Source organism: Triturus cristatus, chromosome 5_2 (genome assembly GCF_964204655.1).
Source record: "Triturus cristatus chromosome 5_2, aTriCri1.1, whole genome shotgun sequence".
NCBI classification, from domain to species: Eukaryota; Metazoa; Chordata; class Amphibia; order Caudata; family Salamandridae; genus Triturus; species Triturus cristatus.
In genome coordinates this window covers 573,775,515-574,822,132 of record NC_140588.1, presented here as the reverse complement: position 1 = coordinate 574,822,132, position 1,046,618 = coordinate 573,775,515, and the positions used below count along the sequence as shown (strand labels likewise).

The 1,046,618-nt window shown below is 52.9% G+C and overlaps 553 non-coding genes across 553 annotated transcripts; all 553 read left to right on the top strand.

The window, feature by feature from the left end:
- The first annotated feature begins 489 nt into the window (after positions 1-489).
- TRNAE-UUC (transfer RNA glutamic acid (anticodon UUC)) lies at positions 490-561 on the top strand. Its single transcript has one exon. It is a non-coding gene; the product is annotated as a tRNA-Glu (tRNA).
- A 2,154-nt stretch (positions 562-2,715) lies between these two features.
- On the top strand, positions 2,716-2,787 carry TRNAE-UUC (transfer RNA glutamic acid (anticodon UUC)). Its single transcript has one exon. It is a non-coding gene; the product is annotated as a tRNA-Glu (tRNA).
- A 2,154-nt stretch (positions 2,788-4,941) lies between these two features.
- Positions 4,942-5,013, top strand: TRNAE-UUC (transfer RNA glutamic acid (anticodon UUC)). The gene has a single exon. It is a non-coding gene; the product is annotated as a tRNA-Glu (tRNA).
- A 6,612-nt stretch (positions 5,014-11,625) lies between these two features.
- Positions 11,626-11,697, top strand: TRNAE-UUC (transfer RNA glutamic acid (anticodon UUC)). The gene has a single exon. It is a non-coding gene; the product is annotated as a tRNA-Glu (tRNA).
- Positions 11,698-12,327: 630 nt separating this feature from the next.
- TRNAE-CUC (transfer RNA glutamic acid (anticodon CUC)) lies at positions 12,328-12,399 on the top strand. The gene has a single exon. It is a non-coding gene; the product is annotated as a tRNA-Glu (tRNA).
- Positions 12,400-13,851: 1,452 nt separating this feature from the next.
- On the top strand, positions 13,852-13,923 carry TRNAE-UUC (transfer RNA glutamic acid (anticodon UUC)). Its single transcript has one exon. It is a non-coding gene; the product is annotated as a tRNA-Glu (tRNA).
- A 630-nt stretch (positions 13,924-14,553) lies between these two features.
- Positions 14,554-14,625, top strand: TRNAE-CUC (transfer RNA glutamic acid (anticodon CUC)). Its single transcript has one exon. It is a non-coding gene; the product is annotated as a tRNA-Glu (tRNA).
- Positions 14,626-16,077: 1,452 nt separating this feature from the next.
- On the top strand, positions 16,078-16,149 carry TRNAE-UUC (transfer RNA glutamic acid (anticodon UUC)). The gene has a single exon. It is a non-coding gene; the product is annotated as a tRNA-Glu (tRNA).
- Positions 16,150-16,779: 630 nt separating this feature from the next.
- Positions 16,780-16,851, top strand: TRNAE-CUC (transfer RNA glutamic acid (anticodon CUC)). Its single transcript has one exon. It is a non-coding gene; the product is annotated as a tRNA-Glu (tRNA).
- A 1,452-nt stretch (positions 16,852-18,303) lies between these two features.
- Positions 18,304-18,375, top strand: TRNAE-UUC (transfer RNA glutamic acid (anticodon UUC)). Its single transcript has one exon. It is a non-coding gene; the product is annotated as a tRNA-Glu (tRNA).
- A 2,154-nt stretch (positions 18,376-20,529) lies between these two features.
- TRNAE-UUC (transfer RNA glutamic acid (anticodon UUC)) lies at positions 20,530-20,601 on the top strand. The gene has a single exon. It is a non-coding gene; the product is annotated as a tRNA-Glu (tRNA).
- Positions 20,602-21,231: 630 nt separating this feature from the next.
- TRNAE-CUC (transfer RNA glutamic acid (anticodon CUC)) lies at positions 21,232-21,303 on the top strand. Its single transcript has one exon. It is a non-coding gene; the product is annotated as a tRNA-Glu (tRNA).
- A 6,618-nt stretch (positions 21,304-27,921) lies between these two features.
- Positions 27,922-27,993, top strand: TRNAE-CUC (transfer RNA glutamic acid (anticodon CUC)). The gene has a single exon. It is a non-coding gene; the product is annotated as a tRNA-Glu (tRNA).
- Positions 27,994-30,147: 2,154 nt separating this feature from the next.
- On the top strand, positions 30,148-30,219 carry TRNAE-CUC (transfer RNA glutamic acid (anticodon CUC)). Its single transcript has one exon. It is a non-coding gene; the product is annotated as a tRNA-Glu (tRNA).
- A 1,452-nt stretch (positions 30,220-31,671) lies between these two features.
- TRNAE-UUC (transfer RNA glutamic acid (anticodon UUC)) lies at positions 31,672-31,743 on the top strand. The gene has a single exon. It is a non-coding gene; the product is annotated as a tRNA-Glu (tRNA).
- Positions 31,744-32,373: 630 nt separating this feature from the next.
- On the top strand, positions 32,374-32,445 carry TRNAE-CUC (transfer RNA glutamic acid (anticodon CUC)). Its single transcript has one exon. It is a non-coding gene; the product is annotated as a tRNA-Glu (tRNA).
- A 1,452-nt stretch (positions 32,446-33,897) lies between these two features.
- Positions 33,898-33,969, top strand: TRNAE-UUC (transfer RNA glutamic acid (anticodon UUC)). The gene has a single exon. It is a non-coding gene; the product is annotated as a tRNA-Glu (tRNA).
- A 2,154-nt stretch (positions 33,970-36,123) lies between these two features.
- On the top strand, positions 36,124-36,195 carry TRNAE-UUC (transfer RNA glutamic acid (anticodon UUC)). The gene has a single exon. It is a non-coding gene; the product is annotated as a tRNA-Glu (tRNA).
- A 4,386-nt stretch (positions 36,196-40,581) lies between these two features.
- On the top strand, positions 40,582-40,653 carry TRNAE-UUC (transfer RNA glutamic acid (anticodon UUC)). The gene has a single exon. It is a non-coding gene; the product is annotated as a tRNA-Glu (tRNA).
- A 2,154-nt stretch (positions 40,654-42,807) lies between these two features.
- Positions 42,808-42,879, top strand: TRNAE-UUC (transfer RNA glutamic acid (anticodon UUC)). Its single transcript has one exon. It is a non-coding gene; the product is annotated as a tRNA-Glu (tRNA).
- Positions 42,880-43,509: 630 nt separating this feature from the next.
- On the top strand, positions 43,510-43,581 carry TRNAE-CUC (transfer RNA glutamic acid (anticodon CUC)). Its single transcript has one exon. It is a non-coding gene; the product is annotated as a tRNA-Glu (tRNA).
- A 3,684-nt stretch (positions 43,582-47,265) lies between these two features.
- Positions 47,266-47,337, top strand: TRNAE-UUC (transfer RNA glutamic acid (anticodon UUC)). The gene has a single exon. It is a non-coding gene; the product is annotated as a tRNA-Glu (tRNA).
- A 630-nt stretch (positions 47,338-47,967) lies between these two features.
- TRNAE-CUC (transfer RNA glutamic acid (anticodon CUC)) lies at positions 47,968-48,039 on the top strand. The gene has a single exon. It is a non-coding gene; the product is annotated as a tRNA-Glu (tRNA).
- Positions 48,040-49,485: 1,446 nt separating this feature from the next.
- On the top strand, positions 49,486-49,557 carry TRNAE-UUC (transfer RNA glutamic acid (anticodon UUC)). Its single transcript has one exon. It is a non-coding gene; the product is annotated as a tRNA-Glu (tRNA).
- A 2,154-nt stretch (positions 49,558-51,711) lies between these two features.
- TRNAE-UUC (transfer RNA glutamic acid (anticodon UUC)) lies at positions 51,712-51,783 on the top strand. Its single transcript has one exon. It is a non-coding gene; the product is annotated as a tRNA-Glu (tRNA).
- A 2,154-nt stretch (positions 51,784-53,937) lies between these two features.
- TRNAE-UUC (transfer RNA glutamic acid (anticodon UUC)) lies at positions 53,938-54,009 on the top strand. The gene has a single exon. It is a non-coding gene; the product is annotated as a tRNA-Glu (tRNA).
- A 2,154-nt stretch (positions 54,010-56,163) lies between these two features.
- TRNAE-UUC (transfer RNA glutamic acid (anticodon UUC)) lies at positions 56,164-56,235 on the top strand. Its single transcript has one exon. It is a non-coding gene; the product is annotated as a tRNA-Glu (tRNA).
- Positions 56,236-56,865: 630 nt separating this feature from the next.
- Positions 56,866-56,937, top strand: TRNAE-CUC (transfer RNA glutamic acid (anticodon CUC)). Its single transcript has one exon. It is a non-coding gene; the product is annotated as a tRNA-Glu (tRNA).
- A 3,684-nt stretch (positions 56,938-60,621) lies between these two features.
- On the top strand, positions 60,622-60,693 carry TRNAE-UUC (transfer RNA glutamic acid (anticodon UUC)). The gene has a single exon. It is a non-coding gene; the product is annotated as a tRNA-Glu (tRNA).
- Positions 60,694-61,323: 630 nt separating this feature from the next.
- Positions 61,324-61,395, top strand: TRNAE-CUC (transfer RNA glutamic acid (anticodon CUC)). The gene has a single exon. It is a non-coding gene; the product is annotated as a tRNA-Glu (tRNA).
- A 1,446-nt stretch (positions 61,396-62,841) lies between these two features.
- Positions 62,842-62,913, top strand: TRNAE-UUC (transfer RNA glutamic acid (anticodon UUC)). Its single transcript has one exon. It is a non-coding gene; the product is annotated as a tRNA-Glu (tRNA).
- Positions 62,914-65,067: 2,154 nt separating this feature from the next.
- TRNAE-UUC (transfer RNA glutamic acid (anticodon UUC)) lies at positions 65,068-65,139 on the top strand. Its single transcript has one exon. It is a non-coding gene; the product is annotated as a tRNA-Glu (tRNA).
- Positions 65,140-67,293: 2,154 nt separating this feature from the next.
- On the top strand, positions 67,294-67,365 carry TRNAE-UUC (transfer RNA glutamic acid (anticodon UUC)). Its single transcript has one exon. It is a non-coding gene; the product is annotated as a tRNA-Glu (tRNA).
- Positions 67,366-67,995: 630 nt separating this feature from the next.
- TRNAE-CUC (transfer RNA glutamic acid (anticodon CUC)) lies at positions 67,996-68,067 on the top strand. The gene has a single exon. It is a non-coding gene; the product is annotated as a tRNA-Glu (tRNA).
- A 1,452-nt stretch (positions 68,068-69,519) lies between these two features.
- On the top strand, positions 69,520-69,591 carry TRNAE-UUC (transfer RNA glutamic acid (anticodon UUC)). Its single transcript has one exon. It is a non-coding gene; the product is annotated as a tRNA-Glu (tRNA).
- Positions 69,592-70,221: 630 nt separating this feature from the next.
- TRNAE-CUC (transfer RNA glutamic acid (anticodon CUC)) lies at positions 70,222-70,293 on the top strand. The gene has a single exon. It is a non-coding gene; the product is annotated as a tRNA-Glu (tRNA).
- A 2,154-nt stretch (positions 70,294-72,447) lies between these two features.
- On the top strand, positions 72,448-72,519 carry TRNAE-CUC (transfer RNA glutamic acid (anticodon CUC)). The gene has a single exon. It is a non-coding gene; the product is annotated as a tRNA-Glu (tRNA).
- Positions 72,520-73,977: 1,458 nt separating this feature from the next.
- TRNAE-UUC (transfer RNA glutamic acid (anticodon UUC)) lies at positions 73,978-74,049 on the top strand. The gene has a single exon. It is a non-coding gene; the product is annotated as a tRNA-Glu (tRNA).
- A 630-nt stretch (positions 74,050-74,679) lies between these two features.
- On the top strand, positions 74,680-74,751 carry TRNAE-CUC (transfer RNA glutamic acid (anticodon CUC)). The gene has a single exon. It is a non-coding gene; the product is annotated as a tRNA-Glu (tRNA).
- Positions 74,752-76,203: 1,452 nt separating this feature from the next.
- Positions 76,204-76,275, top strand: TRNAE-UUC (transfer RNA glutamic acid (anticodon UUC)). The gene has a single exon. It is a non-coding gene; the product is annotated as a tRNA-Glu (tRNA).
- A 630-nt stretch (positions 76,276-76,905) lies between these two features.
- Positions 76,906-76,977, top strand: TRNAE-CUC (transfer RNA glutamic acid (anticodon CUC)). Its single transcript has one exon. It is a non-coding gene; the product is annotated as a tRNA-Glu (tRNA).
- Positions 76,978-78,423: 1,446 nt separating this feature from the next.
- Positions 78,424-78,495, top strand: TRNAE-UUC (transfer RNA glutamic acid (anticodon UUC)). Its single transcript has one exon. It is a non-coding gene; the product is annotated as a tRNA-Glu (tRNA).
- Positions 78,496-80,650: 2,155 nt separating this feature from the next.
- TRNAE-UUC (transfer RNA glutamic acid (anticodon UUC)) lies at positions 80,651-80,722 on the top strand. The gene has a single exon. It is a non-coding gene; the product is annotated as a tRNA-Glu (tRNA).
- A 630-nt stretch (positions 80,723-81,352) lies between these two features.
- On the top strand, positions 81,353-81,424 carry TRNAE-CUC (transfer RNA glutamic acid (anticodon CUC)). Its single transcript has one exon. It is a non-coding gene; the product is annotated as a tRNA-Glu (tRNA).
- Positions 81,425-82,882: 1,458 nt separating this feature from the next.
- Positions 82,883-82,954, top strand: TRNAE-UUC (transfer RNA glutamic acid (anticodon UUC)). Its single transcript has one exon. It is a non-coding gene; the product is annotated as a tRNA-Glu (tRNA).
- Positions 82,955-85,108: 2,154 nt separating this feature from the next.
- TRNAE-UUC (transfer RNA glutamic acid (anticodon UUC)) lies at positions 85,109-85,180 on the top strand. Its single transcript has one exon. It is a non-coding gene; the product is annotated as a tRNA-Glu (tRNA).
- A 631-nt stretch (positions 85,181-85,811) lies between these two features.
- Positions 85,812-85,883, top strand: TRNAE-CUC (transfer RNA glutamic acid (anticodon CUC)). Its single transcript has one exon. It is a non-coding gene; the product is annotated as a tRNA-Glu (tRNA).
- Positions 85,884-87,335: 1,452 nt separating this feature from the next.
- Positions 87,336-87,407, top strand: TRNAE-UUC (transfer RNA glutamic acid (anticodon UUC)). The gene has a single exon. It is a non-coding gene; the product is annotated as a tRNA-Glu (tRNA).
- Positions 87,408-88,037: 630 nt separating this feature from the next.
- TRNAE-CUC (transfer RNA glutamic acid (anticodon CUC)) lies at positions 88,038-88,109 on the top strand. The gene has a single exon. It is a non-coding gene; the product is annotated as a tRNA-Glu (tRNA).
- Positions 88,110-89,567: 1,458 nt separating this feature from the next.
- On the top strand, positions 89,568-89,639 carry TRNAE-UUC (transfer RNA glutamic acid (anticodon UUC)). The gene has a single exon. It is a non-coding gene; the product is annotated as a tRNA-Glu (tRNA).
- Positions 89,640-90,269: 630 nt separating this feature from the next.
- TRNAE-CUC (transfer RNA glutamic acid (anticodon CUC)) lies at positions 90,270-90,341 on the top strand. Its single transcript has one exon. It is a non-coding gene; the product is annotated as a tRNA-Glu (tRNA).
- A 1,452-nt stretch (positions 90,342-91,793) lies between these two features.
- Positions 91,794-91,865, top strand: TRNAE-UUC (transfer RNA glutamic acid (anticodon UUC)). Its single transcript has one exon. It is a non-coding gene; the product is annotated as a tRNA-Glu (tRNA).
- Positions 91,866-94,025: 2,160 nt separating this feature from the next.
- On the top strand, positions 94,026-94,097 carry TRNAE-UUC (transfer RNA glutamic acid (anticodon UUC)). Its single transcript has one exon. It is a non-coding gene; the product is annotated as a tRNA-Glu (tRNA).
- A 630-nt stretch (positions 94,098-94,727) lies between these two features.
- Positions 94,728-94,799, top strand: TRNAE-CUC (transfer RNA glutamic acid (anticodon CUC)). Its single transcript has one exon. It is a non-coding gene; the product is annotated as a tRNA-Glu (tRNA).
- Positions 94,800-96,245: 1,446 nt separating this feature from the next.
- Positions 96,246-96,317, top strand: TRNAE-UUC (transfer RNA glutamic acid (anticodon UUC)). The gene has a single exon. It is a non-coding gene; the product is annotated as a tRNA-Glu (tRNA).
- Positions 96,318-96,948: 631 nt separating this feature from the next.
- TRNAE-CUC (transfer RNA glutamic acid (anticodon CUC)) lies at positions 96,949-97,020 on the top strand. The gene has a single exon. It is a non-coding gene; the product is annotated as a tRNA-Glu (tRNA).
- A 2,154-nt stretch (positions 97,021-99,174) lies between these two features.
- TRNAE-CUC (transfer RNA glutamic acid (anticodon CUC)) lies at positions 99,175-99,246 on the top strand. Its single transcript has one exon. It is a non-coding gene; the product is annotated as a tRNA-Glu (tRNA).
- A 1,452-nt stretch (positions 99,247-100,698) lies between these two features.
- TRNAE-UUC (transfer RNA glutamic acid (anticodon UUC)) lies at positions 100,699-100,770 on the top strand. The gene has a single exon. It is a non-coding gene; the product is annotated as a tRNA-Glu (tRNA).
- Positions 100,771-105,156: 4,386 nt separating this feature from the next.
- TRNAE-UUC (transfer RNA glutamic acid (anticodon UUC)) lies at positions 105,157-105,228 on the top strand. Its single transcript has one exon. It is a non-coding gene; the product is annotated as a tRNA-Glu (tRNA).
- Positions 105,229-105,858: 630 nt separating this feature from the next.
- On the top strand, positions 105,859-105,930 carry TRNAE-CUC (transfer RNA glutamic acid (anticodon CUC)). Its single transcript has one exon. It is a non-coding gene; the product is annotated as a tRNA-Glu (tRNA).
- A 1,452-nt stretch (positions 105,931-107,382) lies between these two features.
- Positions 107,383-107,454, top strand: TRNAE-UUC (transfer RNA glutamic acid (anticodon UUC)). The gene has a single exon. It is a non-coding gene; the product is annotated as a tRNA-Glu (tRNA).
- Positions 107,455-108,084: 630 nt separating this feature from the next.
- On the top strand, positions 108,085-108,156 carry TRNAE-CUC (transfer RNA glutamic acid (anticodon CUC)). Its single transcript has one exon. It is a non-coding gene; the product is annotated as a tRNA-Glu (tRNA).
- A 1,458-nt stretch (positions 108,157-109,614) lies between these two features.
- TRNAE-UUC (transfer RNA glutamic acid (anticodon UUC)) lies at positions 109,615-109,686 on the top strand. The gene has a single exon. It is a non-coding gene; the product is annotated as a tRNA-Glu (tRNA).
- A 630-nt stretch (positions 109,687-110,316) lies between these two features.
- On the top strand, positions 110,317-110,388 carry TRNAE-CUC (transfer RNA glutamic acid (anticodon CUC)). Its single transcript has one exon. It is a non-coding gene; the product is annotated as a tRNA-Glu (tRNA).
- Positions 110,389-111,834: 1,446 nt separating this feature from the next.
- TRNAE-UUC (transfer RNA glutamic acid (anticodon UUC)) lies at positions 111,835-111,906 on the top strand. Its single transcript has one exon. It is a non-coding gene; the product is annotated as a tRNA-Glu (tRNA).
- Positions 111,907-112,536: 630 nt separating this feature from the next.
- On the top strand, positions 112,537-112,608 carry TRNAE-CUC (transfer RNA glutamic acid (anticodon CUC)). The gene has a single exon. It is a non-coding gene; the product is annotated as a tRNA-Glu (tRNA).
- A 3,684-nt stretch (positions 112,609-116,292) lies between these two features.
- Positions 116,293-116,364, top strand: TRNAE-UUC (transfer RNA glutamic acid (anticodon UUC)). Its single transcript has one exon. It is a non-coding gene; the product is annotated as a tRNA-Glu (tRNA).
- Positions 116,365-116,994: 630 nt separating this feature from the next.
- Positions 116,995-117,066, top strand: TRNAE-CUC (transfer RNA glutamic acid (anticodon CUC)). Its single transcript has one exon. It is a non-coding gene; the product is annotated as a tRNA-Glu (tRNA).
- A 1,452-nt stretch (positions 117,067-118,518) lies between these two features.
- On the top strand, positions 118,519-118,590 carry TRNAE-UUC (transfer RNA glutamic acid (anticodon UUC)). Its single transcript has one exon. It is a non-coding gene; the product is annotated as a tRNA-Glu (tRNA).
- Positions 118,591-119,220: 630 nt separating this feature from the next.
- TRNAE-CUC (transfer RNA glutamic acid (anticodon CUC)) lies at positions 119,221-119,292 on the top strand. Its single transcript has one exon. It is a non-coding gene; the product is annotated as a tRNA-Glu (tRNA).
- Positions 119,293-121,452: 2,160 nt separating this feature from the next.
- TRNAE-CUC (transfer RNA glutamic acid (anticodon CUC)) lies at positions 121,453-121,524 on the top strand. Its single transcript has one exon. It is a non-coding gene; the product is annotated as a tRNA-Glu (tRNA).
- A 1,446-nt stretch (positions 121,525-122,970) lies between these two features.
- Positions 122,971-123,042, top strand: TRNAE-UUC (transfer RNA glutamic acid (anticodon UUC)). The gene has a single exon. It is a non-coding gene; the product is annotated as a tRNA-Glu (tRNA).
- A 630-nt stretch (positions 123,043-123,672) lies between these two features.
- Positions 123,673-123,744, top strand: TRNAE-CUC (transfer RNA glutamic acid (anticodon CUC)). Its single transcript has one exon. It is a non-coding gene; the product is annotated as a tRNA-Glu (tRNA).
- A 2,160-nt stretch (positions 123,745-125,904) lies between these two features.
- On the top strand, positions 125,905-125,976 carry TRNAE-CUC (transfer RNA glutamic acid (anticodon CUC)). Its single transcript has one exon. It is a non-coding gene; the product is annotated as a tRNA-Glu (tRNA).
- A 1,458-nt stretch (positions 125,977-127,434) lies between these two features.
- Positions 127,435-127,506, top strand: TRNAE-UUC (transfer RNA glutamic acid (anticodon UUC)). Its single transcript has one exon. It is a non-coding gene; the product is annotated as a tRNA-Glu (tRNA).
- A 630-nt stretch (positions 127,507-128,136) lies between these two features.
- TRNAE-CUC (transfer RNA glutamic acid (anticodon CUC)) lies at positions 128,137-128,208 on the top strand. Its single transcript has one exon. It is a non-coding gene; the product is annotated as a tRNA-Glu (tRNA).
- Positions 128,209-129,660: 1,452 nt separating this feature from the next.
- Positions 129,661-129,732, top strand: TRNAE-UUC (transfer RNA glutamic acid (anticodon UUC)). The gene has a single exon. It is a non-coding gene; the product is annotated as a tRNA-Glu (tRNA).
- Positions 129,733-130,362: 630 nt separating this feature from the next.
- On the top strand, positions 130,363-130,434 carry TRNAE-CUC (transfer RNA glutamic acid (anticodon CUC)). Its single transcript has one exon. It is a non-coding gene; the product is annotated as a tRNA-Glu (tRNA).
- Positions 130,435-131,880: 1,446 nt separating this feature from the next.
- TRNAE-UUC (transfer RNA glutamic acid (anticodon UUC)) lies at positions 131,881-131,952 on the top strand. The gene has a single exon. It is a non-coding gene; the product is annotated as a tRNA-Glu (tRNA).
- Positions 131,953-132,582: 630 nt separating this feature from the next.
- Positions 132,583-132,654, top strand: TRNAE-CUC (transfer RNA glutamic acid (anticodon CUC)). Its single transcript has one exon. It is a non-coding gene; the product is annotated as a tRNA-Glu (tRNA).
- Positions 132,655-134,106: 1,452 nt separating this feature from the next.
- TRNAE-UUC (transfer RNA glutamic acid (anticodon UUC)) lies at positions 134,107-134,178 on the top strand. The gene has a single exon. It is a non-coding gene; the product is annotated as a tRNA-Glu (tRNA).
- A 630-nt stretch (positions 134,179-134,808) lies between these two features.
- On the top strand, positions 134,809-134,880 carry TRNAE-CUC (transfer RNA glutamic acid (anticodon CUC)). The gene has a single exon. It is a non-coding gene; the product is annotated as a tRNA-Glu (tRNA).
- A 1,446-nt stretch (positions 134,881-136,326) lies between these two features.
- Positions 136,327-136,398, top strand: TRNAE-UUC (transfer RNA glutamic acid (anticodon UUC)). Its single transcript has one exon. It is a non-coding gene; the product is annotated as a tRNA-Glu (tRNA).
- A 630-nt stretch (positions 136,399-137,028) lies between these two features.
- TRNAE-CUC (transfer RNA glutamic acid (anticodon CUC)) lies at positions 137,029-137,100 on the top strand. The gene has a single exon. It is a non-coding gene; the product is annotated as a tRNA-Glu (tRNA).
- A 1,452-nt stretch (positions 137,101-138,552) lies between these two features.
- Positions 138,553-138,624, top strand: TRNAE-UUC (transfer RNA glutamic acid (anticodon UUC)). The gene has a single exon. It is a non-coding gene; the product is annotated as a tRNA-Glu (tRNA).
- A 630-nt stretch (positions 138,625-139,254) lies between these two features.
- TRNAE-CUC (transfer RNA glutamic acid (anticodon CUC)) lies at positions 139,255-139,326 on the top strand. Its single transcript has one exon. It is a non-coding gene; the product is annotated as a tRNA-Glu (tRNA).
- Positions 139,327-140,772: 1,446 nt separating this feature from the next.
- TRNAE-UUC (transfer RNA glutamic acid (anticodon UUC)) lies at positions 140,773-140,844 on the top strand. Its single transcript has one exon. It is a non-coding gene; the product is annotated as a tRNA-Glu (tRNA).
- Positions 140,845-142,998: 2,154 nt separating this feature from the next.
- Positions 142,999-143,070, top strand: TRNAE-UUC (transfer RNA glutamic acid (anticodon UUC)). The gene has a single exon. It is a non-coding gene; the product is annotated as a tRNA-Glu (tRNA).
- A 630-nt stretch (positions 143,071-143,700) lies between these two features.
- TRNAE-CUC (transfer RNA glutamic acid (anticodon CUC)) lies at positions 143,701-143,772 on the top strand. The gene has a single exon. It is a non-coding gene; the product is annotated as a tRNA-Glu (tRNA).
- Positions 143,773-145,224: 1,452 nt separating this feature from the next.
- On the top strand, positions 145,225-145,296 carry TRNAE-UUC (transfer RNA glutamic acid (anticodon UUC)). The gene has a single exon. It is a non-coding gene; the product is annotated as a tRNA-Glu (tRNA).
- Positions 145,297-145,926: 630 nt separating this feature from the next.
- On the top strand, positions 145,927-145,998 carry TRNAE-CUC (transfer RNA glutamic acid (anticodon CUC)). The gene has a single exon. It is a non-coding gene; the product is annotated as a tRNA-Glu (tRNA).
- Positions 145,999-147,450: 1,452 nt separating this feature from the next.
- TRNAE-UUC (transfer RNA glutamic acid (anticodon UUC)) lies at positions 147,451-147,522 on the top strand. The gene has a single exon. It is a non-coding gene; the product is annotated as a tRNA-Glu (tRNA).
- Positions 147,523-148,152: 630 nt separating this feature from the next.
- On the top strand, positions 148,153-148,224 carry TRNAE-CUC (transfer RNA glutamic acid (anticodon CUC)). Its single transcript has one exon. It is a non-coding gene; the product is annotated as a tRNA-Glu (tRNA).
- Positions 148,225-149,670: 1,446 nt separating this feature from the next.
- TRNAE-UUC (transfer RNA glutamic acid (anticodon UUC)) lies at positions 149,671-149,742 on the top strand. The gene has a single exon. It is a non-coding gene; the product is annotated as a tRNA-Glu (tRNA).
- Positions 149,743-150,372: 630 nt separating this feature from the next.
- Positions 150,373-150,444, top strand: TRNAE-CUC (transfer RNA glutamic acid (anticodon CUC)). Its single transcript has one exon. It is a non-coding gene; the product is annotated as a tRNA-Glu (tRNA).
- Positions 150,445-151,896: 1,452 nt separating this feature from the next.
- Positions 151,897-151,968, top strand: TRNAE-UUC (transfer RNA glutamic acid (anticodon UUC)). Its single transcript has one exon. It is a non-coding gene; the product is annotated as a tRNA-Glu (tRNA).
- Positions 151,969-152,598: 630 nt separating this feature from the next.
- TRNAE-CUC (transfer RNA glutamic acid (anticodon CUC)) lies at positions 152,599-152,670 on the top strand. Its single transcript has one exon. It is a non-coding gene; the product is annotated as a tRNA-Glu (tRNA).
- A 1,446-nt stretch (positions 152,671-154,116) lies between these two features.
- TRNAE-UUC (transfer RNA glutamic acid (anticodon UUC)) lies at positions 154,117-154,188 on the top strand. Its single transcript has one exon. It is a non-coding gene; the product is annotated as a tRNA-Glu (tRNA).
- A 630-nt stretch (positions 154,189-154,818) lies between these two features.
- On the top strand, positions 154,819-154,890 carry TRNAE-CUC (transfer RNA glutamic acid (anticodon CUC)). The gene has a single exon. It is a non-coding gene; the product is annotated as a tRNA-Glu (tRNA).
- Positions 154,891-156,342: 1,452 nt separating this feature from the next.
- TRNAE-UUC (transfer RNA glutamic acid (anticodon UUC)) lies at positions 156,343-156,414 on the top strand. Its single transcript has one exon. It is a non-coding gene; the product is annotated as a tRNA-Glu (tRNA).
- Positions 156,415-157,044: 630 nt separating this feature from the next.
- On the top strand, positions 157,045-157,116 carry TRNAE-CUC (transfer RNA glutamic acid (anticodon CUC)). Its single transcript has one exon. It is a non-coding gene; the product is annotated as a tRNA-Glu (tRNA).
- A 1,452-nt stretch (positions 157,117-158,568) lies between these two features.
- TRNAE-UUC (transfer RNA glutamic acid (anticodon UUC)) lies at positions 158,569-158,640 on the top strand. The gene has a single exon. It is a non-coding gene; the product is annotated as a tRNA-Glu (tRNA).
- Positions 158,641-159,270: 630 nt separating this feature from the next.
- On the top strand, positions 159,271-159,342 carry TRNAE-CUC (transfer RNA glutamic acid (anticodon CUC)). Its single transcript has one exon. It is a non-coding gene; the product is annotated as a tRNA-Glu (tRNA).
- Positions 159,343-160,794: 1,452 nt separating this feature from the next.
- On the top strand, positions 160,795-160,866 carry TRNAE-UUC (transfer RNA glutamic acid (anticodon UUC)). Its single transcript has one exon. It is a non-coding gene; the product is annotated as a tRNA-Glu (tRNA).
- Positions 160,867-161,496: 630 nt separating this feature from the next.
- On the top strand, positions 161,497-161,568 carry TRNAE-CUC (transfer RNA glutamic acid (anticodon CUC)). Its single transcript has one exon. It is a non-coding gene; the product is annotated as a tRNA-Glu (tRNA).
- Positions 161,569-163,020: 1,452 nt separating this feature from the next.
- TRNAE-UUC (transfer RNA glutamic acid (anticodon UUC)) lies at positions 163,021-163,092 on the top strand. Its single transcript has one exon. It is a non-coding gene; the product is annotated as a tRNA-Glu (tRNA).
- A 630-nt stretch (positions 163,093-163,722) lies between these two features.
- On the top strand, positions 163,723-163,794 carry TRNAE-CUC (transfer RNA glutamic acid (anticodon CUC)). The gene has a single exon. It is a non-coding gene; the product is annotated as a tRNA-Glu (tRNA).
- A 1,452-nt stretch (positions 163,795-165,246) lies between these two features.
- Positions 165,247-165,318, top strand: TRNAE-UUC (transfer RNA glutamic acid (anticodon UUC)). Its single transcript has one exon. It is a non-coding gene; the product is annotated as a tRNA-Glu (tRNA).
- A 630-nt stretch (positions 165,319-165,948) lies between these two features.
- Positions 165,949-166,020, top strand: TRNAE-CUC (transfer RNA glutamic acid (anticodon CUC)). Its single transcript has one exon. It is a non-coding gene; the product is annotated as a tRNA-Glu (tRNA).
- Positions 166,021-167,472: 1,452 nt separating this feature from the next.
- On the top strand, positions 167,473-167,544 carry TRNAE-UUC (transfer RNA glutamic acid (anticodon UUC)). The gene has a single exon. It is a non-coding gene; the product is annotated as a tRNA-Glu (tRNA).
- A 2,154-nt stretch (positions 167,545-169,698) lies between these two features.
- TRNAE-UUC (transfer RNA glutamic acid (anticodon UUC)) lies at positions 169,699-169,770 on the top strand. The gene has a single exon. It is a non-coding gene; the product is annotated as a tRNA-Glu (tRNA).
- A 2,154-nt stretch (positions 169,771-171,924) lies between these two features.
- TRNAE-UUC (transfer RNA glutamic acid (anticodon UUC)) lies at positions 171,925-171,996 on the top strand. Its single transcript has one exon. It is a non-coding gene; the product is annotated as a tRNA-Glu (tRNA).
- A 2,154-nt stretch (positions 171,997-174,150) lies between these two features.
- Positions 174,151-174,222, top strand: TRNAE-UUC (transfer RNA glutamic acid (anticodon UUC)). The gene has a single exon. It is a non-coding gene; the product is annotated as a tRNA-Glu (tRNA).
- Positions 174,223-176,376: 2,154 nt separating this feature from the next.
- Positions 176,377-176,448, top strand: TRNAE-UUC (transfer RNA glutamic acid (anticodon UUC)). Its single transcript has one exon. It is a non-coding gene; the product is annotated as a tRNA-Glu (tRNA).
- A 630-nt stretch (positions 176,449-177,078) lies between these two features.
- TRNAE-CUC (transfer RNA glutamic acid (anticodon CUC)) lies at positions 177,079-177,150 on the top strand. Its single transcript has one exon. It is a non-coding gene; the product is annotated as a tRNA-Glu (tRNA).
- A 3,678-nt stretch (positions 177,151-180,828) lies between these two features.
- On the top strand, positions 180,829-180,900 carry TRNAE-UUC (transfer RNA glutamic acid (anticodon UUC)). Its single transcript has one exon. It is a non-coding gene; the product is annotated as a tRNA-Glu (tRNA).
- Positions 180,901-183,756: 2,856 nt separating this feature from the next.
- On the top strand, positions 183,757-183,828 carry TRNAE-CUC (transfer RNA glutamic acid (anticodon CUC)). The gene has a single exon. It is a non-coding gene; the product is annotated as a tRNA-Glu (tRNA).
- Positions 183,829-185,280: 1,452 nt separating this feature from the next.
- TRNAE-UUC (transfer RNA glutamic acid (anticodon UUC)) lies at positions 185,281-185,352 on the top strand. Its single transcript has one exon. It is a non-coding gene; the product is annotated as a tRNA-Glu (tRNA).
- A 630-nt stretch (positions 185,353-185,982) lies between these two features.
- TRNAE-CUC (transfer RNA glutamic acid (anticodon CUC)) lies at positions 185,983-186,054 on the top strand. The gene has a single exon. It is a non-coding gene; the product is annotated as a tRNA-Glu (tRNA).
- A 17,034-nt stretch (positions 186,055-203,088) lies between these two features.
- TRNAE-UUC (transfer RNA glutamic acid (anticodon UUC)) lies at positions 203,089-203,160 on the top strand. Its single transcript has one exon. It is a non-coding gene; the product is annotated as a tRNA-Glu (tRNA).
- Positions 203,161-205,314: 2,154 nt separating this feature from the next.
- On the top strand, positions 205,315-205,386 carry TRNAE-UUC (transfer RNA glutamic acid (anticodon UUC)). The gene has a single exon. It is a non-coding gene; the product is annotated as a tRNA-Glu (tRNA).
- A 2,154-nt stretch (positions 205,387-207,540) lies between these two features.
- Positions 207,541-207,612, top strand: TRNAE-UUC (transfer RNA glutamic acid (anticodon UUC)). The gene has a single exon. It is a non-coding gene; the product is annotated as a tRNA-Glu (tRNA).
- Positions 207,613-209,772: 2,160 nt separating this feature from the next.
- On the top strand, positions 209,773-209,844 carry TRNAE-UUC (transfer RNA glutamic acid (anticodon UUC)). Its single transcript has one exon. It is a non-coding gene; the product is annotated as a tRNA-Glu (tRNA).
- Positions 209,845-211,998: 2,154 nt separating this feature from the next.
- Positions 211,999-212,070, top strand: TRNAE-UUC (transfer RNA glutamic acid (anticodon UUC)). Its single transcript has one exon. It is a non-coding gene; the product is annotated as a tRNA-Glu (tRNA).
- Positions 212,071-212,700: 630 nt separating this feature from the next.
- On the top strand, positions 212,701-212,772 carry TRNAE-CUC (transfer RNA glutamic acid (anticodon CUC)). The gene has a single exon. It is a non-coding gene; the product is annotated as a tRNA-Glu (tRNA).
- Positions 212,773-217,134: 4,362 nt separating this feature from the next.
- On the top strand, positions 217,135-217,206 carry TRNAE-CUC (transfer RNA glutamic acid (anticodon CUC)). Its single transcript has one exon. It is a non-coding gene; the product is annotated as a tRNA-Glu (tRNA).
- Positions 217,207-220,890: 3,684 nt separating this feature from the next.
- Positions 220,891-220,962, top strand: TRNAE-UUC (transfer RNA glutamic acid (anticodon UUC)). Its single transcript has one exon. It is a non-coding gene; the product is annotated as a tRNA-Glu (tRNA).
- Positions 220,963-223,122: 2,160 nt separating this feature from the next.
- TRNAE-UUC (transfer RNA glutamic acid (anticodon UUC)) lies at positions 223,123-223,194 on the top strand. Its single transcript has one exon. It is a non-coding gene; the product is annotated as a tRNA-Glu (tRNA).
- A 2,154-nt stretch (positions 223,195-225,348) lies between these two features.
- Positions 225,349-225,420, top strand: TRNAE-UUC (transfer RNA glutamic acid (anticodon UUC)). The gene has a single exon. It is a non-coding gene; the product is annotated as a tRNA-Glu (tRNA).
- A 630-nt stretch (positions 225,421-226,050) lies between these two features.
- Positions 226,051-226,122, top strand: TRNAE-CUC (transfer RNA glutamic acid (anticodon CUC)). Its single transcript has one exon. It is a non-coding gene; the product is annotated as a tRNA-Glu (tRNA).
- A 1,452-nt stretch (positions 226,123-227,574) lies between these two features.
- TRNAE-UUC (transfer RNA glutamic acid (anticodon UUC)) lies at positions 227,575-227,646 on the top strand. The gene has a single exon. It is a non-coding gene; the product is annotated as a tRNA-Glu (tRNA).
- A 2,856-nt stretch (positions 227,647-230,502) lies between these two features.
- On the top strand, positions 230,503-230,574 carry TRNAE-CUC (transfer RNA glutamic acid (anticodon CUC)). Its single transcript has one exon. It is a non-coding gene; the product is annotated as a tRNA-Glu (tRNA).
- A 1,452-nt stretch (positions 230,575-232,026) lies between these two features.
- On the top strand, positions 232,027-232,098 carry TRNAE-UUC (transfer RNA glutamic acid (anticodon UUC)). Its single transcript has one exon. It is a non-coding gene; the product is annotated as a tRNA-Glu (tRNA).
- Positions 232,099-234,252: 2,154 nt separating this feature from the next.
- TRNAE-UUC (transfer RNA glutamic acid (anticodon UUC)) lies at positions 234,253-234,324 on the top strand. Its single transcript has one exon. It is a non-coding gene; the product is annotated as a tRNA-Glu (tRNA).
- A 630-nt stretch (positions 234,325-234,954) lies between these two features.
- Positions 234,955-235,026, top strand: TRNAE-CUC (transfer RNA glutamic acid (anticodon CUC)). The gene has a single exon. It is a non-coding gene; the product is annotated as a tRNA-Glu (tRNA).
- Positions 235,027-236,478: 1,452 nt separating this feature from the next.
- TRNAE-UUC (transfer RNA glutamic acid (anticodon UUC)) lies at positions 236,479-236,550 on the top strand. The gene has a single exon. It is a non-coding gene; the product is annotated as a tRNA-Glu (tRNA).
- Positions 236,551-237,180: 630 nt separating this feature from the next.
- TRNAE-CUC (transfer RNA glutamic acid (anticodon CUC)) lies at positions 237,181-237,252 on the top strand. The gene has a single exon. It is a non-coding gene; the product is annotated as a tRNA-Glu (tRNA).
- A 1,458-nt stretch (positions 237,253-238,710) lies between these two features.
- TRNAE-UUC (transfer RNA glutamic acid (anticodon UUC)) lies at positions 238,711-238,782 on the top strand. The gene has a single exon. It is a non-coding gene; the product is annotated as a tRNA-Glu (tRNA).
- A 2,160-nt stretch (positions 238,783-240,942) lies between these two features.
- On the top strand, positions 240,943-241,014 carry TRNAE-UUC (transfer RNA glutamic acid (anticodon UUC)). Its single transcript has one exon. It is a non-coding gene; the product is annotated as a tRNA-Glu (tRNA).
- Positions 241,015-241,644: 630 nt separating this feature from the next.
- TRNAE-CUC (transfer RNA glutamic acid (anticodon CUC)) lies at positions 241,645-241,716 on the top strand. The gene has a single exon. It is a non-coding gene; the product is annotated as a tRNA-Glu (tRNA).
- A 2,160-nt stretch (positions 241,717-243,876) lies between these two features.
- TRNAE-CUC (transfer RNA glutamic acid (anticodon CUC)) lies at positions 243,877-243,948 on the top strand. The gene has a single exon. It is a non-coding gene; the product is annotated as a tRNA-Glu (tRNA).
- Positions 243,949-245,400: 1,452 nt separating this feature from the next.
- TRNAE-UUC (transfer RNA glutamic acid (anticodon UUC)) lies at positions 245,401-245,472 on the top strand. Its single transcript has one exon. It is a non-coding gene; the product is annotated as a tRNA-Glu (tRNA).
- Positions 245,473-246,102: 630 nt separating this feature from the next.
- Positions 246,103-246,174, top strand: TRNAE-CUC (transfer RNA glutamic acid (anticodon CUC)). The gene has a single exon. It is a non-coding gene; the product is annotated as a tRNA-Glu (tRNA).
- Positions 246,175-248,328: 2,154 nt separating this feature from the next.
- On the top strand, positions 248,329-248,400 carry TRNAE-CUC (transfer RNA glutamic acid (anticodon CUC)). The gene has a single exon. It is a non-coding gene; the product is annotated as a tRNA-Glu (tRNA).
- Positions 248,401-249,852: 1,452 nt separating this feature from the next.
- Positions 249,853-249,924, top strand: TRNAE-UUC (transfer RNA glutamic acid (anticodon UUC)). The gene has a single exon. It is a non-coding gene; the product is annotated as a tRNA-Glu (tRNA).
- A 630-nt stretch (positions 249,925-250,554) lies between these two features.
- TRNAE-CUC (transfer RNA glutamic acid (anticodon CUC)) lies at positions 250,555-250,626 on the top strand. The gene has a single exon. It is a non-coding gene; the product is annotated as a tRNA-Glu (tRNA).
- Positions 250,627-252,084: 1,458 nt separating this feature from the next.
- On the top strand, positions 252,085-252,156 carry TRNAE-UUC (transfer RNA glutamic acid (anticodon UUC)). The gene has a single exon. It is a non-coding gene; the product is annotated as a tRNA-Glu (tRNA).
- A 630-nt stretch (positions 252,157-252,786) lies between these two features.
- On the top strand, positions 252,787-252,858 carry TRNAE-CUC (transfer RNA glutamic acid (anticodon CUC)). Its single transcript has one exon. It is a non-coding gene; the product is annotated as a tRNA-Glu (tRNA).
- A 1,452-nt stretch (positions 252,859-254,310) lies between these two features.
- TRNAE-UUC (transfer RNA glutamic acid (anticodon UUC)) lies at positions 254,311-254,382 on the top strand. The gene has a single exon. It is a non-coding gene; the product is annotated as a tRNA-Glu (tRNA).
- A 630-nt stretch (positions 254,383-255,012) lies between these two features.
- On the top strand, positions 255,013-255,084 carry TRNAE-CUC (transfer RNA glutamic acid (anticodon CUC)). Its single transcript has one exon. It is a non-coding gene; the product is annotated as a tRNA-Glu (tRNA).
- A 1,452-nt stretch (positions 255,085-256,536) lies between these two features.
- Positions 256,537-256,608, top strand: TRNAE-UUC (transfer RNA glutamic acid (anticodon UUC)). Its single transcript has one exon. It is a non-coding gene; the product is annotated as a tRNA-Glu (tRNA).
- A 630-nt stretch (positions 256,609-257,238) lies between these two features.
- Positions 257,239-257,310, top strand: TRNAE-CUC (transfer RNA glutamic acid (anticodon CUC)). Its single transcript has one exon. It is a non-coding gene; the product is annotated as a tRNA-Glu (tRNA).
- Positions 257,311-258,768: 1,458 nt separating this feature from the next.
- TRNAE-UUC (transfer RNA glutamic acid (anticodon UUC)) lies at positions 258,769-258,840 on the top strand. Its single transcript has one exon. It is a non-coding gene; the product is annotated as a tRNA-Glu (tRNA).
- A 630-nt stretch (positions 258,841-259,470) lies between these two features.
- TRNAE-CUC (transfer RNA glutamic acid (anticodon CUC)) lies at positions 259,471-259,542 on the top strand. The gene has a single exon. It is a non-coding gene; the product is annotated as a tRNA-Glu (tRNA).
- Positions 259,543-260,994: 1,452 nt separating this feature from the next.
- On the top strand, positions 260,995-261,066 carry TRNAE-UUC (transfer RNA glutamic acid (anticodon UUC)). The gene has a single exon. It is a non-coding gene; the product is annotated as a tRNA-Glu (tRNA).
- A 630-nt stretch (positions 261,067-261,696) lies between these two features.
- TRNAE-CUC (transfer RNA glutamic acid (anticodon CUC)) lies at positions 261,697-261,768 on the top strand. The gene has a single exon. It is a non-coding gene; the product is annotated as a tRNA-Glu (tRNA).
- Positions 261,769-263,220: 1,452 nt separating this feature from the next.
- TRNAE-UUC (transfer RNA glutamic acid (anticodon UUC)) lies at positions 263,221-263,292 on the top strand. Its single transcript has one exon. It is a non-coding gene; the product is annotated as a tRNA-Glu (tRNA).
- A 630-nt stretch (positions 263,293-263,922) lies between these two features.
- TRNAE-CUC (transfer RNA glutamic acid (anticodon CUC)) lies at positions 263,923-263,994 on the top strand. Its single transcript has one exon. It is a non-coding gene; the product is annotated as a tRNA-Glu (tRNA).
- Positions 263,995-265,452: 1,458 nt separating this feature from the next.
- On the top strand, positions 265,453-265,524 carry TRNAE-UUC (transfer RNA glutamic acid (anticodon UUC)). The gene has a single exon. It is a non-coding gene; the product is annotated as a tRNA-Glu (tRNA).
- A 630-nt stretch (positions 265,525-266,154) lies between these two features.
- Positions 266,155-266,226, top strand: TRNAE-CUC (transfer RNA glutamic acid (anticodon CUC)). The gene has a single exon. It is a non-coding gene; the product is annotated as a tRNA-Glu (tRNA).
- Positions 266,227-267,678: 1,452 nt separating this feature from the next.
- TRNAE-UUC (transfer RNA glutamic acid (anticodon UUC)) lies at positions 267,679-267,750 on the top strand. The gene has a single exon. It is a non-coding gene; the product is annotated as a tRNA-Glu (tRNA).
- Positions 267,751-268,380: 630 nt separating this feature from the next.
- Positions 268,381-268,452, top strand: TRNAE-CUC (transfer RNA glutamic acid (anticodon CUC)). The gene has a single exon. It is a non-coding gene; the product is annotated as a tRNA-Glu (tRNA).
- Positions 268,453-269,904: 1,452 nt separating this feature from the next.
- On the top strand, positions 269,905-269,976 carry TRNAE-UUC (transfer RNA glutamic acid (anticodon UUC)). Its single transcript has one exon. It is a non-coding gene; the product is annotated as a tRNA-Glu (tRNA).
- Positions 269,977-270,606: 630 nt separating this feature from the next.
- On the top strand, positions 270,607-270,678 carry TRNAE-CUC (transfer RNA glutamic acid (anticodon CUC)). Its single transcript has one exon. It is a non-coding gene; the product is annotated as a tRNA-Glu (tRNA).
- A 1,452-nt stretch (positions 270,679-272,130) lies between these two features.
- TRNAE-UUC (transfer RNA glutamic acid (anticodon UUC)) lies at positions 272,131-272,202 on the top strand. Its single transcript has one exon. It is a non-coding gene; the product is annotated as a tRNA-Glu (tRNA).
- A 2,160-nt stretch (positions 272,203-274,362) lies between these two features.
- Positions 274,363-274,434, top strand: TRNAE-UUC (transfer RNA glutamic acid (anticodon UUC)). Its single transcript has one exon. It is a non-coding gene; the product is annotated as a tRNA-Glu (tRNA).
- Positions 274,435-275,064: 630 nt separating this feature from the next.
- On the top strand, positions 275,065-275,136 carry TRNAE-CUC (transfer RNA glutamic acid (anticodon CUC)). The gene has a single exon. It is a non-coding gene; the product is annotated as a tRNA-Glu (tRNA).
- A 1,458-nt stretch (positions 275,137-276,594) lies between these two features.
- Positions 276,595-276,666, top strand: TRNAE-UUC (transfer RNA glutamic acid (anticodon UUC)). The gene has a single exon. It is a non-coding gene; the product is annotated as a tRNA-Glu (tRNA).
- Positions 276,667-277,296: 630 nt separating this feature from the next.
- Positions 277,297-277,368, top strand: TRNAE-CUC (transfer RNA glutamic acid (anticodon CUC)). Its single transcript has one exon. It is a non-coding gene; the product is annotated as a tRNA-Glu (tRNA).
- Positions 277,369-278,820: 1,452 nt separating this feature from the next.
- TRNAE-UUC (transfer RNA glutamic acid (anticodon UUC)) lies at positions 278,821-278,892 on the top strand. Its single transcript has one exon. It is a non-coding gene; the product is annotated as a tRNA-Glu (tRNA).
- Positions 278,893-281,051: 2,159 nt separating this feature from the next.
- On the top strand, positions 281,052-281,123 carry TRNAE-UUC (transfer RNA glutamic acid (anticodon UUC)). Its single transcript has one exon. It is a non-coding gene; the product is annotated as a tRNA-Glu (tRNA).
- A 4,380-nt stretch (positions 281,124-285,503) lies between these two features.
- Positions 285,504-285,575, top strand: TRNAE-UUC (transfer RNA glutamic acid (anticodon UUC)). The gene has a single exon. It is a non-coding gene; the product is annotated as a tRNA-Glu (tRNA).
- Positions 285,576-287,729: 2,154 nt separating this feature from the next.
- TRNAE-UUC (transfer RNA glutamic acid (anticodon UUC)) lies at positions 287,730-287,801 on the top strand. The gene has a single exon. It is a non-coding gene; the product is annotated as a tRNA-Glu (tRNA).
- Positions 287,802-288,431: 630 nt separating this feature from the next.
- Positions 288,432-288,503, top strand: TRNAE-CUC (transfer RNA glutamic acid (anticodon CUC)). The gene has a single exon. It is a non-coding gene; the product is annotated as a tRNA-Glu (tRNA).
- A 1,452-nt stretch (positions 288,504-289,955) lies between these two features.
- On the top strand, positions 289,956-290,027 carry TRNAE-UUC (transfer RNA glutamic acid (anticodon UUC)). The gene has a single exon. It is a non-coding gene; the product is annotated as a tRNA-Glu (tRNA).
- A 630-nt stretch (positions 290,028-290,657) lies between these two features.
- On the top strand, positions 290,658-290,729 carry TRNAE-CUC (transfer RNA glutamic acid (anticodon CUC)). Its single transcript has one exon. It is a non-coding gene; the product is annotated as a tRNA-Glu (tRNA).
- Positions 290,730-292,193: 1,464 nt separating this feature from the next.
- Positions 292,194-292,265, top strand: TRNAE-UUC (transfer RNA glutamic acid (anticodon UUC)). Its single transcript has one exon. It is a non-coding gene; the product is annotated as a tRNA-Glu (tRNA).
- Positions 292,266-292,895: 630 nt separating this feature from the next.
- Positions 292,896-292,967, top strand: TRNAE-CUC (transfer RNA glutamic acid (anticodon CUC)). The gene has a single exon. It is a non-coding gene; the product is annotated as a tRNA-Glu (tRNA).
- A 1,452-nt stretch (positions 292,968-294,419) lies between these two features.
- Positions 294,420-294,491, top strand: TRNAE-UUC (transfer RNA glutamic acid (anticodon UUC)). The gene has a single exon. It is a non-coding gene; the product is annotated as a tRNA-Glu (tRNA).
- Positions 294,492-295,121: 630 nt separating this feature from the next.
- Positions 295,122-295,193, top strand: TRNAE-CUC (transfer RNA glutamic acid (anticodon CUC)). Its single transcript has one exon. It is a non-coding gene; the product is annotated as a tRNA-Glu (tRNA).
- Positions 295,194-297,347: 2,154 nt separating this feature from the next.
- On the top strand, positions 297,348-297,419 carry TRNAE-CUC (transfer RNA glutamic acid (anticodon CUC)). The gene has a single exon. It is a non-coding gene; the product is annotated as a tRNA-Glu (tRNA).
- Positions 297,420-301,085: 3,666 nt separating this feature from the next.
- On the top strand, positions 301,086-301,157 carry TRNAE-UUC (transfer RNA glutamic acid (anticodon UUC)). Its single transcript has one exon. It is a non-coding gene; the product is annotated as a tRNA-Glu (tRNA).
- Positions 301,158-301,787: 630 nt separating this feature from the next.
- Positions 301,788-301,859, top strand: TRNAE-CUC (transfer RNA glutamic acid (anticodon CUC)). The gene has a single exon. It is a non-coding gene; the product is annotated as a tRNA-Glu (tRNA).
- A 1,446-nt stretch (positions 301,860-303,305) lies between these two features.
- On the top strand, positions 303,306-303,377 carry TRNAE-UUC (transfer RNA glutamic acid (anticodon UUC)). Its single transcript has one exon. It is a non-coding gene; the product is annotated as a tRNA-Glu (tRNA).
- Positions 303,378-304,007: 630 nt separating this feature from the next.
- On the top strand, positions 304,008-304,079 carry TRNAE-CUC (transfer RNA glutamic acid (anticodon CUC)). The gene has a single exon. It is a non-coding gene; the product is annotated as a tRNA-Glu (tRNA).
- Positions 304,080-306,226: 2,147 nt separating this feature from the next.
- On the top strand, positions 306,227-306,298 carry TRNAE-CUC (transfer RNA glutamic acid (anticodon CUC)). Its single transcript has one exon. It is a non-coding gene; the product is annotated as a tRNA-Glu (tRNA).
- A 5,876-nt stretch (positions 306,299-312,174) lies between these two features.
- TRNAE-UUC (transfer RNA glutamic acid (anticodon UUC)) lies at positions 312,175-312,246 on the top strand. Its single transcript has one exon. It is a non-coding gene; the product is annotated as a tRNA-Glu (tRNA).
- Positions 312,247-312,876: 630 nt separating this feature from the next.
- Positions 312,877-312,948, top strand: TRNAE-CUC (transfer RNA glutamic acid (anticodon CUC)). The gene has a single exon. It is a non-coding gene; the product is annotated as a tRNA-Glu (tRNA).
- A 1,446-nt stretch (positions 312,949-314,394) lies between these two features.
- TRNAE-UUC (transfer RNA glutamic acid (anticodon UUC)) lies at positions 314,395-314,466 on the top strand. The gene has a single exon. It is a non-coding gene; the product is annotated as a tRNA-Glu (tRNA).
- Positions 314,467-315,096: 630 nt separating this feature from the next.
- TRNAE-CUC (transfer RNA glutamic acid (anticodon CUC)) lies at positions 315,097-315,168 on the top strand. Its single transcript has one exon. It is a non-coding gene; the product is annotated as a tRNA-Glu (tRNA).
- Positions 315,169-317,316: 2,148 nt separating this feature from the next.
- Positions 317,317-317,388, top strand: TRNAE-CUC (transfer RNA glutamic acid (anticodon CUC)). The gene has a single exon. It is a non-coding gene; the product is annotated as a tRNA-Glu (tRNA).
- A 1,446-nt stretch (positions 317,389-318,834) lies between these two features.
- On the top strand, positions 318,835-318,906 carry TRNAE-UUC (transfer RNA glutamic acid (anticodon UUC)). Its single transcript has one exon. It is a non-coding gene; the product is annotated as a tRNA-Glu (tRNA).
- A 630-nt stretch (positions 318,907-319,536) lies between these two features.
- TRNAE-CUC (transfer RNA glutamic acid (anticodon CUC)) lies at positions 319,537-319,608 on the top strand. The gene has a single exon. It is a non-coding gene; the product is annotated as a tRNA-Glu (tRNA).
- A 3,666-nt stretch (positions 319,609-323,274) lies between these two features.
- TRNAE-UUC (transfer RNA glutamic acid (anticodon UUC)) lies at positions 323,275-323,346 on the top strand. Its single transcript has one exon. It is a non-coding gene; the product is annotated as a tRNA-Glu (tRNA).
- Positions 323,347-323,976: 630 nt separating this feature from the next.
- TRNAE-CUC (transfer RNA glutamic acid (anticodon CUC)) lies at positions 323,977-324,048 on the top strand. Its single transcript has one exon. It is a non-coding gene; the product is annotated as a tRNA-Glu (tRNA).
- A 1,446-nt stretch (positions 324,049-325,494) lies between these two features.
- On the top strand, positions 325,495-325,566 carry TRNAE-UUC (transfer RNA glutamic acid (anticodon UUC)). The gene has a single exon. It is a non-coding gene; the product is annotated as a tRNA-Glu (tRNA).
- Positions 325,567-326,196: 630 nt separating this feature from the next.
- TRNAE-CUC (transfer RNA glutamic acid (anticodon CUC)) lies at positions 326,197-326,268 on the top strand. Its single transcript has one exon. It is a non-coding gene; the product is annotated as a tRNA-Glu (tRNA).
- Positions 326,269-327,714: 1,446 nt separating this feature from the next.
- TRNAE-UUC (transfer RNA glutamic acid (anticodon UUC)) lies at positions 327,715-327,786 on the top strand. Its single transcript has one exon. It is a non-coding gene; the product is annotated as a tRNA-Glu (tRNA).
- Positions 327,787-328,416: 630 nt separating this feature from the next.
- On the top strand, positions 328,417-328,488 carry TRNAE-CUC (transfer RNA glutamic acid (anticodon CUC)). Its single transcript has one exon. It is a non-coding gene; the product is annotated as a tRNA-Glu (tRNA).
- A 1,446-nt stretch (positions 328,489-329,934) lies between these two features.
- Positions 329,935-330,006, top strand: TRNAE-UUC (transfer RNA glutamic acid (anticodon UUC)). Its single transcript has one exon. It is a non-coding gene; the product is annotated as a tRNA-Glu (tRNA).
- A 630-nt stretch (positions 330,007-330,636) lies between these two features.
- Positions 330,637-330,708, top strand: TRNAE-CUC (transfer RNA glutamic acid (anticodon CUC)). The gene has a single exon. It is a non-coding gene; the product is annotated as a tRNA-Glu (tRNA).
- Positions 330,709-332,154: 1,446 nt separating this feature from the next.
- TRNAE-UUC (transfer RNA glutamic acid (anticodon UUC)) lies at positions 332,155-332,226 on the top strand. The gene has a single exon. It is a non-coding gene; the product is annotated as a tRNA-Glu (tRNA).
- Positions 332,227-332,856: 630 nt separating this feature from the next.
- TRNAE-CUC (transfer RNA glutamic acid (anticodon CUC)) lies at positions 332,857-332,928 on the top strand. The gene has a single exon. It is a non-coding gene; the product is annotated as a tRNA-Glu (tRNA).
- A 1,446-nt stretch (positions 332,929-334,374) lies between these two features.
- TRNAE-UUC (transfer RNA glutamic acid (anticodon UUC)) lies at positions 334,375-334,446 on the top strand. Its single transcript has one exon. It is a non-coding gene; the product is annotated as a tRNA-Glu (tRNA).
- A 630-nt stretch (positions 334,447-335,076) lies between these two features.
- On the top strand, positions 335,077-335,148 carry TRNAE-CUC (transfer RNA glutamic acid (anticodon CUC)). The gene has a single exon. It is a non-coding gene; the product is annotated as a tRNA-Glu (tRNA).
- Positions 335,149-336,594: 1,446 nt separating this feature from the next.
- On the top strand, positions 336,595-336,666 carry TRNAE-UUC (transfer RNA glutamic acid (anticodon UUC)). Its single transcript has one exon. It is a non-coding gene; the product is annotated as a tRNA-Glu (tRNA).
- A 630-nt stretch (positions 336,667-337,296) lies between these two features.
- Positions 337,297-337,368, top strand: TRNAE-CUC (transfer RNA glutamic acid (anticodon CUC)). The gene has a single exon. It is a non-coding gene; the product is annotated as a tRNA-Glu (tRNA).
- A 1,446-nt stretch (positions 337,369-338,814) lies between these two features.
- TRNAE-UUC (transfer RNA glutamic acid (anticodon UUC)) lies at positions 338,815-338,886 on the top strand. Its single transcript has one exon. It is a non-coding gene; the product is annotated as a tRNA-Glu (tRNA).
- A 630-nt stretch (positions 338,887-339,516) lies between these two features.
- On the top strand, positions 339,517-339,588 carry TRNAE-CUC (transfer RNA glutamic acid (anticodon CUC)). Its single transcript has one exon. It is a non-coding gene; the product is annotated as a tRNA-Glu (tRNA).
- A 2,148-nt stretch (positions 339,589-341,736) lies between these two features.
- On the top strand, positions 341,737-341,808 carry TRNAE-CUC (transfer RNA glutamic acid (anticodon CUC)). The gene has a single exon. It is a non-coding gene; the product is annotated as a tRNA-Glu (tRNA).
- Positions 341,809-343,254: 1,446 nt separating this feature from the next.
- On the top strand, positions 343,255-343,326 carry TRNAE-UUC (transfer RNA glutamic acid (anticodon UUC)). Its single transcript has one exon. It is a non-coding gene; the product is annotated as a tRNA-Glu (tRNA).
- A 630-nt stretch (positions 343,327-343,956) lies between these two features.
- Positions 343,957-344,028, top strand: TRNAE-CUC (transfer RNA glutamic acid (anticodon CUC)). Its single transcript has one exon. It is a non-coding gene; the product is annotated as a tRNA-Glu (tRNA).
- Positions 344,029-346,176: 2,148 nt separating this feature from the next.
- TRNAE-CUC (transfer RNA glutamic acid (anticodon CUC)) lies at positions 346,177-346,248 on the top strand. The gene has a single exon. It is a non-coding gene; the product is annotated as a tRNA-Glu (tRNA).
- Positions 346,249-348,396: 2,148 nt separating this feature from the next.
- TRNAE-CUC (transfer RNA glutamic acid (anticodon CUC)) lies at positions 348,397-348,468 on the top strand. The gene has a single exon. It is a non-coding gene; the product is annotated as a tRNA-Glu (tRNA).
- Positions 348,469-352,134: 3,666 nt separating this feature from the next.
- On the top strand, positions 352,135-352,206 carry TRNAE-UUC (transfer RNA glutamic acid (anticodon UUC)). Its single transcript has one exon. It is a non-coding gene; the product is annotated as a tRNA-Glu (tRNA).
- Positions 352,207-352,836: 630 nt separating this feature from the next.
- On the top strand, positions 352,837-352,908 carry TRNAE-CUC (transfer RNA glutamic acid (anticodon CUC)). Its single transcript has one exon. It is a non-coding gene; the product is annotated as a tRNA-Glu (tRNA).
- Positions 352,909-354,354: 1,446 nt separating this feature from the next.
- TRNAE-UUC (transfer RNA glutamic acid (anticodon UUC)) lies at positions 354,355-354,426 on the top strand. The gene has a single exon. It is a non-coding gene; the product is annotated as a tRNA-Glu (tRNA).
- Positions 354,427-355,056: 630 nt separating this feature from the next.
- Positions 355,057-355,128, top strand: TRNAE-CUC (transfer RNA glutamic acid (anticodon CUC)). Its single transcript has one exon. It is a non-coding gene; the product is annotated as a tRNA-Glu (tRNA).
- Positions 355,129-356,574: 1,446 nt separating this feature from the next.
- TRNAE-UUC (transfer RNA glutamic acid (anticodon UUC)) lies at positions 356,575-356,646 on the top strand. Its single transcript has one exon. It is a non-coding gene; the product is annotated as a tRNA-Glu (tRNA).
- A 630-nt stretch (positions 356,647-357,276) lies between these two features.
- TRNAE-CUC (transfer RNA glutamic acid (anticodon CUC)) lies at positions 357,277-357,348 on the top strand. The gene has a single exon. It is a non-coding gene; the product is annotated as a tRNA-Glu (tRNA).
- Positions 357,349-358,794: 1,446 nt separating this feature from the next.
- On the top strand, positions 358,795-358,866 carry TRNAE-UUC (transfer RNA glutamic acid (anticodon UUC)). The gene has a single exon. It is a non-coding gene; the product is annotated as a tRNA-Glu (tRNA).
- A 630-nt stretch (positions 358,867-359,496) lies between these two features.
- TRNAE-CUC (transfer RNA glutamic acid (anticodon CUC)) lies at positions 359,497-359,568 on the top strand. Its single transcript has one exon. It is a non-coding gene; the product is annotated as a tRNA-Glu (tRNA).
- A 1,446-nt stretch (positions 359,569-361,014) lies between these two features.
- TRNAE-UUC (transfer RNA glutamic acid (anticodon UUC)) lies at positions 361,015-361,086 on the top strand. Its single transcript has one exon. It is a non-coding gene; the product is annotated as a tRNA-Glu (tRNA).
- Positions 361,087-363,234: 2,148 nt separating this feature from the next.
- On the top strand, positions 363,235-363,306 carry TRNAE-UUC (transfer RNA glutamic acid (anticodon UUC)). Its single transcript has one exon. It is a non-coding gene; the product is annotated as a tRNA-Glu (tRNA).
- A 630-nt stretch (positions 363,307-363,936) lies between these two features.
- TRNAE-CUC (transfer RNA glutamic acid (anticodon CUC)) lies at positions 363,937-364,008 on the top strand. Its single transcript has one exon. It is a non-coding gene; the product is annotated as a tRNA-Glu (tRNA).
- A 1,446-nt stretch (positions 364,009-365,454) lies between these two features.
- On the top strand, positions 365,455-365,526 carry TRNAE-UUC (transfer RNA glutamic acid (anticodon UUC)). Its single transcript has one exon. It is a non-coding gene; the product is annotated as a tRNA-Glu (tRNA).
- A 630-nt stretch (positions 365,527-366,156) lies between these two features.
- Positions 366,157-366,228, top strand: TRNAE-CUC (transfer RNA glutamic acid (anticodon CUC)). Its single transcript has one exon. It is a non-coding gene; the product is annotated as a tRNA-Glu (tRNA).
- Positions 366,229-367,674: 1,446 nt separating this feature from the next.
- Positions 367,675-367,746, top strand: TRNAE-UUC (transfer RNA glutamic acid (anticodon UUC)). Its single transcript has one exon. It is a non-coding gene; the product is annotated as a tRNA-Glu (tRNA).
- A 630-nt stretch (positions 367,747-368,376) lies between these two features.
- On the top strand, positions 368,377-368,448 carry TRNAE-CUC (transfer RNA glutamic acid (anticodon CUC)). The gene has a single exon. It is a non-coding gene; the product is annotated as a tRNA-Glu (tRNA).
- A 1,446-nt stretch (positions 368,449-369,894) lies between these two features.
- On the top strand, positions 369,895-369,966 carry TRNAE-UUC (transfer RNA glutamic acid (anticodon UUC)). The gene has a single exon. It is a non-coding gene; the product is annotated as a tRNA-Glu (tRNA).
- A 630-nt stretch (positions 369,967-370,596) lies between these two features.
- Positions 370,597-370,668, top strand: TRNAE-CUC (transfer RNA glutamic acid (anticodon CUC)). Its single transcript has one exon. It is a non-coding gene; the product is annotated as a tRNA-Glu (tRNA).
- A 1,446-nt stretch (positions 370,669-372,114) lies between these two features.
- TRNAE-UUC (transfer RNA glutamic acid (anticodon UUC)) lies at positions 372,115-372,186 on the top strand. The gene has a single exon. It is a non-coding gene; the product is annotated as a tRNA-Glu (tRNA).
- Positions 372,187-372,816: 630 nt separating this feature from the next.
- On the top strand, positions 372,817-372,888 carry TRNAE-CUC (transfer RNA glutamic acid (anticodon CUC)). The gene has a single exon. It is a non-coding gene; the product is annotated as a tRNA-Glu (tRNA).
- Positions 372,889-374,334: 1,446 nt separating this feature from the next.
- Positions 374,335-374,406, top strand: TRNAE-UUC (transfer RNA glutamic acid (anticodon UUC)). The gene has a single exon. It is a non-coding gene; the product is annotated as a tRNA-Glu (tRNA).
- A 630-nt stretch (positions 374,407-375,036) lies between these two features.
- On the top strand, positions 375,037-375,108 carry TRNAE-CUC (transfer RNA glutamic acid (anticodon CUC)). Its single transcript has one exon. It is a non-coding gene; the product is annotated as a tRNA-Glu (tRNA).
- Positions 375,109-376,554: 1,446 nt separating this feature from the next.
- Positions 376,555-376,626, top strand: TRNAE-UUC (transfer RNA glutamic acid (anticodon UUC)). Its single transcript has one exon. It is a non-coding gene; the product is annotated as a tRNA-Glu (tRNA).
- A 630-nt stretch (positions 376,627-377,256) lies between these two features.
- TRNAE-CUC (transfer RNA glutamic acid (anticodon CUC)) lies at positions 377,257-377,328 on the top strand. The gene has a single exon. It is a non-coding gene; the product is annotated as a tRNA-Glu (tRNA).
- A 1,446-nt stretch (positions 377,329-378,774) lies between these two features.
- TRNAE-UUC (transfer RNA glutamic acid (anticodon UUC)) lies at positions 378,775-378,846 on the top strand. The gene has a single exon. It is a non-coding gene; the product is annotated as a tRNA-Glu (tRNA).
- A 630-nt stretch (positions 378,847-379,476) lies between these two features.
- On the top strand, positions 379,477-379,548 carry TRNAE-CUC (transfer RNA glutamic acid (anticodon CUC)). The gene has a single exon. It is a non-coding gene; the product is annotated as a tRNA-Glu (tRNA).
- A 1,446-nt stretch (positions 379,549-380,994) lies between these two features.
- Positions 380,995-381,066, top strand: TRNAE-UUC (transfer RNA glutamic acid (anticodon UUC)). The gene has a single exon. It is a non-coding gene; the product is annotated as a tRNA-Glu (tRNA).
- A 630-nt stretch (positions 381,067-381,696) lies between these two features.
- Positions 381,697-381,768, top strand: TRNAE-CUC (transfer RNA glutamic acid (anticodon CUC)). Its single transcript has one exon. It is a non-coding gene; the product is annotated as a tRNA-Glu (tRNA).
- A 1,446-nt stretch (positions 381,769-383,214) lies between these two features.
- On the top strand, positions 383,215-383,286 carry TRNAE-UUC (transfer RNA glutamic acid (anticodon UUC)). The gene has a single exon. It is a non-coding gene; the product is annotated as a tRNA-Glu (tRNA).
- Positions 383,287-383,916: 630 nt separating this feature from the next.
- TRNAE-CUC (transfer RNA glutamic acid (anticodon CUC)) lies at positions 383,917-383,988 on the top strand. The gene has a single exon. It is a non-coding gene; the product is annotated as a tRNA-Glu (tRNA).
- A 2,148-nt stretch (positions 383,989-386,136) lies between these two features.
- On the top strand, positions 386,137-386,208 carry TRNAE-CUC (transfer RNA glutamic acid (anticodon CUC)). The gene has a single exon. It is a non-coding gene; the product is annotated as a tRNA-Glu (tRNA).
- Positions 386,209-387,654: 1,446 nt separating this feature from the next.
- On the top strand, positions 387,655-387,726 carry TRNAE-UUC (transfer RNA glutamic acid (anticodon UUC)). The gene has a single exon. It is a non-coding gene; the product is annotated as a tRNA-Glu (tRNA).
- Positions 387,727-388,356: 630 nt separating this feature from the next.
- Positions 388,357-388,428, top strand: TRNAE-CUC (transfer RNA glutamic acid (anticodon CUC)). The gene has a single exon. It is a non-coding gene; the product is annotated as a tRNA-Glu (tRNA).
- Positions 388,429-392,094: 3,666 nt separating this feature from the next.
- On the top strand, positions 392,095-392,166 carry TRNAE-UUC (transfer RNA glutamic acid (anticodon UUC)). The gene has a single exon. It is a non-coding gene; the product is annotated as a tRNA-Glu (tRNA).
- Positions 392,167-392,796: 630 nt separating this feature from the next.
- TRNAE-CUC (transfer RNA glutamic acid (anticodon CUC)) lies at positions 392,797-392,868 on the top strand. The gene has a single exon. It is a non-coding gene; the product is annotated as a tRNA-Glu (tRNA).
- Positions 392,869-394,314: 1,446 nt separating this feature from the next.
- TRNAE-UUC (transfer RNA glutamic acid (anticodon UUC)) lies at positions 394,315-394,386 on the top strand. The gene has a single exon. It is a non-coding gene; the product is annotated as a tRNA-Glu (tRNA).
- Positions 394,387-395,016: 630 nt separating this feature from the next.
- On the top strand, positions 395,017-395,088 carry TRNAE-CUC (transfer RNA glutamic acid (anticodon CUC)). Its single transcript has one exon. It is a non-coding gene; the product is annotated as a tRNA-Glu (tRNA).
- Positions 395,089-397,236: 2,148 nt separating this feature from the next.
- TRNAE-CUC (transfer RNA glutamic acid (anticodon CUC)) lies at positions 397,237-397,308 on the top strand. Its single transcript has one exon. It is a non-coding gene; the product is annotated as a tRNA-Glu (tRNA).
- Positions 397,309-398,754: 1,446 nt separating this feature from the next.
- Positions 398,755-398,826, top strand: TRNAE-UUC (transfer RNA glutamic acid (anticodon UUC)). Its single transcript has one exon. It is a non-coding gene; the product is annotated as a tRNA-Glu (tRNA).
- Positions 398,827-399,456: 630 nt separating this feature from the next.
- Positions 399,457-399,528, top strand: TRNAE-CUC (transfer RNA glutamic acid (anticodon CUC)). The gene has a single exon. It is a non-coding gene; the product is annotated as a tRNA-Glu (tRNA).
- Positions 399,529-403,194: 3,666 nt separating this feature from the next.
- On the top strand, positions 403,195-403,266 carry TRNAE-UUC (transfer RNA glutamic acid (anticodon UUC)). The gene has a single exon. It is a non-coding gene; the product is annotated as a tRNA-Glu (tRNA).
- Positions 403,267-403,896: 630 nt separating this feature from the next.
- On the top strand, positions 403,897-403,968 carry TRNAE-CUC (transfer RNA glutamic acid (anticodon CUC)). The gene has a single exon. It is a non-coding gene; the product is annotated as a tRNA-Glu (tRNA).
- A 1,446-nt stretch (positions 403,969-405,414) lies between these two features.
- TRNAE-UUC (transfer RNA glutamic acid (anticodon UUC)) lies at positions 405,415-405,486 on the top strand. The gene has a single exon. It is a non-coding gene; the product is annotated as a tRNA-Glu (tRNA).
- Positions 405,487-406,116: 630 nt separating this feature from the next.
- On the top strand, positions 406,117-406,188 carry TRNAE-CUC (transfer RNA glutamic acid (anticodon CUC)). The gene has a single exon. It is a non-coding gene; the product is annotated as a tRNA-Glu (tRNA).
- Positions 406,189-407,634: 1,446 nt separating this feature from the next.
- TRNAE-UUC (transfer RNA glutamic acid (anticodon UUC)) lies at positions 407,635-407,706 on the top strand. Its single transcript has one exon. It is a non-coding gene; the product is annotated as a tRNA-Glu (tRNA).
- A 630-nt stretch (positions 407,707-408,336) lies between these two features.
- TRNAE-CUC (transfer RNA glutamic acid (anticodon CUC)) lies at positions 408,337-408,408 on the top strand. Its single transcript has one exon. It is a non-coding gene; the product is annotated as a tRNA-Glu (tRNA).
- Positions 408,409-409,854: 1,446 nt separating this feature from the next.
- Positions 409,855-409,926, top strand: TRNAE-UUC (transfer RNA glutamic acid (anticodon UUC)). Its single transcript has one exon. It is a non-coding gene; the product is annotated as a tRNA-Glu (tRNA).
- A 630-nt stretch (positions 409,927-410,556) lies between these two features.
- On the top strand, positions 410,557-410,628 carry TRNAE-CUC (transfer RNA glutamic acid (anticodon CUC)). Its single transcript has one exon. It is a non-coding gene; the product is annotated as a tRNA-Glu (tRNA).
- Positions 410,629-412,074: 1,446 nt separating this feature from the next.
- On the top strand, positions 412,075-412,146 carry TRNAE-UUC (transfer RNA glutamic acid (anticodon UUC)). Its single transcript has one exon. It is a non-coding gene; the product is annotated as a tRNA-Glu (tRNA).
- Positions 412,147-412,776: 630 nt separating this feature from the next.
- On the top strand, positions 412,777-412,848 carry TRNAE-CUC (transfer RNA glutamic acid (anticodon CUC)). Its single transcript has one exon. It is a non-coding gene; the product is annotated as a tRNA-Glu (tRNA).
- A 1,446-nt stretch (positions 412,849-414,294) lies between these two features.
- On the top strand, positions 414,295-414,366 carry TRNAE-UUC (transfer RNA glutamic acid (anticodon UUC)). Its single transcript has one exon. It is a non-coding gene; the product is annotated as a tRNA-Glu (tRNA).
- A 630-nt stretch (positions 414,367-414,996) lies between these two features.
- TRNAE-CUC (transfer RNA glutamic acid (anticodon CUC)) lies at positions 414,997-415,068 on the top strand. The gene has a single exon. It is a non-coding gene; the product is annotated as a tRNA-Glu (tRNA).
- Positions 415,069-416,514: 1,446 nt separating this feature from the next.
- On the top strand, positions 416,515-416,586 carry TRNAE-UUC (transfer RNA glutamic acid (anticodon UUC)). The gene has a single exon. It is a non-coding gene; the product is annotated as a tRNA-Glu (tRNA).
- Positions 416,587-417,216: 630 nt separating this feature from the next.
- Positions 417,217-417,288, top strand: TRNAE-CUC (transfer RNA glutamic acid (anticodon CUC)). Its single transcript has one exon. It is a non-coding gene; the product is annotated as a tRNA-Glu (tRNA).
- A 1,446-nt stretch (positions 417,289-418,734) lies between these two features.
- Positions 418,735-418,806, top strand: TRNAE-UUC (transfer RNA glutamic acid (anticodon UUC)). The gene has a single exon. It is a non-coding gene; the product is annotated as a tRNA-Glu (tRNA).
- Positions 418,807-419,436: 630 nt separating this feature from the next.
- TRNAE-CUC (transfer RNA glutamic acid (anticodon CUC)) lies at positions 419,437-419,508 on the top strand. The gene has a single exon. It is a non-coding gene; the product is annotated as a tRNA-Glu (tRNA).
- Positions 419,509-420,954: 1,446 nt separating this feature from the next.
- On the top strand, positions 420,955-421,026 carry TRNAE-UUC (transfer RNA glutamic acid (anticodon UUC)). The gene has a single exon. It is a non-coding gene; the product is annotated as a tRNA-Glu (tRNA).
- Positions 421,027-421,656: 630 nt separating this feature from the next.
- Positions 421,657-421,728, top strand: TRNAE-CUC (transfer RNA glutamic acid (anticodon CUC)). Its single transcript has one exon. It is a non-coding gene; the product is annotated as a tRNA-Glu (tRNA).
- Positions 421,729-423,174: 1,446 nt separating this feature from the next.
- Positions 423,175-423,246, top strand: TRNAE-UUC (transfer RNA glutamic acid (anticodon UUC)). The gene has a single exon. It is a non-coding gene; the product is annotated as a tRNA-Glu (tRNA).
- Positions 423,247-423,876: 630 nt separating this feature from the next.
- TRNAE-CUC (transfer RNA glutamic acid (anticodon CUC)) lies at positions 423,877-423,948 on the top strand. The gene has a single exon. It is a non-coding gene; the product is annotated as a tRNA-Glu (tRNA).
- Positions 423,949-425,394: 1,446 nt separating this feature from the next.
- On the top strand, positions 425,395-425,466 carry TRNAE-UUC (transfer RNA glutamic acid (anticodon UUC)). Its single transcript has one exon. It is a non-coding gene; the product is annotated as a tRNA-Glu (tRNA).
- A 630-nt stretch (positions 425,467-426,096) lies between these two features.
- TRNAE-CUC (transfer RNA glutamic acid (anticodon CUC)) lies at positions 426,097-426,168 on the top strand. Its single transcript has one exon. It is a non-coding gene; the product is annotated as a tRNA-Glu (tRNA).
- A 2,148-nt stretch (positions 426,169-428,316) lies between these two features.
- Positions 428,317-428,388, top strand: TRNAE-CUC (transfer RNA glutamic acid (anticodon CUC)). Its single transcript has one exon. It is a non-coding gene; the product is annotated as a tRNA-Glu (tRNA).
- Positions 428,389-429,834: 1,446 nt separating this feature from the next.
- TRNAE-UUC (transfer RNA glutamic acid (anticodon UUC)) lies at positions 429,835-429,906 on the top strand. The gene has a single exon. It is a non-coding gene; the product is annotated as a tRNA-Glu (tRNA).
- Positions 429,907-430,536: 630 nt separating this feature from the next.
- TRNAE-CUC (transfer RNA glutamic acid (anticodon CUC)) lies at positions 430,537-430,608 on the top strand. The gene has a single exon. It is a non-coding gene; the product is annotated as a tRNA-Glu (tRNA).
- A 2,148-nt stretch (positions 430,609-432,756) lies between these two features.
- TRNAE-CUC (transfer RNA glutamic acid (anticodon CUC)) lies at positions 432,757-432,828 on the top strand. The gene has a single exon. It is a non-coding gene; the product is annotated as a tRNA-Glu (tRNA).
- Positions 432,829-434,274: 1,446 nt separating this feature from the next.
- Positions 434,275-434,346, top strand: TRNAE-UUC (transfer RNA glutamic acid (anticodon UUC)). Its single transcript has one exon. It is a non-coding gene; the product is annotated as a tRNA-Glu (tRNA).
- A 630-nt stretch (positions 434,347-434,976) lies between these two features.
- Positions 434,977-435,048, top strand: TRNAE-CUC (transfer RNA glutamic acid (anticodon CUC)). The gene has a single exon. It is a non-coding gene; the product is annotated as a tRNA-Glu (tRNA).
- A 1,431-nt stretch (positions 435,049-436,479) lies between these two features.
- On the top strand, positions 436,480-436,551 carry TRNAE-UUC (transfer RNA glutamic acid (anticodon UUC)). Its single transcript has one exon. It is a non-coding gene; the product is annotated as a tRNA-Glu (tRNA).
- A 630-nt stretch (positions 436,552-437,181) lies between these two features.
- Positions 437,182-437,253, top strand: TRNAE-CUC (transfer RNA glutamic acid (anticodon CUC)). The gene has a single exon. It is a non-coding gene; the product is annotated as a tRNA-Glu (tRNA).
- A 2,148-nt stretch (positions 437,254-439,401) lies between these two features.
- On the top strand, positions 439,402-439,473 carry TRNAE-CUC (transfer RNA glutamic acid (anticodon CUC)). The gene has a single exon. It is a non-coding gene; the product is annotated as a tRNA-Glu (tRNA).
- Positions 439,474-441,620: 2,147 nt separating this feature from the next.
- On the top strand, positions 441,621-441,692 carry TRNAE-CUC (transfer RNA glutamic acid (anticodon CUC)). The gene has a single exon. It is a non-coding gene; the product is annotated as a tRNA-Glu (tRNA).
- Positions 441,693-443,840: 2,148 nt separating this feature from the next.
- On the top strand, positions 443,841-443,912 carry TRNAE-CUC (transfer RNA glutamic acid (anticodon CUC)). The gene has a single exon. It is a non-coding gene; the product is annotated as a tRNA-Glu (tRNA).
- Positions 443,913-446,059: 2,147 nt separating this feature from the next.
- On the top strand, positions 446,060-446,131 carry TRNAE-CUC (transfer RNA glutamic acid (anticodon CUC)). Its single transcript has one exon. It is a non-coding gene; the product is annotated as a tRNA-Glu (tRNA).
- A 1,446-nt stretch (positions 446,132-447,577) lies between these two features.
- TRNAE-UUC (transfer RNA glutamic acid (anticodon UUC)) lies at positions 447,578-447,649 on the top strand. The gene has a single exon. It is a non-coding gene; the product is annotated as a tRNA-Glu (tRNA).
- Positions 447,650-448,279: 630 nt separating this feature from the next.
- TRNAE-CUC (transfer RNA glutamic acid (anticodon CUC)) lies at positions 448,280-448,351 on the top strand. Its single transcript has one exon. It is a non-coding gene; the product is annotated as a tRNA-Glu (tRNA).
- A 2,148-nt stretch (positions 448,352-450,499) lies between these two features.
- TRNAE-CUC (transfer RNA glutamic acid (anticodon CUC)) lies at positions 450,500-450,571 on the top strand. Its single transcript has one exon. It is a non-coding gene; the product is annotated as a tRNA-Glu (tRNA).
- A 1,446-nt stretch (positions 450,572-452,017) lies between these two features.
- On the top strand, positions 452,018-452,089 carry TRNAE-UUC (transfer RNA glutamic acid (anticodon UUC)). Its single transcript has one exon. It is a non-coding gene; the product is annotated as a tRNA-Glu (tRNA).
- A 630-nt stretch (positions 452,090-452,719) lies between these two features.
- Positions 452,720-452,791, top strand: TRNAE-CUC (transfer RNA glutamic acid (anticodon CUC)). The gene has a single exon. It is a non-coding gene; the product is annotated as a tRNA-Glu (tRNA).
- A 1,446-nt stretch (positions 452,792-454,237) lies between these two features.
- TRNAE-UUC (transfer RNA glutamic acid (anticodon UUC)) lies at positions 454,238-454,309 on the top strand. The gene has a single exon. It is a non-coding gene; the product is annotated as a tRNA-Glu (tRNA).
- Positions 454,310-457,159: 2,850 nt separating this feature from the next.
- TRNAE-CUC (transfer RNA glutamic acid (anticodon CUC)) lies at positions 457,160-457,231 on the top strand. Its single transcript has one exon. It is a non-coding gene; the product is annotated as a tRNA-Glu (tRNA).
- Positions 457,232-458,677: 1,446 nt separating this feature from the next.
- Positions 458,678-458,749, top strand: TRNAE-UUC (transfer RNA glutamic acid (anticodon UUC)). Its single transcript has one exon. It is a non-coding gene; the product is annotated as a tRNA-Glu (tRNA).
- A 630-nt stretch (positions 458,750-459,379) lies between these two features.
- TRNAE-CUC (transfer RNA glutamic acid (anticodon CUC)) lies at positions 459,380-459,451 on the top strand. Its single transcript has one exon. It is a non-coding gene; the product is annotated as a tRNA-Glu (tRNA).
- Positions 459,452-460,897: 1,446 nt separating this feature from the next.
- Positions 460,898-460,969, top strand: TRNAE-UUC (transfer RNA glutamic acid (anticodon UUC)). The gene has a single exon. It is a non-coding gene; the product is annotated as a tRNA-Glu (tRNA).
- Positions 460,970-461,599: 630 nt separating this feature from the next.
- TRNAE-CUC (transfer RNA glutamic acid (anticodon CUC)) lies at positions 461,600-461,671 on the top strand. Its single transcript has one exon. It is a non-coding gene; the product is annotated as a tRNA-Glu (tRNA).
- Positions 461,672-463,819: 2,148 nt separating this feature from the next.
- Positions 463,820-463,891, top strand: TRNAE-CUC (transfer RNA glutamic acid (anticodon CUC)). Its single transcript has one exon. It is a non-coding gene; the product is annotated as a tRNA-Glu (tRNA).
- Positions 463,892-466,039: 2,148 nt separating this feature from the next.
- On the top strand, positions 466,040-466,111 carry TRNAE-CUC (transfer RNA glutamic acid (anticodon CUC)). Its single transcript has one exon. It is a non-coding gene; the product is annotated as a tRNA-Glu (tRNA).
- A 1,446-nt stretch (positions 466,112-467,557) lies between these two features.
- Positions 467,558-467,629, top strand: TRNAE-UUC (transfer RNA glutamic acid (anticodon UUC)). The gene has a single exon. It is a non-coding gene; the product is annotated as a tRNA-Glu (tRNA).
- A 630-nt stretch (positions 467,630-468,259) lies between these two features.
- Positions 468,260-468,331, top strand: TRNAE-CUC (transfer RNA glutamic acid (anticodon CUC)). Its single transcript has one exon. It is a non-coding gene; the product is annotated as a tRNA-Glu (tRNA).
- Positions 468,332-469,777: 1,446 nt separating this feature from the next.
- Positions 469,778-469,849, top strand: TRNAE-UUC (transfer RNA glutamic acid (anticodon UUC)). Its single transcript has one exon. It is a non-coding gene; the product is annotated as a tRNA-Glu (tRNA).
- Positions 469,850-470,479: 630 nt separating this feature from the next.
- Positions 470,480-470,551, top strand: TRNAE-CUC (transfer RNA glutamic acid (anticodon CUC)). The gene has a single exon. It is a non-coding gene; the product is annotated as a tRNA-Glu (tRNA).
- Positions 470,552-472,699: 2,148 nt separating this feature from the next.
- TRNAE-CUC (transfer RNA glutamic acid (anticodon CUC)) lies at positions 472,700-472,771 on the top strand. Its single transcript has one exon. It is a non-coding gene; the product is annotated as a tRNA-Glu (tRNA).
- Positions 472,772-474,217: 1,446 nt separating this feature from the next.
- TRNAE-UUC (transfer RNA glutamic acid (anticodon UUC)) lies at positions 474,218-474,289 on the top strand. Its single transcript has one exon. It is a non-coding gene; the product is annotated as a tRNA-Glu (tRNA).
- A 630-nt stretch (positions 474,290-474,919) lies between these two features.
- TRNAE-CUC (transfer RNA glutamic acid (anticodon CUC)) lies at positions 474,920-474,991 on the top strand. Its single transcript has one exon. It is a non-coding gene; the product is annotated as a tRNA-Glu (tRNA).
- A 1,446-nt stretch (positions 474,992-476,437) lies between these two features.
- Positions 476,438-476,509, top strand: TRNAE-UUC (transfer RNA glutamic acid (anticodon UUC)). The gene has a single exon. It is a non-coding gene; the product is annotated as a tRNA-Glu (tRNA).
- A 630-nt stretch (positions 476,510-477,139) lies between these two features.
- On the top strand, positions 477,140-477,211 carry TRNAE-CUC (transfer RNA glutamic acid (anticodon CUC)). Its single transcript has one exon. It is a non-coding gene; the product is annotated as a tRNA-Glu (tRNA).
- Positions 477,212-479,359: 2,148 nt separating this feature from the next.
- On the top strand, positions 479,360-479,431 carry TRNAE-CUC (transfer RNA glutamic acid (anticodon CUC)). Its single transcript has one exon. It is a non-coding gene; the product is annotated as a tRNA-Glu (tRNA).
- Positions 479,432-481,579: 2,148 nt separating this feature from the next.
- On the top strand, positions 481,580-481,651 carry TRNAE-CUC (transfer RNA glutamic acid (anticodon CUC)). Its single transcript has one exon. It is a non-coding gene; the product is annotated as a tRNA-Glu (tRNA).
- Positions 481,652-483,097: 1,446 nt separating this feature from the next.
- On the top strand, positions 483,098-483,169 carry TRNAE-UUC (transfer RNA glutamic acid (anticodon UUC)). The gene has a single exon. It is a non-coding gene; the product is annotated as a tRNA-Glu (tRNA).
- A 630-nt stretch (positions 483,170-483,799) lies between these two features.
- TRNAE-CUC (transfer RNA glutamic acid (anticodon CUC)) lies at positions 483,800-483,871 on the top strand. Its single transcript has one exon. It is a non-coding gene; the product is annotated as a tRNA-Glu (tRNA).
- A 3,666-nt stretch (positions 483,872-487,537) lies between these two features.
- TRNAE-UUC (transfer RNA glutamic acid (anticodon UUC)) lies at positions 487,538-487,609 on the top strand. The gene has a single exon. It is a non-coding gene; the product is annotated as a tRNA-Glu (tRNA).
- Positions 487,610-488,239: 630 nt separating this feature from the next.
- On the top strand, positions 488,240-488,311 carry TRNAE-CUC (transfer RNA glutamic acid (anticodon CUC)). Its single transcript has one exon. It is a non-coding gene; the product is annotated as a tRNA-Glu (tRNA).
- A 1,446-nt stretch (positions 488,312-489,757) lies between these two features.
- Positions 489,758-489,829, top strand: TRNAE-UUC (transfer RNA glutamic acid (anticodon UUC)). Its single transcript has one exon. It is a non-coding gene; the product is annotated as a tRNA-Glu (tRNA).
- Positions 489,830-490,459: 630 nt separating this feature from the next.
- Positions 490,460-490,531, top strand: TRNAE-CUC (transfer RNA glutamic acid (anticodon CUC)). Its single transcript has one exon. It is a non-coding gene; the product is annotated as a tRNA-Glu (tRNA).
- Positions 490,532-491,977: 1,446 nt separating this feature from the next.
- Positions 491,978-492,049, top strand: TRNAE-UUC (transfer RNA glutamic acid (anticodon UUC)). Its single transcript has one exon. It is a non-coding gene; the product is annotated as a tRNA-Glu (tRNA).
- A 630-nt stretch (positions 492,050-492,679) lies between these two features.
- Positions 492,680-492,751, top strand: TRNAE-CUC (transfer RNA glutamic acid (anticodon CUC)). The gene has a single exon. It is a non-coding gene; the product is annotated as a tRNA-Glu (tRNA).
- Positions 492,752-494,197: 1,446 nt separating this feature from the next.
- Positions 494,198-494,269, top strand: TRNAE-UUC (transfer RNA glutamic acid (anticodon UUC)). Its single transcript has one exon. It is a non-coding gene; the product is annotated as a tRNA-Glu (tRNA).
- Positions 494,270-494,899: 630 nt separating this feature from the next.
- Positions 494,900-494,971, top strand: TRNAE-CUC (transfer RNA glutamic acid (anticodon CUC)). The gene has a single exon. It is a non-coding gene; the product is annotated as a tRNA-Glu (tRNA).
- A 1,446-nt stretch (positions 494,972-496,417) lies between these two features.
- On the top strand, positions 496,418-496,489 carry TRNAE-UUC (transfer RNA glutamic acid (anticodon UUC)). Its single transcript has one exon. It is a non-coding gene; the product is annotated as a tRNA-Glu (tRNA).
- A 630-nt stretch (positions 496,490-497,119) lies between these two features.
- TRNAE-CUC (transfer RNA glutamic acid (anticodon CUC)) lies at positions 497,120-497,191 on the top strand. Its single transcript has one exon. It is a non-coding gene; the product is annotated as a tRNA-Glu (tRNA).
- Positions 497,192-499,339: 2,148 nt separating this feature from the next.
- TRNAE-CUC (transfer RNA glutamic acid (anticodon CUC)) lies at positions 499,340-499,411 on the top strand. Its single transcript has one exon. It is a non-coding gene; the product is annotated as a tRNA-Glu (tRNA).
- Positions 499,412-500,857: 1,446 nt separating this feature from the next.
- Positions 500,858-500,929, top strand: TRNAE-UUC (transfer RNA glutamic acid (anticodon UUC)). Its single transcript has one exon. It is a non-coding gene; the product is annotated as a tRNA-Glu (tRNA).
- A 630-nt stretch (positions 500,930-501,559) lies between these two features.
- On the top strand, positions 501,560-501,631 carry TRNAE-CUC (transfer RNA glutamic acid (anticodon CUC)). The gene has a single exon. It is a non-coding gene; the product is annotated as a tRNA-Glu (tRNA).
- Positions 501,632-503,779: 2,148 nt separating this feature from the next.
- Positions 503,780-503,851, top strand: TRNAE-CUC (transfer RNA glutamic acid (anticodon CUC)). Its single transcript has one exon. It is a non-coding gene; the product is annotated as a tRNA-Glu (tRNA).
- Positions 503,852-505,297: 1,446 nt separating this feature from the next.
- TRNAE-UUC (transfer RNA glutamic acid (anticodon UUC)) lies at positions 505,298-505,369 on the top strand. Its single transcript has one exon. It is a non-coding gene; the product is annotated as a tRNA-Glu (tRNA).
- Positions 505,370-505,999: 630 nt separating this feature from the next.
- TRNAE-CUC (transfer RNA glutamic acid (anticodon CUC)) lies at positions 506,000-506,071 on the top strand. Its single transcript has one exon. It is a non-coding gene; the product is annotated as a tRNA-Glu (tRNA).
- A 1,446-nt stretch (positions 506,072-507,517) lies between these two features.
- On the top strand, positions 507,518-507,589 carry TRNAE-UUC (transfer RNA glutamic acid (anticodon UUC)). Its single transcript has one exon. It is a non-coding gene; the product is annotated as a tRNA-Glu (tRNA).
- Positions 507,590-508,219: 630 nt separating this feature from the next.
- TRNAE-CUC (transfer RNA glutamic acid (anticodon CUC)) lies at positions 508,220-508,291 on the top strand. The gene has a single exon. It is a non-coding gene; the product is annotated as a tRNA-Glu (tRNA).
- Positions 508,292-509,737: 1,446 nt separating this feature from the next.
- TRNAE-UUC (transfer RNA glutamic acid (anticodon UUC)) lies at positions 509,738-509,809 on the top strand. Its single transcript has one exon. It is a non-coding gene; the product is annotated as a tRNA-Glu (tRNA).
- A 630-nt stretch (positions 509,810-510,439) lies between these two features.
- Positions 510,440-510,511, top strand: TRNAE-CUC (transfer RNA glutamic acid (anticodon CUC)). The gene has a single exon. It is a non-coding gene; the product is annotated as a tRNA-Glu (tRNA).
- Positions 510,512-511,957: 1,446 nt separating this feature from the next.
- TRNAE-UUC (transfer RNA glutamic acid (anticodon UUC)) lies at positions 511,958-512,029 on the top strand. Its single transcript has one exon. It is a non-coding gene; the product is annotated as a tRNA-Glu (tRNA).
- A 630-nt stretch (positions 512,030-512,659) lies between these two features.
- Positions 512,660-512,731, top strand: TRNAE-CUC (transfer RNA glutamic acid (anticodon CUC)). The gene has a single exon. It is a non-coding gene; the product is annotated as a tRNA-Glu (tRNA).
- Positions 512,732-514,177: 1,446 nt separating this feature from the next.
- Positions 514,178-514,249, top strand: TRNAE-UUC (transfer RNA glutamic acid (anticodon UUC)). The gene has a single exon. It is a non-coding gene; the product is annotated as a tRNA-Glu (tRNA).
- Positions 514,250-516,397: 2,148 nt separating this feature from the next.
- Positions 516,398-516,469, top strand: TRNAE-UUC (transfer RNA glutamic acid (anticodon UUC)). Its single transcript has one exon. It is a non-coding gene; the product is annotated as a tRNA-Glu (tRNA).
- A 630-nt stretch (positions 516,470-517,099) lies between these two features.
- TRNAE-CUC (transfer RNA glutamic acid (anticodon CUC)) lies at positions 517,100-517,171 on the top strand. The gene has a single exon. It is a non-coding gene; the product is annotated as a tRNA-Glu (tRNA).
- A 2,148-nt stretch (positions 517,172-519,319) lies between these two features.
- Positions 519,320-519,391, top strand: TRNAE-CUC (transfer RNA glutamic acid (anticodon CUC)). Its single transcript has one exon. It is a non-coding gene; the product is annotated as a tRNA-Glu (tRNA).
- A 2,148-nt stretch (positions 519,392-521,539) lies between these two features.
- On the top strand, positions 521,540-521,611 carry TRNAE-CUC (transfer RNA glutamic acid (anticodon CUC)). The gene has a single exon. It is a non-coding gene; the product is annotated as a tRNA-Glu (tRNA).
- Positions 521,612-523,057: 1,446 nt separating this feature from the next.
- TRNAE-UUC (transfer RNA glutamic acid (anticodon UUC)) lies at positions 523,058-523,129 on the top strand. The gene has a single exon. It is a non-coding gene; the product is annotated as a tRNA-Glu (tRNA).
- A 630-nt stretch (positions 523,130-523,759) lies between these two features.
- Positions 523,760-523,831, top strand: TRNAE-CUC (transfer RNA glutamic acid (anticodon CUC)). The gene has a single exon. It is a non-coding gene; the product is annotated as a tRNA-Glu (tRNA).
- A 2,148-nt stretch (positions 523,832-525,979) lies between these two features.
- TRNAE-CUC (transfer RNA glutamic acid (anticodon CUC)) lies at positions 525,980-526,051 on the top strand. Its single transcript has one exon. It is a non-coding gene; the product is annotated as a tRNA-Glu (tRNA).
- Positions 526,052-527,497: 1,446 nt separating this feature from the next.
- Positions 527,498-527,569, top strand: TRNAE-UUC (transfer RNA glutamic acid (anticodon UUC)). The gene has a single exon. It is a non-coding gene; the product is annotated as a tRNA-Glu (tRNA).
- A 630-nt stretch (positions 527,570-528,199) lies between these two features.
- On the top strand, positions 528,200-528,271 carry TRNAE-CUC (transfer RNA glutamic acid (anticodon CUC)). The gene has a single exon. It is a non-coding gene; the product is annotated as a tRNA-Glu (tRNA).
- Positions 528,272-529,717: 1,446 nt separating this feature from the next.
- TRNAE-UUC (transfer RNA glutamic acid (anticodon UUC)) lies at positions 529,718-529,789 on the top strand. Its single transcript has one exon. It is a non-coding gene; the product is annotated as a tRNA-Glu (tRNA).
- A 630-nt stretch (positions 529,790-530,419) lies between these two features.
- Positions 530,420-530,491, top strand: TRNAE-CUC (transfer RNA glutamic acid (anticodon CUC)). Its single transcript has one exon. It is a non-coding gene; the product is annotated as a tRNA-Glu (tRNA).
- Positions 530,492-531,937: 1,446 nt separating this feature from the next.
- TRNAE-UUC (transfer RNA glutamic acid (anticodon UUC)) lies at positions 531,938-532,009 on the top strand. The gene has a single exon. It is a non-coding gene; the product is annotated as a tRNA-Glu (tRNA).
- Positions 532,010-532,639: 630 nt separating this feature from the next.
- Positions 532,640-532,711, top strand: TRNAE-CUC (transfer RNA glutamic acid (anticodon CUC)). The gene has a single exon. It is a non-coding gene; the product is annotated as a tRNA-Glu (tRNA).
- A 1,446-nt stretch (positions 532,712-534,157) lies between these two features.
- TRNAE-UUC (transfer RNA glutamic acid (anticodon UUC)) lies at positions 534,158-534,229 on the top strand. The gene has a single exon. It is a non-coding gene; the product is annotated as a tRNA-Glu (tRNA).
- A 630-nt stretch (positions 534,230-534,859) lies between these two features.
- TRNAE-CUC (transfer RNA glutamic acid (anticodon CUC)) lies at positions 534,860-534,931 on the top strand. The gene has a single exon. It is a non-coding gene; the product is annotated as a tRNA-Glu (tRNA).
- Positions 534,932-536,377: 1,446 nt separating this feature from the next.
- On the top strand, positions 536,378-536,449 carry TRNAE-UUC (transfer RNA glutamic acid (anticodon UUC)). Its single transcript has one exon. It is a non-coding gene; the product is annotated as a tRNA-Glu (tRNA).
- A 2,148-nt stretch (positions 536,450-538,597) lies between these two features.
- TRNAE-UUC (transfer RNA glutamic acid (anticodon UUC)) lies at positions 538,598-538,669 on the top strand. Its single transcript has one exon. It is a non-coding gene; the product is annotated as a tRNA-Glu (tRNA).
- Positions 538,670-539,299: 630 nt separating this feature from the next.
- On the top strand, positions 539,300-539,371 carry TRNAE-CUC (transfer RNA glutamic acid (anticodon CUC)). The gene has a single exon. It is a non-coding gene; the product is annotated as a tRNA-Glu (tRNA).
- A 1,446-nt stretch (positions 539,372-540,817) lies between these two features.
- On the top strand, positions 540,818-540,889 carry TRNAE-UUC (transfer RNA glutamic acid (anticodon UUC)). The gene has a single exon. It is a non-coding gene; the product is annotated as a tRNA-Glu (tRNA).
- Positions 540,890-541,519: 630 nt separating this feature from the next.
- TRNAE-CUC (transfer RNA glutamic acid (anticodon CUC)) lies at positions 541,520-541,591 on the top strand. The gene has a single exon. It is a non-coding gene; the product is annotated as a tRNA-Glu (tRNA).
- A 1,446-nt stretch (positions 541,592-543,037) lies between these two features.
- Positions 543,038-543,109, top strand: TRNAE-UUC (transfer RNA glutamic acid (anticodon UUC)). The gene has a single exon. It is a non-coding gene; the product is annotated as a tRNA-Glu (tRNA).
- Positions 543,110-543,739: 630 nt separating this feature from the next.
- TRNAE-CUC (transfer RNA glutamic acid (anticodon CUC)) lies at positions 543,740-543,811 on the top strand. Its single transcript has one exon. It is a non-coding gene; the product is annotated as a tRNA-Glu (tRNA).
- Positions 543,812-545,257: 1,446 nt separating this feature from the next.
- On the top strand, positions 545,258-545,329 carry TRNAE-UUC (transfer RNA glutamic acid (anticodon UUC)). Its single transcript has one exon. It is a non-coding gene; the product is annotated as a tRNA-Glu (tRNA).
- A 630-nt stretch (positions 545,330-545,959) lies between these two features.
- TRNAE-CUC (transfer RNA glutamic acid (anticodon CUC)) lies at positions 545,960-546,031 on the top strand. The gene has a single exon. It is a non-coding gene; the product is annotated as a tRNA-Glu (tRNA).
- Positions 546,032-547,477: 1,446 nt separating this feature from the next.
- TRNAE-UUC (transfer RNA glutamic acid (anticodon UUC)) lies at positions 547,478-547,549 on the top strand. The gene has a single exon. It is a non-coding gene; the product is annotated as a tRNA-Glu (tRNA).
- A 630-nt stretch (positions 547,550-548,179) lies between these two features.
- Positions 548,180-548,251, top strand: TRNAE-CUC (transfer RNA glutamic acid (anticodon CUC)). Its single transcript has one exon. It is a non-coding gene; the product is annotated as a tRNA-Glu (tRNA).
- A 2,148-nt stretch (positions 548,252-550,399) lies between these two features.
- On the top strand, positions 550,400-550,471 carry TRNAE-CUC (transfer RNA glutamic acid (anticodon CUC)). The gene has a single exon. It is a non-coding gene; the product is annotated as a tRNA-Glu (tRNA).
- Positions 550,472-552,619: 2,148 nt separating this feature from the next.
- TRNAE-CUC (transfer RNA glutamic acid (anticodon CUC)) lies at positions 552,620-552,691 on the top strand. The gene has a single exon. It is a non-coding gene; the product is annotated as a tRNA-Glu (tRNA).
- A 2,148-nt stretch (positions 552,692-554,839) lies between these two features.
- On the top strand, positions 554,840-554,911 carry TRNAE-CUC (transfer RNA glutamic acid (anticodon CUC)). The gene has a single exon. It is a non-coding gene; the product is annotated as a tRNA-Glu (tRNA).
- Positions 554,912-556,357: 1,446 nt separating this feature from the next.
- TRNAE-UUC (transfer RNA glutamic acid (anticodon UUC)) lies at positions 556,358-556,429 on the top strand. The gene has a single exon. It is a non-coding gene; the product is annotated as a tRNA-Glu (tRNA).
- A 630-nt stretch (positions 556,430-557,059) lies between these two features.
- TRNAE-CUC (transfer RNA glutamic acid (anticodon CUC)) lies at positions 557,060-557,131 on the top strand. The gene has a single exon. It is a non-coding gene; the product is annotated as a tRNA-Glu (tRNA).
- A 1,446-nt stretch (positions 557,132-558,577) lies between these two features.
- Positions 558,578-558,649, top strand: TRNAE-UUC (transfer RNA glutamic acid (anticodon UUC)). The gene has a single exon. It is a non-coding gene; the product is annotated as a tRNA-Glu (tRNA).
- Positions 558,650-560,797: 2,148 nt separating this feature from the next.
- Positions 560,798-560,869, top strand: TRNAE-UUC (transfer RNA glutamic acid (anticodon UUC)). The gene has a single exon. It is a non-coding gene; the product is annotated as a tRNA-Glu (tRNA).
- A 630-nt stretch (positions 560,870-561,499) lies between these two features.
- TRNAE-CUC (transfer RNA glutamic acid (anticodon CUC)) lies at positions 561,500-561,571 on the top strand. Its single transcript has one exon. It is a non-coding gene; the product is annotated as a tRNA-Glu (tRNA).
- Positions 561,572-563,017: 1,446 nt separating this feature from the next.
- Positions 563,018-563,089, top strand: TRNAE-UUC (transfer RNA glutamic acid (anticodon UUC)). Its single transcript has one exon. It is a non-coding gene; the product is annotated as a tRNA-Glu (tRNA).
- A 630-nt stretch (positions 563,090-563,719) lies between these two features.
- TRNAE-CUC (transfer RNA glutamic acid (anticodon CUC)) lies at positions 563,720-563,791 on the top strand. Its single transcript has one exon. It is a non-coding gene; the product is annotated as a tRNA-Glu (tRNA).
- Positions 563,792-565,237: 1,446 nt separating this feature from the next.
- On the top strand, positions 565,238-565,309 carry TRNAE-UUC (transfer RNA glutamic acid (anticodon UUC)). The gene has a single exon. It is a non-coding gene; the product is annotated as a tRNA-Glu (tRNA).
- A 630-nt stretch (positions 565,310-565,939) lies between these two features.
- TRNAE-CUC (transfer RNA glutamic acid (anticodon CUC)) lies at positions 565,940-566,011 on the top strand. Its single transcript has one exon. It is a non-coding gene; the product is annotated as a tRNA-Glu (tRNA).
- A 1,446-nt stretch (positions 566,012-567,457) lies between these two features.
- TRNAE-UUC (transfer RNA glutamic acid (anticodon UUC)) lies at positions 567,458-567,529 on the top strand. Its single transcript has one exon. It is a non-coding gene; the product is annotated as a tRNA-Glu (tRNA).
- A 630-nt stretch (positions 567,530-568,159) lies between these two features.
- On the top strand, positions 568,160-568,231 carry TRNAE-CUC (transfer RNA glutamic acid (anticodon CUC)). The gene has a single exon. It is a non-coding gene; the product is annotated as a tRNA-Glu (tRNA).
- A 1,446-nt stretch (positions 568,232-569,677) lies between these two features.
- Positions 569,678-569,749, top strand: TRNAE-UUC (transfer RNA glutamic acid (anticodon UUC)). Its single transcript has one exon. It is a non-coding gene; the product is annotated as a tRNA-Glu (tRNA).
- A 630-nt stretch (positions 569,750-570,379) lies between these two features.
- TRNAE-CUC (transfer RNA glutamic acid (anticodon CUC)) lies at positions 570,380-570,451 on the top strand. The gene has a single exon. It is a non-coding gene; the product is annotated as a tRNA-Glu (tRNA).
- A 1,440-nt stretch (positions 570,452-571,891) lies between these two features.
- Positions 571,892-571,963, top strand: TRNAE-UUC (transfer RNA glutamic acid (anticodon UUC)). The gene has a single exon. It is a non-coding gene; the product is annotated as a tRNA-Glu (tRNA).
- A 630-nt stretch (positions 571,964-572,593) lies between these two features.
- TRNAE-CUC (transfer RNA glutamic acid (anticodon CUC)) lies at positions 572,594-572,665 on the top strand. The gene has a single exon. It is a non-coding gene; the product is annotated as a tRNA-Glu (tRNA).
- A 1,446-nt stretch (positions 572,666-574,111) lies between these two features.
- TRNAE-UUC (transfer RNA glutamic acid (anticodon UUC)) lies at positions 574,112-574,183 on the top strand. Its single transcript has one exon. It is a non-coding gene; the product is annotated as a tRNA-Glu (tRNA).
- Positions 574,184-574,813: 630 nt separating this feature from the next.
- TRNAE-CUC (transfer RNA glutamic acid (anticodon CUC)) lies at positions 574,814-574,885 on the top strand. Its single transcript has one exon. It is a non-coding gene; the product is annotated as a tRNA-Glu (tRNA).
- Positions 574,886-577,033: 2,148 nt separating this feature from the next.
- On the top strand, positions 577,034-577,105 carry TRNAE-CUC (transfer RNA glutamic acid (anticodon CUC)). The gene has a single exon. It is a non-coding gene; the product is annotated as a tRNA-Glu (tRNA).
- A 4,368-nt stretch (positions 577,106-581,473) lies between these two features.
- Positions 581,474-581,545, top strand: TRNAE-CUC (transfer RNA glutamic acid (anticodon CUC)). The gene has a single exon. It is a non-coding gene; the product is annotated as a tRNA-Glu (tRNA).
- Positions 581,546-582,991: 1,446 nt separating this feature from the next.
- On the top strand, positions 582,992-583,063 carry TRNAE-UUC (transfer RNA glutamic acid (anticodon UUC)). Its single transcript has one exon. It is a non-coding gene; the product is annotated as a tRNA-Glu (tRNA).
- Positions 583,064-583,693: 630 nt separating this feature from the next.
- Positions 583,694-583,765, top strand: TRNAE-CUC (transfer RNA glutamic acid (anticodon CUC)). The gene has a single exon. It is a non-coding gene; the product is annotated as a tRNA-Glu (tRNA).
- Positions 583,766-585,913: 2,148 nt separating this feature from the next.
- Positions 585,914-585,985, top strand: TRNAE-CUC (transfer RNA glutamic acid (anticodon CUC)). Its single transcript has one exon. It is a non-coding gene; the product is annotated as a tRNA-Glu (tRNA).
- A 1,446-nt stretch (positions 585,986-587,431) lies between these two features.
- Positions 587,432-587,503, top strand: TRNAE-UUC (transfer RNA glutamic acid (anticodon UUC)). Its single transcript has one exon. It is a non-coding gene; the product is annotated as a tRNA-Glu (tRNA).
- Positions 587,504-588,133: 630 nt separating this feature from the next.
- TRNAE-CUC (transfer RNA glutamic acid (anticodon CUC)) lies at positions 588,134-588,205 on the top strand. Its single transcript has one exon. It is a non-coding gene; the product is annotated as a tRNA-Glu (tRNA).
- A 2,148-nt stretch (positions 588,206-590,353) lies between these two features.
- Positions 590,354-590,425, top strand: TRNAE-CUC (transfer RNA glutamic acid (anticodon CUC)). The gene has a single exon. It is a non-coding gene; the product is annotated as a tRNA-Glu (tRNA).
- A 3,666-nt stretch (positions 590,426-594,091) lies between these two features.
- TRNAE-UUC (transfer RNA glutamic acid (anticodon UUC)) lies at positions 594,092-594,163 on the top strand. The gene has a single exon. It is a non-coding gene; the product is annotated as a tRNA-Glu (tRNA).
- Positions 594,164-594,793: 630 nt separating this feature from the next.
- TRNAE-CUC (transfer RNA glutamic acid (anticodon CUC)) lies at positions 594,794-594,865 on the top strand. Its single transcript has one exon. It is a non-coding gene; the product is annotated as a tRNA-Glu (tRNA).
- A 1,446-nt stretch (positions 594,866-596,311) lies between these two features.
- On the top strand, positions 596,312-596,383 carry TRNAE-UUC (transfer RNA glutamic acid (anticodon UUC)). The gene has a single exon. It is a non-coding gene; the product is annotated as a tRNA-Glu (tRNA).
- Positions 596,384-597,013: 630 nt separating this feature from the next.
- TRNAE-CUC (transfer RNA glutamic acid (anticodon CUC)) lies at positions 597,014-597,085 on the top strand. Its single transcript has one exon. It is a non-coding gene; the product is annotated as a tRNA-Glu (tRNA).
- A 1,446-nt stretch (positions 597,086-598,531) lies between these two features.
- Positions 598,532-598,603, top strand: TRNAE-UUC (transfer RNA glutamic acid (anticodon UUC)). The gene has a single exon. It is a non-coding gene; the product is annotated as a tRNA-Glu (tRNA).
- A 630-nt stretch (positions 598,604-599,233) lies between these two features.
- On the top strand, positions 599,234-599,305 carry TRNAE-CUC (transfer RNA glutamic acid (anticodon CUC)). Its single transcript has one exon. It is a non-coding gene; the product is annotated as a tRNA-Glu (tRNA).
- A 1,446-nt stretch (positions 599,306-600,751) lies between these two features.
- Positions 600,752-600,823, top strand: TRNAE-UUC (transfer RNA glutamic acid (anticodon UUC)). Its single transcript has one exon. It is a non-coding gene; the product is annotated as a tRNA-Glu (tRNA).
- Positions 600,824-601,453: 630 nt separating this feature from the next.
- Positions 601,454-601,525, top strand: TRNAE-CUC (transfer RNA glutamic acid (anticodon CUC)). The gene has a single exon. It is a non-coding gene; the product is annotated as a tRNA-Glu (tRNA).
- Positions 601,526-603,673: 2,148 nt separating this feature from the next.
- TRNAE-CUC (transfer RNA glutamic acid (anticodon CUC)) lies at positions 603,674-603,745 on the top strand. Its single transcript has one exon. It is a non-coding gene; the product is annotated as a tRNA-Glu (tRNA).
- A 1,446-nt stretch (positions 603,746-605,191) lies between these two features.
- Positions 605,192-605,263, top strand: TRNAE-UUC (transfer RNA glutamic acid (anticodon UUC)). Its single transcript has one exon. It is a non-coding gene; the product is annotated as a tRNA-Glu (tRNA).
- Positions 605,264-605,893: 630 nt separating this feature from the next.
- On the top strand, positions 605,894-605,965 carry TRNAE-CUC (transfer RNA glutamic acid (anticodon CUC)). The gene has a single exon. It is a non-coding gene; the product is annotated as a tRNA-Glu (tRNA).
- Positions 605,966-607,411: 1,446 nt separating this feature from the next.
- On the top strand, positions 607,412-607,483 carry TRNAE-UUC (transfer RNA glutamic acid (anticodon UUC)). The gene has a single exon. It is a non-coding gene; the product is annotated as a tRNA-Glu (tRNA).
- A 630-nt stretch (positions 607,484-608,113) lies between these two features.
- On the top strand, positions 608,114-608,185 carry TRNAE-CUC (transfer RNA glutamic acid (anticodon CUC)). The gene has a single exon. It is a non-coding gene; the product is annotated as a tRNA-Glu (tRNA).
- Positions 608,186-610,333: 2,148 nt separating this feature from the next.
- Positions 610,334-610,405, top strand: TRNAE-CUC (transfer RNA glutamic acid (anticodon CUC)). Its single transcript has one exon. It is a non-coding gene; the product is annotated as a tRNA-Glu (tRNA).
- Positions 610,406-611,851: 1,446 nt separating this feature from the next.
- TRNAE-UUC (transfer RNA glutamic acid (anticodon UUC)) lies at positions 611,852-611,923 on the top strand. Its single transcript has one exon. It is a non-coding gene; the product is annotated as a tRNA-Glu (tRNA).
- Positions 611,924-612,553: 630 nt separating this feature from the next.
- TRNAE-CUC (transfer RNA glutamic acid (anticodon CUC)) lies at positions 612,554-612,625 on the top strand. The gene has a single exon. It is a non-coding gene; the product is annotated as a tRNA-Glu (tRNA).
- A 2,148-nt stretch (positions 612,626-614,773) lies between these two features.
- TRNAE-CUC (transfer RNA glutamic acid (anticodon CUC)) lies at positions 614,774-614,845 on the top strand. Its single transcript has one exon. It is a non-coding gene; the product is annotated as a tRNA-Glu (tRNA).
- Positions 614,846-616,291: 1,446 nt separating this feature from the next.
- Positions 616,292-616,363, top strand: TRNAE-UUC (transfer RNA glutamic acid (anticodon UUC)). The gene has a single exon. It is a non-coding gene; the product is annotated as a tRNA-Glu (tRNA).
- Positions 616,364-616,993: 630 nt separating this feature from the next.
- On the top strand, positions 616,994-617,065 carry TRNAE-CUC (transfer RNA glutamic acid (anticodon CUC)). Its single transcript has one exon. It is a non-coding gene; the product is annotated as a tRNA-Glu (tRNA).
- A 1,446-nt stretch (positions 617,066-618,511) lies between these two features.
- Positions 618,512-618,583, top strand: TRNAE-UUC (transfer RNA glutamic acid (anticodon UUC)). The gene has a single exon. It is a non-coding gene; the product is annotated as a tRNA-Glu (tRNA).
- Positions 618,584-619,213: 630 nt separating this feature from the next.
- TRNAE-CUC (transfer RNA glutamic acid (anticodon CUC)) lies at positions 619,214-619,285 on the top strand. The gene has a single exon. It is a non-coding gene; the product is annotated as a tRNA-Glu (tRNA).
- A 2,148-nt stretch (positions 619,286-621,433) lies between these two features.
- TRNAE-CUC (transfer RNA glutamic acid (anticodon CUC)) lies at positions 621,434-621,505 on the top strand. Its single transcript has one exon. It is a non-coding gene; the product is annotated as a tRNA-Glu (tRNA).
- A 1,446-nt stretch (positions 621,506-622,951) lies between these two features.
- Positions 622,952-623,023, top strand: TRNAE-UUC (transfer RNA glutamic acid (anticodon UUC)). Its single transcript has one exon. It is a non-coding gene; the product is annotated as a tRNA-Glu (tRNA).
- A 630-nt stretch (positions 623,024-623,653) lies between these two features.
- On the top strand, positions 623,654-623,725 carry TRNAE-CUC (transfer RNA glutamic acid (anticodon CUC)). The gene has a single exon. It is a non-coding gene; the product is annotated as a tRNA-Glu (tRNA).
- Positions 623,726-625,873: 2,148 nt separating this feature from the next.
- TRNAE-CUC (transfer RNA glutamic acid (anticodon CUC)) lies at positions 625,874-625,945 on the top strand. Its single transcript has one exon. It is a non-coding gene; the product is annotated as a tRNA-Glu (tRNA).
- Positions 625,946-627,391: 1,446 nt separating this feature from the next.
- On the top strand, positions 627,392-627,463 carry TRNAE-UUC (transfer RNA glutamic acid (anticodon UUC)). The gene has a single exon. It is a non-coding gene; the product is annotated as a tRNA-Glu (tRNA).
- Positions 627,464-628,093: 630 nt separating this feature from the next.
- Positions 628,094-628,165, top strand: TRNAE-CUC (transfer RNA glutamic acid (anticodon CUC)). Its single transcript has one exon. It is a non-coding gene; the product is annotated as a tRNA-Glu (tRNA).
- A 2,148-nt stretch (positions 628,166-630,313) lies between these two features.
- On the top strand, positions 630,314-630,385 carry TRNAE-CUC (transfer RNA glutamic acid (anticodon CUC)). Its single transcript has one exon. It is a non-coding gene; the product is annotated as a tRNA-Glu (tRNA).
- A 2,148-nt stretch (positions 630,386-632,533) lies between these two features.
- Positions 632,534-632,605, top strand: TRNAE-CUC (transfer RNA glutamic acid (anticodon CUC)). The gene has a single exon. It is a non-coding gene; the product is annotated as a tRNA-Glu (tRNA).
- Positions 632,606-634,051: 1,446 nt separating this feature from the next.
- On the top strand, positions 634,052-634,123 carry TRNAE-UUC (transfer RNA glutamic acid (anticodon UUC)). The gene has a single exon. It is a non-coding gene; the product is annotated as a tRNA-Glu (tRNA).
- A 2,148-nt stretch (positions 634,124-636,271) lies between these two features.
- TRNAE-UUC (transfer RNA glutamic acid (anticodon UUC)) lies at positions 636,272-636,343 on the top strand. Its single transcript has one exon. It is a non-coding gene; the product is annotated as a tRNA-Glu (tRNA).
- Positions 636,344-636,973: 630 nt separating this feature from the next.
- On the top strand, positions 636,974-637,045 carry TRNAE-CUC (transfer RNA glutamic acid (anticodon CUC)). The gene has a single exon. It is a non-coding gene; the product is annotated as a tRNA-Glu (tRNA).
- A 2,148-nt stretch (positions 637,046-639,193) lies between these two features.
- On the top strand, positions 639,194-639,265 carry TRNAE-CUC (transfer RNA glutamic acid (anticodon CUC)). Its single transcript has one exon. It is a non-coding gene; the product is annotated as a tRNA-Glu (tRNA).
- A 2,148-nt stretch (positions 639,266-641,413) lies between these two features.
- On the top strand, positions 641,414-641,485 carry TRNAE-CUC (transfer RNA glutamic acid (anticodon CUC)). Its single transcript has one exon. It is a non-coding gene; the product is annotated as a tRNA-Glu (tRNA).
- A 1,446-nt stretch (positions 641,486-642,931) lies between these two features.
- On the top strand, positions 642,932-643,003 carry TRNAE-UUC (transfer RNA glutamic acid (anticodon UUC)). The gene has a single exon. It is a non-coding gene; the product is annotated as a tRNA-Glu (tRNA).
- Positions 643,004-645,151: 2,148 nt separating this feature from the next.
- TRNAE-UUC (transfer RNA glutamic acid (anticodon UUC)) lies at positions 645,152-645,223 on the top strand. The gene has a single exon. It is a non-coding gene; the product is annotated as a tRNA-Glu (tRNA).
- Positions 645,224-647,371: 2,148 nt separating this feature from the next.
- On the top strand, positions 647,372-647,443 carry TRNAE-UUC (transfer RNA glutamic acid (anticodon UUC)). Its single transcript has one exon. It is a non-coding gene; the product is annotated as a tRNA-Glu (tRNA).
- A 630-nt stretch (positions 647,444-648,073) lies between these two features.
- On the top strand, positions 648,074-648,145 carry TRNAE-CUC (transfer RNA glutamic acid (anticodon CUC)). Its single transcript has one exon. It is a non-coding gene; the product is annotated as a tRNA-Glu (tRNA).
- A 1,446-nt stretch (positions 648,146-649,591) lies between these two features.
- On the top strand, positions 649,592-649,663 carry TRNAE-UUC (transfer RNA glutamic acid (anticodon UUC)). Its single transcript has one exon. It is a non-coding gene; the product is annotated as a tRNA-Glu (tRNA).
- A 2,850-nt stretch (positions 649,664-652,513) lies between these two features.
- Positions 652,514-652,585, top strand: TRNAE-CUC (transfer RNA glutamic acid (anticodon CUC)). The gene has a single exon. It is a non-coding gene; the product is annotated as a tRNA-Glu (tRNA).
- Positions 652,586-654,733: 2,148 nt separating this feature from the next.
- TRNAE-CUC (transfer RNA glutamic acid (anticodon CUC)) lies at positions 654,734-654,805 on the top strand. The gene has a single exon. It is a non-coding gene; the product is annotated as a tRNA-Glu (tRNA).
- Positions 654,806-656,251: 1,446 nt separating this feature from the next.
- On the top strand, positions 656,252-656,323 carry TRNAE-UUC (transfer RNA glutamic acid (anticodon UUC)). The gene has a single exon. It is a non-coding gene; the product is annotated as a tRNA-Glu (tRNA).
- A 2,850-nt stretch (positions 656,324-659,173) lies between these two features.
- Positions 659,174-659,245, top strand: TRNAE-CUC (transfer RNA glutamic acid (anticodon CUC)). The gene has a single exon. It is a non-coding gene; the product is annotated as a tRNA-Glu (tRNA).
- A 2,148-nt stretch (positions 659,246-661,393) lies between these two features.
- On the top strand, positions 661,394-661,465 carry TRNAE-CUC (transfer RNA glutamic acid (anticodon CUC)). Its single transcript has one exon. It is a non-coding gene; the product is annotated as a tRNA-Glu (tRNA).
- Positions 661,466-662,911: 1,446 nt separating this feature from the next.
- Positions 662,912-662,983, top strand: TRNAE-UUC (transfer RNA glutamic acid (anticodon UUC)). The gene has a single exon. It is a non-coding gene; the product is annotated as a tRNA-Glu (tRNA).
- Positions 662,984-665,131: 2,148 nt separating this feature from the next.
- On the top strand, positions 665,132-665,203 carry TRNAE-UUC (transfer RNA glutamic acid (anticodon UUC)). Its single transcript has one exon. It is a non-coding gene; the product is annotated as a tRNA-Glu (tRNA).
- Positions 665,204-667,351: 2,148 nt separating this feature from the next.
- Positions 667,352-667,423, top strand: TRNAE-UUC (transfer RNA glutamic acid (anticodon UUC)). The gene has a single exon. It is a non-coding gene; the product is annotated as a tRNA-Glu (tRNA).
- A 2,148-nt stretch (positions 667,424-669,571) lies between these two features.
- On the top strand, positions 669,572-669,643 carry TRNAE-UUC (transfer RNA glutamic acid (anticodon UUC)). The gene has a single exon. It is a non-coding gene; the product is annotated as a tRNA-Glu (tRNA).
- A 630-nt stretch (positions 669,644-670,273) lies between these two features.
- TRNAE-CUC (transfer RNA glutamic acid (anticodon CUC)) lies at positions 670,274-670,345 on the top strand. The gene has a single exon. It is a non-coding gene; the product is annotated as a tRNA-Glu (tRNA).
- Positions 670,346-671,791: 1,446 nt separating this feature from the next.
- On the top strand, positions 671,792-671,863 carry TRNAE-UUC (transfer RNA glutamic acid (anticodon UUC)). The gene has a single exon. It is a non-coding gene; the product is annotated as a tRNA-Glu (tRNA).
- A 2,850-nt stretch (positions 671,864-674,713) lies between these two features.
- Positions 674,714-674,785, top strand: TRNAE-CUC (transfer RNA glutamic acid (anticodon CUC)). Its single transcript has one exon. It is a non-coding gene; the product is annotated as a tRNA-Glu (tRNA).
- Positions 674,786-676,231: 1,446 nt separating this feature from the next.
- TRNAE-UUC (transfer RNA glutamic acid (anticodon UUC)) lies at positions 676,232-676,303 on the top strand. Its single transcript has one exon. It is a non-coding gene; the product is annotated as a tRNA-Glu (tRNA).
- Positions 676,304-678,451: 2,148 nt separating this feature from the next.
- TRNAE-UUC (transfer RNA glutamic acid (anticodon UUC)) lies at positions 678,452-678,523 on the top strand. The gene has a single exon. It is a non-coding gene; the product is annotated as a tRNA-Glu (tRNA).
- Positions 678,524-681,373: 2,850 nt separating this feature from the next.
- TRNAE-CUC (transfer RNA glutamic acid (anticodon CUC)) lies at positions 681,374-681,445 on the top strand. The gene has a single exon. It is a non-coding gene; the product is annotated as a tRNA-Glu (tRNA).
- Positions 681,446-682,891: 1,446 nt separating this feature from the next.
- TRNAE-UUC (transfer RNA glutamic acid (anticodon UUC)) lies at positions 682,892-682,963 on the top strand. The gene has a single exon. It is a non-coding gene; the product is annotated as a tRNA-Glu (tRNA).
- A 2,148-nt stretch (positions 682,964-685,111) lies between these two features.
- TRNAE-UUC (transfer RNA glutamic acid (anticodon UUC)) lies at positions 685,112-685,183 on the top strand. The gene has a single exon. It is a non-coding gene; the product is annotated as a tRNA-Glu (tRNA).
- A 2,148-nt stretch (positions 685,184-687,331) lies between these two features.
- TRNAE-UUC (transfer RNA glutamic acid (anticodon UUC)) lies at positions 687,332-687,403 on the top strand. The gene has a single exon. It is a non-coding gene; the product is annotated as a tRNA-Glu (tRNA).
- Positions 687,404-688,033: 630 nt separating this feature from the next.
- TRNAE-CUC (transfer RNA glutamic acid (anticodon CUC)) lies at positions 688,034-688,105 on the top strand. The gene has a single exon. It is a non-coding gene; the product is annotated as a tRNA-Glu (tRNA).
- Positions 688,106-689,551: 1,446 nt separating this feature from the next.
- Positions 689,552-689,623, top strand: TRNAE-UUC (transfer RNA glutamic acid (anticodon UUC)). The gene has a single exon. It is a non-coding gene; the product is annotated as a tRNA-Glu (tRNA).
- Positions 689,624-691,771: 2,148 nt separating this feature from the next.
- TRNAE-UUC (transfer RNA glutamic acid (anticodon UUC)) lies at positions 691,772-691,843 on the top strand. Its single transcript has one exon. It is a non-coding gene; the product is annotated as a tRNA-Glu (tRNA).
- Positions 691,844-693,991: 2,148 nt separating this feature from the next.
- TRNAE-UUC (transfer RNA glutamic acid (anticodon UUC)) lies at positions 693,992-694,063 on the top strand. The gene has a single exon. It is a non-coding gene; the product is annotated as a tRNA-Glu (tRNA).
- A 630-nt stretch (positions 694,064-694,693) lies between these two features.
- On the top strand, positions 694,694-694,765 carry TRNAE-CUC (transfer RNA glutamic acid (anticodon CUC)). Its single transcript has one exon. It is a non-coding gene; the product is annotated as a tRNA-Glu (tRNA).
- Positions 694,766-696,211: 1,446 nt separating this feature from the next.
- TRNAE-UUC (transfer RNA glutamic acid (anticodon UUC)) lies at positions 696,212-696,283 on the top strand. The gene has a single exon. It is a non-coding gene; the product is annotated as a tRNA-Glu (tRNA).
- Positions 696,284-699,133: 2,850 nt separating this feature from the next.
- On the top strand, positions 699,134-699,205 carry TRNAE-CUC (transfer RNA glutamic acid (anticodon CUC)). Its single transcript has one exon. It is a non-coding gene; the product is annotated as a tRNA-Glu (tRNA).
- A 1,446-nt stretch (positions 699,206-700,651) lies between these two features.
- Positions 700,652-700,723, top strand: TRNAE-UUC (transfer RNA glutamic acid (anticodon UUC)). The gene has a single exon. It is a non-coding gene; the product is annotated as a tRNA-Glu (tRNA).
- A 2,850-nt stretch (positions 700,724-703,573) lies between these two features.
- On the top strand, positions 703,574-703,645 carry TRNAE-CUC (transfer RNA glutamic acid (anticodon CUC)). Its single transcript has one exon. It is a non-coding gene; the product is annotated as a tRNA-Glu (tRNA).
- Positions 703,646-709,531: 5,886 nt separating this feature from the next.
- Positions 709,532-709,603, top strand: TRNAE-UUC (transfer RNA glutamic acid (anticodon UUC)). Its single transcript has one exon. It is a non-coding gene; the product is annotated as a tRNA-Glu (tRNA).
- A 2,850-nt stretch (positions 709,604-712,453) lies between these two features.
- Positions 712,454-712,525, top strand: TRNAE-CUC (transfer RNA glutamic acid (anticodon CUC)). Its single transcript has one exon. It is a non-coding gene; the product is annotated as a tRNA-Glu (tRNA).
- Positions 712,526-716,893: 4,368 nt separating this feature from the next.
- On the top strand, positions 716,894-716,965 carry TRNAE-CUC (transfer RNA glutamic acid (anticodon CUC)). Its single transcript has one exon. It is a non-coding gene; the product is annotated as a tRNA-Glu (tRNA).
- A 1,446-nt stretch (positions 716,966-718,411) lies between these two features.
- TRNAE-UUC (transfer RNA glutamic acid (anticodon UUC)) lies at positions 718,412-718,483 on the top strand. The gene has a single exon. It is a non-coding gene; the product is annotated as a tRNA-Glu (tRNA).
- Positions 718,484-725,773: 7,290 nt separating this feature from the next.
- TRNAE-CUC (transfer RNA glutamic acid (anticodon CUC)) lies at positions 725,774-725,845 on the top strand. Its single transcript has one exon. It is a non-coding gene; the product is annotated as a tRNA-Glu (tRNA).
- A 3,666-nt stretch (positions 725,846-729,511) lies between these two features.
- Positions 729,512-729,583, top strand: TRNAE-UUC (transfer RNA glutamic acid (anticodon UUC)). The gene has a single exon. It is a non-coding gene; the product is annotated as a tRNA-Glu (tRNA).
- A 630-nt stretch (positions 729,584-730,213) lies between these two features.
- TRNAE-CUC (transfer RNA glutamic acid (anticodon CUC)) lies at positions 730,214-730,285 on the top strand. The gene has a single exon. It is a non-coding gene; the product is annotated as a tRNA-Glu (tRNA).
- A 4,367-nt stretch (positions 730,286-734,652) lies between these two features.
- On the top strand, positions 734,653-734,724 carry TRNAE-CUC (transfer RNA glutamic acid (anticodon CUC)). Its single transcript has one exon. It is a non-coding gene; the product is annotated as a tRNA-Glu (tRNA).
- Positions 734,725-736,170: 1,446 nt separating this feature from the next.
- TRNAE-UUC (transfer RNA glutamic acid (anticodon UUC)) lies at positions 736,171-736,242 on the top strand. Its single transcript has one exon. It is a non-coding gene; the product is annotated as a tRNA-Glu (tRNA).
- Positions 736,243-736,872: 630 nt separating this feature from the next.
- TRNAE-CUC (transfer RNA glutamic acid (anticodon CUC)) lies at positions 736,873-736,944 on the top strand. Its single transcript has one exon. It is a non-coding gene; the product is annotated as a tRNA-Glu (tRNA).
- A 1,446-nt stretch (positions 736,945-738,390) lies between these two features.
- TRNAE-UUC (transfer RNA glutamic acid (anticodon UUC)) lies at positions 738,391-738,462 on the top strand. The gene has a single exon. It is a non-coding gene; the product is annotated as a tRNA-Glu (tRNA).
- Positions 738,463-739,092: 630 nt separating this feature from the next.
- On the top strand, positions 739,093-739,164 carry TRNAE-CUC (transfer RNA glutamic acid (anticodon CUC)). The gene has a single exon. It is a non-coding gene; the product is annotated as a tRNA-Glu (tRNA).
- A 1,446-nt stretch (positions 739,165-740,610) lies between these two features.
- Positions 740,611-740,682, top strand: TRNAE-UUC (transfer RNA glutamic acid (anticodon UUC)). The gene has a single exon. It is a non-coding gene; the product is annotated as a tRNA-Glu (tRNA).
- A 2,850-nt stretch (positions 740,683-743,532) lies between these two features.
- TRNAE-CUC (transfer RNA glutamic acid (anticodon CUC)) lies at positions 743,533-743,604 on the top strand. Its single transcript has one exon. It is a non-coding gene; the product is annotated as a tRNA-Glu (tRNA).
- Positions 743,605-745,751: 2,147 nt separating this feature from the next.
- On the top strand, positions 745,752-745,823 carry TRNAE-CUC (transfer RNA glutamic acid (anticodon CUC)). Its single transcript has one exon. It is a non-coding gene; the product is annotated as a tRNA-Glu (tRNA).
- A 1,446-nt stretch (positions 745,824-747,269) lies between these two features.
- Positions 747,270-747,341, top strand: TRNAE-UUC (transfer RNA glutamic acid (anticodon UUC)). Its single transcript has one exon. It is a non-coding gene; the product is annotated as a tRNA-Glu (tRNA).
- Positions 747,342-747,971: 630 nt separating this feature from the next.
- TRNAE-CUC (transfer RNA glutamic acid (anticodon CUC)) lies at positions 747,972-748,043 on the top strand. Its single transcript has one exon. It is a non-coding gene; the product is annotated as a tRNA-Glu (tRNA).
- A 2,148-nt stretch (positions 748,044-750,191) lies between these two features.
- TRNAE-CUC (transfer RNA glutamic acid (anticodon CUC)) lies at positions 750,192-750,263 on the top strand. Its single transcript has one exon. It is a non-coding gene; the product is annotated as a tRNA-Glu (tRNA).
- A 1,446-nt stretch (positions 750,264-751,709) lies between these two features.
- TRNAE-UUC (transfer RNA glutamic acid (anticodon UUC)) lies at positions 751,710-751,781 on the top strand. Its single transcript has one exon. It is a non-coding gene; the product is annotated as a tRNA-Glu (tRNA).
- Positions 751,782-752,411: 630 nt separating this feature from the next.
- Positions 752,412-752,483, top strand: TRNAE-CUC (transfer RNA glutamic acid (anticodon CUC)). Its single transcript has one exon. It is a non-coding gene; the product is annotated as a tRNA-Glu (tRNA).
- A 3,666-nt stretch (positions 752,484-756,149) lies between these two features.
- Positions 756,150-756,221, top strand: TRNAE-UUC (transfer RNA glutamic acid (anticodon UUC)). Its single transcript has one exon. It is a non-coding gene; the product is annotated as a tRNA-Glu (tRNA).
- A 630-nt stretch (positions 756,222-756,851) lies between these two features.
- On the top strand, positions 756,852-756,923 carry TRNAE-CUC (transfer RNA glutamic acid (anticodon CUC)). The gene has a single exon. It is a non-coding gene; the product is annotated as a tRNA-Glu (tRNA).
- Positions 756,924-758,369: 1,446 nt separating this feature from the next.
- TRNAE-UUC (transfer RNA glutamic acid (anticodon UUC)) lies at positions 758,370-758,441 on the top strand. The gene has a single exon. It is a non-coding gene; the product is annotated as a tRNA-Glu (tRNA).
- Positions 758,442-759,071: 630 nt separating this feature from the next.
- TRNAE-CUC (transfer RNA glutamic acid (anticodon CUC)) lies at positions 759,072-759,143 on the top strand. The gene has a single exon. It is a non-coding gene; the product is annotated as a tRNA-Glu (tRNA).
- Positions 759,144-760,589: 1,446 nt separating this feature from the next.
- On the top strand, positions 760,590-760,661 carry TRNAE-UUC (transfer RNA glutamic acid (anticodon UUC)). The gene has a single exon. It is a non-coding gene; the product is annotated as a tRNA-Glu (tRNA).
- A 630-nt stretch (positions 760,662-761,291) lies between these two features.
- Positions 761,292-761,363, top strand: TRNAE-CUC (transfer RNA glutamic acid (anticodon CUC)). The gene has a single exon. It is a non-coding gene; the product is annotated as a tRNA-Glu (tRNA).
- Positions 761,364-765,029: 3,666 nt separating this feature from the next.
- Positions 765,030-765,101, top strand: TRNAE-UUC (transfer RNA glutamic acid (anticodon UUC)). Its single transcript has one exon. It is a non-coding gene; the product is annotated as a tRNA-Glu (tRNA).
- Positions 765,102-765,731: 630 nt separating this feature from the next.
- On the top strand, positions 765,732-765,803 carry TRNAE-CUC (transfer RNA glutamic acid (anticodon CUC)). The gene has a single exon. It is a non-coding gene; the product is annotated as a tRNA-Glu (tRNA).
- A 3,665-nt stretch (positions 765,804-769,468) lies between these two features.
- Positions 769,469-769,540, top strand: TRNAE-UUC (transfer RNA glutamic acid (anticodon UUC)). Its single transcript has one exon. It is a non-coding gene; the product is annotated as a tRNA-Glu (tRNA).
- A 630-nt stretch (positions 769,541-770,170) lies between these two features.
- On the top strand, positions 770,171-770,242 carry TRNAE-CUC (transfer RNA glutamic acid (anticodon CUC)). Its single transcript has one exon. It is a non-coding gene; the product is annotated as a tRNA-Glu (tRNA).
- Positions 770,243-773,908: 3,666 nt separating this feature from the next.
- On the top strand, positions 773,909-773,980 carry TRNAE-UUC (transfer RNA glutamic acid (anticodon UUC)). The gene has a single exon. It is a non-coding gene; the product is annotated as a tRNA-Glu (tRNA).
- Positions 773,981-774,610: 630 nt separating this feature from the next.
- Positions 774,611-774,682, top strand: TRNAE-CUC (transfer RNA glutamic acid (anticodon CUC)). Its single transcript has one exon. It is a non-coding gene; the product is annotated as a tRNA-Glu (tRNA).
- A 1,446-nt stretch (positions 774,683-776,128) lies between these two features.
- On the top strand, positions 776,129-776,200 carry TRNAE-UUC (transfer RNA glutamic acid (anticodon UUC)). Its single transcript has one exon. It is a non-coding gene; the product is annotated as a tRNA-Glu (tRNA).
- A 630-nt stretch (positions 776,201-776,830) lies between these two features.
- On the top strand, positions 776,831-776,902 carry TRNAE-CUC (transfer RNA glutamic acid (anticodon CUC)). The gene has a single exon. It is a non-coding gene; the product is annotated as a tRNA-Glu (tRNA).
- A 1,446-nt stretch (positions 776,903-778,348) lies between these two features.
- On the top strand, positions 778,349-778,420 carry TRNAE-UUC (transfer RNA glutamic acid (anticodon UUC)). The gene has a single exon. It is a non-coding gene; the product is annotated as a tRNA-Glu (tRNA).
- A 630-nt stretch (positions 778,421-779,050) lies between these two features.
- TRNAE-CUC (transfer RNA glutamic acid (anticodon CUC)) lies at positions 779,051-779,122 on the top strand. The gene has a single exon. It is a non-coding gene; the product is annotated as a tRNA-Glu (tRNA).
- Positions 779,123-782,788: 3,666 nt separating this feature from the next.
- On the top strand, positions 782,789-782,860 carry TRNAE-UUC (transfer RNA glutamic acid (anticodon UUC)). Its single transcript has one exon. It is a non-coding gene; the product is annotated as a tRNA-Glu (tRNA).
- A 2,148-nt stretch (positions 782,861-785,008) lies between these two features.
- Positions 785,009-785,080, top strand: TRNAE-UUC (transfer RNA glutamic acid (anticodon UUC)). Its single transcript has one exon. It is a non-coding gene; the product is annotated as a tRNA-Glu (tRNA).
- A 630-nt stretch (positions 785,081-785,710) lies between these two features.
- On the top strand, positions 785,711-785,782 carry TRNAE-CUC (transfer RNA glutamic acid (anticodon CUC)). Its single transcript has one exon. It is a non-coding gene; the product is annotated as a tRNA-Glu (tRNA).
- Positions 785,783-787,228: 1,446 nt separating this feature from the next.
- TRNAE-UUC (transfer RNA glutamic acid (anticodon UUC)) lies at positions 787,229-787,300 on the top strand. Its single transcript has one exon. It is a non-coding gene; the product is annotated as a tRNA-Glu (tRNA).
- A 2,148-nt stretch (positions 787,301-789,448) lies between these two features.
- Positions 789,449-789,520, top strand: TRNAE-UUC (transfer RNA glutamic acid (anticodon UUC)). Its single transcript has one exon. It is a non-coding gene; the product is annotated as a tRNA-Glu (tRNA).
- A 630-nt stretch (positions 789,521-790,150) lies between these two features.
- Positions 790,151-790,222, top strand: TRNAE-CUC (transfer RNA glutamic acid (anticodon CUC)). Its single transcript has one exon. It is a non-coding gene; the product is annotated as a tRNA-Glu (tRNA).
- A 1,446-nt stretch (positions 790,223-791,668) lies between these two features.
- TRNAE-UUC (transfer RNA glutamic acid (anticodon UUC)) lies at positions 791,669-791,740 on the top strand. The gene has a single exon. It is a non-coding gene; the product is annotated as a tRNA-Glu (tRNA).
- Positions 791,741-792,369: 629 nt separating this feature from the next.
- TRNAE-CUC (transfer RNA glutamic acid (anticodon CUC)) lies at positions 792,370-792,441 on the top strand. The gene has a single exon. It is a non-coding gene; the product is annotated as a tRNA-Glu (tRNA).
- Positions 792,442-793,887: 1,446 nt separating this feature from the next.
- On the top strand, positions 793,888-793,959 carry TRNAE-UUC (transfer RNA glutamic acid (anticodon UUC)). The gene has a single exon. It is a non-coding gene; the product is annotated as a tRNA-Glu (tRNA).
- A 2,148-nt stretch (positions 793,960-796,107) lies between these two features.
- On the top strand, positions 796,108-796,179 carry TRNAE-UUC (transfer RNA glutamic acid (anticodon UUC)). Its single transcript has one exon. It is a non-coding gene; the product is annotated as a tRNA-Glu (tRNA).
- A 630-nt stretch (positions 796,180-796,809) lies between these two features.
- Positions 796,810-796,881, top strand: TRNAE-CUC (transfer RNA glutamic acid (anticodon CUC)). The gene has a single exon. It is a non-coding gene; the product is annotated as a tRNA-Glu (tRNA).
- A 1,446-nt stretch (positions 796,882-798,327) lies between these two features.
- TRNAE-UUC (transfer RNA glutamic acid (anticodon UUC)) lies at positions 798,328-798,399 on the top strand. The gene has a single exon. It is a non-coding gene; the product is annotated as a tRNA-Glu (tRNA).
- Positions 798,400-800,547: 2,148 nt separating this feature from the next.
- On the top strand, positions 800,548-800,619 carry TRNAE-UUC (transfer RNA glutamic acid (anticodon UUC)). The gene has a single exon. It is a non-coding gene; the product is annotated as a tRNA-Glu (tRNA).
- A 2,136-nt stretch (positions 800,620-802,755) lies between these two features.
- TRNAE-UUC (transfer RNA glutamic acid (anticodon UUC)) lies at positions 802,756-802,827 on the top strand. The gene has a single exon. It is a non-coding gene; the product is annotated as a tRNA-Glu (tRNA).
- A 630-nt stretch (positions 802,828-803,457) lies between these two features.
- On the top strand, positions 803,458-803,529 carry TRNAE-CUC (transfer RNA glutamic acid (anticodon CUC)). Its single transcript has one exon. It is a non-coding gene; the product is annotated as a tRNA-Glu (tRNA).
- Positions 803,530-805,683: 2,154 nt separating this feature from the next.
- TRNAE-CUC (transfer RNA glutamic acid (anticodon CUC)) lies at positions 805,684-805,755 on the top strand. Its single transcript has one exon. It is a non-coding gene; the product is annotated as a tRNA-Glu (tRNA).
- Positions 805,756-807,201: 1,446 nt separating this feature from the next.
- On the top strand, positions 807,202-807,273 carry TRNAE-UUC (transfer RNA glutamic acid (anticodon UUC)). The gene has a single exon. It is a non-coding gene; the product is annotated as a tRNA-Glu (tRNA).
- A 630-nt stretch (positions 807,274-807,903) lies between these two features.
- TRNAE-CUC (transfer RNA glutamic acid (anticodon CUC)) lies at positions 807,904-807,975 on the top strand. Its single transcript has one exon. It is a non-coding gene; the product is annotated as a tRNA-Glu (tRNA).
- A 1,446-nt stretch (positions 807,976-809,421) lies between these two features.
- On the top strand, positions 809,422-809,493 carry TRNAE-UUC (transfer RNA glutamic acid (anticodon UUC)). Its single transcript has one exon. It is a non-coding gene; the product is annotated as a tRNA-Glu (tRNA).
- Positions 809,494-810,123: 630 nt separating this feature from the next.
- On the top strand, positions 810,124-810,195 carry TRNAE-CUC (transfer RNA glutamic acid (anticodon CUC)). The gene has a single exon. It is a non-coding gene; the product is annotated as a tRNA-Glu (tRNA).
- A 1,987-nt stretch (positions 810,196-812,182) lies between these two features.
- On the top strand, positions 812,183-812,254 carry TRNAE-UUC (transfer RNA glutamic acid (anticodon UUC)). Its single transcript has one exon. It is a non-coding gene; the product is annotated as a tRNA-Glu (tRNA).
- Positions 812,255-812,884: 630 nt separating this feature from the next.
- On the top strand, positions 812,885-812,956 carry TRNAE-CUC (transfer RNA glutamic acid (anticodon CUC)). The gene has a single exon. It is a non-coding gene; the product is annotated as a tRNA-Glu (tRNA).
- A 1,446-nt stretch (positions 812,957-814,402) lies between these two features.
- On the top strand, positions 814,403-814,474 carry TRNAE-UUC (transfer RNA glutamic acid (anticodon UUC)). Its single transcript has one exon. It is a non-coding gene; the product is annotated as a tRNA-Glu (tRNA).
- Positions 814,475-815,105: 631 nt separating this feature from the next.
- Positions 815,106-815,177, top strand: TRNAE-CUC (transfer RNA glutamic acid (anticodon CUC)). Its single transcript has one exon. It is a non-coding gene; the product is annotated as a tRNA-Glu (tRNA).
- Positions 815,178-816,611: 1,434 nt separating this feature from the next.
- Positions 816,612-816,683, top strand: TRNAE-UUC (transfer RNA glutamic acid (anticodon UUC)). Its single transcript has one exon. It is a non-coding gene; the product is annotated as a tRNA-Glu (tRNA).
- Positions 816,684-817,313: 630 nt separating this feature from the next.
- On the top strand, positions 817,314-817,385 carry TRNAE-CUC (transfer RNA glutamic acid (anticodon CUC)). The gene has a single exon. It is a non-coding gene; the product is annotated as a tRNA-Glu (tRNA).
- Positions 817,386-818,831: 1,446 nt separating this feature from the next.
- Positions 818,832-818,903, top strand: TRNAE-UUC (transfer RNA glutamic acid (anticodon UUC)). Its single transcript has one exon. It is a non-coding gene; the product is annotated as a tRNA-Glu (tRNA).
- Positions 818,904-821,592: 2,689 nt separating this feature from the next.
- TRNAE-UUC (transfer RNA glutamic acid (anticodon UUC)) lies at positions 821,593-821,664 on the top strand. The gene has a single exon. It is a non-coding gene; the product is annotated as a tRNA-Glu (tRNA).
- A 631-nt stretch (positions 821,665-822,295) lies between these two features.
- Positions 822,296-822,367, top strand: TRNAE-CUC (transfer RNA glutamic acid (anticodon CUC)). The gene has a single exon. It is a non-coding gene; the product is annotated as a tRNA-Glu (tRNA).
- A 1,434-nt stretch (positions 822,368-823,801) lies between these two features.
- On the top strand, positions 823,802-823,873 carry TRNAE-UUC (transfer RNA glutamic acid (anticodon UUC)). Its single transcript has one exon. It is a non-coding gene; the product is annotated as a tRNA-Glu (tRNA).
- Positions 823,874-824,503: 630 nt separating this feature from the next.
- Positions 824,504-824,575, top strand: TRNAE-CUC (transfer RNA glutamic acid (anticodon CUC)). The gene has a single exon. It is a non-coding gene; the product is annotated as a tRNA-Glu (tRNA).
- Positions 824,576-826,021: 1,446 nt separating this feature from the next.
- On the top strand, positions 826,022-826,093 carry TRNAE-UUC (transfer RNA glutamic acid (anticodon UUC)). Its single transcript has one exon. It is a non-coding gene; the product is annotated as a tRNA-Glu (tRNA).
- Positions 826,094-826,723: 630 nt separating this feature from the next.
- Positions 826,724-826,795, top strand: TRNAE-CUC (transfer RNA glutamic acid (anticodon CUC)). The gene has a single exon. It is a non-coding gene; the product is annotated as a tRNA-Glu (tRNA).
- Positions 826,796-828,943: 2,148 nt separating this feature from the next.
- On the top strand, positions 828,944-829,015 carry TRNAE-CUC (transfer RNA glutamic acid (anticodon CUC)). Its single transcript has one exon. It is a non-coding gene; the product is annotated as a tRNA-Glu (tRNA).
- A 1,446-nt stretch (positions 829,016-830,461) lies between these two features.
- TRNAE-UUC (transfer RNA glutamic acid (anticodon UUC)) lies at positions 830,462-830,533 on the top strand. The gene has a single exon. It is a non-coding gene; the product is annotated as a tRNA-Glu (tRNA).
- A 630-nt stretch (positions 830,534-831,163) lies between these two features.
- TRNAE-CUC (transfer RNA glutamic acid (anticodon CUC)) lies at positions 831,164-831,235 on the top strand. Its single transcript has one exon. It is a non-coding gene; the product is annotated as a tRNA-Glu (tRNA).
- A 13,246-nt stretch (positions 831,236-844,481) lies between these two features.
- TRNAE-CUC (transfer RNA glutamic acid (anticodon CUC)) lies at positions 844,482-844,553 on the top strand. The gene has a single exon. It is a non-coding gene; the product is annotated as a tRNA-Glu (tRNA).
- An 8,105-nt stretch (positions 844,554-852,658) lies between these two features.
- On the top strand, positions 852,659-852,730 carry TRNAE-UUC (transfer RNA glutamic acid (anticodon UUC)). The gene has a single exon. It is a non-coding gene; the product is annotated as a tRNA-Glu (tRNA).
- Positions 852,731-854,883: 2,153 nt separating this feature from the next.
- On the top strand, positions 854,884-854,955 carry TRNAE-UUC (transfer RNA glutamic acid (anticodon UUC)). The gene has a single exon. It is a non-coding gene; the product is annotated as a tRNA-Glu (tRNA).
- A 5,068-nt stretch (positions 854,956-860,023) lies between these two features.
- TRNAE-CUC (transfer RNA glutamic acid (anticodon CUC)) lies at positions 860,024-860,095 on the top strand. The gene has a single exon. It is a non-coding gene; the product is annotated as a tRNA-Glu (tRNA).
- A 1,934-nt stretch (positions 860,096-862,029) lies between these two features.
- TRNAE-CUC (transfer RNA glutamic acid (anticodon CUC)) lies at positions 862,030-862,101 on the top strand. Its single transcript has one exon. It is a non-coding gene; the product is annotated as a tRNA-Glu (tRNA).
- Positions 862,102-864,248: 2,147 nt separating this feature from the next.
- On the top strand, positions 864,249-864,320 carry TRNAE-CUC (transfer RNA glutamic acid (anticodon CUC)). The gene has a single exon. It is a non-coding gene; the product is annotated as a tRNA-Glu (tRNA).
- A 4,355-nt stretch (positions 864,321-868,675) lies between these two features.
- On the top strand, positions 868,676-868,747 carry TRNAE-CUC (transfer RNA glutamic acid (anticodon CUC)). Its single transcript has one exon. It is a non-coding gene; the product is annotated as a tRNA-Glu (tRNA).
- A 2,148-nt stretch (positions 868,748-870,895) lies between these two features.
- Positions 870,896-870,967, top strand: TRNAE-CUC (transfer RNA glutamic acid (anticodon CUC)). Its single transcript has one exon. It is a non-coding gene; the product is annotated as a tRNA-Glu (tRNA).
- Positions 870,968-873,114: 2,147 nt separating this feature from the next.
- Positions 873,115-873,186, top strand: TRNAE-CUC (transfer RNA glutamic acid (anticodon CUC)). The gene has a single exon. It is a non-coding gene; the product is annotated as a tRNA-Glu (tRNA).
- Positions 873,187-879,059: 5,873 nt separating this feature from the next.
- TRNAE-UUC (transfer RNA glutamic acid (anticodon UUC)) lies at positions 879,060-879,131 on the top strand. The gene has a single exon. It is a non-coding gene; the product is annotated as a tRNA-Glu (tRNA).
- A 7,274-nt stretch (positions 879,132-886,405) lies between these two features.
- On the top strand, positions 886,406-886,477 carry TRNAE-CUC (transfer RNA glutamic acid (anticodon CUC)). Its single transcript has one exon. It is a non-coding gene; the product is annotated as a tRNA-Glu (tRNA).
- Positions 886,478-890,131: 3,654 nt separating this feature from the next.
- TRNAE-UUC (transfer RNA glutamic acid (anticodon UUC)) lies at positions 890,132-890,203 on the top strand. The gene has a single exon. It is a non-coding gene; the product is annotated as a tRNA-Glu (tRNA).
- A 4,354-nt stretch (positions 890,204-894,557) lies between these two features.
- On the top strand, positions 894,558-894,629 carry TRNAE-UUC (transfer RNA glutamic acid (anticodon UUC)). The gene has a single exon. It is a non-coding gene; the product is annotated as a tRNA-Glu (tRNA).
- Positions 894,630-901,202: 6,573 nt separating this feature from the next.
- Positions 901,203-901,274, top strand: TRNAE-UUC (transfer RNA glutamic acid (anticodon UUC)). Its single transcript has one exon. It is a non-coding gene; the product is annotated as a tRNA-Glu (tRNA).
- Positions 901,275-904,122: 2,848 nt separating this feature from the next.
- TRNAE-CUC (transfer RNA glutamic acid (anticodon CUC)) lies at positions 904,123-904,194 on the top strand. The gene has a single exon. It is a non-coding gene; the product is annotated as a tRNA-Glu (tRNA).
- A 13,929-nt stretch (positions 904,195-918,123) lies between these two features.
- Positions 918,124-918,195, top strand: TRNAE-UUC (transfer RNA glutamic acid (anticodon UUC)). The gene has a single exon. It is a non-coding gene; the product is annotated as a tRNA-Glu (tRNA).
- A 2,134-nt stretch (positions 918,196-920,329) lies between these two features.
- Positions 920,330-920,401, top strand: TRNAE-UUC (transfer RNA glutamic acid (anticodon UUC)). The gene has a single exon. It is a non-coding gene; the product is annotated as a tRNA-Glu (tRNA).
- Positions 920,402-925,927: 5,526 nt separating this feature from the next.
- On the top strand, positions 925,928-925,999 carry TRNAE-UUC (transfer RNA glutamic acid (anticodon UUC)). Its single transcript has one exon. It is a non-coding gene; the product is annotated as a tRNA-Glu (tRNA).
- A 629-nt stretch (positions 926,000-926,628) lies between these two features.
- TRNAE-CUC (transfer RNA glutamic acid (anticodon CUC)) lies at positions 926,629-926,700 on the top strand. Its single transcript has one exon. It is a non-coding gene; the product is annotated as a tRNA-Glu (tRNA).
- Positions 926,701-933,390: 6,690 nt separating this feature from the next.
- On the top strand, positions 933,391-933,462 carry TRNAE-UUC (transfer RNA glutamic acid (anticodon UUC)). Its single transcript has one exon. It is a non-coding gene; the product is annotated as a tRNA-Glu (tRNA).
- A 2,130-nt stretch (positions 933,463-935,592) lies between these two features.
- On the top strand, positions 935,593-935,664 carry TRNAE-UUC (transfer RNA glutamic acid (anticodon UUC)). The gene has a single exon. It is a non-coding gene; the product is annotated as a tRNA-Glu (tRNA).
- A 19,883-nt stretch (positions 935,665-955,547) lies between these two features.
- Positions 955,548-955,619, top strand: TRNAE-UUC (transfer RNA glutamic acid (anticodon UUC)). The gene has a single exon. It is a non-coding gene; the product is annotated as a tRNA-Glu (tRNA).
- A 2,172-nt stretch (positions 955,620-957,791) lies between these two features.
- On the top strand, positions 957,792-957,863 carry TRNAE-UUC (transfer RNA glutamic acid (anticodon UUC)). The gene has a single exon. It is a non-coding gene; the product is annotated as a tRNA-Glu (tRNA).
- Positions 957,864-960,010: 2,147 nt separating this feature from the next.
- Positions 960,011-960,082, top strand: TRNAE-UUC (transfer RNA glutamic acid (anticodon UUC)). Its single transcript has one exon. It is a non-coding gene; the product is annotated as a tRNA-Glu (tRNA).
- A 9,509-nt stretch (positions 960,083-969,591) lies between these two features.
- On the top strand, positions 969,592-969,663 carry TRNAE-CUC (transfer RNA glutamic acid (anticodon CUC)). Its single transcript has one exon. It is a non-coding gene; the product is annotated as a tRNA-Glu (tRNA).
- The last annotated feature ends 76,955 nt before the right edge of the window (positions 969,664-1,046,618 follow it).

Genomic DNA, 1,046,618 nt, shown 5'->3' with positions numbered 1-1,046,618 from the left:
CATTGCTTTGGGAAGCATCCATGCTAAGTGCAGAGTAGCAGCAGACCCCACAGCTGAGACGTGAATTGGGACTGTTAAGGAAGGGCACTGGGAGGGTGAGGAGGGCAGAGGAAAATGCTTTAAAAAAGCATCTGCAAGTTCCTACACACCCGCTGAAAACCCATACCAGGGATGGGGCTCGAACCCATGCGGACAACTGTCCATTGGATCTTAAGTCCAACGCCTTAACCACTCGGCCACCCTGGTGAGACCCTAGGCCCTGCCTTACTCAGCTCCCTTTTCATGCTGGCTGCTCCAGCGCAGGCTGTCCAGCAAGAGGTGATTGCAGAGTAAAAAGGCTTTTGCAGGAGGATAAAGGTAATTGCTTATGACAAACACACTGTGTGACACCTAACTTTTCCCCACTCGTACTTTATGGGCAATCTATACAGTGGAGTTAGCTTAGTCACAATAAGGAAGTGAGCAAGGCAGGCTCACAAGAGCATCTCCTCCCTGGTGGTCTAGTGGCTAGGATTCGGCGCTTTCACCGCCGCGGCCCGGGTTCGATTCCCGGTCAGGGAAGATCCCTCTAAGACGTAGACGTGCGTAATTTGTCCACGCAGCTCAGCTTTTTTTAATCGAAGGTCCTTAAAAAGGCACCCCGACCTATAGACGAAAGCAGAGGAAAGGGGCTGGGTCCCCTGTGTCCCAGGTTGCTTTGCTCCCATTGCCCTCAGCCACCTTCATGCGCACGCAGTCCCCCACCCAGTCAGGTGCTCTATGTGGGCGTAAAGTGCAGTACCAGCTCATCAGAAAGGTAAATTGCTGGAAAACCCGGCTGCGATGTATACATCTACTTTGGAGCACTCTTCTCCCTTGCACTCTTGAATCGGTCATTCGCAATGTATTCTTCCAGCAAGCTGAATAACGAGGTAGGTGTGAGAAGGTGTACCAGCTGTCTTTGAGCTATCAGCGGCCACTAGGTGTCCCTCTTGTGATTTCCCGGGGATCCCGATTGTACAGGAATTCGTCGGTTCAGTAGCACGGGGGAGGGGATGGCCTGTGCTTGGAAGTGACAAACAGTCTGGTGGAATCATGAGTGTTTTTTCAAGTTCTGATTCATATTCGCTGTAGAATAAAATATGCTTTCAGCCCCCATGAGCTTTGTCACTAGGAGAGCAGTGTAGGAACTTTTGCTGTATGGCTCTGGGTTCCCTGGTGGTCTAGTGGTTAGGATTCGGCGCTCTCACCGCTGCGGCCCGGGTTCGATTCCCGGTCAGGGAACAGTCCTTCTTCTGCCCTTGAATGCTTTTCCTTCCCGCAGGTCAGGGCTTCTCAAAATGAATTTGCTTTTCTGACAAACAGTTTGCCTAGCATCCCGCAATCTGGCTCCTAATTTGATTTTCGCAAGGTTCCCTTTGAGTTGCTTTCCTCGGCGGGAGGAAAATCTCTTGTGCAAGGCTCTTGAGGAAGTGAGATTCTGTATTCCGAGGTGCGCTTCTTTTCGTAGGCTTCTGACCACATGGTGTGCGGCAGGAAGTCATCTTTGACAGGGCCGCAGGCTTTGTCTCCAAATGGCATCCCGGACCCACTGCAACCCACCTTTTTGCTGAAACGGAAGTCTGGTTCAGGGTAAGAAAAAGCTGAGCTGCACGTACCGAAAGCAGCAGAGCCCAGCGGCGGAGAGGGTGTGGCCAGGGCTGTCTGATTTGCATAGTGACCAGTGGCATCTTGGGAATGTACAGGCTTTGGAGCCAAACGGGTGCTGCAGGGGTCCGCCTGGCCGGAGAAATGCCTCTCTGGCGCTCCCCTCTGGACACACGTGTCTTCCGTTCGAGCATGGAGGGTGAGGGACATGGGTCACCCTCATATACAGGGGTGTGGGCATGGGCAGGATGGGGCGTGGGGGACCCGTCAGGGCATTGCCCGTTTGGAAGCCCGTTCGGAAGGCAAGAGGAGGCGGAGGCGGAGGCGGGAATCTCTGCTCAATTTTTTCCCGAGGCCTGGGGACAAGCCTTTGCACATTTGATCCAGCCGGGCCTGCATCAGCAGATCCTGCTCCGATGGCAAGGGAGAGCCTGCAGGTGTAAATCAAAGAAAGGGGAGAAATCCGCAAGAGGCGGGTTAACAAATTCCAGTGGCAGGCCCATGTTCCCCAGGAAGCAAGTACTTCCTCCTGCTCCCTTCAGTGGGAAAAGACATAGGAGGTGTATTTCTCTAAGCAGGGGCTCTGCGTAGGTGGCACTGCATTGCTTTGGGAAGCATCCATGCTAAGTGCAGAGTAGCAGCAGACCCCACAGCTGAGACGTGAATTGGGACTGTTAAGGAAGGGCACTGGGAGGGTGAGGAGGGCAGAGGAAAATGCTTTAAAAAAGCATCTGCAAGTTCCTACACACCCGCTGAAAACCCATACCAGGGATGGGGCTCGAACCCATGCGGACAACTGTCCATTGGATCTTAAGTCCAACGCCTTAACCACTCGGCCACCCTGGTGAGACCCTAGGCCCTGCCTTACTCAGCTCCCTTTTCATGCTGGCTGCTCCAGCGCAGGCTGTCCAGCAAGAGGTGATTGCAGAGTAAAAAGGCTTTTGCAGGAGGATAAAGGTAATTGCTTATGACAAACACACTGTGTGACACCTAACTTTTCCCCACTCGTACTTTATGGGCAATCTATACAGTGGAGTTAGCTTAGTCACAATAAGGAAGTGAGCAAGGCAGGCTCACAAGAGCATCTCCTCCCTGGTGGTCTAGTGGCTAGGATTCGGCGCTTTCACCGCCGCGGCCCGGGTTCGATTCCCGGTCAGGGAAGATCCCTCTAAGACGTAGACGTGCGTAATTTGTCCACGCAGCTCAGCTTTTTTTAATCGAAGGTCCTTAAAAAGGCACCCCGACCTATAGACGAAAGCAGAGGAAAGGGGCTGGGTCCCCTGTGTCCCAGGTTGCTTTGCTCCCATTGCCCTCAGCCACCTTCATGCGCACGCAGTCCCCCACCCAGTCAGGTGCTCTATGTGGGCGTAAAGTGCAGTACCAGCTCATCAGAAAGGTAAATTGCTGGAAAACCCGGCTGCGATGTATACATCTACTTTGGAGCACTCTTCTCCCTTGCACTCTTGAATCGGTCATTCGCAATGTATTCTTCCAGCAAGCTGAATAACGAGGTAGGTGTGAGAAGGTGTACCAGCTGTCTTTGAGCTATCAGCGGCCACTAGGTGTCCCTCTTGTGATTTCCCGGGGATCCCGATTGTACAGGAATTCGTCGGTTCAGTAGCACGGGGGAGGGGATGGCCTGTGCTTGGAAGTGACAAACAGTCTGGTGGAATCATGAGTGTTTTTTCAAGTTCTGATTCATATTCGCTGTAGAATAAAATATGCTTTCAGCCCCCATGAGCTTTGTCACTAGGAGAGCAGTGTAGGAACTTTTGCTGTATGGCTCTGGGTTCCCTGGTGGTCTAGTGGTTAGGATTCGGCGCTCTCACCGCTGCGGCCCGGGTTCGATTCCCGGTCAGGGAACAGTCCTTCTTCTGCCCTTGAATGCTTTTCCTTCCCGCAGGTCAGGGCTTCTCAAAATGAATTTGCTTTTCTGACAAACAGTTTGCCTAGCATCCCGCAATCTGGCTCCTAATTTGATTTTCGCAAGGTTCCCTTTGAGTTGCTTTCCTCGGCGGGAGGAAAATCTCTTGTGCAAGGCTCTTGAGGAAGTGAGATTCTGTATTCCGAGGTGCGCTTCTTTTCGTAGGCTTCTGACCACATGGTGTGCGGCAGGAAGTCATCTTTGACAGGGCCGCAGGCTTTGTCTCCAAATGGCATCCCGGACCCACTGCAACCCACCTTTTTGCTGAAACGGAAGTCTGGTTCAGGGTAAGAAAAAGCTGAGCTGCACGTACCGAAAGCAGCAGAGCCCAGCGGCGGAGAGGGTGTGGCCAGGGCTGTCTGATTTGCATAGTGACCAGTGGCATCTTGGGAATGTACAGGCTTTGGAGCCTAACGGGTGCTGCAGGGGTCTGCCTGGCCGGAGAAATGCCTGTCTGGCGCTCCCCTCAGGACACACGTGTCTTCCGTTCGAGCATGGAGGGTGAGGGACATGGGTCACCCTCATATACAGGGGTGTGGGCATGGGCAGGATGGGGCGTGGGGGACCCGTCAGGGCATTGCCCGTTTGGAAGCCCGTTCGGAAGGCAAGAGGAGGCGGAGGCGGAGGCGGGAATCTCTGCTCAATTTTTTCCCGAGGCCTGGGGACAAGCCTTTGCACATTTGATCCAGCCGGGCCTGCATCAGCAGATCCTGCTCCGATGGCAAGGGAGAGCCTGCAGGTGTAAATCAAAGAAAGGGGAGAAATCCGCAAGAGGCGGGTTAACAAATTCCAGTGGCAGGCCCATGTTCCCCAGGAAGCAAGTACTTCCTCCTGCTCCCTTCAGTGGGAAAAGACATAGGAGGTGTATTTCTCTAAGCAGGGGCTCTGCGTAGGTGGCACTGCATTGCTTTGGGAAGCATCCATGCTAAGTGCAGAGTAGCAGCAGACCCCACAGCTGAGACGTGAATTGGGACTGTTAAGGAAGGGCACTGGGAGGGTGAGGAGGGCAGAGGAAAATGCTTTAAAAAAGCATCTGCAAGTTCCTACACACCCGCTGAAAACCCATACCAGGGATGGGGCTCGAACCCATGCGGACAACTGTCCATTGGATCTTAAGTCCAACGCCTTAACCACTCGGCCACCCTGGTGAGACCCTAGGCCCTGCCTTACTCAGCTCCCTTTTCATGCTGGCTGCTCCAGCGCAGGCTGTCCAGCAAGAGGTGATTGCAGAGTAAAAAGGCTTTTGCAGGAGGATAAAGGTAATTGCTTATGACAAACACACTGTGTGACACCTAACTTTTCCCCACTCGTACTTTATGGGCAATCTATACAGTGGAGTTAGCTTAGTCACAATAAGGAAGTGAGCAAGGCAGGCTCACAAGAGCATCTCCTCCCTGGTGGTCTAGTGGCTAGGATTCGGCGCTTTCACCGCCGCGGCCCGGGTTCGATTCCCGGTCAGGGAAGATCCCTCTAAGACGTAGACGTGCGTAATTTGTCCACGCAGCACAGCTTTTTTTAATCGAAGGTCCTTAAAAAGGCACCCCGACCTATAGACGAAAGCAGAGGAAAGGGGCTGGGTCCCCTGTGTCCCAGGTTGCTTTGCTCCCATTGCCCTCAGCCACCTTCATGCGCACGCAGTCCCCCACCCAGTCAGGTGCTCTATGTGGGCGTAAAGTGCAGTACCAGCTCATCAGAAAGGTAAATTGCTGGAAAACCCGGCTGCGATGTATACATCTACTTTGGAGCACTCTTCTCCCTTGCACTCTTGAATCGGTCATTCGCAATGTATTCTTCCAGCAAGCTGAATAACGAGGTAGGTGTGAGAAGGTGTACCAGCTGTCTTTGAGCTATCAGCGGCCACTAGGTGTCCCTCTTGTGATTTCCCGGGGATCCCGATTGTACAGGAATTCGTCGGTTCAGTAGCACGGGGGAGGGGATGGCCTGTGCTTGGAAGTGACAAACAGTCTGGTGGAATCATGAGTGTTTTTTCAAGTTCTGATTCATATTCGCTGTAGAATAAAATATGCTTTCAGCCCCCATGAGCTTTGTCACTAGGAGAGCAGTGTAGGAACTTTTGCTGTATGGCTCTGGGTTCCCTGGTGGTCTAGTGGTTAGGATTCGGCGCTTTCACTGCCGCGGCCCGGGTTCGATTCCCGGTCAGGGAACAGTCCTTCTTCTGCCCTTGAATGCTTTTCCTTCCCGCAGGTCAGGGCTTCTCAAAATGAATTTGCTTTTCTGACAAACAGTTTGCCTAGCATCCCGCAATCTGGCTCCTAATTTGATTTTCGCAAGGTTCCCTTTGAGTTGCTTTCCTCGGCGGGAGGAAAATCTCTTGTGCAAGGCTCTTGAGGAAGTGAGATTCTGTATTCCGAGGTGCGCTTCTTTTCGTAGGCTTCTGACCACATGGTGTGCGGCAGGAAGTCATCTTTGACAGGGCCGCAGGCTTTGTCTCCAAATGGCATCCCGGACCCACTGCAACCCACCTTTTTGCTGAAACGGAAGTCTGGTTCAGGGTAAGAAAAAGCTGAGCTGCACGTACCGAAAGCAGCAGAGCCCAGCGGCGGAGAGGGTGTGGCCAGGGCTGTCTGATTTGCATAGTGACCAGTGGCATCTTGGGAATGTACAGGCTTTGGAGCCTAACGGGTGCTGCAGGGGTCTGCCTGGCCGGAGAAATGCCTGTCTGGCGCTCCCTTCAGGACACACGTGTCTTCCGTTCGAGCATGGAGGGTGAGGGACATGGGTCACCCTCATATACAGGGGTGTGGGCATGGGCAGGATGGGGCGTGGGGGACCCGTCAGGGCATTGCCCGTTTGGAAGCCCGTTCGGAAGGCAAGAGGAGGCGGAGGCGGAGGCGGGAATCTCTGCTCAATTTTTTCCCGAGGCCTGGGGACAAGCCTTTGCACATTTGATCCAGCCGGACCTGCATCAGCAGATCCTGCTCCGATGGCAAGGGAGAGCCTGCAGGTGTAAATCAAAGAAAGGGGAGAAATCCGCAAGAGGCGGGTTAACAAATTCCAGTGGCAGGCCCATGTTCCCCAGGAAGCAAGTACTTCCTCCTGCTCCCTTCAGTGGGAAAAGACATAGGAGGTGTATTTCTCTAAGCAGGGGCTCTGCGTAGGTGGCACTGCATTGCTTTGGGAAGCATCCATGCTAAGTGCAGAGTAGCAGCAGACCCCACAGCTGAGACGTGAATTGGGACTGTTAAGGAAGGGCACTGGGAGGGTGAGGAAGGCAGAGGAAAATGCTTTAAAAAAGCATCTGCAAGTTCCTACACACCCGCTGAAAACCCATACCAGGGATGGGGCTCGAACCCATGCGGACAACTGTCCATTGGATCTTAAGTCCAACGCCTTAACCACTCGGCCACCCTGGTGAGACCCTAGGCCCTGCCTTACTCAGCTCCCTTTTCATGCTGGCTGCTCCAGCGCAGGCTGTCCAGCAAGAGGTGATTGCAGAGTAAAAAGGCTTTTGCAGGAGGATAAAGGTAATTGCTTATGACAAACACACTGTGTGACACCTAACTTTTCCCCACTCGTACTTTATGGGCAATCTATACAGTGGAGTTAGCTTAGTCACAATAAGGAAGTGAGCAAGGCAGGCTCACAAGAGCATCTCCTCCCTGGTGGTCTAGTGGCTAGGATTCGGCACTTTCACCGCCGCGGCCCGGGTTCGATTCCCGGTCAGGGAAGATCCCTCTAAGACGTAGACGTGCGTAATTTGTCCACGCAGCTCAGCTTTTTTTAATCGAAGGTCCTTAAAAAGGCACCCCGACCTATAGACGAAAGCAGAGGAAAGGGGCTGGGTCCCCTGTGTCCCAGGTTGCTTTGCTCCCATTGCCCTCAGCCACCTTCATGCGCACGCAGTCCCCCACCCAGTCAGGTGCTCTATGTGGGCGTAAAGTGCAGTACCAGCTCATCAGAAAGGTAAATTGCTGGAAAACCCGGCTGCGATGTATACATCTACTTTGGAGCACTCTTCTCCCTTGCACTCTTGAATCGGTCATTCGCAATGTATTCTTCCAGCAAGCTGAATAACGAGGTAGGTGTGAGAAGGTGTACCAGCTGTCTTTGAGCTATCAGCGGCCACTAGGTGTCCCTCTTGTGATTTCCCGGGGATCCCGATTGTACAGGAATTCGTCGGTTCAGTAGCACGGGGGAGGGGATGGCCTGTGCTTGGAAGTGACAAACAGTCTGGTGGAATCATGAGTGTTTTTTCAAGTTCTGATTCATATTCGCTGTAGAATAAAATATGCTTTCAGCCCCCATGAGCTTTGTCACTAGGAGAGCAGTGTAGGAACTTTTGCTGTATGGCTCTGGGTTCCCTGGTGGTCTAGTGGTTAGGATTCGGCGCTCTCACCGCCGCGGCCCGGGTTTGATTCCCGGTCAGGGAACAGTCCTTCTTCTGCCCTTGAATGCTTTTCCTTCCCGCAGGTCAGGGCTTCTCAAAATGAATTTGCTTTTCTGACAAACAGTTTGCCTAGCATCCCGCAATCTGGCTCCTAATTTGATTTTCGCAAGGTTCCCTTTGAGTTGGTTTCCTCGGCGGGAGGAAAATCTCTTGTGCAAGGCTCTTGAGGAAGTGAGATTCTGTATTCCGAGGTGCGCTTCTTTTCGTAGGCTTCTGACCACATGGTGTGCGGCAGGAAGTCATCTTTGACAGGCCCGCAGGCTTTGTCTCCAAATGGCATCCCGGACCCACTGCAACCCACCTTTTTGCTGAAACGGAAGTCTGGTTCAGGGTAAGAAAAAGCTGAGCTGCACGTACCGAAAGCAGCAGAGCCCAGCGGCGGAGAGGGTGTGGCCAGGGCTGTCTGATTTGCATAGTGACCAGTGGCATCTTGGGAATGTACAGGCTTTGGAGCCTAACGGGTGCTGCAGGGGTCTGCCTGGCCGGAGAAATGCCTGTCTGGCGCTCCCCTCAGGACACACGTGTCTTCCGTTCGAGCATGGAGGGTGAGGGACATGGGTCACCCTCATATACAGGGGTGTGGGCATGGGCAGGATGGGGCGTGGGGGACCCGTCAGGGCATTGCCCGTTTGGAAGCCCGTTCGGAAGGCAAGAGGAGGCGGAGGCGGAGGCGGGAATCTCTGCTCAATTTTTTCCCGAGGCCTGGGGACAAGCCTTTGCACATTTGATCCTGCCGGGCCTGCATCAGCAGATCCTGCTCCGATGGCAAGGGAGAGCCTGCAGGTGTAAATCAAAGAAAGGGGAGAAATCCGCAAGAGGCGGGTTAACAAATTCCAGTGGCAGGCCCATGTTCCCCAGGAAGCAAGTACTTCCTCCTGCTCCCTTCAGTGGGAAAAGACATAGGAGGTGTATTTCTCTAAGCAGGGGCTCTGCGTAGGTGGCACTGCATTGCTTTGGGAAGCATCCATGCTAAGTGCAGAGTAGCAGCAGACCCCACAGCTGAGACGTGAATTGGGACTGTTAAGGAAGGGCACTGGGAGGGTGAGGAAGGCAGAGGAAAATGCTTTAAAAAAGCATCTGCAAGTTCCTACACACCCGCTGAAAACCCATACCAGGGATGGGGCTCGAACCCATGCGGACAACTGTCCATTGGATCTTAAGTCCAACGCCTTAACCACTCGGCCACCCTGGTGAGACCCTAGGCCCTGCCTTACTCAGCTCCCTTTTCATGCTGGCTGCTCCAGCGCAGGCTGTCCAGCAAGAGGTGATTGCAGAGTAAAAAGGCTTTTGCAGGAGGATAAAGGTAATTGCTTATGACAAACACACTGTGTGACACCTAACTTTTCCCCACTCGTACTTTATGGGCAATCTATACAGTGGAGTTAGCTTAGTCACAATAAGGAAGTGAGCAAGGCAGGCTCACAAGAGCATCTCCTCCCTGGTGGTCTAGTGGCTAGGATTCGGCACTTTCACCGCCGCGGCCCGGGTTCGATTCCCGGTCAGGGAAGATCCCTCTAAGACGTAGACGTGCGTAATTTGTCCACGCAGCTCAGCTTTTTTTAATCGAAGGTCCTTAAAAAGGCACCCCGACCTATAGACGAAAGCAGAGGAAAGGGGCTGGGTCCCCTGTGTCCCAGGTTGCTTTGCTCCCATTGCCCTCAGCCACCTTCATGCGCACGCAGTCCCCCACCCAGTCAGGTGCTCTATGTGGGCGTAAAGTGCAGTACCAGCTCATCAGAAAGGTAAATTGCTGGAAAACCCGGCTGCGATGTATACATCTACTTTGGAGCACTCTTCTCCCTTGCACTCTTGAATCGGTCATTCGCAATGTATTCTTCCAGCAAGCTGAATAACGAGGTAGGTGTGAGAAGGTGTACCAGCTGTCTTTGAGCTATCAGCGGCCACTAGGTGTCCCTCTTGTGATTTCCCGGGGATCCCGATTGTACAGGAATTCGTCGGTTCAGTAGCACGGGGGAGGGGATGGCCTGTGCTTGGAAGTGACAAACAGTCTGGTGGAATCATGAGTGTTTTTTCAAGTTCTGATTCATATTCGCTGTAGAATAAAATATGCTTTCAGCCCCCATGAGCTTTGTCACTAGGAGAGCAGTGTAGGAACTTTTGCTGTATGGCTCTGGGTTCCCTGGTGGTCTAGTGGTTAGGATTCGGCGCTCTCACCGCCGCGGCCCGGGTTTGATTCCCGGTCAGGGAACAGTCCTTCTTCTGCCCTTGAATGCTTTTCCTTCCCGCAGGTCAGGGCTTCTCAAAATGAATTTGCTTTTCTGACAAACAGTTTGCCTAGCATCCCGCAATCTGGCTCCTAATTTGATTTTCGCAAGGTTCCCTTTGAGTTGGTTTCCTCGGCGGGAGGAAAATCTCTTGTGCAAGGCTCTTGAGGAAGTGAGATTCTGTATTCCGAGGTGCGCTTCTTTTCGTAGGCTTCTGACCACATGGTGTGCGGCAGGAAGTCATCTTTGACAGGGCCGCAGGCTTTGTCTCCAAATGGCATCCCGGACCCACTGCAACCCACCTTTTTGCTGAAACGGAAGTCTGGTTCAGGGTAAGAAAAAGCTGAGCTGCACGTACCGAAAGCAGCAGAGCCCAGCGGCGGAGAGGGTGTGGCCAGGGCTGTCTGATTTGCATAGTGACCAGTGGCATCTTGGGAATGTACAGGCTTTGGAGCCTAACGGGTGCTGCAGGGGTCTGCCTGGCCGGAGAAATGCCTGTCTGGCGCTCCCCTCAGGACACACGTGTCTTCCGTTCGAGCATGGAGGGTGAGGGACATGGGTCACCCTCATATACAGGGGTGTGGGCATGGGCAGGATGGGGCGTGGGGGACCCGTCAGGGCATTGCCCGTTTGGAAGCCCGTTCGGAAGGCAAGAGGAGGCGGAGGCGGAGGCGGAGGCGGGAATCTCTGCTCAATTTTTTCCCGAGGCCTGGGGACAAGCCTTTGCACATTTGATCCTGCCGGGCCTGCATCAGCAGATCCTGCTCCGATGGCAAGGGAGAGCCTGCAGGTGTAAATCAAAGAAAGGGGAGAAATCCGCAAGAGGCGGGTTAACAAATTCCAGTGGCAGGCCCATGTTCCCCAGGAAGCAAGTACTTCCTCCTGCTCCCTTCAGTGGGAAAAGACATAGGAGGTGTATTTCTCTAAGCAGGGGCTCTGCGTAGGTGGCACTGCATTGCTTTGGGAAGCATCCATGCTAAGTGCAGAGTAGCAGCAGACCCCACAGCTGAGACGTGAATTGGGACTGTTAAGGAAGGGCACTGGGAGGGTGAGGAAGGCAGAGGAAAATGCTTTAAAAAAGCATCTGCAAGTTCCTACACACCCGCTGAAAACCCATACCAGGGATGGGGCTCGAACCCATGCGGACAACTGTCCATTGGATCTTAAGTCCAACGCCTTAACCACTCGGCCACCCTGGTGAGACCCTAGGCCCTGCCTTACTCAGCTCCCTTTTCATGCTGGCTGCTCCAGCGCAGGCTGTCCAGCAAGAGGTGATTGCAGAGTAAAAAGGCTTTTGCAGGAGGATAAAGGTAATTGCTTATGACAAACACACTGTGTGACACCTAACTTTTCCCCACTCGTACTTTATGGGCAATCTATACAGTGGAGTTAGCTTAGTCACAATAAGGAAGTGAGCAAGGCAGGCTCACAAGAGCATCTCCTCCCTGGTGGTCTAGTGGCTAGGATTCGGCGCTTTCACCGCCGCGGCCCGGGTTCGATTCCCGGTCAGGGAAGATCCCTCTAAGACGTAGACGTGCGTAATTTGTCCACGCAGCTAAGCTTTTTTTAATCGAAGGTCCTTAAAAAGGCACCCCGACCTATAGACGAAAGCAGAGGAAAGGGGCTGGGTCCCCTGTGTCCCAGGTTGCTTTGCTCCCATTGCCCTCAGCCACCTTCATGCGCACGCAGTCCCCCACCCAGTCAGGTGCTCTATGTGGGCGTAAAGTGCAGTACCAGCTCATCAGAAAGGTAAATTGCTGGAAAACCCGGCTGCGATGTATACATCTACTTTGGAGCACTCTTCTCCCTTGCACTCTTGAATCGGTCATTCGCAATGTATTCTTCCAGCAAGCTGAATAACGAGGTAGGTGTGAGAAGGTGTACCAGCTGTCTTTGAGCTATCAGCGGCCACTAAGTGTCCCTCTTGTGATTTCCCGGGGATCCCGATTGTACAGGAATTCGTCGGTTCAGTAGCACGGGGGAGGGGATGGCCTGTGCTGGGAAGTGACAAACAGTCTGGTGGAATCATGAGTGTTTTTTCAAGTTCTGATTCATATTCGCTGTAGAATAAAATATGCTTTCAGCCCCCATGAGCTTTGTCACTAGGAGAGCAGTGTAGGAACTTTTGCTGTATGGCTCTGGGTTCCCTGGTGGTCTAGTGGTTAGGATTCGGCGCTCTCACCGCCGTGGCCCGGGTTCGATTCCCGGTCAGGAAACAGTCCTTCTTCTGCCCTTGAATGCTTTTCCTTCCCGCAGGTCAGGGCTTCTCAAAATGAATTTGCTTTTCTGACAAACAGTTTGCCTAGCATCCCGCAATCTGGCTCCTAATTTGATTTTCGCAAGGTTCCCTTTGAGTTGCTTTCCTCGGCGGGAGGAAAATCTCTTGTGCAAGGCTCTTGAGGAAGTGAGATTCTGTATTCCGAGGTGCGCTTCTTTTCGTAGGCTTCTGACCACATGGTGTGCGGCAGGAAGTCATCTTTGACAGGGCCGCAGGCTTTGTCTCCAAATGGCATCCCGGACCCACTGCAACCCACCTTTTTGCTGAAACGGAAGTCTGGTTCAGGGTAAGAAAAAGCTGAGCTGCACGTACCGAAAGCAGCAGAGCCCAGCGGCGGAGAGGGTGTGGCCAGGGCTGTCTGATTTGCATAGTGACCAGTGGCATCTTGGGAATGTACAGGCTTTGGAGCCTAACGGGTGCTGCAGGGGTCTGCCTGGCCGGAGAAATGCCTGTCTGGCGCTCCCCTCAGGACACACGTGTCTTCCGTTCGAGCATGGAGGGTGAGGGACATGGGTCACCCTCATATACAGGGGTGTGGGCATGGGCAGGATGGGGCGTGGGGGACCCGTCAGGGCATTGCCCGTTTGGAAGCCCGTTCGGAAGGCAAGAGGAGGCGGAGGCGGAGGCGGGAATCTCTGCTCAATTTTTTCCCGAGGCCTGGGGACAAGCCTTTGCACATTTGATCCAGCCGGGCCTGCATCAGCAGATCCTGCTCCGATGGCAAGGGAGAGCCTGCAGGTGTAAATCAAAGAAAGGGGAGAAATCCGCAAGAGGCGGGTTAACAAATTCCAGTGGCAGGCCCATGTTCCCCAGGAAGCAAGTACTTCCTCCTGCTCCCTTCAGTGGGAAAAGACATAGGAGGTGTATTTCTCTAAGCAGGGGCTCTGCGTAGGTGGCACTGCATTGCTTTGGGAAGCATCCATGCTAAGTGCAGAGTAGCAGCAGACCCCACAGCTGAGACGTGAATTGGGACTGTTAAGGAAGGGCACTGGGAGGGTGAGGAAGGCAGAGGAAAATGCTTTAAAAAAGCATCTGCAAGTTCCTACACACCCGCTGAAAACCCATACCAGGGATGGGGCTCGAACCCATGCGGACAACTGTCCATTGGATCTTAAGTCCAACGCCTTAACCACTCGGCCACCCTGGTGAGACCCTAGGCCCTGCCTTACTCAGCTCCCTTTTCATGCTGGCTGCTCCAGCGCAGGCTGTCCAGCAAGAGGTGATTGCAGAGTAAAAAGGCTTTTGCAGGAGGATAAAGGTAATTGCTTATGACAAACACACTGTGTGACACCTAACTTTTCCCCACTCGTACTTTATGGGCAATCTATACAGTGGAGTTAGCTTAGTCACAATAAGGAAGTGAGCAAGGCAGGCTCACAAGAGCATCTCCTCCCTGGTGGTCTAGTGGCTAGGATTCGGCGCTTTCACCGCCGCGGCCCGGGTTCGATTCCCGGTCAGGGAAGATCCCTCTAAGACGTAGACGTGCGTAATTTGTCCACGCAGCTAAGCTTTTTTTAATCGAAGGTCCTTAAAAAGGCACCCCGACCTATAGACGAAAGCAGAGGAAAGGGGCTGGGTCCCCTGTGTCCCAGGTTGCTTTGCTCCCATTGCCCTCAGCCACCTTCATGCGCACGCAGTCCCCCACCCAGTCAGGTGCTCTATGTGGGCGTAAAGTGCAGTACCAGCTCATCAGAAAGGTAAATTGCTGGAAAACCCGGCTGCGATGTATACATCTACTTTGGAGCACTCTTCTCCCTTGCACTCTTGAATCGGTCATTCGCAATGTATTCTTCCAGCAAGCTGAATAACGAGGTAGGTGTGAGAAGGTGTACCAGCTGTCTTTGAGCTATCAGCGGCCACTAGGTGTCCCTCTTGTGATTTCCCGGGGATCCCGATTGTACAGGAATTCGTCGGTTCAGTAGCACGGGGGAGGGGATGGCCTGTGCTGGGAAGTGACAAACAGTCTGGTGGAATCATGAGTGTTTTTTCAAGTTCTGATTCATATTCGCTGTAGAATAAAATATGCTTTCAGCCCCCATGAGCTTTGTCACTAGGAGAGCAGTGTAGGAACTTTTGCTGTATGGCTCTGGGTTCCCTGGTGGTCTAGTGGTTAGGATTCGGCGCTCTCACCGCCGTGGCCCGGGTTCGATTCCCGGTCAGGAAACAGTCCTTCTTCTGCCCTTGAATGCTTTTCCTTCCCGCAGGTCAGGGCTTCTCAAAATGAATTTGCTTTTCTGACAAACAGTTTGCCTAGCATCCCGCAATCTGGCTCCTAATTTGATTTTCGCAAGGTTCCCTTTGAGTTGCTTTCCTCGGCGGGAGGAAAATCTCTTGTGCAAGGCTCTTGAGGAAGTGAGATTCTGTATTCCGAGGTGCGCTTCTTTTCGTAGGCTTCTGACCACATGGTGTGCGGCAGGAAGTCATCTTTGACAGGGCCGCAGGCTTTGTCTCCAAATGGCATCCCGGACCCACTGCAACCCACCTTTTTGCTGAAACGGAAGTCTGGTTCAGGGTAAGAAAAAGCTGAGCTGCACGTACCGAAAGCAGCAGAGCCCAGCGGCGGAGAGGGTGTGGCCAGGGCTGTCTGATTTGCATAGTGACCAGTGGCATCTTGGGAATGTACAGGCTTTGGAGCCTAACGGGTGCTACAGGGGTCTGCCTGGCCGGAGAAATGCCTGTCTGGCGCTCCCCTCAGGACACACGTGTCTTCCGTTCGAGCATGGAGGGTGAGGGACATGGGTCACCCTCATATACAGGGGTGTGGGCATGGGCAGGATGGGGCGTGGGGGACCCGTCAGGGCATTGCCCGTTTGGAAGCCCGTTCGGAAGGCAAGAGGAGGCGGAGGCGGAGGCGGGAATCTCTGCTCAATTTTTTCCCGAGGCCTGGGGACAAGCCTTTGCACATTTGATCCAGCCGGGCCTGCATCAGCAGATCCTGCTCCGATGGCAAGGGAGAGCCTGCAAGTGTAAATCAAAGAAAGGGGAGAAATCCGCAAGAGGCGGGTTAACAAATTCCAGTGGCAGGCCCATGTTCCCCAGGAAGCAAGTACTTCCTCCTGCTCCCTTCAGTGGGAAAAGACATAGGAGGTGTATTTCTCTAAGCAGGGGCTCTGCGTAGGTGGCACTGCATTGCTTTGGGAAGCATCCATGCTAAGTGCAGAGTAGCAGCAGACCCCACAGCTGAGACGTGAATTGGGACTGTTAAGGAAGGGCACTGGGAGGGTGAGGAGGGCAGAGGAAAATGCTTTAAAAAAGCATCTGCAAGTTCCTACACACCCGCTGAAAACCCATACCAGGGATGGGGCTCGAACCCATGCGGACAACTGTCCATTGGATCTTAAGTCCAACGCCTTAACCACTCGGCCACCCTGGTGAGACCCTAGGCCCTGCCTTTCTCAGCTCCCTTTTCATGCTGGCTGCTCCAGCGCAGGCTGTCCAGCAAGAGGTGATTGCAGAGTAAAAAGGCTTTTGCAGGAGGATAAAGGTAATTGCTTATGACAAACACACTGTGTGACACCTAACTTTTCCCCACTCGTACTTTATGGGCAATCTATACAGTGGAGTTAGCTTAGTCACAATAAGGAAGTGAGCAAGGCAGGCTCACAAGAGCATCTCCTCCCTGGTGGTCTAGTGGCTAGGATTCGGCGCTTTCACCGCCGCGGCCCGGGTTCGATTCCCGGTCAGGGAAGATCCCTCTAAGACGTAGACGTGCGTAATTTGTCCACGCAGCTCAGCTTTTTTTAATCGAAGGTCCTTAAAAAGGCACCCCGACCTATAGACGAAAGCAGAGGAAAGGGGCTGGGTCCCCTGTGTCCCAGGTTGCTTTGCTCCCATTGCCCTCAGCCACCTTCATGCGCACGCAGTCCCCCACCCAGTCAGGTGCTCTATGTGGGCGTAAAGTGCAGTACCAGCTCATCAGAAAGGTAAATTGCTGGAAAACCCGGCTGCGATGTATACATCTACTTTGGAGCACTCTTCTCCCTTGCACTCTTGAATCGGTCATTCGCAATGTATTCTTCCAGCAAGCTGAATAACGAGGTAGGTGTGAGAAGGTGTACCAGCTGTCTTTGAGCTATCAGCGGCCACTAGGTGTCCCTCTTGTGATTTCCCGGGGATCCCGATTGTACAGGAATTCGTCGGTTCAGTAGCACGGGGGAGGGGATGGCCTGTGCTTGGAAGTGACAAACAGTCTGGTGGAATCATGAGTGTTTTTTCAAGTTCTGATTCATATTCGCTGTAGAATAAAATATGCTTTCAGCCCCCATGAGCTTTGTCACTAGGAGAGCATTGTAGGAACTTTTGCTGTATGGCTCTGGGTTCCCTGGTGGTCTAGTGGTTAGGATTCGGCGCTCTCACCGCCGCGGCCCGGGTTCGATTCCCGGTCAGGGAACAGTCCTTCTTCTGCCCTTGAATGCTTTTCCTTCCCGCAGGTCAGGGCTTCTCAAAATGAATTTGCTTTTCTGACAAACAGTTTGCCTAGCATCCCGCAATCTGGCTCCTAATTTGATTTTCGCAAGGTTCCCTTTGAGTTGCTTTCCTCGGCGGGAGGAAAATCTCTTGTGCAAGGCTCTTGAGGAAGTGAGATTCTGTATTCCGAGGTGCGCTTCTTTTCGTAGGCTTCTGACCACATGGTGTGCGGCAGGAAGTCATCTTTGACAGGGCCGCAGGCTTTGTCTCCAAATGGCATCCCGGACCCACTGCAACCCACCTTTTTGCTGAAACGGAAGTCTGGTTCAGGGTAAGAAAAAGCTGAGCTGCACGTACCGAAAGCAGCAGAGCCCAGCGGCGGAGAGGGTGTGGCCAGGGCTGTCTGATTTGCATAGTGACCAGTGGCATCTTGGGAATGTACAGGCTTTGGAGCCTAACGGGTGCTGCAGGGGTCTGCCTGGCCGGAGAAATGCCTGTCTGGCGCTCCCCTCAGGACACACGTGTCTTCCGTTCGAGCATGGAGGGTGAGGGACATGGGTCACCCTCATATACAGGGGTGTGGGCATGGGCAGGATGGGGCGTGGGGGACCCGTCAGGGCATTGCCCGTTTGGAAGCCCGTTCGGAAGGCAAGAGGAGGCGGAGGCGGAGGCGGGAATCTCTGCTCAATTTTTTCCCGAGGCCTGGGGACAAGCCTTTGCACATTTGATCCAGCCGGGCCTGCATCAGCAGATCCTGCTCCGATGGCAAGGGAGAGCCTGCAGGTGTAAATCAAAGAAAGGGGAGAAATCCGCAAGAGGCGGGTTAACAAATTCCAGTGGCAGGCCCATGTTCCCCAGGAAGCAAGTACTTCCTCCTGCTCCCTTCAGTGGGAAAAGACATAGGAGGTGTATTTCTCTAAGCAGGGGCTCTGCGTAGGTGGCACTGCATTGCTTTGGGAAGCATCCATGCTAAGTGCAGAGTAGCAGCAGACCCCACAGCTGAGACGTGAATTGGGACTGTTAAGGAAGGGCACTGGGAGGGTGAGGAGGGCAGAGGAAAATGCTTTAAAAAAGCATCTGCAAGTTCCTACACACCTGCTGAAAACCCATACCAGGGATGGGGCTCGAACCCATGCGGACAACTGTCCATTGGATCTTAAGTCCAACGCCTTAACCACTCGGCCACCCTGGTGAGACCCTAGGCCCTGCCTTACTCAGCTCCCTTTTCATGCTGGCTGCTCCAGCGCAGGCTGTCCAGCAAGAGGTGATTGCAGAGTAAAAAGGCTTTTGCAGGAGGATAAAGGTAATTGCTTATGACAAACACACTGTGTGACACCTAACTTTTCCCCACTCGTACTTTATGGGCAATCTATACAGTGGAGTTAGCTTAGTCACAATAAGGAAGTGAGCAAGGCAGGCTCACAAGAGCATCTCCTCCCTGGTGGTCTAGTGGCTAGGATTCGGCGCTTTCACCGCCGCGGCCCGGGTTCGATTCCCGGTCAGGGAAGATCCCTCTAAGACGTAGACGTGCGTAATTTGTCCACGCAGCTCAGCTTTTTTTAATCGAAGGTCCTTAAAAAGGCACCCCGACCTATAGACGAAAGCAGAGGAAAGGGGCTGGGTCCCCTGTGTCCCAGGTTGCTTTGCTCCCATTGCCCTCAGCCACCTTCATGCGCACGCAGTCCCCCACCCAGTCAGGTGCTCTATGTGGGCGTAAAGTGCAGTACCAGCTCATCAGAAAGGTAAATTGCTGGAAAACCCGGCTGCGATGTATACATCTACTTTGGAGCACTCTTCTCCCTTGCACTCTTGAATCGGTCATTCGCAATGTATTCTTCCAGCAAGCTGAATAACGAGGTAGGTGTGAGAAGGTGTACCAGCTGTCTTTGAGCTATCAGCGGCCACTAGGTGTCCCTCTTGTGATTTCCCGGGGATCCCGATTGTACAGGAATTCGTCGGTTCAGTAGCACGGGGGAGGGGATGGCCTGTGCTTGGAAGTGACAAACAGTCTGGTGGAATCATGAGTGTTTTTTCAAGTTCTGATTCATATTCGCTGTAGAATAAAATATGCTTTCAGCCCCCATGAGCTTTGTCACTAGGAGAGCAGTGTAGGAACTTTTGCTGTATGGCTCTGGGTTCCCTGGTGGTCTAGTGGTTAGGATTCGGCGCTCTCACCGCTGCGGCCCGGGTTCGATTCCCGGTCAGGGAACAGTCCTTCTTCTGCCCTTGAATGCTTTTCCTTCCCGCAGGTCAGGGCTTCTCAAAATGAATTTGCTTTTCTGACAAACAGTTTGCCTAGCATCCCGCAATCTGGCTCCTAATTTGATTTTCGCAAGGTTCCCTTTGAGTTGCTTTCCTCGGCGGGAGGAAAATCTCTTGTGCAAGGCTCTTGAGGAAGTGAGATTCTGTATTCCGAGGTGCGCTTCTTTTCGTAGGCTTCTGACCACATGGTGTGCGGCAGGAAGTCATCTTTGACAGGGCCGCAGGCTTTGTCTCCAAATGGCATCCCGGACCCACTGCAACCCACCTTTTTGCTGAAACGGAAGTCTGGTTCAGGGTAAGAAAAAGCTGAGCTGCACGTACCGAAAGCAGCAGAGCCCAGCGGCGGAGAGGGTGTGGCCAGGGCTGTCTGATTTGCATAGTGACCAGTGGCATCTTGGGAATGTACAGGCTTTGGAGCCTAACGGGTGCTGCAGGGGTCTGCCTGGCCGGAGAAATGCCTGTCTGGCGCTCCCCTCAGGACACACGTGTCTTCCGTTCGAGCATGGAGGGTGAGGGACATGGGTCACCCTCATATACAGGGGTGTGGGCATGGGCAGGATGGGGCGTGGGGGACCCGTCAGGGCATTGCCCGTTTGGAAGCCCGTTCGGAAGGCAAGAGGAGGCGGAGGCGGAGGCGGGAATCTCTGCTCAATTTTTTCCCGAGGCCTGGGGACAAGCCTTTGCACATTTGATCCAGCCGGGCCTGCATCAGCAGATCCTGCTCCGATGGCAAGGGAGAGCCTGCAGGTGTAAATCAAAGAAAGGGGAGAAATCCGCAAGAGGCGGGTTAACAAATTCCAGTGGCAGGCCCATGTTCCCCAGGAAGCAAGTACTTCCTCCTGCTCCCTTCAGTGGGAAAAGACATAGGAGGTGTATTTCTCTAAGCAGGGGCTCTGCGTAGGTGGCACTGCATTGCTTTGGGAAGCATCCATGCTAAGTGCAGAGTAGCAGCAGACCCCACAGCTGAGACGTGAATTGGGACTGTTAAGGAAGGGCACTGGGAGGGTGAGGAGGGCAGAGGAAAATGCTTTAAAAAAGCATCTGCAAGTTCCTACACACCCGCTGAAAACCCATACCAGGGATGGGGCTCGAACCCATGCGGACAACTGTCCATTGGATCTTAAGTCCAACGCCTTAACCACTCGGCCACCCTGGTGAGACCCTAGGCCCTGCCTTACTCAGCTCCCTTTTCATGCTGGCTGCTCCAGCGCAGGCTGTCCAGCAAGAGGTGATTGCAGAGTAAAAAGGCTTTTGCAGGAGGATAAAGGTAATTGCTTATGACAAACACACTGTGTGACACCTAACTTTTCCCCACTCGTACTTTATGGGCAATCTATACAGTGGAGTTAGCTTAGTCACAATAAGGAAGTGAGCAAGGCAGGCTCACAAGAGCATCTCCTCCCTGGTGGTCTAGTGGCTAGGATTCGGCGCTTTCACCGCCGCGGCCCGGGTTCGATTCCCGGTCAGGGAAGATCCCTCTAAGACGTAGACGTGCGTAATTTGTCCACGCAGCTCAGCTTTTTTTAATCGAAGGTCCTTAAAAAGGCACCCCGACCTATAGACGAAAGCAGAGGAAAGGGGCTGGGTCCCCTGTGTCCCAGGTTGCTTTGCTCCCATTGCCCTCAGCCACCTTCATGCGCACGCAGTCCCCCACCCAGTCAGGTGCTCTATGTGGGCGTAAAGTGCAGTACCAGCTCATCAGAAAGGTAAATTGCTGGAAAACCCGGCTGCGATGTATACATCTACTTTGGAGCACTCTTCTCCCTTGCACTCTTGAATCGGTCATTCGCAATGTATTCTTCCAGCAAGCTGAATAACGAGGTAGGTGTGAGAAGGTGTACCAGCTGTCTTTGAGCTATCAGCGGCCACTAGGTGTCCCTCTTGTGATTTCCCGGGGATCCCGATTGTACAGGAATTCGTCGGTTCAGTAGCACGGGGGAGGGGATGGCCTGTGCTTGGAAGTGACAAACAGTCTGGTGGAATCATGAGTGTTTTTTCAAGTTCTGATTCATATTCGCTGTAGAATAAAATATGCTTTCAGCCCCCATGAGCTTTGTCACTAGGAGAGCAGTGTAGGAACTTTTGCTGTATGGCTCTGGGTTCCCTGGTGGTCTAGTGGTTAGGATTCGGCACTCTCACTGCCGCGGCCCGGGTTCGATTCCCGGTCAGGGAACAGTCCTTCTTCTGCCCTTGAATGCTTTTCCTTACCGCAGGTCAGGGCTTCTCAAAATGAATTTGCTTTTCTGACAAACAGTTTGCCTAGCATCCCGCAATCTGGCTCCTAATTTGATTTTCGCAAGGTTCCCTTTGAGTTGCTTTCCTCGGCGGGAGGAAAATCTCTTGTGCAAGGCTCTTGAGGAAGTGAGATTCTGTATTCCGAGGTGCGCTTCTTTTCGTAGGCTTCTGACCACATGGTGTGCGGCAGGAAGTCATCTTTGACAGGGCCGCAGGCTTTGTCTCCAAATGGCATCCCGGACCCACTGCAACCCACCTTTTTGCTGAAACGGAAGTCTGGTTCAGGGTAAGAAAAAGCTGAGCTGCACGTACCGAAAGCAGCAGAGCCCAGCGGCGGAGAGGGTGTGGCCAGGGCTGTCTGATTTGCATAGTGACCAGTGGCATCTTGGGAATGTACAGGCTTTGGAGCCTAACGGGTGCTGCAGGGGTCTGCCTGGCCGGAGAAATGCCTGTCTGGCGCTCCCTTCAGGACACACGTGTCTTCCGTTCGAGCATGGAGGGTGAGGGACATGGGTCACCCTCATATACAGGGGTGTGGGCATGGGCAGGATGGGGCGTGGGGGACCCGTCAGGGCATTGCCCGTTTGGAAGCCCGTTCGGAAGGCAAGAGGAGGCGGAGGCGGAGGCGGGAATCTCTGCTCAATTTTTTCCCGAGGCCTGGGGACAAGCCTTTGCACATTTGATCCAGCCGGACCTGCATCAGCAGATCCTGCTCCGATGGCAAGGGAGAGCCTGCAGGTGTAAATCAAAGAAAGGGGAGAAATCCGCAAGAGGCGGGTTAACAAATTCCAGTGGCAGGCCCATGTTCCCCAGGAAGCAAGTACTTCCTCCTGCTCCCTTCAGTGGGAAAAGACATAGGAGGTGTATTTCTCTAAGCAGGGGCTCTGCGTAGGTGGCACTGCATTGCTTTGGGAAGCATCCATGCTAAGTGCAGAGTAGCAGCAGACCCCACAGCTGAGACGTGAATTGGGACTGTTAAGGAAGGGCACTGGGAGGGTGAGGAAGGCAGAGGAAAATGCTTTAAAAAAGCATCTGCAAGTTCCTACACACCCGCTGAAAACCCATACCAGGGATGGGGCTCGAACCCATGCGGACAACTGTCCATTGGATCTTAAGTCCAACGCCTTAACCACTCGGCCACCCTGGTGAGACCCTAGGCCCTGCCTTACTCAGCTCCCTTTTCATGCTGGCTGCTCCAGCGCAGGCTGTCCAGCAAGAGGTGATTGCAGAGTAAAAAGGCTTTTGCAGGAGGATAAAGGTAATTGCTTATGACAAACACACTGTGTGACACCTAACTTTTCCCCACTCGTACTTTATGGGCAATCTATACAGTGGAGTTAGCTTAGTCACAATAAGGAAGTGAGCAAGGCAGGCTCACAAGAGCATCTCCTCCCTGGTGGTCTAGTGGCTAGGATTCGGCACTTTCACCGCCGCGGCCCGGGTTCGATTCCCGGTCAGGGAAGATCCCTCTAAGACGTAGACGTGCGTAATTTGTCCACGCAGCTCAGCTTTTTTTAATCGAAGGTCCTTAAAAAGGCACCCCGACCTATAGACGAAAGCAGAGGAAAGGGGCTGGGTCCCCTGTGTCCCAGGTTGCTTTGCTCCCATTGCCCTCAGCCACCTTCATGCGCACGCAGTCCCCCACCCAGTCAGGTGCTCTATGTGGGCGTAAAGTGCAGTACCAGCTCATCAGAAAGGTAAATTGCTGGAAAACCCGGCTGCGATGTATACATCTACTTTGGAGCACTCTTCTCCCTTGCACTCTTGAATCGGTCATTCGCAATGTATTCTTCCAGCAAGCTGAATAACGAGGTAGGTGTGAGAAGGTGTACCAGCTGTCTTTGAGCTATCAGCGGCCACTAGGTGTCCCTCTTGTGATTTCCCGGGGATCCCGATTGTACAGGAATTCGTCGGTTCAGTAGCACGGGGGAGGGGATGGCCTGTGCTTGGAAGTGACAAACAGTCTGGTGGAATCATGAGTGTTTTTTCAAGTTCTGATTCATATTCGCTGTAGAATAAAATATGCTTTCAGCCCCCATGAGCTTTGTCACTAGGAGAGCAGTGTAGGAACTTTTGCTGTATGGCTCTGGGTTCCCTGGTGGTCTAGTGGTTAGGATTCGGCGCTCTCACCGCCGCGGCCCGGGTTTGATTCCCGGTCAGGGAACAGTCCTTCTTCTGCCCTTGAATGCTTTTCCTTCCCGCAGGTCAGGGCTTCTCAAAATGAATTTGCTTTTCTGACAAACAGTTTGCCTAGCATCCCGCAATCTGGCTCCTAATTTGATTTTCGCAAGGTTCCCTTTGAGTTGGTTTCCTCGGCGGGAGGAAAATCTCTTGTGCAAGGCTCTTGAGGAAGTGAGATTCTGTATTCCGAGGTGCGCTTCTTTTCGTAGGCTTCTGACCACATGGTGTGCGGCAGGAAGTCATCTTTGACAGGGCCGCAGGCTTTGTCTCCAAATGGCATCCCGGACCCACTGCAACCCACCTTTTTGCTGAAACGGAAGTCTGGTTCAGGGTAAGAAAAAGCTGAGCTGCACGTACCGAAAGCAGCAGAGCCCAGCGGCGGAGAGGGTGTGGCCAGGGCTGTCTGATTTGCATAGTGACCAGTGGCATCTTGGGAATGTACAGGCTTTGGAGCCTAACGGGTGCTGCAGGGGTCTGCCTGGCCGGAGAAATGCCTGTCTGGCGCTCCCCTCAGGACACACGTGTCTTCCGTTCGAGCATGGAGGGTGAGGGACATGGGTCACCCTCATATACAGGGGTGTGGGCATGGGCAGGATGGGGCGTGGGGGACCCGTCAGGGCATTGCCCGTTTGGAAGCCCGTTCGGAAGGCAAGAGGAGGCGGAGGCGGAGGCGGAGGCGGGAATCTCTGCTCAATTTTTTCCCGAGGCCTGGGGACAAGCCTTTGCACATTTGATCCTGCCGGGCCTGCATCAGCAGATCCTGCTCCGATGGCAAGGGAGAGCCTGCAGGTGTAAATCAAAGAAAGGGGAGAAATCCGCAAGAGGCGGGTTAACAAATTCCAGTGGCAGGCCCATGTTCCCCAGGAAGCAAGTACTTCCTCCTGCTCCCTTCAGTGGGAAAAGACATAGGAGGTGTATTTCTCTAAGCAGGGGCTCTGCGTAGGTGGCACTGCATTGCTTTGGGAAGCATCCATGCTAAGTGCAGAGTAGCAGCAGACCCCACAGCTGAGACGTGAATTGGGACTGTTAAGGAAGGGCACTGGGAGGGTGAGGAAGGCAGAGGAAAATGCTTTAAAAAAGCATCTGCAAGTTCCTACACACCCGCTGAAAACCCATACCAGGGATGGGGCTCGAACCCATGCGGACAACTGTCCATTGGATCTTAAGTCCAACGCCTTAACCACTCGGCCACCCTGGTGAGACCCTAGGCCCTGCCTTACTCAGCTCCCTTTTCATGCTGGCTGCTCCAGCGCAGGCTGTCCAGCAAGAGGTGATTGCAGAGTAAAAAGGCTTTTGCAGGAGGATAAAGGTAATTGCTTATGACAAACACACTGTGTGACACCTAACTTTTCCCCACTCGTACTTTATGGGCAATCTATACAGTGGAGTTAGCTTAGTCACAATAAGGAAGTGAGCAAGGCAGGCTCACAAGAGCATCTCCTCCCTGGTGGTCTAGTGGCTAGGATTCGGCACTTTCACCGCCGCGGCCCGGGTTCGATTCCCGGTCAGGGAAGATCCCTCTAAGACGTAGACGTGCGTAATTTGTCCACGCAGCTCAGCTTTTTTTAATCGAAGGTCCTTAAAAAGGCACCCCGACCTATAGACGAAAGCAGAGGAAAGGGGCTGGGTCCCCTGTGTCCCAGGTTGCTTTGCTCCCATTGCCCTCAGCCACCTTCATGCGCACGCAGTCCCCCACCCAGTCAGGTGCTCTATGTGGGCGTAAAGTGCAGTACCAGCTCATCAGAAAGGTAAATTGCTGGAAAACCCGGCTGCGATGTATACATCTACTTTGGAGCACTCTTCTCCCTTGCACTCTTGAATCGGTCATTCGCAATGTATTCTTCCAGCAAGCTGAATAACGAGGTAGGTGTGAGAAGGTGTACCAGCTGTCTTTGAGCTATCAGCGGCCACTAGGTGTCCCTCTTGTGATTTCCCGGGGATCCCGATTGTACAGGAATTCGTCGGTTCAGTAGCACGGGGGAGGGGATGGCCTGTGCTTGGAAGTGACAAACAGTCTGGTGGAATCATGAGTGTTTTTTCAAGTTCTGATTCATATTCGCTGTAGAATAAAATATGCTTTCAGCCCCCATGAGCTTTGTCACTAGGAGAGCAGTGTAGGAACTTTTGCTGTATGGCTCTGGGTTCCCTGGTGGTCTAGTGGTTAGGATTCGGCGCTCTCACCGCCGCGGCCCGGGTTTGATTCCCGGTCAGGGAACAGTCCTTCTTCTGCCCTTGAATGCTTTTCCTTCCCGCAGGTCAGGGCTTCTCAAAATGAATTTGCTTTTCTGACAAACAGTTTGCCTAGCATCCCGCAATCTGGCTCCTAATTTGATTTTCGCAAGGTTCCCTTTGAGTTGGTTTCCTCGGCGGGAGGAAAATCTCTTGTGCAAGGCTCTTGAGGAAGTGAGATTCTGTATTCCGAGGTGCGCTTCTTTTCGTAGGCTTCTGACCACATGGTGTGCGGCAGGAAGTCATCTTTGACAGGGCCGCAGGCTTTGTCTCCAAATGGCATCCCGGACCCACTGCAACCCACCTTTTTGCTGAAACGGAAGTCTGGTTCAGGGTAAGAAAAAGCTGAGCTGCACGTACCGAAAGCAGCAGAGCCCAGCGGCGGAGAGGGTGTGGCCAGGGCTGTCTGATTTGCATAGTGACCAGTGGCATCTTGGGAATGTACAGGCTTTGGAGCCTAACGGGTGCTGCAGGGGTCTGCCTGGCCGGAGAAATGCCTGTCTGGCGCTCCCCTCAGGACACACGTGTCTTCCGTTCGAGCATGGAGGGTGAGGGACATGGGTCACCCTCATATACAGGGGTGTGGGCATGGGCAGGATGGGGCGTGGGGGACCCGTCAGGGCATTGCCCGTTTGGAAGCCCGTTCGGAAGGCAAGAGGAGGCGGAGGCGGAGGCGGAGGCGGGAATCTCTGCTCAATTTTTTCCCGAGGCCTGGGGACAAGCCTTTGCACATTTGATCCTGCCGGGCCTGCATCAGCAGATCCTGCTCCGATGGCAAGGGAGAGCCTGCAGGTGTAAATCAAAGAAAGGGGAGAAATCCGCAAGAGGCGGGTTAACAAATTCCAGTGGCAGGCCCATGTTCCCCAGGAAGCAAGTACTTCCTCCTGCTCCCTTCAGTGGGAAAAGACATAGGAGGTGTATTTCTCTAAGCAGGGGCTCTGCGTAGGTGGCACTGCATTGCTTTGGGAAGCATCCATGCTAAGTGCAGAGTAGCAGCAGACCCCACAGCTGAGACGTGAATTGGGACTGTTAAGGAAGGGCACTGGGAGGGTGAGGAAGGCAGAGGAAAATGCTTTAAAAAAGCATCTGCAAGTTCCTACACACCCGCTGAAAACCCATACCAGGGATGGGGCTCGAACCCATGCGGACAACTGTCCATTGGATCTTAAGTCCAACGCCTTAACCACTCGGCCACCCTGGTGAGACCCTAGGCCCTGCCTTACTCAGCTCCCTTTTCATGCTGGCTGCTCCAGCGCAGGCTGTCCAGCAAGAGGTGATTGCAGAGTAAAAAGGCTTTTGCAGGAGGATAAAGGTAATTGCTTATGACAAACACACTGTGTGACACCTAACTTTTCCCCACTCGTACTTTATGGGCAATCTATACAGTGGAGTTAGCTTAGTCACAATAAGGAAGTGAGCAAGGCAGGCTCACAAGAGCATCTCCTCCCTGGTGGTCTAGTGGCTAGGATTCGGCGCTTTCACCGCCGCGGCCTGGGTTCGATTCCCGGTCAGGGAAGATCCCTCTAAGACGTAGACGTGCGTAATTTGTCCACGCAGCTAAGCTTTTTTTAATCGAAGGTCCTTAAAAAGGCACCCCGACCTATAGACGAAAGCAGAGGAAAGGGGCTGGGTCCCCTGTGTCCCAGGTTGCTTTGCTCCCATTGCCCTCAGCCACCTTCATGCGCACGCAGTCCCCCACCCAGTCAGGTGCTCTATGTGGGCGTAAAGTGCAGTACCAGCTCATCAGAAAGGTAAATTGCTGGAAAACCCGGCTGCGATGTATACATCTACTTTGGAGCACTCTTCTCCCTTGCACTCTTGAATCGGTCATTCGCAATGTATTCTTCCAGCAAGCTGAATAACGAGGTAGGTGTGAGAAGGTGTACCAGCTGTCTTTGAGCTATCAGCGGCCACTAGGTGTCCCTCTTGTGATTTCCCGGGGATCCCGATTGTACAGGAATTCGTCGGTTCAGTAGCACGGGGGAGGGGATGGCCTGTGCTGGGAAGTGACAAACAGTCTGGTGGAATCATGAGTGTTTTTTCAAGTTCTGATTCATATTCGCTGTAGAATAAAATATGCTTTCAGCCCCCATGAGCTTTGTCACTAGGAGAGCAGTGTAGGAACTTTTGCTGTATGGCTCTGGGTTCCCTGGTGGTCTAGTGGTTAGGATTCGGCGCTCTCACCGCCGTGGCCCGGGTTCGATTCCCGGTCAGGAAACAGTCCTTCTTCTGCCCTTGAATGCTTTTCCTTCCCGCAGGTCAGGGCTTCTCAAAATGAATTTGCTTTTCTGACAAACAGTTTGCCTAGCATCCCGCAATCTGGCTCCTAATTTGATTTTCGCAAGGTTCCCTTTGAGTTGCTTTCCTCGGCGGGAGGAAAATCTCTTGTGCAAGGCTCTTGAGGAAGTGAGATTCTGTATTCCGAGGTGCGCTTCTTTTCGTAGGCTTCTGACCACATGGTGTGCGGCAGGAAGTCATCTTTGACAGGGCCGCAGGCTTTGTCTCCAAATGGCATCCCGGACCCACTGCAACCCACCTTTTTGCTGAAACGGAAGTCTGGTTCAGGGTAAGAAAAAGCTGAGCTGCACGTACCGAAAGCAGCAGAGCCCAGCGGCGGAGAGGGTGTGGCCAGGGCTGTCTGATTTGCATAGTGACCAGTGGCATCTTGGGAATGTACAGGCTTTGGAGCCTAACGGGTGCTGCAGGGGTCTGCCTGGCCGGAGAAATGCCTGTCTGGCGCTCCCCTCAGGACACACGTGTCTTCCGTTCGAGCATGGAGGGTGAGGGACATGGGTCACCCTCATATACAGGGGTGTGGGCATGGGCAGGATGGGGCGTGGGGGACCCGTCAGGGCATTGCCCGTTTGGAAGCCCGTTCGGAAGGCAAGAGGAGGCGGAGGCGGAGGCGGGAATCTCTGCTCAATTTTTTCCCGAGGCCTGGGGACAAGCCTTTGCACATTTGATCCAGCCGGGCCTGCATCAGCAGATCCTGCTCCGATGGCAAGGGAGAGCCTGCAGGTGTAAATCAAAGAAAGGGGAGAAATCCGCAAGAGGCGGGTTAACAAATTCCAGTGGCAGGCCCATGTTCCCCAGGAAGCAAGTACTTCCTCCTGCTCCCTTCAGTGGGAAAAGACATAGGAGGTGTATTTCTCTAAGCAGGGGCTCTGCGTAGGTGGCACTGCATTGCTTTGGGAAGCATCCATGCTAAGTGCAGAGTAGCAGCAGACCCCACAGCTGAGACGTGAATTGGGACTGTTAAGGAAGGGCACTGGGAGGGTGAGGAAGGCAGAGGAAAATGCTTTAAAAAAGCATCTGCAAGTTCCTACACACCCGCTGAAAACCCATACCAGGGATGGGGCTCGAACCCATGCGGACAACTGTCCATTGGATCTTAAGTCCAACGCCTTAACCACTCGGCCACCCTGGTGAGACCCTAGGCCCTGCCTTACTCAGCTCCCTTTTCATGCTGGCTGCTCCAGCGCAGGCTGTCCAGCAAGAGGTGATTGCAGAGTAAAAAGGCTTTTGCAGGAGGATAAAGGTAATTGCTTATGACAAACACACTGTGTGACACCTAACTTTTCCCCACTCGTACTTTATGGGCAATCTATACAGTGGAGTTAGCTTAGTCACAATAAGGAAGTGAGCAAGGCAGGCTCACAAGAGCATCTCCTCCCTGGTGGTCTAGTGGCTAGGATTCGGCACTTTCACCGCCGCGGCCCGGGTTCGATTCCCGGTCAGGGAAGATCCCTCTAAGACGTAGACGTGCGTAATTTGTCCACGCAGCTAAGCTTTTTTTAATCGAAGGTCCTTAAAAAGGCACCCCGACCTATAGACGAAAGCAGAGGAAAGGGGCTGGGTCCCCTGTGTCCCAGGTTGCTTTGCTCCCATTGCCCTCAGCCACCTTCACGCGCACGCAGTCCCCCACCCAGTCAGGTGCTCTATGTGGGCGTAAAGTGCAGTACCAGCTCATCAGAAAGGTAAATTGCTGGAAAACCCGGCTGCGATGTATACATCTACTTTGGAGCACTCTTCTCCCTTGCACTCTTGAATCGGTCATTTGCAATGTATTCTTCCAGCAAGCTGAATAACGAGGTAGGTGTGAGAAGGTGTACCAGCTGTCTTTGAGCTATCAGCGGCCACTAGGTGTCCCTCTTGTGATTTCCCGGGGATCCCGATTGTACAGGAATTCGTCGGTTCAGTAGCACGGGGGAGGGGATGGCCTGTGCTGGGAAGTGACAAACAATCTGGTGGAATCATGAGTGTTTTTTCAAGTTCTGATTCATATTCGCTGTAGAATAAAATATGCTTTCAGCCCCCATGAGCTTTGTCACTAGGAGAGCAGTGTAGGAACTTTTGCTGTATGGCTCTGGGTTCCCTGGTGGTCTAGTGGTTAGGATTCGGCGCTCTCACCGCCGTGGCCCGGGTTCGATTCCCGGTCAGGAAACAGTCCTTCTTCTGCCCTTGAATGCTTTTCCTTCCCGCAGGTCAGGGCTTCTCAAAATGAATTTGCTTTTCTGACAAACAGTTTGCCTAGCATCCCGCAATCTGGCTCCTAATTTGATTTTCGCAAGGTTCCCTTTGAGTTGCTTTCCTCGGCGGGAGGAAAATCTCTTGTGCAAGGCTCTTGAGGAAGTGAGATTCTGTATTCCGAGGTGCGCTTCTTTTCGTAGGCTTCTGACCACATGGTGTGCGGCAGGAAGTCATCTTTGACAGGGCCGCAGGCTTTGTCTCCAAATGGCATCCCGGACCCACTGCAACCCACCTTTTTGCTGAAACGGAAGTCTGGTTCAGGGTAAGAAAAAGCTGAGCTGCACGTACCGAAAGCAGCAGAGCCCAGCGGCGGAGAGGGTGTGGCCAGGGCTGTCTGATTTGCATAGTGACCAGTGGCATCTTGGGAATGTACAGGCTTTGGAGCCTAACGGGTGCTGCAGGGGTCTGCCTGGCCGGAGAAATGCCTGTCTGGCGCTCCCCTCAGGACACACGTGTCTTCCGTTCGAGCATGGAGGGTGAGGGACATGGGTCACCCTCATATACAGGGGTGTGGGCATGGGCAGGATGGGGCGTGGGGGACCCGTCAGGGCATTGCCCGTTTGGAAGCCCGTTCGGAAGGCAAGAGGAGGCGGAGGCGGAGGCGGGAATCTCTGCTCAATTTTTTCCCGAGGCCTGGGGACAAGCCTTTGCACATTTGATCCAGCCGGGCCTGCATCAGCAGATCCTGCTCCGATGGCAAGGGAGAGCCTGCAAGTGTAAATCAAAGAAAGGGGAGAAATCCGCAAGAGGCGGGTTAACAAATTCCAGTGGCAGGCCCATGTTCCCCAGGAAGCAAGTACTTCCTCCTGCTCCCTTCAGTGGGAAAAGACATAGGAGGTGTATTTCTCTAAGCAGGGGCTCTGCGTAGGTGGCACTGCATTGCTTTGGGAAGCATCCATGCTAAGTGCAGAGTAGCAGCAGACCCCACAGCTGAGACGTGAATTGGGACTGTTAAGGAAGGGCACTGGGAGGGTGAGGAGGGCAGAGGAAAATGCTTTAAAAAAGCATCTGCAAGTTCCTACACACCCGCTGAAAACCCATACCAGGGATGGGGCTCGAACCCATGCGGACAACTGTCCATTGGATCTTAAGTCCAACGCCTTAACCACTCGGCCACCCTGGTGAGACCCTAGGCCCTGCCTTACTCAGCTCCCTTTTCATGCTGGCTGCTCCAGCGCAGGCTGTCCAGCAAGAGGTGATTGCAGAGTAAAAAGGCTTTTGCAGGAGGATAAAGGTAATTGCTTATGACAAACACACTGTGTGACACCTAACTTTTCCCCACTCGTACTTTATGGGCAATCTATACAGTGGAGTTAGCTTAGTCACAATAAGGAAGTGAGCAAGGCAGGCTCACAAGAGCATCTCCTCCCTGGTGGTCTAGTGGCTAGGATTCGGCGCTTTCACCGCCGCGGCCCGGGTTCGATTCCCGGTCAGGGAAGATCCCTCTAAGACGTAGACGTGCGTAATTTGTCCACGCAGCTCAGCTTTTTTTAATCGAAGGTCCTTAAAAAGGCACCCCGACCTATAGACGAAAGCAGAGGAAAGGGCCTGGGTCCCCTGTGTCCCAGGTTGCTTTGCTCCCATTGCCCTCAGCCACCTTCATGCGCACGCAGTCCCCCACCCAGTCAGGTGCTCTATGTGGGCGTAAAGTGCAGTACCAGCTCATCAGAAAGGTAAATTGCTGGAAAACCCGGCTGCGATGTATACATCTACTTTGGAGCACTCTTCTCCCTTGCACTCTTGAATCGGTCATTCGCAATGTATTCTTCCAGCAAGCTGAATAACGAGGTAGGTGTGAGAAGGTGTACCAGCTGTCTTTGAGCTATCAGCGGCCACTAGGTGTCCCTCTTGTGATTTCCCGGGGATCCCGATTGTACAGGAATTCGTCGGTTCAGTAGCACGGGGGAGGGGATGGCCTGTGCTTGGAAGTGACAAACAGTCTGGTGGAATCATGAGTGTTTTTTCAAGTTCTGATTCATATTCGCTGTAGAATAAAATATGCTTTCAGCCCCCATGAGCTTTGTCACTAGGAGAGCAGTGTAGGAACTTTTGCTGTATGGCTCTGGGTTCCCTGGTGGTCTAGTGGTTAGGATTCGGCGCTCTCACCGCCGCGGCCCGGGTTCGATTCCCGGTCAGGGAACAGTCCTTCTTCTGCCCTTGAATGCTTTTCCTTCCCGCAGGTCAGGGCTTCTCAAAATGAATTTGCTTTTCTGACAAACAGTTTGCCTAGCATCCCGCAATCTGGCTCCTAATTTGATTTTCGCAAGGTTCCCTTTGAGTTGCTTTCCTCGGCGGGAGGAAAATCTCTTGTGCAAGGCTCTTGAGGAAGTGAGATTCTGTATTCCGAGGTGCGCTTCTTTTCGTAGGCTTCTGACCACATGGTGTGCGGCAGGAAGTCATCTTTGACAGGGCCGCAGGCTTTGTCTCCAAATGGCATCCCGGACCCACTGCAACCCACCTTTTTGCTGAAACGGAAGTCTGGTTCAGGGTAAGAAAAAGCTGAGCTGCACGTACCGAAAGCAGCAGAGCCCAGCGGCGGAGAGGGTGTGGCCAGGGCTGTCTGATTTGCATAGTGACCAGTGGCATCTTGGGAATGTACAGGCTTTGGAGCCTAACGGGTGCTGCAGGGGTCTGCCTGGCCGGAGAAATGCCTGTCTGGCGCTCCCCTCAGGACACACGTGTCTTCCGTTCGAGCATGGAGGGTGAGGGACATGGGTCACCCTCATATACAGGGGTGTGGGCATGGGCAGGATGGGGCGTGGGGGACCCGTCAGGGCATTGCCCGTTTGGAAGCCCGTTCGGAAGGCAAGAGGAGGCGGAGGCGGAGGCGGGAATCTCTGCTCAATTTTTTCCCGAGGCCTGGGGACAAGCCTTTGCACATTTGATCCAGCCGGGCCTGCATCAGCAGATCCTGCTCCGATGGCAAGGGAGAGCCTGCAGGTGTAAATCAAAGAAAGGGGAGAAATCCGCAAGAGGCGGGTTAACAAATTCCAGTGGCAGGCCCATGTTCCCCAGGAAGCAAGTACTTCCTCCTGCTCCCTTCAGTGGGAAAAGACATAGGAGGTGTATTTCTCTAAGCAGGGGCTCTGCGTAGGTGGCACTGCATTGCTTTGGGAAGCATCCATGCTAAGTGCAGAGTAGCAGCAGACCCCACAGCTGAGACGTGAATTGGGACTGTTAAGGAAGGGCACTGGGAGGGTGAGGAGGGCAGAGGAAAATGCTTTAAAAAAGCATCTGCAAGTTCCTACACACCCGCTGAAAACCCATACCAGGGATGGGGCTCGAACCCATGCGGACAACTGTCCATTGGATCTTAAGTCCAACGCCTTAACCACTCGGCCACCCTGGTGAGACCCTAGGCCCTGCCTTACTCAGCTCCCTTTTCATGCTGGCTGCTCCAGCGCAGGCTGTCCAGCAAGAGGTGATTGCAGAGTAAAAAGGCTTTTGCAGGAGGATAAAGGTAATTGCTTATGACAAACACACTGTGTGACACCTAACTTTTCCCCACTCGTACTTTATGGGCAATCTATACAGTGGAGTTAGCTTAGTCACAATAAGGAAGTGAGCAAGGCAGGCTCACAAGAGCATCTCCTCCCTGGTGGTCTAGTGGCTAGGATTCGGCGCTTTCACCGCCGCGGCCCGGGTTCGATTCCCGGTCAGGGAAGATCCCTCTAAGACGTAGACGTGCGTAATTTGTCCACGCAGCTCAGCTTTTTTTAATCGAAGGTCCTTAAAAAGGCACCCCGACCTATAGACGAAAGCAGAGGAAAGGGGCTGGGTCCCCTGTGTCCCAGGTTGCTTTGCTCCCATTGCCCTCAGCCACCTTCATGCGCACGCAGTCCCCCACCCAGTCAGGTGCTCAGTGTGGGCGTAAAGTGCAGTACCAGCTCATCAGAAAGGTAAATTGCTGGAAAACCCGGCTGCGATGTATACATCTACTTTGGAGCACTCTTCTCCCTTGCACTCTTGAATCGGTCATTCGCAATGTATTCTTCCAGCAAGCTGAATAACGAGGTAGGTGTGAGAAGGTGTACCAGCTGTCTTTGAGCTATCAGCGGCCACTAGGTGTCCCTCTTGTGATTTCCCGGGGATCCCGATTGTACAGGAATTCGTCGGTTCAGTAGCACGGGGGAGGGGATGGCCTGTGCTTGGAAGTGACAAACAGTCTGGTGGAATCATGAGTGTTTTTTCAAGTTCTGATTCATATTCGCTGTAGAATAAAATATGCTTTCAGCCCCCATGAGCTTTGTCACTAGGAGAGCAGTGTAGGAACTTTTGCTGTATGGCTGTGGGTTCCCTGGTGGTCTAGTGGTTAGGATTCGGCGCTCTCACCGCCACGGCCCGGGTTCGATTCCCGGTCAGGGAACAGTCCTTCTTCTGCCCTTGAATGCTTTTCCTTCCCGCAGGTCAGGGCTTCTCAAAATGAATTTGCTTTTCTGACAAACAGTTTGCCTAGCATCCCGCAATCTGGCTCCTAATTTGATTTTCGCAAGGTTCCCTTTGAGTTGCTTTCCTCGGCGGGAGGAAAATCTCTTGTGCAAGGCTCTTGAGGAAGTGAGATTCTGTATTCCGAGGTGCGCTTCTTTTCGTAGGCTTCTGACCACATGGTGTGCGGCAGGAAGTCATCTTTGACAGGGCCGCAGGCTTTGTCTCCAAATGGCATCCCGGACCCACTGCAACCCACCTTTTTGCTGAAACGGAAGTCTGGTTCAGGGTAAGAAAAAGCTGAGCTGCACGTACCGAAAGCAGCAGAGCCCAGCGGCGGAGAGGGTGTGGCCAGGGCTGTCTGATTTGCATAGTGACCAGTGGCATCTTGGGAATGTACAGGCTTTGGAGCCTAACGGGTGCTGCAGGGGTCTGCCTGGCCGGAGAAATGCCTGTCTGGCGCTCCCCTCAGGACACACGTGTCTTCCGTTCGAGCATGGAGGGTGAGGGACATGGGTCACCCTCATATACAGGGGTGTGGGCATGGGCAGGATGGGGCGTGGGGGACCCGTCAGGGCATTGCCCGTTTGGAAGCCCGTTCGGAAGGCAAGAGGAGGCGGAGGCGGAGGCGGGAATCTCTGCTCAATTTTTTCCCGAGGCCTGGGGACAAGCCTTTGCACATTTGATCCAGCCGGGCCTGCATCAGCAGATCCTGCTCCGATGGCAAGGGAGAGCCTGCAGGTGTAAATCAAAGAAAGGGGAGAAATCCGCAAGAGGCGGGTTAACAAATTCCAGTGGCAGGCCCATGTTCCCCAGGAAGCAAGTACTTCCTCCTGCTCCCTTCAGTGGGAAAAGACATAGGAGGTGTATTTCTCTAAGCAGGGGCTCTGCGTAGGTGGCACTGCATTGCTTTGGGAAGCATCCATGCTAAGTGCAGAGTAGCAGCAGACCCCACAGCTGAGACGTGAATTGGGACTGTTAAGGAAGGGCACTGGGAGGGTGAGGAGGGCAGAGGAAAATGCTTTAAAAAAGCATCTGCAAGTTCCTACACACCCGCTGAAAACCCATACCAGGGATGGGGCTCGAACCCATGCGGACAACTGTCCATTGGATCTTAAGTCCAACGCCTTAACCACTCGGCCACCCTGGTGAGACCCTAGGCCCTGCCTTACTCAGCTCCCTTTTCATGCTGGCTGCTCCAGCGCAGGCTGTCCAGCAAGAGGTGATTGCAGAGTAAAAAGGCTTTTGCAGGAGGATAAAGGTAATTGCTTATGACAAACACACTGTGTGACACCTAACTTTTCCCCACTCGTACTTTATGGGCAATCTATACAGTGGAGTTAGCTTAGTCACAATAAGGAAGTGAGCAAGGCAGGCTCACAAGAGCATCTCCTCCCTGGTGGTCTAGTGGCTAGGATTCGGCGCTTTCACCGCCGCGGCCCGGGTTCGATTCCCGGTCAGGGAAGATCCCTCTAAGACGTAGACGTGCGTAATTTGTCCACGCAGCTCAGCTTTTTTTAATCGAAGGTCCTTAAAAAGGCACCCCGACCTATAGACGAAAGCAGAGGAAAGGGGCTGGGTCCCCTGTGTCCCAGGTTGCTTTGCTCCCATTGCCCTCAGCCACCTTCATGCGCACGCAGTCCCCCACCCAGTCAGGTGCTCAGTGTGGGCGTAAAGTGCAGTACCAGCTCATCAGAAAGGTAAATTGCTGGAAAACCCGGCTGCGATGTATACATCTACTTTGGAGCACTCTTCTCCCTTGCACTCTTGAATCGGTCATTCGCAATGTATTCTTCCAGCAAGCTGAATAACGAGGTAGGTGTGAGAAGGTGTACCAGCTGTCTTTGAGCTATCAGCGGCCACTAGGTGTCCCTCTTGTGATTTCCCGGGGATCCCGATTGTACAGGAATTCGTCGGTTCAGTAGCACGGGGGAGGGGATGGCCTGTGCTTGGAAGTGACAAACAGTCTGGTGGAATCATGAGTGTTTTTTCAAGTTCTGATTCATATTCGCTGTAGAATAAAATATGCTTTCAGCCCCCATGAGCTTTGTCACTAGGAGAGCAGTGTAGGAACTTTTGCTGTATGGCTGTGGGTTCCCTGGTGGTCTAGTGGTTAGGATTCGGCGCTCTCACCGCCACGGCCCGGGTTCGATTCCCGGTCAGGGAACAGTCCTTCTTCTGCCCTTGAATGCTTTTCCTTCCCGCAGGTCAGGGCTTCTCAAAATGAATTTGCTTTTCTGACAAACAGTTTGCCTAGCATCCCGCAATCTGGCTCCTAATTTGATTTTCGCAAGGTTCCCTTTGAGTTGCTTTCCTCGGCGGGAGGAAAATCTCTTGTGCAAGGCTCTTGAGGAAGTGAGATTCTGTATTCCGAGGTGCGCTTCTTTTCGTAGGCTTCTGACCACATGGTGTGCGGCAGGAAGTCATCTTTGACAGGGCCGCAGGCTTTGTCTCCAAATGGCATCCCGGACCCACTGCAACCCACCTTTTTGCTGAAACGGAAGTCTGGTTCAGGGTAAGAAAAAGCTGAGCTGCACGTACCGAAAGCAGCAGAGCCCAGCGGCGGAGAGGGTGTGGCCAGGGCTGTCTGATTTGCATAGTGACCAGTGGCATCTTGGGAATGTACAGGCTTTGGAGCCTAACGGGTGCTGCAGGGGTCTGCCTGGCCGGAGAAATGCCTGTCTGGCGCTCCCCTCAGGACACACGTGTCTTCCGTTCGAGCATGGAGGGTGAGGGACATGGGTCACCCTCATATACAGGGGTGTGGGCATGGGCAGGATGGGGCGTGGGGGACCCGTCAGGGCATTGCCCGTTTGGAAGCCCGTTCGGAAGGCAAGAGGAGGCGGAGGCGGAGGCGGAGGCGGGAATCTCTGCTCAATTTTTTCCCGAGGCCTGGGGACAAGCCTTTGCACATTTGATCCTGCCGGGCCTGCATCAGCAGATCCTGCTCCGATGGCAAGGGAGAGCCTGCAGGTGTAAATCAAAGAAAGGGGAGAAATCCGCAAGAGGCGGGTTAACAAATTCCAGTGGCAGGCCCATGTTCCCCAGGAAGCAAGTACTTCCTCCTGCTCCCTTCAGTGGGAAAAGACATAGGAGGTGTATTTCTCTAAGCAGGGGCTCTGCGTAGGTGGCACTGCATTGCTTTGGGAAGCATCCATGCTAAGTGCAGAGTAGCAGCAGACCCCACAGCTGAGACGTGAATTGGGACTGTTAAGGAAGGGCACTGGGAGGGTGAGGAAGGCAGAGGAAAATGCTTTAAAAAAGCATCTGCAAGTTCCTACACACCCGCTGAAAACCCATACCAGGGATGGGGCTCGAACCCATGCGGACAACTGTCCATTGGATCTTAAGTCCAACGCCTTAACCACTCGGCCACCCTGGTGAGACCCTAGGCCCTGCCTTACTCAGCTCCCTTTTCATGCTGGCTGCTCCAGCGCAGGCTGTCCAGCAAGAGGTGATTGCAGAGTAAAAAGGCTTTTGCAGGAGGATAAAGGTAATTGCTTATGACAAACACACTGTGTGACACCTAACTTTTCCCCACTCGTACTTTATGGGCAATCTATACAGTGGAGTTAGCTTAGTCACAATAAGGAAGTGAGCAAGGCAGGCTCACAAGAGCATCTCCTCCCTGGTGGTCTAGTGGCTAGGATTCGGTGCTTTCACCGCCGCGGCCCGGGTTCGATTCCCGGTCAGGGAAGATCCCTCTAAGACGTAGACGTGCGTAATTTGTCCACGCAGCTAAGCTTTTTTTAATCGAAGGTCCTTAAAAAGGCACCCCGACCTATAGACGAAAGCAGAGGAAAGGGGCTGGGTCCCCTGTGTCCCAGGTTGCTTTGCTCCCATTGCCCTCAGCCACCTTCATGCGCACGCAGTCCCCCACCCAGTCAGGTGCTCTATGTGGGCGTAAAGTGCAGTACCAGCTCATCAGAAAGGTAAATTGCTGGAAAACCCGGCTGCGATGTATACATCTACTTTGGAGCACTCTTCTCCCTTGCACTCTTGAATCGGTCATTCGCAATGTATTCTTCCAGCAAGCTGAATAACGAGGTAGGTGTGAGAAGGTGTACCAGCTGTCTTTGAGCTATCAGCGGCCACTAGGTGTCCCTCTTGTGATTTCCCGGGGATCCCGATTGTACAGGAATTCGTCGGTTCAGTAGCACGGGGGAGGGGATGGCCTGTGCTGGGAAGTGACAAACAGTCTGGTGGAATCATGAGTGTTTTTTCAAGTTCTGATTCATATTCGCTGTAGAATAAAATATGCTTTCAGCCCCCATGAGCTTTGTCACTAGGAGAGCAGTGTAGGAACTTTTGCTGTATGGCTCTGGGTTCCCTGGTGGTCTAGTGGTTAGGATTCGGCGCTCTCACCGCGGTGGCCCGGGTTCGATTCCCGGTCAGGAAACAGTCCTTCTTCTGCCCTTGAATGCTTTTCCTTCCCGCAGGTCAGGGCTTCTCAAAATGAATTTGCTTTTCTGACAAACAGTTTGCCTAGCATCCCGCAATCTGGCTCCTAATTTGATTTTCGCAAGGTTCCCTTTGAGTTGCTTTCCTCGGCGGGAGGAAAATCTCTTGTGCAAGGCTCTTGAGGAAGTGAGATTCTGTATTCCGAGGTGCGCTTCTTTTCGTAGGCTTCTGACCACATGGTGTGCGGCAGGAAGTCATCTTTGACAGGGCCGCAGGCTTTGTCTCCAAATGGCATCCCGGACCCACTGCAACCCACCTTTTTGCTGAAACGGAAGTCTGGTTCAGGGTAAGAAAAAGCTGAGCTGCACGTACCGAAAGCAGCAGAGCCCAGCGGCGGAGAGGGTGTGGCCAGGGCTGTCTGATTTGCATAGTGACCAGTGGCATCTTGGGAATGTACAGGCTTTGGAGCCTAACGGGTGCTGCAGGGGTCTGCCTGGCCGGAGAAATGCCTGTCTGGCGCTCCCCTCAGGACACACGTGTCTTCCGTTCGAGCATGGAGGGTGAGGGACATGGGTCACCCTCATATACAGGGGTGTGGGCATGGGCAGGATGGGGCGTGGGGGACCCGTCAGGGCATTGCCCGTTTGGAAGCCCGTTCGGAAGGCAAGAGGAGGCGGAGGCGGAGGCGGGAATCTCTGCTCAATTTTTTCCCGAGGCCTGGGGACAAGCCTTTGCACATTTGATCCAGCCGGGCCTGCATCAGCAGATCCTGCTCCGATGGCAAGGGAGAGCCTGCAGGTGTAAATCAAAGAAAGGGGAGAAATCCGCAAGAGGCGGGTTAACAAATTCCAGTGGCAGGCCCATGTTCCCCAGGAAGCAAGTACTTCCTCCTGCTCCCTTCAGTGGGAAAAGACATAGGAGGTGTATTTCTCTAAGCAGGGGCTCTGCGTAGGTGGCACTGCATTGCTTTGGGAAGCATCCATGCTAAGTGCAGAGTAGCAGCAGACCCCACAGCTGAGACGTGAATTGGGACTGTTAAGGAAGGGCACTGGGAGGGTGAGGAGGGCAGAGGAAAATGCTTTAAAAAAGCATCTGCAAGTTCCTACACACCCGCTGAAAACCCATACCAGGGATGGGGCTCGAACCCATGCGGACAACTGTCCATTGGATCTTAAGTCCAACGCCTTAACCACTCGGCCACCCTGGTGAGACCCTAGGCCCTGCCTTACTCAGCTCCCTTTTCATGCTGGCTGCTCCAGCGCAGGCTGTCCAGCAAGAGGTGATTGCAGAGTAAAAAGGCTTTTGCAGGAGGATAAAGGTAATTGCTTATGACAAACACACTGTGTGACACCTAACTTTTCCCCACTCGTACTTTATGGGCAATCTATACAGTGGAGTTAGCTTAGTCACAATAAGGAAGTGAGCAAGGCAGGCTCACAAGAGCATCTCCTCCCTGGTGGTCTAGTGGCTAGGATTCGGCGCTTTCACCGCCGCGGCCCGGGTTCGATTCCCGGTCAGGGAAGATCCCTCTAAGACGTAGACGTGCGTAATTTGTCCACGCAGCTCAGCTTTTTTTAATCGAAGGTCCTTAAAAAGGCACCCCGACCTATAGACGAAAGCAGAGGAAAGGGGCTGGGTCCCCTGTGTCCCAGGTTGCTTTGCTCCCATTGCCCTCAGCCACCTTCATGCGCACGCAGTCCCCCACCCAGTCAGGTGCTCTATGTGGGCGTAAAGTGCAGTACCAGCTCATCAGAAAGGTAAATTGCTGGAAAACCCGGCTGCGATGTATACATCTACTTTGGAGCACTCTTCTCCCTTGCACTCTTGAATCGGTCATTCGCAATGTATTCTTCCAGCAAGCTGAATAACGAGGTAGGTGTGAGAAGGTGTACCAGCTGTCTTTGAGCTATCAGCGGCCACTAGGTGTCCCTCTTGTGATTTCCCGGGGATCCCGATTGTACAGGAATTCGTCGGTTCAGTAGCACGGGGGAGGGGATGGCCTGTGCTTGGAAGTGACAAACAGTCTGGTGGAATCATGAGTGTTTTTTCAAGTTCTGATTCATATTCGCTGTAGAATAAAATATGCTTTCAGCCCCCATGAGCTTTGTCACTAGGAGAGCAGTGTAGGAACTTTTGCTGTATGGCTCTGGGTTCCCTGGTGGTCTAGTGGTTAGGATTCGGCGCTCTCACCGCTGCGGCCCGGGTTCGATTCCCGGTCAGGGAACAGTCCTTCTTCTGCCCTTGAATGCTTTTCCTTCCCGCAGGTCAGGGCTTCTCAAAATGAATTTGCTTTTCTGACAAACAGTTTGCCTAGCATCCCGCAATCTGGCTCCTAATTTGATTTTCGCAAGGTTCCCTTTGAGTTGCTTTCCTCGGCGGGAGGAAAATCTCTTGTGCAAGGCTCTTGAGGAAGTGAGATTCTGTATTCCGAGGTGCGCTTCTTTTCGTAGGCTTCTGACCACATGGTGTGCGGCAGGAAGTCATCTTTGACAGGGCCGCAGGCTTTGTCTCCAAATGGCATCCCGGACCCACTGCAACCCACCTTTTTGCTGAAACGGAAGTCTGGTTCAGGGTAAGAAAAAGCTGAGCTGCACGTACCGAAAGCAGCAGAGCCCAGCGGCGGAGAGGGTGTGGCCAGGGCTGTCTGATTTGCATAGTGACCAGTGGCATCTTGGGAATGTACAGGCTTTGGAGCCTAACGGGTGCTGCAGGGGTCTGCCTGGCCGGAGAAATGCCTGTCTGGCGCTCCCCTCAGGACACACGTGTCTTCCGTTCGAGCATGGAGGGTGAGGGACATGGGTCACCCTCATATACAGGGGTGTGGGCATGGGCAGGATGGGGCGTGGGGGACCCGTCAGGGCATTGCCCGTTTGGAAGCCCGTTCGGAAGGCAAGAGGAGGCGGAGGCGGAGGCGGGAATCTCTGCTCAATTTTTTCCCGAGGCCTGGGGACAAGCCTTTGCACATTTGATCCAGCCGGGCCTGCATCAGCAGATCCTGCTCCGATGGCAAGGGAGAGCCTGCAGGTGTAAATCAAAGAAAGGGGAGAAATCCGCAAGAGGCGGGTTAACAAATTCCAGTGGCAGGCCCATGTTCCCCAGGAAGCAAGTACTTCCTCCTGCTCCCTTCAGTGGGAAAAGACATAGGAGGTGTATTTCTCTAAGCAGGGGCTCTGCGTAGGTGGCACTGCATTGCTTTGGGAAGCATCCATGCTAAGTGCAGAGTAGCAGCAGACCCCACAGCTGAGACGTGAATTGGGACTGTTAAGGAAGGGCACTGGGAGGGTGAGGAGGGCAGAGGAAAATGCTTTAAAAAAGCATCTGCAAGTTCCTACACACCCGCTGAAAACCAATTCCAGGGATGGGGCTCGAACCCATGCGGACAACTGTCCATTGGATCTTAAGTCCAACGCCTTAACCACTCGGCCACCCTGGTGAGACCCTAGGCCCTGCCTTACTCAGCTCCCTTTTCATGCTGGCTGCTCCAGCGCAGGCTGTCCAGCAAGAGGTGATTGCAGAGTAAAAAGGCTTTTGCAGGAGGATAAAGGTAATTGCTTATGACAAACACACTGTGTGACACCTAACTTTTCCCCACTCGTACTTTATGGGCAATCTATACAGTGGAGTTAGCTTAGTCACAATAAGGAAGTGAGCAAGGCAGGCTCACAAGAGCATCTCCTCCCTGGTGGTCTAGTGGCTAGGATTCGGCGCTTTCACCGCCGCGGCCCGGGTTCGATTCCCGGTCAGGGAAGATCCCTCTAAGACGTAGACGTGCGTAATTTGTCCACGCAGCTCAGCTTTTTTTAATCGAAGGTCCTTAAAAAGGCACCCCGACCTATAGACGAAAGCAGAGGAAAGGGGCTGGGTCCCCTGTGTCCCAGGTTGCTTTGCTCCCATTGCCCTCAGCCACCTTCATGCGCACGCAGTCCCCCACCCAGTCAGGTGCTCTATGTGGGCGTAAAGTGCAGTACCAGCTCATCAGAAAGGTAAATTGCTGGAAAACCCGGCTGCGATGTATACATCTACTTTGGAGCACTCTTCTCCCTTGCACTCTTGAATCGGTCATTCGCAATGTATTCTTCCAGCAAGCTGAATAACGAGGTAGGTGTGAGAAGGTGTACCAGCTGTCTTTGAGCTATCAGCGGCCACTAGGTGTCCCTCTTGTGATTTCCCGGGGATCCCGATTGTACAGGAATTCGTCGGTTCAGTAGCACGGGGGAGGGGATGGCCTGTGCTTGGAAGTGACAAACAGTCTGGTGGAATCATGAGTGTTTTTTCAAGTTCTGATTCATATTCGCTGTAGAATAAAATATGCTTTCAGCCCCCATGAGCTTTGTCACTAGGAGAGCAGTGTAGGAACTTTTGCTGTATGGCTCTGGGTTCCCTGGTGGTCTAGTGGTTAGGATTCGGCGCTCTCACCGCCGCGGCCCGGGTTCGATTCCCGGTCAGGGAACAGTCCTTCTTCTGCCCTTGAATGCTTTTCCTTCCCGCAGGTCAGGGCTTCTCAAAATGAATTTGCTTTTCTGACAAACAGTTTGCCTAGCATCCCGCAATCTGGCTCCTAATTTGATTTTCGCAAGGTTCCCTTTGAGTTGCTTTCCTCGGCGGGAGGAAAATCTCTTGTGCAAGGCTCTTGAGGAAGTGAGATTCTGTATTCCGAGGTGCGCTTCTTTTCGTAGGCTTCTGACCACATGGTGTGCGGCAGGAAGTCATCTTTGACAGGGCCGCAGGCTTTGTCTCCAAATGGCATCCCGGACCCACTGCAACCCACCTTTTTGCTGAAACGGAAGTCTGGTTCAGGGTAAGAAAAAGCTGAGCTGCACGTACCGAAAGCAGCAGAGCCCAGCGGCGGAGAGGGTGTGGCCAGGGCTGTCTGATTTGCATAGTGACCAGTGGCATCTTGGGAATGTACAGGCTTTGGAGCCTAACGGGTGCTGCAGGGGTCTGCCTGGCCGGAGAAATGCCTGTCTGGCGCTCCCTTCAGGACACACGTGTCTTCCGTTCGAGCATGGAGGGTGAGGGACATGGGTCACCCTCATATACAGGGGTGTGGGCATGGGCAGGATGGGGCGTGGGGGACCCGTCAGGGCATTGCCCGTTTGGAAGCCCGTTCGGAAGGCAAGAGGAGGCGGAGGCGGAGGCGGGAATCTCTGCTCAATTTTTTCCCGAGGCCTGGGGACAAGCCTTTGCACATTTGATCCAGCCGGGCCTGCATCAGCAGATCCTGCTCCGATGGCAAGGGAGAGCCTGCAGGTGTAAATCAAAGAAAGGGGAGAAATCCGCAAGAGGCGGGTTAACAAATTCCAGTGGCAGGCCCATGTTCCCCAGGAAGCAAGTACTTCCTCCTGCTCCCTTCAGTGGGAAAAGACATAGGAGGTGTATTTCTCTAAGCAGGGGCTCTGCGTAGGTGGCACTGCATTGCTTTGGGAAGCACCCATGCTAAGTGCAGAGTAGCAGCAGACCCCACAGCTGAGACGTGAATTGGGACTGTTAAGGAAGGGCACTGGGAGGGTGAGGAAGGCAGAGGAAAATGCTTTAAAAAAGCATCTGCAAGTTCCTACACACCCGCTGAAAACCCATACCAGGGATGGGGCTCGAACCCATGCGGACAACTGTCCATTGGATCTTAAGTCCAACGCCTTAACCACTCGGCCACCCTGGTGAGACCCTAGGCCCTGCCTTACTCAGCTCCCTTTTCATGCTGGCTGCTCCAGCGCAGGCTGTCCAGCAAGAGGTGATTGCAGAGTAAAAAGGCTTTTGCAGGAGGATAAAGGTAATTGCTTATGACAAACACACTGTGTGACACCTAACTTTTCCCCACTCGTACTTTATGGGCAATCTATACAGTGGAGTTAGCTTAGTCACAATAAGGAAGTGAGCAAGGCAGGCTCACAAGAGCATCTCCTCCCTGGTGGTCTAGTGGCTAGGATTCGGCACTTTCACCGCCGCGGCCCGGGTTCGATTCCCGGTCAGGGAAGATCCCTCTAAGACGTAGACGTGCGTAATTTGTCCACGCAGCTCAGCTTTTTTTAATCGAAGGTCCTTAAAAAGGCACCCCGACCTATAGACGAAAGCAGAGGAAAGGGGCTGGGTCCCCTGTGTCCCAGGTTGCTTTGCTCCCATTGCCCTCAGCCACCTTCATGCGCACGCAGTCCCCCACCCAGTCAGGTGCTCTATGTGGGCGTAAAGTGCAGTACCAGCTCATCAGAAAGGTAAATTGCTGGAAAACCCGGCTGCGATGTATACATCTACTTTGGAGCACTCTTCTCCCTTGCACTCTTGAATCGGTCATTCGCAATGTATTCTTCCAGCAAGCTGAATAACGAGGTAGGTGTGAGAAGGTGTACCAGCTGTCTTTGAGCTATCAGCGGCCACTAGGTGTCCCTCTTGTGATTTCCCGGGGATCCCGATTGTACAGGAATTCGTCGGTTCAGTAGCACGGGGGAGGGGATGGCCTGTGCTTGGAAGTGACAAACAGTCTGGTGGAATCATGAGTGTTTTTTCAAGTTCTGATTCATATTCGCTGTAGAATAAAATATGCTTTCAGCCCCCATGAGCTTTGTCACTAGGAGAGCAGTGTAGGAACTTTTGCTGTATGGCTCTGGGTTCCCTGGTGGTCTAGTGGTTAGGATTCGGCGCTCTCACCGCCGCGGCCCGGGTTTGATTCCCGGTCAGGGAACAGTCCTTCTTCTGCCCTTGAATGCTTTTCCTTCCCGCAGGTCAGGGCTTCTCAAAATGAATTTGCTTTTCTGACAAACAGTTTGCCTAGCATCCCGCAATCTGGCTCCTAATTTGATTTTCGCAAGGTTCCCTTTGAGTTGGTTTCCTCGGCGGGAGGAAAATCTCTTGTGCAAGGCTCTTGAGGAAGTGAGATTCTGTATTCCGAGGTGCGCTTCTTTTCGTAGGCTTCTGACCACATGGTGTGCGGCAGGAAGTCATCTTTGACAGGGCCGCAGGCTTTGTCTCCAAATGGCATCCCGGACCCACTGCAACCCACCTTTTTGCTGAAACGGAAGTCTGGTTCAGGGTAAGAAAAAGCTGAGCTGCACGTACCGAAAGCAGCAGAGCCCAGCGGCGGAGAGGGTGTGGCCAGGGCTGTCTGATTTGCATAGTGACCAGTGGCATCTTGGGAATGTACAGGCTTTGGAGCCTAACGGGTGCTGCAGGGGTCTGCCTGGCCGGAGAAATGCCTGTCTGGCGCTCCCCTCAGGACACACGTGTCTTCCGTTCGAGCATGGAGGGTGAGGGACATGGGTCACCCTCATATACAGGGGTGTGGGCATGGGCAGGATGGGGCGTGGGGGACCCGTCAGGGCATTGCCCGTTTGGAAGCCCGTTCGGAAGGCAAGAGGAGGCGGAGGCGGAGGCGGAGGCGGGAATCTCTGCTCAATTTTTTCCCGAGGCCTGGGGACAAGCCTTTGCACATTTGATCCTGCCGGGCCTGCATCAGCAGATCCTGCTCCGATGGCAAGGGAGAGCCTGCAGGTGTAAATCAAAGAAAGGGGAGAAATCCGCAAGAGGCGGGTTAACAAATTCCAGTGGCAGGCCCATGTTCCCCAGGAAGCAAGTACTTCCTCCTGCTCCCTTCAGTGGGAAAAGACATAGGAGGTGTATTTCTCTAAGCAGGGGCTCTGCGTAGGTGGCACTGCATTGCTTTGGGAAGCATCCATGCTAAGTGCAGAGTAGCAGCAGACCCCACAGCTGAGACGTGAATTGGGACTGTTAAGGAAGGGCACTGGGAGGGTGAGGAAGGCAGAGGAAAATGCTTTAAAAAAGCATCTGCAAGTTCCTACACACCCGCTGAAAACCCATACCAGGGATGGGGCTCGAACCCATGCGGACAACTGTCCATTGGATCTTAAGTCCAACGCCTTAACCACTCGGCCACCCTGGTGAGACCCTAGGCCCTGCCTTACTCAGCTCCCTTTTCATGCTGGCTGCTCCAGCGCAGGCTGTCCAGCAAGAGGTGATTGCAGAGTAAAAAGGCTTTTGCAGGAGGATAAAGGTAATTGCTTATGACAAACACACTGTGTGACACCTAACTTTTCCCCACTCGTACTTTATGGGCAATCTATACAGTGGAGTTAGCTTAGTCACAATAAGGAAGTGAGCAAGGCAGGCTCACAAGAGCATCTCCTCCCTGGTGGTCTAGTGGCTAGGATTCGGCGCTTTCACCGCCGCGGCCCGGGTTCGATTCCCGGTCAGGGAAGATCCCTCTAAGACGTAGACGTGCGTAATTTGTCCACGCAGCTAAGCTTTTTTTAATCGAAGGTCCTTAAAAAGGCACCCCGACCTATAGACGAAAGCAGAGGAAAGGGGCTGGGTCCCCTGTGTCCCAGGTTGCTTTGCTCCCATTGCCCTCAGCCACCTTCATGCGCACGCAGTCCCCCACCCAGTCAGGTGCTCTATGTGGGCGTAAAGTGCAGTACCAGCTCATCAGAAAGGTAAATTGCTGGAAAACCCGGCTGCGATGTATACATCTACTTTGGAGCACTCTTCTCCCTTGCACTCTTGAATCGGTCATTCGCAATGTATTCTTCCAGCAAGCTGAATAACGAGGTAGGTGTGAGAAGGTGTACCAGCTGTCTTTGAGCTATCAGCGGCCACTAGGTGTCCCTCTTGTGATTTCCCGGGGATCCCGATTGTACAGGAATTCGTCGGTTCAGTAGCACGGGGGAGGGGATGGCCTGTGCTGGGAAGTGACAAACAGTCTGGTGGAATCATGAGTGTTTTTTCAAGTTCTGATTCATATTCGCTGTAGAATAAAATATGCTTTCAGCCCCCATGAGCTTTGTCACTAGGAGAGCAGTGTAGGAACTTTTGCTGTATGGCTCTGGGTTCCCTGGTGGTCTAGTGGTTAGGATTCGGCGCTCTCACCGCCGTGGCCCGGGTTCGATTCCCGGTCAGGAAACAGTCCTTCTTCTGCCCTTGAATGCTTTTCCTTCCCGCAGGTCAGGGCTTCTCAAAATGAATTTGCTTTTCTGACAAACAGTTTGCCTAGCATCCCGCAATCTGGCTCCTAATTTGATTTTCGCAAGGTTCCCTTTGAGTTGCTTTCCTCGGCGGGAGGAAAATCTCTTGTGCAAGGCTCTTGAGGAAGTGAGATTCTGTATTCCGAGGTGCGCTTCTTTTCGTAGGCTTCTGACCACATGGTGTGCGGCAGGAAGTCATCTTTGACAGGGCCGCAGGCTTTGTCTCCAAATGGCATCCCGGACCCACTGCAACCCACCTTTTTGCTGAAACGGAAGTCTGGTTCAGGGTAAGAAAAAGCTGAGCTGCACGTACCGAAAGCAGCAGAGCCCAGCGGCGGAGAGGGTGTGGCCAGGGCTGTCTGATTTGCATAGTGACCAGTGGCATCTTGGGAATGTACAGGCTTTGGAGCCTAACGGGTGCTGCAGGGGTCTGCCTGGCCGGAGAAATGCCTGTCTGGCGCTCCCCTCAGGACACACGTGTCTTCCGTTCGAGCATGGAGGGTGAGGGACATGGGTCACCCTCATATACAGGGGTGTGGGCATGGGCAGGATGGGGCGTGGGGGACCCGTCAGGGCATTGCCCGTTTGGAAGCCCGTTCGGAAGGCAAGAGGAGGCGGAGGCGGGAATCTCTGCTCAATTTTTTCCCGAGGCCTGGGGACAAGCCTTTGCACATTTGATCCAGCCGGGCCTGCATCAGCAGATCCTGCTCCGATGGCAAGGGAGAGCCTGCAAGTGTAAATCAAAGAAAGGGGAGAAATCCGCAAGAGGCGGGTTAACAAATTCCAGTGGCAGGCCCATGTTCCCCAGGAAGCAAGTACTTCCTCCTGCTCCCTTCAGTGGGAAAAGACATAGGAGGTGTATTTCTCTAAGCAGGGGCTCTGCGTAGGTGGCACTGCATTGCTTTGGGAAGCATCCATGCTAAGTGCAGAGTAGCAGCAGACCCCACAGCTGAGACGTGAATTGGGACTGTTAAGGAAGGGCACTGGGAGGGTGAGGAGGGCAGAGGAAAATGCTTTAAAAAAGCATCTGCAAGTTCCTACACACCCGCTGAAAACCCATACCAGGGATGGGGCTCGAACCCATGCGGACAACTGTCCATTGGATCTTAAGTCCAACGCCTTAACCACTCGGCCACCCTGGTGAGACCCTAGGCCCTGCCTTACTCAGCTCCCTTTTCATGCTGGCTGCTCCAGCGCAGGCTGTCCAGCAAGAGGTGATTGCAGAGTAAAAAGGCTTTTGCAGGAGGATAAAGGTAATTGCTTATGACAAACACACTGTGTGACACCTAACTTTTCCCCACTCGTACTTTATGGGCAATCTATACAGTGGAGTTAGCTTAGTCACAATAAGGAAGTGAGCAAGGCAGGCTCACAAGAGCATCTCCTCCCTGGTGGTCTAGTGGCTAGGATTCGGCGCTTTCACCGCCGCGGCCCGGGTTCGATTCCCGGTCAGGGAAGATCCCTCTAAGACGTAGACGTGCGTAATTTGTCCACGCAGCTCAGCTTTTTTTAATCGAAGGTCCTTAAAAAGGCACCCCGACCTATAGACGAAAGCAGAGGAAAGGGGCTGGGTCCCCTGTGTCCCAGGTTGCTTTGCTCCCATTGCCCTCAGCCACCTTCATGCGCACGCAGTCCCCCACCCAGTCAGGTGCTCTATGTGGGCGTAAAGTGCAGTACCAGCTCATCAGAAAGGTAAATTGCTGGAAAACCCGGCTGCGATGTATACATCTACTTTGGAGCACTCTTCTCCCTTGCACTCTTGAATCGGTCATTCGCAATGTATTCTTCCAGCAAGCTGAATAACGAGGTAGGTGTGAGAAGGTGTACCAGCTGTCTTTGAGCTATCAGCGGCCACTAGGTGTCCCTCTTGTGATTTCCCGGGGATCCCGATTGTACAGGAATTCGTCGGTTCAGTAGCACGGGGGAGGGGATGGCCTGTGCTTGGAAGTGACAAACAGTCTGGTGGAATCATGAGTGTTTTTTCAAGTTCTGATTCATATTCGCTGTAGAATAAAATATGCTTTCAGCCCCCATGAGCTTTGTCACTAGGAGAGCAGTGTAGGAACTTTTGCTGTATGGCTGTGGGTTCCCTGGTGGTCTAGTGGTTAGGATTCGGCGCTCTCACCGCCACGGCCCGGGTTCGATTCCCGGTCAGGGAACAGTCCTTCTTCTGCCCTTGAATGCTTTTCCTTCCCGCAGGTCAGGGCTTCTCAAAATGAATTTGCTTTTCTGACAAACAGTTTGCCTAGCATCCCGCAATCTGGCTCCTAATTTGATTTTCGCAAGGTTCCCTTTGAGTTGCTTTCCTCGGCGGGAGGAAAATCTCTTGTGCAAGGCTCTTGAGGAAGTGAGATTCTGTATTCCGAGGTGCGCTTCTTTTCGTAGGCTTCTGACCACATGGTGTGCGGCAGGAAGTCATCTTTGACAGGGCCGCAGGCTTTGTCTCCAAATGGCATCCCGGACCCACTGCAACCCACCTTTTTGCTGAAACGGAAGTCTGGTTCAGGGTAAGAAAAAGCTGAGCTGCACGTACCGAAAGCAGCAGAGCCCAGCGGCGGAGAGGGTGTGGCCAGGGCTGTCTGATTTGCATAGTGACCAGTGGCATCTTGGGAATGTACAGGCTTTGGAGCCTAACGGGTGCTGCAGGGGTCTGCCTGGCCGGAGAAATGCCTGTCTGGCGCTCCCCTCAGGACACACGTGTCTTCCGTTCGAGCATGGAGGGTGAGGGACATGGGTCACCCTCATATACAGGGGTGTGGGCATGGGCAGGATGGGGCGTGGGGGACCCGTCAGGGCATTGCCCGTTTGGAAGCCCGTTCGGAAGGCAAGAGGAGGCGGAGGCGGAGGCGGGAATCTCTGCTCAATTTTTTCCCGAGGCCTGGGGACAAGCCTTTGCACATTTGATCCAGCCGGGCCTGCATCAGCAGATCCTGCTCCGATGGCAAGGGAGAGCCTGCAGGTGTAAATCAAAGAAAGGGGAGAAATCCGCAAGAGGCGGGTTAACAAATTCCAGTGGCAGGCCCATGTTCCCCAGGAAGCAAGTACTTCCTCCTGCTCCCTTCAGTGGGAAAAGACATAGGAGGTGTATTTCTCTAAGCAGGGGCTCTGCGTAGGTGGCACTGCATTGCTTTGGGAAGCATCCATGCTAAGTGCAGAGTAGCAGCAGACCCCACAGCTGAGACGTGAATTGGGACTGTTAAGGAAGGGCACTGGGAGGGTGAGGAAGGCAGAGGAAAATGCTTTAAAAAAGCATCTGCAAGTTCCTACACACCCGCTGAAAACCCATACCAGGGATGGGGCTCGAACCCATGCGGACAACTGTCCATTGGATCTTAAGTCCAACGCCTTAACCACTCGGCCACCCTGGTGAGACCCTAGGCCCTGCCTTACTCAGCTCCCTTTTCATGCTGGCTGCTCCAGCGCAGGCTGTCCAGCAAGAGGTGATTGCAGAGTAAAAAGGCTTTTGCAGGAGGATAAAGGTAATTGCTTATGACAAACACACTGTGTGACACCTAACTTTTCCCCACTCGTACTTTATGGGCAATCTATACAGTGGAGTTAGCTTAGTCACAATAAGGAAGTGAGCAAGGCAGGCTCACAAGAGCATCTCCTCCCTGGTGGTCTAGTGGCTAGGATTCGGCGCTTTCACCGCCGCGGCCCGGGTTCGATTCCCGGTCAGGGAAGATCCCTCTAAGACGTAGACGTGCGTAATTTGTCCACGCAGCTAAGCTTTTTTTAATCGAAGGTCCTTAAAAAGGCACCCCGACCTATAGACGAAAGCAGAGGAAAGGGGCTGGGTCCCCTGTGTCCCAGGTTGCTTTGCTCCCATTGCCCTCAGCCACCTTCATGCGCACGCAGTCCCCCACCCAGTCAGGTGCTCTATGTGGGCGTAAAGTGCAGTACCAGCTCATCAGAAAGGTAAATTGCTGGAAAACCCGGCTGCGATGTATACATCTACTTTGGAGCACTCTTCTCCCTTGCACTCTTGAATCGGTCATTCGCAATGTATTCTTCCAGCAAGCTGAATAACGAGGTAGGTGTGAGAAGGTGTACCAGCTGTCTTTGAGCTATCAGCGGCCACTAGGTGTCCCTCTTGTGATTTCCCGGGGATCCCGATTGTACAGGAATTCGTCGGTTCAGTAGCACGGGGGAGGGGATGGCCTGTGCTGGGAAGTGACAAACAGTCTGGTGGAATCATGAGTGTTTTTTCAAGTTCTGATTCATATTCGCTGTAGAATAAAATATGCTTTCAGCCCCCATGAGCTTTGTCACTAGGAGAGCAGTGTAGGAACTTTTGCTGTATGGCTCTGGGTTCCCTGGTGGTCTAGTGGTTAGGATTCGGCGCTCTCACCGCGGTGGCCCGGGTTCGATTCCCGGTCAGGAAACAGTCCTTCTTCTGCCCTTGAATGCTTTTCCTTCCCGCAGGTCAGGGCTTCTCAAAATGAATTTGCTTTTCTGACAAACAGTTTGCCTAGCATCCCGCAATCTGGCTCCTAATTTGATTTTCGCAAGGTTCCCTTTGAGTTGCTTTCCTCGGCGGGAGGAAAATCTCTTGTGCAAGGCTCTTGAGGAAGTGAGATTCTGTATTCCGAGGTGCGCTTCTTTTCGTAGGCTTCTGACCACATGGTGTGCGGCAGGAAGTCATCTTTGACAGGGCCGCAGGCTTTGTCTCCAAATGGCATCCCGGACCCACTGCAACCCACCTTTTTGCTGAAACGGAAGTCTGGTTCAGGGTAAGAAAAAGCTGAGCTGCACGTACCGAAAGCAGCAGAGCCCAGCGGCGGAGAGGGTGTGGCCAGGGCTGTCTGATTTGCATAGTGACCAGTGGCATCTTGGGAATGTACAGGCTTTGGAGCCTAACGGGTGCTGCAGGGGTCTGCCTGGCCGGAGAAATGCCTGTCTGGCGCTCCCCTCAGGACACACGTGTCTTCCGTTCGAGCATGGAGGGTGAGGGACATGGGTCACCCTCATATACAGGGGTGTGGGCATGGGCAGGATGGGGCGTGGGGGACCCGTCAGGGCATTGCCCGTTTGGAAGCCCGTTCGGAAGGCAAGAGGAGGCGGAGGCGGAGGCGGGAATCTCTGCTCAATTTTTTCCCGAGGCCTGGGGACAAGCCTTTGCACATTTGATCCAGCCGGGCCTGCATCAGCAGATCCTGCTCCGATGGCAAGGGAGAGCCTGCAGGTGTAAATCAAAGAAAGGGGAGAAATCCGCAAGAGGCGGGTTAACAAATTCCAGTGGCAGGCCCATGTTCCCCAGGAAGCAAGTACTTCCTCCTGCTCCCTTCAGTGGGAAAAGACATAGGAGGTGTATTTCTCTAAGCAGGGGCTCTGCGTAGGTGGCACTGCATTGCTTTGGGAAGCATCCATGCTAAGTGCAGAGTAGCAGCAGACCCCACAGCTGAGACGTGAATTGGGACTGTTAAGGAAGGGCACTGGGAGGGTGAGGAGGGCAGAGGAAAATGCTTTAAAAAAGCATCTGCAAGTTCCTACACACCCGCTGAAAACCCATACCAGGGATGGGGCTCGAACCCATGCGGACAACTGTCCATTGGATCTTAAGTCCAACGCCTTAACCACTCGGCCACCCTGGTGAGACCCTAGGCCCTGCCTTACTCAGCTCCCTTTTCATGCTGGCTGCTCCAGCGCAGGCTGTCCAGCAAGAGGTGATTGCAGAGTAAAAAGGCTTTTGCAGGAGGATAAAGGTAATTGCTTATGACAAACACACTGTGTGACACCTAACTTTTCCCCACTCGTACTTTATGGGCAATCTATACAGTGGAGTTAGCTTAGTCACAATAAGGAAGTGAGCAAGGCAGGCTCACAAGAGCATCTCCTCCCTGGTGGTCTAGTGGCTAGGATTCGGCGCTTTCACCGCCGCGGCCCGGGTTCGATTCCCGGTCAGGGAAGATCCCTCTAAGACGTAGACGTGCGTAATTTGTCCACGCAGCTCAGCTTTTTTTAATCGAAGGTCCTTAAAAAGGCACCCCGACCTATAGACGAAAGCAGAGGAAAGGGGCTGGGTCCCCTGTGTCCCAGGTTGCTTTGCTCCCATTGCCCTCAGCCACCTTCATGCGCACGCAGTCCCCCACCCAGTCAGGTGCTCTATGTGGGCGTAAAGTGCAGTACCAGCTCATCAGAAAGGTAAATTGCTGGAAAACCCGGCTGCGATGTATACATCTACTTTGGAGCACTCTTCTCCCTTGCACTCTTGAATCGGTCATTCGCAATGTATTCTTCCAGCAAGCTGAATAACGAGGTAGGTGTGAGAAGGTGTACCAGCTGTCTTTGAGCTATCAGCGGCCACTAGGTGTCCCTCTTGTGATTTCCCGGGGATCCCGATTGTACAGGAATTCGTCGGTTCAGTAGCACGGGGGAGGGGATGGCCTGTGCTTGGAAGTGACAAACAGTCTGGTGGAATCATGAGTGTTTTTTCAAGTTCTGATTCATATTCGCTGTAGAATAAAATATGCTTTCAGCCCCCATGAGCTTTGTCACTAGGAGAGCAGTGTAGGAACTTTTGCTGTATGGCTCTGGGTTCCCTGGTGGTCTAGTGGTTAGGATTCGGCGCTCTCACCGCTGCGGCCCGGGTTCGATTCCCGGTCAGGGAACAGTCCTTCTTCTGCCCTTGAATGCTTTTCCTTCCCGCAGGTCAGGGCTTCTCAAAATGAATTTGCTTTTCTGACAAACAGTTTGCCTAGCATCCCGCAATCTGGCTCCTAATTTGATTTTCGCAAGGTTCCCTTTGAGTTGCTTTCCTCGGCGGGAGGAAAATCTCTTGTGCAAGGCTCTTGAGGAAGTGAGATTCTGTATTCCGAGGTGCGCTTCTTTTCGTAGGCTTCTGACCACATGGTGTGCGGCAGGAAGTCATCTTTGACAGGGCCGCAGGCTTTGTCTCCAAATGGCATCCCGGACCCACTGCAACCCACCTTTTTGCTGAAACGGAAGTCTGGTTCAGGGTAAGAAAAAGCTGAGCTGCACGTACCGAAAGCAGCAGAGCCCAGCGGCGGAGAGGGTGTGGCCAGGGCTGTCTGATTTGCATAGTGACCAGTGGCATCTTGGGAATGTACAGGCTTTGGAGCCTAACGGGTGCTGCAGGGGTCTGCCTGGCCGGAGAAATGCCTGTCTGGCGCTCCCCTCAGGACACACGTGTCTTCCGTTCGAGCATGGAGGGTGAGGGACATGGGTCACCCTCATATACAGGGGTGTGGGCATGGGCAGGATGGGGCGTGGGGGACCCGTCAGGGCATTGCCCGTTTGGAAGCCCGTTCGGAAGGCAAGAGGAGGCGGAGGCGGAGGCGGGAATCTCTGCTCAATTTTTTCCCGAGGCCTGGGGACAAGCCTTTGCACATTTGATCCAGCCGGGCCTGCATCAGCAGATCCTGCTCCGATGGCAAGGGAGAGCCTGCAGGTGTAAATCAAAGAAAGGGGAGAAATCCGCAAGAGGCGGGTTAACAAATTCCAGTGGCAGGCCCATGTTCCCCAGGAAGCAAGTACTTCCTCCTGCTCCCTTCAGTGGGAAAAGACATAGGAGGTGTATTTCTCTAAGCAGGGGCTCTGCGTAGGTGGCACTGCATTGCTTTGGGAAGCATCCATGCTAAGTGCAGAGTAGCAGCAGACCCCACAGCTGAGACGTGAATTGGGACTGTTAAGGAAGGGCACTGGGAGGGTGAGGAGGGCAGAGGAAAATGCTTTAAAAAAGCATCTGCAAGTTCCTACACACCCGCTGAAAACCAATTCCAGGGATGGGGCTCGAACCCATGCGGACAACTGTCCATTGGATCTTAAGTCCAACGCCTTAACCACTCGGCCACCCTGGTGAGACCCTAGGCCCTGCCTTACTCAGCTCCCTTTTCATGCTGGCTGCTCCAGCGCAGGCTGTCCAGCAAGAGGTGATTGCAGAGTAAAAAGGCTTTTGCAGGAGGATAAAGGTAATTGCTTATGACAAACACACTGTGTGACACCTAACTTTTCCCCACTCGTACTTTATGGGCAATCTATACAGTGGAGTTAGCTTAGTCACAATAAGGAAGTGAGCAAGGCAGGCTCACAAGAGCATCTCCTCCCTGGTGGTCTAGTGGCTAGGATTCGGCGCTTTCACCGCCGCGGCCCGGGTTCGATTCCCGGTCAGGGAAGATCCCTCTAAGACGTAGACGTGCGTAATTTGTCCACGCAGCTCAGCTTTTTTTAATCGAAGGTCCTTAAAAAGGCACCCCGACCTATAGACGAAAGCAGAGGAAAGGGGCTGGGTCCCCTGTGTCCCAGGTTGCTTTGCTCCCATTGCCCTCAGCCACCTTCATGCGCACGCAGTCCCCCACCCAGTCAGGTGCTCTATGTGGGCGTAAAGTGCAGTACCAGCTCATCAGAAAGGTAAATTGCTGGAAAACCCGGCTGCGATGTATACATCTACTTTGGAGCACTCTTCTCCCTTGCACTCTTGAATCGGTCATTCGCAATGTATTCTTCCAGCAAGCTGAATAACGAGGTAGGTGTGAGAAGGTGTACCAGCTGTCTTTGAGCTATCAGCGGCCACTAGGTGTCCCTCTTGTGATTTCCCGGGGATCCCGATTGTACAGGAATTCGTCGGTTCAGTAGCACGGGGGAGGGGATGGCCTGTGCTTGGAAGTGACAAACAGTCTGGTGGAATCATGAGTGTTTTTTCAAGTTCTGATTCATATTCGCTGTAGAATAAAATATGCTTTCAGCCCCCATGAGCTTTGTCACTAGGAGAGCAGTGTAGGAACTTTTGCTGTATGGCTCTGGGTTCCCTGGTGGTCTAGTGGTTAGGATTCGGCGCTCTCACCGCCGCGGCCCGGGTTCGATTCCCGGTCAGGGAACAGTCCTTCTTCTGCCCTTGAATGCTTTTCCTTCCCGCAGGTCAGGGCTTCTCAAAATGAATTTGCTTTTCTGACAAACAGTTTGCCTAGCATCCCGCAATCTGGCTCCTAATTTGATTTTCGCAAGGTTCCCTTTGAGTTGCTTTCCTCGGCGGGAGGAAAATCTCTTGTGCAAGGCTCTTGAGGAAGTGAGATTCTGTATTCCGAGGTGCGCTTCTTTTCGTAGGCTTCTGACCACATGGTGTGCGGCAGGAAGTCATCTTTGACAGGGCCGCAGGCTTTGTCTCCAAATGGCATCCCGGACCCACTGCAACCCACCTTTTTGCTGAAACGGAAGTCTGGTTCAGGGTAAGAAAAAGCTGAGCTGCACGTACCGAAAGCAGCAGAGCCCAGCGGCGGAGAGGGTGTGGCCAGGGCTGTCTGATTTGCATAGTGACCAGTGGCATCTTGGGAATGTACAGGCTTTGGAGCCTAACGGGTGCTGCAGGGGTCTGCCTGGCCGGAGAAATGCCTGTCTGGCGCTCCCTTCAGGACACACGTGTCTTCCGTTCGAGCATGGAGGGTGAGGGACATGGGTCACCCTCATATACAGGGGTGTGGGCATGGGCAGGATGGGGCGTGGGGGACCCGTCAGGGCATTGCCCGTTTGGAAGCCCGTTCGGAAGGCAAGAGGAGGCGGAGGCGGAGGCGGGAATCTCTGCTCAATTTTTTCCCGAGGCCTGGGGACAAGCCTTTGCACATTTGATCCAGCCGGGCCTGCATCAGCAGATCCTGCTCCGATGGCAAGGGAGAGCCTGCAGGTGTAAATCAAAGAAAGGGGAGAAATCCGCAAGAGGCGGGTTAACAAATTCCAGTGGCAGGCCCATGTTCCCCAGGAAGCAAGTACTTCCTCCTGCTCCCTTCAGTGGGAAAAGACATAGGAGGTGTATTTCTCTAAGCAGGGGCTCTGCGTAGGTGGCACTGCATTGCTTTGGGAAGCACCCATGCTAAGTGCAGAGTAGCAGCAGACCCCACAGCTGAGACGTGAATTGGGACTGTTAAGGAAGGGCACTGGGAGGGTGAGGAAGGCAGAGGAAAATGCTTTAAAAAAGCATCTGCAAGTTCCTACACACCCGCTGAAAACCCATACCAGGGATGGGGCTCGAACCCATGCGGACAACTGTCCATTGGATCTTAAGTCCAACGCCTTAACCACTCGGCCACCCTGGTGAGACCCTAGGCCCTGCCTTACTCAGCTCCCTTTTCATGCTGGCTGCTCCAGCGCAGGCTGTCCAGCAAGAGGTGATTGCAGAGTAAAAAGGCTTTTGCAGGAGGATAAAGGTAATTGCTTATGACAAACACACTGTGTGACACCTAACTTTTCCCCACTCGTACTTTATGGGCAATCTATACAGTGGAGTTAGCTTAGTCACAATAAGGAAGTGAGCAAGGCAGGCTCACAAGAGCATCTCCTCCCTGGTGGTCTAGTGGCTAGGATTCGGCACTTTCACCGCCGCGGCCCGGGTTCGATTCCCGGTCAGGGAAGATCCCTCTAAGACGTAGACGTGCGTAATTTGTCCACGCAGCTCAGCTTTTTTTAATCGAAGGTCCTTAAAAAGGCACCCCGACCTATAGACGAAAGCAGAGGAAAGGGGCTGGGTCCCCTGTGTCCCAGGTTGCTTTGCTCCCATTGCCCTCAGCCACCTTCATGCGCACGCAGTCCCCCACCCAGTCAGGTGCTCTATGTGGGCGTAAAGTGCAGTACCAGCTCATCAGAAAGGTAAATTGCTGGAAAACCCGGCTGCGATGTATACATCTACTTTGGAGCACTCTTCTCCCTTGCACTCTTGAATCGGTCATTCGCAATGTATTCTTCCAGCAAGCTGAATAACGAGGTAGGTGTGAGAAGGTGTACCAGCTGTCTTTGAGCTATCAGCGGCCACTAGGTGTCCCTCTTGTGATTTCCCGGGGATCCCGATTGTACAGGAATTCGTCGGTTCAGTAGCACGGGGGAGGGGATGGCCTGTGCTTGGAAGTGACAAACAGTCTGGTGGAATCATGAGTGTTTTTTCAAGTTCTGATTCATATTCGCTGTAGAATAAAATATGCTTTCAGCCCCCATGAGCTTTGTCACTAGGAGAGCAGTGTAGGAACTTTTGCTGTATGGCTCTGGGTTCCCTGGTGGTCTAGTGGTTAGGATTCGGCGCTCTCACCGCCGCGGCCCGGGTTTGATTCCCGGTCAGGGAACAGTCCTTCTTCTGCCCTTGAATGCTTTTCCTTCCCGCAGGTCAGGGCTTCTCAAAATGAATTTGCTTTTCTGACAAACAGTTTGCCTAGCATCCCGCAATCTGGCTCCTAATTTGATTTTCGCAAGGTTCCCTTTGAGTTGGTTTCCTCGGCAGGAGGAAAATCTCTTGTGCAAGGCTCTTGAGGAAGTGAGATTCTGTATTCCGAGGTGCGCTTCTTTTCGTAGGCTTCTGACCACATGGTGTGCGGCAGGAAGTCATCTTTGACAGGGCCGCAGGCTTTGTCTCCAAATGGCATCCCGGACCCACTGCAACCCACCTTTTTGCTGAAACGGAAGTCTGGTTCAGGGTAAGAAAAAGCTGAGCTGCACGTACCGAAAGCAGCAGAGCCCAGCGGCGGAGAGGGTGTGGCCAGGGCTGTCTGATTTGCATAGTGACCAGTGGCATCTTGGGAATGTACAGGCTTTGGAGCCTAACGGGTGCTGCAGGGGTCTGCCTGGCCGGAGAAATGCCTGTCTGGCGCTCCCCTCAGGACACACGTGTCTTCCGTTCGAGCATGGAGGGTGAGGGACATGGGTCACCCTCATATACAGGGGTGTGGGCATGGGCAGGATGGGGCGTGGGGGACCCGTCAGGGCATTGCCCGTTTGGAAGCCCGTTCGGAAGGCAAGAGGAGGCGGAGGCGGAGGCGGAGGCGGGAATCTCTGCTCAATTTTTTCCCGAGGCCTGGGGACAAGCCTTTGCACATTTGATCCTGCCGGGCCTGCATCAGCAGATCCTGCTCCGATGGCAAGGGAGAGCCTGCAGGTGTAAATCAAAGAAAGGGGAGAAATCCGCAAGAGGCGGGTTAACAAATTCCAGTGGCAGGCCCATGTTCCCCAGGAAGCAAGTACTTCCTCCTGCTCCCTTCAGTGGGAAAAGACATAGGAGGTGTATTTCTCTAAGCAGGGGCTCTGCGTAGGTGGCACTGCATTGCTTTGGGAAGCATCCATGCTAAGTGCAGAGTAGCAGCAGACCCCACAGCTGAGACGTGAATTGGGACTGTTAAGGAAGGGCACTGGGAGGGTGAGGAAGGCAGAGGAAAATGCTTTAAAAAAGCATCTGCAAGTTCCTACACACCCGCTGAAAACCCATACCAGGGATGGGGCTCGAACCCATGCGGACAACTGTCCATTGGATCTTAAGTCCAACGCCTTAACCACTCGGCCACCCTGGTGAGACCCTAGGCCCTGCCTTACTCAGCTCCCTTTTCATGCTGGCTGCTCCAGCGCAGGCTGTCCAGCAAGAGGTGATTGCAGAGTAAAAAGGCTTTTGCAGGAGGATAAAGGTAATTGCTTATGACAAACACACTGTGTGACACCTAACTTTTCCCCACTCGTACTTTATGGGCAATCTATACAGTGGAGTTAGCTTAGTCACAATAAGGAAGTGAGCAAGGCAGGCTCACAAGAGCATCTCCTCCCTGGTGGTCTAGTGGCTAGGATTCGGCGCTTTCACCGCCGCGGCCCGGGTTCGATTCCCGGTCAGGGAAGATCCCTCTAAGACGTAGACGTGCGTAATTTGTCCACGCAGCTAAGCTTTTTTTAATCGAAGGTCCTTAAAAAGGCACCCCGACCTATAGACGAAAGCAGAGGAAAGGGGCTGGGTCCCCTGTGTCCCAGGTTGCTTTGCTCCCATTGCCCTCAGCCACCTTCATGCGCACGCAGTCCCCCACCCAGTCAGGTGCTCTATGTGGGCGTAAAGTGCAGTACCAGCTCATCAGAAAGGTAAATTGCTGGAAAACCCGGCTGCGATGTATACATCTACTTTGGAGCACTCTTCTCCCTTGCACTCTTGAATCGGTCATTCGCAATGTATTCTTCCAGCAAGCTGAATAACGAGGTAGGTGTGAGAAGGTGTACCAGCTGTCTTTGAGCTATCAGCGGCCACTAGGTGTCCCTCTTGTGATTTCCCGGGGATCCCGATTGTACAGGAATTCGTCGGTTCAGTAGCACGGGGGAGGGGATGGCCTGTGCTGGGAAGTGACAAACAGTCTGGTGGAATCATGAGTGTTTTTTCAAGTTCTGATTCATATTCGCTGTAGAATAAAATATGCTTTCAGCCCCCATGAGCTTTGTCACTAGGAGAGCAGTGTAGGAACTTTTGCTGTATGGCTCTGGGTTCCCTGGTGGTCTAGTGGTTAGGATTCGGCGCTCTCACCGCCGTGGCCCGGGTTCGATTCCCGGTCAGGAAACAGTCCTTCTTCTGCCCTTGAATGCTTTTCCTTCCCGCAGGTCAGGGCTTCTCAAAATGAATTTGCTTTTCTGACAAACAGTTTGCCTAGCATCCCGCAATCTGGCTCCTAATTTGATTTTCGCAAGGTTCCCTTTGAGTTGCTTTCCTCGGCGGGAGGAAAATCTCTTGTGCAAGGCTCTTGAGGAAGTGAGATTCTGTATTCCGAGGTGCGCTTCTTTTCGTAGGCTTCTGACCACATGGTGTGCGGCAGGAAGTCATCTTTGACAGGGCCGCAGGCTTTGTCTCCAAATGGCATCCCGGACCCACTGCAACCCACCTTTTTGCTGAAACGGAAGTCTGGTTCAGGGTAAGAAAAAGCTGAGCTGCACGTACCGAAAGCAGCAGAGCCCAGCGGCGGAGAGGGTGTGGCCAGGGCTGTCTGATTTGCATAGTGACCAGTGGCATCTTGGGAATGTACAGGCTTTGGAGCCTAACGGGTGCTGCAGGGGTCTGCCTGGCCGGAGAAATGCCTGTCTGGCGCTCCCCTCAGGACACACGTGTCTTCCGTTCGAGCATGGAGGGTGAGGGACATGGGTCACCCTCATATACAGGGGTGTGGGCATGGGCAGGATGGGGCGTGGGGGACCCGTCAGGGCATTGCCCGTTTGGAAGCCCGTTCGGAAGGCAAGAGGAGGCGGAGGCGGGAATCTCTGCTCAATTTTTTCCCGAGGCCTGGGGACAAGCCTTTGCACATTTGATCCAGCCGGGCCTGCATCAGCAGATCCTGCTCCGATGGCAAGGGAGAGCCTGCAAGTGTAAATCAAAGAAAGGGGAGAAATCCGCAAGAGGCGGGTTAACAAATTCCAGTGGCAGGCCCATGTTCCCCAGGAAGCAAGTACTTCCTCCTGCTCCCTTCAGTGGGAAAAGACATAGGAGGTGTATTTCTCTAAGCAGGGGCTCTGCGTAGGTGGCACTGCATTGCTTTGGGAAGCATCCATGCTAAGTGCAGAGTAGCAGCAGACCCCACAGCTGAGACGTGAATTGGGACTGTTAAGGAAGGGCACTGGGAGGGTGAGGAGGGCAGAGGAAAATGCTTTAAAAAAGCATCTGCAAGTTCCTACACACCCGCTGAAAACCCATACCAGGGATGGGGCTCGAACCCATGCGGACAACTGTCCATTGGATCTTAAGTCCAACGCCTTAACCACTCGGCCACCCTGGTGAGACCCTAGGCCCTGCCTTACTCAGCTCCCTTTTCATGCTGGCTGCTCCAGCGCAGGCTGTCCAGCAAGAGGTGATTGCAGAGTAAAAAGGCTTTTGCAGGAGGATAAAGGTAATTGCTTATGACAAACACACTGTGTGACACCTAACTTTTCCCCACTCGTACTTTATGGGCAATCTATACAGTGGAGTTAGCTTAGTCACAATAAGGAAGTGAGCAAGGCAGGCTCACAAGAGCATCTCCTCCCTGGTGGTCTAGTGGCTAGGATTCGGCGCTTTCACCGCCGCGGCCCGGGTTCGATTCCCGGTCAGGGAAGATCCCTCTAAGACGTAGACGTGCGTAATTTGTCCACGCAGCTCAGCTTTTTTTAATCGAAGGTCCTTAAAAAGGCACCCCGACCTATAGACGAAAGCAGAGGAAAGGGGCTGGGTCCCCTGTGTCCCAGGTTGCTTTGCTCCCATTGCCCTCAGCCACCTTCATGCGCACGCAGTCCCCCACCCAGTCAGGTGCTCTATGTGGGCGTAAAGTGCAGTACCAGCTCATCAGAAAGGTAAATTGCTGGAAAACCCGGCTGCGATGTATACATCTACTTTGGAGCACTCTTCTCCCTTGCACTCTTGAATCGGTCATTCGCAATGTATTCTTCCAGCAAGCTGAATAACGAGGTAGGTGTGAGAAGGTGTACCAGCTGTCTTTGAGCTATCAGCGGCCACTAGGTGTCCCTCTTGTGATTTCCCGGGGATCCCGATTGTACAGGAATTCGTCGGTTCAGTAGCACGGGGGAGGGGATGGCCTGTGCTTGGAAGTGACAAACAGTCTGGTGGAATCATGAGTGTTTTTTCAAGTTCTGATTCATATTCGCTGTAGAATAAAATATGCTTTCAGCCCCCATGAGCTTTGTCACTAGGAGAGCAGTGTAGGAACTTTTGCTGTATGGCTGTGGGTTCCCTGGTGGTCTAGTGGTTAGGATTCGGCGCTCTCACCGCCACGGCCCGGGTTCGATTCCCGGTCAGGGAACAGTCCTTCTTCTGCCCTTGAATGCTTTTCCTTCCCGCAGGTCAGGGCTTCTCAAAATGAATTTGCTTTTCTGACAAACAGTTTGCCTAGCATCCCGCAATCTGGCTCCTAATTTGATTTTCGCAAGGTTCCCTTTGAGTTGCTTTCCTCGGCGGGAGGAAAATCTCTTGTGCAAGGCTCTTGAGGAAGTGAGATTCTGTATTCCGAGGTGCGCTTCTTTTCGTAGGCTTCTGACCACATGGTGTGCGGCAGGAAGTCATCTTTGACAGGGCCGCAGGCTTTGTCTCCAAATGGCATCCCGGACCCACTGCAACCCACCTTTTTGCTGAAACGGAAGTCTGGTTCAGGGTAAGAAAAAGCTGAGCTGCACGTACCGAAAGCAGCAGAGCCCAGCGGCGGAGAGGGTGTGGCCAGGGCTGTCTGATTTGCATAGTGACCAGTGGCATCTTGGGAATGTACAGGCTTTGGAGCCTAACGGGTGCTGCAGGGGTCTGCCTGGCCGGAGAAATGCCTGTCTGGCGCTCCCCTCAGGACACACGTGTCTTCCGTTCGAGCATGGAGGGTGAGGGACATGGGTCACCCTCATATACAGGGGTGTGGGCATGGGCAGGATGGGGCGTGGGGGACCCGTCAGGGCATTGCCCGTTTGGAAGCCCGTTCGGAAGGCAAGAGGAGGCGGAGGCGGAGGCGGGAATCTCTGCTCAATTTTTTCCCGAGGCCTGGGGACAAGCCTTTGCACATTTGATCCAGCCGGGCCTGCATCAGCAGATCCTGCTCCGATGGCAAGGGAGAGCCTGCAGGTGTAAATCAAAGAAAGGGGAGAAATCCGCAAGAGGCGGGTTAACAAATTCCAGTGGCAGGCCCATGTTCCCCAGGAAGCAAGTACTTCCTCCTGCTCCCTTCAGTGGGAAAAGACATAGGAGGTGTATTTCTCTAAGCAGGGGCTCTGCGTAGGTGGCACTGCATTGCTTTGGGAAGCATCCATGCTAAGTGCAGAGTAGCAGCAGACCCCACAGCTGAGACGTGAATTGGGACTGTTAAGGAAGGGCACTGGGAGGGTGAGGAGGGCAGAGGAAAATGCTTTAAAAAAGCATCTGCAAGTTCCTACACACCCGCTGAAAACCCATACCAGGGATGGGGCTCGAACCCATGCGGACAACTGTCCATTGGATCTTAAGTCCAACGCCTTAACCACTCGGCCACCCTGGTGAGACCCTAGGCCCTGCCTTACTCAGCTCCCTTTTCATGCTGGCTGCTCCAGCGCAGGCTGTCCAGCAAGAGGTGATTGCAGAGTAAAAAGGCTTTTGCAGGAGGATAAAGGTAATTGCTTATGACAAACACACTGTGTGACACCTAACTTTTCCCCACTCGTACTTTATGGGCAATCTATACAGTGGAGTTAGCTTAGTCACAATAAGGAAGTGAGCAAGGCAGGCTCACAAGAGCATCTCCTCCCTGGTGGTCTAGTGGCTAGGATTCGGCGCTTTCACCGCCGCGGCCCGGGTTCGATTCCCGGTCAGGGAAGATCCCTCTAAGACGTAGACGTGCGTAATTTGTCCACGCAGCTCAGCTTTTTTTAATCGAAGGTCCTTAAAAAGGCACCCCGACCTATAGACGAAAGCAGAGGAAAGGGGCTGGGTCCCCTGTGTCCCAGGTTGCTTTGCTCCCATTGCCCTCAGCCACCTTCATGCGCACGCAGTCCCCCACCCAGTCAGGTGCTCTATGTGGGCGTAAAGTGCAGTACCAGCTCATCAGAAAGGTAAATTGCTGGAAAACCCGGCTGCGATGTATACATCTACTTTGGAGCACTCTTCTCCCTTGCACTCTTGAATCGGTCATTCGCAATGTATTCTTCCAGCAAGCTGAATAACGAGGTAGGTGTGAGAAGGTGTACCAGCTGTCTTTGAGCTATCAGCGGCCACTAGGTGTCCCTCTTGTGATTTCCCGGGGATCCCGATTGTACAGGAATTCGTCGGTTCAGTAGCACGGGGGAGGGGATGGCCTGTGCTTGGAAGTGACAAACAGTCTGGTGGAATCATGAGTGTTTTTTCAAGTTCTGATTCATATTCGCTGTAGAATAAAATATGCTTTCAGCCCCCATGAGCTTTGTCACTAGGAGAGCAGTGTAGGAACTTTTGCTGTATGGCTCTGGGTTCCCTGGTGGTCTAGTGGTTAGGATTCGGCGCTCTCACCGCTGCGGCCCGGGTTCGATTCCCGGTCAGGGAACAGTCCTTCTTCTGCCCTTGAATGCTTTTCCTTCCCGCAGGTCAGGGCTTCTCAAAATGAATTTGCTTTTCTGACAAACAGTTTGCCTAGCATCCCGCAATCTGGCTCCTAATTTGATTTTCGCAAGGTTCCCTTTGAGTTGCTTTCCTCGGCGGGAGGAAAATCTCTTGTGCAAGGCTCTTGAGGAAGTGAGATTCTGTATTCCGAGGTGCGCTTCTTTTCGTAGGCTTCTGACCACATGGTGTGCGGCAGGAAGTCATCTTTGACAGGGCCGCAGGCTTTGTCTCCAAATGGCATCCCGGACCCACTGCAACCCACCTTTTTGCTGAAACGGAAGTCTGGTTCAGGGTAAGAAAAAGCTGAGCTGCACGTACCGAAAGCAGCAGAGCCCAGCGGCGGAGAGGGTGTGGCCAGGGCTGTCTGATTTGCATAGTGACCAGTGGCATCTTGGGAATGTACAGGCTTTGGAGCCTAACGGGTGCTGCAGGGGTCTGCCTGGCCGGAGAAATGCCTGTCTGGCGCTCCCCTCAGGACACACGTGTCTTCCGTTCGAGCATGGAGGGTGAGGGACATGGGTCACCCTCATATACAGGGGTGTGGGCATGGGCAGGATGGGGCGTGGGGGACCCGTCAGGGCATTGCCCGTTTGGAAGCCCGTTCGGAAGGCAAGAGGAGGCGGAGGCGGAGGCGGGAATCTCTGCTCAATTTTTTCCCGAGGCCTGGGGACAAGCCTTTGCACATTTGATCCAGCCGGGCCTGCATCAGCAGATCCTGCTCCGATGGCAAGGGAGAGCCTGCAGGTGTAAATCAAAGAAAGGGGAGAAATCCGCAAGAGGCGGGTTAACAAATTCCAGTGGCAGGCCCATGTTCCCCAGGAAGCAAGTACTTCCTCCTGCTCCCTTCAGTGGGAAAAGACATAGGAGGTGTATTTCTCTAAGCAGGGGCTCTGCGTAGGTGGCACTGCATTGCTTTGGGAAGCATCCATGCTAAGTGCAGAGTAGCAGCAGACCCCACAGCTGAGACGTGAATTGGGACTGTTAAGGAAGGGCACTGGGAGGGTGAGGAGGGCAGAGGAAAATGCTTTAAAAAAGCATCTGCAAGTTCCTACACACCCGCTGAAAACCAATTCCAGGGATGGGGCTCGAACCCATGCGGACAACTGTCCATTGGATCTTAAGTCCAACGCCTTAACCACTCGGCCACCCTGGTGAGACCCTAGGCCCTGCCTTACTCAGCTCCCTTTTCATGCTGGCTGCTCCAGCGCAGGCTGTCCAGCAAGAGGTGATTGCAGAGTAAAAAGGCTTTTGCAGGAGGATAAAGGTAATTGCTTATGACAAACACACTGTGTGACACCTAACTTTTCCCCACTCGTACTTTATGGGCAATCTATACAGTGGAGTTAGCTTAGTCACAATAAGGAAGTGAGCAAGGCAGGCTCACAAGAGCATCTCCTCCCTGGTGGTCTAGTGGCTAGGATTCGGCGCTTTCACCGCCGCGGCCCGGGTTCGATTCCCGGTCAGGGAAGATCCCTCTAAGACGTAGACGTGCGTAATTTGTCCACGCAGCTCAGCTTTTTTTAATCGAAGGTCCTTAAAAAGGCACCCCGACCTATAGACGAAAGCAGAGGAAAGGGGCTGGGTCCCCTGTGTCCCAGGTTGCTTTGCTCCCATTGCCCTCAGCCACCTTCATGCGCACGCAGTCCCCCACCCAGTCAGGTGCTCTATGTGGGCGTAAAGTGCAGTACCAGCTCATCAGAAAGGTAAATTGCTGGAAAACCCGGCTGCGATGTATACATCTACTTTGGAGCACTCTTCTCCCTTGCACTCTTGAATCGGTCATTCGCAATGTATTCTTCCAGCAAGCTGAATAACGAGGTAGGTGTGAGAAGGTGTACCAGCTGTCTTTGAGCTATCAGCGGCCACTAGGTGTCCCTCTTGTGATTTCCCGGGGATCCCGATTGTACAGGAATTCGTCGGTTCAGTAGCACGGGGGAGGGGATGGCCTGTGCTTGGAAGTGACAAACAGTCTGGTGGAATCATGAGTGTTTTTTCAAGTTCTGATTCATATTCGCTGTAGAATAAAATATGCTTTCAGCCCCCATGAGCTTTGTCACTAGGAGAGCAGTGTAGGAACTTTTGCTGTATGGCTCTGGGTTCCCTGGTGGTCTAGTGGTTAGGATTCGGCGCTCTCACCGCCGCGGCCCGGGTTCGATTCCCGGTCAGGGAACAGTCCTTCTTCTGCCCTTGAATGCTTTTCCTTCCCGCAGGTCAGGGCTTCTCAAAATGAATTTGCTTTTCTGACAAACAGTTTGCCTAGCATCCCGCAATCTGGCTCCTAATTTGATTTTCGCAAGGTTCCCTTTGAGTTGCTTTCCTCGGCGGGAGGAAAATCTCTTGTGCAAGGCTCTTGAGGAAGTGAGATTCTGTATTCCGAGGTGCGCTTCTTTTCGTAGGCTTCTGACCACATGGTGTGCGGCAGGAAGTCATCTTTGACAGGGCCGCAGGCTTTGTCTCCAAATGGCATCCCGGACCCACTGCAACCCACCTTTTTGCTGAAACGGGAGTCTGGTTCAGGGTAAGAAAAAGCTGAGCTGCACGTACCGAAAGCAGCAGAGCCCAGCGGCGGAGAGGGTGTGGCCAGGGCTGTCTGATTTGCATAGTGACCAGTGGCATCTTGGGAATGTACAGGCTTTGGAGCCTAACGGGTGCTGCAGGGGTCTGCCTGGCCGGAGAAATGCCTGTCTGGCGCTCCCTTCAGGACACACGTGTCTTCCGTTCGAGCATGGAGGGTGAGGGACATGGGTCACCCTCATATACAGGGGTGTGGGCATGGGCAGGATGGGGCGTGGGGGACCCGTCAGGGCATTGCCCGTTTGGAAGCCCGTTCGGAAGGCAAGAGGAGGCGGAGGCGGAGGCGGGAATCTCTGCTCAATTTTTTCCCGAGGCCTGGGGACAAGCCTTTGCACATTTGATCCAGCCGGGCCTGCATCAGCAGATCCTGCTCCGATGGCAAGGGAGAGCCTGCAGGTGTAAATCAAAGAAAGGGGAGAAATCCGCAAGAGGCGGGTTAACAAATTCCAGTGGCAGGCCCATGTTCCCCAGGAAGCAAGTACTTCCTCCTGCTCCCTTCAGTGGGAAAAGACATAGGAGGTGTATTTCTCTAAGCAGGGGCTCTGCGTAGGTGGCACTGCATTGCTTTGGGAAGCATCCATGCTAAGTGCAGAGTAGCAGCAGACCCCACAGCTGAGACGTGAATTGGGACTGTTAAGGAAGGGCACTGGGAGGGTGAGGAGGGCAGAGGAAAATGCTTTAAAAAAGCATCTGCAAGTTCCTACACACCCGCTGAAAACCAATTCCAGGGATGGGGCTCGAACCCATGCGGACAACTGTCCATTGGATCTTAAGTCCAACGCCTTAACCACTCGGCCACCCTGGTGAGACCCTAGGCCCTGCCTTACTCAGCTCCCTTTTCATGCTGGCTGCTCCAGCGCAGGCTGTCCAGCAAGAGGTGATTGCAGAGTAAAAAGGCTTTTGCAGGAGGATAAAGGTAATTGCTTATGACAAACACACTGTGTGACACCTAACTTTTCCCCACTCGTACTTTATGGGCAATCTATACAGTGGAGTTAGCTTAGTCACAATAAGGAAGTGAGCAAGGCAGGCTCACAAGAGCATCTCCTCCCTGGTGGTCTAGTGGCTAGGATTCGGCGCTTTCACCGCCGCGGCCCGGGTTCGATTCCCGGTCAGGGAAGATCCCTCTAAGACGTAGACGTGCGTAATTTGTCCACGCAGCTCAGCTTTTTTTAATCGAAGGTCCTTAAAAAGGCACCCCGACCTATAGACGAAAGCAGAGGAAAGGGGCTGGGTCCCCTGTGTCCCAGGTTGCTTTGCTCCCATTGCCCTCAGCCACCTTCATGCGCACGCAGTCCCCCACCCAGTCAGGTGCTCTATGTGGGCGTAAAGTGCAGTACCAGCTCATCAGAAAGGTAAATTGCTGGAAAACCCGGCTGCGATGTATACATCTACTTTGGAGCACTCTTCTCCCTTGCACTCTTGAATCGGTCATTCGCAATGTATTCTTCCAGCAAGCTGAATAACGAGGTAGGTGTGAGAAGGTGTACCAGCTGTCTTTGAGCTATCAGCGGCCACTAGGTGTCCCTCTTGTGATTTCCCGGGGATCCCGATTGTACAGGAATTCGTCGGTTCAGTAGCACGGGGGAGGGGATGGCCTGTGCTTGGAAGTGACAAACAGTCTGGTGGAATCATGAGTGTTTTTTCAAGTTCTGATTCATATTCGCTGTAGAATAAAATATGCTTTCAGCCCCCATGAGCTTTGTCACTAGGAGAGCAGTGTAGGAACTTTTGCTGTATGGCTCTGGGTTCCCTGGTGGTCTAGTGGTTAGGATTCGGCGCTCTCACCGCCGCGGCCCGGGTTCGATTCCCGGTCAGGGAACAGTCCTTCTTCTGCCCTTGAATGCTTTTCCTTCCCGCAGGTCAGGGCTTCTCAAAATGAATTTGCTTTTCTGACAAACAGTTTGCCTAGCATCCCGCAATCTGGCTCCTAATTTGATTTTCGCAAGGTTCCCTTTGAGTTGCTTTCCTCGGCGGGAGGAAAATCTCTTGTGCAAGGCTCTTGAGGAAGTGAGATTCTGTATTCCGAGGTGCGCTTCTTTTCGTAGGCTTCTGACCACATGGTGTGCGGCAGGAAGTCATCTTTGACAGGGCCGCAGGCTTTGTCTCCAAATGGCATCCCGGACCCACTGCAACCCACCTTTTTGCTGAAACGGGAGTCTGGTTCAGGGTAAGAAAAAGCTGAGCTGCACGTACCGAAAGCAGCAGAGCCCAGCGGCGGAGAGGGTGTGGCCAGGGCTGTCTGATTTGCATAGTGACCAGTGGCATCTTGGGAATGTACAGGCTTTGGAGCCTAACGGGTGCTGCAGGGGTCTGCCTGGCCGGAGAAATGCCTGTCTGGCGCTCCCTTCAGGACACACGTGTCTTCCGTTCGAGCATGGAGGGTGAGGGACATGGGTCACCCTCATATACAGGGGTGTGGGCATGGGCAGGATGGGGCGTGGGGGACCCGTCAGGGCATTGCCCGTTTGGAAGCCCGTTCGGAAGGCAAGAGGAGGCGGAGGCGGAGGCGGGAATCTCTGCTCAATTTTTTCCCGAGGCCTGGGGACAAGCCTTTGCACATTTGATCCAGCCGGGCCTGCATCAGCAGATCCTGCTCCGATGGCAAGGGAGAGCCTGCAGGTGTAAATCAAAGAAAGGGGAGAAATCCGCAAGAGGCGGGTTAACAAATTCCAGTGGCAGGCCCATGTTCCCCAGGAAGCAAGTACTTCCTCCTGCTCCCTTCAGTGGGAAAAGACATAGGAGGTGTATTTCTCTAAGCAGGGGCTCTGCGTAGGTGGCACTGCATTGCTTTGGGAAGCACCCATGCTAAGTGCAGAGTAGCAGCAGACCCCACAGCTGAGACGTGAATTGGGACTGTTAAGGAAGGGCACTGGGAGGGTGAGGAAGGCAGAGGAAAATGCTTTAAAAAAGCATCTGCAAGTTCCTACACACCCGCTGAAAACCCATACCAGGGATGGGGCTCGAACCCATGCGGACAACTGTCCATTGGATCTTAAGTCCAACGCCTTAACCACTCGGCCACCCTGGTGAGACCCTAGGCCCTGCCTTACTCAGCTCCCTTTTCATGCTGGCTGCTCCAGCGCAGGCTGTCCAGCAAGAGGTGATTGCAGAGTAAAAAGGCTTTTGCAGGAGGATAAAGGTAATTGCTTATGACAAACACACTGTGTGACACCTAACTTTTCCCCACTCGTACTTTATGGGCAATCTATACAGTGGAGTTAGCTTAGTCACAATAAGGAAGTGAGCAAGGCAGGCTCACAAGAGCATCTCCTCCCTGGTGGTCTAGTGGCTAGGATTCGGCACTTTCACCGCCGCGGCCCGGGTTCGATTCCCGGTCAGGGAAGATCCCTCTAAGACGTAGACGTGCGTAATTTGTCCACGCAGCTCAGCTTTTTTTAATCGAAGGTCCTTAAAAAGGCACCCCGACCTATAGACGAAAGCAGAGGAAAGGGGCTGGGTCCCCTGTGTCCCAGGTTGCTTTGCTCCCATTGCCCTCAGCCACCTTCATGCGCACGCAGTCCCCCACCCAGTCAGGTGCTCTATGTGGGCGTAAAGTGCAGTACCAGCTCATCAGAAAGGTAAATTGCTGGAAAACCCGGCTGCGATGTATACATCTACTTTGGAGCACTCTTCTCCCTTGCACTCTTGAATCGGTCATTCGCAATGTATTCTTCCAGCAAGCTGAATAACGAGGTAGGTGTGAGAAGGTGTACCAGCTGTCTTTGAGCTATCAGCGGCCACTAGGTGTCCCTCTTGTGATTTCCCGGGGATCCCGATTGTACAGGAATTCGTCGGTTCAGTAGCACGGGGGAGGGGATGGCCTGTGCTTGGAAGTGACAAACAGTCTGGTGGAATCATGAGTGTTTTTTCAAGTTCTGATTCATATTCGCTGTAGAATAAAATATGCTTTCAGCCCCCATGAGCTTTGTCACTAGGAGAGCAGTGTAGGAACTTTTGCTGTATGGCTCTGGGTTCCCTGGTGGTCTAGTGGTTAGGATTCGGCGCTCTCACCGCCGCGGCCCGGGTTCGATTCCCGGTCAGGGAACAGTCCTTCTTCTGCCCTTGAATGCTTTTCCTTCCCGCAGGTCAGGGCTTCTCAAAATGAATTTGCTTTTCTGACAAACAGTTTGCCTAGCATCCCGCAATCTGGCTCCTAATTTGATTTTCGCAAGGTTCCCTTTGAGTTGCTTTCCTCGGCGGGAGGAAAATCTCTTGTGCAAGGCTCTTGAGGAAGTGAGATTCTGTATTCCGAGGTGCGCTTCTTTTCGTAGGCTTCTGACCACATGGTGTGCGGCAGGAAGTCATCTTTGACAGGGCCGCAGGCTTTGTCTCCAAATGGCATCCCGGACCCACTGCAACCCACCTTTTTGCTGAAACGGAAGTCTGGTTCAGGGTAAGAAAAAGCTGAGCTGCACGTACCGAAAGCAGCAGAGCCCAGCGGCGGAGAGGGTGTGGCCAGGGCTGTCTGATTTGCATAGTGACCAGTGGCATCTTGGGAATGTACAGGCTTTGGAGCCTAACGGGTGCTGCAGGGGTCTGCCTGGCCGGAGAAATGCCTGTCTGGCGCTCCCCTCAGGACACACGTGTCTTCCGTTCGAGCATGGAGGGTGAGGGACATGGGTCACCCTCATATACAGGGGTGTGGGCATGGGCAGGATGGGGCGTGGGGGACCCGTCAGGGCATTGCCCGTTTGGAAGCCCGTTCGGAAGGCAAGAGGAGGCGGAGGCGGAGGCGGAGGCGGGAATCTCTGCTCAATTTTTTCCCGAGGCCTGGGGACAAGCCTTTGCACATTTGATCCTGCCGGGCCTGCATCAGCAGATCCTGCTCCGATGGCAAGGGAGAGCCTGCAGGTGTAAATCAAAGAAAGGGGAGAAATCCGCAAGAGGCGGGTTAACAAATTCCAGTGGCAGGCCCATGTTCCCCAGGAAGCAAGTACTTCCTCCTGCTCCCTTCAGTGGGAAAAGACATAGGAGGTGTATTTCTCTAAGCAGGGGCTCTGCGTAGGTGGCACTGCATTGCTTTGGGAAGCATCCATGCTAAGTGCAGAGTAGCAGCAGACCCCACAGCTGAGACGTGAATTGGGACTGTTAAGGAAGGGCACTGGGAGGGTGAGGAAGGCAGAGGAAAATGCTTTAAAAAAGCATTTGCAAGTTCCTACACACCCGCTGAAAACCCATACCAGGGATGGGGCTCGAACCCATGCGGACAACTGTCCATTGGATCTTAAGTCCAACGCCTTAACCACTCGGCCACCCTGGTGAGACCCTAGGCCCTGCCTTACTCAGCTCCCTTTTCATGCTGGCTGCTCCAGCGCAGGCTGTCCAGCAAGAGGTGATTGCAGAGTAAAAAGGCTTTTGCAGGAGGATAAAGGTAATTGCTTATGACAAACACACTGTGTGACACCTAACTTTTCCCCACTCGTACTTTATGGGCAATCTATACAGTGGAGTTAGCTTAGTCACAATAAGGAAGTGAGCAAGGCAGGCAAACAAGAGCATCTCCTCCCTGGTGGTCTAGTGGCTAGGATTCGGCGCTTTCACCGCCGCGGCCCGGGTTCGATTCCCGGTCAGGGAAGATCCCTCTCAGACGTAGACGTGCGTAATTTGTCCACGCAGCTAAGCTTTTTTTAATCGAAGGTCCTTAAAAAGGCACCCCGACCTATAGACGAAAGCAGAGGAAAGGGGCTGGGTCCCCTGTGTCCCAGGTTGCTTTGCTCCCATTGCCCTCAGCCACCTTCATGCGCACGCAGTCCCCCACCCAGTCAGGTGCTCTATGTGGGCGTAAAGTGCAGTACCAGCTCATCAGAAAGGTAAATTGCTGGAAAACCCGGCTGCGATGTATACATCTACTTTGGAGCACTCTTCTCCCTTGCACTCTTGAATCGGTCATTCGCAATGTATTCTTCCAGCAAGCTGAATAACGAGGTAGGTGTGAGAAGGTGTACCAGCTGTCTTTGAGCTATCAGCGGCCACTAGGTGTCCCTCTTGTGATTTCCCGGGGATCCCGATTGTACAGGAATTCGTCGGTTCAGTAGCACGGGGGAGGGGATGGCCTGTGCTGGGAAGTGACAAACAGTCTGGTGGAATCATGAGTGTTTTTTCAAGTTCTGATTCATATTCGCTGTAGAATAAAATATGCTTTCAGCCCCCATGAGCTTTGTCACTAGGAGAGCAGTGTAGGAACTTTTGCTGTATGGCTCTGGGTTCCCTGGTGGTCTAGTGGTTAGGATTCGGCGCTCTCACCGCCGTGGCCCGGGTTCGATTCCCGGTCAGGAAACAGTCCTTCTTCTGCCCTTGAATGCTTTTCCCTCCCGCAGGTCAGGGCTTCTCAAAATGAATTTGCTTTTCTGACAAACAGTTTGCCTAGCATCCCGCAATCTGGCTCCTAATTTGATTTTCGCAAGGTTCCCTTTGAGTTGCTTTCCTCGGCGGGAGGAAAATCTCTTGTGCAAGGCTCTTGAGGAAGTGAGATTCTGTATTCCGAGGTGCGCTTCTTTTCGTAGGCTTCTGACCACATGGTGTGCGGCAGGAAGTCATCTTTGACAGGGCCGCAGGCTTTGTCTCCAAATGGCATCCCGGACCCACTGCAACCCACCTTTTTGCTGAAACGGAAGTCTGGTTCAGGGTAAGAAAAAGCTGAGCTGCCCGTACCGAAAGCAGCAGAGCCCAGCGGCGGAGAGGGTGTGGCCAGGGCTGTCTGATTTGCATAGTGACCAGTGGCATCTTGGGAATGTACAGGCTTTGGAGCCTAACGGGTGCTGCAGGGGTCTGCCTGGCCGGAGAAATGCCTGTCTGGCGCTCCCCTCAGGACACACGTGTCTTCCGTTCGAGCATGGAGGGTGAGGGACATGGGTCACCCTCATATACAGGGGTGTGGGCATGGGCAGGATGGGGCGTGGGGGACCCGTCAGGGCATTGCCCGTTTGGAAGCCCGTTCGGAAGGCAAGAGGAGGCGGAGGCGGAGGCGGGAATCTCTGCTCAATTTTTTCCCGAGGCCTGGGGACAAGCCTTTGCACATTTGATCCAGCCGGGCCTGCATCAGCAGATCCTGCTCCGATGGCAAGGGAGAGCCTGCAGGTGTAAATCAAAGAAAGGGGAGAAATCCGCAAGAGGCGGGTTAACAAATTCCAGTGGCAGGCCCATGTTCCCCAGGAAGCAAGTACTTCCTCCTGCTCCCTTCAGTGGGAAAAGACATAGGAGGTGTATTTCTCTAAGCAGGGGCTCTGCGTAGGTGGCACTGCATTGCTTTGGGAAGCATCCATGCTAAGTGCAGAGTAGCAGCAGACCCCACAGCTGAGACGTGAATTGGGACTGTTAAGGAAGGGCACTGGGAGGGTGAGGAGGGCAGAGGAAAATGCTTTAAAAAAGCATCTGCAAGTTCCTACACACCCGCTGAAAACCCATTCCAGGGATGGGGCTCGAACCCATGCGGACAACTGTCCATTGGATCTTAAGTCCAACGCCTTAACCACTCGGCCACCCTGGTGAGACCCTAGGCCCTGCCTTACTCAGCTCCCTTTTCATGCTGGCTGCTCCAGCGCAGGCTGTCCAGCAAGAGGTGATTGCAGAGTAAAAAGGCTTTTGCAGGAGGATAAAGGTAATTGCTTATGACAAACACACTGTGTGACACCTAACTTTTCCCCACTCGTACTTTATGGGCAATCTATACAGTGGAGTTAGCTTAGTCACAATAAGGAAGTGAGCAAGGCAGGCTCACAAGAGCATCTCCTCCCTGGTGGTCTAGTGGCTAGGATTCGGCGCTTTCACCGCCGCGGCCCGGGTTCGATTCCCGGTCAGGGAAGATCCCTCTAAGACGTAGACGTGCGTAATTTGTCCACGCAGCTCAGCTTTTTTTAATCGAAGGTCCTTAAAAAGGCACCCCGACCTATAGACGAAAGCAGAGGAAAGGGGCTGGGTCCCCTGTGTCCCAGGTTGCTTTGCTCCCATTGCCCTCAGCCACCTTCATGCGCACGCAGTCCCCCACCCAGTCAGGTGCTCTATGTGGGCGTAAAGTGCAGTACCAGCTCATCAGAAAGGTAAATTGCTGGAAAACCCGGCTGCGATGTATACATCTACTTTGGAGCACTCTTCTCCCTTGCACTCTTGAATCGGTCATTCGCAATGTATTCTTCCAGCAAGCTGAATAACGAGGTAGGTGTGAGAAGGTGTACCAGCTGTCTTTGAGCTATCAGCGGCCACTAGGTGTCCCTCTTGTGATTTCCCGGGGATCCCGATTGTACAGGAATTCGTCGGTTCAGTAGCACGGGGGAGGGGATGGCCTGTGCTGGGAAGTGACAAACAGTCTGGTGGAATCATGAGTGTTTTTTCAAGTTCTGATTCATATTCGCTGTAGAATAAAATATGCTTTCAGCCCCCATGAGCTTTGTCACTAGGAGAGCAGTGTAGGAACTTTTGCTGTATGGCTCTGGGTTCCCTGGTGGTCTAGTGGTTAGGATTCGGCGCTCTCACCGCCGTGGCCCGGGTTCGATTCCCGGTCAGGAAACAGTCCTTCTTCTGCCCTTGAATGCTTTTCCTTCCCGCAGGTCAGGGCTTCTCAAAATGAATTTGCTTTTCTGACAAACAGTTTGCCTAGCATCCCGCAATCTGGCTCCTAATTTGATTTTCGCAAGGTTCCCTTTGAGTTGCTTTCCTCGGCGGGAGGAAAATCTCTTGTGCAAGGCTCTTGAGGAAGTGAGATTCTGTATTCCGAGGTGCGCTTCTTTTCGTAGGCTTCTGACCACATGGTGTGCGGCAGGAAGTCATCTTTGACAGGGCCGCAGGCTTTGTCTCCAAATGGCATCCCGGACCCACTGCAACCCACCTTTTTGCTGAAACGGAAGTCTGGTTCAGGGTAAGAAAAAGCTGAGCTGCACGTACCGAAAGCAGCAGAGCCCAGCGGCGGAGAGGGTGTGGCCAGGGCTGTCTGATTTGCATAGTGACCAGTGGCATCTTGGGAATGTACAGGCTTTGGAGCCTAACGGGTGCTGCAGGGGTCTGCCTGGCCGGAGAAATGCCTGTCTGGCGCTCCCCTCAGGACACACGTGTCTTCCGTTCGAGCATGGAGGGTGAGGGACATGGGTCACCCTCATATACAGGGGTGTGGGCATGGGCAGGATGGGGCGTGGGGGACCCGTCAGGGCATTGCCCGTTTGGAAGCCCGTTCGGAAGGCAAGAGGAGGCGGAGGCGGGAATCTCTGCTCAATTTTTTCCCGAGGCCTGGGGACAAGCCTTTGCACATTTGATCCAGCCGGGCCTGCATCAGCAGATCCTGCTCCGATGGCAAGGGAGAGCCTGCAAGTGTAAATCAAAGAAAGGGGAGAAATCCGCAAGAGGCGGGTTAACAAATTCCAGTGGCAGGCCCATGTTCCCCAGGAAGCAAGTACTTCCTCCTGCTCCCTTCAGTGGGAAAAGACATAGGAGGTGTATTTCTCTAAGCAGGGGCTCTGCGTAGGTGGCACTGCATTGCTTTGGGAAGCATCCATGCTAAGTGCAGAGTAGCAGCAGACCCCACAGCTGAGACGTGAATTGGGACTGTTAAGGAAGGGCACTGGGAGGGTGAGGAGGGCAGAGGAAAATGCTTTAAAAAAGCATCTGCAAGTTCCTACACACCCGCTGAAAACCCATTCCAGGGATGGGGCTCGAACCCATGCGGACAACTGTCCATTGGATCTTAAGTCCAACGCCTTAACCACTCGGCCACCCTGGTGAGACCCTAGGCCCTGCCTTACTCAGCTCCCTTTTCATGCTGGCTGCTCCAGCGCAGGCTGTCCAGCAAGAGGTGATTGCAGAGTAAAAAGGCTTTTGCAGGAGGATAAAGGTAATTGCTTATGACAAACACACTGTGTGACACCTAACTTTTCCCCACTCGTACTTTATGGGCAATCTATACAGTGGAGTTAGCTTAGTCACAATAAGGAAGTGAGCAAGGCAGGCTCACAAGAGCATCTCCTCCCTGGTGGTCTAGTGGCTAGGATTCGGCGCTTTCACCGCCGCGGCCCGGGTTCGATTCCCGGTCAGGGAAGATCCCTCTAAGACGTAGACGTGCGTAATTTGTCCACGCAGCTCAGCTTTTTTTAATCGAAGGTCCTTAAAAAGGCACCCCGACCTATAGACGAAAGCAGAGGAAAGGGGCTGGGTCCCCTGTGTCCCAGGTTGCTTTGCTCCCATTGCCCTCAGCCACCTTCATGCGCACGCAGTCCCCCACCCAGTCAGGTGCTCTATGTGGGCGTAAAGTGCAGTACCAGCTCATCAGAAAGGTAAATTGCTGGAAAACCCGGCTGCGATGTATACATCTACTTTGGAGCACTCTTCTCCCTTGCACTCTTGAATCGGTCATTCGCAATGTATTCTTCCAGCAAGCTGAATAACGAGGTAGGTGTGAGAAGGTGTACCAGCTGTCTTTGAGCTATCAGCGGCCACTAGGTGTCCCTCTTGTGATTTCCCGGGGATCCCGATTGTACAGGAATTCGTCGGTTCAGTAGCACGGGGGAGGGGATGGCCTGTGCTTGGAAGTGACAAACAGTCTGGTGGAATCATGAGTGTTTTTTTCAAGTTCTGATTCATATTCGCTGTAGAATAAAATATGCTTTCAGCCCCCATGAGCTTTGTCACTAGGAGAGCAGTGTAGGAACTTTTGCTGTATGGCTCTGGGTTCCCTGGTGGTCTAGTGGTTAGGATTCGGCGCTCTCACCGCCGCGGCCTGGGTTCGATTCCCGGTCAGGGAACAGTCCTTCTTCTGCCCTTGAATGCTTTTCCTTCCCGCAGGTCAGGGCTTCTCAAAATGAATTTGCTTTTCTGACAAACAGTTTGCCTAGCATCCCGCAATCTGGCTCCTAATTTGATTTTCGCAAGGTTCCCTTTGAGTTGCTTTCCTCGGCGGGAGGAAAATCTCTTGTGCAAGGCTCTTGAGGAAGTGAGATTCTGTATTCCGAGGTGCGCTTCTTTTCGTAGGCTTCTGACCACATGGTGTGCGGCAGGAAGTCATCTTTGACAGGGCCGCAGGCTTTGTCTCCAAATGGCATCCCGGACCCACTGCAACCCACCTTTTTGCTGAAACGGAAGTCTGGTTCAGGGTAAGAAAAAGCTGAGCTGCACGTACCGAAAGCAGCAGAGCCCAGCGGCGGAGAGGGTGTGGCCAGGGCTGTCTGATTTGCATAGTGACCAGTGGCATCTTGGGAATGTACAGGCTTTGGAGCCTAACGGGTGCTGCAGGGGTCTGCCTGGCCGGAGAAATGCCTGTCTGGCGCTCCCCTCAGGACACACGTGTCTTCCGTTCGAGCATGGAGGGTGAGGGACATGGGTCACCCTCATATACAGGGGTGTGGGCATGGGCAGGATGGGGCGTGGGGGACCCGTCAGGGCATTGCCCGTTTGGAAGCCCGTTCGGAAGGCAAGAGGAGGCGGAGGCGGAGGCGGGAATCTCTGCTCAATTTTTTCCCGAGGCCTGGGGACAAGCCTTTGCACATTTGATCCAGCCGGGCCTGCATCAGCAGATCCTGCTCCGATGGCAAGGGAGAGCCTGCAGGTGTAAATCAAAGAAAGGGGAGAAATCCGCAAGAGGCGGGTTAACAAATTCCAGTGGCAGGCCCATGTTCCCCAGGAAGCAAGTACTTCCTCCTGCTCCCTTCAGTGGGAAAAGACATAGGAGGTGTATTTCTCTAAGCAGGGGCTCTGCGTAGGTGGCACTGCATTGCTTTGGGAAGCATCCATGCTAAGTGCAGAGTAGCAGCAGACCCCACAGCTGAGACGTGAATTGGGACTGTTAAGGAAGGGCACTGGGAGGGTGAGGAGGGCAGAGGAAAATGCTTTAAAAAAGCATCTGCAAGTTCCTACACACCCGCTGAAAACCCATACCAGGGATGGGGCTCGAACCCATGCGGACAACTGTCCATTGGATCTTAAGTCCAACGCCTTAACCACTCGGCCACCCTGGTGAGACCCTAGGCCCTGCCTTACTCAGCTCCCTTTTCATGCTGGCTGCTCCAGCGCAGGCTGTCCAGCAAGAGGTGATTGCAGAGTAAAAAGGCTTTTGCAGGAGGATAAAGGTAATTGCTTATGACAAACACACTGTGTGACACCTAACTTTTCCCCACTCGTACTTTATGGGCAATCTATACAGTGGAGTTAGCTTAGTCACAATAAGGAAGTGAGCAAGGCAGGCTCACAAGAGCATCTCCTCCCTGGTGGTCTAGTGGCTAGGATTCGGCGCTTTCACCGCCGCGGCCCGGGTTCGATTCCCGGTCAGGGAAGATCCCTCTAAGACGTAGACGTGCGTAATTTGTCCACGCAGCTCAGCTTTTTTTAATCGAAGGTCCTTAAAAAGGCACCCCGACCTATAGACGAAAGCAGAGGAAAGGGGCTGGGTCCCCTGTGTCCCAGGTTGCTTTGCTCCCATTGCCCTCAGCCACCTTCATGCGCACGCAGTCCCCCACCCAGTCAGGTGCTCTATGTGGGCGTAAAGTGCAGTACCAGCTCATCAGAAAGGTAAATTGCTGGAAAACCCGGCTGCGATGTATACATCTACTTTGGAGCACTCTTCTCCCTTGCACTCTTGAATCGGTCATTCGCAATGTATTCTTCCAGCAAGCTGAATAACGAGGTAGGTGTGAGAAGGTGTACCAGCTGTCTTTGAGCTATCAGCGGCCACTAGGTGTCCCTCTTGTGATTTCCCGGGGATCCCGATTGTACAGGAATTCGTCGGTTCAGTAGCACGGGGGAGGGGATGGCCTGTGCTTGGAAGTGACAAACAGTCTGGTGGAATCATGAGTGTTTTTTCAAGTTCTGATTCATATTCGCTGTAGAATAAAATATGCTTTCAGCCCCCATGAGCTTTGTCACTAGGAGAGCAGTGTAGGAACTTTTGCTGTATGGCTGTGGGTTCCCTGGTGGTCTAGTGGTTAGGATTCGGCGCTCTCACCGCCGCGGCCCGGGTTCGATTCCCGGTCAGGGAACAGTCCTTCTTCTGCCCTTGAATGCTTTTCCTTCCCGCAGGTCAGGGCTTCTCAAAATGAATTTGCTTTTCTGACAAACAGTTTGCCTAGCATCCCGCAATCTGGCTCCTAATTTGATTTTCGCAAGGTTCCCTTTGAGTTGCTTTCCTCGGCGGGAGGAAAATCTCTTGTGCAAGGCTCTTGAGGAAGTGAGATTCTGTATTCCGAGGTGCGCTTCTTTTCGTAGGCTTCTGACCACATGGTGTGCGGCAGGAAGTCATCTTTGACAGGGCCGCAGGCTTTGTCTCCAAATGGCATCCCGGACCCACTGCAACCCACCTTTTTGCTGAAACGGAAGTCTGGTTCAGGGTAAGAAAAAGCTGAGCTGCACGTACCGAAAGCAGCAGAGCCCAGCGGCGGAGAGGGTGTGGCCAGGGCTGTCTGATTTGCATAGTGACCAGTGGCATCTTGGGAATGTACAGGCTTTGGAGCCTAACGGGTGCTGCAGGGGTCTGCCTGGCCGGAGAAATGCCTGTCTGGCGCTCCCCTCAGGACACACGTGTCTTCCGTTCGAGCATGGAGGGTGAGGGACATGGGTCACCCTCATATACAGGGGTGTGGGCATGGGCAGGATGGGGCGTGGGGGACCCGTCAGGGCATTGCCCGTTTGGAAGCCCGTTCGGAAGGCAAGAGGAGGCGGAGGCGGAGGCGGAGGCGGGAATCTCTGCTCAATTTTTTCCCGAGGCCTGGGGACAAGCCTTTGCACATTTGATCCTGCCGGGCCTGCATCAGCAGATCCTGCTCCGATGGCAAGGGAGAGCCTGCAGGTGTAAATCAAAGAAAGGGGAGAAATCCGCAAGAGGCGGGTTAACAAATTCCAGTGGCAGGCCCATGTTCCCCAGGAAGCAAGTACTTCCTCCTGCTCCCTTCAGTGGGAAAAGACATAGGAGGTGTATTTCTCTAAGCAGGGGCTCTGCGTAGGTGGCACTGCATTGCTTTGGGAAGCATCCATGCTAAGTGCAGAGTAGCAGCAGACCCCACAGCTGAGACGTGAATTGGGACTGTTAAGGAAGGGCACTGGGAGGGTGAGGAAGGCAGAGGAAAATGCTTTAAAAAAGCATTTGCAAGTTCCTACACACCCGCTGAAAACCCATACCAGGGATGGGGCTCGAACCCATGCGGACAACTGTCCATTGGATCTTAAGTCCAACGCCTTAACCACTCGGCCACCCTGGTGAGACCCTAGGCCCTGCCTTACTCAGCTCCCTTTTCATGCTGGCTGCTCCAGCGCAGGCTGTCCAGCAAGAGGTGATTGCAGAGTAAAAAGGCTTTTGCAGGAGGATAAAGGTAATTGCTTATGACAAACACACTGTGTGACACCTAACTTTTCCCCACTCGTACTTTATGGGCAATCTATACAGTGGAGTTAGCTTAGTCACAATAAGGAAGTGAGCAAGGCAGGCAAACAAGAGCATCTCCTCCCTGGTGGTCTAGTGGCTAGGATTCGGCGCTTTCACCGCCGCGGCCCGGGTTCGATTCCCGGTCAGGGAAGATCCCTCTCAGACGTAGACGTGCGTAATTTGTCCACGCAGCTAAGCTTTTTTTAATCGAAGGTCCTTAAAAAGGCACCCCGACCTATAGACGAAAGCAGAGGAAAGGGGCTGGGTCCCCTGTGTCCCAGGTTGCTTTGCTCCCATTGCCCTCAGCCACCTTCATGCGCACGCAGTCCCCCACCCAGTCAGGTGCTCTATGTGGGCGTAAAGTGCAGTACCAGCTCATCAGAAAGGTAAATTGCTGGAAAACCCGGCTGCGATGTATACATCTACTTTGGAGCACTCTTCTCCCTTGCACTCTTGAATCGGTCATTCGCAATGTATTCTTCCAGCAAGCTGAATAACGAGGTAGGTGTGAGAAGGTGTACCAGCTGTCTTTGAGCTATCAGCGGCCACTAGGTGTCCCTCTTGTGATTTCCCGGGGATCCCGATTGTACAGGAATTCGTCGGTTCAGTAGCACGGGGGAGGGGATGGCCTGTGCTGGGAAGTGACAAACAGTCTGGTGGAATCATGAGTGTTTTTTCAAGTTCTGATTCATATTCGCTGTAGAATAAAATATGCTTTCAGCCCCCATGAGCTTTGTCACTAGGAGAGCAGTGTAGGAACTTTTGCTGTATGGCTCTGGGTTCCCTGGTGGTCTAGTGGTTAGGATTCGGCACTCTCACCGCCGTGGCCCGGGTTCGATTCCCGGTCAGGAAACAGTCCTTCTTCTGCCCTTGAATGCTTTTCCCTCCCGCAGGTCAGGGCTTCTCAAAATGAATTTGCTTTTCTGACAAACAGTTTGCCTAGCATCCCGCAATCTGGCTCCTAATTTGATTTTCGCAAGGTTCCCTTTGAGTTGCTTTCCTCGGCGGGAGGAAAATCTCTTGTGCAAGGCTCTTGAGGAAGTGAGATTCTGTATTCCGAGGTGCGCTTCTTTTCGTAGGCTTCTGACCACATGGTGTGCGGCAGGAAGTCATCTTTGACAGGGCCGCAGGCTTTGTCTCCAAATGGCATCCCGGACCCACTGCAACCCACCTTTTTGCTGAAACGGAAGTCTGGTTCAGGGTAAGAAAAAGCTGAGCTGCACGTACCGAAAGCAGCAGAGCCCAGCGGCGGAGAGGGTGTGGCCAGGGCTGTCTGATTTGCATAGTGACCAGTGGCATCTTGGGAATGTACAGGCTTTGGAGCCTAACGGGTGCTGCAGGGGTCTGCCTGGCCGGAGAAATGCCTGTCTGGCGCTCCCCTCAGGACACACGTGTCTTCCGTTCGAGCATGGAGGGTGAGGGACATGGGTCACCCTCATATACAGGGGTGTGGGCATGGGCAGGATGGGGCGTGGGGGACCCGTCAGGGCATTGCCCGTTTGGAAGCCCGTTCGGAAGGCAAGAGGAGGCGGAGGCGGAGGCGGGAATCTCTGCTCAATTTTTTCCCGAGGCCTGGGGACAAGCCTTTGCACATTTGATCCAGCCGGGCCTGCATCAGCAGATCCTGCTCCGATGGCAAGGGAGAGCCTGCAGGTGTAAATCAAAGAAAGGGGAGAAATCCGCAAGAGGCGGGTTAACAAATTCCAGTGGCAGGCCCATGTTCCCCAGGAAGCAAGTACTTCCTCCTGCTCCCTTCAGTGGGAAAAGACATAGGAGGTGTATTTCTCTAAGCAGGGGCTCTGCGTAGGTGGCACTGCATTGCTTTGGGAAGCATCCATGCTAAGTGCAGAGTAGCAGCAGACCCCACAGCTGAGACGTGAATTGGGACTGTTAAGGAAGGGCACTGGGAGGGTGAGGAGGGCAGAGGAAAATGCTTTAAAAAAGCATCTGCAAGTTCCTACACACCCGCTGAAAATCCATTCCAGGGATGGGGCTCGAACCCATGCGGACAACTGTCCATTGGATCTTAAGTCCAACGCCTTAACCACTCGGCCACCCTGGTGAGACCCTAGGCCCTGCCTTACTCAGCTCCCTTTTCATGCTGGCTGCTCCAGCGCAGGCTGTCCAGCAAGAGGTGATTGCAGAGTAAAAAGGCTTTTGCAGGAGGATAAAGGTAATTGCTTATGACAAACACACTGTGTGACACCTAACTTTTCCCCACTCGTACTTTATGGGCAATCTATACAGTGGAGTTAGCTTAGTCACAATAAGGAAGTGAGCAAGGCAGGCTCACAAGAGCATCTCCTCCCTGGTGGTCTAGTGGCTAGGATTCGGCGCTTTCACCGCCGCGGCCCGGGTTCGATTCCCGGTCAGGGAAGATCCCTCTAAGACGTAGACGTGCGTAATTTGTCCACGCAGCTCAGCTTTTTTTAATCGAAGGTCCTTAAAAAGGCACCCCGACCTATAGACGAAAGCAGAGGAAAGGGGCTGGGTCCCCTGTGTCCCAGGTTGCTTTGCTCCCATTGCCCTCAGCCACCTTCATGCGCACGCAGTCCCCCACCCAGTCAGGTGCTCTATGTGGGCGTAAAGTGCAGTACCAGCTCATCAGAAAGGTAAATTGCTGGAAAACCCGGCTGCGATGTATACATCTACTTTGGAGCACTCTTCTCCCTTGCACTCTTGAATCGGTCATTCGCAATGTATTCTTCCAGCAAGCTGAATAACGAGGTAGGTGTGAGAAGGTGTACCAGCTGTCTTTGAGCTATCAGCGGCCACTAGGTGTCCCTCTTGTGATTTCCCGGGGATCCCGATTGTACAGGAATTCGTCGGTTCAGTAGCACGGGGGAGGGGATGGCCTGTGCTTGGAAGTGACAAACAGTCTGGTGGAATCATGAGTGTTTTTTTCAAGTTCTGATTCATATTCGCTGTAGAATAAAATATGCTTTCAGCCCCCATGAGCTTTGTCACTAGGAGAGCAGTGTAGGAACTTTTGCTGTATGGCTCTGGGTTCCCTGGTGGTCTAGTGGTTAGGATTCGGTGCTCTCACCGCCGCGGCCCGGGTTCGATTCCCGGTCAGGGAACAGTCCTTCTTCTGCCCTTGAATGCTTTTCCTTCCCGCAGGTCAGGGCTTCTCAAAATGAATTTGCTTTTCTGACAAACAGTTTGCCTAGCATCCCGCAATCTGGCTCCTAATTTGATTTTCGCAAGGTTCCCTTTGAGTTGCTTTCCTCGGCGGGAGGAAAATCTCTTGTGCAAGGCTCTTGAGGAAGTGAGATTCTGTATTCCGAGGTGCGCTTCTTTTCGTAGGCTTCTGACCACATGGTGTGCGGCAGGAAGTCATCTTTGACAGGGCCGCAGGCTTTGTCTCCAAATGGCATCCCGGACCCACTGCAACCCACCTTTTTGCTGAAACGGAAGTCTGGTTCAGGGTAAGAAAAAGCTGAGCTGCACGTACCGAAAGCAGCAGAGCCCAGCGGCGGAGAGGGTGTGGCCAGGGCTGTCTGATTTGCATAGTGACCAGTGGCATCTTGGGAATGTACAGGCTTTGGAGCCTAACGGGTGCTGCAGGGGTCTGCCTGGCCGGAGAAATGCCTGTCTGGCGCTCCCCTCAGGACACACGTGTCTTCCGTTCGAGCATGGAGGGTGAGGGACATGGGTCACCCTCATATACAGGGGTGTGGGCATGGGCAGGATGGGGCGTGGGGGACCCGTCAGGGCATTGCCCGTTTGGAAGCCCGTTCGGAAGGCAAGAGGAGGCGGAGGCGGAGGCGGGAATCTCTGCTCAATTTTTTCCCGAGGCCTGGGGACAAGCCTTTGCACATTTGATCCAGCCGGGCCTGCATCAGCAGATCCTGCTCCGATGGCAAGGGAGAGCCTGCAGGTGTAAATCAAAGAAAGGGGAGAAATCCGCAAGAGGCGGGTTAACAAATTCCAGTGGCAGGCCCATGTTCCCCAGGAAGCAAGTACTTCCTCCTGCTCCCTTCAGTGGGAAAAGACATAGGAGGTGTATTTCTCTAAGCAGGGGCTCTGCGTAGGTGGCACTGCATTGCTTTGGGAAGCATCCATGCTAAGTGCAGAGTAGCAGCAGACCCCACAGCTGAGACGTGAATTGGGACTGTTAAGGAAGGGCACTGGGAGGGTGAGGAGGGCAGAGGAAAATGCTTTAAAAAAGCATCTGCAAGTTCCTACACACCCGCTGAAAACCCATACCAGGGATGGGGCTCGAACCCATGCGGACAACTGTCCATTGGATCTTAAGTCCAACGCCTTAACCACTCGGCCACCCTGGTGAGACCTTAGGCCCTGCCTTACTCAGCTCCCTTTTCATGCTGGCTGCTCCAGCGCAGGCTGTCCAGCAAGAGGTGATTGCAGAGTAAAAAGGCTTTTGCAGGAGGATAAAGGTAATTGCTTATGACAAACACACTGTGTGACACCTAACTTTTCCCCACTCGTACTTTATGGGCAATCTATACAGTGGAGTTAGCTTAGTCACAATAAGGAAGTGAGCAAGGCAGGCTCACAAGAGCATCTCCTCCCTGGTGGTCTAGTGGCTAGGATTCGGCGCTTTCACCGCCGCGGCCCGGGTTCGATTCCCGGTCAGGGAAGATCCCTCTAAGACGTAGACGTGCGTAATTTGTCCACGCAGCTCAGCTTTTTTTAATCGAAGGTCCTTAAAAAGGCACCCCGACCTATAGACGAAAGCAGAGGAAAGGGGCTGGGTCCCCTGTGTCCCAGGTTGCTTTGCTCCCATTGCCCTCAGCCACCTTCATGCGCACGCAGTCCCCCACCCAGTCAGGTGCTCTATGTGGGCGTAAAGTGCAGTACCAGCTCATCAGAAAGGTAAATTGCTGGAAAACCCGGCTGCGATGTATACATCTACTTTGGAGCACTCTTCTCCCTTGCACTCTTGAATCGGTCATTCGCAATGTATTCTTCCAGCAAGCTGAATAACGAGGTAGGTGTGAGAAGGTGTACCAGCTGTCTTTGAGCTATCAGCGGCCACTAGGTGTCCCTCTTGTGATTTCCCGGGGATCCCGATTGTACAGGAATTCGTCGGTTCAGTAGCACGGGGGAGGGGATGGCCTGTGCTTGGAAGTGACAAACAGTCTGGTGGAATCATGAGTGTTTTTTCAAGTTCTGATTCATATTCGCTGTAGAATAAAATATGCTTTCAGCCCCCATGAGCTTTGTCACTAGGAGAGCAGTGTAGGAACTTTTGCTGTATGGCTGTGGGTTCCCTGGTGGTCTAGTGGTTAGGATTCGGCGCTCTCACCGCCGCGGCCCGGGTTCGATTCCCGGTCAGGGAACAGTCCTTCTTCTGCCCTTGAATGCTTTTCCTTCCCGCAGGTCAGGGCTTCTCAAAATGAATTTGCTTTTCTGACAAACAGTTTGCCTAGCATCCCGCAATCTGGCTCCTAATTTGATTTTCGCAAGGTTCCCTTTGAGTTGCTTTCCTCGGCGGGAGGAAAATCTCTTGTGCAAGGCTCTTGAGGAAGTGAGATTCTGTATTCCGAGGTGCGCTTCTTTTCGTAGGCTTCTGACCACATGGTGTGCGGCAGGAAGTCATCTTTGACAGGGCCGCAGGCTTTGTCTCCAAATGGCATCCCGGACCCACTGCAACCCACCTTTTTGCTGAAACGGAAGTCTGGTTCAGGGTAAGAAAAAGCTGAGCTGCACGTACCGAAAGCAGCAGAGCCCAGCGGCGGAGAGGGTGTGGCCAGGGCTGTCTGATTTGCATAGTGACCAGTGGCATCTTGGGAATGTACAGGCTTTGGAGCCTAACGGGTGCTGCAGGGGTCTGCCTGGCCGGAGAAATGCCTGTCTGGCGCTCCCCTCAGGACACACGTGTCTTCCGTTCGAGCATGGAGGGTGAGGGACATGGGTCACCCTCATATACAGGGGTGTGGGCATGGGCAGGATGGGGCGTGGGGGACCCGTCAGGGCATTGCCCGTTTGGAAGCCCGTTCGGAAGGCAAGAGGAGGCGGAGGCGGAGGCGGAGGCGGGAATCTCTGCTCAATTTTTTCCCGAGGCCTGGGGACAAGCCTTTGCACATTTGATCCTGCCGGGCCTGCATCAGCAGATCCTGCTCCGATGGCAAGGGAGAGCCTGCAGGTGTAAATCAAAGAAAGGGGAGAAATCCGCAAGAGGCGGGTTAACAAATTCCAGTGGCAGGCCCATGTTCCCCAGGAAGCAAGTACTTCCTCCTGCTCCCTTCAGTGGGAAAAGACATAGGAGGTGTATTTCTCTAAGCAGGGGCTCTGCGTAGGTGGCACTGCATTGCTTTGGGAAGCATCCATGCTAAGTGCAGAGTAGCAGCAGACCCCACAGCTGAGACGTGAATTGGGACTGTTAAGGAAGGGCACTGGGAGGGTGAGGAAGGCAGAGGAAAATGCTTTAAAAAAGCATTTGCAAGTTCCTACACACCCGCTGAAAACCCATACCAGGGATGGGGCTCGAACCCATGCGGACAACTGTCCATTGGATCTTAAGTCCAACGCCTTAACCACTCGGCCACCCTGGTGAGACCCTAGGCCCTGCCTTACTCAGCTCCCTTTTCATGCTGGCTGCTCCAGCGCAGGCTGTCCAGCAAGAGGTGATTGCAGAGTAAAAAGGCTTTTGCAGGAGGATAAAGGTAATTGCTTATGACAAACACACTGTGTGACACCTAACTTTTCCCCACTCGTACTTTATGGGCAATCTATACAGTGGAGTTAGCTTAGTCACAATAAGGAAGTGAGCAAGGCAGGCAAACAAGAGCATCTCCTCCCTGGTGGTCTAGTGGCTAGGATTCGGCGCTTTCACCGCCGCGGCCCGGGTTCGATTCCCGGTCAGGGAAGATCCCTCTCAGACGTAGACGTGCGTAATTTGTCCACGCAGCTAAGCTTTTTTTAATCGAAGGTCCTTAAAAAGGCACCCCGACCTATAGACGAAAGCAGAGGAAAGGGGCTGGGTCCCCTGTGTCCCAGGTTGCTTTGCTCCCATTGCCCTCAGCCACCTTCATGCGCACGCAGTCCCCCACCCAGTCAGGTGCTCTATGTGGGCGTAAAGTGCAGTACCAGCTCATCAGAAAGGTAAATTGCTGGAAAACCCGGCTGCGATGTATACATCTACTTTGGAGCACTCTTCTCCCTTGCACTCTTGAATCGGTCATTCGCAATGTATTCTTCCAGCAAGCTGAATAACGAGGTAGGTGTGAGAAGGTGTACCAGCTGTCTTTGAGCTATCAGCGGCCACTAGGTGTCCCTCTTGTGATTTCCCGGGGATCCCGATTGTACAGGAATTCGTCGGTTCAGTAGCACGGGGGAGGGGATGGCCTGTGCTGGGAAGTGACAAACAGTCTGGTGGAATCATGAGTGTTTTTTCAAGTTCTGATTCATATTCGCTGTAGAATAAAATATGCTTTCAGCCCCCATGAGCTTTGTCACTAGGAGAGCAGTGTAGGAACTTTTGCTGTATGGCTCTGGGTTCCCTGGTGGTCTAGTGGTTAGGATTCGGCGCTCTCACCGCCGTGGCCCGGGTTCGATTCCCGGTCAGGAAACAGTCCTTCTTCTGCCCTTGAATGCTTTTCCTTCCCGCAGGTCAGGGCTTCTCAAAATGAATTTGCTTTTCTGACAAACAGTTTGCCTAGCATCCCGCAATCTGGCTCCTAATTTGATTTTCGCAAGGTTCCCTTTGAGTTGCTTTCCTCGGCGGGAGGAAAATCTCTTGTGCAAGGCTCTTGAGGAAGTGAGATTCTGTATTCCGAGGTGCGCTTCTTTTCGTAGGCTTCTGACCACATGGTGTGCGGCAGGAAGTCATCTTTGACAGGGCCGCAGGCTTTGTCTCCAAATGGCATCCCGGACCCACTGCAACCCACCTTTTTGCTGAAACGGAAGTCTGGTTCAGGGTAAGAAAAAGCTGAGCTGCACGTACCGAAAGCAGCAGAGCCCAGCGGCGGAGAGGGTGTGGCCAGGGCTGTCTGATTTGCATAGTGACCAGTGGCATCTTGGGAATGTACAGGCTTTGGAGCCTAACGGGTGCTGCAGGGGTCTGCCTGGCCGGAGAAATGCCTGTCTGGCGCTCCCCTCAGGACACACGTGTCTTCCGTTCGAGCATGGAGGGTGAGGGACATGGGTCACCCTCATATACAGGGGTGTGGGCATGGGCAGGATGGGGCGTGGGGGACCCGTCAGGGCATTGCCCGTTTGGAAGCCCGTTCGGAAGGCAAGAGGAGGCGGAGGCGGAGGCGGGAATCTCTGCTCAATTTTTTCCCGAGGCCTGGGGACAAGCCTTTGCACATTTGATCCAGCCGGGCCTGCATCAGCAGATCCTGCTCCGATGGCAAGGGAGAGCCTGCAAGTGTAAATCAAAGAAAGGGGAGAAATCCGCAAGAGGCGGGTTAACAAATTCCAGTGGCAGGCCCATGTTCCCCAGGAAGCAAGTACTTCCTCCTGCTCCCTTCAGTGGGAAAAGACATAGGAGGTGTATTTCTCTAAGCAGGGGCTCTGCGTAGGTGGCACTGCATTGCTTTGGGAAGCATCCATGCTAAGTGCAGAGTAGCAGCAGACCCCACAGCTGAGACGTGAATTGGGACTGTTAAGGAAGGGCACTGGGAGGGTGAGGAGGGCAGAGGAAAATGCTTTAAAAAAGCATCTGCAAGTTCCTACACACCCGCTGAAAACCCATACCAGGGATGGGGCTCGAACCCATGCGGACAACTGTCCATTGGATCTTAAGTCCAACGCCTTAACCACTCGGCCACCCTGGTGAGACCCTAGGCCCTGCCTTACTCAGCTCCCTTTTCATGCTGGCTGCTCCAGCGCAGGCTGTCCAGCAAGAGGTGATTGCAGAGTAAAAAGGCTTTTGCAGGAGGATAAAGGTAATTGCTTATGACAAACACACTGTGTGACACCTAACTTTTCCCCACTCGTACTTTATGGGCAATCTATACAGTGGAGTTAGCTTAGTCACAATAAGGAAGTGAGCAAGGCAGGCTCACAAGAGCATCTCCTCCCTGGTGGTCTAGTGGCTAGGATTCGGCGCTTTCACCGCCGCGGCCCGGGTTCGATTCCCGGTCAGGGAAGATCCCTCTAAGACGTAGACGTGCGTAATTTGTCCACGCAGCTCAGCTTTTTTTAATCGAAGGTCCTTAAAAAGGCACCCCGACCTATAGACGAAAGCAGAGGAAAGGGGCTGGGTCCCCTGTGTCCCAGGTTGCTTTGCTCCCATTGCCCTCAGCCACCTTCATGCGCACGCAGTCCCCCACCCAGTCAGGTGCTCTATGTGGGCGTAAAGTGCAGTACCAGCTCATCAGAAAGGTAAATTGTGGAAAAACCCGGCTGCGATGTATACATCTACTTTGGAGCACTCTTCTCCCTTGCACTCTTGAATCGGTCATTCGCAATGTATTCTTCCAGCAAGCTGAATAACGAGGTAGGTGTGAGAAGGTGTACCAGCTGTCTTTGAGCTATCAGCGGCCACTAGGTGTCCCTCTTGTGATTTCCCGGGGATCCCGATTGTACAGGAATTCGTCGGTTCAGTAGCACGGGGGAGGGGATGGCCTGTGCTTGGAAGTGACAAACAGTCTGGTGGAATCATGAGTGTTTTTTCAAGTTCTGATTCATATTCGCTGTAGAATAAAATATGCTTTCAGCCCCCATGAGCTTTGTCACTAGGAGAGCAGTGTAGGAACTTTTGCTGTATGGCTCTGGGTTCCCTGGTGGTCTAGTGGTTAGGATTCGGCGCTCTCACCGCCGCGGCCCGGGTTTGATTCCCGGTCAGGGAACAGTCCTTCTTCTGCCCTTGAATGCTTTTCCTTCCCGCAGGTCAGGGCTTCTCAAAATGAATTTGCTTTTCTGACAAACAGTTTGCCTAGCATCCCGCAATCTGGCTCCTAATTTGATTTTCGCAAGGTTCCCTTTGAGTTGGTTTCCTCGGCGGGAGGAAAATCTCTTGTGCAAGGCTCTTGAGGAAGTGAGATTCTGTATTCCGAGGTGCGCTTCTTTTCGTAGGCTTCTGACCACATGGTGTGCGGCAGGAAGTCATCTTTGACAGGGCCGCAGGCTTTGTCTCCAAATGGCATCCCGGACCCACTGCAACCCACCTTTTTGCTGAAACGGAAGTCTGGTTCAGGGTAAGAAAAAGCTGAGCTGCACGTACCGAAAGCAGCAGAGCCCAGCGGCGGAGAGGTTGTGGCCAGGGCTGTCTGATTTGCATAGTGACCAGTGGCATCTTGGGAATGTACAGGCTTTGGAGCCTAACGGGTGCTGCAGGGGTCTGCCTGGCCGGAGAAATGCCTGTCTGGCGCTCCCCTCAGGACACACGTGTCTTCCGTTCGAGCATGGAGGGTGAGGGACATGGGTCACCCTCATATACAGGGGTGTGGGCATGGGCAGGATGGGGCGTGGGGGACCCGTCAGGGCATTGCCCGTTTGGAAGCCCGTTCGGAAGGCAAGAGGAGGCGGAGGCGGAGGCGGAGGCGGGAATCTCTGCTCAATTTTTTCCCGAGGCCTGGGGACAAGCCTTTGCACATTTGATCCTGCCGGGCCTGCATCAGCAGATCCTGCTCCGATGGCAAGGGAGAGCCTGCAGGTGTAAATCAAAGAAAGGGGAGAAATCCGCAAGAGGCGGGTTAACAAATTCCAGTGGCAGGCCCATGTTCCCCAGGAAGCAAGTACTTCCTCCTGCTCCATTCAGTGGGAAAAGACATAGGAGGTGTATTTCTCTAAGCAGGGGCTCTGCGTAGGTGGCACTGCATTGCTTTGGGAAGCATCCATGCTAAGTGCAGAGTAGCAGCAGACCCCACAGCTGAGACGTGAATTGGGACTGTTAAGGAAGGGCACTGGGAGGGTGAGGAAGGCAGAGGAAAATGCTTTAAAAAAGCATCTGCAAGTTCCTACACACCCGCTGAAAACCCATACCAGGGATGGGGCTCGAACCCATGCGGACAACTGTCCATTGGATCTTAAGTCCAACGCCTTAACCACTCGGCCACCCTGGTGAGACCCTAGGCCCTGCCTTACTCAGCTCCCTTTTCATGCTGGCTGCTCCAGCGCAGGCTGTCCAGCAAGAGGTGATTGCAGAGTAAAAAGGCTTTTGCAGGAGGATAAAGGTAATTGCTTATGACAAACACACTGTGTGACACCTAACTTTTCCCCACTCGTACTTTATGGGCAATCTATACAGTGGAGTTAGCTTAGTCACAATAAGGAAGTGAGCAAGGCAGGCTCACAAGAGCATCTCCTCCCTGGTGGTCTAGTGGCTAGGATTCGGCGCTTTCACCGCCGCGGCCCGGGTTCGATTCCCGGTCAGGGAAGATCCCTCTAAGACGTAGACGTGCGTAATTTGTCCACGCAGCTAAGCTTTTTTTAATCGAAGGTCCTTAAAAAGGCACCCCGACCTATAGACGAAAGCAGAGGAAAGGGGCTGGGTCCCCTGTGTCCCAGGTTGCTTTGCTCCCATTGCCCTCAGCCACCTTCATGCGCACGCAGTCCCCCACCCAGTCAGGTGCTCTATGTGGGCGTAAAGTGCAGTACCAGCTCATCAGAAAGGTAAATTGCTGGAAAACCCGGCTGCGATGTATACATCTACTTTGGAGCACTCTTCTCCCTTGCACTCTTGAATCGGTCATTCGCAATGTATTCTTCCAGCAAGCTGAATAACGAGGTAGGTGTGAGAAGGTGTACCAGCTGTCTTTGAGCTATCAGCGGCCACTAGGTGTCCCTCTTGTGATTTCCCGGGGATCCCGATTGTACAGGAATTCGTCGGTTCAGTAGCACGGGGGAGGGGATGGCCTGTGCTGGGAAGTGACAAACAGTCTGGTGGAATCATGAGTGTTTTTTCAAGTTCTGATTCATATTCGCTGTAGAATAAAATATGCTTTCAGCCCCCATGAGCTTTGTCACTAGGAGAGCAGTGTAGGAACTTTTGCTGTATGGCTCTGGGTTCCCTGGTGGTCTAGTGGTTAGGATTCGGCGCTCTCACCGCCGTGGCCCGGGTTCGATTCCCGGTCAGGAAACAGTCCTTCTTCTGCCCTTGAATGCTTTTCCTTCCCGCAGGTCAGGGCTTCTCAAAATGAATTTGCTTTTCTGACAAACAGTTTGCCTAGCATCCCGCAATCTGGCTCCTAATTTGATTTTCGCAAGGTTCCCTTTGAGTTGCTTTCCTCGGCGGGAGGAAAATCTCTTGTGCAAGGCTCTTGAGGAAGTGAGATTCTGTATTCCGAGGTGCGCTTCTTTTCGTAGGCTTCTGACCACATGGTGTGCGGCAGGAAGTCATCTTTGACAGGGCCGCAGGCTTTGTCTCCAAATGGCATACCGGACCCACTGCAACCCACCTTTTTGCTGAAACGGAAGTCTGGTTCAGGGTAAGAAAAAGCTGAGCTGCACGTACCGAAAGCAGCAGAGCCCAGCGGCGGAGAGGGTGTGGCCAGGGCTGTCTGATTTGCATAGTGACCAGTGGCATCTTGGGAATGTACAGGCTTTGGAGCCTAACGGGTGCTGCAGGGGTCTGCCTGGCCGGAGAAATGCCTGTCTGGCGCTCCCCTCAGGACACACGTGTCTTCCGTTCGAGCATGGAGGGTGAGGGACATGGGTCACCCTCATATACAGGGGTGTGGGCATGGGCAGGATGGGGCGTGGGGGACCCGTCAGGGCATTGCCCGTTTGGAAGCCCGTTCGGAAGGCAAGAGGAGGCGGAGGCGGGAATCTCTGCTCAATTTTTTCCCGAGGCCTGGGGACAAGCCTTTGCACATTTGATCCAGCCGGGCCTGCATCAGCAGATCCTGCTCCGATGGCAAGGGAGAGCCTGCAAGTGTAAATCAAAGAAAGGGGAGAAATCCGCAAGAGGCGGGTTAACAAATTCCAGTGGCAGGCCCATGTTCCCCAGGAAGCAAGTACTTCCTCCTGCTCCCTTCAGTGGGAAAAGACATAGGAGGTGTATTTCTCTAAGCAGGGGCTCTGCGTAGGTGGCACTGCATTGCTTTGGGAAGCATCCATGCTAAGTGCAGAGTAGCAGCAGACCCCACAGCTGAGACGTGAATTGGGACTGTTAAGGAAGGGCACTGGGAGGGTGAGGAGGGCAGAGGAAAATGCTTTAAAAAAGCATCTGCAAGTTCCTACACACCCGCTGAAAACCCATTCCAGGGATGGGGCTCGAACCCATGCGGACAACTGTCCATTGGATCTTAAGTCCAACGCCTTAACCACTCGGCCACCCTGGTGAGACCCTAGGCCCTGCCTTACTCAGCTCCCTTTTCATGCTGGCTGCTCCAGCGCAGGCTGTCCAGCAAGAGGTGATTGCAGAGTAAAAAGGCTTTTGCAGGAGGATAAAGGTAATTGCTTATGACAAACACACTGTGTGACACCTAACTTTTCCCCACTCGTACTTTATGGGCAATCTATACAGTGGAGTTAGCTTAGTCACAATAAGGAAGTGAGCAAGGCAGGCTCACAAGAGCATCTCCTCCCTGGTGGTCTAGTGGCTAGGATTCGGCGCTTTCACCGCCGCGGCCCGGGTTCGATTCCCGGTCAGGGAAGATCCCTCTAAGACGTAGACGTGCGTAATTTGTCCACGCAGCTCAGCTTTTTTTAATCGAAGGTCCTTAAAAAGGCACCCCGACCTATAGACGAAAGCAGAGGAAAGGGGCTGGGTCCCCTGTGTCCCAGGTTGCTTTGCTCCCATTGCCCTCAGCCACCTTCATGCGCACGCAGTCCCCCACCCAGTCAGGTGCTCTATGTGGGCGTAAAGTGCAGTACCAGCTCATCAGAAAGGTAAATTGCTGGAAAACCCGGCTGCGATGTATACATCTACTTTGGAGCACTCTTCTCCCTTGCACTCTTGAATCGGTCATTCGCAATGTATTCTTCCAGCAAGCTGAATAACGAGGTAGGTGTGAGAAGGTGTACCAGCTGTCTTTGAGCTAACAGCGGCCACTAGGTGTCCCTCTTGTGATTTCCCGGGGATCCCGATTGTACAGGAATTCGTCGGTTCAGTAGCACGGGGGAGGGGATGGCCTGTGCTTGGAAGTGACAAACAGTCTGGTGGAATCATGAGTGTTTTTTTCAAGTTCTGATTCATATTCGCTGTAGAATAAAATATGCTTTCAGCCCCCATGAGCTTTGTCACTAGGAGAGCAGTGTAGGAACTTTTGCTGTATGGCTGTGGGTTCCCTGGTGGTCTAGTGGTTAGGATTCGGCGCTCTCACCGCCGCGGCCCGGGTTCGATTCCCGGTCAGGGAACAGTCCTTCTTCTGCCCTTGAATGCTTTTCCTTCCCGCAGGTCAGGGCTTCTCAAAATGAATTTGCTTTTCTGACAAACAGTTTGCCTAGCATCCCGCAATCTGGCTCCTAATTTGATTTTCGCAAGGTTCCCTTTGAGTTGCTTTCCTCGGCGGGAGGAAAATCTCTTGTGCAAGGCTCTTGAGGAAGTGAGATTCTGTATTCCGAGGTGCGCTTCTTTTCGTAGGCTTCTGACCACATGGTGTGCGGCAGGAAGTCATCTTTGACAGGGCCGCAGGCTTTGTCTCCAAATGGCATCCCGGACCCACTGCAACCCACCTTTTTGCTGAAACGGAAGTCTGGTTCAGGGTAAGAAAAAGCTGAGCTGCACGTACCGAAAGCAGCAGAGCCCAGCGGCGGAGAGGGTGTGGCCAGGGCTGTCTGATTTGCATAGTGACCAGTGGCATCTTGGGAATGTACAGGCTTTGGAGCCTAACGGGTGCTGCAGGGGTCTGCCTGGCCGGAGAAATGCCTGTCTGGCGCTCCCCTCAGGACACACGTGTCTTCCGTTCGAGCATGGAGGGTGAGGGACATGGGTCACCCTCATATACAGGGGTGTGGGCATGGGCAGGATGGGGCGTGGGGGACCCGTCAGGGCATTGCCCGTTTGGAAGCCCGTTCGGAAGGCAAGAGGAGGCGGAGGCGGAGGCGGGAATCTCTGCTCAATTTTTTCCCGAGGCCTGGGGACAAGCCTTTGCACATTTGATCCTGCCGGGCCTGCATCAGCAGATCCTGCTCCGATGGCAAGGGAGAGCCTGCAGGTGTAAATCAAAGAAAGGGGAGAAATCCGCAAGAGGCGGGTTAACAAATTCCAGTGGCAGGCCCATGTTCCCCAGGAAGCAAGTACTTCCTCCTGCTCCCTTCAGTGGGAAAAGACATAGGAGGTGTATTTCTCTAAGCAGGGGCTCTGCGTAGGTGGCACTGCATTGCTTTGGGAAGCATCCATGCTAAGTGCAGAGTAGCAGCAGACCCCACAGCTGAGACGTGAATTGGGACTGTTAAGGAAGGGCACTGGGAGGGTGAGGAAGGCAGAGGAAAATGCTTTAAAAAAGCATTTGCAAGTTCCTACACACCCGCTGAAAACCCATACCAGGGATGGGGCTCGAACCCATGCGGACAACTGTCCATTGGATCTTAAGTCCAACGTCTTAACCACTCGGCCACCCTGGTGAGACCCTAGGCCCTGCCTTACTCAGCTCCCTTTTCATGCTGGCTGCTCCAGCGCAGGCTGTCCAGCAAGAGGTGATTGCAGAGTAAAAAGGCTTTTGCAGGAGGATAAAGGTAATTGCTTATGACAAACACACTGTGTGACACCTAACTTTTCCCCACTCGTACTTTATGGGCAATCTATACAGTGGAGTTAGCTTAGTCACAATAAGGAAGTGAGCAAGGCAGGCTCACAAGAGCATCTCCTCCCTGGTGGTCTAGTGGCTAGGATTCGGCGCTTTCACTGCCGCGGCCCGGGTTCGATTCCCGGTCAGGGAAGATCCCTCTCAGACGTAGACGTGCGTAATTTGTCCACGCAGCTAAGCTTTTTTTAATCGAAGGTCCTTAAAAAGGCACCCCGACCTATAGACGAAAGCAGAGGAAAGGGGCTGGGTCCCCTGTGTCCCAGGTTGCTTTGCTCCCATTGCCCTCAGCCACCTTCATGCGCACGCAGTCCCCCACCCAGTCAGGTGCTCTATGTGGGCGTAAAGTGCAGTACCAGCTCATCAGAAAGGTAAATTGCTGGAAAACCCGGCTGCGATGTATACATCTACTTTGGAGCACTCTTCTCCCTTGCACTCTTGAATCGGTCATTCGCAATGTATTCTTCCAGCAAGCTGAATAACGAGGTAGGTGTGAGAAGGTGTACCAGCTGTCTTTGAGCTATCAGCGGCCACTAGGTGTCCCTCTTGTGATTTCCCGGGGATCCCGATTGTACAGGAATTCGTCGGTTCAGTAGCACGGGGGAGGGGATGGCCTGTGCTGGGAAGTGACAAACAGTCTGGTGGAATCATGAGTGTTTTTTCAAGTTCTGATTCATATTCGCTGTAGAATAAAATATGCTTTCAGCCCCCATGAGCTTTGTCACTAGGAGAGCAGTGTAGGAACTTTTGCTGTATGGCTCTGGGTTCCCTGGTGGTCTAGTGGTTAGGATTCGGCGCTCTCACCGCCGTGGCCCGGGTTCGATTCCCGGTCAGGAAACAGTCCTTCTTCTGCCCTTGAATGCTTTTCCTTCCCGCAGGTCAGGGCTTCTCAAAATGAATTTGCTTTTCTGACAAACAGTTTGCCTAGCATCCCGCAATCTGGCTCCTAATTTGATTTTCGCAAGGTTCCCTTTGAGTTGCTTTCCTCGGCGGGAGGAAAATCTCTTGTGCAAGGCTCTTGAGGAAGTGAGATTCTGTATTCCGAGGTGCGCTTCTTTTCGTAGGCTTCTGACCACATGGTGTGCGGCAGGAAGTCATCTTTGACAGGGCCGCAGGCTTTGTCTCCAAATGGCATCCCGGACCCACTGCAACCCACCTTTTTGCTGAAACGGAAGTCTGGTTCAGGGTAAGAAAAAGCTGAGCTGCACGTACCGAAAGCAGCAGAGCCCAGCGGCGGAGAGGGTGTGGCCAGGGCTGTCTGATTTGCATAGTGACCAGTGGCATCTTGGGAATGTACAGGCTTTGGAGCCTAACGGGTGCTGCAGGGGTCTGCCTGGCCGGAGAAATGCCTGTCTGGCGCTCCCCTCAGGACACACGTGTCTTCCGTTCGAGCATGGAGGGTGAGGGACATGGGTCACCCTCATATACAGGGGTGTGGGCATGGGCAGGATGGGGCGTGGGGGACCCGTCAGGGCATTGCCCGTTTGGAAGCCCGTTCGGAAGGCAAGAGGAGGCGGAGGCGGAGGCGGGAATCTCTGCTCAATTTTTTCCCGAGGCCTGGGGACAAGCCTTTGCACATTTGATCCAGCCGGGCCTGCATCAGCAGATCCTGCTCCGATGGCAAGGGAGAGCCTGCAAGTGTAAATCAAAGAAAGGGGAGAAATCCGCAAGAGGCGGGTTAACAAATTCCAGTGGCAGGCCCATGTTCCCCAGGAAGCAAGTACTTCCTCCTGCTCCCTTCAGTGGGAAAAGACATAGGAGGTGTATTTCTCTAAGCAGGGGCTCTGCGTAGGTGGCACTGCATTGCTTTGGGAAGCATCCATGCTAAGTGCAGAGTAGCAGCAGACCCCACAGCTGAGACGTGAATTGGGACTGTTAAGGAAGGGCACTGGGAGGGTGAGGAGGGCAGAGGAAAATGCTTTAAAAAAGCATCTGCAAGTTCCTACACACCCGCTGAAAACCCATACCAGGGATGGGGCTCGAACCCATGCGGACAACTGTCCATTGGATCTTAAGTCCAACGCCTTAACCACTCGGCCACCCTGGTGAGACCCTAGGCCCTGCCTTACTCAGCTCCCTTTTCATGCTGGCTGCTCCAGCGCAGGCTGTCCAGCAAGAGGTGATTGCAGAGTAAAAAGGCTTTTGCAGGAGGATAAAGGTAATTGCTTATGACAAACACACTGTGTGACACCTAACTTTTCCCCACTCGTACTTTATGGGCAATCTATACAGTGGAGTTAGCTTAGTCACAATAAGGAAGTGAGCAAGGCAGGCTCACAAGAGCATCTCCTCCCTGGTGGTCTAGTGGCTAGGATTCGGCGCTTTCACCGCCGCGGCCCGGGTTCGATTCCCGGTCAGGGAAGATCCCTCTAAGACGTAGACGTGCGTAATTTGTCCACGCAGCTCAGCTTTTTTTAATCGAAGGTCCTTAAAAAGGCACCCCGACCTATAGACGAAAGCAGAGGAAAGGGGCTGGGTCCCCTGTGTCCCAGGTTGCTTTGCTCCCATTGCCCTCAGCCACCTTCATGCGCACGCAGTCCCCCACCCAGTCAGGTGCTCTATGTGGGCGTAAAGTGCAGTACCAGCTCATCAGAAAGGTAAATTGCTGGAAAACCCGGCTGCGATGTATACATCTACTTTGGAGCACTCTTCTCCCTTGCACTCTTGAATCGGTCATTCGCAATGTATTCTTCCAGCAAGCTGAATAACGAGGTAGGTGTGAGAAGGTGTACCAGCTGTCTTTGAGCTATCAGCGGCCACTAGGTGTCCCTCTTGTGATTTCCCGGGGATCCCGATTGTACAGGAATTCGTCGGTTCAGTAGCACGGGGGAGGGGATGGCCTGTGCTTGGAAGTGACAAACAGTCTGGTGGAATCATGAGTGTTTTTTCAAGTTCTGATTCATATTCGCTGTAGAATAAAATATGCTTTCAGCCCCCATGAGCTTTGTCACTAGGAGAGCAGTGTAGGAACTTTTGCTGTATGGCTCTGGGTTCCCTGGTGGTCTAGTGGTTAGGATTCGGCGCTCTCACTGCCGCGGCCCGGGTTCGATTCCCGGTCAGGGAACAGTCCTTCTTCTGCCCTTGAATGCTTTTCCTTCCCGCAGGTCAGGGCTTCTCAAAATGAATTTGCTTTTCTGACAAACAGTTTGCCTAGCATCCCGCAATCTGGCTCCTAATTTGATTTTCGCAAGGTTCCCTTTGAGTTGCTTTCCTCGGCGGGAGGAAAATCTCTTGTGCAAGGCTCTTGAGGAAGTGAGATTCTGTATTCCGAGGTGCGCTTCTTTTCGTAGGCTTCTGACCACATGGTGTGCGGCAGGAAGTCATCTTTGACAGGGCCGCAGGCTTTGTCTCCAAATGGCATCCCGGACCCACTGCAACCCACCTTTTTGCTGAAACGGAAGTCTGGTTCAGGGTAAGAAAAAGCTGAGCTGCACGTACCGAAAGCAGCAGAGCCCAGCGGCGGAGAGGGTGTGGCCAGGGCTGTCTGATTTGCATAGTGACCAGTGGCATCTTGGGAATGTACAGGCTTTGGAGCCTAACGGGTGCTGCAGGGGTCTGCCTGGCCGGAGAAATGCCTGTCTGGCGCTCCCCTCAGGACACACGTGTCTTCCGTTCGAGCATGGAGGGTGAGGGACATGGGTCACCCTCATATACAGGGGTGTGGGCATGGGCAGGATGGGGCGTGGGGGACCCGTCAGGGCATTGCCCGTTTGGAAGCCCGTTCGGAAGGCAAGAGGAGGCGGAGGCGGAGGCGGAGGCGGGAATCTCTGCTCAATTTTTTCCCGAGGCCTGGGGACAAGCCTTTGCACATTTGATCCTGCCGGGCCTGCATCAGCAGATCCTGCTCCGATGGCAAGGGAGAGCCTGCAGGTGTAAATCAAAGAAAGGGGAGAAATCCGCAAGAGGCGGGTTAACAAATTCCAGTGGCAGGCCCATGTTCCCCAGGAAGCAAGTACTTCCTCCTGCTCCCTTCAGTGGGAAAAGACATAGGAGGTGTATTTCTCTAAGCAGGGGCTCTGCGTAGGTGGCACTGCATTGCTTTGGGAAGCATCCATGCTAAGTGCAGAGTAGCAGCAGACCCCACAGCTGAGACGTGAATTGGGACTGTTAAGGAAGGGCACTGGGAGGGTGAGGAAGGCAGAGGAAAATGCTTTAAAAAAGCATCTGCAAGTTCCTACACACCCGCTGAAAACCCATACCAGGGATGGGGCTCGAACCCATGCGGACAACTGTCCATTGGATCTTAAGTCCAACGCCTTAACCACTCGGCCACCCTGGTGAGACCCTAGGCCCTGCCTTACTCAGCTCCCTTTTCATGCTGGCTGCTCCAGCGCAGGCTGTCCAGCAAGAGGTGATTGCAGAGTAAAAAGGCTTTTGCAGGAGGATAAAGGTAATTGCTTATGACAAACACACTGTGTGACACCTAACTTTTCCCCACTCGTACTTTATGGGCAATCTATACAGTGGAGTTAGCTTAGTCACAATAAGGAAGTGAGCAAGGCAGGCTCACAAGAGCATCTCCTCCCTGGTGGTCTAGTGGCTAGGATTCGGCACTTTCACCGCCGCGGCCCGGGTTCGATTCCCGGTCAGGGAAGATCCCTCTAAGACGTAGACGTGCGTAATTTGTCCACGCAGCTCAGCTTTTTTTAATCGAAGGTCCTTAAAAAGGCACCCCGACCTATAGACGAAAGCAGAGGAAAGGGGCTGGGTCCCCTGTGTCCCAGGTTGCTTTGCTCCCATTGCCCTCAGCCACCTTCATGCGCACGCAGTCCCCCACCCAGTCAGGTGCTCTATGTGGGCGTAAAGTGCAGTACCAGCTCATCAGAAAGGTAAATTGCTGGAAAACCCGGCTGCGATGTATACATCTACTTTGGAGCACTCTTCTCCCTTGCACTCTTGAATCGGTCATTCGCAATGTATTCTTCCAGCAAGCTGAATAACGAGGTAGGTGTGAGAAGGTGTACCAGCTGTCTTTGAGCTATCAGCGGCCACTAGGTGTCCCTCTTGTGATTTCCCGGGGATCCCGATTGTACAGGAATTCGTCGGTTCAGTAGCACGGGGGAGGGGATGGCCTGTGCTTGGAAGTGACAAACAGTCTGGTGGAATCATGAGTGTTTTTTCAAGTTCTGATTCATATTCGCTGTAGAATAAAATATGCTTTCAGCCCCCATGAGCTTTGTCACTAGGAGAGCAGTGTAGGAACTTTTGCTGTATGGCTCTGGGTTCCCTGGTGGTCTAGTGGTTAGGATTCGGCGCTCTCACCGGCGCGGCCCGGGTTTGATTCCCGGTCAGGGAACAGTCCTTCTTCTGCCCTTGAATGCTTTTCCTTCCCGCAGGTCAGGGCTTCTCAAAATGAATTTGCTTTTCTGACAAACAGTTTGCCTAGCATCCCGCAATCTGGCTCCTAATTTGATTTTCGCAAGGTTCCCTTTGAGTTGGTTTCCTCGGCGGGAGGAAAATCTCTTGTGCAAGGCTCTTGAGGAAGTGAGATTCTGTATTCCGAGGTGCGCTTCTTTTCGTAGGCTTCTGACCACATGGTGTGCGGCAGGAAGTCATCTTTGACAGGGCCGCAGGCTTTGTCTCCAAATGGCATCCCGGACCCACTGCAACCCACCTTTTTGCTGAAACGGAAGTCTGGTTCAGGGTAAGAAAAAGCTGAGCTGCACGTACCGAAAGCAGCAGAGCCCAGCGGCGGAGAGGGTGTGGCCAGGGCTGTCTGATTTGCATAGTGACCAGTGGCATCTTGGGAATGTACAGGCTTTGGAGCCTAACGGGTGCTGCAGGGGTCTGCCTGGCCGGAGAAATGCCTGTCTGGCGCTCCCCTCAGGACACACGTGTCTTCCGTTCGAGCATGGAGGGTGAGGGACATGGGTCACCCTCATATACAGGGGTGTGGGCATGGGCAGGATGGGGCGTGGGGGACCCGTCAGGGCATTGCCCGTTTGGAAGCCCGTTCGGAAGGCAAGAGGAGGCGGAGGCGGAGGCGGGAATCTCTGCTCAATTTTTTCCCGAGGCCTGGGGACAAGCCTTTGCACATTTGATCCAGCCGGGCCTGCATCAGCAGATCCTGCTCCGATGGCAAGGGAGAGCCTGCAGGTGTAAATCAAAGAAAGGGGAGAAATCCGCAAGAGGCGGGTTAACAAATTCCAGTGGCAGGCCCATGTTCCCCAGGAAGCAAGTACTTCCTCCTGCTCCCTTCAGTGGGAAAAGACATAGGAGGTGTATTTCTCTAAGCAGGGGCTCTGCGTAGGTGGCACTGCATTGCTTTGGGAAGCATCCATGCTAAGTGCAGAGTAGCAGCAGACCCCACAGCTGAGACGTGAATTGGGACTGTTAAGGAAGGGCACTGGGAGGGTGAGGAAGGCAGAGGAAAATGCTTTAAAAAAGCATCTGCAAGTTCCTACACACCCGCTGAAAACCCATACCAGGGATGGGGCTCGAACCCATGCGGACAACTGTCCATTGGATCTTAAGTCCAACGCCTTAACCACTCGGCCACCCTGGTGAGACCCTAGGCCCTGCCTTACTCAGCTCCCTTTTCATGCTGGCTGCTCCAGCGCAGGCTGTCCAGCAAGAGGTGATTGCAGAGTAAAAAGGCTTTTGCAGGAGGATAAAGGTAATTGCTTATGACAAACACACTGTGTGACACCTAACTTTTCCCCACTCGTACTTTATGGGCAATCTATACAGTGGAGTTAGCTTAGTCACAATAAGGAAGTGAGCAAGGCAGGCTCACAAGAGCATCTCCTCCCTGGTGGTCTAGTGGCTAGGATTCGGCGCTTTCACCGCCGCGGCCCGGGTTCGATTCCCGGTCAGGGAAGATCCCTCTAAGACGTAGACGTGCGTAATTTGTCCACGCAGCTAAGCTTTTTTTAATCGAAGGTCCTTAAAAAGGCACCCCGACCTATAGACGAAAGCAGAGGAAAGGGGCTGGGTCCCCTGTGTCCCAGGTTGCTTTGCTCCCATTGCCCTCAGCCACCTTCATGCGCACGCAGTCCCCCACCCAGTCAGGTGCTCTATGTGGGCGTAAAGTGCAGTACCAGCTCATCAGAAAGGTAAATTGCTGGAAAACCCGGCTGCGATGTATACATCTACTTTGGAGCACTCTTCTCCCTTGCACTCTTGAATCGGTCATTCGCAATGTATTCTTCCAGCAAGCTGAATAACGAGGTAGGTGTGAGAAGGTGTACCAGCTGTCTTTGAGCTATCAGCGGCCACTAGGTGTCCCTCTTGTGATTTCCCGGGGATCCCGATTGTACAGGAATTCGTCGGTTCAGTAGCACGGGGGAGGGGATGGCCTGTGCTGGGAAGTGACAAACAGTCTGGTGGAATCATGAGTGTTTTTTCAAGTTCTGATTCATATTCGCTGTAGAATAAAATATGCTTTCAGCCCCCATGAGCTTTGTCACTAGGAGAGCAGTGTAGGAACTTTTGCTGTATGGCTCTGGGTTCCCTGGTGGTCTAGTGGTTAGGATTCGGCGCTCTCACCGCCGTGGCCCGGGTTCGATTCCCGGTCAGGAAACAGTCCTTCTTCTGCCCTTGAATGCTTTTCCTTCCCGCAGGTCAGGGCTTCTCAAAATGAATTTGCTTTTCTGACAAACAGTTTGTCTAGCATCCCGCAATCTGGCTCCTAATTTGATTTTCGCAAGGTTCCCTTTGAGTTGCTTTCCTCGGCGGGAGGAAAATCTCTTGTGCAAGGCTCTTGAGGAAGTGAGATTCTGTATTCCGAGGTGCGCTTCTTTTCGTAGGCTTCTGACCACATGGTGTGCGGCAGGAAGTCATCTTTGACAGGGCCGCAGGCTTTGTCTCCAAATGGCATCCCGGACCCACTGCAACCCACCTTTTTGCTGAAACGGAAGTCTGGTTCAGGGTAAGAAAAAGCTGAGCTGCACGTACCGAAAGCAGCAGAGCCCAGCGGCGGAGAGGGTGTGGCCAGGGCTGTCTGATTTGCATAGTGACCAGTGGCATCTTGGGAATGTACAGGCTTTGGAGCCTAACGGGTGCTGCAGGGGTCTGCCTGGCCGGAGAAATGCCTGTCTGGCGCTCCCCTCAGGACACACGTGTCTTCCGTTCGAGCATGGAGGGTGAGGGACATGGGTCACCCTCATATACAGGGGTGTGGGCATGGGCAGGATGGGGCGTGGGGGACCCGTCAGGGCATTGCCCGTTTGGAAGCCCGTTCGGAAGGCAAGAGGAGGCGGAGGCGGAGGCGGGAATCTCTGCTCAATTTTTTCCCGAGGCCTGGGGACAAGCCTTTGCACATTTGATCCAGCCGGGCCTGCATCAGCAGATCCTGCTCCGATGGCAAGGGAGAGCCTGCAAGTGTAAATCAAAGAAAGGGGAGAAATCCGCAAGAGGCGGGTTAACAAATTCCAGTGGCAGGCCCATGTTCCCCAGGAAGCAAGTACTTCCTCCTGCTCCCTTCAGTGGGAAAAAACATAGGAGGTGTATTTCTCTAAGCAGGGGCTCTGCGTAGGTGGCACTGCATTGCTTTGGGAAGCATCCATGCTAAGTGCAGAGTAGCAGCAGACCCCACAGCTGAGACGTGAATTGGGACTGTTAAGGAAGGGCACTGGGAGGGTGAGGAGGGCAGAGGAAAATGCTTTAAAAAAGCATCTGCAAGTTCCTACACACCCGCTGAAAACCCATACCAGGGATGGGGCTCGAACCCATGCGGACAACTGTCCATTGGATCTTAAGTCCAACGCCTTAACCACTCGGCCACCCTGGTGAGACCCTAGGCCCTGCCTTACTCAGCTCCCTTTTCATGCTGGCTGCTCCAGCGCAGGCTGTCCAGCAAGAGGTGATTGCAGAGTAAAAAGGCTTTTGCAGGAGGATAAAGGTAATTGCTTATGACAAACACACTGTGTGACACCTAACTTTTCCCCACTCGTACTTTATGGGCAATCTATACAGTGGAGTTAGCTTAGTCACAATAAGGAAGTGAGCAAGGCAGGCTCACAAGAGCATCTCCTCCCTGGTGGTCTAGTGGCTAGGATTCGGCGCTTTCACCGCCGCGGCCCGGGTTCGATTCCCGGTCAGGGAAGATCCCTCTAAGACGTAGACGTGCGTAATTTGTCCACGCAGCTCAGCTTTTTTTAATCGAAGGTCCTTAAAAAGGCACCCCGACCTATAGACGAAAGCAGAGGAAAGGGGCTGGGTCCCCTGTGTCCCAGGTTGCTTTGCTCCCATTGCCCTCAGCCACCTTCATGCGCACGCAGTCCCCCACCCAGTCAGGTGCTCTATGTGGGCGTAAAGTGCAGTACCAGCTCATCAGAAAGGTAAATTGCTGGAAAACCCGGCTGCGATGTATACATCTACTTTGGAGCACTCTTCTCCCTTGCACTCTTGAATCGGTCATTCGCAATGTATTCTTCCAGCAAGCTGAATAACGAGGTAGGTGTGAGAAGGTGTACCAGCTGTCTTTGAGCTATCAGCGGCCACTAGGTGTCCCTCTTGTGATTTCCCGGGGATCCCGATTGTACAGGAATTCGTCGGTTCAGTAGCACGGGGGAGGGGATGGCCTGTGCTTGGAAGTGACAAACAGTCTGGTGGAATCATGAGTGTTTTTTCAAGTTCTGATTCATATTCGCTGTAGAATAAAATATGCTTTCAGCCCCCATGAGCTTTGTCACTAGGAGAGCAGTGTAGGAACTTTTGCTGTATGGCTCTGGGTTCCCTGGTGGTCTAGTGGTTAGGATTCGGCGCTCTCACCGCCGCGGCCCGGGTTCGATTCCCGGTCAGGGAACAGTCCTTCTTCTGCCCTTGAATGCTTTTCCTTCCCGCAGGTCAGGGCTTCTCAAAATGAATTTGCTTTTCTGACAAACAGTTTGCCTAGCATCCCGCAATCTGGCTCCTAATTTGATTTTCGCAAGGTTCCCTTTGAGTTGCTTTCCTCGGCGGGAGGAAAATCTCTTGTGCAAGGCTCTTGAGGAAGTGAGATTCTGTATTCCGAGGTGCGCTTCTTTTCGTAGGCTTCTGACCACATGGTGTGCGGCAGGAAGTCATCTTTGACAGGGCCGCAGGCTTTGTCTCCAAATGGCATCCCGGACCCACTGCAACCCACCTTTTTGCTGAAACGGAAGTCTGGTTCAGGGTAAGAAAAAGCTGAGCTGCACGTACCGAAAGCAGCAGAGCCCAGCGGCGGAGAGGGTGTGGCCAGGGCTGTCTGATTTGCATAGTGACCAGTGGCATCTTGGGAATGTACAGGCTTTGGAGCCTAACGGGTGCTGCAGGGGTCTGCCTGGCCGGAGAAATGCCTGTCTGGCGCTCCCCTCAGGACACACGTGTCTTCCGTTCGAGCATGGAGGGTGAGGGACATGGGTCACCCTCATATACAGGGGTGTGGGCATGGGCAGGATGGGGCGTGGGGGACCCGTCAGGGCATTGCCCGTTTGGAAGCCCGTTCGGAAGGCAAGAGGAGGCGGAGGCGGAGGCGGAGGCGGGAATCTCTGCTCAATTTTTTCCCGAGGCCTGGGGACAAGCCTTTGCACATTTGATCCAGCCGGGCCTGCATCAGCAGATCCTGCTCCGATGGCAAGGGAGAGCCTGCAGGTGTAAATCAAAGAAAGGGGAGAAATCCGCAAGAGGCGGGTTAACAAATTCCAGTGGCAGGCCCATGTTCCCCAGGAAGCAAGTACTTCCTCCTGCTCCCTTCAGTGGGAAAAGACATAGGAGGTGTATTTCTCTAAGCAGGGGCTCTGCGTAGGTGGCACTGCATTGCTTTGGGAAGCATCCATGCTAAGTGCAGAGTAGCAGCAGACCCCACAGCTGAGACGTGAATTGGGACTGTTAAGGAAGGGCACTGGGAGGGTGAGGAAGGCAGAGGAAAATGCTTTAAAAAAGCATCTGCAAGTTCCTACACACCCGCTGAAAACCCATACCAGGGATGGGGCTCGAACCCATGCGGACAACTGTCCATTGGATCTTAAGTCCAACGCCTTAACCACTCGGCCACCCTGGTGAGACCCTAGGCCCTGCCTTACTCAGCTCCCTTTTCATGCTGGCTGCTCCAGCGCAGGCTGTCCAGCAAGAGGTGATTGCAGAGTAAAAAGGCTTTTGCAGGAGGATAAAGGTAATTGCTTATGACAAACACACTGTGTGACACCTAACTTTTCCCCACTCGTACTTTATGGGCAATCTATACAGTGGAGTTAGCTTAGTCACAATAAGGAAGTGAGCAAGGCAGGCTCACAAGAGCATCTCCTCCCTGGTGGTCTAGTGGCTAGGATTCGGCGCTTTCACCGCCGCGGCCCGGGTTCGATTCCCGGTCAGGGAAGATCCCTCTAAGACGTAGACGTGCGTAATTTGTCCACGCAGCTCAGCTTTTTTTAATCGAAGGTCCTTAAAAAGGCACCCTGACCTATAGACGAAAGCAGAGGAAAGGGGCTGGGTCCCCTGTGTCCCAGGTTGCTTTGCTCCCATTGCCCTCAGCCACCTTCATGCGCACGCAGTCCCCCACCCAGTCAGGTGCTCTATGTGGGCGTAAAGTGCAGTACCAGCTCATCAGAAAGGTAAATTGCTGGAAAACCCGGCTGCGATGTATACATCTACTTTGGAGCACTCTTCTCCCTTGCACTCTTGAATCGGTCATTCGCAATGTATTCTTCCAGCAAGCTGAATAACGAGGTAGGTGTGAGAAGGTGTACCAGCTGTCTTTGAGCTATCAGCGGCCACTAGGTGTCCCTCTTGTGATTTCCCGGGGATCCCGATTGTACAGGAATTCGTCGGTTCAGTAGCACGGGGGAGGGGATGGCCTGTGCTTGGAAGTGACAAACAGTCTGGTGGAATCATGAGTGTTTTTTCAAGTTCTGATTCATATTCGCTGTAGAATAAAATATGCTTTCAGCCCCCATGAGCTTTGTCACTAGGAGAGCAGTGTAGGAACTTTTGCTGTATGGCTCTGGGTTCCCTGGTGGTCTAGTGGTTAGGATTCGGCGCTCTCACCGCCGCGGCCCGGGTTCGATTCCCGGTCAGGGAACAGTCCTTCTTCTGCCCTTGAATGCTTTTCCTTCCCGCAGGTCAGGGCTTCTCAAAATGAATTTGCTTTTCTGACAAACAGTTTGCCTAGCATCCCGCAATCTGGCTCCTAATTTCATTTTCGCAAGGTTCCCTTTGAGTTGCTTTCCTCGGCGGGAGGAAAATCTCTTGTGCAAGGCTCTTGAGGAAGTGAGATTCTGTATTCCGAGGTGCGCTTCTTTTCGTAGGCTTCTGACCACATGGTGTGCGGCAGGAAGTCATCTTTGACAGGGCCGCAGGCTTTGTCTCCAAATGGCATCCCGGACCCACTGCAACCCACCTTTTTGCTGAAACGGAAGTCTGGTTCAGGGTAAGAAAAAGCTGAGCTGCACGTACCGAAAGCAGCAGAGCCCAGCGGCGGAGAGGGTGTGGCCAGGGCTGTCTGATTTGCATAGTGACCAGTGGCATCTTGGGAATGTACAGGCTTTGGAGCCTAACGGGTGCTGCAGGGGTCTGCCTGGCCGGAGAAATGCCTGTCTGGCGCTCCCCTCAGGACACACGTGTCTTCCGTTCGAGCATGGAGGGTGAGGGACATGGGTCACCCTCATATACAGGGGTGTGGGCATGGGCAGGATGGGGCGTGGGGGACCCGTCAGGGTATTGCCCGTTTGGAAGCCCGTTCGGAAGGCAAGAGGAGGCGGAGGCGGGAATCTCTGCTCAATTTTTTCCCGAGGCCTGGGGACAAGCCTTTGCACATTTGATCCAGCCGGGCCTGCATCAGCAGATCCTGCTCCGATGGCAAGGGAGAGCCTGCAAGTGTAAATCAAAGAAAGGGGAGAAATCCGCAAGAGGCGGGTTAACAAATTCCAGTGGCAGGCCCATGTTCCCCAGGAAGCAAGTACTTCCTCCTGCTCCCTTCAGTGGGAAAAGACATAGGAGGTGTATTTCTCTAAGCAGGGGCTCTGCGTAGGTGGCACTGCATTGCTTTGGGAAGCATCCATGCTAAGTGCAGAGTAGCAGCAGACCCCACAGCTGAGACGTGAATTGGGACTGTTAAGGAAGGGCACTGGGAGGGTGAGGAGGGCAGAGGAAAATGCTTTAAAAAAGCATCTGCAAGTTCCTACACACCCGCTGAAAACCCATACCAGGGATGGGGCTCGAACCCATGCGGACAACTGTCCATTGGATCTTAAGTCCAACGCCTTAACCACTCGGCCACCCTGGTGAGACCCTAGGCCCTGCCTTACTCAGCTCCCTTTTCATGCTGGCTGCTCCAGCGCAGGCTGTCCAGCAAGAGGTGATTGCAGAGTAAAAAGGCTTTTGCAGGAGGATAAAGGTAATTGCTTATGACAAACACACTGTGTGACACCTAACTTTTCCCCACTCGTACTTTATGGGCAATCTATACAGTGGAGTTAGCTTAGTCACAATAAGGAAGTGAGCAAGGCAGGCTCACAAGAGCATCTCCTCCCTGGTGGTCTAGTGGCTAGGATTCGGCGCTTTCACCGCCGCGGCCCGGGTTCGATTCCCGGTCAGGGAAGATCCCTCTAAGACGTAGACGTGCGTAATTTGTCCACGCAGCTCAGCTTTTTTTAATCGAAGGTCCTTAAAAAGGCACCCCGACCTATAGACGAAAGCAGAGGAAAGGGGCTGGGTCCCCTGTGTCCCAGGTTGCTTTGCTCCCATTGCCCTCAGCCACCTTCATGCGCACGCAGTCCCCCACCCAGTCAGGTGCTCTATGTGGGCGTAAAGTGCAGTACCAGCTCATCAGAAAGGTAAATTGCTGGAAAACCCGGCTGCGATGTATACATCTACTTTGGAGCACTCTTCTCCCTTGCACTCTTGAATCGGTCATTCGCAATGTATTCTTCCAGCAAGCTGAATAACGAGGTAGGTGTGAGAAGGTGTACCAGCTGTCTTTGAGCTATCAGCGGCCACTAGGTGTCCCTCTTGTGATTTCCCGGGGATCCCGATTGTACAGGAATTCGTCGGTTCAGTAGCACGGGGGAGGGGATGGCCTGTGCTTGGAAGTGACAAACAGTCTGGTGGAATCATGAGTGTTTTTTCAAGTTCTGATTCATATTCGCTGTAGAATAAAATATGCTTTCAGCCCCCATGAGCTTTGTCACTAGGAGAGCAGTGTAGGAACTTTTGCTGTATGGCTCTGGGTTCCCTGGTGGTCTAGTGGTTAGGATTCGGCGCTCTCACCGCCGCGGCCCGGGTTCGATTCCCGGTCAGGGAACAGTCCTTCTTCTGCCCTTGAATGCTTTTCCTTCCCGCAGGTCAGGGCTTCTCAAAATGAATTTGCTTTTCTGACAAACAGTTTGCCTAGCATCCCGCAATCTGGCTCCTAATTTGATTTTCGCAAGGTTCCCTTTGAGTTGCTTTCCTCGGCGGGAGGAAAATCTCTTGTGCAAGGCTCTTGAGGAAGTGAGATTCTGTATTCCGAGGTGCGCTTCTTTTCGTAGGCTTCTGACCACATGGTGTGCGGCAGGAAGTCATCTTTGACAGGGCCGCAGGCTTTGTCTCCAAATGGCATCCCGGACCCACTGCAACCCACCTTTTTGCTGAAACGGAAGTCTGGTTCAGGGTAAGAAACAGCTGAGCTGCACGTACCGAAAGCAGCAGAGCCCAGCGGCGGAGAGGGTGTGGCCAGGGCTGTCTGATTTGCATAGTGACCAGTGGCATCTTGGGAATGTACAGGCTTTGGAGCCTAACGGGTGCTGCAGGGGTCTGCCTGGCCGGAGAAATGCCTGTCTGGCGCTCCCCTCAGGACACACGTGTCTTCCGTTCGAGCATGGAGGGTGAGGGACATGGGTCACCCTCATATACAGGGGTGTGGGCATGGGCAGGATGGGGCGTGGGGGACCCGTCAGGGCATTGCCCGTTTGGAAGCCCGTTCGGAAGGCAAGAGGAGGCGGAGGCGGAGGCGGAGGCGGGAATCTCTGCTCAATTTTTTCCCGAGGCCTGGGGACAAGCCTTTGCACATTTGATCCTGCCGGGCCTGCATCAGCAGATCCTGCTCCGATGGCAAGGGAGAGCCTGCAGGTGTAAATCAAAGAAAGGGGAGAAATCCGCAAGAGGCGGGTTAACAAATTCCAGTGGCAGGCCCATGTTCCCCAGGAAGCAAGTACTTCCTCCTGCTCCCTTCAGTGGGAAAAGACATAGGAGGTGTATTTCTCTAAGCAGGGGCTCTGCGTAGGTGGCACTGCATTGCTTTGGGAAGCATCCATGCTAAGTGCAGAGTAGCAGCAGACCCCACAGCTGAGACGTGAATTGGGACTGTTAAGGAAGGGCACTGGGAGGGTGAGGAAGGCAGAGGAAAATGCTTTAAAAAAGCATCTGCAAGTTCCTACACACCCGCTGAAAACCCATACCAGGGATGGGGCTCGAACCCATGCGGACAACTGTCCATTGGATCTTAAGTCCAACGCCTTAACCACTCGGCCACCCTGGTGAGACCCTAGGCCCTGCCTTACTCAGCTCCCTTTTCATGCTGGCTGCTCCAGCGCAGGCTGTCCAGCAAGAGGTGATTGCAGAGTAAAAAGGCTTTTGCAGGAGGATAAAGGTAATTGCTTATGACAAACACACTGTGTGACACCTAACTTTTCCCCACTCGTACTTTATGGGCAATCTATACAGTGGAGTTAGCTTAGTCACAATAAGGAAGTGAGCAAGGCAGGCTCACAAGAGCATCTCCTCCCTGGTGGTCTAGTGGCTAGGATTCGGCACTTTCACCGCCGCGGCCCGGGTTCGATTCCCGGTCAGGGAAGATCCCTCTAAGACGTAGACGTGCGTAATTTGTCCACGCAGCTCAGCTTTTTTTAATCGAAGGTCCTTAAAAAGGCACCCCGACCTATAGACGAAAGCAGAGGAAAGGGGCTGGGTCCCCTGTGTCCCAGGTTGCTTTGCTCCCATTGCCCTCAGCCACCTTCATGCGCACGCAGTCCCCCACCCAGTCAGGTGCTCTATGTGGGCGTAAAGTGCAGTACCAGCTCATCAGAAAGGTAAATTGCTGGAAAACCCGGCTGCGATGTATACATCTACTTTGGAGCACTCTTCTCCCTTGCACTCTTGAATCGGTCATTCGCAATGTATTCTTCCAGCAAGCTGAATAACGAGGTAGGTGTGAGAAGGTGTACCAGCTGTCTTTGAGCTATCAGCGGCCACTAGGTGTCCCTCTTGTGATTTCCCGGGGATCCCGATTGTACAGGAATTCGTCGGTTCAGTAGCACGGGGGAGGGGATGGCCTGTGCTTGGAAGTGACAAACAGTCTGGTGGAATCATGAGTGTTTTTTCAAGTTCTGATTCATATTCGCTGTAGAATAAAATATGCTTTCAGCCCCCATGAGCTTTGTCACTAGGAGAGCAGTGTAGGAACTTTTGCTGTATGGCTCTGGGTTCCCTGGTGGTCTAGTGGTTAGGATTCGGCGCTCTCACCGCCGCGGCCCGAGTTCGATTCCCGGTCAGGGAACAGTCCTTCTTCTGCCCTTGAATGCTTTTCCTTCCCGCAGGTCAGGGCTTCTCAAAATGAATTTGCTTTTCTGACAAACAGTTTGCCTAGCATCCCGCAATCTGGCTCCTAATTTGATTTTCGCAAGGTTCCCTTTGAGTTGGTTTCCTCGGCGGGAGGAAAATCTCTTGTGCAAGGCTCTTGAGGAAGTGAGATTCTGTATTCCGAGGTGCGCTTCTTTTCGTAGGCTTCTGACCACATGGTGTGCGGCAGGAAGTCATCTTTGACAGGGCCGCAGGCTTTGTCTCCAAATGGCATCCCGGACCCACTGCAACCCACCTTTTTGCTGAAACGGAAGTCTGGTTCAGGGTAAGAAAAAGCTGAGCTGCACGTACCGAAAGCAGCAGAGCCCAGCGGCGGAGAGGGTGTGGCCAGGGCTGTCTGATTTGCATAGTGACCAGTGGCATCTTGGGAATGTACAGGCTTTGGAGCCTAACGGGTGCTGCAGGGGTCTGCCTGGCCGGAGAAATGCCTGTCTGGCGCTCCCCTCAGGACACACGTGTCTTCCGTTCGAGCATGGAGGGTGAGGGACATGGGTCACCCTCATATACAGGGGTGTGGGCATGGGCAGGATGGGGCGTGGGGGACCCGTCAGGGCATTGCCCGTTTGGAAGCCCGTTCGGAAGGCAAGAGGAGGCGGAGGCGGAGGCGGGAATCTCTGCTCAATTTTTTCCCGAGGCCTGGGGACAAGCCTTTGCACATTTGATCCAGCCGGGCCTGCATCAGCAGATCCTGCTCCGATGGCAAGGGAGAGCCTGCAGGTGTAAATCAAAGAAAGGGGAGAAATCCGCAAGAGGCGGGTTAACAAATTCCAGTGGCAGGCCCATGTTCCCCAGGAAGCAAGTACTTCCTCCTGCTCCCTTCAGTGGGAAAAGACATAGGAGGTGTATTTCTCTAAGCAGGGGCTCTGCGTAGGTGGCACTGCATTGCTTTGGGAAGCATCCATGCTAAGTGCAGAGTAGCAGCAGACCCCACAGCTGAGACGTGAATTGGGACTGTTAAGGAAGGGCACTGGGAGGGTGAGGAAGGCAGAGGAAAATGCTTTAAAAAAGCATCTGCAAGTTCCTACACACCCGCTGAAAACCCATACCAGGGATGGGGCTCGAACCCATGCGGACAACTGTCCATTGGATCTTAAGTCCAACGCCTTAACCACTCGGCCACCCTGGTGAGACCCTAGGCCCTACCTTACTCAGCTCCCTTTTCATGCTGGCTGCTCCAGCGCAGGCTGTCCAGCAAGAGGTGATTGCAGAGTAAAAAGGCTTTTGCAGGAGGATAAAGGTAATTGCTTATGACAAACACACTGTGTGACACCTAACTTTTCCCCACTCGTACTTTATGGGCAATCTATACAGTGGAGTTAGCTTAGTCACAATAAGGAAGTGAGCAAGGCAGGCTCACAAGAGCATCTCCTCCCTGGTGGTCTAGTGGCTAGGATTCGGCGCTTTCACCGCCGCGGCCCGGGTTCGATTCCCGGTCAGGGAAGATCCCTCTAAGACGTAGACGTGCGTAATTTGTCCACGCAGCTAAGCTTTTTTTAATCGAAGGTCCTTAAAAAGGCACCCCGACCTATAGACGAAAGCAGAGGAAAGGGGCTGGGTCCCCTGTGTCCCAGGTTGCTTTGCTCCCATTGCCCTCAGCCACCTTCATGCGCACGCAGTCCCCCACCCAGTCAGGTGCTCTATGTGGGCGTAAAGTGCAGTACCAGCTCATCAGAAAGGTAAATTGCTGGAAAACCCGGCTGCGATGTATACATCTACTTTGGAGCACTCTTCTCCCTTGCACTCTTGAATCGGTCATTCGCAATGTATTCTTCCAGCAAGCTGAATAACGAGGTAGGTGTGAGAAGGTGTACCAGCTGTCTTTGAGCTATCAGCGGCCACTAGGTGTCCCTCTTGTGATTTCCCGGGGATCCCGATTGTACAGGAATTCGTCGGTTCAGTAGCACGGGGGAGGGGATGGCCTGTGCTGGGAAGTGACAAACAGTCTGGTGGAATCATGAGTGTTTTTTCAAGTTCTGATTCATATTCGCTGTAGAATAAAATATGCTTTCAGCCCCCATGAGCTTTGTCACTAGGAGAGCAGTGTAGGAACTTTTGCTGTATGGCTCTGGGTTCCCTGGTGGTCTAGTGGTTAGGATTCGGCGCTCTCACCGCCGTGGCCCGGGTTCGATTCCCGGTCAGGAAACAGTCCTTCTTCTGCCCTTGAATGCTTTTCCTTCCCGCAGGTCAGGGCTTCTCAAAATGAATTTGCTTTTCTGACAAACAGTTTGTCTAGCATCCCGCAATCTGGCTCCTAATTTGATTTTCGCAAGGTTCCCTTTGAGTTGCTTTCCTCGGCGGGAGGAAAATCTCTTGTGCAAGGCTCTTGAGGAAGTGAGATTCTGTATTCCGAGGTGCGCTTCTTTTCGTAGGCTTCTGACCACATGGTGTGCGGCAGGAAGTCATCTTTGACAGGGCCGCAGGCTTTGTCTCCAAATGGCATCCCGGACCCACTGCAACCCACCTTTTTGCTGAAACGGAAGTCTGGTTCAGGGTAAGAAAAAGCTGAGCTGCACGTACCGAAAGCAGCAGAGCCCAGCGGCGGAGAGGGTGTGGCCAGGGCTGTCTGATTTGCATAGTGACCAGTGGCATCTTGGGAATGTACAGGCTTTGGAGCCTAACGGGTGCTGCAGGGGTCTGCCTGGCCGGAGAAATGCCTGTCTGGCGCTCCCCTCAGGACACACGTGTCTTCCGTTCGAGCATGGAGGGTGAGGGACATGGGTCACCCTCATATACAGGGGTGTGGGCATGGGCAGGATGGGGCGTGGGGGACCCGTCAGGGCATTGCCCGTTTGGAAGCCCGTTCGGAAGGCAAGAGGAGGCGGAGGCGGAGGCGGGAATCTCTGCTCAATTTTTTCCCGAGGCCTGGGGACAAGCCTTTGCACATTTGATCCAGCCGGGCCTGCATCAGCAGATCCTGCTCCGATGGCAAGGGAGAGCCTGCAAGTGTAAATCAAAGAAAGGGGAGAAATCCGCAAGAGGCGGGTTAACAAATTCCAGTGGCAGGCCCATGTTCCCCAGGAAGCAAGTACTTCCTCCTGCTCCCTTCAGTGGGAAAAAACATAGGAGGTGTATTTCTCTAAGCAGGGGCTCTGCGTAGGTGGCACTGCATTGCTTTGGGAAGCATCCATGCTAAGTGCAGAGTAGCAGCAGACCCCACAGCTGAGACGTGAATTGGGACTGTTAAGGAAGGGCACTGGGAGGGTGAGGAGGGCAGAGGAAAATGCTTTAAAAAAGCATCTGCAAGTTCCTACACACCCGCTGAAAACCCATACCAGGGATGGGGCTCGAACCCATGCGGACAACTGTCCATTGGATCTTAAGTCCAACGCCTTAACCACTCGGCCACCCTGGTGAGACCCTAGGCCCTGCCTTACTCAGCTCCCTTTTCATGCTGGCTGCTCCAGCGCAGGCTGTCCAGCAAGAGGTGATTGCAGAGTAAAAAGGCTTTTGCAGGAGGATAAAGGTAATTGCTTATGACAAACACACTGTGTGACACCTAACTTTTCCCCACTCGTACTTTATGGGCAATCTATACAGTGGAGTTAGCTTAGTCACAATAAGGAAGTGAGCAAGGCAGGCTCACAAGAGCATCTCCTCCCTGGTGGTCTAGTGGCTAGGATTCGGCGCTTTCACCGCCGCGGCCCGGGTTCGATTCCCGGTCAGGGAAGATCCCTCTAAGACGTAGACGTGCGTAATTTGTCCACGCAGCTCAGCTTTTTTTAATCGAAGGTCCTTAAAAAGGCACCCCGACCTATAGACGAAAGCAGAGGAAAGGGGCTGGGTCCCCTGTGTCCCAGGTTGCTTTGCTCCCATTGCCCTCAGCCACCTTCATGCGCACGCAGTCCCCCACCCAGTCAGGTGCTCTATGTGGGCGTAAAGTGCAGTACCAGCTCATCAGAAAGGTAAATTGCTGGAAAACCCGGCTGCGATGTATACATCTACTTTGGAGCACTCTTCTCCCTTGCACTCTTGAATCGGTCATTCGCAATGTATTCTTCCAGCAAGCTGAATAACGAGGTAGGTGTGAGAAGGTGTACCAGCTGTCTTTGAGCTATCAGCGGCCACTAGGTGTCCCTCTTGTGATTTCCCGGGGATCCCGATTGTACAGGAATTCGTCGGTTCAGTAGCACGGGGGAGGGGATGGCCTGTGCTTGGAAGTGACAAACAGTCTGGTGGAATCATGAGTGTTTTTTCAAGTTCTGATTCATATTCGCTGTAGAATAAAATATGCTTTCAGCCCCCATGAGCTTTGTCACTAGGAGAGCAGTGTAGGAACTTTTGCTGTATGGCTCTGGGTTCCCTGGTGGTCTAGTGGTTAGGATTCGGCGCTCTCACCGCCGCGGCCCGGGTTCGATTCCCGGTCAGGGAACAGTCCTTCTTCTGCCCTTGAATGCTTTTCCTTCCCGCAGGTCAGGGCTTCTCAAAATGAATTTGCTTTTCTGACAAACAGTTTGCCTAGCATCCCGCAATCTGGCTCCTAATTTGATTTTCGCAAGGTTCCCTTTGAGTTGCTTTCCTCGGCGGGAGGAAAATCTCTTGTGCAAGGCTCTTGAGGAAGTGAGATTCTGTATTCCGAGGTGCGCTTCTTTTCGTAGGCTTCTGACCACATGGTGTGCGGCAGGAAGTCATCTTTGACAGGGCCGCAGGCTTTGTCTCCAAATGGCATCCCGGACCCACTGCAACCCACCTTTTTGCTGAAACGGAAGTCTGGTTCAGGGTAAGAAAAAGCTGAGCTGCACGTACCGAAAGCAGCAGAGCCCAGCGGCGGAGAGGGTGTGGCCAGGGCTGTCTGATTTGCATAGTGACCAGTGGCATCTTGGGAATGTACAGGCTTTGGAGCCTAACGGGTGCTGCAGGGGTCTGCCTGGCCGGAGAAATGCCTGTCTGGCGCTCCCCTCAGGACACACGTGTCTTCCGTTCGAGCATGGAGGGTGAGGGACATGGGTCACCCTCATATACAGGGGTGTGGGCATGGGCAGGATGGGGCGTGGGGGACCCGTCAGGGCATTGCCCGTTTGGAAGCCCGTTCGGAAGGCAAGAGGAGGCGGAGGCGGAGGCGGAGGCGGGAATCTCTGCTCAATTTTTTCCCGAGGCCTGGGGACAAGCCTTTGCACATTTGATCCAGCCGGGCCTGCATCAGCAGATCCTGCTCCGATGGCAAGGGAGAGCCTGCAGGTGTAAATCAAAGAAAGGGGAGAAATCCGCAAGAGGCGGGTTAACAAATTCCAGTGGCAGGCCCATGTTCCCCAGGAAGCAAGTACTTCCTCCTGCTCCCTTCAGTGGGAAAAGACATAGGAGGTGTATTTCTCTAAGCAGGGGCTCTGCGTAGGTGGCACTGCATTGCTTTGGGAAGCATCCATGCTAAGTGCAGAGTAGCAGCAGACCCCACAGCTGAGACGTGAATTGGGACTGTTAAGGAAGGGCACTGGGAGGGTGAGGAAGGCAGAGGAAAATGCTTTAAAAAAGCATCTGCAAGTTCCTACACACCCGCTGAAAACCCATACCAGGGATGGGGCTCGAACCCATGCGGACAACTGTCCATTGGATCTTAAGTCCAACGCCTTAACCACTCGGCCACCCTGGTGAGACCCTAGGCCCTGCCTTACTCAGCTCCCTTTTCATGCTGGCTGCTCCAGCGCAGGCTGTCCAGCAAGAGGTGATTGCAGAGTAAAAAGGCTTTTGCAGGAGGATAAAGGTAATTGCTTATGACAAACACACTGTGTGACACCTAACTTTTCCCCACTCGTACTTTATGGGCAATCTATACAGTGGAGTTAGCTTAGTCACAATAAGGAAGTGAGCAAGGCAGGCTCACAAGAGCATCTCCTCCCTGGTGGTCTAGTGGCTAGGATTCGGCGCTTTCACCGCTGCGGCCCGGGTTCGATTCCCGGTCAGGGAAGATCCCTCTAAGACGTAGACGTGCGTAATTTGTCCACGCAGCTCAGCTTTTTTTAATCGAAGGTCCTTAAAAAGGCACCCTGACCTATAGACGAAAGCAGAGGAAAGGGGCTGGGTCCCCTGTGTCCCAGGTTGCTTTGCTCCCATTGCCCTCAGCCACCTTCATGCGCACGCAGTCCCCCACCCAGTCAGGTGCTCTATGTGGGCGTAAAGTGCAGTACCAGCTCATCAGAAAGGTAAATTGCTGGAAAACCCGGCTGCGATGTATACATCTACTTTGGAGCACTCTTCTCCCTTGCACTCTTGAATCGGTCATTCGCAATGTATTCTTCCAGCAAGCTGAATAACGAGGTAGGTGTGAGAAGGTGTACCAGCTGTCTTTGAGCTATCAGCGGCCACTAGGTGTCCCTCTTGTGATTTCCCGGGGATCCCGATTGTACAGGAATTCGTCGGTTCAGTAGCACGGGGGAGGGGATGGCCTGTGCTTGGAAGTGACAAACAGTCTGGTGGAATCATGAGTGTTTTTTCAAGTTCTGATTCATATTCGCTGTAGAATAAAATATGCTTTCAGCCCCCATGAGCTTTGTCACTAGGAGAGCAGTGTAGGAACTTTTGCTGTATGGCTCTGGGTTCCCTGGTGGTCTAGTGGTTAGGATTCGGCGCTCTCACCGCCGCGGCCCGGGTTCGATTCCCGGTCAGGGAACAGTCCTTCTTCTGCCCTTGAATGCTTTTCCTTCCCGCAGGTCAGGGCTTCTCAAAATGAATTTGCTTTTCTGACAAACAGTTTGCCTAGCATCCCGCAATCTGGCTCCTAATTTCATTTTCGCAAGGTTCCCTTTGAGTTGCTTTCCTCGGCGGGAGGAAAATCTCTTGTGCAAGGCTCTTGAGGAAGTGAGATTCTGTATTCCGAGGTGCGCTTCTTTTCGTAGGCTTCTGACCACATGGTGTGCGGCAGGAAGTCATCTTTGACAGGGCCGCAGGCTTTGTCTCCAAATGGCATCCCGGACCCACTGCAACCCACCTTTTTGCTGAAACGGAAGTCTGGTTCAGGGTAAGAAAAAGCTGAGCTGCACGTACCGAAAGCAGCAGAGCCCAGCGGCGGAGAGGGTGTGGCCAGGGCTGTCTGATTTGCATAGTGACCAGTGGCATCTTGGGAATGTACAGGCTTTGGAGCCTAACGGGTGCTGCAGGGGTCTGCCTGGCCGGAGAAATGCCTGTCTGGCGCTCCCCTCAGGACACACGTGTCTTCCGTTCGAGCATGGAGGGTGAGGGACATGGGTCACCCTCATATACAGGGGTGTGGGCATGGGCAGGATGGGGCGTGGGGGACCCGTCAGGGTATTGCCCGTTTGGAAGCCCGTTCGGAAGGCAAGAGGAGGCGGAGGCGGGAATCTCTGCTCAATTTTTTCCCGAGGCCTGGGGACAAGCCTTTGCACATTTGATCCAGCCGGGCCTGCATCAGCAGATCCTGCTCCGATGGCAAGGGAGAGCCTGCAAGTGTAAATCAAAGAAAGGGGAGAAATCCGCAAGAGGCGGGTTAACAAATTCCAGTGGCAGGCCCATGTTCCCCAGGAAGCAAGTACTTCCTCCTGCTCCCTTCAGTGGGAAAAGACATAGGAGGTGTATTTCTCTAAGCAGGGGCTCTGCGTAGGTGGCACTGCATTGCTTTGGGAAGCATCCATGCTAAGTGCAGAGTAGCAGCAGACCCCACAGCTGAGACGTGAATTGGGACTGTTAAGGAAGGGCACTGGGAGGGTGAGGAGGGCAGAGGAAAATGCTTTAAAAAAGCATCTGCAAGTTCCTACACACCCGCTGAAAACCCATACCAGGGATGGGGCTCGAACCCATGCGGACAACTGTCCATTGGATCTTAAGTCCAACGCCTTAACCACTCGGCCACCCTGGTGAGACCCTAGGCCCTGCCTTACTCAGCTCCCTTTTCATGCTGGCTGCTCCAGCGCAGGCTGTCCAGCAAGAGGTGATTGCAGAGTAAAAAGGCTTTTGCAGGAGGATAAAGGTAATTGCTTATGACAAACACACTGTGTGACACCTAACTTTTCCCCACTCGTACTTTATGGGCAATCTATACAGTGGAGTTAGCTTAGTCACAATAAGGAAGTGAGCAAGGCAGGCTCACAAGAGCATCTCCTCCCTGGTGGTCTAGTGGCTAGGATTCGGCGCTTTCACCGCCGCGGCCCGGGTTCGATTCCCGGTCAGGGAAGATCCCTCTAAGACGTAGACGTGCGTAATTTGTCCACGCAGCTCAGCTTTTTTTAATCGAAGGTCCTTAAAAAGGCACCCCGACCTATAGACGAAAGCAGAGGAAAGGGGCTGGGTCCCCTGTGTCCCAGGTTGCTTTGCTCCCATTGCCCTCAGCCACCTTCATGCGCACGCAGTCCCCCACCCAGTCAGGTGCTCTATGTGGGCGTAAAGTGCAGTACCAGCTCATCAGAAAGGTAAATTGCTGGAAAACCCGGCTGCGATGTATACATCTACTTTGGAGCACTCTTCTCCCTTGCACTCTTGAATCGGTCATTCGCAATGTATTCTTCCAGCAAGCTGAATAACGAGGTAGGTGTGAGAAGGTGTACCAGCTGTCTTTGAGCTATCAGCGGCCACTAGGTGTCCCTCTTGTGATTTCCCGGGGATCCCGATTGTACAGGAATTCGTCGGTTCAGTAGCACGGGGGAGGGGATGGCCTGTGCTTGGAAGTGACAAACAGTCTGGTGGAATCATGAGTGTTTTTTCAAGTTCTGATTCATATTCGCTGTAGAATAAAATATGCTTTCAGCCCCCATGAGCTTTGTCACTAGGAGAGCAGTGTAGGAACTTTTGCTGTATGGCTCTGGGTTCCCTGGTGGTCTAGTGGTTAGGATTCGGCGCTCTCACCGCCGCGGCCCGGGTTCGATTCCCGGTCAGGGAACAGTCCTTCTTCTGCCCTTGAATGCTTTTCCTTCCCGCAGGTCAGGGCTTCTCAAAATGAATTTGCTTTTCTGACAAACAGTTTGCCTAGCATCCCGCAATCTGGCTCCTAATTTGATTTTCGCAAGGTTCCCTTTGAGTTGCTTTCCTCGGCGGGAGGAAAATCTCTTGTGCAAGGCTCTTGAGGAAGTGAGATTCTGTATTCCGAGGTGCGCTTCTTTTCGTAGGCTTCTGACCACATGGTGTGCGGCAGGAAGTCATCTTTGACAGGGCCGCAGGCTTTGTCTCCAAATGGCATCCCGGACCCACTGCAACCCACCTTTTTGCTGAAACGGAAGTCTGGTTCAGGGTAAGAAACAGCTGAGCTGCACGTACCGAAAGCAGCAGAGCCCAGCGGCGGAGAGGGTGTGGCCAGGGCTGTCTGATTTGCATAGTGACCAGTGGCATCTTGGGAATGTACAGGCTTTGGAGCCTAACGGGTGCTGCAGGGGTCTGCCTGGCCGGAGAAATGCCTGTCTGGCGCTCCCCTCAGGACACACGTGTCTTCCGTTCGAGCATGGAGGGTGAGGGACATGGGTCACCCTCATATACAGGGGTGTGGGCATGGGCAGGATGGGGCGTGGGGGACCCGTCAGGGCATTGCCCGTTTGGAAGCCCGTTCGGAAGGCAAGAGGAGGCGGAGGCGGAGGCGGAGGCGGGAATCTCTGCTCAATTTTTTCCCGAGGCCTGGGGACAAGCCTTTGCACATTTGATCCTGCCGGGCCTGCATCAGCAGATCCTGCTCCGATGGCAAGGGAGAGCCTGCAGGTGTAAATCAAAGAAAGGGGAGAAATCCGCAAGAGGCGGGTTAACAAATTCCAGTGGCAGGCCCATGTTCCCCAGGAAGCAAGTACTTCCTCCTGCTCCCTTCAGTGGGAAAAGACATAGGAGGTGTATTTCTCTAAGCAGGGGCTCTGCGTAGGTGGCACTGCATTGCTTTGGGAAGCATCCATGCTAAGTGCAGAGTAGCAGCAGACCCCACAGCTGAGACGTGAATTGGGACTGTTAAGGAAGGGCACTGGGAGGGTGAGGAAGGCAGAGGAAAATGCTTTAAAAAAGCATCTGCAAGTTCCTACACACCCGCTGAAAACCCATACCAGGGATGGGGCTCGAACCCATGCGGACAACTGTCCATTGGATCTTAAGTCCAACGCCTTAACCACTCGGCCACCCTGGTGAGACCCTAGGCCCTGCCTTACTCAGCTCCCTTTTCATGCTGGCTGCTCCAGCGCAGGCTGTCCAGCAAGAGGTGATTGCAGAGTAAAAAGGCTTTTGCAGGAGGATAAAGGTAATTGCTTATGACAAACACACTGTGTGACACCTAACTTTTCCCCACTCGTACTTTATGGGCAATCTATACAGTGGAGTTAGCTTAGTCACAATAAGGAAGTGAGCAAGGCAGGCTCACAAGAGCATCTCCTCCCTGGTGGTCTAGTGGCTAGGATTCGGCACTTTCACCGCCGCGGCCCGGGTTCGATTCCCGGTCAGGGAAGATCCCTCTAAGACGTAGACGTGCGTAATTTGTCCACGCAGCTCAGCTTTTTTTAATCGAAGGTCCTTAAAAAGGCACCCCGACCTATAGACGAAAGCAGAGGAAAGGGGCTGGGTCCCCTGTGTCCCAGGTTGCTTTGCTCCCATTGCCCTCAGCCACCTTCATGCGCACGCAGTCCCCCACCCAGTCAGGTGCTCTATGTGGGCGTAAAGTGCAGTACCAGCTCATCAGAAAGGTAAATTGCTGGAAAACCCGGCTGCGATGTATACATCTACTTTGGAGCACTCTTCTCCCTTGCACTCTTGAATCGGTCATTCGCAATGTATTCTTCCAGCAAGCTGAATAACGAGGTAGGTGTGAGAAGGTGTACCAGCTGTCTTTGAGCTATCAGCGGCCACTAGGTGTCCCTCTTGTGATTTCCCGGGGATCCCGATTGTACAGGAATTCGTCGGTTCAGTAGCACGGGGGAGGGGATGGCCTGTGCTTGGAAGTGACAAACAGTCTGGTGGAATCATGAGTGTTTTTTCAAGTTCTGATTCATATTCGCTGTAGAATAAAATATGCTTTCAGCCCCCATGAGCTTTGTCACTAGGAGAGCAGTGTAGGAACTTTTGCTGTATGGCTCTGGGTTCCCTGGTGGTCTAGTGGTTAGGATTCGGCGCTCTCACCGCCGCGGCCCGGGTTCGATTCCCGGTCAGGGAACAGTCCTTCTTCTGCCCTTGAATGCTTTTCCTTCCCGCAGGTCAGGGCTTCTCAAAATGAATTTGCTTTTCTGACAAACAGTTTGCCTAGCATCCCGCAATCTGGCTCCTAATTTGATTTTCGCAAGGTTCCCTTTGAGTTGGTTTCCTCGGCGGGAGGAAAATCTCTTGTGCAAGGCTCTTGAGGAAGTGAGATTCTGTATTCCGAGGTGCGCTTCTTTTCGTAGGCTTCTGACCACATGGTGTGCGGCAGGAAGTCATCTTTGACAGGGCCGCAGGCTTTGTCTCCAAATGGCATCCCGGACCCACTGCAACCCACCTTTTTGCTGAAACGGAAGTCTGGTTCAGGGTAAGAAAAAGCTGAGCTGCACGTACCGAAAGCAGCAGAGCCCAGCGGCGGAGAGGGTGTGGCCAGGGCTGTCTGATTTGCATAGTGACCAGTGGCATCTTGGGAATGTACAGGCTTTGGAGCCTAACGGGTGCTGCAGGGGTCTGCCTGGCCGGAGAAATGCCTGTCTGGCGCTCCCCTCAGGACACACGTGTCTTCCGTTCGAGCATGGAGGGTGAGGGACATGGGTCACCCTCATATACAGGGGTGTGGGCATGGGCAGGATGGGGCGTGGGGGACCCGTCAGGGCATTGCCCGTTTGGAAGCCCGTTCGGAAGGCAAGAGGAGGCGGAGGCGGAGGCGGAGGCGGGAATCTCTGCTCAATTTTTTCCCGAGGCCTGGGGACAAGCCTTTGCACATTTGATCCTGCCGGGCCTGCATCAGCAGATCCTGCTCCGATGGCAAGGGAGAGCCTGCAGGTGTAAATCAAAGAAAGGGGAGAAATCCGCAAGAGGCGGGTTAACAAATTCCAGTGGCAGGCCCATGTTCCCCAGGAAGCAAGTACTTCCTCCTGCTCCCTTCAGTGGGAAAAGACATAGGAGGTGTATTTCTCTAAGCAGGGGCTCTGCGTAGGTGGCACTGCATTGCTTTGGGAAGCATCCATGCTAAGTGCAGAGTAGCAGCAGACCCCACAGCTGAGACGTGAATTGGGACTGTTAAGGAAGGGCACTGGGAGGGTGAGGAAGGCAGAGGAAAATGCTTTAAAAAAGCATCTGCAAGTTCCTACACACCCGCTGAAAACCCATACCAGGGATGGGGCTCGAACCCATGCGGACAACTGTCCATTGGATCTTAAGTCCAACGCCTTAACCACTCGGCCACCCTGGTGAGACCCTAGGCCCTGCCTTACTCAGCTCCCTTTTCATGCTGGCTGCTCCAGCGCAGGCTGTCCAGCAAGAGGTGATTGAAGAGTAAAAAGGCTTTTGCAGGAGGATAAAGGTAATTGCTTATGACAAACACACTGTGTGACACCTAACTTTTCCCCACTCGTACTTTATGGGCAATCTATACAGTGGAGTTAGCTTAGTCACAATAAGGAAGTGAGCAAGGCAGGCTCACAAGAGCATCTCCTCCCTGGTGGTCTAGTGGCTAGGATTCGGCGCTTTCACCGCCGCGGCCCGGGTTCGATTCCCGGTCAGGGAAGATCCCTCTAAGACGTAGACGTGCGTAATTTGTCCACGCAGCTAAGCTTTTTTTAATCGAAGGTCCTTAAAAAGGCACCCCGACCTATAGACGAAAGCAGAGGAAAGGGGCTGGGTCCCCTGTGTCCCAGGTTGCTTTGCTCCCATTGCCCTCAGCCACCTTCATGCGCACGCAGTCCCCCACCCAGTCAGGTGCTCTATGTGGGCGTAAAGTGCAGTACCAGCTCATCAGAAAGGTAAATTGCTGGAAAACCCGGCTGCGATGTATACATCTACTTTGGAGCACTCTTCTCCCTTGCACTCTTGAATCGGTCATTCGCAATGTATTCTTCCAGCAAGCTGAATAACGAGGTAGGTGTGAGAAGGTGTACCAGCTGTCTTTGAGCTATCAGCGGCCACTAGGTGTCCCTCTTGTGATTTCCCGGGGATCCCGATTGTACAGGAATTCGTCGGTTCAGTAGCACGGGGGAGGGGATGGCCTGTGCTGGGAAGTGACAAACAGTCTGGTGGAATCATGAGTGTTTTTTCAAGTTCTGATTCATATTCGCTGTAGAATAAAATATGCTTTCAGCCCCCATGAGCTTTGTCACTAGGAGAGCAGTGTAGGAACTTTTGCTGTATGGCTCTGGGTTCCCTGGTGGTCTAGTGGTTAGGATTCGGCGCTCTCACCGCCGTGGCCCGGGTTCGATTCCCGGTCAGGAAACAGTCCTTCTTCTGCCCTTGAATGCTTTTCCTTCCCGCAGGTCAGGGCTTCTCAAAATGAATTTGCTTTTCTGACAAACAGTTTGCCTAGCATCCCGCAATCTGGCTCCTAATTTGATTTTCGCAAGGTTCCCTTTGAGTTGCTTTCCTCGGCGGGAGGAAAATCTCTTGTGCAAGGCTCTTGAGGAAGTGAGATTCTGTATTCCGAGGTGCGCTTCTTTTCGTAGGCTTCTGACCACATGGTGTGCGGCAGGAAGTCATCTTTGACAGGGCCGCAGGCTTTGTCTCCAAATGGCATCCCGGACCCACTGCAACCCACCTTTTTGCTGAAACGGAAGTCTGGTTCAGGGTAAGAAAAAGCTGAGCTGCACGTACCGAAAGCAGCAGAGCCCAGCGGCGGAGAGGGTGTGGCCAGGGCTGTCTGATTTGCATAGTGACCAGTGGCATCTTGGGAATGTACAGGCTTTGGAGCCTAACGGGTGCTGCAGGGGTCTGCCTGGCCGGAGAAATGCCTGTCTGGCGCTCCCCTCAGGACACACGTGTCTTCCGTTCGAGCATGGAGGGTGAGGGACATGGGTCACCCTCATATACAGGGGTGTGGGCATGGGCAGGATGGGGCGTGGGGGACCCGTCAGGGCATTGCCCGTTTGGAAGCCCGTTCGGAAGGCAAGAGGAGGCGGAGGCGGAGGCGGGAATCTCTGCTCAATTTTTTCCCGAGGCCTGGGGACAAGCCTTTGCACATTTGATCCAGCCGGGCCTGCATCAGCAGATCCTGCTCCGATGGCAAGGGAGAGCCTGCAAGTGTAAATCAAAGAAAGGGGAGAAATCCGCAAGAGGCGGGTTAACAAATTCCAGTGGCAGGCCCATGTTCCCCAGGAAGCAAGTACTTCCTCCTGCTCCCTTCAGTGGGAAAAGACATAGGAGGTGTATTTCTCTAAGCAGGGGCTCTGCGTAGGTGGCACTGCATTGCTTTGGGAAGCATCCATGCTAAGTGCAGAGTAGCAGCAGACCCCACAGCTGAGACGTGAATTGGGACTGTTAAGGAAGGGCACTGGGAGGGTGAGGAGGGCAGAGGAAAATGCTTTAAAAAAGCATCTGCAAGTTCCTACACACCCGCTGAAAACCCATACCAGGGATGGGGCTCGAACCCATGCGGACAACTGTCCATTGGATCTTAAGTCCAACGCCTTAACCACTCGGCCACCCTGGTGAGACCCTAGGCCCTGCCTTACTCAGCTCCCTTTTCATGCTGGCTGCTCCAGCGCAGGCTGTCCAGCAAGAGGTGATTGCAGAGTAAAAAGGCTTTTGCAGGAGGATAAAGGTAATTGCTTATGACAAACACACTGTGTGACACCTAACTTTTCCCCACTCGTACTTTATGGGCAATCTATACAGTGGAGTTAGCTTAGTCACAATAAGGAAGTGAGCAAGGCAGGCTCACAAGAGCATCTCCTCCCTGGTGGTCTAGTGGCTAGGATTCGGCGCTTTCACCGCCGCGGCCCGGGTTCGATTCCCGGTCAGGGAAGATCCCTCTAAGACGTAGACGTGCGTAATTTGTCCACGCAGCTCAGCTTTTTTTAATCGAAGGTCCTTAAAAAGGCACCCCGACCTATAGACGAAAGCAGAGGAAAGGGGCTGGGTCCCCTGTGTCCCAGGTTGCTTTGCTCCCATTGCCCTCAGCCACCTTCATGCGCACGCAGTCCCCCACCCAGTCAGGTGCTCTATGTGGGCGTAAAGTGCAGTACCAGCTCATCAGAAAGGTAAATTGCTGGAAAACCCGGCTGCGATGTATACATCTACTTTGGAGCACTCTTCTCCCTTGCACTCTTGAATCGGTCATTCGCAATGTATTCTTCCAGCAAGCTGAATAACGAGGTAGGTGTGAGAAGGTGTACCAGCTGTCTTTGAGCTATCAGCGGCCACTAGGTGTCCCTCTTGTGATTTCCCGGGGATCCCGATTGTACAGGAATTCGTCGGTTCAGTAGCACGGGGGAGGGGATGGCCTGTGCTTGGAAGTGACAAACAGTCTGGTGGAATCATGAGTGTTTTTTCAAGTTCTGATTCATATTCGCTGTAGAATAAAATATGCTTTCAGCCCCCATGAGCTTTGTCACTAGGAGAGCAGTGTAGGAACTTTTGCTGTATGGCTCTGGGTTCCCTGGTGGTCTAGTGGTTAGGATTCGGCGCTCTCACCGCCGCGGCCCGGGTTCGATTCCCGGTCAGGGAACAGTCCTTCTTCTGCCCTTGAATGCTTTTCCTTCCCGCAGGTCAGGGCTTCTCAAAATGAATTTGCTTTTCTGACAAACAGTTTGCCTAGCATCCCGCAATCTGGCTCCTAATTTGATTTTCGCAAGGTTCCCTTTGAGTTGCTTTCCTCGGCGGGAGGAAAATCTCTTGTGCAAGGCTCTTGAGGAAGTGAGATTCTGTATTCCGAGGTGCGCTTCTTTTCGTAGGCTTCTGACCACATGGTGTGCGGCAGGAAGTCATCTTTGACAGGGCCGCAGGCTTTGTCTCCAAATGGCATCCCGGACCCACTGCAACCCACCTTTTTGCTGAAACGGAAGTCTGGTTCAGGGTAAGAAAAAGCTGAGCTGCACGTACCGAAAGCAGCAGAGCCCAGCGGCGGAGAGGGTGTGGCCAGGGCTGTCTGATTTGCATAGTGACCAGTGGCATCTTGGGAATGTACAGGCTTTGGAGCCTAACGGGTGCTGCAGGGGTCTGCCTGGCCGGAGAAATGCCTGTCTGGCGCTCCCCTCAGGACACACGTGTCTTCCGTTCGAGCATGGAGGGTGAGGGACATGGGTCACCCTCATATACAGGGGTGTGGGCATGGGCAGGATGGGGCGTGGGGGACCCGTCAGGGTATTGCCCGTTTGGAAGCCCGTTCGGAAGGCAAGAGGAGGCGGAGGCGGGAATCTCTGCTCAATTTTTTCCCGAGGCCTGGGGACAAGCCTTTGCACATTTGATCCAGCCGGGCCTGCATCAGCAGATCCTGCTCCGATGGCAAGGGAGAGCCTGCAGGTGTAAATCAAAGAAAGGGGAGAAATCCGCAAGAGGCGGGTTAACAAATTCCAGTGGCAGGCCCATGTTCCCCAGGAAGCAAGTACTTCCTCCTGCTCCCTTCAGTGGGAAAAGACATAGGAGGTGTATTTCTCTAAGCAGGGGCTCTGCGTAGGTGGCACTGCATTGCTTTGGGAAGCATCCATGCTAAGTGCAGAGTAGCAGCAGACCCCACAGCTGAGACGTGAATTGGGACTGTTAAGGAAGGGCACTGGGAGGGTGAGGAAGGCAGAGGAAAATGCTTTAAAAAAGCATCTGCAAGTTCCTACACACCCGCTGAAAACCCATACCAGGGATGGGGCTCGAACCCATGCGGACAACTGTCCATTGGATCTTAAGTCCAACGCCTTAACCACTCGGCCACCCTGGTGAGACCCTAGGCCCTGCCTTACTCAGCTCCCTTTTCATGCTGGCTGCTCCAGCGCAGGCTGTCCAGCAAGAGGTGATTGAAGAGTAAAAAGGCTTTTGCAGGAGGATAAAGGTAATTGCTTATGACAAACACACTGTGTGACACCTAACTTTTCCCCACTCGTACTTTATGGGCAATCTATACAGTGGAGTTAGCTTAGTCACAATAAGGAAGTGAGCAAGGCAGGCTCACAAGAGCATCTCCTCCCTGGTGGTCTAGTGGCTAGGATTCGGCGCTTTCACCGCCGCGGCCCGGGTTCGATTCCCGGTCAGGGAAGATCCCTCTAAGACGTAGACGTGCGTAATTTGTCCACGCAGCTAAGCTTTTTTTAATCGAAGGTCCTTAAAAAGGCACCCCGACCTATAGACGAAAGCAGAGGAAAGGGGCTGGGTCCCCTGTGTCCCAGGTTGCTTTGCTCCCATTGCCCTCAGCCACCTTCATGCGCACGCAGTCCCCCACCCAGTCAGGTGCTCTATGTGGGCGTAAAGTGCAGTACCAGCTCATCAGAAAGGTAAATTGCTGGAAAACCCGGCTGCGATGTATACATCTACTTTGGAGCACTCTTCTCCCTTGCACTCTTGAATCGGTCATTCGCAATGTATTCTTCCAGCAAGCTGAATAACGAGGTAGGTGTGAGAAGGTGTACCAGCTGTCTTTGAGCTATCAGCGGCCACTAGGTGTCCCTCTTGTGATTTCCCGGGGATCCCGATTGTACAGGAATTCGTCGGTTCAGTAGCACGGGGGAGGGGATGGCCTGTGCTGGGAAGTGACAAACAGTCTGGTGGAATCATGAGTGTTTTTTCAAGTTCTGATTCATATTCGCTGTAGAATAAAATATGCTTTCAGCCCCCATGAGCTTTGTCACTAGGAGAGCAGTGTAGGAACTTTTGCTGTATGGCTCTGGGTTCCCTGGTGGTCTAGTGGTTAGGATTCGGCGCTCTCACCGCCGTGGCCCGGGTTCGATTCCCGGTCAGGAAACAGTCCTTCTTCTGCCCTTGAATGCTTTTCCTTCCCGCAGGTCAGGGCTTCTCAAAATGAATTTGCTTTTCTGACAAACAGTTTGCCTAGCATCCCGCAATCTGGCTCCTAATTTGATTTTCGCAAGGTTCCCTTTGAGTTGCTTTCCTCGGCGGGAGGAAAATCTCTTGTGCAAGGCTCTTGAGGAAGTGAGATTCTGTATTCCGAGGTGCGCTTCTTTTCGTAGGCTTCTGACCACATGGTGTGCGGCAGGAAGTCATCTTTGACAGGGCCGCAGGCTTTGTCTCCAAATGGCATCCCGGACCCACTGCAACCCACCTTTTTGCTGAAACGGAAGTCTGGTTCAGGGTAAGAAAAAGCTGAGCTGCACGTACCGAAAGCAGCAGAGCCCAGCGGCGGAGAGGGTGTGGCCAGGGCTGTCTGATTTGCATAGTGACCAGTGGCATCTTGGGAATGTACAGGCTTTGGAGCCTAACGGGTGCTGCAGGGGTCTGCCTGGCCGGAGAAATGCCTGTCTGGCGCTCCCCTCAGGACACACGTGTCTTCCGTTCGAGCATGGAGGGTGAGGGACATGGGTCACCCTCATATACAGGGGTGTGGGCATGGGCAGGATGGGGCGTGGGGGACCCGTCAGGGCATTGCCCGTTTGGAAGCCCGTTCGGAAGGCAAGAGGAGGCGGAGGCGGAGGCGGGAATCTCTGCTCAATTTTTTCCCGAGGCCTGGGGACAAGCCTTTGCACATTTGATCCAGCCGGGCCTGCATCAGCAGATCCTGCTCCGATGGCAAGGGAGAGCCTGCAAGTGTAAATCAAAGAAAGGGGAGAAATCCGCAAGAGGCGGGTTAACAAATTCCAGTGGCAGGCCCATGTTCCCCAGGAAGCAAGTACTTCCTCCTGCTCCCTTCAGTGGGAAAAGACATAGGAGGTGTATTTCTCTAAGCAGGGGCTCTGCGTAGGTGGCACTGCATTGCTTTGGGAAGCATCCATGCTAAGTGCAGAGTAGCAGCAGACCCCACAGCTGAGACGTGAATTGGGACTGTTAAGGAAGGGCACTGGGAGGGTGAGGAGGGCAGAGGAAAATGCTTTAAAAAAGCATCTGCAAGTTCCTACACACCCGCTGAAAACCCATACCAGGGATGGGGCTCGAACCCATGCGGACAACTGTCCATTGGATCTTAAGTCCAACGCCTTAACCACTCGGCCACCCTGGTGAGACCCTAGGCCCTGCCTTACTCAGCTCCCTTTTCATGCTGGCTGCTCCAGCGCAGGCTGTCCAGCAAGAGGTGATTGCAGAGTAAAAAGGCTTTTGCAGGAGGATAAAGGTAATTGCTTATGACAAACACACTGTGTGACACCTAACTTTTCCCCACTCGTACTTTATGGGCAATCTATACAGTGGAGTTAGCTTAGTCACAATAAGGAAGTGAGCAAGGCAGGCTCACAAGAGCATCTCCTCCCTGGTGGTCTAGTGGCTAGGATTCGGCGCTTTCACCGCCGCGGCCCGGGTTCGATTCCCGGTCAGGGAAGATCCCTCTAAGACGTAGACGTGCGTAATTTGTCCACGCAGCTCAGCTTTTTTTAATCGAAGGTCCTTAAAAAGGCACCCCGACCTATAGACGAAAGCAGAGGAAAGGGGCTGGGTCCCCTGTGTCCCAGGTTGCTTTGCTCCCATTGCCCTCAGCCACCTTCATGCGCACGCAGTCCCCCACCCAGTCAGGTGCTCTATGTGGGCGTAAAGTGCAGTACCAGCTCATCAGAAAGGTAAATTGCTGGAAAACCCGGCTGCGATGTATACATCTACTTTGGAGCACTCTTCTCCCTTGCACTCTTGAATCGGTCATTCGCAATGTATTCTTCCAGCAAGCTGAATAACGAGGTAGGTGTGAGAAGGTGTACCAGCTGTCTTTGAGCTATCAGCGGCCACTAGGTGTCCCTCTTGTGATTTCCCGGGGATCCCGATTGTACAGGAATTCGTCGGTTCAGTAGCACGGGGGAGGGGATGGCCTGTGCTTGGAAGTGACAAACAGTCTGGTGGAATCATGAGTGTTTTTTCAAGTTCTGATTCATATTCGCTGTAGAATAAAATATGCTTTCAGCCCCCATGAGCTTTGTCACTAGGAGAGCAGTGTAGGAACTTTTGCTGTATGGCTCTGGGTTCCCTGGTGGTCTAGTGGTTAGGATTCGGCGCTCTCACCGCCGCGGCCCGGGTTCGATTCCCGGTCAGGGAACAGTCCTTCTTCTGCCCTTGAATGCTTTTCCTTCCCGCAGGTCAGGGCTTCTCAAAATGAATTTGCTTTTCTGACAAACAGTTTGCCTAGCATCCCGCAATCTGGCTCCTAATTTGATTTTCGCAAGGTTCCCTTTGAGTTGCTTTCCTCGGCGGGAGGAAAATCTCTTGTGCAAGGCTCTTGAGGAAGTGAGATTCTGTATTCCGAGGTGCGCTTCTTTTCGTAGGCTTCTGACCACATGGTGTGCGGCAGGAAGTCATCTTTGACAGGGCCGCAGGCTTTGTCTCCAAATGGCATCCCGGACCCACTGCAACCCACCTTTTTGCTGAAACGGAAGTCTGGTTCAGGGTAAGAAAAAGCTGAGCTGCACGTACCGAAAGCAGCAGAGCCCAGCGGCGGAGAGGGTGTGGCCAGGGCTGTCTGATTTGCATAGTGACCAGTGGCATCTTGGGAATGTACAGGCTTTGGAGCCTAACGGGTGCTGCAGGGGTCTGCCTGGCCGGAGAAATGCCTGTCTGGCGCTCCCCTCAGGACACACGTGTCTTCCGTTCGAGCATGGAGGGTGAGGGACATGGGTCACCCTCATATACAGGGGTGTGGGCATGGGCAGGATGGGGCGTGGGGGACCCGTCAGGGTATTGCCCGTTTGGAAGCCCGTTCGGAAGGCAAGAGGAGGCGGAGGCGGGAATCTCTGCTCAATTTTTTCCCGAGGCCTGGGGACAAGCCTTTGCACATTTGATCCAGCCGGGCCTGCATCAGCAGATCCTGCTCCGATGGCAAGGGAGAGCCTGCAGGTGTAAATCAAAGAAAGGGGAGAAATCCGCAAGAGGCGGGTTAACAAATTCCAGTGGCAGGCCCATGTTCCCCAGGAAGCAAGTACTTCCTCCTGCTCCCTTCAGTGGGAAAAGACATAGGAGGTGTATTTCTCTAAGCAGGGGCTCTGCGTAGGTGGCACTGCATTGCTTTGGGAAGCATCCATGCTAAGTGCAGAGTAGCAGCAGACCCCACAGCTGAGACGTGAATTGGGACTGTTAAGGAAGGGCACTGGGAGGGTGAGGAAGGCAGAGGAAAATGCTTTAAAAAAGCATCTGCAAGTTCCTACACACCCGCTGAAAACCCATACCAGGGATGGGGCTCGAACCCATGCGGACAACTGTCCATTGGATCTTAAGTCCAACGCCTTAACCACTCGGCCACCCTGGTGAGACCCTAGGCCCTGCCTTACTCAGCTCCCTTTTCATGCTGGCTGCTCCAGCGCAGGCTGTCCAGCAAGAGGTGATTGAAGAGTAAAAAGGCTTTTGCAGGAGGATAAAGGTAATTGCTTATGACAAACACACTGTGTGACACCTAACTTTTCCCCACTCGTACTTTATGGGCAATCTATACAGTGGAGTTAGCTTAGTCACAATAAGGAAGTGAGCAAGGCAGGCTCACAAGAGCATCTCCTCCCTGGTGGTCTAGTGGCTAGGATTCGGCGCTTTCACCGCCGCGGCCCGGGTTCGATTCCCGGTCAGGGAAGATCCCTCTAAGACGTAGACGTGCGTAATTTGTCCACGCAGCTAAGCTTTTTTTAATCGAAGGTCCTTAAAAAGGCACCCCGACCTATAGACGAAAGCAGAGGAAAGGGGCTGGGTCCCCTGTGTCCCAGGTTGCTTTGCTCCCATTGCCCTCAGCCACCTTCATGCGCACGCAGTCCCCCACCCAGTCAGGTGCTCTATGTGGGCGTAAAGTGCAGTACCAGCTCATCAGAAAGGTAAATTGCTGGAAAACCCGGCTGCGATGTATACATCTACTTTGGAGCACTCTTCTCCCTTGCACTCTTGAATCGGTCATTCGCAATGTATTCTTCCAGCAAGCTGAATAACGAGGTAGGTGTGAGAAGGTGTACCAGCTGTCTTTGAGCTATCAGCGGCCACTAGGTGTCCCTCTTGTGATTTCCCGGGGATCCCGATTGTACAGGAATTCGTCGGTTCAGTAGCACGGGGGAGGGGATGGCCTGTGCTGGGAAGTGACAAACAGTCTGGTGGAATCATGAGTGTTTTTTCAAGTTCTGATTCATATTCGCTGTAGAATAAAATATGCTTTCAGCCCCCATGAGCTTTGTCACTAGGAGAGCAGTGTAGGAACTTTTGCTGTATGGCTCTGGGTTCCCTGGTGGTCTAGTGGTTAGGATTCGGCGCTCTCACCGCCGTGGCCCGGGTTCGATTCCCGGTCAGGAAACAGTCCTTCTTCTGCCCTTGAATGCTTTTCCTTCCCGCAGGTCAGGGCTTCTCAAAATGAATTTGCTTTTCTGACAAACAGTTTGCCTAGCATCCCGCAATCTGGCTCCTAATTTGATTTTCGCAAGGTTCCCTTTGAGTTGCTTTCCTCGGCGGGAGGAAAATCTCTTGTGCAAGGCTCTTGAGGAAGTGAGATTCTGTATTCCGAGGTGCGCTTCTTTTCGTAGGCTTCTGACCACATGGTGTGCGGCAGGAAGTCATCTTTGACAGGGCCGCAGGCTTTGTCTCCAAATGGCATCCCGGACCCACTGCAACCCACCTTTTTGCTGAAACGGAAGTCTGGTTCAGGGTAAGAAAAAGCTGAGCTGCACGTACCGAAAGCAGCAGAGCCCAGCGGCGGAGAGGGTGTGGCCAGGGCTGTCTGATTTGCATAGTGACCAGTGGCATCTTGGGAATGTACAGGCTTTGGAGCCTAACGGGTGCTGCAGGGGTCTGCCTGGCCGGAGAAATGCCTGTCTGGCGCTCCCCTCAGGACACACGTGTCTTCCGTTCGAGCATGGAGGGTGAGGGACATGGGTCACCCTCATATACAGGGGTGTGGGCATGGGCAGGATGGGGCGTGGGGGACCCGTCAGGGCATTGCCCGTTTGGAAGCCCGTTCGGAAGGCAAGAGGAGGCGGAGGCGGAGGCGGGAATCTCTGCTCAATTTTTTCCCGAGGCCTGGGGACAAGCCTTTGCACATTTGATCCAGCCGGGCCTGCATCAGCAGATCCTGCTCCGATGGCAAGGGAGAGCCTGCAAGTGTAAATCAAAGAAAGGGGAGAAATCCGCAAGAGGCGGGTTAACAAATTCCAGTGGCAGGCCCATGTTCCCCAGGAAGCAAGTACTTCCTCCTGCTCCCTTCAGTGGGAAAAGACATAGGAGGTGTATTTCTCTAAGCAGGGGCTCTGCGTAGGTGGCACTGCATTGCTTTGGGAAGCATCCATGCTAAGTGCAGAGTAGCAGCAGACCCCACAGCTGAGACGTGAATTGGGACTGTTAAGGAAGGGCACTGGGAGGGTGAGGAGGGCAGAGGAAAATGCTTTAAAAAAGCATCTGCAAGTTCCTACACACCCGCTGAAAACCCATACCAGGGATGGGGCTCGAACCCATGCGGACAACTGTCCATTGGATCTTAAGTCCAACGCCTTAACCACTCGGCCACCCTGGTGAGACCCTAGGCCCTGCCTTACTCAGCTCCCTTTTCATGCTGGCTGCTCCAGCGCAGGCTGTCCAGCAAGAGGTGATTGCAGAGTAAAAAGGCTTTTGCAGGAGGATAAAGGTAATTGCTTATGACAAACACACTGTGTGACACCTAACTTTTCCCCACTCGTACTTTATGGGCAATCTATACAGTGGAGTTAGCTTAGTCACAATAAGGAAGTGAGCAAGGCAGGCTCACAAGAGCATCTCCTCCCTGGTGGTCTAGTGGCTAGGATTCGGCGCTTTCACCGCCGCGGCCCGGGTTCGATTCCCGGTCAGGGAAGATCCCTCTAAGACGTAGACGTGCGTAATTTGTCCACGCAGCTCAGCTTTTTTTAATCGAAGGTCCTTAAAAAGGCACCCCGACCTATAGACGAAAGCAGAGGAAAGGGGCTGGGTCCCCTGTGTCCCAGGTTGCTTTGCTCCCATTGCCCTCAGCCACCTTCATGCGCACGCAGTCCCCCACCCAGTCAGGTGCTCTATGTGGGCGTAAAGTGCAGTACCAGCTCATCAGAAAGGTAAATTGCTGGAAAACCCGGCTGCGATGTATACATCTACTTTGGAGCACTCTTCTCCCTTGCACTCTTGAATCGGTCATTCGCAATGTATTCTTCCAGCAAGCTGAATAACGAGGTAGGTGTGAGAAGGTGTACCAGCTGTCTTTGAGCTATCAGCGGCCACTAGGTGTCCCTCTTGTGATTTCCCGGGGATCCCGATTGTACAGGAATTCGTCGGTTCAGTAGCACGGGGGAGGGGATGGCCTGTGCTTGGAAGTGACAAACAGTCTGGTGGAATCATGAGTGTTTTTTCAAGTTCTGATTCATATTCGCTGTAGAATAAAATATGCTTTCAGCCCCCATGAGCTTTGTCACTAGGAGAGCAGTGTAGGAACTTTTGCTGTATGGCTCTGGGTTCCCTGGTGGTCTAGTGGTTAGGATTCGGCGCTCTCACCGCCGCGGCCCGGGTTCGATTCCCGGTCAGGGAACAGTCCTTCTTCTGCCCTTGAATGCTTTTCCTTCCCGCAGGTCAGGGCTTCTCAAAATGAATTTGCTTTTCTGACAAACAGTTTGCCTAGCATCCCGCAATCTGGCTCCTAATTTGATTTTCGCAAGGTTCCCTTTGAGTTGCTTTCCTCGGCGGGAGGAAAATCTCTTGTGCAAGGCTCTTGAGGAAGTGAGATTCTGTATTCCGAGGTGCGCTTCTTTTCGTAGGCTTCTGACCACATGGTGTGCGGCAGGAAGTCATCTTTGACAGGGCCGCAGGCTTTGTCTCCAAATGGCATCCCGGACCCACTGCAACCCACCTTTTTGCTGAAACGGAAGTCTGGTTCAGGGTAAGAAAAAGCTGAGCTGCACGTACCGAAAGCAGCAGAGCCCAGCGGCGGAGAGGGTGTGGCCAGGGCTGTCTGATTTGCATAGTGACCAGTGGCATCTTGGGAATGTACAGGCTTTGGAGCCTAACGGGTGCTGCAGGGGTCTGCCTGGCCGGAGAAATGCCTGTCTGGCGCTCCCCTCAGGACACACGTGTCTTCCGTTCGAGCATGGAGGGTGAGGGACATGGGTCACCCTCATATACAGGGGTGTGGGCATGGGCAGGATGGGGCGTGGGGGACCCGTCAGGGTATTGCCCGTTTGGAAGCCCGTTCGGAAGGCAAGAGGAGGCGGAGGCGGGAATCTCTGCTCAATTTTTTCCCGAGGCCTGGGGACAAGCCTTTGCACATTTGATCCAGCCGGGCCTGCATCAGCAGATCCTGCTCCGATGGCAAGGGAGAGCCTGCAGGTGTAAATCAAAGAAAGGGGAGAAATCCGCAAGAGGCGGGTTAACAAATTCCAGTGGCAGGCCCATGTTCCCCAGGAAGCAAGTACTTCCTCCTGCTCCCTTCAGTGGGAAAAGACATAGGAGGTGTATTTCTCTAAGCAGGGGCTCTGCGTAGGTGGCACTGCATTGCTTTGGGAAGCATCCATGCTAAGTGCAGAGTAGCAGCAGACCCCACAGCTGAGACGTGAATTGGGACTGTTAAGGAAGGGCACTGGGAGGGTGAGGAGGGCAGAGGAAAATGCTTTAAAAAGGCATCTGCAAGTTCCTACACACCCGCTGAAAACCCATACCAGGGATGGGGCTCGAACCCATGCGGACAACTGTCCATTGGATCTTAAGTCCAACGCCTTAACCACTCGGCCACCCTGGTGAGACCCTAGGCCCTGCCTTACTCAGCTCCCTTTTCATGCTGGCTGCTCCAGCGCAGGCTGTCCAGCAAGAGGTGATTGCAGAGTAAAAAGGCTTTTGCAGGAGGATAAAGGTAATTGCTTATGACAAACACACTGTGTGACACCTAACTTTTCCCCACTCGTACTTTATGGGCAATCTATACAGTGGAGTTAGCTTAGTCACAATAAGGAAGTGAGCAAGGCAGGCTCACAAGAGCATCTCCTCCCTGGTGGTCTAGTGGCTAGGATTCGGCGCTTTCACCGCCGCGGCCCGGGTTCGATTCCCGGTCAGGGAAGATCCCTCTAAGACGTAGACGTGCGTAATTTGTCCACGCAGCTCAGCTTTTTTTAATCGAAGGTCCTTAAAAAGGCACCCCGACCTATAGACGAAAGCAGAGGAAAGGGGCTGGGTCCCCTGTGTCCCAGGTTGCTTTGCTCCCATTGCCCTCAGCCACCTTCATGCGCACGCAGTCCCCCACCCAGTCAGGTGCTCTATGTGGGCGTAAAGTGCAGTACCAGCTCATCAGAAAGGTAAATTGCTGGAAAACCCGGCTGCGATGTATACATCTACTTTGGAGCACTCTTCTCCCTTGCACTCTTGAATCGGTCATTCGCAATGTATTCTTCCAGCAAGCTGAATAACGAGGTAGGTGTGAGAAGGTGTACCAGCTGTCTTTGAGCTATCAGCGGCCACTAGGTGTCCCTCTTGTGATTTCCCGGGGATCCCGATTGTACAGGAATTCGTCGGTTCAGTAGCACGGGGGAGGGGATGGCCTGTGCTTGGAAGTGACAAACAGTCTGGTGGAATCATGAGTGTTTTTTCAAGTTCTGATTCATATTCGCTGTAGAATAAAATATGCTTTCAGCCCCCATGAGCTTTGTCACTAGGAGAGCAGTGTAGGAACTTTTGCTGTATGGCTCTGGGTTCCCTGGTGGTCTAGTGGTTAGGATTCGGCGCTCTCACCGCCGCGGCCCGGGTTAGATTCCCGGTCAGGGAACAGTCCTTCTTCTGCCCTTGAATGCTTTTCCTTCCCGCAGGTCAGGGCTTCTCAAAATGAATTTGCTTTTCTGACAAACAGTTTGCCTAGCATCCCGCAATCTGGCTCCTAATTTGATTTTCACAAGGTTCCCTTTGAGTTGCTTTCCTCGGCGGGAGGAAAATCTCTTGTGCAAGGCTCTTGAGGAAGTGAGATTCTGTATTCCGAGGTGCGCTTCTTTTCGTAGGCTTCTGACCACATGGTGTGCGGCAGGAAGTCATCTTTGACAGGGCCGCAGGCTTTGTCTCCAAATGGCATCCCGGACCCACTGCAACCCACCTTTTTGCTGAAACGGAAGTCTGGTTCAGGGTAAGAAAAAGCTGAGCTGCACGTACCGAAAGCAGCAGAGCCCAGCGGCGGAGAGGGTGTGGCCAGGGCTGTCTGATTTGCATAGTGACCAGTGGCATCTTGGGAATGTACAGGCTTTGGAGCCTAACGGGTGCTGCAGGGGTCTGCCTGGCCGGAGAAATGCCTGTCTGGCGCTCCCCTCAGGACACACGTGTCTTCCGTTCGAGCATGGAGGGTGAGGGACATGGGTCACCCTCATATACAGGGGTGTGGGCATGGGCAGGATGGGGCGTGGGGGACCCGTCAGGGCATTGCCCGTTTGGAAGCCCGTTCGGAAGGCAAGAGGAGGCGGAGGCGGAGGCGGGAATCTCTGCTCAATTTTTTCCCGAGGCCTGGGGACAAGCCTTTGCACATTTGATCCAGCCGGGCCTGCATCAGCAGATCCTGCTCCGATGGCAAGGGAGAGCCTGCAGGTGTAAATCAAAGAAAGGGGAGAAATCCGCAAGAGGCGGGTTAACAAATTCCAGTGGCAGGCCCATGTTCCCCAGGAAGCAAGTACTTCCTCCTGCTCCCTTCAGTGGGAAAAGACATAGGAGGTGTATTTCTCTAAGCAGGGGCTCTGCGTAGGTGGCACTGCATTGCTTTGGGAAGCATCCATGCTAAGTGCAGAGTAGCAGCAGACCCCACAGCTGAGACGTGAATTGGGACTGTTAAGGAAGGGCACTGGGAGGGTGAGGAGGGCAGAGGAAAATGCTTTAAAAAAGCATCTGCAAGTTCCTACACACCCGCTGAAAACCCATACCAGGGATGGGGCTCGAACCCATGCGGACAACTGTCCATTGGATCTTAAGTCCAACGCCTTAACCACTCGGCCACCCTGGTGAGACCCTAGGCCCTGCCTTACTCAGCTCCCTTTTCATGCTGGCTGCTCCAGCGCAGGCTGTCCAGCAAGAGGTGATTGCAGAGTAAAAAGGCTTTTGCAGGAGGATAAAGGTAATTGCTTATGACAAACACACTGTGTGACACCTAACTTTTCCCCACTCGTACTTTATGGGCAATCTATACAGTGGAGTTAGCTTAGTCACAATAAGGAAGTGAGCAAGGCAGGCTCACAAGAGCATCTCCTCCCTGGTGGTCTAGTGGCTAGGATTCGGCGCTTTCACCGCCGCGGCCCGGGTTCGATTCCCGGTCAGGGAAGATCCCTCTAAGACGTAGACGTGCGTAATTTGTCCACGCAGCTCAGCTTTTTTTAATCGAAGGTCCTTAAAAAGGCACCCCGACCTATAGACGAAAGCAGAGGAAAGGGGCTGGGTCCCCTGTGTCCCAGGTTGCTTTGCTCCCATTGCCCTCAGCCACCTTCATGCGCACGCAGTCCCCCACCCAGTCAGGTGCTCTATGTGGGCGTAAAGTGCAGTACCAGCTCATCAGAAAGGTAAATTGCTGGAAAACCCGGCTGCGATGTATACATCTACTTTGGAGCACTCTTCTCCCTTGCACTCTTGAATCGGTCATTCGCAATGTATTCTTCCAGCAAGCTGAATAACGAGGTAGGTGTGAGAAGGTGTACCAGCTGTCTTTGAGCTATCAGCGGCCACTAGGTGTCCCTCTTGTGATTTCCCGGGGATCCCGATTGTACAGGAATTCGTCGGTTCAGTAGCACGGGGGAGGGGATGGCCTGTGCTTGGAAGTGACAAACAGTCTGGTGGAATCATGAGTGTTTTTTCAAGTTCTGATTCATATTCGCTGTAGAATAAAATATGCTTTCAGCCCCCATGAGCTTTGTCACTAGGAGAGCAGTGTAGGAACTTTTGCTGTATGGCTCTGGGTTCCCTGGTGGTCTAGTGGTTAGGATTCGGCGCTCTCACCGCCGCGGCCCGGGTTCGATTCCCGGTCAGGGAACAGTCCTTCTTCTGCCCTTGAATGCTTTTCCTTCCCGCAGGTCAGGGCTTCTCAAAATGAATTTGCTTTTCTGACAAACAGTTTGCCTAGCATCCCGCAATCTGGCTCCTAATTTGATTTTCGCAAGGTTCCCTTTGAGTTGCTTTCCTCGGCGGGAGGAAAATCTCTTGTGCAAGGCTCTTGAGGAAGTGAGATTCTGTATTCCGAGGTGCGCTTCTTTTCGTAGGCTTCTGACCACATGGTGTGCGGCAGGAAGTCATCTTTGACAGGGCCGCAGGCTTTGTCTCCAAATGGCATCCCGGACCCACTGCAACCCACCTTTTTGCTGAAACGGAAGTCTGGTTCAGGGTAAGAAAAAGCTGAGCTGCACGTACCGAAAGCAGCAGAGCCCAGCGGCGGAGAGGGTGTGGCCAGGGCTGTCTGATTTGCATAGTGACCAGTGGCATCTTGGGAATGTACAGGCTTTGGAGCCTAACGGGTGCTGCAGGGGTCTGCCTGGCCGGAGAAATGCCTGTCTGGCGCTCCCCTCAGGACACACGTGTCTTCCGTTCGAGCATGGAGGGTGAGGGACATGGGTCACCCTCATATACAGGGGTGTGGGCATGGGCAGGATGGGGCGTGGGGGACCCGTCAGGGCATTGCCCGTTTGGAAGCCCGTTCGGAAGGCAAGAGGAGGCGGAGGCGGAGGCGGGAATCTCTGCTCAATTTTTTCCCGAGGCCTGGGGACAAGCCTTTGCACATTTGATCCAGCCGGGCCTGCATCAGCAGATCCTGCTCCGATGGCAAGGGAGAGCCTGCAGGTGTAAATCAAAGAAAGGGGAGAAATCCGCAAGAGGCGGGTTAACAAATTCCAGTGGCAGGCCCATGTTCCCCAGGAAGCAAGTACTTCCTCCTGCTCCCTTCAGTGGGAAAAGACATAGGAGGTGTATTTCTCTAAGCAGGGGCTCTGCGTAGGTGGCACTGCATTGCTTTGGGAAGCATCCATGCTAAGTGCAGAGTAGCAGCAGACCCCACAGCTGAGACGTGAATTGGGACTGTTAAGGAAGGGCACTGGGAGGGTGAGGAGGGCAGAGGAAAATGCTTTAAAAAAGCATCTGCAAGTTCCTACACACCCGCTGAAAACCCATACCAGGGATGGGGCTCGAACCCATGCGGACAACTGTCCATTGGATCTTAAGTCCAACGCCTTAACCACTCGGCCACCCTGGTGAGACCCTAGGCCCTCCCTTACTCAGCTCCCTTTTCATGCTGGCTGCTCCAGCGCAGGCTGTCCAGCAAGAGGTGATTGCAGAGTAAAAAGGCTTTTGCAGGAGGATAAAGGTAATTGCTTATGACAAACACACTGTGTGACACCTAACTTTTCCCCACTCGTACTTTATGGGCAATCTATACAGTGGAGTTAGCTTAGTCACAATAAGGAAGTGAGCAAGGCAGGCTCACAAGAGCATCTCCTCCCTGGTGGTCTAGTGGCTAGGATTCGGCGCTTTCACCGCCGCGGCCCGGGTTCGATTCCCGGTCAGGGAAGATCCCTCTAAGACGTAGACGTGCGTAATTTGTCCACGCAGCTCAGCTTTTTTTAATCGAAGGTCCTTAAAAAGGCACCCCGACCTATAGACGAAAGCAGAGGAAAGGGGCTGGGTCCCCTGTGTCCCAGGTTGCTTTGCCTCCATTGCCCTCAGCCACCTTCATGCGCACGCAGTCCCCCACCCAGTCAGGTGCTCTATGTGGGCGTAAAGTGCAGTACCAGCTCATCAGAAAGGTAAATTGCTGGAAAACCCGGCTGCGATGTATACATCTACTTTGGAGCACTCTTCTCCCTTGCACTCTTGAATCGGTCATTCGCAATGTATTCTTCCAGCAAGCTGAATAACGAGGTAGATGTGAGAAGGTGTACCAGCTGTCTTTGAGCTATCAGCGGCCACTAGGTGTCCCTCTTGTGATTTCCCGGGGATCCCGATTGTACAGGAATTCGTCGGTTCAGTAGCACGGGGGAGGGGATGGCCTGTGCTTGGAAGTGACAAACAGTCTGGTGGAATCATGAGTGTTTTTTCAAGTTCTGATTCATATTCGCTGTAGAATAAAATATGCTTTCAGCCCCCATGAGCTTTGTCACTAGGAGAGCAGTGTAGGAACTTTTGCTGTATGGCTGTGGGTTCCCTGGTGGTCTAGTGGTTAGGATTCGGCGCTCTCACCGCCGCGGCCCGGGTTCGATTCCCGGTCAGGGAACAGTCCTTCTTCTGCCCTTGAATGCTTTTCCTTCCCGCAGGTCAGGGCTTCTCAAAATGAATTTGCTTTTCTGACAAACAGTTTGCCTAGCATCCCGCAATCTGGCTCCTAATTTGATTTTCGCAAGGTTCCCTTTGAGTTGCTTTCCTCGGCGGGAGGAAAATCTCTTGTGCAAGGCTCTTGAGGAAGTGAGATTCTGTATTCCGAGGTGCGCTTCTTTTCGTAGGCTTCTGACCACATGGTGTGCGGCAGGAAGTCATCTTTGACAGGGCCGCAGGCTTTGTCTCCAAATGGCATCCCGGACCCACTGCAACCCACCTTTTTGCTGAAACGGAAGTCTGGTTCAGGGTAAGAAAAAGCTGAGCTGCACGTACCGAAAGCAGCAGAGCCCAGCGGCGGAGAGGGTGTGGCCAGGGCTGTCTGATTTGCATAGTGACCAGTGGCATCTTGGGAATGTACAGGCTTTGGAGCCTAACGGGTGCTGCAGGGGTCTGCCTGGCCGGAGAAATGCCTGTCTGGCGTTCCCCTCAGGACACACGTGTCTTCCGTTCGAGCATGGAGGGTGAGGGACATGGGTCACCCTCATATACAGGGGTGTGGGCATGGGCAGGATGGGGCGTGGGGGACCCGTCAGGGCATTGCCCGTTTGGAAGCCCGTTCGGAAGGCAAGAGGAGGCGGAGGCGGAGGCGGGAATCTCTGCTCAATTTTTTCCCGAGGCCTGGGGACAAGCCTTTGCACATTTGATCCAGCCGGGCCTGCATCAGCAGATCCTGCTCCGATGGCAAGGGAGAGCCTGCAGGTGTAAATCAAAGAAAGGGGAGAAATCCGCAAGAGGCGGGTTAACAAATTCCAGTGGCAGGCCCATGTTCCCCAGGAAGCAAGTACTTCCTCCTGCTCCCTTCAGTGGGAAAAGACATAGGAGGTGTATTTCTCTAAGCAGGGGCTCTGCGTAGGTGGCACTGCATTGCTTTGGGAAGCATCCATGCTAAGTGCAGAGTAGCAGCAGACCCCACAGCTGAGACGTGAATTGGGACTGTTAAGGAAGGGCACTGGGAGGGTGAGGAGGGCAGAGGAAAATGCTTTAAAAAAGCATCTGCAAGTTCCTACACACCCGCTGAAAACCCATACCAGGGATGGGGCTCGAACCCATGCGGACAACTGTCCATTGGATCTTAAGTCCAACGCCTTAACCACTCGGCCACCCTGGTGAGACCCTAGGCCCTGCCTTACTCAGCTCCCTTTTCATGCTGGCTGCTCCAGCGCAGGCTGTCCAGCAAGAGGTGATTGCAGAGTAAAAAGGCTTTTGCAGGAGGATAAAGGTAATTGCTTATGACAAACACACTGTGTGACACCTAACTTTTCCCCACTCGTACTTTATGGGCAATCTATACAGTGGAGTTAGCTTAGTCACAATAAGGAAGTGAGCAAGGCAGGCTCACAAGAGCATCTCCTCCCTGGTGGTCTAGTGGCTAGGATTCGGCGCTTTCACCGCCGCGGCCCGGGTTCGATTCCCGGTCAGGGAAGATCCCTCTAAGACGTAGACGTGCGTAATTTGTCCACGCAGCTCAGCTTTTTTTAATCGAAGGTCCTTAAAAAGGCACCCCGACCTATAGACGAAAGCAGAGGAAAGGGGCTGGGTCCCCTGTGTCCCAGGTTGCTTTGCTCCCATTGCCCTCAGCCACCTTCATGCGCACGCAGTCCCCCACCCAGTCAGGTGCTCTATGTGGGCGTAAAGTGCAGTACCAGCTCATCAGAAAGGTAAATTGCTGGAAAACCCGGCTGCGATGTATACATCTACTTTGGAGCACTCTTCTCCCTTGCACTCTTGAATCGGTCATTCGCAATGTATTCTTCCAGCAAGCTGAATAACGAGGTAGGTGTGAGAAGGTGTACCAGCTGTCTTTGAGCTATCAGCGGCCACTAGGTGTCCCTCTTGTGATTTCCCGGGGATCCCGATTGTACAGGAATTCGTCGGTTCAGTAGCACGGGGGAGGGGATGGCCTGTGCTTGGAAGTGACAAACAGTCTGGTGGAATCATGAGTGTTTTTTCAAGTTCTGATTCATATTCGCTGTAGAATAAAATATGCTTTCAGCCCCCATGAGCTTTGTCACTAGGAGAGCAGTGTAGGAACTTTTGCTGTATGGCTCTGGGTTCCCTGGTGGTCTAGTGGTTAGGATTCGGCGCTCTCACCGCCGCGGCCCGGGTTCGATTCCCGGTCAGGGAACAGTCCTTCTTCTGCCCTTGAATGCTTTTCCTTCCCGCAGGTCAGGGCTTCTCAAAATGAATTTGCTTTTCTGACAAACAGTTTGCCTAGCATCCCGCAATCTGGCTCCTAATTTGATTTTCGCAAGGTTCCCTTTGAGTTGCTTTCCTCGGCGGGAGGAAAATCTCTTGTGCAAGGCTCTTGAGGAAGTGAGATTCTGTATTCCGAGGTGCGCTTCTTTTCGTAGGCTTCTGACCACATGGTGTGCGGCAGGAAGTCATCTTTGACAGGGCCGCAGGCTTTGTCTCCAAATGGCATCCCGGACCCACTGCAACCCACCTTTTTGCTGAAACGGAAGTCTGGTTCAGGGTAAGAAAAAGCTGAGCTGCACGTACCGAAAGCAGCAGAGCCCAGCGGCGGAGAGGGTGTGGCCAGGGCTGTCTGATTTGCATAGTGACCAGTGGCATCTTGGGAATGTACAGGCTTTGGAGCCTAACGGGTGCTGCAGGGGTCTGCCTGGCCGGAGAAATGCCTGTCTGGCGCTCCCCTCAGGACACACGTGTCTTCCGTTCGAGCATGGAGGGTGAGGGACATGGGTCACCCTCATATACAGGGGTGTGGGCATGGGCAGGATGGGGCGTGGGGGACCCGTCAGGGTATTGCCCGTTTGGAAGCCCGTTCGGAAGGCAAGAGGAGGCGGAGGCGGGAATCTCTGCTCAATTTTTTCCCGAGGCCTGGGGACAAGCCTTTGCACATTTGATCCAGCCGGGCCTGCATCAGCAGATCCTGCTCCGATGGCAAGGGAGAGCCTGCAGGTGTAAATCAAAGAAAGGGGAGAAATCCGCAAGAGGCGGGTTAACAAATTCCAGTGGCAGGCCCATGTTCCCCAGGAAGCAAGTACTTCCTCCTGCTCCCTTCAGTGGGAAAAGACATAGGAGGTGTATTTCTCTAAGCAGGGGCTCTGCGTAGGTGGCACTGCATTGCTTTGGGAAGCATCCATGCTAAGTGCAGAGTAGCAGCAGACCCCACAGCTGAGACGTGAATTGGGACTGTTAAGGAAGGGCACTGGGAGGGTGAGGAGGGCAGAGGAAAATGCTTTAAAAAGGCATCTGCAAGTTCCTACACACCCGCTGAAAACCCATACCAGGGATGGGGCTCGAACCCATGCGGACAACTGTCCATTGGATCTTAAGTCCAACGCCTTAACCACTCGGCCACCCTGGTGAGACCCTAGGCCCTGCCTTACTCAGCTCCCTTTTCATGCTGGCTGCTCCAGCGCAGGCTGTCCAGCAAGAGGTGATTGCAGAGTAAAAAGGCTTTTGCAGGAGGATAAAGGTAATTGCTTATGACAAACACACTGTGTGACACCTAACTTTTCCCCACTCGTACTTTATGGGCAATCTATACAGTGGAGTTAGCTTAGTCACAATAAGGAAGTGAGCAAGGCAGGCTCACAAGAGCATCTCCTCCCTGGTGGTCTAGTGGCTAGGATTCGGCGCTTTCACCGCCGCGGCCCGGGTTCGATTCCCGGTCAGGGAAGATCCCTCTAAGACGTAGACGTGCGTAATTTGTCCACGCAGCTCAGCTTTTTTTAATCGAAGGTCCTTAAAAAGGCACCCCGACCTATAGACGAAAGCAGAGGAAAGGGGCTGGGTCCCCTGTGTCCCAGGTTGCTTTGCTCCCATTGCCCTCAGCCACCTTCATGCGCACGCAGTCCCCCACCCAGTCAGGTGCTCTATGTGGGCGTAAAGTGCAGTACCAGCTCATCAGAAAGGTAAATTGCTGGAAAACCCGGCTGCGATGTATACATCTACTTTGGAGCACTCTTCTCCCTTGCACTCTTGAATCGGTCATTCGCAATGTATTCTTCCAGCAAGCTGAATAACGAGGTAGGTGTGAGAAGGTGTACCAGCTGTCTTTGAGCTATCAGCGGCCACTAGGTGTCCCTCTTGTGATTTCCCGGGGATCCCGATTGTACAGGAATTCGTCGGTTCAGTAGCACGGGGGAGGGGATGGCCTGTGCTTGGAAGTGACAAACAGTCTGGTGGAATCATGAGTGTTTTTTCAAGTTCTGATTCATATTCGCTGTAGAATAAAATATGCTTTCAGCCCCCATGAGCTTTGTCACTAGGAGAGCAGTGTAGGAACTTTTGCTGTATGGCTGTGGGTTCCCTGGTGGTCTAGTGGTTAGGATTCGGCGCTCTCACCGCCGCGGCCCGGGTTCGATTCCCGGTCAGGGAACAGTCCTTCTTCTGCCCTTGAATGCTTTTCCTTCCCGCAGGTCAGGGCTTCTCAAAATGAATTTGCTTTTCTGACAAACAGTTTGCCTAGCATCCCGCAATCTGGCTCCTAATTTGATTTTCGCAAGGTTCCCTTTGAGTTGCTTTCCTCGGCGGGAGGAAAATCTCTTGTGCAAGGCTCTTGAGGAAGTGAGATTCTGTATTCCGAGGTGCGCTTCTTTTCGTAGGCTTCTGACCACATGGTGTGCGGCAGGAAGTCATCTTTGACAGGGCCGCAGGCTTTGTCTCCAAATGGCATCCCGGACCCACTGCAACCCACCTTTTTGCTGAAACGGAAGTCTGGTTCAGGGTAAGAAAAAGCTGAGCTGCACGTACCGAAAGCAGCAGAGCCCAGCGGCGGAGAGGGTGTGGCCAGGGCTGTCTGATTTGCATAGTGACCAGTGGCATCTTGGGAATGTACAGGCTTTGGAGCCTAACGGGTGCTGCAGGGGTCTGCCTGGCCGGAGAAATGCCTGTCTGGCGCTCCCCTCAGGACACACGTGTCTTCCGTTCGAGCATGGAGGGTGAGGGACATGGGTCACCCTCATATACAGGGGTGTGGGCATGGGCAGGATGGGGCGTGGGGGACCCGTCAGGGCATTGCCCGTTTGGAAGCCCGTTCGGAAGGCAAGAGGAGGCGGAGGCGGAGGCGGGAATCTCTGCTCAATTTTTTCCCGAGGCCTGGGGACAAGCCTTTGCACATTTGATCCAGCCGGGCCTGCATCAGCAGATCCTGCTCCGATGGCAAGGGAGAGCCTGCAGGTGTAAATCAAAGAAAGGGGAGAAATCCGCAAGAGGCGGGTTAACAAATTCCAGTGGCAGGCCCATGTTCCCCAGGAAGCAAGTACTTCCTCCTGCTCCCTTCAGTGGGAAAAGACATAGGAGGTGTATTTCTCTAAGCAGGGGCTCTGCGTAGGTGGCACTGCATTGCTTTGGGAAGCATCCATGCTAAGTGCAGAGTAGCAGCAGACCCCACAGCTGAGACGTGAATTGGGACTGTTAAGGAAGGGCACTGGGAGGGTGAGGAGGGCAGAGGAAAATGCTTTAAAAAAGCATCTGCAAGTTCCTACACACCCGCTGAAAACCCATACCAGGGATGGGGCTCGAACCCATGCGGACAACTGTCCATTGGATCTTAAGTCCAACGCCTTAACCACTCGGCCACCCTGGTGAGACCCTAGGCCCTGCCTTACTCAGCTCCCTTTTCATGCTGGCTGCTCCAGCGCAGGCTGTCCAGCAAGAGGTGATTGCAGAGTAAAAAGGCTTTTGCAGGAGGATAAAGGTAATTGCTTATGACAAACACACTGTGTGACACCTAACTTTTCCCCACTCGTACTTTATGGGCAATCTATACAGTGGAGTTAGCTTAGTCACAATAAGGAAGTGAGCAAGGCAGGCTCACAAGAGCATCTCCTCCCTGGTGGTCTAGTGGCTAGGATTCGGCGCTTTCACCGCCGCGGCCCGGGTTCGATTCCCGGTCAGGGAAGATCCCTCTAAGACGTAGACGTGCGTAATTTGTCCACGCAGCTCAGCTTTTTTTAATCGAAGGTCCTTAAAAAGGCACCCCGACCTATAGACGAAAGCAGAGGAAAGGGGCTGGGTCCCCTGTGTCCCAGGTTGCTTTGCTCCCATTGCCCTCAGCCACCTTCATGCGCACGCAGTCCCCCACCCAGTCAGGTGCTCTATGTGGGCGTAAAGTGCAGTACCAGCTCATCAGAAAGGTAAATTGCTGGAAAACCCGGCTGCGATGTATACATCTACTTTGGAGCACTCTTCTCCCTTGCACTCTTGAATCGGTCATTCGCAATGTATTCTTCCAGCAAGCTGAATAACGAGGTAGGTGTGAGAAGGTGTACCAGCTGTCTTTGAGCTATCAGCGGCCACTAGGTGTCCCTCTTGTGATTTCCCGGGGATCCCGATTGTACAGGAATTCGTCGGTTCAGTAGCACGGGGGAGGGGATGGCCTGTGCTTGGAAGTGACAAACAGTCTGGTGGAATCATGAGTGTTTTTTCAAGTTCTGATTCATATTCGCTGTAGAATAAAATATGCTTTCAGCCCCCATGAGCTTTGTCACTAGGAGAGCAGTGTAGGAACTTTTGCTGTATGGCTCTGGGTTCCCTGGTGGTCTAGTGGTTAGGATTCGGCGCTCTCACCGCCGCGGCCCGGGTTCGATTCCCGGTCAGGGAACAGTCCTTCTTCTGCCCTTGAATGCTTTTCCTTCCCGCAGGTCAGGGCTTCTCAAAATGAATTTGCTTTTCTGACAAACAGTTTGCCTAGCATCCCGCAATCTGGCTCCTAATTTGATTTTCGCAAGGTTCCCTTTGAGTTGCTTTCCTCGGCGGGAGGAAAATCTCTTGTGCAAGGCTCTTGAGGAAGTGAGATTCTGTATTCCGAGGTGCGCTTCTTTTCGTAGGCTTCTGACCACATGGTGTGCGGCAGGAAGTCATCTTTGACAGGGCCGCAGGCTTTGTCTCCAAATGGCATCCCGGACCCACTGCAACCCACCTTTTTGCTGAAACGGAAGTCTGGTTCAGGGTAAGAAAAAGCTGAGCTGCACGTACCGAAAGCAGCAGAGCCCAGCGGCGGAGAGGGTGTGGCCAGGGCTGTCTGATTTGCATAGTGACCAGTGGCATCTTGGGAATGTACAGGCTTTGGAGCCTAACGGGTGCTGCAGGGGTCTGCCTGGCCGGAGAAATGCCTGTCTGGCGCTCCCCTCAGGACACACGTGTCTTCCGTTCGAGCATGGAGGGTGAGGGACATGGGTCACCCTCATATACAGGGGTGTGGGCATGGGCAGGATGGGGCGTGGGGGACCCGTCAGGGTATTGCCCGTTTGGAAGCCCGTTCGGAAGGCAAGAGGAGGCGGAGGCGGGAATCTCTGCTCAATTTTTTCCCGAGGCCTGGGGACAAGCCTTTGCACATTTGATCCAGCCGGGCCTGCATCAGCAGATCCTGCTCCGATGGCAAGGGAGAGCCTGCAGGTGTAAATCAAAGAAAGGGGAGAAATCCGCAAGAGGCGGGTTAACAAATTCCAGTGGCAGGCCCATGTTCCCCAGGAAGCAAGTACTTCCTCCTGCTCCCTTCAGTGGGAAAAGACATAGGAGGTGTATTTCTCTAAGCAGGGGCTCTGCGTAGGTGGCACTGCATTGCTTTGGGAAGCATCCATGCTAAGTGCAGAGTAGCAGCAGACCCCACAGCTGAGACGTGAATTGGGACTGTTAAGGAAGGGCACTGGGAGGGTGAGGAGGGCAGAGGAAAATGCTTTAAAAAGGCATCTGCAAGTTCCTACACACCCGCTGAAAACCCATACCAGGGATGGGGCTCGAACCCATGCGGACAACTGTCCATTGGATCTTAAGTCCAACGCCTTAACCACTCGGCCACCCTGGTGAGACCCTAGGCCCTGCCTTACTCAGCTCCCTTTTCATGCTGGCTGCTCCAGCGCAGGCTGTCCAGCAAGAGGTGATTGCAGAGTAAAAAGGCTTTTGCAGGAGGATAAAGGTAATTGCTTATGACAAACACACTGTGTGACACCTAACTTTTCCCCACTCGTACTTTATGGGCAATCTATACAGTGGAGTTAGCTTAGTCACAATAAGGAAGTGAGCAAGGCAGGCTCACAAGAGCATCTCCTCCCTGGTGGTCTAGTGGCTAGGATTCGGCGCTTTCACCGCCGCGGCCCGGGTTCGATTCCCGGTCAGGGAAGATCCCTCTAAGACGTAGACGTGCGTAATTTGTCCACGCAGCTCAGCTTTTTTTAATCGAAGGTCCTTAAAAAGGCACCCCGACCTATAGACGAAAGCAGAGGAAAGGGGCTGGGTCCCCTGTGTCCCAGGTTGCTTTGCTCCCATTGCCCTCAGCCACCTTCATGCGCACGCAGTCCCCCACCCAGTCAGGTGCTCTATGTGGGCGTAAAGTGCAGTACCAGCTCATCAGAAAGGTAAATTGCTGGAAAACCCGGCTGCGATGTATACATCTACTTTGGAGCACTCTTCTCCCTTGCACTCTTGAATCGGTCATTCGCAATGTATTCTTCCAGCAAGCTGAATAACGAGGTAGGTGTGAGAAGGTGTACCAGCTGTCTTTGAGCTATCAGCGGCCACTAGGTGTCCCTCTTGTGATTTCCCGGGGATCCCGATTGTACAGGAATTCGTCGGTTCAGTAGCACGGGGGAGGGGATGGCCTGTGCTTGGAAGTGACAAACAGTCTGGTGGAATCATGAGTGTTTTTTCAAGTTCTGATTCATATTCGCTGTAGAATAAAATATGCTTTCAGCCCCCATGAGCTTTGTCACTAGGAGAGCAGTGTAGGAACTTTTGCTGTATGGCTGTGGGTTCCCTGGTGGTCTAGTGGTTAGGATTCGGCGCTCTCACCGCCGCGGCCCGGGTTCGATTCCCGGTCAGGGAACAGTCCTTCTTCTGCCCTTGAATGCTTTTCCTTCCCGCAGGTCAGGGCTTCTCAAAATGAATTTGCTTTTCTGACAAACAGTTTGCCTAGCATCCCGCAATCTGGCTCCTAATTTGATTTTCGCAAGGTTCCCTTTGAGTTGCTTTCCTCGGCGGGAGGAAAATCTCTTGTGCAAGGCTCTTGAGGAAGTGAGATTCTGTATTCCGAGGTGCGCTTCTTTTCGTAGGCTTCTGACCACATGGTGTGCGGCAGGAAGTCATCTTTGACAGGGCCGCAGGCTTTGTCTCCAAATGGCATCCCGGACCCACTGCAACCCACCTTTTTGCTGAAACGGAAGTCTGGTTCAGGGTAAGAAAAAGCTGAGCTGCACGTACCGAAAGCAGCAGAGCCCAGCGGCGGAGAGGGTGTGGCCAGGGCTGTCTGATTTGCATAGTGACCAGTGGCATCTTGGGAATGTACAGGCTTTGGAGCCTAACGGGTGCTGCAGGGGTCTGCCTGGCCGGAGAAATGCCTGTCTGGCGCTCCCCTCAGGACACACGTGTCTTCCGTTCGAGCATGGAGGGTGAGGGACATGGGTCACCCTCATATACAGGGGTGTGGGCATGGGCAGGATGGGGCGTGGGGGACCCGTCAGGGCATTGCCCGTTTGGAAGCCCGTTCGGAAGGCAAGAGGAGGCGGAGGCGGAGGCGGGAATCTCTGCTCAATTTTTTCCCGAGGCCTGGGGACAAGCCTTTGCACATTTGATCCAGCCGGGCCTGCATCAGCAGATCCTGCTCCGATGGCAAGGGAGAGCCTGCAGGTGTAAATCAAAGAAAGGGGAGAAATCCGCAAGAGGCGGGTTAACAAATTCCAGTGGCAGGCCCATGTTCCCCAGGAAGCAAGTACTTCCTCCTGCTCCCTTCAGTGGGAAAAGACATAGGAGGTGTATTTCTCTAAGCAGGGGCTCTGCGTAGGTGGCACTGCATTGCTTTGGGAAGCATCCATGCTAAGTGCAGAGTAGCAGCAGACCCCACAGCTGAGACGTGAATTGGGACTGTTAAGGAAGGGCACTGGGAGGGTGAGGAGGGCAGAGGAAAATGCTTTAAAAAAGCATCTGCAAGTTCCTACACACCCGCTGAAAACCCATACCAGGGATGGGGCTCGAACCCATGCGGACAACTGTCCATTGGATCTTAAGTCCAACGCCTTAACCACTCGGCCACCCTGGTGAGACCCTAGGCCCTGCCTTACTCAGCTCCCTTTTCATGCTGGCTGCTCCAGCGCAGGCTGTCCAGCAAGAGGTGATTGCAGAGTAAAAAGGCTTTTGCAGGAGGATAAAGGTAATTGCTTATGACAAACACACTGTGTGACACCTAACTTTTCCCCACTCGTACTTTATGGGCAATCTATACAGTGGAGTTAGCTTAGTCACAATAAGGAAGTGAGCAAGGCAGGCTCACAAGAGCATCTCCTCCCTGGTGGTCTAGTGGCTAGGATTCGGCGCTTTCACCGCCGCGGCCCGGGTTCGATTCCCGGTCAGGGAAGATCCCTCTAAGACGTAGACGTGCGTAATTTGTCCACGCAGCTCAGCTTTTTTTAATCGAAGGTCCTTAAAAAGGCACCCCGACCTATAGACGAAAGCAGAGGAAAGGGGCTGGGTCCCCTGTGTCCCAGGTTGCTTTGCTCCCATTGCCCTCAGCCACCTTCATGCGCACGCAGTCCCCCACCCAGTCAGGTGCTCTATGTGGGCGTAAAGTGCAGTACCAGCTCATCAGAAAGGTAAATTGCTGGAAAACCCGGCTGCGATGTATACATCTACTTTGGAGCACTCTTCTCCCTTGCACTCTTGAATCGGTCATTCGCAATGTATTCTTCCAGCAAGCTGAATAACGAGGTAGGTGTGAGAAGGTGTACCAGCTGTCTTTGAGCTATCAGCGGCCACTAGGTGTCCCTCTTGTGATTTCCCGGGGATCCCGATTGTACAGGAATTCGTCGGTTCAGTAGCACGGGGGAGGGGATGGCCTGTGCTTGGAAGTGACAAACAGTCTGGTGGAATCATGAGTGTTTTTTCAAGTTCTGATTCATATTCGCTGTAGAATAAAATATGCTTTCAGCCCCCATGAGCTTTGTCACTAGGAGAGCAGTGTAGGAACTTTTGCTGTATGGCTCTGGGTTCCCTGGTGGTCTAGTGGTTAGGATTCGGCGCTCTCACCGCCGCGGCCCGGGTTCGATTCCCGGTCAGGGAACAGTCCTTCTTCTGCCCTTGAATGCTTTTCCTTCCCGCAGGTCAGGGCTTCTCAAAATGAATTTGCTTTTCTGACAAACAGTTTGCCTAGCATCCCGCAATCTGGCTCCTAATTTGATTTTCGCAAGGTTCCCTTTGAGTTGCTTTCCTCGGCGGGAGGAAAATCTCTTGTGCAAGGCTCTTGAGGAAGTGAGATTCTGTATTCCGAGGTGCGCTTCTTTTCGTAGGCTTCTGACCACATGGTGTGCGGCAGGAAGTCATCTTTGACAGGGCCGCAGGCTTTGTCTCCAAATGGCATCCCGGACCCACTGCAACCCACCTTTTTGCTGAAACGGAAGTCTGGTTCAGGGTAAGAAAAAGCTGAGCTGCACGTACCGAAAGCAGCAGAGCCCAGCGGCGGAGAGGGTGTGGCCAGGGCTGTCTGATTTGCATAGTGACCAGTGGCATCTTGGGAATGTACAGGCTTTGGAGCCTAACGGGTGCTGCAGGGGTCTGCCTGGCCGGAGAAATGCCTGTCTGGCGCTCCCCTCAGGACACACGTGTCTTCCGTTCGAGCATGGAGGGTGAGGGACATGGGTCACCCTCATATACAGGGGTGTGGGCATGGGCAGGATGGGGCGTGGGGGACCCGTCAGGGCATTGCCCGTTTGGAAGCCCGTTCGGAAGGCAAGAGGAGGCGGAGGCGGAGGCGGGAATCTCTGCTCAATTTTTTCCCGAGGCCTGGGGACAAGCCTTTGCACATTTGATCCAGCCGGGCCTGCATCAGCAGATCCTGCTCCGATGGCAAGGGAGAGCCTGCAGGTGTAAATCAAAGAAAGGGGAGAAATCCGCAAGAGGCGGGTTAACAAATTCCAGTGGCAGGCCCATGTTCCCCAGGAAGCAAGTACTTCCTCCTGCTCCCTTCAGTGGGAAAAGACATAGGAGGTGTATTTCTCTAAGCAGGGGCTCTGCGTAGGTGGCACTGCATTGCTTTGGGAAGCATCCATGCTAAGTGCAGAGTAGCAGCAGACCCCACAGCTGAGACGTGAATTGGGACTGTTAAGGAAGGGCACTGGGAGGGTGAGGAGGGCAGAGGAAAATGCTTTAAAAAAGCATCTGCAAGTTCCTACACACCCGCTGAAAACCCATACCAGGGATGGGGCTCGAACCCATGCGGACAACTGTCCATTGGATCTTAAGTCCAACGCCTTAACCACTCGGCCACCCTGGTGAGACCCTAGGCCCTGCCTTACTCAGCTCCCTTTTCATGCTGGCTGCTCCAGCGCAGGCTGTCCAGCAAGAGGTGATTGCAGAGTAAAAAGGCTTTTGCAGGAGGATAAAGGTAATTGCTTATGACAAACACACTGTGTGACACCTAACTTTTCCCCACTCGTACTTTATGGGCAATCTATACAGTGGAGTTAGCTTAGTCACAATAAGGAAGTGAGCAAGGCAGGCTCACAAGAGCATCTCCTCCCTGGTGGTCTAGTGGCTAGGATTCGGCGCTTTCACCGCCGCGGCCCGGGTTCGATTCCCGGTCAGGGAAGATCCCTCTAAGACGTAGACGTGCGTAATTTGTCCACGCAGCTCAGCTTTTTTTAATCGAAGGTCCTTAAAAAGGCACCCCGACCTATAGACGAAAGCAGAGGAAAGGGGCTGGGTCCCCTGTGTCCCAGGTTGCTTTGCTCCCATTGCCCTCAGCCACCTTCATGCGCACGCAGTCCCCCACCCAGTCAGGTGCTCTATGTGGGCGTAAAGTGCAGTACCAGCTCATCAGAAAGGTAAATTGCTGGAAAACCCGGCTGCGATGTATACATCTACTTTGGAGCACTCTTCTCCCTTGCACTCTTGAATCGGTCATTCGCAATGTATTCTTCCAGCAAGCTGAATAACGAGGTAGGTGTGAGAAGGTGTACCAGCTGTCTTTGAGCTATCAGCGGCCACTAGGTGTTCCTCTTGTGATTTCCCGGGGATCCCGATTGTACAGGAATTCGTCGGTTCAGTAGCACGGGGGAGGGGATGGCCTGTGCTTGGAAGTGACAAACAGTCTGGTGGAATCATGAGTGTTTTTTCAAGTTCTGATTCATATTCGCTGTAGAATAAAATATGCTTTCAGCCCCCATGAGCTTTGTCACTAGGAGAGCAGTGTAGGAACTTTTGCTGTATGGCTCTGGGTTCCCTGGTGGTCTAGTGGTTAGGATTCGGCGCTCTCACCGCCGCGGCCCGGGTTCGATTCCCGGTCAGGGAACAGTCCTTCTTCTGCCCTTGAATGCTTTTCCTTCCCGCAGGTCAGGGCTTCTCAAAATGAATTTGCTTTTCTGACAAACAGTTTGCCTAGCATCCCGCAATCTGGCTCCTAATTTGATTTTCGCAAGGTTCCCTTTGAGTTGCTTTCCTCGGCGGGAGGAAAATCTCTTGTGCAAGGCTCTTGAGGAAGTGAGATTCTGTATTCCGAGGTGCGCTTCTTTTCGTAGGCTTCTGACCACATGGTGTGCGGCAGGAAGTCATCTTTGACAGGGCCGCAGGCTTTGTCTCCAAATGGCATCCCGGACCCACTGCAACCCACCTTTTTGCTGAAACGGAAGTCTGGTTCAGGGTAAGAAAAAGCTGAGCTGCACGTACCGAAAGCAGCAGAGCCCAGCGGCGGAGAGGGTGTGGCCAGGGCTGTCTGATTTGCATAGTGACCAGTGGCATCTTGGGAATGTACAGGCTTTGGAGCCTAACGGGTGCTGCAGGGGTCTGCCTGGCCGGAGAAATGCCTGTCTGGCGCTCCCCTCAGGACACACGTGTCTTCCGTTCGAGCATGGGGGGTGAGGGACATGGGTCACCCTCATATACAGGGGTGTGGGCATGGGCAGGATGGGGCGTGGGGGACCCGTCAGGGCATTGCCCGTTTGGAAGCCCGTTCGGAAGGCAAGAGGAGGCGGAGGCGGAGGCGGGAATCTCTGCTCAATTTTTTCCCGAGGCCTGGGGACAAGCCTTTGCACATTTGATCCAGCCGGGCCTGCATCAGCAGATCCTGCTCCGATGGCAAGGGAGAGCCTGCAGGTGTAAATCAAAGAAAGGGGAGAAATCCGCAAGAGGCGAGTTAACAAATTCCAGTGGCAGGCCCATGTTCCCCAGGAAGCAAGTACTTCCTCCTGCTCCCTTCAGTGGGAAAAGACATAGGAGGTGTATTTCTCTAAGCAGGGGCTCTGCGTAGGTGGCACTGCATTGCTTTGGGAAGCATCCATGCTAAGTGCAGAGTAGCAGCAGACCCCACAGCTGAGACGTGAATTGGGACTGTTAAGGAAGGGCACTGGGAGGGTGAGGAGGGCAGAGGAAAATGCTTTAAAAAAGCATCTGCAAGTTCCTACACACCCGCTGAAAACCCATACCAGGGATGGGGCTCGAACCCATGCGGACAACTGTCCATTGGATCTTAAGTCCAACGCCTTAACCACTCGGCCACCCTGGTGAGACCCTAGGCCCTCCCTTACTCAGCTCCCTTTTCATGCTGGCTGCTCCAGCGCAGGCTGTCCAGCAAGAGGTGATTGCAGAGTAAAAAGGCTTTTGCAGGAGGATAAAGGTAATTGCTTATGACAAACACACTGTGTGACACCTAACTTTTCCCCACTCGTACTTTATGGGCAATCTATACAGTGGAGTTAGCTTAGTCACAATAAGGAAGTGAGCAAGGCAGGCTCACAAGAGCATCTCCTCCCTGGTGGTCTAGTGGCTAGGATTCGGCGCTTTCACCGCCGCGGCCCGGGTTCGATTCCCGGTCAGGGAAGATCCCTCTAAGACGTAGACGTGCGTAATTTGTCCACGCAGCTCAGCTTTTTTTAATCGAAGGTCCTTAAAAAGGCACCCCGACCTATAGACGAAAGCAGAGGAAAGGGGCTGGGTCCCCTGTGTCCCAGGTTGCTTTGCTCCCATTGCCCTCAGCCACCTTCATGCGCACGCAGTCCCCCACCCAGTCAGGTGCTCTATGTGGGCGTAAAGTGCAGTACCAGCTCATCAGAAAGGTAAATTGCTGGAAAACCCGGCTGCGATGTATACATCTACTTTGGAGCACTCTTCTCCCTTGCACTCTTGAATCGGTCATTCGCAATGTATTCTTCCAGCAAGCTGAATAACGAGGTAGATGTGAGAAGGTGTACCAGCTGTCTTTGAGCTATCAGCGGCCACTAGGTGTCCCTCTTGTGATTTCCCGGGGATCCCGATTGTACAGGAATTCGTCGGTTCAGTAGCACGGGGGAGGGGATGGCCTGTGCTTGGAAGTGACAAACAGTCTGGTGGAATCATGAGTGTTTTTTCAAGTTCTGATTCATATTCGCTGTAGAATAAAATATGCTTTCAGCCCCCATGAGCTTTGTCACTAGGAGAGCAGTGTAGGAACTTTTGCTGTATGGCTGTGGGTTCCCTGGTGGTCTAGTGGTTAGGATTCGGCGCTCTCACCGCCGCGGCCCGGGTTCGATTCCCGGTCAGGGAACAGTCCTTCTTCTGCCCTTGAATGCTTTTCCTTCCCGCAGGTCAGGGCTTCTCAAAATGAATTTGCTTTTCTGACAAACAGTTTGCCTAGCATCCCGCAATCTGGCTCCTAATTTGATTTTCGCAAGGTTCCCTTTGAGTTGCTTTCCTCGGCGGGAGGAAAATCTCTTGTGCAAGGCTCTTGAGGAAGTGAGATTCTGTATTCCGAGGTGCGCTTCTTTTCGTAGGCTTCTGACCACATGGTGTGCGGCAGGAAGTCATCTTTGACAGGGCCGCAGGCTTTGTCTCCAAATGGCATCCCGGACCCACTGCAACCCACCTTTTTGCTGAAACGGAAGTCTGGTTCAGGGTAAGAAAAAGCTGAGCTGCACGTACCGAAAGCAGCAGAGCCCAGCGGCGGAGAGGGTGTGGCCAGGGCTGTCTGATTTGCATAGTGACCAGTGGCATCTTGGGAATGTACAGGCTTTGGAGCCTAACGGGTGCTGCAGGGGTCTGCCTGGCCGGAGAAATGCCTGTCTGGCGCTCCCCTCAGGACACACGTGTCTTCCGTTCGAGCATGGAGGGTGAGGGACATGGGTCACCCTCATATACAGGGGTGTGGGCATGGGCAGGATGGGGCGTGGGGGACCCGTCAGGGCATTGCCCGTTTGGAAGCCCGTTCGGAAGGCAAGAGGAGGCGGAGGCGGAGGCGGGAATCTCTGCTCAATTTTTTCCCGAGGCCTGGGGACAAGCCTTTGCACATTTGATCCAGCCGGGCCTGCATCAGCAGATCCTGCTCCGATGGCAAGGGAGAGCCTGCAGGTGTAAATCAAAGAAAGGGGAGAAATCCGCAAGAGGCGGGTTAACAAATTCCAGTGGCAGGCCCATGTTCCCCAGGAAGCAAGTACTTCCTCCTGCTCCCTTCAGTGGGAAAAGACATAGGAGGTGTATTTCTCTAAGCAGGGGCTCTGCGTAGGTGGCACTGCATTGCTTTGGGAAGCATCCATGCTAAGTGCAGAGTAGCAGCAGACCCCACAGCTGAGACGTGAATTGGGACTGTTAAGGAAGGGCACTGGGAGGGTGAGGAGGGCAGAGGAAAATGCTTTAAAAAAGCATCTGCAAGTTCCTACACACCCGCTGAAAACCCATACCAGGGATGGGGCTCGAACCCATGCGGACAACTGTCCATTGGATCTTAAGTCCAACGCCTTAACCACTCGGCCACCCTGGTGAGACCCTAGGCCCTGCCTTACTCAGCTCCCTTTTCATGCTGGCTGCTCCAGCGCAGGCTGTCCAGCAAGAGGTGATTGCAGAGTAAAAAGGCTTTTGCAGGAGGATAAAGGTAATTGCTTATGACAAACACACTGTGTGACACCTAACTTTTCCCCACTCGTACTTTATGGGCAATCTATACAGTGGAGTTAGCTTAGTCACAATAAGGAAGTGAGCAAGGCAGGCTCACAAGAGCATCTCCTCCCTGGTGGTCTAGTGGCTAGGATTCGGCGCTTTCACCGCCGCGGCCCGGGTTCGATTCCCGGTCAGGGAAGATCCCTCTAAGACGTAGACGTGCGTAATTTGTCCACGCAGCTCAGCTTTTTTTAATCGAAGGTCCTTAAAAAGGCACCCCGACCTATAGACGAAAGCAGAGGAAAGGGGCTGGGTCCCCTGTGTCCCAGGTTGCTTTGCTCCCATTGCCCTCAGCCACCTTCATGCGCACGCAGTCCCCCACCCAGTCAGGTGCTCTATGTGGGCGTAAAGTGCAGTACCAGCTCATCAGAAAGGTAAATTGCTGGAAAACCCGGCTGCGATGTATACATCTACTTTGGAGCACTCTTCTCCCTTGCACTCTTGAATCGGTCATTCGCAATGTATTCTTCCAGCAAGCTGAATAACGAGGTAGGTGTGAGAAGGTGTACCAGCTGTCTTTGAGCTATCAGCGGCCACTAGGTGTTCCTCTTGTGATTTCCCGGGGATCCCGATTGTACAGGAATTCGTCGGTTCAGTAGCACGGGGGAGGGGATGGCCTGTGCTTGGAAGTGACAAACAGTCTGGTGGAATCATGAGTGTTTTTTCAAGTTCTGATTCATCTTCGCTGTAGAATAAAATATGCTTTCAGCCCCCATGAGCTTTGTCACTAGGAGAGCAGTGTAGGAACTTTTGCTGTATGGCTCTGGGTTCCCTGGTGGTCTAGTGGTTAGGATTCGGCGCTCTCACCGCCGCGGCCCGGGTTCGATTCCCGGTCAGGGAACAGTCCTTCTTCTGCCCTTGAATGCTTTTCCTTCCCGCAGGTCAGGGCTTCTCAAAATGAATTTGCTTTTCTGACAAACAGTTTGCCTAGCATCCCGCAATCTGGCTCCTAATTTGATTTTCGCAAGGTTCCCTTTGAGTTGCTTTCCTCGGCGGGAGGAAAATCTCTTGTGCAAGGCTCTTGAGGAAGTGAGATTCTGTATTCCGAGGTGCGCTTCTTTTCGTAGGCTTCTGACCACATGGTGTGCGGCAGGAAGTCATCTTTGACAGGGCCGCAGGCTTTGTCTCCAAATGGCATCCCGGACCCACTGCAACCCACCTTTTTGCTGAAACGGAAGTCTGGTTCAGGGTAAGAAAAAGCTGAGCTGCACGTACCGAAAGCAGCAGAGCCCAGCGGCGGAGAGGGTGTGGCCAGGGCTGTCTGATTTGCATAGTGACCAGTGGCATCTTGGGAATGTACAGGCTTTGGAGCCTAACGGGTGCTGCAGGGGTCTGCCTGGCCGGAGAAATGCCTGTCTGGCGCTCCCCTCAGGACACACGTGTCTTCCGTTCGAGCATGGAGGGTGAGGGACATGGGTCACCCTCATATACAGGGGTGTGGGCATGGGCAGGATGGGGCGTGGGGGACCCGTCAGGGCATTGCCCGTTTGGAAGCCCGTTCGGAAGGCAAGAGGAGGCGGAGGCGGAGGCGGGAATCTCTGCTCAATTTTTTCCCGAGGCCTGGGGACAAGCCTTTGCACATTTGATCCAGCCGGGCCTGCATCAGCAGATCCTGCTCCGATGGCAAGGGAGAGCCTGCAGGTGTAAATCAAAGAAAGGGGAGAAATCCGCAAGAGGCGAGTTAACAAATTCCAGTGGCAGGCCCATGTTCCCCAGGAAGCAAGTACTTCCTCCTGCTCCCTTCAGTGGGAAAAGACATAGGAGGTGTATTTCTCTAAGCAGGGGCTCTGCGTAGGTGGCACTGCATTGCTTTGGGAAGCATCCATGCTAAGTGCAGAGTAGCAGCAGACCCCACAGCTGAGACGTGAATTGGGACTGTTAAGGAAGGGCACTGGGAGGGTGAGGAGGGCAGAGGAAAATGCTTTAAAAAAGCATCTGCAAGTTCCTACACACCCGCTGAAAACCCATACCAGGGATGGGGCTCGAACCCATGCGGACAACTGTCCATTGGATCTTAAGTCCAACGCCTTAACCACTCGGCCACCCTGGTGAGACCCTAGGCCCTCCCTTACTCAGCTCCCTTTTCATGCTGGCTGCTCCAGCGCAGGCTGTCCAGCAAGAGGTGATTGCAGAGTAAAAAGGCTTTTGCAGGAGGATAAAGGTAATTGCTTATGACAAACACACTGTGTGACACCTAACTTTTCCCCACTCGTACTTTATGGGCAATCTATACAGTGGAGTTAGCTTAGTCACAATAAGGAAGTGAGCAAGGCAGGCTCACAAGAGCATCTCCTCCCTGGTGGTCTAGTGGCTAGGATTCGGCGCTTTCACCGCCGCGGCCCGGGTTCGATTCCCGGTCAGGGAAGATCCCTCTAAGACGTAGACGTGCGTAATTTGTCCACGCAGCTCAGCTTTTTTTAATCGAAGGTCCTTAAAAAGGCACCCCGACCTATAGACGAAAGCAGAGGAAAGGGGCTGGGTCCCCTGTGTCCCAGGTTGCTTTGCTCCCATTGCCCTCAGCCACCTTCATGCGCACGCAGTCCCCCACCCAGTCAGGTGCTCTATGTGGGCGTAAAGTGCAGTACCAGCTCATCAGAAAGGTAAATTGCTGGAAAACCCGGCTGCGATGTATACATCTACTTTGGAGCACTCTTCTCCCTTGCACTCTTGAATCGGTCATTCGCAATGTATTCTTCCAGCAAGCTGAATAACGAGGTAGATGTGAGAAGGTGTACCAGCTGTCTTTGAGCTATCAGCGGCCACTAGGTGTCCCTCTTGTGATTTCCCGGGGATCCCGATTGTACAGGAATTCGTCGGTTCAGTAGCACGGGGGAGGGGATGGCCTGTGCTTGGAAGTGACAAACAGTCTGGTGGAATCATGAGTGTTTTTTCAAGTTCTGATTCATATTCGCTGTAGAATAAAATATGCTTTCAGCCCCCATGAGCTTTGTCACTAGGAGAGCAGTGTAGGAACTTTTGCTGTATGGCTGTGGGTTCCCTGGTGGTCTAGTGGTTAGGATTCGGCGCTCTCACCGCCGCGGCCCGGGTTCGATTCCCGGTCAGGGAACAGTCCTTCTTCTGCCCTTGAATGCTTTTCCTTCCCGCAGGTCAGGGCTTCTCAAAATGAATTTGCTTTTCTGACAAACAGTTTGCCTAGCATCCCGCAATCTGGCTCCTAATTTGATTTTCGCAAGGTTCCCTTTGAGTTGCTTTCCTCGGCGGGAGGAAAATCTCTTGTGCAAGGCTCTTGAGGAAGTGAGATTCTGTATTCCGAGGTGCGCTTCTTTTCGTAGGCTTCTGACCACATGGTGTGCGGCAGGAAGTCATCTTTGACAGGGCCGCAGGCTTTGTCTCCAAATGGCATCCCGGACCCACTGCAACCCACCTTTTTGCTGAAACGGAAGTCTGGTTCAGGGTAAGAAAAAGCTGAGCTGCACGTACCGAAAGCAGCAGAGCCCAGCGGCGGAGAGGGTGTGGCCAGGGCTGTCTGATTTGCATAGTGACCAGTGGCATCTTGGGAATGTACAGGCTTTGGAGCCTAACGGGTGCTGCAGGGGTCTGCCTGGCCGGAGAAATGCCTGTCTGGCGCTCCCCTCAGGACACACGTGTCTTCCGTTCGAGCATGGAGGGTGAGGGACATGGGTCACCCTCATATACAGGGGTGTGGGCATGGGCAGGATGGGGCGTGGGGGACCCGTCAGGGCATTGCCCGTTTGGAAGCCCGTTCGGAAGGCAAGAGGAGGCGGAGGCGGAGGCGGGAATCTCTGCTCAATTTTTTCCCGAGGCCTGGGGACAAGCCTTTGCACATTTGATCCAGCCGGGCCTGCATCAGCAGATCCTGCTCCGATGGCAAGGGAGAGCCTGCAGGTGTAAATCAAAGAAAGGGGAGAAATCCGCAAGAGGTGGGTTAACAAATTCCAGTGGCAGGCCCATGTTCCCCAGGAAGCAAGTACTTCCTCCTGCTCCCTTCAGTGGGAAAAGACATAGGAGGTGTATTTCTCTAAGCAGGGGCTCTGCGTAGGTGGCACTGCATTGCTTTGGGAAGCATCCATGCTAAGTGCAGAGTAGCAGCAGACCCCACAGCTGAGACGTGAATTGGGACTGTTAAGGAAGGGCACTGGGAGGGTGAGGAGGGCAGAGGAAAATGCTTTAAAAAAGCATCTGCAAGTTCCTACACACCCGCTGAAAACCCATACCAGGGATGGGGCTCGAACCCATGCGGACAACTGTCCATTGGATCTTAAGTCCAACGCCTTAACCACTCGGCCACCCTGGTGAGACCCTAGGCCCTGCCTTACTCAGCTCCCTTTTCATGCTGGCTGCTCCAGCGCAGGCTGTCCAGCAAGAGGTGATTGCAGAGTAAAAAGGCTTTTGCAGGAGGATAAAGGTAATTGCTTATGACAAACACACTGTGTGACACCTAACTTTTCCCCACTCGTACTTTATGGGCAATCTATACAGTGGAGTTAGCTTAGTCACAATAAGGAAGTGAGCAAGGCAGGCTCACAAGAGCATCTCCTCCCTGGTGGTCTAGTGGCTAGGATTCGGCGCTTTCACCGCCGCGGCCCGGGTTCGATTCCCGGTCAGGGAAGATCCCTCTAAGACGTAGACGTGCGTAATTTGTCCACGCAGCTCAGCTTTTTTTAATCGAAGGTCCTTAAAAAGGCACCCCGACCTATAGACGAAAGCAGAGGAAAGGGGCTGGGTCCCCTGTGTCCCAGGTTGCTTTGCTCCCATTGCCCTCAGCCACCTTCATGCGCACGCAGTCCCCCACCCAGTCAGGTGCTCTATGTGGGCGTAAAGTGCAGTACCAGCTCATCAGAAAGGTAAATTGCTGGAAAACCCGGCTGCGATGTATACATCTACTTTGGAGCACTCTTCTCCCTTGCACTCTTGAATCGGTCATTCGCAATGTATTCTTCCAGCAAGCTGAATAACGAGGTAGGTGTGAGAAGGTGTACCAGCTGTCTTTGAGCTATCAGCGGCCACTAGGTGTCCCTCTTGTGATTTCCCGGGGATCCCGATTGTACAGGAATTCGTCGGTTCAGTAGCACGGGGGAGGGGATGGCCTGTGCTTGGAAGTGACAAACAGTCTGGTGGAATCATGAGTGTTTTTTCAAGTTCTGATTCATATTCGCTGTAGAATAAAATATGCTTTCAGCCCCCATGAGCTTTGTCACTAGGAGAGCAGTGTAGGAACTTTTGCTGTATGGCTCTGGGTTCCCTGGTGGTCTAGTGGTTAGGATTCGGCGCTCTCACCGCTGCGGCCCGGGTTCGATTCCCGGTCAGGTAACAGTCCTTCTTCTGCCCTTGAATGCTTTTCCTTCCCGCAGGTCAGGGCTTCTCAAAATGAATTTGCTTTTCTGACAAACAGTTTGCCTAGCATCCCGCAATCTGGCTCCTAATTTGATTTTCGCAAGGTTCCCTTTGAGTTGCTTTCCTCGGCGGGAGGAAAATCTCTTGTGCAAGGCTCTTGAGGAAGTGAGATTCTGTATTCCGAGGTGCGCTTCTTTTCGTAGGCTTCTGACCACATGGTGTGCGGCAGGAAGTCATCTTTGACAGGGCCGCAGGCTTTGTCTCCAAATGGCATCCCGGACCCACTGCAACCCACCTTTTTGCTGAAACGGAAGTCTGGTTCAGGGTAAGAAAAAGCTGAGCTGCACGTACCGAAAGCAGCAGAGCCCAGCGGCGGAGAGGGTGTGGCCAGGGCTGTCTGATTTGCATAGTGACCAGTGGCATCTTGGGAATGTACAGGCTTTGGAGCCTAACGGGTGCTGCAGGGGTCTGCCTGGCCGGAGAAATGCCTGTCTGGCGCTCCCCTCAGGACACACGTGTCTTCCGTTCGAGCATGGAGGGTGAGGGACATGGGTCACCCTCATATACAGGGGTGTGGGCATGGGCAGGATGGGGCGTGGGGGACCCGTCAGGGCATTGCCCGTTTGGAAGCCCGTTCGGAAGGCAAGAGGAGGCGGAGGCGGAGGCGGGAATCTCTGCTCAATTTTTTCCCGAGGCCTGGGGACAAGCCTTTGCACATTTGATCCAGCCGGGCCTGCATCAGCAGATCCTGCTCCGATGGCAAGGGAGAGCCTGCAGGTGTAAATCAAAGAAAGGGGAGAAATCCGCAAGAGGCGGGTTAACAAATTCCAGTGGCAGGCCCATGTTCCCCAGGAAGCAAGTACTTCCTCCTGCTCCCTTCAGTGGGAAAAGACATAGGAGGTGTATTTCTCTAAGCAGGGGCTCTGCGTAGGTGGCACTGCATTGCTTTGGGAAGCATCCATGCTAAGTGCAGAGTAGCAGCAGACCCCACAGCTGAGACGTGAATTGGGACTGTTAAGGAAGGGCACTGGGAGGGTGAGGAGGGCAGAGGAAAATGCTTTAAAAAAGCATCTGCAAGTTCCTACACACCCGCTGAAAACCCATACCAGGGATGGGGCTCGAACCCATGCGGACAACTGTCCATTGGATCTTAAGTCCAACGCCTTAACCACTCGGCCACCCTGGTGAGACCCTAGGCCCTGCCTTACTCAGCTCCCTTTTCATGCTGGCTGCTCCAGCGCAGGCTGTCCAGCAAGAGGTGATTGCAGAGTAAAAAGGCTTTTGCAGGAGGATAAAGGTAATTGCTTATGACAAACACACTGTGTGACACCTAACTTTTCCCCACTCGTACTTTATGGGCAATCTATACAGTGGAGTTAGCTTAGTCACAATAAGGAAGTGAGCAAGGCAGGCTCACAAGAGCATCTCCTCCCTGGTGGTCTAGTGGCTAGGATTCGGCGCTTTCACCGCCGCGGCCCGGGTTCGATTCCCGGTCAGGGAAGATCCCTCTAAGACGTAGACGTGCGTAATTTGTCCACGCAGCTCAGCTTTTTTTAATCGAAGGTCCTTAAAAAGGCACCCCGACCTATAGACGAAAGCAGAGGAAAGGGGCTGGGTCCCCTGTGTCCCAGGTTGCTTTGCTCCCATTGCCCTCAGCCACCTTCATGCGCACGCAGTCCCCCACCCAGTCAGGTGCTCTATGTGGGCGTAAAGTGCAGTACCAGCTCATCAGAAAGGTAAATTGCTGGAAAACCCGGCTGCGATGTATACATCTACTTTGGAGCACTCTTCTCCCTTGCACTCTTGAATCGGTCATTCGCAATGTATTCTTCCAGCAAGCTGAATAACGAGGTAGGTGTGAGAAGGTGTACCAGCTGTCTTTGAGCTATCAGCGGCCACTAGGTGTCCCTCTTGTGATTTCCCGGGGATCCCGATTGTACAGGAATTCGTCGGTTCAGTAGCACGGGGGAGGGGATGGCCTGTGCTTGGAAGTGACAAACAGTCTGGTGGAATCATGAGTGTTTTTTCAAGTTCTGATTCATATTCGCTGTAGAATAAAATATGCTTTCAGCCCCCATGAGCTTTGTCACTAGGAGAGCAGTGTAGGAACTTTTGCTGTATGGCTCTGGGTTCCCTGGTGGTCTAGTGGTTAGGATTCGGCGCTCTCACCGCTGCGGCCCGGGTTCGATTCCCGGTCAGGGAACAGTCCTTCTTCTGCCCTTGAATGCTTTTCCTTCCCGCAGGTCAGGGCTTCTCAAAATGAATTTGCTTTTCTGACAAACAGTTTGCCTAGCATCCCGCAATCTGGCTCCTAATTTGATTTTCGCAAGGTTCCCTTTGAGTTGCTTTCCTCGGCGGGAGGAAAATCTCTTGTGCAAGGCTCTTGAGGAAGTGAGATTCTGTATTCCGAGGTGCGCTTCTTTTCGTAGGCTTCTGACCACATGGTGTGCGGCAGGAAGTCATCTTTGACAGGGCCGCAGGCTTTGTCTCCAAATGGCATCCCGGACCCACTGCAACCCACCTTTTTGCTGAAACGGAAGTCTGGTTCAGGGTAAGAAAAAGCTGAGCTGCACGTACCGAAAGCAGCAGAGCCCAGCGGCGGAGAGGGTGTGGCCAGGGCTGTCTGATTTGCATAGTGACCAGTGGCATCTTGGGAATGTACAGGCTTTGGAGCCTAACGGGTGCTGCAGGGGTCTGCCTGGCCGGAGAAATGCCTGTCTGGCGCTCCCCTCAGGACACACGTGTCTTCCGTTCGAGCATGGAGGGTGAGGGACATGGGTCACCCTCATATACAGGGGTGTGGGCATGGGCAGGATGGGGCGTGGGGGACCCGTCAGGGCATTGCCCGTTTGGAAGCCCGTTCGGAAGGCAAGAGGAGGCGGAGGCGGAGGCGGGAATCTCTGCTCAATTTTTTCCCGAGGCCTGGGGACAAGCCTTTGCACATTTGATCCAGCCGGGCCTGCATCAGCAGATCCTGCTCCGATGGCAAGGGAGAGCCTGCAGGTGTAAATCAAAGAAAGGGGAGAAATCCGCAAGAGGCGGGTTAACAAATTCCAGTGGCAGGCCCATGTTCCCCAGGAAGCAAGTACTTCCTCCTGCTCCCTTCAGTGGGAAAAGACATAGGAGGTGTATTTCTCTAAGCAGGGGCTCTGCGTAGGTGGCACTGCATTGCTTTGGGAAGCATCCATGCTAAGTGCAGAGTAGCAGCAGACCCCACAGCTGAGACGTGAATTGGGACTGTTAAGGAAGGGCACTGGGAGGGTGAGGAAGGCAGAGGAAAATGCTTTAAAAAAGCATCTGCAAGTTCCTACACACCCGCTGAAAACCCATACCAGGGATGGGGCTCGAACCCATGCGGACAACTGTCCATTGGATCTTAAGTCCAACGCCTTAACCACTCGGCCACCCTGGTGAGACCCTAGGCCCTGCCTTACTCAGCTCCCTTTTCATGCTGGCTGCTCCAGCGCAGGCTGTCCAGCAAGAGGTGATTGCAGAGTAAAAAGGCTTTTGCAGGAGGATAAAGGTAATTGCTTATGACAAACACACTGTGTGACACCTAACTTTTCCCCACTCGTACTTTATGGGCAATCTATACAGTGGAGTTAGCTTAGTCACAATAAGGAAGTGAGCAAGGCAGGCTCACAAGAGCATCTCCTCCCTGGTGGTCTAGTGGCTAGGATTCGGCGCTTTCACCGCCGCGGCCCGGGTTCGATTCCCGGTCAGGGAAGATCCCTCTAAGACGTAGACGTGCGTAATTTGTCCACGCAGCTCAGCTTTTTTTAATCGAAGGTCCTTAAAAAGGCACCCCGACCTATAGACGAAAGCAGAGGAAAGGGGCTGGGTCCCCTGTGTCCCAGGTTGCTTTGCTCCCATTGCCCTCAGCCACCTTCATGCGCACGCAGTCCCCCACCCAGTCAGGTGCTCTATGTGGGCGTAAAGTGCAGTACCAGCTCATCAGAAAGGTAAATTGCTGGAAAACCCGGCTGCGATGTATACATCTACTTTGGAGCACTCTTCTCCCTTGCACTCTTGAATCGGTCATTCGCAATGTATTCTTCCAGCAAGCTGAATAACGAGGTAGGTGTGAGAAGGTGTACCAGCTGTCTTTGAGCTATCAGCGGCCACTAGGTGTCCCTCTTGTGATTTCCCGGGGATCCCGATTGTACAGGAATTCGTCGGTTCAGTAGCACGGGGGAGGGGATGGCCTGTGCTTGGAAGTGACAAACAGTCTGGTGGAATCATGAGTGTTTTTTCAAGTTCTGATTCATATTCGCTGTAGAATAAAATATGCTTTCAGCCCCCATGAGCTTTGTCACTAGGAGAGCAGTGTAGGAACTTTTGCTGTATGGCTCTGGGTTCCCTGGTGGTCTAGTGGTTAGGATTCGGCGCTCTCACCGCTGCGGCCCGGGTTCGATTCCCGGTCAGGGAACAGTCCTTCTTCTGCCCTTGAATGCTTTTCCTTCCCGCAGGTCAGGGCTTCTCAAAATGAATTTGCTTTTCTGACAAACAGTTTGCCTAGCATCCCGCAATCTGGCTCCTAATTTGATTTTCGCAAGGTTCCCTTTGAGTTGCTTTCCTCGGCGGGAGGAAAATCTCTTGTGCAAGGCTCTTGAGGAAGTGAGATTCTGTATTCCGAGGTGCGCTTCTTTTCGTAGGCTTCTGACCACATGGTGTGCGGCAGGAAGTCATCTTTGACAGGGCCGCAGGCTTTGTCTCCAAATGGCATCCCGGACCCACTGCAACCCACCTTTTTGCTGAAACGGAAGTCTGGTTCAGGGTAAGAAAAAGCTGAGCTGCACGTACCGAAAGCAGCAGAGCCCAGCGGCGGAGAGGGTGTGGCCAGGGCTGTCTGATTTGCATAGTGACCAGTGGCATCTTGGGAATGTACAGGCTTTGGAGCCTAACGGGTGCTGCAGGGGTCTGCCTGGCCGGAGAAATGCCTGTCTGGCGCTCCCCTCAGGACACACGTGTCTTCCGTTCGAGCATGGAGGGTGAGGGACATGGGTCACCCTCATATACAGGGGTGTGGGCATGGGCAGGATGGGGCGTGGGGGACCCGTCAGGGCATTGCCCGTTTGGAAGCCCGTTCGGAAGGCAAGAGGAGGCGGAGGCGGAGGCGGGAATCTCTGCTCAATTTTTTCCCGAGGCCTGGGGACAAGCCTTTGCACATTTGATCCAGCCGGGCCTGCATCAGCAGATCCTGCTCCGATGGCAAGGGAGAGCCTGCAGGTGTAAATCAAAGAAAGGGGAGAAATCCGCAAGAGGCGGGTTAACAAATTCCAGTGGCAGGCCCATGTTCCCCAGGAAGCAAGTACTTCCTCCTGCTCCCTTCAGTGGGAAAAGACATAGGAGGTGTATTTCTCTAAGCAGGGGCTCTGCGTAGGTGGCACTGCATTGCTTTGGGAAGCATCCATGCTAAGTGCAGAGTAGCAGCAGACCCCACAGCTGAGACGTGAATTGGGACTGTTAAGGAAGGGCACTGGGAGGGTGAGGAGGGCAGAGGAAAATGCTTTAAAAAAGCATCTGCAAGTTCCTACACACCCGCTGAAAACCCATACCAGGGATGGGGCTCGAACCCATGCGGACAACTGTCCATTGGATCTTAAGTCCAACGCCTTAACCACTCGGCCACCCTGGTGAGACCCTAGGCCCTGCCTTACTCAGCTCCCTTTTCATGCTGGCTGCTCCAGCGCAGGCTGTCCAGCAAGAGGTGATTGCAGAGTAAAAAGGCTTTTGCAGGAGGATAAAGGTAATTGCTTATGACAAACACACTGTGTGACACCTAACTTTTCCCCACTCGTACTTTATGGGCAATCTATACAGTGGAGTTAGCTTAGTCACAATAAGGAAGTGAGCAAGGCAGGCTCACAAGAGCATCTCCTCCCTGGTGGTCTAGTGGCTAGGATTCGGCGCTTTCACCGCCGCGGCCCGGGTTCGATTCCCGGTCAGGGAAGATCCCTCTAAGACGTAGACGTGCGTAATTTGTCCACGCAGCTCAGCTTTTTTTAATCGAAGGTCCTTAAAAAGGCACCCCGACCTATAGACGAAAGCAGAGGAAAGGGGCTGGGTCCCCTGTGTCCCAGGTTGCTTTGCTCCCATTGCCCTCAGCCACCTTCATGCGCACGCAGTCCCCCACCCAGTCAGGTGCTCTATGTGGGCGTAAAGTGCAGTACCAGCTCATCAGAAAGGTAAATTGCTGGAAAACCCGGCTGCGATGTATACATCTACTTTGGAGCACTCTTCTCCCTTGCACTCTTGAATCGGTCATTCGCAATGTATTCTTCCAGCAAGCTGAATAACGAGGTAGGTGTGAGAAGGTGTACCAGCTGTCTTTGAGCTATCAGCGGCCACTAGGTGTCCCTCTTGTGATTTCCCGGGGATCCCGATTGTACAGGAATTCGTCGGTTCAGTAGCACGGGGGAGGGGATGGCCTGTGCTTGGAAGTGACAAACAGTCTGGTGGAATCATGAGTGTTTTTTCAAGTTCTGATTCATATTCGCTGTAGAATAAAATATGCTTTCAGCCCCCATGAGCTTTGTCACTAGGAGAGCAGTGTAGGAACTTTTGCTGTATGGCTCTGGGTTCCCTGGTGGTCTAGTGGTTAGGATTCGGCGCTCTCACCGCTGCGGCCCGGGTTCGATTCCCGGTCAGGGAACAGTCCTTCTTCTGCCCTTGAATGCTTTTCCTTCCCGCAGGTCAGGGCTTCTCAAAATGAATTTGCTTTTCTGACAAACAGTTTGCCTAGCATCCCGCAATCTGGCTCCTAATTTGATTTTCGCAAGGTTCCCTTTGAGTTGCTTTCCTCGGCGGGAGGAAAATCTCTTGTGCAAGGCTCTTGAGGAAGTGAGATTCTGTATTCCGAGGTGCGCTTCTTTTCGTAGGCTTCTGACCACATGGTGTGCGGCAGGAAGTCATCTTTGACAGGGCCGCAGGCTTTGTCTCCAAATGGCATCCCGGACCCACTGCAACCCACCTTTTTGCTGAAACGGAAGTCTGGTTCAGGGTAAGAAAAAGCTGAGCTGCACGTACCGAAAGCAGCAGAGCCCAGCGGCGGAGAGGGTGTGGCCAGGGCTGTCTGATTTGCATAGTGACCAGTGGCATCTTGGGAATGTACAGGCTTTGGAGCCTAACGGGTGCTGCAGGGGTCTGCCTGGCCGGAGAAATGCCTGTCTGGCGCTCCCCTCAGGACACACGTGTCTTCCGTTCGAGCATGGAGGGTGAGGGACATGGGTCACCCTCATATACAGGGGTGTGGGCATGGGCAGGATGGGGCGTGGGGGACCCGTCAGGGCATTGCCCGTTTGGAAGCCCGTTCGGAAGGCAAGAGGAGGCGGAGGCGGAGGCGGGAATCTCTGCTCAATTTTTTCCCGAGGCCTGGGGACAAGCCTTTGCACATTTGATCCAGCCGGGCCTGCATCAGCAGATCCTGCTCCGATGGCAAGGGAGAGCCTGCAGGTGTAAATCAAAGAAAGGGGAGAAATCCGCAAGAGGCGGGTTAACAAATTCCAGTGGCAGGCCCATGTTCCCCAGGAAGCAAGTACTTCCTCCTGCTCCCTTCAGTGGGAAAAGACATAGGAGGTGTATTTCTCTAAGCAGGGGCTCTGCGTAGGTGGCACTGCATTGCTTTGGGAAGCATCCATGCTAAGTGCAGAGTAGCAGCAGACCCCACAGCTGAGACGTGAATTGGGACTGTTAAGGAAGGGCACTGGGAGGGTGAGGAGGGCAGAGGAAAATGCTTTAAAAAAGCATCTGCAAGTTCCTACACACCCGCTGAAAACCCATACCAGGGATTGGGCTCGAACCCATGCGGACAACTGTCCATTGGATCTTAAGTCCAACGCCTTAACCACTCGGCCACCCTGGTGAGACCCTAGGCCCTGCCTTACTCAGCTCCCTTTTCATGCTGGCTGCTCCAGCGCAGGCTGTCCAGCAAGAGGTGATTGCAGAGTAAAAAGGCTTTTGCAGGAGGATAAAGGTAATTGCTTATGACAAACACACTGTGTGACACCTAACTTTTCCCCACTCGTACTTTATGGGCAATCTATACAGTGGAGTTAGCTTAGTCACAATAAGGAAGTGAGCAAGGCAGGCTCACAAGAGCATCTCCTCCCTGGTGGTCTAGTGGCTAGGATTCGGCGCTTTCACCGCCGCGGCCCGGGTTCGATTCCCGGTCAGGGAAGATCCCTCTAAGACGTAGACGTGCGTAATTTGTCCACGCAGCTCAGCTTTTTTTAATCGAAGGTCCTTAAAAAGGCACCCCGACCTATAGACGAAAGCAGAGGAAAGGGGCTGGGTCCCCTGTGTCCCAGGTTGCTTTGCTCCCATTGCCCTCAGCCACCTTCATGCGCACGCAGTCCCCCACCCAGTCAGGTGCTCTATGTGGGCGTAAAGTGCAGTACCAGCTCATCAGAAAGGTAAATTGCTGGAAAACCCGGCTGCGATGTATACATCTACTTTGGAGCACTCTTCTCCCTTGCACTCTTGAATCGGTCATTCGCAATGTATTCTTCCAGCAAGCTGAATAACGAGGTAGGTGTGAGAAGGTGTACCAGCTGTCTTTGAGCTATCAGCGGCCACTAGGTGTCCCTCTTGTGATTTCCCGGGGATCCCGATTGTACAGGAATTCGTCGGTTCAGTAGCACGGGGGAGGGGATGGCCTGTGCTTGGAAGTGACAAACAGTCTGGTGGAATCATGAGTGTTTTTTCAAGTTCTGATTCATATTCGCTGTAGAATAAAATATGCTTTCAGCCCCCATGAGCTTTGTCACTAGGAGAGCAGTGTAGGAACTTTTGCTGTATGGCTCTGGGTTCCCTGGTGGTCTAGTGGTTAGGATTCGGCGCTCTCACCGCCGCGGCCCGGGTTCGATTCCCGGTCAGGGAACAGTCCTTCTTCTGCCCTTGAATGCTTTTCCTTCCCGCAGGTCAGGGCTTCTCAAAATGAATTTGCTTTTCTGACAAACAGTTTGCCTAGCATCCCGCAATCTGGCTCCTAATTTGATTTTCGCAAGGTTCCCTTTGAGTTGCTTTCCTCGGCGGGAGGAAAATCTCTTGTGCAAGGCTCTTGAGGAAGTGAGATTCTGTATTCCGAGGTGCGCTTCTTTTCGTAGGCTTCTGACCACATGGTGTGCGGCAGGAAGTCATCTTTGACAGGGCCGCAGGCTTTGTCTCCAAATGGCATCCCGGACCCACTGCAACCCACCTTTTTGCTGAAACGGAAGTCTGGTTCAGGGTAAGAAAAAGCTGAGCTGCACGTACCGAAAGCAGCAGAGCCCAGCGGCGGAGAGGGTGTGGCCAGGGCTGTCTGATTTGCATAGTGACCAGTGGCATCTTGGGAATGTACAGGCTTTGGAGCCTAACGGGTGCTGCAGGGGTCTGCCTGGCCGGAGAAATGCCTGTCTGGCGCTCCCTTCAGGACACACGTGTCTTCCGTTCGAGCATGGAGGGTGAGGGACATGGGTCACCCTCATATACAGGGGTGTGGGCATGGGCAGGATGGGGCGTGGGGGACCCGTCAGGGCATTGCCCGTTTGGAAGCCCGTTCGGAAGGCAAGAGGAGGCGGAGGCGGAGGCGGGAATCTCTGCTCAATTTTTTCCCGAGGCCTGGGGACAAGCCTTTGCACATTTGATCCAGCCGGGCCTGCATCAGCAGATCCTGCTCCGATGGCAAGGGAGAGCCTGCAGGTGTAAATCAAAGAAAGGGGAGAAATCCGCAAGAGGCGGGTTAACAAATTCCAGTGGCAGGCCCATGTTCCCCAGGAAGCAAGTACTTCCTCCTGCTCCCTTCAGTGGGAAAAGACATAGGAGGTGTATTTCTCTAAGCAGGGGCTCTGCGTAGGTGGCACTGCATTGCTTTGGGAAGCATCCATGCTAAGTGCAGAGTAGCAGCAGACCCCACAGCTGAGACGTGAATTGGGACTGTAAAGGAAGGGCACTGGGAGGGTGAGGAAGGCAGAGGAAAATGCTTTAAAAAAGCATCTGCAAGTTCCTACACACCCGCTGAAAACCCATACCAGGGATGGGGCTCGAACCCATGCGGACAACTGTCCATTGGATCTTAAGTCCAACGCCTTAACCACTCGGCCACCCTGGTGAGACCCTAGGCCCTGCCTTACTCAGCTCCCTTTTCATGCTGGCTGCTCCAGCGCAGGCTGTCCAGCAAGAGGTGATTGCAGAGTAAAAAGGCTTTTGCAGGAGGATAAAGGTAATTGCTTATGACAAACACACTGTGTGACACCTAACTTTTCCCCACTCGTACTTTATGGGCAATCTATACAGTGGAGTTAGCTTAGTCACAATAAGGAAGTGAGCAAGGCAGGCTCACAAGAGCATCTCCTCCCTGGTGGTCTAGTGGCTAGGATTCGGCACTTTCACCGCCGCGGCCCGGGTTCGATTCCCGGTCAGGGAAGATCCCTCTAAGACGTAGACGTGCGTAATTTGTCCACGCAGCTCAGCTTTTTTTAATCGAAGGTCCTTAAAAAGGCACCCCGACCTATAGACGAAAGCAGAGGAAAGGGGCTGGGTCCCCTGTGTCCCAGGTTGCTTTGCTCCCATTGCCCTCAGCCACCTTCATGCGCACGCAGTCCCCCACCCAGTCAGGTGCTCTATGTGGGCGTAAAGTGCAGTACCAGCTCATCAGAAAGGTAAATTGCTGGAAAACCCGGCTGCGATGTATACATCTACTTTGGAGCACTCTTCTCCCTTGCACTCTTGAATCGGTCATTCGCAATGTATTCTTCCAGCAAGCTGAATAACGAGGTAGGTGTGAGAAGGTGTACCAGCTGTCTTTGAGCTATCAGCGGCCACTAGGTGTCCCTCTTGTGATTTCCCGGGGATCCCGATTGTACAGGAATTCGTCGGTTCAGTAGCACGGGGGAGGGGATGGCCTGTGCTTGGAAGTGACAAACAGTCTGGTGGAATCATGAGTGTTTTTTCAAGTTCTGATTCATATTCGCTGTAGAATAAAATATGCTTTCAGCCCCCATGAGCTTTGTCACTAGGAGAGCAGTGTAGGAACTTTTGCTGTATGGCTCTGGGTTCCCTGGTGGTCTAGTGGTTAGGATTCGGCGCTCTCACCGCCGCGGCCCGGGTTTGATTCCCGGTCAGGGAACAGTCCTTCTTCTGCCCTTGAATGCTTTTCCTTCCCGCAGGTCAGGGCTTCTCAAAATGAATTTGCTTTTCTGACAAACAGTTTGCCTAGCATCCCGCAATCTGGCTCCTAATTTGATTTTCGCAAGGTTCCCTTTGAGTTGGTTTCCTCGGCGGGAGGAAAATCTCTTGTGCAAGGCTCTTGAGGAAGTGAGATTCTGTATTCCGAGGTGCGCTTCTTTTCGTAGGCTTCTGACCACATGGTGTGCGGCAGGAAGTCATCTTTGACAGGGCCGCAGGCTTTGTCTCCAAATGGCATCCCGGACCCACTGCAACCCACCTTTTTGCTGAAACGGAAGTCTGGTTCAGGGTAAGAAAAAGCTGAGCTGCACGTACCGAAAGCAGCAGAGCCCAGCGGCGGAGAGGGTGTGGCCAGGGCTGTCTGATTTGCATAGTGACCAGTGGCATCTTGGGAATGTACAGGCTTTGGAGCCTAACGGGTGCTGCAGGGGTCTGCCTGGCCGGAGAAATGCCTGTCTGGCGCTCCCCTCAGGACACACGTGTCTTCCGTTCGAGCATGGAGGGTGAGGGACATGGGTCACCCTCATATACAGGGGTGTGGGCATGGGCAGGATGGGGCGTGGGGGACCCGTCAGGGCATTGCCCGTTTGGAAGCCCGTTCGGAAGGCAAGAGGAGGCGGAGGCGGAGGCGGGAATCTCTGCTCAATTTTTTCCCGAGGCCTGGGGACAAGCCTTTGCACATTTGATCCAGCCGGGCCTGCATCAGCAGATCCTGCTCCGATGGCAAGGGAGAGCCTGCAGGTGTAAATCAAAGAAAGGGGAGAAATCCGCAAGAGGCGGGTTAACAAATTCCAGTGGCAGGCCCATGTTCCCCAGGAAGCAAGTACTTCCTCCTGCTCCCTTCAGTGGGAAAAGACATAGGAGGTGTATTTCTCTAAGCAGGGGCTCTGCGTAGGTGGCACTGCATTGCTTTGGGAAGCATCCATGCTAAGTGCAGAGTAGCAGCAGACCCCACAGCTGAGACGTGAATTGGGACTGTTAAGGAAGGGCACTGGGAGGGTGAGGAGGGCAGAGGAAAATGCTTTAAAAAAGCATCTGCAAGTTCCTACACACCCGCTGAAAACCCATACCAGGGATGGGGCTCGAACCCATGCGGACAACTGTTCATTGGATCTTAAGTCCAACGCCTTAACCACTCGGCCACCCTGGTGAGACCCTAGGCCCTGCCTTACTCAGCTCCCTTTTCATGCTGGCTGCTCCAGCGCAGGCTGTCCAGCAAGAGGTGATTGCAGAGTAAAAAGGCTTTTGCAGGAGGATAAAGGTAATTGCTTATGACAAACACACTGTGTGACACCTAACTTTTCCCCACTCGTACTTTATGGGCAATCTATACAGTGGAGTTAGCTTAGTCACAATAAGGAAGTGAGCAAGGCAGGCTCACAAGAGCATCTCCTCCCTGGTGGTCTAGTGGCTAGGATTCGGCGCTTTCACCGCCGCGGCCCGGGTTCGATTCCCGGTCAGGGAAGATCCCTCTAAGACGTAGACGTGCGTAATTTGTCCACGCAGCTCAGCTTTTTTTAATCGAAGGTCCTTAAAAAGGCACCCCGACCTATAGACGAAAGCAGAGGAAAGGGGCTGGGTCCCCTGTGTCCCAGGTTGCTTTGCTCCCATTGCCCTCAGCCACCTTCATGCGCACGCAGTCCCCCACCCAGTCAGGTGCTCTATGTGGGCGTAAAGTGCAGTACCAGCTCATCAGAAAGGTAAATTGCTGGAAAACCCGGCTGCGATGTATACATCTACTTTGGAGCACTCTTCTCCCTTGCACTCTTGAATCGGTCATTCGCAATGTATTCTTCCAGCAAGCTGAATAACGAGGTAGGTGTGAGAAGGTGTACCAGCTGTCTTTGAGCTATCAGCGGCCACTAGGTGTCCCTCTTGTGATTTCCCGGGGATCCCGATTGTACAGGAATTCGTCGGTTCAGTAGCACGGGGGAGGGGATGGCCTGTGCTTGGAAGTGACAAACAGTCTGGTGGAATCATGAGTGTTTTTTCAAGTTCTGATTCATATTCGCTGTAGAATAAAATATGCTTTCAGCCCCCATGAGCTTTGTCACTAGGAGAGCAGTGTAGGAACTTTTGCTGTATGGCTCTGGGTTCCCTGGTGGTCTAGTGGTTAGGATTCGGCGCTCTCACCGCTGCGGCCCGGGTTCGATTCCCGGTCAGGGAACAGTCCTTCTTCTGCCCTTGAATGCTTTTCCTTCCCGTAGGTCAGGGCTTCTCAAAATGAATTTGCTTTTCTGACAAACAGTTTGCCTAGCATCCCGCAATCTGGCTCCTAATTTGATTTTCGCAAGGTTCCCTTTGAGTTGCTTTCCTCGGCGGGAGGAAAATCTCTTGTGCAAGGCTCTTGAGGAAGTGAGATTCTGTATTCCGAGGTGCGCTTCTTTTCGTAGGCTTCTGACCACATGGTGTGCGGCAGGAAGTCATCTTTGACAGGGCCGCAGGCTTTGTCTCCAAATGGCATCCCGGACCCACTGCAACCCACCTTTTTGCTGAAACGGAAGTCTGGTTCAGGGTAAGAAAAAGCTGAGCTGCACGTACCGAAAGCAGCAGAGCCCAGCGGCGGAGAGGGTGTGGCCAGGGCTGTCTGATTTGCATAGTGACCAGTGGCATCTTGGGAATGTACAGGCTTTGGAGCCTAACGGGTGCTGCAGGGGTCTGCCTGGCCGGAGAAATGCCTGTCTGGCGCTCCCCTCAGGACACACGTGTCTTCCGTTCGAGCATGGAGGGTGAGGGACATGGGTCACCCTCATATACAGGGGTGTGGGCATGGGCAGGATGGGGCGTGGGGGACCCGTCAGGGCATTGCCCGTTTGGAAGCCCGTTCGGAAGGCAAGAGGAGGCGGAGGCGGAGGCGGGAATCTCTGCTCAATTTTTTCCCGAGGCCTGGGGACAAGCCTTTGCACATTTGATCCAGCCGGGCCTGCATCAGCAGATCCTGCTCCGATGGCAAGGGAGAGCCTGCAGGTGTAAATCAAAGAAAGGGGAGAAATCCGCAAGAGGCGGGTTAACAAATTCCAGTGGCAGGCCCATGTTCCCCAGGAAGCAAGTACTTCCTCCTGCTCCCTTCAGTGGGAAAAGACATAGGAGGTGTATTTCTCTAAGCAGGGGCTCTGCGTAGGTGGCACTGCATTGCTTTGGGAAGCATCCATGCTAAGTGCAGAGTAGCAGCAGACCCCACAGCTGAGACGTGAATTGGGACTGTTAAGGAAGGGCACTGGGAGGGTGAGGAGGGCAGAGGAAAATGCTTTAAAAAAGCATCTGCAAGTTCCTACACACCCGCTGAAAACCCATACCAGGGATGGGGCTCGAACCCATGCGGACAACTGTCCATTGGATCTTAAGTCCAACGCCTTAACCACTCGGCCACCCTGGTGAGACCCTAGGCCCTGCTTTACTCAGCTCCCTTTTCATGCTGGCTGCTCCAGCGCAGGCTGTCCAGCAAGAGGTGATTGCAGAGTAAAAAGGCTTTTGCAGGAGGATAAAGGTAATTGCTTATGACAAACACACTGTGTGACACCTAACTTTTCCCCACTCGTACTTTATGGGCAATCTATACAGTGGAGTTAGCTTAGTCACAATAAGGAAGTGAGCAAGGCAGGCTCACAAGAGCATCTCCTCCCTGGTGGTCTAGTGGCTAGGATTCGGCACTTTCACCGCCGCGGCCCGGGTTCGATTCCCGGTCAGGGAAGATCCCTTTAAGACGTAGACGTGCGTAATTTGTCCACGCAGCTCAGCTTTTTTTAATCGAAGGTCCTTAAAAAGGCACCCCGACCTATAGACGAAAGCAGAGGAAAGGGGCTGGGTCCCCTGTGTCCCAGGTTGCTTTGCTCCCATTGCCCTCAGCCACCTTCATGCGCACGCAGTCCCCCACCCAGTCAGGTGCTCTATGTGGGCGTAAAGTGCAGTACCAGCTCATCAGAAAGGTAAATTGCTGGAAAACCCGGCTGCGATGTATACATCTACTTTGGAGCACTCTTCTCCCTTGCACTCTTGAATCGGTCATTCGCAATGTATTCTTCCAGCAAGCTGAATAACGAGGTAGGTGTGAGAAGGTGTACCAGCTGTCTTTGAGCTATCAGCGGCCACTAGGTGTCCCTCTTGTGATTTCCCGGGGATCCCGATTGTACAGGAATTCGTCGGTTCAGTAGCACGGGGGAGGGGATGGCCTGTGCTTGGAAGTGACAAACAGTCTGGTGGAATCATGAGTGTTTTTTCAAGTTCTGATTCATATTCGCTGTAGAATAAAATATGCTTTCAGCCCCCATGAGCTTTGTCACTAGGAGAGCAGTGTAGGAACTTTTGCTGTATGGCTCTGGGTTCCCTGGTGGTCTAGTGGTTAGGATTCGGCGCTCTCACCGCCGCGGCCCGGGTTCGATTCCCGGTCAGGGAACAGTCCTTCTTCTGCCCTTGAATGCTTTTCCTTCCCGCAGGTCAGGGCTTCTCAAAATGAATTTGCTTTTCTGACAAACAGTTTGCCTAGCATCCCGCAATCTGGCTCCTAATTTGATTTTCGCAAGGTTCCCTTTGAGTTGCTTTCCTCGGCGGGAGGAAAATCTCTTGTGCAAGGCTCTTGAGGAAGTGAGATTCTGTATTCCGAGGTGCGCTTCTTTTCGTAGGCTTCTGACCACATGGTGTGCGGCAGGAAGTCATCTTTGACAGGGCCGCAGGCTTTGTCTCCAAATGGCATCCCGGACCCACTGCAACCCACCTTTTTGCTGAAACGGAAGTCTGGTTCAGGGTAAGAAAAAGCTGAGCTGCACGTACCGAAAGCAGCAGAGCCCAGCGGCGGAGAGGGTGTGGCCAGGGCTGTCTGATTTGCATAGTGACCAGTGGCATCTTGGGAATGTACAGGCTTTGGAGCCTAACGGGTGCTGCAGGGGTCTGCCTGGCCGGAGAAATGCCTGTCTGGCGCTCCCCTCAGGACACACGTGTCTTCCGTTCGAGCATGGAGGGTGAGGGACATGGGTCACCCTCATATACAGGGGTGTGGGCATGGGCAGGATGGGGCGTGGGGGACCCGTCAGGGCATTGCCCGTTTGGAAGCCCGTTCGGAAGGCAAGAGGAGGCGGAGGCGGAGGCGGGAATCTCTGCTCAATTTTTTCCCGAGGCCTGGGGACAAGCCTTTGCACATTTGATCCAGCCGGGCCTGCATCAGCAGATCCTGCTCCGATGGCAAGGGAGAGCCTGCAGGTGTAAATCAAAGAAAGGGGAGAAATCCGCAAGAGGCGGGTTAACAAATTCCAGTGGCAGGCCCATGTTCCCCAGGAAGCAAGTACTTCCTCCTGCTCCCTTCAGTGGGAAAAGACATAGGAGGTGTATTTCTCTAAGCAGGGGCTCTGCGTAGGTGGCACTGCATTGCTTTGGGAAGCATCCATGCTAAGTGCAGAGTAGCAGCAGACCCCACAGCTGAGACGTGAATTGGGACTGTTAAGGAAGGGCACTGGGAGGGTGAGGAGGGCAGAGGAAAATGCTTTAAAAAAGCATCTGCAAGTTCCTACACACCCGCTGAAAACCCATACCAGGGATGGGGCTCGAACCCATGCGGACAACTGTCCATTGGATCTTAAGTACAACGCCTTAACCACTCGGCCACCCTGGTGAGACCCTAGGCCCTGCCTTACTCAGCTCCCTTTTCATGCTGGCTGCTCCAGCGCAGGCTGTCCAGCTAGAGGTGATTGCAGAGTAAAAAGGCTTTTGCAGGAGGATAAAGGTAATTGCTTATGACAAACACACTGTGTGACACCTAACTTTTCCCCACTCGTACTTTATGGGCAATCTATACAGTGGAGTTAGCTTAGTCACAATAAGGAAGTGAGCAAGGCAGGCTCACAAGAGCATCTCCTCCCTGGTGGTCTAGTGGCTAGGATTCGGCGCTTTCACCGCCGCGGCCCGGGTTCGATTCCCGGTCAGGGAAGATCCCTCTAAGACGTAGACGTGCGTAATTTGTCCACGCAGCTCAGCTTTTTTTAATCGAAGGTCCTTAAAAAGGCACCCCGACCTATAGACGAAAGCAGAGGAAAGGGGCTGGGTCCCCTGTGTCCCAGGTTGCTTTGCTCCCATTGCCCTCAGCCACCTTCATGCGCACGCAGTCCCCCACCCAGTCAGGTGCTCTATGTGGGCGTAAAGTGCAGTACCAGCTCATCAGAAAGGTAAATTGCTGGAAAACCCGGCTGCGATGTATACATCTACTTTGGAGCACTCTTCTCCCTTGCACTCTTGAATCGGTCATTCGCAATGTATTCTTCCAGCAAGCTGAATAACGAGGTAGGTGTGAGAAGGTGTACCAGCTGTCTTTGAGCTATCAGCGGCCACTAGGTGTCCCTCTTGTGATTTCCCGGGGATCCCGATTGTACAGGAATTCGTCGGTTCAGTAGCACGGGGGAGGGGATGGCCTGTGCTTGGAAGTGACAAACAGTCTGGTGGAATCATGAGTGTTTTTTCAAGTTCTGATTCATATTCGCTGTAGAATAAAATATGCTTTCAGCCCCCATGAGCTTTGTCACTAGGAGAGCAGTGTAGGAACTTTTGCTGTATGGCTCTGGGTTCCCTGGTGGTCTAGTGGTTAGGATTCGGCGCTCTCACCGCCGCGGCCCGGGTTCGATTCCCGGTCAGGGAACAGTCCTTCTTCTGCCCTTGAATGCTTTTCCTTCCCGCAGGTCAGGGCTTCTCAAAATGAATTTGCTTTTCTGACAAACAGTTTGCCTAGCATCCCGCAATCTGGCTCCTAATTTGATTTTCGCAAGGTTCCCTTTGAGTTGCTTTCCTCGGCGGGAGGAAAATATCTTGTGCAAGGCTCTTGAGGAAGTGAGATTCTGTATTCCGAGGTGCGCTTCTTTTCGTAGGCTTCTGACCACATGGTGTGCGGCAGGAAGTCATCTTTGACAGGGCCGCAGGCTTTGTCTCCAAATGGCATCCCGGACCCACTGCAACCCACCTTTTTGCTGAAACGGAAGTCTGGTTCAGGGTAAGAAAAAGCTGAGCTGCACGTACCGAAAGCAGCAGAGCCCAGCGGCGGAGAGGGTGTGGCCAGGGCTGTCTGATTTGCATAGTGACCAGTGGCATCTTGGGAATGTACAGGCTTTGGAGCCTAACGGGTGCTGCAGGGGTCTGCCTGGCCGGAGAAATGCCTGTCTGGCGCTCCCTTCAGGACACACGTGTCTTCCGTTCGAGCATGGAGGGTGAGGGACATGGGTCACCCTCATATACAGGGGTGTGGGCATGGGCAGGATGGGGCGTGGGGGACCCGTCAGGGCATTGCCCGTTTGGAAGCCCGTTCGGAAGGCAAGAGGAGGCGGAGGCGGAGGCGGGAATCTCTGCTCAATTTTTTCCCGAGGCCTGGGGACAAGCCTTTGCACATTTGATCCAGCCGGGCCTGCATCAGCAGATCCTGCTCCGATGGCAAGGGAGAGCCTGCAGGTGTAAATCAAAGAAAGGGGAGAAATCCGCAAGAGGCGGGTTAACAAATTCCAGTGGCAGGCCCATGTTCCCCAGGAAGCAAGTACTTCCTCCTGCTCCCTTCAGTGGGAAAAGACATAGGAGGTGTATTTCTCTAAGCAGGGGCTCTGCGTAGGTGGCACTGCATTGCTTTGGGAAGCATCCATGCTAAGTGCAGAGTAGCAGCAGACCCCACAGCTGAGACGTGAATTGGGACTGTTAAGGAAGGGCACTGGGAGGGTGAGGAAGGCAGAGGAAAATGCTTTAAAAAAGCATCTGCAAGTTCCTACACACCCGCTGAAAACCCATACCAGGGATGGGGCTCGAACCCATGCGGACAACTGTCCATTGGATCTTAAGTCCAACGCCTTAACCACTCGGCCACCCTGGTGAGACCCTAGGCCCTGCCTTACTCAGCTCCCTTTTCATGCTGGCTGCTCCAGCGCAGGCTGTCCAGCAAGAGGTGATTGCAGAGTAAAAAGGCTTTTGCAGGAGGATAAAGGTAATTGCTTATGACAAACACACTGTGTGACACCTAACTTTTCCCCACTCGTACTTTATGGGCAATCTATACAGTGGAGTTAGCTTAGTCACAATAAGGAAGTGAGCAAGGCAGGCTCACAAGAGCATCTCCTCCCTGGTGGTCTAGTGGCTAGGATTCGGCACTTTCACCGCCGCGGCCCGGGTTCGATTCCCGGTCAGGGAAGATCCCTCTAAGACGTAGACGTGCGTAATTTGTCCACGCAGCTCAGCTTTTTTTAATCGAAGGTCCTTAAAAAGGCACCCCGACCTATAGACGAAAGCAGAGGAAAGGGGCTGGGTCCCCTGTGTCCCAGGTTGCTTTGCTCCCATTGCCCTCAGCCACCTTCATGCGCACGCAGTCCCCCACCCAGTCAGGTGCTCTATGTGGGCGTAAAGTGCAGTACCAGCTCATCAGAAAGGTAAATTGCTGGAAAACCCGGCTGCGATGTATACATCTACTTTGGAGCACTCTTCTCCCTTGCACTCTTGAATCGGTCATTCGCAATGTATTCTTCCAGCAAGCTGAATAACGAGGTAGGTGTGAGAAGGTGTACCAGCTGTCTTTGAGCTATCAGCGGCCACTAGGTGTCCCTCTTGTGATTTCCCGGGGATCCCGATTGTACAGGAATTCGTCGGTTCAGTAGCACGGGGGAGGGGATGGCCTGTGCTTGGAAGTGACAAACAGTCTGGTGGAATCATGAGTGTTTTTTCAAGTTCTGATTCATATTCGCTGTAGAATAAAATATGCTTTCAGCCCCCATGAGCTTTGTCACTAGGAGAGCAGTGTAGGAACTTTTGCTGTATGGCTCTGGGTTCCCTGGTGGTCTAGTGGTTAGGATTCGGCGCTCTCACCGCCGCGGCCCGGGTTTGATTCCCGGTCAGGGAACAGTCCTTCTTCTGCCCTTGAATGCTTTTCCTTCCCGCAGGTCAGGGCTTCTCAAAATGAATTTGCTTTTCTGACAAACAGTTTGCCTAGCATCCCGCAATCTGGCTCCTAATTTGATTTTCGCAAGGTTCCCTTTGAGTTGGTTTCCTCGGCGGGAGGAAAATCTCTTGTGCAAGGCTCTTGAGGAAGTGAGATTCTGTATTCCGAGGTGCGCTTCTTTTCGTAGGCTTCTGACCACATGGTGTGCGGCAGGAAGTCATCTTTGACAGGGCCGCAGGCTTTGTCTCCAAATGGCATCCCGGACCCACTGCAACCCGCCTTTTTGCTGAAACGGAAGTCTGGTTCAGGGTAAGAAAAAGCTGAGCTGCACGTACCGAAAGCAGCAGAGCCCAGCGGCGGAGAGGGTGTGGCCAGGGCTGTCTGATTTGCATAGTGACCAGTGGCATCTTGGGAATGTACAGGCTTTGGAGCCTAACGGGTGCTGCAGGGGTCTGCCTGGCCGGAGAAATGCCTGTCTGGCGCTCCCTTCAGGACACACGTGTCTTCCGTTCGAGCATGGAGGGTGAGGGACATGGGTCACCCTCATATACAGGGGTGTGGGCATGGGCAGGATGGGGCGTGGGGGACCCGTCAGGGCATTGCCCGTTTGGAAGCCCGTTCGGAAGGCAAGAGGAGGCGGAGGCGGAGGCGGGAATCTCTGCTCAATTTTTTCCCGAGGCCTGGGGACAAGCCTTTGCACATTTGATCCAGCCGGGCCTGCATCAGCAGATCCTGCTCCGATGGCAAGGGAGAGCCTGCAGGTGTAAATCAAAGAAAGGGGAGAAATCCGCAAGAGGCGGGTTAACAAATTCCAGTGGCAGGCCCATGTTCCCCAGGAAGCAAGTACTTCCTCCTGCTCCCTTCAGTGGGAAAAGACATAGGAGGTGTATTTCTCTAAGCAGGGGCTCTGCGTAGGTGGCACTGCATTGCTTTGGGAAGCATCCATGCTAAGTGCAGAGTAGCAGCAGACCCCACAGCTGAGACGTGAATTGGGACTGTTAAGGAAGGGCACTGGGAGGGTGAGGAAGGCAGAGGAAAATGCTTTAAAAAAGCATCTGCAAGTTCCTACACACCCGCTGAAAACCCATACCAGGGATGGGGCTCGAACCCATGCGGACAACTGTCCATTGGATCTTAAGTCCAACGCCTTAACCACTCGGCCACCCTGGTGAGACCCTAGGCCCTGCCTTACTCAGCTCCCTTTTCATGCTGGCTGCTCCAGCGCAGGCTGTCCAGCAAGAGGTGATTGCAGAGTAAAAAGGCTTTTGCAGGAGGATAAAGGTAATTGCTTATGACAAACACACTGTGTGACACCTAACTTTTCCCCACTCGTACTTTATGGGCAATCTATACAGTGGAGTTAGCTTAGTCACAATAAGGAAGTGAGCAAGGCAGGCTCACAAGAGCATCTCCTCCCTGGTGGTCTAGTGGCTAGGATTCGGCACTTTCACCGCCGCGGCCCGGGTTCGATTCCCGGTCAGGGAAGATCCCTCTAAGACGTAGACGTGCGTAATTTGTCCACGCAGCTCAGCTTTTTTTAATCGAAGGTCCTTAAAAAGGCACCCCGACCTATAGACGAAAGCAGAGGAAAGGGGCTGGGTCCCCTGTGTCCCAGGTTGCTTTGCTCCCATTGCCCTCAGCCACCTTCATGCGCACGCAGTCCCCCACCCAGTCAGGTGCTCTATGTGGGCGTAAAGTGCAGTACCAGCTCATCAGAAAGGTAAATTGCTGGAAAACCCGGCTGCGATGTATACATCTACTTTGGAGCACTCTTCTCCCTTGCACTCTTGAATCGGTCATTCGCAATGTATTCTTCCAGCAAGCTGAATAACGAGGTAGGTGTGAGAAGGTGTACCAGCTGTCTTTGAGCTATCAGCGGCCACTAGGTGTCCCTCTTGTGATTTCCCGGGGATCCCGATTGTACAGGAATTCGTCGGTTCAGTAGCACGGGGGAGGGGATGGCCTGTGCTTGGAAGTGACAAACAGTCTGGTGGAATCATGAGTGTTTTTTCAAGTTCTGATTCATATTCGCTGTAGAATAAAATATGCTTTCAGCCCCCATGAGCTTTGTCACTAGGAGAGCAGTGTAGGAACTTTTGCTGTATGGCTCTGGGTTCCCTGGTGGTCTAGTGGTTAGGATTCGGCGCTCTCACCGCCGCGGCCCGGGTTTGATTCCCGGTCAGGGAACAGTCCTTCTTCTGCCCTTGAATGCTTTTCCTTCCCGCAGGTCAGGGCTTCTCAAAATGAATTTGCTTTTCTGACAAACAGTTTGCCTAGCATCCCGCAATCTGGCTCCTAATTTGATTTTCGCAAGGTTCCCTTTGAGTTGGTTTCCTCGGCGGGAGGAAAATCTCTTGTGCAAGGCTCTTGAGGAAGTGAGATTCTGTATTCCGAGGTGCGCTTCTTTTCGTAGGCTTCTGACCACATGGTGTGCGGCAGGAAGTCATCTTTGACAGGGCCGCAGGCTTTGTCTCCAAATGGCATCCCGGACCCACTGCAACCCACCTTTTTGCTGAAACGGAAGTCTGGTTCAGGGTAAGAAAAAGCTGAGCTGCACGTACCGAAAGCAGCAGAGCCCAGCGGCGGAGAGGGTGTGGCCAGGGCTGTCTGATTTGCATAGTGACCAGTGGCATCTTGGGAATGTACAGGCTTTGGAGCCTAACGGGTGCTGCAGGGGTCTGCCTGGCCGGAGAAATGCCTGTCTGGCGCTCCCCTCAGGACACACGTGTCTTCCGTTCGAGCATGGAGGGTGAGGGACATGGGTCACCCTCATATACAGGGGTGTGGGCATGGGCAGGATGGGGCGTGGGGGACCCGTCAGGGCATTGCCCGTTTGGAAGCCCGTTCGGAAGGCAAGAGGAGGCGGAGGCGGAGGCGGGAATCTCTGCTCAATTTTTTCCCGAGGCCTGGGGACAAGCCTTTGCACATTTGATCCAGCCGGGCCTGCATCAGCAGATCCTGCTCCGATGGCAAGGGAGAGCCTGCAGGTGTAAATCAAAGAAAGGGGAGAAATCCGCAAGAGGCGGGTTAACAAATTCCAGTGGCAGGCCCATGTTCCCCAGGAAGCAAGTACTTCCTCCTGCTCCCTTCAGTGGGAAAAGACATAGGAGGTGTATTTCTCTAAGCAGGGGCTCTGCGTAGGTGGCACTGCATTGCTTTGGGAAGCATCCATGCTAAGTGCAGAGTAGCAGCAGACCCCACAGCTGAGACGTGAATTGGGACTGTTAAGGAAGGGCACTGGGAGGGTGAGGAGGGCAGAGGAAAATGCTTTAAAAAAGCATCTGCAAGTTCCTACACACCCGCTGAAAACCCATACCAGGGATGGGGCTCGAACCCATGCGGACAACTGTCCATTGGATCTTAAGTCCAACGCCTTAACCACTCGGCCACCCTGGTGAGACCCTAGGCCCTGCCTTACTCAGCTCCCTTTTCATGCTGGCTGCTCCAGCGCAGGCTGTCCAGCAAGAGGTGATTGCAGAGTAAAAAGGCTTTTGCAGGAGGATAAAGGTAATTGCTTATGACAAACACACTGTGTGACACCTAACTTTTCCCCACTCGTACTTTATGGGCAATCTATACAGTGGAGTTAGCTTAGTCACAATAAGGAAGTGAGCAAGGCAGGCTCACAAGAGCATCTCCTCCCTGGTGGTCTAGTGGCTAGGATTCGGCACTTTCACCGCCGCGGCCCGGGTTCGATTCCCGGTCAGGGAAGATCCCTCTAAGACGTAGACGTGCGTAATTTGTCCACGCAGCTCAGCTTTTTTTAATCGAAGGTCCTTAAAAAGGCACCCCGACCTATAGACGAAAGCAGAGGAAAGGGGCTGGGTCCCCTGTGTCCCAGGTTGCTTTGCTCCCATTGCCCTCAGCCACCTTCATGCGCACGCAGTCCCCCACCCAGTCAGGTGCTCTATGTGGGCGTAAAGTGCAGTACCAGCTCATCAGAAAGGTAAATTGCTGGAAAACCCGGCTGCGATGTATACATCTACTTTGGAGCACTCTTCTCCCTTGCACTCTTGAATCGGTCATTCGCAATGTATTCTTCCAGCAAGCTGAATAACGAGGTAGGTGTGAGAAGGTGTACCAGCTGTCTTTGAGCTATCAGCGGCCACTAGGTGTCCCTCTTGTGATTTCCCGAGGATCCCGATTGTACAGGAATTCGTCGGTTCAGTAGCACGGGGGAGGGGATGGCCTGTGCTTGGAAGTGACAAACAGTCTGGTGGAATCATGAGTGTTTTTTCAAGTTCTGATTCATATTCGCTGTAGAATAAAATATGCTTTCAGCCCCCATGAGCTTTGTCACTAGGAGAGCAGTGTAGGAACTTTTGCTGTATGGCTCTGGGTTCCCTGGTGGTCTAGTGGTTAGGATTCGGCGCTCTCACCGCCGCGGCCCGGGTTTGATTCCCGGTCAGGGAACAGTCCTTCTTCTGCCCTTGAATGCTTTTCCTTCCCGCAGGTCAGGGCTTCTCAAAATGAATTTGCTTTTCTGACAAACAGTTTGCCTAGCATCCCGCAATCTGGCTCCTAATTTGATTTTCGCAAGGTTCCCTTTGAGTTGGTTTCCTCGGCGGGAGGAAAATCTCTTGTGCAAGGCTCTTGAGGAAGTGAGATTCTGTATTCCGAGGTGCGCTTCTTTTCGTAGGCTTCTGACCACATGGTGTGCGGCAGGAAGTCATCTTTGACAGGGCCGCAGGCTTTGTCTCCAAATGGCATCCCGGACCCACTGCAACCCACCTTTTTGCTGAAACGGAAGTCTGGTTCAGGGTAAGAAAAAGCTGAGCTGCACGTACCGAAAGCAGCAGAGCCCAGCGGCGGAGAGGGTGTGGCCAGGGCTGTCTGATTTGCATAGTGACCAGTGGCATCTTGGGAATGTACAGGCTTTGGAGCCTAACGGGTGCTGCAGGGGTCTGCCTGGCCGGAGAAATGCCTGTCTGGCGCTCCCTTCAGGACACACGTGTCTTCCGTTCGAGCATGGAGGGTGAGGGACATGGGTCACCCTCATATACAGGGGTGTGGGCATGGGCAGGATGGGGCGTGGGGGACCCGTCAGGGCATTGCCCGTTTGGAAGCCCGTTCGGAAGGCAAGAGGAGGCGGAGGCGGAGGCGGGAATCTCTGCTCAATTTTTTCCCGAGGCCTGGGGACAAGCCTTTGCACATTTGATCCAGCCGGGCCTGCATCAGCAGATCCTGCTCCGATGGCAAGGGAGAGCCTGCAGGTGTAAATCAAAGAAAGGGGAGAAATCCGCAAGAGGCGGGTTAACAAATTCCAGTGGCAGGCCCATGTTCCCCAGGAAGCAAGTACTTCCTCCTGCTCCCTTCAGTGGGAAAAGACATAGGAGGTGTATTTCTCTAAGCAGGGGCTCTGCGTAGGTGGCACTGCATTGCTTTGGGAAGCATCCATGCTAAGTGCAGAGTAGCAGCAGACCCCACAGCTGAGACGTGAATTGGGACTGTTAAGGAAGGGCACTGGGAGGGTGAGGAAGGCAGAGGAAAATGCTTTAAAAAAGCATCTGCAAGTTCCTACACACCCGCTGAAAACCCATACCAGGGATGGGGCTCGAACCCATGCGGACAACTGTCCATTGGATCTTAAGTCCAACGCCTTAACCACTCGGCCACCCTGGTGAGACCCTAGGCCCTGCCTTACTCAGCTCCCTTTTCATGCTGGCTGCTCCAGCGCAGGCTGTCCAGCAAGAGGTGATTGCAGAGTAAAAAGGCTTTTGCAGGAGGATAAAGGTAATTGCTTATGACAAACACACTGTGTGACACCTAACTTTTCCCCACTCGTACTTTATGGGCAATCTATACAGTGGAGTTAGCTTAGTCACAATAAGGAAGTGAGCAAGGCAGGCTCACAAGAGCATCTCCTCCCTGGTGGTCTAGTGGCTAGGATTCGGCACTTTCACCGCCGCGGCCCGGGTTCGATTCCCGGTCAGGGAAGATCCCTCTAAGACGTAGACGTGCGTAATTTGTCCACGCAGCTCAGCTTTTTTTAATCGAAGGTCCTTAAAAAGGCACCCCGACCTATAGACGAAAGCAGAGGAAAGGGGCTGGGTCCCCTGTGTCCCAGGTTGCTTTGCTCCCATTGCCCTCAGCCACCTTCATGCGCACGCAGTCCCCCACCCAGTCAGGTGCTCTATGTGGGCGTAAAGTGCAGTACCAGCTCATCAGAAAGGTAAATTGCTGGAAAACCCGGCTGCGATGTATACATCTACTTTGGAGCACTCTTCTCCCTTGCACTCTTGAATCGGTCATTCGCAATGTATTCTTCCAGCAAGCTGAATAACGAGGTAGGTGTGAGAAGGTGTACCAGCTGTCTTTGAGCTATCAGCGGCCACTAGGTGTCCCTCTTGTGATTTCCCGGGGATCCCGATTGTACAGGAATTCGTCGGTTCAGTAGCACGGGGGAGGGGATGGCCTGTGCTTGGAAGTGACAAACAGTCTGGTGGAATCATGAGTGTTTTTTCAAGTTCTGATTCATATTCGCTGTAGAATAAAATATGCTTTCAGCCCCCATGAGCTTTGTCACTAGGAGAGCAGTGTAGGAACTTTTGCTGTATGGCTCTGGGTTCCCTGGTGGTCTAGTGGTTAGGATTCGGCGCTCTCACCGCCGCGGCCCGGGTTTGATTCCCGGTCAGGGAACAGTCCTTCTTCTGCCCTTGAATGCTTTTCCTTCCCGCAGGTCAGGGCTTCTCAAAATGAATTTGCTTTTCTGACAAACAGTTTGCCTAGCATCCCGCAATCTGGCTCCTAATTTGATTTTCGCAAGGTTCCCTTTGAGTTGGTTTCCTCGGCGGGAGGAAAATCTCTTGTGCAAGGCTCTTGAGGAAGTGAGATTCTGTATTCCGAGGTGCGCTTCTTTTCGTAGGCTTCTGACCACATGGTGTGCGGCAGGAAGTCATCTTTGACAGGGCCGCAGGCTTTGTCTCCAAATGGCATCCCGGACCCACTGCAACCCACCTTTTTGCTGAAACGGAAGTCTGGTTCAGGGTAAGAAAAAGCTGAGCTGCACGTACCGAAAGCAGCAGAGCCCAGCGGCGGAGAGGGTGTGGCCAGGGCTGTCTGATTTGCATAGTGACCAGTGGCATCTTGGGAATGTACAGGCTTTGGAGCCTAACGGGTGCTGCAGGGGTCTGCCTGGCCGGAGAAATGCCTGTCTGGCGCTCCCCTCAGGACACACGTGTCTTCCGTTCGAGCATGGAGGGTGAGGGACATGGGTCACCCTCATATACAGGGGTGTGGGCATGGGCAGGATGGGGCGTGGGGGACCCGTCAGGGCATTGCCCGTTTGGAAGCCCGTTCGGAAGGCAAGAGGAGGCGGAGGCGGAGGCGGGAATCTCTGCTCAATTTTTTCCCGAGGCCTGGGGACAAGCCTTTGCACATTTGATCCAGCCGGGCCTGCATCAGCAGATCCTGCTCCGATGGCAAGGGAGAGCCTGCAGGTGTAAATCAAAGAAAGGGGAGAAATCCGCAAGAGGCGGGTTAACAAATTCCAGTGGCAGGCCCATGTTCCCCAGGAAGCAAGTACTTCCTCCTGCTCCCTTCAGTGGGAAAAGACATAGGAGGTGTATTTCTCTAAGCAGGGGCTCTGCGTAGGTGGCACTGCATTGCTTTGGGAAGCATCCATGCTAAGTGCAGAGTAGCAGCAGACCCCACAGCTGAGACGTGAATTGGGACTGTTAAGGAAGGGCACTGGGAGGGTGAGGAGGGCAGAGGAAAATGCTTTAAAAAAGCATCTGCAAGTTCCTACACACCCGCTGAAAACCCATACCAGGGATGGGGCTCGAACCCATGCGGACAACTGTCCATTGGATCTTAAGTCCAACGCCTTAACCACTCGGCCACCCTGGTGAGACCCTAGGCCCTGCTTTACTCAGCTCCCTTTTCATGCTGGCTGCTCCAGCGCAGGCTGTCCAGCAAGAGGTGATTGCAGAGTAAAAAGGCTTTTGCAGGAGGATAAAGGTAATTGCTTATGACAAACACACTGTGTGACACCTAACTTTTCCCCACTCGTACTTTATGGGCAATCTATACAGTGGAGTTAGCTTAGTCACAATAAGGAAGTGAGCAAGGCAGGCTCACAAGAGCATCTCCTCCCTGGTGGTCTAGTGGCTAGGATTCGGCACTTTCACCGCCGCGGCCCGGGTTCGATTCCCGGTCAGGGAAGATCCCTTTAAGACGTAGACGTGCGTAATTTGTCCACGCAGCTCAGCTTTTTTTAATCGAAGGTCCTTAAAAAGGCACCCCGACCTATAGACGAAAGCAGAGGAAAGGGGCTGGGTCCCCTGTGTCCCAGGTTGCTTTGCTCCCATTGCCCTCAGCCACCTTCATGCGCACGCAGTCCCCCACCCAGTCAGGTGCTCTATGTGGGCGTAAAGTGCAGTACCAGCTCATCAGAAAGGTAAATTGCTGGAAAACCCGGCTGCGATGTATACATCTACTTTGGAGCACTCTTCTCCCTTGCACTCTTGAATCGGTCATTCGCAATGTATTCTTCCAGCAAGCTGAATAACGAGGTAGGTGTGAGAAGGTGTACCAGCTGTCTTTGAGCTATCAGCGGCCACTAGGTGTCCCTCTTGTGATTTCCCGGGGATCCCGATTGTACAGGAATTCGTCGGTTCAGTAGCACGGGGGAGGGGATGGCCTGTGCTTGGAAGTGACAAACAGTCTGGTGGAATCATGAGTGTTTTTTCAAGTTCTGATTCATATTCGCTGTAGAATAAAATATGCTTTCAGCCCCCATGAGCTTTGTCACTAGGAGAGCAGTGTAGGAACTTTTGCTGTATGGCTCTGGGTTCCCTGGTGGTCTAGTGGTTAGGATTCGGCGCTCTCACCGCCGCGGCCCGGGTTTGATTCCCGGTCAGGGAACAGTCCTTCTTCCGCCCTTGAATGCTTTTCCTTCCCGCAGGTCAGGGCTTCTCAAAATGAATTTGCTTTTCTGACAAACAGTTTGCCTAGCATCCCGCAATCTGGCTCCTAATTTGATTTTCGCAAGGTTCCCTTTGAGTTGGTTTCCTCGGCGGGAGGAAAATCTCTTGTGCAAGGCTCTTGAGGAAGTGAGATTCTGTATTCCGAGGTGCGCTTCTTTTCGTAGGCTTCTGACCACATGGTGTGCGGCAGGAAGTCATCTTTGACAGGGCCGCAGGCTTTGTCTCCAAATGGCATCCCGGACCCACTGCAACCCACCTTTTTGCTGAAACGGAAGTCTGGTTCAGGGTAAGAAAAAGCTGAGCTGCACGTACCGAAAGCAGCAGAGCCCAGCGGCGGAGAGGGTGTGGCCAGGGCTGTCTGATTTGCATAGTGACCAGTGGCATCTTGGGAATGTACAGGCTTTGGAGCCTAACGGGTGCTGCAGGGGTCTGCCTGGCCGGAGAAATGCCTGTCTGGCGCTCCCCTCAGGACACACGTGTCTTCCGTTCGAGCATGGAGGGTGAGGGACATGGGTCACCCTCATATACAGGGGTGTGGGCATGGGCAGGATGGGGCGTGGGGGACCCGTCAGGGCATTGCCCGTTTGGAAGCCCGTTCGGAAGGCAAGAGGAGGCGGAGGCGGAGGCGGGAATCTCTGCTCAATTTTTTCCCGAGGCCTGGGGACAAGCCTTTGCACATTTGATCCAGCCGGGCCTGCATCAGCAGATCCTGCTCCGATGGCAAGGGAGAGCCTGCAGGTGTAAATCAAAGAAAGGGGAGAAATCCGCAAGAGGCGGGTTAACAAATTCCAGTGGCAGGCCCATGTTCCCCAGGAAGCAAGTACTTCCTCCTGCTCCCTTCAGTGGGAAAAGACATAGGAGGTGTATTTCTCTAAGCAGGGGCTCTGCGTAGGTGGCACTGCATTGCTTTGGGAAGCATCCATGCTAAGTGCAGAGTAGCAGCAGACCCCACAGCTGAGACGTGAATTGGGACTGTTAAGGAAGGGCACTGGGAGGGTGAGGAGGGCAGAGGAAAATGCTTTAAAAAAGCATCTGCAAGTTCCTACACACCCGCTGAAAACCCATACCAGGGATGGGGCTCGAACCCATGCGGACAACTGTCCATTGGATCTTAAGTCCAACGCCTTAACCACTCGGCCACCCTGGTGAGACCCTAGGCCCTGCCTTACTCAGCTCCCTTTTCATGCTGGCTGCTCCAGCGCAGGCTGTCCAGCAAGAGGTGATTGCAGAGTAAAAAGGCTTTTGCAGGAGGATAAAGGTAATTGCTTATGACAAACACACTGTGTGACACCTAACTTTTCCCCACTCGTACTTTATGGGCAATCTATACAGTGGAGTTAGCTTAGTCACAATAAGGAAGTGAGCAAGGCAGGCTCACAAGAGCATCTCCTCCCTGGTGGTCTAGTGGCTAGGATTCGGCACTTTCACCGCCGCGGCCCGGGTTCGATTCCCGGTCAGGGAAGATCCCTTTAAGACGTAGACGTGCGTAATTTGTCCACGCAGCTCAGCTTTTTTTAATCGAAGGTCCTTAAAAAGGCACCCCGACCTATAGACGAAAGCAGAGGAAAGGGGCTGGGTCCCCTGTGTCCCAGGTTGCTTTGCTCCCATTGCCCTCAGCCACCTTCATGCGCACGCAGTCCCCCACCCAGTCAGGTGCTCTATGTGGGCGTAAAGTGCAGTACCAGCTCATCAGAAAGGTAAATTGCTGGAAAACCCGGCTGCGATGTATACATCTACTTTGGAGCACTCTTCTCCCTTGCACTCTTGAATCGGTCATTCGCAATGTATTCTTCCAGCAAGCTGAATAACGAGGTAGGTGTGAGAAGGTGTACCAGCTGTCTTTGAGCTATCAGCGGCCACTAGGTGTCCCTCTTGTGATTTCCCGGGGATCCCGATTGTACAGGAATTCGTCGGTTCAGTAGCACGGGGGAGGGGATGGCCTGTGCTTGGAAGTGACAAACAGTCTGGTGGAATCATGAGTGTTTTTTCAAGTTCTGATTCATATTCGCTGTAGAATAAAATATGCTTTCAGCCCCCATGAGCTTTGTCACTAGGAGAGCAGTGTAGGAACTTTTGCTGTATGGCTCTGGGTTCCCTGGTGGTCTAGTGGTTAGGATTCGGCGCTCTCACCGCCGCGGCCCGGGTTTGATTCCCGGTCAGGGAACAGTCCTTCTTCTGCCCTTGAATGCTTTTCCTTCCCGCAGGTCAGGGCTTCTCAAAATGAATTTGCTTTTCTGACAAACAGTTTGCCTAGCATCCCGCAATCTGGCTCCTAATTTGATTTTCGCAAGGTTCCCTTTGAGTTGGTTTCCTCGGCGGGAGGAAAATCTCTTGTGCAAGGCTCTTGAGGAAGTGAGATTCTGTATTCCGAGGTGCGCTTCTTTTCGTAGGCTTCTGACCACATGGTGTGCGGCAGGAAGTCATCTTTGACAGGGCCGCAGGCTTTGTCTCCAAATGGCATCCCGGACCCACTGCAACCCACCTTTTTGCTGAAACGGAAGTCTGGTTCAGGGTAAGAAAAAGCTGAGCTGCACGTACCGAAAGCAGCAGAGCCCAGCGGCGGAGAGGGTGTGGCCAGGGCTGTCTGATTTGCATAGTGACCAGTGGCATCTTGGGAATGTACAGGCTTTGGAGCCTAACGGGTGCTGCAGGGGTCTGCCTGGCCGGAGAAATGCCTGTCTGGCGCTCCCCTCAGGACACACGTGTCTTCCGTTCGAGCATGGAGGGTGAGGGACATGGGTCACCCTCATATACAGGGGTGTGGGCATGGGCAGGATGGGGCGTGGGGGACCCGTCAGGGCATTGCCCGTTTGGAAGCCCGTTCGGAAGGCAAGAGGAGGCGGAGGCGGAGGCGGGAATCTCTGCTCAATTTTTTCCCGAGGCCTGGGGACAAGCCTTTGCACATTTGATCCAGCCGGGCCTGCATCAGCAGATCCTGCTCCGATGGCAAGGGAGAGCCTGCAGGTGTAAATCAAAGAAAGGGGAGAAATCCGCAAGAGGCGGGTTAACAAATTCCAGTGGCAGGCCCATGTTCCCCAGGAAGCAAGTACTTCCTCCTGCTCCCTTCAGTGGGAAAAGACATAGGAGGTGTATTTCTCTAAGCAGGGGCTCTGCGTAGGTGGCACTGCATTGCTTTGGGAAGCATCCATGCTAAGTGCAGAGTAGCAGCAGACCCCACAGCTGAGACGTGAATTGGGACTGTTAAGGAAGGGCACTGGGAGGGTGAGGAGGGCAGAGGAAAATGCTTTAAAAAAGCATCTGCAAGTTCCTACACACCCGCTGAAAACCCATACCAGGGATGGGGCTCGAACCCATGCGGACAACTGTCCATTGGATCTTAAGTCCAACGCCTTAACCACTCGGCCACCCTGGTGAGACCCTAGGCCATGCCTTACTCAGCTCCCTTTTCATGCTGGCTGCTCCAGCGCAGGCTGTCCAGCAAGAGGTGATTGCAGAGTAAAAAGGCTTTTGCAGGAGGATAAAGGTAATTGCTTATGACAAACACACTGTGTGACACCTAACTTTTCCCCACTCGTACTTTATGGGCAATCTATACAGTGGAGTTAGCTTAGTCACAATAAGGAAGTGAGCAAGGCAGGCTCACAAGAGCATCTCCTCCCTGGTGGTCTAGTGGCTAGGATTCGGCGCTTTCACTGCCGCGGCCCGGGTTCGATTCCCGGTCAGGGAAGATCCCTCTAAGACGTAGACGTGCGTAATTTGTCCACGCAGCTCAGCTTTTTTTAATCGAAGGTCCTTAAAAAGGCACCCCGACCTATAGACGAAAGCAGAGGAAAGGGGCTGGGTCCCCTGTGTCCCAGGTTGCTTTGCTCCCATTGCCCTCAGCCACCTTCATGCGCACGCAGTCCCCCACCCAGTCAGGTGCTCTATGTGGGCGTAAAGTGCAGTACCAGCTCATCAGAAAGGTAAATTGCTGGAAAACCCGGCTGCGATGTATACATCTACTTTGGAGCACTCTTCTCCCTTGCACTCTTGAATCGGTCATTCGCAATGTATTCTTCCAGCAAGCTGAATAACGAGGTAGGTGTGAGAAGGTGTACCAGCTGTCTTTGAGCTATCAGCGGCCACTAGGTGTCCCTCTTGTGATTTCCCGGGGATCCCGATTGTACAGGAATTCGTCGGTTCAGTAGCACGGGGGAGGGGATGGCCTGTGCTTGGAAGTGACAAACAGTCTGGTGGAATCATGAGTGTTTTTTCAAGTTCTGATTCATATTCGCTGTAGAATAAAATATGCTTTCAGCCCCCATGAGCTTTGTCACTAGGAGAGCAGTGTAGGAACTTTTGCTGTATGGCTCTGGGTTCCCTGGTGGTCTAGTGGTTAGGATTCGGCGCTCTCACCGCTGCGGCCCGGGTTCGATTCCCGGTCAGGGAACAGTCCTTCTTCTGCCCTTGAATGCTTTTCCTTCCCGCAGGTCAGGGCTTCTCAAAATGAATTTGCTTTTCTGACAAACAGTTTGCCTAGCATCCCGCAATCTGGCTCCTAATTTGATTTTCGCAAGGTTCCCTTTGAGTTGCTTTCCTCGGCGGGAGGACAATCTCTTGTGCAAGGCTCTTGAGGAAGTGAGATTCTGTATTCCGAGGTGCGCTTCTTTTCGTAGGCTTCTGACCACATGGTGTGCGGCAGGAAGTCATCTTTGACAGGGCCGCAGGCTTTGTCTCCAAATGGCATCCCGGACCCACTGCAACCCACCTTTTTGCTGAAACGGAAGTCTGGTTCAGGGTAAGAAAAAGCTGAGCTGCACGTACCGAAAGCAGCAGAGCCCAGCGGCGGAGAGGGTGTGGCCAGGGCTGTCTGATTTGCATAGTGACCAGTGGCATCTTGGGAATGTACAGGCTTTGGAGCCTAACGGGTGCTGCAGGGGTCTGCCTGGCCGGAGAAATGCCTGTCTGGCGCTCCCCTCAGGACACACGTGTCTTCTGTTCGAGCATGGAGGGTGAGGGACATGGGTCACCCTCATATACAGGGGTGTGGGCATGGGCAGGATGGGGCGTGGGGGACCCGTCAGGGCATTGCCCGTTTGGAAGCCCGTTCGGAAGGCAAGAGGAGGCGGAGGCGGAGGCGGGAATCTCTGCTCAATTTTTTCCCGAGGCCTGGGGACAAGCCTTTGCACATTTGATCCAGCCGGGCCTGCATCAGCAGATCCTGCTCCGATGGCAAGGGAGAGCCTGCAGGTGTAAATCAAAGAAAGGGGAGAAATCCGCAAGAGGCGGGTTAACAAATTCCAGTGGCAGGCCCATGTTCCCCAGGAAGCAAGTACTTCCTCCTGCTCCCTTCAGTGGGAAAAGACATAGGAGGTGTATTTCTCTAAGCAGGGGCTCTGCGTAGGTGGCACTGCATTGCTTTGGGAAGCATCCATGCTAAGTGCAGAGTAGCAGCAGACCCCACAGCTGAGACGTGAATTGGGACTGTTAAGGAAGGGCACTGGGAGGGTGAGGAGGGCAGAGGAAAATGCTTTAAAAAAGCATCTGCAAGTTCCTACACACCCGCTGAAAACCCATACCAGGGATGGGGCTCGAACCCATGCGGACAACTGTCCATTGGATCTTAAGTCCAACGCCTTAACCACTCGGCCACCCTGGTGAGACCCTAGGCCCTGCCTTACTCAGCTCCCTTTTCATGCTGGCTGCTCCAGCGCAGGCTGTCCAGCAAGAGGTGATTGCAGAGTAAAAAGGCTTTTGCAGGAGGATAAAGGTAATTGCTTATGACAAACACACTGTGTGACACCTAACTTTTCCCCACTCGTACTTTATGGGCAATCTATACAGTGGAGTTAGCTTAGTCACAATAAGGAAGTGAGCAAGGCAGGCTCACAAGAGCATCTCCTCCCTGGTGGTCTAGTGGCTAGGATTCGGCGCTTTCACCGCCGCGGCCCGGGTTCGATTCCCGGTCAGGGAAGATCCCTCTAAGACGTAGACGTGCGTAATTTGTCCACGCAGCTCAGCTTTTTTTAATCGAAGGTCCTTAAAAAGGCACCCCGACCTATAGACGAAAGCAGAGGAAAGGGGCTGGGTCCCCTGTGTCCCAGGTTGCTTTGCTCCCATTGCCCTCAGCCACCTTCATGCGCACGCAGTCCCCCACCCAGTCAGGTGCTCTATGTGGGCGTAAAGTGCAGTACCAGCTCATCAGAAAGGTAAATTGCTGGAAAACCCGGCTGCGATGTATACATCTACTTTGGAGCACTCTTCTCCCTTGCACTCTTGAATCGGTCATTCGCAATGTATTCTTCCAGCAAGCTGAATAACGAGGTAGGTGTGAGAAGGTGTACCAGCTGTCTTTGAGCTATCAGCGGCCACTAGGTGTCCCTCTTGTGATTTCCCGGGGATCCCGATTGTACAGGAATTCGTCGGTTCAGTAGCACGGGGGAGGGGATGGCCTGTGCTTGGAAGTGACAAACAGTCTGGTGGAATCATGAGTGTTTTTTCAAGTTCTGATTCATATTCGCTGTAGAATAAAATATGCTTTCAGCCCCCATGAGCTTTGTCACTAGGAGAGCAGTGTAGGAACTTTTGCTGTATGGCTCTGGGTTCCCTGGTGGTCTAGTGGTTAGGATTCGGCGCTCTCACCGCTGCGGCCCGGGTTCGATTCCCGGTCAGGGAACAGTCCTTCTTCTGCCCTTGAATGCTTTTCCTTCCCGCAGGTCAGGGCTTCTCAAAATGAATTTGCTTTTCTGACAAACAGTTTGCCTAGCATCCCGCAATCTGGCTCCTAATTTGATTTTCGCAAGGTTCCCTTTGAGTTGCTTTCCTCGGCGGGAGGAAAATCTCTTGTGCAAGGCTCTTGAGGAAGTGAGATTCTGTATTCCGAGGTGCGCTTCTTTTCGTAGGCTTCTGACCACATGGTGTGCGGCAGGAAGTCATCTTTGACAGGGCCGCAGGCTTTGTCTCCAAATGGCATCCCGGACCCACTGCAACCCACCTTTTTGCTGAAACGGAAGTCTGGTTCAGGGTAAGAAAAAGCTGAGCTGCACGTACCGAAAGCAGCAGAGCCCAGCGGCGGAGAGGGTGTGGCCAGGGCTGTCTGATTTGCATAGTGACCAGTGGCATCTTGGGAATGTACAGGCTTTGGAGCCTAACGGGTGCTGCAGGGGTCTGCCTGGCCGGAGAAATGCCTGTCTGGCGCTCCCCTCAGGACACACGTGTCTTCCGTTCGAGCATGGAGGGTGAGGGACATGGGTCACCCTCATATACAGGGGTGTGGGCATGGGCAGGATGGGGCGTGGGGGACCCGTCAGGGCATTGCCCGTTTGGAAGCCCGTTCGGAAGGCAAGAGGAGGCGGAGGCGGAGGCGGGAATCTCTGCTCAATTTTTTCCCGAGGCCTGGGGACAAGCCTTTGCACATTTGATCCAGCCGGGCCTGCATCAGCAGATCCTGCTCCGATGGCAAGGGAGAGCCTGCAGGTGTAAATCAAAGAAAGGGGAGAAATCCGCAAGAGGCGGGTTAACAAATTCCAGTGGCAGGCCCATGTTCCCCAGGAAGCAAGTACTTCCTCCTGCTCCCTTCAGTGGGAAAAGACATAGGAGGTGTATTTCTCTAAGCAGGGGCTCTGCGTAGGTGGCACTGCATTGCTTTGGGAAGCATCCATGCTAAGTGCAGAGTAGCAGCAGACCCCACAGCTGAGACGTGAATTGGGACTGTTAAGGAAGGGCACTGGGAGGGTGAGGAGGGCAGAGGAAAATGCTTTAAAAAAGCATCTGCAAGTTCCTACACACCCGCTGAAAACCCATACCAGGGATGGGGCTCGAACCCATGCGGACAACTGTCCATTGGATCTTAAGTCCAACGCCTTAACCACTCGGCCACCCTGGTGAGACCCTAGGCCCTGCCTTACTCAGCTCCCTTTTCATGCTGGCTGCTCCAGCGCAGGCTGTCCAGCAAGAGGTGATTGCAGAGTAAAAAGGCTTTTGCAGGAGGATAAAGGTAATTGCTTATGACAAACACACTGTGTGACACCTAACTTTTCCCCACTCGTACTTTATGGGCAATCTATACAGTGGAGTTAGCTTAGTCACAATAAGGAAGTGAGCAAGGCAGGCTCACAAGAGCATCTCCTCCCTGGTGGTCTAGTGGCTAGGATTCGGCGCTTTCACCGCCGCGGCCCGGGTTCGATTCCCGGTCAGGGAAGATCCCTCTAAGACGTAGACGTGCGTAATTTGTCCACGCAGCTCAGCTTTTTTTAATCGAAGGTCCTTAAAAAGGCACCCCGACCTATAGACGAAAGCAGAGGAAAGGGGCTGGGTCCCCTGTGTCCCAGGTTGCTTTGCTCCCATTGCCCTCAGCCACCTTCATGCGCACGCAGTCCCCCACCCAGTCAGGTGCTCTATGTGGGCGTAAAGTGCAGTACCAGCTCATCAGAAAGGTAAATTGCTGGAAAACCCGGCTGCGATGTATACATCTACTTTGGAGCACTCTTCTCCCTTGCACTCTTGAATCGGTCATTCGCAATGTATTCTTCCAGCAAGCTGAATAACGAGGTAGGTGTGAGAAGGTGTACCAGCTGTCTTTGAGCTATCAGCGGCCACTAGGTGTCCCTCTTGTGATTTCCCGGGGATCCCGATTGTACAGGAATTCGTCGGTTCAGTAGCACGGGGGAGGGGATGGCCTGTGCTTGGAAGTGACAAACAGTCTGGTGGAATCATGAGTGTTTTTTCAAGTTCTGATTCATATTCGCTGTAGAATAAAATATGCTTTCAGCCCCCATGAGCTTTGTCACTAGGAGAGCAGTGTAGGAACTTTTGCTGTATGGCTCTGGGTTCCCTGGTGGTCTAGTGGTTAGGATTCGGCGCTCTCACCGCTGCGGCCCGGGTTCGATTCCCGGTCAGGGAACAGTCCTTCTTCTGCCCTTGAATGCTTTTCCTTCCCGCAGGTCAGGGCTTCTCAAAATGAATTTGCTTTTCTGACAAACAGTTTGCCTAGCATCCCGCAATCTGGCTCCTAATTTGATTTTCGCAAGGTTCCCTTTGAGTTGCTTTCCTCGGCGGGAGAAAAATCTCTTGTGCAAGGCTCTTGAGGAAGTGAGATTCTGTATTCCGAGGTGCGCTTCTTTTCGTAGGCTTCTGACCACATGGTGTGCGGCAGGAAGTCATCTTTGACAGGGCCGCAGGCTTTGTCTCCAAATGGCATCCCGGACCCACTGCAACCCACCTTTTTGCTGAAACGGAAGTCTGGTTCAGGGTAAGAAAAAGCTGAGCTGCACGTACCGAAAGCAGCAGAGCCCAGCGGCGGAGAGGGTGTGGCCAGGGCTGTCTGATTTGCATAGTGACCAGTGGCATCTTGGGAATGTACAGGCTTTGGAGCCTAACGGGTGCTGCAGGGGTCTGCCTGGCCGGAGAAATGCCTGTCTGGCGCTCCCCTCAGGACACACGTGTCTTCCGTTCGAGCATGGAGGGTGAGGGACATGGGTCACCCTCATATACAGGGGTGTGGGCATGGGCAGGATGGGGCGTGGGGGACCCGTCAGGGCATTGCCCGTTTGGAAGCCCGTTCGGAAGGCAAGAGGAGGCGGAGGCGGAGGCGGGAATCTCTGCTCAATTTTTTCCCGAGGCCTGGGGACAAGCCTTTGCACATTTGATCCAGCCGGGCCTGCATCAGCAGATCCTGCTCCGATGGCAAGGGAGAGCCTGCAGGTGTAAATCAAAGAAAGGGGAGAAATCCGCAAGAGGCGGGTTAACAAATTCCAGTGGCAGGCCCATGTTCCCCAGGAAGCAAGTACTTCCTCCTGCTCCCTTCAGTGGGAAAAGACATAGGAGGTGTATTTCTCTAAGCAGGGGCTCTGCGTAGGTGGCACTGCATTGCTTTGGGAAGCATCCATGCTAAGTGCAGAGTAGCAGCAGACCCCACAGCTGAGACGTGAATTGGGACTGTTAAGGAAGGGCACTGGGAGGGTGAGGAGGGCAGAGGAAAATGCTTTAAAAAAGCATCTGCAAGTTCCTACACACCCGCTGAAAACCCATACCAGGGATGGGGCTCGAACCCATGCGGACAACTGTCCATTGGATCTTAAGTCCAACGCCTTAACCACTCGGCCACCCTGGTGAGACCCTAGGCCCTGCCTTACTCAGCTCCCTTTTCATGCTGGCTGCTCCAGCGCAGGCTGTCCAGCAAGAGGTGATTGCAGAGTAAAAAGGCTTTTGCAGGAGGATAAAGGTAATTGCTTATGACAAACACACTGTGTGACACCTAACTTTTCCCCACTCGTACTTTATGGGCAATCTATACAGTGGAGTTAGCTTAGTCACAATAAGGAAGTGAGCAAGGCAGGCTCACAAGAGCATCTCCTCCCTGGTGGTCTAGTGGCTAGGATTCGGCGCTTTCACCGCCGCGGCCCGGGTTCGATTCCCGGTCAGGGAAGATCCCTCTAAGACGTAGACGTGCGTAATTTGTCCACGCAGCTCAGCTTTTTTTAATCGAAGGTCCTTAAAAAGGCACCCCGACCTATAGACGAAAGCAGAGGAAAGGGGCTGGGTCCCCTGTGTCCCAGGTTGCTTTGCTCCCATTGCCCTCAGCCACCTTCATGCGCACGCAGTCCCCCACCCAGTCAGGTGCTCTATGTGGGCGTAAAGTGCAGTACCAGCTCATCAGAAAGGTAAATTGCTGGAAAACCCGGCTGCGATGTATACATCTACTTTGGAGCACTCTTCTCCCTTGCACTCTTGAATCGGTCATTCGCAATGTATTCTTCCAGCAAGCTGAATAACGAGGTAGGTGTGAGAAGGTGTACCAGCTGTCTTTGAGCTATCAGCGGCCACTAGGTGTCCCTCTTGTGATTTCCCGGGGATCCCGATTGTACAGGAATTCGTCGGTTCAGTAGCACGGGGGAGGGGATGGCCTGTGCTTGGAAGTGACAAACAGTCTGGTGGAATCATGAGTGTTTTTTCAAGTTCTGATTCATATTCGCTGTAGAATAAAATATGCTTTCAGCCCCCATGAGCTTTGTCACTAGGAGAGCAGTGTAGGAACTTTTGCTGTATGGCTCTGGGTTCCCTGGTGGTCTAGTGGTTAGGATTCGGCGCTCTCACCGCCGCAGCCCGGGTTTGATTCCCGGTCAGGAAACAGTCCTTCTTCTGCCCTTGAATGCTTTTCCTTCCCGCAGGTCAGGGCTTCTCAAAATGAATTTGCTTTTCTGACAAACAGTTTGCCTAGCATCCCGCAATCTGGCTCCTAATTTGATTTTCGCAAGGTTCCCTTTGAGTTGGTTTCCTCGGCGGGAGGAAAATCTCTTGTGCAAGGCTCTTGAGGAAGTGAGATTCTGTATTCCGAGGTGCGCTTCTTTTCGTAGGCTTCTGACCACATGGTGTGCGGCAGGAAGTCATCTTTGACAGGGCCGCAGGCTTTGTCTCCAAATGGCATCCCGGACCCACTGCAACCCACCTTTTTGCTGAAACGGAAGTCTGGTTCAGGGTAAGAAAAAGCTGAGCTGCACGTACCGAAAGCAGCAGAGCCCAGCGGCGGAGAGGGTGTGGCCAGGGCTGTCTGATTTGCATAGTGACCAGTGGCATCTTGGGAATGTACAGGCTTTGGAGCCTAACGGGTGCTGCAGGGGTCTGCCTGGCCGGAGAAATGCCTGTCTGGCGCTCCCCTCAGGACACACGTGTCTTCCGTTCGAGCATGGAGGGTGAGGGACATGGGTCACCCTCATATACAGGGGTGTGGGCATGGGCAGGATGGGGCGTGGGGGACCCGTCAGGGCATTGCCCGTTTGGAAGCCCGTTCGGAAGGCAAGAGGAGGCGGAGGCGGAGGCGGAGGCGGGAATCTCTGCTCAATTTTTTCCCGAGGCCTGGGGACAAGCCTTTGCACATTTGATCCTGCCGGGCCTGCATCAGCAGATCCTGCTCCGATGGCAAGGGAGAGCCTGCAGGTGTAAATCAAAGAAAGGGGAGAAATCCGCAAGAGGCGGGTTAACAAATTCCAGTGGCAGGCCCATGTTCCCCAGGAAGCAAGTACTTCCTCCTGCTCCCTTCAGTGGGAAAAGACATAGGAGGTGTATTTCTCTAAGCAGGGGCTCTGCGTAGGTGGCACTGCATTGCTTTGGGAAGCATCCATGCTAAGTGCAGAGTAGCAGCAGACCCCACAGCTGAGACGTGAATTGGGACTGTTAAGGAAGGGCACTGGGAGGGTGAGGAAGGCAGAGGAAAATGCTTTAAAAAAGCATCTGCAAGTTCCTACACACCCGCTGAAAACCCATACCAGGGATGGGGCTCGAACCCATGCGGACAACTGTCCATTGGATCTTAAGTCCAACGCCTTAACCACTCGGCCACCCTGGTGAGACCCTAGGCCCTGCCTTACTCAGCTCCCTTTTCATGCTGGCTGCTCCAGCGCAGGCTGTCCAGCAAGAGGTGATTGCAGAGTAAAAAGGCTTTTGCAGGAGGATAAAGGTAATTGCTTATGACAAACACACTGTGTGACACCTAACTTTTCCCCACTCGTACTTTATGGGCAATCTATACAGTGGAGTTAGCTTAGTCACAATAAGGAAGTGAGCAAGGCAGGCTCACAAGAGCATCTCCTCCCTGGTGGTCTAGTGGCTAGGATTCGGCGCTTTCACCGCCGCGGCCCGGGTTCGATTCCCGGTCAGGGAAGATCCCTCTAAGACGTAGACGTGCGTAATTTGTCCACGCAGCTAAGCTTTTTTTAATCGAAGGTCCTTAAAAAGGCACCCCGACCTATAGACGAAAGCAGAGGAAAGGGGCTGGGTCCCCTGTGTCCCAGGTTGCTTTGCTCCCATTGCCCTCAGCCACCTACATGCGCACGCAGTCCCCCACCCAGTCAGGTGCTCTATGTGGGCGTAAAGTGCAGTACCAGCTCATCAGAAAGGTAAATTGCTGGAAAACCCGGCTGCGATGTATACATCTACTTTGGAGCACTCTTCTCCCTTGCACTCTTGAATCGGTCATTCGCAATGTATTCTTCCAGCAAGCTGAATAACGAGGTAGGTGTGAGAAGGTGTACCAGCTGTCTTTGAGCTATCAGCGGCCACTAGGTGTCCCTCTTGTGATTTCCCGGGGATCCCGATTGTACAGGAATTCGTCGGTTCAGTAGCACGGGGGAGGGGATGGCCTGTGCTTGGAAGTGACAAACAGTCTGGTGGAATCATGAGTGTTTTTTCAAGTTCTGATTCATATTCGCTGTAGAATAAAATATGCTTTCAGCCCCCATGAGCTTTGTCACTAGGAGAGCAGTGTAGGAACTTTTGCTGTATGGCTGTGGGTTCCCTGGTGGTCTAGTGGTTAGGATTCGGCGCTCTCACCGCCGCGGCCCGGGTTCGATTCCCGGTCAGGAAACAGTCCTTCTTCTGCCCTTGAATGCTTTTCCTTCCCGCAGGTCAGGGCTTCTCAAAATGAATTTGCTTTTCTGACAAACAGTTTGCCTAGCATCCCGCAATCTGGCTCCTAATTTGATTTTCGCAAGGTTCCCTTTGAGTTGCTTTCCTCGGCGGGAGGAAAATCTCTTGTGCAAGGCTCTTGAGGAAGTGAGATTCTGTATTCCGAGGTGCGCTTCTTTTCGTAGGCTTCTGACCACATGGTGTGCGGCAGGAAGTCATCTTTGACAGGGCCGCAGGCTTTGTCTCCAAATGGCATCCCGGACCCACTGCAACCCACCTTTTTGCTGAAACGGAAGTCTGGTTCAGGGTAAGAAAAAGCTGAGCTGCACGTACCGAAAGCAGCAGAGCCCAGCGGCGGAGAGGGTGTGGCCAGGGCTGTCTGATTTGCATAGTGACCAGTGGCATCTTGGGAATGTACAGGCTTTGGAGCCTAACGGGTGCTGCAGGGGTCTGCCTGGCCGGAGAAATGCCTGTCTGGCGCTCCCCTCAGGACACACGTGTCTTCCGTTCGAGCATGGAGGGTGAGGGACATGGGTCACCCTCATATACAGGGGTGTGGGCATGGGCAGGATGGGGCGTGGGGGACCCGTCAGGGCATTGCCCGTTTGGAAGCCCGTTCGGAAGGCAAGAGGAGGCGGAGGCGGAGGCGGGAATCTCTGCTCAATTTTTTCCCGAGGCCTGGGGACAAGCCTTTGCACATTTGATCCAGCCGGGCCTGCATCAGCAGATCCTGCTCCGATGGCAAGGGAGAGCCTGCAAGTGTAAATCAAAGAAAGGGGAGAAATCCGCAAGAGGCGGGTTAACAAATTCCAGTGGCAGGCCCATGTTCCCCAGGAAGCAAGTACTTCCTCCTGCTCCCTTCAGTGGGAAAAGACATAGGAGGTGTATTTCTCTAAGCAGGGGCTCTGCGTAGGTGGCACTGCATTGCTTTGGGAAGCATCCATGCTAAGTGCAGAGTAGCAGCAGACCCCACAGCTGAGACGTGAATTGGGACTGTTAAGGAAGGGCACTGGGAGGGTGAGGAGGGCAGAGGAAAATGCTTTAAAAAAGCATCTGCAAGTTCCTACACACCCGCTGAAAACCCATACCAGGGATGGGGCTCGAACCCATGCGGACAACTGTCCATTGGATCTTAAGTCCAACGCCTTAACCACTCGGCCACCCTGGTGAGACCCTAGGCCCTGCCTTACTCAGCTCCCTTTTCATGCTGGCTGCTCCAGCGCAGGCTGTCCAGCAAGAGGTGATTGCAGAGTAAAAAGGCTTTTGCAGGAGGATAAAGGTAATTGCTTATGACAAACACACTGTGTGACACCTAACTTTTCCCCACTCGTACTTTATGGGCAATCTATACAGTGGAGTTAGCTTAGTCACAATAAGGAAGTGAGCAAGGCAGGCTCACAAGAGCATCTCCTCCCTGGTGGTCTAGTGGCTAGGATTCGGCGCTTTCACCGCCGCGGCCCGGGTTCGATTCCCGGTCAGGGAAGATCCCTCTAAGACGTAGACGTGCGTAATTTGTCCACGCAGCTCAGCTTTTTTTAATCGAAGGTCCTTAAAAAGGCACCCCGACCTATAGACGAAAGCAGAGGAAAGGGGCTGGGTCCCCTGTGTCCCAGGTTGCTTTGCTCCCATTGCCCTCAGCCACCTTCATGCGCACGCAGTCCCCCACCCAGTCAGGTGCTCTATGTGGGCGTAAAGTGCAGTACCAGCTCATCAGAAAGGTAAATTGCTGGAAAACCCGGCTGCGATGTATACATCTACTTTGGAGCACTCTTCTCCCTTGCACTCTTGAATCGGTCATTCGCAATGTATTCTTCCAGCAAGCTGAATAACGAGGTAGGTGTGAGAAGGTGTACCAGCTGTCTTTGAGCTATCAGCGGCCACTAGGTGTCCCTCTTGTGATTTCCCGGGGATCCCGATTGTACAGGAATTCGTCGGTTCAGTAGCACGGGGGAGGGGATGGCCTGTGCTTGGAAGTGACAAACAGTCTGGTGGAATCATGAGTGTTTTTTCAAGTTCTGATTCATATTCGCTGTAGAATAAAATATGCTTTCAGCCCCCATGAGCTTTGTCACTAGGAGAGCAGTGTAGGAACTTTTGCTGTATGGCTCTGGGTTCCCTGGTGGTCTAGTGGTTAGGATTCGGCGCTCTCACCGCCGCGGCCCGGGTTCGATTCCCGGTCAGGGAACAGTCCTTCTTCTGCCCTTGAATGCTTTTCCTTCCCGCAGGTCAGGGCTTCTCAAAATGAATTTGCTTTTCTGACAAACAGTTTGCCTAGCATCCCGCAATCTGGCTCCTAATTTGATTTTCGCAAGGTTCCCTTTGAGTTGCTTTCCTCGGCGGGAGGAAAATCTCTTGTGCAAGGCTCTTGAGGAAGTGAGATTCTGTATTCCGAGGTGCGCTTCTTTTCGTAGGCTTCTGACCACATGGTGTGCGGCAGGAAGTCATCTTTGACAGGGCCGCAGGCTTTGTCTCCAAATGGCATCCCGGACCCACTGCAACCCACCTTTTTGCTGAAACGGAAGTCTGGTTCAGGGTAAGAAAAAGCTGAGCTGCACGTACCGAAAGCAGCAGAGCCCAGCGGCGGAGAGGGTGTGGCCAGGGCTGTCTGATTTGCATAGTGACCAGTGGCATCTTGGGAATGTACAGGCTTTGGAGCCTAACGGGTGCTGCAGGGGTCTGCCTGGCCGGAGAAATGCCTGTCTGGCGCTCCCCTCAGGACACACGTGTCTTCCGTTCGAGCATGGAGGGTGAGGGACATGGGTCACCCTCATATACAGGGGTGTGGGCATGGGCAGGATGGGGCGTGGGGGACCCGTCAGGGCATTGCCCGTTTGGAAGCCCGTTCGGAAGGCAAGAGGAGGCGGAGGCGGGAATCTCTGCTCAATTTTTTCCCGAGGCCTGGGGACAAGCCTTTGCACATTTGATCCAGCCGGGCCTGCATCAGCAGATCCTGCTCCGATGGCAAGGGAGAGCCTGCAGGTGTAAATCAAAGAAAGGGGAGAAATCCGCAAGAGGCGGGTTAACAAATTCCAGTGGCAGGCCCATGTTCCCCAGGAAGCAAGTACTTCCTCCTGCTCCCTTCAGTGGGAAAAGACATAGGAGGTGTATTTCTCTAAGCAGGGGCTCTGCGTAGGTGGCACTGCATTGCTTTGGGAAGCATCCATGCTAAGTGCAGAGTAGCAGCAGACCCCACAGCTGAGACGTGAATTGGGACTGTTAAGGAAGGGCACTGGGAGGGTGAGGAAGGCAGAGGAAAATGCTTTAAAAAAGCATCTGCAAGTTCCTACACACCCGCTGAAAACCCATACCAGGGATGGGGCTCGAACCCATGCGGACAACTGTCCATTGGATCTTAAGTCCAACGCCTTAACCACTCGGCCACCCTGGTGAGACCCTAGGCCCTGCCTTACTCAGCTCCCTTTTCATGCTGGCTGCTCCAGCGCAGGCTGTCCAGCAAGAGGTGATTGCAGAGTAAAAAGGCTTTTGCAGGAGGATAAAGGTAATTGCTTATGACAAACACACTGTGTGACACCTAACTTTTCCCCACTCGTACTTTATGGGCAATCTATACAGTGGAGTTAGCTTAGTCACAATAAGGAAGTGAGCAAGGCAGGCTCACAAGAGCATCTCCTCCCTGGTGGTCTAGTGGCTAGGATTCGGCACTTTCACCGCCGCGGCCCGGGTTCGATTCCCGGTCAGGGAAGATCCCTCTAAGACGTAGACGTGCGTAATTTGTCCACGCAGCTCAGCTTTTTTTAATCGAAGGTCCTTAAAAAGGCACCCCGACCTATAGACGAAAGCAGAGGAAAGGGGCTGGGTCCCCTGTGTCCCAGGTTGCTTTGCTCCCATTGCCCTCAGCCACCTTCATGCGCACGCAGTCCCCCACCCAGTCAGGTGCTCTATGTGGGCGTAAAGTGCAGTACCAGCTCATCAGAAAGGTAAATTGCTGGAAAACCCGGCTGCGATGTATACATCTACTTTGGAGCACTCTTCTCCCTTGCACTCTTGAATCGGTCATTCGCAATGTATTCTTCCAGCAAGCTGAATAACGAGGTAGGTGTGAGAAGGTGTACCAGCTGTCTTTGAGCTATCAGCGGCCACTAGGTGTCCCTCTTGTGATTTCCCGGGGATCCCGATTGTACAGGAATTCGTCGGTTCAGTAGCACGGGGGAGGGGATGGCCTGTGCTTGGAAGTGACAAACAGTCTGGTGGAATCATGAGTGTTTTTTCAAGTTCTGATTCATATTCGCTGTAGAATAAAATATGCTTTCAGCCCCCATGAGCTTTGTCACTAGGAGAGCAGTGTAGGAACTTTTGCTGTATGGCTCTGGGTTCCCTGGTGGTCTAGTGGTTAGGATTCGGCGCTCTCACCGCCGCGGCCCGGGTTTGATTCCCGGTCAGGGAACAGTCCTTCTTCTGCCCTTGAATGCTTTTCCTTCCCGCAGGTCAGGGCTTCTCAAAATGAATTTGCTTTTCTGACAAACAGTTTGCCTAGCATCCCGCAATCTGGCTCCTAATTTGATTTTCGCAAGGTTCCCTTTGAGTTGCTTTCCTCGGCGGGAGGAAAATCTCTTGTGCAAGGCTCTTGAGGAAGTGAGATTCTGTATTCCGAGGTGCGCTTCTTTTCGTAGGCTTCTGACCACATGGTGTGCGGCAGGAAGTCATCTTTGACAGGGCCGCAGGCTTTGTCTCCAAATGGCATCCCGGACCCACTGCAACCCACCTTTTTGCTGAAACGGAAGTCTGGTTCAGGGTAAGAAAAAGCTGAGCTGCACGTACCGAAAGCAGCAGAGCCCAGCGGCGGAGAGGGTGTGGCCAGGGCTGTCTGATTTGCATAGTGACCAGTGGCATCTTGGGAATGTACAGGCTTTGGAGCCTAACGGGTGCTGCAGGGGTCTGCCTGGCCGGAGAAATGCCTGTCTGGCGCTCCCCTCAGGACACACGTGTCTTCCGTTCGAGCATGGAGGGTGAGGGACATGGGTCACCCTCATATACAGGGGTGTGGGCATGGGCAGGATGGGGCGTGGGGGACCCGTCAGGGCATTGCCCGTTTGGAAGCCCGTTCGGAAGGCAAGAGGAGGCGGAGGCGGAGGCGGAGGCGGGAATCTCTGCTCAATTTTTTCCCGAGGCCTGGGGACAAGCCTTTGCACATTTGATCCTGCCGGGCCTGCATCAGCAGATCCTGCTCCGATGGCAAGGGAGAGCCTGCAGGTGTAAATCAAAGAAAGGGGAGAAATCCGCAAGAGGCGGGTTAACAAATTCCAGTGGCAGGCCCATGTTCCCCAGGAAGCAAGTACTTCCTCCTGCTCCCTTCAGTGGGAAAAGACATAGGAGGTGTATTTCTCTAAGCAGGGGCTCTGCGTAGGTGGCACTGCATTGCTTTGGGAAGCATCCATGCTAAGTGCAGAGTAGCAGCAGACCCCACAGCTGAGACGTGAATTGGGACTGTTAAGGAAGGGCACTGGGAGGGTGAGGAAGGCAGAGGAAAATGCTTTAAAAAAGCATCTGCAAGTTCCTACACACCCGCTGAAAACCCATACCAGGGATGGGGCTCGAACCCATGCGGACAACTGTCCATTGGATCTTAAGTCCAACGCCTTAACCACTCGGCCACCCTGGTGAGACCCTAGGCCCTGCCTTACTCAGCTCCCTTTTCATGCTGGCTGCTCCAGCGCAGGCTGTCCAGCAAGAGGTGATTGCAGAGTAAAAAGGCTTTTGCAGGAGGATAAAGGTAATTGCTTATGACAAACACACTGTGTGACACCTAACTTTTCCCCACTCGTACTTTATGGGCAATCTATACAGTGGAGTTAGCTTAGTCACAATAAGGAAGTGAGCAAGGCAGGCTCACAAGAGCATCTCCTCCCTGGTGGTCTAGTGGCTAGGATTCGGCGCTTTCACCGCCGCGGTCAGGGAAGATCCCTCTAAGACGTAGACGTGCGTAATTTGTCCACGCAGCTCAGCTTTTTTTAATCGAAGGTCCTTAAAAAGACACCCCGACCTATAGACGAAAGCAGAGGAAAGGGGCTGGGTCCCCTGTGTCCCAGGTTGCTTTGCTCCCATTGCCCTCAGCCACCTTCATGCGCACGCAGTCCCCCACCCAGTCAGGTGCTCTATGTGGGCGTAAAGTGCAGTACCAGCTCATCAGAAAGGTAAATTGCTGGAAAACCCGGCTGCGATGTATACATCTACTTTGGAGCACTCTTCTCCCTTGCACTCTTGAATCGGTCATTCGCAATGTATTCTTCCAGCAAGCTGAATAACGAGGTAGGTGTGAGAAGGTGTACCAGCTGTCTTTGAGCTATCAGCGGCCACTAGGTGTCCCTCTTGTGATTTCCCGGGGATCCCGATTGTACAGGAATTCGTCGGTTCAGTAGCACGGGGGAGGGGATGGCCTGTGCTTGGAAGTGACAAACAGTCTGGTGGAATCATGAGTGTTTTTTCAAGTTCTGATTCATATTCGCTGTAGAATAAAATATGCTTTCAGCCCCCATGAGCTTTGTCACTAGGAGAGCAGTGTAGGAACTTTTGCTGTATGGCTCTGGGTTCCCTGGTGGTCTAGTGGTTAGGATTCGGCGCTCTCACCGCCGCGGCCCGGGTTCGATTCCCGGTCAGGGAACAGTCCTTCTTCTGCCCTTGAATGCTTTTCCTTCCCGCAGATCAGGGCTTCTCAAAATGAATTTGCTTTTCTGACAAACAGTTTGCCTAGCATCCCGCAATCTGGCTCCTAATTTGATTTTCGCAAGGTTCCCTTTGAGTTGCTTTCCTCGGCGGGAGGAAAATCTCTTGTGCAAGGCTCTTGAGGAAGTGAGATTCTGTATTCCGAGGTGCGCTTCTTTTCGTAGGCTTCTGACCACATGGTGTGCGGCAGGAAGTCATCTTTGACAGGGCCGCAGGCTTTGTCTCCAAATGGCATCCCGGACCCACTGCAACCCACCTTTTTGCTGAAACGGAAGTCTGGTTCAGGGTAAGAAAAAGCTGAGCTGCACGTACCGAAAGCAGCAGAGCCCAGCGGCGGAGAGGGTGTGGCCAGGGCTGTCTGATTTGCATAGTGACCAGTGGCATCTTGGGAATGTACAGGCTTTGGAGCCTAACGGGTGCTGCAGGGGTCTGCCTGGCCGGAGAAATGCCTGTCTGGCGCTCCCTTCAGGACACACGTGTCTTCCGTTCGAGCATGGAGGGTGAGGGACATGGGTCACCCTCATATACAGGGGTGTGGGCATGGGCAGGATGGGGCGTGGGGGACCCGTCAGGGCATTGCCCGTTTGGAAGCCCGTTCGGAAGGCAAGAGGAGGCGGAGGCGGAGGCGGGAATCTCTGCTCAATTTTTTCCCGAGGCCTGGGGACAAGCCTTTGCACATTTGATCCAGCCGGGCCTGCATCAGCAGATCCTGCTCCGATGGCAAGGGAGAGCCTGCAGGTGTAAATCAAAGAAAGGGGAGAAATCCGCAAGAGGCGGGTTAACAAATTCCAGTGGCAGGCCCATGTTCCCCAGGAAGCAAGTACTTCCTCCTGCTCCCTTCAGTGGGAAAAGACATAGGAGGTGTATTTCTCTAAGCAGGGGCTCTGCGTAGGTGGCACTGCATTGCTTTGGGAAGCATCCATGCTAAGTGCAGAGTAGCAGCAGACCCCACAGCTGAGACGTGAATTGGGACTGTTAAGGAAGGGCACTGGGAGGGTGAGGAAGGCAGAGGAAAATGCTTTAAAAAAGCATCTGCAAGTTCCTACACACCCGCTGAAAACCCATACCAGGGATGGGGCTCGAACCCATGCGGACAACTGTCCATTGGATCTTAAGTCCAACGCCTTAACCACTCGGCCACCCTGGTGAGACCCTAGGCCCTGCCTTACTCAGCTCCCTTTTCATGCTGGCTGCTCCAGCGCAGGCTGTCCAGCAAGAGGTGATTGCAGAGTAAAAAGGCTTTTGCAGGAGGATAAAGGTAATTGCTTATGACAAACACACTGTGTGACACCTAACTTTTCCCCACTCGTACTTTATGGGCAATCTATACAGTGGAGTTAGCTTAGTCACAATAAGGAAGTGAGCAAGGCAGGCTCACAAGAGCATCTCCTCCCTGGTGGTCTAGTGGCTAGGATTCGGCACTTTCACCGCCGCGGCCCGGGTTCGATTCCCGGTCAGGGAAGATCCCTCTAAGACGTAGACGTGCGTAATTTGTCCACGCAGCTCAGCTTTTTTTAATCGAAGGTCCTTAAAAAGGCACCCCGACCTATAGACGAAAGCAGAGGAAAGGGGCTGGGTCCCCTGTGTCCCAGGTTGCTTTGCTCCCATTGCCCTCAGCCACCTTCATGCGCACGCAGTCCCCCACCCAGTCAGGTGCTCTATGTGGGCGTAAAGTGCAGTACCAGCTCATCAGAAAGGTAAATTGCTGGAAAACCCGGCTGCGATGTATACATCTACTTTGGAGCACTCTTCTCCCTTGCACTCTTGAATCGGTCATTCGCAATGTATTCTTCCAGCAAGCTGAATAACGAGGTAGGTGTGAGAAGGTGTACCAGCTGTCTTTGAGCTATCAGCGGCCACTAGGTGTCCCTCTTGTGATTTCCCGGGGATCCCGATTGTACAGGAATTCGTCGGTTCAGTAGCACGGGGGAGGGGATGGCCTGTGCTTGGAAGTGACAAACAGTCTGGTGGAATCATGAGTGTTTTTTCAAGTTCTGATTCATATTCGCTGTAGAATAAAATATGCTTTCAGCCCCCATGAGCTTTGTCACTAGGAGAGCAGTGTAGGAACTTTTGCTGTATGGCTCTGGGTTCCCTGGTGGTCTAGTGGTTAGGATTCGGCGCTCTCACCGCCGCGGCCCGGGTTTGATTCCCGGTCAGGGAACAGTCCTTCTTCTGCCCTTGAATGCTTTTCCTTCCCGCAGGTCAGGGCTTCTCAAAATGAATTTGCTTTTCTGACAAACAGTTTGCCTAGCATCCCGCAATCTGGCTCCTAATTTGATTTTCGCAAGGTTCCCTTTGAGTTGGTTTCCTCGGCGGGAGGAAAATCTCTTGTGCAAGGCTCTTGAGGAAGTGAGATTCTGTATTCCGAGGTGCGCTTCTTTTCGTAGGCTTCTGACCACATGGTGTGCGGCAGGAAGTCATCTTTGACAGGGCCGCAGGCTTTGTCTCCAAATGGCATCCCGGACCCACTGCAACCCACCTTTTTGCTGAAACGGAAGTCTGGTTCAGGGTAAGAAAAAGCTGAGCTGCACGTACCGAAAGCAGCAGAGCCCAGCGGCGGAGAGGGTGTGGCCAGGGCTGTCTGATTTGCATAGTGACCAGTGGCATCTTGGGAATGTACAGGCTTTGGAGCCTAACGGGTGCTGCAGGGGTCTGCCTGGCCGGAGAAATGCCTGTCTGGCGCTCCCCTCAGGACACACGTGTCTTCCGTTCGAGCATGGAGGGTGAGGGACATGGGTCACCCTCATATACAGGGGTGTGGGCATGGGCAGGATGGGGCGTGGGGGACCCGTCAGGGCATTGCCCGTTTGGAAGCCCGTTCGGAAGGCAAGAGGAGGCGGAGGCGGAGGCGGAGGCGGGAATCTCTGCTCAATTTTTTCCCGAGGCCTGGGGACAAGCCTTTGCACATTTGATCCTGCCGGGCCTGCATCAGCAGATCCTGCTCCGATGGCAAGGGAGAGCCTGCAGGTGTAAATCAAAGAAAGGGGAGAAATCCGCAAGAGGCGGGTTAACAAATTCCAGTGGCAGGCCCATGTTCCCCAGGAAGCAAGTACTTCCTCCTGCTCCCTTCAGTGGGAAAAGACATAGGAGGTGTATTTCTCTAAGCAGGGGCTCTGCGTAGGTGGCACTGCATTGCTTTGGGAAGCATCCATGCTAAGTGCAGAGTAGCAGCAGACCCCACAGCTGAGACGTGAATTGGGACTGTTAAGGAAGGGCACTGGGAGGGTGAGGAAGGCAGAGGAAAATGCTTTAAAAAAGCATCTGCAAGTTCCTACACACCCGCTGAAAACCCATACCAGGGATGGGGCTCGAACCCATGCGGACAACTGTCCATTGGATCTTAAGTCCAACGCCTTAACCACTCGGCCACCCTGGTGAGACCCTAGGCCCTGCCTTACTCAGCTCCCTTTTCATGCTGGCTGCTCCAGCGCAGGCTGTCCAGCAAGAGGTGATTGCAGAGTAAAAAGGCTTTTGCAGGAGGATAAAGGTAATTGCTTATGACAAACACACTGTGTGACACCTAACTTTTCCCCACTCGTACTTTATGGGCAATCTATACAGTGGAGTTAGCTTAGTCACAATAAGGAAGTGAGCAAGGCAGGCTCACAAGAGCATCTCCTCCCTGGTGGTCTAGTGGCTAGGATTCGGCGCTTTCACCGCCGCGGCCCGGGTTCGATTCCCGGTCAGGGAAGATCCCTCTAAGACGTAGACGTGCGTAATTTGTCCACGCAGCTAAGCTTTTTTTAATCGAAGGTCCTTAAAAAGGCACCCCGACCTATAGACGAAAGCAGAGGAAAGGGGCTGGGTCCCCTGTGTCCCAGGTTGCTTTGCTCCCATTGCCCTCAGCCACCTTCATGCGCACGCAGTCCCCCACCCAGTCAGGTGCTCTATGTGGGCGTAAAGTGCAGTACCAGCTCATCAGAAAGGTAAATTGCTGGAAAACCCGGCTGCGATGTATACATCTACTTTGGAGCACTCTTCTCCCTTGCACTCTTGAATCGGTCATTCGCAATGTATTCTTCCAGCAAGCTGAATAACGAGGTAGGTGTGAGAAGGTGTACCAGCTGTCTTTGAGCTATCAGCGGCCACTAGGTGTCCCTCTTGTGATTTCCCGGGGATCCCGATTGTACAGGAATTCGTCGGTTCAGTAGCACGGGGGAGGGGATGGCCTGTGCTTGGAAGTGACAAACAGTCTGGTGGAATCATGAGTGTTTTTTCAAGTTCTGATTCATATTCGCTGTAGAATAAAATATGCTTTCAGCCCCCATGAGCTTTGTCACTAGGAGAGCAGTGTAGGAACTTTTGCTGTATGGCTGTGGGTTCCCTGGTGGTCTAGTGGTTAGGATTCGGCGCTCTCACCGCCGCGGCCCGGGTTCGATTCCCGGTCAGGAAACAGTCCTTCTTCTGCCCTTGAATGCTTTTCCTTCCCGCAGGTCAGGGCTTCTCAAAATGAATTTGCTTTTCTGACAAACAGTTTGCCTAGCATCCCGCAATCTGGCTCCTAATTTGATTTTCGCAAGGTTCCCTTTGAGTTGCTTTCCTCGGCGGGAGGAAAATCTCTTGTGCAAGGCTCTTGAGGAAGTGAGATTCTGTATTCCGAGGTGCGCTTCTTTTCGTAGGCTTCTGACCACATGGTGTGCGGCAGGAAGTCATCTTTGACAGGGCCGCAGGCTTTGTCTCCAAATGGCATCCCGGACCCACTGCAACCCACCTTTTTGCTGAAACGGAAGTCTGGTTCAGGGTAAGAAAAAGCTGAGCTGCACGTACCGAAAGCAGCAGAGCCCAGCGGCGGAGAGGGTGTGGCCAGGGTTGTCTGATTTGCATAGTGACCAGTGGCATCTTGGGAATGTACAGGCTTTGGAGCCTAACGGGTGCTGCAGGGGTCTGCCTGGCCGGAGAAATGCCTGTCTGGCGCTCCCCTCAGGACACACGTGTCTTCCGTTCGAGCATGGAGGGTGAGGGACATGGGTCACCCTCATATACAGGGGTGTGGGCATGGGCAGGATGGGGCGTGGGGGACCCGTCAGGGCATTGCCCGTTTGGAAGCCCGTTCGGAAGGCAAGAGGAGGCGGAGGCGGAGGCGGAGGCGGGAATCTCTGCTCAATTTTTTCCCGAGGCCTGGGGACAAGCCTTTGCACATTTGATCCTGCCGGGCCTGCATCAGCAGATCCTGCTTCGATGGCAAGGGAGAGCCTGCAGGTGTAAATCAAAGAAAGGGGAGAAATCCGCAAGAGGCGGGTTAACAAATTCCAGTGGCAGGCCCATGTTCCCCAGGAAGCAAGTACTTCCTCCTGCTCCCTTCAGTGGGAAAAGACATAGGAGGTGTATTTCTCTAAGCAGGGGCTCTGCGTAGGTGGCACTGCATTGCTTTGGGAAGCATTCATGCTAAGTGCAGAGTAGCAGCAGACCCCACAGCTGAGACGTGAATTGGGACTGTTAAGGAAGGGCACTGGGAGGGTGAGGAAGGCAGAGGAAAATGCTTTAAAAAAGCATCTGCAAGTTCCTACACACCCGCTGAAAACCCATACCAGGGATGGGGCTCGAACCCATGCGGACAACTGTCCATTGGATCTTAAGTCCAACGCCTTAACCACTCGGCCACCCTGGTGAGACCCTAGGCCCTGCCTTACTCAGCTCCCTTTTCATGCTGGCTGCTCCAGCGCAGGCTGTCCAGCAAGAGGTGATTGCAGAGTAAAAAGGCTTTTGCAGGAGGATAAAGGTAATTGCTTATGACAAACACACTGTGTGACACCTAACTTTTCCCCACTCGTACTTTATGGGCAATCTATACAGTGGAGTTAGCTTAGTCACAATAAGGAAGTGAGCAAGGCAGGCTCACAAGAGCATCTCCTCCCTGGTGGTCTAGTGGCTAGGATTCGGCGCTTTCACCGCCGCGGCCCGGGTTCGATTCCCGGTCAGGGAAGATCCCTCTAAGACGTAGACGTGCGTAATTTGTCCACGCAGCTCAGCTTTTTTTAATCGAAGGTCCTTAAAAAGGCACCCCGACCTATAGACGAAAGCAGAGGAAAGGGGCTGGGTCCCCTGTGTCCCAGGTTGCTTTGCTCCCATTGCCCTCAGCCACCTTCATGCGCACGCAGTCCCCCACCCAGTCAGGTGCTCTATGTGGGCGTAAAGTGCAGTACCAGCTCATCAGAAAGGTAAATTGCTGGAAAACCCGGCTGCGATGTATACATCTACTTTGGAGCACTCTTCTCCCTTGCACTCTTGAATCGGTCATTCGCAATGTATTCTTCCAGCAAGCTGAATAACGAGGTAGGTGTGAGAAGGTGTACCAGCTGTCTTTGAGCTATCAGCGGCCACTAGGTGTCCCTCTTGTGATTTCCCGGGGATCCCGATTGTACAGGAATTCGTCGGTTCAGTAGCACGGGGGAGGGGATGGCCTGTGCTTGGAAGTGACAAACAGTCTGGTGGAATCATGAGTGTTTTTTCAAGTTCTGATTCATATTCGCTGTAGAATAAAATATGCTTTCAGCCCCCATGAGCTTTGTCACTAGGAGAGCAGTGTAGGAACTTTTGCTGTATGGCTCTGGGTTCCCTGGTGGTCTAGTGGTTAGGATTCGGCGCTCTCACCGCCGCGGCCCGGGTTAGATTCCCGGTCAGGGAACAGTCCTTCTTCTGCCCTTGAATGCTTTTCCTTCCCGCAGGTCAGGGCTTCTCAAAATGAATTTGCTTTTCTGACAAACAGTTTGCCTAGCATCCCGCAATCTGGCTCCTAATTTGATTTTCGCAAGGTTCCCTTTGAGTTGCTTTCCTCGGCGGGAGGAAAATCTCTTGTGCAAGGCTCTTGAGGAAGTGAGATTCTGTATTCCGAGGTGCGCTTCTTTTCGTAGGCTTCTGACCACATGGTGTGCGGCAGGAAGTCATCTTTGACAGGGCCGCAGGCTTTGTCTCCAAATGGCATCCCGGACCCACTGCAACCCACCTTTTTGCTGAAACGGAAGTCTGGTTCAGGGTAAGAAAAAGCTGAGCTGCACGTACCGAAAGCAGCAGAGCCCAGCGGCGGAGAGGGTGTGGCCAGGGCTGTCTGATTTGCATAGTGACCAGTGGCATCTTGGGAATGTACAGGCTTTGGAGCCTAACGGGTGCTGCAGGGGTCTGCCTGGCCGGAGAAATGCCTGTCTGGCGCTCCCCTCAGGACACACGTGTCTTCCGTTCGAGCATGGAGGGTGAGGGACATGGGTCACCCTCATATACAGGGGTGTGGGCATGGGCAGGATGGGGCGTGGGGGACCCGTCAGGGCATTGCCCGTTTGGAAGCCCGTTCGGAAGGCAAGAGGAGGCGGAGGCGGAGGCGGGAATCTCTGCTCAATTTTTTCCCGAGGCCTGGGGACAAGCCTTTGCACATTTGATCCAGCCGGGCCTGCATCAGCAGATCCTGCTCCGATGGCAAGGGAGAGCCTGCAGGTGTAAATCAAAGAAAGGGGAGAAATCCGCAAGAGGCGGGTTAACAAATTCCAGTGGCAGGCCCATGTTCCCCAGGAAGCAAGTACTTCCTCCTGCTCCCTTCAGTGGGAAAAGACATAGGAGGTGTATTTCTCTAAGCAGGGGCTCTGCGTAGGTGGCACTGCATTGCTTTGGGAAGCATCCATGCTAAGTGCAGAGTAGCAGCAGACCCCACAGCTGAGACGTGAATTGGGACTGTTAAGGAAGGGCACTGGGAGGGTGAGGAGGGCAGAGGAAAATGCTTTAAAAAAGCATCTGCAAGTTCCTACACACCCGCTGAAAACCCATACCAGGGATGGGGCTCGAACCCATGCGGACAACTGTCCATTGGATCTTAAGTCCAACGCCTTAACCACTCGGCCACCCTGGTGAGACCCTAGGCCCTGCCTTACTCAGCTCCCTTTTCATGCTGGCTGCTCCAGCGCAGGCTGTCCAGCAAGAGGTGATTGCAGAGTAAAAAGGCTTTTGCAGGAGGATAAAGGTAATTGCTTATGACAAACACACTGTGTGACACCTAACTTTTCCCCACTCGTACTTTATGGGCAATCTATACAGTGGAGTTAGCTTAGTCACAATAAGGAAGTGAGCAAGGCAGGCTCACAAGAGCATCTCCTCCCTGGTGGTCTAGTGGCTAGGATTCGGCGCTTTCACCGCCGCGGCCCGGGTTCGATTCCCGGTCAGGGAAGATCCCTCTAAGACGTAGACGTGCGTAATTTGTCCACGCAGCTCAGCTTTTTTTAATCGAAGGTCCTTAAAAAGGCACCCCGACCTATAGACGAAAGCAGAGGAAAGGGGCTGGGTCCCCTGTGTCCCAGGTTGCTTTGCTCCCATTGCCCTCAGCCACCTTCATGCGCACGCAGTCCCCCACCCAGTCAGGTGCTCTATGTGGGCGTAAAGTGCAGTACCAGCTCATCAGAAAGGTAAATTGCTGGAAAACCCGGCTGCGATGTATACATCTACTTTGGAGCACTCTTCTCCCTTGCACTCTTGAATCGGTCATTCGCAATGTATTCTTCCAGCAAGCTGAATAACGAGGTAGGTGTGAGAAGGTGTACCAGCTGTCTTTGAGCTATCAGCGGCCACTAGGTGTCCCTCTTGTGATTTCCCGGGGATCCCGATTGTACAGGAATTCGTCGGTTCAGTAGCACGGGGGAGGGGATGGCCTGTGCTTGGAAGTGACAAACAGTCTGGTGGAATCATGAGTGTTTTTTCAAGTTCTGATTCATATTCGCTGTAGAATAAAATATGCTTTCAGCCCCCATGAGCTTTGTCACTAGGAGAGCAGTGTAGGAACTTTTGCTGTATGGCTCTGGGTTCCCTGGTGGTCTAGTGGTTAGGATTCGGCGCTCTCACCGCCGCGGCCCGGGTTCGATTCCCGGTCAGGGAACAGTCCTTCTTCTGCCCTTGAATGCTTTTCCTTCCCGCAGGTCAGGGCTTCTCAAAATGAATTTGCTTTTCTGACAAACAGTTTGCCTAGCATCCCGCAATCTGGCTCCTAATTTGATTTTCGCAAGGTTCCCTTTGAGTTGCTTTCCTCGGCGGGAGGAAAATCTCTTGTGCAAGGCTCTTGAGGAAGTGAGATTCTGTATTCCGAGGTGCGCTTCTTTTCGTAGGCTTCTGACCACATGGTGTGCGGCAGGAAGTCATCTTTGACAGGGCCGCAGGCTTTGTCTCCAAATGGCATCCCGGACCCACTGCAACCCACCTTTTTGCTGAAACGGAAGTCTGGTTCAGGGTAAGAAAAAGCTGAGCTGCACGTACCGAAAGCAGCAGAGCCCAGCGGCGGAGAGGGTGTGGCCAGGGCTGTCTGATTTGCATAGTGACCAGTGGCATCTTGGGAATGTACAGGCTTTGGAGCCTAACGGGTGCTGCAGGGGTCTGCCTGGCCGGAGAAATGCCTGTCTGGCGCTCCCCTCAGGACACACGTGTCTTCCGTTCGAGCATGGAGGGTGAGGGACATGGGTCACCCTCATATACAGGGGTGTGGGCATGGGCAGGATGGGGCGTGGGGGACCCGTCAGGGCATTGCCCGTTTGGAAGCCCGTTCGGAAGGCAAGAGGAGGCGGAGGCGGAGGCGGGAATCTCTGCTCAATTTTTTCCCGAGGCCTGGGGACAAGCCTTTGCACATTTGATCCAGCCGGGCCTGCATCAGCAGATCCTGCTCCGATGGCAAGGGAGAGCCTGCAGGTGTAAATCAAAGAAAGGGGAGAAATCCGCAAGAGGCGGGTTAACAAATTCCAGTGGCAGGCCCATGTTCCCCAGGAAGCAAGTACTTCCTCCTGCTCCCTTCAGTGGGAAAAGACATAGGAGGTGTATTTCTCTAAGCAGGGGCTCTGCGTAGGTGGCACTGCATTGCTTTGGGAAGCATCCATGCTAAGTGCAGAGTAGCAGCAGACCCCACAGCTGAGACGTGAATTGGGACTGTTAAGGAAGGGCACTGGGAGGGTGAGGAGGGCAGAGGAAAATGCTTTAAAAAAGCATCTGCAAGTTCCTACACACCCGCTGAAAACCCATACCAGGGATGGGGCTCGAACCCATGCGGACAACTGTCCATTGGATCTTAAGTCCAACGCCTTAACCACTCGGCCACCCTGGTGAGACCCTAGGCCCTGCCTTACTCAGCTCCCTTTTCATGCTGGCTGCTCCAGCGCAGGCTGTCCAGCAAGAGGTGATTGCAGAGTAAAAAGGCTTTTGCAGGAGGATAAAGGTAATTGCTTATGACAAACACACTGTGTGACACCTAACTTTTCCCCACTCGTACTTTATGGGCAATCTATACAGTGGAGTTAGCTTAGTCACAATAAGGAAGTGAGCAAGGCAGGCTCACAAGAGCATCTCCTCCCTGGTGGTCTAGTGGCTAGGATTCGGCGCTTTCACCGCCGCGGCCCGGGTTCGATTCCCGGTCAGGGAAGATCCCTCTAAGACGTAGACGTGCGTAATTTGTCCACGCAGCTCAGCTTTTTTTAATCGAAGGTCCTTAAAAAGGCACCCCGACCTATAGACGAAAGCAGAGGAAAGGGGCTGGGTCCCCTGTGTCCCAGGTTGCTTTGCTCCCATTGCCCTCAGCCACCTTCATGCGCACGCAGTCCCCCACCCAGTCAGGTGCTCTATGTGGGCGTAAAGTGCAGTACCAGCTCATCAGAAAGGTAAATTGCTGGAAAACCCGGCTGCGATGTATACATCTACTTTGGAGCACTCTTCTCCCTTGCACTCTTGAATCGGTCATTCGCAATGTATTCTTCCAGCAAGCTGAATAACGAGGTAGGTGTGAGAAGGTGTACCAGCTGTCTTTGAGCTATCAGCGGCCACTAGGTGTCCCTCTTGTGATTTCCCGGGGATCCCGATTGTACAGGAATTCGTCGGTTCAGTAGCACGGGGGAGGGGATGGCCTGTGCTTGGAAGTGACAAACAGTCTGGTGGAATCATGAGTGTTTTTTCAAGTTCTGATTCATATTCGCTGTAGAATAAAATATGCTTTCAGCCCCCATGAGCTTTGTCACTAGGAGAGCAGTGTAGGAACTTTTGCTGTATGGCTCTGGGTTCCCTGGTGGTCTAGTGGTTAGGATTCGGCGCTCTCACCGCCGCGGCCCGGGTTAGATTCCCGGTCAGGGAACAGTCCTTCTTCTGCCCTTGAATGCTTTTCCTTCCCGCAGGTCAGGGCTTCTCAAAATGAATTTGCTTTTCTGACAAACAGTTTGCCTAGCATCCCGCAATCTGGCTCCTAATTTGATTTTCGCAAGGTTCCCTTTGAGTTGCTTTCCTCGGCGGGAGGAAAATCTCTTGTGCAAGGCTCTTGAGGAAGTGAGATTCTGTATTCCGAGGTGCGCTTCTTTTCGTAGGCTTCTGACCACATGGTGTGCGGCAGGAAGTCATCTTTGACAGGGCCGCAGGCTTTGTCTCCAAATGGCATCCCGGACCCACTGCAACCCACCTTTTTGCTGAAACGGAAGTCTGGTTCAGGGTAAGAAAAAGCTGAGCTGCACGTACCGAAAGCAGCAGAGCCCAGCGGCGGAGAGGGTGTGGCCAGGGCTGTCTGATTTGCATAGTGACCAGTGGCATCTTGGGAATGTACAGGCTTTGGAGCCTAACGGGTGCTGCAGGGGTCTGCCTGGCCGGAGAAATGCCTGTCTGGCGCTCCCCTCAGGACACACGTGTCTTCCGTTCGAGCATGGAGGGTGAGGGACATGGGTCACCCTCATATACAGGGGTGTGGGCATGGGCAGGATGGGGCGTGGGGGACCCGTCAGGGCATTGCCCGTTTGGAAGCCCGTTCGGAAGGCAAGAGGAGGCGGAGGCGGAGGCGGGAATCTCTGCTCAATTTTTTCCCGAGGCCTGGGGACAAGCCTTTGCACATTTGATCCAGCCGGGCCTGCATCAGCAGATCCTGCTCCGATGGCAAGGGAGAGCCTGCAGGTGTAAATCAAAGAAAGGGGAGAAATCCGCAAGAGGCGGGTTAACAAATTCCAGTGGCAGGCCCATGTTCCCCAGGAAGCAAGTACTTCCTCCTGCTCCCTTCAGTGGGAAAAGACATAGGAGGTGTATTTCTCTAAGCAGGGGCTCTGCGTAGGTGGCACTGCATTGCTTTGGGAAGCATCCATGCTAAGTGCAGAGTAGCAGCAGACCCCACAGCTGAGACGTGAATTGGGACTGTTAAGGAAGGGCACTGGGAGGGTGAGGAGGGCAGAGGAAAATGCTTTAAAAAAGCATCTGCAAGTTCCTACACACCCGCTGAAAACCCATACCAGGGATGGGGCTCGAACCCATGCGGACAACTGTCCATTGGATCTTAAGTCCAACGCCTTAACCACTCGGCCACCCTGGTGAGACCCTAGGCCATGCCTTACTCAGCTCCCTTTTCATGCTGGCTGCTCCAGCGCAGGCTGTCCAGCAAGAGGTGATTGCAGAGTAAAAAGGCTTTTGCAGGAGGATAAAGGTAATTGCTTATGACAAACACACTGTGTGACACCTAACTTTTCCCCACTCGTACTTTATGGGCAATCTATACAGTGGAGTTAGCTTAGTCACAATAAGGAAGTGAGCAAGGCAGGCTCACAAGAGCATCTCCTCCCTGGTGGTCTAGTGGCTAGGATTCGGCGCTTTCACTGCCGCGGCCCGGGTTCGATTCCCGGTCAGGGAAGATCCCTCTAAGACGTAGACGTGCGTAATTTGTCCACGCAGCTCAGCTTTTTTTAATCGAAGGTCCTTAAAAAGGCACCCCGACCTATAGACGAAAGCAGAGGAAAGGGGCTGGGTCCCCTGTGTCCCAGGTTGCTTTGCTCCCATTGCCCTCAGCCACCTTCATGCGCACGCAGTCCCCCACCCAGTCAGGTGCTCTATGTGGGCGTAAAGTGCAGTACCAGCTCATCAGAAAGGTAAATTGCTGGAAAACCCGGCTGCGATGTATACATCTACTTTGGAGCACTCTTCTCCCTTGCACTCTTGAATCGGTCATTCGCAATGTATTCTTCCAGCAAGCTGAATAACGAGGTAGGTGTGAGAAGGTGTACCAGCTGTCTTTGAGCTATCAGCGGCCACTAGGTGTCCCTCTTGTGATTTCCCGGGGATCCCGATTGTACAGGAATTCGTCGGTTCAGTAGCACGGGGGAGGGGATGGCCTGTGCTTGGAAGTGACAAACAGTCTGGTGGAATCATGAGTGTTTTTTCAAGTTCTGATTCATATTCGCTGTAGAATAAAATATGCTTTCAGCCCCCATGAGCTTTGTCACTAGGAGAGCAGTGTAGGAACTTTTGCTGTATGGCTCTGGGTTCCCTGGTGGTCTAGTGGTTAGGATTCGGCGCTCTCACCGCCGCGGCCCGGGTTCGATTCCCGGTCAGGGAACAGTCCTTCTTCTGCCCTTGAATGCTTTTCCTTCCCGCAGGTCAGGGCTTCTCAAAATGAATTTGCTTTTCTGACAAACAGTTTGCCTAGCATCCCGCAATCTGGCTCCTAATTTGATTTTCGCAAGGTTCCCTTTGAGTTGCTTTCCTCGGCGGGAGGAAAATCTCTTGTGCAAGGCTCTTGAGGAAGTGAGATTCTGTATTCCGAGGTGCGCTTCTTTTCGTAGGCTTCTGACCACATGGTGTGCGGCAGGAAGTCATCTTTGACAGGGCCGCAGGCTTTGTCTCCAAATGGCATCCCGGACCCACTGCAACCCACCTTTTTGCTGAAACGGAAGTCTGGTTCAGGGTAAGAAAAAGCTGAGCTGCACGTACCGAAAGCAGCAGAGCCCAGCGGCGGAGAGGGTGTGGCCAGGGCTGTCTGATTTGCATAGTGACCAGTGGCATCTTGGGAATGTACAGGCTTTGGAGCCTAACGGGTGCTGCAGGGGTCTGCCTGGCCGGAGAAATGCCTGTCTGGCGCTCCCCTCAGGACACACGTGTCTTCCGTTCGAGCATGGAGGGTGAGGGACATGGGTCACCCTCATATACAGGGGTGTGGGCATGGGCAGGATGGGGCGTGGGGGACCCGTCAGGGCATTGCCCGTTTGGAAGCCCGTTCGGAAGGCAAGAGGAGGCGGAGGCGGAGGCGGGAATCTCTGCTCAATTTTTTCCCGAGGCCTGGGGACAAGCCTTTGCACATTTGATCCAGCCGGGCCTGCATCAGCAGATCCTGCTCCGATGGCAAGGGAGAGCCTGCAGGTGTAAATCAAAGAAAGGGGAGAAATCCGCAAGAGGCGGGTTAACAAATTCCAGTGGCAGGCCCATGTTCCCCAGGAAGCAAGTACTTCCTCCTGCTCCCTTCAGTGGGAAAAGACATAGGAGGTGTATTTCTCTAAGCAGGGGCTCTGCGTAGGTGGCACTGCATTGCTTTGGGAAGCATCCATGCTAAGTGCAGAGTAGCAGCAGACCCCACAGCTGAGACGTGAATTGGGACTGTTAAGGAAGGGCACTGGGAGGGTGAGGAGGGCAGAGGAAAATGCTTTAAAAAAGCATCTGCAAGTTCCTACACACCCGCTGAAAACCCATACCAGGGATGGGGCTCGAACCCATGCGGACAACTGTCCATTGGATCTTAAGTCCAACGCCTTAACCACTCGGCCACCCTGGTGAGACCCTAGGCCCTGCCTTACTCAGCTCCCTTTTCATGCTGGCTGCTCCAGCGCAGGCTGTCCAGCAAGAGGTGATTGCAGAGTAAAAAGGCTTTTGCAGGAGGATAAAGGTAATTGCTTATGACAAACACACTGTGTGACACCTAACTTTTCCCCACTCGTACTTTATGGGCAATCTATACAGTGGAGTTAGCTTAGTCACAATAAGGAAGTGAGCAAGGCAGGCTCACAAGAGCATCTCCTCCCTGGTGGTCTAGTGGCTAGGATTCGGCGCTTTCACCGCCGCGGCCCGGGTTCGATTCCCGGTCAGGGAAGATCCCTCTAAGACGTAGACGTGCGTAATTTGTCCACGCAGCTCAGCTTTTTTTAATCGAAGGTCCTTAAAAAGGCACCCCGACCTATAGACGAAAGCAGAGGAAAGGGGCTGGGTCCCCTGTGTCCCAGGTTGCTTTGCTCCCATTGCCCTCAGCCACCTTCATGCGCACGCAGTCCCCCACCCAGTCAGGTGCTCTATGTGGGCGTAAAGTGCAGTACCAGCTCATCAGAAAGGTAAATTGCTGGAAAACCCGGCTGCGATGTATACATCTACTTTGGAGCACTCTTCTCCCTTGCACTCTTGAATCGGTCATTCGCAATGTATTCTTCCAGCAAGCTGAATAACGAGGTAGGTGTGAGAAGGTGTACCAGCTGTCTTTGAGCTATCAGCGGCCACTAGGTGTCCCTCTTGTGATTTCCCGGGGATCCCGATTGTACAGGAATTCGTCGGTTCAGTAGCACGGGGGAGGGGATGGCCTGTGCTTGGAAGTGACAAACAGTCTGGTGGAATCATGAGTGTTTTTTCAAGTTCTGATTCATATTCGCTGTAGAATAAAATATGCTTTCAGCCCCCATGAGCTTTGTCACTAGGAGAGCAGTGTAGGAACTTTTGCTGTATGGCTCTGGGTTCCCTGGTGGTCTAGTGGTTAGGATTCGGCGCTCTCACCGCCGCGGCCCGGGTTAGATTCCCGGTCAGGGAACAGTCCTTCTTCTGCCCTTGAATGCTTTTCCTTCCCGCAGGTCAGGGCTTCTCAAAATGAATTTGCTTTTCTGACAAACAGTTTGCCTAGCATCCCGCAATCTGGCTCCTAATTTGATTTTCGCAAGGTTCCCTTTGAGTTGCTTTCCTCGGCGGGAGGAAAATCTCTTGTGCAAGGCTCTTGAGGAAGTGAGATTCTGTATTCCGAGGTGCGCTTCTTTTCGTAGGCTTCTGACCACATGGTGTGCGGCAGGAAGTCATCTTTGACAGGGCCGCAGGCTTTGTCTCCAAATGGCATCCCGGACCCACTGCAACCCACCTTTTTGCTGAAACGGAAGTCTGGTTCAGGGTAAGAAAAAGCTGAGCTGCACGTACCGAAAGCAGCAGAGCCCAGCGGCGGAGAGGGTGTGGCCAGGGCTGTCTGATTTGCATAGTGACCAGTGGCATCTTGGGAATGTACAGGCTTTGGAGCCTAACGGGTGCTGCAGGGGTCTGCCTGGCCGGAGAAATGCCTGTCTGGCGCTCCCCTCAGGACACACGTGTCTTCCGTTCGAGCATGGAGGGTGAGGGACATGGGTCACCCTCATATACAGGGGTGTGGGCATGGGCAGGATGGGGCGTGGGGGACCCGTCAGGGCATTGCCCGTTTGGAAGCCCGTTCGGAAGGCAAGAGGAGGCGGAGGCGGAGGCGGGAATCTCTGCTCAATTTTTTCCCGAGGCCTGGGGACAAGCCTTTGCACATTTGATCCAGCCGGGCCTGCATCAGCAGATCCTGCTCCGATGGCAAGGGAGAGCCTGCAGGTGTAAATCAAAGAAAGGGGAGAAATCCGCAAGAGGCGGGTTAACAAATTCCAGTGGCAGGCCCATGTTCCCCAGGAAGCAAGTACTTCCTCCTGCTCCCTTCAGTGGGAAAAGACATAGGAGGTGTATTTCTCTAAGCAGGGGCTCTGCGTAGGTGGCACTGCATTGCTTTGGGAAGCATCCATGCTAAGTGCAGAGTAGCAGCAGACCCCACAGCTGAGACGTGAATTGGGACTGTTAAGGAAGGGCACTGGGAGGGTGAGGAGGGCAGAGGAAAATGCTTTAAAAAAGCATCTGCAAGTTCCTACACACCCGCTGAAAACCCATACCAGGGATGGGGCTCGAACCCATGCGGACAACTGTCCATTGGATCTTAAGTCCAACGCCTTAACCACTCGGCCACCCTGGTGAGACCCTAGGCCCTGCCTTACTCAGCTCCCTTTTCATGCTGGCTGCTCCAGCGCAGGCTGTCCAGCAAGAGGTGATTGCAGAGTAAAAAGGCTTTTGCAGGAGGATAAAGGTAATTGCTTATGACAAACACACTGTGTGACACCTAACTTTTCCCCACTCGTACTTTATGGGCAATCTATACAGTGGAGTTAGCTTAGTCACAATAAGGAAGTGAGCAAGGCAGGCTCACAAGAGCATCTCCTCCCTGGTGGTCTAGTGGCTAGGATTCGGCGCTTTCACCGCCGCGGCCCGGGTTCGATTCCCGGTCAGGGAAGATCCCTCTAAGACGTAGACGTGCGTAATTTGTCCACGCAGCTCAGCTTTTTTTAATCGAAGGTCCTTAAAAAGGCACCCCGACCTATAGACGAAAGCAGAGGAAAGGGGCTGGGTCCCCTGTGTCCCAGGTTGCTTTGCTCCCATTGCCCTCAGCCACCTTCATGCGCACGCAGTCCCCCACCCAGTCAGGTGCTCTATGTGGGCGTAAAGTGCAGTACCAGCTCATCAGAAAGGTAAATTGCTGGAAAACCCGGCTGCGATGTATACATCTACTTTGGAGCACTCTTCTCCCTTGCACTCTTGAATCGGTCATTCGCAATGTATTCTTCCAGCAAGCTGAATAACGAGGTAGGTGTGAGAAGGTGTACCAGCTGTCTTTGAGCTATCAGCGGCCACTAGGTGTCCCTCTTGTGATTTCCCGGGGATCCCGATTGTACAGGAATTCGTCGGTTCAGTAGCACGGGGGAGGGGATGGCCTGTGCTTGGAAGTGACAAACAGTCTGGTGGAATCATGAGTGTTTTTTCAAGTTCTGATTCATATTCGCTGTAGAATAAAATATGCTTTCAGCCCCCATGAGCTTTGTCACTAGGAGAGCAGTGTAGGAACTTTTGCTGTATGGCTCTGGGTTCCCTGGTGGTCTAGTGGTTAGGATTCGGCGCTCTCACCGCCGCGGCCCGGGTTCGATTCCCGGTCAGGGAACAGTCCTTCTTCTGCCCTTGAATGCTTTTCCTTCCCGCAGGTCAGGGCTTCTCAAAATGAATTTGCTTTTCTGACAAACAGTTTGCCTAGCATCCCGCAATCTGGCTCCTAATTTGATTTTCGCAAGGTTCCCTTTGAGTTGCTTTCCTCGGCGGGAGGAAAATCTCTTGTGCAAGGCTCTTGAGGAAGTGAGATTCTGTATTCCGAGGTGCGCTTCTTTTCGTAGGCTTCTGACCACATGGTGTGCGGCAGGAAGTCATCTTTGACAGGGCCGCAGGCTTTGTCTCCAAATGGCATCCCGGACCCACTGCAACCCACCTTTTTGTTGAAACGGAAGTCTGGTTCAGGGTAAGAAAAAGCTGAGCTGCACGTACCGAAAGCAGCAGAGCCCAGCGGCGGAGAGGGTGTGGCCAGGGCTGTCTGATTTGCATAGTGACCAGTGGCATCTTGGGAATGTACAGGCTTTGGAGCCTAACGGGTGCTGCAGGGGTCTGCCTGGCCGGAGAAATGCCTGTCTGGCGCTCCCCTCAGGACACACGTGTCTTCCGTTCGAGCATGGAGGGTGAGGGACATGGGTCACCCTCATATACAGGGGTGTGGGCATGGGCAGGATGGGGCGTGGGGGACCCGTCAGGGCATTGCCCGTTTGGAAGCCCGTTCGGAAGGCAAGAGGAGGCGGAGGCGGAGGCGGGAATCTCTGCTCAATTTTTTCCCGAGGCCTGGGGACAAGCCTTTGCACATTTGATCCAGCCGGGCCTGCATCAGCAGATCCTGCTCCGATGGCAAGGGAGAGCCTGCAGGTGTAAATCAAAGAAAGGGGAGAAATCCGCAAGAGGCGGGTTAACAAATTCCAGTGGCAGGCCCATGTTCCCCAGGAAGCAAGTACTTCCTCCTGCTCCCTTCAGTGGGAAAAGACATAGGAGGTGTATTTCTCTAAGCAGGGGCTCTGCGTAGGTGGCACTGCATTGCTTTGGGAAGCATCCATGCTAAGTGCAGAGTAGCAGCAGACCCCACAGCTGAGACGTGAATTGGGACTGTTAAGGAAGGGCACTGGGAGGGTGAGGAGGGCAGAGGAAAATGCTTTAAAAAAGCATCTGCAAGTTCCTACACACCCGCTGAAAACCCATACCAGGGATGGGGCTCGAACCCATGCGGACAACTGTCCATTGGATCTTAAGTCCAACGCCTTAACCACTCGGCCACCCTGGTGAGACCCTAGGCCCTGCCTTACTCAGCTCCCTTTTCATGCTGGCTGCTCCAGCGCAGGCTGTCCAGCAAGAGGTGATTGCAGAGTAAAAAGGCTTTTGCAGGAGGATAAAGGTAATTGCTTATGACAAACACACTGTGTGACACCTAACTTTTCCCCACTCGTACTTTATGGGCAATCTATACAGTGGAGTTAGCTTAGTCACAATAAGGAAGTGAGCAAGGCAGGCTCACAAGAGCATCTCCTCCCTGGTGGTCTAGTGGCTAGGATTCGGCGCTTTCACCGCCGCGGCCCGGGTTCGATTCCCGGTCAGGGAAGATCCCTCTAAGACGTAGACGTGCGTAATTTGTCCACGCAGCTCAGCTTTTTTTAATCGAAGGTCCTTAAAAAGGCACCCCGACCTATAGACGAAAGCAGAGGAAAGGGGCTGGGTCCCCTGTGTCCCAGGTTGCTTTGCTCCCATTGCCCTCAGCCACCTTCATGCGCACGCAGTCCCCCACCCAGTCAGGTGCTCTATGTGGGCGTAAAGTGCAGTACCAGCTCATCAGAAAGGTAAATTGCTGGAAAACCCGGCTGCGATGTATACATCTACTTTGGAGCACTCTTCTCCCTTGCACTCTTGAATCGGTCATTCGCAATGTATTCTTCCAGCAAGCTGAATAACGAGGTAGGTGTGAGAAGGTGTACCAGCTGTCTTTGAGCTATCAGCGGCCACTAGGTGTCCCTCTTGTGATTTCCCGGGGATCCCGATTGTACAGGAATTCGTCGGTTCAGTAGCACGGGGGAGGGGATGGCCTGTGCTTGGAAGTGACAAACAGTCTGGTGGAATCATGAGTGTTTTTTCAAGTTCTGATTCATATTCGCTGTAGAATAAAATATGCTTTCAGCCCCCATGAGCTTTGTCACTAGGAGAGCAGTGTAGGAACTTTTGCTGTATGGCTCTGGGTTCCCTGGTGGTCTAGTGGTTAGGATTCGGCGCTCTCACCGCCGCGGCCCGGGTTCGATTCCCGGTCAGGGAACAGTCCTTCTTCTGCCCTTGAATGCTTTTCCTTCCCGCAGGTCAGGGCTTCTCAAAATGAATTTGCTTTTCTGACAAACAGTTTGCCTAGCATCCCGCAATCTGGCTCCTAATTTGATTTTCGCAAGGTTCCCTTTGAGTTGCTTTCCTCGGCGGGAGGAAAATCTCTTGTGCAAGGCTCTTGAGGAAGTGAGATTCTGTATTCCGAGGTGCGCTTCTTTTCGTAGGCTTCTGACCACATGGTGTGCGGCAGGAAGTCATCTTTGACAGGGCCGCAGGCTTTGTCTCCAAATGGCATCCCGGACCCACTGCAACCCACCTTTTTGCTGAAACGGAAGTCTGGTTCAGGGTAAGAAAAAGCTGAGCTGCACGTACCGAAAGCAGCAGAGCCCAGCGGCGGAGAGGGTGTGGCCAGGGCTGTCTGATTTGCATAGTGACCAGTGGCATCTTGGGAATGTACAGGCTTTGGAGCCTAACGGGTGCTGCAGGGGTCTGCCTGGCCGGAGAAATGCCTGTCTGGCGCTCCCCTCAGGACACACGTGTCTTCCGTTCGAGCATGGAGGGTGAGGGACATGGGTCACCCTCATATACAGGGGTGTGGGCATGGGCAGGATGGGGCGTGGGGGACCCGTCAGGGCATTGCCCGTTTGGAAGCCCGTTCGGAAGGCAAGAGGAGGCGGAGGCGGAGGCGGAGGCGGGAATCTCTGCTCAATTTTTTCCCGAGGCCTGGGGACAAGCCTTTGCACATTTGATCCAGCCGGGCCTGCATCAGCAGATCCTGCTCCGATGGCAAGGGAGAGCCTGCAGGTGTAAATCAAAGAAAGGGGAGAAATCCGCAAGAGGCGGGTTAACAAATTCCAGTGGCAGGCCCATGTTCCCCAGGAAGCAAGTACTTCCTCCTGCTCCCTTCAGTGGGAAAAGACATAGGAGGTGTATTTCTCTAAGCAGGGGCTCTGCGTAGGTGGCACTGCATTGCTTTGGGAAGCATCCATGCTAAGTGCAGAGTAGCAGCAGACCCCACAGCTGAGACGTGAATTGGGACTGTTAAGGAAGGGCACTGGGAGGGTGAGGAGGGCAGAGGAAAATGCTTTAAAAAAGCATCTGCAAGTTCCTACACACCCGCTGAAAACCCATACCAGGGATGGGGCTCGAACCCATGCGGACAACTGTCCATTGGATCTTAAGTCCAACGCCTTAACCACTCTGCCACCCTGGTGAGACCCTAGGCCCTGCCTTACTCAGCTCCCTTTTCATGCTGGCTGCTCCAGCGCAGGCTGTCCAGCAAGAGGTGATTGCAGAGTAAAAAGGCTTTTGCAGGAGGATAAAGGTAATTGCTTATGACAAACACACTGTGTGACACCTAACTTTTCCCCACTCGTACTTTATGGGCAATCTATACAGTGGAGTTAGCTTAGTCACAATAAGGAAGTGAGCAAGGCAGGCTCACAAGAGCATCTCCTCCCTGGTGGTCTAGTGGCTAGGATTCGGCGCTTTCACCGCCGCGGCCCGGGTTCGATTCCCGGTCAGGGAAGATCCCTCTAAGACGTAGACGTGCGTAATTTGTCCACGCAGCTCAGCTTTTTTTAATCGAAGGTCCTTAAAAAGGCACCCCGACCTATAGACGAAAGCAGAGGAAAGGGGCTGGGTCCCCTGTGTCCCAGGTTGCTTTGCTCCCATTGCCCTCAGCCACCTTCATGCGCACGCAGTCCCCCACCCAGTCAGGTGCTCTATGTGGGCGTAAAGTGCAGTACCAGCTCATCAGAAAGGTAAATTGCTGGAAAACCCGGCTGCGATGTATACATCTACTTTGGAGCACTCTTCTCCCTTGCACTCTTGAATCGGTCATTCGCAATGTATTCTTCCAGCAAGCTGAATAACGAGGTAGGTGTGAGAAGGTGTACCAGCTGTCTTTGAGCTATCAGCGGCCACTAGGTGTCCCTCTTGTGATTTCCCGGGGATCCCGATTGTACAGGAATTCGTCGGTTCAGTAGCACGGGGGAGGGGATGGCCTGTGCTTGGAAGTGACAAACAGTCTGGTGGAATCATGAGTGTTTTTTCAAGTTCTGATTCATATTCGCTGTAGAATAAAATATGCTTTCAGCCCCCATGAGCTTTGTCACTAGGAGAGCAGTGTAGGAACTTTTGCTGTATGGCTCTGGGTTCCCTGGTGGTCTAGTGGTTAGGATTCGGCGCTCTCACCGCCGCGGCCCGGGTTAGATTCCCGGTCAGGGAACAGTCCTTCTTCTGCCCTTGAATGCTTTTCCTTCCCGCAGGTCAGGGCTTCTCAAAATGAATTTGCTTTTCTGACAAACAGTTTGCCTAGCATCCCGCAATCTGGCTCCTAATTTGATTTTCGCAAGGTTCCCTTTGAGTTGCTTTCCTCGGCGGGAGGAAAATCTCTTGTGCAAGGCTCTTGAGGAAGTGAGATTCTGTATTCCGAGGTGCGCTTCTTTTCGTAGGCTTCTGACCACATGGTGTGCGGCAGGAAGTCATCTTTGACAGGGCCGCAGGCTTTGTCTCCAAATGGCATCCCGGACCCACTGCAACCCACCTTTTTGCTGAAACGGAAGTCTGGTTCAGGGTAAGAAAAAGCTGAGCTGCACGTACCGAAAGCAGCAGAGCCCAGCGGCGGAGAGGGTGTGGCCAGGGCTGTCTGATTTGCATAGTGACCAGTGGCATCTTGGGAATGTACAGGCTTTGGAGCCTAACGGGTGCTGCAGGGGTCTGCCTGGCCGGAGAAATGCCTGTCTGGCGCTCCCCTCAGGACACACGTGTCTTCCGTTCGAGCATGGAGGGTGAGGGACATGGGTCACCCTCATATACAGGGGTGTGGGCATGGGCAGGATGGGGCGTGGGGGACCCGTCAGGGCATTGCCCGTTTGGAAGCCCGTTCGGAAGGCAAGAGGAGGCGGAGGCGGAGGCGGAGGCGGGAATCTCTGCTCAATTTTTTCCCGAGGCCTGGGGACAAGCCTTTGCACATTTGATCCAGCCGGGCCTGCATCAGCAGATCCTGCTCCGATGGCAAGGGAGAGCCTGCAGGTGTAAATCAAAGAAAGGGGAGAAATCCGCAAGAGGCGGGTTAACAAATTCCAGTGGCAGGCCCATGTTCCCCAGGAAGCAAGTACTTCCTCCTGCTCCCTTCAGTGGGAAAAGACATAGGAGGTGTATTTCTCTAAGCAGGGGCTCTGCGTAGGTGGCACTGCATTGCTTTGGGAAGCATCCATGCTAAGTGCAGAGTAGCAGCAGACCCCACAGCTGAGACGTGAATTGGGACTGTTAAGGAAGGGCACTGGGAGGGTGAGGAGGGCAGAGGAAAATGCTTTAAAAAAGCATCTGCAAGTTCCTACACACCCGCTGAAAACCCATACCAGGGATGGGGCTCGAACCCATGCGGACAACTGTCCATTGGATCTTAAGTCCAACGCCTTAACCACTCGGCCACCCTGGTGAGACCCTAGGCCCTGCCTTACTCAGCTCCCTTTTCATGCTGGCTGCTCCAGCGCAGGCTGTCCAGCAAGAGGTGATTGCAGAGTAAAAAGGCTTTTGCAGGAGGATAAAGGTAATTGCTTATGACAAACACACTGTGTGACACCTAACTTTTCCCCACTCGTACTTTATGGGCAATCTATACAGTGGAGTTAGCTTAGTCACAATAAGGAAGTGAGCAAGGCAGGCTCACAAGAGCATCTCCTCCCTGGTGGTCTAGTGGCTAGGATTCGGCGCTTTCACCGCCGCGGCCCGGGTTCGATTCCCGGTCAGGGAAGATCCCTCTAAGACGTAGACGTGCGTAATTTGTCCACGCAGCTCAGCTTTTTTTAATCGAAGGTCCTTAAAAAGGCACCCCGACCTATAGACGAAAGCAGAGGAAAGGGGCTGGGTCCCCTGTGTCCCAGGTTGCTTTGCTCCCATTGCCCTCAGCCACCTTCATGCGCACGCAGTCCCCCACCCAGTCAGGTGCTCTATGTGGGCGTAAAGTGCAGTACCAGCTCATCAGAAAGGTAAATTGCTGGAAAACCCGGCTGCGATGTATACATCTACTTTGGAGCACTCTTCTCCCTTGCACTCTTGAATCGGTCATTCGCAATGTATTCTTCCAGCAAGCTGAATAACGAGGTAGGTGTGAGAAGGTGTACCAGCTGTCTTTGAGCTATCAGCGGCCACTAGGTGTCCCTCTTGTGATTTCCCGGGGATCCCGATTGTACAGGAATTCGTCGGTTCAGTAGCACGGGGGAGGGGATGGCCTGTGCTTGGAAGTGACAAACAGTCTGGTGGAATCATGAGTGTTTTTTCAAGTTCTGATTCATATTCGCTGTAGAATAAAATATGCTTTCAGCCCCCATGAGCTTTGTCACTAGGAGAGCAGTGTAGGAACTTTTGCTGTATGGCTCTGGGTTCCCTGGTGGTCTAGTGGTTAGGATTCGGCGCTCTCACCGCCGCGGCCCGGGTTCGATTCCCGGTCAGGGAACAGTCCTTCTTCTGCCCTTGAATGCTTTTCCTTCCCGCAGGTCAGGGCTTCTCAAAATGAATTTGCTTTTCTGACAAACAGTTTGCCTAGCATCCCGCAATCTGGCTCCTAATTTGATTTTCGCAAGGTTCCCTTTGAGTTGCTTTCCTCGGCGGGAGGAAAATCTCTTGTGCAAGGCTCTTGAGGAAGTGAGATTCTGTATTCCGAGGTGCGCTTCTTTTCGTAGGCTTCTGACCACATGGTGTGCGGCAGGAAGTCATCTTTGACAGGGCCGCAGGCTTTGTCTCCAAATGGCATCCCGGACCCACTGCAACCCACCTTTTTGCTGAAACGGAAGTCTGGTTCAGGGTAAGAAAAAGCTGAGCTGCACGTACCGAAAGCAGCAGAGCCCAGCGGCGGAGAGGGTGTGGCCAGGGCTGTCTGATTTGCATAGTGACCAGTGGCATCTTGGGAATGTACAGGCTTTGGAGCCTAACGGGTGCTGCAGGGGTCTGCCTGGCCGGAGAAATGCCTGTCTGGCGCTCCCCTCAGGACACACGTGTCTTCCGTTCGAGCATGGAGGGTGAGGGACATGGGTCACCCTCATATACAGGGGTGTGGGCATGGGCAGGATGGGGCGTGGGGGACCCGTCAGGGCATTGCCCGTTTGGAAGCCCGTTCGGAAGGCAAGAGGAGGCGGAGGCGGAGGCGGAGGCGGGAATCTCTGCTCAATTTTTTCCCGAGGCCTGGGGACAAGCCTTTGCACATTTGATCCAGCCGGGCCTGCATCAGCAGATCCTGCTCCGATGGCAAGGGAGAGCCTGCAGGTGTAAATCAAAGAAAGGGGAGAAATCCGCAAGAGGCGGGTTAACAAATTCCAGTGGCAGGCCCATGTTCCCCAGGAAGCAAGTACTTCCTCCTGCTCCCTTCAGTGGGAAAAGACATAGGAGGTGTATTTCTCTAAGCAGGGGCTCTGCGTAGGTGGCACTGCATTGCTTTGGGAAGCATCCATGCTAAGTGCAGAGTAGCAGCAGACCCCACAGCTGAGACGTGAATTGGGACTGTTAAGGAAGGGCACTGGGAGGGTGAGGAGGGCAGAGGAAAATGCTTTAAAAAAGCATCTGCAAGTTCCTACACACCCGCTGAAAACCCATACCAGGGATGGGGCTCGAACCCATGCGGACAACTGTCCATTGGATCTTAAGTCCAACGCCTTAACCACTCGGCCACCCTGGTGAGACCCTAGGCCCTGCCTTACTCAGCTCCCTTTTCATGCTGGCTGCTCCAGCGCAGGCTGTCCAGCAAGAGGTGATTGCAGAGTAAAAAGGCTTTTGCAGGAGGATAAAGGTAATTGCTTATGACAAACACACTGTGTGACACCTAACTTTTCCCCACTCGTACTTTATGGGCAATCTATACAGTGGAGTTAGCTTAGTCACAATAAGGAAGTGAGCAAGGCAGGCTCACAAGAGCATCTCCTCCCTGGTGGTCTAGTGGCTAGGATTCAGCGCTTTCACCGCCGCGGCCCGGGTTCGATTCCCGGTCAGGGAAGATCCCTCTAAGACGTAGACGTGCGTAATTTGTCCACGCAGCTCAGCTTTTTTTAATCGAAGGTCCTTAAAAAGGCACCCCGACCTATAGACGAAAGCAGAGGAAAGGGGCTGGGTCCCCTGTGTCCCAGGTTGCTTTGCTCCCATTGCCCTCAGCCACCTTCATGCGCACGCAGTCCCCCACCCAGTCAGGTGCTCTATGTGGGCGTAAAGTGCAGTACCAGCTCATCAGAAAGGTAAATTGCTGGAAAACCCGGCTGCGATGTATACATCTACTTTGGAGCACTCTTCTCCCTTGCACTCTTGAATCGGTCATTCGCAATGTATTCTTCCAGCAAGCTGAATAACGAGGTAGGTGTGAGAAGGTGTACCAGCTGTCTTTGAGCTATCAGCGGCCACTAGGTGTCCCTCTTGTGATTTCCCGGGGATCCCGATTGTACAGGAATTCGTCGGTTCAGTAGCACGGGGGAGGGGATGGCCTGTGCTTGGAAGTGACAAACAGTCTGGTGGAATCATGAGTGTTTTTTCAAGTTCTGATTCATATTCGCTGTAGAATAAAATATGCTTTCAGCCCCCATGAGCTTTGTCACTAGGAGAGCAGTGTAGGAACTTTTGCTGTATGGCTCTGGGTTCCCTGGTGGTCTAGTGGTTAGGATTCGGCGCTCTCACCGCCGCGGCCCGGGTTCGATTCCCGGTCAGGGAACAGTCCTTCTTCTGCCCTTGAATGCTTTTCCTTCCCGCAGGTCAGGGCTTCTCAAAATGAATTTGCTTTTCTGACAAACAGTTTGCCTAGCATCCCGCAATCTGGCTCCTAATTTGATTTTCGCAAGGTTCCCTTTGAGTTGCTTTCCTCGGCGGGAGGAAAATCTCTTGTGCAAGGCTCTTGAGGAAGTGAGATTCTGTATTCCGAGGTGCGCTTCTTTTCGTAGGCTTCTGACCACATGGTGTGCGGCAGGAAGTCATCTTTGACAGGGCCGCAGGCTTTGTCTCCAAATGGCATCCCGGACCCACTGCAACCCACCTTTTTGCTGAAACGGAAGTCTGGTTCAGGGTAAGAAAAAGCTGAGCTGCACGTACCGAAAGCAGCAGAGCCCAGCGGCGGAGAGGGTGTGGCCAGGGCTGTCTGATTTGCATAGTGACCAGTGGCATCTTGGGAATGTACAGGCTTTGGAGCCTAACGGGTGCTGCAGGGGTCTGCCTGGCCGGAGAAATGCCTGTCTGGCGCTCCCCTCAGGACACACGTGTCTTCCGTTCGAGCATGGAGGGTGAGGGACATGGGTCACCCTCATATACAGGGGTGTGGGCATGGGCAGGATGGGGCGTGGGGGACCCGTCAGGGCATTGCCCGTTTGGAAGCCCGTTCGGAAGGCAAGAGGAGGCGGAGGCGGAGGCGGGAATCTCTGCTCAATTTTTTCCCGAGGCCTGGGGACAAGCCTTTGCACATTTGATCCAGCCGGGCCTGCATCAGCAGATCCTGCTCCGATGGCAAGGGAGAGCCTGCAGGTGTAAATCAAAGAAAGGGGAGAAATCCGCAAGAGGCGGGTTAACAAATTCCAGTGGCAGGCCCATGTTCCCCAGGAAGCAAGTACTTCCTCCTGCTCCCTTCAGTGGGAAAAGACATAGGAGGTGTATTTCTCTAAGCAGGGGCTCTGCGTAGGTGGCACTGCATTGCTTTGGGAAGCATCCATGCTAAGTGCAGAGTAGCAGCAGACCCCACAGCTGAGACGTGAATTGGGACTGTTAAGGAAGGGCACTGGGAGGGTGAGGAGGGCAGAGGAAAATGCTTTAAAAAAGCATCTGCAAGTTCCTACACACCCGCTGAAAACCCATACCAGGGATGGGGCTCGAACCCATGCGGACAACTGTCCATTGGATCTTAAGTCCAACGCCTTAACCACTCGGCCACCCTGGTGAGACCCTAGGCCCTGCCTTACTCAGCTCCCTTTTCATGCTGGCTGCTCCAGCGCAGGCTGTCCAGCAAGAGGTGATTGCAGAGTAAAAAGGCTTTTGCAGGAGGATAAAGGTAATTGCTTATGACAAACACACTGTGTGACACCTAACTTTTCCCCACTCGTACTTTATGGGCAATCTATACAGTGGAGTTAGCTTAGTCACAATAAGGAAGTGAGCAAGGCAGGCTCACAAGAGCATCTCCTCCCTGGTGGTCTAGTGGCTAGGATTCGGCGCTTTCACCGCCGCGGCCCGGGTTCGATTCCCGGTCAGGGAAGATCCCTCTAAGACGTAGACGTGCGTAATTTGTCCACGCAGCTCAGCTTTTTTTAATCGAAGGTCCTTAAAAAGGCACCCCGACCTATAGACGAAAGCAGAGGAAAGGGGCTGGGTCCCCTGTGTCCCAGGTTGCTTTGCTCCCATTGCCCTCAGCCACCTTCATGCGCACGCAGTCCCCCACCCAGTCAGGTGCTCTATGTGGGCGTAAAGTGCAGTACCAGCTCATCAGAAAGGTAAATTGCTGGAAAACCCGGCTGCGATGTATACATCTACTTTGGAGCACTCTTCTCCCTTGCACTCTTGAATCGGTCATTCGCAATGTATTCTTCCAGCAAGCTGAATAACGAGGTAGGTGTGAGAAGGTGTACCAGCTGTCTTTGAGCTATCAGCGGCCACTAGGTGTCCCTCTTGTGATTTCCCGGGGATCCCGATTGTACAGGAATTCGTCGGTTCAGTAGCACGGGGGAGGGGATGGCCTGTGCTTGGAAGTGACAAACAGTCTGGTGGAATCATGAGTGTTTTTTCAAGTTCTGATTCATATTCGCTGTAGAATAAAATATGCTTTCAGCCCCCATGAGCTTTGTCACTAGGAGAGCAGTGTAGGAACTTTTGCTGTATGGCTCTGGGTTCCCTGGTGGTCTAGTGGTTAGGATTCGGCGCTCTCACCGCCGCGGCCCGGGTTCGATTCCCGGTCAGGGAACAGTCCTTCTTCTGCCCTTGAATGCTTTTCCTTCCCGCAGGTCAGGGCTTCTCAAAATGAATTTGCTTTTCTGACAAACAGTTTGCCTAGCATCCCGCAATCTGGCTCCTAATTTGATTTTCGCAAGGTTCCCTTTGAGTTGCTTTCCTCGGCGGGAGGAAAATCTCTTGTGCAAGGCTCTTGAGGAAGTGAGATTCTGTATTCCGAGGTGCGCTTCTTTTCGTAGGCTTCTGACCACATGGTGTGCGGCAGGAAGTCATCTTTGACAGGGCCGCAGGCTTTGTCTCCAAATGGCATCCCGGACCCACTGCAACCCACCTTTTTGCTGAAACGGAAGTCTGGTTCAGGGTAAGAAAAAGCTGAGCTGCACGTACCGAAAGCAGCAGAGCCCAGCGGCGGAGAGGGTGTGGCCAGGGCTGTCTGATTTGCATAGTGACCAGTGGCATCTTGGGAATGTACAGGCTTTGGAGCCTAACGGGTGCTGCAGGGGTCTGCCTGGCCGGAGAAATGCCTGTCTGGCGCTCCCCTCAGGACACACGTGTCTTCCGTTCGAGCATGGAGGGTGAGGGACATGGGTCACCCTCATATACAGGGGTGTGGGCATGGGCAGGATGGGGCGTGGGGGACCCGTCAGGGCATTGCCCGTTTGGAAGCCCGTTCGGAAGGCAAGAGGAGGCGGAGGCGGAGGCGGGAATCTCTGCTCAATTTTTTCCCGAGGCCTGGGGACAAGCCTTTGCACATTTGATCCAGCCGGGCCTGCATCAGCAGATCCTGCTCCGATGGCAAGGGAGAGCCTGCAGGTGTAAATCAAAGAAAGGGGAGAAATCCGCAAGAGGCGGGTTAACAAATTCCAGTGGCAGGCCCATGTTCCCCAGGAAGCAAGTACTTCCTCCTGCTCCCTTCAGTGGGAAAAGACATAGGAGGTGTATTTCTCTAAGCAGGGGCTCTGCGTAGGTGGCACTGCATTGCTTTGGGAAGCATCCATGCTAAGTGCAGAGTAGCAGCAGACCCCACAGCTGAGACGTGAATTGGGACTGTTAAGGAAGGGCACTGGGAGGGTGAGGAGGGCAGAGGAAAATGCTTTAAAAAAGCATCTGCAAGTTCCTACACACCCGCTGAAAACCCATACCAGGGATGGGGCTCGAACCCATGCGGACAACTGTCCATTGGATCTTAAGTCCAACGCCTTAACCACTCGGCCACCCTGGTGAGACCCTAGGCCCTGCCTTACTCAGCTCCCTTTTCATGCTGGCTGCTCCAGCGCAGGCTGTCCAGCAAGAGGTGATTGCAGAGTAAAAAGGCTTTTGCAGGAGGATAAAGGTAATTGCTTATGACAAACACACTGTGTGACACCTAACTTTTCCCCACTCGTACTTTATGGGCAATCTATACAGTGGAGTTAGCTTAGTCACAATAAGGAAGTGAGCAAGGCAGGCTCACAAGAGCATCTCCTCCCTGGTGGTCTAGTGGCTAGGATTCGGCGCTTTCACCGCCGCGGCCCGGGTTCGATTCCCGTTCAGGGAAGATCCCTCTAAGACGTAGACGTGCGTAATTTGTCCACGCAGCTCAGCTTTTTTTAATCGAAGGTCCTTAAAAAGGCACCCCGACCTATAGACGAAAGCAGAGGAAAGGGGCTGGGTCCCCTGTGTCCCAGGTTGCTTTGCTCCCATTGCCCTCAGCCACCTTCATGCGCACGCAGTCCCCCACCCAGTCAGGTGCTCTATGTGGGCGTAAAGTGCAGTACCAGCTCATCAGAAAGGTAAATTGCTGGAAAACCCGGCTGCGATGTATACATCTACTTTGGAGCACTCTTCTCCCTTGCACTCTTGAATCGGTCATTCGCAATGTATTCTTCCAGCAAGCTGAATAACGAGGTAGGTGTGAGAAGGTGTACCAGCTGTCTTTGAGCTATCAGCGGCCACTAGGTGTCCCTCTTGTGATTTCCCGGGGATCCCGATTGTACAGGAATTCGTCGGTTCAGTAGCACGGGGGAGGGGATGGCCTGTGCTTGGAAGTGACAAACAGTCTGGTGGAATCATGAGTGTTTTTTCAAGTTCTGATTCATATTCGCTGTAGAATAAAATATGCTTTCAGCCCCCATGAGCTTTGTCACTAGGAGAGCAGTGTAGGAACTTTTGCTGTATGGCTCTGGGTTCCCTGGTGGTCTAGTGGTTAGGATTCGGCGCTCTCACCGCCGCGGCCCGGGTTCGATTCCCGGTCAGGGAACAGTCCTTCTTCTGCCCTTGAATGCTTTTCCTTCCCGCAGGTCAGGGCTTCTCAAAATGAATTTGCTTTTCTGACAAACAGTTTGCCTAGCATCCCGCAATCTGGCTCCTAATTTGATTTTCGCAAGGTTCCCTTTGAGTTGCTTTCCTCGGCGGGAGGAAAATCTCTTGTGCAAGGCTCTTGAGGAAGTGAGATTCTGTATTCCGAGGTGCGCTTCTTTTCGTAGGCTTCTGACCACATGGTGTGCGGCAGGAAGTCATCTTTGACAGGGCCGCAGGCTTTGTCTCCAAATGGCATCCCGGACCCACTGCAACCCACCTTTTTGCTGAAACGGAAGTCTGGTTCAGGGTAAGAAAAAGCTGAGCTGCACGTACCGAAAGCAGCAGAGCCCAGCGGCGGAGAGGGTGTGGCCAGGGCTGTCTGATTTGCATAGTGACCAGTGGCATCTTGGGAATGTACAGGCTTTGGAGCCTAACGGGTGCTGCAGGGGTCTGCCTGGCCGGAGAAATGCCTGTCTGGCGCTCCCCTCAGGACACACGTGTCTTCCGTTCGAGCATGGAGGGTGAGGGACATGGGTCACCCTCATATACAGGGGTGTGGGCATGGGCAGGATGGGGCGTGGGGGACCCGTCAGGGCATTGCCCGTTTGGAAGCCCGTTCGGAAGGCAAGAGGAGGCGGAGGCGGAGGCGGGAATCTCTGCTCAATTTTTTCCCGAGGCCTGGGGACAAGCCTTTGCACATTTGATCCAGCCGGGCCTGCATCAGCAGATCCTGCTCCGATGGCAAGGGAGAGCCTGCAGGTGTAAATCAAAGAAAGGGGAGAAATCCGCAAGAGGCGGGTTAACAAATTCCAGTGGCAGGCCCATGTTCCCCAGGAAGCAAGTACTTCCTCCTGCTCCCTTCAGTGGGAAAAGACATAGGAGGTGTATTTCTCTAAGCAGGGGCTCTGCGTAGGTGGCACTGCATTGCTTTGGGAAGCATCCATGCTAAGTGCAGAGTAGCAGCAGACCCCACAGCTGAGACGTGAATTGGGACTGTTAAGGAAGGGCACTGGGAGGGTGAGGAGGGCAGAGGAAAATGCTTTAAAAAAGCATCTGCAAGTTCCTACACACCCGCTGAAAACCCATACCAGGGATGGGGCTCGAACCCATGCGGACAACTGTCCATTGGATCTTAAGTCCAACGCCTTAACCACTCGGCCACCCTGGTGAGACCCTAGGCCCTGCCTTACTCAGCTCCCTTTTCATGCTGGCTGCTCCAGCGCAGGCTGTCCAGCAAGAGGTGATTGCAGAGTAAAAAGGCTTTTGCAGGAGGATAAAGGTAATTGCTTATGACAAACACACTGTGTGACACCTAACTTTTCCCCACTCGTACTTTATGGGCAATCTATACAGTGGAGTTAGCTTAGTCACAATAAGGAAGTGAGCAAGGCAGGCTCACAAGAGCATCTCCTCCCTGGTGGTCTAGTGGCTAGGATTCGGCGCTTTCACCGCCGCGGCCCGGGTTCGATTCCCGGTCAGGGAAGATCCCTCTAAGACGTAGACGTGCGTAATTTGTCCACGCAGCTCAGCTTTTTTTAATCGAAGGTCCTTAAAAAGGCACCCCGACCTATAGACGAAAGCAGAGGAAAGGGGCTGGGTCCCCTGTGTCCCAGGTTGCATTGCTCCCATTGCCCTCAGCCACCTTCATGCGCACGCAGTCCCCCACCCAGTCAGGTGCTCTATGTGGGCGTAAAGTGCAGTACCAGCTCATCAGAAAGGTAAATTGCTGGAAAACCCGGCTGCGATGTATACATCTACTTTGGAGCACTCTTCTCCCTTGCACTCTTGAATCGGTCATTCGCAATGTATTCTTCCAGCAAGCTGAATAACGAGGTAGATGTGAGAAGGTGTACCAGCTGTCTTTGAGCTATCAGCGGCCACTAGGTGTCCCTCTTGTGATTTCCCGGGGATCCCGATTGTACAGGAATTCGTCGGTTCAGTAGCACGGGGGAGGGGATGGCCTGTGCTTGGAAGTGACAAACAGTCTGGTGGAATCATGAGTGTTTTTTCAAGTTCTGATTCATATTCGCTGTAGAATAAAATATGCTTTCAGCCCCCATGAGCTTTGTCACTAGGAGAGCAGTGTAGGAACTTTTGCTGTATGGCTGTGGGTTCCCTGGTGGTCTAGTGGTTAGGATTCGGCGCTCTCACCGCCGCGGCCCGGGTTCGATTCCCGGTCAGGGAACAGTCCTTCTTCTGCCCTTGAATGCTTTTCCTTCCCGCAGGTCAGGGCTTCTCAAAATGAATTTGCTTTTCTGACAAACAGTTTGCCTAGCATCCCGCAATCTGGCTCCTAATTTGATTTTCGCAAGGTTCCCTTTGAGTTGCTTTCCTCGGCGGGAGGAAAATCTCTTGTGCAAGGCTCTTGAGGAAGTGAGATTCTGTATTCCGAGGTGCGCTTCTTTTCGTAGGCTTCTGACCACATGGTGTGCGGCAGGAAGTCATCTTTGACAGGGCCGCAGGCTTTGTCTCCAAATGGCATCCCGGACCCACTGCAACCCACCTTTTTGCTGAAACGGAAGTCTGGTTCAGGGTAAGAAAAAGCTGAGCTGCACGTACCGAAAGCAGCAGAGCCCAGCGGCGGAGAGGGTGTGGCCAGGGCTGTCTGATTTGCATAGTGACCAGTGGCATCTTGGGAATGTACAGGCTTTGGAGCCTAACGGGTGCTGCAGGGGTCTGCCTGGCCGGAGAAATGCCTGTCTGGCGCTCCCCTCAGGACACACGTGTCTTCCGTTCGAGCATGGAGGGTGAGGGACATGGGTCACCCTCATATACAGGGGTGTGGGCATGGGCAGGATGGGGCGTGGGGGACCCGTCAGGGCATTGCCCGTTTGGAAGCCCGTTCGGAAGGCAAGAGGAGGCGGAGGCGGAGGCGGAGGCGGGAATCTCTGCTCAATTTTTTCCCGAGGCCTGGGGACAAGCCTTTGCACATTTGATCCAGCCGGGCCTGCATCAGCAGATCCTGCTCCGATGGCAAGGGAGAGCCTGCAGGTGTAAATCAAAGAAAGGGGAGAAATCCGCAAGAGGCGGGTTAACAAATTCCAGTGGCAGGCCCATGTTCCCCAGGAAGCAAGTACTTCCTCCTGCTCCCTTCAGTGGGAAAAGACATAGGAGGTGTATTTCTCTAAGCAGGGGCTCTGCGTAGGTGGCACTGCATTGCTTTGGGAAGCATCCATGCTAAGTGCAGAGTAGCAGCAGACCCCACAGCTGAGACGTGAATTGGGACTGTTAAGGAAGGGCACTGGGAGGGTGAGGAAGGCAGAGGAAAATGCTTTAAAAAAGCATCTGCAAGTTCCTACACACCCGCTGAAAACCCATACCAGGGATGGGGCTCGAACCCATGCGGACAACTGTCCATTGGATCTTAAGTCCAACGCCTTAACCACTCGGCCACCCTGGTGAGACCCTAGGCCCTGCCTTACTCAGCTCCCTTTTCATGCTGGCTGCTCCAGCGCAGGCTGTCCAGCAAGAGGTGATTGCAGAGTAAAAAGGCTTTTGCAAGAGGATAAAGGTAATTGCTTATGACAAACACACTGTGTGACACCTAACTTTTCCCCACTCGTACTTTATGGGCAATCTATACAGTGGAGTTAGCTTAGTCACAATAAGGAAGTGAGCAAGGCAGGCTCACAAGAGCATCTCCTCCCTGGTGGTCTAGTGGCTAGGATTCGGCGCTTTCACCGCCGCGGCCCGGGTTCGATTCCCGGTCAGGGAAGATCCCTCTAAGACGTAGACGTGCGTAATTTGTCCACGCAGCTCAGCTTTTTTTAATCGAAGGTCCTTAAAAAGGCACCCCGACCTATAGACGAAAGCAGAGGAAAGGGGCTGGGTCCCCTGTGTCCCAGGTTGCTTTGCTCCCATTGCCCTCAGCCACCTTCATGCGCACGCAGTCCCCCACCCAGTCAGGTGCTCTATGTGGGCGTAAAGTGCAGTACCAGCTCATCAGAAAGGTAAATTGCTGGAAAACCCGGCTGCGATGTATACATCTACTTTGGAGCACTCTTCTCCCTTGCACTCTTGAATCGGTCATTCGCAATGTATTCTTCCAGCAAGCTGAATAACGAGGTAGGTGTGAGAAGGTGTACCAGCTGTCTTTGAGCTATCAGCGGCCACTAGGTGTCCCTCTTGTGATTTCCCGGGGATCCCGATTGTACAGGAATTCGTCGGTTCAGTAGCACGGGGGAGGGGATGGCCTGTGCTTGGAAGTGACAAACAGTCTGGTGGAATCATGAGTGTTTTTTCAAGTTCTGATTCATATTCGCTGTAGAATAAAATATGCTTTCAGCCCCCATGAGCTTTGTCACTAGGAGAGCAGTGTAGGAACTTTTGCTGTATGGCTCTGGGTTCCCTGGTGGTCTAGTGGTTAGGATTCGGCGCTCTCACCGCCGCGGCCCGGGTTCGATTCCCGGTCAGGGAACAGTCCTTCTTCTGCCCTTGAATGCTTTTCCTTCCCGCAGGTCAGGGCTTCTCAAAATGAATTTGCTTTTCTGACAAACAGTTTGCCTAGCATCCCGCAATCTGGCTCCTAATTTGATTTTCGCAAGGTTCCCTTTGAGTTGCTTTCCTCGGCGGGAGGAAAATCTCTTGTGCAAGGCTCTTGAGGAAGTGAGATTCTGTATTCCGAGGTGCGCTTCTTTTCGTAGGCTTCTGACCACATGGTGTGCGGCAGGAAGTCATCTTTGACAGGGCCGCAGGCTTTGTCTCCAAATGGCATCCCGGACCCACTGCAACCCACCTTTTTGCTGAAACGGAAGTCTGGTTCAGGGTAAGAAAAAGCTGAGCTGCACGTACCGAAAGCAGCAGAGCCCAGCGGCGGAGAGGGTGTGGCCAGGGCTGTCTGATTTGCATAGTGACCAGTGGCATCTTGGGAATGTACAGGCTTTGGAGCCTAACGGGTGCTGCAGGGGTCTGCCTGGCCGGAGAAATGCCTGTCTGGCGCTCCCCTCAGGACACACGTGTCTTCCGTTCGAGCATGGAGGGTGAGGGACATGGGTCACCCTCATATACAGGGGTGTGGGCATGGGCAGGATGGGGCGTGGGGGACCCGTCAGGGCATTGCCCGTTTGGAAGCCCGTTCGGAAGGCAAGAGGAGGCGGAGGCGGAGGCGGGAATCTCTGCTCAATTTTTTCCCGAGGCCTGGGGACAAGCCTTTGCACATTTGATCCAGCCGGGCCTGCATCAGCAGATCCTGCTCCGATGGCAAGGGAGAGCCTGCAGGTGTAAATCAAAGAAAGGGGAGAAATCCGCAAGAGGCGGGTTAACAAATTCCAGTGGCAGGCCCATGTTCCCCAGGAAGCAAGTACTTCCTCCTGCTCCCTTCAGTGGGAAAAGACATAGGAGGTGTATTTCTCTAAGCAGGGGCTCTGCGTAGGTGGCACTGCATTGCTTTGGGAAGCATCCATGCTAAGTGCAGAGTAGCAGCAGACCCCACAGCTGAGACGTGAATTGGGACTGTTAAGGAAGGGCACTGGGAGGGTGAGGAGGGCAGAGGAAAATGCTTTAAAAAAGCATCTGCAAGTTCCTACACACCCGCTGAAAACCCATACCAGGGATGGGGCTCGAACCCATGCGGACAACTGTCCATTGGATCTTAAGTCCAACGCCTTAACCACTCGGCCACCCTGGTGAGACCCTAGGCCCTGCCTTACTCAGCTCCCTTTTCATGCTGGCTGCTCCAGCGCAGGCTGTCCAGCAAGAGGTGATTGCAGAGTAAAAAGGCTTTTGCAGGAGGATAAAGGTAATTGCTTATGACAAACACACTGTGTGACACCTAACTTTTCCCCACTCGTACTTTATGGGCAATCTATACAGTGGAGTTAGCTTAGTCACAATAAGGAAGTGAGCAAGGCAGGCTCACAAGAGCATCTCCTCCCTGGTGGTCTAGTGGCTAGGATTCGGCGCTTTCACCGCCGCGGCCCGGGTTCGATTCCCGGTCAGGGAAGATCCCTCTAAGACGTAGACGTGCGTAATTTGTCCACGCAGCTCAGCTTTTTTTAATCGAAGGTCCTTAAAAAGGCACCCCGACCTATAGACGAAAGCAGAGGAAAGGGGCTGGGTCCCCTGTGTCCCAGGTTGCTTTGCTCCCATTGCCCTCAGCCACCTTCATGCGCACGCAGTCCCCCACCCAGTCAGGTGCTCTATGTGGGCGTAAAGTGCAGTACCAGCTCATCAGAAAGGTAAATTGCTGGAAAACCCGGCTGCGATGTATACATCTACTTTGGAGCACTCTTCTCCCTTGCACTCTTGAATCGGTCATTCGCAATGTATTCTTCCAGCAAGCTGAATAACGAGGTAGGTGTGAGAAGGTGTACCAGCTGTCTTTGAGCTATCAGCGGCCACTAGGTGTCCCTCTTGTGATTTCCCGGGGATCCCGATTGTACAGGAATTCGTCGGTTCAGTAGCACGGGGGAGGGGATGGCCTGTGCTTGGAAGTGACAAACAGTCTGGTGGAATCATGAGTGTTTTTTCAAGTTCTGATTCATATTCGCTGTAGAATAAAATATGCTTTCAGCCCCCATGAGCTTTGTCACTAGGAGAGCAGTGTAGGAACTTTTGCTGTATGGCTGTGGGTTCCCTGGTGGTCTAGTGGTTAGGATTCGGCGCTCTCACCGCCGCGGCCCGGGTTCGATTCCCGGTCAGGGAACAGTCCTTCTTCTGCCCTTGAATGCTTTTCCTTCCCGCAGGTCAGGGCTTCTCAAAATGAATTTGCTTTTCTGACAAACAGTTTGCCTAGCATCCCGCAATCTGGCTCCTAATTTGATTTTCGCAAGGTTCCCTTTGAGTTGCTTTCCTCGGCGGGAGGAAAATCTCTTGTGCAAGGCTCTTGAGGAAGTGAGATTCTGTATTCCGAGGTGCGCTTCTTTTCGTAGGCTTCTGACCACATGGTGTGCGGCAGGAAGTCATCTTTGACAGGGCCGCAGGCTTTGTCTCCAAATGGCATCCCGGACCCACTGCAACCCACCTTTTTGCTGAAACGGAAGTCTGGTTCAGGGTAAGAAAAAGCTGAGCTGCACGTACCGAAAGCAGCAGAGCCCAGCGGCGGAGAGGGTGTGGCCAGGGCTGTCTGATTTGCATAGTGACCAGTGGCATCTTGGGAATGTACAGGCTTTGGAGCCTAACGGGTGCTGCAGGGGTCTGCCTGGCCGGAGAAATGCCTGTCTGGCGCTCCCCTCAGGACACACGTGTCTTCCGTTCGAGCATGGAGGGTGAGGGACATGGGTCACCCTCATATACAGGGGTGTGGGCATGGGCAGGATGGGGCGTGGGGGACCCGTCAGGGCATTGCCCGTTTGGAAGCCCGTTCGGAAGGCAAGAGGAGGCGGAGGCGGAGGCGGGAATCTCTGCTCAATTTTTTCCCGAGGCCTGGGGACAAGCCTTTGCACATTTGATCCAGCCGGGCCTGCATCAGCAGATCCTGCTCCGATGGCAAGGGAGAGCCTGCAGGTGTAAATCAAAGAAAGGGGAGAAATCCGCAAGAGGCGGGTTAACAAATTCCAGTGGCAGGCCCATGTTCCCCAGGAAGCAAGTACTTCCTCCTGCTCCCTTCAGTGGGAAAAGACATAGGAGGTGTATTTCTCTAAGCAGGGGCTCTGCGTAGGTGGCACTGCATTGCTTTGGGAAGCATCCATGCTAAGTGCAGAGTAGCAGCAGACCCCACAGCTGAGACGTGAATTGGGACTGTTAAGGAAGGGCACTGGGAGGGTGAGGAGGGCAGAGGAAAATGCTTTAAAAAAGCATCTGCAAGTTCCTACACACCCGCTGAAAACCCATACCAGGGATGGGGCTCGAACCCATGCGGACAACTGTCCATTGGATCTTAAGTCCAACGCCTTAACCACTCGGCCACCCTGGTGAGACCCTAGGCCCTGCCTTACTCAGCTCCCTTTTCATGCTGGCTGCTCCAGCGCAGGCTGTCCAGCAAGAGGTGATTGCAGAGTAAAAAGGCTTTTGCAGGAGGATAAAGGTAATTGCTTATGACAAACACACTGTGTGACACCTAACTTTTCCCCACTCGTACTTTATGGGCAATCTATACAGTGGAGTTAGCTTAGTCACAATAAGGAAGTGAGCAAGGCAGGCTCACAAGAGCATCTCCTCCCTGGTGGTCTAGTGGCTAGGATTCGGCGCTTTCACCGCCGCGGCCCGGGTTCGATTCCCGGTCAGGGAAGATCCCTCTAAGACGTAGACGTGCGTAATTTGTCCACGCAGCTCAGCTTTTTTTAATCGAAGGTCCTTAAAAAGGCACCCCGACCTATAGACGAAAGCAGAGGAAAGGGGCTGGGTCCCCTGTGTCCCAGGTTGCTTTGCTCCCATTGCCCTCAGCCACCTTCATGCGCACGCAGTCCCCCACCCAGTCAGGTGCTCTATGTGGGCGTAAAGTGCAGTACCAGCTCATCAGAAAGGTAAATTGCTGGAAAACCCGGCTGCGATGTATACATCTACTTTGGAGCACTCTTCTCCCTTGCACTCTTGAATCGGTCATTCGCAATGTATTCTTCCAGCAAGCTGAATAACGAGGTAGGTGTGAGAAGGTGTACCAGCTGTCTTTGAGCTATCAGCGGCCACTAGGTGTCCCTCTTGTGATTTCCCGGGGATCCCGATTGTACAGGAATTCGTCGGTTCAGTAGCACGGGGGAGGGGATGGCCTGTGCTTGGAAGTGACAAACAGTCTGGTGGAATCATGAGTGTTTTTTCAAGTTCTGATTCATATTCGCTGTAGAATAAAATATGCTTTCAGCCCCCATGAGCTTTGTCACTAGGAGAGCAGTGTAGGAACTTTTGCTGTATGGCTGTGGGTTCCCTGGTGGTCTAGTGGTTAGGATTCGGCGCTCTCACCGCCGCGGCCCGGGTTCGATTCCCGGTCAGGGAACAGTCCTTCTTCTGCCCTTGAATGCTTTTCCTTCCCGCAGGTCAGGGCTTCTCAAAATGAATTTGCTTTTCTGACAAACAGTTTGCCTAGCATCCCGCAATCTGGCTCCTAATTTGATTTTCGCAAGGTTCCCTTTGAGTTGCTTTCCTCGGCGGGAGGAAAATCTCTTGTGCAAGGCTCTTGAGGAAGTGAGATTCTGTATTCCGAGGTGCGCTTCTTTTCGTAGGCTTCTGACCACATGGTGTGCGGCAGGAAGTCATCTTTGACAGGGCCGCAGGCTTTGTCTCCAAATGGCATCCCGGACCCACTGCAACCCACCTTTTTGCTGAAACGGAAGTCTGGTTCAGGGTAAGAAAAAGCTGAGCTGCACGTACCGAAAGCAGCAGAGCCCAGCGGCGGAGAGGGTGTGGCCAGGGCTGTCTGATTTGCATAGTGACCAGTGGCATCTTGGGAATGTACAGGCTTTGGAGCCTAACGGGTGCTGCAGGGGTCTGCCTGGCCGGAGAAATGCCTGTCTGGCGCTCCCCTCAGGACACACGTGTCTTCCGTTCGAGCATGGAGGGTGAGGGACATGGGTCACCCTCATATACAGGGGTGTGGGCATGGGCAGGATGGGGCGTGGGGGACCCGTCAGGGCATTGCCCGTTTGGAAGCCCGTTCGGAAGGCAAGAGGAGGCGGAGGCGGAGGCGGAGGCGGGAATCTCTGCTCAATTTTTTCCCGAGGCCTGGGGACAAGCCTTTGCACATTTGATCCTGCCGGGCCTGCATCAGCAGATCCTGCTCCGATGGCAAGGGAGAGCCTGCAGGTGTAAATCAAAGAAAGGGGAGAAATCCGCAAGAGGCGGGTTAACAAATTCCAGTGGCAGGCCCATGTTCCCCAGGAAGCAAGTACTTCCTCCTGCTCCCTTCAGTGGGAAAAGACATAGGAGGTGTATTTCTCTAAGCAGGGGCTCTGCGTAGGTGGCACTGCATTGCTTTGGGAAGCATCCATGCTAAGTGCAGAGTAGCAGCAGACCCCACAGCTGAGACGTGAATTGGGACTGTTAAGGAAGGGCACTGGGAGGGTGAGGAAGGCAGAGGAAAATGCTTTAAAAAAGCATCTGCAAGTTCCTACACACCCGCTGAAAACCCATACCAGGGATGGGGCTCGAACCCATGCGGACAACTGTCCATTGGATCTTAAGTCCAACGCCTTAACCACTCGGCCACCCTGGTGAGACCCTAGGCCCTGCCTTACTCAGCTCCCTTTTCATGCTGGCTGCTCCAGCGCAGGCTGTCCAGCAAGAGGTGATTGCAGAGTAAAAAGGCTTTTGCAGGAGGATAAAGGTAATTGCTTATGACAAACACACTGTGTGACACCTAACTTTTCCCCACTCGTACTTTATGGGCAATCTATACAGTGGAGTTAGCTTAGTCACAATAAGGAAGTGAGCAAGGCAGGCTCACAAGAGCATCTCCTCCCTGGTGGTCTAGTGGCTAGGATTCGGCGCTTTCACCGCCGCGGCCCGGGTTCGATTCCCGGTCAGGGAAGATCCCTCTAAGACGTAGACGTGCGTAATTTGTCCACGCAGCTCAGCTTTTTTTAATCGAAGGTCCTTAAAAAGGCACCCCGACCTATAGACGAAAGCAGAGGAAAGGGGCTGGGTCCCCTGTGTCCCAGGTTGCTTTGCTCCCATTGCCCTCAGCCACCTTCATGCGCACGCAGTCCCCCACCCAGTCAGGTGCTCTATGTGGGCGTAAAGTGCAGTACCAGCTCATCAGAAAGGTAAATTGCTGGAAAACCCGGCTGCGATGTATACATCTACTTTGGAGCACTCTTCTCCCTGGCACTCTTGAATCGGTCATTCGCAATGTATTCTTCCAGCAAGCTGAATAACGAGGTAGGTGTGAGAAGGTGTACCAGCTGTCTTTGAGCTATCAGCGGCCACTAGGTGTCCCTCTTGTGATTTCCCGGGGATCCCGATTGTACAGGAATTCGTCGGTTCAGTAGCACGGGGGAGGGGATGGCCTGTGCTTGGAAGTGACAAACAGTCTGGTGGAATCATGAGTGTTTTTTCAAGTTCTGATTCATATTCGCTGTAGAATAAAATATGCTTTCAGCCCCCATGAGCTTTGTCACTAGGAGAGCAGTGTAGGAACTTTTGCTGTATGGCTCTGGGTTCCCTGGTGGTCTAGTGGTTAGGATTCGGCGCTCTCACCGCCGCGGCCCGGGTTCGATTCCCGGTCAGGGAACAGTCCTTCTTCTGCCCTTGAATGCTTTTCCTTCCCGCAGGTCAGGGCTTCTCAAAATGAATTTGCTTTTCTGACAAACAGTTTGCCTAGCATCCCGCAATCTGGCTCCTAATTTGATTTTCGCAAGGTTCCCTTTGAGTTGCTTTCCTCGGCGGGAGGAAAATCTCTTGTGCAAGGCTCTTGAGGAAGTGAGATTCTGTATTCCGAGGTGCGCTTCTTTTCGTAGGCTTCTGACCACATGGTGTGCGGCAGGAAGTCATCTTTGACAGGGCCGCAGGCTTTGTCTCCAAATGGCATCCCGGACCCACTGCAACCCACCTTTTTGCTGAAACGGAAGTCTGGTTCAGGGTAAGAAAAAGCTGAGCTGCACGTACCGAAAGCAGCAGAGCCCAGCGGCGGAGAGGGTGTGGCCAGGGCTGTCTGATTTGCATAGTGACCAGTGGCATCTTGGGAATGTACAGGCTTTGGAGCCTAACGGGTGCTGCAGGGGTCTGCCTGGCCGGAGAAATGCCTGTCTGGCGCTCCCCTCAGGACACACGTGTCTTCCGTTCGAGCATGGAGGGTGAGGGACATGGGTCACCCTCATATACAGGGGTGTGGGCATGGGCAGGATGGGGCGTGGGGGACCCGTCAGGGCATTGCCCGTTTGGAAGCCCGTTCGGAAGGCAAGAGGAGGCGGAGGCGGAGGCGGGAATCTCTGCTCAATTTTTTCCCGAGGCCTGGGGACAAGCCTTTGCACATTTGATCCAGCCGGGCCTGCATCAGCAGATCCTGCTCCGATGGCAAGGGAGAGCCTGCAGGTGTAAATCAAAGAAAGGGGAGAAATCCGCAAGAGGCGGGTTAACAAATTCCAGTGGCAGGCCCATGTTCCCCAGGAAGCAAGTACTTCCTCCTGCTCCCTTCAGTGGGAAAAGACATAGGAGGTGTATTTCTCTAAGCAGGGGCTCTGCGTAGGTGGCACTGCATTGCTTTGGGAAGCATCCATGCTAAGTGCAGAGTAGCAGCAGACCCCACAGCTGAGACGTGAATTGGGACTGTTAAGGAAGGGCACTGGGAGGGTGAGGAAGGCAGAGGAAAATGCTTTAAAAAAGCATCTGCAAGTTCCTACACACCCGCTGAAAACCCATACCAGGGATGGGGCTCGAACCCATGCGGACAACTGTCCATTGGATCTTAAGTCCAACGCCTTAACCACTCGGCCACCCTGGTGAGACCTTAGGCCCTGCCTTACTCAGCTCCCTTTTCATGCTGGCTGCTCCAGCGCAGGCTGTCCAGCAAGAGGTGATTGCAGAGTAAAAAGGCTTTTGCAGGAGGATAAAGGTAATTGCTTATGACAAACACACTGTGTGACACCTAACTTTTCCCCACTCGTACTTTATGGGCAATCTATACAGTGGAGTTAGCTTAGTCACAATAAGGAAGTGAGCAAGGCAGGCTCACAAGCGCATCTCCTCCCTGGTGGTCTAGTGGCTAGGATTCGGCGCTTTCACCGCCGCGGCCCGGGTTCGATTCCCGGTCAGGGAAGATCCCTCTAAGACGTAGACGTGCGTAATTTGTCCACGCAGCTCAGCTTTTTTTAATCGAAGGTCCTTAAAAAGGCACCCCGACCTATAGACGAAAGCAGAGGAAAGGGGCTGGGTCCCCTGTGTCCCAGGTTGCTTTGCTCCCATTGCCCTCAGCCACCTTCATGCGCACGCAGTCCCCCACCCAGTCAGGTGCTCTATGTGGGCGTAAAGTGCAGTACCAGCTCATCAGAAAGGTAAATTGCTGGAAAACCCGGCTGCGATGTATACATCTACTTTGGAGCACTCTTCTCCCTTGCACTCTTGAATCGGTCATTCGCAATGTATTCTTCCAGCAAGCTGAATAACGAGGTAGGTGTGAGAAGGTGTACCAGCTGTCTTTGAGCTATCAGCGGCCACTAGGTGTCCCTCTTGTGATTTCCCGGGGATCCCGATTGTACAGGAATTCGTCGGTTCAGTAGCACGGGGGAGGGGATGGCCTGTGCTTGGAAGTGACAAACAGTCTGGTGGAATCATGAGTGTTTTTTCAAGTTCTGATTCATATTCGCTGTAGAATAAAATATGCTTTCAGCCCCCATGAGCTTTGTCACTAGGAGAGCAGTGTAGGAACTTTTGCTGTATGGCTCTGGGTTCCCTGGTGGTCTAGTGGTTAGGATTCGGCGCTCTCACCGCCGCGGCCCGGGTTCGATTCCCGGTCAGGGAACAGTCCTTCTTCTGCCCTTGAATGCTTTTCCTTCCCGCAGGTCAGGGCTTCTCAAAATGAATTTGCTTTTCTGACAAACAGTTTGCCTAGCATCCCGCAATCTGGCTCCTAATTTGATTTTCGCAAGGTTCCCTTTGAGTTGCTTTCCTCGGCGGGAGGAAAATCTCTTGTGCAAGGCTCTTGAGGAAGTGAGATTCTGTATTCCGAGGTGCGCTTCTTTTCGTAGGCTTCTGACCACATGGTGTGCGGCAGGAAGTCATCTTTGACAGGGCCGCAGGCTTTGTCTCCAAATGGCATCCCGGACCCACTGCAACCCACCTTTTTGCTGAAACGGAAGTCTGGTTCAGGGTAAGAAAAAGCTGAGCTGCACGTACCGAAAGCAGCAGAGCCCAGCGGCGGAGAGGGTGTGGCCAGGGCTGTCTGATTTGCATAGTGACCAGTGGCATCTTGGGAATGTACAGGCTTTGGAGCCTAACGGGTGCTGCAGGGGTCTGCCTGGCCGGAGAAATGCCTGTCTGGCGCTCCCCTCAGGACACACGTGTCTTCCGTTCGAGCATGGAGGGTGAGGGACATGGGTCACCCTCATATACAGGGGTGTGGGCATGGGCAGGATGGGGCGTGGGGGACCCGTCAGGGCATTGCCCGTTTGGAAGCCCGTTCGGAAGGCAAGAGGAGGCGGAGGCGGAGGCGGGAATCTCTGCTCAATTTTTTCCCGAGGCCTGGGGACAAGCCTTTGCACATTTGATCCAGCCGGGCCTGCATCAGCAGATCCTGCTCCGATGGCAAGGGAGAGCCTGCAGGTGTAAATCAAAGAAAGGGGAGAAATCCGCAAGAGGCGGGTTAACAAATTCCAGTGGCAGGCCCATGTTCCCCAGGAAGCAAGTACTTCCTCCTGCTCCCTTCAGTGGGAAAAGACATAGGAGGTGTATTTCTCTAAGCAGGGGCTCTGCGTAGGTGGCACTGCATTGCTTTGGGAAGCATCCATGCTAAGTGCAGAGTAGCAGCAGACCCCACAGCTGAGACGTGAATTGGGACTGTTAAGGAAGGGCACTGGGAGGGTGAGGAGGGCAGAGGAAAATGCTTTAAAAAAGCATCTGCAAGTTCCTACACACCCGCTGAAAACCCATTCCAGGGATGGGGCTCGAACCCATGCGGACAACTGTCCATTGGATCTTAAGTCCAACGCCTTAACCACTCGGCCACCCTGGTGAGACCCTAGGCCCTGCCTTACTCAGCTCCCTTTTCATGCTGGCTGCTCCAGCGCCGGGTGTCCAGCAAGAGGTGATTGCAGAGTAAAAAGGCTTTTGCAGGAGGATAAAGGTAATTGCTTATGACAAACACACTGTGTGACACCTAACTTTTCCCCACTCGTACTTTATGGGCAATCTATACAGTGGAGTTAGCTTAGTCACAATAAGGAAGTGAGCAAGGCAGGCTCACAAGAGCATCTCCTCCCTGGTGGTCTAGTGGCTAGGATTCGGCGCTTTCACCGCCGCGGCCCGGGTTCGATTCCCGGTCAGGGAAGATCCCTCTAAGACGTAGACGTGCGTAATTTGTCCACGCAGCTCAGCTTTTTTTAATCGAAGGTCCTTAAAAAGGCACCCCGACCTATAGACGAAAGCAGAGGAAAGGGGCTGGGTCCCCTGTGTCCCAGGTTGCTTTGCTCCCATTGCCCTCAGCCACCTTCATGCGCACGCAGTCCCCCACCCAGTCAGGTGCTCTATGTGGGCGTAAAGTGCAGTACCAGCTCATCAGAAAGGTAAATTGCTGGAAAACCCGGCTGCGATGTATACATCTACTTTGGAGCACTCTTCTCCCTTGCACTCTTGAATCGGTCATTCGCAATGTATTCTTCCAGCAAGCTGAATAACGAGGTAGGTGTGAGAAGGTGTACCAGCTGTCTTTGAGCTATCAGCGGCCACTAGGTGTCCCTCTTGTGATTTCCCGGGGATCCCGATTGTACAGGAATTCGTCGGTTCAGTAGCACGGGGGAGGGGATGGCCTGTGCTTGGAAGTGACAAACAGTCTGGTGGAATCATGAGTGTTTTTTCAAGTTCTGATTCATATTCGCTGTAGAATAAAATATGCTTTCAGCCCCCATGAGCTTTGTCACTAGGAGAGCAGTGTAGGAACTTTTGCTGTATGGCTGTGGGTTCCCTGGTGGTCTAGTGGTTAGGATTCGGCGCTCTCACCGCCGCGGCCCGGGTTCGATTCCCGGTCAGGGAACAGTCCTTCTTCTGCCCTTGAATGCTTTTCCTTCCCGCAGGTCAGGGCTTCTCAAAATGAATTTGCTTTTCTGACAAACAGTTTGCCTAGCATCCCGCAATCTGGCTCCTAATTTGATTTTCGCAAGGTTCCCTTTGAGTTGCTTTCCTCGGCGGGAGGAAAATCTCTTGTGCAAGGCTCTTGAGGAAGTGAGATTCTGTATTCCGAGGTGCGCTTCTTTTCGTAGGCTTCTGACCACATGGTGTGCGGCAGGAAGTCATCTTTGACAGGGCCGCAGGCTTTGTCTCCAAATGGCATCCCGGACCCACTGCAACCCACCTTTTTGCTGAAACGGAAGTCTGGTTCAGGGTAAGAAAAAGCTGAGCTGCACGTACCGAAAGCAGCAGAGCCCAGCGGCGGAGAGGGTGTGGCCAGGGCTGTCTGATTTGCATAGTGACCAGTGGCATCTTGGGAATGTACAGGCTTTGGAGCCTAACGGGTGCTGCAGGGGTCTGCCTGGCCGGAGAAATGCCTGTCTGGCGCTCCCCTCAGGACACACGTGTCTTCCGTTCGAGCATGGAGGGTGAGGGACATGGGTCACCCTCATATACAGGGGTGTGGGCATGGGCAGGATGGGGCGTGGGGGACCCGTCAGGGCATTGCCCGTTTGGAAGCCCGTTCGGAAGGCAAGAGGAGGCGGAGGCGGAGGCGGAGGCGGGAATCTCTGCTCAATTTTTTCCCGAGGCCTGGGGACAAGCCTTTGCACATTTGATCCTGCCGGGCCTGCATCAGCAGATCCTGCTCCGATGGCAAGGGAGAGCCTGCAGGTGTAAATCAAAGAAAGGGGAGAAATCCGCAAGAGGCGGGTTAACAAATTCCAGTGGCAGGCCCATGTTCCCCAGGAAGCAAGTACTTCCTCCTGCTCCCTTCAGTGGGAAAAGACATAGGAGGTGTATTTCTCTAAGCAGGGGCTCTGCGTAGGTGGCACTGCATTGCTTTGGGAAGCATCCATGCTAAGTGCAGAGTAGCAGCAGACCCCACAGCTGAGACGTGAATTGGGACTGTTAAGGAAGGGCACTGGGAGGGTGAGGAAGGCAGAGGAAAATGCTTTAAAAAAGCATCTGCAAGTTCCTACACACCCGCTGAAAACCCATACCAGGGATGGGGCTCGAACCCATGCGGACAACTGTCCATTGGATCTTAAGTCCAACGCCTTAACCACTCGGCCACCCTGGTGAGACCCTAGGCCCTGCCTTACTCAGCTCCCTTTTCATGCTGGCTGCTCCAGCGCAGGCTGTCCAGCAAGAGGTGATTGCAGAGTAAAAAGGCTTTTGCAGGAGGATAAAGGTAATTGCTTATGACAAACACACTGTGTGACACCTAACTTTTCCCCACTCGTACTTTATGGGCAATCTATACAGTGGAGTTAGCTTAGTCACAATAAGGAAGTGAGCAAGGCAGGCTCACAAGAGCATCTCCTCCCTGGTGGTCTAGTGGCTAGGATTCGGCGCTTTCACCGCCGCGGCCCGGGTTCGATTCCCGGTCAGGGAAGATCCCTCTAAGACGTAGACGTGCGTAATTTGTCCACGCAGCTCAGCTTTTTTTAATCGAAGGTCCTTAAAAAGGCACCCCGACCTATAGACGAAAGCAGAGGAAAGGGGCTGGGTCCCCTGTGTCCCAGGTTGCTTTGCTCCCATTGCCCTCAGCCACCTTCATGCGCACGCAGTCCCCCACCCAGTCAGGTGCTCTATGTGGGCGTAAAGTGCAGTACCAGCTCATCAGAAAGGTAAATTGCTGGAAAACCCGGCTGCGATGTATACATCTACTTTGGAGCACTCTTCTCCCTGGCACTCTTGAATCGGTCATTCGCAATGTATTCTTCCAGCAAGCTGAATAACGAGGTAGGTGTGAGAAGGTGTACCAGCTGTCTTTGAGCTATCAGCGGCCACTAGGTGTCCCTCTTGTGATTTCCCGGGGATCCCGATTGTACAGGAATTCGTCGGTTCAGTAGCACGGGGGAGGGGATGGCCTGTGCTTGGAAGTGACAAACAGTCTGGTGGAATCATGAGTGTTTTTTCAAGTTCTGATTCATATTCGCTGTAGAATAAAATATGCTTTCAGCCCCCATGAGCTTTGTCACTAGGAGAGCAGTGTAGGAACTTTTGCTGTATGGCTCTGGGTTCCCTGGTGGTCTAGTGGTTAGGATTCGGCGCTCTCACCGCCGCGGCCCGGGTTCGATTCCCGGTCAGGGAACAGTCCTTCTTCTGCCCTTGAATGCTTTTCCTTCCCGCAGGTCAGGGCTTCTCAAAATGAATTTGCTTTTCTGACAAACAGTTTGCCTAGCATCCCGCAATCTGGCTCCTAATTTGATTTTCGCAAGGTTCCCTTTGAGTTGCTTTCCTCGGCGGGAGGAAAATCTCTTGTGCAAGGCTCTTGAGGAAGTGAGATTCTGTATTCCGAGGTGCGCTTCTTTTCGTAGGCTTCTGACCACATGGTGTGCGGCAGGAAGTCATCTTTGACAGGGCCGCAGGCTTTGTCTCCAAATGGCATCCCGGACCCACTGCAACCCACCTTTTTGCTGAAACGGAAGTCTGGTTCAGGGTAAGAAAAAGCTGAGCTGCACGTACCGAAAGCAGCAGAGCCCAGCGGCGGAGAGGGTGTGGCCAGGGCTGTCTGATTTGCATAGTGACCAGTGGCATCTTGGGAATGTACAGGCTTTGGAGCCTAACGGGTGCTGCAGGGGTCTGCCTGGCCGGAGAAATGCCTGTCTGGCGCTCCCCTCAGGACACACGTGTCTTCCGTTCGAGCATGGAGGGTGAGGGACATGGGTCACCCTCATATACAGGGGTGTGGGCATGGGCAGGATGGGGCGTGGGGGACCCGTCAGGGCATTGCCCGTTTGGAAGCCCGTTCGGAAGGCAAGAGGAGGCGGAGGCGGAGGCGGGAATCTCTGCTCAATTTTTTCCCGAGGCCTGGGGACAAGCCTTTGCACATTTGATCCAGCCGGGCCTGCATCAGCAGATCCTGCTCCGATGGCAAGGGAGAGCCTGCAGGTGTAAATCAAAGAAAGGGGAGAAATCCGCAAGAGGCGGGTTAACAAATTCCAGTGGCAGGCCCATGTTCCCCAGGAAGCAAGTACTTCCTCCTGCTCCCTTCAGTGGGAAAAGACATAGGAGGTGTATTTCTCTAAGCAGGGGCTCTGCGTAGGTGGCACTGCATTGCTTTGGGAAGCATCCATGCTAAGTGCAGAGTAGCAGCAGACCCCACAGCTGAGACGTGAATTGGGACTGTTAAGGAAGGGCACTGGGAGGGTGAGGAAGGCAGAGGAAAATGCTTTAAAAAAGCATCTGCAAGTTCCTACACACCCGCTGAAAACCCATACCAGGGATGGGGCTCGAACCCATGCGGACAACTGTCCATTGGATCTTAAGTCCAACGCCTTAACCACTCGGCCACCCTGGTGAGACCTTAGGCCCTGCCTTACTCAGCTCCCTTTTCATGCTGGCTGCTCCAGCGCAGGCTGTCCAGCAAGAGGTGATTGCAGAGTAAAAAGGCTTTTGCAGGAGGATAAAGGTAATTGCTTATGACAAACACACTGTGTGACACCTAACTTTTCCCCACTCGTACTTTATGGGCAATCTATACAGTGGAGTTAGCTTAGTCACAATAAGGAAGTGAGCAAGGCAGGCTCACAAGCGCATCTCCTCCCTGGTGGTCTAGTGGCTAGGATTCGGCGCTTTCACCGCCGCGGCCCGGGTTCGATTCCCGGTCAGGGAAGATCCCTCTAAGACGTAGACGTGCGTAATTTGTCCACGCAGCTCAGCTTTTTTTAATCGAAGGTCCTTAAAAAGGCACCCCGACCTATAGACGAAAGCAGAGGAAAGGGGCTGGGTCCCCTGTGTCCCAGGTTGCTTTGCTCCCATTGCCCTCAGCCACCTTCATGCGCACGCAGTCCCCCACCCAGTCAGGTGCTCTATGTGGGCGTAAAGTGCAGTACCAGCTCATCAGAAAGGTAAATTGCTGGAAAACCCGGCTGCGATGTATACATCTACTTTGGAGCACTCTTCTCCCTTGCACTCTTGAATCGGTCATTCGCAATGTATTCTTCCAGCAAGCTGAATAACGAGGTAGGTGTGAGAAGGTGTACCAGCTGTCTTTGAGCTATCAGCGGCCACTAGGTGTCCCTCTTGTGATTTCCCGGGGATCCCGATTGTACAGGAATTCGTCGGTTCAGTAGCACGGGGGAGGGGATGGCCTGTGCTTGGAAGTGACAAACAGTCTGGTGGAATCATGAGTGTTTTTTCAAGTTCTGATTCATATTCGCTGTAGAATAAAATATGCTTTCAGCCCCCATGAGCTTTGTCACTAGGAGAGCAGTGTAGGAACTTTTGCTGTATGGCTCTGGGTTCCCTGGTGGTCTAGTGGTTAGGATTCGGCGCTCTCACCGCCGCGGCCCGGGTTCGATTCCCGGTCAGGGAACAGTCCTTCTTCTGCCCTTGAATGCTTTTCCTTCCCGCAGGTCAGGGCTTCTCAAAATGAATTTGCTTTTCTGACAAACAGTTTGCCTAGCATCCCGCAATCTGGCTCCTAATTTGATTTTCGCAAGGTTCCCTTTGAGTTGCTTTCCTCGGCGGGAGGAAAATCTCTTGTGCAAGGCTCTTGAGGAAGTGAGATTCTGTATTCCGAGGTGCGCTTCTTTTCGTAGGCTTCTGACCACATGGTGTGCGGCAGGAAGTCATCTTTGACAGGGCCGCAGGCTTTGTCTCCAAATGGCATCCCGGACCCACTGCAACCCACCTTTTTGCTGAAACGGAAGTCTGGTTCAGGGTAAGAAAAAGCTGAGCTGCACGTACCGAAAGCAGCAGAGCCCAGCGGCGGAGAGGGTGTGGCCAGGGCTGTCTGATTTGCATAGTGACCAGTGGCATCTTGGGAATGTACAGGCTTTGGAGCCTAACGGGTGCTGCAGGGGTCTGCCTGGCCGGAGAAATGCCTGTCTGGCGCTCCCCTCAGGACACACGTGTCTTCCGTTCGAGCATGGAGGGTGAGGGACATGGGTCACCCTCATATACAGGGGTGTGGGCATGGGCAGGATGGGGCGTGGGGGACCCGTCAGGGCATTGCCCGTTTGGAAGCCCGTTCGGAAGGCAAGAGGAGGCGGAGGCGGAGGCGGGAATCTCTGCTCAATTTTTTCCCGAGGCCTGGGGACAAGCCTTTGCACATTTGATCCAGCCGGGCCTGCATCAGCAGATCCTGCTCCGATGGCAAGGGAGAGCCTGCAGGTGTAAATCAAAGAAAGGGGAGAAATCCGCAAGAGGCGGGTTAACAAATTCCAGTGGCAGGCCCATGTTCCCCAGGAAGCAAGTACTTCCTCCTGCTCCCTTCAGTGGGAAAAGACATAGGAGGTGTATTTCTCTAAGCAGGGGCTCTGCGTAGGTGGCACTGCATTGCTTTGGGAAGCATCCATGCTAAGTGCAGAGTAGCAGCAGACCCCACAGCTGAGACGTGAATTGGGACTGTTAAGGAAGGGCACTGGGAGGGTGAGGAGGGCAGAGGAAAATGCTTTAAAAAAGCATCTGCAAGTTCCTACACACCCGCTGAAAACCCATTCCAGGGATGGGGCTCGAACCCATGCGGACAACTGTCCATTGGATCTTAAGTCCAACGCCTTAACCACTCGGCCACCCTGGTGAGACCCTAGGCCCTGCCTTACTCAGCTCCCTTTTCATGCTGGCTGCTCCAGCGCCGGGTGTCCAGCAAGAGGTGATTGCAGAGTAAAAAGGCTTTTGCAGGAGGATAAAGGTAATTGCTTATGACAAACACACTGTGTGACACCTAACTTTTCCCCACTCGTACTTTATGGGCAATCTATACAGTGGAGTTAGCTTAGTCACAATAAGGAAGTGAGCAAGGCAGGCTCACAAGAGCATCTCCTCCCTGGTGGTCTAGTGGCTAGGATTCGGCGCTTTCACCGCCGCGGCCCGGGTTCGATTCCCGGTCAGGGAAGATCCCTCTAAGACGTAGACGTGCGTAATTTGTCCACGCAGCTCAGCTTTTTTTAATCGAAGGTCCTTAAAAAGGCACCCCGACCTATAGACGAAAGCAGAGGAAAGGGGCTGGGTCCCCTGTGTCCCAGGTTGCTTTGCTCCCATTGCCCTCAGCCACCTTCATGCGCACGCAGTCCCCCACCCAGTCAGGTGCTCTATGTGGGCGTAAAGTGCAGTACCAGCTCATCAGAAAGGTAAATTGCTGGAAAACCCGGCTGCGATGTATACATCTACTTTGGAGCACTCTTCTCCCTTGCACTCTTGAATCGGTCATTCGCAATGTATTCTTCCAGCAAGCTGAATAACGAGGTAGGTGTGAGAAGGTGTACCAGCTGTCTTTGAGCTATCAGCGGCCACTAGGTGTCCCTCTTGTGATTTCCCGGGGATCCCGATTGTACAGGAATTCGTCGGTTCAGTAGCACGGGGGAGGGGATGGCCTGTGCTTGGAAGTGACAAACAGTCTGGTGGAATCATGAGTGTTTTTTCAAGTTCTGATTCATATTCGCTGTAGAATAAAATATGCTTTCAGCCCCCATGAGCTTTGTCACTAGGAGAGCAGTGTAGGAACTTTTGCTGTATGGCTGTGGGTTCCCTGGTGGTCTAGTGGTTAGGATTCGGCGCTCTCACCGCCGCGGCCCGGGTTCGATTCCCGGTCAGGGAACAGTCCTTCTTCTGCCCTTGAATGCTTTTCCTTCCCGCAGGTCAGGGCTTCTCAAAATGAATTTGCTTTTCTGACAAACAGTTTGCCTAGCATCCCGCAATCTGGCTCCTAATTTGATTTTCGCAAGGTTCCCTTTGAGTTGCTTTCCTCGGCGGGAGGAAAATCTCTTGTGCAAGGCTCTTGAGGAAGTGAGATTCTGTATTCCGAGGTGCGCTTCTTTTCGTAGGCTTCTGACCACATGGTGTGCGGCAGGAAGTCATCTTTGACAGGGCCGCAGGCTTTGTCTCCAAATGGCATCCCGGACCCACTGCAACCCACCTTTTTGCTGAAACGGAAGTCTGGTTCAGGGTAAGAAAAAGCTGAGCTGCACGTACCGAAAGCAGCAGAGCCCAGCGGCGGAGAGGGTGTGGCCAGGGCTGTCTGATTTGCATAGTGACCAGTGGCATCTTGGGAATGTACAGGCTTTGGAGCCTAACGGGTGCTGCAGGGGTCTGCCTGGCCGGAGAAATGCCTGTCTGGCGCTCCCCTCAGGACACACGTGTCTTCCGTTCGAGCATGGAGGGTGAGGGACATGGGTCACCCTCATATACAGGGGTGTGGGCATGGGCAGGATGGGGCGTGGGGGACCCGTCAGGGCATTGCCCGTTTGGAAGCCCGTTCGGAAGGCAAGAGGAGGCGGAGGCGGAGGCGGGAATCTCTGCTCAATTTTTTCCCGAGGCCTGGGGACAAGCCTTTGCACATTTGATCCAGCCGGGCCTGCATCAGCAGATCCTGCTCCGATGGCAAGGGAGAGCCTGCAGGTGTAAATCAAAGAAAGGGGAGAAATCCGCAAGAGGCGGGTTAACAAATTCCAGTGGCAGGCCCATGTTCCCCAGGAAGCAAGTACTTCCTCCTGCTCCCTTCAGTGGGAAAAGACATAGGAGGTGTATTTCTCTAAGCAGGGGCTCTGCGTAGGTGGCACTGCATTGCTTTGGGAAGCATCCATGCTAAGTGCAGAGTAGCAGCAGACCCCACAGCTGAGACGTGAATTGGGACTGTTAAGGAAGGGCACTGGGAGGGTGAGGAAGGCAGAGAAAAATGCTTTAAAAAAGCATCTGCAAGTTCCTACACACCCGCTGAAAACCCATACCAGGGATGGGGCTCGAACCCATGCGGACAACTGTCCATTGGATCTTAAGTCCAACGCCTTAACCACTCGGCCACCCTGGTGAGACCCTAGGCCCTGCCTTACTCAGCTCCCTTTTCATGCTGGCTGCTCCAGCGCAGGCTGTCCAGCAAGAGGTGATTGCAGAGTAAAAAGGCTTTTGCAGGAGGATAAAGGTAATTGCTTATGACAAACACACTGTGTGACACCTAACTTTTCCCCACTCGTACTTTATGGGCAATCTATACAGTGGAGTTAGCTTAGTCACAATAAGGAAGTGAGCAAGGCAGGCTCACAAGAGCATCTCCTCCCTGGTGGTCTAGTGGCTAGGATTCGGCGCTTTCACCGCCGCGGCCCGGGTTCGATTCCCGGTCAGGGAAGATCCCTCTAAGACGTAGACGTGCGTAATTTGTCCACGCAGCTCAGCTTTTTTTAATCGAAGGTCCTTAAAAAGGCACCCCGACCTATAGACGAAAGCAGAGGAAAGGGGCTGGGTCCCCTGTGTCCCAGGTTGCTTTGCTCCCATTGCCCTCAGCCACCTTCATGCGCACGCAGTCCCCCACCCAGTCAGGTGCTCTATGTGGGCGTAAAGTGCAGTACCAGCTCATCAGAAAGGTAAATTGCTGGAAAACCCGGCTGCGATGTATACATCTACTTTGGAGCACTCTTCTCCCTTGCACTCTTGAATCGGTCATTCGCAATGTATTCTTCCAGCAAGCTGAATAACGAGGTAGGTGTGAGAAGGTGTACCAGCTGTCTTTGAGCTATCAGCGGCCACTAGGTGTCCCTCTTGTGATTTCCCGGGGATCCCGATTGTACAGGAATTCGTCGGTTCAGTAGCACGGGGGAGGGGATGGCCTGTGCTTGGAAGTGACAAACAGTCTGGTGGAATCATGAGTGTTTTTTCAAGTTCTGATTCATATTCGCTGTAGAATAAAATATGCTTTCAGCCCCCATGAGCTTTGTCACTAGGAGAGCAGTGTAGGAACTTTTGCTGTATGGCTCTGGGTTCCCTGGTGGTCTAGTGGTTAGGATTCGGCGCTCTCACCGCCGCGGCCCGGGTTAGATTCCCGGTCAGGGAACAGTCCTTCTTCTGCCCTTGAATGCTTTTCCTTCCCGCAGGTCAGGGCTTCTCAAAATGAATTTGCTTTTCTGACAAACAGTTTGCCTAGCATCCCGCAATCTGGCTCCTAATTTGATTTTCGCAAGGTTCCCTTTGAGTTGCTTTCCTCGGCGGGAGGAAAATCTCTTGTGCAAGGCTCTTGAGGAAGTGAGATTCTGTATTCCGAGGTGCGCTTCTTTTCGTAGGCTTCTGACCACATGGTGTGCGGCAGGAAGTCATCTTTGACAGGGCCGCAGGCTTTGTCTCCAAATGGCATCCCGGACCCACTGCAACCCACCTTTTTGCTGAAACGGAAGTCTGGTTCAGGGTAAGAAAAAGCTGAGCTGCACGTACCGAAAGCAGCAGAGCCCAGCGGCGGAGAGGGTGTGGCCAGGGCTGTCTGATTTGCATAGTGACCAGTGGCATCTTGGGAATGTACAGGCTTTGGAGCCTAACGGGTGCTGCAGGGGTCTGCCTGGCCGGAGAAATGCCTGTCTGGCGCTCCCTTCAGGACACACGTGTCTTCCGTTCGAGCATGGAGGGTGAGGGACATGGGTCACCCTCATATACAGGGGTGTGGGCATGGGCAGGATGGGGCGTGGGGGACCCGTCAGGGCATTGCCCGTTTGGAAGCCCGTTCGGAAGGCAAGAGGAGGCGGAGGCGGAGGCGGAGGCGGGAATCTCTGCTCAATTTTTTCCCGAGGCCTGGGGACAAGCCTTTGCACATTTGATCCAGCCGGGCCTGCATCAGCAGATCCTGCTCCGATGGCAAGGGAGAGCCTGCAGGTGTAAATCAAAGAAAGGGGAGAAATCCGCAAGAGGCGGGTTAACAAATTCCAGTGGCAGGCCCATGTTCCCCAGGAAGCAAGTACTTCCTCCTGCTCTCTTCAGTGGGAAAAGACATAGGAGGTGTATTTCTCTAAGCAGGGGCTCTGCGTAGGTGGCACTGCATTGCTTTGGGAAGCATCCATGCTAAGTGCAGAGTAGCAGCAGACCCCACAGCTGAGACGTGAATTGGGACTGTTAAGGAAGGGCACTGGGAGGGTGAGGAGGGCAGAGGAAAATGCTTTAAAAAAGCATCTGCAAGTTCCTACACACCCGCTGAAAACCCATACCAGGGATGGGGCTCGAACCCATGCGGACAACTGTCCATTGGATCTTAAGTCCAACGCCTTAACCACTCGGCCACCCTGGTGAGACCCTAGGCCCTGCCTTACTCAGCTCCCTTTTCATGCTGGCTGCTCCAGCGCAGGCTGTCCAGCAAGAGGTGATTGCAGAGTAAAAAGGCTTTTGCAGGAGGATAAAGGTAATTGCTTATGACAAACACACTGTGTGACACCTAACTTTTCCCCACTCGTACTTTATGGGCAATCTATACAGTGGAGTTAGCTTAGTCACAATAAGGAAGTGAGCAAGGCAGGCTCACAAGAGCATCTCCTCCCTGGTGGTCTAGTGGCTAGGATTCGGCGCTTTCACCGCCGCGGCCCGGGTTCGATTCCCGGTCAGGGAAGATCCCTCTAAGACGTAGACGTGCGTAATTTGTCCACGCAGCTCAGCTTTTTTTAATCGAAGGTCCTTAAAAAGGCACCCCGACCTATAGACGAAAGCAGAGGAAAGGGGCTGGGTCCCCTGTGTCCCAGGTTGCTTTGCTCCCATTGCCCTCAGCCACCTTCATGCGCACGCAGTCCCCCACCCAGTCAGGTGCTCTATGTGGGCGTAAAGTGCAGTACCAGCTCATCAGAAAGGTAAATTGCTGGAAAACCCGGCTGCGATGTATACATCTACTTTGGAGCACTCTTCTCCCTTGCACTCTTGAATCGGTCATTCGCAATGTATTCTTCCAGCAAGCTGAATAACGAGGTAGGTGTGAGAAGGTGTACCAGCTGTCTTTGAGCTATCAGCGGCCACTAGGTGTCCCTCTTGTGATTTCCCGGGGATCCCGATTGTACAGGAATTCGTCGGTTCAGTAGCACGGGGGAGGGGATGGCCTGTGCTTGGAAGTGACAAACAGTCTGGTGGAATCATGAGTGTTTTTTCAAGTTCTGATTCATATTCGCTGTAGAATAAAATATGCTTTCAGCCCCCATGAGCTTTGTCACTAGGAGAGCAGTGTAGGAACTTTTGCTGTATGGCTCTGGGTTCCCTGGTGGTCTAGTGGTTAGGATTCGGCGCTCTCACCGCCGCGGCCCGGGTTCGATTCCCGGTCAGGGAACAGTCCTTCTTCTGCCCTTGAATGCTTTTCCTTCCCGCAGGTCAGGGCTTCTCAAAATGAATTTGCTTTTCTGACAAACAGTTTGCCTAGCATCCCGCAATCTGGCTCCTAATTTGATTTTCGCAAGGTTCCCTTTGAGTTGCTTTCCTCGGCGGGAGGAAAATCTCTTGTGCAAGGCTCTTGAGGAAGTGAGATTCTGTATTCCGAGGTGCGCTTCTTTTCGTAGGCTTCTGACCACATGGTGTGCGGCAGGAAGTCATCTTTGACAGGGCCGCAGGCTTTGTCTCCAAATGGCATCCCGGACCCACTGCAACCCACCTTTTTGCTGAAACGGAAGTCTGGTTCAGGGTAAGAAAAAGCTGAGCTGCACGTACCGAAAGCAGCAGAGCCCAGCGGCGGAGAGGGTGTGGCCAGGGCTGTCTGATTTGCATAGTGACCAGTGGCATCTTGGGAATGTACAGGCTTTGGAGCCTAACGGGTGCTGCAGGGGTCTGCCTGGCCGGAGAAATGCCTGTCTGGCGCTCCCCTCAGGACACACGTGTCTTCCGTTCGAGCATGGAGGGTGAGGGACATGGGTCACCCTCATATACAGGGGTGTGGGCATGGGCAGGATGGGGCGTGGGGGACCCGTCAGGGCATTGCCCGTTTGGAAGCCCGTTCGGAAGGCAAGAGGAGGCGGAGGCGGAGGCGGAGGCGGGAATCTCTGCTCAATTTTTTCCCGAGGCCTGGGGACAAGCCTTTGCACATTTGATCCAGCCGGGCCTGCATCAGCAGATCCTGCTCCGATGGCAAGGGAGAGCCTGCAGGTGTAAATCAAAGAAAGGGGAGAAATCCGCAAGAGGCGGGTTAACAAATTCCAGTGGCAGGCCCATGTTCCCCAGGAAGCAAGTACTTCCTCCTGCTCCCTTCAGTGGGAAAAGACATAGGAGGTGTATTTCTCTAAGCAGGGGCTCTGCGTAGGTGGCACTGCATTGCTTTGGGAAGCATCCATGCTAAGTGCAGAGTAGCAGCAGACCCCACAGCTGAGACGTGAATTGGGACTGTTAAGGAAGGGCACTGGGAGGGTGAGGAGGGCAGAGGAAAATGCTTTAAAAAAGCATCTGCAAGTTCCTACACACCCGCTGAAAACCCATACCAGGGATGGGGCTCGAACCCATGCGGACAACTGTCCATTGGATCTTAAGTCCAACGCCTTAACCACTCGGCCACCCTGGTGAGACCCTAGGCCCTGCCTTACTCAGCTCCCTTTTCATGCTGGCTGCTCCAGCGCAGGCTGTCCAGCAAGAGGTGATTGCAGAGTAAAAAGGCTTTTGCAGGAGGATAAAGGTAATTGCTTATGACAAACACACTGTGTGACACCTAACTTTTCCCCACTCGTACTTTATGGGCAATCTATACAGTGGAGTTAGCTTAGTCACAATAAGGAAGTGAGCAAGGCAGGCTCACAAGAGCATCTCCTCCCTGGTGGTCTAGTGGCTAGGATTCGGCGCTTTCACCGCCGCGGCCCGGGTTCGATTCCCGGTCAGGGAAGATCCCTCTAAGACGTAGACGTGCGTAATTTGTCCACGCAGCTCAGCTTTTTTTAATCGAAGGTCCTTAAAAAGGCACCCCGACCTATAGACGAAAGCAGAGGAAAGGGGCTGGGTCCCCTGTGTCCCAGGTTGCTTTGCTCCCATTGCCCTCAGCCACCTTCATGCGCACACAGTCCCCCACCCAGTCAGGTGCTCTATGTGGGCGTAAAGTGCAGTACCAGCTCATCAGAAAGGTAAATTGCTGGAAAACCCGGCTGCGATGTATACATCTACTTTGGAGCACTCTTCTCCCTTGCACTCTTGAATCGGTCATTCGCAATGTATTCTTCCAGCAAGCTGAATAACGAGGTAGGTGTGAGAAGGTGTACCAGCTGTCTTTGAGCTATCAGCGGCCACTAGGTGTCCCTCTTGTGATTTCCCGGGGATCCCGATTGTACAGGAATTCGTCGGTTCAGTAGCACGGGGGAGGGGATGGCCTGTGCTTGGAAGTGACAAACAGTCTGGTGGAATCATGAGTGTTTTTTCAAGTTCTGATTCATATTCGCTGTAGAATAAAATATGCTTTCAGCCCCCATGAGCTTTGTCACTAGGAGAGCAGTGTAGGAACTTTTGCTGTATGGCTGTGGGTTCCCTGGTGGTCTAGTGGTTAGGATTCGGCGCTCTCACCGCCGCGGCCCGGGTTCGATTCCCGGTCAGGGAACAGTCCTTCTTCTGCCCTTGAATGCTTTTCCTTCCCGCAGGTCAGGGCTTCTCAAAATGAATTTGCTTTTCTGACAAACAGTTTGCCTAGCATCCCGCAATCTGGCTCCTAATTTGATTTTCGCAAGGTTCCCTTTGAGTTGCTTTCCTCGGCGGGAGGAAAATCTCTTGTGCAAGGCTCTTGAGGAAGTGAGATTCTGTATTCCGAGGTGCGCTTCTTTTCGTAGGCTTCTGACCACATGGTGTGCGGCAGGAAGTCATCTTTGACAGGGCCGCAGGCTTTGTCTCCAAATGGCATCCCGGACCCACTGCAACCCACCTTTTTGCTGAAACGGAAGTCTGGTTCAGGGTAAGAAAAAGCTGAGCTGCACGTACCGAAAGCAGCAGAGCCCAGCGGCGGAGAGGGTGTGGCCAGGGCTGTCTGATTTGCATAGTGACCAGTGGCATCTTGGGAATGTACAGGCTTTGGAGCCTAACGGGTGCTGCAGGGGTCTGCCTGGCCGGAGAAATGCCTGTCTGGCGCTCCCCTCAGGACACACGTGTCTTCCGTTCGAGCATGGAGGGTGAGGGACATGGGTCACCCTCATATACAGGGGTGTGGGCATGGGCAGGATGGGGCGTGGGGGACCCGTCAGGGCATTGCCCGTTTGGAAGCCCGTTCGGAAGGCAAGAGGAGGCGGAGGCGGAGGCGGGAATCTCTGCTCAATTTTTTCCCGAGGCCTGGGGACAAGCCTTTGCACATTTGATCCAGCCGGGCCTGCATCAGCAGATCCTGCTCCGATGGCAAGGGAGAGCCTGCAGGTGTAAATCAAAGAAAGGGGAGAAATCCGCAAGAGGCGGGTTAACAAATTCCAGTGGCAGGCCCATGTTCCCCAGGAAGCAAGTACTTCCTCCTGCTCCCTTCAGTGGGAAAAGACATAGGAGGTGTATTTCTCTAAGCAGGGGCTCTGCGTAGGTGGCACTGCATTGCTTTGGGAAGCATCCATGCTAAGTGCAGAGTAGCAGCAGACCCCACAGCTGAGACGTGAATTGGGACTGTTAAGGAAGGGCACTGGGAGGGTGAGGAAGGCAGAGGAAAATGCTTTAAAAAAGCATCTGCAAGTTCCTACACACCCGCTGAAAACCCATACCAGGGATGGGGCTCGAACCCATGCGGACAACTGTCCATTGGATCTTAAGTCCAACGCCTTAACCACTCGGCCACCCTGGTGAGACCCTAGGCCCTGCCTTACTCAGCTCCCTTTTCATGCTGGCTGCTCCAGCGCAGGCTGTCCAGCAAGAGGTGATTGCAGAGTAAAAAGGCTTTTGCAGGAGGATAAAGGTAATTGCTTATGACAAACACACTGTGTGACACCTAACTTTTCCCCACTCGTACTTTATGGGCAATCTATACAGTGGAGTTAGCTTAGTCACAATAAGGAAGTGAGCAAGGCAGGCTCACAAGAGCATCTCCTCCCTGGTGGTCTAGTGGCTAGGATTCGGCGCTTTCACCGCCGCGGCCCGGGTTCGATTCCCGGTCAGGGAAGATCCCTCTAAGACGTAGACGTGCGTAATTTGTCCACGCAGCTCAGCTTTTTTTAATCGAAGGTCCTTAAAAAGGCACCCCGACCTATAGACGAAAGCAGAGGAAAGGGGCTGGGTCCCCTGTGTCCCAGGTTGCTTTGCTCCCATTGCCCTCAGCCACCTTCATGCGCACGCAGTCCCCCACCCAGTCAGGTGCTCTATGTGGGCGTAAAGTGCAGTACCAGCTCATCAGAAAGGTAAATTGCTGGAAAACCCGGCTGCGATGTATACATCTAATTTGGAGCACTCTTCTCCCTTGCACTCTTGAATCGGTCATTCGCAATGTATTCTTCCAGCAAGCTGAATAACGAGGTAGGTGTGAGAAGGTGTACCAGCTGTCTTTGAGCTATCAGCGGCCACTAGGTGTCCCTCTTGTGATTTCCCGGGGATCCCGATTGTACAGGAATTCGTCGGTTCAGTAGCACGGGGGAGGGGATGGCCTGTGCTTGGAAGTGACAAACAGTCTGGTGGAATCATGAGTGTTTTTTCAAGTTCTGATTCATATTCGCTGTAGAATAAAATATGCTTTCAGCCCCCATGAGCTTTGTCACTAGGAGAGCAGTGTAGGAACTTTTGCTGTATGGCTCTGGGTTCCCTGGTGGTCTAGTGGTTAGGATTCGGCGCTCTCACCGCCGCGGCCCGTGTTCGATTCCCGGTCAGGGAACAGTCCTTCTTCTGCCCTTGAATGCTTTTCCTTCCCGCAGGTCAGGGCTTCTCAAAATGAATTTGCTTTTCTGACAAACAGTTTGCCTAGCATCCCGCAATCTGGCTCCTAATTTGATTTTCGCAAGGTTCCCTTTGAGTTGCTTTCCTCGGCGGGAGGAAAATCTCTTGTGCAAGGCTCTTGAGGAAGTGAGATTCTGTATTCCGAGGTGCGCTTCTTTTCGTAGGCTTCTGACCACATGGTGTGCGGCAGGAAGTCATCTTTGACAGGGCCGCAGGCTTTGTCTCCAAATGGCATCCCGGACCCACTGCAACCCACCTTTTTGCTGAAACGGAAGTCTGGTTCAGGGTAAGAAAAAGCTGAGCTGCACGTACCGAAAGCAGCAGAGCCCAGCGGCGGAGAGGGTGTGGCCAGGGCTGTCTGATTTGCATAGTGACCAGTGGCATCTTGGGAATGTACAGGCTTTGGAGCCTAACGGGTGCTGCAGGGGTCTGCCTGGCCGGAGAAATGCCTGTCTGGCGCTCCCCTCAGGACACACGTGTCTTCCGTTCGAGCATGGAGGGTGAGGGACATGGGTCACCCTCATATACAGGGGTGTGGGCATGGGCAGGATGGGGCGTGGGGGACCCGTCAGGGCATTGCCCGTTTGGAAGCCCGTTCGGAAGGCAGAGGAGGCGGAGGCGGAGGCGGAGGCGGGAATCTCTGCTCAATTTTTTCCCGAGGCCTGGGGACAAGCCTTTGCACATTTGATCCAGCCGGGCCTGCATCAGCAGATCCTGCTCCGATGGCAAGGGAGAGCCTGCAGGTGTAAATCAAAGAAAGGGGAGAAATCCGCAAGAGGCGGGTTAACAAATTCCAGTGGCAGGCCCATGTTCCCCAGGAAGCAAGTACTTCCTCCTGCTCCCTTCAGTGGGAAAAGACATAGGAGGTGTATTTCTCTAAGCAGGGGCTCTGCGTAGGTGGCACTGCATTGCTTTGGGAAGCATCCATGCTAAGTGCAGAGTAGCAACAGACCCCACAGCTGAGACGTGAATTGAGACTGTTAAGGAAGGGCACTGGGAGGGTGAGGAGGGCAGAGGAAAATGCTTTAAAAAAGCATCTGCAAGTTCCTACACACCCGCTGAAAACCCATACCAGGGATGGGGCTCGAACCCATGCGGACAACTGTCCATTGGATCTTAAGTCCAACGCCTTAACCACTCGGCCACCCTGGTGAGACCCTAGGCCCTGCCTTACTCAGCTCCCTTTTCATGCTGGCTGCTCCAGCGCAGGCTGTCCAGCAAGAGGTGATTGCAGAGTAAAAAGGCTTTTGCAGGAGGATAAAGGTAATTGCTTATGACAAACACACTGTGTGACACCTAACTTTTCCCCACTCGTACTTTATGGGCAATCTATACAGTGGAGTTAGCTTAGTCACAATAAGGAAGTGAGCAAGGCAGGCTCACAAGAGCATCTCCTCCCTGGTGGTCTAGTGGCTAGGATTCGGCGCTTTCACCGCCGCGGCCCGGGTTCGATTCCCGGTCAGGGAAGATCCCTCTAAGACGTAGACGTGCGTAATTTGTCCACGCAGCTCAGCTTTTTTTAATCGAAGGTCCTTAAAAAGGCACCCCGACCTATAGACGAAAGCAGAGGAAAGGGGCTGGGTCCCCTGTGTCCCAGGTTGCTTTGCTCCCATTGCCCTCAGCCACCTTCATGCGCACGCAGTCCCCCACCCAGTCAGGTGCTCTATGTGGGCGTAAAGTGCAGTACCAGCTCATCAGAAAGGTAAATTGCTGGAAAACCCGGCTGCGATGTATACATCTACTTTGGAGCACTCTTCTCCCTTGCACTCTTGAATCGGTCATTCGCAATGTATTCTTCCAGCAAGCTGAATAACGAGGTAGGTGTGAGAAGGTGTACCAGCTGTCTTTGAGCTATCAGCGGCCACTAGGTGTCCCTCTTGTGATTTCCCGGGGATCCCGATTGTACAGGAATTCGTCGGTTCAGTAGCACGGGGGAGGGGATGGCCTGTGCTTGGAAGTGACAAACAGTCTGGTGGAATCATGAGTGTTTTTTCAAGTTCTGATTCATATTCGCTGTAGAATAAAATATGCTTTCAGCCCCCATGAGCTTTGTCACTAGGAGAGCAGTGTAGGAACTTTTGCTGTATGGCTCTGGGTTCCCTGGTGGTCTTTTGGTTAGGATTCGGCGCTCTCACCGCCGCGGCCCAGGTTCGATTCCCGGTCAGGGAACAGTCCTTCTTCTGCCCTTGAATGCTTTTCCTTCCCGCAGGTCAGGGCTTCTCAAAATGAATTTGCTTTTCTGACAAACAGTTTGCCTAGCATCCCGCAATCTGGCTCCTAATTTGATTTTCGCAAGGTTCCCTTTGAGTTGCTTTCCTCGGCGGGAGGAAAATCTCTTGTGCAAGGCTCTTGAGGAAGTGAGATTCTGTATTCCGAGGTGCGCTTCTTTTCGTAGGCTTCTGACCACATGGTGTGCGGCAGGAAGTCATCTTTGACAGGGCCGCAGGCTTTGTCTCCAAATGGCATCCCGGACCCACTGCAACCCACCTTTTTGCTGAAACGGAAGTCTGGTTCAGGGTAAGAAAAAGCTGAGCTGCACGTACCGAAAGCAGCAGAGCCCAGCGGCGGAGAGGGTGTGGCCAGGGCTGTCTGATTTGCATAGTGACCAGTGGCATCTTGGGAATGTACAGGCTTTGGAGCCTAACGGGTGCTGCAGGGGTCTGCCTGGCCGGAGAAATGCCTGACTGGCGCTCCCCTCAGGACACACGTGTCTTCCGTTCGAGCATGGAGGGTGAGGGACATGGGTCACCCTCATATACAGGGGTGTGGGCATGGGCAGGATGGGGCGTGGGGGACCCGTCAGGGCATTGCCCGTTTGGAAGCCCGTTCGGAAGGCAAGAGGAGGCGGAGGCGGAGGCGGGAATCTCTGCTCAATTTTTTCCCGAGGCCTGGGGACAAGCCTTTGCACATTTGATCCAGCCGGGCCTGCATCAGCAGATCCTGCTCCGATGGCAAGGGAGAGCCTGCAGGTGTAAATCAAAGAAAGGGGAGAAATCCGCAAGAGGCGGGTTAACAAATTCCAGTGGCAGGCCCATGTTCCCCAGGAAGCAAGTACTTCCTCCTGCTCCCTTCAGTGGGAAAAGACATAGGAGGTGTATTTCTCTAAGCAGGGGCTCTGCGTAGGTGGCACTGCATTGCTTTGGGAAGCATCCATGCTAAGTGCAGAGTAGCAGCAGACCCCACAGCTGAGACGTGAATTGGGACTGTTAAGGAAGGGCACTGGGAGGGTGAGGAGGGCAGAGGAAAATGCTTTAAAAAAGCATCTGCAAGTTCCTACACACCCGCTGAAAACCCATACCAGGGATGGGGCTCGAACCCATGCGGACAACTGTCCATTGGATCTTAAGTCCAACGCCTTAACCACTCGGCCACCCTGGTGAGACCCTAGGCCCTGCCTTACTCAGCTCCCTTTTCATGCTGGCTGCTCCAGCGCAGGCTGTCCAGCAAGAGGTGATTGCAGAGTAAAAAGGCTTTTGCAGGAGGATAAAGGTAATTGCTTATGACAAACACACTGTGTGACACCTAACTTTTCCCCACTCGTACTTTATGGGCAATCTATACAGTGGAGTTAGCTTAGTCACAATAAGGAAGTGAGCAAGGCAGGCTCACAAGAGCATCTCCTCCCTGGTGTTCTAGTGGCTAGGATTCGGCGCTTTCACCGCCGCGGCCCGGGTTCGATTCCCGGTCAGGGAAGATCCCTCTAAGACGTAGACGTGCGTAATTTGTCCACGCAGCTCAGCTTTTTTTAATCGAAGGTCCTTAAAAAGGCACCCCGACCTATAGACGAAAGCAGAGGAAAGGGGCTGGGTCCCCTGTGTCCCAGGTTGCTTTGCTCCCATTGCCCTCAGCCACCTTCATGCGCACGCAGTCCCCCACCCAGTCAGGTGCTCTATGTGGGCGTAAAGTGCAGTACCAGCTCATCAGAAAGGTAAATTGCTGGAAAACCCGGCTGCGATGTATACATCTACTTTGGAGCACTCTTCTCCCTTGCACTCTTGAATCGGTCATTCGCAATGTATTCTTCCAGCAAGCTGAATAACGAGGTAGGTGTGAGAAGGTGTACCAGCTGTCTTTGAGCTATCAGCGGCCACTAGGTGTCCCTCTTGTGATTTCCCGGGGATCCCGATTGTACAGGAATTCGTCGGTTCAGTAGCACGGGGGAGGGGATGGCCTGTGCTTGGAAGTGACAAACAGTCTGGTGGAATCATGAGTGTTTTTTCAAGTTCTGATTCATATTCGCTGTAGAATAAAATATGCTTTCAGCCCCCATGAGCTTTGTCACTAGGAGAGCAGTGTAGGAACTTTTGCTGTATGGCTCTGGGTTCCCTGGTGGTCTTTTGGTTAGGATTCGGCGCTCTCACCGCCGCGGCCCAGGTTCGATTCCCGGTCAGGGAACAGTCCTTCTTCTGCCCTTGAATGCTTTTCCTTCCCGCAGGTCAGGGCTTCTCAAAATGAATTTGCTTTTCTGACAAACAGTTTGCCTAGCATCCCGCAATCTGGCTCCTAATTTGATTTTCGCAAGGTTCCCTTTGAGTTGCTTTCCTCGGCGGGAGGAAAATCTCTTGTGCAAGGCTCTTGAGGAAGTGAGATTCTGTATTCCGAGGTGCGCTTCTTTTCGTAGGCTTCTGACCACATGGTGTGCGGCAGGAAGTCATCTTTGACAGGGCCGCAGGCTTTGTCTCCAAATGGCATCCCGGACCCACTGCAACCCACCTTTTTGCTGAAACGGAAGTCTGGTTCAGGGTAAGAAAAAGCTGAGCTGCACGTACCGAAAGCAGCAGAGCCCAGCGGCGGAGAGGGTGTGGCCAGGGCTGTCTGATTTGCATAGTGACCAGTGGCATCTTGGGAATGTACAGGCTTTGGAGCCTAACGGGTGCTGCAGGGGTCTGCCTGGCCGGAGAAATGCCTGACTGGCGCTCCCCTCAGGACACACGTGTCTTCCGTTCGAGCATGGAGGGTGAGGGACATGGGTCACCCTCATATACAGGGGTGTGGGCATGGGCAGGATGGGGCGTGGGGGACCCGTCAGGGCATTGCCCGTTTGGAAGCCCGTTCGGAAGGCAAGAGGAGGCGGAGGCGGAGGCGGGAATCTCTGCTCAATTTTTTCCCGAGGCCTGGGGACAAGCCTTTGCACATTTGATCCAGCCGGGCCTGCATCAGCAGATCCTGCTCCGATGGCAAGGGAGAGCCTGCAGGTGTAAATCAAAGAAAGGGGAGAAATCCGCAAGAGGCGGGTTAACAAATTCCAGTGGCAGGCCCATGTTCCCCAGGAAGCAAGTACTTCCTCCTGCTCCCTTCAGTGGGAAAAGACATAGGAGGTGTATTTCTCTAAGCAGGGGCTCTGCGTAGGTGGCACTGCATTGCTTTGGGAAGCATCCATGCTAAGTGCAGAGTAGCAGCAGACCCCACAGCTGAGACGTGAATTGGGACTGTTAAGGAAGGGCACTGGGAGGGTGAGGAGGGCAGAGGAAAATGCTTTAAAAAAGCATCTGCAAGTTCCTACACACCCGCTGAAAACCCATACCAGGGATGGGGCTCGAACCCATGCGGACAACTGTCCATTGGATCTTAAGTCCAACGCCTTAACCACTCGGCCACCCTGGTGAGACCCTAGGCCCTGCCTTACTCAGCTCCCTTTTCATGCTGGCTGCTCCAGCGCAGGCTGTCCAGCAAGAGGTGATTGCAGAGTAAAAAGGCTTTTGCAGGAGGATAAAGGTAATTGCTTATGACAAACACACTGTGTGACACCTAACTTTTCCCCACTCGTACTTTATGGGCAATCTATACAGTGGAGTTAGCTTAGTCACAATAAGGAAGTGAGCAAGGCAGGCTCACAAGAGCATCTCCTCCCTGGTGGTCTAGTGGCTAGGATTCGGCGCTTTCACCGCCGCGGCCCGGGTTCGATTCCCGGTCAGGGAAGATCCCTCTAAGACGTAGACGTGCGTAATTTGTCCACGCAGCTCAGCTTTTTTTAATCGAAGGTCCTTAAAAAGGCACCCCGACCTATAGACGAAAGCAGAGGAAAGGGGCTGGGTCCCCTGTGTCCCAGGTTGCTTTGCTCCCATTGCCCTCAGCCACCTTCATGCGCACGCAGTCCCCCACCCAGTCAGGTGCTCTATGTGGGCGTAAAGTGCAGTACCAGCTCATCAGAAAGGTAAATTGCTGGAAAACCCGGCTGCGATGTATACATCTACTTTGGAGCACTCTTCTCCCTTGCACTCTTGAATCGGTCATTCGCAATGTATTCTTCCAGCAAGCTGAATAACGAGGTAGGTGTGAGAAGGTGTACCAGCTGTCTTTGAGCTATCAGCGGCCACTAGGTGTCCCTCTTGTGATTTCCCGGGGATCCCGATTGTACAGGAATTCGTCGGTTCAGTAGCACGGGGGAGGGGATGGCCTGTGCTTGGAAGTGACAAACAGTCTGGTGGAATCATGAGTGTTTTTTCAAGTTCTGATTCATATTCGCTGTAGAATAAAATATGCTTTCAGCCCCCATGAGCTTTGTCACTAGGAGAGCAGTGTAGGAACTTTTGCTGTATGGCTCTGGGTTCCCTGGTGGTCTTTTGGTTAGGATTCGGCGCTCTCACCGCCGCGGCCCAGGTTCGATTCCCGGTCAGGGAACAGTCCTTCTTCTGCCCTTGAATGCTTTTCCTTCCCGCAGGTCAGGGCTTCTCAAAATGAATTTGCTTTTCTGACAAACAGTTTGCCTAGCATCCCGCAATCTGGCTCCTAATTTGATTTTCGCAAGGTTCCCTTTGAGTTGCTTTCCTCGGCGGGAGGAAAATCTCTTGTGCAAGGCTCTTGAGGAAGTGAGATTCTGTATTCCGAGGTGCGCTTCTTTTCGTAGGCTTCTGACCACATGGTGTGCGGCAGGAAGTCATCTTTGACAGGGCCGCAGGCTTTGTCTCCAAATGGCATCCCGGACCCACTGCAACCCACCTTTTTGCTGAAACGGAAGTCTGGTTCAGGGTAAGAAAAAGCTGAGCTGCACGTACCGAAAGCAGCAGAGCCCAGCGGCGGAGAGGGTGTGGCCAGGGCTGTCTGATTTGCATAGTGACCAGTGGCATCTTGGGAATGTACAGGCTTTGGAGCCTAACGGGTGCTGCAGGGGTCTGCCTGGCCGGAGAAATGCCTGACTGGCGCTCCCCTCAGGACACACGTGTCTTCCGTTCGAGCATGGAGGGTGAGGGACATGGGTCACCCTCATATACAGGGGTGTGGGCATGGGCAGGATGGGGCGTGGGGGACCCGTCAGGGCATTGCCCGTTTGGAAGCCCGTTCGGAAGGCAAGAGGAGGCGGAGGCGGAGGCGGGAATCTCTGCTCAATTTTTTCCCGAGGCCTGGGGACAAGCCTTTGCACATTTGATCCAGCCGGGCCTGCATCAGCAGATCCTGCTCCGATGGCAAGGGAGAGCCTGCAGGTGTAAATCAAAGAAAGGGGAGAAATCCGCAAGAGGCGGGTTAACAAATTCCAGTGGCAGGCCCATGTTCCCCAGGAAGCAAGTACTTCCTCCTGCTCCCTTCAGTGGGAAAAGACATAGGAGGTGTATTTCTCTAAGCAGGGGCTCTGCGTAGGTGGCACTGCATTGCTTTGGGAAGCATCCATGCTAAGTGCAGAGTAGCAGCAGACCCCACAGCTGAGACGTGAATTGGGACTGTTAAGGAAGGGCACTGGGAGGGTGAGGAGGGCAGAGGAAAATGCTTTAAAAAAGCATCTGCAAGTTCCTACACACCCGCTGAAAACCCATACCAGGGATGGGGCTCGAACCCATGCGGACAACTGTCCATTGGATCTTAAGTCCAACGCCTTAACCACTCGGCCACCCTGGTGAGACCCTAGGCCCTGCCTTACTCAGCTCCCTTTTCATGCTGGCTGCTCCAGCGCAGGCTGTCCAGCAAGAGGTGATTGCAGAGTAAAAAGGCTTTTGCAGGAGGATAAAGGTAATTGCTTATGACAAACACACTGTGTGACACCTAACTTTTCCCCACTCGTACTTTATGGGCAATCTATACAGTGGAGTTAGCTTAGTCACAATAAGGAAGTGAGCAAGGCAGGCTCACAAGAGCATCTCCTCCCTGGTGGTCTAGTGGCTAGGATTCGGCGCTTTCACCGCCGCGGCCCGGGTTCGATTCCCGGTCAGGGAAGATCCCTCTAAGACGTAGACGTGCGTAATTTGTCCACGCAGCTCAGCTTTTTTTAATCGAAGGTCCTTAAAAAGGCACCCCGACCTATAGACGAAAGCAGAGGAAAGGGGCTGGGTCCCCTGTGTCCCAGGTTGCTTTGCTCCCATTGCCCTCAGCCACCTTCATGCGCACGCAGTCCCCCACCCAGTCAGGTGCTCTATGTGGGCGTAAAGTGCAGTACCAGCTCATCAGAAAGGTAAATTGCTGGAAAACCCGGCTGCGATGTATACATCTACTTTGGAGCACTCTTCTCCCTTGCACTCTTGAATCGGTCATTCGCAATGTATTCTTCCAGCAAGCTGAATAACGAGGTAGGTGTGAGAAGGTGTACCAGCTGTCTTTGAGCTATCAGCGGCCACTAGGTGTCCCTCTTGTGATTTCCCGGGGATCCCGATTGTACAGGAATTCGTCGGTTCAGTAGCACGGGGGAGGGGATGGCCTGTGCTTGGAAGTGACAAACAGTCTGGTGGAATCATGAGTGTTTTTTCAAGTTCTGATTCATATTCGCTGTAGAATAAAATATGCTTTCAGCCCCCATGAGCTTTGTCACTAGGAGAGCAGTGTAGGAACTTTTGCTGTATGGCTGTGGGTTCCCTGGTGGTCTAGTGGTTAGGATTCGGCGCTCTCACCGCCGCGGCCCGGGTTCGATTCCCGGTCAGGGAACAGTCCTTCTTCTGCCCTTGAATGCTTTTCCTTCCCGCAGGTCAGGGCTTCTCAAAATGAATTTGCTTTTCTGACAAACAGTTTGCCTAGCATCCCGCAATCTGGCTCCTAATTTGATTTTCGCAAGGTTCCCTTTGAGTTGCTTTCCTCGGCGGGAGGAAAATCTCTTGTGCAAGGCTCTTGAGGAAGTGAGATTCTGTATTCCGAGGTGCGCTTCTTTTCGTAGGCTTCTGACCACATGGTGTGCGGCAGGAAGTCATCTTTGACAGGGCCGCAGGCTTTGTCTCCAAATGGCATCCCGGACCCACTGCAACCCACCTTTTTGCTGAAACGGAAGTCTGGTTCAGGGTAAGAAAAAGCTGAGCTGCACGTACCGAAAGCAGCAGAGCCCAGCGGCGGAGAGGGTGTGGCCAGGGCTGTCTGATTTGCATAGTGACCAGTGGCATCTTGGGAATGTACAGGCTTTGGAGCCTAACGGGTGCTGCAGGGGTCTGCCTGGCCGGAGAAATGCCTGTCTGGCGCTCCCCTCAGGACACACGTGTCTTCCGTTCGAGCATGGAGGGTGAGGGACATGGGTCACCCTCATATACAGGGGTGTGGGCATGGGCAGGATGGGGCGTGGGGGACCCGTCAGGGCATTGCCCGTTTGGAAGCCCTTTCGGAAGGCAAGAGGAGGCGGAGGCGGAGGCGGGAATCTCTGCTCAATTTTTTCCCGAGGCCTGGGGACAAGCCTTTGCACATTTGATCCAGCCGGGCCTGCATCAGCAGATCCTGCTCCGATGGCAAGGGAGAGCCTGCAGGTGTAAATCAAAGAAAGGGGAGAAATCCGCAAGAGGCGGGTTAACAAATTCCAGTGGCAGGCCCATGTTCCCCAGGAAGCAAGTACTTCCTCCTGCTCCCTTCAGTGGGAAAAGACATAGGAGGTGTATTTCTCTAAGCAGGGGCTCTGCGTAGGTGGCACTGCATTGCTTTGGGAAGCATCCATGCTAAGTGCAGAGTAGCAGCAGACCCCACAGCTGAGACGTGAATTGGGACTGTTAAGGAAGGGCACTGGGAGGGTGAGGAAGGCAGAGGAAAATGCTTTAAAAAAGCATCTGCAAGTTCCTACACACCCGCTGAAAACCCATACCAGGGATGGGGCTCGAACCCATGCGGACAACTGTCCATTGGATCTTAAGTCCAACGCCTTAACCACTCGGCCACCCTGGTGAGACCCTAGGCCCTGCCTTACTCAGCTCCCTTTTCATGCTGGCTGCTCCAGCGCAGGCTGTCCAGCAAGAGGTGATTGCAGAGTAAAAAGGCTTTTGCAGGAGGATAAAGGTAATTGCTTATGACAAACACACTGTGTGACACCTAACTTTTCCCCACTCGTACTTTATGGGCAATCTATACAGTGGAGTTAGCTTAGTCACAATAAGGAAGTGAGCAAGGCAGGCTCACAAGAGCATCTCCTCCCTGGTGGTCTAGTGGCTAGGATTCGGCGCTTTCACCGCCGCGGCCCGGGTTCGATTCCCGGTCAGGGAAGATCCCTCTAAGACGTAGACGTGCGTAATTTGTCCACGCAGCTCAGCTTTTTTTAATCGAAGGTCCTTAAAAAGGCACCCCGACCTATAGACGAAAGCAGAGGAAAGGGGCTGGGTCCCCTGTGTCCCAGGTTGCTTTGCTCCCATTGCCCTCAGCCACCTTCATGCGCACGCAGTCCCCCACCCAGTCAGGTGCTCTATGTGGGCGTAAAGTGCAGTACCAGCTCATCAGAAAGGTAAATTGCTGGAAAACCCGGCTGCGATGTATACATCTACTTTGGAGCACTCTTCTCCCTTGCACTCTTGAATCGGTCATTCGCAATGTATTCTTCCAGCAAGCTGAATAACGAGGTAGGTGTGAGAAGGTGTACCAGCTGTCTTTGAGCTATCAGCGGCCACTAGGTGTCCCTCTTGTGATTTCCCGGGGATCCCGATTGTACAGGAATTCGTCGGTTCAGTAGCACGGGGGAGGGGATGGCCTGTGCTTGGAAGTGACAAACAGTCTGGTGGAATCATGAGTGTTTTTTCAAGTTCTGATTCATATTCGCTGTAGAATAAAATATGCTTTCAGCCCCCATGAGCTTTGTCACTAGGAGAGCAGTGTAGGAACTTTTGCTGTATGGCTCTGGGTTCCCTGGTGGTCTAGTGGTTAGGATTCGGCGCTCTCACCGCCGCGGCCCGGGTTCGATTCCCGGTCAGGGAACAGTCCTTCTTCTGCCCTTGAATGCTTTTCCTTCCCGCAGGTCAGGGCTTCTCAAAATGAATTTGCTTTTCTGACAAACAGTTTGCCTAGCATCCCGCAATCTGGCTCCTAATTTGATTTTCGCAAGGTTCCCTTTGAGTTGCTTTCCTCGGCGGGAGGAAAATCTCTTGTGCAAGGCTCTTGAGGAAGTGAGATTCTGTATTCCGAGGTGCGCTTCTTTTCGTAGGCTTCTGACCACATGGTGTGCGGCAGGAAGTCATCTTTGACAGGGCCGCAGGCTTTGTCTCCAAATGGCATCCCGGACCCACTGCAACCCACCTTTTTGCTGAAACGGAAGTCTGGTTCAGGGTAAGAAAAAGCTGAGCTGCACGTACCGAAAGCAGCAGAGCCCAGCGGCGGAGAGGGTGTGGCCAGGGCTGTCTGATTTGCATAGTGACCAGTGGCATCTTGGGAATGTACAGGCTTTGGAGCCTAACGGGTGCTGCAGGGGTCTGCCTGGCCGGAGAAATGCCTGTCTGGCGCTCCCCTCAGGACACACGTGTCTTCCGTTCGAGCATGGAGGGTGAGGGACATGGGTCACCCTCATATACAGGGGTGTGGGCATGGGCAGGATGGGGCGTGGGGGACCCGTCAGGGCATTGCCCGTTTGGAAGCCCGTTCGGAAGGCAAGAGGAGGAGGAGGAGGAGGAGGAGGCGGAGGCGGGAATCTCTGCTCAATTTTTTCCCGAGGCCTGGGGACAAGCCTTTGCACATTTGATCCTGCCGGGCCTGCATCAGCAGATCCTGCTCCGATGGCAAGGGAGAGCCTGCAGGTGTAAATCAAAGAAAGGGGAGAAATCCGCAAGAGGCGGGTTAACAAATTCCAGTGGCAGGCCCATGTTCCCCAGGAAGCAAGTACTTCCTCCTGCTCCCTTCAGTGGGAAAAGACATAGGAGGTGTATTTCTCTAAGCAGGGGCTCTGCGTAGGTGGCACTGCATTGCTTTGGGAAGCATCCATGCTAAGTGCAGAGTAGCAGCAGACCCCACAGCTGAGACGTGAATTGGGACTGTTAAGGAAGGGCACTGGGAGGGTGAGGAAGGCAGAGGAAAATGCTTTAAAAAAGCATCTGCAAGTTCCTACACACCCGCTGAAAACCCATACCAGGGATGGGGCTCGAACCCATGCGGACAACTGTCCATTGGATCTTAAGTCCAACGCCTTAACCACTCGGCCACCCTGGTGAGACCCTAGGCCCTGCCTTACTCAGCTCCCTTTTCATGCTGGCTGCTCCAGCGCAGGCTGTCCAGCAAGAGGTGATTGCAGAGTAAAAAGGCTTTTGCAGGAGGATAAAGGTAATTGCTTATGACAAACACACTGTGTGACACCTAACTTTTCCCCACTCGTACTTTATGGGCAATCTATACAGTGGAGTTAGCTTAGTCACAATAAGGAAGTGAGCAAGGCAGGCTCACAAGAGCATCTCCTCCCTGGTGGTCTAGTGGCTAGGATTCGGCGCTTTCACCGCCGCGGCCCGGGTTCGATTCCCGGTCAGGGAAGATCCCTCTAAGACGTAGACGTGCGTAATTTGTCCACGCAGCTCAGCTTTTTTTAATCGAAGGTCCTTAAAAAGGCACCCCGACCTATAGACGAAAGCAGAGGAAAGGGGCTGGGTCCCCTGTGTCCCAGGTTGCTTTGCTCCCATTGCCCTCAGCCACCTTCATGCGCACGCAGTCCCCCACCCAGTCAGGTGCTCTATGTGGGCGTAAAGTGCAGTACCAGCTCATCAGAAAGGTAAATTGCTGGAAAACCCGGCTGCGATGTATACATCTACTTTGGAGCACTCTTCTCCCTTGCACTCTTGAATCGGTCATTCGCAATGTATTCTTCCAGCAAGCTGAATAACGAGGTAGGTGTGAGAAGGTGTACCAGCTGTCTTTGAGCTATCAGCGGCCACTAGGTGTCCCTCTTGTGATTTCCCGGGGATCCCGATTGTACAGGAATTCGTCGGTTCAGTAGCACGGGGGAGGGGATGGCCTGTGCTTGGAAGTGACAAACAGTCTGGTGGAATCATGAGTGTTTTTTCAAGTTCTGATTCATATTCGCTGTAGAATAAAATATGCTTTCAGCCCCCATGAGCTTTGTCACTAGGAGAGCAGTGTAGGAACTTTTGCTGTATGGCTCTGGGTTCCCTGGTGGTCTAGTGGTTAGGATTCGGCGCTCTCACCGCCGCGGCCCGGGTTCGATTCCCGGTCAGGGAACAGTCCTTCTTCTGCCCTTGAATGCTTTTCCTTCCCGCAGGTCAGGGCTTCTCAAAATGAATTTGCTTTTCTGACAAACAGTTTGCCTAGCATCCCGCAATCTGGCTCCTAATTTGATTTTCGCAAGGTTCCCTTTGAGTTGCTTTCCTCGGCGGGAGGAAAATCTCTTGTGCAAGGCTCTTGAGGAAGTGAGATTCTGTATTCCGAGGTGCGCTTCTTTTCGTAGGCTTCTGACCACATGGTGTGCGGCAGGAAGTCATCTTTGACAGGGCCGCAGGCTTTGTCTCCAAATGGCATCCCGGACCCACTGCAACCCACCTTTTTGCTGAAACGGAAGTCTGGTTCAGGGTAAGAAAAAGCTGAGCTGCACGTACCGAAAGCAGCAGAGCCCAGCGGCGGAGAGGGTGTGGCCAGGGCTGTCTGATTTGCATAGTGACCAGTGGCATCTTGGGAATGTACAGGCTTTGGAGCCTAACGGGTGCTGCAGGGGTCTGCCTGGCCGGAGAAATGCCTGTCTGGCGCTCCCCTCAGGACACACGTGTCTTCCGTTCGAGCATGGAGGGTGAGGGACATGGGTCACCCTCATATACAGGGGTGTGGGCATGGGCAGGATGGGGCGTGGGGGACCCGTCAGGGCATTGCCCGTTTGGAAGCCCGTTCGGAAGGCAAGAGGAGGCGGAGGCGGAGGCGGGAATCTCTGCTCAATTTTTTCCCGAGGCCTGGGGACAAGCCTTTGCACATTTGATCCAGCCGGGCCTGCATCAGCAGATCCTGCTCCGATGGCAACGGAGAGCCTGCAGGTGTAAATCAAAGAAAGGGGAGAAATCCGCAAGAGGCGGGTTAACCAATTCCAGTGGCAGGCCCATGTTCCCCAGGAAGCAAGTACTTCCTCCTGCTCCCTTCATTGGGAAAAGACATAGGAGGTGTATTTCTCTAAGCAGGGGCTCTGCGTAGGTGGCACTGCATTGCTTTGGGAAGCATCCATGCTAAGTGCAGAGTAGCAGCAGACCCCACAGCTGAGACGTGAATTGGGACTGTTAAGGAAGGGCACTGGGAGGGTGAGGAGGGCAGAGGAAAAGGCTTTAAAAAAGCATCTGCAAGTTCCTACACACCCGCTGAAAACCCATACCAGGGATGGGGCTCGAACCCATGCGGACAACTGTTCATTGGATCTTAAGTCCAACGCCTTAACCACTCGGCCACCCTGGTGAGACCCTAGGCCCTGCCTTACTCAGCTCCCTTTTCATGCTGGCTGCTCCAGCGCAGGCTGTCCAGCAAGAGGTGATTGCAGAGTAAAAAGGCTTTTGCAGGAGGATAAAGGTAATTGCTTATGACAAACACACTGTGTGACACCTAACTTTTCCCCACTCGTACTTTATGGGCAATCTATACAGTGGAGTTAGCTTAGTCACAATAAGGAAGTGAGCAAGGCAGGCTCACAAGAGCATCTCCTCCCTGGTGGTCTAGTGGCTAGGATTCGGCGCTTTCACCGCCGCGGCCCGGGTTCGATTCCCGGTCAGGGAAGATCCCTCTAAGACGTAGACGTGCGTAATTTGTCCACGCAGCTCAGCTTTTTTTAATCGAAGGTCCTTAAAAAGGCACCCCGACCTATAGACGAAAGCAGAGGAAAGGGGCTGGGTCCCCTGTGTCCCAGGTTGCTTTACTCCCATTGCCCTCAGCCACCTTCATGCGCACGCAGTCCCCCACCCAGTCAGGTGCTCTATGTGGGCGTAAAGTGCAGTACCAGCTCATCAGAAAGGTAAATTGCTGGAAAACCCTGCTGCGATGTATACATCTACTTTGGAGCACTCTTCTCCCTTGCACTCTTGAATCGGTCATTCGCAATGTATTCTTCCAGCAAGCTGAATAACGAGGTAGGTGTGAGAAGGTGTACCAGCTGTCTTTGAGCTATCAGCGGCCACTAGGTGTCCCTCTTGTGATTTCCCGGGGATCCCGATTGTACAGGAATTCGTCGGTTCAGTAGCACGGGGGAGGGGATGGCCTGTGCTTGGAAGTGACAAACAGTCTGGTGGAATCATGAGTGTTTTTTCAAGTTCTGATTCATATTCGCTGTAGAATAAAATATGCTTTCAGCCCCCATGAGCTTTGTCACTAGGAGAGCAGTGTAGGAACTTTTGCTGTATGGCTCTGGGTTCCCTGGTGGTCTAGTGGTTAGGATTCGGCGCTCTCACCGCCGCGGCCCGGGTTCGATTCCCGGTCAGGGAACAGTCCTTCTTCTGCCCTTGAATGCTTTTCCTTCCCGCAGGTCAGGGCTTCTCAAAATGAATTTGCTTTTCTGACAAACAGTTTGCCTAGCATCCCGCAATCTGGCTCCTAATTTGATTTTCGCAAGGTTCCCTTTGAGTTGCTTTCCTCGGCGGGAGGAAAATCTCTTGTGCAAGGCTCTTGAGGAAGTGAGATTCTGTATTCCGAGGTGCGCTTCTTTTCGTAGGCTTCTGACCACATGGTGTGCGGCAGGAAGTCATCTTTGACAGGGCCGCAGGCTTTGTCTCCAAATGGCATCCCGGACCCACTGCAACCCACCTTTTTGCTGAAACGGAAGTCTGGTTCAGGGTAAGAAAAAGCTGAGCTGCACGTACCGAAAGCAGCAGAGCCCAGCGGCGGAGAGGGTGTGGCCAGGGCTGTCTGATTTGCATAGTGACCAGTGGCATCTTGGGAATGTACAGGCTTTGGAGCCTAACGGGTGCTGCAGGGGTCTGCCTGGCCGGAGAAATGCCTGTCTGGCGCTCCCCTCAGGACACACGTGTCTTCCGTTCGAGCATGGAGGGTGAGAGACATGGGTCACCCTCATATACAGGGGTGTGGGCATGGGCAGGATGGGGCGTGGGGGACCCGTCAGGGCATTGCCCGTTTGGAAGCCCGTTCGGAAGGCAAGAGGAGGCGGAGGCGGAGGCGGGAATCTCTGCTCAATTTTTTCCCGAGGCCTGGGGACAAGCCTTTGCACATTTGATCCAGCCGGGCCTGCATCAGCAGATCCTGCTCCGATGGCAAGGGAGAGCCTGCAGGTGTAAATCAAAGAAAGGGGAGAAATCCGCAAGAGGCGGGTTAACAAATTCCAGTGGCAGGCCCATGTTCCCCAGGAAGCAAGTACTTCCTCCTGCTCCCTTCAGTGGGAAAAGACATAGGAGGTGTATTTCTCTAAGCAGGGGCTCTGCGTAGGTGGCACTGCATTGCTTTGGGAAGCATCCATGCTAAGTGCAGAGTAGCAGCAGACCCTACAGCTGAGACGTGAATTGGGACTGTTAAGGAAGGGCACTGGGAGGGTGAGGAGGGCAGAGGAAAATGCTTTAAAAAAGCATCTGCAAGTTCCTACACACCCGCTGAAAACCCATACCAGGGATGGGGCTCGAACCCATGCGGACAACTGTCCATTGGATCTTAAGTCCAACGCCTTAACCACTCGGCCACCCTGGTGAGACCCTAGGCCCTGCTTTACTCAGCTCCCTTTTCATGCTGGCTGCTCCAGCGCAGGCTGTCCAGCAAGAGGTGATTGCAGAGTAAAAAGGCTTTTGCAGGAGGATAAAGGTAATTGCTTATGACAAACACACTGTGTGACACCTAACTTTTCCCCACTCGTACTTTATGGGCAATCTATACAGTGGAGTTAGCTTAGTCACAATAAGGAAGTGAGCAAGGCAGGCTCACAAGAGCATCTCCTCCCTGGTGGTCTAGTGGCTAGGATTCGGCGCTTTCACCGCCGCGGCCTGGGTTCGATTCCCGGTCAGGGAAGATCCCTCTAAGACGTAGACGTGCGTAATTTGTCCACGCAGCTCAGCTTTTTTTAATCGAAGGTCCTTAAAAAGGCACCCCGACCTATAGACGAAAGCAGAGGAAAGGGGCTGGGTCCCCTGTGTCCCAGGTTGCTTTGCTCCCATTGCCCTCAGCCACCTTCATGCGCACGCAGTCCCCCACCCAGTCAGGTGCTCTATGTGGGCGTAAAGTGCAGTACCAGCTCATCAGAAAGGTAAATTGCTGGAAAACCCGGCTGCGATGTATACATCTACTTTGGAGCACTCTTCTCCCTTGCACTCTTGAATCGGTCATTCGCAATGTATTCTTCCAGCAAGCTGAATAACGAGGTAGGTGTGAGAAGGTGTACCAGCTGTCTTTGAGCTATCAGCGGCCACTAGGTGTCCCTCTTGTGATTTCCCGGGGATCCTGATTGTACAGGAATTCGTCGGTTCAGTAGCACGGGGGAGGGGATGGCCTGTGCTTGGAAGTGACAAACAGTCTGGTGGAATCATGAGTGTTTTTTCAAGTTCTGATTCATATTCGCTGTAGAATAAAATATGCTTTCAGCCCCCATGAGCTTTGTCACTAGGAGAGCAGTGTAGGAACTTTTGCTGTATGGCTGTGGGTTCCCTGGTGGTCTAGTGGTTAGGATTCGGCGCTCTCACCGCCGCGGCCCGGGTTCGATTCCCGGTCAGGGAACAGTCCTTCTTCTGCCCTTGAATGCTTTTCCTTCCCGCAGGTCAGGGCTTCTCAAAATGAATTTGCTTTTCTGACAAACAGTTTGCCTAGCATCCCGCAATCTGGCTCCTAATTTGATTTTCGCAAGGTTCCCTTTGAGTTGCTTTCCTCGGCGGGAGGAAATTCTCTTGTGCAAGGCTCTTGAGGAAGTGAGATTCTGTATTCCGAGGTGCGCTTCTTTTCGTAGGCTTCTGACCACATGGTGTGCGGCAGGAAGTCATCTTTGACAGGGCCGCAGGCTTTGTCTCCAAATGGCATCCCGGACCCACTGCAACCCACCTTTTTGCTGAAACGGAAGTCTGGTTCAGGGTAAGAAAAAGCTGAGCTGCACGTACCGAAAGCAGCAGAGCCCAGCGGCGGAGAGGGTGTGGCCAGGGCTGTCTGATTTGCATAGTGACCAGTGGCATCTTGGGAATGTACAGGCTTTGGAGCCTAACGGGTGCTGCAGGGGTCTGCCTGGCCGGAGAAATGCCTGTCTGGCGCTCCCCTCAGGACACACGTGTCTTCCGTTCGAGCATGGAGGGTGAGGGACATGGGTCACCCTCATATACAGGGGTGTGGGCATGGGCAGGATGGGGTGTGGGGGACCCGTCAGGGCATTGCCCGTTTGGAAGCCCGTTCGGAAGGCAAGAGGAGGCGGAGGCGGGAATCTCTGCTCAATTTTTTCCCGAGGCCTGGGGACAAGCCTTTGCACATTTGATCCAGCCGGGCCTGCATCAGCAGATCCTGCTCCGATGGCAAGGGAGAGCCTGCAGGTGTAAATCAAAGAAAGGGGAGAAATCCGCAAGAGGCGGGTTAACAAATTCCAGTGGCAGGCCCATGTTCCCCAGGAAGCAAGTACTTCCTCCTGCTCCCTTCAGTGGGAAAAGACATAGGAGGTGTATTTCTCTAAGCAGGGGCTCTGCGTAGGTGGCACTGCATTGCTTTGGGAAGCATCCATGCTAAGTGCAGAGTAGCAGCAGACCCCACAGCTGAGACGTGAATTGGGACTGTTAAGGAAGGGCACTGGGAGGGTGAGGAGGGCAGAGGAAAATGCTTTACAAAAGCATTTGCAAGTTCCTACACACCCGCTGAAAACCCATACCAGGGATGGGGCTCGAACCCATGCGGACAACTGTCCATTGGATCTTAAGTCCAACGCCTTAACAACTCGGCCACCCTGGTGAGACCCTAGGCCCTGCCTTACTCAGCTCCCTTTTCATGCTGGCTGCTCCAGCGCAGGCTGTCCAGCAAGAGGTGATTGCAGAGTAAAAAGGCTTTTGCAGGAGGATAAAGGTAATTGCTTATGACAAACACACTGTGTGACACCTAACTTTTCCCCACTCGTACTTTATGGGCAATCTATACAGTGGAGTTAGCTTAGTCACAATAAGGAAGTGAGCAAGGCAGGCTCACAAGAGCATCTCCTCCCTGGTGGTCTAGTGGCTAGGATTCGGCGCTTTCACCCCCGCGGCCCGGGTTCGATTCCCAGTCAGGGAAGATCCCTCTAAGACGTAGACGTGCGTAATTTGTCCACGCAGCTCAGCTTTTTTTAATCGAAGGTCCTTAAAAAGGCACCCCGACCTATAGACGAAAGCAGAGGAAAGGGGCTGGGTCCCCTGTGTCCCAGGTTGCTTTGCTCCCATTGCCCTCAGCCACCTTCATGCGCACGCAGTCCCCCACCCAGTCAGGTGCTCTATGTGGGCGTAAAGTGCAGTACCAGCTCATCAGAAAGGTAAATTGCTGGAAAACCCGGCTGCGATGTATACATCTACTTTGGAGCACTCTTCTCCCTTGCACTCTTAAATCGGTCATTCGCAATGTATTCTTCCAGCAAGCTGAATAACGAGGTAGGTGTGAGAAGGTGTACCAGCTGTCTTTGAGCTATCAGCGGCCACTAGGTGTCCCTCTTGTGATTTCCCGGGGATCCCGATTGTACAGGAATTCGTCGGTTCAGTAGCACGGGGGAGGGGATGGCCTGTGCTTGGAAGTGACAAACAGTCTGGTGGAATCATGAGTGTTTTTTCAAGTTCTGATTCATATTCGCTGTAGAATAAAATATGCTTTCAGCCCCCATGAGCTTTGTCACTAGGAGAGCAGTGTAGGAACTTTTGCTGTATGGCTGTGGGTTCCCTGGTGGTCTAGTGGTTAGGATTCGGCGCTCTCACCGCCGCGGCCCGGGTTCGATTCCCGGTCAGGAAACAGTCCTTCTTCTGCCCTTGAATGCTTTTCCTTCCCGCAGGTCAGGGCTTCTCAAAATGAATTTGCTTTTCTGACAAACAGTTTGTCTAGCATCCCGCAATCTGGCTCCTAATTTGATTTTCGCAAGGTTCCCTTTGAGTTGCTTTCCTCGGCGGGAGGAAAATCTCTTGTGCAAGGCTCTTGAGGAAGTGAGATTCTGTATTCCGAGGTGCGCTTCTTTTCGTAGGCTTCTGACCACATGGTGTGCGGCAGGAAGTCATCTTTGACAGGGCCGCAGGCTTTGTCTCCAAATGGCATCCCGGACCCACTGCAACCCACCTTTTTGCTGAAACGGAAGTCTGGTTCAGGGTAAGAAAAAGCTGAGCTGCACGTACCGAAAGCAGCAGAGCCCAGCGGTGGAGAGGGTGTGGCCAGGGCTGTCTGATTTGCATAGTGACCAGTGGCATCTTGGGAATGTACAGGCTTTGGAGCTTAACGGGTGCTGCAGGGGTCTGCCTGGCCGGAGAAATGCCTGTCTGGCGCTCCCCTCAGGACACACGTGTCTTCCGTTCGAGCATGGAGGGTGAGGGACATGGGTCACCCTCATATACAGGGGTGTGGGCATGGGCAGGATGGGGCGTGGGGGACCCGTCAGGGTATTGCCCGTTTGGAAGCCCGTTCGGAAGGCAAGAGGAGGCGGAGGCGGGAATCTCTGCTCAATTTTTTCCCGAGGCCTGGGGACAAGCCTTTGCACATTTGATCCAGCCGGGCCTGCATCAGCAGATCCTGCTCCGATGGCAAGGGAGAGCCTGCAGGTGTAAATCAAAGAAAGGGGAGAAATCCGCAAGAGGCGGGTTAACAAATTCCAGTGGCAGGCCCATGTTCCCCAGGAAGCAAGTACTTCCTCCTGCTCCCTTCAGTGGGAAAAGACATAGGAGGTGTATTTCTCTAAGCAGGGGCTCTGCGTAGGTGGCACTGCATTGCTTTGGGAAGCATCCATGCTAAGTGCAGAGTAGCAGCAGACCCCACAGCTGAGACGTGAATTGGGACTGTTAAGGAAGGGCACTGGGAGGGTGAGGAGGGCAGAGGAAAATGCTTTAAAAAAGCATCTGCAAGTTCCTACACACCCGCTGAAAACCCATACCAGGGATGGGGCTCGAACCCATGCGGACAACTGTCCATTGGATCTTAAGTCCAACGCCTTAACCACTCGGCCACCCTGGTGAGACCCTAGGCCCTGCCTTACTCAGCTCCCTTTTCATGCTGGCTGCTCCAGCGCAGGCTGTCCAGCAAGAGGTGATTGCAGAGTAAAAAGGCTTTTGCAGGAGGATAAAGGTAATTGCTTATGACAAACACACTGTGTGACACCTAACTTTTCCCCACTCGTACTTTATGGGCAATCTATACAGTGGAGTTAGCTTAGTCACAATAAGGAAGTGAGCAAGGCAGGCTCACAAGAGCATCTCCTCCCTGGTGGTCTAGTGGCTAGGATTCGGCGCTTTCACCGCCGCGGCCCGGGTTCGATTCCCGGTCAGGGAAGATCCCTCTAAGACGTAGACGTGCGTAATTTGTCCACGCAGCTCAGCTTTTTTTAATCGAAGGTCCTTAAAAAGGCACCCCGACCTATAGACGAAAGCAGAGGAAAGGGGCTGGGTCCCCTGTGTCCCAGGTTGCTTTGCTCCCATTGCCCTCAGCCACCTTCATGCGCACGCAGTCCCCCACCCAGTCAGGTGCTCTATGTGGGCGTAAAGTGCAGTACCAGCTCATCAGAAAGGTAAATTGCTGGAAAACCCGGCTGCGATGTATACATCTACTTTGGAGCACTCTTCTCCCTTGCACTCTTGAATCGGTCATTCGCAATGTATTCTTCCAGCAAGCTGAATAACGAGGTAGGTGTGAGAAGGTGTACCAGCTGTCTTTGAGCTATCAGCGGCCACTAGGTGTCCCTCTTGTGATTTCCCGGGGATCCCGATTGTACAGGAATTCGTCGGTTCAGTAGCACGGGGGAGGGGATGGCCTGTGCTTGGAAGTGACAAACAGTCTGGTGGAATCATGAGTGTTTTTTCAAGTTCTGATTCATATTCGCTGTAGAATAAAATATGCTTTCAGCCCCCATGAGCTTTGTCACTAGGAGAGCAGTGTAGGAACTTTTGCTGTATGGCTGTGGGTTCCCTGGTGGTCTAGTGGTTAGGATTCGGCGCTCTCACCGCCGCGGCCCGGGTTCGATTCCCGGTCAGGGAACAGTCCTTCTTCTGCCCTTGAATGCTTTTCCTTCCCGCAGGTCAGGGCTTCTCAAAATGAATTTGCTTTTCTGACAAACAGTTTGCCTAGCATCCCGCAATCTGGCTCCTAATTTGATTTTCGCAAGGTTCCCTTTGAGTTGCTTTCCTCGGCGGGAGGAAAATCTCTTGTGCAAGGCTCTTGAGGAAGTGAGATTCTGTATTCCGAGGTGCGCTTCTTTTCGTAGGCTTCTGACCACATGGTGTGCGGCAGGAAGTCATCTTTGACAGGGCCGCAGGCTTTGTCTCCAAATGGCATCCCGGACCCACTGCAACCCACCTTTTTGCTGAAACGGAAGTCTGGTTCAGGGTAAGAAAAAGCTGAGCTGCACGTACCGAAAGCAGCAGAGCCCAGCGGCGGAGAGGGTGTGGCCAGGGCTGTCTGATTTGCATAGTGACCAGTGGCATCTTGGGAATGTACAGGCTTTGGAGCCTAACGGGTGCTGCAGGGGTCTGCCTGGCCGGAGAAATGCCTGTCTGGCGCTCCCCTCAGGACACACGTGTCTTCCGTTCGAGCATGGAGGGTGAGGGACATGGGTCACCCTCATATACAGGGGTGTGGGCATGGGCAGGATGGGGTGTGGGGGACCCGTCAGGGCATTGCCCGTTTGGAAGCCCGTTCGGAAGGCAAGAGGAGGCGGAGGCGGGAATCTCTGCTCAATTTTTTCCCGAGGCCTGGGGACAAGCCTTTGCACATTTGATCCAGCCGGGCCTGCATCAGCAGATCCTGCTCCGATGGCAAGGGAGAGCCTGCAGGTGTAAATCAAAGAAAGGGGAGAAATCCGCAAGAGGCGGGTTAACAAATTCCAGTGGCAGGCCCATGTTCCCCAGGAAGCAAGTACTTCCTCCTGCTCCCTTCAGTGGGAAAAGACATAGGAGGTGTATTTCTCTAAGCAGGGGCTCTGCGTAGGTGGCACTGCATTGCTTTGGGAAGCATCCATGCTAAGTGCAGAGTAGCAGCAGACCCCACAGCTGAGACGTGAATTGGGACTGTTAAGGAAGGGCACTGGGAGGGTGAGGAGGGCAGAGGAAAATGCTTTAAAAAAGCATCTGCAAGTTCCTACACACCCGCTGAAAACCCATACCAGGGATGGGGCTCGAACCCATGCGGACAACTGTCCATTGGATCTTAAGTCCAACGCCTTAACCACTCGGCCACCCTGGTGAGACCCTAGGCCCTGCCTTACTCAGCTCCCTTTTCATGCTGGCTGCTCCAGCGCAGGCTGTCCAGCAAGAGGTGATTGCAGAGTAAAAAGGCTTTTGCAGGAGGATAAAGGTAATTGCTTATGACAAACACACTGTGTGACACCTAACTTTTCCCCACTCGTACTTTATGGGCAATCTATACAGTGGAGTTAGCTTAGTCACAATAAGGAAGTGAGCAAGGCAGGCTCACAAGAGCATCTCCTCCCTGGTGGTCTAGTGGCTAGGATTCGGCGCTTTCACCGCCGCGGCCCGGGTTCGATTCCCGGTCAGGGAAGATCCCTCTAAGACGTAGACGTGCGTAATTTGTCCACGCAGCTCAGCTTTTTTTAATCGAAGGTCCTTAAAAAGGCACCCCGACCTATAGACGAAAGCAGAGGAAAGGGGCTGGGTCCCCTGTGTCCCAGGTTGCTTTGCTCCCATTGCCCTCAGCCACCTTCATGCGCACGCAGTCCCCCACCCAGTCAGGTGCTCTATGTGGGCGTAAAGTGCAGTACCAGCTCATCAGAAAGGTAAATTGCTGGAAAACCCGGCTGCGATGTATACATCTACTTTGGAGCACTCTTCTCCCTTGCACTCTTGAATCGGTCATTCGCAATGTATTCTTCCAGCAAGCTGAATAACGAGGTAGGTGTGAGAAGGTGTACCAGCTGTCTTTGAGCTATCAGCGGCCACTAGGTGTCCCTCTTGTGATTTCCCGGGGATCCCGATTGTACAGGAATTCGTCGGTTCAGTAGCACGGGGGAGGGGATGGCCTGTGCTTGGAAGTGACAAACAGTCTGGTGGAATCATGAGTGTTTTTTCAAGTTCTGATTCATATTCGCTGTAGAATAAAATATGCTTTCAGCCCCCATGAGCTTTGTCACTAGGAGAGCAGTGTAGGAACTTTTGCTGTATGGCTGTGGGTTCCCTGGTGGTCTAGTGGTTAGGATTCGGCGCTCTCACCGCCGCGGCCCGGGTTCGATTCCCGGTCAGGGAACAGTCCTTCTTCTGCCCTTGAATGCTTTTCCTTCCCGCAGGTCAGGGCTTCTCAAAATGAATTTGCTTTTCTGACAAACAGTTTGCCTAGCATCCCGCAATCTGGCTCCTAATTTGATTTTCGCAAGGTTCCCTTTGAGTTGCTTTCCTCGGCGGGAGGAAAATCTCTTGTGCAAGGCTCTTGAGGAAGTGAGATTCTGTATTCCGAGGTGCGCTTCTTTTCGTAGGCTTCTGACCACATGGTGTGCGGCAGGAAGTCATCTTTGACAGGGCCGCAGGCTTTGTCTCCAAATGGCATCCCGGACCCACTGCAACCCACCTTTTTGCTGAAACGGAAGTCTGGTTCAGGGTAAGAAAAAGCTGAGCTGCACGTACCGAAAGCAGCAGAGCCCAGCGGCGGAGAGGGTGTGGCCAGGGCTGTCTGATTTGCATAGTGACCAGTGGCATCTTGGGAATGTACAGGCTTTGGACCTAACGGGTGCTGCAGGGGTCTGCCTGGCCGGAGAAATGCCTGTCTGGCGCTCCCCTCAGGACACACGTGTCTTCCGTTCGAGCATGGAGGGTGAGGGACATGGGTCACCCTCATATACAGGGGTGTGGGCATGGGCAGGGTGGGGCGTGGGGTACCCGTCAGGGCATTGCCCGTTTGGAAGCCCGTTCGGAAGGCAAGAGGAGGCGGAGGCGGGAATCTCTGCTCAATTTTTTCCCGAGGCCTGGGGACAAGCCTTTGCACATTTGATCCAGCCGGGCCTGCATCAGCAGATCCTGCTCCGATGGCAAGGGAGAGCCTGCAGGTGTAAATCAAAGAAAGGGGAGAAATCCGCAAGAGGCGGGTTAACAAATTCCAGTGGCAGGCCCATGTTCCCCAGGAAGCAAGTACTTCCTCCTGCTCCCTTCAGTGGGAAAAGACATAGGAGGTGTATTTCTCTAAGCAGGGGCTCTGCGTAGGTGGCACTGCATTGCTTTGGGAAGCATCCATGCTAAGTGCAGAGTAGCAGCAGACCCTACAGCTGAGACGTGAATTGGGACTGTTAAGGAAGGGCACTGGGAGGGTGAGGAGGGCAGAGGAAAATGCTTTAAAAAAGCATCTGCAAGTTCCTACACACCCGCTGAAAACCCATACCAGGGATGGGGCTCGAACCCATGCGGACAACTGTCCATTGGATCTTAAGTCCAACGCCTTAACCACTCGGCCACCCTGGTGAGACCCTAGGCCCTGCTTTACTCAGCTCCCTTTTCATGCTGGCTGCTCCAGCGCAGGCTGTCCAGCAAGAGGTGATTGCAGAGTAAAAAGGCTTTTGCAGGAGGATAAAGGTAATTGCTTATGACAAACACACTGTGTGACACCTAACTTTTCCCCACTCGTACTTTATGGGCAATCTATACAGTGGAGTTAGCTTAGTCACAATAAGGAAGTGAGCAAGGCAGGCTCACAAGAGCATCTCCTCCCTGGTGGTCTAGTGGCTAGGATTCGGCGCTTTCACCGCCGCGGCCTGGGTTCGATTCCCGGTCAGGGAAGATCCCTCTAAGACGTAGACGTGCGTAATTTGTCCACGCAGCTCAGCTTTTTTTAATCGAAGGTCCTTAAAAAGGCACCCCGACCTATAGACGAAAGCAGAGGAAAGGGGCTGGGTCCCCTGTGTCCCAGGTTGCTTTGCTCCCATTGCCCTCAGCCACCTTCATGCGCACGCAGTCCCCCACCCAGTCAGGTGCTCTATGTGGGCGTAAAGTGCAGTACCAGCTCATCAGAAAGGTAAATTGCTGGAAAACCCGGCTGCGATGTATACATCTACTTTGGAGCACTCTTCTCCCTTGCACTCTTGAATCGGTCATTCGCAATGTATTCTTCCAGCAAGCTGAATAACGAGGTAGGTGTGAGAAGGTGTACCAGCTGTCTTTGAGCTATCAGCGGCCACTAGGTGTCCCTCTTGTGATTTCCCGGGGATCCTGATTGTACAGGAATTCGTCGGTTCAGTAGCACGGGGGAGGGGATGGCCTGTGCTTGGAAGTGACAAACAGTCTGGTGGAATCATGAGTGTTTTTTCAAGTTCTGATTCATATTCGCTGTAGAATAAAATATGCTTTCAGCCCCCATGAGCTTTGTCACTAGGAGAGCAGTGTAGGAACTTTTGCTGTATGGCTGTGGGTTCCCTGGTGGTCTAGTGGTTAGGATTCGGCGCTCTCACCGCCGCGGCCCGGGTTCGATTCCCGGTCAGGGAACAGTCCTTCTTCTGCCCTTGAATGCTTTTCCTTCCCGCAGGTCAGGGCTTCTCAAAATGAATTTGCTTTTCTGACAAACAGTTTGCCTAGCATCCCGCAATCTGGCTCCTAATTTGATTTTCGCAAGGTTCCCTTTGAGTTGCTTTCCTCGGCGGGAGGAAATTCTCTTGTGCAAGGCTCTTGAGGAAGTGAGATTCTGTATTCCGAGGTGCGCTTCTTTTCGTAGGCTTCTGACCACATGGTGTGCGGCAGGAAGTCATCTTTGACAGGGCCGCAGGCTTTGTCTCCAAATGGCATCCCGGACCCACTGCAACCCACCTTTTTGCTGAAACGGAAGTCTGGTTCAGGGTAAGAAAAAGCTGAGCTGCACGTACCGAAAGCAGCAGAGCCCAGCGGCGGAGAGGGTGTGGCCAGGGCTGTCTGATTTGCATAGTGACCAGTGGCATCTTGGGAATGTACAGGCTTTGGAGCCTAACGGGTGCTGCAGGGGTCTGCCTGGCCGGAGAAATGCCTGTCTGGCGCTCCCCTCAGGACACACGTGTCTTCCGTTCGAGCATGGAGGGTGAGGGACATGGGTCACCCTCATATACAGGGGTGTGGGCATGGGCAGGATGGGGTGTGGGGGACCCGTCAGGGCATTGCCCGTTTGGAAGCCCGTTGAGGAGGCGGAGGCGGGAATCTCTGCTCAATTTTTTCCCGAGGCCTGGGGACAAGCCTTTGCACATTTGATCCAGCCGGGCCTGCATCAGCAGATCCTGCTCCGATGGCAAGGGAGAGCCTGCAGGTGTAAATCAAAGAAAGGGGAGAAATCCGCAAGAGGCGGGTTAACAAATTCCAGTGGCAGGCCCATGTTCCCCAGGAAGCAAGTACTTCCTCCTGCTCCCTTCAGTGGGAAAAGACATAGGAGGTGTATTTCTCTAAGCAGGGGCTCTGCGTAGGTGGCACTGCATTGCTTTGGGAAGCATCCATGCTAAGTGCAGAGTAGCAGCAGACCCCACAGCTGAGACGTGAATTGGGACTGTTAAGGAAGGGCACTGGGAGGGTGAGGAGGGCAGAGGAAAATGCTTTACAAAAGCATTTGCAAGTTCCTACACACCCGCTGAAAACCCATACCAGAGATGGGGCTCGAACCCATGCGGACAACTGTCCATTGGATCTTAAGTCCAACGCCTTAACAACTCGGCCACCCTGGTGAGACCCTAGGCCCTGCCTTACTCAGCTCCCTTTTCATGCTGGCTGCTCCAGCGCAGGCTGTCCAGCAAGAGGTGATTGCAGAGTAAAAAGGCTTTTGCAGGAGGATAAAGGTAATTGCTTATGACAAACACACTGTGTGACACCTAACTTTTCCCCACTCGTACTTTATGGGCAATCTATACAGTGGAGTTAGCTTAGTCACAATAAGGAAGTGAGCAAGGCAGGCTCACAAGAGCATCTCCTCCCTGGTGGTCTAGTGGCTAGGATTCGGCGCTTTCACCCCTGCGGCCCGGGTTCGATTCCCAGTCAGGGAAGATCCCTCTAAGACGTAGACGTGCGTAATTTGTCCACGCAGCTCAGCTTTTTTTAATCGAAGGTCCTTAAAAAGGCACCCCGACCTATAGACGAAAGCAGAGGAAAGGGGCTGGGTCCCCTGTGTCCCAGGTTGCTTTGCTCCCATTGCCCTCAGCCACCTTCATGCGCACGCAGTCCCCCACCCAGTCAGGTGCTCTATGTGGGCGTAAAGTGCAGTACCAGCTCATCAGAAAGGTAAATTGCTGGAAAACCCGGCTGCGATGTATACATCTACTTTGGAGCACTCTTCTCCCTTGCACTCTTAAATCGGTCATTCGCAATGTATTCTTCCAGCAAGCTGAATAACGAGGTAGGTGTGAGAAGGTGTACCAGCTGTCTTTGAGCTATCAGCGGCCACTAGGTGTCCCTCTTGTGATTTCCCGGGGATCCCGATTGTACAGGAATTCGTCGGTTCAGTAGCACGGGGGAGGGGATGGCCTGTGCTTGGAAGTGACAAACAGTCTGGTGGAATCATGAGTGTTTTTTCAAGTTCTGATTCATATTCGCTGTAGAATAAAATATGCTTTCAGCCCCCATGAGCTTTGTCACTAGGAGAGCAGTGTAGGAACTTTTGCTGTATGGCTGTGGGTTCCCTGGTGGTCTAGTGGTTAGGATTCGGCGCTCTCACCGCCGCGGCCCGGGTTCGATTCCCGGTCAGGAAACAGTCCTTCTTCTGCCCTTGAATGCTTTTCCTTCCCGCAGGTCAGGGCTTCTCAAAATGAATTTGCTTTTCTGACAAACAGTTTGTCTAGCATCCCGCAATCTGGCTCCTAATTTGATTTTCGCAAGGTTCCCTTTGAGTTGCTTTCCTCGGCGGGAGGAAAATCTCTTGTGCAAGGCTCTTGAGGAAGTGAGATTCTGTATTCCGAGGTGCGCTTCTTTTCGTAGGCTTCTGACCACATGGTGTGCGGCAGGAAGTCATCTTTGACAGGGCCGCAGGCTTTGTCTCCAAATGGCATCCCGGACCCACTGCAACCCACCTTTTTGCTGAAACGGAAGTCTGGTTCAGGGTAAGAAAAAGCTGAGCTGCACGTACCGAAAGCAGCAGAGCCCAGCGGTGGAGAGGGTGTGGCCAGGGCTGTCTGATTTGCATAGTGACCAGTGGCATCTTGGGAATGTACAGGCTTTGGAGCTTAACGGGTGCTGCAGGGGTCTGCCTGGCCGGAGAAATGCCTGTCTGGCGCTCCCCTCAGGACACACGTGTCTTCCGTTCGAGCATGGAGGGTGAGGGACATGGGTCACCCTCATATACAGGGGTGTGGGCATGGGCAGGATGGGGCGTGGGGGACCCGTCAGGGTATTGCCCGTTTGGAAGCCCGTTCGGAAGGCAAGAGGAGGCGGAGGCGGGAATCTCTGCTCAATTTTTTCCCGAGGCCTGGGGACAAGCCTTTGCACATTTGATCCAGCCGGGCCTGCATCAGCAGATCCTGCTCCGATGGCAAGGGAGAGCCTGCAGGTGTAAATCAAAGAAAGGGGAGAAATCCGCAAGAGGCGGGTTAACAAATTCCAGTGGCAGGCCCATGTTCCCCAGGAAGCAAGTACTTCCTCCTGCTCCCTTCAGTGGGAAAAGACATAGGAGGTGTATTTCTCTAAGCAGGGGCTCTGCGTAGGTGGCACTGCATTGCTTTGGGAAGCATCCATGCTAAGTGCAGAGTAGCAGCAGACCCCACAGCTGAGACGTGAATTGGGACTGTTAAGGAAGGGCACTGGGAGGGTGAGGAGGGCAGAGGAAAATGCTTTAAAAAAGCATCTGCAAGTTCCTACACACCCGCTGAAAACCCATACCAGGGATGGGGCTCGAACCCATGCGGACAACTGTCCATTGGATCTTAAGTCCAACGCCTTAACCACTCGGCCACCCTGGTGAGACCCTAGGCCCTGCCTTACTCAGCTCCCTTTTCATGCTGGCTGCTCCAGCGCAGGCTGTCCAGCAAGAGGTGATTGCAGAGTAAAAAGGCTTTTGCAGGAGGATAAAGGTAATTGCTTATGACAAACACACTGTGTGACACCTAACTTTTCCCCACTCGTACTTTATGGGCAATCTATACAGTGGAGTTAGCTTAGTCACAATAAGGAAGTGAGCAAGGCAGGCTCACAAGAGCATCTCCTCCCTGGTGGTCTAGTGGCTAGGATTCGGCGCTTTCACCGCCGCGGCCCGGGTTCGATTCCTGGTCAGGGAAGATCCCTCTAAGACGTAGACGTGCGTAATTTGTCCACGCAGCTCAGCTTTTTTTAATCGAAGGTCCTTAAAAAGGCACCCCGACCTATAGACGAAAGCAGAGGAAAGGGGCTGGGTCCCCTGTGTCCCAGGTTGCTTTGCTCCCATTGCCCTCAGCCACCTTCATGCGCACGCAGTCCCCCACCCAGTCAGGTGCTCTATGTGGGCGTAAAGTGCAGTACCAGCTCATCAGAAAGGTAAATTGCTGGAAAACCCGGCTGCGATGTATACATCTACTTTGGAGCACTCTTCTCCCTTGCACTCTTGAATCGGTCATTCGCAATGTATTCTTCCAGCAAGCTGAATAACGAGGTAGGTGTGAGAAGGTGTACCAGCTGTCTTTGAGCTATCAGCGGCCACTAGGTGTCCCTCTTGTGATTTCCCGGGGATCCCGATTGTACAGGAATTCGTCGGTTCAGTAGCACGGGGGAGGGGATGGCCTGTGCTTGGAAGTGACAAACAGTCTGGTGGAATCATGAGTGTTTTTTCAAGTTCTGATTCATATTCGCTGTAGAATAAAATATGCTTTCAGCCCCCATGAGCTTTGTCACTAGGAGAGCAGTGTAGGAACTTTTGCTGTATGGCTGTGGGTTCCCTGGTGGTCTAGTGGTTAGGATTCGGCACTCTCACCGCCGCGGCCCGGGTTCGATTCCCGGTCAGGGAACAGTCCTTCTTCTGCCCTTGAATGCTTTTCCTTCCCGCAGGTCAGGGCTTCTCAAAATGAATTTGCTTTTCTGACAAACAGTTTGCCTAGCATCCCGCAATCTGGCTCCTAATTTGATTTTCGCAAGGTTCCCTTTGAGTTGCTTTCCTCGGCGGGAGGAAAATCTCTTGTGCAAGGCTCTTGAGGAAGTGAGATTCTGTATTCCGAGGTGCGCTTCTTTTCGTAGGCTTCTGACCACATGGTGTGCGGCAGGAAGTCATCTTTGACAGGGCCGCAGGCTTTGTCTCCAAATGGCATCCCGGACCCACTGCAACCCACCTTTTTGCTGAAACGGAAGTCTGGTTCAGGGTAAGAAAAAGCTGAGCTGCACGTACCGAAAGCAGCAGAGCCCAGCGGCGGAGAGGGTGTGGCCAGGGCTGTCTGATTTGCATAGTGACCAGTGGCATCTTGGGAATGTACAGGCTTTGGAGCCTAACGGGTGCTGCAGGGGTCTGCCTGGCCGGAGAAATGCCTGTCTGGCGCTCCCCTCAGGACACACGTGTCTTCCGTTCGAGCATGGAGGGTGAGGGACATGGGTCACCCTCATATACAGGGGTGTGGGCATGGGCAGGATGGGGTGTGGGGGACCCGTCAGGGCATTGCCCGTTTGGAAGCCCGTTCGGAAGGCAAGAGGAGGCGGAGGCGGGAATCTCTGCTCAATTTTTTCCCGAGGCCTGGGGACAAGCCTTTGCACATTTGATCCAGCCGGGCCTGCATCAGCAGATCCTGCTCCGATGGCAAGGGAGAGCCTGCAGGTGTAAATCAAAGAAAGGGGAGAAATCCGCAAGAGGCGGGTTAACAAATTCCAGTGGCAGGCCCATGTTCCCCAGGAAGCAAGTACTTCCTCCTGCTCCCTTCAGTGGGAAAAGACATAGGAGGTGTATTTCTCTAAGCAGGGGCTCTGCGTAGGTGGCACTGCATTGCTTTGGGAAGCATCCATGCTAAGTGCAGAGTAGCAGCAGACCCCACAGCTGAGACGTGAATTGGGACTGTTAAGGAAGGGCACTGGGAGGGTGAGGAGGGCAGAGGAAAATGCTTTAAAAAAGCATCTGCAAGTTCCTACACACCCGCTGAAAACCCATACCAGGGATGGGGCTCGAACCCATGCGGACAACTGTCCATTGGATCTTAAGTCCAACGCCTTAACCACTCGGCCACCCTGGTGAGACCCTAGGCCCTGCCTTACTCAGCTCCCTTTTCATGCTGGCTGCTCCAGCGCAGGCTGTCCAGCAAGAGGTGATTGCAGAGTAAAAAGGCTTTTGCAGGAGGATAAAGGTAATTGCTTATGACAAACACACTGTGTGACACCTAACTTTTCCCCACTCGTACTTTATGGGCAATCTATACAGTGGAGTTAGCTTAGTCACAATAAGGAAGTGAGCAAGGCAGGCTCACAAGAGCATCTCCTCCCTGGTGGTCTAGTGGCTAGGATTCGGCGCTTTCACCGCCGCGGCCCGGGTTCGATTCCCGGTCAGGGAAGATCCCTCTAAGACGTAGACGTGCGTAATTTGTCCACGCAGCTCAGCTTTTTTTAATCGAAGGTCCTTAAAAAGGCACCCCGACCTATAGACGAAAGCAGAGGAAAGGGGCTGGGTCCCCTGTGTCCCAGGTTGCTTTGCTCCCATTGCCCTCAGCCACCTTCATGCGCACGCAGTCCCCCACCCAGTCAGGTGCTCTATGTGGGCGTAAAGTGCAGTACCAGCTCATCAGAAAGGTAAATTGCTGGAAAACCCGGCTGCGATGTATACATCTACTTTGGAGCACTCTTCTCCCTTGCACTCTTGAATCGGTCATTCGCAATGTATTCTTCCAGCAAGCTGAATAACGAGGTAGGTGTGAGAAGGTGTACCAGCTGTCTTTGAGCTATCAGCGGCCACTAGGTGTCCCTCTTGTGATTTCCCGGGGATCCCGATTGTACAGGAATTCGTCGGTTCAGTAGCACGGGGGAGGGGATGGCCTGTGCTTGGAAGTGACAAACAGTCTGGTGGAATCATGAGTGTTTTTTCAAGTTCTGATTCATATTCGCTGTAGAATAAAATATGCTTTCAGCCCCCATGAGCTTTGTCACTAGGAGAGCAGTGTAGGAACTTTTGCTGTATGGCTGTGGGTTCCCTGGTGGTCTAGTGGTTAGGATTCGGCGCTCTCACCGCCGCGGCCCGGGTTCGATTCCCGGTCAGGGAACAGTCCTTCTTCTGCCCTTGAATGCTTTTCCTTCCCGCAGGTCAGGGCTTCTCAAAATGAATTTGCTTTTCTGACAAACAGTTTGCCTAGCATCCCGCAATCTGGCTCCTAATTTGATTTTCGCAAGGTTCCCTTTGAGTTGCTTTCCTCGGCGGGAGGAAAATCTCTTGTGCAAGGCTCTTGAGGAAGTGAGATTCTGTATTCCGAGGTGCGCTTCTTTTCGTAGGCTTCTGACCACATGGTGTGCGGCAGGAAGTCATCTTTGACAGGGCCGCAGGCTTTGTCTCCAAATGGCATCCCGGACCCACTGCAACCCACCTTTTTGCTGAAACGGAAGTCTGGTTCAGGGTAAGAAAAAGCTGAGCTGCACGTACCGAAAGCAGCAGAGCCCAGCGGCGGAGAGGGTGTGGCCAGGGCTGTCTGATTTGCATAGTGACCAGTGGCATCTTGGGAATGTACAGGCTTTGGAGCCTAACGGGTGCTGCAGGGGTCTGCCTGGCCGGAGAAATGCCTGTCTGGCGCTCCCCTCAGGACACACGTGTCTTCCGTTCGAGCATGGAGGGTGAGGGACATGGGTCACCCTCATATACAGGGGTGTGGGCATGGGCAGGATGGGGTGTGGGGGACCCGTCAGGGCATTGCCCGTTTGGAAGCCCGTTCGGAAGGCAAGAGGAGGCGGAGGCGGGAATCTCTGCTCAATTTTTTCCCGAGGCCTGGGGACAAGCCTTTGCACATTTGATCCAGCCGGGCCTGCATCAGCAGATCCTGCTCCGATGGCAAGGGAGAGCCTGCAGGTGTAAATCAAAGAAAGGGGAGAAATCCGCAAGAGGCGGGTTAACAAATTCCAGTGGCAGGCCCATGTTCCCCAGGAAGCAAGTACTTCCTCCTGCTCCCTTCAGTGGGAAAAGACATAGGAGGTGTATTTCTCTAAGCAGGGGCTCTGCGTAGGTGGCACTGCATTGCTTTGGGAAGCATCCATGCTAAGTGCAGAGTAGCAGCAGACCCCACAGCTGAGACGTGAATTGGGACTGTTAAGGAAGGGCACTGGGAGGGTGAGGAGGGCAGAGGAAAATGCTTTAAAAAAGCATCTGCAAGTTCCTACACACCCGCTGAAAACCCATACCAGGGATGGGGCTCGAACCCATGCGGACAACTGTCCATTGGATCTTAAGTCCAACGCCTTAACCACTCGGCCACCCTGGTGAGACCCTAGGCCCTGCCTTACTCAGCTCCCTTTTCATGCTGGCTGCTCCAGCGCAGGCTGTCCAGCAAGAGGTGATTGCAGAGTAAAAAGGCTTTTGCAGGAGGATAAAGGTAATTGCTTATGACAAACACACTGTGTGACACCTAACTTTTCCCCACTCGTACTTTATGGGCAATCTATACAGTGGAGTTAGCTTAGTCACAATAAGGAAGTGAGCAAGGCAGGCACACAAGAGCATCTCCTCCCTGGTGGTCTAGTGGCTAGGATTCGGCGCTTTCACCGCCGCGGCCCGGGTTCGATTCCCGGTCAGGGAAGATCCCTCTAAGACGTAGACGTGCGTAATTTGTCCACGCAGCTCAGCTTTTTTTAATCGAAGGTCCTTAAAAAGGCACCCCGACCTATAGACGAAAGCAGAGGAAAGGGGCTGGGTCCCCTGTGTCCCAGGTTGCTTTGCTCCCATTGCCCTCAGCCACCTTCATGCGCACGCAGTCCCCCACCCAGTCAGGTGCTCTATGTGGGCGTAAAGTGCAGTACCAGCTCATCAGAAAGGTAAATTGCTGGAAAACCCGGCTGCGATGTATACATCTACTTTGGAGCACTCTTCTCCCTTGCACTCTTGAATCGGTCATTCGCAATGTATTCTTCCAGCAAGCTGAATAACGAGGTAGGTGTGAGAAGGTGTACCAGCTGTCTTTGAGCTATCAGCGGCCACTAGGTGTCCCTCTTGTGATTTCCCGGGGATCCCGATTGTACAGGAATTCGTCGGTTCAGTAGCACGGGGGAGGGGATGGCCTGTGCTTGGAAGTGACAAACAGTCTGGTGGAATCATGAGTGTTTTTTCAAGTTCTGATTCATATTCGCTGTAGAATAAAATATGCTTTCAGCCCCCATGAGCTTTGTCACTAGGAGAGCAGTGTAGGAACTTTTGCTGTATGGCTGTGGGTTCCCTGGTGGTCTAGTGGTTAGGATTCGGCGCTCTCACCGCCGCGGCCCGGGTTCGATTCCCGGTCAGGGAACAGTCCTTCTTCTGCCCTTGAATGCTTTTCCTTCCCGCAGGTCAGGGCTTCTCAAAATGAATTTGCTTTTCTGACAAACAGTTTGCCTAGCATCCCGCAATCTGGCTCCTAATTTGATTTTCGCAAGGTTCCCTTTGAGTTGCTTTCCTCGGCGGGAGGAAAATCTCTTGTGCAAGGCTCTTGAGGAAGTGAGATTCTGTATTCCGAGGTGCGCTTCTTTTCGTAGGCTTCTGACCACATGGTGTGCGGCAGGAAGTCATCTTTGACAGGGCCGCAGGCTTTGTCTCCAAATGGCATCCCGGACCCACTGCAACCCACCTTTTTGCTGAAACGGAAGTCTGGTTCAGGGTAAGAAAAAGCTGAGCTGCACGTACCGAAAGCAGCAGAGCCCAGCGGCGGAGAGGGTGTGGCCAGGGCTGTCTGATTTGCATAGTGACCAGTGGCATCTTGGGAATGTACAGGCTTTGGAGCCTAACGGGTGCTGCAGGGGTCTGCCTGGCCGGAGAAATGCCTGTCTGGCGCTCCCCTCAGGACACACGTGTCTTCCGTTCGAGCATGGAGGGTGAGGGACATGGGTCACCCTCATATACAGGGGTGTGGGCATGGGCAGGATGGGGTGTGGGGGACCCGTCAGGGCATTGCCCGTTTGGAAGCCCGTTCGGAAGGCAAGAGGAGGCGGAGGCGGGAATCTCTGCTCAATTTTTTCCCGAGGCCTGGGGACAAGCCTTTGCACATTTGATCCAGCCGGGCCTGCATCAGCAGATCCTGCTCCGATGGCAAGGGAGAGCCTGCAGGTGTAAATCAAAGAAAGGGGAGAAATCCGCAAGAGGCGGGTTAACAAATTCCAGTGGCAGGCCCATGTTCCCCAGGAAGCAAGTACTTCCTCCTGCTCCCTTCAGTGGGAAAAGACATAGGAGGTGTATTTCTCTAAGCAGGGGCTCTGCGTAGGTGGCACTGCATTGCTTTGGGAAGCATCCATGCTAAGTGCAGAGTAGCAGCAGACCCCACAGCTGAGACGTGAATTGGGACTGTTAAGGAAGGGCACTGGGAGGGTGAGGAGGGCAGAGGAAAATGCTTTAAAAAAGCATCTGCAAGTTCCTACACACCCGCTGAAAACCCATACCAGGGATGGGGCTCGAACCCATGCGGACAACTGTCCATTGGATCTTAAGTCCAACGCCTTAACCACTCGGCCACCCTGGTGAGACCCTAGGCCCTGCCTTACTCAGCTCCCTTTTCATGCTGGCTGCTCCAGCGCAGGCTGTCCAGCAAGAGGTGATTGCAGAGTAAAAAGGCTTTTGCAGGAGGATAAAGGTAATTGCTTATGACAAACACACTGTGTGACACCTAACTTTTCCCCTCTCGTACTTTATGGGCAATCTATACAGTGGAGTTAGCTTAGTCACAATAGGGAAGTGAGCAAGGCAGGCTCACAAGAGCATCTCCTCCCTGGTGGTCTAGTGGCTAGGATTTGGCGCTTTCACCGCCGCGGCCCGGGTTCGATTCCCGGTCAGGGAAGATCCCTCTAAGACGTAGACGTGCGTAATTTGTCCACGCAGCTCAGCTTTTTTTAATCGAAGGTCCTTAAAAAGGCACCCCGACCTATAGACGAAAGCAGAGGAAAGGGGCTGGGTCCCCTGTGTCCCAGGTTGCTTTGCTCCCATTACCCTCAGCCACCTTCATGCGCACGCAGTCCCCCACCCAGTCAGGTGCTCTATGTGGGCGTAAAGTGCAGTACCAGCTCATCAGAAAGGTAAATTGCTGGAAAACCCGGCTGCGATGTATACATCTACTTTGGAGCACTCTTCTCCCTTGCACTCTTGAATCGGTCATTCGCAATGTATTCTTCCAGCAAGCTGAATAACGAGGTAGGTGTGAGAAGGTGTACCAGCTGTCTTTGAGCTATCAGCGGCCACTAGGTGTCCCTCTTGTGATTTCCCGGGGATCCCGATTGTACAGGAATTCGTCGGTTCAGTAGCACGGGGGAGGGGATGGCCTGTGCTTGGAAGTGACAAACAGTCTGGTGGAATCATGAGTGTTTTTTCAAGTTCTGATTCATATTCGCTGTAGAATAAAATATGCTTTCAGCCCCCATGAGCTTTGTCACTAGGAGAGCAGTGTAGGAACTTTTGCTGTATGGCTGTGGGTTCCCTGGTGGTCTAGTGGTTAGGATTCGGCGCTCTCACCGCCGCGGCCCGGGTTCGATTCCCGGTCAGGGAACAGTCCTTCTTCTGCCCTTGAATGCTTTTCCTTCCCGCAGGTCAGGGCTTCTCAAAATGAATTTGCTTTTCTGACAAACAGTTTGCCTAGCATCCCGCAATCTGGCTCCTAATCTGATTTTCGCAAGGTTCCCTTTGAGTTGCTTTCCTCGGCGGGAGGAAAATCTCTTGTGCAAGGCTCTTGAGGAAGTGAGATTCTGTATTCCGAGGTGCGCTTCTTTTCGTAGGATTCTGACCACATGGTGTGCGGCAGGAAGTCATCTTTGACAGGGCCGCAGGCTTTGTCTCCAAATGGCATCCCGGACCCACTGCAACCCAGCTTTTTGCTGAAACGGAAGTCTGGTTCAGGGTAAGAAAAAGCTGAGCTGCACGTACCGAAAGCAGCAGAGCCCAGCGGCGGAGAGAGTGTGGCCAGGGCTGTCTGATTTGCATAGTGGCCAGTGGCATCTTGGGAACGTACAGGCTTTGGAGCCTAACGGGTGCTGCAGGGGTCTGCCTGGCCGGAGAAATGCCTGTCTGGCGCTCCCCTCAGGACACACGTGTCTTCCGTTCGAGCATGGAGGGTGAGGGACATGGGTCACCCTCATATACAGGGGTGTGGGCATGGGCAGGATGGGGTGTGGGGGACCCGTCAGGGCATTGCCCGTTTGGAAGCCCGTTCGGAAGGCAAGAGGAGGCGGAGGCGGGAATCTCTGCTCAATTTTTTCCCGAGGCCTGGGGACAAGCCTTTGCACATTTGATCCAGCCGGGCCTGCATCAGCAGATCCTGCTCCGATGGCAAGGGAGAGCCTGCAGGTGTAAATCAAAGAAAGGGGAGAAATCCGCAAGAGGCGGGTTAACAAATTCCAGTGGCAGGCCCATGTTCCCCAGGAAGCAAGTACTTCCTCCTGCTCCCTTCAGTGGGAAAAGACATAGGAGGTGTATTTCTCTAAGCAGGGGCTCTGCGTAGGTGGCACTGCATTGCTTTGGGAAGCATCCATGCTAAGTGCAGAGTAGCAGCAGACCCTACAGCTGAGACGTGAATTGGGACTGTTAAGGAAGGGCACTGGGAGGGTGAGGAGGGCAGAGGAAAATGCTTTAAAAAAGCATCTGCAAGTTCCTACACACCCGCTGATAACCCATACCAGGGATGGGGCTCGAACCCATGCGGACAACTGTCCATTGGATCTTAAGTCCAACGCCTTAACCACTCGGCCACCCTGGTGAGACCCTAGGCCCTGCTTTACTCAGCTCCCTTTTCATGCTGGCTGCTCCAGCGCAGGCTGTCCAGCAAGAGGTGATTGCAGAGTAAAAAGGCTTTTGCAGGAGGATAAAGGTAATTGCTTATGACAAACACACTGTGTGACACCTAACTTTTCCCCACTCGTACTTTATGGGCAATCTATACAGTGGAGTTAGCTTAGTCACAATAAGGAAGTGAGCAAGGCAGGCTCACAAGAGCATCTCCTCCCTGGTGGTCTAGTGGCTAGGATTCGGCGCTTTCACCGCCGCGGCCCGGGTTCGATTCCCGGTCAGGGAAGATCCCTCTAAGACGTAGACGTGCGTAATTTGTCCACGCAGCTCAGCTTTTTTTAATCGAAGGTCCTTAAAAAGGCACCCCGACCTATAGACGAAAGCAGAGGAAAGGGGCTGGGTCCCCTGTGTCCCAGGTTGCTTTGCTCCCATTGCCCTCAGCCACCTTCATGCGCACGCAGTCCCCCACCCAGTCAGGTGCTCTATGTGGGCGTAAAGTGCAGTACCAGCTCATCAGAAAGGTAAATTGCTGGAAAACCCGGCTGCGATGTATACATCTACTTTGGAGCACTCTTCTCCCTTGCACTCTTGAATCGGTCATTCGCAATGTATTCTTCCAGCAAGCTGAATAACGAGGTAGGTGTGAGAAGGTGTACCAGCTGTCTTTGAGCTATCAGCGGCCACTAGGTGTCCCTCTTGTGATTTCCCGGGGATCCCGATTGTACAGGAATTCGTCGGTTCAGTAGCACGGGGGAGGGGATGGCCTGTGCTTGGAAGTGACAAACAGTCTGGTGGAATCATGAGTGTTTTTTCAAGTTCTGATTCATATTCGCTGTAGAATAAAATATGCTTTCAGCCCCCATGAGCTTTGTCACTAGGAGAGCAGTGTAGGAACTTTTGCTGTATGGCTGTGGGTTCCCTGGTGGTCTAGTGGTTAGGATTCGGCGCTCTCACCGCCGCGGCCCGGGTTCGATTCCCGGTCAGGGAACAGTCCTTCTTCTGCCCTTGAATGCTTTTCCTTCCCGCAGGTCAGGGCTTCTCAAAATGAATTTGCTTTTCTGACAAACAGTTTGCCTAGCATCCCGCAATCTGGCTCCTAATTTGATTTTCGCAAGGTTCCCTTTGAGTTGCTTTCCTCGGCGGGAGGAAAATCTCTTGTGCAAGGCTCTTGAGGAAGTGAGATTCTGTATTCCGAGGTGCGCTTCTTTTCGTAGGCTTCTGACCACATGGTGTGCGGCAGGAAGTCATCTTTGACAGGGCCGCAGGCTTTGTCTCCAAATGGCATCCCGGACCCACTGCAACCCACCTTTTTGCTGAAACGGAAGTCTGGTTCAGGGTAAGAAAAAGCTGAGCTGCACGTACCGAAAGCAGCAGAGCCCAGCGGCGGAGAGGGTGTGGCCAGGGCTGTCTGATTTGCATAGTGACCAGTGGCATCTTGGGAATGTACAGGCTTTGGAGCCTAACGGGTGCTGCAGGGGTCTGCCTGGCCGGAGAAATGCCTGTCTGGCGCTCCCCTCAGGACACACGTGTCTTCCGTTCGAGCATGGAGGGTGAGGGACATGGGTCACCCTCATATACAGGGGTGTGGGCATGGGCAGGATGGGGTGTGGGGGACCCGTCAGGGCATTGCCCGTTTGGAAGCCCGTTCGGAAGGCAAGAGGAGGCGGAGGCGGGAATCTCTGCTCAATTTTTTCCCGAGGCCTGGGGACAAGCCTTTGCACATTTGATCCAGCCGGGCCTGCATCAGCAGATCCTGCTCCGATGGCAAGGGAGAGCCTGCAGGTGTAAATCAAAGAAAGGGGAGAAATCCGCAAGAGGCGGGTTAACAAATTCCAGTGGCAGGCCCATGTTCCCCAGGAAGCAAGTACTTCCTCCTGCTCCCTTCAGTGGGAAAAGACATAGGAGGTGTATTTCTCTAAGCAGGGGCTCTGCGTAGGTGGCACTGCATTGCTTTGGGAAGCATCCATGCTAAGTGCAGAGTAGCAGCAGACCCCACAGCTGAGACGTGAATTGGGACTGTTAAGGAAGGGCACTGGGAGGGTGAGGAGGGCAGAGGAAAATGCTTTACAAAAGCATTTGCAAGTTCCTACACACCCGCTGAAAACCCATACCAGGGATGGGGCTCGAACCCATGCGGACAACTGTCCATTGGATCTTAAGTCCAACGCCTTAACAACTCGGCCACCCTGGTGAGACCCTAGGCCCTGCCTTACTCAGCTCCCTTTTCATGCTGGCTGCTCCAGCGCAGGCTGTCCAGCAAGAGGTGATTGCAGAGTAAAAAGGCTTTTGCAGGAGGATAAAGGTAATTGCTTATGACAAACACACTGTGTGACACCTAACTTTTCCCCACTCGTACTTTATGGGCAATCTATACAGTGGAGTTAGCTTAGTCACAATAAGGAAGTGAGCAAGGCAGGCTCACAAGAGCATCTCCTCCCTGGTGGTCTAGTGGCTAGGATTCGGCGCTTTCACCCCCGCGGCCCGGGTTCGATTCCCGGTCAGGGAAGATCCCTCTAAGACGTAGACGTGCGTAATTTGTCCACGCAGCTCAGCTTTTTTTAATCGAAGGTCCTTAAAAAGGCACCCCGACCTATAGACGAAAGCAGAGGAAAGGGACTGGGTCCCCTGTGTCCCAGGTTGCTTTGCTCCCATTGCCCTCAGCCACCTTCATGCGCACGCAGTCCCCCACCCAGTCAGGTGCTCTATGTGGGCGTAAAGTGCAGTACCAGCTCATCAGAAAGGTAAATTGCTGGAAAACCCGGCTGCGATGTATACATCTACTTTGGAGCACTCTTCTCCCTTGCACTCTTAAATCGGTCATTCGCAATGTATTCTTCCAGCAAGCTGAATAACGAGGTAGGTGTGAGAAGGTGTACCAGCTGTCTTTGAGCTATCAGCGGCCACTAGGTGTCCCTCTTGTGATTTCCCGGGGATCCCGATTGTACAGGAATTCGTCGGTTCAGTAGCACGGGGGAGGGGATGGCCTGTGCTTGGAAGTGACAAACAGTCTGGTGGAATCATGAGTGTTTTTTCAAGTTCTGATTCATATTCGCTGTAGAATAAAATATGCTTTCAGCCCCCATGAGCTTTGTCACTAGGAGAGCAGTGTAGGAACTTTTGCTGTATGGCTGTGGGTTCCCTGGTGGTCTAGTGGTTAGGATTCGGCGCTCTCACCGCTGCGGCCCGGGTTCGATTCCCGGTCAGGGAACAGTCCTTCTTCTGCCCTTGAATGCTTTTCCTTCCCGCAGGTCAGGGCTTCTCAAAATGAATTTGCTTTTCTGACAAACAGTTTGTCTAGCATCCCGCAATCTGGCTCCTAATTTGATTTTCGCAAGGTTCCCTTTGAGTTGCTTTCCTCGGCGGGAGGAAAATCTCTTGTGCAAGGCTCTTGAGGAAGTGAGATTCTGTATTCCGAGGTGCGCTTCTTTTCGTAGGCTTCTGACCACATGGTGTGCGGCAGGAAGTCATCTTTGACAGGGCCGCAGGCTTTGTCTCCAAATGGCATCCCGGACCCACTGCAACCCACCTTTTTGCTGAAACGGAAGTCTGGTTCAGGGTAAGAAAAAGCTGAGCTGCACGTACCGAAAGCAGCAGAGCCCAGCGGTGGAGAGGGTGTGGCCAGGGCTGTCTGATTTGCATAGTGACCAGTGGCATCTTGGGAATGTACAGGCTTTGGAGCTTAACGGGTGCTGCAGGGGTCTGCCTGGCCGGAGAAATGCCTGTCTGGCGCTCCCCTCAGGACACACGTGTCTTCCGTTCGAGCATGGAGGGTGAGGGACATGGGTCACCCTCATATACAGGGGTGTGGGCATGGGCAGGATGGGGCGTGGGGGACCCGTCAGGGTATTGCCCGTTTGGAAGCCCGTTCGGAAGGCAAGAGGAGGCGGAGGCGGGAATCTCTGCTCAATTTTTTCCCGAGGCCTGGGGACAAGCCTTTGCACATTTGATCCAGCCGGGCCTGCATCAGCAGATCCTGCTCCGATGGCAAGGGAGAGCCTGCAGGTGTAAATCAAAGAAAGGGGAGAAATCCGCAAGAGGCGGGTTAACAAATTCCAGTGGCAGGCCCATGTTCCCCAGGAAGCAAGTACTTCCTCCTGCTCCCTTCAGTGGGAAAAGACATAGGAGGTGTATTTCTCTAAGCAGGGGCTCTGCGTAGGTGGCACTGCATTGCTTTGGGAAGCATCCATGCTAAGTGCAGAGTAGCAGCAGACCCCACAGCTGAGACGTGAATTGGGACTGTTAAGGAAGGGCACTGGGAGGGTGAGGAGGGCAGAGGAAAATGCTTTAAAAAAGCAACTGCAAGTTCCTACACACCCGCTGAAAACCCATACCAGGGATGGGGCTCGAACCCATGCGGACAACTGTCCATTGGATCTTAAGTCCAACGCCTTAACCACTCGGCCACCCTGGTGAGACCCTAGGCCCTGCCTTACTCAGCTCCCTTTTCATGCTGGCTGCTCCAGCGCAGGCTGTCCAGCAAGAGGTGATTGCAGAGTAAAAAGGCTTTTGCAGGAGGATAAAGGTAATTGCTTATGACAAACACACTGTGTGACACCTAACTTTTCCCCACTCGTACTTTATGGGCAATCTATACAGTGGAGTTAGCTTAGTCACAATAAGGAAGTGAGCAAGGCAGGCTCACAAGAGCATCTCCTCCCTGGTGGTCTAGTGGCTAGGATTCGGCGCTTTCACCGCCGCGGCCCGGGTTCGATTCCCGGTCAGGGAAGATCCCTCTAAGACGTAGACGTGCGTAATTTGTCCACGCAGCTCAGCTTTTTTTAATCGAAGGTCCTTAAAAAGGCACCCCGACCTATAGACGAAAGCAGAGGAAAGGGGCTGGGTCCCCTGTGTCCCAGGTTGCTTTGCTCCCATTGCCCTCAGCCACCTTCATGCGCACGCAGTCCCCCACCCAGTCAGGTGCTCTATGTGGGCGTAAAGTGCAGTACCAGCTCATCAGAAAGGTAAATTGCTGGAAAACCCGGCTGCGATGTATACATCTACTTTGGAGCACTCTTCTCCCTTGCACTCTTGAATCGGTCATTCGCAATGTATTCTTCCAGCAAGCTGAATAACGAGGTAGGTGTGAGAAGGTGTACCAGCTGTCTTTGAGCTATCAGCGGCCACTAGGTGTCCCTCTTGTGATTTCCCGGGGATCCCGATTGTACAGGAATTCGTCGGTTCAGTAGCACGGGGGAGGGGATGGCCTGTGCTTGGAAGTGACAAACAGTCTGGTGGAATCATGAGTGTTTTTTCAAGTTCTGATTCATATTCGCTGTAGAATAAAATATGCTTTCAGCCCCCATGAGCTTTGTCACTAGGAGAGCAGTGTAGGAACTTTTGCTGTATGGCTGTGGGTTCCCTGGTGGTCTAGTGGTTAGGATTCGGCGCTCTCACCGCCGCGGCCCGGGTTCGATTCCCGGTCAGGGAACAGTCCTTCTTCTGCCCTTGAATGCTTTTCCTTCCCGCAGGTCAGGGCTTCTCAAAATGAATTTGCTTTTCTGACAAACAGTTTGCCTAGCATCCCGCAATCTGGCTCCTAATTTGATTTTCGCAAGGTTCCCTTTGAGTTGCTTTCCTCGGCGGGAGGAAAATCTCTTGTGCAAGGCTCTTGAGGAAGTGAGATTCTGTATTCCGAGGTGCGCTTCTTTTCGTAGGCTTCTGACCACATGGTGTGCGGCAGGAAGTCATCTTTGACAGGGCCGCAGGCTTTGTCTCCAAATGGCATCCCGGACCCACTGCAACCCACCTTTTTGCTGAAACGGAAGTCTGGTTCAGGGTAAGAAAAAGCTGAGCTGCACGTACCGAAAGCAGCAGAGCCCAGCGGCGGAGAGGGTGTGGCCAGGGCTGTCTGATTTGCATAGTGGCCAGTGGCATCTTGGGAATGTACAGGCTTTGGAGCCTAACGGGTGCTGCAGGGGTCTGCCTGGCCGGAGAAATGCCTGTCTGGCGCTCCCCTCAGGACACACGTGTCTTCCGTTCGAGCATGGAGGGTGAGGGACATGGGTCACCCTCATATACAGGGGTGTGGGCATGGGCAGGATGGGGTGTGGGGGACCCGTCAGGGCATTGCCCGTTTGGAAGCCCGTTCGGAAGGCAAGAGGAGGCGGAGGCGGGAATCTCTGCTCAATTTTTTCCCGAGGCCTGGGGACAAGCCTTTGCACATTTGATCCAGCCGGGCCTGCATCAGCAGATCCTGCTCCGATGGCAAGGGAGAGCCTGCAGGTGTAAATCAAAGAAAGGGGAGAAATCCGCAAGAGGCGGGTTAACAAATTCCAGTGGCAGGCCCATGTTCCCCAGGAAGCAAGTACTTCCTCCTGCTCCCTTCAGTGGGAAAAGACATAGGAGGTGTATTTCTCTAAGCAGGGGCTCTGCGTAGGTGGCACTGCATTGCTTTGGGAAGCATCCATGCTAAGTGCAGAGTAGCAGCAGACCCCACAGCTGAGACGTGAATTGGGACTGTTAAGGAAGGGCACTGGGAGGGTGAGGAGGGCAGAGGAAAATGCTTTAAAAAAGCATCTGCAAGTTCCTACACACCCGCTGAAAACCCATACCAGGGATGGGGCTCGAACCCATGCGGACAACTGTCCATTGGATCTTAAGTCCAACGCCTTAACCACTCGGCCACCCTGGTGAGACCCTAGGCCCTGCCTTACTCAGCTCCCTTTTCATGCTGGCTGCTCCAGCGCAGGCTGTCCAGCAAGAGGTGATTGCAGAGTAAAAAGGCTTTTGCAGGAGGATAAAGGTAATTGCTTATGACAAACACACTGTGTGACACCTAACTTTTCCCCACTCGTACTTTATGGGCAATCTATACAGTGGAGTTAGCTTAGTCACAATAAGGAAGTGAGCAAGGCAGGCTCACAAGAGCATCTCCTCCCTGGTGGTCTAGTGGCTAGGATTCGGCGCTTTCACCGCCGCGGCCCGGGTTCGATTCCCGGTCAGGGAAGATCCCTCTAAGACGTAGACGTGCGTAATTTGTCCACGCAGCTCAGCTTTTTTTAATCGAAGGTCCTTAAAAAGGCACCCCGACCTATAGACGAAAGCAGAGGAAAGGGGCTGGGTCCCCTGTGTCCCAGGTTGCTTTGCTCCCATTGCCCTCAGCCACCTTCATGCGCACGCAGTCCCCCACCCAGTCAGGTGCTCTATGTGGGCGTAAAGTGCAGTACCAGCTCATCAGAAAGGTAAATTGCTGGAAAACCCGGCTGCGATGTATACATCTACTTTGGAGCACTCTTCTCCCTTGCACTCTTGAATCGGTCATTCGCAATGTATTCTTCCAGCAAGCTGAATAACGAGGTAGGTGTGAGAAGGTGTACCAGCTGTCTTTGAGCTATCAGCGGCCACTAGGTGTCCCTCTTGTGATTTCCCGGGGATCCCGATTGTACAGGAATTCGTCGGTTCAGTAGCACGGGGGAGGGGATGGCCTGTGCTTGGAAGTGACAAACAGTCTGGTGGAATCATGAGTGTTTTTTCAAGTTCTGATTCATATTCGCTGTAGAATAAAATATGCTTTCAGCCCCCATGAGCTTTGTCACTAGGAGAGCAGTGTAGGAACGTTTGCTGTATGGCTGTGGGTTCCCTGGTGGTCTAGTGGTTAGGATTCGGCGCTCTCACCGCCGCGGCCCGGGTTCGATTCCCGGTCAGGGAACAGTCCTTCTTCTGCCCTTGAATGCTTTTCCTTCCCGCAGGTCAGGGCTTCTCAAAATGAATTTGCTTTTCTGACAAACAGTTTGCCTAGCATCCCGCAATCTGGCTCCTAATTTGATTTTCGCAAGGTTCCCTTTGAGTTGCTTTCCTCGGCGGGAGGAAAATCTCTTGTGCAAGGCTCTTGAGGAAGTGAGATTCTGTATTCCGAGGTGCGCTTCTTTTCGTAGGCTTCTGACCACATGGTGTGCGGCAGGAAGTCATCTTTGACAGGGCCGCAGGCTTTGTCTCCAAATGGCATCCCGGACCCACTGCAACCCACCTTTTTGCTGAAACGGAAGTCTGGTTCAGGGTAAGAAAAAGCTGAGCTGCACGTACCGAAAGCAGCAGAGCCCAGCGGCGGAGAGGGTGTGGCCAGGGCTGTCTGATTTGCATAGTGACCAGTGGCATCTTGGGAATGTACAGGCTTTGGAGCCTAACGGGTGCTGCAGGGGTCTGCCTGGCCGGAGAAATGCCTGTCTGGCGCTCCCCTCAGGACACACGTGTCTTCCGTTCGAGCATGGAGGGTGAGGGACATGGGTCACCCTCATATACAGGGGTGTGGGCATGGGCAGGATGGGGCGTGGGGGACCCGTCAGGGCATTGCCCGTTTGGAAGCCCGTTCGGAAGGCAAGAGGAGGCGGAGGCGGGAATCTCTGCTCAATTTTTTCCCGAGGCCTGGGGACAAGCCTTTGCACATTTGATCCTGCCGGGCCTGCATCAGCAGATCCTGCTCCGATGGCAAGGGAGAGCCTGCAGGTGTAAATCAAAGAAAGGGGAGAAATCCGCAAGAGGCGGGTTAACAAATTCCAGTGGCAGGCCCATGTTCCCCAGGAAGCAAGTACTTCCTCCTGCTCCCTTCAGTGGGAAAAGACATAGGAGGTGTATTTCTCTAAGCAGGGGCTCTGCGTAGGTGGCACTGCATTGCTTTGGGAAGCATCCATGCTAAGTGCAGAGTAGCAGCAGACCCCACAGCTGAGACGTGAATTGGGACTGTTAAGGAAGGGCACTGGGAGGGTGAGGAGGGCAGAGGAAAATGCTTTACAAAAGCATCTGCAAGTTCCTACACACCCGCTGAAAACCCATACCAGGGATGGGGCTCGAACCCATGCGGACAACTGTCCATTGGATCTTAAGTCCAACGCCTTAACCACTCGGCCACCCTGGTGAGACCCTAGGCCCTGCCTTACTCAGCTTCCTTTTCATGCTGGCTGCTCCAGCGCAGGCTGTCCAGCAAGAGGTGATTGCAGAGTAAAAAGGCTTTTGCAGGAGGATAAAGGTAATTGCTTATGACAAACACACTGTGTGACACCTAACTTTTCCCCACTCGTACTTTATGGGCAATCTATACAGTGGAGTTAGCTTAGTCACAATAAGGAAGTGAGCAAGGCAGGCTCACAAGAGAATCTCCTCCCTGGTGGTCTAGTGGCTAGGATTCGGCGCTTTCACCGCCGCGGCCCGGGTTCGATTCCCGGTCAGGGAAGATCCCTCTAAGACGTAGACGTGCGTAATTTGTCCACGCAGCTCAGCTTTTTTTAATCGAAGGTCCTTAAAAAGGCACCCCGACCTATAGACGAAAGCAGAGGAAAGGGGCTGGGTCCCCTGTGTCCCAGGTTGCTTTGCTCCCATTGCCCTCAGCCACCTTCATGCGCACGCAGTCCCCCACCCAGTCAGGTGCTCTATGTGGGCGTAAAGTGCAGTACCAGCTCATCAGAAAGGTAAATTGCTGGAAAACCCGGCTGCGATGTATACATCTACTTTGGAGCACTCTTCTCCCTTGCACTCTTGAATCGGTCATTCGCAATGTATTCTTCCAGCAAGCTGAATAACGAGGTAGGTGTGAGAAGGTGTACCAGCTGTCTTTGAGCTATCAGCGGCCACTAGGTGTCCCTCTTGTGATTTCCCGGGGATCCCGATTGTACAGGAATTCGTCGGTTCAGTAGCACGGGGGAGGGGATGGCCTGTGCTTGGAAGTGACAAACAGTCTGGTGGAATCATGAGTGTTTTTTCAAGTTCTGATTCATATTCGCTGTAGAATAAAATATGCTTTCAGCCCCCATGAGCTTTGTCACTAGGAGAGCAGTGTAGGAACGTTTGCTGTATGGCTGTGGGTTCCCTGGTGGTCTAGTGGTTAGGATTCGGCGCTCTCACCGCCGCGGCCCGGGTTCGATTCCCGGTCAGGGAACAGTCCTTCTTCTGCCCTTGAATGCTTTTCCTTCCCGCAGGTCAGGGCTTCTCAAAATGAATTTGCTTTTCTGACAAACAGTTTGCCTAGCATCCCGCAATCTGGCTCCTAATTTGATTTTCGCAAGGTTCCCTTTGAGTTGCTTTCCTCGGCGGGAGGAAAATCTCTTGTGCAAGGCTCTTGAGGAAGTGAGATTCTGTATTCCGAGGTGCGCTTCTTTTCGTAGGCTTCTGACCACATGGTGTGCGGCAGGAAGTCATCTTTGACAGGGCCGCAGGCTTTGTCTCCAAATGGCATCCCGGACCCACTGCAACCCACCTTTTTGCTGAAACGGAAGTCTGGTTCAGGGTAAGAAAAAGCTGAGCTGCACGTACCGAAAGCAGCAGAGCCCAGCGGCGGAGAGGGTGTGGCCAGGGCTGTCTGATTTCCATAGTGACCAGTGGCATCTTGGGAATGTACAGGCTTTGGAGCCTAACGGGTGCTGCAGGGGTCTGCCTGGCCGGAGAAATGCCTGTCTGGCGCTCCCCTCAGGACACACGTGTCTTCCGTTCGAGCATGGAGGGTGAGGGACATGGGTCACCCTCATATACAGGGGTGTGGGCATGGGCAGGATGGGGCGTGGGGGACCCGTCAGGGCATTGCCCGTTTGGAAGCCCGTTCGGAAGGCAAGAGGAGGCGGAGGCGGGAATCTCTGCTCAATTTTTTCCCGAGGCCTGGGGACAAGCCTTTGCACATTTGATCCTGCCGGGCCTGCATCAGCAGATCCTGCTCCGATGGCAAGGGAGAGCCTGCAGGTGTAAATCAAAGAAAGGGGAGAAATCCGCAAGAGGCGGGTTAACAAATTCCAGTGGCAGGCCCATGTTCCCCAGGAAGCAAGTACTTCCTCCTGCTCCCTTCAGTGGGAAAAGACATAGGAGGTGTATTTCTCTAAGCAGGGGCTCTGCGTAGGTGGCACTGCATTGCTTTGGGAAGCATCCATGCTAAGTGCAGAGTAGCAGCAGACCCCACAGCTGAGACGTGAATTGGGACTGTTAAGGAAGGGCACTGGGAGGGTGAGGAGGGCAGAGGAAAATGCTTTACAAAAGCATCTGCAAGTTCCTACACACCCGCTGAAAACCCATACCAGGGATGGGGCTCGAACCCATGCAGACAACTGTCCATTGGATCTTAAGTCCAACGCCTTAACCACTCGGCCACCCTGGTGAGACCCTAGGCCCTGCCTTACTCAGCTTCCTTTTCATGCTGGCTGCTCCAGCGCAGGCTGTCCAGCAAGAGGTGATTGCAGAGTAAAAAGGCTTTTGCAGGAGGATAAAGGTAATTGCTTATGACAAACACACTGTGTGACACCTAACTTTTCCCCACTCGTACTTTATGGGCAATCTATACAGTGGAGTTAGCTTAGTCACAATAAGGAAGTGAGCAAGGCAGGCTCACAAGAGCATCTCCTCCCTGGTGGTCTAGTGGCTAGGATTCGGCGCTTTCACCGCCGCGGCCCGGGTTCGATTCCCGGTCAGGGAAGATCCCTCTAAGACGTAGACGTGCGTAATTTGTCCATGCAGCTCAGCTTTTTTTAATCGAAGGTCCTTAAAAAGGCACCCCGACCTATAGACGAAAGCAGAGGAAAGGGGCTGGGTCCCCTGTGTCCCAGGTTGCTTTGCTCCCATTGCCCTCAGCCACCTTCATGCGCACGCAGTCCCCCACCCAGTCAGGTGCTCTATGTGGGCGTAAAGTGCAGTACCAGCTCATCAGAAAGGTAAATTGCTGGAAAACCCGGCTGCGATGTATACATCTACTTTGGAGCACTCTTCTCCCTTGCACTCTTGAATCGGTCATTCGCAATGTATTCTTCCAGCAAGCTGAATAACGAGGTAGGTGTGAGAAGGTGTACCAGCTGTCTTTGAGCTATCAGCGGCCACTAGGTGTCCCTCTTGTGATTTCCCGGGGATCCCGATTGTACAGGAATTCGTCGGTTCAGTAGCACGGGGGAGGGGATGGCCTGTGCTTGGAAGTGACAAACAGTCTGGTGGAATCATGAGTGTTTTTTCAAGTTCTGATTCATATTCGCTGTAGAATAAAATATGCTTTCAGCCCCCATGAGCTTTGTCACTAGGAGAGCAGTGTAGGAACTTTTGCTGTATGGCTGTGGGTTCCCTGGTGGTCTAGTGGTTAGGATTCGGCGCTCTCACCGCCGCGGCCCGGGTTCGATTCCCGGTCAGGGAACAGTCCTTCTTCTGCCCTTGAATGCTTTTCCTTCCCGCAGGTCAGGGCTTCTCAAAATGAATTTGCTTTTCTGACAAACAGTTTGCCTAGCATCCCGCAATCTGGCTCCTAATCTGATTTTCGCAAGGTTCCCTTTGAGTTGCTTTCCTCGGCGGGAGGAAAATCTCTTGTGCAAGGCTCTTGAGGAAGTGAGATTCTGTATTCCGAGGTGCGCTTCTTTTCGTAGGATTCTGACCACATGGTGTGCGGCAGGAAGTCATCTTTGACAGGGCCGCAGGCTTTGTCTCCAAATGGCATCCCGGACCCACTGCAACCCAGCTTTTTGCTGAAACGGAAGTCTGGTTCAGGGTAAGAAAAAGCTGAGCTGCACGTACCGAAAGCAGCAGAGCCCAGCGGCGGAGAGGGTGTGGCCAGGGCTGTCTGATTTGCATAGTGGCCAGTGGCATCTTGGGAATGTACAGGCTTTGGAGCCTAACGGGTGCTGCAGGGGTCTGCCTGGCCGGAGAAATGCCTGTCTGGCGCTCCCCTCAGGACACACGTGTCTTCCGTTCGAGCATGGAGGGTGAGGGACATGGGTCACCCTCATATACAGGGGTGTGGGCATGGGCAGGATGGGGTGTGGGGGACCCGTCAGGGCATTGCCCGTTTGGAAGCCCGTTCGGAAGGCAAGAGGAGGCGGAGGCGGGAATCTCTGCTCAATTTTTTCCCGAGGCCTGGGGACAAGCCTTTGCACATTTGATCCAGCCGGGCCTGCATCAGCAGATCCTGCTCCGATGGCAAGGGAGAGCCTGCAGGTGTAAATCAAAGAAAGGGGAGAAATCCGCAAGAGGCGGGTTAACAAATTCCAGTGGCAGGCCCATGTTCCCCAGGAAGCAAGTACTTCCTCCTGCTCCCTTCAGTGGGAAAAGACATAGGAGGTGTATTTCTCTAAGCAGGGGCTCTGCGTAGGTGGCACTGCATTGCTTTGGGAAGCATCCATGCTAAGTGCAGAGTAGCAGCAGACCCTACAGCTGAGACGTGAATTGGGACTGTTAAGGAAGGGCACTGGGAGGGTGAGGAGGGCAGAGGAAAATGCTTTAAAAAAGCATCTGCAAGTTCCTACACACCCGCTGAAAACCCATACCAGGGATGGGGCTCGAACCCATGCGGACAACTGTCCATTGGATCTTAAGTCCAACGCCTTAACCACTCGGCCACCCTGGTGAGACCCTAGGCCCTGCTTTACTCAGCTCCCTTTTCATGCTGGCTGCTCCAGCGCAGGCTGTCCAGCAAGAGGTGATTGCAGAGTAAAAAGGCTTTTGCAGGAGGATAAAGGTAATTGCTTATGACAAACACACTGTGTGACACCTAACTTTTCCCCACTCGTACTTTATGGGCAATCTATACAGTGGAGTTAGCTTAGTCACAATAAGGAAGTGAGCAAGGCAGGCTCACAAGAGCATCTCCTCCCTGGTGGTCTAGTGGCTAGGATTCGGCGCTTTCACCGCCGCGGCCCGGGTTCGATTCCCGGTCAGGGAAGATCCCTCTAAGACGTAGACGTGCGTAATTTGTCCACGCAGCTCAGCTTTTTTTAATCGAAGGTCCTTAAAAAGGCACCCCGACCTATAGACGAAAGCAGAGGAAAGGGGCTGGGTCCCCTGTGTCCCAGGTTGCTTTGCTCCCATTGCCCTCAGCCACCTTCATGCGCACGCAGTCCCCCACCCAGTCAGGTGCTCTATGTGGGCGTAAAGTGCAGTACCAGCTCATCAGAAAGGTAAATTGCTGGAAAACCCGGCTGCGATGTATACATCTACTTTGGAGCACTCTTCTCCCTTGCACTCTTGAATCGGTCATTCGCAATGTATTCTTCCAGCAAGCTGAATAACGAGGTAGGTGTGAGAAGGTGTACCAGCTGTCTTTGAGCTATCAGCGGCCACTAGGTGTCCCTCTTGTGATTTCCCGGGGATCCCGATTGTACAGGAATTCGTCGGTTCAGTAGCACGGGGGAGGGGATGGCCTGTGCTTAGAAGTGACAAACAGTCTGGTGGAATCATGAGTGTTTTTTCAAGTTCTGATTCATATTCGCTGTAGAATAAAATATGCTTTCAGCCCCCATGAGCTTTGTCACTAGGAGAGCAGTGTAGGAACTTTTGCTGTATGGCTGTGGGTTCCCTGGTGGTCTAGTGGTTAGGATTCGGCGCTCTCACCGCCGCGGCCCGGGTTCGATTCCCGGTCAGGGAACAGTCCTTCTTCTGCCCTTGAATGCTTTTCCTTCCCGCAGGTCAGGGCTTCTCAAAATGAATTTGCTTTTCTGACAAACAGTTTGCCTAGCATCCCGCAATCTGGCTCCTAATTTGATTTTCGCAAGGTTCCCTTTGAGTTGCTTTCCTCGGCGGGAGGAAAATCTCTTGTGCAAGGCTCTTGAGGAAGTGAGATTCTGTATTCCGAGGTGCGCTTCTTTTCGTAGGCTTCTGACCACATGGTGTGCGGCAGGAAGTCATCTTTGACAGGGCCGCAGGCTTTGTCTCCAAATGGCATCCCGGACCCACTGCAACCCACCTTTTTGCTGAAACGGAAGTCTGGTTCAGGGTAAGAAAAAGCTGAGCTGCACGTACCGAAAGCAGCAGAGCCCAGCGGCGGAGAGGGTGTGGCCAGGGCTGTCTGATTTGCATAGTGACCAGTGGCATCTTGGGAATGTACAGGCTTTGGAGCCTAAAGGGTGCTGCAGGGGTCTGCCTGGCCGGAGAAATGCCTGTCTGGCGCTCCCCTCAGGACACACGTGTCTTCCGTTCGAGCATGGAGGGTGAGGGACATGGGTCACCCTCATATACAGGGGTGTGGGCATGGGCAGGATGGGGTGTGGGGGACCCGTCAGGGCATTGCCCGTTTGGAAGCCCGTTCGGAAGGCAAGAGGAGGCGGAGGCGGGAATCTCTGCTCAATTTTTTCCCGAGGCCTGGGGACAAGCCTTTGCACATTTGATCCAGCCGGGCCTGCATCAGCAGATCCTGCTCCGATGGCAAGGGAGAGCCTGCAGGTGTAAATCAAAGAAAGGGGAGAAATCCGCAAGAGGCGGGTTAACAAATTCCAGTGGCAGGCCCATGTTCCCCAGGAAGCAAGTACTTCCTCCTGCTCCCTTCAGTGGGAAAAGACATAGGAGGTGTATTTCTCTAAGCAGGGGCTCTGCGTAGGTGGCACTGCATTGCTTTGGGAAGCATCCATGCTAAGTGCAGAGTAGCAGCAGACCCCACAGCTGAGACGTGAATTGGGACTGTTAAGGAAGGGCACTGGGAGGGTGAGGAGGGCAGAGGAAAATGCTTTACAAAAGCATTTGCAAGTTCCTACACACCCGCTGAAAACCCATACCAGGGATGGGGCTCGAACCCATGCGGACAACTGTCCATTGGATCTTAAGTCCAACGCCTTAACAACTCGGCCACCCTGGTGAGACCCTAGGCCCTGCCTTACTCAGCTCCCTTTTCATGCTGGCTGCTCCAGCGCAGGCTGTCCAGCAAGAGGTGATTGCAGAGTAAAAAGGCTTTTGCAGGAGGATAAAGGTAATTGCTTATGACAAACACACTGTGTGACACCTAACTTTTCCCCACTCGTACTTTATGGGCAATCTATACAGTGGAGTTAGCTTAGTCACAATAAGGAAGTGAGCAAGGCAGGCTCACAAGAGCATCTCCTCCCTGGTGGTCTAGTGGCTAGGATTCGGCGCTTTCACCGCCGCGGCCCGGGTTCGATTCCCGGTCAGGGAAGATCCCTCTAAGACGTAGACGTGCGTAATTTGTCCACGCAGCTCAGCTTTTTTTAATCGAAGGTCCTTAAAAAGGCACCCCGACCTATAGACGAAAGCAGAGGAAAGGGGCTGGGTCCCCTGTGTCCCAGGTTGCTTTGCTCCCATTGCCCTCAGCCACCTTCATGCGCACGCAGTCCCCCACCCAGTCAGGTGCTCTATGTGGGCGTAAAGTGCAGTACCAGCTCATCAGAAAGGTAAATTGCTGGAAAACCCGGCTGCGATGTATACATCTACTTTGGAGCACTCTTCTCCCTTGCACTCTTGAATCGGTCATTCGCAATGTATTCTTCCAGCAAGCTGAATAACGAGGTAGGTGTGAGAAGGTGTACCAGCTGTCTTTGAGCTATCAGCGGCCACTAGGTGTCCCTCTTGTGATTTCCCGGGGATCCCGATTGTACAGGAATTCGTCGGTTCAGTAGCACGGGGGAGGGGATGGCCTGTGCTTGGAAGTGACAAACAGTCTGGTGGAATCATGAGTGTTTTTTCAAGTTCTGATTCATATTCGCTGTAGAATAAAATATGCTTTCAGCCCCCATGAGCTTTGTCACTAGGAGAGCAGTGTAGGAACGTTTGCTGTATGGCTGTGGGTTCCCTGGTGGTCTAGTGGTTAGGATTCGGCGCTCTCACCGCCGCGGCCCGGGTTCGATTCCCGGTCAGGGAACAGTCCTTCTTCTGCCCTTGAATGCTTTTCCTTCCCGCAGGTCAGGGCTTCTCAAAATGAATTTGCTTTTCTGACAAACAGTTTGCCTAGCATCCCGCAATCTGGCTCCTAATTTGATTTTCGCAAGGTTCCCTTTGAGTTGCTTTCCTCGGCGGGAGGAAAATCTCTTGTGCAAGGCTCTTGAGGAAGTGAGATTCTGTATTCCGAGGTGCGCTTCTTTTCGTAGGCTTCTGACCACATGGTGTGCGGCAGGAAGTCATCTTTGACAGGGCCGCAGGCTTTGTCTCCAAATGGCATCCCGGACCCACTGCAACCCACCTTTTTGCTGAAACGGAAGTCTGGTTCAGGGTAAGAAAAAGCTGAGCTGCACGTACCGAAAGCAGCAGAGCCCAGCGGCGGAGAGGGTGTGGCCAGGGCTGTCTGATTTGCATAGTGACCAGTGGCATCTTGGGAATGTACAGGCTTTGGAGCCTAACGGGTGCTGCAGGGGTCTGCCTGGCCGGAGAAATACCTGTCTGGCGCTCCCCTCAGGACACACGTGTCTTCCGTTCGAGCATGGAGGGTGAGGGACATGGGTCACCCTCATATACAGGGGTGTGGGCATGGGCAGGATGGGGCGTGGGGGACCCGTCAGGGCATTGCCCGTTTGGAAGCCCGTTCGGAAGGCAAGAGGAGGCGGAGGCGGGAATCTCTGCTCAATTTTTTCCCGAGGCCTGGGGACAAGCCTTTGCACATTTGATCCTGCCGGGCCTGCATCAGCAGATCCTGCTCCGATGGCAAGGGAGAGCCTGCAGGTGTAAATCAAAGAAAGGGGAGAAATCCGCAAGAGGCGGGTTAACAAATTCCAGTGGCAGGCCCATGTTCCCCAGGAAGCAAGTACTTCCTCCTGCTCCCTTCAGTGGGAAAAGACATAGGAGGTGTATTTCTCTAAGCAGGGGCTCTGCGTAGGTGGCACTGCATTGCTTTGGGAAGCATCCATGCTAAGTGCAGAGTAGCAGCAGACCCCACAGCTGAGACGTGAATTGGGACTGTTAAGGAAGGGCACTGGGAGGGTGAGGAGGGCAGAGGAAAATGCTTTAAAAAAGCATCTGCAAGTTCCTACACACCCGCTGAAAACCCATACCAGGGATGGGGCTCGAACCCATGCGGACAACTGTCCATTGGATCTTAAGTCCAACGCCTTAACCACTCGGCCACCCTGGTGAGACCCTAGGCCCTGCCTTACTCAGCTTCCTTTTCATGCTGGCTGCTCCAGCGCAGGCTGTCCAGCAAGAGGTGATTGCAGAGTAAAAAGGCTTTTGCAGGAGGATAAAGGTAATTGCTTATGACAAACACACTGTGTGACACCTAACTTTTCCCCACTCGTACTTTATGGGCAATCTATACAGTGGAGTTAGCTTAGTCACAATAAGGAAGTGAGCAAGGCAGGATCACAAGAGCATCTCCTCCCTGGTGGTCTAGTGGCTAGGATTCGGCGCTTTCACCGCCGCGGCCCGGGTTCGATTCCCGGTCAGGGAAGATCCCTCTAAGACGTAGACGTGCGTAATTTGTCCATGCAGCTCAGCTTTTTTTAATCGAAGGTCCTTAAAAAGGCACCCCGACCTATAGACGAAAGCAGAGGAAAGGGGCTGGGTCCCCTGTGTCCCAGGTTGCTTTGCTCCCATTGCCCTCAGCCACCTTCATGCGCACGCAGTCCCCCACCCAGTCAGGTGCTCTATGTGGGCGTAAAGTGCAGTACCAGCTCATCAGAAAGGTAAATTGCTGGAAAACCCGGCTGCGATGTATACATCTACTTTGGAGCACTCTTCTCCCTTGCACTCTTGAATCGGTCATTCGCAATGTATTCTTCCAGCAAGCTGAATAACGAGGTAGGTGTGAGAAGGTGTACCAGCTGTCTTTGAGCTATCAGCGGCCACTAGGTGTCCCTCTTGTGATTTCCCGGGGATCCCGATTGTACAGGAATTCGTCGGTTCAGTAGCACGGGGGAGGGGATGGCCTGTGCTTGGAAGTGACAAACAGTCTGGTGGAATCATGAGTGTTTTTTCAAGTTCTGATTCATATTCGCTGTAGAATAAAATATGCTTTCAGCCCCCATGAGCTTTGTCACTAGGAGAGCAGTGTAGGAACGTTTGCTGTATGGCTGTGGGTTCCCTGGTGGTCTAGTGGTTAGGATTCGGCGCTCTCACCGCCGCGGCCCGGGTTCGATTCCCGGTCAGGGAACAGTCCTTCTTCTGCCCTTGAATGCTTTTCCTTCCCGCAGGTCAGGGCTTCTCAAAATGAATTTGCTTTTCTGACAAACAGTTTGCCTAGCATCCCGCAATCTGGCTCCTAATTTGATTTTCGCAAGGTTCCCTTTGAGTTGCTTTCCTCGGCGGGAGGAAAATCTCTTGTGCAAGGCTCTTGAGGAAGTGAGATTCTGTATTCCGAGGTGCGCTTCTTTTCGTAGGCTTCTGACCACATGGTGTGCGGCAGGAAGTCATCTTTGACAGGGCCGCAGGCTTTGTCTCCAAATGGCATCCCGGACCCACTGCAACCCACCTTTTTGCTGAAACGGAAGTCTGGTTCAGGGTAAGAAAAAGCTGAGCTGCACGTACCGAAAGCAGCAGAGCCCAGCGGCGGAGAGGGTGTGGCCAGGGCTGTCTGATTTGCATAGTGACCAGTGGCATCTTGGGAATGTACAGGCTTTGGAGCCTAACGGGTGCTGCAGGGGTCTGCCTGGCCGGAGAAATACCTGTCTGGCGCTCCCCTCAGGACACACGTGTCTTCCGTTCGAGCATGGAGGGTGAGGGACATGGGTCACCCTCATATACAGGGGTGTGGGCATGGGCAGGATGGGGCGTGGGGGACCCGTCAGGGCATTGCCCGTTTGGAAGCCCGTTCGGAAGGCAAGAGGAGGCGGAGGCGGGAATCTCTGCTCAATTTTTTCCCGAGGCCTGGGGACAAGCCTTTGCACATTTGATCCTGCCGGGCCTGCATCAGCAGATCCTGCTCCGATGGCAAGGGAGAGCCTGCAGGTGTAAATCAAAGAAAGGGGAGAAATCCGCAAGAGGCGGGTTAACAAATTCCAGTGGCAGGCCCATGTTCCCCAGGAAGCAAGTACTTCCTCCTGCTCCCTTCAGTGGGAAAAGACATAGGAGGTGTATTTCTCTAAGCAGGGGCTCTGCGTAGGTGGCACTGCATTGCTTTGGGAAGCATCCATGCTAAGTGCAGAGTAGCAGCAGACCCCACAGCTGAGACGTGAATTGGGACTGTTAAGGAAGGGCACTGGGAGGGTGAGGAGGGCAGAGGAAAATGCTTTACAAAAGCATCTGCAAGTTCCTACACACCCGCTGAAAACCCATACCAGGGATGGGGCTCGAACCCATGCGGACAACTGTCCATTGGATCTTAAGTCCAACGCCTTAACCACTCGGCCACCCTGGTGAGACCCTAGGCCCTGCCTTACTCAGCTTCCTTTTCATGCTGGCTGCTCCAGCGCAGGCTGTCCAGCAAGAGGTGATTGCAGAGTAAAAAGGCTTTTGCAGGAGGATAAAGGTAATTGCTTATGACAAACACACTGTGTGACACCTAACTTTTCCCCACTCGTACTTTATGGGCAATCTATACAGTGGAGTTAGCTTAGTCACAATAAGGAAGTGAGCAAGGCAGGATCACAAGAGCATCTCCTCCCTGGTGGTCTAGTGGCTAGGATTCGGCGCTTTCACCGCCGCGGCCCGGGTTCGATTCCCGGTCAGGGAAGATCCCTCTAAGACGTAGACGTGCGTAATTTGTCCACGCAGCTCAGCTTTTTTTAATCGAAGGTCCTTAAAAAGGCACCCCGACCTATAGACGAAAGCAGAGGAAAGGGGCTGGGTCCCCTGTGTCCCAGGTTGCTTTGCTCCCATTGCCCTCAGCCACCTTCATGCGCACGCAGTCCCCCACCCAGTCAGGTGCTCTATGTGGGCGTAAAGTGCAGTACCAGCTCATCAGAAAGGTAAATTGCTGGAAAACCCGGCTGCGATGTATACATCTACTTTGGAGCACTCTTCTCCCTTGCACTCTTGAATCGGTCATTCGCAATGTATTTTTCCAGCAAGCTGAATAACGAGGTAGGTGTGAGAAGGTGTACCAGCTGTCTTTGAGCTATCAGCGGCCACTAGGTGTCCCTCTTGTGATTTCCCGGGGATCCCGATTGTACAGGAATTCGTCGGTTCAGTAGCACGGGGGAGGGGATGGCCTGTGCTTGGAAGTGACAAACAGTCTGGTGGAATCATGAGTGTTTTTTCAAGTTCTGATTCATATTCGCTGTAGAATAAAATATGCTTTCAGCCCCCATGAGCTTTGTCACTAGGAGAGCAGTGTAGGAACTTTTGCTGTATGGCTGTGGGTTCCCTGGTGGTCTAGTGGTTAGGATTCGGCGCTCTCACCGCCGCGGCCCGGGTTCGATTCCCGGTCAGGGAACAGTCCTTCTTCTGCCCTTGAATGCTTTTCCTTCCCGCAGGTCAGGGCTTCTCAAAATGAATTTGCTTTTCTGACAAACAGTTTGCCTAGCATCCCGCAATCTGGCTCCTAATCTGATTTTCGCAAGGTTCCCTTTGAGTTGCTTTCCTCGGCGGGAGGAAAATCTCTTGTGCAAGGCTCTTGAGGAAGTGAGATTCTGTATTCCGAGGTGCGCTTCTTTTCGTAGGATTCTGACCACATGGTGTGCGGCAGGAAGTCATCTTTGACAGGGCCGCAGGCTTTGTCTCCAAATGGCATCCCGGACCCACTGCAACCCAGCTTTTTGCTGAAACGGAAGTCTGGTTCAGGGTAAGAAAAAGCTGAGCTGCACGTACCGAAAGCAGCAGAGCCCAGCGGCGGAGAGGGTGTGGCCAGGGCTGTCTGATTTGCATAGTGGCCAGTGGCATCTTGGGAATGTACAGGCTTTGGAGCCTAACGGGTGCTGCAGGGGTCTGCCTGGCCGGAGAAATGCCTGTCTGGCGCTCCCCTCAGGACACACGTGTCTTCCGTTCGAGCATGGAGGGTGAGGGACATGGGTCACCCTCATATACAGGGGTGTGGGCATGGGCAGGATGGGGTGTGGGGGACCCGTCAGGGCATTGCCCGTTTGGAAGCCCGTTCGGAAGGCAAGAGGAGGCGGAGGCGGGAATCTCTGCTCAATTTTTTCCCGAGGCCTGGGGACAAGCCTTTGCACATTTGATCCAGCCGGGCCTGCATCAGCAGATCCTGCTCCGATGGCAAGGGAGAGCCTGCAGGTGTAAATCAAAGAAAGGGGAGAAATCCGCAAGAGGCGGGTTAACAAATTCCAGTGGCAGGCCCATGTTCCCCAGGAAGCAAGTACTTCCTCCTGCTCCCTTCAGTGGGAAAAGACATAGGAGGTGTATTTCTCTAAGCAGGGGCTCTGCGTAGGTGGCACTGCATTGCTTTGGGAAGCATCCATGCTAAGTGCAGAGTAGCAGCAGACCCCACAGCTGAGACGTGAATTGGGACTGTTAAGGAAGGGCACTGGGAGGGTGAGGAGGGCAGAGGAAAATGCTTTACAAAAGCATTTGCAAGTTCCTACACACCCGCTGAAAACCCATACCAGGGATGGGGCTCGAACCCATGCGGACAACTGTCCATTGGATCTTAAGTCCAACGCCTTAACAACTCGGCCACCCTGGTGAGACCCTAGGCCCTGCCTTACTCAGCTCCCTTTTCATGCTGGCTGCTCCAGCGCAGGCTGTCCAGCAAGAGGTGATTGCAGAGTAAAAAGGCTTTTGCAGGAGGATAAAGGTAATTGCTTATGACAAACACACTGTGTGACACCTAACTTTTCCCCACTCGTACTTTATGGGCAATCTATACAGTGGAGTTAGCTTAGTCACAATAAGGAAGTGAGCAAGGCAGGCTCACAAAAGCATCTCCTCTCTGGTGGTCTGGTGGCTAGGATTCGGCGCTTTCACCCCCGCGGCCCGGGTTCGATTCCCGGTCAGGGAAGATCCCTCTAAGACGTAGACGTGCGTAATTTGTCCACGCAGCTCAGCTTTTTTTAATCCAAGGTCCTTAAAAAGGCACCCCGACCTATAGACGAAAGCAGAGGAAAGGGGCTGGGTCCCCTGTGTCCCAGGTTGCTTTGCTCCCATTGCCCTCAGCCACCTTCATGCGCACGCAGTCCCCCACCCAGTCAGGTGCTCTATGTGGGCGTAAAGTGCAGTACCAGCTCATCAGAAAGGTAAATTGCTGGAAAACCCGGCTGCGATGTATACATCTACTTTGGAGCACTCTTCTCCCTTGCACTCTTAAATCGGTCATTCGCAATGTATTCTTCCAGCAAGCTGAATAACGAGGTAGGTGTGAGAAGGTGTACCAGCTGTCTTTGAGCTATCAGCGGCCACTAGGTGTCCCTCTTGTGATTTCCCGGGGATCCCGATTGTACAGGAATTCGTCGGTTCAGTAGCACGGGGGAGGGGATGGCCTGTGCTTGGAAGTGACAAACAGTCTGGTGGAATCATAAGTGTTTTTTCAAGTTCTGATTCATATTCGCTGTAGAATAAAATATGCTTTCAGCCCCCATGAGCTTTGTCACTAGGAGAGCAGTGTAGGAACTTTTGCTGTATGGCTGTGGGTTCCCTGGTGGTCTAGTGGTTAGGATTCGGCGCTCTCACCGCCGCGGCCCGGGTTCGATTCCCGGTCAGGGAACAGTCCTTCTTCTGCCCTTGAATGCTTTTCCTTCCCGCAGGTCAGGGCTTCTCAAAATGAATTTGCTTTTCTGACAAACAGTTTGTCTAGCATCCCGCAATCTGGCTCCTAATTTGATTTTCGCAAGGTTCCCTTTGAGTTGCTTTCCTCGGCGGGAGGAAAATCTCTTGTGCAAGGCTCTTGAGGAAGTGAGATTCTGTATTCCGAGGTGCGCTTCTTTTCGTAGGCTTCTGACCACATGGTGTGCGGCAGGAAGTCATCTTTGACAGGGCCGCAGGCTTTGTCTCCAAATGGCATCCCGGACCCACTGCAACCCACCTTTTTGCTGAAACGGAAGTCTGGTTCAGGGTAAGAAAAAGCTGAGCTGCACGTACCGAAAGCAGCAGAGCCCAGCGGTGGAGAGGGTGTGGCCAGGGCTGTCTGATTTGCATAGTGACCAGTGGCATCTTGGGAATGTACAGGCTTTGGAGCTTAACGGGTGCTGCAGGGGTCTGCCTGGCCGGAGAAATGCCTGTCTGGCGCTCCCCTCAGGACACACGTGTCTTCCGTTCGAGCATGGAGGGTGAGGGACATGGGTCACCCTCATATACAGGGGTGTGGGCATGGGCAGGATGGGGCGTGGGGGACCCGTCAGGGTATTGCCCGTTTGGAAGCCCGTTCGGAAGGCAAGAGGAGGCGGAGGCGGGAATCTCTGCTCAATTTTTTCCCGAGGCCTGGGGACAAGCCTTTGCACATTTGATCCAGCCGGGCCTGCATCAGCAGATCCTGCTCCGATGGCAAGGGAGAGCCTGCAGGTGTAAATCAAAGAAAGGGGAGAAATCCGCAAGAGGCGGGTTAACAAATTCCAGTGGCAGGCCCATGTTCCCCAGGAAGCAAGTACTTCCTCCTGCTCCCTTCAGTGGGAAAAGACATAGGAGGTGTATTTCTCTAAGCAGGGGCTCTGCGTAGGTGGCACTGCATTGCTTTGGGAAGCATCCATGCTAAGTGCAGAGTAGCAGCAGACCCCACAGCTGAGACGTGAATTGGGACTGTTAAGGAAGGGCACTGGGAGGGTGAGGAGGGCAGAGGAAAATGCTTTAAAAAAGCATCTGCAAGTTCCTACACACCCGCTGAAAACCCATACCAGGGATGGGGCTCGAACCCATGCGGACAACTGTCCATTGGATCTTAAGTCCAACGCCTTAACCACTCGGCCACCCTGGTGAGACCCTAGGCCCTGCCTTACTCAGCTCCCTTTTCATGCTGGCTGCTCCAGCGCAGGCTGTCCAGCAAGAGGTGATTGCAGAGTAAAAAGGCTTTTGCAGGAGGATAAAGGTAATTGCTTATGACAAACACACTGTGTGACACCTAACTTTTCCCCACTCGTACTTTATGGGCAATCTATACAGTGGAGTTAGCTTAGTCACAATAAGGAAGTGAGCAAGGCAGGCTCACAAGAGCATCTCCTCCCTGGTGGTCTAGTGGCTAGGATTCGGCGCTTTCACCGCCGCGGCCCGGGTTCGATTCCCGGTCAGGGAAGATCCCTCTAAGACGTAGACGTGCGTAATTTGTCCACGCAGCTCAGCTTTTTTTAATCGAAGGTCCTTAAAAAGGCACCCCGACCTATAGACGAAAGCAGAGGAAAGGGGCTGGGTCCCCTGTGTCCCAGGTTGCTTTGCTCCCATTGCCCTCAGCCACCTTCATGCGCACGCAGTCCCCCACCCAGTCAGGTGCTCTATGTGGGCGTAAAGTGCAGTACCAGCTCATCAGAAAGGTAAATTGCTGGAAAACCCGGCTGCGATGTATACATCTACTTTGGAGCACTCTTCTCCCTTGCACTCTTGAATCGGTCATTCGCAATGTATTCTTCCAGCAAGCTGAATAACGAGGTAGGTGTGAGAAGGTGTACCAGCTGTCTTTGAGCTATCAGCGGCCACTAGGTGTCCCTCTTGTGATTTCCCGGGGATCCCGATTGTACAGGAATTCGTCGGTTCAGTAGCACGGGGGAGGGGATGGCCTGTGCTTGGAAGTGACAAACAGTCTGGTGGAATCATGAGTGTTTTTTCAAGTTCTGATTCATATTCGCTGTAGAATAAAATATGCTTTCAGCCCCCATGAGCTTTGTCACTAGGAGAGCAGTGTAGGAACGTTTGCTGTATGGCTGTGGGTTCCCTGGTGGTCTAGTGGTTAGGATTCGGCGCTCTCACCGCCGCGGCCCGGGTTCGATTCCCGGTCAGGGAACAGTCCTTCTTCTGCCCTTGAATGCTTTTCCTTCCCGCAGGTCAGGGCTTCTCAAAATGAATTTGCTTTTCTGACAAACAGTTTGCCTAGCATCCCGCAATCTGGCTCCTAATTTGATTTTCGCAAGGTTCCCTTTGAGTTGCTTTCCTCGGCGGGAGGAAAATCTCTTGTGCAAGGCTCTTGAGGAAGTGAGATTCTGTATTCCGAGGTGCGCTTCTTTTCGTAGGCTTCTGACCACATGGTGTGCGGCAGGAAGTCATCTTTGACAGGGCCGCAGGCTTTGTCTCCAAATGGCATCCCGGACCCACTGCAACCCACCTTTTTGCTGAAACGGAAGTCTGGTTCAGGGTAAGAAAAAGCTGAGCTGCACGTACCGAAAGCAGCAGAGCCCAGCGGCGGAGAGGGTGTGGCCAGGGCTGTCTGATTTGCATAGTGACCAGTGGCATCTTGGGAATGTACAGGCTTTGGAGCCTAACGGGTGCTGCAGGGGTCTGCCTGGCCGGAGAAATACCTGTCTGGCGCTCCCCTCAGGACACACGTGTCTTCCGTTCGAGCATGGAGGGTGAGGGACATGGGTCACCCTCATATACAGGGGTGTGGGCATGGGCAGGATGGGGCGTGGGGGACCCGTCAGGGCATTGCCCGTTTGGAAGCCCGTTCGGAAGGCAAGAGGAGGCGGAGGCGGGAATCTCTGCTCAATTTTTTCCCGAGGCCTGGGGACAAGCCTTTGCACATTTGATCCTGCCGGGCCTGCATCAGCAGATCCTGCTCCGATGGCAAGGGAGAGCCTGCAGGTGTAAATCAAAGAAAGGGGAGAAATCCGCAAGAGGCGGGTTAACAAATTCCAGTGGCAGGCCCATGTTCCCCAGGAAGCAAGTACTTCCTCCTGCTCCCTTCAGTGGGAAAAGACATAGGAGGTGTATTTCTCTAAGCAGGGGCTCTGCGTAGGTGGCACTGCATTGCTTTGGGAAGCATCCATGCTAAGTGCAGAGTAGCAGCAGACCCCACAGCTGAGACGTGAATTGGGACTGTTAAGGAAGGGCACTGGGAGGGTGAGGAGGGCAGAGGAAAATGCTTTACAAAAGCATCTGCAAGTTCCTACACACCCGCTGAAAACCCATACCAGGGATGGGGCTCGAACCCATGCGGACAACTGTCCATTGGATCTTAAGTCCAACGCCTTAACCACTCGGCCACCCTGGTGAGACCCTAGGCCCTGCCTTACTCAGCTTCCTTTTCATGCTGGCTGCTCCAGCCCAGGCTGTCCAGCAAGAGGTGATTGCAGAGTAAAAAGGCTTTTGCAGGAGGATAAAGGTAATTGCTTATGACAAACACACTGTGTGACACCTAACTTTTCCCCACTCGTACTTTATGGGCAATCTATACAGTGGAGTTAGCTTAGTCACAATAAGGAAGTGAGCAAGGCAGGATCACAAGAGCATCTCCTCCCTGGTGGTCTAGTGGCTAGGATTCGGCGCTTTCACCGCCGCTGCCCGGGTTCGATTCCCGGTCAGGGAAGATCCCTCTAAGACGTAGACGTGCGTAATTTGTCCACGCAGCTCAGCTTTTTTTAATCGAAGGTCCTTAAAAAGGCACCCCGACCTATAGACGAAAGCAGAGGAAAGGGGCTGGGTCCCCTGTGTCCCAGGTTGCTTTGCTCCCATTACCCTCAGCCACCTTCATGCGCACGCAGTCCCCCACCCAGTCAGGTGCTCTATGTGGGCGTAAAGTGCAGTACCAGCTCATCAGAAAGGTAAATTGCTGGAAAACCCGGCTGCGATGTATACATCTACTTTGGAGCACTCTTCTCCCTTGCACTCTTGAATCGGTCATTCGCAATGTATTCTTCCAGCAAGCTGAATAACGAGGTAGGTGTGAGAAGGTGTACCAGCTGTCTTTGAGCTATCAGCGGCCACTAGGTGTCCCTCTTGTGATTTCCCGGGGATCCCGATTGTACAGGAATTCGTCGGTTCAGTAGCACGGGGGAGGGGATGGCCTGTGCTTGGAAGTGACAAACAGTCTGGTGGAATCATGAGTGTTTTTTCAAGTTCTGATTCATATTCGCTGTAGAATAAAATATGCTTTCAGCCCCCATGAGCTTTGTCACTAGGAGAGCAGTGTAGGAACGTTTGCTGTATGGCTGTGGGTTCCCTGGTGGTCTAGTGGTTAGGATTCGGCGCTCTCACCGCCGCGGCCCGGGTTCGATTCCCGGTCAGGGAACAGTCCTTCTTCTGCCCTTGAATGCTTTTCCTTCCCGCAGGTCAGGGCTTCTCAAAATGAATTTGCTTTTCTGACAAACAGTTTGCCTAGCATCCCGCAATCTGGCTCCTAATTTGATTTTCGCAAGGTTCCCTTTGAGTTGCTTTCCTCGGCGGGAGGAAAATCTCTTGTGCAAGGCTCTTGAGGAAGTGAGATTCTGTATTCCGAGGTGCGCTTCTTTTCGTAGGCTTCTGACCACATGGTGTGCGGCAGGAAGTCATCTTTGACAGGGCCGCAGGCTTTGTCTCCAAATGGCATCCCGGACCCACTGCAACCCACCTTTTTGCTGAAACGGAAGTCTGGTTCAGGGTAAGAAAAAGCTGAGCTGCACGTACCGAAAGCAGCAGAGCCCAGCGGCGGAGAGGGTGTGGCCAGGGCTGTCTGATTTGCATAGTGACCAGTGGCATCTTGGGAATGTACAGGCTTTGGAGCCTAACGGGTGCTGCAGGGGTCTGCCTGGCCGGAGAAATACCTGTCTGGCGCTCCCCTCAGGACACACGTGTCTTCCGTTCGAGCATGGAGGGTGAGGGACATGGGTCACCCTCATATACAGGGGTGTGGGCATGGGCAGGATGGGGCGTGGGGGACCCGTCAGGGCATTGCCCGTTTGGAAGCCCGTTCGGAAGGCAAGAGGAGGCGGAGGCGGGAATCTCTGCTCAATTTTTTCCCGAGGCCTGGGGACAAGCCTTTGCACATTTGATCCTGCCGGGCCTGCATCAGCAGATCCTGCTCCGATGGCAAGGGAGAGCCTGCAGGTGTAAATCAAAGAAAGGGGAGAAATCCGCAAGAGGCGGGTTAACAAATTCCAGTGGCAGGCCCATGTTCCCCAGGAAGCAAGTACTTCCTCCTGCTCCCTTCAGTGGGAAAAGACATAGGAGGTGTATTTCTCTAAGCAGGGGCTCTGCGTAGGTGGCACTGCATTGCTTTGGGAAGCATCCATGCTAAGTGCAGAGTAGCAGCAGACCCCACAGCTGAGACGTGAATTGGGACTGTTAAGGAAGGGCACTGGGAGGGTGAGGAGGGCAGAGGAAAATGCTTTACAAAAGCATCTGCAAGTTCCTACACACCCGCTGAAAACCCATACCAGGGATGGGGCTCGAACCCATGCGGACAACTGTCCATTGGATCTTAAGTCCAACGCCTTAACCACTCGGCCACCCTGGTGAGACCCTAGGCCCTGCCTTACTCAGCTTCCTTTTCATGCTGGCTGCTCCAGCCCAGGCTGTCCAGCAAGAGGTGATTGCAGAGTAAAAAGGCTTTTGCAGGAGGATAAAGGTAATTGCTTATGACAAACACACTGTGTGACACCTAACTTTTCCCCACTCGTACTTTATGGGCAATCTATACAGTGGAGTTAGCTTAGTCACAATAAGGAAGTGAGCAAGGCAGGATCACAAGAGCATCTCCTCCCTGGTGGTCTAGTGGCTAGGATTCGGCGCTTTCACCGCCGCTGCCCGGGTTCGATTCCCGGTCAGGGAAGATCCCTCTAAGACGTAGACGTGCGTAATTTGTCCACGCAGCTCAGCTTTTTTTAATCGAAGGTCCTTAAAAAGGCACCCCGACCTATAGACGAAAGCAGAGGAAAGGGGCTGGGTCCCCTGTGTCCCAGGTTGCTTTGCTCCCATTACCCTCAGCCACCTTCATGCGCACGCAGTCCCCCACCCAGTCAGGTGCTCTATGTGGGCGTAAAGTGCAGTACCAGCTCATCAGAAAGGTAAATTGCTGGAAAACCCGGCTGCGATGTATACATCTACTTTGGAGCACTCTTCTCCCTTGCACTCTTGAATCGGTCATTCGCAATGTATTCTTCCAGCAAGCTGAATAACGAGGTAGGTGTGAGAAGGTGTACCAGCTGTCTTTGAGCTATCAGCGGCCACTAGGTGTCCCTCTTGTGATTTCCCGGGGATCCCGATTGTACAGGAATTCGTCGGTTCAGTAGCACGGGGGAGGGGATGGCCTGTGCTTGGAAGTGACAAACAGTCTGGTGGAATCATGAGTGTTTTTTCAAGTTCTGATTCATATTCGCTGTAGAATAAAATATGCTTTCAGCCCCCATGAGCTTTGTCACTAGGAGAGCAGTGTAGGAACTTTTGCTGTATGGCTGTGGGTTCCCTGGTGGTCTAGTGGTTAGGATTCGGCGCTCTCACCGCCGCGGCCCGGGTTCGATTCCCGGTCAGGGAACAGTCCTTCTTCTGCCCTTGAATGCTTTTCCTTCCCGCAGGTCAGGGCTTCTCAAAATGAATTTGCTTTTCTGACAAACAGTTTGCCTAGCATCCCGCAATCTGGCTCCTAATCTGATTTTCGCAAGGTTCCCTTTGAGTTGCTTTCCTCGGCGGGAGGAAAATCTCTTGTGCAAGGCTCTTGAGGAAGTGAGATTCTGTATTCCGAGGTGCGCTTCTTTTCGTAGGATTCTGACCACATGGTGTGCGGCAGGAAGTCATCTTTGACAGGGCCGCAGGCTTTGTCTCCAAATGGCATCCCGGACCCACTGCAACCCAGCTTTTTGCTGAAACGGAAGTCTGGTTCAGGGTAAGAAAAAGCTGAGCTGCACGTACCGAAAGCAGCAGAGCCCAGCGGCGGAGAGAGTGTGGCCAGGGCTGTCTGATTTGCATAGTGGCCAGTGGCATCTTGGGAACGTACAGGCTTTGGAGCCTAACGGGTGCTGCAGGGGTCTGCCTGGCCGGAGAAATGCCTGTCTGGCGCTCCCCTCAGGACACACGTGTCTTCCGTTCGAGCATGGAGGGTGAGGGACATGGGTCACCCTCATATACAGGGGTGTGGGCATGGGCAGGATGGGGTGTGGGGGACCCGTCAGGGCATTGCCCGTTTGGAAGCCCGTTCGGAAGGCAAGAGGAGGCGGAGGCGGGAATCTCTGCTCAATTTTTTCCCGAGGCCTGGGGACAAGCCTTTGCACATTTGATCCAGCCGGGCCTGCATCAGCAGATCCTGCTCCGATGGCAAGGGAGAGCCTGCAGGTGTAAATCAAAGAAAGGGGAGAAATCCGCAAGAGGCGGGTTAACAAATTCCAGTGGCAGGCCCATGTTCCCCAGGAAGCAAGTACTTCCTCCTGCTCCCTTCAGTGGGAAAAGACATAGGAGGTGTATTTCTCTAAGCAGGGGCTCTGCGTAGGTGGCACTGCATTGCTTTGGGAAGCATCCATGCTAAGTGCAGAGTAGCAGCAGACCCTACAGCTGAGACGTGAATTGGGACTGTTAAGGAAGGGCACTGGGAGGGTGAGGAGGGCAGAGGAAAATGCTTTAAAAAAGCATCTGCAAGTTCCTACACACCCGCTGATAACCCATACCAGGGATGGGGCTCGAACCCATGCGGACAACTGTCCATTGGATCTTAAGTCCAACGCCTTAACCACTCGGCCACCCTGGTGAGACCCTAGGCCCTGCTTTACTCAGCTCCCTTTTCATGCTGGCTGCTCCAGCGCAGGCTGTCCAGCAAGAGGTGATTGCAGAGTAAAAAGGCTTTTGCAGGAGGATAAAGGTAATTGCTTATGACAAACACACTGTGTGACACCTAACTTTTCCCCACTCGTACTTTATGGGCAATCTATACAGTGGAGTTAGCTTAGTCACAATAAGGAAGTGAGCAAGGCAGGCTCACAAGAGCATCTCCTCCCTGGTGGTCTAGTGGCTAGGATTCGGCGCTTTCACCCCCGCGGCCCGGGTTCGATTCCCGGTCAGGGAAGATCCCTCTAAGACGTAGACGTGTGTAATTTGTCCACGCAGCTCAGCTTTTTTTAATCGAAGGTCCTTAAAAAGGCACCCCGACCTATAGACGAAAGCAGAGGAAAGGGACTGGGTCCCCTGTGTCCCAGGTTGCTTTGCTCCCATTGCCCTCAGCCACCTTCATGCGCATGCAGTCCCCCACCCAGTCAGGTGCTCTATGTGGGCGTAAAGTGCAGTACCAGCTCATCAGAAAGGTAAATTGCTGGAAAACCCGGCTGCGATGTATACATCTACTTTGGAGCACTCTTCTCCCTTGCACTCTTAAATCGGTCATTCGCAATGTATTCTTCCAGCAAGCTGAATAACGAGGTAGGTGTGAGAAGGTGTACCAGCTGTCTTTGAGCTATCAGCGGCCACTAGGTGTCCCTCTTGTGATTTCCCGGGGATCCCGATTGTACAGGAATTCGTCGGTTCAGTAGCACGGGGGAGGGGATGGCCTGTGCTTGGAAGTGACAAACAGTCTGGTGGAATCATGAGTGTTTTTTCAAGTTCTGATTCATATTCGCTGTAGAATAAAATATGCTTTCAGCCCCCATGAGCTTTGTCACTAGGAGAGCAGTGTAGGAACTTTTGCTGTATGGCTGTGGGTTCCCTGGTGGTCTAGTGGTTAGGATTCGGCGCTCTCACCGCTGCGGCCCGGGTTCGATTCCCGGTCAGGGAACAGTCCTTCTTCTGCCCTTTAATGCTTTTCCTTCCCGCAGGTCAGGGCTTCTCAAAATGAATTTGCTTTTCTGACAAACAGTTTGTCTAGCATCCCGCAATCTGGCTCCTAATTTGATTTTCGCAAGGTTCCCTTTGAGTTGCTTTCCTCGGCGGGAGGAAAATCTCTTGTGCAAGGCTCTTGAGGAAGTGAGATTCTGTATTCCGAGGTGCGCTTCTTTTCGTAGGCTTCTGACCACATGGTGTGCGGCAGGAAGTCATCTTTGACAGGGCCGCAGGCTTTGTCTCCAAATGGCATCCCGGACCCACTGCAACCCACCTTTTTGCTGAAACGGAAGTCTGGTTCAGGGTAAGAAAAAGCTGAGCTGCACGTACCGAAAGCAGCAGAGCCCAGCGGTGGAGAGGGTGTGGCCAGGGCTGTCTGATTTGCATAGTGACCAGTGGCATCTTGGGAATGTACAGGCTTTGGAGCTTAACGGGTGCTGCAGGGGTCTGCCTGGCCGGAGAAATGCCTGTCTGGCGCTCCCCTCAGGACACACGTGTCTTCCGTTCGAGCATGGAGGGTGAGGGACATGGGTCACCCTCATATACAGGGGTGTGGGCATGGGCAGGATGGGGCGTGGGGGACCCGTCAGGGTATTGCCCGTTTGGAAGCCCGTTCGGAAGGCAAGAGGAGGCGGAGGCGGGAATCTCTGCTCAATTTTTTCCCGAGGCCTGGGGACAAGCCTTTGCACATTTGATCCAGCCGGGCCTGCATCAGCAGATCCTGCTCCGATGGCAAGGGAGAGCCTGCAGGTGTAAATCAAAGAAAGGGGAGAAATCCGCAAGAGGCGGGTTAACAAATTCCAGTGGCAGGCCCATGTTCCCCAGGAAGCAAGTACTTCCTCCTGCTCCCTTCAGTGGGAAAAGACATAGGAGGTGTATTTCTCTAAGCAGGGGCTCTGCGTAGGTGGCACTGCATTGCTTTGGGAAGCATCCATGCTAAGTGCAGAGTAGCAGCAGACCCCACAGCTGAGACGTGAATTGGGACTGTTAAGGAAGGGCACTGGGAGGGTGAGGAGGGCAGAGGAAAATGCTTTAAAAAAGCATCTGCAAGTTCCTACACACCCGCTGAAAACCCATACCAGGGATGGGGCTCGAACCCATGCGGACAACTGTCCATTGGATCTTAAGTCCAACGCCTTAACCACTCGGCCACCCTGGTGAGACCCTAGGCCCTGCCTTACTCAGCTCCCTTTTCATGCTGGCTGCTCCAGCGCAGGCTGTCCAGCAAGAGGTGATTGCAGAGTAAAAAGGCTTTTGCAGGAGGATAAAGGTAATTGCTTATGACAAACACACTGTGTGACACCTAACTTTTCCCCACTCGTACTTTATGGGCAATCTATACAGTGGAGTTAGCTTAGTCACAATAAGGAAGTGAGCAAGGCAGGCTCACAAGAGCATCTCCTCCCTGGTGGTCTAGTGGCTAGGATTCGGCGCTTTCACCGCCGCGGCCCGGGTTCGATTCCCGGTCAGGGAAGATCCCTCTAAGACGTAGACGTGCGTAATTTGTCCACGCAGCTCAGCTTTTTTTAATCGAAGGTCCTTAAAAAGGCACCCCGACCTATAGACGAAAGCAGAGGAAAGGGGCTGGGTCCCCTGTGTCCCAGGTTGCTTTGCTCCCATTGCCCTCAGCCACCTTCATGCGCACGCAGTCCCCCACCCAGTCAGGTGCTCTATGTGGGCGTAAAGTGCAGTACCAGCTCATCAGAAAGGTAAATTGCTGGAAAACCCGGCTGCGATGTATACATCTACTTTGGAGCACTCTTCTCCCTTGCACTCTTGAATCGGTCATTCGCAATGTATTCTTCCAGCAAGCTGAATAACGAGGTAGGTGTGAGAAGGTGTACCAGCTGTCTTTGAGCTATCAGCGGCCACTAGGTGTCCCTCTTGTGATTTCCCGGGGATCCCGATTGTACAGGAATTCGTCGGTTCAGTAGCACGGGGGAGGGGATGGCCTGTGCTTGGAAGTGACAAACAGTCTGGTGGAATCATGAGTGTTTTTTCAAGTTCTGATTCATATTCGCTGTAGAATAAAATATGCTTTCAGCCCCCATGAGCTTTGTCACTAGGAGAGCAGTGTAGGAACTTTTGCTGTATGGCTGTGGGTTCCCTGGTGGTCTAGTGGTTAGGATTCGGCGCTCTCACCGCCGCGGCCCGGGTTCGATTCCCGGTCAGGGAACAGTCCTTCTTCTGCCCTTGAATGCTTTTCCTTCCCGCAGGTCAGGGCTTCTCAAAATGAATTTGCTTTTCTGACAAACAGTTTGCCTAGCATCCCGCAATCTGGCTCCTAATTTGATTTTCGCAAGGTTCCCTTTGAGTTGCTTTCCTCGGCGGGAGGAAAATCTCTTGTGCAAGGCTCTTGAGGAAGTGAGATTCTGTATTCCGAGGTGCGCTTCTTTTCGTAGGCTTCTGACCACATGGTGTGCGGCAGGAAGTCATCTTTGACAGGGCCGCAGGCTTTGTCTCCAAATGGCATCCCGGACCCACTGCAACCCACCTTTTTGCTGAAACGGAAGTCTGGTTCAGGGTAAGAAAAAGCTGAGCTGCACGTACCGAAAGCAGCAGAGCCCAGCGGCGGAGAGGGTGTGGCCAGGGCTGTCTGATTTGCATAGTGGCCAGTGGCATCTTGGGAATGTACAGGCTTTGGAGCCTAACGGGTGCTGCAGGGGTCTGCCTGGCCGGAGAAATGCCTGTCTGGCGCTCCCCTCAGGACACACGTGTCTTCCGTTCGAGCATGGAGGGTGAGGGACATGGGTCACCCTCATATACAGGGGTGTGGGCATGGGCAGGATGGGGTGTGGGGGACCCGTCAGGGCATTGCCCGTTTGGAAGCCCGTTCGGAAGGCAAGAGGAGGCGGAGGCGGGAATCTCTGCTCAATTTTTTCCCGAGGCCTGGGGACAAGCCTTTGCACATTTGATCCAGCCGGGCCTGCATCAGCAGATCCTGCTCCGATGGCAAGGGAGAGCCTGCAGGTGTAAATCAAAGAAAGGGGAGAAATCCGCAAGAGGCGGGTTAACAAATTCCAGTGGCAGGCCCATGTTCCCCAGGAAGCAAGTACTTCCTCCTGCTCCCTTCAGTGGGAAAAGACATAGGAGGTGTATTTCTCTAAGCAGGGGCTCTGCGTAGGTGGCACTGCATTGCTTTGGGAAGCATCCATGCTAAGTGCAGAGTAGCAGCAGACCCCACAGCTGAGACGTGAATTGGGACTGTTAAGGAAGGGCACTGGGAGGGTGAGGAGGGCAGAGGAAAATGCTTTAAAAAAGCATCTGCAAGTTCCTACACACCCGCTGAAAACCCATACCAGGGATGGGGCTCGAACCCATGCGGACAACTGTCCATTGGATCTTAAGTCCAACGCCTTAACCACTCGGCCACCCTGGTGAGACCCTAGGCCCTGCCTTACTCAGCTCCCTTTTCATGCTGGCTGCTCCAGCGCAGGCTGTCCAGCAAGAGGTGATTGCAGAGTAAAAAGGCTTTTGCAGGAGGATAAAGGTAATTGCTTATGACAAACACACTGTGTGACACCTAACTTTTCCCCACTCGTACTTTATGGGCAATCTATACAGTGGAGTTAGCTTAGTCACAATAAGGAAGTGAGCAAGGCAGGCTCACAAGAGCATCTCCTCCCTGGTGGTCTAGTGGCTAGGATTCGGCGCTTTCACCGCCGCGGCCCGGGTTCGATTCCCGGTCAGGGAAGATCCCTCTAAGACGTAGACGTGCGTAATTTGTCCACGCAGCTCAGCTTTTTTTAATCGAAGGTCCTTAAAAAGGCACCCCGACCTATAGACGAAAGCAGAGGAAAGGGGCTGGGTCCCCTGTGTCCCAGGTTGCTTTGCTCCCATTGCCCTCAGCCACCTTCATGCGCACGCAGTCCCCCACCCAGTCAGGTGCTCTATGTGGGCGTAAAGTGCAGTACCAGCTCATCAGAAAGGTAAATTGCTGGAAAACCCGGCTGCGATGTATACATCTACTTTGGAGCACTCTTCTCCCTTGCACTCTTGAATCGGTCATTCGCAATGTATTCTTCCAGCAAGCTGAATAACGAGGTAGGTGTGAGAAGGTGTACCAGCTGTCTTTGAGCTATCAGCGGCCACTAGGTGTCCCTCTTGTGATTTCCCGGGGATCCCGATTGTACAGGAATTCGTCGGTTCAGTAGCACGGGGGAGGGGATGGCCTGTGCTTGGAAGTGACAAACAGTCTGGTGGAATCATGAGTGTTTTTTCAAGTTCTGATTCATATTCGCTGTAGAATAAAATATGCTTTCAGCCCCCATGAGCTTTGTCACTAGGAGAGCAGTGTAGGAACGTTTGCTGTATGGCTGTGGGTTCCCTGGTGGTCTAGTGGTTAGGATTCGGCGCTCTCACCGCCGCGGCCCGGGTTCGATTCCCGGTCAGGGAACAGTCCTTCTTCTGCCCTTGAATGCTTTTCCTTCCCGCAGGTCAGGGCTTCTCAAAATGAATTTGCTTTTCTGACAAACAGTTTGCCTAGCATCCCGCAATCTGGCTCCTAATTTGATTTTCGCAAGGTTCCCTTTGAGTTGCTTTCCTCGGCGGGAGGAAAATCTCTTGTGCAAGGCTCTTGAGGAAGTGAGATTCTGTATTCCGAGGTGCGCTTCTTTTCGTAGGCTTCTGACCACATGGTGTGCGGCAGGAAGTCATCTTTGACAGGGCCGCAGGCTTTGTCTCCAAATGGCATCCCGGACCCACTGCAACCCACCTTTTTGCTGAAACGGAAGTCTGGTTCAGGGTAAGAAAAAGCTGAGCTGCACGTACCGAAAGCAGCAGAGCCCAGCGGCGGAGAGGGTGTGGCCAGGGCTGTCTGATTTGCATAGTGACCAGTGGCATCTTGGGAATGTACAGGCTTTGGAGCCTAACGGGTGCTGCAGGGGTCTGCCTGGCCGGAGAAATGCCTGTCTGGCGCTCCCCTCAGGACACACGTGTCTTCCGTTCGAGCATGGAGGGTGAGGGACATGGGTCACCCTCATATACAGGGGTGTGGGCATGGGCAGGATGGGGCGTGGGGGACCCGTCAGGGCATTGCCCGTTTGGAAGCCCGTTCGGAAGGCAAGAGGAGGCGGAGGCGGGAATCTCTGCTCAATTTTTTCCCGAGGCCTGGGGACAAGCCTTTGCACATTTGATCCTGCCGGGCCTGCATCAGCAGATCCTGCTCCGATGGCAAGGGAGAGCCTGCAGGTGTAAATCAAAGAAAGGGGAGAAATCCGCAAGAGGCGGGTTAACAAATTCCAGTGGCAGGCCCATGTTCCCCAGGAAGCAAGTACTTCCTCCTGCTCCCTTCAGTGGGAAAAGACATAGGAGGTGTATTTCTCTAAGCAGGGGCTCTGCGTAGGTGGCACTGCATTGCTTTGGGAAGCATCCATGCTAAGTGCAGAGTAGCAGCAGACCCCACAGCTGAGACGTGAATTGGGACTGTTAAGGAAGGGCACTGGGAGGGTGAGGAGGGCAGAGGAAAATGCTTTACAAAAGCATCTGCAAGTTCCTACACACCCGCTGAAAACCCATACCAGGGATGGGGCTCGAACCCATGCGGACAACTGTCCATTGGATCTTAAGTCCAACGCCTTAACCACTCGGCCACCCTGGTGAGACCCTAGGCCCTGCCTTACTCAGCTTCCTTTTCATGCTGGCTGCTCCAGCGCAGGCTGTCCAGCAAGAGGTGATTGCAGAGTAAAAAGGCTTTTGCAGGAGGATAAAGGTAATTGCTTATGACAAACACACTGTGTGACACCTAACTTTTCCCCACTCGTACTTTATGGGCAATCTATACAGTGGAGTTAGCTTAGTCACAATAAGGAAGTGAGCAAGGCAGGCTCACAAGAGAATCTCCTCCCTGGTGGTCTAGTGGCTAGGATTCGGCGCTTTCACCGCCGCGGCCCGGGTTCGATTCCCGGTCAGGGAAGATCCCTCTAAGACGTAGACGTGCGTAATTTGTCCACGCAGCTCAGCTTTTTTTAATCGAAGGTCCTTAAAAAGGCACCCCGACCTATAGACGAAAGCAGAGGAAAGGGGCTGGGTCCCCTGTGTCCCAGGTTGCTTTGCTCCCATTGCCCTCAGCCACCTTCATGCGCACGCAGTCCCCCACCCAGTCAGGTGCTCTATGTGGGCGTAAAGTGCAGTACCAGCTCATCAGAAAGGTAAATTGCTGGAAAACCCGGCTGCGATGTATACATCTACTTTGGAGCACTCTTCTCCCTTGCACTCTTGAATCGGTCATTCGCAATGTATTCTTCCAGCAAGCTGAATAACGAGGTAGGTGTGAGAAGGTGTACCAGCTGTCTTTGAGCTATCAGCGGCCACTAGGTGTCCCTCTTGTGATTTCCCGGGGATCCCGATTGTACAGGAATTCGTCGGTTCAGTAGCACGGGGGAGGGGATGGCCTGTGCTTGGAAGTGACAAACAGTCTGGTGGAATCATGAGTGTTTTTTCAAGTTCTGATTCATATTCGCTGTAGAATAAAATATGCTTTCAGCCCCCATGAGCTTTGTCACTAGGAGAGCAGTGTAGGAACGTTTGCTGTATGGCTGTGGGTTCCCTGGTGGTCTAGTGGTTAGGATTCGGCGCTCTCACCGCCGCGGCCCGGGTTCGATTCCCGGTCAGGGAACAGTCCTTCTTCTGCCCTTGAATGCTTTTCCTTCCCGCAGGTCAGGGCTTCTCAAAATGAATTTGCTTTTCTGACAAACAGTTTGCCTAGCATCCCGCAATCTGGCTCCTAATTTGATTTTCGCAAGGTTCCCTTTGAGTTGCTTTCCTCGGCGGGAGGAAAATCTCTTGTGCAAGGCTCTTGAGGAAGTGAGATTCTGTATTCCGAGGTGCGCTTCTTTTCGTAGGCTTCTGACCACATGGTGTGCGGCAGGAAGTCATCTTTGACAGGGCCGCAGGCTTTGTCTCCAAATGGCATCCCGGACCCACTGCAACCCACCTTTTTGCTGAAACGGAAGTCTGGTTCAGGGTAAGAAAAAGCTGAGCTGCACGTACCGAAAGCAGCAGAGCCCAGCGGCGGAGAGGGTGTGGCCAGGGCTGTCTGATTTCCATAGTGACCAGTGGCATCTTGGGAATGTACAGGCTTTGGAGCCTAACGGGTGCTGCAGGGGTCTGCCTGGCCGGAGAAATGCCTGTCTGGCGCTCCCCTCAGGACACACGTGTCTTCCGTTCGAGCATGGAGGGTGAGGGACATGGGTCACCCTCATATACAGGGGTGTGGGCATGGGCAGGATGGGGCGTGGGGGACCCGTCAGGGCATTGCCCGTTTGGAAGCCCGTTCGGAAGGCAAGAGGAGGCGGAGGCGGGAATCTCTGCTCAATTTTTTCCCGAGGCCTGGGGACAAGCCTTTGCACATTTGATCCTGCCGGGCCTGCATCAGCAGATCCTGCTCCGATGGCAAGGGAGAGCCTGCAGGTGTAAATCAAAGAAAGGGGAGAAATCCGCAAGAGGCGGGTTAACAAATTCCAGTGGCAGGCCCATGTTCCCCAGGAAGCAAGTACTTCCTCCTGCTCCCTTCAGTGGGAAAAGACATAGGAGGTGTATTTCTCTAAGCAGGGGCTCTGCGTAGGTGGCACTGCATTGCTTTGGGAAGCATCCATGCTAAGTGCAGAGTAGCAGCAGACCCCACAGCTGAGACGTGAATTGGGACTGTTAAGGAAGGGCACTGGGAGGGTGAGGAGGGCAGAGGAAAATGCTTTACAAAAGCATCTGCAAGTTCCTACACACCCGCTGAAAACCCATACCAGGGATGGGGCTCGAACCCATGCGGACAACTGTCCATTGGATCTTAAGTCCAACGCCTTAACCACTCGGCCACCCTGGTGAGACCCTAGGCCCTGCCTTACTCAGCTTCCTTTTCATGCTGGCTGCTCCAGCGCAGGCTGTCCAGCAAGAGGTGATTGCAGAGTAAAAAGGCTTTTGCAGGAGGATAAAGGTAATTGCTTATGACAAACACACTGTGTGACACCTAACTTTTCCCCACTCGTACTTTATGGGCAATCTATACAGTGGAGTTAGCTTAGTCACAATAAGGAAGTGAGCAAGGCAGGCTCACAAGAGCATCTCCTCCCTGGTGGTCTAGTGGCTAGGATTCGGCGCTTTCACCGCCGCGGCCCGGGTTCGATTCCCGGTCAGGGAAGATCCCTCTAAGACGTAGACGTGCGTAATTTGTCCATGCAGCTCAGCTTTTTTTAATCGAAGGTCCTTAAAAAGGCACCCCGACCTATAGACGAAAGCAGAGGAAAGGGGCTGGGTCCCCTGTGTCCCAGGTTGCTTTGCTCCCATTGCCCTCAGCCACCTTCATGCGCACGCAGTCCCCCACCCAGTCAGGTGCTCTATGTGGGCGTAAAGTGCAGTACCAGCTCATCAGAAAGGTAAATTGCTGGAAAACCCGGCTGCGATGTATACATCTACTTTGGAGCACTCTTCTCCCTTGCACTCTTGAATCGGTCATTCGCAATGTATTCTTCCAGCAAGCTGAATAACGAGGTAGGTGTGAGAAGGTGTACCAGCTGTCTTTGAGCTATCAGCGGCCACTAGGTGTCCCTCTTGTGATTTCCCGGGGATCCCGATTGTACAGGAATTCGTCGGTTCAGTAGCACGGGGGAGGGGATGGCCTGTGCTTGGAAGTGACAAACAGTCTGGTGGAATCATGAGTGTTTTTTCAAGTTCTGATTCATATTCGCTGTAGAATAAAATATGCTTTCAGCCCCCATGAGCTTTGTCACTAGGAGAGCAGTGTAGGAACTTTTGCTGTATGGCTGTGGGTTCCCTGGTGGTCTAGTGGTTAGGATTCGGCGCTCTCACCGCCGCGGCCCGGGTTCGATTCCCGGTCAGGGAACAGTCCTTCTTCTGCCCTTGAATGCTTTTCCTTCCCGCAGGTCAGGGCTTCTCAAAATGAATTTGCTTTTCTGACAAACAGTTTGCCTAGCATCCCGCAATCTGGCTCCTAATCTGATTTTCGCAAGGTTCCCTTTGAGTTGCTTTCCTCGGCGGGAGGAAAATCTCTTGTGCAAGGCTCTTGAGGAAGTGAGATTCTGTATTCCGAGGTGCGCTTCTTTTCGTAGGATTCTGACCACATGGTGTGCGGCAGGAAGTCATCTTTGACAGGGCCGCAGGCTTTGTCTCCAAATGGCATCCCGGACCCACTGCAACCCAGCTTTTTGCTGAAACGGAAGTCTGGTTCAGGGTAAGAAAAAGCTGAGCTGCACGTACCGAAAGCAGCAGAGCCCAGCGGCGGAGAGGGTGTGGCCAGGGCTGTCTGATTTGCATAGTGGCCAGTGGCATCTTGGGAATGTACAGGCTTTGGAGCCTAACGGGTGCTGCAGGGGTCTGCCTGGCCGGAGAAATGCCTGTCTGGCGCTCCCCTCAGGACACACGTGTCTTCCGTTCGAGCATGGAGGGTGAGGGACATGGGTCACCCTCATATACAGGGGTGTGGGCATGGGCAGGATGGGGTGTGGGGGACCCGTCAGGGCATTGCCCGTTTGGAAGCCCGTTCGGAAGGCAAGAGGAGGCGGAGGCGGGAATCTCTGCTCAATTTTTTCCCGAGGCCTGGGGACAAGCCTTTGCACATTTGATCCAGCCGGGCCTGCATCAGCAGATCCTGCTCCGATGGCAAGGGAGAGCCTGCAGGTGTAAATCAAAGAAAGGGGAGAAATCCGCAAGAGGCGGGTTAACAAATTCCAGTGGCAGGCCCATGTTCCCCAGGAAGCAAGTACTTCCTCCTGCTCCCTTCAGTGGGAAAAGACATAGGAGGTGTATTTCTCTAAGCAGGGGCTCTGCGTAGGTGGCACTGCATTGCTTTGGGAAGCATCCATGCTAAGTGCAGAGTAGCAGCAGACCCTACAGCTGAGACGTGAATTGGGACTGTTAAGGAAGGGCACTGGGAGGGTGAGGAGGGCAGAGGAAAATGCTTTAAAAAAGCATCTGCAAGTTCCTACACACCCGCTGAAAACCCATACCAGGGATGGGGCTCGAACCCATGCGGACAACTGTCCATTGGATCTTAAGTCTAACGCCTTAACCACTCGGCCACCCTGGTGAGACCCTAGGCCCTGCTTTACTCAGCTCCCTTTTCATGCTGGCTGCTCCAGCGCAGGCTGTCCAGCAAGAGGTGATTGCAGAGTAAAAAGGCTTTTGCAGGAGGATAAAGGTAATTGCTTATGACAAACACACTGTGTGACACCTAACTTTTCCCCACTCGTACTTTATGGGCAATCTATACAGTGGAGTTAGCTTAGTCACAATAAGGAAGTGAGCAAGGCAGGCTCACAAGAGCATCTCCTCCCTGGTGGTCTAGTGGCTAGGATTCGGCGCTTTCACCGCCGCGGCCCGGGTTCGATTCCCGGTCAGGGAAGATCCCTCTAAGACGTAGACGTGTGTAATTTGTCCACGCAGCTCAGCTTTTTTTAATCGAAGGTCCTTAAAAAGGCACCCCGACCTATAGACGAAAGCAGAGGAAAGGGACTGGGTCCCCTGTGTCCCAGGTTGCTTTGCTCCCATTGCCCTCAGCCACCTTCATGCGCACGCAGTCCCCCACCCAGTCAGGTGCTCTATGTGGGCGTAAAGTGCAGTACCAGCTCATCAGAAAGGTAAATTGCTGGAAAACCCGGCTGCGATGTATACATCTACTTTGGAGCACTCTTCTCCCTTGCACTCTTAAATCGGTCATTCGCAATGTATTCTTCCAGCAAGCTGAATAACGAGGTAGGTGTGAGAAGGTGTACCAGCTGTCTTTGAGCTATCAGCGGCCACTAGGTGTCCCTCTTGTGATTTCCCGGGGATCCCGATTGTACAGGAATTCGTCGGTTCAGTAGCACGGGGGAGGGGATGGCCTGTGCTTGGAAGTGACAAACAGTCTGGTGGAATCATGAGTGTTTTTTCAAGTTCTGATTCATATTCGCTGTAGAATAAAATATGCTTTCAGCCCCCATGAGCTTTGTCACTAGGAGAGCAGTGTAGGAACTTTTGCTGTATGGCTGTGGGTTCCCTGGTGGTCTAGTGGTTAGGATTCGGCGCTCTCACCGCTGCGGCCCGGGTTCGATTCCCGGTCAGGGAACAGTCCTTCTTCTGCCCTTTAATGCTTTTCCTTCCCGCAGGTCAGGGCTTCTCAAAATGAATTTGCTTTTCTGACAAACAGTTTGTCTAGCATCCCGCAATCTGGCTCCTAATTTGATTTTCGCAAGGTTCCCTTTGAGTTGCTTTCCTCGGCGGGAGGAAAATCTCTTGTGCAAGGCTCTTGAGGAAGTGAGATTCTGTATTCCGAGGTGCGCTTCTTTTCGTAGGCTTCTGACCACATGGTGTGCGGCAGGAAGTCATCTTTGACAGGGCCGCAGGCTTTGTCTCCAAATGGCATCCCGGACCCACTGCAACCCACCTTTTTGCTGAAACGGAAGTCTGGTTCAGGGTAAGAAAAAGCTGAGCTGCACGTACCGAAAGCAGCAGAGCCCAGCGGTGGAGAGGGTGTGGCCAGGGCTGTCTGATTTGCATAGTGACCAGTGGCATCTTGGGAATGTACAGGCTTTGGAGCTTAACGGGTGCTGCAGGGGTCTGCCTGGCCGGAGAAATGCCTGTCTGGCGCTCCCCTCAGGACACACGTGTCTTCCGTTCGAGCATGGAGGGTGAGGGACATGGGTCACCCTCATATACAGGGGTGTGGGCATGGGCAGGATGGGGCGTGGGGGACCCGTCAGGGTATTGCCCGTTTGGAAGCCCGTTCGGAAGGCAAGAGGAGGCGGAGGCGGGAATCTCTGCTCAATTTTTTCCCGAGGCCTGGGGACAAGCCTTTGCACATTTGATCCAGCCGGGCCTGCATCAGCAGATCCTGCTCCGATGGCAAGGGAGAGCCTGCAGGTGTAAATCAAAGAAAGGGGAGAAATCCGCAAGAGGCGGGTTAACAAATTCCAGTGGCAGGCCCATGTTCCCCAGGAAGCAAGTACTTCCTCCTGCTCCCTTCAGTGGGAAAAGACATAGGAGGTGTATTTCTCTAAGCAGGGGCTCTGCGTAGGTGGCACTGCATTGCTTTGGGAAGCATCCATGCTAAGTGCAGAGTAGCAGCAGACCCCACAGCTGAGACGTGAATTGGGACTGTTAAGGAAGGGCACTGGGAGGGTGAGGAGGGCAGAGGAAAATGCTTTAAAAAAGCATCTGCAAGTTCCTACACACCCGCTGAAAACCCATACCAGGGATGGGGCTCGAACCCATGCGGACAACTGTCCATTGGATCTTAAGTCCAACGCCTTAACCACTCGGCCACCCTGGTGAGACCCTAGGCCCTGCCTTACTCAGCTCCCTTTTCATGCTGGCTGCTCCAGCGCAGGCTGTCCAGCAAGAGGTGATTGCAGAGTAAAAAGGCTTTTGCAGGAGGATAAAGGTAATTGCTTATGACAAACACACTGTGTGACACCTAACTTTTCCCCACTCGTACTTTATGGGCAATCTATACAGTGGAGTTAGCTTAGTCACAATAAGGAAGTGAGCAAGGCAGGCTCACAAGAGCATCTCCTCCCTGGTGGTCTAGTGGCTAGGATTCGGCGCTTTCACCGCCGCGGCCCGGGTTCGATTCCCGGTCAGGGAAGATCCCTCTAAGACGTAGACGTGCGTAATTTGTCCACGCAGCTCAGCTTTTTTTAATCGAAGGTCCTTAAAAAGGCACCCCGACCTATAGACGAAAGCAGAGGAAAGGGGCTGGGTCCCCTGTGTCCCAGGTTGCTTTGCTCCCATTGCCCTCAGCCACCTTCATGCGCACGCAGTCCCCCACCCAGTCAGGTGCTCTATGTGGGCGTAAAGTGCAGTACCAGCTCATCAGAAAGGTAAATTGCTGGAAAACCCGGCTGCGATGTATACATCTACTTTGGAGCACTCTTCTCCCTTGCACTCTTGAATCGGTCATTCGCAATGTATTCTTCCAGCAAGCTGAATAACGAGGTAGGTGTGAGAAGGTGTACCAGCTGTCTTTGAGCTATCAGCGGCCACTAGGTGTCCCTCTTGTGATTTCCCGGGGATCCCGATTGTACAGGAATTCGTCGGTTCAGTAGCACGGGGGAGGGGATGGCCTGTGCTTGGAAGTGACAAACAGTCTGGTGGAATCATGAGTGTTTTTTCAAGTTCTGATTCATATTCGCTGTAGAATAAAATATGCTTTCAGCCCCCATGAGCTTTGTCACTAGGAGAGCAGTGTAGGAACTTTTGCTGTATGGCTGTGGGTTCCCTGGTGGTCTAGTGGTTAGGATTCGGCGCTCTCACCGCCGCGGCCCGGGTTCGATTCCCGGTCAGGGAACAGTCCTTCTTCTGCCCTTGAATGCTTTTCCTTCCCGCAGGTCAGGGCTTCTCAAAATGAATTTGCTTTTCTGACAAACAGTTTGCCTAGCATCCCGCAATCTGGCTCCTAATTTGATTTTCGCAAGGTTCCCTTTGAGTTGCTTTCCTCGGCGGGAGGAAAATCTCTTGTGCAAGGCTCTTGAGGAAGTGAGATTCTGTATTCCGAGGTGCGCTTCTTTTCGTAGGCTTCTGACCACATGGTGTGCGGCAGGAAGTCATCTTTGACAGGGCCGCAGGCTTTGTCTCCAAATGGCATCCCGGACCCACTGCAACCCACCTTTTTGCTGAAACGGAAGTCTGGTTCAGGGTAAGAAAAAGCTGAGCTGCACGTACCGAAAGCAGCAGAGCCCAGCGGCGGAGAGGGTGTGGCCAGGGCTGTCTGATTTGCATAGTGGCCAGTGGCATCTTGGGAATGTACAGGCTTTGGAGCCTAACGGGTGCTGCAGGGGTCTGCCTGGCCGGAGAAATGCCTGTCTGGCGCTCCCCTCAGGACACACGTGTCTTCCGTTCGAGCATGGAGGGTGAGGGACATGGGTCACCCTCATATACAGGGGTGTGGGCATGGGCAGGATGGGGTGTGGGGGACCCGTCAGGGCATTGCCCGTTTGGAAGCCCGTTCGGAAGGCAAGAGGAGGCGGAGGCGGGAATCTCTGCTCAATTTTTTCCCGAGGCCTGGGGACAAGCCTTTGCACATTTGATCCAGCCGGGCCTGCATCAGCAGATCCTGCTCCGATGGCAAGGGAGAGCCTGCAGGTGTAAATCAAAGAAAGGGGAGAAATCCGCAAGAGGCGGGTTAACAAATTCCAGTGGCAGGCCCATGTTCCCCAGGAAGCAAGTACTTCCTCCTGCTCCCTTCAGTGGGAAAAGACATAGGAGGTGTATTTCTCTAAGCAGGGGCTCTGCGTAGGTGGCACTGCATTGCTTTGGGAAGCATCCATGCTAAGTGCAGAGTAGCAGCAGACCCCACAGCTGAGACGTGAATTGGGACTGTTAAGGAAGGGCACTGGGAGGGTGAGGAGGGCAGAGGAAAATGCTTTAAAAAAGCATCTGCAAGTTCCTACACACCCGCTGAAAACCCATACCAGGGATGGGGCTCGAACCCATGCGGACAACTGTCCATTGGATCTTAAGTCCAACGCCTTAACCACTCGGCCACCCTGGTGAGACCCTAGGCCCTGCCTTACTCAGCTCCCTTTTCATGCTGGCTGCTCCAGCGCAGGCTGTCCAGCAAGAGGTGATTGCAGAGTAAAAAGGCTTTTGCAGGAGGATAAAGGTAATTGCTTATGACAAACACACTGTGTGACACCTAACTTTTCCCCACTCGTACTTTATGGGCAATCTATACAGTGGAGTTAGCTTAGTCACAATAAGGAAGTGAGCAAGGCAGGCTCACAAGAGCATCTCCTCCCTGGTGGTCTAGTGGCTAGGATTCGGCGCTTTCACCGCCGCGGCCCGGGTTCGATTCCCGGTCAGGGAAGATCCCTCTAAGACGTAGACGTGCGTAATTTGTCCACGCAGCTCAGCTTTTTTTAATCGAAGGTCCTTAAAAAGGCACCCCGACCTATAGACGAAAGCAGAGGAAAGGGGCTGGGTCCCCTGTGTCCCAGGTTGCTTTGCTCCCATTGCCCTCAGCCACCTTCATGCGCACGCAGTCCCCCACCCAGTCAGGTGCTCTATGTGGGCGTAAAGTGCAGTACCAGCTCATCAGAAAGGTAAATTGCTGGAAAACCCGGCTGCGATGTATACATCTACTTTGGAGCACTCTTCTCCCTTGCACTCTTGAATCGGTCATTCGCAATGTATTCTTCCAGCAAGCTGAATAACGAGGTAGGTGTGAGAAGGTGTACCAGCTGTCTTTGAGCTATCAGCGGCCACTAGGTGTCCCTCTTGTGATTTCCCGGGGATCCCGATTGTACAGGAATTCGTCGGTTCAGTAGCACGGGGGAGGGGATGGCCTGTGCTTGGAAGTGACAAACAGTCTGGTGGAATCATGAGTGTTTTTTCAAGTTCTGATTCATATTCGCTGTAGAATAAAATATGCTTTCAGCCCCCATGAGCTTTGTCACTAGGAGAGCAGTGTAGGAACGTTTGCTGTATGGCTGTGGGTTCCCTGGTGGTCTAGTGGTTAGGATTCGGCGCTCTCACCGCCGCGGCCCGGGTTCGATTCCCGGTCAGGGAACAGTCCTTCTTCTGCCCTTGAATGCTTTTCCTTCCCGCAGGTCAGGGCTTCTCAAAATGAATTTGCTTTTCTGACAAACAGTTTGCCTAGCATCCCGCAATCTGGCTCCTAATTTGATTTTCGCAAGGTTCCCTTTGAGTTGCTTTCCTCGGCGGGAGGAAAATCTCTTGTGCAAGGCTCTTGAGGAAGTGAGATTCTGTATTCCGAGGTGCGCTTCTTTTCGTAGGCTTCTGACCACATGGTGTGCGGCAGGAAGTCATCTTTGACAGGGCCGCAGGCTTTGTCTCCAAATGGCATCCCGGACCCACTGCAACCCACCTTTTTGCTGAAACGGAAGTCTGGTTCAGGGTAAGAAAAAGCTGAGCTGCACGTACCGAAAGCAGCAGAGCCCAGCGGCGGAGAGGGTGTGGCCAGGGCTGTCTGATTTGCATAGTGACCAGTGGCATCTTGGGAATGTACAGGCTTTGGAGCCTAACGGGTGCTGCAGGGGTCTGCCTGGCCGGAGAAATGCCTGTCTGGCGCTCCCCTCAGGACACACGTGTCTTCCGTTCGAGCATGGAGGGTGAGGGACATGGGTCACCCTCATATACAGGGGTGTGGGCATGGGCAGGATGGGGCGTGGGGGACCCGTCAGGGCATTGCCCGTTTGGAAGCCCGTTCGGAAGGCAAGAGGAGGCGGAGGCGGGAATCTCTGCTCAATTTTTTCCCGAGGCCTGGGGACAAGCCTTTGCACATTTGATCCTGCCGGGCCTGCATCAGCAGATCCTGCTCCGATGGCAAGGGAGAGCCTGCAGGTGTAAATCAAAGAAAGGGGAGAAATCCGCAAGAGGCGGGTTAACAAATTCCAGTGGCAGGCCCATGTTCCCCAGGAAGCAAGTACTTCCTCCTGCTCCCTTCAGTGGGAAAAGACATAGGAGGTGTATTTCTCTAAGCAGGGGCTCTGCGTAGGTGGCACTGCATTGCTTTGGGAAGCATCCATGCTAAGTGCAGAGTAGCAGCAGACCCCACAGCTGAGACGTGAATTGGGACTGTTAAGGAAGGGCACTGGGAGGGTGAGGAGGGCAGAGGAAAATGCTTTACAAAAGCATCTGCAAGTTCCTACACACCCGCTGAAAACCCATACCAGGGATGGGGCTCGAACCCATGCGGACAACTGTCCATTGGATCTTAAGTCCAACGCCTTAACCACTCGGCCACCCTGGTGAGACCCTAGGCCCTGCCTTACTCAGCTTCCTTTTCATGCTGGCTGCTCCAGCGCAGGCTGTCCAGCAAGAGGTGATTGCAGAGTAAAAAGGCTTTTGCAGGAGGATAAAGGTAATTGCTTATGACAAACACACTGTGTGACACCTAACTTTTCCCCACTCGTACTTTATGGGCAATCTATACAGTGGAGTTAGCTTAGTCACAATAAGGAAGTGAGCAAGGCAGGCTCACAAGAGAATCTCCTCCCTGGTGGTCTAGTGGCTAGGATTCGGCGCTTTCACCGCCGCGGCCCGGGTTCGATTCCCGGTCAGGGAAGATCCCTCTAAGACGTAGACGTGCGTAATTTGTCCACGCAGCTCAGCTTTTTTTAATCGAAGGTCCTTAAAAAGGCACCCCGACCTATAGACGAAAGCAGAGGAAAGGGGCTGGGTCCCCTGTGTCCCAGGTTGCTTTGCTCCCATTGCCCTCAGCCACCTTCATGCGCACGCAGTCCCCCACCCAGTCAGGTGCTCTATGTGGGCGTAAAGTGCAGTACCAGCTCATCAGAAAGGTAAATTGCTGGAAAACCCGGCTGCGATGTATACATCTACTTTGGAGCACTCTTCTCCCTTGCACTCTTGAATCGGTCATTCGCAATGTATTCTTCCAGCAAGCTGAATAACGAGGTAGGTGTGAGAAGGTGTACCAGCTGTCTTTGAGCTATCAGCGGCCACTAGGTGTCCCTCTTGTGATTTCCCGGGGATCCCGATTGTACAGGAATTCGTCGGTTCAGTAGCACGGGGGAGGGGATGGCCTGTGCTTGGAAGTGACAAACAGTCTGGTGGAATCATGAGTGTTTTTTCAAGTTCTGATTCATATTCGCTGTAGAATAAAATATGCTTTCAGCCCCCATGAGCTTTGTCACTAGGAGAGCAGTGTAGGAACGTTTGCTGTATGGCTGTGGGTTCCCTGGTGGTCTAGTGGTTAGGATTCGGCGCTCTCACCGCCGCGGCCCGGGTTCGATTCCCGGTCAGGGAACAGTCCTTCTTCTGCCCTTGAATGCTTTTCCTTCCCGCAGGTCAGGGCTTCTCAAAATGAATTTGCTTTTCTGACAAACAGTTTGCCTAGCATCCCGCAATCTGGCTCCTAATTTGATTTTCGCAAGGTTCCCTTTGAGTTGCTTTCCTCGGCGGGAGGAAAATCTCTTGTGCAAGGCTCTTGAGGAAGTGAGATTCTGTATTCCGAGGTGCGCTTCTTTTCGTAGGCTTCTGACCACATGGTGTGCGGCAGGAAGTCATCTTTGACAGGGCCGCAGGCTTTGTCTCCAAATGGCATCCCGGACCCACTGCAACCCAGCTTTTTGCTGAAACGGAAGTCTGGTTCAGGGTAAGAAAAAGCTGAGCTGCACGTACCGAAAGCAGCAGAGCCCAGCGGCGGAGAGGGTGTGGCCAGGGCTGTCTGATTTCCATAGTGACCAGTGGCATCTTGGGAATGTACAGGCTTTGGAGCCTAACGGGTGCTGCAGGGGTCTGCCTGGCCGGAGAAATGCCTGTCTGGCGCTCCCCTCAGGACACACGTGTCTTCCGTTCGAGCATGGAGGGTGAGGGACATGGGTCACCCTCATATACAGGGGTGTGGGCATGGGCAGGATGGGGCGTGGGGGACCCGTCAGGGCATTGCCCGTTTGGAAGCCCGTTCGGAAGGCAAGAGGAGGCGGAGGCGGGAATCTCTGCTCAATTTTTTCCCGAGGCCTGGGGACAAGCCTTTGCACATTTGATCCTGCCGGGCCTGCATCAGCAGATCCTGCTCCGATGGCAAGGGAGAGCCTGCAGGTGTAAATCAAAGAAAGGGGAGAAATCCGCAAGAGGCGGGTTAACAAATTCCAGTGGCAGGCCCATGTTCCCCAGGAAGCAAGTACTTCCTCCTGCTCCCTTCAGTGGGAAAAGACATAGGAGGTGTATTTCTCTAAGCAGGGGCTCTGCGTAGGTGGCACTGCATTGCTTTGGGAAGCATCCATGCTAAGTGCAGAGTAGCAGCAGACCCTACAGCTGAGACGTGAATTGGGACTGTTAAGGAAGGGCACTGGGAGGGTGAGGAGGGCAGAGGAAAATGCTTTAAAAAAGCATCTGCAAGTTCCTACACACCCGCTGAAAACCCATACCAGGGATGGGGCTCGAACCCATGCGGACAACTGTCCATTGGATCTTAAGTCCAACGCCTTAACCACTCGGCCACCCTGGTGAGACCCTAGGCCCTGCTTTACTCAGCTCCCTTTTCATGCTGGCTGCTCCAGCGCAGGCTGTCCAGCAAGAGGTGATTGCAGAGTAAAAAGGCTTTTGCAGGAGGATAAAGGTAATTGCTTATGACAAACACACTGTGTGACACCTAACTTTTCCCCACTCGTACTTTATGGGCAATCTATACAGTGGAGTTAGCTTAGTCACAATAAGGAAGTGAGCAAGGCAGGCTCACAAGAGCATCTCCTCCCTGGTGGTCTAGTGGCTAGGATTCGGCGCTTTCACCGCCGCGGCCCGGGTTCGATTCCCGGTCAGGGAAGATCCCTCTAAGACGTAGACGTGTGTAATTTGTCCACGCAGCTCAGCTTTTTTTAATCGAAGGTCCTTAAAAAGGCACCCCGACCTATAGACGAAAGCAGAGGAAAGGGGCTGGGTCCCCTGTGTCCCAGGTTGCTTTGCTCCCATTGCCCTCAGCCACCTTCATGCGCACGCAGTCCCCCACCCAGTCAGGTGCTCTATGTGGGCGTAAAGTGCAGTACCAGCTCATCAGAAAGGTAAATTGCTGGAAAACCCGGCTGCGATGTATACATCTACTTTGGAGCACTCTTCTCCCTTGCACTCTTGAATCGGTCATTCGCAATGTATTCTTCCAGCAAGCTGAATAACGAGGTAGGTGTGAGAAGGTGTACCAGCTGTCTTTGAGCTATCAGCGGCCACTAGGTGTCCCTCTTGTGATTTCCCGGGGATCCCGATTGTACAGGAATTCGTCGGTTCAGTAGCACGGGGGAGGGGATGGCCTGTGCTTAGAAGTGACAAACAGTCTGGTGGAATCATGAGTGTTTTTTCAAGTTCTGATTCATATTCGCTGTAGAATAAAATATGCTTTCAGCCCCCATGAGCTTTGTCACTAGGAGAGCAGTGTAGGAACTTTTGCTGTATGGCTGTGGGTTCCCTGGTGGTCTAGTGGTTAGGATTCGGCGCTCTCACCGCCGCGGCCCGGGTTCGATTCCCGGTCAGGGAACAGTCCTTCTTCTGCCCTTGAATGCTTTTCCTTCCCGCAGGTCAGGGCTTCTCAAAATGAATTTGCTTTTCTGACAAACAGTTTGCCTAGCATCCCGCAATCTGGCTCCTAATTTGATTTTCGCAAGGTTCCCTTTGAGTTGCTTTCCTCGGCGGGAGGAAAATCTCTTGTGCAAGGCTCTTGAGGAAGTGAGATTCTGTATTCCGAGGTGCGCTTCTTTTCGTAGGCTTCTGACCACATGGTGTGCGGCAGGAAGTCATCTTTGACAGGGCCGCAGGCTTTGTCTCCAAATGGCATCCCGGACCCACTGCAACCCACCTTTTTGCTGAAACGGAAGTCTGGTTCAGGGTAAGAAAAAGCTGAGCTGCACGTACCGAAAGCAGCAGAGCCCAGCGGCGGAGAGGGTGTGGCCAGGGCTGTCTGATTTGCATAGTGACCAGTGGCATCTTGGGAATGTACAGGCTTTGGAGCCTAACGGGTGCTGCAGGGGTCTGCCTGGCCGGAGAAATGCCTGTCTGGCGCTCCCCTCAGGACACACGTGTCTTCCGTTCGAGCATGGAGGGTGAGGGACATGGGTCACCCTCATATACAGGGGTGTGGGCATGGGCAGGATGGGGTGTGGGGGACCCGTCAGGGCATTGCCCGTTTGGAAGCCCGTTCGGAAGGCAAGAGGAGGCGGAGGCGGGAATCTCTGCTCAATTTTTTCCCGAGGCCTGGGGACAAGCCTTTGCACATTTGATCCAGCCGGGCCTGCATCAGCAGATCCTGCTCCGATGGCAAGGGAGAGCCTGCAGGTGTAAATCAAAGAAAGGGGAGAAATCCGCAAGAGGCGGGTTAACAAATTCCAGTGGCAGGCCCATGTTCCCCAGGAAGCAAGTACTTCCTCCTGCTCCCTTCAGTGGGAAAAGACATAGGAGGTGTATTTCTCTAAGCAGGGGCTCTGCGTAGGTGGCACTGCATTGCTTTGGGAAGCATCCATGCTAAGTGCAGAGTAGCAGCAGACCCCACAGCTGAGACGTGAATTGGGACTGTTAAGGAAGGGCACTGGGAGGGTGAGGAGGGCAGAGGAAAATGCTTTACAAAAGCATTTGCAAGTTCCTACACACCCGCTGAAAACCCATACCAGGGATGGGGCTCGAACCCATGCGGACAACTGTCCATTGGATCTTAAGTCCAACGCCTTAACAACTCGGCCACCCTGGTGAGACCCTAGGCCCTGCCTTACTCAGCTCCCTTTTCATGCTGGCTGCTCCAGCGCAGGCTGTCCAGCAAGAGGTGATTGCAGAGTAAAAAGGCTTTTGCAGGAGGATAAAGGTAATTGCTTATGACAAACACACTGTGTGACACCTAACTTTTCCCCACTCGTACTTTATGGGCAATCTATACAGTGGAGTTAGCTTAGTCACAATAAGGAAGTGAGCAAGGCAGGCTCACAAGAGCATCTCCTCCCTGGTGGTCTAGTGGCTAGGATTCGGCGCTTTCACCGCCGCGGCCCGGGTTCGATTCCCGGTCAGGGAAGATCCCTCTAAGACGTAGACGTGCGTAATTTGTCCACGCAGCTCAGCTTTTTTTAATCGAAGGTCCTTAAAAAGGCACCCCGACCTATAGACGAAAGCAGAGGAAAGGGGCTGGGTCCCCTGTGTCCCAGGTTGCTTTGCTCCCATTGCCCTCAGCCACCTTCATGCGCACGCAGTCCCCCACCCAGTCAGGTGCTCTATGTGGGCGTAAAGTGCAGTACCAGCTCATCAGAAAGGTAAATTGCTGGAAAACCCGGCTGCGATGTATACATCTACTTTGGAGCACTCTTCTCCCTTGCACTCTTGAATCGGTCATTCGCAATGTATTCTTCCAGCAAGCTGAATAACGAGGTAGGTGTGAGAAGGTGTACCAGCTGTCTTTGAGCTATCAGCGGCCACTAGGTGTCCCTCTTGTGATTTCCCGGGGATCCCGATTGTACAGGAATTCGTCGGTTCAGTAGCACGGGGGAGGGGATGGCCTGTGCTTGGAAGTGACAAACAGTCTGGTGGAATCATGAGTGTTTTTTCAAGTTCTGATTCATATTCGCTGTAGAATAAAATATGCTTTCAGCCCCCATGAGCTTTGTCACTAGGAGAGCAGTGTAGGAACGTTTGCTGTATGGCTGTGGGTTCCCTGGTGGTCTAGTGGTTAGGATTCGGCGCTCTCACCGCCGCGGCCCGGGTTCGATTCCCGGTCAGGGAACAGTCCTTCTTCTGCCCTTGAATGCTTTTCCTTCCCGCAGGTCAGGGCTTCTCAAAATGAATTTGCTTTTCTGACAAACAGTTTGCCTAGCATCCCGCAATCTGGCTCCTAATTTGATTTTCGCAAGGTTCCCTTTGAGTTGCTTTCCTCGGCGGGAGGAAAATCTCTTGTGCAAGGCTCTTGAGGAAGTGAGATTCTGTATTCCGAGGTGCGCTTCTTTTCGTAGGCTTCTGACCACATGGTGTGCGGCAGGAAGTCATCTTTGACAGGGCCGCAGGCTTTGTCTCCAAATGGCATCCCGGACCCACTGCAACCCACCTTTTTGCTGAAACGGAAGTCTGGTTCAGGGTAAGAAAAAGCTGAGCTGCACGTACCGAAAGCAGCAGAGCCCAGCGGCGGAGAGGGTGTGGCCAGGGCTGTCTGATTTGCATAGTGACCAGTGGCATCTTGGGAATGTACAGGCTTTGGAGCCTAACGGGTGCTGCAGGGGTCTGCCTGGCCGGAGAAATACCTGTCTGGCGCTCCCCTCAGGACACACGTGTCTTCCGTTCGAGCATGGAGGGTGAGGGACATGGGTCACCCTCATATACAGGGGTGTGGGCATGGGCAGGATGGGGCGTGGGGGACCCGTCAGGGCATTGCCCGTTTGGAAGCCCGTTCGGAAGGCAAGAGGAGGCGGAGGCGGGAATCTCTGCTCAATTTTTTCCCGAGGCCTGGGGACAAGCCTTTGCACATTTGATCCTGCCGGGCCTGCATCAGCAGATCCTGCTCCGATGGCAAGGGAGAGCCTGCAGGTGTAAATCAAAGAAAGGGGAGAAATCCGCAAGAGGCGGGTTAACAAATTCCAGTGGCAGGCCCATGTTCCCCAGGAAGCAAGTACTTCCTCCTGCTCCCTTCAGTGGGAAAAGACATAGGAGGTGTATTTCTCTAAGCAGGGGCTCTGCGTAGGTGGCACTGCATTGCTTTGGGAAGCATCCATGCTAAGTGCAGAGTAGCAGCAGACCCCACAGCTGAGACGTGAATTGGGACTGTTAAGGAAGGGCACTGGGAGGGTGAGGAGGGCAGAGGAAAATGCTTTAAAAAAGCATCTGCAAGTTCCTACACACCCGCTGAAAACCCATACCAGGGATGGGGCTCGAACCCATGCGGACAACTGTCCATTGGATCTTAAGTCCAACGCCTTAACCACTCGGCCACCCTGGTGAGACCCTAGGCCCTGCCTTACTCAGCTTCCTTTTCATGCTGGCTGCTCCAGCGCAGGCTGTCCAGCAAGAGGTGATTGCAGAGTAAAAAGGCTTTTGCAGGAGGATAAAGGTAATTGCTTATGACAAACACACTGTGTGACACCTAACTTTTCCCCACTCGTACTTTATGGGCAATCTATACAGTGGAGTTAGCTTAGTCACAATAAGGAAGTGAGCAAGGCAGGATCACAAGAGCATCTCCTCCCTGGTGGTCTAGTGGCTAGGATTCGGCGCTTTCACCGCCGCGGCCCGGGTTCGATTCCCGGTCAGGGAAGATCCCTCTAAGACGTAGACGTGCGTAATTTGTCCATGCAGCTCAGCTTTTTTTAATCGAAGGTCCTTAAAAAGGCACCCCGACCTATAGACGAAAGCAGAGGAAAGGGGCTGGGTCCCCTGTGTCCCAGGTTGCTTTGCTCCCATTGCCCTCAGCCACCTTCATGCGCACGCAGTCCCCCACCCAGTCAGGTGCTCTATGTGGGCGTAAAGTGCAGTACCAGCTCATCAGAAAGGTAAATTGCTGGAAAACCCGGCTGCGATGTATACATCTACTTTGGAGCACTCTTCTCCCTTGCACTCTTGAATCGGTCATTCGCAATGTATTCTTCCAGCAAGCTGAATAACGAGGTAGGTGTGAGAAGGTGTACCAGCTGTCTTTGAGCTATCAGCGGCCACTAGGTGTCCCTCTTGTGATTTCCCGGGGATCCCGATTGTACAGGAATTCGTCGGTTCAGTAGCACGGGGGAGGGGATGGCCTGTGCTTGGAAGTGACAAACAGTCTGGTGGAATCATGAGTGTTTTTTCAAGTTCTGATTCATATTCGCTGTAGAATAAAATATGCTTTCAGCCCCCATGAGCTTTGTCACTAGGAGAGCAGTGTAGGAACGTTTGCTGTATGGCTGTGGGTTCCCTGGTGGTCTAGTGGTTAGGATTCGGCGCTCTCACCGCCGCGGCCCGGGTTCGATTCCCGGTCAGGGAACAGTCCTTCTTCTGCCCTTGAATGCTTTTCCTTCCCGCAGGTCAGGGCTTCTCAAAATGAATTTGCTTTTCTGACAAACAGTTTGCCTAGCATCCCGCAATCTGGCTCCTAATTTGATTTTCGCAAGGTTCCCTTTGAGTTGCTTTCCTCGGCGGGAGGAAAATCTCTTGTGCAAGGCTCTTGAGGAAGTGAGATTCTGTATTCCGAGGTGCGCTTCTTTTCGTAGGCTTCTGACCACATGGTGTGCGGCAGGAAGTCATCTTTGACAGGGCCGCAGGCTTTGTCTCCAAATGGCATCCCGGACCCACTGCAACCCACCTTTTTGCTGAAACGGAAGTCTGGTTCAGGGTAAGAAAAAGCTGAGCTGCACGTACCGAAAGCAGCAGAGCCCAGCGGCGGAGAGGGTGTGGCCAGGGCTGTCTGATTTGCATAGTGACCAGTGGCATCTTGGGAATGTACAGGCTTTGGAGCCTAACGGGTGCTGCAGGGGTCTGCCTGGCCGGAGAAATACCTGTCTGGCGCTCCCCTCAGGACACACGTGTCTTCCGTTCGAGCATGGAGGGTGAGGGACATGGGTCACCCTCATATACAGGGGTGTGGGCATGGGCAGGATGGGGCGTGGGGGACCCGTCAGGGCATTGCCCGTTTGGAAGCCCGTTCGGAAGGCAAGAGGAGGCGGAGGCGGGAATCTCTGCTCAATTTTTTCCCGAGGCCTGGGGACAAGCCTTTGCACATTTGATCCTGCCGGGCCTGCATCAGCAGATCCTGCTCCGATGGCAAGGGAGAGCCTGCAGGTGTAAATCAAAGAAAGGGGAGAAATCCGCAAGAGGCGGGTTAACAAATTCCAGTGGCAGGCCCATGTTCCCCAGGAAGCAAGTACTTCCTCCTGCTCCCTTCAGTGGGAAAAGACATAGGAGGTGTATTTCTCTAAGCAGGGGCTCTGCGTAGGTGGCACTGCATTGCTTTGGGAAGCATCCATGCTAAGTGCAGAGTAGCAGCAGACCCCACAGCTGAGACGTGAATTGGGACTGTTAAGGAAGGGCACTGGGAGGGTGAGGAGGGCAGAGGAAAATGCTTTAAAAAAGCATCTGCAAGTTCCTACACACCCGCTGAAAACCCATACCAGGGATGGGGCTCGAACCCATGCGGACAACTGTCCATTGGATCTTAAGTCCAACGCCTTAACCACTCGGCCACCCTGGTGAGACCCTAGGCCCTGCCTTACTCAGCTTCCTTTTCATGCTGGCTGCTCCAGCGCAGGCTGTCCAGCAAGAGGTGATTGCAGAGTAAAAAGGCTTTTGCAGGAGGATAAAGGTAATTGCTTATGACAAACACACTGTGTGACACCTAACTTTTCCCCACTCGTACTTTATGGGCAATCTATACAGTGGAGTTAGCTTAGTCACAATAAGGAAGTGAGCAAGGCAGGATCACAAGAGCATCTCCTCCCTGGTGGTCTAGTGGCTAGGATTCGGCGCTTTCACCGCCGCGGCCCGGGTTCGATTCCCGGTCAGGGAAGATCCCTCTAAGACGTAGACGTGCGTAATTTGTCCATGCAGCTCAGCTTTTTTTAATCGAAGGTCCTTAAAAAGGCACCCCGACCTATAGACGAAAGCAGAGGAAAGGGGCTGGGTCCCCTGTGTCCCAGGTTGCTTTGCTCCCATTGCCCTCAGCCACCTTCATGCGCACGCAGTCCCCCACCCAGTCAGGTGCTCTATGTGGGCGTAAAGTGCAGTACCAGCTCATCAGAAAGGTAAATTGCTGGAAAACCCGGCTGCGATGTATACATCTACTTTGGAGCACTCTTCTCCCTTGCACTCTTGAATCGGTCATTCGCAATGTATTCTTCCAGCAAGCTGAATAACGAGGTAGGTGTGAGAAGGTGTACCAGCTGTCTTTGAGCTATCAGCGGCCACTAGGTGTCCCTCTTGTGATTTCCCGGGGATCCCGATTGTACAGGAATTCGTCGGTTCAGTAGCACGGGGGAGGGGATGGCCTGTGCTTGGAAGTGACAAACAGTCTGGTGGAATCATGAGTGTTTTTTCAAGTTCTGATTCATATTCGCTGTAGAATAAAATATGCTTTCAGCCCCCATGAGCTTTGTCACTAGGAGAGCAGTGTAGGAACGTTTGCTGTATGGCTGTGGGTTCCCTGGTGGTCTAGTGGTTAGGATTCGGCGCTCTCACCGCCGCGGCCCGGGTTCGATTCCCGGTCAGGGAACAGTCCTTCTTCTGCCCTTGAATGCTTTTCCTTCCCGCAGGTCAGGGCTTCTCAAAATGAATTTGCTTTTCTGACAAACAGTTTGCCTAGCATCCCGCAATCTGGCTCCTAATTTGATTTTCGCAAGGTTCCCTTTGAGTTGCTTTCCTCGGCGGGAGGAAAATCTCTTGTGCAAGGCTCTTGAGGAAGTGAGATTCTGTATTCCGAGGTGCGCTTCTTTTCGTAGGCTTCTGACCACATGGTGTGCGGCAGGAAGTCATCTTTGACAGGGCCGCAGGCTTTGTCTCCAAATGGCATCCCGGACCCACTGCAACCCACCTTTTTGCTGAAACGGAAGTCTGGTTCAGGGTAAGAAAAAGCTGAGCTGCACGTACCGAAAGCAGCAGAGCCCAGCGGCGGAGAGGGTGTGGCCAGGGCTGTCTGATTTGCATAGTGACCAGTGGCATCTTGGGAATGTACAGGCTTTGGAGCCTAACGGGTGCTGCAGGGGTCTGCCTGGCTGGAGAAATACCTGTCTGGCGCTCCCCTCAGGACACACGTGTCTTCCGTTCGAGCATGGAGGGTGAGGGACATGGGTCACCCTCATATACAGGGGTGTGGGCATGGGCAGGATGGGGCGTGGGGGACCCGTCAGGGCATTGCCCGTTTGGAAGCCCGTTCGGAAGGCAAGAGGAGGCGGAGGCGGGAATCTCTGCTCAATTTTTTCCCGAGGCCTGGGGACAAGCCTTTGCACATTTGATCCTGCCGGGCCTGCATCAGCAGATCCTGCTCCGATGGCAAGGGAGAGCCTGCAGGTGTAAATCAAAGAAAGGGGAGAAATCCGCAAGAGGCGGGTTAACAAATTCCAGTGGCAGGCCCATGTTCCCCAGGAAGCAAGTACTTCCTCCTGCTCCCTTCAGTGGGAAAAGACATAGGAGGTGTATTTCTCTAAGCAGGGGCTCTGCGTAGGTGGCACTGCATTGCTTTGGGAAGCATCCATGCTAAGTGCAGAGTAGCAGCAGACCCCACAGCTGAGACGTGAATTGGGACTGTTAAGGAAGGGCACTGGGAGGGTGAGGAGGGCAGAGGAAAATGCTTTACAAAAGCATCTGCAAGTTCCTACACACCCGCTGAAAACCCATACCAGGGATGGGGCTCGAACCCATGCGGACAACTGTCCATTGGATCTTAAGTCCAACGCCTTAACCACTCGGCCACCCTGGTGAGACCCTAGGCCCTGCCTTACTCAGCTTCCTTTTCATGCTGGCTGCTCCAGCGCAGGCTGTCCAGCAAGAGGTGATTGCAGAGTAAAAAGGCTTTTGCAGGAGGATAAAGGTAATTGCTTATGACAAACACACTGTGTGACACCTAACTTTTCCCCACTCGTACTTTATGGGCAATCTATACAGTGGAGTTAGCTTAGTCACAATAAGGAAGTGAGCAAGGCAGGATCACAAGAGCATCTCCTCCCTGGTGGTCTAGTGGCTAGGATTCGGCGCTTTCACCGCCGCGGCCCGGGTTCGATTCCCGGTCAGGGAAGATCCCTCTAAGACGTAGACGTGCGTAATTTGTCCACGCAGCTCAGCTTTTTTTAATCGAAGGTCCTTAAAAAGGCACCCCGACCTATAGACGAAAGCAGAGGAAAGGGGCTGGGTCCCCTGTGTCCCAGGTTGCTTTGCTCCCATTGCCCTCAGCCACCTTCATGCGCACGCAGTCCCCCACCCAGTCAGGTGCTCTATGTGGGCGTAAAGTGCAGTACCAGCTCATCAGAAAGGTAAATTGCTGGAAAACCCGGCTGCGATGTATACATCTACTTTGGAGCACTCTTCTCCCTTGCACTCTTGAATCGGTCATTCGCAATGTATTTTTCCAGCAAGCTGAATAACGAGGTAGGTGTGAGAAGGTGTACCAGCTGTCTTTGAGCTATCAGCGGCCACTAGGTGTCCCTCTTGTGATTTCCCGGGGATCCCGATTGTACAGGAATTCGTCGGTTCAGTAGCACGGGGGAGGGGATGGCCTGTGCTTGGAAGTGACAAACAGTCTGGTGGAATCATGAGTGTTTTTTCAAGTTCTGATTCATATTCGCTGTAGAATAAAATATGCTTTCAGCCCCCATGAGCTTTGTCACTAGGAGAGCAGTGTAGGAACTTTTGCTGTATGGCTGTGGGTTCCCTGGTGGTCTAGTGGTTAGGATTCGGCGCTCTCACCGCCGCGGCCCGGGTTCGATTCCCGGTCAGGGAACAGTCCTTCTTCTGCCCTTGAATGCTTTTCCTTCCCGCAGGTCAGGGCTTCTCAAAATGAATTTGCTTTTCTGACAAACAGTTTGCCTAGCATCCCGCAATCTGGCTCCTAATCTGATTTTCGCAAGGTTCCCTTTGAGTTGCTTTCCTCGGCGGGAGGAAAATCTCTTGTGCAAGGCTCTTGAGGAAGTGAGATTCTGTATTCCGAGGTGCGCTTCTTTTCGTAGGATTCTGACCACATGGTGTGCGGCAGGAAGTCATCTTTGACAGGGCCGCAGGCTTTGTCTCCAAATGGCATCCCGGACCCACTGCAACCCAGCTTTTTGCTGAAACGGAAGTCTGGTTCAGGGTAAGAAAAAGCTGAGCTGCACGTACCGAAAGCAGCAGAGCCCAGCGGCGGAGAGGGTGTGGCCAGGGCTGTCTGATTTGCATAGTGGCCAGTGGCATCTTGGGAATGTACAGGCTTTGGAGCCTAACGGGTGCTGCAGGGGTCTGCCTGGCCGGAGAAATGCCTGTCTGGCGCTCCCCTCAGGACACACGTGTCTTCCGTTCGAGCATGGAGGGTGAGGGACATGGGTCACCCTCATATACAGGGGTGTGGGCATGGGCAGGATGGGGTGTGGGGGACCCGTCAGGGCATTGCCCGTTTGGAAGCCCGTTCGGAAGGCAAGAGGAGGCGGAGGCGGGAATCTCTGCTCAATTTTTTCCCGAGGCCTGGGGACAAGCCTTTGCACATTTGATCCAGCCGGGCCTGCATCAGCAGATCCTGCTCCGATGGCAAGGGAGAGCCTGCAGGTGTAAATCAAAGAAAGGGGAGAAATCCGCAAGAGGCGGGTTAACAAATTCCAGTGGCAGGCCCATGTTCCCCAGGAAGCAAGTACTTCCTCCTGCTCCCTTCAGTGGGAAAAGACATAGGAGGTGTATTTCTCTAAGCAGGGGCTCTGCGTAGGTGGCACTGCATTGCTTTGGGAAGCATCCATGCTAAGTGCAGAGTAGCAGCAGACCCCACAGCTGAGACGTGAATTGGGACTGTTAAGGAAGGGCACTGGGAGGGTGAGGAGGGCAGAGGAAAATGCTTTAAAAAAGCATCTGCAAGTTCCTACACACCCGCTGAAAACCCATACCAGGGATGGGGCTCGAACCCATGCGGACAACTGTCCATTGGATCTTAAGTCCAACGCCTTAACCACTCGGCCACCCTGGTGAGACCCTAGGCCCTGCCTTACTCAGCTTCCTTTTCATGCTGGCTGCTCCAGCGCAGGCTGTCCAGCAAGAGGTGATTGCAGAGTAAAAAGGCTTTTGCAGGAGGATAAAGGTAATTGCTTATGACAAACACACTGTGTGACACCTAACTTTTCCCCACTCGTACTTTATGGGCAATCTATACAGTGGAGTTAGCTTAGTCACAATAAGGAAGTGAGCAAGGCAGGATCACAAGAGCATCTCCTCCCTGGTGGTCTAGTGGCTAGGATTCGGCGCTTTCACCGCCGCGGCCCGGGTTCGATTCCCGGTCAGGGAAGATCCCTCTAAGACGTAGACGTGCGTAATTTGTCCATGCAGCTCAGCTTTTTTTAATCGAAGGTCCTTAAAAAGGCACCCCGACCTATAGACGAAAGCAGAGGAAAGGGGCTGGGTCCCCTGTGTCCCAGGTTGCTTTGCTCCCATTGCCCTCAGCCACCTTCATGCGCACGCAGTCCCCCACCCAGTCAGGTGCTCTATGTGGGCGTAAAGTGCAGTACCAGCTCATCAGAAAGGTAAATTGCTGGAAAACCCGGCTGCGATGTATACATCTACTTTGGAGCACTCTTCTCCCTTGCACTCTTGAATCGGTCATTCGCAATGTATTCTTCCAGCAAGCTGAATAACGAGGTAGGTGTGAGAAGGTGTACCAGCTGTCTTTGAGCTATCAGCGGCCACTAGGTGTCCCTCTTGTGATTTCCCGGGGATCCCGATTGTACAGGAATTCGTCGGTTCAGTAGCACGGGGGAGGGGATGGCCTGTGCTTGGAAGTGACAAACAGTCTGGTGGAATCATGAGTGTTTTTTCAAGTTCTGATTCATATTCGCTGTAGAATAAAATATGCTTTCAGCCCCCATGAGCTTTGTCACTAGGAGAGCAGTGTAGGAACGTTTGCTGTATGGCTGTGGGTTCCCTGGTGGTCTAGTGGTTAGGATTCGGCGCTCTCACCGCCGCGGCCCGGGTTCGATTCCCGGTCAGGGAACAGTCCTTCTTCTGCCCTTGAATGCTTTTCCTTCCCGCAGGTCAGGGCTTCTCAAAATGAATTTGCTTTTCTGACAAACAGTTTGCCTAGCATCCCGCAATCTGGCTCCTAATTTGATTTTCGCAAGGTTCCCTTTGAGTTGCTTTCCTCGGCGGGAGGAAAATCTCTTGTGCAAGGCTCTTGAGGAAGTGAGATTCTGTATTCCGAGGTGCGCTTCTTTTCGTAGGCTTCTGACCACATGGTGTGCGGCAGGAAGTCATCTTTGACAGGGCCGCAGGCTTTGTCTCCAAATGGCATCCCGGACCCACTGCAACCCACCTTTTTGCTGAAACGGAAGTCTGGTTCAGGGTAAGAAAAAGCTGAGCTGCACGTACCGAAAGCAGCAGAGCCCAGCGGCGGAGAGGGTGTGGCCAGGGCTGTCTGATTTGCATAGTGACCAGTGGCATCTTGGGAATGTACAGGCTTTGGAGCCTAACGGGTGCTGCAGGGGTCTGCCTGGCCGGAGAAATACCTGTCTGGCGCTCCCCTCAGGACACACGTGTCTTCCGTTCGAGCATGGAGGGTGAGGGACATGGGTCACCCTCATATACAGGGGTGTGGGCATGGGCAGGATGGGGCGTGGGGGACCCGTCAGGGCATTGCCCGTTTGGAAGCCCGTTCGGAAGGCAAGAGGAGGCGGAGGCGGGAATCTCTGCTCAATTTTTTCCCGAGGCCTGGGGACAAGCCTTTGCACATTTGATCCTGCCGGGCCTGCATCAGCAGATCCTGCTCCGATGGCAAGGGAGAGCCTGCAGGTGTAAATCAAAGAAAGGGGAGAAATCCGCAAGAGGCGGGTTAACAAATTCCAGTGGCAGGCCCATGTTCCCCAGGAAGCAAGTACTTCCTCCTGCTCCCTTCAGTGGGAAAAGACATAGGAGGTGTATTTCTCTAAGCAGGGGCTCTGCGTAGGTGGCACTGCATTGCTTTGGGAAGCATCCATGCTAAGTGCAGAGTAGCAGCAGACCCCACAGCTGAGACGTGAATTGGGACTGTTAAGGAAGGGCACTGGGAGGGTGAGGAGGGCAGAGGAAAATGCTTTACAAAAGCATCTGCAAGTTCCTACACACCCGCTGAAAACCCATACCAGGGATGGGGCTCGAACCCATGCGGACAACTGTCCATTGGATCTTAAGTCCAACGCCTTAACCACTCGGCCACCCTGGTGAGACCCTAGGCCCTGCCTTACTCAGCTTCCTTTTCATGCTGGCTGCTCCAGCGCAGGCTGTCCAGCAAGAGGTGATTGCAGAGTAAAAAGGCTTTTGCAGGAGGATAAAGGTAATTGCTTATGACAAACACACTGTGTGACACCTAACTTTTCCCCACTCGTACTTTATGGGCAATCTATACAGTGGAGTTAGCTTAGTCACAATAAGGAAGTGAGCAAGGCAGGATCACAAGAGCATCTCCTCCCTGGTGGTCTAGTGGCTAGGATTCGGCGCTTTCACCGCCGCGGCCCGGGTTCGATTCCCGGTCAGGGAAGATCCCTCTAAGACGTAGACGTGCGTAATTTGTCCACGCAGCTCAGCTTTTTTTAATCGAAGGTCCTTAAAAAGGCACCCCGACCTATAGACGAAAGCAGAGGAAAGGGGCTGGGTCCCCTGTGTCCCAGGTTGCTTTGCTCCCATTGCCCTCAGCCACCTTCATGCGCACGCAGTCCCCCACCCAGTCAGGTGCTCTATGTGGGCGTAAAGTGCAGTACCAGCTCATCAGAAAGGTAAATTGCTGGAAAACCCGGCTGCGATGTATACATCTACTTTGGAGCACTCTTCTCCCTTGCACTCTTGAATCGGTCATTCGCAATGTATTTTTCCAGCAAGCTGAATAACGAGGTAGGTGTGAGAAGGTGTACCAGCTGTCTTTGAGCTATCAGCGGCCACTAGGTGTCCCTCTTGTGATTTCCCGGGGATCCCGATTGTACAGGAATTCGTCGGTTCAGTAGCACGGGGGAGGGGATGGCCTGTGCTTGGAAGTGACAAACAGTCTGGTGGAATCATGAGTGTTTTTTCAAGTTCTGATTCATATTCGCTGTAGAATAAAATATGCTTTCAGCCCCCATGAGCTTTGTCACTAGGAGAGCAGTGTAGGAACTTTTGCTGTATGGCTGTGGGTTCCCTGGTGGTCTAGTGGTTAGGATTCGGCGCTCTCACCGCCGCGGCCCGGGTTCGATTCCCGGTCAGGGAACAGTCCTTCTTCTGCCCTTGAATGCTTTTCCTTCCCGCAGGTCAGGGCTTCTCAAAATGAATTTGCTTTTCTGACAAACAGTTTGCCTAGCATCCCGCAATCTGGCTCCTAATCTGATTTTCGCAAGGTTCCCTTTGAGTTGCTTTCCTCGGCGGGAGGAAAATCTCTTGTGCAAGGCTCTTGAGGAAGTGAGATTCTGTATTCCGAGGTGCGCTTCTTTTCGTAGGATTCTGACCACATGGTGTGCGGCAGGAAGTCATCTTTGACAGGGCCGCAGGCTTTGTCTCCAAATGGCATCCCGGACCCACTGCAACCCAGCTTTTTGCTGAAACGGAAGTCTGGTTCAGGGTAAGAAAAAGCTGAGCTGCACGTACCGAAAGCAGCAGAGCCCAGCGGCGGAGAGGGTGTGGCCAGGGCTGTCTGATTTGCATAGTGGCCAGTGGCATCTTGGGAATGTACAGGCTTTGGAGCCTAACGGGTGCTGCAGGGGTCTGCCTGGCCGGAGAAATGCCTGTCTGGCGCTCCCCTCAGGACACACGTGTCTTCCGTTCGAGCATGGAGGGTGAGGGACATGGGTCACCCTCATATACAGGGGTGTGGGCATGGGCAGGATGGGGTGTGGGGGACCCGTCAGGGCATTGCCCGTTTGGAAGCCCGTTCGGAAGGCAAGAGGAGGCGGAGGCGGGAATCTCTGCTCAATTTTTTCCCGAGGCCTGGGGACAAGCCTTTGCACATTTGATCCAGCCGGGCCTGCATCAGCAGATCCTGCTCCGATGGCAAGGGAGAGCCTGCAGGTGTAAATCAAAGAAAGGGGAGAAATCCGCAAGAGGCGGGTTAACAAATTCCAGTGGCAGGCCCATGTTCCCCAGGAAGCAAGTACTTCCTCCTGCTCCCTTCAGTGGGAAAAGACATAGGAGGTGTATTTCTCTAAGCAGGGGCTCTGCGTAGGTGGCACTGCATTGCTTTGGGAAGCATCCATGCTAAGTGCAGAGTAGCAGCAGACCCCACAGCTGAGACGTGAATTGGGACTGTTAAGGAAGGGCACTGGGAGGGTGAGGAGGGCAGAGGAAAATGCTTTACAAAAGCATTTGCAAGTTCCTACACACCCGCTGAAAACCCATACCAGGGATGGGGCTCGAACCCATGCGGACAACTGTCCATTGGATCTTAAGTCCAACGCCTTAACAACTCGGCCACCCTGGTGAGACCCTAGGCCCTGCCTTACTCAGCTCCCTTTTCATGCTGGCTGCTCCAGCGCAGGCTGTCCAGCAAGAGGTGATTGCAGAGTAAAAAGGCTTTTGCAGGAGGATAAAGGTAATTGCTTATGACAAACACACTGTGTGACACCTAACTTTTCCCCACTCGTACTTTATGGGCAATCTATACAGTGGAGTTAGCTTAGTCACAATAAGGAAGTGAGCAAGGCAGGCTCACAAAAGCATCTCCTCTCTGGTGGTCTAGTGGCTAGGATTCGGCGCTTTCACCCCCGCGGCCCGGGTTCGATTCCCGGTCAGGGAAGATCCCTCTAAGACGTAGACGTGCGTAATTTGTCCACGCAGCTCAGCTTTTTTTAATCCAAGGTCCTTAAAAAGGCACCCCGACCTATAGACGAAAGCAGAGGAAAGGGGCTGGGTCCCCTGTGTCCCAGGTTGCTTTGCTCCCATTGCCCTCAGCCACCTTCATGCGCACGCAGTCCCCCACCCAGTCAGGTGCTCTATGTGGGCGTAAAGTGCAGTACCAGCTCATCAGAAAGGTAAATTGCTGGAAAACCCGGCTGCGATGTATACATCTACTTTGGAGCACTCTTCTCCCTTGCACTCTTAAATCGGTCATTCGCAATGTATTCTTCCAGCAAGCTGAATAACGAGGTAGGTGTGAGAAGGTGTACCAGCTGTCTTTGAGCTATCAGCGGCCACTAGGTGTCCCTCTTGTGATTTCCCGGGGATCCCGATTGTACAGGAATTCGTCGGTTCAGTAGCACGGGGGAGGGGATGGCCTGTGCTTGGAAGTGACAAACAGTCTGGTGGAATCATAAGTGTTTTTTCAAGTTCTGATTCATATTCGCTGTAGAATAAAATATGCTTTCAGCCCCCATGAGCTTTGTCACTAGGAGAGCAGTGTAGGAACTTTTGCTGTATGGCTGTGGGTTCCCTGGTGGTCTAGTGGTTAGGATTCGGCGCTCTCACCGCCGCGGCCCGGGTTCGATTCCCGGTCAGGGAACAGTCCTTCTTCTGCCCTTGAATGCTTTTCCTTCCCGCAGGTCAGGGCTTCTCAAAATGAATTTGCTTTTCTGACAAACAGTTTGTCTAGCATCCCGCAATCTGGCTCCTAATTTGATTTTCGCAAGGTTCCCTTTGAGTTGCTTTCCTCGGCGGGAGGAAAATCTCTTGTGCAAGGCTCTTGAGGAAGTGAGATTCTGTATTCCGAGGTGCGCTTCTTTTCGTAGGCTTCTGACCACATGGTGTGCGGCAGGAAGTCATCTTTGACAGGGCCGCAGGCTTTGTCTCCAAATGGCATCCCGGACCCACTGCAACCCACCTTTTTGCTGAAACGGAAGTCTGGTTCAGGGTAAGAAAAAGCTGAGCTGCACGTACCGAAAGCAGCAGAGCCCAGCGGTGGAGAGGGTGTGGCCAGGGCTGTCTGATTTGCATAGTGACCAGTGGCATCTTGGGAATGTACAGGCTTTGGAGCTTAACGGGTGCTGCAGGGGTCTGCCTGGCCGGAGAAATGCCTGTCTGGCGCTCCCCTCAGGACACACGTGTCTTCCGTTCGAGCATGGAGGGTGAGGGACATGGGTCACCCTCATATACAGGGGTGTGGGCATGGGCAGGATGGGGCGTGGGGGACCCGTCAGGGTATTGCCCGTTTGGAAGCCCGTTCGGAAGGCAAGAGGAGGCGGAGGCGGGAATCTCTGCTCAATTTTTTCCCGAGGCCTGGGGACAAGCCTTTGCACATTTGATCCAGCCGGGCCTGCATCAGCAGATCCTGCTCCGATGGCAAGGGAGAGCCTGCAGGTGTAAATCAAAGAAAGGGGAGAAATCCGCAAGAGGCGGGTTAACAAATTCCAGTGGCAGGCCCATGTTCCCCAGGAAGCAAGTACTTCCTCCTGCTCCCTTCAGTGGGAAAAGACATAGGAGGTGTATTTCTCTAAGCAGGGGCTCTGCGTAGGTGGCACTGCATTGCTTTGGGAAGCATCCATGCTAAGTGCAGAGTAGCAGCAGACCCCACAGCTGAGACGTGAATTGGGACTGTTAAGGAAGGGCACTGGGAGGGTGAGGAGGGCAGAGGAAAATGCTTTAAAAAAGCATCTGCAAGTTCCTACACACCCGCTGAAAACCCATACCAGGGATGGGGCTCGAACCCATGCGGACAACTGTCCATTGGATCTTAAGTCCAACGCCTTAACCACTCGGCCACCCTGGTGAGACCCTAGGCCCTGCCTTACTCAGCTCCCTTTTCATGCTGGCTGCTCCAGCGCAGGCTGTCCAGCAAGAGGTGATTGCAGAGTAAAAAGGCTTTTGCAGGAGGATAAAGGTAATTGCTTATGACAAACACACTGTGTGACACCTAACTTTTCCCCACTCGTACTTTATGGGCAATCTATACAGTGGAGTTAGCTTAGTCACAATAAGGAAGTGAGCAAGGCAGGCTCACAAGAGCATCTCCTCCCTGGTGGTCTAGTGGCTAGGATTCGGCGCTTTCACCGCCGCGGCCCGGGTTCGATTCCCGGTCAGGGAAGATCCCTCTAAGACGTAGACGTGCGTAATTTGTCCACGCAGCTCAGCTTTTTTTAATCGAAGGTCCTTAAAAAGGCACCCCGACCTATAGACGAAAGCAGAGGAAAGGGGCTGGGTCCCCTGTGTCCCAGGTTGCTTTGCTCCCATTGCCCTCAGCCACCTTCATGCGCACGCAGTCCCCCACCCAGTCAGGTGCTCTATGTGGGCGTAAAGTGCAGTACCAGCTCATCAGAAAGGTAAATTGCTGGAAAACCCGGCTGCGATGTATACATCTACTTTGGAGCACTCTTCTCCCTTGCACTCTTGAATCGGTCATTCGCAATGTATTCTTCCAGCAAGCTGAATAACGAGGTAGGTGTGAGAAGGTGTACCAGCTGTCTTTGAGCTATCAGCGGCCACTAGGTGTCCCTCTTGTGATTTCCCGGGGATCCCGATTGTACAGGAATTCGTCGGTTCAGTAGCACGGGGGAGGGGATGGCCTGTGCTTGGAAGTGACAAACAGTCTGGTGGAATCATGAGTGTTTTTTCAAGTTCTGATTCATATTCGCTGTAGAATAAAATATGCTTTCAGCCCCCATGAGCTTTGTCACTAGGAGAGCAGTGTAGGAACTTTTGCTGTATGGCTGTGGGTTCCCTGGTGGTCTAGTGGTTAGGATTCGGCGCTCTCACCGCCGCGGCCCGGGTTCGATTCCCGGTCAGGGAACAGTCCTTCTTCTGCCCTTGAATGCTTTTCCTTCCCGCAGGTCAGGGCTTCTCAAAATGAATTTGCTTTTCTGACAAACAGTTTGCCTAGCATCCCGCAATCTGGCTCCTAATTTGATTTTCGCAAGGTTCCCTTTGAGTTGCTTTCCTCGGCGGGAGGAAAATCTCTTGTGCAAGGCTCTTGAGGAAGTGAGATTCTGTATTCCGAGGTGCGCTTCTTTTCGTAGGCTTCTGACCACATGGTGTGCGGCAGGAAGTCATCTTTGACAGGGCCGCAGGCTTTGTCTCCAAATGGCATCCCGGACCCACTGCAACCCACCTTTTTGCTGAAACGGAAGTCTGGTTCAGGGTAAGAAAAAGCTGAGCTGCACGTACCGAAAGCAGCAGAGCCCAGCGGCGGAGAGGGTGTGGCCAGGGCTGTCTGATTTGCATAGTGGCCAGTGGCATCTTGGGAATGTACAGGCTTTGGAGCCTAACGGGTGCTGCAGGGGTCTGCCTGGCCGGAGAAATGCCTGTCTGGCGCTCCCCTCAGGACACACGTGTCTTCCGTTCGAGCATGGAGGGTGAGGGACATGGGTCACCCTCATATACAGGGGTGTGGGCATGGGCAGGATGGGGTGTGGGGGACCCGTCAGGGCACTGCCCGTTTGGAAGCCCGTTCGGAAGGCAAGAGGAGGCGGAGGCGGGAATCTCTGCTCAATTTTTTCCCGAGGCCTGGGGACAAGCCTTTGCACATTTGATCCAGCCGGGCCTGCATCAGCAGATCCTGCTCCGATGGCAAGGGAGAGCCTGCAGGTGTAAATCAAAGAAAGGGGAGAAATCCGCAAGAGGCGGGTTAACAAATTCCAGTGGCAGGCCCATGTTCCCCAGGAAGCAAGTACTTCCTCCTGCTCCCTTCAGTGGGAAAAGACATAGGAGGTGTATTTCTCTAAGCAGGGGCTCTGCGTAGGTGGCACTGCATTGCTTTGGGAAGCATCCATGCTAAGTGCAGAGTAGCAGCAGACCCCACAGCTGAGACGTGAATTGGGACTGTTAAGGAAGGGCACTGGGAGGGTGAGGAGGGCAGAGGAAAATGCTTTACAAAAGCATTTGCAAGTTCCTACACACCCGCTGAAAACCCATACCAGGGATGGGGCTCGAACCCATGCGGACAACTGTCCATTGGATCTTAAGTCCAACGCCTTAACAACTCGGCCACCCTGGTGAGACCCTAGGCCCTGCCTTACTCAGCTCCCTTTTCATGCTGGCTGCTCCAGCGCAGGCTGTCCAGCAAGAGGTGATTGCAGAGTAAAAAGGCTTTTGCAGGAGGATAAAGGTAATTGCTTATGACAAACACACTGTGTGACACCTAACTTTTCCCCACTCGTACTTTATGGGCAATCTATACAGTGGAGTTAGCTTAGTCACAATAAGGAAGTGAGCAAGGCAGGCTCACAAAAGCATCTCCTCTCTGGTGGTCTAGTGGCTAGGATTCGGCGCTTTCACCCCCGCGGCCCGGGTTCGATTCCCGGTCAGGGAAGATCCCTCTAAGACGTAGACGTGCGTAATTTGTCCACGCAGCTCAGCTTTTTTTAATCCAAGGTCCTTAAAAAGGCACCCCGACCTATAGACGAAAGCAGAGGAAAGGGGCTGGGTCCCCTGTGTCCCAGGTTGCTTTGCTCCCATTGCCCTCAGCCACCTTCATGCGCACGCAGTCCCCCACCCAGTCAGGTGCTCTATGTGGGCGTAAAGTGCAGTACCAGCTCATCAGAAAGGTAAATTGCTGGAAAACCCGGCTGCGATGTATACATCTACTTTGGAGCACTCTTCTCCCTTGCACTCTTAAATCGGTCATTCGCAATGTATTCTTCCAGCAAGCTGAATAACGAGGTAGGTGTGAGAAGGTGTACCAGCTGTCTTTGAGCTATCAGCGGCCACTAGGTGTCCCTCTTGTGATTTCCCGGGGATCCCGATTGTACAGGAATTCGTCGGTTCAGTAGCACGGGGGAGGGGATGGCCTGTGCTTGGAAGTGACAAACAGTCTGGTGGAATCATAAGTGTTTTTTCAAGTTCTGATTCATATTCGCTGTAGAATAAAATATGCTTTCAGCCCCCATGAGCTTTGTCACTAGGAGAGCAGTGTAGGAACTTTTGCTGTATGGCTGTGGGTTCCCTGGTGGTCTAGTGGTTAGGATTCGACGCTCTCACCGCCGCGGCCCGGGTTCGATTCCCGGTCAGGGAACAGTCCTTCTTCTGCCCTTGAATGCTTTTCCTTCCCGCAGGTCAGGGCTTCTCAAAATGAATTTGCTTTTCTGACAAACAGTTTGTCTAGCATCCCGCAATCTGGCTCCTAATTTGATTTTCGCAAGGTTCCCTTTGAGTTGCTTTCCTCGGCGGGAGGAAAATCTCTTGTGCAAGGCTCTTGAGGAAGTGAGATTCTGTATTCCGAGGTGCGCTTCTTTTCGTAGGCTTCTGACCACATGGTGTGCGGCAGGAAGTCATCTTTGACAGGGCCGCAGGCTTTGTCTCCAAATGGCATCCCGGACCCACTGCAACCCACCTTTTTGCTGAAACGGAAGTCTGGTTCAGGGTAAGAAAAAGCTGAGCTGCACGTACCGAAAGCAGCAGAGCCCAGCGGTGGAGAGGGTGTGGCCAGGGCTGTCTGATTTGCATAGTGACCAGTGGCATCTTGGGAATGTACAGGCTTTGGAGCTTAACGGGTGCTGCAGGGGTCTGCCTGGCCGGAGAAATGCCTGTCTGGCGCTCCCCTCAGGACACACGTGTCTTCCGTTCGAGCATGGAGGGTGAGGGACATGGGTCACCCTCATATACAGGGGTGTGGGCATGGGCAGGATGGGGCGTGGGGGACCCGTCAGGGTATTGCCCGTTTGGAAGCCCGTTCGGAAGGCAAGAGGAGGCGGAGGCGGGAATCTCTGCTCAATTTTTTCCCGAGGCCTGGGGACAAGCCTTTGCACATTTGATCCAGCCGGGCCTGCATCAGCAGATCCTGCTCCGATGGCAAGGGAGAGCCTGCAGGTGTAAATCAAAGAAAGGGGAGAAATCCGCAAGAGGCGGGTTAACAAATTCCAGTGGCAGGCCCATGTTCCCCAGGAAGCAAGTACTTCCTCCTGCTCCCTTCAGTGGGAAAAGACATAGGAGGTGTATTTCTCTAAGCAGGGGCTCTGCGTAGGTGGCACTGCATTGCTTTGGGAAGCATCCATGCTAAGTGCAGAGTAGCAGCAGACCCCACAGCTGAGACGTGAATTGGGACTGTTAAGGAAGGGCACTGGGAGGGTGAGGAGGGCAGAGGAAAATGCTTTAAAAAAGCATCTGCAAGTTCCTACACACCCGCTGAAAACCCATACCAGGGATGGGGCTCGAACCCATGCGGACAACTGTCCATTGGATCTTAAGTCCAACGCCTTAACCACTCGGCCACCCTGGTGAGACCCTAGGCCCTGCCTTACTCAGCTCCCTTTTCATGCTGGCTGCTCCAGCGCAGGCTGTCCAGCAAGAGGTGATTGCAGAGTAAAAAGGCTTTTGCAGGAGGATAAAGGTAATTGCTTATGACAAACACACTGTGTGACACCTAACTTTTCCCCACTCGTACTTTATGGGCAATCTATACAGTGGAGTTAGCTTAGTCACAATAAGGAAGTGAGCAAGGCAGGCTCACAAGAGCATCTCCTCCCTGGTGGTCTAGTGGCTAGGATTCGGCGCTTTCACCGCCGCGGCCCGGGTTCGATTCCCGGTCAGGGAAGATCCCTCTAAGACGTAGACGTGCGTAATTTGTCCACGCAGCTCAGCTTTTTTTAATCGAAGGTCCTTAAAAAGGCACCCCGACCTATAGACGAAAGCAGAGGAAAGGGGCTGGGTCCCCTGTGTCCCAGGTTGCTTTGCTCCCATTGCCCTCAGCCACCTTCATGCGCACGCAGTCCCCCACCCAGTCAGGTGCTCTATGTGGGCGTAAAGTGCAGTACCAGCTCATCAGAAAGGTAAATTGCTGGAAAACCCGGCTGCGATGTATACATCTACTTTGGAGCACTCTTCTCCCTTGCACTCTTGAATCGGTCATTCGCAATGTATTCTTCCAGCAAGCTGAATAACGAGGTAGGTGTGAGAAGGTGTACCAGCTGTCTTTGAGCTATCAGCGGCCACTAGGTGTCCCTCTTGTGATTTCCCGGGGATCCCGATTGTACAGGAATTCGTCGGTTCAGTAGCACGGGGGAGGGGATGGCCTGTGCTTGGAAGTGACAAACAGTCTGGTGGAATCATGAGTGTTTTTTCAAGTTCTGATTCATATTCGCTGTAGAATAAAATATGCTTTCAGCCCCCATGAGCTTTGTCACTAGGAGAGCAGTGTAGGAACTTTTGCTGTATGGCTGTGGGTTCCCTGGTGGTCTAGTGGTTAGGATTCGGCGCTCTCACCGCCGCGGCCCGGGTTCGATTCCCGGTCAGGGAACAGTCCTTCTTCTGCCCTTGAATGCTTTTCCTTCCCGCAGGTCAGGGCTTCTCAAAATGAATTTGCTTTTCTGACAAACAGTTTGCCTAGCATCCCGCAATCTGGCTCCTAATTTGATTTTCGCAAGGTTCCCTTTGAGTTGCTTTCCTCGGCGGGAGGAAAATCTCTTGTGCAAGGCTCTTGAGGAAGTGAGATTCTGTATTCCGAGGTGCGCTTCTTTTCGTAGGCTTCTGACCACATGGTGTGCGGCAGGAAGTCATCTTTGACAGGGCCGCAGGCTTTGTCTCCAAATGGCATCCCGGACCCACTGCAACCCACCTTTTTGCTGAAACGGAAGTCTGGTTCAGGGTAAGAAAAAGCTGAGCTGCACGTACCGAAAGCAGCAGAGCCCAGCGGCGGAGAGGGTGTGGCCAGGGCTGTCTGATTTGCATAGTGGCCAGTGGCATCTTGGGAATGTACAGGCTTTGGAGCCTAACGGGTGCTGCAGGGGTCTGCCTGGCCGGAGAAATGCCTGTCTGGCGCTCCCCTCAGGACACACGTGTCTTCCGTTCGAGCATGGAGGGTGAGGGACATGGGTCACCCTCATATACAGGGGTGTGGGCATGGGCAGGATGGGGTGTGGGGGACCCGTCAGGGCACTGCCCGTTTGGAAGCCCGTTCGGAAGGCAAGAGGAGGCGGAGGCGGGAATCTCTGCTCAATTTTTTCCCGAGGCCTGGGGACAAGCCTTTGCACATTTGATCCAGCCGGGCCTGCATCAGCAGATCCTGCTCCGATGGCAAGGGAGAGCCTGCAGGTGTAAATCAAAGAAAGGGGAGAAATCCGCAAGAGGCGGGTTAACAAATTCCAGTGGCAGGCCCATGTTCCCCAGGAAGCAAGTACTTCCTCCTGCTCCCTTCAGTGGGAAAAGACATAGGAGGTGTATTTCTCTAAGCAGGGGCTCTGCGTAGGTGGCACTGCATTGCTTTGGGAAGCATCCATGCTAAGTGCAGAGTAGCAGCAGACCCCACAGCTGAGACGTGAATTGGGACTGTTAAGGAAGGGCACTGGGAGGGTGAGGAGGGCAGAGGAAAATGCTTTAAAAAAGCATCTGCAAGTTCCTACACACCCGCTGAAAACCCATACCAGGGATGGGGCTCAAACCCATGCGGACAACTGTCCATTGGATCTTAAGTCCAACGCCTTAACCACTCGGCCACCCTGGTGAGACCCTAGGCCCTGCCTTACTCAGCTCCCTTTTCATGCTGGCTGCTCCAGCGCAGGCTGTCCAGCAAGAGGTGATTGCAGAGTAAAAAGGCTTTTGCAGGAGGATAAAGGTAATTGCTTATGACAAACACACTGTGTGACACCTAACTTTTCCCCACTCGTACTTTATGGGCAATCTATACAGTGGAGTTAGCTTAGTCACAATAAGGAAGTGAGCAAGGCAGGCTCACAAGAGCATCTCCTCCCTGGTGGTCTAGTGGCTAGGATTCGGCGCTTTCACCGCCGCGGCCCGGGTTCGATTCCCGGTCAGGGAAGATCCCTCTAAGACGTAGACGTGCGTAATTTGTCCACGCAGCTCAGCTTTTTTTAATCGAAGGTCCTTAAAAAGGCACCCCGACCTATAGACGAAAGCAGAGGAAAGGGGCTGGGTCCCCTGTGTCCCAGGTTGCTTTGCTCCCATTGCCCTCAGCCACCTTCATGCGCACGCAGTCCCCCACCCAGTCAGGTGCTCTATGTGGGCGTAAAGTGCAGTACCAGCTCATCAGAAAGGTAAATTGCTGGAAAACCCGGCTGCGATGTATACATCTACTTTGGAGCACTCTTCTCCCTTGCACTCTTGAATCGGTCATTCGCAATGTATTCTTCCAGCAAGCTGAATAACGAGGTAGGTGTGAGAAGGTGTACCAGCTGTCTTTGAGCTATCAGCGGCCACTAGGTGTCCCTCTTGTGATTTCCCGGGGATCCCGATTGTACAGGAATTCGTCGGTTCAGTAGCACGGGGGAGGGGATGGCCTGTGCTTGGAAGTGACAAACAGTCTGGTGGAATCATGAGTGTTTTTTCAAGTTCTGATTCATATTCGCTGTAGAATAAAATATGCTTTCAGCCCCCATGAGCTTTGTCACTAGGAGAGCAGTGTAGGAACGTTTGCTGTATGGCTGTGGGTTCCCTGGTGGTCTAGTGGTTAGGATTCGGCGCTCTCACCGCCGCGGCCCGGGTTCGATTCCCGGTCAGGGAACAGTCCTTCTTCTGCCCTTGAATGCTTTTCCTTCCCGCAGGTCAGGGCTTCTCAAAATGAATTTGCTTTTCTGACAAACAGTTTGCCTAGCATCCCGCAATCTGGCTCCTAATTTGATTTTCGCAAGGTTCCCTTTGAGTTGCTTTCCTCGGCGGGAGGAAAATCTCTTGTGCAAGGCTCTTGAGGAAGTGAGATTCTGTATTCCGAGGTGCGCTTCTTTTCGTAGGCTTCTGACCACATGGTGTGCGGCAGGAAGTCATCTTTGACAGGGCCGCAGGCTTTGTCTCCAAATGGCATCCCGGACCCACTGCAACCCACCTTTTTGCTGAAACGGAAGTCTGGTTCAGGGTAAGAAAAAGCTGAGCTGCACGTACCGAAAGCAGCAGAGCCCAGCGGCGGAGAGGGTGTGGCCAGGGCTGTCTGATTTGCATAGTGACCAGTGGCATCTTGGGAATGTACAGGCTTTGGAGCCTAACGGGTGCTGCAGGGGTCTGCCTGGCCGGAGAAATACCTGTCTGGCGCTCCCCTCAGGACACACGTGTCTTCCGTTCGAGCATGGAGGGTGAGGGACATGGGTCACCCTCATATACAGGGGTGTGGGCATGGGCAGGATGGGGCGTGGGGGACCCGTCAGGGCATTGCCCGTTTGGAAGCCCGTTCGGAAGGCAAGAGGAGGCGGAGGCGGGAATCTCTGCTCAATTTTTTCCCGAGGCCTGGGGACAAGCCTTTGCACATTTGATCCTGCCGGGCCTGCATCAGCAGATCCTGCTCCGATGGCAAGGGAGAGCCTGCAGGTGTAAATCAAAGAAAGGGGAGAAATCCGCAAGAGGCGGGTTAACAAATTCCAGTGGCAGGCCCATGTTCCCCAGGAAGCAAGTACTTCCTCCTGCTCCCTTCAGTGGGAAAAGACATAGGAGGTGTATTTCTCTAAGCAGGGGCTCTGCGTAGGTGGCACTGCATTGCTTTGGGAAGCATCCATGCTAAGTGCAGAGTAGCAGCAGACCCCACAGCTGAGACGTGAATTGGGACTGTTAAGGAAGGGCACTGGGAGGGTGAGGAGGGCAGAGGAAAATGCTTTACAAAAGCATCTGCAAGTTCCTACACACCCGCTGAAAACCCATACCAGGGATGGGGCTCGAACCCATGCGGACAACTGTCCATTGGATCTTAAGTCCAACGCCTTAACCACTCGGCCACCCTGGTGAGACCCTAGGCCCTGCCTTACTCAGCTTCCTTTTCATGCTGGCTGCTCCAGCCCAGGCTGTCCAGCAAGAGGTGATTGCAGAGTAAAAAGGCTTTTGCAGGAGGATAAAGGTAATTGCTTATGACAAACACACTGTGTGACACCTAACTTTTCCCCACTCGTACTTTATGGGCAATCTATACAGTGGAGTTAGCTTAGTCACAATAAGGAAGTGAGCAAGGCAGGATCACAAGAGCATCTCCTCCCTGGTGGTCTAGTGGCTAGGATTCGGCGCTTTCACCGCCGCTGCCCGGGTTCGATTCCCGGTCAGGGAAGATCCCTCTAAGACGTAGACGTGCGTAATTTGTCCACGCAGCTCAGCTTTTTTTAATCGAAGGTCCTTAAAAAGGCACCCCGACCTATAGACGAAAGCAGAGGAAAGGGGCTGGGTCCCCTGTGTCCCAGGTTGCTTTGCTCCCATTACCCTCAGCCACCTTCATGCGCACGCAGTCCCCCACCCAGTCAGGTGCTCTATGTGGGCGTAAAGTGCAGTACCAGCTCATCAGAAAGGTAAATTGCTGGAAAACCCGGCTGCGATGTATACATCTACTTTGGAGCACTCTTCTCCCTTGCACTCTTGAATCGGTCATTCGCAATGTATTCTTCCAGCAAGCTGAATAACGAGGTAGGTGTGAGAAGGTGTACCAGCTGTCTTTGAGCTATCAGCGGCCACTAGGTGTCCCTCTTGTGATTTCCCGGGGATCCCGATTGTACAGGAATTCGTCGGTTCAGTAGCACGGGGGAGGGGATGGCCTGTGCTTGGAAGTGACAAACAGTCTGGTGGAATCATGAGTGTTTTTTCAAGTTCTGATTCATATTCGCTGTAGAATAAAATATGCTTTCAGCCCCCATGAGCTTTGTCACTAGGAGAGCAGTGTAGGAACTTTTGCTGTATGGCTGTGGGTTCCCTGGTGGTCTAGTGGTTAGGATTCGGCGCTCTCACCGCCGCGGCCCGGGTTCGATTCCCGGTCAGGGAACAGTCCTTCTTCTGCCCTTGAATGCTTTTCCTTCCCGCAGGTCAGGGCTTCTCAAAATGAATTTGCTTTTCTGACAAACAGTTTGCCTAGCATCCCGCAATCTGGCTCCTAATCTGATTTTCGCAAGGTTCCCTTTGAGTTGCTTTCCTCGGCGGGAGGAAAATCTCTTGTGCAAGGCTCTTGAGGAAGTGAGATTCTGTATTCCGAGGTGCGCTTCTTTTCGTAGGATTCTGACCACATGGTGTGCGGCAGGAAGTCATCTTTGACAGGGCCGCAGGCTTTGTCTCCAAATGGCATCCCGGACCCACTGCAACCCAGCTTTTTGCTGAAACGGAAGTCTGGTTCAGGGTAAGAAAAAGCTGAGCTGCACGTACCGAAAGCAGCAGAGCCCAGCGGCGGAGAGAGTGTGGCCAGGGCTGTCTGATTTGCATAGTGGCCAGTGGCATCTTGGGAACGTACAGGCTTTGGAGCCTAACGGGTGCTGCAGGGGTCTGCCTGGCCGGAGAAATGCCTGTCTGGCGCTCCCCTCAGGACACACGTGTCTTCCGTTCGAGCATGGAGGGTGAGGGACATGGGTCACCCTCATATACAGGGGTGTGGGCATGGGCAGGATGGGGTGTGGGGGACCCGTCAGGGCATTGCCCGTTTGGAAGCCCGTTCGGAAGGCAAGAGGAGGCGGAGGCGGGAATCTCTGCTCAATTTTTTCCCGAGGCCTGGGGACAAGCCTTTGCACATTTGATCCAGCCGGGCCTGCATCAGCAGATCCTGCTCCGATGGCAAGGGAGAGCCTGCAGGTGTAAATCAAAGAAAGGGGAGAAATCCGCAAGAGGCGGGTTAACAAATTCCAGTGGCAGGCCCATGTTCCCCAGGAAGCAAGTACTTCCTCCTGCTCCCTTCAGTGGGAAAAGACATAGGAGGTGTATTTCTCTAAGCAGGGGCTCTGCGTAGGTGGCACTGCATTGCTTTGGGAAGCATCCATGCTAAGTGCAGAGTAGCAGCAGACCCTACAGCTGAGACGTGAATTGGGACTGTTAAGGAAGGGCACTGGGAGGGTGAGGAGGGCAGAGGAAAATGCTTTAAAAAAGCATCTGCAAGTTCCTACACACCCGCTGATAACCCATACCAGGGATGGGGCTCGAACCCATGCGGACAACTGTCCATTGGATCTTAAGTCCAACGCCTTAACCACTCGGCCACCCTGGTGAGACCCTAGGCCCTGCTTTACTCAGCTCCCTTTTCATGCTGGCTGCTCCAGCGCAGGCTGTCCAGCAAGAGGTGATTGCAGAGTAAAAAGGCTTTTGCAGGAGGATAAAGGTAATTGCTTATGACAAACACACTGTGTGACACCTAACTTTTCCCCACTCGTACTTTATGGGCAATCTATACAGTGGAGTTAGCTTAGTCACAATAAGGAAGTGAGCAAGGCAGGCTCACAAGAGCATCTCCTCCCTGGTGGTCTAGTGGCTAGGATTCGGCGCTTTCACCGCCGCGGCCCGGGTTCGATTCCCGGTCAGGGAAGATCCCTCTAAGACGTAGACGTGCGTAATTTGTCCACGCAGCTCAGCTTTTTTTAATCGAAGGTCCTTAAAAAGGCACCCCGACCTATAGACGAAAGCAGAGGAAAGGGGCTGGGTCCCCTGTGTCCCAGGTTGCTTTGCTCCCATTGCCCTCAGCCACCTTCATGCGCACGCAGTCCCCCACCCAGTCAGGTGCTCTATGTGGGCGTAAAGTGCAGTACCAGCTCATCAGAAAGGTAAATTGCTGGAAAACCCGGCTGCGATGTATACATCTACTTTGGAGCACTCTTCTCCCTTGCACTCTTGAATCGGTCATTCGCAATGTATTCTTCCAGCAAGCTGAATAACGAGGTAGGTGTGAGAAGGTGTACCAGCTGTCTTTGAGCTATCAGCGGCCACTAGGTGTCCCTCTTGTGATTTCCCGGGGATCCCGATTGTACAGGAATTCGTCGGTTCAGTAGCACGGGGGAGGGGATGGCCTGTGCTTGGAAGTGACAAACAGTCTGGTGGAATCATGAGTGTTTTTTCAAGTTCTGATTCATATTCGCTGTAGAATAAAATATGCTTTCAGCCCCCATGAGCTTTGTCACTAGGAGAGCAGTGTAGGAACTTTTGCTGTATGGCTGTGGGTTCCCTGGTGGTCTAGTGGTTAGGATTCGGCGCTCTCACCGCCGCGGCCCGGGTTCGATTCCCGGTCAGGGAACAGTCCTTCTTCTGCCCTTGAATGCTTTTCCTTCCCGCAGGTCAGGGCTTCTCAAAATGAATTTGCTTTTCTGACAAACAGTTTGCCTAGCATCCCGCAATCTGGCTCCTAATTTGATTTTCGCAAGGTTCCCTTTGAGTTGCTTTCCTCGGCGGGAGGAAAATCTCTTGTGCAAGGCTCTTGAGGAAGTGAGATTCTGTATTCCGAGGTGCGCTTCTTTTCGTAGGCTTCTGACCACATGGTGTGCGGCAGGAAGTCATCTTTGACAGGGCCGCAGGCTTTGTCTCCAAATGGCATCCCGGACCCACTGCAACCCACCTTTTTGCTGAAACGGAAGTCTGGTTCAGGGTAAGAAAAAGCTGAGCTGCACGTACCGAAAGCAGCAGAGCCCAGCGGCGGAGAGGGTGTGGCCAGGGCTGTCTGATTTGCATAGTGACCAGTGGCATCTTGGGAATGTACAGGCTTTGGAGCCTAACGGGTGCTGCAGGGGTCTGCCTGGCCGGAGAAATGCCTGTCTGGCGCTCCCCTCAGGACACACGTGTCTTCCGTTCGAGCATGGAGGGTGAGGGACATGGGTCACCCTCATATACAGGGGTGTGGGCATGGGCAGGATGGGGTGTGGGGGACCCGTCAGGGCATTGCCCGTTTGGAAGCCCGTTCGGAAGGCAAGAGGAGGCGGAGGCGGGAATCTCTGCTCAATTTTTTCCCGAGGCCTGGGGACAAGCCTTTGCACATTTGATCCAGCCGGGCCTGCATCAGCAGATCCTGCTCCGATGGCAAGGGAGAGCCTGCAGGTGTAAATCAAAGAAAGGGGAGAAATCCGCAAGAGGCGGGTTAACAAATTCCAGTGGCAGGCCCATGTTCCCCAGGAAGCAAGTACTTCCTCCTGCTCCCTTCAGTGGGAAAAGACATAGGAGGTGTATTTCTCTAAGCAGGGGCTCTGCGTAGGTGGCACTGCATTGCTTTGGGAAGCATCCATGCTAAGTGCAGAGTAGCAGCAGACCCCACAGCTGAGACGTGAATTGGGACTGTTAAGGAAGGGCACTGGGAGGGTGAGGAGGGCAGAGGAAAATGCTTTACAAAAGCATTTGCAAGTTCCTACACACCCGCTGAAAACCCATAACAGGGATGGGGCTCGAACCCATGCGGACAACTGTCCATTGGATCTTAAGTCCAACGCCTTAACAACTCGGCCACCCTGGTGAGACCCTAGGCCCTGCCTTACTCAGCTCCCTTTTCATGCTGGCTGCTCCAGCGCAGGCTGTCCAGCAAGAGGTGATTGCAGAGTAAAAAGGCTTTTGCAGGAGGATAAAGGTAATTGCTTATGACAAACACACTGTGTGACACCTAACTTTTCCCCACTCGTACTTTATGGGCAATCTATACAGTGGAGTTAGCTTAGTCACAATAAGGAAGTGAGCAAGGCAGGCTCACAAGAGCATCTCCTCCCTGGTGGTCTAGTGGCTAGGATTCGGCGCTTTCACCCCCGCGGCCCGGGTTCGATTCCCGGTCAGGGAAGATCCCTCTAAGACGTAGACGTGCGTAATTTGTCCACGCAGCTCAGCTTTTTTTAATCGAAGGTCCTTAAAAAGGCACCCCGACCTATAGACGAAAGCAGAGGAAAGGGACTGGGTCCCCTGTGTCCCAGGTTGCTTTGCTCCCATTGCCCTCAGCCACCTTCATGCGCACGCAGTCCCCCACCCAGTCAGGTGCTCTATGTGGGCGTAAAGTGCAGTACCAGCTCATCAGAAAGGTAAATTGCTGGAAAACCCGGCTGCGATGTATACATCTACTTTGGAGCACTCTTCTCCCTTGCACTCTTAAATCGGTCATTCGCAATGTATTCTTCCAGCAAGCTGAATAACGAGGTAGGTGTGAGAAGGTGTACCAGCTGTCTTTGAGCTATCAGCGGCCACTAGGTGTCCCTCTTGTGATTTCCCGGGGATCCCGATTGTACAGGAATTCGTCGGTTCAGTAGCACGGGGGAGGGGATGGCCTGTGCTTGGAAGTGACAAACAGTCTGGTGGAATCATGAGTGTTTTTTCAAGTTCTGATTCATATTCGCTGTAGAATAAAATATGCTTTCAGCCCCCATGAGCTTTGTCACTAGGAGAGCAGTGTAGGAACTTTTGCTGTATGGCTGTGGGTTCCCTGGTGGTCTAGTGGTTAGGATTCGGCGCTCTCACCGCTGCGGCCCGGGTTCGATTCCCGGTCAGGGAACAGTCCTTCTTCTGCCCTTGAATGCTTTTCCTTCCCGCAGGTCAGGGCTTCTCAAAATGAATTTGCTTTTCTGACAAACAGTTTGTCTAGCATCCCGCAATCTGGCTCCTAATTTGATTTTCGCAAGGTTCCCTTTGAGTTGCTTTCCTCGGCGGGAGGAAAATCTCTTGTGCAAGGCTCTTGAGGAAGTGAGATTCTGTATTCCGAGGTGCGCTTCTTTTCGTAGGCTTCTGACCACATGGTGTGCGGCAGGAAGTCATCTTTGACAGGGCCGCAGGCTTTGTCTCCAAATGGCATCCCGGACCCACTGCAACCCACCTTTTTGCTGAAACGGAAGTCTGGTTCAGGGTAAGAAAAAGCTGAGCTGCACGTACCGAAAGCAGCAGAGCCCAGCGGTGGAGAGGGTGTGGCCAGGGCTGTCTGATTTGCATAGTGACCAGTGGCATCTTGGGAATGTACAGGCTTTGGAGCTTAACGGGTGCTGCAGGGGTCTGCCTGGCCGGAGAAATGCCTGTCTGGCGCTCCCCTCAGGACACACGTGTCTTCCGTTCGAGCATGGAGGGTGAGGGACATGGGTCACCCTCATATACAGGGGTGTGGGCATGGGCAGGATGGGGCGTGGGGGACCCGTCAGGGTATTGCCCGTTTGGAAGCCCGTTCGGAAGGCAAGAGGAGGCGGAGGCGGGAATCTCTGCTCAATTTTTTCCCGAGGCCTGGGGACAAGCCTTTGCACATTTGATCCAGCCGGGCCTGCATCAGCAGATCCTGCTCCGATGGCAAGGGAGAGCCTGCAGGTGTAAATCAAAGAAAGGGGAGAAATCCGCAAGAGGCGGGTTAACAAATTCCAGTGGCAGGCCCATGTTCCCCAGGAAGCAAGTACTTCCTCCTGCTCCCTTCAGTGGGAAAAGACATAGGAGGTGTATTTCTCTAAGCAGGGGCTCTGCGTAGGTGGCACTGCATTGCTTTGGGAAGCATCCATGCTAAGTGCAGAGTAGCAGCAGACCCCACAGCTGAGACGTGAATTGGGACTGTTAAGGAAGGGCACTGGGAGGGTGAGGAGGGCAGAGGAAAATGCTTTAAAAAAGCATCTGCAAGTTCCTACACACCCGCTGAAAACCCATACCAGGGATGGGGCTCGAACCCATGCGGACAACTGTCCATTGGATCTTAAGTCCAACGCCTTAACCACTCGGCCACCCTGGTGAGACCCTAGGCCCTGCCTTACTCAGCTCCCTTTTCATGCTGGCTGCTCCAGCGCAGGCTGTCCAGCAAGAGGTGATTGCAGAGTAAAAAGGCTTTTGCAGGAGGATAAAGGTAATTGCTTATGACAAACACACTGTGTGACACCTAACTTTTCCCCACTCGTACTTTATGGGCAATCTATACAGTGGAGTTAGCTTAGTCACAATAAGGAAGTGAGCAAGGCAGGCTCACAAGAGCATCTCCTCCCTGGTGGTCTAGTGGCTAGGATTCGGCGCTTTCACCGCCGCGGCCCGGGTTCGATTCCCGGTCAGGGAAGATCCCTCTAAGACGTAGACGTGCGTAATTTGTCCACGCAGCTCAGCTTTTTTTAATCGAAGGTCCTTAAAAAGGCACCCCGACCTATAGACGAAAGCAGAGGAAAGGGGCTGGGTCCCCTGTGTCCCAGGTTGCTTTGCTCCCATTGCCCTCAGCCACCTTCATGCGCACGCAGTCCCCCACCCAGTCAGGTGCTCTATGTGGGCGTAAAGTGCAGTACCAGCTCATCAGAAAGGTAAATTGCTGAAAAACCCGGCTGCGATGTATACATCTACTTTGGAGCACTCTTCTCCCTTGCACTCTTGAATCGGTCATTCGCAATGTATTCTTCCAGCAAGCTGAATAACGAGGTAGGTGTGAGAAGGTGTACCAGCTGTCTTTGAGCTATCAGCGGCCACTAGGTGTCCCTCTTGTGATTTCCCGGGGATCCCGATTGTACAGGAATTCGTCGGTTCAGTAGCACGGGGGAGGGGATGGCCTGTGCTTGGAAGTGACAAACAGTCTGGTGGAATCATGAGTGTTTTTTCAAGTTCTGATTCATATTCGCTGTAGAATAAAATATGCTTTCAGCCCCCATGAGCTTTGTCACTAGGAGAGCAGTGTAGGAACTTTTGCTGTATGGCTGTGGGTTCCCTGGTGGTCTAGTGGTTAGGATTCGGCGCTCTCACCGCCGCGGCCCGGGTTCGATTCCCGGTCAGGGAACAGTCCTTCTTCTGCCCTTGAATGCTTTTCCTTCCCGCAGGTCAGGGCTTCTCAAAATGAATTTGCTTTTCTGACAAACAGTTTGCCTAGCATCCCGCAATCTGGCTCCTAATTTGATTTTCGCAAGGTTCCCTTTGAGTTGCTTTCCTCGGCGGGAGGAAAATCTCTTGTGCAAGGCTCTTGAGGAAGTGAGATTCTGTATTCCGAGGTGCGCTTCTTTTCGTAGGCTTCTGACCACATGGTGTGCGGCAGGAAGTCATCTTTGACAGGGCCGCAGGCTTTGTCTCCAAATGGCATCCCGGACCCACTGCAACCCACCTTTTTGCTGAAACGGAAGTCTGGTTCAGGGTAAGAAAAAGCTGAGCTGCACGTACCGAAAGCAGCAGAGCCCAGCGGCGGAGAGGGTGTGGCCAGGGCTGTCTGATTTGCATAGTGGCCAGTGGCATCTTGGGAATGTACAGGCTTTGGAGCCTAACGGGTGCTGCAGGGGTCTGCCTGGCCGGAGAAATGCCTGTCTGGCGCTCCCCTCAGGACACACGTGTCTTCCGTTCGAGCATGGAGGGTGAGGGACATGGGTCACCCTCATATACAGGGGTGTGGGCATGGGCAGGATGGGGTGTGGGGGACCCGTCAGGGCATTGCCCGTTTGGAAGCCCGTTCGGAAGGCAAGAGGAGGCGGAGGCGGGAATCTCTGCTCAATTTTTTCCCGAGGCCTGGGGACAAGCCTTTGCACATTTGATCCAGCCGGGCCTGCATCAGCAGATCCTGCTCCGATGGCAAGGGAGAGCCTGCAGGTGTAAATCAAAGAAAGGGGAGAAATCCGCAAGAGGCGGGTTAACAAATTCCAGTGGCAGGCCCATGTTCCCCAGGAAGCAAGTACTTCCTCCTGCTCCCTTCAGTGGGAAAAGACATAGGAGGTGTATTTCTCTAAGCAGGGGCTCTGCGTAGGTGGCACTGCATTGCTTTGGGAAGCATCCATGCTAAGTGCAGAGTAGCAGCAGACCCCACAGCTGAGACGTGAATTGGGACTGTTAAGGAAGGGCACTGGGAGGGTGAGGAGGGCAGAGGAAAATGCTTTAAAAAAGCATCTGCAAGTTCCTACACACCCGCTGAAAACCCATACCAGGGATGGGGCTCGAACCCATGCGGACAACTGTCCATTGGATCTTAAGTCCAACGCCTTAACCACTCGGCCACCCTGGTGAGACCCTAGGCCCTGCCTTACTCAGCTCCCTTTTCATGCTGGCTGCTCCAGCGCAGGCTGTCCAGCAAGAGGTGATTGCAGAGTAAAAAGGCTTTTGCAGGAGGATAAAGGTAATTGCTTATGACAAACACACTGTGTGACACCTAACTTTTCCCCACTCGTACTTTATGGGCAATCTATACAGTGGAGTTAGCTTAGTCACAATAAGGAAGTGAGCAAGGCAGGCTCACAAGAGCATCTCCTCCCTGGTGGTCTAGTGGCTAGGATTCGGCGCTTTCACCGCCGCGGCCCGGGTTCGATTCCCGGTCAGGGAAGATCCCTCTAAGACGTAGACGTGCGTAATTTGTCCACGCAGCTCAGCTTTTTTTAATCGAAGGTCCTTAAAAAGGCACCCCGACCTATAGACGAAAGCAGAGGAAAGGGGCTGGGTCCCCTGTGTCCCAGGTTGCTTTGCTCCCATTGCCCTCAGCCACCTTCATGCGCACGCAGTCCCCCACCCAGTCAGGTGCTCTATGTGGGCGTAAAGTGCAGTACCAGCTCATCAGAAAGGTAAATTGCTGGAAAACCCGGCTGCGATGTATACATCTACTTTGGAGCACTCTTCTCCCTTGCACTCTTGAATCGGTCATTCGCAATGTATTCTTCCAGCAAGCTGAATAACGAGGTAGGTGTGAGAAGGTGTACCAGCTGTCTTTGAGCTATCAGCGGCCACTAGGTGTCCCTCTTGTGATTTCCCGGGGATCCCGATTGTACAGGAATTCGTCGGTTCAGTAGCACGGGGGAGGGGATGGCCTGTGCTTGGAAGTGACAAACAGTCTGGTGGAATCATGAGTGTTTTTTCAAGTTCTGATTCATATTCGCTGTAGAATAAAATATGCTTTCAGCCCCCATGAGCTTTGTCACTAGGAGAGCAGTGTAGGAACGTTTGCTGTATGGCTGTGGGTTCCCTGGTGGTCTAGTGGTTAGGATTCGGCGCTCTCACCGCCGCGGCCCGGGTTCGATTCCCGGTCAGGGAACAGTCCTTCTTCTGCCCTTGAATGCTTTTCCTTCCCGCAGGTCAGGGCTTCTCAAAATGAATTTGCTTTTCTGACAAACAGTTTGCCTAGCATCCCGCAATCTGGCTCCTAATTTGATTTTCGCAAGGTTCCCTTTGAGTTGCTTTCCTCGGCGGGAGGAAAATCTCTTGTGCAAGGCTCTTGAGGAAGTGAGATTCTGTATTCCGAGGTGCGCTTCTTTTCGTAGGCTTCTGACCACATGGTGTGCGGCAGGAAGTCATCTTTGACAGGGCCGCAGGCTTTGTCTCCAAATGGCATCCCGGACCCACTGCAACCCACCTTTTTGCTGAAACGGAAGTCTGGTTCAGGGTAAGAAAAAGCTGAGCTGCACGTACCGAAAGCAGCAGAGCCCAGCGGCGGAGAGGGTGTGGCCAGGGCTGTCTGATTTGCATAGTGACCAGTGGCATCTTGGGAATGTACAGGCTTTGGAGCCTAACGGGTGCTGCAGGGGTCTGCCTGGCCGGAGAAATGCCTGTCTGGCGCTCCCCTCAGGACACACGTGTCTTCCGTTCGAGCATGGAGGGTGAGGGACATGGGTCACCCTCATATACAGGGGTGTGGGCATGGGCAGGATGGGGCGTGGGGGACCCGTCAGGGCATTGCCCGTTTGGAAGCCCGTTCGGAAGGCAAGAGGAGGCGGAGGCGGGAATCTCTGCTCAATTTTTTCCCGAGGCCTGGGGACAAGCCTTTGCACATTTGATCCTGCCGGGCCTGCATCAGCAGATCCTGCTCCGATGGCAAGGGAGAGCCTGCAGGTGTAAATCAAAGAAAGGGGAGAAATCCGCAAGAGGCGGGTTAACAAATTCCAGTGGCAGGCCCATGTTCCCCAGGAAGCAAGTACTTCCTCCTGCTCCCTTCAGTGGGAAAAGACATAGGAGGTGTATTTCTCTAAGCAGGGGCTCTGCGTAGGTGGCACTGCATTGCTTTGGGAAGCATCCATGCTAAGTGCAGAGTAGCAGCAGACCCCACAGCTGAGACGTGAATTGGGACTGTTAAGGAAGGGCACTGGGAGGGTGAGGAGGGCAGAGGAAAATGCTTTACAAAAGCATCTGCAAGTTCCTACACACCCGCTGAAAACCCATACCAGGGATGGGGCTCGAACCCATGCGGACAACTGTCCATTGGATCTTAAGTCCAACGCCTTAACCACTCGGCCACCCTGGTGAGACCCTAGGCCCTGCCTTACTCAGCTTCCTTTTCATGCTGGCTGCTCCAGCGCAGGCTGTCCAGCAAGAGGTGATTGCAGAGTAAAAAGGCTTTTGCAGGAGGATAAAGGTAATTGCTTATGACAAACACACTGTGTGACACCTAACTTTTCCCCACTCGTACTTTATGGGCAATCTATACAGTGGAGTTAGCTTAGTCACAATAAGGAAGTGAGCAAGGCAGGCTCACAAGAGAATCTCCTCCCTGGTGGTCTAGTGGCTAGGATTCGGCGCTTTCACCGCCGCGGCCCGGGTTCGATTCCCGGTCAGGGAAGATCCCTCTAAGACGTAGACGTGCGTAATTTGTCCACGCAGCTCAGCTTTTTTTAATCGAAGGTCCTTAAAAAGGCACCCCGACCTATAGACGAAAGCAGAGGAAAGGGGCTGGGTCCCCTGTGTCCCAGGTTGCTTTGCTCCCATTGCCCTCAGCCACCTTCATGCGCACGCAGTCCCCCACCCAGTCAGGTGCTCTATGTGGGCGTAAAGTGCAGTACCAGCTCATCAGAAAGGTAAATTGCTGGAAAACCCGGCTGCGATGTATACATCTACTTTGGAGCACTCTTCTCCCTTGCACTCTTGAATCGGTCATTCGCAATGTATTCTTCCAGCAAGCTGAATAACGAGGTAGGTGTGAGAAGGTGTACCAGCTGTCTTTGAGCTATCAGCGGCCACTAGGTGTCCCTCTTGTGATTTCCCGGGGATCCCGATTGTACAGGAATTCGTCGGTTCAGTAGCACGGGGGAGGGGATGGCCTGTGCTTGGAAGTGACAAACAGTCTGGTGGAATCATGAGTGTTTTTTCAAGTTCTGATTCATATTCGCTGTAGAATAAAATATGCTTTCAGCCCCCATGAGCTTTGTCACTAGGAGAGCAGTGTAGGAACGTTTGCTGTATGGCTGTGGGTTCCCTGGTGGTCTAGTGGTTAGGATTCGGCGCTCTCACCGCCGCGGCCCGGGTTCGATTCCCGGTCAGGGAACAGTCCTTCTTCTGCCCTTGAATGCTTTTCCTTCCCGCAGGTCAGGGCTTCTCAAAATGAATTTGCTTTTCTGACAAACAGTTTGCCTAGCATCCCGCAATCTGGCTCCTAATTTGATTTTCGCAAGGTTCCCTTTGAGTTGCTTTCCTCGGCGGGAGGAAAATCTCTTGTGCAAGGCTCTTGAGGAAGTGAGATTCTGTATTCCGAGGTGCGCTTCTTTTCGTAGGCTTCTGACCACATGGTGTGCGGCAGGAAGTCATCTTTGACAGGGCCGCAGGCTTTGTCTCCAAATGGCATCCCGGACCCACTGCAACCCACCTTTTTGCTGAAACGGAAGTCTGGTTCAGGGTAAGAAAAAGCTGAGCTGCACGTACCGAAAGCAGCAGAGCCCAGCGGCGGAGAGGGTGTGGCCAGGGCTGTCTGATTTCCATAGTGACCAGTGGCATCTTGGGAATGTACAGGCTTTGGAGCCTAACGGGTGCTGCAGGGGTCTGCCTGGCCGGAGAAATGCCTGTCTGGCGCTCCCCTCAGGACACACGTGTCTTCCGTTCGAGCATGGAGGGTGAGGGACATGGGTCACCCTCATATACAGGGGTGTGGGCATGGGCAGGATGGGGCGTGGGGGACCCGTCAGGGCATTGCCCGTTTGGAAGCCCGTTCGGAAGGCAAGAGGAGGCGGAGGCGGGAATCTCTGCTCAATTTTTTCCCGAGGCCTGGGGACAAGCCTTTGCACATTTGATCCTGCCGGGCCTGCATCAGCAGATCCTGCTCCGATGGCAAGGGAGAGCCTGCAGGTGTAAATCAAAGAAAGGGGAGAAATCCGCAAGAGGCGGGTTAACAAATTCCAGTGGCAGGCCCATGTTCCCCAGGAAGCAAGTACTTCCTCCTGCTCCCTTCAGTGGGAAAAGACATAGGAGGTGTATTTCTCTAAGCAGGGGCTCTGCGTAGGTGGCACTGCATTGCTTTGGGAAGCATCCATGCTAAGTGCAGAGTAGCAGCAGACCCCACAGCTGAGACGTGAATTGGGACTGTTAAGGAAGGGCACTGGGAGGGTGAGGAGGGCAGAGGAAAATGCTTTACAAAAGCATCTGCAAGTTCCTACACACCCGCTGAAAACCCATACCAGGGATGGGGCTCGAACCCATGCGGACAACTGTCCATTGGATCTTAAGTCCAACGCCTTAACCACTCGGCCACCCTGGTGAGACCCTAGGCCCTGCCTTACTCAGCTTCCTTTTCATGCTGGCTGCTCCAGCGCAGGCTGTCCAGCAAGAGGTGATTGCAGAGTAAAAAGGCTTTTGCAGGAGGATAAAGGTAATTGCTTATGACAAACACACTGTGTGACACCTAACTTTTCCCCACTCGTACTTTATGGGCAATCTATACAGTGGAGTTAGCTTAGTCACAATAAGGAAGTGAGCAAGGCAGGCTCACAAGAGCATCTCCTCCCTGGTGGTCTAGTGGCTAGGATTCGGCGCTTTCACCGCCGCGGCCCGGGTTCGATTCCCGGTCAGGGAAGATCCCTCTAAGACGTAGACGTGCGTAATTTGTCCATGCAGCTCAGCTTTTTTTAATCGAAGGTCCTTAAAAAGGCACCCCGACCTATAGACGAAAGCAGAGGAAAGGGGCTGGGTCCCCTGTGTCCCAGGTTGCTTTGCTCCCATTGCCCTCAGCCACCTTCATGCGCACGCAGTCCCCCACCCAGTCAGGTGCTCTATGTGGGCGTAAAGTGCAGTACCAGCTCATCAGAAAGGTAAATTGCTGGAAAACCCGGCTGCGATGTATACATCTACTTTGGAGCACTCTTCTCCCTTGCACTCTTGAATCGGTCATTCGCAATGTATTCTTCCAGCAAGCTGAATAACGAGGTAGGTGTGAGAAGGTGTACCAGCTGTCTTTGAGCTATCAGCGGCCACTAGGTGTCCCTCTTGTGATTTCCCGGGGATCCCGATTGTACAGGAATTCGTCGGTTCAGTAGCACGGGGGAGGGGATGGCCTGTGCTTGGAAGTGACAAACAGTCTGGTGGAATCATGAGTGTTTTTTCAAGTTCTGATTCATATTCGCTGTAGAATAAAATATGCTTTCAGCCCCCATGAGCTTTGTCACTAGGAGAGCAGTGTAGGAACTTTTGCTTTATGGCTGTGGGTTCCCTGGTGGTCTAGTGGTTAGGATTCGGCGCTCTCACCGCCGCGGCCCGGGTTCGATTCCCGGTCAGGGAACAGTCCTTCTTCTGCCCTTGAATGCTTTTCCTTCCCGCAGGTCAGGGCTTCTCAAAATGAATTTGCTTTTCTGACAAACAGTTTGCCTAGCATCCCGCAATCTGGCTCCTAATCTGATTTTCGCAAGGTTCCCTTTGAGTTGCTTTCCTCGGCGGGAGGAAAATCTCTTGTGCAAGGCTCTTGAGGAAGTGAGATTCTGTATTCCGAGGTGCGCTTCTTTTCGTAGGATTCTGACCACATGGTGTGCGGCAGGAAGTCATCTTTGACAGGGCCGCAGGCTTTGTCTCCAAATGGCATCCCGGACCCACTGCAACCCAGCTTTTTGCTGAAACGGAAGTCTGGTTCAGGGTAAGAAAAAGCTGAGCTGCACGTACCGAAAGCAGCAGAGCCCAGCGGCGGAGAGGGTGTGGCCAGGGCTGTCTGATTTGCATAGTGGCCAGTGGCATCTTGGGAATGTACAGGCTTTGGAGCCTAACGGGTGCTGCAGGGGTCTGCCTGGCCGGAGAAATGCCTGTCTGGCGCTCCCCTCAGGACACACGTGTCTTCCGTTCGAGCATGGAGGGTGAGGGACATGGGTCACCCTCATATACAGGGGTGTGGGCATGGGCAGGATGGGGTGTGGGGGACCCGTCAGGGCATTGCCCGTTTGGAAGCCCGTTCGGAAGGCAAGAGGAGGCGGAGGCGGGAATCTCTGCTCAATTTTTTCCCGAGGCCTGGGGACAAGCCTTTGCACATTTGATCCAGCCGGGCCTGCATCAGCAGATCCTGCTCCGATGGCAAGGGAGAGCCTGCAGGTGTAAATCAAAGAAAGGGGAGAAATCCGCAAGAGGCGGGTTAACAAATTCCAGTGGCAGGCCCATGTTCCCCAGGAAGCAAGTACTTCCTCCTGCTCCCTTCAGTGGGAAAAGACATAGGAGGTGTATTTCTCTAAGCAGGGGCTCTGCGTAGGTGGCACTGCATTGCTTTGGGAAGCATCCATGCTAAGTGCAGAGTAGCAGCAGACCCTACAGCTGAGACGTGAATTGGGACTGTTAAGGAAGGGCACTGGGAGGGTGAGGAGGGCAGAGGAAAATGCTTTAAAAAAGCATCTGCAAGTTCCTACACACCCGCTGAAAACCCATACCAGGGATGGGGCTCGAACCCATGCGGACAACTGTCCATTGGATCTTAAGTCCAACGCCTTAACCACTCGGCCACCCTGGTGAGACCCTAGGCCCTGCTTTACTCAGCTCCCTTTTCATGCTGGCTGCTCCAGCGCAGGCTGTCCAGCAAGAGGTGATTGCAGAGTAAAAAGGCTTTTGCAGGAGGATAAAGGTAATTGCTTATGACAAACACACTGTGTGACACCTAACTTTTCCCCACTCGTACTTTATGGGCAATCTATACAGTGGAGTTAGCTTAGTCACAATAAGGAAGTGAGCAAGGCAGGCTCACAAGAGCATCTCCTCCCTGGTGGTCTAGTGGCTAGGATTCGGCGCTTTCACCGCCGCGGCCCGGGTTCGATTCCCGGTCAGGGAAGATCCCTCTAAGACGTAGACGTGCGTAATTTGTCCACGCAGCTCAGCTTTTTTTAATCGAAGGTCCTTAAAAAGGCACCCCGACCTATAGACGAAAGCAGAGGAAAGGGGCTGGGTCCCCTGTGTCCCAGGTTGCTTTGCTCCCATTGCCCTCAGCCACCTTCATGCGCACGCAGTCCCCCACCCAGTCAGGTGCTCTATGTGGGCGTAAAGTGCAGTACCAGCTCATCAGAAAGGTAAATTGCTGGAAAACCCGGCTGCGATGTATACATCTACTTTGGAGCACTCTTCTCCCTTGCACTCTTGAATCGGTCATTCGCAATGTATTCTTCCAGCAAGCTGAATAACGAGGTAGGTGTGAGAAGGTGTACCAGCTGTCTTTGAGCTATCAGCGGCCACTAGGTGTCCCTCTTGTGATTTCCCGGGGATCCCGATTGTACAGGAATTCGTCGGTTCAGTAGCACGGGGGAGGGGATGGCCTGTGCTTAGAAGTGACAAACAGTCTGGTGGAATCATGAGTGTTTTTTCAAGTTCTGATTCATATTCGCTGTAGAATAAAATATGCTTTCAGCCCCCATGAGCTTTGTCACTAGGAGAGCAGTGTAGGAACTTTTGCTGTATGGCTGTGGGTTCCCTGGTGGTCTAGTGGTTAGGATTCGGCGCTCTCACCGCCGCGGCCCGGGTTCGATTCCCGGTCAGGGAACAGTCCTTCTTCTGCCCTTGAATGCTTTTCCTTCCCGCAGGTCAGGGCTTCTCAAAATGAATTTGCTTTTCTGACAAACAGTTTGCCTAGCATCCCGCAATCTGGCTCCTAATTTGATTTTCGCAAGGTTCCCTTTGAGTTGCTTTCCTCGGCGGGAGGAAAATCTCTTGTGCAAGGCTCTTGAGGAAGTGAGATTCTGTATTCCGAGGTGCGCTTCTTTTCGTAGGCTTCTGACCACATGGTGTGCGGCAGGAAGTCATCTTTGACAGGGCCGCAGGCTTTGTCTCCAAATGGCATCCCGGACCCACTGCAACCCACCTTTTTGCTGAAACGGAAGTCTGGTTCAGGGTAAGAAAAAGCTGAGCTGCACGTACCGAAAGCAGCAGAGCCCAGCGGCGGAGAGGGTGTGGCCAGGGCTGTCTGATTTGCATAGTGACCAGTGGCATCTTGGGAATGTACAGGCTTTGGAGCCTAACGGGTGCTGCAGGGGTCTGCCTGGCCGGAGAAATGCCTGTCTGGCGCTCCCCTCAGGACACACGTGTCTTCCGTTCGAGCATGGAGGGTGAGGGACATGGGTCACCCTCATATACAGGGGTGTGGGCATGGGCAGGATGGGGTGTGGGGGACCCGTCAGGGCATTGCCCGTTTGGAAGCCCGTTCGGAAGGCAAGAGGAGGCGGAGGCGGGAATCTCTGCTCAATTTTTTCCCGAGGCCTGGGGACAAGCCTTTGCACATTTGATCCTGCCGGGCCTGCATCAGCAGATCCTGCTCCGATGGCAAGGGAGAGCCTGCAGGTGTAAATCAAAGAAAGGGGAGAAATCCGCAAGAGGCGGGTTAACAAATTCCAGTGGCAGGCCCATGTTCCCCAGGAAGCAAGTACTTCCTCCTGCTCCCTTCAGTGGGAAAAGACATAGGAGGTGTATTTCTCTAAGCAGGGGCTCTGCGTAGGTGGCACTGCATTGCTTTGGGAAGCATCCATGCTAAGTGCAGAGTAGCAGCAGACCCCACAGCTGAGACGTGAATTGGGACTGTTAAGGAAGGGCACTGGGAGGGTGAGGAGGGCAGAGGAAAATGCTTTACAAAAGCATCTGCAAGTTCCTACACACCCGCTGAAAACCCATACCAGGGATGGGGCTCGAACCCATGCGGACAACTGTCCATTGGATCTTAAGTCCAACGCCTTAACCACTCGGCCACCCTGGTGAGACCCTAGGCCCTGCCTTACTCAGCTTCCTTTTCATGCTGGCTGCTCCAGCGCAGGCTGTCCAGCAAGAGGTGATTGCAGAGTAAAAAGGCTTTTGCAGGAGGATAAAGGTAATTGCTTATGACAAACACACTGTGTGACACCTAACTTTTCCCCACTCGTACTTTATGGGCAATCTATACAGTGGAGTTAGCTTAGTCACAATAAGGAAGTGAGCAAGGCAGGCTCACAAGAGCATCTCCTCCCTGGTGGTCTAGTGGCTAGGATTCGGCGCTTTCACCGCCGCGGCCCGGGTTCGATTCCCGGTCAGGGAAGATCCCTCTAAGACGTAGACGTGCGTAATTTGTCCATGCAGCTCAGCTTTTTTTAATCGAAGGTCCTTAAAAAGGCACCCCGACCTATAGACGAAAGCAGAGGAAAGGGGCTGGGTCCCCTGTGTCCCAGGTTGCTTTGCTCCCATTGCCCTCAGCCACCTTCATGCGCACGCAGTCCCCCACCCAGTCAGGTGCTCTATGTGGGCGTAAAGTGCAGTACCAGCTCATCAGAAAGGTAAATTGCTGGAAAACCCGGCTGCGATGTATACATCTACTTTGGAGCACTCTTCTCCCTTGCACTCTTGAATCGGTCATTCGCAATGTATTCTTCCAGCAAGCTGAATAACGAGGTAGGTGTGAGAAGGTGTACCAGCTGTCTTTGAGCTATCAGCGGCCACTAGGTGTCCCTCTTGTGATTTCCCGGGGATCCCGATTGTACAGGAATTCGTCGGTTCAGTAGCACGGGGGAGGGGATGGCCTGTGCTTGGAAGTGACAAACAGTCTGGTGGAATCATGAGTGTTTTTTCAAGTTCTGATTCATATTCGCTGTAGAATAAAATATGCTTTCAGCCCCCATGAGCTTTGTCACTAGGAGAGCAGTGTAGGAACTTTTGCTTTATGGCTGTGGGTTCCCTGGTGGTCTAGTGGTTAGGATTCGGTGCTCTCACCGCCGCGGCCCGGGTTCGATTCCCGGTCAGGGAACAGTCCTTCTTCTGCCCTTGAATGCTTTTCCTTCCCGCAGGTCAGGGCTTCTCAAAATGAATTTGCTTTTCTGACAAACAGTTTGCCTAGCATCCCGCAATCTGGCTCCTAATCTGATTTTCGCAAGGTTCCCTTTGAGTTGCTTTCCTCGGCGGGAGGAAAATCTCTTGTGCAAGGCTCTTGAGGAAGTGAGATTCTGTATTCCGAGGTGCGCTTCTTTTCGTAGGATTCTGACCACATGGTGTGCGGCAGGAAGTCATCTTTGACAGGGCCGCAGGCTTTGTCTCCAAATGGCATCCCGGACCCACTGCAACCCAGCTTTTTGCTGAAACGGAAGTCTGGTTCAGGGTAAGAAAAAGCTGAGCTGCACGTACCGAAAGCAGCAGAGCCCAGCGGCGGAGAGGGTGTGGCCAGGGCTGTCTGATTTGCATAGTGGCCAGTGGCATCTTGGGAATGTACAGGCTTTGGAGCCTAACGGGTGCTGCAGGGGTCTGCCTGGCCGGAGAAATGCCTGTCTGGCGCTCCCCTCAGGACACACGTGTCTTCCGTTCGAGCATGGAGGGTGAGGGACATGGGTCACCCTCATATACAGGGGTGTGGGCATGGGCAGGATGGGGTGTGGGGGACCCGTCAGGGCATTGCCCGTTTGGAAGCCCGTTCGGAAGGCAAGAGGAGGCGGAGGCGGGAATCTCTGCTCAATTTTTTCCCGAGGCCTGGGGACAAGCCTTTGCACATTTGATCCAGCCGGGCCTGCATCAGCAGATCCTGCTCCGATGGCAAGGGAGAGCCTGCAGGTGTAAATCAAAGAAAGGGGAGAAATCCGCAAGAGGCGGGTTAACAAATTCCAGTGGCAGGCCCATGTTCCCCAGGAAGCAAGTACTTCCTCCTGCTCCCTTCAGTGGGAAAAGACATAGGAGGTGTATTTCTCTAAGCAGGGGCTCTGCGTAGGTGGCACTGCATTGCTTTGGGAAGCATCCATGCTAAGTGCAGAGTAGCAGCAGACCCTACAGCTGAGACGTGAATTGGGACTGTTAAGGAAGGGCACTGGGAGGGTGAGGAGGGCAGAGGAAAATGCTTTAAAAAAGCATCTGCAAGTTCCTACACACCCGCTGAAAACCCATACCAGGGATGGGGCTCGAACCCATGCGGACAACTGTCCATTGGATCTTAAGTCCAACGCCTTAACCACTCGGCCACCCTGGTGAGACCCTAGGCCCTGCTTTACTCAGCTCCCTTTTCATGCTGGCTGCTCCAGCGCAGGCTGTCCAGCAAGAGGTGATTGCAGAGTAAAAAGGCTTTTGCAGGAGGATAAAGGTAATTGCTTATGACAAACACACTGTGTGACACCTAACTTTTCCCCACTCGTACTTTATGGGCAATCTATACAGTGGAGTTAGCTTAGTCACAATAAGGAAGTGAGCAAGGCAGGCTCACAAGAGCATCTCCTCCCTGGTGGTCTAGTGGCTAGGATTCGGCGCTTTCACCGCCGCGGCCCGGGTTCGATTCCCGGTCAGGGAAGATCCCTCTAAGACGTAGACATGCGTAATTTGTCCACGCAGCTCAGCTTTTTTTAATCGAAGGTCCTTAAAAAGGCACCCCGACCTATAGACGAAAGCAGAGGAAAGGGGCTGGGTCCCCTGTGTCCCAGGTTGCTTTGCTCCCATTGCCCTCAGCCACCTTCATGCGCACGCAGTCCCCCACCCAGTCAGGTGCTCTATGTGGGCGTAAAGTGCAGTACCAGCTCATCAGAAAGGTAAATTGCTGGAAAACCCGGCTGCGATGTATACATCTACTTTGGAGCACTCTTCTCCCTTGCACTCTTGAATCGGTCATTCGCAATGTATTCTTCCAGCAAGCTGAATAACGAGGTAGGTGTGAGAAGGTGTACCAGCTGTCTTTGAGCTATCAGCGGCCACTAGGTGTCCCTCTTGTGATTTCCCGGGGATCCCGATTGTACAGGAATTCGTCGGTTCAGTAGCACGGGGGAGGGGATGGCCTGTGCTTAGAAGTGACAAACAGTCTGGTGGAATCATGAGTGTTTTTTCAAGTTCTGATTCATATTCGCTGTAGAATAAAATATGCTTTCAGCCCCCATGAGCTTTGTCACTAGGAGAGCAGTGTAGGAACTTTTGCTGTATGGCTGTGGGTTCCCTGGTGGTCTAGTGGTTAGGATTCGGCGCTCTCACCGCCGCGGCCCGGGTTCGATTCCCGGTCAGGGAACAGTCCTTCTTCTGCCCTTGAATGCTTTTCCTTCCCGCAGGTCAGGGCTTCTCAAAATGAATTTGCTTTTCTGACAAACAGTTTGCCTAGCATCCCGCAATCTGGCTCCTAATTTGATTTTCGCAAGGTTCCCTTTGAGTTGCTTTCCTCGGCGGGAGGAAAATCTCTTGTGCAAGGCTCTTGAGGAAGTGAGATTCTGTATTCCGAGGTGCGCTTCTTTTCGTAGGCTTCTGACCACATGGTGTGCGGCAGGAAGTCATCTTTGACAGGGCCGCAGGCTTTGTCTCCAAATGGCATCCCGGACCCACTGCAACCCACCTTTTTGCTGAAACGGAAGTCTGGTTCAGGGTAAGAAAAAGCTGAGCTGCACGTACCGAAAGCAGCAGAGCCCAGCGGCGGAGAGGGTGTGGCCAGGGCTGTCTGATTTGCATAGTGACCAGTGGCATCTTGGGAATGTACAGGCTTTGGAGCCTAACGGGTGCTGCAGGGGTCTGCCTGGCCGGAGAAATGCCTGTCTGGCGCTCCCCTCAGGACACACGTGTCTTCCGTTCGAGCATGGAGGGTGAGGGACATGGGTCACCCTCATATACAGGGGTGTGGGCATGGGCAGGATGGGGTGTGGGGGACCCGTCAGGGCATTGCCCGTTTGGAAGCCCGTTCGGAAGGCAAGAGGAGGCGGAGGCGGGAATCTCTGCTCAATTTTTTCCCGAGGCCTGGGGACAAGCCTTTGCACATTTGATCCAGCCGGGCCTGCATCAGCAGATCCTGCTCCGATGGCAAGGGAGAGCCTGCAGGTGTAAATCAAAGAAAGGGGAGAAATCCGCAAGAGGCGGGTTAACAAATTCCAGTGGCAGGCCCATGTTCCCCAGGAAGCAAGTACTTCCTCCTGCTCCCTTCAGTGGGAAAAGACATAGGAGGTGTATTTCTCTAAGCAGGGGCTCTGCGTAGGTGGCACTGCATTGCTTTGGGAAGCATCCATGCTAAGTGCAGAGTAGCAGCAGACCCTACAGCTGAGACGTGAATTGGGACTGTTAAGGAAGGGCACTGGGAGGGTGAGGAGGGCAGAGGAAAATGCTTTAAAAAAGCATCTGCAAGTTCCTACACACCCGCTGAAAACCCATACCAGGGATGGGGCTCGAACCCATGCGGACAACTGTCCATTGGATCTTAAGTCCAACGCCTTAACCACTCGGCCACCCTGGTGAGACCCTAGGCCCTGCTTTACTCAGCTCCCTTTTCATGCTGGCTGCTCCAGCGCAGGCTGTCCAGCAAGAGGTGATTGCAGAGTAAAAAGGCTTTTGCAGGAGGATAAAGGTAATTGCTTATGACAAACACACTGTGTGACACCTAACTTTTCCCCACTCGTACTTTATGGGCAATCTATACAGTGGAGTTAGCTTAGTCACAATAAGGAAGTGAGCAAGGCAGGCTCACAAGAGCATCTCCTCCCTGGTGGTCTAGTGGCTAGGATTCGGCGCTTTCACCGCCGCGGCCCGGGTTCGATTCCCGGTCAGGGAAGATCCCTCTAAGACGTAGACATGCGTAATTTGTCCACGCAGCTCAGCTTTTTTTAATCGAAGGTCCTTAAAAAGGCACCCCGACCTATAGACGAAAGCAGAGGAAAGGGGCTGGGTCCCCTGTGTCCCAGGTTGCTTTGCTCCCATTGCCCTCAGCCACCTTCATGCGCACGCAGTCCCCCACCCAGTCAGGTGCTCTATGTGGGCGTAAAGTGCAGTACCAGCTCATCAGAAAGGTAAATTGCTGGAAAACCCGGCTGCGATGTATACATCTACTTTGGAGCACTCTTCTCCCTTGCACTCTTGAATCGGTCATTCGCAATGTATTCTTCCAGCAAGCTGAATAACGAGGTAGGTGTGAGAAGGTGTACCAGCTGTCTTTGAGCTATCAGCGGCCACTAGGTGTCCCTCTTGTGATTTCCCGGGGATCCCGATTGTACAGGAATTCGTCGGTTCAGTAGCACGGGGGAGGGGATGGCCTGTGCTTAGAAGTGACAAACAGTCTGGTGGAATCATGAGTGTTTTTTCAAGTTCTGATTCATATTCGCTGTAGAATAAAATATGCTTTCAGCCCCCATGAGCTTTGTCACTAGGAGAGCAGTGTAGGAACTTTTGCTGTATGGCTGTGGGTTCCCTGGTGGTCTAGTGGTTAGGATTCGGCGCTCTCACCGCCGCGGCCCGGGTTCGATTCCCGGTCAGGGAACAGTCCTTCTTCTGCCCTTGAATGCTTTTCCTTCCCGCAGGTCAGGGCTTCTCAAAATGAATTTGCTTTTCTGACAAACAGTTTGCCTAGCATCCCGCAATCTGGCTCCTAATTTGATTTTCGCAAGGTTCCCTTTGAGTTGCTTTCCTCGGCGGGAGGAAAATCTCTTGTGCAAGGCTCTTGAGGAAGTGAGATTCTGTATTCCGAGGTGCGCTTCTTTTCGTAGGCTTCTGACCACATGGTGTGCGGCAGGAAGTCATCTTTGACAGGGCCGCAGGCTTTGTCTCCAAATGGCATCCCGGACCCACTGCAACCCACCTTTTTGCTGAAACGGAAGTCTGGTTCAGGGTAAGAAAAAGCTGAGCTGCACGTACCGAAAGCAGCAGAGCCCAGCGGCGGAGAGGGTGTGGCCAGGGCTGTCTGATTTGCATAGTGACCAGTGGCATCTTGGGAATGTACAGGCTTTGGAGCCTAACGGGTGCTGCAGGGGTCTGCCTGGCCGGAGAAATGCCTGTCTGGCGCTCCCCTCAGGACACACGTGTCTTCCGTTCGAGCATGGAGGGTGAGGGACATGGGTCACCCTCATATACAGGGGTGTGGGCATGGGCAGGATGGGGTGTGGGGGACCCGTCAGGGCATTGCCCGTTTGGAAGCCCGTTCGGAAGGCAAGAGGAGGCGGAGGCGGGAATCTCTGCTCAATTTTTTCCCGAGGCCTGGGGACAAGCCTTTGCACATTTGATCCAGCCGGGCCTGCATCAGCAGATCCTGCTCCGATGGCAAGGGAGAGCCTGCAGGTGTAAATCAAAGAAAGGGGAGAAATCCGCAAGAGGCGGGTTAACAAATTCCAGTGGCAGGCCCATGTTCCCCAGGAAGCAAGTACTTCCTCCTGCTCCCTTCAGTGGGAAAAGACATAGGAGGTGTATTTCTCTAAGCAGGGGCTCTGCGTAGGTGGCACTGCATTGCTTTGGGAAGCATCCATGCTAAGTGCAGAGTAGCAGCAGACCCCACAGCTGAGACGTGAATTGGGACTGTTAAGGAAGGGCACTGGGAGGGTGAGGAGGGCAGAGGAAAATGCTTTACAAAAGCATTTGCAAGTTCCTACACACCCGCTGAAAACCCATACCAGGGATGGGGCTCGAACCCATGCGGACAACTGTCCATTGGATCTTAAGTCCAACGCCTTAACAACTCGGCCACCCTGGTGAGACCCTAGGCCCTGCCTTACTCAGCTCCCTTTTCATGCTGGCTGCTCCAGCGCAGGCTGTCCAGCAAGAGGTGATTGCAGAGTAAAAAGGCTTTTGCAGGAGGATAAAGGTAATTGCTTATGACAAACACACTGTGTGACACCTAACTTTTCCCCACTCGTACTTTATGGGCAATCTATACAGTGGAGTTAGCTTAGTCACAATAAGGAAGTGAGCAAGGCAGGCTCACAAGAGCATCTCCTCCCTGGTGGTCTAGTGGCTAGGATTCGGCGCTTTCACCGCCGCGGCCCGGGTTCGATTCCCGGTCAGGGAAGATCCCTCTAAGACGTAGACGTGCGTAATTTGTCCACGCAGCTCAGCTTTTTTTAATCGAAGGTCCTTAAAAAGGCACCCCGACCTATAGACGAAAGCAGAGGAAAGGGGCTGGGTCCCCTGTGTCCCAGGTTGCTTTGCTCCCATTGCCCTCAGCCACCTTCATGCGCACGCAGTCCCCCACCCAGTCAGGTGCTCTATGTGGGCGTAAAGTGCAGTACCAGCTCATCAGAAAGGTAAATTGCTGGAAAACCCGGCTGCGATGTATACATCTACTTTGGAGCACTCTTCTCCCTTGCACTCTTGAATCGGTCATTCGCAATGTATTCTTCCAGCAAGCTGAATAACGAGGTAGGTGTGAGAAGGTGTACCAGCTGTCTTTGAGCTATCAGCGGCCACTAGGTGTCCCTCTTGTGATTTCCCGGGGATCCCGATTGTACAGGAATTCGTCGGTTCAGTAGCACGGGGGAGGGGATGGCCTGTGCTTGGAAGTGACAAACAGTCTGGTGGAATCATGAGTGTTTTTTCAAGTTCTGATTCATATTCGCTGTAGAATAAAATATGCTTTCAGCCCCCATGAGCTTTGTCACTAGGAGAGCAGTGTAGGAACGTTTGCTGTATGGCTGTGGGTTCCCTGGTGGTCTAGTGGTTAGGATTCGGCGCTCTCACCGCCGCGGCCCGGGTTCGATTCCCGGTCAGGGAACAGTCCTTCTTCTGCCCTTGAATGCTTTTCCTTCCCGCAGGTCAGGGCTTCTCAAAATGAATTTGCTTTTCTGACAAACAGTTTGCCTAGCATCCCGCAATCTGGCTCCTAATTTGATTTTCGCAAGGTTCCCTTTGAGTTGCTTTCCTCGGCGGGAGGAAAATCTCTTGTGCAAGGCTCTTGAGGAAGTGAGATTCTGTATTCCGAGGTGCGCTTCTTTTCGTAGGCTTCTGACCACATGGTGTGCGGCAGGAAGTCATCTTTGACAGGGCCGCAGGCTTTGTCTCCAAATGGCATCCCGGACCCACTGCAACCCACCTTTTTGCTGAAACGGAAGTCTGGTTCAGGGTAAGAAAAAGCTGAGCTGCACGTACCGAAAGCAGCAGAGCCCAGCGGCGGAGAGGGTGTGGCCAGGGCTGTCTGATTTGCATAGTGACCAGTGGCATCTTGGGAATGTACAGGCTTTGGAGCCTAACGGGTGCTGCAGGGGTCTGCCTGGCCGGAGAAATACCTGTCTGGCGCTCCCCTCAGGACACACGTGTCTTCCGTTCGAGCATGGAGGGTGAGGGACATGGGTCACCCTCATATACAGGGGTGTGGGCATGGGCAGGATGGGGCGTGGGGGACCCGTCAGGGCATTGCCCGTTTGGAAGCCCGTTCGGAAGGCAAGAGGAGGCGGAGGCGGGAATCTCTGCTCAATTTTTTCCCGAGGCCTGGGGACAAGCCTTTGCACATTTGATCCTGCCGGGCCTGCATCAGCAGATCCTGCTCCGATGGCAAGGGAGAGCCTGCAGGTGTAAATCAAAGAAAGGGGAGAAATCCGCAAGAGGCGGGTTAACAAATTCCAGTGGCAGGCCCATGTTCCCCAGGAAGCAAGTACTTCCTCCTGCTCCCTTCAGTGGGAAAAGACATAGGAGGTGTATTTCTCTAAGCAGGGGCTCTGCGTAGGTGGCACTGCATTGCTTTGGGAAGCATCCATGCTAAGTGCAGAGTAGCAGCAGACCCCACAGCTGAGACGTGAATTGGGACTGTTAAGGAAGGGCACTGGGAGGGTGAGGAGGGCAGAGGAAAATGCTTTAAAAAAGCATCTGCAAGTTCCTACACACCCGCTGAAAACCCATACCAGGGATGGGGCTCGAACCCATGCGGACAACTGTCCATTGGATCTTAAGTCCAACGCCTTAACCACTCGGCCACCCTGGTGAGACCCTAGGCCCTGCCTTACTCAGCTTCCTTTTCATGCTGGCTGCTCCAGCGCAGGCTGTCCAGCAAGAGGTGATTGCAGAGTAAAAAGGCTTTTGCAGGAGGATAAAGGTAATTGCTTATGACAAACACACTGTGTGACACCTAACTTTTCCCCACTCGTACTTTATGGGCAATCTATACAGTGGAGTTAGCTTAGTCACAATAAGGAAGTGAGCAAGGCAGGATCACAAGAGCATCTCCTCCCTGGTGGTCTAGTGGCTAGGATTCGGCGCTTTCACCGCCGCGGCCCGGGTTCGATTCCCGGTCAGGGAAGATCCCTCTAAGACGTAGACGTGCGTAATTTGTCCATGCAGCTCAGCTTTTTTTAATCGAAGGTCCTTAAAAAGGCACCCCGACCTATAGACGAAAGCAGAGGAAAGGGGCTGGGTCCCCTGTGTCCCAGGTTGCTTTGCTCCCATTGCCCTCAGCCACCTTCATGCGCACGCAGTCCCCCACCCAGTCAGGTGCTCTATGTGGGCGTAAAGTGCAGTACCAGCTCATCAGAAAGGTAAATTGCTGGAAAACCCGGCTGCGATGTATACATCTACTTTGGAGCACTCTTCTCCCTTGCACTCTTGAATCGGTCATTCGCAATGTATTCTTCCAGCAAGCTGAATAACGAGGTAGGTGTGAGAAGGTGTACCAGCTGTCTTTGAGCTATCAGCGGCCACTAGGTGTCCCTCTTGTGATTTCCCGGGGATCCCGATTGTACAGGAATTCGTCGGTTCAGTAGCACGGGGGAGGGGATGGCCTGTGCTTGGAAGTGACAAACAGTCTGGTGGAATCATGAGTGTTTTTTCAAGTTCTGATTCATATTCGCTGTAGAATAAAATATGCTTTCAGCCCCCATGAGCTTTGTCACTAGGAGAGCAGTGTAGGAACGTTTGCTGTATGGCTGTGGGTTCCCTGGTGGTCTAGTGGTTAGGATTCGGCGCTCTCACCGCCGCGGCCCGGGTTCGATTCCCGGTCAGGGAACAGTCCTTCTTCTGCCCTTGAATGCTTTTCCTTCCCGCAGGTCAGGGCTTCTCAAAATGAATTTGCTTTTCTGACAAACAGTTTGCCTAGCATCCCGCAATCTGGCTCCTAATTTGATTTTCGCAAGGTTCCCTTTGAGTTGCTTTCCTCGGCGGGAGGAAAATCTCTTGTGCAAGGCTCTTGAGGAAGTGAGATTCTGTATTCCGAGGTGCGCTTCTTTTCGTAGGCTTCTGACCACATGGTGTGCGGCAGGAAGTCATCTTTGACAGGGCCGCAGGCTTTGTCTCCAAATGGCATCCCGGACCCACTGCAACCCACCTTTTTGCTGAAACGGAAGTCTGGTTCAGGGTAAGAAAAAGCTGAGCTGCACGTACCGAAAGCAGCAGAGCCCAGCGGCGGAGAGGGTGTGGCCAGGGCTGTCTGATTTGCATAGTGACCAGTGGCATCTTGGGAATGTACAGGCTTTGGAGCCTAACGGGTGCTGCAGGGGTCTGCCTGGCCGGAGAAATACCTGTCTGGCGCTCCCCTCAGGACACACGTGTCTTCCGTTCGAGCATGGAGGGTGAGGGACATGGGTCACCCTCATATACAGGGGTGTGGGCATGGGCAGGATGGGGCGTGGGGGACCCGTCAGGGCATTGCCCGTTTGGAAGCCCGTTCGGAAGGCAAGAGGAGGCGGAGGCGGGAATCTCTGCTCAATTTTTTCCCGAGGCCTGGGGACAAGCCTTTGCACATTTGATCCTGCCGGGCCTGCATCAGCAGATCCTGCTCCGATGGCAAGGGAGAGCCTGCAGGTGTAAATCAAAGAAAGGGGAGAAATCCGCAAGAGGCGGGTTAACAAATTCCAGTGGCAGGCCCATGTTCCCCAGGAAGCAAGTACTTCCTCCTGCTCCCTTCAGTGGGAAAAGACATAGGAGGTGTATTTCTCTAAGCAGGGGCTCTGCGTAGGTGGCACTGCATTGCTTTGGGAAGCATCCATGCTAAGTGCAGAGTAGCAGCAGACCCCACAGCTGAGACGTGAATTGGGACTGTTAAGGAAGGGCACTGGGAGGGTGAGGAGGGCAGAGGAAAATGCTTTACAAAAGCATCTGCAAGTTCCTACACACCCGCTGAAAACCCATACCAGGGATGGGGCTCGAACCCATGCGGACAACTGTCCATTGGATCTTAAGTCCAACGCCTTAACCACTCGGCCACCCTGGTGAGACCCTAGGCCCTGCCTTACTCAGCTTCCTTTTCATGCTGGCTGCTCCAGCGCAGGCTGTCCAGCAAGAGGTGATTGCAGAGTAAAAAGGCTTTTGCAGGAGGATAAAGGTAATTGCTTATGACAAACACACTGTGTGACACCTAACTTTTCCCCACTCGTACTTTATGGGCAATCTATACAGTGGAGTTAGCTTAGTCACAATAAGGAAGTGAGCAAGGCAGGATCACAAGAGCATCTCCTCCCTGGTGGTCTAGTGGCTAGGATTCGGCGCTTTCACCGCCGCGGCCCGGGTTCGATTCCCGGTCAGGGAAGATCCCTCTAAGACGTAGACGTGCGTAATTTGTCCACGCAGCTCAGCTTTTTTTAATCGAAGGTCCTTAAAAAGGCACCCCGACCTATAGACGAAAGCAGAGGAAAGGGGCTGGGTCCCCTGTGTCCCAGGTTGCTTTGCTCCCATTGCCCTCAGCCACCTTCATGCGCACGCAGTCCCCCACCCAGTCAGGTGCTCTATGTGGGCGTAAAGTGCAGTACCAGCTCATCAGAAAGGTAAATTGCTGGAAAACCCGGCTGCGATGTATACATCTACTTTGGAGCACTCTTCTCCCTTGCACTCTTGAATCGGTCATTCGCAATGTATTTTTCCAGCAAGCTGAATAACGAGGTAGGTGTGAGAAGGTGTACCAGCTGTCTTTGAGCTATCAGCGGCCACTAGGTGTCCCTCTTGTGATTTCCCGGGGATCCCGATTGTACAGGAATTCGTCGGTTCAGTAGCACGGGGGAGGGGATGGCCTGTGCTTGGAAGTGACAAACAGTCTGGTGGAATCATGAGTGTTTTTTCAAGTTCTGATTCATATTCGCTGTAGAATAAAATATGCTTTCAGCCCCCATGAGCTTTGTCACTAGGAGAGCAGTGTAGGAACTTTTGCTGTATGGCTGTGGGTTCCCTGGTGGTCTAGTGGTTAGGATTCGGCGCTCTCACCGCCGCGGCCCGGGTTCGATTCCCGGTCAGGGAACAGTCCTTCTTCTGCCCTTGAATGCTTTTCCTTCCCGCAGGTCAGGGCTTCTCAAAATGAATTTGCTTTTCTGACAAACAGTTTGCCTAGCATCCCGCAATCTGGCTCCTAATCTGATTTTCGCAAGGTTCCCTTTGAGTTGCTTTCCTCGGCGGGAGGAAAATCTCTTGTGCAAGGCTCTTGAGGAAGTGAGATTCTGTATTCCGAGGTGCGCTTCTTTTCGTAGGATTCTGACCACATGGTGTGCGGCAGGAAGTCATCTTTGACAGGGCCGCAGGCTTTGTCTCCAAATGGCATCCCGGACCCACTGCAACCCAGCTTTTTGCTGAAACGGAAGTCTGGTTCAGGGTAAGAAAAAGCTGAGCTGCACGTACCGAAAGCAGCAGAGCCCAGCGGCGGAGAGGGTGTGGCCAGGGCTGTCTGATTTGCATAGTGGCCAGTGGCATCTTGGGAATGTACAGGCTTTGGAGCCTAACGGGTGCTGCAGGGGTCTGCCTGGCCGGAGAAATGCCTGTCTGGCGCTCCCCTCAGGACACACGTGTCTTCCGTTCGAGCATGGAGGGTGAGGGACATGGGTCACCCTCATATACAGGGGTGTGGGCATGGGCAGGATGGGGTGTGGGGGACCCGTCAGGGCATTGCCCGTTTGGAAGCCCGTTCGGAAGGCAAGAGGAGGCGGAGGCGGGAATCTCTGCTCAATTTTTTCCCGAGGCCTGGGGACAAGCCTTTGCACATTTGATCCAGCCGGGCCTGCATCAGCAGATCCTGCTCCGATGGCAAGGGAGAGCCTGCAGGTGTAAATCAAAGAAAGGGGAGAAATCCGCAAGAGGCGGGTTAACAAATTCCAGTGGCAGGCCCATGTTCCCCAGGAAGCAAGTACTTCCTCCTGCTCCCTTCAGTGGGAAAAGACATAGGAGGTGTATTTCTCTAAGCAGGGGCTCTGCGTAGGTGGCACTGCATTGCTTTGGGAAGCATCCATGCTAAGTGCAGAGTAGCAGCAGACCCCACAGCTGAGACGTGAATTGGGACTGTTAAGGAAGGGCACTGGGAGGGTGAGGAGGGCAGAGGAAAATGCTTTACAAAAGCATTTGCAAGTTCCTACACACCCGCTGAAAACCCATACCAGGGATGGGGCTCGAACCCATGCGGACAACTGTCCATTGGATCTTAAGTCCAACGCCTTAACAACTCGGCCACCCTGATGAGACCCTAGGCCCTGCCTTACTCAGCTCCCTTTTCATGCTGGCTGCTCCAGCGCAGGCTGTCCAGCAAGAGGTGATTGCAGAGTAAAAAGGCTTTTGCAGGAGGATAAAGGTAATTGCTTATGACAAACACACTGTGTGACACCTAACTTTTCCCCACTCGTACTTTATGGGCAATCTATACAGTGGAGTTAGCTTAGTCACAATAAGGAAGTGAGCAAGGCAGGCTCACAAAAGCATCTCCTCCCTGGTGGTCTAGTGGCTAGGATTCGGCGCTTTCACCCCCGCGGCCCGGGTTCGATTCCCGGTCAGGGAAGATCCCTCTAAGACGTAGACGTGCGTAATTTGTCCACGCAGCTCAGCTTTTTTTAATCCAAGGTCCTTAAAAAGGCACCCCGACCTATAGACGAAAGCAGAGGAAAGGGGCTGGGTCCCCTGTGTCCCAGGTTGCTTTGCTCCCATTGCCCTCAGCCACCTTCATGCGCACGCAGTCCCCCACCCAGTCAGGTGCTCTATGTGGGCGTAAAGTGCAGTACCAGCTCATCAGAAAGGTAAATTGCTGGAAAACCCGGCTGCGATGTATACATCTACTTTGGAGCACTCTTCTCCCTTGCACTCTTGAATCGGTCATTCGCAATGTATTCTTCCAGCAAGCTGAATAACGAGGTAGGTGTGAGAAGGTGTACCAGCTGTCTTTGAGCTATCAGCGGCCACTAGGTGTCCCTCTTGTGATTTCCCGGGGATCCCGATTGTACAGGAATTCGTCGGTTCAGTAGCACGGGGGAGGGGATGGCCTGTGCTTGGAAGTGACAAACAGTCTGGTGGAATCATGAGTGTTTTTTCAAGTTCTGATTCATATTCGCTGTAGAATAAAATATGCTTTCAGCCCCCATGAGCTTTGTCACTAGGAGAGCAGTGTAGGAACGTTTGCTGTATGGCTGTGGGTTCCCTGGTGGTCTAGTGGTTAGGATTCGGCGCTCTCACCGCCGCGGCCCGGGTTCGATTCCCGGTCAGGGAACAGTCCTTCTTCTGCCCTTGAATGCTTTTCCTTCCCGCAGGTCAGGGCTTCTCAAAATGAATTTGCTTTTCTGACAAACAGTTTGCCTAGCATCCCGCAATCTGGCTCCTAATTTGATTTTCGCAAGGTTCCCTTTGAGTTGCTTTCCTCGGCGGGAGGAAAATCTCTTGTGCAAGGCTCTTGAGGAAGTGAGATTCTGTATTCCGAGGTGCGCTTCTTTTCGTAGGCTTCTGACCACATGGTGTGCGGCAGGAAGTCATCTTTGACAGGGCCGCAGGCTTTGTCTCCAAATGGCATCCCGGACCCACTGCAACCCACCTTTTTGCTGAAACGGAAGTCTGGTTCAGGGTAAGAAAAAGCTGAGCTGCACGTACCGAAAGCAGCAGAGCCCAGCGGCGGAGAGGGTGTGGCCAGGGCTGTCTGATTTGCATAGTGACCAGTGGCATCTTGGGAATGTACAGGCTTTGGAGCCTAACGGGTGCTGCAGGGGTCTGCCTGGCCGGAGAAATACCTGTCTGGCGCTCCCCTCAGGACACACGTGTCTTCCGTTCGAGCATGGAGGGTGAGGGACATGGGTCACCCTCATATACAGGGGTGTGGGCATGGGCAGGATGGGGCGTGGGGGACCCGTCAGGGCATTGCCCGTTTGGAAGCCCGTTCGGAAGGCAAGAGGAGGCGGAGGCGGGAATCTCTGCTCAATTTTTTCCCGAGGCCTGGGGACAAGCCTTTGCACATTTGATCCTGCCGGGCCTGCATCAGCAGATCCTGCTCCGATGGCAAGGGAGAGCCTGCAGGTGTAAATCAAAGAAAGGGGAGAAATCCGCAAGAGGCGGGTTAACAAATTCCAGTGGCAGGCCCATGTTCCCCAGGAAGCAAGTACTTCCTCCTGCTCCCTTCAGTGGGAAAAGACATAGGAGGTGTATTTCTCTAAGCAGGGGCTCTGCGTAGGTGGCACTGCATTGCTTTGGGAAGCATCCATGCTAAGTGCAGAGTAGCAGCAGACCCCACAGCTGAGACGTGAATTGGGACTGTTAAGGAAGGGCACTGGGAGGGTGAGGAGGGCAGAGGAAAATGCTTTACAAAAGCATCTGCAAGTTCCTACACACCCGCTGAAAACCCATACCAGGGATGGGGCTCGAACCCATGCGGACAACTGTCCATTGGATCTTAAGTCCAACGCCTTAACCACTCGGCCACCCTGGTGAGACCCTAGGCCCTGCCTTACTCAGCTTCCTTTTCATGCTGGCTGCTCCAGCGCAGGCTGTCCAGCAAGAGGTGATTGCAGAGTAAAAAGGCTTTTGCAGGAGGATAAAGGTAATTGCTTATGACAAACACACTGTGTGACACCTAACTTTTCCCCACTCGTACTTTATGGGCAATCTATACAGTGGAGTTAGCTTAGTCACAATAAGGAAGTGAGCAAGGCAGGATCACAAGAGCATCTCCTCCCTGGTGGTCTAGTGGCTAGGATTCGGCGCTTTCACCGCCGCGGCCCGGGTTCGATTCCCGGTCAGGGAAGATCCCTCTAAGACGTAGACGTGCGTAATTTGTCCACGCAGCTCAGCTTTTTTTAATCGAAGGTCCTTAAAAAGGCACCCCGACCTATAGACGAAAGCAGAGGAAAGGGGCTGGGTCCCCTGTGTCCCAGGTTGCTTTGCTCCCATTGCCCTCAGCCACCTTCATGCGCACGCAGTCCCCCACCCAGTCAGGTGCTCTATGTGGGCGTAAAGTGCAGTACCAGCTCATCAGAAAGGTAAATTGCTGGAAAACCCGGCTGCGATGTATACATCTACTTTGGAGCACTCTTCTCCCTTGCACTCTTGAATCGGTCATTCGCAATGTATTTTTCCAGCAAGCTGAATAACGAGGTAGGTGTGAGAAGGTGTACCAGCTGTCTTTGAGCTATCAGCGGCCACTAGGTGTCCCTCTTGTGATTTCCCGGGGATCCCGATTGTACAGGAATTCGTCGGTTCAGTAGCACGGGGGAGGGGATGGCCTGTGCTTGGAAGTGACAAACAGTCTGGTGGAATCATGAGTGTTTTTTCAAGTTCTGATTCATATTCGCTGTAGAATAAAATATGCTTTCAGCCCCCATGAGCTTTGTCACTAGGAGAGCAGTGTAGGAACTTTTGCTGTATGGCTGTGGGTTCCCTGGTGGTCTAGTGGTTAGGATTCGGCGCTCTCACCGCCGCGGCCCGGGTTCGATTCCCGGTCAGGGAACAGTCCTTCTTCTGCCCTTGAATGCTTTTCCTTCCCGCAGGTCAGGGCTTCTCAAAATGAATTTGCTTTTCTGACAAACAGTTTGCCTAGCATCCCGCAATCTGGCTCCTAATCTGATTTTCGCAAGGTTCCCTTTGAGTTGCTTTCCTCGGCGGGAGGAAAATCTCTTGTGCAAGGCTCTTGAGGAAGTGAGATTCTGTATTCCGAGGTGCGCTTCTTTTCGTAGGATTCTGACCACATGGTGTGCGGCAGGAAGTCATCTTTGACAGGGCCGCAGGCTTTGTCTCCAAATGGCATCCCGGACCCACTGCAACCCAGCTTTTTGCTGAAACGGAAGTCTGGTTCAGGGTAAGAAAAAGCTGAGCTGCACGTACCGAAAGCAGCAGAGCCCAGCGGCGGAGAGGGTGTGGCCAGGGCTGTCTGATTTGCATAGTGGCCAGTGGCATCTTGGGAATGTACAGGCTTTGGAGCCTAACGGGTGCTGCAGGGGTCTGCCTGGCCGGAGAAATGCCTGTCTGGCGCTCCCCTCAGGACACACGTGTCTTCCGTTCGAGCATGGAGGGTGAGGGACATGGGTCACCCTCATATACAGGGGTGTGGGCATGGGCAGGATGGGGTGTGGGGGACCCGTCAGGGCATTGCCCGTTTGGAAGCCCGTTCGGAAGGCAAGAGGAGGCGGAGGCGGGAATCTCTGCTCAATTTTTTCCCGAGGCCTGGGGACAAGCCTTTGCACATTTGATCCAGCCGGGCCTGCATCAGCAGATCCTGCTCCGATGGCAAGGGAGAGCCTGCAGGTGTAAATCAAAGAAAGGGGAGAAATCCGCAAGAGGCGGGTTAACAAATTCCAGTGGCAGGCCCATGTTCCCCAGGAAGCAAGTACTTCCTCCTGCTCCCTTCAGTGGGAAAAGACATAGGAGGTGTATTTCTCTAAGCAGGGGCTCTGCGTAGGTGGCACTGCATTGCTTTGGGAAGCATCCATGCTAAGTGCAGAGTAGCAGCAGACCCCACAGCTGAGACGTGAATTGGGACTGTTAAGGAAGGGCACTGGGAGGGTGAGGAGGGCAGAGGAAAATGCTTTACAAAAGCATTTGCAAGTTCCTACACACCCGCTGAAAACCCATACCAGGGATGGGGCTCGAACCCATGCGGACAACTGTCCATTGGATCTTAAGTCCAACGCCTTAACAACTCGGCCACCCTGATGAGACCCTAGGCCCTGCCTTACTCAGCTCCCTTTTCATGCTGGCTGCTCCAGCGCAGGCTGTCCAGCAAGAGGTGATTGCAGAGTAAAAAGGCTTTTGCAGGAGGATAAAGGTAATTGCTTATGACAAACACACTGTGTGACACCTAACTTTTCCCCACTCGTACTTTATGGGCAATCTATACAGTGGAGTTAGCTTAGTCACAATAAGGAAGTGAGCAAGGCAGGCTCACAAAAGCATCTCCTCCCTGGTGGTCTAGTGGCTAGGATTCGGCGCTTTCACCCCCGCGGCCCGGGTTCGATTCCCGGTCAGGGAAGATCCCTCTAAGACGTAGACGTGCGTAATTTGTCCACGCAGCTCAGCTTTTTTTAATCCAAGGTCCTTAAAAAGGCACCCCGACCTATAGACGAAAGCAGAGGAAAGGGGCTGGGTCCCCTGTGTCCCAGGTTGCTTTGCTCCCATTGCCCTCAGCCACCTTCATGCGCACGCAGTCCCCCACCCAGTCAGGTGCTCTATGTGGGCGTAAAGTGCAGTACCAGCTCATCAGAAAGGTAAATTGCTGGAAAACCCGGCTGCGATGTATACATCTACTTTGGAGCACTCTTCTCCCTTGCACTCTTAAATCGGTCATTCGCAATGTATTCTTCCAGCAAGCTGAATAACGAGGTAGGTGTGAGAAGGTGTACCAGCTGTCTTTGAGCTATCAGCGGCCACTAGGTGTCCCTCTTGTGATTTCCCGGGGATCCCGATTGTACAGGAATTCGTCGGTTCAGTAGCACGGGGGAGGGGATGGCCTGTGCTTGGAAGTGACAAACAGTCTGGTGGAATCATAAGTGTTTTTTCAAGTTCTGATTCATATTCGCTGTAGAATAAAATATGCTTTCAGCCCCCATGAGCTTTGTCACTAGGAGAGCAGTGTAGGAACTTTTGCTGTATGGCTGTGGGTTCCCTGGTGGTCTAGTGGTTAGGATTCGGCGCTCTCACCGCCGCGGCCCGGGTTCGATTCCCGGTCAGGGAACAGTCCTTCTTCTGCCCTTGAATGCTTTTCCTTCCCGCAGGTCAGGGCTTCTCAAAATGAATTTGCTTTTCTGACAAACAGTTTGTCTAGCATCCCGCAATCTGGCTCCTAATTTGATTTTCGCAAGGTTCCCTTTGAGTTGCTTTCCTCGGCGGGAGGAAAATCTCTTGTGCAAGGCTCTTGAGGAAGTGAGATTCTGTATTCCGAGGTGCGCTTCTTTTCGTAGGCTTCTGACCACATGGTGTGCGGCAGGAAGTCATCTTTGACAGGGCCGCAGGCTTTGTCTCCAAATGGCATCCCGGACCCACTGCAACCCACCTTTTTGCTGAAACGGAAGTCTGGTTCAGGGTAAGAAAAAGCTGAGCTGCACGTACCGAAAGCAGCAGAGCCCAGCGGTGGAGAGGGTGTGGCCAGGGCTGTCTGATTTGCATAGTGACCAGTGGCATCTTGGGAATGTACAGGCTTTGGAGCTTAACGGGTGCTGCAGGGGTCTGCCTGGCCGGAGAAATGCCTGTCTGGCGCTCCCCTCAGGACACACGTGTCTTCCGTTCGAGCATGGAGGGTGAGGGACATGGGTCACCCTCATATACAGGGGTGTGGGCATGGGCAGGATGGGGCGTGGGGGACCCGTCAGGGTATTGCCCGTTTGGAAGCCCGTTCGGAAGGCAAGAGGAGGCGGAGGCGGGAATCTCTGCTCAATTTTTTCCCGAGGCCTGGGGACAAGCCTTTGCACATTTGATCCAGCCGGGCCTGCATCAGCAGATCCTGCTCCGATGGCAAGGGAGAGCCTGCAGGTGTAAATCAAAGAAAGGGGAGAAATCCGCAAGAGGCGGGTTAACAAATTCCAGTGGCAGGCCCATGTTCCCCAGGAAGCAAGTACTTCCTCCTGCTCCCTTCAGTGGGAAAAGACATAGGAGGTGTATTTCTCTAAGCAGGGGCTCTGCGTAGGTGGCACTGCATTGCTTTGGGAAGCATCCATGCTAAGTGCAGAGTAGCAGCAGACCCCACAGCTGAGACGTGAATTGGGACTGTTAAGGAAGGGCACTGGGAGGGTGAGGAGGGCAGAGGAAAATGCTTTAAAAAAGCATCTGCAAGTTCCTACACACCCGCTGAAAACCCATACCAGGGATGGGGCTCGAACCCATGCGGACAACTGTCCATTGGATCTTAAGTCCAACGCCTTAACCACTCGGCCACCCTGGTGAGACCCTAGGCCCTGCCTTACTCAGCTCCCTTTTCATGCTGGCTGCTCCAGCGCAGGCTGTCCAGCAAGAGGTGATTGCAGAGTAAAAAGGCTTTTGCAGGAGGATAAAGGTAATTGCTTATGACAAACACACTGTGTGACACCTAACTTTTCCCCACTCGTACTTTATGGGCAATCTATACAGTGGAGTTAGCTTAGTCACAATAAGGAAGTGAGCAAGGCAGGCTCACAAGAGCATCTCCTCCCTGGTGGTCTAGTGGCTAGGATTCGGCGCTTTCACCGCCGCGGCCCGGGTTCGATTCCCGGTCAGGGAAGATCCCTCTAAGACGTAGACGTGCGTAATTTGTCCACGCAGCTCAGCTTTTTTTAATCGAAGGTCCTTAAAAAGGCACCCCGACCTATAGACGAAAGCAGAGGAAAGGGGCTGGGTCCCCTGTGTCCCAGGTTGCTTTGCTCCCATTGCCCTCAGCCACCTTCATGCGCACGCAGTCCCCCACCCAGTCAGGTGCTCTATGTGGGCGTAAAGTGCAGTACCAGCTCATCAGAAAGGTAAATTGCTGGAAAACCCGGCTGCGATGTATACATCTACTTTGGAGCACTCTTCTCCCTTGCACTCTTGAATCGGTCATTCGCAATGTATTCTTCCAGCAAGCTGAATAACGAGGTAGGTGTGAGAAGGTGTACCAGCTGTCTTTGAGCTATCAGCGGCCACTAGGTGTCCCTCTTGTGATTTCCCGGGGATCCCGATTGTACAGGAATTCGTCGGTTCAGTAGCACGGGGGAGGGGATGGCCTGTGCTTGGAAGTGACAAACAGTCTGGTGGAATCATGAGTGTTTTTTCAAGTTCTGATTCATATTCGCTGTAGAATAAAATATGCTTTCAGCCCCCATGAGCTTTGTCACTAGGAGAGCAGTGTAGGAACTTTTGCTGTATGGCTGTGGGTTCCCTGGTGGTCTAGTGGTTAGGATTCGGCGCTCTCACCGCCGCGGCCCGGGTTCGATTCCCGGTCAGGGAACAGTCCTTCTTCTGCCCTTGAATGCTTTTCCTTCCCGCAGGTCAGGGCTTCTCAAAATGAATTTGCTTTTCTGACAAACAGTTTGCCTAGCATCCCGCAATCTGGCTCCTAATTTGATTTTCGCAAGGTTCCCTTTGAGTTGCTTTCCTCGGCGGGAGGAAAATCTCTTGTGCAAGGCTCTTGAGGAAGTGAGATTCTGTATTCCGAGGTGCGCTTCTTTTCGTAGGCTTCTGACCACATGGTGTGCGGCAGGAAGTCATCTTTGACAGGGCCGCAGGCTTTGTCTCCAAATGGCATCCCGGACCCACTGCAACCCACCTTTTTGCTGAAACGGAAGTCTGGTTCAGGGTAAGAAAAAGCTGAGCTGCACGTACCGAAAGCAGCAGAGCCCAGCGGCGGAGAGGGTGTGGCCAGGGCTGTCTGATTTGCATAGTGGCCAGTGGCATCTTGGGAATGTACAGGCTTTGGAGCCTAACGGGTGCTGCAGGGGTCTGCCTGGCCGGAGAAATGCCTGTCTGGCGCTCCCCTCAGGACACACGTGTCTTCCGTTCGAGCATGGAGGGTGAGGGACATGGGTCACCCTCATATACAGGGGTGTGGGCATGGGCAGGATGGGGTGTGGGGGACCCGTTTGGAAGCCCGTTCGGAAGGCAAGAGGAGGCGGAGGCGGGAATCTCTGCTCAATTTTTTCCCGAGGCCTGGGGACAAGCCTTTGCACATTTGATCCAGCCGGGCCTGCATCAGCAGATCCTGCTCCGATGGCAAGGGAGAGCCTGCAGGTGTAAATCAAAGAAAGGGGAGAAATCCGCAAGAGGCGGGTTAACAAATTCCAGTGGCAGGCCCATGTTCCCCAGGAAGCAAGTACTTCCTCCTGCTCCCTTCAGTGGGAAAAGACATAGGAGGTGTATTTCTCTAAGCAGGGGCTCTGCGTAGGTGGCACTGCATTGCTTTGGGAAGCATCCATGCTAAGTGCAGAGTAGCAGCAGACCCCACAGCTGAGACGTGAATTGGGACTGTTAAGGAAGGGCACTGGGAGGGTGAGGAGGGCAGAGGAAAATGCTTTAAAAAAGCATCTGCAAGTTCCTACACACCCGCTGAAAACCCATACCAGGGATGGGGCTCGAACCCATGCGGACAACTGTCCATTGGATCTTAAGTCCAACGCCTTAACCACTCGGCCACCCTGGTGAGACCCTAGGCCCTGCCTTACTCAGCTCCCTTTTCATGCTGGCTGCTCCAGCGCAGGCTGTCCAGCAAGAGGTGATTGCAGAGTAAAAAGGCTTTTGCAGGAGGATAAAGGTAATTGCTTATGACAAACACACTGTGTGACACCTAACTTTTCCCCACTCGTACTTTATGGGCAATCTATACAGTGGAGTTAGCTTAGTCACAATAAGGAAGTGAGCAAGGCAGGCTCACAAGAGCATCTCCTCCCTGGTGGTCTAGTGGCTAGGATTCGGCGCTTTCACCGCCGCGGCCCGGGTTCGATTCCCGGTCAGGGAAGATCCCTCTAAGACGTAGACGTGCGTAATTTGTCCACGCAGCTCAGCTTTTTTTAATCGAAGGTCCTTAAAAAGGCACCCCGACCTATAGACGAAAGCAGAGGAAAGGGGCTGGGTCCCCTGTGTCCCAGGTTGCTTTGCTCCCATTGCCCTCAGCCACCTTCATGCGCACGCAGTCCCCCACCCAGTCAGGTGCTCTATGTGGGCGTAAAGTGCAGTACCAGCTCATCAGAAAGGTAAATTGCTGGAAAACCCGGCTGCGATGTATACATCTACTTTGGAGCACTCTTCTCCCTTGCACTCTTGAATCGGTCATTCGCAATGTATTCTTCCAGCAAGCTGAATAACGAGGTAGGTGTGAGAAGGTGTACCAGCTGTCTTTGAGCTATCAGCGGCCACTAGGTGTCCCTCTTGTGATTTCCCGGGGATCCCGATTGTACAGGAATTCGTCGGTTCAGTAGCACGGGGGAGGGGATGGCCTGTGCTTGGAAGTGACAAACAGTCTGGTGGAATCATGAGTGTTTTTTCAAGTTCTGATTCATATTCGCTGTAGAATAAAATATGCTTTCAGCCCCCATGAGCTTTGTCACTAGGAGAGCAGTGTAGGAACGTTTGCTGTATGGCTGTGGGTTCCCTGGTGGTCTAGTGGTTAGGATTCGGCGCTCTCACCGCCGCGGCCCGGGTTCGATTCCCGGTCAGGGAACAGTCCTTCTTCTGCCCTTGAATGCTTTTCCTTCCCGCAGGTCAGGGCTTCTCAAAATGAATTTGCTTTTCTGACAAACAGTTTGCCTAGCATCCCGCAATCTGGCTCCTAATTTGATTTTCGCAAGGTTCCCTTTGAGTTGCTTTCCTCGGCGGGAGGAAAATCTCTTGTGCAAGGCTCTTGAGGAAGTGAGATTCTGTATTCCGAGGTGCGCTTCTTTTCGTAGGCTTCTGACCACATGGTGTGCGGCAGGAAGTCATCTTTGACAGGGCCGCAGGCTTTGTCTCCAAATGGCATCCCGGACCCACTGCAACCCACCTTTTTGCTGAAACGGAAGTCTGGTTCAGGGTAAGAAAAAGCTGAGCTGCACGTACCGAAAGCAGCAGAGCCCAGCGGCGGAGAGGGTGTGGCTAGGGCTGTCTGATTTGCATAGTGACCAGTGGCATCTTGGGAATGTACAGGCTTTGGAGCCTAACGGGTGCTGCAGGGGTCTGCCTGGCCGGAGAAATACCTGTCTGGCGCTCCCCTCAGGACACACGTGTCTTCCGTTCGAGCATGGAGGGTGAGGGACATGGGTCACCCTCATATACAGGGGTGTGGGCATGGGCAGGATGGGGCGTGGGGGACCCGTCAGGGCATTGCCCGTTTGGAAGCCCGTTCGGAAGGCAAGAGGAGGCGGAGGCGGGAATCTCTGCTCAATTTTTTCCCGAGGCCTGGGGACAAGCCTTTGCACATTTGATCCTGCCGGGCCTGCATCAGCAGATCCTGCTCCGATGGCAAGGGAGAGCCTGCAGGTGTAAATCAAAGAAAGGGGAGAAATCCGCAAGAGGCGGGTTAACAAATTCCAGTGGCAGGCCCATGTTCCCCAGGAAGCAAGTACTTCCTCCTGCTCCCTTCAGTGGGAAAAGACATAGGAGGTGTATTTCTCTAAGCAGGGGCTCTGCGTAGGTGGCACTGCATTGCTTTGGGAAGCATCCATGCTAAGTGCAGAGTAGCAGCAGACCCCACAGCTGAGACGTGAATTGGGACTGTTAAGGAAGGGCACTGGGAGGGTGAGGAGGGCAGAGGAAAATGCTTTACAAAAGCATCTGCAAGTTCCTACACACCCGCTGAAAACCCATACCAGGGATGGGGCTCGAACCCATGCGGACAACTGTCCATTGGATCTTAAGTCCAACGCCTTAACCACTCGGCCACCCTGGTGAGACCCTAGGCCCTGCCTTACTCAGCTTCCTTTTCATGCTGGCTGCTCCAGCGCAGGCTGTCCAGCAAGAGGTGATTGCAGAGTAAAAAGGCTTTTGCAGGAGGATAAAGGTAATTGCTTATGACAAACACACTGTGTGACACCTAACTTTTCCCCACTCGTACTTTATGGGCAATCTATACAGTGGAGTTAGCTTAGTCACAATAAGGAAGTGAGCAAGGCAGGATCACAAGAGCATCTCCTCCCTGGTGGTCTAGTGGCTAGGATTCGGCGCTTTCACCGCCGCTGCCCGGGTTCGATTCCCGGTCAGGGAAGATCCCTCTAAGACGTAGACGTGCGTAATTTGTCCACGCAGCTCAGCTTTTTTTAATCGAAGGTCCTTAAAAAGGCACCCCGACCTATAGACGAAAGCAGAGGAAAGGGGCTGGGTCCCCTGTGTCCCAGGTTGCTTTGCTCCCATTGCCCTCAGCCACCTTCATGCGCACGCAGTCCCCCACCCAGTCAGGTGCTCTATGTGGGCGTAAAGTGCAGTACCAGCTCATCAGAAAGGTAAATTGCTGGAAAACCCGGCTGCGATGTATACATCTACTTTGGAGCACTCTTCTCCCTTGCACTCTTGAATCGGTCATTCGCAATGTATTTTTCCAGCAAGCTGAATAACGAGGTAGGTGTGAGAAGGTGTACCAGCTGTCTTTGAGCTATCAGCGGCCACTAGGTGTCCCTCTTGTGATTTCCCGGGGATCCCGATTGTACAGGAATTCGTCGGTTCAGTAGCACGGGGGAGGGGATGGCCTGTGCTTGGAAGTGACAAACAGTCTGGTGGAATCATGAGTGTTTTTTCAAGTTCTGATTCATATTCGCTGTAGAATAAAATATGCTTTCAGCCCCCATGAGCTTTGTCACTAGGAGAGCAGTGTAGGAACTTTTGCTGTATGGCTGTGGGTTCCCTGGTGGTCTAGTGGTTAGGATTCGGCGCTCTCACCGCCGCGGCCCGGGTTCGATTCCCGGTCAGGGAACAGTCCTTCTTCTGCCCTTGAATGCTTTTCCTTCCCGCAGGTCAGGGCTTCTCAAAATGAATTTGCTTTTCTGACAAACAGTTTGCCTAGCATCCCGCAATCTGGCTCCTAATCTGATTTTCGCAAGGTTCCCTTTGAGTTGCTTTCCTCGGCGGGAGGAAAATCTCTTGTGCAAGGCTCTTGAGGAAGTGAGATTCTGTATTCTGAGGTGCGCTTCTTTTCGTAGGATTCTGACCACATGGTGTGCGGCAGGAAGTCATCTTTGACAGGGCCGCAGGCTTTGTCTCCAAATGGCATCCCGGACCCACTGCAACCCAGCTTTTTGCTGAAACGGAAGTCTGGTTCAGGGTAAGAAAAAGCTGAGCTGCACGTACCGAAAGCAGCAGAGCCCAGCGGCGGAGAGGGTGTGGCCAGGGCTGTCTGATTTGCATAGTGGCCAGTGGCATCTTGGGAATGTACAGGCTTTGGAGCCTAACGGGTGCTGCAGGGGTCTGCCTGGCCGGAGAAATGCCTGTCTGGCGCTCCCCTCAGGACACACGTGTCTTCCGTTCGAGCATGGAGGGTGAGGGACATGGTCACCCTCATATACAGGGGTGTGGGCATGGGCAGGATGGGGTGTGGGGGACCCGTCAGGGCATTGCCCGTTTGGAAGCCCGTTCGGAAGGCAAGAGGAGGCGGAGGCGGGAATCTCTGCTCAATTTTTTCCCGAGGCCTGGGGACAAGCCTTTGCACATTTGATCCAGCCGGGCCTGCATCAGCAGATCCTGCTCCGATGGCAAGGGAGAGCCTGCAGGTGTAAATCAAAGAAAGGGGAGAAATCCGCAAGAGGCGGGTTAACAAATTCCAGTGGCAGGCCCATGTTCCCCAGGAAGCAAGTACTTCCTCCTGCTCCCTTCAGTGGGAAAAGACATAGGAGGTGTATTTCTCTAAGCAGGGGCTCTGCGTAGGTGGCACTGCATTGCTTTGGGAAGCATCCATGCTAAGTGCAGAGTAGCAGCAGACCCCACAGCTGAGACGTGAATTGGGACTGTTAAGGAAGGGCACTGGGAGGGTGAGGAGGGCAGAGGAAAATGCTTTAAAAAAGCATCTGCAAGTTCCTACACACCCGCTGAAAACCCATACCAGGGATGGGGCTCGAACCCATGCGGACAACTGTCCATTGGATCTTAAGTCCAACGCCTTAACCACTCGGCCACCCTGGTGAGACCCTAGGCCCTGCCTTACTCAGCTCCCTTTTCATGCTGGCTGCTCCAGCGCAGGCTGTCCAGCAAGAGGTGATTGCAGAGTAAAAAGGCTTTTGCAGGAGGATAAAGGTAATTGCTTATGACAAACACACTGTGTGACACCTAACTTTTCCCCACTCGTACTTTATGGGCAATCTATACAGTGGAGTTAGCTTAGTCACAATAAGGAAGTGAGCAAGGCAGGCTCACAAGAGCATCTCCTCCCTGGTGGTCTAGTGGCTAGGATTCGGCGCTTTCACCGCCACGGCCCGGGTTCGATTCCCGGTCAGGGAAGATCCCTCTAAGACGTAGACGTGCGTAATTTGTCCACGCAGCTCAGCTTTTTTTAATCGAAGGTCCTTAAAAAGGCACCCCGACCTATAGACGAAAGCAGAGGAAAGGGGCTGGGTCCCCTGTGTCCCAGGTTGCTTTGCTCCCATTGCCCTCAGCCACCTTCATGCGCACGCAGTCCCCCACCCAGTCAGGTGCTCTATGTGGGCGTAAAGTGCAGTACCAGCTCATCAGAAAGGTAAATTGCTGGAAAACCCGGCTGCGATGTATACATCTACTTTGGAGCACTCTTCTCCCTTGCACTCTTGAATCGGTCATTCGCAATGTATTCTTCCAGCAAGCTGAATAACGAGGTAGGTGTGAGAAGGTGTACCAGCTGTCTTTGAGCTATCAGCGGCCACTAGGTGTCCCTCTTGTGATTTCCCGGGGATCCCGATTGTACAGGAATTCGTCGGTTCAGTAGCACGGGGGAGGGGATGGCCTGTGCTTGGAAGTGACAAACAGTCTGGTGGAATCATGAGTGTTTTTTCAAGTTCTGATTCATATTCGCTGTAGAATAAAATATGCTTTCAGCCCCCATGAGCTTTGTCACTAGGAGAGCAGTGTAGGAACGTTTGCTGTATGGCTGTGGGTTCCCTGGTGGTCTAGTGGTTAGGATTCGGCGCTCTCACCGCCGCGGCCCGGGTTCGATTCCCGGTCAGGGAACAGTCCTTCTTCTGCCCTTGAATGCTTTTCCTTCCCGCAGGTCAGGGCTTCTCAAAATGAATTTGCTTTTCTGACAAACAGTTTGCCTAGCATCCCGCAATCTGGCTCCTAATTTGATTTTCGCAAGGTTCCCTTTGAGTTGCTTTCCTCGGCGGGAGGAAAATCTCTTGTGCAAGGCTCTTGAGGAAGTGAGATTCTGTATTCCGAGGTGCGCTTCTTTTCGTAGGCTTCTGACCACATGGTGTGCGGCAGGAAGTCATCTTTGACAGGGCCGCAGGCTTTGTCTCCAAATGGCATCCCGGACCCACTGCAACCCACCTTTTTGCTGAAACGGAAGTCTGGTTCAGGGTAAGAAAAAGCTGAGCTGCACGTACCGAAAGCAGCAGAGCCCAGCGGCGGAGAGGGTGTGGCCAGGGCTGTCTGATTTGCATAGTGACCAGTGGCATCTTGGGAATGTACAGGCTTTGGAGCCTAACGGGTGCTGCAGGGGTCTGCCTGGCCGGAGAAATACCTGTCTGGCGCTCCCCTCAGGACACACGTGTCTTCCGTTCGAGCATGGAGGGTGAGGGACATGGGTCACCCTCATATACAGGGGTGTGGGCATGGGCAGGATGGGGCGTGGGGGACCCGTCAGGGCATTGCCCGTTTGGAAGCCCGTTCGGAAGGCAAGAGGAGGCGGAGGCGGGAATCTCTGCTCAATTTTTTCCCGAGGCCTGGGGACAAGCCTTTGCACATTTGATCCTGCCGGGCCTGCATCAGCAGATCCTGCTCCGATGGCAAGGGAGAGCCTGCAGGTGTAAATCAAAGAAAGGGGAGAAATCCGCAAGAGGCGGGTTAACAAATTCCAGTGGCAGGCCCATGTTCCCCAGGAAGCAAGTACTTCCTCCTGCTCCCTTCAGTGGGAAAAGACATAGGAGGTGTATTTCTCTAAGCAGGGGCTCTGCGTAGGTGGCACTGCATTGCTTTGGGAAGCATCCATGCTAAGTGCAGAGTAGCAGCAGACCCCACAGCTGAGACGTGAATTGGGACTGTTAAGGAAGGGCACTGGGAGGGTGAGGAGGGCAGAGGAAAATGCTTTACAAAAGCATCTGCAAGTTCCTACACACCCGCTGAAAACCCATACCAGGGATGGGGCTCGAACCCATGCGGACAACTGTCCATTGGATCTTAAGTCCAACGCCTTAACCACTCGGCCACCCTGGTGAGACCCTAGGCCCTGCCTTACTCAGCTTCCTTTTCATGCTGGCTGCTCCAGCGCAGGCTGTCCAGCAAGAGGTGATTGCAGAGTAAAAAGGCTTTTGCAGGAGGATAAAGGTAATTGCTTATGACAAACACACTGTGTGACACCTAACTTTTCCCCACTCGTACTTTATGGGCAATCTATACAGTGGAGTTAGCTTAGTCACAATAAGGAAGTGAGCAAGGCAGGATCACAAGAGCATCTCCTCCCTGGTGGTCTAGTGGCTAGGATTCGGCGCTTTCACCGCCGCTGCCCGGGTTCGATTCCCGGTCAGGGAAGATCCCTCTAAGACGTAGACGTGCGTAATTTGTCCACGCAGCTCAGCTTTTTTTAATCGAAGGTCCTTAAAAAGGCACCCCGACCTATAGACGAAAGCAGAGGAAAGGGGCTGGGTCCCCTGTGTCCCAGGTTGCTTTGCTCCCATTGCCCTCAGCCACCTTCATGCGCACGCAGTCCCCCACCCAGTCAGGTGCTCTATGTGGGCGTAAAGTGCAGTACCAGCTCATCAGAAAGGTAAATTGCTGGAAAACCCGGCTGCGATGTATACATCTACTTTGGAGCACTCCTCTCCCTTGCACTCTTGAATCGGTCATTCGCAATGTATTTTTCCAGCAAGCTGAATAACGAGGTAGGTGTGAGAAGGTGTACCAGCTGTCTTTGAGCTATCAGCGGCCACTAGGTGTCCCTCTTGTGATTTCCCGGGGATCCCGATTGTACAGGAATTCGTCGGTTCAGTAGCACGGGGGAGGGGATGGCCTGTGCTTGGAAGTGACAAACAGTCTGGTGGAATCATGAGTGTTTTTTCAAGTTCTGATTCATATTCGCTGTAGAATAAAATATGCTTTCAGCCCCCATGAGCTTTGTCACTAGGAGAGCAGTGTAGGAACTTTTGCTGTATGGCTGTGGGTTCCCTGGTGGTCTAGTGGTTAGGATTCGGCGCTCTCACCGCCGCGGCCCGGGTTCGATTCCCGGTCAGGGAACAGTCCTTCTTCTGCCCTTGAATGCTTTTCCTTCCCGCAGGTCAGGGCTTCTCAAAATGAATTTGCTTTTCTGACAAACAGTTTGCCTAGCATCCCGCAATCTGGCTCCTAATCTGATTTTCGCAAGGTTCCCTTTGAGTTGCTTTCCTCGGCGGGAGGAAAATCTCTTGTGCAAGGCTCTTGAGGAAGTGAGATTCTGTATTCTGAGGTGCGCTTCTTTTCGTAGGATTCTGACCACATGGTGTGCGGCAGGAAGTCATCTTTGACAGGGCCGCAGGCTTTGTCTCCAAATGGCATCCCGGACCCACTGCAACCCAGCTTTTTGCTGAAACGGAAGTCTGGTTCAGGGTAAGAAAAAGCTGAGCTGCACGTACCGAAAGCAGCAGAGCCCAGCGGCGGAGAGGGTGTGGCCAGGGCTGTCTGATTTGCATAGTGGCCAGTGGCATCTTGGGAATGTACAGGCTTTGGAGCCTAACGGGTGCTGCAGGGGTCTGCCTGGCCGGAGAAATGCCTGTCTGGCGCTCCCCTCAGGACACACGTGTCTTCCGTTCGAGCATGGAGGGTGAGGGACATGGTCACCCTCATATACAGGGGTGTGGGCATGGGCAGGATGGGGTGTGGGGGACCCGTCAGGGCATTGCCCGTTTGGAAGCCCGTTCGGAAGGCAAGAGGAGGCGGAGGCGGGAATCTCTGCTCAATTTTTTCCCGAGGCCTGGGGACAAGCCTTTGCACATTTGATCCAGCCGGGCCTGCATCAGCAGATCCTGCTCCGATGGCAAGGGAGAGCCTGCAGGTGTAAATCAAAGAAAGGGGAGAAATCCGCAAGAGGCGGGTTAACAAATTCCAGTGGCAGGCCCATGTTCCCCAGGAAGCAAGTACTTCCTCCTGCTCCCTTCAGTGGGAAAAGACATAGGAGGTGTATTTCTCTAAGCAGGGGCTCTGCGTAGGTGGCACTGCATTGCTTTGGGAAGCATCCATGCTAAGTGCAGAGTAGCAGCAGACCCTACAGCTGAGACGTGAATTGGGACTGTTAAGGAAGGGCACTGGGAGGGTGAGGAGGGCAGAGGAAAATGCTTTAAAAAAGCATCTGCAAGTTCCTACACACCCGCTGAAAACCCATACCAGGGATGGGGCTCGAACCCATGCGGACAACTGTCCATTGGATCTTAAGTCCAACGCCTTAACCACTCGGCCACCCTGGTGAGACCCTAGGCCCTGCCTTACTCAGCTCCCTTTTCATGCTGGCTGCTCCAGCGCAGGCTGTCCAGCAAGAGGTGATTGCAGAGTAAAGAGGCTTTTGCAGGAGGATAAAGGTAATTGCTTATGACAAACACACTGTGTGACACCTAACTTTTCCCCACTCGTACTTTATGGGCAATCTATACAGTGGAGTTAGCTTAGTCACAATAAGGAAGTGAGCAAGGCAGGCTCATAAGAGCATCTCCTCCCTGGTGGTCTAGTGGCTAGGATTCGGCGCTTTCACCGCTGCGGCCCGGGTTCGATTCCCGGTCAGGGAAGATCCCTCTAAGACGTAGACGTGCGTAATTTGTCCACGCAGCTCAGCTTTTTTTAATCGAAGGTCCTTAAAAAGGCACCCCGACCTATAGACGAAAGCAGAGGAAAGGGGCTGGGTCCCCTGTGTCCCAGGTTGCTTTGCTCCCATTGCCCTCAGCCACCTTCATGCGCACGCAGTCCCCCACCCAGTCAGGTGCTCTATGTGGGCGTAAAGTGCAGTACCAGCTCATCAGAAAGGTAAATTGCTGGAAAACCCGGCTGCGATGTATACATCTACTTTGGAGCACTCTTCTCCCTTGCACTCTTGAATCGGTCATTCGCAATGTATTCTTCCAGCAAGCTGAATAACGAGGTAGGTGTGAGAAGGTGTACCAGCTGTCTTTGAGCTATCAGCGGCCACTAGGTGTCCCTCTTGTGATTTCCCGGGGATCCCGATTGTACAGGAATTCGTCGGTTCAGTAGCACGGGGGAGGGGATGGCCTGTGCTTGGAAGTGACAAACAGTCTGGTGGAATCATGAGTGTTTTTTCAAGTTCTGATTCATATTCGCTGTAGAATAAAATATGCTTTCAGCCCCCATGAGCTTTGTCACTAGGAGAGCAGTGTAGGAACTTTTGCTGTATGGCTGTGGCTTCCCTGGTGGTCTAGTGGTTAGGATTCGGCGCTCTCACCGCCGCGGCCCGGGTTCGATTCCCGGTCAGGGAACAGTCCTTCTTCTGCCCTTGAATGCTTTTCCTTCCCGCAGGTCAGGGCTTCTCAAAATGAATTTGCTTTTCTGACAAACAGTTTGCCTAGCATCCCGCAATCTGGCTCCTAATTTGATTTTCGCAAGGTTCCCTTTGAGTTGCTTTCCTCGGCGGGAGGAAAATCTCTTGTGCAAGGCTCTTGAGGAAGTGAGATTCTGTATTCCGAGGTGCGCTTCTTTTCGTAGGCTTCTGACCACATGGTGTGCGGCAGGAAGTCATCTTTGACAAGGCCGCAGGCTTTGTCTCCAAATGGCATCCCGGACCCACTGCAACCCACCTTTTTGCTGAAATGGAAGTCTGGTTCAGGGCAAGAAAAAGCTGAGCTGCACGTACCGAAAGCAGCAGAGCCCAGCGGCGGAGAGGGTGTGGCCAGGGCTGTCTGATTTGCATAGTGACCAGTGGCATCTTGGGAATGTACAGGCTTTGGAGCCTAACGGGTGCTGCAGGGGTCTGCCTGGCCGGAGAAATGCCTGTCTGGCGCTCCCCTCAGGACACACGTGTCTTCCGTTCGAGCATGGAGGGTGAGGGACATGGGTCACCCTCATATACAGGGGTGTGGGCATGGGCAGGATGGGGTGTGGGGGACCCATCAGGGCATTGCCCGTTTGGAAGCCCGTTCGGAAGGCAAGAGGAGGCGGAGGCGGGAATCTCTGCTCAATTTTTTCCCGAGGCCTGGGGACAAGCCTTTGCACATTTGATCCAGCCGGGCCTGCATCAGCAGATCCTGCTCCGATGGCAAGGGAGAGCCTGCAGGTGTAAATCAAAGAAAGGGGAGAAATCCGCAAGAGGCGGGTTAACAAATTCCAGTGGCAGGCCCATGTTCCCCAGGAAGCAAGTACTTCCTCCTGCTCCCTTCAGTGGGAAAAGACATAGGAGGTGTATTTCTCTAAGCAGGGGCTCTGCGTAGGTGGCACTGCATTGCTTTGGGAAGCATCCATGCTAAGTGCAGAGTAGCAGCAGACCCCACAGCTGAGACGTGAATTGGGACTGTTAAGGAAGGGCACTGGGAGGGTGAGGAGGGCAGAGGAAAATGCTTTAAAAAAGCATCTGCAAGTTCCTACACACCCGCTGAAAACCCATACCAGGGATGGGGCTCGAACCCATGCGGACAACTGTCCATTGGATCTTAAGTCCAACGCCTTAACCACTCGGCCACCCTGGTGAGACCCTAGGCCCTGCCTTACTCAGCTCCCTTTTCATGCTGGCTGCTCCAGCGCAGGCTGTCCAGCAAGAGGTGATTGCAGAGTAAAAAGGCTTTTGCAGGAGGATAAAGGTAATTGCTTATGACAAACACACTGTGTGACACCTAACTTTTCCCCACTCGTACTTTATGGGCAATCTATACAGTGGAGTTAGCTTAGTCACAATAAGGAAGTGAGCAAGGCAGGCTCACAAGAGCATCTCCTCCCTGGTGGTCTAGTGGCTAGGATTCGGCGCTTTCACCGCCGCGGCCCGGGTTCGATTCCCGGTCAGGGAAGATCCCTCTAAGACGTAGACGTGCGTAATTTGTCCACGCAGCTCAGCTTTTTTTAATCGAAGGTCCTTAAAAAGGCACCCCGACCTATAGACGAAAGCAGAGGAAAGGGGCTGGGTCCCCTGTGTCCCAGGTTGCTTTGCTCCCATTGCCCTCAGCCACCTTCATGCGCACGCAGTCCCCCACCCAGTCAGGTGCTCTATGTGGGCGTAAAGTGCAGTACCAGCTCATCAGAAAGGTAAATTGCTGGAAAACCCGGCTGCGATGTATACATCTACTTTGGAGCACTCTTCTCCCTTGCACTCTTGAATCGGTCATTCGCAATGTATTCTTCCAGCAAGCTGAATAACGAGGTAGGTGTGAGAAGGTGTACCAGCTGTCTTTGAGCTATCAGCGGCCACTAGGTGTCCCTCTTGTGATTTCCCGGGGATCCCGATTGTACAGGAATTCGTCGGTTCAGTAGCACGGGGGAGGGGATGGCCTGTGCTTGGAAGTGACAAACAGTCTGGTGGAATCATGAGTGTTTTTTCAAGTTCTGATTCATATTCGCTGTAGAATAAAATATGCTTTCAGCCCCCATGAGCTTTGTCACTAGGAGAGCAGTGTAGGAACTTTTGCTGTATGGCTGTGGGTTCCCTGGTGGTCTAGTGGTTAGGATTCGGCGCTCTCACCGCCGCGGCCCGGGTTCGATTCCCGGTCAGGGAACAGTCCTTCTTCTGCCCTTGAATGCTTTTCCTTCCCGCAGGTCAGGGCTTCTCAAAATGAATTTGCTTTTCTGACAAACAGTTTGTCTAGCATCCCGCAATCTGGCTCCTAATTTGATTTTCGCAAGGTTCCCTTTGAGTTGCTTTCCTCGGCGGGAGGAAAATCTCTTGTGCAAGGCTCTTGAGGAAGTGAGATTCTGTATTCCGAGGTGCGCTTCTTTTCGTAAGCTTCTGACCACATGGTGTGCGGCAGGAAGTCATCTTTGACAGGGCCGCAGGCTTTGTCTCCAAATGGCATCCCGGACCCACTGCAACCCACCTTTTTGCTGAAACGGAAGTCTGGTTCAGGGTAAGAAAAAGCTGAGCTGCACGTACCGAAAGCAGCAGAGCCCAGCGGCGGAGAGGGTGTGGCCAGGGCTGTCTGATTTGCATAGTGACCAGTGGCATCTTGGGAATGTACAGGCTTTGGAGCTTAACGGGTGCTGCAGGGGTCTGCCTGGCCGGAGAAATGCCTGTCTGGCGCTCCCCTCAGGACACACGTGTCTTCCGTTCGAGCATGGAGGGTGAGGGACATGGGTCACCCTCATATACAGGGGTGTGGGCATGGGCAGGATGGGGCGTGGGGGACCCGTCAGGGCATTGCCCGTTTGGAAGCCCGTTCGGAAGGCAAGAGGAGGCGGAGGCGGGAATCTCTGCTCAATTTTTTCCCGAGGCCTGGGGACAAGCCTTTGCACATTTGATCCAGCCGGGCCTGCATCAGCAGATCCTGCTCCGATGGCAAGGGAGAGCCTGCAGGTGTAAATCAAAGAAAGGGGAGAAATCCGCAAGAGGCGGGTTAACAAATTCCAGTGGCAGGCCCATGTTCCCCAGGAAGCAAGTACTTCCTCCTGCTCCCTTCAGTGGGAAAAGACATAGGAGGTGTATTTCTCTAAGCAGGGGCTCTGCGTAGGTGGCACTGCATTGCTTTGGGAAGCATCCATGCTAAGTGCAGAGTAGCAGCAGACCCTACAGCTGAGACGTGAATTGGGACTGTTAAGGAAGGGCACTGGGAGGGTGAGGAGGGCAGAGGAAAATGCTTTAAAAAAGCATCTGCAAGTTCCTACACACCCGCTGAAAACCCATACCAGGGATGGGGCTCGAACCCATGCGGACAACTGTCCATTGGATCTTAAGTCCAACGCCTTAACCACTCGGCCACCCTGGTGAGACCCTAGGCCCTGCCTTACTCAGCTCCCTTTTCATGCTGGCTGCTCCAGCGCAGGCTGTCCAGCAAGAGGTGATTGCAGAGTAAAGAGGCTTTTGCAGGAGGATAAAGGTAATTGCTTATGACAAACACACTGTGTGACACCTAACTTTTCCCCACTCGTACTTTATGGGCAATCTATACAGTGGAGTTAGCTTAGTCACAATAAGGAAGTGAGCAAGGCAGGCTCACAAGAGCATCTCCTCCCTGGTGGTCTAGTGGCTAGGATTCGGCGCTTTCACCGCTGCGGCCCGGGTTCGATTCCCGGTCAGGGAAGATCCCTCTAAGACGTAGACGTGCGTAATTTGTCCACGCAGCTCAGCTTTTTTTAATCGAAGGTCCTTAAAAAGGCACCCCGACCTATAGACGAAAGCAGAGGAAAGGGGCTGGGTCCCCTGTGTCCCAGGTTGCTTTGCTCCCATTGCCCTCAGCCACCTTCATGCGCACGCAGTCCCCCACCCAGTCAGGTGCTCTATGTGGGCGTAAAGTGCAGTACCAGCTCATCAGAAAGGTAAATTGCTGGAAAACCCGGCTGCGATGTATACATCTACTTTGGAGCACTCTTCTCCCTTGCACTCTTGAATCGGTCATTCGCAATGTATTCTTCCAGCAAGCTGAATAACGAGGTAGGTGTGAGAAGGTGTACCAGCTGTCTTTGAGCTATCAGCGGCCACTAGGTGTCCCTCTTGTGATTTCCCGGGGATCCCGATTGTACAGGAATTCGTCGGTTCAGTAGCACGGGGGAGGGGATGGCCTGTGCTTGGAAGTGACAAACAGTCTGGTGGAATCATGAGTGTTTTTTCAAGTTCTGATTCATATTCGCTGTAGAATAAAATATGCTTTCAGCCCCCATGAGCTTTGTCACTAGGAGAGCAGTGTAGGAACTTTTGCTGTATGGCTGTGGCTTCCCTGGTGGTCTAGTGGTTAGGATTCGGCGCTCTCACCGCCGCGGCCCGGGTTCGATTCCCGGTCAGGGAACAGTCCTTCTTCTGCCCTTGAATGCTTTTCCTTCCCGCAGGTCAGGGCTTCTCAAAATGAATTTGCTTTTCTGACAAACAGTTTGCCTAGCATCCCGCAATCTGGCTCCTAATTTGATTTTCGCAAGGTTCCCTTTGAGTTGCTTTCCTCGGCGGGAGGAAAATCTCTTGTGCAAGGCTCTTGAGGAAGTGAGATTCTGTATTCCGAGGTGCGCTTCTTAACGTAGGCTTCTGACCACATGGTGTGCGGCAGGAAGTCATCTTTGACAAGGCCGCAGGCTTTGTCTCCAAATGGCATCCCGGACCCACTGCAACCCACCTTTTTGCTGAAACGGAAGTCTGGTTCAGGGTAAGAAAAAGCTGAGCTGCACGTACCGAAAGCAGCAGAGCCCAGCGGCGGAGAGGGTGTGGCCAGGGCTGTCTGATTTGCATAGTGACCAGTGGCATCTTGGGAATGTACAGGCTTTGGAGCCTAACGGGTGCTGCAGGGGTCTGCCTGGCCGGAGAAATGCCTGTCTGGCGCTCCCCTCAGGACACACGTGTCTTCCGTTCGAGCATGGAGGGTGAGGGACATGGGTCACCCTCATATACAGGGGTGTGGGCATGGGCAGGATGGGGTGTGGGGGACCCATCAGGGCATTGCCCGTTTGGAAGCCCGTTCGGAAGGCAAGAGGAGGCGGAGGCGGGAATCTCTGCTCAATTTTTTCCCGAGGCCTGGGGACAAGCCTTTGCACATTTGATCCAGCCGGGCCTGCATCAGCAGATCCTGCTCCGATGGCAAGGGAGAGCCTGCAGGTGTAAATCAAAGAAAGGGGAGAAATCCGCAAGAGGCGGGTTAACAAATTCCAGTGGCAGGCCCATGTTCCCCAGGAAGCAAGTACTTCCTCCTGCTCCCTTCAGTGGGAAAAGACATAGGAGGTGTATTTCTCTAAGCAGGGGCTCTGCGTAGGTGGCACTGCATTGCTTTGGGAAGCATCCATGCTAAGTGCAGAGTAGCAGCAGACCCCACAGCTGAGACGTGAATTGGGACTGTTAAGGAAGGGCACTGGGAGGGTGAGGAGGGCAGAGGAAAATGCTTTAAAAAAGCATCTGCAAGTTCCTACACACCCGCTGAAAACCCATACCAGGGATGGGGCTCGAACCCATGCGGACAACTGTCCATTGGATCTTAAGTCCAACGCCTTAACCACTCGGCCACCCTGGTGAGACCCTAGGCCCTGCCTTACTCAGCTCCCTTTTCATGCTGGCTGCTCCAGCGCAGGCTGTCCAGCAAGAGGTGATTGCAGAGTAAAAAGGCTTTTGCAGGAGGATAAAGGTAATTGCTTATGACAAACACACTGTGTGACACCTAACTTTTCCCCACTCGTACTTTATGGGCAATCTATACAGTGGAGTTAGCTTAGTCACAATAAGGAAGTGAGCAAGGCAGGCTCACAAGAGCATCTCCTCCCTGGTGGTCTAGTGGCTAGGATTCGGCGCTTTCACCGCCGCGGCCCGGGTTCGATTCCCGGTCAGGGAAGATCCCTCTAAGACGTAGACGTGCGTAATTTGTCCACGCAGCTCAGCTTTTTTTAATCGAAGGTCCTTAAAAAGGCACCCCGACCTATAGACGAAAGCAGAGGAAAGGGGCTGGGTCCCCTGTGTCCCAGGTTGCTTTGCTCCCATTGCCCTCAGCCACCTTCATGCGCACGCAGTCCCCCACCCAGTCAGGTGCTCTATGTGGGCGTAAAGTGCAGTACCAGCTCATCAGAAAGGTAAATTGCTGGAAAACCCGGCTGCGATGTATACATCTACTTTGGAGCACTCTTCTCCCTTGCACTCTTGAATCGGTCATTCGCAATGTATTCTTCCAGCAAGCTGAATAACGAGGTAGGTGTGAGAAGGTGTACCAGCTGTCTTTGAGCTATCAGCGGCCACTAGGTGTCCCTCTTGTGATTTCCCGGGGATCCCGATTGTACAGGAATTCGTCGGTTCAGTAGCACGGGGGAGGGGATGGCCTGTGCTTGGAAGTGACAAACAGTCTGGTGGAATCATGAGTGTTTTTTCAAGTTCTGATTCATATTCGCTGTAGAATAAAATATGCTTTCAGCCCCCATGAGCTTTGTCACTAGGAGAGCAGTGTAGGAACTTTTGCTGTATGGCTGTGGGTTCCCTGGTGGTCTAGTGGTTAGGATTCGGCGCTCTCACCGCCGCGGCCCGGGTTCGATTCCCGGTCAGGGAACAGTCCTTCTTCTGCCCTTGAATGCTTTTCCTTCCCGCAGGTCAGGGCTTCTCAAAATGAATTTGCTTTTCTGACAAACAGTTTGTCTAGCATCCCGCAATCTGGCTCCTAATTTGATTTTCGCAAGGTTCCCTTTGAGTTGCTTTCCTCGGCGGGAGGAAAATCTCTTGTGCAAGGCTCTTGAGGAAGTGAGATTCTGTATTCCGAGGTGCGCTTCTTTTCGTAAGCTTCTGACCACATGGTGTGCGGCAGGAAGTCATCTTTGACAGGGCCGCAGGCTTTGTCTCCAAATGGCATCCCGGACCCACTGCAACCCACCTTTTTGCTGAAACGGAAGTCTGGTTCAGGGTAAGAAAAAGCTGAGCTGCACGTACCGAAAGCAGCAGAGCCCAGCGGCGGAGAGGGTGTGGCCAGGGCTGTCTGATTTGCATAGTGACCAGTGGCATCTTGGGAATGTACAGGCTTTGGAGCTTAACGGGTGCTGCAGGGGTCTGCCTGGCCGGAGAAATGCCTGTCTGGCGCTCCCCTCAGGACACACGTGTCTTCCGTTCGAGCATGGAGGGTGAGGGACATGGGTCACCCTCATATACAGGGGTGTGGGCATGGGCAGGATGGGGCGTGGGGGACCCGTCAGGGCATTGCCCGTTTGGAAGCCCGTTCGGAAGGCAAGAGGAGGCGGAGGCGGGAATCTCTGCTCAATTTTTTCCCGAGGCCTGGGGACAAGCCTTTGCACATTTGATCCAGCCGGGCCTGCATCAGCAGATCCTGCTCCGATGGCAAGGGAGAGCCTGCAGGTGTAAATCAAAGAAAGGGGAGAAATCCGCAAGAGGCGGGTTAACAAATTCCAGTGGCAGGCCCATGTTCCCCAGGAAGCAAGTACTTCCTCCTGCTCCCTTCAGTGGGAAAAGACATAGGAGGTGTATTTCTCTAAGCAGGGGCTCTGCGTAGGTGGCACTGCATTGCTTTGGGAAGCATCCATGCTAAGTGCAGAGTAGCAGCAGACCCCACAGCTGAGACGTGAATTGGGACTGTTAAGGAAGGGCACTGGGAGGGTGAGGAGGGCAGAGGAAAATGCTTTAAAAAAGCATCTGCAAGTTCCTACACACCCGCTGAAAACCCATACCAGGGATGGGGCTCGAACCCATGCGGACAACTGTCCATTGGATCTTAAGTCCAACACCTTAACCACTCGGCCACCCTGGTGAGACCCTAGGCCCTGCCTTACTCAGCTCCCTTTTCATGCTGGCTGCTCCAGCGCAGGCTGTCCAGCAAGAGGTGATTGCAGAGTAAAAAGGCTTTTGCAGGAGGATAAAGGTAATTGCTTATGACAAACACACTGTGTGACACCTAACTTTTCCCCACTCGTACTTTATGGGCAATCTATACAGTGGAGTTAGCTTAGTCACAATAAGGAAGTGAGCAAGGCAGGCTCACAAGAGCATCTCCTCCCTGGTGGTCTAGTGGCTAGGATTCGGCGCTTTCACCGCCGCGGCCCGGGTTCGATTCCCGGTCAGGGAAGATCCCTCTAAGACGTAGACGTGCGTAATTTGTCCACGCAGCTCAGCTTTTTTTAATCGAAGGTCCTTAAAAAGGCACCCCGACCTATAGACGAAAGCAGAGGAAAGGGGCTGGGTCCCCTGTGTCCCAGGTTGCTTTGCTCCCATTGCCCTCAGCCACCTTCATGCGCACGCAGTCCCCCACCCAGTCAGGCGCTCTATGTGGGCGTAAAGGGCAGTACCAGCTCATCAGAAAGGTAAATTGCTGGAAAACCCGGCTGCGATGTATACATCTACTTTGGAGCACTCTTCTCCCTTGCACTCTTGAATCGGTCATTCGCAATGTATTCTTCCAGCAAGCTGAATAACGAGGTAGGTGTGAGAAGGTGTACCAGCTGTCTTTGAGCTATCAGCGGCCACTAGGTGTCCCTCTTGTGATTTCCCGGGGATCCCGATTGTACAGGAATTCGTCGGTTCAGTAGCACGGGGGAGGGGATGGCCTGTGCTTGGAAGTGACAAACAGTCTGGTGGAATCATGAGTGTTTTTTCAAGTTCTGATTCATATTCGCTGTAGAATAAAATATGCTTTCAGCCCCCATGAGCTTTGTCACTAGGAGAGCAGTGTAGGAACTTTTGCTGTATGGCTGTGGGTTCCCTGGTGGTCTAGTGGTTAGGATTCAGCGCTCTCACCGCCGCGGCCCGGGTTCGATTCCCGGTCAGGGAACAGTCCTTCTTCTGCCCTTGAATGCTTTTCCTTCCCGCAGGTCAGGGCTTCTCAAAATGAATTTGCTTTTCTGACAAACAGTTTGCCTAGCATCCCGCAATCTGGCTCCTAATCTGATTTTCGCAAGGTTCCCTTTGAGTTGCTTTCCTCGGCGGGAGGAAAATCTCTTGTGCAAGGCTCTTGAGGAAGTGAGATTCTGTATTCTGAGGTGCGCTTCTTTTCGTAGGATTCTGACCACATGGTGTGCGGCAGGAAGTCATCTTTGACAGGGCCGCAGGCTTTGTCTCCAAATGGCATCCCGGACCCACTGCAACCCAGCTTTTTGCTGAAACGGAAGTCTGGTTCAGGGTAAGAAAAAGCTGAGCTGCACGTACCGAAAGCAGCAGAGCCCAGCGGCGGAGAGGGTGTGGCCAGGGCTGTCTGATTTGCATAGTGGCCAGTGGCATCTTGGGAATGTACAGGCTTTGGAGCCTAACGGGTGCTGCAGGGGTCTGCCTGGCCGGAGAAATGCCTGTCTGGCGCTCCCCTCAGGACACACGTGTCTTCCGTTCGAGCATGGAGGGTGAGGGACATGGGTCACCCTCATATACAGGGGTGTGGGCATGGGCAGGATGGGGTGTGGGGGACCCGTCAGGGCATTGCCCGTTTGGAAGCCCGTTCGGAAGGCAAGAGGAGGCGGAGGCGGGAATCTCTGCTCAATTTTTTCCCGAGGCCTGGGGACAAGCCTTTGCACATTTGATCCAGCCGGGCCTGCATCAGCAGATCCTGCTCCGATGGCAAGGGAGAGCCTGCAGGTGTAAATCAAAGAAAGGGGAGAAATCCGCAAGAGGCGGGTTAACAAATTCCAGTGGCAGGCCCATGTTCCCCAGGAAGCAAGTACTTCCTCCTGCTCCCTTCAGTGGGAAAAGACATAGGAGGTGTATTTCTCTAAGCAGGGGCTCTGCGTAGGTGGCACTGCATTGCTTTGGGAAGCATCCATGCTAAGTGAAGAGTAGCAGCAGACCCTACAGCTGAGACGTGAATTGGGACTGTTAAGGAAGGGCACTGGGAGGGTGAGGAGGGCAGAGGAAAATGCTTTAAAAAAGCATCTGCAAGTTCCTACACACCCGCTGAAAACCCATACCAGGGATGGGGCTCGACCCCATGCGGACAACTGTCCATTGGATCTTAAGTCCAACGCCTTAACCACTCGGCCACCCTGGTGAGACCCTAGGCCCTGCCTTACTCAGCTCCCTTTTCATGCTGGCTGCTCCAGCGCAGGCTGTCCAGCAAGAGGTGATTGCAGAGTAAAGAGGCTTTTGCAGGAGGATAAAGGTAATTGCTTATGACAAACACACTGTGTGACACCTAACTTTTCCCCACTCGTACTTTATGGGCAATCTATACAGTGGAGTTAGCTTAGTCACAATAAGGAAGTGAGCAAGGCAGGCTCACAAGAGCATCTCCTCCCTGGTGGTCTAGTGGCTAGGATTCGGCGCTTTCACCGCTGCGGCCCGGGTTCGATTCCCGGTCAGGGAAGATCCCTCTAAGACGTAGACGTGCGTAATTTGTCCACGCAGCTCATCTTTTTTTAATCGAAGGTCCTTAAAAAGGCACCCCGACCTATAGACGAAAGCAGAGGAAAGGGGCTGGGTCCCCTGTGTCCCAGGTTGCTTTGCTCCCATTGCCCTCAGCCACCTTCATGCGCACGCAGTCCCCCACCCAGTCAGGTGCTCTATGTGGGCGTAAAGTGCAGTACCAGCTCATCAGAAAGGTAAATTGCTGGAAAACCCGGCTGCGATGTATACATCTACTTTGGAGCACTCTTCTCCCTTGCACTCTTGAATCGGTCATTCGCAATGTATTCTTCCAGCAAGCTGAATAACGAGGTAGGTGTGAGAAGGTGTACCAGCTGTCTTTGAGCTATCAGCGGCCACTAGGTGTCCCTCTTGTGATTTCCCGGGGATCCCGATTGTACAGGAATTCGTCGGTTCAGTAGCACGGGGGAGGGGATGGCCTGTGCTTGGAAGTGACAAACAGTCTGGTGGAATCATGAGTGTTTTTTCAAGTTCTGATTCATATTCGCTGTAGAATAAAATATGCTTTCAGCCCCCATGAGCTTTGTCACTAGGAGAGCAGTGTAGGAACTTTTGCTGTATGGCTGTGGCTTCCCTGGTGGTCTAGTGGTTAGGATTCGGCGCTCTCACCGCCGCGGCCCGGGTTCGATTCCCGGTCAGGGAACAGTCCTTCTTCTGCCCTTGAATGCTTTTCCTTCCCGCAGGTCAGGGCTTCTCAAAATGAATTTGCTTTTCTGACAAACAGTTTGCCTAGCATCCCGCAATCTGGCTCCTAATTTGATTTTCGCAAGGTTCCCTTTGAGTTGCTTTCCTCGGCGGGAGGAAAATCTCTTGTGCAAGGCTCTTGAGGAAGTGAGATTCTGTATTCCGAGGTGCGCTTCTTTTCGTAGGCTTCTGACCACATGGTGTGCGGCAGGAAGTCATCTTTGACAAGGCCGCAGGCTTTGTCTCCAAATGGCATCCCGGACCCACTGCAACCCACCTTTTTGCTGAAACGGAAGTCTGGTTCAGGGTAAGAAAAAGCTGAGCTGCACGTACCGAAAGCAGCAGAGCCCAGCGGCGGAGAGGGTGTGGCCAGGGCTGTCTGATTTGCATAGTGACCAGTGGCATCTTGGGAATGTACAGGCTTTGGAGCCTAACGGGTGCTGCAGGGGTCTGCCTGGCCGGAGAAATGCCTGTCTGGCGCTCCCCTCAGGACACACGTGTCTTCCGTTCGAGCATGGAGGGTGAGGGACATGGGTCACCCTCATATACAGGGGTGTGGGCATGGGCAGGATGGGGTGTGGGGGACCCATCAGGGCATTGCCCGTTTGGAAGCCCGTTCGGAAGGCAAGAGGAGGCGGAGGCGGGAATCTCTGCTCAATTTTTTCCCGAGGCCTGGGGACAAGCCTTTGCACATTTGATCCAGCCGGGCCTGCATCAGCAGATCCTGCTCCGATGGCAAGGGAGAGCCTGCAGGTGTAAATCAAAGAAAGGGGAGAAATCCGCAAGAGGCGGGTTAACAAATTCCAGTGGCAGGCCCATGTTCCCCAGGAAGCAAGTACTTCCTCCTGCTCCCTTCAGTGGGAAAAGACATAGGAGGTGTATTTCTCTAAGCAGGGGCTCTGCGTAGGTGGCACTGCATTGCTTTGGGAAGCATCCATGCTAAGTGCAGAGTAGCAGCAGACCCCACAGCTGAGACGTGAATTGGGACTGTTAAGGAAGGGCACTGGGAGGGTGAGGAGGGCAGAGGAAAATGCTTTAAAAAAGCATCTGCAAGTTCCTACACACCCGCTGAAAACCCATACCAGGGATGGGGCTCGAACCCATGCGGACAACTGTCCATTGGATCTTAAGTCCAACGCCTTAACCACTCGGCCACCCTGGTGAGACCCTAGGCCCTGCCTTACTCAGCTCCCTTTTCATGCTGGCTGCTCCAGCGCAGGCTGTCCAGCAAGAGGTGATTGCAGAGTAAAAAGGCTTTTGCAGGAGGATAAAGGTAATTGCTTATGACAAACACACTGTGTGACACCTAACTTTTCCCCACTCGTACTTTATGGGCAATCTATACAGTGGAGTTAGCTTAGTCACAATAAGGAAGTGAGCAAGGCAGGCTCACAAGAGCATCTCCTCCCTGGTGGTCTAGTGGCTAGGATTCGGCGCTTTCACCGCCGCGGCCCGGGTTCGATTCCCGGTCAGGGAAGATCCCTCTAAGACGTAGACGTGCGTAATTTGTCCACGCAGCTCAGCTTTTTTTAATCGAAGGTCCTTAAAAAGGCACCCCGACCTATAGACGAAAGCAGAGGAAAGGGGCTGGGTCCCCTGTGTCCCAGGTTGCTTTGCTCCCATTGCCCTCAGCCACCTTCATGCGCACGCAGTCCCCCACCCAGTCAGGTGCTCTATGTGGGCGTAAAGTGCAGTACCAGCTCATCAGAAAGGTAAATTGCTGGAAAACCCGGCTGCGATGTATACATCTACTTTGAAGCACTCTTCTCCCTTGCACTCTTGAATCGGTCATTCGCAATGTATTCTTCCAGCAAGCTGAATAACGAGGTAGGTGTGAGAAGGTGTACCAGCTGTCTTTGAGCTATCAGCGGCCACTAGGTGTCCCTCTTGTGATTTCCCGGGGATCCCGATTGTACAGGAATTCGTCGGTTCAGTAGCACGGGGGAGGGGATGGCCTGTGCTTGGAAGTGACAAACAGTCTGGTGGAATCATGAGTGTTTTTTCAAGTTCTGATTCATATTCGCTGTAGAATAAAATATGCTTTCAGCCCCCATGAGCTTTGTCACTAGGAGAGCAGTGTAGGAACTTTTGCTGTATGGCTGTGGGTTCCCTGGTGGTCTAGTGGTTAGGATTCGGCGCTCTCACCGCCGCGGCCCGGGTTCGATTCCCGGTCAGGGAACAGTCCTTCTTCTGCCCTTGAATGCTTTTCCTTCCCGCAGGTCAGGGCTTCTCAAAATGAATTTGCTTTTCTGACAAACAGTTTGTCTAGCATCCCGCAATCTGGCTCCTAATTTGATTTTCGCAAGGTTCCCTTTGAGTTGCTTTCCTCGGCGGGAGGAAAATCTCTTGTGCAAGGCTCTTGAGGAAGTGAGATTCTGTATTCCGAGGTGCGCTTCTTTTCGTAAGCTTCTGACCACATGGTGTGCGGCAGGAAGTCATCTTTGACAGGGCCGCAGGCTTTGTCTCCAAATGGCATCCCGGACCCACTGCAACCCAGCTTTTTGCTGAAACGGAAGTCTGGTTCAGGGTAAGAAAAAGCTGAGCTGCACGTACCGAAAGCAGCAGAGCCCAGCGGCGGAGAGGGTGTGGCCAGGGCTGTCTGATTTGCATAGTGGCCAGTGGCATCTTGGGAATGTACAGGCTTTGGAGCCTAACGGGTGCTGCAGGGGTCTGCCTGGCCGGAGAAATGCCTGTCTGGCGCTCCCCTCAGGACACACGTGTCTTCCGTTCGAGCATGGAGGGTGAGGGACATGGGTCACCCTCATATACAGGGGTGTGGGCATGGGCAGGATGGGGTGTGGGGGACCCGTCAGGGCATTGCCCGTTTGGAAGCCCGTTCGGAAGGCAAGAGGAGGCGGAGGCGGGAATCTCTGCTCAATTTTTTCCCGAGGCCTGGGGACAAGCCTTTGCACATTTGATCCAGCCGGGCCTGCATCAGCAGATCCTGCTCCGATGGCAAGGGAGAGCCTGCAGGTGTAAATCAAAGAAAGGGGAGAAATCCGCAAGAGGCGGGTTAACAAATTCCAGTGGCAGGCCCATGTTCCCCAGGAAGCAAGTACTTCCTCCTGCTCCCTTCAGTGGGAAAAGACATAGGAGGTGTATTTCTCTAAGCAGGGGCTCTGCGTAGGTGGCACTGCATTGCTTTGGGAAGCATCCATGCTAAGTGCAGAGTAGCAGCAGACCCCACAGCTGAGACGTGAATTGGGACTGTTAAGGAAGGGCACTGGGAGGGTGAGGAGGGCAGAGGAAAATGCTTTACAAAAGCATCTGCAAGTTCCTACACACCCGCTGAAAACCCATACCAGGGATGGGGCTCGAACCCATGCGGACAACTGTCCATTGGATCTTAAGTCCAACGCCTTAACCACTCGGCCACCCTGGTGAGACCCTAGGACCTGCCTTACTCAGCTCCCTTTTCATGCTGGCTGCTCCAGCGCAGGCTGTCCAGCAAGAGGTGATTGCAGAGTAAAAAGGCTTTTGCAGGAGGATAAAGGTAATTGCTTATGACAAACACACTGTGTGACACCTAACTTTTCCCCACTCGTACTTTATGGGCAATCTATACAGTGGAGTTAGCTTAGTCACAATAAGGAAGTGAGCAAGGCAGGCTCACAAGAGCATCTCCTCCCTGGTGGTCTAGTGGCTAGGATTCGGCGCTTTCACCGCCGCGGCCCGGGTTCGATTCCCGGTCAGGGAAGATCCTTCTAAGACGTAGACGTGCGTAATTTGTCCACGCAGCTCAGCTTTTTTTAATCGAAGGTCCTTAAAAAGGCACCCCGACCTATAGACGAAAGCAGAGGAAAGGGGCTGGGTCCCCTGTGTCCCAGGTTGCTTTGCTCCCATTGCCCTCAGCCACCTTCATGCGCACGCAGTCCCCCACCCAGTCAGGTGCTCTATGTGGGCGTAAAGTGCAGTACCAGCTCATCAGAAAGGTAAATTGCTGGAAAACCCGGCTGCGATGTATACATCTACTTTGGAGCACTCTTCTCCCTTGCACTCTTGAATCGGTCATTCGCAATGTATTCTTCCAGCAAGCTGAATAACGAGGTAGGTGTGAGAAGGTGTACCAGCTGTCTTTGAGCTATCAGCGGCCACTAGGTGTCCCTCTTGTGATTTCCCGGGGATCCCGATTGTACAGGAATTCGTCGGTTCAGTAGCACGGGGGAGGGGATGGCCTGTGCTTGGAAGTGACAAACAGTCTGGTGGAATCATGAGTGTTTTTTCAAGTTCTGATTCATATTCGCTGTAGAATAAAATATGCTTTCAGCCCCCATGAGCTTTGTCACTAGGAGAGCAGTGTAGGAACTTTTGCTGTATGGCTGTGGGTTCCCTGGTGGTCTAGTGGTTAGGATTCGGCGCTCTCACCGCCGCGGCCCGGGTTCGATTCCCGGTCAGGGAACAGTCCTTCTTCTGCCCTTGAATGCTTTTCCTTCCCGCAGGTCAGGGCTTCTCAAAATGAATTTGCTTTTCTGACAAACAGTTTGCCTAGCATCCCGCAATCTGGCTCCTAATTTGATTTTCGCAAGGTTCCCTTTGAGTTGCTTTCCTCGGCGGGAGGAAAATCTCTTGTGCAAGGCTCTTGAGGAAGTGAGATTCTGTATTCCGAGGTGCGCTTCTTTTCGTAGGCTTCTGACCACATGGTGTGCGGCAGGAAGTCATCTTTGACAGGGCCGCAGGCTTTGTCTCCAAATGGCATCCCGGACCCACTGCAACCCACCTTTTTCCTGAAACGGAAGTCTGGTTCAGGGTAAGAAAAAGCTGAGCTGCACGTACCGAAAGCAGCAGAGCCCAGCGGCGGAGAGGGTGTGGCCAGGGCTGTCTGATTTGCATAGTGACCAGTGGCATCTTGGGAATGTACAGGCTTTGGAGCCTAACGGGTGCTGCAGGGGTCTGCCTGGCCGGAGAAATGCCTGTCTGGCGCTCCCCTCAGGACACACGTGTCTTCCGTTCGAGCATGGAGGGTGAGGGACATGGGTCACCCTCATATACAGGGGTGTGGGCATGGGCAGGATGGGGCGTGGGGGACCCGTCAGGGCATTGCCCGTTTGGAAGCCCGTTCGGAAGGCAAGAGGAGGCGGAGGCGGGAATCTCTGCTCAATTTTTTCCCGAGGCCTGGGGACAAGCCTTTGCACATTTGATCCTGCCGGGCCTGCATCAGCAGATCCTGCTCCGATGGCAAGGGAGAGCCTGCAGGTGTAAATCAAAGAAAGGGGAGAAATCCGCAAGAGGCGGGTTAACAAATTCCAGTGGCAGGCCCATGTTCCCCAGGAAGCAAGTACTTCCTCCTGCTCCCTTCAGTGGGAAAAGACATAGGAGGTGTATTTCTCTAAGCAGGGGCTCTGCGTAGGTGGCACTGCATTGCTTTGGGAAGCATCCATGCTAAGTGCAGAGTAGCAGCAGACCCCACAGCTGAGACGTGAATTGGGACTGTTAAGGAAGGGCACTGGGAGGGTGAGGAGGGCAGAGGAAAATGCTTTACAAAAGCATCTGCAAGTTCCTACACACCCGCTGAAAACCCATACCAGGGATGGGGCTCGAACCCATGCGGACAACTGTCCATTGGATCTTAAGTCCAACGCCTTAACCACTCGGCCACCCTGGTGAGACCCTAGGACCTGCCTTACTCAGCTCCCTTTTCATGCTGGCTGCTCCAGCGCAGGCTGTCCAGCAAGAGGTGATTGCAGAGTAAAAAGGCTTTTGCAGGAGGATAAAGGTAATTGCTTATGACAAACACACTGTGTGACACCTAACTTTTCCCCACTCGTACTTTATGGGCAATCTATACAGTGGAGTTAGCTTAGTCACAATAAGGAAGTGAGCAAGGCAGGCTCACAAAAGCATCTCCTCCCTGGTGGTCTAGTGGCTAGAATTCGGCGCTTTCACCGCCGCGGCCCGGGTTCGATTCCCGGTCAGGGAAGATCCCTCTAAGACGTAGACGTGCGTAATTTGTCCACGCAGCTCAGCTTTTTTTAATCGAAGGTCCTTAAAAAGGCACCCCGACCTATAGACGAAAGCAGAGGAAAGGGGCTGGGTCCCCTGTGTCCCAGGTTGCTTTGCTCCCATTGCCCTCAGCCACCTTCATGCGCACGCAGTCCCCCACCCAGTCAGGTGCTCTATGTGGGCGTAAAGTGCAGTACCAGCTCATCAGAAAGGTAAATTGCTGGAAAACCCGGCTGCGATGTATACATCTACTTTGGAGCACTCTTCTCCCTTGCACTCTTGAATCGGTCATTCGCAATGTATTCTTCCAGCAAGCTGAATAACGAGGTAGGTGTGAGAAGGTGTACCAGCTGTCTTTGAGCTATCAGCGGCCACTAGGTGTCCCTCTTGTGATTTCCCGGGGATCCCGATTGTACAGGAATTCGTCGGTTCAGTAGCACGGGGGAGGGGATGGCCTGTGCTTGGAAGTGACAAACAGTCTGGTGGAATCATGAGTGTTTTTTCAAGTTCTGATTCATATTCGCTGTAGAATAAAATATGCTTTCAGCCCCCATGAGCTTTGTCACTAGGAGAGCAGTGTAGGAACTTTTGCTGTATGGCTGTGGGTTCCCTGGTGGTCTAGTGGTTAGGATTCGGCGCTCTCACCGCCGCGGCCCGGGTTCGATTCCCGGTCAGGGAACAGTCCTTCTTCTGCCCTTGAATGCTTTTCCTTCCCGCAGGTCAGGGCTTCTCAAAATGAATTTGCTTTTCTGACAAACAGTTTGCCTAGCATCCCGCAATCTGGCTCCTAATCTGATTTTCGCAAGGTTCCCTTTGAGTTGCTTTCCTCGGCGGGAGGAAAATCTCTTGTGCAAGGCTCTTGAGGAAGTGAGATTCTGTATTCCGAGGTGCGCTTCTTTTCGTAGGATTCTGACCACATGGTGTGCGGCAGGAAGTCATCTTTGACAGGGCCGCAGGCTTTGTCTCCAAATGGCATCCCGGACCCACTGCAACCCAGCTTTTTGCTGAAACGGAAGTCTGGTTCAGGGTAAGAAAAAGCTGAGCTGCACGTACCGAAAGCAGCAGAGCCCAGCGGCGGAGAGGGTGTGGCCAGGGCTGTCTGATTTGCATAGTGGCCAGTGGCATCTTGGGAATGTACAGGCTTTGGAGCCTAACGGGTGCTGCAGGGGTCTGCCTGGCCGGAGAAATGCCTGTCTGGCGCTCCCCTCAGGACACACGTGTCTTCTGTTCGAGCATGGAGGGTGAGGGACATGGGTCACCCTCATATACAGGGGTGTGGGCATGGGCAGGATGGGGTGTGGGGGACCCGTCAGGGCATTGCCCGTTTGGAAGCCCGTTCGGAAGGCAAGAGGAGGCGGAGGCGGGAATCTCTGCTCAATTTTTTCCCGAGGCCTGGGGACAAGCCTTTGCACATTTGATCCAGCCGGGCCTGCATCAGCAGATCCTGCTCCGATGGCAAGGGAGAGCCTGCAGGTGTAAATCAAAGAAAGGGGAGAAATCCGCAAGAGGCGGGTTAACAAATTCCAGTGGCAGGCCCATGTTCCCCAGGAAGCAAGTACTTCCTCCTGCTCCCTTCAGTGGGAAAAGACATAGGAGGTGTATTTCTCTAAGCAGGGGCTCTGCGTAGGTGGCACTGCATTGCTTTGGGAAGCATCCATGCTAAGTGCAGAGTAGCAGCAGACCCCACAGCTGAGACGTGAATTGGGACTGTTAAGGAAGGGCACTGGGAGGGTGAGGAGGGCAGAGGAAAATGCTTTAAAAAAGCATCTGCAAGTTCCTACACACCCGCTGAAAACCCATACCAGGGATGGGGCTCGAACCCATGCGGACAACTGTCCATTGGATCTTAAGTCCAACGCCTTAACCACTCGGCCACCCTGGTGAGACCCTAGGCCCTGCCTTACTCAGCTCCCTTTTCATGCTGGCTGCTCCAGCGCAGGCTGTCCAGCAAGAGGTGATTGCAGAGTAAAAAGGCTTTTGCAGGAGGATAAAGGTAATTGCTTATGACAAACACACTGTGTGACACCTAACTTTTCCCCACTCGTACTTTATGGGCAATCTATACAGTGGAGTTAGCTTAGTCACAATAAGGAAGTGAGCAAGGCAGGCTCACAAGAGCATCTCCTCCCTGGTGGTCTAGTGGCTAGGATTCGGCGCTTTCACCGCCGCGGCCTGGGTTCGATTCCCGGTCAGGGAAGATCCCTCTAAGACGTAGACGTGCGTAATTTGTCCACGCAGCTCAGCTTTTTTTAATCGAAGGTCCTTAAAAAGGCACCCCGACCTATAGATGAAAGCAGAGGAAAGGGGCTCGGTCCCCTGTGTCCCAGGTTGCTTTGCTCCCATTGCCCTCAGCCACCTTCATGCGCACGCAGTCCCCCACCCAGTCAGGTGCTCTATGTGGGCGTAAAGTGCAGTACCAGCTCATCAGAAAGGTAAATTGCTGGAAAACCCGGCTGCGATGTATACATCTACTTTGGAGCACTCTTCTCCCTTGCACTCTTGAATCGGTCATTCGCAATGTATTCTTCCAGCAAGCTGAATAACGAGGTAGGTGTGAGAAGGTGTACCAGCTGTCTTTGAGCTATCAGCGGCCACTAGGTGTCCCTCTTGTGATTTCCCGGGGATCCCGATTGTACAGGAATTCGTCGGTTCAGAAGCACGGGGGAGGGGATGGCCTGTGCTTGGAAGTGACAAACAGTCTGGTGGAATCATGAGTGTTTTTTCAAGTTCTGATTCATATTCGCTGTAGAATAAAATATGCTTTCAGCCCCCATGAGCTTTGTCACTAGGAGAGCAGTGTAGGAACTTTTGCTGTATGGCTGTGGGTTCCCTGGTGGTCTAGTGGTTAGGATTCGGCGCTCTCACCGCCGCGGCCCGGGTTCGATTCCCGGTCAGGGAACAGTCCTTCTTCTGCCCTTGAATGCTTTTCCTTCCCGCAGGTCAGGGCTTCTCAAAATGAATTTGCTTTTCTGACAAACAGTTTGCCTAGCATCCCGCAATCTGGCTCCTAATCTGATTTTCGCAAGGTTCCCTTTGAGTTGCTTTCCTCGGCGGGAGGAAAATCTCTTGTGCAAGGCTCTTGAGGAAGTGAGATTCTGTATTCCGAGGTGCGCTTCTTTTCGTAGGATTCTGACCACATGGTGTGCGGCAGGAAGTCATCTTTGACAGGGCCGCAGGCTTTGTCTCCAAATGGCATCCCGGACCCACTGCAACCCAGCTTTTTGCTGAAACGGAAGTCTGGTTCAGGGTAAGAAAAAGCTGAGCTGCACGTACCGAAAGCAGCAGAGCCCAGCGGCGGAGAGGGTGTGGCCAGGGCTGTCTGATTTGCATAGTGGCCAGTGGCATCTTGGGAATGTACAGGCTTTGGAGCCTAACGGGTGCTGCAGGGGTCTGCCTGGCCGGAGAAATGCCTGTCTGGCGCTCCCCTCAGGACACACGTGTCTTCCGTTCGAGCATGGAGGGTGAGGGACATGGGTCACCCTCATATACAGGGGTGTGGGCATGGGCAGGATGGGGTGTGGGGGACCCGTCAGGGCATTGCCCGTTTGGAAGCCCGTTCGGAAGGCAAGAGGAGGCGGAGGCGGGAATCTCTGCTCAATTTTTTCCCGAGGCCTGGGGACAAGCCTTTGCACATTTGATCCAGCCGGGCCTGCATCAGCAGATCCTGCTCCGATGGCAAGGGAGAGCCTGCAGGTGTAAATCAAAGAAAGGGGAGAAATCCGCAAGAGGCGGGTTAACAAATTCCAGTGGCAGGCCCATGTTCCCCAGGAAGCAAGTACTTCCTCCTGCTCCCTTCAGTGGGAAAAGACATAGGAGGTGTATTTCTCTAAGCAGGGGCTCTGCGTAGGTGGCACTGCATTGCTTTGGGAAGCATCCATGCTAAGTGCAGAGTAGCAGCAGACCCCACAGCTGAGACGTGAATTGGGACTGTTAAGGAAGGGCACTGGGAGGGTGAGGAGGGCAGAGGAAAATGCTTTAAAAAAGCATCTGCAAGTTCCTACACACCCGCTGAAAACCCATACCAGGGATGGGGCTCGAACCCATGCGGACAACTGTCCATTGGATCTTAAGTCCAACGCCTTAACCACTCGGCCACCCTGGTGAGACCCTAGGCCCTGCCTTACTCAGCTCCCTTTTCATGCTGGCTGCTCCAGCGCAGGCTGTCCAGCAAGAGGTGATTGCAGAGTAAAAAGGCTTTTGCAGGAGGATAAAGGTAATTGCTTATGACAAACACACTGTGTGACACCTAACTTTTCCCCACTCGTACTTTATGGGCAATCTATACAGTGGAGTTAGCTTAGTCACAATAAGGAAGTGAGCAAGGCAGGCTCACAAGAGCATCTCCTCCCTGGTGGTCTAGTGGCTAGGATTCGGCGCTTTCACCGCCGCGGCCCGGGTTCGATTCCCGGTCAGGGAAGATCCCTCTAAGACGTAGACGTGCGTAATTTGTCCACGCAGCTCAGCTTTTTTTAATCGAAGGTCCTTAAAAAGGCACCCCGACCTATAGATGAAAGCAGAGGAAAGGGGCTGGGTCCCCTGTGTCCCAGGTTGCTTTGCTCCCATTGCCCTCAGCCACCTTCATGCGCACGCAGTCCCCCACCCAGTCAGGTGCTCTATGTGGGCGTAAAGTGCAGTACCAGCTCATCAGAAAGGTAAATTGCTGGAAAACCCGGCTGCGATGTATACATCTACTTTGGAGCACTCTTCTCCCTTGCACTCTTGAATCGGTCATTCGCAATGTATTCTTCCAGCAAGCTGAATAACGAGGTAGGTGTGAGAAGGTGTACCAGCTGTCTTTGAGCTATCAGCGGCCACTAGGTGTCCCTCTTGTGATTTCCCGGGGATCCCGATTGTACAGGAATTCGTCGGTTCAGTAGCACGGGGGAGGGGATGGCCTGTGCTTGGAAGTGACAAACAGTCTGGTGGAATCATGAGTGTTTTTTCAAGTTCTGATTCATATTCGCTGTAGAATAAAATATGCTTTCAGCCCCCATGAGCTTTGTCACTAGGAGAGCAGTGTAGGAACTTTTGCTGTATGGCTGTGGGTTCCCTGGTGGTCTAGTGGTTAGGATTCGGCGCTCTCACCGCCGCGGCCCGGGTTCGATTCCCGGTCAGGGAACAGTCCTTCTTCTGCCCTTGAATGCTTTTCCTTCCCGCAGGTCAGGGCTTCTCAAAATGAATTTGCTTTTCTGACAAACAGTTTGCCTAGCATCCCGCAATCTGGCTCCTAATCTGATTTTCGCAAGGTTCCCTTTGAGTTGCTTTCCTCGGCGGGAGGAAAATCTCTTGTGCAAGGCTCTTGAGGAAGTGAGATTCTGTATTCCGAGGTGCGCTTCTTTTCGTAGGATTCTGACCACATGGTGTGCGGCAGGAAGTCATCTTTGACAGGGCCGCAGGCTTTGTCTCCAAATGGCATCCCGGACCCACTGCAACCCAGCTTTTTGCTGAAACGGAAGTCTGGTTCAGGGTAAGAAAAAGCTGAGCTGCACGTACCGAAAGCAGCAGAGCCCAGCGGCGGAGAGGGTGTGGCCAGGGCTGTCTGATTTGCATAGTGGCCAGTGGCATCTTGGGAATGTACAGGCTTTGGAGCCTAACGGGTGCTGCAGGGGTCTGCCTGGCCGGAGAAATGCCTGTCTGGCGCTCCCCTCAGGACACACGTGTCTTCCGTTCGAGCATGGAGGGTGAGGGACATGGGTCACCCTCATATACAGGGGTGTGGGCATGGGCAGGATGGGGTGTGGGGGACCCGTCAGGGCATTGCCCGTTTGGAAGCCCGTTCGGAAGGCAAGAGGAGGCGGAGGCGGGAATCTCTGCTCAATTTTTTCCCGAGGCCTGGGGACAAGCCTTTGCACATTTGATCCAGCCGGGCCTGCATCAGCAGATCCTGCTCCGATGGCAAGGGAGAGCCTGCAGGTGTAAATCAAAGAAAGGGGAGAAATCCGCAAGAGGCGGGTTAACAAATTCCAGTGGCAGGCCCATGTTCCCCAGGAAGCAAGTACTTCCTCCTGCTCCCTTCAGTGGGAAAAGACATAGGAGGTGTATTTCTCTAAGCAGGGGCTCTGCGTAGGTGGCACTGCATTGCTTTGGGAAGCATCCATGCTAAGTGCAGAGTAGCAGCAGACCCCACAGCTGAGACGTGAATTGGGACTGTTAAGGAAGGGCACTGGGAGGGTGAGGAGGGCAGAGGAAAATGCTTTAAAAAAGCATCTGCAAGTTCCTACACACCCGCTGAAAACCCATACCAGGGATGGGGCTCGAACCCATGCGGACAACTGTCCATTGGATCTTAAGTCCAACGCCTTAACCACTCGGCCACCCTGGTGAGACCCTAGGCCCTGCCTTACTCAGCTCCCTTTTCATGCTGGCTGCTCCAGCGCAGGCTGTCCAGCAAGAGGTGATTGCAGAGTAAAAAGGCTTTTGCAGGAGGATAAAGGTAATTGCTTATGACAAACACACTGTGTGACACCTAACTTTTCCCCACTCGTACTTTATGGGCAATCTATACAGTGGAGTTAGCTTAGTCACAATAAGGAAGTGAGCAAGGCAGGCTCACAAGAGCATCTCCTCCCTGGTGGTCTAGTGGCTAGGATTCGGCGCTTTCACCGCCGCGGCCCGGGTTCGATTCCCGGTCAGGGAAGATCCCTCTAAGACGTAGACGTGCGTAATTTGTCCACGCAGCTCAGCTTTTTTTAATCGAAGGTCCTTAAAAAGGCACCCCGACCTATAGATGAAAGCAGAGGAAAGGGGCTGGGTCCCCTGTGTCCCAGGTTGCTTTGCTCCCATTGCCCTCAGCCACCTTCATGCGCACGCAGTCCCCCACCCAGTCAGGTGCTCTATGTGGGCGTAAAGTGCAGTACCAGCTCATCAGAAAGGTAAATTGCTGGAAAACCCGGCTGCGATGTATACATCTACTTTGGAGCACTCTTCTCCCTTGCACTCTTGAATCGGTCATTCGCAATGTATTCTTCCAGCAAGCTGAATAACGAGGTAGGTGTGAGAAGGTGTACCAGCTGTCTTTGAGCTATCAGCGGCCACTAGGTGTCCCTCTTGTGATTTCCCGGGGATCCCGATTGTACAGGAATTCGTCGGTTCAGTAGCACGGGGGAGGGGATGGCCTGTGCTTGGAAGTGACAAACAGTCTGGTGGAATCATGAGTGTTTTTTCAAGTTCTGATTCATATTCGCTGTAGAATCAAATATGCTTTCAGCCCCCATGAGCTTTGTCACTAGGAGAGCAGTGTAGGAACTTTTGCTGTATGGCTGTGGGTTCCCTGGTGGTCTAGTGGTTAGGATTCGGCGCTCTCACCGCCGCGGCCCGGGTTCGATTCCCGGTCAGGGAACAGTCCTTCTTCTGCCCTTGAATGCTTTTCCTTCCCGCAGGTCAGGGCTTCTCAAAATGAATTTGCTTTTCTGACAAACAGTTTGCCTAGCATCCCGCAATCTGGCTCCTAATCTGATTTTCGCAAGGTTCCCTTTGAGTTGCTTTCCTCGGCGGGAGGAAAATCTCTTGTGCAAGGCTCTTGAGGAAGTGAGATTCTGTATTCCGAGGTGCGCTTCTTTTCGTAGGATTCTGACCACATGGTGTGCGGCAGGAAGTCATCTTTGACAGGGCCGCAGGCTTTGTCTCCAAATGGCATCCCGGACCCACTGCAACCCAGCTTTTTGCTGAAACGGAAGTCTGGTTCAGGGTAAGAAAAAGCTGAGCTGCACGTACCGAAAGCAGCAGAGCCCAGCGGCGGAGAGGGTGTGGCCAGGGCTGTCTGATTTGCATAGTGGCCAGTGGCATCTTGGGATTGTACAGGCTTTGGAGCCTAACGGGTGCTGCAGGGGTCTGCCTGGCCAGAGAAATGCCTGTCTGGCGCTCCCCTCAGGACACACGTGTCTTCCGTTCGAGCATGGAGGGTGAGGGACATGGGTCACCCTCATATACAGGGGTGTGGGCATGGGCAGGATGGGGTGTGGGGGACCCGTCAGGGCATTGCCCGTTTGGAAGCCCGTTCGGAAGGCAAGAGGAGGCGGAGGCGGGAATCTCTGCTCAATTTTTTCCCGAGGCCTGGGGACAAGCCTTTGCACATTTGATCCAGCCGGGCCTGCATCAGCAGATCCTGCTCCGATGGCAAGGGAGAGCCTGCAGGTGTAAATCAAAGAAAGGGGAGAAATCCGCAAGAGGCGGGTTAACAAATTCCAGTGGCAGGCCCATGTTCCCCAGGAAGCAAGTACTTCCTCCTGCTCCCTTCAGTGGGAAAAGACATAGGAGGTGTATTTCTCTAAGCAGGGGCTCTGCGTAGGTGGCACTGCATTGCTTTGGGAAGCATCCATGCTAAGTGCAGAGTAGCAGCAGACCCCACAGCTGAGACGTGAATTGGGACTGTTAAGGAAGGGCACTGGGAGGGTGAGGAGGGCAGAGGAAAATGCTTTACAAAAGCATTTGCAAGTTCCTACACACCCGCTGAAAACCCATACCAGGGATGGGGCTCGAACCCATGCGGACAACTGTCCATTGGATCTTAAGTCCAACGCCTTAACAACTCGGCCACCCTGGTGAGACCCTAGGCCCTGCCTTACTCAGCTCCCTTTTCATGCTGGCTGCTCCAGCGCAGGCTGTCCAGCAAGAGGTGATTGCAGAGTAAAAAGGCTTTTGCAGGAGGATAAAGGTAATTGCTTATGACAAACACACTGTGTGACACCTAACTTTTCCCCACTCGTACTTTATGGGCAATCTATACAGTGGAGTTAGCTTAGTCACAATAAGGAAGTGAGCAAGGCAGGCTCACAAGAGCATCTCCTCCCTGGTGGTCTAGTGGCTAGGATTCGGCGCTTTCAGCGCCGCGGCCCGGGTTCGATTCCCGGTCAGGGAAGATCCCTCTAAGACATAGACGTGCGTAATTTGTCCACGCAGCTCAGCTTTTTTTAATCGAAGGTCATTAAAAAGGCACCCCGACCTATAGACGAAAGCAGAGGAAAGGGGCTGGGTCCCCTGTGTCCCAGGTTGCTTTGCTCCCATTGCCCTCAGCCACCTTCATGCGCACGCAGTCCCCCACCCAGTCAGGTGCTCTATGTGGGCGTAAAGTGCAGTACCAGCTCATCAGAAAGGTAAATTGCTGGAAAACCCGGCTGCGATGTATACATCTACTTTGGAGCACTCTTCTCCCTTGCACTCTTAAATCGGTCATTCGCAATGTATTCTTCCAGCAAGCTGAATAACGAGGTAGGTGTGAGAAGGTGTACCAGCTGTCTTTGAGCTATCAGCGGCCACTAGGTGTCCCTCTTGTGATTTCCCGGGGATCCCGATTGTACAGGAATTCGTCGGTTCAGTAGCACGGGGGAGGGGATGGCCTGTGCTTGGAAGTGACAAACAGTCTGGTGGAATCATGAGTGTTTTTTCAAGTTCTGATTCATATTCGCTGTAGAATAAAATATGCTTTCAGCCCCCATGAGCTTTGTCACTAGGAGAGCAGTGTAGGAACTTTTGCTGTATGGCTGTGGGTTCCCTGGTGGTCTAGTGGTTAGGATTCGGCGCTCTCACCGCCGCGGCCCGGGTTCGATTCCCGGTCAGGGAACAGTCCTTCTTCTGCCCTTGAATGCTTTTCCTTCCCGCAGGTCAGGGCTTCTCAAAATGAATTTGCTTTTCTGACAAACAGTTTGTCTAGCATCCCGCAATCTGGCTCCTAATTTGATTTTCGCAAGGTTCCCTTTGAGTTGCTTTCCTCGGCGGGAGGAAAATCTCTTGTGCAAGGCTCTTGAGGAAGTTAGATTCTGTATTCCGAGGTGCGCTTCTTTTCGTAAGCTTCTGACCACATGGTGTGCGGCAGGAAGTCATCTTTGACAGGGCCGCAGGCTTTGTCTCCAAATGGCATCCCGGACCCACTGCAACCCACCTTTTTGCTGAAACGGAAGTCTGGTTCAGGGTAAGAAAAAGCTGAGCTGCACGTACCGAAAGCAGCAGAGCCCAGCGGTGGAGAGGGTGTGGCCAGGGCTGTCTGATTTGCATAGTGACCAGTGGCATCTTGGGAATGTACAGGCTTTGGAGCTTAACGGGTGCTGCAGGGGTCTGCCTGGCCGGAGAAATGCCTGTCTGGCGCTCCCCTCAGGACACACGTGTCTTCCGTTCGAGCATGGAGGGTGAGGGACATGGGTCACCCTCATATACAGGGGTGTGGGCATGGGCAGGATGGGGCGTGGGGGACCCGTCAGGGTATTGCCCGTTTGGAAGCCCGTTCGGAAGGCAAGAGGAGGCGGAGGCGGGAATCTCTGCTCAATTTTTTCCCGAGGCCTGGGGACAAGCCTTTGCACATTTGATCCAGCCGGGCCTGCATCAGCAGATCCTGCTCCGATGGCAAGGGAGAGCCTGCAGGTGTAAATCAAAGAAAGGGGAGAAATCCGCAAGAGGCGGGTTAACAAATTCCAGTGGCAGGCCCATGTTCCCCAGGAAGCAAGTACTTCCTCCTGCTCCCTTCAGTGGGAAAAGACATAGGAGGTGTATTTCTCTAAGCAGGGGCTCTGCGTAGGTGGCACTGCATTGCTTTGGGAAGCATCCATGCTAAGTGCAGAGTAGCAGCAGACCCCACAGCTGAGACGTGAATTGGGACTGTTAAGGAAGGGCACTGGGAGGGTGAGGAGGGCAGAGGAAAATGCTTTAAAAAAGCATCTGCAAGTTCCTACACACCCGCTGAAAACCCATACCAGGGATGGGGCTCGAACCCATGCGGACAACTGTCCATTGGATCTTAAGTCCAACGCCTTAACCACTCGGCCACCCTGGTGAGACCCTAGGCCCTGCCTTACTCAGCTCCCTTTTCATGCTGGCTGCTCCAGCGCAGGCTGTCCAGCAAGAGGTGATTGCAGAGTAAAAAGGCTTTTGCAGGAGGATAAAGGTAATTGCTTATGACAAACACACTGTGTGACACCTAACTTTTCCCCACTCGTACTTTATGGGCAATCTATACAGTGGAGTTAGCTTAGTCACAATAAGGAAGTGAGCAAGGCAGGCTCACAAGAGCATCTCCTCCCTGGTGGTCTAGTGGCTAGGATTCGGCGCTTTCACCGCCGCGGCCCGGGTTCGATTCCCGGTCAGGGAAGATCCCTCTAAGACGTAGACGTGCGTAATTTGTCCACGCAGCTCAGCTTTTTTTAATCGAAGGTCCTTAAAAAGGCACCCCGACCTATAGATGAAAGCAGAGGAAAGGGGCTGGGTCCCCTGTGTCCCAGGTTGCTTTGCTCCCATTGCCCTCAGCCACCTTCATGCGCACGCAGTCCCCCACCCAGTCAGGTGCTCTATGTGGGCGTAAAGTGCAGTACCAGCTCATCAGAAAGGTAAATTGCTGGAAAACCCGGCTGCGATGTATACATCTACTTTGGAGCACTCTTCTCCCTTGCACTCTTGAATCGGTCATTCGCAATGTATTCTTCCAGCAAGCTGAATAACGAGGTAGGTGTGAGAAGGTGTACCAGCTGTCTTTGAGCTATCAGCGGCCACTAGGTGTCCCTCTTGTGATTTCCCGGGGATCCCGATTGTACAGGAATTCGTCGGTTCAGTAGCACGGGGGAGGGGATGGCCTGTGCTTGGAAGTGACAAACAGTCTGGTGGAATCATGAGTGTTTTTTCAAGTTCTGATTCATATTCGCTGTAGAATCAAATATGCTTTCAGCCCCCATGAGCTTTGTCACTAGGAGAGCAGTGTAGGAACTTTTGCTGTATGGCTGTGGGTTCCCTGGTGGTCTAGTGGTTAGGATTCGGCGCTCTCACCGCCGCGGCCCGGGTTCGATTCCCGGTCAGGGAACAGTCCTTCTTCTGCCCTTGAATGCTTTTCCTTCCCGCAGGTCAGGGCTTCTCAAAATGAATTTGCTTTTCTGACAAACAGTTTGCCTAGCATCCCGCAATCTGGCTCCTAATCTGATTTTCGCAAGGTTCCCTTTGAGTTGCTTTCCTCGGCGGGAGGAAAATCTCTTGTGCAAGGCTCTTGAGGAAGTGAGATTCTGTATTCCGAGGTGCGCTTCTTTTCGTAGGATTCTGACCACATGGTGTGCGGCAGGAAGTCATCTTTGACAGGGCCGCAGGCTTTGTCTCCAAATGGCATCCCGGACCCACTGCAACCCAGCTTTTTGCTGAAACGGAAGTCTGGTTCAGGGTAAGAAAAAGCTGAGCTGCACGTACCGAAAGCAGCAGAGCCCAGCGGCGGAGAGGGTGTGGCCAGGGCTGTCTGATTTGCATAGTGGCCAGTGGCATCTTGGGAATGTACAGGCTTTGGAGCCTAACGGGTGCTGCAGGGGTCTGCTTGGCCGGAGAAATGCCTGTCTGGCGCTCCCCTCAGGACACACGTGTCTTCCGTTCGAGCATGGAGGGTGAGGGACATGGGTCACCCTCATATACAGGGGTGTGGGCATGGGCAGGATGGGGTGTGGGGGACCCGTCAGGGCATTGCCCGTTTGGAAGCCCGTTCGGAAGGCAAGAGGAGGCGGAGGCGGGAATCTCTGCTCAATTTTTTCCCGAGGCCTGGGGACAAGCCTTTGCACATTTGATCCAGCCGGGCCTGCATCAGCAGATCCTGCTCCGATGGCAAGGGAGAGCCTGCAGGTGTAAATCAAAGAAAGGGGAGAAATCCGCAAGAGGCGGGTTAACAAATTCCAGTGGCAGGCCCATGTTCCCCAGGAAGCAAGTACTTCCTCCTGCTCCCTTCAGTGGGAAAAGACATAGGAGGTGTATTTCTCTAAGCAGGGGCTCTGCGTAGGTGGCACTGCATTGCTTTGGGAAGCATCCATGCTAAGTGCAGAGTAGCAGCAGACCCCACAGCTGAGACGTGAATTGGGACTGTTAAGGAAGGGCACTGGGAGGGTGAGGAGGGCAGAGGAAAATGCTTTAAAAAACCATCTGCAAGTTCCTACACACCCGCTGAAAACCCATACCAGGGATGGGGCTCGAACCCATGCGGACAACTGTCCATTGGATCTTAAGTCCAACGCCTTAACCACTCGGCCACCCTGGTGAGACCCTAGGCCCTGCCTTACTCAGCTCCCTTTTCATGCTGGCTGCTCCAGCGCAGGCTGTCCAGCAAGAGGTGATTGCAGAGTAAAAAGGCTTTTGCAGGAGGATAAAGGTAATTGCTTATGACAAACACACTGTGTGACACCTAACTTTTCCCCACTCGTACTTTATGGGCAATCTATACAGTGGAGTTAGCTTAGTCACAATAAGGAAGTGAGCAAGGCAGGCTCACAAGAGCATCTCCTCCCTGGTGGTCTAGTGGCTAGGATTCGGCGCTTTCACCGCCGCGGCCCGGGTTCGATTCCCGGTCAGGGAAGATCCCTCTAAGACGTAGACGTGCGTAATTTGTCCACGCAGCTCAGCTTTTTTTAATCGAAGGTCCTTAAAAAGGCACCCCGACCTATAGACGAAAGCAGAGGAAAGGGGCTGGGTCCCCTGTGTCCCAGGTTGCTTTGCTCCCATTGCCCTCAGCCACCTTCATGCGCACGCAGTCCCCCACCCAGTCAGGTGCTCTATGTGGGCGTAAAGTGCAGTACCAGCTCATCAGAAAGGTAAATTGCTGGAAAACCCGGCTGCGATGTATACATCTACTTTGGAGCACTCTTCTCCCTTGCACTCTTGAATCGGTCATTCGCAATGTATTCTTCCAGCAAGCTGAATAACGAGGTAGGTGTGAGAAGGTGTACCAGCTGTCTTTGAGCTATCAGCGGCCACTAGGTGTCCCTCTTGTGATTTCCCGGGGATCCCGATTGTACAGGAATTCGTCGGTTCAGTAGCACGGGGGAGGGGATGGCCTGTGCTTGGAAGTGACAAACAGTCTGGTGGAATCATGAGTGTTTTTTCAAGTTCTGATTCATATTCGCTGTAGAATAAAATATGCTTTCAGCCCCCATGAGCTTTGTCACTAGGAGAGCAGTGTAGGAACTTTTGCTGTATGGCTGTGGGTTCCCTGGTGGTCTAGTGGTTAGGATTCGGCGCTCTCACCGCCGCGGCCCGGGTTCGATTCCCGGTCAGGGAACAGTCCTTCTTCTGCCCTTGAATGCTTTTCCTTCCCGCAGGTCAGGGCTTCTCAAAATGAATTTGCTTTTCTGACAAACAGTTTGCCTAGCATCCCGCAATCTGGCTCCTAATCTGATTTTCGCAAGGTTCCCTTTGAGTTGCTTTCCTCGGCGGGAGGAAAATCTCTTGTGCAAGGCTCTTGAGGAAGTGAGATTCTGTATTCCGAGGTGCGCTTCTTTTCGTAGGATTCTGACCACATGGTGTGCGGCAGGAAGTCATCTTTGACAGGGCCGCAGGCTTTGTCTCCAAATGGCATCCCGGACCCACTGCAACCCAGCTTTTTGCTGAAACGGAAGTCTGGTTCAGGGTAAGAAAAAGCTGAGCTGCACGTACCGAAAGCAGCAGAGCCCAGCGGCGGAGAGGGTGTGGCCAGGGCTGTCTGATTTGCATAGTGGCCAGTGGCATCTTGGGATTGTACAGGCTTTGGAGCCTAACGGGTGCTGCAGGGGTCTGCCTGGCCAGAGAAATGCCTGTCTGGCGCTCCCCTCAGGACACACGTGTCTTCCGTTCGAGCATGGAGGGTGAGGGACATGGGTCACCCTCATATACAGGGGTGTGGGCATGGGCAGGATGGGGTGTGGGGGACCCGTCAGGGCATTGCCCGTTTGGAAGCCCGTTCGGAAGGCAAGAGGAGGCGGAGGCGGGAATCTCTGCTCAATTTTTTCCCGAGGCCTGGGGACAAGCCTTTGCACATTTGATCCAGCCGGGCCTGCATCAGCAGATCCTGCTCCGATGGCAAGGGAGAGCCTGCAGGTGTAAATCAAAGAAAGGGGAGAAATCCGCAAGAGGCGGGTTAACAAATTCCAGTGGCAGGCCCATGTTCCCCAGGAAGCAAGTACTTCCTCCTGCTCCCTTCAGTGGGAAAAGACATAGGAGGTGTATTTCTCTAAGCAGGGGCTCTGCGTAGGTGGCACTGCATTGCTTTGGGAAGCATCCATGCTAAGTGCAGAGTAGCAGCAGACCCCACAGCTGAGACGTGAATTGGGACTGTTAAGGAAGGGCACTGGGAGGGTGAGGAGGGCAGAGGAAAATGCTTTACAAAAGCATTTGCAAGTTCCTACACACCCGCTGAAAACCCATACCAGGGATGGGGCTCGAACCCATGCGGACAACTGTCCATTGGATCTTAAGTCCAACGCCTTAACAACTCGGCCACCCTGGTGAGACCCTAGGCCCTGCCTTACTCAGCTCCCTTTTCATGCTGGCTGCTCCAGCGCAGGCTGTCCAGCAAGAGGTGATTGCAGAGTAAAAAGGCTTTTGCAGGAGGATAAAGGTAATTGCTTATGACAAACACACTGTGTGACACCTAACTTTTCCCCACTCGTACTTTATGGGCAATCTATACAGTGGAGTTAGCTTAGTCACAATAAGGAAGTGAGCAAGGCAGGCTCACAAGAGCATCTCCTCCCTGGTGGTCTAGTGGCTAGGATTCGGCGCTTTCAGCGCCGCGGCCCGGGTTCGATTCCCGGTCAGGGAAGATCCCTCTAAGACATAGACGTGCGTAATTTGTCCACGCAGCTCAGCTTTTTTTAATCGAAGGTCATTAAAAAGGCACCCCGACCTATAGACGAAAGCAGAGGAAAGGGGCTGGGTCCCCTGTGTCCCAGGTTGCTTTGCTCCCATTGCCCTCAGCCACCTTCATGCGCACGCAGTCCCCCACCCAGTCAGGTGCTCTATGTGGGCGTAAAGTGCAGTACCAGCTCATCAGAAAGGTAAATTGCTGGAAAACCCGGCTGCGATGTATACATCTACTTTGGAGCACTCTTCTCCCTTGCACTCTTAAATCGGTCATTCGCAATGTATTCTTCCAGCAAGCTGAATAACGAGGTAGGTGTGAGAAGGTGTACCAGCTGTCTTTGAGCTATCAGCGGCCACTAGGTGTCCCTCTTGTGATTTCCCGGGGATCCCGATTGTACAGGAATTCGTCGGTTCAGTAGCACGGGGGAGGGGATGGCCTGTGCTTGGAAGTGACAAACAGTCTGGTGGAATCATGAGTGTTTTTTCAAGTTCTGATTCATATTCGCTGTAGAATAAAATATGCTTTCAGCCCCCATGAGCTTTGTCACTAGGAGAGCAGTGTAGGAACTTTTGCTGTATGGCTGTGGGTTCCCTGGTGGTCTAGTGGTTAGGATTCGGCGCTCTCACCGCCGCGGCCCGGGTTCGATTCCCGGTCAGGGAACAGTCCTTCTTCTGCCCTTGAATGCTTTTCCTTCCCGCAGGTCAGGGCTTCTCAAAATGAATTTGCTTTTCTGACAAACAGTTTGTCTAGCATCCCGCAATCTGGCTCCTAATTTGATTTTCGCAAGGTTCCCTTTGAGTTGCTTTCCTCGGCGGGAGGAAAATCTCTTGTGCAAGGCTCTTGAGGAAGTTAGATTCTGTATTCCGAGGTGCGCTTCTTTTCGTAAGCTTCTGACCACATGGTGTGCGGCAGGAAGTCATCTTTGACAGGGCCGCAGGCTTTGTCTCCAAATGGCATCCCGGACCCACTGCAACCCACCTTTTTGCTGAAACGGAAGTCTGGTTCAGGGTAAGAAAAAGCTGAGCTGCACGTACCGAAAGCAGCAGAGCCCAGCGGTGGAGAGGGTGTGGCCAGGGCTGTCTGATTTGCATAGTGACCAGTGGCATCTTGGGAATGTACAGGCTTTGGAGCTTAACGGGTGCTGCAGGGGTCTGCCTGGCCGGAGAAATGCCTGTCTGGCGCTCCCCTCAGGACACACGTGTCTTCCGTTCGAGCATGGAGGGTGAGGGACATGGGTCACCCTCATATACAGGGGTGTGGGCATGGGCAGGATGGGGCGTGGGGGACCCGTCAGGGCATTGCCCGTTTGGAAGCCCGTTCGGAAGGCAAGAGGAGGCGGAGGCGGGAATCTCTGCTCAATTTTTTCCCGAGGCCTGGGGACAAGCCTTTGCACATTTGATCCAGCCGGGCCTGCATCAGCAGATCCTGCTCCGATGGCAAGGGAGAGCCTGCAGGTGTAAATCAAAGAAAGGGGAGAAATCCGCAAGAGGCGGGTTAACAAATTCCAGTGGCAGGCCCATGTTCCCCAGGAAGCAAGTACTTCCTCCTGCTCCCTTCAGTGGGAAAAGACATAGGAGGTGTATTTCTCTAAGCAGGGGCTCTGCGTAGGTGGCACTGCATTGCTTTGGGAAGCATCCATGCTAAGTGCAGAGTAGCAGCAGACCCCACAGCTGAGACGTGAATTGGGACTGTTAAGGAAGGGCACTGGGAGGGTGAGGAGGGCAGAGGAAAATGCTTTACAAAAGCATTTGCAAGTTCCTACACACCCGCTGAAAACCCATACCAGGGATGGGGCTCGAACCCATGCGGACAACTGTCCATTGGATCTTAAGTCCAACGCCTTAACAACTCGGCCACCCTGGTGAGACCCTAGGCCCTGCCTTACTCAGCTCCCTTTTCATGCTGGCTGCTCCAGCGCAGGCTGTCCAGCAAGAGGTGATTGCAGAGTAAAAAGGCTTTTGCAGGAGGATAAAGGTAATTGCTTATGACAAACACACTGTGTGACACCTAACTTTTCCCCACTCGTACTTTATGGGCAATCTATACAGTGGAGTTAGCTTAGTCACAATAAGGAAGTGAGCAAGGCAGGCTCACAAGAGCATCTCCTCCCTGGTGGTCTAGTGGCTAGGATTCGGCGCTTTCAGCGCCGCGGCCCGGGTTCGATTCCCGGTCAGGGAAGATCCCTCTAAGACATAGACGTGCGTAATTTGTCCACGCAGCTCAGCTTTTTTTAATCGAAGGTCATTAAAAAGGCACCCCGACCTATAGACGAAAGCAGAGGAAAGGGGCTGGGTCCCCTGTGTCCCAGGTTGCTTTGCTCCCATTGCCCTCAGCCACCTTCATGCGCACGCAGTCCCCCACCCAGTCAGGTGCTCTATGTGGGCGTAAAGTGCAGTACCAGCTCATCAGAAAGGTAAATTGCTGGAAAACCCGGCTGCGATGTATACATCTACTTTGGAGCACTCTTCTCCCTTGCACTCTTAAATCGGTCATTCGCAATGTATTCTTCCAGCAAGCTGAATAACGAGGTAGGTGTGAGAAGGTGTACCAGCTGTCTTTGAGCTATCAGCGGCCACTAGGTGTCCCTCTTGTGATTTCCCGGGGATCCCGATTGTACAGGAATTCGTCGGTTCAGTAGCACGGGGGAGGGGATGGCCTGTGCTTGGAAGTGACAAACAGTCTGGTGGAATCATGAGTGTTTTTTCAAGTTCTGATTCATATTCGCTGTAGAATAAAATATGCTTTCAGCCCCCATGAGCTTTGTCACTAGGAGAGCAGTGTAGGAACTTTTGCTGTATGGCTGTGGGTTCCCTGGTGGTCTAGTGGTTAGGATTTGGCGCTCTCACCGCCGCGGCCCGGGTTCGATTCCCGGTCAGGGAACAGTCCTTCTTCTGCCCTTGAATGCTTTTCCTTCCCGCAGGTCAGGGCTTCTCAAAATGAATTTGCTTTTCTGACAAACAGTTTGTCTAGCATCCCGCAATCTGGCTCCTAATTTGATTTTCGCAAGGTTCCCTTTGAGTTGCTTTCCTCGGCGGGAGGAAAATCTCTTGTGCAAGGCTCTTGAGGAAGTTAGATTCTGTATTCCGAGGTGCGCTTCTTTTCGTAAGCTTCTGACCACATGGTGTGCGGCAGGAAGTCATCTTTGACAGGGCCGCAGGCTTTGTCTCCAAATGGCATCCCGGACCCACTGCAACCCACCTTTTTGCTGAAACGGAAGTCTGGTTCAGGGTAAGAAAAAGCTGAGCTGCACGTACCGAAAGCAGCAGAGCCCAGCGGTGGAGAGGGTGTGGCCAGGGCTGTCTGATTTGCATAGTGACCAGTGGCATCTTGGGAATGTACAGGCTTTGGAGCTTAACGGGTGCTGCAGGGGTCTGCCTGGCCGGAGAAATGCCTGTCTGGCGCTCCCCTCAGGACACACGTGTCTTCCGTTCGAGCATGGAGGGTGAGGGACATGGGTCACCCTCATATACAGGGGTGTGGGCATGGGCAGGATGGGGCGTGGGGGACCCGTCAGGGCATTGCCCGTTTGGAAGCCCGTTCGGAAGGCAAGAGGAGGCGGAGGCGGGAATCTCTGCTCAATTTTTTCCCGAGGCCTGGGGACAAGCCTTTGCACATTTGATCCAGCCGGGCCTGCATCAGCAGATCCTGCTCCGATGGCAAGGGAGAGCCTGCAGGTGTAAATCAAAGAAAGGGGAGAAATCCGCAAGAGGCGGGTTAACAAATTCCAGTGGCAGGCCCATGTTCCCCAGGAAGCAAGTACTTCCTCCTGCTCCCTTCAGTGGGAAAAGACATAGGAGGTGTATTTCTCTAAGCAGGGGCTCTGCGTAGGTGGCACTGCATTGCTTTGGGAAGCATCCATGCTAAGTGCAGAGTAGCAGCAGACCCCACAGCTGAGACGTGAATTGGGACTGTTAAGGAAGGGCACTGGGAGGGTGAGGAGGGCAGAGGAAAATGCTTTAAAAAAGCATCTGCAAGTTCCTACACACCCGCTGAAAACCCATACCAGGGATGGGGCTCGAACCCATGCGGACAACTGTCCATTGGATCTTAAGTCCAACGCCTTAACCACTCGGCCACCCTGGTGAGACCCTAGGCCCTGCCTTACTCAGCTCCCTTTTCATGCTGGCTGCTCCAGCGCAGGCTGTCCAGCAAGAGGTGATTGCAGAGTAAAAAGGCTTTTGCAGGAGGATAAAGGTAATTGCTTATGACAAACACACTGTGTGACACCTAACTTTTCCCCACTCGTACTTTATGGGCAATCTATACAGTGGAGTTAGCTTAGTCACAATAAGGAAGTGAGCAAGGCAGGCTCACAAGAGCATCTCCTCCCTGGTGGTCTAGTGGCTAGGATTCGGCGCTTTCACCGCCGCGGCCCGGGTTCGATTCCCGGTCAGGGAAGATCCCTCTAAGACGTAGACGTGCGTAATTTGTCCACGCAGCTCAGCTTTTTTTAATCGAAGGTCCTTAAAAAGGCACCCCGACCTATAGACGAAAGCAGAGGAAAGGGGCTGGGTCCCCTGTGTCCCAGGTTGCTTTGCTCCCATTGCCCTCAGCCACCTTCATGCGCACGCAGTCCCCCACCCAGTCAGGTGCTCTATGTGGGCGTAAAGTGCAGTACCAGCTCATCGGAAAGGTAAATTGCTGGAAAACCCGGCTGCGATGTATACATCTACTTTGGAGCACTCTTCTCCCTTGCACTCTTGAATCGGTCATTCGCAATGTATTCTTCCAGCAAGCTGAATAACGAGGTAGGTGTGAGAAGGTGTACCAGCTGTCTTTGAGCTATCAGCGGCCACTAGGTGTCCCTCTTGTGATTTCCCGGGGATCCCGATTGTACAGGAATTCGTCGGTTCAGTAGCACGGGGGAGGGGATGGCCTGTGCTTGGAAGTGACAAACAGTCTGGTGGAATCATGAGTGTTTTTTCAAGTTCTGATTCATATTCGCTGTAGAATAAAATATGCTTTCAGCCCCCATGAGCTTTGTCACTAGGAGAGCAGTGTAGGAACTTTTGCTGAATGGCTGTGGGTTCCCTGGTGGTCTAGTGGTTAGGATTCGGCGCTCTCACCGCCGCGGCCCGGGTTCGATTCCCGGTCAGGGAACAGTCCTTCTTCTGCCCTTGAATGCTTTTCCTTCCCGCAGGTCAGGGCTTCTCAAAATGAATTTGCTTTTCTGACAAACAGTTTGCCTAGCATCCCGCAATCTGGCTCCTAATCTGATTTTCGCAAGGTTCCCTTTGAGTTGCTTTCCTCGGCGGGAGGAAAATCTCTTGTGCAAGGCTCTTGAGGAAGTGAGATTCTGTATTCCGAGGTGCGCTTCTTTTCGTAGGATTCTGACCACATGGTGTGCGGCAGGAAGTCATCTTTGACAGGGCCGCAGGCTTTGTCTCCAAATGGCATCCCGGACCCACTGCAACCCAGCTTTTTGCTGAAACGGAAGTCTGGTTCAGGGTAAGAAAAAGCTGAGCTGCACGTACCGAAAGCAACAGAGCCCAGCGGCGGAGAGGGTGTGGCCAGGGCTGTCTGATTTGCATAGTGGCCAGTGGCATCTTGGGAATGTACAGGCTTTGGAGCCTAACGGGTGCTGCAGGGGTCTGCCTGGCCGGAGAAATGCCTGTCTGGCGCTCCCCTCAGGACACACGTGTCTTCCGTTCGAGCATGGAGGGTGAGGGACATGGGTCACCCTCATATACAGGGGTGTGGGCATGGGCAGGATGGGGTGTGGGGGACCCGTCAGGGCATTGCCCGTTTGGAAGCCCGTTCGGAAGGCAAGAGGAGGCGGAGGCGGGAATCTCTGCTCAATTTTTTCCCGAGGCCTGGGGACAAGCCTTTGCACATTTGATCCAGCCGGGCCTGCATCAGCAGATCCTGCTCCGATGGCAAGGGAGAGCCTGCAGGTGTAAATCAAAGAAAGGGGAGAAATCCGCAAGAGGCGGGTTAACAAATTCCAGTGGCAGGCCCATGTTCCCCAGGAAGCAAGTACTTCCTCCTGCTCCCTTCAGTGGGAAAAGACATAGGAGGTGTATTTCTCTAAGCAGGGGCTCTGCGTAGGTGGCACTGCATTGCTTTGGGAAGCATCCATGCTAAGTGCAGAGTAGCAGCAGACCCCACAGCTGAGACGTGAATTGGGACTGTTAAGGAAGGGCACTGGGAGGGTGAGGAGGGCAGAGGAAAATGCTTTAAAAAAGCATCTGCAAGTTCCTACACACCCGCTGAAAACCCATACCAGGGATGGGGCTCGAACCCATGCGGACAACTGTCCATTGGATCTTAAGTCCAACGCCTTAACCACTCGGCCACCCTGGTGAGACCCTAGGCCCTGCCTTACTCAGCTCCCTTTTCATGCTGGCTGCTCCAGCGCAGGCTGTCCAGCAAGAGGTGATTGCAGAGTAAAAAGGCTTTTGCAGGAGGATAAAGGTAATTGCTTATGACAAACACACTGTGTGACACCTAACTTTTCCCCACTCGTACTTTATGGGCAATCTATACAGTGGAGTTAGCTTAGTCACAATAAGGAAGTGAGCAAGGCAGGCTCACAAGAGCATCTCCTCCCTGGTGGTCTAGTGGCTAGGATTCGGCGCTTTCAGCGCCGCGGCCCGGGTTCGATTCCCGGTCAGGGAAGATCCCTCTAAGACATAGACGTGCGTAATTTGTCCACGCAGCTCAGCTTTTTTTAATCGAAGGTCATTAAAAAGGCACCCCGACCTATAGACGAAAGCAGAGGAAAGGGGCTGGGTCCCCTGTGTCCCAGGTTGCTTTGCTCCCATTGCCCTCAGCCACCTTCATGCGCACGCAGTCCCCCACCCAGTCAGGTGCTCTATGTGGGCGTAAAGTGCAGTACCAGCTCATCAGAAAGGTAAATTGCTGGAAAACCCGGCTGCGATGTATACATCTACTTTGGAGCACTCTTCTCCCTTGCACTCTTAAATCGGTCATTCGCAATGTATTCTTCCAGCAAGCTGAATAACGAGGTAGGTGTGAGAAGGTGTACCAGCTGTCTTTGAGCTATCAGCGGCCACTAGGTGTCCCTCTTGTGATTTCCCGGGGATCCCGATTGTACAGGAATTCGTCGGTTCAGTAGCACGGGGGAGGGGATGGCCTGTGCTTGGAAGTGACAAACAGTCTGGTGGAATCATGAGTGTTTTTTCAAGTTCTGATTCATATTCGCTGTAGAATAAAATATGCTTTCAGCCCCCATGAGCTTTGTCACTAGGAGAGCAGTGTAGGAACTTTTGCTGTATGGCTGTGGGTTCCCTGGTGGTCTAGTGGTTAGGATTCGGCGCTCTCACCGCAGCGGCCCGGGTTCGATTCCCGGTCAGGGAACAGTCCTTCTTCTGCCCTTGAATGCTTTTCCTTCCCGCAGGTCAGGGCTTCTCAAAATGAATTTGCTTTTCTGACAAACAGTTTGTCTAGCATCCCGCAATCTGGCTCCTAATTTGATTTTCGCAAGGTTCCCTTTGAGTTGCTTTCCTCGGCGGGAGGAAAATCTCTTGTGCAAGGCTCTTGAGGAAGTTAGATTCTGTATTCCGAGGTGCGCTTCTTTTCGTAAGCTTCTGACCACATGGTGTGCGGCAGGAAGTCATCTTTGACAGGGCCGCAGGCTTTGTCTCCAAATGGCATCCCGGACCCACTGCAACCCACCTTTTTGCTGAAACGGAAGTCTGGTTCAGGGTAAGAAAAAGCTGAGCTGCACGTACCGAAAGCAGCAGAGCCCAGCGGTGGAGAGGGTGTGGCCAGGGCTGTCTGATTTGCATAGTGACCAGTGGCATCTTGGGAATGTACAGGCTTTGGAGCTTAACGGGTGCTGCAGGGGTCTGCCTGGCCGGAGAAATGCCTGTCTGGCGCTCCCCTCAGGACACACGTGTCTTCCGTTCGAGCATGGAGGGTGAGGGACATGGGTCACCCTCATATACAGGGGTGTGGGCATGGGCAGGATGGGGCGTGGGGGACCCGTCAGGGCATTGCCCGTTTGGAAGCCCGTACGGAAGGCAAGAGGAGGCGGAGGCGGGAATCTCTGCTCAATTTTTTCCCGAGGCCTGGGGACAAGCCTTTGCACATTTGATCCAGCCGGGCCTGCATCAGCAGATCCTGCTCCGATGGCAAGGGAGAGCCTGCAGGTGTAAATCAAAGAAAGGGGAGAAATCCGCAAGAGGCGGGTTAACAAATTCCAGTGGCAGGCCCATGTTCCCCAGGAAGCAAGTACTTCCTCCTGCTCCCTTCAGTGGGAAAAGACATAGGAGGTGTATTTCTCTAAGCAGGGGCTCTGCGTAGGTGGCACTGCATTGCTTTGGGAAGCATCCATGCTAAGTGCAGAGTAGCAGCAGACCCCACAGCTGAGACGTGAATTGGGACTGTTAAGGAAGGGCACTGGGAGGGTGAGGAGGGCAGAGGAAAATGCTTTAAAAAAGCATCTGCAAGTTCCTACACACCCGCTGAAAACCCATACCAGGGATGGGGCTCGAACCCATGCGGACAACTGTCCATTGGATCTTAAGTCCAACGCCTTAACCACTCGGCCACCCTGGTGAGACCCTAGGCCCTGCCTTACTCAGCTCCCTTTTCATGCTGGCTGCTCCAGCGCAGGCTGTCCAGCAAGAGGTGATTGCAGAGTAAAAAGGCTTTTGCAGGAGGATAAAGGTAATTGCTTATGACAAACACACTGTGTGACACCTAACTTTTCCCCACTCGTACTTTATGGGCAATCTATACAGTGGAGTTAGCTTAGTCACAATAAGGAAGTGAGCAAGGCAGGCTCACAAGAGCATCTCCTCCCTGGTGGTCTAGTGGCTAGGATTCGGCGCTTTCACCGCCGCGGCCCGGGTTCGATTCCCGGTCAGGGAAGATCCCTCTAAGACGTAGACGTGCGTAATTTGTCCACGCAGCTCAGCTTTTTTTAATCGAAGGTCCTTAAAAAGGCACCCCGACCTATAGACGAAAGCAGAGGAAAGGGGCTGGGTCCCCTGTGTCCCAGGTTGCTTTGCTCCCATTGCCCTCAGCCACCTTCATGCGCACGCAGTCCCCCACCCAGTCAGGTGCTCTATGTGGGCGTAAAGTGCAGTACCAGCTCATCGGAAAGGTAAATTGCTGGAAAACCCGGCTGCGATGTATACATCTACTTTGGAGCACTCTTCTCCCTTGCACTCTTGAATCGGTCATTCGCAATGTATTCTTCCAGCAAGCTGAATAACGAGGTAGGTGTGAGAAGGTGTACCAGCTGTCTTTGAGCTATCAGCGGCCACTAGGTGTCCCTCTTGTGATTTCCCGGGGATCCCGATTGTACAGGAATTCGTCGGTTCAGTAGCACGGGGGAGGGGATGGCCTGTGCTTGGAAGTGACAAACAGTCTGGTGGAATCATGAGTGTTTTTTCAAGTTCTGATTCATATTCGCTGTAGAATAAAATATGCTTTCAGCCCCCATGAGCTTTGTCACTAGGAGAGCAGTGTAGGAACTTTTGCTGAATGGCTGTGGGTTCCCTGGTGGTCTAGTGGTTAGGATTCGGCGCTCTCACCGCCGCGGCCCGGGTTCGATTCCCGGTCAGGGAACAGTCCTTCTTCTGCCCTTGAATGCTTTTCCTTCCCGCAGGTCAGGGCTTCTCAAAATGAATTTGCTTTTCTGACAAACAGTTTGCCTAGCATCCCGCAATCTGGCTCCTAATCTGATTTTCGCAAGGTTCCCTTTGAGTTGCTTTCCTCGGCGGGAGGAAAATCTCTTGTGCAAGGCTCTTGAGGAAGTGAGATTCTGTATTCCGAGGTGCGCTTCTTTTCGTAGGATTCTGACCACATGGTGTGCGGCAGGAAGTCATCTTTGACAGGGCCGCAGGCTTTGTCTCCAAATGGCATCCCGGACCCACTGCAACCCAGCTTTTTGCTGAAACGGAAGTCTGGTTCAGGGTAAGAAAAAGCTGAGCTGCACGTACCGAAAGCAACAGAGCCCAGCGGCGGAGAGGGTGTGGCCAGGGCTGTCTGATTTGCATAGTGGCCAGTGGCATCTTGGGAATGTACAGGCTTTGGAGCCTAACGGGTGCTGCAGGGGTCTGCCTGGCCGGAGAAATGCCTGTCTGGCGCTCCCCTCAGGACACACGTGTCTTCCGTTCGAGCATGGAGGGTGAGGGACATGGGTCACCCTCATATACAGGGGTGTGGGCATGGGCAGGATGGGGTGTGGGGGACCCGTCAGGGCATTGCCCGTTTGGAAGCCCGTTCGGAAGGCAAGAGGAGGCGGAGGCGGGAATCTCTGCTCAATTTTTTCCCGAGGCCTGGGGACAAGCCTTTGCACATTTGATCCAGCCGGGCCTGCATCAGCAGATCCTGCTCCGATGGCAAGGGAGAGCCTGCAGGTGTAAATCAAAGAAAGGGGAGAAATCCGCAAGAGGCGGGTTAACAAATTCCAGTGGCAGGCCCATGTTCCCCAGGAAGCAAGTACTTCCTCCTGCTCCCTTCAGTGGGAAAAGACATAGGAGGTGTATTTCTCTAAGCAGGGGCTCTGCGTAGGTGGCACTGCATTGCTTTGGGAAGCATCCATGCTAAGTGCAGAGTAGCAGCAGACCCCACAGCTGAGACGTGAATTGGGACTGTTAAGGAAGGGCACTGGGAGGGTGAGGAGGGCAGAGGAAAATGCTTTAAAAAAGCATCTGCAAGTTCCTACACACCCGCTGAAAACCCATACCAGGGATGGGGCTCGAACCCATGCGGACAACTGTCCATTGGATCTTAAGTCCAACGCCTTAACCACTCGGCCACCCTGGTGAGACCCTAGGCCCTGCCTTACTCAGCTCCCTTTTCATGCTGGCTGCTCCAGCGCAGGCTGTCCAGCAAGAGGTGATTGCAGAGTAAAAAGGCTTTTGCAGGAGGATAAAGGTAATTGCTTATGACAAACACACTGTGTGACACCTAACTTTTCCCCACTCGTACTTTATGGGCAATCTATACAGTGGAGTTAGCTTAGTCACAATAAGGAAGTGAGCAAGGCAGGCTCACAAGAGCATCTCCTCCCTGGTGGTCTAGTGGCTAGGATTCGGCGCTTTCACCGCCGCGGCCCGGGTTCGATTCCCGGTCAGGGAAGATCCCTCTAAGACGTAGACGTGCGTAATTTGTCCACGCAGCTCAGCTTTTTTTAATCGAAGGTCCTTAAAAAGGCACCCCGACCTATAGACGAAAGCAGAGGAAAGGGGCTGGGTCCCCTGTGTCCCAGGTTGCTTTGCTCCCATTGCCCTCAGCCACCTTCATGCGCACGCAGTCCCCCACCCAGTCAGGTGCTCTATGTGGGCGTAAAGTGCAGTACCAGCTCATCAGAAAGGTAAATTGCTGGAAAACCCGGCTGCGATGTATACATCTACTTTGGAGCACTCTTCTCCCTTGCACTCTTGAATCGGTCATTCGCAATGTATTCTTCCAGCAAGCTGAATAACGAGGTAGGTGTGAGAAGGTGTACCAGCTGTCTTTGAGCTATCAGCGGCCACTAGGTGTCCCTCTTGTGATTTCCCGGGGATCCCGATTGTACAGGAATTCGTCGGTTCAGTAGCACGGGGGAGGGGATGGCCTGTGCTTGGAAGTGACAAACAGTCTGGTGGAATCATGAGTGTTTTTTCAAGTTCTGATTCATATTCGCTGTAGAATAAAATATGCTTTCAGCCCCCATGAGCTTTGTCACTAGGAGAGCAGTGTAGGAACTTTTGCTGTATGGCTGTGGGTTCCCTGGTGGTCTAGTGGTTAGGATTTGGCGCTCTCACCGCCGCGGCCCGGGTTCGATTCCCGGTCAGGGAACAGTCCTTCTTCTGCCCTTGAATGCTTTTCCTTCCCGCAGGTCAGGGCTTCTCAAAATGAATTTGCTTTTCTGACAAACAGTTTGCCTAGCATCCCGCAATCTGGCTCCTAATCTGATTTTCGCAAGGTTCCCTTTGAGTTGCTTTCCTCGGCGGGAGGAAAATCTCTTGTGCAAGGCTCTTGAGGAAGTGAGATTCTGTATTCCGAGGTGCGCTTCTTTTCGTAGGATTCTGACCACATGGTGTGCGGCAGGAAGTCATCTTTGACAGGGCCGCAGGCTTTGTCTCCAAATGGCATCCCGGACCCACTGCAACCCAGCTTTTTGCTGAAACGGAAGTCTGGTTCAGGGTAAGAAAAAGCTGAGCTGCACGTACCGAAAGCAACAGAGCCCAGCGGCGGAGAGGGTGTGGCCAGGGCTGTCTGATTTGCATAGTGGCCAGTGGCATCTTGGGAATGTACAGGCTTTGGAGCCTAACGGGTGCTGTAGGGGTCTGCCTGGCCGGAGAAATGCCTGTCTGGCGCTCCCCTCAGGACACACGTGTCTTCCGTTCGAGCATGGAGGGTGAGGGACATGGGTCACCCTCATATACAGGGGTGTGGGCATGGGCAGGATGGGGTGTGGGGGACCCGTCAGGGCATTGCCCGTTTGGAAGCCCGTTCGGAAGGCAAGAGGAGGCGGAGGCGGGAATCTCTGCTCAATTTTTTCCCGAGGCCTGGGGACAAGCCTTTGCACATTTGATCCTGCCGGGCCTGCATCAGCAGATCCTGCTCCGATGGCAAGGGAGAGCCTGCAGGTGTAAATCAAAGAAAGGGGAGAAATCCGCAAGAGGCGGGTTAACAAATTCCAGTGGCAGGCCCATGTTCCCCAGGAAGCAAGTACTTCCTCCTGCTCCCTTCAGTGGGAAAAGACATAGGAGGTGTATTTCTCTAAGCAGGGGCTCTGCGTAGGTGGCACTGCATTGCTTTGGGAAGCATCCATGCTAAGTGCAGAGTAGCAGCAGACCCCACAGCTGAGACGTGAATTGGGACTGTTAAGGAAGGGCACTGGGAGGGTGAGGAGGGCAGAGGAAAATGCTTTACAAAAGCATCTGCAAGTTCCTACACACCCGCTGAAAACCCATACCAGGGATGGGGCTCGAACCCATGCGGACAACTGTCCATTGGATCTTAAGTCCAACGCCTTAACCACTCGGCCACCCTGGTGAGACCCTAGGCTCTGCCTTACTCAGCTTCCTTTTCATGCTGGCTGCTCCAGCGCAGGCTGTCCAGCAAGAGGTGATTGCAGAGTAAAAAGGCTTTTGCAGGAGGATAAAGGTAATTGCTTATGACAAACACACTGTGTGACACCTAACTTTTCCCCACTCGTACTTCATGGGCAATCTATACAGTGGAGTTAGCTTAGTCACAATAAGGAAGTGAGCAAGGCAGGCTCACAAGAGCATCTCCTCCCTGGTGGTCTAGTGGCTAGGATTCGGCGCTTTCACCGCCGCGGCCCGGGTTCGATTCCCGGTCAGGGAAGATCCCTCTAAGACGTAGACGTGCGTAATTTGTCCACGCAGCTCAGCTTTTTTTAATCGAAGGTCCTTAAAAAGGCACCCCGACCTATAGACGAAAGCAGAGGAAAGGGGCTGGGTCCCCTGTGTCCCAGGTTGCTTTGCTCCCATTGCCCTCAGCCACCTTCATGCGCACGCAGTCCCCCACCCAGTCAGGTGCTCTATGTGGGCGTAAAGTGCAGTACCAGCTCATCAGAAAGGTAAATTGCTGGAAAACCCGGCTGCGATGTATACATCTACTTTGGAGCACTCTTCTCCCTTGCACTCTTGAATCGGTCATTCGCAATGTATTCTTCCAGCAAGCTGAATAACGAGGTAGGTGTGAGAAGGTGTACCAGCTGTCTTTGAGCTATCAGCGGCCACTAGGTGTCCCTCTTGTGATTTCCCGGGGATCCCGATTGTACAGGAATTCGTCGGTTCAGTAGCACGGGGGAGGGGATGGCCTGTGCTTGGAAGTGACAAACAGTCTGGTGGAATCATGAGTGTTTTTTCAAGTTCTGATTCATATTCGCTGTAGAATAAAATATGCTTTCAGCCCCCATGAGCTTTGTCACTAGGAGAGCAGTGTAGGAACTTTTGCTGTATGGCTGTGGGTTCCCTGGTGGTCTAGTGGTTAGGATTCGGCGCTCTCACCGCCGCGGCCCGGGTTCGATTCCCGGTCAGGGAACAGTCCTTCTTCTGCCCTTGAATGCTTTTCCTTCCCGCAGGTCAGGGCTTCTCAAAATGAATTTGCTTTTCTGACAAACAGTTTGCCTAGCATCCCGCAATCTGGCTCCTAATCTGATTTTCGCAAGGTTCCCTTTGAGTTGCTTTCCTCGGCGGGAGGAAAATCTCTTGTGCAAGGCTCTTGAGGAAGTGAGATTCTGTATTCCGAGGTGCGCTTCTTTTCGTAGGATTCTGACCACATGGTGTGCGGCAGGAAGTCATCTTTGACAGGGCCGCAGGCTTTGTCTCCAAATGGCATCCCGGACCCACTGCAACCCAGCTTTTTGCTGAAACGGAAGTCTGGTTCAGGGTAAGAAAAAGCTGAGCTGCACGTACCGAAAGCAGCAGAGCCCAGCGGCGGAGAGGGTGTGGCCAGGGCTGTCTGATTTGCATAGTGGCCAGTGGCATCTTGGGAATGTACAGGCTTTGGAGCCTAACGGGTGCTGCAGGGGTCTGCCTGGCCGGAGAAATGCCTGTCTGGCGCTCCCCTCAGGACACACGTGTCTTCCGTTCGAGCATGGAGGGTGAGGGACATGGGTCACCCTCATATACAGGGGTGTGGGCATGGGCAGGATGGGGCGTGGGGGACCCGTCAGGGCATTGCCCGTTTGGAAGCCCGTTCGGAAGGCAAGAGGAGGCGGAGGCGGGAATCTCTGCTCAATTTTTTCCCGAGGCCTGGGGACAAGCCTTTGCACATTTGATCCAGCCGGGCCTGCATCAGCAGATCCTGCTCCGATGGCAAGGGAGAGCCTGCAGGTGTAAATCAAAGAAAGGGGAGGAATCCGCAAGAGGCGGGTTAACAAATTCCAGTGGCAGGCCCATGTTCCCCAGGAAGCAAGTACTTCCTCCTGCTCCCTTCAGTGGGAAAAGACATAGGAGGTGTATTTCTCTAAGCAGGGGCTCTGCGTAGGTGGCACTGCATTGCTTTGGGAAGCATCCATGCTAAGTGCAGAGTAGCAGCAGACCCCACAGCTGAGACGTGAATTGGGACTGTTAAGGAAGGGCACTGGGAGGGTGAGGAGGGCAGAGGAAAATGCTTTAAAAAAGCATCTGCAAGTTCCTACACACCCGCTGAAAACCCATACCAGGGATGGGGCTCGAACCCATGCGGACAACTGTCCATTGGATCTTAAGTCCAACGCCTTAACCACTCGGCCACCCTGGTGAGACCCTAGGCCCTGCCTTACTCAGCTCCCTTTTCATGCTGGCTGCTCCAGCGCAGGCTGTCCAGCAAGAGGTGATTGCAGAGTAAAAAGGCTTTTGCAGGAGGATAAAGGTAATTGCTTATGACAAACACACTGTGTGACACCTAACTTTTCCCCACTCGTACTTTATGGGCAATCTATACAGTGGAGTTAGCTTAGTCACAATAAGGAAGTGAGCAAGGCAGGCTCACAAGAGCATCTCCTCCCTGGTGGTCTAGTGGCTAGGATTCGGCGCTTTCACCGCCGCGGCCCGGGTTCGATTCCCGGTCAGGGAAGATCCCTCTAAGACGTAGACGTGCGTAATTTGTCCACGCAGCTCAGCTTTTTTTAATCGAAGGTCCTTAAAAAGGCACCCCGACCTATAGACGAAAGCAGAGGAAAGGGGCTGGGTCCCCTGTGTCCCAGGTTGCTTTGCTCCCATTGCCCTCAGCCACCTTCATGCGCACGCAGTCCCCCACCCAGTCAGGTGCTCTATGTGGGCGTAAAGTGCAGTACCAGCTCATCGGAAAGGTAAATTGCTGGAAAACCCGGCTGCGATGTATACATCTACTTTGGAGCACTCTTCTCCCTTGCACTCTTGAATCGGTCATTCGCAATGTATTCTTCCAGCAAGCTGAATAACGAGGTAGGTGTGAGAAGGTGTACCAGCTGTCTTTGAGCTATCAGCGGCCACTAGGTGTCCCTCTTGTGATTTCCCGGGGATCCCGATTGTACAGGAATTCGTCGGTTCAGTAGCACGGGGGAGGGGATGGCCTGTGCTTGGAAGTGACAAACAGTCTGGTGGAATCATGAGTGTTTTTTCAAGTTCTGATTCATATTCGCTGTAGAATAAAATATGCTTTCAGCCCCCATGAGCTTTGTCACTAGGAGAGCAGTGTAGGAACTTTTGCTGTATGGCTGTGGGTTCCCTGGTGGTCTAGTGGTTAGGATTCGGCGCTCTCACCGCCGCGGCCCGGGTTCGATTCCCGGTCAGGGAACAGTCCTTCTTCTGCCCTTGAATGCTTTTCCTTCCCGCAGGTCAGGGCTTCTCAAAATGAATTTGCTTTTCTGACAAACAGTTTGCCTAGCATCCCGCAATCTGGCTCCTAATCTGATTTTCGCAAGGTTCCCTTTGAGTTGCTTTCCTCGGCGGGAGGAAAATCTCTTGTGCAAGGCTCTTGAGGAAGTGAGATTCTGTATTCCGAGGTGCGCTTCTTTTCGTAGGATTCTGACCACATGGTGTGCGGCAGGAAGTCATCTTTGACAGGGCCGCAGGCTTTGTCTCCAAATGGCATCCCGGACCCACTGCAACCCAGCTTTTTGCTGAAACGGAAGTCTGGTTCAGGGTAAGAAAAAGCTGAGCTGCACGTACCGAAAGCAACAGAGCCCAGCGGCGGAGAGGGTGTGGCCAGGGCTGTCTGATTTGCATAGTGGCCAGTGGCATCTTGGGAATGTACAGGCTTTGGAGCCTAACGGGTGCTGCAGGGGTCTGCCTGGCCGGAGAAATGCCTGTCTGGCGCTCCCCTCAGGACACACGTGTCTTCCGTTCGAGCATGGAGGGTGAGGGACATGGGTCACCCTCATATACAGGGGTGTGGGCATGGGCAGGATGGGGTGTGGGGGACCCGTCAGGGCATTGCCCGTTTGGAAGCCCATTCGGAAGGCAAGAGGAGGCGGAGGCGGGAATCTCTGCTCAATTTTTTCCCGAGGCCTGGGGACAAGCCTTTGCACATTTGATCCAGCCGGGCCTGCATCAGCAGATCCTGCTCCGATGGCAAGGGAGAGCCTGCAGGTGTAAATCAAAGAAAGGGGAGAAATCCGCAAGAGGCGGGTTAACAAATTCCAGTGGCAGGCCCATGTTCCCCAGGAAGCAAGTACTTCCTCCTGCTCCCTTCAGTGGGAAAAGACATAGGAGGTGTATTTCTCTAAGCAGGGGCTCTGCGTAGGTGGCACTGCATTGCTTTGGGAAGCATCCATGCTAAGTGCAGAGTAGCAGCAGACCCCACAGCTGAGACGTGAATTGGGACTGTTAAGGAAGGGCACTGGGAGGGTGAGGAGGGCAGAGGAAAATGCTTTAAAAAAGCATCTGCAAGTTCCTACACACCCGCTGAAAACCCATACCAGGGATGGGGCTCGAACCCATGCGGACAACTGTCCATTGGATCTTAAGTCCAACGCCTTAACCACTCGGCCACCCTGGTGAGACCCTAGGCCCTGCCTTACTCAGCTCCCTTTTCATGCTGGCTGCTCCAGCGCAGGCTGTCCAGCAAGAGGTGATTGCAGAGTAAAAAGGCTTTTGCAGGAGGATAAAGGTAATTGCTTATGACAAACACACTGTGTGACACCTAACTTTTCCCCACTCGTACTTTATGGGCAATCTATACAGTGGAGTTAGCTTAGTCACAATAAGGAAGTGAGCAAGGCAGGCTCACAAGAGCATCTCCTCCCTGGTGGTCTAGTGGCTAGGATTCGGCGCTTTCACCGCCGCGGCCCGGGTTCGATTCCCGGTCAGGGAAGATCCCTCTAAGACGTAGACGTGCGTAATTTGTCCACGCAGCTCAGCTTTTTTTAATCGAAGGTCCTTAAAAAGGCACCCCGACCTATAGACGAAAGCAGAGGAAAGGGGCTGGGTCCCCTGTGTCCCAGGTTGCTTTGCTCCCATTGCCCTCAGCCACCTTCATGCGCACGCAGTCCCCCACCCAGTCAGGTGCTCTATGTGGGCGTAAAGTGCAGTACCAGCTCATCAGAAAGGTAAATTGCTGGAAAACCCGGCTGCGATGTATACATCTACTTTGGAGCACTCTTCTCCCTTGCACTCTTGAATCGGTCATTCGCAATGTATTCTTCCAGCAAGCTGAATAACGAGGTAGGTGTGAGAAGGTGTACCAGCTGTCTTTGAGCTATCAGCGGCCACTAGGTGTCCCTCTTGTGATTTCCCGGGGATCCCGATTGTACAGGAATTCGTCGGTTCAGTAGCACGGGGGAGGGGATGGCCTGTGCTTGGAAGTGACAAACAGTCTGGTGGAATCATGAGTGTTTTTTCAAGTTCTGATTCATATTCGCTGTAGAATAAAATATGCTTTCAGCCCCCATGAGCTTTGTCACTAGGAGAGCAGTGTAGGAACTTTTGCTGTATGGCTGTGGGTTCCCTGGTGGTCTAGTGGTTAGGATTCGGCGCTCTCACCGCCGCGGCCCGGGTTCGATTCCCGGTCAGGGAACAGTCCTTCTTCTGCCCTTGAATGCTTTTCCTTCCCGCAGGTCAGGGCTTCTCAAAATGAATTTGCTTTTCTGACAAACAGTTTGTCTAGCATCCCGCAATCTGGCTCCTAATTTGATTTTCGCAAGGTTCCCTTTGAGTTGCTTTCCTCGGCGGGAGGAAAATCTCTTGTGCAAGGCTCTTGAGGAAGTTAGATTCTGTATTCCGAGGTGCGCTTCTTTTCGTAAGCTTCTGACCACATGGTGTGCGGCAGGAAGTCATCTTTGACAGGGCCGCAGGCTTTGTCTCCAAATGGCATCCCGGACCCACTGCAACCCACCTTTTTGCTGAAACGGAAGTCTGGTTCAGGGTAAGAAAAAGCTGAGCTGCACGTACCGAAAGCAGCAGAGCCCAGCGGTGGAGAGGGTGTGGCCAGGGCTGTCTGATTTGCATAGTGACCAGTGGCATCTTGGGAATGTACAGGCTTTGGAGCTTAACGGGTGCTGCAGGGGTCTGCCTGGCCGGAGAAATGCCTGTCTGGCGCTCCCCTCAGGACACACGTGTCTTCCGTTCGAGCATGGAGGGTGAGGGACATGGGTCACCCTCATATACAGGGGTGTGGGCATGGGCAGGATGGGGCGTGGGGGACCCGTCAGGGCATTGCCCGTTTGGAAGCCCGTTCGGAAGGCAAGAGGAGGCGGAGGCGGGAATCTCTGCTCAATTTTTTCCCGAGGCCTGGGGACAAGCCTTTGCACATTTGATCCAGCCGGGCCTGCATCAGCAGATCCTGCTCCGATGGCAAGGGAGAGCCTGCAGGTGTAAATCAAAGAAAGGGGAGAAATCCGCAAGAGGCGGGTTAACAAATTCCAGTGGCAGGCCCATGTTCCCCAGGAAGCAAGTACTTCCTCCTGCTCCCTTCAGTGGGAAAAGACATAGGAGGTGTATTTCTCTAAGCAGGGGCTCTGCGTAGGTGGCACTGCATTGCTTTGGGAAGCATCCATGCTAAGTGCAGAGTAGCAGCAGACCCCACAGCTGAGACGTGAATTGGGACTGTTAAGGAAGGGCACTGGGAGGGTGAGGAGGGCAGAGGAAAATGCTTTACAAAAGCATTTGCAAGTTCCTACACACCCGCTGAAAACCCATACCAGGGATGGGGCTCGAACCCATGCGGACAACTGTCCATTGGATCTTAAGTCCAACGCCTTAACAACTCGGCCACCCTGGTGAGACCCTAGGCCCTGCCTTACTCAGCTCCCTTTTCATGCTGGCTGCTCCAGCGCAGGCTGTCCAGCAAGAGGTGATTGCAGAGTAAAAAGGCTTTTGCAGGAGGATAAAGGTAATTGCTTATGACAAACACACTGTGTGACACCTAACTTTTCCCCACTCGTACTTTATGGGCAATCTATACAGTGGAGTTAGCTTAGTCACAATAAGGAAGTGAGCAAGGCAGGCTCACAAGAGCATCTCCTCCCTGGTGGTCTAGTGGCTAGGATTCGGCGCTTTCAGCGCCGCGGCCCGGGTTCGATTCCCGGTCAGGGAAGATCCCTCTAAGACATAGACGTGCGTAATTTGTCCACGCAGCTCAGCTTTTTTTAATCGAAGGTCATTAAAAAGGCACCCCGACCTATAGACGAAAGCAGAGGAAAGGGGCTGGGTCCCCTGTGTCCCAGGTTGCTTTGCTCCCATTGCCCTCAGCCACCTTCATGCGCACGCAGTCCCCCACCCAGTCAGGTGCTCTATGTGGGCGTAAAGTGCAGTACCAGCTCATCAGAAAGGTAAATTGCTGGAAAACCCGGCTGCGATGTATACATCTACTTTGGAGCACTCTTCTCCCTTGCACTCTTAAATCGGTCATTCGCAATGTATTCTTCCAGCAAGCTGAATAACGAGGTAGGTGTGAGAAGGTGTACCAGCTGTCTTTGAGCTATCAGCGGCCACTAGGTGTCCCTCTTGTGATTTCCCGGGGATCCCGATTGTACAGGAATTCGTCGGTTCAGTAGCACGGGGGAGGGGATGGCCTGTGCTTGGAAGTGACAAACAGTCTGGTGGAATCATGAGTGTTTTTTCAAGTTCTGATTCATATTCGCTGTAGAATAAAATATGCTTTCAGCCCCCATGAGCTTTGTCACTAGGAGAGCAGTGTAGGAACTTTTGCTGTATGGCTGTGGGTTCCCTGGTGGTCTAGTGGTTAGGATTTGGCGCTCTCACCGCCGCGGCCCGGGTTCGATTCCCGGTCAGGGAACAGTCCTTCTTCTGCCCTTGAATGCTTTTCCTTCCCGCAGGTCAGGGCTTCTCAAAATGAATTTGCTTTTCTGACAAACAGTTTGTCTAGCATCCCGCAATCTGGCTCCTAATTTGATTTTCGCAAGGTTCCCTTTGAGTTGCTTTCCTCGGCGGGAGGAAAATCTCTTGTGCAAGGCTCTTGAGGAAGTTAGATTCTGTATTCCGAGGTGCGCTTCTTTTCGTAAGCTTCTGACCACATGGTGTGCGGCAGGAAGTCATCTTTGACAGGGCCGCAGGCTTTGTCTCCAAATGGCATCCCGGACCCACTGCAACCCACCTTTTTGCTGAAACGGAAGTCTGGTTCAGGGTAAGAAAAAGCTGAGCTGCACGTACCGAAAGCAGCAGAGCCCAGCGGTGGAGAGGGTGTGGCCAGGGCTGTCTGATTTGCATAGTGACCAGTGGCATCTTGGGAATGTACAGGCTTTGGAGCTTAACGGGTGCTGCAGGGGTCTGCCTGGCCGGAGAAATGCCTGTCTGGCGCTCCCCTCAGGACACACGTGTCTTCCGTTCGAGCATGGAGGGTGAGGGACATGGGTCACCCTCATATACAGGGGTGTGGGCATGGGCAGGATGGGGCGTGGGGGACCCGTCAGGGCATTGCCCGTTTGGAAGCCCGTTCGGAAGGCAAGAGGAGGCGGAGGCGGGAATCTCTGCTCAATTTTTTCCCGAGGCCTGGGGACAAGCCTTTGCACATTTGATCCAGCCGGGCCTGCATCAGCAGATCCTGCTCCGATGGCAAGGGAGAGCCTGCAGGTGTAAATCAAAGAAAGGGGAGAAATCCGCAAGAGGCGGGTTAACAAATTCCAGTGGCAGGCCCATGTTCCCCAGGAAGCAAGTACTTCCTCCTGCTCCCTTCAGTGGGAAAAGACATAGGAGGTGTATTTCTCTAAGCAGGGGCTCTGCGTAGGTGGCACTGCATTGCTTTGGGAAGCATCCATGCTAAGTGCAGAGTAGCAGCAGACCCCACAGCTGAGACGTGAATTGGGACTGTTAAGGAAGGGCACTGGGAGGGTGAGGAGGGCAGAGGAAAATGCTTTAAAAAAGCATCTGCAAGTTCCTACACACCCGCTGAAAACCCATACCAGGGATGGGGCTCGAACCCATGCGGACAACTGTCCATTGGATCTTAAGTCCAACGCCTTAACCACTCGGCCACCCTGGTGAGACCCTAGGCCCTGCCTTACTCAGCTCCCTTTTCATGCTGGCTGCTCCAGCGCAGGCTGTCCAGCAAGAGGTGATTGCAGAGTAAAAAGGCTTTTGCAGGAGGATAAAGGTAATTGCTTATGACAAACACACTGTGTGACACCTAACTTTTCCCCACTCGTACTTTATGGGCAATCTATACAGTGGAGTTAGCTTAGTCACAATAAGGAAGTGAGCAAGGCAGGCTCACAAGAGCATCTCCTCCCTGGTGGTCTAGTGGCTAGGATTCGGCGCTTTCACCGCCGCGGCCCGGGTTCGATTCCCGGTCAGGGAAGATCCCTCTAAGACGTAGACGTGCGTAATTTGTCCACGCAGCTCAGCTTTTTTTAATCGAAGGTCCTTAAAAAGGCACCCCGACCTATAGACGAAAGCAGAGGAAAGGGGCTGGGTCCCCTGTGTCCCAGGTTGCTTTGCTCCCATTGCCCTCAGCCACCTTCATGCGCACGCAGTCCCCCACCCAGTCAGGTGCTCTATGTGGGCGTAAAGTGCAGTACCAGCTCATCGGAAAGGTAAATTGCTGGAAAACCCGGCTGCGATGTATACATCTACTTTGGAGCACTCTTCTCCCTTGCACTCTTGAATCGGTCATTCGCAATGTATTCTTCCAGCAAGCTGAATAACGAGGTAGGTGTGAGAAGGTGTACCAGCTGTCTTTGAGCTATCAGCGGCCACTAGGTGTCCCTCTTGTGATTTCCCGGGGATCCCGATTGTACAGGAATTCGTCGGTTCAGTAGCACGGGGGAGGGGATGGCCTGTGCTTGGAAGTGACAAACAGTCTGGTGGAATCATGAGTGTTTTTTCAAGTTCTGATTCATATTCGCTGTAGAATAAAATATGCTTTCAGCCCCCATGAGCTTTGTCACTAGGAGAGCAGTGTAGGAACTTTTGCTGAATGGCTGTGGGTTCCCTGGTGGTCTAGTGGTTAGGATTCGGCGCTCTCACCGCCGCGGCCCGGGTTCGATTCCCGGTCAGGGAACAGTCCTTCTTCTGCCCTTGAATGCTTTTCCTTCCCGCAGGTCAGGGCTTCTCAAAATGAATTTGCTTTTCTGACAAACAGTTTGCCTAGCATCCCGCAATCTGGCTCCTAATCTGATTTTCGCAAGGTTCCCTTTGAGTTGCTTTCCTCGGCGGGAGGAAAATCTCTTGTGCAAGGCTCTTGAGGAAGTGAGATTCTGTATTCCGAGGTGCGCTTCTTTTCGTAGGATTCTGACCACATGGTGTGCGGCAGGAAGTCATCTTTGACAGGGCCGCAGGCTTTGTCTCCAAATGGCATCCCGGACCCACTGCAACCCAGCTTTTTGCTGAAACGGAAGTCTGGTTCAGGGTAAGAAAAAGCTGAGCTGCACGTACCGAAAGCAACAGAGCCCAGCGGCGGAGAGGGTGTGGCCAGGGCTGTCTGATTTGCATAGTGGCCAGTGGCATCTTGGGAATGTACAGGCTTTGGAGCCTAACGGGTGCTGCAGGGGTCTGCCTGGCCGGAGAAATGCCTGTCTGGCGCTCCCCTCAGGACACACGTGTCTTCCGTTCGAGCATGGAGGGTGAGGGACATGGGTCACCCTCATATACAGGGGTGTGGGCATGGGCAGGATGGGGTGTGGGGGACCCGTCAGGGCATTGCCCGTTTGGAAGCCCGTTCGGAAGGCAAGAGGAGGCGGAGGCGGGAATCTCTGCTCAATTTTTTCCCGAGGCCTGGGGACAAGCCTTTGCACATTTGATCCAGCCGGGCCTGCATCAGCAGATCCTGCTCCGATGGCAAGGGAGAGCCTGCAGGTGTAAATCAAAGAAAGGGGAGAAATCCGCAAGAGGCGGGTTAACAAATTCCAGTGGCAGGCCCATGTTCCCCAGGAAGCAAGTACTTCCTCCTGCTCCCTTCAGTGGGAAAAGACATAGGAGGTGTATTTCTCTAAGCAGGGGCTCTGCGTAGGTGGCACTGCATTGCTTTGGGAAGCATCCATGCTAAGTGCAGAGTAGCAGCAGACCCCACAGCTGAGACGTGAATTGGGACTGTTAAGGAAGGGCACTGGGAGGGTGAGGAGGGCAGAGGAAAATGCTTTAAAAAAGCATCTGCAAGTTCCTACACACCCGCTGAAAACCCATACCAGGGATGGGGCTCGAACCCATGCGGACAACTGTCCATTGGATCTTAAGTCCAACGCCTTAACCACTCGGCCACCCTGGTGAGACCCTAGGCCCTGCCTTACTCAGCTCCCTTTTCATGCTGGCTGCTCCAGCGCAGGCTGTCCAGCAAGAGGTGATTGCAGAGTAAAAAGGCTTTTGCAGGAGGATAAAGGTAATTGCTTATGACAAACACACTGTGTGACACCTAACTTTTCCCCACTCGTACTTTATGGGCAATCTATACAGTGGAGTTAGCTTAGTCACAATAAGGAAGTGAGCAAGGCAGGCTCACAAGAGCATCTCCTCCCTGGTGGTCTAGTGGCTAGGATTCGGCGCTTTCAGCGCCGCGGCCCGGGTTCGATTCCCGGTCAGGGAAGATCCCTCTAAGACATAGACGTGCGTAATTTGTCCACGCAGCTCAGCTTTTTTTAATCGAAGGTCATTAAAAAGGCACCCCGACCTATAGACGAAAGCAGAGGAAAGGGGCTGGGTCCCCTGTGTCCCAGGTTGCTTTGCTCCCATTGCCCTCAGCCACCTTCATGCGCACGCAGTCCCCCACCCAGTCAGGTGCTCTATGTGGGCGTAAAGTGCAGTACCAGCTCATCAGAAAGGTAAATTGCTGGAAAACCCGGCTGCGATGTATACATCTACTTTGGAGCACTCTTCTCCCTTGCACTCTTAAATCGGTCATTCGCAATGTATTCTTCCAGCAAGCTGAATAACGAGGTAGGTGTGAGAAGGTGTACCAGCTGTCTTTGAGCTATCAGCGGCCACTAGGTGTCCCTCTTGTGATTTCCCGGGGATCCCGATTGTACAGGAATTCGTCGGTTCAGTAGCACGGGGGAGGGGATGGCCTGTGCTTGGAAGTGACAAACAGTCTGGTGGAATCATGAGTGTTTTTTCAAGTTCTGATTCATATTCGCTGTAGAATAAAATATGCTTTCAGCCCCCATGAGCTTTGTCACTAGGAGAGCAGTGTAGGAACTTTTGCTGTATGGCTGTGGGTTCCCTGGTGGTCTAGTGGTTAGGATTCGGCGCTCTCACCGCCGCGGCCCGGGTTCGATTCCCGGTCAGGGAACAGTCCTTCTTCTGCCCTTGAATGCTTTTCCTTCCCGCAGGTCAGGGCTTCTCAAAATGAATTTGCTTTTCTGACAAACAGTTTGTCTAGCATCCCGCAATCTGGCTCCTAATTTGATTTTCGCAAGGTTCCCTTTGAGTTGCTTTCCTCGGCGGGAGGAAAATCTCTTGTGCAAGGCTCTTGAGGAAGTTAGATTCTGTATTCCGAGGTGCGCTTCTTTTCGTAAGCTTCTGACCACATGGTGTGCGGCAGGAAGTCATCTTTGACAGGGCCGCAGGCTTTGTCTCCAAATGGCATCCCGGACCCACTGCAACCCACCTTTTTGCTGAAACGGAAGTCTGGTTCAGGGTAAGAAAAAGCTGAGCTGCACGTACCGAAAGCAGCAGAGCCCAGCGGTGGAGAGGGTGTGGCCAGGGCTGTCTGATTTGCATAGTGACCAGTGGCATCTTGGGAATGTACAGGCTTTGGAGCTTAACGGGTGCTGCAGGGGTCTGCCTGGCCGGAGAAATGCCTGTCTGGCGCTCCCCTCAGGACACACGTGTCTTCCGTTCGAGCATGGAGGGTGAGGGACATGGGTCACCCTCATATACAGGGGTGTGGGCATGGGCAGGATGGGGCGTGGGGGACCCGTCAGGGCATTGCCCGTTTGGAAGCCCGTACGGAAGGCAAGAGGAGGCGGAGGCGGGAATCTCTGCTCAATTTTTTCCCGAGGCCTGGGGACAAGCCTTTGCACATTTGATCCAGCCGGGCCTGCATCAGCAGATCCTGCTCCGATGGCAAGGGAGAGCCTGCAGGTGTAAATCAAAGAAAGGGGAGAAATCCGCAAGAGGCGGGTTAACAAATTCCAGTGGCAGGCCCATGTTCCCCAGGAAGCAAGTACTTCCTCCTGCTCCCTTCAGTGGGAAAAGACATAGGAGGTGTATTTCTCTAAGCAGGGGCTCTGCGTAGGTGGCACTGCATTGCTTTGGGAAGCATCCATGCTAAGTGCAGAGTAGCAGCAGACCCCACAGCTGAGACGTGAATTGGGACTGTTAAGGAAGGGCACTGGGAGGGTGAGGAGGGCAGAGGAAAATGCTTTAAAAAAGCATCTGCAAGTTCCTACACACCCGCTGAAAACCCATACCAGGGATGGGGCTCGAACCCATGCGGACAACTGTCCATTGGATCTTAAGTCCAACGCCTTAACCACTCGGCCACCCTGGTGAGACCCTAGGCCCTGCCTTACTCAGCTCCCTTTTCATGCTGGCTGCTCCAGCGCAGGCTGTCCAGCAAGAGGTGATTGCAGAGTAAAAAGGCTTTTGCAGGAGGATAAAGGTAATTGCTTATGACAAACACACTGTGTGACACCTAACTTTTCCCCACTCGTACTTTATGGGCAATCTATACAGTGGAGTTAGCTTAGTCACAATAAGGAAGTGAGCAAGGCAGGCTCACAAGAGCATCTCCTCCCTGGTGGTCTAGTGGCTAGGATTCGGCGCTTTCACCGCCGCGGCCCGGGTTCGATTCCCGGTCAGGGAAGATCCCTCTAAGACGTAGACGTGCGTAATTTGTCCACGCAGCTCAGCTTTTTTTAATCGAAGGTCCTTAAAAAGGCACCCCGACCTATAGACGAAAGCAGAGGAAAGGGGCTGGGTCCCCTGTGTCCCAGGTTGCTTTGCTCCCATTGCCCTCAGCCACCTTCATGCGCACGCAGTCCCCCACCCAGTCAGGTGCTCTATGTGGGCGTAAAGTGCAGTACCAGCTCATCGGAAAGGTAAATTGCTGGAAAACCCGGCTGCGATGTATACATCTACTTTGGAGCACTCTTCTCCCTTGCACTCTTGAATCGGTCATTCGCAATGTATTCTTCCAGCAAGCTGAATAACGAGGTAGGTGTGAGAAGGTGTACCAGCTGTCTTTGAGCTATCAGCGGCCACTAGGTGTCCCTCTTGTGATTTCCCGGGGATCCCGATTGTACAGGAATTCGTCGGTTCAGTAGCACGGGGGAGGGGATGGCCTGTGCTTGGAAGTGACAAACAGTCTGGTGGAATCATGAGTGTTTTTTCAAGTTCTGATTCATATTCGCTGTAGAATAAAATATGCTTTCAGCCCCCATGAGCTTTGTCACTAGGAGAGCAGTGTAGGAACTTTTGCTGAATGGCTGTGGGTTCCCTGGTGGTCTAGTGGTTAGGATTCGGCGCTCTCACCGCCGCGGCCCGGGTTCGATTCCCGGTCAGGGAACAGTCCTTCTTCTGCCCTTGAATGCTTTTCCTTCCCGCAGGTCAGGGCTTCTCAAAATGAATTTGCTTTTCTGACAAACAGTTTGCCTAGCATCCCGCAATCTGGCTCCTAATCTGATTTTCGCAAGGTTCCCTTTGAGTTGCTTTCCTCGGCGGGAGGAAAATCTCTTGTGCAAGGCTCTTGAGGAAGTGAGATTCTGTATTCCGAGGTGCGCTTCTTTTCGTAGGATTCTGACCACATGGTGTGCGGCAGGAAGTCATCTTTGACAGGGCCGCAGGCTTTGTCTCCAAATGGCATCCCGGACCCACTGCAACCCAGCTTTTTGCTGAAACGGAAGTCTGGTTCAGGGTAAGAAAAAGCTGAGCTGCACGTACCGAAAGCAACAGAGCCCAGCGGCGGAGAGGGTGTGGCCAGGGCTGTCTGATTTGCATAGTGGCCAGTGGCATCTTGGGAATGTACAGGCTTTGGAGCCTAACGGGTGCTGCAGGGGTCTGCCTGGCCGGAGAAATGCCTGTCTGGCGCTCCCCTCAGGACACACGTGTCTTCCGTTCGAGCATGGAGGGTGAGGGACATGGGTCACCCTCATATACAGGGGTGTGGGCATGGGCAGGATGGGGTGTGGGGGACCCGTCAGGGCATTGCCCGTTTGGAAGCCCGTTCGGAAGGCAAGAGGAGGCGGAGGCGGGAATCTCTGCTCAATTTTTTCCCGAGGCCTGGGGACAAGCCTTTGCACATTTGATCCAGCCGGGCCTGCATCAGCAGATCCTGCTCCGATGGCAAGGGAGAGCCTGCAGGTGTAAATCAAAGAAAGGGGAGAAATCCGCAAGAGGCGGGTTAACAAATTCCAGTGGCAGGCCCATGTTCCCCAGGAAGCAAGTACTTCCTCCTGCTCCCTTCAGTGGGAAAAGACATAGGAGGTGTATTTCTCTAAGCAGGGGCTCTGCGTAGGTGGCACTGCATTGCTTTGGGAAGCATCCATGCTAAGTGCAGAGTAGCAGCAGACCCCACAGCTGAGACGTGAATTGGGACTGTTAAGGAAGGGCACTGGGAGGGTGAGGAGGGCAGAGGAAAATGCTTTAAAAAAGCATCTGCAAGTTCCTACACACCCGCTGAAAACCCATACCAGGGATGGGGCTCGAACCCATGCGGACAACTGTCCATTGGATCTTAAGTCCAACGCCTTAACCACTCGGCCACCCTGGTGAGACCCTAGGCCCTGCCTTACTCAGCTCCCTTTTCATGCTGGCTGCTCCAGCGCAGGCTGTCCAGCAAGAGGTGATTGCAGAGTAAAAAGGCTTTTGCAGGAGGATAAAGGTAATTGCTTATGACAAACACACTGTGTGACACCTAACTTTTCCCCACTCGTACTTTATGGGCAATCTATACAGTGGAGTTAGCTTAGTCACAATAAGGAAGTGAGCAAGGCAGGCTCACAAGAGCATCTCCTCCCTGGTGGTCTAGTGGCTAGGATTCGGCGCTTTCACCGCCGCGGCCCGGGTTCGATTCCCGGTCAGGGAAGATCCCTCTAAGACGTAGACGTGCGTAATTTGTCCACGCAGCTCAGCTTTTTTTAATCGAAGGTCCTTAAAAAGGCACCCCGACCTATAGACGAAAGCAGAGGAAAGGGGCTGGGTCCCCTGTGTCCCAGGTTGCTTTGCTCCCATTGCCCTCAGCCACCTTCATGCGCACGCAGTCCCCCACCCAGTCAGGTGCTCTATGTGGGCGTAAAGTGCAGTACCAGCTCATCAGAAAGGTAAATTGCTGGAAAACCCGGCTGCGATGTATACATCTACTTTGGAGCACTCTTCTCCCTTGCACTCTTGAATCGGTCATTCGCAATGTATTCTTCCAGCAAGCTGAATAACGAGGTAGGTGTGAGAAGGTGTACCAGCTGTCTTTGAGCTATCAGCGGCCACTAGGTGTCCCTCTTGTGATTTCCCGGGGATCCCGATTGTACAGGAATTCGTCGGTTCAGTAGCACGGGGGAGGGGATGGCCTGTGCTTGGAAGTGACAAACAGTCTGGTGGAATCATGAGTGTTTTTTCAAGTTCTGATTCATATTCGCTGTAGAATAAAATATGCTTTCAGCCCCCATGAGCTTTGTCACTAGGAGAGCAGTGTAGGAACTTTTGCTGTATGGCTGTGGGTTCCCTGGTGGTCTAGTGGTTAGGATTTGGCGCTCTCACCGCCGCGGCCCGGGTTCGATTCCCGGTCAGGGAACAGTCCTTCTTCTGCCCTTGAATGCTTTTCCTTCCCGCAGGTCAGGGCTTCTCAAAATGAATTTGCTTTTCTGACAAACAGTTTGCCTAGCATCCCGCAATCTGGCTCCTAATCTGATTTTCGCAAGGTTCCCTTTGAGTTGCTTTCCTCGGCGGGAGGAAAATCTCTTGTGCAAGGCTCTTGAGGAAGTGAGATTCTGTATTCCGAGGTGCGCTTCTTTTCGTAGGATTCTGACCACATGGTGTGCGGCAGGAAGTCATCTTTGACAGGGCCGCAGGCTTTGTCTCCAAATGGCATCCCGGACCCACTGCAACCCAGCTTTTTGCTGAAACGGAAGTCTGGTTCAGGGTAAGAAAAAGCTGAGCTGCACGTACCGAAAGCAACAGAGCCCAGCGGCGGAGAGGGTGTGGCCAGGGCTGTCTGATTTGCATAGTGGCCAGTGGCATCTTGGGAATGTACAGGCTTTGGAGCCTAACGGGTGCTGTAGGGGTCTGCCTGGCCGGAGAAATGCCTGTCTGGCGCTCCCCTCAGGACACACGTGTCTTCCGTTCGAGCATGGAGGGTGAGGGACATGGGTCACCCTCATATACAGGGGTGTGGGCATGGGCAGGATGGGGTGTGGGGGACCCGTCAGGGCATTGCCCGTTTGGAAGCCCGTTCGGAAGGCAAGAGGAGGCGGAGGCGGGAATCTCTGCTCAATTTTTTCCCGAGGCCTGGGGACAAGCCTTTGCACATTTGATCCTGCCGGGCCTGCATCAGCAGATCCTGCTCCGATGGCAAGGGAGAGCCTGCAGGTGTAAATCAAAGAAAGGGGAGAAATCCGCAAGAGGCGGGTTAACAAATTCCAGTGGCAGGCCCATGTTCCCCAGGAAGCAAGTACTTCCTCCTGCTCCCTTCAGTGGGAAAAGACATAGGAGGTGTATTTCTCTAAGCAGGGGCTCTGCGTAGGTGGCACTGCATTGCTTTGGGAAGCATCCATGCTAAGTGCAGAGTAGCAGCAGACCCCACAGCTGAGACGTGAATTGGGACTGTTAAGGAAGGGCACTGGGAGGGTGAGGAGGGCAGAGGAAAATGCTTTACAAAAGCATCTGCAAGTTCCTACACACCCGCTGAAAACCCATACCAGGGATGGGGCTCGAACCCATGCGGACAACTGTCCATTGGATCTTAAGTCCAACGCCTTAACCACTCGGCCACCCTGGTGAGACCCTAGGCTCTGCCTTACTCAGCTTCCTTTTCATGCTGGCTGCTCCAGCGCAGGCTGTCCAGCAAGAGGTGATTGCAGAGTAAAAAGGCTTTTGCAGGAGGATAAAGGTAATTGCTTATGACAAACACACTGTGTGACACCTAACTTTTCCCCACTCGTACTTCATGGGCAATCTATACAGTGGAGTTAGCTTAGTCACAATAAGGAAGTGAGCAAGGCAGGCTCACAAGAGCATCTCCTCCCTGGTGGTCTAGTGGCTAGGATTCGGCGCTTTCACCGCCGCGGCCCGGGTTCGATTCCCGGTCAGGGAAGATCCCTCTAAGACGTAGACGTGCGTAATTTGTCCACGCAGCTCAGCTTTTTTTAATCGAAGGTCCTTAAAAAGGCACCCCGACCTATAGACGAAAGCAGAGGAAAGGGGCTGGGTCCCCTGTGTCCCAGGTTGCTTTGCTCCCATTGCCCTCAGCCACCTTCATGCGCACGCAGTCCCCCACCCAGTCAGGTGCTCTATGTGGGCGTAAAGTGCAGTACCAGCTCATCAGAAAGGTAAATTGCTGGAAAACCCGGCTGCGATGTATACATCTACTTTGGAGCACTCTTCTCCCTTGCACTCTTGAATCGGTCATTCGCAATGTATTCTTCCAGCAAGCTGAATAACGAGGTAGGTGTGAGAAGGTGTACCAGCTGTCTTTGAGCTATCAGCGGCCACTAGGTGTCCCTCTTGTGATTTCCCGGGGATCCCGATTGTACAGGAATTCGTCGGTTCAGTAGCACGGGGGAGGGGATGGCCTGTGCTTGGAAGTGACAAACAGTCTGGTGGAATCATGAGTGTTTTTTCAAGTTCTGATTCATATTCGCTGTAGAATAAAATATGCTTTCAGCCCCCATGAGCTTTGTCACTAGGAGAGCAGTGTAGGAACTTTTGCTGTATGGCTGTGGGTTCCCTGGTGGTCTAGTGGTTAGGATTCGGCGCTCTCACCGCCGCGGCCCGGGTTCGATTCCCGGTCAGGGAACAGTCCTTCTTCTGCCCTTGAATGCTTTTCCTTCCCGCAGGTCAGGGCTTCTCAAAATGAATTTGCTTTTCTGACAAACAGTTTGCCTAGCATCCCGCAATCTGGCTCCTAATCTGATTTTCGCAAGGTTCCCTTTGAGTTGCTTTCCTCGGCGGGAGGAAAATCTCTTGTGCAAGGCTCTTGAGGAAGTGAGATTCTGTATTCCGAGGTGCGCTTCTTTTCGTAGGATTCTGACCACATGGTGTGCGGCAGGAAGTCATCTTTGACAGGGCCGCAGGCTTTGTCTCCAAATGGCATCCCGGACCCACTGCAACCCAGCTTTTTGCTGAAACGGAAGTCTGGTTCAGGGTAAGAAAAAGCTGAGCTGCACGTACCGAAAGCAGCAGAGCCCAGCGGCGGAGAGGGTGTGGCCAGGGCTGTCTGATTTGCATAGTGGCCAGTGGCATCTTGGGAATGTACAGGCTTTGGAGCCTAACGGGTGCTGCAGGGGTCTGCCTGGCCGGAGAAATGCCTGTCTGGCGCTCCCCTCAGGACACACGTGTCTTCCGTTCGAGCATGGAGGGTGAGGGACATGGGTCACCCTCATATACAGGGGTGTGGGCATGGGCAGGATGGGGCGTGGGGGACCCGTCAGGGCATTGCCCGTTTGGAAGCCCGTTCGGAAGGCAAGAGGAGGCGGAGGCGGGAATCTCTGCTCAATTTTTTCCCGAGGCCTGGGGACAAGCCTTTGCACATTTGATCCAGCCGGGCCTGCATCAGCAGATCCTGCTCCGATGGCAAGGGAGAGCCTGCAGGTGTAAATCAAAGAAAGGGGAGGAATCCGCAAGAGGCGGGTTAACAAATTCCAGTGGCAGGCCCATGTTCCCCAGGAAGCAAGTACTTCCTCCTGCTCCCTTCAGTGGGAAAAGACATAGGAGGTGTATTTCTCTAAGCAGGGGCTCTGCGTAGGTGGCACTGCATTGCTTTGGGAAGCATCCATGCTAAGTGCAGAGTAGCAGCAGACCCCACAGCTGAGACGTGAATTGGGACTGTTAAGGAAGGGCACTGGGAGGGTGAGGAGGGCAGAGGAAAATGCTTTAAAAAAGCATCTGCAAGTTCCTACACACCCGCTGAAAACCCATACCAGGGATGGGGCTCGAACCCATGCGGACAACTGTCCATTGGATCTTAAGTCCAACGCCTTAACCACTCGGCCACCCTGGTGAGACCCTAGGCCCTGCCTTACTCAGCTCCCTTTTCATGCTGGCTGCTCCAGCGCAGGCTGTCCAGCAAGAGGTGATTGCAGAGTAAAAAGGCTTTTGCAGGAGGATAAAGGTAATTGCTTATGACAAACACACTGTGTGACACCTAACTTTTCCCCACTCGTACTTTATGGGCAATCTATACAGTGGAGTTAGCTTAGTCACAATAAGGAAGTGAGCAAGGCAGGCTCACAAGAGCATCTCCTCCCTGGTGGTCTAGTGGCTAGGATTCGGCGCTTTCACCGCCGCGGCCCGGGTTCGATTCCCGGTCAGGGAAGATCCCTCTAAGACGTAGACGTGCGTAATTTGTCCACGCAGCTCAGCTTTTTTTAATCGAAGGTCCTTAAAAAGGCACCCCGACCTATAGACGAAAGCAGAGGAAAGGGGCTGGGTCCCCTGTGTCCCAGGTTGCTTTGCTCCCATTGCCCTCAGCCACCTTCATGCGCACGCAGTCCCCCACCCAGTCAGGTGCTCTATGTGGGCGTAAAGTGCAGTACCAGCTCATCGGAAAGGTAAATTGCTGGAAAACCCGGCTGCGATGTATACATCTACTTTGGAGCACTCTTCTCCCTTGCACTCTTGAATCGGTCATTCGCAATGTATTCTTCCAGCAAGCTGAATAACGAGGTAGGTGTGAGAAGGTGTACCAGCTGTCTTTGAGCTATCAGCGGCCACTAGGTGTCCCTCTTGTGATTTCCCGGGGATCCCGATTGTACAGGAATTCGTCGGTTCAGTAGCACGGGGGAGGGGATGGCCTGTGCTTGGAAGTGACAAACAGTCTGGTGGAATCATGAGTGTTTTTTCAAGTTCTGATTCATATTCGCTGTAGAATAAAATATGCTTTCAGCCCCCATGAGCTTTGTCACTAGGAGAGCAGTGTAGGAACTTTTGCTGTATGGCTGTGGGTTCCCTGGTGGTCTAGTGGTTAGGATTCGGCGCTCTCACCGCCGCGGCCCGGGTTCGATTCCCGGTCAGGGAACAGTCCTTCTTCTGCCCTTGAATGCTTTTCCTTCCCGCAGGTCAGGGCTTCTCAAAATGAATTTGCTTTTCTGACAAACAGTTTGCCTAGCATCCCGCAATCTGGCTCCTAATCTGATTTTCGCAAGGTTCCCTTTGAGTTGCTTTCCTCGGCGGGAGGAAAATCTCTTGTGCAAGGCTCTTGAGGAAGTGAGATTCTGTATTCCGAGGTGCGCTTCTTTTCGTAGGATTCTGACCACATGGTGTGCGGCAGGAAGTCATCTTTGACAGGGCCGCAGGCTTTGTCTCCAAATGGCATCCCGGACCCACTGCAACCCAGCTTTTTGCTGAAACGGAAGTCTGGTTCAGGGTAAGAAAAAGCTGAGCTGCACGTACCGAAAGCAACAGAGCCCAGCGGCGGAGAGGGTGTGGCCAGGGCTGTCTGATTTGCATAGTGGCCAGTGGCATCTTGGGAATGTACAGGCTTTGGAGCCTAACGGGTGCTGCAGGGGTCTGCCTGGCCGGAGAAATGCCTGTCTGGCGCTCCCCTCAGGACACACGTGTCTTCCGTTCGAGCATGGAGGGTGAGGGACATGGGTCACCCTCATATACAGGGGTGTGGGCATGGGCAGGATGGGGTGTGGGGGACCCGTCAGGGCATTGCCCGTTTGGAAGCCCATTCGGAAGGCAAGAGGAGGCGGAGGCGGGAATCTCTGCTCAATTTTTTCCCGAGGCCTGGGGACAAGCCTTTGCACATTTGATCCAGCCGGGCCTGCATCAGCAGATCCTGCTCCGATGGCAAGGGAGAGCCTGCAGGTGTAAATCAAAGAAAGGGGAGAAATCCGCAAGAGGCGGGTTAACAAATTCCAGTGGCAGGCCCATGTTCCCCAGGAAGCAAGTACTTCCTCCTGCTCCCTTCAGTGGGAAAAGACATAGGAGGTGTATTTCTCTAAGCAGGGGCTCTGCGTAGGTGGCACTGCATTGCTTTGGGAAGCATCCATGCTAAGTGCAGAGTAGCAGCAGACCCCACAGCTGAGACGTGAATTGGGACTGTTAAGGAAGGGCACTGGGAGGGTGAGGAGGGCAGAGGAAAATGCTTTAAAAAAGCATCTGCAAGTTCCTACACACCCGCTGAAAACCCATACCAGGGATGGGGCTCGAACCCATGCGGACAACTGTCCATTGGATCTTAAGTCCAACGCCTTAACCACTCGGCCACCCTGGTGAGACCCTAGGCCCTGCCTTACTCAGCTCCCTTTTCATGCTGGCTGCTCCAGCGCAGGCTGTCCAGCAAGAGGTGATTGCAGAGTAAAAAGGCTTTTGCAGGAGGATAAAGGTAATTGCTTATGACAAACACACTGTGTGACACCTAACTTTTCCCCACTCGTACTTTATGGGCAATCTATACAGTGGAGTTAGCTTAGTCACAATAAGGAAGTGAGCAAGGCAGGCTCACAAGAGCATCTCCTCCCTGGTGGTCTAGTGGCTAGGATTCGGCGCTTTCACCGCCGCGGCCCGGGTTCGATTCCCGGTCAGGGAAGATCCCTCTAAGACGTAGACGTGCGTAATTTGTCCACGCAGCTCAGCTTTTTTTAATCGAAGGTCCTTAAAAAGGCACCCCGACCTATAGACGAAAGCAGAGGAAAGGGGCTGGGTCCCCTGTGTCCCAGGTTGCTTTGCTCCCATTGCCCTCAGCCACCTTCATGCGCACGCAGTCCCCCACCCAGTCAGGTGCTCTATGTGGGCGTAAAGTGCAGTACCAGCTCATCAGAAAGGTAAATTGCTGGAAAACCCGGCTGCGATGTATACATCTACTTTGGAGCACTCTTCTCCCTTGCACTCTTGAATCGGTCATTCGCAATGTATTCTTCCAGCAAGCTGAATAACGAGGTAGGTGTGAGAAGGTGTACCAGCTGTCTTTGAGCTATCAGCGGCCACTAGGTGTCCCTCTTGTGATTTCCCGGGGATCCCGATTGTACAGGAATTCGTCGGTTCAGTAGCACGGGGGAGGGGATGGCCTGTGCTTGGAAGTGACAAACAGTCTGGTGGAATCATGAGTGTTTTTTCAAGTTCTGATTCATTTTCGCTGTAGAATAAAATATGCTTTCAGCCCCCATGAGCTTTGTCACTAGGAGAGCAGTGTAGGAACTTTTGCTGTATGGCTGTGGGTTCCCTGGTGGTCTAGTGGTTAGGATTCGGCGCTCTCACCGCCGCGGCCCGGGTTCGATTCCCGTTCAGGGAACAGTCCTTCTTCTGCCCTTGAATGCTTTTCCTTCCCGCAGGTCAGGGCTTCTCAAAATGAATTTGCTTTTCTGACAAACAGTTTGCCTAGCATCCCGCAATCTGGCTCCTAATCTGATTTTCGCAAGGTTCCCTTTGAGTTGCTTTCCTCGGCGGGAGGAAAATCTCTTGTGCAAGGCTCTTGAGGAAGTGAGATTCTGTATTCCGAGGTGCGCTTCTTTTCGTAGGATTCTGACCACATGGTGTGCGGCAGGAAGTCATCTTTGACAGGGCCGCAGGCTTTGTCTCCAAATGGCATCCCGGACCCACTGCAACCCAGCTTTTTGCTGAAACGGAAGTCTGGTTCAGGGTAAGAAAAAGCTGAGCTGCACGTACCGAAAGCAACAGAGCCCAGCGGCGGAGAGGGTGTGGCCAGGGCTGTCTGATTTGCATAGTGGCCAGTGGCATCTTGGGAATGTACAGGCTTTGGAGCCTAACGGGTGCTGCAGGGGTCTGCCTGGCCGGAGAAATGCCTGTCTGGCGCTCCCCTCAGGACACACGTGTCTTCCGTTCGAGCATGGAGGGTGAGGGACATGGGTCACCCTCATATACAGGGGTGTGGGCATGGGCAGGATGGGGTGTGGGGGACCCGTCAGGGCATTGCCCGTTTGGAAGCCCGTTCGGAAGGCAAGAGGAGGCGGAGGCGGGAATCTCTGCTCAATTTTTTCCCGAGGCCTGGGGACAAGCCTTTGCACATTTGATCCAGCCGGGCCTGCATCAGCAGATCCTGCTCCGATGGCAAGGGAGAGCCTGCAGGTGTAAATCAAAGAAAGGGGAGAAATCCGCAAGAGGCGGGTTAACAAATTCCAGTGGCAGGCCCATGTTCCCCAGGAAGCAAGTACTTCCTCCTGCTCCCTTCAGTGGGAAAAGACATAGGAGGTGTATTTCTCTAAGCAGGGGCTCTGCGTAGGTGGCACTGCATTGCTTTGGGAAGCATCCATGCTAAGTGCAGAGTAGCAGCAGACCCCACAGCTGAGACGTGAATTGGGACTGTTAAGGAAGGGCACTGGGAGGGTGAGGAGGGCAGAGGAAAATGCTTTAAAAAACCATCTGCAAGTTCCTACACACCCGCTGAAAACCCATACCAGGGATGGGGCTCGAACCCATGCGGACAACTGTCCATTGGATCTTAAGTCCAACGCCTTAACCACTCGGCCACCCTGGTGAGACCCTAGGCCCTGCCTTACTCAGCTCCCTTTTCATGCTGGCTGCTCCAGCGCAGGCTGTCCAGCAAGAGGTGATTGCAGAGTAAAAAGGCTTTTGCAGGAGGATAAAGGTAATTGCTTATGACAAACACACTGTGTGACACCTAACTTTTCCCCACTCGTACTTTATGGGCAATCTATACAGTGGAGTTAGCTTAGTCACAATAAGGAAGTGAGCAAGGCAGGCTCACAAGAGCATCTCCTCCCTGGTGGTCTAGTGGCTAGGATTCGGCGCTTTCACCGCCGCGGCCCGGGTTCGATTCCCGGTCAGGGAAGATCCCTCTAAGACGTAGACGTGCGTAATTTGTCCACGCAGCTCAGCTTTTTTTAATCGAAGGTCCTTAAAAAGGCACCCCGACCTATAGACGAAAGCAGAGGAAAGGGGCTGGGTCCCCTGTGTCCCAGGTTGCTTTGCTCCCATTGCCCTCAGCCACCTTCATGCGCACGCAGTCCCCCACCCAGTCAGGTGCTCTATGTGGGCGTAAAGTGCAGTACCAGCTCATCAGAAAGGTAAATTGCTGGAAAACCCGGCTGCGATGTATACATCTACTTTGGAGCACTCTTCTCCCTTGCACTCTTGAATCGGTCATTCGCAATGTATTCTTCCAGCAAGCTGAATAACGAGGTAGGTGTGAGAAGGTGTACCAGCTGTCTTTGAGCTATCAGCGGCCACTAGGTGTCCCTCTTGTGATTTCCCGGGGATCCCGATTGTACAGGAATTCGTCGGTTCAGTAGCACGGGGGAGGGGATGGCCTGTGCTTGGAAGTGACAAACAGTCTGGTGGAATCATGAGTGTTTTTTCAAGTTCTGATTCATATTCGCTGTAGAATAAAATATGCTTTCAGCCCCCATGAGCTTTGTCACTAGGAGAGCAGTGTAGGAACTTTTGCTGTATGGCTGTGGGTTCCCTGGTGGTCTAGTGGTTAGGATTCGGCGCTCTCACCGCCGCGGCCCGGGTTCGATTCCCGGTCAGGGAACAGTCCTTCTTCTGCCCTTGAATGCTTTTCCTTCCCGCAGGTCAGGGCTTCTCAAAATGAATTTGCTTTTCTGACAAACAGTTTGCCTAGCATCCCGCAATCTGGCTCCTAATCTGATTTTCGCAAGGTTCCCTTTGAGTTGCTTTCCTCGGCGGGAGGAAAATCTCTTGTGCAAGGCTCTTGAGGAAGTGAGATTCTGTATTCCGAGGTGCGCTTCTTTTCGTAGGATTCTGACCACATGGTGTGCGGCAGGAAGTCATCTTTGACAGGGCCGCAGGCTTTGTCTCCAAATGGCATCCCGGACCCACTGCAACCCAGCTTTTTGCTGAAACGGAAGTCTGGTTCAGGGTAAGAAAAAGCTGAGCTGCACGTACCGAAAGCAGCAGAGCCCAGCGGCGGAGAGGGTGTGGCCAGGGCTGTCTGATTTGCATAGTGGCCAGTGGCATCTTGGGATTGTACAGGCTTTGGAGCCTAACGGGTGCTGCAGGGGTCTGCCTGGCCAGAGAAATGCCTGTCTGGCGCTCCCCTCAGGACACACGTGTCTTCCGTTCGAGCATGGAGGGTGAGGGACATGGGTCACCCTCATATACAGGGGTGTGGGCATGGGCAGGATGGGGTGTGGGGGACCCGTCAGGGCATTGCCCGTTTGGAAGCCCGTTCGGAAGGCAAGAGGAGGCGGAGGCGGGAATCTCTGCTCAATTTTTTCCCGAGGCCTGGGGACAAGCCTTTGCACATTTGATCCAGCCGGGCCTGCATCAGCAGATCCTGCTCCGATGGCAAGGGAGAGCCTGCAGGTGTAAATCAAAGAAAGGGGAGAAATCCGCAAGAGGCGGGTTAACAAATTCCAGTGGCAGGCCCATGTTCCCCAGGAAGCAAGTACTTCCTCCTGCTCCCTTCAGTGGGAAAAGACATAGGAGGTGTATTTCTCTAAGCAGGGGCTCTGCGTAGGTGGCACTGCATTGCTTTGGGAAGCATCCATGCTAAGTGCAGAGTAGCAGCAGACCCCACAGCTGAGACGTGAATTGGGACTGTTAAGGAAGGGCACTGGGAGGGTGAGGAGGGCAGAGGAAAATGCTTTACAAAAGCATTTGCAAGTTCCTACACACCCGCTGAAAACCCATACCAGGGATGGGGCTCGAACCCATGCGGACAACTGTCCATTGGATCTTAAGTCCAACGCCTTAACAACTCGGCCACCCTGGTGAGACCCTAGGCCCTGCCTTACTCAGCTCCCTTTTCATGCTGGCTGCTCCAGCGCAGGCTGTCCAGCAAGAGGTGATTGCAGAGTAAAAAGGCTTTTGCAGGAGGATAAAGGTAATTGCTTATGACAAACACACTGTGTGACACCTAACTTTTCCCCACTCGTACTTTATGGGCAATCTATACAGTGGAGTTAGCTTAGTCACAATAAGGAAGTGAGCAAGGCAGGCTCACAAGAGCATCTCCTCCCTGGTGGTCTAGTGGCTAGGATTCGGCGCTTTCAGCGCCGCGGCCCGGGTTCGATTCCCGGTCAGGGAAGATCCCTCTAAGACATAGACGTGCGTAATTTGTCCACGCAGCTCAGCTTTTTTTAATCGAAGGTCATTAAAAAGGCACCCCGACCTATAGACGAAAGCAGAGGAAAGGGGCTGGGTCCCCTGTGTCCCAGGTTGCTTTGCTCCCATTGCCCTCAGCCACCTTCATGCGCACGCAGTCCCCCACCCAGTCAGGTGCTCTATGTGGGCGTAAAGTGCAGTACCAGCTCATCAGAAAGGTAAATTGCTGGAAAACCCGGCTGCGATGTATACATCTACTTTGGAGCACTCTTCTCCCTTGCACTCTTAAATCGGTCATTCGCAATGTATTCTTCCAGCAAGCTGAATAACGAGGTAGGTGTGAGAAGGTGTACCAGCTGTCTTTGAGCTATCAGCGGCCACTAGGTGTCCCTCTTGTGATTTCCCGGGGATCCCGATTGTACAGGAATTCGTCGGTTCAGTAGCACGGGGGAGGGGATGGCCTGTGCTTGGAAGTGACAAACAGTCTGGTGGAATCATGAGTGTTTTTTCAAGTTCTGATTCATATTCGCTGTAGAATAAAATATGCTTTCAGCCCCCATGAGCTTTGTCACTAGGAGAGCAGTGTAGGAACTTTTGCTGTATGGCTGTGGGTTCCCTGGTGGTCTAGTGGTTAGGATTCGGCGCTCTCACCGCCGCGGCCCGGGTTCGATTCCCGGTCAGGGAACAGTCCTTCTTCTGCCCTTGAATGCTTTTCCTTCCCGCAGGTCAGGGCTTCTCAAAATGAATTTGCTTTTCTGACAAACAGTTTGTCTAGCATCCCGCAATCTGGCTCCTAATTTGATTTTCGCAAGGTTCCCTTTGAGTTGCTTTCCTCGGCGGGAGGAAAATCTCTTGTGCAAGGCTCTTGAGGAAGTTAGATTCTGTATTCCGAGGTGCGCTTCTTTTCGTAAGCTTCTGACCACATGGTGTGCGGCAGGAAGTCATCTTTGACAGGGCCGCAGGCTTTGTCTCCAAATGGCATCCCGGACCCACTGCAACCCACCTTTTTGCTGAAACGGAAGTCTGGTTCAGGGTAAGAAAAAGCTGAGCTGCACGTACCGAAAGCAGCAGAGCCCAGCGGTGGAGAGGGTGTGGCCAGGGCTGTCTGATTTGCATAGTGACCAGTGGCATCTTGGGAATGTACAGGCTTTGGAGCTTAACGGGTGCTGCAGGGGTCTGCCTGGCCGGAGAAATGCCTGTCTGGCGCTCCCCTCAGGACACACGTGTCTTCCGTTCGAGCATGGAGGGTGAGGGACATGGGTCACCCTCATATACAGGGGTGTGGGCATGGGCAGGATGGGGCGTGGGGGACCCGTCAGGGCATTGCCCGTTTGGAAGCCCGTTCGGAAGGCAAGAGGAGGCGGAGGCGGGAATCTCTGCTCAATTTTTTCCCGAGGCCTGGGGACAAGCCTTTGCACATTTGATCCAGCCGGGCCTGCATCAGCAGATCCTGCTCCGATGGCAAGGGAGAGCCTGCAGGTGTAAATCAAAGAAAGGGGAGAAATCCGCAAGAGGCGGGTTAACAAATTCCAGTGGCAGGCCCATGTTCCCCAGGAAGCAAGTACTTCCTCCTGCTCCCTTCAGTGGGAAAAGACATAGGAGGTGTATTTCTCTAAGCAGGGGCTCTGCGTAGGTGGCACTGCATTGCTTTGGGAAGCATCCATGCTAAGTGCAGAGTAGCAGCAGACCCCACAGCTGAGACGTGAATTGGGACTGTTAAGGAAGGGCACTGGGAGGGTGAGGAGGGCAGAGGAAAATGCTTTACAAAAGCATTTGCAAGTTCCTACACACCCGCTGAAAACCCATACCAGGGATGGGGCTCGAACCCATGCGGACAACTGTCCATTGGATCTTAAGTCCAACGCCTTAACAACTCGGCCACCCTGGTGAGACCCTAGGCCCTGCCTTACTCAGCTCCCTTTTCATGCTGGCTGCTCCAGCGCAGGCTGTCCAGCAAGAGGTGATTGCAGAGTAAAAAGGCTTTTGCAGGAGGATAAAGGTAATTGCTTATGACAAACACACTGTGTGACACCTAACTTTTCCCCACTCGTACTTTATGGGCAATCTATACAGTGGAGTTAGCTTAGTCACAATAAGGAAGTGAGCAAGGCAGGCTCACAAGAGCATCTCCTCCCTGGTGGTCTAGTGGCTAGGATTCGGCGCTTTCAGCGCCGCGGCCCGGGTTCGATTCCCGGTCAGGGAAGATCCCTCTAAGACATAGACGTGCGTAATTTGTCCACGCAGCTCAGCTTTTTTTAATCGAAGGTCATTAAAAAGGCACCCCGACCTATAGACGAAAGCAGAGGAAAGGGGCTGGGTCCCCTGTGTCCCAGGTTGCTTTGCTCCCATTGCCCTCAGCCACCTTCATGCGCACGCAGTCCCCCACCCAGTCAGGTGCTCTATGTGGGCGTAAAGTGCAGTACCAGCTCATCAGAAAGGTAAATTGCTGGAAAACCCGGCTGCGATGTATACATCTACTTTGGAGCACTCTTCTCCCTTGCACTCTTAAATCGGTCATTCGCAATGTATTCTTCCAGCAAGCTGAATAACGAGGTAGGTGTGAGAAGGTGTACCAGCTGTCTTTGAGCTATCAGCGGCCACTAGGTGTCCCTCTTGTGATTTCCCGGGGATCCCGATTGTACAGGAATTCGTCGGTTCAGTAGCACGGGGGAGGGGATGGCCTGTGCTTGGAAGTGACAAACAGTCTGGTGGAATCATGAGTGTTTTTTCAAGTTCTGATTCATATTCGCTGTAGAATAAAATATGCTTTCAGCCCCCATGAGCTTTGTCACTAGGAGAGCAGTGTAGGAACTTTTGCTGTATGGCTGTGGGTTCCCTGGTGGTCTAGTGGTTAGGATTTGGCGCTCTCACCGCCGCGGCCCGGGTTCGATTCCCGGTCAGGGAACAGTCCTTCTTCTGCCCTTGAATGCTTTTCCTTCCCGCAGGTCAGGGCTTCTCAAAATGAATTTGCTTTTCTGACAAACAGTTTGTCTAGCATCCCGCAATCTGGCTCCTAATTTGATTTTCGCAAGGTTCCCTTTGAGTTGCTTTCCTCGGCGGGAGGAAAATCTCTTGTGCAAGGCTCTTGAGGAAGTTAGATTCTGTATTCCGAGGTGCGCTTCTTTTCGTAAGCTTCTGACCACATGGTGTGCGGCAGGAAGTCATCTTTGACAGGGCCGCAGGCTTTGTCTCCAAATGGCATCCCGGACCCACTGCAACCCACCTTTTTGCTGAAACGGAAGTCTGGTTCAGGGTAAGAAAAAGCTGAGCTGCACGTACCGAAAGCAGCAGAGCCCAGCGGTGGAGAGGGTGTGGCCAGGGCTGTCTGATTTGCATAGTGACCAGTGGCATCTTGGGAATGTACAGGCTTTGGAGCTTAACGGGTGCTGCAGGGGTCTGCCTGGCCGGAGAAATGCCTGTCTGGCGCTCCCCTCAGGACACACGTGTCTTCCGTTCGAGCATGGAGGGTGAGGGACATGGGTCACCCTCATATACAGGGGTGTGGGCATGGGCAGGATGGGGCGTGGGGGACCCGTCAGGGCATTGCCCGTTTGGAAGCCCGTTCGGAAGGCAAGAGGAGGCGGAGGCGGGAATCTCTGCTCAATTTTTTCCCGAGGCCTGGGGACAAGCCTTTGCACATTTGATCCAGCCGGGCCTGCATCAGCAGATCCTGCTCCGATGGCAAGGGAGAGCCTGCAGGTGTAAATCAAAGAAAGGGGAGAAATCCGCAAGAGGCGGGTTAACAAATTCCAGTGGCAGGCCCATGTTCCCCAGGAAGCAAGTACTTCCTCCTGCTCCCTTCAGTGGGAAAAGACATAGGAGGTGTATTTCTCTAAGCAGGGGCTCTGCGTAGGTGGCACTGCATTGCTTTGGGAAGCATCCATGCTAAGTGCAGAGTAGCAGCAGACCCCACAGCTGAGACGTGAATTGGGACTGTTAAGGAAGGGCACTGGGAGGGTGAGGAGGGCAGAGGAAAATGCTTTAAAAAAGCATCTGCAAGTTCCTACACACCCGCTGAAAACCCATACCAGGGATGGGGCTCGAACCCATGCGGACAACTGTCCATTGGATCTTAAGTCCAACGCCTTAACCACTCGGCCACCCTGGTGAGACCCTAGGCCCTGCCTTACTCAGCTCCCTTTTCATGCTGGCTGCTCCAGCGCAGGCTGTCCAGCAAGAGGTGATTGCAGAGTAAAAAGGCTTTTGCAGGAGGATAAAGGTAATTGCTTATGACAAACACACTGTGTGACACCTAACTTTTCCCCACTCGTACTTTATGGGCAATCTATACAGTGGAGTTAGCTTAGTCACAATAAGGAAGTGAGCAAGGCAGGCTCACAAGAGCATCTCCTCCCTGGTGGTCTAGTGGCTAGGATTCGGCGCTTTCACCGCCGCGGCCCGGGTTCGATTCCCGGTCAGGGAAGATCCCTCTAAGACGTAGACGTGCGTAATTTGTCCACGCAGCTCAGCTTTTTTTAATCGAAGGTCCTTAAAAAGGCACCCCGACCTATAGACGAAAGCAGAGGAAAGGGGCTGGGTCCCCTGTGTCCCAGGTTGCTTTGCTCCCATTGCCCTCAGCCACCTTCATGCGCACGCAGTCCCCCACCCAGTCAGGTGCTCTATGTGGGCGTAAAGTGCAGTACCAGCTCATCGGAAAGGTAAATTGCTGGAAAACCCGGCTGCGATGTATACATCTACTTTGGAGCACTCTTCTCCCTTGCACTCTTGAATCGGTCATTCGCAATGTATTCTTCCAGCAAGCTGAATAACGAGGTAGGTGTGAGAAGGTGTACCAGCTGTCTTTGAGCTATCAGCGGCCACTAGGTGTCCCTCTTGTGATTTCCCGGGGATCCCGATTGTACAGGAATTCGTCGGTTCAGTAGCACGGGGGAGGGGATGGCCTGTGCTTGGAAGTGACAAACAGTCTGGTGGAATCATGAGTGTTTTTTCAAGTTCTGATTCATATTCGCTGTAGAATAAAATATGCTTTCAGCCCCCATGAGCTTTGTCACTAGGAGAGCAGTGTAGGAACTTTTGCTGAATGGCTGTGGGTTCCCTGGTGGTCTAGTGGTTAGGATTCGGCGCTCTCACCGCCGCGGCCCGGGTTCGATTCCCGGTCAGGGAACAGTCCTTCTTCTGCCCTTGAATGCTTTTCCTTCCCGCAGGTCAGGGCTTCTCAAAATGAATTTGCTTTTCTGACAAACAGTTTGCCTAGCATCCCGCAATCTGGCTCCTAATCTGATTTTCGCAAGGTTCCCTTTGAGTTGCTTTCCTCGGCGGGAGGAAAATCTCTTGTGCAAGGCTCTTGAGGAAGTGAGATTCTGTATTCCGAGGTGCGCTTCTTTTCGTAGGATTCTGACCACATGGTGTGCGGCAGGAAGTCATCTTTGACAGGGCCGCAGGCTTTGTCTCCAAATGGCATCCCGGACCCACTGCAACCCAGCTTTTTGCTGAAACGGAAGTCTGGTTCAGGGTAAGAAAAAGCTGAGCTGCACGTACCGAAAGCAACAGAGCCCAGCGGCGGAGAGGGTGTGGCCAGGGCTGTCTGATTTGCATAGTGGCCAGTGGCATCTTGGGAATGTACAGGCTTTGGAGCCTAACGGGTGCTGCAGGGGTCTGCCTGGCCGGAGAAATGCCTGTCTGGCGCTCCCCTCAGGACACACGTGTCTTCCGTTCGAGCATGGAGGGTGAGGGACATGGGTCACCCTCATATACAGGGGTGTGGGCATGGGCAGGATGGGGTGTGGGGGACCCGTCAGGGCATTGCCCGTTTGGAAGCCCGTTCGGAAGGCAAGAGGAGGCGGAGGCGGGAATCTCTGCTCAATTTTTTCCCGAGGCCTGGGGACAAGCCTTTGCACATTTGATCCAGCCGGGCCTGCATCAGCAGATCCTGCTCCGATGGCAAGGGAGAGCCTGCAGGTGTAAATCAAAGAAAGGGGAGAAATCCGCAAGAGGCGGGTTAACAAATTCCAGTGGCAGGCCCATGTTCCCCAGGAAGCAAGTACTTCCTCCTGCTCCCTTCAGTGGGAAAAGACATAGGAGGTGTATTTCTCTAAGCAGGGGCTCTGCGTAGGTGGCACTGCATTGCTTTGGGAAGCATCCATGCTAAGTGCAGAGTAGCAGCAGACCCCACAGCTGAGACGTGAATTGGGACTGTTAAGGAAGGGCACTGGGAGGGTGAGGAGGGCAGAGGAAAATGCTTTAAAAAAGCATCTGCAAGTTCCTACACACCCGCTGAAAACCCATACCAGGGATGGGGCTCGAACCCATGCGGACAACTGTCCATTGGATCTTAAGTCCAACGCCTTAACCACTCGGCCACCCTGGTGAGACCCTAGGCCCTGCCTTACTCAGCTCCCTTTTCATGCTGGCTGCTCCAGCGCAGGCTGTCCAGCAAGAGGTGATTGCAGAGTAAAAAGGCTTTTGCAGGAGGATAAAGGTAATTGCTTATGACAAACACACTGTGTGACACCTAACTTTTCCCCACTCGTACTTTATGGGCAATCTATACAGTGGAGTTAGCTTAGTCACAATAAGGAAGTGAGCAAGGCAGGCTCACAAGAGCATCTCCTCCCTGGTGGTCTAGTGGCTAGGATTCGGCGCTTTCAGCGCCGCGGCCCGGGTTCGATTCCCGGTCAGGGAAGATCCCTCTAAGACATAGACGTGCGTAATTTGTCCACGCAGCTCAGCTTTTTTTAATCGAAGGTCATTAAAAAGGCACCCCGACCTATAGACGAAAGCAGAGGAAAGGGGCTGGGTCCCCTGTGTCCCAGGTTGCTTTGCTCCCATTGCCCTCAGCCACCTTCATGCGCACGCAGTCCCCCACCCAGTCAGGTGCTCTATGTGGGCGTAAAGTGCAGTACCAGCTCATCAGAAAGGTAAATTGCTGGAAAACCCGGCTGCGATGTATACATCTACTTTGGAGCACTCTTCTCCCTTGCACTCTTAAATCGGTCATTCGCAATGTATTCTTCCAGCAAGCTGAATAACGAGGTAGGTGTGAGAAGGTGTACCAGCTGTCTTTGAGCTATCAGCGGCCACTAGGTGTCCCTCTTGTGATTTCCCGGGGATCCCGATTGTACAGGAATTCGTCGGTTCAGTAGCACGGGGGAGGGGATGGCCTGTGCTTGGAAGTGACAAACAGTCTGGTGGAATCATGAGTGTTTTTTCAAGTTCTGATTCATATTCGCTGTAGAATAAAATATGCTTTCAGCCCCCATGAGCTTTGTCACTAGGAGAGCAGTGTAGGAACTTTTGCTGTATGGCTGTGGGTTCCCTGGTGGTCTAGTGGTTAGGATTCGGCGCTCTCACCGCCGCGGCCCGGGTTCGATTCCCGGTCAGGGAACAGTCCTTCTTCTGCCCTTGAATGCTTTTCCTTCCCGCAGGTCAGGGCTTCTCAAAATGAATTTGCTTTTCTGACAAACAGTTTGTCTAGCATCCCGCAATCTGGCTCCTAATTTGATTTTCGCAAGGTTCCCTTTGAGTTGCTTTCCTCGGCGGGAGGAAAATCTCTTGTGCAAGGCTCTTGAGGAAGTTAGATTCTGTATTCCGAGGTGCGCTTCTTTTCGTAAGCTTCTGACCACATGGTGTGCGGCAGGAAGTCATCTTTGACAGGGCCGCAGGCTTTGTCTCCAAATGGCATCCCGGACCCACTGCAACCCACCTTTTTGCTGAAACGGAAGTCTGGTTCAGGGTAAGAAAAAGCTGAGCTGCACGTACCGAAAGCAGCAGAGCCCAGCGGTGGAGAGGGTGTGGCCAGGGCTGTCTGATTTGCATAGTGACCAGTGGCATCTTGGGAATGTACAGGCTTTGGAGCTTAACGGGTGCTGCAGGGGTCTGCCTGGCCGGAGAAATGCCTGTCTGGCGCTCCCCTCAGGACACACGTGTCTTCCGTTCGAGCATGGAGGGTGAGGGACATGGGTCACCCTCATATACAGGGGTGTGGGCATGGGCAGGATGGGGCGTGGGGGACCCGTCAGGGCATTGCCCGTTTGGAAGCCCGTACGGAAGGCAAGAGGAGGCGGAGGCGGGAATCTCTGCTCAATTTTTTCCCGAGGCCTGGGGACAAGCCTTTGCACATTTGATCCAGCCGGGCCTGCATCAGCAGATCCTGCTCCGATGGCAAGGGAGAGCCTGCAGGTGTAAATCAAAGAAAGGGGAGAAATCCGCAAGAGGCGGGTTAACAAATTCCAGTGGCAGGCCCATGTTCCCCAGGAAGCAAGTACTTCCTCCTGCTCCCTTCAGTGGGAAAAGACATAGGAGGTGTATTTCTCTAAGCAGGGGCTCTGCGTAGGTGGCACTGCATTGCTTTGGGAAGCATCCATGCTAAGTGCAGAGTAGCAGCAGACCCCACAGCTGAGACGTGAATTGGGACTGTTAAGGAAGGGCACTGGGAGGGTGAGGAGGGCAGAGGAAAATGCTTTAAAAAAGCATCTGCAAGTTCCTACACACCCGCTGAAAACCCATACCAGGGATGGGGCTCGAACCCATGCGGACAACTGTCCATTGGATCTTAAGTCCAACGCCTTAACCACTCGGCCACCCTGGTGAGACCCTAGGCCCTGCCTTACTCAGCTCCCTTTTCATGCTGGCTGCTCCAGCGCAGGCTGTCCAGCAAGAGGTGATTGCAGAGTAAAAAGGCTTTTGCAGGAGGATAAAGGTAATTGCTTATGACAAACACACTGTGTGACACCTAACTTTTCCCCACTCGTACTTTATGGGCAATCTATACAGTGGAGTTAGCTTAGTCACAATAAGGAAGTGAGCAAGGCAGGCTCACAAGAGCATCTCCTCCCTGGTGGTCTAGTGGCTAGGATTCGGCGCTTTCACCGCCGCGGCCCGGGTTCGATTCCCGGTCAGGGAAGATCCCTCTAAGACGTAGACGTGCGTAATTTGTCCACGCAGCTCAGCTTTTTTTAATCGAAGGTCCTTAAAAAGGCACCCCGACCTATAGACGAAAGCAGAGGAAAGGGGCTGGGTCCCCTGTGTCCCAGGTTGCTTTGCTCCCATTGCCCTCAGCCACCTTCATGCGCACGCAGTCCCCCACCCAGTCAGGTGCTCTATGTGGGCGTAAAGTGCAGTACCAGCTCATCGGAAAGGTAAATTGCTGGAAAACCCGGCTGCGATGTATACATCTACTTTGGAGCACTCTTCTCCCTTGCACTCTTGAATCGGTCATTCGCAATGTATTCTTCCAGCAAGCTGAATAACGAGGTAGGTGTGAGAAGGTGTACCAGCTGTCTTTGAGCTATCAGCGGCCACTAGGTGTCCCTCTTGTGATTTCCCGGGGATCCCGATTGTACAGGAATTCGTCGGTTCAGTAGCACGGGGGAGGGGATGGCCTGTGCTTGGAAGTGACAAACAGTCTGGTGGAATCATGAGTGTTTTTTCAAGTTCTGATTCATATTCGCTGTAGAATAAAATATGCTTTCAGCCCCCATGAGCTTTGTCACTAGGAGAGCAGTGTAGGAACTTTTGCTGAATGGCTGTGGGTTCCCTGGTGGTCTAGTGGTTAGGATTCGGCGCTCTCACCGCCGCGGCCCGGGTTCGATTCCCGGTCAGGGAACAGTCCTTCTTCTGCCCTTGAATGCTTTTCCTTCCCGCAGGTCAGGGCTTCTCAAAATGAATTTGCTTTTCTGACAAACAGTTTGCCTAGCATCCCGCAATCTGGCTCCTAATCTGATTTTCGCAAGGTTCCCTTTGAGTTGCTTTCCTCGGCGGGAGGAAAATCTCTTGTGCAAGGCTCTTGAGGAAGTGAGATTCTGTATTCCGAGGTGCGCTTCTTTTCGTAGGATTCTGACCACATGGTGTGCGGCAGGAAGTCATCTTTGACAGGGCCGCAGGCTTTGTCTCCAAATGGCATCCCGGACCCACTGCAACCCAGCTTTTTGCTGAAACGGAAGTCTGGTTCAGGGTAAGAAAAAGCTGAGCTGCACGTACCGAAAGCAACAGAGCCCAGCGGCGGAGAGGGTGTGGCCAGGGCTGTCTGATTTGCATAGTGGCCAGTGGCATCTTGGGAATGTACAGGCTTTGGAGCCTAACGGGTGCTGCAGGGGTCTGCCTGGCCGGAGAAATGCCTGTCTGGCGCTCCCCTCAGGACACACGTGTCTTCCGTTCGAGCATGGAGGGTGAGGGACATGGGTCACCCTCATATACAGGGGTGTGGGCATGGGCAGGATGGGGTGTGGGGGACCCGTCAGGGCATTGCCCGTTTGGAAGCCCGTTCGGAAGGCAAGAGGAGGCGGAGGCGGGAATCTCTGCTCAATTTTTTCCCGAGGCCTGGGGACAAGCCTTTGCACATTTGATCCAGCCGGGCCTGCATCAGCAGATCCTGCTCCGATGGCAAGGGAGAGCCTGCAGGTGTAAATCAAAGAAAGGGGAGAAATCCGCAAGAGGCGGGTTAACAAATTCCAGTGGCAGGCCCATGTTCCCCAGGAAGCAAGTACTTCCTCCTGCTCCCTTCAGTGGGAAAAGACATAGGAGGTGTATTTCTCTAAGCAGGGGCTCTGCGTAGGTGGCACTGCATTGCTTTGGGAAGCATCCATGCTAAGTGCAGAGTAGCAGCAGACCCCACAGCTGAGACGTGAATTGGGACTGTTAAGGAAGGGCACTGGGAGGGTGAGGAGGGCAGAGGAAAATGCTTTAAAAAAGCATCTGCAAGTTCCTACACACCCGCTGAAAACCCATACCAGGGATGGGGCTCGAACCCATGCGGACAACTGTCCATTGGATCTTAAGTCCAACGCCTTAACCACTCGGCCACCCTGGTGAGACCCTAGGCCCTGCCTTACTCAGCTCCCTTTTCATGCTGGCTGCTCCAGCGCAGGCTGTCCAGCAAGAGGTGATTGCAGAGTAAAAAGGCTTTTGCAGGAGGATAAAGGTAATTGCTTATGACAAACACACTGTGTGACACCTAACTTTTCCCCACTCGTACTTTATGGGCAATCTATACAGTGGAGTTAGCTTAGTCACAATAAGGAAGTGAGCAAGGCAGGCTCACAAGAGCATCTCCTCCCTGGTGGTCTAGTGGCTAGGATTCGGCGCTTTCACCGCCGCGGCCCGGGTTCGATTCCCGGTCAGGGAAGATCCCTCTAAGACGTAGACGTGCGTAATTTGTCCACGCAGCTCAGCTTTTTTTAATCGAAGGTCCTTAAAAAGGCACCCCGACCTATAGACGAAAGCAGAGGAAAGGGGCTGGGTCCCCTGTGTCCCAGGTTGCTTTGCTCCCATTGCCCTCAGCCACCTTCATGCGCACGCAGTCCCCCACCCAGTCAGGTGCTCTATGTGGGCGTAAAGTGCAGTACCAGCTCATCAGAAAGGTAAATTGCTGGAAAACCCGGCTGCGATGTATACATCTACTTTGGAGCACTCTTCTCCCTTGCACTCTTGAATCGGTCATTCGCAATGTATTCTTCCAGCAAGCTGAATAACGAGGTAGGTGTGAGAAGGTGTACCAGCTGTCTTTGAGCTATCAGCGGCCACTAGGTGTCCCTCTTGTGATTTCCCGGGGATCCCGATTGTACAGGAATTCGTCGGTTCAGTAGCACGGGGGAGGGGATGGCCTGTGCTTGGAAGTGACAAACAGTCTGGTGGAATCATGAGTGTTTTTTCAAGTTCTGATTCATATTCGCTGTAGAATAAAATATGCTTTCAGCCCCCATGAGCTTTGTCACTAGGAGAGCAGTGTAGGAACTTTTGCTGTATGGCTGTGGGTTCCCTGGTGGTCTAGTGGTTAGGATTTGGCGCTCTCACCGCCGCGGCCCGGGTTCGATTCCCGGTCAGGGAACAGTCCTTCTTCTGCCCTTGAATGCTTTTCCTTCCCGCAGGTCAGGGCTTCTCAAAATGAATTTGCTTTTCTGACAAACAGTTTGCCTAGCATCCCGCAATCTGGCTCCTAATCTGATTTTCGCAAGGTTCCCTTTGAGTTGCTTTCCTCGGCGGGAGGAAAATCTCTTGTGCAAGGCTCTTGAGGAAGTGAGATTCTGTATTCCGAGGTGCGCTTCTTTTCGTAGGATTCTGACCACATGGTGTGCGGCAGGAAGTCATCTTTGACAGGGCCGCAGGCTTTGTCTCCAAATGGCATCCCGGACCCACTGCAACCCAGCTTTTTGCTGAAACGGAAGTCTGGTTCAGGGTAAGAAAAAGCTGAGCTGCACGTACCGAAAGCAACAGAGCCCAGCGGCGGAGAGGGTGTGGCCAGGGCTGTCTGATTTGCATAGTGGCCAGTGGCATCTTGGGAATGTACAGGCTTTGGAGCCTAACGGGTGCTGTAGGGGTCTGCCTGGCCGGAGAAATGCCTGTCTGGCGCTCCCCTCAGGACACACGTGTCTTCCGTTCGAGCATGGAGGGTGAGGGACATGGGTCACCCTCATATACAGGGGTGTGGGCATGGGCAGGATGGGGTGTGGGGGACCCGTCAGGGCATTGCCCGTTTGGAAGCCCGTTCGGAAGGCAAGAGGAGGCGGAGGCGGGAATCTCTGCTCAATTTTTTCCCGAGGCCTGGGGACAAGCCTTTGCACATTTGATCCTGCCGGGCCTGCATCAGCAGATCCTGCTCCGATGGCAAGGGAGAGCCTGCAGGTGTAAATCAAAGAAAGGGGAGAAATCCGCAAGAGGCGGGTTAACAAATTCCAGTGGCAGGCCCATGTTCCCCAGGAAGCAAGTACTTCCTCCTGCTCCCTTCAGTGGGAAAAGACATAGGAGGTGTATTTCTCTAAGCAGGGGCTCTGCGTAGGTGGCACTGCATTGCTTTGGGAAGCATCCATGCTAAGTGCAGAGTAGCAGCAGACCCCACAGCTGAGACGTGAATTGGGACTGTTAAGGAAGGGCACTGGGAGGGTGAGGAGGGCAGAGGAAAATGCTTTACAAAAGCATCTGCAAGTTCCTACACACCCGCTGAAAACCCATACCAGGGATGGGGCTCGAACCCATGCGGACAACTGTCCATTGGATCTTAAGTCCAACGCCTTAACCACTCGGCCACCCTGGTGAGACCCTAGGCTCTGCCTTACTCAGCTTCCTTTTCATGCTGGCTGCTCCAGCGCAGGCTGTCCAGCAAGAGGTGATTGCAGAGTAAAAAGGCTTTTGCAGGAGGATAAAGGTAATTGCTTATGACAAACACACTGTGTGACACCTAACTTTTCCCCACTCGTACTTCATGGGCAATCTATACAGTGGAGTTAGCTTAGTCACAATAAGGAAGTGAGCAAGGCAGGCTCACAAGAGCATCTCCTCCCTGGTGGTCTAGTGGCTAGGATTCGGCGCTTTCACCGCCGCGGCCCGGGTTCGATTCCCGGTCAGGGAAGATCCCTCTAAGACGTAGACGTGCGTAATTTGTCCACGCAGCTCAGCTTTTTTTAATCGAAGGTCCTTAAAAAGGCACCCCGACCTATAGACGAAAGCAGAGGAAAGGGGCTGGGTCCCCTGTGTCCCAGGTTGCTTTGCTCCCATTGCCCTCAGCCACCTTCATGCGCACGCAGTCCCCCACCCAGTCAGGTGCTCTATGTGGGCGTAAAGTGCAGTACCAGCTCATCAGAAAGGTAAATTGCTGGAAAACCCGGCTGCGATGTATACATCTACTTTGGAGCACTCTTCTCCCTTGCACTCTTGAATCGGTCATTCGCAATGTATTCTTCCAGCAAGCTGAATAACGAGGTAGGTGTGAGAAGGTGTACCAGCTGTCTTTGAGCTATCAGCGGCCACTAGGTGTCCCTCTTGTGATTTCCCGGGGATCCCGATTGTACAGGAATTCGTCGGTTCAGTAGCACGGGGGAGGGGATGGCCTGTGCTTGGAAGTGACAAACAGTCTGGTGGAATCATGAGTGTTTTTTCAAGTTCTGATTCATATTCGCTGTAGAATAAAATATGCTTTCAGCCCCCATGAGCTTTGTCACTAGGAGAGCAGTGTAGGAACTTTTGCTGTATGGCTGTGGGTTCCCTGGTGGTCTAGTGGTTAGGATTCGGCGCTCTCACCGCCGCGGCCCGGGTTCGATTCCCGGTCAGGGAACAGTCCTTCTTCTGCCCTTGAATGCTTTTCCTTCCCGCAGGTCAGGGCTTCTCAAAATGAATTTGCTTTTCTGACAAACAGTTTGCCTAGCATCCCGCAATCTGGCTCCTAATCTGATTTTCGCAAGGTTCCCTTTGAGTTGCTTTCCTCGGCGGGAGGAAAATCTCTTGTGCAAGGCTCTTGAGGAAGTGAGATTCTGTATTCCGAGGTGCGCTTCTTTTCGTAGGATTCTGACCACATGGTGTGCGGCAGGAAGTCATCTTTGACAGGGCCGCAGGCTTTGTCTCCAAATGGCATCCCGGACCCACTGCAACCCAGCTTTTTGCTGAAACGGAAGTCTGGTTCAGGGTAAGAAAAAGCTGAGCTGCACGTACCGAAAGCAGCAGAGCCCAGCGGCGGAGAGGGTGTGGCCAGGGCTGTCTGATTTGCATAGTGGCCAGTGGCATCTTGGGAATGTACAGGCTTTGGAGCCTAACGGGTGCTGCAGGGGTCTGCCTGGCCGGAGAAATGCCTGTCTGGCGCTCCCCTCAGGACACACGTGTCTTCCGTTCGAGCATGGAGGGTGAGGGACATGGGTCACCCTCATATACAGGGGTGTGGGCATGGGCAGGATGGGGCGTGGGGGACCCGTCAGGGCATTGCCCGTTTGGAAGCCCGTTCGGAAGGCAAGAGGAGGCGGAGGCGGGAATCTCTGCTCAATTTTTTCCCGAGGCCTGGGGACAAGCCTTTGCACATTTGATCCAGCCGGGCCTGCATCAGCAGATCCTGCTCCGATGGCAAGGGAGAGCCTGCAGGTGTAAATCAAAGAAAGGGGAGGAATCCGCAAGAGGCGGGTTAACAAATTCCAGTGGCAGGCCCATGTTCCCCAGGAAGCAAGTACTTCCTCCTGCTCCCTTCAGTGGGAAAAGACATAGGAGGTGTATTTCTCTAAGCAGGGGCTCTGCGTAGGTGGCACTGCATTGCTTTGGGAAGCATCCATGCTAAGTGCAGAGTAGCAGCAGACCCCACAGCTGAGACGTGAATTGGGACTGTTAAGGAAGGGCACTGGGAGGGTGAGGAGGGCAGAGGAAAATGCTTTAAAAAAGCATCTGCAAGTTCCTACACACCCGCTGAAAACCCATACCAGGGATGGGGCTCGAACCCATGCGGACAACTGTCCATTGGATCTTAAGTCCAACGCCTTAACCACTCGGCCACCCTGGTGAGACCCTAGGCCCTGCCTTACTCAGCTCCCTTTTCATGCTGGCTGCTCCAGCGCAGGCTGTCCAGCAAGAGGTGATTGCAGAGTAAAAAGGCTTTTGCAGGAGGATAAAGGTAATTGCTTATGACAAACACACTGTGTGACACCTAACTTTTCCCCACTCGTACTTTATGGGCAATCTATACAGTGGAGTTAGCTTAGTCACAATAAGGAAGTGAGCAAGGCAGGCTCACAAGAGCATCTCCTCCCTGGTGGTCTAGTGGCTAGGATTCGGCGCTTTCACCGCCGCGGCCCGGGTTCGATTCCCGGTCAGGGAAGATCCCTCTAAGACGTAGACGTGCGTAATTTGTCCACGCAGCTCAGCTTTTTTTAATCGAAGGTCCTTAAAAAGGCACCCCGACCTATAGACGAAAGCAGAGGAAAGGGGCTGGGTCCCCTGTGTCCCAGGTTGCTTTGCTCCCATTGCCCTCAGCCACCTTCATGCGCACGCAGTCCCCCACCCAGTCAGGTGCTCTATGTGGGCGTAAAGTGCAGTACCAGCTCATCGGAAAGGTAAATTGCTGGAAAACCCGGCTGCGATGTATACATCTACTTTGGAGCACTCTTCTCCCTTGCACTCTTGAATCGGTCATTCGCAATGTATTCTTCCAGCAAGCTGAATAACGAGGTAGGTGTGAGAAGGTGTACCAGCTGTCTTTGAGCTATCAGCGGCCACTAGGTGTCCCTCTTGTGATTTCCCGGGGATCCCGATTGTACAGGAATTCGTCGGTTCAGTAGCACGGGGGAGGGGATGGCCTGTGCTTGGAAGTGACAAACAGTCTGGTGGAATCATGAGTGTTTTTTCAAGTTCTGATTCATATTCGCTGTAGAATAAAATATGCTTTCAGCCCCCATGAGCTTTGTCACTAGGAGAGCAGTGTAGGAACTTTTGCTGTATGGCTGTGGGTTCCCTGGTGGTCTAGTGGTTAGGATTCGGCGCTCTCACCGCCGCGGCCCGGGTTCGATTCCCGGTCAGGGAACAGTCCTTCTTCTGCCCTTGAATGCTTTTCCTTCCCGCAGGTCAGGGCTTCTCAAAATGAATTTGCTTTTCTGACAAACAGTTTGCCTAGCATCCCGCAATCTGGCTCCTAATCTGATTTTCGCAAGGTTCCCTTTGAGTTGCTTTCCTCGGCGGGAGGAAAATCTCTTGTGCAAGGCTCTTGAGGAAGTGAGATTCTGTATTCCGAGGTGCGCTTCTTTTCGTAGGATTCTGACCACATGGTGTGCGGCAGGAAGTCATCTTTGACAGGGCCGCAGGCTTTGTCTCCAAATGGCATCCCGGACCCACTGCAACCCAGCTTTTTGCTGAAACGGAAGTCTGGTTCAGGGTAAGAAAAAGCTGAGCTGCACGTACCGAAAGCAACAGAGCCCAGCGGCGGAGAGGGTGTGGCCAGGGCTGTCTGATTTGCATAGTGGCCAGTGGCATCTTGGGAATGTACAGGCTTTGGAGCCTAACGGGTGCTGCAGGGGTCTGCCTGGCCGGAGAAATGCCTGTCTGGCGCTCCCCTCAGGACACACGTGTCTTCCGTTCGAGCATGGAGGGTGAGGGACATGGGTCACCCTCATATACAGGGGTGTGGGCATGGGCAGGATGGGGTGTGGGGGACCCGTCAGGGCATTGCCCGTTTGGAAGCCCATTCGGAAGGCAAGAGGAGGCGGAGGCGGGAATCTCTGCTCAATTTTTTCCCGAGGCCTGGGGACAAGCCTTTGCACATTTGATCCAGCCGGGCCTGCATCAGCAGATCCTGCTCCGATGGCAAGGGAGAGCCTGCAGGTGTAAATCAAAGAAAGGGGAGAAATCCGCAAGAGGCGGGTTAACAAATTCCAGTGGCAGGCCCATGTTCCCCAGGAAGCAAGTACTTCCTCCTGCTCCCTTCAGTGGGAAAAGACATAGGAGGTGTATTTCTCTAAGCAGGGGCTCTGCGTAGGTGGCACTGCATTGCTTTGGGAAGCATCCATGCTAAGTGCAGAGTAGCAGCAGACCCCACAGCTGAGACGTGAATTGGGACTGTTAAGGAAGGGCACTGGGAGGGTGAGGAGGGCAGAGGAAAATGCTTTAAAAAAGCATCTGCAAGTTCCTACACACCCGCTGAAAACCCATACCAGGGATGGGGCTCGAACCCATGCGGACAACTGTCCATTGGATCTTAAGTCCAACGCCTTAACCACTCGGCCACCCTGGTGAGACCCTAGGCCCTGCCTTACTCAGCTCCCTTTTCATGCTGGCTGCTCCAGCGCAGGCTGTCCAGCAAGAGGTGATTGCAGAGTAAAAAGGCTTTTGCAGGAGGATAAAGGTAATTGCTTATGACAAACACACTGTGTGACACCTAACTTTTCCCCACTCGTACTTTATGGGCAATCTATACAGTGGAGTTAGCTTAGTCACAATAAGGAAGTGAGCAAGGCAGGCTCACAAGAGCATCTCCTCCCTGGTGGTCTAGTGGCTAGGATTCGGCGCTTTCACCGCCGCGGCCCGGGTTCGATTCCCGGTCAGGGAAGATCCCTCTAAGACGTAGACGTGCGTAATTTGTCCACGCAGCTCAGCTTTTTTTAATCGAAGGTCCTTAAAAAGGCACCCCGACCTATAGACGAAAGCAGAGGAAAGGGGCTGGGTCCCCTGTGTCCCAGGTTGCTTTGCTCCCATTGCCCTCAGCCACCTTCATGCGCACGCAGTCCCCCACCCAGTCAGGTGCTCTATGTGGGCGTAAAGTGCAGTACCAGCTCATCAGAAAGGTAAATTGCTGGAAAACCCGGCTGCGATGTATACATCTACTTTGGAGCACTCTTCTCCCTTGCACTCTTGAATCGGTCATTCGCAATGTATTCTTCCAGCAAGCTGAATAACGAGGTAGGTGTGAGAAGGTGTACCAGCTGTCTTTGAGCTATCAGCGGCCACTAGGTGTCCCTCTTGTGATTTCCCGGGGATCCCGATTGTACAGGAATTCGTCGGTTCAGTAGCACGGGGGAGGGGATGGCCTGTGCTTGGAAGTGACAAACAGTCTGGTGGAATCATGAGTGTTTTTTCAAGTTCTGATTCATTTTCGCTGTAGAATAAAATATGCTTTCAGCCCCCATGAGCTTTGTCACTAGGAGAGCAGTGTAGGAACTTTTGCTGTATGGCTGTGGGTTCCCTGGTGGTCTAGTGGTTAGGATTCGGCGCTCTCACCGCCGCGGCCCGGGTTCGATTCCCGTTCAGGGAACAGTCCTTCTTCTGCCCTTGAATGCTTTTCCTTCCCGCAGGTCAGGGCTTCTCAAAATGAATTTGCTTTTCTGACAAACAGTTTGCCTAGCATCCCGCAATCTGGCTCCTAATCTGATTTTCGCAAGGTTCCCTTTGAGTTGCTTTCCTCGGCGGGAGGAAAATCTCTTGTGCAAGGCTCTTGAGGAAGTGAGATTCTGTATTCCGAGGTGCGCTTCTTTTCGTAGGATTCTGACCACATGGTGTGCGGCAGGAAGTCATCTTTGACAGGGCCGCAGGCTTTGTCTCCAAATGGCATCCCGGACCCACTGCAACCCAGCTTTTTGCTGAAACGGAAGTCTGGTTCAGGGTAAGAAAAAGCTGAGCTGCACGTACCGAAAGCAACAGAGCCCAGCGGCGGAGAGGGTGTGGCCAGGGCTGTCTGATTTGCATAGTGGCCAGTGGCATCTTGGGAATGTACAGGCTTTGGAGCCTAACGGGTGCTGCAGGGGTCTGCCTGGCCGGAGAAATGCCTGTCTGGCGCTCCCCTCAGGACACACGTGTCTTCCGTTCGAGCATGGAGGGTGAGGGACATGGGTCACCCTCATATACAGGGGTGTGGGCATGGGCAGGATGGGGTGTGGGGGACCCGTCAGGGCATTGCCCGTTTGGAAGCCCGTTCGGAAGGCAAGAGGAGGCGGAGGCGGGAATCTCTGCTCAATTTTTTCCCGAGGCCTGGGGACAAGCCTTTGCACATTTGATCCAGCCGGGCCTGCATCAGCAGATCCTGCTCCGATGGCAAGGGAGAGCCTGCAGGTGTAAATCAAAGAAAGGGGAGAAATCCGCAAGAGGCGGGTTAACAAATTCCAGTGGCAGGCCCATGTTCCCCAGGAAGCAAGTACTTCCTCCTGCTCCCTTCAGTGGGAAAAGACATAGGAGGTGTATTTCTCTAAGCAGGGGCTCTGCGTAGGTGGCACTGCATTGCTTTGGGAAGCATCCATGCTAAGTGCAGAGTAGCAGCAGACCCCACAGCTGAGACGTGAATTGGGACTGTTAAGGAAGGGCACTGGGAGGGTGAGGAGGGCAGAGGAAAATGCTTTAAAAAAGCATCTGCAAGTTCCTACACACCCGCTGAAAACCCATACCAGGGATGGGGCTCGAACCCATGCGGACAACTGTCCATTGGATCTTAAGTCCAACGCCTTAACCACTCGGCCACCCTGGTGAGACCCTAGGCCCTGCCTTACTCAGCTCCCTTTTCATGCTGGCTGCTCCAGCGCAGGCTGTCCAGCAAGAGGTGATTGCAGAGTAAAAAGGCTTTTGCAGGAGGATAAAGGTAATTGCTTATGACAAACACACTGTGTGACACCTAACTTTTCCCCACTCGTACTTTATGGGCAATCTATACAGTGGAGTTAGCTTAGTCACAATAAGGAAGTGAGCAAGGCAGGCTCACAAGAGCATCTCCTCCCTGGTGGTCTAGTGGCTAGGATTCGGCGCTTTCACCGCCGCGGCCCGGGTTCGATTCCCGGTCAGGGAAGATCCCTCTAAGACGTAGACGTGCGTAATTTGTCCACGCAGCTCAGCTTTTTTTAATCGAAGGTCCTTAAAAAGGCACCCCGACCTATAGACGAAAGCAGAGGAAAGGGGCTGGGTCCCCTGTGTCCCAGGTTGCTTTGCTCCCATTGCCCTCAGCCACCTTCATGCGCACGCAGTCCCCCACCCAGTCAGGTGCTCTATGTGGGCGTAAAGTGCAGTACCAGCTCATCAGAAAGGTAAATTGCTGGAAAACCCGGCTGCGATGTATACATCTACTTTGGAGCACTCTTCTCCCTTGCACTCTTGAATCGGTCATTCGCAATGTATTCTTCCAGCAAGCTGAATAACGAGGTAGGTGTGAGAAGGTGTACCAGCTGTCTTTGAGCTATCAGCGGCCACTAGGTGTCCCTCTTGTGATTTCCCGGGGATCCCGATTGTACAGGAATTCGTCGGTTCAGTAGCACGGGGGAGGGGATGGCCTGTGCTTGGAAGTGACAAACAGTCTGGTGGAATCATGAGTGTTTTTTCAAGTTCTGATTCATATTCGCTGTAGAATAAAATATGCTTTCAGCCCCCATGAGCTTTGTCACTAGGAGAGCAGTGTAGGAACTTTTGTTGTATGGCTGTGGGTTCCCTGGTGGTCTAGTGGTTAGGATTCGGCGCTCTCACCGCCGCGGCCCGGGTTCGATTCCCGGTCAGGGAACAGTCCTTCTTCTGCCCTTGAATGCTTTTCCTTCCCGCAGGTCAGGGCTTCTCAAAATGAATTTGCTTTTCTGACAAACAGTTTGCCTAGCATCCCGCAATCTGGCTCCTAATCTGATTTTCGCAAGGTTCCCTTTGAGTTGCTTTCCTCGGCGGGAGGAAAATCTCTTGTGCAAGGCTCTTGAGGAAGTGAGATTCTGTATTCCGAGGTGCGCTTCTTTTCGTAGGATTCTGACCACATGGTGTGCGGCAGGAAGTCATCTTTGACAGGGCCGCAGGCTTTGTCTCCAAATGGCATCCCGGACCCACTGCAACCCAGCTTTTTGCTGAAACGGAAGTCTGGTTCAGGGTAAGAAAAAGCTGAGCTGCACGTACCGAAAGCAACAGAGCCCAGCGGCGGAGAGGGTGTGGCCAGGGCTGTCTGATTTGCATAGTGGCCAGTGGCATCTTGGGAATGTACAGGCTTTGGAGCCTAACGGGTGCTGCAGGGGTCTGCCTGGCCGGAGAAATGCCTGTCTGGCGCTCCCCTCAGGACACACGTGTCTTCCGTTCGAGCATGGAGGGTGAGGGACATGGGTCACCCTCATATACAGGGGTGTGGGCATGGGCAGGATGGGGCGTGGGGGACCCGTCAGGGCATTGCCCGTTTGGAAGCCCGTTCGGAAGGCAAGAGGAGGCGGAGGCGGGAATCTCTGCTCAATTTTTTCCCGAGGCCTGGGGACAAGCCTTTGCACATTTGATCCAGCCGGGCCTGCATCAGCAGATCCTGCTCCGATGGCAAGGGAGAGCCTGCAGGTGTAAATCAAAGAAAGGGGAGGAATCCGCAAGAGGCGGGTTAACAAATTCCAGTGGCAGGCCCATGTTCCCCAGGAAGCAAGTACTTCCTCCTGCTCCCTTCAGTGGGAAAAGACATAGGAGGTGTATTTCTCTAAGCAGGGGCTCTGCGTAGGTGGCACTGCATTGCTTTGGGAAGCATCCATGCTAAGTGCAGAGTAGCAGCAGACCCCACAGCTGAGACGTGAATTGGGACTGTTAAGGAAGGGCACTGGGAGGGTGAGGAGGGCAGAGGAAAATGCTTTAAAAAAGCATCTGCAAGTTCCTACACACCCGCTGAAAACCCATACCAGGGATGGGGCTCGAACCCATGCGGACAACTGTCCATTGGATCTTAAGTCCAACGCCTTAACCACTCGGCCACCCTGGTGAGACCCTAGGCCCTGCCTTACTCAGCTCCCTTTTCATGCTGGCTGCTCCAGCGCAGGCTGTCCAGCAAGAGGTGATTGCAGAGTAAAAAGGCTTTTGCAGGAGGATAAAGGTAATTGCTTATGACAAACACACTGTGTGACACCTAACTTTTCCCCACTCGTACTTTATGGGCAATCTATACAGTGGAGTTAGCTTAGTCACAATAAGGAAGTGAGCAAGGCAGGCTCACAAGAGCATCTCCTCCCTGGTGGTCTAGTGGCTAGGATTCGGCGCTTTCACCGCCGCGGCCCGGGTTCGATTCCCGGTCAGGGAAGATCCCTCTAAGACGTAGACGTGCGTAATTTGTCCACGCAGCTCAGCTTTTTTTAATCGAAGGTCCTTAAAAAGGCACCCCGACCTATAGACGAAAGCAGAGGAAAGGGGCTGGGTCCCCTGTGTCCCAGGTTGCTTTGCTCCCATTGCCCTCAGCCACCTTCATGCGCACGCAGTCCCCCACCCAGTCAGGTGCTCTATGTGGGCGTAAAGTGCAGTACCAGCTCATCAGAAAGGTAAATTGCTGGAAAACCCGGCTGCGATGTATACATCTACTTTGGAGCACTCTTCTCCCTTGCACTCTTGAATCGGTCATTCGCAATGTATTCTTCCAGCAAGCTGAATAACGAGGTAGGTGTGAGAAGGTGTACCAGCTGTCTTTGAGCTATCAGCGGCCACTAGGTGTCCCTCTTGTGATTTCCCGGGGATCCCGATTGTACAGGAATTCGTCGGTTCAGTAGCACGGGGGAGGGGATGGCCTGTGCTTGGAAGTGACAAACAGTCTGGTGGAATCATGAGTGTTTTTTCAAGTTCTGATTCATTTTCGCTGTAGAATAAAATATGCTTTCAGCCCCCATGAGCTTTGTCACTAGGAGAGCAGTGTAGGAACTTTTGCTGTATGGCTGTGGGTTCCCTGGTGGTCTAGTGGTTAGGATTCGGCGCTCTCACCGCCGCGGCCCGGGTTCGATTCCCGGTCAGGGAACAGTCCTTCTTCTGCCCTTGAATGCTTTTCCTTCCCGCAGGTCAGGGCTTCTCAAAATGAATTTGCTTTTCTGACAAACAGTTTGCCTAGCATCCCGCAATCTGGCTCCTAATCTGATTTTCGCAAGGTTCCCTTTGAGTTGCTTTCCTCGGCGGGAGGAAAATCTCTTGTGCAAGGCTCTTGAGGAAGTGAGATTCTGTATTCCGAGGTGCGCTTCTTTTCGTAGGATTCTGACCACATGGTGTGCGGCAGGAAGTCATCTTTGACAGGGCCGCAGGCTTTGTCTCCAAATGGCATCCCGGACCCACTGCAACCCAGCTTTTTGCTGAAACGGAAGTCTGGTTCAGGGTAAGAAAAAGCTGAGCTGCACGTACCGAAAGCAACAGAGCCCAGCGGCGGAGAGGGTGTGGCCAGGGCTGTCTGATTTGCATAGTGGCCAGTGGCATCTTGGGAATGTACAGGCTTTGGAGCCTAACGGGTGCTGCAGGGGTCTGCCTGGCCGGAGAAATGCCTGTCTGGCGCTCCCCTCAGGACACACGTGTCTTCCGTTCGAGCATGGAGGGTGAGGGACATGGGTCACCCTCATATACAGGGGTGTGGGCATGGGCAGGATGGGGTGTGGGGGACCCGTCAGGGCATTGCCCGTTTGGAAGCCCGTTCGGAAGGCAAGAGGAGGCGGAGGCGGGAATCTCTGCTCAATTTTTTCCCGAGGCCTGGGGACAAGCCTTTGCACATTTGATCCAGCCGGGCCTGCATCAGCAGATCCTGCTCCGATGGCAAGGGAGAGCCTGCAGGTGTAAATCAAAGAAAGGGGAGAAATCCGCAAGAGGCGGGTTAACAAATTCCAGTGGCAGGCCCATGTTCCCCAGGAAGCAAGTACTTCCTCCTGCTCCCTTCAGTGGGAAAAGACATAGGAGGTGTATTTCTCTAAGCAGGGGCTCTGCGTAGGTGGCACTGCATTGCTTTGGGAAGCATCCATGCTAAGTGCAGAGTAGCAGCAGACCCCACAGCTGAGACGTGAATTGGGACTGTTAAGGAAGGGCACTGGGAGGGTGAGGAGGGCAGAGGAAAATGCTTTAAAAAAGCATCTGCAAGTTCCTACACACCCGCTGAAAACCCATACCAGGGATGGGGCTCGAACCCATGCGGACAACTGTCCATTGGATCTTAAGTCCAACGCCTTAACCACTCGGCCACCCTGGTGAGACCCTAGGCCCTGCCTTACTCAGCTCCCTTTTCATGCTGGCTGCTCCAGCGCAGGCTGTCCAGCAAGAGGTGATTGCAGAGTAAAAAGGCTTTTGCAGGAGGATAAAGGTAATTGCTTATGACAAACACACTGTGTGACACCTAACTTTTCCCCACTCGTACTTTATGGGCAATCTATACAGTGGAGTTAGCTTAGTCACAATAAGGAAGTGAGCAAGGCAGGCTCACAAGAGCATCTCCTCCCTGGTGGTCTAGTGGCTAGGATTCGGCGCTTTCACCGCCGCGGCCCGGGTTCGATTCCCGGTCAGGGAAGATCCCTCTAAGACGTAGACGTGCGTAATTTGTCCACGCAGCTCAGCTTTTTTTAATCGAAGGTCCTTAAAAAGGCACCCCGACCTATAGACGAAAGCAGAGGAAAGGGGCTGGGTCCCCTGTGTCCCAGGTTGCTTTGCTCCCATTGCCCTCAGCCACCTTCATGCGCACGCAGTCCCCCACCCAGTCAGGTGCTCTATGTGGGCGTAAAGTGCAGTACCAGCTCATCAGAAAGGTAAATTGCTGGAAAACCCGGCTGCGATGTATACATCTACTTTGGAGCACTCTTCTCCCTTGCACTCTTGAATCGGTCATTCGCAATGTATTCTTCCAGCAAGCTGAATAACGAGGTAGGTGTGAGAAGGTGTACCAGCTGTCTTTGAGCTATCAGCGGCCACTAGGTGTCCCTCTTGTGATTTCCCGGGGATCCCGATTGTACAGGAATTCGTCGGTTCAGTAGCACGGGGGAGGGGATGGCCTGTGCTTGGAAGTGACAAACAGTCTGGTGGAATCATGAGTGTTTTTTCAAGTTCTGATTCATATTCGCTGTAGAATAAAATATGCTTTCAGCCCCCATGAGCTTTGTCACTAGGAGAGCAGTGTAGGAACTTTTGCTGTATGGCTGTGGGTTCCCTGGTGGTCTAGTGGTTAGGATTCGGCGCTCTCACCGCCGCGGCCCGGGTTCGATTCCCGGTCAGGGAACAGTCCTTCTTCTGCCCTTGAATGCTTTTCCTTCCCGCAGGTCAGGGCTTCTCAAAATGAATTTGCTTTTCTGACAAACAGTTTGCCTAGCATCCCGCAATCTGGCTCCTAATCTGATTTTCGCAAGGTTCCCTTTGAGTTGCTTTCCTCGGCGGGAGGAAAATCTCTTGTGCAAGGCTCTTGAGGAAGTGAGATTCTGTATTCCGAGGTGCGCTTCTTTTCGTAGGATTCTGACCACATGGTGTGCGGCAGGAAGTCATCTTTGACAGGGCCGCAGGCTTTGTCTCCAAATGGCATCCCGGACCCACTGCAACCCAGCTTTTTGCTGAAACGGAAGTCTGGTTCAGGGTAAGAAAAAGCTGAGCTGCACGTACCGAAAGCAACAGAGCCCAGCGGCGGAGAGGGTGTGGCCAGGGCTGTCTGATTTGCATAGTGGCCAGTGGCATCTTGGGAATGTACAGGCTTTGGAGCCTAACGGGTGCTGCAGGGGTCTGCCTGGCCGGAGAAATGCCTGTCTGGCGCTCCCCTCAGGACACACGTGTCTTCCGTTCGAGCATGGAGGGTGAGGGACATGGGTCACCCTCATATACAGGGGTGTGGGCATGGGCAGGATGGGGTGTGGGGGACCCGTCAGGGCATTGCCCGTTTGGAAGCCCGTTCGGAAGGCAAGAGGAGGCGGAGGCGGGAATCTCTGCTCAATTTTTTCCCGAGGCCTGGGGACAAGCCTTTGCACATTTGATCCAGCCGGGCCTGCATCAGCAGATCCTGCTCCGATGGCAAGGGAGAGCCTGCAGGTGTAAATCAAAGAAAGGGGAGAAATCCGCAAGAGGCGGGTTAACAAATTCCAGTGGCAGGCCCATGTTCCCCAGGAAGCAAGTACTTCCTCCTGCTCCCTTCAGTGGGAAAAGACATAGGAGGTGTATTTCTCTAAGCAGGGGCTCTGCGTAGGTGGCACTGCATTGCTTTGGGAAGCATCCATGCTAAGTGCAGAGTAGCAGCAGACCCCACAGCTGAGACGTGAATTGGGACTGTTAAGGAAGGGCACTGGGAGGGTGAGGAGGGCAGAGGAAAATGCTTTAAAAAAGCATCTGCAAGTTCCTACATACCCGCTGAAAACCCATACCAGGGATGGGGCTCGAACCCATGTGGACAACTGTCCATTGGATCTTAAGTCCAACGCCTTAACCACTCGGCCACCCTGGTGAGACCCTAGGCCCTACCTTACTCAGCTCCCTTTTCATGCTGGCTGCTCCAGCGCAGGCTGTCCAGCAAGAGGTGATTGCAGAGTAAAAAGGCTTTTGCAGGAGGATAAAGGTAATTGCTTATGACAAACACACTGTGTGACACCTAACTTTTCCCCACTCGTACTTTATGGGCAATCTATACAGTGGAGTTAGCTTAGTCACAATAAGGAAGTGAGCAAGGCAGGCTCACAAGAGCATCTCCTCCCTGGTGGTCTAGTGGCTAGGATTCGGCGCTTTCACCGCCGCGGCCCGGGTTCGATTCCCGGTCAGGGAAGATCCCTCTAAGACGTAGACGTGCGTAATTTGTCCACGCAGCTCAGCTTTTTTTAATCGAAGGTCCTTAAAAAGGCACCCCGACCTATAGACGAAAGCAGAGGAAAGGGGCTGGGTCCCCTGTGTCCCAGGTTGCTTTGCTCCCATTGCCCTCAGCCACCTTCATGCGCACGCAGTCCCCCACCCAGTCAGGTGCTCTATGTGGGCGTAAAGTGCAGTACCAGCTCATCAGAAAGGTAAATTACTGGAAAACCCGGCTGCGATGTATACATCTACTTTGGAGCCTTCTTCTCCCTTGCACTCTTGAATCGGTCATTCGCAATGTATTCTTCCAGCAAGCTGAATAACGAGGTAGGTGTGAGAAGGTGTACCAGCTGTCTTTGAGCTATCAGCGGCCACTAGGTGTCCCTCTTGTGATTTCCCGGGGATCCCGATTGTACAGGAATTCGTCGGTTCAGTAGCACGGGGGAGGGGATGGCCTGTGCTTGGAAGTGACAAACAGTCTGGTGGAATCATGAGTGTTTTTTCAAGTTCTGATTCATATTCGCTGTAGAATAAAATATGCTTTCAGCCCCCATGAGCTTTGTCACTAGGAGAGCAGTGTAGGAACTTTTGCTGTATGGCTGTGGGTTCCCTGGTGGTCTAGTGGTTAGGATTCGGCGCTCTCACCGCCGCGGCCCGGGTTCGATTCCCGGTCAGGGAACAGTCCTTCTTCTGCCCTTGAATGCTTTTCCTTCCCGCAGGTCAGGGCTTCTCAAAATGAATTTGCTTTTCTGACAAACAGTTTGCCTAGCATCCCGCAATCTGGCTCCTAATTTGATTTTCGCAAGGTTCCCTTTGAGTTGCTTTCCTCGGCGGGAGGAAAATCTCTTGTGCAAGGCTCTTGAGGAAGTGAGATTCTGTATTCCGAGGTGCGCTTCTTTTCGTAGGCTTCTGACCACATGGTGTGCGGCAGGAAGTCATCTTTGACAGGGCCGCAGGCTTTGTCTCCAAATGGCATCCCGGACCCACTGCAACCCACCTTTTTGCTGAAACGGAAGTCTGGTTCAGGGTAAGAAAAAGCTGAGCTGCACGTTCCGATAGCAGCAGAGCCCAGCGGCGGAGAGGGTGTGGCCAGGGCTGTCTGATTTGCATAGTGACCAGTGGCATCTTGGGAATGTACAGGCTTTGGAGCCTAACGGGTGCTGCAGGGGTCTGCCTGGCCGGAGAAATGCCTGTCTGGCGCTCCCCTCAGGACACACGTGTCTTCCGTTCGAGCATGGAGGGTGAGGGACATGGGTCACCCTCATATACAGGGGTGTGGGCATGGGCAGGATGGGGCGTGGGGGACCCGTCAGGGCATTGCCCGTTTGGAAGCCCGTTCGGAAGGCAAGAGGAGGCGGAGGCGGGAATCTCTGCTCAATTTTTTCCCGAGGCCTGGGGACAAGCCTTTGCACATTTGATCCAGCCGGGCCTGCATCAGCAGATCCTGCTCCGATGGCAAGGGAGAGCCTGCAGGTGTAAATCAAAGAAAGGGGAGGAATCCGCAAGAGGCGGGTTAACAAATTCCAGTGGCAGGCCCATGTTCCCCAGGAAGCAAGTACTTCCTCCTGCTCCCTTCAGTGGGAAAAGACATAGGAGGTGTATTTCTCTAAGCAGGGGCTCTGCGTAGGTGGCACTGCATTGCTTTGGGAAGCATCCATGCTAAGTGCAGAGTAGCAGCAGACCCCACAGCTGAGACGTGAATTGGGACTGTTAAGGAAGGGCACTGGGAGGGTGAGGAGGGCAGAGGAAAATGCTTTAAAAAAGCATCTGCAAGTTCCTACACACCCGCTGAAAACCCATACCAGGGATGGGGCTCGAACCCATGCGGACAACTGTCCATTGGATCTTAAGTCCAACGCCTTAACCACTCGGCCACCCTGGTGAGACCCTAGGCCCTGCCTTACTCAGCTCCCTTTTCATGCTGGCTGCTCCAGCGCAGGCTGTCCAGCAAGAGGTGATTGCAGAGTAAAAAGGCTTTTGCAGGAGGATAAAGGTAATTGCTTATGACAAACACACTGTGTGACACCTAACTTTTCCCCACTCGTACTTTATGGGCAATCTATACAGTGGAGTTAGCTTAGTCACAATAAGGAAGTGAGCAAGGCAGGCTCACAAGAGCATCTCCTCCCTGGTGGTCTAGTGGCTAGGATTCGGCGCTTTCACCGCCGCGGCCCGGGTTCGATTCCCGGTCAGGGAAGATCCCTCTAAGACGTAGACGTGCGTAATTTGTCCACGCAGCTCAGCTTTTTTTAATCGAAGGTCCTTAAAAAGGCACCCCGACCTATAGACGAAAGCAGAGGAAAGGGGCTGGGTCCCCTGTGTCCCAGGTTGCTTTGCTCCCATTGCCCTCAGCCACCTTCATGCGCACGCAGTCCCCCACCCAGTCAGGTGCTCTATGTGGGCGTAAAGTGCAGTACCAGCTCATCAGAAAGGTAAATTACTGGAAAACCCGGCTGCGATGTATACATCTACTTTGGAGCCTTCTTCTCCCTTGCACTCTTGAATCGGTCATTCGCAATGTATTCTTCCAGCAAGCTGAATAACGAGGTAGGTGTGAGAAGGTGTACCAGCTGTCTTTGAGCTATCAGCGGCCACTAGGTGTCCCTCTTGTGATTTCCCGGGGATCCCGATTGTACAGGAATTCGTCGGTTCAGTAGCACGGGGGAGGGGATGGCCTGTGCTTGGAAGTGACAAACAGTCTGGTGGAATCATGAGTGTTTTTTCAAGTTCTGATTCATATTCGCTGTAGAATAAAATATGCTTTCAGCCCCCATGAGCTTTGTCACTAGGAGAGCAGTGTAGGAACTTTTGCTGTATGGCTGTGGGTTCCCTGGTGGTCTAGTGGTTAGGATTCGGCGCTCTCACCGCCGCGGCCCGGGTTCGATTCCCGGTCAGGGAACAGTCCTTCTTCTGCCCTTGAATGCTTTTCCTTCCCGCAGGTCAGGGCTTCTCAAAATGAATTTGCTTTTCTGACAAACAGTTTGCCTAGCATCCCGCAATCTGGCTCCTAATTTGATTTTCGCAAGGTTCCCTTTGAGTTGCTTTCCTCGGCGGGAGGAAAATCTCTTGTGCAAGGCTCTTGAGGAAGTGAGATTCTGTATTCCGAGGTGCGCTTCTTTTCGTAGGATTCTGACCACATGGTGTGCGGCAGGAAGTCATCTTTGACAGGGCCGCAGGCTTTGTCTCCAAATGGCATCCCGGACCCACTGCAACCCACCTTTTTGCTGAAACGGAAGTCTGGTTCAGGGTAAGAAAAAGCTGAGCTGCACGTACCGAAAGCAGCAGAGCCCAGCGGCGGAGAGGGTGTGGCCAGGGCTGTCTGATTTGCATAGTGACCAGTGGCATCTTGGGAATGTACAGGCTTTGGAGCCTAACGGGTGCTGCAGGGGTCTGCCTGGCCGGAGAAATGCCTGTCTGGCGCTCCCCTCAGGACACACGTGTCTTCCGTTCGAGCATGGAGGGTGAGGGACATGGGTCACCCTCATATACAGGGGTGTGGGCATGGGCAGGATGGGGCGTGGGGGACCCGTCAGGGCATTGCCCGTTTGGAAGCCCGTTCGGAAGGCAAGAGGAGGCGGAGGCGGGAATCTCTGCTCAATTTTTTCCCGAGGCCTGGGGACAAGCCTTTGCACATTTGATCCTGCCGGGCCTGCATCAGCAGATCCTGCTCCGATGGCAAGGGAGAGCCTGCAGGTGTAAATCAAAGAAAGGGGAGAAATCCGCAAGAGGCGGGTTAACAAATTCCAGTGGCAGGCCCATGTTCCCCAGGAAGCAAGTACTTCCTCCTGCTCCCTTCAGTGGGAAAAGACATAGGAGGTGTATTTCTCTAAGCAGGGGCTCTGCGTAGGTGGCACTGCATTGCTTTGGGAAGCATCCATGCTAAGTGCAGAGTAGCAGCAGACCCCACAGCTGAGACGTGAATTGGGACTGTTAAGGAAGGGCACTGGGAGGGTGAGGAGGGCAGAGGAAAATGCTTTACAAAAGCATCTGCAAGTTCCTACACACCCGCTGAAAACCCATACCAGGGATGGGGCTCGAACCCATGCGGACAACTGTCCATTGGATCTTAAGTCCAACCCCTTAACCTCTCGGCCACCCTGGTGAGACCCTAGGCCCTGCCTTACTCAGCTCCCTTTTCATGCTGGCTGCTCCAGCGCAGGCTGTCCAGCAAGAGGTGATTGCAGAGTAAAAAGGCTTTTGCAGGAGGATAAAGGTAATTGCTTATGACAAACACACTGTGTGACACCTAACTTTTCCCCACTCGTACTTTATGGGCAATCTATACAGTGGAGTTAGCTTAGTCACAATAAGGAAGTGAGCAAGGCAGGCTCACAAGAGCATCTCCTCCCTGGTGGTCTAGTGGCTAGGATTCGGCGCTTTCACCGCCGCGGCCCGGGTTCGATTCCCGGTCAGAGAAGATCCCTCTAAGACGTAGACGTGCGTAATTTGTCCACGCAGCTCAGCTTTTTTTAATCGAAGGTCCTTAAAAAGGCACCCCGACCTATAGACGAAAGCAGAGGAAAGGGGCTGGGTCCCCTGTGTCCCAGGTTGCTTTGCTCCCATTGCCCTCAGCCACCTTCATGCGCACGCAGTCCCCCACCCAGTCAGGTGCTCTATGTGGGCGTAAAGTGCAGTACCAGCTCATCAGAAAGGTAAATTGCTGGAAAACCCGGCTGCGATGTATACATCTACTTTGGAGCACTCTTCTCCCTTGCACTCTTGAATCGGTCATTCGCAATGTATTCTTCCAGCAAGCTGAATAACGAGGTAGGTGTGAGAAGGTGTACCAGCTGTCTTTGAGCTATCAGCGGCCACTAGGTGTCCCTCTTGTGATTTCCCGGGGATCCCGATTGTACAGGAATTCGTCGGTTCAGTAGCACGGGGGAGGGGATGGCCTGTGCTTGGAAGTGACAAACAGTCTGGTGGAATCATGAGTGTTTTTTCAAGTTCTGATTCATATTCGCTGTAGAATAAAATATGCTTTCAGCCCCCATGAGCTTTGTCACTAGGAGAGCAGTGTAGGAACTTTTGCTGTATGGCTGTGGGTTCCCTGGTGGTCTAGTGGTTAGGATTCGGCGCTCTCACCGCCGCGGCCCGGGTTCGATTCCCGGTCAGGGAACAGTCCTCCTTCTGCCCTTGAATGCTTTTCCTTCCCGCAGGTCAGGGCTTCTCAAAATGAATTTGCTTTTCTGACAAACAGTTTGCCTAGCATCCCGCAATCTGGCTCCTAATCTGATTTTCGCAAGGTTCCCTTTGAGTTGCTTTCCTCGGCGGGAGGAAAATCTCTTGTGCAAGGCTCTTGAGGAAGTGAGATTCTGTATTCCGAGGTGCGCTTCTTTTCGTAGGATTCTGACCACATGGTGTGCGGCAGGAAGTCATCTTTGACAGGGCCGCAGGCTTTGTCTCCAAATGGCATCCCGGACCCACTGCAACCCAGCTTTTTGCTGAAACGGAAGTCTGGTTCAGGGTAAGAAAAAGCTGAGCTGCACGTACCGAAAGCAGCAGAGCCCAGCGGCGGAGAGGGTGTGGCCAGGGCTGTCTGATTTGCATAGTGGCCAGTGGCATCTTGGGATTGTACAGGCTTTGGAGCCTAACGGGTGCTGCAGGGGTCTGCCTGGCCGGAGAAATGCCTGTCTGGCGCTCCCCTCAGGACACACGTGTCTTCCGTTCGAGCATGGAGGGTGAGGGACATGGGTCACCCTCATATACAGGGGTGTGGGCATGGGCAGGATGGGGTGTGGGGGACCCGTCAGGGCATTGCCCGTTTGGAAGCCCGTTCGGAAGGCAAGAGGAGGCGGAGGCGGGAATCTCTGCTCAATTTTTTCCCGAGGCCTGGGGACAAGCCTTTGCACATTTGATCCAGCCGGGCCTGCATCAGCAGATCCTGCTCCGATGGCAAGGGAGAGCCTGCAGGTGTAAATCAAAGAAAGGGGAGAAATCCGCAAGAGGCGGGTTAACAAATTCCAGTGGCAGGCCCATGTTCCCCAGGAAGCAAGTACTTCCTCCTGCTCCCTTCAGTGGGAAAAGACATAGGAGGTGTATTTCTCTAAGCAGGGGCTCTGCGTAGGTGGCACTGCATTGCTTTGGGAAGCATCCATGCTAAGTGCAGAGTAGCAGCAGACCCCACAGCTGAGACGTGAATTGGGACTGTTAAGGAAGGGCACTGGGAGGGTGAGGAGGGCAGAGGAAAATGCTTTACAAAAGCATCTGCAAGTTCCTACACACCCGCTGAAAACCCATACCAGGGATGGGGCTCGAACCCATGCGGACAACTGTCCATTGGATCTTAAGTCCAACGCCTTAACCACTCGGCCACCCTGGTGAGACCCTAGGCCCTGCCTTACTCAGCTCCCTTTTCATGCTGGCTGCTCCAGCGCAGGCTGTCCAGCAAGAGGTGATTGCAGAGTAAAAAGGCTTTTGCAGGAGGATAAAGGTAATTGCTTATGACAAACACACTGTGTGACACCTAACTTTTCCCCACTCGTACTTTATGGGCAATCTATACAGTGGAGTTAGCTTAGTCACAATAAGGAAGTGAGCAAGGCAGGCTCACAAGAGCATCTCCTCCCTGGTGGTCTAGTGGCTAGGATTCGGCGCTTTCACCGCCGCGGCCCGGGTTCGATTCCCGGTCAGAGAAGATCCCTCTAAGACGTAGACGTGCGTAATTTGTCCACGCAGCTCAGCTTTTTTTAATCGAAGGTCCTTAAAAAGGCACCCCGACCTATAGACGAAAGCAGAGGAAAGGGGCTGGGTCCCCTGTGTCCCAGGTTGCTTTGCTCCCATTGCCCTCAGCCACCTTCATGCGCACGCAGTCCCCCACCCAGTCAGGTGCTCTATGTGGGCGTAAAGTGCAGTACCAGCTCATCAGAAAGGTAAATTGCTGGAAAACCCGGCTGCGATGTATACATCTACTTTGGAGCACTCTTCTCCCTTGCACTCTTGAATCGGTCATTCGCAATGTATTCTTCCAGCAAGCTGAATAACGAGGTAGGTGTGAGAAGGTGTACCAGCTGTCTTTGAGCTATCAGCGGCCACTAGGTGTCCCTCTTGTGATTTCCCGGGGATCCCGATTGTACAGGAATTCGTCGGTTCAGTAGCACGGGGGAGGGGATGGCCTGTGCTTGGAAGTGACAAACAGTCTGGTGGAATCATGAGTGTTTTTTCAAGTTCTGATTCATATTCGCTGTAGAATAAAATATGCTTTCAGCCCCCATGAGCTTTGTCACTAGGAGAGCAGTGTAGGAACTTTTGCTGTATGGCTGTGGGTTCCCTGGTGGTCTAGTGGTTAGGATTCGGCGCTCTCACCGCCGCGGCCCGGGTTCGATTCCCGGTCAGGGAACAGTCCTTCTTCTGCCCTTGAATGCTTTTCCTTCCCGCAGGTCAGGGCTTCTCAAAATGAATTTGCTTTTCTGACAAACAGTTTGCCTAGCATCCCGCAATCTGGCTCCTAATTTGATTTTCGCAAGGTTCCCTTTGAGTTGCTTTCCTCGGCGGGAGGAAAATCTCTTGTGCAAGGCTCTTGAGGAAGTGAGATTCTGTATTCCGAGGTGCGCTTCTTTTCGTAGGCTTCTGACCACATGGTGTGCGGCAGGAAGTCATCTTTGACAGGGCCGCAGGCTTTGTCTCCAAATGGCATCCCGGACCCACTGCAACCCACCTTTTTGCTGAAACGGAAGTCTGGTTCAGGGTAAGAAAAAGCTGAGCTGCACGTACCGAAAGCAGCAGAGCCCAGCGGCGGAGAGGGTGTGGCCAGGGCTGTCTGATTTGCATAGTGACCAGTGGCATCTTGGGAATGTACAGGCTTTGGAGCCTAACGGGTGCTGCAGGGGTCTGCCTGGCCGGAGAAATGCCTGTCTGGCGCTCCCCTCAGGACACACGTGTCTTCCGTTCGAGCATGGAGGGTGAGGGACATGGGTCACCCTCATATACAGGGGTGTGGGCATGGGCAGGATGGGGCGTGGGGGACCCGTCAGGGCATTGCCCGTTTGGAAGCCCGTTCGGAAGGCAAGAGGAGGCGGAGGCGGGAATCTCTGCTCAATTTTTTCCCGAGGCCTGGGGACAAGCCTTTGCACATTTGATCCTGCCGGGCCTGCATCAGCAGATCCTGCTCCGATGGCAAGGGAGAGCCTGCAGGTGTAAATCAAAGAAAGGGGAGAAATCCGCAAGAGGCGGGTTAACAAATTCCAGTGGCAGGCCCATGTTCCCCAGGAAGCAAGTACTTCCTCCTGCTCCCTTCAGTGGGAAAAGACATAGGAGGTGTATTTCTCTAAGCAGGGGCTCTGCGTAGGTGGCACTGCATTGCTTTGGGAAGCATCCATGCTAAGTGCAGAGTAGCAGCAGACCCCACAGCTGAGACGTGAATTGGGACTGTTAAGGAAGGGCACTGGGAGGGTGAGGAGGGCAGAGGAAAATGCTTTACAAAAGCATCTGCAAGTTCCTACACACCCGCTGAAAACCCATACCAGGGATGGGGCTCGAACCCATGCGGACAACTGTCCATTGGATCTTAAGTCCAACGCCTTAACCACTCGGCCACCCTGGTGAGACCCTAGGCCCTGCCTTACTCAGCTCCCTTTTCATGCTGGCTGCTCCAGCGCAGGCTGTCCAGCAAGAGGTGATTGCAGAGTAAAAAGGCTTTTGCAGGAGGATAAAGGTAATTGCTTATGACAAACACACTGTGTGACACCTAACTTTTCCCCACTCGTACTTTATGGGCAATCTATACAGTGGAGTTAGCTTAGTCACAATAAGGAAGTGAGCAAGGCAGGCTCACAAGAGCATCTCCTCCCTGGTGGTCTAGTGGCTAGGATTCGGCGCTTTCACCGCCGCGGCCCGGGTTCGATTCCCGGTCAGAGAAGATCCCTCTAAGACGTAGACGTGCGTAATTTGTCCACGCAGCTCAGCTTTTTTTAATCGAAGGTCCTTAAAAAGGCACCCCGACCTATAGACGAAAGCAGAGGAAAGGGGCTGGGTCCCCTGTGTCCCAGGTTGCTTTGCTCCCATTGCCCTCAGCCACCTTCATGCGCACGCAGTCCCCCACCCAGTCAGGTGCTCTATGTGGGCGTAAAGTGCAGTACCAGCTCATCAGAAAGGTAAATTGCTGGAAAACCCGGCTGCGATGTATACATCTACTTTGGAGCACTCTTCTCCCTTGCACTCTTGAATCGGTCATTCGCAATGTATTCTTCCAGCAAGCTGAATAACGAGGTAGGTGTGAGAAGGTGTACCAGCTGTCTTTGAGCTATCAGCGGCCACTAGGTGTCCCTCTTGTGATTTCCCGGGGATCCCGATTGTACAGGAATTCGTCGGTTCAGTAGCACGGGGGAGGGGATGGCCTGTGCTTGGAAGTGACAAACAGTCTGGTGGAATCATGAGTGTTTTTTCAAGTTCTGATTCATATTCGCTGTAGAATAAAATATGCTTTCAGCCCCCATGAGCTTTGTCACTAGGAGAGCAGTGTAGGAACTTTTGCTGTATGGCTGTGGGTTCCCTGGTGGTCTAGTGGTTAGGATTCGGCGCTCTCACCGCCGCGGCCCGGGTTCGATTCCCGGTCAGGGAACAGTCCTCCTTCTGCCCTTGAATGCTTTTCCTTCCCGCAGGTCAGGGCTTCTCAAAATGAATTTGCTTTTCTGACAAACAGTTTGCCTAGCATCCCGCAATCTGGCTCCTAATCTGATTTTCGCAAGGTTCCCTTTGAGTTGCTTTCCTCGGCGGGAGGAAAATCTCTTGTGCAAGGCTCTTGAGGAAGTGAGATTCTGTATTCCGAGGTGCGCTTCTTTTCGTAGGATTCTGACCACATGGTGTGCGGCAGGAAGTCATCTTTGACAGGGCCGCAGGCTTTGTCTCCAAATGGCATCCCGGACCCACTGCAACCCAGCTTTTTGCTGAAACGGAAGTCTGGTTCAGGGTAAGAAAAAGCTGAGCTGCACGTACCGAAAGCAGCAGAGCCCAGCGGCGGAGAGGGTGTGGCCAGGGCTGTCTGATTTGCATAGTGGCCAGTGGCATCTTGGGATTGTACAGGCTTTGGAGCCTAACGGGTGCTGCAGGGGTCTGCCTGGCCGGAGAAATGCCTGTCTGGCGCTCCCCTCAGGACACACGTGTCTTCCGTTCGAGCATGGAGGGTGAGGGACATGGGTCACCCTCATATACAGGGGTGTGGGCATGGGCAGGATGGGGTGTGGGGGACCCGTCAGGGCATTGCCCGTTTGGAAGCCCGTTCGGAAGGCAAGAGGAGGCGGAGGCGGGAATCTCTGCTCAATTTTTTCCCGAGGCCTGGGGACAAGCCTTTGCACATTTGATCCAGCCGGGCCTGCATCAGCAGATCCTGCTCCGATGGCAAGGGAGAGCCTGCAGGTGTAAATCAAAGAAAGGGGAGAAATCCGCAAGAGGCGGGTTAACAAATTCCAGTGGCAGGCCCATGTTCCCCAGGAAGCAAGTACTTCCTCCTGCTCCCTTCAGTGGGAAAAGACATAGGAGGTGTATTTCTCTAAGCAGGGGCTCTGCGTAGGTGGCACTGCATTGCTTTGGGAAGCATCCATGCTAAGTGCAGAGTAGCAGCAGACCCCACAGCTGAGACGTGAATTGGGACTGTTAAGGAAGGGCACTGGGAGGGTGAGGAGGGCAGAGGAAAATGCTTTAAAAAAGCATCTGCAAGTTCCTACACACCCGCTGAAAACCCATACCAGGGATGGGGCTCGAACCCATGCGGACAACTGTCCATTGGATCTTAAGTCCAACGCCTTAACCACTCGGCCACCCTGGTGAGACCCTAGGCCCTGCCTTACTCAGCTCCCTTTTCATGCTGGCTGCTCCAGCGCAGGCTGTCCAGCAAGAGGTGATTGCAGAGTAAAAAGGCTTTTGCAGGAGGATAAAGGTAATTGCTTATGACAAACACACTGTGTGACACCTAACTTTTCCCCACTCGTACTTTATGGGCAATCTATACAGTGGAGTTAGCTTAGTCACAATAAGGAAGTGAGCAAGGCAGGCTCACAAGAGCATCTCCTCCCTGGTGGTCTAGTGGCTAGGATTCGGCGCTTTCACCGCCGCGGCCCGGGTTCGATTCCCGGTCAGGGAAGATCCCTCTAAGACGTAGACGTGCGTAATTTGTCCACGCAGCTCAGCTTTTTTTAATCGAAGGTCCTTAAAAAGGCACCCCGACCTATAGACGAAAGCAGAGGAAAGGGGCTGGGTCCCCTGTGTCCCAGGTTGCTTTGCTCCCATTGCCCTCAGCCACCTTCATGCGCACGCAGTCCCCCACCCAGTCAGGTGCTCTATGTGGGCGTAAAGTGCAGTACCAGCTCATCAGAAAGGTAAATTGCTGGAAAACCCGGCTGCGATGTATACATCTACTTTGGAGCACTCTTCTCCCTTGCACTCTTGAATCGGTCATTCGCAATGTATTCTTCCAGCAAGCTGAATAACGAGGTAGGTGTGAGAAGGTGTACCAGCTGTCTTTGAGCTATCAGCGGCCACTAGGTGTCCCTCTTGTGATTTCCCGGGGATCCCGATTGTACAGGAATTCGTCGGTTCAGTAGCACGGGGGAGGGGATGGCCTGTGCTTGGAAGTGACAAACAGTCTGGTGGAATCATGAGTGTTTTTTCAAGTTCTGATTCATATTCGCTGTAGAATAAAATATGCTTTCAGCCCCCATGAGCTTTGTCACTAGGAGAGCAGTGTAGGAACTTTTGCTGTATGGCTGTGGGTTCCCTGGTGGTCTAGTGGTTAGGATTCGGCGCTCTCACCGCCGCGGCCCGGGTTCGATTCCCGGTCAGGGAACAGTCCTCCTTCTGCCCTTGAATGCTTTTCCTTCCCGCAGGTCAGGGCTTCTCAAAATGAATTTGCTTTTCTGACAAACAGTTTGCCTAGCATCCCGCAATCTGGCTCCTAATCTGATTTTCGCAAGGTTCCCTTTGAGTTGCTTTCCTCGGCGGGAGGAAAATCTCTTGTGCAAGGCTCTTGAGGAAGTGAGATTCTGTATTCCGAGGTGCGCTTCTTTTCGTAGGATTCTGACCACATGGTGTGCGGCAGGAAGTCATCTTTGACAGGGCCGCAGGCTTTGTCTCCAAATGGCATCCCGGACCCACTGCAACCCAGCTTTTTGCTGAAACGGAAGTCTGGTTCAGGGTAAGAAAAAGCTGAGCTGCACGTACCGAAAGCAGCAGAGCCCAGCGGCGGAGAGGGTGTGGCCAGGGCTGTCTGATTTGCATAGTGGCCAGTGGCATCTTGGGAATGTACAGGCTTTGGAGCCTAACGGGTGCTGCAGGGGTCTGCCTGGCCGGAGAAATGCCTGTCTGGCGCTCCCCTCAGGACACACGTGTCTTCCGTTCGAGCATGGAGGGTGAGGGACATGGGTCACCCTCATATACAGGGGTGTGGGCATGGGCAGGATGGGGTGTGGGGGACCCGTCAGGGCATTGCCCGTTTGGAAGCCCGTTCGGAAGGCAAGAGGAGGCGGAGGCGGGAATCTCTGCTCAATTTTTTCCCGAGGCCTGGGGACAAGCCTTTGCACATTTGATCCAGCCGGGCCTGCATCAGCAGATCCTGCTCCGATGGCAAGGGAGAGCCTGCAGGTGTAAATCAAAGAAAGGGGAGAAATCCGCAAGAGGCGGGTTAACAAATTCCAGTGGCAGGCCCATGTTCCCCAGGAAGCAAGTACTTCCTCCTGCTCCCTTCAGTGGGAAAAGACATAGGAGGTGTATTTCTCTAAGCAGGGGCTCTGCGTAGGTGGCACTGCATTGCTTTGGGAAGCATCCATGCTAAGTGCAGAGTAGCAGCAGACCCCACAGCTGAGACGTGAATTGGGACTGTTAAGGAAGGGCACTGGGAGGGTGAGGAGGGCAGAGGAAAATGCTTTAAAAAAGCATCTGCAAGTTCCTACACACCCGCTGAAAACCCATACCAGGGATGGGGCTCGAACCCATGCGGACAACTGTCCATTGGATCTTAAGTCCAATGCCTTAACCACTCGGCCACCCTGGTGAGACCCTAGGCCCTGCCTTACTCAGCTCCCTTTTCATGCTGGCTGCTCCAGCGCAGGCTGTCCAGCAAGAGGTGATTGCAGAGTAAAAAGGCTTTTGCAGGAGGATAAAGGTAATTGCTTATGACAAACACACTGTGTGACACCTAACTTTTCCCCACTCGTACTTTATGGGCAATCTATACAGTGGAGTTAGCTTAGTCACAATAAGGAAGTGAGCAAGGCAGGCTCACAAGAGCATCTCCTCCCTGGTGGTCTAGTGGCTAGGATTCGGCGCTTTCACCGCCGCGGCCCGGGTTCGATTCCCGGTCAGGGAAGATCCCTCTAAGACGTAGACGTGCGTAATTTGTCCACGCAGCTCAACTTTTTTTAATCGAAGGTCCTTAAAAAGGCACCCCGACCTATAGACGAAAGCAGAGGAAAGGGGCTGGGTCCCCTGTGTCCCAGGTTGCTTTGCTCCCATTGCCCTCAGCCACCTTCATGCGCACGCAGTCCCCCACCCAGTCAGGTGCTCTATGTGGGCGTAAAGTGCAGTACCAGCTCATCAGAAAGGTAAATTGCTGGAAAACCCGGCTGCGATGTATACATCTACTTTGGAGCACTCTTCTCCCTTGCACTCTTGAATCGGTCATTCGCAATGTATTCTTCCAGCAAGCTGAATAACGAGGTAGGTGTGAGAAGGTGTACCAGCTGTCTTTGAGCTATCAGCGGCCACTAGGTGTCCCTCTTGTGATTTCCCGGGGATCCCGATTGTACAGGAATTCGTCGGTTCAGTAGCACGGGGGAGGGGATGGCCTGTGCTTGGAAGTGACAAACAGTCTGGTGGAATCATGAGTGTTTTTTCAAGTTCTGATTCATATTCGCTGTAGAATAAAATATGCTTTCAGCCCCCATGAGCTTTGTCACTAGGAGAGCAGTGTAGGAACTTTTGCTGTATGGCTGTGGGTTCCCTGGTGGTCTAGTGGTTAGGATTCGGCGCTCTCACCGCCGCGGCCTGGGTTCGATTCCCGGTCAGGGAACAGTCCTTCTTCTGCCCTTGAATGCTTTTCCTTCCCGCAGGTCAGGGCTTCTCAAAATGAATTTGCTTTTCTGACAAACAGTTTGCCTAGCATCCCGCAATCTGGCTCCTAATTTGATTTTCGCAAGGTTCCCTTTGAGTTGCTTTCCTCGGCGGGAGGAAAATCTCTTGTGCAAGGCTCTTGAGGAAGTGAGATTCTGTATTCCGAGGTGCGCTTCTTTTCGTAGGCTTTTGACCACATGGTGTGCGGCAGGAAGTCATCTTTGACAGGGCCGCAGGCTTTGTCTCCAAATGGCATCCCGGACCCACTGCAACCCACCTTTTTGCTGAAACGGAAGTCTGGTTCAGGGTAGGAAAAAGCTGAGCTGCACGTACCGAAAGCAGCAGAGCCCAGCGGCGGAGAGGGTGTGGCCAGGGCTGTCTGATTTGCATAGTGACCAGTGGCATCTTGGGAATGTACAGGCTTTGGAGCCTAACGGGTGCTGCAGGGGTCTGCCTGGCCGGAGAAATGCCTGTCTGGCGCTCCCCTCAGGACACACGTGTCTTCCGTTCGAGCATGGAGGGTGAGGGACATGGGTCACCCTCATATACAGGGGTGTGGGCATGGGCAGGATGGGGCGTGGGGGACCCGTCAGGGCATTGCCCGTTTGGAAGCCCGTTCGGAAGGCAAGAGGAGGCGGAGGCGGGAATCTCTGCTCAATTTTTTCCCGAGGCCTGGGGACAAGCCTTTGCACATTTGATCCTGCCGGGCCTGCATCAGCAGATCCTGCTCCGATGGCAAGGGAGAGCCTGCAGGTGTAAATCAAAGAAAGGGGAGAAATCCGCAAGAGGCGGGTTAACAAATTCCAGTGGCAGGCCCATGTTCCCCAGGAAGCAAGTACTTCCTCCTGCTCCCTTCAGTGGGAAAAGACATAGGAGGTGTATTTCTCTAAGCAGGGGCTCTGCGTAGGTGGCACTGCATTGCTTTGGGAAGCATCCATGCTAAGTGCAGAGTAGCAGCAGACCCCACAGCTGAGACGTGAATTGGGACTGTTAAGGAAGGGCACTGGGAGGGTGAGGAGGGCAGAGGAAAATGCTTTACAAAAGCATCTGCAAGTTCCTACACACCCGCTGAAAACCCATACCAGGGATGGGGCTCGAACCCATGCGGACAACTGTCCATTGGATCTTAAGTCCAACGCCTTAACCACTCGGCCACCCTGGTGAGACCCTAGGCCCTGCCTTACTCAGCTCCCTTTTCATGCTGGCTGCTCCAGCGCAGGCTGTCCAGCAAGAGGTGATTGCAGAGTAAAAAGGCTTTTGCAGGAGGATAAAGGTAATTGCTTATGACAAACACACTGTGTGACACCTAACTTTTCCCCACTCGTACTTTATGGGCAATCTATACAGTGGAGTTAGCTTAGTCACAATAAGGAAGTGAGCAAGGCAGGCTCACAAGAGCATCTCCTCCCTGGTGGTCTAGTGGCTAGGATTCGGCGCTTTCACCGCCGCGGCCCGGGTTCGATTCCCGGTCAGGGAAGATCCCTCTAAGACGTAGACGTGCGTAATTTGTCCACGCAGCTCAGCTTTTTTTAATCGAAGGTCCTTAAAAAGGCACCCCGACCTATAGACGAAAGCAGAGGAAAGGGGCTGGGTCCCCTGTGTCCCAGGTTGCTTTGCTCCCATTGCCCTCAGCCACCTTCATGCGCACGCAGTCCCCCACCCAGTCAGGTGCTCTATGTGGGCGTAAAGTGCAGTACCAGCTCATCAGAAAGGTAAATTGCTGGAAAACCCGGCTGCGATGTATACATCTACTTTGGAGCACTCTTCTCCCTTGCACTCTTGAATCGGTCATTCGCAATGTATTCTTCCAGCAAGCTGAATAACGAGGTAGGTGTGAGAAGGTGTACCAGCTGTCTTTGAGCTATCAGCGGCCACTAGGTGTCCCTCTTGTGATTTCCCGGGGATCCCGATTGTACAGGAATTCGTCGGTTCAGTAGCACGGGGGAGGGGATGGCCTGTGCTTGGAAGTGACAAACAGTCTGGTGGAATCATGAGTGTTTTTTCAAGTTCTGATTCATATTCGCTGTAGAATAAAATATGCTTTCAGCCCCCATGAGCTTTGTCACTAGGAGAGCAGTGTAGGAACTTTTGCTGTATGGCTGTGGGTTCCCTGGTGGTCTAGTGGTTAGGATTCGGCGCTCTCACCGCCGCGGCCCGGGTTCGATTCCCGGTCAGGGAACAGTCCTCCTTCTGCCCTTGAATGCTTTTCCTTCCCGCAGGTCAGGGCTTCTCAAAATGAATTTGCTTTTCTGACAAACAGTTTGCCTAGCATCCCGCAATCTGGCTCCTAATCTGATTTTCGCAAGGTTCCCTTTGAGTTGCTTTCCTCGGCGGGAGGAAAATCTCTTGTGCAAGGCTCTTGAGGAAGTGAGATTCTGTATTCCGAGGTGCGCTTCTTTTCGTAGGATTCTGACCACATGGTGTGCGGCAGGAAGTCATCTTTGACAGGGCCGCAGGCTTTGTCTCCAAATGGCATCCCGGACCCACTGCAACCCAGCTTTTTGCTGAAACGGAAGTCTGGTTCAGGGTAAGAAAAAGCTGAGCTGCACGTACCGAAAGCAGCAGAGCCCAGCGGCGGAGAGGGTGTGGCCAGGGCTGTCTGATTTGCATAGTGGCCAGTGGCATCTTGGGAATGTACAGGCTTTGGAGCCTAACGGGTGCTGCAGGGGTCTGCCTGGCCGGAGAAATGCCTGTCTGGCGCTCCCCTCAGGACACACGTGTCTTCCGTTCGAGCATGGAGGGTGAGGGACATGGGTCACCCTCATATACAGGGGTGTGGGCATGGGCAGGATGGGGTGTGGGGGACCCGTCAGGGCATTGCCCGTTTGGAAGCCCGTTCGGAAGGCAAGAGGAGGCGGAGGCGGGAATCTCTGCTCAATTTTTTCCCGAGGCCTGGGGACAAGCCTTTGCACATTTGATCCAGCCGGGCCTGCATCAGCAGATCCTGCTCCGATGGCAAGGGAGAGCCTGCAGGTGTAAATCAAAGAAAGGGGAGAAATCCGCAAGAGGCGGGTTAACAAATTCCAGTGGCAGGCCCATGTTCCCCAGGAAGCAAGTACTTCCTCCTGCTCCCTTCAGTGGGAAAAGACATAGGAGGTGTATTTCTCTAAGCAGGGGCTCTGCGTAGGTGGCACTGCATTGCTTTGGGAAGCATCCATGCTAAGTGCAGAGTAGCAGCAGACCCCACAGCTGAGACGTGAATTGGGACTGTTAAGGAAGGGCACTGGGAGGGTGAGGAGGGCAGAGGAAAATGCTTTAAAAAAGCATCTGCAAGTTCCTACACACCCGCTGAAAACCCATACCAGGGATGGGGCTCGAACCCATGCGGACAACTGTCCATTGGATCTTAAGTCCAATGCCTTAACCACTCGGCCACCCTGGTGAGACCCTAGGCCCTGCCTTACTCAGCTCCCTTTTCATGCTGGCTGCTCCAGCGCAGGCTGTCCAGCAAGAGGTGATTGCAGAGTAAAAAGGCTTTTGCAGGAGGATAAAGGTAATTGCTTATGACAAACACACTGTGTGACACCTAACTTTTCCCCACTCGTACTTTATGGGCAATCTATACAGTGGAGTTAGCTTAGTCACAATAAGGAAGTGAGCAAGGCAGGCTCACAAGAGCATCTCCTCCCTGGTGGTCTAGTGGCTAGGATTCGGCGCTTTCACCGCCGCGGCCCGGGTTCGATTCCCGGTCAGGGAAGATCCCTCTAAGACGTAGACGTGCGTAATTTGTCCACGCAGCTCAGCTTTTTTTAATCGAAGGTCCTTAAAAAGGCACCCCGACCTATAGACGAAAGCAGAGGAAAGGGGCTGGGTCCCCTGTGTCCCAGGTTGCTTTGCTCCCATTGCCCTCAGCCACCTTCATGCGCACGCAGTCCCCCACCCAGTCAGGTGCTCTATGTGGGCGTAAAGTGCAGTACCAGCTCATCAGAAAGGTAAATTGCTGGAAAACCCGGCTGCGATGTATACATCTACTTTGGAGCACTCTTCTCCCTTGCACTCTTGAATCGGTCATTCGCAATGTATTCTTCCAGCAAGCTGAATAACGAGGTAGGTGTGAGAAGGTGTACCAGCTGTCTTTGAGCTATCAGCGGCCACTAGGTGTCCCTCTTGTGATTTCCCGGGGATCCCGATTGTACAGGAATTCGTCGGTTCAGTAGCACGGGGGAGGGGATGGCCTGTGCTTGGAAGTGACAAACAGTCTGGTGGAATCATGAGTGTTTTTTCAAGTTCTGATTCATATTCGCTGTAGAATAAAATATGCTTTCAGCCCCCATGAGCTTTGTCACTAGGAGAGCAGTGTAGGAACTTTTGCTGTATGGCTGTGGGTTCCCTGGTGGTCTAGTGGTTAGGATTCGGCGCTCTCACCGCCGCGGCCCGGGTTCGATTCCCGGTCAGGGAACAGTCCTTCTTCTGCCCTTGAATGCTTTTCCTTCCCGCAGGTCAGGGCTTCTCAAAATGAATTTGCTTTTCTGACAAACAGTTTGCCTAGCATCCCGCAATCTGGCTCCTAATTTGATTTTCGCAAGGTTCCCTTTGAGTTGCTTTCCTCGGCGGGAGGAAAATCTCTTGTGCAAGGCTCTTGAGGAAGTGAGATTCTGTATTCCGAGGTGCGCTTCTTTTCGTAGGCTTTTGACCACATGGTGTGCGGCAGGAAGTCATCTTTGACAGGGCCGCAGGCTTTGTCTCCAAATGGCATCCCGGACCCACTGCAACCCACCTTTTTGCTGAAACGGAAGTCTGGTTCAGGGTAGGAAAAAGCTGAGCTGCACGTACCGAAAGCAGCAGAGCCCAGCGGCGGAGAGGGTGTGGCCAGGGCTGTCTGATTTGCATAGTGACCAGTGGCATCTTGGGAATGTACAGGCTTTGGAGCCTAACGGGTGCTGCAGGGGTCTGCCTGGCCGGAGAAATGCCTGTCTGGCGCTCCCCTCAGGACACACGTGTCTTCCGTTCGAGCATGGAGGGTGAGGGACATGGGTCACCCTCATATACAGGGGTGTGGGCATGGGCAGGATGGGGCGTGGGGGACCCGTCAGGGCATTGCCCGTTTGGAAGCCCGTTCGGAAGGCAAGAGGAGGCGGAGGCGGGAATCTCTGCTCAATTTTTTCCCGAGGCCTGGGGACAAGCCTTTGCACATTTGATCCTGCCGGGCCTGCATCAGCAGATCCTGCTCCGATGGCAAGGGAGAGCCTGCAGGTGTAAATCAAAGAAAGGGGAGAAATCCGCAAGAGGCGGGTTAACAAATTCCAGTGGCAGGCCCATGTTCCCCAGGAAGCAAGTACTTCCTCCTGCTCCCTTCAGTGGGAAAAGACATAGGAGGTGTATTTCTCTAAGCAGGGGCTCTGCGTAGGTGGCACTGCATTGCTTTGGGAAGCATCCATGCTAAGTGCAGAGTAGCAGCAGACCCCACAGCTGAGACGTGAATTGGGACTGTTAAGGAAGGGCACTGGGAGGGTGAGGAGGGCAGAGGAAAATGCTTTACAAAAGCATCTGCAAGTTCCTACACACCCGCTGAAAACCCATACCAGGGATGGGGCTCGAACCCATGCAGACAACTGTCCATTGGATCTTAAGTCCAACGCCTTAACCACTCGGCCACCCTGGTGAGACCCTAGGCCCTGCCTTACTCAGCTCCCTTTTCATGCTGGCTGCTCCAGCGCAGGCTGTCCAGCAAGAGGTGATTGCAGAGTAAAAAGGCTTTTGCAGGAGGATAAAGGTAATTGCTTATGACAAACACACTGTGTGACACCTAACTTTTCCCCACTCGTACTTTATGGGCAATCTATACAGTGGAGTTAGCTTAGTCACAATAAGGAAGTGAGCAAGGCAGGCTCACAAGAGCATCTCCTCCCTGGTGGTCTAGTGGCTAGGATTCGGCGCTTTCACCGCCGCGGCCCGGGTTCGATTCCCGGTCAGGGAAGATCCCTCTAAGACGTAGACGTGCGTAATTTGTCCACGCAGCTCAGCTTTTTTTAATCGAAGGTCCTTAAAAAGGCACCCCGACCTATAGACGAAAGCAGAGGAAAGGGGCTGGGTCCCCTGTGTCCCAGGTTGCTTTGCTCCCATTGCCCTCAGCCACCTTCATGCGCACGCAGTCCCCCACCCAGTCAGGTGCTCTATGTGGGCGTAAAGTGCAGTACCAGCTCATCAGAAAGGTAAATTGCTGGAAAACCCGGCTGCGATGTATACATCTACTTTGGAGCACTCTTCTCCCTTGCACTCTTGAATTGGTCATTCGCAATGTATTCTTCCAGCAAGCTGAATAACGAGGTAGGTGTGAGAAGGTGTACCAGCTGTCTTTGAGCTATCAGCGGCCACTAGGTGTCCCTCTTGTGATTTCCCGGGGATCCCGATTGTACAGGAATTCGTCGGTTCAGTAGCACGGGGGAGGGGATGGCCTGTGCTTGGAAGTGACAAACAGTCTGGTGGAATCATGAGTGTTTTTTCAAGTTCTGATTCATATTCGCTGTAGAATAAAATATGCTTTCAGCCCCCATGAGCTTTGTCACTAGGAGAGCAGTGTAGGAACTTTTGCTGTATGGCTGTGGGTTCCCTGGTGGTCTAGTGGTTAGGATTCGGCGCTCTCACCGCCGCGGCCCGGGTTCGATTCCCGGTCAGGGAACAGTCCTCCTTCTGCCCTTGAATGCTTTTCCTTCCCGCAGGTCAGGGCTTCTCAAAATGAATTTGCTTTTCTGACAAACAGTTTGCCTAGCATCCCGCAATCTGGCTCCTAATCTGATTTTCGCAAGGTTCCCTTTGAGTTGCTTTCCTCGGCGGGAGGAAAATCTCTTGTGCAAGGCTCTTGAGGAAGTGAGATTCTTTATTCCGAGGTGCGCTTCTTTTCGTAGGATTCTGACCACATGGTGTGCGGCAGGAAGTCATCTTTGACAGGGCCGCAGGCTTTGTCTCCAAATGGCATCCCGGACCCACTGCAACCCAGCTTTTTGCTGAAACGGAAGTCTGGTTCAGGGTAAGAAAAAGCTGAGCTGCACGTACCGAAAGCAGCAGAGCCCAGCGGCGGAGAGGGTGTGGCCAGGGCTGTCTGATTTGCATAGTGGCCAGTGGCATCTTGGGAATGTACAGGCTTTGGAGCCTAACGGGTGCTGCAGGGGTCTGCCTGGCCGGAGAAATGCCTGTCTGGCGCTCCCCTCAGGACACACGTGTCTTCCGTTCGAGCATGGAGGGTGAGGGACATGGGTCACCCTCATATACAGGGGTGTGGGCATGGGCAGGATGGGGTGTGGGGGACCCGTCAGGGCATTGCCCGTTTGGAAGCCCGTTCGGAAGGCAAGAGGAGGCGGAGGCGGGAATCTCTGCTCAATTTTTTCCCGAGGCCTGGGGACAAGCCTTTGCACATTTGATCCAGCCGGGCCTGCATCAGCAGATCCTGCTCCGATGGCAAGGGAGAGCCTGCAGGTGTAAATCAAAGAAAGGGGAGAAATCCGCAAGAGGCGGGTTAACAAATTCCAGTGGCAGGCCCATGTTCCCCAGGAAGCAAGTACTTCCTCCTGCTCCCTTCAGTGGGAAAAGACATAGGAGGTGTATTTCTCTAAGCAGGGGCTCTGCGTAGGTGGCACTGCATTGCTTTGGGAAGCATCCATGCTAAGTGCAGAGTAGCAGCAGACCCCACAGCTGAGACGTGAATTGGGACTGTTAAGGAAGGGCACTGGGAGGGTGAGGAGGGCAGAGGAAAATGCTTTAAAAAAGCATCTGCAAGTTCCTACACACCCGCTGAAAACCCATACCAGGGATGGGGCTCGAACCCATGCGGACAACTGTCCATTGGATCTTAAGTCCAACGCCTTAACCACTCGGCCACCCTGGTGAGACCCTAGGCCCTGCCTTACTCAGCTCCCTTTTCATGCTGGCTGCTCCAGCGCAGGCTGTCCAGCAAGAGGTGATTGCAGAGTAAAAAGGCTTTTGCAGGAGGATAAAGGTAATTGCTTATGACAAACACACTGTGTGACACCTAACTTTTCCCCACTCGTACTTTATGGGCAATCTATACAGTGGAGTTAGCTTAGTCACAATAAGGAAGTGAGCAAGGCAGGCTCACAAGAGCATCTCCTCCCTGGTGGTCTAGTGGCTAGGATTCGGCGCTTTCACCGCCGCGGCCCGGGTTCGATTCCCGGTCAGGGAAGATCCCTCTAAGACGTAGACGTGCGTAATTTGTCCACGCAGCTCAGCTTTTTTTAATCGAAGGTCCTTAAAAAGGCACCCCGACCTATAGACGAAAGCAGAGGAAAGGGGCTGGGTCCCCTGTGTCCCAGGTTGCTTTGCTCCCATTGCCCTCAGCCACCTTCATGCGCACGCAGTCCCCCACCCAGTCAGGTGCTCTATGTGGGCGTAAAGTGCAGTACCAGCTCATCAGAAAGGTAAATTGCTGGAAAACCCGGCTGCGATGTATACATCTACTTTGGAGCACTCTTCTCCCTTGCACTCTTGAATCGGTCATTCGCAATGTATTCTTCCAGCAAGCTGAATAACGAGGTAGGTGTGAGAAGGTGTACCAGCTGTCTTTGAGCTATCAGCGGCCACTAGGTGTCCCTCTTGTGATTTCCCGGGGATCCCGATTGTACAGGAATTCGTCGGTTCAGTAGCACGGGGGAGGGGATGGCCTGTGCTTGGAAGTGACAAACAGTCTGGTGGAATCATGAGTGTTTTTTCAAGTTCTGATTCATATTCGCTGTAGAATAAAATATGCTTTCAGCCCCCATGAGCTTTGTCACTAGGAGAGCAGTGTAGGAACTTTTGCTGTATGGCTGTGGGTTCCCTGGTGGTCTAGTGGTTAGGATTCGGCGCTCTCACCGCCGCGGCCCGGGTTCGATTCCCGGTCAGGGAACAGTCCTTCTTCTGCCCTTGAATGCTTTTCCTTCCCGCAGGTCAGGGCTTCTCAAAATGAATTTGCTTTTCTGACAAACAGTTTGCCTAGCATCCCGCAATCTGGCTCCTAATTTGATTTTCGCAAGGTTCCCTTTGAGTTGCTTTCCTCGGCGGGAGGAAAATCTCTTGTGCAAGGCTCTTGAGGAAGTGAGATTCTGTATTCCGAGGTGCGCTTCTTTTCGTAGGCTTCTGACCACATGGTGTGCGGCAGGAAGTCATCTTTGACAGGGCCGCAGGCTTTGTCTCCAAATGGCATCCCGGACCCACTGCAACCCACCTTTTTGCTGAAACGGAAGTCTGGTTCAGGGTAAGAAAAAGCTGAGCTGCACGTACCGAAAGCAGCAGAGCCCAGCGGCGGAGAGGGTGTGGCCAGGGCTGTCTGATTTGCATAGTGACCAGTGGCATCTTGGGAATGTACAGGCTTTGGAGCCTAACGGGTGCTGCAGGGGTCTGCCTGGCCGGAGAAATGCCTGTCTGGCGCTCCCCTCAGGACACACGTGTCTTCCGTTCGAGCATGGAGGGTGAGGGACATGGGTCACCCTCATATACAGGGGTGTGGGCATGGGCAGGATGGGGCGTGGGGGACCCGTCAGGGCATTGCCCGTTTGGAAGCCCGTTCGGAAGGCAAGAGGAGGCGGAGGCGGGAATCTCTGCTCAATTTTTTCCCGAGGCCTGGGGACAAGCCTTTGCACATTTGATCCTGCCGGGCCTGCATCAGCAGATCCTGCTCCGATGGCAAGGGAGAGCCTGCAGGTGTAAATCAAAGAAAGGGGAGAAATCCGCAAGAGGCGGGTTAACAAATTCCAGTGGCAGGCCCATGTTCCCCAGGAAGCAAGTACTTCCTCCTGCTCCCTTCAGTGGGAAAAGACATAGGAGGTGTATTTCTCTAAGCAGGGGCTCTGCGTAGGTGGCACTGCATTGCTTTGGGAAGCATCCATGCTAAGTGCAGAGTAGCAGCAGACCCCACAGCTGAGACGTGAATTGGGACTGTTAAGGAAGGGCACTGGGAGGGTGAGGAGGGCAGAGGAAAATGCTTTACAAAAGCATCTGCAAGTTCCTACACACCCGCTGAAAACCCATACCAGGGATGGGGCTCGAACCCATGCGGACAACTGTCCATTGGATCTTAAGTCCAACGCCTTAACCACTCGGCCACCCTGGTGAGACCCTAGGCCCTGCCTTACTCAGCTCCCTTTTCATGCTGGCTGCTCCAGCGCAGGCTGTCCAGCAAGAGGTGATTGCAGAGTAAAAAGGCTTTTGCAGGAGGATAAAGGTAATTGCTTATGACAAACACACTGTGTGACACCTAACTTTTCCCCACTCGTACTTTATGGGCAATCTATACAGTGGAGTTAGCTTAGTCACAATAAGGAAGTGAGCAAGGCAGGCTCACAAGAGCATCTCCTCCCTGGTGGTCTAGTGGCTAGGATTCGGCGCTTTCACCGCCGCGGCCCGGGTTCGATTCCCGGTCAGGGAAGATCCCTCTAAGACGTAGACGTGCGTAATTTGTCCACGCAGCTCAGCTTTTTTTAATCGAAGGTCCTTAAAAAGGCACCCCGACCTATAGACGAAAGCAGAGGAAAGGGGCTGGGTCCCCTGTGTCCCAGGTTGCTTTGCTCCCATTGCCCTCAGCCACCTTCATGCGCACGCAGTCCCCCACCCAGTCAGGTGCTCTATGTGGGCGTAAAGTGCAGTACCAGCTCATCAGAAAGGTAAATTGCTGGAAAACCCGGCTGCGATGTATACATCTACTTTGGAGCACTCTTCTCCCTTGCACTCTTGAATTGGTCATTCGCAATGTATTCTTCCAGCAAGCTGAATAACGAGGTAGGTGTGAGAAGGTGTACCAGCTGTCTTTGAGCTATCAGCGGCCACTAGGTGTCCCTCTTGTGATTTCCCGGGGATCCCGATTGTACAGGAATTCGTCGGTTCAGTAGCACGGGGGAGGGGATGGCCTGTGCTTGGAAGTGACAAACAGTCTGGTGGAATCATGAGTGTTTTTTCAAGTTCTGATTCATATTCGCTGTAGAATAAAATATGCTTTCAGCCCCCATGAGCTTTGTCACTAGGAGAGCAGTGTAGGAACTTTTGCTGTATGGCTGTGGGTTCCCTGGTGGTCTAGTGGTTAGGATTCGGCGCTCTCACCGCCGCGGCCCGGGTTCGATTCCCGGTCAGGGAACAGTCCTCCTTCTGCCCTTGAATGCTTTTCCTTCCCGCAGGTCAGGGCTTCTCAAAATGAATTTGCTTTTCTGACAAACAGTTTGCCTAGCATCCCGCAATCTGGCTCCTAATCTGATTTTCGCAAGGTTCCCTTTGAGTTGCTTTCCTCGGCGGGAGGAAAATCTCTTGTGCAAGGCTCTTGAGGAAGTGAGATTCTGTATTCCGAGGTGCGCTTCTTTTCGTAGGATTCTGACCACATGGTGTGCGGCAGGAAGTCATCTTTGACAGGGCCGCAGGCTTTGTCTCCAAATGGCATCCCGGACCCACTGCAACCCAGCTTTTTGCTGAAACGGAAGTCTGGTTCAGGGTAAGAAAAAGCTGAGCTGCACGTACCGAAAGCAGCAGAGCCCAGCGGCGGAGAGGGTGTGGCCAGGGCTGTCTGATTTGCATAGTGGCCAGTGGCATCTTGGGAATGTACAGGCTTTGGAGCCTAACGGGTGCTGCAGGGGTCTGCCTGGCCGGAGAAATGCCTGTCTGGCGCTCCCCTCAGGACACACGTGTCTTCCGTTCGAGCATGGAGGGTGAGGGACATGGGTCACCCTCATATACAGGGGTGTGGGCATGGGCAGGATGGGGTGTGGGGGACCCGTCAGGGCATTGCCCGTTTGGAAGCCCGTTCGGAAGGCAAGAGGAGGCGGGAATCTCTGCTCAATTTTTTCCCGAGGCCTGGGGACAAGCCTTTGCACATTTGATCCAGCCGGGCCTGCATCAGCAGATCCTGCTCCGATGGCAAGGGAGAGCCTGCAGGTGTAAATCAAAGAAAGGGGAGAAATCCGCAAGAGGCGGGTTAACAAATTCCAGTGGCAGGCCCATGTTCCCCAGGAAGCAAGTACTTCCTCCTGCTCCCTTCAGTGGGAAAAGACATAGGAGGTGTATTTCTCTAAGCAGGGGCTCTGCGTAGGTGGCACTGCATTGCTTTGGGAAGCATCCATGCTAAGTGCAGAGTAGCAGCAGACCCCACAGCTGAGACGTGAATTGGGACTGTTAAGGAAGGGCACTGGGAGGGTGAGGAGGGCAGAGGAAAATGCTTTAAAAAAGCATCTGCAAGTTCCTACACACCCGCTGAAAACCCATACCAGGGATGGGGCTCGAACCCATGCGGACAACTGTCCATTGGATCTTAAGTCCAACGCCTTAACCACTCGGCCACCCTGGTGAGACCCTAGGCCCTGCCTTACTCAGCTCCCTTTTCATGCTGGCTGCTCCAGCGCAGGCTGTCCAGCAAGAGGTGATTGCAGAGTAAAAAGGCTTTTGCAGGAGGATAAAGGTAATTGCTTATGACAAACACACTGTGTGACACCTAACTTTTCCCCACTCGTACTTTATGGGCAATCTATACAGTGGAGTTAGCTTAGTCACAATAAGGAAGTGAGCAAGGCAGGCTCACAAGAGCATCTCCTCCCTGGTGGTCTAGTGGCTAGGATTCGGCGCTTTCACCGCCGCGGCCCGGGTTCGATTCCCGGTCAGGGAAGGTCCCTCTAAGACGTAGACGTGCGTAATTTGTCCACGCAGCTCAGCTTTTTTTAATCGAAGGTCCTTAAAAAGGCACCCCGACCTATAGACGAAAGCAGAGGAAAGGGGCTGGGTCCCCTGTGTCCCAGGTTGCTTTGCTCCCATTGCCCTCAGCCACCTTCATGCGCACGCAGTCCCCCACCCAGTCAGGTGCTCTATGTGGGCGTAAAGTGCAGTACCAGCTCATCAGAAAGGTAAATTGCTGGAAAACCCGGCTGCGATGTATACATCTACTTTGGAGCACTCTTCTCCCTTGCACTCTTGAATCGGTCATTCGCAATGTATTCTTCCAGCAAGCTGAATAACGAGGTAGGTGTGAGAAGGTGTACCAGCTGTCTTTGAGCTATCAGCGGCCACTAGGTGTCCCTCTTGTGATTTCCCGGGGATCCCGATTGTACAGGAATTCGTCGGTTCAGTAGCACGGGGGAGGGGATGGCCTGTGCTTGGAAGTGACAAACAGTCTGGTGGAATCATGAGTGTTTTTTCAAGTTCTGATTCATATTCGCTGTAGAATAAAATATGCTTTCAGCCCCCATGAGCTTTGTCACTAGGAGAGCAGTGTAGGAACTTTTGCTGTATGGCTGTGGGTTCCCTGGTGGTCTAGTGGTTAGGATTCGGCGCTCTCACCGCCGCGGCCCGGGTTCGATTCCCGGTCAGGGAACAGTCCTTCTTCTGCCCTTGAATGCTTTTCCTTCCCGCAGGTCAGGGCTTCTCAAAATGAATTTGCTTTTCTGACAAACAGTTTGCCTAGCATCCCGCAATCTGGCTCCTAATTTGATTTTCGCAAGGTTCCCTTTGAGTTGCTTTCCTCGGCGGGAGGAAAATCTCTTGTGCAAGGCTCTTGAGGAAGTGAGATTCTGTATTCCGAGGTGCGCTTCTTTTCGTAGGCTTCTGACCACATGGTGTGCGGCAGGAAGTCATCTTTGACAGGGCCGCAGGCTTTGTCTCCAAATGGCATCCCGGACCCACTGCAACCCACCTTTTTGCTGAAACGGAAGTCTGGTTCAGGGTAAGAAAAAGCTGAGCTGCACGTACCGAAAGCAGCAGAGCCCAGCGGCGGAGAGGGTGTGGCCAGGGCTGTCTGATTTGCATAGTGACCAGTGGCATCTTGGGAATGTACAGGCTTTGGAGCCTAACGGGTGCTGCAGGGGTCTGCCTGGCCGGAGAAATGCCTGTCTGGCGCTCCCCTCAGGACACACGTGTCTTCCGTTCGAGCATGGAGGGTGAGGGACATGGGTCACCCTCATATACAGGGGTGTGGGCATGGGCAGGATGGGGCGTGGGGGACCCGTCAGGGCATTGCCCGTTTGGAAGCCCGTTCGGAAGGCAAGAGGAGGCGGAGGCGGGAATCTCTGCTCAATTTTTTCCCGAGGCCTGGGGACAAGCCTTTGCACATTTGATCCTGCCGGGCCTGCATCAGCAGATCCTGCTCCGATGGCAAGGGAGAGCCTGCAGGTGTAAATCAAAGAAAGGGGAGAAATCCGCAAGAGGCGGGTTAACAAATTCCAGTGGCAGGCCCATGTTCCCCAGGAAGCAAGTACTTCCTCCTGCTCCCTTCAGTGGGAAAAGACATAGGAGGTGTATTTCTCTAAGCAGGGGCTCTGCGTAGGTGGCACTGCATTGCTTTGGGAAGCATCCATGCTAAGTGCAGAGTAGCAGCAGACCCCACAGCTGAGACGTGAATTGGGACTGTTAAGGAAGGGCACTGGGAGGGTGAGGAGGGCAGAGGAAAATGCTTTAAAAAAGCATCTGCAAGTTCCTACACACCCGCTGAAAACCCATACCAGGGATGGGGCTCGAACCCATGCGGACAACTGTCCATTGGATCTTAAGTCCAACGCCTTAACCACTCGGCCACCCTGGTGAGACCCTAGGCCCTGCCTTACTCAGCTCCCTTTTCATGCTGGCTGCTCCAGCGCAGGCTGTCCAGCAAGAGGTGATTGCAGAGTAAAAAGGCTTTTGCAGGAGGATAAAGGTAATTGCTTATGACAAACACACTGTGTGACACCTAACTTTTCCCCACTCGTACTTTATGGGCAATCTATACAGTGGAGTTAGCTTAGTCACAATAAGGAAGTGAGCAAGGCAGGCTCACAAGAGCATCTCCTCCCTGGTGGTCTAGTGGCTAGGATTCGGCGCTTTCACCGCCGCGGCCCGGGTTCGATTCCCGGTCAGGGAAGATCCCTCTAAGACGTAAACGTGCGTAATTTGTCCACGCAGCTCAGCTTTTTTTAATCGAAGGTCCTTAAAAAGGCACCCCGACCTATAGACGAAAGCAGAGGAAAGGGGCTGGGTCCCCTGTGTCCCAGGTTGCTTTGCTCCCATTGCCCTCAGCCACCTTCATGCGCACGCAGTCCCCCACCCAGTCAGGTGCTCTATGTGGGCGTAAAGTGCAGTACCAGCTCATCAGAAAGGTAAATTGCTGGAAAACCCGGCTGCGATGTATACATCTACTTTGGAGCACTCTTCTCCCTTGCACTCTTGAATCGGTCATTCGCAATGTATTCTTCCAGCAAGCTGAATAACGAGGTAGGTGTGAGAAGGTGTACCAGCTGTCTTTGAGCTATCAGCGGCCACTAGGTGTCCCTCTTGTGATTTCCCGGGGATCCCGATTGTACAGGAATTCGTCGGTTCAGTAGCACGGGGGAGGGGATGGCCTGTGCTTGGAAGTGACAAACAGTCTGGTGGAATCATGAGTGTTTTTTCAAGTTCTGATTCATATTCGCTGTAGAATAAAATATGCTTTCAGCCCCCATGAGCTTTGTCACTAGGAGAGCAGTGTAGGAACTTTTGCTGTATGGCTGTGGGTTCCCTGGTGGTCTAGTGGTTAGGATTCGGCGCTCTCACCGCCGCGGCCCGGGTTCGATTCCCGGTCAGGGAACAGTCCTTCTTCTGCCCTTGAATGCTTTTCCTTCCCGCAGGTCAGGGCTTCTCAAAATGAATTTGCTTTTCTGACAAACAGTTTGCCTAGCATCCCGCAATCTGGCTCCTAATCTGATTTTCGCAAGGTTCCTTTTGAGTTGCTTTCCTCGGCGGGAGGAAAATCTCTTGTGCAAGGCTCTTGAGGAAGTGAGATTCTGTATTCCGAGGTGCGCTTCTTTTCGTAGGATTCTGACCACATGGTGTGCGGCAGGAAGTCATCTTTGACAGGGCCGCAGGCTTTGTCTCCAAATGGCATCCCGGACCCACTGCAACCCAGCTTTTTGCTGAAACGGAAGTCTGGTTCAGGGTAAGAAAAAGCTGAGCTGCACGTACCGAAAGCAGCAGAGCCCAGCGGCGGAGAGGGTGTGGCCAGGGCTGTCTGATTTGCATAGTGGCCAGTGGCATCTTGGGATTGTACAGGCTTTGGAGCCTAACGGGTGCTGCAGGGGTCTGCCTGGCCGGAGAAATGCCTGTCTGGCGCTCCCCTCAGGACACACGTGTCTTCCGTTCGAGCATGGAGGGTGAGGGACATGGGTCACCCTCATATACAGGGGTGTGGGCATGGGCAGGATGGGGTGTGGGGGACCCGTCAGGGCATTGCCCGTTTGGAAGCCCGTTCGGAAGGCAAGAGGAGGCGGAGGCGGGAATCTCTGCTCAATTTTTTCCCGAGGCCTGGGGACAAGCCTTTGCACATTTGATCCAGCCGGGCCTGCATCAGCAGATCCTGCTCCGATGGCAAGGGAGAGCCTGCAGGTGTAAATCAAAGAAAGGGGAGAAATCCGCAAGAGGCGGGTTAACAAATTCCAGTGGCAGGCCCATGTTCCCCAGGAAGCAAGTACTTCCTCCTGCTCCCTTCAGTGGGAAAAGACATAGGAGGTGTATTTCTCTAAGCAGGGGCTCTGCGTAGGTGGCACTGCATTGCTTTGGGAAGCATCCATGCTAAGTGCAGAGTAGCAGCAGACCCCACAGCTGAGACGTGAATTGGGACTGTTAAGGAAGGGCACTGGGAGGGTGAGGAGGGCAGAGGAAAATGCTTTACAAAAGCATCTGCAAGTTCCTACACACCCGCTGAAAACCCATACCAGGGATGGGGCTCGAACCCATGCGGACAACTGTCCATTGGATCTTAAGTCCAACGCCTTAACCACTCGGCCACCCTGGTGAGACCCTAGGCCCTGCCTTACTCAGCTCCCTTTTCATGCTGGCTGCTCCAGCGCAGGCTGTCCAGCAAGAGGTGATTGCAGAGTAAAAAGGCTTTTGCAGGAGGATAAAGGTAATTGCTTATGACAAACACACTGTGTGACACCTACCTTTTCCCCACTCGTACTTTATGGGCAATCTATACAGTGGAGTTAGCTTAGTCACAATAAGGAAGTGAGCAAGGCAGGCTCACAAGAGCATCTCCTCCCTGGTGGTCTAGTGGCTAGGATTCGGCGCTTTCACCGCCGCGGCCTGGGTTCGATTCCCGGTCAGGGAAGATCCCTCTAAGACGTAGACGTGCGTAATTTGTCCACGCAGCTCAGCTTTTTTTAATCGAAGGTCCTTAAAAAGGCACCCCGACCTATAGACGAAAGCAGAGGAAAGGGGCTGGGTCCCCTGTGTCCCAGGTTGCTTTGCTCCCATTGCCCTCAGCCACCTTCATGCGCACGCAGTCCCCCACCCAGTCAGGTGCTCTATGTGGGCGTAAAGTGCAGTACCAGCTCATCAGAAAGGTAAATTGCTGGAAAACCCGGCTGCGATGTATACATCTACTTTGGAGCACTCTTCTCCCTTGCACTCTTGAATCGGTCATTCGCAATGTATTCTTCCAGCAAGCTGAATAACGAGGTAGGTGTGAGAAGGTGTACCAGCTGTCTTTGAGCTATCAGCGGCCACTAGGTGTCCCTCTTGTGATTTCCCGGGGATCCCGATTGTACAGGAATTCGTCGGTTCAGTAGCACGGGGGAGGGGATGGCCTGTGCTTGGAAGTGACAAACAGTCTGGTGGAATCATGAGTGTTTTTTCAAGTTCTGATTCATATTCGCTGTAGAATAAAATATGCTTTCAGCCCCCATGAGCTTTGTCACTAGGAGAGCAGTGTAGGAACTTTTGCTGTATGGCTGTAGGTTCCCTGGTGGTCTAGTGGTTAGGATTCGGCGCTCTCACCGCCGCGGCCCGGGTTCGATTCCCGGTCAGGGAACAGTCCTTCTTCTGCCCTTGAATGCTTTTCCTTCCCGCAGGTCAGGGCTTCTCAAAATGAATTTGCTTTTCTGACAAACAGTTTGCCTAGCATCCCGCAATCTGGCTCCTAATCTGATTTTCGCAAGGTTCCTTTTGAGTTGCTTTCCTCGGCGGGAGGAAAATCTCTTGTGCAAGGCTCTTGAGGAAGTGAGATTCTGTATTCCGAGGTGCGCTTCTTTTCGTAGGATTCTGACCACATGGTGTGCGGCAGGAAGTCATCTTTGACAGGGCCGCAGGCTTTGTCTCCAAATGGCATCCCGGACCCACTGCAACCCAGCTTTTTGCTGAAACGGAAGTCTGGTTCAGGGTAAGAAAAAGCTGAGCTGCACGTACCGAAAGCAGCAGAGCCCAGCGGCGGAGAGGGTGTGGCCAGGGCTGTCTGATTTGCATAGTGGCCAGTGGCATCTTGGGATTGTACAGGCTTTGGAGCCTAACGGGTGCTGCAGGGGTCTGCCTGGCCGGAGAAATGCCTGTCTGGCGCTCCCCTCAGGACACACGTGTCTTCCGTTCGAGCATGGAGGGTGAGGGACATGGGTCACCCTCATATACAGGGGTGTGGGCATGGGCAGGATGGGGTGTGGGGGACCCGTCAGGGCATTGCCCGTTCGGAAGCCCGTTCGGAAGGCAAGAGGAGGCGGAGGCGGGAATCTCTGCTCAATTTTTTCCCGAGGCCTGGGGACAAGCCTTTGCACATTTGATCCAGCCGGGCCTGCATCAGCAGATCCTGCTCCGATGGCAAGGGAGAGCCTGCAGGTGTAAATCAAAGAAAGGGGAGAAATCCGCAAGAGGCGGGTTAACAAATTCCAGTGGCAGGCCCATGTTCCCCAGGAAGCAAGTACTTCCTCCTGCTCCCTTCAGTGGGAAAAGACATAGGAGGTGTATTTCTCTAAGCAGGGGCTCTGCGTAGGTGGCACTGCATTGCTTTGGGAAGCATCCATGCTAAGTGCAGAGTAGCAGCAGACCCCACAGCTGAGACGTGAATTGGGACTGTTAAGGAAGGGCACTGGGAGGGTGAGGAGGGCAGAGGAAAATGCTTTACAAAAGCATCTGCAAGTTCCTACACACCCGCTGAAAACCCATACCAGGGATGGGGCTCGAACCCATGCGGACAACTGTCCATTGGATCTTAAGTCCAACGCCTTAACCACTCGGCCACCCTGGTGAGACCCTAGGCCCTGCCTTACTCAGCTCCCTTTTCATGCTGGCTGCTCCAGCGCAGGCTGTCCAGCAAGAGGTGATTGCAGAGTAAAAAGGCTTTTGCAGGAGGATAAAGGTAATTGCTTATGACAAACACACTGTGTGACACCTAACTTTTCCCCACTCGTACTTTATGGGCAATCTATACAGTGGAGTTAGCTTAGTCACAATAAGGAAGTGAGCAAGGCAGGCTCACAAGAGCATCTCCTCCCTGGTGGTCTAGTGGCTAGGATTCGGCGCTTTCACCGCCGCGGCCCGGGTTCGATTCCCGGTCAGAGAAGATCCCTCTAAGACGTAGACGTGCGTAATTTGTCCACGCAGCTCAGCTTTTTTTAATCGAAGGTCCTTAAAAAGGCACCCCGACCTATAGACGAAAGCAGAGGAAAGGGGCTGGGTCCCCTGTGTCCCAGGTTGCTTTGCTCCCATTGCCCTCAGCCACCTTCATGCGCACGCAGTCCCCCACCCAGTCAGGTGCTCTATGTGGGCGTAAAGTGCAGTACCAGCTCATCAGAAAGGTAAATTGCTGGAAAACCCGGCTGCGATGTATACATCTACTTTGGAGCACTCTTCTCCCTTGCACTCTTGAATCGGTCATTCGCAATGTATTCTTCCAGCAAGCTGAATAACGAGGTAGGTGTGAGAAGGTGTACCAGCTGTCTTTGAGCTATCAGCGGCCACTAGGTGTCCCTCTTGTGATTTCCCGGGGATCCCGATTGTACAGGAATTCGTCGGTTCAGTAGCACGGGGGAGGGGATGGCCTGTGCTTGGAAGTGACAAACAGTCTGGTGGAATCATGAGTGTTTTTTCAAGTTCTGATTCATATTCGCTGTAGAATAAAATATGCTTTCAGCCCCCATGAGCTTTGTCACTAGGAGAGCAGTGTAGGAACTTTTGCTGTATGGCTGTGGGTTCCCTGGTGGTCTAGAGGTTAGGATTCGGCGCTCTCACCGCCGCGGCCCGGGTTCGATTCCCGGTCAGGGAACAGTCCTTCTTCTGCCCTTGAATGCTTTTCCTTCCCGCAGGTCAGGGCTTCTCAAAATGAATTTGCTTTTCTGACAAACAGTTTGCCTAGCATCCCGCAATCTGGCTCCTAATTTGATTTTCGCAAGGTTCCCTTTGAGTTGCTTTCCTCGGCGGGAGGAAAATCTCTTGTGCAAGGCTCTTGAGGAAGTGAGATTCTGTATTCCGAGGTGCGCTTCTTTTCGTAGGCTTCTGACCACATGGTGTGCGGCAGGAAGTCATCTTTGACAGGGCCGCAGGCTTTGTCTCCAAATGGCATCCCGGACCCACTGCAACCCACCTTTTTGCTGAAACGGAAGTCTGGTTCAGGGTAAGAAAAAGCTGAGCTGCACGTACCGAAAGCAGCAGAGCCCAGCGGCGGAGAGGGTGTGGCCAGGGCTGTCTGATTTGCATAGTGACCAGTGGCATCTTGGGAATGTACAGGCTTTGGAGCCTAACGGGTGCTGCAGGGGTCTGCCTGGCCGGAGAAATGCCTGTCTGGCGCTCCCCTCAGGACACACGTGTCTTCCGTTCGAGCATGGAGGGTGAGGGACATGGGTCACCCTCATATACAGGGGTGTGGGCATGGGCAGGATGGGGCGTGGGGGACCCGTCAGGGCATTGCCCGTTTGGAAGCCCGTTCGGAAGGCAAGAGGAGGCGGAGGCGGGAATCTCTGCTCAATTTTTTCCCGAGGCCTGGGGACAAGCCTTTGCACATTTGATCCTGCCGGGCCTGCATCAGCAGATCCTGCTCCGATGGCAAGGGAGAGCCTGCAGGTGTAAATCAAAGAAAGGGGAGAAATCCGCAAGAGGCGGGTTAACAAATTCCAGTGGCAGGCCCATGTTCCCCAGGAAGCAAGTACTTCCTCCTGCTCCCTTCAGTGGGAAAAGACATAGGAGGTGTATTTCTCTAAGCAGGGGCTCTGCGTAGGTGGCACTGCATTGCTTTGGGAAGCATCCATGCTAAGTGCAGAGTAGCAGCAGACCCCACAGCTGAGACGTGAATTGGGACTGTTAAGGAAGGGCACTGGGAGGGTGAGGAGGGCAGAGGAAAATGCTTTACAAAAGCATCTGCAAGTTCCTACACACCCGCTGAAAACCCATACCAGGGATGGGGCTCGAACCCATGCGGACAACTGTCCATTGGATCTTAAGTCCAACGCCTTAACCACTCGGCCACCCTGGTGAGACCCTAGGCCCTGCCTTACTCAGCTCCCTTTTCATGCTGGCTGCTCCAGCGCAGGCTGTCCAGCAAGAGGTGATTGCAGAGTAAAAAGGCTTTTGCAGGAGGATAAAGGTAATTGCTTATGACAAACACACTGTGTGACACCTAACTTTTCCCCACTCGTACTTTATGGGCAATCTATACAGTGGAGTTAGCTTAGTCACAATAAGGAAGTGAGCAAGGCAGGCTCACAAGAGCATCTCCTCCCTGGTGGTCTAGTGGCTAAGATTCGGCGCTTTCACCGCCGCGGCCCGGGTTCGATTCCCGGTCAGGGAAGATCCCTCTAAGACGTAGACGTGCGTAATTTGTCCACGCAGCTCAGCTTTTTTTAATCGAAGGTCCTTAAAAAGGCACCCCGACCTATAGACGAAAGCAGAGGAAAGGGGCTGGGTCCCCTGTGTCCCAGGTTGCTTTGCTCCCATTGCCCTCAGCCACCTTCATGCGCACGCAGTCCCCCACCCAGTCAGGTGCTCTATGTGGGCGTAAAGTGCAGTACCAGCTCATCAGAAAGGTAAATTGCTGGAAAACCCGGCTGCGATGTATACATCTACTTTGGAGCACTCTTCTCCCTTGCACTCTTGAATCGGTCATTCGCAATGTATTCTTCCAGCAAGCTGAATAACGAGGTAGGTGTGAGAAGGTGTACCAGCTGTCTTTGAGCTATCAGCGGCCACTAGGTGTCCCTCTTGTGATTTCCCGGGGATCCCGATTGTACAGGAATTCGTCGGTTCAGTAGCACGGGGGAGGGGATGGCCTGTGCTTGGAAGTGACAAACAGTCTGGTGGAATCATGAGTGTTTTTTCAAGTTCTGATTCATATTCGCTGTAGAATAAAATATGCTTTCAGCCCCCATGAGCTTTGTCACTAGGAGAGCAGTGTAGGAACTTTTGCTGTATGGCTGTGGGTTCCCTGGTGGTCTAGTGGTTAGGATTCGGCGCTCTCACCGCCGCGGCCCGGGTTCGATTCCCGGTCAGGGAACAGTCCTCCTTCTGCCCTTGAATGCTTTTCCTTCCCGCAGGTCAGGGCTTCTCAAAATGAATTTGCTTTTCTGACAAACAGTTTGCCTAGCATCCCGCAATCTGGCTCCTAATCTGATTTTCGCAAGGTTCCCTTTGAGTTGCTTTCCTCGGCGGGAGGAAAATCTCTTGTGCAAGGCTCTTGAGGAAGTGAGATTCTGTATTCCGAGGTGCGCTTCTTTTCGTAGGATTCTGACCACATGGTGTGCGGCAGGAAGTCATCTTTGACAGGGCCGCAGGCTTTGTCTCCAAATGGCATCCCGGACCCACTGCAACCCAGCTTTTTGCTGAAACGGAAGTCTGGTTCAGGGTAAGAAAAAGCTGAGCTGCACGTACCGAAAGCAGCAGAGCCCAGCGGCGGAGAGGGTGTGGCCAGGGCTGTCTGATTTGCATAGTGGCCAGTGGCATCTTGGGAATGTACAGGCTTTGGAGCCTAACGGGTGCTGCAGGGGTCTGCCTGGCCGGAGAAATGCCTGTCTGGCGCTCCCCTCAGGACACACGTGTCTTCCGTTCGAGCATGGAGGGTGAGGGACATGGGTCACCCTCATATACAGGGGTGTGGGCATGGGCAGGATGGGGTGTGGGGGACCCGTCAGGGCATTGCCCGTTTGGAAGCCCGTTCGGAAGGCAAGAGGAGGCGGAGGCGGGAATCTCTGCTCAATTTTTTCCCGAGGCCTGGGGACAAGCCTTTGCACATTTGATCCAGCCGGGCCTGCATCAGCAGATCCTGCTCCGATGGCAAGGGAGAGCCTGCAGGTGTAAATCAAAGAAAGGGGAGAAATCCGCAAGAGGCGGGTTAACAAATTCCAGTGGCAGGCCCATGTTCCCCAGGAAGCAAGTACTTCCTCCTGCTCCCTTCAGTGGGAAAAGACATAGGAGGTGTATTTCTCTAAGCAGGGGCTCTGCGTAGGTGGCACTGCATTGCTTTGGGAAGCATCCATGCTAAGTGCAGAGTAGCAGCAGACCCCACAGCTGAGACGTGAATTGGGACTGTTAAGGAAGGGCACTGGGAGGGTGAGGAGGGCAGAGGAAAATGCTTTAAAAAAGCATCTGCAAGTTCCTACACACCCGCTGAAAACCCATACCAGGGATGGGGCTCGAACCCATGCGGACAACTGTCCATTGGATCTTAAGTCCAACGCCTTAACCACTCGGCCACCCTGGTGAGACCCTAGGCCCTGCCTTACTCAGCTCCCTTTTCATGCTGGCTGCTCCAGCGCAGGCTGTCCAGCAAGAGGTGATTGCAGAGTAAAAAGGCTTTTGCAGGAGGATAAAGGTAATTGCTTATGACAAACACACTGTGTGACACCTAACTTTTCCCCACTCGTACTTTATGGGCAATCTATACAGTGGAGTTAGCTTAGTCACAATAAGGAAGTGAGCAAGGCAGGCTCACAAGAGCATCTCCTCCCTGGTGGTCTAGTGGCTAGGATTCGGCGCTTTCACCGCCGCGGCCCGGGTTCGATTCCCGGTCAGGGAAGATCCCTCTAAGACGTAGACGTGCGTAATTTGTCCACGCAGCTCAGCTTTTTTTAATCGAAGGTCCTTAAAAAGGCACCCCGACCTATAGACGAAAGCAGAGGAAAGGGGCTGGGTCCCCTGTGTCCCAGGTTGCTTTGCTCCCATTGCCCTCAGCCACCTTCATGCGCACGCAGTCCCCCACCCAGTCAGGTGCTCTATGTGGGCGTAAAGTGCAGTACCAGCTCATCAGAAAGGTAAATTGCTGGAAAACCCGGCTGCGATGTATACATCTACTTTGGAGCACTCTTCTCCCTTGCACTCTTGAATCGGTCATTCGCAATGTATTCTTCCAGCAAGCTGAATAACGAGGTAGGTGTGAGAAGGTGTACCAGCTGTCTTTGAGCTATCAGCGGCCACTAGGTGTCCCTCTTGTGATTTCCCGGGGATCCCGATTGTACAGGAATTCGTCGGTTCAGTAGCACGGGGGAGGGGATGGCCTGTGCTTGGAAGTGACAAACAGTCTGGTGGAATCATGAGTGTTTTTTCAAGTTCTGATTCATATTCGCTGTAGAATAAAATATGCTTTCAGCCCCCATGAGCTTTGTCACTAGGAGAGCAGTGTAGGAACTTTTGCTGTATGGCTGTGGGTTCCCTGGTGGTCTAGTGGTTAGGATTCGGCGCTCTCACCGCCGCGGCCCGGGTTCGATTCCCGGTCAGGGAACAGTCCTTCTTCTGCCCTTGAATGCTTTTCCTTCCCGCAGGTCAGGGCTTCTCAAAATGAATTTGCTTTTCTGACAAACAGTTTGCCTAGCATCCCGCAATCTGGCTCCTAATTTGATTTTCGCAAGGTTCCCTTTGAGTTGCTTTCCTCGGCGGGAGGAAAATCTCTTGTGCAAGGCTCTTGAGGAAGTGAGATTCTGTATTCCGAGGTGCGCTTCTTTTCGTAGGCTTCTGACCACATGGTGTGAGGCAGGAAGTCATCTTTGACAGGGCCGCAGGCTTTGTCTCCAAATGGCATCCCGGACCCACTGCAACCCACCTTTTTGCTGAAACGGAAGTCTGGTTCAGGGTAAGAAAAAGCTGAGCTGCACGTACCGAAAGCAGCAGAGCCCAGCGGCGGAGAGGGTGTGGCCAGGGCTGTCTGATTTGCATAGTGACCAGTGGCATCTTGGGAATGTACAGGCTTTGGAGCCTAACGGGTGCTGCAGGGGTCTGCCTGGCCGGAGAAATGCCTGTCTGGCGCTCCCCTCAGGACACACGTGTCTTCCGTTCGAGCATGGAGGGTGAGGGACATGGGTCACCCTCATATACAGGGGTGTGGGCATGGGCAGGATGGGGCGTGGGGGACCCGTCAGGGCATTGCCCGTTTGGAAGCCCGTTCGGAAGGCAAGAGGAGGCGGAGGCGGGAATCTCTGCTCAATTTTTTCCCGAGGCCTGGGGACAAGCCTTTGCACATTTGATCCTGCCGGGCCTGCATCAGCAGATCCTGCTCCGATGGCAAGGGAGAGCCTGCAGGTGTAAATCAAAGAAAGGGGAGAAATCCGCAAGAGGCGGGTTAACAAATTCCAGTGGCAGGCCCATGTTCCCCAGGAAGCAAGTACTTCCTCCTGCTCCCTTCAGTGGGAAAAGACATAGGAGGTGTATTTCTCTAAGCAGGGGCTCTGCGTAGGTGGCACTGCATTGCTTTGGGAAGCATCCATGCTAAGTGCAGAGTAGCAGCAGACCCCACAGCTGAGACGTGAATTGGGACTGTTAAGGAAGGGCACTGGGAGGGTGAGGAGGGCAGAGGAAAATGCTTTACAAAAGCATCTGCAAGTTCCTACACACCCGCTGAAAACCCATACCAGGGATGGGGCTCGAACCCATGCGGACAACTGTCCATTGGATCTTAAGTCCAACGCCTTAACCACTCGGCCACCCTGGTGAGACCCTAGGCCCTGCCTTACTCAGCTCCCTTTTCATGCTGGCTGCTCCAGCGCAGGCTGTCCAGCAAGAGGTGATTGCAGAGTAAAAAGGCTTTTGCAGGAGGATAAAGGTAATTGCTTATGACAAACACACTGTGTGACACCTAACTTTTCCCCACTCGTACTTTATGGGCAATCTATACAGTGGAGTTAGCTTAGTCACAATAAGGAAGTGAGCAAGGCAGGCTCACAAGAGCATCTCCTCCCTGGTGGTCTAGTGGCTAGGATTCGGCGCTTTCACCGCCGCGGCCCGGGTTCGATTCCCGGTCAGAGAAGATCCCTCTAAGACGTAGACGTGCGTAATTTGTCCACGCAGCTCAGCTTTTTTTAATCGAAGGTCCTTAAAAAGGCACCCCGACCTATAGACGAAAGCAGAGGAAAGGGGCTGGGTCCCCTGTGTCCCAGGTTGCTTTGCTCCCATTGCCCTCAGCCACCTTCATGCGCACGCAGTCCCCCACCCAGTCAGGTGCTCTATGTGGGCGTAAAGTGCAGTACCAGCTCATCAGAAAGGTAAATTGCTGGAAAACCCGGCTGCGATGTATACATCTACTTTGGAGCACTCTTCTCCCTTGCACTCTTGAATCGGTCATTCGCAATGTATTCTTCCAGCAAGCTGAATAACGAGGTAGGTGTGAGAAGGTGTACCAGCTGTCTTTGAGCTATCAGCGGCCACTAGGTGTCCCTCTTGTGATTTCCCGGGGATCCCGATTGTACAGGAATTCGTCGGTTCAGTAGCACGGGGGAGGGGATGGCCTGTGCTTGGAAGTGACAAACAGTCTGGTGGAATCATGAGTGTTTTTTCAAGTTCTGATTCATATTCGCTGTAGAATAAAATATGCTTTCAGCCCCCATGAGCTTTGTCACTAGGAGAGCAGTGTAGGAACTTTTGCTGTATGGCTGTGGGTTCCCTGGTGGTCTAGTGGTTAGGATTCGGCGCTCTCACCGCCGCGGCCCGGGTTCGATTCCCGGTCAGGGAACAGTCCTTCTTCTGCCCTTGAATGCTTTTCCTTCCCGCAGGTCAGGGCTTCTCAAAATGAATTTGCTTTTCTGACAAACAGTTTGCCTAGCATCCCGCAATCTGGCTCCTAATTTGATTTTCGCAAGGTTCCCTTTGAGTTGCTTTCCTCGGCGGGAGGAAAATCTCTTGTGCAAGGCTCTTGAGGAAGTGAGATTCTGTATTCCGAGGTGCGCTTCTTTTCGTAGGCTTCTGACCACATGGTGTGCGGCAGGAAGTCATCTTTGACAGGGCCGCAGGCTTTGTCTCCAAATGGCATCCCGGACCCACTGCAACCCACCTTTTTGCTGAAACGGAAGTCTGGTTCAGGGTAAGAAAAAGCTGAGCTGCACGTACCGAAAGCAGCAGAGCCCAGCGGCGGAGAGGGTGTGGCCAGGGCTGTCTGATTTGCATAGTGGCCAGTGGCATCTTGGGAATGTACAGGCTTTGGAGCCTAACGGGTGCTGCAGGGGTCTGCCTGGCCGGAGAAATGCCTGTCTGGCGCTCCCCTCAGGACACACGTGTCTTCCGTTCGAGCATGGAGGGTGAGGGACATGGGTCACCCTCATATACAGGGGTGTGGGCATGGGCAGGATGGGGTGTGGGGGACCCGTCAGGGCATTGCCCGTTTGGAAGCCCGTTCGGAAGGCAAGAGGAGGCGGAGGCGGGAATCTCTGCTCAATTTTTTCCCGAGGCCTGGGGACAAGCCTTTGCACATTTGATCCAGCCGGGCCTGCATCAGCAGATCCTGCTCCGATGGCAAGGGAGAGCCTGCAGGTGTAAATCAAAGAAAGGGGAGAAATCCGCAAGAGGCGGGTTAACAAATTCCAGTGGCAGGCCCATGTTCCCCAGGAAGCAAGTACTTCCTCCTGCTCCCTTCAGTGGGAAAAGACATAGGAGGTGTATTTCTCTAAGCAGGGGCTCTGCGTAGGTGGCACTGCATTGCTTTGGGAAGCATCCATGCTAAGTGCAGAGTAGCAGCAGACCCCACAGCTGAGACGTGAATTGGGACTGTTAAGGAAGGGCACTGGGAGGGTGAGGAGGGCAGAGGAAAATGCTTTAAAAAAGCATCTGCAAGTTCCTACACACCCGCTGAAAACCCATACCAGGGATGGGGCTCGAACCCATGCGGACAACTGTCCATTGGATCTTAAGTCCAACGCCTTAACCACTCGGCCACCCTGGTGAGACCCTAGGCCCTGCCTTACTCAGCTCCCTTTTCATGCTGGCTGCTCCAGCGCAGGCTGTCCAGCAAGAGGTGATTGCAGAGTAAAAAGGCTTTTGCAGGAGGATAAAGGTAATTGCTTATGACAAACACACTGTGTGACACCTAACTTTTCCCCACTCGTACTTTATGGGCAATCTATACAGTGGAGTTAGCTTAGTCACAATAAGGAAGTGAGCAAGGCAGGCTCACAAGAGCATCTCCTCCCTGGTGGTCTAGTGGCTAGGATTCGGCGCTTTCACCGCCGCGGCCCGGGTTCGATTCCCGGTCAGGGAAGATCCCTCTAAGACGTAGACGTGCGTAATTTGTCCACGCAGCTCAGCTTTTTTTAATCGAAGGTCCTTAAAAAGGCACCCCGACCTATAGACGAAAGCAGAGGAAAGGGGCTGGGTCCCCTGTGTCCCAGGTTGCTTTGCTCCCATTGCCCTCAGCCACCTTCATGCGCACGCAGTCCCCCACCCAGTCAGGTGCTCTATGTGGGCGTAAAGTGCAGTACCAGCTCATCAGAAAGGTAAATTGCTGGAAAACCCGGCTGCGATGTATACATCTACTTTGGAGCACTCTTCTCCCTTGCACTCTTGAATCGGTCATTCGCAATGTATTCTTCCAGCAAGCTGAATAACGAGGTAGGTGTGAGAAGGTGTACCAGCTGTCTTTGAGCTATCAGCGGCCACTAGGTGTCCCTCTTGTGATTTCCCGGGGATCCCGATTGTACAGGAATTCGTCGGTTCAGTAGCACGGGGGAGGGGATGGCCTGTGCTTGGAAGTGACAAACAGTCTGGTGGAATCATGAGTGTTTTTTCAAGTTCTGATTCATATTCGCTGTAGAATAAAATATGCTTTCAGCCCCCATGAGCTTTGTCACTAGGAGAGCAGTGTAGGAACTTTTGCTGTATGGCTGTGGGTTCCCTGGTGGTCTAGTGGTTAGGATTCGGCGCTCTCACCGCCGCGGCCCGGGTTCGATTCCCGGTCAGGGAACAGTCCTTCTTCTGCCCTTGAATGCTTTTCCTTCCCGCAGGTCAGGGCTTCTCAAAATGAATTTGCTTTTCTGACAAACAGTTTGCCTAGCATCCCGCAATCTGGCTCCTAATTTGATTTTCGCAAGGTTCCCTTTGAGTTGCTTTCCTCGGCGGGAGGAAAATCTCTTGTGCAAGGCTCTTGAGGAAGTGAGATTCTGTATTCCGAGGTGCGCTTCTTTTCGTAGGCTTCTGACCACATGGTGTGCGGCAGGAAGTCATCTTTGACAGGGCCGCAGGCTTTGTCTCCAAATGGCATCCCGGACCCACTGCAACCCACCTTTTTGCTGAAACGGAAGTCTGGTTCAGGGTAAGAAAAAGCTGAGCTGCACGTACCGAAAGCAGCAGAGCCCAGCGGCGGAGAGGGTGTGGCCAGGGCTGTCTGATTTGCATAGTGGCCAGTGGCATCTTGGGAATGTACAGGCTTTGGAGCCTAACGGGTGCTGCAGGGGTCTGCCTGGCCGGAGAAATGCCTGTCTGGCGCTCCCCTCAGGACACACGTGTCTTCCGTTCGAGCATGGAGGGTGAGGGACATGGGTCACCCTCAGATACAGGGGTGTGGGCATGGGCAGGATGGGGTGTGGGGGACCCGTCAGGGCATTGCCCGTTTGGAAGCCCGTTCGGAAGGCAAGAGGAGGCGGAGGCGGGAATCTCTGCTCAATTGTTTCCCGAGGCCTGGGGACAAGCCTTTGCACATTTGATCCAGCCGGGCCTGCATCAGCAGATCCTGCTCCGATGGCAAGGGAGAGCCTGCAGGTGTAAATCAAAGAAAGGGGAGAAATCCGCAAGAGGCGGGTTAACAAATTCCAGTGGCAGGCCCATGTTCCCCAGGAAGCAAGTACTTCCTCCTGCTCCCTTCAGTGGGAAAAGACATAGGAGGTGTATTTCTCTAAGCAGGGGCTCTGCGTAGGTGGCACTGCATTGCTTTGGGAAGCATCCATGCTAAGTGCAGAGTAGCAGCAGACCCCACAGCTGAGACGTGAATTGGGACTGTTAAGGAAGGGCACTGGGAGGGTGAGGAGGGCAGAGGAAAATGCTTTAAAAAAGCATCTGCAAGTTCCTACACACCCGCTGAAAACCCATACCAGGGATGGGGCTCGAACCCATGCGGACAACTGTCCATTGGATCTTAAGTCCAACGCCTTAACCACTCGGCCACCCTGGTGAGACCCTAGGCCCTGCCTTACTCAGCTCCCTTTTCATTCTGGCTGCTCCAGCGCAGGCTGTCCAGCAAGAGGTGATTGCAGAGTAAAAAGGCTTTTGCAGGAGGATAAAGGTAATTGCTTATGACAAACACACTGTGTGACACCTAACTTTTCCCCACTCGTACTTTATGGGCAATCTATACAGTGGAGTTAGCTTAGTCACAATAAGGAAGTGAGCAAGGCAGGCTCACAAGAGCATCTCCTCCCTGGTGGTCTAGTGGCTAGGATTCCGCGCTTTCACCGCCGCGGCCCGGGTTCGATTCCCGGTCAGGGAAGATCCCTCTAAGACGTAGACGTGCGTAATTTGTCCACGCAGCTCAGCTTTTTTTAATCGAAGGTCCTTAAAAAGGCACCCCGACCTATAGACGAAAGCAGAGGAAAGGGGCTGGGTCCCCTGTGTCCCAGGTTGCTTTGCTCTCATTGCCCTCAGCCACCTTCATGCGCACGCAGTCCCCCACCCAGTCAGGTGCTCTATGTGGGCGTAAAGTGCAGTACCAGCTCATCAGAAAGGTAAATTGCTGGAAAACCCGGCTGCGATGTATACATCTACTTTGGAGCACTCTTCTCCCTTGCACTCTTGAATCGGTCATTCGCAATGTATTCTTCCAGCAAGCTGAATAACGAGGTAGGTGTGAGAAGGTGTACCAGCTGTCTTTGAGCTATCAGCGGCCACTAGGTGTCCCTCTTGTGATTTCCCGGGGATCCCGATTGTACAGGAATTCGTCGGTTCAGTAGCACGGGGGAGGGGATGGCCTGTGCTTGGAAGTGACAAACAGTCTGGTGGAATCATGAGTGTTTTTTCAAGTTCTGATTCATATTCGCTGTAGAATAAAATATGCTTTCAGCCCCCATGAGCTTTGTCACTAGGAGAGCAGTGTAGGAACTTTTGCTGTATGGCTGTGGGTTCCCTGGTGGTCTAGTGGTTAGGATTCGGCGCTCTCACCGCCGCGGCCCGGGTTCGATTCCCGGTCAGGGAACAGTCCTTCTTCTGCCCTTGAATGCTTTTCCTTCCCGCAGGTCAGGGCTTCTCAAAATGAATTTGCTTTTCTGACAAACAGTTTGCCTAGCATCCCGCAATCTGGCTCCTAATTTGATTTTCGCAAGGTTCCCTTTGAGTTGCTTTCCTCGGCGGGAGGAAAATCTCTTGTGCAAGGCTCTTGAGGAAGTGAGATTCTGTATTCCGAGGTGCGCTTCTTTTCGTAGGCTTCTGACCACATGGTGTGCGGCAGGAAGTCATCTTTGACAGGGCCGCAGGCTTTGTCTCCAAATGGCATCCCGGACCCACTGCAACCCACCTTTTTGCTGAAACGGAAGTCTGGTTCAGGGTAAGAAAAAGCTGAGCTGCACGTACCGAAAGCAGCAGAGCCCAGCGGCGGAGAGGGTGTGGCCAGGGCTGTCTGATTTGCATAGTGACCAGTGGCATCTTGGGAATGTACAGGCTTTGGAGCCTAACGGGTGCTGCAGGGGTCTGCCTGGCCGGAGAAATGCCTGTCTGGCGCTCCCCTCAGGACACACGTGTCTTCCGTTCGAGCATGGAGGGTGAGGGACATGGGTCACCCTCATATACAGGGGTGTGGGCATGGGCAGGATGGGGCGTGGGGGACCCGTCAGGGCATTGCCCGTTTGGAAGCCCGTTCGGAAGGCAAGAGGAGGCGGAGGCGGGAATCTCTGCTCAATTTTTTCCCGAGGCCTGGGGACAAGCCTTTGCACATTTGATCCTGCCGGGCCTGCATCAGCAGATCCTGCTCCGATGGCAAGGGAGAGCCTGCAGGTGTAAATCAAAGAAAGGGGAGAAATCCGCAAGAGGCGGGTTAACAAATTCCAGTGGCAGGCCCATGTTCCCCAGGAAGCAAGTACTTCCTCCTGCTCCCTTCAGTGGGAAAAGACATAGGAGGTGTATTTCTCTAAGCAGGGGCTCTGCGTAGGTGGCACTGCATTGCTTTGGGAAGCATCCATGCTAAGTGCAGAGTAGCAGCAGACCCCACAGCTGAGACGTGAATTGGGACTGTTAAGGAAGGGCACTGGGAGGGTGAGGAGGGCAGAGGAAAATGCTTTACAAAAGCATCTGCAAGTTCCTACACACCCGCTGAAAACCCATACCAGGGATGGGGCTCGAACCCATGCGGACAACTGTCCATTGGATCTTAAGTCCAACGCCTTAACCACTCGGCCACCCTGGTGAGACCCTAGGCCCTGCCTTACTCAGCTTCCTTTTCATGCTGGCTGCTCCAGCGCAGGCTGTCCAGCAAGAGGTGATTGCAGAGTAAAAAGGCTTTTGCAGGAGGATAAAGGTAATTGCTTATGACAAACACACTGTGTGACACCTAACTTTTCCCCACTCGTACTTTATGGGCAATCTATACAGTGGAGTTAGCTTAGTCACAATAAGGAAGTGAGCAAGGCAGGCTCACAAGAGCATCTCCTCCCTGGTGGTCTAGTGGCTAGGATTCGGCGCTTTCACTGCCGCGGCCCGGGTTCGATTCCCGGTCAGGGAAGATCCCTCTAAGACGTAGACGTGCGTAATTTGTCCACGCAGCTCAGCTTTTTTTAATCGAAGGTCCTTAAAAAGGCACCCCGACCTATAGACAAAAGCAGAGGAAAGGGGCTGGGTCCCCTGTGTCCCAGGTTGCTTTGCTCCCATTGCCCTCAGCCACCTTCATGCGCACGCAGTCCCCCACCCAGTCAGGTGCTCTATGTGGGCGTAAAGTGCAGTACCAGCTCATCAGAAAGGTAAATTGCTGGAAAACCCGGCTGCGATGTATACATCTACTTTGGAGCACTCTTCTCCCTTGCACTCTTGAATCGGTCATTCGCAATGTATTCTTCCAGCAAGCTGAATAACGAGGTAGGTGTGAGAAGGTGTACCAGCTGTCTTTGAGCTATCAGCGGCCACTAGGTGTCCCTCTTGTGATTTCCCGGGGATCCCGATTGTACAGGAATTCGTCGGTTCAGTAGCACGGGGGAGGGGATGGCCTGTGCTTGGAAGTGACAAACAGTCTGGTGGAATCATGAGTGTTTTTTCAAGTTCTGATTCATATTCGCTGTAGAATAAAATATGCTTTCAGCCCCCATGAGCTTTGTCACTAGGAGAGCAGTGTAGGAACTTTTGCTGTATGGCTGTGGGTTGCCTGGTGGTCTAGTGGTTAGGATTCGGCGCTCTCACCGCCGCGGCCCGGGTTCGATTCCCGGTCAGGGAACAGTCCTTCTTCTGCCCTTGAATGCTTTTCCTTCCCGCAGGTCAGGGCTTCTCAAAATGAATTTGCTTTTCTGACAAACAGTTTGCCTAGCATCCCGCAATCTGGCTCCTAATCTGATTTTCGCAAGGTTCCCTTTGAGTTGCTTTCCTCGGCGGGAGGAAAATCTCTTGTGCAAGGCTCTTGAGGAAGTGAGATTCTGTATTCCGAGGTGCGCTTCTTTTCGTAGGATTCTGACCACATGGTGTGCGGCAGGAAGTCATCTTTGACAGGGCCGCAGGCTTTGTCTCCAAATGGCATCCCGGACCCACTGCAACCCAGCTTTTTGCTGAAACGGAAGTCTGGTTCAGGGTAAGAAAAAGCTGAGCTGCACGTACCGAAAGCAGCAGAGCCCAGCGGCGGAGAGGGTGTGGCCAGGGCTGTCTGATTTGCATAGTGGCCAGTGGCATCTTGGGAATGTACAGGCTTTGGAGCCTAACGGGTGCTGCAGGGGTCTGCCTGGCCGGAGAAATGCCTGTCTGGCGCTCCCCTCAGGACACACGTGTCTTCCGTTCGAGCATGGAGGGTGAGGGACATGGGTCACCCTCATATACAGGGGTGTGGGCATGGGCAGGATGGGGTGTGGGGGACCCGTCAGGGCATTGCCCGTTTGGAAGCCCGTTCGGAAGGCAAGAGGAGGCGGAGGCGGGAATCTCTGCTCAATTTTTTCCCGAGGCCTGGGGACAAGCCTTTGCACATTTGATCCAGCCGGGCCTGCATCAGCAGATCCTGCTCCGATGGCAAGGGAGAGCCTGCAGGTGTAAATCAAAGAAAGGGGAGAAATCCGCAAGAGGCGGGTTAACAAATTCCAGTGGCAGGCCCATGTTCCCCAGGAAGCAAGTACTTCCTCCTGCTCCCTTCAGTGGGAAAAGACATAGGAGGTGTATTTCTCTAAGCAGGGGCTCTGCGTAGGTGGCACTGCATTGCTTTGGGAAGCATCCATGCTAAGTGCAGAGTAGCAGCAGACCCCACAGCTGAGACGTGAATTGGGACTGTTAAGGAAGGGCACTGGGAGGGTGAGGAGGGCAGAGGAAAATGCTTTAAAAAAGCATCGGCAAGTTCCTACACACCCGCTGAAAACCCATACCAGGGATGGGGCTCGAACCCATGCGGACAACTGTCCATTGGATCTTAAGTCCAACGCCTTAACCACTCGGCCACCCTGGTGAGACCCTAGGCCCTGCCTTACTCAGCTCCCTTTTCATGCTGGCTGCTCCAGCGCAGGCTGTCCAGCAAGAGGTGATTGCAGAGTAAAAAGGCTTTTGCAGGAGGATAAAGGTAATTGCTTATGACAAACACACTGTGTGACACCTAACTTTTCCCCACTCGTACTTTATGGGCAATCTATACAGTGGAGTTAGCTTAGTCACAATAAGGAAGTGAGCAAGGCAGGCTCACAAGAGCATCTCCTCCCTGGTGGTCTAGTGGCTAGGATTCGGCGCTTTCACCGCCGCGGCCCGGGTTCGATTCCCGGTCAGGGAAGATCCCTCTAAGACGTAGACGTGCGTAATTTGTCCACGCAGCTCAGCTTTTTTTAATCGAAGGTCCTTAAAAAGGCACCCCGACCTATAGACGAAAGCAGAGGAAAGGGGCTGGGTCCCCTGTGTCCCAGGTTGCTTTGCTCCCATTGCCCTCAGCCACCTTCATGCGCACGCAGTCCCCCACCCAGTCAGGTGCTCTATGTGGGCGTAAAGTGCAGTACCAGCTCATCAGAAAGGTAAATTGCTGGAAAACCCGGCTGCGATGTATACATCTACTTTGGAGCACTCTTCTCCCTTGCACTCTTGAATCGGTCATTCGCAATGTATTCTTCCAGCAAGCTGAATAACGAGGTAGGTGTGAGAAGGTGTACCAGCTGTCTTTGAGCTATCAGCGGCCACTAGGTGTCCCTCTTGTGATTTCCCGGGGATCCCGATTGTACAGGAATTCGTCGGTTCAGTAGCACGGGGGAGGGGATGGCCTGTGCTTGGAAGTGACAAACAGTCTGGTGGAATCATGAGTGTTTTTTCAAGTTCTGATTCATATTCGCTGTAGAATAAAATATGCTTTCAGCCCCCATGAGCTTTGTCACTAGGAGAGCAGTGTAGGAACTTTTGCTGTATGGCTGTGGGTTCCCTGGTGGTCTAGTGGTTAGGATTCGGCGCTCTCACCGCCGCGGCCCGGGTTCGATTCCCGGTCAGGGAACAGTCCTTCTTCTGCCCTTGAATGCTTTTCCTTCCCGCAGGTCAGGGCTTCTCAAAATGAATTTGCTTTTCTGACAAACAGTTTGCCTAGCATCCCGCAATCTGGCTCCTAATTTGATTTTCGCAAGGTTCCCTTTGAGTTGCTTTCCTCGGCGGGAGGAAAATCTCTTGTGCAAGGCTCTTGAGGAAGTGAGATTCTGTATTCCGAGGTGCGCTTCTTTTCGTAGGCTTCTGACCACATGGTGTGCGGCAGGAAGTCATCTTTGACAGGGCCGCAGGCTTTGTCTCCAAATGGCATCCCGGACCCACTGCAACCCACCTTTTTGCTGAAACGGAAGTCTGGTTCAGGGTAAGAAAAAGCTGAGCTGCACGTACCGAAAGCAGCAGAGCCCAGCGGCGGAGAGGGTGTGGCCAGGGCTGTCTGATTTGCATAGTGACCAGTGGCATCTTGGGAATGTACAGGCTTTGGAGCCTAACGGGTGCTGCAGGGGTCTGCCTGGCCGGAGAAATGCCTGTCTGGCGCTCCCCTCAGGACACACGTGTCTTCCGTTCGAGCATGGAGGGTGAGGGACATGGGTCACCCTCATATACAGGGGTGTGGGCATGGGCAGGATGGGGCGTGGGGGACCCGTCAGGGCATTGCCCGTTTGGAAGCCCGTTCGGAAGGCAAGAGGAGGCGGAGGCGGGAATCTCTGCTCAATTTTTTCCCGAGGCCTGGGGACAAGCCTTTGCACATTTGATCCTGCCGGGCCTGCATCAGCAGATCCTGCTCCGATGGCAAGGGAGAGCCTGCAGGTGTAAATCAAAGAAAGGGGAGAAATCCGCAAGAGGCGGGTTAACAAATTCCAGTGGCAGGCCCATGTTCCCCAGGAAGCAAGTACTTCCTCCTGCTCCCTTCAGTGGGAAAAGACATAGGAGGTGTATTTCTCTAAGCAGGGGCTCTGCGTAGGTGGCACTGCATTGCTTTGGGAAGCATCCATGCTAAGTGCAGAGTAGCAGCAGACCCCACAGCTGAGACGTGAATTGGGACTGTTAAGGAAGGGCACTGGGAGGGTGAGGAGGGCAGAGGAAAATGCTTTACAAAAGCATCTGCAAGTTCCTACACACCCGCTGAAAACCCATACCAGGGATGGGGCTCGAACCCATGCGGACAACTGTCCATTGGATCTTAAGTCCAACGCCTTAACCACTCGGCCACCCTGGTGAGACCCTAGGCCCTGCCTTACTCAGCTTCCTTTTCATGCTGGCTGCTCCAGCGCAGGCTGTCCAGCAAGAGGTGATTGCAGAGTAAAAAGGCTTTTGCAGGAGGATAAAGGTAATTGCTTATGACAAACACACTGTGTGACACCTAACTTTTCCCCACTCGTACTTTATGGGCAATCTATACAGTGGAGTTAGCTTAGTCACAATAAGGAAGTGAGCAAGGCAGGCTCACAAGAGCATCTCCTCCCTGGTGGTCTAGTGGCTAGGATTCGGCGCTTTCACCGCCGCGGCCCGGGTTCGATTCCCGGTCAGGGAAGATCCCTCTAAGACGTAGACGTGCGTAATTTGTCCACGCAGCTCAGCTTTTTTTAATCGAAGGTCCTTAAAAAGGCACCCCGACCTATAGACGAAAGCAGAGGAAAGGGGCTGGGTCCCCTGTGTCCCAGGTTGCTTTGCTCCCATTGCCCTCAGCCACCTTCATGCGCACGCAGTCCCCCACCCAGTCAGGTGCTCTATGTGGGCGTAAAGTGCAGTACCAGCTCATCAGAAAGGTAAATTGCTGGAAAACCCGGCTGCGATGTATACATCTACTTTGGAGCACTCTTCTCCCTTGCACTCTTGAATCGGTCATTCGCAATGTATTCTTCCAGCAAGCTGAATAACGAGGTAGGTGTGAGAAGGTGTACCAGCTGTCTTTGAGCTATCAGCGGCCACTAGGTGTCCCTCTTGTGATTTCCCGGGGATCCCGATTGTACAGGAATTCGTCGGTTCAGTAGCACGGGGGAGGGGATGGCCTGTGCTTGGAAGTGACAAACAGTCTGGTGGAATCATGAGTGTTTTTTCAAGTTCTGATTCATATTCGCTGTAGAATAAAATATGCTTTCAGCCCCCATGAGCTTTGTCACTAGGAGAGCAGTGTAGGAACTTTTGCTGTATGGCTGTGGGTTCCCTGGTGGTCTAGTGGTTAGGATTCGGCGCTCTCACCGCCGCGGCCCGGGTTCGATTCCCGGTCAGGGAACAGTCCTTCTTCTGCCCTTGAATGCTTTTCCTTCCCGCAGGTCAGGGCTTCTCAAAATGAATTTGCTTTTCTGACAAACAGTTTGCCTAGCATCCCGCAATCTGGCTCCTAATTTGATTTTCGCAAGGTTCCCTTTGAGTTGCTTTCCTCGGCGGGAGGAAAATCTCTTGTGCAAGGCTCTTGAGGAAGTGAGATTCTGTATTCCGAGGTGCGCTTCTTTTCGTAGGCTTCTGACCACATGGTGTGCGGCAGGAAGTCATCTTTGACAGGGCCGCAGGCTTTGTCTCCAAATGGCATCCCGGACCCACTGCAACCCACCTTTTTGCTGAAACGGAAGTCTGGTTCAGGGTAAGAAAAAGCTGAGCTGCACGTACCGAAAGCAGCAGAGCCCAGCGGCGGAGAGGGTGTGGCCAGGGCTGTCTGATTTGCATAGTGACCAGTGGCATCTTGGGAATGTACAGGCTTTGGAGCCTAACGGGTGCTGCAGGGGTCTGCCTGGCCGGAGAAATGCCTGTCTGGCGCTCCCCTCAGGACACACGTGTCTTCCGTTCGAGCATGGAGGGTGAGGGACATGGGTCACCCTCATATACAGGGGTGTGGGCATGGGCAGGATGGGGCGTGGGGGACCCGTCAGGGCATTGCCCGTTTGGAAGCCCGTTCGGAAGGCAAGAGGAGGCGGAGGCGGGAATCTCTGCTCAATTTTTTCCCGAGGCCTGGGGACAAGCCTTTGCACATTTGATCCTGCCGGGCCTGCATCAGCAGATCCTGCTCCGATGGCAAGGGAGAGCCTGCAGGTGTAAATCAAAGAAAGGGGAGAAATCCGCAAGAGGCGGGTTAACAAATTCCAGTGGCAGGCCCATGTTCCCCAGGAAGCAAGTACTTCCTCCTGCTCCCTTCAGTGGGAAAAGACATAGGAGGTGTATTTCTCTAAGCAGGGGCTCTGCGTAGGTGGCACTGCATTGCTTTGGGAAGCATCCATGCTAAGTGCAGAGTAGCAGCAGACCCCACAGCTGAGACGTGAATTGGGACTGTTAAGGAAGGGCACTGGGAGGGTGAGGAGGGCAGAGGAAAATGCTTTACAAAAGCATCTGCAAGTTCCTACACACCCGCTGAAAACCCATACCAGGGATGGGGCTCGAACCCATGCGGACAACTGTCCATTGGATCTTAAGTCCAACGCCTTAACCACTCGGCCACCCTGGTGAGACCCTAGGCCCTACCTTACTCAGCTTCCTTTTCATGCTGGCTGCTCCAGCGCAGGCTGTCCAGCAAGAGGTGATTGCAGAGTAAAAAGGCTTTTGCAGGAGGATAAAGGTAATTGCTTATGACAAACACACTGTGTGACACCTAACTTTTCCCCACTCGTACTTTATGGGCAATCTATACAGTGGAGTTAGCTTAGTCACAATAAGGAAGTGAGCAAGGCAGGCTCACAAGAGCATCTCCTCCCTGGTGGTCTAGTGGCTAGGATTCGGCGCTTTCACCGCCGCGGCCCGGGTTCGATTCCCGGTCAGGGAAGATCCCTCTAAGACGTAGACGTGCGTAATTTGTCCACGCAGCTCAGCTTTTTTTAATCGAAGGTCCTTAAAAAGGCACCCCGACCTATAGACGAAAGCAGAGGAAAGGGGCTGGGTCCCCTGTGTCCCAGGTTGCTTTGCTCCCATTGCCCTCAGCCACCTTCATGCGCACGCAGTCCCCCACCCAGTCAGGTGCTCTATGTGGGCGTAAAGTGCAGTACCAGCTCATCAGAAAGGTAAATTGCTGGAAAACCCGGCTGCGATGTATACATCTACTTTGGAGCACTCTTCTCCCTTGCACTCTTGAATCGGTCATTCGCAATGTATTCTTCCAGCAAGCTGAATAACGAGGTAGGTGTGAGAAGGTGTACCAGCTGTCTTTGAGCTATCAGCGGCCACTAGGTGTCCCTCTTGTGATTTCCCGGGGATCCCGATTGTACAGGAATTCGTCGGTTCAGTAGCACGGGGGAGGGGATGGCCTGTGCTTGGAAGTGACAAACAGTCTGGTGGAATCATGAGTGTTTTTTCAAGTTCTGATTCATATTCGCTGTAGAATAAAATATGCTTTCAGCCCCCATGAGCTTTGTCACTAGGAGAGCAGTGTAGGAACTTTTGCTGTATGGCTGTGGGTTCCCTGGTGGTCTAGTGGTTAGGATTCGGCGCTCTCACCGCCGCGGCCCGGGTTCGATTCCCGGTCAGGGAACAGTCCTTCTTCTGCCCTTGAATGCTTTTCCTTCCCGCAGGTCAGGGCTTCTCAAAATGAATTTGCTTTTCTGACAAACAGTTTGCCTAGCATCCCGCAATCTGGCTCCTAATCTGATTTTCGCAAGGTTCCCTTTGAGTTGCTTTCCTCGGCGGGAGGAAAATCTCTTGTGCAAGGCTCTTGAGGAAGTGAGATTCTGTATTCCGAGGTGCGCTTCTTTTCGTAGGATTCTGACCACATGGTGTGCGGCAGGAAGTCATCTTTGACAGGGCCGCAGGCTTTGTCTCCAAATGGCATCCCGGACCCACTGCAACCCAGCTTTTTGCTGAAACGGAAGTCTGGTTCAGGGTAAGAAAAAGCTGAGCTGCACGTACCGAAAGCAGCAGAGCCCAGCGGCGGAGAGGGTGTGGCCAGGGCTGTCTGATTTGCATAGTGGCCAGTGGCATCTTGGGAATGTACAGGCTTTGGAGCCTAACGGGTGCTGCAGGGGTCTGCCTGGCCGGAGAAATGCCTGTCTGGCGCTCCCCTCAGGACACACGTGTCTTCCGTTCGAGCATGGAGGGTGAGGGACATGGGTCACCCTCATATACAGGGGTGTGGGCATGGGCAGGATGGGGTGTGGGGGACCCGTCAGGGCATTGCCCGTTTGGAAGCCCGTTCGGAAGGCAAGAGGAGGCGGAGGCGGGAATCTCTGCTCAATTTTTTCCCGAGGCCTGGGGACAAGCCTTTGCACATTTGATCCAGCCGGGCCTGCATCAGCAGATCCTGCTCCGATGGCAAGGGAGAGCCTGCAGGTGTAAATCAAAGAAAGGGGAGAAATCCGCAAGAGGCGGGTTAACAAATTCCAGTGGCAGGCCCATGTTCCCCAGGAAGCAAGTACTTCCTCCTGCTCCCTTCAGTGGGAAAAGACATAGGAGGTGTATTTCTCTAAGCAGGGGCTCTGCGTAGGTGGCACTGCATTGCTTTGGGAAGCATCCATGCTAAGTGCAGAGTAGCAGCAGACCCCACAGCTGAGACGTGAATTGGGACTGTTAAGGAAGGGCACTGGGAGGGTGAGGAGGGCAGAGGAAAATGCTTTAAAAAAGCATCTGCAAGTTCCTACACACCCGCTGAAAACCCATACCAGGGATGGGGCTCGAACCCATGCGGACAACTGTCCATTGGATCTTAAGTCCAACGCCTTAACCACTCGGCCACCCTGGTGAGACCCTAGGCCCTGCCTTACTCAGCTCCCTTTTCATGCTGGCTGCTCCAGCGCAGGCTGTCCAGCAAGAGGTGATTGCAGAGTAAAAAGGCTTTTGCAGGAGGATAAAGGTAATTGCTTATGACAAACACACTGTGTGACACCTAACTTTTCCCCACTCGTACTTTATGGGCAATCTATACAGTGGAGTTAGCTTAGTCACAATAAGGAAGTGAGCAAGGCAGGCTCACAAGAGCATCTCCTCCCTGGTGGTCTAGTGGCTAGGATTCGGCGCTTTCACCGCCGCGGCCCGGGTTCGATTCCCGGTCAGGGAAGATCCCTCTAAGACGTAGACGTGCGTAATTTGTCCACGCAGCTCAGCTTTTTTTAATCGAAGGTCCTTAAAAAGGCACCCCGACCTATAGACGAAAGCAGAGGAAAGGGGCTGGGTCCCCTGTGTCCCAGGTTGCTTTGCTCCCATTGCCCTCAGCCACCTTCATGCGCACGCAGTCCCCCACCCAGTCAGGTGCTCTATGTGGGCGTAAAGTGCAGTACCAGCTCATCAGAAAGGTAAATTGCTGGAAAACCCGGCTGCGATGTATACATCTACTTTGGAGCACTCTTCTCCCTTGCACTCTTGAATCGGTCATTCGCAATGTATTCTTCCAGCAAGCTGAATAACGAGGTAGGTGTGAGAAGGTGTACCAGCTGTCTTTGAGCTATCAGCGGCCACTAGGTGTCCCTCTTGTGATTTCCCGGGGATCCCGATTGTACAGGAATTCGTCGGTTCAGTAGCACGGGGGAGGGGATGGCCTGTGCTTGGAAGTGACAAACAGTCTGGTGGAATCATGAGTGTTTTTTCAAGTTCTGATTCATATTCGCTGTAGAATAAAATATGCTTTCAGCCCCCATGAGCTTTGTCACTAGGAGAGCAGTGTAGGAACTTTTGCTGTATGGCTGTGGGTTCCCTGGTGGTCTAGTGGTTAGGATTCGGCGCTCTCACCGCCGCGGCCCGGGTTCGATTCCCGGTCAGGGAACAGTCCTTCTTCTGCCCTTGAATGCTTTTCCTTCCCGCAGGTCAGGGCTTCTCAAAATGAATTTGCTTTTCTGACAAACAGTTTGCCTAGCATCCCGCAATCTGGCTCCTAATTTGATTTTCGCAAGGTTCCCTTTGAGTTGCTTTCCTCGGCGGGAGGAAAATCTCTTGTGCAAGGCTCTTGAGGAAGTGAGATTCTGTATTCCGAGGTGCGCTTCTTTTCGTAGGCTTCTGACCACATGGTGTGCGGCAGGAAGTCATCTTTGACAGGGCCGCAGGCTTTGTCTCCAAATGGCATCCCGGACCCACTGCAACCCACCTTTTTGCTGAAACGGAAGTCTGGTTCAGGGTAAGAAAAAGCTGAGCTGCACGTACCGAAAGCAGCAGAGCCCAGCGGCGGAGAGGGTGTGGCCAGGGCTGTCTGATTTGCATAGTGGCCAGTGGCATCTTGGGAATGTACAGGCTTTGGAGCCTAACGGGTGCTGCAGGGGTCTGCCTGGCCGGAGAAATGCCTGTCTGGCGCTCCCCTCAGGACACACGTGTCTTCCGTTCGAGCATGGAGGGTGAGGGACATGGGTCACCCTCATATACAGGGGTGTGGGCATGGGCAGGATGGGGTGTGGGGGACCCGTCAGGGCATTGCCCGTTTGGAAGCCCGTTCGGAAGGCAAGAGGAGGCGGAGGCGGGAATCTCTGCTCAATTGTTTCCCGAGGCCTGGGGACAAGCCTTTGCACATTTGATCCAGCCGGGCCTGCATCAGCAGATCCTGCTCCGATGGCAAGGGAGAGCCTGCAGGTGTAAATCAAAGAAAGGGGAGAAATCCGCAAGAGGCGGGTTAACAAATTCCAGTGGCAGGCCCATGTTCCCCAGGAAGCAAGTACTTCCTCCTGCTCCCTTCAGTGGGAAAAGACATAGGAGGTGTATTTCTCTAAGCAGGGGCTCTGCGTAGGTGGCACTGCATTGCTTTGGGAAGCATCCATGCTAAGTGCAGAGTAGCAGCAGACCCCACAGCTGAGACGTGAATTGGGACTGTTAAGGAAGGGCACTGGGAGGGTGAGGAGGGCAGAGGAAAATGCTTTAAAAAAGCATCTGCAAGTTCCTACACACCCGCTGAAAACCCATACCAGGGATGGGGCTCGAACCCATGCGGACAACTGTCCATTGGATCTTAAGTCCAACGCCTTAACCACTCGGCCACCCTGGTGAGACCCTAGGCCCTGCCTTACTCAGCTCCCTTTTCATGCTGGCTGCTCCAGCGCAGGCTGTCCAGCAAGAGGTGATTGCAGAGTAAAAAGGCTTTTGCAGGAGGATAAAGGTAATTGCTTATGACAAACACACTGTGTGACACCTAACTTTTCCCCACTCGTACTTTATGGGCAATCTATACAGTGGAGTTAGCTTAGTCACAATAAGGAAGTGAGCAAGGCAGGCTCACAAGAGCATCTCCTCCCTGGTGGTCTAGTGGCTAGGATTCCGCGCTTTCACCGCCGCGGCCCGGGTTCGATTCCCGGTCAGGGAAGATCCCTCTAAGACGTAGACGTGCGTAATTTGTCCACGCAGCTCAGCTTTTTTTAATCGAAGGTCCTTAAAAAGGCACCCCGACCTATAGACGAAAGCAGAGGAAAGGGGCTGGGTCCCCTGTGTCCCAGGTTGCTTTGCTCTCATTGCCCTCAGCCACCTTCATGCGCACGCAGTCCCCCACCCAGTCAGGTGCTCTATGTGGGCGTAAAGTGCAGTACCAGCTCATCAGAAAGGTAAATTGCTGGAAAACCCGGCTGCGATGTATACATCTACTTTGGAGCACTCTTCTCCCTTGCACTCTTGAATCGGTCATTCGCAATGTATTCTTCCAGCAAGCTGAATAACGAGGTAGGTGTGAGAAGGTGTACCAGCTGTCTTTGAGCTATCAGCGGCCACTAGGTGTCCCTCTTGTGATTTCCCGGGGATCCCGATTGTACAGGAATTCGTCGGTTCAGTAGCACGGGGGAGGGGATGGCCTGTGCTTGGAAGTGACAAACAGTCTGGTGGAATCATGAGTGTTTTTTCAAGTTCTGATTCATATTCGCTGTAGAATAAAATATGCTTTCAGCCCCCATGAGCTTTGTCACTAGGAGAGCAGTGTAGGAACTTTTGCTGTATGGCTGTGGGTTCCCTGGTGGTCTAGTGGTTAGGATTCGGCGCTCTCACCGCCGCGGCCCGGGTTCGATTCCCGGTCAGGGAACAGTCCTTCTTCTGCCCTTGAATGCTTTTCCTTCCCGCAGGTCAGGGCTTCTCAAAATGAATTTGCTTTTCTGACAAACAGTTTGCCTAGCATCCCGCAATCTGGCTCCTAATTTGATTTTCGCAAGGTTCCCTTTGAGTTGCTTTCCTCGGCGGGAGGAAAATCTCTTGTGCAAGGCTCTTGAGGAAGTGAGATTCTGTATTCCGAGGTGCGCTTCTTTTCGTAGGCTTCTGACCACATGGTGTGCGGCAGGAAGTCATCTTTGACAGGGCCGCAGGCTTTGTCTCCAAATGGCATCCCGGACCCACTGCAACCCACCTTTTTGCTGAAACGGAAGTCTGGTTCAGGGTAAGAAAAAGCTGAGCTGCACGTACCGAAAGCAGCAGAGCCCAGCGGCGGAGAGGGTGTGGCCAGGGCTGTCTGATTTGCATAGTGACCAGTGGCATCTTGGGAATGTACAGGCTTTGGAGCCTAACGGGTGCTGCAGGGGTCTGCCTGGCCGGAGAAATGCCTGTCTGGCGCTCCCCTCAGGACACACGTGTCTTCCGTTCGAGCATGGAGGGTGAGGGACATGGGTCACCCTCATATACAGGGGTGTGGGCATGGGCAGGATGGGGCGTGGGGGACCCGTCAGGGCATTGCCCGTTTGGAAGCCCGTTCGGAAGGCAAGAGGAGGCGGAGGCGGGAATCTCTGCTCAATTTTTTCCCGAGGCCTGGGGACAAGCCTTTGCACATTTGATCCTGCCGGGCCTGCATCAGCAGATCCTGCTCCGATGGCAAGGGAGAGCCTGCAGGTGTAAATCAAAGAAAGGGGAGAAATCCGCAAGAGGCGGGTTAACAAATTCCAGTGGCAGGCCCATGTTCCCCAGGAAGCAAGTACTTCCTCCTGCTCCCTTCAGTGGGAAAAGACATAGGAGGTGTATTTCTCTAAGCAGGGGCTCTGCGTAGGTGGCACTGCATTGCTTTGGGAAGCATCCATGCTAAGTGCAGAGTAGCAGCAGACCCCACAGCTGAGACGTGAATTGGGACTGTTAAGGAAGGGCACTGGGAGGGTGAGGAGGGCAGAGGAAAATGCTTTACAAAAGCATCTGCAAGTTCCTACACACCCGCTGAAAACCCATACCAGGGATGGGGCTCGAACCCATGCGGACAACTGTCCATTGGATCTTAAGTCCAACGCCTTAACCACTCGGCCACCCTGGTGAGACCCTAGGCCCTGCCTTACTCAGCTTCCTTTTCATGCTGGCTGCTCCAGCGCAGGCTGTCCAGCAAGAGGTGATTGCAGAGTAAAAAGGCTTTTGCAGGAGGATAAAGGTAATTGCTTATGACAAACACACTGTGTGACACCTAACTTTTCCCCACTCGTACTTTATGGGCAATCTATACAGTGGAGTTAGCTTAGTCACAATAAGGAAGTGAGCAAGGCAGGCTCACAAGAGCATCTCCTCCCTGGTGGTCTAGTGGCTAGGATTCGGCGCTTTCACCGCCGCGGCCCGGGTTCGATTCCCGGTCAGGGAAGATCCCTCTAAGACGTAGACGTGCGTAATTTGTCCACGCAGCTCAGCTTTTTTTAATCGAAGGTCCTTAAAAAGGCACCCCGACCTATAGACGAAAGCAGAGGAAAGGGGCTGGGTCCCCTGTGTCCCAGGTTGCTTTGCTCCCATTGCCCTCAGCCACCTTCATGCGCACGCAGTCCCCCACCCAGTCAGGTGCTCTATGTGGGCGTAAAGTGCAGTACCAGCTCATCAGAAAGGTAAATTGCTGGAAAACCCGGCTGCGATGTATACATCTACTTTGGAGCACTCTTCTCCCTTGCACTCTTGAATCGGTCATTCGCAATGTATTCTTCCAGCAAGCTGAATAACGAGGTAGGTGTGAGAAGGTGTACCAGCTGTCTTTGAGCTATCAGCGGCCACTAGGTGTCCCTCTTGTGATTTCCCGGGGATCCCGATTGTACAGGAATTCGTCGGTTCAGTAGCACGGGGGAGGGGATGGCCTGTGCTTGGAAGTGACAAACAGTCTGGTGGAATCATGAGTGTTTTTTCAAGTTCTGATTCATATTCGCTGTAGAATAAAATATGCTTTCAGCCCCCATGAGCTTTGTCACTAGGAGAGCAGTGTAGGAACTTTTGCTGTATGGCTGTGGGTTCCCTGGTGGTCTAGTGGTTAGGATTCGGCGCTCTCACCGCCGCGGCCCGGGTTCGATTCCCGGTCAGGGAACAGTCCTTCTTCTGCCCTTGAATGCTTTTCCTTCCCGCAGGTCAGGGCTTCTCAAAATGAATTTGCTTTTCTGACAAACAGTTTGCCTAGCATCCCGCAATCTGGCTCCTAATCTGATTTTCGCAAGGTTCCCTTTGAGTTGCTTTCCTCGGCGGGAGGAAAATCTCTTGTGCAAGGCTCTTGAGGAAGTGAGATTCTGTATTCCGAGGTGCGCTTCTTTTCGTAGGATTCTGACCACATGGTGTGCGGCAGGAAGTCATCTTTGACAGGGCCGCAGGCTTTGTCTCCAAATGGCATCCCGGACCCACTGCAACCCAGCTTTTTGCTGAAACGGAAGTCTGGTTCAGGGTAAGAAAAAGCTGAGCTGCACGTACCGAAAGCAGCAGAGCCCAGCGGCGGAGAGGGTGTGGCCAGGGCTGTCTGATTTGCATAGTGGCCAGTGGCATCTTGGGAATGTACAGGCTTTGGAGCCTAACGGGTGCTGCAGGGGTCTGCCTGGCCGGAGAAATGCCTGTCTGGCGCTCCCCTCAGGACACACGTGTCTTCCGTTCGAGCATGGAGGGTGAGGGACATGGGTCACCCTCATATACAGGGGTGTGGGCATGGGCAGGATGGGGTGTGGGGGACCCGTCAGGGCATTGCCCGTTTGGAAGCCCGTTCGGAAGGCAAGAGGAGGCGGAGGCGGGAATCTCTGCTCAATTTTTTCCCGAGGCCTGGGGACAAGCCTTTGCACATTTGATCCAGCCGGGCCTGCATCAGCAGATCCTGCTCCGATGGCAAGGGAGAGCCTGCAGGTGTAAATCAAAGAAAGGGGAGAAATCCGCAAGAGGCGGGTTAACAAATTCCAGTGGCAGGCCCATGTTCCCCAGGAAGCAAGTACTTCCTCCTGCTCCCTTCAGTGGGAAAAGACATAGGAGGTGTATTTCTCTAAGCAGGGGCTCTGCGTAGGTGGCACTGCATTGCTTTGGGAAGCATCCATGCTAAGTGCAGAGTAGCAGCAGACCCCACAGCTGAGACGTGAATTGGGACTGTTAAGGAAGGGCACTGGGAGGGTGAGGAGGGCAGAGGAAAATGCTTTAAAAAAGCATCTGCAAGTTCCTACACACCCGCTGAAAACCCATACCAGGGATGGGGCTCGAACCCATGCGGACAACTGTCCATTGGATCTTAAGTCCAACGCCTTAACCACTCGGCCACCCTGGTGAGACCCTAGGCCCTGCCTTACTCAGCTCCCTTTTCATGCTGGCTGCTCCAGCGCAGGCTGTCCAGCAAGAGGTGATTGCAGAGTAAAAAGGCTTTTGCAGGAGGATAAAGGTAATTGCTTATGACAAACACACTGTGTGACACCTAACTTTTCCCCACTCGTACTTTATGGGCAATCTATACAGTGGAGTTAGCTTAGTCACAATAAGGAAGTGAGCAAGGCAGGCTCACAAGAGCATCTCCTCCCTGGTGGTCTAGTGGCTAGGATTCGGCGCTTTCACCGCCGCGGCCCGGGTTCGATTCCCGGTCAGGGAAGATCCCTCTAAGACGTAGACGTGCGTAATTTGTCCACGCAGCTCAGCTTTTTTTAATCGAAGGTCCTTAAAAAGGCACCCCGACCTATAGACGAAAGCAGAGGAAAGGGGCTGGGTCCCCTGTGTCCCAGGTTGCTTTGCTCCCATTGCCCTCAGCCACCTTCATGCGCACGCAGTCCCCCACCCAGTCAGGTGCTCTATGTGGGCGTAAAGTGCAGTACCAGCTCATCAGAAAGGTAAATTGCTGGAAAACCCGGCTGCGATGTATACATCTACTTTGGAGCACTCTTCTCCCTTGCACTCTTGAATCGGTCATTCGCAATGTATTCTTCCAGCAAGCTGAATAACGAGGTAGGTGTGAGAAGGTGTACCAGCTGTCTTTGAGCTATCAGCGGCCACTAGGTGTCCCTCTTGTGATTTCCCGGGGATCCCGATTGTACAGGAATTCGTCGGTTCAGTAGCACGGGGGAGGGGATGGCCTGTGCTTGGAAGTGACAAACAGTCTGGTGGAATCATGAGTGTTTTTTCAAGTTCTGATTCATATTCGCTGTAGAATAAAATATGCTTTCAGCCCCCATGAGCTTTGTCACTAGGAGAGCAGTGTAGGAACTTTTGCTGTATGGCTGTGGGTTCCCTGGTGGTCTAGTGGTTAGGATTCGGCGCTCTCACCGCCGCGGCCCGGGTTCGATTCCCGGTCAGGGAACAGTCCTTCTTCTGCCCTTGAATGCTTTTCCTTCCCGCAGGTCAGGGCTTCTCAAAATGAATTTGCTTTTCTGACAAACAGTTTGCCTAGCATCCCGCAATCTGGCTCCTAATTTGATTTTCGCAAGGTTCCCTTTGAGTTGCTTTCCTCGGCGGGAGGAAAATCTCTTGTGCAAGGCTCTTGAGGAAGTGAGATTCTGTATTCCGAGGTGCGCTTCTTTTCGTAGGCTTCTGACCACATGGTGTGCGGCAGGAAGTCATCTTTGACAGGGCCGCAGGCTTTGTCTCCAAATGGCATCCCGGACCCACTGCAACCCACCTTTTTGCTGAAACGGAAGTCTGGTTCAGGGTAAGAAAAAGCTGAGCTGCACGTACCGAAAGCAGCAGAGCCCAGCGGCGGAGAGGGTGTGGCCAGGGCTGTCTGATTTGCATAGTGGCCAGTGGCATCTTGGGAATGTACAGGCTTTGGAGCCTAACGGGTGCTGCAGGGGTCTGCCTGGCCGGAGAAATGCCTGTCTGGCGCTCCCCTCAGGACACACGTGTCTTCCGTTCGAGCATGGAGGGTGAGGGACATGGGTCACCCTCATATACAGGGGTGTGGGCATGGGCAGGATGGGGTGTGGGGGACCCGTCAGGGCATTGCCCGTTTGGAAGCCCGTTCGGAAGGCAAGAGGAGGCGGAGGCGGGAATCTCTGCTCAATTGTTTCCCGAGGCCTGGGGACAAGCCTTTGCACATTTGATCCAGCCGGGCCTGCATCAGCAGATCCTGCTCCGATGGCAAGGGAGAGCCTGCAGGTGTAAATCAAAGAAAGGGGAGAAATCCGCAAGAGGCGGGTTAACAAATTCCAGTGGCAGGCCCATGTTCCCCAGGAAGCAAGTACTTCCTCCTGCTCCCTTCAGTGGGAAAAGACATAGGAGGTGTATTTCTCTAAGCAGGGGCTCTGCGTAGGTGGCACTGCATTGCTTTGGGAAGCATCCATGCTAAGTGCAGAGTAGCAGCAGACCCCACAGCTGAGACGTGAATTGGGACTGTTAAGGAAGGGCACTGGGAGGGTGAGGAGGGCAGAGGAAAATGCTTTAAAAAAGCATCTGCAAGTTCCTACACACCCGCTGAAAACCCATACCAGGGATGGGGCTCGAACCCATGCGGACAACTGTCCATTGGATCTTAAGTCCAACGCCTTAACCACTCGGCCACCCTGGTGAGACCCTAGGCCCTGCCTTACTCAGCTCCCTTTTCATGCTGGCTGCTCCAGCGCAGGCTGTCCAGCAAGAGGTGATTGCAGAGTAAAAAGGCTTTTGCAGGAGGATAAAGGTAATTGCTTATGACAAACACACTGTGTGACACCTAACTTTTCCCCACTCGTACTTTATGGGCAATCTATACAGTGGAGTTAGCTTAGTCACAATAAGGAAGTGAGCAAGGCAGGCTCACAAGAGCATCTCCTCCCTGGTGGTCTAGTGGCTAGGATTCCGCGCTTTCACCGCCGCGGCCCGGGTTCGATTCCCGGTCAGGGAAGATCCCTCTAAGACGTAGACGTGCGTAATTTGTCCACGCAGCTCAGCTTTTTTTAATCGAAGGTCCTTAAAAAGGCACCCCGACCTATAGACGAAAGCAGAGGAAAGGGGCTGGGTCCCCTGTGTCCCAGGTTGCTTTGCTCTCATTGCCCTCAGCCACCTTCATGCGCACGCAGTCCCCCACCCAGTCAGGTGCTCTATGTGGGCGTAAAGTGCAGTACCAGCTCATCAGAAAGGTAAATTGCTGGAAAACCCGGCTGCGATGTATACATCTACTTTGGAGCACTCTTCTCCCTTGCACTCTTGAATCGGTCATTCGCAATGTATTCTTCCAGCAAGCTGAATAACGAGGTAGGTGTGAGAAGGTGTACCAGCTGTCTTTGAGCTATCAGCGGCCACTAGGTGTCCCTCTTGTGATTTCCCGGGGATCCCGATTGTACAGGAATTCGTCGGTTCAGTAGCACGGGGGAGGGGATGGCCTGTGCTTGGAAGTGACAAACAGTCTGGTGGAATCATGAGTGTTTTTTCAAGTTCTGATTCATATTCGCTGTAGAATAAAATATGCTTTCAGCCCCCATGAGCTTTGTCACTAGGAGAGCAGTGTAGGAACTTTTGCTGTATGGCTGTGGGTTCCCTGGTGGTCTAGTGGTTAGGATTCGGCGCTCTCACCGCCGCGGCCCGGGTTCGATTCCCGGTCAGGGAACAGTCCTTCTTCTGCCCTTGAATGCTTTTCCTTCCCGCAGGTCAGGGCTTCTCAAAATGAATTTGCTTTTCTGACAAACAGTTTGCCTAGCATCCCGCAATCTGGCTCCTAATTTGATTTTCGCAAGGTTCCCTTTGAGTTGCTTTCCTCGGCGGGAGGAAAATCTCTTGTGCAAGGCTCTTGAGGAAGTGAGATTCTGTATTCCGAGGTGCGCTTCTTTTCGTAGGCTTCTGACCACATGGTGTGCGGCAGGAAGTCATCTTTGACAGGGCCGCAGGCTTTGTCTCCAAATGGCATCCCGGACCCACTGCAACCCACCTTTTTGCTGAAACGGAAGTCTGGTTCAGGGTAAGAAAAAGCTGAGCTGCACGTACCGAAAGCAGCAGAGCCCAGCGGCGGAGAGGGTGTGGCCAGGGCTGTCTGATTTGCATAGTGACCAGTGGCATCTTGGGAATGTACAGGCTTTGGAGCCTAACGGGTGCTGCAGGGGTCTGCCTGGCCGGAGAAATGCCTGTCTGGCGCTCCCCTCAGGACACACGTGTCTTCCGTTCGAGCATGGAGGGTGAGGGACATGGGTCACCCTCATATACAGGGGTGTGGGCATGGGCAGGATGGGGCGTGGGGGACCCGTCAGGGCATTGCCCGTTTGGAAGCCCGTTCGGAAGGCAAGAGGAGGCGGAGGCGGGAATCTCTGCTCAATTTTTTCCCGAGGCCTGGGGACAAGCCTTTGCACATTTGATCCTGCCGGGCCTGCATCAGCAGATCCTGCTCCGATGGCAAGGGAGAGCCTGCAGGTGTAAATCAAAGAAAGGGGAGAAATCCGCAAGAGGCGGGTTAACAAATTCCAGTGGCAGGCCCATGTTCCCCAGGAAGCAAGTACTTCCTCCTGCTCCCTTCAGTGGGAAAAGACATAGGAGGTGTATTTCTCTAAGCAGGGGCTCTGCGTAGGTGGCACTGCATTGCTTTGGGAAGCATCCATGCTAAGTGCAGAGTAGCAGCAGACCCCACAGCTGAGACGTGAATTGGGACTGTTAAGGAAGGGCACTGGGAGGGTGAGGAGGGCAGAGGAAAATGCTTTACAAAAGCATCTGCAAGTTCCTACACACCCGCTGAAAACCCATACCAGGGATGGGGCTCGAACCCATGCGGACAACTGTCCATTGGATCTTAAGTCCAACGCCTTAACCACTCGGCCACCCTGGTGAGACCCTAGGCCCTGCCTTACTCAGCTTCCTTTTCATGCTGGCTGCTCCAGCGCAGGCTGTCCAGCAAGAGGTGATTGCAGAGTAAAAAGGCTTTTGCAGGAGGATAAAGGTAATTGCTTATGACAAACACACTGTGTGACACCTAACTTTTCCCCACTCGTACTTTATGGGCAATCTATACAGTGGAGTTAGCTTAGTCACAATAAGGAAGTGAGCAAGGCAGGCTCACAAGAGCATCTCCTCCCTGGTGGTCTAGTGGCTAGGATTCGGCGCTTTCACCGCCGCGGCCCGGGTTCGATTCCCGGTCAGGGAAGATCCCTCTAAGACGTAGACGTGCGTAATTTGTCCACGCAGCTCAGCTTTTTTTAATCGAAGGTCCTTAAAAAGGCACCCCGACCTATAGACGAAAGCAGAGGAAAGGGGCTGGGTCCCCTGTGTCCCAGGTTGCTTTGCTCCCATTGCCCTCAGCCACCTTCATGCGCACGCAGTCCCCCACCCAGTCAGGTGCTCTATGTGGGCGTAAAGTGCAGTACCAGCTCATCAGAAAGGTAAATTGCTGGAAAACCCGGCTGCGATGTATACATCTACTTTGGAGCACTCTTCTCCCTTGCACTCTTGAATCGGTCATTCGCAATGTATTCTTCCAGCAAGCTGAATAACGAGGTAGGTGTGAGAAGGTGTACCAGCTGTCTTTGAGCTATCAGCGGCCACTAGGTGTCCCTCTTGTGATTTCCCGGGGATCCCGATTGTACAGGAATTCGTCGGTTCAGTAGCACGGGGGAGGGGATGGCCTGTGCTTGGAAGTGACAAACAGTCTGGTGGAATCATGAGTGTTTTTTCAAGTTCTGATTCATATTCGCTGTAGAATAAAATATGCTTTCAGCCCCCATGAGCTTTGTCACTAGGAGAGCAGTGTAGGAACTTTTGCTGTATGGCTGTGGGTTCCCTGGTGGTCTAGTGGTTAGGATTCGGCGCTCTCACCGCCGCGGCCCGGGTTCGATTCCCGGTCAGGGAACAGTCCTTCTTCTGCCCTTGAATGCTTTTCCTTCCCGCAGGTCAGGGCTTCTCAAAATGAATTTGCTTTTCTGACAAACAGTTTGCCTAGCATCCCGCAATCTGGCTCCTAATCTGATTTTCGCAAGGTTCCCTTTGAGTTGCTTTCCTCGGCGGGAGGAAAATCTCTTGTGCAAGGCTCTTGAGGAAGTGAGATTCTGTATTCCGAGGTGCGCTTCTTTTCGTAGGATTCTGACCACATGGTGTGCGGCAGGAAGTCATCTTTGACAGGGCCGCAGGCTTTGTCTCCAAATGGCATCCCGGACCCACTGCAACCCAGCTTTTTGCTGAAACGGAAGTCTGGTTCAGGGTAAGAAAAAGCTGAGCTGCACGTACCGAAAGCAGCAGAGCCCAGCGGCGGAGAGGGTGTGGCCAGGGCTGTCTGATTTGCATAGTGGCCAGTGGCATCTTGGGAATGTACAGGCTTTGGAGCCTAACGGGTGCTGCAGGGGTCTGCCTGGCCGGAGAAATGCCTGTCTGGCGCTCCCCTCAGGACACACGTGTCTTCCGTTCGAGCATGGAGGGTGAGGGACATGGGTCACCCTCATATACAGGGGTGTGGGCATGGGCAGGATGGGGTGTGGGGGACCCGTCAGGGCATTGCCCGTTTGGAAGCCCGTTCGGAAGGCAAGAGGAGGCGGAGGCGGGAATCTCTGCTCAATTTTTTCCCGAGGCCTGGGGACAAGCCTTTGCACATTTGATCCTGCCGGGCCTGCATCAGCAGATCCTGCTCCGATGGCAAGGGAGAGCCTGCAGGTGTAAATCAAAGAAAGGGGAGAAATCCGCAAGAGGCGGGTTAACAAATTCCATTGGCAGGCCCATGTTCCCCAGGAAGCAAGTACTTCCTCCTGCTCCCTTCAGTGGGAAAAGACATAGGAGGTGTATTTCTCTAAGCAGGGGCTCTGCGTAGGTGGCACTGCATTGCTTTGGGAAGCATCCATGCTAAGTGCAGAGTAGCAGCAGACCCCACAGCTGAGACGTGAATTGGGACTGTTAAGGAAGGGCACTGGGAGGGTGAGGAGGGCAGAGGAAAATGCTTTAAAAAAGCATCTGCAAGTTCCTACACACCCGCTGAAAACCCATACCAGGGATGGGGCTCGAACCCATGCGGACAACTGTCCATTGGATCTTAAGTCCAACGCCTTAACCACTCGGCCACCCTGGTGAGACCCTAGGCCCTGCCTTACTCAGCTCCCTTTTCATGCTGGCTGCTCCAGCGCAGGCTGTCCAGCAAGAGGTGATTGCAGAGTAAAAAGGCTTTTGCAGGAGGATAAAGGTAATTGCTTATGACAAACACACTGTGTGACACCTAACTTTTCCCCACTCGTACTTTATGGGCAATCTATACAGTGGAGTTAGCTTAGTCACAATAAGGAAGTGAGCAAGGCAGGCTCACAAGAGCATCTCCTCCCTGGTGGTCTAGTGGCTAGGATTCCGCGCTTTCACCGCCGCGGCCCGGGTTCGATTCCCGGTCAGGGAAGATCCCTCTAAGACGTAGACGTGCGTAATTTGTCCACGCAGCTCAGCTTTTTTTAATCGAAGGTCCTTAAAAAGGCACCCCGACCTATAGACGAAAGCAGAGGAAAGGGGCTGGGTCCCCTGTGTCCCAGGTTGCTTTGCTCTCATTGCCCTCAGCCACCTTCATGCGCACGCAGTCCCCCACCCAGTCAGGTGCTCTATGTGGGCGTAAAGTGCAGTACCAGCTCATCAGAAAGGTAAATTGCTGGAAAACCCGGCTGCGATGTATACATCTACTTTGGAGCACTCTTCTCCCTTGCACTCTTGAATCGGTCATTCGCAATGTATTCTTCCAGCAAGCTGAATAACGAGGTAGGTGTGAGAAGGTGTACCAGCTGTCTTTGAGCTATCAGCGGCCACTAGGTGTCCCTCTTGTGATTTCCCGGGGATCCCGATTGTACAGGAATTCGTCGGTTCAGTAGCACGGGGGAGGGGATGGCCTGTGCTTGGAAGTGACAAACAGTCTGGTGGAATCATGAGTGTTTTTTCAAGTTCTGATTCATATTCGCTGTAGAATAAAATATGCTTTCAGCCCCCATGAGCTTTGTCACTAGGAGAGCAGTGTAGGAACTTTTGCTGTATGGCTGTGGGTTCCCTGGTGGTCTAGTGGTTAGGATTCGGCGCTCTCACCGCCGCGGCCCGGGTTCGATTCCCGGTCAGGGAACAGTCCTTCTTCTGCCCTTGAATGCTTTTCCTTCCCGCAGGTCAGGGCTTCTCAAAATGAATTTGCTTTTCTGACAAACAGTTTGCCTAGCATCCCGCAATCTGGCTCCTAATTTGATTTTCGCAAGGTTCCCTTTGAGTTGCTTTCCTCGGCGGGAGGAAAATCTCTTGTGCAAGGCTCTTGAGGAAGTGAGATTCTGTATTCCGAGGTGCGCTTCTTTTCGTAGGCTTCTGACCACATGGTGTGCGGCAGGAAGTCATCTTTGACAGGGCCGCAGGCTTTGTCTCCAAATGGCATCCCGGACCCACTGCAACCCACCTTTTTGCTGAAACGGAAGTCTGGTTCAGGGTAAGAAAAAGCTGAGCTGCACGTACCGAAAGCAGCAGAGCCCAGCGGCGGAGAGGGTGTGGCCAGGGCTGTCTGATTTGCATAGTGACCAGTGGCATCTTGGGAATGTACAGGCTTTGGAGCCTAACGGGTGCTGCAGGGGTCTGCCTGGCCGGAGAAATGCCTGTCTGGCGCTCCCCTCAGGACACACGTGTCTTCCGTTCGAGCATGGAGGGTGAGGGACATGGGTCACCCTCATATACAGGGGTGTGGGCATGGGCAGGATGGGGCGTGGGGGACCCGTCAGGGCATTGCCCGTTTGGAAGCCCGTTCGGAAGGCAAGAGGAGGCGGAGGCGGGAATCTCTGCTCAATTTTTTCCCGAGGCCTGGGGACAAGCCTTTGCACATTTGATCCTGCCGGGCCTGCATCAGCAGATCCTGCTCCGATGGCAAGGGAGAGCCTGCAGGTGTAAATCAAAGAAAGGGGAGAAATCCGCAAGAGGCGGGTTAACAAATTCCAGTGGCAGGCCCATGTTCCCCAGGAAGCAAGTACTTCCTCCTGCTCCCTTCAGTGGGAAAAGACATAGGAGGTGTATTTCTCTAAGCAGGGGCTCTGCGTAGGTGGCACTGCATTGCTTTGGGAAGCATCCATGCTAAGTGCAGAGTAGCAGCAGACCCCACAGCTGAGACGTGAATTGGGACTGTTAAGGAAGGGCACTGGGAGGGTGAGGAGGGCAGAGGAAAATGCTTTACAAAAGCATCTGCAAGTTCCTACACACCCGCTGAAAACCCATACCAGGGATGGGGCTCGAACCCATGCGGACAACTGTCCATTGGATCTTAAGTCCAACGCCTTAACCACTCGGCCACCCTGGTGAGACCCTAGGCCCTGCCTTACTCAGCTTCCTTTTCATGCTGGCTGCTCCAGCGCAGGCTGTCCAGCAAGAGGTGATTGCAGAGTAAAAAGGCTTTTGCAGGAGGATAAAGGTAATTGCTTATGACAAACACACTGTGTGACACCTAACTTTTCCCCACTCGTACTTTATGGGCAATCTATACAGTGGAGTTAGCTTAGTCACAATAAGGAAGTGAGCAAGGCAGGCTCACAAGAGCATCTCCTCCCTGGTGGTCTAGTGGCTAGGATTCGGCGCTTTCACCGCCGCGGCCCGGGTTCGATTCCCGGTCAGGGAAGATCCCTCTAAGACGTAGACGTGCGTAATTTGTCCACGCAGCTCAGCTTTTTTTAATCGAAGGTCCTTAAAAAGGCACCCCGACCTATAGACGAAAGCAGAGGAAAGGGGCTGGGTCCCCTGTGTCCCAGGTTGCTTTGCTCCCATTGCCCTCAGCCACCTTCATGCGCACGCAGTCCCCCACCCAGTCAGGTGCTCTATGTGGGCGTAAAGTGCAGTACCAGCTCATCAGAAAGGTAAATTGCTGGAAAACCCGGCTGCGATGTATACATCTACTTTGGAGCACTCTTCTCCCTTGCACTCTTGAATCGGTCATTCGCAATGTATTCTTCCAGCAAGCTGAATAACGAGGTAGGTGTGAGAAGGTGTACCAGCTGTCTTTGAGCTATCAGCGGCCACTAGGTGTCCCTCTTGTGATTTCCCGGGGATCCCGATTGTACAGGAATTCGTCGGTTCAGTAGCACGGGGGAGGGGATGGCCTGTGCTTGGAAGTGACAAACAGTCTGGTGGAATCATGAGTGTTTTTTCAAGTTCTGATTCATATTCGCTGTAGAATAAAATATGCTTTCAGCCCCCATGAGCTTTGTCACTAGGAGAGCAGTGTAGGAACTTTTGCTGTATGGCTGTGGGTTCCCTGGTGGTCTAGTGGTTAGGATTCGGCGCTCTCACCGCCGCGGCCCGGGTTCGATTCCCGGTCAGGGAACAGTCCTTCTTCTGCCCTTGAATGCTTTTCCTTCCCGCAGGTCAGGGCTTCTCAAAATGAATTTGCTTTTCTGACAAACAGTTTGCCTAGCATCCCGCAATCTGGCTCCTAATCTGATTTTCGCAAGGTTCCCTTTGAGTTGCTTTCCTCGGCGGGAGGAAAATCTCTTGTGCAAGGCTCTTGAGGAAGTGAGATTCTGTATTCCGAGGTGCGCTTCTTTTCGTAGGATTCTGACCACATGGTGTGCGGCAGGAAGTCATCTTTGACAGGGCCGCAGGCTTTGTCTCCAAATGGCATCCCGGACCCACTGCAACCCAGCTTTTTGCTGAAACGGAAGTCTGGTTCAGGGTAAGAAAAAGCTGAGCTGCACGTACCGAAAGCAGCAGAGCCCAGCGGCGGAGAGGGTGTGGCCAGGGCTGTCTGATTTGCATAGTGGCCAGTGGCATCTTGGGAATGTACAGGCTTTGGAGCCTAACGGGTGCTGCAGGGGTCTGCCTGGCCGGAGAAATGCCTGTCTGGCGCTCCCCTCAGGACACACGTGTCTTCCGTTCGAGCATGGAGGGTGAGGGACATGGGTCACCCTCATATACAGGGGTGTGGGCATGGGCAGGATGGGGTGTGGGGGACCCGTCAGGGCATTGCCCGTTTGGAAGCCCGTTCGGAAGGCAAGAGGAGGCGGAGGCGGGAATCTCTGCTCAATTTTTTCCCGAGGCCTGGGGACAAGCCTTTGCACATTTGATCCAGCCGGGCCTGCATCAGCAGATCCTGCTCCGATGGCAAGGGAGAGCCTGCAGGTGTAAATCAAAGAAAGGGGAGAAATCCGCAAGAGGCGGGTTAACAAATTCCAGTGGCAGGCCCATGTTCCCCAGGAAGCAAGTACTTCCTCCTGCTCCCTTCAGTGGGAAAAGACATAGGAGGTGTATTTCTCTAAGCAGGGGCTCTGCGTAGGTGGCACTGCATTGCTTTGGGAAGCATCCATGCTAAGTGCAGAGTAGCAGCAGACCCCACAGCTGAGACGTGAATTGGGACTGTTAAGGAAGGGCACTGGGAGGGTGAGGAGGGCAGAGGAAAATGCTTTAAAAAAGCATCTGCAAGTTCCTACACACCCGCTGAAAACCCATACCAGGGATGGGGCTCGAACCCATGCGGACAACTGTCCATTGGATCTTAAGTCCAACGCCTTAACCACTCGGCCACCCTGGTGAGACCCTAGGCCCTGCCTTACTCAGCTCCCTTTTCATGCTGGCTGCTCCAGCGCAGGCTGTCCAGCAAGAGGTGATTGCAGAGTAAAAAGGCTTTTGCAGGAGGATAAAGGTAATTGCTTATGACAAACACACTGTGTGACACCTAACTTTTCCCCACTCGTACTTTATGGGCAATCTATACAGTGGAGTTAGCTTAGTCACAATAAGGAAGTGAGCAAGGCAGGCTCACAAGAGCATCTCCTCCCTGGTGGTCTAGTGGCTAGGATTCGGCGCTTTCACCGCCGCGGCCCGGGTTCGATTCCCGGTCAGGGAAGATCCCTCTAAGACGTAGACGTGCGTAATTTGTCCACGCAGCTCAGCTTTTTTTAATCGAAGGTCCTTAAAAAGGCACCCCGACCTATAGACGAAAGCAGAGGAAAGGGGCTGGGTCCCCTGTGTCCCAGGTTGCTTTGCTCCCATTGCCCTCAGCCACCTTCATGCGCACGCAGTCCCCCACCCAGTCAGGTGCTCTATGTGGGCGTAAAGTGCAGTACCAGCTCATCAGAAAGGTAAATTGCTGGAAAACCCGGCTGCGATGTATACATCTACTTTGGAGCACTCTTCTCCCTTGCACTCTTGAATCGGTCATTCGCAATGTATTCTTCCAGCAAGCTGAATAACGAGGTAGGTGTGAGAAGGTGTACCAGCTGTCTTTGAGCTATCAGCGGCCACTAGGTGTCCCTCTTGTGATTTCCCGGGGATCCCGATTGTACAGGAATTCGTCGGTTCAGTAGCACGGGGGAGGGGATGGCCTGTGCTTGGAAGTGACAAACAGTCTGGTGGAATCATGAGTGTTTTTTCAAGTTCTGATTCATATTCGCTGTAGAATAAAATATGCTTTCAGCCCCCATGAGCTTTGTCACTAGGAGAGCAGTGTAGGAACTTTTGCTGTATGGCTGTGGGTTCCCTGGTGGTCTAGTGGTTAGGATTCGGCGCTCTCACCGCCGCGGCCCGGGTTCGATTCCCGGTCAGGGAACAGTCCTTCTTCTGCCCTTGAATGCTTTTCCTTCCCGCAGGTCAGGGCTTCTCAAAATGAATTTGCTTTTCTGACAAACAGTTTGCCTAGCATCCCGCAATCTGGCTCCTAATTTGATTTTCGCAAGGTTCCCTTTGAGTTGCTTTCCTCGGCGGGAGGAAAATCTCTTGTGCAAGGCTCTTGAGGAAGTGAGATTCTGTATTCCGAGGTGCGCTTCTTTTCGTAGGCTTCTGACCACATGGTGTGCGGCAGGAAGTCATCTTTGACAGGGCCGCAGGCTTTGTCTCCAAATGGCATCCCGGACCCACTGCAACCCACCTTTTTGCTGAAACGGAAGTCTGGTTCAGGGTAAGAAAAAGCTGAGCTGCACGTACCGAAAGCAGCAGAGCCCAGCGGCGGAGAGGGTGTGGCCAGGGCTGTCTGATTTGCATAGTGGCCAGTGGCATCTTGGGAATGTACAGGCTTTGGAGCCTAACGGGTGCTGCAGGGGTCTGCCTGGCCGGAGAAATGCCTGTCTGGCGCTCCCCTCAGGACACACGTGTCTTCCGTTCGAGCATGGAGGGTGAGGGACATGGGTCACCCTCATATACAGGGGTGTGGGCATGGGCAGGATGGGGTGTGGGGGACCCGTCAGGGCATTGCCCGTTTGGAAGCCCGTTCGGAAGGCAAGAGGAGGCGGAGGCGGGAATCTCTGCTCAATTGTTTCCCGAGGCCTGGGGACAAGCCTTTGCACATTTGATCCAGCCGGGCCTGCATCAGCAGATCCTGCTCCGATGGCAAGGGAGAGCCTGCAGGTGTAAATCAAAGAAAGGGGAGAAATCCGCAAGAGGCGGGTTAACAAATTCCAGTGGCAGGCCCATGTTCCCCAGGAAGCAAGTACTTCCTCCTGCTCCCTTCAGTGGGAAAAGACATAGGAGGTGTATTTCTCTAAGCAGGGGCTCTGCGTAGGTGGCACTGCATTGCTTTGGGAAGCATCCATGCTAAGTGCAGAGTAGCAGCAGACCCCACAGCTGAGACGTGAATTGGGACTGTTAAGGAAGGGCACTGGGAGGGTGAGGAGGGCAGAGGAAAATGCTTTAAAAAAGCATCTGCAAGTTCCTACACACCCGCTGAAAACCCATACCAGGGATGGGGCTCGAACCCATGCGGACAACTGTCCATTGGATCTTAAGTCCAACGCCTTAACCACTCGGCCACCCTGGTGAGACCCTAGGCCCTGCCTTACTCAGCTCCCTTTTCATGCTGGCTGCTCCAGCGCAGGCTGTCCAGCAAGAGGTGATTGCAGAGTAAAAAGGCTTTTGCAGGAGGATAAAGGTAATTGCTTATGACAAACACACTGTGTGACACCTAACTTTTCCCCACTCGTACTTTATGGGCAATCTATACAGTGGAGTTAGCTTAGTCACAATAAGGAAGTGAGCAAGGCAGGCTCACAAGAGCATCTCCTCCCTGGTGGTCTAGTGGCTAGGATTCCGCGCTTTCACCGCCGCGGCCCGGGTTCGATTCCCGGTCAGGGAAGATCCCTCTAAGACGTAGACGTGCGTAATTTGTCCACGCAGCTCAGCTTTTTTTAATCGAAGGTCCTTAAAAAGGCACCCCGACCTATAGACGAAAGCAGAGGAAAGGGGCTGGGTCCCCTGTGTCCCAGGTTGCTTTGCTCTCATTGCCCTCAGCCACCTTCATGCGCACGCAGTCCCCCACCCAGTCAGGTGCTCTATGTGGGCGTAAAGTGCAGTACCAGCTCATCAGAAAGGTAAATTGCTGGAAAACCCGGCTGCGATGTATACATCTACTTTGGAGCACTCTTCTCCCTTGCACTCTTGAATCGGTCATTCGCAATGTATTCTTCCAGCAAGCTGAATAACGAGGTAGGTGTGAGAAGGTGTACCAGCTGTCTTTGAGCTATCAGCGGCCACTAGGTGTCCCTCTTGTGATTTCCCGGGGATCCCGATTGTACAGGAATTCGTCGGTTCAGTAGCACGGGGGAGGGGATGGCCTGTGCTTGGAAGTGACAAACAGTCTGGTGGAATCATGAGTGTTTTTTCAAGTTCTGATTCATATTCGCTGTAGAATAAAATATGCTTTCAGCCCCCATGAGCTTTGTCACTAGGAGAGCAGTGTAGGAACTTTTGCTGTATGGCTGTGGGTTCCCTGGTGGTCTAGTGGTTAGGATTCGGCGCTCTCACCGCCGCGGCCCGGGTTCGATTCCCGGTCAGGGAACAGTCCTTCTTCTGCCCTTGAATGCTTTTCCTTCCCGCAGGTCAGGGCTTCTCAAAATGAATTTGCTTTTCTGACAAACAGTTTGCCTAGCATCCCGCAATCTGGCTCCTAATTTGATTTTCGCAAGGTTCCCTTTGAGTTGCTTTCCTCGGCGGGAGGAAAATCTCTTGTGCAAGGCTCTTGAGGAAGTGAGATTCTGTATTCCGAGGTGCGCTTCTTTTCGTAGGCTTCTGACCACATGGTGTGCGGCAGGAAGTCATCTTTGACAGGGCCGCAGGCTTTGTCTCCAAATGGCATCCCGGACCCACTGCAACCCACCTTTTTGCTGAAACGGAAGTCTGGTTCAGGGTAAGAAAAAGCTGAGCTGCACGTACCGAAAGCAGCAGAGCCCAGCGGCGGAGAGGGTGTGGCCAGGGCTGTCTGATTTGCATAGTGACCAGTGGCATCTTGGGAATGTACAGGCTTTGGAGCCTAACGGGTGCTGCAGGGGTCTGCCTGGCCGGAGAAATGCCTGTCTGGCGCTCCCCTCAGGACACACGTGTCTTCCGTTCGAGCATGGAGGGTGAGGGACATGGGTCACCCTCATATACAGGGGTGTGGGCATGGGCAGGATGGGGCGTGGGGGACCCGTCAGGGCATTGCCCGTTTGGAAGCCCGTTCGGAAGGCAAGAGGAGGCGGAGGCGGGAATCTCTGCTCAATTTTTTCCCGAGGCCTGGGGACAAGCCTTTGCACATTTGATCCTGCCGGGCCTGCATCAGCAGATCCTGCTCCGATGGCAAGGGAGAGCCTGCAGGTGTAAATCAAAGAAAGGGGAGAAATCCGCAAGAGGCGGGTTAACAAATTCCAGTGGCAGGCCCATGTTCCCCAGGAAGCAAGTACTTCCTCCTGCTCCCTTCAGTGGGAAAAGACATAGGAGGTGTATTTCTCTAAGCAGGGGCTCTGCGTAGGTGGCACTGCATTGCTTTGGGAAGCATCCATGCTAAGTGCAGAGTAGCAGCAGACCCCACAGCTGAGACGTGAATTGGGACTGTTAAGGAAGGGCACTGGGAGGGTGAGGAGGGCAGAGGAAAATGCTTTACAAAAGCATCTGCAAGTTCCTACACACCCGCTGAAAACCCATACCAGGGATGGGGCTCGAACCCATGCGGACAACTGTCCATTGGATCTTAAGTCCAACGCCTTAACCACTCGGCCACCCTGGTGAGACCCTAGGCCCTGCCTTACTCAGCTTCCTTTTCATGCTGGCTGCTCCAGCGCAGGCTGTCCAGCAAGAGGTGATTGCAGAGTAAAAAGGCTTTTGCAGGAGGATAAAGGTAATTGCTTATGACAAACACACTGTGTGACACCTAACTTTTCCCCACTCGTACTTTATGGGCAATCTATACAGTGGAGTTAGCTTAGTCACAATAAGGAAGTGAGCAAGGCAGGCTCACAAGAGCATCTCCTCCCTGGTGGTCTAGTGGCTAGGATTCGGCGCTTTCACCGCCGCGGCCCGGGTTCGATTCCCGGTCAGGGAAGATCCCTCTAAGACGTAGACGTGCGTAATTTGTCCACGCAGCTCAGCTTTTTTTAATCGAAGGTCCTTAAAAAGGCACCCCGACCTATAGACGAAAGCAGAGGAAAGGGGCTGGGTCCCCTGTGTCCCAGGTTGCTTTGCTCCCATTGCCCTCAGCCACCTTCATGCGCACGCAGTCCCCCACCCAGTCAGGTGCTCTATGTGGGCGTAAAGTGCAGTACCAGCTCATCAGAAAGGTAAATTGCTGGAAAACCCGGCTGCGATGTATACATCTACTTTGGAGCACTCTTCTCCCTTGCACTCTTGAATCGGTCATTCGCAATGTATTCTTCCAGCAAGCTGAATAACGAGGTAGGTGTGAGAAGGTGTACCAGCTGTCTTTGAGCTATCAGCGGCCACTAGGTGTCCCTCTTGTGATTTCCCGGGGATCCCGATTGTACAGGAATTCGTCGGTTCAGTAGCACGGGGGAGGGGATGGCCTGTGCTTGGAAGTGACAAACAGTCTGGTGGAATCATGAGTGTTTTTTCAAGTTCTGATTCATATTCGCTGTAGAATAAAATATGCTTTCAGCCCCCATGAGCTTTGTCACTAGGAGAGCAGTGTAGGAACTTTTGCTGTATGGCTGTGGGTTCCCTGGTGGTCTAGTGGTTAGGATTCGGCGCTCTCACCGCCGCGGCCCGGGTTCGATTCCCGGTCAGGGAACAGTCCTTCTTCTGCCCTTGAATGCTTTTCCTTCCCGCAGGTCAGGGCTTCTCAAAATGAATTTGCTTTTCTGACAAACAGTTTGCCTAGCATCCCGCAATCTGGCTCCTAATCTGATTTTCGCAAGGTTCCCTTTGAGTTGCTTTCCTCGGCGGGAGGAAAATCTCTTGTGCAAGGCTCTTGAGGAAGTGAGATTCTGTATTCCGAGGTGCGCTTCTTTTCGTAGGATTCTGACCACATGGTGTGCGGCAGGAAGTCATCTTTGACAGGGCCGCAGGCTTTGTCTCCAAATGGCATCCCGGACCCACTGCAACCCAGCTTTTTGCTGAAACGGAAGTCTGGTTCAGGGTAAGAAAAAGCTGAGCTGCACGTACCGAAAGCAGCAGAGCCCAGCGGCGGAGAGGGTGTGGCCAGGGCTGTCTGATTTGCATAGTGGCCAGTGGCATCTTGGGAATGTACAGGCTTTGGAGCCTAACGGGTGCTGCAGGGGTCTGCCTGGCCGGAGAAATGCCTGTCTGGCGCTCCCCTCAGGACACACGTGTCTTCCGTTCGAGCATGGAGGGTGAGGGACATGGGTCACCCTCATATACAGGGGTGTGGGCATGGGCAGGATGGGGTGTGGGGGACCCGTCAGGGCATTGCCCGTTTGGAAGCCCGTTCGGAAGGCAAGAGGAGGCGGAGGCGGGAATCTCTGCTCAATTTTTTCCCGAGGCCTGGGGACAAGCCTTTGCACATTTGATCCTGCCGGGCCTGCATCAGCAGATCCTGCTCCGATGGCAAGGGAGAGCCTGCAGGTGTAAATCAAAGAAAGGGGAGAAATCCGCAAGAGGCGGGTTAACAAATTCCATTGGCAGGCCCATGTTCCCCAGGAAGCAAGTACTTCCTCCTGCTCCCTTCAGTGGGAAAAGACATAGGAGGTGTATTTCTCTAAGCAGGGGCTCTGCGTAGGTGGCACTGCATTGCTTTGGGAAGCATCCATGCTAAGTGCAGAGTAGCAGCAGACCCCACAGCTGAGACGTGAATTGGGACTGTTAAGGAAGGGCACTGGGAGGGTGAGGAGGGCAGAGGAAAATGCTTTAAAAAAGCATCTGCAAGTTCCTACACACCCGCTGAAAACCCATACCAGGGATGGGGCTCGAACCCATGCGGACAACTGTCCATTGGATCTTAAGTCCAACGCCTTAACCACTCGGCCACCCTGGTGAGACCCTAGGCCCTGCCTTACTCAGCTCCCTTTTCATGCTGGCTGCTCCAGCGCAGGCTGTCCAGCAAGAGGTGATTGCAGAGTAAAAAGGCTTTTGCAGGAGGATAAAGGTAATTGCTTATGACAAACACACTGTGTGACACCTAACTTTTCCCCACTCGTACTTTATGGGCAATCTATACAGTGGAGTTAGCTTAGTCACAATAAGGAAGTGAGCAAGGCAGGCTCACAAGAGCATCTCCTCCCTGGTGGTCTAGTGGCTAGGATTCCGCGCTTTCACCGCCGCGGCCCGGGTTCGATTCCCGGTCAGGGAAGATCCCTCTAAGACGTAGACGTGCGTAATTTGTCCACGCAGCTCAGCTTTTTTTAATCGAAGGTCCTTAAAAAGGCACCCCGACCTATAGACGAAAGCAGAGGAAAGGGGCTGGGTCCCCTGTGTCCCAGGTTGCTTTGCTCTCATTGCCCTCAGCCACCTTCATGCGCACGCAGTCCCCCACCCAGTCAGGTGCTCTATGTGGGCGTAAAGTGCAGTACCAGCTCATCAGAAAGGTAAATTGCTGGAAAACCCGGCTGCGATGTATACATCTACTTTGGAGCACTCTTCTCCCTTGCACTCTTGAATCGGTCATTCGCAATGTATTCTTCCAGCAAGCTGAATAACGAGGTAGGTGTGAGAAGGTGTACCAGCTGTCTTTGAGCTATCAGCGGCCACTAGGTGTCCCTCTTGTGATTTCCCGGGGATCCCGATTGTACAGGAATTCGTCGGTTCAGTAGCACGGGGGAGGGGATGGCCTGTGCTTGGAAGTGACAAACAGTCTGGTGGAATCATGAGTGTTTTTTCAAGTTCTGATTCATATTCGCTGTAGAATAAAATATGCTTTCAGCCCCCATGAGCTTTGTCACTAGGAGAGCAGTGTAGGAACTTTTGCTGTATGGCTGTGGGTTCCCTGGTGGTCTAGTGGTTAGGATTCGGCGCTCTCACCGCCGCGGCCCGGGTTCGATTCCCGGTCAGGGAACAGTCCTTCTTCTGCCCTTGAATGCTTTTCCTTCCCGCAGGTCAGGGCTTCTCAAAATGAATTTGCTTTTCTGACAAACAGTTTGCCTAGCATCCCGCAATCTGGCTCCTAATTTGATTTTCGCAAGGTTCCCTTTGAGTTGCTTTCCTCGGCGGGAGGAAAATCTCTTGTGCAAGGCTCTTGAGGAAGTGAGATTCTGTATTCCGAGGTGCGCTTCTTTTCGTAGGCTTCTGACCACATGGTGTGCGGCAGGAAGTCATCTTTGACAGGGCCGCAGGCTTTGTCTCCAAATGGCATCCCGGACCCACTGCAACCCACCTTTTTGCTGAAACGGAAGTCTGGTTCAGGGTAAGAAAAAGCTGAGCTGCACGTACCGAAAGCAGCAGAGCCCAGCGGCGGAGAGGGTGTGGCCAGGGCTGTCTGATTTGCATAGTGACCAGTGGCATCTTGGGAATGTACAGGCTTTGGAGCCTAACGGGTGCTGCAGGGGTCTGCCTGGCCGGAGAAATGCCTGTCTGGCGCTCCCCTCAGGACACACGTGTCTTCCGTTCGAGCATGGAGGGTGAGGGACATGGGTCACCCTCATATACAGGGGTGTGGGCATGGGCAGGATGGGGCGTGGGGGACCCGTCAGGGCATTGCCCGTTTGGAAGCCCGTTCGGAAGGCAAGAGGAGGCGGAGGCGGGAATCTCTGCTCAATTTTTTCCCGAGGCCTGGGGACAAGCCTTTGCACATTTGATCCTGCCGGGCCTGCATCAGCAGATCCTGCTCCGATGGCAAGGGAGAGCCTGCAGGTGTAAATCAAAGAAAGGGGAGAAATCCGCAAGAGGCGGGTTAACAAATTCCAGTGGCAGGCCCATGTTCCCCAGGAAGCAAGTACTTCCTCCTGCTCCCTTCAGTGGGAAAAGACATAGGAGGTGTATTTCTCTAAGCAGGGGCTCTGCGTAGGTGGCACTGCATTGCTTTGGGAAGCATCCATGCTAAGTGCAGAGTAGCAGCAGACCCCACAGCTGAGACGTGAATTGGGACTGTTAAGGAAGGGCACTGGGAGGGTGAGGAGGGCAGAGGAAAATGCTTTACAAAAGCATCTGCAAGTTCCTACACACCCGCTGAAAACCCATACCAGGGATGGGGCTCGAACCCATGCGGACAACTGTCCATTGGATCTTAAGTCCAACGCCTTAACCACTCGGCCACCCTGGTGAGACCCTAGGCCCTGCCTTACTCAGCTTCCTTTTCATGCTGGCTGCTCCAGCGCAGGCTGTCCAGCAAGAGGTGATTGCAGAGTAAAAAGGCTTTTGCAGGAGGATAAAGGTAATTGCTTATGACAAACACACTGTGTGACACCTAACTTTTCCCCACTCGTACTTTATGGGCAATCTATACAGTGGAGTTAGCTTAGTCACAATAAGGAAGTGAGCAAGGCAGGCTCACAAGAGCATCTCCTCCCTGGTGGTCTAGTGGCTAGGATTCGGCGCTTTCACCGCCGCGGCCCGGGTTCGATTCCCGGTCAGGGAAGATCCCTCTAAGACGTAGACGTGCGTAATTTGTCCACGCAGCTCAGCTTTTTTTAATCGAAGGTCCTTAAAAAGGCACCCCGACCTATAGACGAAAGCAGAGGAAAGGGGCTGGGTCCCCTGTGTCCCAGGTTGCTTTGCTCCCATTGCCCTCAGCCACCTTCATGCGCACGCAGTCCCCCACCCAGTCAGGTGCTCTATGTGGGCGTAAAGTGCAGTACCAGCTCATCAGAAAGGTAAATTGCTGGAAAACCCGGCTGCGATGTATACATCTACTTTGGAGCACTCTTCTCCCTTGCACTCTTGAATCGGTCATTCGCAATGTATTCTTCCAGCAAGCTGAATAACGAGGTAGGTGTGAGAAGGTGTACCAGCTGTCTTTGAGCTATCAGCGGCCACTAGGTGTCCCTCTTGTGATTTCCCGGGGATCCCGATTGTACAGGAATTCGTCGGTTCAGTAGCACGGGGGAGGGGATGGCCTGTGCTTGGAAGTGACAAACAGTCTGGTGGAATCATGAGTGTTTTTTCAAGTTCTGATTCATATTCGCTGTAGAATAAAATATGCTTTCAGCCCCCATGAGCTTTGTCACTAGGAGAGCAGTGTAGGAACTTTTGCTGTATGGCTGTGGGTTCCCTGGTGGTCTAGTGGTTAGGATTCGGCGCTCTCACCGCCGCGGCCCGGGTTCGATTCCCGGTCAGGGAACAGTCCTTCTTCTGCCCTTGAATGCTTTTCCTTCCCGCAGGTCAGGGCTTCTCAAAATGAATTTGCTTTTCTGACAAACAGTTTGCCTAGCATCCCGCAATCTGGCTCCTAATCTGATTTTCGCAAGGTTCCCTTTGAGTTGCTTTCCTCGGCGGGAGGAAAATCTCTTGTGCAAGGCTCTTGAGGAAGTGAGATTCTGTATTCCGAGGTGCGCTTCTTTTCGTAGGATTCTGACCACATGGTGTGCGGCAGGAAGTCATCTTTGACAGGGCCGCAGGCTTTGTCTCCAAATGGCATCCCGGACCCACTGCAACCCAGCTTTTTGCTGAAACGGAAGTCTGGTTCAGGGTAAGAAAAAGCTGAGCTGCACGTACCGAAAGCAGCAGAGCCCAGCGGCGGAGAGGGTGTGGCCAGGGCTGTCTGATTTGCATAGTGGCCAGTGGCATCTTGGGAATGTACAGGCTTTGGAGCCTAACGGGTGCTGCAGGGGTCTGCCTGGCCGGAGAAATGCCTGTCTGGCGCTCCCCTCAGGACACACGTGTCTTCCGTTCGAGCATGGAGGGTGAGGGACATGGGTCACCCTCATATACAGGGGTGTGGGCATGGGCAGGATGGGGTGTGGGGGACCCGTCAGGGCATTGCCCGTTTGGAAGCCCGTTCGGAAGGCAAGAGGAGGCGGAGGCGGGAATCTCTGCTCAATTTTTTCCCGAGGCCTGGGGACAAGCCTTTGCACATTTGATCCAGCCGGGCCTGCATCAGCAGATCCTGCTCCGATGGCAAGGGAGAGCCTGCAGGTGTAAATCAAAGAAAGGGGAGAAATCCGCAAGAGGCGGGTTAACAAATTCCAGTGGCAGGCCCATGTTCCCCAGGAAGCAAGTACTTCCTCCTGCTCCCTTCAGTGGGAAAAGACATAGGAGGTGTATTTCTCTAAGCAGGGGCTCTGCGTAGGTGGCACTGCATTGCTTTGGGAAGCATCCATGCTAAGTGCAGAGTAGCAGCAGACCCCACAGCTGAGACGTGAATTGGGACTGTTAAGGAAGGGCACTGGGAGGGTGAGGAGGGCAGAGGAAAATGCTTTAAAAAAGCATCTGCAAGTTCCTACACACCCGCTGAAAACCCATACCAGGGATGGGGCTCGAACCCATGCGGACAACTGTCCATTGGATCTTAAGTCCAACGCCTTAACCACTCGGCCACCCTGGTGAGACCCTAGGCCCTGCCTTACTCAGCTCCCTTTTCATGCTGGCTGCTCCAGCGCAGGCTGTCCAGCAAGAGGTGATTGCAGAGTAAAAAGGCTTTTGCAGGAGGATAAAGGTAATTGCTTATGACAAACACACTGTGTGACACCTAACTTTTCCCCACTCGTACTTTATGGGCAATCTATACAGTGGAGTTAGCTTAGTCACAATAAGGAAGTGAGCAAGGCAGGCTCACAAGAGCATCTCCTCCCTGGTGGTCTAGTGGCTAAGATTCGGCGCTTTCACCGCCGCGGCCCGGGTTCGATTCCCGGTCAGGGAAGATCCCTCTAAGACGTAGACGTGCGTAATTTGTCCACGCAGCTCAGCTTTTTTTAATCGAAGGTCCTTAAAAAGGCACCCCGACCTATAGACGAAAGCAGAGGAAAGGGGCTGGGTCCCCTGTGTCCCAGGTTGCTTTGCTCCCATTGCCCTCAGCCACCTTCATGCGCACGCAGTCCCCCACCCAGTCAGGTGCTCTATGTGGGCGTAAAGTGCAGTACCAGCTCATCAGAAAGGTAAATTGCTGGAAAACCCGGCTGCGATGTATACATCTACTTTGGAGCACTCTTCTCCCTTGCACTCTTGAATCGGTCATTCGCAATGTATTCTTCCAGCAAGCTGAATAACGAGGTAGGTGTGAGAAGGTGTACCAGCTGTCTTTGAGCTATCAGCGGCCACTAGGTGTCCCTCTTGTGATTTCCCGGGGATCCCGATTGTACAGGAATTCGTCGGTTCAGTAGCACGGGGGAGGGGATGGCCTGTGCTTGGAAGTGACAAACAGTCTGGTGGAATCATGAGTGTTTTTTCAAGTTCTGATTCATATTCGCTGTAGAATAAAATATGCTTTCAGCCCCCATGAGCTTTGTCACTAGGAGAGCAGTGTAGGAACTTTTGCTGTATGGCTGTGGGTTCCCTGGTGGTCTAGTGGTTAGGATTCGGCGCTCTCACCGCCGCGGCCCGGGTTCGATTCCCGGTCAGGGAACAGTCCTTCTTCTGCCCTTGAATGCTTTTCCTTCCCGCAGGTCAGGGCTTCTCAAAATGAATTTGCTTTTCTGACAAACAGTTTGCCTAGCATCCCGCAATCTGGCTCCTAATTTGATTTTCGCAAGGTTCCCTTTGAGTTGCTTTCCTCGGCGGGAGGAAAATCTCTTGTGCAAGGCTCTTGAGGAAGTGAGATTCTGTATTCCGAGGTGCGCTTCTTTTCGTAGGCTTCTGACCACATGGTGTGCGGCAGGAAGTCATCTTTGACAGGGCCGCAGGCTTTGTCTCCAAATGGCATCCCGGACCCACTGCAACCCACCTTTTTGCTGAAACGGAAGTCTGGTTCAGGGTAAGAAAAAGCTGAGCTGCACGTACCGAAAGCAGCAGAGCCCAGCGGCGGAGAGGGTGTGGCCAGGGCTGTCTGATTTGCATAGTGGCCAGTGGCATCTTGGGAATGTACAGGCTTTGGAGCCTAACGGGTGCTGCAGGGGTCTGCCTGGCCGGAGAAATGCCTGTCTGGCGCTCCCCTCAGGACACACGTGTCTTCCGTTCGAGCATGGAGGGTGAGGGACATGGGTCACCCTCATATACAGGGGTGTGGGCATGGGCAGGATGGGGTGTGGGGGACCCGTCAGGGCATTGCCCGTTTGGAAGCCCGTTCGGAAGGCAAGAGGAGGCGGAGGCGGGAATCTCTGCTCAATTGTTTCCCGAGGCCTGGGGACAAGCCTTTGCACATTTGATCCAGCCGGGCCTGCATCAGCAGATCCTGCTCCGATGGCAAGGGAGAGCCTGCAGGTGTAAATCAAAGAAAGGGGAGAAATCCGCAAGAGGCGGGTTAACAAATTCCAGTGGCAGGCCCATGTTCCCCAGGAAGCAAGTACTTCCTCCTGCTCCCTTCAGTGGGAAAAGACATAGGAGGTGTATTTCTCTAAGCAGGGGCTCTGCGTAGGTGGCACTGCATTGCTTTGGGAAGCATCCATGCTAAGTGCAGAGTAGCAGCAGACCCCACAGCTGAGACGTGAATTGGGACTGTTAAGGAAGGGCACTGGGAGGGTGAGGAGGGCAGAGGAAAATGCTTTAAAAAAGCATCTGCAAGTTCCTACACACCCGCTGAAAACCCATACCAGGGATGGGGCTCGAACCCATGCGGACAACTGTCCATTGGATCTTAAGTCCAACGCCTTAACCACTCGGCCACCCTGGTGAGACCCTAGGCCCTGCCTTACTCAGCTCCCTTTTCATGCTGGCTGCTCCAGCGCAGGCTGTCCAGCAAGAGGTGATTGCAGAGTAAAAAGGCTTTTGCAGGAGGATAAAGGTAATTGCTTATGACAAACACACTGTGTGACACCTAACTTTTCCCCACTCGTACTTTATGGGCAATCTATACAGTGGAGTTAGCTTAGTCACAATAAGGAAGTGAGCAAGGCAGGCTCACAAGAGCATCTCCTCCCTGGTGGTCTAGTGGCTAGGATTCCGCGCTTTCACCGCCGCGGCCCGGGTTCGATTCCCGGTCAGGGAAGATCCCTCTAAGACGTAGACGTGCGTAATTTGTCCACGCAGCTCAGCTTTTTTTAATCGAAGGTCCTTAAAAAGGCACCCCGACCTATAGACGAAAGCAGAGGAAAGGGGCTGGGTCCCCTGTGTCCCAGGTTGCTTTGCTCTCATTGCCCTCAGCCACCTTCATGCGCACGCAGTCCCCCACCCAGTCAGGTGCTCTATGTGGGCGTAAAGTGCAGTACCAGCTCATCAGAAAGGTAAATTGCTGGAAAACCCGGCTGCGATGTATACATCTACTTTGGAGCACTCTTCTCCCTTGCACTCTTGAATCGGTCATTCGCAATGTATTCTTCCAGCAAGCTGAATAACGAGGTAGGTGTGAGAAGGTGTACCAGCTGTCTTTGAGCTATCAGCGGCCACTAGGTGTCCCTCTTGTGATTTCCCGGGGATCCCGATTGTACAGGAATTCGTCGGTTCAGTAGCACGGGGGAGGGGATGGCCTGTGCTTGGAAGTGACAAACAGTCTGGTGGAATCATGAGTGTTTTTTCAAGTTCTGATTCATATTCGCTGTAGAATAAAATATGCTTTCAGCCCCCATGAGCTTTGTCACTAGGAGAGCAGTGTAGGAACTTTTGCTGTATGGCTGTGGGTTCCCTGGTGGTCTAGTGGTTAGGATTCGGCGCTCTCACCGCCGCGGCCCGGGTTCGATTCCCGGTCAGGGAACAGTCCTTCTTCTGCCCTTGAATGCTTTTCCTTCCCGCAGGTCAGGGCTTCTCAAAATGAATTTGCTTTTCTGACAAACAGTTTGCCTAGCATCCCGCAATCTGGCTCCTAATTTGATTTTCGCAAGGTTCCCTTTGAGTTGCTTTCCTCGGCGGGAGGAAAATCTCTTGTGCAAGGCTCTTGAGGAAGTGAGATTCTGTATTCCGAGGTGCGCTTCTTTTCGTAGGCTTCTGACCACATGGTGTGCGGCAGGAAGTCATCTTTGACAGGGCCGCAGGCTTTGTCTCCAAATGGCATCCCGGACCCACTGCAACCCACCTTTTTGCTGAAACGGAAGTCTGGTTCAGGGTAAGAAAAAGCTGAGCTGCACGTACCGAAAGCAGCAGAGCCCAGCGGCGGAGAGGGTGTGGCCAGGGCTGTCTGATTTGCATAGTGACCAGTGGCATCTTGGGAATGTACAGGCTTTGGAGCCTAACGGGTGCTGCAGGGGTCTGCCTGGCCGGAGAAATGCCTGTCTGGCGCTCCCCTCAGGACACACGTGTCTTCCGTTCGAGCATGGAGGGTGAGGGACATGGGTCACCCTCATATACAGGGGTGTGGGCATGGGCAGGATGGGGCGTGGGGGACCCGTCAGGGCATTGCCCGTTTGGAAGCCCGTTCGGAAGGCAAGAGGAGGCGGAGGCGGGAATCTCTGCTCAATTTTTTCCCGAGGCCTGGGGACAAGCCTTTGCACATTTGATCCTGCCGGGCCTGCATCAGCAGATCCTGCTCCGATGGCAAGGGAGAGCCTGCAGGTGTAAATCAAAGAAAGGGGAGAAATCCGCAAGAGGCGGGTTAACAAATTCCAGTGGCAGGCCCATGTTCCCCAGGAAGCAAGTACTTCCTCCTGCTCCCTTCAGTGGGAAAAGACATAGGAGGTGTATTTCTCTAAGCAGGGGCTCTGCGTAGGTGGCACTGCATTGCTTTGGGAAGCATCCATGCTAAGTGCAGAGTAGCAGCAGACCCCACAGCTGAGACGTGAATTGGGACTGTTAAGGAAGGGCACTGGGAGGGTGAGGAGGGCAGAGGAAAATGCTTTACAAAAGCATCTGCAAGTTCCTACACACCCGCTGAAAACCCATACCAGGGATGGGGCTCGAACCCATGCGGACAACTGTCCATTGGATCTTAAGTCCAACGCCTTAACCACTCGGCCACCCTGGTGAGACCCTAGGCCCTGCCTTACTCAGCTTCCTTTTCATGCTGGCTGCTCCAGCGCAGGCTGTCCAGCAAGAGGTGATTGCAGAGTAAAAAGGCTTTTGCAGGAGGATAAAGGTAATTGCTTATGACAAACACACTGTGTGACACCTAACTTTTCCCCACTCGTACTTTATGGGCAATCTATACAGTGGAGTTAGCTTAGTCACAATAAGGAAGTGAGCAAGGCAGGCTCACAAGAGCATCTCCTCCCTGGTGGTCTAGTGGCTAGGATTCGGCGCTTTCACCGCCGCGGCCCGGGTTCGATTCCCGGTCAGGGAAGATCCCTCTAAGACGTAGACGTGCGTAATTTGTCCACGCAGCTCAGCTTTTTTTAATCGAAGGTCCTTAAAAAGGCACCCCGACCTATAGACGAAAGCAGAGGAAAGGGGCTGGGTCCCCTGTGTCCCAGGTTGCTTTGCTCCCATTGCCCTCAGCCACCTTCATGCGCACGCAGTCCCCCACCCAGTCAGGTGCTCTATGTGGGCGTAAAGTGCAGTACCAGCTCATCAGAAAGGTAAATTGCTGGAAAACCCGGCTGCGATGTATACATCTACTTTGGAGCACTCTTCTCCCTTGCACTCTTGAATCGGTCATTCGCAATGTATTCTTCCAGCAAGCTGAATAACGAGGTAGGTGTGAGAAGGTGTACCAGCTGTCTTTGAGCTATCAGCGGCCACTAGGTGTCCCTCTTGTGATTTCCCGGGGATCCCGATTGTACAGGAATTCGTCGGTTCAGTAGCACGGGGGAGGGGATGGCCTGTGCTTGGAAGTGACAAACAGTCTGGTGGAATCATGTGTGTTTTTTCAAGTTCTGATTCATATTCGCTGTAGAATAAAATATGCTTTCAGCCCCCATGAGCTTTGTCACTAGGAGAGCAGTGTAGGAACTTTTGCTGTATGGCTGTGGGTTCCCTGGTGGTCTAGTGGTTAGGATTCGGCGCTCTCACTGCCGCGGCCCGGGTTCGATTCCCGGTCAGGGAACAGTCCTTCTTCTGCCCTTGAATGCTTTTCCTTCCCGCAGGTCAGGGCTTCTCAAAATGAATTTGCTTTTCTGACAAACAGTTTGTCTAGCATCCCGCAATCTGGCTCCTAATTTGATTTTCGCAAGGTTCCCTTTGAGTTGCTTTCCTCGGCGGGAGGAAAATCTCTTGTGCAAGGCTCTTGAGGAAGTGAGATTCTGTATTCCGAGGTGCGCTTCTTTTCGTAGGCTTCTGACCACATGGTGTGCGGCAGGAAGTCATCTTTGACAGGGCCGCAGGCTTTGTCTCCAAATGGCATCCCGGACCCACTGCAACCCAGCTTTTTGCTGAAACGGAAGTCTGGTTCAGGGTAAGAAAAAGCTGAGCTGCACGTACCGAAAGCAGCAGAGCCCAGCGGTGGAGAGGGTGTGGCCAGGGCTGTCTGATTTGCATAGTGACCAGTGGCATCTTGGGAATGTACAGGCTTTGGAGCTTAACGGGTGCTGCAGGGGTCTGCCTGGCCGGAGAAATGCCTGTCTGGCGCTCCCCTCAGGACACACGTGTCTTCCGTTCGAGCATGGAGGGTGAGGGACATGGGTCACCCTCATATACAGGGGTGTGGGCATGGGCAGGATGGGGCGTGGGGGACCCGTCAGGGCATTGCCCGTTTGGAAGCCCGTTCGGAAGGCAAGAGGAGGCGGAGGCGGGAATCTCTGCTCAATTTTTTCCCGAGGCCTGGGGACAAGCCTTTGCACATTTGATCCAGCCGGGCCTGCATCAGCAGATCCTGCTCCGATGGCAAGGGAGAGCCTGCAGGTGTAAATCAAAGAAAGGGGAGAAATCCGCAAGAGGCGGGTTAACAAATTCCAGTGGCAGGCCCATGTTCCCCAGGAAGCAAGTACTTCCTCCTGCTCCCTTCAGTGGGAAAAGACATAGGAGGTGTATTTCTCTAAGCAGGGGCTCTGCGTAGGTGGCACTGCATTGCTTTGGGAAGCATCCATGCTAAGTGCAGAGTAGCAGCAGACCCCACAGCTGAGACGTGAATTGGGACTGTTAAGGAAGGGCACTGGGAGGGTGAGGAGGGCAGAGGAAAATGCTTTAAAAAAGCATCTGCAAGTTCCTACACACCCGCTGAAAACCCATACCAGGGATGGGGCTCGAACCCATGCGGACAACTGTCCATTGGATCTTAAGTCCAACGCCTTAACCACTCGGCCACCCTGGTGAGACCCTAGGCCCTGCCTTACTCAGCTCCCTTTTCATGCTGGCTGCTCCAGCGCAGGCTGTCCAGCAAGAGGTGATTGCAGAGTAAAAAGGCTTTTGCAGGAGGATAAAGGTAATTGCTTATGACAAACACACTGTGTGACACCTAACTTTTCCCCACTCGTACTTTATGGGCAATCTATACAGTGGAGTTAGCTTAGTCACAATAAGGAAGTGAGCAAGGCAGGCTCACAAGAGCATCTCCTCCCTGGTGGTCTAGTGGCTAGGATTCGGCGCTTTCACCGCCGCGGCCCGGGTTCGATTCCCGGTCAGGGAAGATCCCTCTAAGACGTAGACGTGCGTAATTTGTCCACGCAGCTCAGCTTTTTTTAATCGAAGGTCCTTAAAAAGGCACCCCGACCTATAGACGAAAGCAGAGGAAAGGGGCTGGGTCCCCTGTGTCCCAGGTTGCTTTGCTCCCATTGCCCTCAGCCACCTTCATGCGCACGCAGTCCCCCACCCAGTCAGGTGCTCTATGTGGGCGTAAAGTGCAGTACCAGCTCATCAGAAAGGTAAATTGCTGGAAAACCCGGCTGCGATGTATACATCTACTTTGGAGCACTCTTCTCCCTTGCACTCTTGAATCGGTCATTCGCAATGTATTCTTCCAGCAAGCTGAATAACGAGGTAGGTGTGAGAAGGTGTACCAGCTGTCTTTGAGCTATCAGCGGCCACTAGGTGTCCCTCTTGTGATTTCCCGGGGATCCCGATTGTACAGGAATTCGTCGGTTCAGTAGCACGGGGGAGGGGATGGCCTGTGCTTGGAAGTGACAAACAGTCTGGTGGAATCATGAGTGTTTTTTCAAGTTCTGATTCATATTCGCTGTAGAATAAAATATGCTTTCAGCCCCCATGAGCTTTGTCACTAGGAGAGCAGTGTAGGAACTTTTGCTGTATGGCTGTGGGTTCCCTGGTGGTCTAGTGGTTAGGATTCGGCGCTCTCACCGCCGCGGCCCGGGTTCGATTCCCGGTCAGGGAACAGTCCTTCTTCTGCCCTTGAATGCTTTTCCTTCCCGCAGGTCAGGGCTTCTCAAAATGAATTTGCTTTTCTGACAAACAGTTTGCCTAGCATCCCGCAATCTGGCTCCTAATCTGATTTTCGCAAGGTTCCCTTTGAGTTGCTTTCCTCGGCGGGAGGAAAATCTCTTGTGCAAGGCTCTTGAGGAAGTGAGATTCTGTATTCCGAGGTGCGCTTCTTTTCGTAGGATTCTGACCACATGGTGTGCGGCAGGAAGTCATCTTTGACAGGGCCGCAGGCTTTGTCTCCAAATGGCATCCCGGACCCACTGCAACCCAGCTTTTTGCTGAAACGGAAGTCTGGTTCAGGGTAAGAAAAAGCTGAGCTGCACGTACCGAAAGCAGCAGAGCCCAGCGGCGGAGAGGGTGTGGCCAGGGCTGTCTGATTTGCATAGTGGCCAGTGGCATCTTGGGAATGTACAGGCTTTGGAGCCTAACGGGTGCTGCAGGGGTCTGCCTGGCCGGAGAAATGCCTGTCTGGCGCTCCCCTCAGGACACACGTGTCTTCCGTTCGAGCATGGAGGGTGAGGGACATGGGTCACCCTCATATACAGGGGTGTGGGCATGGGCAGGATGGGGTGTGGGGGACCCGTCAGGGCATTGCCCGTTTGGAAGCCCGTTCGGAAGGCAAGAGGAGGCGGAGGCGGGAATCTCTGCTCAATTTTTTCCCGAGGCCTGGGGACAAGCCTTTGCACATTTGATCCAGCCGGGCCTGCATCAGCAGATCCTGCTCCGATGGCAAGGGAGAGCCTGCAGGTGTAAATCAAAGAAAGGGGAGAAATCCGCAAGAGGCGGGTTAACAAATTCCAGTGGCAGGCCCATGTTCCCCAGGAAGCAAGTACTTCCTCCTGCTCCCTTCAGTGGGAAAAGACATAGGAGGTGTATTTCTCTAAGCAGGGGCTCTGCGTAGGTGGCACTGCATTGCTTTGGGAAGCATCCATGCTAAGTGCAGAGTAGCAGCAGACCCCACAGCTGAGACGTGAATTGGGACTGTTAAGGAAGGGCACTGGGAGGGTGAGGAGGGCAGAGGAAAATGCTTTAAAAAAGCATCTGCAAGTTCCTACACACCCGCTGAAAACCCATACCAGGGATGGGGCTCGAACCCATGCGGACAACTGTCCATTGGATCTTAAGTCCAACGCCTTAACCACTCGGCCACCCTGGTGAGACCCTAGGCCCTGCCTTACTCAGCTCCCTTTTCATGCTGGCTGCTCCAGCGCAGGCTGTCCAGCAAGAGGTGATTGCAGAGTAAAAAGGCTTTTGCAGGAGGATAAAGGTAATTGCTTATGACAAACACACTGTGTGACACCTAACTTTTCCCCACTCGTACTTTATGGGCAATCTATACAGTGGAGTTAGCTTAGTCACAATAAGGAAGTGAGCAAGGCAGGCTCACAAGAGCATCTCCTCCCTGGTGGTCTAGTGGCTAAGATTCGGCGCTTTCACCGCCGCGGCCCGGGTTCGATTCCCGGTCAGGGAAGATCCCTCTAAGACGTAGACGTGCGTAATTTGTCCACGCAGCTCAGCTTTTTTTAATCGAAGGTCCTTAAAAAGGCACCCCGACCTATAGACGAAAGCAGAGGAAAGGGGCTGGGTCCCCTGTGTCCCAGGTTGCTTTGCTCCCATTGCCCTCAGCCACCTTCATGCGCACGCAGTCCCCCACCCAGTCAGGTGCTCTATGTGGGCGTAAAGTGCAGTACCAGCTCATCAGAAAGGTAAATTGCTGGAAAACCCGGCTGCGATGTATACATCTACTTTGGAGCACTCTTCTCCCTTGCACTCTTGAATCGGTCATTCGCAATGTATTCTTCCAGCAAGCTGAATAACGAGGTAGGTGTGAGAAGGTGTACCAGCTGTCTTTGAGCTATCAGCGGCCACTAGGTGTCCCTCTTGTGATTTCCCGGGGATCCCGATTGTACAGGAATTCGTCGGTTCAGTAGCACGGGGGAGGGGATGGCCTGTGCTTGGAAGTGACAAACAGTCTGGTGGAATCATGAGTGTTTTTTCAAGTTCTGATTCATATTCGCTGTAGAATAAAATATGCTTTCAGCCCCCATGAGCTTTGTCACTAGGAGAGCAGTGTAGGAACTTTTGCTGTATGGCTGTGGGTTCCCTGGTGGTCTAGTGGTTAGGATTCGGCGCTCTCACCGCCGCGGCCCGGGTTCGATTCCCGGTCAGGGAACAGTCCTTCTTCTGCCCTTGAATGCTTTTCCTTCCCGCAGGTCAGGGCTTCTCAAAATGAATTTGCTTTTCTGACAAACAGTTTGCCTAGCATCCCGCAATCTGGCTCCTAATTTGATTTTCGCAAGGTTCCCTTTGAGTTGCTTTCCTCGGCGGGAGGAAAATCTCTTGTGCAAGGCTCTTGAGGAAGTGAGATTCTGTATTCCGAGGTGCGCTTCTTTTCGTAGGCTTCTGACCACATGGTGTGCGGCAGGAAGTCATCTTTGACAGGGCCGCAGGCTTTGTCTCCAAATGGCATCCCGGACCCACTGCAACCCACCTTTTTGCTGAAACGGAAGTCTGGTTCAGGGTAAGAAAAAGCTGAGCTGCACGTACCGAAAGCAGCAGAGCCCAGCGGCGGAGAGGGTGTGGCCAGGGCTGTCTGATTTGCATAGTGGCCAGTGGCATCTTGGGAATGTACAGGCTTTGGAGCCTAACGGGTGCTGCAGGGGTCTGCCTGGCCGGAGAAATGCCTGTCTGGCGCTCCCCTCAGGACACACGTGTCTTCCGTTCGAGCATGGAGGGTGAGGGACATGGGTCACCCTCATATACAGGGGTGTGGGCATGGGCAGGATGGGGTGTGGGGGACCCGTCAGGGCATTGCCCGTTTGGAAGCCCGTTCGGAAGGCAAGAGGAGGCGGAGGCGGGAATCTCTGCTCAATTGTTTCCCGAGGCCTGGGGACAAGCCTTTGCACATTTGATCCAGCCGGGCCTGCATCAGCAGATCCTGCTCCGATGGCAAGGGAGAGCCTGCAGGTGTAAATCAAAGAAAGGGGAGAAATCCGCAAGAGGCGGGTTAACAAATTCCAGTGGCAGGCCCATGTTCCCCAGGAAGCAAGTACTTCCTCCTGCTCCCTTCAGTGGGAAAAGACATAGGAGGTGTATTTCTCTAAGCAGGGGCTCTGCGTAGGTGGCACTGCATTGCTTTGGGAAGCATCCATGCTAAGTGCAGAGTAGCAGCAGACCCCACAGCTGAGACGTGAATTGGGACTGTTAAGGAAGGGCACTGGGAGGGTGAGGAGGGCAGAGGAAAATGCTTTAAAAAAGCATCTGCAAGTTCCTACACACCCGCTGAAAACCCATACCAGGGATGGGGCTCGAACCCATGCGGACAACTGTCCATTGGATCTTAAGTCCAACGCCTTAACCACTCGGCCACCCTGGTGAGACCCTAGGCCCTGCCTTACTCAGCTCCCTTTTCATGCTGGCTGCTCCAGCGCAGGCTGTCCAGCAAGAGGTGATTGCAGAGTAAAAAGGCTTTTGCAGGAGGATAAAGGTAATTGCTTATGACAAACACACTGTGTGACACCTAACTTTTCCCCACTCGTACTTTATGGGCAATCTATACAGTGGAGTTAGCTTAGTCACAATAAGGAAGTGAGCAAGGCAGGCTCACAAGAGCATCTCCTCCCTGGTGGTCTAGTGGCTAGGATTCCGCGCTTTCACCGCCGCGGCCCGGGTTCGATTCCCGGTCAGGGAAGATCCCTCTAAGACGTAGACGTGCGTAATTTGTCCACGCAGCTCAGCTTTTTTTAATCGAAGGTCCTTAAAAAGGCACCCCGACCTATAGACGAAAGCAGAGGAAAGGGGCTGGGTCCCCTGTGTCCCAGGTTGCTTTGCTCTCATTGCCCTCAGCCACCTTCATGCGCACGCAGTCCCCCACCCAGTCAGGTGCTCTATGTGGGCGTAAAGTGCAGTACCAGCTCATCAGAAAGGTAAATTGCTGGAAAACCCGGCTGCGATGTATACATCTACTTTGGAGCACTCTTCTCCCTTGCACTCTTGAATCGGTCATTCGCAATGTATTCTTCCAGCAAGCTGAATAACGAGGTAGGTGTGAGAAGGTGTACCAGCTGTCTTTGAGCTATCAGCGGCCACTAGGTGTCCCTCTTGTGATTTCCCGGGGATCCCGATTGTACAGGAATTCGTCGGTTCAGTAGCACGGGGGAGGGGATGGCCTGTGCTTGGAAGTGACAAACAGTCTGGTGGAATCATGAGTGTTTTTTCAAGTTCTGATTCATATTCGCTGTAGAATAAAATATGCTTTCAGCCCCCATGAGCTTTGTCACTACGAGAGCAGTGTAGGAACTTTTGCTGTATGGCTGTGGGTTCCCTGGTGGTCTAGTGGTTAGGATTCGGCGCTCTCACCGCCGCGGCCCGGGTTCGATTCCCGGTCAGGGAACAGTCCTTCTTCTGCCCTTGAATGCTTTTCCTTCCCGCAGGTCAGGGCTTCTCAAAATGAATTTGCTTTTCTGACAAACAGTTTGCCTAGCATCCCGCAATCTGGCTCCTAATTTGATTTTCGCAAGGTTCCCTTTGAGTTGCTTTCCTCGGCGGGAGGAAAATCTCTTGTGCAAGGCTCTTGAGGAAGTGAGATTCTGTATTCCGAGGTGCGCTTCTTTTCGTAGGCTTCTGACCACATGGTGTGCGGCAGGAAGTCATCTTTGACAGGGCCGCAGGCTTTGTCTCCAAATGGCATCCCGGACCCACTGCAACCCACCTTTTTGCTGAAACGGAAGTCTGGTTCAGGGTAAGAAAAAGCTGAGCTGCACGTACCGAAAGCAGCAGAGCCCAGCGGCGGAGAGGGTGTGGCCAGGGCTGTCTGATTTGCATAGTGACCAGTGGCATCTTGGGAATGTACAGGCTTTGGAGCCTAACGGGTGCTGCAGGGGTCTGCCTGGCCGGAGAAATGCCTGTCTGGCGCTCCCCTCAGGACACACGTGTCTTCCGTTCGAGCATGGAGGGTGAGGGACATGGGTCACCCTCATATACAGGGGTGTGGGCATGGGCAGGATGGGGCGTGGGGGACCCGTCAGGGCATTGCCCGTTTGGAAGCCCGTTCGGAAGGCAAGAGGAGGCGGAGGCGGGAATCTCTGCTCAATTTTTTCCCGAGGCCTGGGGACAAGCCTTTGCACATTTGATCCTGCCGGGCCTGCATCAGCAGATCCTGCTCCGATGGCAAGGGAGAGCCTGCAGGTGTAAATCAAAGAAAGGGGAGAAATCCGCAAGAGGCGGGTTAACAAATTCCAGTGGCAGGCCCATGTTCCCCAGGAAGCAAGTACTTCCTCCTGCTCCCTTCAGTGGGAAAAGACATAGGAGGTGTATTTCTCTAAGCAGGGGCTCTGCGTAGGTGGCACTGCATTGCTTTGGGAAGCATCCATGCTAAGTGCAGAGTAGCAGCAGACCCCACAGCTGAGACGTGAATTGGGACTGTTAAGGAAGGGCACTGGGAGGGTGAGGAGGGCAGAGGAAAATGCTTTACAAAAGCATCTGCAAGTTCCTACACACCCGCTGAAAACCCATACCAGGGATGGGGCTCGAACCCATGCGGACAACTGTCCATTGGATCTTAAGTCCAACGCCTTAACCACTCGGCCACCCTGGTGAGACCCTAGGCCCTGCCTTACTCAGCTTCCTTTTCATGCTGGCTGCTCCAGCGCAGGCTGTCCAGCAAGAGGTGATTGCAGAGTAAAAAGGCTTTTGCAGGAGGATAAAGGTAATTGCTTATGACAAACACACTGTGTGACACCTAACTTTTCCCCACTCGTACTTTATGGGCAATCTATACAGTGGAGTTAGCTTAGTCACAATAAGGAAGTGAGCAAGGCAGGCTCACAAGAGCATCTCCTCCCTGGTGGTCTAGTGGCTAGGATTCGGCGCTTTCACCGCCGCGGCCCGGGTTCGATTCCCGGTCAGGGAAGATCCCTCTAAGACGTAGACGTGCGTAATTTGTCCACGCAGCTCAGCTTTTTTTAATCGAAGGTCCTTAAAAAGGCACCCCGACCTATAGACGAAAGCAGAGGAAAGGGGCTGGGTCCCCTGTGTCCCAGGTTGCTTTGCTCCCATTGCCCTCAGCCACCTTCATGCGCACGCAGTCCCCCACCCAGTCAGGTGCTCTATGTGGGCGTAAAGTGCAGTACCAGCTCATCAGAAAGGTAAATTGCTGGAAAACCCGGCTGCGATGTATACATCTACTTTGGAGCACTCTTCTCCCTTGCACTCTTGAATCGGTCATTCGCAATGTATTCTTCCAGCAAGCTGAATAACGAGGTAGGTGTGAGAAGGTGTACCAGCTGTCTTTGAGCTATCAGCGGCCACTAGGTGTCCCTCTTGTGATTTCCCGGGGATCCCGATTGTACAGGAATTCGTCGGTTCAGTAGCACGGGGGAGGGGATGGCCTGTGCTTGGAAGTGACAAACAGTCTGGTGGAATCATGTGTGTTTTTTCAAGTTCTGATTCATATTCGCTGTAGAATAAAATATGCTTTCAGCCCCCATGAGCTTTGTCACTAGGAGAGCAGTGTAGGAACTTTTGCTGTATGGCTGTGGGTTCCCTGGTGGTCTAGTGGTTAGGATTCGGCGCTCTCACTGCCGCGGCCCGGGTTCGATTCCCAGTCAGGGAACAGTCCTTCTTCTGCCCTTGAATGCTTTTCCTTCCCGCAGGTCAGGGCTTCTCAAAATGAATTTGCTTTTCTGACAAACAGTTTGTCTAGCATCCCGCAATCTGGCTCCTAATTTGATTTTCGCAAGGTTCCCTTTGAGTTGCTTTCCTCGGCGGGAGGAAAATCTCTTGTGCAAGGCTCTTGAGGAAGTGAGATTCTGTATTCCGAGGTGCGCTTCTTTTCGTAGGCTTCTGACCACATGGTGTGCGGCAGGAAGTCATCTTTGACAGGGCCGCAGGCTTTGTCTCCAAATGGCATCCCGGACCCACTGCAACCCAGCTTTTTGCTGAAACGGAAGTCTGGTTCAGGGTAAGAAAAAGCTGAGCTGCACGTACCGAAAGCAGCAGAGCCCAGCGGTGGAGAGGGTGTGGCCAGGGCTGTCTGATTTGCATAGTGACCAGTGGCATCTTGGGAATGTACAGGCTTTGGAGCTTAACGGGTGCTGCAGGGGTCTGCCTGGCCGGAGAAATGCCTGTCTGGCGCTCCCCTCAGGACACACGTGTCTTCCGTTCGAGCATGGAGGGTGAGGGACATGGGTCACCCTCATATACAGGGGTGTGGGCATGGGCAGGATGGGGCGTGGGGGACCCGTCAGGGCATTGCCCGTTTGGAAGCCCGTTCGGAAGGCAAGAGGAGGCGGAGGCGGGAATCTCTGCTCAATTTTTTCCCGAGGCCTGGGGACAAGCCTTTGCACATTTGATCCAGCCGGGCCTGCATCAGCAGATCCTGCTCCGATGGCAAGGGAGAGCCTGCAGGTGTAAATCAAAGAAAGGGGAGAAATCCGCAAGAGGCGGGTTAACAAATTCCAGTGGCAGGCCCATGTTCCCCAGGAAGCAAGTACTTCCTCCTGCTCCCTTCAGTGGGAAAAGACATAGGAGGTGTATTTCTCTAAGCAGGGGCTCTGCGTAGGTGGCACTGCATTGCTTTGGGAAGCATCCATGCTAAGTGCAGAGTAGCAGCAGACCCCACAGCTGAGACGTGAATTGGGACTGTTAAGGAAGGGCACTGGGAGGGTGAGGAGGGCAGAGGAAAATGCTTTAAAAAAGCATCTGCAAGTTCCTACACACCCGCTGAAAACCCATACCAGGGATGGGGCTCGAACCCATGCGGACAACTGTCCATTGGATCTTAAGTCCAACGCCTTAACCACTCGGCCACCCTGGTGAGACCCTAGGCCCTGCCTTACTCAGCTCCCTTTTCATGCTGGCTGCTCCAGCGCAGGCTGTCCAGCAAGAGGTGATTGCAGAGTAAAAAGGCTTTTGCAGGAGGATAAAGGTAATTGCTTATGACAAACACACTGTGTGACACCTAACTTTTCCCCACTCGTACTTTATGGGCAATCTATACAGTGGAGTTAGCTTAGTCACAATAAGGAAGTGAGCAAGGCAGGCTCACAAGAGCATCTCCTCCCTGGTGGTCTAGTGGCTAGGATTCGGCGCTTTCACCGCCGCGGCCCGGGTTCGATTCCCGGTCAGGGAAGATCCCTCTAAGACGTAGACGTGCGTAATTTGTCCACGCAGCTCAGCTTTTTTTAATCGAAGGTCCTTAAAAAGGCACCCCGACCTATAGACGAAAGCAGAGGAAAGGGGCTGGGTCCCCTGTGTCCCAGGTTGCTTTGCTCCCATTGCCCTCAGCCACCTTCATGCGCACGCAGTCCCCCACCCAGTCAGGTGCTCTATGTGGGCGTAAAGTGCAGTACCAGCTCATCAGAAAGGTAAATTGCTGGAAAACCCGGCTGCGATGTATACATCTACTTTGGAGCACTCTTCTCCCTTGCACTCTTGAATCGGTCATTCGCAATGTATTCTTCCAGCAAGCTGAATAACGAGGTAGGTGTGAGAAGGTGTACCAGCTGTCTTTGAGCTATCAGCGGCCACTAGGTGTCCCTCTTGTGATTTCCCGGGGATCCCGATTGTACAGGAATTCGTCGGTTCAGTAGCACGGGGGAGGGGATGGCCTGTGCTTGGAAGTGACAAACAGTCTGGTGGAATCATGAGTGTTTTTTCAAGTTCTGATTCATATTCGCTGTAGAATAAAATATGCTTTCAGCCCCCATGAGCTTTGTCACTAGGAGAGCAGTGTAGGAACTTTTGCTGTATGGCTGTGGGTTCCCTGGTGGTCTAGTGGTTAGGATTCGGCGCTCTCACTGCCGCGGCCCGGGTTCGATTCCCGGTCAGGGAACAGTCCTTCTTCTGCCCTTGAATGCTTTTCCTTCCCGCAGGTCAGGGCTTCTCAAAATGAATTTGCTTTTCTGACAAACAGTTTGCCTAGCATCCCGCAATCTGGCTCCTAATCTGATTTTCGCAAGGTTCCCTTTGAGTTGCTTTCCTCGGCGGGAGGAAAATCTCTTGTGCAAGGCTCTTGAGGAAGTGAGATTCTGTATTCCGAGGTGCGCTTCTTTTCGTAGGCTTCTGACCACATGGTGTGCGGCAGGAAGTCATCTTTGACAGGGCCGCAGGCTTTGTCTCCAAATGGCATCCCGGACCCACTGCAACCCAGCTTTTTGCTGAAACGGAAGTCTGGTTCAGGGTAAGAAAAAGCTGAGCTGCACGTACCGAAAGCAGCAGAGCCCAGCGGTGGAGAGGGTGTGGCCAGGGCTGTCTGATTTGCATAGTGACCAGTGGCATCTTGGGAATGTACAGGCTTTGGAGCTTAACGGGTGCTGCAGGGGTCTGCCTGGCCGGAGAAATGCCTGTCTGGCGCTCCCCTCAGGACACACGTGTCTTCCGTTCGAGCATGGAGGGTGAGGGACATGGGTCACCCTCATATACAGGGGTGTGGGCATGGGCAGGATGGGGCGTGGGGGACCCGTCAGGGCATTGCCCGTTTGGAAGCCCGTTCGGAAGGCAAGAGGAGGCGGAGGCGGGAATCTCTGCTCAATTTTTTCCCGAGGCCTGGGGACAAGCCTTTGCACATTTGATCCAGCCGGGCCTGCATCAGCAGATCCTGCTCCGATGGCAAGGGAGAGCCTGCAGGTGTAAATCAAAGAAAGGGGAGAAATCCGCAAGAGGCGGGTTAACAAATTCCAGTGGCAGGCCCATGTTCCCCAGGAAGCAAGTACTTCCTCCTGCTCCCTTCAGTGGGAAAAGACATAGGAGGTGTATTTCTCTAAGCAGGGGCTCTGCGTAGGTGGCACTGCATTGCTTTGGGAAGCATCCATGCTAAGTGCAGAGTAGCAGCAGACCCCACAGCTGAGACGTGAATTGGGACTGTTAAGGAAGGGCACTGGGAGGGTGAGGAGGGCAGAGGAAAATGCTTTAAAAAAGCATCTGCAAGTTCCTACACACCCGCTGAAAACCCATACCAGGGATGGGGCTCGAACCCATGCGGACAACTGTCCATTGGATCTTAAGTCCAACGCCTTAACCACTCGGCCACCCTGGTGAGACCCTAGGCCCTGCCTTACTCAGCTCCCTTTTCATGCTGGCTGCTCCAGCGCAGGCTGTCCAGCAAGAGGTGATTGCAGAGTAAAAAGGCTTTTGCAGGAGGATAAAGGTAATTGCTTATGACAAACACACTGTGTGACACCTAACTTTTCCCCACTCGTACTTTATGGGCAATCTATACAGTGGAGTTAGCTTAGTCACAATAAGGAAGTGAGCAAGGCAGGCTCACAAGAGCATCTCCTCCCTGGTGGTCTAGTGGCTAGGATTCGGCGCTTTCACCGCCGCGGCCCGGGTTCGATTCCCGGTCAGGGAAGATCCCTCTAAGACGTAGACGTGCGTAATTTGTCCACGCAGCTCAGCTTTTTTTAATCGAAGGTCCTTAAAAAGGAACCCCGACCTATAGACGAAAGCAGAGGAAAGGGGCTGGGTCCCCTGTGTCCCAGGTTGCTTTGCTCCCATTGCCCTCAGCCACCTTCATGCGCACGCAGTCCCCCACCCAGTCAGGTGCTCTATGTGGGCGTAAAGTGCAGTACCAGCTCATCAGAAAGGTAAATTGCTGGAAAACCCGGCTGCGATGTATACATCTACTTTGGAGCACTCTTCTCCCTTGCACTCTTGAATCGGTCATTCGCAATGTATTCTTCCAGCAAGCTGAATAACGAGGTAGGTGTGAGAAGGTGTACCAGCTGTCTTTGAGCTATCAGCGGCCGCTAGGTGTCCCTCTTGTGATTTCCCGGGGATCCCGATTGTACAGGAATTCGTCGGTTCAGTAGCACGGGGGAGGGGATGGCCTGTGCTTGGAAGTGACAAACAGTCTGGTGGAATCATGTGTGTTTTTTCAAGTTCTGATTCATATTCGCTGTAGAATAAAATATGCTTTCAGCCCCCATGAGCTTTGTCACTAGGAGAGCAGTGTAGGAACTTTTGCTGTATGGCTGTGGGTTCCCTGGTGGTCTAGTGGTTAGGATTCGGCGCTCTCACCGCCGCGGCCCGGGTTCGATTCCCGGTCAGGGAACAGTCCTTCTTCTGCCCTTGAATGCTTTTCCTTCCCGCAGGTCAGGGCTTCTCAAAATGAATTTGCTTTTCTGACAAACAGTTTGCCTAGCATCCCGCAATCTGGCTCCTAATCTGATTTTCGCAAGGTTCCCTTTGAGTTGCTTTCCTCGGCGGGAGGAAAATCTCTTGTGCAAGGCTCTTGAGGAAGTGAGATTCTGTATTCCGAGGTGCGCTTCTTTTCGTAGGATTCTGACCACATGGTGTGCGGCAGGAAGTCATCTTTGACAGGGCCGCAGGCTTTGTCTCCAAATGGCATCCCGGACCCACTGCAACCCAGCTTTTTGCTGAAACGGAAGTCTGGTTCAGGGTAAGAAAAAGCTGAGCTGCACGTACCGAAAGCAGCAGAGCCCAGCGGCGGAGAGGGTGTGGCCAGGGCTGTCTGATTTGCATAGTGGCCAGTGGCATCTTGGGAATGTACAGGCTTTGGAGCCTAACGGGTGCTGCAGGGGTCTGCCTGGCCGGAGAAATGCCTGTCTGGCGCTCCCCTCAGGACACACGTGTCTTCCGTTCGAGCATGGAGGGTGAGGGACATGGGTCACCCTCATATACAGGGGTGTGGGCATGGGCAGGATGGGGTGTGGGGGACCCGTCAGGGCATTGCCCGTTTGGAAGCCCGTTCGGAAGGCAAGAGGAGGCGGAGGCGGGAATCTCTGCTCAATTTTTTCCCGAGGCCTGGGGACAAGCCTTTGCACATTTGATCCAGCCGGGCCTGCATCAGCAGATCCTGCTCCGATGGCAAGGGAGAGCCTGCAGGTGTAAATCAAAGAAAGGGGAGAAATCCACAAGAGGCGGGTTAACAAATTCCAGTGGCAGGCCCATGTTCCCCAGGAAGCAAGTACTTCCTCCTGCTCCCTTCAGTGGGAAAAGACATAGGAGGTGTATTTCTCTAAGCAGGGGCTCTGCGTAGGTGGCACTGCATTGCTTTGGGAAGCATCCATGCTAAGTGCAGAGTAGCAGCAGACCCCACAGCTGAGACGTGAATTGGGACTGTTAAGGAAGGGCACTGGGAGGGTGAGGAGGGCAGAGGAAAATGCTTTACAAAAGCATTTGCAAGTTCCTACACACCCGCTGAAAACCCATACCAGGGATGGGGCTCGAACCCATGCGGACAACTGTCCATTGGATCTTAAGTCCAACGCCTTAACAACTCGGCCACCCTGGTGAGACCCTAGGCCCTGCCTTACTCAGCTCCCTTTTCATGCTGGCTGCTCCAGCGCAGGCTGTCCAGCAAGAGGTGATTGCAGAGTAAAAAGGCTTTTGCAGGAGGATAAAGGTAATTGCTTATGACAAACACACTGTGTGACACCTAACTTTTCCCCACTCTTACTTTATGGGCAATCTATACAGTGGAGTTAGCTTAGTCACAATAAGGAAGTGAGCAAGGCAGGCTCACAAGAGCATCTCCTCCCTGGTGGTCTAGTGGCTAGGATTCGGCGCTTTCACCGCCGCGGCCCGGGTTCGATTCCCGGTCAGGGAAGATCCCTCTAAGACGTAGACGTGCGTAATTTGTCCACGCAGCTCAGCTTTTTTTAATCGAAGGTCCTTAAAAAGGCACCCCGACCTATAGACGAAAGCAGAGGAAAGGGGCTGGGTCCCCTGTGTCCCAGGTTGCTTTGCTCCCATTGCCCTCAGCCACCTTCATGCGCACGCAGTCCCCCACCCAGTCAGGTGCTCTATGTGGGCGTAAAGTGCAGTACCAGCTCATCAGAAAGGTAAATTGCTGGAAAACCCGGCTGCGATGTATACATCTACTTTGGAGCACTCTTCTCCCTTGCACTCTTAAATCGGTCATTCGCAATGTATTCTTCCAGCAAGCTGAATAACGAGGTAGGTGTGAGAAGGTGTACCAGCTGTCTTTGAGCTATCAGCGGCCACTAGGTGTCCCTCTTGTGATTTCCCGGGGATCCCGATTGTACAGGAATTCGTCGGTTCAGTAGCACGGGGGAGGGGATGGCCTGTGCTTGGAAGTGACAAACAGTCTGGTGGAATCATGAGTGTTTTTTCAAGTTCTGATTCATATTCGCTGTAGAATAAAATATGCTTTCAGCCCCCATGAGCTTTGTCACTAGGAGAGCAGTGTAGGAACTTTTGCTGTATGGCTGTGGGTTCCCTGGTGGTCTAGTGGTTTGGATTCGGCGCTCTCACCGCCGCGGCCCGGGTTCGATTCCCGGTCAGGGAACAGTCCTTCTTCTGCCCTTGAATGCTTTTCCTTCCCGCAGGTCAGGGCTTCTCAAAATGAATTTGCTTTTCTGACAAACAGTTTGTCTAGCATCCCGCAATCTGGCTCCTAATTTGATTTTCGCAAGGTTCCCTTTGAGTTGCTTTCCTCGGCGGGAGGAAAATCTCTTGTGCAAGGCTCTTGAGGAAGTGAGATTCTGTATTCCGAGGTGCGCTTCTTTTCGTAGGCTTCTGACCACATGGTGTGCGGCAGGAAGTCATCTTTGACAGGGCCGCAGGCTTTGTCTCCAAATGGCATCCCGGACCCACTGCAACCCACCTTTTTGCTGAAACGGAAGTCTGGTTCAAGGTAAGAAAAAGCTGAGCTGCACGTACCGAAAGCAGCAGAGCCCAGCGGTGGAGAGGGTGTGGCCAGGGCTGTCTGATTTGCATAGTGACCAGTGGCATCTTGGGAATGTACAGGCTTTGGAGCTTAACGGGTGCTGCAGGGGTCTGCCTGGCCGGAGAAATGCCTGTCTGGCGCTCCCCTCAGGACACACGTGTCTTCCGTTCGAGCATGGAGGGTGAGGGACATGGGTCACCCTCATATACAGGGGTGTGGGCATGGGCAGGATGGGGCGTGGGGGACCCGTCAGGGCATTGCCCGTTTGGAAGCCCGTTCGGAAGGCAAGAGGAGGCGGAGGCGGGAATCTCTGCTCAATTTTTTCCCGAGGCCTGGGGACAAGCCTTTGCACATTTGATCCAGCCGGGCCTGCATCAGCAGATCCTGCTCCGATGGCAAGGGAGAGCCTGCAGGTGTAAATCAAAGAAAGGGGAGAAATCCGCAAGAGGCGGGTTAACAAATTCCAGTGGCAGGCCCATGTTCCCCAGGAAGCAAGTACTTCCTCCTGCTCCCTTCAGTGGGAAAAGACATAGGAGGTGTATTTCTCTAAGCAGGGGCTCTGCGTAGGTGGCACTGCATTGCTTTGGGAAGCATCCATGCTAAGTGCAGAGTAGCAGCAGACCCCACAGCTGAGACGTGAATTGGGACTGTTAAGGAAGGGCACTGGGAGGGTGAGGAGGGCAGAGGAAAATGCTTTAAAAAAGCATCTGCAAGTTCCTACACACCCGCTGAAAACCCATACCAGGGATGGGGCTCGAACCCATGCGGACAACTGTCCATTGGATCTTAAGTCCAACGCCTTAACCACTCGGCCACCCTGGTGAGACCCTAGGCCCTGCCTTACTCAGCTCCCTTTTCATGCTGGCTGCTCCAGCGCAGGCTGTCCAGCAAGAGGTGATTGCAGAGTAAAAAGGCTTTTGCAGGAGGATAAAGGTAATTGCTTATGACAAACACACTGTGTGACACCTAACTTTTCCCCACTCGTACTTTATGGGCAATCTATACAGTGGAGTTAGCTTAGTCACAATAAGGAAGTGAGCAAGGCAGGCTCACAAGAGCATCTCCTCCCTGGTGGTCTAGTGGCTAGGATTCGGCGCTTTCACCGCCGCAGCCCGGGTTCGATTCCCGGTCAGGGAAGATACCTCTAAGACGTAGACGTGCGTAATTTGTCCACGCAGCTCAGCTTTTTTTAATCGAAGGTCCTTAAAAAGGCACCCCGACCTATAGACGAAAGCAGAGGAAAGGGGCTGGGTCCCCTGTGTCCCAGGTTGCTTTGCTCCCATTGCCCTCAGCCACCTTCATGCGCACGCAGTCCCCCACCCAGTCAGGTGCTCTATGTGGGCGTAAAGTGCAGTACCAGCTCATCAGAAAGGTAAATTGCTGGAAAACCCGGCTGCGATGTATACATCTACTTTGGAGCACTCTTCTCCCTTGCACTCTTGAATCGGTCATTCGCAATGTATTCTTCCAGCAAGCTGAATAACGAGGTAGGTGTGAGAAGGTGTACCAGCTGTCTTTGAGCTATCAGCGGCCACTAGGTGTCCCTCTTGTGATTTCCCGGGGATCCGGATTGTACAGGAATTCGTCGGTTCAGTAGCACGGGGGAGGGGATGGCCTGTGCTTGGAAGTGACAAACAGTCTGGTGGAATCATGAGTGTTTTTTCAAGTTCTGATTCATATTCGCTGTAGAATAAAATATGCTTTCAGCCCCCATGAGCTTTGTCACTAGGAGAGCAGTGTAGGAACTTTTGCTGTATGGCTGTGGGTTCCCTGGTGGTCTAGTGGTTAGGATTCGGCGCTCTCACCGCCGCGGCCCGGGTTCGATTCCCGGTCAGGGAACAGTCCTTCTTCTGCCCTTGAATGCTTTTCCTTCCCGCAGGTCAGGGCTTCTCAAAATGAATTTGCTTTTCTGACAAACAGTTTGTCTAGCATCCCGCAATCTGGCTCCTAATTTGATTTTCGCAAGGTTCCCTTTGAGTTGCTTTCCTCGGCGGGAGGAAAATCTCTTGTGCAAGGCTCTTGAGGAAGTGAGATTCTGTATTCCGAGGTGCGCTTCTTTTCGTAGGCTTCTGACCACATGGTGTGCGGCAGGAAGTCATCTTTGACAGGGCCGCAGGCTTTGTCTCCAAATGGCATCCCGGACCCACTGCAACCCACCTTTTTGCTGAAACGGAAGTCTGGTTCAAGGTAAGAAAAAGCTGAGCTGCACGTACCGAAAGCAGCAGAGCCCAGCGGTGGAGAGGGTGTGGCCAGGGCTGTCTGATTTGCATAGTGACCAGTGGCATCTTGGGAATGTACAGGCTTTGGAGCTTAACGGGTGCTGCAGGGGTCTGCCTGGCCGGAGAAATGCCTGTCTGGCGCTCCCCTCAGGACACACGTGTCTTCCGTTCGAGCATGGAGGGTGAGGGACATGGGTCACCCTCATATACAGGGGTGTGGGCATGGGCAGGATGGGGCGTGGGGGACCCGTCAGGGCATTGCCCGTTTGGAAGCCCGTTCGGAAGGCAAGAGGAGGCGGAGGCGGGAATCTCTGCTCAATTTTTTCCCGAGGCCTGGGGACAAGCCTTTGCACATTTGATCCAGCCGGGCCTGCATCAGCAGATCCTGCTCCGATGGCAAGGGAGAGCCTGCAGGTGTAAATCAAAGAAAGGGGAGAAATCCGCAAGAGGCGGGTTAACAAATTCCAGTGGCAGGCCCATGTTCCCCAGGAAGCAAGTACTTCCTCCTGCTCCCTTCAGTGGGAAAAGACATAGGAGGTGTATTTCTCTAAGCAGGGGCTCTGCGTAGGTGGCACTGCATTGCTTTGGGAAGCATCCATGCTAAGTGCAGAGTAGCAGCAGACCCCACAGCTGAGACGTGAATTGGGACTGTTAAGGAAGGGCACTGGGAGGGTGAGGAGGGCAGAGGAAAATGCTTTAAAAAAGCATCTGCAAGTTCCTACACACCCGCTGAAAACCCATACCAGGGATGGGGCTCGAACCCATGCGGACAACTGTCCATTGGATCTTAAGTCCAACGCCTTAACCACTCGGCCACCCTGGTGAGACCCTAGGCCCTGCCTTACTCAGCTCCCTTTTCATGCTGGCTGCTCCAGCGCAGGCTGTCCAGCAAGAGGTGATTGCAGAGTAAAAAGGCTTTTGCAGGAGGATAAAGGTAATTGCTTATGACAAACACACTGTGTGACACCTAACTTTTCCCCACTCGTACTTTATGGGCAATCTATACAGTGGAGTTAGCTTAGTCACAATAAGGAAGTGAGCAAGGCAGGCTCACAAGAGCATCTCCTCCCTGGTGGTCTAGTGGCTAGGATTCGGCGCTTTCACCGCCGCAGCCCGGGTTCGATTCCCGGTCAGGGAAGATCCCTCTAAGACGTAGACGTGCGTAATTTGTCCACGCAGCTCAGCTTTTTTTAATCGAAGGTCCTTAAAAAGGCACCCCGACCTATAGACGAAAGCAGAGGAAAGGGGCTGGGTCCCCTGTGTCCCAGGTTGCTTTGCTCCCATTGCCCTCAGCCACCTTCATGCGCACGCAGTCCCCCACCCAGTCAGGTGCTCTATGTGGGCGTAAAGTGCAGTACCAGCTCATCAGAAAGGTAAATTGCTGGAAAACCCGGCTGCGATGTATACATCTACTTTGGAGCACTCTTCTCCCTTGCACTCTTGAATCGGTCATTCGCAATGTATTCTTCCAGCAAGCTGAATAACGAGGTAGGTGTGAGAAGGTGTACCAGCTGTCTTTGAGCTATCAGCGGCCACTAGGTGTCCCTCTTGTGATTTCCCGGGGATCCGGATTGTACAGGAATTCGTCGGTTCAGTAGCACGGGGGAGGGGATGGCCTGTGCTTGGAAGTGACAAACAGTCTGGTGGAATCATGAGTGTTTTTTCAAGTTCTGATTCATATTCGCTGTAGAATAAAATATGCTTTCAGCCCCCATGAGCTTTGTCACTAGGAGAGCAGTGTAGGAACTTTTGCTGTATGGCTGTGGGTTCCCTGGTGGTCTAGTGGTTAGGATTCGGCGCTCTCACCGCCGCGGCCCGGGTTCGATTCCCGGTCAGGGAACAGTCCTTCTTCTGCCCTTGAATGCTTTTCCTTCCCGCAGGTCAGGGCTTCTCAAAATGAATTTGCTTTTCTGACAAACAGTTTGCCTAGCATCCCGCAATCTGGCTCCTAATCTGATTTTCGCAAGGTTCCCTTTGAGTTGCTTTCCTCGGCGGGAGGAAAATCTCTTGTGCAAGGCTCTTGAGGAAGTGAGATTCTGTATTCCGAGGTGCGCTTCTTTTCGTAGGATTCTGACCACATGGTGTGCGGCAGGAAGTCATCTTTGACAGGGCCGCAGGCTTTGTCTCCAAATGGCATCCCGGACCCACTGCAACCCAGCTTTTTGCTGAAACGGAAGTCTGGTTCAGGGTAAGAAAAAGCTGAGCTGCACGTACCGAAAGCAGCAGAGCCCAGCGGCGGAGAGGGTGTGGCCAGGGCTGTCTGATTTGCATAGTGGCCAGTGGCATCTTGGGAATGTACAGGCTTTGGAGCCTAACGGGTGCTGCAGGGGTCTGCCTGGCCGGAGAAATGCCTGTCTGGCGCTCCCCTCAGGACACACGTGTCTTCCGTTCGAGCATGGAGGGTGAGGGACATGGGTCACCCTCATATACAGGGGTGTGGGCATGGGCAGGATGGGGTGTGGGGGACCCGTCAGGGCATTGCCCGTTTGGAAGCCCGTTCGGAAGGCAAGAGGAGGCGGAGGCGGGAATCTCTGCTCAATTTTTTCCCGAGGCCTGGGGACAAGCCTTTGCACATTTGATCCAGCCGGGCCTGCATCAGCAGATCCTGCTCCGATGGCAAGGGAGAGCCTGCAGGTGTAAATCAAAGAAAGGGGAGGAATCCGCAAGAGGCGGGTTAACAAATTCCAGTGGCAGGCCCATGTTCCCCAGGAAGCAAGTACTTCCTCCTGCTCCCTTCAGTGGGAAAAGACATAGGAGGTGTATTTCTCTAAGCAGGGGCTCTGCGTAGGTGGCACTGCATTGCTTTGGGAAGCATCCATGCTAAGTGCAGAGTAGCAGCAGACCCCACAGCTGAGACGTGAATTGGGACTGTTAAGGAAGGGCACTGGGAGGGTGAGGAGGGCAGAGGAAAATGCTTTAAAAAAGCATCTGCAAGTTCCTACACACCCGCTGAAAACCCATACCAGGGATGGGGCTCGAACCCATGCGGACAACTGTTCATTGGATCTTAAGTCCAACGCCTTAACCACTCGGCCACCCTGGTGAGACCCTAGGCCCTGCCTTACTCAGCTCCCTTTTCATGCTGGCTGCTCCAGCGCAGGCTGTCCAGCAAGAGGTGATTGCAGAGTAAAAAGGCTTTTGCAGGAGGATAAAGGTAATTGCTTATGACAAACACACTGTGTGACACCTAACTTTTCCCCACTCGTACTTTATGGGCAATATATACAGTGGAGTTAGCTTAGTCACAATAAGGAAGTGAGCAAGGCAGGCTCACAAGAGCATCTCCTCCCTGGTGGTCTAGTGGCTAGGATTCGGCGCTTTCACCGCCGCGGCCCGGGTTCGATTCCCGGTCAGGGAAGATCCCTCTAAGACGTAGACGTGCGTAATTTGTCCACGCAGCTCAGCTTTTTTTAATCGAAGGTCCTTAAAAAGGCACCCCGACCTATAGACGAAAGCAGAGGAAAGGGGCTGGGTCCCCTGTGTCCCAGGTTGCTTTGCTCCCATTGCCCTCAGCCACCTTCATGCGCACGCAGTCCCCCACCCAGTCAGGTGCTCTATGTGGGCGTAAAGTGCAGTACCAGCTCATCAGAAAGGTAAATTGCTGGAAAACCCGGCTGCGATGTATACATCTACTTTGGAGCACTCTTCTCCCTTGCACTCTTAAATCGGTCATTCGCAATGTATTCTTCCAGCAAGCTGAATAACGAGGTAGGTGTGAGAAGGTGTACCAGCTGTCTTTGAGCTATCAGCGGCCACTAGGTGTCCCTCTTGTGATTTCCCGGGGATCCCGATTGTACAGGAATTCGTCGGTTCAGTAGCACGGGGGAGGGGATGGCCTGTGCTTGGAAGTGACAAACAGTCTGGTGGAATCATGAGTGTTTTTTCAAGTTCTGATTCATATTCGCTGTAGAATAAAATATGCTTTCAGCCCCCATGAGCTTTGTCACTAGGAGAGCAGTGTAGGAACTTTTGCTGTATGGCTGTGGGTTCCCTGGTGGTCTAGTGGTTAGGATTCGGCGCTCTCACTGCCGCGGCCCGGGTTCGATTCCCGGTCAGGGAACAGTCCTTCTTCTGCCCTTGAATGCTTTTCCTTCCCGCAGGTCAGGGCTTCTCAAAATGAATTTGCTTTTCTGACAAACAGTTTGTCTAGCATCCCGCAATCTGGCTCCTAATTTGATTTTCGCAAGGTTCCCTTTGAGTTGCTTTCCTCGGCGGGAGGAAAATCTCTTGTGCAAGGCTCTTGAGGAAGTGAGATTCTGTATTCCGAGGTGCGCTTCTTTTCGTAGGCTTCTGACCACATGGTGTGCGGCAGGAAGTCATCTTTGACAGGGCCGCAGGCTTTGTCTCCAAATGGCATCCCGGACCCACTGCAACCCACCTTTTTGCTGAAACGGAAGTCTGGTTCAGGGTAAGAAAAAGCTGAGCTGCACGTACCGAAAGCAGCAGAGCCCAGCGGCGGAGAGGGTGTGGCCAGGGCTGTCTGATTTGCATAGTGACCAGTGGCATCTTGGGAATGTACAGGCTTTGGAGCCTAACGGGTGCTGCAGGGGTCTGCCTGGCCGGAGAAATGCCTGTCTGGCGCTCCCCTCAGGACACACGTGTCTTCCGTTCGAGCATGGAGGGTGAGGGACATGGGTCACCCTCATATACAGGGGTGTGGGCATGGGCAGGATGGGGCGTGGGGGACCCGTCAGGGCATTGCCCGTTTGGAAGCCCGTTCGGAAGGCAAGAGGAGGCGGAGGCGGGAATCTCTGCTCAATTTTTTCCCGAGGCCTGGGGACAAGCCTTTGCACATTTGATCCAGCCGGGCCTGCATCAGCAGATCCTGCTCCGATGGCAAGGGAGAGCCTGCAGGTGTAAATCAAAGAAAGGGGAGAAATCCGCAAGAGGCGGGTTAACAAATTCCAGTGGCAGGCCCATGTTCCCCAGGAAGCAAGTACTTCCTCCTGCTCCCTTCAGTGGGAAAAGACATAGGAGGTGTATTTCTCTAAGCAGGGGCTCTGCGTAGGTGGCACTGCATTGCTTTGGGAAGCATCCATGCTAAGTGCAGAGTAGCAGCAGACCCCACAGCTGAGACGTGAATTGGGACTGTTAAGGAAGGGCACTGGGAGGGTGAGGAGGGCAGAGGAAAATGCTTTAAAAAAGCATCTGCAAGTTCCTACACACCCGCTGAAAACCCATACCAGGGATGGGGCTCGAACCCATGCGGACAACTGTCCATTGGATCTTAAGTCCAACGCCTTAACCACTCGGCCACCCTGGTGAGACCCTAGGCCCTGCCTTACTCAGCTCCCTTTTCATGCTGGCTGCTCCAGCGCAGGCTGTCCAGCAAGAGGTGATTGCAGAGTAAAAAGGCTTTTGCAGGAGGATAAAGGTAATTGCTTATGACAAACACACTGTGTGACACCTAACTTTTCCCCACTCGTACTTTATGGGCAATCTATACAGTGGAGTTAGCTTAGTCACAATAAGGAAGTGAGCAAGGCAGGCTCACAAGAGCATCTCCTCCCTGGTGGTCTAGTGGCTAGGATTCGGCGCTTTCACCGCCGCAGCCCGGGTTCGATTCCCGGTCAGGGAAGATCCCTCTAAGACGTAGACGTGCGTAATTTGTCCACGCAGCTCAGCTTTTTTTAATCGAAGGTCCTTAAAAAGGCACCCCGACCTATAGACGAAAGCAGAGGAAAGGGGCTGGGTCCCCTGTGTCCCAGGTTGCTTTGCTCCCATTGCCCTCAGCCACCTTCATGCGCACGCAGTCCCCCACCCAGTCAGGTGCTCTATGTGGGCGTAAAGTGCAGTACCAGCTCATCAGAAAGGTAAATTGCTGGAAAACCCGGCTGCGATGTATACATCTACTTTGGAGCACTCTTCTCCCTTGCACTCTTGAATCGGTCATTCGCAATGTATTCTTCCAGCAAGCTGAATAACGAGGTAGGTGTGAGAAGGTGTACCAGCTGTCTTTGAGCTATCAGCGGCCACTAGGTGTCCCTCTTGTGATTTCCCGGGGATCCGGATTGTACAGGAATTCGTCGGTTCAGTAGCACGGGGGAGGGGATGGCCTGTGCTTGGAAGTGACAAACAGTCTGGTGGAATCATGAGTGTTTTTTCAAGTTCTGATTCATATTCGCTGTAGAATAAAATATGCTTTCAGCCCCCATGAGCTTTGTCACTAGGAGAGCAGTGTAGGAACTTTTGCTGTATGGCTGTGGGTTCCCTGGTGGTCTAGTGGTTAGGATTCGGCGCTCTCACCGCCGCGGCCCGGGTTCGATTCCCGGTCAGGGAACAGTCCTTCTTCTGCCCTTGAATGCTTTTCCTTCCCGCAGGTCAGGGCTTCTCAAAATGAATTTGCTTTTCTGACAAACAGTTTGCCTAGCATCCCGCAATCTGGCTCCTAATCTGATTTTCGCAAGGTTCCCTTTGAGTTGCTTTCCTCGGCGGGAGGAAAATCTCTTGTGCAAGGCTCTTGAGGAAGTGAGATTCTGTATTCCGAGGTGCGCTTCTTTTCGTAGGATTCTGACCACATGGTGTGCGGCAGGAAGTCATCTTTGACAGGGCCGCAGGCTTTGTCTCCAAATGGCATCCCGGACCCACTGCAACCCAGCTTTTTGCTGAAACGGAAGTCTGGTTCAGGGTAAGAAAAAGCTGAGCTGCACGTACCGAAAGCAGCAGAGCCCAGCGGCGGAGAGGGTGTGGCCAGGGCTGTCTGATTTGCATAGTGGCCAGTGGCATCTTGGGAATGTACAGGCTTTGGAGCCTAACGGGTGCTGCAGGGGTCTGCCTGGCCGGAGAAATGCCTGTCTGGCGCTCCCCTCAGGACACACGTGTCTTCCGTTCGAGCATGGAGGGTGAGGGACATGGGTCACCCTCATATACAGGGGTGTGGGCATGGGCAGGATGGGGTGTGGGGGACCCGTCAGGGCATTGCCCGTTTGGAAGCCCGTTCGGAAGGCAAGAGGAGGCGGAGGCGGGAATCTCTGCTCAATTTTTTCCCGAGGCCTGGGGACAAGCCTTTGCACATTTGATCCAGCCGGGCCTGCATCAGCAGATCCTGCTCCGATGGCAAGGGAGAGCCTGCAGGTGTAAATCAAAGAAAGGGGAGGAATCCGCAAGAGGCGGGTTAACAAATTCCAGTGGCAGGCCCATGTTCCCCAGGAAGCAAGTACTTCCTCCTGCTCCCTTCAGTGGGAAAAGACATAGGAGGTGTATTTCTCTAAGCAGGGGCTCTGCGTAGGTGGCACTGCATTGCTTTGGGAAGCATCCATGCTAAGTGCAGAGTAGCAGCAGACCCCACAGCTGAGACGTGAATTGGGACTGTTAAGGAAGGGCACTGGGAGGGTGAGGAGGGCAGAGGAAAATGCTTTAAAAAAGCATCTGCAAGTTCCTACACACCCGCTGAAAACCCATACCAGGGATGGGGCTCGAACCCATGCGGACAACTGTTCATTGGATCTTAAGTCCAACGCCTTAACCACTCGGCCACCCTGGTGAGACCCTAGGCCCTGCCTTACTCAGCTCCCTTTTCATGCTGGCTGCTCCAGCGCAGGCTGTCCAGCAAGAGGTGATTGCAGAGTAAAAAGGCTTTTGCAGGAGGATAAAGGTAATTGCTTATGACAAACACACTGTGTGACACCTAACTTTTCCCCACTCGTACTTTATGGGCAATATATACAGTGGAGTTAGCTTAGTCACAATAAGGAAGTGAGCAAGGCAGGCTCACAAGAGCATCTCCTCCCTGGTGGTCTAGTGGCTAGGATTCGGCGCTTTCACCGCAGCGGCCCGGGTTCGATTCCCGGTCAGGGAAGATCCCTCTAAGACGTAGACGTGCGTAATTTGTCCACGCAGCTCAGCTTTTTTTAATCGAAGGTCCTTAAAAAGGCACCCCGACCTATAGACGAAAGCAGAGGAAAGGGGCTGGGTCCCCTGTGTCCCAGGTTGCTTTGCTCCCATTGCCCTCAGCCACCTTCATGCGCACGCAGTCCCCCACCCAGTCAGGTGCTCTATGTGGGCGTAAAGTGCAGTACCAGCTCATCAGAAAGGTAAATTGCTGGAAAACCCGGCTGCGATGTATACATCTACTTTGGAGCACTCTTCTCCCTTGCACTCTTGAATCGGTCATTCGCAATGTATTTTTCCAGCAAGCTGAATAACGAGGTAGGTGTGAGAAGGTGTACCAGCTGTCTTTGAGCTATCAGCGGCCACTAGGTGTCCCTCTTGTGATTTCCCGGGGATCCCGATTGTACAGGAATTCGTCGGTTCAGTAGCACGGGGGAGGGGATGGCCTGTGCTTGGAAGTGACAAACAGTCTGGTGGAATCATGAGTGTTTTTTCAAGTTCTGATTCATATTCGCTGTAGAATAAAATATGCTTTCAGCCCCCATGAGCTTTGTCACTAGGAGAGCAGTGTAGGAACTTTTGCTGTATGGCTGTGGGTTCCCTGGTGGTCTAGTGGTTAGGATTCGGCGCTCTCACCGCCGCGGCCCGGGTTCGATTCCCGGTCAGGGAACAGTCCTTCTTCTGCCCTTGAATGCTTTTCCTTCCCGCAGGTCAGGGCTTCTCAAAATGAATTTGCTTTTCTGACAAACAGTTTGCCTAGCATCCCGCAATCTGGCTCCTAATCTGATTTTCGCAAGGTTCCCTTTGAGTTGCTTTCCTCGGCGGGAGGAAAATCTCTTGTGCAAGGCTCTTGAGGAAGTGAGATTCTGTATTCCGAGGTGCGCTTCTTTTCGTAGGATTCTGACCACATGGTGTGCGGCAGGAAGTCATCTTTGACAGGGCCGCAGGCTTTGTCTCCAAATGGCATCCCGGACCCACTGCAACCCAGCTTTTTGCTGAAACGGAAGTCTGGTTCAGGGTAAGAAAAAGCTGAGCTGCACGTACCGAAAGCAGCAGAGCCCAGCGGCGGAGAGGGTGTGGCCAGGGCTGTCTGATTTGCATAGTGGCCAGTGGCATCTTGGGAATGTACAGGCTTTGGAGCCTAACGGGTGCTGCAGGGGTCTGCCTGGCCGGAGAAATGCCTGTCTGGCGCTCCCCTCAGGACACACGTGTCTTCCGTTCGAGCATGGAGGGTGAGGGACATGGGTCACCCTCATATACAGGGGTGTGGGCATGGGCAGGATGGGGTGTGGGGGACCCGTCAGGGCATTGCCCGTTTGGAAGCCCGTTCGGAAGGCAAGAGGAGGCGGAGGCGGGAATCTCTGCTCAATTTTTTCCCGAGGCCTGGGGACAAGCCTTTGCACATTTGATCCAGCCGGGCCTGCATCAGCAGATCCTGCTCCGATGGCAAGGGAGAGCCTGCAGGTGTAAATCAAAGAAAGGGGAGGAATCCGCAAGAGGCGGGTTAACAAATTCCAGTGGCAGGCCCATGTTCCCCAGGAAGCAAGTACTTCCTCCTGCTCCCTTCAGTGGGAAAAGACATAGGAGGTGTATTTCTCTAAGCAGGGGCTCTGCGTAGGTGGCACTGCATTGCTTTGGGAAGCATCCATGCTAAGTGCAGAGTAGCAGCAGACCCCACAGCTGAGACGTGAATTGGGACTGTTAAGGAAGGGCACTGGGAGGGTGAGGAGGGCAGAGGAAAATGCTTTAAAAAAGCATCTGCAAGTTCCTACACACCCGCTGAAAACCCATACCAGGGATGGGGCTCGAACCCATGCGGACAACTGTTCATTGGATCTTAAGTCCAACGCCTTAACCACTCGGCCACCCTGGTGAGACCCTAGGCCCTGCCTTACTCAGCTCCCTTTTCATGCTGGCTGCTCCAGCGCAGGCTGTCCAGCAAGAGGTGATTGCAGAGTAAAAAGGCTTTTGCAGGAGGATAAAGGTAATTGCTTATGACAAACACACTGTGTGACACCTAACTTTTCCCCACTCGTACTTTATGGGCAATATATACAGTGGAGTTAGCTTAGTCACAATAAGGAAGTGAGCAAGGCAGGCTCACAAGAGCATCTCCTCCCTGGTGGTCTAGTGGCTAGGATTCGGCGCTTTCACCGCCGCGGCCCGGGTTCGATTCCCGGTCAGGGAAGATCCCTCTAAGACGTAGACGTGCGTAATTTGTCCACGCAGCTCAGCTTTTTTTAATCGAAGGTCCTTAAAAAGGCACCCCGACCTATAGACGAAAGCAGAGGAAAGGGGCTGGGTCCCCTGTGTCCCAGGTTGCTTTGCTCCCATTGCCCTCAGCCACCTTCATGCGCACGCAGTCCCCCACCCAGTCAGGTGCTCTATGTGGGCGTAAAGTGCAGTACCAGCTCATCAGAAAGGTAAATTGCTGGAAAACCCGGCTGCGATGTATACATCTACTTTGGAGCACTCTTCTCCCTTGCACTCTTAAATCGGTCATTCGCAATGTATTCTTCCAGCAAGCTGAATAACGAGGTAGGTGTGAGAAGGTGTACCAGCTGTCTTTGAGCTATCAGCGGCCACTAGGTGTCCCTCTTGTGATTTCCCGGGGATCCCGATTGTACAGGAATTCGTCGGTTCAGTAGCACGGGGGAGGGGATGGCCTGTGCTTGGAAGTGACAAACAGTCTGGTGGAATCATGAGTGTTTTTTCAAGTTCTGATTCATATTCGCTGTAGAATAAAATATGCTTTCAGCCCCCATGAGCTTTGTCACTAGGAGAGCAGTGTAGGAACTTTTGCTGTATGGCTGTGGGTTCCCTGGTGGTCTAGTGGTTAGGATTCGGCGCTCTCACTGCCGCGGCCCGGGTTCGATTCCCGGTCAGGGAACAGTCCTTCTTCTGCCCTTGAATGCTTTTCCTTCCCGCAGGTCAGGGCTTCTCAAAATGAATTTGCTTTTCTGACAAACAGTTTGTCTAGCATCCCGCAATCTGGCTCCTAATTTGATTTTCGCAAGGTTCCCTTTGAGTTGCTTTCCTCGGCGGGAGGAAAATCTCTTGTGCAAGGCTCTTGAGGAAGTGAGATTCTGTATTCCGAGGTGCGCTTCTTTTCGTAGGCTTCTGACCACATGGTGTGCGGCAGGAAGTCATCTTTGACAGGGCCGCAGGCTTTGTCTCCAAATGGCATCCCGGACCCACTGCAACCCACCTTTTTGCTGAAACGGAAGTCTGGTTCAGGGTAAGAAAAAGCTGAGCTGCACGTACCGAAAGCAGCAGAGCCCAGCGGTGGAGAGGGTGTGGCCAGGGCTGTCTGATTTGCATAGTGACCAGTGGCATCTTGGGAATGTACAGGCTTTGGAGCTTAACGGGTGCTGCAGGGGTCTGCCTGGCCGGAGAAATGCCTGTCTGGCGCTCCCCTCAGGACACACGTGTCTTCCGTTCGAGCATGGAGGGTGAGGGACATGGGTCACCCTCATATACAGGGGTGTGGGCATGGGCAGGATGGGGCGTGGGGGACCCGTCAGGGCATTGCCCGTTTGGAAGCCCGTTCGGAAGGCAAGAGGAGGCGGAGGCGGGAATCTCTGCTCAATTTTTTCCCGAGGCCTGGGGACAAGCCTTTGCACATTTGATCCAGCCGGGCCTGCATCAGCAGATCCTGCTCCGATGGCAAGGGAGAGCCTGCAGGTGTAAATCAAAGAAAGGGGAGAAATCCGCAAGAGGCGGGTTAACAAATTCCAGTGGCAGGCCCATGTTCCCCAGGAAGCAAGTACTTCCTCCTGCTCCCTTCAGTGGGAAAAGACATAGGAGGTGTATTTCTCTAAGCAGGGGCTCTGCGTAGGTGGCACTGCATTGCTTTGGGAAGCATCCATGCTAAGTGCAGAGTAGCAGCAGACCCCACAGCTGAGACGTGAATTGGGACTGTTAAGGAAGGGCACTGGGAGGGTGAGGAGGGCAGAGGAAAATGCTTTAAAAAAGCATCTGCAAGTTCCTACACACCCGCTGAAAACCCATACCAGGGATGGGGCTCGAACCCATGCGGACAACTGTCCATTGGATCTTAAGTCCAACGCCTTAACCACTCGGCCACCCTGGTGAGACCCTAGGCCCTGCCTTACTCAGCTCCCTTTTCATGCTGGCTGCTCCAGCGCAGGCTGTCCAGCAAGAGGTGATTGCAGAGTAAAAAGGCTTTTGCAGGAGGATAAAGGTAATTGCTTATGACAAACACACTGTGTGACACCTAACTTTTCCCCACTCGTACTTTATGGGCAATCTATACAGTGGAGTTAGCTTAGTCACAATAAGGAAGTGAGCAAGGCAGGCTCACAAGAGCATCTCCTCCCTGGTGGTCTAGTGGCTAGGATTCGGCGCTTTCACCGCCGCGGCCCGGGTTCGATTCCCGGTCAGGGAAGATCCCTCTAAGACGTAGACGTGCGTAATTTGTCCACGCAGCTCAGCTTTTTTTAATCGAAGGTCCTTAAAAAGGCACCCCGACCTATAGACGAAAGCAGAGGAAAGGGGCTGGGTCCCCTGTGTCCCAGGTTGCTTTGCTCCCATTGCCCTCAGCCACCTTCATGCGCACGCAGTCCCCCACCCAGTCAGGTGCTCTATGTGGGCGTAAAGTGCAGTACCAGCTCATCAGAAAGGTAAATTGCTGGAAAACCCGGCTGCGATGTATACATCTACTTTGGAGCACTCTTCTCCCTTGCACTCTTGAATCGGTCATTCGCAATGTATTCTTCCAGCAAGCTGAATAACGAGGTAGGTGTGAGAAGGTGTACCAGCTGTCTTTGAGCTATCAGCGGCCACTAGGTGTCCCTCTTGTGATTTCCCGGGGATCCCGATTGTACAGGAATTCGTCGGTTCAGTAGCACGGGGGAGGGGATGGCCTGTGCTTGGAAGTGACAAACAGTCTGGTGGAATCATGAGTGTTTTTTCAAGTTCTGATTCATATTCGCTGTAGAATAAAATATGCTTTCAGCCCCCATGAGCTTTGTCACTAGGAGAGCAGTGTAGGAACTTTTGCTGTATGGCTGTGGGTTCCCTGGTGGTCTAGTGGTTAGGATTCGGCGCTCTCACTGCCGCGGCCCGGGTTCGATTCCCGGTCAGGGAACAGTCCTTCTTCTGCCCTTGAATGCTTTTCCTTCCCGCAGGTCAGGGCTTCTCAAAATGAATTTGCTTTTCTGACAAACAGTTTGCCTAGCATCCCGCAATCTGGCTCCTAATCTGATTTTCGCAAGGTTCCCTTTGAGTTGCTTTCCTCGGCGGGAGGAAAATCTCTTGTGCAAGGCTCTTGAGGAAGTGAGATTCTGTATTCCGAGGTGCGCTTCTTTTCGTAGGCTTCTGACCACATGGTGTGCGGCAGGAAGTCATCTTTGACAGGGCCGCAGGCTTTGTCTCCAAATGGCATCCCGGACCCACTGCAACCCAGCTTTTTGCTGAAACGGAAGTCTGGTTCAGGGTAAGAAAAAGCTGAGCTGCACGTACCGAAAGCAGCAGAGCCCAGCGGTGGAGAGGGTGTGGCCAGGGCTGTCTGATTTGCATAGTGACCAGTGGCATCTCGGGAATGTACAGGCTTTGGAGCTTAACGGGTGCTGCAGGGGTCTGCCTGGCCGGAGAAATGCCTGTCTGGCGCTCCCCTCAGGACACACGTGTCTTCCGTTCGAGCATGGAGGGTGAGGGACATGGGTCACCCTCATATACAGGGGTGTGGGCATGGGCAGGATGGGGCGTGGGGGACCCGTCAGGGCATTGCCCGTTTGGAAGCCCGTTCGGAAGGCAAGAGGAGGCGGAGGCGGGAATCTCTGCTCAATTTTTTCCCGAGGCCTGGGGACAAGCCTTTGCACATTTGATCCAGCCGGGCCTGCATCAGCAGATCCTGCTCCGATGGCAAGGGAGAGCCTGCAGGTGTAAATCAAAGAAAGGGGAGAAATCCGCAAGAGGCGGGTTAACAAATTCCAGTGGCAGGCCCATGTTCCCCAGGAAGCAAGTACTTCCTCCTGCTCCCTTCAGTGGGAAAAGACATAGGAGGTGTATTTCTCTAAGCAGGGGCTCTGCGTAGGTGGCACTGCATTGCTTTGGGAAGCATCCATGCTAAGTGCAGAGTAGCAGCAGACCCCACAGCTGAGACGTGAATTGGGACTGTTAAGGAAGGGCACTGGGAGGGTGAGGAGGGCAGAGGAAAATGCTTTAAAAAAGCATCTGCAAGTTCCTACACACCCGCTGAAAACCCATACCAGGGATGGGGCTCGAACCCATGCGGACAACTGTCCATTGGATCTTAAGTCCAACGCCTTAACCACTCGGCCACCCTGGTGAGACCCTAGGCCCTGCCTTACTCAGCTCCCTTTTCATGCTGGCTGCTCCAGCGCAGGCTGTCCAGCAAGAGGTGATTGCAGAGTAAAAAGGCTTTTGCAGGAGGATAAAGGTAATTGCTTATGACAAACACACTGTGTGACACCTAACTTTTCCCCACTCGTACTTTATGGGCAATCTATACAGTGGAGTTAGCTTAGTCACAATAAGGAAGTGAGCAAGGCAGGCTCACAAGAGCATCTCCTCCCTGGTGGTCTAGTGGCTAGGATTCGGCGCTTTCACCGCCGCGGCCCGGGTTCGATTCCCGGTCAGGGAAGATCCCTCTAAGACGTAGACGTGCGTAATTTGTCCACGCAGCTCAGCTTTTTTTAATCGAAGGTCCTTAAATAGGAACCCCGACCTATAGACGAAAGCAGAGGAAAGGGGCTGGGTCCCCTGTGTCCCAGGTTGCTTTGCTCCCATTGCCCTCAGCCACCTTCATGCGCACGCAGTCCCCCACCCAGTCAGGTGCTCTATGTGGGCGTAAAGTGCAGTACCAGCTCATCAGAAAGGTAAATTGCTGGAAAACCCGGCTGCGATGTATACATCTACTTTGGAGCACTCTTCTCCCTTGCACTCTTGAATCGGTCATTCGCAATGTATTCTTCCAGCAAGCTGAATAACGAGGTAGGTGTGAGAAGGTGTACCAGCTGTCTTTGAGCTATCAGCGGCCACTAGGTGTCCCTCTTGTGATTTCCCGGGGATCCCGATTGTACAGGAATTCGTCGGTTCAGTAGCACGGGGGAGGGGATGGCCTGTGCTTGGAAGTGACAAACAGTCTGGTGGAATCATGTGTGTTTTTTCAAGTTCTGATTCATATTCGCTGTAGAATAAAATATGCTTTCAGCCCCCATGAGCTTTGTCACTAGGAGAGCAGTGTAGGAACTTTTGCTGTATGGCTGTGGGTTCCCTGGTGGTCTAGTGGTTAGGATTCGGCGCTCTCACTGCCGCGGCCCGGGTTCGATTCCCGGTCAGGGAACAGTCCTTCTTCTGCCCTTGAATGCTTTTCCTTCCCGCAGGTCAGGGCTTCTCAAAATGAATTTGCTTTTCTGACAAACAGTTTGCCTAGCATCCCGCAATCTGGCTCCTAATCTGATTTTCGCAAGGTTCCCTTTGAGTTGCTTTCCTCGGCGGGAGGAAAATCTCTTGTGCAAGGCTCTTGAGGAAGTGAGATTCTGTATTCCGAGGTGCGCTTCTTTTCGTAGGCTTCTGACCACATGGTGTGCGGCAGGAAGTCATCTTTGACAGGGCCGCAGGCTTTGTCTCCAAATGGCATCCCGGACCCACTGCAACCCAGCTTTTTGCTGAAACGGAAGTCTGGTTCAGGGTAAGAAAAAGCTGAGCTGCACGTACCGAAAGCAGCAGAGCCCAGCGGTGGAGAGGGTGTGGCCAGGGCTGTCTGATTTGCATAGTGACCAGTGGCATCTTGGGAATGTACAGGCTTTGGAGCTTAACGGGTGCTGCAGGGGTCTGCCTGGCCGGAGAAATGCCTGTCTGGCGCTCCCCTCAGGACACACGTGTCTTCCGTTCGAGCATGGAGGGTGAGGGACATGGGTCACCCTCATATACAGGGGTGTGGGCATGGGCAGGATGGGGCGTGGGGGACCCGTCAGGGCATTGCCCGTTTGGAAGCCCGTTCGGAAGGCAAGAGGAGGCGGAGGCGGGAATCTCTGCTCAATTTTTTCCCGAGGCCTGGGGACAAGCCTTTGCACATTTGATCCAGCCGGGCCTGCATCAGCAGATCCTGCTCCGATGGCAAGGGAGAGCCTGCAGGTGTAAATCAAAGAAAGGGGAGAAATCCGCAAGAGGCGGGTTAACAAATTCCAGTGGCAGGCCCATGTTCCCCAGGAAGCAAGTACTTCCTCCTGCTCCCTTCAGTGGGAAAAGACATAGGAGGTGTATTTCTCTAAGCAGGGGCTCTGCGTAGGTGGCACTGCATTGCTTTGGGAAGCATCCATGCTAAGTGCAGAGTAGCAGCAGACCCCACAGCTGAGACGTGAATTGGGACTGTTAAGGAAGGGCACTGGGAGGGTGAGGAGGGCAGAGGAAAATGCTTTAAAAAAGCATCTGCAAGTTCCTACACACCCGCTGAAAACCCATACCAGGGATGGGGCTCGAACCCATGCGGACAACTGTCCATTGGATCTTAAGTCCAACGCCTTAACCACTCGGCCACCCTGGTGAGACCCTAGGCCCTGCCTTACTCAGCTCCCTTTTCATGCTGGCTGCTCCAGCGCAGGCTGTCCAGCAAGAGGTGATTGCAGAGTAAAAAGGCTTTTGCAGGAGGATAAAGGTAATTGCTTATGACAAACACACTGTGTGACACCTAACTTTTCCCCACTCGTACTTTATGGGCAATCTATACAGTGGAGTTAGCTTAGTCACAATAAGGAAGTGAGCAAGGCAGGCTCACAAGAGCATCTCCTCCCTGGTGGTCTAGTGGCTAGGATTCGGCGCTTTCACCGCCGCGGCCCGGGTTCGATTCCCGGTCAGGGAAGATCCCTCTAAGACGTAGACGTGCGTAATTTGTCCACTTAGCTCAGCTTTTTTTAATCGAAGGTCCTTAAAAAGGAACCCCGACCTATAGACGAAAGCAGAGGAAAGGGGCTGGGTCCCCTGTGTCCCAGGTTGCTTTGCTCCCATTGCCCTCAGCCACCTTCATGCGCACGCAGTCCCCCACCCAGTCAGGTGCTCTATGTGGGCGTAAAGTGCAGTACCAGCTCATCAGAAAGGTAAATTGCTGGAAAACCCGGCTGCGATGTATACATCTACTTTGGAGCACTCTTCTCCCTTGCACTCTTGAATCGGTCATTCGCAATGTATTCTTCCAGCAAGCTGAATAACGAGGTAGGTGTGAGAAGGTGTACCAGCTGTCTTTGAGCTATCAGCGGCCACTAGGTGTCCCTCTTGTGATTTCCCGGGGATCCCGATTGTACAGGAATTCGTCGGTTCAGTAGCACGGGGGAGGGGATGGCCTGTGCTTGGAAGTGACAAACAGTCTGGTGGAATCATGTGTGTTTTTTCAAGTTCTGATTCATATTCGCTGTAGAATAAAATATGCTTTCAGCCCCCATGAGCTTTGTCACTAGGAGAGCAGTGTAGGAACTTTTGCTGTATGGCTGTGGGTTCCCTGGTGGTCTAGTGGTTAGGATTCGGCGCTCTCACCGCCGCGGCCCGGGTTCGATTCCCGGTCAGGGAACAGTCCTTCTTCTGCCCTTGAATGCTTTTCCTTCCCGCAGGTCAGGGCTTCTCAAAATGAATTTGCTTTTCTGACAAACAGTTTGCCTAGCATCCCGCAATCTGGCTCCTAATCTGATTTTCGCAAGGTTCCCTTTGAGTTGCTTTCCTCGGCGGGAGGAAAATCTCTTGTGCAAGGCTCTTGAGGAAGTGAGATTCTGTATTCCGAGGTGCGCTTCTTTTCGTAGGATTCTGACCACATGGTGTGCGGCAGGAAGTCATCTTTGACAGGGCCGCAGGCTTTGTCTCCAAATGGCATCCCGGACCCACTGCAACCCAGCTTTTTGCTGAAACGGAAGTCTGGTTCAGGGTAAGAAAAAGCTGAGCTGCACGTACCGAAAGCAGCAGAGCCCAGCGGCGGAGAGGGTGTGGCCAGGGCTGTCTGATTTGCATAGTGGCCAGTGGCATCTTGGGAATGTACAGGCTTTGGAGCCTAACGGGTGCTGCAGGGGTCTGCCTGGCCGGAGAAATGCCTGTCTGGCGCTCCCCTCAGGACACACGTGTCTTCCGTTCGAGCATGGAGGGTGAGGGACATGGGTCACCCTCATATACAGGGGTGTGGGCATGGGCAGGATGGGGTGTGGGGGACCCGTCAGGGCATTGCCCGTTTGGAAGCCCGTTCGGAAGGCAAGAGGAGGCGGAGGCGGGAATCTCTGCTCAATTTTTTCCCGAGGCCTGGGGACAAGCCTTTGCACATTTGATCCAGCCGGGCCTGCATCAGCAGATCCTGCTCCGATGGCAAGGGAGAGCCTGCAGGTGTAAATCAAAGAAAGGGGAGAAATCCACAAGAGGCGGGTTAACAAATTCCAGTGGCAGGCCCATGTTCCCCAGGAAGCAAGTACTTCCTCCTGCTCCCTTCAGTGGGAAAAGACATAGGAGGTGTATTTCTCTAAGCAGGGGCTCTGCGTAGGTGGCACTGCATTGCTTTGGGAAGCATCCATGCTAAGTGCAGAGTAGCAGCAGACCCCACAGCTGAGACGTGAATTGGGACTGTTAAGGAAGGGCACTGGGAGGGTGAGGAGGGCAGAGGAAAATGCTTTACAAAAGCATTTGCAAGTTCCTACACACCCGCTGAAAACCCATACCAGGGATGGGGCTCGAACCCATGCGGACAACTGTCCATTGGATCTTAAGTCCAACGCCTTAACAACTCGGCCACCCTGGTGAGACCCTAGGCCCTGCCTTACTCAGCTCCCTTTTCATGCTGGCTGCTCCAGCGCAGGCTGTCCAGCAAGAGGTGATTGCAGAGTAAAAAGGCTTTTGCAGGAGGATAAAGGTAATTGCTTATGACAAACACACTGTGTGACACCTAACTTTTCCCCACTCTTACTTTATGGGCAATCTATACAGTGGAGTTAGCTTAGTCACAATAAGGAAGTGAGCAAGGCAGGCTCACAAGAGCATCTCCTCCCTGGTGGTCTAGTGGCTAGGATTCGGCGCTTTCACCGCCGCGGCCCGGGTTCGATTCCCGGTCAGGGAAGATCCCTCTAAGACGTAGACGTGCGTAATTTGTCCACGCAGCTCAGCTTTTTTTAATCGAAGGTCCTTAAAAAGGCACCCCGACCTATAGACGAAAGCAGAGGAAAGGGGCTGGGTCCCCTGTGTCCCAGGTTGCTTTGCTCCCATTGCCCTCAGCCACCTTCATGCGCACGCAGTCCCCCACCCAGTCAGGTGCTCTATGTGGGCGTAAAGTGCAGTACCAGCTCATCAGAAAGGTAAATTGCTGGAAAACCCGGCTGCGATGTATACATCTACTTTGGAGCACTCTTCTCCCTTGCACTCTTAAATCGGTCATTCGCAATGTATTCTTCCAGCAAGCTGAATAACGAGGTAGGTGTGAGAAGGTGTACCAGCTGTCTTTGAGCTATCAGCGGCCACTAGGTGTCCCTCTTGTGATTTCCCGGGGATCCCGATTGTACAGGAATTCGTCGGTTCAGTAGCACGGGGGAGGGGATGGCCTGTGCTTGGAAGTGACAAACAGTCTGGTGGAATCATGAGTGTTTTTTCAAGTTCTGATTCATATTCGCTGTAGAATAAAATATGCTTTCAGCCCCCATGAGCTTTGTCACTAGGAGAGCAGTGTAGGAACTTTTGCTGTATGGCTGTGGGTTCCCTGGTGGTCTAGTGGTTTGGATTCGGCGCTCTCACCGCCGCGGCCCGGGTTCGATTCCCGGTCAGGGAACAGTCCTTCTTCTGCCCTTGAATGCTTTTCCTTCCCGCAGGTCAGGGCTTCTCAAAATGAATTTGCTTTTCTGACAAACAGTTTGTCTAGCATCCCGCAATCTGGCTCCTAATTTGATTTTCGCAAGGTTCCCTTTGAGTTGCTTTCCTCGGCGGGAGGAAAATCTCTTGTGCAAGGCTCTTGAGGAAGTGAGATTCTGTATTCCGAGGTGCGCTTCTTTTCGTAGGCTTCTGACCACATGGTGTGCGGCAGGAAGTCATCTTTGACAGGGCCGCAGGCTTTGTCTCCAAATGGCATCCCGGACCCACTGCAACCCACCTTTTTGCTGAAACGGAAGTCTGGTTCAAGGTAAGAAAAAGCTGAGCTGCACGTACCGAAAGCAGCAGAGCCCAGCGGTGGAGAGGGTGTGGCCAGGGCTGTCTGATTTGCATAGTGACCAGTGGCATCTTGGGAATGTACAGGCTTTGGAGCTTAACGGGTGCTGCAGGGGTCTGCCTGGCCGGAGAAATGCCTGTCTGGCGCTCCCCTCAGGACACACGTGTCTTCCGTTCGAGCATGGAGGGTGAGGGACATGGGTCACCCTCATATACAGGGGTGTGGGCATGGGCAGGATGGGGCGTGGGGGACCCGTCAGGGCATTGCCCGTTTGGAAGCCCGTTCGGAAGGCAAGAGGAGGCGGAGGCGGGAATCTCTGCTCAATTTTTTCCCGAGGCCTGGGGACAAGCCTTTGCACATTTGATCCAGCCGGGCCTGCATCAGCAGATCCTGCTCCGATGGCAAGGGAGAGCCTGCAGGTGTAAATCAAAGAAAGGGGAGAAATCCGCAAGAGGCGGGTTAACAAATTCCAGTGGCAGGCCCATGTTCCCCAGGAAGCAAGTACTTCCTCCTGCTCCCTTCAGTGGGAAAAGACATAGGAGGTGTATTTCTCTAAGCAGGGGCTCTGCGTAGGTGGCACTGCATTGCTTTGGGAAGCATCCATGCTAAGTGCAGAGTAGCAGCAGACCCCACAGCTGAGACGTGAATTGGGACTGTTAAGGAAGGGCACTGGGAGGGTGAGGAGGGCAGAGGAAAATGCTTTAAAAAAGCATCTGCAAGTTCCTACACACCCGCTGAAAACCCATACCAGGGATGGGGCTCGAACCCATGCGGACAACTGTCCATTGGATCTTAAGTCCAACGCCTTAACCACTCGGCCACCCTGGTGAGACCCTAGGCCCTGCCTTACTCAGCTCCCTTTTCATGCTGGCTGCTCCAGCGCAGGCTGTCCAGCAAGAGGTGATTGCAGAGTAAAAAGGCTTTTGCAGGAGGATAAAGGTAATTGCTTATGACAAACACACTGTGTGACACCTAACTTTTCCCCACTCGTACTTTATGGGCAATCTATACAGTGGAGTTAGCTTAGTCACAATAAGGAAGTGAGCAAGGCAGGCTCACAAGAGCATCTCCTCCCTGGTGGTCTAGTGGCTAGGATTCGGCGCTTTCACCGCCGCAGCCCGGGTTCGATTCCCGGTCAGGGAAGATCCCTCTAAGACGTAGACGTGCGTAATTTGTCCACGCAGCTCAGCTTTTTTTAATCGAAGGTCCTTAAAAAGGCACCCCGACCTATAGACGAAAGCAGAGGAAAGGGGCTGGGTCCCCTGTGTCCCAGGTTGCTTTGCTCCCATTGCCCTCAGCCACCTTCATGCGCACGCAGTCCCCCACCCAGTCAGGTGCTCTATGTGGGCGTAAAGTGCAGTACCAGCTCATCAGAAAGGTAAATTGCTGGAAAACCCGGCTGCGATGTATACATCTACTTTGGAGCACTCTTCTCCCTTGCACTCTTGAATCGGTCATTCGCAATGTATTCTTCCAGCAAGCTGAATAACGAGGTAGGTGTGAGAAGGTGTACCAGCTGTCTTTGAGCTATCAGCGGCCACTAGGTGTCCCTCTTGTGATTTCCCGGGGATCCGGATTGTACAGGAATTCGTCGGTTCAGTAGCACGGGGGAGGGGATGGCCTGTGCTTGGAAGTGACAAACAGTCTGGTGGAATCATGAGTGTTTTTTCAAGTTCTGATTCATATTCGCTGTAGAATAAAATATGCTTTCAGCCCCCATGAGCTTTGTCACTAGGAGAGCAGTGTAGGAACTTTTGCTGTATGGCTGTGGGTTCCCTGGTGGTCTAGTGGTTAGGATTCGGCGCTCTCACCGCCGCGGCCCGGGTTCGATTCCCGGTCAGGGAACAGTCCTTCTTCTGCCCTTGAATGCTTTTCCTTCCCGCAGGTCAGGGCTTCTCAAAATGAATTTGCTTTTCTGACAAACAGTTTGCCTAGCATCCCGCAATCTGGCTCCTAATCTGATTTTCGCAAGGTTCCCTTTGAGTTGCTTTCCTCGGCGGGAGGAAAATCTCTTGTGCAAGGCTCTTGAGGAAGTGAGATTCTGTATTCCGAGGTGCGCTTCTTTTCGTAGGATTCTGACCACATGGTGTGCGGCAGGAAGTCATCTTTGACAGGGCCGCAGGCTTTGTCTCCAAATGGCATCCCGGACCCACTGCAACCCAGCTTTTTGCTGAAACGGAAGTCTGGTTCAGGGTAAGAAAAAGCTGAGCTGCACGTACCGAAAGCAGCAGAGCCCAGCGGCGGAGAGGGTGTGGCCAGGGCTGTCTGATTTGCATAGTGGCCAGTGGCATCTTGGGAATGTACAGGCTTTGGAGCCTAACGGGTGCTGCAGGGGTCTGCCTGGCCGGAGAAATGCCTGTCTGGCGCTCCCCTCAGGACACACGTGTCTTCCGTTCGAGCATGGAGGGTGAGGGACATGGGTCACCCTCATATACAGGGGTGTGGGCATGGGCAGGATGGGGTGTGGGGGACCCGTCAGGGCATTGCCCGTTTGGAAGCCCGTTCGGAAGGCAAGAGGAGGCGGAGGCGGGAATCTCTGCTCAATTTTTTCCCGAGGCCTGGGGACAAGCCTTTGCACATTTGATCCAGCCGGGCCTGCATCAGCAGATCCTGCTCCGATGGCAAGGGAGAGCCTGCAGGTGTAAATCAAAGAAAGGGGAGAAATCCGCAAGAGGCGGGTTAACAAATTCCAGTGGCAGGCCCATGTTCCCCAGGAAGCAAGTACTTCCTCCTGCTCCCTTCAGTGGGAAAAGACATAGGAGGTGTATTTCTCTAAGCAGGGGCTCTGCGTAGGTGGCACTGCATTGCTTTGGGAAGCATCCATGCTAAGTGCAGAGTAGCAGCAGACCCCACAGCTGAGACGTGAATTGGGACTGTTAAGGAAGAGCACTGGGAGGGTGAGGAGGGCAGAGGAAAATGCTTTAAAAAAGCATCTGCAAGTTCCTACACACCCGCTGAAAACCCATACCAGGGATGGGGCTCGAACCCATGCGGACAACTGTCCATTGGATCTTAAGTCCAACGCCTTAACCACTCGGCCACCCTGGTGAGACCCTAGGCCCTGCCTTACTCAGCTCCCTTTTCATGCTGGCTGCTCCAGCGCAGGCTGTCCAGCAAGAGGTGATTGCAGAGTAAAAAGGCTTTTGCAGGAGGATAAAGGTAATTGCTTATGACAAACACACTGTGTGACACCTAACTTTTCCCCACTCGTACTTTATGGGCAATCTATACAGTGGAGTTAGCTTAGTCACAATAAGGAAGTGAGCAAGGCAGGCTCACAAGAGCATCTCCTCCCTGGTGGTCTAGTGGCTAGGATTCGGCGCTTTCACCGCCGCGGCCCGGGTTCGATTCCCGGTCAGGGAAGATCCCTCTAAGACGTAGACGTGCGTAATTTGTCCACGCAGCTCAGCTTTTTTTAATCGAAGGTCCTTAAAAAGGCACCCCGACCTATAGACGAAAGCAGAGGAAAGGGGCTGGGTCCCCTGTGTCCCAGGTTGCTTTGCTCCCATTGCCCTCAGCCACCTTCATGCGCACGCAGTCCCCCACCCAGTCAGGTGCTCTATGTGGGCGTAAAGTGCAGTACCAGCTCATCAGAAAGGTAAATTGCTGGAAAACCCGGCTGCGATGTATACATCTACTTTGGAGCACTCTTCTCCCTTGCACTCTTGAATCGGTCATTCGCAATGTATTCTTCCAGCAAGCTGAATAACGAGGTAGGTGTGAGAAGGTGTACCAGCTGTCTTTGAGCTATCAGCGGCCACTAGGTGTCCCTCTTGTGATTTCCCGGGGATCCCGATTGTACAGGAATTCGTTGGTTCAGTAGCACGGGGGAGGGGATGGCCTGTGCTTGGAAGTGACAAACAGTCTGGTGGAATCATGAGTGTTTTTTCAAGTTCTGATTCATATTCGCTGTAGAATAAAATATGCTTTCAGCCCCCATGAGCTTTGTCACTAGGAGAGCAGTGTAGGAACTTTTGCTGTATGGCTGTGGGTTCCCTGGTGGTCTAGTGGTTAGGATTCGGCGCTCTCACCGCCGCGGCCCGGCTTCGATTCCCGGTCAGGGAACAGTCCTTCTTCTGCCCTTGAATGCTTTTCCTTCCCGCAGGTCAGGGCTTCTCAAAATGAATTTGCTTTTCTGACAAACAGTTTGCCTAGCATCCCGCAATCTGGCTCCTAATCTGATTTTCGCAAGGTTCCCTTTGAGTTGCTTTCCTCGGCGGGAGGAAAATCTCTTGTGCAAGGCTCTTGAGGAAGTGAGATTCTGTATTCCGAGGTGCGCTTCTTTTCGTAGGATTCTGACCACATGGTGTGCGGCAGGAAGTCATCTTTGACAGGGCCGCAGGCTTTGTCTCCAAATGGCATCCCGGACCCACTGCAACCCAGCTTTTTGCTGAAACGGAAGTCTGGTTCAGGGTAAGAAAAAGCTGAGCTGCACGTACCGAAAGCAGCAGAGCCCAGCGGCGGAGAGGGTGTGGCCAGGGCTGTCTGATTTGCATAGTGGCCAGTGGCATCTTGGGAATGTACAGGCTTTGGAGCCTAACGGGTGCTGCAGGGGTCTGCCTGGCCGGAGAAATGCCTGTCTGGCGCTCCCCTCAGGACACACGTGTCTTCCGTTCGAGCATGGAGGGTGAGGGACATGGGTCACCCTCATATACAGGGGTGTGGGCATGGGCAGGATGGGGTGTGGGGGACCCGTCAGGGCATTGCCCGTTTGGAAGCCCGTTCGGAAGGCAAGAGGAGGCGGAGGCGGGAATCTCTGCTCAATTTTTTCCCGAGGCCTGGGGACAAGCCTTTGCACATTTGATCCAGCCGGGCCTGCATCAGCAGATCCTGCTCCGATGGCAAGGGAGAGCCTGCAGGTGTAAATCAAAGAAAGGGGAGGAATCCGCAAGAGGCGGGTTAACAAATTCCAGTGGCAGGCCCATGTTCCCCAGGAAGCAAGTACTTCCTCCTGCTCCCTTCAGTGGGAAAAGACATAGGAGGTGTATTTCTCTAAGCAGGGGCTCTGCGTAGGTGGCACTGCATTGCTTTGGGAAGCATCCATGCTAAGTGCAGAGTAGCAGCAGACCCCACAGCTGAGACGTGAATTGGGACTGTTAAGGAAGGGCACTGGGAGGGTGAGGAGGGCAGAGGAAAATGCTTTAAAAAAGCATCTGCAAGTTCCTACACACCCGCTGAAAACCCATACCAGGGATGGGGCTCGAACCCATGCGGACAACTGTCCATTGGATCTTAAGTCCAACGCCTTAACCACTCGGCCACCCTGGTGAGACCCTAGGCCCTGCCTTACTCAGCTCCCTTTTCATGCTGGCTGCTCCAGCGCAGGCTGTCCAGCAAGAGGTGATTGCAGAGTAAAAAGGCTTTTGCAGGAGGATAAAGGTAATTGCTTATGACAAACACACTGTGTGACACCTAACTTTTCCCCACTCGTACTTTATGGGCAATATATACAGTGGAGTTAGCTTAGTCACAATAAGGAAGTGAGCAAGGCAGGCTCACAAGAGCATCTCCTCCCTGGTGGTCTAGTGGCTAGGATTCGGCGCTTTCACCGCCGCGGCCCGGGTTCGATTCCCGGTCAGGGAAGATCCCTCTAAGACGTAGACGTGCGTAATTTGTCCACGCAGCTCAGCTTTTTTTAATCGAAGGTCCTTAAAAAGGCACCCCGACCTATAGACGAAAGCAGAGGAAAGGGGCTGGGTCCCCTGTGTCCCAGGTTGCTTTGCTCCCATTGCCCTCAGCCACCTTCATGCGCACGCAGTCCCCCACCCAGTCAGGTGCTCTATGTGGGCGTAAAGTGCAGTACCAGCTCATCAGAAAGGTAAATTGCTGGAAAACCCGGCTGCGATGTATACATCTACTTTGGAGCACTCTTCTCCCTTGCACTCTTAAATCGGTCATTCGCAATGTATTCTTCCAGCAAGCTGAATAACGAGGTAGGTGTGAGAAGGTGTACCAGCTGTCTTTGAGCTATCAGCGGCCACTAGGTGTCCCTCTTGTGATTTCCCGGGGATCCCGATTGTACAGGAATTCGTCGGTTCAGTAGCACGGGGGAGGGGATGGCCTGTGCTTGGAAGTGACAAACAGTCTGGTGGAATCATGAGTGTTTTTTCAAGTTCTGATTCATATTCGCTGTAGAATAAAATATGCTTTCAGCCCCCATGAGCTTTGTCACTAGGAGAGCAGTGTAGGAACTTTTGCTGTATGGCTGTGGGTTCCCTGGTGGTCTAGTGGTTAGGATTCGGCGCTCTCACTGCCGCGGCCCGGGTTCGATTCCCGGTCAGGGAACAGTCCTTCTTCTGCCCTTGAATGCTTTTCCTTCCCGCAGGTCAGGGCTTCTCAAAATGAATTTGCTTTTCTGACAAACAGTTTGTCTAGCATCCCGCAATCTGGCTCCTAATTTGATTTTCGCAAGGTTCCCTTTGAGTTGCTTTCCTCGGCGGGAGGAAAATCTCTTGTGCAAGGCTCTTGAGGAAGTGAGATTCTGTATTCCGAGGTGCGCTTCTTTTCGTAGGCTTCTGACCACATGGTGTGCGGCAGGAAGTCATCTTTGACAGGGCCGCAGGCTTTGTCTCCAAATGGCATCCCGGACCCACTGCAACCCACCTTTTTGCTGAAACGGAAGTCTGGTTCAGGGTAAGAAAAAGCTGAGCTGCACGTACCGAAAGCAGCAGAGCCCAGCGGTGGAGAGGGTGTGGCCAGGGCTGTCTGATTTGCATAGTGACCAGTGGCATCTTGGGAATGTACAGGCTTTGGAGCTTAACGGGTGCTGCAGGGGTCTGCCTGGCCGGAGAAATGCCTGTCTGGCGCTCCCCTCAGGACACACGTGTCTTCCGTTCGAGCATGGAGGGTGAGGGACATGGGTCACCCTCATATACAGGGGTGTGGGCATGGGCAGGATGGGGCGTGGGGGACCCGTCAGGGCATTGCCCGTTTGGAAGCCCGTTCGGAAGGCAAGAGGAGGCGGAGGCGGGAATCTCTGCTCAATTTTTTCCCGAGGCCTGGGGACAAGCCTTTGCACATTTGATCCAGCCGGGCCTGCATCAGCAGATCCTGCTCCGATGGCAAGGGAGAGCCTGCAGGTGTAAATCAAAGAAAGGGGAGAAATCCGCAAGAGGCGGGTTAACAAATTCCAGTGGCAGGCCCATGTTCCCCAGGAAGCAAGTACTTCCTCCTGCTCCCTTCAGTGGGAAAAGACATAGGAGGTGTATTTCTCTAAGCAGGGGCTCTGCGTAGGTGGCACTGCATTGCTTTGGGAAGCATCCATGCTAAGTGCAGAGTAGCAGCAGACCCCACAGCTGAGACGTGAATTGGGACTGTTAAGGAAGGGCACTGGGAGGGTGAGGAGGGCAGAGGAAAATGCTTTAAAAAAGCATCTGCAAGTTCCTACACACCCGCTGAAAACCCATACCAGGGATGGGGCTCGAACCCATGCGGACAACTGTCCATTGGATCTTAAGTCCAACGCCTTAACCACTCGGCCACCCTGGTGAGACCCTAGGCCCTGCCTTACTCAGCTCCCTTTTCATGCTGGCTGCTCCAGCGCAGGCTGTCCAGCAAGAGGTGATTGCAGAGTAAAAAGGCTTTTGCAGGAGGATAAAGGTAATTGCTTATGACAAACACACTGTGTGACACCTAACTTTTCCCCACTCGTACTTTATGGGCAATCTATACAGTGGAGTTAGCTTAGTCACAATAAGGAAGTGAGCAAGGCAGGCTCACAAGAGCATCTCCTCCCTGGTGGTCTAGTGGCTAGGATTCGGCGCTTTCACCGCCGCAGCCCGGGTTCGATTCCCGGTCAGGGAAGATCCCTCTAAGACGTAGACGTGCGTAATTTGTCCACGCAGCTCAGCTTTTTTTAATCGAAGGTCCTTAAAAAGGCACCCCGACCTATAGACGAAAGCAGAGGAAAGGGGCTGGGTCCCCTGTGTCCCAGGTTGCTTTGCTCCCATTGCCCTCAGCCACCTTCATGCGCACGCAGTCCCCCACCCAGTCAGGTGCTCTATGTGGGCGTAAAGTGCAGTACCAGCTCATCAGAAAGGTAAATTGCTGGAAAACCCGGCTGCGATGTATACATCTACTTTGGAGCACTCTTCTCCCTTGCACTCTTGAATCGGTCATTCGCAATGTATTCTTCCAGCAAGCTGAATAACGAGGTAGGTGTGAGAAGGTGTACCAGCTGTCTTTGAGCTATCAGCGGCCACTAGGTGTCCCTCTTGTGATTTCCCGGGGATCCGGATTGTACAGGAATTCGTCGGTTCAGTAGCACGGGGGAGGGGATGGCCTGTGCTTGGAAGTGACAAACAGTCTGGTGGAATCATGAGTGTTTTTTCAAGTTCTGATTCATATTCGCTGTAGAATAAAATATGCTTTCAGCCCCCATGAGCTTTGTCACTAGGAGAGCAGTGTAGGAACTTTTGCTGTATGGCTGTGGGTTCCCTGGTGGTCTAGTGGTTAGGATTCGGCGCTCTCACCGCCGCGGCCCGGGTTCGATTCCCGGTCAGGGAACAGTCCTTCTTCTGCCCTTGAATGCTTTTCCTTCCCGCAGGTCAGGGCTTCTCAAAATGAATTTGCTTTTCTGACAAACAGTTTGCCTAGCATCCCGCAATCTGGCTCCTAATCTGATTTTCGCAAGGTTCCCTTTGAGTTGCTTTCCTCGGCGGGAGGAAAATCTCTTGTGCAAGGCTCTTGAGGAAGTGAGATTCTGTATTCCGAGGTGCGCTTCTTTTCGTAGGATTCTGACCACATGGTGTGCGGCAGGAAGTCATCTTTGACAGGGCCGCAGGCTTTGTCTCCAAATGGCATCCCGGACCCACTGCAACCCAGCTTTTTGCTGAAACGGAAGTCTGGTTCAGGGTAAGAAAAAGCTGAGCTGCACGTACCGAAAGCAGCAGAGCCCAGCGGCGGAGAGGGTGTGGCCAGGGCTGTCTGATTTGCATAGTGGCCAGTGGCATCTTGGGAATGTACAGGCTTTGGAGCCTAACGGGTGCTGCAGGGGTCTGCCTGGCCGGAGAAATGCCTGTCTGGCGCTCCCCTCAGGACACACGTGTCTTCCGTTCGAGCATGGAGGGTGAGGGACATGGGTCACCCTCATATACAGGGGTGTGGGCATGGGCAGGATGGGGTGTGGGGGACCCGTCAGGGCATTGCCCGTTTGGAAGCCCGTTCGGAAGGCAAGAGGAGGCGGAGGCGGGAATCTCTGCTCAATTTTTTCCCGAGGCCTGGGGACAAGCCTTTGCACATTTGATCCAGCCGGGCCTGCATCAGCAGATCCTGCTCCGATGGCAAGGGAGAGCCTGCAGGTGTAAATCAAAGAAAGGGGAGAAATCCGCAAGAGGCGGGTTAACAAATTCCAGTGGCAGGCCCATGTTCCCCAGGAAGCAAGTACTTCCTCCTGCTCCCTTCAGTGGGAAAAGACATAGGAGGTGTATTTCTCTAAGCAGGGGCTCTGCGTAGGTGGCACTGCATTGCTTTGGGAAGCATCCATGCTAAGTGCAGAGTAGCAGCAGACCCCACAGCTGAGACGTGAATTGGGACTGTTAAGGAAGAGCACTGGGAGGGTGAGGAGGGCAGAGGAAAATGCTTTAAAAAAGCATCTGCAAGTTCCTACACACCCGCTGAAAACCCATACCAGGGATGGGGCTCGAACCCATGCGGACAACTGTCCATTGGATCTTAAGTCCAACGCCTTAACCACTCGGCCACCCTGGTGAGACCCTAGGCCCTGCCTTACTCAGCTCCCTTTTCATGCTGGCTGCTCCAGCGCAGGCTGTCCAGCAAGAGGTGATTGCAGAGTAAAAAGGCTTTTGCAGGAGGATAAAGGTAATTGCTTATGACAAACACACTGTGTGACACCTAACTTTTCCCCACTCGTACTTTATGGGCAATCTATACAGTGGAGTTAGCTTAGTCACAATAAGGAAGTGAGCAAGGCAGGCTCACAAGAGCATCTCCTCCCTGGTGGTCTAGTGGCTAGGATTCGGCGCTTTCACCGCCGCGGCCCGGGTTCGATTCCCGGTCAGGGAAGATCCCTCTAAGACGTAGACGTGCGTAATTTGTCCACGCAGCTCAGCTTTTTTTAATCGAAGGTCCTTAAAAAGGCACCCCGACCTATAGACGAAAGCAGAGGAAAGGGGCTGGGTCCCCTGTGTCCCAGGTTGCTTTGCTCCCATTGCCCTCAGCCACCTTCATGCGCACGCAGTCCCCCACCCAGTCAGGTGCTCTATGTGGGCGTAAAGTGCAGTACCAGCTCATCAGAAAGGTAAATTGCTGGAAAACCCGGCTGCGATGTATACATCTACTTTGGAGCACTCTTCTCCCTTGCACTCTTGAATCGGTCATTCGCAATGTATTCTTCCAGCAAGCTGAATAACGAGGTAGGTGTGAGAAGGTGTACCAGCTGTCTTTGAGCTATCAGCGGCCACTAGGTGTCCCTCTTGTGATTTCCCGGGGATCCCGATTGTACAGGAATTCGTTGGTTCAGTAGCACGGGGGAGGGGATGGCCTGTGCTTGGAAGTGACAAACAGTCTGGTGGAATCATGAGTGTTTTTTCAAGTTCTGATTCATATTCGCTGTAGAATAAAATATGCTTTCAGCCCCCATGAGCTTTGTCACTAGGAGAGCAGTGTAGGAACTTTTGCTGTATGGCTGTGGGTTCCCTGGTGGTCTAGTGGTTAGGATTCGGCGCTCTCACCGCCGCGGCCCGGCTTCGATTCCCGGTCAGGGAACAGTCCTTCTTCTGCCCTTGAATGCTTTTCCTTCCCGCAGGTCAGGGCTTCTCAAAATGAATTTGCTTTTCTGACAAACAGTTTGCCTAGCATCCCGCAATCTGGCTCCTAATCTGATTTTCGCAAGGTTCCCTTTGAGTTGCTTTCCTCGGCGGGAGGAAAATCTCTTGTGCAAGGCTCTTGAGGAAGTGAGATTCTGTATTCCGAGGTGCGCTTCTTTTCGTAGGATTCTGACCACATGGTGTGCGGCAGGAAGTCATCTTTGACAGGGCCGCAGGCTTTGTCTCCAAATGGCATCCCGGACCCACTGCAACCCAGCTTTTTGCTGAAACGGAAGTCTGGTTCAGGGTAAGAAAAAGCTGAGCTGCACGTACCGAAAGCAGCAGAGCCCAGCGGCGGAGAGGGTGTGGCCAGGGCTGTCTGATTTGCATAGTGGCCAGTGGCATCTTGGGAATGTACAGGCTTTGGAGCCTAACGGGTGCTGCAGGGGTCTGCCTGGCCGGAGAAATGCCTGTCTGGCGCTCCCCTCAGGACACACGTGTCTTCCGTTCGAGCATGGAGGGTGAGGGACATGGGTCACCCTCATATACAGGGGTGTGGGCATGGGCAGGATGGGGTGTGGGGGACCCGTCAGGGCATTGCCCGTTTGGAAGCCCGTTCGGAAGGCAAGAGGAGGCGGAGGCGGGAATCTCTGCTCAATTTTTTCCCGAGGCCTGGGGACAAGCCTTTGCACATTTGATCCAGCCGGGCCTGCATCAGCAGATCCTGCTCCGATGGCAAGGGAGAGCCTGCAGGTGTAAATCAAAGAAAGGGGAGGAATCCGCAAGAGGCGGGTTAACAAATTCCAGTGGCAGGCCCATGTTCCCCAGGAAGCAAGTACTTCCTCCTGCTCCCTTCAGTGGGAAAAGACATAGGAGGTGTATTTCTCTAAGCAGGGGCTCTGCGTAGGTGGCACTGCATTGCTTTGGGAAGCATCCATGCTAAGTGCAGAGTAGCAGCAGACCCCACAGCTGAGACGTGAATTGGGACTGTTAAGGAAGGGCACTGGGAGGGTGAGGAGGGCAGAGGAAAATGCTTTAAAAAAGCATCTGCAAGTTCCTACACACCCGCTGAAAACCCATACCAGGGATGGGGCTCGAACCCATGCGGACAACTGTCCATTGGATCTTAAGTCCAACGCCTTAACCACTCGGCCACCCTGGTGAGACCCTAGGCCCTGCCTTACTCAGCTCCCTTTTCATGCTGGCTGCTCCAGCGCAGGCTGTCCAGCAAGAGGTGATTGCAGAGTAAAAAGGCTTTTGCAGGAGGATAAAGGTAATTGCTTATGACAAACACACTGTGTGACACCTAACTTTTCCCCACTCGTACTTTATGGGCAATATATACAGTGGAGTTAGCTTAGTCACAATAAGGAAGTGAGCAAGGCAGGCTCACAAGAGCATCTCCTCCCTGGTGGTCTAGTGGCTAGGATTCGGCGCTTTCACCGCCGCGGCCCGGGTTCGATTCCCGGTCAGGGAAGATCCCTCTAAGACGTAGACGTGCGTAATTTGTCCACGCAGCTCAGCTTTTTTTAATCGAAGGTCCTTAAAAAGGCACCCCGACCTATAGACGAAAGCAGAGGAAAGGGGCTGGGTCCCCTGTGTCCCAGGTTGCTTTGCTCCCATTGCCCTCAGCCACCTTCATGCGCACGCAGTCCCCCACCCAGTCAGGTGCTCTATGTGGGCGTAAAGTGCAGTACCAGCTCATCAGAAAGGTAAATTGCTGGAAAACCCGGCTGCGATGTATACATCTACTTTGGAGCACTCTTCTCCCTTGCACTCTTAAATCGGTCATTCGCAATGTATTCTTCCAGCAAGCTGAATAACGAGGTAGGTGTGAGAAGGTGTACCAGCTGTCTTTGAGCTATCAGCGGCCACTAGGTGTCCCTCTTGTGATTTCCCGGGGATCCCGATTGTACAGGAATTCGTCGGTTCAGTAGCACGGGGGAGGGGATGGCCTGTGCTTGGAAGTGACAAACAGTCTGGTGGAATCATGAGTGTTTTTTCAAGTTCTGATTCATATTCGCTGTAGAATAAAATATGCTTTCAGCCCCCATGAGCTTTGTCACTAGGAGAGCAGTGTAGGAACTTTTGCTGTATGGCTGTGGGTTCCCTGGTGGTCTAGTGGTTAGGATTCGGCGCTCTCACTGCCGCGGCCCGGGTTCGATTCCCGGTCAGGGAACAGTCCTTCTTCTGCCCTTGAATGCTTTTCCTTCCCGCAGGTCAGGGCTTCTCAAAATGAATTTGCTTTTCTGACAAACAGTTTGTCTAGCATCCCGCAATCTGGCTCCTAATTTGATTTTCGCAAGGTTCCCTTTGAGTTGCTTTCCTCGGCGGGAGGAAAATCTCTTGTGCAAGGCTCTTGAGGAAGTGAGATTCTGTATTCCGAGGTGCGCTTCTTTTCGTAGGCTTCTGACCACATGGTGTGCGGCAGGAAGTCATCTTTGACAGGGCCGCAGGCTTTGTCTCCAAATGGCATCCCGGACCCACTGCAACCCACCTTTTTGCTGAAACGGAAGTCTGGTTCAGGGTAAGAAAAAGCTGAGCTGCACGTACCGAAAGCAGCAGAGCCCAGCGGTGGAGAGGGTGTGGCCAGGGCTGTCTGATTTGCATAGTGACCAGTGGCATCTTGGGAATGTACAGGCTTTGGAGCTTAACGGGTGCTGCAGGGGTCTGCCTGGCCGGAGAAATGCCTGTCTGGCGCTCCCCTCAGGACACACGTGTCTTCCGTTCGAGCATGGAGGGTGAGGGACATGGGTCACCCTCATATACAGGGGTGTGGGCATGGGCAGGATGGGGCGTGGGGGACCCGTCAGGGCATTGCCCGTTTGGAAGCCCGTTCGGAAGGCAAGAGGAGGCGGAGGCGGGAATCTCTGCTCAATTTTTTCCCGAGGCCTGGGGACAAGCCTTTGCACATTTGATCCAGCCGGGCCTGCATCAGCAGATCCTGCTCCGATGGCAAGGGAGAGCCTGCAGGTGTAAATCAAAGAAAGGGGAGAAATCCGCAAGAGGCGGGTTAACAAATTCCAGTGGCAGGCCCATGTTCCCCAGGAAGCAAGTACTTCCTCCTGCTCCCTTCAGTGGGAAAAGACATAGGAGGTGTATTTCTCTAAGCAGGGGCTCTGCGTAGGTGGCACTGCATTGCTTTGGGAAGCATCCATGCTAAGTGCAGAGTAGCAGCAGACCCCACAGCTGAGACGTGAATTGGGACTGTTAAGGAAGGGCACTGGGAGGGTGAGGAGGGCAGAGGAAAATGCTTTAAAAAAGCATCTGCAAGTTCCTACACACCCGCTGAAAACCCATACCAGGGATGGGGCTCGAACCCATGCGGACAACTGTCCATTGGATCTTAAGTCCAACGCCTTAACCACTCGGCCACCCTGGTGAGACCCTAGGCCCTGCCTTACTCAGCTCCCTTTTCATGCTGGCTGCTCCAGCGCAGGCTGTCCAGCAAGAGGTGATTGCAGAGTAAAAAGGCTTTTGCAGGAGGATAAAGGTAATTGCTTATGACAAACACACTGTGTGACACCTAACTTTTCCCCACTCGTACTTTATGGGCAATCTATACAGTGGAGTTAGCTTAGTCACAATAAGGAAGTGAGCAAGGCAGGCTCACAAGAGCATCTCCTCCCTGGTGGTCTAGTGGCTAGGATTCGGCGCTTTCACCGCCGCGGCCCGGGTTCGATTCCCGGTCAGGGAAGATCCCTCTAAGACGTAGACGTGCGTAATTTGTCCACGCAGCTCAGCTTTTTTTAATCGAAGGTCCTTAAAAAGGCACCCCGACCTATAGACGAAAGCAGAGGAAAGGGGCTGGGTCCCCTGTGTCCCAGGTTGCTTTGCTCCCATTGCCCTCAGCCACCTTCATGCGCACGCAGTCCCCCACCCAGTCAGGTGCTCTATGTGGGCGTAAAGTGCAGTACCAGCTCATCAGAAAGGTAAATTGCTGGAAAACCCGGCTGCGATGTATACATCTACTTTGGAGCACTCTTCTCCCTTGCACTCTTGAATCGGTCATTCGCAATGTATTCTTCCAGCAAGCTGAATAACGAGGTAGGTGTGAGAAGGTGTACCAGCTGTCTTTGAGCTATCAGCGGCCAATAGGTGTCCCTCTTGTGATTTCCCAGGGATCCCGATTGTACAGGAATTCGTCGGTTCAGTAGCACGGGGGAGGGGATGGCCTGTGCTTGGAAGTGACAAACAGTCTGGTGGAATCATGAGTGTTTTTTCAAGTTCTGATTCATATTCGCTGTAGAATAAAATATGCTTTCAGCCCCCATGAGCTTTGTCACTAGGAGAGCAGTGTAGGAACTTTTGCTGTATGGCTGTGGGTTCCCTGGTGGTCTAGTGGTTAGGATTCGGCGCTCTCACCGCCGCGGCCCGGGTTCGATTCCCGGTCAGGGAACAGTCCTTCTTCTGCCCTTGAATGCTTTTCCTTCCCGCAGGTCAGGGCTTCTCAAAATGAATTTGCTTTTCTGACAAACAGTTTGCCTAGCATCCCGCAATCTGGCTCCTAATCTGATTTTCGCAAGGTTCCCTTTGAGTTGCTTTCCTCGGCGGGAGGAAAATCTCTTGTGCAAGGCTCTTGAGGAAGTGAGATTCTGTATTCCGAGGTGCGCTTCTTTTCGTAGGATTCTGACCACATGGTGTGCGGCAGGAAGTCATCTTTGACAGGGCCGCAGGCTTTGTCTCCAAATGGCATCCCGGACCCACTGCAACCCAGCTTTTTGCTGAAACGGAAGTCTGGTTCAGGGTAAGAAAAAGCTGAGCTGCACGTACCGAAAGCAGCAGAGCCCAGCGGCGGAGAGGGTGTGGCCAGGGCTGTCTGATTTGCATAGTGGCCAGTGGCATCTTGGGAATGTACAGGCTTTGGAGCCTAACGGGTGCTGCAGGGGTCTGCCTGGCCGGAGAAATGCCTGGCTGGCGCTCCCCTCAGGACACACGTGTCTTCCGTTCGAGCATGGAGGGTGAGGGACATGGGTCACCCTCATATACAGGGGTGTGGGCATGGGCAGGATGGGGTGTGGGGGACCCGTCAGGGCATTGCCCGTTTGGAAGCCCGTTCGGAAGGCAAGAGGAGGCGGAGGCGGGAATCTCTGCTCAATTTTTTCCCGAGGCCTGGGGACAAGCCTTTGCACATTTGATCCAGCCTGGCCTGCATCAGCAGATCCTGCTCCGATGGCAAGGGAGAGCCTGCAGGTGTAAATCAAAGAAAGGGGAGAAATCCGCAAGAGGCGGGTTAACAAATTCCAGTGGCAGGCCCATGTTCCCCAGGAAGCAAGTACTTCCTCCTGCTCCCTTCAGTGGGAAAAGACATAGGAGGTGTATTTCTCTAAGCAGGGGCTCTGCGTAGGTGGCACTGCATTGCTTTGGGAAGCATCCATGCTAAGTGCAGAGTAGCAGCAGACCCCACAGCTGAGACGTGAATTGGGACTGTTAAGGAAGGGCACTGGGAGGGTGAGGAGGGCAGAGGAAAATGCTTTAAAAAAGCATCTGCAAGTTCCTACACACCCGCTGAAAACCCATACCAGGGATGGGGCTCGAACCCATGCGGACAACTGTCCATTGGATCTTAAGTCCAACGCCTTAACCACTCGGCCACCCTGGTGAGACCCTAGGCCCTGCTTTACTCAGCTCCCTTTTCATGCTGGCTGCTCCAGCGCAGGCTGTCCAGCAAGAGGTGATTGCAGAGTAAAAAGGCTTTTGCAGGAGGATAAAGGTAATTGCTTATGACAAACACACTGTGTGACACCTAACTTTTCCCCACTCGTACTTTATGGGCAATCTATACAGTGGAGTTAGCTTAGTCACAATAAGGAAGTGAGCAAGGCAGGCTCACAAGAGCATCTCCTCCCTGGTGGTCTAGTGGCTAGGATTCGGCGCTTTCACCGCCGCGGCCCGGGTTCGATTCCCGGTCAGGGAAGATCCCTCTAAGACGTAGACGTGCGTAATTTGTCCACGCAGCTCAGCTTTTTTTAATCGAAGGTCCTTAAAAAGGCACCCCGACCTATAGACGAAAGCAGAGGAAAGGGGCTGGGTCCCCTGTGTCCCAGGTTGCTTTGCTCCCATTGCCCTCAGCCACCTTCATGCGCACGCAGTCCCCCACCCAGTCAGGTGCTCTATGTGGGCGTAAAGTGCAGTACCAGCTCATCAGAAAGGTAAATTGCTGGAAAACCCGGCTGCGATGTATACATCTACTTTGGAGCACTCTTCTCCCTTGCACTCTTGAATCGGTCATTCGCAATGTATTCTTCCAGCAAGCTGAATAACGAGGTAGGTGTGAGAAGGTGTACCAGCTGTCTTTGAGCTATCAGCGGCCACTAGGTGTCCCTCTTGTGATTTCCCGGGGATCCCGATTGTACAGGAATTCGTCGGTTCAGTAGCACGGGGGAGGGGATGGCCTGTGCTTGGAAGTGACAAACAGTCTGGTGGAATCATGAGTGTTTTTTCAAGTTCTGATTCATATTCGCTGTAGAATAAAATATGCTTTCAGCCCCCATGAGCTTTGTCACTAGGAGAGCAGTGTAGGAACTTTTGCTGTATGGCTGTGGGTTCCCTGGTGGTCTAGTGGTTAGGATTCGGCGCTCTCACTGCCGCGGCCCGGGTTCGATTCCCGGTCAGGGAACAGTCCTTCTTCTGCTCTTGAATGCTTTTCCTTCCCGCAGGTCAGGGCTTCTCAAAATGAATTTGCTTTTCTGACAAACAGTTTGCCTAGCATCCCGCAATCTGGCTCCTAATCTGATTTTCGCAAGGTTCCCTTTGAGTTGCTTTCCTCGGCGGGAGGAAAATCTCTTGTGCAAGGCTCTTGAGGAAGTGAGATTCTGTATTCCGAGGTGCGCTTCTTTTCGTAGGCTTCTGACCACATGGTGTGCGGCAGGAAGTCATCTTTGACAGGGCCGCAGGCTTTGTCTCCAAATGGCATCCCGGACCCACTGCAACCCAGCTTTTTGCTGAAACGGAAGTCTGGTTCAGGGTAAGAAAAAGCTGAGCTGCACGTACCGAAAGCAGCAGAGCCCAGCGGTGGAGAGGGTGTGGCCAGGGCTGTCTGATTTGCATAGTGACCAGTGGCATCTTGGGAATGTACAGGCTTTGGAGCTTAACGGGTGCTGCAGGGGTCTGCCTGGCCGGAGAAATGCCTGTCTGGCGCTCCCCTCAGGACACACGTGTCTTCCGTTCGAGCATGGAGGGTGAGGGACATGGGTCACCCTCATATACAGGGGTGTGGGCATGGGCAGGATGGGGCGTGGGGGACCCGTCAGGGCATTGCCCGTTTGGAAGCCCGTTCGGAAGGCAAGAGGAGGCGGAGGCGGGAATCTCTGCTCAATTTTTTCCCGAGGCCTGGGGACAAGCCTTTGCACATTTGATCCAGCCGGGCCTGCATCAGCAGATCCTGCTCCGATGGCAAGGGAGAGCCTGCAGGTGTAAATCAAAGAAAGGGGAGAAATCCGCAAGAGGCGGGTTAACAAATTCCAGTGGCAGGCCCATGTTCCCCAGGAAGCAAGTACTTCCTCCTGCTCCCTTCAGTGGGAAAAGACATAGGAGGTGTATTTCTCTAAGCAGGGGCTCTGCGTAGGTGGCACTGCATTGCTTTGGGAAGCATCCATGCTAAGTGCAGAGTAGCAGCAGACCCCACAGCTGAGACGTGAATTGGGACTGTTAAGGAAGGGCACTGGGAGGGTGAGGAGGGCAGAGGAAAATGCTTTAAAAAAGCATCTGCAAGTTCCTACACACCCGCTGAAAACCCATACCAGGGATGGGGCTCGAACCCATGCGGACAACTGTCCATTGGATCTTAAGTCCAACGCCTTAACCACTCGGCCACCCTGGTGAGACCCTAGGCCCTGCCTTACTCAGCTCCCTTTTCATGCTGGCTGCTCCAGCGCAGGCTGTCCAGCAAGAGGTGATTGCAGAGTAAAAAGGCTTTTGCAGGAGGATAAAGGTAATTGCTTATGACAAACACACTGTGTGACACCTAACTTTTCCCCACTCGTACTTTATGGGCAATCTATACAGTGGAGTTAGCTTAGTCACAATAAGGAAGTGAGCAAGGCAGGCTCACAAGAGCATCTCCTCCCTGGTGGTCTAGTGGCTAGGATTCGGCGCTTTCACCGCCGCGGCCCGGGTTCGATTCCCGGTCAGGGAAGATCCCTCTAAGACGTAGACGTGCGTAATTTGTCCACGCAGCTCAGCTTTTTTTAATCGAAGGTCCTTAAAAAGGAACCCCGACCTATAGACGAAAGCAGAGGAAAGGGGCTGGGTCCCCTGTGTCCCAGGTTGCTTTGCTCCCATTGCCCTCAGCCACCTTCATGCGCACGCAGTCCCCCACCCAGTCAGGTGCTCTATGTGGGCGTAAAGTGCAGTACCAGCTCATCAGAAAGGTAAATTGCTGGAAAACCCGGCTGCGATGTATACATCTACTTTGGAGCACTCTTCTCCCTTGCACTCTTGAATCGGTCATTCGCAATGTATTCTTCCAGCAAGCTGAATAACGAGGTAGGTGTGAGAAGGTGTACCAGCTGTCTTTGAGCTATCAGCGGCCAATAGGTGTCCCTCTTGTGATTTCCCGGGGATCCCGATTGTACAGGAATTCGTCGGTTCAGTAGCACGGGGGAGGGGATGGCCTGTGCTTGGAAGTGACAAACAGTCTGGTGGAATCATGAGTGTTTTTTCAAGTTCTGATTCATATTCGCTGTAGAATAAAATATGCTTTCAGCCCCCATGAGCTTTGTCACTAGGAGAGCAGTGTAGGAACTTTTGCTGTATGGCTGTGGGTTCCCTGGTGGTCTAGTGGTTAGGATTCGGCGCTCTCACTGCCGCGGCCCGGGTTCGATTCCCGGTCAGGGAACAGTCCTTCTTCTGCCCTTGAATGCTTTTCCTTCCCGCAGGTCAGGGCTTCTCAAAATGAATTTGCTTTTCTGACAAACAGTTTGCCTAGCATCCCGCAATCTGGCTCCTAATCTGATTTTCGCAAGGTTCCCTTTGAGTTGCTTTCCTCGGCGGGAGGAAAATCTCTTGTGCAAGGCTCTTGAGGAAGTGAGATTCTGTATTCCGAGGTGCGCTTCTTTTCGTAGGCTTCTGACCACATGGTGTGCGGCAGGAAGTCATCTTTGACAGGGCCGCAGGCTTTGTCTCCAAATGGCATCCCGGACCCACTGCAACCCAGCTTTTTGCTGAAACGGAAGTCTGGTTCAGGGTAAGAAAAAGCTGAGCTGCACGTACCGAAAGCAGCAGAGCCCAGCGGTGGAGAGGGTGTGGCCAGGGCTGTCTGATTTGCATAGTGACCAGTGGCATCTTGGGAATGTACAGGCTTTGGAGCTTAACGGGTGCTGCAGGGGTCTGCCTGGCCGGAGAAATGCCTGTCTGGCGCTCCCCTCAGGACACACGTGTCTTCCGTTCGAGCATGGAGGGTGAGGGACATGGGTCACCCTCATATACAGGGGTGTGGGCATGGGCAGGATGGGGCGTGGGGGACCCGTCAGGGCATTGCCCGTTTGGAAGCCCGTTCGGAAGGCAAGAGGAGGCGGAGGCGGGAATCTCTGCTCAATTTTTTCCCGAGGCCTGGGGACAAGCCTTTGCACATTTGATCCAGCCGGGCCTGCATCAGCAGATCCTGCTCCGATGGCAAGGGAGAGCCTGCAGGTGTAAATCAAAGAAAGGGGAGAAATCCGCAAGAGGCGGGTTAACAAATTCCAGTGGCAGGCCCATGTTCCCCAGGAAGCAAGTACTTCCTCCTGCTCCCTTCAGTGGGAAAAGACATAGGAGGTGTATTTCTCTAAGCAGGGGCTCTGCGTAGGTGGCACTGCATTGCTTTGGGAAGCATCCATGCTAAGTGCAGAGTAGCAGCAGACCCCACAGCTGAGACGTGAATTGGGACTGTTAAGGAAGGGCACTGGGAGGGTGAGGAGGGCAGAGGAAAATGCTTTAAAAAAGCATCTGCAAGTTCCTACACACCCGCTGAAAACCCATACCAGGGATGGGGCTCGAACCCATGCGGACAACTGTCCATTGGATCTTAAGTCCAACGCCTTAACCACTCGGCCACCCTGGTGAGACCCTAGGCCCTGCCTTACTCAGCTCCCTTTTCATGCTGGCTGCTCCAGCGCAGGCTGTCCAGCAAGAGGTGATTGCAGAGTAAAAAGGCTTTTGCAGGAGGATAAAGGTAATTGCTTATGACAAACACACTGTGTGACACCTAACTTTTCCCCACTCGTACTTTATGGGCAATCTATACAGTGGAGTTAGCTTAGTCACAATAAGGAAGTGAGCAAGGCAGGCTCACAAGAGCATCTCCTCCCTGGTGGTCTAGTGGCTAGGATTCGGCGCTTTCACCGCCGCGGCCCGGGTTCGATTCCCGGTCAGGGAAGATCCCTCTAAGACGTAGACGTGCGTAATTTGTCCACGCAGCTCAGCTTTTTTTAATCGAAGGTCCTTAAAAAGGCACCCCGACCTATAGACGAAAGCAGAGGAAAGGGGCTGGGTCCCCTGTGTCCCAGGTTGCTTTGCTCCCATTGCCCTCAGCCACCTTCATGCGCACGCAGTCCCCCACCCAGTCAGGTGCTCTATGTGGGCGTAAAGTGCAGTACCAGCTCATCAGAAAGGTAAATTGCTGGAAAACCCGGCTGCGATGTATACATCTACTTTGGAGCACTCTTCTCCCTGGCACTCTTGAATCGGTCATTCGCAATGTATTCTTCCAGCAAGCTGAATAACGAGGTAGGTGTGAGAAGGTGTACCAGCTGTCTTTGAGCTATCAGCGGCCACTAGGTGTCCCTCTTGTGATTTCCCGGGGATCCCGATTGTACAGGAATTCGTCGGTTCAGTAGCACGGGGGAGGGGATGGCCTGTGCTTGGAAGTGACAAACAGTCTGGTGGAATCATGAGTGTTTTTTCAAGTTCTGATTCATATTCGCTGTAGAATAAAATATGCTTTCAGCCCCCATGAGCTTTGTCACTAGGAGAGCAGTGTAGGAACTTTTGCTGTATGGCTGTGGGTTCCCTGGTGGTCTAGTGGTTAGGATTCGGCGCTCTCACCGCCGCGGCCCGGGTTCGATTCCCGGTCAGGGAACAGTCCTTCTTCTGCCCTTGAATGCTTTTCCTTCCCGCAGGTCAGGGCTTCTCAAAATGAATTTGCTTTTCTGACAAACAGTTTGCCTAGCATCCCGCAATCTGGCTCCTAATCTGATTTTCGCAAGGTTCCCTTTGAGTTGCTTTCCTCGGCGGGAGGAAAATCTCTTGTGCAAGGCTCTTGAGGAAGTGAGATTCTGTATTCCGAGGTGCGCTTCTTTTCGTAGGATTCTGACCACATGGTGTGCGGCAGGAAGTCATCTTTGACAGGGCCGCAGGCTTTGTCTCCAAATGGCATCCCGGACCCACTGCAACCCAGCTTTTTGCTGAAACGGAAGTCTGGTTCAGGGTAAGAAAAAGCTGAGCTGCACGTACCGAAAGCAGCAGAGCCCAGCGGCGGAGAGGGTGTGGCCAGGGCTGTCTGATTTGCATAGTGGCCAGTGGCATCTTGGGAATGTACAGGCTTTGGAGCCTAACGGGTGCTGCAGGGGTCTGCCTGGCCGGAGAAATGCCTGTCTGGCGCTCCCCTCAGGACACACGTGTCTTCCGTTCGAGCATGGAGGGTGAGGGACATGGGTCACCCTCATATACAGGGGTGTGGGCATGGGCAGGATGGGGTGTGGGGGACCCGTCAGGGCATTGCCCGTTTGGAAGCCCGTTCGGAAGGCAAGAGGAGGCGGAGGCGGGAATCTCTGCTCAATTTTTTCCCGAGGGCTGGGGACAAGCCTTTGCACATTTGATCCAGCCGGGCCTGCATCAGCAGATCCTGCTCCGATGGCAAGGGAGAGCCTGCAGGTGTAAATCAAAGAAAGGGGAGAAATCCGCAAGAGGCGGGTTAACAAATTCCAGTGGCAGGCCCATGTTCCCCAGGAAGCAAGTACTTCCTCCTGCTCCCTTCAGTGGGAAAAGACATAGGAGGTGTATTTCTCTAAGCAGGGGCTCTGCGTAGGTGGCACTGCATTGCTTTGGGAAGCATCCATGCTAAGTGCAGAGTAGCAGCAGACCCCACAGCTGAGACGTGAATTGGGACTGTTAAGGAAGAGCACTGGGAGGGTGAGGAGGGCAGAGGAAAATGCTTTAAAAAAGCATCTGCAAGTTCCTACACACCCGCTGAAAACCCATACCAGGGATGGGGCTCGAACCCATGCGGACAACTGTTCATTGGATCTTAAGTCCAACGCCTTAACCACTCGGCCACCCTGGTGAGACCCTAGGCCCTGCCTTACTCAGCTCCCTTTTCATGCTGGCTGCTCCAGCGCAGGCTGTCCAGCAAGAGGTGATTGCAGAGTAAAAAGGCTTTTGCAGGAGGATAAAGGTAATTGCTTATGACAAACACACTGTGTGACACCTAACTTTTCCCCACTCGTACTTTATGGGCAATCTATACAGTGGAGTTAGCTTAGTCACAATAAGGAAGTGAGCAAGGCAGGCTCACAAGAGCATCTCCTCCCTGGTGGTCTAGTGGCTAGGATTCGGCGCTTTCACCGCCGCGGCCCGGGTTCGATTCCCGGTCAGGGAAGATCCCTCTAAGACGTAGACGTGCGTAATTTGTCCACGCAGCTCAGCTTTTTTTAATCGAAGGTCCTTAAAAAGGCACCCCGACCTATAGACGAAAGCAGAGGAAAGGGGCTGGGTCCCCTGTGTCCCAGGTTGCTTTGCTCCCATTGCCCTCAGCCACCTTCATGCGCACGCAGTCCCCCACCCAGTCAGGTGCTCTATGTGGGCGTAAAGTGCAGTACCAGCTCATCAGAAAGGTAAATTGCTGGAAAACCCGGCTGCGATGTATACATCTACTTTGGAGCACTCTTCTCCCTTGCACTCTTGAATCGGTCATTCGCAATGTATTCTTCCAGCAAGCTGAATAACGAGGTAGGTGTGAGAAGGTGTACCAGCTGTCTTTGAGCTATCAGCGGCCACTAGGTGTCCCTCTTGTGATTTCCCGGGGATCCCGATTGTACAGGAATTCGTTGGTTCAGTAGCACGGGGGAGGGGATGGCCTGTGCTTGGAAGTGACAAACAGTCTGGTGGAATCATGAGTGTTTTTTCAAGTTCTGATTCATATTCGCTGTAGAATAAAATATGCTTTCAGCCCCCATGAGCTTTGTCACTAGGAGAGCAGTGTAGGAACTTTTGCTGTATGGCTGTGGGTTCCCTGGTGGTCTAGTGGTTAGGATTCGGCGCTCTCACCGCCGCGGCCCGGCTTCGATTCCCGGTCAGGGAACAGTCCTTCTTCTGCCCTTGAATGCTTTTCCTTCCCGCAGGTCAGGGCTTCTCAAAATGAATTTGCTTTTCTGACAAACAGTTTGCCTAGCATCCCGCAATCTGGCTCCTAATCTGATTTTCGCAAGGTTCCCTTTGAGTTGCTTTCCTCGGCGGGAGGAAAATCTCTTGTGCAAGGCTCTTGAGGAAGTGAGATTCTGTATTCCGAGGTGCGCTTCTTTTCATAGGATTCTGACCACATGGTGTGCGGCAGGAAGTCATCTTTGACAGGGCCGCAGGCTTTGTCTCCAAATGGCATCCCGGACCCACTGCAACCCAGCTTTTTGCTGAAACGGAAGTCTGGTTCAGGGTAAGAAAAAGCTGAGCTGCACGTACCGAAAGCAGCAGAGCCCAGCGGCGGAGAGGGTGTGGCCAGGGCTGTCTGATTTGCATAGTGGCCAGTGGCATCTTGGGAATGTACAGGCTTTGGAGCCTAACGGGTGCTGCAGGGGTCTGCCTGGCCGGAGAAATGCCTGTCTGGCGCTCCCCTCAGGACACACGTGTCTTCCGTTCGAGCATGGAGGGTGAGGGACATGGGTCACCCTCATATACAGGGGTGTGGGCATGGGCAGGATGGGGTGTGGGGGACCCGTCAGGGCATTGCCCGTTTGGAAGCCCATTCGGAAGGCAAGAGGAGGCGGAGGCGGGAATCTCTGCTCAATTTTTTCCCGAGGCCTGGGGACAAGCCTTTGCACATTTGATCCAGCCGGGCCTGCATCAGCAGATCCTGCTCCGATGGCAAGGGAGAGCCTGCAGGTGTAAATCAAAGAAAGGGGAGAAATCCGCAAGAGGCGGGTTAACAAATTCCAGTGGCAGGCCCATGTTCCCCAGGAAGCAAGTACTTCCTCCTGCTCCCTTCAGTGGGAAAAGACATAGGAGGTGTATTTCTCTAAGCAGGGGCTCTGCGTAGGTGGCACTGCATTGCTTTGGGAAGCATCCATGCTAAGTGCAGAGTAGCAGCAGACCCCACAGCTGAGACGTGAATTGGGACTGTTAAGGAAGGGCACTGGGAGGGTGAGGAGGGCAGAGGAAAATGCTTTAAAAAAGCATCTGCAAGTTCCTACACACCCGCTGAAAACCCATACCAGGGATGGGGCTCGAACCCATGCGGACAACTGTCCATTGGATCTTAAGTCCAACGCCTTAACCACTCGGCCACCCTGGTGAGACCCTAGGCCCTGCCTTACTCAGCTCCCTTTTCATGCTGGCTGCTCCAGCGCAGGCTGTCCAGCAAGAGGTGATTGCAGAGTAAAAAGGCTTTTGCAGGAGGATAAAGATAATTGCTTATGACAAACACACTGTGTGACACCTAACTTTTCCCCACTCGTACTTTATGGGCAATCTATACAGTGGAGTTAGCTTAGTCACAATAAGGAAGTGAGCAAGGCAGGCTCACAAGAGCATCTCCTCCCTGGTGGTCTAGTGGCTAGGATTCGGCGCTTTCACCGCCGCTGCCCGGGTTCGATTCCCGGTCAGGGAAGATCCCTCTAAGACGTAGACGTGCGTAATTTGTCCACGCAGCTCAGCTTTTTTTAATCGAAGGTCCTTAAAAAGGCACCCCGACCTATAGACGAAAGCAGAGGAAAGGGGCTGGGTCCCCTGTGTCCCAGGTTGCTTTGCTCCCATTGCCCTCAGCCACCTTCATGCGCACGCAGTCCCCCACCCAGTCAGGTGCTCTATGTGGGCGTAAAGTGCAGTACCAGCTCATCAGAAAGGTAAATTGCTGGAAAACCCGGCTGCGATGTATACATCTACTTTGGAGCACTCTTCTCCCTTGCACTCTTGAATCGGTCATTCGCAATGTATTCTTCCAGCAAGCTGAATAACGAGGTAGGTGTGAGAAGGTGTACCAGCTGTCTTTGAGCTATCAGCGGCCACTAGGTGTCCCTCTTGTGATTTCCCGGGGATCCCGATTGTACAGGAATTCGTCGGTTCAGTAGCACGGGGGAGGGGATGGCCTGTGCTTGGAAGTGACAAACAGTCTGGTGGAATCATGAGTGTTTTTTCAAGTTCTGATTCATATTCGCTGTAGAATAAAATATGCTTTCAGCCCCCATGAGCTTTGTCACTAGGAGAGCAGTGTAGGAACTTTTGCTGTATGGCTGTGGGTTCCCTGGTGGTCTAGTGGTTAGGATTCGGCGCTCTCACCGCCGCGGCCCGGGTTCGATTCCCGGTCAGGGAACAGTCCTTCTTCTGCCCTTGAATGCTTTTCCTTCCCGCAGGTCAGGGCTTCTCAAAATGAATTTGCTTTTCTGACAAACAGTTTGCCTAGCATCCCGCAATCTGGCTCCTAATCTGATTTTCGCAAGGTTCCCTTTGAGTTGCTTTCCTCGGCGGGAGGAAAATCTCTTGTGCAAGGCTCTTGAGGAAGTGAGATTCTGTATTCCGAGGTGCGCTTCTTTTCGTAGGATTCTGACCACATGGTGTGCGGCAGGAAGTCATCTTTGACAGGGCCGCAGGCTTTGTCTCCAAATGGCATCCCGGACCCACTGCAACCCAGCTTTTTGCTGAAACGGAAGTCTGGTTCAGGGTAAGAAAAAGCTGAGCTGCACGTACCGAAAGCAGCAGAGCCCAGCGGCGGAGAGGGTGTGGCCAGGGCTGTCTGATTTGCATAGTGGCCAGTGGCATCTTGGGAATGTACAGGCTTTGGAGCCTAACGGGTGCCGCAGGGGTCTGCCTGGCCGGAGAAATGCCTGTCTGGCGCTCCCCTCAGGACACACGTGTCTTCCGTTCGAGCATGGAGGGTGAGGGACATGGGTCACCCTCATATACAGGGGTGTGGGCATGGGCAGGATGGGGTGTGGGGGACCCGTCAGGGCATTGCCCGTTTGGAAGCCCGTTCGGAAGGCAAGAGGAGGCGGAGGCGGGAATCTCTGCTCAATTTTTTCCCGAGGCCTGGGGACAAGCCTTTGCACATTTGATCCAGCCGGGCCTGCATCAGCAGATCCTGCTCCGATGGCAAGGGATAGCCTGCAGGTGTAAATCAAAGAAAGGGGAGAAATCCACAAGAGGCGGGTTAACAAATTCCAGTGGCAGGCCCATGTTCCCCAGGAAGCAAGTACTTCCTCCTGCTCCCTTCAGTGGTAAAAGACATAGGAGGTGTATTTCTCTAAGCAGGGGCTCTGCGTAGGTGGCACTGCATTGCTTTGGGAAGCATCCATGCTAAGTGCAGAGTAGCAGCAGACCCCACAGCTGAGACGTGAATTGGGACTGTTAAGGAAGGGCACTGGGAGGGTGAGGAGGGCAGAGGAAAATGCTTTACAAAAGCATTTGCAAGTTCCTACACACCCGCTGAAAACCCATACCAGGGATGGGGCTCGAACCCATGCGGACAACTGTCCATTGGATCTTAAGTCCAACGCCTTAACAACTCGGCCACCCTGGTGAGACCCTAGGCCCTGCCTTACTCAGCTCCCTTTTCATGCTGGCTGCTCCAGCGCAGGCTGTCCAGCAAGAGGTGATTGCAGAGTAAAAAGGCTTTTGCAGGAGGATAAAGGTAATTGCTTATGACAAACACACTGTGTGACACCTAACTTTTCCCCACTCGTACTTTATGGGCAATCTATACAGTGGAGTTAGCTTAGTCACAATAAGGAAGTGAGCAAGGCAGGCTCACAAGAGCATCTCCTCCCTGGTGGTCTAGTGGCTAGGATTCGGCGCTTTCACCGCCGCGGCCCGGGTTCGATTCCCGGTCAGGGAAGATCCCTCTAAGACGTAGACGTGCGTAATTTGTCCACGCAGCTCAGCTTTTTTTAATCGAAGGTCCTTAAAAAGGCACCCCGACCTATAGACGAAAGCAGAGGAAAGGGGCTGGGTCCCCTGTGTCCCAGGTTGCTTTGCTCCCATTGCCCTCAGCCACCTTCATGCGCACGCAGTCCCCCACCCAGTCAGGTGCTCTATGTGGGCGTAAAGTGCAGTACCAGCTCATCAGAAAGGTAAATTGCTGGAAAACCCGGCTGCGATGTATACATCTACTTTGGAGCACTCTTCTCCCTTGCACTCTTAAATCGGTCATTCGCAATGTATTCTTCCAGCAAGCTGAATAACGAGGTAGGTGTGAGAAGGTGTACCAGCTGTCTTTGAGCTATCAGCGGCCACTAGGTGTCCCTCTTGTGATTTCCCGGGGATCCCGATTGTACAGGAATTCGTCGGTTCAGTAGCACGGGGGAGGGGATGGCCTGTGCTTGGAAGTGACAAACAGTCTGGTGGAATCATGAGTGTTTTTTCAAGTTCTGATTCATATTCGCTGTAGAATAAAATATGCTTTCAGCCCCCATGAGCTTTGTCACTAGGAGAGCAGTGTAGGAACTTTTGCTGTATGGCTGTGGGTTCCCTGGTGGTCTAGTGGTTTGGATTCGGCGCTCTCACCGCTGCGGCCCGGGTTCGATTCCCGGTCAGGGAACAGTCCTTCTTCTGCCCTTGAATGCTTTTCCTTCCCGCAGGTCAGGGCTTCTCAAAATGAATTTGCTTTTCTGACAAACAGTTTGTCTAGCATCCCGCAATCTGGCTCCTAATTTGATTTTCGCAAGGTTCCCTTTGAGTTGCTTTCCTCGGCGGGAGGAAAATCTCTTGTGCAAGGCTCTTGAGGAAGTGAGATTCTGTATTCCGAGGTGCGCTTCTTTTCGTAGGCTTCTGACCACATGGTGTGCGGCAGGAAGTCATCTTTGACAGGGCCGCAGGCTTTGTCTCCAAATGGCATCCCGGACCCACTGCAACCCACCTTTTTGCTGAAACGGAAGTCTGGTTCAGGGTAAGAAAAAGCTGAGCTGCACGTACCGAAAGCAGCAGAGCCCAGCGGTGGAGAGGGTGTGGCCAGGGCTGTCTGATTTGCATAGTGACCAGTGGCATCTTGGGAATGTACAGGCTTTGGAGCTTAACGGGTGCTGCAGGGGTCTGCCTGGCCGGAGAAATGCCTGTCTGGCGCTCCCCTCAGGACACACGTGTCTTCCGTTCGAGCATGGAGGGTGAGGGACATGGGTCACCCTCATATACAGGGGTGTGGGCATGGGCAGGATGGGGCGTGGGGGACCCGTCAGGGCATTGCCCGTTTGGAAGCCCGTTCGGAAGGCAAGAGGAGGCGGAGGCGGGAATCTCTGCTCAATTTTTTCCCGAGGCCTGGGGACAAGCCTTTGCACATTTGATCCAGCCGGGCCTGCATCAGCAGATCCTGCTCCGATGGCAAGGGAGAGCCTGCAGGTGTAAATCAAAGAAAGGGGAGAAATCCGCAAGAGGCGGGTTAACAAATTCCAGTGGCAGGCCCATGTTCCCCAGGAAGCAAGTACTTCCTCCTGCTCCCTTCAGTGGGAAAAGACATAGGAGGTGTATTTCTCTATGCAGGGGCTCTGCGTAGGTGGCACTGCATTGCTTTGGGAAGCATCCATGCTAAGTGCAGAGTAGCAGCAGACCCCACAGCTGAGACGTGAATTGGGACTGTTAAGGAAGGGCACTGGGAGGGTGAGGAGGGCAGAGGAAAATGCTTTAAAAAAGCATCTGCAAGTTCCTACTCACCCGCTGAAAACCCATACCAGGGATGGGGCTCGAACCCATGCGGACAACTGTCCATTGGATCTTAAGTCCAACGCCTTAACCACTCGGCCACCCTGGTGAGACCCTAGGCCCTGCCTTACTCAGCTCCCTTTTCATGCTGGCTGCTCCAGCGCAGGCTGTCCAGCAAGAGGTGATTGCAGAGTAAAAAGGCTTTTGCAGGAGGATAAAGGTAATTGCTTATGACAAACACACTGTGTGACACCTAACTTTTCCCCACTCGTACTTTATGGGCAATCTATACAGTGGAGTTAGCTTAGTCACAATAAGGAAGTGAGCAAGGCAGGCTCACAAGAGCATCTCCTCCCTGGTGGTCTAGTGGCTAGGATTCGGCGCTTTCACCGCTGCGGCCCGGGTTCGATTCCCGGTCAGGGAAGATCCCTCTAAGACGTAGACGTGCGTAATTTGTCCACGCAGCTCAGCTTTTTTTAATCGAAGGTCCTTAAAAAGGCACCCCGACCTATAGACGAAAGCAGAGGAAAGGGGCTGGGTCCCCTGTGTCCCAGGTTGCTTTGCTCCCATTGCCCTCAGCCACCTTCATGCGCACGCAGTCCCCCACCCAGTCAGGTGCTCTATGTGGGCGTAAAGTGCAGTACCAGCTCATCAGAAAGGTAAATTGCTGGAAAACCCGGCTGCGATGTATACATCTACTTTGGAGCACTCTTCTCCCTTGCACTCTTGAATCGGTCATTCGCAATGTATTCTTCCAGCAAGCTGAATAACGAGGTAGGTGTGAGAAGGTGTACCAGCTGTCTTTGAGCTATCAGCGGCCACTAGGTGTCCCTCTTGTGATTTCCCGGGGATCCCGATTGTACAGGAATTCGTCGGTTCAGTAGCACGGGGGAGGGGATGGCCTGTGCTTGGAAGTGACAAACAGTCTGGTGGAATCATGAGTGTTTTTTCAAGTTCTGATTCATATTCGCTGTAGAATAAAATATGCTTTCAGCCCCCATGAGCTTTGTCACTAGGAGAGCAGTGTAGGAACTTTTGCTGTATGGCTGTGGGTTCCCTGGTGGTCTAGTGGTTAGGATTCGGCGCTCTCACCGCCGCGGCCCGGGTTCGATTCCCGGTCAGGGAACAGTCCTTCTTCTGCCCTTGAATGCTTTTCCTTCCCGCAGGTCAGGGCTTCTCAAAATGAATTTGCTTTTCTGACAAACAGTTTGCCTAGCATCCCGCAATCTGGCTCCTAATCTGATTTTCGCAAGGTTCCCTTTGAGTTGCTTTCCTCGGCGGGAGGAAAATCTCTTGTGCAAGGCTCTTGAGGAAGTGAGATTCTGTATTCCGAGGTGCGCTTCTTTTCGTAGGATTCTGACCACATGGTGTGCGGCAGGAAGTCATCTTTGACAGGGCCGCAGGCTTTGTCTCCAAATGGCATCCCGGACCCACTGCAACCCAGCTTTTTGCTGAAACGGAAGTCTGGTTCAGGGTAAGAAAAAGCTGAGCTGCACGTACCGAAAGCAGCAGAGCCCAGCGGCGGAGAGGGTGTGGCCAGGGCTGTCTGATTTGCATAGTGGCCAGTGGCATCTTGGGAATGTACAGGCTTTGGAGCCTAACGGGTGCTGCAGGGGTCTGCCTGGCCGGAGAAATGCCTGTCTGGCGCTCCCCTCAGGACACACGTGTCTTCCGTTCGAGCATGGAGGGTGAGGGACATGGGTCACCCTCATATACAGGGGTGTGGGCATGGGCAGGATGGGGTGTGGGGGACCCGTCAGGGCATTGCCCGTTTGGAAGCCCGTTCGGAAGGCAAGAGGAGGCGGAGGCGGGAATCTCTGCTCAATTTTTTCCCGAGGCCTGGGGACAAGCCTTTGCACATTTGATCCAGCCGGGCCTGCATCAGCAGATCCTGCTCCGATGGCAAGGGAGAGCCTGCAGGTGTAAATCAAAGAAAGGGGAGAAATCCACAAGAGGCGGGTTAACAAATTCCAGTGGCAGGCCCATGTTCCCCAGGAAGCAAGTACTTCCTCCTGCTCCCTTCAGTGGGAAAAGACATAGGAGGTGTATTTCTCTAAGCAGGGGCTCTGCGTAGGTGGCACTGCATTGCTTTGGGAAGCATCCATGCTAAGTGCAGAGTAGCAGCAGACCCCACAGCTGAGACGTGAATTGGGACTGTTAAGGAAGGGCACTGGGAGGGTGAGGAGGGCAGAGGAAAATGCTTTACAAAAGCATTTGCAAGTTCCTACACACCCGCTGAAAACCCATACCAGGGATGGGGCTCGAACCCATGCGGACAACTGTCCATTGGATCTTAAGTCCAACGCCTTAACAACTCGGCCACCCTGGTGAGACCCTAGGCCCTGCCTTACTCAGCTCCCTTTTCATGCTGGCTGCTCCAGCGCAGGCTGTCCAGCAAGAGGTGATTGCAGAGTAAAAAGGCTTTTGCAGGAGGATAAAGGTAATTGCTTATGACAAACACACTGTGTGACACCTAACTTTTCCCCACTCGTACTTTATGGGCAATCTATACAGTGGAGTTAGCTTAGTCACAATAAGGAAGTGAGCAAGGCAGGCTCACAAGAGCATCTCCTCCCTGGTGGTCTAGTGGCTAGGATTCGGCGCTTTCACCGCCACGGCCCGGGTTCGATTCCCGGTCAGGGAAGAGCCCTCTAAGACGTAGACGTGCGTAATTTGTCCACGCAGCTCAGCTTTTTTTAATCGAAGGTCCTTAAAAAGGCACCCCGACCTATAGACGAAAGCAGAGGAAAGGGGCTGGGTCCCCTGTGTCCCAGGTTGCTTTGCTCCCATTGCCCTCAGCCACCTTCATGCGCACGCAGTCCCCCACCCAGTCAGGTGCTCTATGTGGGCGTAAAGTGCAGTACCAGCTCATCAGAAAGGTAAATTGCTGGAAAACCCGGCTGCGATGTATACATCTACTTTGGAGCACTCTTCTCCCTTGCACTCTTAAATCGGTCATTCGCAATGTATTCTTCCAGCAAGCTGAATAACGAGGTAGGTGTGAGAAGGTGTACCAGCTGTCTTTGAGCTATCAGCGGCCACTAGGTGTCCCTCTTGTGATTTCCCGGGGATCCCGATTGTACAGGAATTCGTCGGTTCAGTAGCACGGGGGAGGGGATGGCCTGTGCTTGGAAGTGACAAACAGTCTGGTGGAATCATGAGTGTTTTTTCAAGTTCTGATTCATATTCGCTGTAGAATAAAATATGCTTTCAGCCCCCATGAGCTTTGTCACTAGGAGAGCAGTGTAGGAACTTTTGCTGTATGGCTGTGGGTTCCCTGGTGGTCTAGTGGTTTGGATTCGGCGCTCTCACCGCCGCGGCCCGGGTTCGATTCCCGGTCAGGGAACAGTCCTTCTTCTGCCCTTGAATGCTTTTCCTTCCCGCAGGTCAGGGCTTCTCAAAATGAATTTGCTTTTCTGACAAACAGTTTGTCTAGCATCCCGCAATCTGGCTCCTAATTTGATTTTCGCAAGGTTCCCTTTGAGTTGCTTTCCTCGGCGGGAGGAAAATCTCTTGTGCAAGGCTCTTGAGGAAGTGAGATTCTGTATTCCGAGGTGCGCTTCTTTTCGTAGGCTTCTGACCACATGGTGTGCGGCAGGAAGTCATCTTTGACAGGGCCGCAGGCTTTGTCTCCAAATGGCATCCCGGACCCACTGCAACCCACCTTTTTGCTGAAACGGAAGTCTGGTTCAGGGTAAGAAAAAGCTGAGCTGCACGTACCGAAAGCAGCAGAGCCCAGCGGTGGAGAGGGTGTGGCCAGGGCTGTCTGATTTGCATAGTGACCAGTGGCATCTTGGGAATGTACAGGCTTTGGAGCTTAACGGGTGCTGCAGGGGTCTGCCTGGCCGGAGAAATGCCTGTCTGGCGCTCCCCTCAGGACACACGTGTCTTCCGTTCGAGCATGGAGGGTGAGGGACATGGGTCACCCTCATATACAGGGGGGTGGGCATGGGCAGGATGGGGCGTGGGGGACCCGTCAGGGCATTGCCCGTTTGGAAGCCCGTTCGGAAGGCAAGAGGAGGCGGAGGCGGGAATCTCTGCTCAATTTTTTCCCGAGGCCTGGGGACAAGCCTTTGCACATTTGATCCAGCCGGGCCTGCATCAGCAGATCCTGCTCCGATGGCAAGGGAGAGCCTGCAGGTGTAAATCAAAGAAAGGGGAGAAATCCGCAAGAGGCGGGTTAACAAATTCCAGTGGCAGGCCCATGTTCCCCAGGAAGCAAGTACTTCCTCCTGCTCCCTTCAGTGGGAAAAGACATAGGAGGTGTATTTCTCTAAGCAGGGGCTCTGCGTAGGTGGCACTGCATTGCTTTGGGAAGCATCCATGCTAAGTGCAGAGTAGCAGCAGACCCCACAGCTGAGACGTGAATTGGGACTGTTAAGGAAGGGCACTGGGAGGGTGAGGAGGGCAGAGGAAAATGCTTTAAAAAAGCATCTGCAAGTTCCTACACACCCGCTGAAAACCCATACCAGGGATGGGGCTCGAACCCATGCGGACAACTGTCCATTGGATCTTAAGTCCAACGAATTAACCACTCGGCCACCCTGGTGAGACCCTAGGCCCTGCCTTACTCAGCTCCCTTTTCATGCTGGCTGCTCCAGCGCAGGCTGTCCAGCAAGAGGTGATTGCAGAGTAAAAAGGCTTTTGCAGGAGGATAAAGGTAATTGCTTATGACAAACACACTGTGTGACACCTAACTTTTCCCCACTCGTACTTTATGGGCAATCTATACAGTGGAGTTAGCTTAGTCACAATAAGGAAGTGAGCAAGGCAGGCTCACAAGAGCATCTCCTCCCTGGTGGTCTAGTGGCTAGGATTCGGCGCTTTCACCGCTGCGGCCCGGGTTCGATTCCCGGTCAGGGAAGATCCCTCTAAGACGTAGACGTGCGTAATTTGTCCACGCAGCTCAGCTTTTTTTAATCGAAGGTCCTTAAAAAGGCACCCCGACCTATAGACGAAAGCAGAGGAAAGGGGCTGGGTCCCCTGTGTCCCAGGTTGCTTTGCTCCCATTGCCCTCAGCCACCTTCATGCGCACGCAGTCCCCCACCCAGTCAGGTGCTCTATGTGGGCGTAAAGTGCAGTACCAGCTCATCAGAAAGGTAAATTGCTGGAAAACCCGGCTGCGATGTATACATCTACTTTGGAGCACTCTTCTCCCTTGCACTCTTGAATCGGTCATTCGCAATGTATTCTTCCAGCAAGCTGAATAACGAGGTAGGTGTGAGAAGGTGTACCAGCTGTCTTTGAGCTATCAGCGGCCACTAGGTGTCCCTCTTGTGATTTCCCGGGGATCCCGATTGTACAGGAATTCGTCGGTTCAGTAGCACGGGGGAGGGGATGGCCTGTGCTTGGAAGTGACAAACAGTCTGGTGGAATCATGAGTGTTTTTTCAAGTTCTGATTCATATTCGCTGTAGAATAAAATATGCTTTCAGCCCCCATGAGCTTTGTCACTAGGAGAGCAGTGTAGGAACTTTTGCTGTATGGCTGTGGGTTCCCTGGTGGTCTAGTGGTTAGGATTCGGCGCTCTCACCGCCGCGGCCCGGGTTCGATTCCCGGTCGGGGAACAGTCCTTCTTCTGCCCTTGAATGCTTTTCCTTCCCGCAGGTCAGGGCTTCTCAAAATGAATTTGCTTTTCTGACAAACAGTTTGCCTAGCATCCCGCAATCTGGCTCCTAATCTGATTTTCGCAAGGTTCCCTTTGAGTTGCTTTCCTCGGCGGGAGGAAAATCTCTTGTGCAAGGCTCTTGAGGAAGTGAGATTCTGTATTCCGAGGTGCGCTTCTTTTCGTAGGATTCTGACCACATGGTGTGCGGCAGGAAGTCATCTTTGACAGGGCCGCAGGCTTTGTCTCCAAATGGCATCCCGGACCCACTGCAACCCAGCTTTTTGCTGAAACGGAAGTCTGGTTCAGGGTAAGAAAAAGCTGAGCTGCACGTACCGAAAGCAGCAGAGCCCAGCGGCGGAGAGGGTGTGGCCAGGGCTGTCTGATTTGCATAGTGGCCAGTGGCATCTTGGGAATGTACAGGCTTTGGAGCCTAACGGGTGCTGCAGGGGTCTGCCTGGCCGGAGAAATGCCTGTCTGGCGCTCCCCTCAGGACACACGTGTCTTCCGTTCGAGCATGGAGGGTGAGGGACATGGGTCACCCTCATATACAGGGGTGTGGGCATGGGCAGGATGGGGTGTGGGGGACCCGTCAGGGCATTGCCCGTTTGGAAGCCCGTTCGGAAGGCAAGAGGAGGCGGAGGCGGGAATCTCTGCTCAATTTTTTCCCGAGGCCTGGGGACAAGCCTTTGCACATTTGATCCAGCCGGGCCTGCATCAGCAGATCCTGCTCCGATGGCAAGGGAGAGCCTGCAGGTGTAAATCAAAGAAAGGGGAGAAATCCACAAGAGGCGGGTTAACAAATTCCAGTGGCAGGCCCATGTTCCCCAGGAAGCAAGTACTTCCTCCTGCTCCCTTCAGTGGTAAAAGACATAGGAGGTGTATTTCTCTAAGCAGGGGCTCTGCGTAGGTGGCACTGCATTGCTTTGGGAAGCATCCATGCTAAGTGCAGAGTAGCAGCAGACCCCACAGCTGAGACGTGAATTGGGACTGTTAAGGAAGGGCACTGGGAGGGTGAGGAGGGCAGAGGAAAATGCTTTACAAAAGCATTTGCAAGTTCCTACACACCCGCTGAAAACCCATACCAGGGATGGGGCTCGAACCCATGCGGACAACTGTCCATTGGATCTTAAGTCCAACGCCTTAACAACTCGGCCACCCTGGTGAGACCCTAGGCCCTGCCTTACTCAGCTCCCTTTTCATGCTGGCTGCTCCAGCGCAGGCTGTCCAGCAAGAGGTGATTGCAGAGTAAAAAGGCTTTTGCAGGAGGATAAAGGTAATTGCTTATGACAAACACACTGTGTGACACCTAACTTTTCCCCACTCGTACTTTATGGGCAATCTATACAGTGGAGTTAGCTTAGTCACAATAAGGAAGTGAGCAAGGCAGGCTCACAAGAGCATCTCCTCCCTGGTGGTCTAGTGGCTAGGATTCGGCGCTTTCACCGCCGCGGCCCGGGTTCGATTCCCGGTCAGGGAAGATCCCTCTAAGACGTAGACGTGCGTAATTTGTCCACGCAGCTCAGCTTTTTTTAATCGAAGGTCCTTAAAAAGGCACCCCGACCTATAGACGAAAGCAGAGGAAAGGGGCTGGGTCCCCTGTGTCCCAGGTTGCTTTGCTCCCATTGCCCTCAGCCACCTTCATGCGCACGCAGTCCCCCACCCAGTCAGGTGCTCTATGTGGGCGTAAAGTGCAGTACGAGCTCATCAGAAAGGTAAATTGCTGGAAAACCCGGCTGCGATGTATACATCTACTTTGGAGCACTCTTCTCCCTTGCACTCTTAAATCGGTCATTCGCAATGTATTCTTCCAGCAAGCTGAATAACGAGGTAGGTGTGAGAAGGTGTACCAGCTGTCTTTGAGCTATCAGCAGCCACTAGGTGTCCCTCTTGTGATTTCCCGGGGATCCCGATTGTACAGGAATTCGTCGGTTCAGTAGCACGGGGGAGGGGATGGCCTGTGCTTGGAAGTGACAAACAGTCTGGTGGAATCATGAGTGTTTTTTCAAGTTCTGATTCATATTCGCTGTAGAATAAAATATGCTTTCAGCCCCCATGAGCTTTGTCACTAGGAGAGCAGTGTAGGAACTTTTGCTGTATGGCTGTGGGTTCCCTGGTGGTCTAGTGGTTTGGATTCGGCGCTCTCACCGCCGCGGCCCGGGTTCGATTCCCGGTCAGGGAACAGTCCTTCTTCTGCCCTTGAATGCTTTTCCTTCCCGCAGGTCAGGGCTTCTCAAAATGAATTTGCTTTTCTGACAAACAGTTTGTCTAGCATCCCGCAATCTGGCTCCTAATTTGATTTTCGCAAGGTTCCCTTTGAGTTGCTTTCCTCGGCGGGAGGAAAATCTCTTGTGCAAGGCTCTTGAGGAAGTGAGATTCTGTATTCCGAGGTGCGCTTCTTTTCGTAGGCTTCTGACCACATGGTGTGCGGCAGGAAGTCATCTTTGACAGGGCCGCAGGCTTTGTCTCCAAATGGCATCCCGGACCCACTGCAACCCACCTTTTTGCTGAAACGGAAGTCTGGTTCAGGGTAAGAAAAAGCTGAGCTGCACGTACCGAAAGCAGCAGAGCCCAGCGGTGGAGAGGGTGTGGCCAGGGCTGTCTGATTTGCATAGTGACCAGTGGCATCTTGGGAATGTACAGGCTTTGGAGCTTAACGGGTGCTGCAGGGGTCTGCCTGGCCGGAGAAATGCCTGTCTGGCGCTCCCCTCAGGACACACGTGTCTTCCGTTCGAGCATGGAGGGTGAGGGACATGGGTCACCCTCATATACAGGGGTGTGGGCATGGGCAGGATGGGGCGTGGGGGACCCGTCAGGGCATTGCCCGTTTGGAAGCCCGTTCGGAAGGCAAGAGGAGGCAGAGGCGGGAATCTCTGCTCAATTTTTTCCCGAGGCCTGGGGACAAGCCTTTGCACATTTGATCCAGCCGGGCCTGCATCAGCAGATCCTGCTCCGATGGCAAGGGAGAGCCTGCAGGTGTAAATCAAAGAAAGGGGAGAAATCCGCAAGAGGCGGGTTAACAAATTCCAGTGGCAGGCCCATGTTCCCCAGGAAGCAAGTACTTCCTCCTGCTCCCTTCAGTGGGAAAAGACATAGGAGGTGTATTTCTCTAAGCAGGGGCTCTGCGTAGGTGGCACTGCATTGCTTTGGGAAGCATCCATGCTAAGTGCAGAGTAGCAGCAGACCCCACAGCTGAGACGTGAATTGGGACTGTTAAGGAAGGGCACTGGGAGGGTGAGGAGGGCAGAGGAAAATGCTTTAAAAAAGCATCTGCAAGTTCCTACTCACCCGCTGAAAACCCATACCAGGGATGGGGCTCGAACCCATGCGGACAACTGTCCATTGGATCTTAAGTCCAACGCCTTAACCACTCGGCCACCCTGGTGAGACCCTAGGCCCTGCCTTACTCAGCTCCCTTTTCATGCTGGCTGCTCCAGCGCAGGCTGTCCAGCAAGAGGTGATTGCAGAGTAAAAAGGCTTTTGCAGGAGGATAAAGGTAATTGCTTATGACAAACACACTGTGTGACACCTAACTTTTCCCCACTCGTACTTTATGGGCAATCTATACAGTGGAGTTAGCTTAGTCACAATAAGGAAGTGAGCAAGGCAGGCTCACAAGAGCATCTCCTCCCTGGTGGTCTAGTGGCTAGGATTCGGCGCTTTCACTGCTGCGGCCCGGGTTCGATTCCCGGTCAGGGAAGATCCCTCTAAGACGTAGACGTGCGTAATTTGTCCACGCAGCTCAGCTTTTTTTAATCGAAGGTCCTTAAAAAGGCACCCCGACCTATAGACGAAAGCAGAGGAAAGGGGCTGGGTCCCCTGTGTCCCAGGTTGCTTTGCTCCCATTGCCCTCAGCCACCTTCATGCGCACGCAGTCCCCCACCCAGTCAGGTGCTCTATGTGGGCGTAAAGTGCAGTACCAGCTCATCAGAAAGGTAAATTGCTGGAAAACCCGGCTGCGATGTATACATCTACTTTGGAGCACTCTTCTCCCTTGCACTCTTGAATCGGTCATTCGCAATGTATTCTTCCAGCAAGCTGAATAACGAGGTAGGTGTGAGAAGGTGTACCAGCTGTCTTTGAGCTATCAGCGGCCACTAGGTGTCCCTCTTGTGATTTCCCGGGGATCCCGATTGTACAGGAATTCGTCGGTTCAGTAGCACGGGGGAGGGGATGGCCTGTGCTTGGAAGTGACAAACAGTCTGGTGGAATCATGAGTGTTTTTTCAAGTTCTGATTCATATTCGCTGTAGAATAAAATATGCTTTCAGCCCCCATGAGCTTTGTCACTAGGAGAGCAGTGTAGGAACTTTTGCTGTATGGCTGTGGGTTCCCTGGTGGTCTAGTGGTTAGGATTCGGCGCTCTCACCGCCGCGGCCCGGGTTCGATTCCCGGTCAGGGAACAGTCCTTCTTCTGCCCTTGAATGCTTTTCCTTCCCGCAGGTCAGGGCTTCTCAAAATGAATTTGCTTTTCTGACAAACAGTTTGCCTAGCATCCCGCAATCTGGCTCCTAATCTGATTTTCGCAAGGTTCCCTTTGAGTTGCTTTCCTCGGCGGGAGGAAAATCTCTTGTGCAAGGCTCTTGAGGAAGTGAGATTCTGTATTCCGAGGTGCGCTTCTTTTCGTAGGATTCTGACCACATGGTGTGCGGCAGGAAGTCATCTTTGACAGGGCCGCAGGCTTTGTCTCCAAATGGCATCCCGGACCCACTGCAACCCAGCTTTTTGCTGAAACGGAAGTCTGGTTCAGGGTAAGAAAAAGCTGAGCTGCACGTACCGAAAGCAGCAGAGCCCAGCGGCGGAGAGGGTGTGGCCAGGGCTGTCTGATTTGCATAGTGGCCAGTGGCATCTTGGGAATGTACAGGCTTTGGAGCCTAACGGGTGCTGCAGGGGTCTGCCTGGCCGGAGAAATGCCTGTCTGGCGCTCCCCTCAGGACACACGTGTCTTCCGTTCGAGCATGGAGGGTGAGGGACATGGGTCACCCTCATATACAGGGGTGTGGGCATGGGCAGGATGGGGTGTGGGGGACCCGTCAGGGCATTGCCCGTTTGGAAGCCCGTTCGGAAGGCAAGAGGAGGCGGAGGCGGGAATCTCTGCTCAATTTTTTCCCGAGGCCTGGGGACAAGCCTTTGCACATTTGATCCAGCCGGGCCTGCATCAGCAGATCCTGCTCCGATGGCAAGGGAGAGCCTGCAGGTGTAAATCAAAGAAAGGGGAGAAATCCACAAGAGGCGGGTTAACAAATTCCAGTGGCAGGCCCATGTTCCCCAGGAAGCAAGTACTTCCTCCTGCTCCCTTCAGTGGGAAAAGACATAGGAGGTGTATTTCTCTAAGCAGGGGCTCTGCGTAGGTGGCACTGCATTGCTTTGGGAAGCATCCATGCTAAGTGCAGAGTAGCAGCAGACCCCACAGCTGAGACGTGAATTGGGACTGTTAAGGAAGGGCACTGGGAGGGTGAGGAGGGCAGAGGAAAATGCTTTACAAAAGCATTTGCAAGTTCCTACACACCCGCTGAAAACCCATACCAGGGATGGGGCTCGAACCCATGCGGACAACTGTCCATTGGATCTTAAGTCCAACGCCTTAACAACTCGGCCACCCTGGTGAGACCCTAGGCCCTGCCTTACTCAGCTCCCTTTTCATGCTGGCTGCTCCAGCGCAGGCTGTCCAGCAAGAGGTGATTGCAGAGTAAAAAGGCTTTTGCAGGAGGATAAAGGTAATTGCTTATGACAAACACACTGTGTGACACCTAACTTTTCCCCACTCGTACTTTATGGGCAATCTATACAGTGGAGTTAGCTTAGTCACAATAAGGAAGTGAGCAAGGCAGGCTCACAAGAGCATCTCCTCCCTGGTGGTCTAGTGGCTAGGATTCGGCGCTTTCACCGCCACGGCCCGGGTTCGATTCCCGGTCAGGGAAGAGCCCTCTAAGACGTAGACGTGCGTAATTTGTCCACGCAGCTCAGCTTTTTTTAATCGAAGGTCCTTAAAAAGGCACCCCGACCTATAGACGAAAGCAGAGGAAAGGGGCTGGGTCCCCTGTGTCCCAGGTTGCTTTGCTCCCATTGCCCTCAGCCACCTTCATGCGCACGCAGTCCCCCACCCAGTCAGGTGCTCTATGTGGGCGTAAAGTGCAGTACCAGCTCATCAGAAAGGTAAATTGCTGGAAAACCCGGCTGCGATGTATACATCTACTTTGGAGCACTCTTCTCCCTTGCACTCTTAAATCGGTCATTCGCAATGTATTCTTCCAGCAAGCTGAATAACGAGGTAGGTGTGAGAAGGTGTACCAGCTGTCTTTGAGCTATCAGCGGCCACTAGGTGTCCCTCTTGTGATTTCCCGGGGATCCCGATTGTACAGGAATTCGTCGGTTCAGTAGCACGGGGGAGGGGATGGCCTGTGCTTGGAAGTGACAAACAGTCTGGTGGAATCATGAGTGTTTTTTCAAGTTCTGATTCATATTCGCTGTAGAATAAAATATGCTTTCAGCCCCCATGAGCTTTGTCACTAGGAGAGCAGTGTAGGAACTTTTGCTGTATGGCTGTGGGTTCCCTGGTGGTCTAGTGGTTTGGATTCGGCGCTCTCACCGCCGCGGCCCGGGTTCGATTCCCGGTCAGGGAACAGTCCTTCTTCTGCCCTTGAATGCTTTTCCTTCCCGCAGGTCAGGGCTTCTCAAAATGAATTTGCTTTTCTGACAAACAGTTTGTCTAGCATCCCGCAATCTGGCTCCTAATTTGATTTTCGCAAGGTTCCCTTTGAGTTGCTTTCCTCGGCGGGAGGAAAATCTCTTGTGCAAGGCTCTTGAGGAAGTGAGATTCTGTATTCCGAGGTGCGCTTCTTTTCGTAGGCTTCTGACCACATGGTGTGCGGCAGGAAGTCATCTTTGACAGGGCCGCAGGCTTTGTCTCCAAATGGCATCCCGGACCCACTGCAACCCACCTTTTTGCTGAAACGGAAGTCTGGTTCAGGGTAAGAAAAAGCTGAGCTGCACGTACCGAAAGCAGCAGAGCCCAGCGGTGGAGAGGGTGTGGCCAGGGCTGTCTGATTTGCATAGTGACCAGTGGCATCTTGGGAATGTACAGGCTTTGGAGCTTAACGGGTGCTGCAGGGGTCTGCCTGGCCGGAGAAATGCCTGTCTGGCGCTCCCCTCAGGACACACGTGTCTTCCGTTCGAGCATGGAGGGTGAGGGACATGGGTCACCCTCATATACAGGGGGGTGGGCATGGGCAGGATGGGGCGTGGGGGACCCGTCAGGGCATTGCCCGTTTGGAAGCCCGTTCGGAAGGCAAGAGGAGGCGGAGGCGGGAATCTCTGCTCAATTTTTTCCCGAGGCCTGGGGACAAGCCTTTGCACATTTGATCCAGCCGGGCCTGCATCAGCAGATCCTGCTCCGATGGCAAGGGAGAGCCTGCAGGTGTAAATCAAAGAAAGGGGAGAAATCCGCAAGAGGCGGGTTAACAAATTCCAGTGGCAGGCCCATGTTCCCCAGGAAGCAAGTACTTCCTCCTGCTCCCTTCAGTGGGAAAAGACATAGGAGGTGTATTTCTCTAAGCAGGGGCTCTGCGTAGGTGGCACTGCATTGCTTTGGGAAGCATCCATGCTAAGTGCAGAGTAGCAGCAGACCCCACAGCTGAGACGTGAATTGGGACTGTTAAGGAAGGGCACTGGGAGGGTGAGGAGGGCAGAGGAAAATGCTTTAAAAAAGCATCTGCAAGTTCCTACACACCCGCTGAAAACCCATACCAGGGATGGGGCTCGAACCCATGCGGACAACTGTCCATTGGATCTTAAGTCCAACGAATTAACCACTCGGCCACCCTGGTGAGACCCTAGGCCCTGCCTTACTCAGCTCCCTTTTCATGCTGGCTGCTCCAGCGCAGGCTGTCCAGCAAGAGGTGATTGCAGAGTAAAAAGGCTTTTGCAGGAGGATAAAGGTAATTGCTTATGACAAACACACTGTGTGACACCTAACTTTTCCCCACTCGTACTTTATGGGCAATCTATACAGTGGAGTTAGCTTAGTCACAATAAGGAAGTGAGCAAGGCAGGCTCACAAGAGCATCTCCTCCCTGGTGGTCTAGTGGCTAGGATTCGGCGCTTTCACCGCTGCGGCCCGGGTTCGATTCCCGGTCAGGGAAGATCCCTCTAAGACGTAGACGTGCGTAATTTGTCCACGCAGCTCAGCTTTTTTTAATCGAAGGTCCTTAAAAAGGCACCCCGACCTATAGACGAAAGCAGAGGAAAGGGGCTGGGTCCCCTGTGTCCCAGGTTGCTTTGCTCCCATTGCCCTCAGCCACCTTCATGCGCACGCAGTCCCCCACCCAGTCAGGTGCTCTATGTGGGCGTAAAGTGCAGTACCAGCTCATCAGAAAGGTAAATTGCTGGAAAACCCGGCTGCGATGTATACATCTACTTTGGAGCACTCTTCTCCCTTGCACTCTTGAATCGGTCATTCGCAATGTATTCTTCCAGCAAGCTGAATAACGAGGTAGGTGTGAGAAGGTGTACCAGCTGTCTTTGAGCTATCAGCGGCCACTAGGTGTCCCTCTTGTGATTTCCCGGGGATCCCGATTGTACAGGAATTCGTCGGTTCAGTAGCACGGGGGAGGGGATGGCCTGTGCTTGGAAGTGACAAACAGTCTGGTGGAATCATGAGTGTTTTTTCAAGTTCTGATTCATATTCGCTGTAGAATAAAATATGCTTTCAGCCCCCATGAGCTTTGTCACTAGGAGAGCAGTGTAGGAACTTTTGCTGTATGGCTGTGGGTTCCCTGGTGGTCTAGTGGTTAGGATTCGGCGCTCTCACCGCCGCGGCCCGGGTTCGATTCCCGGTCGGGGAACAGTCCTTCTTCTGCCCTTGAATGCTTTTCCTTCCCGCAGGTCAGGGCTTCTCAAAATGAATTTGCTTTTCTGACAAACAGTTTGCCTAGCATCCCGCAATCTGGCTCCTAATCTGATTTTCGCAAGGTTCCCTTTGAGTTGCTTTCCTCGGCGGGAGGAAAATCTCTTGTGCAAGGCTCTTGAGGAAGTGAGATTCTGTATTCCGAGGTGCGCTTCTTTTCGTAGGATTCTGACCACATGGTGTGCGGCAGGAAGTCATCTTTGACAGGGCCGCAGGCTTTGTCTCCAAATGGCATCCCGGACCCACTGCAACCCAGCTTTTTGCTGAAACGGAAGTCTGGTTCAGGGTAAGAAAAAGCTGAGCTGCACGTACCGAAAGCAGCAGAGCCCAGCGGCGGAGAGGGTGTGGCCAGGGCTGTCTGATTTGCATAGTGGCCAGTGGCATCTTGGGAATGTACAGGCTTTGGAGCCTAACGGGTGCTGCAGGGGTCTGCCTGGCCGGAGAAATGCCTGTCTGGCGCTCCCCTCAGGACACACGTGTCTTCCGTTCGAGCATGGAGGGTGAGGGACATGGGTCACCCTCATATACAGGGGTGTGGGCATGGGCAGGATGGGGTGTGGGGGACCCGTCAGGGCATTGCCCGTTTGGAAGCCCGTTCGGAAGGCAAGAGGAGGCGGAGGCGGGAATCTCTGCTCAATTTTTTCCCGAGGCCTGGGGACAAGCCTTTGCACATTTGATCCAGCCGGGCCTGCATCAGCAGATCCTGCTCCGATGGCAAGGGAGAGCCTGCAGGTGTAAATCAAAGAAAGGGGAGAAATCCACAAGAGGCGGGTTAACAAATTCCAGTGGCAGGCCCATGTTCCCCAGGAAGCAAGTACTTCCTCCTGCTCCCTTCAGTGGTAAAAGACATAGGAGGTGTATTTCTCTAAGCAGGGGCTCTGCGTAGGTGGCACTGCATTGCTTTGGGAAGCATCCATGCTAAGTGCAGAGTAGCAGCAGACCCCACAGCTGAGACGTGAATTGGGACTGTTAAGGAAGGGCACTGGGAGGGTGAGGAGGGCAGAGGAAAATGCTTTACAAAAGCATTTGCAAGTTCCTACACACCCGCTGAAAACCCATACCAGGGATGGGGCTCGAACCCATGCGGACAACTGTCCATTGGATCTTAAGTCCAACGCCTTAACAACTCGGCCACCCTGGTGAGACCCTAGGCCCTGCCTTACTCAGCTCCCTTTTCATGCTGGCTGCTCCAGCGCAGGCTGTCCAGCAAGAGGTGATTGCAGAGTAAAAAGGCTTTTGCAGGAGGATAAAGGTAATTGCTTATGACAAACACACTGTGTGACACCTAACTTTTCCCCACTCGTACTTTATGGGCAATCTATACAGTGGAGTTAGCTTAGTCACAATAAGGAAGTGAGCAAGGCAGGCTCACAAGAGCATCTCCTCCCTGGTGGTCTAGTGGCTAGGATTCGGCGCTTTCACCGCCGCGGCCCGGGTTCGATTCCCGGTCAGGGAAGATCCCTCTAAGACGTAGACGTGCGTAATTTGTCCACGCAGCTCAGCTTTTTTTAATCGAAGGTCCTTAAAAAGGCACCCCGACCTATAGACGAAAGCAGAGGAAAGGGGCTGGGTCCCCTGTGTCCCAGGTTGCTTTGCTCCCATTGCCCTCAGCCACCTTCATGCGCACGCAGTCCCCCACCCAGTCAGGTGCTCTATGTGGGCGTAAAGTGCAGTACGAGCTCATCAGAAAGGTAAATTGCTGGAAAACCCGGCTGCGATGTATACATCTACTTTGGAGCACTCTTCTCCCTTGCACTCTTAAATCGGTCATTCGCAATGTATTCTTCCAGCAAGCTGAATAACGAGGTAGGTGTGAGAAGGTGTACCAGCTGTCTTTGAGCTATCAGCGGCCACTAGGTGTCCCTCTTGTGATTTCCCGGGGATCCCGATTGTACAGGAATTCGTCGGTTCAGTAGCACGGGGGAGGGGATGGCCTGTGCTTGGAAGTGACAAACAGTCTGGTGGAATCATGAGTGTTTTTTCAAGTTCTGATTCATATTCGCTGTAGAATAAAATATGCTTTCAGCCCCCATGAGCTTTGTCACTAGGAGAGCAGTGTAGGAACTTTTGCTGTATGGCTGTGGGTTCCCTGGTGGTCTAGTGGTTTGGATTCGGCGCTCTCACCGCCGCGGCCCGGGTTCGATTCCCGGTCAGGGAACAGTCCTTCTTCTGCCCTTGAATGCTTTTCCTTCCCGCAGGTCAGGGCTTCTCAAAATGAATTTGCTTTTCTGACAAACAGTTTGTCTAGCATCCCGCAATCTGGCTCCTAATTTGATTTTCGCAAGGTTCCCTTTGAGTTGCTTTCCTCGGCGGGAGGAAAATCTCTTGTGCAAGGCTCTTGAGGAAGTGAGATTCTGTATTCCGAGGTGCGCTTCTTTTCGTAGGCTTCTGACCACATGGTGTGCGGCAGGAAGTCATCTTTGACAGGGCCGCAGGCTTTGTCTCCAAATGGCATCCCGGACCCACTGCAACCCACCTTTTTGCTGAAACGGAAGTCTGGTTCAGGGTAAGAAAAAGCTGAGCTGCACGTACCGAAAGCAGCAGAGCCCAGCGGTGGAGAGGGTGTGGCCAGGGCTGTCTGATTTGCATAGTGACCAGTGGCATCTTGGGAATGTACAGGCTTTGGAGCTTAACGGGTGCTGCAGGGGTCTGCCTGGCCGGAGAAATGCCTGTCTGGCGCTCCCCTCAGGACACACGTGTCTTCCGTTCGAGCATGGAGGGTGAGGGACATGGGTCACCCTCATATACAGGGGTGTGGGCATGGGCAGGATGGGGCGTGGGGGACCCGTCAGGGCATTGCCCGTTTGGAAGCCCGTTCGGAAGGCAAGAGGAGGCAGAGGCGGGAATCTCTGCTCAATTTTTTCCCGAGGCCTGGGGACAAGCCTTTGCACATTTGATCCAGCCGGGCCTGCATCAGCAGATCCTGCTCCGATGGCAAGGGAGAGCCTGCAGGTGTAAATCAAAGAAAGGGGAGAAATCCGCAAGAGGCGGGTTAACAAATTCCAGTGGCAGGCCCATGTTCCCCAGGAAGCAAGTACTTCCTCCTGCTCCCTTCAGTGGGAAAAGACATAGGAGGTGTATTTCTCTAAGCAGGGGCTCTGCGTAGGTGGCACTGCATTGCTTTGGGAAGCATCCATGCTAAGTGCAGAGTAGCAGCAGACCCCACAGCTGAGACGTGAATTGGGACTGTTAAGGAAGGGCACTGGGAGGGTGAGGAGGGCAGAGGAAAATGCTTTAAAAAAGCATCTGCAAGTTCCTACACACCCGCTGAAAACCCATACCAGGGATGGGGCTCGAACCCATGCGGACAACTGTCCATTGGATCTTAAGTCCAACGCCTTAACCACTCGGCCACCCTGGTGAGACCCTAGGCCCTGCCTTACTCAGCTCCCTTTTCATGCTGGCTGCTCCAGCGCAGGCTGTCCAGCAAGAGGTGATTGCAGAGTAAAAAGGCTTTTGCAGGAGGATAAAGGTAATTGCTTATGACAAACACACTGTGTGACACCTAACTTTTCCCCACTCGTACTTTATGGGCAATCTATACAGTGGAGTTAGCTTAGTCACAATAAGGAAGTGAGCAAGGCAGGCTCACAAGAGCATCTCCTCCCTGGTGGTCTAGTGGCTAGGATTCGGCGCTTTCACCGCTGCGGCCCGGGTTCGATTCCCGGTCAGGGAAGATCCCTCTAAGACGTAGACGTGCGTAATTTGTCCACGCAGCTCAGCTTTTTTTAATCGAAGGTCCTTAAAAAGGCACCCCGACCTATAGACGAAAGCAGAGGAAAGGGGCTGGGTCCCCTGTGTCCCAGGTTGCTTTGCTCCCATTGCCCTCAGCCACCTTCATGCGCACGCAGTCCCCCACCCAGTCAGGTGCTCTATGTGGGCGTAAAGTGCAGTACCAGCTCATCAGAAAGGTAAATTGCTGGAAAACCCGGCTGCGATGTATACATCTACTTTGGAGCACTCTTCTCCCTTGCACTCTTGAATCGGTCATTCGCAATGTATTCTTCCAGCAAGCTGAATAACGAGGTAGGTGTGAGAAGGTGTACCAGCTGTCTTTGAGCTATCAGCGGCCACTAGGTGTCCCTCTTGTGATTTCCCGGGGATCCCGATTGTACAGGAATTCGTCGGTTCAGTAGCACGGGGGAGGGGATGGCCTGTGCTTGGAAGTGACAAACAGTCTGGTGGAATCATGAGTGTTTTTTCAAGTTCTGATTCATATTCGCTGTAGAATAAAATATGCTTTCAGCCCCCATGAGCTTTGTCACTAGGAGAGCAGTGTAGGAACTTTTGCTGTATGGCTGTGGGTTCCCTGGTGGTCTAGTGGTTAGGATTCAGCGCTCTCACCGCCGCGGCCCGGGTTCGATTCCCGGTCAGGGAACAGTCCTTCTTCTGCCCTTGAATGCTTTTCCTTCCCGCAGGTCAGGGCTTCTCAAAATGAATTTGCTTTTCTGACAAACAGTTTGCCTAGCATCCCGCAATCTGGCTCCTAATCTGATTTTCGCAAGGTTCCCTTTGAGTTGCTTTCCTCGGCGGGAGGAAAATCTCTTGTGCAAGGCTCTTGAGGAAGTGAGATTCTGTATTCCGAGGTGCGCTTCTTTTCGTAGGATTCTGACCACATGGTGTGCGGCAGGAAGTCATCTTTGACAGGGCCGCAGGCTTTGTCTCCAAATGGCATCCCGGACCCACTGCAACCCAGCTTTTTGCTGAAACGGAAGTCTGGTTCAGGGTAAGAAAAAGCTGAGCTGCACGTACCGAAAGCAGCAGAGCCCAGCGGCGGAGAGGGTGTGGCCAGGGCTGTCTGATTTGCATAGTGGCCAGTGGCATCTTGGGAATGTACAGGCTTTGGAGCCTAACGGGTGCTGCAGGGGTCTGCCTGGCCGGAGAAATGCCTGTCTGGCGCTCCCCTCAGGACACACGTGTCTTCCGTTCGAGCATGGAGGGTGAGGGACATGGGTCACCCTCATATACAGGGGTGTGGGCATGGGCAGGATGGGGTGTGGGGGACCCGTCAGGGCATTGCCCGTTTGGAAGCCCGTTCGGAAGGCAAGAGGAGGCGGAGGCGGGAATCTCTGCTCAATTTTTTCCCGAGGCCTGGGGACAAGCCTTTGCACATTTGATCCAGCCGGGCCTGCATCAGCAGATCCTGCTCCGATGGCAAGGGAGAGCCTGCAGGTGTAAATCAAAGAAAGGGGAGAAATCCACAAGAGGCGGGTTAACAAATTCCAGTGGCAGGCCCATGTTCCCCAGGAAGCAAGTACTTCCTCCTGCTCCCTTCAGTGGGAAAAGACATAGGAGGTGTATTTCTCTAAGCAGGGGCTCTGCGTAGGTGGCACTGCATTGCTTTGGGAAGCATCCATGCTAAGTGCAGAGTAGCAGCAGACCCCACAGCTGAGACGTGAATTGGGACTGTTAAGGAAGGGCACTGGGAGGGTGAGGAGGGCAGAGGAAAATGCTTTACAAAAGCATTTGCAAGTTCCTACACACCCGCTGAAAACCCATACCAGGGATGGGGCTCGAACCCATGCGGACAACTGTCCATTGGATCTTAAGTCCAACGCCTTAACAACTCGGCCACCCTGGTGAGACCCTAGGCCCTGCCTTACTCAGCTCCCTTTTCATGCTGGCTGCTCCAGCGCAGGCTGTCCAGCAAGAGGTGATTGCAGAGTAAAAAGGCTTTTGCAGGAGGATAAAGGTAATTGCTTATGACAAACACACTGTGTGACACCTAACTTTTCCCCACTCGTACTTTATGGGCAATCTATACAGTGGAGTTAGCTTAGTCACAATAAGGAAGTGAGCAAGGCAGGCTCACAAGAGCATCTCCTCCCTAGTGGTCTAGTGGCTAGGATTCGGCGCTTTCACCGCCACGGCCCGGGTTCGATTCCCGGTCAGGGAAGAGCCCTCTAAGACGTAGACGTGCGTAATTTGTCCACGCAGCTCAGCTTTTTTTAATCGAAGGTCCTTAAAAAGGCACCCCGACCTATAGACGAAAGCAGAGGAAAGGGGCTGGGTCCCCTGTGTTCCAGGTTGCTTTGCTCCCATTGCCCTCAGCCACCTTCATGCGCACGCAGTCCCCCACCCAGTCAGGTGCTCTATGTGGGCGTAAAGTGCAGTACCAGCTCATCAGAAAGGTAAATTGCTGGAAAACCCGGCTGCGATGTATACATCTACTTTGGAGCACTCTTCTCCCTTGCACTCTTAAATCGGTCATTCGCAATGTATTCTTCCAGCAAGCTGAATAACGAGGTAGGTGTGAGAAGGTGTACCAGCTGTCTTTGAGCTATCAGCGGCCACTAGGTGTCCCTCTTGTGATTTCCCGGGGATCCCGATTGTACAGGAATTCGTCGGTTCAGTAGCACGGGGGAGGGGATGGCCTGTGCTTGGAAGTGACAAACAGTCTGGTGGAATCATGAGTGTTTTTTCAAGTTCTGATTCATATTCGCTGTAGAATAAAATATGCTTTCAGCCCCCATGAGCTTTGTCACTAGGAGAGCAGTGTAGGAACTTTTGCTGTATGGCTGTGGGTTCCCTGGTGGTCTAGTGGTTTGGATTCGGCGCTCTCACCGCCGCGGCCCGGGTTCGATTCCCGGTCAGGGAACAGTCCTTCTTCTGCCCTTGAATGCTTTTCCTTCCCGCAGGTCAGGGCTTCTCAAAATGAATTTGCTTTTCTGACAAACAGTTTGTCTAGCATCCCGCAATCTGGCTCCTAATTTGATTTTCGCAAGGTTCCCTTTGAGTTGCTTTCCTCGGCGGGAGGAAAATCTCTTGTGCAAGGCTCTTGAGGAAGTGAGATTCTGTATTCCGAGGTGCGCTTCTTTTCGTAGGCTTCTGACCACATGGTGTGCGGCAGGAAGTCATCTTTGACAGGGCCGCAGGCTTTGTCTCCAAATGGCATCCCGGACCCACTGCAACCCACCTTTTTGCTGAAACGGAAGTCTGGTTCAGGGTAAGAAAAAGCTGAGCTGCACGTACCGAAAGCAGCAGAGCCCAGCGGTGGAGAGGGTGTGGCCAGGGCTGTCTGATTTGCATAGTGACCAGTGGCATCTTGGGAATGTACAGGCTTTGGAGCTTAACGGGTGCTGCAGGGGTCTGCCTGGCCGGAGAAATGCCTGTCTGGCGCTCCCCTCAGGACACACGTGTCTTCCGTTCGAGCATGGAGGGTGAGGGACATGGGTCACCCTCATATACAGGGGTGTGGGCATGGGCAGGATGGGGCGTGGGGGACCCGTCAGGGCATTGCCCGTTTGGAAGCCCGTTCGGAAGGCAAGAGGAGGCGGAGGCGGGAATCTCTGCTCAATTTTTTCCCGAGGCCTGGGGACAAGCCTTTGCACATTTGATCCAGCCGGGCCTGCATCAGCAGATCCTGCTCCGATGGCAAGGGAGAGCCTGCAGGTGTAAATCAAAGAAAGGGGAGAAATCCGCAAGAGGCGGGTTAACAAATTCCAGTGGCAGGCCCATGTTCCCCAGGAAGCAAGTACTTCCTCCTGCTCCCTTCAGTGGGAAAAGACATAGGAGGTGTATTTCTCTAAGCAGGGGCTCTGCGTAGGTGGCACTGCATTGCTTTGGGAAGCATCCATGCTAAGTGCAGAGTAGCAGCAGACCCCACAGCTGAGACGTGAATTGGGACTGTTAAGGAAGGGCACTGGGAGGGTGAGGAGGGCAGAGGAAAATGCTTTAAAAAAGCATCTGCAAGTTCCTACACACCCGCTGAAAACCCATACCAGGGATGGGGCTCGAACCCATGCGGACAACTGTCCATTGGATCTTAAGTCCAACGCCTTAACCACTCGGCCACCCTGGTGAGACCCTAGGCCCTGCCTTACTCAGCTCCCTTTTCATGCTGGCTGCTCCAGCGCAGGCTGTCCAGCAAGAGGTGATTGCAGAGTAAAAAGGCTTTTGCAGGAGGATAAAGGTAATTGCTTATGACAAACACACTGTGTGACACCTAACTTTTCCCCACTCGTACTTTATGGGCAATCTATACAGTGGAGTTAGCTTAGTCACAATAAGGAAGTGAGCAAGGCAGGCTCACAAGAGCATCTCCTCCCTGGTGGTCTAGTGGCTAGGATTCGGCGCTTTCACCGCTGCGGCCCGGGTTCGATTCCCGGTCAGGGAAGATCCCTCTAAGACGTAGACGTGCGTAATTTGTCCACGCAGCTCAGCTTTTTTTAATCGAAGGTCCTTAAAAAGGCACCCCGACCTATAGACGAAAGCAGAGGAAAGGGGCTGGGTCCCCTGTGTCCCAGGTTGCTTTGCTCCCATTGCCCTCAGCCACCTTCATGCGCACGCAGTCCCCCACCCAGTCAGGTGCTCTATGTGGGCGTAAAGTGCAGTACCAGCTCATCAGAAAGGTAAATTGCTGGAAAACCCGGCTGCGATGTATACATCTACTTTGGAGCACTCTTCTCCCTTGCACTCTTGAATCGGTCATTCGCAATGTATTCTTCCAGCAAGCTGAATAACGAGGTAGGTGTGAGAAGGTGTACCAGCTGTCTTTGAGCTATCAGCGGCCACTAGGTGTCCCTCTTGTGATTTCCCGGGGATCCCGATTGTACAGGAATTCGTCGGTTCAGTAGCACGGGGGAGGGGATGGCCTGTGCTTGGAAGTGACAAACAGTCTGGTGGAATCATGAGTGTTTTTTCAAGTTCTGATTCATATTCGCTGTAGAATAAAATATGCTTTCAGCCCCCATGAGCTTTGTCACTAGGAGAGCAGTGTAGGAACTTTTGCTGTATGGCTGTGGGTTCCCTGGTGGTCTAGTGGTTAGGATTCGGCGCTCTCACCGCCGCGGCCCGGGTTCGATTCCCGGTCAGGGAACAGTCCTTCTTCTGCCCTTGAATGCTTTTCCTTCCCGCAGGTCAGGGCTTCTCAAAATGAATTTGCTTTTCTGACAAACAGTTTGCCTAGCATCCCGCAATCTGGCTCCTAATCTGATTTTCGCAAGGTTCCCTTTGAGTTGCTTTCCTCGGCGGGAGGAAAATCTCTTGTGCAAGGCTCTTGAGGAAGTGAGATTCTGTATTCCGAGGTGCGCTTCTTTTCGTAGGATTCTGACCACATGGTGTGCGGCAGGAAGTCATCTTTGACAGGGCCGCAGGCTTTGTCTCCAAATGGCATCCCGGACCCACTGCAACCCAGCTTTTTGCTGAAACGGAAGTCTGGTTCAGGGTAAGAAAAAGCTGAGCTGCACGTACCGAAAGCAGCAGAGCCCAGCGGCGGAGAGGGTGTGGCCAGGGCTGTCTGATTTGCATAGTGGCCAGTGGCATCTTGGGAATGTACAGGCTTTGGAGCCTAACGGGTGCTGCAGGGGTCTGCCTGGCCGGAGAAATGCCTGTCTGGCGCTCCCCTCAGGACACACGTGTCTTCCGTTCGAGCATGGAGGGTGAGGGACATGGGTCACCCTCATATACAGGGGTGTGGGCATGGGCAGGATGGGGTGTGGGGGACCCGTCAGGGCATTGCCCGTTTGGAAGCCCGTTCGGAAGGCAAGAGGAGGCGGAGGCGGGAATCTCTGCTCAATTTTTTCCCGAGGCCTGGGGACAAGCCTTTGCACATTTGATCCAGCCGGGCCTGCATCAGCAGATCCTGCTCCGATGGCAAGGGAGAGCCTGCAGGTGTAAATCAAAGAAAGGGGAGAAATCCACAAGAGGCGGGTTAACAAATTCCAGTGGCAGGCCCATGTTCCCCAGGAAGCAAGTACTTCCTCCTGCTCCCTTCAGTGGGAAAAGACATAGGAGGTGTATTTCTCTAAGCAGGGGCTCTGCGTAGGTGGCACTGCATTGCTTTGGGAAGCATCCATGCTAAGTGCAGAGTAGCAGCAGACCCCACAGCTGAGACGTGAATTGGGACTGTTAAGGAAGGGCACTGGGAGGGTGAGGAGGGCAGAGGAAAATGCTTTACAAAAGCATTTGCAAGTTCCTACACACCCGCTGAAAACCCATACCAGGGATGGGGCTCGAACCCATGCGGACAACTGTCCATTGGATCTTAAGTCCAACGCCTTAACAACTCGGCCACCCTGGTGAGACCCTAGGCCCTGCCTTACTCAGCTCCCTTTTCATGCTGGCTGCTCCAGCGCAGGCTGTCCAGCAAGAGGTGATTGCAGAGTAAAAAGGCTTTTGCAGGAGGATAAAGGTAATTGCTTATGACAAACACACTGTGTGACACCTAACTTTTCCCCACTCGTACTTTATGGGCAATCTATACAGTGGAGTTAGCTTAGTCACAATAAGGAAGTGAGCAAGGCAGGCTCACAAGAGCATCTCCTCCCTGGTGGTCTAGTGGCTAGGATTCGGCGCTTTCACCGCCACGGCCCGGGTTCGATTCCCGGTCAGGGAAGAGCCCTCTAAGACGTAGACGTGCGTAATTTGTCCACGCAGCTCAGCTTTTTTTAATCGAAGGTCCTTAAAAAGGCACCCCGACCTATAGACGAAAGCAGAGGAAAGGGGCTGGGTCCCCTGTGTCCCAGGTTGCTTTGCTCCCATTGCCCTCAGCCACCTTCATGCGCACGCAGTCCCCCACCCAGTCAGGTGCTCTATGTGGGCGTAAAGTGCAGTACCAGCTCATCAGAAAGGTAAATTGCTGGAAAACCCGGCTGCGATGTATACATCTACTTTGGAGCACTCTTCTCCCTTGCACTCTTAAATCGGTCATTCGCAATGTATTCTTCCAGCAAGCTGAATAACGAGGTAGGTGTGAGAAGGTGTACCAGCTGTCTTTGAGCTATCAGCGGCCACTAGGTGTCCCTCTTGTGATTTCCCGGGGATCCCGATTGTACAGGAATTCGTCGGTTCAGTAGCACGGGGGAGGGGATGGCCTGTGCTTGGAAGTGACAAACAGTCTGGTGGAATCATGAGTGTTTTTTCAAGTTCTGATTCATATTCGCTGTAGAATAAAATATGCTTTCAGCCCCCATGAGCTTTGTCACTAGGAGAGCAGTGTAGGAACTTTTGCTGTATGGCTGTGGGTTCCCTGGTGGTCTAGTGGTTTGGATTCGGCGCTCTCACCGCCGCGGCCCGGGTTCGATTCCCGGTCAGGGAACAGTCCTTCTTCTGCCCTTGAATGCTTTTCCTTCCCGCAGGTCAGGGCTTCTCAAAATGAATTTGCTTTTCTGACAAACAGTTTGTCTAGCATCCCGCAATCTGGCTCCTAATTTGATTTTCGCAAGGTTCCCTTTGAGTTGCTTTCCTCGGCGGGAGGAAAATCTCTTGTGCAAGGCTCTTGAGGAAGTGAGATTCTGTATTCCGAGGTGCGCTTCTTTTCGTAGGCTTCTGACCACATGGTGTGCGGCAGGAAGTCATCTTTGACAGGGCCGCAGGCTTTGTCTCCAAATGGCATCCCGGACCCACTGCAACCCACCTTTTTGCTGAAACGGAAGTCTGGTTCAGGGTAAGAAAAAGCTGAGCTGCACGTACCGAAAGCAGCAGAGCCCAGCGGTGGAGAGGGTGTGGCCAGGGCTGTCTGATTTGCATAGTGACCAGTGGCATCTTGGGAATGTACAGGCTTTGGAGCTTAACGGGTGCTGCAGGGGTCTGCCTGGCCGGAGAAATGCCTGTCTGGCGCTCCCCTCAGGACACACGTGTCTTCCGTTCGAGCATGGAGGGTGAGGGACATGGGTCACCCTCATATACAGGGGTGTAGGCATGGGCAGGATGGGGCGTGGGGGACCCGTCAGGGCATTGCCCGTTTGGAAGCCCGTTCGGAAGGCAAGAGGAGGCGGAGGCGGGAATCTCTGCTCAATTTTTTCCCGAGGCCTGGGGACAAGCCTTTGCACATTTGATCCAGCCGGGCCTGCATCAGCAGATCCTGCTCCGATGGCAAGGGAGAGCCTGCAGGTGTAAATCAAAGAAAGGGGAGAAATCCGCAAGAGGCGGGTTAACAAATTCCAGTGGCAGGCCCATGTTCCCCAGGAAGCAAGTACTTCCTCCTGCTCCCTTCAGTGGGAAAAGACATAGGAGGTGTATTTCTCTAAGCAGGGGCTCTGCGTAGGTGGCACTGCATTGCTTTGGGAAGCATCCATGCTAAGTGCAGAGTAGCAGCAGACCCCACAGCTGAGACGTGAATTGGGACTGTTAAGGAAGGGCACTGGGAGGGTGAGGAGGGCAGAGGAAAATGCTTTAAAAAAGCATCTGCAAGTTCCTACACACCCGCTGAAAACCCATACCAGGGATGGGGCTCGAACCCATGCGGACAACTGTCCATTGGATCTTAAGTCCAACGCCTTAACCACTCGGCCACCCTGGTGAGACCCTAGGCCCTGCCTTACTCAGCTCCCTTTTCATGCTGGCTGCTCCAGCGCAGGCTGTCCAGCAAGAGGTGATTGCAGAGTAAAAAGGCTTTTGCAGGAGGATAAAGGTAATTGCTTATGACAAACACACTGTGTGACACCTAACTTTTCCCCACTCGTACTTTATGGGCAATCTATACAGTGTAGTTAGCTTAGTCACAATAAGGAAGTGAGCAAGGCAGGCTCACAAGAGCATCTCCTCCCTGGTGGTCTAGTGGCTAGGATTCGGCGCTTTCACCGCCGCGGCCCGGGTTCGATTCCCGGTCAGGGAAGATCCCTCTAAGACGTAGACGTGCGTAATTTGTCCACGCAGCTCAGCTTTTTTTAATCGAAGGTCCTTAAAAAGGCACCCCGACCTATAGACGAAAGCAGAGGAAAGGGGCTGGGTCCCCTGTGTCCCAGGTTGCTTTGCTCCCATTGCCCTCAGCCACCTTCATGCGCACGCAGTCCCCCACCCAGTCAGGTGCTCTATGTGGGCGTAAAGTGCAGTACCAGCTCATCAGAAAGGTAAATTGCTGGAAAACCCGGCTGCGATGTATACATCTACTTTGGAGCACTCTTCTCCCTTGCACTCTTGAATCGGTCATTCGCAATGTATTCTTCCAGCAAGCTGAATAACGAGGTAGGTGTGAGAAGGTGTACCAGCTGTCTTTGAGCTATCAGCGGCCACTAGGTGTCCCTCTTGTGATTTCCCGGGGATCCCGATTGTACAGGAATTCGTCGGTTCAGTAGCACGGGGGAGGGGATGGCCTGTGCTTGGAAGTGACAAACAGTCTGGTGGAATCATGAGTGTTTTTTCAAGTTCTGATTCATATTCGCTGTAGAATAAAATATGCTTTCAGCCCCCATGAGCTTTGTCACTAGGAGAGCAGTGTAGGAACTTTTGCTGTATGGCTGTGGGTTCCCTGGTGGTCTAGTGGTTAGGATTCGGCGCTCTCACCGCCGCGGCCCGGGTTCGATTCCCGGTCAGGGAACAGTCCTTCTTCTGCCCTTGAATGCTTTTCCTTCCCGCAGGTCAGGGCTTCTCAAAATGAATTTGCTTTTCTGACAAACAGTTTGTCTAGCATCCCGCAATCTGGCTCCTAATTTGATTTTCGCAAGGTTCCCTTTGAGTTGCTTTCCTCGGCGGGAGGAAAATCTCTTGTGCAAGGCTCTTGAGGAAGTGAGATTCTGTATTCCGAGGTGCGCTTCTTTTCGTAGGCTTCTGACCACATGGTGTGCGGCAGGAAGTCATCTTTGACAGGGCCGCAGGCTTTGTCTCCAAATGGAATCCCGGACCCACTGCAACCCACCTTTTTGCTGAAACGGAAGTCTGGTTCAGGGTAAGAAAAAGCTGAGCTGCACGTACCGAAAGCAGCAGAGCCCAGCGGTGGAGAGGGTGTGGCCAGGGCTGTCTGATTTGCATAGTGACCAGTGGCATCTTGGGAATGTACAGGCTTTGGAGCTTAACGGGTGCTGCAGGGGTCTGCCTGGCCGGAGAAATGCCTGTCTGGCGCTCCCCTCAGGACACACGTGTCTTCCGTTCGAGCATGGAGGGTGAGGGACATGGGTCACCCTCATATACAGGGGTGTGGGCATGGGCAGGATGGGGCGTGGGGGACCCGTCAGGGCATTGCCCGTTTGGAAGCCCGTTCGGAAGGCAAGAGGAGGCGGAGGCGGGAATCTCTGCTCAATTTTTTCCCGAGGCCTGGGGACAAGCCTTTGCACATTTGATCCAGCCGGGCCTGCATCAGCAGATCCTGCTCCGATGGCAAGGGAGAGCCTGCAGGTGTAAATCAAAGAAAGGGGAGAAATCCGCAAGAGGCGGGTTAACAAATTCCAGTGGCAGGCCCATGTTCCCCAGGAAGCAAGTACTTCCTCCTGCTCCCTTCAGTGGGAAAAGACATAGGAGGTGTATTTCTCTAAGCAGGGGCTCTGCGTAGGTGGCACTGCATTGCTTTGGGAAGCATCCATGCTAAGTGCAGAGTAGCAGCAGACCCCACAGCTGAGACGTGAATTGGGACTGTTAAGGAAGGGCACTGGGAGGGTGAGGAGGGCAGAGGAAAATGCTTTAAAAAAGCATCTGCAAGTTCCTACACACCCGCTGAAAACCCATACCAGGGATGGGGCTCGAACCCATGCGGACAACTGTCCATTGGATCTTAAGTCCAACGCCTTAACCACTCGGCCACCCTGGTGAGACCCTAGGCCCTGCCTTACTCAGCTCCCTTTTCATGCTGGCTGCTCCAGCGCAGGCTGTCCAGCAAGAGGTGATTGCAGAGTAAAAAGGCTTTTGCAGGAGGATAAAGGTAATTGCTTATGACAAACACACTGTGTGACACCTAACTTTTCCCCACTCGTACTTTATGGGCAATCTATACAGTGGAGTTAGCTTAGTCACAATAAGGAAGTGAGCAAGGCAGGCTCACAAGAGCATCTCCTCCCTGGTGGTCTAGTGGCTAGGATTCGGCGCTTTCACCGCCGCGGCCCGGGTTCGATTCCGGTCAGGGAAGATCCCTCTAAGACGTAGACGTGCGTAATTTGTCCACGCAGCTCAGCTTTTTTTAATCGAAGGTCCTTAAAAAGGCACCCCGACCTATAGACGAAAGCAGAGGAAAGGGGCTGGGTCCCCTGTGTCCCAGGTTGCTTTGCTCCCATTGCCCTCAGCCACCTTCATGCGCACGCAGTCCCCCACCCAGTCAGGTGCTCTATGTGGGCGTAAAGTGCAGTACCAGCTCATCAGAAAGGTAAATTGCTGGAAAACCCGGCTGCGATGTATACATCTACTTTGGAGCACTCTTCTCCCTTGCACTCTTGAATCGGTCATTCGCAATGTATTCTTCCAGCAAGCTGAATAACGAGGTAGGTGTGAGAAGGTGTACCAGCTGTCTTTGAGCTATCAGCGGCCACTAGGTGTCCCTCTTGTGATTTCCCGGGGATCCCGATTGTACAGGAATTCGTCGGTTCAGTAGCACGGGGGAGGGGATGGCCTGTGCTTGGAAGTGACAAACAGTCTGGTGGAATCATGAGTCTTTTTTCAAGTTCTGATTCATATTCGCTGTAGAATAAAATATGCTTTAAGCCCCCATGAGCTTTGTCACTAGGAGAGCAGTGTAGGAACTTTTGCTGTATGGCCGTGGGTTCCCTGGTGGTCTAGTGGTTAGGATTCGGCGCTCTCACCGCCGCGGCCTGGGTTCGATTCCCGGTCAGGGAACAGTCCTTCTTCTGCCCTTGAATGCTTTTCCTTCCCGCAGGTCAGGGCTTCTCAAAATGAATTTGCTTTTCTGACAAACAGTTTGCCTAGCATCCCGCAATCTGGCTCCTAATTTGATTTTCGCAAGGTTCCCTTTGAGTTGCTTTCCTCGGCGGGAGGAAAATCTCTTGTGCAAGGCTCTTGAGGAAGTGAGATTCTGTATTCCGAGGTGCGCTTCTTTTCGTAGGCTTCTGACCACATGGTGTGCGGCAGGAAGTCATCTTTGACAGGGCCGCAGGCTTTGTCTCCAAATGGCATCCCGGACCCACTGCAACCCAGCTTTTTGCTGAAACGGAAGTCTGGTTCAGGGTAAGAAAAAGCTGAGCTGCACGTACCGAAAGCAGCAGAGCCCAGCGGCGGAGAGGGTGTGGCCAGGGCTGTCTGATTTGCATAGTGGCCAGTGGCATCTTGGGAATGTACAGGCTTTGGAGCCTAACGGGTGCTGCAGGGGTCTGCCTGGCCGGAGAAATGCCTGTCTGGCGCTCCCCTCAGGACACACGTGTCTTCCGTTCGAGCATGGAGGGTGAGGGACATGGGTCACCCTCATATACAGGGGTGTGGGCATGGGCAGGATGGGGTGTGGGGGACCCGTCAGGGCATTGCCCGTTTGGAAGCCCGTTCGGAAGGCAAGAGGAGGCGGAGGCGGGAATCTCTGCTCAATTTTTTCCCGAGGCCTGGGGACAAGCCTTTGCACATTTGATCCAGCCGGGCCTGCATCAGCAGATCCTGCTCCGATGGCAAGGGAGAGCCTGCAGGTGTAAATCAAAGAAAGGGGAGAAATCCACAAGAGGCGGGTTAACAAATTCCAGTGGCAGGCCCATGTTCCCCAGGAAGCAAGTACTTCCTCCTGCTCCCTTCAGTGGGAAAAGACATAGGAGGTGTATTTCTCTAAGCAGGGGCTCTGCGTAGGTGGCACTGCATTGCTTTGGGAAGCATCCATGCTAAGTGCAGAGTAGCAGCAGACCCCACAGCTGAGACGTGAATTGGGACTGTTAAGGAAGGGCACTGGGAGGGTGAGGAGGGCAGAGGAAAATGCTTTACAAAAGCATTTGCAAGTTCCTACACACCCGCTGAAAACCCATACCAGGGATGGGGCTCGAACCCATGCGGACAACTGTCCATTGGATCTTAAGTCCAACGCCTTAACAACTCGGCCACCCTGGTGAGACCCTAGGCCCTGCCTTACTCAGCTCCCTTTTCATGCTGGCTGCTCCAGCGCAGGCTGTCCAGCAAGAGGTGATTGCAGAGTAAAAAGGCTTTTGCAGGAGGATAAAGGTAATTGCTTATGACAAACACACTGTGTGACACCTAACTTTTCCCCACTCGTACTTTATGGGCAATCTATACAGTGGAGTTAGCTTAGTCACAATAAGGAAGTGAGCAAGGCAGGCTCACAAGAGCATCTCCTCCCTGGTGGTCTAGTGGCTAGGATTCGGCGCTTGCACCGCCGCGGCCCGGGTTCGATTCCCGGTCAGGGAAGATCCCTCTAAGACGTAGACGTGCGTAATTTGTCCACGCAGCTCAGCTTTTTTTAATCGAAGGTCCTTAAAAAGGCACCCCGACCTATAGACGAAAGCAGAGGAAAGGGGCTGGGTCCCCTGTGTCCCAGGTTGCTTTGCTCCCATTGCCCTCAGCCACCTTCATGCGCACGCAGTCCCCCACCCAGTCAGGTGCTCTATGTGGGCGTAAAGTGCAGTACCAGCTCATCAGAAAGGTAAATTGCTGGAAAACCCGGCTACGATGTATACATCTACTTTGGAGCACTCTTCTCCCTTGCACTCTTAAATCGGTCATTCGCAATGTATTCTTCCAGCAAGCTGAATAACGAGGTAGGTGTGAGAAGGTGTACCAGCTGTCTTTGAGCTATCAGCGGCCACTAGGTGTCCCTCTTGTGATTTCCCGGGGATCCCGATTGTACAGGAATTCGTCGGTTCAGTAGCACGGGGGAGGGGATGGCCTGTGCTTGGAAGTGACAAACAGTCTGGTGGAATCATGAGTGTTTTTTCAAGTTCTGATTCATATTCGCTGTAGAATAAAATATGCTTTCAGCCCCCATGAGCTTTGTCACTAGGAGAGCAGTGTAGGAACTTTTGCTGTATGGCTGTGGGTTCCCTGGTGGTCTAGTGGTTAGGATTCGGCGCTCTCACCGCCGCGGCCCGGGTTCGATTCCCGGTCAGGGAACAGTCCTTCTTCTGCCCTTGAATGCTTTTCCTTCCCGCAGGTCAGGGCTTCTCAAAATGAATTTGCTTTTCTGACAAACAGTTTGTCTAGCATCCCGCAATCTGGCTCCTAATTTGATTTTCGCAAGGTTCCCTTTGAGTTGCTTTCCTCGGCGGGAGGAAAATCTCTTGTGCAAGGCTCTTGAGGAAGTGAGATTCTGTATTCCGAGGTGCGCTTCTTTTCGTAAGCTTCTGACCACATGGTGTGCGGCAGGAAGTCATCTTTGACAGGGCCGCAGGCTTTGTCTCCAAATGGCATCCCGGACCCACTGCAACCCACCTTTTTGCTGAAACGGAAGTCTGGTTCAGGGTAAGAAAAAGCTGAGCTGCACGTACCGAAAGCAGCAGAGCCCAGCGGTGGAGAGGGTGTGGCCAGGGCTGTCTGATTTGCATAGTGACCAGTGGCATCTTGGGAATGTACAGGCTTTGGAGCTTAACGGGTGCTGCAGGGGTCTGCCTGGCCGGAGAAATGCCTGTCTGGCGCTCCCCTCAGGACACACGTGTCTTCCGTTCGAGCATGGAGGGTGAGGGACATGGGTCACCCTCATATACAGGGGTGTGGGCATGGGCAGGATGGGGTGTGGGGGACCCGTCAGGGCATTGCCCGTTTGGAAGCCCATTCGGAAGGCAAGAGGAGGCGGAGGCGGGAATCTCTGCTCAATTTTTTCCCGAGGCCTGGGGACAAGCCTTTGCACATTTGATCCAGCCGGGCCTGCATCAGCAGATCCTGCTCCGATGGCAAGGGAGAGCCTGCAGGTGTAAATCAAAGAAAGGGGAGAAATCCGCAAGAGGCGGGTTAACAAATTCCAGTGGCAGGCCCATGTTCCCCAGGAAGCAAGTACTTCCTCCTGCTCCCTTCAGTGGGAAAAGACATAGGAGGTGTATTTCTCTAAGCAGGGGCTCTGCGTAGGTGGCACTGCATTGCTTTGGGAAGCATACATGCTAAGTGCAGAGTAGCAGCAGACCCCACAGCTGAGACGTGAATTGGGACTGTTAAGGAAGGGCACTGGGAGGGTGAGGAGGGCAGAGGAAAATGCTTTAAAAAAGCATCTGCAAGTTCCTACACACCCGCTGAAAACCCATACCAGGGATGGGGCTCGAACCCATGCGGACAACTGTCCATTGGATCTTAAGTCCAACGCCTTAACCACTCGGCCACCCTGGTGAGACCCTAGGCCCTGCCTTACTCAGCTCCCTTTTCATGCTGGCTGCTCCAGCGCAGGCTGTCCAGCAAGAGGTGATTGCAGAGTAAAAAGGCTTTTGCAGGAGGATAAAGATAATTGCTTATGACAAACACACTGTGTGACACCTAACTTTTCCCCACTCGTACTTTATGGGCAATCTATACAGTGGAGTTAGCTTAGTCACAATAAGGAAGTGAGCAAGGCAGGCTCACAAGAGCATCTCCTCCCTGGTGGTCTAGTGGCTAGGATTCGGCGCTTTCACCGCCGCGGCCCGGGTTCGATTCCCGGTCAGGGAAGATCCCTCTAAGACGTAGACGTGCGTAATTTGTCCACGCAGCTCAGCTTTTTTTAATCGAAGGTCCTTAAAAAGGCACCCCGACCTATAGACGAAAGCAGAGGAAAGGGGCTGGGTCCCCTGTGTCCCAGGTTGCTTTGCTCCCATTGCCCTCAGCCACCTTCATGCGCACGCAGTCCCCCACCCAGTCAGGTGCTCTATGTGGGCGTAAAGTGCAGTACCAGCTCATCAGAAAGGTAAATTGCTGGAAAACCCGGCTGCGATGTATACATCTACTTTGGAGCACTCTTCTCCCTTGCACTCTTGAATCGGTCATTCGCAATGTATTCTTCCAGCAAGCTGAATAACGAGGTAGGTGTGAGAAGGTGTACCAGCTGTCTTTGAGCTATCAGCGGCCACTAGGTGTCCCTCTTGTGATTTCCCGGGGATCCCGATTGTACAGGAATTCGTCGGTTCAGTAGCACGGGGGAGGGGATGGCCTGTGCTTGGAAGTGACAAACAGTCTGGTGGAATCATGAGTGTTTTTTCAAGTTCTGATTCATATTCGCTGTAGAATAAAATATGCTTTCAGCCCCCATGAGCTTTGTCACTAGGAGAGCAGTGTAGGAACTTTTGCTGTATGGCTGTGGGTTCCCTGGTGGTCTAGTGGTTAGGATTCGGCGCTCTCACCGCCGCGGCCCGGGTTCGATTCCCGGTCAGGGAACAGTCCTTCTTCTGCCCTTGAATGCTTTTCCTTCCCGCAGGTCAGGGCTTCTCAAAATGAATTTGCTTTTCTGACAAACAGTTTGCCTAGCATCCCGCAATCTGGCTCCTAATCTGATTTTCGCAAGGTTCCCTTTGAGTTGCTTTCCTCGGCGGGAGGAAAATCTCTTGTGCAAGGCTCTTGAGGAAGTGAGATTCTGTATTCCGAGGTGCGCTTCTTTTAGTAGGCTTCTGACCACATGGTGTGCGGCAGGAAGTCATCTTTGACAGGGCCGCAGGCTTTGTCTCCAAATGGCATCCCGGACCCACTGCAACCCACCTTTTTGCTGAAACGGAAGTCTGGTTCAGGGTAAGAAAAAGCTGAGCTGCACGTACCGAAAGCAGCAGAGCCCAGCGGCGGAGAGGGTGTGGCCAGGGCTGTCTGATTTGCATAGTGACCAGTGGCATCTTGGGAATGTACAGGCTTTGGAGCTTAACGGGTGCTGCAGGGGTCTGCCTGGCCGGAGAAATGCCTGTCTGGCGCTCCCCTCAGGACACACGTGTCTTCCGTTCGAGCATGGAGGGTGAGGGACATGGGTCACCCTCATATACAGGGGTGTGGGCATGGGCAGGATGGGGCGTGGGGGACCCGTCAGGGCATTGCCCGTTTGGAAGCCCGTTCGGAAGGCAAGAGGAGGCGGAGGCGGGAATCTCTGCTCAATTTTTTCCCGAGGCCTGGGGACAAGCCTTTGCACATTTGATCCAGCCGGGCCTGCATCAGCAGATCCTGCTCCGATGGCAAGGGAGAGCCTGCAGGTGTAAATCAAAGAAAGGGGAGAAATCCGCAAGAGGCGTGTTAACAAATTCCAGTGGCAGGCCCATGTTCCCCAGGAAGCAAGTACTTCCTCCTGCTCCCTTCAGTGGGAAAAGACATAGGAGGTGTATTTCTCTAAGCAGGGGCTCTGCGTAGGTGGCACTGCATTGCTTTGGGAAGCATCCATGCTAAGTGCAGAGTAGCAGCAGACCCCACAGCTGAGACGTGAATTGGGACTGTTAAGGAAGGGCACTGGGAGGGTGAGGAGGGCAGAGGAAAATGCTTTAAAAAAGCATCTGCAAGTTCCTACACACCCGCTGAAAACCCATACCAGGGATGGGGCTCGAACCCATGCGGACAACTGTCCATTGGATCTTAAGTCCAACGCCTTAACCACTCGGCCACCCTGGTGAGACCCTAGGCCCTGCCTTACTCAGCTCCCTTTTCATGCTGGCTGCTCCAGCGCAGGCTGTCCAGCAAGAGGTGATTGCAGAGTAAAAAGGCTTTTGCAGGAGGATAAAGGTAATTGCTTATGACAAACACACTGTGTGACACCTAACTTTTCCCCACTCGTACTTTATGGGCAATCTATACAGTGGAGTTAGCTTAGTCACAATAAGGAAGTGAGCAAGGCAGGCTCACAAGAGCATCTCCTCCCTGGTGGTCTAGTGGCTAGGATTCGGCGCTTTCACCGCCGCGGCCCGGGTTCGATTCCCGGTCAGGGAAGATCCCTCTAAGACGTAGACGTGCGTAATTTGTCCACGCAGCTCAGCTTTTTTTAATCGAAGGTCCTTAAAAAGGCACCCCGACCTATAGACGAAAGCAGAGGAAAGGGGCTGGGTCCCCTGTGTCCCAGGTTGCTTTGCTCCCATTGCCCTCAGCCACCTTCATGCGCACGCAGTCCCCCACCCAGTCAGGTGCTCTATGTGGGCGTAAAGTGCAGTACCAGCTCATCAGAAAGGTAAATTGCTGGAAAACCCGGCTGCGATGTATACATCTACTTTGGAGCACTCTTCTCCCTTGCACTCTTGAATCGGTCATTCGCAATGTATTCTTCCAGCAAGCTGAATAACGAGGTAGGTGTGAGAAGGTGTACCAGCTGTCTTTGAGCTATCAGCGGCCACTAGGTGTCCCTCTTGTGATTTCCCGGGGATCCCGATTGTACAGGAATTCGTCGGTTCAGTAGCACGGGGGAGGGGATGGCCTGTGCTTGGAAGTGACAAACAGTCTGGTGGAATCATGAGTGTTTTTTCAAGTTCTGATTCATATTCGCTGTAGAATAAAATATGCTTTCAGCCCCCATGAGCTTTGTCACTAGGAGAGCAGTGTAGGAACTTTTGCTGTATGGCTGTGGGTTCCCTGGTGGTCTAGTGGTTAGGATTCGGCGCTCTCACCGCCGCGGCCCGGGTTCGATTCCCGGTCAGGGAACAGTCCTTCTTCTGCCCTTGAATGCTTTTCCTTCCCGCAGGTCAGGGCTTCTCAAAATGAATTTGCTTTTCTGACAAACAGTTTGCCTAGCATCCCGCAATCTGGCTCCTAATCTGATTTTCGCAAGGTTCCCTTTGAGTTGCTTTCCTCGGCGGGAGGAAAATCTCTTGTGCAAGGCTCTTGAGGAAGTGAGATTCTGTATTCCGAGGTGCGCTTCTTTTCGTAGGATTCTGACCACATGGTGTGCGGCAGGAAGTCATCTTTGACAGGGCCGCAGGCTTTGTCTCCAAATGGCATCCCGGACCCACTGCAACCCAGCTTTTTGCTGAAACGGAAGTCTGGTTCAGGGTAAGAAAAAGCTGAGCTGCACGTACCGAAAGCAGCAGAGCCCAGCGGCGGAGAGGGTGTGGCCAGGGCTGTCTGATTTGCATAGTGGCCAGTGGCATCTTGGGAATGTACAGGCTTTGGAGCCTAACGGGTGCTGCAGGGGTCTGCCTGGCCGGAGAAATGCCTGTCTGGCGCTCCCCTCAGGACACACGTGTCTTCCGTTCGAGCATGGAGGGTGAGGGACATGGGTCACCCTCATATACAGGGGTGTGGGCATGGGCAGGATGGGGTGTGGGGGACCCGTCAGGGCATTGCCCGTTTGGAAGCCCGTTCGGAAGGCAAGAGGAGGCGGAGGCGGGAATCTCTGCTCAATTTTTTCCCGAGGCCTGGGGACAAGCCTTTGCACATTTGATCCAGCCGGGCCTGCATCAGCAGATCCTGCTCCGATGGCAAGGGAGAGCCTGCAGGTGTAAATCAAAGAAAGGGGAGAAATCCACAAGAGGCGGGTTAACAAATTCCAGTGGCAGGCCCATGTTCCCCAGGAAGCAAGTACTTCCTCCTGCTCCCTTCAGTGGTAAAAGACATAGGAGGTGTATTTCTCTAAGCAGGGGCTCTGCGTAGGTGGCACTGCATTGCTTTGGGAAGCATCCATGCTAAGTGCAGAGTAGCAGCAGACCCCACAGCTGAGACGTGAATTGGGACTGTTAAGGAAGGGCACTGGGAGGGTGAGGAGGGCAGAGGAAAATGCTTTACAAAAGCATTTGCAAGTTCCTACACACCCGCTGAAAACCCATACCAGGGATGGGGCTCGAACCCATGCGGACAACTGTCCATTGGATCTTAAGTCCAACGCCTTAACAACTCGGCCACCCTGGTGAGACCCTAGGCCCTGCCTTACTCAGCTCCCTTTTCATGCTGGCTGCTCCAGCGCAGGCTGTCCAGCAAGAGGTGATTGCAGAGTAAAAAGGCTTTTGCAGGAGGATAAAGGTAATTGCTTATGACAAACACACTGTGTGACACCTAACTTTTCCCCACTCGTACTTTATGGGCAATCTATACAGTGGAGTTAGCTTAGTCACAATAAGGAAGTGAGCAAGGCAGGCTCACAAGAGCATCTCCTCCCTGGTGGTCTAGTGGCTAGGATTCGGCGCTTTCACCGCCGCGGCCCGGGTTCGATTCCCGGTCAGGGAAGATCCCTCTAAGACGTAGACGTGCGTAATTTGTCCACGCAGCTCAGCTTTTTTTAATCGAAGGTCCTTAAAAAGGCACCCCGACCTATAGACGAAAGCAGAGGAAAGGGGCTGGGTCCCCTGTGTCCCAGGTTGCTTTGCTCCCATTGCCCTCAGCCACCTTCATGCGCACGCAGTCCCCCACCCAGTCAGGTGCTCTATGTGGGCGTAAAGTGCAGTACCAGCTCATCAGAAAGGTAAATTGCTGGAAAACCCGGCTGCGATGTATACATCTACTTTGGAGCACTCTTCTCCCTTGCACTCTTAAATCGGTCATTCGCAATGTATTCTTCCAGCAAGCTGAATAACGAGGTAGGTGTGAGAAGGTGTACCAGCTGTCTTTGAGCTATCAGCGGCCACTAGGTGTCCCTCTTGTGATTTCCCGGGGATCCCGATTGTACAGGAATTCGTCGGTTCAGTAGCACGGGGGAGGGGATGGCCTGTGCTTGGAAGTGACAAACAGTCTGGTGGAATCATGAGTGTTTTTTCAAGTTCTGATTCATATTCGCTGTAGAATAAAATATGCTTTCAGCCCCCATGAGCTTTGTCACTAGGAGAGCAGTGTAGGAACTTTTGCTGTATGGCTGTGGGTTCCCTGGTGGTCTAGTGGTTTGGATTCGGCGCTCTCACCGCCGCGGCCCGGGTTCGATTCCCGGTCAGGGAACAGTCCTTCTTCTGCCCTTGAATGCTTTTCCTTCCCGCAGGTCAGGGCTTCTCAAAATGAATTTGCTTTTCTGACAAACAGTTTGTCTAGCATCCCGCAATCTGGCTCCTAATTTGATTTTCGCAAGGTTCCCTTTGAGTTGCTTTCCTCGGCGGGAGGAAAATCTCTTGTGCAAGGCTCTTGAGGAAGTGAGATTCTGTATTCCGAGGTGCGCTTCTTTTCGTAGGCTTCTGACCACATGGTGTGCGGCAGGAAGTCATCTTTGACAGGGCCGCAGGCTTTGTCTCCAAATGGCATCCCGGACCCACTGCAACCCACCTTTTTGCTGAAACGGAAGTCTGGTTCAGGGTAAGAAAAAGCTGAGCTGCACGTACCGAAAGCAGCAGAGCCCAGCGGTGGAGAGGGTGTGGCCAGGGCTGTCTGATTTGCATAGTGACCAGTGGCATCTTGGGAATGTACAGGCTTTGGAGCTTAACGGGTGCTGCAGGGGTCTGCCTGGCCGGAGAAATGCCTGTCTGGCGCTCCCCTCAGGACACACGTGTCTTCCGTTCGAGCATGGAGGGTGAGGGACATGGGTCACCCTCATATACAGGGGTGTAGGCATGGGCAGGATGGGGCGTGGGGGACCCGTCAGGGCATTGCCCGTTTGGAAGCCCGTTCGGAAGGCAAGAGGAGGCGGAGGCGGGAATCTCTGCTCAATTTTTTCCCGAGGCCTGGGGACAAGCCTTTGCACATTTGATCCAGCCGGGCCTGCATCAGCAGATCCTGCTCCGATGGCAAGGGAGAGCCTGCAGGTGTAAATCAAAGAAAGGGGAGAAATCCGCAAGAGGCGGGTTAACAAATTCCAGTGGCAGGCCCATGTTCCCCAGGAAGCAAGTACTTCCTCCTGCTCCCTTCAGTGGGAAAAGACATAGGAGGTGTATTTCTCTAAGCAGGGGCTCTGCGTAGGTGGCACTGCATTGCTTTGGGAAGCATCCATGCTAAGTGCAGAGTAGCAGCAGACCCCACAGCTGAGACGTGAATTGGGACTGTTAAGGAAGGGCACTGGGAGGGTGAGGAGGGCAGAGGAAAATGCTTTAAAAAAGCATCTGCAAGTTCATACACACCCGCTGAAAACCCATACCAGGGATGGGGCTCGAACCCATGCGGACAACTGTCCATTGGATCTTAAGTCCAACGCCTTAACCACTCGGCCACCCTGGTGAGACCCTAGGCCCTGCCTTACTCAGCTCCCTTTTCATGCTGGCTGCTCCAGCGCAGGCTGTCCAGCAAGAGGTGATTGCAGAGTAAAAAGGCTTTTGCAGGAGGATAAAGGTAATTGCTTATGACAAACACACTGTGTGACACCTAACTTTTCCCCACTCGTACTTTATGGGCAATCTATACAGTGGAGTTAGCTTAGTCACAATAAGGAAGTGAGCAAGGCAGGCTCACAAGAGCATCTCCTCCCTGGTGGTCTAGTGGCTAGGATTCGGCGCTTTCACCGCCGCGGCCCTGGTTCGATTCCCGGTCAGGGAAGATCCCTCTAAGACGTAGACGTGCGAAATTTGTCCACGCAGCTCAGCTTTTTTTAATCGAAGGTCCTTAAAAAGGCACCCCGACCTATAGACGAAAGCAGAGGAAAGGGGCTGGGTCCCCCGTGTCCCAGGTTGCTTTGCTCCCATTGCCCTCAGCCACCTTCATGCGCACGCAGTCCCCCACCCAGTCAGGTGCTCTATGTGGGCGTAAAGTGCAGTACCAGCTCATCAGAAAGGTAAATTGCTGGAAAACCCGGCTGCGATGTATACATCTACTTTGGAGCACTCTTCTCCCTTGCACTCTTGAATCGGTCATTCGCAATGTATTCTTCCAGCAAGCTGAATAACGAGGTAGGTGTGAGAAGGTGTACCAGCTGTCTTTGAGCTATCAGCGGCCACTAGGTGTCCCTCTTGTGATTTCCCGGGGATCCCGATTGTACAGGAATTCGTCGGTTCAGTAGCACGGGGGAGGGGATGGCCTGTGCTTGGAAGTGACAAACAGTCTGGTGGAATCATGAGTGTTTTTTCAAGTTCTGATTCATATTCGCTGTAGAATAAAATATGCTTTCAGCCCCCATGAGCTTTGTCACTAGGAGAGCAGTGTAGGAACTTTTGCTGTATGGCTGTGGGTTCCCTGGTGGTCTAGTGGTTAGGATTCGGCGCTCTCACCGCCGCGGCCCGGGTTCGATTCCCGGTCAGGGAACAGTCCTTCTTCTGCCCTTGAATGCTTTTCCTTCCCGCAGGTCAGGGCTTCTCAAAATGAATTTGCTTTTCTGACAAACAGTTTGCCTAGCATCCCGCAATCTGGCTCCTAATTTGATTTTCGCAAGGTTCCCTTTGAGTTGCTTTCCTCGGCGGGAGGAAAATCTCTTGTGCAAGGCTCTTGAGGAAGTGAGATTCTGTATTCCGAGGTGCGCTTCTTTTCGTAGGCTTCTGACCACATGGTGTGCGGCAGGAAGTCATCTTTGACAGGGCCGCAGGCTTTGTCTCCAAATGGAATCCCGGACCCACTGCAACCCACCTTTTTGCTGAAACGGAAGTCTGGTTCAGGGTAAGAAAAAGCTGAGCTGCACGTACCGAAAGCAGCAGAGCCCAGCGGTGGAGAGGGTGTGGCCAGGGCTGTCTGATTTGCATAGTGACCAGTGGCATCTTGGGAATGTACAGGCTTTGGAGCTTAACGGGTGCTGCAGGGGTCTGCCTGGCCGGAGAAATGCCTGTCTGGCGCTCCCCTCAGGACACACGTGTCTTCCGTTCGAGCATGGAGGGTGAGGGACATGGGTCACCCTCATATACAGGGGTGTGGGCATGGGCAGGATGGGGCGTGGGGGACCCGTCAGGGCATTGCCCGTTTGGAAGCCCGTTCGGAAGGCAAGAGGAGGCGGAGGCGGGAATCTCTGCTCAATTTTTTCCCGAGGCCTGGGGACAAGCCTTTGCACATTTGATCCAGCCGGGCCTGCATCAGCAGATCCTGCTCCGATGGCAAGGGAGAGCCTGCAGGTGTAAATCAAAGAAAGGGGAGAAATCCGCAAGAGGCGGGTTAACAAATTCCAGTGGCAGGCCCATGTTCCCCAGGAAGCAAGTACTTCCTCCTGCTCCCTTCAGTGGGAAAAGACATAGGAGGTGTATTTCTCTAAGCAGGGGCTCTGCGTAGGTGGCACTGCATTGCTTTGGGAAGCATCCATGCTAAGTGCAGAGTAGCAGCAGACCCCACAGCTGAGACGTGAATTGGGACTGTTAAGGAAGGGCACTGGGAGGGTGAGGAGGGCAGAGGAAAATGCTTTAAAAAAGCATCTGCAAGTTCCTACACACCCGCTGAAAACCCATACCAGGGATGGGGCTCGAACCCATGCGGACAACTGTCCATTGGATCTTAAGTCCAACGCCTTAACCACTCGGCCACCCTGGTGAGACCCTAGGCCCTGCCTTACTCAGCTCCCTTTTCATGCTGGCTGCTCCAGCGCAGGCTGTCCAGCAAGAGGTGATTGCAGAGTAAAAAGGCTTTTGCAGGAGGATAAAGGTAATTGCTTATGACAAACACACTGTGTGACACCTAACTTTTCCCCACTCGTACTTTATGGGCAATCTATACAGTGGAGTTAGCTTAGTCACAATAAGGAAGTGAGCAAGGCAGGCTCACAAGAGCATCTCCTCCCTGGTGGTCTAGTGGCTAGGATTCGGCGCTTTCACCGCCGCGGCCCGGGTTCGATTCCGGTCAGGGAAGATCCCTCTAAGACGTAGACGTGCGTAATTTGTCCACGCAGCTCAGCTTTTTTTAATCGAAGGTCCTTAAAAAGGCACCCCGACCTATAGACGAAAGCAGAGGAAAGGGGCTGGGTCCCCTGTGTCCCAGGTTGCTTTGCTCCCATTGCCCTCAGCCACCTTCATGCGCACGCAGTCCCCCACCCAGTCAGGTGCTCTATGTGGGCGTAAAGTGCAGTACCAGCTCATCAGAAAGGTAAATTGCTGGAAAACCCGGCTGCGATGTATACATCTACTTTGGAGCACTCTTCTCCCTTGCACTCTTGAATCGGTTATTCGCAATGTATTCTTCCAGCAAGCTGAATAACGAGGTAGGTGTGAGAAGGTGTACCAGCTGTCTTTGAGCTATCAGCGGCCACTAGGTGTCCCTCTTGTGATTTCCCGGGGATCCCGATTGTACAGGAATTCGTCGGTTCAGTAGCACGGGGGAGGGGATGGCCTGTGCTTGGAAGTGACAAACAGTCTGGTGGAATCATGAGTCTTTTTTCAAGTTCTGATTCATATTCGCTGTAGAATAAAATATGCTTTCAGCCCCCATGAGCTTTGTCACTAGGAGAGCAGTGTAGGAACTTTTGCTGTATGGCCGTGGGTTCCCTGGTGGTCTAGTGGTTAGGATTCGGCGCTCTCACCGCCGCGGCCTGGGTTCGATTCCCAGTCAGGGAACAGTCCTTCTTCTGCCCTTGAATGCTTTTCCTTCCCGCAGGTCAGGGCTTCTCAAAATGAATTTGCTTTTCTGACAAACAGTTTGCCTAGCATCCCGCAATCTGGCTCCTAATTTGATTTTCGCAAGGTTCCCTTTGAGTTGCTTTCCTCGGCGGGAGGAAAATCTCTTGTGCAAGGCTCTTGAGGAAGTGAGATTCTGTATTCCGAGGTGCGCTTCTTTTCGTAGGCTTCTGACCACATGGTGTGCGGCAGGAAGTCATCTTTGACAGGGCCGCAGGCTTTGTCTCCAAATGGCATCCCGGACCCACTGCAACCCAGCTTTTTGCTGAAACGGAAGTCTGGTTCAGGGTAAGAAAAAGCTGAGCTGCACGTACCGAAAGCAGCAGAGCCCAGCGGCGGAGAGGGTGTGGCCAGGGCTGTCTGATTTGCATAGTGGCCAGTGGCATCTTGGGAATGTACAGGCTTTGGAGCCTAACGGGTGCTGCAGGGGTCTGCCTGGCCGGAGAAATGCCTGTCTGGCGCTCCCCTCAGGACACACGTGTCTTCCGTTCGAGCATGGAGGGTGAGGGACATGGGTCACCCTCATATACAGGGGTGTGGGCATGGGCAGGATGGGGTGTGGGGGACCCGTCAGGGCATTGCCCGTTTGGAAGCCCGTTCGGAAGGCAAGAGGAGGCGGAGGCGGGAATCTCTGCTCAATTTTTTCCCGAGGCCTGGGGACAAGCCTTTGCACATTTGATCCAGCCGGGCCTGCATCAGCAGATCCTGCTCCGATGGCAAGGGAGAGCCTGCAGGTGTAAATCAAAGAAAGGGGAGAAATCCACAAGAGGCGGGTTAACAAATTCCAGTGGCAGGCCCATGTTCCCCAGGAAGCAAGTACTTCCTCCTGCTCCCTTCAGTGGGAAAAGACATAGGAGGTGTATTTCTCTAAGCAGGGGCTCTGCGTAGGTGGCACTGCATTGCTTTGGGAAGCATCCATGCTAAGTGCAGAGTAGCAGCAGACCCCACAGCTGAGACGTGAATTGGGACTGTTAAGGAAGGGCACTGGGAGGGTGAGGAGGGCAGAGGAAAATGCTTTACAAAAGCATTTGCAAGTTCCTACACACCCGCTGAAAACCCATACCAGGGATGGGGCTCGAACCCATGCGGACAACTGTCCATTGGATCTTAAGTCCAACGCCTTAACAACTCGGCCACCCTGGTGAGACCCTAGGCCCTGCCTTACTCAGCTCCCTTTTCATGCTGGCTGCTCCAGCGCAGGCTGTCCAGCAAGAGGTGATTGCAGAGTAAAAAGGCTTTTGCAGGAGGATAAAGGTAATTGCTTATGACAAACACACTGTGTGACACCTAACTTTTCCCCACTCGTACTTTATGGGCAATCTATACAGTGGAGTTAGCTTAGTCACAATAAGGAAGTGAGCAAGGCAGGCTCACAAGAGCATCTCCTCCCTGGTGGTCTAGTGGCTAGGATTCGGCGCTTTCACCGCCGCGGCCCGGGTTCGATTCCCGGTCAGGGAAGATCCCTCTAAGACGTAGACGTGCGTAATTTGTCCACGCAGCTCAGCTTTTTTTAATCGAAGGTCCTTAAAAAGGCACCCCGACCTATAGACGAAAGCAGAGGAAAGGGGCTGGGTCCCCTGTGTCCCAGGTTGCTTTGCTCCCATTGCCCTCAGCCACCTTCATGCGCACGCAGTCCCCCACCCAGTCAGGTGCTCTATGTGGGCGTAAAGTGCAGTACCAGCTCATCAGAAAGGTAAATTGCTGGAAAACCCGGCTACGATGTATACATCTACTTTGGAGCACTCTTCTCCCTTGCACTCTTAAATCGGTCATTCGCAATGTATTCTTCCAGCAAGCTGAATAACGAGGTAGGTGTGAGAAGGTGTACCAGCTGTCTTTGAGCTATCAGCGGCCACTAGGTGTCCCTCTTGTGATTTCCCGGGGATCCCGATTGTACAGGAATTCGTCGGTTCAGTAGCACGGGGGAGGGGATGGCCTGTGCTTGGAAGTGACAAACAGTCTGGTGGAATCATGAGTGTTTTTTCAAGTTCTGATTCATATTCGCTGTAGAATAAAATATGCTTTCAGCCCCCATGAGCTTTGTCACTAGGAGAGCAGTGTAGGAACTTTTGCTGTATGGCTGTGGGTTCCCTGGTGGTCTAGTGGTTAGGATTCGGCGCTCTCACCGCCGCGGCCCGGGTTCGATTCCCGGTCAGGGAACAGTCCTTCTTCTGCCCTTGAATGCTTTTCCTTCCCGCAGGTCAGGGCTTCTCAAAATGAATTTGCTTTTCTGACAAACAGTTTGTCTAGCATCCCGCAATCTGGCTCCTAATTTGATTTTCGCAAGGTTCCCTTTGAGTTGCTTTCCTCGGCGGGAGGAAAATCTCTTGTGCAAGGCTCTTGAGGAAGTGAGATTCTGTATTCCGAGGTGCGCTTCTTTTCGTAAGCTTCTGACCACATGGTGTGCGGCAGGAAGTCATCTTTGACAGGGCCGCAGGCTTTGTCTCCAAATGGCATCCCGGACCCACTGCAACCCACCTTTTTGCTGAAACGGAAGTCTGGTTCAGGGTAAGAAAAAGCTGAGCTGCACGTACCGAAAGCAGCAGAGCCCAGCGGTGGAGAGGGTGTGGCCAGGGCTGTCTGATTTGCATAGTGACCAGTGGCATCTTGGGAATGTACAGGCTTTGGAGCTTAACGGGTGCTGCAGGGGTCTGCCTGGCCGGAGAAATGCCTGTCTGGCGCTCCCCTCAGGACACACGTGTCTTCCGTTCGAGCATGGAGGGTGAGGGACATGGGTCACCCTCATATACAGGGGTGTGGGCATGGGCAGGATGGGGTGTGGGGGACCCGTCAGGGCATTGCCCGTTTGGAAGCCCGTTCGGAAGGCAAGAGGAGGCGGAGGCGGGAATCTCTGCTCAATTTTTTCCCGAGGCCTGGGGACAAGCCTTTGCACATTTGATCCAGCCGGGCCTGCATCAGCAGATCCTGCTCCGATGGCAAGGGAGAGCCTGCAGGTGTAAATCAAAGAAAGGGGAGAAATCCACAAGAGGCGGGTTAACAAATTCCAGTGGCAGGCCCATGTTCCCCAGGAAGCAAGTACTTCCTCCTGCTCCCTTCAGTGGGAAAAGACATAGGAGGTGTATTTCTCTAAGCAGGGGCTCTGCGTAGGTGGCACTGCATTGCTTTGGGAAGCATCCATGCTAAGTGCAGAGTAGCAGCAGACCCCACAGCTGAGACGTGAATTGGGACTGTTAAGGAAGGGCACTGGGAGGGTGAGGAGGGCAGAGAAAAATGCTTTAAAAAAGCATCTGCAAGTTCCTACACACCCGCTGAAAACCCATACCAGGGATGGGGCTCGAACCCATGCGGACAACTGTCCATTGGATCTTAAGTCCAACGCCTTAACCACTCGGCCACCCTGGTGAGACCCTAGGCCCTGCCTTACTCAGCTCCCTTTTCATGCTGGCTGCTCCAGCGCAGGCTGTCCAGCAAGAGGTGATTGCAGAGTAAAAAGGCTTTTGCAGGAGGATAAAGGTAATTGCTTATGACAAACACACTGTGTGACACCTAACTTTTCCCCACTCGTACTTTATGGGCAATCTATACAGTGGAGTTAGCTTAGTCACAATAAGGAAGTGAGCAAGGCAGGCTCACAAGAGCATCTCCTCCCTGGTGGTCTAGTGGCTAGGATTCGGCGCTTTCACCGCTGCGGCCCGGGTTCGATTCCCGGTCAGGGAAGATCCCTCTAAGACGTAGACGTGCGTAATTTGTCCACGCAGCTCAGCTTTTTTTAATCGAAGGTCCTTAAAAAGGCACCCCGACCTATAGACGAAAGCAGAGGAAAGGGGCTGGGTCCCCTGTGTCCCAGGTTGCTTTGCTCCCATTGCCCTCAGCCACCTTCATGCGCACGCAGTCCCCCACCCAGTCAGGTGCTCTATGTGGGCGTAAAGTGCAGTACCAGCTCATCAGAAAGGTAAATTGCTGGAAAACCCGGCTGCGATGTATACATCTACTTTGGAGCACTCTTCTCCCTTGCACTCTTGAATCGGTCATTCGCAATGTATTCTTCCAGCAAGCTGAATAACGAGGTAGGTGTGAGAAGGTGTACCAGCTGTCTTTGAGCTATCAGCGGCCACTAGGTGTCCCTCTTGTGATTTCCCGGGGATCCCGATTGTACAGGAATTCGTCGGCTCAGTAGCACGGGGGAGGGGATGGCCTGTGCTTGGAAGTGACAAACAGTCTGGTGGAATCATGAGTGTTTTTTCAAGTTCTGATTCATATTCGCTGTAGAATAAAATATGCTTTCAGCCCCCATGAGCTTTGTCACTAGGAGAGCAGTGTAGGAACTTTTGCTGTATGGCTGTGGGTTCCCTGGTGGTCTAGTGGTTAGGATTCGGCGCTCTCACCGCCGCGGCCCGGGTTCGATTCCCGGTCAGGGAACAGTCCTTCTTCTGCCCTTGAATGCTTTTCCTTCCCGCAGGTCAGGGCTTCTCAAAATGAATTTGCTTTTCTGACAAACAGTTTGCCTAGCATCCCGCAATCTGGCTCCTAATCTGATTTTCGCAAGGTTCCCTTTGAGTTGCTTTCCTCGGCGGGAGGAAAATCTCTTGTGCAAGGCTCTTGAGGAAGTGAGATTCTGTATTCCGAGGAGCGCTTCTTTTCGTAGGATTCTGACCACATGGTGTGCGGCAGGAAGTCATCTTTGACAGGGCCGCAGGCTTTGTCTCCAAATGGCATCCCGGACCCACTGCAACCCAGCTTTTTGCTGAAACGGAAGTCTGGTTCAGGGTAAGAAAAAGCTGAGCTGCACGTACCGAAAGCAGCAGAGCCCAGCGGCGGAGAGGGTGTGGCCAGGGCTGTCTGATTTGCATGGTGGCCAGTGGCATCTTGGGAATGTACAGGCTTTGGAGCTTAACGGGTGCTGCAGGGGTCTGCCTGGCCGGAGAAATGCCTGTCTGGCGCTCCCCTCAGGACACACGTGTCTTCCGTTCGAGCATGGAGGGTGAGGGACATGGGTCACCCTCATATACAGGGGTGTAGGCATGGGCAGGATGGGGCGTGGGGGACCCGTCAGGGCATTGCCCGTTTGGAAGCCCGTTCGGAAGGCAAGAGGAGGCGGAGGCGGGAATCTCTGCTCAATTTTTTCCCGAGGCCTGGGGACAAGCCTTTGCACATTTGATCCAGCCGGGCCTGCATCAGCAGATCCTGCTCCGATGGCAAGGGAGAGCCTGCAGGTGTAAATCAAAGAAAGGGGAGAAATCCGCAAGAGGCGGGTTAACAAATTCCAGTGGCAGGCCCATGTTCCCCAGGAAGCAAGTACTTCCTCCTGCTCCCTTCAGTGGGAAAAGACATAGGAGGTGTATTTCTCTAAGCAGGGGCTCTGCGTAGGTGGCACTGCATTGCTTTGGGAAGCATCCATGCTAAGTGCAGAGTAGCAGCAGACCCCACAGCTGAGACGTGAATTGGGACTGTTAAGGAAGGGCACTGGGAGGGTGAGGAGGGCAGAGGAAAATGCTTTAAAAAAGCATCTGCAAGTTCATACACACCCGCTGAAAACCCATACCAGGGATGGGGCTCGAACCCATGCGGACAACTGTCCATTGGATCTTAAGTCCAACGCCTTAACCACTCGGCCACCCTGGTGAGACCCTAGGCCCTGCCTTACTCAGCTCCCTTTTCATGCTGGCTGCTCCAGCGCAGGCTGTCCAGCAAGAGGTGATTGCAGAGTAAAAAGGCTTTTGCAGGAGGATAAAGGTAATTGCTTATGACAAACACACTGTGTGACACCTAACTTTTCCCCACTCGTACTTTATGGGCAATCTATACAGTGGAGTTAGCTTAGTCCCAATAAGGAAGTGAGCAAGGCAGGCTCACAAGAGCATCTCCTCCCTGGTGGTCTAGTGGCTAGGATTCGGCGCTTTCACCGCCGCGGCCCGGGTTCGATTCCCGGTCAGGGAAGATCCCTCTAAGACATAGACGTGCGTAATTTGTCCACGCAGCTCAGCTTTTTTTAATCGAAGGTCCTTAAAAAGGCACCCCGACCTATAGACGAAAGCAGAGGAAAGGGGCTGGGTCCCCTGTGTCCCAGGTTGCTTTGCTCCCATTGCCCTCAGCCACCTTCATGCGCACGCAGTCCCCCACCCAGTCAGGTGCTCTATGTGGGCGTAAAGTGCAGTACCAGCTCATCAGAAAGGTAAATTGCTGGAAAACCCGGCTGCGATGTATACATCTACTTTGGAGCACTCTTCTCCCTTGCACTCTTGAATCGGTCATTCGCAATGTATTCTTCCAGCAAGCTGAATAACGAGGTAGGTGTGAGAAGGTGTACCAGCTGTCTTTGAGCTATCAGCGGCCACTAGGTGTCCCTCTTGTGATTTCCCGGGGATCCCGATTGTACAGGAATTCGTCGGTTCAGTAGCACGGGGGAGGGGATGGCCTGTGCTTGGAAGTGACAAACAGTCTGGTGGAATCATGAGTGTTTTTTCAAGTTCTGATTCATATTCGCTGTAGAATAAAATATGCTTTCAGCCCCCATGAGCTTTGTCACTAGGAGAGCAGTGTAGGAACTTTTGCTGTATGGCTGTGGGTTCCCTGGTGGTCTAGTGGTTAGGATTCGGCGCTCTCACCGCCGCGGCCCGGGTTCGATTCCCGGTCAGGGAACAGTCCTTCTTCTGCCCTTGAATGCTTTTCCTTCCCGCAGGTCAGGGCTTCTCAAAATGAATTTGCTTTTCTGACAAACAGTTTGTCTAGCATCCCGCAATCTGGCTCCTAATTTGATTTTCGCAAGGTTCCCTTTGAGTTGCTTTCCTCGGCGGGAGGAAAATCTCTTGTGCAAGGCTCTTGAGGAAGTGAGATTCTGTATTCCGAGGTGCGCTTCTTTTCGTAAGCTTCTGACCACATGGTGTGCGGCAGGAAGTCATCTTTGACAGGGCCGCAGGCTTTGTCTCCAAATGGCATCCCGGACCCACTGCAACCCACCTTTTTGCTGAAACGGAAGTCTGGTTCAGGGTAAGAAAAAGCTGAGCTGCACGTACCGAAAGCAGCAGAGCCCAGCGGTGGAGAGGGTGTGGCCAGGGCTGTCTGATTTGCATAGTGACCAGTGGCATCTTGGGAATGTACAGGCTTTGGAGCTTAACGGGTGCTGCAGGGGTCTGCCTGGCCGGAGAAATGCCTGTCTGGCGCTCCCCTCAGGACACACGTGTCTTCCGTTCGAGCATGGAGGGTGAGGGACATGGGTCACCCTCATATACAGGGGTGTGGGCATGGGCAGGATGGGGTGTGGGGGACCCGTCAGGGCATTGCCCGTTTGGAAGCCCGTTCGGAAGGCAAGAGGAGGCGGAGGCGGGAATCTCTGCTCAATTTTTTCCCGAGGCCTGGGGACAAGCCTTTGCACATTTGATCCAGCCGGGCCTGCATCAGCAGATCCTGCTCCGATGGCAAGGGAGAGCCTGCAGGTGTAAATCAAAGAAAGGGGAGAAATCCACAAGAGGCGGGTTAACAAATTCCAGTGGCAGGCCCATGTTCCCCAGGAAGCAAGTACTTCCTCCTGCTCCCTTCAGTGGGAAAAGACATAGGAGGTGTATTTCTCTAAGCAGGGGCTCTGCGTAGGTGGCACTGCATTGCTTTGGAAAGCATCCATGCTAAGTGCAGAGTAGCAGCAGACCCCACAGCTGAGACGTGAATTGGGACTGTTAAGGAAGGGCACTGGGAGGGTGAGGAGGGCAGAGGAAAATGCTTTACAAAAGCATTTGCAAGTTCCTACACACCCGCTGAAAACCCATACCAGGGATGGGGCTCGAACCCATGCGGACAACTGTCCATTGGATCTTAAGTCCAACGCCTTAACAACTCGGCCACCCTGGTGAGACCCTAGGCCCTGCCTTACTCAGCTCCCTTTTCATGCTGGCTGCTCCAGCGCAGGCTGTCCAGCAAGAGGTGATTGCAGAGTAAAAAGGCTTTTGCAGGAGGATAAAGGTAATTGCTTATGACAAACACACTGTGTGACACCTAACTTTTCCCCACTCGTACTTTATGGGCAATCTATACAGTGGAGTTAGCTTAGTCACAATAAGGAAGTGAGCAAGGCAGGCTCACAAGAGCATCTCCTCCCTGGTGGACTAGTGGCTAGGATTCGGCGCTTTCACCGCCGCGGCCCGGGTTCGATTCCCGGTCAGGGAAGATCCCTCTAAGACGTAGACGTGCGTAATTTGTCCACGCAGCTCAGCTTTTTTTAATCGAAGGTCCTTAAAAAGGCACCCCGACCTATAGACGAAAGCAGAGGAAAGGGGCTGGGTCCCCTGTGTCCCAGGTTGCTTTGCTCCCATTGCCCTCAGCCACCTTCATGCGCACGCAGTCCCCCACCCAGTCAGGTGCTCTATGTGGGCGTAAAGTGCAGTACCAGCTCATCAGAAAGGTAAATTGCTGGAAAACCCGGCTACGATGTATACATCTACTTTGGAGCACTCTTCTCCCTTGCACTCTTAAATCGGTCATTCGCAATGTATTCTTCCAACAAGCTGAATAACGAGGTAGGTGTGAGAAGGTGTACCAGCTGTCTTTGAGCTATCAGCGGCCACTAGGTGTCCCTCTTGTGATTTCCCGGGGATCCCGATTGTACAGGAATTCGTCGGTTCAGTAGCACGGGGGAGGGGATGGCCTGTGCTTGGAAGTGACAAACAGTCTGGTGGAATCATGAGTGTTTTTTCAAGTTCTGATTCATATTCGCTGTAGAATAAAATATGCTTTCAGCCCCCATGAGCTTTGTCACTAGGAGAGCAGTGTAGGAACTTTTGCTGTATGGCTGTGGGTTCCCTGGTGGTCTAGTGGTTAGGATTCGGCGCTCTCACCGCCGCGTCCTGGGTTCGATTCCCGGTCAGGGAACAGTCCTTCTTCTGCCCTTGAATGCTTTTCCTTCCCGCAGGTCAGGGCTTCTCAAAATGAATTTGCTTTTCTGACAAACAGTTTGCCTAGCATCCCGCAATCTGGCTCCTAATTTGATTTTCGCAAGGTTCCCTTTGAGTTGCTTTCCTCGGCGGGAGGAAAATCTCTTGTGCAAGGCTCTTGAGGAAGTGAGATTCTGTATTCCGAGGTGCGCTTCTTTTCGTAGGCTTCTGACCACATGGTGTGCGGCAGGAAGTCATCTTTGACAGGGCCGCAGGCTTTGTCTCCAAATGGCATCCCGGACCCACTGCAACCCACCTTTTTGCTGAAACGGAAGTCTGGTTCAGGGTAAGAAAAAGCTGAGCTGCACGTACCGAAAGCAGCAGAGCCCAGCGGCGGAGAGGGTGTGGCCAGGGCTGTCTGATTTGCATAGTGACCAGTGGCATCTTGGGAATGTACAGGCTTTGGAGCCTAACGGGTGCTGCAGGGGTCTGCCTGGCCGGAGAAATGCCTGTCTGGCGCTCCCCTCAGGACACACGTGTCTTCCGTTCGAGCATGGAGGGTGAGGGACATGGGTCACCCTCATATACAGGGGTGTGGGCATGGGCAGGATGGGGCGTGGGGGACCCGTCAGGGCATTGTCCGTTTGGAAGCCCGTTCGTAAGGCAAGAGGAGGCGGAGGCGGGAATCTCTGCTCAATTTTTTCCCGAGGCCTGGGGACAAGCCTTTGCACATTTGATCCTGCCGGGCCTGCATCAGCAGATCCTGCTCCGATGGCAAGGGAGAGCCTGCAGGTGTAAATCAAAGAAAGGGGAGAAATCCGCAAGAGGCGGGTTAACAAATTCCAGTGGCAGGCCCATGTTCCCCAGGAAGCAAGTACTTCCTCCTGCTCCCTTCAGTGGGAAAAGACATAGGAGGTGTATTTCTCTAAGCAGGGGCTCTGCGTAGGTGGCACTGCATTGCTTTGGGAAGCATCCATGCTAAGTGCAGAGTAGCAGCAGACCCCACAGCTGAGACGTGAATTGGGACTGTTAAGGAAGGGCACTGGGAGGGTGAGGAGGGCAGAGGAAAATGCTTTAAAAAAGCATCTGCAAGTTCCTACACACCCGCTGTAAACCCATACCAGGGATGGGGCTCGAACCCATGCGGACAACTGTCCATTGGATCTTAAGTCCAACGCCTTAACCACTCGGCCACCCTGGTGAGACCCTAGGCCCTGCCTTACTCAGCTCCCTTTTCATGCTGGCTGCTCCAGCGCAGGCTGTCCAGCAAGAGGTGATTGCAGAGTAAAAAGGCTTTTGCAGGAGGATAAAGGTAATTGCTTATGACAAACACACTGTGTGACACCTAACTTTTCCCCACTCGTACTTTATGGGCAATCTATACAGTGGAGTTAGCTTAGTCACAATAAGGAAGTGAGCAAGGCAGGCTCACAAGAGCATCTCCTCCCTGGTGGTCTAGTGGCTAGGATTCGGCGCTTTCACCGCCGCGGCCCGGGTTCGATTCCCGGTCAGGGAAGATCCCTCTAAGATGTAGACGTGCGTAATTTGTCCACGCAGCTCAGCTTTTTTTAATCGAAGGTCCTTAAAAAGGCACCCCGACCTATAGACGAAAGCAGAGGAAAGGGGCTGGGTCCCCTGTGTCCCAGGTTGCTTTGCTCCCATTGCCCTCAGCCACCTTCATGCGCACGCAGTCCCCCACCCAGTCAGGTGCTCTATGTGGGCGTAAAGTGCAGTACCAGCTCATCAGAAAGGTAAATTGCTGGAAAACCCGGCTGCGATGTATACATCTACTTTGGAGCACTCTTCTCCCTTGCACTCTTGAATCGGTCATTCGCAATGTATTCTTCCAGCAAGCTGAATAACGAGGTAGGTGTGAGAAGGTGTACCAGCTGTCTTTGAGCTATCAGCGGCCACTAGGTGTCCCTCTTGTGATTTCCCGGGGATCCCGATTGTACAGGAATTCGTCGGTTCAGTAGCACGGGGGAGGGGATGGCCTGTGCTTGGAAGTGACAAACAGTCTGGTGGAATCATGAGTGTTTTTTCAAGTTCTGATTCATATTCGCTGTAGAATAAAATATGCTTTCAGCCCCCATGAGCTTTGTCACTAGGAGAGCAGTGTAGGAACTTTTGCTGTATGGCTGTGGGTTCCCTGGTGGTCTAGTGGTTAGGATTCGGCGCTCTCACCGCCGCGGCCCGGGTTCGATTCCCGGTCAGGGAACAGTCCTTCTTCTGCCCTTGAATGCTTTTCCTTCCCGCAGGTCAGGGCTTCTCAAAATGAATTTGCTTTTCTGACAAACAGTTTGCCTAGCATCCCGCAATCTGGCTCCTAATTTGATTTTCGCAAGGTTCCCTTTGAGTTGCTTTCCTCGGCGGGAGGAAAATCTCTTGTGCAAGGCTCTTGAGGAAGTGAGATTCTGTATTCCGAGGTGCGCTTCTTTTCGTAGGCTTCTGACCACATGGTGTGCGGCAGGAAGTCATCTTTGACAGGGCCGCAGGCTTTGTCTCCAAATGGCATCCCGGACCCACTGCAACCCACCTTTTTGCTGAAACGGAAGTCTGGTTCAGGGTAAGAAAAAGCTGAGCTGCACGTACCGAAAGCAGCAGAGCCCAGCGGCGGAGAGGGTGTGGCCAGGGCTGTCTGATTTGCATAGTGACCAGTGGCATCTTGGGAATGTACAGGCTTTGGAGCCTAACGGGTGCTGCAGGGGTCTGCCTGGCCGGAGAAATGCCTGTCTGGCGCTCCCCTCAGGACACACGTGTCTTCCGTTCGAGCATGGAGGGTGAGGGACATGGGTCACCCTCATATACAGGGGTGTGGGCATGGGCAGGATGGGGCGTGGGGGACCCGTCAGGGCATTGTCCGTTTGGAAGCCCGTTCGGAAGGCAAGAGGAGGCGGAGGCGGGAATCTCTGCTCAATTTTTTCCCGAGGCCTGGGGACAAGCCTTTGCACATTTGATCCTGCCGGGCCTGCATCAGCAGATCCTGCTCCGATGGCAAGGGAGAGCCTGCAGGTGTAAATCAAAGAAAGGGGAGAAATCCGCAAGAGGCGGGTTAACAAATTCCAGTGGCAGGCCCATGTTCCCCAGGAAGCAAGTACTTCCTCCTGCTCCCTTCAGTGGGAAAAGACATAGGAGGTGTATTTCTCTAAGCAGGGGCTCTGCGTAGGTGGCACTGCATTGCTTTGGGAAGCATCCATGCTAAGTGCAGAGTAGCAGCAGACCCCACAGCTGAGACGTGAATTGGGACTGTTAAGGAAGGGCACTGGGAGGGTGAGGAGGGCAGAGGAAAATGCTTTACAAAAGCATCTGCAAGTTCCTACACACCCGCTGAAAACCCATACCAGGGATGGGGCTCGAACCCATGCGGACAACTGTCCATTGGATCTTAAGTCCAACGCCTTAACCACTCGGCCACCCTGGTGAGACCCTAGGCCCTGCCTTACTCAGCTTCCTTTTCATGCTGGCTGCTCCAGCGCAGGCTGTCCAGCAAGAGGTGATTGCAGAGTAAAAAGGCTTTTGCAGGAGGATAAAGGTAATTGCTTATGACAAACACACTGTGTGACACCTAACTTTTCCCCACTCGTACTTTATGGGCAATCTATACAGTGGAGTTAGCTTAGTCACAATAAGGAAGTGAGCAAGGCAGGCTCACAAGAGCATCTCCTCCCTGGTGGTCTAGTGGCTAGGATTCGGCGCTTTCACCGCCGCGGCCCGGGTTCGATTCCCGGTCAGGGAAGATCCCTCTAAGACGTAGACGTGCGTAATTTGTCCACGCAGCTCAGCTTTTTTTAATCGAAGGTCCTTAAAAAGGCACCCCGACCTATAGACGAAAGCAGAGGAAAGGGGCTGGGTCCCCTGTGTCCCAGGTTGCTTTGCTCCCATTGCCCTCAGCCACCTTCATGCGCACGCAGTCCCCCACATAGTCAGGTGCTCTATGTGGGCGTAAAGTGCAGTACCAGCTCATCAGAAAGGTAAATTGCTGGAAAACCCGGCTGCGATGTATACATCTACTTTGGAGCACTCTTCTCCCTTGCACTCTTGAATCGGTCATTCGCAATGTATTCTTCCAGCAAGCTGAATAACGAGGTAGGTGTGAGAAGGTGTACCAGCTGTCTTTGAGCTATCAGCGGCCACTAGGTGTCCCTCTTGTGATTTCCCGGGGATCCCGATTGTACAGGAATTCGTCGGTTCAGTAGCACGGGGGAGGGGATGGCCTGTGCTTGGAAGTGACAAACAGTCTGGTGGAATCATGAGTGTTTTTTCAAGTTCTGATTCATATTCGCTGTAGAATAAAATATGCTTTCAGCCCCCATGAGCTTTGTCACTAGGAGAGCAGTGTAGGAACTTTTGCTGTATGGCTGTGGGTTCCCTGGTGGTCTAGTGGTTAGGATTCGGCGCTCTCACCGCCGCGGCCCGGGTTCGATTCCCGGTCAGGGAACAGTCCTTCTTCTGCCCTTGAATGCTTTTCCTTCCCGCAGGTCAGGGCTTCTCAAAATGAATTTGCTTTTCTGACAAACAGTTTGCCTAGCATCCCGCAATCTGGCTCCTAATCTGATTTTCGCAAGGTTCCCTTTGAGTTGCTTTCCTCGGCGGGAGGAAAATCTCTTGTGCAAGGCTCTTGAGGAAGTGAGATTCTGTATTCCGAGGTGCGCTTCTTTTCGTAGGATTCTGACCACATGGTGTGCGGCAGGAAGTCATCTTTGACAGGGCCGCAGGCTTTGTCTCCAAATGGCATCCCGGACCCACTGCAACCCAGCTTTTTGCTGAAACGGAAGTCTGGTTCAGGGTAAGAAAAAGCTGAGCTGCACGTACCGAAAGCAGCAGAGCCCAGCGGCGGAGAGGGTGTGGCCAGGGCTGTCTGATTTGCATAGTGGCCGGTGGCATCTTGGGAATGTACAGGCTTTGGAGCCTAACGGGTGCTGCAGGGGTCTGCCTGGCCGGAGAAATGCCTGTCTGGCGCTCCCCTCAGGACACACGTGTCTTCCGTTCGAGCATGGAGGGTGAGGGACATGGGTCACCCTCATATACAGGGGTGTGGGCATGGGCAGGATGGGGTGTGGGGGACCCGTCAGGGCATTGCCCGTTTGGAAGCCCGTTCGGAAGGCAAGAGGAGGCGGAGGCGGGAATCTCTGCTCAATTTTTTCCCGAGGGCTGGGGACAAGCCTTTGCACATTTGATCCAGCCGGGCCTGCATCAGCAGATCCTGCTCCGATGGCAAGGGAGAGCCTGCAGGTGTAAATCAAAGAAAGGGGAGAAATCCACAAGAGGCGGGTTAACAAATTCCAGTGGCAGGCCCATGTTCCCCAGGAAGCAAGTACTTCCTCCTGCTCCCTTCAGTGGGAAAAGACATAGGAGGTGTATTTCTCTAAGCAGGGGCTCTGCGTAGGTGGCACTGCATTGCTTTGGGAAGCATCCATGCTAAGTGCAGAGTAGCAGCAGACCCCACAGCTGAGACGTGAATTGGGACTGTTAAGGAAGGGCACTGGGAGGGTGAGGAGGGCAGAGGAAAATGCTTTACAAAAGCATTTGCAAGTTCCTACACACCCGCTGAAAACCCATACCAGGGATGGGGCTCGAACCCATGCGGACAACTGTGCATTGGATCTTAAGTCCAACGCCTTAACAACTCGGCCACCCTGGTGAGACCCTAGGCCCTGCCTTACTCAGCTCCCTTTTCGTGCTGGCTGCTCCAGCGCAGGCTGTCCAGCAAGAGGTGATTGCAGAGTAAAAAGGCTTTTGCAGGAGGATAAAGGTAATTGCTTATGACAAACACACTGTGTGACACCTAACTTTTCCCCACTCGTACTTTATGGGCAATCTATACAGTGGAGTTAGCTTAGTCACAATAAGGAAGTGAGCAAGGGAGGCTCACAAGAGCATCTCCTCCCTGGTGGTCTAGTGGCTAGGATTCGGCGCTTTCACCGCCGCGGCCCGGGTTCGATTCCCGGTCAGGGAAGATCCCTCTAAGACGTAGACGTGCGTAATTTGTCCACGCAGCTCAGCTTTTTTTAATCGAAGGTCCTTAAAAAGGCACCCCGACCTATAGACGAAAGCAGAGGAAAGGGGCTGGGTCCCCTGTGTCCCAGGTTGCTTTGCTCCCATTGCCCTCAGCCACCTTCATGCGCACGCAGTCCCCCACCCAGTCAGGTGCTCTATGTGGGCGTAAAGTGCAGTACCAGCTCATCAGAAAGGTAAATTGCTGGAAAACCCGGCTACGATGTATACATCTACTTTGGAGCACTCTTCTCCCTTGCACTCTTAAATCGGTCATTCGCAATGTATTCTTCCAGCAAGCTGAATAACGAGGTAGGTGTGAGAAGGTGTACCAGCTGTCTTTGAGCTATCAGCGGCCACTAGGTGTCCCTCTTGTGATTTCCCGGGGATCCCTATTGTACAGGAATTCGTCGGTTCAGTAGCACGGGGGAGGGGATGGCCTGTGCTTGGAAGTGACAAACAGTCTGGTGGAATCATGAGTGTTTTTTCAAGTTCTGATTCATATTCGCTGTAGAATAAAATATGCTTTCAGCCCCCATGAGCTTTGTCACTAGGAGAGCAGTGTAGGAACTTTTGCTGTATGGCTGTGGGTTCCCTGGTGGTCTAGTGGTTAGGATTCGGTGCTCTCACCGCCGCGGCCCGGGTTCGATTCCCGGTCAGGGAACAGTCCTTCTTCTGCCCTTGAATGCTTTTCCTTCCCGCAGGTCAGGGCTTCTCAAAATGAATTTGCTTTTCTGACAAACAGTTTGTCTAGCATCCCGCAATCTGGCTCCTAATTTGATTTTCGCAAGGTTCCCTTTGAGTTGCTTTCCTCGGCGGGAGGAAAATCTCTTGTGCAAGGCTCTTTAGGAAGTGTGATTCTGTATTCCGATGTGCGCTTCTTTTCGTAGGATTCTGACCACATGGTGTGCGGCAGGAAGTCATCTTTGACAGGGCCGCAGGCTTTGTCTCCAAATGGCATCCCGGACCCACTGCAACCCAGCTTTTTGCTGAAACGGAAGTCTGGTTCAGGGTAAGAAAAAGCTGAGCTGCACGTACCGAAAGCAGCAGAGCCCAGCGGCGGAGAGGGTGTGGCCAGGGCTGTCTGATTTGCATAGTGGCCAGTGGCATCTTGGGAATGTACAGGCTTTGGAGCCTAACGGGTGCTGCAGGGGTCTGCCTGGCCGGAGAAATGCCTGTCTGGCGCTCCCCTCAGGACACACGTGTCTTCCGTTCGAGCATGGAGGGTGAGGGTCATGGGTCACCCTCATATACAGGGGTGTGGGCATGGGCAGGATGGGGTGTGGGGGACCCGTCAGGGCACTGCCCGTTTGGAAGCCCGTTCGGAAGGCAAGAGGAGGCGGAGGCGGGAATCTCTGCTCAATTTTTTCCCGAGGCCTGGGGACAAGCCTTTGCACATTTAATCCAGCCGGGCCTGCATCAGCAGATCCTGCTCCGATGGCAAGGGAGAGCCTGCAGGTGTAAATCAAAGAAAGGGGAGAAATCCACAAGAGGCGGGTTAACAAATTCCAGTGGCAGGCCCATGTTCCCCAGGAAGCAAGTACTTCCTCCTGCTCCCTTCAGTGGGAAAAGACATAGGAGGTGTATTTCTCTAAGCAGGGGCTCTGCGTAGGTGGCACTGCATTGCTTTGGGAAGCATCCATGCTAAGTGCAGAGTAGCAGCAGACCCCACAGCTGAGACGTGAATTGGGACTGTTAAGGAAGGGCACTGGGAGGGTGAGGAGGGCAGAGGAAAATGCTTTACAAAAGCATTTGCAAGTTCCTACACACCCGCTGAAAACCCATACCAGGGATGGGGCTCGAACCCATGCGGACAACTGTCCATTGGATCTTAAGTCCAACGCCTTAACAACTCGGCCACCCTGGTGAGACCCTAGGCCCTGCCTTACTCAGCTCCCTTTTCATGCTGGCTGCTCCAGCGCAGGCTGTCCAGCAAGAGGTGATTGCAGAGTAAAAAGGCTTTTGCAGGAGGATAAAGGTAATTGCTTATGACAAACACACTGTGTGACACCTAACTTTTCCCCACTCGTACTTTATGGGCAATCTATACAGTGGAGTTAGCTTAGTCACAATAAGAAAGTGAGCAAGGCAGGCTCACAAGAGCATCTCCTCCCTGGTGGTCTAGTGGCTAGGATTCGGCGCTTTCACCGCCGCGGCCCGGGTTCGATTAACGGTCAGGGAAGATCCCTCTAAGACGTAGACGTGCGTAATTTGTCCACGCAGCTCAGCTTTTTTTAATCGAAGGTCCTTAAAAAGGCACCCCGACCTATAGACGAAAGCAGAGGAAAGGGGCTGGGTCCCCTGTGTCCCAGGTTGCTTTGCTCCCATTGCCCTCAGCCACCTTCATGCGCACGCAGTCCCCCACCCAGTCAGGTGCTCTATGTGGGCGTAAAGTGCAGTACCAGCTCATCAGAAAGGTAAATTGCTGGAAAACCCGGCTACGATGTATACATCTACTTTGGAGCACTCTTCTCCCTTGCACTCTTAAATCGGTCATTCGCAATGTATTCTTCCAGCAAGCTGAATAACGAGGTAGGTGTGAGAAGGTGTACCAGCTGTCTTTGAGCTATCAGCGGCCACTAGGTGTCCCTCTTGTGATTTCCCGGGGATCCCGATTGTACAGGAATTCGTCGGTTCAGTAGCACGGGGGAGGGGATGGCCTGTGCTTGGAAGTGACAAACAGTCTGGTGGAATCATGAGTGTTTTTTCAAGTTCTGATTCATATTCGCTGTAGAATAAAATATGCTTTCAGCCCCCATGAGCTTTGTCACTAGGAGAGCAGTGTAGGAACTTTTGCTGTATGGCTGTGGGTTCCCTGGTGGTCTAGTGGTTAGGATTCGGCGCTCTCACTGCCGCGGCCCGGGTTCGATTCCCGGTCAGGGAACAGTCCTTCTTCTGCCCTTGAATGCTTTTCCTTCCCGCAGGTCAGGGCTTCTCAAAATGAATTTGCTTTTCTGACAAACAGTTTGTCTAGCATCCCGCAATCTGCCTCCTAATTTGATTTTCGCAAGGTTCCCTTTGAGTTGCTTTCCTCGGCGGGAGGAAAATCTCTTGTGCAAGGCTCTTGAGGAAGTGAGATTCTGTATTCCGAGGTGCGCTTCTTTTCGTAAGCTTCTGACCACATGGTGTGCGGCAGGAAGTCATCTTTGACAGGGCCGCAGGCTTTGTCTCCAAATGGCATCCCGGACCCACTGCAACCCACCTTTTTGCTGAAACGGAAGTCTGGTTCAGGGTAAGAAAAAGCTGAGCTGCACGTACCGAAAGCAGCAGAGCCCAGCGGTGGAGAGGGTGTGGCCAGGGCTGTCTGATTTGCATAGTGACCAGTGGCATCTTGGGAATGTACAGGCTTTGGAGCTTAACGGGTGCTGCAGGGGTCTGCCTGGCCGGAGAAATGCCTGTCTGGCGCTCCCCTCAGGACACACGTGTCTTCCGTTCGAGCATGGAGGGTGAGGGACATGGGTCACCATCATATACAGGGGTGTGGGCATGGGCAGGATGGGGCGTGGGGGACCCGTCAGGGCATTGCCCGTTTGGAAGCCCGTTCGGAAGGCAAGAGGAGGCGGAGGCGGGAATCTCTGCTCAATTTTTTCCCGAGGCCTGGGGACAAGCCTTTGCACATTTGATCCAGCCGGGCCTGCATCAGCAGATCCTGCTCCGATGGCAAGGGAGAGCCTGCAGGTGTAAATCAAAGAAAGGGGAGAAATCCGCAAGAGGCGGGTTAACAAATTCCAGTGGCAGGCCCATGTTCCCCAGGAAGCAAGTACTTCCTTCTGCTCCCTTCAGTGGGAAAAGACATAGGAGGTGTATTTCTCTAAGCAGGGGCTCTGCGTAGGTGGCACTGCATTGCTTTGGGAAGCATCCATGCTAAGTGCAGAGTAGCAGCAGACCCCACAGCTGAGACGTGAATTGGGACTGTTAAGGAAGGGCACTGGGAGGGTGAGGAGGGCAGAGGAAAATGCTTTAAAAAAGCATCTGCAAGTTCCTACACACCCGCTGAAAACCCATACCAGGGATGGGGCTCGAACCCATGCGGACAACTGTCCATTGGATCTTAAGTCCAACGCCTTAACCACTCGGCCACCCTGGTGAGACCCTAGGCCCTGCCTTACTCAGCTCCCTTTTCATGCTGGCTGCTCCAGCGCAGGCTGTCCAGCAAGAGGTGATTGCAGAGTAAAAAGGCTTTTGCAGGAGGATAAAGGTAATTGCTTATGACAAACACACTGTGTGACACCTAACTTTTCCCCACTCGTACTTTATGGGCAATCTATACAGTGGAGTTAGCTTAGTCACAATAAGGAAGTGAGCAAGGCAGGCTCACAAGAGCATCTCCTCCCTGGTGGTCTAGTGGCTAGGATTCGGCGCTTTCACCGCCGCGGCCCGGGTTCGATTCCCGGTCAGGGAAGATCCCTCTAAGACATAGACGTGCGTAATTTGTCCACGCAGCTCAGCTTTTTTTAATCGAAGGTCCTTAAAAAGGCACCCCGACCTATAGACGAAAGCAGAGGAAAGGGGCTGGGTCCCCTGTGTCCCAGGTTGCTTTGCTCCCATTGCCCTCAGCCACCTTCATGCGCACGCAGTCCCCCACCCAGTCAGGTGCTCTATGTGGGCGTAAAGTGCAGTACCAGCTCATCAGAAAGGTAAATTGCTGGAAAACCCGGCTGCGATGTATACATCTACTTTGGAGCACTCTTCTCCCTTGCACTCTTGAATCGGTCATTCGCAATGTATTCTTCCAGCAAGCTGAATAACGAGGTAGGTGTGAGAAGGTGTACCAGCTGTCTTTGAGCTATCAGCGGCCACTAGGTGTCCCTCTTGTGATTTCCCGGGGATCCCGATTGTACAGGAATTCGTCGGTTCAGTAGCACGGGGGAGGGGATGGCCTGTGCTTGGAAGTGACAAACAGTCTGGTGGAATCATGAGTGTTTTTTCAAGTTCTGATTCATATTCGCTGTAGAATAAAATATGCTTTCAGCCCCCATGAGCTTTGTCACTAGGAGAGCAGTGTAGGAACTTTTGCTGTATGGCTGTGGGTTCCCTGGTGGTCTAGTGGTTAGGATTCGGCGCTCTCACCGCCGCGGCCCGGGTTCGATTCCCGGTCAGGGAACAGTCCTTCTTCTGCCCTTGAATGCTTTTCCTTCCCGCAGGTCAGGGCTTCTCAAAATGAATTTGCTTTTCTGACAAACAGTTTGTCTAGCATCCCGCAATCTGGCTCCTAATTTGATTTTCGCAAGGTTCCCTTTGAGTTGCTTTCCTCGGCGGGAGGAAAATCTCTTGTGCAAGGCTCTTGAGGAAGTGAGATTCTGTATTCCGAGGTGCGCTTCTTTTCGTAGGCTTCTGACCACATGGTGTGCGGCAGGAAGTCATCTTTGACAGGGCCGCAGGCTTTGTCTCCAAATGGAATCCCGGACCCACTGCAACCCACCTTTTTGCTGAAACGGAAGTCTGGTTCAGGGTAAGAAAAAGCTGAGCTGCACGTACCGAAAGCAGCAGAGCCCAGCGGTGGAGAGGGTGTGGCCAGGGCTGTCTGATTTGCATAGTGACCAGTGGCATCTTGGGAATGTACAGGCTTTGGAGCTTAACGGGTGCTGCAGGGGTCTGCCTGGCCGGAGAAATGCCTGTCTGGCGCTCCCCTCAGGACACACGTGTCTTCCGTTCGAGCATGGAGGGTGAGGGACATGGGTCACCCTCATATACAGGGGTGTGGGCATGGGCAGGATGGGGCGCGGGGGACCTGTCAGGGCATTGCCCGTTTGGAAGCCCGTTCGGAAGGCAAGAGGAGGCGGAGGCGGGAATCTCTGCTCAATTTTTTCCCGAGGCCTGGGGACAAGCCTTTGCACATTTGATCCAGCCGGGCCTGCATCAGCAGATCCTGCTCCGATGGCAAGGGAGAGCCTGCAGGTGTAAATCAAAGAAAGGGGAGAAATCCGCAAGAGGCGGGTTAACAAATTCCAGTGGCAGGCCCATGTTCCCCAGGAAGCAAGTACTTCCTCCTGCTCCCTTCAGTGGGAAAAGACATAGGAGGTGTATTTCTCTAAGCAGGGGCTCTGCGTAGGTGGCACTGCATTGCTTTGGGAAGCATCCATGCTAAGTGCAGAGTAGCAGCAGACCCCACAGCTGAGACGTGAATTGGGACTGTTAAGGAAGGGCACTGGGAGGGTGAGGAGGGCAGAGGAAAATGCTTTAAAAAAGCATCTGCAAGTTCCTACACACCCGCTGAAAACCCATACCAGGGATGGGGCTCGAACCCATGCGGACAACTGTCCATTGGATCTTAAGTCCAACGCCTTAACCACTCGGCCACCCTGGTGAGACCCTAGGCCCTGCCTTACTCAGCTCCCTTTTCATGCTGGCTGCTCCAGCGCAGGCTGTCCAGCAAGAGGTGATTGCAGAGTAAAAAGGCTTTTGCAGGAGGATAAAGGTAATTGCTTATGACAAACACACTGTGTGACACCTAACTTTTCCCCACTCGTACTTTATGGGCAATCTATACAGTGGAGTTAGCTTAGTCACAATAAGGAAGTGAGCAAGGCAGGCTCACAAGAGCATCTCCTCCCTGGTGGTCTAGTGGCTAGGATTCGGCGCTTTCACCGCCGCGGCCCGGGTTCGATTCCGGTCAGGGAAGATCCCTCTAAGACGTAGACGTGCGTAATTTGTCCACGCAGCTCAGCTTTTTTTAATCGAAGGTCCTTAAAAAGGCACCCCGACCTATAGACGAAAGCAGAGGAAAGGGGCTGGGTCCCCTGTGTCCCAGGTTGCTTTGCTCCCATTGCCCTCAGCCACCTTCATGCGCACGCAGTCCCCCACCCAGTCAGGTGCTCTATGTGGGCGTAAAGTGCAGTACCAGCTCATCAGAAAGGTAAATTGCTGGAAAACCCGGCTGCGATGTATACATCTACTTTGGAGCACTCTTCTCCCTTGCACTCTTGAATCGGTCATTCGCAATGTATTCTTCCAGCAAGCTGAATAACGAGGTAGGTGTGAGAAGGTGTACCAGCTGTCTTTGAGCTATCAGCGGCCACTAGGTGTCCCTCTTGTGATTTCCCGGGGATCCCGATTGTACAGGAATTCGTCGGTTCAGTAGCACGGGGGAGGGGATGGCCTGTGCTTGGAAGTGACAAACAGTCTGGTGGAATCATGAGTCTTTTTTCAAGTTCTGATTCATATTCGCTGTAGAATAAAATATGCTTTCAGCCCCCATGAGCTTTGTCACTAGGAGAGCAGTGTAGGAACTTTTGCTGTATGGCCGTGGGTTCCCTGGTGGTCTAGTGGTTAGGATTCGGCGCTCTCACCGCCGCGGCCTGGGTTCGATTCCCGGTCAGGGAACAGTCCTTCTTCTGCCCTTGAATGCTTTTCCTTCCCGCAGGTCAGGGCTTCTCAAAATGAATTTGCTTTTCTGACAAACAGTTTGCCTAGCATCCCGCAATCTGGCTCCTAATTTGATTTTCGCAAGGTTCCCTTTGAGTTGCTTTCCTCGGCGGGAGGAAAATCTCTTGTGCAAGGCTCTTGAGGAAGTGAGATTCTGTATTCCGAGGTGCACTTCTTTTCGTAGGCTTCTGACCACATGGTGTGCGGCAGGAAGTCATCTTTGACAGGGCCGCAGGCTTTGTCTCCAAATGGCATCCCGGACCCACTGCAACCCAGCTTTTTGCTGAAACGGAAGTCTGGTTCAGGGTAAGAAAAAGCTGAGCTGCACGTACCGAAAGCAGCAGAGCCCAGCGGCGGAGAGGGTGTGGCCAGGGCTGTCTGATTTGCATAGTGGCCAGTGGCATCTTGGGAATGTACAGGCTTTGGAGCCTAACGGGTGCTGCAGGGGTCTGCCTGGCCGGAGAAATGCCTGTCTGGCGCTCCCCTCAGGACACACGTGTCTTCCGTTCGAGCATGGAGGGTGAGGGACATGGGTCACCCTCATATACAGGGGTGTGGGCATGGGCAGGATGGGGTGTGGGGGACCCGTCAGGGCATTGCCCGTTTGGAAGCCCGTTCGGAAGGCAAGAGGAGGCGGAGGCGGGAATCTCTGCTCAATTTTTTCCCGAGGCCTGGGGACAAGCCTTTGCACATTTGATCCAGCCGGGCCTGCATCAGCAGATCCTGCTCCGATGGCAAGGGAGAGCCTGCAGGTGTAAATCAAAGAAAGGGGAGAAATCCACAAGAGGCGGGTTAACAAATTCCAGTGGCAGGCCCATGTTCCCCAGGAAGCAAGTACTTCCTCCTGCTCCCTTCAGTGGGAAAAGACATAGGAGGTGTATTTCTCTAAGCAGGGGCTCTGCGTAGGTGGCACTGCATTGCTTTGGGAAGCATCCATGCTAAGTGCAGAGTAGCAGCAGACCCCACAGCTGAGACGTGAATTGGGACTGTTAAGGAAGGGCACTGGGAGGGTGAGGAGGGCAGAGGAAAATGCTTTACAAAAGCATTTGCAAGTTCCTACACACCCGCTGAAAACCCATACCAGGGATGGGGCTCGAACCCATGCGGACAACTGTCCATTGGATCTTAAGTCCAACGCCTTAACAACTCGGCCACCCTGGTGAGACCCTAGGCCCTGCCTTACTCAGCTCCCTTTTCATGCTGGCTGCTCCAGCGCAGGCTGTCCAGCAAGAGGTGATTGCAGAGTAAAAAGGCTTTTGCAGGAGGATAAAGGTAATTGCTTATGACAAACACACTGTGTGACACCTAACTTTTCCCCACTCGTACTTTATGGGCAATCTATACAGTGGAGTTAGCTTAGTCACAATAAGGAAGTGAGCAAGGCAGGCTCACAAGAGCATCTCCTCCCTGGTGGTCTAGTGGCTAGGATTCGGCGCTTTCACCGCCGCGGCCCGGGTTCGATTCCCGGTCAGGGAAGATCCCTCTAAGACGTAGACGTGCGTAATTTGTCCACGCAGCTCAGCTTTTTTTAATCGAAGGTCCTTAAAAAGGCACCCCGACCTATAGACGAAAGCAGAGGAAAGGGGCTGGGTCCCCTGTGTCCCAGGTTGCTTTGCTCCCATTGCCCTCAGCCACCTTCATGCGCACGCAGTCCCCCACCCAGTCAGGTGCTCTATGTGGGCGTAAAGTGCAGTACCAGCTCATCAGAAAGGTAAATTGCTGGAAAACCCGGCTACGATGTATACATCTACTTTGGAGCACTCTTCTCCCTTGCACTCTTAAATCGGTCATTCGCAATGTATTCTTCCAGCAAGCTGAATAACGAGGTAGGTGTGAGAAGGTGTACCAGCTGTCTTTGAGCTATCAGCGGCCACTAGGTGTCCCTCTTGTGATTTCCCGGGGATCCCGATTGTACAGGAATTCGTCGGTTCAGTAGCACGGGGGAGGGGATGGCCTGTGCTTGGAAGTGACAAACAGTCTGGTGGAATCATGAGTGTTTTTTCAAGTTCTGATTCATATTCGCTGTAGAATAAAATATGCTTTCAGCCCCCATGAGCTTTGTCACTAGGAGAGCAGTGTAGGAACTTTTGCTGTATGGCTGTGGGTTCCCTGGTGGTCTAGTGGTTAGGATTCGGCGCTCTCACCGCCGCGGCCCGGGTTCGATTCCCGGTCAGGGAACAGTCCTTCTTCTGCCCTTGAATGCTTTTCCTTCCCGCAGGTCAGGGCTTCTCAAAATGAATTTGCTTTTCTGACAAACAGTTTGTCTAGCATCCCGCAATCTGGCTCCTAATTTGATTTTCGCAAGGTTCCCTTTGAGTTGCTTTCCTCGGCGGGAGGAAAATCTCTTGTGCAAGGCTCTTGAGGAAGTGAGATTCTGTATTCCGAGGTGCGCTTCTTTTCGTAAGCTTCTGACCACATGGTGTGCGGCAGGAAGTCATCTTTGACAGGGCCGCAGGCTTTGTCTCCAAATGGCATCCCGGACCCACTGCAACCCACCTTTTTGCTGAAACGGAAGTCTGGTTCAGGGTAAGAAAAAGCTGAGCTGCACGTACCGAAAGCAGCAGAGCCCAGCGGTGGAGAGGGTGTGGCCAGGGCTGTCTGATTTGCATAGTGACCAGTGGCATCTTGGGAATGTACAGGCTTTGGAGCTTAACGGGTGCTGCAGGGGTCTGCCTGGCCGGAGAAATGCCTGTCTGGCGCTCCCCTCAGGACACACGTGTCTTCCGTTCGAGCATGGAGGGTGAGGGACATGGGTCACCCTCATATACAGGGGTGTGGGCATGGGCAGGATGGGGTGTGGGGGACCCGTCAGGGCATTGCCCGTTTGGAAGCCCGTTCGGAAGGCAAGAGGAGGCGGAGGCGGGAATCTCTGCTCAATTTTTTCCCGAGGCCTGGGGACAAGCCTTTGCACATTTGATCCAGCCGGGCCTGCATCAGCAGATCCTGCTCCGATGGCAAGGGAGAGCCTGCAGGTGTAAATCAAAGAAAGGGGAGAAATCCACAAGAGGCGGGTTAACAAATTCCAGTGGCAGGCCCATGTTCCCCAGGAAGCAAGTACTTCCTCCTGCTCCCTTCAGTGGGAAAAGACATAGGAGGTGTATTTCTCTAAGCAGGGGCTCTGCGTAGGTGGCACTGCATTGCTTTGGAAAGCATCCATGCTAAGTGCAGAGTAGCAGCAGACCCCACAGCTGAGACGTGAATTGGGACTGTTAAGGAAGGGCACTGGGAGGGTGAGGAGGGCAGAGGAAAATGCTTTACAAAAGCATTTGCAAGTTCCTACACACCCGCTGAAAACCCATACCAGGGATGGGGCTCGAACCCATGCGGACAACTGTCCATTGGATCTTAAGTCCAACGCCTTAACAACTCGGCCACCCTGGTGAGACCCTAGGCCCTGCCTTACTCAGCTCCCTTTTCATGCTGGCTGCTCCAGCGCAGGCTGTCCAGCAAGAGGTGATTGCAGAGTAAAAAGGCTTTTGCAGGAGGATAAAGGTAATTGCTTATGACAAACACACTGTGTGACACCTAACTTTTCCCCACTCGTACTTTATGGGCAATCTATACAGTGGAGTTAGCTTAGTCACAATAAGGAAGTGAGCAAGGCAGGCTCACAAGAGCATCTCCTCCCTGGTGGACTAGTGGCTAGGATTCGGCGCTTTCACCGCCGCGGCCCGGGTTCGATTCCCGGTCAGGGAAGATCCCTCTAAGACGTAGACGTGCGTAATTTGTCCACGCAGCTCAGCTTTTTTTAATCGAAGGTCCTTAAAAAGGCACCCCGACCTATAGACGAAAGCAGAGGAAAGGGGCTGGGTCCCCTGTGTCCCAGGTTGCTTTGCTCCCATTGCCCTCAGCCACCTTCATGCGCACGCAGTCCCCCACCCAGTCAGGTGCTCTATGTGGGCGTAAAGTGCAGTACCAGCTCATCAGAAAGGTAAATTGCTGGAAAACCCGGCTACGATGTATACATCTACTTTGGAGCACTCTTCTCCCTTGCACTCTTAAATCGGTCATTCGCAATGTATTCTTCCAACAAGCTGAATAACGAGGTAGGTGTGAGAAGGTGTACCAGCTGTCTTTGAGCTATCAGCGGCCACTAGGTGTCCCTCTTGTGATTTCCCGGGGATCCCGATTGTACAGGAATTCGTCGGTTCAGTAGCACGGGGGAGGGGATGGCCTGTGCTTGGAAGTGACAAACAGTCTGGTGGAATCATGAGTGTTTTTTCAAGTTCTGATTCATATTCGCTGTAGAATAAAATATGCTTTCAGCCCCCATGAGCTTTGTCACTAGGAGAGCAGTGTAGGAACTTTTGCTGTATGGCTGTGGGTTCCCTGGTGGTCTAGTGGTTAGGATTCGGCGCTCTCACCGCCGCGTCCTGGGTTCGATTCCCGGTCAGGGAACAGTCCTTCTTCTGCCCTTGAATGCTTTTCCTTCCCGCAGGTCAGGGCTTCTCAAAATGAATTTGCTTTTCTGACAAACAGTTTGCCTAGCATCCCGCAATCTGGCTCCTAATTTGATTTTCGCAAGGTTCCCTTTGAGTTGCTTTCCTCGGCGGGAGGAAAATCTCTTGTGCAAGGCTCTTGAGGAAGTGAGATTCTGTATTCCGAGGTGCGCTTCTTTTCGTAGGCTTCTGACCACATGGTGTGCGGCAGGAAGTCATCTTTGACAGGGCCGCAGGCTTTGTCTCCAAATGGCATCCCGGACCCACTGCAACCCACCTTTTTGCTGAAACGGAAGTCTGGTTCAGGGTAAGAAAAAGCTGAGCTGCACGTACCGAAAGCAGCAGAGCCCAGCGGCGGAGAGGGTGTGGCCAGGGCTGTCTGATTTGCATAGTGACCAGTGGCATCTTGGGAATGTACAGGCTTTGGAGCCTAACGGGTGCTGCAGGGGTCTGCCTGGCCGGAGAAATGCCTGTCTGGCGCTCCCCTCAGGACACACGTGTCTTCCGTTCGAGCATGGAGGGTGAGGGACATGGGTCACCCTCATATACAGGGGTGTGGGCATGGGCAGGATGGGGCGTGGGGGACCCGTCAGGGCATTGTCCGTTTGGAAGCCCGTTCGTAAGGCAAGAGGAGGCGGAGGCGGGAATCTCTGCTCAATTTTTTCCCGAGGCCTGGGGACAAGCCTTTGCACATTTGATCCTGCCGGGCCTGCATCAGCAGATCCTGCTCCGATGGCAAGGGAGAGCCTGCAGGTGTAAATCAAAGAAAGGGGAGAAATCCGCAAGAGGCGGGTTAACAAATTCCAGTGGCAGGCCCATGTTCCCCAGGAAGCAAGTACTTCCTCCTGCTCCCTTCAGTGGGAAAAGACATAGGAGGTGTATTTCTCTAAGCAGGGGCTCTGCGTAGGTGGCACTGCATTGCTTTGGGAAGCATCCATGCTAAGTGCAGAGTAGCAGCAGACCCCACAGCTGAGACGTGAATTGGGACTGTTAAGGAAGGGCACTGGGAGGGTGAGGAGGGCAGAGGAAAATGCTTTAAAAAAGCATCTGCAAGTTCCTACACACCCGCTGTAAACCCATACCAGGGATGGGGCTCGAACCCATGCGGACAACTGTCCATTGGATCTTAAGTCCAACGCCTTAACCACTCGGCCACCCTGGTGAGACCCTAGGCCCTGCCTTACTCAGCTCCCTTTTCATGCTGGCTGCTCCAGCGCAGGCTGTCCAGCAAGAGGTGATTGCAGAGTAAAAAGGCTTTTGCAGGAGGATAAAGGTAATTGCTTATGACAAACACACTGTGTGACACCTAACTTTTCCCCACTCGTACTTTATGGGCAATCTATACAGTGGAGTTAGCTTAGTCACAATAAGGAAGTGAGCAAGGCAGGCTCACAAGAGCATCTCCTCCCTGGTGGTCTAGTGGCTAGGATTCGGCGCTTTCACCGCCGCGGCCCGGGTTCGATTCCCGGTCAGGGAAGATCCCTCTAAGATGTAGACGTGCGTAATTTGTCCACGCAGCTCAGCTTTTTTTAATCGAAGGTCCTTAAAAAGGCACCCCGACCTATAGACGAAAGCAGAGGAAAGGGGCTGGGTCCCCTGTGTCCCAGGTTGCTTTGCTCCCATTGCCCTCAGCCACCTTCATGCGCACGCAGTCCCCCACCCAGTCAGGTGCTCTATGTGGGCGTAAAGTGCAGTACCAGCTCATCAGAAAGGTAAATTGCTGGAAAACCCGGCTGCGATGTATACATCTACTTTGGAGCACTCTTCTCCCTTGCACTCTTGAATCGGTCATTCGCAATGTATTCTTCCAGCAAGCTGAATAACGAGGTAGGTGTGAGAAGGTGTACCAGCTGTCTTTGAGCTATCAGCGGCCACTAGGTGTCCCTCTTGTGATTTCCCGGGGATCCCGATTGTACAGGAATTCGTCGGTTCAGTAGCACGGGGGAGGGGATGGCCTGTGCTTGGAAGTGACAAACAGTCTGGTGGAATCATGAGTGTTTTTTCAAGTTCTGATTCATATTCGCTGTAGAATAAAATATGCTTTCAGCCCCCATGAGCTTTGTCACTAGGAGAGCAGTGTAGGAACTTTTGCTGTATGGCTGTGGGTTCCCTGGTGGTCTAGTGGTTAGGATTCGGCGCTCTCACCGCCGCGGCCCGGGTTCGATTCCCGGTCAGGGAACAGTCCTTCTTCTGCCCTTGAATGCTTTTCCTTCCCGCAGGTCAGGGCTTCTCAAAATGAATTTGCTTTTCTGACAAACAGTTTGCCTAGCATCCCGCAATCTGGCTCCTAATTTGATTTTCGCAAGGTTCCCTTTGAGTTGCTTTCCTCGGCGGGAGGAAAATCTCTTGTGCAAGGCTCTTGAGGAAGTGAGATTCTGTATTCCGAGGTGCGCTTCTTTTCGTAGGCTTCTGACCACATGGTGTGCGGCAGGAAGTCATCTTTGACAGGGCCGCAGGCTTTGTCTCCAAATGGCATCCCGGACCCACTGCAACCCACCTTTTTGCTGAAACGGAAGTCTGGTTCAGGGTAAGAAAAAGCTGAGCTGCACGTACCGAAAGCAGCAGAGCCCAGCGGCGGAGAGGGTGTGGCCAGGGCTGTCTGATTTGCATAGTGACCAGTGGCATCTTGGGAATGTACAGGCTTTGGAGCCTAACGGGTGCTGCAGGGGTCTGCCTGGCCGGAGAAATGCCTGTCTGGCGCTCCCCTCAGGACACACGTGTCTTCCGTTCGAGCATGGAGGGTGAGGGACATGGGTCACCCTCATATACAGGGGTGTGGGCATGGGCAGGATGGGGCGTGGGGGACCCGTCAGGGCATTGTCCGTTTGGAAGCCCGTTCGGAAGGCAAGAGGAGGCGGAGGCGGGAATCTCTGCTCAATTTTTTCCCGAGGCCTGGGGACAAGCCTTTGCACATTTGATCCTGCCGGGCCTGCATCAGCAGATCCTGCTCCGATGGCAAGGGAGAGCCTGCAGGTGTAAATCAAAGAAAGGGGAGAAATCCGCAAGAGGCGGGTTAACAAATTCCAGTGGCAGGCCCATGTTCCCCAGGAAGCAAGTACTTCCTCCTGCTCCCTTCAGTGGGAAAAGACATAGGAGGTGTATTTCTCTAAGCAGGGGCTCTGCGTAGGTGGCACTGCATTGCTTTGGGAAGCATCCATGCTAAGTGCAGAGTAGCAGCAGACCCCACAGCTGAGACGTGAATTGGGACTGTTAAGGAAGGGCACTGGGAGGGTGAGGAGGGCAGAGGAAAATGCTTTACAAAAGCATCTGCAAGTTCCTACACACCCGCTGAAAACCCATACCAGGGATGGGGCTCGAACCCATGCGGACAACTGTCCATTGGATCTTAAGTCCAACGCCTTAACCACTCGGCCACCCTGGTGAGACCCTAGGCCCTGCCTTACTCAGCTTCCTTTTCATGCTGGCTGCTCCAGCGCAGGCTGTCCAGCAAGAGGTGATTGCAGAGTAAAAAGGCTTTTGCAGGAGGATAAAGGTAATTGCTTATGACAAACACACTGTGTGACACCTAACTTTTCCCCACTCGTACTTTATGGGCAATCTATACAGTGGAGTTAGCTTAGTCACAATAAGGAAGTGAGCAAGGCAGGCTCACAAGAGCATCTCCTCCCTGGTGGTCTAGTGGCTAGGATTCGGCGCTTTCACCGCCGCGGCCCGGGTTCGATTCCCGGTCAGGGAAGATCCCTCTAAGACGTAGACGTGCGTAATTTGTCCACGCAGCTCAGCTTTTTTTAATCGAAGGTCCTTAAAAAGGCACCCCGACCTATAGACGAAAGCAGAGGAAAGGGGCTGGGTCCCCTGTGTCCCAGGTTGCTTTGCTCCCATTGCCCTCAGCCACCTTCATGCGCACGCAGTCCCCCACATAGTCAGGTGCTCTATGTGGGCGTAAAGTGCAGTACCAGCTCATCAGAAAGGTAAATTGCTGGAAAACCCGGCTGCGATGTATACATCTACTTTGGAGCACTCTTCTCCCTTGCACTCTTGAATCGGTCATTCGCAATGTATTCTTCCAGCAAGCTGAATAACGAGGTAGGTGTGAGAAGGTGTACCAGCTGTCTTTGAGCTATCAGCGGCCACTAGGTGTCCCTCTTGTGATTTCCCGGGGATCCCGATTGTACAGGAATTCGTCGGTTCAGTAGCACGGGGGAGGGGATGGCCTGTGCTTGGAAGTGACAAACAGTCTGGTGGAATCATGAGTGTTTTTTCAAGTTCTGATTCATATTCGCTGTAGAATAAAATATGCTTTCAGCCCCCATGAGCTTTGTCACTAGGAGAGCAGTGTAGGAACTTTTGCTGTATGGCTGTGGGTTCCCTGGTGGTCTAGTGGTTAGGATTCGGCGCTCTCACCGCCGCGGCCCGGGTTCGATTCCCGGTCAGGGAACAGTCCTTCTTCTGCCCTTGAATGCTTTTCCTTCCCGCAGGTCAGGGCTTCTCAAAATGAATTTGCTTTTCTGACAAACAGTTTGCCTAGCATCCCGCAATCTGGCTCCTAATCTGATTTTCGCAAGGTTCCCTTTGAGTTGCTTTCCTCGGCGGGAGGAAAATCTCTTGTGCAAGGCTCTTGAGGAAGTGAGATTCTGTATTCCGAGGTGCGCTTCTTTTCGTAGGATTCTGACCACATGGTGTGCGGCAGGAAGTCATCTTTGACAGGGCCGCAGGCTTTGTCTCCAAATGGCATCCCGGACCCACTGCAACCCAGCTTTTTGCTGAAACGGAAGTCTGGTTCAGGGTAAGAAAAAGCTGAGCTGCACGTACCGAAAGCAGCAGAGCCCAGCGGCGGAGAGGGTGTGGCCAGGGCTGTCTGATTTGCATAGTGGCCGGTGGCATCTTGGGAATGTACAGGCTTTGGAGCCTAACGGGTGCTGCAGGGGTCTGCCTGGCCGGAGAAATGCCTGTCTGGCGCTCCCCTCAGGACACACGTGTCTTCCGTTCGAGCATGGAGGGTGAGGGACATGGGTCACCCTCATATACAGGGGTGTGGGCATGGGCAGGATGGGGTGTGGGGGACCCGTCAGGGCATTGCCCGTTTGGAAGCCCGTTCGGAAGGCAAGAGGAGGCGGAGGCGGGAATCTCTGCTCAATTTTTTCCCGAGGGCTGGGGACAAGCCTTTGCACATTTGATCCAGCCGGGCCTGCATCAGCAGATCCTGCTCCGATGGCAAGGGAGAGCCTGCAGGTGTAAATCAAAGAAAGGGGAGAAATCCACAAGAGGCGGGTTAACAAATTCCAGTGGCAGGCCCATGTTCCCCAGGAAGCAAGTACTTCCTCCTGCTCCCTTCAGTGGGAAAAGACATAGGAGGTGTATTTCTCTAAGCAGGGGCTCTGCGTAGGTGGCACTGCTTTGCTTTGGGAAGCATCCATGCTAAGTGCAGAGTAGCAGCAGACCCCACAGCTGAGACGTGAATTGGGACTGTTAAGGAAGGGCACTGGGAGGGTGAGGAGGGCAGAGGAAAATGCTTTACAAAAGCATTTGCAAGTTCCTACACACCCGCTGAAAACCCATACCAGGGATGGGGCTCGAACCCATGCGGACAACTGTGCATTGGATCTTAAGTCCAACGCCTTAACAACTCGGCCACCCTGGTGAGACCCTAGGCCCTGCCTTACTCAGCTCCCTTTTCATGCTGGCTGCTCCAGCGCAGGCTGTCCAGCAAGAGGTGATTGCAGAGTAAAAAGGCTTTTGCAGGAGGATAAAGGTAATTGCTTATGACAAACACACTGTGTGACACCTAACTTTTCCCCACTCGTACTTTATGGGCAATCTATACAGTGGAGTTAGCTTAGTCACAATAAGGAAGTGAGCAAGGGAGGCTCACAAGAGCATCTCCTCCCTGGTGGTCTAGTGGCTAGGATTCGGCGCTTTCACCGCCGCGGCCCGGGTTCGATTCCCGGTCAGGGAAGATCCCTCTAAGACGTAGACGTGCGTAATTTGTCCACGCAGCTCAGCTTTTTTTAATCGAAGGTCCTTAAAAAGGCACCCCGACCTATAGACGAAAGCAGAGGAAAGGGGCTGGGTCCCCTGTGTCCCAGGTTGCTTTGCTCCCATTGCCCTCAGCCACCTTCATGCGCACGCAGTCCCCCACCCAGTCAGGTGCTCTATGTGGGCGTAAAGTGCAGTACCAGCTCATCAGAAAGGTAAATTGCTGGAAAACCCGGCTACGATGTATACATCTACTTTGGAGCACTCTTCTCCCTTGCACTCTTAAATCGGTCATTCGCAATGTATTCTTCCAGCAAGCTGAATAACGAGGTAGGTGTGAGAAGGTGTACCAGCTGTCTTTGAGCTATCAGCGGCCACTAGGTGTCCCTCTTGTGATTTCCCGGGGATCCCTATTGTACAGGAATTCGTCGGTTCAGTAGCACGGGGGAGGGGATGGCCTGTGCTTGGAAGTGACAAACAGTCTGGTGGAATCATGAGTGTTTTTTCAAGTTCTGATTCATATTCGCTGTAGAATAAAATATGCTTTCAGCCCCCATGAGCTTTGTCACTAGGAGAGCAGTGTAGGAACTTTTGCTGTATGGCTGTGGGTTCCCTGGTGGTCTAGTGGTTAGGATTCGGTGCTCTCACCGCCGCGGCCCGGGTTCGATTCCCGGTCAGGGAACAGTCCTTCTTCTGCCCTTGAATGCTTTTCCTTCCCGCAGGTCAGGGCTTCTCAAAATGAATTTGCTTTTCTGACAAACAGTTTGTCTAGCATCCCGCAATCTGGCTCCTAATTTGATTTTCGCAAGGTTCCCTTTGAGTTGCTTTCCTCGGCGGGAGGAAAATCTCTTGTGCAAGGCTCTTTAGGAAGTGTGATTCTGTATTCCGATGTGCGCTTCTTTTCGTAGGATTCTGACCACATGGTGTGCGGCAGGAAGTCATCTTTGACAGGGCCGCAGGCTTTGTCTCCAAATGGCATCCCGGACCCACTGCAACCCAGCTTTTTGCTGAAACGGAAGTCTGGTTCAGGGTAAGAAAAAGCTGAGCTGCACGTACCGAAAGCAGCAGAGCCCAGCGGCGGAGAGGGTGTGGCCAGGGCTGTCTGATTTGCATAGTGGCCAGTGGCATCTTGGGAATGTACAGGCTTTGGAGCCTAACGGGTGCTGCAGGGGTCTGCCTGGCCGGAGAAATGCCTGTCTGGCGCTCCCCTCAGGACACACGTGTCTTCCGTTCGAGCATGGAGGGTGAGGGTCATGGGTCACCCTCATATACAGGGGTGTGGGCATGGGCAGGATGGGGTGTGGGGGACCCGTCAGGGCACTGCCCGTTTGGAAGCCCGTTCGGAAGGCAAGAGGAGGCGGAGGCGGGAATCTCTGCTCAATTTTTTCCCGAGGCCTGGGGACAAGCCTTTGCACATTTAATCCAGCCGGGCCTGCATCAGCAGATCCTGCTCCGATGGCAAGGGAGAGCCTGCAGGTGTAAATCAAAGAAAGGGGAGAAATCCACAAGAGGCGGGTTAACAAATTCCAGTGGCAGGCCCATGTTCCCCAGGAAGCAAGTACTTCCTCCTGCTCCCTTCAGTGGGAAAAGACATAGGAGGTGTATTTCTCTAAGCAGGGGCTCTGCGTAGGTGGCACTGCATTGCTTTGGGAAGCATCCATGCTAAGTGCAGAGTAGCAGCAGACCCCACAGCTGAGACGTGAATTGGGACTGTTAAGGAAGGGCACTGGGAGGGTGAGGAGGGCAGAGGAAAATGCTTTACAAAAGCATTTGCAAGTTCCTACACACCCGCTGAAAACCCATACCAGGGATGGGGCTCGAACCCATGCGGACAACTGTCCATTGGATCTTAAGTCCAACGCCTTAACAACTCGGCCACCCTGGTGAGACCCTAGGCCCTGCCTTACTCAGCTCCCTTTTCATGCTGGCTGCTCCAGCGCAGGCTGTCCAGCAAGAGGTGATTGCAGAGTAAAAAGGCTTTTGCAGGAGGATAAAGGTAATTGCTTATGACAAACACACTGTGTGACACCTAACTTTTCCCCACTCGTACTTTATGGGCAATCTATACAGTGGAGTTAGCTTAGTCACAATAAGAAAGTGAGCAAGGCAGGCTCACAAGAGCATCTCCTCCCTGGTGGTCTAGTGGCTAGGATTCGGCGCTTTCACCGCCGCGGCCCGGGTTCGATTAACGGTCAGGGAAGATCCCTCTAAGACGTAGACGTGCGTAATTTGTCCACGCAGCTCAGCTTTTTTTAATCGAAGGTCCTTAAAAAGGCACCCCGACCTATAGACGAAAGCAGAGGAAAGGGGCTGGGTCCCCTGTGTCCCAGGTTGCTTTGCTCCCATTGCCCTCAGCCACCTTCATGCGCACGCAGTCCCCCACCCAGTCAGGTGCTCTATGTGGGCGTAAAGTGCAGTACCAGCTCATCAGAAAGGTAAATTGCTGGAAAACCCGGCTACGATGTATACATCTACTTTGGAGCACTCTTCTCCCTTGCACTCTTAAATCGGTCATTCGCAATGTATTCTTCCAGCAAGCTGAATAACGAGGTAGGTGTGAGAAGGTGTACCAGCTGTCTTTGAGCTATCAGCGGCCACTAGGTGTCCCTCTTGTGATTTCCCGGGGATCCCGATTGTACAGGAATTCGTCGGTTCAGTAGCACGGGGGAGGGGATGGCCTGTGCTTGGAAGTGACAAACAGTCTGGTGGAATCATGAGTGTTTTTTCAAGTTCTGATTCATATTCGCTGTAGAATAAAATATGCTTTCAGCCCCCATGAGCTTTGTCACTAGGAGAGCAGTGTAGGAACTTTTGCTGTATGGCTGTGGGTTCCCTGGTGGTCTAGTGGTTAGGATTCGGCGCTCTCACTGCCGCGGCCCGGGTTCGATTCCCGGTCAGGGAACAGTCCTTCTTCTGCCCTTGAATGCTTTTCCTTCCCGCAGGTCAGGGCTTCTCAAAATGAATTTGCTTTTCTGACAAACAGTTTGTCTAGCATCCCGCAATCTGCCTCCTAATTTGATTTTCGCAAGGTTCCCTTTGAGTTGCTTTCCTCGGCGGGAGGAAAATCTCTTGTGCAAGGCTCTTGAGGAAGTGAGATTCTGTATTCCGAGGTGCGCTTCTTTTCGTAAGCTTCTGACCACATGGTGTGCGGCAGGAAGTCATCTTTGACAGGGCCGCAGGCTTTGTCTCCAAATGGCATCCCGGACCCACTGCAACCCACCTTTTTGCTGAAACGGAAGTCTGGTTCAGGGTAAGAAAAAGCTGAGCTGCACGTACCGAAAGCAGCAGAGCCCAGCGGTGGAGAGGGTGTGGCCAGGGCTGTCTGATTTGCATAGTGACCAGTGGCATCTTGGGAATGTACAGGCTTTGGAGCTTAACGGGTGCTGCAGGGGTCTGCCTGGCCGGAGAAATGCCTGTCTGGCGCTCCCCTCAGGACACACGTGTCTTCCGTTCGAGCATGGAGGGTGAGGGACATGGGTCACCATCATATACAGGGGTGTGGGCATGGGCAGGATGGGGCGTGGGGGACCCGTCAGGGCATTGCCCGTTTGGAAGCCCGTTCGGAAGGCAAGAGGAGGCGGTGGCGGGAATCTCTGCTCAATTTTTTCCCGAGGCCTGGGGACAAGCCTTTGCACATTTGATCCAGCCGGGCCTGCATCAGCAGATCCTGCTCCGATGGCAAGGGAGAGCCTGCAGGTGTAAATCAAAGAAAGGGGAGAAATCCGCAAGAGGCGGGTTAACAAATTCCAGTGGCAGGCCCATGTTCCCCAGGAAGCAAGTACTTCCTTCTGCTCCCTTCAGTGGGAAAAGACATAGGAGGTGTATTTCTCTAAGCAGGGGCTCTGCGTAGGTGGCACTGCATTGCTTTGGGAAGCATCCATGCTAAGTGCAGAGTAGCAGCAGACCCCACAGCTGAGACGTGAATTGGGACTGTTAAGGAAGGGCACTGGGAGGGTGAGGAGGGCAGAGGAAAATGCTTTAAAAAAGCATCTGCAAGTTCCTACACACCCGCTGAAAACCCATACCAGGGATGGGGCTCGAACCCATGCGGACAACTGTCCATTGGATCTTAAGTCCAACGCCTTAACCACTCGGCCACCCTGGTGAGACCCTAGGCCCTGCCTTACTCAGCTCCCTTTTCATGCTGGCTGCTCCAGCGCAGGCTGTCCAGCAAGAGGTGATTGCAGAGTAAAAAGGCTTTTGCAGGAGGATAAAGGTAATTGCTTATGACAAACACACTGTGTGACACCTAACTTTTCCCCACTCGTACTTTATGGGCAATCTATACAGTGGAGTTAGCTTAGTCACAATAAGGAAGTGAGCAAGGCAGGCTCACAAGAGCATCTCCTCCCTGGTGGTCTAGTGGCTAGGATTCGGCGCTTTCACCGCCGCGGCCCGGGTTCGATTCCCGGTCAGGGAAGATCCCTCTAAGATGTAGACGTGCGTAATTTGTCCACGCAGCTCAGCTTTTTTTAATCGAAGGTCCTTAAAAAGGCACCCCGACCTATAGACGAAAGCAGAGGAAAGGGGCTGGGTCCCCTGTGTCCCAGGTTGCTTTGCTCCCATTGCCCTCAGCCACCTTCATGCGCACGCAGTCCCCCACCCAGTCAGGTGCTCTATGTGGGCGTAAAGTGCAGTACCAGCTCATCAGAAAGGTAAATTGCTGGAAAACCCGGCTGCGATGTATACATCTACTTTGGAGCACTCTTCTCCCTTGCACTCTTGAATCGGTCATTCGCAATGTATTCTTCCAGCAAGCTGAATAACGAGGTAGGTGTGAGAAGGTGTACCAGCTGTCTTTGAGCTATCAGCGGCCACTAGGTGTCCCTCTTGTGATTTCCCGGGGATCCCGATTGTACAGGAATTCGTCGGTTCAGTAGCACGGGGGAGGGGATGGCCTGTGCTTGGAAGTGACAAACAGTCTGGTGGAATCATGAGTGTTTTTTCAAGTTCTGATTCATATTCGCTGTAGAATAAAATATGCTTTCAGCCCCCATGAGCTTTGTCACTAGGAGAGCAGTGTAGGAACTTTTGCTGTATGGCTGTGGGTTCCCTGGTGGTCTAGTGGTTAGGATTCGGCGCTCTCACCGCCGCGGCCCGGGTTCGATTCCCAGTCAGGGAACAGTCCTTCTTCTGCCCTTGAATGCTTTTCCTTCCCGCAGGTCAGGGCTTCTCAAAATGAATTTGCTTTTCTGACAAACAGTTTGCCTAGCATCCCGCAATCTGGCTCCTAATTTGATTTTCGCAAGGTTCCCTTTGAGTTGCTTTCCTCGGCGGGAGGAAAATCTCTTGTGCAAGGCTCTTGAGGAAGTGAGATTCTGTATTCCGAGGTGCGCTTCTTTTCGTAGGCTTCTGACCACATGGTGTGCGGCAGGAAGTCATCTTTGACAGGGCCGCAGGCTTTGTCTCCAAATGGCATCCCGGACCCACTGCAACCCATCTTTTTGCTGAAACGGAAGTCTGGTTCAGGGTAAGAAAAAGCTGAGCTGCACGTACCGAAAGCAGCAGAGCCCAGCGGCGGAGAGGGTGTGGCCAGGGCTGTCTGATTTGCATAGTGACCAGTGGCATCTTGGGAATGTACAGGCTTTGGAGCCTAACGGGTGCTGCAGGGGTCTGCCTGGCCGGAGAAATGCCTGTCTGGCGCTCCCCTCAGGACACACGTGTCTTCCGTTCGAGCATGGAGGGTGAGGGACATGGGTCACCCTCATATACAGGGGTGTGGGCATGGGCAGGATGGGGCGTGGGGGACCCGTCAGGGCATTGTCCGTTTGGAAGCCCGTTCGGAAGGCAAGAGGAGGCGGAGGCGGGAATCTCTGCTCAATTTTTTCCCGAGGCCTGGGGACAAGCCTTTGCACATTTGATCCTGCCGGGCCTGCATCAGCAGATCCTGCTCCGATGGCAAGGGAGAGCCTGCAGGTGTAAATCAAAGAAAGGGGAGAAATCCGCAAGAGGCGGGTTAACAAATTCCAGTGGCAGGCCCATGTTCCCCAGGAAGCAAGTACTTCCTCCTGCTCCCTTCAGTGGGAAAAGACATAGGAGGTGTATTTCTCTAAGCAGGGGCTCTGCGTAGGTGGCACTGCATTGCTTTGGGAAGCATCCATGCTAAGTGCAGAGTAGCAGCAGACCCCACAGCTGAGACGTGAATTGGGACTGTTAAGGAAGGGCACTGGGAGGGTGAGGAGGGCAGAGGAAAATGCTTTACAAAAGCATCTGCAAGTTCCTACACACCCGCTGAAAACCCATACCAGGGATGGGGCTCGAACCCATGCGGACAACTGTCCATTGGATCTTAAGTCCAACGCCTTAACCACTCGGCCACCCTGGTGAGACCCTAGGCCCTGCCTTACTCAGCTTCCTTTTCATGCTGGCTGCTCCAGCGCAGGCTGTCCAGCAAGAGGTGATTGCAGAGTAAAAAGGCTTTTGCAGGAGGATAAAGGTAATTGCTTATGACAAACACACTGTGTGACACCTAACTTTTCCCCACTCGTACTTTATGGGCAATCTATACAGTGGAGTTAGCTTAGTCACAATAAGGAAGTGAGCAAGGCAGGCTCACAAGAGCATCTCCTCCCTGGTGGTCTAGTGGCTAGGATTCGGCGCTTTCACCGCCGCGGCCCGGGTTCGATTCCCGGTCAGGGAAGATCCCTCTAAGACGTAGACGTGCGTAATTTGTCCACGCAGCTCAGCTTTTTTTAATCGAAGGTCCTTAAAAAGGCACCCCGACCTATAGACGAAAGCAGAGGAAAGGGGCTGGGTCCCCTGTGTCCCAGGTTGCTTTGCTCCCATTGCCCTCAGCCACCTTCATGCGCACGCAGTCCCCCACCCAGTCAGGTGCTCTATGTGGGCGTAAAGTGCAGTACCAGCTCATCAGAAAGGTAAATTGCTGGAAAACCCGGCTGCGATGTATACATCTACTTTGGAGCACTCTTCTCCCTTGCACTCTTGAATCGGTCATTCGCAATGTATTCTTCCAGCAAGCTGAATAACGAGGTAGGTGTGAGAAGGTGTACCAGCTGTCTTTGAGCTATCAGCGGCCACTAGGTGTCCCTCTTGTGATTTCCCGGGGATCCCGATTGTACAGGAATTCGTCGGTTCAGTAGCACGGGGGAGGGGATGGCCTGTGCTTGGAAGTGACAAACAGTCTGGTGGAATCATGAGTGTTTTTTCAAGTTCTGATTCATATTCGCTGTAGAATAAAATATGCTTTCAGCCCCCATGAGCTTTGTCACTAGGAGAGCAGTGTAGGAACTTTTGCTGTATGGCTGTGGGTTCCCTGGTGGTCTAGTGGTTAGGATTCGGCGCTCTCACCGCCGCGGCCCGGGTTCGATTCCCGGTCAGGGAACAGTCCTTCTTCTGCCCTTGAATGCTTTTCCTTCCCGCAGGTCAGGGCTTCTCAAAATGAATTTGCTTTTCTGACAAACAGTTTGCCTAGCATCCCGCAATCTGGCTCCTAATTTGATTTTCGCAAGGTTCCCTTTGAGTTGCTTTCCTCGGCGGGAGGAAAATCTCTTGTGCAAGGCTCTTGAGGAAGTGAGATTCTGTATTCCGAGGTGCGCTTCTTTTCGTAGGCTTCTGACCACATGGTGTGCGGCAGGAAGTCATCTTTGACAGGGCCGCAGGCTTTGTCTCCAAATGGCATCCCGGACCCACTGCAACCCACCTTTTTGCTGAAACGGAAGTCTGGTTCAGGGTAAGAAAAAGCTGAGCTGCACGTACCGAAAGCAGCAGAGCCCAGCGGCGGAGAGGGTGTGGCCAGGGCTGTCTGATTTGCATAGTGACCAGTGGCATCTTGGGAATGTACAGGCTTTGGAGCCTAACGGGTGCTGCAGGGGTCTGCCTGGCCGGAGAAATGCCTGTCTGGCGCTCCCCTCAGGACACACGTGTCTTCCGTTCGAGCATGGAGGGTGAGGGACATGGGTCACCCTCATATACAGGGGTGTGGGCATGGGCAGGATGGGGCGTGGGGGACCCGTCAGGGCATTGTCCGTTTGGAAGCCCGTTCGGAAGGCAAGAGGAGGCGGAGGCGGGAATCTCTGCTCAATTTTTTCCCGAGGCCTGGGGACAAGCCTTTGCACATTTGATCCTGCCGGGCCTGCATCAGCAGATCCTGCTCCGATGGCAAGGGAGAGCCTGCAGGTGTAAATCAAAGAAAGGGGAGAAATCCGCAAGAGGCGGGTTAACAAATTCCAGTGGCAGGCCCATGTTCCCCAGGAAGCAAGTACTTCCTCCTGCTCCCTTCAGTGGGAAAAGACATAGGAGGTGTATTTCTCTAAGCAGGGGCTCTGCGTAGGTGGCACTGCATTGCTTTGGGAAGCATCCATGCTAAGTGCAGAGTAGCAGCAGACCCCACAGCTGAGACGTGAATTGGGACTGTTAAGGAAGGGCACTGGGAGGGTGAGGAGGGCAGAGGAAAATGCTTTACAAAAGCATCTGCAAGTTCCTACACACCCGCTGAAAACCCATACCAGGGATGGGGCTCGAACCCATGCGGACAACTGTCCATTGGATCTTAAGTCCAACGCCTTAACCACTCGGCCACCCTGGTGAGACCCTAGGCCCTGCCTTACTTAGCTTCCTTTTCATGCTGGCTGCTCCAGCGCAGGCTGTCCAGCAAGAGGTGATTGCAGAGTAAAAAGGCTTTTGCAGGAGGATAAAGGTAATTGCTTATGACAAACACACTGTGTGACACCTAACTTTTCCCCACTCGTACTTTATGGGCAATCTATACAGTGGAGTTAGCTTAGTCACAATAAGGAAGTGAGCAAGGCAGGCTCACAAGAGCATCTCCTCCCTGGTGGTCTAGTGGCTAGGATTCGGCGCTTTCACCGCCGCGGCCCGGGTTCGATTCCCGGTCAGGGAAGATCCCTCTAAGATGTAGACGTGCGTAATTTGTCCACGCAGCTCAGCTTTTTTTAATCGAAGGTCCTTAAAAAGGCACCCCGACCTATAGACGAAAGCAGAGGAAAGGGGCTGGGTCCCCTGTGTCCCAGGTTGCTTTGCTCCCATTGCCCTCAGCCACCTTCATGCGCACGCAGTCCCCCACCCAGTCAGGTGCTCTATGTGGGCGTAAAGTGCAGTACCAGCTCATCAGAAAGGTAAATTGCTGGAAAACCCGGCTGCGATGTATACATCTACTTTGGAGCACTCTTCTCCCTTGCACTCTTGAATCGGTCATTCGCAATGTATTCTTCCAGCAAGCTGAATAACGAGGTAGGTGTGAGAAGGTGTACCAGCTGTCTTTGAGCTATCAGCGGCCACTAGGTGTCCCTCTTGTGATTTCCCGGGGATCCCGATTGTACAGGAATTCGTCGGTTCAGTAGCACGGGGGAGGGGATGGCCTGTGCTTGGAAGTGACAAACAGTCTGGTGGAATCATGAGTGTTTTTTCAAGTTCTGATTCATATTCGCTGTAGAATAAAATATGCTTTCAGCCCCCATGAGCTTTGTCACTAGGAGAGCAGTGTAGGAACTTTTGCTGTATGGCTGTGGGTTCCCTGGTGGTCTAGTGGTTAGGATTCGGCGCTCTCACCGCCGCGGCCCGGGTTCGATTCCCAGTCAGGGAACAGTCCTTCTTCTGCCCTTGAATGCTTTTCCTTCCCGCAGGTCAGGGCTTCTCAAAATGAATTTGCTTTTCTGACAAACAGTTTGCCTAGCATCCCGCAATCTGGCTCCTAATTTGATTTTCGCAAGGTTCCCTTTGAGTTGCTTTCCTCGGCGGGAGGAAAATCTCTTGTGCAAGGCTCTTGAGGAAGTGAGATTCTGTATTCCGAGGTGCGCTTCTTTTCGTAGGCTTCTGACCACATGGTGTGCGGCAGGAAGTCATCTTTGACAGGGCCGCAGGCTTTGTCTCCAAATGGCATCCCGGACCCACTGCAACCCACCTTTTTGCTGAAACGGAAGTCTGGTTCAGGGTAAGAAAAAGCTGAGCTGCACGTACCGAAAGCAGCAGAGCCCAGCGGCAGAGAGGGTGTGGCCAGGGCTGTCTGATTTGCATAGTGACCAGTGGCATCTTGGGAATGTACAGGCTTTGGAGCCTAACGGGTGCTGCAGGGGTCTGCCTGGCCGGAGAAATGCCTGTCTGGCGCTCCCCTCAGGACACACGTGTCTTCCGTTCGAGCATGGAGGGTGAGGGACATGGGTCACCCTCATATACAGGGGTGTGGGCATGGGCAGGATGGGGCGTGGGGGACCCGTCAGGGCATTGTCCGTTTGGAAGCCCGTTCGGAAGGCAAGAGGAGGCGGAGGCGGGAATCTCTGCTCAATTTTTTCCCGAGGCCTGGGGACAAGCCTTTGCACATTTGATCCTGCCGGGCCTGCATCAGCAGATCCTGCTCCGATGGCAAGGGAGAGCCTGCAGGTGTAAATCAAAGAAAGGGGAGAAATCCGCAAGAGGCGGGTTAACAAATTCCAGTGGCAGGCCCATGTTCCCCAGGAAGCAAGTACTTCCTCCTGCTCCCTTCAGTGGGAAAAGACATAGGAGGTGTATTTCTCTAAGCAGGGGCTCTGCGTAGGTGGCACTGCATTGCTTTGGGAAGCATCCATGCTAAGTGCAGAGTAGCAGCAGACCCCACAGCTGAGACGTGAATTGGGACTGTTAAGGAAGGGCACTGGGAGGGTGAGGAGGGCAGAGGAAAATGCTTTACAAAAGCATCTGCAAGTTCCTACACACCCGCTGAAAACCCATACCAGGGATGGGGCTCGAACCCATGCGGACAACTGTCCATTGGATCTTAAGTCCAACGCCTTAACCACTCGGCCACCCTGGTGAGACCCTAGGCCCTGCCTTACTCAGCTTCCTTTTCATGCTGGCTGCTCCAGCGCAGGCTGTCCAGCAAGAGGTGATTGCAGAGTAAAAAGGCTTTTGCAGGAGGATAAAGGTAATTGCTTATGACAAACACACTGTGTGACACCTAACTTTTCCCCACTCGTACTTTATGGGCAATCTATACAGTGGAGTTAGCTTAGTCACAATAAGGAAGTGAGCAAGGCAGGCTCACAAGAGCATCTCCTCCCTGGTGGTCTAGTGGCTAGGATTCGGCGCTTTCACCGCCGCGGCCCGGGTTCGATTCCCGGTCAGGGAAGATCCCTCTAAGACGTAGACGTGCGTAATTTGTCCACGCAGCTCAGCTTTTTTTAATCGAAGGTCCTTAAAAAGGCACCCCGACCTATAGACGAAAGCAGAGGAAAGGGGCTGGGTCCCCTGTGTCCCAGGTTGCTTTGCTCCCATTGCCCTCAGCCACCTTCATGCGCACGCAGTCCCCCACCCAGTCAGGTGCTCTATGTGGGCGTAAAGTGCAGTACCAGCTCATCAGAAAGGTAAATTGCTGGAAAACCCGGCTGCGATGTATACATCTACTTTGGAGCACTCTTCTCCCTTGCACTCTTGAATCGGTCATTCGCAATGTATTCTTCCAGCAAGCTGAATAACGAGGTAGGTGTGAGAAGGTGTACCAGCTGTCTTTGAGCTATCAGCGGCCACTAGGTGTCCCTCTTGTGATTTCCCGGGGATCCCGATTGTACAGGAATTCGTCGGTTCAGTAGCACGGGGGAGGGGATGGCCTGTGCTTGGAAGTGACAAACAGTCTGGTGGAATCATGAGTGTTTTTTCAAGTTCTGATTCATATTCGCTGTAGAATAAAATATGCTTTCAGCCCCCATGAGCTTTGTCACTAGGAGAGCAGTGTAGGAACTTTTGCTGTATGGCTGTGGGTTCCCTGGTGGTCTAGTGGTTAGGATTCGGCGCTCTCACCGCCGTGGCCCGGGTTCGATTCCCGGTCAGGGAACAGTCCTTCTTCTGCCCTTGAATGCTTTTCCTTCCCGCAGGTCAGGGCTTCTCAAAATGAATTTGCTTTTCTGACAAACAGTTTGCCTAGCATCCCGCAATCTGGCTCCTAATTTGATTTTCGCAAGGTTCCCTTTGAGTTGCTTTCCTCGGCGGGAGGAAAATCTCTTGTGCAAGGCTCTTGAGGAAGTGAGATTCTGTGTTCCGAGGTGCGCTTCTTTTCGTAGGCTTCTGACCACATGGTGTGCGGCAGGAAGTCATCTTTGACAGGGCCGCAGGCTTTGTCTCCAAATGGCATCCCGGACCCACTGCAACCCACCTTTTTGCTGAAACGGAAGTCTGGTTCAGGGTAAGAAAAAGCTGAGCTGCACGTACCGAAAGCAGCAGAGCCCAGCGGCGGAGAGGGTGTGGCCAGGGCTGTCTGATTTGCATAGTGACCAGTGGCATCTTGGGAATGTACAGGCTTTGGAGCCTAACGGGTGCTGCAGGGGTCTGCCTGGCCGGAGAAATGCCTGTCTGGCGCTCCCCTCAGGACACACGTGTCTTCCGTTCGAGCATGGAGGGTGAGGGACATGGGTCACCCTCATATACAGGGGTGTGGGCATGGGCAGGATGGGGCGTGGGGGACCCGTCAGGGCATTGCCCGTTTGGAAGCCCGTTCGGAAGGCAAGAGGAGGCGGACGCGGGAATCTCTGCTCAATTTTTTCCCGAGGCCTGGGGACAAGCCTTTGCACATTTGATCCAGCCGGGCCTGCATCAGCAGATCCTGCTCCGATGGCAAGGGAGAGCCTGCAGGTGTAAATCAAAGAAAGGGGAGAAATCCGCAAGAGGCGGGTTAACAAATTCCAGTGGCAGGCCCATGTTCCCCAGGAAGCAAGTACTTCCTCCTGCTCCCTTCAGTGGGAAAAGACATAGGAGGTGTATTTCTCTAAGCAGGGGCTCTGCGTAGGTGGCACTGCATTGCTTTGGGAAGCATCCATGCTAAGTGCAGAGTAGCAGCAGACCCCACAGCTGAGACGTGAATTGGGACTGTTAAGGAAGGGCACTGGGAGGGTGAGGAGGGCAGAGGAAAATGCTTTAAAAAAGCATCTGCAAGTTCCTACACACCCGCTGAAAACCCATACCAGGGATGGGGCTCGAACCCATGCGGACAACTGTCCATTGGATCTTAAGTCCAACGCCTTAACCACTCGGCCACCCTGGTGAGACCCTAGGCCCTGCCTTACTCAGCTCCCTTTTCATGCTGGCTGCTCCAGCGCAGGCTGTCCAGCAAGAGGTGATTGCAGAGTAAAAAGGCTTTTGCAGGAGGATAAAGGTAATTGCTTATGACAAACACACTGTGTGACACCTAACTTTTCCCCACTCGTACTTTATGGGCAATCTATACAGTGGAGTTAGCTTAGTCACAATAAGGAAGTGAGCAAGGCAGGCTCACAAGAGCATCTCCTCCCTGGTGGTCTAGTGGCTAGGATTCGGCGCTTTCACCGCCGCGGCCCGGGTTCGATTCCCGGTCAGGGAAGATCCCTCTAAGACGTAGATGTGCGTAATTTGTCCACGCAGCTCAGCTTTTTTTAATCGAAGGTCCTTAAAAAGGCACCCCGACCTATAGACGAAAGCAGAGGAAAGGGGCTGGGTCCCCTGTGTCCCAGGTTGCTTTGCTCCCATTGCCCTCAGCCACCTTCATGCGCACGCAGTCCCCCACCCAGTCAGGTGCTCTATGTGGGCGTAAAGTGCAGTACCAGCTCATCAGAAAGGTAAATTGCTGGAAAACCCGGCTGCGATGTATACATCTACTTTGGAGCACTCTTCTCCCTTGCACTCTTGAATCGGTCATTCGCAATGTATTCTTCCAGCAAGCTGAATAACGAGGTAGGTGTGAGAAGGTGTACCAGCTGTCTTTGAGCTATCAGCGGCCACTAGGTGTCCCTCTTGTGATTTCCCGGGGATCCCGATTGTACAGGAATTCGTCGGTTCAGTAGCACGGGGGAGGGGATGGCCTGTGCTTGGAAGTGACAAACAGTCTGGTGGAATCATGAGTGTTTTTTCAAGTTCTGATTCATATTCGCTGTAGAATAAAATATGCTTTCAGCCCCCTGAGCTTTGTCACTAGGAGAGCAGTGTAGGAACTTTTGCTGTATGGCTGTGGGTTCCCTGGTGGTCTAGTGGTTAGGATTCGGCGCTCTCACCGCCGCGGCCCGGGTTCGATTCCCGGTCAGGGAACAGTCCTTCTTCTGCCCTTGAATGCTTTTCCTTCCCGCAGGTCAGGGCTTCTCAAAATGAATTTGCTTTTCTGACAAACAGTTTGCCTAGCATCCCGCAATCTGGCTCCTAATCTGATTTTCGCAAGGTTCCCTTTGAGTTGCTTTCCTCGGCGGGAGGAAAATCTCTTGTGCAAGGCTCTTGAGGAAGTGAGATTCTGTATTCCGAGGTGCGCTTCTTTTCGTAGGATTCTGACCACATGGTGTGCGGCAGGAAGTCATCTTTGACAGGGCCGCAGGCTTTGTCTCCAAATGGCATCCCGGACCCACTGCAACCCAGCTTTTTGCTGAAACGGAAGTCTGGTTCAGGGTAAGAAAAAGCTGAGCTGCACGTACCGAAAGCAGCAGAGCCCAGCGGCGGAGAGGGTGTGGCCAGGGCTGTCTGATTTGCATAGTGGCCAGTGGCATCTTGGGAATGTACAGGCTTTGGAGCCTAACGGGTGCTGCAGGGGTCTGCCTGGCCGGAGAAATGCCTGTCTGGCGCTCCCCTCAGGACACACGTGTCTTCCGTTCGAGCATGGAGGGTGAGGGACATGGGTCACCCTCATATACAGGGGTGTGGGCATGGGCAGGATGGGGTGTGGGGGACCCGTCAGGGCATTGCCCGTTTGGAAGCCCGTTCGGAAGGCAAGAGGAGGCGGAGGCGGGAATCTCTGCTCAATTTTTTCCCGAGGCCTGGGGACAAGCCTTTGCACATTTGATCCAGCCGGGCCTGCATCAGCAGATCCTGCTCCGATGGCAAGGGAGAGCCTGCAGGTGTAAATCAAAGAAAGGGGAGAAATCCACAAGAGGCGGGTTAACAAATTCCAGTGGCAGGCCCATGTTCCCCAGGAAGCAAGTACTTCCTCCTGCTCCCTTCAGTGGGAAAAGACATAGGAGGTGTATTTCTCTAAGCAGGGGCTCTGCGTAGGTGGCACTGCATTGCTTTGGGAAGCATCCATGCTAAGTGCAGAGTAGCAGCAGACCCCACAGCTGAGACGTGAATTGGGACTGTTAAGGAAGGGCACTGGGAGGGTGAGGAGGGCAGAGGAAAATGCTTTACAAAAGCATTTGCAAGTTCCTACACACCCGCTGAAAACCCATACCAGGGATGGGGCTCGAACCCATGCGGACAACTGTCCATTGGATCTTAAGTCCAACGCCTTAACAACTCGGCCACCCTGGTGAGACCCTAGGCCCTGCCTTACTCAGCTCCCTTTTCATGCTGGCTGCTCCAGCGCAGGCTGTCCAGCAAGAGGTGATTGCAGAGTAAAAAGGCTTTTGCAGGAGGATAAAGGTAATTGCTTATGACAAACACACTGTGTGACACCTAACTTTTCCCCACTCGTACTTTATGGGCAATCTATACAGTGGAGTTAGCTTAGTCACAATAAGGAAGTGAGCAAGGCAGGCTCACAAGAGCATCTCCTCCCTGGTGGTCTAGTGGCTAGGATTCGGCGCTTTCACCGCCGCGGCCCGGGTTCGATTCCCGGTCAGGGAAGATCCCTCTAAGACGTAGACGTGCGTAATTTGTCCACGCAGCTCAGCTTTTTTTAATCGAAGGTCCTTAAAAAGGCACCCCGACCTATAGACGAAAGCAGAGGAAAGGGGCTGGGTCCCCTGTGTCCCAGGTTGCTTTGCTCCCATTGCCCTCAGCCACCTTCATGCGCACGCAGTCCCCCACCCAGTCAGGTGCTCTATGTGGGCGTAAAGTGCAGTACCAGCTCATCAGAAAGGTAAATTGCTGGAAAACCCGGCTACGATGTATACATCTACTTTGGAGCACTCTTCTCCCTTGCACTCTTAAATCGGTCATTCGCAATGTATTCTTCCAGCAAGCTGAATAACGAGGTAGGTGTGAGAAGGTGTACCAGCTGTCTTTGAGCTATCAGCGGCCACTAGGTGTCCCTCTTGTGATTTCCCGGGGATCCCGATTGTACAGGAATTCGTCGGTTCAGTAGCACGGGGGAGGGGATGGCCTGTGCTTGGAAGTGACAAACAGTCTGGTGGAATCATGAGTGTTTTTTCAAGTTCTGATTCATATTCGCTGTAGAATAAAATATGCTTTCAGCCCCCATGAGCTTTGTCACTAGGAGAGCAGTGTAGGAACTTTTGCTGTATGGCTGTGGGTTCCCTGGTGGTCTAGTGGTTAGGATTCGGCGCTCTCACTGCCGCGGCCCGGGTTCGATTCCCAGTCAGGGAACAGTCCTTCTTCTGCCCTTGAATGCTTTTCCTTCCCGCAGGTCAGGGCTTCTCAAAATGAATTTGCTTTTCTGACAAACAGTTTGCCTAGCATCCCGCAATCTGGCTCCTAATTTGATTTTCGCAAGGTTCCCTTTGAGTTGCTTTCCTCGGCGGGAGGAAAATCTCTTGTGCAAGGCTCTTGAGGAAGTGAGATTCTGTATTCCGAGGTGCGCTTCTTTTCGTAAGCTTCTGACCACATGGTGTGCGGCAGGAAGTCATCTTTGACAGGGCCGCAGGCTTTGTCTCCAAATGGCATCCCGGACCCACTGCAACCCACCTTTTTGCTGAAACGGAAGTCTGGTTCAGGGTAAGAAAAAGCTGAGCTGCACGTACCGAAAGCAGCAGAGCCCAGCGGCGGAGAGGGTGTGGCCAGGGCTGTCTGATTTGCATAGTGACCAGTGGCATCTTGGGAATGTACAGGCTTTGGAGCCTAACGGGTGCTGCAGGGGTCTGCCTGGCCGGAGAAATGCCTGTCTGGCGCTCCCCTCAGGACACACGTGTCTTCCGTTCGAGCATGGAGGGTGAGGGACATGGGTCACCCTCATATACAGGGGTGTGGGCATGGGCAGGATGGGGCGTGGGGGACCCGTCAGGGCATTGCCCGTTTGGAAGCCCGTTCGGAAGGCAAGAGGAGGCGGAGGCGGGAATCTCTGCTCAATTTTTTCCCGAGGCCTGGGGACAAGCCTTTGCACATTTGATCCAGCCGGGCCTGCATCAGCAGATCCTGCTCCGATGGCAAGGGAGAGCCTGCAGGTGTAAATCAAAGAAAGGGGAGAAATCCGCAAGAGGCGGGTTAACAAATTCCAGTGGCAGGCCCATGTTCCCCAGGAAGCAAGTACTTCCTCCTGCTCCCTTCAGTGGGAAAAGACATAGGAGGTGTATTTCTCTAAGCAGGGGCTCTGCGTAGGTGGCACTGCATTGCTTTGGGAAGCATCCATGCTAAGTGCAGAGTAGCAGCAGACCCCACAGCTGAGACGTGAATTGGGACTGTTAAGGAAGGGCACTGGGAGGGTGAGGAGGGCAGAGGAAAATGCTTTACAAAAGCATTTGCAAGTTCCTACACACCCGCTGAAAACCCATACCAGGGATGGGGCTCGAACCCATGCGGACAACTGTCCATTGGATCTTAAGTCCAACGCCTTAACAACTCGGCCACCCTGGTGAGACCCTAGGCCCTGCCTTACTCAGCTCCCTTTTCATGCTGGCTGCTCCAGCGCAGGCTGTCCAGCAAGAGGTGATTGCAGAGTAAAAAGGCTTTTGCAGGAGGATAAAGGTAATTGCTTATGACAAACACACTGTGTGACACCTAACTTTTCCCCACTCGTACTTTATGGGCAATCTATACAGTGGAGTTAGCTTAGTCACAATAAGGAAGTGAGCAAGGCAGGCTCACAAGAGCATCTCCTCCCTGGTGGTCTAGTGGCTAGGATTCGGCGCTTTCACCGCCGCGGCCCGGGTTCGATTCCCGGTCAGGGAAGATCCCTCTAAGACGTAGACGTGCGTAATTTGTCCACGCAGCTCAGCTTTTTTTAATCGAAGGTCCTTAAAAAGGCACCCCGACCTATAGACGAAAGCAGAGGAAAGGGGCTGGGTCCCCTGTGTCCCAGGTTGCTTTGCTCCCATTGCCCTCAGCCACCTTCATGCGCACGCAGTCCCCCACCCAGTCAGGTGCTCTATGTGGGCGTAAAGTGCAGTACCAGCTCATCAGAAAGGTAAATTGCTGGAAAACCCGGCTACGATGTATACATCTACTTTGGAGCACTCTTCTCCCTTGCACTCTTAAATCGGTCATTCGCAATGTATTCTTCCAGCAAGCTGAATAACGAGGTAGGTGTGAGAAGGTGTACCAGCTGTCTTTGAGCTATCAGCGGCCACTAGTTGTCCCTCTTGTGATTTCCCGGGGATCCCGATTGTACAGGAATTCGTCGGTTCAGTAGCACGGGGGAGGGGATGGCCTGTGCTTGGAAGTGACAAACAGTCTGGTGGAATCATGAGTGTTTTTTCAAGTTCTGATTCATATTCGCTGTAGAATAAAATATGCTTTCAGCCCCCATGAGCTTTGTCACTAGGAGAGCAGTGTAGGAACTTTTGCTGTATGGCTGTGGGTTCCCTGGTGGTCTAGTGGTTAGGATTCGGCGCTCTCACCGCCGCGGCCCGGGTTCGATTCCCGGTCAGGGAACAGTCCTTCTTCTGCCCTTGAATGCTTTTCCTTCCCGCAGGTCAGGGCTTCTCAAAATGAATTTGCTTTTCTGACAAACAGTTTGTCTAGCATCCCGCAATCTGGCTCCTAATTTGATTTTCGCAAGGTTCCCTTTGAGTTGCTTTCCTCGGCGGGAGGAAAATCTCTTGTGCAAGGCTCTTGAGGAAGTGAGATTCTGTATTCCGAGGTGCGCTTCTTTTCGTAAGCTTCTGACCACATGGTGTGCGGCAGGAAGTCATCTTTGACAGGGCCGCAGGCTTTGTCTCCAAATGGCATCCCGGACCCACTGCAACCCACCTTTTTGCTGAAACGGAAGTCTGGTTCAGGGTAAGAAAAAGCTGAGCTGCACGTACCGAAAGCAGCAGAGCCCAGCGGTGGAGAGGGTGTGGCCAGGGCTGTCTGATTTGCATAGTGACCAGTGGCATCTTGGGAATGTACAGGCTTTGGAGCTTAACGGGTGCTGCAGGGGTCTGCCTGGCCGGAGAAATGCCTGTCTGGCGCTCCCCTCAGGACACACGTGTCTTCCGTTCGAGCATGGAGGGTGAGGGACATGGGTCACCCTCATATACAGGGGTGTGGGCATGGGCAGGATGGGGCGTGGGGGACCCGTCAGGGCATTGCCCGTTTGGAAGCCCGTTCGGAAGGCAAGAGGAGGCGGAGGCGGGAATCTCTGCTCAATTTTTTCCCGAGGCCTGGGGACAAGCCTTTGCACATTTGATCCAGCCGGGCCTGCATCAGCAGATCCTGCTCCGATGGCAAGGGAGAGCCTGCAGGTGTAAATCAAAGAAAGGGGAGAAATCCGCAAGAGGCGGGTTAACAAATTCCAGTGGCAGGCCCATGTTCCCCAGGAAGCAAGTACTTCCTCCTGCTCCCTTCAGTGGGAAAAGACATAGGAGGTGTATTTCTCTAAGCAGGGGCTCTGCGTAGGTGGCACTGCATTGCTTTGGGAAGCATCCATGCTAAGTGCAGAGTAGCAGCAGACCCCACAGCTGAGACGTGAATTGGGACTGTTAAGGAAGGGCACTGGGAGGGTGAGGAGGGCAGAGGAAAATGCTTTAAAAAAGCATCTGCAAGTTCCTACACACCCGCTGAAAACCCATACCAGGGATGGGGCTCGAACCCATGCGGACAACTGTCCATTGGATCTTAAGTCCAACGCCTTAACCACTCGGCCACCCTGGTGAGACCCTAGGCCCTGCCTTACTCAGCTCCCTTTTCATGCTGGCTGCTCCAGCGCAGGCTGTCCAGCAAGAGGTGATTGCAGAGTAAAAAGGCTTTTGCAGGAGGATAAAGGTAATTGCTTATGACAAACACACTGTGTGACACCTAACTTTTCCCCACTCGTACTTTATGGGCAATCTATACAGTGGAGTTAGCTTAGTCACAATAAGGAAGTGAGCAAGGCAGGCTCACAAGAGCATCTCCTCCCTGGTGGTCTAGTGGCTAGGATTCGGCGCTTTCACCGCCGTGGCCCGGGTTCGATTCCCGGTCAGGGAAGATCCCTCTAAGATGTAGACGTGCGTAATTTGTCCACGCAGCTCAGCTTTTTTTAATCGAAGGTCCTTAAAAAGGCACCCCGACCTAGAGACGAAAGCAGAGGAAAGGGGCTGGGTCCCCTGTGTCCCAGGTTGCTTTGCTCCCATTGCCCTCAGCCACCTTCATGCGCACGCAGTCCCCCACCCAGTCAGGTGCTCTATGTGGGCGTAAAGTGCAGTACCAGCTCATCAGAAAGGTAAATTGCTGGAAAACCCGGCTGCGATGTATACATCTACTTTGGAGCACTCTTCTCCCTTGCACTCTTGAATCGGTCATTCGCAATGTATTCTTCCAGCAAGCTGAATAACGAGGTAGGTGTGAGAAGGTGTACCAGCTGTCTTTGAGCTATCAGCGGCCACTAGGTGTCCCTCTTGTGATTTCCCGGGGATCCCGATTGTACAGGAATTCGTCGGTTCAGTAGCACGGGGGAGGGGATGGCCTGTGCTTGGAAGTGACAAACAGTCTGGTGGAATCATGAGTGTTTTTTCAAGTTCTGATTCATATTCGCTGTAGAATAAAATATGCTTTCAGCCCCCATGAGCTTTGTCACTAGGAGAGCAGTGTAGGAACTTTTGCTGTATGGCTGTGGGTTCCCTGGTGGTCTAGTGGTTAGGATTCGGCGCTCTCACCGCTGCGGCCCGGGTTTGATTCCCGGTCAGGGAACAGTCCTTCTTCTGCCCTTGAATGCTTTTCCTTCCCGCAGGTCAGGGCTTCTCAAAATGAATTTGCTTTTCTGACAAACAGTTTGCCTAGCATCCCGCAATCTGGCTCCTAATTTGATTTTCGCAAGGTTCCCTTTGAGTTGCTTTCCTCGGCGGGAGGAAAATCTCTTGTGCAAGGCTCTTGAGGAAGTGAGATTCTGTATTCCGAGGTGCGCTTCTTTTCGTAGGCTTCTGACCACATGGTGTGCGGCAGGAAGTCATCTTTGACAGGGCCGCAGGCTTTGTCTCCAAATGGCATCCCGGACCCACTGCAACCCACCTTTTTGCTGAAACGGAAGTCTGGTTCAGGGTAAGAAAAAGCTGAGCTGCACGTACCGAAAGCAGCAGAGCCCAGCGGCGGAGAGGGTGTGGCCAGGGCTGTCTGATTTGCATAGTGACCAGTGGCATCTTGGGAATGTACAGGCTTTGGAGCCTAACGGGTGCTGCAGGGGTCTGCCTGGCCGGAGAAATGCCTGTCTGGCGCTCCCCTCAGGACACACGTGTCTTCCGTTCGAGCATGGAGGGTGAGGGACATGGGTCACCCTCATATACAGGGGTGTGGGCATGGGCAGGATGGGGCGTGGGGGACCCGTCAGGGCATTGTCCGTTTGGAAGCCCGTTCGGAAGGCAAGAGGAGGCGGAGGCGGGAATCTCTGCTCAATTTTTTCCCGAGGCCTGGGGACAAGCCTTTGCACATTTGATCCTGCCGGGCCTGCATCAGCAGATCCTGCTCCGATGGCAAGGGAGAGCCTGCAGGTGTAAATCAAAGAAAGGGGAGAAATCCGCAAGAGGCGGGTTAACAAATTCCAGTGGCAGGCCCATGTTCCCCAGGAAGCAAGTACTTCCTCCTGCTCCCTTCAGTGGGAAAAGACATAGGAGGTGTATTTCTCTAAGCAGGGGCTCTGCGTAGGTGGCACTGCATTGCTTTGGGAAGCATCCATGCTAAGTGCAGAGTAGCAGCAGACCCCACAGCTGAGACGTGAATTGGGACTGTTAAGGAAGGGCACTGGGAGGGTGAGGAGGGCAGAGGAAAATGCTTTACAAAAGCATCTGCAAGTTCCTACACACCCGCTGAAAACCCATACCAGGGATGGGGCTCGAACCCATGCGGACAACTGTCCATTGGATCTTAAGTCCAACGCCTTAACCACTCGGCCACCCTGGTGAGACCCTAGGCCCTGCCTTACTCAGCTTCCTTTTCATGCTGGCTGCTCCAGCGCAGGCTGTCCAGCAAGAGGTGATTGCAGAGTAAAAAGGCTTTTGCAGGAGGATAAAGGTAATTGCTTATGACAAACACACTGTGTGACACCTAACTTTTCCCCACTCGTACTTTATGGGCAATCTATACAGTGGAGTTAGCTTAGTCACAATAAGGAAGTGAGCAAGGCAGGCTCACAAGAGCATCTCCTCCCTGGTGGTCTAGTGGCTAGGATTCGGCGCTTTCACCGCCGCGGCCCGGGTTCGATTCCCGGTCAGGGAAGATCCCTCTAAGACGTAGACGTGCGTAATTTGTCCACGCAGCTCAGCTTTTTTTAATCGAAGGTCCTTAAAAAGGCACCCCGACCTATAGACGAAAGCAGAGGAAAGGGGCTGGGTCCCCTGTGTCCCAGGTTGCTTTGCTCCCATTGCCCTCAGCCACCTTCATGCGCACGCAGTCCCCCACCCAGTCAGGTGCTCTATGTGGGCGTAAAGTGCAGTACCAGCTCATCAGAAAGGTAAATTGCTGGAAAACCCGGCTGCGATGTATACATCTACTTTGGAGCACTCTTCTCCCTTGCACTCTTGAATCGGTCATTCGCAATGTATTCTTCCAGCAAGCTGAATAACGAGGTAGGTGTGAGAAGGTGTACCAGCTGTCTTTGAGCTATCAGCGGCCACTAGGTGTCCCTCTTGTGATTTCCCGGGGATCCCGATTGTACAGGAATTCGTCGGTTCAGTAGCACGGGGGAGGGGATGGCCTGTGCTTGGAAGTGACAAACAGTCTGGTGGAATCATGAGTGTTTTTTCAAGTTCTGATTCATATTCGCTGTAGAATAAAATATGCTTTCAGCCCCCATGAGCTTTGTCACTAGGAGAGCAGTGTAGGAACTTTTGCTGTATGGCTGTGGGTTCCCTGGTGGTCTAGTGGTTAGGATTCGGCGCTCTCACTGCCGCGGCCCGGGTTCGATTCCCGGTCAGGGAACAGTCCTTCTTCTGCCCTTGAATGCTTTTCCTTCCCGCAGGTCAGGGCTTCTCAAAATGAATTTGCTTTTCTGACAAACAGTTTGCCTAGCATCCCGCAATCTGGCTCCTAATTTGATTTTCGCAAGGTTCCCTTTGAGTTGCTTTCCTCGGCGGGAGGAAAATCTCTTGTGCAAGGCTCTTGAGGAAGTGAGATTCTGTATTCCGAGGTGCGCTTCTTTTCGTAGGCTTCTGACCACATGGTGTGCGGCAGGAAGTCATCTTTGACAGGGCCGCAGGCTTTGTCTCCAAATGGCATCCCGGACCCACTGCAACCCACCTTTTTGCTGAAACGGAAGTCTGGTTCAGGGTAAGAAAAAGCTGAGCTGCACGTACCGAAAGCAGCAGAGCCCAGCGGCGGAGAGGGTGTGGCCAGGGCTGTCTGATTTGCATAGTGACCAGTGGCATCTTGGGAATGTACAGGCTTTGGAGCCTAACGGGTGCTGCAGGGGTCTGCCTGGCCGGAGAAATGCCTGTCTGGCGCTCCCCTCAGGACACACGTGTCTTCCGTTCGAGCATGGAGGGTGAGGGACATGGGTCACCCTCATATACAGGGGTGTGGGCATGGGCAGGATGGGGCGTGGGGGACCCGTCAGGGCATTGCCCGTTTGGAAGGCAAGAGGAGGCGGAGGCGGGAATCTCTGCTCAATTTTTTCCCGAGGCCTGGGGACAAGCCTTTGCACATTTGATCCTGCCGGGCCTGCATCAGCAGATCCTGCTCCGATGGCAAGGGAGAGCCTGCAGGTGTAAATCAAAGAAAGGGGAGAAATCCGCAAGAGGCGGGTTAACAAATTCCAGTGGCAGGCCCATGTTCCCCAGGAAGCAAGTACTTCCTCCTGCTCCCTTCAGTGGGAAAAGACATAGGAGGTGTATTTCTCTAAGCAGGGGCTCTGCGTAGGTGGCACTGCATTGCTTTGGGAAGCATCCATGCTAAGTGCAGAGTAGCAGCAGACCCCACAGCTGAGACGTGAATTGGAACTGTTAAGGAAGGGCACTGGGAGGGTGAGGAGGGCAGAGGAAAATGCTTTAAAAAAGCATCTGCAAGTTCCTACACACCCGCTGAAAACCCATACCAGGGATGGGGCTCGAACCCATGCGGACAACTGTCCATTGGATCTTAAGTCCAACGCCTTAACCACTCGGCCACCCTGGTGAGACCCTAGGCCCTGCCTTACTCAGCTCCCTTTTCATGCTGGCTGCTCCAGCGCAGGCTGTCCAGCAAGAGGTGATTGCAGAGTAAAAAGGCTTTTGCAGGAGGATAAAGGTAATTGCTTATGACAAACACACTGTGTGACACCTAACTTTTCCCCACTCGTACTTTATGGGCAATCTATACGGTGGAGTTAGCTTAGTCACAATAAGGAAGTGAGCAAGGCAGGCTCACAAGAGCATCTCCTCCCTGGTGGTCTAGTGGCTAGGATTCGGCGCTTTCACCGCCGCGGCCCGGGTTCGATTCCCGGTCAGGGAAGATCCCTCTAAGATGTAGACGTGCGTAATTTGTCCACGCAGCTCAGCTTTTTTTAATCGAAGGTCCTTAAAAAGGCACCCCGACCTATAGACGAAAGCAGAGGAAAGGGGCTGGGTCCCCTGTGTCCCAGGTTGCTTTGCTCCCATTGCCCTCAGCCACCTTCATGCGCACGCAGTCCCCCACCCAGTCAGGTGCTCTATGTGGGCGTAAAGTGCAGTACCAGCTCATCAGAAAGGTAAATTGCTGGAAAACCCGGCTGCGATGTATACATCTACTTTGGAGCACTCTTCTCCCTTGCACTCTTGAATCGGTCATTCGCAATGTATTCTTCCAGCAAGCTGAATAACGAGGTAGGTGTGAGAAGGTGTACCAGCTGTCTTTGAGCTATCAGCGGCCACTAGGTGTCCCTCTTGTGATTTCCCGGGGATCCCGATTGTACAGGAATTCGTCGGTTCAGTAGCACGGGGGAGGGGATGGCCTGTGCTTGGAAGTGACAAACAGTCTGGTGGAATCATGAGTGTTTTTTCAAGTTCTGATTCATATTCGCTGTAGAATAAAATATGCTTTCAGCCCCCATGAGCTTTGTCACTAGGAGAGCAGTGTAGGAACTTTTGCTGTATGGCTGTGGGTTCCCTGGTGGTCTAGTGGTTAGGATTCGGCGCTCTCACCGCCGCGGCCCGGGTTCGATTCCCGGTCAGGGAACAGTCCTTCTTCTGCCCTTGAATGCTTTTCCTTCCCGCAGGTCAGGGCTTCTCAAAATGAATTTGCTTTTCTGACAAACAGTTTGCCTAGCATCCCGCAATCTGGCTCCTAATTTGATTTTCGCAAGGTTCCCTTTGAGTTGCTTTCCTCGGCGGGAGGAAAATCTCTTGTGCAAGGCTCTTGAGGAAGTGAGATTCTGTATTCCGAGGTGCGCTTCTTTTCGTAGGCTTCTGACCACATGGTGTGCGGCAGGAAGTCATCTTTGACAGGGCCGCAGGCTTTGTCTCCAAATGGCATCCCGGACCCACTGCAACCCACCTTTTTGCTGAAACGGAAGTCTGGTTCAGGGTAAGAAAAAGCTGAGCTGCACGTACCGAAAGCAGCAGAGCCCAGCGGCGGAGAGGGTGTGGCCAGGGCTGTCTGATTTGCATAGTGACCAGTGGCATCTTGGGAATGTACAGGCTTTGGAGCCTAACGGGTGCTGCAGGGGTCTGCCTGGCCGGAGAAATGCCTGTCTGGCGCTCCCCTCAGGACACACGTGTCTTCCGTTCGAGCATGGAGGGTGAGGGACATGGGTCACCCTCATATACAGGGGTGTGGGCATGGGCAGGATGGGGCGTGGGGGACCCGTCAGGGCATTGCCCCTTTGGAAGCCCGTTCGGAAGGCAAGAGGAGGCGGAGGCGGAGGCGGGAATCTCTGCTCAATTTTTTCCCGAGGCCTGGGGACAAGCCTTTGCACATTTGATCCAGCCGGGCCTGCATCAGCAGATCCTGCTCCGATGGCAAGGGAGAGCCTGCAGGTGTAAATCAAAGAAAGGGGAGAAATCCGCAAGAGGCGGGTTAACAAATTCCAGTGGCAGGCCCATGTTCCCCAGGAAGCAAGTACTTCCTCCTGCTCCCTTCAGTGGGAAAAGACATAGGAGGTGTATTTCTCTAAGCAGGGGCTCTGCGTAGGTGGCACTGCATTGCTTTGGGAAGCATCCATGCTAAGTGCAGAGTAGCAGCAGACCCCACAGCTGAGACGTGAATTGGGACTGTTAAGGAAGGGCACTGGGAGGGTGAGGAGGGCAGAGGAAAATGCTTTAAAAAAACATCTGCAAGTTCCTACACACCCGCTGAAAACCCATACCAGGGATGGGGCTCGAACCCATGCGGACAACTGTCCATTGGATCTTAAGTCCAACGCCTTAACCACTCGGCCACCCTGGTGAGACCCTAGGCCCTGCCTTACTCAGCTCCCTTTTCATGCTGGCTGCTCCAGCGCAGGCTGTCCAGCAAGAGGTGATTGCAGAGTAAAAAGGCTTTTGCAGGAGGATAAAGGTAATTGCTTATGACAAACACACTGTGTGACACCTAACTTTTCCCCACTCGTACTTTATGGGCAATCTATAGAGTGGAGTTAGCTTAGTCACAATAAGGAAGTGAGCAAGGCAGGCTCACAAGAGCATCTCCTCCCTGGTGGTCTAGTGGCTAGGATTCGGCGCTTTCACCGCCACGGCCCGGGTTCGATTCCCGGTCAGGGAAGATCCCTCTAAGATGTAGACGTGCGTAATTTGTCCACGCAGCTCAGCTTTTTTTAATCGAAGGTCCTTAAAAAGGCACCCCGACCTATAGACGAAAGCAGAGGAAAGGGGCTGGGTCCCCTGTGTCCCAGGTTGCTTTGCTCCCATTGCCCTCAGCCACCTTCATGCGCACGCAGTCCCCCACCCAGTCAGGTGCTCTATGTGGGCGTAAAGTGCAGTACCAGCTCATCAGAAAGGTAAATTGCTGGAAAACCCGGCTGCGATGTATACATCTACTTTGGAGCACTCTTCTCCCTTGCACTCTTGAATCGGTCATTCGCAATGTATTCTTCCAGCAAGCTGAATAACGAGGTAGGTGTGAGAAGGTGTACCAGCTGTCTTTGAGCTATCAGCGGCCACTAGGTGTCCCTCTTGTGATTTCCCGGGGATCCCGATTGTACAGGAATTCGTCGGTTCAGTAGCACGGGGGAGGGGATGGCCTGTGCTTGGAAGTGACAAACAGTCTGGTGGAATCATGAGTGTTTTTTCAAGTTCTGATTCATATTCGCTGTAGAATAAAATATGCTTTCAGCCCCCATGAGCTTTGTCACTAGGAGAGCAGTGTAGGAACTTTTGCTGTATGGCTGTGGGTTCCCTGGTGGTCTAGTGGTTAGGATTCGGCGCTCTCACCGCCGCGGCCCGGGTTCGATTCCCGGTCAGGGAACAGTCCTTCTTCTGCCCTTGAATGCTTTTCCTTCCCGCAGGTCAGGGCTTCTCAAAATGAATTTGCTTTTCTGACAAACAGTTTGCCTAGCATCCCGCAATCTGGCTCCTAATTTGATTTTCGCAAGGTTCCCTTTGAGTTGCTTTCCTCGGCGGGAGGAAAATCTCTTGTGCAAGGCTCTTGAGGAAGTGAGATTCTGTATTCCGAGGTGCGCTTCTTTTCGTAGGCTTCTGACCACATGGTGTGCGGCAGGAAGTCATCTTTGACAGGGCCGCAGGCTTTGTCTCCAAATGGCATCCCGGACCCACTGCAACCCACCTTTTTGCTGAAACGGAAGTCTGGTTCAGGGTAAGAAAAAGCTGAGCTGCACGTACCGAAAGCAGCAGAGCCCAGCGGCGGAGAGGGTGTGGCCAGGGCTGTCTGATTTGCATAGTGACCAGTGGCATCTTGGGAATGTACAGGCTTTGGAGCCTAACGGGTGCTGCAGGGGTCTGCCTGGCCGGAGAAATGCCTGTCTGGCGCTCCCCTCAGGACACACGTGTCTTCCGTTCGAGCATGGAGGGTGAGGGACATGGGTCACCCTCATATACAGGGGTGTGGGCATGGGCAGGATGGGGCGTGGGGGACCCGTCAGGGCATTGTCCGTTTGGAAGCCCGTTCGGAAGGCAAGAGGAGGCGGAGGCGGGAATCTCTGCTCAATTTTTTCCCGAGGCCTGGGGACAAGCCTTTGCACATTTGATCCTGCCGGGCCTGCATCAGCAGATCCTGCTCCGATGGCAAGGGAGAGCCTGCAGGTGTAAATCAAAGAAAGGGGAGAAATCCGCAAGAGGCGGGTTAACAAATTCCAGTGGCAGGCCCATGTTCCCCAGGAAGCAAGTACTTCCTCCTGCTCCCTTCAGTGGGAAAAGACATAGGAGGTGTATTTCTCTAAGCAGGGGCTCTGCGTAGGTGGCACTGCATTGCTTTGGGAAGCATCCATGCTAAGTGCAGAGTAGCAGCAGACCCCACAGCTGAGACGTGAATTGGGACTGTTAAGGAAGGGCACTGGGAGGGTGAGGAGGGCAGAGGAAAATGCTTTACAAAAGCATCTGCAAGTTCCTACACACCCGCTGAAAACCCATACCAGGGATGGGGCTCGAACCCATGCGGACAACTGTCCATTGGATCTTAAGTCCAACGCCTTAACCACTCGGCCACCCTGGTGAGACCCTAGGCCCTGCCTTACTCAGCTTCCTTTTCATGCTGGCTGCTCCAGCGCAGGCTGTCCAGCAAGAGGTGATTGCAGAGTAAAAAGGCTTTTGCAGGAGGATAAAGGTAATTGCTTATGACAAACACACTGTGTGACACCTAACTTTTCCCCACTCGTACTTTATGGGCAATCTATACAGTGGAGTTAGCTTAGTCACAATAAGGAAGTGAGCAAGGCAGGCTCACAAGAGCATCTCCTCCCTGGTGGTCTAGTGGCTAGGATTCGGCGCTTTCACCGCCGCGGCCCGGGTTCGATTCCCGGTCAGGGAAGATCCCTCTAAGACGTAGACGTGCGTAATTTGTCCACGCAGCTCAGCTTTTTTTAATCGAAGGTCCTTAAAAAGGCACCCCGACCTATAGACGAAAGCAGAGGAAAGGGGCTGGGTCCCCTGTGTCCCAGGTTGCTTTGCTCCCATTGCCCTCAGCCACCTTCATGCGCACGCAGTCCCCCACCCAGTCAGGTGCTCTATGTGGGCGTAAAGTGCAGTACCAGCTCATCAGAAAGGTAAATTGCTGGAAAACCCGGCTGCGATGTATACATCTACTTTGGAGCACTCTTCTCCCTTGCACTCTTGAATCGGTCATTCGCAATGTATTCTTCCAGCAAGCTGAATAACGAGGTAGGTGTGAGAAGGTGTACCAGCTGTCTTTGAGCTATCAGCGGCCACTAGGTGTCCCTCTTGTGATTTCCCGGGGATCCCGATTGTACAGGAATTCGTCGGTTCAGTAGCACGGGGGAGGGGATGGCCTGTGCTTGGAAGTGACAAACAGTCTGGTGGAATCATGAGTGTTTTTTCAAGTTCTGATTCATATTCGCTGTAGAATAAAATATGCTTTCAGCCCCCATGAGCTTTGTCACTAGGAGAGCAGTGTAGGAACTTTTGCTGTATGGCTGTGGGTTCCCTGGTGGTCTAGTGGTTAGGATTCGGCGCTCTCACCGCCGCGGCCCGGGTTCGATTCCCGGTCAGGGAACAGTCCTTCTTCTGCCCTTGAATGCTTTTCCTTCCCGCAGGTCAGGGCTTCTCAAAATGAATTTGCTTTTCTGACAAACAGTTTGCCTAGCATCCCGCAATCTGGCTCCTAATTTGATTTTCGCAAGGTTCCCTTTGAGTTGCTTTCCTCGGCGGGAGGAAAATCTCTTGTGCAAGGCTCTTGAGGAAGTGAGATTCTGTATTCCGAGGTGCGCTTCTTTTCGTAGGCTTCTGACCACATGGTGTGCGGCAGGAAGTCATCTTTGACAGGGCCGCAGGCTTTGTCTCCAAATGGCATCCCGGACCCACTGCAACCCACCTTTTTGCTGAAACGGAAGTCTGGTTCAGGGTAAGAAAAAGCTGAGCTGCACGTACCGAAAGCAGCAGAGCCCAGCGGCGGAGAGGGTGTGGCCAGGGCTGTCTGATTTGCATAGTGACCAGTGGCATCTTGGGAATGTACAGGCTTTGGAGCCTAACGGGTGCTGCAGGGGTCTGCCTGGCCGGAGAAATGCCTGTCTGGCGCTCCCCTCAGGACACACGTGTCTTCCGTTCGAGCATGGAGGGTGAGGGACATGGGTCACCCTCATATACAGGGGTGTGGGCATGGGCAGGATGGGGCGTGGGGGACCCGTCAGGGCATTGTCCGTTTGGAAGCCCGTTCGGAAGGCAAGAGGAGGCGGAGGCGGGAATCTCTGCTCAATTTTTTCCCGAGGCCTGGGGACAAGCCTTTGCACATTTGATCCTGCCGGGCCTGCATCAGCAGATCCTGCTCCGATGGCAAGGGAGAGCCTGCAGGTGTAAATCAAAGAAAGGGGAGAAATCCGCAAGAGGCGGGTTAACAAATTCCAGTGGCAGGCCCATGTTCCCCAGGAAGCAAGTACTTCCTCCTGCTCCCTTCAGTGGGAAAAGACATAGGAGGTGTATTTCTCTAAGCAGGGGCTCTGCGTAGGTGGCACTGCATTGCTTTGGGAAGCATCCATGCTAAGTGCAGAGTAGCAGCAGACCCCACAGCTGAGACGTGAATTGGGACTGTTAAGGAAGGGCACTGGGAGGGTGAGGAGGGCAGAGGAAAATGCTTTACAAAAGCATCTGCAAGTTCCTACACACCCGCTGAAAACCCATACCAGGGATGGGGCTCGAACCCATGCGGACAACTGTCCATTGGATCTTAAGTCCAACGCCTTAACCACTCGGCCACCCTGGTGAGACCCTAGGCCCTGCCTTACTCAGCTTCCTTTTCATGCTGGCTGCTCCAGCGCAGGCTGTCCAGCAAGAGGTGATTGCAGAGTAAAAAGGCTTTTGCAGGAGGATAAAGGTAATTGCTTATGACAAACACACTGTGTGACACCTAACTTTTCCCCACTCGTACTTTATGGGCAATCTATACAGTGGAGTTAGCTTAGTCACAATAAGGAAGTGAGCAAGGCAGGCTCACAAGAGCATCTCCTCCCTGGTGGTCTAGTGGCTAGGATTCGGCGCTTTCACCGCCGCGGCCCGGGTTCGATTCCCGGTCAGGGAAGATCCCTCTAAGACGTAGACGTGCGTAATTTGTCCACGCAGCTCAGCTTTTTTTAATCGAAGGTCCTTAAAAAGGCACCCCGACCTATAGACGAAAGCAGAGGAAAGGGGCTGGGTCCCCTGTGTCCCAGGTTGCTTTGCTCCCATTGCCCTCAGCCACCTTCATGCGCACGCAGTCCCCCACCCAGTCAGGTGCTCTATGTGGGCGTAAAGTGCAGTACCAGCTCATCAGAAAGGTAAATTGCTGGAAAACCCGGCTGCGATGTATACATCTACTTTGGAGCACTCTTCTCCCTTGCACTCTTGAATCGGTCATTCGCAATGTATTCTTCCAGCAAGCTGAATAACGAGGTAGGTGTGAGAAGGTGTACCAGCTGTCTTTGAGCTATCAGCGGCCACTAGGTGTCCCTCTTGTGATTTCCCGGGGATCCCGATTGTACAGGAATTCGTCGGTTCAGTAGCACGGGGGAGGGGATGGCCTGTGCTTGGAAGTGACAAACAGTCTGGTGGAATCATGAGTGTTTTTTCAAGTTCTGATTCATATTCGCTGTAGAATAAAATATGCTTTCAGCCCCCATGAGCTTTGTCACTAGGAGAGCAGTGTAGGAACTTTTGCTGTATGGCTGTGGGTTCCCTGGTGGTCTAGTGGTTAGGATTCGGCGCTCTCACCGCCGCGGCCCGGGTTCGATTCCCGGTCAGGGAACAGTCCTTCTTCTGCCCTTGAATGCTTTTCCTTCCCGCAGGTCAGGGCTTCTCAAAATGAATTTGCTTTTCTGACAAACAGTTTGCCTAGCATCCCGCAATCTGGCTCCTAATTTGATTTTCGCAAGGTTCCCTTTGAGTTGCTTTCCTCGGCGGGAGGAAAATCTCTTGTGCAAGGCTCTTGAGGAAGTGAGATTCTGTATTCCGAGGTGCGCTTCTTTTCGTAGGCTTCTGACCACATGGTGTGCGGCAGGAAGTCATCTTTGACAGGGCCGCAGGCTTTGTCTCCAAATGGCATCCCGGACCCACTGCAACCCACCTTTTTGCTGAAACGGAAGTCTGGTTCAGGGTAAGAAAAAGCTGAGCTGCACGTACCGAAAGCAGAAGAGCCCAGCGGTGGAGAGGGTGTGGCCAGGGCTGTCTGATTTGCATAGTGACCAGTGGCATCTTGGGAATGTACAGGCTTTGGAGCTTAACGGGTGCTGCAGGGGTCTGCCTGGCCGGAGAAATGCCTGTCTGGCGCTCCCCTCAGGACACACGTGTCTTCCGTTCGAGCATGGAGGGTGAGGGACATGGGTCACCCTCATATACAGGGGTGTGGGCATGGGCAGGATGGGGCGTGGGGGACCCGTCAGGGCATTGCCCGTTTGGAAGCCCGTTCGGAAGGCAAGAGGAGGCGGAGGCGGGAATCTCTGCTCAATTTTTTCCCGAGGCCTGGGGACAAGCCTTTGCACATTTGATCCAGCCGGGCCTGCATCAGCAGATCCTGCTCCGATGGCAAGGGAGAGCCTGCAGGTGTAAATCAAAGAAAGGGGAGAAATCCGCAAGAGGCGGGTTAACAAATTCCTGTGGCAGGCCCATGTTCCCCAGGAAGCAAGTACTTCCTCCTGCTCCCTTCAGTGGGAAAAGACATAGGAGGTATATTTCTCTAAGCAGGGGCTCTGCGTAGGTGGCACTGCATTGCTTTGGGAAGCATCCATGCTAAGTGCAGAGTAGCAGCAGACCCCACAGCTGAGACGTGAATTGGGACTGTTAAGGAAGGGCACTGGGAGGGTGAGGAGGGCAGAGGAAAATGCTTTAAAAAAGCATCTGCAAGTTCCTACACACCCGCTGAAAACCCATACCAGGGATGGGGCTCGAACCCATGCGGACAACTGTCCATTGGATCTTAAGTCCAACGCCTTAACCACTCGGCCACCCTGGTGAGACCCTAGGCCCTGCCTTACTCAGCTCCCTTTTCATGCTGGCTGCTCCAGCGCAGGCTGTCCAGCAAGAGGTGATTGCAGAGTAAAAAGGCTTTTGCAGGAGGATAAAGGTAATTGCTTATGACAAACACACTGTGTGACACCTAACTTTTCCCCACTCGTACTTTATGGGCAATCTATACAGTGGAGTTAGCTTAGTCACAATAAGGAAGTGAGCAAGGCAGGCTCACAAGTAGGCCTGGGCAAAAATTTCGTTCCGTTCGCGGAAATTGCGATAATTTGAAATTTTTGCGTTCCGCGGAGAGCGCGAAAATGTCAAAAATTCCGGTTTCCGCAGCTTGGCGATAATTTGTTTCTTGCTCGCGCTGTAAAATGATACATTCTCGCGCGCGCGCGATCGCCTTACCTGAATCCCTGCGTTCGCCGACAAGTTTTCTTGATCCGGTCGCGTTCTCCATGAGATGTTGTATTGTTTTTAGCCATTTGCGCTGTCTCGCGACAGTTCGCGCCCGCAGTGACGTCATGCGTCGCGCGATCACGTCTTTCTTCTCGCGATCATGCACCGCGAGAACAACTCAAAACAAGATGGCCGCGCCCGCAAGCAACCACATGGGTAAGTTGGCGACCCGCAACCATGCAGAAAATCTCGCGAACATGCCGGAAAAAAACTTCCGCATCTTCGCGATATTTCTGCTTGTTTGCGATAATTTTAAACATTCTCGCGATAATTTGCGAAGGTTAATTCCGCAAATTCCGCCCACCCCTACTCACAAGAGCATCTCCTCCCTGGTGGTCTAGTGGCTAGGATTCGGCGCTTTCACCGCCGCGGCCCGGGTTCGATTCCCGGTCAGGGAAGATCCCTCTAAGACGTAGACGTGCGTAATTTGTCCACGCAGCTCAGCTTTTTTTAATCGAAGGTCCTTAAAAAGGCACCCCGACCTATAGACGAAAGCAGAGGAAAGGGGCTGGGTCCCCTGTGTCCCAGGTTGCTTTGCTCCCATTGCCCTCAGCCACCTTCATGCGCACGCAGTCCCCCACCCAGTCAGGTGCTCTATGTGGGTGTAAAGTGCAGTACCAGCTCATCAGAAAGGTAAATTGCTGGAAAACCCGGCTGCGATGTATACATCTACTTTGGAGCACTCTTCTCCCTTGCACTCTTGAATCGGTCATTCGCAATGTTTTCTTCCAGCAAGCTGAATAACGAGGTAGGTGTGAGAAGGTGTACCAGCTGTCTTTGAGCTATCAGCGGCCACTAGGTGTCCCTCTTGTGATTTCCCGGGGATCCCGATTGTACAGGAATTCGTCGGTTCAGTAGCACGGGGGAGGGGATGGCCTGTGCTTGGAAGTGACAAACAGTCTGGTGGAATCATGAGTGTTTTTTCAAGTTCTGATTCATATTCGCTGTAGAATAAAATATGCTTTCAGCCCCCATGAGCTTTGTCACTAGGAGAGCAGTGTAGGAACTTTTGCTGTATGGCCGTGGGTTCCCTGGTGGTCTAGTGGTTAGGATTCGGCGCTCTCACCGCCGCGGCCCGGGTTCGATTCCCGGTCAGGGAACAGTCCTTCTTCTGCCCTTGAATGCTTTTCCTTCCCGCAGGTCAGGGCTTCTCAAAATGAATTTGCTTTTCTGACAAACAGTTTGCCTAGCATCCCGCAATCTGGCTCCTAATTTGATTTTCGCAAGGTTCCCTTTGAGTTGCTTTCCTCGGCGGGAGGAAAATCTCTTGTGCAAGGCTCTTGAGGAAGTGAGATTCTGTATTCCGAGGTGCGCTTCTTTTCGTAGGCTTCTGACCACATGGTGTGCGGCAGGAAGTCATCTTTGACAGGGCCGCAGGTTTTGTCTCCAAATGGCATCCCGGACCCACTGCAACCCACCTTTTTGCTGAAACGGAAGTCTGGTTCAGGGTAAGAAAAAGCTGAGCTGCACGTACCGAAAGCAGCAGAGCCCAGCGGCGGAGAGGGTGTGGCCAGGGCTGTCTGATTTGCATAGTGACCAGTGGCATCTTGGGAATGTACAGGCTTTGGAGCCTAACGGGTGCTGCAGGGGTCTGCCTGGCCGGAGAAATGCCTGTCTGGCGCTCCCCTCAGGACACACGTGTCTTCCGTTCGAGCATGGAGGGTGAGGGACATGGGTCACCCTCATATACAGGGGTGTGGGCATGGGCAGGATGGGGCGTGGGGGACCCGTCAGGGCATTGCCCGTTTGGAAGCCCGTTCGGAAGGCAAGAGGAGGCGGAGGCGGGAATCTCTGCTCAATTTTTTCCCGAGGCCTGGGGACAAGCCTTTGCACATTTGATCCTGCCGGGCCTGCATCAGCAGATCCTGCTCCGATGGCAAGGGAGAGCCTGCAGGTGTAAATCAAAGAAAGGGGAGAAATCCGCAAGAGGCGGGTTAACAAATTCCAGTGGCAGGCCCATGTTCCCCAGGAAGCAAGTACTTCCTCCTGCTCCCTTCAGTGGGAAAAGACATAGGAGGTGTATTTCTCTAAGCAGGGGCTCTGCGTAGGTGGCACTGCATTGCTTTGGGAAGCATCCATGCTAAGTGCAGAGTAGCAGCAGACCCCACAGCTGAGACGTGAATTGGGACTGTTAAGGAAGGGCACTGGGAGGGTGAGGAGGGCAGAGGAAAATGCTTTACAAAAGCATCTGCAAGTTCCTACACACCCGCTGAAAACCCATACCAGGGATGGGGCTCGAACCCATGCGGACAACTGTCCATTGGATCTTAAGTCCAACGCCTTAACCACTCGGCCACCCTGGTGAGACCCTAGGCCCTGCCTTACTCAGCTTCCTTTTCATGCTGGCTGCTCCAGCGCAGGCTGTCCAGCAAGAGGTGATTGCAGAGTAAAAAGGCTTTTGCAGGAGGATAAAGGTAATTGCTTATGACAAACACACTGTGTGACACCTAACTTTTCCCCACTCGTACTTTATGGGCAATCTATACAGTGGAGTTAGCTTAGTCACAATAAGGAAGTGAGCAAGGCAGGCTCACAAGAGCATCTCCTCCCTGGTGGTCTAGTGGCTAGGATTCGGCGCTTTCACCGCCGCGGCCCGGGTTCGATTCCCGGTCAGGGAAGATCCCTCTAAGACGTAGACGTGCGTAATTTGTCCACGCAGCTCAGCTTTTTTTAATCGAAGGTCCTTAAAAAGGCACCCCGACCTATAGACGAAAGCAGAGGAAAGGGGCTGGGTCCCCTGTGTCCCAGGTTGCTTTGCTCCCATTGCCCTCAGCCACCTTCATGCGCACGCAGTCCCCCACCCAGTCAGGTGCTCTATGTGGGCGTAAAGTGCAGTACCAGCTCATCAGAAAGGTAAATTGCTGGAAAACCCGGCTGCGATGTATACATCTACTTTTGGAGCACTCTTCTCCCTTGCACTCTTGAATCGGTCATTCGCAATGTATTCTTCCAGCAAGCTGAATAACGAGGTAGGTGTGAGAAGGTGTACCAGCTGTCTTTGAGCTATCAGCGGCCACTAGGTGTCCCTCTTCTGATTTCCCGGGGATCCCGATTGTACAGGAATTCGTCGGTTCAGTAGCACGGGGGAGGGGATGGCCTGTGCTTGGAAGTGACAAACAGTCTGGTGGAATCATGAGTGTTTTTTCAAGTTCTGATTCATATTCGCTGTAGAATAAAATATGCTTTCAGCCCCCATGAGCTTTGTCACTAGGAGAGCAGTGTAGGAACTTTTGCTGTATGGCTGTGGGTTCCCTGGTGGTCTAGTGGTTAGGATTCGGCGCTCTCACCGCCGCGGCCCGGGTTCGATTCCCGGTCAGGGAACAGTCCTTCTTCTGCCCTTGAATGCTTTTCCTTCCCGCAGGTCAGGGCTTCTCAAAATGAATTTGCTTTTCTGACAAACAGTTTGCCTAGCATCCCGCAATCTGGCTCCTAATCTGATTTTCGCAAGGTTCCCTTTGAGTTGCTTTCCTCGGCGGGAGGAAAATCTCTTGTGCAAGGCTCTTGAGGAAGTGAGATTCTGTATTCCGAGGTGCGCTTCTTTTCGTAGGATTCTGACCACATGGTGTGCGGCAGGAAGTCATCTTTGACAGGGCCGCAGGCTTTGTCTCCAAATGGCATCCCGGACCCACTGCAACCCAGCTTTTTGCTGAAACGGAAGTCTGGTTCAGGGTAAGAAAAAGCTGAGCTGCACGTACCGAAAGCAGCAGAGCCCAGCGGCGGAGAGGGTGTGGCCAGGGCTGTCTGATTTGCATAGTGGCCAGTGGCATCTTGGGAATGTACAGGCTTTGGAGCCTAACGGGTGCTGCAGGGGTCTGCCTGGCCGGAGAAATGCCTGTCTGGCGCTCCCCTCAGGACACACGTGTCTTCCGTTCGAGCATGGAGGGTGAGGGACATGGGTCACCCTCATATACAGGGGTGTGGGCATGGGCAGGATGGGGTGTGGGGGACCCGTCAGGGCATTGCCCGTTCGGAAGGCAAGAGGAGGCGGAGGCGGGAATCTCTGCTCAATTTTTTCCCGAGGCCTGGGGACAAGCCTTTGCACATTTGATCCAGCCGGGCCTGCATCAGCAGATCCTGCTCCGATGGCAAGGGAGAGCCTGCAGGTGTAAATCAAAGAAAGGGGAGAAATCCACAAGAGGCGGGTTAACAAATTCCAGTGGCAGGCCCATGTTCCCCAGGAAGCAAGTACTTCCTCCTGCTCCCTTCAGTGGGAAAAGACATAGGAGGTGTATTTCTCTAAGCAGGGGCTCTGCGTAGGTGGCACTGCATTGCTTTGGGAAGCATCCATGCTAAGTGCAGAGTAGCAGCAGACCCCACAGCTGAGACGTGAATTGGGACTGTTAAGGAAGGGCACTGGGAGGGTGAGGAGGGCAGAGGAAAATGCTTTACAAAAGCATTTGCAAGTTCCTACACACCCGCTGAAAACCCATACCAGGGATGGGGCTCGAACCCATGCGGACAACTGTCCATTGGATCTTAAGTCCAACGCCTTAACAACTCGGCCACCCTGGTGAGACCCTAGGCCCTGCCTTACTCAGCTCCCTTTTCATGCTGGCTGCTCCAGCGCAGGCTGTCCAGCAAGAGGTGATTGCAGAGTAAAAAGGCTTTTGCAGGAGGATAAAGGTAATTGCTTATGACAAACACACTGTGTGACACCTAACTTTTCCCCACTCGTACTTTATGGGCAATCTATACAGTGGAGTTAGCTTAGTCACAATAAGGAAGTGAGCAAGGCAGGCTCACAAGAGCATCTCCTCCCTGGTGGTCTAGTGGCTAGGATTCGGCGCTTTCACCGCCGCGGCCCGGGTTCGATTCCCGGTCAGGGAAGATCCCTCTAAGACGTAGACGTGCGTAATTTGTCCACGCAGCTCAGCTTTTTTTAATCGAAGGTCCTTAAAAAGGCACCCCGACCTATAGACGAAAGCAGAGGAAAGGGGCTGGGTCCCCTGTGTCCCAGGTTGCTTTGCTCCCATTGCCCTCAGCCACCTTCATGCGCACGCAGTCCCCCACCCAGTCAGGTGCTCTATGTGGGCGTAAAGTGCAGTACCAGCTCATCAGAAAGGTAAATTGCTGGAAAACCCGGCTACGATGTATACATCTACTTTGGAGCACTCTTCTCCCTTGCACTCTTAAATCGGTCATTCGCAATGTATTCTTCCAGCAAGCTGAATAACGAGGTAGGTGTGAGAAGGTGTACCAGCTGTCTTTGAGCTATCAGCGGCCACTAGGTGTCCCTCTTGTGATTTCCCGGGGATCCCGATTGTACAGGAATTCGTCGGTTCAGTAGCACGGGGGAGGGGATGGCCTGTGCTTGGAAGTGACAAACAGTCTGGTGGAATCATGAGTGTTTTTTCAAGTTCTGATTCATATTCGCTGTAGAATAAAATATGCTTTCAGCCCCCATGAGCTTTGTCACTAGGAGAGCAGTGTAGGAACTTTTGCTGTATGGCTGTGGGTTCCCTGGTGGTCTAGTGGTTAGGATTCGGCGCTCTCACCGCCGCGGCCCGGGTTCGATTCCCGGTCAGGGAACAGTCCTTCTTCTGCCCTTGAATGCTTTTCCTTCCCGCAGGTCAGGGCTTCTCAAAATGAATTTGCTTTTCTGACAAACAGTTTGTCTAGCATCCCGCAATCTGGCTCCTAATTTGATTTTCGCAAGGTTCCCTTTGAGTTGCTTTCCTCGGCGGGAGGAAAATCTCTTGTGCAAGGCTCTTGAGGAAGTGAGATTCTGTATTCCGAGGTGCGCTTCTTTTCGTAGGCTTCTGACCACATGGTGTGCGGCAGGAAGTCATCTTTGACAGGGCCGCAGGCTTTGTCTCCAAATGGCATCCCGGACCCACTGCAACCCACCTTTTTGCTGAAACGGAAGTCTGGTTCAGGGTAAGAAAAAGCTGAGCTGCACGTACCGAAAGCAGCAGAGCCCAGCGGCGGAGAGGGTGTGGCCAGGGCTGTCTGATTTGCATAGTGACCAGTGGCATCTTGGGAATGTACAGGCTTTGGAGCCTAACGGGTGCTGCAGGGGTCTGCCTGGCCGGAGAAATGCCTGTCTGGCGCTCCCCTCAGGACACACGTGTCTTCCGTTCGAGCATGGAGGGTGAGGGACATGGGTCACCCTCATATACAGGGGTGTGGGCATGGGCAGGATGGGGCGTGGGGGACCCGTCAGGGCATTGTCCGTTTGGAAGCCCGTTCGGAAGGCAAGAGGAGGCGGAGGCGGGAATCTCTGCTCAATTTTTTCCCGAGGCCTGGGGACAAGCCTTTGCACATTTGATCCTGCCGGGCCTGCATCAGCAGATCCTGCTCCGATGGCAAGGGAAAGCCTGCAGGTGTAAATCAAAGAAAGGGGAGAAATCCGCAAGAGGCGGGTTAACAAATTCCAGTGGCAGGCCCATGTTCCCCAGGAAGCAAGTACTTCCTCCTGCTCCCTTCAGTGGGAAAAGACATAGGAGGTGTATTTCTCTAAGCAGGGGCTCTGCGTAGGTGGCACTTCATTGCTTTGGGAAGCATCCATGCTAAGTGCAGAGTAGCAGCAGACCCCACAGCTGAGACGTGAATTGGGACTGTTAAGGAAGGGCACTGGGAGGGTGAGGAGGGCAGAGGAAAATGCTTTACAAAAGCATCTGCAAGTTCCTACACACCCGCTGAAAACCCATACCAGGGATGGGGCTCGAACCCATGCGGACAACTGTCCATTGGATCTTAAGTCCAACGCCTTAACCACTCGGCCACCCTGGTGAGACCCTAGGCCCTGCCTTACTCAGCTCCCTTTTCATGCTGGCTGCTCCAGCGCAGGCTGTCCAGCAAGAGGTGATTGCAGAGTAAAAAGGCTTTTGCAGGAGGATAAAGGTAATTGCTTATGACAAACACACTGTGTGACACCTAACTTTTCCCCACTCGTACTTTATGGGCAATCTATACAGTGGAGTTAGCTTAGTCACAATAAGGAAGTGAGCAAGGCAGGCTCACAAGAGCATCTCCTCCCTGGTGGTCTAGTGGCTAGGATTCGGCGCTTTCACCGCCGCGGCCCGGGTTCGATTCCCGGTCAGGGAAGATCCCTCTAAGACGTAGACGTGCGTAATTTGTCCACGCAGCTCAGCTTTTTTTAATCGAAGGTCCTTAAAAAGGCACCCCGACCTATAGACGAAAGCAGAGGAAAGGGGCTGGGTCCCCTGTGTCCCAGGTTGCTTTGCTCCCATTGCCCTCAGCCACCTTCATGCGCACGCAGTCCCCCACCCAGTCAGGTGCTCTATGTGGGCGTAAAGTGCAGTACCAGCTCATCAGAAAGGTAAATTGCTGGAAAACCCGGCTGCGATGTATACATCTACTTTGGAGCACTCTTCTCCCTTGCACTCTTGAATCGGTCATTCGCAATGTATTCTTCCAGCAAGCTGAATAACGAGGTAGGTGTGAGAAGGTGTACCAGCTGTCTTTGAGCTATCAGCGGCCACTAGGTGTCCCTCTTGTGATTTCCCGGGGATCCCGATTGTACAGGAATTCGTCGGTTCAGTAGCACGGGGGAGGGGATGGCCTGTGCTTGGAAGTGACAAACAGTCTGGTGGAATCATGAGTGTTTTTTCAAGTTCTGATTCATATTCGCTGTAGAATAAAATATGCTTTCAGCCCCCATGAGCTTTGTCACTAGGAGAGCAGTGTAGGAACTTTTGCTGTATGGCTGTGGGTTCCCTGGTGGTCTAGTGGTTAGGATTCGGCGCTCTCACCGCCGCGGCCCGCGTTCGATTCCCGGTCAGGGAACAGTCCTTCTTCTGCCCTTGAATGCTTTTCCTTCCCGCAGGTCAGGGCTTATCAAAATGAATTTGCTTTTCTGACAAACAGTTTGTCTAGCATCCCGCAATCTGGCTCCTAATTTGATTTTCGCAAGGTTCCCTTTGAGTTGCTTTCCTCGGCGGGAGGAAAATCTCTTGTGCAAGGCTCTTGAGGAAGTGAGATTCTGTATTCCGAGGTGCGCTTCTTTTCGCAGGCTTCTGACCACATGGTGTGCGGCAGGAAGTCATCTTTGACAGGGCCGCAGGCTTTGTCTCCAAATGGCATCCCGGACCCACTGCAACCCACCTTTTTGCTGAAACGGAAGTCTGGTTCAGGGTAAGAAAAAGCTGAGCTGCACGTACCGAAAGCAGCAGAGCCCAGCGGTGGAGAGGGTGTGGCCAGGGCTGTCTGATTTGCATAGTGACCAGTGGCATCTTGGGAATGTACAGGCTTTGGAGCTTAACGGGTGCTGCAGGGGTCTGCCTGGCCGGAGAAATGCCTGTCTGGCGCTCCCCTCAGGACACACGTGTCTTCCGTTCGAGCATGGAGGGTGAGGGACATGGGTCACCCTCATATACAGGGGTGTGGGCATGGGCAGGATGGGGCGTGGGGGACCCGTCAGGGCATTGCCCGTTTGGAAGCCCGTTCGGAAGGCAAGAGGAGGCGGAGGCGGGAATCTCTGCTCAATTTTTTCCCGAGGCCTGGGGACAAGCCTTTGCACATTTGATCCAGCCGGGCCTGCATCAGCAGATCCTGCTCCGATGGCAAGGGAGAGCCTGCAGGTGTAAATCAAAGAAAGGGGAGAAATCCGCAAGAGGCGGGTTAACAAATTCCAGTGGCAGGCCCATGTTCCCCAGGAAGCAAGTACTTCCTCCTGCTCCCTTCAGTGGGAAAAGACATAGGAGGTGTATTTCTCTAAGCAGGGGCTCTGCGTAGGTGGCACTGCATTGCTTTGGGAAGCATCCATGCTAAGTGCAGAGTAGCAGCAGACCCCACAGCTGAGACGTGAATTGGGACTGTTAAGGAAGGGCACTGGGAGGGTGAGGAGGGCAGAGGAAAATGCTTTAAAAAAGCATCTGCAAGTTCCTACACACCCGCTGAAAACCCATACCAGGGATGGGGCTCGAACCCATGCGGACAACTGTCCATTGGATCTTAAGTCCAACGCCTTAACCACTCGGCCACCCTGGTGAGACCCTAGGCCCTGCCTTACTCAGCTCCCTTTTCATGCTGGCTGCTCCAGCGCAGGCTGTCCAGCAAGAGGTGATTGCAGAGTAAAAAGGCTTTTGCAGGAGGATAAAGGTAATTGCTTATGACAAACACACTGTGTGACACCTAACTTTTCCCCACTCGTACTTTATGGGCAATCTATACAGTGGAGTTAGCTTAGTCACAATAAGGAAGTGAGCAAGGCAGGCTCACAAGTAGGCCTGGGCAAAAATTTCGTTCCGTTTGCGGAAATTGCGATAATTTGACATTTTTGCGTTCCGCGGAGAGCGCGAAAATGTCAAAAATTCCGGTTTCCGCAGCTTGGCGATAATTTGTTTCTTGCTCGCGCTGTAAAATGATACATTCTCGCGCGCGCGCGATCGCCTTACCTGAATCCCTGCGTTCGCCGACAAGTTTTCTTGATCCGGTCGCGTTCTCCATGAGATGTTGTATTGTTTTTAGCCATTTGCGCTGTCTCGCGACAGTTCGCGCCCGCAGTGACGTCATGCGTCGCGCGATCACGTCTTTCTTCTCGCGATCATGCACCGCGAGAACAACTCAAAACAAGATGGCCGCGCCCGCAAGCAACCACATGGGTAAGTTGGCGACCCGCAACCATGCAGAAAATCTCGCGAACATGCCGGAAAAAAACTTCCGCATCTTCGCGATATTTCTGCTTGTTTGCGATAATTTTAAACATTCTCGCGATAATTTGCGAAGGTTAATTCCGCAAATTCCGCCCACCCCTACTCACAAGAGCATCTCCTCCCTGGTGGTCTAGTGGCTAGGATTCGGCGCTTTCACCGCCGCGGCCCGGGTTCGATTCCCGGTCAGGGAAGATCCCTCTAAGACGTAGACGTGCGTAATTTGTCCACGCAGCTCAGCTTTTTTTAATCGAAGGTCCTTAAAAAGGCACCCCGACCTATAGACGAAAGCAGAGGAAAGGGGCTGGGTCCCCTGTGTCCCAGGTTGCTTTGCTCCCATTGCCCTCAGCCACCTTCATGCGCACGCAGTCCCCCACCCAGTCAGGTGCTCTATGTGGGCGTAAAGTGCAGTACCAGCTCATCAGAAAGGTAAATTGCTGGAAAACCCGGCTGCGATGTATACATCTACTTTTGGAGCACTCTTCTCCCTTGCACTCTTGAATCGGTCATTCGCAATGTATTCTTCCAGCAAGCTGAATAACGAGGTAGGTGTGAGAAGGTGTACCAGCTGTCTTTGAGCTATCAGCAGCCACTAGGTGTCCCTCTTGTGATTTCCCGGGGATCCCGATTGTACAGGAATTCGTCGGTTCAGTAGCACGGGGGAGGGGATGGCCTGTGCTTGGAAGTGACAAACAGTCTGGTGGAATCATGAGTGTTTTTTCAAGTTCTGATTCATATTCGCTGTAGAATAAAATATGCTTTCAGCCCCCATGAGCTTTGTCACTAGGAGAGCAGTGTAGGAACTTTTGCTGTATGGCTGTGGGTTCCCTGGTGGTCTAGTGGTTAGGATTCGGCGCTCTCACCGCCGCGGCCCGGGTTCGATTCCCGGTCAGGGAACAGTCCTTCTTCTGCCCTTGAATGCTTTTCCTTCCCGCAGGTCAGGGCTTCTCAAAATGAATTTGCTTTTCTGACAAACAGTTTGCCTAGCATCCCGCAATCTGGCTCCTAATCTGATTTTCGCAAGGTTCCCTTTGAGTTGCTTTCCTCGGCGGGAGGAAAATCTCTTGTGCAAGGCTCTTGAGGAAGTGAGATTCTGTATTCCGAGGTGCGCTTCTTTTCGTAGGATTCTGACCACATGGTGTGCGGCAGGAAGTCATCTTTGACAGGGCCGCAGGCTTTGTCTCCAAATGGCATCCCGGACCCACTGCAACCCAGCTTTTTGCTGAAACGGAAGTCTGGTTCAGGGTAAGAAAAAGCTGAGCTGCACGTACCGAAAGCAGCAGAGCCCAGCGGCGGAGAGGGTGTGGCCAGGGCTGTCTGATTTGCATAGTGGCCAGTGGCATCTTGGGAATGTACAGGCTTTGGAGCCTAACGGGTGCTGCAGGGGTCTGCCTGGCCGGAGAAATGCCTGTCTGGCGCTCCCCTCAGGACACACGTGTCTTCCGTTCGAGCATGGAGGGTGAGGGACATGGGTCACCCTCATATACAGGGGTGTGGGCATGGGCAGGATGGGGTGTGGGGGACCCGTCAGGGCATTGCCCGTTCGGAAGGCAAGAGGAGGCGGAGGCGGGAATCTCTGCTCAATTTTTTCCCGAGGCCTGGGGACAAGCCTTTGCACATTTGATCCAGCCGGGCCTGCATCAGCAGATCCTGCTCCGATGGCAAGGGAGAGCCTGCAGGTGTAAATCAAAGAAAGGGGAGAAATCCACAAGAGGCGGGTTAACAAATTCCAGTGGCAGGCCCATGTTCCCCAGGAAGCAAGTACTTCCTCCTGCTCCCTTCAGTGGGAAAAGACATAGGAGGTGTATTTCTCTAAGCAGGGGCTCTGCGTAGGTGGCACTGCATTGCTTTGGGAAGCATCCATGCTAAGTGCAGAGTAGCAGCAGACCCCACAGCTGAGACGTGAATTGGGACTGTTAAGGAAGGGCACTGGGAGGGTGAGGAGGGCAGAGGAAAATGCTTTACAAAAGCATTTGCAAGTTCCTACACACCCGCTGAAAACCCATACCAGGGATGGGGCTCGAACCCATGCGGACAACTGTCCATTGGATCTTAAGTCCAACGCCTTAACAACTCGGCCACCCTGGTGAGACCCTAGGCCCTGCCTTACTCAGCTCCCTTTTCATGCTGGCTGCTCCAGCGCAGGCTGTCCAGCAAGAGGTGATTGCAGAGTAAAAAGGCTTTTGCAGGAGGATAAAGGTAATTGCTTATGACAAACACACTGTGTGACACCTAACTTTTCCCCACTCGTACTTTATGGGCAATCTATACAGTGGAGTTAGCTTAGTCACAATAAGGAAGTGAGCAAGGCAGGCTCACAAGAGCATCTCCTCCCTGGTGGTCTAGTGGCTAGGATTCGGCGCTTTCACCGCCGCGGCCCGGGTTCGATTCCCGGTCAGGGAAGATCCCTCTAAGACGTAGACGTGCGTAATTTGTCCACGCAGCTCAGCTTTTTTTAATCGAAGGTCCTTAAAAAGGCACCCCGACCTATAGACGAAAGCAGAGGAAAGGGGCTGGGTCCCCTGTGTCCCAGGTTGCTTTGCTCCCATTGCCCTCAGCCACCTTCATGCGCACGCAGTCCCCCACCCAGTCAGGTGCTCTATGTGGGCGTAAAGTGCAGTACCAGCTCATCAGAAAGGTAAATTGCTGGAAAACCCGGCTACGATGTATACATCTACTTTGGAGCACTCTTCTCCCTTGCACTCTTAAATCGGTCATTCGCAATGTATTCTTCCAGCAAGCTGAATAACGAGGTAGGTGTGAGAAGGTGTACCAGCTGTCTTTGAGCTATCAGCGGCCACTAGGTGTCCCTCTTGTGATTTCCCGGGGATCCCGATTGTACAGGAATTCGTCGGTTCAGTAGCACGGGGGAGGGGATGGCCTGTGCTTGGAAGTGACAAACAGTCTGGTGGAATCATGAGTGTTTTTTCAAGTTCTGATTCATATTCGCTGTAGAATAAAATATGCTTTCAGCCCCCATGAGCTTTGTCACTAGGAGAGCAGTGTAGGAACTTTTGCTGTATGGCTGTGGGTTCCCTGGTGGTCTAGTGGTTAGGATTCGGCGCTCTCACCGCCGCGGCCCGGGTTCGATTCCCGGTCAGGGAACAGTCCTTCTTCTGCCCTTGAATGCTTTTCCTTCCCGCAGGTCAGGGCTTCTCAAAATGAATTTGCTTTTCTGACAAACAGTTTGTCTAGCATCCCGCAATCTGGCTCCTAATTTGATTTTCGCAAGGTTCCCTTTGAGTTGCTTTCCTCGGCGGGAGGAAAATCTCTTGTGCAAGGCTCTTGAGGAAGTGAGATTCTGTATTCCGAGGTGCGCTTCTTTTCGTAGGCTTCTGACCACATGGTGTGCGGCAGGAAGTCATCTTTGACAGGGCCGCAGGCTTTGTCTCCAAATGGCATCCCGGACCCACTGCAACCCACCTTTTTGCTGAAACGGAAGTCTGGTTCAGGGTAAGAAAAAGCTGAGCTGCACGTACCAAAAGCAGCAGAGCCCAGCGGCGGAGAGGGTGTGGCCAGGGCTGTCTGATTTGCATAGTGACCAGTGGCATCTTGGGAATGTACAGGCTTTGGAGCCTAACGGGTGCTGCAGGGGTCTGCCTGGCCGGAGAAATGCCTGTCTGGCGCTCCCCTCAGGACACACGTGTCTTCCGTTCGAGCATGGAGGGTGAGGGACATGGGTCACCCTCATATACAGGGGTGTGGGCATGGGCAGGATGGGGCGTGGGGGACCCGTCAGGGCATTGTCCGTTTGGAAGCCCGTTCGGAAGGCAAGAGGAGGCGGAGGCGGGAATCTCTGCTCAATTTTTTCCCGAGGCCTGGGGACAAGCCTTTGCACATTTGATCCTGCCGGGCCTGCATCAGCAGATCCTGCTCCGATGGCAAGGGAAAGCCTGCAGGTGTAAATCAAAGAAAGGGGAGAAATCCGCAAGAGGCGGGTTAACAAATTCCAGTGGCAGGCCCATGTTCCCCAGGAAGCAAGTACTTCCTCCTGCTCCCTTCAGTGGGAAAAGACATAGGAGGTGTATTTCTCTAAGCAGGGGCTCTGCGTAGGTGGCACTTCATTGCTTTGGGAAGCATCCATGCTAAGTGCAGAGTAGCAGCAGACCCCACAGCTGAGACGTGAATTGGGACTGTTAAGGAAGGGCACTGGGAGGGTGAGGAGGGCAGAGGAAAATGCTTTACAAAAGCATCTGCAAGTTCCTACACACCCGCTGAAAACCCATACCAGGGATGGGGCTCGAACCCATGCGGACAACTGTCCATTGGATCTTAAGTCCAACGCCTTAACCACTCGGCCACCCTGGTAAGACCCTAGGCCCTGCCTTACTCAGCTTCCTTTTCATGCTGGCTGCTCCAGCGCAGGCTGTCCAGCAAGAGGTGATTGCAGAGTAAAAAGGCTTTTGCAGGAGGATAAAGGTAATTGCTTATGACAAACACACTGTGTGACACCTAACTTTTCCCCACTCGTACTTTATGGGCAATCTATACAGTGGAGTTAGCTTAGTCACAATAAGGAAGTGAGCAAGGCAGGCTCACAAGAGCATCTCCTCCCTGGTGGTCTAGTGGCTAGGATTCGGCGCTTTCACCGCCGCGGCCCGGGTTCGATTCCCGGTCAGGGAAGATCCCTCTAAGACGTAGACGTGCGTAATTTGTCCACGCAGCTCAGCTTTTTTTAATCGAAGGTCCTTAAAAAGGCACCCCGACCTATAGACGAAAGCAGAGGAAAGGGGCTGGGTCCCCTGTGTCCCAGGTTGCTTTGCTCCCATTGCCCTCAGCCACCTTCATGCGCACGCAGTCCCCCACCCAGTCAGGTGCTCTATGTGGGCGTAAAGTGCAGTACCAGCTCATCAGAAAGGTAAATTGCTGGAAAACCCGGCTGCGATGTATACATCTACTTTGGAGCACTCTTCTCCCTTGCACTCTTGAATCGGTCATTCGCAATGTATTCTTCCAGCAAGCTGAATAACGAGGTAGGTGTGAGAAGGTGTACCAGCTGTCTTTGAGCTATCAGCGGCCACTAGGTGTCCCTCTTGTGATTTCCCGGGGATCCCGATTGTACAGGAATTCGTCGGTTCAGTAGCACGGGGGAGGGGATGGCCTGTGCTTGGAAGTGACAAACAGTCTGGTGGAATCATGAGTGTTTTTTCAAGTTCTGATTCATATTCACTGTAGAATAAAATATGCTTTCAGCCCCCATGAGCTTTGTCACTAGGAGAGCAGTGTAGGAACTTTTGCTGTATGGCTGTGGGTTCCCTGGTGGTCTAGTGGTTAGGATTCGGCGCTCTCACCGCCGCGGCCCGGGTTCGATTCCCGGTCAGGGAACAGTCCTTCTTCTGCCCTTGAATGCTTTTCCTTCCCGCAGGTCAGGGCTTCTCAAAATGAATTTGCTTTTCTGACAAACAGTTTGCCTAGCATCCCGCAATCTGGCTCCTAATTTGATTTTCGCAAGGTTCCCTTTGAGTTGCTTTCCTCCGCGGGAGGAAAATCTCTTGTGCAAGGCTCTTGAGGAAGTGAGATTCTGTATTCCGAGGTGCGCTTCTTTTCGTAGGCTTCTGACCACATGGTGTGCGGCAGGAAGTCATCTTTGACAGGGCCGCAGGCTTTGTCTCCAAATGGCATCCCGGACCCACTGCAACCCACCTTTTTGCTGAAACGGAAGTCTGGTTCAGGGTAAGAAAAAGCTGAGCTGCACGTACCGAAAGCAGCAGAGCCCAGCGGCGGAGAGGGTGTGGCCAGGGCTGTCTGATTTGCATAGTGACCAGTGGTATCTTGGGAATGTACAGGCTTTGGAGCCTAACGGGTGCTGCAGGGGTCTGCCTGGCCGGAGAAATGCCTGTCTGGCGCTCCCCTCAGGACACACGTGTCTTCCGTTCGAGCATGGAGGGTGAGGGACATGGGTCACCCTCATATACAGGGGTGTGGGCATGGGCAGGATGGGGCGTGGGGGACCCGTCAGGGCATTGCCCGTTTGGAAGCCCGTTCGGAAGGCAAGAGGAGGCGGAGGCGGGAATCTCTGCTCAATTTTTTCCCGAGGCCTGGGGACAAGCCTTTGCACATTTGATCCTGCCGGGCCTGCATCAGCAGATCCTGCTCCGATGGCAAGGGAGAGCCTGCAGGTGTAAATCAAAGAAAGGGGAGAAATCCACAAGAGGCGGGTTAACAAATTCCAGTGGCAGGCCCATGTTCCCCAGGAAGCAAGTACTTCCTCCTGCTCCCTTCAGTGGGAAAAGACATAGGAGGTGTATTTCTCTAAGCAGGGGCTCTGCGTAGGTGGCACTGCATTGCTTTGGGAAGCATCCATGCTAAGTGCAGAGTAGCAGCAGACCCCACAGCTGAGACGTGAATTGGGACTGTTAAGGAAGGGCACTGGGAGGGTGAGGAGGGCAGAGGAAAATGCTTTAAAAAAGCATCTGCAAGTTCCTACACACCCGCTGAATACCCATACCAGGGATGGGGCTCGAACCCATGGAGACAACTGTCCATTGGATCTTAAGTCCAACGCCTTAACCACTCTGCCACCCTGGTGAGACCCTAGGCCCTGCCTTACTCAGCTGCCTTTTCATGCTGGCTGCTCCAGCGCAGGCTGTCCAGCAAGAGGTGATTGCAGAGTAAAAAGGCTTTTGCAGGAGGATAAAGGTAATTGCTTATGACAAACACACTGTGTGACACCTAACTTTTCCCCACTCGTACTTTATGGGCAATCTATACAGTGGAGTTAGCTTAGTCACAATAAGGAAGTGAGCAAGGCAGGCTCACAAGAGCATCTCCTCCCTGGTGGTCTAGTGACTAGGATTCGGCGCTTTCACCGCCGCGGCCCGGGTTCGATTCCCGGTCAGGGAAGATCCCTCTAAGATGTAGACGTGCGTAATTTGTCCACGCAGCTCAGCTTTTTTTAATCGAAGGTCCTTAAAAAGGCACCCCGACCTATAGACGAAAGCAGAGGAAAGGGGCTGGGTCCCCTGTGTCCCAGGTTGCTTTGCTCCCATTGCCCTCAGCCACCTTCATGCGCACGCAGTCCCCCACCCAGTCAGGTGCTCTATGTGGGCGTAAAGTGCAGTACCAGCTCATCAGAAAGGTAAATTGCTGGAAAACCCGGCTGCGATGTATACATCTACTTTGGAGCACTCTTCTCCCTTGCACTCTTGAATCGGTCATTCGCAATGTATTCTTCCAGCAAGCTGAATAACGAGGTAGGTGTGAGAAGGTGTACCAGCTGTCTTTGAGCTATCAGCGGCCACTAGGTGTCCCTCTTGTGATTTCCCGGGGATCCCGATTGTACAGGAATTCGTCGGTTCAGTAGCACGGGGGAGGGGATGGCCTGTGCTTGGAAGTGACAAACAGTCTGGTGGAATCATGAGTGTTTTTTCAAGTTCTGATTCATATTCGCTGTAGAATAAAATATGCTTTCAGCCCCCATGAGCTTTGTCACTAGGAGAGCAGTGTAGGAACTTTTGCTGTATGGCTGTGGGTTCCCTGGTGGTCTAGTGGTTAGGATTCGGCGCTCTCACCGCCGCGGCCCGGGTTCGATTCCCGGTCAGGGAACAGTCCTTCTTCTGCCCTTGAATGCTTTTCCTTCCCGCAGGTCAGGGCTTCTCAAAATGAATTTGCTTTTCTGACAAACAGTTTGCCTAGCATCCCGCAATCTGGCTCCTAATTTGATTTTCGCAAGGTTCCCTTTGAGTTGCTTTCCTCGGCGGGAGGAAAATCTCTTGTGCAAGGCTCTTGAGGAAGTGAGATTCTGTATTCCGAGGTGCGCTTCTTTTCGTAGGCTTCTGACCACATGGTGTGCGGCAGGAAGTCATCTTTGACAGGGCCGCAGGCTTTGTCTCCAAATGGCATCCCGGACCCACTGCAACCCACCTTTTTGCTGAAACGGAAGTCTGGTTCAGGGTAAGAAAAAGCTGAGCTGCACGTACCGAAAGCAGCAGAGCCCAGCGGCGGAGAGGGTGTGGCCAGGGCTGTCTGATTTGCATAGTGACCAGTGGCATCTTGGGAATGTACAGGCTTTGGAGCCTAACGGGTGCTGCAGGGGTCTGCCTGGCCGGAGAAATGCCTGTCTGGCGCTCCCCTCAGGACACACGTGTCTTCCGTTCGAGCATGGAGGGTGAGGGACATGGGTCACCCTCATATACAGGGGTGTGGGCATGGGCAGGATGGGGTGTGGGGGACCCGTCAGGGCATTGCCCGTTTGGAAGCCCGTTCGGAAGGCAAGAGGAGGCGGAGGCGGGAATCTCTGCTCAATTTTTTCCCGAGGCCTGGGGACAAGCCTTTGCACATTTGATCCTGCCGGGCCTGCATCAGCAGATCCTGCTCCGATGGCAAGGGAGAGCCTGCAGGTGTAAATCAAAGAAAGGGGAGAAATCCGCAAGAGGCGGGTTAACAAATTCCAGTGGCAGGCCCATGTTCCCCAGGAAGCAAGTACTTCCTCCTGCTCCCTTCAGTGGGAAAAGACATAGGAGGTGTATTTCTCTAAGCAGGGGCTCTGCGTAGGTGGCACTGCATTGCTTTGGGAAGCATCCATGCTAAGTGCAGAGTAGCAGCAGACCCCACAGCTGAGACGTGAATTGGGACTGTTAAGGAAGGGCACTGGGAGGGTGAGGAGGGCAGAGGAAAATGCTTTACAAAAGCATCTGCAAGTTCCTACACACCCGCTGAAAACCCATACCAGGGATGGGGCTCGAACCCATGCGGACAACTGTCCATTGGATCTTAAGTCCAACGCCTTAACCACTCGGCCACCCTGGTGAGACCCTAGGCTCTGCCTTACTCAGCTTCCTTTTCATGCTGGCTGCTCCAGCGCAGGCTGTCCAGCAAGAGGTGATTGCAGAGTAAAAAGGCTTTTGCAGGAGGATAAAGGTAATTGCTTATGACAAACACACTGTGTGACACCTAACTTTTCCCCACTCGTACTTTATGGGCAATCTATACAGTGGAGTTAGCTTAGTCACAATAAGGAAGTGAGCAAGGCAGGCTCACAAGAGCATCTCCTCCCTGGTGGTCTAGTGGCTAGGATTCGGCGCTTTCACCGCCGCGGCCCGGGTTCGATTCCCGGTCAGGGAAGATCCCTCTAAGACGTAGACGTGCGTAATTTGTCCACGCAGCTCAGCTTTTTTTAATCGAAGGTCCTTAAAAAGGCACCCCGACCTATAGACGAAAGCAGAGGAAAGGGGCTGGGTCCCCTGTGTCCCAGGTTGCTTTGCTCCCATTGCCCTCAGCCACCTTCATGCGCACGCAGTCCCCCACCCAGTCAGGTGCTCTATGTGGGCGTAAAGTGCAGTACCAGCTCATCAGAAAGGTAAATTGCTGGAAAACCCGGCTGCGATGTATACATCTACTTTGGAGCACTCTTCTCCCTTGCACTCTTGAATCGGTCATTCGCAATGTATTCTTCCAGCAAGCTGAATAACGAGGTAGGTGTGAGAAGGTGTACCAGCTGTCTTTGAGCTATCAGCGGCCACTAGGTGTCCCTCTTGTGATTTCCCGGGGATCCCGATTGTACAGGAATTCGTCGGTTCAGTAGCACGGGGGAGGGGATGGCCTGTGCTTGGAAGTGACAAACAGTCTGGTGGAATCATGAGTGTTTTTTCAAGTTCTGATTCATATTCGCTGTAGAATAAAATATGCTTTCAGCCCCCATGAGCTTTGTCACTAGGAGAGCAGTGTGGGAACTTTTGCTGTATGGCTGTGGGTTCCCTGGTGGTCTAGTGGTTAGGATTCGGCGCTCTCACCGCCGCGGCCCGGGTTCGATTCCCGGTCAGGGAACAGTCCTTCTTCTGCCCTTGAATGCTTTTCCTTCCCGCAGGTCAGGGCTTCTCAAAATGAATTTGCTTTTCTGACAAACAGTTTGCCTAGCATCCCGCAATCTGGCTCCTAATCTGATTTTCGCAAGGTTCCCTTTGAGTTGCTTTCCTCGGCGGGAGGAAAATCTCTTGTGCAAGGCTCTTGAGGAAGTGAGATTCTGTATTCCGAGGTGCGCTTCTTTTCGTAGGATTCTGACCATATGGTGTGCGGCAGGAAGTCATCTTTGACAGGGCCGCAGGCTTTGTCTCCAAATGGCATCCCGGACCCACTGCAACCCAGCTTTTTGCTGAAACGGAAGTCTGGTTCAGGGTAAGAAAAAGCTGAGCTGCACGTACCGAAAGCAGCAGAGCCCAGCGGCGGAGAGGGTGTGGCCAGGGCTCTCTGATTTGCATAGTGGCCAGTGGCATCTTGGGAATGTACAGGCTTTGGAGCCTAACGGGTGCTGCAGGGGTCTGCCTGGCCGGAGAAATGCCTGTCTGGCGCTCCCCTCAGGACACACGTGTCTTCCGTTCGAGCATGGAGGGTGAGGGACATGGGTCACCCTCATATACAGGGGTGTGGGCATGGGCAGGATGGGGTGTGGGGGACCCGTCAGGGCATTGCCCGTTTGGAAGCCCGTTCGGAAGGCAAGAGGAGGCGGAGGCGGGAATCTCTGCTCAATTTTTTCCCGAGGCCTGGGGACAAGCCTTTGCACATTTGATCCAGCCGGGCCTGCATCAGCAGATCCTGCTCCGATGGCAAGGGAGAGCCTGCAGGTGTAAATCAAAGAAAGGGGAGAAATCCGCAAGAGGCGGGTTAACAAATTCCAGTGGCAGGCCCATGTTCCCCAGGAAGCAAGTACTTCCTCCTGCTCCCTTCAGTGGGAAAAGACATAGGAGGTGTATTTCTCTAAGCAGGGGCTCTGCGTAGGTGGCACTGCATTGCTTTGGGAAGCATCTATGCTAAGTGCAGAGTAGCAGCAGACCCCACAGCTGAGACGTGAATTGGGACTGTTAAGGAAGGGCACTGGGAGGGTGAGGAGGGCAGAGGAAAATGCTTTACGAAAGCATCTGCAAGTTCCTACACACCCGCTGAAAACCCATACCAGGGATGGGGCTCGAACCCATGCGGACAACTGTCCATTGGATCTTAAGTCCAATGCCTTAACCACTCGGCCACCCTGGTGAGACCCTAGGCCCTGCCTTACTCAGCTCCCTTTTCATGCTGGCTGCTCCAGCGCAGGCTGTCCAGCAAGAGGTGATTGCAGAGTAAAAAGGCTTTTGCAGGAGGATAAAGGTAATTGCTTATGACAAACACACTGTGTGACACCTAACTTTTCCACACTCGTACTTTATGGGCAATCTATACAGTGGAGTTAGCTTAGTCACAATAAGGAAGTGAGCAAGGCAGGCTCACAAGAGCATCTCCTCCCTGGTGGTCTAGTGGCTAGGATTCGGCGCTTTCACCGCCGCGGCCCGGGTTCAAATCCCGGTCAGGGAAGATCCCTCTAAGACGTAGACGTGCGTAATTTGTCCACGCAGCTCAGCTTTTTTTAATCGAAGGTCCTTAAAAGGCACCCCGACCTATAGACGAAAGCAGAGGAAAGGGGCTGGGTCCCCTGTGTCCCAGGTTGCTTTGCTCCCATTGCCCTCAGCCACCTTCATGCGCACGCAGTCCCCCACCCAGTCAGGTGCTCTATGTGGGCGTAAAGTGCAGTACCAGCTCATCAGAAAGGTAAATTGCTGGAAAACCCGGCTGCGATGTATACATCTACTTTGGAGCACTCTTCTCCCTTGCACTCTTGAATCGGTCATTCGCAATGTATTCTTCCAGCAAGCTGAATAACGAGGTAGGTGTGAGAAGTTGTACCAGCTGTCTTTGAGCTATCAGCGGCCACTAGGTGTCCCTCTTGTGATTTCCCGGGGATCCTGATTGTACAGGAATTCGTCGGTTCAGTAGCACGGGGGAGGGGATGGCCTGTGCTTGGAAGTGACAAACAGTCTGGTGGAATCATGAGTGTTTTTTCAAGTTCTGATCCATATTCGCTGTAGAATAAAATATGCTTTCAGCCCCCATGAGCTTTGTCACTAGGAGAGCAGTGTAGGAACTTTTGCTGTATGGCTGTGGGTTCCCTGGTGGTCTAGTGGTTAGGATTCGGCGCTCTCACCGCCGCGGCCCGGGTTCGATTCCCGGTCAGGAAACAGTCCTTCTTCTGCCCTTGAACGCTTTTCCTTCCCGCAGGTCAGGGCTTCTCAAAATGAATTTGCTTTTCTGACATACAGTTTGCCTAGCATCCTACAATATGGCTCCTAATTTGATTTTCGCAAGGTTCCCTTTGAGTTGCTTTCCTCGGTGGGAGGAAAATCTCTTGTGCAAGGCTTTTGAGGAAGTGAGATTCTGTATTCCGAGGTGCGCTTCTTTTCGTAGGCTTCTGACCACATGGTGTGCGGCAGGAAGTCATCTTTGACAGGGCCGCAGGCTTTGTCTCCAAATGGCATCCCGGACCCACTGCAACCCACCTTTTTGCTGAAACGGAAGTCTGGTTCAGGGTAAGAAAAAGCTGAGCTGCACGTACCGAAAGCAGCAGAGCCCAGCGGCGGAGAGGGTGTGGCCAGGGCTGTCTGATTTGCATAGTGACCAGTGGCATCTTGGGAATGTACAGGCTTTGGAGCTTAACGGGGGCTGCAGGGGTCTGCCTGGCCGGAGAAATGCCTGTCTGGCGCTCCCCTCAGGACACACGTGTCTTCCGTTCGAGCATGGAGGGTGAGGGACATGGGTCACCATCATATACAGGGGTGTGGGCATGGGCAGGATGGGGCGTGGGGGACCCATCAGGGCATTGCCCGTTTGGAAGCCCGTTCGGAAGGCAAGAGGAGGCGGAGGCGGGAATCTCTGCTCAATTTTTTCCCGAGGCCTGGGGACAAGCCTTTGCACATTTGATACAGCCGGGCCTGCATCAGCAGATCCTGCTCCGATGGCAAGGGAGAGCCTGCAGGTGTAAATCAAAGAAAGGGGAGAAATCCGCAAGAGGCGGGTTAACAAATTCCAGTGGCAGGCCCATGTTCCACAGGAAGCAAGTACTTCCTCCTGCTCCCTTCAGTGGGAAAAGACTTAGGAGGTGTATTTCTCCAAGCAGGGGCTCTGCGTAGGTGGCACTGCATTGCTTTGGGAAGCATCCATGCTAAGTGCAGAGTAGCAGCAGACCCCACAGCTGGGACGTGAATTGGGACTGTTAAGGAAGGGCACTGGGAGGGTGAGGAGGGCAGAGGAAAATGCTTTCCAAAAGCATCTGCAAGTTCCTACACACCCGCTGAAAACCCATACCAGGGATGGGGCTCGAACCCATGCGGACAACTGTCCATTGGATCTTAAGTCCAACGCCTTAATCACTCGGCCACCCTGGTGAGACCCAAGGCCCTGCCTTACTCAGCTCCCTTTTCATGCTGGCTGCTCCAGCGCAGGCTGTCCAGCAAGAGGTGATTGCAGAGTAAAAAGGCTTTTGCAGGAGGATAAAGGTAATTGCTTATGACAAACACACTGTGTGACACCTAACTTTTCCCCACTCGTACTTTATGGGCATTCTATACAGTGGAGTTAGCTTAGTCACAATAAGGAAGTGAGCAAGGCAGGCTCACAAGAGCATCTCCTCCCTGGTGGTCTAGTGGCTAGGATTCGGCGCTTTCACCGCCGCGGCCCGGGTTTGATTCGCGGTCAGGGAAGATCCCTCTAAGACGTAGACGTGCGTAATTTGTCCACGCAGCTCAGCTTTTTTTAATCGAAGGTCCTTAAAAAGGCACCCCGACCTATAGACGAAAGCAGAGGAAAGGGGCTGGGTCCCCTGTGTCCCAGGTTGCTTTGCTCCCATTGCCCTCAGCCACCTTCATGCGCACGCAGTCCCCCACCCAGTCAGGTGCTCTATGTGGGCGTAAAGTGCAGTACCAGCTCATCAGAAAAGTAAATTGCTGGAAAACCCGGCTGCGATGTATACATCTACTTTGGAGCACTCTTCTCCCTTGCACTCTTGAATCGGTCATTCGCAATGTATTCTTCCAGCAAGCTGAATAACGAGGTAGGTGTGAGAAGGTGTACCAGCTGTCTTTGAGCTATCAGCGGCCACTAGGTGTCCCTCTTGTGATTTCCCGGGGATCCCGATTGTACAGGAATTCGTCGGTTCAGTAGCACGGGGGAGGGGATGGCCTGTGCTTGGAAGTGACAAACAGTCTGGTGGAATCATGAGTGTTTTTTCAAGTTCTGATTCATATTCGCTGTAGAATAAAATATGCTTTCAGCCCCCATGAGCTTTGTCACTAGGAGAGCAGTGTAGGAACTTTTGCTGTATGGTTGTGGGTTCCCTGGTGGTCTAGTGGTTAGGATTCGGCGCTCTCACCGCCGCGGCCCGGGTTTGATTCCCGGTCAGGGAACAGTCCTTCTTCTGCCCTTGAACGCTTTTCCTTCCCTCAGGTCAGGGCTTCTCAAAATGAATTTGCTTTTCTGACATACAGTTTGCCTAGCATCCCGCAATATGGCTCCTAATTTGATTTTCGCAAGGTTCCCTTTGAGTTGCTTTCCTCGGTGGGAGGAAAATCTCTTGTGCAAGGCTCTTGAGGAAGTGAGATTCTGTATTCCGAGGTGCGCTTCTTTTCGTAGGCTTCTGACCACATGGTGTGCGGCAGGAAGTCATCTTTGACAGGGCCGCAGGCTTTGTCTCCAAATGGCATCCCGGACCCACTGCAACCCACCTTTTTGCTGAAACGGAAGTCTGGTTCAGGGTAAGAAAAAGCTGAGCTGCACGTACCGAAAGCAGCAGAGCCCAGCGGCGGAGACGGTGTGGCCAGGGCTGTCTGATTTGCACAGTGACCAGTGGCATCTTGGGAATGTACAGGCTTTGGAGCTTAACGGGGGCTGCAGGGGTCTGCCTGGCCGGAGAAATGCCTGTCTGGCGCTCCCCTCAGGACACACGTGTCTTCCGTTGGAGCATGGAGGGTGAGGGACATGGGTCACCCTCATATACAGGGGTGTGGGCATGGGCAGGATGGGGCGTGGGGGACCCGTCAGGGCATTGCCCGTTTGGAAGCCCGTTCGGAAGGCAAGAGGAGGCGGAGGCGGGAATCTCTGCTCAATTTTTTCCCGAGGCCTGGGGACAAGCCTTTGCACATTTGATCCAGCCGGGCCTGCATCAGCAGATCCTGCTCCGATGGCAAGGGAGAGCCTGCAGGTGTAAATCAAAGAAAGGGGAGAAATCCGCAAGAGGCGGGTTAACAAATTCCAGTGGCAGGCCCATGTTCCACAGGAAGCAAGTACTTCCTCCTGCTCCCTTCAGTGGGAAAAGACATAGGAGGTGTATTTCTCCAAGCAGGGGCTCTGCGTAGGTGGCACTGCATTGCTTTGGGAAGCATCCATGCTAAGTGCAGAGTAGCAGCAGACCCCACAGCTGAGACGTGAATTGGGACTGTTAAGGAAGGGCACTGGGAGGGTGAGGAGGGCAGAGGAAAATGCTTTACAAAAGCATCTGCAAGTTCCTACACACCCGCTGAAAACCCATACCAGGGATGGGGCTCGAACCCATGCGGACAACTGTCCATTGGATCTTAAGTCCAACACCTTAACCACTCGGCCACCCTGGTGAGACCCTAGGCCCTGCCTTACTCAGCTCCCTTTTCATGCTGGCTGCTCCAGCGCAGGCTGTCCAGCAAGAGGTGATTGCAGAGTAAAAAGACTTTTGCAGGAGGATAAAGGTAATTGCTTATGACAAACACACTGTGTGACACCTAACTTTTCCCCACTCGTACTTTATGAGCAATCTATACAGTGGAGTTAGCTTAGTCACAATAAGGAAGTGAGCAAGGCAGGCTCACAAGAGCATCTCCTCCCTGGTGGTCTAGTGGCTAGGATTCGGCGCTTTCACCGCCGCGGCCCGGGTTTGATTCGCGGTCAGGGAAGATCCCTCTAAGACGTAGACGTGCGTAATTTGTCCACGCAGCTCAGCTTTTTTTAATCGAAGGTCCTTAAAAAGGCACCCCGACCTATAGACGAAAGCAGAGGAAAGGGGCTGGGTCCCCTGTGTCCCAGGTTGCTTTGCTCCCATTGCCCTCAGCCACCTTCATGCGCACGCAGTCCCCCACCCAGTCAGGTGCTCTATGTGGGCGTAAAGTGCAGTACCAGCTCATCAGAAAAGTAAATTGCTGGAAAACCCGGCTGCGATGTATACATCTACTTTGGAGCAATCTTCTCCCTTGCACTCTTGAATCGGTCATTCGCAATGTATTCTTCCAGCAAGCTGAATAACGAGGTAGGTGTGAGAAGGTGTACCAGCTGTCTTTGAGCTATCAGCGGCCACTAGGTGTCCCTCTTGTGATTTCCCGGGGATCCCGATTGTACAGGAATTCGTCGGTTCAGTAGCACGGGGGAGGGGATGGCCTGTGCTTGGAAGTGACAAACAGTCTGGTGGAATCATGAGTGTTTTTTCAAGTTCTGATTCATATTCGCTGTAGAATAAAATATGCTTTCAGCCCCCATGAGCTTTGTCACTAGGAGAGCAGTGTAGGAACTTTTGCTGTATGGCTGTGGGTTCCCTGGTGGTCTAGTGGTTAGGATTCGGTGCTCTCACCACCGCGGCCTGGGTTCGATTCCCGGTCAGGGAACAGTCCTTCTTCTGCCCTTGAACGCTTTTCCTTCCCGCAGGTCAGGGCTTCTCAAAATGAATTTGCTTTTCTGACAAACAGTTTGCCTAGCATCCCGCAATATGGCTCCTAATTTGATTTTCGCAAGGTTCCCTTTGAGTTGCTTTCCTTGGCGGGAGGAAAATCTCTTGTGCAAGGCTCTTGAGGAAGTGAGATTCTGTATTCTGAGGTGCGCTTCTTTTCGTAGGCTTCTGACCACATGGTGTGCGGCAGGAAGTCATCTTTGACAGGGCCGCAGGCTTTGTCTCCAAATGGCATCCCGGACCCACTGCAACCCACCTTTTTGCTGAAACGGAAGTCTGGTTCAGGGTAAGAAAAAGCTGAGCTGCACGTACCGAAAGCAGCAGAGCCCAGCGGCGGAGAGGGTGTGGCCAGGGCTGTCTGATTTGCATAGTGACCAGTGGCATCTTGGGAATGTACAGGCTTTGGAGCTTAACGGGGGCTGCAGGGGTCTGCCTGGCCGGAGAAATGCCTGTCTGGCGCTCCCCTCAGGACACACGTGTCTTCCGTTCGAGCATGGAGGGTGAGGGACATGGGTCACCATCATATACAGGGGTGTGGGCATGGGCAGGATGGGGCGTGGGGGACCCATCAGGGCATTGCCCGTTTGGAAGCCCGTTCGGAAGGCAAGAGGAGGCGGAGGCGGGAATCTCTGCTCAATTTTTTCCCGAGGCCTGGGGACAAGCCTTTGCACATTTGATACAGCCGGGCCTGCATCAGCAGATCCTGCTCCGATGGCAAGGGAGAGCCTGCAGGTGTAAATCAAAGAAAGGGGAGAGATCCGCAAGAGGCGGGTTAACAAATTCAAGTGGCAGGCCCAAGTTCCACAGGAAGCAAGTACTTCCTCCTGCTCCCTTCAGTGGGAAAAGACATAGGAGGTGTATTTCTCCAAGCAGGGGCTCTGCGTAGGTGGCACTGCATTGCTTTGGGAAGCATCCATGCTAAGTGCAGAGTAGCAGCAGACCCCACAGCTGAGACGTGAATTGGGACTGTTAAGGAAGGGCACTGGGAGGGTGAGGAGGGCAGAGGAAAATGCTTTACAAAAGCATCTGCAAGTTCCTACACACCCGCTGAAAACCCATACCAGGGATGGGGCTCGAACCCATGCGGACAACTGTCCATTGGATCTTAAGTCCAACGCCTTAACCACTCGGCCACCCTGGTGAGACCCTAGGCCCTGCCTTACTCAGCTCCCTTTTCATGCTGGCTGCTCCAGCGCACGCTGTCCAGCAAGAGGTGATTGCAGAGTAAAAAGGCTTTTGCAGGAGGATAAAGGTAATTGCTTATGACAAACACACTGTGTGACACCTAACTTTTCCCCACTCGTACTTTATGGGCAATCTATACAGTGGAGTTAGCTTAGTCACAATAAGGAAGTGAGCAAGGCAGGCTCACAAGAGCATCTCCTCCCTGGTGGTCTAGTGGCAAGGATTCGGCGCTTTCACCGCCGCGGCCCGGGTTTGATTCGCGGTCAGGGAAGATCCCTCTAAGACGTAGACGTGTGTAATTTGTCCACGCAGCTCAGCTTTTTTTAATCGAAGGTCCTTAAAAAGGCACCCCGACCTATAGACGAAAGCAGAGGAAAGGGGCTGGGTCCCCTGTGTCCCAGGTTGCTTTGCTCCCATTGCCCTCAGCCACCTTCATGCGCACGCAGTCCCCCACCCAGTCAGGTGCTCTATGTGGGCGTAAAGTGCAGTACCAGCTCATCAGAAAAGTAAATTGCTGGAAAACCCGGCTGCGATGTATACATCTACTTTGGAGCAATCTTCTCCCTTGCACTCTTGAATCGGTCATTCGCAATGTATTCTTCCAGCAAGCTGAATAACGAGGTAGGTGTGAGAAGGTGTACCAGCTGTCTTTGAGCTATCAGCGGCCACTAGGTGTCCCTCTTGTGATTTCCCGGGGATCCCGATTGTACAGGAATTCGTCGGTTCAGTAGCACGGGGGAGGGGATGGCCTGTGCTTGGAAGTGACAAACAGTCTGGTGGAATCATGAGTGTTTTTTCAAGTTCTGATTCATATTCGCTGTAGAATAAAATATGCTTTCAGCCCCCATGAGCTTTGTCACTAGGAGAGCAGTGTAGGAACTTTTGCTGTATGGCTGTGGGTTCCCTGGTGGTCTAGTGGTTAGGATTCGGCGCTCTCACCAACGCGGCCTGGGTTCGATTCCCGGTCAGGGAACAGTCCTTCTTCTCCCCTTGAACGCTTTTCCTTCCCGCAGGTCAGGGCTTCTCAAAATGAATTTGCTTTTCTGACAAACAATTTGCCTAGCATCCCGCAATCTGGCTCCTAATTTGATTTTCGCAAGGTTCCCTTTGAGTTGCTTTCCTCGGCGGGAGGAAAATCTCTTGTGCAAGGCTCTTGAGGAAGTGAGATTCTGTATTCCGAGGTGCGCTTCTTTTCGTAGGCTTCTGACCACATGGTGTGCGGCAGGAAGTCATCTTTGACAGGGCCGCAGGCTTTGTCTCCAAATGGCATCCCGGACCCACTGCAACCCACCTTTTTGCTGAAACGGAAGTCTCGTTCAGGGTAAGAAAAAGCTGAGCTGCACGTACCGAAAGCAGCAGAGCCCAGCGGCGGAGAGGGTGTGGCCAGGGCTGTCTGATTTGCATAGTGACCAGTGGCATCTTGGGAATGTACAGGCTTTGGAGCTTAACGGGGGCTGCAGGGGTCTGCCTGGCCGGAGAAATGCCTGTCTGGCGCTCCCCTCAGGACACACGTGTCTTCCGTTCGAGCATGGAGGGTGAGGGACATGGGTCACCCTCATATACAGGGGTGTGGGCATGGGCAGGATGGGGCGTGGGGGACCCGTCAGGGCATTGCCCGTTTGGAAGCCCGTTCGGAAGGCAAGAGGAGGCGGAGGCGGGAATCTCTGCTCAATTTTTTCCCGAGGCCTGGGGACAAGCCTTTGCACATTTGATCCAGCCGGGCCTGCATCAGCAGATCCTGCTCCGATGGCAAGGGAGAGCCTGCAGGTGTAAATCAAAGAAAGGGGAGAAATCCGCAAGAGGCGGGTTAACAAATTCCAGTGGCAGGCCCATGTTCCCCAGGAAGCAAGTACTTCCTCCTGCTCCCTTCAGTGGGAAAAGACATAGGAGGTGTATTTCTCTAAGCAGGGGCTCTGCGTAGGTGGCACTGCATTGCTTTGGGAAGCATCTATGCTAAGTGCAGAGTAGCAGCAGACCCCACAGCTGAGACGTGAATTGGGACTGTTAAGGAAGGGCACTGGGAGGGTGAGGAGGGCAGAGGAAAATGCTTTACGAAAGCATCTGCAAGTTCCTACACACCCGCTGAAAACCCATACCAGGGATGGGGCTCGAACCCATGCGGACAACTGTCCATTGGATCTTAAGTCCAATGCCTTAACCACTCGGCCACCCTGGTGAGACCCTAGGCCCTGCCTTACTCAGCTCCCTTTTCATGCTGGCTGCTCCAGCGCAGGCTGTCCAGCAAGAGGTGATTGCAGAGTAAAAAGGCTTTTGCAGGAGGATAAAGGTAATTGCTTATGACAAACACACTGTGTGACACCTAACTTTTCCACACTCGTACTTTATGGGCAATCTATACAGTGGAGTTAGCTTAGTCACAATAAGGAAGTGAGCAAGGCAGGCTCACAAGAGCATCTCCTCCCTGGTGGTCTAGTGGCTAGGATTCGGCGCTTTCACCGCCGCGGCCCGGGTTCAAATCCCGGTCAGGGAAGATCCCTCTAAGACGTAGACGTGCGTAATTTGTCCACGCAGCTCAGCTTTTTTTAATCGAAGGTCCTTAAAAGGCACCCCGACCTATAGACGAAAGCAGAGGAAAGGGGCTGGGTCCCCTGTGTCCCAGGTTGCTTTGCTCCCATTGCCCTCAGCCACCTTCATGCGCACGCAGTCCCCCACCCAGTCAGGTGCTCTATGTGGGCGTAAAGTGCAGTACCAGCTCATCAGAAAGGTAAATTGCTGGAAAACCCGGCTGCGATGTATACATCTACTTTGGAGCACTCTTCTCCCTTGCACTCTTGAATCGGTCATTCGCAATGTATTCTTCCAGCAAGCTGAATAACGAGGTAGGTGTGAGAAGTTGTACCAGCTGTCTTTGAGCTATCAGCGGCCACTAGGTGTCCCTCTTGTGATTTCCCGGGGATCCTGATTGTACAGGAATTCGTCGGTTCAGTAGCACGGGGGAGGGGATGGCCTGTGCTTGGAAGTGACAAACAGTCTGGTGGAATCATGAGTGTTTTTTCAAGTTCTGATCCATATTCGCTGTAGAATAAAATATGCTTTCAGCCCCCATGAGCTTTGTCACTAGGAGAGCAGTGTAGGAACTTTTGCTGTATGGCTGTGGGTTCCCTGGTGGTCTAGTGGTTAGGATTCGGCGCTCTCACCGCCGCGGCCCGGGTTCGATTCCCGGTCAGGAAACAGTCCTTCTTCTGCCCTTGAACGCTTTTCCTTCCCGCAGGTCAGGGCTTCTCAAAATGAATTTGCTTTTCTGACATACAGTTTGCCTAGCATCCTACAATATGGCTCCTAATTTGATTTTCGCAAGGTTCCCTTTGAGTTGCTTTCCTCGGTGGGAGGAAAATCTCTTGTGCAAGGCTTTTGAGGAAGTGAGATTCTGTATTCCGAGGTGCGCTTCTTTTCGTAGGCTTCTGACCACATGGTGTGCGGCAGGAAGTCATCTTTGACAGGGCCGCAGGCTTTGTCTCCAAATGGCATCCCGGACCCACTGCAACCCACCTTTTTGCTGAAACGGAAGTCTGGTTCAGGGTAAGAAAAAGCTGAGCTGCACGTACCGAAAGCAGCAGAGCCCAGCGGCGGAGAGGGTGTGGCCAGGGCTGTCTGATTTGCATAGTGACCAGTGGCATCTTGGGAATGTACAGGCTTTGGAGCTTAACGGGGGCTGCAGGGGTCTGCCTGGCCGGAGAAATGCCTGTCTGGCGCTCCCCTCAGGACACACGTGTCTTCCGTTCGAGCATGGAGGGTGAGGGACATGGGTCACCATCATATACAGGGGTGTGGGCATGGGCAGGATGGGGCGTGGGGGACCCATCAGGGCATTGCCCGTTTGGAAGCCCGTTCGGAAGGCAAGAGGAGGCGGAGGCGGGAATCTCTGCTCAATTTTTTCCCGAGGCCTGGGGACAAGCCTTTGCACATTTGATACAGCCGGGCCTGCATCAGCAGATCCTGCTCCGATGGCAAGGGAGAGCCTGCAGGTGTAAATCAAAGAAAGGGGAGAAATCCGCAAGAGGCGGGTTAACAAATTCCAGTGGCAGGCCCATGTTCCACAGGAAGCAAGTACTTCCTCCTGCTCCCTTCAGTGGGAAAAGACTTAGGAGGTGTATTTCTCCAAGCAGGGGCTCTGCGTAGGTGGCACTGCATTGCTTTGGGAAGCATCCATGCTAAGTGCAGAGTAGCAGCAGACCCCACAGCTGGGACGTGAATTGGGACTGTTAAGGAAGGGCACTGGGAGGGTGAGGAGGGCAGAGGAAAATGCTTTCCAAAAGCATCTGCAAGTTCCTACACACCCGCTGAAAACCCATACCAGGGATGGGGCTCGAACCCATGCGGACAACTGTCCATTGGATCTTAAGTCCAACGCCTTAATCACTCGGCCACCCTGGTGAGACCCAAGGCCCTGCCTTACTCAGCTCCCTTTTCATGCTGGCTGCTCCAGCGCAGGCTGTCCAGCAAGAGGTGATTGCAGAGTAAAAAGGCTTTTGCAGGAGGATAAAGGTAATTGCTTATGACAAACACACTGTGTGACACCTAACTTTTCCCCACTCGTACTTTATGGGCATTCTATACAGTGGAGTTAGCTTAGTCACAATAAGGAAGTGAGCAAGGCAGGCTCACAAGAGCATCTCCTCCCTGGTGGTCTAGTGGCTAGGATTCGGCGCTTTCACCGCCGCGGCCCGGGTTTGATTCGCGGTCAGGGAAGATCCCTCTAAGACGTAGACGTGCGTAATTTGTCCACGCAGCTCAGCTTTTTTTAATCGAAGGTCCTTAAAAAGGCACCCCGACCTATAGACGAAAGCAGAGGAAAGGGGCTGGGTCCCCTGTGTCCCAGGTTGCTTTGCTCCCATTGCCCTCAGCCACCTTCATGCGCACGCAGTCCCCCACCCAGTCAGGTGCTCTATGTGGGCGTAAAGTGCAGTACCAGCTCATCAGAAAAGTAAATTGCTGGAAAACCCGGCTGCGATGTATACATCTACTTTGGAGCACTCTTCTCCCTTGCACTCTTGAATCGGTCATTCGCAATGTATTCTTCCAGCAAGCTGAATAACGAGGTAGGTGTGAGAAGGTGTACCAGCTGTCTTTGAGCTATCAGCGGCCACTAGGTGTCCCTCTTGTGATTTCCCGGGGATCCCGATTGTACAGGAATTCGTCGGTTCAGTAGCACGGGGGAGGGGATGGCCTGTGCTTGGAAGTGACAAACAGTCTGGTGGAATCATGAGTGTTTTTTCAAGTTCTGATTCATATTCGCTGTAGAATAAAATATGCTTTCAGCCCCCATGAGCTTTGTCACTAGGAGAGCAGTGTAGGAACTTTTGCTGTATGGTTGTGGGTTCCCTGGTGGTCTAGTGGTTAGGATTCGGCGCTCTCACCGCCGCGGCCCGGGTTCGATTCCCGGTCAGGGAACAGTCCTTCTTCTGCCCTTGAACGCTTTTCCTTCCCTCAGGTCAGGGCTTCTCAAAATGAATTTGCTTTTCTGACATACAGTTTGCCTAGCATCCCGCAATATGGCTCCTAATTTGATTTTCGCAAGGTTCCCTTTGAGTTGCTTTCCTCGGTGGGAGGAAAATCTCTTGTGCAAGGCTCTTGAGGAAGTGAGATTCTGTATTCCGAGGTGCGCTTCTTTTCGTAGGCTTCTGACCACATGGTGTGCGGCAGGAAGTCATCTTTGACAGGGCCGCAGGCTTTGTCTCCAAATGGCATCCCGGACCCACTGCAACCCACCTTTTTGCTGAAACGGAAATCTGGTTCAGGGTAAGAAAAAGCTGAGCTGCACGTACCGAAAGCAGCAGAGCCCAGCGGCGGAGACGGTGTGGCCAGGGCTGTCTGATTTGCACAGTGACCAGTGGCATCTTGGGAATGTACAGGCTTTGGAGCTTAACGGGGGCTGCAGGGGTCTGCCTGGCCGGAGAAATGCCTGTCTGGCGCTCCCCTCAGGACACACGTGTCTTCCGTTGGAGCATGGAGGGTGAGGGACATGGGTCACCCTCATATACAGGGGTGTGGGCATGGGCAGGATGGGGCGTGGGGGACCCGTCAGGGCATTGCCCGTTTGGAAGCCCGTTCGGAAGGCAAGAGGAGGCGGAGGCGGGAATCTCTGCTCAATTTTTTCCCGAGGCCTGGGGACAAGCCTTTGCACATTTGATCCAGCCGGGCCTGCATCAGCAGATCCTGCTCCGATGGCAAGGGAGAGCCTGCAGGTGTAAATCAAAGAAAGGGGAGAAATCCGCAAGAGGCGGGTTAACAAATTCCAGTGGCAGGCCCATGTTCCACAGGAAGCAAGTACTTCCTCCTGCTCCCTTCAGTGGGAAAAGACATAGGAGGTGTATTTCTCCAAGCAGGGGCTCTGCGTAGGTGGCACTGCATTGCTTTGGGAAGCATCCATGCTAAGTGCAGAGTAGCAGCAGACCCCACAGCTGAGACGTGAATTGGGACTGTTAAGGAAGGGCACTGGGAGGGTGAGGAGGGCAGAGGAAAATGCTTTACAAAAGCATCTGCAAGTTCCTACACACCCGCTGAAAACCCATACCAGGGATGGGGCTCGAACCCATGCGGACAACTGTCCATTGGATCTTAAGTCCAACACCTTAACCACTCGGCCACCCTGGTGAGACCCTAGGCCCTGCCTTACTCAGCTCCCTTTTCATGCTGGCTGCTCCAGCGCAGGCTGTCCAGCAAGAGGTGATTGCAGAGTAAAAAGACTTTTGCAGGAGGATAAAGGTAATTGCTTATGACAAACACACTGTGTGACACCTAACTTTTCCCCACTCGTACTTTATGGGCAATCTATACAGTGGAGTTAGCTTAGTCACAATAAGGAAGTGAGCAAGGCAGGCTCACAAGAGCATCTCCTCCCTGGTGGTCTAGTGGCTAGGATTCGGCGCTTTCACCGCCGCGGCCCGGGTTTGATTCGCGGTCAGGGAAGATCCCTCTAAGACGTAGACGTGCGTAATTTGTCCACGCAGCTCAGCTTTTTTTAATCGAAGGTCCTTAAAAAGGCACCCCGACCTATAGACGAAAGCAGAGGAAAGGGGCTGGGTCCCCTGTGTCCCAGGTTGCTTTGCTCCCATTGCCCTCAGCCACCTTCATGCGCACGCAGTCCCCCACCCAGTCAGGTGCTCTATGTGGGCGTAAAGTGCAGTACCAGCTCATCAGAAAAGTAAATTGCTGGAAAACCCGGCTGCGATGTATACATCTACTTTGGAGCAATCTTCTCCCTTGCACTCTTGAATCGGTCATTCGCAATGTATTCTTCCAGCAAGCTGAATAACGAGGTAGGTGTGAGAAGGTGTACCAGCTGTCTTTGAGCTATCAGCGGCCACTAGGTGTCCCTCTTGTGATTTCCCGGGGATCCCGATTGTACAGGAATTCGTCGGTTCAGTAGCACGGGGGAGGGGATGGCCTGTGCTTGGAAGTGACAAACAGTCTGGTGGAATCATGAGTGTTTTTTCAAGTTCTGATTCATATTCGCTGTAGAATAAAATATGCTTTCAGCCCCCATGAGCTTTGTCACTAGGAGAGCAGTGTAGGAACTTTTGCTGTATGGCTGTGGGTTCCCTGGTGGTCTAGTGGTTAGGATTCGGTGCTCTCACCACCGCGGCCTGGGTTCGATTCCCGGTCAGGGAACAGTCCTTCTTCTGCCCTTGAACGCTTTTCCTTCCCGCAGGTCAGGGCTTCTCAAAATGAATTTGCTTTTCTGACAAACAGTTTGCCTAGCATCCCGCAATATGGCTCCTAATTTGATTTTCGCAAGGTTCCCTTTGAGTTGCTTTCCTTGGCGGGAGGAAAATCTCTTGTGCAAGGCTCTTGAGGAAGTGAGATTCTGTATTCTGAGGTGCGCTTCTTTTCGTAGGCTTCTGACCACATGGTGTGCGGCAGGAAGTCATCTTTGACAGGGCCGCAGGCTTTGTCTCCAAATGGCATCCCGGACCCACTGCAACCCACCTTTTTGCTGAAACGGAAGTCTGGTTCAGGGTAAGAAAAAGCTGAGCTGCACGTACCGAAAGCAGCAGAGCCCAGCGGCGGAGAGGGTGTGGCCAGGGCTGTCTGATTTGCATAGTGACCAGTGGCATCTTGGGAATGTACAGGCTTTGGAGCTTAACGGGGGCTGCAGGGGTCTGCCTGGCCGGAGAAATGCCTGTCTGGCGCTCCCCTCAGGACACACGTGTCTTCCGTTCGAGCATGGAGGGTGAGGGACATGGGTCACCATCATATACAGGGGTGTGGGCATGGGCAGGATGGGGCGTGGGGGACCCATCAGGGCATTGCCCGTTTGGAAGCCCGTTCGGAAGGCAAGAGGAGGCGGAGGCGGGAATCTCTGCTCAATTTTTTCCCGAGGCCTGGGGACAAGCCTTTGCACATTTGATACAGCCGGGCCTGCATCAGCAGATCCTGCTCCGATGGCAAGGGAGAGCCTGCAGGTGTAAATCAAAGAAAGGGGAGAGATCCGCAAGAGGCGGGTTAACAAATTCAAGTGGCAGGCCCAAGTTCCACAGGAAGCAAGTACTTCCTCCTGCTCCCTTCAGTGGGAAAAGACATAGGAGGTGTATTTCTCCAAGCAGGGGCTCTGCGTAGGTGGCACTGCATTGCTTTGGGAAGCATCCATGCTAAGTGCAGAGTAGCAGCAGACCCCACAGCTGAGACGTGAATTGGGACTGTTAAGGAAGGGCACTGGGAGGGTGAGGAGGGCAGAGGAAAATGCTTTACAAAAGCATCTGCAAGTTCCTACACACCCGCTGAAAACCCATACCAGGGATGGGGCTCGAACCCATGCGGACAACTGTCCATTGGATCTTAAGTCCAACGCCTTAACCACTCGGCCACCCTGGTGAGACCCTAGGCCCTGCCTTACTCAGCTCCCTTTTCATGCTGGCTGCTCCAGCGCAGGCTGTCCAGCAAGAGGTGATTGCAGAGTAAAAAGGCTTTTGCAGGAGGATAAAGGTAATTGCTTATGACAAACACACTGTGTGACACCTAACTTTTCCCCACTCGTACTTTATGGGCAATCTATACAGTGGAGTTAGCTTAGTCACAATAAGGAAGTGAGCAAGGCAGGCTCACAAGAGCATCTCCTCCCTGGTGGTCTAGTGGCTAGGATTCGGCGCTTTCACCGCCGCGGCCCGGGTTTGATTCGCGGTCAGGGAAGATCCCTCTAAGACGTAGACGTGTGTAATTTGTCCACGCAGCTCAGCTTTTTTTAATCGAAGGTCCTTAAAAAGGCACCCCGACCTATAGACGAAAGCAGAGGAAAGGGGCTGGGTCCCCTGTGTCCCAGGTTGCTTTGCTCCCATTGCCCTCAGCCACCTTCATGCGCACGCAGTCCCCCACCCAGTCAGGTGCTCTATGTGGGTTTAAAGTGCAGTACCAGCTCATCAGAAAAGTAAATTGCTGGAAAACCCGGCTGCGATGTATACATCTACTTTGGAGCAATCTTCTCCCTTGCACTCTTGAATCGGTCATTCGCAATGTATTCTTCCAGCAAGCTGAATAACGAGGTAGGTGTGAGAAGGTGTACCAGCTGTCTTTGAGCTATCAGCGGCCACTAGGTGTCCCTCTTGTGATTTCCCGGGGATCCCGATTGTACAGGAATTCGTCGGTTCAGTAGCACGGGGGAGGGGATGGCCTGTGCTTGGAAGTGACAAACAGTCTGGTGGAATCATGAGTGTTTTTTCAAGTTCTGATTCATATTCGCTGTAGAATAAAATATGCTTTCAGCCCCCATGAGCTTTGTCACTAGGAGAGCAGTGTAGGAACTTTTGCTGTATGGCTGTGGGTTCCCTGGTGGTCTAGTGGTTAGGATTCGGCGCTCTCACCAACGCGGCCTGGGTTCGATTCCCGGTCAGGGAACAGTCCTTCTTCTCCCCTTGAACGCTTTTCCTTCCCGCAGGTCAGGGCTTCTCAAAATGAATTTGCTTTTCTGACAAACAGTTTGCCAAGCATCCCGCAATCTGGCTCCTAATTTGATTTTCGCAAGGTTCCCTTTGAGTTGCTTTCCTCGGCGGGAGGAAAATCTCTTGTGCAAGGCTCTTGAGGAAGTGAGATTCTGTATTCCGAGGTGCGCTTCTTTTCGTAGGCTTCTGACCACATGGTGTGCGGCAGGAAGTCATCTTTGACAGGGCCGCAGGCTTTGTCTCCAAATGGCATCCCGGACCCACTGCAACCCACCTTTTTGCTGAAACGGAAGTCTCGTTCAGGGTAAGAAAAAGCTGAGCTGCACGTACCGAAAGCAGCAGAGCCCAGCGGCGGAGAGGGTGTGGCCAGGGCTGTCTGATTTGCATAGTGACCAGTGGCATCTTGGGAATGTACAGGCTTTGGAGCTTAACGGGGGCTGCAGGGGTCTGCCTGGCCGGAGAAATGCCTGTCTGGCGCTCCCCTCAGGACACACGTGTCTTCCGTTCGAGCATGGAGGGTGAGGGACATGGGTCACCCTCATATACAGGGGTGTGGGCATGGGCAGGATGGGGCGTGGGGGACCCGTCAGGGCATTGCCCGTTTGGAAGCCCGTTCGGAAGGCAAGAGGAGGCGGAGGCGGGAATCTCTGCTCAATTTTTTCCCGAGGCCTGGGGACAAGCCTTTGCACATTGGATCCAGCCGGGCCTGCATCAGCAGATCCTGCTCCGATGGCAAGGGAGAGCCTGCAGGTGTAAATCAAAGAAAGGGGAGAAATCCGCAAGAGGCGGGTTAACAAATTCCAGTGGCAGGCCCATGTTCCACAGGAAGCAAGTACTTCCTCCTGCTCCCTTCAGTGGGAAAAGACATAGGAGGTGTATTTCTCCAAGCAGGGGCTCTGCGTAGGTGGCACTGCATTGCTTTGGGAAGCATCCATGCTAAGTGCAGAGTAGCAGCAGACCCCACAGCTGAGACGTGAATTGGGACTGTTAAGGAAGGGCACTGGGAGGGTGAGGAGGGCAGAGGAAAATGCTTTACAAAAGCATCTGCAAGTTCCTACACACCCGCTGAAAACCCATACCAGGGATGGGGCTCGAACCCTTGCGGACAACTGTCCATTGGATCTTAACTCCAACGCCTTAACCACTCGGCCACCCTGGTGAGACACTAGGCCCTGCCTTACTCAGCTCCCTTTTCATGCTGGCTGCTCCAGCGCAGGCTGTCCAGCAAGAGGTGATTGCAGAGTAAAAAGGCTTTTGCAGGAGGATAAAGGTAATTGCTTATGACAAACACACTGTGTGACACCTAACTTTTCCACACTCGTACTTTATGGGCAATCTATACAGTGGAGTTAGCTTAGTCACAATAAGGAAGTGAGCAAGGCAGGCTCACAAGAGCATCTCCTCCCTGGTGGTCTAGTGGCTAGGGTTCGGCGCTTTCACCGCCGCGGCCCGGGTTCGATTCCCGGTCAGGGAAGATCTCTCTAAGACGTAGACGTGCGTAATTTGTCCACGCAGCTCAGCTTTTTTTAATCGAAGGTCCTTAAAAGGCACCCCGACCTATAGACGAAAGCAGAGGAAAGGGGCTGGGTCCCCTGTGTCCCAGGTTGCTTTGCTCCCATTGCCCTCAGCCACCTTCATGCGCACGCAGTCCCCCACCCAGTCAGGTGCTCTATGTGCGCGTAAAGTGCAGTACCAGCTCATCAGAAAGGTAAATTGCTGGAAAACCCGGCTGCGATGTATACATCTACTTTGGAGCACTCTTCTCCCTTGCACTCTTGAATCGGTCATTTGCAATGTATTCTTCCAGCAAGCTGAATAACGAGGTAGGTGTGAGAAGGTGTACCAGCTGTCTTTGAGCTATCAGCGGCCACTAGGTGTCCCTCTTGTGATTTCCCGGGGATCCTGATTGTACAGGAATTCGTCGGTTCAGTAGCACGGGGGAGGGGATGGCCTGTGCTTGGAAGTGACAAACAGTCTGGTGGAATCATGAGTGTTTTTTCAAGTTCTGATTCATATTCGCTGTAGAATAAAATATGCTTTCAGCCCCCATGAGCTTTGTCACTAGGAGAGCAGTGTAGGAACTTTTGCTGTATGGCTGTGGGTTCCCTGGTGGTCTAGTGGTTAGGATTTGGCGCTCTCACCGCCGCGGCCCGTGTTCGATTCCCAGTCAGGAAACAGTCCTTCTTCTGCCCTTGAACGCTTTTCCTTCCCGCAGGTCAGGGCTTCTCAAAATGAATTTGCTTTTCTGACATACAGTTTGCCTAGCATCCTACAATATGGCTCCTAATTTGATTTTCGCAAGGTTCCCTTTGAGTTGCTTTCCTCGGTGGGAGGAAAATCTCTTGTGCAAGGCTTTTGAGGAAGTGAGATTCTGTATTCCGAGGTGCGCTTCTTTTCGTAGGCTTCTGACCACATGGTGTGCGGCAGGAAGTCATCTTTGACAGGGCCGCAGGCTTTGTCTCCAAATGGCATCCCGGACCCACTGCAACCCACCTTTTTGCTGAAACGGAAGTCTGGTTCAGGGTAAGAAAAAGCTGAGCTGCACGTACCGAAAGCAGCAGAGCCCAGCGGCGGAGAGGGTGTGGCCAGGGCTGTCTGATTTGCATAGTGACCAGTGGCATCTTGGGAATGTGCAGGCTTTGGAGCTTAACGGGGGCTGCAGGGGTCTGCCTGGCCGGAGAAATGCCTGTCTGGCGCTCCCCTCAGGACACACGTGTCTTCCGTTCGAGCATGGAGGGTGAGGGACATGGGTCACCCTCATATACAGGGGTGTGGGCATGGGCAGGATGGGGCGTGGGGGACCCGTCAGGGCATTGCCCGTTTGGAAGCCCGTTCGGAAGGCAAGAGGAGGCGGAGGCGGGAATCTCTGCTCAATTTTTTCCCGAGGCCTGGGGACAAGCCTTTGCACATTGGATCCAGCCGGGCCTGCATCAGCAGATCCTGCTCCGATGGCAAGGGAGAGCCTGCAGGTGTAAATCAAAGAAAGGGGAGAAATCCGCAAGAGGCGGGTTAACAAATTCCAGTGGCAGGCCCATGTTCCACAGGAAGCAAGTACTTCCTCCTGCTCCCTTCAGTGGGAAAAGACATAGGAGGTGTATTTCTCCAAGCAGGGGCTCTGCGTAGGTGGCACTGCATTGCTTTGGGAAGCATCCATGCTAAGTGCAGAGTAGCAGCAGACCCCACAGCTGAGACGTGAATTGGGACTGTTAAGGAAGGGCACTGGGAGGGTGAGGAGGGCAGAGGAAAATGCTTTACAAAAGCATCTGCAAGTTCCTACACACCCGCTGAAAACCCATGCCAGGGATGGGGCTCGAACCCATGCGGACAACTGTCCATTGGATCTTAAGTCCAACGCCTTAACCACTCGGCCACCCTGGTGAGACCCTAGGCCCTGCCTTACTCAGCTCCCTTTTCATGCTGGCTGCTCCAGCGCAGGCTGTCCAGCAAGAGGTGATTGCAGAGTAAAAAGGCTTTTGCAGGAGGATAAAGGTAATTGCTTATGACAAACACAATGTGTGACACCTAACTTTTCCCCACTCGTACTTTATGGGCAATCTATACAGTGGAGTTAGCTTAGTCACAATAAGGAAGTGAGCAAGGCAGGCTCACAAGAGCATCTCCTCCCTGGTGGTCTAGTGGCTAGGATTCGGCGCTTTCACCGCCGCGGCCCGGGTTCGATTCCCGGTCAGGGAAGATCTCTCTAAGACGTAGACGTGCGTAATTTGTCCACGCAGCTCAGCTTTTTTTAATCGAAGGTCCTTAAAAGGCACCCCGACCTATAGACGAAAGCAGAGGAAAGGGGCTGGGTCCCCTGTGTCCCAGGTTGCTTTGCTCCCATTGCCCTCAGCCACCTTCATGCGCACGCAGTCCCCCACCCAATCAGGTGCTCTATGTGGGCGTAAAGTGCAGTACCAGCTCATCAGAAAGGTAAATTGCTGGAAAACCCGGCTGCGATGTATACATCTACTTTGGAGCACTCTTCTCCCTTGCACTCTTGAATCGGTCATTCGCAATGTATTCTTCCAGCAAGCTGAATAACGAGGTAGGTGTGAGAAGGTGTACCAGCTGTCTTTGAGCTATCAGCGGCCACTAGGTGTCCCTCTTGTGATTTCCCGGGGATCCCGATTGTACAGGAATTCGTCGGTTCAGTAGCACGGGGGAGGGGATGGCCTGTGCTTGGAAGTGACAAACAGTCTGGTGGAATCATGAGTGTTTTTTCAAGTTCTGATTCATATTCGCTGTAGAATAAAATATGCTTTCAGCCCCCATGAGCTTTGTCACTAGGAGAGCAGTGTAGGAACTTTTGCTGTATGGCTGTGGGTTCCCTGGTGGTCTAGTGGTTAGGATTCGGCGCTCTCACCGCCGCGGCCCGGGTTTGATTCCCGGTCAGGGAACAGTCCTTCTTCTGCCCTTGAACGCTTTTCCTTCCCGCAGGTCAGGGCTTCTCAAAATGAATTTGCTTTTCTGACATAAAGTTTGCCTAGCATCCCGCAATATGGCTCCTAATTTGATTTTCGCAAGGTTCCCTTTGAGTTGCTTTCCTCGGTGGGAGGAAAATCTCTTGTGCAAGGCTCTTGAGGAAGTGAGATTCTGTATTCCGAGGTGCGCTTCTTTTCGTAGGCTTCTGACCACATGGTGTGCGGCAGGAAGTCATCTTTGACAGGGCCGCAGGCTTTGTCTCCAAATGGCATCCCGGACCCACTGCAACCCACCTTTTTGCTGAAACGGAAGTCTGGTTCAGGGTAAGAAAAAGCTGAGCTGCACGTACCGAAAGCAGCAGAGCCCAGCGGCGGAGAGGGTGTGGCCAGGGCTGTCTGATTTGCATAGTGACCAGTGGCATCTTGGGAATGTACAGGCTTTGGAGCTTAACGGGGGCTGCAGGGGTCTGCCTGGCCGGAGAAATGCCTGTCTGGCGCTCCCCTCAGGACACACGTGTCTTCCGTTCGAGCATGGAGGGTGAGGGACATGGGTCACCCTCATATACAGGGGTGTGGGTGTGGGCATGGGCAGGATGGGGCGTGGGGGACCCGTCAGGGCATTGCCCGTTTGGAAGCCCGTTCGGAAGGCAAGAGGAGGCGGAGGCGGGAATCTCTGCTCAATTTTTTCCCGAGGCCTGGGGACAAGCCTTTGCACATTTGATCCAGCCGGGCCTGCATCAGCAGATCCTGCTCCGATGGCAAGGGAGAGCCTGCAGGTGTAAATCAAAGAAAGGGGAGAAATCCGCAAGAGGCGGGTTAACAAATTCCAGTGGCAGGCCCATGTTCCACAGGAAGCAAGTACTTCCTCCTGCTCCCTTCAGTGGGAAAAGACATAGGAGGTGTATTTCTCCAAGCAGGGGCACTGCGTAGGTGGCACTGCATTGCTTTGGGAAGCATCCATGCTAAGTGCAGAGTAGCAGCAGACCCCACAGCTGAGACGTGAATTGGGACTGTTAAGGAAGGGCACTGGGAGGGTGAGGAGGGCAGAGGAAAATGCTTTACAAAAGCATCTGCAAGTTCCTACACACCCGCTGAAAACCCATACCAGGGATGGGGCTCGAACCCATGCGGACAACTGTCCATTGGATCTTAAGTCCAACGCCTTAACCACTCGGCCACCCTGGTGAGACCCTAGGCCCTGCCTTACTCAGCTCCCTTTTCATGCTGGCTGCTCCAGCGCAGGCTGTCCAGCAAGAGGTGATTGCAGAGTAAAAAGGCTTTTGCAGGAGGATAAAGGTAATTGCTTATGACAAACACACTGTGTGACACCTAACTTTTCCACACTCGTACTTTATGGGCAATCTATACAGTGGAGTTAGCTTAGTCACAATAAGGAAGTGAGCAAGGCAGGCTCACAAGAGCATCTCCTCCCTGGTGGTCTAGTGGCTAGGATTCGGCGCTTTCACCGCCGCGGCCCGGGTTCGATTCCCGGTCAGGGAAGATCTCTCTAAGACGTAGACGTGCGTAATTTGTCCACGCAGCTCAGCTTTTTTTAATCGAAGGTCCTTAAAAGGCACCCCGACCTATAGACGAAAGCAGAGGAAAGGGGCTGGGTCCCCTGTGTCCCAGGTTGCTTTGCTCCCATTGCCCTCAGCCACCTTCATGCGCACGCAGTCCCCCACCCAGTCAGGTGCTCTATGTGGGCGTAAAGTGCAGTACCAGCTCATCAGAAAGGTAAATTGCTGGAAAACCCGGCTGCGATGTATACATCTACTTTGGAGCACTCTTCTCCCTTGCACTCTTGAATCGGTCATTCGCAATGTATTCTTCCAGCAAGCTGAATAACGAGGTAGGTGTGAGAAGGTGTACCAGCTGTCTTTGAGCTATCAGCGGCCACTAGGTGTCCCTCTTGTGATTTCCCGGGGATCCTGATTGTACAGGAATTCGTCGGTTCAGTAGCACGGGGGAGGGGATGGCCTGTGCTTGGAAGTGACAAACAGTCTGGTGGAATCATGAGTGTTTTTTCAAGTTCTGATTCATATTCGCTGTAGAATAAAATATGCTTTCAGCCCCCATGAGCTTTGTCACTAGGAGAGCAGTGTAGGAACTTTTGCTGTATGGCTGTGGGTTCCCTGGTGGTCTAGTGGTTAGGATTCGGCGCTCTCACCGCCGCGGCCCGGGTTCGATTCCCGGTCAGGAAACAGTCCTTCTTCTGCCCTTGAACGCTTTTCCTTCCCGCAGGTCAGGGCTTCTCAAAATGAATTTGCTTTTCTGACATACAGTTTGCCTAGCATCCTACAATATGGCTCCTAATTTGATTTTCGCAAGGTTCCCTTTGAGTTGCTTTCCTCGGTGGGAGGAAAATCTCTTGTGCAAGGCTTTTGAGGAAGTGAGATTCTGTATTCCGAGGTGCGCTTCTTTTCGTAGGCTTCTGACCACATGGTGTGCGGCAGGAAGTCATCTTTGATAGGGCCGCAGGCTTTGTCTCGAAATGGCATCCCGGACCCAATGCAACCCACCTTTTTGCTGAAACGGAAGTCTGGTTCAGGGTAAGAAAAAGCTGAGCTGCACGTATCGAAAGCAGCAGAGCCCAGCGGCGGAGAGGGTGTGGCCAGGGCTGTCTGATTTGCATAGTGACCAGTGGCATCTTGGGAATGTACAGGCTTTGGAGCTTAACGGGGGCTGCAGGGGTCTGCCTGGCCGGAGAAATGCCTGTCTGGCGCTCCCCTCAGGACACACGTGTCTTCCGTTCGAGCATGGAGGGTGAGGGACATGGGTCACCATCATATACAGGGGTGTGGGCATGGGCAGGATGGGGCGTGGGGGACCGATCAGGGCATTGCCCGTTTGGAAGCCCGTTCGGAAGGCAAGAGGAGGCGGAGGCGGGAATCTCTGCTCAATTTTTTCCCGAGGCCTGGGGACAAGCCTTTGCACATTTGATCCAGCCGGGCCTGCATCAGCAGATCCTGCTCCGATGGCAAGGGAGAGCCTGCAGGTGTAAATCAAAGAAAGGGGAGAAATCCGCAAGAGGCGGGTTAACAAATTCCAGTGGCAGGCCCATGTTCCACAGGAAGCAAGTACTTCCTCCTGCTCCCTTCAGTGGGAAAAGACATAGGAGGTGTATTTCTCCAAGCAGGGGCTCTGCGTAGGTGGCACTGCATTGCTTTGGGAAGCATCCATGCTAAGTGCAGAGTAGCAGCAGACCCCACAGCTGAGACGTGAATTGGGACTGTTAAGGACGGGCACTGGGAGGGTGAGGAGGGCAGTGGAAAATGCTTTACAAAAGCATCTGCAAGTTCCTACACACCCGCTGAAAACCCATACCAGGGATGGGGCTCGAACCCATGCGGACAACTGTCCATTGGATCTTAAGTCCAACGCCTTAACCACTCGGCCACCCTGGTGAGACGCTAGGCCCTGCCTTACTCAGCTCCCTTTTCATGCTGGCTGCTCCAGCGCAGGCTGTCCAGCAAGAGGTGATTGCAGAGTAAAAAGGCTTTTGCAGGAGGATAAAGGTAATTGCTTATGACAAATACACTGTGTGACACCTAACTTTTCCCCACTCGCACTTTATGGGCAATCTATACAGTGGAGTTAGCTTAGTCACAATAAGGAAGTGAGCAAGGCAGGCTCACAAGAGCATCTCCTCCCTGGTGGTCTAGTGGCTAGGATTCGGCGCTTTCACCGCCGCGGCCCGGGTTTGATTTGCGGTCAGGGAAGATCCCTCTAAGACGTAGACGTGCGTAATTTGTCCACGCAGCTCAGTTTTTTTTAATCGAAGGTCCTTAAAAAGGCACCCCGACCTATAGACGAAAGCAGAGGAAAGGGGCTGGGTCCCCTGTGTCCCAGGTTGCTTTGCTCCCATTGCCCTCAGCCACCTTCATGCGCACGCAGTCCCCCACCCAGTCAGGTGCTCTATGTGGGCGTAAAGTGCAGTACCAGCTCATCAGAAAGGTAAATTGCTGGAAAACCCGGCTGCGATGTATACATCTACTTTGGAGCACTCTTCTCCCTTGCACTCTTGAATCGGTCATTCGCAATGTATTCTTCCAGCAAGCTGAATAACGAGGTAGGTGTGAGAAGGTGTACCAGCTGTCTTTGAGCTATCAGCGGCCACTAGGTGTCCCTCTTGTGATTTCCCGGGGATCCCGATTGTACAGGAATTCGTCGGTTCAGTAGCACGGGGGAGGGGATGGCCTGTGCTTGGAAGTGACAAACAGTCTGGTGGAATCATGAGTGTTTTTTCAAGTTCTGATTCATATTCGCTGTAGAATAAAATATGCTTTCAGCCCCCATGAGCTTTGTCACTAGGAGAGCAGTGTAGGAACTTTTGCTGTATGGCTGTGGGTTCCCTGGTGGTCTAGTGGTTAGGATTCGGCGCTCTCACCACCGCGTCCCGGGTTCGATTCCCGGTCAGGGAACAGTCCTTCTTCTGCCCTTGAACGCTTTTCCTTCCCGCAGGTCAGGGCTTCTCAAAATGAATTTGCTTTTCTGACAAACAGTTTGCCTAGCATCCCGCAATATGGCTCCTAATTTGATTTTCGCAAGGTTCCCTTTGAGTTGCTTTCCTTGGCGGGAGGAAAATCTCTTGTGCAAGGCTCTTGAGGAAGTGAGATTCTGTATTCCGAGGTGCGCTTCTTTTCGTAGGCTTCTGACCACATGGTGTGCGGCAGGAAGTCATCTTTGACAGGGCCGCAGGCTTTGTCTCCAAATGGCATCCCGGACCCACTGCAACCCACCTTTTTGCTGAAACGGAAGTCTGGTTCAGGGTAAGAAAAAGCTGAGCTGCACGTACCGAAAGCAGCAGAGCCCAGCGGCGGAGAGGGTGTGGCCAGGGCTGTCTGATTTGCATAGTGACCAGTGGCATCTTGGGAATGTACAGGCTTTGGAGCTTAACGGGGGCTGCAGGGGTCTGCCTGGCCGGAGAAATGCCTGTCTGGCGCTCCCCTCAGGACACACGTGTCTTCCGTTCGAGCATGGAGGGTGAGGGACATGGGTCACCCTCATATACAGGGGTGTGGGCATGGGCAGGATGGGGCGTGGGGGACCCGTCAGGGCATTGCCCATTTGGAAGCCCGTTCGGAAGGCAAGAGGAGGCGGAGGCGGGAATCTCTGCTCAATTTTTTCCCGAGGCCTGGGGACAAGCCTTTGCACATTTGATCCAGCCGGGCCTGCATCAGCAGATCCTGCTCCGATGGCAAGGGAGAGCCTGCAGGTGTAAATCAAAGAAAGGGGAGAAATCCGCAAGAGGCGGGTTAACAAATTCCAGTGGCAGGCCCATGTTCCACAGGAAGCAAGTACTTCCTCCTGCTCCCTCAGTGGGAAAAGACATAGGAGGTGTATTTCTCCAAGCAGGGGCTCTGCGTAGGTGGCACTGCATTGCTTTGGGAAGCATCCATGCTAAGTGCAGAGTAGCAGCAGACCCCACAGCTGAGACGTGAATTGGGACTGTTAAGGAAGGGCACTGGGAGGGTGAGGAGGGCAGTGGAAAATGCTTTACAAAAGCATCTGCAAGTTCCTACACACCCGCTGAAAACCCATACCAGGGATGGGGCTCGAACCCATGCGGACAACTGTCCATTGGATCTTAAGTCCAACGCCTTAACCACTCGGCCACCCTGGTGAGACGCTAGGCCCTGCCTTACTCAGCTCCCTTTTCATGCTGGCTGCTCCAGCGCAGGCTGTCCAGCAAGAGGTGATTGCAGAGTAAAAAGGCTTTTGCAGGAGGATAAAGGTAATTGCTTATGACAAACACACTGTGTGACACCTAACTTTTCCCCACTCGTACTTTATGGGCAATCTATACAGTGGAGTTAGCTTAGTCACAATAAGGAAGTGAGCAAGGCAGGCTCACAAGAGCATCTCCTCCCTGGTGGTCTAGTGGCTAGGATTCGGCGCTTTCACCGCCGCGGCCCGGGTTTGATTCGCGGTCAGGGAAGATCCCTCTAAGACGTAGACGTGCGTAATTTGTCCACGCAGCTCAGCTTTTTTTAATCGAAGGTCCTTAAAAAGGCACCCCGACCTATAGACGAAAGCAGAGGAAAGGGGCTGGGTCCCCTGTGTCCCAGGTTGCTTTGCTCCCATTGCCCTCAGCCACCTTCATGCGCACGCAGTCCCCCACCCAGTCAGGTGCTCTATGTGGGCGTAAAGTGCAGTACCAGCTCATCAGAAAGGTAAATTGCTGGAAAACCCGGCTGCGATGTATACATCTACTTTGGAGCACTCTTCTCCCTTGCACTCTTGAATCGGTCATTCGCAATGTATTCTTCCAGCAAGCTGAATAACGAGGTAGGTGTGAGAAGGTGTACCAGCTGTCTTTGAGCTATCAGCGGCCACTAGGTGTCCCTCTTGTGATTTCCCGGGGATCCCGATTGTACAGGAATTCGTCGGTTCAGTAGCATGGGGGAGGGGATGGCCTGTGCTTGGAAGTGACAAACAGTCTGGTGTAATCATGAGTGTTTTTTTAAGTTCTGATTCATATTCGCTGTAGAATAAAATATGCTTTCAGCCCCCATGAGCTTTGTCACTAGGAGAGCAGTGTAGGAACTTTTGCTGTATGTCTGTGGGTTCCCTGGTGGTCTAGTGGTTAGGATTCGGCGCTCTCACCGCCGCGGCCCGGGTTCGATTCCCGGTCAGGGAACAGTCCTTCTTCTGCCCTTGAACGCTTTTCCTTCCCGCAGGTCAGGGCTTCTCAAAATGAATTTGCTTTTCTGACATACAGTTTGCCTAGCATCCCGCAATATGGCTCCTAATTTGATTTTCGCAAGGTTCCCTTTGAGTTGCTTTCCTTGGCGGGAGGAAAATCTCTTGTGCAAGGCTCTTGAGGAAGTGAGATTCTGTATTCCGAGGTGCGCTTCTTTTCGTAGGCTTCTGACCACATGGTGTGCGGCAGGAAGTCATCTTTGACAGGGCCGCAGGCTTTGTCTCCAAATGGCATCCCGGACCCACTGCAACCCACCTTTTTGCTGAAACGGAAGTCTGGTTCAGGGTAAGAAAAAGCTGAGCTGCACGTACCGAAAGCAGCAGAGCCCAGCGGCGGAGAGGGTGTGGCCAGGGCTGTCTGATTTGCATAGTGACCAGTGGCATCTTGGGAATGTACAGGCTTTGGAGCTTAACGGGGGCTGCAGGGGTCTGCCTGGCCGGAGAAATGCCTGTCTGGCGCTCCCCTCAGGACACACGTGTCTTCCGTTCGAGCATGGAGGGTGAGGGACATGGGTCACCCTCATATACAGGGGTGTGGGCATGGGCAGGATGGGGCGTGGGGGACCCGTCAGGGCATTGCCCGTTTGGAAGCCCTTTCGGAAGGCAAGAGGAGGCGGAGGCGGGAATCTCTGCTCAATTTTTTCCCGAGGCCTGGGGACAAGCCTTTGCGTAGGTGGCACTTCATTGCTTTGGGAAGCATCCATGCTAAGTGCAGAGTAGCAGCAGACCCCACAGCTGAGACGTGAATTGGGACTGTTAAGGAAGGGCACTGGGAGGGTGAGGAGGGCAGAGGAAAATGCTTTACAAAAGCATATGCAAGTTCCTACACACCCGCTGAAAACCCATACCAGGGATGGGGCTCAAACCCATGCGGACAACTGTCCATTGGATCTTAAGTCCAACGCCTTAACCACTCGGCCACCCTGGTGAGACCCTAGGCCCTGCCTTACTCAGCTCCCTTTTCATGCTGGCTGCTCCAGCGCAGGCTGTCCAGCAAGAGGTGATTGCAGAGTAAAAAGGCTTTTGCAGGAGGATAAAGGTAATTGCTTATGACAAACACACTGTGTGACACCTAACTTTTCCCCACTCGTACTTTATGGGCAATCTATACAGTGGAGTTAGCTTAGTCACAATAAGGAAGTGAGCAAGGCAGGCTCACAAGAGCATCTCCTCCCTGGTGGTCTAGTGGCTAGGATTCGGCGCTTTCACCGCCGCGCCCTGGTTCGATTCCCGGTCAGGGAAGATCCCTCTAAGACGTAGACGTGTGTAATTTGTCCACGCAGCTCAGCTTTTTTTAATCGAAGGTCCTTAAAAAGGCACCCCGACCTATAGACGAAAGCAGAGGAAAGGGGCTGGGTCCCCTGTGTCCCAGGTTGCTTTGCTCCCATTGCCCTCAGCCACCTTCATGCGCACGCAGTCCCCCACCCAGTCAGGTGCTCTATGTGGGCGTAAAGTGCAGTACCAGCTCATCAGAAAGGTAAATTGCTGGAAAACCCGGCTGCGATGTATACATCTACTTTGGAGCACTCTTCTCCCTTGCACTCTTGAATCGGTCATTCGCAATGTATTCTTCCAGCAAGCTGAATAACGAGGTAGGTGTGAGAAGGTGTACCAGCTGTCTTTGAGCTATCAGCGGCCACTAGGTGTCCCTCTTGTGATTTCCCGGGGATCCCGATTGTACAGGAATTCGTCGGTTCAGTAGCATGGGGGAGGGGATGGCCTGTGCTTGGAAGTGACAAACAGTCTGGTGTAATCATGAGTGTTTTTTTAAGTTCTGATTCATATTCGCTGTAGAATAAAATATGCTTTCAGCCCCCATGAGCTTTGTCACTAGGAGAGCAGTGTAGGAACTTTTGCTGTATGTCTGTGGGTTCCCTGGTGGTCTAGTGGTTAGGATTCGGCGCTCTCACCGCCGCGGCCCGGGTTCGATTCCCGGTCAGGGAACAGTCCTTCTTCTGCCCTTGAACGCTTTTCCTTCCCGCAGGTCAGGGCTTCTCAAAATGAATTTGCTTTTCTGACATACAGTTTGCCTAGCATCCCGCAATATGGCTCCTAATTTGATTTTCGCAAGGTTCCCTTTGAGTTGCTTTCCTTGGCGGGAGGAAAATCTCTTGTGCAAGGCTCTTGAGGAAGTGAGATTCTGTATTCCGAGGTGCGCTTCTTTTCGTAGGCTTCTGACCACATGGTGTGCGGCAGGAAGTCATCTTTGACAGGGCCGCAGGCTTTGTCTCCAAATGGCATCCCGGACCCACTGCAACCCACCTTTTTGCTGAAACGGAAGTCTGGTTCAGGGTAAGAAAAAGCTGAGCTGCACGTACCGAAAGCAGCAGAGCCCAGCGGCGGAGAGGGTGTGGCCAGGGCTGTCTGATTTGCATAGTGACCAGTGGCATCTTGGGAATGTACAGGCTTTGGAGCTTAACGGGGGCTGCAGGGGTCTGCCTGGCCGGAGAAATGCCTGTCTGGCGCTCCCCTAAGGACACACGTGTCTTCCGTTCGAGCATGGAGGGTGAGGGACATGGGTCACCCTCATATACAGGGGTGTGGGCATGGGCAGGATGGGGCGTGGGGGACCCGTCAGGGCATTGCCCGTTTGGAAGCCCGTTCGGAAGGCAAGAGGAGGCGGAGGCGGGAATCTCTGCTCAATTTTTTCCCAAGGCCTGGGGACAAGCCTTTGCACATTTGATCCAGCCGGGCCTGCATCAGCAGATCCTGCTCCGATGGCAAGGGAGAGCCTGCAGGTGTAAATCAAAGAAAGGGGAGAAATCCGCAAGAGGCGGGTTAACAAATTCCAGTGGCAGGCCCATGTTCCACAGGAAGCAAGTACTTCCTCCTGTTCTCTTCAGTGGGAAAAGACATAGGAGGTGTATTTCTCCAAGCAGGGGCTCTGCGTAGGTGGCACTTCATTGCTTTGGGAAGCATCCATGCTAAGTGCAGAGTAGCAGCAGACCCCACAGCTGAGACGTGAATTGGGACTGTTAAGGAAGGGCACTGGGAGGGTGAGGAGGGCAGAGGAAAATGCTTTACAAAAGCATCTGCAAGTTCCTACACACCCGCTGAAAACCCATACCAGGGATGGGGCTCAAACCCATGCGGACAACTGTCCATTGGATCTTAAGTCCAACGCCTTAACCACTCGGCCACCCTGGTGAGACCCTAGGCCCTGCCTTACTCAGCTCCCTTTTCATGCTGGCTGCTCCAGCGCAGGCTGTCCAGCAAGAGGTGATTGCAGAGTAAAAAGGCTTTTGCAGGAGGATAAAGGTAATTGCTTATGACAAACACACTGTGTGACACCTAACTTTTCCCCACTCGTACTTTATGGGCAATCTATACAGTGGAGTTAGCTTAGTCACAATAAGGAAGTGAGCAAGGCAGGCTCACAAGAGCATCTCCTCCCTGGTGGTCTAGTGGCTAGGATTCGGCGCTTTCACCGCCGCGCCCTGGTTCGATTCCCGGTCAGGGAAGATCCCTCTAAGACGTAGACGTGTGTAATTTGTCCACGCAGCTCAGCTTTTTTTAATCGAAGGTCCTTAAAAAGGCACCCCGACCTATAGACGAAAGCAGAGGAAAGGGGCTGGGTCCCCTGTGTCCCAGGTTGCTTTGCTCCCATTGCCCTCAGCCACCTTCATGCGCACGCAGTCCCCCACCCAGTCAGGTGCTCTATGTGGGCGTAAAGTGCAGTACCAGCTCATCAGAAAGGTAAATTGCTGGAAAACCCGGCTGCGATGTATACATCTACTTTGGAGCACTCTTCTCCCTTGCACTCTTGAATCGGTCATTCGCAATGTATTCTTCCAGCAAGCTGAATAACGAGGTAGGTGTGAGAAGGTGTACCAGCTGTCTTTGAGCTATCAGCGGCCACTAAGTGTCCCTCTTGTGATTTCCCGGGGATCCCGATTGTACAGGAATTCGTCGGTTCAGTAGCACGGGGGAGGGGATGGCCTGTGCTTGGAAGTGACAAACAGTCTGGTGGAATCATGAGTGTTTTTTCAAGTTCTGATTCATATTCGCTGTAGAATAAAATATGCTTTCAGCCCCCATGAGCTTTGTCACTAGGAGAGCAGTGTAGGAACTTTTGCTGTATGGCTGTGGGTTCCCTGGTGGTCTAGTGGTTAGGATTCGGCGCTCTCACCGCCGCGGCCCGGGTTCGATTCCCGGTCAGGGAACAGTCCTTCTTCTGCCCTTGAACGCTTTTCCTTCCCGCAGGTCAGGGCTTCTCAAAATGAATTTGCTTTTCTGACATAAAGTTTGCCTAGCATCCCGCAATATGGCTCCTAATTTGATTTTCGCAAGGTTCCCTTTGAGTTGATTTCCTCGGTGGGAGGAAAATCTCTTGTGCAAGGCTCTTGAGGAAGTGAGATTCTGTATTCCGAGGTGCGCTTCTTTTCGTAGGCTTCTGACCACATGGTGTGCGGCAGGAAGTCATCTTTGACAGGGCCGCAGGCTTTGTCTCCAAATGGCATCCCGGACCCACTGCAACCCACCTTTTTGCTGAAACGGAAGTCTGGTTCAGGGTAAGAAAAAGCTGAGCTGCACGTACCGAAAGCAGCAGAGCCCAGCGGCGGAGAGGGTGTGGCCAGGGCTGTCTGATTTGCATAGTGACCAGTGGCATCTTGGGAATGTACAGGCTTTGGAGCTTAACGGGGGCTGCAGGGGTCTGCCTGGCCGGAGAAATGCCTGTCTGGCGCTCCCCTCAGGACACACGTGTCTTCCGTTCGAGCATGGAGGGTGAGGGACATGGGTCACCCTCATATACAGGGGTGTGGGCATGGGCAGGATGGGGCGTGGGGGACCCGTCAGGGCATTGCCCGTTTGGAAGGCAAGAGGAGGCGGAGGCGGGAATCTCTGCTCAATTTTTTCCCGAGGCCTGGGGACAAGCCTTTGCACATTTGATCCAGCCGGGCCTGCATCAGAAGATCCTGCTCCGATGGCAAGGGAGAGCCTGCAGGTGTAAATCAAAGAAAGGGGAGAAATCCGCAAGAGGCGGGTTAACAAATTCCAGTGGCAGGCCCATGTTCCACAGGAAGCAAGTACTTCCTCCTGCTCCCTTCAGTGGGAAAAGACATAGGAGGTGTATTTCTCCAAGCAGGGGCTCTGCGTAGGTGGCACTTCATTGCTTTGGGAAGCATCCATGCTAAGTGCAGAGTAGCAGCAGACCCCACAGCTGAGACGTGAATTGGGACTGTTAAGGAAGGGCACTGGGAGGGTGAGGAGGGCAGAGGAAAATGCTTTACAAAAGCATCTGCAAGTTCCTACACACCCGCTGAAAACCCATACCAGGGATGGGGCTCAAACCCATGCGGACAACTGTCCATTAGATCTTAAGTCCAACGCCTTAACCACTCGGCCACCCTGGTGAGACCCTAGGCCCTGCCTTACTCAGCTCCCTTTTCATGCTGGCTGCTCCAGCGCAGGCTGTCCAGCAAGAGGTGATTGCAGAGTAAAAAGGCTTTTGCAGGAGGATAAAGGTAATTGCTTATGACAAACACACTGTGTGACACCTAACTTTTCCCCACTCGTACTTTATGGGCAATCTATACAGTGGAGTTAGCTTAGTCACAATAAGGAAGTGAGCAAGGCAGGCTCACAAGAGCATCTCCTCCCTGGTGGTCTAGTGGCTAGGATTCGGCGCTTTCACCGCCGCGCTCGGGTTCGATTCCCGGTCAGGGAAGATCCCTCTAAGACGTAGACGTGTGTAATTTGTCCACGCAGCTCAGCTTTTTTTAATCGAAGGTCCTTAAAAAGGCACCCCGACCTATAGACGAAAGCAGAGGAAAGGGGCTGGGTCCCCTGTGTCCCAGGTTGCTTTGCTCCCATTGCCCTCAGCCACCTTCATGCGCACGCAGTCCCCCACCCAGTCAGGTGCTCTATGTGGGCGTAAAGTGCAGTACCAGCTCATCAGAAAGGTAAATTGCTGGAAAACCCGGCTGCGATGTATACATCTACTTTGGAGCACTCTTCTCCCTTGCACTCTTGAATCGGTCATTCGCAATGTATTCTTCCAGCAAGCTGAATAACGAGGTAGGTGTGAGAAGGTGTACCAGCTGTCTTTGAGCTATCAGCGGCCACTAGGTGTCCCTCTTGTGATTTCCCGGGGATCCCGATTGTACAGGAATTCGTCGGTTCAGTAGCACGGGGGAGGGGATGGCCTGTGCTTGGAAGTGACAAACAGTCTGGTGGAATCATGAGTGTTTTTTCAAGTTCTGATTCATATTCGCTGTAGAATAAAATATGCTTTCAGCCCCCATGAGCTTTGTCACTAGGAGAGCAGTGTAGGAACTTTTGCTGTACGGCTGTGGGTTCCCTGGTGGTCTAGTGGTTAGCATTCGGCGCTCTCACCGCCGCGGCCCGGGTTCGATTCCCGGTCAGGGAACAGTCCTTCTTCTGCCCTTGAACGCTTTTCCTTCCCGCAGGTCAGGGCTTCTCAAAATGAATTTGCTTTTCTGACATAAAGTTTGCCTAGCATCCCGCAATATGGTTTCTAATTTGATTTTCGCAAGGTTCCCTTTGAGTTGCTTTCCTCGGTGGGAGGAAAATCTCTTGTGCAAGGCTCTTGAGGAAGTGAGATTCTGTATTCCGAGGTGCGCTTCTTTTCGTAGGCTTCTGACCACATGGTGTGCGGCAGGAAGTCATCTTTGACAGGGCCGCAGGCTTTGTCTCCAAATGGCATCCCGGACCCACTGCAACCCACCTTTTTGCTGAAACGGAAGTCTGGTTCAGGGTAAGAAAAAGCTGAGCTGCACGTACCGAAAGCAGCAGAGCCCAGCGGCGGAGAGGGTGTGGCCAGGGCTGTCTGATTTGCATAGTGACCAGTGGCATCTTGGGAATGTACAGGCTTTGGAGCTTAACGGGGGCTGCAGGGGTCTGCCTGGCCGGAGAAATGCCTGTCTGGCGCTCCCCTCAGGACACACGTGTCTTCCGTTCGAGCATGGAGGGTGAGGGACATGGGTCACCCTCATATACAGGGGTGTGGGCATGGGCAGGATGGGGCGCGGGGGACCTGTCAGGGCATTGCCCGTTTGGAAGCCCGTTCGGAAGGCAAGAGGAGGCGGAGGCGGGAATCTCTGCTCAATTTTTTCCCGAGGCCTGGGGACAAGCCTTTGCACATTTGATCCAGCCGGGCCTGCATCAGCAGATCCTGCTCCGATGGCAAGGGAGAGCCTGCAGGTGTAAATCAAAGAAAGGGGAGAAATCCGCAAGAGGCGGTTTAACAAATTGCAGTGGCAGGCCCATGTTCCACAGGAAGCAAGTACTTCCTCCTGCTCCCTTCAGTGGGAAAAGACATAGGAGGTGTATTTCTCCAAGCAGGGGCTCTGCGTAGGTGGCACTGCATTGCTTTGGGAAGCATCCATGCTAAGTGCAGAGTAGCAGCAGACCCCACAGCTGAGACGTGAATTGGGACTGTTAAGGAAGGGCACTGGGAGGGTGAGGAGGGCAGAGGAAAATGCTTTACAAAAGCATCTGCAAGTTCCTACACACCCGCTGAAAACCCATACCAGGGATGGGGCTCGAACCCATGCGGACAACTGTCCATTGGATCTTAAGTCCAACGCCTTAACCACTCGGCCACCCTGGTGAGACGCTAGGCCCTGCCTTACTCAGCTCCCTTTTCATGCTGGCTGCTCCAGCGCAGGCTGTCCAGCAAGAGGTGATTGCAGAGTAAAAAGGCTTTTGCAGGAGGATAAAGGTAATTGCTTATGACAAACACACTGTGTGACACCTAACTTTTCCCCACTCGTACTTTATGGGCAATCTATACAGTGGAGTTAGCTTAGTCACAATAAGGAAGTGAGCAAGGCAGGCTCACAAGAGCATCTCCTCCCTGGTGGTCTAGTGGCTAGGATTCGGCGCTTTCACCGCCGCGGCCCGGGTTTGATTCGCGGTCAGGGAAGATCCCTCTAAGACGTAGACGTGCGTAATTTGTCCACGCAGCTCAGCTTTTTTTAATCGAAGGTCCTTAAAAAGGCACCCCGACCTATAGACGAAAGCAGAGGAAAGGGGCTGGGTCCCCTGTGTCCCAGGTTGCTTTGCTCCCATTGCCCTCAGCCACCTTCATGCGCACGCAGTCCCCCACCCAGTCAGGTGCTCTATGTGGGCGTAAAGTGCAGTACCAGCTCATCAGAAAGGTAAATTGCTGGAAAACCCGGCTGCGATGTATACATCTACTTTGGAGCACTCTTCTCCCTTGCACTCTTGAATCGGTCATTCGCAATGTATTCTTCCAGCAAGCTGAATAACGAGGTAGGTGTGAGAAGGTGTACCAGCTGTCTTTGAGCTATCAGCGGCCACTAGGTGTCCCTCTTGTGATTTCCCGGGGATCCCGATTGTACAGGAATTCGTCGGTTCAGTAGCATGGGGGAGGGGATGGCCTGTGCTTGGAAGTGACAAACAGTCTGGTGTAATCATGAGTGTTTTTTTAAGTTCTGATTCATTTTCGCTGTAGAATAAAATATGCTTTCAGCCCCCATGAGCTTTGTCACTAGGAGAGCAGTGTAGGAACTTTTGCTGTATGGCTGTGGGTTCCCTGGTGGTCTAGTGGTTAGGATTCGGCGCTCTCACCGCCGCGGCCCGGGTTCGATTCCCGGTCAGGGAACAGTCCTTCTTCTGCCCTTGAACGCTTTTCCTTCCCGCAGGTCAGGGCTTCTCAAAATGAATTTGCTTTTCTGACATACAGTTTGCCTAGCATCCCGCAATATGGCTCCTAATTTGATTTTCGCAAGGTTCCCTTTGAGTTGCTTTCCTCGGTGGGAGGAAAATCTCTTGTGCAAGACTCTTGAGGAAGTGAGATTCTGTATTCCGAGGTGCGCTTCTTTTCGTAGGCTTCTGACCACATGGTGTGCGGCAGGAAGTCATCTTTGACAGGGCCGCAGGCTTTGTCTCCAAATGGCATCCCGGACCCACTGCAACCCTCCTTTTTGCTGAAACGGAAGTCTGGTTCAGGGTAAGAAAAAGCTGAGCTGCACGTACCGAAAGCAGCAGAGCCCAGCGGCGGAGAGGGTGTGGCCAGGGCTGTCTGATTTGCATAGTGACCAGTGGCATCTTGGGAATGTACAGGCTTTGGAGCTTAACGGGGGCTGCAGGGGTCTGCCTGGCCGGAGAAATGCCTGTCTGGCGCTCCCCTCAGGACACACGTGTCTTCCGTTCGAGCATGGAGGGTGAGGGACATGGGTCACCCTCATATACAGGGGTGTGGGCATGGGCAGGATGGGGCGTGGGGGACCCGTCAGGGCATTGCCCGTTTGGAAGCCCGTTCGGAAGGCAAGAGGAGGCGGAGGCGGGAATCTCTGCTCAATTTTTTCCCGAGGCCTGGGGACAAGCCTTTGCACATTTGATCCAGCCGGGCCTGCATCAGCAGATCCTGCTCCGATGGCAAGGGAGAGCCTGCAGGTGTAAATCAAAGAAAGGGGAGAAATCCGCAAGAGGCGGTTTAACAAATTCCAGTGGCAGGCCCATGTTCCACAGGAAGCAAGTACTTCCTCCTGCTCCCTTCAGTGGGAAAAGACATAGGAGGTGTATTTCTCCAAGCAGGGGCTCTGCGTAGGTGGCACTGCATTGCTTTGGGAAGCATCCATGCTAAGTGCAGAGTAGCAGCAGACCCCACAGCTGAGACGTGAATTGGGACTGTTAAGGAAGGGCACTGGGAGGGTGAGGAGGGCAGAGGAAAATGCTTTACAAAAGCATCTGCAAGTTCCTACACACCCGCTGAAAACCCATACCAGGGATGGGGCTCGAACCCATGCGGACAACTGTCCATTGGATCTTAAGTCCAACGCCTTAACCACTCGGCCACCCTGGTGAGACGCTAGGCCCTGCCTTACTCAGCTCCCTTTTCATGCTGGCTGCTCCAGCGCAGGCTGTCCAGCAAGAGGTGATTGCAGAGTAAAAAGGCTTTTGCAGGAGGATAAAGGTAATTGCTTATGACAAACACACTGTGTGACACCTAACTTTTCCCCACTCGTACTTTATGGGCAATCTATACAGTGGAGTTAGCTTAGTCACAATAAGGAAGTGAGCAAGGCAGGCTCACAAGAGCATCTCCTCCCTGGTGGTCTAGTGGCTAGGATTCGGCGCTTTCACCGCCGCGGCCCGGGTTTGATTCGCGGTCAGGGAAGATCCCTCTAAGACGTAGACGTGCGTAATTTGTCCACGCAGCTCAGCTTTTTTTAATCGAAGGTCCTTAAAAAGGCACCCCGACCTATAGACGAAAGCAGAGGAAAGGGGCTGGGTCCCCTGTGTCCCAGGTTGCTTTGCTCCCATTGCCCTCAGCCACCTTCATGCGCACGCAGTCCCCCACCCAGTCAGGTGCTCTATGTGGGCGTAAAGTGCAGTACCAGCTCATCAGAAAGGTAAATTGCTGGAAAACCCGGCTGCGATGTATACATCTACTTTGGAGCACTCTTCTCCCTTGCACTCTTGAATCGGTCATTCGCAATGTATTCTTCCAGCAAGCTGAATAACGAGGTAGGTGTGAGAAGGTGTACCAGCTGTCTTTGAGCTATCAGCGGCCACTAGGTGTCCCTCTTGTGATTTCCCGGGGATCCCGATTGTACAGGAATTCGTCGGTTCAGTAGCATGGGGGAGGGGATGGCCTGTGCTTGGAAGTGACAAACAGTCTGGTGTAATCATGAGTGTTTTTTTAAGTTCTGATTCATATTCGCTGTAGAATAAAATATGCTTTCAGCCCCCATGAGCTTTGTCACTAGGAGAGCAGTGTAGGAACTTTTGCTGTATGGCTGTGGGTTCCCTGGTGGTCTAGTGGTTAGGATTCGGCGCTCTCACCGCCGCGGCCCGGGTTCGATTCCCGGTCAGGGAACAGTCCTTCTTCTGCCCTTGAACGCTTTTCCTTCCCGCAGGTCAGGGCTTCTCAAAATGAATTTGCTTTTCTGACATACAGTTTGCCTAGCATCCCGCAATATGGCTCCTAATTTGATTTTCGCAAGGTTCCCTTTGAGTTGCTTTCCTCGGTGGGAGGAAAATCTCTTGTGCAAGACTCTTGAGGAAGTGAGATTCTGTATTCCGAGGTGCGCTTCTTTTCGTAGGCTTCTGACCACATGGTGTGCGGCAGGAAGTCATCTTTGACAGGGCCGCAGGCTTTGTCTCCAAATGGCATCCCGGACCCACTGCAACCCTCCTTTTTGCTGAAACGGAAGTCTGGTTCAGGGTAAGAAAAAGCTGAGCTGCACGTACCGAAAGCAGCAGAGCCCAGCGGCGGAGAGGGTGTGGCCAGGGCTGTCTGATTTGCATAGTGACCAGTGGCATCTTGGGAATGTACAGGCTTTGGAGCTTAACGGGGGCTGCAGGGGTCTGCCTGGCCGGAGAAATGCCTGTCTGGCGCTCCCCTCAGGACACACGTGTCTTCCGTTCGAGCATGGAGGGTGAGGGACATGGGTCACCCTCATATACAGGGGTGTGGGCATGGGCAGGATGGGGCGTGGGGGACCCGTCAGGGCATTGCCCGTTTGGAAGCCCGTTCGGAAGGCAAGAGGAGGCGGAGGCGGGAATCTCTGCTCAATTTTTTCCCGAGGCCTGGGGACAAGCCTTTGCACATTTGATCCAGCCGGGCCTGCATCAGCAGATCCTGCTCCGATGGCAAGGGAGAGCCTGCAGGTGTAAATCAAAGAAAGGGGAGAAATCCGCAAGAGGCGGGTTAACAAATTCCAGTGGCAGGCCCATGTTCCACAGGAAGCAAGTACTTCCTCCTGCTCCCTTCAGTGGGAAAAGACATAGGAGGTGTATTTCTCCAAGCAGGGGCTCTGCGTAGGTGGCACTTCATTGCTTTGGGAAGCATCCATGCTAAGTGCAGAGTAGCAGCAGACCCCACAGCTGAGACGTGAATTGGGACTGTTAAGGAAGGGCACTGGGAGGGTGAGGAGGGCAGAGGAAAATGCTTTACAAAAGCATCTGCAAGTTCCTACACACCCGCTGAAAACCCATACCAGGGATGGGGCTCAAACCCATGCGGACAACTGTCCATTGGATCTTAAGTCCAACGCCTTAACCACTCGGCCACCCTGGTGAGACCCTAGGCCCTGCCTTACTCAGCTCCCTTTTCATGCTGGCTGCTCCAGCGCAGGCTGTCCAGCAAGAGGTGATTGCAGAGTAAAAAGGCTTTTGCAGGAGGATAAAGGTAATTGCTTATGACAAACACACTGTGTGACACCTAACTTTTCCCCACTCGTACTTTATGGGCAATCTATACAGTGGAGTTAGCTTAGTCACAATAAGGAAGTGAGCAAGGCAGGCTCACAAAAGCATCTCCTCCCTGGTGGTCTAGTGGCTAGGATTCGGCGCTTTCACCGCCGCGCCCTGGTTCGATTCCCGGTCAGGGAAGATCCCTCTAAGACGTAGACGTGTGTAATTTGTCCACGCAGCTCAGCTTTTTTTAATCGAAGGTCCTTAAAAAGGCACCCCGACCTATAGACGAAAGCAGAGGAAAGGGGCTGGGTCCCCTGTGTCCCAGGTTGCTTTGCTCCCATTGCCCTCAGCCACCTTCATGCGCACGCAGTCCCCCACCCAGTCAGGTGCTCTATGTGGGCGTAAAGTGCAGTACCAGCTCATCAGAAAGGTAAATTGCTGGAAAACCCGGCTGCGATGTATACATCTACTTTGGAGCACTCTTCTCCCTTGCACTCTTGAATCGGTCATTCGCAATGTATTCTTCCAGCAAGCTGAATAACGAGGTAGGTGTGAGAAGGTGTACCAGCTGTCTTTGAGCTATCAGCGGCCACTAAGTGTCCCTCTTGTGATTTCCCGGGGATCCCGATTGTACAGGAATTCGACGGTTCAGTAGCACGGGGGAGGGGATGGCCTGTGCTTGGAAGTGACAAACAGTCTGGTGGAATCATGAGTGTTTTTTCAAGTTCTGATTCATATTCGCTGTAGAATAAAATATGCTTTCAGCCCCCATGAGCTTTGTCACTAGGAGAGCAGTGTAGGAACTTTTGCTGTATGGCTGTGGGTTCCCTGGTGGTCTAGTGGTTAGGATTCGGCGCTCTCACCGCCGCGGCCCGGGTTCGATTCCCGGTCAGGGAACAGTCCTTCTTCTGCCCTTGAACGCTTTTCCTTCCCGCAGGTCAGGGCTTCTCAAAATGAATTTGCATTTCTGACATAAAGTTTGCCTAGCATCCCGCAATATGGCTCCTAATTTGATTTTCGCAAGGTTCCCTTTGAGTTGATTTCCTCGGTGGGAGGAAAATCTCTTGTGCAAGGCTCTTGAGGAAGTGAGATTCTGTATTCCGAGGTGCGCTTCTTTTCGTAGGCTTCTGACCACATGGTGTGCGGCAGGAAGTCATCTTTGACAGGGCCGCAGGCTTTGTCTCCAAATGGCATCCCGGACCCACTGCAACCCACCTTTTTGCTGAAACGGAAGTCTGGTTCAGGGTAAGAAAAAGCTGAGCTGCACGTACCGAAAGCAGCAGAGCCCAGCGGCGGAGAGGGTGTGGCCAGGGCTGTCTGATTTGCATAGTGACCAGTGGCATCTTGGGAATGTACAGGCTTTGGAGCTTAACGGGGGCTGCAGGGGTCTGCCTGGCCGGAGAAATGCCTGTCTGGCGCTCCCCTCAGGACACACGTGTCTTCCGTTCGAGCATGGAGGGTGAGGGACATGGGTCACCCTCATATACAGGGGTGTGGGCATGGGCAGGATGGGGCGTGGGGGACCCGTCAGGGCATTGCCCGTTTGGAAGCCCGTTCGGAAGGCAAGAGGAGGCGGAGGCGGGAATCTCTGCTCAATTTTTTCCCGAGGCCTGGGGACAAGCCTTTGCACATTTGATCCAGCCGGGCCTGCATCAGCAGATCCTGCTCCGATGGCAAGGGAGAGCCTGCAGGTGTAAATCAAAGAAAGGGGAGAAATCCGCAAGAGGCGGGTTAACAAATTCCAGTGGCAGGCCCATGTTCCACAGGAAGCAAGTACTTCCTCCTGCTCCCTTCAGTGGGAAAAGACATAGGAGGTGTATTTCTCCAAGCAGGGGTTCTGCGTAGGTGGCACTGCATTGCTTTGGGAAGCATCCATGCTAAGTGCAGAGTAGCAGCAGACCCCACAGCTGAGACGTGAATTGGGACTGTTAAGGAAGGGCACTGGGAGGGTGAGGAGGGCAGAGGAAAATGCTTTACAAAAGCATCTGCAAGTTCCTACACACCCGCTGAAAACCCATACCAGGGATGGGGCTCGAACCCATGCGGACAACTGTCCATTGGATCTTAAGTCCAACGCCTTAACCACTCGGCCACCCTGGTGAGACCCTAGGCCCTGCCTTACTCAGCTCCCTTTTCATGCTGGCTGCTCCAGCGCAGGCTGTCCAGCAAGAGGTGATTGCAGAGTAAAAAGGCTTTTGCAGGAGGATAAAGGTAATTGCTTATGACAAACACACTGTGTGACACCTAACTTTTCCCCACTCGTACTTTATGGGCAATCTATACAGTGGAGTTAGCTTAGTCACAATAAGGAAGTGAGCAAGGCAGGCTCACAAGAGCATCTCCTCCCTGGTGGTCTAGTGGCTAGGATTCGGCGCTTTCACCGCCGCGGCCCGGGTTTGATTCGCGGTCAGGGAAGATCCCTCTAAGACGTAGACGTGCGTAATTTGTCCACGCAGCTCAGCTTTTTTTAATCGAAGGTCCTTAAAAAGGCACCCCGACCTATAGACGAAAGCAGAGGAAAGGGGCTGGGTCCCCTGTGTCCCAGGTTGCTTTGCTCCCATTGCCCTCAGCCACCTTCATGCGCACGCAGTCCCCCACCCAGTCAGGTGCTCTATGTGGGCGTAAAGTGCAGTACCAGCTCATCAGAAAGGTAAATTGCTGGAAAACCCGGCTGCGATGTATACATCTACTTTGGAGCACTCTTCTCCCTTGCACTCTTGAATCGGTCATTCGCAATGTATTCTTCCAGCAAGCTGAATAACGAGGTAGGTGTGAGAAGGTGTACCAGCTGTCTTTGAGCTATCAGCGGCCACTAGGTGTCCCTCTTGTGATTTTCCGGGGATCCCGATTGTACAGGAATTCGTCGGTTCAGTAGCATGGGGGAGGGGATGGCCTGTGCTTGGAAGTGACAAACAGTCTGGTGTAATCATGAGTGTTTTTTTAAGTTCTGATTCATATTCGCTGTAGAATAAAATATGCTTTCAGCCCCCATGAGCTTTGTCACTAGGAGAGCAGTGTAGGAACTTTTGCTGTATGGCTGTGGGTTCCCTGGTGGTCTAGTGGTTAGGATTCGGCGCTCTCACCGCCGCGGCCCGGGTTCGATTCCCGGTCAGGTAACAGTCCTTCTTCTGCCCTTGAACGCTTTTCCTTCCCGCAGGTCAGGGCTTCTCAAAATGAATTTGCTTTTCTGACATACAGTTTGCCTAGCATCCCGCAATATGGCTCCTAATTTGATTTTCGCAAGGTTCCCTTTGAGTTGCTTTCCTCGGTGGGAGGAAAATCTCTTGTGCAAGACTCTTGAGGAAGTGAGATTCTGTATTCCGAGGTGCGCTTCTTTTCGTAGGCTTCTGACCACATGGTGTGCGGCAGGAAGTCATCTTTGACAGGGCCGCAGGCTTTGTCTCCAAATGGCATCCCGGACCCACTGCAACCCACCTTTTTGCTGAAACGGAAGTCTGGTTCAGGGTAAGAAAAAGCTGAGCTGCACGTACCGAAAGCAGCAGAGCCCAGCGGCGGAGAGGGTGTGGCCAGGGCTGTCTGATTTGCATAGTGACCAGTGGCATCTTGGGAATGTACAGGCTTTGGAGCTTAACGGGGGCTGCAGGGGTCTGCCTGGCCGGAGAAATGCCTGTCTGGCGCTCCCCTCAGGACACACGTGTCTTCCGTTCGAGCATGGAGGGTGAGGGACATGGGTCACCCTCATATACAGGGGTGTGGGCATGGGCAGGATGGGGCGTGGGGCACCCGTCAGGGCATTGCCCGTTTGGAAGGCAAGAGGAGGCGGAGGCGGGAATCTCTGCTCAATTTTTTCCCGAGGCCTGGGGACAAGCCTTTGCACATTTGATCCAGCCGGGCCTGCATCAGCAGATCCTGCTCCGATGGCAAGGGAGAGCCTGCAGGTGTAAATCAAAGAAAGGGGAGAAATCCGCAAGAGGCGGGTTAACAAATTCCAGTGGCAGGCCCATGTTCCACAGGAAGCAAGTACTTCCTCCTGCTCCCTTCAGTGGGAAAAGACATAGGAGGTGTATTTCTCCAAGCAGGGGCTCTGCGTAGGTGGCACTTCATTGCTTTGGGAAGCATCCATGCTAAGTGCAGAGTAGCAGCAGACCCCACAGCTGAGACGTGAATTGGGACTGTTAAGGAAGGGCACTGGGAGGGTGAGGAGGGCAGAGGAAAATGCTTTACAAAAGCATCTGCAAGTTCCTACACACCCGCTGAAAACCCATACCAGGGATGGGGCTCAAACCCATGCGGACAACTGTCCATTGGATCTTAAGTCCAACGCCTTAACCACTCGGCCACCCTGGTGAGACCCTAGGCCCTGCCTTACTCAGCTCCCTTTTCATGCTGGCTGCTCCAGCGCAGGCTGTCCAGCAAGAGGTGATTGCAGAGTAAAAAGGCTTTTGCAGGAGGATAAAGGTAATTGCTTATGACAAACACACTGTGTGACACCTAACTTTTCCCCACTCGTACTTTATGGGCAATCTATACAGTGGAGTTAGCTTAGTCACAATAAGGAAGTGAGCAAGGCAGGCTCACAAGAGCATCTCCTCCCTGGTGGTCTAGTGGCTAGGATTCGGCGCTTTCACCGCCGCGCCCGGGTTCGATTCCCGGTCAGGGAAGATCCCTCTAAGACGTAGACGTGTGTAATTTGTCCACGCAGCTCAGCTTTTTTTAATCGAAGGTCCTTAAAAAGGCACCCCGACCTATAGACGAAAGCAGAGGAAAGGGGCTGGGTCCCCTGTGTCCCAGGTTGCTTTGCTCCCATTGCCCTCAGCCACCTTCATGCGCACGCAGTCCCCCACCCAGTCAGGTGCTCTATGTGGGCGTAAAGTGCAGTACCAGCTCATCAGAAAGGTAAATTGCTGGAAAACCCGGCTGCGATGTATACATCTACTTTGGAGCACTCTTCTCCCTTGCACTCTTGAATCGGTCATTCGCAATGTATTCTTCCAGCAAGCTGAATAACGAGGTAGGTGTGAGAAGGTGTACCAGCTGTCTTTGAGCTATCAGCGGCCACTAGGTGTCCCTCTTGTGATTTCCCGGGGATCCCGATTGTACAGGAATTCGTCGGTTCAGTAGCACGGGGGAGGGGATGGCCTGTGCTTGGAAGTGACAAACAGTCTGGTGGAATCATGAGTGTTTTTTCAAGTTCTGATTCATATTCGCTGTAGAATAAAATATGCTTTCAGCCCCCATGAGCTTTGTCACTAGGAGAGCAGTGTAGGAACTTTTGCTGTATGGCTGTGGGTTCCCTGGTGGTCTAGTGGTTAGCATTCGGCGCTCTCACCGCCGCGGCCCGGGTTCGATTCCCGGTCAGGGAACAGTCCTTCTTCTGCCCTTGAACGCTTTTCCTTCCCGCAGGTCAGGGCTTCTCAAAATGAATTTGCTTTTCTGACATAAAGTTTGCCTAGCATCCCGCAATATGGTTTCTAATTTGATTTTCGCAAGGTTCCCTTTGAGTTGCTTTCCTCGGTGGGAGGAAAATCTCTTGTGCAAGGCTCTTGAGGAAGTGAGATTCTGTATTCCGAGGTGCGCTTCTTTTCGTAGGCTTCTGACCACATGGTGTGCGGCAGGAAGTCATCTTTGACAGGGCCGCAGGCTTTGTCTCCAAATGGCATCCCGGACCCACTGCAACCCACCTTTTTGCTGAAACGGAAGTCTGGTTCAGGGTAAGAAAAAGCTGAGCTGCACGTACCGAAAGCAGCAGAGCCCAGCGGCGGAGAGGGTGTGGCCAGGGCTGTCTGATTTGCATAGTGACCAGTGGCATCTTGGGAATGTACAGGCTTTGGAGCTTAACGGGGGCTGCAGGGGTCTGCCTGGCCGGAGAAATGCCTGTCTGGCGCTCCCCTCAGGACACACGTGTCTTCCGTTCGAGCATGGAGGGTGAGGGACATGGGTCACCCTCATATACAGGGGTGTGGGCATGGGCAGGATGGGGCGCGGGGGACCTGTCAGGGCATTGCCCGTTTGGAAGCCCGTTCGGAAGGCAAGAGGAGGCGGAGGCGGGAATCTCTGCTCAATTTTTTCCCGAGGCCTGGGGACAAGCCTTTGCACATTTGATCCAGCCGGGCCTGCATCAGCAGATCCTGCTCCGATGGCAAGGGAGAGCCTGCAGGTGTAAATCAAAGAAAGGGGAGAAATCCGCAAGAGGCGGTTTAACAAATTCCAGTGGCAGGCCCATGTTCCACAGGAAGCAAGTACTTCCTCCTGCTCCCTTCAGTGGGAAAAGACATAAGAGGTGTATTTCTCCAAGCAGGGGCTCTGCGTAGGTGGCACTGCATTGCTTTGGGAAGCATCCATGCTAAGTGCAGAGTAGCAGCAGACCCCACAGCTGAGACGTGAATTGGGACTGTTAAGGAAGGGCACTGGGAGGGTGAGGAGGGCAGAGGAAAATGCTTTACAAAATCATCTGCAAGTTCCTACACACCCGCTGAAAACCCATACCAGGGATGGGGCTCGAACCCATGCGGACAACTGTCCATTGGATCTTAAGTCCAACGCCTTAACCACTCGGCCACCCTGGTGAGACCCTAGGCCCTGCTTTACTCAGCTCCCTTTTCATGCTGGCTGCTCCAGCGCAGGCTGTCCAGCAAGAGGTGATTGCAGAGTAAAAAGGCTTTTGCAGGAGGATAAAGGTAATTGCTTATGACAAACACACTGTGTGACACCTAACTTTTCCACACTCGTACTTTATGGGCAATCTATACAGTGGAGTTAGCTTAGTCACAATAAGGAAGTGAGCAAGGCAGGCTCACAAGAGCATCTCCTCCCTGGTGGTCTAGTGGCTAGGATTCGGCGCTTTCACCGCCGCGGCCCGGGTTCGATTCCCGGTCAGGGAAGATCTCTCTAAGACGTAGACGTGCGTAATTTGTCCACGCAGCTCAGCTTTTTTTAATCGAAGGTCCTTAAAAGGCACCCCGACCTATAGACGAAAGCAGAGGAAAGGGGCTGGGTCCCCTGTGTCCCAGGTTGCTTTGCTCCCATTGCCCTCAGCCACCTTCATGCGCACGCAGTCCCCCACCCAGTCAGGTGCTCTATGTGGGCGTAAAGTGCAGTACCAGCTCATCAGAAAGGTAAATTGCTGGAAAACCCGGCTGCGATGTATACATCTACTTTGGAGCACTCTTCTCCCTTGCACTCTTGAATCGGTCATTCGCAATGTATTCTTCCAGCAAGCTGAATAACGAGGTAGGTGTGAGAAGGTGTACCAGCTGTCTTTGAGCTATCAGCGGCCACTAGGTGTCCCTCTTGTGATTTCCCGGGGATCCTGATTGTACAGGAATTCGTCGGTTCAGTAGCACGGGGGAGGGGATGGCCTGTGCTTGGAAGTGACAAACAGTCTGGTGGAATCATGAGTGTTTTTTCAAGTTCTGATTCATATTCGCTGTAGAATAAAATATGCTTTCAGCCCCCATGAGCTTTGTCACTAGGAGAGCAGTGTAGGAACTTTTGCTGTATGGCTGTGGGTTCCCTGGTGGTCTAGTGGTTAGGATTTGGCGCTCTCACCGCCGCGGCCCGGGTTCGATTCCCGGTCAGGAAACAGTTCTTCTTCTGCCCTTGAACGCTTTTCCTTCCCGCAGGTCAGGGCTTCTCAAAATGAATTTGCTTTTCTGACATACAGTTTGCCTAGCATCCTACAATATGGCTCCTAATTTGATTTTCGCAAGGTTCCCTTTGAGTTGCTTTCCTCGGTGGGAGGAAAATCTCTTGTGCAAGGCTTTTGAGGAAGTGAGATTCTGTATTCCGAGGTGCGCTACTTTTCGTAGGCTTCTGACCACATGGTGTGCGGCAGGAAGTCATCTTTGACAGGGCCGCAGGCTTTGTCTCCAAATGGCATCCCGGACCCACTGCAACCCACCTTTTTGCTGAAACGGAAGTCTGGTTCAGGGTAAGAAAAAGCTGAGCTGCACGTACCGAAAGCAGCAGAGCCCAGCGGCGGAGAGGGTGTGGCCAGGGCTGTCTGATTTGCATAGTGACCAGTGGCATCTTGGGAATGTGCAGGCTTTGGAGCTTAACGGGGGCTGCAGGGGTCTGCCTGGCCGGAGAAATGCCTGTCTGGCGCTCCCCTCAGGACACACGTGTCTTCCGTTCGAGCATGGAGGGTGAGGGACATGGGTCACCATCATATACAGGGGTGTGGGCATGGGCAGGATGGGGCGTGGGGGACCGATCAGGGCATTGCCCGTTTGGAAGCCCGTTCGGAAGGCAAGAGGAGGCGGAGGCGGGAATCTCTGCTCAATTTTTTCCCGAGGCCTGGGGACAAGCCTTTGCACATTTGATCCAGCCGGGCCTGCATCAGCAGATTCTGCTCGATGGCAAGGGAGAGCCTGCAGGTGTAAATCAAAGAAAGGGGAGAAATCCGCAAGAGGCGGGTTAACAAATTCCAGTGGCAGGCCCATGTTCCACAGGAAGCAAGTACTTCCTCCTGCTCCCTTCAGTGGGAAAAGACATAGGAGGTGTATTTCTCCAAGCAGGGGCTCTGCGTAGGTGGCACTGCATTGCTTTGGGAAGCATCCATGCTAAGTGCAGAGTAGCAGCAGACCCCACAGCTGAGATGTGAATTGGGACTGTTAAGGAAGGGCACTGGGAGGGTGAGGAGGGCAGAGGAAAATGCTTTACAAAAGCATCTGCAAGTTCCTACACACCCGCTGAAAACCCATACCAGGGATGGGGCTCGAACCCATGCGGACAACTGTCCATTGGATCTTAAGTCCAATGCCTTAACCACTCGGCCACCCTGGTGAGACCCTAGGCCCTGCCTTACTCAGCTCCCTTTTCATGCTGGCTGCTCCAGCGCAGGCTGTCCAGCAAGAGGTGATTGCAGAGTAAAAAGGCTTTTGCAGGAGGATAAAGGTAATTGCTTATGACAAACACACTGTGTGACACCTAACTTTTCCCCACTCGTACTTTATGGGCAATCTATACAGTGGAGTTAGCTTAGTCACAATAAGGAAGTGAGCAAGGCAGGCTCACAAGAGCATCTCCTCCCTGGTGGTCTAGTGGCTAGGATTCGGCGCTTTCACCGCCGCGGCCCGGGTTCGATTCCCGGTCAAGGAAGATCCCTCTAAGACGTAGACGTGCGTAATTTGTCCACGCAGCTCAGCTTTTTTTAATCGAAGGTCCTTAAAAAGGCACCCCGACCTATAGACGAAAGCAGAGGAAAGGGGCTGGGTCCCCTGTGTCCCAGGTTGCTTTGCTCCCATTGCCCTCAGCCACCTTCATGCGCACGCAGTCCCCCACCCAGTCAGGTGCTCTATGTGGGCGTAAAGTGCAGTACCAGCTCATCAGAAAGGTAAATTGCTGGAAAACCCGGCTGCGATGTATACATCTACTTTGGAGCACTCTTCTCCCTTGCACTCTTGAATCGGTCATTCGCAATGTATTCTTCCAGCAAGCTGAATAACGAGGTAGGTGTGAGAAGGTGTACCAGCTGTCTTTGAGCTATCAGCGGCCACTAGGTGTCCCTCTTGTGATTTCCCGGGGATCCCGATTGTACAGGAATTCGTCGGTTCAGTAGCATGGGGGAGGGGATGGCCTGTGCTTGGAAGTGACAAACAGTCTGGTGTAATCATGTGTGTTTTTTTAAGTTCTGATTCATATTCGCTGTAGAATAAAATATGCTTTCAGCCCCCATGAGCTTTGTCACTAGGAGAGCAGTGTAGGAACTTTTGCTGTATGGCTGTGGGTTCCCTGGTGGTCTAGTGGTTAGGATTCGGCGCTCTCACCGCCGCGGCCCGGGTTCGATTCCCGGTCAGGTAACAGTCCTTCTTCTGCCCTTGAACGCTTTTCCTTCCCGCAGGTCAGGGCTTCTCAAAATGAATTTGCTTTTCTGACATACAGTTTGCCTAGCATCCCGCAATATGGCTCCTAATTTGATTTTCGCAAGGTTCCCTTTGAGTTGCTTTCCTCGGTGGGAGGAAAATCTCTTGTGCAAGACTCTTGAGGAAGTGAGATTCTGTATTCCGAGGTGCGCTTCTTTTCGTAGGCTTCTGACCACATGGTGTGCGGCAGGAAGTCATCTTTGACAGGGCCGCAGGCTTTGTCTCCAAATGGCATCCCGGACCCACTGCAACCCACCTTTTTGCTGAAACGGAAGTCTGGTTCAGGGTAAGAAAAAGCTGAGCTGCACGTACCGAAAGCAGCAGAGCCCAGCGGCGGAGAGGGTGTGGCCAGGGCTGTCTGATTTGCATAGTGACCAGTGGCATCTTGGGAATGTACAGGCTTTGGAGCTTAACGGGGGCTGCAGGGGTCTGCCTGGCCGGAGAAATGCCTGTCTGGCGCTCCCCTCAGGACACACGTGTCTTCCGTTCGAGCATGGAGGGTGAGGGACATGGGTCACCCTCATATACAGGGGTGTGGGCATGGGCAGGATGGGGCGTGGGGCACCCGTCAGGGCATTGCCCGTTTGGAAGGCAAGAGGAGGCGGAGGCGGGAATCTCTGCTCAATTTTTTCCCGAGGCCTGGGGACAAGCCTTTGCACATTTGATCCAGCCGGGCCTGCATCAGCAGATCCTGCTCCGATGGCAAGGGAGAGCCTGCAGGTGTAAATCAAAGAAAGGGGAGAAATCCGCAAGAGGCGGGTTAACAAATTCCAGTGGCAGGCCCATGTTCCACAGGAAGCAAGTACTTCCTCCTGCTCCCTTCAGTGGGAAAAGACATAGGAGGTGTATTTCTCCAAGCAGGGGCTCTGCGTAGGTGGCACTTCATTGCTTTGGGAAGCATCCATGCTAAGTGCAGAGTAGCAGCAGACCCCACAGCTGAGACGTGAATTGGGACTGTTAAGGAAGGGCACTGGGAGGGTGAGGAGGGCAGAGGAAAATGCTTTACAAAAGCATCTGCAAGTTCCTACACACCCGCTGAAAACCCATACCAGGGATGGGGCTCAAACCCATGCGGACAACTGTCCATTGGATCTTAAGTCCAACGCCTTAACCACTCGGCCACCCTGGTGAGACCCTAGGCCCTGCCTTACTCAGCTCCCTTTTCATGCTGGCTGCTCCAGCGCAGGCTGTCCAGCAAGAGGTGATTGCAGAGTAAAAAGGCTTTTGCAGGAGGATAAAGGTAATTGCTTATGACAAACACACTGTGTGACACCTAACTTTTCCCCACTCGTACTTTATGGGCAATCTATACAGTGGAGTTAGCTTAGTCACAATAAGGAAGTGAGCAAGGCAGGCTCACAAGAGCATCTCCTCCCTGGTGGTCTAGTGGCTAGGATTCGGCGCTTTCACCGCCGCGCCCGGGTTCGATTCCCGGTCAGGGAAGATCCCTCTAAGACGTAGACGTGTGTAATTTGTCCACGCAGCTCAGCTTTTTTTAATCGAAGGTCCTTAAAAAGGCACCCCGACCTATAGACGAAAGCAGAGGAAAGGGGCTGGGTCCCCTGTGTCCCAGGTTGCTTTGCTCCCATTGCCCTCAGCCACCTTCATGCGCACGCAGTCCCCCACCCAGTCAGGTGCTCTATGTGGGCGTAAAGTGCAGTACCAGCTCATCAGAAAGGTAAATTGCTGGAAAACCCGGCTGCGATGTATACATCTACTTTGGAGCACTCTTCTCCCTTGCACTCTTGAATCGGTCATTCGCAATGTATTCTTCCAGCAAGCTGAATAACGAGGTAGGTGTGAGAAGGTGTACCAGCTGTCTTTGAGCTATCAGCGGCCACTAGGTGTCCCTCTTGTGATTTCCCGGGGATCCCGATTGTACAGGAATTCGTCGGTTCAGTAGCACGGGGGAGGGGATGGCCTGTGCTTGGAAGTGACAAACAGTCTGGTGGAATCATGAGTGTTTTTTCAAGTTCTGATTCATATTCGCTGTAGAATAAAATATGCTTTCAGCCCCCATGAGCTTTGTCACTAGGAGAGCAGTGTAGGAACTTTTGCTGTATGGCTGTGGGTTCCCTGGTGGTCTAGTGGTTAGCATTCGGCGCTCTCACCGCCGCGGCCCGGGTTCGATTCCCGGTCAGGGAACAGTCCTTCTTCTGCCCTTGAACGCTTTTCCTTCCCGCAGGTCAGGGCTTCTCAAAATGAATTTGCTTTTCTGACATAAAGTTTGCCTAGCATCCCGCAATATGGTTTCTAATTTGATTTTCGCAAGGTTCCCTTTGAGTTGCTTTCCTCGGTGGGAGGAAAATCTCTTGTGCAAGGCTCTTGAGGAAGTGAGATTCTGTATTCCGAGGTGCGCTTCTTTTCGTAGGCTTCTGACCACATGGTGTGCGGCAGGAAGTCATCTTTGACAGGGCCGCAGGCTTTGTCTCCAAATGGCATCCCGGACCCACTGCAACCCACCTTTTTGCTGAAACGGAAGTCTGGTTCAGGGTAAGAAAAAGCTGAGCTGCACGTACCGAAAGCAGCAGAGCCCAGCGGCGGAGAGGGTGTGGCCAGGGCTGTCTGATTTGCATAGTGACCAGTGGCATCTTGGGAATGTACAGGCTTTGGAGCTTAACGGGGGCTGCAGGGGTCTGCCTGGCCGGAGAAATGCCTGTCTGGCGCTCCCCTCAGGACACACGTGTCTTCCGTTCGAGCATGGAGGGTGAGGGACATGGGTCACCCTCATATACAGGGGTGTGGGCATGGGCAGGATGGGGCGCGGGGGACCTGTCAGGGCATTGCCCGTTTGGAAGCCCGTTCGGAAGGCAAGAGGAGGCGGAGGCGGGAATCTCTGCTCAATTTTTTCCCGAGGCCTGGGGACAAGCCTTTGCACATTTGATCCAGCCGGGCCTGCATCAGCAGATCCTGCTCCGATGGCAAGGGAGAGCCTGCAGGTGTAAATCAAAGAAAGGGGAGAAATCCGCAAGAGGCGGTTTAACAAATTCCAGTGGCAGGCCCATGTTCCACAGGAAGCAAGTACTTCCTCCTGCTCCCTTCAGTGGGAAAAGACATAGGAGGTGTATTTCTCCAAGCAGGGGCTCTGCGTAGGTGGCACTTCATTGCTTTGGGAAGCATCCATGCTAAGTGCAGAGTAGCAGCAGACCCCACAGCTGAGACGTGAATTGGGACTGTTAAGGAAGGGCACTGGGAGGGTGAGGAGGGCAGAGGAAAATGCTTTACAAAAGCATCTGCAAGTTCCTACACACCCGCTGAAAACCCATACCAGGGATGGGGCTCAAACCCATGCGGACAACTGTCCATTGGATCTTAAGTCCAACGCCTTAACCACTCGGCCACCCTGGTGAGACCCTAGGCCCTGCCTTACTCAGCTCCCTTTTCATGCTGGCTGCTCCAGCGCAGGCTGTCCAGCAAGAGGTGATTGCAGAGTAAAAAGGCTTTTGCAGGAGGATAAAGGTAATTGCTTATGACAAACACACTGTGTGACACCTAACTTTTCCCCACTCGTACTTTATGGGCAATCTATACAGTGGAGTTAGCTTAGTCACAATAAGGAAGTGAGCAAGGCAGGCTCACAAAAGCATCTCCTCCCTGGTGGTCTAGTGGCTAGGATTCGGCGCTTTCACCGCCGCGCCCTGGTTCGATTCCCGGTCAGGGAAGATCCCTCTAAGACGTAGACGTGTGTAATTTGTCCACGCAGCTCAGCTTTTTTTAATCGAAGGTCCTTAAAAAGGCACCCCGACCTATAGACGAAAGCAGAGGAAAGGGGCTGGGTCCCCTGTGTCCCAGGTGTCTTTGCTCCCATTGCCCTCAGCCACCTTCATGCGCACGCAGTCCCCCACCCAGTCAGGTGCTCTATGTGGGCGTAAAGTGCAGTACCAGCTCATCAGAAAGGTAAATTGCTGGAAAACCCGGCTGCGATGTATACATCTACTTTGGAGCACTCTTCTCCCTTGCACTCTTGAATCGGTCATTCGCAATGTATTCTTCCAGCAAGCTGAATAACGAGGTAGGTGTGAGAAGGTGTACCAGCTGTCTTTGAGCTATCAGCGGCCACTAAGTGTCCCTCTTGTGATTTCCCGGGGATCCCGATTGTACAGGAATTCGTCGGTTCAGTAGCACGGGGGAGGGGATGGCCTGTGCTTGGAAGTGACAAACAGTCTGGTGGAATCATGAGTGTTTTTTCAAGTTCTGATTCATATTCGCTGTAGAATAAAATATGCTTTCAGCCCCCATGAGCTTTGTCACTAGGAGAGCAGTGTAGGAACTTTTGCTGTATGGCTGTGGGTTCCCTGGTGGTCTAGTGGTTAGGATTCGGCGCTCTCACCGCCGCGGCCCGGGTTCGATTCCCGGTCAGGGAACAGTCCTTCTTCTGCCCTTGAACGCTTTTCCTTCCCGCAGGTCAGGGCTTCTCAAAATGAATTTGCATTGCTGACATAAAGTTTGCCTAGCATCCCGCAATATGGCTCCTAATTTGATTTTCGCAAGGTTCCCTTTGAGTTGATTTCCTCGGTGGGAGGAAAATCTCTTGTGCAAGGCTCTTGAGGAAGTGAGATTCTGTATTCCGAGGTGCGCTTCTTTTCGTAGGCTTCTGACCACATGGTGTGCGGCAGGAAGTCATCTTTGACAGGGCCGCAGGCTTTGTCTCCAAATGGCATCCCGGACCCACTGCAACCCACCTTTTTGCTGAAACGGAAGTCTGGTTCAGGGTAAGAAAAAGCTGAGCTGCACGTACCGAAAGCAGCAGAGCCCAGCGGCGGAGAGGGTGTGGCCAGGGCTGTCTGATTTGCATAGTGACCAGTGGCATCTTGGGAATGTACAGGCTTTGGAGCTTAACGGGGGCTGCAGGGGTCTGCCTGGCCGGAGAAATGCCTGTCTGGCGCTCCCCTCAGGACACACGTGTCTTCCGTTCGAGCATGGAGGGTGAGGGACATGGGTCACCCTCATATACAGGGGTGTGGGCATGGGCAGGATGGGGCGTGGGGGACCCGTCAGGGCATTGCCCGTTTGGAAGCCCGTTCGGAAGGCAAGAGGAGGCGGAGGCGGGAATCTCTGCTCAATTTTTTCCCGAGGCCTGGGGACAAGCCTTTGCACATTTGATCCAGCCGGGCCTGCATCAGCAGATCCTGCTCCGATGGCAAGGGAGAGCCTGCAGGTGTAAATCAAAGAAAGGGGAGAAATCCGCAAGAGGCGGGTTAACAAATTCCAGTGGCAGGCCCATGTTCCACAGGAAGCAAGTACTTCCTCCTGCTCCCTTCAGTGGGAAAAGACATAGGAGGTGTATTTCTCCAAGCAGGGGCTCTGCGTAGGTGGCACTGCATTGCTTTGGGAAGCATCCATGCTAAGTGCAGAGTAGCAGCAGACCCCACAGCTGAGACGTGAATTGGGACTGTTAAGGAAGGGCACTGGGAGGGTGAGGAGGGCAGAGGAAAATGCTTTACAAAAGCATCTGCAAGTTCCTACACACCCGCTGAAAACCCATACCAGGGATGGGGCTCGAACCCATGCGGACAACTGTCCATTGGCTCTTAAGTCCAACGCCTTAACCACTCGGCCACCCTGGTGAGACCCTAGGCCCTGCCTTACTCAGCTCCCTTTTCATGCTGGCTGCTCCAGCGCAGGCTGTCCAGCAAGAGGTGATTGCAGAGTAAAAAGGCTTTTGCAGGAGGATAAAGGTAATTGCTTATGACAAACACACTGTGTGACACCTAACTTTTCCCCACTCGTACTTTATGGGCAATCTATACAGTGGAGTTAGCTTAGTCACAATAAGGAAGTGAGCAAGGCAGGCTCACAAGAGCATCTCCTCCCTGGTGGTCTAGTGGCTAGGATTCGGCGCTTTCACCGCCGCGGCCCGGGTTTGATTCGCGGTCAGGGAAGATCCCTCTAAGACGTAGACGTGCGTAATTTGTCCACGCAGCTCAGCTTTTTTTAATCGAAGGTCCTTAAAAAGGCACCCCGACCTATAGACGAAAGCAGAGGAAAGGGGCTGGGTCCCCTGTGTCCCAGGTTGCTTTGCTCCCATTGCCCTCAGCCACCTTCATGCGCACGCAGTCCCCCACCCAGTCAGGTGCTCTATGTGGGCGTAAAGTGCAGTACCAGCTCATCAGAAAGGTAAATTGCTGGAAAACCCGGCTGCGATGTATACATCTACTTTGGAGCACTCTTCTCCCTTGCACTCTTGAATCGGTCATTCGCAATGTATTCTTCCAGCAAGCTGAATAACGAGGTAGGTGTGAGAAGGTGTACCAGCTGTCTTTGAGCTATCAGCGGCCACTAGGTGTCCCTCTTGTGATTTCCCGGGGATCCCGATTGTACAGGAATTCGTTGGTTCAGTAGCATGGGGGAGGGGATGGCCTGTGCTTGGAAGTGACAAACAGTCTGGTGTAATCATGAGTGTTTTTTTAAGTTCTGATTCATATTCGCTGTAGAATAAAATATGCTTTCAGCCCCCATGAGCTTTGTCACTAGGAGAGCAGTGTAGGAACTTTTGCTGTATGGCTGTGGGTTCCCTGGTGGTCTAGTGGTTAGGATTCGGCGCTCTCACCGCCGCGGCCCGGGTTCGATTCCCGGTCAGGTAACAGTCCTTCTTCTGCCCTTGAACGCTTTTCCTTCCCGCAGGTCAGGGCTTCTCAAAATGAATTTGCTTTTCTGACATACAGTTTGCCTAGCATCCCGCAATATGGCTCCTAATTTGATTTTCGCAAGGTTCCCTTTGAGTTGCTTTCCTCGGTGGGAGGAAAATCTCTTGTGCAAGACTCTTGAGGAAGTGAGATTCTGTATTCCGAGGTGCGCTTCTTTTCGTAGGCTTCTGACCACATGGTGTGCGGCAGGAAGTCATCTTTGACAGGGCCGCAGGCTTTGTCTCCAAATGGCATCCCGGACCCACTGCAACCCACCTTTTTGCTGAAACGGAAGTCTGGTTCAGGGTAAGAAAAAGCTGAGCTGCACGTACCGAAAGCAGCAGAGCCCAGCGGCGGAGAGGGTGTGGCCAGGGCTGTCTGATTTGCATAGTGACCAGTGGCATCTTGGGAATGTACAGGCTTTGGAGCTTAACGGGGGCTGCAGGGGTCTGCCTGGCCGGAGAAATGCCTGTCTGGCGCTCCCCTCAGGACACACGTGTCTTCCGTTCGAGCATGGAGGGTGAGGGACATGGGTCACCCTCATATACAGGGGTGTGGGCATGGGCAGGATGGGGCGTGGGGCACCCGTCAGGGCATTGCCCGTTTGGAAGGCAAGAGGAGGCGGAGGCGGGAATCTCTGCTCAATTTTTTCCCGAGGCCTGGGGACAAGCCTTTGCACATTTGATCCAGCCGGGCCTGCATCAGCAGATCCTGCTCCGATGGCAAGGGAGAGCCTGCAGGTGTAAATCAAAGAAAGGGGAGAAATCCGCAAGAGGCGGTTTAACAAATTCCAGTGGCAGGCCCATGTTCCACAGGAAGCAAGTACTTCCTCCTGCTCCCTTCAGTGGGAAAAGACATAGGAGGTGTATTTCTCCAAGCAGGGGCTCTGCGTAGGTGGCACTGCATTGCTTTGGGAAGCATCCATGCTAAGTGCAGAGTAGCAGCAGACCCCACAGCTGAGACGTGAATTGGGACTGTTAAGGAAGGGCACTGGGAGGGTGAGGAGGGCAGAGGAAAATGCTTTACAAAATCATCTGCAAGTTCCTACACACCCGCTGAAAACCCATACCAGGGATGGGGCTCGAACCCATGCGGACAACTGTCCATTGGATCTTAAGTCCAACGCCTTAACCACTCGGCCACCCTGGTGAGACCCTAGGCCCTGCTTTACTCAGCTCCCTTTTCATGCTGGCTGCTCCAGCGCAGGCTGTCCAGCAAGAGGTGATTGCAGAGTAAAAAGGCTTTTGCAGGAGGATAAAGGTAATTGCTTATGACAAACACACTGTGTGACACCTAACTTTTCCACACTCGTACTTTATGGGCAATCTATACAGTGGAGTTAGCTTAGTCACAATAAGGAAGTGAGCAAGGCAGGCTCACAAGAGCATCTCCTCCCTGGTGGTCTAGTGGCTAGGATTCGGCGCTTTCACCGCCGCGGCCCGGGTTCGATTCCCGGTCAGGGAAGATCCCTCTAAGACGTAGACGTGCGTAATTTGTCCACGCAGCTCAGCTTTTTTTAATCGAAGGTCCTTAAAAGGCACCCCGACCTATAGACGAAAGCAGAGGAAAGGGGCTGGGTCCCCTGTGTCCCAGGTTGCTTTGCTCCCATTGCCCTCAGCCACCTTCATGCGCACGCAGTCCCCCACCCAGTCAGGTGCTCTATGTGGGCGTAAAGTGCAGTACCAGCTCATCAGAAAGGTAAATTGCTGGAAAACCCGGCTGCGATGTATACATCTACTTTGGAGCACTCTTCTCCCTTGCACTCTTGAATCGGTCATTCGCAATGTATTCTTCCAGCAAGCTGAATAACGAGGTAGGTGTGAGAAGGTGTACCAGCTGTCTTTGAGCTATCAGCGGCCACTAGGTGTCCCTCTTGTGATTTCCCGGGGATCCTGATTGTACAGGAATTCGTCGGTTCAGTAGCACGGGGGAGGGGATGGCCTGTGCTTGGAAGTGACAAACAGTCTGGTGGAATCATGAGTGTTTTTTCAAGTTCTGATTCATATTCGCTGTAGAATAAAATATGCTTTCAGCCCCCATGAGCTTTGTCACTAGGAGAGCAGTGTAGGAACTTTTGCTGTATGGCTGTGGGTTCCCTGGTGGTCTAGTGGTTAGGATTTGGCGCTCTCACCGCCGCGGCCCGGGTTCGATTCCCGGTCAGGAAACAGTTCTTCTTCTGCCCTTGAACGCTTTTCCTTCCCGCAGGTCAGGGCTTCTCAAAATGAATTTGCTTTTCTGACATACAGTTTGCCTAGCATCCTACAATATGGCTCCTAATTTGATTTTCGCAAGGTTCCCTTTGAGTTGCTTTCCTCGGTGGGAGGAAAATCTCTTGTGCAAGGCTTTTGAGGAAGTGAGATTCTGTATTCCGAGGTGCGCTACTTTTCGTAGGCTTCTGACCACATGGTGTGCGGCAGGAAGTCATCTTTGACAGGGCCGCAGGCTTTGTCTCCAAATGGCATCCCGGACCCACTGCAACCCACCTTTTTGCTGAAACGGAAGTCTGGTTCAGGGTAAGAAAAAGCTGAGCTGCACGTACCGAAAGCAGCAGAGCCCAGCGGCGGAGAGGGTGTGGCCAGGGCTGTCTGATTTGCATAGTGACCAGTGGCATCTTGGGAATGTACAGGCTTTGGAGCTTAACGGGGGCTGCAGGGGTCTGCCTGGCCGGAGAAATGCCTGTCTGGCGCTCCCCTCAGGACACACGTGTCTTCCGTTCGAGCATGGAGGGTGAGGGACATGGGTCACCATCATATACAGGGGTGTGGGCATGGGCAGGATGGGGCGTGGGGGACCGATCAGGGCATTGCCCGTTTGGAAGCCCGTTCGGAAGGCAAGAGGAGGCGGAGGCGGGAATCTCTGCTCAATTTTTTCCCGAGGCCTGGGGACAAGCCTTTGCACATTTGATCCAGCCGGGCCTGCATCAGCAGATTCTGCTCGATGGCAAGGGAGAGCCTGCAGGTGTAAATCAAAGAAAGGGGAGAAATCCGCAAGAGGCGGGTTAACAAATTCCAGTGGCAGGCCCATGTTCCACAGGAAGCAAGTACTTCCTCCTGCTCCCTTCAGTGGGAAAAGACATAGGAGGTGTATTTCTCCAAGCAGGGGCTCTGCGTAGGTGGCACTGCATTGCTTTGGGAAGCATCCATGCTAAGTGCAGAGTAGCAGCAGACCCCACAGCTGAGACGTGAATTGGGACTGTTAAGGAAGGGCACTGGGAGGGTGAGGAGGGCAGAGGAAAATGCTTTACAAAAGCATCTGCAAGTTCCTACACACCCGCTGAAAACCCATACCAGGGATGGGGCTCGAACCCATGCGGACAACTGTCCATTGGATCTTAAGTCCAACGCCTTAACCACTCGGCCACCCTGGTGAGACCCTAGGCCCTGCCTTACTCAGCTCCCTTTTCATGCTGGCTGCTCCAGCGCAGGCTGTCCAGCAAGAGGTGATTGCAGAGTAAAAAGGCTTTTGCAGGAGGATAAAGGTAATTGCTTATGACAAACACACTGTGTGACACCTAACTTTTCCCCACTCGTACTTTATGGGCAATCTATACAGTGGAGTTAGCTTAGTCACAATAAGGAAGTGAGCAAGGCAGGCTCACAAGAGCATCTCCTCCCTGGTGGTCTAGTGGCTAGGATTCGGCGCTTTCACCGCCGCGGCCCGGGTTTGATTCGCGGTCAGGGAAGATCCCTCTAAGACGTAGACGTGCGTAATTTGTCCACGCAGCTCAGCTTTTTTTAATCGAAGGTCCTTAAAAAGGCACCCCGACCTATAGACGAAAGCAGAGGAAAGGGGCTGGGTCCCCTGTGTCCCAGGTTGCTTTGCTCCCATTGCCCTCAGCCACCTTCATGCGCACGCAGTCCCCCACCCAGTCAGGTGCTCTATGTGGGCGTAAAGTGCAGTACCAGCTCATCAGAAAGGTAAATTGCTGGAAAACCCGGCTGCGATGTATACATCTACTTTGGAGCACTCTTCTCCCTTGCACTCTTGAATCGGTCATTCGCAATGTATTCTTCCAGCAAGCTGAATAACGAGGTAGGTGTGAGAAGGTGTACCAGCTGTCTTTGAGCTATCAGCGGCCACTAGGTGTCCCTCTTGTGATTTCCCGGGGATCCCGATTGTACAGGAATTCGTCGGTTCAGTAGCATGGGGGAGGGGATGGCCTGTGCTTGGAAGTGACAAACAGTCTGGTGTAATCATGAGTGTTTTTTTAAGTTCTGATTCATATTCGCTGTAGAATAAAATATGCTTTCAGCCCCCATGAGCTTTGTCACTAGGAGAGCAGTGTAGGAACTTTTGCTGTATGGCTGTGGGTTCCCTGGTGGTCTAGTGGTTAGGATTCGGCGCTCTCACCGCTGCGGCCCGGGTTCGATTCCCGGTCAGGTAACAGTCCTTCTTCTGCCCTTGAACGCTTTTCCTTCCCGCAGGTCAGGGCTTCTCAAAATGAATTTGCTTTTCTGACATACAGTTTGCCTAGCATCCCGCAATATGGCTCCTAATTTGATTTTCGCAAGGTTCCCTTTGAGTTGCTTTCCTCGGTGGGAGGAAAATCTCTTGTGCAAGACTCTTGAGGAAGTGAGATTCTGTATTCCGAGGTGCGCTTCTTTTCGTAGGCTTCTGACCACATGGTGTGCGGCAGGAAGTCATCTTTGACAGGGCCGCAGGCTTTGTCTCCAAATGGCATCCCGGACCCACTGCAACCCACCTTTTTGCTGAAACGGAAGTCTGGTTCAGGGTAAGAAAAAGCTGAGCTGCACGTACCGAAAGCAGCAGAGCCCAGCGGCGGAGAGGGTGTGGCCAGGGCTGTCTGATTTGCATAGTGACCAGTGGCATCTTGGGAATGTACAGGCTTTGGAGCTTAACGGGGGCTGCAGGGGTCTGCCTGGCCGGAGAAATGCCTGTCTGGCGCTCCCCTCAGGACACACGTGTCTTCCGTTCGAGCATGGAGGGTGAGGGACATGGGTCACCCTCATATACAGGGGTGTGGGCATGGGCAGGATGTGGCGTGGGGCACCCGTCAGGGCATTGCCCGTTTGGAAGGCAAGAGGAGGCGGAGGCGGGAATCTCTGCTCAATTTTTTCCCGAGGCCTGGGGACAAGCCTTTGCACATTTGATCCAGCCGGGCCTGCATCAGCAGATCCTGCTCCGATGGCAAGGGAGAGCCTGCAGGTGTAAATCAAAGAAAGGGGAGAAATCCGCAAGAGGCGGTTTAACAAATTCCAGTGGCAGGCCCATGTTCCACAGGAAGCAAGTACTTCCTCCTGCTCCCTTCAGTGGGAAAAGACATAGGAGGTGTATTTCTCCAAGCAGGGGCTCTGCGTAGGTGGCACTGCATTGCTTTGGGAAGCATCCATGCTAAGTGCAGAGGAGCAGCAGACCCCACAGCTGAGACGTGAATTGGGACTGTTAAGGAAGGGCACTGGGAGGGTGAGGAGGGCAGAGGAAAATGCTTTACAAAATCATCTGCAAGTTCCTACACACCCGCTGAAAACCCATACCAGGGATGGGGCTCGAACCCATGCGGACAACTGTCCATTGGATCTTAAGTCCAACGCCTTAACCACTCGGCCACCCTGGTGAGACCCTAGGCCCTGCTTTACTCAGCTCCCTTTTCATGCTGGCTGCTCCAGCGCAGGCTGTCCAGCAAGAGGTGATTGCAGAGTAAAAAGGCTTTTGCAGGAGGATAAAGGTAATTGCTTATGACAAACACACTGTGTGACACCTAACTTTTCCACACTCGTACTTTATGGGCAATCTATACAGTGGAGTTAGCTTAGTCACAATAAGGAAGTGAGCAAGGCAGGCTCACAAGAGCATCTCCTCCCTGGTGGTCTAGTGGCTAGGATTCGGCGCTTTCACCGCCGCGGCCCGGGTTCGATTCCCGGTCAGGGAAGATCCCTCTAAGACGTAGACGTGCGTAATTTGTCCACGCAGCTCAGCTTTTTTTAATCGAAGGTCCTTAAAAGGCACCCCGACCTATAGACGAAAGCAGAGGAAAGGGGCTGGGTCCCCTGTGTCCCAGGTTGCTTTGCTCCCATTGCCCTCAGCCACCTTCATGCGCACGCAGTCCCCCACCCAGTCAGGTGCTCTATGTGGGCGTAAAGTGCAGTACCAGCTCATCAGAAAGGTAAATTGCTGGAAAACCCGGCTGCGATGTATACATCTACTTTGGAGCACTCTTCTCCCTTGCACTCTTGAATCGGTCATTCGCAATGTATTCTTCCAGCAAGCTGAATAACGAGGTAGGTGTGAGAAGGTGTACCAGCTGTCTTTGAGCTATCAGCGGCCACTAGGTGTCCCTCTTGTGATTTCCCGGGGATCCTGATTGTACAGGAATTCGTCGGTTCAGTAGCACGGGGGAGGGGATGGCCTGTGCTTGGAAGTGACAAACAGTCTGGTGGAATCATGAGTGTTTTTTCAAGTTCTGATTCATATTCGCTGTAGAATAAAATATGCTTTCAGCCCCCATGAGCTTTGTCACTAGGAGAGCAGTGTAGGAACTTTTGCTGTATGGCTGTGGGTTCCCTGGTGGTCTAGTGGTTAGGATTTGGCGCTCTCACCGCCGCGGCCCGGGTTCGATTCCCGGTCAGGAAACAGTTCTTCTTCTGCCCTTGAACGCTTTTCCTTCCCGCAGGTCAGGGCTTCTCAAAATGAATTTGCTTTTCTGACATACAGTTTGCCTAGCATCCTACAATATGGCTCCTAATTTGATTTTCGCAAGGTTCCCTTTGAGTTGCTTTCCTCGGTGGGAGGAAAATCTCTTGTGCAAGGCTTTTGAGGAAGTGAGATTCTGTATTCCGAGGTGCGCTACTTTTCGTAGGCTTCTGACCACATGGTGTGCGGCAGGAAGTCATCTTTGACAGGGCCGCAGGCTTTGTCTCCAAATGGCATCCCGGACCCACTGCAACCCACCTTTTTGCTGAAACGGAAGTCTGGTTCAGGGTAAGAAAAAGCTGAGCTGCACGTACCGAAAGCAGCAGAGCCCAGCGGCGGAGAGGGTGTGGCCAGGGCTGTCTGATTTGCATAGTGACCAGTGGCATCTTGGGAATGTACAGGCTTTGGAGCTTAACGGGGGCTGCAGGGGTCTGCCTGGCCGGAGAAATGCCTGTCTGGCGCTCCCCTCAGGACACACGTGTCTTCCGTTCGAGCATGGAGGGTGAGGGACATGGGTCACCATCATATACAGGGGTGTGGGCATGGGCAGGATGGGGCGTGGGGGACCGATCAGGGCATTGCCCGTTTGGAAGCCCGTTCGGAAGGCAAGAGGAGGCGGAGGCGGGAATCTCTGCTCAATTTTTTCCCGAGGCCTGGGGACAAGCCTTTGCACATTTGATCCAGCCGGGCCTGCATCAGCAGATTCTGCTCGATGGCAAGGGAGAGCCTGCAGGTGTAAATCAAAGAAAGGGGAGAAATCCGCAAGAGGCGGGTTAACAAATTCCAGTGGCAGGCCCATGTTCCACAGGAAGCAAGTACTTCCTCCTGCTCCCTTCAGTGGGAAAAGACATAGGAGGTGTATTTCTCCAAGCAGGGGCTCTGCGTAGGTGGCACTGCATTGCTTTGGGAAGCATCCATGCTAAGTGCAGAGTAGCAGCAGACCCCACAGCTGAGATGTGAATTGGGACTGTTAAGGAAGGGCACTGGGAGGGTGAGGAGGGCAGAGGAAAATGCTTTACAAAAGCATCTGCAAGTTCCTACACACCCGCTGAAAACCCATACCAGGGATGGGGCTCGAACCCATGCGGACAACTGTCCATTGGATCTTAAGTCCAATGCCTTAACCACTCGGCCACCCTGGTGAGACCCTAGGCCCTGCCTTACTCAGCTCCCTTTTCATGCTGGCTGCTCCAGCGCAGGCTGTCCAGCAAGAGGTGATTGCAGAGTAAAAAGGCTTTTGCAGGAGGATAAAGGTAATTGCTTATGACAAACACACTGTGTGACACCTAACTTTTCCCCACTCGTACTTTATGGGCAATCTATACAGTGGAGTTAGCTTAGTCACAATAAGGAAGTGAGCAAGGCAGGCTCACAAGAGCATCTCCTCCCTGGTGGTCTAGTGGCTAAGATTCGGCGCTTTCACCGCCGCGGCCCGGGTTCGATTCCCGGTCAAGGAAGATCCCTCTAAGACGTAGACGTGCGTAATTTGTCCACGCAGCTCAGCTTTTTTTAATCGAAGGTCCTTAAAAAGGCACCCCGACCTATAGACGAAAGCAGAGGAAAGGGGCTGGGTCCCCTGTGTCCCAGGTTGCTTTGCTCCCATTGCCCTCAGCCACCTTCATGCGCACGCAGTCCCCCACCCAGTCAGGTGCTCTATGTGGGCGTAAAGTGCAGTACCAGCTCATCAGAAAGGTAAATTGCTGGAAAACCCGGCTGCGATGTATACATCTACTTTGGAGCACTCTTCTCCCTTGCACTCTTGAATCGGTCATTCGCAATGTATTCTTCCAGCAAGCTGAATAACGAGGTAGGTGTGAGAAGGTGTACCAGCTGTCTTTGAGCTATCAGCGGCCACTAGGTGTCCCTCTTGTGATTTCCCGGGGATCCCGATTGTACAGGAATTCGTCGGTTCAGTAGCATGGGGGAGGGGATGGCCTGTGCTTGGAAGTGACAAACAGTCTGGTGTAATCATGAGTGTTTTTTTAAGTTCTGATTCATATTCGCTGTAGAATAAAATATGCTTTCAGCCCCCATGAGCTTTGTCACTAGGAGAGCAGTGTAGGAACTTTTGCTGTATGGCTGTGGGTTCCCTGGTGGTCTAGTGGTTAGGATTCGGCGCTCTCACCGCCGCGGCCCGGGTTCGATTCCCGGTCAGGTAACAGTCCTTCTTCTGCCCTTGAACGCTTTTCCTTCCCGCAGGTCAGGGCTTCTCAAAATGAATTTGCTTTTCTGACATACAGTTTGCCTAGCATCCCGCAATATGGCTCCTAATTTGATTTTCGCAAGGTTCCCTTTGAGTTGCTTTCCTCGGTGGGAGGAAAATCTCTTGTGCAAGACTCTTGAGGAAGTGAGATTCTGTATTCCGAGGTGCGCTTCTTTTCGTAGGCTTCTGACCACATGGTGTGCGGCAGGAAGTCATCTTTGACAGGGCCGCAGGCTTTGTCTCCAAATGGCATCCCGGACCCACTGCAACCCACCTTTTTGCTGAAACGGAAGTCTGGTTCAGGGTAAGAAAAAGCTGAGCTGCACGTACCGAAAGCAGCAGAGCCCAGCGGCGGAGAGGGTGTGGCCAGGGCTGTCTGATTTGCATAGTGACCAGTGGCATCTTGGGAATGTACAGGCTTTGGAGCTTAACGGGGGCTGCAGGGGTCTGCCTGGCCGGAGAAATGCCTGTCTGGCGCTCCCCTCAGGACACACGTGTCTTCCGTTCGAGCATGGAGGGTGAGGGACATGGGTCACCCTCATATACAGGGGTGTGGGCATGGGCAGGATGGGGCGTGGGGCACCCGTCAGGGCATTGCCCGTTTGGAAGGCAAGAGGAGGCGGAGGCGGGAATCTCTGCTCAATTTTTTCCCGAGGCCTGGGGACAAGCCTTTGCACATTTGATCCAGCCGGGCCTGCATCAGCAGATCCTGCTCCGATGGCAAGGGAGAGCCTGCAGGTGTAAATCAAAGAAAGGGGAGAAATCCGCAAGAGGCGGGTTAACAAATTCCAGTGGCAGGCCCATGTTCCACAGGAAGCAAGTACTTCCTCCTGCTCCCTTCAGTGGGAAAAGACATAGGAGGTGTATTTCTCCAAGCAGGGGCTCTGCGTAGGTGGCACTTCATTGCTTTGGGAAGCATCCATGCTAAGTGCAGAGTAGCAGCAGACCCCACAGCTGAGACGTGAATTGGGACTGTTAAGGAAGGGCACTGGGAGGGTGAGGAGGGCAGAGGAAAATGCTTTACAAAAGCATCTGCAAGTTCCTACACACCCGCTGAAAACCCATACCAGGGATGGGGCTCAAACCCATGCGGACAACTGTCCATTGGATCTTAAGTCCAACGCCTTAACCACTCGGCCACCCTGGTGAGACCCTAGGCCCTGCCTTACTCAGCTCCCTTTTCATGCTGGCTGCTCCAGCGCAGGCTGTCCAGCAAGAGGTGATTGCAGAGTAAAAAGGCTTTTGCAGGAGGATAAAGGTAATTGCTTATGACAAACACACTGTGTGACACCTAACTTTTCCCCACTCGTACTTTATGGGCAATCTATACAGTGGAGTTAGCTTAGTCACAATAAGGAAGTGAGCAAGGCAGGCTCACAAGAGCATCTCCTCCCTGGTGGTCTAGTGGCTAGGATTCGGCGCTTTCACCGCCGCGCCCGGGTTCGATTCCCGGTCAGGGAAGATCCCTCTAAGACGTAGACGTGTGTAATTTGTCCACGCAGCTCAGCTTTTTTTAATCGAAGGTCCTTAAAAAGGCACCCCGACCTATAGACGAAAGCAGAGGAAAGGGGCTGGGTCCCCTGTGTCCCAGGTTGCTTTGCTCCCATTGCCCTCAGCCACCTTCATGCGCACGCAGTCCCCCACCCAGTCAGGTGCTCTATGTGGGCGTAAAGTGCAGTACCAGCTCATCAGAAAGGTAAATTGCTGGAAAACCCGGCTGCGATGTATACATCTACTTTGGAGCACTCTTCTCCCTTGCACTCTTGAATCGGTCATTCGCAATGTATTCTTCCAGCAAGCTGAATAACGAGGTAGGTGTGAGAAGGTGTACCAGCTGTCTTTGAGCTATCAGCGGCCACTAGGTGTCCCTCTTGTGATTTCCCGGGGATCCCGATTGTACAGGAATTCGTCGGTTCAGTAGCACGGGGGAGGGGATGGCCTGTGCTTGGAAGTGACAAACAGTCTGGTGGAATCATGAGTGTTTTTTCAAGTTCTGATTCATATTCGCTGTAGAATAAAATATGCTTTCAGCCCCCATGAGCTTTGTCACTAGGAGAGCAGTGTAGGAACTTTTGCTGTATGGCTGTGGGTTCCCTGGTGGTCTAGTGGTTAGCATTCGGCGCTCTCACCGCCGCGGCCCGGGTTCGATTCCCGGTCAGGGAACAGTCCTTCTTCTGCCCTTGAACGCTTTTCCTTCCCGCAGGTCAGGGCTTCTCAAAATGAATTTGCTTTTCTGACATAAAGTTTGCCTAGCATCCCGCAATATGGTTTCTAATTTGATTTTCGCAAGGTTCCCTTTGAGTTGCTTTCCTCGGTGGGAGGAAAATCTCTTGTGCAAGGCTCTTGAGGAAGTGAGATTCTGTATTCCGAGGTGCGCTTCTTTTCGTAGGCTTCTGACCACATGGTGTGCGGCAGGAAGTCATCTTTGACAGGGCCGCAGGCTTTGTCTCCAAATGGCATCCCGGACCCACTGCAACCCACCTTTTTGCTGAAACGGAAGTCTGGTTCAGGGTAAGAAAAAGCTGAGCTGCACGTACCGAAAGCAGCAGAGCCCAGCGGCGGAGAGGGTGTGGCCAGGGCTGTCTGATTTGCATAGTGACCAGTGGCATCTTGGGAATGTACAGGCTTTGGAGCTTAACGGGGGCTGCAGGGGTCTGCCTGGCCGGAGAAATGCCTGTCTGGCGCTCCCCTCAGGACACACGTGTCTTCCGTTCGAGCATGGAGGGTGAGGGACATGGGTCACCCTCATATACAGGGGTGTGGGCATGGGCAGGATGGGGCGCGGGGGACCTGTCAGGGCATTGCCCGTTTGGAAGCCCGTTCGGAAGGCAAGAGGAGGCGGAGGCGGGAATCTCTGCTCAATTTTTTCCCGAGGCCTGGGGACAAGCCTTTGCACATTTGATCCAGCCGGGCCTGCATCAGCAGATCCTGCTCCGATGGCAAGGGAGAGCCTGCAGGTGTAAATCAAAGAAAGGGGAGAAATCCGCAAGAGGCGGTTTAACAAATTCCAGTGGCAGGCCCATGTTCCACAGGAAGCAAGTACTTCCTCCTGCTCCCTTCAGTGGGAAAAGACATAGGAGGTGTATTTCTCCAAGCAGGGGCTCTGCGTAGGTGGCACTGCATTGCTTTGGGAAGCATCCATGCTAAGTGCAGAGTAGCAGCAGACCCCACAGCTGAGACGTGAATTGGGACTGTTAAGGAAGGGCACTGGGAGGGTGAGGAGGGCAGAGGAAAATGCTTTACAAAATCATCTGCAAGTTCCTACACACCCGCTGAAAACCCATACCAGGGATGGGGCTCGAACCCATGCGGACAACTGTCCATTGGATCTGAAGTCCAACGCCTTAACCACTCGGCCACCCTGGTGAGACCCTAGGCCCTGCTTTACTCAGCTCCCTTTTCATGCTGGCTGCTCCAGCGCAGGCTGTCCAGCAAGAGGTGATTGCAGAGTAAAAAGGCTTTTGCAGGAGGATAAAGGTAATTGCTTATGACAAACACACTGTGTGACACCTAACTTTTCCACACTCGTACTTTATGGGCAATCTATACAGTGGAGTTAGCTTAGTCACAATAAGGAAGTGAGCAAGGCAGGCTCACAAGAGCATCTCCTCCCTGGTGGTCTAGTGGCTAGGATTCGGCGCTTTCACCGCCGTGGCCCGGGTTCGATTCCCGGTCAGGGAAGATCCCTCTAAGACGTAGACGTGCGTAATTTGTCCACGCAGCTCAGCTTTTTTTAATCGAAGGTCCTTAAAAGGCACCCCGACCTATAGACGAAAGCAGAGGAAAGGGGCTGGGTCCCCTGTGTCCCAGGTTGCTTTGCTCCCATTGCCCTCAGCCACCTTCATGCGCACGCAGTCCCCCACCCAGTCAGGTGCTCTATGTGGGCGTAAAGTGCAGTACCAGCTCATCAGAAAGGTAAATTGCTGGAAAACCCGGCTGCGATGTATACATCTACTTTGGAGCACTCTTCTCCCTTGCACTCTTGAATCGGTCATTCGCAATGTATTCTTCCAGCAAGCTGAATAACGAGGTAGGTGTGAGAAGGTGTACCAGCTGTCTTTGAGCTATCAGCGGCCACTAGGTGTCCCTCTTGTGATTTCCCGGGGATCCTGATTGTACAGGAATTCGTCGGTTCAGTAGCACGGGGGAGGGGATGGCCTGTGCTTGGAAGTGACAAACAGTCTGGTGGAATCATGAGTGTTTTTTCAAGTTCTGATTCATATTCGCTGTAGAATAAAATATGCTTTCAGCCCCCTTGAGCTTTGTCACTAGGAGAGCAGTGTAGGAACTTTTGCTGTATGGCTGTGGGTTCCCTGGTGGTCTAGTGGTTAGGATTTGGCGCTCTCACCGCCGCGGCCCGGGTTCGATTCCCGGTCAGGAAACAGTTCTTCTTCTGCCCTTGAACGCTTTTCCTTCCCGCAGGTCAGGGCTTCTCAAAATGAATTTGCTTTTCTGACATACAGTTTGCCTAGCATCCTACAATATGGCTCCTAATTTGATTTTCGCAAGGTTCCCTTTGAGTTGCTTTCCTCGGTGGGAGGAAAATCTCTTGTGCAAGGCTTTTGAGGAAGTGAGATTCTGTATTCCGAGGTGCGCTACTTTTCGTAGGCTTCTGACCACATGGTGTGCGGCAGGAAGTCATCTTTGACAGGGCCGCAGGCTTTGTCTCCAAATGGCATCCCGGACCCACTGCAACCCACCTTTTTGCTGAAACGGAAGTCTGGTTCAGGGTAAGAAAAAGCTGAGCTGCACGTACCGAAAGCAGCAGAGCCCAGCGGCGGAGAGGGTGTGGCCAGGGCTGTCTGATTTGCATAGTGACCAGTGGCATCTTGGGAATGTGCAGGCTTTGGAGCTTAACGGGGGCTGCAGGGGTCTGCCTGGCCGGAGAAATGCCTGTCTGGCGCTCCCCTCAGGACACACGTGTCTTCCGTTCGAGCATGGAGGGTGAGGGACATGGGTCACCATCATATACAGGGGTGTGGGCATGGGCAGGATGGGGCGTGGGGGACCGATCAGGGCATTGCCCGTTTGGAAGCCCGTTCGGAAGGCAAGAGGAGGCGGAGGCGGGAATCTCTGCTCAATTTTTTCCCGAGGCCTGGGGACAAGCCTTTGCACATTTGATCCAGCCGGGCCTGCATCAGCAGATTCTGCTCGATGGCAAGGGAGAGCCTGCAGGTGTAAATCAAAGAAAGGGGAGAAATCCGCAAGAGGCGGGTTAACAAATTCCAGTGGCAGGCCCATGTTCCACAGGAAGCAAGTACTTCCTCCTGCTCCCTTCAGTGGGAAAAGACATAGGAGGTGTATTTCTCCAAGCAGGGGCTCTGCGTAGGTGGCACTGCATTGCTTTGGGAAGCATCCATGCTAAGTGCAGAGTAGCAGCAGACCCCACAGCTGAGATGTGAATTGGGACTGTTAAGGAAGGGCACTGGGAGGGTGAGGAGGGCAGAGGAAAATGCTTTACAAAAGCATCTGCAAGTTCCTACACACCCGCTGAAAACCCATACCAGGGATGGGGCTCGAACCCATGCGGACAACTGTCCATTGGATCTTAAGTCCAATGCCTTAACCACTCGGCCACCCTGGTGAGACCCTAGGCCCTGCCTTACTCAGCTCCCTTTTCATGCTGGCTGCTCCAGCGCAGGCTGTCCAGCAAGAGGTGATTGCAGAGTAAAAAGGCTTTTGCAGGAGGATAAAGGTAATTGCTTATGACAAACACACTGTGTGACACCTAACTTTTCCCCACTCGTACTTTATGGGCAATCTATACAGTGGAGTTAGCTTAGTCACAATAAGGAAGTGAGCAAGGCAGGCTCACAAGAGCATCTCCTCCCTGGTGGTCTAGTGGCTAGGATTCGGCGCTTTCACCGCCGCGGCCCGGGTTTGATTCGCGGTCAGGGAAGATCCCTCTAAGACGTAGACGTGCGTAATTTGTCCACGCAGCTCAGCTTTTTTTAATCGAAGGTCCTTAAAAAGGCACCCCGACCTATAGACGAAAGCAGAGGAAAGGGGCTGGGTCCCCTGTGTCCCAGGTTGCTTTGCTCCCATTGCCCTCAGCCACCTTCATGCGCACGCAGTCCCCCACCCAGTCAGGTGCTCTATGTGGGCGTAAAGTGCAGTACCAGCTCATCAGAAAGGTAAATTGCTGGAAAACCCGTCTGCGATGTATACATCTACTTTGGAGCACTCTTCTCCCTTGCACTCTTGAATCGGTCATTCGCAATGTATTCTTCCAGCAAGCTGAATAACGAGGTAGGTGTGAGAAGGTGTACCAGCTGTCTTTGAGCTATCAGCGGCCACTAGGTGTCCCTCTTGTGATTTCCCGGGGATCCCGATTGTACAGGAATTCGTCGGTTCAGTAGCATGGGGGAGGGGATGGCCTGTGCTTGGAAGTGACAAACAGTCTGGTGGAATCATGAGTGTTTTTTCAAGTTCTGATTCATATTCGCTGTAGAATAAAATATGCTTTCAGCCCCCATGAGCTTTGTCACTAGGAGAGCAGTGTAGGAACTTTTGCTGTATGGCTGTGGGTTCCCTGGTGGTCTAGTGGTTAGGATTCGGCGCTCTCACCGCCGCGGCCCGGGTTCGATTCCCGGTCAGGGAACAGTCCTTCTTCTGCCCTTGAACGCTTTTCCTTCCCGCAGGTCAGGGCTTCTCAAAATGAATTTGCTTTTCTGACATACAGTTTGCCTAGCATCCCGCAATATGGCTCCTAATTTGATTTTCGCAAGGTTCCCTTTGAGTTGCTTTCCTCGGTGGGAGGAAAATCTCTTGTGCAAGACTCTTGAGGAAGTGAGATTCTGTATTCCGAGGTGCGCTTCTTTTCGTAGGCTTCTGACCACATGGTGTGCGGCAGGAAGTCATCTTTGACAGGGCCGCAGGCTTTGTCTCCAAATGGCATCCCGGACCCACTGCAACCCACCTTTTTGCTGAAACGGAAGTCTGGTTCAGGGTAAGAAAAAGCTGAGCTGCACGTACCGAAAGCAGCAGAGCCCAGCGGCGGAGAGGGTGTGGCCAGGGCTGTCTGATTTGCATAGTGACCAGTGGCATCTTGGGAATGTACAGGCTTTGGAGCTTAACGGGGGCTGCAGGGGTCTGCCTGGCCGGAGAAATGCCTGTCTGGCGCTCCCCTCAGGACACACGTGTCTTCCGTTCGAGCATGGAGGGTGAGGGACATGGGTCACCCTCATATACAGGGGTGTGGGCATGGGCAGGATGGGGCGTGGGGGACCCGTCAGGGCATTGCCCGTTTGGAAGCCCGTTCGGAAGGCAAGAGGAGGCGGAGGCGGGAATCTCTGCTCAATTTTTTCCCGAGGCCTGGGGACAAGCCTTTGCACATTTGATCCAGCCGGGCCTGCATCAGCAGATCCTGCTCCGATGGCAAGGGAGAGCCTGCAGGTGTAAATCAAAGAAAGGGGAGAAATCCGCAAGAGGCGGGTTAACAAATTCCAGTGGCAGGCCCATGTTCCACAGGAAGCAAGTACTTCCTCCTGCTCCCTTCAGTGGGAAAAGACATAGGAGGTGTATTTCTCCAAGCAGGGGCTCTGCGTAGGTGGCACTGCATTGCTTTGGGAAGCATCCATGCTAAGTGCAGAGTAGCAGCAGACCCCACAGCTGAGACGTGAATTGGGACTGTTAAGGAAGGGCACTGGGAGGGTGAGGAGGGCAGAGGAAAATGCTTTACAAAAGCATCTGCAAGTTCCTACACACCCGCTGAAAACCCATACCAGGGATGGGGCTCGAACGCATGCGGACAACTGTCCATTGGATCTTAAGTCCAACGCCTTAACCACTCGGCCACCCTGGTGAGACCCTAGGCCCTGCCTTACTCAGCTCCCTTTTCATGCTGGCTGCTCCAGCGCAGGCTGTCCAGCAAGAGGTGATTGCAGAGTAAAAAGGCTTTTGCAGGAGGATAAAGGTAATTGCTTATGACAAACACACTGTGTGACACCTAACTTTTCCCCACTCGTACTTTATGGGCAATCTATACAGTGGAGTTAGCTTAGTCACAATAAGGAAGTGAGCAAGGCAGGCTCACAAGAGCATCTCCTCCCTGGTGGTCTAGTGGCTAGGATTCGGTGCTTTCACCGCCGCGGCCCGGGTTCGATTCCCGGTCAGGGAAGATCCCTCTAAGACGTAGACGTGCGTAATTTGTCCACGCAGCTCAGCTTTTTTTAATCGAAGGTCCTTAAAAAGGCACCCCGACCTATAGACGAAAGCAGAGGAAAGGGGCTGGGTCCCCTGTGTCCCAGGTTGCTTTGCTCCCATTGCCCTCAGCCACCTTCATGCGCACGCAGTCCCCCACCCAGTCAGGTGCTCTATGTGGGCGTAAAGTGCAGTACCAGCTCATCAGAAAGGTAAATTGCTGGAAAACCCGGCTGCGATGTATACATCTACTTTGGAGCACTCTTCTCCCTTGCACTCTTGAATCGGTCATTCGCAATGTATTCTTCCAGCAAGCTGAATAACGAGGTAGGTGTGAGAAGGTGTACCAGCTGTCTTTGAGCTATCAGCGGCCACTAGGTGTCCCTCTTGTGATTTCCCGGGGATCCCGATTGTACAGGAATTCGTCGGTTCAGTAGCACGGGGGAGGGGATGGCCTGTGCTTGGAAGTGACAAACAGTCTGGTGGAATCATGAGTGTTTTTTCAAGTTCTGATTCATATTCGCTGTAGAATAAAATATGCTTTCAGCCCCCATGAGCTTTGTCAAAAGGAGAGCAGTGTAGGAACTTTTGCTGTATGGCTGTGGGTTCCCTGGTGGTCTAGTGGTTAGGATTCGGCGCTCTCACTGCCGCGGCCCGGGTTCGATTCCCGGTCAGGGAACAGTCCTTCTTCTGCCCTTGAACGCTCTTCCTTCCCGCAGGTCAGGGCTTCTCAAAATGAATTTGCTTTTCTGACATACAGTTTGCCTAGCATCCCGCAATATGGCTCCTAATTTGATTTTCGCAAGGTTCCCTTTGAGTTGCTTTCCTCGGTGGGAGGAAAATCTCTTGTGCAAGGCTCTTGAGGAAGTGAGATTCTGTATTCCGAGGTGCGCTTCTTTTCGTAGGCTTCTGACCACATGGTGTGCGGCAGGAAGTCATCTTTGACAGGGCCGCAGGCTTTGTCTCCAAATGGCATCCCGGACCCACTGCAACCCACCTTTTTGCTGAAACGGAAGTCTGGTTCAGGGTAAGAAAAAGCTGAGCTGCACGTACCGAAAGCAGCAGAGCCCAGCGGCGGAGAGGGTGTGGCCAGGGCTGTCTGATTTGCATAGTGACCAGTGGCATCTTGGGAATGTACAGGCTTTGGAGCTTAACGGGGGCTGCAGGGGTCTGCCTGGCCGGAGAAATGCCTGTCTGGCGCTCCCCTCAGGACACACGTGTCTTCCGTTCGAGCATGGAGGGTGAGGGACATGGGTCACCCTCATATACAGGGGTGTGGGCATGGGCAGGATGGGGCGTGGGGGACCCGTCAGGGCATTGCCCGTTTGGAAGCCCGTTCGGAAGGCAAGAGGAGGCGGAGGCGGGAATCTCTGCTCAATTTTTTCCCGAGGCCTGGGGACAAGCCTTTGCACATTTGATCCAGCCGGGCCTGCATCAGCAGATCCTGCTCCAATGGCAAGGGAGAGCCTGCAGGTGTAAATCAAAGAAAGGGGAGAAATCCGCAAGAGGCGGGTTAACAAATTCCAGCGGCAGGCCCATGTTCCACAGGAAGCAAGTACTTCTTCCTGCTCCCTTCAGTGGGAAAAGACATAGGAGGTGTATTTCTCCAAGCAGGGGCTCTGCGTAGGTGGCACTGCATTGCTTTGGGAAGCATCCATGCTAAGTGCAGAGTAGCAGCAGACCCCACAGCTGAGACATGAATTGGGACTGTTAAGGAAGGGCACTGGGAGGGTGAGGGGGGCAGAGGAAAATGCTTTACAAAAGCATCTGCAAGTTCCTACACACCCGCTGAAAACCCATACCAGGGATGGGGCTCGAACCCATGCGGACAACTGTCCATTGGATCTTAAGTCCAACGCCTTAACCACTCGGCCACCCTGGTGAGACCCTAGGCCCTGCCTTACTCAGCTCCCTTTTCATGCTGGCTGCTCCAGCGCAGGCTGTCCAGCAAGAGGTGATTGCAGAGTAAAAAGGCTTTTGCAGGAGGATAAAGGTAATTGCTTATGACAAACACACTGTGTGACACCTAACTTTTCCCCACTCGTACTTTATGGGCAATCTATACAGTGGAGTTAGCTTAGTCACATTAAGGAAGTGAGCAAGGCAGGCTCACAAGAGCATCTCCTCCCTGGTGGTCTAGTGGCTAGGATTCGGCGCTTTCCCCGCCGCGGCCCGGGTTCGATTCCCGGTCAGGGAAGATCCCTCTAAGACGTAGACGTGCGTAATTTGTCCACGCAGCTCAGCTTTTTTTAATCGAAGGTCCTTAAAAAGGCACCCCGACCTATAGACGAAAGCAGAGGAAAGGGGCTGGGTCCCCTGTGTCCCAGGTTGCTTTGCTCCCATTGCCCTCAGCCACCTTCATGCGCACGCAGTCCCCCACCCAGTCAGGTGCTCTATGTGGGCGTAAAGTGCAGTACCAGCTCATCAGAAAAGTAAATTGCTGGAAAACCCGGCTGCGATGTATACATCTACTTTGGAGCACTCTTCTCCCTTGCACTCTTGAATCGGTCATTCGCAATGTATTCTTCCAGCAAGTTGAATAACGAGGTAGGTGTGAGAAGGTGTACCAGCTGTCTTTGAGCTATCAGCGGCCACTAGGTGTCCCTCTTGTGATTTCCCGGGGATCCCGATTGTACAGGAATTCGTCGGTTCAGTAGCACGGGGGAGGGGATGGCCTGTGCTTGGAAGTGACAAACAGTCTGGTGGAATCATGAGTGTTTTTTCAAGTTCTGATTCATATTCGCTGTAGAATAAAATATGCTTTCAGCCCCCATGAGCTTTGTCACTAGGAGAGCAGTGTAGGAACTTTTGCTGTATGGCTGTGGGTTCCCTGGTGGTCTAGTGGTTAGGATTCGGCGCTCTCACCACCGCGGCCCGGGTTCGATTCCCGGTCAGGGAACAGTCCTTCTTCTGCCCTTGAACGCTTTTCCTTCCCGCAGGTCAGGGCTTCTCAAAATGAATTTGCTTTTCTGACAAACAGTTTGCCTAGCATCCCGCAATATGGCTCCTAATTTGATTTTCGCAAGGTTCCCTTTGAGTTGCTTTCCTTGGCGGGAGGAAAATCTCTTGTGCAAGGCTCTTGAGGAAGTGAGATTCTGTATTCCGAGGTGCGCTTCTTTTCATAGGCTTCTGACCACATGGTGTGCGGCAGGAAGTCATCTTTGACAGGGCCGCAGGCTTTGTCTCCAAATGGCATCCCGGACCCACTGCAACCCACCTTTTTGCTGAAACGGAAGTCTGGTTCAGGGTAAGAAAAAGCTGAGCTGCACGTACCGAAAGCAGCAGAGCCCAGCGGCGGAGAGGGTGTGGCCAGGGCTGTCTGATTTGCATAGTGACCAGTGGCATCTTGGGAATGTACAGGCTTTGGAGCTTAACGGGGGCTGCAGGGGTCTGCCTGGCCGGAGAAATGCCTGTCTGGCGCTCCCCTCAGGACACACGTGTCTTCCGTTCGAGCATGGAGGGTGAGGGACATGGGTCACCCTCATATACAGGGGTGTGGGCATGGGCAGGATGGGGCGTGGGGGACCCGTCAGGGCATTGCCCGTTTGGAAGCCCGTTCGGAAGGCAAGAGGAGGCGGAGGCGGGAATCTCTGCTCAATTTTTTCCCGAGGCCTGGGGACAAGCCTTTGCACATTTGATCCAGCCGGGCCTGCATCAGCAGATCCTGCTCCGATGGCAAGGGAGAGCCTGCAGGTGTAAATCAAAGAAAGGGGAGAAATCCGCAAGAGGCGGGTTAACAAATTCCAGTGGCAGGCCCATGTTCCACAGGAAGCAAGTACTTCCTCCTGCTCCCTTCAGTGGGAAAAGACATAGGAGGTGTATTTCTCCAAGCAGGGGCTCTGCGTAGGTGGCACTGCATTGCTTTGGGAAGCATCCATGCTAAGTGCAGAGTAGCAGCAGACCCCACAGCTGAGACGTGAATTGGGACTGTTAAGGAAGGGCACTGGGAGGGTGAGGAGGGCAGAGGAAAATGCTTTACAAAAGCATCTGCAAGTTCCTACACACCCGCTGAAAACCCATACCAGGGATGGGGCTCGAAACATGCGGACAACTGTCCATTGGATCTTAAGTCCAACGCCTTAACCACTCGGCCACCCTGGTGAGACCCTAGGCCCTGCCTTACTCAGCTCCCTTTTCATGCTGGCTGCTCCAGCGCAGGCTGTCCAGCAAGAGGTGATTGCAGAGTAAAAAGGCTTTTGCAGGAGGATAAAGGTAATTGCTTATGACAAACACACTGTGTGACACCTAACTTTTCCCCACTCGTACTTTATGGACAATCTATACAGTGGAGTTAGCTTAGTCACAATAAGGAAGTGTTAGACCTGGCGGTTTCGGGTTGGCTAAGGCTTGCGCCAAAGCCAGGCAGAAACCACCACTCTAGTCAGGGCAAGGAAGTTACACGTCAAAGATAACCCCTGCTCACCCCCTTGGTAGCTTGGCACGAGCAGTCAGGCTTATCTCTGAGGCGATGTGTAAAGCGTTTGCGCGCGCACCCAGCAACAACACCCAAGGCCCACCACAAAGGAAACTCCACACAAGGTATTCTATAAAAATAACCTTTGTATTATACACAACACATTAGATAAAAATACACACTTTACAATGTGCCAACAGGCACGGGCAGAATTTACAAGGGATTATGTACAAGACAGGGCCACCTGGACCACTGTCAGGAATTAGCACTTTTTAGATATTTAGCACACAAAATATATAAAATCACTGTAGCACAAAAATAATATGTATAGCACACAACCAGTACTTACTGGTGTCGGGGAAGTACCACCTACGTAACCCTAACTACTTTAGGAGACTGTCACGCAGGGAACTAGAACCTCACTAGCACCACCTGTACTAGGAGAAAGCAACAACCACCTACGTATCACAATACCTGTAGGGGTAATAGAACGTTACACATGATGCATCACATTCAGAGGTGCAAGGAAAGAACACACATGATGCATAAAACATTCAGAGGTGTAAAAGCAATGGCACCTGATGCATCAACACACATTCAGAGGTGCAGGTAGGAACACAATTGCGCAGAACTCCTATGCCACCACCTGTGGCAGTCCCTGGGCCAACTGGCCTGGAAGGGGCTAGGACGCCCTGCGTTCAACACAGTCAGGCTGCGCCAGCTGCGCAGACTAGAACAAGAATGGTCCCCCACCTAAACGTGGCAGCTGCCCACTAAGTGCTGGGCAGCTGGAAAACGAACTTCAGGCACTGCGTGCCTCTGGAGCCCTCTCTGGGCTTTGACCATTCAAAAATATGCCCCCTAGAGCCTTCGTGGCTCAGCACAACGTTGGAGCCTCACTGGGCTCGAGAAAACACAATCCCCACGTTGGAGCGCTCCGAGCGCTCTGAACACCCAGCTGTGTTCACGTTGGAGCGCCTCGCGCTCTCACCGAAGCATGCCCCCAAACGTTGGGAGCCTCACGGGCTCAAAGAGACAAGGATCGCCCTCTTCGCTGGAGTCCCCCTCGGGGCTCGTAAGCACTGCCCGGGTGCCTTGCGCAGGCACGACAGAGATGCCCCCACTGGTGGAGCCTCACGGGGCTCGTGGACGCTGCCCCCGCACCCCCAGCACATGCAAGGAGTCCCCCAGCCCTCTCAATCACTCACCAGGCTGTCTGCAGGGGACTCCCGCGTTGGCTGCTCTCTCTCTCGGCTCCGACGGACGGGAGGACTCTTCTCCACGCGGAGGGGCAGGCACCGACAATGTGCCTCGCGCCCCCTCCGCACCGACTCCGGCCGCCGTGCTACTCCTCTCAGTCCAGCGCGGGGTGGGCTCCCGCCTGGATCGTACTTTCCGGTCAGACCACACCGGGGCGCAGGGTAGGCTCCTGCCTGCAGCCGCGACGCTGCAGTAGGAGGCGGGGTAGGCTCCCGCCCTCCTTTCCTAAGTTCCGGTTGTCCCGGAGGCCCGCCCTCAGCCGCCTGACTTCCGGTTTCAGCCCGGGCTGCAGCGGTGATTATTCCGGCCGTAAGAGGGGTAGGCTCCCTCGAAATACACGCAAATAAGCGGGGTGGGCACCCGCTATCAGGGTCACAGCGCGCTTAGCGCTATAAAGCAAACCAGCGCTCCCAGCGCTATGAAGGTGGCTAAGTCCAGGAAAACAGCGCGCACAGCGCTACGAAGTCCAGGGAGCGCTCCCAGGCGCCACAAGCAATGTCCAGCCACCAAAAAGGTCCTTCAGAGAGCAGGGGGCAAAGGCTGGGCCCAGAGCCAGCTCACAGGGCCCTCCAGCAGGGAGGCAGTCCCCAGTGGCGGTCTCTCCTGGCGCCCAGCAGCAGCAGGCCCCCCCTCAAGTGGATCCTGCAAGAGAACAACTTCTGTGGGGACACAGCCCCATTTTTATACAGTCAAATCCTTTGTCTAAGGTGCAGGGAAGGGGCGAACCAGTTCCAACAGGTTCCTGAGCACTTTGTTTTGCTCAGCCCCTCTCCCTATTCACTGGCAGGGCTAGGGTCATTAGACGCACCACAGGGGCCGGCGCCAGCATTGTGTGGGGGAATCCCTGTCCTATTCAGGACCCAGGTACACTCCTCCCCAGCCATCAACATGCTAACTCCCCATTCACCACTGGGTGACTCCTCCTGACTCTGGGGAATTCCCTAGTCCGTCACCTGACCTCACCAGCCAATCGCCAGACAAGCCACACATTTCAGACTGCACACTGAAGTGCCCACTTCTAGAAGTGGCACTTCCACACCAGGTACATGCACGCCGCACACATCAACGCGCAGCATTCACTCCCACGAGTCCGCACATACCAAACACGGGCCTGCACACCCCACGCATCAGGAACTACCGGGACACATACATTCCCCCATGCATTCCTATGGGAGGGCAGGCCAACCTCACAACACGCACGCACTTTACCCTGGGACACAGCGGTAAAGTGCGCCGAAGTCAATAAAATCACTAAACCCAGTCACCATATTAAGCAAAAAGTTTCGGGGTGAACCGGCCAGAAGGGCCAAGTCCAACACAACCCCCTTCCAGCCAAAACGCAGGGTAGACCAATCACCACCGTGATGGACTTCCCTGCTTGGGGCGATAGAACACGGACGCGGGCCCGCCACTGCCGGGACACCCTCCTGTTCTACGCCACGGTGAACCCCTGGGGTTTCTTCTCAAACCACTCTCCGGACCAACTGGGCTACCCCACTGGTACTCCCAAGCTGTCCGCGGCCAAGACCAGGCCCTAGGCCACCCAGGTGCCACTGGTCCTTGCCTAACCACAGAGTGGGGGGTAGTAACCCCTGGCACATAGCAGCCATTCTCCACTCTACCCCTCATCAGGGCAGTTCTAAACTGCCACTGATCCTCCAGCCTAGGGCCCGTACCCTCCGGCTGACCAGAAGTCGCGGGTGAGGCTCTCCTCCCCCTACCTCTTCTCCTAGGGTTCCGCCCTCTCTTCCTCTGAGAGGCGACCCCGTAACATAACTCACCAACCAGCTCAGGACCCCTCCCTGAGAACTGGTCTCCCAACCTAGGGTTTAACCCCTCAGGTTGCACCGGGGTCAGAGGTGGGCTCTCCCACCCTCTGCACCCCCTTCCAGAGTCCTGCTCCCTACCAACTGGGGCGGTCCCTCTGGAAGAAGAACCGGTCAGGACACTGGTTACAGTAGTCAGACCCTTCAGGTCAGGCTGCTCCTGAACCTGGCCTTCCAACCTCCGGTCTAAAACCTTCGGTGGAATAATTGCCTGGCACTCCAGGACTTCTGGGGATTTGCACACCATCCCCCCGAGAGTAACATATGCCCCATATGTTGCATGACCGTCTGCCTGGCGCAGATCTCCCGTCCCCTGTCCACCTGACAGTGCGCGAAGATCCCCCAGGCCAGACGTGTAGTCGCCATGGTCACTTCTAGGAGACTCAGCCCTCCCGGCTGGTCTCTGACCCACTGGCTCCTCCACCGGGGAACACAGCCCCATGCCACTCCTCTCGCTGGACTTCTGTACCCTCCCTACTGGAGCGGTACTGCCAGACACTAGAACCACAGGAGCCCTGTTTACAGGCGCTCCCGGTCCTCTACTCACTAGGTGATCCTCCTCAAATGGGCTAACAGGACAGCCTAGGTCCCCAACTTGGTGTTCCCTCATGAAACCACCCAAGTCCTGAGGCAGGGTTTCGTACGTCCGGGGACCCTCGGTCACCCACTTACTCCCGCTCCACTGAGCCAGGCCGTAAGCCCCTACACCCTCCTCGCTACTCTGGGACCTAGCTGGGCTACACGGAGCCTCTTCCACCACGCTGGGCTGGAAGGTACCTGAACCACCACTTGAGTCACTCCCTAATGACTCCAGAGAACCTTTAGCGCTTTCCCAGCCCTCCGCTTCCTCTGCCAGCGCCCAAGGACAAAAGTAGTCATACCTCAACAGGTGCTGGCGCAACCCTGGAGAACAACAACTGAGCATCTGCTCTTTGACAATCATTTTGAGCACTATATCCAAATCCTCTTCCGTGTTGACCTCCAGCCAGTCCCACAGTGCCTCATGACAGTCATCCACAAACAACCCCCACGGCTGGTGAGACGGTTTTCTACTGCCCCTGAACTTCAACCTATACTCCTCCTCTTGGGAAACAGGTACCAGACTCGGGGAACTGGGCGTGGGACTTGTCGCACGGGACTCTATTTCGCTGCCACCACTGGACTCAACCCTCCCTGGGGAGCCCAGAAAACTACGACTGCGCGCAGGCGATTATCTACTCTCCAGCACTGATTTCTCCCTGGCGAAGGCCCTCTCAGCCTCCGCCATCCTCTCCTGCGCTAAGACCCTCTCGGTCTCGAGCTTTTTCTCTGCCATCGTCAGCTGCGCCATCCCCCAGGCATGCTCTAACCTGAGCTTCTCCATGGCCAGCTGATGCTCCCTCTCTTCCCTCCTATCCACCCACTCCTCTGGGGACAGGGAAAGGGATGGGGTGCTGCTCCTGACACTGGACCCAGCAAGGGACTCCCTATCTACGGGGTCTCCACTCTCTACTGACGTCCCTGTCAGGTAACCTTCCTCCTCCTCAGATTCCTCAGGGCTCCCCTCAGACCCACCACCCTCTCGGCGTGCGGCCCGGGCCCTATCTTCCTCGCTGCGCTCTCGCTCCCACTCAACCTTTTGTCAAGTGATCAGGTTGTCCCTCAGTTTGGACTGGGTATCTAACTCACCCACCTCTATGTCCCTCTCCTCACAGAACCTTACCAGCTCCAACCTACTGTACCTAAACAGACCACAAAAGTTAAAAGCAGGCTCCATTTTGGCGGACGTTCCTGAGAAGAGTTCAACACAAGGAACCTGGGGGTCGGAGCTACACAGGAGTACACAATTCACAAAAGGTTTCAGTGAGCTCTCTATCCTGGAGAACTCACACTCACTGTCTAGTGCCCCACACACCATCCACACACAACCCTCCCCTCGGACTGGTAAGGCAGTTTCTACCACCCCTGATCCCTCAACCTGACCACCACGTGACACAGGTACCAAACTCTGGGCGCAGGGCGGGGGACAAATGTACTGGACACAATTACACAATGATACCTTCAGGAGAAGAAATAAAGGAACTTCAAAACAATAATCCCTAAAATGTGATTTACCTAATGCAGAGTTTTGTGGTGTAGCCAGTCGCTGCTGCGGTACAGCGCAAACGCAAGTCCAAATCCCACCGCTGCCACCAATGTTAGACCTGGCGGTTTCGGGTTGGCTAAGGCTTGCGCCAAAGCCAGGCAGAAACCACCACTCTAGTCAGGGCAAGGAAGTTACACGTCAAAGATAACCCCTGCTCACCCCCTTGGTAGCTTGGCACGAGCAGTCAGGCTTATCTCTGAGGCGATGTGTAAAGCGTTTGCGCGCGCACCCAGCAACAACACCCAAGGCCCACCACAAAGGAAACTCCACACAAGGTATTCTATAAAAATAACCTTTGTATTATACACAACACATTAGATAAAAATACACACTTTACAATGTGCCAACAGGCACGGGCAGAATTTACAAGGGATTATGTACAAGACAGGGCCACCTGGACCACTGTCAGGAATTAGCACTTTTTAGATATTTAGCACACAAAATATATAAAATCACTGTAGCACAAAAATAATATGTATAGCACACAACCAGTACTTACTGGTGTCGGGGAAGTACCACCTACGTAACCCTAACTACTTTAGGAGACTGTCACGCAGGGAACTAGAACCTCACTAGCACCACCTGTACTAGGAGAAAGCAACAACCACCTACGTATCACAATACCTGTAGGGGTAATAGAACGTTACACATGATGCATCACATTCAGAGGTGCAAGGAAAGAACACACATGATGCATAAAACATTCAGAGGTGTAAAAGCAATGGCACCTGATGCATCAACACACATTCAGAGGTGCAGGTAGGAACACAATTGCGCAGAACTCCTATGCCACCACCTGTGGCAGTCCCTGGGCCAACTGGCCTGGAAGGGGCTAGGACGCCCTGCGTTCAACACAGTCAGGCTGCGCCAGCTGCGCAGACTAGAACAAGAATGGTCCCCCACCTAAACGTGGCAGCTGCCCACTAAGTGCTGGGCAGCTGGAAAACGAACTTCAGGCACTGCGTGCCTCTGGAGCCCTCTCTGGGCTTTGACCATTCAAAAATATGCCCCCTAGAGCCTTCGTGGCTCAGCACAACGTTGGAGCCTCACTGGGCTCGAGAAAACACAATCCCCACGTTGGAGCGCTCCGAGCGCTCTGAACACCCAGCTGTGTTCACGTTGGAGCGCCTCGCGCTCTCACCGAAGCATGCCCCCAAACGTTGGGAGCCTCACGGGCTCAAAGAGACAAGGATCGCCCTCTTCGCTGGAGTCCCCCTCGGGGCTCGTAAGCACTGCCCGGGTGCCTTGCGCAGGCACGACAGAGATGCCCCCACTGGTGGAGCCTCACGGGGCTCGTGGACGCTGCCCCCGCACCCCCAGCACATGCGAGGAGTCCCCCAGCCCTCTCAATCACTCACCAGGCTGTCTGCAGGGGACTCCCGCGTTGGCTGCTCTCTCTCTCGGCTCCGACGGACGGGAGGACTCTTCTCCACGCGGAGGGGCAGGCACCGACAATGTGCCTCGCGCCCCCTCCGCACCGACTCCGGCCGCCGTGCTACTCCTCTCAGTCCAGCGCGGGGTGGGCTCCCGCCTGGATCGTACTTTCCGGTCAGACCACACCGGGGCGCAGGGTAGGCTCCTGCCTGCAGCCGCGACGCTGCAGTAGGAGGCGGGGTAGGCTCCCGCCCTCCTTTCCTAAGTTCCGGTTGTCCCGGAGGCCCGCCCTCAGCCGCCTGACTTCCGGTTTCAGCCCGGGCTGCAGCGGTGATTATTCCGGCCGTAAGAGGGGTAGGCTCCCTCGAAATACACGCAAATAAGCGGGGTGGGCACCCGCTATCAGGGTCACAGCGCGCTTAGCGCTATAAAGCAAACCAGCGCTCCCAGCGCTATGAAGGTGGCTAAGTCCAGGAAAACAGCGCGCACAGCGCTACGAAGTCCAGGGAGCGCTCCCAGGCGCCACAAGCAATGTCCAGCCACCAAAAAGGTCCTTCAGAGAGCAAGGGGCAAAGGCTGGGCCCAGAGCCAGCTCACAGGGCCCTCCAGCAGGGAGGCAGTCCCCAGTGGCGGTCTCTCCTGGCGCCCAGCAGCAGCAGGCCCCTCCTCAAGTGGATCCTGCAAGAGAACAACTTCTGTGGGGACACAGCCCCATTTTTATACAGTCAAATCCTTTGTCTAAGGTGCAGGGAAGGGGCGAACCAGTTCCAACAGGTTCCTGAGCACTTTGTTTTGCTCAGCCCCTCTCCCTATTCACTGGCAGGGCTAGGGTCATTAGACGCACCACAGGGGCCGGCGCCAGCATTGTGTGGGGGAATCCCTGTCCTATTCAGGACCCAGGTACACTCCTCCCCAGCCATCAACATGCTAACTCCCCATTCACCACTGGGTGACTCCTCCTGACTCTGGGGAATTCCCTAGTCCGTCACCTGACCTCACCAGCCAATCGCCAGACAAGCCACACATTTCAGACTGCACACTGAAGTGCCCACTTCTAGAAGTGGCACTTCCACACCAGGTACATGCACGCCGCACACATCAACGCGCAGCATTCACTCCCACGAGTCCGCACATACCAAACACGGGCCTGCACACCCCACGCATCAGGAACTACCGGGACACATACATTCCCCCATGCATTCCTATGGGAGGGCAGGCCAACCTCACAACACGCACGCACTTTACCCTGGGACACAGCGGTAAAGTGCGCCGAAGTCAATAAAATCACTAAACCCAGTCACCATATTAAGCAAAAAGTTTCGGGGTGAACCGGCCAGAAGGGCCAAGTCCAACAGGAAGTGAGCAAGGCAGGCTCACAAGAGCATCTCCTCCCTGGTGGTCTAGTGGCTAGGATTCGGCGCTTTCACCGCCGCGGCCCGGGTTCGATTCCCGGTCAGGGAAGATCCCTCTAAGACGTAGACGTGCGAAATTTGTCCACGCAGCTCAGCTTTTTTTAATCGAAGGTCCTTAAAAAGGCACCCCGACCTATAGACGAAAGCAGAGGAAAGGGGCTGGGTCCCCTGTGTCCCAGGTTGCTTTGCTCCCATTGCCCTCAGCCACCTTCATGCGCACGCAGTCCCCCACCCAGTCAGGTGCTCTATGTGGGTGTAAAGTGCAGTACCAGCTCATCAGAAAGGTAAATTGCTGGAAAACCCGGCTGCGATGTATACATCTACTTTGGAGCACTCTTCTCCCTTGCACTCTTGAATCGGTCATTCGCAATGTATTCTTCCAGCAAGCTGAATAACGAGGTAGGTGTGAGAAGGTGTACCAGCTGTCTTTGAGCTATCAGCGGCCACTAGGTGTCCCTCTTGTGATTTCCCGGGGATCCCGATTGTACAGGAATTCGTCGGTTCAGTAGCACGGGGGAGGGGATGGCCTGTGCTTGGAAGTGACAAACAGTCTGGTGGAATCATGAGTGTTTTTTCAAGTTCTGATTTATTTTCGCTGTAGAATAAAATATGCTTTCAGCCCCCATGAGCTTTGTCAAAAGGAGAGCAGTGTAGGAACTTTTGCTGTATGGCTGTGGGTTCCCTGGTGGTCTAGTGGTTAGGATTCGGCGCTCTCACTGCCGCGGCCCGGGTTCGATTCCCGGTCAGGGAACAGTCCTTCTTCTGCCCTTGAACGCTTTTCCTTCCCGCAGGTCAGGGCTTCTCAAAATGAATTTGCTTTTCTGACATACAGTTTGCCTAGCATCCCGCAATATGGCTCCTAATTTGATTTTCGCAAGGTTCCCTTTGAGTTGCTTTCCTCGGTGGGAGGAAAATCTCTTGTGCAAGGCTCTTGAGGAAGTGAGATTCTGTATTCCGAGGTGCGCTTCTTTTCGTAGGCTTCTGACCACATGGTGTGCGGCAGGAAGTCATCTTTGACAGGGCCGCAGGCTTTGTCTCCAAATGGCATCCCGGACCCACTGCAACCCACCTTTTTGCTGAAACGGAAGGCTGGTTCAGGGTAAGAAAAAGCTGAGCTGCACGTACCGAAAGCAGCAGAGCCCAGCGGCGGAGAGGGTGTGGCCAGGGCTGTCTGATTTGCATAGTGACCAGTGGCATCTTGGGAATGTACAGGCTTTGGAGCTTAACGGGGGCTGCAGGGGTCTGCCTGGCCGGAGAAATGCCTGTCTGGCGCTCCCCTCAGGACACACGTGTCTTCCGTTCGAGCATGGAGGGTGAGGGACATGGGTCACCCTCATATACAGGGGTGTGGGCATGGGCAGGATGGGGCGTGGGGGACCCGTCAGGGCATTGCCCGTTTGGAAGCCCGTTCGGAAGGCAAGAGGAGGCGGAGGCGGGAATCTCTGCTCAATTTTTTCCCGAGGCCTGGGGACAAGCCTTTGCACATTTGATCCAGCCGGGCCTGCATCAGCAGATCCTGCTCCGATGGCAAGGGAGAGCCTGCAGGTGTAAATCAAAGAAAGGGGAGAAATCCGCAAGAGGCGGGTTAACAAATTCCAGTGGCAGGCCCATGTTCCACAGGAAGCAAGTACTTCCTCCTGCTCCCTTCAGTGGGAAAAGACATAGGAGGTGTATTTCTCCAAGCAGGGGCTCTGCATTGCTTTGGGAAGCATCCATGCTAAGTGCAGAGTAGCAGCAGACCCCACAGCTGAGACGTGAATTGGGACTGTTAAGGAAGGGCACTGGGAGGGTGAGGAGGGCAGAGGAAAATGCTTTACAAAAGCATCTGCAAGTTCCTACACACCCGCTGAAAACCCATACCAGGGATGGGGCTCGAACCCATGCGGACAACTGTCCATTGGATCTTAAGTCCAACACCTTAACCACTCAGCCACCCTGGTGAGACCCTAGGCCCTGCCTTACTCAGCTCCCTTTTCATGCTGGCTGCTCCAGCGCAGGCTGTCCAGCAAGAGGTGATTGCAGAGTAAAAAGGCTTTTGCAGGAGGATAAAGGTAATTGCTTATGACAAACACACTGTGTGACACCTAACTTTTCCCCACTCGTACTTTATGGGCAATCTATACAGTGGAGTTAGCTTAGTCACAATAAGGAAGTGAGCAAGGCAGGCTCACAAGAGCATCTCCTCCCTGGTGGTCTAGTGGCTAGGATTCGGCGCTTTCACCGCCGCGGCCCGGGTTCGATTCCCGGTCAGGGAAGATCCCTCTAAGACGTAGACGTGCGTAATTTGTCCACGCAGCTCAGCTTTTTTTAATCGAAGGTCCTTAAAAAGGCACCCCGACCTATAGACGAAAGCAGAGGAAAGGGGCTGGGTCCCCTGTGTCCCAGGTTGCTTTGCTCCCATTGCAATCAGCCACCTTCATGCGCACGCAGTCCCCCACCCAGTCAGGTGCTCTATGTGGGCGTAAAGTGCAGTACCAGCTCATCAGAAAGGTAAATTGCTGGAAAACCCGGCTGCGATGTATACATCTACTTTGGAGCACTCTTCTCCCTTGCACTCTTGAATCGGTCATTCGCAATGTATTCTTCCAGCAAGCTGAATAACGAGGTAGGTGTGAGAAGGTGTACCAGCTGTCTTTGAGCTATCAGCGGCCACTAGGTGTCCCTCTTGTGATTTCCCGGGGATCCCGATTGTACAGGAATTCGTCGGTTCAGTAGCACGGGGGAGGGGATGGCCTGTGCTTGGAAGTGACAAACAGTCTGGTGGAATCATGAGTGTTTTTTCAAGTTCTGATTCATATTCGCTGTAGAATAAAATATGCTTTCAGCCCCCATGAGCTTTGTCACTAGGAGAGCAGTGTAGGAACTTTTGCTGTATGGCTGTGGGTTCCCTGGTGGTCTAGTGGTTAGGATTCGGCGCTCTCACCACCGCGGCCCGGGTTCGATTCCCGGTCAGGGAACAGTCCTTCTTCTGCCCTTGAACGCTTTTCCTTCCCGCAGGTCAGGGCTTCTCAAAATGAATTTGCTTTTCTGACAAACAGTTTGCCTAGCATCCCGCAATATGGCTCCTAATTTGATTTTCGCAAGGTTCCCTTTGAGTTGCTTTCCTTGGCGGGAGGAAAATCTCTTGTGCAAGGCTCTTGAGGAAGTGAGATTCTGTATTCCGAGGTGCGCTTCTTTTCGTAGGCTTCTGACCACATGGTGTGCGGCAGGAAGTCATCTTTGACAGGGCCGCAGGCTTTGTCTCCAAATGGCATCCCGGACCCACTGCAACCCACCTTTTTGCTGAAACGGAAGTCTGGTTCAGGGTAAGAAAAAGCTGAGCTGCACGTACCGAAAGCAGCAGAGCCCAGCGGCGGAGAGGGTGTGGCCAGGGCTGTCTGATTTGCATAGTGACCAGTGGCATCTTGGAAATGTACAGGCTTTGGAGCTTAACGGGGGCTGCAGGGGTCTGCCTGGCCGGAGAAATGCCTGTCTGGCGCTCCCCTCAGGACACACGTGTCTTCCGTTGGAGCATGGAGGGTGAGGGACATGGGTCACCCTCATATACAGGGGTGTGGGCATGGGCAGGATGGGGCGTGGGGGACCCGTCAGGGCATTGCCCGTTTGGAAGCCCGTTCGGAAGGCAAGAGGAGGCGGAGGCGGGAATCTCTGCTCAATTTTTTCCCGAGGCCTGGGGACAAGCCTTTGCACATTTGATCCAGCCGGGCCTGCATCAGCAGATCCTGCTCCGATGGCAAGGGAGAGCCTGCAGGTGTAAATCAAAGAAAGGGGAGAAATCCGCAAGAGGCGGGTTAACAAATTCCAGTGGCAGGCCCATGTTCCACAGGAAGCAAGTACTTCCTCCTGCTCCTTTCAGTGGGAAAAGACATAGGAGGTGTATTTCTCCAAGCAGGGGCTCTGCGTAGGTGGCACTGCATTGCTTTGGGAAGCATCCATGCTAAGTGCAGAGTAGCAGCAGACCCCACAGCTGAGACGTGAATTGGGACTGTTAAGGAAGGGCACTGGGAGGGTGAGGAGGGCAGAGGAAAATGCTTTACAAAAGCATCTGCAAGTTCCTACACACCCGCTGAAAACCCATACCAGGGATGGGGCTCAAACCCATGCGGACAACTGTCCATTGGATCTTAAGTCCAACGCCTTAACCACTCGGCCACCCTGGTGAGACCCTAGGCCCTGCCTTACTCAGCTCCCTTTTCATGCTGGCTGCTCCAGCGCAGGCTGTCCAGCAAGAGGTGATTGCAGAGTAAAAAGGCTTTTGCAGGAGGATAAAGGTAATTGCTTATGACAAACACACTGTGTGACACCTAACTTTTCCCCACTCGTACTTTATGGGCAATCTATACAGTGGAGTTAGCTTAGTCACAATAAGGAAGTGAGCAAGGCAGGCTCATAAGAGCATCTCCTCCCTGGTGGGCTAGTGGCTAGGATTCGGGGCTTTCACCGCCGCGGCCCGGGTTCGATTCCCGGTCAGGGAAGATCCCTCTAAGACGTAGACGTGCGTAATTTGTCCACGCAGCTCAGCTTTTTTTAATCGAAGGTCCTTAAAAGGCACCCCGACCTATAGACGAAAGCAGAGGAAAGGGGCTGGGTCCCCTGTGTCCCAGGTTGCTTTGCTCCCATTGCCCTCAGCCACCTTCATGCGCACGCAGTCCCCCACCCAGTCAGGTGCTCTATGTGGGCGTAAAGTGCAGTACCAGCTCATCAGAAAGGTAAATTGCTGGAAAACCCGGCTGCGATGTATACATCTACTTTGGAGCACTCTTCTCCCTTGCACTCTTGAATCGGTCATTCGCAATGTATTCTTCCAGCAAGCTGAATAACGAGGTAGGTGTGAGAAGGTGTACCAGCTGTCTTTGAGCTATCAGCGGCCACTAGGTGTCCCTCTTGTGATTTCCCGGGGATCCCGATTGTACAGGAATTCGTCGGTTCAGTAGCACGGGGGAGGGGATGGCCTGTGCTTGGAAGTGACAAACAGTCTGGTGGAATCATGAGTGTTTTTTCAAGTTCTGATTCATATTCGCTGTAGAATAAAATATGCTTTCAGCCCCCATGAGCTTTGTCAAAAGGAGAGCAGTGTAGGAACTTTTGCTGTATGGCTGTGGGTTCCCTGGTGGTCTAGTGGTTAGGATTCGGCGCTCTCACCACCGCGGCCCGGGTTTGATTCCCGGTCAGGGAACAGTCCTTCTTCTGCCCTTGAACGCTTTTCCTTCCCGCAGGTCAGGGCTTCTCAAAATGAATTTGCTTTTCTGACAAACAGTTTGCCTAGCATCCCGCAATATGGCTGCTAATTTGATTTTCGCAAGGTTCCCTTTGAGTTGCTTTCCTTGGCGGGAGGAAAATCTCTTGTGCAAGGCTCTTGAGGAAGTGAGATTCTGTATTCCGAGGTGCGCTTCTTTTCGTAGGCTTCTGACCACATGGTGTGCGGCAGGAAGTCATCTTTGACAGGGCCGTAGGCTTTGTCTCCAAATGGCATCCCGGACCCACTGCAACCCACCTTTTTGCTGAAACGGAAGTCTGGTTCAGGGTAAGAAAAAGCTGAGCTGCACGTACCGAAAGCAGCAGAGCCCAGCGGCGGCGAGGGTGTGGCCAGGGCTGTCTGATTTGCATAGTGACCAGTGGCATCTTGGGAATGTACAGGCTTTGGAGCTTAACGGGGACTGCAGGGGTCTGCCTGGCCGGAGAAATGCCTGTCTGGCGCTCCCCTCAGGACACACGTGTCTTCCGTTCGAGCATGGAGGGTGAGGGACATGGGTCACCCTCATATACAGGGGTGTGGGCATGGGCAGGATGGGGCGTGGGGGACCCGTCAGGGCATTGCCCGTTTGGAAGCCCGTTCGGAAGGCAAGAGGAGGCGGAGGCGGGAATCTCTGCTCAATTTTTTCCCGAGGCCTGGGGACAAGCCTTTGCACATTTGATCCAGCCGGGCCTGCATCAGCAGATCCTGCTCCGATGGCAAGGGAGAGCCTGCAGGTGTAAATCAAAGAAAGGGGAGAAATCCGCAAGAGGCGGGTTAACAAATTCCAGTGGCAGGCCCATGTTCCACAGGAAGCAAGTACTTCCTCCTGCTCCCTTCAGTGGGAAAAGACATAGGAGGTGTATTTCTCCAAGCAGGGGCTCTGCGTAGGTGGCACTTCATTGCTTTGGGAAGCATCCATGCTAAGTGCAGAGTAGCAGCAGACCCCACAGCTGAGACGTGAATTGGGACTGTTAAGGAAGGGCACTGGGAGGGTGAGGAGGGCAGAGGAAAATGCTTTACAAAAGCATCTGCAAGTTCCTACACACCCGCTGAAAACCCATACCAGGGATGGGGCTCGAACCCATGCGGACAACTGTCCATTGGATCTTAAGTCCAACGCCTTAACCACTCGGCCACCCTGGTGAGACCCTAGGCCCTGCCTTACTCAGCTCCCTTTTCATGCTGGCTGCTCCAGCGCAGGCTGTCCAGCAAGAGGTGATTGCAGAGTAAAAAGGCTTTTGCAGGAGTGTTGGACAGGCCACACGAAGGGCTTGCTCCCTCCCCGCATGATAGGGCCTAAGCCCCGGCCCGCCAGGCGTGACCCACACGAATCACCCGCACCCCGTCTCCCGACGGAACTCCTGCCCCCGGACCTCCATGTAACACGGGACCGAGCCACCACCGGCTCCCCCGGCCGGATCAAGCCGCCAACTTGGGCCCTGCGCCACGAGGCCGCGTGGCCTCCACCCGACCCTAACCCTGGGCCTGGCCGGCCCCGGCATCCCGGCACCACCTTCCACCCAGGAGGTGAGCGGACCACTTGGCAGGTCAATGGGAGAACGAAGCGTCACGGGCTCTCCCCCGCCAGGTGCCGATCGCCTCCAGCTCCCCCAGGCGCTGGCTCCACCCCCTGCTGGGTGTCTGGACACCTTCATCCCGGACCCTCCGACCTCCAAGTGCGAGGGTCCGGACATCAAAGGGCGCCAGACCTATAACTAGGGCAGCTCCGGAGCAGGACGGCAGTTGTATCCTGGAGTCGAGAGACACCGAGAGAACTCAGCCTTGACGGACTACTGGCGCTGCCGTAGCCCTATCTTGTGAACTATCGTCTTGCCTGCTGGCGCTGCCGCGGCCTTCTGCAACATCCATCCTCGTCGGGACCTGCTGGCGCTGCCGCGGCCCGTTGTAATGACCATCCTCACCGGGACCTGCTGGCGCTGCCGCGGACCGTGCATCGACCATCTCTCCGGGACCTGCTGGCGCTGCCGCGGACCGTGTATCAACCATCTTCACCGGGACCTGCTGGCGCTGCCGCGGACCGTGTATCACCCATCTCCACCGGGACCTGCTGGCGCTGCCGCGGCCCGTCCCAGCTAGAACACCGAGCTCGAGGATTGTGAGCTATCCACCATACCACCTCAACTACCAAGACTGGTAACCAGACTGTCCCGCTACCCCCTTTCCCCATCTTGAGAGACTTGAATCGAGGGGACCCCTGAGTCCAGACCTCCTTGTACCTTCCATCGTACCGTAAGAAATTGCCTATAAAGAATGCTAAATCTTCTCCTTGTGTGGTGTCTGTCTGTGGGGGGGAAGTTATTTATCTGTACGATCGCTGGAGACGGCTCTCCCCGGAGACCTCTCCCCTTGTCCTCGGCCGACCCTCCCGGTCCGTCTAACAAGGAGGATAAAGGTAATTGCTTATGACAAACACACTGTGTGACACCTAACTTTTCCCCACTCGTACTTTATGGACAATCTATACAGTGGAGTTAGCTTAGTCACAATAAGGAAGTGAGCAAGGCAGGCTCACAAGAGCATCTCCTCCCTGGTGGTCTAGTGGCTAGGATTCGGCGCTTTCACCGCCGCGGCCCGGGTTCGATTCCCGGTCAGGGAAGATCCCTTTAAGACGTAGACGTGCGTAATTTGTCCACGCAGCTCAGCTTTTTTTAATCGAAGGTCCTTAAAAGGCACCCCGACCTATAGACGAAAGCAGAGGAAAGGGGCTGGGTCCCCTGCATCCCAGGTTGCTTTGCTCCCATTGCCCTCAGCCACCTTCATGCGCACGCAGTCCCCCACCCAGTCAGGTGCTCTATGTTGGCGTAAAGTGCAGTACCAGCTCATCAGAAAGGTAAATTGCTGGAAAACCCGGCTGCGATGTATACATCTACTTTGGAGCACTCTTCTCCCTTGCACTCTTGAATCGGTCATTCGCAATGTATTCTTCCAGCAAGCTGAATAACGAGGTAGGTGTGAGAAGGTGTACCAGCTGGCTTTGAGCTATCAGCGGCCACTAGGTGTCCCTCTTGTGATTTCCCGGGGATCCCGATTGTACAGGAATTCGTCGGTTCAGTAGCACGGGGGAGGGGATGGCCTGTGCTTGGAAGTGACAAACAGTCTGGTGGAATCATGAGTGTTTTTTCAAGTTCTGATTCATATTCGCTGTAGAATAAAATATGCTTTCAGCCCCCATGAGCTTTGTCACTAGGAGAGCAGTGTAGGAACTTTTGCTGTATGGCTGTGGGTTCCCTGGTGGTCTAGTGGTTAGGATTCGGTGCTCTCACCGCCGCGGCCCGGGTTCGATTCCCGGTCAGGGAACAGTCCTTCTTCTGCCCTTGAACGCTTTTCCTTCCCGCAGGTCAGGGCTTCTCAAAATGAATTTGCTTTTCTGACATACAGTTTGCCTAGCATCCCGCAATATGGCTCCTAATTTGATTTTCGCAAGGTTCCCTTTGAGTTGCTTTCCTCGGTGGGAGGAAAATCTCTTGTGCAAGGCTCTTGAGGAAGTGAGATTCTGTATTCCGAGGTGCGCTTCTTTTCGTAGGCTTCTGACCACATGGTGTGCGGCAGGAAGTCATCTTTGACAGGGCCGCAGGCTTTGTCTCCAAATGGCATCCCGGACCCACTGCAACCCACCTTTTTGCTGAAACGGAAGTCTGGTTCAGGGTAAGAAAAAGCTGAGCTGCACGTACCGAAAGCAGCAGAGCCCAGCGGCAGAGAGGGTGTGGCCAGGGCTCTCTGATTTGCATAGTGACCAGTGGCATCTTGGGAATTTACAGGCTTTGGAGCTTAACGGGGGCTGCAGGGGTCTGCCTGGCCGGAGAAATGCCTGTCTGGCGCTCCCCTCAGGACACACGTGTCTTCCGTTCGAGCATGGAGGGTGAGGGACATGGGTCACCCTCATATACAGGGGTGTGGGCATGGGCAGGATGGGGCGTGGGGGACCCGTCAGGGCATTGCCCGTTTGGAAGCCCGTTCGGAAGGCAAGAGGAGGCGGAGGCGGGAATCTCTGCTCAATTTTTTCCCGAGGCCTGGGGACAAGCCTTTGCACATTTGATCCAGCCGGGCCTGCATCAGCAGATCCTGCTCCGATGGCAAGGGAGAGCCTGCAGGTGTAAATCAAAGAAAGGGGAGAAATCCGCAAGAGGCGGGTTAACAAATTCCAGTGGCAGGCCCATGTTCCACAGGAAGCAAGTACTTCCTCCTGCTCCCTTCAGTGGGAAAAGACATTGGAGGTGTATTTCTCCAAGCAGGGGCTCTGCGTAGGTGGCACTGCATTGCTTTGGGAAGCATCCATGCTAAGTGCAGAGTAGCAGCAGACCCCACAGCTGAGACGTGAATTGGGATTGTTAAGGAAGGGCACTGGGAGGGTGAGGAGGGCAGAGGAAAATGCTTTACAAAAGCATCTGCAAGTTCCTACACACCCGCTGAAAACCCATACCAGGGATGGGGCTCGAACCCATGCGGACAACTGTCCATTGGATCTTAAGTCCAACGCCTTAACCACTCGGCCACCCTGGTGAGACCCTAGGCCCTGCCTTACTCAGCTCCCTTTTCATGCTGGCTGCTCCAGCGCAGGCTGTCCAGGAAGAGGTGATTGCAGAGTAAAAAGGCTTTTTCAGGAGGATAAAGGTAATTGCTTATGACAAACACACTGTGTGACACCTAACTTTTCCCCACTCGTACTTTATGGGCAATCTATACAGTGGAGTTAGCTTAGTCACAATAAGGAAGTGAGCAAGGCAGGCTCACAAGAGCATCTCCTCCCTGGTGGTCTAGTGGCTAGGATTCGGTGCTTTCAGCGCCGCGGCCCGGGTTCGATTCCCGGTCAGGGAAGATCCCTCTAAGACGTAGACTTGCGTAATTTGTCCACGCAGCTCAGCTTTTTTTAATCGAAGGTCCTTAAAAAGGCACCCCGACCTATAGACGAAAGCAGAGGAAAGGGGCTGGGTCCCCTGTGTCCCAGGTTGCTTTGCTCCCATTGCCCTCAGCCACCTTCATGCGCACGCAGTCCCCCACCCAGTCAGGTGCTCTATGTGGGCGTAAAGTGCAGTACCAGCTCATCAGAAAAGTAAATTGCTGGAAAACCCGGCTGCGATGTATACATCTACTTTGGAGCACTCTTCTCCCTTGCACTCTTGAATCGGTCATTCGCAATGTATTCTTCCAGCAAGCTGAATAACGAGGTAGGTGTGAGAAGGTGTACCAGCTGTCTTTGAGCTATCAGCGGACACTAGGGGCCCGATTCACAGAACTAACTTAAGACAAAATCCTAAACTTACTACCATTTTGGTATTCACAGAAGGCACTTACTCATTTTGGTATTCACGGAAGGCACTTACTCATTTCGGTATTCACAGAAGTTAGGAGTCCTAACTTTAGGACTCCTAAATGCCTTCTGTGAATACCGAAAGTCTTAAAATTGGGATTTTTCTCAGTTTAGTAGTAGTATAGTTAGGACTCCTAACTTTAGGACTCCTAAATGCCTTCTGTGAATACCGAAAGTCTTAAAATTAGGATTTTTCTCAATTTAGTAGTCCTAAGTCTAAATTTAGGACTACTAAATTGAGAAAAATCCTAATTTTAAGACTTTCGGTATTCACAGAAGGCATTTAGGAGTCCTAAATTTAGGAGTCCTAACTATACTACTACTAAACTGAGAAAAATCCTAATTTTAAGGCTTTCGGTATTCACAGAAGGCATTTAGGAGTCCTAAAGTTAGGAGTCCTAAACTTAGGACTACTAAATTGAGAAAAATCCTAATTTTAAGACTTTTGGTATTCACAGAAGGCATTTAGGAGTCCTAAAGTTAGGAGTCCTAACTATACTACTACTAAACTGAGAAAAATCCTAATGTTAAGACTTTCGGTATTCACAGAAGGCATTTAGGAGTCCTAAAGTTAGGACTCCTAACTTCTGTGAATACCGAAATGAGTAAGTGCCTTCTGTGAATACCAAAATGAGTAAGTGCCTTCTGTGAATACCAAAATGGTAGTAAGTTTAGGATTTTGTCTTAAGTTAATTCTGTGAATCGGGCCCCTTGTGTCCCTCTTGTGATTTCCCGGGGATCCCGATTGTACAGGAATTCGTCGGTTCAGTAGCACGGGGGAGGGGATGGCCTGTGCTTGGAAGTGACAAACAGTCTGGTGGAATCATGAGTGTTTTTTCAAGTTCTGATTCATATTCGCTGTAGAATAAAATATGCTTTCAGCCCCCATGAGCTTTGTCACTAGGAGAGCAGTGTAGGAACTTTTGCTGTATGGCTGTGGGTTCCCTGGTGGTCTAGTGGTTAGGATTCCGCGCTCTTACCACCGCGGCCCGGGTTCGATTCCCGGTCAGGGAACAGTCCTTCTTCTGCCCTTGAACGCTTTTCCTTCCCGCAGGTCAGGGCTTCTCAAAATGAATTTGCTTTTCTGACAAACAGTTTGCCTAGCATCCCGCAATATGGCTCCTAATTTGATTTTCGCAAGGTTCCCTTTGAGTTGCTTTCCTTGGCGGGAGGAAAATCTCTTGTGCAAGGCTCTTGAGGAAGTGAGATTCTGTATTCCGAGGTGCGCTTCTTTTCGTAGGCTTCTGACCACATGGTGTGCGGCAGGAAGTCATCTTTGACATGGCCGCACGCTTTGTCTCCAAATGGCATCCCGGACCCACTGCAACCCACCTTTTTGCTGAAACGGAAGTCTGGTTCAGGGTAAGAAAAAGCTGAGCTGCACGTACCGAAAGCAGCAGAGCCCAGCGGCGGAGAGGGTGTGGCCAGGGCTGTCTGATTTGCATAGTGACCAGTGGCATCTTGGGAATGTACAGGCTTTGGAGCTTAACGGGGGCTGCAGGGGTCTGCCTGGCCGGAGAAATGCCTGTCTGGCGCTCCCCTCAGGACACACGTGTCTTCCGTTCGAGCATGGAGGGTGAGGGACATGGGTCACCCTCATATACAGGGGTGTGGGCATGGGCAGGATGGGGCGTGGGGGACCCGTCAGGGCATTGCCCGTTTGGAAGCCCGTTCGGAAGGCAAGAGGAGGCGGAGGCGGGAATCTCTGCTCAATTTTTTCCCAAGGCCTGGGGACAAGCCTTTGCACATTTGATCCAGCCGGGCCTGCATCAGCAGATCCTGCTCCGATGGCAAGGGAGAGCCTGCAGGTGTAAATCAAAGAAAGGGGAGAAATCCGCAAGAGGCGGGTTAACAAATTCCAGTGGCAGGCCCATGTTCCACAGGAAGCAAGTACTTCCTCCTGCTCCCTTCAGTGGGAAAAGACATAGGAGGTGTATTTCTCCAAGCAGGGGCTCTGCGTAGGTGGCACTGCATTGCTTTGGGAAGCATCCATGCTAAGTGCAGAGTAGCAGCAGACCCCACAGCTGAGACGTGAATTGGGACTGTTAAGGAAGGGCACTGGGAGGGTGAGGAGGGCAGAGGAAAATGCTTTACAAAAGCATCTGCAAGTTCCTACACACCCGCTGTAAACCCATACCAGGGATGGGGCTCAAACCCATGCGGACAACTGTCCATTGGATCTTAAGTCCAACGCCTTAACCACTCGGCCACCCTGGTGAGACCCTAGGCCCTTCCTTACTCAGCTCCCTTTTCATGCTGGCTGCTCCAGCGCAGGCTGTCCAGCAAGAGGTGATTGCAGAGTAAAAAGGCTTTTGCAGGAGGATAAAGGTAATTGCTTATGACAAACACACTGTGTGACACCTAACTTTTCCCCACTCGTACTTTATGGGCAATCTATACAGTGGAGTTAGCTTAGTCACAATAAGGAAGTGAGCAAGGCAGGCTCACAAAAGCATCTCCTCCCTGGTGGTCTAGTGGCTAGGATTCAGAGCTTTCACCGCCGCGGCCCGGGTTCGATTCCCGGGCAGGGAAGATCCCTCTAAGACGTAGACGTGCGTAATTTGTCCACGCAGCTCAGCTTTTTTTAATCGAAGGTCCTTAAAAGGCACCCCGACCTATAGACGAAAGCAGAGGAAAGGGGCTGGGTCCCCTGTGTCCCAGGTTGCTTTGCTCCCATTGCCCTCAGCCACCTTCATGCGCACGCAGTCCTCCACCCAGTCAGGTGCTCTATGTGGGCGTAAAGTGCAGTACCAGCTCATCAGAAAGGTAAATTGCTGGAAAACCCGGCTGCGATGTATACATCTACTTTGGAGCACTCTTCTCCCTTGCACTCTTGAATCGGTCATTCGCAATGTATTCTTCCAGCAAGCTGAATAACGAGGTAGGTGTGAGAAGGTGTACCAGCTGTCTTTGAGCTATCAGCGGCCACTAGGTGTCCCTCTTGTGATTTCCCGGGGATCCCGATTGTACAGGAATTCGTCGGTTCAGTAGCACGGGGGAGGGGATGGCCTGTGCTTGGAAGTGACAAACAGTCTGGTGGAATCATGAGTGTTTTTTCAAGTTCTGATTCATATTCGCTGTAGAATAAAATATGCTTTCAGCCCCCATGAGCTTTGTCACTAGGAGAGCAGTGTAGGAACTTTTGCTGTACGGCTGTGGGTTCCCTGGTGGTCTAGTGGTTAGGATTCGGTGCTCTCACCACCGCGGCCCGTGTTCGATTCCCGGTCAGGGAACAGTCCTTCTTCTGCCCTTGAACACTTTTCCTTCCCGCAGGTCAGGGCTTCTCAAAATGAATTTGCTTTTCTGACAAACAGTTTGCCTAGCATCCCGCAATATGGCTCCTAATTTGATGTTCGCAAGGTTCCCTTTGAGTTGCTTTCCTTGGCGGGAGGAAAATCTCTTGTGCAAGGCTCTTGAGGAAGTGAGATTCTGTATTCCGAGGTGCGCTTCTTTTCGTAGGCTTCTGACCACATGGTGTGCGGCAGGAAGTCATATTTGACAGGGCCGCAGGCTTTGTCTCCAAATGGCATCCCGGACCCACTGCAACCCACCTTTTTGCTGAAACGGAAGTCTGGTTCAGGGTAAGAAAAAGCTGAGCTGCACGTACCGAAAGCAGCAGAGCCCAGCGGCGGAGAGGGTGTGGCCAGGGCTGTCTGATTTGCATAGTGACCAGTGGCATCTTGGGAATGTACAGGCTTTGGAGCTTAACGGGTGCTGCAGGGGTCTGCCTGGCCGGAGAAATGCCTGTCTGGCGCTACCCTCAGGACACACGTGTCTTCCGTTCGAGCATGGAGGGTGAGGGACATGGGTCACCTTCATATACAGGGGTGTGGGCATGGGCAGGATGGGGCGTGGGGGACCCGTCAGGGCATTGCCCGTTTGGAAGCCCGTTCGGAAGGCAAGAGGAGGCGGAGGCGGGAATCTCTGCTCAATTTTTTCCCGAGGCCTGGGGACAAGCCTTTGCACATTTGATCCAGCCGGGCCTGCATCAGCAGATCCTGCTCCGATGGCAAGGGAGAGCCTGCAGGTGTAAATCAAAGAAAGGGGAGAAATCCGCAAGAGGCGGGTTAACAAATTCCAGTGGCAGGCCCATGTTCCCCAGGAAGCAAGTACTTCCTCCTGCTCCCTTCAGTGGGGAAAGACATAGGAGGTGTATTTCTCTAAGCAGGGGCTCTGCGTAGGTGACACTGCATTGCTTTGGGAAGCATCCATGCTAAGTGCAGAGTAGCAGCAGACCCCACAGCTGAGACGTGAATTGGGACTGTTAAGGAAGGGCACTGGGAGGGTGAGGAGGGCAGAGGAAAATGCTTTACAAAAGCATCTGCAAGTTCCTACACACCCGCTGAAAACCCATACCAGGGATGGGGCTCGAACCCATGCGGACAACTGTCCATTGGATCTTAAGTCCAACGCCTTAACCACTCAGCCACCCTGGTGAGACCCTAGGCCCTTCCTTACTCAGCTCCCTTTTCATGCTGGCTGCTCCAGCTCAGGCTGTCCAGCAAGAGGTGATTGCAGAGTAAAAAGGCTTTTGCAGGAGGATAAAGGTAATTGCTTATGACAAACACACTGTGTGACACCTAACTTTTCCCCACTCGTACTTTATGGGCAATCTATACAGTGGAGTTAGCTTAGTCACAATAAGGAAGTGAGCAAGGCAGGCTCACAAGAGCATCTCCTCCCTGGTGGTCTAGTGGCTAGGATTCGGCGCTTTCACCGCCGCGGCCCGGGTTCGATTCCCGGTCAGGGAAGATCCCTCTAAGACGTAGACGTGCGTAATTTGTCCACGCAGCTCAGCTTTTTATAATGGAAGGTCCTTAAAAAGGCACCCCGACCTACAGACGAAAGCAGAGTAAAGGGGCTGGGTCCCCTGTGTCCCAGGTTGCTTTGCTCCCATTGCCCTCAGCCACCTTCATGCGCACGCAGTCCCCCACCCAGTCAGGTGCTCTATGTGGGCGTAAAGTGCAGTACCAGCTCATCAGAAAAGTAAATTGCTGGAAAACCCGGCTGCGATGTATACATCTACTTTGGAGCACTCTTCTCCCTTGCACTCTTGAATCGGTCATTCGCAATGTATTCTTCCAGCAAGCTGAATAACGAGGTAGGTGTGAAAAGGTGTACCAGCTGTCTTTGAGCTATCACCGGCCACTAGGTGTCCCTCTTGTGATTTCCCGGGGATCCCGATTTTACAGGAATTCGTCGGTTCAGTAGCACGGGGGAGGGGATGGCCTGTGCTTGGAAGTGACAAACAGTCTGGTGGAATCATGAGTGTTTTTTCAAGTTCTGATTCATATTCGCTGTAGAATAAAATATGCTTTCAGCCCCCATGAGCTTTGTCACTAGGAGAGCAGTGTAGGAACTTTTGCTGTATGGCTGTGGGTTCCCTGGTGGTCTAGTGGTTAGGGTTCGGTGCTCTCACCACTGCGGCCCGGGTTCGATTCCCGGTCAGGGAACAGTCCTTCTTCTGCCCTTGAACGCTTTTCCTTCCCGCAGGTCAGGGCTTCTCAAAATGAATTTGCTTTTCTGACAAACAGTTTGCCTAGCATCCCGCAATCTGGCTCCTAATTTGATTTTCGCAAGGTTCCCTTTGAGTTGCTTTCCTTGGCGGGAGGAAAATCTCTTGTGCAAGGCTCTTGAGGAAGTGAGATTCTGTATTCCGAGGTGCGCTTCTTTTCGTAGGCTTCTGACCACATGGTGTGCGGCAGGAAGTCATCTTTGTCTCCAAATGGCATCCCGGACCCACTGCAACCCACCTTTTTGCTGAAACGGAAGTCTGGTTCAGGGTAAGAAAAAGCTGAGCTGCACGTACCGAAAGCAGCAGAGCCCAGCGGCGGAGAGGGTGTGGCCAGGGCTGTCTGATTTGCATAGTGACCAGTGGCATCTTGGGAATGTACAGGCTTTGGAGCTTAACGGGGGCTGCAGGGGTCTGCCTGGCCGGGGAAATGCCTGTCTGGCGCTCCCCTCAGGACAGACGTGTCTTCCGTTCGAGCATGGAGGGTGAGGGACATGGGTCACCCTCATATACAGGGGTGTGGGCATGGGCAGGATGGGGCGTGGGGGACCCATCAGGGCATTGCCCGTTTGGAAGCCCGTTCGGAAGGCAAGAGGAGGCGGAGGCGGGAATCTCTGCTCAATTTTTTCCCGAGGCCTGGGGACAAGCCTTTGCACATTTGATCCAGCCGGGCCTGCATCAGCAGATCCTGCTCCGATGGCAAGGGAGAGCCTGCAGGTGTAAATCAAAGAAAGGGGAGAAATCCGCAAGAGGCGGGTTAACAAATTCCAGTGGCAGGCCCATGTTCCACAGGAAGCAAGTACTTCCTCCTGCTCCCTTCAGTGGGAAAAGACATAGGAGGTGTATTTCTCCAAGCAGGGGCTCTGCGTAGGTGGCACTGCATTGCTTTGGGAAGCATCCATGCTAAGTGCAGAGTAGCAGCAGACCCCACAGCTGAGACGTGAATTGGGACTGTTAAGGAAGGGCACTGGGAGGGTGAGGAGGGCAGAGGAAAATGCTTTACAAAAGCATCTGCAAGTTCCTACACACCCGCTGAAAACCCATACCAGGGATGGGGCTCGAACCCATGCGGACAACTGTCCATTAGATCTTAAGTCCAACGCCTTAACCACTCGGCCACCCTGGTGAGACCCTAGGCCCTGCCTTACTCAGCTCCCTTTTCATGCTGGCTGCTCCAGCGCAGGCTGTCCAGCAAGAGGTGATTGCAGAGTAAAAAGGCTTTTGCAAGAGGATAAAGGTAATTGCTTATGACAAACACACTGTGTGACACCTAACTTTTCCCCACTCGTACTTTATGGGCAATCTATACAGTGGAGTTAGCTTAGTCACAATAAGGAAGTGAGCAAGGCAGGCTCACAAGAGCATCTCCTCCCTGGTGGTCTAGTGGCTAGGATTCGGCGCTTTCACCGCCGCGGCCCGGGTTCGATTCCCGGTCAGGGAAGATCCCTCTAAGACGTAGACGTGCGTAATTTGCCCACGCAGCTCAGCTTTTTTTAATCTAAGGTCCTTAAAAAGGCACCCCGACCTATAGACGAAAGCAGAGGAAAGGGGCTGGGTCCCCTGTGTCCCAGGTTGCTTTGCTCCCATTGCCCTCAGCCACCTTCATGCGCACGCAGTCCCCCACCCAGTCAGGTGCTCTATGTGGGCGTAAAGTGCAGTACCAGCTCATCAGAAAAGTAAATTGCTGGAAAACCCGGCTGCGATGTATACATCTACTTTGGAGCACTCTTCTCCCTTGCACTCTTGAATCGGTCATTCGCAATGTATTCTTCCAGCAAGCTGAATAACGAGGTAGGTGTGAGAAGGTGTACCAGCTGTCTTTGAGCTATCAGCGGCCACTAGGTGTCCCTCTTGTGATTTCCCGGGGATCCCGATTGTACAGGAATTCGTCGGTTCAGTAGCACGGGGGAGGGGATGGCCTGTGCTTGGAAGTGACAAACAGTCTGGTGGAATCATGAGTGTTTTTTCAAGTTCTGATTCATATTCGCTGTAGAATAAAATATGCTTTCAGCCCCCATGAGCTTTGTCACTAGAAGAGCAGTGTAGGAACTTTTGCTATATGGCTGTGGGTTCCCTGGTGGTCTAGTGGTTAGGATTCGGCGCTCTCACCACCGCGGCCCGGGTTCGATTCCCGGTCAGGGAACAGTCCTTCTTCTGCCCTTGAACGCTTTTCCTTCCCGCAGGTCAGGGCTTCTCAAAATGAATTTGCTTTTCTGACAAACAGTTTGCCTAACATCCCGCAATATGGCTCCTAATTTGATTTTCGCAAGGTTCCCTTTGAGTTACTTTCCATGGCGGGAGGAAAATCTCTTGTGCAAGGCTCTTGAGGAAGTGAGATTCTGTATTCCGAGATGCGCTTCTTTTCGTAGGCTTCTGACCACATGGTGTGCGGCAGGAAGTCATCTTTGACAGGGCCGCAGGCTTTGTCTCCAAATGGCATCCCGGACCCACTGCAACCCACCTTTTTGCTGAAACGGAAGTCTGGTTCAGGGTAAGAAAATGCTGAGCTGCACGTACCGAAAGCAGCAGAGCCCAGCGGCGGAGAGGGTGTGGCCAGGGCTGTCTGATTTGCATAGTGACCAGTTACATCTTGGGAATGTACAGGCTTTGGAGCTTAACGGGTGCTGCAGGGGTCTGCCTGGCCGGAGAAATGCCTGTCTTGCGCTCCCCTCAGGACACACGTGTCTTACCTTCGAGCATGGAGGGTGAGGGACATGGGTCACCCTCATATACAGGGGTGTGGGCATGGGCAGGATGGGGCGTGGGGGACCCGTCAGGGCATTGCCCGTTTGGAAGCCTGTTGAGGAGGCGGAGGCGGGAATCTCTGCTCAATTTTTTCCCGAGGCCTGGGGACAAGCCTTTGCACATTTGATCCAGCCGGGCCTGCATCAGCAGATCCTGCTCCGATGGCAAGGGAGAGCCTGCAGGTGTAAATCAAAGAAAGGGGAGAAATCCGCAAGAGGCGGGTTAACAAATTCCAGTGGCAGGCCCATGTTCCCCAGGAAGCAAGTACTTCCTCCTGCTCCCTTCAGTGGGAAAAGACATAGGAGGTGTATTTCTCTAAGCAGGGGCTCTGCGTAGGTGGCACTGCATTGCTTTGGGAAGCATCCATGCTAAGTGCAGAGTAGCAGCAGACCCCACAGCTGAGACGTGAATTGGGACTGTTAAGGAAGGGCACTGGGAGGGTGAGGAGGGCAGAGGAAAATGCTTTACAAAAGCATCTGCAAGTTCCTACACACCCGCTGAAAACCCATACCAGGGATGGGGCTCGAACCCATGCGGACAACTGTCCATTGGATCTTAAGTCCAACGCCTTAACCACTCGGCCACCCTGGTGAGACCCTAGGCCCTGCTTTACTCAGCTCCCTTTTCATGCTGGCTGCTCCAGCGCAGGCTGACCAGCAAGAGGTGATTGCAGAGTAAAAAGGCTTTTGCAGGAGGATAAAGGTAATTGCTTATGACAAACACACTGTGTGACACCTAACTTTTCCCCACTCGTACTTTATGGGCAATCTATACAGTGGAGTTAGCTTAGTCACAATAAGGAAGTGAGCAAGGCAGGCTCACAAGAGCATCTCCTCCCTGGTGGTCTAGTGGCTAGGATTCGGTGCTTTCACCGCCGCGGCCTGGGTTCGATTCCCGGTCAGGGAAGATCCCTCTAAGACGTAGACGTGCGTAATTTGTCCACGCAGCTCAGCTTTTTTTAATCGAAGGTCCTTAAAAAGGCACCCCGACCTATAGACGAAAGCAGAGGAAAGGGGCTGGGTCCCCTGTGTCCCAGGTTGCTTTGCTCCCATTGCCCTCAGCCACCTTCATGCACACGCAGTCCCCCACCCAGTCAGGTGCTCTATGTGGGCGTAAAGTGCAGTACCAGCTCATCAGAAAGGTAAATTGCTGGAAAACCCGGCTGCGATGTATACATCTACTTTGGAGCACTCTTCTCCCTTGCACTCTTGAATCGGTCATTCGCAATGTATTCTTCCAGCAAGCTGAATAACGAGGTAGGTGTGAGAAGGTGTACCAGCTGTCTTTGAGCTATCAGCGACCACTAGGTGTCCCTCTTGTGATTTCCCGGGGATCCCGATTGTACAGGAATTCGTCGGTTCAGTAGCACGGGGGAGGGGATGGCCTGTGCTTGGAAGTGACAAACAGTCTGGTGGAATCATGAGTGTTCTTTCAAGTTCTGATTCATATTCGCTGTAGAATAAAATATGCTTTCAGCCCCCATGAGCTTTGTCACTAGGAGAGCAGTGTAGGAACTTTTGCTGTATGGCTGTGGGTTCCCTGGTGGTCTAGTGGTTAGGATTCGGCGCTCTCACCGCCGCGGCCCGGGTTTGATTCCCGGTCAGGGAACAGTCCTTCTTCTGCCCTTGAACGCTTTTCCTTCCCGCAGGTCAGGGCTTCTCAAAATGAATTTGCTTTTCTGACATACAGTTTGCCTAGCATCCCGCAATATGGCTCCTAATTTGATTTTCGCAAGGTTCCCTTTGAGTTGCTTTCCTCGGCGGGGCGAAAATCTCTTGTGCAAGGCTCTTGAGGAAGTGAGATTCTGTATTCCGAGGAGCGCTTCTTTTCGTAGGCTTCTGACCACATGGTGTGCGGCAGGAAGTCATCTTTGACAGGGCCGCAGGCTTTGTCTCCAAATGGCATCCCGGACCCACTGCAACCCACCTTTTTGCTGAAACGGAAGTCTGGTTCAGGGTAAGAAAAAGCTGAGCTGCACGTACCGAAAGCAGCAGAGCCCAGCGGCGGAGAGGGTGTGGCCAGGGCTGTCTGATTTGCATAGTGACCAGTGGCATCTTGGGAATGTACAGGCTTTGGAGCTTAACGGGGGCTGCAGGGGTCTGCCTGGCCGGAGAAATGCCTGTCTGGCGCTCCCCTCAGGACACACGTGTCTTCCGTTCGAGCATGGAGGGTGAGGGACATGGGTCACCCTCATATACAGGGGTGTGGGCATGGGCAGGATGGGGCGTGGGGGACCCGTCAGGGCATTGCCCGTTTGGAAGCCCATTCGGAAGGCAAGAGGAGGCGGAGGCGGGAATCTCTGCTCAATTTTTTCCTGAGGCCTGGGGACAAGCCTTTGCACATTTGATCCAGCCGGGCCTGCATCAGCAGATCCTGCTCCGATGGCAAGGGAGAGCCTGCAGGTGTAAATCAAAGAAAGGGGAGAAATCCGCAAGAGGCGGGTTAACAAATTCCAGTGGCAGGCCCATGTTCCCCAGGAAGCAAGTGCTTCCTCCTGCTCCCTTCAGTGGGAAAAGACATAGGAGGTGTATTTTTCAAAGCAGGGGCTCTGCGTAGGTGGCACTGCATTGCTTTGGGAAGCATCCATGCTAAGTGCAGAGTAGCAGCAGACCCCACAGCTGAGACGTGAATTGGGACTGTTAAGGAAGGGCACTGGGAGGGTGAGGAGGGCAGAGGAAAATGCTTTACAAAAGCATCTGCAAGTTCCTACACACCCGCTGAAAACCCATACCAGGGATGGGGCTCAAACCCATGCGGACAACTGTCCATTGGATCTTAAGTCCAACGCCTTAACCACTCGGCCACCCTGGTGAGACCCTAGGCCCTGCCTTACTCAGCTCCCTTTTCATGCTGGCTGCTCCAGCGCAGGCTGTCCAGCAAGAGGTGATTGCAGAGTAAAAAGGCTTTTGCAGGAGGATAAAGGTAATTGCTTATGACAAACACACTGTGTGACACCTGACTTTTCCCCACTCGTACTCTATGGGCAATCTATACAGTGGAGTTAGCTTAGTCACAATAAGGAAGTGAGCAAGGCAGGCTCACAAGAGCATCTCCTCCCTGGTGGTCTAGTGGCTAGGATTCGGCGCTTTCACCACCGCGGCCCGGGTTCGATTCCCGGTCAGGGAAGATCACTCTAAGACGTAGACGTGCGTAATTTGTCCACGCAGCTCAGCTTTTTTTAATCGAAGGTCCTTAAAAAGGCACCCCGACCTATAGACGAAAGCAGAGGAAAGGGGCTGGGTCCCCTGTGTGCCAGGTTGCTTTGCTCCCATTGCCCTCAGCCACCTTCATGCGCACGCAGTCCCCCACCCAGTCAGGTGCTCTATGTGGGCGTAAAGTGCAGTACCAGCTCATCAGAAAGGTAAATTGCTGGAAAACCCGGCTGCGATGTATACATCTACTTTGGAGCACTCTTCTCCCTTGCACTCTTGAATCGGTCATTCGCAATGTATTCTTCCAGCAAGCTGAATAACGAGGTAGGTGTGAGAAGGTGTACCAGCTGTCTTTGAGCTATCAGCGGCCACTAGGTGTCCCTCTTGTGATTTCCCGGGGATCCCGATTGTACAGGAATTCGTCGGTTCAGTAGCACGGGGGAGGGGATGGCCTGTGCTTGGAAGTGACAAACAGTCTGGTGGAATCATGAGTGTTTTTTCAAGTTCTGATTCATATTCGCTGTAGAATAAAATATGCTTTCAGCCCCCATGAGCTTTGTCACTAGGAGAGCAGTGTAGGAACTTTTGCTGTATGGCTGTGGGTTCCCTGGTGGTCTAGTGGTTAGGAATCGGCGCTCTCACCGCCGCGACCCGGGTTCGATTACCGGTCAGGGAACGGTCCTTCTTCTGCCCTTGAACGCTTTTCCTTCCCGCAGGTCAGGGCTTCTCAAAATGAATTTACTTTTCTGACAAACAGTTTGCCTAGCATCCCGCAATATGGCTCCTAATTTGATTTTCGCAAGGTTCCCTTTGAGTTGCTTTCCTCGGCGGGGCGAAAATCTCTTGTGCAAGGCTCTTGAGGAAGTGAGATTCTGTATTCCGAGGTGCCCTTCTTTTCGTAGGCTTCTGACCACATGGTGTGCGGCAGGAAGTCATCTTTGACAGGGCCGCAGGCTTTGTCTCCAAATGGCATCCCGGACCCACTGCAACCCACCTTTTTGCTGAAACGGAAGTCTGGTTCAGGGTAAGAAAAAGCTGAGCAGCACGTACCGAAAGCAGCAGAGCCCAGCGGCGGAGAGGGTGTGGCCAGGGCTGTCTGATTTGCATAGTGACCAGTGGCATCTTGGGAATGTACAGGCTTTGGAGCTTAACGGGTGCTGCAGGGGTCTGCCTGGCCGGAGAAATGCCTGTCTGGCGCTTCCCTCAGGACACACGTGTCTTCCGTTCGAGCATGGAGGGTGAGGGACATGGGTCACCCTCATATACAGGGGTGTGGGCATGGGCAGGATGGGGCGTGAGGGACCCGTCAGGGCATTGCCCGTTTGGAAGCCTGTTCGGAAGGCAAGAGGAGGCGGAGGCGGGAATCTCTGCTCAATTTTTTCCCGAGGCCTGGGGACAAGCCTTTGCACATTTGATCCAGCCGGGCCTGCATCAGCAGATCCTGCTCCGATGGCAAGGGAGAGCCTGCAGGTGTAAATCAAAGAAAGGGGAGAAATCCGCAAGAGGCGGGTTAACAAATTCCAGTGGCAGGCCCATGTTCCCCAGGGAGCAAGTACTTCCTCCTGCTCCCTTCAGTGGGAAAAGACATAGGAGGTGTATTTCTCTAAGCAGGGGCTCTGCGTAGGTGGCACTGCATTGCTTTGGGAAGCATCCATTCTAAGTGCAGAGTAACAGCAGACCCCACAGCTGAGACGTGAATTGGGACTGTTAAGGAAGGGCACTGGGAGGGTGAGGAGGGCAGAGGAAAATGCTTTACAAAAGCATCTGCAAGTTCCTACACACCCGCTGAAAACCCATACCAGGAATGGGGCTCGAACCCATGCGGACAACTGTCCATTGGATCTTAAGTCCAACGCCTTAACCACTCGGCCACCCTGGTGAGACCCTAGGCCCTGCCTTACTCAGCTCCCTTTTCATGCTGGCTGCTCCAGCGCAGGCTGTCCAGCAAGAGGTGATTGCAGAGTAAAAAGGCTTTTGCAGGAGGATAAAGGTAATTGCTTATGACAAACACACTGTGTGACACCTAACTTTTCCCCACTCGTACTTTATGGGCAATCTATACAGTGGAGTTAGCTTAGTCACAATAAGGAAGTGAGCAAGGCAGGCTCACAAGAGCATCTCCTCCCTGGTGGTCTAGTCGCTAGGAATCGGCGCTTTCACCGCCGCGGCCCGGGTTCGATTCCCGGTCAGGGAAGATCCCTCTAAGACGTAGACGTGCGTAATTTGTCCACGCAGCTCAGCTTTTTTTAATCGAAGGTCCTTAAAAAGGCACCCGACCTATAGACGAAAGCAGAGGAAAGGGGCTGGGTCCCCTGTGTGCCAGGTTGCTTTGCTCCCATTGCCCTCAGCCACCTTCATGCGCACGCAGTCCCCCACCCAGTCAGGTGCTCTATGTGGGCGTAAAGTGCAGTACCAGCTCATCAGAAAGGTAAATTGCTGGAAAACCCGGCTGCGATGTATACATCTACTTTGGAGCACTCTTCTCCCTTGCACTCTTGAATCGGTCATTCGCAATGTATTCTTCCAGCAAGCTGAATAACGAGGTAGGTGTGAGAAGGTGTACCAGCTGTCTTTGAGCTATCAGCGGCCACTAGGTGTCCCTCTTGTGATTTCCCGGGGATCCCGATTGTACAGGAATTCGTCGGTTCAGTAGCACGGGGGAGGGGATGGCCTGTGCTTGGAAGTGACAAACAGTCTGGTGGAATCATGAGTGTTTTTTCAAGTTCTGATTCATATTCGCTGTAGAATAAAATATGCTTTCAGCCCCCATGAGCTTTGTCACTAGAAGAGCAGTGTAGGAACTTTTGCTATATGGCTGTGGGTTCCCTGGTGGTCTAGTGGTTAGGATTCGGCGCTCTCACCACCGCGGCCCGGGTTCGATTCCCGGTCAGGGAACAGTCCTTCTTCTGCCCTTGAACGCTTTTCCTTCCCGCAGGTCAGGGCTTCTCAAAATGAATTTGCTTTTCTGACAAACAGTTTGCCTAGCATCCCGCAATATGGCTCCTAATTTGATTTTCGCAAGGTTCCCTTTGAGTTACTTTCCGTGGCGGGAGGAAAATCTCTTGTGCAAGGCTCTTGAGGAAGTGAGATTCTGTATTCCGAGATGCGCTTCTTTTCGTAGGCTTCTGACCACATGGTGTGCGGCAGGAAGTCATCTTTGACAGGGCCGCAGGCTTTGTCTCCAAATGGCATCCCGGACCCACTGCAACCCACCTTTTTGCTGAAACGGAAGTCTGGTTCAGGGTAAGAAAATGCTGAGCTGCACGTACCGAAAGCAGCAGAGCCCAGCGGCGGAGAGGGTGTGGCCAGGGCTGTCTGATTTGCATAGTGACCAGTTACATCTTGGGAATGTACAGGCTTTGGAGCTTAACGGGTGCTGCAGGGGTCTGCCTGGCCGGAGAAATGCCTGTCTTGCGCTCCCCTCAGGACACACGTGTCTTACCTTCGAGCATGGAGGGTGAGGGACATGGGTCACCCTCATATACAGGGGTGTGGGCATGGGCAGGATGGGGCGTGGGGGACCCGTCAGGGCATTGCCCGTTTGGAAGCCTGTTGAGGAGGCGGAGGCGGGAATCTCTGCTCAATTTTTTCCCGAGGCCTGGGGACAAGCCTTTGCACATTTGATCCAGCCGGGCCTGCATCAGCAGATCCTGCTCCGATGGCAAGGGAGAGCCTGCAGGTGTAAATCAAAGAAAGGGGAGAAATCCGCAAGAGGCGGGTTAACAAATTCCAGTGGCAGGCCCATGTTCCCCAGGAAGCAAGTACTTCCTCCTGCTCCCTTCAGTGGGAAAAGACATAGGAGGTGTATTTCTCTAAGCAGGGGCTCTGCGTAGGTGGCACTGCATTGCTTTGGGAAGCATCCATGCTAAGTGCAGAGTAGCAGCAGACCCCACAGCTGAGACGTGAATTGGGACTGTTAAGGAAGGGCACTGGGAGGGTGAGGAGGGCAGAGGAAAATGCTTTACAAAAGCATCTGCAAGTTCCTACACACCCGCTGAAAACCCATACCAGGGATGGGGCTCGAACCCATGCGGACAACTGTCCATTGGATCTTAAGTCCAACGCCTTAACCACTCGGCCACCCTGGTGAGACCCTAGGCCCTGCTTTACTCAGCTCCCTTTTCATGCTGGCTGCTCCAGCGCAGGCTGACCAGCAAGAGGTGATTGCAGAGTAAAAAGGCTTTTGCAGGAGGATAAAGGTAATTGCTTATGACAAACACACTGTGTGACACCTAACTTTTCCCCACTCGTACTTTATGGGCAATCTATACAGTGGAGTTAGCTTAGTCACAATAAGGAAGTGAGCAAGGCAGGCTCACAAGAGCATCTCCTCCCTGGTGGTCTAGTGGCTAGGATTCGGTGCTTTCACCGCCGCGGCCTGGGTTCGATTCCCGGTCAGGGAAGATCCCTCTAAGACGTAGACGTGCGTAATTTGTCCACGCAGCTCAGCTTTTTTTAATCGAAGGTCCTTAAAAAGGCACCCCGACCTATAGACGAAAGCAGAGGAAAGGGGCTGGGTCCCCTGTGTCCCAGGTTGCTTTGCTCCCATTGCCCTCAGCCACCTTCATGCACACGCAGTCCCCCACCCAGTCAGGTGCTCTATGTGGGCGTAAAGTGCAGTACCAGCTCATCAGAAAGGTAAATTGCTGGAAAACCCGGCTGCGATGTATACATCTACTTTGGAGCACTCTTCTCCCTTGCACTCTTGAATCGGTCATTCGCAATGTATTCTTCCAGCAAGCTGAATAACGAGGTAGGTGTGAGAAGGTGTACCAGCTGTCTTTGAGCTATCAGCGACCACTAGGTGTCCCTCTTGTGATTTCCCGGGGATCCCGATTGTACAGGAATTCGTCGGTTCAGTAGCACGGGGGAGGGGATGGCCTGTGCTTGGAAGTGACAAACAGTCTGGTGGAATCATGAGTGTTCTTTCAAGTTCTGATTCATATTCGCTGTAGAATAAAATATGCTTTCAGCCCCCATGAGCTTTGTCACTAGGAGAGCAGTGTAGGAACTTTTGCTGTATGGCTGTGGGTTCCCTGGTGGTCTAGTGGTTAGGATTCGGCGCTCTCACCGCCGCGGCCCGGGTTTGATTCCCGGTCAGGGAACAGTCCTTCTTCTGCCCTTGAACGCTTTTCCTTCCCGCAGGTCAGGGCTTCTCAAAATGAATTTGCTTTTCTGACATACAGTTTGCCTAGCATCCCGCAATATGGCTCCTAATTTGATTTTCGCAAGGTTCCCTTTGAGTTGCTTTCCTCGGCGGGGCGAAAATCTCTTGTGCAAGGCTCTTGAGGAAGTGAGATTCTGTATTCCGAGGAGCGCTTCTTTTCGTAGGCTTCTGACCACATGGTGTGCGGCAGGAAGTCATCTTTGACAGGGCCGCAGGCTTTGTCTCCAAATGGCATCCCGGACCCACTGCAACCCACCTTTTTGCTGAAACGGAAGTCTGGTTCAGGGTAAGAAAAAGCTGAGCTGCACGTACCGAAAGCAGCAGAGCCCAGCGGCGGAGAGGGTGTGGCCAGGGCTGTCTGATTTGCATAGTGACCAGTGGCATCTTGGGAATGTACAGGCTTTGGAGCTTAACGGGGGCTGCAGGGGTCTGCCTGGCCGGAGAAATGCCTGTCTGGCGCTCCCCTCAGGACACACGTGTCTTCCGTTCGAGCATGGAGGGTGAGGGACATGGGTCACCCTCATATACAGGGGTGTGGGCATGGGCAGGATGGGGCGTGGGGGACCCGTCAGGGCATTGCCCGTTTGGAAGCCCATTCGGAAGGCAAGAGGAGGCGGAGGCGGGAATCTCTGCTCAATTTTTTCCTGAGGCCTGGGGACAAGCCTTTGCACATTTGATCCAGCCGGGCCTGCATCAGCAGATCCTGCTCCGATGGCAAGGGAGAGCCTGCAGGTGTAAATCAAAGAAAGGGGAGAAATCCGCAAGAGGCGGGTTAACAAATTCCAGTGGCAGGCCCATGTTCCCCAGGAAGCAAGTGCTTCCTCCTGCTCCCTTCAGTGGGAAAAGACATAGGAGGTGTATTTTTCAAAGCAGGGGCTCTGCGTAGGTGGCACTGCATTGCTTTGGGAAGCATCCATGCTAAGTGCAGAGTAGCAGCAGACCCCACAGCTGAGACGTGAATTGGGACTGTTAAGGAAGGGCACTGGGAGGGTGAGGAGGGCAGAGGAAAATGCTTTACAAAAGCATCTGCAAGTTCCTACACACCCGCTGAAAACCCATACCAGGGATGGGGCTCAAACCCATGCGGACAACTGTCCATTGGATCTTAAGTCCAACGCCTTAACCACTCGGCCACCCTGGTGAGACCCTAGGCCCTGCCTTACTCAGCTCCCTTTTCATGCTGGCTGCTCCAGCGCAGGCTGTCCAGCAAGAGGTGATTGCAGAGTAAAAAGGCTTTTGCAGGAGGATAAAGGTAATTGCTTATGACAAACACACTGTGTGACACCTGACTTTTCCCCACTCGTACTCTATGGGCAATCTATACAGTGGAGTTAGCTTAGTCACAATAAGGAAGTGAGCAAGGCAGGCTCACAAGAGCATCTCCTCCCTGGTGGTCTAGTGGCTAGGATTCGGCGCTTTCACCACCGCGGCCCGGGTTCGATTCCCGGTCAGGGAAGATCACTCTAAGACGTAGACGTGCGTAATTTGTCCACGCAGCTCAGCTTTTTTTAATCGAAGGTCCTTAAAAAGGCACCCCGACCTATAGACGAAAGCAGAGGAAAGGGGCTGGGTCCCCTGTGTGCCAGGTTGCTTTGCTCCCATTGCCCTCAGCCACCTTCATGCGCACGCAGTCCCCCACCCAGTCAGGTGCTCTATGTGGGTGTAAAGTGCAGTACCAGCTCATCAGAAAGGTAAATTGCTGGAAAACCCGGCTGCGATGTATACATCTACTTTGGAGCACTCTTCTCCCTTGCACTCTTGAATCGGTCATTCGCAATGTATTCTTCCAGCAAGCTGAATAACGAGGTAGGTGTGAGAAGGTGTACCAGCTGTCTTTGAGCTATCAGCGGCCACTAGGTGTCCCTCTTGTGATTTCCCGGGGATCCCGATTGTACAGGAATTCGTCGGTTCAGTAGCACGGGGGAGGGGATGGCCTGTGCTTGGAAGTGACAAACAGTCTGGTGGAATCATGAGTGTTTTTTCAAGTTCTGATTCATATTCGCTGTAGAATAAAATATGCTTTCAGCCCCCATGAGCTTTGTCACTAGGAGAGCAGTGTAGGAACTTTTGCTGTATGGCTGTGGGTTCCCTGGTGGTCTAGTGGTTAGGAATCGGCGCTCTCACCGCCGCGACCCGGGTTCGATTACCGGTCAGGGAACGGTCCTTCTTCTGCCCTTGAACGCTTTTCCTTCCCGCAGGTCAGGGCTTCTCAAAATGAATTTACTTTTCTGACAAACAGTTTGCCTAGCATCCCGCAATATGGCTCCTAATTTGATTTTCGCAAGGTTCCCTTTGAGTTGCTTTCCTCGGCGGGGCGAAAATCTCTTGTGCAAGGCTCTTGAGGAAGTGAGATTCTGTATTCCGAGGTGCCCTTCTTTTCGTAGGCTTCTGACCACATGGTGTGCGGCAGGAAGTCATCTTTGACAGGGCCGCAGGCTTTGTCTCCAAATGGCATCCCGGACCCACTGCAACCCACCTTTTTGCTGAAACGGAAGTCTGGTTCAGGGTAAGAAAAAGCTGAGCAGCACGTACCGAAAGCAGCAGAGCCCAGCGGCGGAGAGGGTGTGGCCAGGGCTGTCTGATTTGCATAGTGACCAGTGGCATCTTGGGAATGTACAGGCTTTGGAGCTTAACGGGTGCTGCAGGGGTCTGCCTGGCCGGAGAAATGCCTGTCTGGCGCTTCCCTCAGGACACACGTGTCTTCCGTTCGAGCATGGAGGGTGAGGGACATGGGTCACCCTCATATACAGGGGTGTGGGCATGGGCAGGATGGGGCGTGAGGGACCCGTCAGGGCATTGCCCGTTTGGAAGCCTGTTCGGAAGGCAAGAGGAGGCGGAGGCGGGAATCTCTGCTCAATTTTTTCCCGAGGCCTGGGGACAAGCCTTTGCACATTTGATCCAGCCGGGCCTGCATCAGCAGATCCTGCTCCGATGGCAAGGGAGAGCCTGCAGGTGTAAATCAAAGAAAGGGGAGAAATCCGCAAGAGGCGGGTTAACAAATTCCAGTGGCAGGCCCATGTTCCCCAGGGAGCAAGTACTTCCTCCTGCTCCCTTCAGTGGGAAAAGACATAGGAGGTGTATTTCTCTAAGCAGGGGCTCTGCGTAGGTGGCACTGCATTGCTTTGGGAAGCATCCATTCTAAGTGCAGAGTAACAGCAGACCCCACAGCTGAGACGTGAATTGGGACTGTTAAGGAAGGGCACTGGGAGGGTGAGGAGGGCAGAGGAAAATGCTTTACAAAAGCATCTGCAAGTTCCTACACACCCGCTGAAAACCCATACCAGGAATGGGGCTCGAACCCATGCGGACAACTGTCCATTGGATCTTAAGTCCAACGCCTTAACCACTCGGCCACCCTGGTGAGACCCTAGGCCCTGCCTTACTCAGCTCCCTTTTCATGCTGGCTGCTCCAGCGCAGGCTGTCCAGCAAGAGGTGATTGCAGAGTAAAAAGGCTTTTGCAGGAGGATAAAGGTAATTGCTTATGACAAACACACTGTGTGACACCTAACTTTTCCCCACTCGTACTTTATGGGCAATCTATACAGTGGAGTTAGCTTAGTCACAATAAGGAAGTGAGCAAGGCAGGCTCACAAGAGCATCTCCTCCCTGGTGGTCTAGTCGCTAGGATTCGGCGCTTTCACCGCCGCGGCCCGGGTTCGATTCCCGGTCAGGGAAGATCCCTCTAAGACGTAGACGTGCGTAATTTGTCCACGCAGCTCAGCTTTTTTTAATCGAAGGTCCTTAAAAAGGCACCCGACCTATAGACGAAAGCAGAGGAAAGGGGCTGGGTCCCCTGTGTGCCAGGTTGCTTTGCTCCCATTGCCCTCAGCCACCTTCATGCGCACGCAGTCCCCCACCCAGTCAGGTGCTCTATGTGGGCGTAAAGTGCAGTACCAGCTCATCAGAAAGGTAAATTGCTGGAAAACCCGGCTGCGATGTATACATCTACTTTGGAGCACTCTTCTCCCTTGCACTCTTGAATCGGTCATTCGCAATGTATTCTTCCAGCAAGCTGAATAACGAGATAGGTGTGAGAAGGTGTACCAGCTGTCTTTGAGCTATCAGCGGCCACTAGGTGTCCCTCTTGTGATTTCCCGGGATCCCGATTGTACAGGAATTCGTCGGTTCAGTAGCACGGGGGAGGGGATGGCCTGTGCTTGGAAGTGACAAACAGTCTGGTGGAATCATGAGTGTTTTTTCAAGTTCTGATTCATATTCGCTGTAGAATAAAATATGCTTTCAGCCCCCATGTGATTTGTCACTAGGAGAGCAGTGTAGGAACATTTGCTGTATGGCTGTGGGTTCCCTGGTGGTCTAGTGGTTAGGATTCGGCGCTCTCACCACCGCGGCCCGGGTTCGATTCCCGGTCAGGGAACAGTCCTTCTTCTGCCCTTGAACGCTTTTCCTTCCCGCAGGTCAGGGCTTCTCAAAATGAATTTGCTTTTCTGACAAACAGTTTGCCTAGCATCCCGCAATATGGCTCCTAATTTGATTTTCGCAAGGTTCCCTTTGAGTTGCTTTCCTTGGCGGGAGGAAAATCTCTTGTGCAAGGCTCTTGAGGAAGTGAGATTCTGTATTCCGAGGTGCGCTTCTTTTCGTAGGCTTCTGACCACATGGTGTGCGGCAGGAAATCATCTTTGACAGGGCCGCAGGCTTTGTCTCCAAATGGCATCCCGGACCCACTGCAACCCACCTTTTTGCTGAAACGGAAGTCTGGTTCAGGGTAAGAAAAAGCTGAGCTGCACGTACCGAAAGCAGCAGAGCCCAGCGGCGGAGAGGGTGTGGCCAGGGCTGTCTGATTTGCATAGTGACCAGTGGCATCTTGGGAATGTACAGGCTTTGGAGCTTAACGGGTGCTGCAGGGGTCTGCCTGGCCGGAGAAATGCCTGTCTGGCGCTCCCCTCAGGACACACGTGTCTTCTGTTCGAGCATGGAGGGTGAGGGACATGGGTCACCCTCATATACAGGGGTGTGGGCATGGGCAGGATGGGGTGTGGGGGACCCGTCAGGGCATTGCCCGTTTGGAAGCCCATTCGGAAGGCAAGAGGAGGCGGAGGCGGGAATCTCTGCTCAATTTTTTCCTGAGGCCTGGGGACAAGCCTTTGCACATTTGATCCAGCCGGGCCTGCATCAGCAGATCCTGCTCCGATGGCAAGGGAGAGCCTGCAGGTGTAAATCAAAGAAAGGGGAGAAATCCGCAAGAGGCGGGTTAACAAATTCCAGTGGCAGGCCCATGTTCCCCAGGAAGCAAGTGCTTCCTCCTGCTCCCTTCAGTGGGAAAAGACATAGGAGGTGTATTTTTCAAAGCAGGGGCTCTGCGTAGGTGGCACTGCATTGCTTTGGGAAGCATCCATGCTAAGTGCAGAGTAGCAGCAGACCCCACAGCTGAGACGTGAATTGGGACTGTTAAGGAAGGGCACTGGGAGGGTGAGGAGGGCAGAGGAAAATGCTTTACAAAAGCATCTGCAAGTTCCTACACACCCGCTGAAAACCCATACCAGGGATGGGGCTCAAACCCATGCGGACAACTGTCCATTGGATCTTAAGTCCAACGCCTTAACCACTCGGCCACCCTGGTGAGACCCTAGGCCCTGCCTTACTCAGCTCCCTTTTCATGCTGGCTGCTCCAGCGCAGGCTGTCCAGCAAGAGGTGATTGCAGAGTAAAAAGGCTTTTGCAGGAGGATAAAGGTAATTGCTTATGACAAACACACTGTGTGACACCTGACTTTTCCCCACTCGTACTCTATGGGCAATCTATACAGTGGAGTTAGCTTAGTCACAATAAGGAAGTGAGCAAGGCAGGCTCACAAGAGCATCTCCTCCCTGGTGGTCTAGTGGCTAGGATTCGGCGCTTTCACCACCGCGGCCCGGGTTCGATTCCCGGTCAGGGAAGATCACTCTAAGACGTAGACGTGCGTAATTTGTCCACGCAGCTCAGCTTTTTTTAATCGAAGGTCCTTAAAAAGGCACCCCGACCTATAGACGAAAGCAGAGGAAAGGGGCTGGGTCCCCTGTGTGCCAGGTTGCTTTGCTCCCATTGCCCTCAGCCACCTTCATGCGCACGCAGTCCCCCACCCAGTCAGGTGCTCTATGTGGGCGTAAAGTGCAGTACCAGCTCATCAGAAAGGTAAATTGCTGGAAAACCCGGCTGCGATGTATACATCTACTTTGGAGCACTCTTCTCCCTTGCACTCTTGAATCGGTCATTCGCAATGTATTCTTCCAGCAAGCTGAATAACGAGGTAGGTGTGAGAAGGTGTACCAGCTGTCTTTGAGCTATCAGCGGCCACTAGGTGTCCCTCTTGTGATTTCCCGGGGATCCCGATTGTACAGGAATTCGTCGGTTCAGTAGCACGGGGGAGGGGATGGCCTGTGCTTGGAAGTGACAAACAGTCTGGTGGAATCATGAGTGTTTTTTCAAGTTCTGATTCATATTCGCTGTAGAATAAAATATGCTTTCAGCCCCCATGAGCTTTGTCACTAGGAGAGCAGTGTAGGAACTTTTGCTGTATGGCTGTGGGTTCCCTGGTGGTCTAGTGGTTAGGAATCGGCGCTCTCACCGCCGCGACCCGGGTTCGATTACCGGTCAGGGAACGGTCCTTCTTCTGCCCTTGAACGCTTTTCCTTCCCGCAGGTCAGGGCTTCTCAAAATGAATTTACTTTTCTGACAAACAGTTTGCCTAGCATCCCGCAATATGGCTCCTAATTTGATTTTCGCAAGGTTCCCTTTGAGTTGCTTTCCTCGGCGGGGCGAAAATCTCTTGTGCAAGGCTCTTGAGGAAGTGAGATTCTGTATTCCGAGGTGCCCTTCTTTTCGTAGGCTTCTGACCACATGGTGTGCGGCAGGAAGTCATCTTTGACAGGGCCGCAGGCTTTGTCTCCAAATGGCATCCCGGACCCACTGCAACCCACCTTTTTGCTGAAACGGAAGTCTGGTTCAGGGTAAGAAAAAGCTGAGCAGCACGTACCGAAAGCAGCAGAGCCCAGCGGCGGAGAGGGTGTGGCCAGGGCTGTCTGATTTGCATAGTGACCAGTGGCATCTTGGGAATGTACAGGCTTTGGAGCTTAACGGGTGCTGCAGGGGTCTGCCTGGCCGGAGAAATGCCTGTCTGGCGCTTCCCTCAGGACACACGTGTCTTCCGTTCGAGCATGGAGGGTGAGGGACATGGGTCACCCTCATATACAGGGGTGTGGGCATGGGCAGGATGGGGCGTGAGGGACCCGTCAGGGCATTGCCCGTTTGGAAGCCTGTTCGGAAGGCAAGAGGAGGCGGAGGCGGGAATCTCTGCTCAATTTTTTCCCGAGGCCTGGGGACAAGCCTTTGCACATTTGATCCAGCCGGGCCTGCATCAGCAGATCCTGCTCCGATGGCAAGGGAGAGCCTGCAGGTGTAAATCAAAGAAAGGGGAGAAATCCGCAAGAGGCGGGTTAACAAATTCCAGTGGCAGGCCCATGTTCCCCAGGGAGCAAGTACTTCCTCCTGCTCCCTTCAGTGGGAAAAGACATAGGAGGTGTATTTCTCTAAGCAGGGGCTCTGCGTAGGTGGCACTGCATTGCTTTGGGAAGCATCCATTCTAAGTGCAGAGTAACAGCAGACCCCACAGCTGAGACGTGAATTGGGACTGTTAAGGAAGGGCACTGGGAGGGTGAGGAGGGCAGAGGAAAATGCTTTACAAAAGCATCTGCAAGTTCCTACACACCCGCTGAAAACCCATACCAGGAATGGGGCTCGAACCCATGCGGACAACTGTCCATTGGATCTTAAGTCCAACGCCTTAACCACTCGGCCACCCTGGTGAGACCCTAGGCCCTGCCTTACTCAGCTCCCTTTTCATGCTGGCTGCTCCAGCGCAGGCTGTCCAGCAAGAGGTGATTGCAGAGTAAAAAGGCTTTTGCAGGAGGATAAAGGTAATTGCTTATGACAAACACACTGTGTGACACCTAACTTTTCCCCACTCGTACTTTATGGGCAATCTATACAGTGGAGTTAGCTTAGTCACAATAAGGAAGTGAGCAAGGCAGGCTCACAAGAGCATCTCCTCCCTGGTGGTCTAGTCGCTAGGATTCGGCGCTTTCACCGCCGCGGCCCGGGTTCGATTCCCGGTCAGGGAAGATCCCTCTAAGACGTAGACGTGCGTAATTTGTCCACGCAGCTCAGCTTTTTTTAATCGAAGGTCCTTAAAAAGGCACCCGACCTATAGACGAAAGCAGAGGAAAGGGGCTGGGTCCCCTGTGTGCCAGGTTGCTTTGCTCCCATTGCCCTCAGCCACCTTCATGCGCACGCAGTCCCCCACCCAGTCAGGTGCTCTATGTGGGCGTAAAGTGCAGTACCAGCTCATCAGAAAGGTAAATTGCTGGAAAACCCGGCTGCGATGTATACATCTACTTTGGAGCACTCTTCTCCCTTGCACTCTTGAATCGGTCATTCGCAATGTATTCTTCCAGCAAGCTGAATAACGAGGTAGGTGTGAGAAGGTGTACCAGCTGTCTTTGAGCTATCAGCGGCCACTAGGTGTCCCTCTTGTGATTTCCCGGGATCCCGATTGTACAGGAATTCGTCGGTTCAGTAGCACGGGGGAGGGGATGGCCTGTGCTTGGAAGTGACAAACAGTCTGGTGGAATCATGAGTGTTTTTTCAAGTTCTGATTCATATTCGCTGTAGAATAAAATATGCTTTCAGCCCCCATGTGATTTGTCACTAGGAGAGCAGTGTAGGAACTTTTGCTGTATGGCTGTGGGTTCCCTGGTGGTCTAGTGGTTAGGATTCGGCGCTCTCACCACCGCGGCCCGGGTTCGATTCCCGGTCAGGGAACAGTCCTTCTTCTGCCCTTGAACGCTTTTCCTTCCCGCAGGTCAGGGCTTCTCAAAATGAATTTGCTTTTCTGACAAACAGTTTGCCTAGCATCCCGCAATATGGCTCCTAATTTGATTTTCGCAAGGTTCCCTTTGAGTTGCTTTCCTTGGCGGGAGGAAAATCTCTTGTGCAAGGCTCTTGAGGAAGTGAGATTCTGTATTCCGAGGTGCGCTTCTTTTCGTAGGCTTCTGACCACATGGTGTGCGGCAGGAAATCATCTTTGACAGGGCCGCAGGCTTTGTCTCCAAATGGCATCCCGGACCCACTGCAACCCACCTTTTTGCTGAAACGGAAGTCTGGTTCAGGGTAAGAAAAAGCTGAGCTGCACGTACCGAAAGCAGCAGAGCCCAGCGGCGGAGAGGGTGTGGCCAGGGCTGTCTGATTTGCATAGTGACCAGTGGCATCTTGGGAATGTACAGGCTTTGGAGCTTAACGGGTGCTGCAGGGGTCTGCCTGGCCGGAGAAATGCCTGTCTGGCGCTCCCCTCAGGACACACGTGTCTTCTGTTCGAGCATGGAGGGTGAGGGACATGGGTCACCCTCATATACAGGGGTGTGGGCATGGGCAGGATGGAGCGTGGGGGACCCGTCAGGGCATTGCCCGTTTGGAAGCCCGTTCGGAAGGCAAGAGGAGGCGGAGGCGGGAATCTCTGCTCAATTTTTTCCCGAGGCCTGGGGACAAGCCTTTGCACATTTGATCCAGCCGGGCCTGCATCAGCAGATCCTGCTCCGATGGCAAGGGAGAGCCTGCAGGTGTAAATCAAAGAAAGGGGAGAAATCCGCAAGAGGCGGGTTAACAAATTCCAGTGGCAGGCCCATGTTCCACAGGAAGCAAGTACTTCCTCCTGCTCCCTTCAGTGGGAAAAGACATAGGAGGTGTATTTCTCCAAGCAGGGGCTCTGCGTAGGTGGCACTGCATTGCTTTGGGAAGCATCCATGCTAAGTGCAGAGTAGCAGCAGACCCCACAGCTGAGACGTGAATTGGGACTGTTAAGGAAGGGCACTGGGAGGGTGAGGAGGGCAGAGGACAATGCTTTACAAAAGCATCTGCAAGTTCCTACACACCCACTGAAAACCCATTCCAGGGATGGGGCTCGAACCCATGCGGACAACTGTCCATTGGATCTTAAGTCCAACGCCTTAACCACTCGGCCACCCTGGTGAGACCCTAGGCCCTGCCTTACTCAGCTCCCTTTTCATGCTGGCTGCTCCAGCGCAGGCTGACCAGCAAGAGGTGATTGCAGAGTAAAAAGGCTTTTGCAGGAGGATAAAGGTAATTGCTTATGACAAACACACTGTGTGACACCTAACTTTTCCCCACTCGTACTTTATGGGCAATCTATACAGTGGAGTTAGCTTAGTCACAATAAGGAAGTGAGCAAGGCAGGCTCACAAGAGCATCTCCTCCCTGGTGGTCTAGTGGCTAGGATTCGGCGCTTTCACCGCCGCGGCCCGGGTTCGATTCCCGGTCAGGGAAGATCCCTCTAAGACATAGACGTGCGTAATTTGTCCACGCAGCTCAGCTTTTTTTAATCGAAGGTCCTTAAAAAGGCACCCCGACCTATAGACGAAAGCAGAGGAAAGGGGCTGGATCCCCTGTGTCCCAGGTTGCTTTGCTCCCATTGCCCTCAGCCACCTTCATGCGCACGCAGTCCCCCACCCAGTCAGGTGCTCTATGTGGGCGTAAAGTGCAGTACCAGCTCATCAGAAAGGTAAATTGCTGGAAAACCCGGCTGCGATGTATACATCTACTTTGGAGCACTCTTCTCCCTTGCACTCTTGAATCGGTCATTCGCAATGTATTCTTCCAGCAAGCTGAATAACGAGGTAGTTGTGAGAAGGTGTACCAGCTGTCTTTGAGCTATCAGCGGCCACTAGGTGTCCCTCTTGTGATTTCCCGGGGATCCCGATTGTACAGGAATTCGTCGGTTCAGTAGCACGGGGGAGGGGATGGCCTGTGCTTGGAAGTGACAAACAGTCTGGTGGAATCATGAGTGTTTTTTCAAGTTCTGATTCATATTCGCTGTAGAATAAAATATGCTTTCAGCCCCCATGAGCTTTGTCACTAGGAGAGCAGTGTAGGAACTTTTGCTGTATGGCTGTGGGTTCCCTGGTGGTCTAGTGGTTGGGTTCCCTGGTGGTCTAGTGGTTAGGAATCGGCGCTCTCACCGCCGCAACCCGGGTTCGATTCCCGGTCAGGGAACGGTCCTTCTTCTGCCCTTGAACGCTTTTCCTTCCCGCAGGTCAGGGCTTCTCAAAATGAATTTACTTTTCTGACAAACAGTTTGCCTAGCATCCCGCAATATGGCTCCTAATTTGATTTTCGCAAGGTTCCCTTTGAGTTGCTTTCCTCGGCGGGACGAAAATCTCTTGTGCAAGGCTCTTGAGGAAGTGAGATTCTGTATTCCGAGGTGCCCTTCTTTTCGTAGGCTTCTGACCACATGGTGTGCGGCAGGAAGTCATCTTTGACAGGGCCGCAGGCTTTGTCTCCAAATGGCATCCCGGACCCACTGCAACCCACCTTTTTGCTGAAACGGAAGTCTGGTTCAGGGTAAGAAAAAGCTGAGCAGCACGTACCGAAAGCAGCAGAGCCCAGCGGCGGAGAGGGTGTGGCCAGGGCTGTCTGATTTGCATAGTGACCAGTGGCATCTTGGGAATGTACAGGCTTTGGAGCTTAACGGGTGCTGCAGGGGTCTGCCTGGCCGGAGAAATGCCTGTCTGGCGCTTCCCTCAGGACACACGTGTCTTCCGTTCGAGCATGGAGGGTGAGGGACATGGGTCACCCTCATATACAGGGGTGTGGGCATGGGCAGGATGGGGCGTGAGGGACCCGTCAGGGCATTGCCCGTTTGGAAGCCCGTTCGGAAGGCAAGAGGAGGCGGAGGCGGGAATCTCTGCTCAATTTTTTCCCGAGGCCTGGGGACAAGCCTTTGCACATTTGATCCAGCCCGGCCTGCATCAGCAGATCCTGCTCCGATGGCAAGGGAGAGCCTGCAGGTGTAAATCAAAGAAAGTGGAGAAATCCGCAAGAGGCGGGTTAACAAATTCCAGTGGCAGGCCCATGTTCCCCAGGAAGCAAGTACTTCCTCCTGCTCCCTTCAGTGGGAAAAGACATAGGAGGTGTATTTCTCTAAGCAGGGGCTCTGCGTAGGTGGCACTGCATTGCTTTGGGAAGCATCCATTCTAAGTGCAGAGTAACAGCAGACCCCACAGCTGAGACGTGAATTGGGACTGTTAAGGAAGGGCACTGGGAGGGTGAGGAGGGCAGAGGAAAATGCTTTACAAAAGCATCTGCAAGTTCCTACACACCCGCTGAAAACCCATACCAGGAATGGGGCTCGAACCCATGCGGACAACTGTCCATTGGATCTTAAGTCCAACGCCTTAACCACTCGGCCACCCTGGTGAGACCCAAGGCCCTGCCTTACTCAGCTCCCTTTTCATGCTGGCTGCTCCAGCGCAGGCTGTCCAGCAAGAGGTGATTGCAGAGTAAAAAGGCTTTTGCAGGAGGATAAAGGTAATTGCTTATGACAAACACACTGTGTGACACCTAACTTTTCCCCACTCGTACTTTATGGGCAATCTATACAGTGGAGTTAGCTTAGTCACAATAAGGAAGTGAGCAAGGCAGGCTCACAAGAGCATCTCCTCCCTGGTGGTCTAGTGGCTAGGATTCGGCGCTTTCACCGCCGCGGCCCGGGTTCGATTCCCGGTCAGGGAAGATCCCTCTAAGACGTAGACGTGCGTAATTTGTCCACGCAGCTCAGCTTTTTTTAATCGAAGGTCCTTAAAAAGGCACCCGACCTATAGACGAAAGCAGAGGAAAGGGGCTGGGTCCCCTGTGTGCCAGGTTGCTTTGCTCCCATTGCCCTCAGCCACCTTCATGCGCACGCAGTCCCCCACCCAGTCAGGTGCTCTATGTGGGCGTAAAGTGCAGTACCAGCTCATCAGAAAGGTAAATTGCTGGAAAACCCGGCTGCGATGTATACATCTACTTTGGAGCACTCTTCTCCCTTGCACTCTTGAATCGGTCATTCGCAATGTATTCTTCCAGCAAGCTGAATAACGAGGTAGGTGTGAGAAGGTGTACCAGCTGTCTTTGAGCTATCAGCGGCCACTAGGTGTCCCTCTTGTGATTTCCCGGGGATCCCGATCGTACAGGAATTCGTGGGTTCAGTAGCACGGGGGAGGGGATGGCCTGTGCTTGGAAGTGACAAACAGTCTGGTGGAATCATGAGTGTTTTTTCAAGTTCTGATTCATATTCGCTGTAGAATAAAATATGCTTTCAGCCCCCATGAGCTTTGTCACTAGGAGAGCAGTGTAGGAACTTTTGCTGTATGGCTGTGGGTTCCCTGGTGGTCTAGTGGTTAGGATTCGGCGCTCTCACTGCCGCGGCCCGGGTTCGATTCCCGGTCAGGGAACAGTCCTTCTTCTGCCCTTGAACGCTTTTCCTTCCCGCAGGTCAGGGCTTCTCAAAATGAATTTGCTTTTCTGACAAACAGTTTGCCTAGCATCCCGCAATATGGATCCTAATTTGATTTTCGCAAGGTTCCCTTTGAGTTGCTTTCCTCGGCGGGAGGAAAATCTCTTGTGCAATGCTCTTGAGGAAGTGAGATTCTGTATTCCGAGGTGCGCTTCTTTTCATAGGCTTCTGACCACATGGTGTGCGGCAGGAAGTCATCTTTGACAGGGCCGCAGGCTTTGTCTCCAAATGGCATCCCGGACCCACTGCAACCCACCTTTTTGCTGAAACGGAAGTCTGGTTCAGGGTAAGAAAAAGCTGAGCTGCACGTACCGAAAGCAGCAGAGCCCAGCGGCGGAGAGGGTGTGGCCAGGGCTGTCTGATTTGCATAGTGACCAGTGGCAACTTGGGAATGTACAGGCTTTGGAGCTTAACGGGTGCTGCAGGGGTCTGCCTGGCCGGAGAAATGCCTGTCTGGCGCTCCCCTCAGGACACACGTGTCTTCCGTTCGAGCATGGAGGGTGAGGGACATGGGTCACCCTCATATACAGGGGTGTGGGCATGGGCAGGATGGGGCGTGGGGGACCCGTCAGGGCATTGCCCGTTTGGAAGCCTGTTCGGAAGGCAAGAGGAGGCGGAGGCGGGAATCTCTGCTCAATTTTTTCCCGAGGCCTGGGGACAAGCCTTTGCACATTTGATCCAGCCGGGCCTGCATCAGCAGATCCTGCTCCGATGGCAAAGGAGAGCCTGCAGGTGTAAATCAAAGAAAGGGGAGAAATCCGCAAGAGGCGGGTTAACAAATTCCAGTGGCAGGCCCATGTTCCCCAGGAAGCAAGTACTTCCTCCTGCTCCCTTCAGTGGGAAAAGACATAGGAGGTGTATTTCTCTAAGCAGGGGCTCTGCGTAGGTGGCACTGCATTGCTTTGGGAAGCATCCATTCTAAGTGCAGAGTAACAGCAGACCCCACAGCTGAGACGTGAATTGGGACTGTTAAGGAAGGGCACTGGGAGGGTGAGGAGGGCAGAGGAAAATGCTTTACAAAAGCATCTGCAAGTTCCTACACACCCGCTGAAAACCCATACCAGGAATGGGGCTCGAACCCATGCGGACAACTGTCCATTGGATCTTAAGTCCAACGCCTTAACCACTCGGCCACCCTGGTGAGACCCTAGGCCCTGCCTTACTCAGCTCCCTTTTCATGCTGGCTGCTCCAGCGCAGGCTGTCCAGCAAGAGGTGATTGCAGAGTAAAAAGGCTTTTGCAGGAGGATAAAGGTAATTGCTTATGACAAACACACTGTGTGACACCTAACTTTTCCCCACTCGTACTTTATGGGCAATCTATACAGTGGAGTTAGCTTAGTCACAATAAGGAAGTGAGCAAGGCAGGCTCACAAGAGCATCTCCTCCCTGGTGGTCTAGTGGCTAGGATTCGGCGCTTTCACCGCCGCGGCCCGGGTTCGATTCCCGGTCAGGGAAGATCCCTCTAAGACGTAGACGTGCGTAATTTGTCCACGCAGCTCAGCTTTTTTTAATCGAAGGTCCTTAAAAAGGCACCCGACCTATAGACGAAAGCAGAGGAAAGGGGCTGGGTCCCCTGTGTGCCAGGTTGCTTTGCTCCCATTGCCCTCAGCCACCTTCATGCGCACGCAGTCCCCCACCCAGTCAGGTGCTCTATGTGGGCGTAAAGTGCAGTACCAGCTCATCAGAAAGGTAAATTGCTGGAAAACCCGGCTGCGATGTATACATCTACTTTGGAGCACTCTTCTCCCTTGCACTCTTGAATCGGTCATTCGCAATGTATTCTTCCAGCAAGCTGAATAACGAGGTAGGTGTGAGAAGGTGTACCAGCTGTCTTTGAGCTATCAGCGGCCACTAGGTGTCCCTCTTGTGATTTCCCGGGGATCCCGATCGTACAGAAATTCGTGGGTTCAGTAGCACGGGGGAGGGGATGGCCTGTGCTTGGAAGTGACAAACAGTCTGGTGGAATCATGAGTGTTTTTTCAAGTTCTGATTCATATTCGCTGTAGAATAAAATATGCTTTCAGCCCCCATGAGCTTTGTCACTAGGAGAGCAGTGTAGGAACTTTTGCTGTATGGCTGTGGGTTCCCTGGTGGTCTAGTGGTTAGGATTCGGCGCTCTCACTGCCGCGGCCCGGGTTCGATTCCCGGTCAGGGAACAGTCCTTCTTCTGCCCTTGAACGCTTTTCCTTCCCGCAGGTCAGGGCTTCTCAAAATGAATTTGCTTTTCTGACAAACAGTTTGCCTAGCATCCCGCAATATGGATCCTAATTTGATTTTCGCAAGGTTCCCTTTGAGTTGCTTTCCTCGGCGGGAGGAAAATCTCTTGTGCAATGCTCTTGAGGAAGTGAGATTCTGTATTCCGAGGTGCGCTTCTTTTCGTAGGCTTCTGACCACATGGTGTGCGGCAGGAAGTCATCTTTGACAGGGCCGCAGGCTTTGTCTCCAAATGGCATCCCGGACCCACTGCAACCCACCTTTTTGCTGAAACGGAAGTCTGGTTCAGGGTAAGAAAAAGCTGAGCTGCACGTACCGAAAGCAGCAGAGCCCAGCGGCGGAGAGGGTGTGGCCAGGGCTGTCTGATTTGCATAGTGACCAGTGGCAACTTGGGAATGTACAGGCTTTGGAGCTTAACGGGTGCTGCAGGGGTCTGCCTGGCCGGAGAAATGCCTGTCTGGCGCTCCCCTCAGGACACACGTGTCTTCCGTTCGAGCATGGAGGGTGAGGGACATGGGTCACCCTCATATACAGGGGTGTGGGCATGGGCAGGATGGGGCGTGGGGGACCCGTCAGGGCATTGCCCGTTTGGAAGCCTGTTCGGAAGGCAAGAGGAGGCGGAGGCGGGAATCTCTGCTCAATTTTTTCCCGAGGCCTGGGAACAAGCCTTTGCACATTTGATTCAGCCGGGCCTGCATCAGCAGATCCTGCTCCGATGGCAAAGGAGAGCCTGCAGGTGTAAATCAAAGAAAGGGGAGAAATCCGCAAGAGGCGGGTTAACAAATTCCAGTGGCAGGCCCATGTTCCCCAGGAAGCAAGTACTTCCTCCTGCTCCCTTCAGTGGGAAAAGACATAGGAGGTGTATTTCTCTAAGCAGGGGCTCTGCGTAGGTGGCACTGCATTGCTTTGGGAAGCATCCATGCTAAGTGCAGAGTAGCAGCAGACCCCACAGCTGAGACGTGAATTGGGACTGTTAAGGAAGGGCACTGGGAGGGTGAGGAGGGCAGAGGAAAATGCTTTACAAAAGCATCTGCAAGTTCCTACACACCCGCTGAAAACCCATACCAGGGATGGGGCTCGAAACCAAGCTGACAACTGTCCATTGGATCTTAAGTCCAACGCCTTAACCACTCAGCCACCCTGGTGAGACCCTAGGCCCTGCCTAACTCAGCTCCCTTTTCATGCTGGCTGCTCCAGCGCAGGCTGTCCAGCAAGAGGTGATTGCAGAGTAAAAAGGCATTTGCAGGAGGATAAAGGTAATTGCTTATGACAAACACACTGTCTGACACCTAACTTTTCCCCACTCGTACTTTATGGGCAATCTATACAGTGGAGTTAGCTTAGTCACAATAAGGAAGTGAGCAAGGCAGGCTCACAAGAGCATCTCCTCCCTGGTGGTCTAGTGGCTAGGATTAGGTGCTTTCACCGCTGCGGCCTGGGTTCGATTCCCGGTCAGGGAAGATTCCTCTAAGACGTAGACGTGCGTAATTTGTCCACGCAGCTCAGCTTTTTTTAATCGAAGGTCCTTAAAAAGGCACCCCGACCTATAGACGAAAGCAGAGGAAAGGGGCTGGGTCCCCTGTGTGCCAGGTTTCTTTGCTCCCATTGCCCTCAGCCACCTTCATGCGCACGCAGTCCCCCACCCAGTCAGGTGCTCTATGTGGGCGTAAAGTGCAGTACCATCTCATCAGAAAGGTAAATTGCTGGAAAACCCGGCTGCGATGTATACATCTACTTTGGAGCACTCTTCTCCCTTGCACTCTTGAATCGGTCATTCGCAATGTATTCTTCCAGCAAGCTGAATAACGAGGTAGGTGTGAGAAGGTGTACCAGCTGTCTTTGAGCTATCAGCGGCCACTAGGTGTCCCTCTTGTGATTTCCCGGGGATCCCGATTGTACAGGAATTCGTCGGTTCAGTAGCACGGGGGAGGGGATGGCCTGTGCTTGGAAGTGACAAACAGTCTGGTGGAATCATGAGTGTTTTTTCAAGTTCTGATTCATATTCGCTGTAGAATAAAATATGCTTTCAGCCCCCATGAGCTTTGTCACTAGGAGAGCAGTGTAGCAACTTTTGCTGTATGGCTGTGGGTTTCCTGGTGGTCTAGTGGTTAGGATTCGGCGCTCTCACCGCCGTGGCCCGGGTTTGATTCCTGGTCAGGGAACAGTCCTTCTTCTGCCCTTGAACGCTTTTCCTTCCCGCAGGTCAGGGCTTCTCAAAATGAATTTGCTTTTCTGACAAACAGTTTGCCTAGCATCCCGCAATATGGCTCCTAATTTGATTTTCGCAAGGTTCCCTTTGAGTTGCTTTCCTCGGCGGGACGAAAATCTCTTGTGCAAGCCTCTTGAGGAAGTGAGATTCTGTATTCCGAGGTGCCCTTCTTTTCGTAGGCTTCTGACCACATGGTGTGCGGCAGGAAGTCATCTTTGACAGGGCCGCAGGCTTTGTCTCCAAATGGCATCCCGGACCCACTGCAACCCACCTTTTTGCTGAAACGGAAGTCTGGTTCAGGGTAAGAAAAAGCTGAGCAGCACGTACCGAAAGCAGCAGAGCCCAGCGGCGGAGAGGGTGTGGCCAGGGCTGTCTGATTTGCATAGTGACCAGTAGCATCTTGGGAATGTACAGGCTTTGGAGCTTAACGGGTGCTGCAGGGGTCTGCCTGGCCGGAGAAATGCCTGTCTGGCGCTTCCCTCAGGACACACGTGTCTTCCGTTCGAGCATGGAGGGTGAGGGACATGGGTCACCCTCATATACAGGGGTGTGGGCATGGGCAGGATGGGGCGTGAGGGACCCGTCAGGGCATTGCCCGTTTGGAAGCCCATTCGGAAGGCAAGAGGAGGCGGAGGCGGGAATCTCTGCTCAATTTTTTCCCGAGGCCTGGGGACAAGCCTTTGCACATTTGATCCAGCCGGGCCTGCATCAGCAGATCCTGCTCCGATGGCAAGGGAGAGCCTGCAGGTGTAAATCAAAGAAAGGGGAGAAATCCGCAAGAGGCGGGTTAACAAATTCCAGTGGCAGGCCCATGTTCCCCAGGAAGCAAGTACTTCCTCCTGCTCCCTTCAGTGGGAAAAGACATAGGAGATGTATTTCTCTAAGCAGGGGCTCTGCGTAGGTGGCACTGCATTGCTTTGGGAAGCATCCATTCTAAGTGCAGAGTAACAGCAGACCCCACAGCTGAGACGTGAATTGGGACTGTTAAGGAAGGGCACTGGGAGGGTGAGGAGGGCAGAGGAAAATGCTTTACAAAAGCATCTGCAAGTTCCTACACACCCGCTGAAAACCCATACCAGGAATGGGGCTCGAACCCATGCGGACAACTGTCCATTGGATCTTAAGTCCAACGCCTTAACCACTCGGCCACCCTGGTGAGACCCTAGGTCCTGCCTTACTCAGCTCCCTTTTCATGCTGGCTGCTCCAGCGCAGGCTGTCCAGCAAGAGGTGATTGCAGAGTAAAAAGGCTTTTGCAGGAGGATAAAGGTAATTGCTTATGACAAACACACTGTGTGACACCTAACTTTTCCCCACTCGTACTTTATGGGCAATCTATACAGTTTAGTTAGCTTAGTCACAATAAGGAAGTGAGCAAGGCAGGCTCAGAAGAGCATCTCCTCCCTGGTGGTCTAGTGGCTAGGATTCGGCGCTTTCACCGCCGCGGCCCGGGTTCGATTCCCAGTCAGGGAAGATCCCTCTAAGACGTAGACGTGCGTAATTTGTCCACGCAGCTCAGCTTTTTTTAATCGAAGGTCCTTAAAAAGGCACCCCGACCTATAGACGAAAGCAGAGGAAAGGGGCTGGGTCCCCTGTGTCCCAGGTTGCTTTGCTCCCATTGCCCTCAGCCACCTTCATGCGCACGCAGTCCCCCACGCAGTCAGGTGCTCTATGTGGGCGTAAAGTGCAGTATCAGCTCATCAGAAAGGTAAATTGCTGGAAAACCCGGCTGCGATGTATACATCTACTTTGGAGCACTCTTCTCCCTTGCACTCTTGAATCGGTCATTCGCAATGTATTCTTCCAGCAAGCTGAATAACGAGGTAGGTGTGAGAAGGTGTACCAGCTGTCTTTGAGCTATCAGGCGCCACTAGGTGTCCCTCTTGTGATTTCCCGGGGATCCCGATCGTACAGGAATTCGTCGGTTCAGTAGCACGGGGGAGGGGATGGCCTGTGCTTGGAAGTGACAAACAGTCTGGTGGAATCATGAGTGTTTTTTCAAGTTCTGATTCATATTCGCTGTAGAATAAAATATGCTTTCAGGCCCCATGAGCTTTGTCACTAGGAGAGCAGTGTAGGAACTTTTGCTGTATGGCTGTGGGTTCCCTGGTGGTCTAGTGGTTAGGATTCGGCGCTCTCACTGCCGCGGCCCGGGTTCGATTCCCGGTCAGGGAACAGTCCTTCTTCTGCCCTTGAACGCTTTTCCTTCCCGCAGGTCAGGGCTTCTCAAAATGAATTTGCTTTTCTGACAAACAGTTTGCCTAGCATCCCGCAATATGGATCCTAATTTGATTTTCGCAAGGTTCCCTTTGAGTTGCTTTCCTCGGCGGGAGGAAAATCTCTTGTGCAATGCTCTTGAGGAAGTGAGATTCTGTATTCCGAGGTGCGCTTCTTTTCGTAGGCTTCTGACCACATGGTGTGCGGCAGGAAGTCATCTTTGACAGGGCCGCAGGCTTTGTCTCCAAATGGCATCCCGGACCCACTGCAACCCACCTTTTTGCTGAAACGGAAGTCTGGTTCAGGGTAAGAAAAAGCTGAGCTGCACGTACCGAAAGCAGCAGAGCCCAGCGGCGGAGAGGGTGTGGCCAGGGCTGTCTGATTTGCATAGTGACCAGTGGTATCTTGGGAATGTACAGGCTTTGGAGCTTAACGGGTGCTGCAGGGGTCTGCCTGGCCGGAGAAATGCCTGTCTGGCGCTCCCCTCAGGACACACGTGTCTTCCGTTCGAGCATGGAGGGTGAGGGACATGGGTCACCCTCATATACAGGGGTGTGGGCATGGGCAGGATGGGGCGTGGGGGACCCGTCAGGGCATTGCCCGTTTGGAAGCCTGTTCGGAAGGCAAGAGGAGGCGGAGGCGGGAATCTCTGCTCAATTTTTTCCCGAGGCCTGGGGACAAGCCTTTGCACATTTGATCCAGCCGGGCCTGCATCAGCAGATCCTGCTCCGATGGCAAGGGAGAGCCTGCAGGTGTAAATCAAAGAAAGGGGAGAAATCCGCAAGAGGCGGGTTAACAAATTCCAGTGGCAGGCCCATGTTCCCCAGGAAGCAAGTACTTCCTCCTGCTCCCTTCAGTGGGAAAAGACATAGGAGGTGTATTTCTCTAAGCAGGGGCTCTGCGTAGGTGGCACTGCATTGCTTTGGGAAGCATCCATGCTAAGTGCAGAGTAGCAGCAGACCCCACAGCTGAGACGTGAATTGGGACTGTTAAGGAAGGGCACTGGGAGGGTGAGGAGGGCAGAGGAAAATGCTTTACAAAAGCATCTGCAAGTTCCTACACACCCGCTGAAAACCCATACCAGGGATGGGGCTCGAAACCAAGCGGACAACTGTCCATTGCATCTTAAGTCCAACGCCTTAACCACTCAGCCACCCTGGTGAGACCCTAGGCCCTGCCTTACTCAGCTCCCTTTTCATGCTGGCTGCTCCAGCGCAGGCTGTCCAGCAAGAGGTGATTGCAGAGTAAAAAGGCTTTTGCAGGAGGATAAAGGTAATTGCTTATGACAAACACACTGTGTGACACCTAACTTTTCCCCACTCGTACTTTATGGGCAATCTATACAGTGGAGTTAGCTTGGTCACAATAAGGAAGTGAGCAAGGCAGGCTCAGAAGAGCATCTCCTCCCTGGTGGTCTAGTGGCTAGGATTCGGTGCTTTCACCGCCGCGGCCTGGGTTCGATTCCTGGTCAGGGAAGATCCCTCTAAGACGTAGACGTGCGTAATTTGTCCACGCAGCTCAGCTTTTTTTAATCGAAGGTCCTTAAAAAGGCACCCCGACCTATAGACGAAAGCAGAGGAAAGGGGCTGGGTCCCCTGTGTCCCAGGTTGCTTTGCTCCCATTGCCCTCAGCCACCTTCATGCGCACGCAGTCCCCCACCCAGTCAGGTGCTCTATGTGGGCGTAAAGTGCAGTACCAGCTCATCAGAAAGGTAAATTGCTGGAAAACCCGGCTGCGATGTATACATCTACTTTGGAGCACTCTTCTCCCTTGCACTCTTGAATCGGTCATTCGCAATGTATTCTTCCAGCAAGCTGAATAACGAGGTAGGTGTGAGAAGGTGTACCAGCTGTCTTTGAGCTATCAGCGGCCACTAGGTGTCCCTCTTGTGATTTCCCGGGGATTCCGATTGTACAGGAATTCGTCGGTTCAGTAGCACGGGGGAGGGGATGGCCTGTGCTTGGAAGTGACAAACAGTCTGGTGGAATCATGAGTGTTTTTTCAAGTTCTGATTCATATTCGCTGTAGAATAAAATATGCTTTCAGCCCCCATGAGCTTTGTCACTAGGAGAGCAGTGTAGCAACTTTTGCTGTATGGCTGTGGGTTCCCTGGTGGTCTAGTGGTTAGGATTCGGCGCTCTCACCGCCGCGGCCCGGGTTTGATTCCCGGTCAGGGAACAGTCCTTCTTCTGCCCTTGAACGCTTTTCCTTCCCGCAGGTCAGGGCTTCTCAAAATGAATTTGCTATTCTGACAAACAGTTTGCCTAGCATCCCGCAATATGGCTCCTAATTTTATTTTCGCAAGGTTCCCTTTGAGTTGCTTTCCTCGGCGGGAGGAAAATCTCTTCTGCAAGGCTCTTGAGGAAGTGAGATTCTGTATTCCGAGGTGCGCTTCTTTTCGTAGGCTTCTGACCACATGGTGTGCGGCAGGAAGTCATCTTTGACAGGGCCGCAGGCTTTGTCTCCAAATGGCATCCTGGACCCACTGCAACCCACCTTTTTGCTGAAACGGAAGTCTGGTTCAGGGTAAGAAAAAGCTGAGCTGCACGTACCGAAAGCAGCAGAGCCCAGCGGCGGAAAGGGTGTGGCCAGGGCTGTCTGATTTGCATAGTGACCAGTGGCATCTTGGGAATGTACAGGCTTTGGAGCTTAACGGGTGCTGCAGGGGTCTGCCTGGCCGGAGAAATGCCTGTCTGGCGCTTCCCTCAGGACACACGTGTCTTCCGTTCGAGCATGGAGGGTGAGGGACATGGGTCACCCTCATATACAGGGGTGTGGGCATGGGCAGGATGGGGCGTGAGGGACCCGTCAGGGCATTGCCCGTTTGGAAGCCCATTCGGAAGGCAAGAGGAGGCGGAGGCGGGAATCTCTGCTCAATTTTTTCCCGAGGCCTGGGGACAAGCCTTTGCACATTTGATCCAGCCGGGCCTGCATCAGCAGATCCTGCTCCGATGGCAAGGGAGAGCCTGCAGGTGTAAATCAAAGAAAGGGGAGAAATCCGCAAGAGGCGGGTTAACAAATTCCAGTGGCAGGCCCATGTTCCCCAGGAAGCAAGTACTTCCTCCTGCTCCCTTCAGTGGGAAAAGACATAGGAGGTGTATTTCTCTAAGCAGGGGCTCTGCGTAGGTGGCACTGCATTGCTTTGGGAAGCATCCATTCTAAGTGCAGAGTAACAGCAGACCCCACAGCTGAGACGTGAATTGGGACTGTTAAGGAAGGGCACTGGGAGGGTGAGGAGGGCAGAGGAAAATGCTTTACAAAAGCATCTGCAAGTTCCTACACACCCGCTGAAAACCCATACCAGGAATGGGGCTCGAACCCATGCGGACAACTGTCCATTGGATCTTAAGTCCAACGCCTTAACCACTCGGCCACCCTGGTGAGACCCTAGGTCCTGCCTTACTCAGCTCCCTTTTCATGCTGGCTGCTCCAGCGCAGGCTGTCCAGCAAGAGGTGATTGCAGAGTAAAAAGGCTTTTGCAGGAGGATAAAGGTAATTGCTTATGACAAACACACTGTGTGACACCTAACTTTTCCCCACTCGTACTTTATGGGCAATCTATACAGTGGAGTTAGCTTAGTCACAATAAGGAAGTGAGCAAGGCAGGCTCAGAAGAGCATCTCCTCCCTGGTGGTCTAGTGGCTAGGATTCGGCGCTTTCACCGCTGCGGCCCGGGTTCGATTCCCAGTCAGGGAAGATCCCTCTAAGACGTAGACGTGCGTAATTTGTCCACGCAGCTCAGCTTTTTTGAATCGAAGGTCCTTAAAAAGGCACCCCGACCTATAGACGAAAGCAGAGGAAAGGGGCTGGGTCCCCTGTGTCCCAGGTTGCTTTGCTCCCATTGCCCTCAGCCACCTTCATGCGCACGCAGTCCCCCACCCAGTCAGGTGCTCTATGTGGGCGTAAAGTGCAGTATCAGCTCATCAGAAAGGTAAATTGCTGGAAAACCCGGCTGCGATGTATACATCTACTTTGGAGCACTCTTCTCCCTTGCACTCTTGAATCGGTCATTCGCAATGTATTCTTCCAGCAAGCTGAATAACGAGGTAGGTGTGAGAAGGTGTACCAGCTGTCTTTGAGCTATCAGCGGCCACTAGGTGTCCCTCTTGTGATTTCCCGGGGATCCCGATCGTACAGGAATTCGTCGGTTCAGTAGCACGGGGGAGGGGATGGCCTGTGCTTGGAAGTGACAAACAGTCTGGTGGAATCATGAGTGTTTTTTCAAGTTCTGATTCATATTCGCTGTAGAATAAAATATGCTTTCAGCCCCCATGAGCTTTGTCACTAGGAGAGAAGTGTAGGAACTTTTGCTGTATGGCTGTGGGTTCCCTGGTGGTCTAGTGGTTAGGATTCGGCGCTCTCACCGCCGCGGCCCGGGTTCGATTCCCGGTCAGGGAACAGTCCTTCTTCTGCCCTTGAATGCTTTTCCTTCCCGCAGGTCAGGGCTTCTCAAAATGAATTTGCTTTTCTGACAAACAGTTTGCCTAGCATCCCGCAATCTGGCTCCTAATTTGATTTTCGCAAGGTTCCCTTTGAGTTGCTTTCCTCGGCGGGAGGAAAATCTCTTGTGCAAGGCTCTTGAGGAAGTGAGATTCTGTATTCCGAGGTGCGCTTCTTTTCGTAGGCTTCTGACCACATGGTGTGCGGCAGGAAGTCATCTTTGACAGGGCCGCAGGCTTTGTCTCCAAATGGCATCCCGGACCCACTGCAACCCACCTTTTTGCTGAAACGGAAGTCTGGTTCAGGGTAAGAAAAAGCTGAGCTGCACATACCGAAAGCAGCAGAGCCCAGCGGCGGAGAGGGTGTGGCCAGGGCTGTCTGATTTGCATAGTGACCAGTGGCATCTTGGGAATGTACAGGCTTTGGAGCTTAACGGGTGCTGCAAGGGTCTGCCTGGCCGAAGAAATGCCTGTCTGGTGCTCCCCTCAGGACACACGTGCCTTCCGTTCGAGCATGGAGGGTGAGGGACATGGGTCACCCTCATATACAGGGGTGTGGGCATGGGCAGGATAGGGTGTGGGGGACCCGTCAGGGCATTGCCCGTTTGGAAACCTGTTCGGAAGGCGAGAGGAGGCGGAGGCGGGAATCTCTGCTCAATTCTTTCCCGAGGCCTGTTGACAAGCCTTTGCACATTTGATCCAGCCGGGCCTGCATCAGCAGATCCTGTTCCGATGGCAAGGGAGAGCTTGCAGGTGTAAATCAAAGAAAGGGGAGAAATCCGCAAGAGGAGGGTTAACAAATTCCAGTGGCAGGCCCATGTTCCCCAGGAAGCAAGTACTTCCTCCTGCTCCCTTCAGTGGGAAAAGACATAGGAGGTGTATTTCTCTAAGCAGGGGCTCTGTGTAGGTGGCACTGCATTGCTTTGGGAACCATCCATGCCAAGTGCAGAGTAGCAGCAGACCCCACAGCTGAGACGTGAATTGGGACTGTTAAGGGAGGGCACTGGGAGGGTGAGGAGGGCGGAGGAAAATGCTTTTCAAAAGCATTTGCAAGTTCCTACACTCCCGCTGAAAACCCATACCAGGAATGGGGCTTGAACCCATGCAGACAAATGTCTATTGGATCTTAAGTCCAACGCCTTAACCACCCGGCCACCCTGGTGAGACCCTAAACCCTGCTTAACACAGCTCCCTTTTCATGCTGGCTGCTCCAGCGCAGGCTGTCCAGCAAGAGGTGATTGCAGAGTTAAAAGGATTTTGCAGGAGGATAAATGTAATTGCTTATGACAAACACACTGTGTGACACCTAACTTTTCCCCACTCGTACTTTACGGGCAATCTATACATTGGAGTTAGCTTAGACACAATAAGGAAGTGAGCAAGGCAGGCTCACAAGAGCATCTCCTCCCTGGTGATCTATTTGCTAGGATTCGGCGCTTTCACTGCCGCAGCCCGGGTTTGATTCCTGGTCAGGGAAGATCCCTCTAAGGCGTAGACGTGCGTAATTTGTCCACGCAGCTCAGCTTTTTTTAATCGAAGGTCCTTACAAAGGCACCCCGACCTATAGACGAAAGCAGAGGAAAGGGGATGGGTCCCCTGTGTCCCAGGTTGCTTTGCTCCCATTGCCCTCAGCCACCTTCATGCGCACTGAAGTACTGGGAATTTCAAGCCCAGCGGTGCAGGGGAACACACCCTAAGACTTCGGGTTCTTCCTGTTTCAGACCTACAGAAACACAGAGTCTTCTGGGTGAAGTCAAAGATCGATTTATTGGCTGCAGACCAATTACAGGTATCCGAGAAGTACAACACAATGTATGTTCTCAGGAGACTGCTCCAAGTTACAGAAACGGGCTTCTCCTTAAATACAAAATATCATGCTTCAGGCATACATTCCTTGTTTTACGATATGGTCATCTACATGTATCCATTACAAACGAAAAGGCAGAGTCATGATGACCATCCCACATTCCAGTTAAGCCAGCCCACAATTATTTACCCAGCGAGGCTCAGATCCCACATCAGATATCAACAGGCCCCAATAAACACGGGCATCTCCTGTTTGTAAAACAAACCATAAAGCAGGAAGAGTCAGGTGTGAAAGAGATTAGCCGGAGGCTTGTGTTCATGAAGAGGCTTTATGGTGTGTCAAACCCTGATGCTAATCACAGGTGGCCGTAGGACGGGGAGCTTGTGGGACCAGACTGACCTGGGGCAGCGGAGCCAAGCTGCCCAGGTCACAGAGAAGTCAGATAGAAAGCACATGTGTTCTAAAGGCCCGTATTCATTCGTAATGTGTAGCCTATGTGAGGGCAACCATAAGATGGCCACCGCTCCAAGATGGAACACACGAAGTTAATGTAAAATCGTATATAAAGTGCATTTATTGCTAAAACGTTATACAAAGCACTTGTACATACCGCATTGACCATTCGCGGTTCGCTAATACCGGGATAGACAGGGGTAGGGCCCTGCCTCCCACGCGGTCCCAAATTCTAAAGTACCACAGACCCTCCTTTTGCCCTTACATAGGCAATAACTATATTCACATCAATCCGAGTCTAGGTCAATATTCAGGAAGTCATGGAGATGTTGCTGTAGCATCATCCTATTACTTAGCTCGTCCCTCGATACAGGTTTCCTTACACATAATGTAGCACAGAGGCCACATATCGCAGGAGCACACTGCATGCACAGACAGAACAGGAAAAGAATGGCTAAGATCATTCCAATGACCATCAGAATCTTCCAACCCCAGGCAGATATCAGTTCCCAGAACCACCCCACCAGTGACCAATCTCCTTTATCCACGTGTATGGATTCCGATATTTTATGCAGCTTGGAGATGGCCTGGTAAACTGTTGGAGCGTTATCTGGTATGAAAATGCAGCAACTAGATTGGATAACCTTACATACCCCACCGTGGTCTGCAAGTATGACGTCTAGAACCAAACGGTTCTGCAAAGTCATGAGGCGATCCGCTTGGAGCTCAGCTGTCAAATTACCAAGGGCACCAGCCGTTACATTAACAGTGGATTCAACCACACGAGTCAGTTGTCTCAGGTTCCTACTATTGACCATAGGTCCCCAAAACGGCAGGAAACCCAAAAAGAAGTCTCCCGCTTCCTGACCGGCAGTATCCTCCTTACTAATCACGCCTCTCACAACTCTGGTCTTGTGATAATCGGAGGCTGCAGTAAATGTCGGTGGTAGCAGATTTGCAATATAACATGTGCCCGAGAAATCAGGGGACAACCATGTATATGCTCGGTCGTTGCAGACAAAATATGTACCCTTGGCAGCCAAAAACACAGGGGAAAACTACGATGGAAAAGTGTACGTTTCAGTACAGTCACTTCTCCCCAGTTGAGCTCTTGGATTCTGACCATTACCTTGTAAACAGAACCGACCCATGTGGGGTACGACCCAAATTGGGGATGAGATCTTTCGCTGCCTCTCACCCAGACTAATGCTACACCCCGTCGCGTTCCACCCTACATATGCTCGCAATTCATCCTTGGGAATAGATGAATATGCGTCAATATCTCTGCTCATATCGGCAACTCCTTTCATTAAAGCTTTATTATTGGTGCTAGGTCTGATGGAACGCGGTTGTCGCGGGGAGTAGGCATCTAGTGCAAAAAGGAACATGGTCTGGAATGCCCATGACGATCCATTATAACTAAACGGCAGCACTAGATATGGAATACCCTTGTTAATGGTATGTGGCATTAAACCACACACCCAGTAATTGATTGTATTCATGACTAGTTGGTGCTGGTGCAGGAGCTGAATAAACGAGTTGTTTACAAACTCTGATCGTCTAGCTTGTTCGTGTTCAGGCAGAGGGTGGAAAGAGTGTGAGGAGACAGTAGGAGGAGGTATAGGCTGTACAGTGGGTGCAATGGGCTCTTGAGAGGAGAAGAATACAAATCCTACAGTAAACACCATCATACTACATAGTATAAACAGACATAAAAATACAAAACGTTTGCTCTTCATTATTTTACATATTTTCGCTTTAAAGTTCATTTCCTCAGCGAGTCTCTCCATCTTGAAAAACTCCATCCTCTAATCGTGCCGCTCGCGGCGGGTGAGTCTCTTCTGCTAAGGAGTATGCCTGTCAGTCCAGGGAACGCCCTAGACCAACCAGAACCGTTGACCTAACGTCTCCGGCCTGTACCCCAAAGTCTTGGCACCGCGATCCTGCGGCTGAACCCGGATGGTGGTTCGAAAAACAAAAATCAAGAAAGTCCTTCAGATGGGAGAGCTATGATATCAAAAAATAGTAAGAGAAGGGAATATTTATTTGTCCATAGGCCTTGGTCTCAAGTTGTAGTGGTTTCTACCAGCTACTGTCTGGTCTTGAAACAAGAGTTCAGGCTCTGTGGTGTCCAATCGAATTAACGGTGGCACAGCTTCTTGCAAAATATCGTCACTTTCTTGTGCTGAAGTTGTGCCTCTTACGCGTGCATCACTAAATGGTACGAAATGAGGTACAGTGTCTGTTTCAGAATCGGCGATACCCTCCTGGACCCACTGGTCATATGGTAGAGGCAAAGGGATCCTCTTGCAGTGGGCGCCGTGAATCCAATTCTTCTTCCCCTTTACTCGAACAGCTGACCTTGTCGACAGAAGTACGAGGTGAGGGCCAATCCAGCGGGGCTCATCGTTGCTCTTCCGCTGGAAGTTCTTTACAAGAACCCACGTGCCAGGGTCGATAGGGTGTCCTGGAGCTTCAGAGGCCTGGGGGAGAGTATCATGCACCTGTTGGTGTAAAACACGCAATTTAGCCGTCAATTCACACAAATAATCAAGCAGTACTGGGTGTTCGATTTCGCTGAATTTCGTCGGTCTTGGCACACCCCATACATTGGCCGGGCGGCCAAAAATGACCTCATATGGACTGAGTCCCACTCGTGAGTGCACAGTCATTCTGGTGGATAGGAGTGCTAAAGGCAGAGCGTCAGGCCATTTAAGACCGGTGCTCGCCTGGATTTTGGCTAGTTTGAGCTTTAGAGTGCCATTGTAGCACTCTACTAAACCAGCTGATTGGGGGGGGTGATTTGCAGCGTGAAATTTTTGCTTTATCCCTAACCCCTCACACACATTCTTCATCACTCGACCCACAAACTCACTCCCATTATCACTCCACACCATTCTTGGCATTCCAAATCTAGGAAAAAATTCCTTCACAAGGGCTTTGGCTGTGGATAAAGCAGTGTTGTCTTTCAGGGGATATGCTTCTATCCATTTTGAAAAAGCGCAAACAACAACCAATACATATTTCAAGTTGTTGCACCTTTCCATGTGGATAAAATCTAGCTGCAAAACTTCAAATGGATATGATGGAGGTGCAAAATGACCAGCTGGAGTTGGGGTTCCCCTACCAGGGTTGTATTTCAAACATATCATACAATTCTTGACCACATTCTCTGCACACTTGGGAATTCCAGCATTCTGCCATACTGGGGCCAACAACTTACAGATTCCTTTCATACTGATATGTGCCATTCCATGTGCCATAGTAACCACTGGAAGCACATATGCATCAGGTAACAACCATCGCCGATGTTCTGACAACTCAACCCAACAACCATTCTCATCTAATTTACCCGTACTTTCTCTCCACTTACTCAACTCTTTCTCTGTGGCTTCAGCTTGAAGGGACTTCACACTCTCTATCGTGTTTTCACACATTCTAACATCACCAACCCATCTTGCAGGGCCTGCAACATACATTCGAGTCTTCACATCTTTTGCTGTTTCTTTCGCGATTTCATCAGCAAATGCATTACCACGACCAACATCATCAGTGACTTTCTTGTGCGCACTACATTTCATAATCGCAACTTGTAACGGTAGGGTCAGTGACTCAAGGAGATCATTCACCAACTTGCCATTCTGAATTTTAGCTCCATGCGAAGTCAGGAATCCACGTTCTTTCCACAATTGCCCAAAACTATGCGCCACGCCAAAGGCATACTGGCTGTCAGTATTTATGTTCACTTTCATTCCTTCAGACAATATGCATGCTCTTGTCAGGCCAATTAATTCTGCTGCTTGCGCCGAATTATGTGGCACTCGTGCAGTTTCAACAATCGTGTGCAAAGTCGTGATAGCATATGCAGCAGTCGTATCACCATTCGGAAGCTTGAAACACGAACCATCCACCCATAAAGTACCATCACACTCAGTCAGGGGAGTATCTTTAAGATCCACTCTCCCTTTTGTCTCTTCTTCTGTTCTGAACAGACAATCATGTTGCTCAATCTCATCTAGGTCTGCTGGAATCGGCAATAATGTAGCTGGATTCAACGTGTTGCATCTCTTTATGTGTATATGGTTTGCTAACAGTGTCAATTCATACCCTGACAATCGAGCACTAGTTAAGTGCTGTGTCTTGGTTCTGTTTAACAATGTGTCCACAGCATGTGGAACCATAACAATCAATGTATTATCCATCACTAGTCCAGCAGACTGTCGAATAGACATAGCTGCTGCAGCTGTAGCTCTCAGACAACTTGGCAATGCCCTAGCTACCGGGTCCAAGGTTGACGAAAAATATGCGCATGGACGCAGTCTGTCGCCAAAAGGCTGTGTTAACACTGATAATGCGCAACCGTCCTTTTCATGAACATACAATGTAAAAGGCTTACTGTAGTCAGGGGTACCCAACACAGGAGCTGAACATAATGCATCACGCAATTCCCAAAAACGTTTCTGACACTCTTCAGACCATGGGATAGGATTCGGTGTGTCTTTACATGTTAGTGCTAACAAAGGTTTTGCCAGCAAAGAAAAATCCGGTATCCAGTGCCTACAGTATGAAGTAATGCCTAAGAAAGCACGCACTTCTCTCTGTGTTCTTAGCACACTCAATTGTGCAATAGCTTGAATTCGTTCTGGGGTCAGTTTCCTTCCCTCCTTCGATAAGAGATGACCTAAGTAGGTCACTTCTTGGCGACAATATTGCAGTTTTGAGAGAGACACTTTATGATGAAAGGCAGACAAATGACTTAACAATGACAATGTAGCTTCTTTGCAAATCTTTTCAGTATCCACGGCGATTAACAAATCGTCAACGTACTGAATGAGGATAGCGCCACTCGGTAAAACAAGTGCATCAAGCTGCGCTTTTAAAGCCTGACTGTATATTGATGGACTTTCACAGTAGCCCTGGGGAGCGCGTTTAAAGCGGAAGCTTCGGCCTCCTAGACTGAAGCCAAAAATGTCTCTGCTCTCCTCTGCAATTGGGATGCTAAAGAAAGCATTCTTTAAATCGATCACTGAGAACCATGAAGCGGAGGCTGGAATCATAGTTAACAAGGCAGTTATATCAGGGACAACTGGAAACTGTGGCACAACAATATTATTTACCTCTCTAAGATCAATCACAAATCTGTAAACAGGTGGCTGTGAAGGGTCCGTTCGTTTTAAAACAGGTAAAACAGGACTATTGCAAACGTTGCCTCTTGTCTCTTCAATTACACCCTTTTTAATCAAATCACTGACAATTGCTAACAACGCTTTCTGACCTTCATTGGAGATCTTGTACTGGGGAATACGTGGCAATCTGACATTGGCTTTTAAAGTGACCACGTATGGCGGTATTTCCAAGAGACCCACATCATTGGGACCAGTAGCCCAAAGGACATCCGGAAGGGATGACAATTCGGGGGCATTGCATTCTTAGACAAATACATCGGGGAAATCACTTCCTTACCTAATGTAAGTTGTACTCCTGAGGGAGAACAATATAGCGTTGCATGCAATCTTTTCAATAAATCCAATCCTAACACATTTTCACCACAACCTGTCGTTAGGATGAGGGGTGCTTTTAGGTCGCAAGGTCCAACAGAGAGTGGCATAGGACTAGAAATCGGGTTTCTAACTGGGGCGCCAGAAAAACCTACTGAAACGTTCATTTCGCCAGACAAAGGCGCGCCAGGGCGTTTTGAATGCATAATTGAACTCTTTGCAGCACCAGTGTCCAGCAGAAAGGGCTCTGTTACACCCGCTGTAGTTACTTTAACATATGGTCCGCTCTGATCCACTGGTACTGAAACAACTCCCTCTCTCTGTCTATGGCTGTCATAGTAATCATTACCTTCCACATTGTCGTCTTCTGCATAATAATCATTATTATAGTACTGAGCTGTGTTACCAGTCGCGTTAGCTTGCTGATCAAAGCTATTTATGGTATTTTGAGGCGGAAGAGGACGCGCGTTCTGGGGAACATTTCCACGCCCTCTACCTCTAGGAACTTGCTGACCACCTCTACCTCTTGCGCCATACGCATTATTAGTGCGCTGCATTAATTTAGGACAACTATACTTGAAATGACCTTCCTCTCTGCAATATGAACATTGATTGGGACCTACAGGGATACGTGGTTGATAATACCCATTCATTTGCTGGTTATTCTGAAACTGTTGGGGCTGCTGGTAGATACCTTGGGTTTGCCTATAATTATTCTGTCCTCCACGTGGCGGATAAGCCTGCTGTAAAAGGACCTTCGTTTTCAGTTCTTTCGTTTTCTTATCTGTTCTATCTTTCTCGTCTTTATCTCTGTTTTCATAATACTGTGCAGTAGCCAGTGTTTGCGCTGAAGAGGAAACAGCCCAAGAACTCTCTGAATCTTTTAATTTCTTATACAACTCGGGAAGTAGATTCTACACAAATTTATCCACAAATAATCGTTGGCCACCTTCAGTACTCATGTCTTGACCACTGTGGTCAATGAACGTTTCTTCAAACCTCGTAAAGAAATCGGACACTGTCTCATCTTTCTTCTGCTGACATGCGGATAGTTTATCCCAATTCACGCGCATCGCGGGCATTATAGTTTTCATGTATGTAATAATTCTACCAGGGAGGTCTGCTACTAATGGGTCAGGCTTCGCACCACCAACTTGGCCAGCGTCCGCAGCAATAATATTAGCCCATGTGCCCCCTAGTTCTGCAGCATGATCCGTATTACGGATGGATCCCCATAAAGGCTGTGGAACAACATTCCCAAGCAACATATCTATGTCAGCTAGATTCATGACACACGATTCTGCAGTTTGTGATAACTCCTTATAATAACCCGTAGGGTTTTTACGGGGGTCAGGCAATGTCTGTTTAAGCGCTAACACCTCAGAACGCTTCCATGGGACATGTACCCAAATACGCTGAAAATGTGCTAAGACAGGTGGAGCAGCATTTGGATCAGCAGGTCTCCAAACTGGGGGAACCTATTGGCGCGCTTTTACCTTCTTCCCCACAGGGAATTCCTGTTCAAACAATGATTGTTGACAATCGCCATCCCTGAAGGACTGTCAAATCGCAACTGCTCAAGTTTGTTGTCAAAAAAAAAATCGCAACTGCTCTATCTACCTCGGGACCCACAATTGTACCTTTTTCGAAATCAAACCGCACTCGACATAACTCCTGCGGGTTTGGGTTTGAACCATGATCCTCCAATTCCTCACAGAGGAATTCACACATTTTGTCAAAGACATACCTCTGTTTTGGGGCATCCCATTGGTGGAAAACGTTAACAACTGATTCCACATTATAGTGTGAAGGGAAACCAATCCACCTACGCGCCAGATGATCTAACACCTCTTTCTCGTCAGGACCAGGCAGCTGACTACGCAATTGCTTACGTTGTAAACCAGGGGTCATACTAGATGACCCAAAGAGAGGCGACATTAAACTAGTAACTACATTAGCTAGACGTTGTCGTGCTGAAGGAGAAGTTGAGGCGAAAACGGGGGGATAGACAGAGGGAAGAAAGGCGGATTCAGATACAGGTACCTGGGTAGTGTAAGAAAGAGCGCCAGGGGAGGCAGCTGATGTGCTAGGCAAAGTCGCAGGGAGCGCGGGGGCAAGAGGTAACACAACTGGCGGCCCTTGAGAGGGCTGCACTGTAGGGATAGGAGCCAGCTGAGGCGGAGCTGGCGGTTGTGGGAAGGCGTGCGCCATATTTACTGGAGGCTGCACATTTACGAGCTGTGGAGGTGCTGTGGCATTTTGCGCATACGGGGGTGGCGAACTTAGCAAATGGGACATTAGGGAATCCTTCTCTTTCTCTTTTGTTTCAGCTTGCACAAGGGGTGACAAAACAGGGTAACATTTATCGATCCCTAGTTTGCGCTGTCTATGTAACTGCTCATTCATTTGTTCCTCCTCATTATCTTTAAATTGCACAGCTGCTTGCATCATTGACATACCTCTTTCTCTCTTATTCCTTTTCGCTAGCTTAATTTCCTTCTGTTTGGCTTCCTTTCGCCATGGGCGGAAAGAATCAAACATCGCCGGCCGGGCTTTCTTTTTAAACAATTTAACTTCCAAATTATCTAAGATATCTGTATCGAAACTACCATTTTGGGGCCATTTTAAACCACCGTCCTTTCTGGTGTATCGGATCCATACTTCATTATATGCAATGGGGCCCACGCCATGTTTCACATAAAGCTCATAAGTTGGAGTTCCAATTGGAGGAACCGGACACGAATCCTCTAACTGGGAATCCCTTTTACAACCCAAACAAAACAACCTTCCAAATACACTAGAACCAGGCATCTTCGCTCACTAGCCTAGTTTCAAACTTCAAAGGATTATCGATTACGATAGTCTCGTGAATACACGAGTCCTCTGGCTTTGGCACTTGCTAGCTCCAAATCAAAATGATCCAGAAGGATACCAAAAATCCCGAAGGATACCAAACAAACTGGGAGATGCTCCACTTATACTTAACTGAATATCGATGATCGATGGCGTCACCAGAAGACTCTCTCAATTGTTTCGCTCTACCAAAATCGTCAAGGGTCCAAAACAGGGCGATTAATCAGGGCAGCAGTCCTTCGTAGCCGTCGGGACGCGGAGAACCTCGCAGAAAAGACTTTCGGACCACGTCGACATGCAGGGGTCGATGAAGTGGCGGCCTTCCTCCGGAATTTCCACACGAAGCTCCTCACGAACCTCTGGCTTGGACTGGTACCGCTGAAATCGCCCCACGTGGGCGCCAACTGAAGTACTGGGAATTTAAAGCCCAGCGGTGCAGGGGAACACACCCTAAGACTTCGGGTTCTTCCTGTTTCAGGCCTACAGAAACACAGAGTCTTCTGGGTGAAGTCAAAGATCGATTTATTGGCTGCAGACCAATTACAGGTATCCGAGAAGTACAACACAATGTATGTTCTCAGGCATACATTCCTTGTTTTACGATATGGTCATCTACATGTATCCATTACAAACGAAAAGGCAGAGTCATGATGACCATCCCACATTCCAGTTAAGCCAGCCCACAATTATTTACCCAGCGAGGCTCAGATCCCACATCAGATATCAACAGGCCCCAATAAACACGGGCATCTCCTGTTTGTAAAACAAACCATAAAGCAGGAAGAGTCAGGTGTGAAAGAGATTAGCCGGAGGCTTGTGTTCGTGAAGAGGCTTTATGGTGTGTCAAACCCTGATGCTAATCACAGGTGGCCGTAGGACGGGGAGCTCGTGGGACCGGACTGACCTGGGGCAGCGGAGCCAAGCTGCCCAGGTCACAGAGAAGTCAAATAGAAAGCACATGTGTTCTAAAGGCCCGTATTCGTTCGTAATGTGTAGCCTATGTGAGGGCAACCATAAGATGGCCACCGCTCCAAGATGGAACCCACGAAGTTAATGTAAAATCGTATATAAAGTGCATTTATCGCTAAAACTTTATACAAAGCACTTGTACATACCGCATTGACCATTCGTGGTTCGCTAATACCGGGATAGACAGGGGTAGGGCCCTGCCTCCCACGCGGTCTCAAATTCTAAAGTACCACAGAACGCAGTCCCCCACCCAGTCAGGTGCTCTATGTGGGCGTAAAGTGCAGTACCAGCTCATCAGAAAGGTAAATTGCTGGAGAACCCGGCTGTGATGTATACATCTACTTTGGAGCACTCTTCTCCCTCAGTCTGGTGGAATCATGAGTGTTTTTTCAAGTTCTGATTCATATTCGCTGTAGAATAAAATATGCTTTCAGCCCCCATGAGATTTGTCACTCGGAGAGCAGTGTAGGAACTTTTGCTGTATGGCTGTGGGTTCCCTGGTGGTATAGTGGTTAGTATTTGGCGCTATCTCTGCCGCGGCCCGGGTTCGATTCCTGGTCAGGGAACAGTCCTTCTTCTGCCCTTGAAGGCTTTTCCTTCCCGCAGGTCAGGGCTTCTCAAAATGAATTTGCCTTTCTGACTGACAGTTTGCCTAGCATCACTCAGTATGGCTCCTAATTTGATTTTCGCAAGGTTCCCTTTGAGTTGCTTTCCCCGGCGGGAGGAAAGTCTCTTGTGCAAGGCACTTGAGGAAGTGAGATTCTGTATTCCGAGGTGCGCTTCCTTTCGTAGGCTTCTGACCACATGGTGTGCGGCAGGAAGTCGTCTTTGACAGGGACGCAGGCTTTGTCTCCAAATGGCATCCCGGACCCACTGCAACCCACCTTTTTGCTGAAACGGATGTCTGGCTCAGGGTAAGAAAAAGCTGAGCTGCACGTACCGAAAGCAGCAGAGCCCAGCGGCGGGGAGGGTGTGGCCAGGGCAGTCTGATTTGCATAGTGACCAATGGCATCTTCGGAATTTACAGGCTTTGGAGCTTAACGGGTGCTGCAGGGGTCTGACTGGCCGGAGAAATGCCTGTCTGGCGCTCCCCTCAGGACAGACGTGCCTTCCGGTCGAGCATGGAGGGTGAGGGACATGGGTCACCCTCATATACAGGGGTGTGGGCATGGGCAGGATGGGGCGTAGGGGAACCGTCAGTGCATTGCCCGTTTGGAAGCCCGTTCGGAAGGCGAGAGGAGGCGGAGGCGGGAATCTCTGCCCAATTTTTTCCCGAGGCCTGGGGACAAGCCTTTGCACATTTGATCCAGCCGGGCCTGCATCAGCAGATCCTGCTCCGATGGCAAGGGAGAGCCAGCAGGTGTAAATCAAAGAAAGGGGAGAAATCCGCAAGAGGCGGGTTAACAAATTCCAGTGGCAGGCCCATATTCCCCAGGAAGCAAGTACTTCCTCCTGCTCCCTTCAGTGGGAAAAGACATAGGAGGTGTATTTCTCTAAGCAGGGGCTCTGCGTAGGTGGCACTGCATTTCTTTGGGAAGCATCCATGCTAAGTGCAGAGTAGCAGCAGACCCCACAGCTGAGACGTGAATTGGGACTGTTAAGGAAGGGCACTGGGAGGGTGAGGAGGGCAGAGGAAAATGCTTTTCAAAAGCATTTGCAAGTTCCTACACACCCGCTGAAAACCCATACCAGGAATGGGGCTCAAACCCATGCGGACAAATGTCGATTGGATCTTAAGTTCAATGCCTTAACCACTCTGCCACCCTGGTGAGACCCTAGGCCCTGCCTTACTCAGCTCTCTTTTCATGCTGGCTGCTCCAGCGCAGGCTTTCCAGCAAGAGGTGATTGCAGAGTTAAAAGGATTTTGCAGGAGGATAAAGGTAATTGCTTATGACAAACACACTGTGTGACACCTAACTTTTCCCCACTCGTACTTTACGGGCAATCTATACATTCGAGTTAGCTTAGTCACAATAAGGAAGTGAGCAAGGGAGGCTCTCAAGAGCATCTCCTCCTGAAGTACTGGGTAATTTAGACCCAGCGGTGCAGGGGCACACACCCTATGACTTCTGGGTTCACCCTGTTCCGGACCTACAGAAACACAGAGTCTTCTGGGTGAAGTCAAAGATTCGTTTATTGGCTGCAGACCAATGACAGGTATCCTAGAAGTACAACAGCGTGTATGTTCTCAGGAGACTGCTGAAAATCATAGGAACGGACTTCTCCTTAAGTACAAAATATCATGCTCCAGGCACACATTTCTTGGTGTACGATATGGTCATATAAAGGCATACATTACAAACGAAAAAGCAGAGTCATGATGATCATTCCACATTCCAGTTCGGCCGGCCCACAATGATTTACACAGTAAGGTTCAGATCCCACGTTTGAAGTAAATAGACCCCCCAATAAACATGAGCATCTCCTGTTTTGGGAAACAAGTCATAAAGCAGGAACAAGCAGGTGTGGAAGAGATTAGCCGGGGGATTGTGTAGAATGAAAGGATTTTATGACGGGTCAAACCCTGATGCTAATCACAGGTGGACGGAGGAAGGGGAGCTCGTGAGACCGGTTTGACCCGGGGCAGCAGAGCCAGCTTCCCAGGTCACAGAGAAGTCAGAGGGAAAGCCCATGTACTGTGAGGCCCGTATTAACTCCATCATAGCCTATGTGAGGGCAATGACAAGATGGCCACTGCTTCCAAAATGGAACCCGCGTAGTGAAGCAGAATAACGTGTACACAGTGCATTCATAGCTAGAACGATATATAAAGCACTCGTACATGCCGCATTTACCATTTGCGGTTCGCTAATACCAGCATAGACAGGGGTAGGGCCCTGTCCCCTACGCGGTCCTGAATATTAAAGTACGACAGACCCTCCTTTTGCCCTTACATAGGCAATCACTATACTCATCTTAATCCGAGTCTAGGTCAATGTTCACGAAGTCATGGAGATGTTGCTGTAGCATCATCCTATTACTTAGCTCGTCCCTCGATACAGGTTTCCTTACACATAAGGTAGCACAGAGACCACATATCGCGGGACCACACTGTATACACAGACAGAACAGGAAAAGAATGGCTAAGATCATTCCAATGACCATCAGAACTTTCCAACCCCAGGCAGATATCAATTCCCAGAACCACCCCACCAGTGACCAATCTCCCTTATCCACGTGTATGGCTTCAGATATTTTATGGAGTTTGGAGATGGCTTGATACACTGTTGGAGCATTATCTGGTATGAAAATGCAGCAACTGGATTGGATGACCTTGCATACCCCACCGCGGTCTGCAAGAATAACGTCTAGGACCATGCGGTTCTGCAGAGTCATAAGGCGATCCGCTTGGAGCTCAGCTGTCAGATTACTAAGGGCACCAGCCGTTACATTGACAGTGGATTCAACCACACGAGTCAGCTGTCTCAGGTTCCTACTATTGACCATAGGTCCCCAAAACGGCAGGAAACCCAAGAAGAAGTCTCCTGCTTCCTGACCGGCAGTATCCTCCTTACTAATCACACCTCTCACAACTCTGGTCTTGTGATAGTCAGAGGCAGCAGTAAATGTAGGCGGTAGCAAGTTCGCAATATAACATGTGCCCGAGAAATCAGGGGGCAGCCATGTATATGCTCGGTCATGACAGATGAAATATGTGCCCTTAGCAGCCAAAAACGCAGGGGAAAACTGTGACGGGAAAGTGTACGTTTCAGTACAGTCACTTCTTCCCAGTTGAGCTCTAGGATTCTGACCATTACCCTGTAAGCAGAACCGACCCATGTGGGGTACGACCCAGATTGGAGATGAGATTTTCCGCTGTCTTTCACCCAGACTAATACTATACCCCGTCGCGTTCCATCCTACATAAGGTCTCAACTCTTCTTTGGGAATAGATGAGTATGCATTGATATCCCTACTCATATCGGCAACTCCTTTCATCAAAGCCTTATTATTGGTGATAGGTCTGATGGAACGCGGTTGGCGAGGGGAGTACGTATCTAGAGCATAGAGAAACATGGTTTGGAATGCCCATGACGATCCATTGTAACTGTACGGCAGCACCAGGTAGGGAATACCCTTGTTAATGGTATGTGGCATTAACCCACACACCCAGCAATTGGTCGTATTCATTACCAGTTGGTGCTGGTGCAAGAGCTGGATAAACGAGTTATTTACGAACTCTGATCGTCTGGTCTGTTCGTGCTCAGGCAAAGGGTGAAAAGAGTGAGAGGAGGCAGTAGAAAGGAATATAGGCTGTTGAGTGGGTTCAATGGGCTTTTGAGCGGAGAAGAACACAAATCCTACAATAAACATCATTATGCTACACAGTGTAAAAAGGCACAAAAAGACAAAACATTTACTTTTTACAATTCTACACATCCTTGCGTTAAAGTTCATTTCCTCAATTGGTCTCTCCATCTTAAAAAACTCCATCCTCTATTCGGGCCGCTCGCGGTGGATGAGTTTCTTCTGCTAAGGAGCACGCCTGTCAGTCCAGGGAAACGCCCTAGACTAACCAGAACCGTTGACCTAGCGTCTTCGGCCTGTACCCCAAAGTCTTGGCACCGCGACCCTGCGGCAGAAGCCGGATGGTGGTTCGAAAAACAAAAATCAAGAAAGTCCTTCAGATGGGAGAGCAAAAAATGTCAAAAGGGAAATAGTGAGGAAATCTTTATTTGTCCATGGGCCTAGGTCTCAAATTATAGCGGAGACGGCCAGGTGCTGTTTGGTCTCGGAACAAAAGTTCAGGCTCAGTGGTGTCCAGTCGACTTGATGGTGGCACAGCTTCCTGCAGAATATTGTCACTCTCTTGGTCTGAAACTGTGTCTCTTAAGCGTGCGTCACTGAATGGTACGGAGCGAGGTACAATGTCTGTCTCTGAGTCGGCGATACCCTCCTTGACCCACTGGTCATATGGCAGAGGCAAGGGGACTATTTTGCAGTGAGTACCATGGATCCAGTGCTTCTTCCCTTTCACTCCCACTGCTGATCTTGTCGACAGTAGGACAAGATGAGGGCCGATCCAGCGAGGCTCGTCGTTGCTCTTGCGCTGGAAGTTTCGGACTAGCACCCACGTACCAGGGTTGATAGGGTGTCCAGGAGGTTCAGAGGCTTGGGGAAGAGTATCATGTACCTGTTGGTGCAAAACACGCAGTTTAACAGTCAAATCATACAGGTAATCGAGCAGTACTGGATGCTCTATTTCGCTAAATTTTGCCGGTCTTGGCACGCCCCATACATTAGCCGGGCGGCCAAAGACGACCTCATAAGGGCTAAGCCCCACTCGTGAGTGTATGGTCATTCTGGTGGACAGGAGTGCTAGGGGCAGAGCGTCAGGCCATTTAAGACCAGTGCTCGCCTGGATTTTGGCCAGCTTGAGCTTTAAGGCTCCATTGTAGCGTTCTACTAATCCAGCTGATTGGGGGTGATTTGCAGCGTGGAACTTCTGCTTTATCCCTAGCCCTTCACATACATTCTTCATCACTTTACCCACAAACTCACTTCCGTTATCACACCACACCATTCTTGGCATCCCAAACCTAGGGAAAAACTCCTTCACAAGGGCTTTGGCTGTGGATAGGGCAGTGTTATCTTTCAGAGGATAAGCCTCAATCCATTTTGAGAAAGCACAAACAACCACCAGTACATATTTCAGGTTGTTGCATCTTTCCATGTGAATAAAGTCCAGCTGCAAAACTTCAAATGGACATGATGGGGGTGCAAAGTGACCAGCCGGAGTTGGGGTTCCCCTACCAGGGTTGTACTTCAAGCATACTATGCAATTCTTGACCACGTTCTCTGCACACTTGGGAATCCCAGCATTCTGCCATACTGGAGCCAACAACTGGCATATACCTTTCGTACTAATATGTGCCATTCCATGTGCCATAGTAACTACTGGAAGCACATATGCATCAGGCAACAACCATCGCCTATGTTCTGTCAAATCAATCCAACAACCATTCTCATCCAACTTACCCATACTTTCTCTCCACTTGCTTAACTCTTCCTCTGTGGCTTCAGCTTGAAGCAACTTCACACTCTCTATTGTGTTCTCACACATTCCCACATCATTAACCCATCTTGCGGGACCTGCAACATACATTCTAGTCTTCACATTCTGTGCCGTTTCTCTCGCGGTCTCATCAGCAAACGCATTCCCACGTCCAACATCATCTGTGACTTTCCTGTGCGCACTGCATTTCATGATCGCAACTTGCAACGGTAGGGTCAGTGACTCAAGGAGATCATTCACCAACTTGCCATTCTGAATTTTAGCTCCATGCGACGTCAGGAACCCACGCTCCTTCCACAAACGCCCAAAATTATGAGCCACGCCAAAGGCGTACTGGCTATCTGTGTATATATTCACTCTCATTCCTTCAGACAACACACATGCTCTCGTGAGGGCGATTAATTCTGCTGCTTGGGCCGAATTATGTGGCACTCGTGCAGTTTCCACGACCGTGCGTAAAGTCGTGATAGCATATGCAGCAGTCGTGTCACCATTAGGGAGCTTGAAACAGGACCCATCTACCCATAAAGTGCCATCACACTCAGTCAGGGGAGTATCTTTGAGATCTACTCTCCCTTTCGTTTCTTCTTCTGTTCTGAACAGACAGTCATGTTGCTCAATCTCATCTGAGTCTGCTGGAATAGGCAACAATGTAGCTGGATTCAGCGTATTACATCTCTTTATGTGTATGTGATTAGCTAACAGTGTAAGTTCGTAGCCCGATAATCGTGCACTAGTCAAATGTTGTGTCTTAGTTCTATTTAATAATGTGTCTACAGCGTGTGGAACCATGACAATCAATGTGTTGTCCATTACCAAACCAGCAGATTGTCGGATAGACATCGCTGCAGCAGCTGTCGCTCTCAGACAGCTTGGCAATGCCCTCGCTACAGGGTCCAAGGTGGATGAAAAATATGCGCATGGGCGCGGTCTGTCGCCAAAAGGCTGTGTTAACACTGACAACGCACATCCATCTTTCTCGTGAACATACAATGTAAAAGGCTTACTGTAGTCGGGAGTACCCAACACAGGTGCTGAACATAATGCATTACGCAATTCCACAAAACTTTTCTGGCACTCTTCAGACCATGGGATAGGATTCGGTGTGTCTTTGCATGTTAAGGCTAACAAAGGTTTTGCCAATAAGGAAAAACTAGGGATCCAATGCCTACAGTATGAAGTGATGCCCAAGAAAGCACGCACTTCTCTCTGTGTTTTCGGCACACTCAACTGTGCAATAGCTTGAATTCTTTCTGGGGTCAATTTCCTTCCCTCCTTCGATAAGAGATGACCTAAGTAGGTCACTTCTTGTCGACAATATTGCAGCTTTGAGAGAGACACTTTGTGATGAAAGGCAGACAAATGACGCAACAATGACAAGGTAGCGTTTTTGCAGATCTTTTCAGTATCCGCAGCGATTAGTAAATCGTCCACGTACTGAATCAGGATAGCGCCACTAGGTAAAACAAGTGCATCAAGCTGCGCTTTCAGAGCCTGACTGTATATGGATGGATTCTCACAGTAGCCCTGGGGAGCGCGTTTGAAGCGGAAGCTTCGGCCTCCCAGACTAAAACCAAAAATATCTCTGCTTTCTTCTGCAATTGGGATACTAAAGAAAGCATTCTTTAAATCGATCACTGAAAACCATGCCGCAGAGGCTGGAATCATCGTTAACAAGGCAGTTATATCAGGGACAACCGGAAACTGTGGCACAACAATCTTATTAACCTCTCTAAGATCAATCACAAATCTGTAAACAGGTGGCTGTGAGGGATCCGTTCGTTTTAAGACAGGTAAAATCGGACTATTGCAAACGTTGCCTCTTGTCTCTTCAATCACACCCTTATTAATCAGGTCGCCGACAATGTCTAACAATGCTTTCTGTCCTTCATTAGAGATCTTGTACTGGGGAATACGTGGCAGTCTGACATTAGCCTTTAAAGTCACCACATATGGCGGTATTTCCAAGAGGCCCACATCATTGGGACCAGTAGCCCAAAGGGCATCCGGAAGGGACGACAATTCAGGTGGCATCGTGTTTTTAGACAAATACATTGGGGAAACCACTTTCTTGCCTAATGTAAGTTGTACTCCCGAAGGAGAACAATACAGTGTAGCGTGCAATCTTTTCAACAAATCTAATCCCAGCAAATTCTCACCACAACCTGTTGTCAGGATCAGGGGTGCTTTCAGCTCACAAGGTCCAACAGAAAGTGACATGGGACTGGAAATCGGGTTCCTAACTGGGGCGCCAGAAAAACCTACTGAAACATTTATATCGCCAGACAAAGGTGCGCCAGGGAGTTTTGAATGCATGATTGAACTCTTTGCAGCACCAGTGTCTAGCAGAAAAGGCTCCTTTACATTTGCTGTAGTCACCTCAACATACGGTCCACTCTGATCCACTGGCACTGAAACAACTCCCTCTCTCTGTCTATGGCTGTCCTAGTAATCATTATTCTCTGCATCACCGTCCTCTGCATAATAATCATTATTATAATACTGTGCCGTATTACTAGTCGCGTTAGCTTGCTGATCAAAGCTATTGATGGTACTTTGAGGCGGCAGAGGACGCGCGTTCTGGGGAACACTTCCACGCCCTCGGCCTCTAGGAGCTTGCTGACCACCCCTATCTCTTGCGCCATACATATTACCGTTCCGCTGCATTAATTTAGGGCAACTGTATTTAAAATGACCTTCCTCTTTGCAGTATGAACATTGGTTGGGACCTACAGGGACACGTGGTTGGTAATACCCTTTCATTTGCTGATTTGTCTGAAACTGTTGGGGTTGGTGATAGACACCTTGGGGTTGCCTATAATTATTACCACCTCCACGTGGCGGATAGGCCTGCTGTAAAAGGACCTTCGTCTTCAGTTCCTTCGTTTTCTTCTCCGTTCTATCTTTCTCGTCTTTATCTCTATTTTCATAATACTGTGCAGTAGCCAGTATTTGCGCTGAAGAAGAAACAGCCCAAGAACTTTCTGAATCTTTTAACTTTTTACACAGGTCAGGAAGTAAATTCTGCACAAACTTATCCACAAACAGCCGTTGGCCACCCTCAGTACTCATATCTTGCCCACTGTGGTCAATAAACGTTTCTTCAAACCTAGTAAAGAAGTCTGACACTGTCTCATCTTTCTTCTGCTTGCATGCAGATAACTTATCCCAATTTACGCGCATCGCAGGCATTATTGTCTTCATATACGTGATGATTCTACCAGGCAATTCAGCTACCAAAGGTTCTGGTTTCGCACCACCAGTTTGTCTCGCATCAGCAGCTACAATGTTAGTCCATGTATCCCCTAGTTCTGCATTGTGATCTACATTACGAATTGATCCCCATAGAGGCTGTGGAACAACATTACCAAACAACATGTCTATATCGGCCAGATTCATAATGCATGACCCTGCCGTCTGTGACAACTCTTTATAATAACCTGCTGGGTTTTTACGGGGATCAGGCAAGGACTGCTTAAGCGCTAACACCTCAGAGCGCTTCCATGGAACATGCACCCAAACACGCTGGAAATGCGCTGCCACAGCGGGGTTACCACCGGCAGCTGCAACCGCTTCCTTCCATACCGGGGGAACTTCTCTCATAGGGTATTGTCGCGCTTTTGCCTTTTTCCCCACAAGGACCTCTTGTTCAAACAATGACTGTTGGCAATCGTCATTCCTTAAGGACAATACAACCGCAACTGCTTTATCTACTTCGCGGTCCACAATTATACCAGTTCCAAAATCGAACCTCACTCTACACAATTCCTGCGGGTTCGGATTTCTACCACTATCCTCCAATTCTTCACAGAGAATTTCGCACATTTTCTCAAACACATATCTCTGTTTAGGGGCATCCCATTGATGGAAGGTGTTAACAACTGATTCCACATCATACAGTGAAGGGAAAACGATCCATCTACGCGCCATGTGATCTATTACCTTTTTCTCATCGGGGTTAGGCAATTGGCTGCGCAACTGCTTACGCTGTACACCAGGAGTTGCACCAGATGACCCAAAGAGAGGAGACATTAATGTAGTAACCACATTAGCTAGGCGCTGTCGCGCTGAAGGAGAAGCTGAGGCGAGAACAGGGGGAAAAACAGAGGGAAGAAAAGAGGATGTAGAGACAGGTACTGGAGTGGTGGAAGGAAGAGTGTTAGGGGAGGCAGTTACTGGATTAGGCAAAGTCGCAGGAAGTGCGGGGGCAGTTGGAAGCACAACTGGCAGCACTTGAGAGGGCTGCGCTACAGGAATAGGAACTGGCTGCAAAGCAACTGGCGGTAGCGGCAAGGCTTGCAGTATATGCACTGGAGGCGGCATATTTACAAGCTGGGGAGGCGCCGTGGCAGTTTGAGCATACGGGGGTGGCGAACTCAACAAATGTGACATCAAAGGATCTTTCTCCTTTTCTTCTGACTCATCCTGCTTAGAATGTGGCAAAGCTGGGTAACATTTGTCAATCCCTAACTTACGCTGCCTGTGCAATTGCTCATTCATTTGCTCCTCTTCATTGTCTTTAAATTGTACAGCTGCTTGCATTACTGACATACCTCTCTCTCTCTTATTCTTTTTCGCTAACTTAATTTCTTTCTGTTTGGCTTCCTTTCGCCATAAGCGGAAAGAGTCAAACATCGCCGGCCGGGCTTTCTTCTTAAACAATTTAATTTCCAGATTATCTAAAATATCGGTATCAAAACTACCATTTTGGGGCCATTTTAAAACACCATCTTTCCTGGTGTAGTGGATCCACACTTCGTTATATGCAATGGGGCCTACGCCATGTTTTACATAGAGCTCATAAGTTGGAGTTCCAACCGGAGGAACCGGACATGATTCCTCTAGCTGGAAATCTTTTCCACAACCCAAACAGAATAATCTACCAAATAGTCCAGAACCAGGCATCTTCGCTCACTAGTCTAGATCCAAACGTCAAAGGATTATCGATTACGATATTCTCGTGAATACACGAGTCCTCTGGTTTTGGTGTTTGCAAACTCCAAAGTACCAATTCAAATGATCCCGAAGGATACCAAAACAAATGGGAGACGCTCCACTTATACTTAACTGAATATTGCTGATCGATGGCGTCACCAGAAGACTCTCTCGATTGTTCCGCTCTCTCAAACTCGTCAAGGGTCCAAAACAGGCCGATTAATCAGGGCAGCAGTCCTTCGTAGCCGTCGGGACGCGGAGAACCTCGCAGAAAAGACTTTCGGACCACGTCGACATGCAGGGGTCGATGAAGTGGCGGCCTTCCTCCGGAATTTCCACACGAAGCTCCTCACGAACCTCTGGCTTGGACTGGTACCGCTGAAATCGTCCCGAGTTGGGCGCCAAACTGAAGTACTGGGTAATTTAGACCCAGCGGTGCAGGGGCACACACCCTATGACTTCTGGGTTCACCCTGTTCCGGACCTACAGAAACACAGAGTCTTCTGGGTGAAGTCAAAGATTCGTTTATTGGCTGCAGACCAATGACAGGTATCCTAGAAGTACAACAGCGTGTATGTTCTCAGGAGACTGCTGAAAATCATAGGAACGGACTTCTCCTTAAGTACAAAATATCATGCTCCAGGCACACATTTCTTGGTTTACGATATGGTCATATAAAGGCATACATTACAAACGAAAAAGCAGAGTCATGATGATCATCCCACATTCCAGTTCGGCCGGCCCACAATGATTTACACAGTAAGGTTCAGATCCCACGTTTGAAGTAAATAGACCCCCCAATAAACATGAGCATCTCCTGTTTTGGGAAACAAGTCATAAAGCAGGAACAAGCAGGTGTGGAAGAGATTAGCCGGGGGATTGTGTAGAATGAAAGGATTTTATGACGGGTCAAACCCTGATGCTAATCGCAGGTGGACGGAGGAAGGGGAGCTCGTGAGACCGGTTTGACCCGATGCAGCAGAGCCAGCTGCCCAGGTCACAGAGAAGTCAGAGGGAAAGCCCATGTACTGTGAGGCCCGTATTAACTCCATCATAGCCTATGTGAGGGCAATGACAAGATGGCCACTGCTTCCAAAATGGAACCCGCGTAGTGAAGCAGAATAACGTGTACACAGTGCATTCATAGCTAGAACGATATATAAAGCACTCGTACATGCCGCATTTACCATTTGCGGTTCGCTAATACCAGCATAGACAGGGGTAGGGCCCTGTCCCCTACGCGGTCCTGAATATTAAAGTACGACACTACCTGGTGGTCTAGTGGCTGGCATTTGGCGCTTTCACCGCAGTGGCCCGGGTTCGATTCCCAGTCAGGGAAGATCCCTCTAAAGCGTAGACGTGCGTAATTTGTCCACGCAGCTCAGCTTTTTTTTAATCGAAGGTCCTTAAAAAGGCACCCCGACCTATAGACGAAAGCAGAGGAAAGGGACTGGGTCCCCTGTGTCCCAGGTTGCTTTGCTCCCATTGCCCTCAGCCACCTTCATGCACACGCAGTCCCCCACCCAGTCAGGTGCTCTATGTGGGCGTAAAGTGCAGTACCAGCTCATCAGAAAGGTAAATTGCTGGAAAACCCGGCTGTGATGTATACATCTACTTTGGAGCACTCTTCTCCCTTGCACTCTTGAATCGCTCATTCGCAATGTATTCTTCCAGCAAGCTGAATAACGAGGCAGGTGTGAGAAGGTGTACCAGCTGTCTGTGAGCCATCAGCGGCCACTAGGTGTTCCTCTTGTGTTTTCCCGGGGATCCCGATTGTACAGGAATTCGTCGGTTCAGTAGCACGGGGGAGGGGATGGCCCGTGCTTGAAAGTGACAATCAGTCTGGTGGAATCATGAGTGTTTTTTCAAGTTCTGATTCATATTCGCTGTAGAATAAAATATGCTTTCAGCCCCCATGAGATTTGTCACTCGGAGAGCAGTGTAGGAACTTTTGATGTAAGGCTGTGGGTTCCCTGGTGGTCTAGTGGTTAGGATTCGGCGCTCTTTCTGCTGTGGCCTGGGTTCGATTCCCTGTCAGGGAACAGTCCTTCTTCTGCCCTTGAACGCTTTTTCTTCCCGCAGGTCAGGTCTTCTCAAATGAATTTGCTTTTCTGACTGACAGTTTGCCTAGCATCACTCAGTATGGCTCCTAATTTGATTTTCGCAAGGTTCCCTTTGAGTTGCTTTCCCCGGCGGGAGGAAAGTCTCTTGTGCAAGGCTCTTGAGGAAGTGAGATTCTGTATACCGAGGTGCGCTTCCATTCGTAGGCTTCTGACCACATGGTGTGCGGCAGGAAGTCGTCTTTGACAGGGCCGCAGGCTTTGTCTCCAAATGGCATCCCGGACCCACTGCAACCCACCTTTTTGCTGAAACGGAAGTCTGGCTCAGGGTAAGAAAAAGCTGAGCTGCACGTACCGAAAGCAGCAGAGCCCAGTTGCGGGGAGGGTGTGGCCCGGGCTGTCTGATTTGCATAGTGACCAGTGGCATCTTGGGAATGTACAGGCTTTGGAGCTTAACGGGTGCTGCAGGGGTCTGCCTGGCAAGAGAAATGCCTGTCTGGCGCTCCCCTCAGGACAGACGTGCCTTCCGGTCGAGCATGGAGGGTGAGGGACATGGGTCCCCCACATATACAGGGGTGTGGGCATGGGCAGGATGGGGCGTGGGGGAGCTGTCAGTGCATTGCCCGTTTGGAAGCATGTTCGGAAGGCGAGAAGAGGCGGAGGCGGGAGTCTCTGCTCAATTTTTTCCCGAGGCCTGGGGACAAACCTTTGCACATTTGATCCAGCCGGGCCTGCATCAGCAGATCCTGCTCCGAAGGCAAGGGAGAGCCTGCAGGTGTAAATCAAAGAAAGGGGAGAAATCCGCAAGAGGCGGGTTAACAAATTCCAGTGGCAGGCCCATGTTCCCCAGGAAGCAAGTACTTCCTCCTGCTCCCTTCAGTGGGAAAAGACATAGGAGGTGTATTTCCCTAAGCAGGGGCTCTGCGTAGGTGGCACTGCATTGCTTTGGGAAGCATCCATGCTAAGTGCAGAGTAGCAGCAGACCCCACAGCTGAGACGTGAATTGAGACTGTTAAGGAAGGGCACTGAGAGGGTGAGGAGGGCGGATGAAAATGCTTTTCAAAAGCATTTGCAAGTTCCTACACACCTGCTGAAAACCCATACCAGGAACGGGGCTCGAACCCATGCAGACAAATGCTCATTGGATCTTAAGTCCAACACCTTAACCACTCGGCCACCCCGGTGAGACCCTAGGCCCTACCTTACTCAGCTCCCTTTTCATGCTGGCTGCTCCAGCGCAGGCTGTCCAGTAAGAGGTGATTGCAGAGTTAAAAGTCTTTTGCAGGAGGATAACGGTAATTGCTTATGACAAACACACTGTGTGACACCTAACTTTTCCCCACTCGTACTTTACGGGAAATCTATACATTGGCATTAGCTTAGTCTCAATAAGGAAGTGAGCAACGCAGGCTCACAAGGGCATCTCCTCCCTGGTGATATCGAGTGGCTAGGATTCGGCGCTTTCAAAGCCGCGGCCTGTGTTCGATTCCTGGTCAGGGTAGATCCCTCTAAGGCATAAACGTGCGTAATTTGCCCACGCAGCTTAGCTTTTTGTAATCGAAGGTCCTTAAAAAGGCACCCCGACCTATAGACGAAAGCAGAGGAAAGGGGCTGGGTCCCCTGTGTCCCAGGTTGCTTTGCTCCCTTGCCCTCAGCCACCTTCGTGCGCACGCAGTCCCCCACCCAGTCAGGTGCTCTATTGGGGCGTAAAGTGCAGTACCAACTCATCAGAAAGGTAAATTGCTGGAAAACCCCGCTGTGATGTATACATCTACTTTGGAGCACTCTTCTCCCTTGCACTCTTGAATCGCTCATTCGCAATGTATTCTTCCAGCAAGCTGAATAACGAGGCAGGTGTGAGAAGGTGTACCAGCTGTCTGTGAGCCATCAGCGGCCACTAGGTGTCCCTCTTGTGTTTTCTCGGGGATCCCAATTGTACAGGAATTCGTCGGTTCAGTAGCACGGGGGAGGGGATGGTCTGTGCTTGAAAGTGACAAACAGTCTGGTGGAATCATGAGTGTTTTTTCAAGTTCTGATTCATATTCGCTGTAGAATAAAATATGCTTTCAGCCCCCATGAGCTTTGTCACTCGGAGAGCAGTGTAGGAACTTTTGCTGTATGGCTGTGGGTTCCCTGGTGGTCTAGTGGTTAGGATTTGGTGCTTTCACCGCTGCGGCCCGGGTTCGATTCCAGGTCAGGCAAGATCCCTCAAAGGTGTAGACGTGTGTAATTTGTCCACGCAGCTCAGCTTTTTTTAATCGAAGGTCCTTAAAAAGGCACCCCGACCTATAGAGGAAAGGGGTTGGGTCCCCTGTGTCCCAGGTTGCTTTGCTCTCATTGCCCTCAGCTACTTTCGTGCGCACGCAGTCCCCCACCCAGTCAGGACCTCAACTGAGACCTCGACTGAGATACGACACCGCAGCCCTCAACGCACTCAACACCGGATGACCACCCGCCTGCTACCAAGCCACCCCGAAGCGAACACACGGACCCATCACCTGTCAAGTCTGCAAATTCACCTGCCTCCGAACCTGCAGACCACCCCTTGGACCTAACATCAACAAAAAACACCTAAAGTGCATCCTCCTCAACACACGCTCCGTTCACAAGCACGCCGTCGAACTCTGGGACCTCCTCGACACAACAGCACCAGACGTCGCCTTCCTCACGGAAACCTGGATGAACACTTCCTCGGCCCCCGACATCGCCATAGCCATCCCGGACAGCTACAAGATCCAACCAAACCAGAGGAGGAATCGCCATCATCTACAAAAACACCATCAACATCATGACCAACGCCGAAGACACACTCCCCGCCGTCGAACACCTACACTTCCAGATTCACACCGACCCCATGACCACCCTCAGAGGAACGCTCATCTACAGACCCCCGGGCCCACGCACACAATTCAGCAAAACTATCGCCGCCTTCGTCACCCCGCACGCCCTAGCCTTACCAGAATACATCCTCCTAGGGGACCTGAACTTCCACCTGGAGAAAAACAACGACAACAACACCACCACCCTGCTCGACAACCTTGCCAACCTCGGACTCAAACAACTGGCGAACACCCCCACCCACCTCGCTGGCCACTAGCTTGACCCCATCTTCTCAAACAAGAAACCACGTCTCCTTCAGCCACTCCACCAGACTACACTGGACCGACCACAGGTGCATCCACTTCACCTTCAAAAAGACTACATCCCACCACCGCACGCAACAAATCCCCCGCAGATGCTGGAGCAAAATCACCACAGACCAGCTCCTCGCATCACTGAGCCAGAACCCGCCAACCGACACCGCTGACATCGACGCTGCCCAAAACCTCGCACAGTGGATCACCAAGTGCGCTGACGACCTCGCTCCACTGAAGAACCACCCAGGCAAGACCGGCAACAGGAAAACCCCGTGGTTAACATATGCCCTGAGAGACTCAAAGAAAACCTGCCGCACCCTCGAAAAATCCTGGCGCCAAGAACGGACAACAGAAAACTTGACAGCCCTCAAGAACGCCACTCGCGAACACCACCTGCTGATCTGCACCACCAAAAGGACATCGTTCAAAGAGCGGCTGGACAACAACACCCACAACAGCAAGGAACTCTTCAACATCGTCAAAGAGCTCTCCAACCCCAGCAACAATAACATCACACCGTCGCAAGACCTCTGCAACTCCCTCGCAACGTTCTACCACCGAAAGATCGTAGATATACACGACAGCTTCGGACCCCAGACTCTACCTCCAGTCACCGAACCAACAAGCACCACCAACACCGTCAGCGCCTGGACCCCCACCAGCACCAAAGACACCACCAACGTCATGAACTCCATCCACTCCCCCTCTGACCCATGCCCCCACCATATCTTCAACAAAGCCGACACCATCATCTCACCCCATCTCCGGAAAGTCATAAACAACTCCTTCACATCAGCCACCTTCCCTGAGAGCTGGAAGCACGTAGAAATCACCGCTCTCCTAAAGAAAGCTACAGCGGACCTCAAAGACCTCAAGAACTTCCGCCCCATCTCTCTGCTTCCCTTCCCGGCTAAAGTCATCGAGAAGACCGTCAACAAACAGCTGACTGCTTTTCTCGAGGCAAACAACTCACTCGACCCATCCCAGTCTGGATTTCGAGCCACCCACAGCACCGAGACCGCCCTCATCGCAGCCACAGACGACATCAGGAAGGACCCTGATGGACAACGGAGAAACAACCCCTCTCATCCTCCTAGACCTCTCGGCAGCCTTCGACATCGTTTGCGATCGCACCCTAATAACCCACCTCTTCCACACCGGGATCCAAGGAAAGGCCCTAGACTGGATTACCTCATTCCTCTCCGACAGAACCCAGAGAGTCCGCCTCCCTCCCTTTCGCTCAGAAGCCACCGAGATCATCTGCGGCGTACCCCAAGGCTCCTCGCTCAGCCCAACCCTCTTCAATATCTACATGAGCCCCATCGCCGCCATCGCATGCAAACACAACATCAACATCATCTCCTACGCTGACGAAACCCAACTGATACTCTCCCTCACCAAAGACCCAGCCACAGCCAAAACCAACCTCCAGGAAGGAATGAAAGACGTCGCAGAATGGATGAAGCTCAGTCGCCTGAAGCTGAACTCAGACAAGACGGAGGTCCTCATCCTTGGACAATCCCCATCGGCCTGGGATGACACCTGGTGGCCCACAGCGCTGGACACCGCACCTACACCCATGGACCAGGCACCCAACCTGGGATTCATCCTGGACTCCTCCCTCACGATGGACAAGCAAGTCAACGCCATCTCATCTTCTTGCTTCAACACCCTGCGCATGCTCCGAAAAATCTTCCGGTGGATCCCCACTGAAACCAGAAAGACCGTTACCCAAGCCCTTGTCACCAGCCGACTGGACTACGGAAACGCCCAATACGCAGGAACCATAGCCAAACTTCAGAAACGACTACAGCGAATACAGAACGCCTCCGCACGACTCATCCTCGACATCTCCCGCCACAGCCACATATCCGCCCAACTGAGAAATCTGCACTGGCTCCCCGTCAACAAGAGGATCACGTTCAGGCTCCTCACCCACGCACACAAAGCGCTCCACGACAAAGGCCCCGAATACCTCAACAGCCGCCTCTCGTTCTACACCCCCACCCGCCAGCTCCGCTCCGCCAACCTCGCCCTCGCCACAGTCCCACGAATCTGCAGAACCACCACCGGAGGAAGATCATTCTCCTACCTGGCAGCCAAAACATGGAACTCCCTTCCCGCACACCTACGACTGACCCAGGACCATCTCACCTTCAGGAGACACCTCAAGACCTGGCTATTCAAGCAGTAGCTACACCCCCCTCCCCTCAGCGCCTTGAGACCCTCACGGGGGAGTAGCGCGCTCTATAAATGGATTGATTGATTGATTGATTGATTGGTCAGGTGCTCTATCTGGGTGTAAAGTGCAGTACCAGCTCATCAGAAAGGTAAATTTCTGGAAAACCTGGCTGTGATGTATACATCTACTTTGGAGCACTCTTCTCCCTTGCACTCTTGAATCGCTCATTCGGAATGTATTCTTCCAGCAAGCTGAATAACGAGGCAGGTGTGAGAAGGTGTACCAGCTGTCTGTGAGCCATCAGCGGCCACTGGGTCTCCCTCTTGTGTTTTCCCGGGGATCCCGATTGTACAGGAATTCGTCGGTTCAGTAGCACGGGGAGGGGATGGCCTGTGCTTCAAAGTGACAAACAGTCTGGTGGAATCATGAGTGTTTTTTCAAGTTCTGATTCATATTCGCTGTAGAATAAAATATGCTTTCAGCCCCCATGAGATTTGTCACTCGGAAAGCAGTGTAGGAACTTTTGCTGTATGGTTGTGGGTTCCCTGGTGGTCTAGTGGTTAGGATTTGGTGATCTCACTGCCAAGGCCTGGGTTTGATTCCCGGTCAGGAAACAGTCTTTCTTCTGCCCTTGAACGCTTTTCCTTCCCGCAGGTCAGGGCTTCTCAAAATGAAGTTGCTTTTCTGACTGACAGGTTGCCTAGCATCACGCAGTATGGCTCCTAATTTGATTTTCGCAAGGTTCCCTTTGAGTTGCTTTCCCTGGCGGGAGGAAAGTCTCTTGTGCAAGGCTCTTGAGGAAGTGAGATTCTGTGTTCCGAGGTGCGCTTCCTTTCGTAGGCTTCTGACCACATGGTGTGCGGCAGGAAGTCATCTTTATCTCCAAATGGCATCCCGGACCCACTGCAACCCACCTTTTTGCTGAAACGGAAGTCTGGCTCAGGGTAAGAAAAAGCTGAGCTGCACGTACCGAAAGCAGCAGAGTCCAGAGGCGAGGAGGGTGTGGCCAGGGCTGTCTGATTTGCATAGTGACCAGTGGCATCTTGGGAATGTACAGGCTTTGGAGCTTAACGGGTGCTGCAGGGGTCTGCATGGCCGGAGAAATGCCTGTCTGGTGCTCCCCTTAGGACAGACGTGCCTTCCGTTCGAGCATGGAGGGTGAGGGACATGGGTCACCCTCATATACAGGGGTGTGGGCATGGGCAGGATGGGGCGTGGGGGACCCGTCAGGGCATTGCCTGTTTGGAAGTCCGATCGGAAAGCGAGAGGAGGCGGAGGCGGGAATCTCTGCTCAATTTTTTCCCGAGGCCTGGGGACAAGCCTTTGCACATTTTATCCAGCCGGGCCTGCATCAGCAGATCCTGCTCCGATGGCAAGGGAGAGCCTGCAGGTGTAAATCAAAGAAAGGGGAGAAATCCGCAAGAGGCGGGTTAACAAATTCCAGTGGCAGGCCCATGTTCCCCAGGAAGCAAGTACTTCCTCCTGCTCCCTTCAGTGGGAAAAGACATAGGAGGTGTATTTCTCTAAGCAGGGGCTCTGCGTAGGTGGCACTGCATTGCTTTGGGAAGCATCCATGCCAAGTGCAGAGTTGCAGCAGACCCCACAGCTGAGACGTGAATTGGGACTGTTAAGGAAGGGCACTGGGAGGGTAAGGAGGGCGGAGGAAAATGCTTTTCAAAAGCATTTGCAAGTTCCTACACACCCGCTGAAAACCCATACCAGGAATGGGGCTCAAACCCATGCGGACAAATGTCTATTGGATCTTAAGTCCAACGCCTTAACCACTCGGCCATCCTGGTGAAACCATAGGTCCTGCCTTCCTCAGCTCCCTTTTCATGCTGGCTGCTCTAGCGCAGGCTGTCCAGCAAGAGGTGATTGCAGAGTTAAAGGGCTTTTGCAGGAGGATAAAGGTAATTGCTTATGACAAACACACTGTGTGACACCTAACTTTTTCCCACTCGTACTTTACGGACAATCTATACATTGGAGTTAGCTTAGTCACAATAAGGAAGTGAGCAAGGCAGGCTTTCAAGCGCATCTCCTCTCTGGTGGTATAGTGGCTAGGATTTGGTGTTTTCACAGGCGCGGCCTGTGTTCGATTCCCGGTCAGAGAAGGTCCCTCTAAGGTGTAAAAGTTTGTAATTTGTGCACGCAGCTCAGCTTTTTTTAATCAAAGGTCCTTAAAAAGGCACCTGACCTATAGACGAAAGCAGAGGAAAGGGGGTGGGTCCCCTGTGTCCCAGGTTGCTTTGCTCCCATTGCCCTCAGCCACCTTCGTGCGCACGCAGTCCCCCACCCATTCAGGTGCTCTATGTGGGCGTAAAGTGCAGTACCAGCTCATCAGAAAGGTAAATTGCTGGAAAACCCGGCTGTGATGTATACATCTACTTTGGAGCACTCTTCTCCCTTGCACTCTTGAATCGCTCATTCGCAATGTATTCTTTCAGCAAGCTGAATAACGAGGCAGGTGTGAGAAGGTGTACCAGTTGTCTTTGAGCCATCAGCGGCCACTAGGTGTCCCTCTTGTGTTTTCCCGGGGATCCCGATTGTACAGGAATTCGTCGGTTCAGTAGCACGGGGGAGGGGATGGCCGGTGCTTGAAAGTGACAAACAGTCTGGTGGAATCATGAGTGTTTTTTCAAGTTCTGATTCATATTCGCTGTAGAATAAAATATGCTTTCAGCCCCCATGAGCTTTGGCACTCGGAGAGCAGTGTAGGAACTTTTGCTGTATGGCTGTGGGTTCCCTGGTGGTCTAGTGGTTAGTGTTCGGCACTCTCACCGCCGCGGCCCGTGTTTGATTCCCGGTCAGGGAACAGTCCTTCTTCTGCCCTTAAATGATTTTCCTTTCCGCAGTTCAGGGCTACTCAAAATGAATTTGCTTTTCTGACTGACAGTTTGCCTAGCATCACGCAGTATGGCTCCTAATTTGATTTTCGCAAGGTTCCCTTTGAGTTGCTTGCCCCGGCGGGAGGAAAGTCTCTTGTGCAAGGCTCTTGAGGAAGTGGGATTCTGTTTTCCGAGGTGCGCTTCCTTTCGTAGGCTCCTGACCACATGGTGTGCGGCAGAAAGTCATCTTTGACAGGGCCGCAGGCTTTGTCTCCAAATGGCATCCCGGACCCACTGCAAACCACCTTTTTGCTGAAACGGAAGTCTGGCTCAGGGTAAGAAAAAGCTGAGCTGCACGTACCGAAAGCAGCAGAGCCCAGCGGCGGGGAGGGTGTGGCCAGGGCTGTCTGATTTGCATAGTGACCAGTGGCATCTTGGGAATGTACAGGCTTTGGAGCTTAACGGGTGCTGCAGGGGTCTGCCTGGCCGGAGAAATGCCTGTCTGGCGCTCCCCTCAGGACAGACGTGCCTTCCGTTCGAGCATGGATGGTGAGGGACATGGGTCACCCTCATATACAGGGCTGTGGACATGGGCAGGATGGTGCGTGGGGTACCCGTCAGGGCATTGCCTGTTTGGAAGCCCGTTCGGAAGGCGAGAGGAGGCGGAGGTGGGAATCTCTGCTCAATTTTTTCCAGAGGCCTGGGGACAAGCCTTTGCACATTTGATCCAGCCGGGCCTGCATCAGCAGATCCTGCTCCGATGGCAAGGGAGAGCCTGCAGGTGTAAATCAAAGAAAGGGGAGAAATCCGCAAGAGGGGGTTAACAAATTCCAGTGGCAGGCCCATGTTCCCCAGGAAGCAAGTTCTTCCTCCTGCTCCTTTCAGTGGGAAAAGACATAGGAGGTGTATTTCTCTAAGAAGGGGCTCTGCGTAGGTGGCACTGCATTGCTTTGGGAAGCATCCATGCTAAGTGCAGAGTAGCAGCAGACCCCACAGCTGAGACGTGAATTGAGACTGTTAAGGAAGGGCACTGGGAGGGTGAGGAGGGCGGAGGAAAATGCTTTTCAAAAGCATCTGCAAGTTCCTACACACCCGCTGAAAACCCACACCAGGAATGGGGCTCGAGCCCATACGGACAAATGTCCATTGGAACTTAAGTCCAACACCTTAACCACTCGGCCACCCTGGTGAGACCCTAGGCCCTGCCTTACTCAGCTCCCTTTTGATGCTGGCTGCTGCAGCGGAGGCTGTCCAGCAAGCGGTGATTGTAGAGTTAAAAGTTACGCTGACGTTACATCACTTTTAATAATGAAAAATGGGCTTGTGAATCAGCCGCAGAGTACCTAGGTAACTTCCTTTTAACATGCACATTGTGTGGGAGAGCGCTGAGGCATAGGTTCCTGGACTGTATAACATGACATAGTGTCGTACTTTAATATTCGGGACAGCGTAGGGGACAGGGTCCTACCCCCATCTATCTTGGTATTAGCAAACCGCAAATGATTAATGCGGCATGTACGAGTGCTTTATATATCGTTCTAGCTATGAATGCACTGTGTACACGTTATTCTGCTTCACTACGCGGGTTCCATTTTGGAAGCGGTGGCCATCTTGTCATTGCCCTCACATAGGCTATAATGGAGCAAATACGGGCCTCACAGTACATGTGCTTTCCCGTGACTTCTCTGTGACCTGGGCAGCTGGCTCTGCTGCCCCAGGTCAAACTGGTCTCACGAGCTCCCCTTCCTCCGTCCACCTGTGATTAGCATCAGGGCTTGACCCATCATAAAACCCTCTCATTCTACCCGAACCTCCGGCTAATCTCTTTCACACCTGACTGTTCCTGCTTTATGACTTGTTTTCCAAAACAGGAGATGCTCATGTTTATTGGGGGGTCTATTGATATCCGATGTGGGATCTGAACCTTACTGTGTAAATCATTGTGGGCTGGCCGAACTGGAATGTGGGATGGTCATCATGACTCTGCCTTTTCTTTGTAATGTACACTTGTTTATTACCGTATCATAAAACCTAGGAATGTATGCTTGCGGCAGGGAAAAGCGTATTTAAGATGAAGTCCGTTTCTATGATTTTCAGCAGTCTCCTGAGAACATACACGCTGTTGTACTTCTAGGATACCTGTAATTGGTCTACAGCCAATAAACGATCTTTGACTTCGACCAGAAGACTCTGTGTTTCTGTAGGTCCGGAACAGGGTGAACCCAGAAGTCATAGGGTGTGTGCCCCTGCACCGCTGGGTCTAAAATACCCAGTACTTCAGTTTGGCGCCCAACTCGGGACGATTTCAGCGGTACCAGTCCAAGCCAGAGGTTCGTGAGGAGCTTTGTGTGGAATTTCCGGAGGAAGGCCGCCACTTCATCGACCCCTGCATGTCGACGTGGTCCGAAAGTCTTTTCTGCGAGGTTCTCCGCGTCCCGACGGCTACGAAGGACTGCTGCCCTGATTAATCGACCTGTTTTGGACCCTTGACGAGTTTTGAGAGAGCGAAACAATCGAGAGAGTCTTCTGGTGACGCCATCGATCAGCAATATTCAGTTAAGTATAAGTGGAGCGTCTCCCATTTGTTTGGTATCCCTCGGGATCATTTGATTTGGTAATTTGGAGTTTGCAAACGCCAAAGCCAGAGGACTCGTGTATTCACGAGACTATCGTAATCGATAATCCTTTGAGGTTTGGATCTAGACTAGTGAGCGAAGATGCCTGGTTCTAGAATATTTGGTAGATTATTCTGTTTGGGTTGTGGAAAAGATTTCCAGCTGGAGGAATCATGCCCGGTTCCTCCGGTTGGAACTCCAACTTATGAGCTCTATGTAAAACATGGCGTAGGCCCCATTGCATATAACGAAGTAGTGATCCACTACACCAGGAAAGACGGTGTTTTAAAATGGCCCCAAAATGGTAGTTTCGATACCGATATTTTAGATAATTTGGAAATTAAATTGTTCAAAAAGAAAGACCGGCCGGCGATGTTTGACTCTTTCCGCTTATGGCGAAAGGAAGCCAAACAGAAGGAAATTAAGCTAGCGAAAAAGAATAAAAGGGAGAGAGGAATGACGGTAATGCAAGCAGCTGTACAATTTAAAGATAATGAGGAGGAACAGATGAATGAGCAATTGCACAGGCAGCGTAAGTTAGGGATCGACAAATGTTACCCAGCCTTACCACACTCTAAGCAGAATGAGTTAGAAGAAAAGGAGAAAGATCCCCTGATGTCGCATCTGTTGAGTTCGCCACCCCCCTATGCTCAAAATGCCACGTCGCCTCCCCAGCTTGTGAATATGCCACCTCCAGTTAATATACTGCAAGCCTTGCCGCTACCGCCAGCTGCTGCGCAGCCGGCTCTTATCCACGTAGCGCAGCCCTCTCAAGGGCCGCCAGTTGTGTTTCCAACTGCCCCCGCACTTCCTGCGACTTTGTCTAATTCAGCAGCTGCCTCCCTTGACACTCTTCCTTGCACCACTCCAGTACCTGTCTCTGCATCCTCTTTTCTCCCCTCTGTTTTTCCCCCTGTTTTCGCTTCAGCTTCTCCTTCAGCGCGACAGCGCTTAGCTAATGTGGTTACTACGTTAATGTCGCCTCTCTTTGAGTCATCCAGTGCGACTCCTGGTTTACAGCGTAAGCAATTACGTAGTCAATTGCCTAACCCTGATGAGAAAAAGGTAATAGATAGTATGGCGCGTAGATGGATTGTTTTCCCTTCACTGTATGATGTGGAATCAGTTGTCAACGTTTTCCATCAGTGGGATGCCCCAAAACAGAGATATGTCTTTGAGAAAATGTGCGAAATTCTCTGTGAAGAATTGGAGGATAGTGGTAAAGACCCGAGCCCGCAGGAGTTGTGTAGAGTGAGGTTTGATTTTGGAACTGGTATAATCGTGGATCGTGAGGTGGATAAAGCAGTTGCGGTTGTATTGTCCTTCAGAAATGACGATTGTCAACAGTCATTGTTTGAACCTGATGTCTCTGTGGGAAAGAGGGTAAAAGCACGCCAATATCCGATGCGTGAGGTTCCCCCAGTTTGGAGACCCGCTGATGCAAATGCTAATCCACCTGTCGTAGCACATTTCCAGCGTATTTGGGTACATGTTCCGTGGAAAAGATCTGAGGTGTTAGCACTCAAGCAGTCATTGCCTGATCCCCGTAGAAATCCTACTGGTTATTATAAGGAGTTGTCACAAACTGCAGAATCTTGTGTAATGAATCTGGCCGATGTAGATATGCTGTTTGGGAATGTGGTTCCACAGCCTTTGTGGGGATCCATACGTAATACGGATCATGCTGCAGAACTAGGGGACACATGGGCTAACATCATCGCTGCTGATGCTAGACAAACTGGTGGTGCGAAACCTGAGCCTTTAATAGCAGAACTGCCTGGTAGAATCATCACGTATATGAAGACAATAATGCCCGCGATGCGCGTAAATTGGGACAAGCTATCTGCATGCAAGCAGAAGAAAGATGAGACAGTGTCAGACTTCTTCACCAGGTTTGAAGAAACGTTTGTTGACCACAGTGGGCAAGATATGAGTACTGAGGGTAGCCAACGGTTATTTGTGGATAAGTTTGTGCAGAATCTACTTCCTGACCTGTGTAAAAAGTTAAAAGATTCAGAGAGTTCTTGGGCTGTCTCCTCTTCAGCGCAAATACTGGCTACTGCACAGTATTATGAAAACAGAGATAAAGACGAGAAAGATAGAACAGAAAAGAAAACGAAGGAACTAAAGACAAAGGTCCTTTTACAGCAGGCCTATCCGCCACGTGGAGGTCAGAATAATTATAGGCAACCCCAAGGTGTCTATCATCAACCCCAACAATTTCAGAACAATCAGCAAATGAATGGGTATTATCAACCACGTGTCCCTGTAGGTCCCAACCAATGTTCATACTGCAAAGAGGAAGGTCATTTTAAATATAGTTGCCCTAAATTAATGCAGCGAAACGGTAATGCGTATGGCGCAAGAGGTAGGGGTGGTCAGCAAGCTCCTAGAGGCAGAGGGCGTGGAAGTGTTCCCCAGAACGCGCGTCCTCTTCCGCCCCAAACGCCATTAATAGCTTTGATCAGCAAGCCAATGCGACTAGTAATACGGCTCAGTATTATAATAATGATTATTATGCAGAGGACGGTGATGCAGAAAGTAATGATTACTAGGACAGCCGTAGACAGAGAGAGGGAGTTATTTCAGTGCCAGTGGATCAGAGTGGACCGTATGTTGAGGTGACTACAGCAAATGTAACGGAGCCCTTTCTGCTAGACACTGGTGCTGCAAAGAGTTCAATCATGCATTCAAAACTCCCTGGCGCACCTTTGTCTGGCGATATAAATGTTTCAGTAGGTTTTTCTGGCGCCCCGGTTAGGAACCCGATTTCTAGTCCCGTGTCACTTTCTATTGGGCCTTGCGAGCTGAAAGCACCCCTGATTCTGACAACAGGTTGTGGTGAGAATTTGCTGGGATTGGATTTGTTGAAAAGATTGCATGCTACATTGTATTGTTCACCGTCAGGAGTACAACTTACATTAGGCAGGAAAGTGATTTCCCCGATGTACTTGTCTAAAAATGCAATGCCGCCGGAATTGTCATCCCTTCCGGATGCCCTTTGGGCTACTGGTCCCAATGATGTGGGCCTCTTGGAGATACCGCCATACGTGGTGACTTTAAAGGCTAATGTCAGACTGCCACGTATTCCCCAGTACAAGATCTCTAATGAAGGCCAGAAAGCATTGTTAGACATTGTCAGCGACTTGATTAATAAGGGTGTGATTGAAGAGACAAGAGGCAACGTTTGCAATAGTCCGATTTTACCTGTCTTAAAACGAACGGACCCTTCACAGCCACCTGTTTACAGATTTGTGATTGATCTTAGAGAGGTTAATAAGATTGTTGTGCCACAGTTTCCAGTTGTCCCTGATATAACTGCCTTGTTAACGATGATTCCAGCCTCTGCTGCATGGTTTTCAGTGATCGATTTAAAGAATGCTTTCTTTAGCATCCCAATTGCAGAAGAGAGCAGAGACATTTTTGGCTTTAGTCTGGGAGGCCGAAGCTTCCGCTTCAAACGCGCTCCCCAGGGCTACTGTGAGAGTCCATCCATATACAGTCAAGCTTTGAAAGCGCAGCTTGATGCACTTGTTTTACCTAGTGGCGCTATTCTGATTCAATACGTGGACGATTTACTAATCGCCGCGGATACTGAACAGATCTGTAAAGAAGCCACATTGTCATTGTTGCGCCATTTATCTGCTTTCCATCACAAAGTGTCTCTCTCTAAGCTACAATATTGTCGACAAGAAGTGACCTACTTATGTCATCTCTTATCGAACGAGGGAAGGAAACTGACCCCAGAAAGAATTCAAGCCATTGCACAGTTGAGTGTGCCAAAAACACAGAGAGAAGTGCGTGCTTTCTTGGGCATCACCTCATACTGTAGGCACTGGATCCCAAATTGTTCCTTGTTGGCAAAACCTTTGTTAGCCTTAACATGCAAAGACACACCGAATCCTATCCCATGGTCTGAAGAGTGCCAGAAAAGTTTTGTGGAATTGCGTAATGCATTGTGTTCGGCACCTGTGTTGGGTACCCCTGACTACAGTAAGCCTTTTACACTGTATGTTCACGAGAAAGATGGATGTGCGTTGTCAGTGTTAACACAGCCTTTTGGCGACAGACCGCGCCCATGCGCATATTTTTCATCAACCTTGGACCCTGTAGCGAGGGCATTGCCAAGCTGTCTGAGAGCGACAGCTGCTGCAGCAATGTCTATCCGACAATCTGCTGGTTTGGTAATGGACAACACATTGATCGTTATGGTTCCACATGCTGTAGACACATTATTAAACAGAACTAAGACACAACACTTGACTAGTGCGCGATTATCAGGCTATGAGCTCACACTGTTAGCAAATCACATACACATAAAGAGATGCAATACGCTGAATCCAGCTACGTTATTGCCACATCCAGCAGACCTAGATGAAAGTGAGCAACATGACTGTCTGTTCAGAACAGAGGAAGAGACGAAAGGGAGAGTAGATCTAAAAGATACTCCCCTGACTGAGTGTGATGGTACTCTATGGGTGGATGGTTCGTGTTCCAAGCTCCCTAATGGTGACACGACTGCTGCATATGCTATCACGACTTTACACACGGTCGTGGAAACTGCACGAGTGCCACATAATTCGGCCCAAGCAGCGGAATTAATCGCCCTCACAAGAGCATGCGTGTTGTCTGAAGGAATGAGAGTGAATATTTACACAGATAGCCAGTACGCCTTTGGCGTGGCTCACAGTTTTGGGCGATTGTGGAAAGAACGTGGGTTCCTGACGTCACATGGAGCTAAAATTCAGAATGGCAAGTTGGTGAATGATCTCCTTGAGTCACTGACCCTACCGTTGCAAGTTGCGATCATGAAATGCAGTGCGCACAGGAAAGTTACAGATGATGTTGGACGTGGGAATGCGTTTGCTGATGAGACCGCGAAAGAAACAGCACAGAATGTGAAGACTAGAATGTATGTTGCAGGCCCCGCAAGATGGGTAGATAATGTTGGAATGTGTGAGAGCACAATAGAGAGTGTGAAGTCGCTTCAAGCTGAGGCCACAGAGAAAGAGTTAAGCAAGTGGAGAGAAAGTATGGGTAAGTTGGATGAGAATGGTTGTAGAATTTGCTGGGATTGGATTTGTTGAAAAGATTGCATGCTACATTGTATTGTTCACCGTCAGGAGTACAACTTACATTAGGCAGGAAAGTGATTTCCCCGATGTACTTGTCTAAAAATGCAATGCCGCCGGAATTGTCATCCCTTCCGGATGCCCTTTGGGCTACTGGTCCCAATGATGTGGGCCTCTTGGAGATACCGCCATACGTGGTGACTTTAAAGGCTAATGTCAGACTGCCACGTATTCCCCAGTACAAGATCTCTAATGAAGGCCAGAAAGCATTGTTAGACATTGTCAGCGACTTGATTAATAAGGGTGTGATTGAAGAGACAAGAGGCAACGTTTGCAATAGTCCGATTTTACCTGTCTTAAAACGAACGGACCCTTCACAGCCACCTGTTTACAGATTTGTGATTGATCTTAGAGAGGTTAATAAGATTGTTGTGCCACAGTTTCCAGTTGTCCCTGATATAACTGCCTTGTTAACGATGATTCCAGCCTCTGCTGCATGGTTTTCAGTGATCGATTTAAAGAATGCTTTCTTTAGCATCCCAATTGCAGAAGAGAGCAGAGACATTTTTGGCTTTAGTCTGGGAGGCCGAAGCTTCCGCTTCAAACGCGCTCCCCAGGGCTACTGTGAGAGTCCATCCATATACAGTCAAGCTTTGAAAGCGCAGCTTGATGCACTTGTTTTACCTAGTGGCGCTATTCTGATTCAATACGTGGACGATTTACTAATCGCCGCGGATACTGAACAGATCTGTAAAGAAGCCACATTGTCATTGTTGCGCCATTTATCTGCTTTCCATCACAAAGTGTCTCTCTCTAAGCTACAATATTGTCGACAAGAAGTGACCTACTTATGTCATCTCTTATCGAACGAGGGAAGGAAACTGACCCCAGAAAGAATTCAAGCCATTGCACAGTTGAGTGTGCCAAAAACACAGAGAGAAGTGCGTGCTTTCTTGGGCATCACCTCATACTGTAGGCACTGGATCCCAAATTGTTCCTTGTTGGCAAAACCTTTGTTAGCCTTAACATGCAAAGACACACCGAATCCTATCCCATGGTCTGAAGAGTGCCAGAAAAGTTTTGTGGAATTGCGTAATGCATTGTGTTCGGCACCTGTGTTGGGTACCCCTGACTACAGTAAGCCTTTTACACTGTATGTTCACGAGAAAGATGGATGTGCGTTGTCAGTGTTAACACAGCCTTTTGGCGACAGACCGCGCCCATGCGCATATTTTTCATCAACCTTGGACCCTGTAGCGAGGGCATTGCCAAGCTGTCTGAGAGCGACAGCTGCTGCAGCAATGTCTATCCGACAATCTGCTGGTTTGGTAATGGACAACACATTGATCGTTATGGTTCCACATGCTGTAGACACATTATTAAACAGAACTAAGACACAACACTTGACTAGTGCGCGATTATCAGGCTATGAGCTCACACTGTTAGCAAATCACATACACATAAAGAGATGCAATACGCTGAATCCAGCTACGTTATTGCCACATCCAGCAGACCTAGATGAAAGTGAGCAACATGACTGTCTGTTCAGAACAGAGGAAGAGACGAAAGGGAGAGTAGATCTAAAAGATACTCCCCTGACTGAGTGTGATGGTACTCTATGGGTGGATGGTTCGTGTTCCAAGCTCCCTAATGGTGACACGACTGCTGCATATGCTATCACGACTTTACACACGGTCGTGGAAACTGCACGAGTGCCACATAATTCGGCCCAAGCAGCGGAATTAATCGCCCTCACAAGAGCATGCGTGTTGTCTGAAGGAATGAGAGTGAATATTTACACAGATAGCCAGTACGCCTTTGGCGTGGCTCACAGTTTTGGGCGATTGTGGAAAGAACGTGGGTTCCTGACGTCACATGGAGCTAAAATTCAGAATGGCAAGTTGGTGAATGATCTCCTTGAGTCACTGACCCTACCGTTGCAAGTTGCGATCATGAAATGCAGTGCGCACAGGAAAGTTACAGATGATGTTGGACGTGGGAATGCGTTTGCTGATGAGACCGCGAAAGAAACAGCACAGAATGTGAAGACTAGAATGTATGTTGCAGGCCCCGCAAGATGGGTAGATAATGTTGGAATGTGTGAGAGCACAATAGAGAGTGTGAAGTCGCTTCAAGCTGAGGCCACAGAGAAAGAGTTAAGCAAGTGGAGAGAAAGTATGGGTAAGTTGGATGAGAATGGTTGTTGGATTGATCTGACAGAACATAGGAGATGGTTGTTACCTGACGCATATGTGCTCCCAGTGGTTACTATGGCACATGGAATGGCACACATCAGTACGAAAGGTATATGCAAGTTGTTGGCTCCAGTATGGCAAAATGCTGGAATTCCCAAGTGTGCAGAGAATGTGGTCAAGAATTGCATGGTATGCTTGAAGTACAACCCTGGTAGGGGAACCCCAACTCCAGCTGGTCACTTTGCACCCCCATCATGTCCATTCGAAGTCTTGCAGCTGGACTTTATTCACATGGAAAGATGCAATAACCTGAAATATGTGTTGGTGGTTGTTTGTGCTTTCTCGAAATGGATAGAGGCTTATCCTCTGAAAGATAACACTGCCCTATCCACAGCCAAAGCCCTTGTGAAAGAATTTTTCCCTAGGTTTGGGATGCCAAGAATGGTGTGGTGTGATAATGGAAGTGAGTTCGTGGGTAAAGTGATGAAGAATGTATGTGAAGGTTTAGGCATAAAGCAAAAGTTCCACGCTGCAAATCACCCCCAATCAGATGGACTAGTAGAGCGCTACAATGGAGCCTTAAAGCTCAAGCTGGCCAAAATTCAGGCGAGCACCGGTCTTAAATGGCCTGACGCTCTGCCTTTAGCACTCCTGTCCACCAGAATGACCATACACTCACGAGTGGGACTTAGTCCTTATGAATTAGTTTTTGGCCGCCCGGCCAACGTATGGGGTGTACCGAGGCCTACGAAATTTAGTGAGATTGAGCATCCAGTACTACTCGATTACCTGTATGATTTGACTGTTAAACTGCGTGTTTTGCACCAACAGGTACATGATACTCTTCCTCAAGCTTCTGAAACTCCTGGACACCCTATCAACCCTGGTACGTGGGTGCTGATCCGAAACTTCCAGCGCAAGAGCAACGACGAGCCTCGCTGGATCGGCCCCCACCTTGTGCTTTTATCAACGAGATCAGCGGTGCGAGTAAAAGGGAAAAAGCACTGGATCCATGGCACCCACTGCAAAGTAGTCCCCTTGCCTCTGCCATACGACCAGTGGGTCCAGGAGGGTATCGTCGACTCTGAGACAGACATTGTACCTCGTTTTGTACCATTCAGTGACGCACGCCTAAAAGACATAGCTTCAGACCAAGAGAGTAGCGATATTCTGCAGGAAGCTGTGCCACCATCAAATCGACTGAACACCACAGAGCCTGAACTTTTGTTCCAAGACCAAACAGCACCTGGCCGTCTCCGCTATAATTTGAGACCAAGGCCCATGGACAAATAAAGATTTCTTTACTATTCCCTTTTTGACATTTTCGGCTCTCCCATCTGAAGGACTTTCTTGATTTTTGTTTTTCGAACCACCATCCGGGTTCAGCCGCAGGGTCGCGGTGCCAAGACTTTGGGGTACAGGCCGAAGACGTTAGGTCAACGGTTCTGGTTGGTCTAGGGCGTTTCCCTGGACTGACAGGCGTACTCCTTAGCAGAAGAATCTCATCCGCCGCGAGCGGCCCGTTTAGAGGATGGAGTTTTTTAAGATGGAGAGACCCGTTGAGGAAATGAACTCTAAAGCAAAGATGTGTAAAATTATGAGAAGTAAATGTTTTGTATTTTTGTGCCTTTTTACACTGTGTAGTATAATAATGTTCATTGTAGGATTTGTGTTTTTCTCCGCTCAAAAGACTATTGTACCCACTGTACAGCCTATACCTCTTTCTGCTGCCTCCTCTCACTCCTTTCACCCTCTGCCTGAGCACGAACAGACCAGACGATCAGAGTTTGTAAATAATTCGTTTATCCAGCTCCTGCACCAGCACCAACTAGTAATGAATACGACCAATTGCTGGGTGTGTGGGTTAATGCCACATACCATTAACAAGGGTATTCCCTATTTGGTGCTGCCATTTAGTTACAATGGATCATCATGGGCATTCCAGACCATGTTTCTCTATGCTCTAGATACGTACTCCCCTCGACAACCGCGTTCCATCAGACCTATCACCAATAATAAGGCTTTGATGAAAGGAGTTGCCGATATGAGCAGAGATATCGATGCATACTCATCCATTCCCAAGGAAGAATTGAGACCTTATGTAGGATGGAACGCGACGGGGTATAGTATTAGTCTGGGTGAAAGACAGCGAAAAATCTCATCTCCAATCTGGGTCGTACCCCACATGGGTCGGTTCTGCTTACAGGGTAATGGTCAGAATCCTAGAGCTCAACTGGGAAGAAGTGACTGTACTGAAACGTACACTTTCCCGTCACAGTTTTCCCCTGCGTTTTTGGCTGCCAAGGGCACATATTTCATCTGCAATGACCGAGCATACACATGGTTGCCCCCTGATTTCTCGGGCACATGTTATATTGCGAACTTGCTACCGCCAACATTTACTGCCGCCTCTGATTATCATAAGACTAGAGTTGTGAGAGGTGTGATTAGTAAGGAGGATACTGCCGGTCAAGAAGCGGGAGACTTCTTTCTGGGTTTCCTGCCGTTTTGGGGACCTATGGTGAATAGTAGGAACCTGAGACAACTGACACGTGTGGTTGAATCCACTGTTAATGTAACGGCTGGTGCCCTTGGTAATCTGACAGCTGAGCTCCAAGCGGATCGCCTTATGACTTTGCAGAACCGCATGGTTCTAGACGTTATTCTCGCAGACCGCGGTGGGGTATGTAAGGTTATTCAATCTAGTTGCTGCATTTTCATACCAGATAATGCTCCAACGGTCTATCAAGCCATCTCCAAACTCCATAAAATATCTGAATCCATACACGTGGATAAGGGAGACTGGTCACTGGTGGGGTGGTTCTGGGAACTGATATCTGCCTGGCGTTGGAAAGTTCTGATGGTCATTGGAATGATCTTAGCCATTCTTTTCCTGTTCTGTCTGTGCATACAGTGTGCTCCTGCGATATGTGGCCTCTGTGCTACCTTATGTGTAAGGAAACCTGTATCGAGGGACGAGCTAAGTAATAGGATGATGCTACAGCAACATCTCCATGACTTCGTGAACATTGACCTAGACTCGGATTAGGATGAGTATAGTGATTGCCTATGTAAGGGCAAAAGGAGGGTCTGTCGTACTTTAATATTCGGGACCGCGTAGGGGACAGGGTCCTACCCCCGTCTATCTTGGTATCAGCAAACCGCAAATGATTAATGCGGCATGTACGAGTGCTTTATATATCGTTCTAGCTATGAATGCACTGTGTACACGTTATTCTGCTTCACTACGCGGGTTCCATTTTGGAAGCGGTGGCCATCTTGTCATTGCCCTCACATAGGCTATAATGGAGCAAATACGGGCCTCACAGTACATGTGCTTTCCCGTGACTTCTCTGTGACCTGGGCAGCTGGCTCTGCTGCCCCAGGTCAAACTGGTCTCACGAGCTCCCCTTCCTCCGTCCACCTGTGATTAGCATCAGGGCTTGACCCATCATAAAACCCTCTCATTCTACCCGAACCTCCGGCTAATCTCTTTCACACCTGACTGTTCCTGCTTTATGACTTGTTTCCCAAAACAGGAGATGCTCATGTTTATTGGGGGGTCTATTGATATCCGATGTGGGATCTGAACCTTACTGTGTAAATCATTGTGGGCTGGCCGAACTGGAATGTGGGATGGTCATCATGACTCTGCCTTTTCTTTGTAATGTACACTTGTTTATTACCGTATCATAAAACCTAGGAATGTATGCTTGCGGCAGGGAAAAGCGTATTTAAGATGAAGTCCGTTTCTATGATTTTCAGCAGTCTCCTGAGAACATACACGCTGTTGTACTTCTAGGATACCTGTAATTGGTCTGCAGCCAATAAACGATCTGTGACTTCGACCAGAAGACTCTGTGTTTCTGTAGGTCCGGAACAGGGTGAACCCAGAAGTCATAGGGTGTGTGCCCCTGCACCGCTGGGTCTAAAATACCCAGTACTTCAATAGTGCCGCACTTGTTGGTATTTACCCTGTTGTTAATGTAGTTGGTCAAAGTCAATACTGTCCTGTCCCTCTACTTCAACCACCGACTCCTCACAGATGACTTCAGACACCTGCTCCTCCAAGGGATCGAGCTCCTCCTGGGCCACTGGACTCTCACCTCTGGTCTGCAATGCTGTCTGTTTGCTTTTCAGTTTCTGCTTAGTTTTGTGCTTTGCATCATGCCAGCACTTCTTGAAGTCAATCACTGTCGTCTTGTCTTCTGCGATGGATTTTATTTGTTGAGTATGGACTGCAATATAAAAAGAGCTGGTGTTGATGCTCTGTCACCTCTGTAATCAGGATATCATTCACCTCCTGACTGAATTTGCATTTCCGCTTCCTTTTCCCCTTGGACTCTGGTTGGTCATCCTGGCTTTTTTTCCTTAGCGGCTTATTTGTACATTTTGTTCCCGCTAGACGCTAAAAAGTGACGTTAGGCCAACTAGCATGATCTTTCTTGCCGCTAACTGGCCAGCCATCACTTTTTTCTTGCTAATGTGTGGTTTCCTTATGCCTTGATGCTAGCGTTAGCGTAACTTTTCTTGGCCGCTAACTGAACCTTGTCATGTATAGCCTGCGCTCTTTATGCCTTGTGCATAACTTGCCATGTCCATTGTTGTGGGTGTAAGAAGAACCCTGTGATTGCGGGGTTCTAGAGTGGTTGGAACGGGAGGTTGGTGGAAGGGGAGTTGGCTACTGCCCGGCCTTGGGGAGAGTCCGTTCTTACCTTTGTCTTGACTTAAACCTTGTATCTTGATCCTTTGTGTCAGTGTCATTCTTCACAACAATTTTAATGGAACTTATTGTAATATGTCGCAAACATGACGTTAGAAACTAGCGAACGGCAGCGGTAAAAAAGTTGATGCTAAGCAGCGTGAAAAAAGCTTAGCATAAATCTTTGTAAGTATGTGCCTGTAAGTACTGTTGTCCCAGAAATCAGAATTGTGGTAGAAATACCATATCTTGGCCGAAAACCAGACTGCAAACAGGAAATGCAGCTGCTGGTTTCCAGATGATTCCAATATGGATCCTTTAGTAGCTGCTGTTGGTTTATGGTAAAGTATACTCTAATGTATGATCTCTGCAGTGGTGGCTGGTATTTGAAGGCAGTGGGGGCGGGTTGCGGGGTCAAAGGGGTGGGGACAAACCACTACTCCCCTCCACTGCTCTGTCAAAGAGCAGCCCGCCCTGTCACATCGGCAAAGCTGCCACAACAAGGAAAAACCAAGCACTGGCATTGCCAATAGGTCTCGCTTGTGGGACCTTATAAGTATTTAGTTATGCAGCACAATATCCTTGGTGCAACAACATTAACTGTTGCATGGTTAAACACTTAGAAGGCCCCAAAGGCGAGACCTATTGGCTATGCCAATGCTTGTTTTTTTTAATAAAAGGACAAGCAGTGTTATCAGCCTCCGGCTGCCACTTAGAGGTAGAGAGAGAGAGGTGTGTAGAGAGAGAGAGGGATGTGTAGAGAGAGAGAGAGGTGTGTAGAGAGAGGTGGGTAGAGAGAAGTGGGTAGCGAGAGGGGTATAGAGAGAGGGGTATAGAAAGCGGTGTAGAGAGAGCGGTGTAGAGAGAGGGGTAGAGAGAGGGGTAGCAAGTGGGGTAGAGAGAGGGGTGTGTAGAGAGAGGTGTAGAGATAGATAGAGAGGTAGAGAGGTAGAGAGAGGTAGAGAGAGGTAGAGAGGTAGAATGGTAGAGAGGTAGAGGGAGAGAGGTAGAGAGAGGTAGAGAGAGAGGTAGAGAGAGAGAGAGGTAGAGAGAGAGAGGTAGAGAGGTAGAGAGAGAGAGGTAGAGCGGTAGAGAGGGAGCGGTAGAGAGGTAGAGGAAGAGAGGTAGAGAGTTAGAGAGAGAGAGGTACAGAGGTAGAGAGAGAGAGGTAGAGAGGTAGAGAGGTAGAGAGAGGTAGAGAGAGGTAGAGGTAGAGAGAGAGGTAGAGAGAGAGAGGCAGAGGTAGAGAGGTAGAGAGAGAGAGGGAGAGAGGAAGGTAGAGAGAGAGAGGTAGAGAGAGAGAGGTAGAGGTAGAGAGAGAGAGGTAAAGAGGTAGAGTGAGAGAGAGAGAGAGAGAGGTAGAATGAGAGAGAGAGAGAGGTAGAGAGAGAGAGAGAGGGAAAGAGAGGTAGAGAGGTAGAGAAAGAGAGGTAGAGAGAGAGAGCCCTGCCTGAACCCTGCCTGAACATGAGAGGTAGAACTGGTGACCAGAGATAGTAACCAGAGTGGTGCTCTTAACTTGACTTAGGTCTCTGCACCTAGACATGTAAACGGAGGAAGAGTAGTGAGAGACATGTCTTTTTTGCTGCTGCAGCACTCTGTGGTAGTCTCTGTGGCATTTAGAGACCTACAAAACTCCTCACAAATAAATAAATGAATAAACGTCAACATTTAGAGATACACAACTAGGATGAAGATTCACTTGATATGTTTTTCTTGTTTGAATCATCATTAATCATTTCAGCGCATTTCAACTTGGTGTGTATTTTTGATCCCTAATAGGGTAGAGTATTTTTGTTGCTTTGGATTTTATTGGCCTCTTGTATCTGTTCTGTTGACAGCTATGCTCTACTTAACACAAATAGCAAAACAAAAAACCCCCAAAAATCCACAATGATCACTCATTAGGCGAGAAACCACTTGCAGGTGTATTTCAAATGAAAGGCCTGCTAGGGGTCAACAAATCAATTGCAAATCAATGATAATGGCCGATTATAAATGAACTAGACCTACCACGAGCCTGTTGTACTGAGAGTACATGCACATGCAGGCTGATGAACAGATAAAGCACCGAGGCTGTGGCCAGTTAATAAGAATGCTGCACCCCAATCATTGTGTGTGATTCCCTAATAAGAACTTGAGAATGGCAAAAACATCCTCTGCAAATTTAGGAAAATAATGATAGAACGTGCAGAGTGGTTAAAAAAAGTTATGTGTTTGTGCATACGGCGAGGTGAGTTGCAGTGTTGTGTTTCGACTAACCGTTTCAGGATTGTCATTCTGGTTGACTGAAAATAGTGTAATCCCCTCCCGCCCCCCCCCCCCACACACACACACCCCCTCCCACGCCTGCTCTGTCCAAACACTACTACTTCCAGAGACTTCCCACTCACTACTCGTTTGAAATCAAGTCATGCAAGCGCCATTTTCAAACAGGCCACGCGTCAAAAGTCCACATCTCCTCTCATGTTTGCACAGGGCTATGAAATAAATGAGAAGAGCAAACACAGGGACACAGCCAGTGCTTGAATGAATGCACAGTCTAAGGTCCTCATTGCGAGTTAAGGGTTGAATTCTGATAGCACTTCAAACATGTTTTCACAGGTATCGGAATTACCCTCCTCGTGTTTATTTCATTGATAAATTCTGGCAGGCCGAGCCGCTCCAAATTTATCACTGAAAAAGGCCTGGAACAAGGCAAAACATGCAGAATTCGGCGAGTCAAAAAACGATTCCCGTGTCATGCCTCATTTTCCTGTAGGATTCTCAGAACAAGAGGTATTTTCTAAATGTGCCAAATGCAACCTGGGGTAATGACAGTTTAACATGGAAGAGCGTCACTGACATGAGAAGTAAAGCAACAGAGCGAATTATGACGGGGCATGTGTGCAATGGTGTACTAAGAGTGCAGGGGCAAGATGACTTTTGTCTGATGTGGGACCATCCCTAATACACAAGAGAAAAGGGAGGCCAGCGCCTTTATTGCAAGTTGCAAACTAAGAAAAGATGCTGCTCATAGTTTACTATTTGCCAATGTTAAGTCCAAAATGGTTCAAGGAATTGAATATTTGCTGTAGGAAAATGTTGAGACAAAGCAGGCTACAAGTTTGACTCCAGAAGAGACTGTCTCAGCCTTCCATCTGTCCAATGTCAGTAAATTTCGGCAGGTGAAACATGGCTGAAATTAGAAGAGGCAAAAATGCTTGATAAAAAAACAGGACATGCTGATTTTAGTGCAGAAGCAGCAAAATCCACGTTCTGCCCCATTTCTCGGACGCATAGCACCCAATATATTTAACGCCCAGTGACATCATTATATATCAGGTACAGTAAATATCTTTTTTTTTTGGGGCCAACTGTTATGGGTGCCTCAATGGGGAGATTGTCCGTTTAGATCCTCATAAAAGGTTTATTGGAAGCGGGTAGAGTAGTTGCCACAGGTGGTAAATACCATTCCCCTGGCATGGTAACATTAAAGCCAGAGCTTTAAGTGGGATGAAAAAACTAGGGTGGGGGGGGGGTCTCTCAAAGGGGTGTGGCCTATGTCATTAAGGGCGTGGCTTAAAACACCTAAACTAAAACCCTGTGCTTAGCATAGTGTGCCATCTGACTGGTATGTTGGTGTTTCTCTCATTACATCCAGCTATATATACAGCAAGTCACATTTTTTTTTAAAGAGTTTTATATAGCGTGAACTAGATCCGAGACACCGGGTCTCAGAGCGCTTTACATGAGCACCAGTTTCGTTACAGATGGACACATTCATTTTTTTGTTAGGCACGGGGAGATTAAGTGATTTGCCCAGAATCACAGGATGTTGGGCGTCGCTGCCAAGAATCGAAGCCGGTTCCTCAGCTTCGAGGTCGACCGCTCTAGCCATAAGGCTATATCCTCTCCCATTATACCTACAACAAGCCAGGACTACTGGCTTTGTCAATGGTCATTAGTTGCACAAGATAAATAAGCAACAACGATTGCTTTGTTGTTTATAATATTAAAAAAGCTTCATTTCCGAACTGATGAGACTATGAAAGACCTACAACAAATCTTCTTCAAAGTTACATCAAAGGCATTGTAGACTGGTACTGATTCGGAGTTAAGATTTTTTTTTTTCACCCTGATGGTGAGGGCAGAAATGGAGAGCCCGTTAGGGACCCGTCTCAGCACCTGCCTTTTAGAACTGCTGGTGCTGAGCACCGGCAGGACCCGGTACACTTAAAGCCCTGATTAAAGCACAAGTTAACACACACATGCATGCATGCTTGGTTGTTCGATACCCCTTGAAGTCTTATTAGGGTTATGGAGGGCAATTTATATTCCATTATAATACAATTCACAGCTTAATCGGAAAACATAAGCTTTAGAGTTCAGCCTCATGCTAAAATCTTGCATTTTCGCACATCGATTTTAGTCTTAACTGAAAGCTTGTTTGAACACTTTGGTTGGTGGAGTTTCTAAGACTAAAGGTAACACGCTTGTGTGCAGAGTAGAGGGTAAAAGTTGTCCCAGAGTTTCGAGCCTCAAACCTGTAAGGATCTTGCACCGAAGTAGACTCTTTCGAAGGACCATTGAGGGCTCAAATGAGCAGAGAATGATTGTGTTCCTAATGATGAACTTTCTCTTGCTTATTTTTTACCCCCGCCCATGTATGTAAGCCAAAAAGCGCCTGTTTAAGTGAATTGCTACCCAGCTTTGGGAAAGAAAGCACTCGAGGAGGCATTCGCTTTGGCTCAGTGTGCGTGACACATAATGAAAACAATTTTACGCTGTGGAGGGAGGTATGGGGCAATTACTGAAAGCGGCAGCCCACCTGCAGAAACCGGCCCCTGGCCGCAGCGCTGGGCCCTTCATGAATATTTGATGCTGTGATGCTATGTGAGAAAGACCCGGGCAGGTGAAGGGCGCCGGGGCTGCAATAAGTAACTCTGCTGGAGACTCGTGTAGCTCACTCTGTCTCTTCTGCAGCAGTCCTTAGTGGAACACCGGGGAGAGGCCTGACCCTGGCCGGCCCCGGGCACTGGCAGCTGAAGCCGAGCAGGGCTGATGTGACAAGTCCTGGTGGGCGCCCCCCAGAGCCCGTTGTCTCCCGATTTTACACATGGTGTCAGGCCTGAAAAGCCCCCGCATCAATCTTGTCTACTCCCGTTGATAAACTACGTGGGGATCAGGTCAGATGAGAACTCTGCAATGGAGAGAGCATGTCCCGGTGCCTTAATCCAGTTAGGATATTAGGAAAGAGAGAGATAAAACAAGTACAGGCTATGCCAAGCGGAAGTGATCGCGTTTGCGATCAACATCAAAGCGGCGAAAGTGAAAGTAATCGAGCAGAGCATCAAAGGGCTGGGTGAGAAGGGCGGCGAAAGTGAAAGTAATCGAGCAGAGCATCAAAGGGCTGGGTGAGAAGGGAGGGGGGAATGGAAGGAGCAGAGGAGCAGCTGTGCACGTGCACACCATCGTGCACTCAAGCTTTAGGCCAGCAAACAATGTGGGTAGCACTTTTGAAAGCCCACTTACAAAATTTCTCAAAGAGACAGCTTTCGCTGTCTCAGCGAGACCTAATAAAATGATAATGACTTAGAGTTATATTAATTTTATTTTAACTTTAGTGACACAGCTTAAAAGCAGTGGGGTGACGCTCCTCCGTCTTAGTGGAGGAGCCACTACTGGATCTCTGATAGCTTTATGTTAATAGTACTACTATAAACTCCCCCTACAGCTGTAATGGTGTAACTGTTCTAGGAAAGACTGTAAAGACATCCCCGGATCTAGTACACTCGATCAACAACTGCAAATAAATTCATAAACGTTGTGGAACAACTTTTTTCAATTAATGTCTAAGCTAAGAAGGGTACGAGAAGGCTAATGCTGGCATACATGGAGTTTTTTTTTTAAAGGGTAAAATAATACAGTTTTTCATGAGCCTTGAGATTGTAACAGCCCCTTTTTGCATATACCTATTACCCAGAAGGCAGGTGGTGGAGCAAAGAGTGAAGCATTCTGGGGGCAGTGTTTGTGAAGGAGTAAGTTTAATGAAAGTAGTTTTCTCTCAATTTTGGAACACTGATGGAATTCAAGGAAAAGAAACAAACCTGGGGTTGAAGGAAGGAAAGTAAAAACCTTAGGGTGTATATCTATCAGAAGAGATTACTGTTTAATAAAAGTGGCAGAGACTTGTCCTGTTTTTAAATTTTCTTGACTTAATTAAGTTTGTTGCGTAGATAAACTTAGGACGGGGAATTACAGAGTAAAAGTGAGGGGGAGGGGGCATAACTGAGCTGACAAACTTGAACAAGCCTCTTTATTGGTCGATAACTGACTGCTGTCTGCAAGAGCTCATGTCGCAATATATACAGAGAGGGGTTTGGTCAGCCCCTTGCACTCATTAGTTGATTTGGGTCACCCAGCTTCATCCATTGTGTATATAATTTATCATATTTTGAATCAGCCCACAGGAGTATGTCCTCTTCCCAACTGCAACTATTTCATTGGTGTTTTAGGTGTATGAGTCTGCCAACGAAGGGCTTTTTGCATAATGCCTGAACCGTGAGGTGCCCTTGCACTGCAATGGGAGCACTTTGTAATGCTCCTGGGTGCAAATGTGAGCAGCATTAATCACACACACCCGGGAAGACAACACTACACACGCCCAGTCCTATTAGCTAGACTAGCCAGAGTGCTCATACTCCTGAATGATCACCATTTTTGTAAAAGGAAAATGTAGCAGCAATGGAGGGGCAATTTGCTACAATGTCAACCAAAGCAAGGACCCATTGTGGACCATGATAGCAGGGGTAGCTGCAGTCACAACAGCTGCTAACCCAGCAGTGACGAGAGAAGCAACATCAGTTGGCAGAAAGATACGGACAACAGTGATCGAAGTTGTAACTGCAGCAGGTACAAAAACAATAACATTTTCAACAAAGAGGGGACTAAAGTAGTGTCAATAGCGGCCACCACATCAAGTACTGTATGAGCAAAGACATCATCCACACAGCTGCAAAAACAGCCACCATCTCAGCAGCTAAACAGCACCCAGCACAGCAGCCACATCAACTACAAGCAAAGTGGGGATAGCAGCAGTGACCCGAGTTGTAACCACAGCAGGCACAATAGCAACATAATTTTTCAGAAAGAGGGAATTGCAGCAGAGATAACAGCTGCCACAACAGCAGGGACTGTATGAGCAAAGACAGCATCCACAACAGCTGACAAAACAGCAACCACCACAGCAGCAAAGAACACCCTACACAGCAGAAACAGCAGCTGCAAGCAAAGTGAGGACAACAGCAGTGAATACAGCTGTCACAACAGTGAGGGACAAGTGTGATAAACACAACTGAAGCCACAGCTGAGATCGCTGCAGTGACCACATTTGCTGCCACAGTAGGGACAACAGGAGTTACAAAAGTTACCACCACAGCAGGGACATCAGCAGCAGCCACAGTTGAAAATTGGTAATGAACACATCAGCCAGCATGATAGGGAATAAAGCTGCTATCTCAACACCATCAACCAAGCTGCTACTAAAACAGAGTCAACTGAAGCCTTAGTTGCTTGCACAGCAGTGCCTAAAGAAGTGATTGCACCTTCAACAACAGCTGTCACCATGACTGGGACCAAAGGTGAACCAAAGTGATAACAACAGCAGTGACGAGTATAGCTACCATAGCTGCCATCATGACGATGGCAACACTAGGGATCAAAACTGTAACCACTGCTCTAACCACACCCATCACTGCTGACACTGCTGCATTGACAACTGATTTCACAATAGCAGTGACTAAAGCAGCAAAACAGCAATTGTCAGCACAGCAGGGACCATGACCTTTACCACTGTTGTAACCATAGTAGCAGTCACAGCTTTCCAGTAATTTTGAGATTACAACGGCTGGATTTTCTCATATTATACAAGATTCGACAAAAATAACAACAGTTGCGAATAGAGTGTTATGTGGATTCTAAGATCTGCATGTGCTAGATGTTCCATCTCCATGGTAGCGTCTCGTGTGAAACAGTTACTACCAGGAGAACCAAGCAGGCTTGCAGCTGGAGTTGGTGGTTCAGTACTTCATCAAATAAAAGCCTTAACAAACTTACCAGTGTACCTACTTTCAACGCTGGCTACGAGTGAAGCTTGCAGGGGACAAGCCTGCCACCAACTATCCCCTTTCTCTCAAACCCACGGATTGCCATCTTCTCCACATCGACTGCGATCATGTGACCAGTGAAGAGGCGACTACCCACGATTTCTGACGTATACTCCTACTTTTCCTGGCCTTATATAAAATTCCACACTGAAATTGGGCAATTTGGAGGATTTTGCCTTTTTTTCTCAACGGTTGCTGCTCCTCTCGACGCTGCAGGTGACACTGCTTCCATGCGCTCGTTCACACGCGCAGAGTTGTACTCAATTATGTCATCACGTGACACGCACATAGCGTAACGCGACATGACGTGCCACCATTTTGATTTGTTGTCGCGCCTCCATGACAAGAACTAGCGCATTGCTACGGAGTACAATTTACCGCTGATCATACCATCATCAATTTGACTGATCAGCTATTCTTCTCAGATATTACAGGTATTTGCTTTCATTGCAACTGGCATTCTAAAGTTATTTATGCCTGCGCTTACAGGTTTTCAGGTCTACACTTGATGCCTGTGCCTGCGCTTACCAATTTCCAAGTCCATGTACTTGTTTGCTGCTTTGCCTTTCTGCCTCAATTGACTTTTGCTACATTGCCTTTTTAGTCTTTCTGTACAAGCCTTACTTGTTTGGATTGTATTTTCACCTATTAACCAAACGACTAACTGAACTAAGGTTTTACCATGGCTGCCACCACAATGAGCCAACCACCTCCTTTTCTTTGTGAAAAAGGTGAACCACTAGTAACATGGAAAAGATGGAAACTACTTTTTGACTCGTATTTGGTAGCTATTGGTGGTGAAAAATGCTCGGCTCATAGGAAACAAGCCATTCTCCTTCATAATCTTGGAGTAAAAGGGCGCACCATTTATTAAAGTATTGACATAATTCCTGTTGGTGAGGGTGATGGTGAACAGTCTGATGTGTTTGAGATGTCCATAAAAATGTTGGAAATGTACTTTGGGCCACGTATCAATGTTGTTTAAGAAAGGCACAAGTTTTTCATGAGGATGAAAGAGCCTAATGAAAAAATAGGGAATTATAAAGCTTCATTAAAAACGCTTGCCCACACTTGTGAGTGTGGGGACCTTACTGATTCATTAATACGTGATCAACTGGTCAGATGCACTAATAGTCCTAGAGTACAAGAAAAACAGCTCTCGAAAAACCCATCTCTCAAGGAAGCTATAGCCATTGTTGAGGGAATAGAAAATAAATCTGGCTGTGTTAAAGAGATGAAAACCCATAAAGCAATACTTGACTGTGCTCCAACTCCTAGTAGCATTCACAAGTTAACTCAACGGGAGGTGCCTCAAGACTCCATCGACAAACGTCTCTAAAAATATGTGAGGAACCAAGACCAAACCTTCACAGATCTTTCAAAGATAAAATGCTACAGATGTGGCAGCACCAATCACTCCTCTAACTACCCTCAATGTCATGCAAGAAACACAACCTGCCTCAAATGTGGGATCAAGGGTCACTATGCCAGAGTATGCAAGTCCAGTGGCAAAGTGCGCACTGTAGAAACTGTGGAAACTTGTGACACCTCGAGAACTGTCATGCTAAGTGTGCAAGGTGATGGCATGGTCGACGCTGATCTCATCAGTATGCCAGAATGTGAGTTGATGATTGGTGACAAGTTAATTGTAGTTTTGGCAGACTCTGGCTCTCCTTTCAAGTTGGGCAATGAACTGTGGGACAAGACTTTTCCTGAACTCCAACTTTCAGCCCATGACAGTTCTTTTAGTTACGGTGGCTCACATATTGATGTAATTGGGTTTGCAAATATGAAAATTCATTTCAAAGGAAGAGAGACCATTGGGAAGATTTATGTCGCCAAACATGGCAATAATCTTCTTGGCTGAAGACATCAGAGAGATTTGGGAATAATCCTCAATCCAAATGCTCGGTTCCCATCTGAACAAGTCATGCTGGTTGACCAATCAGCAGTCCCTTGCAAGTTTTTGGAGGAGTTCCCTCAAGTCTTCACTGACAACCTTGGTCTTCTTAAGTACTTTGAACACCGTTTAGTACTCAAGCAGAACACAACACCTGTAGTACATAAAGGTTTGGAAAGGTCACAACATTATGCTTGAACCACTCAGAGATGAACTCAAGAGACTAGTACTTCTGAGTGTGATTGAAGAAATTGAATCCTCTGAATGGCTGGCCCCAGTGGTTTTGGACCCCAAGGATGAAGGAAAGAGTTTAGGATGTGTGTGGACTTGAGCAGTCTAAATAAGTGGATATGGGTTGACCGACAACCCTTGCCAAATATCTCCGAGTCTATTAACATGCTTGATGGTGCCAAGGTTTTTAGCGTGTTAGACTGGTCCTCAGCCTATCACCAGGTGCCCCTCCATCCGGAGTCCAAACATTTAATATCTTTTGTGACACCACTGGGGGCTTTCCGTTTTATAAGGATGCCTTTTGGGTTAGCCTCTGCGGCTGCCTGTTTTCAACGCATCATTAAGATGATCCTGGGTGAAATTTCTAATGTCATGTTATTCCAGCTTGACATCTTGGGAAGGATGATTTGGAACATGACAGAGTTTTGAGAACTGCTTTACAAAGACTGAGTGACAATGGTTTGACTGTGAATAGAGTAAAATGTAAAATTGGGACATCTTCTGTCATGTATTTGGGACATGTTATTTCTGGGTAGGGTATCTGACATAAACTGGATCTGGCTAGGAGTATTGTGGATGCTCCTGCTCCAACAGACAACAAGCAGGTCAGGTCTTTCTTTGGCCTTGCTGAGTTTTACTCCAAGTTTGTTCCAGGTTTTGCCTCCACTGTTGAGCCCATCAGGGCCCTTCTAAGGAAAGGTACAAATTTTGTTTGGTCGCCAGAGTGCATTTCGGCTTTTAGCTCCATAAAAAAGGCAATAGGTAAGATGCCTACACTTGGTCACTTTGACTCCAAGAGGAAAACTTTCTTAACTACTGATGCCAGTTTGTGTGGCCTTGGAGCGGTGCTTTCTCAAGTTGATGGAGGTGTGGAAAAGGTCACTGCATTTGCCTCAAGGGCATTGAAGAAACCGGAGCAACAGCATTTGTGTATCGAAAGAGAGGCTTTGGCTATTGTCTGAGCAATTAAACACTTTAGGTTTTATCTTTGGGGCATTCCTTTTTAGTCAGATCTGATCATTGGCCCTTAGTTCAGGTTTTCTTGTGTGTGGAGAGTGAAAGGGTCAGTCCTAGACTTAAGCGTTGGAGTGAGGGGTTGGAAGAGTACAATTTTCAAGTGCAATATCTTCCTGGCTCTGCCAACAAGGCAGAAGGTTGTTTATCCAGACTCCCCATTGACTCTTGCAATTATCCTTTGGACTGTGACACTGTCAGTGTTAGCTGGGTAAAGGAGCCTGCTATTCAAGAGCTAGAATGGGAACAAGCTTTGTTGGGAGATGTCTTGCTTCCTATTGTTAAGGATGTTGTTGTTAAAGCGTGGCCTGACAGCAAGAAACTTGATTCTGACCTACTACCCTTCTGGTCCATTAGGAATGAGCTTACTCTATGTCAAGGTCAGCTCATGCGTGGTGAGAAAGTGATACCTCCTGACACCTTAAGACATAAACTGGTGAATTTCGCTCATGAGGGACACTTAGGGAGAAATCTCACGAAGTCTCGATTACGTGAGAGGTATTGGTGGCCCGGATGGATAGCCATGTTGAGAATCTTGTTAAAGAATGCTGTCAGTGTGCCTCCAGTGATATATCCCAAGTCACTAATACTGCTCCTTTGTCACCTGCTGAGGTTCCGCAGGAGCCTTGGATCAAGCTTGGTTTTGACGTTATGGGTCCCTTTGAACTTTTGGGTCCTTCAGAGAGGTTTGTGACTCTTTTGGTGGATTACTCTTCAAAGTGGGTGTCCACCAGGTGTGTGAGTTCTATCAACACCAGGGTTTTTATTGATTTCCTGAAGGATGTATTTGCATGTGAGGACATACCTAGATTCCTCATCACGGATAATGGGGTGCAGTTCATCTCACAAGAGATGCAGGAGTTTTTGAGGGACTATGGCATCACTCATCAGAAAACTGCGCTTTATGCACCACAAGCCAATGGACTTGCGGAACGCATGAACAAGGTGGTAAAGGCTTGTGTGCAGAGGGCTGTTGAGAGGAAGGTTTCTCTCAAGAGTGTCTTAAGAGATACTTGGTGGACACATCGCACTGCTCTCAATGCTGTGTTACATAAATTTCCCTTTCTAATATTGAGAGGGAGAGTTGCTTTGTCCAAACTCAATCCTGCTTGGTTACCTCTCATTGAGGGTCCTGTTTTGGATAAGGAGGAGGTGGATGCAAAAGTCAAATCTTATCAAGAGAGGTACAAGGAGAGGTTTGACTTTAAGAATTCTACCATAGCCAGAACATGGAAGGTGGGTGATTAGGTACTTATTAAAAAAACAAGGTGGCAAAAAAGGGCATCACTGAGTTTATGGGCCCTTTTGTCATCACTTCTGTTTACAGGAATGTAGTTACTGTTCATAATGGTAGAAAATGGAGTATGTCTCGCTTGGTAAGATTTCAGAGTGACAAATCCTTGCTTCCATCATGTTCATATGACTTGCCTGGTCCAAGTTTTCATTCAAGAGTTCCTTCTCCAAGGTTTTGTTGTCCTCCAAAACGTTATGAAGACTATGCAATGTATTGATTTCATTTGTGATGTTTTGAACTATTTATGCTATGTTTTCACTTGCGCATTTCTTTCTTCTCATGCCTACTTTCTTTCCTTCTTTTCCTTGTATTTTCAGTAAGGGGGATGTGTTATGTTAATTCTAAGAGCTGCATGTGACAGATGATCCATCTCTATGGTAGCGTCTTGTGTGAGACAGTTACTACCAGGAAACCAAGCAGTCTGGCAGCTGGAATTGGTGGTTCAGTACTTCATCAAATAAAAGCCTTAAAAAACTTACCAGTGTATCTCCTTTCAACACTGAGCAATAAGCTTTCCACTGCCACCATAATATAGTTTGCAACAGCGACCAAGTGACTACAGCTAAAACCTCGAAATGAGCAAAAGCATTAATAATAGCACCAAGAGCTACAGTAATAGCTGCATGGCCAGCAGTAACCAGAGCAACCATGACAAATGTGACATCAACCGCCACTATTGGTGGAACCACAAGGATCAACCACAAATGTACCCCCTAGCTGAGGTGGTAATGGCAACCACAGTTTATTCTATGGCATAGACAGCAGCAACAACAGTTTTTACAACAGCATTGACCAAAGCAGGAGCAACAACTGCCTGCAGAGCATAGATGACAGATTAATCACATGAGGGGACACAGCTGCAGCTGCCAGTATTGTAATAGCTTTCTTTATAACTGGGGCACCAGAAATGTAGCAATAGCAGCAAACATACCTCCCAGCAAATCAGGAACTACTTCAGCAACTACCTGCTCAGCAGAGTCCGCAGTTGTAAACATTGCAGGGAGAAGAACATAAACTACATCTGGCACAAGATTAAGTACCACAGCAGGTGGGTAACAGCTAAAAGGATAGAAGTGAAAATAGCTGTCAAAACAATTGCCACAGCAGTAGCATCCGCTGAAACTACAGCATAACAACAGCTGGGACAAGAGCAGGAACTCAAATGGAGAACACAGCTAACAGAACAACAGGGACCACAGAGCTGGCAGCGCCAGGGAACTCAACTGGAATCCGAACAAGGTGCTAAGGGGAGCAGTGGCAATGGTTACCACAAAGGCAGAGACGATAACAGCAGCACCAACTGACATCCAAAATGGCTGCCACAACACCAGCAGCAACAGCTGCAACCATAACAACAACAACAGCAGGGACCAGAAAAGCAACAACATCATGGATCATAGCAGTGATGACAGGTGTAACCACAGCAGGGACAGGAGCAACAATAACTGTACTCAGTTGAAGGAATCACAGCAAAAAGCTTAGCCGTCACAACACCTGCCACCATGGCAGGGCCAAAAGCACCCATCACAACTGCCTCAAATGCGGGAGCCACAGGTGTGAACAAAGTTATATTCACAGCTGCAACCATAACTGGGACTACCACAACAACCATAGATAACACCACAGCAGCAACCAGAGCTTTCTGACGTGTGTAGCAATGCTTCTATCTGTATTATGATTATGTATGTTGTGGACAATATAGGACTTCTAGTATGTTAAATTGGTGACCGTACATTTAAAATGTTAGAGTATATGGTGCAAGTGTGAGGCCCAGAAAGACATATAACTTATTGGAATGTGGTCACTGTAGGAGAGTAGGATCTGCTTCATATGGGTACCCCCACGTTTTGCTGGTGTTTCACTGTTTTTCAACTTTAGTCTGGCTGTGGCCCTGCTAATCAGGACCACAGCCTAGCTGCTTCCTCTCTAAAATGGTTTCCATGTACATTAGGTACATATCTAATTGGATTCTGGAGTGCCTTATAAGCCCCTAGTATATGGTATACTATGTACCTAGGGCATAGGTACCTCAGAGGCCTACCAGGGTCTGCAGCATGTATTATGCCACCCCTGAGAAGCACTCCAAAATGACACCACAGGTCTGCTACTGCAACCTGGGTAAGGGTGTGCTAGCACCCCTTACTGTGGTATAGGCTACCTATATCACTACCTCATACAGACACATATAAACCTATAAGCCACTCCTATGACAGGCCTTGACAATCCTGAAGGCAGAGTGCTTGGTTTTATGTGAGAGGGTGCCCAAGCATGAGCTGAGCCCCTCTGCAGCATTCGGAAATACTTCCTTATGGCTGTTCTGTGATACACTAGAGCACTATAAGTACTCCCGTAGTAGACCAGTCAGCAGTTATTATCTATTGCTAACTACAACGGACCAGAATGATGGTATGCCCTATCTGAAGTATATAACACCACCTAAGTGTGGGAAAGGAAGCAAGTCCTTTTGTTATTATATTCCCTCACACACCCTATTGGTGTCATGCTTCATCATCGGGACACCCCGACGCCTAAAAGTCAGGGTGGGCTCAACCAATATTTCAGGGAGCACTTACTGAGATGATATTTGGCCAGGGGGTTAAAGATTAAAAATCGGTGTCAGACCCCAGTATCCCTTTATTCTTGGGTCTGGCACTGATAATAAAAACAAAAGAAGTGGGTATCCAGGGATATTATGGTCCTAGGACCCTATTGCCAACATGTTTCTGTCCTTATTACCCCATGAAGGGTGCACGGACATTCTTCAGGGCGTATACCCCCTGGAAAGTTTAAGAAAGTACAAGGGAAGTTCCCTATACTATTGTGCAGTAAGTGCAGATAGCTGCTTCTTAATTCTATCGTTCTGTTGATAAATTCACTCCATCTGTGAAGAATAGAAGAGAAGACAGGCAACATACATAGCGCGTCAATTCCGTTTTGCAAAGGAACACACCAAATATATGTGCTTATCTCTGTGCTTTCCACATCATCATACGTGAAACCAGAAAATAGAATGTGCGCGTGATTAAGGCATAACCACTCGTATAAGTGACACACAACATTGTGGCGTTTAAATGCTTGGGTGGCGGTGATTTACCGCATCCTATTTTCACACATTCATTTGTGCGTAATTATAAGACATCAGTCTCACCAGTCGGGCTCACAACAAATAAACACGAGTTTAAAAACAAATAATTCCCTAATTCATTCTTATATGGTGACTACGCATATCCACTCCAACATATCTCACACAGTGTCGCTTACCCCAGTTAAGGAGAGGAAAAACCTCATGTGGGACCTCTATGCGTAGGGTAGCCCTGTAGTCACACTCTGTGAATACGTAACACATAAAGCTTCAGATAGGTGCAGCCCCAACCACGCGATCAGGATTTTTGAAATGAGCGTTCATATTGAGGAAGTCGAGCCCCACAAGTTGTAGACGAAATATGAAAAAGAAGAAAAATAATAAAGAAAAGTGGGCAAACGCTGGATCGTAATCACTCCGTACCTCAACAGCATACCTCGTCTACTCATTTCACATATTCAGGTTACTCACGCCACCAAGGGTCCTGCCCCGTATAGACACCTATTGGGTAGTGGTTCCCACAGCTTGGAATCTCTCCCGTTCTTGCTGCTGTGGTTTTAAACTTGTATCCGAGCCTCGATGAACGATCTCGTCTGTTTCCGGGAGTCAGAGGCCACGCCCCATCCAGAAGTGCGTACTGCGTGCGTACCGCTAAGGGGTATCTGGGACTTGAAGGTTCTTGTAAGGAGTCGTTCTCGTAGTTATGTTAAACTAATTTACCCACGTTATTTGTTTATCTGTTGATGTTTATAATTGCTGACTGGTCTACTAAGGGAGTACTTATAGTGATCTAGTGTTTACCTACGGGAGGGTGTACTCCCTCATAGAGTTCCTCTCGGCCCCTTGCCCAACTAGGAATTCCTCCTAGTAAAGTATGTGTATTATGTTCTGTGATACAGCCATACCATATACTCTTAAGTGCATTATAACCTCGTGGTCAGTGCTAACTTTGGGATGGCTGCATCAAAACATGTCGTGTTTGGTGTCAATCGCTTTGGAATACTACCCCCCCACCAGTTCTGGTGGCGGGGGTAGCATTCCACCCTTCTAGAGGGAGAGACATGTTCACACTGGTTAAACCCGGTTAAATCTTTTCAAAGCCCTGGCATCACAAAATGGATGTCACTGCCACAGACACGGGTCTGGCTTCCTGCTGCTGGGGGAAACTCCGGCAGGGGAGGCCTGGACAATAGGTTTCCTGTCACAGGGAGGTGTAACCACCTCCCCAGACAGGCAGATGTATATTGGAGCAGGGTGGGTGCATTCAGTGAATAATTTTGAGACACTGCCTGGGGAACACAAGGTGTCCCTGTGCATAGCCCATTTCAAACCGGTTGCAGGGACACTCATCCCCTGCTCTGGTGCAAAACTGGACAAAGGGGAAGGGGTGTAACCACCCCCACCACAGGCCCACCCATAGGTGGGGCCTTAGAGTTAGTCCATCCCCTAAACTTAGTATAAGTATAGGAACCCAGTCCCTAGGACTTTAGATTACCCTGGACGAACCTCTGAAACATATATCCTGGACGTTTGACTTTCTATCACGACTAGAAGACGGAAGAAATCTCCCTTGGGGTCAAGGAGTGACTCCCCTGTTTGGCAGGCACCAAAGAAGCAACTGACCGGTCTGCATTGCTGAAGCTCCCGCCGGACGCCGAAGTCTTTGCATCACCAGAGGTGGGTTTCCAGACTTCCCCGAGGCTACCCTGAGTCCACAGCAAAGCTGAGGCCCGTGGCTATTGTGGGTAATGTGAAACCATGACCCCTGGACACCGTGAACTTTTGCAGCGACAACACCTTCCTGGTCATTCTCGAAGTTGTGCTTTGGGCTACAAGTAACTCCAGCCTTGAGCACATCCTGCAGCGAAGATCGTTGGCCTCCACTCCACGAGTGACCCGTGGGCCAGCTCCAAGTGCGGCCGCTCGAGGCTCCTTGTGATCACTAGCCTGTTGGCTAGCAGGTCCCCACGAAGGCAACTCCACTTCTGTTGGGGCTTTTCTGGTTGCTCCAGTCTTGCTCCTACTTACCCTCGCTGGGTGAGTCCATCAGACCTTGCTGTCCTGCACCGCAGTCCTTTCTCTGATTTCCTGAGACTTGCGGTTGCCAAGGCATATAAGGTCCTTTCTGGTCGCCAACACTGCATCACTCGACAGACTTTGTGGGACAGCTCGAATCCGGCTCCTGGACTTCATCAATGCCTCCTGGACCTCGTGGCTGAAGACTCAAGACACCTGACAACTCACCTGAAGCACCTGACATCTGTGGGCATTGGTCCATCCTGCCCTAGGTCACTGGCAAGTGACCCAGACTCTGTCCCCTCTGCTTTCAGGTTCCTTACATCCCAGATCCAGGCTTGGAACTCTCCGGACACTTCTCCTCTTTACGGCAGCAGCAGTTATTTGCAAGCTTCCATTGGAATCGACGACGCGACCCAACACCAAAAGACACTTATGCACCCGGCTTCCCTGGGTGAGGTAACTCAAGTACTCCAGTGCTCTCGAGGGTGCTAACCCTAGAACTGTCTAAGTCAAAAAGGGTTTGGTCCTAGTTCGATTAGAAGTGTCCCTAATCTTTAAAATTCCAACCGCGACATTCCCCATAGAAAGTAATAGGAACCCGCGGTTGTGTTTCCACACTGCATACGGCTCCCGTGGCTCCCCTGTGTCACTACCTTGGGTGGTTCCTTGGGGTCCCAGCGATTCTAGAGGCGATAGGCATACTGCCTATTTCAGTCGTGGTTTTTATACCACTTTTTTATTATATGGTTTGGTACGCCCCTAGGGCCCAAACGTGTATTTGTGCTTTTACCGATGCTTAAACACTTGTAACTAAAGTACTTCGAACTCAAGTCTCATAAAGAGACTAGAGGGGTGCGTGTTATCTTAAATAAATATATTTTGAATATGTACCTGGTGTGGTTGTCTTTTCATTTGATCATTCAAGAGATTATAGACTGGTAAAACAAGCTGTTTTACATTCCTTCAAGACTTAGCCTGAATGCTGCTCTCCATAGCTACCACTAGGATAGCTTTCATATAAGGTTGTCTTTAACCTATCACCATAAGGGGTTGTTTGGACTGATACAAGGTGCCCACTAGAACTAGTGGACAGCATATATCAGGCCACCTTCTCACATTGGTATGCAGCGTGTGGGATTCCAGCTTGCTATTGTTTTACCAGATAATCTCAATTGAATTGATCAACTGTAAACCACTAAAGGTACCTGAGGTACATATAATATCAAGTTTACCTAAAGTAAGTTCTACTGAACTTAGAGTTGTGTGTTAAGGGATATCACATCCTTTCTACAACTCAAGAGAGTTTAGTAGGCCAGACTAGTGTAGGTAGTGCAATACACCACACCACATTAGTAATGTCTAACCAGCCAGGAACCACTGATTCCCTGCCAGGGACCAGAGAGCTCCTTCCCTACAAGTATGAGGATCTCATCTTTGCTAGACTTAGGGCCTTAGGCACCATTACGAAGCTGAAGATAGGCAAAAGTCCATCCACCCAGCATCTTATACAGATACTAAAACTGGATGATATCGCAAGTCCTAGTAGGCCTGTAGATGGAGACAGTGTGGGTGGGGCAGCACTTGAGACTGGGTCCAGGGGTGGAAACTCCCCTGGCCCTAACTCGGATGCTGACCAGACTGGTGACAATGACCAGACTCTGGTGGACACAGACCATCAGGATGAGGATGAGGACAATAATGCCACTTCCTTCATTTCTCCTGGTAGGCCTGAACACAGGGCTAGAAGGGATAGATCTCTGTCAAGGGGTTCTATTCAGTCTAACTCCTCTATTGGAACCTCTGTTTCCTCTCACAGAGTGAGGGAAACCTCCCAGGAGAGGAGAAAGAGACTGCTGAAGTATTAGCAAGACAAGTTCAACCTCAGAAAACAGCAGATGGCCTTAGATAGGGAAGTCCTGGAGCTCTACGGAGCTAGTAAAAAGGAGGGACTAGAGTCCCTTGGTGGCAGCAATTTCCCTAGTGATAGGGAAAGGTCTTATGACCATAGAAACCTAAGTAAGATTGTCCCGCCTTACCAGTGTGGGGATGACATCCACAAATGGATAACTGCCTTGGAGAGGGCCTGGAAAGTACAGAAGTTCCCTCAGGGTCAGTGGGCAGCAATCGTATGGCTCTCCTTTGCTGACAAGGTTAGAGACAAGCTCCTCACTGTAAGAGAAGAGGATGCTGATGATTACAACGTTTTAAAAAGTGCTCTGATAGATGGGTTTGGCCTAACCACTGAACAATACAGGTTAAAGTTCAGAGGTACCCAAAAGGCACAGAATCAGGACTGGGTTGACTTTGTTGACTGTGCTGCTAAGGCTCTGGAAGGTTGGTTATTGGGCAGTAAAGTGTGTGACTTCAAAGGATTGTACAATCTGATAATGAGGGAGCAGATTCTTAATAACTGACAAAATCAGCTGTTGCACCAGTACCTGGTAGACTCTGATCTGACCTCTCCCCAAGAATTGGGAAAGAAGGCAGACAAATGGGTCAGAAGCAGGGTGAGGCAGGAAGTACAAAGCCAAGGTGGTGACTCTAAGAAGCAAGATTCTAAAAACTCTGATAAGGGTTGGGACAAGGGTAAAGACCAGAAGTCTTCACAAGGGCTCCAAAAATCTTCTTCAGGGGAGGATTCCCAGTCAGGAAAGGGAAAAGGCCAAAAGAAGCCCTGGTGCAAAATCTGTAAGCAGAAAACTCACAGGACTAGTGATTACACCAAGGCTAAAGAAAATATTCCAACCACCAGCAATGCCCCTAAGGCACCTGTTCCCCCTAGTACAGTTACAATTGGTGGTGGGAATACACAGAATAAGGGTGTAGTAGGGTTGACCCTGGTTTCTGAGATGGACGCTGGCCTAGTCAGAGTACCAACTCAGGCTGTGCTTGTCAGTGATGGGGGCATGGATATGTCCCCCTTTGTGAGCCCCAGTAGCCTGGGCAAATACAGACAGCAGCCTTTAATCAATGGAGTAGAAGCTTGGGCATTCAGGGACACAGGAGCAAGTGTCAATATGGTGACAAAAGATCTTGTGGATCCTTGGCAGATTATACTTAGTGAAATGTACCAAGTGATCAATGCTAGCAATGTCAGAACAGACCATTCTCTGGCAGTTGTTAACTTCTCCTGGAGAGGGGTAACTGGCCTTAAGAAGGTTGTGGTAAGTGCAGACCTACCAGTACAATGCCTGCTTGGCAATGATCTGGAAACTTCAGCTTGGGCTGAAGTGGAGCTCAGGACACATGCAGAAATGTTAGGGATCCCTGCACATGTCTTTGCTGTGACTAGGTCACAGGTTAAAATGTCAAAAGCTTGACAGGCCCTGGATTCTGGAATAATGAACCAGGTACCTCACAAGAGGAGGAGCAGTAGGGTAAAGGCAGAGCCTTCCCACCTGTCTCAGGAAACTGATCAGTCTCCTCAGGGAGATGATCTTGAGCCTGCAGAAGCAACTGTCCCAGAAGAGCTTGAACCTGATCAGGTTGAGTTCTTAGGGACAGGGGGCCCTTCCAGGTCTGATCTGAGCCGGGAGCAGAAAACCTGCCCCTCTCTTGAAACCCTCAGACATGGGAATGCTAGTGGCACCCATAAAGTTTATTGGGATGATGGACTCCTTCACTCAGAGAGTAGAGACCCCAAGCCTGGTGCATCCAGGAGGTTGGTTATACCTCTGAAGTTTAGGGGTTTCCTTTTGACACTAGCTCATGATATTCCCCTAGCAGGACACTTAGGCCAGAACAAGAATTGGGACAGAATTGTTCCTCACTTTCACTGGCCACACATGTCTGAAGACACAAAGGAGTTTTGTCGCTCCTGTGTAACCTGCCAAGCCAGTGGCAAAGCAGGTGGCACTACAAAGGCTTCCCTGATACCACTACCTGTGGTGGAGGTGACATTGTTGGTCCCATGGATCCTCAAACAGCATCTGGGCACAGGTTTATACTGGTGGTAGTGGATCATGCCACCAGGTATCCAGAAGCTATTCCCCTAAGGACCACTACAGCACCTGTAGTGGCAAGAGCTCTCTTGAGTCTGTTCTCAAGAGTAGGTTTTCCAAAGTAGGTAGTATCCGACAGAGATACAAACTTTATGTCAAGTTACTTAACTGCAATGTGGAAGGAGTGTGTAGTGAATTACAAATTCACCACACCCTATCACCCACGATGCAATGGTTTAGTTGAAAGGTTCAACAAAACATTAAAGGGCATGATGTCAAGGGTCCATTGTGTTTGGTGAAGGAAGGATGGGAGTTACCTCTCAAGCCCCCAAAGCAAGACATATGGTCTCTGCTCCAGGATGGCTGAGTACATGAAAAAGGCAAACAAAAACCTTGAGGCTAGCTAGGAACTGCAAAAATCCTGGTATGACCAAAAGGCTGTACTGACTGTTTATCAGCCAGGACAGAAAGTGTGGGTGTTGGAGCCTGTGGCCCCAGCAGCTCTCCAGGACAAGTGGAATGGACCCTACACTATTGTTGAACAGAAAGTGGAGGTTACCTACTTGGTAGACCTAGGAGTCCCCATAGGGTTGGAAAAGCAGGGATTTTGTTTCTAAACAATTATCTACAAGAACCCAGTCAGGTCACCAGGATTTTTTTACTTGCTTAATAGCGTAGAGGGAAGAAACACAATGATCAGAATATATTTACAGCAATTCGACATTCTTCATAAAGGATGACTCAAAGTCTAGGAAGTTGACCTTTTATTATCAGCAAAAACATCTGAATGTAAAGGCACCTCAATACAAGGCACAAAAGATAAATGGGAACTAAAACAAATGCTACTCTACGAAGTATCCGCATTCGAGTAAATATAAAAAGGATTACAGCTTCTAAAAGCATCAGATACAAAATGGCTATCGTGATGTCAAATTTCAAAGTCATTAATCAAAGCTTTTCTGTCCCTACTCTATTCTAAAATGACATCCCTACATAACATTCCCTTTCAGGTGAGAAAAGCATAAAAAGGTGTCAGCAGTGAAACTTCGGGGCACTGTCCCTAATACAAAACCCCAAAATCCTGGTACACGCCCTTCAGCACACCCCTTTAGCAGGTCTTCCTTCTGTGATTTTTCATCCAGGCTTCTTCATCTTTCTTTGTTCATTAATTCGACCTTGGGTCCCAGGCTCCTTCCGTACCAGGAGTTGCGATTTCACATTCCAATTCATTCCCCTCCAGTCTACTCCTTCTGTCTCAATTCCTACAACAAAGACTTATTCTAACTAACGAGCTAAATGTCCTTGCACCTGCAACAGAAACAGGGAACGGAAAAAAAACCCACACATCATGAAGTTTTACATTTCACTGCAATTAAAGCTTTACTGAAAGCTCTGTCAACCTAATAACATAGCTAGAATAAAGAACGACTAGGCCTTCTCCTTTACATGGATGATTAGGCCTTGTGAACTAAACACATTACAATTATTATTTCAGCATACTTATACGTGAGCAACCTACATTCTAATTGTTTAACCTGATCTACAATTGCTTAATACATCGCAACATTGCAGAGCTTTAAACATTAACCGTAATACAAATACATTTCATAGTAACTGATGGCCACTATTTCTTTCAAGGCCTGATTACATTTCTACATCTCTATATCGACGAATATATTTCTATGATAATTCTAAACACTCTTGGATTATACACGGGTGCTGACTAACAGTGATTATGGTGCACCCCTACAAATCTTGATACCGGTGACGCTCTCTCAGTTCCCCCCTTTGATGACAACTATCATCACATCATCTCAATCTAATCTCATCCTGCAGAAATCCTTCTAAACAGAAGTGGTAGCCATCCTGCTCTGTCGGAAGCCCTCCATTCTTTTAAGGTCCTGATATTGACTATCCTGTATATGCGCCATTCGTTTCTCATGCGCTCTGAGAGTCCTCTCAGCCCTATTTCCTCTGTACCAATTAAAAGCTCTTACAAGTCCCCACGGACAAATCACGCAAACCACCACAATGATTATTGGCTTCAGCACATATCCAAGAACTCCCTTTCCCAAGTCTGCAAACCAATTCCCTACCTGACCAAAACCTTTTCCAATCTTTTCCCACACATTCTCTTCCGTTAGATCTACAATCTCTTGGTGAATCATAATAATGTTGACTATATATTTCCTCAACTCCTTGCTATTGTCTGGAATATACGTGCAACATTCCTGAACTTTCAACAATTTACAGACTCCGCCCTCCTTTGCCAATAACACGTCTAATGCAAGACGATTTTGCAAAACCATCGTCCTTATCGATAACATCTCCCCATCCACCAACAGCAATGATTTCGCTGTGTTCATTGACAACTCATCAAACACAGTCGCTAACTTTCGTATTTTCACATCATTGAAGACCACGCCCAAACTGGGTATCATTGCTCCAAAGATATCACCAATCACTGCTCCTGCACTTGCAGCTCTCTGCACTCTCGTACGGTGTCCAGTCTCCAACAGATTCAAATCCTCTGCATGAGATATCTTCGGGAAAATAACAGCCAAATAACATGTACCATACCACAGCGCAGGCAATCTCACATATGCATTCTTTCCACATACATAATACACTGTTGGAATCACTTGTACCGGACCTTGCAAGAAATTCCTAGCTGAATCTAAAGGTATGATCACACGTACTATGTCCAACCCAGGTTTTGTCCTTGTCAGACTGAGGACGAGCAACACACAAATTCCCCTTCTGTACATGGTCTAAAGCTATGGGTCCATAACTTCCTTTAGACTTATGTAGCTTTTCCTCATCAGTCCAGTCTACTGACTTCTTTCCTCCATCCTCGTTCTGAGTTAGTTTTCTATACCTGTCTTCAACTTGACCAATAAATTTCTTTTCAGTGTCTGATATCAAACACGTCAGATTATGTCTAGGTGCATAAGCTGTATCTAAACTTCTAGTCGGTATGAAATAAGTCCGAAGTCTTTCTTCTGACTTATAATAATCATACTTATTCAAATGCTTAAATGCCTGTACATCTGGAAGCACTGTGTCATAATTAGAAAAATAATACTCAAACTGTTTCCTTTCATAAAACAGGCTAAGCAATAGACTGCAAGAAATCCCATATGTCAATGGAAGGTGATGATATCTAATACCCTCGTCTACAGAAGCAGGCAGCTGCATACACACATAGCAATCCTTCGCATCCATCGCATCAACATACTCATACAACAGCTTTGCATAAGCGTTAAGTTTGAAATCGCCTCTAGACAGATCTATATGAAACATACGACTTTCTTCTAGCATCGAAGTTCTTCTGTCTCCTATGATATCCCCCTTGTTACTGGAAGTGGTAGGTTTAGGTGTCCCCTGAACCTCCCCCTCCTGCTTGTGTGCCACTACATAAGATGCTATAACTACTGCAAATATAGCAACTATCACTACCCCTAAAAGGGTACCTATCACTAATTTAGCTTTACAATGTGAATTTCCAGCTTCTGCTATCTTCGTACAGTTCTCAAGATCCAATTCAACAGCAGCAAGTAAAAGTCTTTTCCTCATCCGAGTATTGTTTGTCTAGTCAGTTCAATTACCACCTTGAAGCTGGAAAACCCCTAGCAATTTCAGTTCCTTATTTACACAGTCCAGAAAAGACTTCCCTAACCCTTTTCGATATCTCCAACGGAAAGGCCCCTAAATGTATTCTTCTTCCACTCGGGTCTAGGTTATCTTCTTTACAAGCTTATACTCAACAAAGTACACTATCAGTCCAAAATATTTGCCGGTCCCAACAGCTCTAGGACCCCCTGTAAGATTTCAAGTTTGAGATTTATCAATTCTTGGGGAGCGTGAACAACAGCAATTGTCGGGAAAGCCAGCGTGTCCAGGATCAGACCACGGACATTACTCAGAAGCGGTGGATCCGGAATATTGAGGGTCAATATTCCCTCGATTTCCAGACCTGGAATCTTCAGCAACACTTCCACTCTCGGAGTCGGATGACTGCTGACCAGCGTGATCGATCTCAGTCTCCCCGTGCTCAGCAACTCTGGCATCTGTCACTGCGTATGCCCACTCTGGCGAGGCGTACCTTTGACACGGCACTCTTGCTCTCCTCGATCTTCTCAAAGCCTCTGGGGCTTGATCTTCGTCGCTCTGCTCTGTTCCAGACGCTTCAGAAACTGGTGCAAGATCTCTTCTTGGTGCCAATCTCGAGTTTACCCGCTTCTGACTTACGGGCCAAACTCTTCCTGCTTCTGTAGCACCATTGCTCTCCCTTCCGGTACCCTGTGCACTGTTCCCTTCTTCGGCAGAATTTGACTCAGTACTGCCCACTGCAACCTCTCCTTCCTCTGAATCCGATTCAGCGTTACTTTCACGTCCCCCTTCAGCTCGGTCCAGTGCACAACCAGCTGCGTCAGCAACCCCTACAGCTTGACTTGCCCTCTCAGATGGCTCTGCCACCCCAGCTGGGTTTTCATTCACGAGAGGGGCTGTATCTTACAAGGGTGCTGGGACTCTACGGGTATGGGAGGCATGCACCCAGTTCAGTAATCCCCCACACTTCACCGCCGTGTTCGTGACCAGGATGACTTGGTATGGCCCACGCCAACGAACATCCAAGCAACTCTTCCTCACGTGTTTGCGCACCAATACCCAGTCACCAGGGCACAAGTCGTGGCACAGGTCACTTGCGGCTGGAACAGCTACTGCCTGCACCTGCTGGGACACAGAACGGACCACATCAGCCAGGCCTTTACAGTAGTCGAGAATTACCTCATCAGTGATATTTATCAAAGCAGAGGCAGAAATTGCTGGCACACGCATCGCTCTCCCCATGAGGATCTCATGGGGTGACAATCCAGTTCTTCTACCAGGCACACTCCGGAGACTCATGAGAACCAAAGGCAATGCATCCGGCCACTTCAAAGAAGTCGAAGAGCACACTTTTGCCATCCGGGCCTTCAATGTCCCATTAACTTGTTCCACAATCCCAGAAGCTTCAGGTCGATAACTGCAGTGCAACCTTTGGTCTACATTTAAGGCAGCACAAAGTAATTTCATGATTTCGCTGAGGAAATGCGTTCCTCTGTCCGATTCAAGAGAGGTCGGGAAACCGAACCTCGGAATAAGCTCCGTCAGCAGTAACTTAGCTACAGTTAGTGTGTCACATCTACGTGTTTGGTAAGCCTCCACCCATCTAGAAAAGACACATACTATGACTAATATGTACCTCAACCCTTTACACCTAGGCATCTCAATGAAATCCAACTGCATCCTGTTGAAAAGCCCACCTGACCTCCCTATATGACTCATCGTCACCGCTGTTCTTTTCCCTACGTTCATTTGTTGACAAGTGACACACCTCTGGCACACAGCTTCCGCCACTGCCCGAAACTTCGTATTATACCATGTTTGGCGAAACACTCATACCATCGCATCTCTACCAAGATGTACAGCACCATGTATTAATCTTGCCATTGGGTTGAGCAAACATTCTGGTAACACAGCTCTCCCATCATTGGAAACCCAAACACCCACGTCTCCTTTCTCACATCCAGCTCGCACCCAGCTATCCCATTCCTGATCAGTCACTTCGTCCTGCAGCTGTTTTAGCTCTTCCCATGTATCAGCAATGGCTAACATCACCCTGAAGTCAGTTCTCTCTTGGCTTCCCTCTATATGTCTTTCCTTGAAATTACATCCCTGTTCTGCACAAAATCGAGCAACTTCATCCGCATAATTATTGCCTAATGACACAAAATCATTTCCCTTCGTGTGAGCGGAGCATTTTACAACCGCAATTTCATCTGGACCTTGCAACGCCTCCAACAATTGTCTCATGTAATCCCCATTTCTGATGGGTGACCCAAATGATGTCATGAACCCTCTCTGGGACCATAACTGTCCGAAGTCGTGAACGACACCAAACCCATACTGGCTATCCGTATAAATCGTTATACGGATCTTATCAGCGGCCAAACAGGCACGAGTCAAGGCAATAAGCTCTGCCACCTGCGCGGAGTATACCACTTCTAAGCAGGCAGCTTCAACCACTCCTGTGATGGTACATACAGCATATGCTGCTCTTAACTGACCAGCACTATCTCTCAAACATGAACCGTCCACAAAGAAGATTTCGTCTGACTCTGGAAGTGGTTCATCGACAATATCAGGTTAGGTTTGGTGTACAATTCAGTCACATCGAGACAATCATGATCCTCACAATCTTCATCATCTATATTTGGGGAAGGCAACAATGTGGCAGGATTCAAAACAGAACACCTTTTCAAAGTCACATTCTCAGCCGCAAGGATGACTTGTTCATAATGAGTCAACCTATTGTTTGTGAGGTGCTGTGTTTTAGTCCTGGTCATCAATAATTCAACAGAATGTGGCACATGCACAGTAAGCGGGTGACCCATTACAATGCTCTCACATCTTTCGATACTGACACCTGTTGCAGCAACGGATCTGAGACATCCGGGCAACGCAGAGGCTACTGGATCTAAAGTAGCCGAAAAGTAGGCAACTGGTCTACGCACATTCCCATGAACTTGAGTTAACACTGCCAATGCGCAACCTTCCATTTCGCAACAGAATAGTGCGAACGCCTTGTTATAGTCTGGCATCCCCAAAGCTGGGGCGCAACACAAGGCCTCTCTTAGTCTCAAAAATGATCTTAAACAGTCTTCATCCCATGGTACCGGATCACTCACATCCTTCCGCGTCAGCCGCTGTAAGGGCTTCTCTTCAAAGTAGAAGTTTGGGATCCATTGGCGACAATAACCAACCATCCCCAAAAACATCCAAACTGCCCTCTGGGTAGTTGGAACAGGCATTTTCAAAATGGCCTCAATACGATCTGGTGACACCTTCCTTTTACCTTTTTCGATCCGGTGACCCAGATACTGTACTTCACTCAGACAGTACTGTAGTTTATTCGGAGACACCTTATGCCCATTCTGTGCCAGGTAGTTCAACAGCGCTACCGTATCAATCCTGCAAGCGTCTTCAGTTTTTGACGCCACAAGCAAATCATCTATGTACTGCACAAGGACAGACTCCTGTGGAAGCACCAGACCTTCAAGGTTCCTTTTCAATATCTGATTGAAAATAGACGGGCTCTCAGTATATCCCTGTGGCACACTCCGGAGACTCATGAGAACCAAAGGCAATGCATCTGGCCACTTCAAAGAAGTCGAAGAGCACAATTTTGCCATCCGGGCCTTCAATGTCCCATTAACTTGTTCCACAATCCCAGAAGCTTCAGGTCGATAACTGCAGTGCAACCTTTGGTCTACATTTAAGGCAGCACAAAGTAATTTCATGATTTCGCTGAGGAAATGCGTTCCTCTGTCCGATTCAAGAGAGGTCGGCAAACCGAACCTCGGAATAAGCTCCCTCAGCAGTAACTTAGCTACAGTTAGTGTGTCACATCTACGTGTTTGGTAAGCCTCCACCCATCTAGAAAAGACACATACTATGACTAATATGTACCTCAACCCATTACACCTAGGCATCTCAATGAAATCCAACTGCATCCTGTTGAAAAGCCCACCTGACCTCCCTATATGACTCATCGTCACCGCTGTTCTTTTCCCTACGTTCATTTGTTGACAAGTGACACACCTCTGGCACACAGCTTCCGCCACTGCCCGAAACTTTGTATTATACCATGTTTGGCGAAACACTCGTACCATCGCATCTCTACCAAGATGTACAGCACCATGTATTAATCTTGCCATTGGGTTGAGCAAACATTCTGGTAACACAGCTCTCCCATCATTGGAAACCCAAACACCCACGTCTTCTTTCTCACATCCAGCTCGCACCCAGCTATCCCATTCCTGATCAGTCACTTCGTCCTGCAGCTGTTTTAGCTCTTCCCATGTATCAGCCATGGCTAACATCACCCTGAAGTCAGTTCTCTCTTGGCTTCCCTCTAT